The sequence below is a fragment of the Aquila chrysaetos genome, chromosome 2 (assembly GCF_900496995.4).
Source record: "Aquila chrysaetos chrysaetos chromosome 2, bAquChr1.4, whole genome shotgun sequence".
In the NCBI taxonomy this organism is placed as follows: Eukaryota; Metazoa; Chordata; class Aves; order Accipitriformes; family Accipitridae; genus Aquila; species Aquila chrysaetos.
Window position 1 is genome coordinate 52,955,467 of NC_044005.1, and position 1,105,069 is coordinate 54,060,535.

Here is a 1,105,069-nt window from a genome sequence, read left to right on the forward strand (position 1 = left end):
TCAGGGGCGGCCTCTTTGGCTGCCTGCTTCTCTGTTTCCCACCGGGTCGCTTTGATGTGGCTCCCCCACATCTTGAGTGAGCTATCTAATAAGTCACCTAATGTGTAAAAGCTGGGTACAGTTCCTCCTCCCACTGTATTTTTTAATGAAAATAACCATGGCATCTGCTTTAGTCAAGCTTTCGGGGACATAGCTTGTCTCATCTCGTAATAGGGCTTGGGAGGAAAATAAGAGCTAAAATTTACCTAGGTTACTGAAAAAAATATGTAGGGAATTTTTCAGTTCAAACAAGGTTTTATTTAGCCCTGATCAGGAGTTTCATTTCATCTAACATTGGTCACCTAAAAGGGAGCTGTCTGGCCTAGTCCTGACTTTCTCCCAAGCAATGGAGAAAGTACCTTGTAACGGGAAGGCAAGTCATCCCCTCTCATCTAAGTCCTTGTTTACGGGTGGGGTAGGTGGAACCTACTTGTCTTCACTTCTGCCGGTCTCTAGAGCAGGTCCAGGACTACCTTTCTATGCACAGAATTTCACGGATGATAAAAATCCATTATTCAGATGGACTCACAATTGCACGTTGTGAGTTATAAGTATACACAGGCTGAAAAATACATTGGTCAGATAAAAAGCAACCACGAGTCATTACTGGTCTCTAGGCAAAAGTGCAAAAAACCTTCAAGTATTCACTCTGAGGTAGAAAAAAAATCCAAAACACTTCCATGAATTAGTTGTCAGCCAAGCTCTTCAATCAAGAGCACCGGCTTCTCATTACCATAGAAGATAAAGTGATAAAACCTGCAAAAAATACAATTCCACAGGGTGAGTTTTCTATGGAAAAATGACATTTAAATTTCTGTCTTTTCTGATTTTAAAGACAGAATGTCTGTCATTCCAAGCACATCATAAATATTAGCAAGAGAGATCTGTAATATGTGGTTTAGCTCTGATAATAGCTTCAGAGGCACGTGAAATGCAATGCCAAGGCTGCCTTAGAGTCTGTAAGTCAGGCACTACAGAAGACGTAGCCTCCAAAAGCTGAGTTTAACAAAACAAACTGTGTCTGAACAAGACAAAGTACCCGGCACGTGGGAAACAAAACATCAACACATACATTACAGTTTTGGACAACAGTTCAGATTATTTGTAAAGTCATGATAGGTACTCCTGGTAAATGTTGCTGGGAGCTTTCTTTTACTAGTTCTTTTATACTTGAGGGAGCATTTATAGTGTATTCCTGTGTTTAAACCTGCTGAAGCAATCTTCTTTGTTCAGTTTTTAGAATATCTTTCAGAACAATATCTCATGGTGCACTGTTTGAGCCACTAGGATCAGATGGGGGATAATCTTAGAGAAGTTATAACTTTTGGGGGATGCAACCATTATTGCTACACTATTTGCAAGTTAAGTTTTAAAACGTCTAAAAAGAAGCAACCTATAACAGACCTTGTGCACACAACAAAGTGACAAGAACAGACATATCAAGGTAGGAAATTTATTTTTCTTTTTTATCTCTAAACTCCATGTCTGTACTGGATGAATGTAAAATTATCCCGATTGCGCTCCAATTCCCATCTTTCAAGATGACCTATCTCAGCAGCTCCAGGAGCCTGTTTTCCACTTGGCTGCCCCTTCTGCACTCACCAACACTTACGTCACGCTGATCTCATAATCCTAGAAGGTGTTAATGTCACGTAAAGCAGTCAAGAATTTTTGCAAGATATATTTCTGCAGTTGGAACATACAGGTAAGGTCAAAAGCATTCATTGATGTTAAAGTCCTTATGTCTTGGCTACATATAACACAAAACTATTTAGAAACATTAAAAAAAAAAAGCTGACATTAAATTTCAAGCTATTTTCTCATTATTTCTATCATCCTTTAGCCATGTGTTCAGCTTTGCAAGGCTCCTGTAGTGAAACTCAATCTGGTCCTACAGCCCCCTCTCCTGTGCATTTATTACCAGTGCAAGAAATTCAGCAATTTGGGCAGCTCTATAACATTTGTTTCTTGCATGCTTACGTAGGGACTTAAAGTTTGTTCATTATTCCAGGTTTGAACAGTTCGTAGCTAGCAGTGAATTTATAGTCATTGCACCTCAGTGCGCTAGGGGACTACCATTAAAGTGAGCAGCTAAAAAGGAAGCAGAAGCAGCCACATTTTTTCAAAACCTTATGAAGATACAGATCAGCATCTGCTGGGTTATTCAGAAATGCCTGAGCAGGCTAAGTATCTAATTTTCAAAGGGAGTTTATTAGAACCTGTTTATGCTTATTTGTGTGTCTACTAAATGCCAGCCTTCACCCCGGGGCTTCTAAACACCTTTGAACGTCTGCTGGAGAAGAGCTGCATGTCTAGGCTCCGGTGGAGGCATTAAACGAGTTGAGAGCAGGATTTCTTTTTTCAGTGTCACTCCAAGGTCAACCAGAACATGCCTGGTAGAATCAGAGATTAAACCAGGGATTTAATCAGAAGCTATCATTCCTTAGGTAAAAGCCGAAGCTAATTTTATAGTTGCATTTACTGTGCGGATTGCTCTCCCGCGAAAGCCGCCTCTGCCAGGGAGCCGGACCTCTCTGTCACACACAGATCAGTCAATGCTGTCACTGTGGCGTCCTTCACCCCGGCAGCACAATAGGCAGCACGGCCGTGGCAAACTCCTGGCCGGCCGATAACCGGTGGAGCCTTTTGTTCCCTGGCTGAAACGTCTCTTGTGTACCAAATTCATCCCGTGCATTACTTATTCTCCCATGGTTTTCATGGGATGCTTATGTGCGTGACATAGAGACACATACATGTGCCATGTGCCTTCTCAGGTCTGGAGCTGTCCCAGCCTGCAAACAACTGCTAGAAGTAGGTAATATCTGTAACGCTGTATGCAACTACTGCTTGGGTCAACAGCACTACCTTAACGCTTAGCTTGGTAGCATCAGCATTACTTAGCACCGTTCAGTATTACTCAGCCTAAAACAGACTCCAGCCAGACTGATAGACTTCTAACCCGCTGTTATATACACTCCTTATAATAAAGTTACATCCAGGATTCCCACAGGAAGACCCATCTTGTTGATAGAAAGATCAACAGAGAGAGTGAGAAACAGAGTACCAATGGATGAGGTGAGGTGTGGTTTGAAGAAGAAAGTGCCAGAGGTTAACATTTGGTGTTTCTGCAAGCCTGGCCCTGGTTATCTCAGGATGGCTAACCAGAAAATTATCTTCTCAAGATGTTGTGCACAGTGAATGCCCAGCAGTGAGCAGCTGGGTTTAAATGCCTGTCCTGGTTTCAGCTGGGATAGAGTTAATTTTCTTTCTAGTAGCTGGTATAGTGTTATGTCTTGGGTTCAGTATGAGAAGAATGTTGATAACACACTGATGTTTTCAGTTGTTGCTAAGCAATCAAGGATTTTTCAGCTTCTCATGCCCAGCCAGCGAGGAGGCTGGAGGGGCACAAGAAGTTGGGAGGGGACACAGCCAGGACAGCTGACCCCAACTGGCCAAAGGGGTATTCCATACCATGGGATGTCATGCCCAGTATATAAACTGGGGGAAGTTGGCTGGGAGGGATCGCTGCTTGGGAAACGAGCTTTGGTCGGTGGGTGGTGAGCAATTGCGTTGTGCATCACTTGTTTTGTATATTCCAATCCTTTTATTATTATTGTCATTTTATTGTTGTTGTTATTATCATTATTAGTTTCTTCCTTTCTGTTCTACTGAACTGTTCTTATCTCAACCCACGAGTTTTACTTTTTTTTTTTCCCAATTCTCTCCCCCATCCCACTGGGTGGGGGGAAAGTGAGTGAGCGGCTGCGTGGTGCTTAGTTGCTGGCTGGGGTTAAACCACGACAACGCTCTGGTCAGGATCACATAAACTCTGTGATGGAGGGTGGTACAGAATCCATTTCCCAGCTTTGAAGCTGACAGAACCGGGGCAATGTTCAGTTCCCTTTCCCGTGAGACCACCTTGTCCCTTCCTGCAACTGTCAACCTCATTCACTCCCCACTGTTTCAGTTCTGCAGCAGCAGATTTGTAAGGTTACCGCTACCCTTCACCTCACTGTCCCTCAGAGGTCTGTCCCTTATACTGAACTCTGTGGAAAAAAAAGAGTGGAGGAACAAATATGGAAAATAGAGATGAAATGTCTTTTCTCTTTTCTTACATCCCACAAAACCCTGGCAGAAGGACTGCGGAGAAACTGCAGAGACAATATAATACAGTTGCCATAGCCCAAAAGAGGAAAAGATTTTTCGTTCTGAGGACGTGGCATATCAAATCTGGTAAGTAAGGAAAAGCCACAAGGAGATACAACATAACTGCTGCAGGTGGAATACTCAAATTATTTGGTTAAAATACTCAATAGTCTTTGCTGTATTTGTGGGTTTGTGATGGTCTTATAATTTGACCAAGTTTGGAGGATTTTTTCACATGAATTATCAAAGATAGCATGTTGAGACCAGTCCTCACCTGAGACGTCAGCATCACTATAGTGTCGCAATAAAGAGTTGTAAAGGAGTTTCTAATACCAATAAACACATTGTCACCTGCGTTCATTTTTTTGACCCATAAAAAAGTTTTCTCTGGGTAGAACATTGAAACAGAAAGTTTCTTAATGCTTTAATCAGCTGAAACAATATCTCTCTGATAGGAAGATTTGGGTACATCTAGCTACACCAATACCACCAGCTCTGCTTATCTGGCTTCACAAACCAACAAACTGTATCACAGAGCTGCACCCTGGTACTCACCTACTGCCAAAGAGGGTGCATTTTGTACCTATTGGTTAAACAGACTGGCGTGTCTTACTGCACATTTTCTGCAGAACAGCATACTTTGTGAAGGTATCTATTCTAGTCTAAAACAAGATTCTCTCTTAGACAGCACGTTAGACATTTTGCAGTTCAAATAATCTTGCCTTTCTGAATTATGCTTGTGCAAAACGCTATGTCTGTAGAGCACAGTTGTTAAAAAAGAAGTCACCTTTGGAAAATAGTCAGTCTGATGGGAAAAAAGGGAAGCAGAAGCATTTATCTTCACCATTAGTGGTAGAAGCACTATTGCAGATTAAGCGTTTCAGCATTTGTCCATAAGGAATTTGGGTTCTGACTGTATCACAGTTCAAAATAAAGGGGCCAGCTGCACTCCTAAACATGGCTTTTCTGTGCAGTATATGGTTTACAACTGCCGTGGTTTAACTGCAGCCGGCAACTAAGCACCCCACAGCCGCTCACTCACTGCCCCCCCCCCAGCAGGATGGGAGGAAGAGAATTGGAAGGGTAAAACTGAGAAAACTTGTGGGTTAAGAACAGTTTAATAATTGAAATATAATAATAATAATAGTAATAATAATAGTGATAGTAATGAAAAGGAAAATAACAGAGAGAAATAAAACCCAAGAAAGACAAGTGATGCAAATGAAAACAATTTCTCACCACCAACTGACTGATGCCCAGCCAGTCCCAGAGCAGCAGCCCCCAGCCAGCCTTCCCCCCCACTTCTATATTACAGAGCATGACGTCCTATGGTGTGGGATGTCCCTTGGGTCAGTCGGGGTCAGCTGTCCCGGCTGTGTCCCCTCCCGACTCCTTGTGCCCCCCCAGCCTGCTCGTGGTGGGGTGGGGTGAGGAGCAGAACAGCCCTTGGCTCTGGGTAAGCACTGCTCAGCAGGAACGAAAACATCCCTGCGTTATCAACACTGTTTCCAGCACAAATCCAAAACTCAGCCTCATACCAGCTACGGTGAAGAAAATTAACTCTACCCCAGCCAAAACCAGCACAACCATAAGTCTGCCCGTGCTGTCACAATTTCCCTTCTTGTTTTCTGTTGCTGGAGTAGGGCAGTGCCGTTCTGCCAGGGCTGCAGCATCGCACGTGACTGCAAAGAACAGCCTGTCATGCTTTGAACGAGGAAGTCTTGACCTACGTTGAGCCTGGGTATAGGACACCCCGACAGTGACTCCACCGCTAGTACATACGGATCTGTGCGAAGAGCTGCAAAGTGCCATTTCAGTTTAAGAAAGCACTAAGGCAGAGAAAAGCCTTGTTGCGGCCATGAAGAAGTCGCGATTTACTGCCTGTTGTTGGTAACCGGTTTATCACCGCTGCTGTTGACCCACGCGTGGCCCGAAATGTCAATGAGGACAAACCGTGGCCAGTGCTATGACAGCTCATTTGATGCCAACAGCCAGTGCTGGCAGCCAGGAGGAAAATTCTGTGACCTGGAAGCTCCTGCCGCGACGCCGCTGCCTGCCACGGAGGCTTCGTCACTTCTGCTGCTCAGACCCACAGCGAAAGTGTCCCCAAACTCAGCTTTGCTGGCAGGACAGCCAGCCACGAGGCTGCTGGACCAGGGTTGTCCCGCTGCTCCCTCCCAGGCCCCAGCCCTCTCCTGTACCACGCATCCCGAGAATCCCGACTGCGGCTCGAGAAGTTCTGGTTAGTATTCAGAGTCAAAAACTCTTTTGGAGAACGTGATTTAAGTCAATAATTTTAAAGCAAAGACTAGACGAACTCTTGAGTTTTCTGGAACAGAGTTTTGAGTTTTCCACCTCATCCCTCGGCCTCAGGAAACCCCCAAACTCGGTGCTCCTCCGGATGCCTGCCCCAGTGAAGCTAATCTGATCTGCAGTGAGGTCGCAGAGGAAGTACACCAGTTAGTCTCCTTTTACCTCAAAAATCAAATGAAAAGAGAACACCCTGATTTATCTGGCACTGTAAGCGTGCTCTGGGACACAAAAGAGTGCCCTCTTCTCCCTGAAGCAACATCGGGTTCTCACAAAGGGTCACAGAGTTAGGGCTCTCCTTCCAGAAACTTCTGGTCCAGGCTGTGGGGTGGTAGCATACCAGTGAGAACAACCTAAATCCCTCCCGTTGAAGTTACTCTGCTTCCTGTGAAATAACAAGTGCTTCATAGGAATCGGAAGACAAAGAGAGCACAGTTGTGGCTGAATAGTTGGGACAACCCCATGGTTTCCCTTCTCGGCTCCAAGGGCTGCTCGCTGACTGCATACTGTGTAACATATAGGCATGAGTGACAGGAATAGAGAGAGCTCAGAGGAGAGACGGGAACACAGGGATTTCTCTGTCAACATCAATCCCTATCATATTTCTTCTGGTTTTCCTTCCCTTCCTCCCCAGTGTATTCTTCTCCTTTTCTATGCTATGACTGAAGGAAAAATAGATAGGGGACAAATTTCAGTTTTAGTGAAAGCCCTGGATTTTGGGAGACTGGAGATGTCCAATTACTGCTTTTAAAAATCACTGTTTGGGAGAAAAGCCGTTATAAACCCCCAAATCATTGTACCGTTTAAATGTCCCTGACCAATTGGACTAGTAATTCATGTGTATAAGGAAAACAATATCTCTATACATTATACATTATGGATATCATGGTATTCATTAGCAGGGAAAAAAAAGCACATGGCAATGAAATGTAGCATTAGGAACATTTTAAAGACTTTGTCATTTTCCAAATAAGTATCACAGCGTTTTTGCGGAGGGTACAAATTTAGGACACCCTCCTGATCTTTACTGAGATTTTTTTGGGTGGGGGAAGAGCAAATGTGTATTTTTGTCCTTCTTAGGTTTTATTTTCTTATGAGTCATTACTCTCGTCTTCTTAATGCTCCTTATGAGAGCCTACATGAGCTGTATATAATATTATCTTAGCTTATTTATGGATGCATTAAGTATCTTTTAAAGTTCAGTGCATTCTCTTCCCTCCAAGCTACTCAAGCCCTTTTATTACTTTGTTCTTCTGAATCACTAACAATATTTTACCCTACTCTGATCATTGTACAAAAGTAGCTATTATATGGAAAGAGAGATATGAGGAATCGCTTTCTCTTATTTTCCTGGAATGAAAGCCTCATTAACCAGACTAATTCTGCCTTGGCAACTGCTCATTTTGACCCTGGTCTGGAAATATATAATGTTGTATATAGCACATCACTAAAACTTGGAGACAAGAGTTTTGTTATGTATGATCCCAGCGGGGTGTCTAGCTCAATGGGACTCTCATACCTGCTGAGAGTCTCTAATGTGATTCAAAGACAGAAGCAGAGTTAAAAGCTCAGCAGAGAAGTATCTGTTGTATTTTATCACTGCACACAATCAGACTGGGCGGGAAGAAGCTAGCCATGCATAAATTAAGCTTTTCAATTAGTAGAAAGGGCCTAACTACGTGAGAGGAAAGATTCAGCGAGAGCATGCTTTGGCAGCAAAACAATCTGACCAGTTTTAAGAAGTTTGGTAACTATTCAATCCCTAGGGTTAGTGGAGGAGCAGGAGACCTCATCTGCTGCTTTGCTCCCGTTCCGCGGATGCTCAGCGTGTCTGCTGCAGACAGAGTTTCGGCTGACTCTGCCCTTGCCTTGTTTCCTCTGCCTCGACGCCGCTTTCCGACATGGGTCTAGGTGCTGCAGTGGTGAGGTTAAACTGTTCTTCTGATCTGTCTTGGTCACTCAGAGTGCGTTCCCAGTTCCACGTCTGTCGATATCTTTCTCTCACAGGAGACTTGCGCTGCGCGCAGATCATGCCCTGGACTGCTGCCTCCTGTGCCGCTGTGGTTACCTGAGACGTGCAACTTACTCGTCATGCCTGCGACACTCTGGGAGCAATAACTTTGCTTCAGAAAGAAAAGTTATTGCTTAATTATTTATTATACAAAATCACAGGCCTTAAAGCAATATAGTCACGCACATTCACTCCTAGTTTCCAACTTTCACTTCCCAAAGCTTTGAGTGCCTGAATGCTGCCTTATGTATGGCAAAATTGTCTCTTTGCTCTGGAATTTATCATTTAAAATCTAGCCCAGTCCTTTGATGTCTTCACTTAGATAAAGCGACCACTGCTTAGCTCTCTATAACCTTCTGCTGTCAATGACTGCCTCCAGCAACAGTGAGCAAGTCCTGCAACATGATGGAGACAGAATGGAAGAGCTGTGGATTGGATAGCTCCTAACGTTGTTTTACAAATGTACACCAGAAATCCCACAGCCTTTATGCTTATCTTTCCAAAACTTTTTTTTTTTCTCCCTTGTTAATAGGTAAATAAAACCTTTCAGATGGGAAGCTTTAGCAATTCAGTGAAGGTATTTGTTGTCCCTGACCAGAGCCAGGGCAGCAATCACACTGAGGTGTCGAGGAAAGAATTAAATGGAGGTGTTGAACAAGTGGCATTGTATTAGTGGCTGGATGGTTTTCGGATGCGCGAGCTCAGGTTCTGCTCCAGATGAAGGCACCTAAATTCAATTGTCTACACAAGAGCTTGGTGTCTAGACTTCCACTATTGTCAGAGGTGTTTAGGGTGTCATTCAACAGAGCAAACACGGGCGTCTCATTTGGGGCAAAGAATCAACCAAAAACCTCTATGGATGGTATTGTCTAGTGCCTTGACTCAGTTGTCTGAGCACAGGAGTCTAATGTCACTTGAGATGTCCGCCATGGTTTGGCAGATACGACACACCGGCTGCAGAAACCCATGCCCTTCTGGAAGAACCGCTGGAGGCCAGTGGGGCACTCCGGGGTGTATTACTCGACTCTGTGCGTGAATGTTTCAGCGAAAGTACTGAACCTTTGAATTCCACCAATACCTAGCTCACGTGCAGAGCCTTAAATAGGTTTCCTAATCGGGAACCGATTCATACCTGTAATGTTTCCTTCCTGGCTATGAGAATACTCGGTGAGAAATGAAGCACAGCTAGATGGCTGCAGTTCTCTCCTGCGTGGAGTGGGAAAAGCCTCCTGCCACCCGACATGGATCCTGGGACAGAACTGACCCCTCCATTCCCTACTGACATTGAACATAAGGGAGAAATGCTACCAGGAATCGGGTGGATACTGAGCCCGTACAAAGGCATACGGTGAGCACAAGTAGAGCTCCTGCCTCTCGCAGCTCCTGGAAGATCTTCCGAGTCTGGGAAGAGGAACAGGCATAAAACCCAACCTCAGCAGAAGTACCGTGAAGGCTTTGCAGCCCTTTCTCCCCTCCCGGGCTGTCCAGCTGAAGGTCGTTGCATGCATATATTTTGCAACAAATGCCTTCAACTTTTTCATCAATAGATGGCACTAGGCAGTTAGCAAGAACCATGTCTGTTTATGACATTTTTGATCCAGTAAGTAGACTATCTGTTTCTGTAGTCAGTACCACGTACTTTATGTGGCTTGAGATCATATTTTCACAGATTCTACCACTCTTTCAAAGTTTTCTCAGTTATACAAAAGATGTAACAAGAAGCTGGCAGTTCTGACAAAGAGCCTCAGTAATGGTAGGCATGAAGATTCTTTAATTAAGATTGTAAGTGTGGCCTGCAATGGTAGTTTTCTGTGTGAAAACTCTGACCCAATCTTGATTTGCCTGAATTTTGTTTAGACCCATAATTTCAGATCAAGCTCTTTAGCACTATTCTGAGCTGCAAGGAACACTTTGAGGCTATTGACAGGCTACATTTTCCAGTTTAATGGTGTATACTGGCAAATATCTTATGAAGAAGGAGGGAGGGAAAGGAGAAGGTGATAGTGGAGGAATCCCATGAATTACTGACCCCATAAATAATGTGAATCTCTCACATGTGATCAGGAGGGTGAGCAGACATGATATCACCAGGTTTCTGAGAAAAGACAGGTATTAAAATCTCACCTGTAACTCTACAGCTTTTTCCATCAGGTCGAAGTAGTTAATCCCTCTGCAGCATGTCTCATTGACTCTGTAACAGTGTGATTGTTAAAGAAAAGCTAGGGGAGAGCTGATAAGGTACTTTTAGCTCTTGTAAAAAACATTCATGGACCAGGATTAAGATTTTTTGATGGGATCAAGATAAAGTATATCAAAACCCCCAAAGAAGGTACAATAAGACCAATGGGAGCAGACCCTCCTTTTTGTGTCTGATACACAAGGTACAATGTGCTGTTTAGTCCTTTCAGCCTGGGTCTGTTGACAGACGCCGCTGTTGTCTCAGCAGACTGTGTACGCAGCACCCTGTTAATGATCCGAAGCTATTTTATCCACGCAAGCTTGTTTTATATATAAAAAATATTAAGGCAAACGTAGTTTTACTTTTCCCCCAAACTGTATTAACACATCATACTAGGAGTGGCTGCTGGTGTTACATTTTCTGATGAGGCTGTCCCATACGTTTTGCTCTCTAGAGCAGTCTAATCTGAGTGTTGGAGCCTTGACTGCATGTCAGATCACAGGCACAATGCTGAGTGGAAAAGAACCTGGGATCAAATAATGAAGAGCTCAATGGTAGGTGTTAGTTTCACATTTCTTTATTTTGCCTACTATTTTAGTAAGGCGAGGCATTTTGGTCTGTCTAAATGCATGCAGTGCTGGACTGAGAGATAACTCTTCCTCGTCCCAGCTGCTGCTATCTATAGTGTGTGCTAGGGACGGTTCCTACGTTATGATTTAACACTGATGACGTGCTGGTGCTATCATGAATGATGGAGATCAAAAAGGCATCTAGAGGTGCCTTCTTTTGCTTACACTTGCTGGGTCTGCCTCCCCTCTGCTTCTTGTATAAAGGAGCTACAAGCAACAAGCAGCCTTAGTTTGGAAGGAATACACTTTGCCACAGTCATTAACTGCTTTTAAAAATAGAATCGCAACATTCACGAGTGAAGGAAAAGCTGTAGATGCTCTGTGTTTGGATTGCACTCCTGCCTTTAATTACGGTGTCACACAAAATTGTAATCTCAAAATTAATTCAAATTGAGTTGGAAAGGGAAACTTGTCATGCAGATTGAAAGCTGACTGCAATACCATAAACAAAGGGTGATAGTAAATAAAGATGTACCCCATCCAAAGCCAAAGGCTTGCGGTGATTCTGAGGACTGATATCATTTAACAACTTAGTGAATAATGTAAAGTGAGGAGCAAAGGTTATAATCATCTCCTGGCTGAAACTCAGGACTGGAACAGAGTGTCTAGGGTTAAATCATGAGGTTGCTATGCAGCCTGAACTGTAGATGGGGGCTGGAAACAGCTCATCTGCTCTGCAAGTTGACATACCAGGGGAGTTTTTATCTTCCATGCAGCAATGGGTTACATTGATAGTATACATACTGCTGAGATATGTAGATACTGGGAATAAACGCAAACACCCAGGAAGACAAAGAAAAAAATGCAAACAGTCATAACAACCTGACCCCAAGTCTCCTAAAAATAAAGGAGAAGATCACAGAGAGTGTGGGTGTGTGTTTGTTTATTTTTTTAACATCCTTTGGTTGGATCAGGCTAGGAAAACGACAAAATGCGATTCAGAGTAAGACACCGGACAAGTGGGTGGGTGCAATTTAAAGCATGTTCGGTGGGACATAGGAATGTGGGAAGCACCACGGCTGAAAGAGAACCACAGCTGATGGCAGACAGCAAAACTGCTGCTCTGAGGGTCTCACAAGCTCAGGCTGTATATATGACAGTGCAGTTGTGAAACAAAGCACTTCATAAAATGACCAAGGCATATTCGAGGCAAAATATTTTTCAAGACACTAATTTTTTTAAATGTTTAAAACATTCAGACATTTTACGAAGTGACTGATTTTACTGTTAGAGTAGCTTGTTCATCCTGATGCTATGAGCATCTTGTCGTGGTACTGCTGTGAAGAGTCAAGTCATCATTGGGAAACAGTGTCCTCAACAACTTTTTACTGAAATAAATATGCAGACTGAAACTTTGGCAATATACAAAACTTATATAATATGCTCTGCAACATGTGCTTACCACCCTTGTATCACAATGTGTCTGGCTATATCTTTCAGGCACCACATAATGTCTAATGTCACGGAGGCCCAAGAAGTTGTTCTCTGAGCACTGATGAAACCTGGTTTTAGTGTCTGTCTTCATTGCAGATGCCAAATGGAAGGGTGATATTAGCCACTCCCTCAATTTCTTTTCAAGCCTACCCAGCTGTCTATCTAGAAATGCCTCCCCCCGAGTCCCCACCTTTATAGGACTCGCCTAGAACTGTGATCTCTCCCCCTCTGCCCGGTTTATTTCAAACAAATTCAAAAGTTTTCACTTAAAACACAGGCTGCAGAGGCGCTTAAACCTTGTTTTCTGAGGTAAGCAGGCTAAAGATGATCACGACCCGCAAAAATGAACTATGCACATGTCTCCAGATGATTCTGCAGGCAGACAGGAGCCGAGGGAGACAAATTAGCTGAAGTACCAGTAGATCACAACTATGTAGCCTTTGTTCAGTGCGTGGCATGGACAGAATTTGCTTAGGGATGCCTGCAAAATGCCCTGCAAATTCAGAAATCGTGCAGAGCCAAGGAGTATGACAGAGGTCTGTTTGGTCGCAGACCTGACTGATTGGCATTACTGAACCTGAGCCACAACATAACACGACAACCCTTTCCAACCGATTTATGCCAGAGCCCTTTAAACATGGAGTTCTCCAAAGGCTGTATTAAATTGTAGAGTAATCTTGTCCAAAATAGCAGGGGAGGCGTTGCCAGAAAACGTATTATGGGACAGAGTATTGGGAGATACTAATTTCAAAGTACCTGAACAAGTGCATTTGTAGGCAGGCTCTTGGATTGCTCCAAAAATTAACAAACTCTTCTCCCAGTTGTTTCGCAACCTGCAAACGCAGGTGCCGGAGCAACGTGAGGTCGCAGGGCTTAGGGGAGCTGCTCCTCCAGACGCTGGTGGTGGGGTGGCACCGAGCCAGCACGTCCCGCATTCCCCTGCGCTTGCTGTGTAGGTGGAGGAGTCAAAAAAGCCCAAGTGAGCCCTCTTCTCCCTCCCTCGGTACCCAAAGAGGTTGAATAAATCCACTGTCAAACTGATGAACAAGTCTTGAAATGGCGGCCTGCCTTCTCGCGCTAAATAGATTTACAGATAAACACCGACTGTTTTTTTTTTTTTTTTTTTGTGAATCAGACTCCTTGACACTAAGCAAAGCAATTGTAGCAGGTTTTCTGGGAATTAAATGTATTTACTGCTGATGTTGTTTTTAAAATAGTTGTTTACAGAGTGTCAGATAGTAAGACTGTGTATGATTCATAGTAAATAGCAGCATACCAGAACTTTAAACTCTCTTTGCATGGTAATTTGCCTGCTGGCTTGGTTGGATGGAAGGAGAATATTTAGCTTTCTGCTGTAAATATACTTTACGATTAGCACTCTTAAAACAGAAAATGGGAAATACAGCATAGCAACTTCTGTTAAATTTTATATAAACAGCATTAATCAAGTGCCTTCTGTGTTGTATTCTCCTTGCATTTATGCCCCAAATTGACCATTCTCTTCATCCTAGAAAACATTTTCTGTTACAACATCTACCCTATGGTGTTTTGTTTTTTTTTTTTAAGGTATATGGTTTGAATTCCATTTCAATAACCTTGATAGACATCTAGGACATTTTGAAATATGTACAACCAGTTATTTCATTATTTATTGCACAGTAACTTCCCAGAAATGAATGGAGGATTCTGCTGTATTTGCCATGGTCCTGTTGATGTAGAACCTGATTAAACCTGCTAGCAGGATGCATACATGGCTGGACAGGTGCACTGAAATTTTTTTGTGTCCTTATAGAAACTGCTCATGCACAATGTGGCAGCTGTTTTGAGCAGCTTAGACAAGAGAGGCATATACTAATTTTTTGTAGGCCATTTTTTCTTACCTTTTGGAACGAAAGATGTCTTCTGCATGGGGCAAACATGCCATATACTCTTGTAGAGCTATTCAGCTGCTTCCAAGCAGACTTTCTATCCTGAACTCCGATCAACAGTGGTAGAGGTGGTCTAGGAAGGTCTGAGAGAAGGTGTCTGTACCTGATTCCTGGTCAGTGGCATCATCAAGGGACCAGAAAAGCAGGGGTAGGGAAACTGGTGTAGGTATCCTAAGTCTTCCTGTAGACAAAATCTATTTTACATATTATACCAGGAGCCAGAATAAAGGCTGTGGATCTAAATCCTATTCCATGCTGAGGATAAGTTTCTTCGTTTTGCCAACCTTTTAAAAGATTTGCATACTTGGCTGGCTATCGGACAGCACTGAGATGAGAGATGAATTGTACTCTTGATAGATGGGTCATCTACAATAGTTTTATTAATTAACTCTCTTTCCCCTGCAACATGCATACACATGCACAAATGGACAAACACACGCATTCACTCAATTACTGCAGATATTTTCAAAATCTTTTTGTGTAGGCATTGTTCTTACTTTGTATCCTGCACTGAACATCTTTATTCACCTTCTGAAGGTGAAAATACCTCCATGAAGTCAGAAATGTATTTAACTAAATTTTGCTTTTAAATTTTTACTGCAAATCAGAGCTGAAGTTTGTGCTTGTACCCACAAGAATCTTTGACCTCAAGACAGACTTCTAGATCTCCAAAACACACATCACTGTAACAAAATTAAAACACTATGAGTTATGCTGGAACTCAGAATAATGGCAACATTTATCCAGAATGCATCCAGTGAAATGTTTGGTGTGTCATTCTATTTAACAGTTACAGTTTGCAGAAGTTCATTTGTCTCCATTTTTTTCCTAGTGAAAGAAAAATAAAAGCAGAAAGACAGCTTTAAAATTGGTACATAAACCAGTAAGGGGAATATGTTGTGGACTAGTTTTTCTGCTATTGTAGTTCTAAATATTAGAGTAACAAAAGGTATTTCTTTTTCATTAAATTAATTTATTTCCATGTTTTTCTCTCTTTTCCTCTCTCATCCCAATTATTCTTTTCTTTCTATAATGCTCTTGTTAAGTACTTACAATCCAGCTGTAATCTGTTGCCACAGCATTTGTACAGCTGAAAAGAAAACATTACTGAATTGTCAGCATGTTTTCAACTTCATTAAAGATGACAACCTGGTAATCAGCTGTACAGACTGTATTACCACAGTTGCAGGGAAATCTGAGCTATTTTCCTGCCATTAAATCATCCTAACAGCAACCAGTATACTCCAGAGTTCAGTTGCTCAGCTCATGCTTTCATGCTTCCTAATAAGTTGCTTTGACAGAATTTGGAATTTGCTTTTGTACAGCGCTCTGGAACAAAGACTGCTCCTGAACTGCTGTTTGAGCTAGTGGTAGAGTGTCGATGTAGCTGTGATAAGTTTACTGGGGACGACTGGTTTTGAGGTAAAGTCTGAGCGGCTCTTCCACTGAATTAGAGAACTGAAATTTGTCAGGGGCCAAAAGTCCTGTTCAAAGAGAACTGACTTTGCATAATGCTGGTTAAATTTCATCTTCATTTCACTAAGTTGTGGTCTTTTGGAAATGTCATGTGCGCACAGGTAGGTCATTTTGATTTTTCTGTAATTCCACCAATACAAAGCATAATGCTTCCTTACAGAAATGTTTTGAAAGCGTGCAGAGACTAAAATTGGCACAAGTGAAATGTAGTGCAGTCAAGGAGAAGGAAGAAAAACTGGAGAATGACAATAACATAAAGTGACACCTACGTAAGTCAGAAGACACAGTTTAATTTTTCTCCTTAGAAAAGAAGAATCTAATTAGCTATTCATGACTAGACCTTCAGGACTAGGACAAAAGTATTTTAGGCAGGGTTTAGTAGAAGAAAAGAAATGCCTTGATGCCAAGTTTGGAGATGTCCATACAAAACGTAAGGGTTAGGATGGAAGAAAGTGCAAAGGTGCTGATGAGAGAAAAGTCTAGTCAGAATTCATCACGACAAGCATTGGTGACAGAGCAGAATTGAACCATGGGAAAGGAGGTGAATTGTTTGTCGGTTACGGGCAAGGTAATATTTTCTAGAGGAAATAGAAAGGAAATAATCTGAAGGTGATGCAAAGAGACTTCTTGGAACAATTTAAGAGATAGGGTCAAAAAGATATGCAAAAGAAGTGGTTCTCGGGCATCAGATGAATTTAAATGGGAAAATACATATAGAAGGAACAAAGCGACAACAGCTACAGTAGTCAGATGAAACATCTCTAAGAGAAAAAAGAGATCAGCTTCAGACAGGGGAGGACACAATGAATATATGAACAGAGAAAGACAGGAAAGGAGCCAAAGATGACTTCCTGAGTCATAAGAATCGTTCATGAAATATATATGATGGAGAGCCATATAGCCAGAAACCAGTTGTATAAATGAAAAACAAAAAAAAGTATGAAGGCAACATCAAGGTATGAAAAGCAGTTGAAGGAAAGCATGTGGTAGAGCACAATCACAGGAATGATATAGTGTCTGCCAGACCACATCATTCAAAGAAAAATGCCCTGAGCAGGGCTTCTTGCCAAACAGTTGATGTTCCAAGACCAGATAAATTTGCTGTTGGCTAGAGGCCTTGCATTTTTCTGATCGGAAGTCCCCAGGCAAGGAGCATACAAACGCAGTATATCAACAGCAAGCATCTGACACATTGTGCATGTGTTGTGCCGTGGCTGTGCGTGCACTGGTTGCCCAGATTTGCAGTGCACGTGCAGATCAATCAGACAGCGCATGCCCAGTGGTTTTAAGGCACTTTGCTTATGTTGGACTTGCTCTAAGGAGGAGACGAAGCTACCCTGTGTGTGGGCAGTGATCATTTGTCTAGGATTTTGGGACATCTGCCAGCCCAAACTCATCCTTTTTGGAAGGTGGAAGAGGCAACGGAGGAGGAAAGCTGGGCCAGTGTTGTCAGATAAGGATATTCATGAAGTGTGTAAGAGCAAAGCATTCTCCACAACATAGGCACAGGGAAAAATACAGTCCAGGTCCTTGCAGAGCAGGGGCAGAGAATTTAGCACTGGTGCAGCCACTTTCACTTTTGCTGCAATGCAGTATGAGAAATGTACTTGGGCCACGTGGTTATGTCACCTGAACTGGTCTGCCAGAACAAGCAGAACGACTCGGAATGTCAAGTCTAAGCTACAACATTCATACATAGTTTATAGCAGCAAGGCTGATAATGTCATGAAGGCATACTGGGGAAATGCAGGGTTAGATGTAAGGATTTGGACAAATCCTGATGCCTGTGTGATAGCTATGAGAGCAGAGCCACTCCTAAGAACATTTGCTTTAGCATCAGGGAGCGTGATATCAATTTTATAGTCTATGGGATGCCTATGAACTCGTCTTCCAGCAGAAAAAAAATGAGGAAGCTTTTCTTGGTGTGTTTAAAGGATACCTGATGCCTCCCAGACTCTGAGGATTCAGCTACTTCCAAATGCAGTGAGACTAGCACGCATGCCATAGTGACTGCCACTGGTGACAGGGGATGGCAACACATGGCTGAGTGTAACCGAAAAAGGGGGAAACCTCAGCAGTTGGGATTACCTTACCGACACTAGCATGACATAAGTGAGCATGGACCTTCTGCAGCTACCAAAATCAAATATCAAAACTAAGAAGACTGTCTCTGCTGAGCCTGGGCTGCTGTGCAGCTCCCAGTCTTCTCCCTTTTTCTGCTAGACTATGTGATCACACAGGACATGACCCTTGGGGCAAGGGTCTCTCTTGGTTTTTTCTTCCTCTCTGCAGTCTAGCTACAGTCTAACCACCCTAGAGAACATCACTTACAGGCCCTCTTCAGCAATTACAGTCTGCTTCTGGACACTGTGTCATACCGGACAAAGGAGGGGTCAAAGTACTCTCATTTGTCTGTCTAGAAGACAGCTTTTCCAGAATATGCCTTCTGGTATATTCATATAGCATCTGCACAGGTCCAGAAAGGGTACAGTGAAATATTAGATGGAGTAGGAGTCCTTGCTGTTGACAATCTAGTATATAGAGACACTCAACAAAAACCTAATAGCACTACTCATAAGATGGAGTGCCATCTAAAACTGAATCATAGCAAAATAAAAATGGAGTTGTGTGAGTTACTTTGACCAGACCTTGGAAAAAAATACCTCTGGACCTGTTCAAACAATGTGAAAACAATAAAGCATTTTCAAATCTCCAGCTTCTTGATGGAAAAATCAGAATCCATAATATGGTTTACCTAGCAGAGATTAATACAGATCCTTGCTATGAAGCCCAAAATAAAAAGCAAAAAGCACATCTTATTGGGAAAATTTGATGAGAACTTTGAGAACACAGGGGCTGTATCATTTTTAAACCACAATAAATGGCAGCAACAAAGTCACTGGATGTGTTCCAGGGTATGTTCCTAAAAATTCAGGTCACAACACTGAAAAGGTAGATATGCCGTAAATAGTGGACAAAGCAGTATTTTGCAGGAGACACTTTGGGGTCATAAGGATTGAGAGTGTAGAACTATCACAGGAAAATTATACTCAAATAGAAAAGAATTTACCACTGTCACTGGATGTCAGTACATACTGTGCAGTATAGCTGAAATAGATCACAAACCTTAGGGGATATTCCTGACAAATCTTAAGCTTCTACACCATCTAGACTTCACACATGATCATAAACCTACAAAGGCATGACTTCAAAGTGAAATACAAGCCCAGAAGAGAAATTCCTGTAGCAACATGCACTGGTGTCTGCCAAAAAAGGAGCAGAAATTCTGAGGAAAAATAGAGATCATCAATGTGATGAAACTTTTAAAAGAATAGGTCAGGATGGCTTGCCCAAAACCAAGTTCTTCTGGCCTATCAGGACTTCTGAGTGTAAAAAACCAAAGTTAACCTGGAAAATGAAAGGAAAGCAAGCAGTGACACTGAAGAAAACTCCTTCCAGGCATCTGAAAAGATTTATGGTCTGACAGTGATGTTATGGGAAGTCTGAGGATCAAACATACTTCACCAGTCCCAAATGTGTGTGAAAGACATGTGGTTAGGAGATGCTGATGATTTGTATCTTTTTTCTCTCATATGGCAATAAAATGTGTATAGCAACATCTGAAAGATTTGAATAAGCTAATCTGCAGTAATGAATTAATAGAGAATTCCATTATGGAACCTACTAAAGGCAGAAACAGAGGCTTTTATACTAACAGATGATGTACTTTAGAGAGCCCAGGAGCAACGGATAGCTGATCTAGAGGCTATCCTTAACCTGATGCTAGATTATTATTGCAAGAATATTCTTGAAGCAGCTCCAATAGACAATGCATCGCTGATCTCTGGACCGGGTGGCACAAAGGCGATGTTCACCAGCTAAAGCAGCAATAACAACCTCACTTCACACAATGGACCACAGGGCACTTTTGGAAAAGTTCAAAGCACTGGCGTTTCATTTATGCGCAGGCACGCACAGACGAGCAGAGGCAGAGCCAGTCACCGGCTCAGGGGCTGGCTGAAGTGCACACAAATCAGCAAGCAGATTCTGATACTGTTCAAGGTGGTCAAGAGTGCTACCTCTTTGTTTATTAAGGTGCTAAAACGTGCCTCTGGAGTCAAACTTTTCATCTTCACAAGCTCTAGCAAGCAGAAGGCACAAAGCTGCAGCCCCTGTAAAAAGAGTGTCTTTTCCTTTCCAAAACCTCACGTCAGGGTGAAATAAAACAGCTGAATGAACAGAGGGAAAAAAAGTGGAAATACTATTCATGACAAAAATGCCGGTATACAAAATCCCTTTCAAAACAGGATTGTAAGGGCCAGTGCCACTCCAGTGAGATAACCGAACACCCCAGGCCGGGTGTTAGCGAGCCAAAGAAGGGGTTTGTCTCTGGGTGAAATTGCAGACGCTTAATTGGTATGAGCATGGCAGGTCATGACCACACAAGCCCTGCGACATGTGGAAGGTGATTCCCAGCAAGCCACCTACCTCCGGGAGAAAACAGGCAACGCAGCTCACAGCCTGCACGCTCCATGGCTGACCTAGTGGCAATACGTGGGAACGTGCAGAACAGACAGACCTCGATACCTATGGGAGAGAAAAATCAAACTTAAAAGTCAGGGGGACGACAACAGCATCTGCTGATGTGCGTCTCCTCCATGGCTTAACCACATTAATTCCTAGCATCCTAACCCCAATTCAGACCTTGTGGTTTCCTTAAGCTTCATCTTCCCTCCTATGAAAGCATGTACACAGAGCTTTTGCTCAGAGACTCCAAAGACACATTTACTTACAATGTGAGATATTTAGTCTACACAGCAAGCTTCCTAAATGCAATGTTTCGTGCCTGGACTTGTGTTACCCCTGGAAGGCATGAACTTCACTGTCACATCAGCTGAAATGAAAGTTGTGTTTACCTGCATCTGGGTAAGCAGCGAGGCGACTCACGGTTTGGTCTTGTAAAACCTGACCAGGCTCTCTCTTGATATGAAATATACTCTCCCGGTTCACCACCTGCTCTAAAGCTCCTTCGTCCTCTAAGGATCTTCCTCTGCCCCCCCCCACATCTCCTTTCTAACACTTGCCTTCCTTGTTTAGCTGTTGATGACCTTCTGGTACCCTTCTTAAGAAGTGGGACAGCACCAGCCACCTCCTCAGGGTGTCTAGGAGAATTCAGCCTACACAGGAGCTCAAGATCTAGCAACTCTCTGTGATAAGTTCCTCCAAATCCCACGGGAAGGATTTGGGGTACTATCTATTCCAAACACCTTACTGCCTTAAAGCTTGAATTGTTTCCTATCACCATTTGTGCATTCAAGGCAGGTACTGAGCTGTGTTCTGATTTAAATCTTCTACAAGCGGTGATTCTGGCACAGCACATTTTACTATTTTGTATGTTTAAACTTAGGTAACAGAGAAGTACATAGACTCTGAGTTTGTAAGGAAAGCCATGCTAGTCTTACACGAAAAGCTCTCCTTCCTGGCTGCCAAGGATGCCTGCTGCTGCCCAGCAAGAAGACGCTTTTCCCTTAATCACAGAATGGTGGAGGTGGGAAGGCACCTCTGGAGATGGGCTAGTCCAGCCCCCGACTGAACAGGCTCACCGACAGCAGGTTGTCCATGACTGTTGTTTTTCATTGGGTTTCCGAAGTTCCTCTGCATATTAGAGGATTATGTTGTGACAAATAGCATTTCTTTAACAAGAAACTTCAGAGCTGGTATTACAATTTTCAATTAAGTACCAAAATTACAAGTGATGGGGTGAAGGAAGGGGTGCATTTCCAATCCAAGGGATGCTTTGTGAATAAGAAGATGCAGCAGCAGATTTTTTACATCAGCTTCGGGTCTTATTTGGAAGGACAATACCCAAGAGAGGTGATCTGTCTAAGGAATTAGGCCCTAATGCTGATGAGTGTGAAACTGTCATGTCAGCTTTGCCAGCTGAGCAAATCAGGCAACACAGCCAGGGACTCAGCCAGCACATGAAGCAGTTTTAAGGTGTGCTGTCATTTCATTGCTTTGTACTCACTTCCAAAGCCAATAAATAGTTCCCTGACTTTTCTCCATCTTTTCTAGAGTAAGTATCTCTTCTTTAACGTTATGTTTTCTTCCATTTCAGGAGCTATTTCAGGCTGGCCTGATACATTTTAAGCATTTTACTCTTCAGGTTGGAAGATGCCAGTTGTATCCAGGGCACTTCTCTACTAACCAACAAGAACTGGTAACAGGCTGCCAAGCTGGTGGCTAGCAATATGCCTTGCTGTCAGCCGAAGGCAGGGAGACGCGGAGATGGCCCGAGACCTGAGCGCTGCACTGACTCCGACACCCGGCACTGCTCCCGGCCGACAGCGTGGCTCACTGCTGTGCCTCAGACCTACAAACCTGTCATGGATGTGTAAAGAGAACAAATTCCTCAGCGACTGAATGCCCCAAACTCTCACGTTCTGCAGTGAGACTCTCCAGCTCCCCGTGTAATATGTGCGGTTCACCCGCAGCAACGCCAGGGCTGGCACCTGCAGATTTCGTGTTTGTGGCACAGTGGGACAGAATACGGTTGTATTGCAGTAATTCATGATGTTAGGTTTCTATAACGCTACTTTTTCAAGAGAGGCATAGTAAGAGACCCCTAAATAGTGTTTCTTGGTCACTGTCGGCATGTGCCAAACCTGACTTGCTAATAACAAAATGGCTTTTAAGTCTTTATTAATTTGAAAGCCTGTTAGATTTATTTCAGGCGAGTCTGATCCTAGATCACTGCTCCCAGAAGCCAGTGCAGTAGGAAGGACAGTGAGACTGCCAGCTGTCCCAGCCAAGGGGCTTGGGAAGAAGACCTTTGTTCTGAGCCTGTCATTGCATGGGTTGATAATTTGTTCCTATGCAACACTGCTGGTTTCCATTCTTTTCAGTGCAGTTAAGACCAAAGCCTTAATCTGGATGGAATTTAGGGTGAAGTTCAAGGCTGTTCAAGATGAGAAAATAAGACTCTTGGTCTGGACAGCTATTAAATGACCTGGTACCTGATATTAAATGGGACCTGCTAACCTGATATTAAATGGTACCTGCTACTTGGAAAAAAAACCCCAAACTATATATGCAGTAAAAAATATTGGAGGATTCTGAAGTTATTTTTTTGAATTTTGATTCTACAAAAGTTGGCAAGCCTTCTCTGAAAAAGAAAAAAAAATCCTTTTGTTTTAAAAGCAGTTTAAGCTCACTATCTTCCATTTTAACTGCCTATACTATACTATGGCTCCTGTACATACTACCTGATACCTTGAAATCATCTTCTCCAGGACACCAGAGTACATATACCATGCTCACACGCACGTGCCATGCCCCTAGCTTTATGCCCCCTTGCCAAGCCTGTGAGTAACCCAGACCTTCTCCCAAATTTTCTCTCTTTAACAGAAAGCATCAGCAGCGAACCACACACGTGCCGGTGGCATTTCTGCAGATAGCTGCGCACAAAAGCTGAAGCCTGACGGTTACCATGGGATTCTCTCATTAAGCTTCTACTGAATATACTGCATTCTTTGCTGTCTGTTAATCTTTGCTACTCTTCCCCCTCTCCCCTAATTCTCTTGCCCTCCGTGCAGGAATGTGAATTGTATCAAACCCCGGTGAGGGTAAGAGAGCTGCTGTGCTCCGACACAGGTTCCACAGTTGCGTTCAGCTTGAGAAATCCCATCTTTCAAACCCTCGCCAAACAGGCATTGCTGTGTATTTTGGGAAAAAACCCCAAACCAGCTACTGCACCTGTTGTTATTTATGAATAATAATAAAAAGGTTTGAAAAAAAAGTGTACTTAATCTGCCCTCCTGCTGAGCGTTGGACCAGGTTCTTTTTTTCACTTAAACCCCTTTGTGCTCCTTTAGCAAGTGCAGGAGCCTTCGGATGGGTGTGTTTTACACGTTTACTCCTGTGAAGGCCCATTTGCGCTTCCCGAGAGCTATGAGAGGGTCCCAGTAATGAAGACGGTAACTACTTCATGTGAAGCCATCCTTTCTGGTTGGCACGCATATCCCGTGCGCCCAGGCTTGCAGGAATGGTCCCTGGGGAAGACTTGGCTCTGCAGAAAACCCTAACTGCACCTAGGCGTCTCAGCAGAAAGACTTCTGTCCCTTTGGATCCTACAAAGAGCACGATATAACCGACTATACTGAACCCCCCAGGGAATGCACAAACTTTAATGCACACCCTGTTTTACTGAAGTTTTTTGGTTTTTTTTCCCCCACTTAGCTCCTCAGGTAAAGGAGTCTGAGTGACAGATTTTTTTTTTCCCTTTGTGGTCCAAATCTCCAGTATGCTCCAGATACGTCAAGAAAAAATCGTCAGCTATCGCACTGCTCGCCTGCTATGGATGTGCCGGTTTGGAGACAGCTGCTAGCCCACATCAGGCCGCCTGTGCCGGCCCCACGTGTTTCGTGGGCTTGCGGCACAAAGCCGCGGCTGCTGTAAACCCGCAGTAGGTTTTAGAAAGCTGGGAAGGGAATTATAGTGACTTGCTGCTGGCACATTCCTGTTAATGTGTTTGCTCGCTTTCTTGAGCATCTTATGAGAATTACCAGTGAATTCAGATAGCTGACAGGATCTTAGTTATAATTAGTAGCAGCTTCCCTTCTGACACAGGGGAAGGGCTAACAACATTTTTCTTAAGGCAGAGTTGTTATGCTATCCTCCGGAGAGGTACTTTAAAAAAACGCATTTTCTGGCAAAAAGCCTCTCCCACTTGTTTAGGACAGATGGGAGAGGAAGGGATTCTGAAGTGATGGAGTTAGAGGGCAACAAAGTATTGTACAAACTGTCGCAGTGCGTGGGCTGTTGCAGATCAGCTATTTTTGTTATTACTGACATGCATCCGTTATATCGGGAGCTCAAACAGAAGTCACCAGTGGCAAAATAAAAATATCAGAGCAGATGTGGATGAAGTTTCTATTTTTCTCTCCATACAAGCTGTGAAAAATCTCAGGGAAATTAGCAGAGTGTAATACATGTGGAGCCCTGAAACTTGAGGGCTGAATCAAATTACCGCATTTATTTAGCCTGATGAGCAAAGTGTACCTGTCCACGGGGTCTAATCACGGAACACTGATTTTCTGTTCCATTTCTGAGGAATTTGAAAATGAAAACAGACATTAGTGGGGCTTTCAAAAAGGCCTAAGAAGCTAAATACCCAAGAAGAGTTTAAGATCTGCTGACTTTCAGTGAAACTGGGGGTCTGGTTTGAGGTTAACTCTCCTCACGGACACCACAGAAATGAGGTGTCTGAAGGGACGGCTCGGGCTGCTGAGTCCAATTCTTTACAACTGTGAACAGCCACGTAACATTTGAGAAGGGTCAGCCCAAGGGACCCTTCCCCATCTCTATTTCCCCAGAAAGTCCTGTAGTTTTATGTGCCAGCAGGTCCTTCGAGGAATCCATCTGGTCTTCCTCTCCAGGTTCTGTTATGGACAATACAGATGAAAAGTGAAGTGCAGAAAAGGAATAATTCAGGGACAAAAATTGAATGAAACTTCCATTTCACAAGCCTGGAGCCCTTAAGAGAGCCGGCTACAGCAAAGGCGATAGGACTGGGAGATGATCAGGGGGACGTGACCAGTCAACCCATTTAAACGGGATTTAACAACCCGAGTTAAACAGCGCTTCTGGCCACAATTTGGATGGCTTCCAAGACTGAAAAGTTTTTTTCAGTGTAAATAGTCTGTAGGTCTGAGCTCGGGGATTGATCCTGATGGATAACACAGCAGTCCTCCAGTGTCATATGACACTTTCATGTCAATTTTTCCTGCTATTTCCTTTTATTTTTCTAAATGTGAAATGTACTTCTAAACATAAAATGTTCCCCACTGAAATGGGGAATTATAAAATAATAAATAAGTAAAGCAAGTAAGTACATCAATAAGCAGTAATAAAAGTAACGACACTAAATAATTATGCATGTGACTTAAGATGTCTTCACATCCATAAAAGAGGTTTGAATATATTCAAGTTCAAGCAGTGACTTAGCTTTTTTCACCTAAAGGTTATTTTTCGGAAGTGCACCTGAGCTATAGCTTTCCTAATGCAAAAGTTTTGGAGTGTTGTCCCCGCTCGCCAAAACCCCCTCCTCTAATTGAACTTACTCTTTAGCAAGTGCAAAGTCTCTGAGGAGTGAAGCCGGGCAGGGCTTTGTCACCTCAAATATAAAAAGCTGGAGCCAGACAAAAGTCTGACTGCTTCTCCTACAAGAAAGGCACGATCCGAGTTAAAACAGAGACGGGAAGAGATTCCTGCGGATTCAGGCTTGCTTTTCCTGCTGGTGCCAGGAGGATGCGGCCTCTTGGACGGTACCATTGGTCACCTCTGGGAATTACTGGTGCTGGAGCCGGTGCAGGGTGCGGGGGTCTGGGGCTCTGGCAGGAGCGGGGAGAAGGGAACAGGGAGCAAGGAACAGGGAGCAGGGATCAGGGTGGTAGGTCTTGCTTGAAGCTTGAAGGGCTTCTCTGCTCCACGTGTGCCTAGAGCTGGCGCTGCTCAGGTGACACGGCACCACCGGCACACTGGATGCTTTGTCACAAAGGACCTAGAGACCCAGCTTCATTTTAATTGGCACTCACCAGCAGCTCAGTTTAATTACCCAACATGCCCGTGAGAACCGAGGCTGTCGTGGGGCAACAGCCTCAAGCATCCAGGCGTGAGAAAGACAAGCTCGAGGGAACGAACGGGCCTGAGGAAGCAGTGCTAGGTTCTCATGTATTTCCTTTCACAGAGCAGAATCCGGGGTTGTGCATGTCAATGACTACCAGGGTGGGGGTCTCACTTGGACAGAGTTTTGTCAGGAACTGCATTTCAGGCTGTGAATGAATGAAAGAGAGGCATTTTTTGCACAGGAGCAATTCCAGACCGAGTGATGCTTTTGGCAAAAGTACTGGATTTCCGGAAGCACTGGATGTTATTAGTCTGCCTTTTGAGGTTGTGCTTTATCTTTCTGTTTACGTGCAAAAATTTCTCTGCTGCTCAATTAGTTTCCTCAATGGAAAACTTATCAAGTCTGAAGAACTCTGTGCAATTGAACAAGAAGCTAGAAGGATGTGAAATACTTAGACTGAGAATTGTAGGTTACAACTAATATTTAACATTTATTTATAAAGGGAAAAGAGGTCATGTAGCAGATTCCCACTATCACATTGGCCAAATAGCTATGCAAATGTCTTTTGATTCCTCCTTAATACTCATGTTTTGCAGAAAGTCTCCCAGGGTGCTAATCCCCTGAAGTGATATTCATTCACATGAAATGAAATACACAGAAGAGTAGGAATGATAGAAAGATTTTACTGGCACAAATGTGGCAGTGAGCAAGTTATGTAGGTCAGCACAAATGAGTATAGATAAAATTTTTATATCATCAGACCATGCATTTCACAAATGCTGAGCATGAAAGGGGAAAAAAATCAGAAGTTTCATAGAGGCATTTAAAAATTATTGGGGGTAATTGCTGTGGGGTTTTGTTTTTCAAGCAAAGCAAATATTCAGGCATCTTAATTGCAAAGAGTGAAAACCTGAATTCTCACTGAAACAAACAACAAAATTCCTACTGACCTTAATGGAGCTGGGATTTCATCCAGGTAGCCAACTGCAGGAGCCTCAAAGAAGGGAAAAATAATAACCAACACATTTTAGAAACACAAGTTTTCCCTGAAAACTGTTTTTTATGCATAAAACTCTTATTTTCACCACAAAGGTTAATTCTGAGACTCCCTCAGCACAACAAGCAAGACTTTTGCATCCTCTTGAGAAGCTAGGAATATTTCCAATGGGGAACACATGCAGCTTAAATGGGAGGTGAATCACAGAAGCAGAGAATGGCTGAGGCTGGAAAGTGCCTCTGGTGATGTTTAGTCCAAGCCTCCTGCTCAAGCGGGGCCACCTACAGCAGGTTGCCCAGGACCACGTCCCATCAGGGTCTGAATATCTTCAAGGATGGAGACTCCAAAACCTCTCTGGGCAACCCGTACCAGTGCTCGGTCACCCTCATGGTACAAAAGTCTTTCCTGATGTTCAGAGGGAACCTCCTGTGTTTCGGTGTGTGCCCATCGCCTCTGGTCCTGTCACTGGGCACCACTGAGAAGTGTCTGAGAATAAGAATTCTAGCAACTATTTGCATTATTAGAAACAATCCCAAGAGAACAATACTGGTGGACGGAGAAAAATGGGAAGACGGAGGCAAACGGTGCTGGCCGTATGTTACATGGCTCTCTGAAATCATTGCCTGTGTGTTGCCAGCACCTACGGTGTGACCATGTGCTGCCTTTCGTGATCCCAGCTCATCTTTGCAGATACGAGGAGCAGCACAGCGTGCTCGTCGTTCATGCAGTCCGGGCACTGCTACACCTTTAAGCCAGCCGGGGATATCTGGTATAGGGCTCAGCCCCTCGTTCATGCTGACATGGTTTCCTCTGACACCTTATCCTTGGTTTTTGCAGTCATCCCCCCCCCCCCCCCCCCCCCCCCAATGACCTCTGCACCACAAACTTTTTGATTGTAATCAGACCTGTACCGTGATTTCACTCTGCTAACATCTTCACTAGTCTTTAAATGTTGTACTTTCATTTTTTGGTCTCCATCCCTCTGATGCCCTCCAGTTTAATAGCTAGGCTGGAGTTTTCTAAATCCACTGGGGAAGGCTGTCACACGATGCAGGCTGCCATGGCTCTTGTCACTGGGACTGTGATCTTTCACTTTTCCTGAGAAGTTGTTCTTAGCCACCTAAAAGTGGGATCAGATTTTGGCCAGTGATGAAGACGCCTGAAAATCACACCCACGCTGCATGTATGTATGCAATCAACACATGAGAAATGGTTTTCTTTTTTATTTAAATGTTCAGTGTTCCTGATAGTTTAAAATAAAAAATATTTATCCAAATGAGACTCAGCACTTTCACAACATGCTTTCCTTTCTGTTTCAGTTCTTAAAACTTCACAGACCTCTGTTGTGGCCAGCATCTGCCATTTTGTAATCTGCGATTTGATCTAATTTGGCCATTTCTGTGTATTGACTTTGAAGCAAGTACTATGACAATATTAAAATAAAAACGTTATCTAATCCTATGGAAAACATAGTAAAACTGCTGACATTCTGAAAACATTCTTGCATTGTTTCCCTGGATTTGAACTACAAAACATAAAGGCCAAACCAAAGATGGCACAGTTATTTTATTTAGCGTCAACAGTGTTCAAAATGTTTTTCATAGTAAGTTTCTCTCTAAAGTTTAAGCAGGTACCCACATATTATGCTAGGCAAGACCTTACATCTCTGTCATGTTGAGCAGACAGTGAAAGTAAAGATTAAATGGAAAACATGTCTTCATATTAATTATAGATGGTTAGGATTTCTTGGGACCTGAGGGAAATAAACAAAGGTTCTCGGCTACTGGAAGCTTGGAGTCTATTGCTTTAAATCAGTAAATGTGGACAATTTACATGGGTTACATGCCACATATCAGCATGAAAATATTTGTCAGAAACTGATGAATGAAACAAGAAGAATAATGAAGAAAAATGACAGTACACATTCCCTCCAGAGAGCAAAATAAACAACGTAAGTGTTTGGTAAATAAATCCCTGCAGAACTCTTAGAAATGACTTACTGATTAATTGAATCAATCCGTCAACCTTTTGTGATGGCATCAATTTGCAGTCCCTTCGATGTTGTTCGTCTTCCATAGCTACTGCTTTAGATGCCTTTAAAATGTAGGATATGATATAATACATCTATATGGAGCTCTCATAAATTAATTGGATACTCTAGTGAGATATAATTGGTTGATTCTTTTACTCAACTGTCATATGTACATGCTTAAATTAACCATATCACCTTATAATTGAACTCTAAGTTCCCTTTTCCCTGCCTTTCTCCTTCTCCTGAAGTTTTTTGGCACCCAGTTTTTTGATTAATCAAAAATTAACAGCAGAGTGAGACTGTGAGATCATATTTGTCTTTTTCTTTTTTTTTTTTAAATTTGAAATGTTCTCATTTACTTACTTTATTTAACATAGGAACTCTTTGCAGAAAGACTGTCTTTACTGTGTTCATGGATTGCACCATGCTTGTACATCCAGTAAGTATCAGAAACTGTAGTTTTTGTATACAGAATGCCCATCTGAAAAATGGGGGACTTTGAACCTCTTGAAAGGAGGGATAGAAAAAGCTAAGTAGAAAAGGGGAGAGACTGTGTGCGTGGTTTTGTATCCCCACCAGGGAATGTTCTCACATAACAGGTATGTGTGTGTATGCATGTGTGACAGGGAGAAATGAGCCAACATTTAGCACAACTGCACATAGATGCCTGAATACTGAGAATCCCATGTAAATTAATGCAATTGCACATACTTACACGTTCTCCTAGGAACAAAAAGTTCACCTGCATGCATAGAAACCAACCATCCAAATGTTTGCAAGGGGAAAAAAAAAACCAACCCTGAGACAAATTTGAAGAGACTGAAATGTGAATCTGATTCAGTCAACGTGTTCACAAACACATTTTCTGTGAATTTTGTTCTAGTTCACCTGTGCCTTTTGTAGCTCCGGATATTTATGACTCTCTGTGTACTCACTGCACTATAACTTTAGCAAATGTAATTGCACATTTGAAAATGATTCCTACTAGGGCTCGCGGTACCTCACAGTGTGCTGACAGCCTTTACCATTCTGTTAAGTGTCTCCCTGCGTCTGGGGCCTTCAGAGGATGTACACAAACTTTGTGTTTTTTGTCTTCTTCCAGTTTTGCACACATATCCACAGTGACACCGTCCTCTATGACTGTCGTCACCGTCATTCTCCATGACTGTCGTCACTGTCATTATGTGAACAGTTTGGAACGACGGAGGTGACAAAGAGCAGTACGTAGTTTCGGGAGCGTATTTGGGGTTGTTGTCTTCAGGTAGAGGGGGAGAGTGAGGATGAGACAAGAAGATGGTGACAGGGAGAAAGAAATGAAATATGTATGAAATAACATTCTGTGTGGCAGAACAGAAGACTGCTGAAGAGCTCAAGCTGAATATGAACATGCTTCTTCACGTTTAGCTCCGTATAACCTATTTCCCAGGAGGACAAAGGCAAGCTGGGAAAGTGGTTAGGTAACAGATGGCAGAAAAGATCCTTTTCCACTGGTGAATGCAGAAGTTTGGCTTTTGTAGAGGAGGTTTAATTTTGAATCAGAGATGACCACAAGCAATTTTTTTTTAATGCTCAGGTTTCACAGTGCTCCTATCTATCCAAAATAATAATCCCAAGGCATTTGAAAGTTCCAAGAGCTAAGTCTTCTACTCAACAGAGAGCAGAAAAGATGGTGTTTTGATTGAACCTGATGAAAAAACTCTTTATTGATCTTTGCAGGATTTGGAAGATGCTTAAAAAAGACATTATCTGTCTCGGTTTCTGAGAGGTAAAGGAAGAGTGCATTTTAAAAGACCCTTCTTCTGTGTATGTGGAGAGAGATGTGCAACAAACGCATGTACGGTGCTACTTAGAACTCCACATTTGGTGCAATATCTTTGTTTCTATCCCACTCAGCTATGCAAAGGTCACGACCCCAACTGGCCGCAATTGCCCCTCTTGGTGAAGGTCTGAAGAGAGGGACTTGTCAGGACACGAGACCAAACAGAGACGATTTCTCCAGTCCGTGGCTGGGGATGAAGCGTATTAGTGACTGCAGGAAGGAAACACTTTCTACCGACTCATTCTGTGCTGTGCCACTTCTATATGTGAATGAATAACTGCAGTCTAAAGGGCAGTTTCTTTTATGCATAGTAATTACATTTAATATTGCACATAGCTTGGAGTGGACTGATTAGCGTTAACAACTGTCTACATCTTTCTCCAAGGAGCAGTGGACACAGTGCTGTCTGCAGTATTTCTATGCATCGGTTCTTCAGTAAAACCTGGCTCACCTTCAGTGTCTGTCACCAGTCCACACGCACTGGGAAGAAGCCAGATTCAGATTAGCTACAAAACAAACTCAAAATGTCTATCATTTTCGTCTCAGCTATGTTGAGGAGACTCATCAGTAGAAAGCAAGCAAGCAATACATACACATAGACTGCTCCTGGGGCTTTCCATCTTTGTGAGAAAAATCCTCATGCTCTGATTAATTGCATTTAAAAATAAAACAGAGGCCTGGAAATGAAAATATTGTAAGCTGGAAGGATTCATGGTGTACGGAGTTTTGCTTTGCCTCAATCAGTGTGCTCAAACGGACAGTGAGAGTGCAAGTGATCAAAACCTTCAGACACAGAGTTAATAGCCCACTCCCGTCCGGAGACGTCCGTGGATCAATACGTACTGCACCAGCCTTTGTCAAAATGCTGGACAGCAGTTGAGTATTGCAACCAGTAGTCAAATTAAGCAAGTAGAGCACAAAACGTTCCTCCTTACCTGACTGAAAAGTATCACTTGCGCTATAATTATGGCATAAAAAATCCTAATGACAATAATTAATGAACTCTCTTTCTAAGGAATAGTCTTAGGAGAGCATGACCGAGTATCTCGAAATGTATACCGTTCTGCTCCGCCTTTATTAAATGACCTCAGGCAAGCTGTCAATTGTATGTGAGCTCGATAAAGACGTTGCCGAAGACAGGATTTCATCATTTCAGTGCAGGGACAATGAACAGCATATAAAAGAATATTAATGCAGTGGAAATATCCATGTTACATAGCTCCTTCTTAACAAGGATTACTTTTGCAATACTTAACACTGTTGGCAACTGTAAACCTATCATAGGCTTAAAATTCCTGATGAGTGGGCAAAACCGCCCCGTTTTCTAAGTGAAGAGTCTATTGCAGTCAGCCTTGTAAAAGAAACCTTTTAGTGTCAGTGATAATGAAAATACCTGCTACCTCTGACAGAGTTAAAATGGTGTCATGACCTGGCAATTTCTATTCAGTGCTGTCACATCCGTGCGCTGCACAGATCGGGATTGTCATCATGTAAATGTAATAGGATTCTTTATCCTGCATTGTTGCTCAGTTGGGAACAGTAATTCTAAGTTTCTTGTAAGTTGTGAATAGCAGCAGGGGGCCATGAATAGCTTGGAAACCTATATTTTTTCCATTTATTTTTTTTTAAATGCAAATTACACTAGTAAGTCAAAAAAATCACTTTTGTTAAAAATACATTCAGAATTAACAAATGCCAAAAAGAAAAGAAAAAAAAAAGACACATTTGGATTGTATCTCTTGCCTTCTGAATATTTAAGTTTATAACAAAAGCCCAGCCTAGAAAAATAACATTCTTTACTGGATTTTGAGGAGGATACAGCTGTACAAATCAAAAATGTCATCCAGATATTCTCACATTACTGTGCTCTAAACTGCTTCCAGAAGAGATCTGTCCACTAATCATTTAATTTAGTAGTCAACAGTCCTAATTTCTTTTTAATGGTGGTGCTTTAACTGCAACTTAAGCAGGGTTATGAATACCAACTTCATATAGGTGTGTATGTGTATATATATGTATACTGTGTGTATGTGAGTGTGTGTATATCTACTCTATATGTAATATATGAATACGCATTTATAATGTAATCCTTAATAGTTAGATGTGCTTCCTATTTCCTAAGCACTTTACAAACATTAACAATTCAGACCTCACAAAAAACCTGCGAGGCACATGTTATTCCCATTTTATAGATGGGAAGACTAAGACACAGAGAAATTAAGGCCAAAATTTTCTAAATTAAAATCAGGCCTAAAACCTACATGTAGACACTTCATTAAATTGTCTGACTTCTAAAATTGCTAACTACCAGTAGCCGCGGTTCCATGGGAAATCACTGAAAGGGATGAAAAATTATCTTCTGAAAATTGGATTGCTGCTTAGGTGCCTAAGCTGGTTTCTTTTCACGTTAAAAAATGATTTTTATAGAAATGTGATTTTGATTAACTGGTATACAGGGAAAGCTACAATACCCTGTTATGACATTTTCATTCCATTTAAACCTCTACATTGTGTTTAATACTATGCATCTGCTGTATTTAATCCTACATAAAAGTAGAAACTTTCCAAAGTTTTCAAGTTATGGGAAGTTTCAGCCTGGCACTTGGAAGTTGCATGATTTTCCAGGGGGTGAAAAGCAGCTCTACCCAGAATGAACTCAGAGTTTTGGGTAACCAAGTCCAAAAATTTAAATTTGAGATCCAAATCAGCGATGAATGCTTTACGGGATCAGGCCTAGGGGACGTGCCTAATAGAGTCAGCAAATCCCCGTCAGGATCTGGGGCCGGAGCCCTTGGCCCCGCGCATCGGATGCTTCCTGGGTTATGCAACCCCTGCCGATAGTTATTCCTGTGTATTTTATATACATAGACATACACACACACACATACACTTACATATACATATATAGATAGATATAAAAAAATCTCACTGAATAAATGTACGTATAGTTCCTGAACATATCTTATTTTCACTGGTGAACGCCTGTTCCTCTGTCATTGTCCAGAGTTGTTGCTTGTGACGCTGTACATCCATGCAGACACGGCAAAGGGCGCTGGTTTGTACAGGGATGATGAGTGGCGTGAGCGCACAGGCCGTGGGAGGAAAGGGAGTCGCTCGGGGGGGGGCATCTCGAGCTTTTCCAACTGCCGACCTTCCCTCTCGCCCTCAAAAGCTACGCGGTCACCTCAGGTGTGGTAGGTGCGTGCGTTTGCCTATGCAAGGTCTGAGCAAAGAAACAATGACAATCCAAGTTTCCGAAAAGCCTGAGCAAAATATTGGGTTTTTCCTAATGAAAGCCACCTAAGTGCCTGAAAAATACAGATCAGATGTAGAACAAAACATATGTTCCTAGGAGTTCAGAGTATTTCATATACACATTGACCTACTAGCAAAATTCCCAAAGGCATCTTGTTGCCAACTACGTAACAGCACAGTTTTTTTTTTTTTCAGCCACAATAATACAGGAAGATAAAATACACATTCTAACACACAACAGATCCCCCAAATATACCACAAAAAGGTCTCCAATATTTCTTCAACTCAACTAGTCCCTCCCCGCCCTCCCCAACTGAAACCAAAAAATAAAATATATGGATCCCTTATGGTGCAATTAGAAAAAAAAAAGCTCACTTACAGAGAATTTTCAGTTGAAATTAGATATAAAAGAGTAAACATAGCTAGTACATATTCAGTTGGCCTTTGTTGATAGAAATCTGCAGATGTCTCTGTAGTTAGTAAAAGACATTTAGAGATAGCTATAAAAGCACCTACAGTGCGATAAATAAAAAGAGCGGGATTAAGAAGCACTGTTTCTGCTGCTTACTTCCAGTAGGTTCATTTATTAGTTTATGTTACCCCTTTCCCCACCCTGACCCCCAAAAGGTCTCATTTCTTTTTTTTTTTTTTTTTTTTTTTTTTTTTTTAACCATTATAAACTGTTTGTTTCTTGACCACTGTGGAGCCTCAAAAGTAAAGCACTTCTCAGACAGCTGGCAGTTTTCTACTTGGTCGCTCTGGAGCCATGGAGCAACAGAGCCTTATTCCCTGACATGAAAACAAAACAAAACCAAACAGAAGAAAACCACTGACTTAGAAATCGTTCAGAATTAACAGCAGCATGTTGAGCCTAAAGGACGTTACTTCAGAAAGCTTGCACGGAGTTTCTCTGATGTGCAACGCAGTTGGGTTAAGGCAAGTATGAACTGTACAGCCTTCAGGGCAAACAACGTGCTGTCTATTGACTTCTGCTGCAAGGTCATCCTGGTATTTTAGTGTTGTGTTGACTAAGGGGACTCGGCGGGGCCCGGAGTGCGGAGGGGGCTCCGAAAGCTCCGAATGGGCTGCGTTCATGTCTTAATCCCGATGGGCGACGTTGGCGGCGGCCAGGGTAGGGAAGAGCCAGAAGATAGCACCAATGCCTCTGCTCTGGCCCTCTGGTGCTGGGAGGCAGGAGGTCCAAGGTGGGGGTCTGGGGCATCTCCCTTAGTACCTGTTAGAAAGAAGGGCTGAAGGTGTCCGTTGTGTTCTTGTCTCACTGTTCAATCAGCTTTTATATTATTATTATTTTTTTAGCACAAAACCTGGATTTTTTTTGCTGTTTGAAGAACCAGGAGGTCATCCTGAAACAGTTTCTTTGACAGGTCCTCCAGCCCACGTTGAGTCGTCCCCATGTTTACTTTGACCTAGAAGAAAGACAGAAAAGGAACGATACTTAGAATCCACCACATACCTATCTGATCACCGCCCTGCTGCTCTGGTGCCCTTTTGCAAGCAAGTGTAAGCCACCAACCAGTAACGGTTCAGCTACACATGGGATGAAGAGGACAGAAGGACAAAGTGTTTGCTCAGGTGATCGCTTGGCTCTCTTTGGAACATTGTCAGACAAGTCAGCGCAGGTTTTCTAAGCCATTCTAGGCAGGAGTGATATTTAATTATAGTCTTAACCATATATCCATGGGTCAACTGGAAGATGACCTGACCTATAATAAAACCATCAGAAATGCAGCTGTCTTTGTAAAAGCAAGAAGCGATGCAGCATGAGGACAGAAGGGCTCGATCGCAGGTGCCTGGGAAAGCCACCCGAAGCTCACTCGCAAAGCAGGGTGCATGTGCGAGTGCCACAGCCCTGTACACCTGAACAGTGTTGTCCCAAACCCGTGCGTTGTAACTCCAGCTTTCAGTCTAAAACAGACGAGATGTTGTTGGCTGCTAGACAAGGCTTAGCTGGTAGTTTATTTTAATGAAATGTTGCCCATAATGCCTGAATCCCACAGACATGAGGAGAGATACTAAGGCAGCAGATTTGTACTGCGTGAACTTGCTGAGTGTCACGGCGGTTATACTCCAGGTGCTGGTTTTTGTGTCTTGCTTATGTTTCATTTACACTTCAAGTGAATGGTAAAGTAGGTAGTACCTTCAGTATGTGCAGTTATCTAGACAAATACCTACAGCCTTAGACTAGGAGACCATGATCGGCATAATGCACATGTAAATACAACAGAGAGAAAAGATGGGACCAGGTACTAAGGCAAAGACGTTAACCTCTCCTACGCTTCTCTGTCCCTGAGTTACTGACTCGAAATCCCTCTGTAGTTGGTGGAAGGTAGGATCCCATTAGCCAGAAACTATCGTTAAGTGCTTTCTAGTGAAAAGCAATGCCTACCAATAGTCTTGTGTAGCAGAACACACAGAAGTGCGCCTATATGTAATATATATACACACACATATATATAAAGCGGTCTGTATGCATATAGGTGTGTTTGTTTCTATGCACATATAGTATGCGTGTGTGTATATATATATATATGTATGATGCAAAGAGTCTCAGGCTTCACGGAATACGAGGAAAGCAAGCTTCACTTCAGGGCTGAACTGCTTTTGAGCAATTTCTCCAGTGCATTAGGCATCAGCATCAGACATGCATGCTTTTTTTTTTGCTTCACTTCTTCTTTTCTTGAGCAAACAAGTTTACTGTGAAAAATGTAAAGAAAAATCTCTCTCCCCTCCCTCCTTCCTACTGTTTTTAGAGCAGTGATCATGCAGTGCAATCTTGTTCCACAACTATAACTGTGTTTTTTCATGTGCAGCAGAATCAGTGCCATGAAGTGTTTAGTCACCTTCCTCGGTTACCTCCCAAGAGCAGAATTTTCTCTTGACAATTGATTTCCACCATCTTATTGTGTCCTTGTCCCATGGTCTGGAAATGAGCACTGGCATCTCCCGCACAGAATGCCAGGAAGCTGCTTTTTAGTACATCAGCGGTGGCCGCACTGCAAAGAGGTACATGAGCACGGGTTCTGTCCCGTTCTGTTTAAAAAGCGTATTCGTTTTGAAAGGACTGTCTAGGCTTCTTGGCTTGTACAGCATAGAGCACACTGTTGGCACTTAAATAATAAAAAAAAAAGCCATTTATAACAGGTAGAGAAACATCATGATAAGAATTCTCCCCCTAAACCCCAGTGTTTTATTTAAAACATAATTTTAAATTTAATATATTTTTCCTTTTAAAAAGTAAGCTGATTTAAATTAAATGTGAAATTGGGAGATATGATAAGGAGAGTTGTGATTGGAATTCAAAGTCTAAAATATCGAGAAAAGAAACAAAGTGAACCTGCATCTAATAATTCTAGACTATTTAAGGAAACAGTAGCCAGAGATAGCCCCCTCAATTCACTATCTGTACAGATAATGTTTCTTTTTCATAAATCAGGATTTTTTTTTTCCTTAAGTATCCTGTTCATTTATGGTAGTTTTGCATAACTGATGAAATTCCACACAAATGTACTGTATGTTTTTAAACTGAATTGGAATGTTCTTATAAGTAGATCTTGACTGATATCACAAATAAAAAGTAATAGTTCTTTAGATAAAAAAAATCCAGGCACAATAGAAATGTAAACATGAGGAGCCTGAATAAATCAATATAATTATTTAATTGCACATGTAAGTTTGTGTAGGTTCAGTATAACCTCCAAATTAACAAAATGAAGGGCTAACTTTAGCACACAGGAGGAAACTAGTTACAAAACAGTGTGTCTTAACAGTTAGCAATTACTAAACCCATCATTCCTTCAGGATAATAATTAAATCTTGCATGTATAAAACAGTTAAAATTGATTTAAATCACTTGGATGTAAATCTGTCTGGCTTGAATTGAAATAAAGGTTTGTGTTGATGGAATTCTGTCATTGCAATCCACTAAATCAATTCATGTCAGCAAGCAGTACATAGGTGATGACTGAGACCCACCACACAACTCTGTATGTCTTTAAGATTTGTACTATTTCTGTATGTGAATCGATCTGGTAAATATATGGGGGGGAGGTTCTCTGTGCTTATTGCTGAAATACATGTTGAAATTTGCATTTTGGCTGAATCTGTACAACCATTAGAAGCTGATACTGTTTTGGTAAGCTCTTCAAAGCTGAGCCCATATGTTCTCCTTCACTTTTGGAGCATGCCTAGCATACCTATAGGTACTACCACACCACAGACAACAAAAAGAGGTGTTATTGTGCCTTTGGATGTAGTTAGTAACCGGATGATTTAAAGGCAACTATCTTCTACTTCTCTCATAAACACAGAGCTCCACATGAGTTGCACCCAGTGTGAGCCTGAACAGCAGAGGATGCAGAGGTGGCAATAAGCTATCTTTGTATTTTCTTGATCTTTTCAGGAATTAGACAGGATGATGCTTATATCTTCCACTGCCTATGGATTCAAAGACATTCTGTAGCAATTGATAAAGCTGTGGAAGCAGTTATATGGATACCGCTGTATGGGTATAGCTGTATCCTGGATGGATATGATTACACCTTGGAGAGCGGTGAGAGTATGGCAATGAACTCCATAAAGCAGAAGGTCTGGTCTATTCTATTCTATTCCATCCCATCCCATCCTCTGCCTTTCTATGTTAAATGATTCTTACCTTTTAGTCATGCCCTAGAGATGCTGAGCATTGTAAAGTGCAGGTGACTTTGGCCAGAGAGTAATGCAAAGTCCTGGTTTGGTTTTCTTTGTTTTTCTTTCTCTTTGAATACTATGGAGGCTGACACTGATGTTCTTTGGTGAACAAGATCCCTAGGGAACCAAACCCTTCCTCCCAACAAATAAAGCTTTAAAACATCAAGTATGGGCTGCTGTTATCGCTTCAGTGTGTTTTGATTTCCAGTATGCAGTATTGCTGTAAATAGTGCTACAAGCAGATCAAACCATGGCTTGATTAATTTGACATTCGAATTTGTCACTCCACTACTTAATGGTCTGCCTACATTTAGAGAGCAACTACAGTGTGAATACATATGCATGTGTTCCTGGTGCGCCTCAGCTGTAAATAACAGAAAAGTATTACTAAATGCTGTAAAAGCCTCTTCAGGACAGACTATAGCAATTCTAGAGAACCTTGTCAAATACTATACAGTCAGAGGGAAACATGAAGTGTCTTTGTTTGACTGTGGCTGGGACATGGCAATACTTTTGCGGGTTGATTGGACAAAATGTCAGCTCACATACTGATTTCTGTCTCTCAGTTAAGACAGCGAAACCACCTATACTCCAGTGAAAATGCAGCATTGAAATAAGGCGGAACACAGTTTACATGGATTAATCATCTCTCTCTTCGTCTCAGCTATGAGCTTAAAAATATTGCCTTCTTTTTTTCCACAGGTCTAGCTTTCTTTCCAGTCAGTATGAAGATGCTCAGTAAATGCAATCTGGTCTTCTGGAAGAAACACTGAGAGCATAAAGCGAATGGGATAATATCTCAGCTAGAGGGCTCCATATGTTGATGACAAGGTATGGTATACTGAGAAAGAAATAGGATTAGAATTGTTCTAAGTACCTATGAGCCACACATAATACTAGGAAGGAAATAACACTTTCTAAATGCACAGCACTGTGCCAAAAGTGCAGGTGAAAAATCTTTACTTGAGCACAGACAGATGGGAAGCTGAAGTTAAGATGGCATTGGAGATATGCACTATTGTAATTTGAGATTATTAAAAAGCTCCTAACAAAGCTCCCAAAGGGCCCAATCCTAAGCACTACCGCAGAATTGATTGTACCACTGATAAAGGAGTAAATGCCGGTTCCATGCAAAAATCCACTAATCCATTAGCAGGCTTGCTTCCACTAATCAGAAGAAACGAAATTACATTCAAGGGTGAATGGAAGTGTATGTTGGGATGGATATTGTTTGCCTGTATTTAGTTCTTTTCCTCAAAAGAGATGTTCAGAAAAGAAACAAAGGGAAAAAGTAAATGTTGTTGCCTCTTTATGAGCTGTTCTGTGCTGTGCTTTTACTGTGTGGCCCAGTGATGATGAATAAAAAACATTTCAGAAGGCTGCAGCAGTGAGGTAAGATTTATCTGGGCAGTCAGGACTGTTCTGAATTGCAGTTGGCATCCGTACAAGAAATATTTGGAGATGATTATTCCTGGACTGGTCTATGGTTGGGTGTTAGCTCTAGTGTGAATGTACTCCAGTTGTGTGTATGTGCTGAGATTTGATTACCCATTTAATCCCCAAATATATCAGGCTGCACTTCTAGGCAATGGATGGAGTTGTCACTCACTGGCTAGGTAAAATACTGTCTTCTATTCAAACTGGCTTTAAAAGCCATATGTTGTCACATTTGTTTTGGTTTTATTTTTAAATGTGGAGACTGGAAATGAGGTACAGGGGTGTCTCGGTGAACAGATGCGCCAGTAAGACAAATGTTAAATGCATCCACTAAATTAGCAAGTTGCTGAGCTTTTGATAAACCTTAATAAAACCCACTTTTTTGCAGCCAAGTTTTGTTAGATCTTGACTAGTTTTTACTACACCAAATTCTCATTGCCTCTGAGTGGAACCTGCTTGAATGAAAACGGGGGAAAATCAGGTGAGAGCTGGGTGTTATTTCAACAACTGTGACACATTACATCCCACCCTAAAAAATCATTATAATTCAACAGAAGAGTAACGTTCGTGCTTAAGTGTAGCTTGAATTCGGTCTATCAAAAAAGGCTTCTGCCTATTCTGAATTTTTAAGTCACGTCATCTTTCAGCTTAATGATCCTTTAATATCAGCCTGCCACTCTGCAGAATATCTCAGAAGTTAAGTACTTACATATACATGGGCTGTAGCTGTAAATGAGATGTCTTCTGTGGACCTTGATAGCCGTAAGAGTCAAATCCACCTATGAAATCAACTGAAAGGGGGAAAATTGCTTTCATTAGCAACATCTTTTCAGAAGTGATAGGCACTATCATTCAAGAACCAGCCAGCACACAGATTATTTTTGACAGGCCCCCTAATAATCTGTTAAAATTAGACCAGCTAATTGTGGAGATGCAGAAAAAAGGGTAAAAAAATGTAGAGAAAGGCAAAGTCCCTTTTTTAATTTTAAAATAAAATTAGTTTTAAAATCACAGAAAGACAACGAGGGCTTTATAACAGCCATCTGTCTATCCGAAATAGCCACACATCCCTCTTTTTCAAGTAGGCCACCTCACTGGAGTACAAAACAACATGCTATTCAGATATTACAAATGCTGAAACCCATTTATTTATTGGCATGAACGCATTGCTTCTGACTGTGATTACTGTGTCTGGCTTGCTGTCATACTGCGGTTCAGTGATGTAGAGGAGAGAGCACATTGATCCGACTCTGTCTGAGAGACAGAAGTTTCTCTGATTCCCCGCTTTGACATTTGGGTTGAAATGCACAAACAGAGGGTTGGAACAATTTATCTGAGCTTCTGAGATGAGGCTTCACAGATCTAAGGAAACCAGCATTTCTCTCAAGGCACTGGAGGTCTGCAGGAAGGCTGTAGGGTGGGAGTTATTTATTAATTCACACCATTGCCAGTTCCCGATGGTCTTCTCATGTTTATTTTAAACAATTTCCAGGGCAATTCAATCTCATCTGAGCCTGAGACCCCTGTTTCTCTGCTATAACACTTTACACAGGGAAAAGCGCACCCTTTGCTTCCTTTGCACCAGGAGACCCAGCTATTGGCTTTTGGGGGTTATTTGTGGGCAGCTCTCATCCCTGAAATATCTTACATAGCAGATGTGAATTTGACTCTACTTTGACAGAAAAGGGCCAAAGAGTTTGGGTATGGAAGTGCATTTTTCACAGGTCTGGGCACAGCTACTGACAGACTGGCTCTGTGTACGTTATAAGTAAAAAAAGAGAAAAGCTTCTTTGATAGAGGATAGCTTCTCGCGGATCTAAAATGCAGTAACGTTCACAGAAAAATCACGACATGTAAATTTATAACCCTTGGTTTGAGAACTTTCACAGTGGTTTGAGTCCTTAAAACTTGCATTTATGAGGTTATTTTATACTAAGATACCCCTCAATGTATGCCACACTCAGGCATACTTATCAATGCAGTCACACACGTTCCAGACATGTTACAAAATCAAATTCTTGTACCCCTCTGTCCACCATTCACTTTGCAAACCAAGAGCTACCCACCAAAACACTAGACTGGACCAGTACGGTATGTCTCCATTGCACACACAGACATGTTGAACCTGTCATCCACCTTCTTCCCTGGCAAGAATGGTCCCTGCAGAAATAATTTAGCTGATTCTGTGCTCTGTGGCAACATTACGTATACTCTTATCCCAGAATGATGTTTCACTAATTTAATCCCTGACATCTCTAATGAAGGAGGTTCTACAGTCTGTGTTGCCCTTCCCCGCACCTAACTTCCTAATGTCTATTTTAAAAGTAATTTCCTGCAAATTAACTACTTTTCTACATTTTGGCCTTTTCTCCCTGTGGATATGAAGACAAATGAGCCATTTTTTTCTTTTATAACTACTTCTAAGCATTTTCATAAAGTATTTTCATGCTATCCATCTTTTCCAGATTTAAGCATACCTAGTTCTTTCAAATTTTTCTCATGGCCCATGTTTTCCAAGCCTCTAAATTTCCAAGCCTGAAGATCCTTCTTCAGTCTACTTATGTTTTTCTTACAGTGGGGTGCACAAATCAGGACTAACTGGAACAACTGCCCGGTAGGTCTTCTGTATGTTACCTGGAATAACATGGTGGGGGTTTTGTTTTTGTTTGTTCATTTTTATTTTCTTTTTTCAACAGCATCATATGAATGCTTAATAGCCAGATCTTTATTTTTATGTTTTGACATTAACTGTAGTCTAGCCAAGTAGTCCATATTTTATCTCAAGACACTTGATTGATTCTTCCCCATAGGAGCTCTTTTGCACTTGTCTGTATTGAATTTCATCTTCTTGATTTCAAGCCACTTCTCAAGATCATTTTGACTTCTAATCTTATCTTCAGAACTGCTCTTACCCCTCCCAGTCTGGTTTCATCTGAAATTTTTACAAATGTTCTCTCCTCTATCATCCTTGCTGTTAACAAAAATAATGAAGAGAATTATTTCCCTAGCCGAGGTCCCAGTGGGATCCCATCTGAAATGTCATCCCAGCTGGTTGATAACTAAATTGCAAATAGACTTTTAAACAATTCTGCACACAACCTATGATGACTGCATCTGGACAGTGCTTCCCTGGCCTGCTTACAAACCTTTCATAGGGTCAAATTCTTGCTAAAATCAAGATAAATGCCATTTGTTGCTTCCTACTTACTGTCTGTAACCATCAGAATAACTTTATTACCATGTGATCATGTCTTTGGAAATTTATAGGCACAGAATGAAGAATTCACTATAGGAATATTGTTGAGTGAAGTGCTAGGCTGGGAGGAAAAAAACTCCCTCTTATTCAAATACGAAGGTTGCAGCAAAAAGAATGGACATGTCTTTGCTGTAGCTATGGTTTGTTGTTCTCCTGCCCAGTTTTCCTTTTTTCTCACTCTTGACCTCAGAGAACACAAGTCAGAAAATACCTGTGTTGGACTGAGTGTCTCACTGGTGTCAACCCATGTAATTTTACAAATGTTGCCTACATGCGTTTGTCCGGCTTTGCATTTCTTTTGTACTTCCCAAGACCCTTCAAGCAACTGGTAAACCATTATTAGAAGGCTGCAGGCATAGATACTCTGTTTTGCAGTCGTGGGGCAAAAGGTCTTAAGGGTGACTTTTGAGGTTGTTTTCAGAAAGCTAAACCAATGTGTTAAGAAAAAGATTTCTTTCAGTAAAATGACTTTGTGTGGGCATGAGAGAAAGGTGCATGACAAATATCTCTGCATGCATTGTGTCTTTGCCCTGTTGCACAGAGTAAACACAGTGTTAACAAGCCAGATAGATTGTCAAGTGACAAACAAGGCAAGCTTGTAGAGACATTTCTGTGTTCAACTGACAGTGGAAGTTCCCATGTGTGTAACCAAATGATGGTAGGGCAGAGAGTTCCACTGTGACCTTGTTGTAGGCATACAATGGCTTCTTACGCGCAAGAACAAACTTTGCAAGGTAGGTGAAGGTAGGTAATAGAAAGTGGATCCAATACAAAAGGATTTCAGTAATTTCTTTGTAGCGAGGTTTCTTGATGGCGGCAGTTTCTCAGCACTGCAAAGCCTGCGGTGTCCAGACCGTGCTAAAAGCTCCCCGTGGACTCTGAGCTAGTTTCTTAAAGCATGCAAAATGCTGCCCTTTCTGCAGGCATTTTATGCTGGCTGTGCCTGAAAGGTCACTAAAAGTGTCGTACGACTGATACATTCCTGGCAGCAGTAACATGAGATGAATAAAACAAGGCTCATTAGCTGAATCGCTACAGAGGCTTCCATCCTTAACCTCATCCATCAAACACATTTTTGACTATTCTATTTTACATTCATCTTACATGTCACTGTTATCAGAAGTGGCTCTTTTGTCATGTTTTGCTTTAGTAAAAGCACACGTGCATGTACAAACAAACACAGAATCCCGTTCTTTTGAAATATTGGGTGCTGAGATGCTTATTTTCCTACCTGGACTTGAATAGGATAATAGCAGTACTATTTAGCTGTAAAATGTTTTATAAGAAATTCAGCCTGAGTATTTTCTTCCTTTGCTGGTGTTAAGGGGCTTGTCAGGCATATGACTGTAGTTACAACTGTAACACAGACAGGGCACTTGGCTCAAAATAGGGACATATTTTCTATTACTAGGCACCCACAGGGATGTGAGGTTTCAGCCTCTGCTCACAGTCCCAGTCCCTGCTGTCTCCAGTGCATGTCAGGACAGGATGAGAGGCATAAATGGGTTTCTCATTTTTCATTTCTGGAAGTTTGTGGTGTATAGAGGGAGCATTAAACCGGGATGCACAAAAAAGACCCCATTAGCATGGATGTGCATATGGGAGAAGGGACTTTCTAGAGAGTTTGCGGTGAGAAACATTGAAGCTGATGAAATCAACAGATGGACAAAGAGAAAGGAAACAGTGAGGAATAAAAGTAGTAGCAACTTTCTATAGAAAGCAAAAGGAAAGGTATTGAATAGAAACCAGAAAACTAGACACTATTCTACTTGCAGAAATTTTCCTCTGGAAGATATAAATACTGAAGCACAAAGATTCAGGTCCTCAGCTAACATATATATTTATAGCTTCAGTGACTTCATTGAAGCAATCATAATTTACATTAGCTTAGGATCTGACCTATGCGTGTCATATGTGTATAGAAACATGACTGACACTATGGCTTTCCTTGCATTTTAGTAGGCATGCAAAAATCAATGTAGACTAGATACGACAGGATATAGAGTTTAGGAATGGGGAAGGGGATGAGTGGCTTTATCTGCAAGGAAAAGGAAAGAGAAAGGTTGGGAAACAGCCATGTAATTGGCCAACCTGTGACCTGCAGTATGAATGACTTCTTGACTCCTTTCAAACCCTCTCCTTGCTTTGTTCCTTTGCTACTATTGTTTGTTTTGTTGATTATCTCATCCCTACCCTTGATGCACGAGACCCTGACTCTCCCAATGGTGAATCTACTGCCAGGACTCAACCCTGCCTTCACCACCACATCTGCTTCCTGCCTGGGGCTCCTTCTTTAAAAGTGAAAGTGTCTTTGGTAGTAATTCTATAATAAGGGTGACTTCTCTCACTGATTCCTCTCTCCTCCTTCACTTTGTCCATGTCCCTGATGAAGTAGCTTGGCTCCTCCAGCTTTCTTAGCTCCATCCCAGACACCGCCATCGCCTCCCCATCCCCCTCCCTCCTCCCATCTCCACTTGTTTCTCTGCACACCATCTTTCCCAGTTCTTGTACGAGCAAACTGGCAAAGTAGTCGCCCTTTCCTGTTTGCCAGCCTTTTTCACTCCTCTTACCATTCATTTCCCCTTCTTTCTTACTAGTTACAAGAATTTTGTTCCATAAAACTTCAGCTTGTCCCAGTGACAGACTCTTTCTCTTGACCTCTTTTTTTTGCATTTCCCTCCCAATATGAATACATGTAAATTCCCTTCATAAAAAAAAAATCAATCCCACCCTTATCCCTGCTTGTTCCATTCTCTCTCTCTCTCTGTCTCTCTCTCGATGGTTCCAAACAATTTCTGGAGCTATTTTCCTCCATTTCTGTAGAAGATTTTCTCCCACCTTGTGTTCTGTCCCTTGCACGCAGCTGGAACCACAGTCAGAGCACCTCTTCCTATCCAAATTTGGGTACTGCTAACCCAGCGCACACAGTCCTCTCCATGGATTCATCCAGCCACCTTTTGCACAGCTGCTGCTCTCTTCTTCCTGAAACCTTTGCCTCACCGGCCTCCGCTGTCCCCTCTGCAGGTGCTCACCTTCCTCCTCTCATCGCTCGTCTCCTTTCTTGATGGTTCTCCCTCCAGCATGCTGCCGGAGACCCAAAAGCAGTAACCTCTGCCTTTTATTTTTCTCCACCTCCTGTAAACTGGGTAGTCAGACTCACAAATGCAAATTCTGCTGTCGTTGGCTCTCTCAGGTGTCACGGGGTACCTGGCTTGTGCTCACTCTGCTAATCTATACAAACTGAAATCTCAGCTTCTTTCTGTGATATTTACCCATGGATAATTAAACATCAGTTCCCGTTCAGCATGGCTAAAACCAGAACTCTTCGCCGCTCCTCCCTAACCTTCTCTGCTACCTCTCATAGTGAACGATGGCACTTGTACCCTCAAGTCTGCCTGTCACTTGAGGATGTAAGTTAGATGTCAACTTTGGTTTGGGCTGTGCACCATTTAATTTCCAAAGATTATTTTTGCATATCGAAGAGGGAGACTTTCCTATCTGTTGACACACCTATAACATTTACCCAGGGCTCTCAGTGTCAAACACCACAGTTGTGCCTTTTTTTTTGAACTCACCAAATGTGGAGTTAAGGAGGCAAAAGCTGTAGGACTCATCTTTTTGGCTAGGTTACTCTTCTCTGCATCCTGCTGCTGATTAATCTTCTATATTACATCTAGTAGAAGCTAAATCTTTTTACATTCAAAGCCTTTTGTAGAGACTCCACATCAATCTCTCCTCCTTCCAGTTCCAAAAGCTAAATTCTGCTCCCATGCTGCCAGCTTGACCTCCATACTTGTAAAATTTCCAAATATTTTCTCTCCTTGTGAGAATGTCTTCACAAACAGTTCTCTCATTATTTTCCCTAAAATTCTTCTTTGCTCTGTTGGCAATAATTAGCTCGCCAATGCCCTTATATTCCTGTCTACCACAGTGAATAATATTTGCTCATAATTTCTTTGCACTCACGTTCTGGCTGTACCCACCAGTTGCCTGTTGTCTAATACATAGATTGCAAGCTCCAAGAAACAAGGGTGGCATTCATGTTCGTACAGTGCTTGGCATCGTGGTAGTTCTTAAATATATTCATTAATCTAAAGCACTAAAATAATATTAAAAATTTACAATTACCCGTGATAAAGATGGTAGCAATTTAAAAGTGCTGACGACGAGGGAAGCGTATGTGCATGGGCACATGGATGCTTCTTGCACGTGCATGTCATGATTGAACATATTTCCTGCATGGTATAGCAGAGAGAGAACGTGATGTACATGTGCTACATCTGACATGTGAGCTCTTAAATTTAGGTAATTGGTAAAATTGGCTCTGGAGGCCAAAGACTTGGCCCCCTGGACTCAGGCCTCAGAAGTGCCATGATTAAGCTTCACCGGCATAGGGAGGCACTCCACTGCACGCATAGCTGGGAGGGAGGAGAGATGGCAAACCAACTACAGCTAATAACATCACTGAAGGCACTGTTGGTGCAGAAGCAAGTACGTGAGGCAAGAGCGAGCTGTGCACAAATGCTGGTAGCTAAAAACTGGCCAAACTGAGAAAAAAAGGAGGGGAGTGAAATTAGGCTTGATTTTAATAACTTTGGAAATGACATATGGGAAAAAATATAAAAGAACATATGGGGACACCCTTGCTCCTGCAGCTTTGCCAGTATCCCGCTACCCGCCTCGCTGTTTGGTGAAGACGCTTCCAAACACTTTTGTGCTGCTGCCTTTTTATGCTGTGAGCATGGCCCGGTGGCTGTTCCACAATTTAGCGCACAGAAGGAGGTTTGCTTGAATACCATCTCAATAAAGTTTGTTTACAATGATAATCAAACATTATTGGTCTTTGTGCTGAGTGCACAGTGATTTAGACTCACAAAACGGGATAGAGCCAAGCTCGGGGAAAGCAGGGGGAAGGAGGGCACCTGCCAATACGTGAGGCTGTGCCCTTCCTGCAGGTACAGGAGGGTTCAGAAGTGATGTAAGGACTTGGACACTCTGTCCGGTTCTTGCGGTGCAATGAACTGCAGTTCTGCCAAACGGCCAGTAATGGCCCGTGAGTGCTCTTAGCTCACCCATTTGCAAGGTGAAACTAAAACCTCAGATTTTTAAACCATAACCTCATGGCACTTCTGAGCCCTACGATGGCCACAGGAGGAGCAAAGGGAAACCCCTACACAAATTTCAGTGGAATTTCTCAGCTCAGATGCTGCCCCACTGCCACTATTTCCATGCTGTTTACTTTTATAATAGTAAAAATTATTCCATCATTTTTTGCTTCAGAGGGGCTTTTCCTCCAGCTTCTTCCCCTCTTACCATGTTTCTTGTTGGATAAAGGCCTCCAGCATCTTCTTCTGTCTCTGTTGCAGATGATCCCCTGGCTAATTCTTTGACCAGCCCTTCTGAGACAAGATGTAGGAGGTACGTGGGTTTGTGAAACCTGGTAAGCACCACCCTGTGTCACTACCCTTACGGGGGTACTGACAGGGATCTCAGCCTGTTACTCCCTATAATTAGGACCAAGCAGGGATGCAGATATTGCATTCAAGGTGAGCCCAGTTCATGGTTGTAACCAGCAGAAAAGACCAAGATGAATGGTGTTGAGGGTCCAGAAATCAGAGAAGCCAAAATGTGTCTCAGACTCCCAGGTGAAGAAGGGGTCTGGTCAGGAGCAGAGTCTCAGGGTAGGACGTGAGGAAGACCATGCTCTGGAGCAATGCGTCACCAAGGCAGGGCTGGCCAAGAGCAGGAATCATGTCGAGGAGCTGGGAACCAAGGTCATGGCTGAGTAGAAAGCAGCCAGGAGTAACCAAGCAAGGGCTGGGGAGGCTTCTGGAGCTGAAGGCAGAAACAGGGATCAGGGACAGGGCAGGCAAGAACGAGAGGCAGAGGCCAGGAGGAAAGGGCTGGGGCGTAGCTGCAGCAATGAGAAATACTGGGCTGAAATGGTCAGCGCTGCCTTTTGTATCTAGTAAATGCAGCAAGTCACCTGTCAAGCTTATAGACCTGGAAATAGGGTTGCAGTCAGGGAGGCTGCTGCTTGACCCCTGCAAGGGTTTGCAAAGCTTGTCCAAACTCGCAGTGGGGTTTGTCCAGTGCTCACTAAAGACTCTGTAAAAGACCTCCACTCAGCTATGAGAACATTAATAGTCTGAAGAATATATTATTTTTCTAAACTGGACAGACGTGGACACTGCTGGATAATAGCCATTTGCTTTCAAATTTTCATGCTTGAGTACTGAGCAAAAAAATATAGCCCTGCAATAGTTTTTGACTGGCAAATCATTCTAAGAATTAAAGAAAATGTGGGGTAGACTGAATTATCATAGAAGTTATCAAATGAATCATTAGGAAAAATTATTCTTAGCCAGATCACTGCTAGGGGCAAGCAATAAAGAGAGGAAAAAGGAGGAAAAGGAAAATGCCTGGGGCAGTACCCTCCAAGTGTGACCACCACACTAATAAATTAGAATAAGAGTCATTAGGAGGTGCAACAAAGTGGAGAATTAAGGCCCGAATCTATGAAAGTTAACAATCCAATGCTAATGAAGACCTATCTAGATATTTGAAAGGAAAAGTAATAAGGAAAACTTTAACAGAAGGCATGCTGATAAAAATAATTTAGTACAAAGCCATGTCCCAGGCATGTAGGAAACTGCGAGGAGCTCACGGTGGCTGTCTCAGCGGGGAAGACACTAATGCTGTGGGCAGGTGTCCTTTTCAGGGCCACTGGAAATGGTTAATGAGCCTCGTCCACCCATGGCAGCTCATCACCGCTCCTCTCCGAGACGTTGGCTGGCCAGGACCTGCGGCGTTACCCCCGCTGTTCTGGTTGAACCCCCCGAGGAGGCAGCCAGCTGCCCTCGGAGGCTGGGAAACCGGGGTTGGGAAGGGGGTTGGCTGCAATTCCGGTGGACCCCCGAGCTGCCCTCCTCCCTTCGGGTCGGGGCGAAGGAGGAGACGGTCCCCGGGCGCAGCGCGGGAGGTCCTGCCCCCAAAGCCTGCCCTCCGCTGTCGGTGCAAAGTAGCAATAAACGGCCGGCGTCAAAACGGAGTCTTTCGCCGGCGTCGAAACAAAACACGGCGGTCCGCCTGAAACCGTTTTCCGTGCAATTTTGAGCTTGTGGAGAGTCTCGGATTTTGCTAATTTTTCCTGATTTTGAATATGAGTTTTGTTTATTTTTCAATGTCAAAACATTTCCCTGGCCAGGAAGACCATGTCCTGCTCAGCTGCGGCAACAACCTGAGCATCTTTTCAAATCATCTGCAGCTTTTGTTGTCAGAACCGTCACTAGTTACTACCTCATTTCTGCTACCCATTTGACGCGGCTGTGTGGGACATTGTTTCATGATCTGGGCTTCTTTGTGTTCCTCCCCTGAAACAATTAATTCACGACAAGACAAGTAATATTTTCAAAATGTTTTGGTATGAACTGTATCTTTCTTCATAAAAGAGTTGTTAACTGTTCATTCCCTTTTCACATGCGCAGATCTTTTCCAACGCTTCGGCAACAAGTCTTTCTTGAAAAGATAAAACGTGTGGTGAATAGTTAAAAAAAAATGATGCAAGGTAAGTATATCTCCCTGGCTGTTACAATGCATTGATTTTATTAAGCAGTATCCCATTGTGATGAGCTGCTGGAATGGAAATGTTACTTCCTTCAAGGTTTACATTATGTTATTTAGACATTTTTTAAACTTGAGGTTGACAATCCCCACAGGAGGCGGTGATGGATGCAAGGGGAGTGGCAGGGAAGACAGTGAGGGAGAAGAGAAATTATCGTAGATGGAGCCAGCAACACCACTATTTTCCCCCGTGTGATTATATTTATATATTTGCCTCATACCACAACCCTGTCTCTGAGGGATTCCTTGAACATCAACTTCATTAGTTACGAAGGCAGCAATCCATAACCAATTTTCTTTTCATGTCAAGCTTGTTCATGTATAAACCCAGCCCTTTTGTTGGAAACATTTGCAATTAATCCCACAAACAAAGAAAATGCAAATCGTACAGTCTACCCTAAGCAACCCTTCTGACTCAAGGCCCTGACCACCAACTATTATACACTAAAATGAATTGAAATTCCCACTTTGAGTCTAACCTAATTTTCTACTGATAACAGGCATAGACTCCCAGAAGCATTCCATGCATCTAGATAGTAACATCCTAATTTCCTTTCCTGGTAAATGTTTTAAATAAGATTTTAGCACCAAAGGAAATTAACCTTTAAATTAATTGTAATTATAAAATGCCATCACCGATTTTGTCTTCAGACTAATTACTTGCTATTATTTAAACAAACTGCACCTCCTCTGAGCTTTAAGTTTGTTTCTCTCTCCGCAGCGCAGTGCCAAATGATCACAGACCAGGCTGCGTAACGTCTGCCAAGCCCTATGACACCTTGGACTGCTCAGGTCCATTTGCATCTCAAACGCAGCCAGTTCCACTTGTCATGTCTTCCTGGCCATAGGCTTTCCCCCCTGCACTCTGCAGCTCAGACATTTTTCAGCCTGTCTTTTCGAAGCGGCGAGCGCGCCTTGTGGGATGCGGAGTGCCTGTGCTCCGCACCGGTGAGAATGAGATGCTCAACATGGCAGGTCCCCTCCAAGACAGGACACGATGGGAAATACCGACCCAGGCACCGGCTATTGATATGTGCAGAAGGTTGATGCTGTACAGGCATCTCGGGGAATTTCCTGAATGTTCCTCGTGGCACTGTGGCTCTTCAAGGCAGTTCTCTTTAGGATGACAAGCATGAGGCAGTACCATGGGATTTCAAAGGCTTCTTTCCCTCTGTGCTTCCGTCAGCATCCTGACAGCCGAAGGCATCCCATTTCCCTCCCTTTGGTTTACTTAGTTCGCGTAGCAGTCACCACACTAAATGAAACAAGTAACGGAAAAAGCTTCTAATTTAGCCACAGGCTGTAAATCGGAGAGCGCAGCTGAGCAAAACCAAGCTGTAGCTTCAGCTTTTGTGGCGTGTTCAGTGAATTTTCCTTCATGAATGACCTGTTCAACAGTTGGAGAACAACTGGAGGCTGTGTCTGATAAAAACTTTCTTGGTCCAAACACGGGTGGACGCTTTCAGGAAGAAAAGCCCGTTGTGGGAAACTAAATACAATGAGACCAGCTCTGGCTAAGGAAGTCCCTGAACTGCAAATTGCTGTCGGGATTTTCTGGGAACCACAAGCGTGCTGTGTTCTTATATGGCAAACAGATATGGAAGTAAGCGTCAGCGTAGTCTCAGGATTTACAGCCATATTCACCAGAAAATGGGAAGGGATATAAAGAAGCAGAATTAATAGCTAAACGTTTGCTACCCATTTCTCTTTGTTTTAGAGATTTCTAAGCAGGGATGGAAGCTGAGGTATTATTTCTCTATAGTGTCTCGTTAAGCAGATTGTGAAAAGCGTTTGGCACAGAAATAAAGTGATACCTGAACATATTCTGGACTTCAATAGTGCCTTTCATCCCGGAAGCTCAAAGTTATGAAGCATCACGCCTGTGAGTTTGTCCCTGTCATTATTTCCCATTTTAAATACGGGAAACAGAAGTATGGAGAGGTTAAATAACCTGCCCAAAGGTGGAAGGCAGCCTGTAACAGAGCTAAAAATAAAAGGCTTTTCTACCTATCCCATCTGTTTGTCAAAATTTCACATCTCTCACATCTAACTAATTTAATATTGTCTTTTAAAAGAAAATCTTTGTCATCACCTTTGTACTTCCCAGGTCAGGCCTAGGATCCCAGAGTAGATGATTGTTGTTTGGCACTGAGTTTATTGGCACATAATGCTGTGCTGTATTGCTCACCAGTAGATATCCCCTGTCTGGCGTATTGTCTTCCTGAATGTTTTCAGTAATTCAACCAGAATCTTGAATTCAGGTTTTTATGAGGGGTAGTGAAATCATTTTAAAGGGTTATCTAGAGCTTTACTTCTGTGCCAGACATCCCCAAAAGCTGGGCTCAAGGGAATATGCAGCAAAAAATCTGCTTAACCCAGTTGCAATTTCTTTTTGCTTTGCAGTTTACCTGGAAACAATGCCAAGAGAAAAGAAGATAGTGTGTGTGCAAGTTGGATTCCTGCTAGTGTAAGATAGCGCAAAGGCTGTACCTCATGGTACTCGGGGACCGGTCAGACAGGCTGTGTTTATGCCCTGGTTGCTTTGCCATTGTGTTATGGTAAGTAAATGCTGTTTCTTCTCCCTATCTGGGTCTGCAAGGGAGCCTTCTGCATTAGGATTTCACTGTGGGACACAGACTGAATTGGTGATTTTCTCTAGGCTGGGGTTCCTTCCCAGCCAAACTGACCCTCTAATAACAAGCCAATCCCTTTTCCCTCAACAGAACCTGCTAGACGAGTGCAAAATTCCCACTTCAGTAACCCAGGTTTCTTTTTTAATTGCTTACAGACAAAAAGGCCCAGGAGGATGCTGCTTTATTGCTTACATTCCAGGGTTTTCCACAAAATATCTGTATATTTAATAACATTTTCAAAAATACTTTGAATTTTCCTTTAGTAAGGCAGTAACAGCTTATAGCAGGGAGCCAAATTGCTAGTGAGGAAATGCACTTTAAACGAACATCTCAATGTTATTAAAAATAATGTGCAGCCTTTGAAAAATGCAGGCCTAATACGATTTTGGAAAATAAATGAGGAGCTCCAATAAGTTTACAGCCGTTGGATGCCTCCAAGTAATGATTGTTGCTGACATTTTCATGCTTTATTTTTAATTGCTGCAGCTAATAATGCTAATGAGGTAAGAATGACAATGGCTTAGGCGTACCAGTGGCAACAGTGAAGAGGAGAGCGTTGAGTTGGCAGCAACCTTGTTGAGCTCGCCTTTCCCAGATGGAGACCCGAGGGTCTCCAAGCCTCAGCGTTCCTCCTCCCTACGCGGCCACAGGGACCGTGATGCAGAAGGGACCTTTGGGAATGACAAACCGCCACCAGGAGTAGTAGCCAGGGAAAAGCCACCCTTGTCTGACCCTTGGAGATGGGTGCTGCAGTTCGGCTCCGGTGCACCCAGTGTTAGAGCACTGCTTGGGACTGTACCAGGAGGGAAAGCAGCTTCCACTTTAATCCTTGATGCAGAATTAACCCAAAGCAGATTGTTCTCATGAAAGGTAGTGCGGACTTGTGCTTTGATTTAGGGGGCCTGCTGCTGGATTTATTTGGTGTGTGAGTAATTAAAACCTTTAGACTTGCTGATTCAGCCCGAGTTATGATCCCGATTTGATCACTGTATTGTTCCATTCCTAATCCTTTAGTGAGGTTAGAGCAGGTTAATCTTAGTGAAATGTTTGCTTAATTCTATCCTTGCTCATTTGTTCTCTTAATAAAATCTGCATAAAGAATGGAGAAATAGTAATTCTTTCAGCTTGTTCCAATTACTTTGAGAGCAAAGCTAATTCAGCTGAAGCAGCCTAAGAGCAACTTGATTGTGTTTCTACAGTTGAGGCTCTGTGCCAACAGAAGATGTGGCACCCTCTCTGCTCCAGAGCAGTGTTGATACGTTCCTCTGGTTAAAATCTGAAACATGCCCATGTCTGGCTTTTGGATGTTGCATGACTTTCTCTCTGGTCTCATGCCTTGCTGCCCATTCCTGCCAGGCTCAGTGTTTCTGCCTCTTTTGCTCCTCTTCTGGACTGCTGTTACTTCCATGGCCCGTTAGCAAAGCAGAAGAAATTGAACTGAGTGTATGGGTGTTCACGACGTCCGCTGTGAGAAGCAAAAGGCTTTTTCTGTTGGCTCTGTCTCATCAGAAGGGCTTTTTCTATTGACTCTGGATCATCAGACAGGACTCGTGGCTGAATGCCCCTTTGGCGTGACCCACTATGGTGCAGTGGCGTGGGAGAGTTACTTCGGGGTGACTGGTTTTACCAGAGGATCTTTCACGGCTGACACATCTTTAGCACACGGAGGGAACACCAGCTGCCAACCTGCACGCAAGCACAAGCCCAGCCTCCCCCCTTAGCAGGTACGGATGCTAGGCAGGGGGTGGGCGGGCAGCAGACTAAAGCTCTTTTCTGCTATCCTAGATGTCCACAAGTCTTGGGGAGGGTGTATGTTGTGGGCAGGAGGGGTGTCTTCATCCCCCTGTGCCACTGACCTTGCTCCATAGCAGCACGCAGAGGTGAGGAACTGGAAAAGTGGAAGAAGAGACTATGGGAAGAGAAACACAGCTAGGGGATCTGAAGTGATCTCAGACCAGACTCGCATATGCAGGAAGCTCTAGCAATGGCTCTGGGACATATTCTGCTTTTCCTGAAAGCTTTTCTCCTTCGCACTCGCTCGGTCTGCATGAGATGACCCCATCTGTGAACGTATTGAGAAAGTTACACTTAGGCATCTTCCTCTGAAGTATAAATACTAAATAAATCCATAAGGGATACATTACTTCTCAGAGGAGTACAACAGATGGATGTGTTGCCAAAAGGGAGGGGAAAAGGCAAGAAGATGTATCTAAATGGAATTGAAAGAAACTAAAATTAAACTGGAGCAGCGGGTATCTGTACGGACTGGAGCCCCTGGCTGTCGCAGCGAGTGCTCGGCACACGTCAGAGTGGATGTCTGAGCAGAGGGAGAACTCGAATCGCTCTCACTCTCTGCTACATGCAGCCTCTCAGTAGAAATTAAAGCTGCTTTAATTTTACGACACCTTGAGGGGCCAAATCCAATCTGAGCATTATTACAGTGTTGGGACAACTCAGCCACAGAAGTTCCCTTTTTCTCTTTTTTTTTTTCCCAGCCACGCTTCTGAACCTCACCCGAGGGAAAACTGCGGAGCCTGAGCTTGCGCTGGCTTCGTTGCGCTGGGTGGGGATTCGCTCCGGTACCTCAGAGGGATGTTCACAGATGGGTAAGATGGCTTTTTGGCTGGAAGAGGAGGCCTGGCTGAGGTGTACTAACAAAGTAATAAGAGCCTCAAAATAGGCAAGACGACAGCAAGGAAAGGTTCAAAGAAGCATGACGAGCTGTAGCTTCTGAACAACAGGGAGCTCCCGCCGCAGTGAGCAGAAAACAATACCATATTGGCCACAGCACTTTGCTGCCAGGAATGGCGCTTTACAGACCATGGGAGAAATCTCTCAAATGTGCTCCGACTTCTGTGCTTGTTTGGTGAGCCAAGTCACAAGTCTTTTCCTCGCTTTTGACTTATACCATGCCCAAAAGCATTACAGAAGAGTGAAAAAAAAAGATTTAAGCCCTTAGAAGAGAGGGCAGAAAAGTATTAAACGGGATTTTGTTTTGGGGGGCAAGGAATCATTCTCCTCCAGCTTTGTGGATAGTGAATGCACTTAACGGGAAAGTAGGAGAAAGTACGTATGACTGGGTCCTTCCCTAAAAAGACAAGACCTGTTTGTGCCATACCCCTGCTCCACTTGCTTTACTCTTATGCCTTCCTCGCCTCCACAGAAACGCAAAGACAACTGAAAGGAGGATAGTCGGAAAGACCTCCAAAGGGTGGTTTGATTTCGGCACTAAATCTCCCCTTGACGGCTCACAGTGGCACTGGATTGCCAATAGATTATAGGGTTGCAGCTATTTTCTACGCAGGAGAACACACAAAGGAACCCCCACCAGCCCTAGCAGTGCTCTCAATCAAATAAAAACCCTTTAGCTTCCTGTTGCAGAGCTCTCTCTAGGATTCATGTATATTTTATCAAAGTTACATGCAGTTCTGATACTTGTTTCTAAAGTGCTTTAGTATGAATCCCAAGATGTACTGAAATGCTGCAGTGGCCCTTTTTAAAAAATCAAGGTTAGACTAGAGAAAAAATGAAATGGCTTGACTCCATAGCATGTAATAAGAGCAAATTCTGCTCAACAGGCTTCTATTGATATAAATAAGCAGAAGAAACACAAACATACATCTATATGAAATAATTTCGCTCCTTGTAATTGTACCCTGGGAGCAGCAGGAACAAAGAGGAGCTCCACAGTTTCACCTGTCATAAATGAAGGTCCTGCAATGATCTAAAGCTATTTTTTTGCCAGAAGTGCTTTTACAAGCCAACACACAACACAGAAGAGCTATGCCCTCAGTGGTAACCAATTACTGTGAAGATAGTTAATAACAATCTGGACTAAGGAAAAAAAAAAGAAAAAAAAAAAAAAGCTTGTATTAATCAATTGGGATTTTTGCTTTTTTTATCTATGTCTTAAGCTAAGCTGTGAGGAAAAAAATTTCAGAAGAAAAGAGTGTGTATTTTTTAAGCTGCATTTCACAACTCCTTTGTCTTTCAGGCATTTGCAAATTTTAGATCAAGAAGGATGGACAGAAAGCATGCTCTGGCTACAGTATAATAAGGCATTTAGGTTGAAGTCAGCAAGAGCCAGCATAGTGGAGGGGTGATTTAAAAAAAAAGAATTCATTTTGTATGTAATAAAGCTTTAGTACTTACAGCTGTCCTCTTCTTCAGTAATACATTTCACAACATAACAGGCATAGATGAAGCCCGCCAGCTGAAACAAAAGGTAACAGCGTTAAATGTAAAGCAAATGCAATAGAAAAACAAGAATTGGTTTTAGAAAAGCAACAACAGAAACAGAAATAACAAAATTCACCAGACTCTGTTTGATGAGGTAATGATAATTCTTCACAACAGTTTGGTAATTTTAATTGGAAATAGCCAGGGGAATTTTGCATCTTTCTTGAAAAACAGACCCTTCAATAAAACTTCCAAAAATTGATCAAAAATTTTCCGTTACCGAATTGGGTTCTTTTTAATTATTGAAAACCAGAAAACCAAATGGGTGGTTGGATGGATGGACTTTCAGCCACTGAAAATGTAAATATTTCTGTCAAAATCAGATTTGTCATCCAACAAAACCTGACCCTCTGGCAGAACTCTGTTTTTAGCAGAACCTTGCCACCTAAACCAAAGTGGAATTCAGTGCACTTGTAAACCCACTTTATAGTGATACTTTATCACTTGAGATTAGTGCTGTGGATTAGTGGGACTTGTTCCCGTATCTGTGATAACCCCCAAGCCTCAAGACATATCTAGCACTTTGCATGGGTCTGGATGTATTTACATCAGCATCGCGTGCTGCAGCTGGCAAATTCATATCTTGTTCCCTTCAGTCCTCTCCTCAGAGCATGCCCAGAAGTGAATTGTAAACAGAAGCAACAATATTTAAAGAAAATGAAAATCTGGAGTGGTTCTCGAGTACCATGGCAAATTGCTTATCTTACGCTATCACCTGAAAAAATAAAAAAAGGGAATAAATGGCCAATATCACACATGCCATGGGCCAAGTATCATGTGAGTCCTCCGCTAGTGCCTCCACCGAGTTCTATCATCACTGAGAAGTTACACCAGAAGCAACAGAACAAATACTGGAGCAGCAGCACGTGCCACGTGTCGCATGCTTTACATGGCTTCCCTTACGTGTAGGTCTGGAGAGTTTTCTCTGCTGATTGCCAACAAACTGTTTTTCATCCTTTAGCTCATCACTGAAGTTTGCATGGTAGGATGTCAAAAGAATTCCGGTTGTTTGATCTCTTTGTAGTGAAAAGTGAGCCGTGCTGTCGAAATGTGTTATTCTGTACAGGTCACCTCACAGAGATCTTTTCATAAGCTGCAAACCCAACTGTAGACTTTGGGAATTAGTTCTTTATATGGATAAGAAAAATGCCTAAAGGCTCCAGCCAGGACTGAGCTCTCTGTGTGCATGGCACAAAACCCATAATCTCCGGCTGAGGGAGAAGATGATCTTAATTTCAGACAAAGTAATCAGTGGGTCAGACAGTAAAAAGGGTGAAATCTGGGAGAAGACCATGTATTGTTATGAATGCTGGTTAGTGCAAATGGATTTTTTTTTTTTTCATTAATCCAAGGCACACCTACAATCACTGCAATATTGTGGGTTCTTAAAACCCTTAATATTACCTGTATACATGAAATGCAGACAGATCCATTCTGTTTCCTAGTGCCTCTATGCCTGAGGCAGTGACCGTGTCTAATTTACTCCAGCTCTTACACAGATATTCCTGGTATTTCTGTCAGTTTTCTATGTAGGAAGCTCTCCATACCTATGAGTGCTTACTTCTAACATCTGTACGGGTGAGAGATGGCTATAGGGGAAAAAAAAAGCCAGCCCCAAGGCTTTTCTGAAGAGATTAAGACTTGATTTGGAGATCACACTGCAGCCAGCATAGATGTTGTCTGCTAACTGCTAAAGTTCCTGTTGGGAGCCCAGAAACTGCATTACAACAGAACTAAATCATTAATTTTGTCATTTATTATAAATCTGCCTTATAGTGCTGCTGGGAAGATTTTACACCTGGGAAGGATGAAATATTCACCGCTGGACACAAAGAACGCACTGTACCAAGAACAGTGGCATTCAGCTAATATCAGCATTTCATCTCCGTTTTATTGGATCACTCTTTCCTTTGGTTTCTTGGCTTCAAGACAGAGGGCTAATTTGCTCCACTGACTTATGCCCTGCATAACCCCATTGACTTCAATGACATTACATGAGGTTTAATTCAGCAATGAATTAGGCCCAGAAAGGTTGTTCATAAATGATTCCATTCTTGGATGTGAACCTTGGCTTAATAGTTTCTCTGTTCTCTTTTTACAGACCATCAGATCCAAGATAGCTGAATAGTTGCATCTCTAGTAGGCCACAATGGTAAAGCTTTTCTTGTAATACAGTTCAATACTTTACTCTCTGCTAAACGACCACAAGTTCACATTATTAACTAAACTCTCACAAAGCGCAGCAAACAAACTGTATCACAAACTGTGCTTACAACTGATCTTTTAATTGTATTCAGTTGCATCCCTTAAATGTCTAGGGAACTTCTTTGATATATAAGTAAATCCTACAGCATTTCATCAGATGAGCTTGCTGATTAAAAGAGTGCCTTAAAGCTAGAAATTGTTCTGTTCTAAATACAAATGGAAGATTGTTTCCCATGAGACAAGCAGAGTTCATAAAATAAACCTCCCCTTCTCCCACATTTATCCAACCCTTTGCTTGGTACACATAATAATTTTGTTTTAATTTGAACATCACATTAGTGTTTTGGGTTTTTTTTTCCCTCTTTTTTAACCAAGCAATTTATCAGTTGTAATCCAGCGACAGCCATTCAAGATTTATCTTCTAATTGCATCATCATCAGAGGGCACACCCTCAGAGCTGAGGTTAAGAACGAAAAGTGGCAGTTTTTACTTTGAGGATGCTCAATGGCCTGAGCCCCTGGGGACTACAGAGACCTCTAGGATGAAGACCAGGAACATGCTTTCTCCCCGGTGGACTAAGACTTCCTATAGGAAGGGTACAGCTCATCTGTGCATGCAGCAGAGATTTCTTGGGGACCAGTCAGCTAAAATTGTTAATGAATTCCCACACAGATAAAGGGCTCTCACAGAATTTACCACCTTTGTTAATAGTGCAAGGTGCATTTCTTTGACTCTAAGAAAAACACACTGCAACGTACCTATGTACAGCACAAAATAAAAAAAAATATATTCCAAACAAAACACTTCACTGAACACACTCCTTCCCCTGGAGAAGAAGATGAGGAAAAAAAAAAAAAAAGCAACAACAAACCCAAATGATAGAGGTTAGTCACATCACTTAATATATTCCTGGGAAGCCTTCAAACACAGCGGTGCTGAGTGCAGTATGAGAATTACGCAGAGCAGAGTCTTCGTGATTCAGTATATCAGAAAGATTTTTTTTTCTTATGGGAGAAGGAAGGGAATGAGTCCTCACAGATAGAGAAGAGAAGGAGCCTGACTGTCTTAGAAAATCAGTTTAAAACTATGAAAGCTAGCTTGAAAACTCTTGTTGCTTTGCATCCCTTTATGCCTTTTTTTTTTTTTTTTTTTAATTAACTGAGCTTTCTTTTATAAACCATGTAGCGATAAAAAGAAATAGGTGCAATGAACAGAAGATCAGTTCTGGATCCCAGACCCATCCAGATTAGGTGTCTGCATCTGTCCCATTCACATTTTAATGCTGTAGTACAGGCCTCCAGAGAAGGAACCATTAACAGCACTCCTGCTCATTTATACATACAGTGATTAGTGAATGCATGTTTTTATGAACCTCATTTTCTGCAGCTTGAAAAAATCTGCTCTTTACAACTTTCCCTGATATGACCATATGAGAGTATAAATGAACACTGCTCTTTCTAAAAGTGACACATTTCCCATCCCTGCACCAGCTCCCTGGGTGTTACTTTGATGGCATCTGATGACCATTTTTATACACAATGATCTCAAACACTTTTAGAATTTTTTTAATTTTTTTTTTCATCTATAAACACCTTGATGAAACTACCATTCCTTCTGCCAAGGAAAAAATGAAGACAAGCAAAAGCCTAAAATAAATCAGCAATACAATAGCACTACTGAAGGTTTGGCAATGAGATTAGTTACAGAATTAAGTTAATGCATCATATTGCCTTATTATAGCCATACAAGGCAAACAACAAAGTAGACAGAATATTCCCCACCCAAGTCAGCAATGTCCTGTTACACTGTTAGAGACTCTTAGCAGATCCTGAGTTTTCTGTGAGTGTACTTCCAGACTTGCTCAAAATGTCAAGTGCTGTGATCAAGCTTAATCAGAATCGGTATTGATCAAAATCCTGTCTTGCTATTTTTCCTCACTTCTTTTATGGAGATGAATGTTTTCATACACTGCAAATAGCACCAGATTTGGGAAGAAGGCTATTATATGAAAACTCATCATTCCTGGTCAAGGCGCCCACCTTTCCCTCTTTTAAAGCAGTTCTATATAGATAATTATTAGGAGTTATCTTTATTAAGCCGGACACCTGAAACAAAAGAATGGCAGCAAGGAAGAAGCCAAAACTAAAAGTGGGTAAGATCTGAGCGGGATAAGGTGATGAGGAGAAGGCTCAAGATGAAGATGAATGAGTTAAGGGTTATGGAAATAGTACATGGCCTTGGCTTCACTGAATGAGCATGTTTTATTCTATAACTGGACTTTGTCAGGGGAAATGGACTTCAGACTCAAAAACCCCAAAACCATTGTGTTTTCATATGGAAAGATGTTACAGTATCTTCTGAAACAGCTGAGGCTTGTGTATTTACTTTTCATTATTAAGTTTTTGCAGGATTCTACAAACACTGTGGTTTTAAGACCTTAGTAAAAAATGGGCTAGTTTAAGCAATAATAATGCAGAATTAAATGGAGGTTAATTTTGGCCCTGGGAACTTTATATTGTAAAGCTGTGATGTTACATGTCTGCCCATGTGCAATTTAATCATATTTCTTAAGCTTACAGGGGACTGCACATATAAAGCTTTGTAATGCTGTGCATTTAAGGAACATTGTTTCTTTAAAATGGATTTTTGGAGGCTGGAGATACATATATATATACACACACACATTATGAGCAACTGAAGAACTGGAGAATTACTATCTAGAAAGCTTCCAGTGTATTGATTCTCGGAAAAATCATACTCATTATTCAGCAAAAATGGTGAGACAGAGACCTTTCTCTCAATATCTGTAGAACTAAGTCAGTGTCATGGGGGTTCTAAAGCTGCCCCCTGCAAAAACCCTTTCAAGCATGATTTCGCTGCCTGCAGCAGTGCCGCACTGGTAAGTGAACATCATTGCTGGAGTTTAATATAAGACTCAAGCTCTGTTCCATGGAAACGACTCTGTTGAGGTATGCTTTTATTTGTGCTTGCATTTAACGTTATGAGAACCCTGTCATTCCTCCAAGTTTAACTATCTTTCATCATAAAAGGAGCATTGGAAAACTATTGATATCAGGCCAGATTCCTGATGGGGAATGTAGACTGTGTGGCCTTGCAGTCATTATTCTACAGAATTAACTATCTATGTGCTGTCTGGAAAGAACAATTCACTCGTACGGCCAAGTAGCTTTATTCCGTGCAACAAAATAATTATTAAAGAAAGACAATGTTAAATTGCCATGTCCACAATGGTACCTAGTGGGCAATCATGAAATTTAAACCCAAACCAAACCAAATCCATAATTTCTTAGCCTGTGTTGTCATCAAATTCTTTTTCTTTCCTTTCTTAAGCTGAAAGCTGCCCCAGAGGTTTTTGATTTTTTTTTTTTTTTTCAACAGGCACAGTAAAAACATGAATCATAAATACGGACAAATCTGGACACATTGGAAAACAGAAATGTGATAAAAATTGCATTTATTTCAACTAGTGGATCATAATCTTTTTGTAACAGCTGTCTAGAAGGTGCTTAGCATAAAGTCTGTCTTTATTTCTCAGTGGACTATTCATTTTCTGGAGATTTCCTTTTTGTATAAGCATTTGAAGATCACCATGAAGACCTGCTAGAATGCTTTTGTTTGAAATGCTGCTGGGAGCTTGAGAGTGGTTCTGTCTTGTTCAGGGCAGCCGTTCCCTTAGTGTCTTCCCTGGCAAGCTTTTTCACCTGATGAATTGAAGAGACCACAGGGGCACTGAAAATCACAGCACTGTGGCTTGTCAGATAAGAGCTGTGCAAACCTTTAACAATGGTAGAAAGCAAGAGATACTTACCTGTTTTGAAGCTGTATTACAGACACTCGGCTTGACCCAAATTTCCTGAAAGTTTAGTGAGACTTTTCTGCAAATCTGACCTCAAACTTTCCACAAACCTTCCCTCTTCCTAGGTATTTCAGTGTGATTTATGCTTTTGATAACCACATGATATTTGGCATTTTTCCATGATTTCATCTCACAGCTAAAGAGTAGGATGCCTTTTTTCCTGCTTCAGACATCAAAGACAACCCCCAAATACAGGGTCTACCAGCTCGTGAGAGACGGAACCAGGGACTGCTGATTGCTGTCCTCTGTGTTCGCTCAACTGCGGACCATCTTGTAGATTCAGGCTCGGTGCCAAACTTCACGTTCCTGCTCCTGCAGGTGAAACGTCCCGGCTGGGACTCTGCTGGATTCCCTCTGGAAGCTGAAGCAGGCACGTCTCAAGGGGCAGCGGGGAGGCCACAGCAGGCTGACCAGCGTTGAACTCCAAATCCCAGCTTAGAGCAATGATAGGGCTGGGAAGCTGGGAGCAAATTCTCCACCAGCTGCATTCGGCAGGTACTGGTTGCAGCTCAAGTACGCGTTGCTCAGTGCAGGCTGAAGGCGTTAGCGCTGCAAAAACCACCTTGTTAAAAACTAGAGAACTTTTAATTTTCTTTTTTCTGCTTTTGTGGAGTTGTCTCCACTTTACCTTTTCTCACTTGATTAGGGTTAAACGATATATTTGATTACATATTTTTGTTAATTCCATCCAAACTGAGTCTATGGGAAGTCCTGAAAACAGAAAAGTTTATTGCTCTGTTTCCTCTCAGGGCATAGCTCTGAAACCGAAGCTGTCACTGTTAGAACAGAGCTCTGATTGTACAGGGGTCAACAGTGTGCAGTGACTGCGGTTCACATCAAAGGGGGTTAGCCATTAGGGCTGTGTATATTGGGAAAAATCATCCCATTTATTTTTAAAACAAGGCCAGCTGCCTCTATCCACTCGGCAATAGCAAAACAACAAAACAAAGAATGAAGTTGAAACAATAAAAAACAAAGTAAAAGGCTTTAAAATACATATGCTGGTCATTCTGTCAATAATAGGAATGGATTATTAAAGCAAAAGTGTATATGCTTCTGTATGTGGGCTTTGCTCTGAAGGTTTTATAGCAAGAAAACTTCTATGGAAAAAAACTTTGGACCTTTTTCCCCTCTTGTCTCTGGGAATGCTTTGGAATGGTTTAATCATCCGGCTTTGGTATCTGACTGCCTTTGGCAGCAGTAGCTTTTCTTATCATTATGTCTAACTGTGTGTCACCTTTTCCAGACAGCCACAGGATTAGGATAAGAAAAATTGGTTCTTTATGCTGCAGATCTAACAAAGCCACAGACTGCTCACAGCCCACCAAATGAATGCCTAGCATTTTAAATTGAACTGTGTTAGAAGAAACAGTTGATTATCAATGCTACTCAGTCTTTTGAGGGGCAGCAGGAAAAAAAAAAAAGCATATCTGAAGTTTGTGCAGATTGTATAGGGGGAAATATTTTGATGGTACACAAGAACTCTGAATTCCTGATAAACACACACATATGAGTGCTTCTGTTCAGTGAAAACCCATCCCTCCATGTTGAGGCACCCATATGGCAAGCGAACCTCGACGATGTGAGTGTGAACACTGGGCCCACGGATCCGGGGCACAGGAGCATTCAGAGGAGAGGGAGTAGAGGATGAGAAAGGGACTAATATGTTGTTCCTCAGGATTGTGGCCACCCATGAAAACTGTAGAGTAAAAGTTCAGAAAGGAAGCACAGGTAATTTGCTCTTCTCCATCATTACATGTTAGATTAAGTTAGAGCAATGCTGTCACAGAAATGGCAAGAGCCAGAACATTTCATCAGAAGTGAGAGAGACTTTCCAGTAACAAATGACTTTTTCCCTGTGATGCTATTTGTTTTCCCGGTGATGAATTGCTGTTTATTTGAAGACTCTCATGGCGCTCACAGTGTCAGGACGCTTCATGGTACGTGACAGCTGGCACTACACTGGCGTCATGGTGGTGGTCCTGGTGTAACAGCCTAAAAACGCTCGGATCAAAGGGCTCCTGCGATGGCTGGTGACGGTGACGTTGACAAGGCGGATTGATTTACGGTATGCAAAGTGCCCAGCTCAGCTGAAGCAGCTCTTCAGGAACATGAAGAGTCAAGTTCATTACTTCAACTTACACAAAGAAAAACAAATAGGGCATTCATAGGAAAAGCTCTAGATGGTGTGGTCTAGATGAATAGGGCCTGAAGGGGTAAAACCCAAACATTGATTGGTTATTAAAATACAGTAATATTCAGAAGTCCAGTGGGAATTGTGGACTAACAGCAGAGGAAGGAACAGATCTCTTTGACAGTGCTGTCAGCAACAGAGCTGCCAGGAAGGTGACTAAGTCTGGGGGAGGCTTTGCCTGTGCTCTCTGCTGGCTGTGCCCATGCACAAGATGGAAAGGTGGGATTTCTGACAGGATACCCTCTCTCTCTTGCAACACATGTAAGGAAGTTGAGGAAGAATTAACCTATCTTAACCAAATAGCTCCCTTAAAACTCATGCTCTGGAGTAAGGAAAGAGGTATCTCGGTGAAAATACAAAGCAGTCTGCATAGGGTTCTCCACATCATTGTATCTCCCTAGGAAATGCCTTGCTTAGCACAAACATTTTGCTCTAGATGCACAGTGTAAGAGCATCAAGTGTCAGGGGGGTTTCAAGGTCAATAAAACCTCTTCCTGTGGCATCTAATGTTTAAAGTAACTGAACTCAGCTTATGTTTCAATGCTATTTTTCCTCTCAGCATTAGCCTACTGCAGGCTTTTTTCCACCTTTGTAATCTATAATAAAAGATATCTTTCAGTGCTACCTTTTCCATTCACCAAAATCAGCTAAGCAGGCTTCAAAAAGCAAATACCAGAGCGCTTTGTGAAACCCTTCCTGCAAAAGGAGAACCGCTGGAGAGTTTAAAGGAATATCACACCATGCAGCCTAGGCTGGTACGAAGAGAGATTACCCTCTAGAGCCTCCAAGTGGAAGGACAGTTTGAATTCCATGGCCAAAGGCACCTTTCCCCTTACAGCCCTTCTCCTGAAGGGCAGGGGAGCACTCCTTTGTTTATGCAGCATGAAAAATAGTGATCTCCTTGGCCCGAATGGAAATAGCTTGATGGCAAAGGTCCCAGTCACCGCCTGGGGTGGCAGAAAACGTATGAATAAATTCTGCACTATATGTGACCAAAACCCCCTTGATCCTTTTAGCTGAAGATTCCAGGAACACCATATCACACGAGGCATTTGGGGGAATGACGAATTATACAGAGAGAACATTCTCGGAAAGGCCGTGTCCTCAGAGTCTGTGCCTCATTGCAGAGAGTTAAGTGGATGAGTTATATCTGACAGTTTATGAACCTTGTTAATATAATGCAGTACCTGGGAGTGTGCCAGCCACAGTGATCAAGGAAGTCTAAATTAGACCTCTGCCATGGACAGACATCGGATGCCCATTTAAAACTAAATGTTTCACCTGAATCAGGCATGTCTCTCGTTATCCTCTAAAGCAGTGAGCATCAGCTCGAAGCTCTGTGTGGCTCTCAGTAGCCAGCACACATCTCTTCCCTACGTCTCAGTAAGATGCTACTTAACATGCTGATGCAGAAGCTGCTCTGGTAGGAAGCGCACAAGCGACGGCAGCACTTTGACATGTTAGTCTTCATGAAAAATGTGAAGTCTGTGGGTTTTTTAACCCACATGTCGTAAAGGCTGCAGGTCTCTCACTGTTCCAGGCACAGGTCACTCAGGGCAAGCCATGCAGTGGCACACTGGGATGCCTTGGCCCCTGCAGGAGAGGTGAGGGAAAGCTGCTGCGCCAGCAGAGAAGGACAACCTCCATCCAGCCTCCAATCTGGCAATGGACTGCATGAAGTGAGAGAAAAGGCCAAAGCCCTTTTTCTTCTGCTCTGGCAGCAGCACACGCAGTAGCCACCATGCTGGTACAGCAGCTGTGTTCCTCCTTTGTCCCTGAAAATGCTCTGCCTTTCTCAGAAGCTCCCAATTCCGTGACGCAGAGCCACAGCACTCTCTAACACAAGCTTCACAACAGCACAATCAAGTCTTTTTTTTTTTTTTTTTTCCTTACAAAATCTGTAAAATAGAGATAAAAGTGCCTGTTTCACCAGGGCCCTGTAAGATTCCAGTCATCACTATGACTTTTGGTTTGAGATTTTGGATGGGAAGCATGAAAAGTGCTACAGCTATGTATTCTATTCTACATTGTTATTAATCCATTAATATCAGAATACTCTGCGAAGAATAAGAGCAATGTGGTAATGCTTTATTTTTAATATTGTTTATATTTAATTTTTGTATTCCAACTCTTTATAGTGTCATTTTTTTGTAATTCTTGGACTCAGCTCTAGCAGAGAACAAACCTTTGGTAGACAGATTTGGTGTTATTGACTTGAACAGATGCACCAAAACTTTGAAAAATGAAAGACAATGTTATATCTTACTGAGGGTCAGAGAAGAATGATTCTTACATGCTTGGTTCTCCTACATCACCAGTTCATTGCCAGAATTGAGAAGTGTGACCTTATTTCATCTGGTTGTATTGCCTTGGCAGAATAAAGGGCAGGGAGGTTAATTTAATTGGCGAGACATGAGAGAATGCGATACGACACTGTGCAATGAGGTCCAACTCGCACAGCCATCTTTGAAGACAGCCAAGCTGTGCAGCTGCATAGCAACACTAAACATAGCGTAAAGCCCAAACACGTCATATTTAATGAGATTTTTTTTCCCCTGGTTTCTTATATATCCACAGTAAGTGGACAAAGTTCTACTGATAACTTTAAAAGTTAATGAAAGAGGTATAAGAGTTTTAGGGAAAGTGTGCATAGTGTTGAGTTAGACCTCTCAGAAGAAGGAACAAAAGATTCTGTTGTCGCAGGTCAGTTCTAATCATGTTTCCAATTCCAGAGCTTTCATCTGGAATGTTTTCTATGATTTAGCCTATTTTCAAATATCCAGATACATGATGCTAATGAGCAACAAAGTTATACCTACTAGGAAGCATCAGGAGGATGTTCCAAAAGAAGTTAAAAAACATTAATTGCAGTATAATACACCGGAGAACTGCTTGGAGAAAAATGAAACAATACCTGAAGGCATAAAGTTTGTTGTCAGAGGGGAAGGAAGAGTTGCCAGCACAGATGGAAAAGGAGACCAGGTGCTTGGGTGCACACAGGCATGCTGACCCACCCTTCATTTTCCACTGGTGCCCTAAAGGTAGATCTGATGTCAATAAGAGAATACTGGGAATTAGGAGATATGTCTATACTGGCCAACAGCTTTCTGTTACATCTCCTTTAATCATGGATACCTTATATCATCTACTGAGACACAAGAGACACTACAGTTTGACCCCATCTCTAGATAGGTAGTTTGGTAGAGCCCAACCTGAACCTTACCTTAATCATCTGAAACATAACATATCCGACAAATATCATTCTTAAATACCTTGGCATTGCCAGGTAAATATGGAAATCACCCTCTGTTAGGAGGAGTGAAGATAGAATCTGACAAACAGTTGATGATGTTGTTTGGAAAAACCTTACTCTGAGCTAGCGAATCGCCCTTACCAGCTACTTTGGACTTCTGCCTTCCACAGTGACAAGGTGCCAGGGATGATAACTGAAGCAAAAAGATGTATGTCCTGCTGTTACGAATCACTGTGAAAAGTGATTACTCCTATAGGCCATGTATTTGCAGGAAACTAGCAATCCATTTTACCAAATTCTGCTCTGTGATTTAGACAGAAAGTTTAGCAAGTTCTTCCACACTGTACTTACATAAGAGAAAGAAATTCGGCAGAGTGGACAAATATTTTATACAAACTAAACCTGACATAGAAGCTCCATTTTTAAATTGACCAAGGGACTAAGGAGCTCATTTATGACCTTAGGGTGGAGAAGTGTGTGAATGAGTTTTGAAAGTGGGATTTGAGAGCTTTTGACAAAATTTTATCTTTTAAAAACATCATATCAGTTTAGGCATCTATTTTATCCTATTTGATAGCAGTGAATGCAAAGTGATAGCTGTATTTTGTCCACACAAACTCCAGAAAATTTCAATTAAATCATAACTTTTCTTGATAATCCTAGCTAATCAGGTGAATAGATCCTGGAACCCTTCACTATGGAGGAAAACAATTGTCTTTCAGTAACTCCGTCCCTATTATTCTTTATTACTTTGTTAAATGCCGTGCACATCACTGGGAAGGTTATTGTAATTCTGAAGGTATGCATTAATATATTGTTGGATCTAAGATTTAAAATAAACCATCTTATCTTTGTGATATCTTTCTTCTTGTTACAGAGGAGCTACACTTTCAAAAAAAAAATCATAGATTTGTTTGGTTTTTCATGTTTAGTGCAGTGAAACACTAATACTATCTTTTGAATGCTCAAGAAGATACATAGTTCTTGGAAAATGTATAACACAGTATTAGCAGGCAATAAATCATCAATCTGCAGTAACACAAGTCTGCAGCATGAACATGGAAACGTACAAGGTATAACACATTAGGTATGCAAGTCCAGTGGAAGGCCAGAGACATTGCAGAATAAATTTAGAGTTATAGAAAATGGAGGAAAAGCAAACAGAGTCTGAAAAACCCCCAATGTTTTATGCCAAGACAAATGAAACAGCATCCAAACATTCAGTGAACAGGGACCGGAGTGGCAGCAGGCCTTATTAGACATAAAAGGTACAATTTGCAAGGTTTGACATATGAATGTGTTACCCAAATAAAACAGATCCTTTGCCTGGATGTCTACAAACCAGAGTTGACACAGGTCCAATAAGCGGGTCTCTGTTTCCCAAAGAACTGAAGCAGATCAGATACATTAATAATACTGAAGAAATAGTTTAAAATTAAAGTTGAAAATGCCACCAGACTCCACACCCAAAATTCATTAGGGCAGAAATGTCCCATTTCAAAAAGTGTTACAGGTTGTGTCTAAATGACCAGATTGGTTAAACTGCTCTAATCTGGTGGTCTTGGTCCCTTCACTTGAATGACTGGAGACCTGGTTGGGACAAGCACAGCTCCTGCTTAGCACTTGTGCCCAGATTTTTCTTCTGGGGAAACCAGGGCATCAGGAAGGAGGACAAAAGTGTGTGCTTAGGTCTGAGCTCTGTCTAGGCATGTGAGAGTGGAGATCTTTCTTTCACAACCTTCACAGTCCTTTGTCCACATTTTTGGAGGCCTGCTGTTCCTCTGCAATCAAAGCAACAAAATTGCAGAGGCAGGTGGCTGTTTATGTGCCCAGAAAGCCTGGGTGCTCACAAGTTTCTCATGAAAAGTCTGCAAAATTGCCACCAAAGGCATAATTCCACGACAAGGTGTTAGACTTCATGCTTAGTATGTGCCTGATTAGCAGGTGCTTGCTTTTGAATTTCACTCTGAGCTTCAGCGTGCAGCAATCTAGCCATGAAGGAAGACTTTAAACAAATGGGCAGCAAACAGATGTGAAGGCCTACTGGTGTTCAGAGAGATGTTAATTGCATGATTCATGAAGATATCTATTTTATCTGGAGGATGGCACCTAGCACAAAAGCCTGCTTTGGGATCCTTTTGTTCCTCATTCTGATCATTTGGTCAAGCCCTCTCATCCAACTACAACACAGAATCTGGATAATGAGTCCCTGTCCATTTGACTTGAATTTGACAGAGTCATCCTAACACTCTTCTGTGTTCTTCTGGGGACATCCTTCCAAATTCCTTTTGGCCTTCTTTTTAGATCATTACATTACTGTACCAAATATGAAGGTTCTGATGATGGCACATTTTTTTCTTCATTCTTACATTGATTTACTTGTTCTTGAGGTCTTATGGAGCCCACTAAATAGTGCAGTTGTCTTCATTGCCCTTGCTGCTGCGTCAGTCAGGCACAGCCTTTCACTACTGAGGTTCTTCCCTGATAATATTTTTTTCAACCAGTTTAGGGTCATCATTTCCGTCTTTCACATGGACCCTTTTGCATGCTTTCATTATCTATGGCTTCTTCACACTGATCTTGTTTTTGATAGATGTTATTATGGGGAGGTTCTATATTCTAATATAATATCTTTTGTCTTCTATAGGTCAACTACTCTGTTTCCTGCTATCAAGCAGCAAAAATCGTGGTCATATAGTTTCTATTAACCATCTATCTATTGAATTCTTGTGCTATTTCAATCAACACCATTTTCCCCTCAGTCAACCACTATAACACACATGGAAAGATGTAATCTAGTCACAAGTATACTGTCATGTTGAATTAGCAGCAACATATGCAGCAAAACTTAACGTAACATGTTGTTTGAATGTAATGACTGTGGTAGGCATACTAACTTTGAAATACTCTCCAGTTACACTATCTTTGTCATGAATTATACACTTTTCCAAAAACAGCAAGGTAATATCAAGGCAAGCCCTGTGCTTAGTGAGGGATTAATGGAGTATCAATGTACTGATGTTTCTTTTAGGAGCCAAATATTCCAGCTTGTTGCTTCACCCTTTGTGACACAGGGGAATGGCCGTGATAGAAATGTCAGACTTCTGTTTTGCCCTCAAGTTTCATTTGCTCAGCATTATTCTAGCAGCTTCTGAAATTTTCACCCCCAGAATCATGAACATAAGTGACGACAATTTTAATTATCTTCCTTTTTTCCCCATGAATGCAAAGCCAAATACTGTCTAGCTATCCTGTGTAGTCACTGGTGAGAGACAGGCACCTACAGAGAGAACAAATCAGGCATCTAAATTATCTAAATTAGGTTGGGATGAATCTCTCAAGAAGTGTATGGTTTTTTCCATGGCTGGGAAAGAAGCCCCGTTGCTGTCTGGCTTCGACTAGATACTTTTAGATCACTGAAGAGGTGGCTTGAGGTTAATCCTACTCTAGCAGAACAAAGTAGGAGGTTCAGTGTTTCGATATGCCTATAACAATCTTAAAAATCAACAGAATTTAGAATAAGCAAAGACTAGAGGACTGTGTGATGGGTTGACCCTGGCTGGATGCCAGGTGCCCACCAAAGCCGTTCTATCACTCCCCCTCCTCAACTGGACAGGGGAGAGAAAATGTAACAAGGAGCTTGTGGGTCGAGATAAGGACAAGAGAGATCACTCACCAATTACCATCACGGGCAAAACAGACTCAGCTTGGGGAAAATTAACTCAATTTATTACCAATCAACCAGAGTAGGGTAATGAGAAATAAAACCAAACCTCTAGAACACCTTCCCTGCACCCCTCCCTTCTTCCCGGGCACAACTTCACTCCCGGATTCTCAGCACAGGAGCCGGCAGGCTGGGGCATCTCCAGCCCTGGAGACGCGTGCTGGTCCTGGACAGGCGCACCCACGGGACACACACCCCCCCACCCCCCATCGGACGCGGACGCCCACCCACGGGACACGACGGCGGGGGACACGCGGCCGGCGCACAGGGACACCGGGGAGACGCACAGCTCATGCGTTCATTCCAGCTTTATTGGTGGAGCCAGGGCCTCAGGAGTCCGGCAGCATGGAGTCGGCGGTGGCCGGGCTCCTCGGGACACTGGCTCCGCAGACGCCCAGTGCTGGGCTCTGCTCAGCAGCGTCGGCTGCGTGTCCCGCGCCGCCGCCGGCTCCCAAACCGGCGGCGGCGCGCCGCGGGTGCGCGTTGCCTCACCCTGTGGCGGCGAGGGCGGCTGTGGGTGCGACGCGACACGCCGCCACGGCGGCGGCGCCGGCTCCGGCTCCCGCTCCGGCTCCGGCTCCTCCTGGATCTTTTCATCCTGGCTCCACTGCCCGCCCTGCCCTGCCGCAGGGTGACGGCTCTGCGCCCGCCGCCCCGCTTTATATAGGGGCGCCGGGAGGAGGCCCTTTGTGACACGGGCGCGTTGCGAGGCCAACCTCACCGGTGGCATCACAATGTCCCCACGGCGACGCCTGACCGTGCGTGGCCTCCGTGGCTGCCGGCCGGCCCCAGCCCGCAGGAGGAGGGCGGCCGCCCCGCAGCAGCCCCGGCCCGCGTCAGCACCGCCACGTGCCGGCGGGTCCGCCGGCGGGTCACCGCCCCGGCGCAGGAGACGCACGAGGAGTCGCTGTGCTGGCGCAGCATCACGGCCGTCTCTCCAACATTTCTGCCCCCCCCTCAATGGCAGGCTGGGGCAGGGCAAGATCTTGGGAGGGGACATAACCAGGACAGCTGACCGAAACTGACCAAACAGATATTCCATACCATGTGACGTCAGCTCAGATGTAACAGCTAAGTAAAGGGAGGCGGAAGGGGGGGGGCATTTTTGTCTTCCGGAGCAACCACTACGCGTACCGAAGCCCTGCTTCCCAGGAAGGGGCTAGACATCGCCTGCCGATGGGAAGTACAGAATAACATCATTTGGTTTGCTTTGCTTGTGCGCGCGACCTTCGCTTTCCCTTTATTAAACTGTCCTGATCTTGACCCACGAGCCTTTTGTTATATTTTCTACCCCCCGTCCAGCTGAGAAGGGGGAGTGATAGAGCGGCCTTGGTGGGCACCTGGCATCCAGCCAGGGTCAACCCACCACTGGACGCCAGGTGCCCACCAAAGCCGTTCTATCACTCCCCCTCCTCAACTGGACAGGGGAGAGAAAATTTAACAAAGATCTTGTGGATCGAGGTAAGGACAGGAGAGATCACTCCCCAGTTGCCGTCATGGCAAAACAGACTCAGCTTGGGGAAAATTAACTCAATTTATTACCAATCAACCAGAGTAGGGTAATGAGAAATAAATCCAAATCTCAGAACACCTTCCCTCCACCCCTCCCTTCTTCCCGGGCACAACTTCCCTCCCGGATTCTCTCTACCAACCCCCTGCAGCGGCACAGGGGGACGGGGAATGGGGTTTACGGTCAGTTCATCACACGTTATTTTCTGCTGCTTCATCCTCCTCGGGGGGAGGACTCATCACACACACTCTTCCCCTGCTCCAGCGTGGGGTCCCTCCCACGGAAGACAGTTCTTCACGAACTGCTCCAGCGTGGGTCCCTTCCATGGGCTGCAGTCCTTCAGGCACAGACTGCTCCAGCGTGGGTCCCCCACGGGGTCACAAGTCCTGCCAGAAAACCTGCTCCGTGGGCTCCTCTCTCCACAGATCCGCAGGTCCTGCCAGGAGCCTGCTCCAGCGAGGGCTTCCCACAGGGTCACAGCCTCCTTTGGGAGCCCACCTGCTCCGGCGTGGGGTCCTCCCCAGGCTGCAGGTGGAGATCTGCTCCCCCGTGGACCTCCCTGGGCTGCAGGGGGACAGCCTGCCTCACCATGGTCTTCCCCACGGGCTGCAGGGGAATCTCTGCTCTGGCGCCTGGAGCATCTCCTCCCCTCCTTCTGCACCGACCTGGGGGTCTGCAGGGCTGTTTCTCTTACATGTTCTCACTCCTCTCTCTGGCTGCCGTTTCTGTCTGTCCCAACTTTTTTTCCCCTGTTCAAAATGTTATCACAGAGGCGTTAACCACTATCGCTGATTGGCTCGGCCTTGGCCGGCGGCGGGTCCGCCTTAGAGCCGGCTGGTATGGGCTCTCTCGAACACAGGGGAAGCTTCCAGCAGCTTCTTACAGAAGCCACCTCTGTAACCCCCCCCTGCTACCATACCCTTGCCACACAAAGCCAGTAGAGACTGACACTCCTTCAGAGGAACCTGGACCTCTTGGTATTCCAAATACAAGCGAATAAAGTATTTGAACGCAGAGATCCAGGAAAGCCTGGCTTGCAGGTAGGTGTGTCCTAGTTTCAGCTGGGATAGAGTTAACTGTCTTCCTAGTAGCTGGTACAGTGCTATGTTTTGAGTTCAGTATGAGAAGAATGTTGATAACACTGATGTTTTCAGTTGCTGCTAGTAGTGTTTAGACTAATGTCAAGGATTTTTCAGCTTCTCATGCCCAGCCAGTGAGAAAGCTGGAGGGGCACAAGAAGCTGGCACAGGACACAGCCAGGGCACCTGACCCAAACTGGCCAACAGGGTATTCCATACCATGGGACGTCCCATCTAGTATAGGAACTGGGGAGTGGGGGCGGGGAATCGCCGCTCGGGGACTAGCGGGGTGCCAGTCGGCGGGTGGTGAGCAATTGCACTGTGCATCATTTGTACATTCTAATCCTTTCATTATTGCTGTTGTCATTTTATTAGTGTTATCATTATCAGTATTCATTTCTTCTTTTCTGTTCTATTAAACTGTTCTTATCTCAACCTGTGGGTTTTGCTTCTTTTTTCCCCGATTTTCTCCCCCATCCCACTGTGTCGGGGGGGAGTGAGTGAGCGGCTGCGTGGTGCTTAGTTGCTGGCTGGGGTTAAACCACGACAGGTGCCTGTGGAGTAGCGACTCCAGACCTGTAGTTCATAGCGCATAATTAGCTCAGTGTGGATTCCCAGTTTAACATGGCAGTTAAACAGCTCGTGTGCTCTGTGGCTATTTAAATGGGAACTCTGAATCTAAACAAGGATGTCACATTTTGTCCTTACTTAACAATGGTACCACTCATACTCGTTTTCAAAATATTTTTCTATGTCCACACCCCAGAAAGGATTTTGAAAACGTGGTGAAGGTCTAGAGAAGAACTGTGAGAATGATTAGGGGACTGGGGGGGGAGGAGGTTAAGCAGATTAGCTAAACAAAGGAGATTTAATTTCATCACAAATCATAAAAAGAGGGAATAAAATGTTGCTAATGACAGGATGATGCAGTTTTCCAGATAAATGTATTGTAAGCATCTGGACCAAAAGCTAGAATTTCAGTCAAGTTCAAGGTAAATTTTAATAAGAATTGTGGTGAGCTTTCGATAGTGGGACATTTTAAGATCAAGATTAAATGTATGTTTAACTCTAGTTCAGGCAGGAAATAATTCAGGGGATCTCTGCTCCCTGTGTTATGTAGGAGGTCAAACTAGGTAATCGCAGAATTTTCTTCTGGATTCCTGATTTCGACTCTAATATGGTGCATGCAACATTGGTATGCAACAATTTTAGTGTGTAGTAGTATTTGTGAAAGAAATTAATTCCACAAATGGGGAAAAAAGAGCACTTTGTTTTAGTGGAAGAATAGCAGAGAAACTTGTAGTGATAGTAAAGTATTTGCAATTAGTATCTAGCTCACTCAGGTACAGCGGAGTACATTTACCTTCAACTGTATTATGATTTTTTTTACTATTTTCTTCTTGAGTAAATTAACTTCAATTTGCACATTCAGTAATAAGTAGCATGGTGCATATTATACCGTTATTACTATACGTAATTCAATAGATATGTAATTTACATTGCTATTTATATAAGTGCTGAATTAAATCCAAAGAATCCCAGGAGAGGAGTAACCAGCTTATTCCAGACCTCGGCTTAATATTTAATATGGAAATATGGGGAAAGAAAACACACCTCAAAAGCTTCAACCCTTATGTCAGGAATTGTATCTGAATCTCCAGAAAGGAAGAAAGTAACATCTTAAAATATACCTCCGAAACAAAATGCAGAGGATTTAAAGAAGGTAAAGAGCACTTGGGAGTAGGGCAAAGAGCAGAGAGTGAGGGAACATGTCACCTTGACTCTTTCTTTCACTTCTTCATTTTTTTTTTTAATTTTTCATTTTTTACGGTGCATAATATTTCTGACTTCTCTATTCTACAGAGGGCTGTGGATTATTATGAAATGTGCAGAAGGACAAAATTTCAAAATAAGCATTGCACCGCTGGCAGGAGGTTGCCTGAGGCAAACACAGCTTCTCTCCTCCGATCACCGTATAACCACAGTGCCAGACATTTGCTCTTACGAAATGATCAGGTGCAGAGACTGCAGGCTCCGAGTACACCGGGGCAGCACACCGCTGGTGGAGCCCTCCCTCATCAGCAAGTAGCCTTCATGAAACATATTAAAAGAAGTGAACTGTAGAGCCAGCAATGATGGGAAGTTGTACCGTGACATAAATCAAGAGTCTTATGGAATAGGGCCACACTAATGAGGCAGAGGCACTGCGCTGCCTAAAGGACTGGAAATAGTTTATCTTCATAAAATAGAGTACGTTCTTGGGACCTGGGTAATTAACGATGCACGGAAAGATACTCTGGCTATGGTTATGTTGCTAAATAGGAAAGGGCCAAGGGCCAATCTGTGGCTTCAAGGCCAAATTGCATGGACTGGCTGTTGTCCGCACCGCTTTGGTGCAGCTCCAGCTAGAGCACAGGCGCTGTGCGCAGGCTGCGTAGCACCTACCTGAGACTCCTCTGAGTCCTAGCTGTGAGACTTATGGCTCTGAGGCAATGCCATCTTCTCTGGGGTTTTTTTTTCAGTTCAAAGTGTCTGAAACGATGAGGGCTGTGTCACAGCCCAACAGAGCGAGGTTTTGCCTTCTATTATACTGTTGCTGTACCGTAAAATGGCTGTGTCATGTCATACCCATCCAAGGTTTTCTCATAGCAAAGGTGGCAAGGCAGAGGAGAGACAGCAGAAAACATTCTTGTTTGATGTTGATGTCTCCGTTGAGATGTTATCTTGATTTTGTCCTGTCTTTAACTCTGCAAACTACTCCTGGATGCAAAACTGAGGATTCTGTCATGTCTTTTGGATGTAGCAGGATGGTATGAGGGGGTGCCTGAGGGTTCAAAACATCTGGGGATAACACTGGGAAACTGTGTAAGCTTGAAGGAGCTAAACATGGTGCTGTCTTATCCATCCTGCCTTTTGGGAGAGGTCTCTGAAAGGAGCCATCTCCAGAAATGTGTGCAGGTACTGTCATAGAAAATGCTTGTGGGACCACTCAAAACAGAGGCAGGCTCTAAGCTAAAAAAATAAGTATTGTTATTTATCAGGAGTCCAGTGCTGGAGCTCTCTCTGTGGCCCTCTCTTATTATGAACACAGAGGTACCCTTTGAGGGCACTCACTTTTTAAGCCTTTCAACAGCTATGATCCAAAGGGTTCCCAACATACTTGAAACACATATTGTTAGTGTGATTATTATTATTACTCTGCAAATCTCCATGCTTACAGTAGTATTTACTTCCCACTGACAGCCTTGCTGAGAGTAATGGTCTGAATATTAATACAAACTAGTGCAAGTAATTGGTGCACAACTGGAACCAGTCAGACAGATGAGGAGCCTAGTTTCCCTTCACATTTTTCCACTGACCACATTTAAGATCTTTCTTGCATCTGTGTGGGGGTGTACCCCCCTCTCTCAGTTGGAAGGTAGGTCTCCAGCATTTGCATTCACCTTACCCTGTGAGCTCTTCACTCGTTTGTACGGCACATAAAACAGATGGTGCTCCTTATAAATCACAGCGTTTCCTCCACTTCTTTTTTCCAGGGATGCTAAGATTTCCTTTCAGACATCCCTTCCCTTCCTCCCCCTGCCACCTTTCAATAGAGGATAAAAAAATGGTGAAAGTACTTGCTAGATATTTGCTGTTTTAAAATATTTCTCTGCAAAGAGTATGTGTGTGCGTGCACATGCGAAGGTGCATGTGTGTGAGAGAGGGGGAGGAGATATTTTGGTGCAAAGATACAGGCTGTACTTGTTGCTGCATTCTCCCTGCTTCTTACAGTTTATGCGTTTCTAAATGCAGGGAATGTATTCTCCTTTTCAGACTAACCGTGGTGAAAAAGATGTTACGGGAAACACAGCCTGACAGCATCCAGTCATCACTATTTAAAAGCTCTGATATCATAGCACACCAACATTGAGCATCAATGTCATCTAGGCTTTATGTCCAGCTTTAGTTTAGTAACTAGTGAAGTAAATATTAAAACACAGGGTCAAGGAAAGCTCAGTGTAGACACTAGCAGCAGAAAGAATGTTTCCTACTGTCTCTGCTTAACTTTTCTGTCCTCACTATGAGAAAAATGTGAATGCATGTGACATAGGCATTTTATAGCAGTGAAAGAGAGCTCTAGCAGAAATCAGAACACACAAAATAATATAGCAATTTCTTGAGCCATTTTTGAGATCTAGATTAAATATAGTAAAACCTGCCCAGTAGAAGCTGGTCTGTGTGTAGCACCGCTTGTCCAGCTCTTTGTCAGAATTGATGAATCTGGACTGTCTTTCCCACATATACCTTCAAGCCAATGAAAATAACTAATTCCAATTAATTTCTTTTTTCCCTCCATATAAGCCAAGGAATTTACGACAAGATTATAGCAGAGTAGCAGGTAACTTATTACCTCCCTTTTCAAGTGGGGAATGGGAGATATGGTGAGATAAAGTGATTTACCAAGAGGTCACTGTGTCCTCATACTTTGAGAAAAATTTAAGAACACAGGCTCTAATTCTGACTCAGAGACCGAATTTCTGTGTAATTTCAGGTACAAATAAAACTTCTCTATCAGCAAAATTGGAACTCATTAGTACCTGACTCTCAGCCAATATTTAACTCACCAGACCTGGAGGAAAAGAAGGACTTCTTAGGGGAAACTTGGAAAATTTTAGAAATACTTTGGCAGCTGAGCCTATTATTTGGCTAAGATTTTTCCACCACAGACTTGCACACCTGAGTTTGCCGCAGCTCTTTCTCATTCAGGTTTGAGCTTCATGGGCTCACCATTACCTGTGGTTTTACCAGTTTACACACAGTTCTGCCGATAGCATCATATGGCTTAAGGCCTCTTTCATCACCCCCCTGCTGCACACTCTGTATTAGCTGTATTCTGTAATAGGCATTTCCAGAAAAAAAAGAGAAACAAAAAAGCAAGTCAATCTTCTGGCCTTTTTACAGTCCCCATTCTTTCCACATTCTGCTATTATTTCTTTTATCTCACAGGCATATCTTCCTCATTTCTACTCCTACTTTTACGGGCTTTATATTAGGCCTATGCACTAAAAGGAAACCATTTTAAAAACACTTGACTTATTTTTAAAACACCTACACAGCAGTCTGCAGACAGAAATTGTTCTTTCACCTTATCTCAAAGCATCACAATTTTTTTTTCTAGCAGTCTTGCATGTTTTGGTTTCTTCCTATTTTGCACTAAGCTGTTCTTTGATAAGGTTCAGCTAGGGAAATTCATTTCTCTCAGGACCCAATCAGGTTTTTACATCAATTAGGCTAATTGACAGAAGGTTTAACACATTTCTTAATTATGACTGCAAATACGTTCTTGAAAGAAACCCCAAAGCACTGAAGGAAAAAAATAAAAAAAGGAGACAAACCTCTTTTCTAGTAAAATAATGTTGGAAACATTTTATAGGTAAAACACCAGGAAGGACATTTCCTAATGGACAGCTGTCTCACCATGGCTGAAACTCCTCTCAGCCAGAAAGTCTATGCCACACCAAAATGATCACCCTATAGAATAGGAGAGAGTATAGATGTATATAAAGGACATATGTGAAGACAGAAAACACATAACTAGCCAGCAAACTACGAAAACGTCCCCAAACAAAACAAAATTTCCAATTCTGGAAAGACCTACTGGTTTTTTTTCCTGATTTTGTGACAGGACATCTGAAATAATTGTGCTTTTTCACATTATCTGTCTTAATCTTTTTTTAACTTAGGCTATACCTCATTAAGCTAAACCTCATAACTCAGTTAAGCATTGAGCTTAAGAAACAGTTTACATCATAATATGATACTGTATGTTAAACTATAATTGTTTATCTTCTGTTTTGGGTTCTAGTCTTTTATATTAATAGAAATGATAGACTGCTTCTGAAATGTAAAGAACTGCCCTTTCTTGATCTTTCTCTTTCTGTGTTTGTCATTCTGCCTCTGTTTCCCCGTGCTGTGTGTGATGCTGCAGGAACGCAACAGAAAAAGCCAGTACAATATTCTTCAGAATAACCCACAGTCATAAAATGTTTTCAGAAGAGGAACCCCTGAGGGAGATATTTAACCTCAGTCTTTGCCGGTGTTTCTGAACATCTGGCCACCCTACTTGATAAACATACTAGCAGTGTTGGGGTTTTTTGAATGTCTGTGCTGCACAAAAACCAAACAAACAGTTTAGTGAATAAGAGCCCTTAGGGACGAAGTGTTTAAAGCAGTACAGTGGAGTTATATACATAAATCCCTGGGACATATTTCCCATGTAGTACATTTAAAACCAACACTCTATTACTTAACATTGCTCCACTGGAGTTGGAATCAGTGTTAAACTGCAGCAGTGCTTTAAAATAAATGGGCCATGGTGCAGTTTTTGTGTGTATGTGTGAACACCGGGGAAGAAGGCCATGACGTCTTTAAGTGCATATGGTACGCACTGAATCCAATTGCCAAAATGCCATTTCCTTTTCTAGCTACACTGCAGCACCATCATCTCTTCTTTTTAGCACGGGATGCGTGTCCCACGCCTGTACTCTTGAAAGCTTTTTCCTAGAACCTCCCTGAAAGGTATCACAGCAAGCACTTCTTTCCTTTCCAGCCCCTCATTTTGAATACTGAGGAAGATGAAGTTTTTGCCTTCAGAAATTAACCCCGACACAGTAATGACTATTTTAGGCCAGAATATAACCTTACAGTTGTTCTCCATATGTCTTCTAGCTCAGGTGGGAGTTTGCCAGCCACGAAGAAGGAAAAGACAGAGAGATGTCATGGTGCCTTACTCGCTCTTAGCTGGTGGTGCTTCGGGGGTTGTCAGGACTGGAGCTGCTGGCTGTGGCATGCACCGAGAGCCTGGGACTCTAGGCCTTGCACCAGAGGCACTAGTTTGTGTAGGATTTCCTCTAGATTCATGCAGTACAATTGCAATTGTAGGGAGCGTCAGCCCTCTCAATATACATGAGGGCTACCCCCTCCCCGTGATGATGGGCAGGCTGCTCTCTGTACATCCTGGTGAGTGACAACACATTCCTTTGAAAGGTGAGAGCTCCTCTTCCCTCCGTTAGTTCCAGCCCAGATACTTGTCTCATTTTCCTTTAACGGCTCTAAACATTTCTGCTCCTCACTCTACATTGCCTTCAGCAGAAAGGCAGTATTTTCGTCTAGACCAAGTGTGTCAACTAGTGAGGTTTGACAACATAAAAGTATGGAGAGGTGGTAGAAGCAGGTCTGTCCCTTTTGTGACTGCCAATGCTTTTCTTTATGTTTTCTTTAATGCGAGGCAGCACTGCAGGTCAAAGGGGAGTATGGGAAGGAAGAGGCAGTGCTGCAAATTGGATTATGCTCCATTCATCTTCATCTCTTGCCCTGATCTTCCCTAGCCCTTTTGTGCTACTTCTGTCTCTTCAACTCAAGTAAGATTGTGTTCAAGGAATGAGTACAGCCACGGTGTACAATCTGTCTTGCAGGCGGCCCCTCCCCACACCCACCCTATGGAACCCCTCAGTTGTCTTCGTCCCCCTTGGTCTGCAATCCTTCTCCCCAGTCCCCCATTAATGGTGAAGTAATGGGAGGCAGAAGCCAGGCAGAGAAAGGCTCAGACTGATTATGCTCCATGCGTCTTCACCTATCCATCGTCCATGTCCCAGTGCTGACTCTCCTGAAGGTAACACGCTGTGTCCAAAAATGGTGTGGAGGGGAAAGCCAACAGTAGGAGCCTGGAGAAATCTCCCAACAGTAGGAACTTGGGGCCAGTCTAAGAAAAAGCCTGGCAACCACTGTACTAAACCCTGCTCTATCCCCTCTCATGGTGTGGTGTAAGATTTTTTCTCTGATAATCACATAAATTTCCTCCTTCTCTTTCACATGGGTGTATAGGTGCAGAATTGCTTCCCAGATACCACCTCTCACGTTTATAATCCATTTTTAAAGAACACTTGGGATCATATGAAAAAAGGGTGGGAAGCACATCTACCGCCTCTTCCAACCTCAAGGCAGAGTCAGCTCTACCTATATTGTTCCTGAGACATGTTTTGCTGGAGGAGTGAAAAGTGTCTTAGAAACCTCCCCTGGCAGTAATTCTTTGATTAGCCTAGTTGATTCATGCCAATAACTCCCTACTTCTGTGTTCAGCACAGAAGTACCTACCGTGCTTCTTCTGTATCTTCCTCATTGTACTTTAAACCCAAGACTTGCTGCCCTAGTAAAACTAGACATTGCAAAGTTTATTCCCATTTTCCTTCTGTGGTTCACTTCTGAAACATGAATTTTCTAAGCAAGTGGGAGAGGGAAGAGTCCTGGGTTCTGGTCCTTGAGCTGAAAGCAGCTGCTATGCCCAGTGCAGGGTCCGGTCCTGGACTCCAGCTGGGTCTGGGCTCACACCTTGTGATTCTAGCATGGTTGCCATCAGGCTCATTGCAGGCTTCTTGCCTCCACCTTTAGTAAGCACTGGAACTGTGAAGTCAGAAGCAAACACACCACCATTTTCTCTTGAAAACTGGGTCAGTTTTCAGCCCTTATATGTGTTCCTCAGCTGCCTGGTTCTCAAGTGCCTGGGACGGGCACTGGGGTCAGCAGATGATCAGAACCATGTTTCACAGCCAGACATCACCTGCAGTCAACTGTAAAATCAGAGCAACTGTAAAATCAGAGGCCAGGGGGGCACAGACTAAATACAGTTACCTAATTGCTCAATGGCAGCAAGACCGATACTTCTGAGCAAAACCAAAATATTAGGTGTTAAGGGAAGTCTACTGGTGAAAGCTTGGGCAAATGCAGGCTCCAGGCACTCATAGGGCAAGACAGCAGCAGAGTAAAGGCAGCAAATAGTTAATCTTGCTTTCTGACAGTGGGCATCTGACTGATGCTCTGAATCACCTCTGAGCCTTCTCTACACTGTCTGTAAAAGGATTTTACATTTTGTTTGACAGTCTGAATCTCACTAATCAAACGTGAATAGCCCTACTCTGCCAAAGCCCCCCTTTAGATGATCAGTCTCTTTGTAGATCTAACTGCCAAAGCTGGTCATATGAAAATAGCAGTAATAGTGAAAGCAGGAATAACAGAAATTAATGTTTCTTTTGTTTGGTTGGTTGTTGTTGAGTGCAGAAAACATATTTCTCCATCAAAATGGTTCCATGGAATAAATTGCATAATAATTCATTGAATCACTGATGGTTGTAGTTTATTAGACTCGCTGATGGCAACTACAAATCTACTTTATCAGGCAAAAAAGAAAACCAATTGTTTTAGAGGTTTTTATAGACTCATTGAAATGCTCCATCTCTGACTGTTCCCCAGCACAGCAAAGTATGTACAGCATTACCTTTACAGCAATGCACTGTCCAGGATTTGAGCCTGGCGCAGAGAGAATATCAGTATTTGAATCTGTTTACTGATAAACAATATTCTGTAATATGTGGCTTGAGAACATGCAATCCTTCCTTTTTTTTGTTTGCCACCAGTGCTAGAGAACTGGTGCCAATTAAATTGTAGACAAGTAAGCCTGCAATCATCCCAATATGCTTCAGCAGTTGTAAATTGGTTAAGGCTCAAATCAATGTTCTGGTCCTCAACATTTCTTGAATGTGTTGAAAAACCTTGTTTAATTGTGAGACACAGTTGTCCTTTACTGGGAAGTAAGCAAAAGACTTCTTTTAGCTTTGAATGGTGCTGGACCCAATTGAACTTTACTATCTTTTGAACACTTCACAGAAAATACTTCAACTTTATGCTTTTAAATGGATCACATTTAAACAGAGGCTGTTCTAAGATTAAAGGCACAGCACGAGACTGAGTGTTGTCTGAATGTCCTTCCGTCCCCATGACCGTGTTCCTGTGTCACTTGGGCAAACCTAGGAGAGATCAGTGATGCTTCAGCTTTATGCTAGGTTTATTATTTCTGTGAAATGATTTCAGGTACTTCAGTGCAAAAATGATCTTGTGACCTTCCATCAACAGATGGTGTAGTTGTTCCAGTAGCACTAGCACAAATTGTTACCTCTGTTGGGATGAGTGGTAAAGCTCAGCAGCATTTTCATTCTCATGTTTTATTTGCTGAGGAATACAGAATCAAACTGATTGAAACTATTGGCCAATTTGTGTGAAGCTCAATGAATTTGTTGTAATTAATTATTTTCTAAAAAAGCTTCATGTTATTTTCTAAAGACAGTATTTTGATTTTTGTGATAAACAAAATTACGAATGAAACAAAATATTTTCCTTTCCTTTCTCTTGGCTTTGAAGGGAAGCTGAAAATCAAACATCTATGCAATTCTGAAGGTGCTGCAGCAAACATAATCTTGACCTGTCCCCTGATAATTGTCTTTTTGTACACTGTGAGTATCCTGGGGCAAATCTTTGTTCTATTGGAAGTTCTACAGCACCTTGTGTTTACTTCCAAAATGAATACGATAAATACTAATAAAGAATTCTAGCGATTACAGGTGCTTTTGAAAATAAAGCAACATTTGTATACTTACACTGGGTTTGGCAAAATTATTTTTCAAGATCCGATAAAAAGGTTCATACAAAGTTGTTTTTCAGCACTGTGGTAGTTTGAATTTGTATCTGATATTTCTTATTCTGGCACAGATAATCTGTCTCCAAAGAGCAACATTGTTCTTCCCTAATTTATTTTCATATCAGAGAGAAATTAAAATCCTACTGCTTTTGGAAAAAAAAAAAAGTTTTGTTCTGATTTCCACTCATATATATTTTTCTTACATTTTTTGCAAATAATCCTCCAATTCTTCTATTACATCAGTAGTTAACACAGTGGCTATGGCCTTTTACTGTTTTCGGCTATACCTGATAAACAGATAAAAATGAAAATGTTAAACAACTGAGTATGAAGATACAAACCTCCCCTTCAGAGGGAAGAAACTGAGTGTATAGAAAAATGTAGCAGGTATTGATATCATCCTACAGCGTTGTCTAAGATGATGAATTACATTTAAAGAGTACTTAAGTACCCTTCTGAACACAAGATTTTATGAAGGCAATCTATGTCTTTCCGTCTCTGGCATTTGGAATGTCTTCTGTTTTCCTCCATTATAACCCAGCTATCACTGGTTTAAGTGCTGATATGATTACATGATTTTCTTCCTTGTTCAACAGCTGTTCACAATCTGTTACTGCAGATTATTTCCTCTCTAAACTTCTATTGAGAGAGGGTCTAGAGTGCCTTAGACCTTTTTGCTTGGAATGATAAAAATAATAATTTATCAACATGATTCACATTCCTTTATCTCTGAGACTGTGCCATTCTAACACACTGCATAAAGAGGAGTGAAATCTGACAGTGATTTTTCTGTGTTGTATTAGCAGATCGTAAATGAAAAGTTGTGGCAGACACCACAACTGAAAGCCTATTAGAAAAAAGTGAGAGAAGGAATATTTTTAGCTATGATAAACATACCGTATTTAAAAGCACAAGAACTAGGATAAAATCAGTGATACCGGTCAAACTTGTACACAATTATTTTTCAGTTTGCAAGTAACTTTCCTTATGAGTTAATGAAAATCAAATGTCCAGAGAAGGGCGACGAAGCTGGTGAGGGGCCTGGAGCACAAGTCTTGTGAGGAGCGGCTGAGGGAGCTGGGGCTGTTTAGTCCAGAGAAGAGGAGGCTGAGGGGAGACCTGATTGCTCTCTACAACTACCTGAGAGGAGGTTGTAGTGAGGTGGGTGCTGGTCTCTTCTGTCAGGTGGCTGGAGATAGGATGAGAGGAAATGACGTCAAGCTGTGGCAAGGGAGGTTTAGGTTGGATATTAGGAAAGATATCTTTACTGAGAGGGTTGTCAGACATTGGAATAGGCTGCCCAGGGAAGCGGTTGAGTCACCATCCCTGGAGGTATTCAGAAAGCACGGAGACAAGGTGCTCCAGAACATGGGTTAGTGGGCATGGCTGATGGTTGGACTCGATGATCTTGAAGGTCTTTTCCAGCCTAAATGATTCTATGATTCTATGATTCTATGATTCTATGACTCTATGAAATGCAAGTTCCAAATGATAGAGGAACAGTAAAGAATATCTCATGAAGCTGTTGGACTTCTATACTAAACAATTTATTCATGTCAGAAAAGACTTTCTTAGAGGAAAACAAATGAAAAATCTAAACTATGATGTCATGAGGCTGGATGTTGGACCAGATAAATATTCCTTGTGCTTTTCAGTCATCACAAGAGGAGACTATATGCACACTCAAGATAAAACTCGAGCAGAAAAATCCTCTTACCTTTATGCCACTTACTCTGCTGCCTTTTTTTTTTTTTTTTTTTTTTTTTTGACTTTAGCTAGAGGACAGCTAACCTGGGAATAGGTGCAATTGATGTACATCCTGATTCTACTTGATAGTCTAGAAACAGAAAAATACAGCTGTTCCAGGAGGATAGCTTGTTCAAAGATCAAAAGAACTACTTCTCCAACCTGAGCCCCGCTACACAAGTGGAAAGAAACACAACCTATGGGGTGTGTGTGCTCCTAAACCTCTTTTCTTATACCAGAAATTAAGATTTCAGTTTTGCACATAGTAAACTAAGAGTAAATGAAAGAAAAAAATATCTTTTGGAAGAAGAGGAGGAGTTACAAGATCTCCAACTCAAGGCTTTTAAAGAGTGTCTGGATGATTTAGTAGCTCATTGAGTTGGAAGGTGAGAAACCCTCTGATGTGACATAGAAATTTCTCTTTTTTTTTTTTTTTTTTTGCATTACAGGTGAAATGGGAGCAACTAACTGTGCTTTAGTAGCAAATGGAAAGTAGATACAACTGTATTTGTCGCTAATATCACTGAAACCTGGCATATTTACAGAGTTCATTAGCCATTTTCATTTGGTTTCTTGAAATGAGGGCAGGCATTGGCAATAGGGGAATTTCCTGTATTATTTATCTGTGCTCCAAAAGTCAGTCCTCCTAAAATAGTATAATTTTCTGAGACTCAATTTCCCTTGATTAGAAAAGCATTTTTAATCCCATGAGGAAAAATCACAAATGACAGTTTCTCCCCCCCCCTGCTCTGCCAATGGCCCTGGTTTATCAGCACATCAAGAAAAGTCTCTGTAACTTCTTTGATGATTTAAATATCCAGGTCATTTGATTGGATATGCAGATATCAACGACCTACACCAGACATCAGGTAACATGTCTCCATGCATGGGCTGGACTAAGTTGTCAAAGAATGAACAACTTTGACTTGAGATAAATGAATAGTAATTTACCACAAACTGCATAAACTGATAATAAAATTAGCTTAGGAACTGTTTCCTCCCACCAGATGTGTGCCTGGTGTCCTTTGGACTCATGGATTTCATTATAATTTTTAGGACTCTTTTTTTTTTTTTCCTTTCTAACTTACAGAAAAGCAACAACTCACAAGGATGACAGTTGTTTTCTGGTCTTGCAAGTGCCTTTCAGAGTAGATACAATCCAGGAAGAACTCCCTGTACTGCTGAATGTGACAAGTCTTAATATTCCAGTCAGCCCTGTGGAGAATTAGTCAACAGTAGCAACACAAAAGCAAGACGGGGAGAATCAGACCAGGATTTTTTTTTTAAAAGCTGAATAAAACCTGAAAAACAATGCCAGCTCACAGTTTACTACTCTATGGTGTATGTCTCATTAAATAGGAAACACAGAAATGAGATGCATTAAAATACCTATGGTAAATTGAAAATGTGCATTGCACAGAAATCACACCAGTGTAAATTCAGACTTTAAAAGAACAAAACAAATCGGCTCATTTGGAAATTGTAATTTCATGTATATCTCATCAGTACATAAAAGGAACTGTGAACAAGATCAAGAGTGCAAGTAGGTGCGATACTATTGGAGCATTGCATTTAGGGTTTATTATAGCACTCCCAGCATCCCCTGGTGCTCTTCCACTCTTGTAATTCAAATTATTTACCTATCATTTAAGACTCTCCATAACTCATACTGTCATGTGTTGTTGCCTATTATGTCACTATGATACCACAGGGATTTGATCAGTGGCTGAGCTGCTTTAACTCAATTAAGTATACTTGGCAAACTGTGTGATACTTTAAGTTTCACAGAATTATTTTTAACTGTGAAAAGATGACACATCATTGTCTCTTGACTGCTAACCTAGATTGGATGATACCAGCTGATAGCAGAGGCTATCTTGGCTGATATGTGTACAGAGCAGTAACGGAGAATGCATCATGCTATTAAGCTCCAACAATTGCTTTACTGCTGTTATAAATGTCAGCTCCAACCTACGATAAAAAAAATTTCACAGCAGGGCTCCTACTCACATGTCTTTGGACATTAAGACTCATTTTTCTAGCAGGCTGGATATTCTGAAATATGTACAGAGCTGGGAGAGTCTGAGTTCCTTCTCAGTAGATCTAGACAGGAGCTGAGGTCTGTTGCAGTCCTTAAAAGCAGACATTTACACTGCTTCTATAGAAATTGCATTTAGCTGTTCTCTGTACAACTCAATGTACATAAATACTTGGGTTTTTTTGGATATTACTATGTAAGTATCTTATAACTCAAGTTTCAGTTCTGGCTCTTTGGTGGACAAGACCAGTTTTCTGGCTCTTTACCTCACACCTTTATTTGCAGTGATGCTTATGGTTTTTTGAGTATGCAGGTGTTTACTTATTCAAAAACCAAACCAGGTTGCATATTTTCTAACTAGAAGGACTTGTAAATGGTCCACAGTTCCTCAGTATGGAGGCAAATCCTGTAAACAACACTCACTGAGGTGAGCGCAAAAATATTTACCATAAATTAAAGGCGTGCACCCATTAACTCTCAGGTTGTATCAATGAGGACAGCCAGAGTATGGCACTAAGAGGAAGCTTGTAACTTAGTGATTTAGTGTAAGCAAATCTAAGGGGAGATTAGCTATGAGAATAGCCTACAGCTTTGAAAACTCTCCATGGTATTTGGGTTATTGTGCTTTGATAAAGTTTACATTTTCAGATATCTTCCCCACCAACAGACCTATATTTGTTAAGGGTAGAGATGAATGGAAGATGAAATGTCTTCATTTAATTTTCAAGAATGTCTAATTTTCTTCACATATATTATCACATAAATACTATATTTTAATCCTGGGTTTTTTTTCCCTCAGCTTTCTTCATTCTTGCCTTTTCTGCCTTTTCATTCTTCAGAGGAAAATAGGATAAAAGGAGATTTTTTTTCCCCCTAGCAGGCTCTGAAAAGGGCTGTGAAAAGTGGTTACCTCGGAAAAAAAAGCATCTTGGGAATAAGCATAACTCTTTCTATCATCATTCCATATTTCCACTGTATTTAATTATAAAGCCTTTCTTTTCAACAGCAGGATGGTCTAGGAGAAAGCATGCTGCATTTCAGCTACCATTCTTTCAGACTGTGATACAGCACAAGTAAAACTAGCATCATGGCCTTAAGACCCAGAAGAACATTGGAAGGATAAGTATAACACCAGAGGAAGGGGTAGGTACTGGAAAGCTTTTACATAACAATTTTAACTGCATTGTTAATCAGATTTTCCTCTAATAATTGGATAAGCTAGTCTATGACCATTAGTATCATTGTAACTGGATAATAATAACTGTTGTATTTTGATAAGACTGTTAAATCTTTAATTGGTCTCAATAAATTCTTAGTTGCATATATCAAGCATGTAATACTTTGAGTGTAACATCTGTGCAGTTTAAAATGCACTGCAACTGGGCTAAAGAAATGGTTGTCTTGCAGGCAGATAATTTCAGGCAGAGCACAGTGTTTCTAGCCTCTGAGCTAGGCTGCTCAGAGCTAGCTTGGGTGTTTCTAGATGGTTTTTGTTGTGTGAGCTAGATGTACTTTTTCTCTAAAGTTCCTCATTTCCTTCTTTTAGCTCCCTTAACACTGGACTGCTGATCACTTTATTATTATAAAGGGGAGCACAAAGAGATGCAGCTACATTAATCTAACTTAAGCACCATTAGTTACTGTTTGTTCACCTTGTTGAAAAGCCTCGTGAGGATCAATACAGGTAAGAAACACTCCGATGATGAAGGAGGAATGGTTGTCATCTTCAAAATTCTCAATGGATGCTGCAACACAACAGAACTCAACTCCCACAACCCATTCGAAAGTGCGACAGAGAGGAATGAGAGACTGATTTTAAGGACAATGAGTGTAATTTTCATTTTGTCATACCTGATGCATGTTTTGGGACTGGTGGGCCAGAACAGAGTGGCTGTCAAACCCTACCAGCTCATCCCAGGAGGATGCTTCCTTTGGTTGTGGGATGGCCAGGCTGTCCCTGTGCTTGGCTGCTGCTGCAGCCCTGAGAGCTGTTGATAGCTAAACTGGTGGCCAAGTTCTCCAGCCTGTTCACAGTTGTGGCTGGGAACGGGCTGGCTCCAGCCCACCCAGGAGTTCTGTATACAGCCGCGTTCATGGGATGACTGTACTCTCAACCGCATTTGATCAGTCAGTTGTCCTTTCTGCGTCCGATGAACACTTTTCTTCCTGAGCAGAAATTCTGAGAAGGGAACAAGTTTGAAATGTGCCTCTCCAGGATTTAATGACACCAGCTCAAATCTGATGTTGATATCTGCTTCAGACAGAGACACCAGCTATTTCCAAGAGAATCTGCAGCAGTAACGGCTGGCGGCGGACACCACTGGAAGTTTGGTCGGAGCTGATCGTTACAAAGTTTGGTTTGTTTGGACACGTTTGCTAGGCTGTAAGGGAGCGTGTGAGCAAATGAACGTGGGAAGAACCTGAGATACACGACGTGTCACGGTCCTTGCAAGAATATCATTCTGCACAATAAAAATAAAGGAAGGTCTAATCCCTGGGGCGGTCGCGTAACCTTCTTAGCTGTGGGGCTTCCTCCACTTCCATCCTAACCCATGTAAATCTATGCATATCATTAGTCAGATGGCTGGAAACTCCATTTCCAACCCAGTTTAACACCTGTCTGTCTAAATTCCTGCCTTGACATGGCACAAAGTGAGCGTATCTAGACTAAAACAAAAGGGATGCAGTCTGTATAGCTGACTCTGATGGTGTGAGCCCATGGCTCAGTAAGCAGTACCGGTGCAATGTGAAAGTCTGTCACAGAGAGGCTTATGCTATTTCAAAGGTACAAATGAAAAGAAATTGAGTTCACACGCTGCAGTGAAGCAAATCAAACCCCATAACGTTTGTATTAATTGCCGAAAGCAGATAGTGCCTGGGAAGCAGAATAGAGGGTGGAAATGCAATAAATCTTCAAGCTTAAATTTGGAAATGAGCCCAGGTTTTGGGGAGTTAGAGTCTGGTAGGACTTACTTTTAAAAGTGTAATTCTATCAGGAAAAAAAATCAGTCTGAGAAATATATTCTAGATCTTTGTTAATTTTTCTTTGGCCTTTAGCCAAATGTTAATTGAAGCTCTAAGTACTATTTCACTTACTTTGATACCCACAGAGAATTAAATGGTCTTTTTTATAACAAGCAATGCTCTTTAGACTTTTTTCTTCTTGCTATTTAAAGATAAAATTAGTACAATATTTCTGGGATCTTTATTGAAAATCCTAAATGAGGACAGAAAATAAGCTAGAAAAATGTAACTAACTCAATTTACTAGTTTGCCTCTTTCTGTTGTGGGCCACACAGGAGCAATAGTGCCAGGAACACTAGTTTTTCTGTAAGACTTTAAAATAACTACTAAATAATAAAAGGGAATTTAAATGTCATTTTCCCACCAATTTAACTACTTAATGGAAATAAAGGGCAACAAAGAATCACAGTACTCTTCATTTTATCTAATACACTTATTGTATATTCTATTTAGGATAAAAATATATAGAAACATTTAAATTAATAGTACAGTGATTTGGAACTATTCTAGGCTTTCACCAATTAAAAGAAATGTCAAAATGTGGTGAAACATCACTGTGCAATGACGCTATACTAATTTCCTTTTCTGCTGAAGGAGCAGCAGCACAATTCCTGAGTTCACGACGATGCTGAGTGAGGTGAGGTAGCCAACAAACGTAACTGCATGCACGGAGGAGGGAGTCTCGACCAACAATTCTTTAGCAATATAATTACTGTTGCATCCCAGTATCAAACGTCTATCAAAGACCTGAAAGAAGTTCATGCTCTGAGAGGTAGGTAGTCTTACGGCTCCGAAGCTGATGAAAGGTCGAATGTTTTCTCACATGAACAGGGGTGAAGATTTGACTGCACGTTGTGTTAGGCAGCTGTTATGTCATCGGTTTGTTCTGTTAAATTGGCAATAGGAGGAAAGGGAAGAGGAAGTGGCATGAAAAGATTTAGGTGATGCTAAGAGCAAAGGAAAAAAACAAAGAAAGAAAAGTAAGAGCAGTGGAAAGAAATGTCTGTCATTTCACTACCAGCACTTGGCCTCTCCTTTTCCAGCTTCTTTTTCCTGCCATCTAGGGCTCACTGCCTGTCTCCAGTGAAGCCATGCTGCCTACATGTCATTAGCTGGGGTGGCTTTATTCGCTGCCCAGAAAAGCTGTTAAGAAAGGAGTTCAAAGAGTTAATAGTAATTACATCATGAAGCCCCAACATGTAAATTCCAAGACTTTCTGGTGCTGCTAGAAGTTATATATTTTACACTCTACAAACAATGTTTCTTTTCTTGAGAGGAAGGGCAAAGGATTATGTTGTTTGCACTGAATCATTTGCTCAACATTTTTGCCCACAAGCCAACAAAGTAAGGAAAAAGCCGAGGGATAATATTAAAATGAAGACATATATCTGCACTGAGAATCAATACAGCCACACAAGCACAGGTTTCTAAGAGAGATGTAGAATATATTGACAAAATCAGTTTTCTGCTGCTATAGCTTAAGCTGTTTTCATGAGCAGATTTCAGATTTCTTTCTTTTTTTTTTCTAAACATAACAGCATGAACATCTATGCTTTTGCTGGTAAAGTTATACAGCTGGGGGCAGGAAAATAAACTGATTCTGAAGAGATTCATAATGGCATTGAATGAATTTTCAAATCCTTATTTTCCAAGAAGATCAAACATTTTCTTTTCTCCTATTCGAGATACACACACATGCTCAGAAACATGTTACATACATATACACACATTATTTGTTTGCCAGACTTTTCAAATCCATGCAAATTTGATAGAAGCAACTATTCAAACATATCAGGGCTTAAAGCAAGCCAACTTTCTGATGTAGTGACTCACTCTGATAGAAGACGCATGCCAGTCCAGTCTAATTTACTTGAGTTACTTTCTGGTAGCTTAATTGGAATAGCTTTTTTAGCCCAAGAGAGAGAGAGAATGGGGAAAAAAAAAAAAAAAGATCGTCTGGGTGACAGCACACATAAACAGAGACGCTAACTTGTCAAATGCTAGACCAGGTAAGATGTCCCTGGTGAGTCCACAGCACTCTGGTAAGAAAGAGAAGCAGTTGCACTGGTGTTTTCACAGAGTTACTGTTGGGATTTTCCTTTCCTGCCTCTTCCTGTAAAGGCGTTTGACATATGGTTCTAGTGCTGTGCTATTACACATCTGTCTTCCACCTCACTTAGCATTTTTCATTTATTTGTCATTTCCCATTTTTAACTAGAATTACACTTTATTCATCCTTCTGCATAGCCTTATGTTATTAATTTTTATCAGGGAATGGAAAAAGTCTAGTCTATTATTTGTGAGGAGAGAAAGTTTAATCAGTACAGAACTTGGCTGAGAATGAGATATAAGAGTTTCCCTTTTTAAATGGGCTGATTGGACACCAACATAGTTTTTCCCAAGCACTGAAAATGTGTTTAAAACTATGCCATTTGATTAACTTGTAAAGTCTGAGAGCAGCTAGCAAATTCAATTATGGATTCAAATTATGTTACTAAATTGGTCTAATTTTTAAAAGTGATGAATGAAGTGCATTAAAAGAAAGGGATAATAAAGGTCTAAAGAGGAATTGGCAAGGACTCTATCAATTAAAACTCGATGAACATATGCATATCTTTGTTATGGAATGGGTGTGCAGCTACAAATACATTGATGTGCATCAACTTTACGTAATGTTTACATTACGCCAGATTTAATTTCCTACATATCTGAAATTCATTGAAATATACATGTTTATGATGGAAAAAGATATTAGAAACCTGTTGCTAATATTGCAACAAGCAATAAGTTTATTAACCATGTTAGGATGCAGTGCCTTTCCTGGAAGACAGAAAGCTGCTTAAAAACTTATTGAATGTCTGTGCAAGCTACAGTCATGTCTGGCCATAATCATGACTTCCTTCGTTTGGAGCAAAGACCAAGGTGAGGAAGGGATCCTGAGGAACAGCTCAGCAAGGCGCAGAGATAAAGTTGCTTTCTAAGACTCCCCTAGCTGTAAGCGAGAGCATGGGGCACAGATTTACAAGTGCCGTACCCAGAGCCCAGCTCTCAGCAGCACCCGTAGCATCGGCAGTGATTGCACAGGGGTCACGTCGGACCCTGCCACGGCCCGGGAGCGGGAAGACGGGAGGTGACTTAAAGCTGCAGAGTCACTGCATGGACTCATGACTCTTAATCCTCTGCTATAACTTTTACCACTTGGGTTCAGACCGTATTTAGATTCCTGCCTCCTGTGTTGGTGAGGTTTTATTGCCATCTCCCTTTTCTCCAAGGATGGGAAGCACCCGCTCCAAGGCAATTGTTTTATTGCCATCTCCCTTTTCTCCAAGGATGGGAAGCACCCGCTCCAAGGCAATTGTTTTATTGCCATCTCCCTTTTCTCCAAGGATGGGAAGCATCTGCTCCAAGGCAACTGTTTGAAATAAGCACTGGTTCTGCCGTGGATTTTCACACACCCCTTGCACTTGAGACCTCAGTCTCTGTTCACAGGTCCTTTCCTGCACTGAGAAAGAGCTCATACAGAGTCTTGCACACAAACCATGTCCCAAGCCTGTGTCTGCATTTTCAGTACATCTCTGTTTTAAGTAGAATGAGCATCTAAGAGCTAAATAGCCCTCTGGAGATATACAGATATCTACCTTTCTCCAGTAACGACAAACTTAGCGCCTTTGGTCGGCAGACTAGATCAGGACCTCCATACCAGCCCTCTTCATCCAGACTTCTTCTTTCTGCAGAAACTTATCCTCATCAATGGCTAAAAAGCTGGCATGCTTTCCTGCAGCTAGTGAAGAATACCCGCTTGCATGCCTGTGAATCACAGAGCTAACTCCTCGGGGACGGCCCTTTTCCGACAGACGCAGTGTGCAGCTTCTGCATACACTCAATTACATTTTCAAGATGAGAGGTTAGAATTTCAAAGGTTGTCACGAGCACACCTCTAACTGTTTAAATTTCAAGTATTTTCAGAAAATAATTTCTTTTCAGTTTTAAAGGATTTGTAAGAAATACGAAAAAGTGGGATGCTTCGAGTCCTTTGTGGGGGAAACTTAGATGACGGCGCAGGGTGAGGAGATGTGATGCAATCTGTGAGGTGGGTCTTTTACACGACAGAGGCTGGAGATTAAGGGAAGGGCACAAACTGACAAAGCAAAAAAAAAAAAATTCTTGTCAAAACCAAGTAGAGACAGCTCATGTTGCCCAGGTCAAACGTTACTCTAGCCAAATATTTCATCATTCATAGTACAACCTTGGACTGATAAGACTGTCACATAACAAACGGGACATTTGGTAGCCTGTGAAAGGATGCTGCCTCCTGTCAAAAAAGTCCTTGATTCACCCAGTTTAAAAGCAGGAGCTTTCCCCATAGTCGTTCAGGCATCCCTGCTTCCTGCTTCAGAGACTCCATCTCCTGGAAATAGCCTGTCAGGTCCCATCTGTTTTTTGTGAAGCTGCCAGGCCCCTGAGAGAGGGGCCACCATTCCCATCTCCTGTCTGATGCTGAAAAACCAAAGGGGAATAACCTCTGTAATCTGCCAGAAATTGGTTTTCTGAAAGCAAGGACTCTGCTTCAGGGAGCTGCAATCTACCATACTTAGAGGAAAATTAGTTTTCTAAGTACAGTGCTTTCTTCTGCTGGCTGCTTCAGTCCTCCATCTTTGCCTGTGCTCCTTCTCCTCACAGTGCAGCTTGTGGGAGCTTAAGCTTAAACAACTCATTAGCAAGCAAAATCCAGAATACAAAATTTCTTATTACAGCAGGTATTGTGAAGGGAAGGAAATGCTAGCAAGGTAACTTTCAGAGACCCCTTGCCATTGCCATGGCAGTACAACTTTGCCTGCGCACTAAGGAGGCTACAGCTGGTATAATTAACAACTGTTATATTTGTCAGTACCTCGAAAACAATTAGCAGGTGTCCTAGTTGCTATGACAGATTCATTAATCATTGGAAGCATTCCTTCAAATTGATTTATCAGTCAAATAATCGTGCCCTCACTATTGCTTTACAGAGGGCAATAATTTTACACTGTGTATTATAAACATAGATAAACTGACATCCTGTGCCCCAAAGGACTTAGTGTCTAAATAACACAAGACAAACATACACAGTAAAGAAAGCACGGGGCAAAGCTGAGAAGAAGTATTTGCCAGGACAACAAGGCAACAGCGAGTTTCAAAGAGTATTCTGGAACAGGGAAAAGTTGCTAATTGGGGAGGAGTTGTTAGAAAACCAAGTATAAGTTGCATGACTAGGAAAAAGGTTAAGGTGATCGTAGTCAGAGTCATTTACATAAATTCAAATGGTTGAGAAGCTTTAAGGCAAAACAGAAGGCTTCAGGGTGATTCAGCAAACATCAAAAAAGAGGGTGCAAGAAAAACAGCACCATCTGGCAGGAAGAGCAAGGGAGGCAAGAGAAAGGCTACAGAAATAAAGTCATAAGTATAAACCAGTTTTAGAAGTGCAAAACTGGTCTCCTGGGAAATGATAAAAAGAGAAAGAGGCCGTATAATTTAATGAGCTAGAGCATCCACAGTGAGCAGAGGAAGAAAGAAAAGTGACCTAGTGTGCTGCATGGAAAAGTTTCAGAGGTGAGAAGGAGGGGACTTTCAAGAGATTAAATGGCACAGGGTAGATGGGTTTTCTTGTGGTTTTTGTTGGTTTGGTTTGGTTTGTTTTTTCCCTCCTGGAAAATGAAGCAATTTGGTATTTTCTTAAAGGATGTCACATCCTCAAGCAAAAACTATTTCTCATGTGTCATCATTCAGACTAGAGTACAATATTATGCAGTTAGTTCATTATGGGAACTGAGTTACCTTATGGCTTCTTCTGAAACGTTGTTCATTGGCAGTGTCAGAGAGAGGGTTTTGATGTTGATGGACCACTAAGTTATTCTGATGTCTGTGTAATGTCTATATAACAATGTCTTTGCTGAATTTCTGCAACTTGGTATCCAGATAACACAGGCTGGGTCTGAAGCTGAATACAGCCAAATGAGTGACACAAGCCATAAATCCTGACAATTGCTTTACATGTCATATTTATGTTCTGCAGCACATCACCTGAAAGATCTTTTCTATATAGGCTGTAGTGAGTTCTGCTTCATTCATTTCTAAGAAATACTATGACTGTGAGGCAGTCAGCCAAGTTACACTTTATGAAAACATTATATACATACACATATGCACACATACACATGTATGCATGTTGTATATAGGTATAGTCTTGCTTCCTTTTAAATTTGCTCTTCTCTGCACTGTATCTCTACCCTGCTACCCATCATTTTGTAGGGATATTGAATACCAGATCATAAGCAGGAACAGATGTCAACATCAAGAAACTTAGCTGACCTCAAACCACTTCCAAGCAGAACTAAAGGTGCTGCCATGTCCTCCTTCTGTCTAAGGAGTAGAGATACAAGTGAAGCTTCCTACTAAATTTTAAAGCAAAAGTACCAAAAGGACTGGTCTGAAACCACGTCAGTTTTTGTCACAAATTCCTAATGCTTAACATCTATTTGTACTTTAAATCTTGAGTACTCTTGCACTATTGAAAGTTTCTAATATCTCCATGGACACTTGATAGTTCCCAGAGATGGAGGGAAGATGTTACTATTGCTGGCAATATTCTTACTCAAGTTGTCTGGGCAGAAGAAGTATTTCTTTGCCTATCCTGAACGTCAATGTCTTTTGAAAGTCTCCATTATATCAAAATGGTGCAAAATTTTGTTAAAAAGTATACTCCCAAGATAGGCAATGTTACTAAAAAGCAAAACAAACTCTGAAACATTAGGATAATTAGTACATTGTTATTCAAAGGTATCAACAAGCAGACACCGTTTGTACGCAAAAGCAATTACTACAGGAAAAATGTGAGTCTGTAAATGTAGCACATATTGCTTTCCTATGCTTTTATGTAATCGGTATCATTATGCTACCTAATGACACCAATTATTTAAAAATTAAGCACACAATACTGCATACTTCATATTTATTATATTCAGGTGGAGTTGCTATCTGCAGCACTTGGGGGCCAGACATCCTTTAATAAATTCTACATGTGCCTTCGGTATTTTCTCTAGGGTTGTATTTTTTTAATGCTTACTCTTTTAGTGGGGAATCTCAGGCATAAAAAATTAAAAAGGTCAATTTTATGATGAAACACATGAGCCTGGATATTCTAAATGGCACCCTAGACTGCAGAAGCTAATTGCTTTTCGACAGAAGAACTCTCTTAAGTGCTTACGCTGGAAACAGCTTCACGCGAAAAGCAGGATGCATCTCTACTCTGCTTCCCAGCCTGCTGGGATTTGTCGAGATGAGTGACGCTGTAAAAAATAGAAATCACCTGGAGCCTGTTAATATTATAATCAAGTGAAAGCACAATTACTACTGTCTTAATCCATCTGTCTGTATGCATCCACTCCACTTCCAATCACCTGCTTTAGTCACAGGTGTATTATTATGGAGATGCTGTTGAAAAAAATCCAGCCTCACGCATGTTCCAAATTGCTCTGTGCTCTTCCACGGCAGTCTGTCTGTCTCTGTAGCTTCAGCGCGGTCATTTGTCAAGAAGAGCAACCAAAGGCCCCATATTGCGTGAAGTATAGCCAAAGTGCTTTTGTGTGCGGAGGCTGGCTGAATGATCCCCAAGTTTATGTTCACAGGTTGCAATTTTGACAAGTGCCTTTTATGTTAAATGAGGGTAGGAAAAAATCAAATATACTGTGTTCTGGGAACTCGTGTAAAGCTCAGTGATGTTCAATAGGTGGTATGTCATGTATCTGGAATGCTAAGGTAGCTTTGATAAACGAACATAAATATATAGTATACGATGGTAGTTCTACAAAGGCAGTCTGGCAGTATATAATACTTAGTTTCTGACTTCACCCTGAATGATATGTGATATTCAAAGTGACCAAATTGAGAGACAATAGTTATATATATGTTAAAATCAAATTACAACAACAGCAGCACCAACAATCATGCAATAACAACTGCAACAAACACCACCAGTGGTAACTTCTAACTTAGAATAAGAAAAAGCTAATGAACTAACATAATATTTTCAAATTTCAGTAGGCAAGCCATAGAGAGGAATGTTGGATGGTTTACCAATTCAGACATTTACCATTACCACCTGATAGGTCTTTTTCATGTGAAACTTAAGTCTCTCAGACATGCTTTGAAAAAGTTTGAATATGAATTTCACCATTTGAGTCTTTGATTTGTTAACTGTATATAAAAATACTGGATTCTAGGATTCGTATAAAAAAATGCTTCATATGTAATCACAGAGACTCCTAAAACCCATTTTGAAAATTGTCTGAAGAATGGATTTCTACAGGTAATTGTAGATAGTGGAAAACAATGGTAGGTTCTTGTACACCTCCCTAAGATATTAAAAATACAATTTAAAAAAGAGTTAGCTTTTCAGATGTGATGATAAATGAACCTCTGTGTTCATGTGCACAAATGTAATCTTACAGCAGTTTAGCTTTTGACCCAGTATTTAGAAGACAGAAAACGTTAAGCTAGTGTGTATTAGATGCTAAAGGTTCTGATATGGCAACCGTATCCTTCTAGACCGTACTGTATTATTAGAGTCTCCAAACACTGCTTATACTTTTCCAGCTGGCAGTCTGTTTGGGACAGAAAAACTTTTAACAGTCTTTTGGAAAAGTGCTACTTTTTAATTTCAGTGAAGTTCTGCTTAAACACCTGAAGTTAGAGGAAGAATTATAAAGCTCCTGAATGATCTATGCAGCTGCATAAGCTAACTCAAAAATGCCACTGAATCACTCTATGAGGCGGTTAATGGTCTAATCGCTTTTCATACCCTCTTCAAAATTCCCCCTGAGACTTGTTCAAAGCTTCCTGCGCTGAGTCGAGCTCTCTAAGGAGCCGTGGATCAAACGGAGCCTGTTGCTCTTAAGTGTGCGAGTGCTGAAGAAGGCGTCTTTGCAAAGTTCAGCCCAAAGTTCAGCCGCGGTCTGAGATCAAACTCCCCAGATTAAACATTGCTCAAGTGCAGGGCGCTTAGTTCAGTCCGCTGATGGCAACTGTCATTTGTGGCTGTCCCTTGTCGGGAAATAGGTGGGATTAATGTCCTTATTCTGGATGTACATCAACTCTTCTTAGCATCCAAACCAAGATTATACATCTCCCACCATCCAATGTGATTCCCAGTAAGTGTGCAAGAGGATAATACCTTTGTATGACTTTGTAAACAAATCTGTTGGGTTTTTTTTTAGTTTACGGACAATTACACAACTAGGAAAGAAAAAACTCATTCCTTTTTCTTGCTCATGTTCTTCTAGATTGTTTTAATTAAAAAGAATCAGCAAGTTTAAGGAAGCTGAACAGCTACACAAAAGGAGCATTTCAGGGTAGAAAATACAATGTACTGTAGTGGGATTTTGTTTGTCCCCGATATTTAAAAATCATAGGATTAAGTGACTACTACTTCTGGTGATTTTGAGGCTCTTATAATCACAATGAACCTCCCATCAGCAGTACTGTTTCCAAGATCAAAAAAAGACTGAGAATGCAGCACATATTGCTTACCTATGTTTTACATATAACCAGTATCATCATTTTTAATGATGGTAACCTCTTTCAGTCAGTCAGAGTTTCACAACCCATAAAGGTGTAAACACGCAGACAGCATTTGGAAAGGACCCGATAGTTTAGAAAATGACAATTTGTTTAGTTCATGCAGTTTACATTCCTGTAAAATTTGCTGCATCGTTATATTCTGATCGTTGCAGCAGGAAGCAATAATCATGGCAAGAAAGAGCTAACAGCCGGGGGAGAAATCCTTTTCTTATGACACGCAGTGATTTTAGAAACATCTTTACAAAACACAAAGCCGCTGAAACCTAAAATGCAGGTTCAGGCAGAGCACAAAGCAATGATTTAGGAGATTAATGCTTTTGAAGACGAGATCAATTCACGCAGTTTGTAACAGAAAATGTTTGCAAGAGTCCACCGCAATCTTTGAAATGTATCTGGGCTATGTATTTTGTACAGTTGGTACCTAGCCACAGCGAAATTTCTGCAGACATCTCTAATGGAGAATCAGGAGGCTGCCATCTGAAAATAAAGCAAGCACCACTAGCTGATACAGCAAATGCCAAGTGGCTATTTAGCAGTGCCAGCTCGTGGTAGATGCACACAGGAAAAATACCTTCTCCCCCCACTTCTTCCATTTGTATCTAAATCTTCAGGAAACTAAATCACTTCCTAAAAGCAGGGATGGAGAAAGCAGTCTGTTATTCCCTGACAGACCACAAAGTATTGTCCATATTGACAATCTGTTTTGTATAGGCAGGCTGCAGAAGCAGTAAATCCTATTAACCTGTTCAAAGTCAAATGAAGACATTTAGAAAACAGAACAGCTATTACATGCAGTGGTGAAAGAAGACCATATCAAAGAAAGGTTAAATGGATGCACCAGCTATTAGATTATGCACAGTTACAACTGGAAAATCCCCCCAAACCTTTCTATCACCTGCTCTTGCCTTCGGGATAATAATTATATCCCCCCAGTCCAACCAGCTGACCATTCAAACGCTATCCTCTGTTCTGTCGATGCTAATTTTCGAGATAAAAAATCAATTTCATGCTAACAGGACTACTATGGAAAATGCTTATGTTATACTATGGTTTTACTAATGCACGCTTCCACTACCCAAAACATATGGCATTTTGTGTGTGCAGACCACTCTGGAGATTTACTGTAATTATGTCATGATGTGCTTATTGTTATGGATGCGGCAGCCTTTCTGCATGTCTACCTGCTTTGTTCAAGAGCAGCTGCTAGCTTCAAGCTGTTGCCTGCTTCCAGTGGCAGAAGCTGAATGAAGGAGTGCTTTCTAGGGAAGACATGTTTTGAAGCAGACATACTGACAATAAACCAATTCACTAGGGAGGCATAACATTGACTGGATAAAAGTCGAGTAATCATTCTGTGATAATTTACTGAAACTGGGTGCAATTTGCTTTAAAATAAAAATTCCCACTGCTGCTGATGTTGGACTTGGAGGCCTTTAACTGATAAAAGTGTGGCATTTGCTTTTATGAAGTAGCTGATCTTTGGAGATTCATTAAACCTCATTATTTCTTCTTATGCGTAAGTGACTATTAATACTTACTCACTGAATGAGAGGAATGGGAAGAACGGGATTGCCTGAAGCAAGGCTCGACAGTCCTTCTCTTCCACCTCCTCTCCCTGCTCGTCCCATACACTGAATTCAGTTACTAAGGAAAGCCTTGGTAATCTCTTGGTAGAACGGTGGGCGCTTCAGACGAGACTGCCTGCCGTGGCCTTGACTTCTGTGCCTGGTTTTCGTTGTGAATCAGCCGTGTGTGGTCAGTCCGCGCTCCTTCCAGCTTCGGTGGGAGCGAGGAGGACCGGAGGATCCAGCCCCTCGCGAGTAGGCACTTCCCACCAGAGCGCACACACAAAACCGGGCTATCTGAACAGCAGGTTACCTAAATCGGAGACTGCGAATTGTGTCTCTGTCCTGGATTTATTTTCTCTAATCTTTAGGAGACGAGTATGTAGAAGGGGAAATGGTTAACTAATTGGGAAGAACAACAGGTGCAAAAAAGGTTGGAGATTCCTCTGCCGTCCTCTTGTTACACCCTCCTCGCTGGAAATGGCAGCTATTAATATTTTATTGACTTGAACCTCTGGGGTAGATTCCAGATGTCACTACTTGATCATTGTCTGCATATAAGGAAAAATAAATTCTGTCGTGTCAATGTTGAATTCCCATCTATGGCAACAATCGTTACCAGCAGACAAATGCTCCTGTGGTTTTGCAGATGGTTTTTTTCCTCAGGTTGTGACTATGCACACATGACAGATCTGTTCGCAGAAAACCCGGACTTCCAAAAATAAAACAAGGCAGAGGAAAAGTCCCAACATTTCATTATTAATTTGTATACATTAAGAAATAGTTATTTCCTTTACCATGTTCAGAAAAGAATGGAGGTTAAACTGCCAGAGCTCAAGGCTAGAGTTAAAAGAATGCTGCCTGCTGTGAAAAAAATCTGCGCTATTGGTTTGGAAAACATTAATCACTTTATGCCAATCAGTTTCAAGCAGTCGGATACTGAAAATCTGATATCTCAGTAGTGCTGCAGTTTAGGTGAATGGTGCTGCTAAGGAGCACACCTTGAAATCCCCCCAAACACATCACCAGTGCACGAATTTGCTCTCTATCTGTCCAACCAGTGCTGAAGATAACATCTATTAAAGTAGTGGTGAGAATTGGCTGATGTCTAGTGAGAATATGTGCAAAGAACAGATTACCTCTGATTTCAAGGGAGAGTCATTTTCTTCAGCTGGATGGAACAATGATATTTTTCACTAATGAATATTACCTGTCATTTAAAATCTAGGCTTCAGGTGGAAGCTTCAGCAAATTTACGACAAAAGGTTATCTCAGACTCCACTCTCCTTAGAGTTGCAGCACTGCAGAAGTCAGAGAGCTAAGAATCCTTAGGACATATCTACAGAGGATCTTTCTGTATTGCACACATTGTTTTGCATGCTACGCAAGCACAAAAAAATTAGGATTTTTTTCATAAAAATAATGAATTTTCCTCCCACATTACTAGGTTACAGTTCATGTTCCTCTCCTAGACTCCAAGCTGTGGGGCCACAGCATGACTCAAACACTAGCTGGAGATCTGGTTAGTGTTGGTATTACTACATCTCTAGGGAACACAGACTCTAAGTGGGTAACTACCATGGCATTGTGGATGTACAGAAGTCTATATAGACATCATAGCAACTGAAAAAAAGTGGAGACTGTCTTCTGGCCTAGAGGCCAAATGGTATGGCACAGCTTGTGTTCACACAAACAAGCTCTTTTCATCCCCCAGAACAAGATGAGCAGATCCAAACCGGCTATCACAGATGCTCCCTGGTTTATGCTACCCCTGCACCCGTGCCCTGACAAAGTCTGGGACAACGATAGCTGCTCTGGGCCAAATGCATGACAGGGACTGTAGCAAAAGTTAAACATTACAGTTAATCATGTTGTAGTTTTTAGGATGTGTTCTGTCCATGTATAAATGTACCATGAAAGGCCAGAGCCCAAGCAGCCAGCCAAGAAATCTAGCAGGACACTGGCTACTATGTTAATTATCACTTGCCTACACTTTCAATGAAGTTCATTGACCCTGTTAGGTTAAGACAAAACGTTTCAGGGCTGATGCATTTTCCAAAAGAATCGTGTTTCTTCAGAAAATTCCCAGTCAGCTCTACTTCTGAGATTGCATGAGAAAATTCAGTCATCAAAAATAATATGAGCAGTTTTCTGACCCCGTTTTCTTGGCCTGCATTGGACACTTATTCCAAAGGTCCTAGGGTACACGGTTGCCACAGAAAGCTAGGTACTTTTTATCTGGAAGGTAAAAGCCTTGTTATGCTGTCTGTGCTAGAAAATGGGGAAAAAAGTTACAGAATTCATCATGTAATATTTTTGTGTTTAATTTACACACTCTAAAGATAAGGGGCATCTAAATGTTTCTTAGATTTCCATGTGTCCTAGGTATAGTTAGTATTTTTAGTAGGGTAATTAGCTCTACCAAAAGCACTCAACTTGGATTAGAGAAATTTAGGAATCTATCACTGAGCAGTACCTTCAATACAGGTTTAGTTGCAGTTGCTGACATTGTTTGTCTTTGGTGAATTTAACAGTCCGGCTTTTCTGAACCATGGTATTGTGACCAGAATTGTCATGACTAGAGCTGCAAAACAGGTAATTCTACGTTTTCATAGATAACGCTATACTTTTATGCGCTCAGTTCATCTTTTGCACAGGAAGCTGTGCTAACAGCACACAAAAATGAAACATGAAGAATACTACATGAAGTATACTATACAAGTTTTGACACAAATTTGAAAGCCTTACCTGAAAACCAGCCATAGTACTGGCCTTTTCTGCATTTTTGGGGAAAATACATTATTCTCCATAACCAAGAGAGGAAGTTTTCTGTGTGTTTTATCACTCTCTCTCTTATATTCAGGAAAAGATTACCTTAAGTCATGAACTGAGGCCTCTTGCTTGCAGAACTGGAGGTTCTTTATGGGGTGTGGAGCAAAATGGCAAAATAATAGCTGTCACGTTTGTATATGGCAGAACAAGGCAATACTGTAATATCAGCAAGAATACCAAACATGGTGATACTGAGATATATTTGTACTGTGGATGGTTTTTTTTTTTTTTATATTTCTAAGGAGCAGCATTCATGTGTTTACTGTACCTTCAGAAATCAGCTCACGAATGGGGTTGGGGACCCAGCACTTGACTATGACTTTTCAGTATGAAGAGGGATTCCTTTTTATTTAATTACATGTTGTAATGGAATACTTATGATTACAGAACCTTGTGCTATTTATTGTTATTGCTATTCTTCTTAATACTATTCTTACATCTAAAGCATACATAATTTGGTTTCTTTGCCATGCAAATTCACTTGTAGAGAAATAAAATCAAATGGACTAGGCTCTTTGTCCAGGATCTCTTCAAAACATAAAAAACCTGTAAAGGCTCACCAAAACTAGGTAAAAAGACCCCACTCCAAAGCATCAGACCTGCTGGAAAGTGTCCACATGCAGCTCTATGATTCTATGATTATGCTATGGCAGTGTCATAGAAACGGTAACAGGACTGTGCTCGTACCAGAACTGAGAAATAATTTAAATCCCAGCTGTGGGAGGAAGCGAGTCAGCAAGCCAGCATCCTCAGTCAGCACAGCACCAGCAGCATCACATAGCCCCAGGACAGCCATGAGGCACTGAACCTGGGGAACCATAATCTCATTGCTGTATCGTATAACTATCTACCCTACAGGGTCAGCCAGAATCAGGGTCCCCTGTGTGAAGGAATACATATGAGATGGTCAAAACAAGTTCTCAGGAAACTTCCCTCGGGCCTCAAAGTAATGAGTCTAATGTTCAGCTCTTGGTTATCACAATTCCGATCCCTCCCCCTCACCCCCAAATCACATTCACTATTTGCCTTCGCTGGTGCAAGTGGACCTGTGAGAGGCAGAACTGCTTCTTCCAGTCTCGGCTCATGCTGGTGCTGTTGCCTTTCATTCCACCAGGGAAATTAACCTCTCAGAGACAATCCTGTGTGCATTGGTCAGGTAACTCTATTTAAAGCTGACCTCTCTCCACTGAGTCGGAGCAAACTTGTTTTCAGACAATTATCATATAACTTAACTTTATATGAGCCCAGTTCATTAAGAAGGGAAGCTTTTAGGGAAATGAATGAGTACAATTCTACTGACAAAGCTCCATGCTCATTAAAAAACCATTTATGCTTTGATGTGTACAATTCAGTTTTGCGCAAGGAGTAGTGAAGAAATACAGGTAAAATTTGATAGAAGCAACAACAGGTAACACGTGTAGGCATAAAGAAATCTCTTCTTATAGCAATCCTTCAAAACACTAATGACATATGCTCTAACATTATTGTCAAACAGAGAAACAGCAATATACTGTGCTCTGAGGCAATGTCAAAGATGCCCGAACCTGATGTTGCTCCTCTGCTAACACGGCACGACAGTGTTATTAAATTAGCACTTTACAATGATTCATATCCTTTTCCCATCGTGCCGATTTTGCCCAGTCCTGCAGTGAAAAAGTCTTTCTAAAGTACCAATCTATATCATTAAGAATAAATTTTCTTTCAATCATTGTGTTGCCCTAGAAAGGAACTCCACCTTACCTAAACAATGTTATTTTTTCCCATTATGTTCAAAGAGTCAAAACTTGATTACACGAGCTCTTGTCTCCTTTCTCATGTATAAATATTCTCACCACTCTACACGCACAGGAGGAGGCAGCCAACGTGCAAGGTATGTGCATGAGTGTCTGTGTGTGGAAGAGGTGGAAGCTGCTGTCAAAAGGGAGGTGGGGAAGCCAAACTAGCAAGGGTAAATCTGAGCGAGGGCTTTTACGTGCAAGATGTGCTTCCCACACAACTGAAGACCTTTGAGTTGGCTAGAAAGGAAAATGACACCAGGCTTATGACTGCAAATAGACATACTGTGTGCTGCTTTTGGTCAGCACAAAGGAACTGAGGACTGGAAAATTAAGACTCTAGTGTTTACTGGTGCATTTGAGGGTCAGATGTTTTGCAAGAGCTTTGGCATTCTGCATTATAAGCAAGTAGATCTGATCTTTATCTTCTTTGGGGTTTTTTGTTGTTTGTTTTTTTTTTCCCCAGCATATCACATTGTGTGTATTTTGAGCACAGGAATGCGATATGCTGGATTATTAGCAGAACCCAAAGCCTACATCAACTGATGACACTTCCTAAAAGATGAGTATTATCCATCTGAACTCAGTGAAGACCTTTAATACAGTACAAGTTCTTAGATTGTTCCTTGCCCTAAGTCTTTGTAGCTCTGACAAAAGGACCTGCCTGTTTACTTTTAGCATTTCAGCCTGGACAAGCCAGGGCTAACTTAGGTTTTGTTTGATTCCACTCGTGCATATTTTGGGACCCAGAGAAACACCCTTTTGCTGTTTGCCTCATTCCTAACAACATCATTAGTTAGGCAGCTTTTATTTTTCATGCATTCCTAGGACTCCCTCCCTCATCTCCCTTTCCTTCGCTCTTTTGCCCCTCCTCCTATCATGCAGTCTGTCCTGCTGATACACCCACCCACGCAATTTACACCCACTGCTCGCTTCTTTTAGTCCTGCTCTCTCATTTGCTGGTGTCTCTAGAGGAATTGCTAGTCTTTTTCTCTGCTCAGGTCTTATCAATGTTTTCCCCAATAATAATAATAAAAAAAAAAAAAAAAAGGAAAAAGAAAAAAGAGACAAAATGTACTTTTCCCTCGCGGAAGGCTCGTTTCCCTTTGCTGCTGTAAATGCAGGAGTTTTACAAGCTCTCTATTCCTTTAACCCCTGCTGTCCTGCTGATGTCCGCTTGATCTCTCACTCAGTGAGTCTCAGCTTCAGAGGAGCATCCTGCCTCTGTGTGTCCCACGTCCTCTCCTTGCTCCTCACCAACGCCTCAGTCTAGACTGAGCCCACCTGGAAGGCTACTGCAGAGATGATTTTCCGCACCTTCCTTTATCCCTCCATTTCTTCTCCTTAGTTTCTTCCAGTGAAATTCAACTACTCCATTCGCGTGCAAGTCTCTGTGCCTCTTCCCTCCTGGCTTGTCCCCTTCCATCAGTACAAGAGTGCACTGCTGACGAGCCACCAGCTTGTTGTCAGCCACTTAATAAATTTCGCACTGTCACACACTTTCATTTTTTGCTGCCTTCTAGAAGAATTTTCAACCAGGTAATGCAAAGTTTGCTCATTGTTCTGGTTTATAGCCCTTTTTAGGGCTTTTCCATCATGCCTACAAAAACAGCTGACAATGGTCAAACAAGATGTGCACTGAAACTGCAAACTAGTAATCCCTCTCTGCTTTCCTGTCTTTCCCCTCTTTTCTCTCCATATGGGTTGGCTGGCTCATTTTGCACTTTGAAGGTTAGTTCTTTTGGATAGGAACTGCTCCTTTGCTTTGTAATCATACTGTCCTCAGCACTGTTGTGGGCTTTTAAGTGATATACTGTTAGAAATATATTTGAGCGTGTGGGTCTAAAGCACAAATAGACAGTCCAGTCAAGAAACTCCTATGAGAGTAGACTGTTACTCACTACTCCCATCTCTCCACAAGGGCATGAGACTATTTAATGTCACCTGTGCAATGCTAACAGTAAGGATTTTAAGAGTACCCTATTCTAATTATTATTAATCCTTGAGAGAAGCAGGGAACATTAATGTTATTCTACTGTTCTAAGTGCTTAAATACATACACAGACCACCTTGCTGCAATATTTGATTACCTTGCACTGTTTAATGGAATTATCCTGGCAATATCTTTCTGAAATATTTAAGAACCATTGTTTGTACAGTACAGACAATAATTGGCATGGATTAAGCACCCTGCCAAAGGTCATACTGTAAGTCTGCAACAGAACAGGGATTTTGAAGCTGGCGTCCTAACTGCATCGCTGTATTATTGCATCTTAATAACACAGTTATGCTTCATGATGTTTTAAATCAATCTGACAGCATCAGAGCTTGAAAGGTATTATGCATGACACAGACTTTGCAGAATCCCAAATAGTATACATTTACCGTAACAAGTATGGATGGATAATTACATATTACAAATTTTAAAACATGAAATAATAATTTTAATGATTGCATGAAGCACATACTCAAATATAAATACAGGAAGGAACAAATAGGAATTAAGACTAATGTACAGCACATAAAAGTCAGTGGACAGGATCACTATGAACACGGTCAATACTTTTGTGTAACAGTTTACTTATGGTTTTATTTATTTGGTATGTAAGTTACCATCAATAATGTAGATACAGTATATAAGAAATGCTTTTTCCTCACTCGTTTTACTGGAATAATATTACACAGTTCATCTTTTCCAGGGCTATATAACTAAAACCCAAATTGGCTAAGGTGATGCCTTTACATTAGTCTTATTCCCATAACTCGGGCACTTAGTTCCACTAAAATCAATAGACTCATGAGTGTGTAAGTGAGGAGTAAAAGACAAGCATAATAAATACTTTTAATCCTGCGTTGGCAAATAGATATGTAATTCTGTCACACTTATCTCCAAGGCTGATCTTTTATTTGCATATTTTCAGAGTTTTAATCTACAAATGGATTTTAATTTGTCGACTTTTGCAAGAACAGCCTTGTGGGAGTGGGGGCAGGTCATGCATAATCAAAGAGTAAAACACAGGCAGAAGGAAGATGTAGAGAATCGGAGCTCCATTTCTGTATGAAATGCAATTACCATTATTATAATTTCCTTGTACCACACAAAGGCCTTACTGTACTGGATGCCATCCACATTTAGAGGCTTTTTAAGAGATCTGAGAGATCCCTATCTATGCAAATGGTACAGTGTTTTATAAACTGAACATGAAAAATTTAGGCATGCTTTCCCCTCTGCACCACTTGGGAAGAGGCACAGAGAGATGAAATAACTTTCCCAAGGACATTGAGGCAGACCTGGAAGCAGAACCCACTGACCTGAACCACAGCTTAGGGCCTGAACTGAAAAGAGTTCCATAAAAAGTGCCAATGAAGAAAATTGTACGTAGGAACCATAGCTAGAATTAGACATCGATGGGTGTGGGTGCCTGTGAAACTGTGAGCTTGCGGCCCTTTTTTAGCTGTGTGACTAAAAAGCTGGGATGCATATATTATTTATACGCAGAGCCAACGACCGCCTTAAGCACTGACATGCCATGCCAAGGTTAGCAGGGGTGAATACCCTGCACCGGGTCCCTCCCTGGCACTGCCCTCCCCATGGTGAAGTAGTAGCTATACCTCCTATCGTTTAGGGGTAGGTGGGAACTTTCATTCAGCCTCCACTCTGTAAATATTATACAGAATGTAACTCAAATTGCATAAACCAGTAGCAAATCAAATCTCCATTAGTACAACTGACCTCATTCTTTACCTGGAACAATTGTCTCCAGAGATCAGTAATTTAAGTATATCTACCCTTGATAACCCAGGAGTCCTGAAAATGAAATAGCTTCTCTGATGTAAGCAGTAAGAATCAATAACCATTAAGCACAATGTAATGTGTGAAGCATATGGTTATCCAAGTCATGCCATCACCAGAACAGTTCATTTTGGTAATATGTAGGCACCAAGGACAGGCAGAATTGTGGTTCTTACAGAGCAGACTGGATGGTCCAGGTGCTCAGGATGCCATAGCTCTGTAAATGGGACTTCCCTGGGAGAGAAGAGTCGAGCGGACAGTTTGGCCCAGTATGTGAGCACAGGCTGCATTGAGGGTTAGCTTTGGGCAACAAAACAAATGAATTAGCTGTGGCCAAAACTATGCTTTTTTTTCTCCATGTATCAGCAGAGCATTAAATAAATTACTGTTGCTGTCAAAGTGCAGCGAAGCTAAGATCTCACCTTTACAGATTCAGCTATGATATTCACCAAGAATTGGGGAGGGCAGGAAAGGAGGGGGTTGTTCCACGGAATACCTTCTCCACATGTTTTCCCAGACCCCAGGGTTTCACACAAAGCAGAACAAATCACACCCTTAGCAGTTCTGTTCAGTTCCATACAGCTGCGTGCTGCAGGTGGTGCCCTAAAAATATGTTTGTTTATTTTGCAGCACTGCAGGCTGCAAAGCTGCACTTAAGAATGAAATAGATTCCCCTCCCTCACATTCTTCCTTCTCCACTCTGAACCCCTGTCTCTTTTTAACTTGGTGGAAGAAGAGGGTAAGATGTAGAGAAAGTGATAGTAATGTGGCTCAGTCTCAAAAGAACTAAATGAGAGGTATTGGTATGGAGCACAGAGTAAAAACTGACAAGCGTGGTGTGTAGCACTGAGATTTTCATGGCGTACGACTTCAGAGAGCCAACTACCACAATAACTGAGTGAAAAATCAGTGCAATTTTTTCAAAATAGATTTCCATAAACATGAAAAAAAATCAGACAGTGGCCGAGCAAGAAGTAACGCGCTGACATGGGAATGGCTACCAGGCAGACATAAATGTGCATTATATGGTCATTTTTTTACATCTGTGATACAAGGATTGATTTACTGATAGGCTCTACAGAGGCTGTAGTCTTCCACCAGCACCACCCAATGTACTAAGTGCTCTGTGTCATGAGACAAAGGAGAGGTTGTGGCTGCTTTGCAGCCCCTATTATCACTGTCGGTTATTTCAGTCCTGTTTTGCATACATAAATGCTAAATACCCAAACTGGGATAATCCTCGTTTTATCAGAACATTTTCTTGCACACATTAGTTCTCAAATAATTTTTCCCCATTTTGAAGAATTTCTAAACCATGAGCATTCAGCTGGTCAAAGTATAGAGACGACCAAACTGAATTTTCTGTTACTTCTTTAGTGTAAGCCAAACTAGCAATTTTGTCCAGTTGTTTGTTTATTCTGAGCAAAATCCACTCCCCAGGAGAAGCTGGCAAATTATCTGTGCATCATCACATCTGTCTCTCTTTAGTCTCTAAGGCCAGTATTACGCAATGACCATCACCACTCTGCACACTGGGGACTCTCCCGACCATTGGGATCATTTCACCTTCCAGTTGCTTTAAATACTACTTTGTTTAACCAGTAAGAGAAAAGAACATTCTCCAAAATGTCACTCTTAAAATACTAAAATCTGTGTTGACTTGCACAAAATTAGCCGCAGCATTTGTATGGTTCACAATCTGGTGTTGTTTGCTTCTAGGACACGTTCCTCTGGAGAGAGAAGGTCTCCTGGAGACTGTAAGTATTCTGCACCTCCTCAGCAGAGTATCTGTCTGCAATCCTTGAAATATACCACAGCCCACCTTGAGACTTTCTTTTTAGAAAGTATAAACCATGGGGGTTTTATAGCTTTTATCTTCGCTGTCATATTCTTTCCACTAAGTAATCTACAGCAAATATCACATCTATGTGAAGCCTAACCTTCTGTAGCTGGATTCCTTGTGAGCTTACTGGCAAGCTGTACAAAATACACTCAGTATAATGTTTTCAAAGGCTGATATAAGTGGTCCTCAGTGAAGCTGAATGTCTTTGTAACTTTTTATCAGTAGACAGCAGAAAACATCCTTCAAAACATGCTGCAGTGCCACCAGTCAATGAAAAGCCAAGATCAACATTAGTTTGATCATTGTCATGAACATAGAGAAATACAAATAGAAAGCAAGTAACCAATTTGTAGGTTGCAATTTATAGTTTTGCAGTTAAAGTGCAAGATCCACTTAAATGCGCATAAAAGAAAATGGAAAGAAAAGATTAATTTCTTTCTACAAACTGGGTTTGTTGAAAGCTAGTTTGCTGAAAACCAAGCAATATCTGCTCTTCTAACTTTGTGTGTAATTCCTCTGTTTCTCACCACATTTAATATGACAGTGAATTTATGCTAGCATTTCTATTAAAAGAAGAACCCCATGCCCACAATTGGAAACATGAAAAAGAGGTAAACGGTAAACTTGCAAGCGCCAGGTTTAGAAAATTGACCCATACTTATACTGTGTAGCTCTTTACCTAGGATAATCACATTTACAGTAACATGAATGGAAATATAAAAACAGTTGTAGTTGGATACAGCTAGTGGATTACCAATGGTTTGTTATTCTGAACCATTCCCATGGCTTGCAAAGAATAACCTTATCTAGAAACACAGCTCTGTTTAGGCACATGCACACAAAAAACTTCTTGCATCGGGAACAGAATTGAATTATATATTCCTTGAGTTTCTTGTTCATCATTCATTACATAAAGAAAAATAAGGCAGAAAAATAAGCCTGGATATCTCCTTCGGAGGGCTTGAGGGTAGGAAGGCTCTAGAGCGGGATCTGGGCAGGCTGGATCGATGGGCCGAGGCCGATTGTACGAGGTTCATTCAACAAGGCCGAGTGCCGGGTCCTGCCTTGGGTCACAACAACCCCGTGCAGCGCTACAGGCCTGGGGGAGAGGGGCTGGAAAGCTGCCCGGCAGAGAAAGACCTGGGGGTGCTGGTCGACAGCCGGCTGAACGTGAGCCAGCGGTGTGCCCAGGTGGCCAAGGCGGCCACCGGCATCCCGGCTTGTGTCAGAAATGGTGTGGCCGGCAGGAGCAGGGCAGCGATCGTCCCCCTGTACTCGGCACTGGCGAGGCCGCACCTCGAGTCCTGTGTTCGGTTTTGGGCCCCTCACGACAAGAAAGACCTTGAGGTGCTGGAGCGTGTCCAGAGAAGGGCGACGAAGCTGGTGAGGGGCCTGGAGCACAAGTCTTGTGAGGAGCGGCTGAGGGAGCTGGGGCTGTTTAGTCCGGAGAAGAGGAGGCTGAGGGGAGACCTGATCGCTCTCTACAACTACCTGAGAGGAGGTTGTAGTGAGGTGGGTGCTGGTCTCTTCTGTCAGGTGGCCGGAGATAGGATGAGAGGAAATGACGTCAAGTTGTTCCAGGGGAGTTTTAGATTTGACATTAGGAAAAATTCCTTCACTGAAATGGTTATCAAGGAGTGGAACAGGCTGCCCAGGGAGGTGGTTGAGTCACCATCCCTGGAGGGATTTAAAAGACCTGTAGATGTGGTGCTCAAGGACATGGTTTAGTGGTAGATTTGGCAGTGCTAGGTTAACGGTTGGACTTGATGATCTTAAAGGTCTTTTCCAACCTAAACGATTCTATGATGATTCTATGAGGTAAGCTGGAGTGATAACAATTGCTTGTAAATCAAATTGTAAAGCTATTTTAATATTACTTACTTATTCACACTGATTTTGTTGCACTTTTCTCTTTGTCTCTTTTGCACCAGCTTGTCAAAATCACAGGTGTGAACTATCTGGAGAAAGGGTTGCTTTTGTCTTCCAGACCTATCTAGTGCCTGCCTTGCTACCTACTTGGTCAGGGTCCCTTTGCTCTGCTACAATACGGCAAGCTGAGGAGCACAGAGGAGACATGGGATGGCTCCACTGAAGGGAGATAGCTGGGCTTTCAGGTGAATCAGCCACCAACCTTTTACACCCAGAGCCCCCACAGAGATGCATTGACGTAGAGATATATTGTCCTAAACTCAGCTGGTACTTGGCCTTTTACAGCTAGGGTGGGGGATAGACAGATGGAAAAGCTGCTCATTTTTTGGGTAGCTGAGGGCCACATTATATACTATGGACTGTCCAACCACCTTACATTAACTTCTGGATCTGGCTAACCAAATTCCCTCCCTCTTTTGCCAATATGGTCCCTTTTAAGACAAAACATTGGAATCTCTGGAACCAAAAATTTATATAGAGGGAGTCATGTACCCAGGCACTGGTCCAAATTTATATGTGTAGTAACAGTTTTATTTGCAGTCATATATATCTCCAGCTGGGCATAAACATGTACGTATCACTAGAGCAAATATAAAAATGCAGATTGTCATTCGATGTAATTAATTCAGTGTTTATGTCAATTTTCAAGTAGGTCAGAGACAACACAAGGCAAAATGATTAGTACAGGTAAATATGGATGAAAAACCTATCAATTTCCTCCCAAACAAGCTGTTTTCATTCTTTCTAAATTTATGTAGTATAACAGTGGATTCTTATCCTCCTAAAAAGATTTCCTTTAAGATTTCTGGCTTTGATTTCATACAAGTACAACATTTTGTTCTTTTGGGAAGAACCTTTCCCATCATCCTCCAGGACATATTGATTAATACAGTTAAAGACAAATCGATCAGTTTTGAGTCCTGTGAACGATCAGTGAATCTATTTTTACTGTTGAAAAGTTCTCCTTCATTTTGGTTTTTCTTTTATGTTCAATTTGACTTTCACAGCAATAGCTGTAAGTTCTGATTATGTCACAACTTATATCCTATAGTGTAATTTGAATGTAACCTGCGCTATAAATGGTTTGTGACATGGTCAAAATGGAGGTCTGGAAAACAGAGTGTGTCATGTCAGCAGTTCTCACAGCAATAAACATGTATGTTGGAGTTTTTTGTGTACAGGTGTCTTGAACTAGCTGCAAGACAACAGAGTTTCATAACAAAACAAACACTTACGGCCAGGGTTTGTGAGTAAGTGCCACAATACTCTGCTATTCTGGTAATGACGTTCTGCAAGAAGAAATCTAGAAAAAGGTGGTGGAAATGGAGCTGTCTGTAAACACTTACTGCAAGGAAGATCTGAAGAGAACTGTGAGCCACTTCTATGTACTGATATTCAAGAAAACACCCCGAGACAGTGATGTAACGATGATCCTCTGGTGCCCAGTCTGGGGCTGGGGTTACTGAGGTCACGGTGCAGCCCGGCCCATTCTCCATCCACCAAGAGCGATGCATTGAGATATTAAAGGTCAGAATGAGATCTGTTTCCTGCAAAAGGACAAGTGAAGAATTAATGCGCGGGGATGGTACTCTGGTATCAAATGCCTCAGCAAGAGGTTTCACAGCATGCATAAAGAAGCAAAGAGCAGCAATAAAACTGCACTGTCACATGAAAGTTAGTGGAGCTTGCCTGCAGCAAGCACAAGTAGCTCTACCTTGGCAGGCAGAAGTGCTTTGGAGCAGAAGAATAATCCTGCAAGCCAGGATCTGTTCCTAGACGTTATGGTAACCTAGACTATAGCAGTCATTTCTGTTACATTGCCCATTTTCCTGCAGAAACTGTAAGGACTGATGGACACGCACTTTTACCCAGCAGCCCTCCTCTGCTCAGTTCCTAGAAATACGGCCCCTGTTTTGGTGCTCTGAGGTACCAACTATACAAGAGTCCTCAGGAACCAAGGCTTCACAGACGTTAATCTGTGTGAGTCATCTGCAAGGAGTTTTGACTCGTGGACCCTGTGAAGTGACCTGTGGTAGCTCTACTGAAATATTGGAGAAGACGTAAGAAAAAAAAGGTTCTGTATGTTTGCTTACAAGCACAACCTCTCCGTAATGCCTCACTCAGATTTCTGTCTTCCTAGGAGTCTGGAAGGAAACAGCTAGTGAGTGTTGCCTTGCCTAAAGACTGCTTAGTTTGTTAAAAAGGAGGGGCAGAGACCTGCAACCTTTAGCTCCCATGCAGCTAGTGCAATGGAGTAAGCAGTCAGCCATGCTTTCCATTAAGACTGAATTTATAAATAGTTCATAAAGGATTAATAAATGATTAATATACATCATAAACAATACTACGGATATGACTTTCATAAATTATACTTGGTTGCACATTACTTGAGGGTGTTATACATAGTTATAACAAAACTATGGACTTTGTGGATTCTGTAATAGCCTACAGTGTTTACCAACCCTTTATAAATAATTTATAAGTGTAACCTCATTGTAAAGTGTGACTATCTAGTCTGTGTGCACATGTGCTCAGTCATGCAAAAAAAATTGCTTTTAAGTAATGTCTTTGCTAAGCCAAACTCTCCCCACACCTAACCTACATTTTTTTCAGCCTGTTGATGACATTAATAAATAAGATTCTCATGAAGATTTTAAAATGTAACTATTTAATTAGGTTTACTGTGCCAAAAAGAATAGAATGCCATTCTGTAGCAGATATGTTGTGTCCACATTTCCCTCCCTTCATATATAGTAATTTCTTCAGTCCCACTTATTTTCCCTTTTTGCACTAACTCATGCAAAGGTATCTACATCCAGAGGGGGTTTGGATAATGTCATGACTGACGTGTCAGTTGATCCATGATTACTCTTCATATTGTAGTGTAGCTGAATGGTTTTTCTTTAAGTTGCAGTTGTTGTCTAAAAGTGCAGAAATTTTGTACATTTAAAAAAAAACAGTCACTACCCTCTATAACTGTCAGATGGCAGGAAGGACCATAAATATTTTTGCGATGAATAATTACCCTACATTCTCACAACAGCCCAATCCAGCGAATAATAAGCTGTATGAGAAAATGTATGATGATGCTTCACATGAATTTAGTCATGGAACTAACTTCAAGCATCTGAAGGTGATCAAACCACCAGTCAACATTTGTATAAACTATGCAAATTTCCCCCAAATAGATATATTTACCTATGGCTATAAGTCTTCACCCCCCAAGAAACCTCTCCTTTCTCTGGACCCCTCCCTACCAAAGCTGCAAACACTGGAAAGTGTCTGCCAGATGTTTCCTAGAGATGGGTATTTTCACCTTACATCCAAGCCAGAAGACTATTTTTCTTTTTGGAGTCAGGGCTGTTATGGCCCTTCAGTAGCACACTGGCTTTCTCGCCTGGTGTAAGAAGCTGAAGAATGGATACCTTTGGAGCAACTTTGCTTAAAGTAATAGTTTTATTCTTGAGTGACTAAAATTGGAATCCGTCATCTTATTGTCAGAAGACCTTTAAGCCATTCTAGTTACCATGGAAAATTCTTAACCTCTAGTCTCTTACCAGAGACACAGCAGGAATGAATAGGACTCATTGTCTGGCTCTTTTTTTTTATCATTTGCAATACCTTCAGAAGAATGGGGATGGACTAAAAGTATTTTACAAAGTACAGACAATGGATGAAAAATGTATTCCTTGACAAAGAAAGGGATAAACTGGCTTGCAGGAACTGAGTATTTGTTATGCATCTGCCAAATGAAGTTAAAATGGATCAGGAGGAGCTAAACATAAAAATCAAAACTGGGCTCTGGGGTTAGAACATCATTGCTCCAGAGACAGTTATGTTTGCTTACGAAGGGTGCAGTAATCCAAAACTTTACAGGTTAAAAGCACAAGTACGTATCTAAGTTACACAGGAAATATAATCACACATTAAAATATTTATAATTACATATGTAAATAAAACTTCACAAAGTCTAGCTTTCTTCCATCCCTGAATTTATCCCCAGACGATTTTCTGAAATAATTTGTTATATTTAGAAAATCCCCTTGCCCTCAAATCATCTTTTGGCAGTTAGGTTGAATGCTGTGATTAGGACTAAATAATCTTGTTTTGTTCAGGAATAGTCTTTTAGTGCTTACCAGTAAAAAACTACTACAGATTTTTATCAGATCTATATTCTATTTCCATCTCTGAGTAATCAGTAAAATGCTGTGTTGTTTCCTCTGCTCATAAAATAGACCCAATACCTGTCACAGAAATGTTATATTCCTTAATTCTTTATAATATTAAAACCAGATAAATCCTACTGAAAGCCCCAACTTCAAGTCTTAAAGAACTTTGAATAATGTGGTTGGGAAGGCTTTCAAGGACCGTAGCTATTACTTATTGAACCAGTTAACAAACAAGGTCAATCTCAGAAAGCAAAACAATAAGCAGACATGAAATCTGGTTCTGGTAAGATTAGACATCATCCATAGATCAGGTCAAACTTGGCTGGAATAAGCATGATAATGAAATCAGATTTTGACAAGCCAACATGTAAGTTAGACCCTGTAAATTCTTTTCCCCAAAACATGTGGGATAAGAATGAATACAGAAGGAGCTTATTCACTGCAAAGTCAGCTGCTGCACAGTTAAATCTTCTCAGGTATAAATTGTTATGGGCTTTGAACTTGCCTATAACCTTCAAACCATGTCCCCCAATATGCAACCATATTAGCAGAGCAGTTCCTGTGGCTTAGTAGTGAAGGTCACCCAGCTTACAAAAAAGTTTTGCTTTTCAGTGAGAAAACTGCTAAGGACTTGAATCTCCTTGTAGAGCTCTGTAAGCCAAGGAGGGGATGATGTATCTATCATTAACATCTCTTACACTGAAAACATTTAGAGTTATTTTTGGACAAACTCCGCTTGCTATTTGCTTTGTTCACTGTTTGAATACACTTTTAGTGGACACAGACAAAGACTACACTTGAAGCTGGGGATTTGTTGTACTCTCCAGTGTATTTGCCGTCTGTTTTCTTTCCAACATCTGTGGCTCAAACATTGTTCAGGGAAATGCAGAGAAATGGTCTGATAAGCCTTGAAGCTATGAAACCTAACAAGAACTGTTGATACACATTGGACATGCCGATATGGTGTTGTTCACAGTCTGTATGTCAAGGAAGATTTCATTATCCTAAATTCAACAAACAGCTGCTTCCTTCATGGACACAGAAATATAGCTGTATGAGCTTTATTGATGATCACTGTACTGCTTTTGTAAATCCTGCTGGTATTTGTAAAGCCTGTTAATGAAAGCTGTGCATTAAAGTAGATTTTGCTGTTCATCAAGGAGGCAAAAAACAGGGGAAAATATTTAGTAGGACATCTTTGCTGACATTCTTAAGATGTGCTGGTATTTGTAGTGGTCAGGAGAAGTACTGCTGGATTAGACAAAGGCTAGAGTTTGGAGATCTCAGAGTCTCAGATCTCATTGATTAGAAACTGAGACATCTTCAAATTAAGCCTGTAATTTTATTTCAGCTTTGTTTGTAAAACACGTTGAGCTCTGGTGGTTTTGTGCCTGTGTTTAACATGGTAGATAACAACTTTTGCTGGGGTTTACTGCACAGTACATAACATTTTCTGGCTGAGGACAGCTGATGACAGAATATGGCAGCAGAAAACTTTGTAAAGAGCTGCCAGAAATGAATACAACCTTCTTTGCATTAAGAAGCAGCAGGAGGACAGCAGTGCTCAAAATTAAGATAGATAGCTCTGTGTGTATTGTATTACTACTAGTAATACTTACTATTAGTGAGTATACTATCTCTATGTAGTAATTACAATATATTACTGTTTCAATGATTTTTGTTGGGTGCAGCTTAGAGAAGCTGATCCCAAGCACGGTGCCAAGGGAAAAAAGAGGCAGCACTGATTCGGGGTGACTGTCTTTGAAAGTCCAGGACATCTCGCAGGTTCAGGGAAATTAAATTCTACTGACTTCAATGGTTGTGGCCTGCTGTGTCATAGGAAATAAGTTTCTTCCATTTTTCTAATTAGGAATTGCTGAAATCTGTGCAAACCTGCCAAGCTTTTGTACAAGTTTTGTCAAGTACAACCATGTAACCACTTGTTTCATTTTTCAAACTCAAACTAGCAAGAACAGGCTGCTTGGAGACAGAACGATCACACAAGGTTTCACTGATAAAAGATCAGGGTCTGAAAGCATTTGTAGTTCCGGATGCCTTGGATGCAGAGAGGCCTCTACAGGCATTTTTTTTCTTCTGTTATCTCACTTTTGCACTAAAACTAGCTCCCGTCAGGCAGTACCATTTTCTCATGCAAGCAGACCTTTTCCTGTCTAAAGGAAAAAACTGCCCTCACTGAAGGGCCAAAATAGAGCTTGGCAGCTATGTTCCTTCTCTTTTTCCTTTTTCTTTTTCCTTTTTCTTTTTAATCCACAGTCCATATACAGGAAATAATTATTGTATAATTGTGTAGGCATCATGGATAATTAGAGTTCCTGATCTTTTTTATCCTGTTGCATCTGAATAGATTTTTAGCCTCTTCACTTTTTCGTATGTGTGTGACACTTAACCCTTCATTTGAATAATTTTTTTTTTACAGTAACCTAGAATCCTGTTCTTTAATTTCCTCTTACAAAACAGTTTTGGACCAGTATAATTCCAAATTGGATATGGAAGTTGATTTAATACGTGTAATTAATCAGATAAGGTTTAACCAGTCTGAATCCACCCAACAGATTTACTTCTGAAGTTCATCCATGAAAACCAGCAAAAAATTTCCTCACTGTTAGCTTTTCTCAGTATTGTGTTAAAAATGTTCCAAAGGTATCTTAAGTGATTTCCAACATACTTCCAAAGATTTCAATGAATTAGTTATAAAGATACCAGCGTGAAAGAAGGAGATGACTCAGGTGTCCTGTTTTTCTTCTCTAAAGTGAAACTAGAGTGTTATATTACTAAAGTACTATAAAATAGTCCTCAAAAAGCATAGGTACTACTATACAGGAATTGACATTGTCACTTACTAGTCTGTTATATGATACCTATCAATAGTCTTATGAAATCGTTAGAGCTGCAATCAATGTTATCTTAATTAAGATCTTCATATTTCTCTAGTATTGGAATATGTACATTGACAAACCTAACAATTTTTATCTGCTTTGTTTCAACTCATTAAAAAAAAAAAAAAAAGATACCTGCTAAACTCCAGAATATTAATTTAATCAGTTCAGTGGCATCAACATTTTTCATTAACATTTTTGTTCAAAAAGTTTCTATCTGTATAGTTCTTCAGTTAAAAATATCATAAAAAGAAAGTAGAAACTTTCTCTTTCTATTGCAAGGTTAAAATGATTATTACTATCCCATGAATATTTTTCATATTTAAACAGAATATTTTTAGACTGAGAATGTTCTGGGCTAAGATCCTTTGAATTCTTTTTGTGTAGAACAAGAGAATTAAGCCCAACCCAGTAGCCCAATGTCACTTATCATGGGGGCTGAGAAGTTGCAGTTCCTGTGCTAGCAAACAGAAATTTTAATTTAGCTCTTGTACGTATTTAGCAAAGATCCTGAGCACTAGAATTTTTGTAACTTCTTAGAAAATGACTTTCTCGAGGATTTAAGCTTGTGCAATGATAAAATACACTGAAATAGGCAGCTGACCAGAGGTGTTCACATCCCAGAGTAGCAGCTAACTCTGTGGAATTGTATTTATTTCTCACTGTGGAGTAATCAGGGATATCATTCTGGAACTGAGAAAATTTGTTGAAGGAAATTGAGTTAAATGTAATACCTTGTTTTGAAAAGTTTCTGTTTTGACAAACTGCCATTCTCTGAGGAAAACAGCTTGCCTCCAAACTTTGATAATGTAGGCGTACAGTGGGCAGTTTTCCAGTCTCAGGTGATCTATGTTGCTCTATCCCTACTGATGGGCAGGAGATTACTACCAGATCTTATTAAAACTGACAAAACCCAGCTTCTTTCATTCCAAAAGACAAATCTATTCTAAAGGTTGGATTAAACCTGAAGGTACAAAGATGCAATTTAAATATTTACTGGTGTACCAGAACATGATGATCCCACAAATATCTTAGAGGGTAAAGTTTCTGCTTCGGGGTGGAACTGAGCAGCCTGATTTAGGGCAGGGGGCCAGGGCTGGAAACAGGGTGGTGACACATGGTCTCTTTTCCCAAATCAAAACCGTGTTCCATGAAACAAAGCTAGCAAAAAATTTTATGATTGTACTAAACTCAGTGTGGTTCTGGATCTCTTTCCAGAGTGAATGTTCTGAATGGTTCCCAAATCCTGGTTATTCATTTTGAGCTGAAAACACATGATTTCACTGTTTTCACAATATATCAGTACTAGTTTTTTTATGAGTAAAGCATAATGCTTTTAAAGAATACGTTCCTTAACCTCTTGGGACTGATTTTTTTTCTTCCTCTTTTTAAATGGTAAAGGAGGTATGTCTCTTCTCTTGGTTTACCCAGGGAAATACACAGATCAATAGTGCTTAGAATTTGCCGACACAAATATAAATAACCTCTTAATTCTTAATAAAACCCTTCTAAGCACAAGGACATCTTATATTTGGATAATATCCAAAAGACTATGCAGAGCTTCCAGTGAGCTGGGAACACAGTTCTGCAGGCTGCAGACAGAAAGGTCTAGGCCTTCAGTAAAATAACAGGATGAAATGAATATCCTTAAAATGCTTCCCTTTTCTAGAATAAATGGTTTACTGACTTGCCGAACCACCTCAGGAATACTTTGCTTGATCATCTCTGTCCAAGGCAAAATTTTAGCATGGTCCAACATTTAGTAAGGAAGAATGCAGAAGTGCATGGTATAGAACTTAAACATCAGTAGTTTTATAGAGTGTATATAGAAAGAATTTCCAGCTGGCGTGGTTTGTTCAGTGTCCCTTGGTGTTGGTTATTACGTAGTGTTAGGTGTTGTAAAACAAAATGCATGTGTACAGTGACAAATTTTTGACTTTTTATTCTCTTTTAAAATACAAACGATTATCTTGTCTATCTTTTTTTGCTTTAAACAACTCCATTCATTCATGACCCTAGGGTGGAGCTCACGTCTACAGTGAAGAATTTATTTTTGTTTGAATCAGCCTCTGCTGTCAAATCTAAAAAAATCTACCACGTGCAGTGTGTGCAGGAAACAGTAAGTAGACTTGAACAGAGTTCTCAGACTGCAGAAACACTGTTGTTATCCCAGAAGTAGTGTTAGGCAACAGGAGGACATTGTCATGCAGAAGTGGTTCATGAGATACCAGGCTGAGGATAAATACGTTGCACTTCGTGCTCTATAGTCTAAGCACTTCTAGCCAGCAGTGATTTTATATGCATTCAGATTTTGGAATAATTAAAAAGAAGCCTGGATAAGTCAGGAAATTACTAAAAGCATGTGGAGTCATCTGACTCCGTTTGATTCAAATCTAGCCCAGGTGAATATTTTCCAAAGGGTTTACTTCTGTGGGGAGGTTGCAACGATCTAAAGCATCAATTTAAAGTGCATAGCTAGTCCTTACAACCCACTTCCATTCTCAGTATAAAATACAATAGCCAGATTGAAATGGTTTGAATTCCTCTGCAGTCAATAGAAAGGATCCAGTTGAAAGAGCGTGCTAAGTATTATGAAGGACTCTGACAAGCTGCTTAGGGAACCTAGATAAGACGTGGAGCAGGAAGCCAGCCACAGACTGATGGTAAGGAAGCACAGAGGCAGAAGTGGAAGTGTGAGCCATCTCCAGATAGCCCTTACGCCCCGTACAAGAAATGGTGCGGAAAAACTACCCTGCATCGACTATTTCAGGCTCTTTCACTATAACTTATTCCACTATTGACCAGGCTGATAGATGTCATCATCCACAGAATTAGATTCAGATCTGAAGCTGAACAGCATTCATGTAGCTTGCAAATTTGGGCCGGTAAAACAAAAGTCAGATCAGCGAAGCCACACCAATACATACTTGGTGCAACGTGCACGAAGCCTGCGTGTAGCAGTCTCTATAGCAACACTGCTGAATATTTATAACAAGGATGTTTCTGACCATTAGTTTGACACATTTTACACCTAGATGTGACTTTTACTAAGGGATTGCATAGCTGCAACTCCATCGGGTGACACAGGAAAAGCTGTGTCATAGTTTTTGGTGCTCATGAGCGGCCAGAGTTCCTTTTGCCTGAGCTATACTTACGTCACAAACTTTGAAAACCACCTTTAGCTCCTGTCTGAAAGGTTCTATTTATTTTTTTAAAAGAAGACGACATTTGTCACAGGAACATGTTATATGATTCTGATAAACTTTAGTTCATAAAGAGTTCATTCATGTCCTTGCAGGTGATGATGGTTATTACAATACCTAAAGCTATAATTCAGATTTGATAAACCAAACTCTTTTCATTTTACATGCAGTAATTAATTTAACAGTAGGTGAAATCGCTCTCCCTTTTTGTGGTGTGATATTATGTCACTCAGCATGGACCACACATTAGTTTTAATAAAACTAGTTTGATTATCCACTACTGTCATCTAAGTACAGAAACAGTAAGATCTAACTTGTCTTGAACACAGAGTGACTTACGGGTGTTTTGTATATTGGCTGCTTCCTGCATTTAAGAATTATTTGAATTATTTCTAAGAAACAAGGTGCACAGTTTCTCCTGTTCTAGAGCTGATATTCTTTTTTTTTCTACCTGGTGCATCAGAAATAATTTTGAATAATGAGACTACTCAGGAATTCCAGTTTTAGCTAGTTTTAGCTTTCAAAATGAAAAGAACAAGAACATGAACAACACCGCAAAAAATGTGTTTCAACATTTTCAGGAGAAAATATTACACTTTTCCAAACTTGACTTATTAGGGTGTTTAGGCTGCATTTGCAAACTGGAAAATGTTAGCACTCCCACATATCCAGTGTAGGTGATACGGGTTCAAACAGTTGACTCAGAAATGAAAAATAAGCTATTCACAAACTTCTATTCTGACATTATAAGTCTCAGTGAAACAGACTAAAAAGAAACTTTGTCACCAAACAAGCTGATGTTAGCAAACATTTCAAGTGCATGTCCTTTCCTCTTTTGAGCTATTGCTAAGACATGACAATGCCCACCACTTCAGTAAACTGCAGCCTCTTAAGAACAATGCCAAGGTATTTAAAAAGATTCAGTGCATAACTTTGGGTAAATGTATGCTTTTTATTAAGTTTTCAGAAGCACACCCTAAGGAATAATATTATGATGCCACGCTAGATTTTTTAGCTAGTATGAAGGAAAGTACCTCATGTAGTGGAAAAGAAACTGTAGCAATTTAAACCAGTTAAGGTACTAATCCGTAGATGAATAGCCCGTCACTCTTCTGCATGTTGACTACGCGGCATACATACGCTGCTGCTAAAGCGTAGAGGACTACCTGCATATATAAGAATGTATGTGTTCTTATATATAATAGAAAAACACCTAATTTAAGATGGCAAAATCACCTCAGTAAAAAGATCAATTGTTTTGCTAATCTTATACTTAGCACCAGTTCGTACACCATATATACCAGCCTGTATAGTATGCCTAAGACGTACAAAAAGTATTATGCAGATTCAATGTGCAACGTTACAGTTTTGAACTGATGGTGCTATTAGGTAGTAAGAAGTAATTTTCCAGATATCACACTATTTCTTCCTGAGACTCTTTACACCAGCTTTTGTCTCCTGTGATTTAATTTTCTTTCCTCTTAGATACAAATATTTTCCTCTGGTATTTTGTGGAAGATATAGTGGTTAACAAATAAACCATATTATTTAATGATGTAACAAATGTTGTTTGGTATTGTATTTTCCAGTGTAGTCCTGTAAAAGCTTTATTCTCTTTTTAACAGTTAAATTAAAATTAATATAAAGAAAAATAATACAGACTGATTCAAATATTTCCTTTTTTAAACAGTCTTTGTCCCTGCTTTTTACTTCAGGTATTAAAGTGCAAATATATAAGAGATATTTTATAAAAGACCACACAGAAAGCCCTATTCATTGAAGACTAGGATCTAGTATCTGGCAGGCACCCTTAAAAATTAATTCCCAGGTCAGCTATGTATTAATGATAGTTCAGTGACAGTTCATGTCAGGTGTCAGCTCTGCTGTCGCCGCAGACTTATGTTCGGATGCTTTGCTCCATCTCACAGGGTTGTGCAAAAGGGAAGATTGCCTTTCAGTTCAAATTAGCATGGATTGCTCCCAAGACAGGTTGGATGTGGGGGGGCTCTGGCTCTGCTTTGCTCGCTTTTCAATGCGAATGGGGGTCTCTGAGCACTGACTGGCAGGGGAGCGGTTCTGCAGGAAAGGACCTGGGGGTTCTGGTGGCCAAGAACCTTCTGGGCTGCGTTAGGAAGCGTGTCACCGGCAGACCGAGGGAGGGGACCCTTCGTCTCTGCTCAGCGCTGGTGAGACACACCTGGAGGACTGGGTCCAGTTCTGGGCTCCCCAGTACAAGAGAGACATGGACGTACTGGAGGCAGCCCAGCAAAGGCCACCAAGCTAGTTATGGACTGGAGCACAGGACGGCTGAGGAGAGGCTGAGGGAGCAGGACCAGTTCAGCATTCACAGCAGAAGGCTCCTGGGGATGCTACTGCTGCCCGTCCCTACCTAACAGGAGGGGCTGCAGAAGGCAGAGCCAGGCTCCTCTCAGAGGTCCACAGCGCAAGGACAAGAGACAACAAACACAAGTTGGAACGCCGTAAACTCTGACCAGATGTAAGGATTTTTTTAAAAATTTTTTTTAACCATGAGAATGGCTAAACCCTAGAACAGGTGCCCAAAGATGAGGTAAAAACTCCATCCTTGGAGATACTCAAAATTTGACCAAAAAAGCACCTGAACAATGTCATTTAATTGGCCTTCCTTTGAGAAGGGAGTTGCACAAGGTGACCTTCCAACCTAAATAATTTTGTGATTCAAAGCGTCTTTCCTTGAAGGCTTAGAATTGTTGTTGCAGTTCTTCAAAAAACAAACAAAACCCCAGCCCACTTACAGAATGGATTGTCTTCCTGCAGCATGAATATCTATGGGGTATCCCTTAAAATCCTACTATAACATACTGGGGAGCACGGGAGAAGTAAAAGCACTGCAACCCAAATCTGACTTGTACGCTACTCTGCAGGGAAAACATACTTCCAGGAACCAAGAATAGATTTTAACTTACTTTCTGCCTTGATACAACCCAGACGTGTCTTCTTCAGTGAGATGGGGAAGGAAAAGGTTGCACTAGAGTGGCATAAATATTGGCCCCAAAGATTTTGTAGAGATTTTTAATGATGCAGCTACAATTAGGGCTCTTCTTTATCTTGCCAATGAAATATCACAAGCAACCGGGAACAACAACAACAAAAAAAGTGCTCAGAGATTTAGGAAATTTATTTCAAAATGTTTTCTGTCTCTTGCATTCATTCCATTTGAATCATATCATCACAGTACTTAGGTGTGCATATTTTATTTGCAAGTATTTCATGCCGGATAGCTAAAATTTCACTGAAGAAAATCTCCTCAGTATCCAGCTCTGTATCCAAAGACCCTCCAGTTTCCAGCCAGGATTAAGATGAAACACTAGGAGCAATGATCTTTAATGAGCATAGCTTGAGAGGAGTAACTAGAACAGAGCTCTATCTCTGTAGACTGAATCTGTGATTGAAAACTTTATTTAAGAAACTGTCGGGGAGTAGATTTACCATTCTAACTGTAGTGTCTGTGTCAGTTTCTTAAATTAAGTTTTCAGGAGCTGATTTAGCCCAGGGAAATGCAGAAATCTGGTTGAAGCGTCTCTTGGGGCTGCTTATACTAAATTTTTTGTTTGTGTTTAGTGCTAATGCAGAATTAGAAGAACTCCACTGTCAAGATGTTAGAAGATCGATGCTTTTATTACTTTGAATTGGAAAGCTGGTATACACAATAGAACAGTCGCAGGGGGAAGAATGATACAAAGAGCTCTTCTTTGATTTCCTGGTGCGTAAGAATATTGCAAAACACTGTGAATTCGAAGAAGTGGAGTTCATTTTTTTTAGGTCAAGGAATAAACATAGTATATCTGGTTTATTAAATATAGACTGGGTAAAAGTATTTTCAAGGAAATGACTTCACTGGGAGTTGAATTTGCCCAGAGAAGGTAACAGTAAAGCACTGTATGCTTCCAACCTAAAATAAATGCTTTAATTTAATCTGAAAGAGTGATCTATAAAGTATTATTATATTTAAGGCACACATCTCTTAAATAAAAAAAGGATCTAATCTCAAAAATGAATGGCAGTTAAGCCTGAAAATAAAGATTACATAGTTTAGTCCTCAAAGGTTAGGAAATGACAGACTCCTTGGTTCTGCCCTAGTGCACCTCAGCACCGCAATATAGTATTAATTACACACTATTTTATCACCTGAGCTGAGCGCACAGCATCCTGTAAAATTTCATCATTAAGTTACCCTCACATATTTTTCAGTCTTTTAACCTGTAGACACTTACAGCTTAATCCAAGACAACCCCTGTAGACACTTACAGCTTAATCCAAGACAACCTCAGCATTTATTTCATTTTTCGTACTGCCAATAATTCCATTAAATTAATGGGATGCTTACAGTATGTGAGATTAAATTTTTTACTCTGAGACCAGACATTCAGATAAACACTTTCCAAGATGTACACCGAACCCATTAATATATCTTTCCATATTGATGGTGACATGAGTATCTTTTTCATTCTGGGTATGGTTTTCCTGCTGATTTTGGTATTCTGATTTGGTATTTGGTATGACTGTGATTCCTTAGCATACTGAAAAGAATGTCATATGAGACAGAGTTTAATGTTGTTAAACCCATTTTTGTTCTGACCTACCCATAAGGCATTCTGCAAAAAGGAAAACTATATCCAGAGAAAAATTTCAATAGTTCATGGTCATAATGGAAAGAAGTATCAAGTGAAGCTATGCTGTGGTCTGTTGTGGGTCCAATACTATTATATTTTGATTAATTACATGAATGATTGAAAAGACAAAAGACCTTTTAAGTGTATACTGAGTGATTGCAAGTATGTTTGTGGAAAGGAGTAGCATTCAAAATCATCTTGAGAAACGTGAGATTTGCCCCGGAAAGTGCTATTCAGCAAGGACAAGTGGAAAGTACGACACTCAGGCTGAAATAACTAAACACGCAAACACGGTATGGGTGACAACAGCCTGGGCATTGCTGTCTCACGAGGGAGTGGAAGGTTATCGCGGTTCGCAAACTGAAGAGAAGTCACCACTGCCGTGTTGCTGCAGAAAAGGAGTCGTCCTTCTGGGCTGTATGAACAGGAGGGCAGTCTGCAGCACGGCTGCAATTCCTGTTTGCCTAGTGTTGGCAAGGCTTCAACTCCAAAGACTTCAAGAAAAACTGCGGACTGGCTGGAGAGGAGCCAGAGGGGAGCAATTAGAATGAGCAGATGTCTGAAAACAAGACCTTTGAAGAAAGATGGAAGGAACTGGGGTTTCCTAGCACAGAGGAGAGAAGACTGAGAGCATAACTGGCTGTTGAAAAGAACTGAGTAACCTGTTTCCCTGCCTATAATGGAGAGACATCCATCATTGACCCAGGAACTAGACTACATTGCAAAGAGGATACAAATTAGATTCTTGGGGGAAAAGGTTTCTGAAGCCAAGGGAGAGGAAATCACTGGAAAGGACTGCCTGGGGAGTCTGTGTGATCGATTGTTGCTGGCATTTAAGAACAAGATAGACAAACTTCTGACACGTTTTCATACATATTTAGGTTGGGGCCATGGACTAATTGACCTACTGAGTCATTCAGCAATGTGAATCTATGATTCTAATGTTGAAAGCGTGGTTCTGGGAATACATCAAATTTATAAATATGTAAAACTTATCACCAGTCATTCCACTGAGATTTGATATATTTAATATAATAATTGGAAGTACCCAACACGTAAAGCATAAACATAACTGAATTTAAATATAACACTTTTCCCTGGAGTTTTCTAACAGATATGAGCAATTTTAATGCAAGAAGAGGGAGCCTTGTTCACAGAAGTAATTTTAAGTGAATGACTATAAAAATTTTCTTCTTTCTTAGGTTCCCAACTTTTGATAGGATGATTCCTATAGTACTGCACAGTCTATTCTGTGGAACTCTTGAAACACAGTATGACCTGTAATGGCTGGAATGCATTTCTCTAGCTTTGGTTGTCTACGTCTGAGCTAGTCGCCTATATAGTCAATGGAGCTGAAAAGGCACTTTCAGGGTATGAGTCATCTCACCAGGTGTAGAAAGCTTCTTCGGTATGAGGTGAATCACCCCATCACAACTTAAAATGTCCTTTGTTTGCAAGTCCTTTGGTTTAGAGCAGATCTAGATACTAATTCAGAAGTAGATATCTGGATTCAATTCAACTCCATATACTTAAGAAATAAAGTCAGAAGTATAGATACCCTGGAATACATACAAATCAGATGAAAACCAAATAATATTCTCTCTCTATATATAACCTGTGAGCCAACTGCATTTTCTGCAGTTAGATGTGCTAAGGTGGCACTTCAACTAGGAATACCTGGTATTAGAACAACTATTCAATAAATTGGAAATTCCCTCATGCATTAAAAAAAAAAAAAGTTTTAGTTAAATATATAATGTGGAATTTCCTTCGGAAGAATTCTGAAATTCTGCTTGAAAATTAAGATGATTTGCTTTGGCACGTATGTACGATTCCAAATTACCTTGAGCTTTTTGGAAACTTGGCATTAACCAGCTATAAACTTATGTAGCTTGAGAAATTTGAGGACTCTCAGAAAAAGTTCCCAGGGATCTGTGATACTGTTTTCTGGTTAAATGGTTGATTGATGGGTGCCTGTGACCTCTGGGAACTGCAGCAGTGGTGTAGTCAGTTCCCAGCCTTCTGCCAGCATTTTGCTACGGCTGTGCTGCTCTGGATTAAAACTCCAAACTTTCCCGTTGGAACTAACCACCAACTTCTCTGACAAGCATCTGATAGCCCACCCCAAAACTGGAAAGAAGACAAGAGAGATACTGTATTCATAATAATATCAAAACTTTCTGTAGAATTCATATTTGGCATGACAAAGTTGATTTAAGTAGACACAAAAAAAAAGTAAAAAAAAAAAAAAAAAGGCAATAAATTCTGCAGGCAGCTAACTTCTTCCTAATTCTGTAAATAGGAATTGGTTTGCAAACAGAAAACTACAGACTCAGTAAAAGGAGACAATATGGAAATTTAATGCACCTGGGATTTTTTTTTGACAGCATTAGCTTGAACACAAGTGTTAAATTACCACAAAGAAAAAGGGAACGTCATGAATGCTCAGTTATAAAAAAGTCTCAGATAAAGAAAAAAAGACATTTAAGATATCAATAATAGGCAGAAAAATAATGCTATAAACAAGTATTCAAGAATTCAGAGAGATGAAAAGGACAAATTTTATTCTGGACACAGTCAGACTTTAAAAAATAAAGTGCAATAAGTTTGATAAGGTGTTTTTATTAAATAAGCAGAATAGGGATAAAATAGGTTCCAGAAATTTTTTTTCCCCCACCTAAACCTGAAGTGAGAGGAAATTCCTGAAGCTTAGCTTCTCCTAATAGTCACTGTAATCTTAAAATTATTTGTTAAAATACAGGAACACAAATGAAAGACTTTGGAATCAGAAATAGCTTGTAGTAGCACTCAGCATGTTTGGTTCATGTTTTATTCAGAAGATTAAAACATGATATCAGTTCATTTTGAACGTTTAATTTTAAATCTGCTTGCAAACAAAGTGGCCCTTGATATCATCTAGATTTTGCAAAGGTGAGCCTACCTGTAATTAATTTAGTCTGTGCTTAGTGACCATGTAACCATGTGTATAAGTTCTGCTTTCTTTGTATGAACCTGAAAGTAATTTTCCTAGTTTCCATTTACAGATGATGATTCTCATATCTGTTAAGTCCTAATTTCCTACTCAGTATTATGCCACTTCTTAGCTGCCATCATACCTGTTGTGATCTTTATCCTGAATAATTCCAGTCCTTTGCTACTAGCTGTAATTATCAGCCAATACTCATGTAACATGCCTATGGATGTATTAGATGCAGCAGCTCTTGATCCCTGCACAGAGTTCATATGCTTTTGAAATATCAGCAGGTAAGGCTCCTACCCTATGTGGATATTAATCATTGGACTAACATACAATACGTCCTCCTGATAACGAGCAGATCAAAGTTTATGATTCCTGTTCTACATGCAAGGGCTATGTTCTGTTCAATACTGCAACTCTCTAAATCAGTCATTAGTGGCAGTGTTTGCTCAGTAGTGATAAACACTTGCACTGGATCTCTGGATATAATTCTGTGAAATGGAGTGTCTGATATTACCGCTGGATGATGAATCAAAGTGAACAATCATACTTTACATTTCCTATTAAAATCCAGTTATTACTTTCTTAGAGGTATATTATTCCTCTGATACAGAGCAGACAGTTTGACTAAACATGGAAATGATCTATAACAAGATAGAACTAAATCTTTGATAAAACCCGAACAGAAGATTGTAAACTCCTTGATCAGACAAGGTGGAAAATCTTATCAGTGAGGGGATATTTATTGGATATATTTTACAGAGTTAGAGCTTCATTTATTTATCAAGCCCTGCACATTTGTTTAACCATTCACACCAAAACTACGGATTGCAGAAATAGGATGTAAGAAGACCTCTGCCTGTTTCTAGAAAACGGCATCCAGTTTTTAAGCTGCCATCTTTACATTGCATAATATAACTGAAAATCTGCCTGGGTCTGTCTCTATGCCATTAAGAATAAACACCTTTAGGAGAAATGCTCAGAACTGAAGTGGTGCAGAGATACATGCATATAGATATGTATCACTGCCTAGATGACTACCATAAGCTAAATGCCTGAACTTCAAATAGGTACAAGAAAATTTGGGTTATTTATTGTTTTTCTTAATATTCCTGAAGCTGGAAGAGAGCCTTATCCAGGGTCTGCTGACAGGAGGGAAAAGTTTGTATTAATGTAAATGTACTTGAGTTAAGCTCCATGCATTGCAATATTGAAATCTCTTCCTTGTCCTAAATGCATACTTTTTTTCTGATTTCCTGAAATTGAACCAAACTAAATGACCCGTGTATCCTAACAGTTATGTATATGGTTACATGTGTCTGAGTACCTGGCTATATACACACACTCTGTTAATTTAAGGATATTTTGTACACCCGTGTATGTTGTGTGTTCAATACTCATCTTGTAAAAGTAACAGCCACTACTGTTCTGTTGCATGTGTTTATACATAAAGGTTGTATTGGAACAAACATTAAAATTCTGTTTTCACTTACTTATGATTTTCTGAGTGCAAAAGGGATGGCTTCATCTAGACTTATATAAATTAGGTACTTTCCTTTAAAGCCCCATTGAAGCTGTTCACGAGTGAACACCAACCCTAAATTCTCTATGCACTGGTCTTAACCTGCCTATAGAAGGAAAAGACGGGTACATGTTCTTTTACCTTAAATAAAAACTGAACAATATTTTCTTTGATCAAGAGCATAGCTGAAACATCATTTATTGTATCCAGGTTTTTAAAAAATGGATAGAAAAGGATGAACAGTATGGAATCTGTGAAAAGTTTAATCTTTTAATGTGTTACTTACTGTATTATTGTCAGCAAATCATAGTCAAAGCTATCTTTATTTATCTGAGTTGGAAATCTATTTCAAATTAATCTAACAAGATAATGAACTTCTTTCCTTAGTTTAGTATGTAGAAAGAGTAAAAAGCTTATTGAAAATACTTATTAGCAAACTCCCTGATGTTAATACGTTGTTCAAATCATGACAATTGGATCAGTAAAAAGAAAACTCTCTAATTTAATGGGAAGTCTCTTTAAAATTGGACGTCTCTTTCTGCTTCATTCACTTTAGTAACATTTGAGTATAGGAATATTCATTGCCCTGGAAAACTACAGGTCTGATAAAATGACATTGCAATCTGACCAAGAAGAGGAACGTCAGATCATAGTGATACATATGTTGTACATGCAACATGTACACTGAAAACAAAGAGTAGAAAGACCAGTCACCTCTATATAAAAGAACTATGGACAAGAAAAAATAACATTGGTATATAATGTTTGCTTCAACACATCTGATAAATTCAGAGCAGACTCTTTACCATTCAGCCCTCCTTTCAACACCATTAGCACCATACTGCATAAGCAATATTTATTTTCAGAAATCTTAAGTACATCTTGTAGATTCCTCTATAATCAGGAAATTGTATATTAAAAAACAAGTAAATTCTAATTCTATTTTAACTGGTCCAGACCCTGAAGCTTCTTAGATAACCATATTGCAATTGGTCTAATGAATATTTAGTTTTATAATCTCTGGAATCCCATCTATCTTCTAGTCATTATGATAATTACATTACAAACTGACATATGAGTTATTTCAGCATGGGCTTTACATGAGGGCTCACACCAACTTAACCACCCAAAGAGGAAAAATTTGTCTTGTGACACTGAAATTCAGTGTGAGTTTGCAGCTTAGATGTATGTACCTTGGTTAGCTTTAATTTAGCATTAATTTTACATAACAATATTAATTAAGAAGGTGCACAAAATTATTCAGCCACTTGCTTAGAGGCCCTGGATTGGCTTATGCAGTAAGATCCACATTGCCGTGACTATATGGCTATCAGTATTTAACCTAAACAAAATCCAGCTGTCATGGTTCTGACTACCTAAAATGCCATCTCACATCTTCCTTGCAATTAAAATGATGTTTTAGGGTCATACTTCATTTTCTATTTCCTTTGCTCTGGCATGTAGTATAATACCACCCTTCTGCTGGTAGAAAGGGTGACTGAAAAAATTTGAATATGTATTCAAGTTAATATGCTTAGTAAGGAGTCAGAAAAAGGCCTAATGTCTTGCCATTTCTCTTTCACTATCCTCCCTTTTTGATAGCCATCCACTGAGGCAGAAGTAGCGGATTTTGAATAGCATAAAATAACTACATCACAAGACACCTAGTGAACAAAGAGGGAAAAAAAAAAACCAAAACAGGTGAACATTAAGTTAACACTTCGTACCTTGTGTGAACATAAGCGTGAGACGTACCTCTGCAGAAAATAGTAGGATGCAAACATTACGTGAGAACCATACTATAATGCTTATGTACAATAAGGAATGAATTGCAGCTGTGTAACAAACTTAATTCTAGGGTTTCCAAATATGCAACGCTTCAACTTCCCAAGTATTTTTGTAATGGATGTAAGGCGTGAATAGTCTTATGTGCTTACCATACAAACTTCTGCAAACATTTGCTAGACTTGTTTGTTTGTCAACTATAGGGATAAAAGCTATATTAGAGATATTGTTGCAGAAAACACCTTGCACATTTTCACATAGGCCAGTTTATTTTTTTTTTTCATTTGTTTAAAGGTACTGATTCCAAACTTGCCTCCTCTGCTACATCAAGATCATAAAGTGCATTGCTATTGTCGCTACTATTTTTAAACATTTTTTTGATCCCTCTGGCAGGTTGTTCCTAGTGTTCTTTTATGGGATTTAAACTAGATCTTTCTGGCTTCGAGAGGCTGTGCTCATTTATTTTTACTCACTGGAAAACCCTCCAAGCTTTTGAGCCCTTTTTTTCATTAGAAACTAATAAATTTGACTTGAACATACACAATGCTAAAAGGCTTAGTTTGCTGTGACTTGACCTGGCTTACTCTGTCATCTAAACCGCTAAGCTTTATTTGTAAAGGCTGTTAATGCCACATCAGTATTCAGTTCAGAACTTCAAGTAATAGTTCTTTCTTTGGGCACAATTCTATGAAACATGTGAAATTAATCTGAGATAATGTAACTCACAACAGAGATAGAGAAGAATATTCCCTTATTATTGAGCAGTATCCAGAAAACCAGGAGGTGACTAGTAAAGGGGGCAAGATGAGTTCTTTCATTTCTGCCCATACTTTTGTATTTCACAGAGTGTGCACACTCTAGACAGGATGATACAGTGCAAAAGGGCTTAGCTGGCATGGGTTACTATGACTTCTTTATGCTTTTAGTCAGTACATTTGATCATTCATTCGTATAGCTTTAGTGTTTCTTGATGTCATTGTGCTTCCTGAAGCTGTAATGCACTTTGTCCTAATGCTTTTCAGGGGTTGCCTTTCAAGAAGGAAGCTTAATAAAGAATTTTATTTCTACTTGCCTTAAAACTTTGGGTTTTTTTGTGATTTTGGGTTTGTTTTGTTTGGGGTTTTTTTTAACAAATGAAAATTAAAAATGCTCATCTGCATGCACCTGAAAACCTTCAAAATATCTTTGAACTCAGTCAATTGAATACAGTCAATGATGTCAAGTCTAATAACAAAATGAACAGCAAGTAAGGTAGGCTTCAGAAACACCTTTTTTTCCACTGGATCTGGGCTGGCTGAAGACCTCCTCACTTCCACAGTATATTAGAGGTTCTCAGATCTGTCATTTAGTCAAAACCAATTCTGCCAATATCAGCTTACCAAAGACCAGCTTTAAACTTATCTGCCTCTCTTAAACTGAAACAGGTGAAGTACTTCATGAGGATACGATAAACTTTGGCAGATGGTTGGATGTTGGAGAATATTTGGGCAGCTGAGACCCGTGGGGTATAATCATGGCTGAAAAAGGATGCTTAAGCAAAGCTAGTCAACCTCATGCAGCCTCTAAGCCAAATAATAAAAGGATGCAGCCTTGACCAGTATCTGTCTTTCAATTTGTAAAGAAATTAAGTATGTCTGGACTGCTCTGACCACTTATCAGACAACTACCAACATCTGTCAACCAGCAGTGACAGTCACTTTCCTAAAGGGCTGGCGTGGCCCCTGAGAGACAGCATATCCAGCAGATGCATTGGTTGCCTCTTACAGGTCATTACAAGGTTTCTTTGGTGGCTTCCACCAGTCTATTCCTGTTCCTAGTTCTTGCCTTTCCCCTGTGCTACCTCACTCGTGACTGCATGCCTTCCCTAAGATACATCTCTGATCACAGCTCTTCACATCTGGCATCCTGCTCTGTAACCTGGATGCCAGATGAGAATTTACACTTTTCGCCCTGCTCTGCTCTTACTTTGGCTTATCTCCCTGGGCCAGTGCATTGAGATTCCCTCCATTGCCTTGAGCTGTCTCTGCCTAATCACTTGGCTGGTGGGCTCACCGGTTCTCGCTACCCAGGCTGGGACCATCTGATGTCTACAGGGTATGATTAAACACTCTAAAAAAGTGACCGAACCCACCTTTATGTGTTTTCCACTAGTCTCTAGAGTAACTGGTGAACCACTCAAAATTGAGACTTCATATGATAGTTACTCATCTAACAGTTCTTATTGAATCATGTGCTTTTCTGATTAAAAAGTACTAATATTTCTTGTTTGTTTCTTTGGATTTATAGGTAATTGCACATTTGTGTTAACACCTAAATAGCCTTTAAATCTTTCCTGAGATTCCCTGGGATGTTTAATTAAATGATCAAACACACTTTTATTAGAGCATCTCAGAGAAAGTGTTTAGAGTATTTACATCACTTGTGAAAATGAGACTTTTGTCAGGAGGTCATACAAGAGTTTTTTGTGAAATTACCCCATTTTTTTATGGGCCTTCACCTGGTTATTCCTATGATGGGCAATCAAGATAGATTTTAATGTTCTATTTTAAGACATGACATCAAGTTTTGTTTTGTACAATATGTTTATCTCATCTTGGTGATCAGGTCTATTCACCAAATAATTTCCTTTTCAATATTTTTGAAGGTAACCTATCTAAAGATGTCCTGTTTCATTGCTTTCACTCTCCACTGTACCCAAAGGAAGAAACCTTGCCCAGGATTTTCATGGCATTTAAATGTCTACATCCATTTTGACAGGCATTTAAATCCGTTGAAAAATCTGGATCTAAGAGACTTTGACTGAAGAAGTTCGTGGCAAAGCATGGATCTGAACCAGCCTCCCAGATCCCAGCTTGCTGATTTAAGCATTTGATGGGTTTTACTCTCAAACTGGACTTCCTAGGATTCATCTCTGATTCTGTAAATATATATGTTATACTTTATTACTACCTTCTATAGGATGATTCAAAAAGGTCACCACACCCATGCAGAAAACCACACTTGTTGTTTATCCAAAAAGAATCAGTCTTTTAATTTTAAGATACTAATAAGTGAGATAGTTGCTGGGTTTTTCTTTCAGTGTTGCAGGTCTAATTTCTTTTTTTATTTCTTCTTCTTCCAATACAGCCATTACAATGACATGGTGTTTAACAATCTACCTGCACACTTATAAACTGTAAAAGCACATATTTCTAAAATAAATGTCATATTCTGCCCAGAGATGTCAGATACAATTCCAAGTGACTTCCATTGAGATCTGAACACATGTGGCTAAGGGGAATATTTGCTTTTAAGAACACACAGATTAGGGGTATGTTACAGATCTGGTACTACCTACATATTCTAACTAGCTATGACTGACACTGATGAAATTGCTGGAGGCTTCCATTTCATTGATACTTTTAGGAAGGAGTTTCTGCTTGATCATGTAGAGCTGAGGCTGAACACAAAATTCATTTGTAAATGGAAAGGAAAATGATTTTCAAAGTCTTAAATCTGATCATTTAATGTGAGACAAAATGTATTTAGAAGTCATTTAGGTGCATTTTAATGAATTGAAACTTACGTAAGTTTTCACTGTTGCTTATTTCTTCTGTATTCAGATGGGTTCTGCATTCTCCCAGTTATGCTCTCATCATCACACTGCTCAGATAATAGCATCCTGTTTAATTGCTAATTATTCTTTGTAATTCTGTTTAGACAGTTTAATTATTTTGTTTAGTGATTTAGTAACAACATTTGACTCCTTATATTTTCAAAGCACTTTAGAATTAATGAATAGCATGAGGTATATAGTGGTGGTAATAACATCATTGCAGGTGGAGGAACTGAGACAGGAAAGTGACTTGATTTTGCCAAATTAGGACTGAAGAATTTTTCTTTTCCAACTTTGTTTTTGAGCCATTAGACCAAATTGCCTCTCTCCCTTATTTTGCTTAATGAAGATACAAGATTAGCATTTGCTTTAGCTAACAGTAGTCTAGAAGTTCCCTTCAGAAGACAAAGACAAGAGCAATTTATCTATTTCATATATTAACAATTAGTACAAGTGAACAAGGAGTAGATCCAAAATGTGGTTTAAGCAATTAGAGGCCTTTTTTTTCATCAGCCTGATTGGGTTGGAAATTAAAGTCTTAATGAAATTTCTATCACCTTTTGTGGTGCTGTAAATGAAATGCTTTTAGAAAAGTACATTTTGCAAAGGAAGTTTTGACTTATTTTTAAATCCTCACTTCTGAGGATGTCGGTGAATACATAAGTATTTAATATTGTACATTTCTAGATTATTGTCAGTAATGGCTAGATAGCCATAAGAGTAACTAAATTGCCCTTTGCAATTTCTGCTAATGCTACAGGAATTAGCTTTGCTCTAAAGGGGAATATACTGTCTGAATTTATTCCAACATTTTCTGACAAAATATTTTTCTGGAGAAAAGCCCTCCTTAAAGAAAACCCCACAAAACCACAACCTACTGTACTATCTTTTGTATGTTTGTGAGTTACCCCATTTAGATGCATGTCAAACAACCATGTTGCATTTCAAGCTGTCAAATGACTTGAAAAATATATATCATTGCAAGTATACATAATTTTTGTAAACTCTTTTGTACAGTATGCAACAGGATGTTTCTTCAATAGCACTTATAGTTCAGAAAAGGAAAGTTTGCTACATCAAGACTATTTTATACTCCATGTTGCTTATAAAGTAAGAGATGACATCTCAATTTAATATATTATCAATTTGTGGCTATGAGTGTCAGTTGTCAGCCCACAGGCTTCCAGCCCCCAAATTCGTCTTCCTCCAAGTAAACCACAACAATGAATACTGCAAAGGGGTAGATACTCAAGAGCTTATAAAAACTTCCTCCTCTGGTGGGTTAACATCACCGCCATAAGCAATTCCCACCCCTCCTTCCTGGGGAGCAGTTCTGCTCTGTCGATAGTGCTGAATACCAAATGAATCGTGTTGCACCTGGTTCTGAGCATATGAAAACCCTCACTATGGAGGAAATGAGAACAATAATCAGTGTTTTACCATTCCGGATCAATTACTAGCTATATTTACAAGGTGAATTTAACAGTCTTACCAAGATGTAAACTATTAATGTAACCTCCATGTGGCACATTTTTCTCAATTGCATACCACCACAGCAGCCTGAAAATGATTTAGGTAACACCAGTAAAAACTTCATGTGAAGCTGTGAAAAAAGTACATAAATAATGTTAAAAAGGAATTCCAAGTTTGGGGGGGGGGGGGGGGTGTTTTCTATTCTGTCTTGTATTATTAGACCATTCCTTACAAAGACATGGATTTTTTTTGATGGAAATAAACCTCATAGTTCTTATTTTGGCATGCATAGGTATTGCCAGACATCTGCTGCTAAGTCTTCATCTGCTAAAAAATCTTCTGCAATTTTTCAGAATTATATGAATTAAATAAAAATTAAATGAAATGTAGCTTCTGACAACTTTCATAGTTTTTCCAAGTTACAGTGGTGTAACCATGAAATCTAAGTGAAAAGTTCTAAACTCCTCATCCTGGTTTCAGCTGGGATGGAGTTAATTTTCTTTCTAGTAGCTGGTATAATGTTATGTCTTGGGTTCAGTATGAGAAGAATGTTGATAACACACTGATGTTTTCAGTTGTTGCTAAGCAGTCAGGGATTTTCAGCTTCTCATGCCCAGCCAGCAAGAAGGCTGGAGGGGCACAAGAAGTTGGGAGGGGACACAGCCAGGACAGCTGACCCAAACTGGCCAAAGGGGTATTTCATACCACGGGACGTCATGCTCAGTATATAAACTGGGGGGAGCTGGCTGGGAGGGATCGCTGCTTGTGAAACGAGCTTTGGTTGGTGGGTGGTGAGCAATTGTGTTGTGCATCACTTGTTTTGTACATTCCAATTCTTCTATTATTATTATTATTATTATTATTATTACCGTCGTCATCATCATCATCATCATCTTCCTTTCTGTCCTATTAAACTGCCTTTATCTCAGTCCAGGAGGTTTAGTTCTTTTTCCCCATTCTCTCCCCCATTCCACTGCGTGGGGGGGGAAGTGAGAAAGCGGCTGCGTGGTGCTTATTTGCTGGCTGGGTTAAACCACGACACTTATAAAGCTGGGTGTTTTTGTGTCAATATTTTACAGCATGTATTCTAAGATGGCCCAGAAATCTGGTTTTACTCTGGTATATTTATCTGTTCTGCAGATTTTTTCTTTTGTTGTAGAAATCTAAATTTATGGGTAGATTCATGGAATCATAGCTGAATGTTGCCTTTTCTAGAATTTGCAGAAATTGATGAGTACTTGTGAACTTAGTGCTGGAAGCCCAGTCCAGGAAGTTGTTCCCCACCTAGGCACAGCGTTTGCTTAATTCTGTGCTACTAGCATGTGTGCTGATCACCTTGCTGGTCCCAACTCAGTCTATAACATCACTGTGGAGTCCAGATTTTTGATGTACGGCAGCTAGGGTGTCGTCAGTTGTATAAAGGTAAAGCATATGATCTCACTGTTACAAGCTTTAGAAATAGATTTACTAAGAGATGATTGTTTAGCTTTTTTTGAATATTTCTTTCCATTCTAATTACCTTTCTACCTACCAAAGAATAACATCTGGCAACCCTGCCTAAAGAATAAAAATATGATTAGAAATGGAGTCATGCTCTTCACCTCCACACAAAAGGGACTATAAGATCCAATTTCTATAGGTCTCAGACCCTTCTGAGCAGTGCTTGAAGCTCTTTAAGAGCCAGATTTTAAAAAGTGTTTCCAAGGGCTGTATGTAGCCAGGATGTGGATGGGAGCAAAGGCTTTGCAGTTGATGGAAATATGCACGAGGTCAGCTGGAGCTAATGACATTCCCTCTTCTTTAGTAAAAGTGCCGCTGCTTAGGCACCCACAAATGTCAACATACATTATAAGATAAGGTGCGTAAGCGCACATGGAAAGCCCACAATGAGACTGATATTTTAAGGATTTATAATTGTGTGTTGGTCAGTTTGGAGGTTTTGATCTGTTGGAGCCAGAAGCCTTGTGCCGGACTCGCCCTACTAATGGGAAATTCTCCCTTTGTTCGACCAAACCTGAGATGAAAAGGCAGATCACCTTTGTGAGAGGAGGGTTTAGCACTAGCAGCAGGCAGAGACCAGATGCAGGTGCTCCGACTACTGTGATCATTTGGGGAATGTTAACGTGCTACTCCTAAGATTAATGCTGCTGCATTCTGTAAGGTGACAGCGTTAGCAAATTACTGACACAAAAGCGCACTTGCATGACAAAACCTGCTGGAATGGTACTTTCTGCACAAACCCCACAGGCAGAACTAGGATGCGAGGCGCAATAAAATGCTTCATGGCACATTTGTAGCTGAAGTGTGATGTAGCAATTATGTTTATGTGATCCAGTGTTCCCTTAGTTCTCATTTTTTAAGTTTTGCTTTTCTCTTGCTCATTTTTTTCCTCAATACAGTTGAGTGAATTCAGAGAATAAAGTGAGCCTTTCCAGTCTATTTGGTAAGAGGTTCAAGATCTCAAACTCTTCTTCTAAATTGAGGGTCCTCTGTACCCAATTTCCACCGGGGGTCATGGTAAAACCAACCTTATCCTCCTCACTATGAGGCTGAACATTATGTTGGCACAAGCACACTAAAACCAGAGGTAAATTCTTGTGCTCAGTAACATACTTTTTGGCTTATTCTTCACAGAACTGAAAGTTATTGCTCTGCTATCATACCACTCCTTGAAAAAAACCCACAACAGTTACTGAGTCATATTATTAACTTTTTACTGGAGATGTCTTTCTAATTTTATTCCAACTACATAACTCATTCGATGACAATACTTTAATAAGGAATAAAACTATGTTATTATATCAGGCTTAATTATATGCCTACTATAGGGATAAAAGCAAAAAAGCCTATAGTAATGAAATAATTAAAAAAAACCCCATATCTTCCTTCTGTGAAAAAGGAAGTAGCACTACCACATAGCTTAAGAAGCATCTCTCCTTACTTATGAGAGATTTGCAGAGATTTAATAGTAGCAATAGAATAAGAATGAAGTTAAGACTGTGAGTACTACTGAAAATTTTCAAAAGCCTAGGAATTGTTACTTAATGCTAGGGAGATAGCATGCACAAATTATTTGAGGGGAAGGTCCTTATTTTCTTGTCTAGTTTTACAATCTGCAATGATTTTGCTAAAAGATCTTCATTGTTACTGGATAAAGGAACACAAAGGTGGGTCAAAGCTCGTGTTTCCATGCCAAGGGTCCTCCCACAGGCCTTTCTATATATACCGTAATTACTGCAGGCTCTGAGGGATTGGAACGAAATTTAAATTTCTGAGTCATATAAAGGACAAGTATTCAACCACTTGCTCCATCTCTTGCAGCTAATGCATGCTGTGGGCGTGGGGGGTACCTACCCCTGCTTCAAAAGGCAATTCCTTGTATATGGCCCTGGGCTGGGTGGGAAATGCTGTTTAACGGTCTCTGTGGTTCCAGACATTTGATGCTGCCATTGCTGTAGAAAAGATGCTATGGATGCCCATTACTTTGGCAACTAGAAGTGTTTGAGAACCATAAGTGCAAGGTTTGTTGCAGATCGGAGGGGAATGGAGAAGCAGGGTCATGCGCCTGGGACATATCCCCTTCTCAGGTCAGTCCCATCTCCAGAACAGTCCCGGCCCCTCACAGACATCCTGGTTGGAGTCCGTCACATGCCAAACAGCTTTGAGCGTTCATAGCGAAACGTTATATTAAGAGATAAGGTAGGCTACAGATATTGAATAAGGTGAAATTAACTTCAGAAGTCCTATACGTTCCTCAAACTGTTATATTGGGCTCCTATGTGAAAAGATCCCATCATGAAGCAAGTCCTATGATGTTAATGGGAGTCACATGACTTAAACTTGATGAAAAGTTTGGAAATCATGGGGAAGGGGTCATGACCAGTGATTAGTGTTTTATGTTGTTAAATGAATTAGCACTACACCCATGGTTTGGCACAGAGTAGTCCCATGTGAGTTTACTTGTTCCTTTGTAGATCTCACACTGTACATATTTTCATATTCTCATGGGCAACTATGTGCTGTCTTATATCTTGGACATAAGAATTTATATCTATACAGAGAGAACAAAACTCTTACCATCAGCAAGGAAACAGTCAATGCTCTGATGCAGTGTGCTTTAAATACATGGAATTACATCATATGTTTTTCACCTGCCAAAATACACGTGATTTTTGCTGCATTTTGATTGTTGATCTGCCTGCTAGGGCCAAATAACAACGGCATAAAAAAAATTGTCCCCCGAGATTTGTAACTTGAAAACTTGTTGCACACTGTTGATTACTGCCAAGGAACTGGCTAGAATTTGATCTTATTTTACTTTGAAGACAAAGCATTTAGAAAATAATTATTTTCAGATCAATTTACTAAATTTTTTGGGGTTTACCTAAACCTAACAAGGAATCCAAAAGTTCTGTGATTTTTTTTAGGTCTCAAAAAGAAGTAGTATTTTCCAGATCCCAGATGCCATGGATCTACATGAACTACATCAACATATGAATAAGATGCAGTAATACAGAGCCTACACCAAAACGTGTGGCAGTTATTCATGATCTCAGAACTGCCTAAAACCATGTTGCACCACAAAAGTTATAAACCACTTTTTACAGCTTCAGCTTGTTAGTGTAAATTCAAAGTTATTTAGGTCAATCCTTTAGAATACAATCTGCCACTAAATTAATCTGAATGCATTGTTAACATTTTTCATTATAGGATAAAACCCCTTAAAGTAATTAAAATATTATCTTATACTTAAGAATTTTCAGAATTAAAATTTTTTCTGTGTTTGTACAAGGTCTTGCATAGTGAGGTGTTGTTCCACTCCTGGGGCTCCTTTCCTCTATCCAAGAACAAAAATAAAATATACCATTTTATCACTTGAGCTCAGAGAAATCCAGAAGTGATGTTATTAGGATGTCTTCAGTGACACTAAAAATAATGAATTGGACCCTGTCTTCTCAGCAACTCATTATACCATTTGCTCCATATTTCATTTGTAGTGGAATATAATAGTCATATTCTTTACCCCAGCTGACTTTGCCCCATGCAGAAGTTAAAGAAAGAACCACATAAATTTCAATGGCACCATATGCTCAGCTTAGTGAATAATGTGGATTTTTCAGAAGGGTCTTAATATTATCCTACACAGAATTGATTTGAAACCCAGTAGGAATATATTCTAGACACATGGTTTGGTATTGTCTTTTTATCGTTTTGGAGGTGCTTGTTTCTGTATGAGTCTGGGAAATAGGCGCCAATCTGCAAAGCCTAGATATCTGCAAAGGCAACTCTCTGATGCAAACGGTTTACCAAAGACCACTTTAATTTCTTAGAAAAGTAAAGGATTAGAGAATAATAACATGCTGCAAAGGGAATTCAAAGAGTTAACCATTATATGCAAATTCAGACATTCACTGTGAATGAAAATCTACAAAGCACTGTAAAGCCAGGAAATAATTTCATACTAGCCCCAGAGACCTGGTGAGAATGTCCTGGTGTTTTAACAGCTTCTTTCTTCTCCCTGTAACACGTTCTATAACATTATAAATTTGTCTGTGTCTTGCATTTCAGTACAAAGGGTAAAAAGATGTTTTTATTTTCTAAAATCAGGAGCTTTGCTTTTCTGTGTTTCTACCAAGTCCTCCATTTAGAGGTTGATGCTTTCATCCAGATTCACAAAGTTTTTAAGAATCACGATGTAGACAGACTCTGTGTGCTTAACCTAAAACAAAGCAAAGCGACTTGCCACTGATACCAGCCAAAGCGACTTGCCACTGATACCAGCCATGGAGCTGAAACATGGCTGTGGATGCTTTTATGACCATTTTGTTCCACCTTGCTCTGTGCTCAGTATAAGTCTCCAGAATTGCTGTCACAAATTCAGCCCCTCTGCTGTCGCTAAGCAATACCATTTCATTCAATATAGAGCTTTATACTGATCTCATCATTGTAATCTCTGGCTGTTCTCCAGTAGTGACTGAAACAACATGACTCATATCTGTGATATGCGGTTTGTTTCCTTTGCTATTGTTTTGAGGGGAAAAGGGTGGGTGCAAAGTAAGTTTTTGTTCTCTACTTGTATATATAAATCATTTTAATTGCATGTTCTATGACATGCTGTGTATTTACTGGTCTTAGGATGCCTGACCGAAGCTGTAAAACTGCTTTGAACTTGGCATTTACAACACACTGTACTCCTTTTTCCAAGGGAAAACATTCCTGCTTTGACACATTTTGAGATGATCTGCAATCTTTTTTCCTAGGTGCTGCTCTGTGCCATGATGAAAATCCTGCTCCACTAATTCCTTAGAGTAACTCTGTTAAAACCAGCCCTTAAAAAATGTTATGGCCAAGCAGGACAAAGCAGAAGGCTTTGTCCAGTTTTATCGTGGATGCAGAAACCTGCCTCCCTGCTCTGACTCACTGTCAGCAGTTCTGAAATTGCAGGCGGATACTTTTTAAAGCACACTTGAACTTATACATGTTATTTCTGATATTCTGCTCGTTTCCCTGAGAATGATGGTTTTGCTAAAATCTTGGGAAGTTTTGCAATAATTTAGGCCAGTACAGAACACATTCAAAATGGAGTATGTTACTGAGTTTTTTAGGAGGGTCCATTATGCTTTAGAAAAATGTTAATATTGCCTCTGCCCACATACAGTATGCGTTTCAAAGCAGAGTAAAAACATTTTTGGAAAATTACAGGGAGATGTTTCAATAAGCAAGTTCAAATCTCTACTTTGAGGACTGAATTTTCCTGAGGCCTTTTGCATTTCAAAATATGTGTTTACTGCAATGAAATAGAGGGGGAAACTTCAGAAATGGAGGTGTTCAGCTGATTCCAAATACCAGTCACTAGTCGTTATCTGTCCTTTTCTGTTACCTGTGCAAAGATGGCCACAAACTCAGCTGAGGGCTCACTGTGGTATTCAGAAAACACAGTGTAGGTTGATTTCATGTCTTTTTTTTTGTAAAAGACAATGGGAATAGTTAACTTGCCATACTGATAAAATAGAAAAACTGTATTGTGAGAACCCCCCCCCCCCTTTTTTTTTTTTTTTTTTTTTTTTGAGTATTCTGTTAGTATGAGGAATAAAGCACCTCATTCCACCTTGGGTGTGAAGCCAGCCACAAATCAGAAATAACTCAGCTAAAGCCAAGTATGTCTTTCCCATATACTGCTTCACTTTGCCAAGTCCCCAAAGGCAAGACCTTGAGGGATGTAAAGTGTGAAGGTGAGCAGGATTTTTAAGAGAGCTCTTTGTCCTTCTCTTCTAGGACCATAACTGTTGTACTTAAGCTGTGGACAAAATGGTTGTATAATTTGAGTTCAGTTTGCACATTCACTGTGCTCTCTCATTTTAGTTATCACAGGGTCCTGAGACAAAGCTTACGGCAGTGCAGTTCTGGGGTGGAGGGTTTTGGGCTTTTGAAGGTGATTTAGGGCTCAGCAATGTCGCTCAGAGAGCCTAAGTCAAGAGACAAATGATCTTGGGCTTGGGCTTTTTGTTTCTTACTTGGTTTTCCTAGCATCTTCTCCTCAGAGGACAACTAGAACAAAGCCCAGGATCCAGCCATGAAGAACATTTTGGTCTTTTTTGTCATATGACTTTGTAAGCCTTCACGAAACTATATCAATTTCTATATGTGTTGCCAAGATTGTTAGTATAACTGCACAGTCTGTGCAAAAAATAGCTCTATACCTAATTATTTTTGTTGTTGTATTTTTCGTTAAAGAAAGGATAGGGACAGAGGCACTGGAAAATGGCTGCAGGGCAATAAGGAACTGCCAGAACTGAGTATCTCCTATAATCCGTACCTATTTGTGGAAAGAAGCTTCAGCGATTTGGTACTCTCTGCCCCTGAAGCAGCACTGTGGGCACTCCCTCCAACATCCCAGCCCGGAACCGACCCCAGCTGGGGACACGTCTGGATGGTCCCAACTTCTTATGACAGTCGAAACCAAATGTATATAAAGACTCTGCTAATCTTTACCTAGCCATTTGATCTTCAAAAAGCAGAGCATTCTCAGTTAAGAATTAGCAGGTTTATTTCTTGAAAGGATTCACTTTTTCTTACAGTTCCGGGGAAAGTAGAGAAAATTTGCCATGGGAGGATGGAGTGACAGCCTCAGATCCTCCAGAAGAGAGTTTGTGCAATTTCTTGGGGTTTTTTTGTAAGATACAGAAGCAATGTTTGCACTCCACCTACAACATAGTAGTCAACAGGAGCTTCTATAAAATCGTGAAGAGACTTGGAGGTATAGATCTGTAATCTATTATTCCTGGGAAAGCTAGACTAGTGTGCAAATGGGAATTTTGGCTCACAACTCACTGTTGCCGCAAGACGCATGGGAAGGATCTGCTGATCCTAAGCGTCTTTGCTTCTGGGACAAGTGCTCTGCTCCTGGGAGGGCTCTGGTGGGCTCCGTGCGGTTGGCACACCGTGAGACCAGAGCAGGAGCAAGGTGCCTGGATCACCTTGGCAAATCCTGGCAACACCCACTGAAGAGGTGTACCAGGAAATTTTAAGACTCCGCTAATTTGGCCAGATCTGACTTTCAAATGGAGAAGAGATGCGTATCTCCAACACCAGCCTTCACTTCTCTTGCCAAAATGCTGTTCTAAAGTATGAATAGTCCAGAACGCGTCAGACAAATACCTGGGAATTCGTTTTGGTAAAACTACCATCTACTCTCATTCTTTGAAGTACCTGAACTTCTGCTGAAATTTAACACCCATCTCCTCAAAGAAAAAGAAAAGCCTGAAGCTGAGAGCAAGCATGGAAAATTTCAGCATGACAAGTTGACCTCAGGCAAAGTCATAAGCCGCTGAAAATTGGGATTTCTTAGCGGAATGTATTAGGCAGCATCACATATAAATTTCTAACACTACCCAGCACCAGAGAAAGTCACTTTCATTTACTTTCAGTAGCTTATTAATGATACAGATTTTACGTTAGAATTTTCTGCTGAGGTGGCAGTACAGAACGACACTTTAATTACACAACCTCTGCTACAACTAGAGAATACAACTTTTAATCGAATGGTGACGGTTTGATAACAAAATACCATAGCACTTTACTTCTTGACAGGTGGTAACCAATGGGCCAAAATATTAGCTGGTTCACGGAGTTCCCCACGGAACTATTGTTTATAGAAGTTGCTTTGACCTCAGTGCAGAAACATCAGTTAACTGAGCTTTTCTGATCAGAAACGTTAATGGGAGCATCCTTCAGGATTTGTCTTCGAGTAAGAGTTTGTAAAAAGGCTTTTATAAAGTGGGATTTTACTGCATATTTTTTCTGAAACTTCTGTTTGGGAAGAAGTCTAGGAAGCTTGAAGTTAGATGTTTTGCAACGGAAAAGGAATGACTGCTTGACAGGTTTAAAAAGTCACGCTTGACAGAGTAGTTATAGCTGTTTGATAGTAAGACTTAAATGTTCTGCTTTATTGGATGACAGGCTGAAGAACAGAAAGACTATCAAAATAAAACTTTTTTTATATATATACTCAGTTTTTTTCCTACTTAATAACCCAAGGTCAAACATGCATTTTAATCAAAAAGCCTCTGAACTTTTCTGCTGAGTCAGGGAAACCAGAACAAATTTAGTATTCTTTTCAATGCATTTGTCAGTCTACCTACAGAAAGTGCGTTACGCAGTTGTGTTAGCAAAGGCAAAGCTTTTCCTTGATTATCTAGGGAAACTGCCTTTGGACAAAAGCCAGGCTTTTGAATAGGAATTTTAGACTTTGTAAAATAACCAGGGATGTGTATTTCAATAATACCTCAAAGCTTTCTCTCACATTGGCATTTATTAAAGCATTTGGGGCAATATAAAGTTATCTCAAATTCTTTTTTTTTGGTTTGACATTCAATAAAATCGTAAAGCACATTTCCACCCACTTTTGTCAACAAGTCCAATTCTATGTAGGAGTTGTTTGGTTTTTTTCTTCATATGGAAATGGAAAGCTCAGTCTTGATCAGCCTGACAAATGGATCAAATAACATGAATTTCTTTCAAAAGGAAGCATTTTTCAGGATGAAGTAAGGGCATTGAAGTCAGTTTATTGACAATTATATGTTACTCCTTAAGAAAGTTTTCATACTTTAAAGTTTAGATGTAGTCCTCCTATATCAATCAATAAATATGGCAGGTTTCTTGAATTGCAGTTTAAGGTACCAAAAGAAGAGGTTTTATTTTAGTATATTTTAGTATCTTTCATACTGATATTTATATTAATTTTATTATAATTATCATTGTACCTATATATTGCAAATCTAATTTTTTCTTTGTCCTTCAGTACAAATCAGTAATTCATACTGACAGCAAAAAAATTTACTATGAGGTTATATTTAAAAAAAAAAATTTTCATCTCCACTTTTTCTCAGCTATATGGGGATGTTTTTGTCAATGATAATATTTCTACCTTAGTGCTTATTCCTATATATTGATTAGAAAGCATCATTTACATATTCAGGGACTATTGATTGTACATAAAAAGGTCATTCCTTTGATTTTGAATTTATCTTTAAATGAACAGAGAAAAGAAAGATTATTTTTTGAACTTGAAAAATAATTTTAAAAGCACAGTCTTTCAAATCCATCCCCTATGTTGCTTCTAAGGTTTATTATCAAAAGATCTGAGGTTCCATTTTTTTCTCCTTTTATTTTCCCAGTCACTTTGCAGTAGGGGAGAAATATTCCCCTTTGCAACTTCCATTACTCTTCATCTATGCCACAACTAAAGCCCTAGTCCAGGAAATAGTTGAACACATCCTTTTTTCCTATTGGCTTTAAAATATCAGCATGTCCTCCTTTGAACCTAGGTCAAATTTTGTATACATTTATATATGGAAATGCGTATAACCATTAGAATACATATTATTACAAAACTGCATCATTAAGTGTTTGATACAATTAAATAATTAAAACAAAATCTTTACAGGAGGAACAACTTGATCTATACAGAAAAAAATAATTAAAATCCTCGGTAACAGTGTTAAGGATTTATTTTAATGGTCTAAGTACAGTGCCTGAAATTCCAGCAGATTCCACTGAGTTCACCATCCTTTCAGAATAAAACCAATTAATTCTAGGCATAATTATGGACTGAGTCCATACGTGTTCCCTTCAGCTGGATTTATAATTAGCTTGTTAGTCCTCCTACAGCTTAAGAGAAATGACCTTTTAAGATTCAAGATATCCTTTCTCATGATAGCATCAAAGTTATGACAGTAAAAAATTACTACATTACTTTGTTTATTGGTCTTGTGGTCACTTACAGTTTTGCTTGTTAATATGATAGGATTATTTTTTAAAGTCAAATTATTAAAGAGTTATTATTTTTATGAGAATAATATTACCCATGAAAGAAAGTACAGTGCATATCACCTCTGCTATCCCAGGCAGACATTCACCCCATTAGATTTTTGTTTAGAAATGTGTAAACATTTCACCTAAAGATCAAAAGGAACTGTATCGCTGGAGAAAAGCAATACTAATTTGTTAGTGATTTTGCTTAAATGTCAAACTCTTTAAGGAAGTCTCTGGCAATTTTCTCCTCCATCTTTAACTACTGCAGATGGCCAGTGGTGACTCCCACAGAAATGGAGAAGATCGAAACCATACATGAGGACCTGGCATTCCTTAACCATGAATTCTGTTATAAAAATTATGACGTTATAAAAAAGCGTCCTGTTCAGAGGCTCAGATAAGCAAGGTACTTAGGTCTTCAGCAAACCTCAGCCTGACCTGTAGTCTAATGCTTTTAAATGGCAAAAGTTAGGCATAAGCCTAAACATCCTCCTGAATTAGTGTCCAAAGAATGAGAAGAACGACATTCCCCATTTCACTTGGTTTTTGGTTTCGTTTTTTTTCAAACACATTGATACCTTCTTTCCAGTGTGATATTAATGTTTTTGAAATTGCAGACAAAAACCAAAGCAACAACTGGGAGGAAGAGGAGATTCAGGCTGCAGAAGGGACTCCATAATTTTCCTTATATTTACAGAGTTTGTTAGGATTTTCTTAAAGGGCTTACATGTATCAGAAGTCAATCCATCTGAAGTTCTCTCTTTTTTTTTTTTTTTTGGTAAACTTAAGTGGTCAAACTCTGTTCAATACTCTTGAAATGAATAATAAATAATAATGATTAATACATCCTGATGTGAGGATTTATCCAAAGTACAGAAAAAGAAAGTACAATTAATATGCCTTTGCAAGAAAAAAAAAAAGAAGCCAAGAGGCATGCAGAACATTACTTAACATAATGGCAAAGTATTTAATAAGAATTCTATCTACTGGTGCAAAATAAAATACTTCTCTTAGCTTCATAAGACCTGCCGGATGGTGAACAATGCTTTTGTCAAGAAAGGAAATGTTTTTCCAGTGGTTGCACAAACAGAATAAAGCAGAAAAAGAACATTATTTTATATAAATGATCAATCTCTTCATGGTCCTTGAGGCTCATTTCAGAACGGATTTCTGCAGGGCTACACCAGAGAGTCTGTGATGCATGTAATAGAATCAAAGAGCTCCAATACAATTCCAGAGTGGTAGGATCTCTGTTTATCTCCAAGCTCACTTTTTCTAACACCAGGTCTAGATTTAATGACCTTGGTAACTTGGCAAAGACCATCAAGGTGATCTTTGAAAATAGATTTTACCTGTAGCTCTATCTGGTAGCTAATATAGGTAGTAGTTTACTTTAGGAAACTGATGGAAATGACAAAGCTATATTACATATAAAGCTTCTTAACATATAGGCAGATTTGACTATTCCGCCTCTAATATTTTTCCACAGCTTTGAAGAGCAGGAGGCAGTTGCAAAACACTCTAAAAGAAAACACCCTGAATTGCATTAAATTACCTTGAGCTGTAATGAAAAAGCTTTCTCTGGGTACCTCAGTGGAAGCTAAGTAGTGCTATGTAGCTCCACAAACGAATGTAGAAAGAGATAATAGGTTTCTTTAAGCAGAGTGTTCAGCTCCACTCCACTGCTTGTTCTTATCCTTTCCCACACAGACATTTCAGTATTCACAGAAACTTTGCAGTACATGTCCATGCTCATAGCCATAAAAGACAAAATCCTCTATAAAGGGAGACCCCTTTATTTTCTTCTAGCTGCTGCACGATATCCCAACAGAAATTAATACTTTCTGGAAATTAATAACAGTGCTTCTCTTTGTTCTAAAATCAACTCTTTAAGCTTAACCTTGGAGTGATAGCAGTGCAAATATTGAAACACAGGTGAATTGTGCAATCTATAGGATAATGTAAAAAATAAAAGGCACTGTTCTTCTGGCCCGCATGCATGCACAGCAGACTTTTGAGTATGGGGAGAAGAAATCACATGAACAGATTCTTGGTGAAGAACAGACAGAAAAAATTATCAACTACCAATAGAAAGAACATCAGCCTGTATTGCTAATAGAGTACATACCCCTTTAACTGTAATTTTCACCATCACCAATTCTTACCATTTTGCTGATTTATCAAAGCAGCAAGAAGTCAGTAATAATTTAAAAAAAGGCAATTTCACAATGAAAAATATCCTTTTTCTACCCAGTTATTTTTCATTTCATTCAAACATGTCATTTTTCTACACCTGCTTAAAAACAAATTTGAGTTTTCAGAAGAAATTACAGAATGGATTGTATAATTTTCTTCAGGTTCTCACTCCCTTTTTGCCCCTGGAAAGCAGGTAAGGAAAAGGAGTGCAATGAAAAAGATTAAAAATCTTTGGGGATTTGATTTCAGATGCGCATCCAAAACCATTTTTTTCCCAGGGATCATTTGAGAAAATTCTGTTTGAAATTTAAAACTACCCACTAGCCTAGGACATTTACACCGGTTCATTTATTCACCTGCACTTCCAAGACAAATGATACAAACAGAATTTAGTCTTATGAACACATTGTAATTAATGGCAAAGCTCAACTTTTTCCTACAGATGTTGCCAGATGATGCAGACCACATAGCAGGACAGACGGCAGGATAAAGGTTCACTTAATCATGCTGGTAGTTGCCCAACGAGGTATGGGACACGTCTGAGGGAAAATTCCAGAGCAACGTAGTAGGGTAGAGCTGGTGTCAAAGGCTGCTGATAGATAAAAAACAACCTAGCCTGTATAATTTTTTTTTTTTTTTTTTCACTGCTGGGGGAAATTATCTACAAATCTGAGCAGAGAAATCACTACTATATATCCCCATTTTAAGATCTCTGGTCAAAAGAAATAAAATTTATGGACTTAAAAACTTTGTCTGGGCTCCCCAGCTCAGTCCGCCCATGGATTTTCCCCCAAACTGGGAGAACTTTTTTTGTTAGAAAAGTTGTGACTCTTAAGAGACTAATTTATAACTCTTAAGGATGATCACCAATATTCCCATTTAAAGGCTGTAAAAATGATCAGCTAACAAGACCCTGAGCTTTTCTTGCCGGCCTTTAGTGCAAAATGCCAACCCCACAGAAAGTTCAGGACTGCAAATAGAATAGAATAGAATAAAATAGAATAGAATAGACTATTTCAGTTGGAAGGGACCTACAACAAACATCTAGTCCAACTGCCTGACCGATTCAATGCTGACCAAAATTTAAAGCATGTTATTAAGGGCATTGTCCAAATGCCACTTAAACACTGACAGGCTTGGGGCATCGACCACCTCTCTAGAAAGCCTGTTCCAGTGTTTGACCACCCTCTCGGTAAAGAAATGCTTCCTCATGTCCAGTCTAAACCTCCCCTGGCAAAGTTTTGAACCACTCATGCTTTGAAATACTCTTGCACCTATGTCAGTGAAAGGTTCTGGCCAGCACCTCTCCTCTTAAGGCACTCTGTGACTAAGGTTAGCTTCACACTAGATAGGAGTAATTTTGTATGCCGAGATTAAGATTAATCTCACCTGGTTTTGGCTGACTCATCCCTAAGTTTCTAGGCTAAACTAGCCGTTTAGGCTCCTTTGGCAGGACTGAGGAGTGACTGCCACCTCCAGTGGGCGAATCATCCCACCTACCCAGATGATTACCTCAAACTGATTAGCTTCACCTCACACAACTCACTGTCAGCCAGCTGCACTCCTACTCAAAGTAATGCCAGACTTTCATAGCATCAGACTGCAACAAAAGAGCAGATGATATTGATTTTAGGCAACATTTACCCATTTTGAAAAGCCCACAGGCGGATGGTACAAGGAAACAGGAGGTTTTCTCTCTTTGCCACCTGTAAAATCAGGCACAACATTTCCATGTCCCCGTGCCCCAAGTGATCGGGTTCACTTCGGGGATCCCACCGCCAGCGTTGTGGCCGGCTCTCCTGTCCCTGCTGCCTCATCCTCAGCTCTCCAGCATGATCAGAAACCACAAACAGGGAAAAGGCCTTTTAGGAGCAGCCTTTTTGAAACTGTGAATAAAAGACAGTTGGGAAGTGTTACAATCCCAACTATCAAATGATCGGTGGAGTTTCCTCAGTACATGCTGCTTGTTCACCAATTTCATTATCTATATGCCTTGGCTTCCTTTCCAGGCTTCGAATGCCTTATTGTCTTGTTTAAACACAATACAAATACATTAAATGATTAGACCTTACTTGTTGCCAATAAAGCTTAATTTTATTGGTAGGAAATACTTTGTTTCACTTCATAGTTTTAAATATAATTAATTCACTATGGACTAGAACTCTCATGATATTTAGCACTCTTACATGTTGCATTGTTATATTAAATTATATGTGCTTCCTATTAAATATCTGAGTCTGTCCTACAATTTCAGACAAAAAGAAAAGATTTTTCTTTAAATCTGTACAGACACATGGAATAAAGGGACGTACTGAACCAGGTTACTTGACTATAGGTACATCAGGTAACCATCAGCAACTTTGAAACAGAGTGACATTTTTGAGAGCAGCTCTTTTGATTCCTAGAATTTGAAGATTCCTTCAGAGGTTTCCTTCCTTCCCACAGCTTTCAGGCTCATCATTCTGTGGAAGGGACCCCTGTACAGGTTCTTCTCTGGGAAGATGGGCTTTGTATGCTCTGAGTCATAACTTCTGGGGCCAGCAGGTTCACCCAGAAGCTTTAGTAAAAGAGAAAAGGATACAATGAAAACAAGGCATTATGCCAAATGCAAAAGTTGTATTGACTTTTTTCCTTCTTTTTCACTTTTAAACTCTCTGGATGTTTATTATCTAGCCGATTGTAGACTGTGTTGGTGAGGGATTGTGTGCTCCTCCTTGATTTTTTTGTGTACAGTACTAGCTGCCTCTGAACATGACCGTATTGATAAAATGCATAATGCTTTTGTGTTCAGTAAGACCTATCACACCCCTGAATAAAGAACAGCTGCTTTGTGACCAGACAGGTACACAGATGCTTGCTGATGGAGAACTAATCCAGGATTGTTCCCAAAGTTGAGAGCCAGGCAACTCTTTTTTTCCCTTTCTTTGGCAACAGCAGACCTTGATGACTGAATACATCTTTCTATAATAACCAATAAATGAACCATGCTGCGGGTTTCTGCAAGGAGATGAGTCATCATATCTTATATGAGGCTCTATCTTGGAGGTTGGCATGACCTCAGTTGAAGCTGAATTGATGGTATTGACCTTTCCTTTATTTTCTGAGTACTGCAGACATCAACACTAATTTTGATAAGCCTCAGTGAGATGTGAGAGATTAACAGCCCAAAATGTCTGAAATAAAACCCAGGTTACACAGATTCAGAAGCTGTCACAAGTTGAAGCTGTGCTCTGGATGAACAGTCTCAGACAAGGCTTAGTCTATAGTAAAATCTGAACTGGTAGCAGTTTCTATAATTTGCTCTGTCAGGTATATGAAAGAAGGGGAGAAACAAGTTCCCAACCATAATTTTTAAGCTGAGAGAAAAAAAAAGGATTTTAAAGAATGCCATCCTGAAATCCATGGGGAAACGTTCAGTCATTATTTTTTTCTTTTCATTTTAGTATTAATTTCTTTAAAAATAAAAAGGCAAGGAAAGAAATTTTGAGTTATTTCTATGGCTAAAACTGACCACCAAAGGCTTATTAAAAGCTGTATGCTGTCTCACTCTTCCTAGCACAGGCCACAAGAAGAAAAAAGAACAAGTCAGAAAGTCAAATGGTGGATTCAATCTCTTTTTGTTTAAACACTGTTAGAAAAGATCTCTGGACCTTTCCATCCCACAAAAGCAAATATGAAGATGCGGACATGCCTATCCTTACTGTTAAATGACTGGAATTATCTCACCAATGAAGTCCCATATTTTGCATTGATACAAATTTGTCAAATTCACTTGTAACTTCCTATATGTTGAAGAGCTTTGGATGACATTAGTTGGTGTGACATGACAGAAAATGATATGTTAAAATATAGGCTATGCCACAATAACAGCTATAATAATGACTCTGCTTTTTTCAGCATGAGAACTGTTCAACCACTGCTAGTGGCTGGATTTCTCCCGACTGCTAGGGGAATTGGACCAGATCCAGCAGCAAAATAAAATTGTACAACAGCGAAGCCACAACAACTAAAAACTCTTGGTTTGGCAACACGAGAGGTAAGAATCCACTAAGATTTCAGAATATCTTTTAACAGTACATTAGGCTTGTACTAATCTATTTAAGGATAAAGGTTTCTAAAAACATCTTCTTTTTATTGATCTCTCCAACATGCTGTCATTGGCTGGCTTTTCCTCTGAAAATTCCTGCATATAGAATGTGGATGGAGCACTAGAAACTCTAATCAATTCTTGCTCAGATGAGCTGAACTGCATGCAGAAATCTAAGGAGGTCTGGGAGAGATAAAAGTACTATTACATGGTGCTTTAGGGCTGCCCGTATCGCTCTCCTGCTGTCTTGAAATCAGAACTTTGGTATGCCTCTTTTAGGGTCTGGAAGGAATCCGTGGAAAACGAACAAAACCCCAATACACCCTCCCCCTGAAATATGAGGCTTTAAAAAGAAAACTAAATACGTTGTATATGTGCGCAACAGCTAAAAGTCATGTTTGTAACTATTGCACAAGTTCGTTCCAGTGCCCTGTGGTGCTGAGAATCAGACAGCACGGGCATGGTGGCAGAGATTCTCACTGCCCAGCACTCGGGAATCAGGCTGAAGCGTCTAATTTAGAAGTCTGGTCTCCCTGCGCTTCTTCTACAGTTGTCGGGGCATGGCTGAAACCTCTAAAGGGACACTCAGAGCAGGAGATTAACTTAGGTGATACAACTACACTATGGAAAAGCTTGTGGAGATGTGTGCAGGGCAGCCAAGCCGGCTGGTGTGAGTGCCCGAAGTCCTGGGCACCCCCAAGAACCGGTAGCTCGCACCTATGTTATTTGTGCAGGCAGCCTTGGAGCAGCTTGTGTTTCAGCACTAAGCAGCACAGGGCTTCCCTAGGACAAGTCCTAGCACCTTATGACATCTGACGTCAGTTGCATAAAAGCCCTGGTAACAGCAGATGAGATGGATGAGGTCTGGAGCTTACCCACACAGCAGGTAAACATAACCTGATGTGCATTGTAAGGCATGTGGCATTACCTCGATTTTCCCCAGACGTGGCAAGGCATTTCCAGGACTGGTTCTGCAGTTGCTGAATCTGGCCACGAACTTGGCTTTGGAGCTGTTTCTGTGCAGCAGAGTAGCTTCAGCCTTTCTTCTCCATTTCTTAAGTCCATTGGACGCCTAAGTAAATATGGCTCCTAACGCTTCACCGGCTAATTTTGTTGCCTAAAGATATGCGAGGCGACTGACCACCTACTATGATGCTTTTTGGCCTTTCATCAATGAATGATTTTCATTCATTGGTCTGACTTTATAGCTTCTGGCTTGTCATTTAAGTAAAATATCCATTCATACTACCGCACTGCTAACGGGATCGTTCATAGTCAGCTCCATCTCTTGATGTATTAGCACAATAAATCCAGTTCAGTGGGTCATTTCTGGTTTGGGGAATCTGAGTCTGAACTGATCTGCTTTGGTATTAGTCAGTCTGGTGGTTCATCTTCACTGAGGTAACAAGAACAGGCTAGAGCCTTTCAAACTGAGCATTTCCATTCTGCTCCCAGATGTTTTTCTTGTTCTTCAGGCATGAGTCATTGCAGAGTATCTGGTTGGTGTGGCTGACCTTGCTTTTTACTGACATCTACCTTAAATGGCACAAATCCATGAGAGGTCACTTGTCAAGATCTCAAAAACCACACAGAAATGCTTCTTTATTTACAGGGACATTTGCAAGTAATTCATCACCGATGAGCACTGTTATACCAACATACCTGGCACAATTCATTTTGGTAGAGAAACCTGTGCTTACAGGGATGTATCTGAATTTGAAATCAACAAGCAAGCAAAATACACATACTGGTATAAAAGCACTCTGGACCAGACTTTGGGCATGTTAAAACACATTGGGAGGAATTCTAGTGACAGGTGCACCACAGTCAGTGAGAATTGCTAATTAGAACTTTTCAGGGCAGACAAAAGAATAGGCAAGATATTACATGAAAATCATAAACCAAATATAAATTTAAAAGTAAAAGATGTGGAAAAAAAAGACCAAAAGAGTCAATCTTTTCTTTTACTACATTATGTTAACTACCGCTTGCAGTTGTTATAAATGTCACTTGCAGGCTTCCAGCTGTTCTGGAATGGGTTTGTTTTTAAAGCACTGACTGAATAGAATAATTGTTTTGTAATGTTGAACAGTATGTTGTGTTAGTTTTGCTTCTGCTTTTTAATGTATTTAACTGAATAATCAAATCGTGTTCATGCCTCAAATACCTACAGTGTGATAGGAAATACTCACTTCAGGTATCTAAAGGCTTCATATTCACTTAAGTGATTTGTCTAAGCTCTATGTTTCCATTGTGCAGGATATATACGCCTATGTCTCTGATTAAGTTAAACCACTCATGATTCAAGCCTCATGTGGGTTTTAGCTATTGTTCAACAGTTGGATTTCTAGTAAAAGAAAAATTCACTCTTTATGGTTTTGTACTGTGTTGTTATCTACATTACAATCTCCAACTTCTGCAATCCACTTTCTTAATTAGTATAGCTATTTCAAGCTGTAAGTTTGGTTTTATGACCCTCTTTGCTGATGTCATCCATAAATTCCCCTTCTCCCTTTTATTGTTGTATAAGCTGGGTGGCCTGAGGCCCTGATTCTCTTCTCATGTTGGTTTTATTCTGTGAAATAAATCTAATGTCTTCAGGGAAGTTACTCGTGATTTAAACCCACAGCAGAGGAAAGCCAAAGCTTCAGGTTATAGCAGTACGATCAAACACAATTGAATTGTGGTGACTTAACAAGCTGCCTCCTGTCAGCTGAGCAGCTACAAGGGTCCGTGAGCACGCTTTTAGCCCAATTAATTATGAGGGAGTATAACCTAGCTTAAATGAATGAATGAGAGTGAAGACAACAGAAGACATCTGTATAAATATCTTTTCTAGGCTATTTAATGCTTGACCATACACTGTAGCTTGGGTCCGTAACTAAAAGCTGTGGACTGCATTCTGGGAGCCTGGTGCCCTCACCCCAGTGCTAGGCTCCTCCTTCACAGCTATGTTATAGACCCCCATTTTGCAGCCAGCAGAAGCAAACATTCACTTTTAAGCTGTGATTTATATGACCTGTATTAGATGATTACTCGTAGATGAGACAAATTGTATCCTAGTGCCCATTAACTCTATTAAATGTAATTCCACTACTGTCAAAGGAGAGAAAGTTGACTGACTTAAACATAGAGTTCTGCATTGCCACCAGCTGAATCCCACCTGAGTGTCATATAGGCAGGCTTTACTTACTCAGCGTAGTTACTAGGACTGAAGTAAGGTGCAGGTTTCTTTGACGTAACTCTTTTCTAGGCACTTAGGGTGGGATTTGTCTCACCTATTTTTATACGTCTAAAATGTAATCATTTTTGGACTAGCAAAGCCAAGCTAGGTAAGATGTGGAATGCCTTTACAGTCAAAGGAAACAGTCCCTTGTAGAGGTAAATATGTTTTGTTCCTTTACATATGTACAGGTCGCTGCCTTATATAACATAGGGCAGAGAAACCATACTCCTGAGCTACCTTTTTCTACATTGACTAAAAATGGCAATCTGGATAATCAGGTCAGAAGGAGACACCAGGGAAGATGAATCTCTCAGCGTGCAATAACCGAGAAGCAACATGTTCTACTTTCTCTTTATTTGTCCTTTCTTTGCCTTTTCTCCTCTCATGCAGATTTTTCTCTCTCTACAGGTAGAATGGAGGACCAGAAGTTTTTCTCATTCAATGTCAAAATGAGAAAATACATGCAGTTAGAAAAGTTTTTTCAGGTCAGGAAAATTGTAATTGTAGTGATCAGAACACAGCACATAACAATGACCTGGGATGCCCTGTTAAATCCTGTGAGCTGCTTGTCCTGCTTAACAAAACTTTCTCCTACATCCAGCTAGAACTTATAGTAGAAGTAATAACAAACTGGTAACAGACAAAGTCAACTGAAGAACTGACTATGCAGAGGAAAAAAGACATTGCAAGCAGTGAAAGTCCAAAATCAATAGAAAAAATAGTGCACTATCCTGCATCCTTTACACCAATAGTTTGCAAAGAAATCCAAGACCAACATTTGATTTTAAATTAATGACAACTCTTTAAATTTCAGCTTTATAGACTCATTAAATCAGTAAACAAGAACTGTGTATTGTGAACAGGGTATTTGAATTGTAACTTGACTTTTTAGTTTGCTCCATCACAAATAGCTTTAGGCACAGCAGTAAAACATATCATAATTTAATCTTTTCTCCATCTTAGTTGTCTGCTTTCAGTAATCTAGAAAAATTGCTTTTTTAGAGTGAGTAGTACAGGGTAAACCCACAAATTTCCATTCCCCAGTTTTACTTTGTGCTCATATTCAGGAGGAAATGCAGACTATAGAAAACCTTAGCTAAAATATACTGTGCAGCTCTGTTCACCTGCCAGTGCAGAAATTATATTCTAGGGTTTTGTCCTAATTTATGACTTGAAAACATTTGAATAAACTCTAAAGAAAAGCATGGGAAGCTCACGGTGACAAAAACTATAATTAAAAATAAAACAATTTTTTTCAGTGTTTGTTTTGTTTTAAAGAGATAAAGTCATGTTGTATTTGTGTGTATTTGCATTTTATATGTGTATTTGCATTTTACATGTGTTTGTAAAGCACATAAGAAAAATGCAGCCTTCTTGTTGATAGAGATTGATAGGATATTGCTACAACACTCGGGATATGAATAGTAGTAAAGGATTATCAGCAAACATCAGTCTAGCAGAAGTGGTCTTGAATTAAATGGCATGCAAAGCTCTGAAGGAGACTATGAATATAGAAGGCAATCATTAAAGATGAGAAACTCTTTAATGGAGATGCTCATAGGAGAAGTTTCCTCATATATCTTCTAACTTTCTGTTTTAAAATGTTCATCTGTGGTAAATAAAGCTTTCTCTCTCCATAAAATGTCACTCTTGCATTGTTCTCTTATTGATAATAGTTAAGAATGAAAACACTATGAAAGAGACCATAAAGACTTATGGAGAACTATGGCTCCCGCAGCATACCTGTGTGTGCATAATTCCTTTCAGAAACACCATTCAGAGCTTTATACTCCTTCTTATGCAGTTACGACTTCATTTGAATTTTATATTTTCAATGAATTTTACATTTTTAGGATGCTTCTTTCATATAACAGCCACCCCTTGACTCAGGGATTTCACAGTTGCACACACCCACGTACTGCACCTTCAAGTTGGTAGTTCAGCTCCGATACGTATTTCTTTCTGCCTTGCTGCATATCACACTGGGTTGTAGGCTTGAATTGCAGTTGGCTAGAGTTAGACTAGGCCAAGGAGTTTATCTGGGACTGCTATGATTGAATGTGTTTCTTAAGCAGCTCTTTAGCCACGCGGGAGTGCCTATTCCAGCAGATGTTATGGTGCTCTTCCACTCCAGGAACATCCCAGGGAAGAGCTTATACTAATACTCTCCTCTCTCTCTGCAGAAAGCTAGCAACTTACTGCTGGCCTACATTCACAGAAGTTTACTGTTCCCACCGTGCCTGTCACCTAGTTAACAGGTGTAGGCAAAGCTCCCCAAACAGCTATTCCTTTCCTCTTTCTACATAGTGGCTAGATGGAGAGAAAATTCTGCCTAGGGAAGATATAAGATATGAATATCCTGTACAAAATATCTTACTTGAAACACAGTCTACCTTTGTGTTTTCTTTACTAGACCTTTTTTTCTTATTTTAAAGTAGCAAAGGATAATCTTGTGTGCTCTGAATTATTGTTATTGTTTGGGTTCCTTTATTGCCATGTACGAGTCTTACAAGTATTTGTTGTGGTGGTTAATTTCCAGGTATGTCGGCAAAAGCCAGGTGTCTTGCCCATAAAGAGGTGAAATATTCCAAAGTGCTCAACGAAATCTGGAAAGCTATGGTGCACTTTTTGTGGTGCTGTGCACCCTAACCTTTCTGCTGAATGGTGTGCAATGGAGGATCTGCCAATTTATTCTTCTCAGCTTTCCTGCCTACTCACATAAATAATACATGTGAGAAGAGGAAGAAGGCTCAACTCTCTCAAGAACTACAGAGGAGAAGGTGTACCTGTCTCAGAAAAGGATTCGGGAGCGCAGTATTTGAAAAGTGATTACAGATTCCTCAAAAGAAAAAAATAAATAATAAAAAGGACCCTGATATTACTTTTGACTAAGGCTATATGACTTAGAAGAACTCCTAAACAGATGAAGGGAGAGGAAGGAGAAGCAAGCATTTCTCTTTATTTTACTGCTTTAATCCTGACAGCATCTTTTCCGTTTCATATGATAAAGGCCCAAATTCTCTGCAAACTTTGCTCTGCTATCTTCAGTGAAAGTATAAAAGTAGAATATTCTAACTCATTTCTCAAGGTTAAGCTTTTCTCACAAAGGAGAAAACATGACAGTAAATGGAAACAAATATGTTCAAGAAATAATAAACTTTGAACTCAAATTTTAATTTTCACAAAAAGAAATATTCAAGACTAAAGTAGCAGGTAACAACACTAAACAGAGACAAGCATTTCAGGTTAAGATATCTTACTGTAAATTGCACTCCCTCCCTTGTAGGTTTTAGTTACTTATTTTAAACACACATACCCACCCACAGACACAGACAGAGCTACAAACAGCTGCAGTAGACTGAGTCTGAGAACTTCAAAGAAAGTATGAGTCAAACCCATGAACCCAATTCACATTTGGAAAATAGTTGACAGTGTTAAGTTTGGAACTGAAATCACAATTTAAAACCTCCCAGATTCAATGAAGGTTCAAAATTCAATTTTTTTTTTCCCTGGTCATGGAAGGCATTTGAAAGACTTAAGCAGAGATTTAATATTTTACTGACAAGAAACAATCTGCCTCCCAAAGATCAGAATTATCTAAAGTTTATGATTTTCATTTACTTTAATTTCTAGCTGCAAGTCATCCCAGGTCTTTAAGCTTTTGGCTGAGAATTTCGCTCCATTTTTCTTCAGAGTTTTTAATCACTGGCTTTCTGGACCAACAAAAAGACACTCTGCTGGTGAATGTAACTGCTCAGCAACTCTCTTTCATGTCTTCTCTCTTAGTTTATGTTTAAATCTTTTGCCACAAATTGCCCAAAAGGTAGTTTTTAATTTCTTCTTGCTTACATTTAATGAACAAACAGAAAAGAGATGAAAGAGTAAGTCATATAAACCTAGACATGTAAAACAATATTAAGAAGGCTTTGAATAATAACCATATGTTCTGGTCAGAGCTATGCCAATGTATCTCAGCCAGTGATGCAATGCTTCGCCTTCACCAGAATCCACAGCAGAATTCCTCAAAATTGCTCTTAGGGAGCGTAATTGGGATATTATTCACTGCATTCCATATGGTACTACTCAAAGTGGTTTGGCCCGTCAAGACCCTTTCATTCAACAAGCACCTTCCAGCAACTGCACACGGAATATCCTTGACTTTTTCTCATGGTGGGAAGGTTGCAACTTTACTTTTCTTTGCAGAAGTGTATTTTGGACTGTTTAGGCTGGATATTAAACCCTAGGTTTGTTTTCTTAGGCATGCGTTGCCATTAGAGGTAGCATAAGTGGGTGAGTTGGAGCTTACCAACTTACTTAATTTGAATATGTTACCCGTGAGTCTAAGGGCTACTCTTCATTGGACTATTCTCACTTAAACTATCCAACTTAAAGAAAGGCTGGGAAATTCCTCAGATCCCAGGACGTCAAACTACACATATGAAAATTTTGTTACACAAAAAATAAATCAGAGTTCAAAACCAAATGGTATGTTATTCCACAAATATTATTTAAACAGGAAAAAGCAAATCTGTAGGCTCTACTAAGAACACAATGAACTAAAATTTCAGCCTACTACCATGAAGTGGTAGGAATACTGAATACAATTAGTAATGTTGATCCTCCCCCAAAGACCTATCTGACAAAGCAGCACCCAGTTGAAAGTTAAAAAGCTTAGCTTTCACCTTGAACTCCTCTTTTCCTTTTGAAAAACAAAGCTCCCTTCTCGCAACAGCTGTGCGAGAAAATCCTTGTGAATGACTGAACCCAATCACTGCCCCTTAACAGCAACCGGTTGCTGAGCGGAATTGGCCCGGAATTGTGCTGCTTGAACGGAGAGACCAAGCTGGGAATGAAGCTACGGACATAAATTGGCCGTGACAGCTGACTGGGCAGGTGAGAGCCTGGGGCTCTGACCCTGGGTCGCATATGCAATGTTAACATAGCTTTAGCAGTCTTGAGAAGAGAAAGGCAAGGTTTTTATATTTTGCAATGGGTGTTTATTAATAGATGTTTTAAATCTACCTAAAACACATAGTTGCTCATTGTTTTCAGAAGCATGGATTTTAGCTGAGATACATCTAATCACAGGCATGTCTCAATACTCTGAAGAAGACTCCTAACTGTCCCCTGGGAAATTATATTCTGTAAAGATATCCTTCTCCCAGAGTTCTAGGTACCCATAGTTCACCCCAAAATCCAGCAAAAGGAAGTAAAGAAATTCAAACTCCTTCAAATCTGGACCTTTGCAATGCACTAAATGACTGAGAACAACCCAAGCAGTGCTTTGTCTTATCTATGGTCTGATATGCAGTTCTCACAGACAGGCTCAAAAAAGCAAAATAAAAGAGAAAAAGAAAGGAGAGATTACAGAGATTACTATGTCAATAGAGGTATTTTAATACTATTCTGTGTAGCTGTTTATAAGATCCAGTATTTTTCATTAAAGAACAGGATTCAATTTTAGTGCACTGAGAAATACATTCTTCTTTAAGGTGTGCTAATGCTGAATATTATTAGCGAAGAACCAAAATTAAATTTCAGTCCTGACTTTAGGTAACTTTTACTGACATTGCTCTCCTTTATTGCTTTGACAGTACCCCTTTATATACTGTTGTCATTTTGAACTTCTCCCATAAGCAGTAGTATTAGTGTCACCTAGCTGAATTGTTTAAAAGGCATGCAAGTGCATGAGCAAGTGCATGAGCAAATCCCAAATGTACCTTAGGTGGAGATTGCCTTTTGTGATGATTTTGTAGTTATGTTTTGAGCAAATTCATCAAAAGAGAGAATTATTTTTTTAATTAAATACTGAAGACAGTGGGAAAATCATAAGGCCTTTTGAATCTTAGATGTCATGTTAAGACGGAGCTTTAGCAATACAAAAATCAAAATGTTTCAATACAAGGTTTTATAGCCTTCACCTAAATTTAAAATACAGTTTTGTCTTTAAGGCATTGAATACTGAATGGTACCAAGTTCTGTTCATGGGTCCGGGCAATGAAATAATAAGAAAACATGTTTCTTTATTGTAACCTCAATCTTTATATCAGTACAAAGTTGAAAGCATATGATGCCAAAGGCAGCAGTTTTGTTATTTGGCTTGAAGCCATGAAGATCATCTGAGTAGCAAGGAAAGAAATGCATCAACAGATATGACCCCCTTATCTTGTAGCTTTGCATGGACTCCTGGACACTTTGTCTTGAAACATTTGCTGAGAAAAGCTAGTTAAAGTTCAAACATAAACTGTTCTAACACAAACTGTAATTCAGCTGTGGGATATTGCTGCGGGATATTGACCTCCAGGACAAATTTACATAGGCTTAAAAGGCAAATGTAGAAATTAATGGAAAAATGCAAAGGTGTGACAAGTACCTGAGGACTTTCATGAGCAGCAGTCAGTGGGGGACTAGGAGGGACTTCTGAAGAAATGCCAAAAGATACGTGCCTTATCCCTATTGCAAATTCAGAGTATTTAGTGCTGGCTGTTGTCACTATTGCTTGCTTCCATTAAAATTATCCTATCCTTACCAAAAACCTCGGAGCCTTTTCAAAGGTCTTTCTAAAGGGATAAAAGAAGAGAAGAACATGAATGACTCAAATGGTTACAGAAGACCATGTAATCATTTACAGGCGTAACGGAAGACCCTCAGATGTGGAGGGTCTAATTCAAAAAGAGGAAGGGAGAAGTGCAGAAGAGATTGAGGTGGAGCTGGATGAGAGGCTGCGACCTTGTGCACTTAATACCTGCGCGGCCCTGGGCTGTCTCCCAACCCAAAGATGGTACAAGGTAGGAGCTGATGAACTAGACCATGGACATGTCCCTGGTTTTATGAAGGGTTTCTGAGCTGTGTCCTCCAGGCCAACTCAGCAGGTGGTCTGGCCCATGGGGCACCTCAGTCTCCCTCGGACGGGCAAGAGGTATCCTTGTGCAAGGGGACAGGTCCTTTCGTAGACGGTTGAGGTTGGAAGGGACCTCTGGAGGTCATCTGCTGCAAAGGGAGTCAGCTGAGAGTCTGAGATGGCATGATCAGCTTTCACTAAAGTGGACACACTCGTCACCTTCCTCCTTTTCAAATTTGAGTGTTTCTGAATGAAAGATTTCAGTTTTCTCAAATCAAAGGCAGTTATTGCTCCTCTCCTCCTCTTCTTGTATGCTTCCTAGGTACATTTTTTTTTTTTATGTTTTTCCTCTTAATTTGAATGTAAGCATTTTTTTTGAACTGATAAATCTTTTGTGCAATAAAATCACTAAACCATGATCCTAAATGTTTTACCTCAGCTCTAGTGGCTTATTTTATTCTAATACATAACTAAATAATTCCCTTGAATATTTACACAAGAGAGGGGAGTTTATAGATGTCTATGAAGCTGTTATCCTCCAGGCAACTCTGTTGGTTTTTTTTTTTCCTTTAAGTTTTTCATGACTTCTAAGATCATTGGCCAGTGAGAGATTCTCTCTCTCTCTCATCTTTGTGACCCATTCAATTACCCTCAGCTGTAAGTAGACAAGGGAAAGAAAAAATAAAAATCTTAATTTTAGTCTGCTGGGAGGCCATGGAAGCAATGTTTCCTCAGGGGCAAGAAGTGCACCAGTCACACTCTATCTCTGGAAAGCAGGTGGTGCTGAGCTGTTGCAAAGATGCAGTCTGACTCCTACCAAAAGCTCAGAATTCCTGTCAGCATCCACTGCCTTGGTCATGGATTTTTTTTTTTTTTAATGTAAGCATACAGACAACTCCTCAAAGTATTATGCACTTAGTAAATATTTCAAAAGTTAACTATGTGGAGGTTGTGATAAAGATGCAGGGATTTCAATGGTTTATTAATATAGATGTTGGTTTGCTTATTGGCATAGTGTTTTTTGTGTTGCAGTTTAAGTATTTCTCTGTAGGGATCTGTCAAAAAGGAGGGTGGGGATAGTTCAAGACAGTCACCTGTCAGTGAAGACTTGCGATTCCTTTATGCACAGGACAGGACACAGCTAGTAACTCTGAGGCTTTGGTCTGATCACTGCTGAGACCAGGAAAGTACTTTGAAGAGACAGACTAAAGGTCTCCAGAGCTGTTAAGAAACACCCCTGCCAGATTTCCAAGGAACTTTTCAGGTGGAAAGGGTAGAAATCAGCGTCACTTGAGTCTTGCCCACAAAATCTCTTTGGACCTTTGGAGGCACTTAGATATGTTGAAGTTGTCATCAGGTGGCGGTACTGCAAGTAATACATCTATCTCTTTAAAAAAAAAAAAAAAAAAAAAATATATATATATTTCCCTGTAAAAGTTTGCTGCATGTGCTGATTCAGGGGGTTGTAATAGCTGGTTCCCTGGCTCTCAGCACCAGAAGGGGAGAAACTCAGGTGGCTGGTAAACCCAAACCAGTTACGATAGTAAGTTGTACAGGTTATACATACAAATTGGGGGACGAGAGGCTGGAAAGCAGCCCTGCAGAAAAAGATCTGGGGGTTTGGGTTGATGGCAAGTTGAATACGAGTCAAGTGTGCCCTGGCAGCCAAAAGAGCCAACTGTGTCCTGGGGTGCATCAAGAACAGCATCGTTAGCCAGTCGAGGGAGGTCACCGTCCCACTCCACACTGCACTGGTGCAGCCCCACCTCGAGCACTGGGTGCAGTTTTGGGCGCCTCAATATCAGGACATCAAATTATCAGACTGTGTCCAGAGGATGGCAACCAAGATGGCGCAAGGTCTTGAGGGCAAGACTTACGAGGAGAGGCTGAGGTCACTTGGTTTGTTCAGGTTGGAGAAGAGGAGGCTGAGGGGTGACCCCATTGCAGTCTACACTTTCCTCAAGGTGGGCAATGGAAGTTCCGATCTCCTCTCCCTGGTGACCAGCGAGAGGACACAAGGAAACGGACTGAAGCTGTGTCAGGGGAAGTTCAGATTGGACATTAGGGAAAGGTTCTTCACTGAGAGGGTGGTCTGCCACTGGAGCAGGCTCCCCACAGAAGTGGTCATGGCACCAAGCCTGTCAGAGTTCAAGGAGAGTCTGGACGACGCTCTTAGTCAGATGGTTTAGTTTTAGGTAGTCCTGCGAGGAGCAGGGAGTTGGACTTGGTAAGCCTTACGGGTCCTTTCCAGCTTGAGGTATTCTATGTTCTAGGTGAGTGCCAGCAGGCTCCGACTAGGGAATGCAGACAGAGGTGAGGAAAGAGAGAAAGGGAGGTGCACTGGTGAGCTCCCCTGAGAAAATGCAGCAAAGGTGAAAAAGACAAATTTCAACCTGGGCACTTGGTACGGATCTTGCTAAAAGTATGTCAACCCTGAATTGCTAAGTAGTTAATGCTCCTATGAAATATTAGCTTATTTTCCTGTGGGAATAAAGTTACAATAATTCACTGGGGTAAAATTAGGGACTTAGTACTGAAGTTTGGTTTTAAATCAAATATCCACCTTTCCTTTAACTCAGCTGTACCTGAGCTGACCGAAAACCAAATATGTCCCCTGCAAAGCCAGCCACATTATTCCTTGGTATGATGATGCATACAAAATTTATTTGCCTTAAGAGTGACAGGCTAACCCGCCACCTAACCTCAGGACAGACCATTGAGTTTTTTCACTGTTATTTAACATCTATCTGAACTTTGGATTTAAAAGGGTATTTTAAAAAGATACAGCATCTTGGCTGAAATGTTCTAAGAATGTTTTAAATGGCCATATTTACTCAGATAATCAATAGAGCAACTTTTACTTCCCCTTGTAGAGTAGCTGGCATGGTAATGCCATGTATAGAATTCCTCCAAGAGTACCACATAAAGTTATTTCAAATAAAAATAAAACATAGTTTAAAAAGTAGTTTTAATTATTTATTGATATAATTAAGCTGTATTAATGCCCTTTATTATCCATATTAAAAATTCACAAGGATTTTCATCCCTTTCATCTTTATTAGATGTGTCATAACTTGTTATGTATTTTCATGAACTATTGATGAATATGAAATGCTCAAAAGCAATTTTTTCCTTTTAGTTATAATGACTATATGGGGAGTATATTAATATTTGAACAAGCAGTTATATTTGCTAGTTAGTATCATTTCTACTACTTTTCCTTAGCATGCAGTACAAGGCAACATCCTTAATACATAAAACCTGCAACCTGTAGCTGAAAAAAACCCAGGTAGTATATACCATAATTACCTATGCCTCCTTATATCATAAAAGTAACAGTATTTTGATAACATAAAGTGTGCAGAAGACATTGAACACATCGGTAAACGTTATGATGAAATAGGCAGCAGCTTCAGTGCTAAAGACAAGTTCACAGAGAAGTTGGATTTTTGTATGAAAAAACTTAGAGGTCTTCTCTCCTAAATTTATTTACTCTTTTAGATTAAACTCATCTTTTGGAGAGTTAATTACTTACTTGCAATAGAAAGATGACAGCATAAAAATAGAGTAGGATACATCCATACTTAAGAAAGACTGGTGGGAGGAATTTGGAATATAGGCCAGCCTGGGTAAAGTTCGTAATTTTAATTTCTGTTATTTTACGGTTTTTACTTCTAGTTCTTTATCTCTTCTTATTTTATAACCTGGATATTGACAAAGTGGGTTTAGGCCACAGACATCTTCTGATACATTTGACCTCCGTTTATCAAGAGCTCTAAAACATTTATGCTACCTTATGCTGACCAGGGCTTTTCATTTAAAACTAGTAGGACTTGCATTCCTAAATCACTTAACTGCTTTGGGAAAACCCGTCCTTTAACTGGTTAAATGAAGAGTGTGAATGTAGACTATTCTTAAGTGTGAGTATTTCTGCTTAGAAACTTAAAAAAAAAAAAAAAAATTAGTCAGTGTTTAGAAAGTGGAATTAATTATGCCTCATTAACACCAAGGCAGTTTGTTCTTTAAGTTACAAGGACATTAAGCAACTAAGAGAGAAGAATATAATAAAACTAGAATTGGAGCCCTCGGACAACAATATTCTTCACTACTCAACCCGAAGGTATTTGCAGATCAGTTGCCTCATTTAGGGGCAGACTGTGAAGTGTGTTATGCACTTATATAAATGAAACATAGGAGTAGTCACTGCTCATGTGCAGAAGCACTAAGGAGTTGCCTAACCACCTGCAGTATTAAACATTTCTTTTAAGGGGCCATTTTATTTCTTTGCCTCTAGATGTGTTGCAAAATTCAAAAGCAATATCCTCACATTTATGTCATTAAAATCTGCATTCATAATTTATTCATTAAACATGGCAACGAAAAGCAGAACGCACAAGGTTTTGAAGTTAGTTTTATAAAAGCTCATACTGATTGGAATTTAAATAATTTTAACAATGCAGCTGAACAAGAGAATCAATCAGTGCCAGTATCAGTTGCTACCAGCCAGGTGGAGGAGAGGGACAACCCAGTTTAGTGGACTGTGTGGATTTGATGGCCTGGCATGTCAGACCCACGGGAGTATAAGGCTTTAGTAGACACCGGGGCACAGTGCACTCTAATGCCATCAAGCTATAAAGGGGCAGAACCCATCTGTATCTCTGGTGTGACAGGGGCATCTCAACAGCTAACTGCATTGGAGGCTGAAGTAAGCCTAACTGGGAATGAGTGGCAAAAACACCCCATTGTGACTGGCCCGGAGGCTCCGTACATCCTTGGCATAGACTGTCTCAGGAGAGGGTATTTCAAGGATCCAAAAATGTAGCGGTGGGCTTTTGGTATAGCTGCCTTGGAGACGGAGGAAATTAAAGCAGCTGTCTACCTTGCCTGGTCTGTCTAAGGACCCTTCTGTTGGGGGGTTGCTGAGGGTTGAAGAACAACCGGTGCCAATTGCTACCACGACGGTGCACCGGTGGCGATATCGCACCAAGACTCCCTGATTCCCATCCATAAGCTGATTCATCGACTGCAGAGCCAAGGAGCGATCAGCAGGACTCGCTTACCCTTTAACAGCCCCATATGGCCAGTGTGAAAGCCTAATGAAGAATGGAGACTAACAGTTGACTATCACGGCCTGAATGAAGTCACGCCACTGCTGAGTGCTGCTGTGCTGGACATGCTAGGACTTCAGTATGAACTGGAGTCAAAGGCAGCCAAGTGGTATGACACAATTGACAGCACTAATGCATTTTTCTCAATCCCTTTGGTAGCAGAGTGCTGGCCACATTTTGCTTTCACTTGGAGGGGTGTCTGGTACACCTGGAATCGACTGCTCCAGTGGTGGAAACACAGCCCCACCATTTGCCACGGATCCAGACCTCACTGGAACAGGGTCAAGCTCCAGAACACCTGCAATACATTGATGATGTAATTGTATGGGGCAACACAGCAGAAGACGTTTTTGAGAAAAGGAAAAGAATAATCCAAAACCTTCTAAAAGCTGGTTTTGCCATAAAACAAAGTAAGGTCAAGAGACCTGCACAGGAGATCCAGTTTTTAGGAATTAAATGGCAAGATGGATGTTGTCAGATCCCAATGGATGTGATCAACAAAATAACAGCTATGTTTCCACCACCTAATAAAAAGGAAACACAAGCTTTCTTAGGTGTTGTGGGTTTTTGGAGAATGTACATTCCAAATAACAGTCCGATTGTAAGCCCTCTCTATCAAATGAACTGGAAGAAGAAGGATTTTAAATGGGGCCCTGAGCAAGGACAAGCCTTTGAACAAATGAAACAGGAGATAGTTCATGCAGTAGCCCTTAGGCCAGTCTAGGCAGGGCAAGATGTAAAAAAAGTGCTCTACATCATAGCCAAGGAGAATGGCCCTACCTGGAGCCTCTGGTAGAAAGCACCTGGGGAGACCCGAGGTGGACCTCTGGGGTTTTGGAGTTGGGGATACACAGGATCTGAGGCTCATTATACTCCAACTGAAAAATAGATACCCGCAGCTTTTGAAGGAGTTCGAGCTGCTTTGGAAGTGATTGGTACTGAAACACAGCTCCTCCTGGCACCCTGGCTGCTGGTGCTGGGCTGGTGTTCGAACGGATGGTCTCCTCTACAAATCATGCAACTGATGCTACACAGAGTAAGTAGGTGGCACTGATGACACAACGAGTTCACACAGGAAACTCCAGTCGTCTGGAATCTTAGAAGTGATCATGGGCAGGCCAGAAGGCAAAGATTTTGGAATGTCACCAGGGGAGGAGGTGATGAGTGCTGAAGAGGCCCCACTGTATAAAAAATTACCAGAAAAAGAAAAGCAATATGCCCTGTTTACTGATGGGTCCTGCCATATTGTAGGAAAGCATCGGAGGTAAAGGCTGCTGTATGGAGTCCCCTACAACAAGTAGCAGAAACTGCTGAAGGAGAGGGTGAATCAAGTCAGTTTGCAGAGGTGAAAGCCATCCATCTAGCTTTAGACATTGCTGAACGAGAAAAATGGTCCATACTTTATCCCTATACTGACACACGGATGGTGGCAAATGCCCTGTGGGGGTGGTTACAGCAATGGAAGCAGAGCAACTGGCAGCGCAGAGGGAAACCCATCCGGGCTGCCGCACTGCAGCAAGATATTGCGTCCCAGCTAGGGAATCTGGTTGTAAAAGTACGTCACGTAGGTGATCACGTACCCAAAGTCAGGCCACTGAAGAACATCAAAACAACCAGCAGGTGGATCAGGCTCCCAAGACTGAAGTGGCTCAGGTGGACCTGGACTGGCAACATGAAGGTGAGCTATTTATAGCTCAGTGGGCCCATGACACCTCAGGCCGTCAGGGAAGAGATGCAACATATAGATTGACTTGTGATCGAGGGGTGGACTTGACCATGGATACTATTGCACAGGTTATCCATGAATGTGAAATGTGCTGTAATTAACCAAGGTAAGCAGTTAAAGCCCCTGTGGTATAAAGGACAATGGCTGGAATATAAATCTGGGGAGGCCTGGCGGATTGATGATATCACATGCCCACAAACCCACCAAGGCAAGCACCATGTGCTTACAATGGTGGAAAAAAACACCGGGTGGCTGGAAACACATCCTGTGCTCCATGCCACCGCCCGGAACACTATCCTGGGCCTTGAAAAGCAGGTCTTGTGGTGACACGGCAGCCCAGAAAGAATTGAGTCAGACAACGGGACTCATTTCTGAAACAACCTCATAGACACCTGGGCCAAGGAGCATGGCACTGAGTGGGTAGATCACATCCCCTATCATGCACCAGCCTCCGGGAAAATGGAACAATACGATGGACTGTTGAAAACTACATTGAGAGCAATGGGTGCTGGGACCTTCAAGCATTGGGATACACATTTAGCAGAAGCCACTTGGCTAGTTAACACTAGAGGATCTGCCAGTCGACCTGGTCCTGGCCAGTCAAAACCCCTGCACACTGTGGAAGGAGATAAGGTGCCCAGAGTACCTATAAGGAACTTGTTGGAAAAAACAGCCTGGGTTATTCCTTCCTCAGGAGAGGGTAAACCTATCTGTGGGATTGTTTTTGCTCAAGGACTGGGGTGCACTTGGTGGGTAATGCGGGAGGATGGGGAAGTCTGATGTGTGCATCAAGGGGATTTGACTTTGGGTAGGAATAGTCAATGAATTAAATTGCGTGATATTAATTGCTATATAACACTCTGTATCATCACTTCTATGGTGGCTGTATACCATATCAAGGGTATTACAGTAAAAATCACCCACATTAATGAAGAATGAACTTTGATGAAACTAAGCAAAGTGCAGCAATGATAGAACCGGACAAACGCAGTGGTGATGGAACCAGAACTGGCTTCAGCATGCAACAATCCAATACCACACACTGTTTTTCCTGCCTTGAAAGACTGTTATGACAGATGGAGCCCAAAGTCATGGACTAAATGAACTCAGTGGACATTTTAGAGGGATGGCCCATAGACTAAGGGAATGATGTCTCTGTGTGTATATATCAAGAGACAGGAAAGGTGGTGGTGATTAATTGGGATGTATTGGAAAGTGTGAAACCTGGGCATGATGTAAATCGTATAGAATAAGGGGTGGATATTGCCCTGGTTTCAGCTGGGATACAGCTAATTTTCTTCCTAGTAGCTGGTATAGTGCTGTGTTTTGGATTTAGTATGAGAATAATTTTGATAACAAACCGGTGTTTTAGCTCTTGCTGAGCAGTGCTTACCCTAAGTCAAGGATTTTTCAGTTTCCCATGCTCTGCCAGCAAGCAGGTGCACAAGAAGCTGGAAGGGAGCATGGCCAAGACCGCTGACCTGAACTAGCCAAAGGGATATCCCATACCATCGGATGTCACGCTCCGTATATAAACTGGGGGGGAGTTGGCCGGGAGGGGCGGATCACTGCTCGGCCATCGGTCAACGGGTGGTGGGCAATTGCATTGTGAGTCACTTGTCTTGGGTTTTATTTCTCTCTCTTTTTGTTATCTTCCTTTTCATATTATTATTATTATTACATTTTATTTCAGTTATTAAACTGTTCTTATCTCAACCCACAAGTTTTACTTTTTTTTCCCGATTGTCCTCCCCATCCCACTGGGAGGGGGGAGGAGCGAGCGAGTGGCTGCGTGGTACTTTGTTGCCGGCTGGGGTTACACCACGACAGTCATTAAAATCTGCACTCATAATTTATTCATTAAACAAGGTAATGAAAAGCAGTGATGCACAAGGTTTTGAAGTTAGTCTCATAAAAGCTTACACTGATTGGAATTTAAATAAATAATTTTAACAATGAATTAAGTTTCTTTGACCTGAATTATTCCATACTAGTGTAGGGAAAGCCAGGCAAAAATAAGACACGAAGAAATTGTAAAATTGCATCAGTGAGAAGCTGGGAGTGTATTCTATAATTGTTTGGCATTGATCTCATACAATAAAGAAGTTCTATAACTCATTTTCAAGGCCATCATACTTTGCTTAGTACTCTTCCAACATAGCTTAGACCAGTCAGAACTAGCTGCTGAATTTAAGTATAGAATTACTCAAATAATAAAAAGGTAAATCTGACCTTCCATCTTTTAAAGTTTTATGATAGCATTCTGTTTGTTTTTCTCTTAGAAAATATCTCAGTGCAAACTTAATGAAAAAAAAAAAGGAACAAGAAAAAGAATACAGTTACTAGACAAAATTTATGCTTGAAAGTGGACAGTAGCATCGCTCAGAAACTCAAGCAGTAAAGACAATAGAACCTAGTCCTCCAGGGCAGCAAGAGCTGTCTTAGTTTTACCCTGTCTTGCAGGCTCCTGCCTTACTATTCCAAATTCAGCAAAGGAGGTCCTTCAGACAATAGTCTCTTTCATTGCTTAGATGTGATTTATCTGCAGATCCATTCCACTCTGCAGTCAACAGGGCAGAGATCTTGAGGAAAAATAGTAAATCATAAAATAATTAAAGATGGTATCATAAGCCACAGGCAGCAGAGCCAAGTGAAGGGTGCACAGAAAATATTACTATTTAGATATTTTGGAAAAATGCGAACATTTATTTTACCAACTGAAAGATTTCACTGCCTATTTAATCAGTTGCACATTATTAGTAATGGACTGAGAATTACTGGCTAACTCTCTCAGGCCAGAGAAAAACAGTAACTGAATAGGCTCTTTAGTCTACAGACTATTCCACAATACAGTAAGTATTGTTCATAATAAAATTCACTCTTGGGAAAAATATGACACATTGTAGTCTGCTTTTTGGATTCACAAAGAAAAGATGCTGCTGCAAGTATTTTATTCAAAACATAAAATAGAGTGGGTATGGCTCCCAGAAGACAGTATTTAGAAGCAGAAAATACTTAAAGCATCAAAATCAAAAGTACATCAAAAGGCAAACAGCAACCTATTTGTCACGGCAGCCCATCAGTAACCTAATTGCATGACAGATTCATCCAGAGGAAACTTGAAGGATGCTAACAGAAGTGTCTGATGGGAGTCTTTTGGGAGACAAATGCCACTTCTGGAAAAATAGACTTTATGGCTAGAAATTGGACTTGCTGTGATTGTTGTGCAGAGATAAGATGGCTGAAAATACGGTTGGGTGTTGCACAAACAGAACCCAATTTCTTCAATAGTAGCAACAATTTAACAATATGTTGACTAGGAGGATATGTTGGCAATATAAAGCCTCTCAGACTCTTTTTGAGAAAGAATCATAAAAGGACTTCACTGAGTCATTTAATTTTTAAGAGTGCCATCTAGAACTTTTTGCCTATTTTTATGAATTCAGTGAAGACAGTGCATGCAGTCTGTAAAGGGCTTTAGAATCCTCTAACCTAAAGACATAAATGCATTATTACTAAGGAATTATAGTTTTTCAATAAAATTATCTCACCTTAGACATTTGGTTATCTTCAAAGTTGTTTTGGTTTTGTTTATGTTACACATACAGTTATTTGAGATGCTTTTCAATTAAATGCCAGCAGTTACTCCACGGCCTCATCTTTATCACAAACATTTTTCCCAACAGATGACTTCTCAGCATTCTCAGCTGGATGATGAATCAGTGTTTGGAAAGTTCTTAGCATATCTTTTTTAAGCACAGTGAGTACCATAAAAAGTTCCATGTGAAGATATGTCCCTGGCTGTTCATTAGAGCACTGGAAAGGAGTGAAAAGTTGGTGTTTGAAAACTTCATTTGCGCTGTAGTTTAGTAATTGCACCTTATCAAAAAAACCCACAAGGCACTGGCTAGGCAGGGTTTGCCCTCCTCTTTTTCATAGCACAGGGATTAAGGAAAACCGTACAATGAGGTAGATTGACTGGAATGAGTTCATTTGGAAGACAGACACTCTGGCCCCTTATGCAGCCTTCAAAGACCTGAAAAACCATTTGTATGTGGCTGTGACCTGAAATGAGAAAGGAAAGTAGGATACCATGGGGTCACTGACTGCGCCGGCTGCATTTGCACAGAAGGCAGCAAGGGATGAGTGGGCTGGTCTGCAAGCTACATACGTTAATTGATGAACCCCTGATGTGTACGTGGCAAGAGGTAGCTGGTTACTTCTAAGTCCTGGAGGCTGTCTCGCTGCATTACATTTTTTGAGCCTTCTGTGTAAGATCTCCGACTCCAACGCTTTTAACTCATGGTTGAAACTCTTTGCATGGAGGGTAAAAGTATAGCCCTTAATCTGTGATCAGAAAAAAGAGGAAATATCCCATGCCTACACGAGATGAGGATTCTTTCTACTCTTGTAAGAGGAACCTAAGCTTGTCACTGAGAATTTATCTGAAATCCAATTCACCCAACTTTTAAGCACTAGCATAAATTGTTTAAATTGGTTTCCACAGAGCCCACTGTATCCTGCTACAGTGTGCTTTCTGACAGCAGGTTTAATTTCCTTGGAAATCGAAAGTACAATCCACATCCTTTCTGCAATGCAAAACATTGTGCATATTTAATGAGCTAACATTTTATAATCTTACTGTGTAAACAGCACCTTTAAGGTTGACTGAAGTATGATTTAAATGTAAGACTCCCCCCCCCCCCCCCCGTTTTTAACTTTTAAAATAACATTAAATACACTCTACAGCTATTCAGTATAGTACATTCCCTAGTAGAGGTGAGATAATTAAATATATATTTTCCTGTAAAATTTCATAAGAGTACCTCATTTTCTGAGCAGATGCAGCACTATATATTAAAGTATACCAGAAATTATTCCCTTTGTTGCAACATAAGATGAAACCCTGATGTGACGTTTAATAGCAAGACTTGGTTGGGGTTGGTTTCCATGTATCCTGCTCTAATTTTGGAATGCAAAACAATTGGAAAAAAAAACCCAAACCCAACCCCAAAGTAATTCTGTGTGAACAAAGTGAGGCTTTGGCATGCGTTTGCTCAGCAGTGGGTACAGTTCAGCACAGTTGTTATTCTGGAAGTGATCTTCATGGGAGGTAGGGTACCATGTTTGTTTTCTTCCTCTGAAGTTTGTGCCTCATATTTAACCTTTCCAAAAGTCTTCCTTGGAGCTTTGGGAAGACAGACAATTACATATAAATGAAACAAAATTGCTCCCTGTATGTTACTTAGGATATCAGTAACAACCCACACTTGGGAGCTTAAGGTAGAATTGAATGCAGTAAGTGACTTTTGTTTACAGACTGCTTGAAGGAATGAATTTCATCCATTCTTTTCCTGTTATGGCTCTACAGATTGGTCTTACTGGAGAAGCCACACCATTCCTTCAGAGGTAGTGAACGAGCTCCGCAGTGTGAAATAAAACAGACACCTTACAGGTAGACTTGAAAACCCCTTGCTAACTTAAGATATGGATATTTGCAGTTTTGGCATTTTTCTTCTGTTTAGATACTTGATATTAGAGTTGGCCTTGAAAATTTCCTAGAGACAAATGAACATTGCAAAATAATTGATAGTATATTTTACTGCTATCAAAGCTTTTAATAAAATATAACTTATAAAAGAAATTCTGCCCTAAATCCTAGTGGAATAAATATAATTCTTAACCATAGTTTCAGTACTTTTTCTGATTCTGTCAGCTTTTGTGAAAATTTTCTGTTTGTAAAGTAAACACTCAGAAGATATGTGTGGCTATAAAATAGTTTCTCATTACTTTTGGGTGTGGAGGAGCGTAAAATATCAGCCACAGACTTCACTAATGATTGCACACTGTATATAAGCATGAGGAACACAGAAACAGATGCATTGCTGACTTTGGAACAGGTTGAACCATTTAAGAGAAGGAACAGATATCAAAACACACATCAGTGGCGTGGACTTGTGATAAAATAATCAGAAATAAATAACCCTCTTCAAAAAATATTTTTTAAAGATCTTTCCTGTCAGTTGTAAGAGACAAACATAAAGAGCATCATCTGTTTTTCCCTTTCTGCTTGCTCCTTTTCAGCTCCATCCTTTCAGGCTTTCCAGAAGATGTTCAGTGTGCCTATAAGCCTTCCCAGAATATTTTGTCCTGAACACTGTGCCTGCAGTCTTTTGCACACCTCTACAAGCAGTCAGCACAAGTTTCTGGGTGTCACTTATGTTTCCACCCCCTCAGCAAAGAGTAATTTTCAACACTTGGTGTATTACTATCTCCACGTTAACATACAATAGAGAGCAACAAAATTGTTCCGGTCATACCGAATCTAATAAATATTATTTGAAGATATAATACAAGATATTCAATTAGCAAACGTAGCAGAAATAGGATTCGAAAGTCCCTTGAGATAATGCTGCAAATCTCTAGCTAAACATATGTAGGAGTATTGAAGAGACCTTATCTAGGCAAGTGGAAGGTAAAAGGTCGTTTTTCTCTAAGCAAAAAACCTACACAGCAACACAGGTGTTAATGCCCACCTGAGCAGGTACATCCATGGAAGAAGGAGCCCTCTGGCATCACCCAGGACAGGGAGCTCCACCTCTCCGCAAGAGCATCAGCCAGTGCTCAGCACCGCGGCGCCAGGACCTGCTGCTCCTGCTTCTTGCTCTGCTGCCCAGTGTAGACCTCACCTCCACCACTGAGAACCAGATCGTGCTGATGAGTGCATCTCCAGACCTCCCTATAGCAATTGACCATCGAGCAGAACTTTTTTCGTTATTTGTAATTCGCTAAATTACGAGGGTCACGATACGGTTGATGAAGACCCAGGTGCTCCTTCCAATTTTGAGTTCAGATCCACAACTTGCAAATTACGAACCAATTTTTTTGTAGGGTATTTGGACAAAATGATGAATGTTCTTCCCCCTCCCCCTCCATTTTCTGAAAACACTTCCCTCCTCCAGGCTTAATCGTGTAGGAATCTGATCCAATACAAAGGAAAACTTCTAGAGAAACTTAATCAAAACTTAGCATTTGATCATAAGAGCCTCTCTACTGACTATTTGGCCAGAGCTCTAGTACTGTGAATACTCATAAGCAATTATCAAAACCCACACAGCTATTTAAGCTGTTGGGTGCAGAATTCATAGGGGTTTTTTAAGAAATGTATCTAGGAATTCTTCAATACCTCTTCTGCATAAACTCATTCCTGTTTGATAAAAATGAATTAACTCATCTCAATAAGGGTTTTTTAAATTTCCAAGTGTTACAGATGATTTGGGCAGAAAAAAATGAGACTTCATATGCCAGATTTGCTCTGGCTTTCTGAAAGATAACCAAAAGTCTTATTTTCATTCTAATAAAAAAATCCCTTAAAAATATCTTGCTGCATTATTTGAAAATGTATATGATAATTACATACAGAACACAAACCTTCTTTTCCTGACTGAAATTAAGGGCCCCAGTAGTACTTTGTTTGATGTCCAGATGCTTTCTAAATGAAGAAACATTTTTTCCTGTTGAAAAAGCTGAGATTTATGCAGCTAGCTATCAACACCATTAATAAAATTACCTGCATAAATCCTTTTATTTGAACAGAACTCCACAATTTATATAGATTTAATGTATTTTTTGACTCAGTATCTTATTTACCATATGAAGAATTTTTTAAAAAGGGTCTTTACTCAGCTAGGAGAATTTAGTACATTTTGTTTGCTACTTAGATATGATATATCTATTTAAATAACTTCTTTAGGCTCCTCTCCTAGTAACGCTATTCCACAGGAACCACGTTTGAGCAAAAAGTGGTATTTAAAGAGCTTGCTGTTGAGTGCCTGCTAACACAACAGATCCCTCCCCAGTGAGAAAGCCTGTGTTTCATCCTGGGTGCTGCTCAGCTCCCCGCTGCAGGGCCAAAGCTCTTGGAGGTCTGATTTTTTAGCATAGCTGGAAACCATAAATAGGATCTCACCATAGCAGCTTAAAAAGCTGCTACGTAGATCAGGTCCTTTTGGTGTCACAGAAAGAAAAGAAATATGCACTGCTTTCTTCTGGCTGAGGCCATTGATTCCCATCCTGGGGAAGCAAAAGGAGGTAAGCAGAGGGGACGAGGGGCTCCTGTGTCCTGTGATCTGTTGTTTTACACCTGCTCCTGCTCCTTCTTTTAATCCAAACAACAACAACATCAACAACAACAACAACAACAACAACAACAACAACAACAACAACAAATTAAGGCTGCTGTCAATGCAACAGTAAGAGCACTAGGCACCTATCATCAATAAAATGAACTTTCATCCAACTCATACTTAAATGACAATTATTTCAACTTGCTGATCGTATCACTGTGTTTTTCCCTGTAGACAGACAAATGCAGGTGACGGGGATTGATTAAATTATCTGTCTTGTGTGCAGTAAGTGCAAAGACCGTATACTTTTCTTTTTTTTTCCTAGGAAATCTATAAGTCCAGATAATACTGCACAGTTTTTAATTAAATCAAAAAGTTAAACCACCAAAATCTGCTAAGTGCCAGTATCAGTCACAAATTAAACATTTCTGCCTTTTTGTATGAAATGCAGACTTGGTCTAACAGCAGCGAGTCAATGCCTTCTTTTTATTTTTATTTCCTCTGTTCCTCCTGCTTTGTTCCTTGTGATAGTCAGGTCTCTTCACACAAGGCCCGAGCACTAAAACAGGTTTTTCATGGATCTTGAATCAAGCCCAAAGAGATGTGTGTAGGAATTTTCAGGTGGACAGTCTGCAAATGGTGTTTTACCATTATTGTTTTCCCAAATAAAACATTTCATGGTAGTGCCTAAAGCCTAGGCTCTAGCTCTGAAGTATATCATGCAATGTCATGTCCATTGGACAGGGTTTTAATAGGTGACAGCACACGACTGAATAAAAATCCAAGAAAACCTACTGAGTTTCCATAGTGTTCTGATGTAATTGTGCTTCTTGCTTTGGAAGATTTGGGGAGATAGAATTTCATATGGTCATCTCTTTCCCTGCACTATTATCAAAATGCAGCTGTACTTATATCTCATGTGCCAAACAGATTTGAGTTTTTATTGTCTCACCCCAAAAAAAAAACCCAAAACCCACAAGACACCACTCCCATCATTCAATATTCAACTTCACAGAAAATGGCTTTTTACCCTTAGTGACTAAAACATCTGCTTGATACACTCAACTCCTGTCACCGGCATAGCTGCTCATGAAGGAAGCACGGCGTCCGCTCCCACTCTGTTGCACAACACTCAACCCTATAAAGAGCTGCAAAATGCACAGCGGGGAGCAAACGTATTGTAAGAAAGTAAGGAAGAGATAACTAAATAACATCTCTTTTGTGTCTCTGACTGTATCTGGCACAACCATGACACGATTTTTATTTGTTGTTAGTATTGTGCTTTGTTTCCACTTTGTGTTTTTCTTTTACTGGAGTCATGGCTCTGCCTGTTTTAAACTATCTACACACGCCTGCAGAAAGCAAGGAAAAATGTATTCCTATACCACCTGATCCAGCTGAGACTCTGGTCCTACTAGAAAGGCAAAAAATTGCTTCCCCATTACTGTTAACCTCCTACCTTTCCCTGGAGAGCAGGGAGAACTGCTCTGCAGAGCTGCTATTTTGCTTTTGTCTGCACACCCGTGACCAGAAGGGACATGAAGATGCTGGGCCGAGGACGACTTTTATTTCTGCCCTCTCTTCCTTGTGTCTCTTCGCACCGTGCCGCCCTGCAAAAGGGGTCACGCTGCTTTGCGAAGGGCCCCAAACCATCTCTTTCTTTCTCGGAGGCTGTGGGAATACGGGAGGAGCGTCCGGACACTTTGTGTACGTACAACAGGGAGCCAACGCAGGCATTGCTGACAGCAAACAAGGGAACGGCGCGTAGGAGAGGCGGGAGTTTCCAAACTAAACCGCCCTAACCCAAAATGGAAAATTTGCTAATTTGGGCTTTGTATCAGACGACCACGTCTGTTTTGAGCGGGGATGGTTTGAGCAGCACAGGTGAACGTGCGCATGATTTATGCCACCAGCCCCCTCCGGGCTGCTCCCCGAGGAGCGCGGCAACGCTTTGGTGTTCACCAGAAACGACACGGCACCCACTCCAGCCCTCTATCAGACTTTTTCTCTTTGAAAGCGCCGATATAGAAATATTTTCCTTCACTTGCCTAAGGGCCAATTAAAATAGTTACAGAATGACCATACCTTACTTAGTACAGATAAAGGTTGACTACACCAGTCTACATATCATATTAAATCATTATATTCCCTTCTGTTGTAGAGTGCAAGATAAACTGTGTATTTCTGGCACAGGACACCTCAGAATGCCAAATGCTATATTGTTGTGGTGTAAAAATGTACTAGAAACTACACAGAGAAGAAAGAAAAGAGTATTTGCCCCAAGGAATTTAAAAGAAAGTGCAATCATAATAATGGAATACATCTTTTTTTTTTTTTTTTTTTTTTTTTGACTGAATGAGTGCAATGTAAAAGCCCTGATACACAATTTATACCCAAGAGGGTTTTTTTTTTTAAAGATTCATCTGTCAAAAACTTGTGGGATCATAAAAACCTGAAACCTGTGCTTCTGTAACCATTCACAGATAACTTTTTATCCAGTTTGAAATTCACATTCTAAAGACACAGGCACCCGCACACAGTGTCATGCATGCAGAAAAGCTACAATGTTTATTTGGTTGAATTTTCCGTTATTTATTCCTATCATATATACCTCGATGATTTTATTTCTATTACACGCATTTAAAATTTCTACACCTTTGGGATAGTTCTGAAAAAGAAGGCATCCAAGTCATTCTGGAAAGAAAAAAACAAGGGCAGAAAACCCAGGAGCGGCAGCTCTATTGCTTTGCGAGTCGGACTGAGGCATCGGACCGGCATTTGCTTGCCGCTCCTCCCTCACCCTACGGAGGTGCAGCGGTGGGAGCCAAACGGCTGGCGCGATGCTGTTCATTAGCGAAATTCCCACAGCCCCATTTAGCGGTCAGAGAAGGTCAGGAGGGGTGCGGGGCATCCCCGAGAGCGCAGCGAGAGGCACGTTAGCACGACCTGTCTCAGGGCTCGGAGTGAGGATGTACGTGATGTCCGCAAACTGGAGCAGCGCAGAGAAAATAATGTTTTCCTGGCATTTCTCAAAGGGCATGTGGTGCTTTTTTGGCTCAAAACAATATTAAACAAAGGAGTAATGATCAAAGAGAGGAAAGGGGGCAGGAGCAGCCTGCTTTGCACAGTTTGTCCTTATCCCTTACAGAAAAGTGCCGTATCGACTGTCTATCGGGCTACTTTGTAAATACAAGAAGTAGGACTGATCTGGCTGTTTGTCCTAATCACAGTAAAATACAGATAACAGATGACATGGAGTGTAGTGCTTGTTTATAGATCGAGTTCTGCTGCTATAAATAAGTACTGCAGAGCTGTAACCCATGTATTCAATTGGCAAGATCTGCTTCTCAGGGAAACTTAAAGGAATCTTCACAGGATTCCCAAGGAGGCCATCTCATCAGACAAAAGGTGACTTGGTTTAATTCTTCTGGCAGTGTATTTCATTTACAAAAATAGCTTTATCCAATACAATTTTGGATGTGTCTTTATTTATTGCTTTGTACATCATCTGACATGTTGTTCGCTCTCGGCATACAGACTCTCATTTTGATGGTCTCTGTAGTACTCAGTCATTAGAAAAGAGTATTCCCATTGTTTTAAATTTTCTGAGTATATTCTCCTTTACCAGAGTACAAGGAGGTAAGAAGAACTAAACAAGCAAACATGATGCTACCTGGATTTGGGGTCCAAACACGGTTAAAAGGAGGCCCAAGATGCAAAAGGTCTGCACAGATTTCCAAGATTGGATAAATGTTAATAATTGGGGAAACCCCCCCACCATTTCCCTTTCTTACACTTGTCAGTTCCTAAACAGGTGATAGGACTTTCTTATCTCATAGCAACACACAGATAAAATCTGTTCGTAAGGATGCGGTGCTCCAGAGCGGAGGCTGCAGGTACGGAGCAGGAATCACTTCCTGACCTCTCCTCCCCTGCAGGGAGTAGTGGGAAATGGATGAATAAAGCACAGGAACAGAGAAGACATTCATTTTGTGCTGATGTAGACTATCTGCAAATCTTATTTCTAAAGGAAGCAAAATGTTCCAGTAGGCAGACGCTATCTTCTGGAAGGTTTTGTTTTGTTTTGTTTTGTTTTTTAAAGATTATAATATTGGTCAGGGTGAGATGGGAAGGTGGTGATTTGACACATCAAATCATTAGCATCTGCCATTTGTATTGTTACACCCCAAAATACAGATTTTCATAAAAGAGGCCTCAGGTTCACCTGTTTCTCACTTCTTGATCTGCACACAAACATGATGCTTAGTTACATACGTTGAACATCTCAAAGTACTATTTAAGAACAGGACACCATAGACTTTTCTGCAGTAGAGATTAGCATTTCTCAAAGTGTCTTCATGTTTTCCTATTATGCTGCTTCACTCCTTGCTTACATTAGTTACAACACAGAAAATAAGATGATTTTTTTTTTTTTTTCTTCAGTCCCTTATGGATGTTTTCTACCAGTACCCACAGACTTATTTTGTGGAAACTATCAGACAAAAGAGGAAGTAAGAAATATTTTGTGAAAGTTGCTTTTAACATTTGTCACAAAGCCAGGGACTGGATCAGTACAGAGAATGAATTACTCCCCTGTTCTCCAGAACCTGTACCTTCATAAAACCTGGAGGAGGAAATTTGTAGACTGGAGAGTAAACACTACCTACATTATTCTGCAGATTAGAAACATGGAACATTTTCTGAGTGCTACACTCACTTGAATTCAAAAAGAATGATATAATAAAGCAAATCCCCCCCAAAATTACAAAGTGGCATTGATTCCACTGAACGAGCCAAACATTCAATTATTTTCAAGCAAAATATTGCATAACAAGGTCTTATCTTTTAAATGCAAAAACTAGAACTAATGTAGTGTTAAATTTCTGAAGTTAAAGACTGAAAAATCATCTATCAAAAGCTAAGGCTTGGCAGTATTAAATCAGCCATATTGCATATTTTACGCCATATGTTGGTGCCACAGACTAATATATTAAGGTTTAAGCTAACAAGGAGAGAAAAATGGAAAACCCTGCATTTATGCAATGAAAACCACCTAAAGAAAGAGAAAACCTTTTGTGGTGTATATACACTGTGACGTTTTTGTGAGCACGGCGTTATGAGCACTCTCTGGCTGTAACTTAACCACTGCAACAGGCTTGCTCTCGGTCCGTACGAGTGCTGTCCTCAGGCCCTCTGGTAACGGGGGTCCCCAGCTCACCCTCGGATGATCACTGAGAGCACGGCAAAGGTGTGGTTTGCTTAGTGCCTCAAGCTCATCTCTGTTACTTCAAAGGGTGTCTGCAAATGTCTGTAGAAGGCAATAATGAATCTAGTGCTTCATAAACTCTCTCCAGGCACGGGTACGTGACACTTCTCTAACTGGAAGAAAAAAAAAAAAAAAGGGTGTGTAACTGAACCTGCCTATCAGGTCACTGGGTTCTGAGAGAAAAGAAATGCAGGCATATTTGGAAGTGAGAAGAAAATTTCTCCCATGTCACCAAAGAGTGATTAGCATAACAGTGGCAACAAGCCATAAAGTGGGAGAGCATATATTAAAGGTGTACTGGGGAACATTTGCTGCTGGAGGTAGAATGATTCCTCTTTTCTCCCCAGTTTTCCTACTAGGAGTGCAGGAACCAGTGGGCTAGCTATGCACACATCTGGCTAGACGTGAACATGCTGAAAAGGGGAACTAAAAGTCTAGGGCATCTTTCAAGGCTAAAGGTTTGTCTTATTCACTCAAGAAGGTCACGAGCATGCCTGCTCTGACAAAGCTCTTCTACTCCCAGATGTGGAAGGGTGGGAGAACAGGATGAAGGCAACATTTCCAGCTCAGATTTTGAGATGTCATGCTTTTTAACTGGTGGGACTCATAATTTCAGGGGCCAGCTGCACCCACTGGGAGTGAATGGAAATAGAAGGGTCCCCTCTCAGCACATTTCAGCACTTGTGATCCATCTGCTCCACTTACTGGAAGGACTGGTCAATGCTGGACATGCTGCCAGCACCGTACGCCCGTCCTTGACACAGGGTGAAGGGCTCGAGCCACACAGGCTGACATAGGACAGGCACTGTGCTTCCCTGTTCCTCGGTTTTGCTCTCAACCCCCTTCTGTACCGCAGATGCACGATTTTACTCTTAAAATCATAAGATTTGGACTTGGTTAACCTAATATTTTTGACCCTTTTTCTCTTAAACCTTGTAGTCATTTGTTAATTAATTCTCTGCCCTGGTATTTCCCTGTAACTATGCTAACGCAGTTGACATGCCCTGCTTCAGGTTCAGTATTCAACTCTTGTCATTCAGCAAGAACCTGAGACAGACCTCAGCAGTGATGATTTGTATTGATTTGGCTTCCGAACTTTTACATTGTAGATATTGAATTTTTAGACAGCTTTGCATTAAAAATAACCTAATGAAAATAACAGCATATGGATTATTTTCTCCTTAAAGCCTTTTTCCTAACATCTCTCTCCTTTGTACCACAGTGTCAGCCCCTGTACTCTCTCCACTTTCCACAAACCCATCCTCATCCCTCTGCCTCTACCCACTTACTTTTAATTCCGTCAGCTGTTTGCATGCGAATATCTGTGTGTTGGCATTTGCCTGGTACCAAGTAAGGCAAACGCATATACACAGGCAGCCAGATGCTTTTGATTCCTGCTGTTTGCAAGGGAGACCAGAGCCGTGCATGTCACAGTTTGGAAACCTCTTTCTGTATACTGAATTCTGTGTATTTCTCCATCATAACCTCCTTCTACTTTGTTTAAGGATGAGCAGTTCTATTTTCAGACCTTGTCATTCCTCGATCAACACAACGTGCGAGGTGTGCTTGGAAAGGGCAAATTCCCCTATGGCTACCTCAGTGTATTTTTATCGTTGCCGACCCAAAGGCTTGAATCTCTATCAGTGTCTGGTGCTTTGTGACAGTTTTGCTCTGCACCGACTACTTTCTCTCTCTGTGATTTATACTTCTTTTTTCCTTCTTTAACACAAAAATTCTTCGCAGCAGATTGCGAGATCGTCCAGAGGAAACAAAGCAAAGCAAAACAAAGCAAAACAACAAACTACAGAGCAATGCCAATACAAAAGCTTGCTTTCAACACGGAGTTAAGCTGTCACTTCTTTATTTCAAAGTGCACATGATGTACAAATGCAAATGTCAGAATCGCCTGTAGCATAAGCCACAATAGGAAACAGTATGTTTGCTATACCTGAACACAAAGATCAGAAAGATGAAAACAGACTTTTTTTTCTTAATAAGAAGGGCTGCCAAGTCAGTAGTGTTGAAACAGAAGAGGGAGAAGTGACTTGCTTGTACACATACAGGCACATAGTTTTTATGTTTGGTTGTGGTAATGTAAAATAGATTCTTAATTTAAAAGAGAGGGCTTAGGCAAAGAGCACTCCAAAAGAGACCACTTTATCATGATCTCTGATCAATAAATGAAATTTATAACATTAGAAAAGGTCTTTCTGTATTTGGAAATGAACAATATGCCATGACATGTATACAATTTTTTTCTACCCATCATGTGAAATAATGGTTATTTGCAAGCAGGATAGTTCCTAATTTATTTTTCTAATAATCTAGTCACTGAGTAGCTATAATACTTATTGATTGTGATTCTTCCAGATCAATAGCATATTGTCAAAACAATCCTTCAGTTGTTCCATAAAACAAAACAAAACAAAACAAAAATTGATAAAGTATTGGCTGTATGGGAACAGCACCAAATGCTTCTTAATATGCAATCATTATGTAATCCTACCTACAAAGATTGGGGCGTAGCCCACCTAATTTTAGTCAGCTGAAGGACAGATTTCAGTCTATCATCTAAGCTCCCTTCTTAGCCAGCTGGCCTACTGAGGCTTCCAAGGCAGATGAAATGAATAACCTTCTGAAGATGCCGATCTCTCTTCAATGACTAGAGAATTCTTAGTGTTTTGATGGTTGCTAGCACGTCACAGTAGCCCAGATAGCCCCAAAGGAACCTGACAGAACTATTAACCTGTGTACAACAAAGTATATTGGGGAGAAGGTTGGAAAGACTTCTTAGGGAGCCAAAAAAATTTGTTTCCTGTTGCAGGATGATCATCTTTCTCATATCGCTCTCCCCTTCCACCAATGCACTTTAAACATTCTCAGGGGGAAACGTATTGGCTTAAGAAAGACATAGAATAATTGTGAGACAAAGGGTCCAACCCAATTTTCTCCCCATATATCTGGGTAGGCTTTCAACCTCAAACATATAAAAATCTTGAACCTGTCTCTCAGAATCCTGAGATTAAGTTTATAAACATTAGGACTTTTTAAAAAAAGAATTGTTTCCCTTTGTTGGTTTCTGAATCTTTTTGGGTACAGATGTGTCACATCTTCAAGCGTTTCTTACCAAATGTGAGGGTTGTAATTAAAACATTTTTAATTAATATTTTTGAGATCCTTCATTAGGGTATTCATATGATAGAAGGGTATCTGCATGATGAATCTTGACTCCAGAAACAGGAATTCAAGCAAAACACCAAATATTACAGAGATAACTGCTAAAACTGCAACTTTGTACAGTTTTTAGGAATACACTGATAGCTGAAAGAGGCTGAAGTTGTTGCTATGAAGCAGCCCCAGTTTACTTGTTTCAGTGGGTTCTGGGTGCTAAACTCCCTTACGCTCACCCAGGGAATCTTTCTATTCACTGCCCTGAGGTTTTGGACAGGGCTGTGACAGAAAAACCAGTCCACCCAGACTAATGTCCTAAACTACTCTCATTTTCTTATGCAGGCTACACAGAAAACAAGCTTAAAAGAAATATATCTTCCTCAACACTGAATTAACAACAGAAACATGTTTTAATCAATAACAATTAATATTTCATTCTGAGACAGACAACAGTGCCTGTTTGTGATTCAGGAAAATCTTGTGTGCTGTCAGGAAAATATTCCAGGTAAGCAGGTTAGCAATAGGGTTTCTTGCAGCATCTAAAATTTTCATTTTCTTAAGTCCCAGAATAATTGCACACTTCTATTCTCTGTGGTTTTGTGAGCAATAGCAAATAAAGCAAACTCAAATGTTTTCTGTCACCTAGACAGGTGTTACTGCAAGCTAACAAAAGAAGTACCAAAAAAACCCCATCCAGAGAATAAATGCAAGCCTTGCTCACTAAATAGTCATTTGACATCCCTTTTCACAGAGTTTGCCCCTTGAGCAAGGGTCTCTGTGATAAAGATAAGCTCACATTGTAAATGCTTACTTTATAGCCAGCTACAGTGAACTGTGCTAAAGGCAATATTTGTAGTTAACATTACTGTGCAAATTTCTTGCCGTTTTTGAGATAGCTAGAAAGACTACACTGCTGATGTTTCTATCATCGGAGTAATACTTCTGTCCAATCTTCTGCCCATATTTTTCAAAGCTACTAGAACTGGAAAATTTTTTGTTAATACCATAGTGAGAATAAAAAGGCAAAAACTCAAACAAGAACTTGAATGCAAAGCTAAAAAGTATTTGTTTCTCTTTTCTAGAAAAATAATAACTGTTAGAGACACCTGTGTTTTAATAGATTATATGTTTTATAATTACATGCATGTGTAATCTATACTGTCAAGAGGTTACATAACTTGCTGTAAAGGTAATCCTGATAGATATATATATATAGAGAGAGATATAGTCCACTTACATTTTAGATCCATGTTTGTACTGGCTTTGGCCGGGATGGAGTAACCCCACCGGGCTTACCCCACAACATACATACTGGGGTTAGGGTGGTATAATGCCTTAAATTAATTCTAGCTTTGGCTATGACTTAAAATGTAAAGTTATACATAGGAAGTGAAGGTCAATACTGGATTCAGCCTGTTCTCCACTTTCTGGTTTTAGAATACAAGAATGTGCATGAAGATAGAATGACATGAATTTGCATTGTCATTTACACAAACCAAGGGTATTCTTACAACTGGTCCCACTGAAATTGTCCAATAACAAAGTGTAAGCCATAGGCATGTTCAAACTTTATGATAACTGCGGACAGACAAGAATGAAGTAACCCTCGCTTTTATGGCTGGGATAGTCTAACTTGGAAAGACACACGTTTTCGTCCTGCAGAGCACTGATGGCTTTTCTGTGGCGTGTTACTGTTAACTGACGTGTGAAAAGGATCTTGTTTAAGTGATAGTATGGCAAGGTTCAGTAAAATACTTGATCACTACCCTCCTTCTAGCTTTGTAAATCAGATTTTAAGTTGCTTTTTAGCTGTTCTGAGACATTTTTCTTCAAGAAATGCTTAAAATGACATGGCCAAAACTGCAAAGGAGTAATCTAAAGCCTACTACCAAATATGTGCTGCCCATATTTTCAGAGATGATCACGTATTTATACTCACTTGTGAGCACAAACTGTTTAGGCATCTCATAATCCCGTTTTGACTTACGAATGCACAGCTTGCTTTCAGAAATACGCTTGCATGTGTAATTAAAAGATATGGGGTAATGCTTACAGCTCCTGCCAAGGCATTCAGCAGAGAGCACCCTGGAGAAGGAGATGAAAGCAGCCAGAGCAGGAGCCAGACAAATTGGAATATGGGGCAGCAACAGCAGGAGCCAGGAGCAGATAAAAGGTTAATGCAACATTCGTGAGAGCAAGATGGGGACTGTGTGCCAGGCAGGGCTTAGAACAGGTCCTGAGATGCGCATGAAACAAACTGGTAAGTGTGATTTACCAAGATACAGTTCTGTCTTGGGACTTGTGGCAACTTCATAAATCGTGTTTGCTTTTCTCTCATGGTTTATGATATCATTGGAAACCCTTGATGGAAATATAACCTCATAAGCCAGATACCTGCTATTTATTCTCTACCTTTTGTATATAACCAACAAATAGTTGTTTACAGCAAGGATGACTTACATCTAGTCACACTTGAACTCAAGGACCTCCAGAGATGAAAAGTAGAACAATAATCTGCAGTGTGCCAAGCCCACCGGAATACTTTGTCACAGTGATGGAGGGTGGGAGGAGGGATGGGGCGGGGGGGGGGGAGTGCGTTTCTGTTCGTGCGCGTGTGCAAGGGAAGGAAGGTGGTCAGGTGCAGGGTTAGGTTAAGCATGTGGGAAGCAATGCAAATCCATTTTCAAAGACTTGCAGTCACACAACTCCTTAAAACCAGTGGGAGACGTTTGGCTAAATTCCATGCAACACTAGAAATTTGAGGGGAAAGTCTTTAGCCATTAACTGTGATATAATTTAGTTTGAAAGCTTAATGAGAGAGGGAAAATAGCATTTGGGGGGCAAGGCATTTGCATAGCCCACTTCTTCTGCAGGTGTCTAATTGGTAGTGATACAGGTTTCATTAGAATACGCAGCAGGTTGTGGAGCTCTCTAAAATGCCACTGAAGATAAATGCATTTTGTTATCAGCAAATGTAACTGCTTGCACTGGGAACCAACACTGGAATATACTGTATGATACCCACACCGCATCCTTCCTTTCATCCAGCTCTGTGAAAAAACTGGAACACCTAAAGAATTATTAACACCTTGTAGGTTGGAGAGAAACTAGTTTAAAAGCCACAAGTATGGAAACCTAAAGATGGGGTGAATAAAAACAATCTCTGACCTTCATCAGTGCTGTGTTTACTGTAGTCCTTGCAAGAACAAAGGAGGCAGGTCGTGCAATAGAACCACACTCTGAGGTTAATGGGCTTCTGTACTTTCAAGACAGAATTCCTGTGTGCAGGAAATTAATTCCTAGATATGCCGTTCTCTTGCAAGTGTGCAGTATTTTTGCATGGACGATATTAAGGATTGTTGCCTGAGGAGAAAACGGTCCTTGGCTGGGAATGGATAAGAATTACAAGTCACAAGCCACAAGGAAATACTATTTTTGGACAACATCGGTCTCCCAACTCTTTGTTAAAATTCAGTGCGATTGTAAATACATATCTCTAAAACAAATGGAAACAAATACAAGAACACTGCAGTCTTAAACCCTGGAGAAACTAGACAAAAGCAACCAGATAACCAAAGCCAAAGTGAAATATGGGAAAAACAGGAAAGCACAGAGTTGCAGAGTTAAAGTATCCTAAATTAAGTTAACTCTACCCACCTCTAACATTTACGTTATCTTACATTCCCTTGTCTTTGGGGTTATTTTCGTCTTGTACTTTAAATAGTGAGCACTTTTCCATGGGACTGTTTTTTTGTCCTGTGTTTGTACAGCACTTGGCAGAGCAAGTCTTGGTCGATGACTGGTACTCCTAGGCGATATGCTTACACAAAGAAGAGGTGTCATTAATAAAAAAAGCATCTAAGACATTATTCATAAGAGGTGGAGTTCTTGGGTATTTTGAGGGGGAACAGAAGAGGAGCTTATTCTGGTATGTATTTTTATTCTTCTAACTGGAAGAAACTTGAAAAGTATTATCACAGATGCAAAAAGCTCTCTGTTCTCTGCCTGCTATATGTGAACGCTGGTAGGCATTTCCATCAGTCAGAAGGTGGTTTCTTATAAGAAGCATAAAAATTTACTTACATTTCCAGTAATAGAATATATTGGGGTTTTTTTGGTTTTGGTATTTTTTTTTTCCTTCAGGAAATGCCCAGACATTTATAATGGAGAGACAGGCAGGCACCTCACTGACTGCATCAAAGGATGCCTCAGCACAGAGCTGGAGAACCTGACAGATCTATTGTGTCCATGTTTGCTCTCAATAATCAGGGTTGCTCATGTCTCTCTTGGGCTTCCTGGCTGCCAAGCAGTGAAAAACCACCAAAGCTAAATGTGCCATCCACTTTGACTTCCCACCAGTCCGAAGATTAAATGAGAGTTTCTTAGTCGACTACTACTAACATTTCTGCAGGCTTTTCATACTTCATACTAACCACCTGCCTGCTGAGACCTGCCACAGATCCTACACAACATCATCTGTCTTTGGAAAACTGTTATTTTCAATTACAGCTAGTGTTTCACATAAACTGTGTGTGTGTCCTGAATCCCACATCTTGTGTATTAATTAGCCAGTAAATAAATATTTAAAGCTCTGTACTTAACTGTGTATTACAGGAACTTCTTTAGTTTTCTAAGGAAAAAAAAAGCTGCCAGCATCCTACTGCCTGTCTGTTATTTTTCTCTCTTTCTGTATAACTCCTTCTTTCCTTCTCCTATGTAATTTTTGAGCCTGCTGGCAGATTTTAACCAAATCTGACAGAAACATCTAGACATTAAAATCATACAAATTTCATGAAGAGAGGAAACAGGGAAGAGGACAGATACCCTATTACTACATCCACTGGGGGAAAGCTTAAAATGTATCTACGATTTTTTCTGTGGGCTGGCTTGGTGGCTTACCGGGCAGCACATGTACCTGGACCAGGCGACCAGCACAAACGTAGCTTGCAACTCAGCACAGCCGGCATTTCTTGCCCAAGCAGGTGGGTAGCAAACAGGGTGACAAGGTGCTAAATGTTGTGTAAGTGCTTTTGTTTGGGGTTTTTTTGTTGGCAGACTCAGGTATTATCACAGATGGGAAGTGAGGGTAGGGATGATTTGGGGAAAACCTTGAGGGTTATTTATGGAGGCCATTGGCGGGGAAAAGGAGAGTATTGTGGAAAAATAAGTTGGTTGGGCAGAGGGCAGCCACAGAGTGACTGTAAAGAATGCAAAAATCATAGGAAATCGGGTCTTATGAGTTAACCTGCCCATGCAACAACTTGTTTTGTATTTGCTGATTTATATTCCCTCCTTTTTGGGTTCTGCAGTTCACTCATTGTTTTTTGTTGTATAAGATTATGTCTTAAATAGTGGAACTACCCACCCCCGCCTTTTTAACTAACAGTATAAACCAAAACCTTCCCAACTTCATGGAGGGCTGAGTATATGAACATATTTTGCTTGTCCAAGCACTACAATAAAACATTAAAAAGTGAACATTTATTGCTTTTACTAACTATGGAGAACAACTTTTTTGATTAATAGTCATTCTGCAAATTATCCCTGAGCAAGCTGTTAATTAAATCTTTGTATTTATTTATTTGTAGTAGTTTGTATGCACAGTTTTTAACCTCCTGCAGAATTTATTCATAACTGGTCAGTATGATTATTTCCTATTTACTCTGTGCACTTTGATTAATCACCAAAATCAGATGGTATTATTTCTGCTCCAAGAATGGATGACCTATGTATTATAAACAGGAAAAATGCCTTGTTTGTTAATGAATTATACATGAATATCCACAGTTTTTGATGCCTCTTGTGATAAAGACAAAAAAGAGGCTTTAATAAAGGGCCATGATGCCTTCAAGTAGCTGTGAATACTCTATAAATCTATTCTTTCTACTATTCATGATTCGTTCCCTTTCCTTGACTATTCTGATGAATAAAGTCTTCCTTGTACAAACATTTGTGAATAAAATCACTGTGAGTGTGACTGAAATAAATCAGCAGATATAGTCACAGAACACAGGCAAATATCTTGTTACTTTGTGAACCTCCAATTCAAATAGAGTGGGAGTTTAATTTTGCTGACTATTTTAGACTAACTCAGGTTCCTCAAATTAGGAAGACAGAACCCCTATACAGTCAAGAAGACAGAGAATCAGAATTTTTCACAGCCTAAGATGCACAGGAAGCCCAGGCCTGCATTGTTCATAAGCACATAGTGTGAATACCTTATAGTACACAGTGCATTTGAAAAATGTACTGTATGTATGATACTAATTTTCACAGAAGCACAGATATTTCTGTTCCTGTTGTATGTATAGAGCAAGAGATAAACAAGAACTTGATGGGTATTTGTTTTTCCCCAAATTTACCTATATAAAATTCTAAGAAATAACACTGGATGCAACAGACTATACACACAAAGGAGTTGCTTTGAAAAAAATATTAATTATACTTGTCATGAAATATATGCTCTGTGAGACTCAAGAGCAATACTGCTTGGAAAAAGAGCAATAAATTACAGTAAAAATGCTTTAAAATGCATAATTATCATGCATTAAGCTGAAAAAACAAGGGATAGAAATATCCATGTTCTTCAAAATGTCAAGTTGAACACCTTGCTGTGAGCCAGACTGCTCAATGTATGGGTGGCTTTCAGTTCTGAAATTCTAATGCATAAAGGACAGCATGACAAGACGTTATAACTTTATAAAGATAACATGAAAACTGTAACATTTCATTAACATTAAATCATTTACTAACATTTCTGAAGAAATACATTTTTGAAGTCTGGTACTTTTATCAAATGAACACAAGTTAAATGTCACATGCCTTAGAACACTGCTGTGCTCACTGTCTTAGTTAAGGATGCAAAGTCAAGGGTCTCTGTGCTCAAGAATATCAAAGCCAGCCTGTTTATTTTTTTTATTAATAAAAATAAATAAACAAATCTTGCTAATCTGTGGAGAATTTTAAAACTGAGTTTCTTTTGTTCTTCTTCTTGCAGCTCCTGAAGTCATGGTAAAATCTGGCAAAAAAAACCCTTTTATGATCCAAATTCTTGCCTCAAATTCAGTTTTTTGTCAATATAGTTGTCTAAAAAAGACAAAGTTTTATTCACTGTGAGCTATGGGTAATTCACCTTGCTGACTCTGCTGCTGAAAGGCATAATTGCGGAACTATTGCTTGTGATGAGTGATGCCTCTCTTCAGGAAAAGCGTCCTCAAAGATAGTAGAAGCAATTAGAATCAGACTCCACAATGAGCCACGTAAAATGCACCCAAACTTTGTGATGTCTGCTTCTAAATATAGCACTGATTGAAGGGCTATGGAAGCCCAGATAAGTCTGTTCTCTCTCTTCTACCCACCCCCCTCCCCCCCCAGATAGTTTGATAAAAGTAATCAGTTTAATACAATGACCTTGCTTCCAAGACCTAGGTTACTGGAGATGATTTCGTTTGCATATGTAAATGTAATTATTTCCTGTCTAAATGCAGGTAGCTGCAGACCAGACCTCAATATGCAGAGTGAACAATAATTCAGAGGTTTAGGTAAGATTTCAGAGCAGCTGTATATCCTAATTCGTCATATACATCCATAGAAAAATTTCCCTACAAATGTGCATACAATCAAGGCTTCTGCTGTGGAACTGGGTTACTATTTTATTGACTAGCCCACAGAACACAAGGGGAAGTAGGAGATGCTAAATGCCACCAGGGTTTCGGGAAGTTGCAGAGTGTTGAGCTCCTTGGAGAAGAAGCTCAAGATCACCAGAAATGTAGTTTTTAATGTCAGAGGGGAGTGTTAATGTGATATTTCACTTTCTGTAGAACAGGACAGAGAATTTCAGGCAGTTTCACCAAGTACAAAGGCACTGTCCAGTGGCATTGCGTACAGAATTCAAAATAGTATACAATCTTGGCTTAACTACTTCGAGTGATGAGGGCTCCTCCAGTTCTTTAGGGAAGGTTATTTACTTCTGTTTTATAAATAAGAACTTTGAATTTATCTACCTAGAATTTTCAGTCATTAGTTTTTACTGCAACTTTGTTTTCTCCTAGATTAAAAAAAAATCTGCTAGAAATTCTCTGGTCATTATCCAGATTGTTTTTATTTTCTGTGAACAAACTGAATAGATTGAGTTTCCTATATTTGTTGCTGTGTTTTATTAATCACTCTTTTCCTACTCTTCTCTTGTTGTTAGTTATCCTTTTAAAAATGTCGACAGCAAAACAGCATTCAGGAGACTAACAGCCATTTACAAATGCAATATTCTATATTCATAGGTCATGTTTATCCTCAGAGGGACATTGCATAACTGAGACTTTCCTTAATCTCTCGTGCCCCCAAATTCTTTCCAGCATCAGTGCAATCCAAGATGTTCTCTCGTCTCACAGGAATAACCTACAACTTTTTTTCCCTAGATGCGTGACCTTGGATTTTGTATTGTTTGCATTTTTCAAATGAACCTGCTTCACCAAGCAATCCAGGTTAATCCATAAAGCTGACTTGACCCTGTCATTATTTATCAGTCGAGCTAGCCAAAACCCATTTTTTCAGTTGCTGGGAATTTTATTTGTTTGCTTATAATTTAGTTTCAGTCCTAATCAGATCCCAACTCATGTCCAAATTAGACAAGGAACTGGCAGGTCTGCCCCAGGGCACTGACCACACAAATGACCCCTTATGGCTTTTAAATAAAACTGACATTTTTGTCACACCGCTGTTTGCAGTAAAACTGCCAGGAGCATCATTTTCTTGAGCGTCCACCTATTTGTTATCCTTACAATCATAAAAAATAGATGTAGTTTCTTTATTAACTTCAGGGAGGGGCTAACACCATTACATTTTTATGAAATCATATCTAAATCCCAAAGTCAAAATTTGTACAACCTTTCAGCATCTAAAATAGGAAGCATCGCCCAAAGCCAAAGAGAAGAAAGCTTGCGCAAATCCTTGCCTTTGGCTTTCTGTACCACCCCTTCTGCGGAACAGGAGAACTTCCCTGCAAACCAATTCATGGGCAGCGCCTGGCACTAACGCTGTGCAGACCCCGCTGCCACACAACGGAGTTAAAAATGAAAAGCTAATCTTGAGAGGTCCTTAGGAAACCGCCTTGGGGGGATGCAGGAGCGCTCAGGCACAGCCCGTGATGGCCAGACTCTGCCTTAGGGAGAGAGGAGAGGGAAGAAACCAGCCAACGCTGCCAGGTTTTGGACCAGAGCAGGACAGCGGCTTCTCTGGCGTCTGTCTGGAAAGGTAGTCTTCTCCCAACTGCTCACACAGAAAATTAGGTTTCCCAAACCGTGAGATATATGTCTGAGAGACAAGCGCACAGCGTAAGGGGCTTGGATTCAGCCTGCGGCTTGCTAGCCTCCACTGCTCCTGTTTCCTAGGTTTTCTGTGTGAGCAGCCGGTCTGGGTGTGCTGAAATATGCCAGCAATATTACGCAGTAACAAGGTCTTGTGGCCGTGCATATAGAATTTTTTCTGTTTTCTAAATTAGTGATTTCAAATCAGTAATTTCAGATGCCAGTGCAAAAATAATGATATGACTGACTGGAATAAATACTGTATATTAACCTTTAATTTTCTCCCAGCATAATAGCTTTATCTAAGACACATAAAAGCAATCCAGCTCTGACTGCTATTATGAGGAAAATGCTTTCTCCAATCTTACCAGCTACAGTGTATATACAGAGAAACAAATGGGTGACTTTGGCTTCACCTTGACAATGACCAAATTATTTTCCTGTTCTCTTGGAAATGTTTTCTCTTCCCAGAGTTAGAACTAAAGCAAAATCTTTCCAAACATAGAGACTTAATAATAATATATGTGCATTCTACGTGCACTTATGTGGATATTCTGGTCTGTGTTTGGGATGTGGCAACTGCACAGTGTTTTAAATGACATTGTGAATTACATGGTTCATAAGATTACTACAAAAATTATCTGAGGGGGTTTGGCTCTAAAGGTGTCTTTTATTTTTTTTCTAACTAGAAGTTGACAGAAGCTTGTTAACTTAAAAGGAGATGTTGCATCTCACTGAATCCAGCTGTATAAATATTTTAACAACATCATAGATGTTTTCCCTAGTGCTGCAGCACACGGTGGTCTCAGCTTCTAAGCACATAAGTATAATTCTTATTTCAGCTGGGAGGGGAGGTAAGAAAAATATAGCGAACAAGCCTAGTGGTGAAAGGAGGGTAGGTGAGGCTCAGTCAGACAAGAAAGCAAATGATTCTCTAACAAATGACCAGCCTGGCTTTTCAGCTAATTTTGTACTCCTTTGTTTAAGTCCCGCTGGCGTGCTTTTTGGGATTCAGTGCTAAGATGCATTAGTGGAACCTGTTGTTACTATTAGTATCTGCAGGTATGCTTCATCTAGAGTCATTTATACAATCGATGGTAATTTCTATTGGAAAGAATTTAGTCCAGACAGAGAATCTTCCTTTCAAAGTAAGAAATTGCTACTAGGTGGTCTTAATTTCCAACAAGGTGTTTAATCCAGCCTTCACGTACAATTCAGAGTGTGCTTTAGAAACAAGAAAGAAAAAACTTATTAAGATATTATCAACTTCTGTGTAAACTGTGGTAAGGAAGCATGCTGCTCCAGTGTGCAGCATGAGGAAAATGCTTACTTTGAGACTGACTATTTTTATAGCCAAATGTAAAGGGCCACTTGCAGGGCTGCTATACAACAAGATGGAAATAACTTTTTATGTGATAAACGTGGGGCTTTATAGAGGCAAATCCTTGAATCCATCTTTGCATAACACTCAGATTCCCATTCACTTGTTCCAGGAATGATAACTGTACCACCCCATGCCATAATCCTTCCCTCTTCTGGGAAGGTCAGAGGCTTCCACTGACTCAACACAAGCTCCACACGCCCCAAGAGGTCTTTGGCTGCATTTTCTGCCTATACAAATGAATGCATTAATGAAGTTGAACCTTTCCGATTTTCACTTCACTAATCTCTACCAACCATAAAACTACGCAAAACTATAAAATTTGTGCTTTTCCACAGTTTTGAAAGGATTTACGGTCACTCCATTGTACTAAAAGCTCACACAACTGAAAACCCATGGTTTTAACATTACAAACTAGAGAATACATTGAGGACTCTTACCACATATGACTGATACTGTTACACTTTATCAATAAAAAACTGGTCTGGCCAGTTACAGAACAGTCCTTAAATATTAATAAAACACACTTTTCTCCTACTTTAACCCAGGGAAAGCAAAGCTTTCTGATGCACTATTGCAACATTGGTCTTTTAATACCATATGACTTGTGATAAATTATTGACTACATTTTTTTAAATAATGTATCCTCATCAGTTCAAAAAATTCAGTAAAGCATGGCAGGACCATCTGCCACTAGTTCGAATCCTAAGCGTGTGGTCCTGTACATTTAGAAAACAGAGCACTGCTAGCATTGAATTAAACATTTCTGGAGTAATGAACGTAGTCCTACTGCAAAACACCTTAAGTTGCAAGAGACTGAATCCACATCAGGAGCAGGGTGGCCCACATCTAAACCTTGGCCATGCTGGGTTATGAACGGGATAGCCTCCAGCCCTGGCTCTGGCCACGTTCTGCTGCTCACCTGGATGGACCCTGGCCCTGACCCATGACGTCTTCTTGTCTACAAGCCCTGGCACTGCCACTATGTGGACCCTGCTTGGAGCTGCGGGACTACGCCGAGGTCCTTGAGGGCACTGCCTGTAACGGGGTCACCCTCATCCCCTCAGCTCATCCCCCCGCACCAGAGCAGCTCTCCTTTTGCTACTCCCCCATCCAGCCTGTACCAGATGACGGTTTGGGCAGGCACAGCTTGTCTATGGGAAAGCGAGGGGTTGACAGAAGACCTGAATGTTTTCTAGTCTCATGTTTTGAAGGTATTCAGCTTTGCCTCAATGTCTGTCGCTTGCATTGTACAACAATGTGTAAGAATGAAGTACAAGATTCATATACAAGTTTCATGCAACAGAACCTGTTTACAGGGATACTGCAATTGCCTACCATTACAGATGTTTACAACATGTAGGTTGTTTTGCAGGCACGTCCTTCAACCCCTTTTCCTACCCACTGCTTCTCTTCACTCCTGAAAGTGTGTTCTGCTCTGAAATTTCTTAGCTAACTCGCTGGGACCAGATATACAAGCACACAGCTAATTTAGCAAAATGGTCTTCACTCTCAACCTTTTTTTGTTTAATAATTGAGATCATTCTTCAGCTATGCTGATCAAAACAATATCCCTTTTCTTGTCTGCTGTGCTATTGCCACTGAGGAGGGACTGCTCCCAATCTAGGACAATTTTCCCTATTTTAATCCTTTAATGCGTGGTGGTGTCACAGAAGCAGAAGCCCTTGAGGCTCAGCCTGATGCCTTTCACTTGTTTTTTCTGAAGTGTGCCTGAATCAAACAGGATTCCTCAGTCTCAGACCCTCAGCTCCTTTGCTATTAAAGGGTGCCTGCTTAGCCTGACATTATCTTAACAGCTTCCCTGTACTGACTGTGATTCGTCTCATGAACATTGCACGGTACTCTTTGGCATGAGAAAATGTTTTGCCCTTTTGGTCATTCCTGACAGACTTTGTTGAGCTTTTCCAATAGCTCTTCTGTGTTTATAAGGCATTCTCCTCCCTCTTGGAGCACCCTACCTACCCAGCTAACCTTGTTTGTTCGCAAACAGAGACCACTTTTCCCTGGATGGACTGGCAGGTGTGAACACCATCACTGGACCCACAATGACATCTTCTACAGGTATTGAGAAATCATTTAGGTGCAGTGCAGAACCTCACTTTATGTGGGTTTCTCACTGTTTCAGCATGGCCAGTGTTGCCTTTTCTTTACAGATTTGCCATTTTCTTCCTTCTGAGCTTCATAAAAACTAATAAAGTGCTGCATACTCTAGTGTCTTGTGTTGCACTTCAGGATCTACTTCATATTTTTCTTACTACCTTAGTGGTTATTTCCTAGCACTATGCCTTTGCTATCTATTAGCAAGCTGTACAAAACCCTTAAATTCTTCTCTTTCAGTTTGAGAATATTCTGGTGCTGCATTGAAATTAAATATATGGATTTCTCTCTCCAGCTCCCTAGCACTTGGTGCCACTGATGTTTGCAAACATCTATAAACTTTCTTTCTCAGGAATTTCTTATCAACTTACTGCATTTGGCCACTGGCCTCAGAATGTTTTCTTCTTCTAAAACACTAGCACTTGGTCATACTCCTTCAGTACGATACTTCTGCTTTTCAGTGTGGCAGGGGTTACATTGCAGCTGCCTCCCTCCACAAATCGGCTGGAATAAAATTTTTCACCAATCTAATAGCATAGCTGCAAAATGCGGCAGTAGAATAGGTGTCACCTTTTGTAACAGATGAGATGTTTTGGAAGTATGTGATAATGAATATTCTATTGACACATAACAGATGCTATGGGCACATGAAATATCCAAAAACTATTGCATCGGTGTGCTACAAGTGTTGTATGTGTTTCTGTGCATATGGACGTGTTACAGTACATGGGTGTTACCTGTTCCTATAATTTATCCATAACTCCGATAGAGATTAACATAATATATGTTGCTTTCATAGGATAGGCGACATCAAGCCAGAACAAAAAAAAATCCCAGACTAAAGAGAATTAGTTCATAGAGGTGCAATAGGCAGCATTAGGAAAGCAAGGTGTGGCTGTAAGCTGCTTATTGCTCTGTGATCTATTTCCTCTCTTCTTTTATTCAGGACAAACTGTACAGTGCTCTAAAAGCCTGGCCATCCCTGGGCGACTTTGACACTGCCTGAGAAGGAGCACAGTTGTTGATGCTGGACTCACACAGGCCTGCCAGGATAATCAGAATACAAAAAGCCTTGAAGGGATGGCTAGTATTATTTCTCACCCTCTTTCAACCACCGGATAATCATGCTGATCTTAATGATATCTGTACCAGACGCTGCATGCCTAACCACTTAGTGTTTCTGTCCTGCTGCTTGAGCTCTTGAAGCTTAGCCAGGTGCTCTTGTTCTGCAGCAGGTATTGCCACCTTTTAACTTTTACCCTGGGTAGCTTGGTCACCCTTCTTGTGGAGTCACTTCAGTGTGGTTAAATTTGTTTCTTTGCAATAATCCCTCCTGGAAATTGGTGTTACAGATCTCACAACTGGTCTTGGCTCTGGTACTTCTTGAAAACTAACTCTGTATTCTCCTGAAGTGACTGGTGCTGTGTAGCCTTACTAAGAAGAGAAAAATAAGGAGCAACATTAGAAAGATAGAATGGCTGTAATGAGTCAGGCCAAAAATACATCCTGCCTTGTGTCCTGCCTCTGTCAATGGCCAGCAGCAGGTGCCTTGGGAGGCAGATAAGAAGGGGCAAACATATTGCCTTTAATTCCTGAAAAACTGTTGCAGCACAGTGGATTATATGTGTTCAATAATCCTTACAGAATTTCTTTTCCATGATAACAATCTTTTCATGTTAAAGGTAATGAAAATTGGGAGAAATTATCTAGGGCTGTGGTGGTGCTTGAAAAACTAACAAACAGATTTGACAAACGCTGAAAAACTCGAACAGATTTGGCAAACATTAGAAATTTTCTAGGTACAGCCTTGTGGCAGCTGTAGGGATAAATAATTTGCTGAGACCCATTTCTGGTTCAAAGTAAACCAAAAATTTTTTAAAATGGTATCACTCTAGCCTTTGATGAAATCTATTTCACCCAACCTTTTAGTTCACATTTAAGTCTGAACTAACTGAAGATTTCTATAAGAAAAGTAGAGATAAATAATCTCTGGCTTTTTTTTTAGGATGAGATTAATTACTTCTGGAGGGAAGGTTTGTTTCTCTCTATTCACTACAGAGGGAGTGATTTATGTTTAGACTGGCCACCTGATGTTGGATGCAGATCAATTTTCCCTAAAAGATAGGTCATATCCAATCTATTCTCTCCTGTGTGGCAGCACTCAAGTGTTTGCAGCCATTTGATATTTAGAAAGTTATGTCTAGCCACACTGTCTCACTGACTTCCTAATCTGTCCTTTAAAAGGGGTAGTAATGAACTTCATCTTCATATTCTCATTTTTACACCCTCATCCCCCAAACCGGCTACAAACACAGATTTAATTCTTGTTACCACCACTTTCCTGTTTATGCAAGATTGCTTTGTTTTCCTGGAAATAAACGTTACAGATAGTCTGAGTCTTTCCATGCTTCCTGCTGCTCTGTTCCAATATGTTGCTTTCTTTTCCTATTAATCACCCTCTCTTCCTTGCTGTGAGTGCTAGTAGACAGATCCCTTCTACCTTGTTTCATGCATTGTACACTACCTAATTACATTAGAGGACTTCTGCTTTGTAAGTCTGAATTGTTTCTTTATTTATAAGAGCTATTTACAAAAGTGGTAGAATTACAGGAAGAATTCTAGCCCTGTGCACGCAGACTGGTGTCTTGTCTCTTCTTCTAAACCTCTTTCTTTCTTGCAATTGGTGTTTCTTCACCCAAATTTCAAGCATGCTGCTCGTGTCCAACATTAACAAGATGCTTGTGCATACACTTCGGACACTGGCCTAGATGTTGGGAACAACAGATGTAACAAGATGAGGACTCTTACATCTGTTTTTGAAATATATTTATTGAAGCTCATAAAACTAGACTGATGTCAAGATGGGGTTGAATAGCTGAATCACTACTTGCACTAGAATATGAAATCCCGAGGGGGGTGACAGCGCTACTTGGGTACAAACAATTCAATAGGGGCAGGGGAGCCTTTCTGCTTCAATGACTACTCTGCTTGTCATCGTTACAAGAACTCCAGTTTGATCCTTGATTTTCACTGCCACAGACAAGTAAATTTATTTATTGCATTTGATACAACAGACAGTTACATCAGAAAAAGCAGCAGATATTCTCTGCTTATATGATTTCTAAATCAGCCAACAGGAGACATCCTTAACGCTACACTATACTTGAAAAGCTCAAAACCTTTCAGTGGCTCTATTTTGAGACAACTGAGATCTGAATAAGAAAATAAACATCAGTTGTTACTTTGCAGCAAGGGTTCATTGCTACCTGAGGACTTGTTACTTCACACACTTGCAAAAGTTGCAATCACATGAGATTAAGTGCTGTAATGTGAGGATAATTATAATTTGTATAGATGGCTAAGAAAAGGGATGAACAGAAATCAGATGAAGATCAACCAGGGGAAAGGCAAAGTCCTGCACCTGGGGAAGAACAACCCGAAGCACCAGTACAGGCTGGAGGATGACGATCTGGAAGGCATCTTTGCAGAAAAGGACCTGGAGCCCTGCCGTCAATGCACTTTCATGGCAAAGAAGGCCAGTGGTACCCTGGGCTGCATTAGGCAGAATGCTGCCAGCAGGTCGAGGGAGGTGATCCTTCCTATCTACTCAGCACTGGTGAAACCACACCTGGGGTGCTGGGTCCAGTTCTGGGCTTCCCTGTACAAGACAAATATGGACATACTGGAGAGAGTCCAGCAAAAGGCCACTAAGATGATAAAGGGACTGGAGCGTCTGTTATATGAGGAGAGACTGAGAGTTGGGACTGGTCAGCCTGGAGAAGAGAAGGCTCAGAGGAAACATACCAGTGTGCACAAATACCTGAAGGGAAGGTGCAAAGGGGATGGAGCCAGGCTTTTTCAGTGGTGCTCAGTTACAGAACCAGAGGCGATGGGCACAAACTGAAACTCAGGAGGTTCCCTCTGAACATCAGGAAACACTTTTTACTGTCAGGGTTACCGAGCACTGGCACACGCTGTCCAGAGAGTTTGTAGAGTCTCCATCCTTGGAGATATTCTAAAGCCCTCTAGACATGCGCCTGGGCAACCTGCTATAGCTGGTCCTACTTTGAGCAGGGGGGTGGACTAGGTGACCTCCAGAGATCACTACCAAACTGAGTTATTCTGTGATTAGGTCATTCAAACTGTTTCTACTTACGTACTTTTTAGATAAAAGTCAAAAGTGGGCTTATCCAAAGGACAACTATCTTTGAAATACAGTATGAGTGGAGACCAAGTGCAACTTCAACATCGATGTCATACCATCCTGCAATGCCAATCTAACAAACAGTCAAATATTCTCTCTTCCTTAAAAAAAAAAAAAAAAAAAAAAAGTTTCAAAGCAGCTTATTTATCTTGCAGTGATTTAGGTACCTTATTTTTGCTTTCCATGCAATAATTCTCCAGTGAATAATACATAAAACAGCCTGGGGACAAAGACTTGAACTGGGTCTTCTCCCCTCAAGGGGAGTAAGCTAACCTTCTGACTAAGGAGTTAGATGCTTTCGTGTTCTCTTTTTGGACTCATAAATCTTGTATACTTCGCTGCACTGTGGCACAGCTTTGGTTTTCCCATTTTTTTTCCCAGCTGTTCTGTGCCCCATTTACTAGAGAAATTTTCCATGGAAGCAGCGGATCAGGATTTGAAACCCTGAAATCTGATGTAGAGACCTATAACTCAGATTTTACATCAACTGGGAAAATGCTTTAAAGGACTATCATCATTACCCAAATACACTTTTCCAGCAGCTGACTTTTTAAAATGAATGAAGCATGGTCCATTGGGCATTTACCTAAATTCTGTACACTTCAGCTTGAATAAACTGTGATGCTTAATGTTCAGCCCTGAACCTACATTCCCACAGAATTTTTTTTTTTACTTGCTACTAAGTTGTTTTTTAAAAGCTTTTTTTTGCCCAGGTTAGAAGAAACACATTACTTTGGATTATAAAATAACTTAAAATATAAAATATTTTTATATTGTTTCTTTAATTTTTAATTCTAGAATTGAAGGATATAATATGAAAAAATATTTCAAAAGAAAAAGCTGGAGATTTTCCTTTTGAATGTATAAAACTGGCCACTGTAAAATGTTCAGAGTTGTTCTTTTTAAACTGACACATTTTTGTAAACAAAGTGATATATGAAAAATAGTAGTGTTGTAAATTTTGTCTCTTGCTCAAAAAGAAAAAAGTGTTGAGATGAAAGGATTTACTCAGTTCCAGTCAACATTTCTTTTTTCTTTATGCTTTTTTCTTTTATTCATTTAAGCATTAAAATATATCCCACAATAAGTTAAAAGGGGAAAGAAAAAATAAGCAAAACATTGGGCTTTGCAAGTATTGTGAAACTGTCATTTAAAAAAATGCAGACACCAAAAATAGCATGACTTCAGTGGAAAAATAAGGAAATTTAGGAAGTCCTGCATGCCGGAATTTCTATCAAAATATCTTCCAGCTCCTGCCCGCAGTTTCTTTCTGATGTGTGGGGATTTGCTGCATATGCAGGGATCTTACTTCAGCAATTATGGGGTGATGGGCAAGCAGTGAAAAGGAGTCAGTTCCTCTCAAATACCTCCTCAGCAGAGGCTCTTCCACTTCACACCTGAGTCTCTAATTGAAATATCTCTATTGATCACATTTATATATGGCAATAATGGACTTCATCTCCTGGAGTCTAAAAGCACTCATTCTGAATTTTACACATAGGACAGTCTCATGAAAGTGAATGGGTCTGCTCATGTTTGTTACCTTAAGCACATAACTCCCCAGAACGGGTTCCCAGTCAACAGGTCTCTATACAGGGAGTTTTAGGTCAAATAGAGCATCTTAAAGCAGAAAAAAGCTGGTGAATGCAAAACCTGCTTGTTTCAATAGCTGACTACTAGGTCTTCCCCAATTCCAGCCCATGGCTTTGAAGAGCAGTTGCCTTCAGTCATTGTCCCTGCGTACAAGGTGGTGGTAGTACAAAGACATTGCACTCCAAATTGTTTCAGAATTTTCTTGGTCTCCATGTGATACAGCTTCTGTCTCGCGGTAAAACTGCGTTGTCTTTTTTTAGCCTTTAGGCAAATGAGGAGTTCCCTTCTAGCTAACTTGAAACATAGTGCAAGAAATTTTTAAAAAGCAAGTGCTGTTAGATAGTTCAGTTCCACCGACATTCCCAGTGACCTTATACGCTTAGCACAGGCAAGTATGTTTTAACTCTCCATCTCTACCTTTTTCCCTCTCAGTTATTGAATTCCAGAAAGAAGTGCAAGGCATTAATATCTCAGCTGGAACAACCAAGACTGAATATTATTGAGTTTTCTTATTAAACGTGGCATTTTCATTAAAATCCTTTTCTTCTCCCTGAAAAATCATGATTCTGTATTATCTGCTCTGATACAAGAGTGTTGCAGCATGTGCCTAGGAGGTAATACAGTTTAGGAAAACAATTAAATATGATGGCTGGCCAAAGGCAATTTATACGTTTGTTTCCTTGTTGGCAGGTTATATTTTTAGCAACAAGTTCTGCACCTGAAGCATCAGTGCATTGCTTTCATAGCGACATAAGAGAGAGGAAGGCTGTTTTGCATAATGCCATCTATAAGGATGGGTGAGTCTGTCAAGAACGACAGGAGTTAGGTGTTTGTATTAAATTCAGTGGACTGTCATGTGAAAGTAAAAACCGCTTCAGCAATAAGAACATAAAATAATCAAAGTGAATGACAAACTGTAAATTTGGCTTATGGTTTGGTGCAGAATTACAGATACCGTCTCCCTACAAATTCCTTGCCCACCTGAAAACTGTGCTCTGTGCAGACACAAGGGAATTTTTTTAACCATAAATGCTTACTCTTAGCTTCCTTTCTTCTCTGGAATGTCTGTATATTGCAGAAAAAAAAAATTTTCAATAAAATTAGTTTAATTTCCTTGTTTTCCCCTGGCCAACATCACCATTTCCCCTTTTCATGAGAAAGCACCTATCTGGCCCTGGCCCTTAATGTCAATGAGTGGTTCATGAGGAATCCCTTACCGGGGAAACGTTGTCCAATGTGAGAGCTGGGGAGGTGTTTTCAACGTTCTACCTCTGACCGCTCTATGTGAACTGTGCAACTGTGAATGATGGTTTTAGCCACTCTCTTTTCTTCATAGACGGTGACTGAGATATAGGTGCTTAATGCAGAAGCACGGACAACTCCGTTGCCAGGGCTTCTCCCTCTCCTATATCCCAGAACTGAACCCGTGATGTGCATCGCTGTCGTGCAATGGTGTACGATGGCCCAAAGCAGCAGACACAGCAGCTACTCGAGAAATAGCCTAGCAGTATCCTCCCAGACTTACTACAACAGTTATAGGACTCGAGCTAGCCTGTACGCGGCCACTTTGCATTGATGGCTGAGGCTGGCTTGCAGTTACCTGCAGTTAACTGCACAGACAGATATTAAGCTTCTGATTCTTCCAATATTCAGATGCGTGCTTAATTTTGACCTTTTATTTGTGTGAGCTGCCCTGCCGGGATCAATGAGATTACTCTTGTACCATGAGATGTTAATGCTGGAGGGGTTAGTGCCTAAGACGGGCCCTATTCAGCAAAGCACTCAAGCCTGTGTCTGCTTTTCCCCATTCAACAAGTCCCATTAATGCAACTCAAGTGTGTGCCTAAGTGCTTTCTTAAGCCTGAGCAGTGATAGCTTGTATAATTGGGGTCAATGAACAGAAACTGTGTTAGCAGCCATGTAATGAATGACATTTTCTCCATGTCAAGCACAGATGAAGTGTTTGAAAGCAAGGAACGGTATTAGTCATTCCTATTATATATGCAAAGTGCAAAAATGATACCTTGAAGTAATTGCACGCTGAAAAAGAAACATTTTTTTCAGCGAAACCATTCTATCTATTATTTGGTCACAGAAATAATAAAAATAAAGAAGTGTATTTTGTACATGGATTTCAGTTGCAAAAATAAATTGGAAAGTACTTTTCCAATCCATGGCCAAACAGTAACATCAACAAAGTGTGCAAATATGGTTCAACTTGTACAAAAGTAATTTCTTTGATTTTTGTCACCAAAAATGGAATTAACAATCAAACCCTAATTATTATTATACTTTTTACTATGCTTTAAATCAAAAGCATTTGTTTCATATTGAAAGCTCGATTAAAACTTCTGAAAAGATACTCTAGAATTGCTTAAAGAAAAAAACCTCTTTTTTTCAAAGAGAAAAGTCAAAACAATTACCTAAACAATGTTACTACAAAATGACATTTTCCCCTTTCTTGATGAAAACTATTTGCTAATTTTGACCCAACTCTTTGAATATATCTGGACCATGAAACTGCAGGTTTCAACAAATTTATAAGAATTAATGAGAAAAACCGAATTGCTCAGCTATAATCTCACTATTAAGGTTAGTTAAATTTAGTTTTGAAAACAATTTTAACATAAAGTTATCTCAAATATTTCTAGCTCTTAACTTGTTAGAAATCAAAGCCTGGATCATCAGGAATAGAAAACAGGGAAGGCCCTTTCTCTCTAAATCCTGTGCAGTGATCTCCCATAGGTTATGGTTTGCATAATATATAAAAAACACCAGAAACAAAAATAATGAGTTCACTTTTCTCTTACAACATTACTCTGTGTTAAAAATGCAAACACCTGATGGGACTGCAATGAGTGCTTCTCATTCTGTCAATACAAATTTTCCATAAAAATTATGAGTGATTTCTGAACGTCAGACCACAGTACTATACCAAGGCTTGAGGGCCACCAAAGCTTTTGAAAGACATTCAGCTTTTCTTCAAGTGTTAATGTAGTAGTTCAGGTAGAATACATCCTTCACAATTTGCTATTTCCTGGTTTAGGTCTTTTAATTACTAAAAGCTTTTTTTTTTTTTTTTCCAGTATAAAGGACAAACTTGGAGAACAAAGAAAGGGTACTTTTAGCCATGTGAAAAAAACTCAAATACAGGCACATGCGCGCACATACACACACACACACACAAAATTACGTTCTTTTCTTTCTCCCCTCCCTCATGAATATGGGGCCCACCCTTTATGAATGTTACTGCCAGGGAGTTACCGACGCATTTTTCCTCAAAAAAGATGTAAGGGTGTTGTGGATTTGAATTTCTCCTATTCAGATACCACTATCTGTATTTTGACTTGTCTACCTCCTTTCCAAAAAACTTTCAGCGTTTTAGCCTCTTTATCACTTTCATCTCCTCCAAAGCATTTCCTTTTTCTGTTTCTGAAACAGATTTTCTTTTCAAATGCTACACTCCCGTATCAGCTACATGTTAAGAAACACCTTCGTTCTGCACTTAGCCTTCCAATAATATCGTGTTGAAGTTCGATTCTCCCACAGTTAAGCTCATTCTTAAAACACAGATGTCCCTGCTTACCATCTTCCAGCCTTTCCCACCTTTCCCATCTATAGCTCTAAAATTTTTTCTTTGCCTCTTACAGAGGGACTCTTGCCTCTGTAAAGCAGGGAGATCTTGTCCTCCACTTTCCAGGATGAGTGATGTAGAAGAAGGAAGTAAAAGGAAGCAGATGGAGTAAAACAAAAGCTGTAAAGCTAACAGAAGCAATTTAAGTACGGCGCGATGACCCCAGCCCCTCAGCTGTGAGGCACTGTCTGTGTCTGTTGTATGTGAAGAGGAACAATCTGTCCCTCAGCGCATGGAGAAATGAGTTACTGCTCTTCTGCAAGAGAGGAATGAATAATGGCAGTCAAACAGAGGGAGAATTTTTCACTGGCTGCAAGATTTCCCTGTAAATCGATCATTTCTAAAAATTACTATCGTACTGAAATCCTGTAGAACTGAAAATCCTAAATTTACTCCATAAGCATATTTATTCCAAAATCAAAAATAAATTCATATTATAAATTAAAAACTCACCATTCTGCAAATAACACACAGCATTAAGCAAGCTAGTTTCACCATGAAGGGAAACCAGCTTTTTGAGTCTATTTTGAGATGCCGATATTCTCTTGCTAAAGTTATTTGCCCTTTCAAAATCTACTGCTTCATAAAGGCTCAAGATTTATAAAGGTTCATATTGATCTGAATGATCCTAATGTGAAAGATTTGAACAAGAATACTCTGCCAATGCTTATAATGCTCTTCAGGAACTTCAGCATGGCCAAGTTCTGAGTTCAAGAAACAAATCCAGTGCAAGATTAAGACACCTAACTTTGTGTCTCTCATAGGTGTCTGCTTGTGTGGGAAGTTCTACATTCCCATTGTATGGGCCTACAATGCTCTGCTGCAGTCAATGGAGATACAGTCAATGGAGCCTAAGGAGTGATTAGAGAGTGGAGTCTGGAGATGACCAGATGACAGGTATCTACTTTCGGATGAAAAGACTGGCTCCGACTCTGTTGTGTGCTCCACACCGTTCTGTCTCCATTCACAATACTGACAGCATAGTTGCATAGCACGGCACACGAGACACCTATGTATAAAAGGTAAATTACCTAAATTATGGTGCCTTCATATTGACCTAAAGGCCTTGCCAAGGGGATGGTAGGGTTTCCCTAATGGAGGAGCTGATCCAGCCTGGGTTGTGCAACTTCTGCTGCAGAGATGAGTGCTCCGCTCATGGCCCGTGCCAGAGCTGCCTGGTCTGCCGGGGTAACCAGATACCCCGGGACATTTCCGAGGCCACGTGGCTTCATGTAGCCAGCTCAAGATCCAAGAATCCTTTTAGACTTGATTTGAAATCCCCCAGTTTTCCAGGTCTTTCGCATCACAAGGGCGAGACTAATTTAGTGGTTCAGTTTGGGACAGGACTGCAGATCACCTCGCTGGCTGTGTTTCAGTTCACACGGCGGAACAGTCCCAGAAATCCTGCATGGGAGCCCTTTTGGGCAAAATAAACCAGATGTACTTTAGGAGGCCCCCAATGACTTCCCACTGCTGCAGACATCAAATCCATGGGCTCTGATCCTGAACCTTACATAGTGTGCAAGTCAGGTCCTCAGCACCAACAGCATTGCTCTGGAAATCTCTCCTACCAGGCTGCACTTGTGGCTAATAGAGTGGTAGTGCCAAATTAGCACGGAGCTTGTTTTGCAACCCCTGGGTTTACAAACTGCGTCCTTAGTAACCTGGACACAGCGTTCTGCACAGAGTATTTCAGTAGTGAGAACATTAACTGTATGGATGACAGTATGGATTTTTAGACCTCTGATTAACCATCTGGCATTACTATAGATGTTGAGATATGTAGTGATAGCTGTAATGAACAACTTAGGTGACTACAAGCTGGGTGTTGGAGTGTTTAAATTTTAAGCATGTTGATCCCCAATGAAATTTGGACTTACTGGGTTAAGTACTAGAACTGTAACCTAAAAATCTCACACAGTGAACAAGCTAACATGAAATGTTAGGCCATATAAAAAAAAGCCTTACATAAAAAACGCCTTAAATCAATCTCGCATTCACTCCTATGATAAGTGATTTCTTTCTATTTGGTATGCAACCCCCTTCGTCAGGTCCGGAACGTAAAAGTGAGAGGGAGTCCAACCTAAATTTTGCATTTCCGGAAAAAGCACCAGGTGTTAGGCTATTTGCTATTCAGGCTAGAGATACATTCATGCTATCTTTCTGAAGTTGTATCACTGCAGGGAAGAATTCAGATCCACCGGGCTTTAGGAAGTACAGTCGTAAGATGCTCATCAGGAGCGCAGAGATCAGGGTTTGGATCTGTTCTCTAAGAGATGTTGTTCAATATTTTAGCCAGTGACTTTGAAACACAAAATGCACAAAGAGAAGAAAACTAGTATATTTTTTTCTCATAAAATGAAGGCATTGATCACAAGGCTACAGACTCATGCTCCCTCCTCTATACACTGCCCCTCTTGAGTTCTTCACTGCAGAATCACTGCTTCGAAATGGTGGAGAGATTTTTACTCTGAAGTATTTCTGCATACCTTGTTGACTAAGGAATCTTTCTAGGAGTTGGGAGACTTTTTTTTGGTTTTGAATGCTGTTCTGGGAAGGAAAGAACTGAATCCAGATGACCTGCTTCCTATACAAGAAATCTAGCCACTAGACTGCCACAAAAATTCAGTTTATATTAAGTTAGAAATTAGTCCCTTTAGAGAACAGAGGCATACAATTTATAGATTTTAGGTGGGAAACACGGTCCTCAAATGATGGCAGTTCTGGACATGAGCAGGGTCACTGGGCACTAAAGAATTTTTAAGTCAGTGATGCATTTGATGATGCCTTTGTGGTCAGATGAACCTGAATAATTATTATTTGTTTTAAGTCACAGTTTGTACTTCTGTTGCTCAATATGCATTTTAGATGGTCACAACCTTCACAAGACCTAACCCTTAGTTCTTCCTTTATCACCACATATTTTTTCTGCTTACCAAATTTGTTAGCAAACCTGTGAATGTAAGTCTTCCATTCACTATTTTTAATGCTGATTTTGTTCAGTTGAAGGCAATTTTATTAATATAAAAGGAAACTAACTTTTTGATCAAGTCAAAGCTTTTGCCTTTCAGTTGTTTTCATGTCATACAGCACGGATTGATGCCTGCAGTGTTTTGGATGCCGGAAATGGATAAAAACTATTCCAGAATATAGCAGATGTTAAAATGTTGCTGAAAGCTCTGGAGAAGAAACATCAATTAACATTGTGACTATGTTTCAATGAAGACGATGAAATAAAAATGTCTCTTTTGCAGGATCATCAGACTCATCAATTTTCTGCTCATCACTAGGCAAAATTTCAGTCAGTGGCACATTTGATCTTGAAGAATCTGAAGAAACCAATTTTCTGGGCTTTCTGAGTTCAACAGAAATTCTTTCAGTCTCATGAAGGACCAGTGTTTCTTAGTGCAGATCTCTTCAAAACAAGAATCCCTTGATTCTTTACCCTTCTTTCAAACTCAGTCATGCAGAATTGGACAAATTCACAAATTCTTTTTTATGACAATCAGTGAACAATAATCATATTTAAAATATTGATTATTGCTTTTAAAATTAGAACAGTTACATTCCCACACTGTCAAATCTGAACAATAGCATAGCCTACCTTATGTACAGACAGGTGGTGTGATATAAACTGCTTACCTTTCAGAGGACCTTTCTTATTATACCAGATTTTATCCCCCAGTATTTCACAAGTCTCCCCTTTCTCATCTTTTCAGCTTCTTCTTTTATAATCAGGATAGCTACATTCATTTTCTTAATAAGATCTCAGTTCTGCAATTGCTTTCATAAAAATAAAAATGCTGTTCTCATTACTTTCACAGCTTTATTTTCTGAAAGTTTTCTTATATAGATTGCAGTCTCTTTAAATCTTATATATCTCATCTGGGATGCCTGAGGACTGGGATACTTCTCCCCTACCACTCTGTTTCAGATTAATCTTGTTGGCAATCTAAATACTTTTTCTATAAGGAGCTATTCCTGACCAAAACACACATTTAATGCCAGGACACACTCAAACACACAAAAAGAAGCTTGCGATTCGAGTTCCACAGAGGCATTTCCAAAGTCTCTAGGAAAATCAGTTTGATAAGTAAAGTGAATATTTTTGACTGAAGTTTAGAGAAATAATTTTCCCTCTGAAATGATACTTAAAACTAAAAAATTATATTCACCAGCACACTTGGAACCCATATTCAAAACCCTGAATATCTATGATTTCAGATGCCGACTGTGAGGAATCTGGTAAATCGGCTGAAACCCATAAGGTCTGTTTTCATTTTCTCTTTGACTTGTTATTTTAAACTTATATCATTATTATTTTGACAGCAAGAAATAGAAATAAATTGTTCTACTGAAAAGCATCAGACATCAGTTTTTGATGCTATTTCTATGATCTCAACAATGCTAAAGTGGCCTGCATAGTGCAAGTGATAGCTGTCATACTCCCATTGCCAAAAGCAAATCTACTCTCAGCGATCATAAAACTGGGAGGGTAGAAATGTCAGCAAAGCATCCTAATGTTATTTTAAAGCAGGGTTTTATTTTTATATATACTTACAACCCCTTAGAAAAAATATTGATAACAGGGGAAAGAAGGAAATAGCAGGTAAGGTAATTATGTTGCCATGGTTACTCCAAGAAGAGAAAGCTCACAGAAAATTTTAATATAATTCAAAAAGGATAAAACCAATAGCATTCAGCCAAGACACAGAATTTTTCTATAGATTTTTTTACAAAAAAATTTACCAAGTCAGATTATCACCTTGACTGTGTCTGCCTAAAGTTACGGGTAACCGGAATGAATCAGAGTAAAGCTGTGGCCTGGTGGGAAATGTCCCTAGAGTGAGAAGAGAGGTATATCAGTGTCTTCACTGCCTTCATATGGGTTCATCCTTGAATAGAAACCTTGTCTAAACCCTGCGAAAGGGTGGTGCTGACACGGGGGCAGCATCTAAGAGACCCCCACCATCCAGGTGAGGCTCCTGCCTCCGGGGTTGTCTGGGCGACCTTGGGGATTACCGTATTGCGGAGTGGGGAAGGCACAAGAACATTTCTGAGGCTGCCTCTTCTTTAGCCGTAGGGGAAAGACCGCGTAGGTGAAGGGACGGCACCAAAGAACGCACACAGCCAGCTTCCTCGCCAGGGCTAAGGCAAAGACAGTCGGAACTAGGGCTCTCTTTCTTAAAAGCCAAACCCAAAGAATGAATAACTCTCCCTCCCCTTTTCTGCTTACATGGTGTTAGATTTGCAGAATGATTTTGTTAGAGACGGACACAGGCAAGACAGGTAGGGTCCCCTGGTTCTTTCACTGACACAGTCACTGACACTGTGGCTTTTTTGGTAACAAAATGGTCCCATCAAGTCTCAGGGAAGTCTGCGCTTTGGAGTTGGATTAAGGTACATTTATACACACTAACAAATCAGAATACATTAAAATATTTCTGTGAAGAGACAGGCGCACCTGTCCACCCATTGTAAACCAAAAATAAGGACATTTTAGGGCAAGTAGCTCCTTAAGTAACACAGCTTTTGGCTCATGCATCATTTCCATAGATGAGGTGCCTACATTACTCTTTGTTAAACTCAAGTAAGTTTCCTAGCAACCCAATCGTTATCTCTGTGGGGGATAAAAACACACCAGCATTATATGGAAGTTGAGAGTCTTTGACAGCATCATGGGTTTTGACCACTACTATCAATTACCAAACATGCTGGCATCAGTCTGAAGTCCTCTTCTTCAATAAGATAAGTATCAACAAAGTACTTTGCTTAATGCTAATGCATTTCATTTTCTGTTGCGTGATAAAATCAGATTCTGTGTATCTAGTATACTGTGCAAAGTGCAGAGCATCCTAAACAAAAATCTTCAAATTAACCTCCTGTTTATGCATGTCCAACGTCAAAGATAGCAAACACCACATCGTGAAGGTGACTTTTTAGCATTTATTTTAGGAGGTAATTAATGGCCTAAATAGAAAATCTTTCTAAAAAAACCCTCTTCCTCCTTTTTCCTGTGGGTTGTTTGATTGTTTTGCTTAGCTTGCTTGTTTGTTTTTAAAGCAATTTGTCCAGTTCTCCAGTGTTAGATAATTGCCAACAATGTCAACTAACTCAGGACTAGCAGCTAGCTCCAGGACTGAAGGAGTAAAGAATATAATTTGCAACTAAAATATTAGGATAATTAATTTATGTTGCTCTGTGTGTATGGTTAAGCTATTAACAGATGAAAGAGATCTCAGAACAACAGAAAGCAAACAAATGCGGACAAGTGAAAAAAGATTGCCCATTATTATTTTAAACCCTGTGCTGAAATATCTGTATCTTTCTATGGCAAGAGACACTCTCTTGAGTAATCCTACATGGTGCCCTGTAGCCTGACAGTCCTCGAGTTTATGGAATGTAGAAAAGAATGATGATATTAACATTTAGAGAGCCTTTTCTTTTATAGTGGATTATTTGTGGTTCAGCAAGCATGTTCTTGAATAAACCTAGATCTCCTCTCCATATAAAATTTCACTAGTAGTTCAAAATACCAGGATTTTGCAGTATTTGCTTTTCCTGCGTATTAGAGATAGGCACAAACCAAGCTTAAAGAACATGTCACTGCAGCTTATAGTAAAAAATTATATTCATTTCTTGGCAGTCCACCACTTTTCTCTTGTACATTTTGGAAAAAAAAAGAAAAAAAAAAAGGGAGGTATTCTTTTCAGATATATATAAGGGACAGGAGAAACAACAAATTCAAAACACCCTTTCTTCAGAAGCCACACTACTCCAGAAGGAAAAGGAAAAAAAATGCATGCTAAACCCCCAAAGAATAGGACACATATTTGTAACCTGCTCTTTTACTCTAAGTTACTAGAAGCTGTATCCCCTTTTCCAGGAATAGCACAGAAATTGGACAAGACTGTCATTTGAGAGGAATCCACGACAGCAGTTCCCGTGGTGTTTAACCCACTATTACTTCTCTTCCAAGCAGAAGAAAGAAACAATGCACCTTTTCTGACTCCTGACCTTTTCAAATGGTAAATCTCTTACCTGTTTGTGTTTGAGTATCTGGGCTTGGCCATCTTTAAAGCATTTTTATTTTTTTTTAGTTTGCCTCTATCACCTACAGTGATACAATCAGGATTACTCACCTATAAGGCAGTCTATATTAGAGATGTTTACTTTCACCACAATGATTCCTATAATATGCAGGCAATATGATTATGAAACAAAACTGCAGACACCTCATATTACCTTGTTAAGGTTATGGACTAATATTATGGTAATTTATAGCTCCATTGCACATGGTTCCTTAAAAGAATGAAAGAAAAAGAACCAAGCACATATAACACTGGCCTGTAGTTTGACACAAACTGGGAATACACTTTTTAACTAAATGACCTCATTAAATTTTAGGAGTCTGTTATTTTTTGTCTGATTATTATTCTAAATATAATACTATGGCTTCTGTGACTCATACATAGTACCTCAGGATAGATTTCTTTTTGATGTACACTGCATTAGTCATACTTATCTATGAACACAGATGATATATGGTGCAACCTCTACACCTACTGCTGTATTCTAGAAAGAAAATATTAATATATTACTTGGTTCTGTAATTAACACTGGTATATAAACCAATGCAAGTCCAAAATAGCTTTTAGGATTCAGGATAGGATGAAAAAACCCCCACATTTTTCTCCTCCAAGTTGTTTCATTGATACTGTTAGAGATAATTTATTATGGTAATAACAATTCCTCTAGTTCTGCAAGAAGTATGATGTAAAACAAGAAAAATATGAAAGCTGATAGTCTTTTCTGCAAGACATGAAATTAGCAGCCATAGAGAAAGTTAATAGTCCTTATATGCTAAGAATCAAAAGACCTTCAGATATCAGCTTTCCCTGAAGAACCTAAAAATCACACCAAACATACTGATTCCTGACCAGCTCACAGATCTTGACTGCGTCTTGTCCAGTTCAAATTGCCAGGATCCATAGCAAGGTTTGAATGAGTATATGTTGGAAGGCCAGTTGTGAAAAGAGAACTTCCTTGTTAATGGTGCAGGACCAAAATTAAAGTGCAAATTGAGAAGAGGATGTCTGTAAAAAGGAAAGATAGGAAAAAAAAAATATATCTTTCCCTTAAAAATTGAGCATCATTACCCTGATCTCTTCATGGTTCAACAAAGTAAGTGTGAAGTCCTGCACCTGGGGAAGGATAATCCAGGCACCAGTATAGATGTTGGAGGATGACCATCTGGAAGGCAACTTTGCAGAAAAGGACCTGGGGATCATGGTGGACATCAAGTTGAATATAAGCCAGCAGTACGCCCTTATGGCAAAGGCGGCTAATGGCATCCTGGGCTGCATTAGGAAAAGCACGGCCAGAAGGTCAAGGGAGGTGATCCTTCCCCTCTGCTCAGCACTGGTGAGGCCACACCTGGAGTGCTGGGTCCAGTCCTGGCCTCCCCAGTACAGGAGAGACATGGACATACTGGAGAGAGTCCAGCAAAGGGCCGCAAAGATGGTGAAGGGGCTGGAGCATCTGTTACATGAGGAGAGGCTGAGACAGTTGGGACTGGTCAGCCTGGAGAAGAGAAGGCTCCGGGGGATCTTATCAATGTGTATAAATACTTGAAGAGAGGGTGCAAAGAGGATGGTGCCAGGCTCTTTTCAGCAGTGCCCGGTGACAGGACCAGAGGCGATGGGCACACACTGAAACACAGGAGGTTCCCTCTGAACATCAGGAAACACTTTTTCACTGCGAGGGTGACTGAGCACTGGCATAAGTTGCCCAAAGAGCTTGTGGAGTCTCCATCCCAGGAGATATTCTGAAGCCATCTAGACATGGTAATGGGCAACTGGCTGTAGGTGGACCTGCTTGAAGCAGGGAGGGGTGTGTGGATCAGACGACCTCCAGAGATCCCTTTCAACATAAGCCACTCTGTGATTCTGCAATTCTGTTCCATGTCCTCTTACAGATGACATCTTACACTGTTTCCTCACCTCCTGAGAAGTGCATCTTATGAAGGGTCTGAAATGGAACTACATTTTTTGAACATTATCAACCCAGCAGGATGTTCTAATAGGGAAATAAGGTTATAATATGTCAGAGTAGGGGAAACACAGCCACTACTCCTTGTCTTTCTAATTCCACACTGCAAAAATAAAAGCATGCTGGATCTTCTCAAAAGAGGAGAGCAACTTCCCAGGACTCAAAGTTGCCCTCTCCTGCTGGTCTCACTGGTATTCTTGTGAGATATTTGGCAGTTGGCTTTCTCTCACTAATCTTAGTGCTGTCAATGTTTCTAGGTCATCCAGTGTTGCAGGTAGAAGGATGTTTGGGACTTATAAGAGAATGGCAGCATTTTTGCATATGATTCGCAGCTGTCAGATTTTTTTTTTTTGTTTGGAAGCTGAACCGACAAACTGAAAAAAAAAATGCACATCAACGTGAATACAATATTATGTGTAAAACAGAAAATAAAATGTTGCTGGGGATGAATGAAACATTTTAGTTCTCTAGGATGCTTTTACACAATCTCAGAATATCGATGTGATATGACCAGAATGACCAGTATCAGAATACTCACCGCATTTTGGAAGTTACCCTCCCTCCTCTGCTCAGGGAACCTTAACACATATTGTCCAACTTCCAGAGGACTGCCAGGGTTGTCATGCTACAGAGTCACTCTCAGTGCCTTTCTGCAGTTCATGCAGAAGAATTTTCCAGGAAGCAGGATAGCTTAACTAGCTGAAAATAGGAATAATGCACCTCAAAAACTTCATAGTCGTTAGCTCTATACATGGGTGACTGGGCCTTCCTCTAGGAGATGATAGACATAGTGTCAAATATCTATAAATCAAGGAGAGGACAGAACCAGGGACTGAGATTTTCGGAGCACTGTAACTAGGCTGCTAGGCAAAGCATTTCTTTCTTCTCAATTTTGTGATTCAAACTAAAGCATTTAAGATGAAAGTCATGAGTGATTTATGTCAAAATTTGTAAACATCTGTGTCTAGGCTGATTTTGCTCACTAGCACTCTTTCCTCACCTGACACAAAAGGTGTCATAAGGTGTTAAGTACTGGCTGCAGAGCACTCTGAGATACATATACAAAAGCAACTCTTACAGCTATTACTGATTCAGAGAAGAGTGGTTTCTTAAAGCATCTTGATGGTGTGTTTGATCCAGTCAAGTTGCAGCACTGCTTAAAGCACCCCTGGGAGATTGTTTCTTATTGCACGTGGTTTTACTGTAAGAAAAATATGGTTATAAAGAAAAATATGCCTAAACCCTTCCTTTACTTAATCCCATTCAGTCAGTCCTGATTACTTCTCTTTGAACCACCCTACCTGATTCCTCTCTCATTTACCCTTTTAAAACACTTACAGATATTTAGCACGTCATTCATGAATCATTATTTAGACAGGCACTCCATATTTAGTTCTTCTCCTTTTCCTCATAAATCAGTCCCTTCCAGACCCTCAATCATTTTTATTGCTCTTTCATAACTGCTGATAGTACTCATAAATGAAATGTCTGTAATGGCACTAAGCAAGAAAAAGGGAACAAGAGACCGAGGCTGGAGTTAATAAAATAAAAATAAAACATAACCTAACTTGGGCATCCTCTTTATTTTGGCAATCAAGTAGACATAAATAATAGCACAACAAGGCAAATGAATTACCAGAAGCTAAAGTGAGGCCCAGGCATACCTGCTGACATATTTATAAGCCTTGTAGAGAGAGAGAAGTAAAAACGGCTAACGTGAACATCTATTTCTGTTTTTCAAATCAATATTCTAATATTCTGTGCACATGCGTGGTTGCTGACATTCAAAACTTAAGACATTTCAAAGCAGGACTCTTGTAAGCACAACATGCAAGAACAATCTCTGTTGCCATAGGACAACTTTCTGACCCCATTTGTCTTAACTGCTTGGAGATGGTTTCATGGGATCCTTTACAGTATTTAAGATATGTCAGGCTTCAGAAACAGTTGTTATTTTAATCAAGATCTGTTAAAGGCTTAGTGGGGAAAGAATCATGTTTTTGACAGTCCGATATTTACAATACTGCATCCTAATAGTTTCAATTTCAAAGAGGGGCACCTCCTTTTCCCCTGTGAGGCTAATGAATGTTGGGACCCTGGGGTTTAAAGTTTAAAAGGTGAGATGTAAGCTTTAGTGAAACTATGTACAGGACTTACTTTAAGCTTTCTCACGAAGAAGCAGCTTTTTAGGAAAGACCATTCTGAATGATTTGTCATGGAAGAGGCAGAAAACTTTATGGAAGCTCAAGTAAACTGCCTTCGGCCAGTGAGGTATAGCTGCTCGCTCTCTCTCTGCGTGGTGTGTGTGACAATACACACATGACAAATTTCTAAATGTATGGAAAGCAGGAGGCATGAAGATGAATTCGGCAACATCTATTTTTAGATTGTATTACTGTGCATTTGAAAAGTAAAGAAAATTAGACAAGTAAAATTTATAAAAGGAATGGTTTTCTACAGGAAACTCAGGAAAAATGTTGAAAATAATTCTCAGTATATACTAAGTTATATCAGCTTAGGGCTCAATGGCTTTATAGCCTTTCTTATGGATCCTGTATCAAACTCATCTTAAAAACTATTTTTTAATTGCTTATAGCTTCACTGTTTTAGATTTGTTTTGCTGTTAAACAAAGCATAAGATGTTAGCCCTTAAGATTTGTTTTAAATTAAAAAAAATATTTAATATATTAAAATCCTCTGTTTTGGCACTGCAGGTATGTAAAAACATAGAACACTTAAACTTCTAAATGCAATACTGATAATAAAAAAACCCAACAAGAAACAACTGACATTCCTATCTTAAAGAAATGGTCTTTGCTAGAGCCTGTATATCAAACTAGATCACTGCTTGTCAGCAGAAGAAGATTTAAACATATATATTTTTTCAAGCAGTGGAACATCACATGAATAAAAGAAAGATTAAAACACTGTAGAAAAATTATTTTCATAATAACAAAATATCTACTCACTTTTATTTGGAAGGCATAGAAGAGAATTAGTGGTCATAGTTATTAGGCTACCAATTCATAGAGGGGTTGCTTATTTTACGAAGAACTCATTCCTCCTATATGCACACACTCTCCTCTCTACTTTACCTCAGTGCTTCAAACAAAAGGAAAGAAAATGTCTAGAAGCCTTCCAGATTAAAATTTGCTTTTTATTTAGCTGAAAAATGGGCCCAAGATAAGGCATTGTGATGCAAAAGGAACATAAAACAGCCCTCAGCACTTCAACCAGAGATCCTTCAAACTTTTAGCTGTCATCTGACCTAACAGAAGACTTTGCTAGTTTGAAGACTCTTTAAACTTGTCTGGTGAAACATTTATGACTGCAGTGCTTTAAGTTAAAATAGTAAAAGAAATTAGTCCATAATCTAGAGTAAGTATTAAAAGCTGAACTTTTAATCATTACCTCTGATTAAGAAACTCCATTCATCAATCATTCTCTTTCAAAGTCTGTGAATAAAGAAGGCATACCTATGCACTGTAATGAAATATAGGCATCTGATTAAGATAGTCCAGATTGCTTAAAATAAATGATAGTCTTGGCACCCAGAAATCTTGGAGATGATTAGTAGGAATCAGCTATACTGCAAACTTAAGAAATACAGTGGATAAAAGTGTTTTGTCTCTGCACATCTTCTGAAGGGCTTTTGTAATGGAATATCCCTGAGGAAAAACAGTTTCAGGTTAGGGAAAATACATCAATTTCCTAAGTACCACTAGTATAATCTCTCTCATCTGGGGGAGGAGAGGGCTTGGTGGGCTTCCCGTCAGCCCTGTACATTTACTTGACTTCACACAGGTTACATTTATTCTCTGTATATTATGTTTTACAAATGGCTATACCAAGATTAACGAATGAGGACCTGAAGATCTGATGATTTAATTCACATCACAGGCTGCATTTTCTGAGATTTTGGTCTATCCTTACTCACTAGGAAAGAACAAGAAAAGACACACACAGTGAGGAGCGCGTGAAATGTGGAGATGAATACCTAATTGTGCAATGATGTTGACAAGAACACTTTGGCTGCTCTGATGCTGGGATACAGTTCAATGAACTGGTAAGGAGGGAGAGAGGTCATGTCATGAAAAATAGGAAGAATATCTTCACCTTGAGAATATCACACCACCTTGCAGCTTTTAATGAAACCCAGTAGTGGTGGCCGGTGACAAAAGCCTACAGGTAAGTATAAACACTGGCTGTTGGTCAGAAGGCTGAAGTCATGTGGTGGTTGTGGTGGTGATGAGATTGCATTATTCACAGCCTTGAGCAGTGAGGAATTTACTCATGGATGTCTCTACAGTGAGGTCAGGGGTACAGGAAACATGCAGGTGAACTGGAAATCCTCTTACATGGTCAAATGTATGATAACTGAGAATCAGCAGGGCACTGACTGGAATAACTAATGCCAGCAGTTACAGCTAACTCAGGAAGGACAGGTAAACAGAACTAGAGGAAGCGTTGACTTGTATGTTAATTATGTCTAACAGCTGTTTTGACATCCAGAATTTAGCAAGATGCTTCTCTTTAAAATGGCCGGGCGATTTAAAGGAAGCAAAGAAAACAGATGATACATTTGCTGGAGGTCTCAGAACCATGAGGCCAATAGAAACAAGTTTTTTCTCACACAGCTATAGAAGTAGCAAATACCATATTAAGAAGCAAAAGAGCGTTATCTTCTGTAAAACATGCGAGGCAATCTTTTTCTCATCCCAGCACTGGCAATGACTTAACTGGAGCATTTCAGACAGTTGTTCTGGGCACTAGTCCCCAGAAAAGTTGTGGGCTAGCAGACATGCCCATAGCAGAGCAGAGGTGAAGAGCTGCAGGCATGAAAATCTGAGGAAACAGTTCAGGTTTTTCAGCAACATAAAGGCAAATCTGAGGGGGAACATGGTAACAATTGCTGCTGAGCAATGTGTCTATTACCTCTATACAAGAACAGGACAAAAGCAGCAGGTTTAAGTAGAAGAAGAAGATATTCCTTCAATAACATAAAAACTCTCTGAATAGTAAAGCTAAGCTATGCAGTCATGATCTGGAAGCTCCATTCAAATGACTGTAAAAACATTGGACATTTAAGACTAGGCTACACAAGTATCTATCAGGAGTTTCAGGTGTAAAATTCATCTTGATTTTCTGGGTCCCTTCCAGTCCTGTTTGCTAGGACAATGTGTATAGTAATAAAATAGAAATAAATATATAAAATAAAAAAGATCAGGGCCTGCTCTCCGGCCCAGAGGACAGCTGAAAGAGTGTAGCTTGTACACACGTTGCTAAACTTGCTTACTACATATTTCCTACCCTATAGCTGCATTTAAAAAGCCTCTTGACAGCCCTCTTTTCCAAACGGTGCTTCTCAATTGTCTCCGCAATGATTGGTTGGCAGAGGACAAAAAATGTGTTAGGGACCTGGCTAAACAATGCAAGGATATGGACTTGAGCCAGTGATCCAGTCCCTGCCTGAACCCTTTTAGGTCTAATAATATAGACATAGCCTGCATACCAGGACCAGGACCAGTTAGCTCTCTGGATAAATGATATGTGAATGAAACTCAGTGCCAACTACTGCAAAGTAAAGCACTCAAGGAAAAAAATCTCTAATTCTATAAATTCATTGACGGATTCTGAAATAGATATTACTAGTCCGGAAAGAGACTTTGTAATTATTACAGATCTGAAAACATCAATAACAACAAAAAGACAAATAGAAAATTTGAATTATTTTCTAATAAACAAAGTAGGAAACTAAACAAAAGAGGACAAAATGGAAAACATTATTATGCCACTAAACGAATTCATAATGCATGGAAATCTCGAATACTGTGTACACACTTCAGGCCACTTATCTCAGACACAAGGTTATGATACTATTCACAGTACACATAAAGTGACAAGGATGGCTGGTAGCATGGAACAGCTTTCTACAGCTCAGGAAGTCTCTAATACTGTAATTCACAGAGGCAGGAAGAGATATCAGGAGAAGAACACCCTCCTTTTGCCCTCTTTCTTACATTTTTTTCTTTATTCAACTGAATAAGCTGATCTCTTTTATTCAGTTCTTGCAAGCTCTCCAAACCTCTGATCATCCCAATAGCTTCTGTTTACATCTGTTGCTTTTGAATACTTGTTTTCTTGATTCAAACAGTGGGACTATACCCTGTATTTTGTATGAAGATTCAGCCGTGCCTTCTAAAATAGCTTCAATACCTCCCCATTTCTAGAGGAAATACGTTACCTGACATAACACAGGGCTGCATCTGTCTTTTTTATGATCCCATTACATTCATCTTAATAGTAATTCCATGGTCAAATAATGAAAGCTACTGAATCAAGGAGAGCAGAAGATGCTTTATGACTTTGAAAATCAAGCTATTTCCATTTAGGTACATGTTAAAGAGTCTAACAGTCAGCTATCAGTTAAACAAACAACCAAAACCAAAACCACTGAAAACAAAGCAGCACAAATATGAAATGTGAATAATTGGAAAAAAGATGAAAACAACAATGGACAAAAAGCTTAAAGTATGTTTTCTCTTACGTTTTCTTTATTCCTCCCATGACTAGTGATTCCATCCGTTGTATTTGTGTTTTAACGTAAAATATCACTACCATACTGATACACTAGAGTCCACATTCTGATTTTAATTAAAATCAAATATATCTGGTGGCGTATTTTTTGCTTCAGAGGAATAATTGCACATTTATGCTGTTTTAAATGAGAACAGAATTTAGCTCACTACATTTTTTACACACTTCACTGGCTGGGTACTGAGAATGTCTTACTGGATTGGTTGGATTTTTTCCTCATAAGAAACAGACGTGATAATTTGTATTTGGCAGTTAAACACCTGGTCACTAAATATTTAAAATTCTGAAATGAAATGCCTCTCAATAAGCTATGGAGCAATAATATGCAAATACTTACTTATAGTCAATCAGCATATAACAAGGTATGAACAATGTGTGTGCATTGTAATGAAGTGATGTAAATGACCTCAGAAGCTGGAAGACACTGCCAAAAGTTTGAATTGTATCCAAAATAAGAATGTCTGTTTTCTCCACAATCTGCTGAATGCAGAATGCATTAGTATCTCAGCACTGCACAGCTGTGTTTTTCTATCGAAGGAGGATAATGCCTGCTTTCAGATTTGGAAAAAAAAAAATCCTTCCTAATTGAGTTGGGCACCTTTATCTGCATTCAAGCTGCTGCTTATTTATTTTTAAATAACTGAATTCTGGCAACATTTTATCCTGAATGAAACACACAGTTTAAAAAGAGTTAGACATTCCACGTCAGCGTTCTGCTATGGAAACACAGTACCTACTTAAGATGGATCTTGACCTTTTTTCTTTTTCCTCATGCCTAATCAACCAAAATTTCTTTGTGATGTTACCTATGGCCTCAGACTTCTTCCTCCCTGTTGTCTGATACAGTCTTATAGGACAATCGTAACATACAGTCCTCCCTTTAATTGTCCTGGTGCAATCTCCAGCTCCATGCCTCTTCAAGGGCAGGCTCCTCTCTTAAAGGGGAGACTCTCCTCTTGGTGAGAAGCCGTCCATCCCGTTCTCCTCCACACTTTCCTTGTGCAAACAGTGTGCTTTATCTACAGAAGATCTGGAGAGCTCAGCAAGACAATATCAAGGGCAGGGCTGCTCAAGTGAAGGATTCAAGATAAACCTAAGTCATGAATAAATTTTGCCTGAGCCACTCCATGGTTCCAGACATGAAGTGTTTGTGATTTTTTGTGAAGAGTCTCTTGTTCCTTTTTCTTTTTCTGGTGTCACAGTGAGGAGATCCACCTCACTACATTTGGCACATGCGAGAGTACTGTTGAGCAGCCTAGCATAAATTGGCTGCTCTTTGTTGGAAAAATGTTCAGTGAAGTCAGATCCAGAAAAAACATCAAACCCTGATGAAAGTGATCTTCAATACAATTTCCCTATAGATATCATCCATAGTATCTACACAAAGTAGAACGTGCTCTTTTTTTGCAGCAGAGCTATACTACTCCAGAGCCCTCTTGTCCGCTGAGAGGCATCAGGCTGCTATAATAAAAATATTTCTGAGGTACTCATCCAAAGCAATTTGTCTTTTCATTTATACTCCACTATAACACAGAGAACCTGTACTTACATAGTTAGACCTAATAATGGTGCAGAGTCCCAGATGGAAGAAGTCCATAAGTATGTGCTTAAGTCTCTCTTTACTCAGGAGTTTGATAGAACTGAAACACATGCTTGAAGATTAATAATGGTTTATCTTAAATGTTTTTCTTAAAAACTTTGTTGGCCTGTATTCAGGTTTGTGTATGCCAGAATCACATTTTAGTAGTATATTGGAAGAAGGTAGATCATTAGATAACATAAATAAATCATCACTGTTCCACTGTCTTCATTACAGCAAGGATTCCAGCGCCTGAACCAAGACATTTTGTTCTTTTTGTTCTTAACTCTCCCTAATGATACAAGCACTTGCTTTTTAGAGTTGTGATTCATTTATTTATATTTTCTCACACGTTTTTTTAGTGTTCACACTAATTGTATTCTAACCAAGCCAAATTTTTATTTCATACCGTTACTTTCTATCTAAGCATATTTCAGCAAAGTACAGATGCGATCTGATTACCATGTGTCAAATATGACTCCTTTTACACTTTTCTGTTAAGGTAAGGAAACCTTATTTCACAGTCTTTTATCAGTTTTGTACAGGAAGGATAAAATTCTGTTCACCCAAGAGATTTGTGGTTTATTAACTTAAGCTTTTTTGGAAAGTGAATTAGTTAAAATCCGTTGTGGATGTATAATTCAGTTTAAACAGTTTACTTCAGTTTAGCTTAAACAGATTCCAATTTATGTTAAATTGAAAAATGCCTCATTGAAACTGCAATAAAAGTAGCTGCACAACTTCATTTACTGGTTTAGTTAAATTAGTTAGATTTATTACATTTGGTTGAACCAAGATAACAGTATCACAGATTCAAGGCTGAAATTTTAATCTAACGTGTAGCCTGGCATGTTTATCAATTTTAGCAGGAGATATCTGCTGGTATTGCTAATTATCTTGTTACTTTGGGCAGTAACTAATAAAGGCCACGTCTTACCGTGCAGAGCAACTGCACTGTGCACGTGAGTGAGACTTAACAGCATCTTACAAGCATCTACCAAACACTTCATACCAAGAACAAGTTAAAATACTGGACTGGAGCAATCTTCAAATGCATCAAGGTGTTTTAAAGGAAAACTGAGCCTTACGCAGATCATCTTTATGACAGGGAATTGGTTTGGGAGAAACGTCTTTGTTTTCTGAATCATTTTCCTGTGTTCTCAGTGAGGTCATACTGAGAAGGGCAAACAGAACTATGACTCCTCTAAGGATTCTCTAAAGCCATGGCTATGTATAACCCTAGCCCAGGTGACAAGAGTTCACTACTCATGTGACCTGTTCTTGCTTAAACTGCATTTTTAAGCAGATTGTAATCTTGCTGCAAGTATGGGTGAGGATTCCGCTGGGCAAAACAGTTAGCAAAGAAAGTCATTTGATGTACAAACAGAAGAAAAGAGGAGCCCGGGACCATAGCCTCAGCCCTGGACTCCCAGGAATCTGTTCTCCCTCAGGACAGAAATAGTTCTTTGATGACGAAAATGAATTCAAACACATACTCAGGCAGCACCATATTATTACTCTAATGTATTTGCAATGATATAAACTTTTGCAGAGAGATGGCAGAATCAAAGTGCATCAAATTTTAGCCTCAACAGGCAGAATAAACAAACGTTCACAGAAGTTGTAATTATTCAGACCCACTGAGTGGGTACATGCTCAATTACCACTGTTCTTTATAATGTTTTTCCCAAGCAAATGAAGTCTTTTGAAATTATCAAATACCTGTAGCTACCATTTTTCAACTATCACAGCCCCATAATTCAGATGTCATTCAAAATAAATTTGTGGCTGGACTCAATGCATTTTTTGTTTTGTTTGTATCTTCAGTTTCACATGTTCGAAAACAGACTTTGCTTTGCATAAAATAAAACCTTTCAGCACAAACAAATGACAGAAAACACAAGTTCTCTATTTAACATTTCATTAATATGTATCTTCATTCAGCTGAATAGGGCTGTTATGGGTATTAACCCTTTCACAAATAATTTCTTCCCCCATTGAAGTTAGAAACTATAGTCTAAGCACTATTTTACTTTACTTTCCCACTACATACAGTTAAACAACTATAGAAAGTTTGAACATATGCGGTCATTTGCACATATCTGCATACATTCATATGCATAAACACACATAGCACAGAAGGTGAAACTAAAAGAATGTGAGTTAAGAAACTGAAATTCTCTTCAAGGGCTGAGCTACCTTTGAAGGTAGTTCACTGAGCTGTGAGGTAAACCGAGTACCACATAAAATTATATACTTATTTGCTTCTTAAAAAGAAGAAACACTACCTTGCAATCAGTTTGCAATTAATACACTACCTTGTTAGCTTGCAAGGTCTAAAGTAAGCACAGGATTCTTTTTTGTTCTTCATCTAGTTTGTGATCCTTTTTTCAGAAGGGGGGAATCTGCTATTTGGAAATTCCGTTTACGAGCATTTTCATATCAAAATAGGTATCTTCACATGAAAGTCAGAAGAATCTTTTTTTTTGAAATATGTCCTTTTTAAGTTTTTCAAAGAACTCTTTTCAGAAAAGGCAAGCACCTCATCAGCTCTCACGCACACAAATCTTCAAATGCTGTTTTTGAAGAACTGCATTTAAAAGTATGTTCAGTCATATACCAAGCATGAGAAGCTGGAAAAAAGTCTTTGAATCTGAACTACAGCTCATCATAATCTGGTTAAAATTATCTCCAACACCACCTGTCATTATTAATGCAGGAAGAGAGGCAGAAAAATACCTTCAGCCCAGCTACATTATTGCAAATGAGGTCCATCTGCTTTTCAATGTTCTGTCATATAATAATAGCAGCTATATTTATGATGGATTTAGGATTTTGCCTGTAGTAGATGAATGTGTAACTGCTTTTATTAAAAATGCTTTTCTTTGAGGGTGTTCTATCATCTTAGCAGACTTTATAACTAATTTTCAGTGCAGAATCCTGTCTTTGATATATTCCATTGCTAGGTAAATTAATTTTTCCAATTATTTGTATTCAGGTTATGTATATATTCATATATATATATAAATTATATAGCATTTTGTGTTAAATGGTATAGCTGTTCAGAATCTGATTTAAGGCATAATGGCTATAAGACCCATTTTCTAATAGTCATAGTAAAATATTCATCCTTGGAGGAAACACAATCAAAAAATAAAATCCACAGAGCAATACTTAATTTCTAAAAGAGAAAGCAAGGATGTTTGTTAAAAACAAAAGAAAAGGAAAAGCTTAAAAGATAAAATGCTTGCTGATATCATGGGTAGTGTTCAAAACACAGCAAGGAGATTCAGAGTAAACAACGGGTGTGCCTACCTTAGCTAGTGATGTGGTGCATCGACCCAGGCGCTCGGTGTGACTTACTCTTGGCTTGCTGTCTGTTGTCCAACTCTACACTACATAAATTCTAGCGAGTTTGTGTGCCCCCCAAAAAAGTATGCTAGTCAGAACAACAAACACTCTTCAGTAAGATTTCAAGCAGACAAAAAAAACTAAAAGAAGCTATTAGCAGTAAAAGATATCCTTCGGAAATTGTAATTTGTGTCCAAACTAGAAGAACAGAAAGAATATAATATCTGGAAGGTTAAATGCAAAAGCATGACAACACAGGCCAAAAAGAGAGTGTGAGGAAGTACTTTGTAAAGGCATTAAACTCAGAAAAGAACCTTTTTTTTCTAGATTCATTAGAAGAGTTCAATCAGCCAAAAAGTTTTCAGGGCCTATAGATGATCAATGTGTTGTATGAGCACTCAAAGAAGACAAGATCACAGCAGAAAAACTACACTAATTCTTTCTTTCTAAAGGTGCTCACTACAAGGATTTTTTTTTTCTTTTTCTTTTTTTTTTTTTTTTTTTCTTTTGGGCATGATTCTAAAATGTCGTAGACTGGCAAGTCAGTATAATAGGTTTTAGAATAAACTGATAAAGTAAATGAATACATGATAAACTGAATAGAAACAAATCACCTGAACCGAGTTACATTCACCAAAGAATGAATACATGCAGTATGTGCAAATGTCTCACACTTCAAAACTTTTCCTAATTTCTACAATAAAAAAAATTTCAAGATAATCAGAACTGGAACAGAGATGTGCAACAGAGTTGCAAGATATGGCAATGCTGAATAACTGAACAACAAAATAACAGATGAAATTCAGTGTTGATAAAACCTGAAGGTAGCTCCTAATCTGGGTATTTCTAGTCCTTCTAGTCTAGAAAGAGCACTTGGGGGATAGTTTTGAAAATCTCAGCTCAATACTCAGAGATACTTAAAAGACAAATAAAGTGCTAGAAAATATTAGAAGGAAATAGAGAACAAACCAAAATGTCATTATGCCACTTCAAAGTCATGGTGCAGCCTTACTATGGATAATATGTGCAGTTCTACTTACCTGATCTTCAAATATACGAAGCTGAAAGAAGAACTTGAAAAGATGCAGAAAATGGGATAAGGCTGATCAAACAAGTGGAATGGCTTCCATAAGAGAAGAAGCTATAACTGTGGAGGGGAGAAGTTGACAGCCTGTGACTCTACAGCCTGGAGAAGACAGGGCTATAAACTTATATGCAATGACAGATATGATGAAAGAGTGAATAGGAAATTTTTTTTTTTCATTATTTCTCCTACTAGGGATGCTAAATGAAATTGAGAACTAAAACAATGAAAGGACTTTACACTCCACACATTTCAGTTGTGGAATTCATTGCTATCAGGTTCTTTGAATGCCAGAATTTTAAATGAACTAGAAAAGTTACCACAGAAATTTATGGAAGAAAGGTTCATTATAGGCTACTAAACAAAATTAACTAATGCAAATTGTTCAGAAACTCCTTAAAATATTGGTTAAGTGAAGCTGGGAGGATACACAAGGAGAAATAAGTGTACTTGCTCTGCTGTAATATTCATTGCCTAACCACAGACACAGTAACAGACAAAATGTACATTTGCTGAGATTTTTTGTTCATTCTTATATCTTATACAAGGTAAATGAAAGTGAAGAAGTAAAAATGAGTATCATCACTAAATTTATTATAGGTGATAAGAAGCTCAAATTTGGCAGATACAGAATAGTCTCATTCTCAATTCTCTCCCACTTAAGCTATTGCAAGGTATCACACACACTGGTACGAGTGGTTGGGTGGGCTTATTAATAAGCATTTCTCTCAAAGACCTGTACTAACTGCTTCAGACCATATCAAATATTCACGTTTCCGTGAAAGAAGTTCCATTTTTCCTCACTACCTGTATTGTGACTGACTCATTGTTCCTTCTCCTTGCTTAAGATGCACAGAGAATTTTCCTCCTAAAATTACACAGTAGCACAGGTCCTAAAGAATTTTATTTGTAATTATTGAGGTGCACATTTGTAAAACTCCCATTCCAAGATCTGGGATCCTGATAGGATTTAAACATGAAGAAAATCACGAGGAGCACTTTTGTCTATGATAGCGAATACTTTACCGTGTGATCCCTTGCAGCAAGTGAACTAACTCCCTAGAATGATCAAGGAATTGAAAAGGAATTGAAAAGAAATTGTCAGGAATCTAAATGGCAAGAGATGGAAAGTAGAAAACTTAACTATGGCTCACAGCTTATGTCATGTTCTAAAAACAGTTACGTTTACACTTATCCAGCAAGGATCAATTCCAGAAATACGAGCCCAGCACTACGAATAGCATGTGACTTCTAACCTCACTACCCATGGGATGGGTAACTAAACATTGGAAACACAGCTATGCAGAGACTGAAAAGCTGTCTTGCAGGAAATGGGATGTTAAACAGCTAGGGTTATGTACCAACATCTTGAATTTCACCTTAAGGTTAATTGGTAGTTGTTGGAAAATACACGGCACCACTGAAATATATGCTTGACATTCTAGCTGACTGAGAAGGCTAGCGATCTAGTTTATGTTATCTGTTGCTACCATGTGAATAACTCATTGAGGTAATGAGTTTCTTAAATTGACAAAGCAAGGTCAGCTCATGTGGAAGGAACGAAGAGGACCCGAGTGCCTGATCAGGCTTTCTTTTTGGACATTTTTCATCTTCAAGATCTTGCAGAAACCTGCAAAATTTTGTGAGTAGGGAAACTACTTTGAAGGGATATTCTTTCATCAGTATTTTGTTTTTAACTAACAATTTGCATTTAATTACATTCAGGTGCACCAGATATAAACTAGGAATATGCAATAGCCAGTTTGCTTTGGCTTTATGCCGGTTATCTGAATTTGCATTAGTAGGATTGACATTTTTCTGCTATAGTTAAAAAGCTTTGTGTAAGGATGGATAAAGTCAACTGGAATGATACAAACAATTTTAAACAGTAAAAGAGAAAAATTTCTCAACAACCTACAAAATACTAGAGAGGGATTTCTTAATCATAACTTAATAAATTCTAAATAATCATACTTAATTAAATAAACTTACATCAGAGAATGCTGAGTTACTCACAATTTTATTCCATGAAGAGTGAGAACTTACTGAAATCATACGGTACTGTTAGCCGATGTCATTTGAGACAAAAACTCCTTCCATCCAATGCCCTGAACAATTATTGGCTTTTATAACTTCACATTGCAAATGCAAAACACAGCCTTCATCCTTCATATTCTAACAGATCACCAAATACCACCTGAAAGTTTCAGGTCTCTTCTGCCATGATGCCAAAAAAGTACTGAGAGAGGATAAAGCATATAGAAAAAGCTGAGTTTTCAACTGCTTAAAGGAGGTTATCTTGTAAAATCACTAGGGATTTCTCCACTGATTTTTGAAAGCTCTTCGGCAGAAGCAAGACAGCAACATAGCAGATTATTTTGGGTTTGTTGATTTTGTCAGGCTGAGGATGCTTTGTCAAATACTACTATTATAAATCATATTTCAAAGCAGTTTCACAGAAATTAGAAGGGGTTTTGGTTCACTTTCATATATTTTTTTTGAGGGATAAGGAACAAAATCTATATTCTGTTTTATAACTGACTGAGAGACAAAAAGGATTCTGAATTAATTTAACTTCATGGATTTAAAATAGTGCCAACTTAATTTAGGAACTGTTGGAAGAAATCATTAATTTACGCTTAAACTTTAGTGAATGCTCTTTATCTGATTTCTGCTACTATGCATACATGAGTGACAAGGCAGAGGTTTGCTCTGGTGTGTTCCTGGCAGTATAGCCAAGTCATTCTTTGTGGTATGCTGTAAACTACAGGTCCTATTTCACGTTAAGGCTGTACGAAGATTTATTATAGCATTTTGCTGAATCTCAAACAAATGTCAAACTCTTGACAAGCCTCCAATATTGGATTACTCTTTTGGGCTTTTTTTGGCATGGTGTTTGGGCATTTTCCACATACCTCACATTTACAGGTCCGGCCTGTCATGAATCATATATTTAGTAATGGTATTAAAGTAAGATTTGTTATGGCAAGAAGACTATCTTCATTGAATTGAAGGCAGACCAAGTTAAACTTAACTTTTGAAATATCTTCCCTGAACTATTCCAAACAGAGCAGTTCATACACAAGTTGTTGGGAAGATCTACTCATAGCACCAAGCGGCTGTATACGTAGGAGGTGTGACTGAAATGTGGGAGACCCAGCTTAGGTATTCAGTTCTGAGTCAGGAAAAAAGCTCCATGTAAATGCCTCCCCCCGGCAGTCATCTGGGCTACAGGAATATCCTGGGGGTGATGTCTCTGACTTTCATCAGTTAATCTGTCCTCAAGCTGTGAAATGCTAAAAAGATGAAGGTTTAATAAAAATTGCTGTCTTCTCACAAAAAAACCCAAACACCCTTAAGTTGAAACTACTGAAAAGATTTTGAAATCTTTTCTGTCAAGAGAAAGGTCTGTTTTCTATCACAATTGGCATGAAATACCAACATCAGCTTGGATCAGGAGAGAGCAGAGCGTGTTGAAACCTGGGGTGTCTACAAGGTTCGGATTCATCTTCAAATGAGGCTAAATGTTATGCACTGTTTTATGCAAACTGGATGAAGTGAAGCTATAAGCTATAGCAATAGGATAGTGCTATATTTGGAAAGTTTAGCCTTGTTGTAGATCTTACCTAATCTGATTGCTAGCATGTACTATAAACCAAGGTATTTATAGGAAGAAACATACACAGTGAGCCACCTAATATAACTCAGCTGAAGCAAAAAAAGAAGAAATCAGTTCCTTACTTCAGAGCCCTACTGAGTTACAAATGACAAACAACTTTTTATTGTGCTCATCTCCACCATGGCTTCAGTGAAGGTTTCAATTCACCTGAATAGTAACAGTCTTTAATCAATGCGGTAAAGATAGTGGATTCAATGCTGCCGTCTGCGAATTCATATCATCACTCCACTAGCTGTTTTTCTTTTCTGACAGGCTTCAGTCACTTCATTTTCTCACATTTCTGGCTCAACAGTTCAGAATGAAGCTGGGCTGATGTTGCTGTAGGAATTGTTCAAGGTTTTCTCTATAAATTTCTTTTGCTTATACTCTGCAGGCTTCATATTTATAAGCATCAATGGTTATTTTTCTCCCCGCTTTTCTGAAGTCATAGTATTAATACACAGGATTTTGCTTTTGAGGCTTCAAGGCAAGCATATTAAAGTGACTGCTACACAGTAAATACAACATCAATTTACACTGGATTTTCAGGTGTTTACAATTTAAACTAGCAGGAAGGTCCCTCTCAGAAAACTGAAAATTCTATATTGTAATTCAAATTCCTACTGTTCCCCTTTAATAGGTCATTTTTCAATATCATATCAAAGCCCCGAAGGCCATTTTTTATTTACCATAGCAAGAACATACATGGATATCTCAATCATTCCTCATTCTTTTAGGATTACTATGCAGATCTCAATCAAATGGCAAAACCAGAATGCTCCACTTTTCAGAAACTGGCATTTGGCCTAGCTATGGAAATGAAGCATAATATATTTAATTAGGGTGCTATAAGGATTGCTACTCTTAATAAATTTTGTTGTCTTATCATTTTTTTTAATACAGTTGTTCTGGTTTTGGCTGGGATAGAGTTAATTTTCTTTCTAGTAGCTGGTATAGGTTATGTTTTGGATATAGGATGAGAAGAATGTTGATACCACACTGATGTTTTCAGTTGTTGCTAAGTAGTGTTTAGTCTAAAGTCAAGGATTTTTCAGCTTCTCATGCCCAGCCAGCAAGAAGGCTGGAGGGGCACAAGAAGTTGGGAGGGGACACAGCCAGGGCAGCTGACCCAAACTGGCCAAAGGGGTATTCCATACCATGGGACGTCATGTCCAGTGTATAAACTGGGGGGAGCTGGCTGGGAGAGGCAGATCGTTGCTCGGGAACTGGCTGAGCATCAGTCAACGAGTGGTGAGCAATTGCATTGTGCATCACTTGATTTGTATATTCCAGTTCTTTTATTATTATTGTAATTTTATTATTGTTATTATCATTATTATTTTCTTCCTTTCTGTCCTATTAAACTGTTCTTATCTCAACCCACGAGTTTTACTTTTTTTTCCTCGATTCTCTCCCCCATCCCACTGGGTGGAGGGGAAGTGAGTGAGCTGCTGCGTCGTGCTTAGTTCTGACTGGGGTTAAACCACAACAATAGGTTTTGTTGTCTTGTCATTTTTTATTATGGTTTAAGTAACTATTGTATCTTTCAACAGAATGAGCTATCCAAAATGAAGGCCTGATGTGACAGATCTCTCATTGAGGAGTAAACATGATATTCGGAAAAAGTGCATTTTGTTCTGGCACTATGCAAGTTATCTCCAGCTAAAACCTCACAACATCCTAGTCATATTTTACACTAAACATTTTGAGTTCTGTGTACAGGAATTAATATGCATTTACTATGTGTTTTTAGAAGGAAAATAAGATTACATTATACAGATGCATCTATACATACCCGTGATATTCAGGTGACAAACAGCAGAGATATGTGATAAATTCCATCTGCCTTCTAGTTTATGTATTGATTTTTTTTTGTAGCACCCACCACACTAAGTGTGAATTATACATGCAGCTCTGAACACTCCACCTGCACTCTGCCCACTACTGCATTTCTTCCAAGATTACTTGTAACATATCACACCTCTACACAGTGTGAAATGTTTGCCATTTTTATTTCTAAACCCCATCCTCTAAGGATGTGTTTCTTTCTTCACTGAAAAGTTACAGTTGTTCAAGAGGCAACACAGGCTGCATAGAAGGCGAGAACAGGGAGGAGTTTTAGGTCTGACACCCTGTGACACTCTATGTAGAAAGAGAAGCTACACAAATTCCTGCCAGGAGAGTGAACTTGCTTCCAATGGACAACCAATATTTGAGTTTGAGGGGCCTAAGGATACCATAATTTTGATTTTCTCAAATAGCTGCCTCTGCAGTGACATTGCAATTGCCTAACAGCTAGTAGGCACTGTTTGGCACGTGCTGTCCGATACGCTAGCTTCAAGGACCTCCATGGCAACTGTACCTACATTACAATATAACTTTCCAAATGTTATCATTTGCATTACTCTTATCCATGCAAAATAGGTTATTACTAATATAAAGATATACTACAGTTTTTAAAGTACAACAACCTGAACTCATGTGCTGCTTCACTGCTTGTATGTTGTGGGAGCTCTCAGCTGTTTAGCTAACCATCCTTGTATATTCTGTATACTGACACCTGCAGAGCTGTTTTACTATCTGCTTGGTGTGCCAAGCATTACAGTGACACACACATTGCATGCCCAAATTGAGCATTGAGAAAACACAGCTTTCACTTTGTAGATGGTACTTACCAGGTCTACTGTGTAACGTTTGAAGAGCCAAATCACTTCAGTGCATTTATCCTCACTACATATTAGGATAGGGGATAGTCTGATATGATGATATTTTACTTAGGCACAGGAAGACTTGGAAGTCTTACCCAAATTTTAATAGAATTCCTGCAGTCAACTTGAAACTGAAATGCATTGCTTAACTTTCAGGACCAAAGATTGATCCATGCTGTCCTCTTAGGCTCAGAAAATGTATTCTCATTAAATTCAACGGTCAACTCAGTGCTGAAGATAACGCTTTAACTTGTGTCATTCCTATGCACCATAAGTATCATCGAAGTTTATCTGTAAAGTGTGAACATTCATTTCAATGCCTAATTTAAGTCCACTTATTTTTAGTAATAAACTCGGCTTTAACACTAATTAAGCTCATTCTTATGCAGAGATGAGAACTTGAGCTTTGTTGGTTTAGGGATCCAGACTAGACTCTCCAGTACTGTCTAAATGTCTCCATTCCAGAGAATGGCATTTGGCAGTTGGTACTTATTCATATGTGATGCTGCTGGGAAAGAATTGATGCCATAAGTATGCAGGGGATCATTGCATCTACCTCCTGTCAACATCTTTCCCAAATGGCAAGGATGCTTTGCTTTTATAGTTCCTGGCTGGAAAGATGAGGCAGTTGGCAGAAATGCAGCCATTATAAAAGGGAAGTAGTTCAGTCAGGGCAGGGAAGCATAAAAGAAGATGCTCTCTCCATCTTTTACTGGGAAGAGATTTAATTCCCCATTAATACTCTAGCTATTTGCAATGGCTATTTGGGATCTCACAGTGGCATCTGTGGCCAAATGTCAGTGCTTAAACCACGTGTACTCTGAAGTTCTTCTAACAGTCTGTCATTAAATATAACCAGACACAAGTTAAGTCGTGCCAATATGACATGAAGACTGTGCTACTGCAAAGCCTTCTACCTTAAAAAAAGCCTTGAATAGCATTTTAGTGGCTGAATATGCAGTATTGCTTTGAGCTTTCAACTCCCAGAGAGTGCAAACAAACCCTCTCCATCCTTACAACACTCAACCGTAAGAGCATCCGCTGCTTTTTTTTACAACAAAGACCAGGTTTGGAAGCCTCAGAGGAGAACACGTGCACGCACGTATCCAGTCATTCTTCACTGGTGCATTCTTCCAGCTTTCAGCACTTAGCAGCCTACAGACTGATCTGCTCTTGTGCACCAGCCTCTGACACGCTGCTGTGAAACTTGGAAACTGTAGAAGAGTGTACGGCATTTGTACGCTCCAGGTCAGGCAACAGCTCTCCCATGGGGTGGGGGCAACAAGCAAACTGTCAGGGACTTGACAGTCTGTCATGCTTTGTATTCCCTAATTCACTGAGCTAGATGCTCTTCTTATTTAGGCACTGATCCCGCATCGTACCCTTCCCCGCCCCTTCCCCATGCAAATGTCCAATATCAGAATACCAGGAGAGAGTCCCACTGAAGTTACAAGGGTTTTCTTTTCTTCACGTCAGGGATTTATGGCACAGAGGCTTGAGATGTGATTTTATAAAAATCCTCCAAATACCCTAGAATTACACTACTATGAAAGCTGGTATGATGGAAGAAAAGAGTCAATTATTATACATACGTTTTAAAGCGATCTCATCTAAAAAGTACTAGTAATTTACTATCAACTGCTTTACTTGTCTTAAATCTCATCTCTTATTCTGACTTTACCTTTTCATTTCTCATCTTAAGGTGGACATACTTTCCAGTTAAAATGCCATAAACCAAATAATTTAAATTTATTTCCTATGGATAACTATGCTGCAGTTAACATTGAGATGAAAGAGCTGAAAGAACTTTGAAACTATTTTCAGCAGTAGAATGGTTCCTGCAGACATTCCTCAACAGGAAAAGGCTACTTGGCCAATTTTGACAGCCAATAAGCTGCTCTAGAAAGATATATCAAGTCTTTTAATGAGAGAAAAAAGATACCTGTTAATTACAATTATCTAATTATTTTGCATCAGAATTGTCACAGACATGTAAATATGGCAAGTATTTGCTTCCGAAAGGAAATGAGAGAATACGGACTGGCAGCTAAAAGAGGTCTATTTTCTACTCAGACTACTTGCTAAAATGTCTATCTGTGTCACATTTTAATTTACAAACCAGCATATCTACTTACATATTCACATACAGTATTTAAAATGAAAAATAACTTGGCAAGCCCATCTGGTTTTATACAGGCGTAATTTAAATTTTATGGATTCTTGAATTAGTATTTTTAAACTTTAGTGGTTGTGGCTAAGACAAATTTTTAAAAGAGAAAATGATAAAGAAGCAGACTTAATTATTTTGCCTGCTAGAGAAAAGCAATATTAGTTTGGAGGCAAATTATCATAAAATGCTTTTCTTAATTTGGGGGACCTCAAACATTAAATTTCATAGAAAACAATTTTTTCTTTGATGTTACTTTAGCATTATTTAATAGGCAGAGTGGAGCCTTTGATTCAATTTCCACTGCCAAAATTCAACAATTCATGTAGAAAGTTCATTTCTTCAGGATAAAATGCCATTGAAGAATTGTCTTTATTTTTCATCATTTAGAGTATTTTGGTTGATTTCTTCCCTCTTTCCCCAAGGAATAGTCCTGGAAAAAAACATTTAGCTAAATTTGGCTCAGCTAATTGGAATTTCACCTGAAATCTGATGCAGCTGAAAATCAGTTCATTTAGTTAGTTAATCCATGCGGTGTTGTTCAAATCAACCCTGCAAAACAATGTTTATATATGATAAAATATATGCTAGAAGTCACGCTGAGGTTGTTTCATAAATGTGGTTTTAAAGATGTCATCATCAGTATATAGGAAAGCACTGTTGATTTAATTACTTCTTTACTACTTTCTGTGGAGAATATTCCCCTTTCTGTAGCCTGTTACAAAAATTTCAGTCTAATTCATATTACTATGGTACCTGGGTTGGCAACTGAGGCTAGCAGACATCTATCAGGTAAGTTAAATTATGCATAAGGAGAAATACAGGTCTAAAAAGATGGAAAATAATGTTTTGTTAAAAATAATATCTAGAGAGCGACAAAGAAATGCATTACTAGTTGTTGGTTTATAGTACGCATTTGCCCATTTGGAAAATAGAATTTATGCATAGCAAACATCATTGTTATGTTATAAGAAAGATCAATACATTAAAATTAATGGAATTAATTTTTCTATAAGAAAACCAGAAGAGAAATTTTTCTGTCCAGATATCTATAAAAAACTGTTATATTAACAGAACTGAATAATTCTGAAGCCTGGCTGAATTTTATTTGTCTATCTGAAGCAGCCCAGGCAAACAATGCCAAATACTCATGTTCTTTCACTCCCAAATTGAATCCTGGATTTGAATCAAATATATACCTATTGCATAGTTTACTTTTGAAGCATGGACTGTTGTCTAGGAGACCTAAACAACATTCATTTTTCCTTTCACCACACTAGAAATTAGTCAGAGCCAGTACGCTTGACATGCTGAAAGATCACAGATAGGCCCCTTGTGACTCTTTTAGGGAAGATGCTATATAAATGTATTGTGTTGTTACTGCACTGAAGAGACTGTTTAAATTCTCCATTGCTCATAGGTCAAACCCAGCACATTTCAAGACACAGCTCCTATATCTCAAGTGAAAGAATAAAATATTGATTCTTCATTATATAAATTTCTTCAGATACTGACTACTTTGCATTCATGTGCTTTGAGGCTTCTCATTCCACCAGTTTACAAAACAATAAATTCTGGCATATAATATTTTATTCTTATCAAAATATGTGGTGGTATTCCCCACATATGCATCTATTTTTACTTTTCTTAAGGTTCGAGTGTATGTTTCTGATGCTGAACAAGTGTGCTAACAGAGGCTGAAAGGGGGGATGCTGGTGTAATGGAAATGGATTTTTAGAGAGAACAGCATCTGGAAGTGAATACTGTGTTTAAATCCCAAGAAGAAATTATAACTTCTCAATGTTTCCTTTAAGAACAAAAAGGCCCACAAACACAAACACTTAATTTCTGTTCTGGGCACTCATTGTATTTGAAAGAAAATTTAAAAATTGTATAATTTGAACACAAAACTTATCCGGAGATGCAATACTGCTCTTGCTTAAGCATTCACTACAAGGAAAGGGTGGCAGATTTTATTGGTCCACCTACCATGTTATCACTATCCATAGGTATCTTTAATACCAAATTCAGTAAACCAGTCTTGTATACGTGAAGTCACTTCACGTTAATTTTTCCAGAAGAGAGCAATTACTATATTTCAAGTAATACAAAGGTAATTATTTGTCTACATCTAGTGTCATATTCTCAGGAATATGATTGTCCTTTAGACTAGTCCAATCTGAACATATCATAGGCTAGGGCAGGAGTTTACCTTTCTTTTTATTTCTGAAAGAGAGCCACGTTTCATGCTTCACCCTGATCTAGAACAACATTTGGCAGGATTTGAAACACAGAAATTGCATACTGAAAGGAATAAAAACTAGATGTGTTCATTTTCCTACATTTTCCCTTGTTCCCATGAAGCAACTGCACAAATGACAGGCAGACCTGTGCCAGAGATTTTTCTTTGCCTGTGAACATTTTGCATTTGTCAGTGCTGGGTCACAGAGATTGCTGAAAAAAAACCCCAACCATTTTTGCTATAGCAGATAATCAGTGAAAGTTAAATGCAGCTGATAAGGAAGGATGTCCTCTGAGACAAACAAATGCACCGAAGTCAGTCGAGCCATTTGTGCATAAGCTGCAGTTTTGTAACACTTTCAGCAGTGGTGGAACAGAATTTCAATCATTCCCAAACAGAGGAAAAAGCTTGAATGGGGTTACAGCTTTTCCAGAAATACAGTCCGAGTGATGGACAGACTAGGTCGCAAAATTGAAGATAGTGTAAGCTTTTATTTATTCTCTCTAAACATACAAAGATTTGCCACCACAGTATTCAACAGCACTCACCAATATAATCTTATTCATGAATGTAAGTATTATAAAGCATATTCTTTCAGCTTCTGCGTATCTAATGTCATACACTTTGAGATATCTTCTGACTGAAGTGTCCTGTCTGCTAACTGAACTGCCTAGAATGCTTAACTTGGGGAAGAATTGAATGTGTGATAGCTACTGATGCAGAATTCATAATTGTGATTTTTTGAAATGAGAGCCTCATACAGTTTATCACTGAGTTTGGAAATGACCTGAGGAAAATCACCTTTGGGGATGGAAGGAATACAGTGATTGTCCATGCTGTCTCAGTCCTGATATTCTGCTGAACACAGACTGAGAATTGCCAATTAAGCCTAATTGTGATAAATTAGGTTCTCTTTATTAAAGATAACGGGGGACTGCTGTTTAACAGGTAATAACCCTAAAACACTCTTCTAATTGTGGTTAAAACCTCAGGTTAGATTTAAATCACCGTAGATGTGTCATGCCAGTGCTCCATCTACTGTACCATTATTACAGTATTCACATTTACATACACAATTAATTTTGGCACAGTGTAAAACATTATTTGCATAGGTATGGCTAACTAGACTTTCTACTGCATTGTTAGTTTTCATCGGATTATAACTCTTCTGAATCCATGTTAAGAAAGACAGAGAGGCAGGGAACGCTTTTGCATTTTTGCATTATGTCCTCCTTTTCTTGCCTTCAACAAGCCCCTGTAGCAGACAGCATTCTGAAATATGCAAGAGTTTTGAAATCATCCAAGTATAAAGTACACAGTCATAATATTGATATTATTTGCATACTTCCTTCTGTATGAGAGAAAAAACCAGCCAAGAGGGAGCAATCATTGCTGTTGGACTGATCATAGCACAGACATGGTAAAAAATCCCCCAAACCCTTTTAATTGGAAAAATAATTTCCATTAGGCAAACATATTCATTAAATGTATCCATAAATGTATCCCTAGGAAATCTCTCTACATTTTCAACCAAACCCAGTGTTTCTAAGTGTCATATTTCCAGTCCTTCACTGGGAAGACAAAACACTCCTCTGCGAATTTTAGCAAAAAGATTATGACAAAATTTTCAATAGAGATAAAATGATAACATAACAACGAGCTGTACTCAATAGCTCTAAAACTGTGTCACCAGCACTGAAATATGTAGGAGCCAAACTTCAGAGACCCTTTCTTCAAAATTTTCATCCGAAGTATTAAATGACTTTCCCAAAGTCAAGCAGCAGCAAAGTGGTAAAAAGAATAGAGAGCTTTGTTTCCCAACATCTTTAGGTTGCATATGCATTAATGAAAAGGATATGTCAGCATAAATGAATATGAAGATACACATTATAATTTGTGGAAAACACTAAACATAAGAGTTCTACTTTTGAACATAACTGGATCTTATTTCAATGAATATACACATGTAGAGGGAACTTGTAAAATCCCAATAAAACTAACTACACAGAGAAATTGAGGTTACATTGAGGGATATAATGATTTTAACTAGCTTTTCAATTTCCAGTTTCGCTGACATGTATCTTAGCTGTCCCCGTATTGCTTCACAGCTGGTCTACATGTATTTTTCATGCATCACTACGAACTCCTACATTGTGTTCCTAGGTGGCAGATTTCCAACCCTTAAGCAATTTGAAATATATACACCTTAAGTTCTCAAACACCATAAGGCCATTTAAGAAGTACAGTGATTTTGATAAAAAGCGCAGGCAGATTAAATTAAAAATATTTTTGCTGTAAATACCTTTACATTATGCAAAATTATGAACTGAACTCTGGGAAATAGCAGATCACCAAATAAATAGCATAAATATTTTATTTTCTCTAACAATCTGTCCTATAAAAATAACTTTTAACATCTTTGAACAATTATGTCTTCATCTCGCTATGCTTTCCCCATCCCCTTTTTATTTCTGTTAACAAACCTCAATGTTTTCTCCAAAGCATTTTGCATCGCAAAACCCCATGTTCTATCAGTAATAATATTTCTCTCAGTTGATTTCACCATCTAGATGGATATTTTCTGATGGTATGTTTTAGCCTAAATATATATCAGAATTTTCAGCATTTGAACTATTGGACTCAGTGACGTGTAATAAATTGATATATCTATGCAGTCTTTGGAATGAATACTCCCTTGACACTTGTATGAAAGTCCTAGAAGTCTCTGTGTGCACCGAGCACAGGATATGATAGGGACTGAGAGATGAGTTTATCAAAGATTCATATATTTGTGCTGACAGTTGTTTTTTGCTTTACTCCAAATTCAAAAGATATTTTCAGTTAACTAAAATTCAGTTTTCAGCTCTGAAAAGCCTGGAACAGTACATAATAACATTCTGATTTTCCTCTTCTGTTATGCATAGCATCATTTAATGATTCAGATCCCTTTTCCTGTGACCTAATTTTAAGAGAAACTCCACTCTCTTAAGTTCAGGGCATTTTTTTGAGCTTGCAATTTGAAACTAAATTTAAAGAACAGGATCTTACTACAGGTGGTTTAGAATGAGTCAAGCACAAGCCGACGCTATCACAGCTTCTTTAAATCTACTTTCTATTAATGTTTATCATTTCTGAGTTACAGAGCAATGACACACAGAGAATATTTATAACCTGCTCAAATTTCAGATAAAAGGATTCACATGTTACTTTTTTCATTCCAGTCTCCTTTTTTTTCCGAAAGGCACTGCCTGTGTTATGCGACTGGTGCTTCTTAGTTGCCCACGGTGCGTTAACCATTGTCTAAAGTCTGATTCACAGGGCCAGATGAACTTAGGTGTTTGTGGAGATCCTTCTTCCCCACAGCAGTCCTGAGAAATGACAGGGGAGGGAGAGACTCCTCATCAACCAAGTAAGGAAAGGAATTTACCTGACAGAAAGGAATGAAGGTGAGAGAGCCAGACTGGTTTTTGTAGGGCCCAGTGAAAAACGAGAGACAATGGACATGGATTAAAATGCATGAAATTCCATCTGAACGCAAGAAACACTTTTTCACTGTGGGGAGGGTGGTCAAACCCTGGCGCAGGTTGCCCAGAGAGGTTTAAGAATCTCCATTCTTGGAGATACTCAAAACTCCACTGGACATGGTCCTGGACATCCTGCTACAGCTGACCCTGCTCGAGCAGGGGGGGTGGACTGGATGATTTCCACAGGTCCCTTCCAACCTCACCCACTCTGTGATTCTGTGATTCTATGAGTTGAGGTCCCCCAACTCTCAAAATCAGGATGATCCAGATTCTGACTTCAAGGGCACTGAAGTAAATCTTGGAAGTCTGCTGCCTTTCCCTGAAGTCAGATCAAATAGGGCAAGAGGTTTCTCAGAACATGATTCACAGCCCCATACAAGCTTAGGCATTCATGGAGACCCTCATTTCCAATGAGGAAAACAAAACCATTTTCTCCTTTAAAGAACTGAACAAAATGATTCCATCCCACTGGGAAGAAAGTAACATGAATTAAGGAAAGAAAAAAGGACAAACTTTATTTGAGCTTCTGTTTGATTCCTATGTGGAAAAAATTAACTCCTGGGGCTCCTCTGAGCAGACATGCCCATTTTATACCACTTTTGAAACAGTCCGATAGTACTGGGAAGAAAATTCATATCATTTCACTCAATCAGCTGCTATGAGTCAGAGAATAGTATGCTGAGCAACTAGGCCACCTACTTTGATAGCTTAAATCACACTAAAAGGAAAAACCCCAAACCTTCAAGCTTTAACATAGTCCAATAACATACGCTTAGGTTGGTTTGGTCTTTTTCTTCTATAAGGGACAGGGCAAGATAGAGGTCATAAAAAAAGTAGTAAAATCTGACATTATACTGAAGATTTAATACTGATTTTTTTCCACTGCCAATGTAATCAGAAAAATAAAATTCCAACTACTACAAGCCAAGCATATTAAACAAGCACAGTTTATCTTCCCCAAAAGCACTGCATTAATTGCCCTGTCAAGTATTAGTAGTCAAGTTTTATCCTTTACTCAGGAAAGTGTCATGAATTAAGAAAAGTGAAATGTCTAGAATAATAATCATCAAGTTAAAGAAAATGAATTAATGACTTACAGTAAGAGATATGTACAATTTTTTTAAAAGTGTGATAATACAAGATAGAGAAGCAAAGCTAAGGAGGAAGAAAGCAGTAAAGGTAGTAAAGCATAGTAAAGCCCGTATGAAAATGCAAATAGAAAAGCAAAAGACACATCATAAAGAAACTACATAGGTTTAGGATAAAGACCTCCATCATCAGCTGCAAAGACAGCTGGAAAATATCAGTAGAAATTGTACAGAATTAACTCAGTGGAAATAAGAGTGTTATTCTACCTTACTCATTTCTTCAAAGTGTAGGATAACAAAGTCTAAACAGAACATGAAGGGAACATCAAAAGCTCAGAGTAAGATGGAGGAATTTCACAAAATGCCGTAACACAGACAGAAATGCACAAAGGCAATTAAAAACATACCAAGATTTTTGAAACAGTTTCTGTTGCAAAATACTCATTTACTATAACAAAAATGTTCCATGAGAACATCAGCAGCTTCAGGAAAGCTTGCTTTAGACACAAATAAAAATATTTTTATTTGTTTTGAAATGCAGTTGAAGTTTTATATTGTAAATCATTAACAAAAAATTAAAAAGTTGAAATGGGAAGCAAAATGTTCAGGTGAAAACCAAATATTTTTAAATGTTCTTATTCTATTTCCAGTGAAACAAACTATTAATAATATAGTATTTATGAAAGCATTGAAATTCCATGTCCTTCACAGCTCTGGGGATATATATGATGCATAGCAAGTGTTCTAAGAAAGAACAGACAAAACTTCTAAAGAACCCATGACTCCATTGATAGGGTGGAAAAGCTTTTTTTAAATAGTTAAGAGCTACAAGCAAAAACAGTTATAAGTGTTTCAGATAAGATCTTCAATATGTTTGATGGTGTATATTAATATGGCCAAGCATGTGCAGAGGAACTATGCTATTGTGGAAACCAATTTGGTTAAGACAGCCTAAAACTGATTCTCAAAAGAATAGTTTGATTAGGGTTAAAGAATTATTTCTACATACAAGTGGGAAGGAAATAAGTCATGCTAAATACCAATAAGTCGGTGAAGAACTAGAAGATGTGGTGACTGTCAGTTGGTGGAAAAAGGGAGACCCTCAATCTCTATTTTTAAATGCTTTTTTTAGAGAAAATGAAATAATGGAATTTGGTGTACATCAATGCTTTCTGTATATATCTGTATGTTTAGGCAGATGAAGAAGTGTTGCATGTTAGCAATTTTTCCAGCTTGTTGGAACTGGATTGTCGCAAATTCTATGTGACAATCAAATCATTAGTCCTTGTTGCCAACAGAACTGACAGATTTCCATTTACAGAAGAAATTTGACATGAATTTGATCTCTTGTCAGATTTTTCTCAACATTTCGCAGAGAACGAGAGATGGTTGCAAATTCACCAAATGAAATGTTTGCCACTGGCAAACATCAATTTGAAGAAATCAAGATATTTCATACAAACCTGCCAATTTCCACCCAGGCTTTTGAAGATAAGGAGGGAGACAAAGCGCCTCAGATCCCCTGATCTTCCTGTGGGCATCTGAGACTCTTGGCTCCCGCATTCTGAATTACAGGGCCATACCTCCACTCTCTCAAGTCTAAATAATCTTGAATTCTATGGTGTACAACAGGTTGTGCTTGAAGGATCAAGGGTATTACTACTTCTAAAGAGAATATTGCTGCCAAATCACTTTCTAATATGGTTGGAGGTTTAGGGTTGACTTTCCCAGGGCAGAAAAAAAACTTGAAATCTCCCCCATGGCAGGTGACTGCCGTGTCACCCACGTAACCCCAGTGCTACTGTGCAAAATGAATAGTCAACGTTCCTGTGGGCTGGCTCTCTCCCTGACCCTGTAAGAACTGCCCAGGGTGGCACAAGCTTCACATCAGCAGATGACAGCAAGGCAGTAGTGACGTGTGGCCTCCCCTCTAGCCCATTATCGATATTACAGCAGTCACCCTCCTCGCTTCTGCCCTTGATGGTGTCTGAATCATGCTCTAAGGAATCTACTGCCAGGCATTGTATAGGACTGCCAGACATTCCACATTTTTCCTCCGAGCTGTCTATCGATGTGCATTGAGTCAGCCCAAATGTTTGAATGAGCAGAAGTTCTTGCGGACAAGAAAGCAGGAGACATGGCGGAGACACGCAATGGGGAGGATGGGCCGACTCCAGCAGCTACCTGGAAGGCATCAGCAGAGCTGATGGGCAGCAGAAATGTAGCAGGGAGTTAGCCCTGAGGCAGCCACAGGGTATGACCGATGGGCAACACTTGCTGGGACACGCAGGGAACTGAGGTGGAAGAGGAAAAGGCCTGGGTAGTTTGGGGATACTGAACAGGTATGAGGACAGGGGCTGTACAAGTGAGGGAGTGATGGGTGAGCACGGAGAGGGAAGGGTTGGGGTGGATTAGGGCCTCCAGAAAACAGAGAGGCTGAGGACTGAGATCATTACACGTAGGGGAGATTGACTGGGCCTTGCAACCAGTTTGGGGCAGTGGAGGCTGGGTGTTGTGGGATACAAGGAGTTTGGAGACAGGAGGGGATGGAGGCATAGCTGTTACATCTGCACCTCTTACATCTGCACCTTTGAAACTAGCTAAAAGAAACACACAGAGGGAATTGTCCCTTGCCCCCTGGTGATGATCAGCATCCTTTATTTTATCTTCAGAAGTATATTAGCCTAAGCAGCAACTGTAACTGAGGGATAGGGACTTCACTTTGAACCCTGACTCTTATTCATTAGAGGTAGTATGTATGGCATTGCAATGTTCAAGTGAATTACTCCTCCCAAACAGGTATTTTGTAAAGCTTTGCAGCCTCCTAATTATTGCCATACCTGTGTCTGAGGAGTGGTGTATACATATAGCGAGATTTCATATAATATAAATTCAATAAATGTAGTCCTGTGTAATTTCCTTATGGTTTGTTTATCTGATGGTGAGGAAAAGACAGAACAAAAATTATCCTTTCTCTGGAATTTTCTCTGCCATAAGGATGAAGGCGGCCTTACGAAAATCAACCATGTCAAGATGTGTCTTTACCTTTAATGTCTGTCAGTTGTTAGTTGTTGCCTAAGTTTATTTTTTTCTTATGGTTTAAAAGAAAGTAACTTTTATAGAGTCCTCCTGAGTTATCAGATTAAATATAGTATCATTAGACAGTTAACATTCAAGGCTTCTGCTGTCACCAGTGATAATTTAGTATGACCTAAGGACTTCCTGAATTAACTTTATTAACACTTAAGTCTTTCCTCACTGTTGATTTTATTCTCATTTTTTAACAGGACTGGAAAATTCAGAATATTAAGGCTCAAAGAAATAAAGCAACATCAAGCCTACTGTAGTTATCATTTAGCTGGACCGTGGAATAGGTCCATCTTTTTGTCTTTATACACTATCCATTATGATTTTACTTCAAGAAATGGAAAAGTTGATGTGTTACACCTTGAATTGCCATAGGGAAACAGCACACTATTACTGGAAAATAGACAATATAATAAAGAAGTCTGAGGGGTGATTCAACTACTAGAAAGTAAATTATTTGATCCGTAAGCAAGATGTACACTTTCTCATCCTGTAAAAAACTAGCATCCAGGTTAACCTATGTGAGAAAGGTAGAGTGATGCAATTTGGCGAATAGCCAGATTTGCCTATCACTAGCTATACAACTGCATATAGTTTGAAAACAGCTCAGCAGCTGCATTCTTACAAGCCCAGTTTTACAGCAGAATTTATATAATTCATCCATGAATAACTGTGACAGCAATTAATACCTTCTAGTAAGTTCTTATCTTTTTCCACAGGCTCTCTACCTTTAACAGCTCTTATAATTTTACTAGAAAATAAATAGAGATCATGTCATATAATCATGCACATATTCACCTGCAAAACTAACTGAGGGATTCACAAGACACTCTCTTCTTCCTGAAGATAACTTTAATGTGCAATATTTGTACAGAAGGATTGCTGCAAGTAGAGAAGCCAGGGTATTGTTGCACTGACTCCAAATCCTTTGGTTCTCCACTGACTTGGGTTAAACCCCCACATATTTAGTTGTTTTGTCCTTGGGAGAGCAAAATGAGAGCCAGAGAATAAGACTCTCATACAACAGGATGTTCAAAGAAATATAAGAACCAGTGGCAGCAATTGTGGGAAGGCAGACAGGCAGGCAATGTGGAAACTGCCCAGGTAATACTCTTCAGGTATACATTCATCATGCCTGATTACCTCTGTTCTGGTTTTCTTCTACTGTTACCCTTGCCAGCTTCTATAGTGGGTTTGTGAAACAAACAGATTTCAAATGTGAACTATGGACTAAACCTGAAAATTCATTTGCTCTTGCATTGCAGGTCTTTGTTTGAAACCAGAAGCCCAGAAAGGATACAGTTAATTTAGGAAATATGACAAATTGAAGGTGTACCAGGTGTCACCCGAGCTTTTTGAAGAATGTTTCAGAAAGGATAGGTATCTCTAACTTCTGATTTGTCTGACAGTCAATTATAGTTATGCAAGATGAGAGGGGAAACTGTGAGAAAAATACCTTGCTAGCACTCTCAGCCGAGGTGGGCATCTTTTTAGGGAAGTGGAAAACAGGATAAAATTAGACAAGATCTTGACTCAAATGAGAAATTTAAGTCACCCCAAATTTTCTAAAACTTCATAAATCTATGATTGGTAGCTCATGCTTCATAGCTGAGGCTACAAGAAACAAAAGTCAATTGAAAACAAAATTCAAGGAGAACTCACTCCTGACCAAAAGCCCCAACACAAGTTAGAATTAAAGGGTCAGAAAATGCAAGATTCTTCCAGGACTGTCTGCTAATTGAGAAACCTTCTGCCATGTATGGTTTTCCCTTTCTGTTTCTGTTTCCCTTTCCATTTCCATTTCCCCCTTTCCCCTTCCTCCCTTTTCCTCCTGCTTTTTCCCTTTTCCCTTTCTTTTCCTTATCCCCTTCTCCATTTCCTTTCCATTCCTTGCCTTGCCTTTCTGCCATAATATTCACTCACAGAGATACAGGATGCTCCAGGTTGTGAAAAATCATCTGACATTCTGAACAAATGCAGTTCTTCCAGTTCATACTCAATGCTTCCATCACTGGAGAGAGCAGGGAACTGTTACAGTGATAAGGATCATGAAGCCCTGGTATCCTAGTTTGCTATCCCTTTTTATGGTCAGCTATGTGAACATCAAGAAGACAAAAACTGAAGTGATGCAGGGATTCCTATGAGTTCCTGCTCCCTACATCGAGAATTTTGAGGCTCTGTCATAACATCACCATCTCTTGCATTTAGGTAAATCAAGGAAAAAGGGAGTGGAAAAACATGTGGCAAAAGATATATTAGGATTTCTCAGACTGGATTATTGTGTATTTTCCTATGTATTCTGAGAGTTTAACATGACAGATAACAAATATGACAACATGAGGACTCTACGACTGCAGTTATCCCGCACTTTCCTTACTCTGTCTGCACAGAGTTTGATGCATTTATAACACACTTTTGGTTTTCATCAGTCTGCATCTCTAGCTCCAGGAGATAGAAATACAAATCAAAAAATACTTTGTATTTATTATTCCTAGATGAAAAATGGTCCATGAAATGACAAACCCGTTAATCTGATCTGACTTTGAATTTTTTTTTTTTCTATTTTAGAAAGTGTATTTACTGAGATTCTCGAAGCTTAAGAGAAAAAGATTAAAGATAGAGCTGGTACACAGCTTTCAATCATTAAAGCACATGAAAGCAGAGCAGTATTTGAAAAAAGAAAAGGTACCTATTAGCATTGATGGGAAAGGCTCAAGCACATGGGAAAAAAAAACACCCAAAGAATATTTTGGAAACATATTTGGTTTCTAGGCAAAGCAAAACAAACAAAACAAACCAGCTAGCACTGGTTTAAAAATTCAGGTAAGAAACCATCATTTTAACATTAGCAATATATGTTATCTCTACATTTCCATAACTGTAGAAAGGTTTAAGTTTATTCTAAATCTTCATAGCAAGATAAACAACTTCTGTCTCAAATTAAATCTGACATCATTAACACATTTGGCGCTAGGTTAGTCATAGCTGCAATGCCTGGATATCCTTGCCACAGCCTTCTCAGATTCTAAAATGAAAATAAAAATTTAAGTTTCCTGTGGAAACTCAGGAACACAATCACAAATGAAGACAGTCCATGGTTATTCTGGGGATATAATGCTTTTATTTATATATTTATTTATTTATTATCTAGGAAAAGTACTGCAGATCTAGGAAGAAAGATTCTCTCAGATAGATGGCCTAGAGGATTCTGAGAAACGCTACAAATTATATTTCATGTTGGGGATGTTTGGTTTTGCTTTTGCTTTTTTTTTTCTTAATGGAAGCCATTTTTGATAATAATTTGAATTCTGGTTTTGTGAACTCTTCCACTCTTTTTTTTCTGAGTGGGTGGGTGATGGAAGGACTTTCTGTAACGGAACAGACATTTTAAAAATATTTTGTCTAAGCTACAGACACAAGCAGTGTCTTGGAAAATACCTCATTTCTGTAGGTAATTATGGGATAGAGAGACAGTTCTGATGACTGATTCAGGTATAGTGGTGTTTGACTCACAACTTGTTTCTAACTGTCATATTAAATTCCCCTTTGGAAGTATATGTCTCTGTCTTAAAAAGCAAACAGGCAATAACACCTGCAGGTATTATCCCACCCTTGTAACACAACAATCTAGCCTAAGAGAATGTTTAATGCTGACGTCTAGGGACCAAATCCATTGCTGATCATTAAGATTAAAAAAAAGCTAAATATTTTAGCACCTGAGTATCAGTGAGGCAAATCTGGATTTCTGTTAAGAAATCCTGCTGTGCAAGCATCCTCAAAAAAATGCAGGTAGCATACACAGTAGCTCTTTGAACAGACACCAACAATTGCCAGGAAAGTTTTGTGCAACAGAAAGCTGGGATAATATAGAAGTCACTTATGTTGAACTATTTCAACATGCATACATACGGAGTAAGGTCTTCAGCTTTGACCTGAATCTTTTTCTGCCTGGAAGTGGAACATACATATTTCTAACAACTTGTAATTGTGGCAGATCAAAGGCCTCTTTCCTCTGGGCATGCACAGGTGGCTCCGAGGCTGTGTTTGTATTGCCATTTTGTGAGACGGATAGTGACAAATGCATTGTATGTGAAATCCCAGCAGATTGAGGATTCTTTTGTTTCATTCTGCGAGGGCTATAAATAAGCCATGTGGCACAAAACAGACTGCTGAATGAAACAAATGCACACACACAAAATAAATCAGAGAAACCTTAGTGGTTTACAAATGGACATTTTCAACGGGATCCAAACAGAGAGACAAAGAGGGTTTTTTTACACAAATGAAAGAACAGCTTTACTGCTTTCCACAGGCACTTCTGGGAAGAAGTTTCTATCAAATATTCATGGTAGCCTCTTGTCTACACAAGTCTGGTTGATGGAGTAATAGTGCCGACTCACCTGGCACCAAAACTCAGCCATTTTCCCTTTCCCCATCCAGTAAATCTGTGGCTGTCAGTGGTAGGAGCTGATGGGAAATGATAGCCTTATTGAGCTGCCTCATGAACTGTAACTCATTTGTTCTGAAGACCCAGACTGACAGCCTCTGCATTTCTCCCTTCCAGCGAAATTGAGTATAAATCACTTTATCATTTTTCCCCATGACAGTTTATCAGAATTCTGGAATTTTATATGAAGTCATAGAGGCTGGTGGTAGAAATAAGAGTCACAGTCGATCTTGTTGTTGGAGAGCACTGCATCTTGCAAGGTTTAACATTCCCATAAAAAATTGCAATTTGACTTCCACTAACCAGACATGTGCGTACACGTATACACACACACACACACACACACTTGACATGGTGACAGAGAGGGAAAGCTAAACAGGCACCCATCTACTGGGCAAATAATCGAAGCTTATGACTCCTGTGAACTTACAGTTTACGATTACTTTCAGTTCTTGATAAGTTAATTTCTCATTTTGGCTTTGAAGTCTCCTAACACATTCCCTGACCAAAAAAATAATCAAATCCTTCACTAAACAATACTACTTCAGTGGACAAGAAACCCTCTGCTCTCCTTTGTTTCCATTCTTAATAAAGTGCAAAACAGAAAAATAGGGTGGGGATACTAGAAGTATTTATGTAGATTGTTGCTCTAATCTTCAAACTGTTTTATGAATTTGTTACTTAGAAAAATGAAAGACAATCACCAACAATCAGAATTATATAATGTCAAAGCTACTTAGTACAGGACAGCCAGTTAAGTTACTGATTCATCTTCTATCAAAATCGCCTATGAGTTGATACGTGCTATGTAAATATTATTCATTAATTCCAGCACTAAAGAACTTGCTGTCCTTAAGCAAATAGCCATCTCTATTAAAAATGTAAAAAATATCAAGCTAGGCCCACGAAGGCTGTATATGAAGCAACAGAGGATAAAGACACTTAGAAACATATGTAAACATGTAAAATAAAATGACTTACACTTCTGACTTTACTCATTATAACTTCAAGGACACTTAGGGATTTGATGACCATTGTCTTGGAATACAAATCACAATTAGGAGTCAGGTTTTCTTGTTTGATTACATTGAACTGAAACATGCCTCCTTGGGCCCCTGGAAGTGGAGCACAGAAGATGACCTGAGCTGAAATGATTGGATTTTCATTTCTTTTGTGCTCCGGGATGCATGAATTTCTCCAACTGATTATTTTTAGCTTTTGAAGTTGTTATATAAAATTTTATTTTCTTGATCCCTGTGGGTAGGTAGTCAAGCATGTAAACCCTTCTATTTAGGTGACAGGACAGGAGGTAACCATTTCTGTAGGTGGACAACGTAACAAAGCAGTGTGATCTAACATGTTCCCTGTTCACTGCATTCATTTTGGCAAGGTGCAGTTCTATGGAGGTGGACCACAGAGATCTCCCTACTTACCAGCCACGCTGACCATGGCAAAATTCACGGTAGAAAACATGTTATAACAAATAATAAAGTAAAGCCACCACAGTCGATAACATGGCTCAAAACTGAAATCATTTAGTCGTTAGCATTTAGGCCACAAGGTAATGCACGCCCAAGCCTAGCTTAAAAGTGGTTCTCCAAAAGCAAAAACTTCATGTGACAAGCCACCAACCTGTTCACCTTAGAAGGCATGTGAGTACCAGTAAGATGCAGGTGAAAGCGTGTTCAAATATGATACTTGTAACACAGCAGGTAATGAGCATGTGTCTTAATTATTTTAAATGGTTGAATACTGACATCAGCTGACTGTTTTCTACTCCCTTAGCACTGACTACTGTCATTCTTAACACTGACCTGGGCAGCAGAAACCTTCCCCACCCTTCCTTATTAAACTCCATTAAATGTTATTTTATCTGCTTTTGTATCAGGGTGCATGTATCATTAGACAATGGACACTTGCTTGCAGCATCAAGTCTAGTAATGACATGGAATTTTGCACAGCTGACGGATAGGTAAGCTAGAAGAATGTGCACATAGTATGCAGAAAAAAATCTGAGACAAATCTGAATTAAATGTAAACTAAAAATAAAATATGAAGATCCCTGGGAGATCAAGATTATGGCCATAAAAAGCACTTCCTGAAGTGTTTAAAAAAATTTCGCATTAAATACAATGCTAAAGGCATTGAGAAGGCAATTTACATCCATGACATGAACCTAAACCAAGAGTGGATTAAATTTGAATCCATTTGGATCAGTAATGGTGGTATTTGCAGAAGGAGCAAGAGAAGAGTGTTTATAAAAGTGTCTAGGGTTTTTTTTTCTTTGTTTGCTTGTTTTATGTTATAAAAATTAAAACACAGGGAGCGCTTATGGTCAAATGCTTTAATTTTCAGATCTTACTACTGAAACACAAATTGTTAAAATAATCCTGATGGAATTTCTCCTCTCAGATAAATTAACTTATAACGTTCACAGCCTCATGCAGACTTCAGAAAGACAGCTGAACAAATATTTGTAAGAAATAATATTGTGGGGCATAAAAAAGGACATACAGACTGAAATGTTCATAAATTCAAGGCTATCCACAGGAAATACTACACATACGCATATTTAGTGCATCTACATAGTTGTCTATTTTTTGAAAATATTGTAAGGCTTTTATGAAAAAATAGTACAGTTTTGAAGTCTGTTTCTGCCTTTAACTTTTGTCAAATATGCTGACAATGTACATTACCCTTAGGTTAAAAAAAAGTCAAGTGAGCAAATGTCCAGAAAACACACTGCCCTGTAACTGTCATAAGGTTATTGCTGTTTTCATGTGGAGAGTTTTAAGGGCTGTTGAGATGAAAAGGAATTATAGCCAAGTCACTTAAGTGTCATGAATTTTCCACTGTGCTTCAGGCATGCTTTTTGGGAGCTTATGTGTGCCTTGCTAATAGCTTGACCTTCATGGATTATTTAGATGGAATTTTATACAATGAAAATGCTGATAAATTTGAGCTAAACAGCATACTTTGAAAGGGCTGTGTTTAAAGATGCTAATTGCAGCAGTTTTCTAAAGCAAAATGGTATCATAATTGCAGAGAGGATTGAGATGATGGCTATCACACAATGGTATGCAAGCAAGTCTGACTTAGCATTTTATGGGAGGGTTTTCTTTCTTTGGGTAGCTGATATTCTTCCGTGTATTTATTTATGGATTGGAGAACACACAAGAGAAACAAAAAGCATCTTTCTTCAGACACTCCTCTGCTCCCACCGTCAAGTGAGTCAGAAGAATAACATTTCTTAGCATATTAATCAGACTGATTTTCCTCTCATCTACATTCCAGATAGAAATATGTATATTATAAGCACAATTTCACTGCTGGTGAAATGATAGCCCTGAGGGACAACAAAGCTACCAGAAAAAGGAGTCAGGTAAATGCTATTACGGCAGACTCATCTTTGTTGCTGTAGATGAACTGTAGGTGCTCCATGAGGGTCATGGGTTGTGATCAGTGAAAGGGACTGTAAAATTTCTGAGCCAAAGCACTGCGATTCAACTATATGAGAAAGGCATGTAATTATGGAGGCAGAGAAGAATTGCAAAATGACTTCTGTGAAAGAGAAAATAGATCTTTTAAAAAAAGGAAAATCCAGAAAGATTTTGGAAAGATTAACAAACTGCAAAGCAACAACTGTTAGAAAAGATGGGATTCAAAAATATCTGGAGTTCAAAAACAGAGGAGGCAGATGGTACAAATTCTTGTACCTTTATGTATATGTAATCTAGACAGTAACGTTTCACCTGTTGCATATTTTATTTCTTCGGTCTTGTTAATTCCTTTCATCTGTTGCATTTTATCTTTGCTGCAGAATCCATCTTTGCAGGACACCCAATGAGAAGCATGTTTAAAAACTGATTGCAGCATTTCCTAACAAAATGTTCTCTTATGACACACCACTTGTAAAATTGAAGAGATTCTTTTTTTGCCTCTTCTTCTGTATTTGATACTACAGTGATTAGACAATTTAAAATGAATGTGAGAGGTTTAAATCCCCTTGGCCTGATTTAGACTCTCCCATCACTCAGATAAATATCTTTTGTCAGCTATAAAGTGTTTTGAAACACAAGTCTCTCAGCCTCGCCTGCTGAAATTTCAGGTAGATCTTGTAGCAGTACCACCTTGTAAATCCATACTTGGAAGCTATTCTAATTTGTAAAATTATAAGGTATTCACTGAGTCAGAAATGAAAGTGGGAATGACTTCCATGACCCTGTAATTAGGCTTCCCATATTATCACAAGGTGTCTCTTCTCATCTCTCCTCTTCCTTCTAAGTGCAACCACTCCCATGGCTGCTACTGTTACTTCAGCTCTCTCAGAGGGGAGATTTCAGTTAAAGGTTTTTTCTGATAGTGAGACCTGTATCTCCCCCATATATATATATATACATACACACAGGCCTCTTTCCAGATTCTCTGAAAGGCACAGAAATCCCCCTGCAAACAAAGTTGTTTGTTTGTTTTATTTTCTTCTGGTAGGACTGTTTGGGTTTGGTTTTTTTTTTCCTATCATTGATGGCCAAGAAAATAATGAGTTACAGAGTTCTCATACATCTTCCTTTGGGACCCCTTTGCTGTGTACACGTATTTTATTAGCACTGTCATATATTCATAACTGAGATATATTGTCTATGCACTGCAAATATAGTTCCATATCTAGTCCTGGATTCAGGCTCACTTAACATAATTATATCCATCAAATATTAAGTCTTCTTGGAAGTAGATCTGAACAGAAAACAGTTCATTTGCCTGTGGATGCTGGTGATGGTGGGAGTGCCTCACCATCTGTGTCTCTTCAGGTTGTGATCTTGTCAGATCTCATCAGGTAAGCAGATTCTGGCCTGCATAATAATTGGTTGGGAACTTTCCAAAGAAAATCCCAGGTGCTAAGGAAAGTAGCACTGGTGATTCAGTATTTGGCACTCTTCCCTCTGTTCAGTAGCAGACCAATGTCTCAGCATAATATTGAGAAACCATTTGGTAACTCAGTGTGCCAGCTTCCAGGGGAGACACAATCAGTGCAGACAAGACTTGCAGTTATGAAATATCTGAGGAACTTCTTGCAATGTGACAAGGCAAAATAGCATTTTGGGATATAAACCCAAGATTTTGCTTGTGCAGTAAACTGCTGAGCTGGCTGGGAGGATTTGGTGTGTGCTATCGTAAAGACTATTTTTGAGCAGTGAATGAACAACACAAGCACACAAGCTTATGTGAAGTGTTTTGGGACAATTCTTGAAAACTGCTCTGGACTATTGTTGGCATTACTTCCTAGTTACTACTGTTGGCATTCTTCCTAGAAAGATAGGCCAGACTTTTTAGATGCAGTGTAATTGGATTATTAGGCACCCTTAAAATATGTAATTTAGATAAAAGGAACAGCTCCCATCAGACCAAGGAATAGCCAGGGAGTTGAAATGCCTGATTTGTCTTCCTGTTCTGTTAATACTGTGCCTGTGGCAAGCCATTTGCAAAGAAAACCGGACTGCCTTATCAGGATGCAGTTTGCACAACTATTTCTAATCTATTCATGTGATGTTTCAGCAGAGTACCTTAGCATGCATTAATTTCTGATATATAATGAGTTCTAATTCATAATTACTATACTGCTTGCAAATGAAAGTTCATCAGGGAGGAAAAAAAAAAGTGTCCTTATTATTAAGGCTAAGCACTATACATACTCTTTTTTATCAAAGGGGTGACTGTTCTGAAGGAAAATTTATACTTATAAAGGCAGCCTTCAAGAGAACACTGTTCTTACTCTATGCGGAGACTGGATAATGTGTAACAAATCAGTTATGTCACAAACAGAAATACTATGCTAGACCGTAATCAGCACTCTGTGCACTTAATGTGGCAGTGGGCCTGATGTAAAAGTTGTGTATGACCATCTATTCACATCCTGTGTAATACTGCCTTCAAAAAAGGACAATAAATTGGGACTTCCCTTTCCAAATGCCTGAATGCTAGTCTTTAAAATTCAATAGCATCCGTTCAAATATGGTAGGGCTGGCTGTGTTTGTTTCTGGAGATATATGTAAATCCATATGGAACTGAAAATTTTGAACATAAGCACTGGTTATAATGTCTCCTGTATTTAACATTTAGTAGACCATTTATTTGATAGCATCACAGTGAGCACAAATCTTAAGGACAGACTGAAAGGGAAGCATAGAGAGTACATGTGCTTTCTATGTACATGCACTAGAAGAAGCTATCTGTATGAAAAGGTAACACACAGTTAGATAAAGATGGGTATTTAAGACATGAATTATCATTAGCCTCATGAATCCATCAGTTCTATAGATTTCACTTTCTAAAGAGAAAATTACGTGTATATATTATAGAAATAATTCTTCAGGGAGAAGCAAATTAAACATAATTTTAGCCTTTCCATACTTTTTGACTCTTACGTTGATATACTCTAAGCAACGTAACTAACAGCTACCCCATGTGTTTCCATCACCTTGACCTAAGGAAGTAGGGAATGAGAGATAAATGTGCAGTGGACTATCATGTTTTGGCAGTATTATTGCTGTTATATTTGGAAAGTATTGTTGTATGTACATTTCCTCAAAATACATGTTGCTCTGTATTTATACTAAGAAAGAACAAAGTCAAAGATGTACCATCTTTGTAGAAAGAGTTGCTGAGGCTCGTGATATTTCCTCAAAAATTTCCTTCTAATGCCTTCCATTTTCTCTTTTTTGTTAAAAATAGCAATATTCTTGGCTCTCTCAGAAAAAGAGGTTACAATTAAACAGGTTTGTCATCCTATTAATAAAAAATGGAAGAGAAAAATTACTTTCCTTGGTACCAAAACTGTCTGGAACTGTAACATTTTCAAGTCATTAAGTTGCATATGCATCATGGAATTTCATATTTGAGCAACTGCATCTCAAAATCTGAAAAATGGGAAGTCACCCTGTAAAAAAGGAGCCCTGCCCTGACATGGCTGTTCTTTCTCTTTGCCCTTCCTTTCCATTGAACATAAAAAATGAAATTAAAGGCAGCTGAATTCCTTCCCTCTATTCTGCCCAAGACTCAGTAAATGAAACAAGTCTCCATCCCTGTAAATTGTCTTCAGAAATTGGATAGCAGATAAACTCAGGAATAAAGACCTCTCACTCAAAATGGGCACTGAGGGTGTTTCACTTTCTCCTGTTTTCCTTGTACTTCCCATTTCCACCTCCCCAAAGTGAAATATAATTCAGTCTATGATAAAAAATATAGCAAAATATGGTAAAACTCATTCCAACAACTAGAAACTGATCCCAAACACATAAAAATGTGGAAAGGAATAAATGTAAGGAAAAAATTCCTTAACTTTGTACCAGTGAAAAAAATGCCTGTTGATATACCAATTTTTTCCAACTATTTTCAATCTGACCTTTGTTTGGGTTTTTTTTTGTTGGTGCTTTTACTCTCTTCTTCCCTCAAAACTGTCTGATATGTTTTCCTATCCTTAAATATGGAGCCAAGGGACACGATTAGCCTTCACCTTTCCTCTGAAGTGGTGAAACATATTACTGAAATCAGAGTAAGAAAAAACATGTTATCTTAATTAAATAGGTTTCAATTCCTTCACACCTATTATGACATAATGCTGTCAAGTCTCTGAAATATCTTCTAAACACTGAATCTCTACAGAAAGGAAAATAGGGAGGGAAAGCACTCCCCATTTTTACCTATAAAAAAGCAAACATGGTACAAGACTCTTTTCTCTTCCGGTCTTTAAAGAATAATACAAGTCTAACTAAACTACAGTAATTATTTTAAAATATATGAGCACAGTAGCTTATGGAAATTACTCCACTTATAGGCCTTCTGTTTAACCCTTTGTGGGCAATTTTTATAGTAATAATTTTGTTAATGCAGCTTTTCATCAGTTTTTGCAACCACCGCTAATGAAAATAGATTAAAGAAAAACTAGTCAACTTAAGAGAAACTAGTCTCACATACAAGAATCTAAACCGTCCAAGAATATTGTGTCTCTTTTCTGCATTGACACACGATACTTCATCCATGGTGAATTTTCTGTTGCTTACACTAGCTCTAAGTCCCCACTTTCAACTACTTTTTATTATAGTACCAAAACCTTTAAAGTTAGAATCTCAATATGTGGTGTTTATTTATGCTACATTGCTAAAATTTCTGTTTGTTTAACTTTTGGAGATAAAAAGGGATGGGGAATAAAAGTATTGATAAAGAATGCTTTGTTTTCACCTTCATTTGGAATAGAGAAACAATTAAAATAAAGGACAGAAAGGACTGAGAGACAGCACTGTGACATAAAACCTCTTTCCTTAGTTAGTCAGTCTAAAAAGCAGATTTAAATAAAGAAATATGTATCTGTTTTCCACTATAGCTGTCTTCCTGAAACATAGATATTGTGAGCAATTTTAAACACAAGTATATGCAGTGTCATTGCTTAATCTACCTCCAGACGAATATTTACTAAATAGCTGTACATGAATACGATAACTCTAACATGATAACTGTAACTAGACTGATCAACAGAGCTCTCAAGGAATTCAAGTTTCTTCAAAACAAGGATGATATCAATAGCTAAAAACCAAAATAGCTTATATTCTCTGTCAGTCCCTGAGAAAATGCTTTAAAACATGCATTGTAGAGGTCTGAGATCCTGTGGGGTATCTGGATTAAATTTAATATATTGTCAGGATCAGGAATCGCTTGTCATTAAAAAGAAATTTTTAAAAAATCCTTCATTTATTGAACTACAGATTAGCATTTTTGCATTATCTAAACAGAGGAGAAGATTTCTCAAATACTAGATCTAGTTATTCAGTAAGCAAAATATTGTAGGCTCTTGGTTCCTCTTCCTTCCTCACAGTTTCATCAGCAATGTACTGGGGACTGTTACAATTTTTATTTTTGTGTCCTATTTCCCCATCCTTAATTTACAGAGACTAGCTGGCTCTGTACCAACAGAGTCCAAAACGGTAGCTGACGCTTTCAAAGCTATCATCAAGAATACTGGAAATAAAAGCTATTCCAAACACAAGTGATACATTAGCAATTTTCCAAGAGTTACCTCTAATTTTGGGAACCTAGTTTTATATAGTGAGGTGGCTTTATAAACTATAATCGTAACTAGAACTCCATTTAAACCAGGACAGCTTTTCTAATTACATAACCCTGAAGTTTGCAGCATAATCAAATGACAAAATAGTAAAAGGAAGCTGAGTAAAACTAAAGAACAAAAATAAAAGCCTCCCAATACTCATATGTCATCTCATCAACATATGAACACTTGGTGCTCTGATGCTGTTCACAGACAAAACTTTGCCATCTTCATTAGATCACAATGGAAGGATAATACATTAATAGTACTTATATAAAAAGGAGATTGTTATGGCATACAGTAAAAATATTTAGTCAGACAGTTTCCATGGAGAACAGAGAGGTACAGTTTCAGGCGGTAGAAACGAGATCAAGCTCTACGGTGTTGCCCAGGACGAGACTGTGTTTGGCTTTCCAAGTTAAATAGTTGCCTTCAAAACACGAAACCATCCATTGAAGTACAAAGCACACTTACACAAAGTCAGACATCACATTGAGATCTACTGCTAAGGATTCACAACAGAGTCTGGCCACAAATAAGCACTACTAAATGCAGACTAATTCTGGATGGAAGGCAAACATAACCTATAGACAGAGAAACTGGCAAGTAGGTCTCAGCTAAAAGTGTGAATTAATTAGAACCTCTCTAATGACTGACCAGTATGATATGCTTATTTTAAAAAGCTGAAATTCAAGGACTTTAGAAATTTTATTATTTAGAAATTCAATTTCTCCAACATGTGCTATGGTGTTTTATAATGAATAGGCTGAAGAAAAATTGTGTATGAGATTCAGAGAGCTGAACTGGATTCTTCAGCTGATAATCACAAATTTCCATAGCTTGGGAGGGGAATCATTATGCTTCAAACTTATCAATCTCAATTTATCTTCAAGTTACTTTGGCCTAGATCACAGATAATACATATGCTGTTCACAGATAATAATATAATACACAGATAATACATATTGTGTTCCCAGATCACAGACACTTCAATGCTATTCAACACCAGAAGATTACTTACACCAACAGATATGACAGATAAATAGAAAAATTACTAAATTAGTATTTACTGGATTCACTTAAAAAGAAAACACCTTAAACCTATTTCAAGGAATTTGCAAACCAATTACAATAACATTTTGAAAAGCACAACATCTGAGCCTTTCCCGGGACATGGAATCAAACACAAATATATTGCCTCCAGAACAGGTGGGAGTTATTATAATGGTTTTTTTCTTCTTGATTTTAACAAACTTACAGAAACATCTGATGAAAGTGGCCTGTTCAATTCCTAATAGCAATAAGCATTAGAAATTTCCCAAGACAAAATCTCCTTAGGAGAATTCTGGACCAGAGATAATTCATAGATTCCTTGCAGTGCAATGCAAACTACATACAAAAGATAAGCTATTCTGTGTTATTACATGTAATTCCAATAAAAAGTTTTAACTGGCATTATTTTTATCTCTAAAAATAACGTGATTAAGCTTTGTACGTGTACATGTGCATGAACATGGGTTAGCAGTTGCTCAAGGTGACACCTGCTATGAATCCTCGACTGTGGCATAATATGCAGATCACATTTTACCTTCTCCCAAATTTATTTATGCCTCTTATACATTTTAATACACTTTTTATAAATCTGGATAATCGAATAGATTTTGTTTACACTTTTCTTCTTCCATGCAGAAACACGGGTTATTGTACTGTATTTTCAATCCCTGTATATACAGAGTTCTACTGATTTTCAATGGATCGCAGTGCAACCTCAAAATAAAAGGACTTCCAATATAATATTTTTGCTGGCACATTTCAAGAACACTTTGTCTTCCAATTATTTTCTAAGATCAAGATGGCAACAAAATGTATGTCTGATTAGTTGGCAAAATAACATTACAAATCATAGCTACTCCCTTTATATATGCCAGCCTCATTTATTGCACAAGAGAAGGCTGGGTTTGTAAAGTGGAGAAATTAAGCTTTTTCTCCTAAAAGCACACCACTGAAAGGGCAAGAGCAGGCATGAAAATATCAGATATTTTTTCTGAAGTGTTTTTTTCTGATTGTGCCACTTTTTTGGTTTTTGTTCTTCAATACGACTACACAGGGCACCTCTTGATTTATTAGTCAGGAAAAAAAATGGAAACACTCCAAATGCATAGTAAATACTTAAAGACATCAGAAATGTTTTTGCTAATGTAACTGTTCTGCAGGAGTAAAAGCAAAATACTGTGTTAATGCCAATTCAGAATGAAGATGGCTGCTCAGCTGCTGTAGAAATCACAGTGGCACCACGGCATTCAACAGAGCATTGCCTGCTGACACTGCTTCACCCTGGTTGAGGATCTGGCCCTGAGATTATAACTGCATAAGCATCAGGCGATTGAGAACTAAAGATCCAGAATCAATAAATATTCTATGGTGACTTTTCTAAATACATTTAAGTCTGTCTGATCCTTTGTCATTGAAAGCAACACATTCTGTTGATCTTCATCCATCTTCATGGTCTTTCTGGGGCATATATTCTGTGATGTCCTGCCATAATAGACAGGACAGGGATAACAATACTAAACTACAAGAGAGGCTTTAAAAACATCCCACTGAAAGAGATTATCTGAGATATGGGGTGACTTAATGGAGCAGAGAAAGGTTTAAGGAGGCTGTAACCTTTCTGGTAGCATCATCAGTATGCACTCTATGTCACGTGAAAAGTAAGCGCTATTCAGCCTCTCCACGTATATTGCAGGTACACTGTCCTGTGCGGGACAGTCTGTTCTGTGGCCTGCAAATCCGAGTCCCTTTCAAGGACATACTACACAAAACTGTACTTGCCATTCTGTGTGGAGATCTAAGGCTATGTTTATAAAACATAAAGGAAAAAATCCTGTAATTATCTATTGTAGCTTATTTTGTAAAGGGTAGACATGATGACCCAAATAATTATAGTCTGGTTAGCTGAATTTCCATTCTGGGCAAAGTCACAGAAAAGCTGATGCAACATAAAAGTACTAAAGAATTAAAGGATGGTAGCATAATTAGTACCAATCAGCACAGTTTTATGAAAAACAGATCTTGTCAAAACTTCTGATGAGGTGACAAGTTCAGTTCACAGAGGAAAGTGTGTTGACATAATACAACTTCTGTAAGGGCAGTTGTCTGCACAACATTCAGGTTAAAAATTGGCACTATACAAAACTCCTTGTAGCACATACTAAAAATCTGAAAAACTAGTTCACTGGCAAATCTCAGAAAAGAGCTGTTAATTGGGAAGAATTGTGCGAAGAGGAATTTCTAGTTGGCTAGTGCAAAGATCTTGACCAATTACTAGCCAATATTCATTTATCCAGAAGAAATTGCACATTCATGTTAACAAAAACATGCAGTTAATATAAAAAAGGTGGAACAATGGACAGTAATAAGGAGCAGACAGTGTTACACATATACCTGAATTACAGAGTAAGGCAGACTTTTCAAAATAATACATTTTAATACCTTACAATGAGGAACTAGGAAAGCAGGTCACAGATTTTCCAATGAACGCCCATATTTTGGAAAATCATTCTCAGACAGGACTTTGAGATTTACAGCCGTTAATGAACTAGAATACCCAGAGTAAAATCATGGAGAAGATAATAGATGCAATCCCTGAACATGTATGTAGGATGTGTGTGTTTAAACAGGACTTTTTATTTACCCTGTTCTTGGCACTGTTGAGACCATTACTGGGAAACAGGTCTCATGTCTCACTTTCAAATGGATACTGAAAAAGTGAAGAGTTCCGGGAAGAGCTCAAAAAGTTATTCTGGATCTGGGAAGCCTGAATTACAGTGAGAGATTTAAGACTTGCAATCTTTTTCATTTAACCTAGTAGTTTAATAGTATTAATCTTTACAGTTTAAGCTTGGTAAAGATGATAAAGTACAAGTGGTGCAAGAAGGAAGACAATATAAATATGAACAGAAAATTTCTGATGATGGAAGATGCTAAATTTACCAGACAAAGGTATAACAAGATGTACAGGCTGGAAGCAGAAGATAAATAAATTCAGATGAGATAGGAGCAATTTTTTAACACTAACGATACCTACTCATTAGAACAACTTATCTAGAACAATGGATTTTCCATCACTTTAAATCTTTTAGACTAGAATGAGTTTCCTTCTATAAGATAAGAAGAAGCTCCATCAGAATCTGAAAAATTACTGAGTGAAATTCAAGGGACTGTGTTATTCAAAAGATCAAACTAGAGGATCATAATGGGCTCTCACAGTCTTAAAACAGATTACTTACATCTCAGATCACAAGTATGGAATTTTCAACAAAAGAGTACATAGCAAGTATAAAGGAGAAATTGCCATAACATTTCAAGAAACACCTTTGACCTTTTTAGTATCCCCCAACAAAATATGGGTCTATTTTCTCCCTCAGCAGGAGTTACCATTTTAATGACTTTCTCCGGCAGACGACGTATCGGATGATGCAAAGTTGGACTGAATGAAAAGATTTTACCATTAAAAAGCACCAGAAGTTCATGAATATCATATTTCTGGTAAGACAAATCACATTATTTTTAAACTGAGCTACGTAAATATGTTATCTTTACAGTAACAATAAAAACCCACATCCTTCTCATTTAAAAATATTTTATACCTCTTATTGTACAGCATCTAAGCTCTCTTGTAACACTTCCAACTCCCTCTTTTCCTTCCTTCCTTTTCACATGCTAAAATTTTCACAGGGTGGTGAATGCTCACAGTATTGTTACACTTTTTGTATATATTAAAAGACATTGCAAATGTCTTTTGACATTTGACAAGGGAAAGACTTAAAAACCTCTCTACCTGTTCATATTTGTACCAACACTGTAATGAGGCAATAAAAAGGAACAAACACTGATTTGGGCAATAAAACAGGAATGCCCCAAAATATCAGATCTGTTGAGGAAAACTATATTTTACATTTATGCTTTTCAGCACAGAATCATCTTTACACCAGTTTTTATTATCTTGAGCCTGCCACCTACATACTGCTTGTGCTGGTGTGTGTACCACACAAAAGTCACTGCACGTACAACCCCTCAGCATTCTCACCCACAGATACAGTCTTTATGCAATCTCCAGAGAATTTTATACAGTCAGCCCTGAAAAACAAAAAAAAACCCTCCTCCAAAATCCTATATCCATTATTTGAATTACTTAGAAATGTGTCTTAAGCAAAGAGAAGAAACATGTAAACCTCTTTATTAGAGGACTTGTTTAAGAAAACTTTGACTAATTGCCCTGAACATTCCCCAGCTTTTGAGGTTGGTGATTAAGGTGTAACTTTGGCTATGAGGTATCATCCTATGTTAAAAAATTTTGTTGCACTTCTAAGAGCACAAATCTGAAAGTAAAAAGTCACATAATATTTCATCTACATGGAAATATATTCAAGGGACTCTCCAATACTGTGTATTTTTATTGTCACAAGTATTATTTTTGTCTAACGTGCTAAAAACTTACATTCCATGAAAAGGAAAAATTTTGGTGTTAACTATCAAGTCAGTCCTCTGACAATATTTAGATATTTTTACTGTTGCAGCATTAGCGTAGAAATATTTTATTCTTCTATTTTGCATGGGTGCAGAAGATTTCTAGCATTCCAAAAAATTACTAAGAATTACCACTAAGATGCAGACACTTTTTCCAGATACTGCAGCATTTAAATGTTATAGCCTAAATCAGCAGAGGGAGCATCATTTTATCTTCTGCCATCGTAAGTGCGATTCATATTGGAAAGCCGGAACAAAGCCATGAAATAACCTATTCTACGCTAAGCACTGTAAATGCAGTTTTTTGATGGCTTTTTATGTATGATGGCTTAAAAAAATTTACAATATTTCAGCATTAAATTCAAGGTCTAATTAGTCATCACTGATACCTTTTTTCAAATAGCAAAAATGACATTTCCTTCAGAAAAATACAGGAGTGTGTCTTATTAGGGTTTTCCTCTCCTAGCTTAATATTTATTTTAAATGCATTGCCTACCATTTAAGCTGTGCAATTCATGTCAAGGCACTGAAGACAGGAAAATACTCTTACATTCAGTGTTTTTTGAATTCTGCCTTCACTACTTCTTTTTTTTAACATTTCAATGAAATTATAAAAAAAAAAGAGATTTCTCCTGAAACAGCCTGTAGTACGCATAGTCGGAGCACTTTGCATATTGTAAGTCATTAGTGCCAAAACCTGCAAAAGGGACTGGTGAAGGGAAGGTATCTCAATATTCAAGGGAAGGTATGTCAATATTGGCAGCAATCGTTTCACATCCAGGCTGAATGCCCTCTATCACTCTGACCTATCATTCCTTCATCTACCCCACTGCATCACGTATCAACAGGCTCATGCAATGTGGCTGCATTTACTTAGCCTGTAATCCTATGTTGTTGAAGGAAGACCTGCATAAACTACATTTTAAAAGGGAAATAAAAGATAATTATGCAAATGCCCCCTCCCCTCAACAGTTTCAATATTGAAATCAGGTACAATAATAACCTGTATAATGACTACAAAGACAAGCCATCTTCAAGTGGGAGCAAGCACGCCTCAATCTGTTGGCATCAATTCACCGGACATTATCTTGCAATGGTCTTTCAAAGTAAATATAATTGTGCTCAAAGCATGGCTTCTTTTAAAAAGAATGCATTCAATCTCTATCAGGGAAATTGATGAAAAGCAGCATTTCCATCTTGGGTAGCTAGAGGTCTGTCACAGATGGAGCACTCAGCTCTACCATAAAGTTCACAATTTAAAATCATCCATATGATACCATCTGGTAATAGCAATATCTAGTATTAGATGGGTTAGTGGGCTTTTTTTTCTTGGTGTTCCACTGCAGCCTTCTGCCTGGGCATTAGGACATGACTAGGGATAGGACATGACAGAATAGGAAAAATGAAGTAAAGTACAAAATGTCCATAAGTTAACATTTTCCATAAGACTTTTGATTACATTCTGTGTTTCAGCATCAAGAAACCAGAAAACAATTTCACTTTCCATATGGTCCTTTAAATCTCACATTGTTTGGATTCAATGTTAGAATAGGTTATTTGCCTTGTTATTTTATGTAGACAGAAGAAATTCCAAGCAACAGCATCTTTTAAACCATAGATTTGACATATCTGGAAGAAGGGAGTTAAAACAGCTTGTAAACATCAAACTGATTTCTCATTTTAAGCATGCTGTACTTATTACATTATTTTTAGTAAGGTAAGAAACAAATCTGAATGCTCTCAACAGTATTTTTAAATACTTATAGATTTGAGGATGAAATGCAAAATGCTCTTCCAGTTGCCTTTCTTCAAAATTCAGCATGTGGTTTCAAGGACTTGTTTTAATGAAATTGAAATGTTTAAAGAAATTATAGGAATCCACTAAAAGTAGAAATTTCACTTGCAATATTATACCCTTTGCATTTATTAGGATATATGTTTGTTAAGTTTTTATGGTGGTTGTAATGCTGATCGTTACAAGTGTTTCACTTGGGTTAGAACATTGAGTTGCCTAAAATTGCCTTCCTTTCCCAAGAAGATACAATACATATTACTAACTCAGTTCAGATTTAACTGAAGTTCACAAATTAGTGTAAACTAGTGAAAAATAATCCCACCCTACACCAATTAGATGTGTTCACAGCACAGTAGCTGCAGTAGAATAATATAATTTATTAAAAAAATGGTTTCTGGTTAACTTCGTGTGGCTGTTGTTCCTGTATTAGCTTTTCCCACAGAAAAAGTACGGATATTACTGTTGATCCAACAAGGCTCTGAATTGTTTAGTGTGCATGCAGAAACTCTCACTCTTTTAGTAAAGTTTCACTGTGCTAATCCCCTTGGAATGCAGCATTTATCACCTACCAAACAAGTGTAAAATATTTCAGTCCAAGAGGATTATCACCGTTGTCTTCCTCTCTGCTCTACTAGAGCGGAAGAGGAGAGGGAGGGAAGGTAGGCAGGGTGATTCACCAGCTACAAAAGCAAAGCCAAGTAATTACAAGAAAATTCCTAAATAATTTTGGCCAGTTGTCTTTGTCCCTCAGTTTTTTATTGTGAATTTTTATTTTCATTGCTGTTTTTGAGAGGGCAATATTTACCAGCAACAAATCAAAACATGTCGTATTTCCTGAAAACAACAAAGCAGGGGAACCATAGCTGAAACTACAGCCCTGACGCTGTAATTGTAAAACGGGTACTGGAGGAAAACATTCTTTACTCCAAGAAGCTGTGACAGTCATTCATCCCTCATACAACCACTCCGGCATCCCTGTTCCTTCTTCTTGAACAATTTCAGTCATTATTTTTTATACAAATGAACAGAACTGAACACAGTAGTTAGTACTGGGGTTCACCATGGTTTTCGAGAGTAACATGATATTCCTTGCCTGGTGATCTGCTCCTTTCCTAGCAGGTCTTAACATTGTTTTTTCAGCTTTGAGCTGATGTTTTCAGAGAACTAGTCACATGATAGATCTTTTCCCTACGTGGTAACAGCTAATTTAGAGCCTCTCACTGTATATTATCATCAGGGCCACATTGTCCTATCAGCCCTACTTTGTAAAATACAAAGATTGTGAGATCGTTCTGCAATTCTACTCAGCCTCTTAACTTTGACTAACCTGAAGCTCTCTGTAATACTCAGCTATTTCCATCACCTCACTTATTCATCACTTTTGCTTCACCAATGCTGAATATTCTGCTGGAGCAAAGGTTCTAGCACAAAACCTGCTAGGATCCATTGGCCAGTTCTTCCCTTGTGGAAATTATCTCTTTGTTTTCTATCTTTTGTTTCCTATATGCTTGTTGATTATCAGGTAATATTTTACTATTAAAAAAACAGAAGAAGAAAAAAGGGAAAATAGCAGCATTTTACTGACAGAACGTTATAGCAAAATCCTTGGCTTTCTATCTGATTACATTTGCACCACTGGAAATGACATTACTCTCAGTATGTGGTTCTTTCCCACAGAAAGCCTTCAGGTCTCCTGGAGGGGTAGCGGTAGGTGAAGGCCACACTGGGCTGAAAAATAATCATTTTTCTGATAGACTTCCCTTTACTAATAGTTCTGAGGAATTGTCTAATGCTAAATGTCCCCTCATATTTTTGTTAAAGTAGAGAGGTGTTGGCCTCTGTGTTAAGGTAGATGACCAGAAGGATTTAATCACATTCTGCATATCTAAATTCTTTTTTTTTGGGGTAGGAGATGCCTCTTCTTCTCTGCTCTAAAAACGGTTGCTCATACCTCCACTTTCAGTTATTGCTGTGGTTCAGCTATGGATGATGTGATTGCTATATCTATTGTTTACAAATGTATTTTGGATACTTCAAAATTTAAAGTGATGCCTAAACATAAATCAGACTTTTTTTTGCTAAGATTCTTATAAAAAAAAGTCAGGTGTCCTTCTTTTCATGCCACAGGAATGACTGCTAAATTTTCTTTACTCAAAGTGATTTCCCATAGTTTTTGTCAGGGAAAATCACCTTTTCTATAGCAAAGTATGACACCTTAAATTATGACAAACAGAACTTTCAGTGCATCAGTATTCATTTAAATGCATTGTAGTTAATCTTTAGGATTTAAGCCAGAATATTTGTTTTAGGAACCTAGAATACTGTACAAAGGTTTAGCCTGCATAATCCCCAAAGTAAATATAATTTAAGAGATATATGAATAACCTTTAAGCAATTGTTGTTGAAATTCTAAAAGAAACTTTATCAGTTTATCATCCTCCTTTTCCCCATTTCCTCCATGCCACAAAAAATGAAACATAGATGTAAGGATTCAATTAAACCGGCAATGTGCATTGTGACCAGTTTTTATTTTTAATTAAGTGGGTGAGTATACTGTTTCCAGAAAAATATGGTTCATATGGTTTCTATAAGATCAAACCCAAGGATAACTAGTAAAGGAAGGTACAGTTACAACTGTGTTTAGTTAATATAGAACAATAAGTTTGAATTGTTGATCTGTTCTCCAGGTCTGTTTTCCAGATCTGTTTGCCTAAAACCCAGACAAAAGAAATTATTACAAGGATTCTGCCACACATTTCCTACCAATATTTTTTCACTGGCTGTTGTGAATTAGTAAGCAAAACCAAGAAAATATCATTTTAAGAAATGTAGATATGCAACTTTCAGGAACCCTGAAATTCTTTAGGTTTTTATCCATGAATTTTCAGGATAGCACTTTTTTTTTTAAATGATACAGAAAGAAGTAAAAGTGGCTAATCTTGCTTTTGATTTTCCTTATCTTTCAGATTACTTTCACCAGTTTCTTAATGAAAGCAAATAACCCATAGCTTGGAAACTCAATATGCCAAATAGACTTATTTAGTCCAATTATACTCATCAAATCAGCAAAGAGAAAAATATCTTTGGACCAAGCTGACTGTCAGTCATTAGGTGGTGAAGGGAACGGTTTCTAATAAGATTTTTTTTTCCCATATAATTCTATAAATAATTTGAATATACAAGTATGATAACCATAGTCATCACAAAATTTCGTAGAAGAAAGGTTAAGTATATTGATGATTATTTGTCTTGTTAGCAATAGGCTCTAATTTCACAGAGGAAGAGAACAATTCATACATGAGAGAACTTAATGGGACCCATTTCTTTTAGCAAGGCTTCTAGTAATTAAGCAATGTGAACAGGACTACACATGGTGAACCATCAGGGTACGGTGTCTCCACGAGTACTGCGAGGGACTGGAGGAATACTAAGTATAATCTCACTGTGGTGCTGTCCTTTTCTTGTAGGCAGCTGTAATCATCTTTGGTTTACAGTGGCAAGAACTGAGAGCAGAAGTTGAGGCAAAAGCTGTGATTTACAGGAAATCTGGGTCTGAGCTGAAAACTGGACTCAAATCTCCCAAGGTTCAGTCAAGTAATTTGAACTGTAAAGTCATGTTCCTTTTCTACAGTTAAATAACTGGCTCATTCAGGGAGCAGATGATATTTAATAGATTAATAAATGTTTTCTTCTTCACGTACAGATTCAGATCCCCTAACATTTGCACATCTTTTGTATTCCAAGTTCACCGAAATATGAAAGCCAAAACCCAAAACAGAACTCATACCATTACTCGTATGTTTATCTGTGTTTTGTAATGATAAACACCAGTATGTCTTTTTTACTGAATCTAATTTAACAACATTTTGGCAAGGATGGAAATTATCTATGCATGCCTTACACAGTGTCGGTTTCGACACCGAATGCTTGCATGATGCACGCTCCATAACATGATTTCCATATCAATGAAACTAAAATCTTCTCTTCTATTATGAAATTGTTTTTGATGTGCAGAATTCTCAAGACATCATCATGTTTTTAGGGATAAGACTTGACACTTTGAGAAGCCCTTGAAGAGTCTATGTCAGTTCCTGGCCTCATTTTAGTCAATGGAATAACACCCTGCCCCCACCCCCCATTGACTTCAATAGGGACACAATTTCACCTGAAGTTTCTGCCTAAAAAAAAAAAAAAAAAAAGCAGAACTAATTAAAAAGCTGAAGGAGCAACCACAGAGAATCAGAAAGACAGACAGATTTTTTTTTTACGGTTTTAGAATAGTGAGTCTGTATTCAATCCTGAGTTTCTGTAACAAAATTGCTAATCCATCAATCCCTGTGTTCTTATGAAACTGTAAGATGAAAAGGATACTTAGATGAGCTTTCCAGAGCAGTTGATACTAAAATAACTTTCCTTCTTCAGCTATGATAGGTGAGTTGGCTATGGCAGTTTTGGGGAGGTGGGACAGTAGACAGGACATAATTGACTTTATTCTGGCTTCTGACACCGGGCTGTGTGATGTCACTTACATGCAAATTAAGAAAGTGCATAACGGATGTAAATCACCATGCACCAGTTGCACAGCTGGTTTAAAACCTGTTCACAAACAGCATTTATCAGTGTTTGGCTGTTAAGCTGAGAAAGTGTTTGAAGTGGAAGGTGGGTATCCACTCCGGATTCAACTCAATATTTTCCTGAATGATTTGGGTGATAGAATTGAACACTGTTTGCATCATGCAGAAGAAGGATAGCAAACACTGCAAAGGGCAGGACTGCAATCCAAATGATCTCAGCAAATTGAAGAGATGACCCAAGAACAACAAGGTGAATTAAATAAAGAAAAGTCAAAGTACTTCCTGTAGGCAGGAGAAATCAGACAGATTGAAAGTAAGTAACATTTGTCAAGGTAGCAAAACATGGCAAAGAGAACTGCAGGAGATTGTAATAGTGACTCAGAAATGAGAATCAACACTGTAGCGCTGTGCAAAACCCAGAAAATCTGATTCAGTAAAGCTTTAATGGCAGCTTTATAGATAAAATACTGGAGGTCCTATAGGTCTGCTTTATTCGGTGCTGGTGAGGTCTCAGCTGGAATATCCTTTTTTTTTTTTTTCTTATACTTCATGCTAAAAAAGCTACAGTGAATATACGAAGAATCGAGAGGAGAACAATAAGAATAAGAGACCTAGAAAATATGAGCAATAAGGAAACATGAAAGAAATGTACCTACTTTGCCTAGAGAAGAGGAAAAAAAAAAAAAAGAATCAGCATGATTTCAGGTCTTTCAACATGTAGATGGTATAATAAAGAGAATGTTTGTCCTGCCTGTTCAGGAAAGGTCAAAGATATTCAGTAAAATAATTTTGGTTAAAAAAACTTCCTGCATGCAAAACCAGGCTACTTGGTAATGATACACAATCCATTTTATTAGGTTATAAAGAATCACTTAGCTAACCAAGTGTTAAAGACAGATTAAATATTATTATTAATTACTATGTGCAAGAAATATTACAAGGAGATCTCTTCTATCTTTGTTTCTATAATTCTACTATAGGTAATTTAGCATCACCTAAGTAGAGGAGCAAAAGAGACAGGACATTCTGGACTCATGGATATATCTTTCTAAATAAATCAGCAACATATGAATATGTAATTTGCTGCCTTTTTTTTCTTTTTTCATTCTAATGATAAAGTCAATCATCATCCCAAAGGACTTTACACTTAACATAGTGCCACGTGACTTTTTATGTATAAAATACAGGAGTTCCATATTTCTACAGTTTAATATTTAATTCAAAAAGAGTAAAATAAAATATTTATTTGGTCAAGGACTTACATATTCAGCAGTTTGCCTTTTTCCCCTTTTTACCTTATCTAACATGTACCATGAAGCCCATCACAAAGAAAATACTACAGAAAAGAAACAGCCATTAATAAAAATATACCCTTAAATTTTTAAGTAGGTTGAATATATATCCCTTGCTCAGTATCAGAAATCTTCAGATCAGATCTTTTGCTTTGAATTTTTCATGCAGTCTTTCCATTTTTCTTGTTACGAGTGTCTTCTATAGTACCAATCAATATAAAGCCACAAATTCTTGACATTGCTCTTTGCTTTGAAGCATGCACTTACTTCATTTGCCTTTTTAAGGATCTCACTTTTCGAAAATCAACTATTCTATGCTCTGAACTGAAAACCCAAATGCTTATTATTCATTTGCATGTTGGTATGACTTTTCGTATAAGGTTTTCAAAACTGACTCCCATTGTTTCATGGACATGGTAGGTAGGTTTTCAATTTATTTCACGTGCAGCATCACTGGCTTACTCTGGAACAAAATGATAATCAATGAAGGAGGAGAATCAAATAAACTATGCAACTCCAACTGAAAACATGAAGCAGTTTTTCAGTATGTTTATAAATGAAAACTCTACCATTGCCATTCTTTCTCCTTTTCTTGAAGGCAGATCAGTAAATGTAGGATTTTCAAAAAAGTATAAGGAATTTTTTGCTAGAACTCAAACCCCATTTTCAGAAATTACTAACAGACTAAACACTCAAATTCCAATTTAAATGCAATTTAGGCTCCATGGCACCAGATTTTTAAATATATTTGGAGCTTGGTGTTAAAGAAAGGCATCCCATTGTGCTTAACTACCATGAATTCAATGGGTGATAAGCACTTAGGTTTGGATTCAGCTCATTTAACTTTAGCTGTCTAGAACTCAGGTACCCACTCTGAGCTACATTGGCAGTCTAGGCAGAGAAGCAGGGATCTCCAAAGAGTGTTTCAGCCCATTTCCACCTGCATCAGGCAGGTGTCTAGAAAAACAGGGGAAGTGTAAAAAGAAGGAATGAGAGAGGCTGAAGAATTACACATGGAAAGGGGCATGTCAATGGGCATGGGAAGGTGGCAGCACTCAGTGGTATGTTCTGCTGAGAAGGAGCCAAAGACACATCACCAGCTTCTGGACTCACAGTGGCTTGCTGGTTTCCTTGAGTCCGTGTTTTCATGCCTAAAACCCACCATCTTAAATAAATAGCAGAATATTTGAATATTATTTTTAAATAATGTTTAGAGTTTGGGTTATCGAAGACTGAAGTTATATGTGAAATAACATTCCACTTACATGCAGTTTGCCACTTATGCTTACAACATTTTGCACTGCCTCTGTATGAGACATGGAAGACCTGGTACTTGATACTTACCAACTTTGACAGCATGCTTCATTATGATAGGAAACAAGGGATTACTGTCTTACACAGTACACAATGATACCAGTGTAAAAAAAATTATACTACTTTTCATATATTCTTTTTAATGGACACATTTTTGTGCTCGTGAAAAACAGCTGAAAACATTGCCTAAAGCTAAACAGAATGGGTACAGGAATCAAACAAATTTCCCATTTAAACTCTCTCAGTAAACTTTAGTCTTCAGTGACTTTTCACATAAAGGCCACTCTCCTCTACAGAACCTATCATTAATGCTACATACTGTGCACAGACAAACATCTTTTAATAATAAGTTAAAGATTGCTACACTCGTCTTCACTTTGAGACCTGAATCAGGATAAGTACTATTATCTCCTGGAGATGCTTTGCCAGAAATGTAACGTCAAAATTAAGTCTCCATAGTCTGTTACAAGCTCCTGCTTTCCCTATGCGGAGAGAGACATTTCTTGAAAGAATCTAAATTACTTCAGATTCGTACTTTACACTATTTCCAAGAGTGAAAACCCAAGAGTCTGGCAATTATCATTATATTCTCATTCCTGTAGCAGGTTGTATATGCTAATGAAGAGAAAAAAACTAATTACATAGTATCATAGTCTGTTGTTACTAAGCACTCCTGTAACCTCTTCTTCCAAACAGCTGCCTGAGCTCATAACTTTTTCCTTTATTAAAAATTAAACCCAGAGAATTCAGGAAGGCAAACACAACAGCCAGAAGTTGTAGTTTTAGGAAACATCTCGTGCTTTGAACCCCATCATTGTTTGTCAACCATGAAAAATGCACAGTTAGAAGCTCAAAAGCTTTCTGATTCTACACAAATTATGCTATATTGTATATCCTTGTGCTGAGTTGAAACTACTTATGTGATTGAAGTACTTTAAACCATTCACAAAGGCACTGATAGTATTTGGCAAGTAGGATAGGAACTACTCAAGACAGAATAACTAAAATAAGATGGGATATTTTTGCACAATGTAAACCAGGGCACCCATAACACAAGAAAACATCTGATGAAACAAACAAACAAAAAAGTCAAATAAACAAAAGCTAAGAACAGCATTTGCTTTTTTTTGTAGAATTCATGCCTATAAGAATAAAGAGATTAAAAAGTAAGTTAAAGAAAGAAGCAGACACAGAACGGCATATATGTGCTGTCAAATGAAATGGAAAACACTGATCAAATATATATATATGTGTATGTATGTATGTATGTATGCATATGTTTGTTTCTCAATAAAAGTGAATGGTTAGTTCCCTAGGCTTAAGGAGAAGCTTTTCCAATGGAGGAATTTCTTTCAGTATTGTACATAGCAGTATTTCTTACATGGCCATTGGAACACCTAGGATTAACCGCAGTTGGGTAGACACTAAAGTTCATGGATAACTTTTGCACAACCCACGGTATCAATTTTTACATTATTCTTATGTGAATACTTATGCAAATGGTTTTTATACTCTATATTATCTAGATTATATCTGCAATATATTTAACAGTGTTTCATATAAATTTATATTATGATGCCAAATGCAAGGTATGAAAGAAGAAACACACCTACATAAATGTATTGAATATTCTAATGAGGAAAAAAAGTTTAAAAAATTTCCTTAAGTCAGACTTTAAGATAAACAAATATGTTCCAACTGCTTAACTTCTCCACCTAATGCAAATCAATCCCCATCATCACAGCTGCAGGACAGGTGTCTTGTACTCGGGTTTTAGGAACGTCTGTGGGAACACTATGAACCAGTTTCATGTGGTTACAATGGGCAGAGAAGTACAGAATTACAACATTTAGTGTATTCTGTAAGTGGCAGTTAAAGAGAAATACCCAAATGAAACTCCATTCTAATACAGTGTTTCCCCATACTTCCAAAGCAAGATGAAACTTGCCAGTTTAGCCCAAATGACCTAGAATACATTTGGATGCGCTAAGCCTCAGAGGAATGGGCCAGTGGTGAGCAAAGCCAAGATTAAAAAAAGTGTTCAGCTTTACCAAGCTGAGGGAGGAAAAGAGCGGAGTGACAAACATAAAATTGCCAAGAAAAGAGAGATAGAGGAAGACAGAGATTGCTTTGCGCACCTAATTGGAAGTCATAGATGGGACCCTTATATAGATAGGGAAAGCCCTTCACTTTTGAGACATGGTCAAAAGCCTGACAAATCCAACACCTTTTTTTTTTCATCTGAGTGGTGAGGTATGTATCAAATACCTGTAGAGGAGGAACTATTTTTTCTCATGTAGTTTTGAGCACTCTCCTCATACTCTCCCTCTACATTGCAAACAGCAGTTTTTCTATAAAAGGGTTCATTGGCAGTTTAAAGATACCGGTGAGATACTCAGACACAGCATGTTACTGATCACCTCATTATTGCTGAATTAGCCAACTATTGTTGGGTGGAAGAAAAATAGCCTGAGTTACACTGTGGCCTGCTGAAGAACCGGCTTTTAGAATGAAACCCACACTAAACCACACTTTTGTTCAATTCGTAAGGTTATTTAATCAATCAAATCCTACCCTCAAAACACAGAATCCAATTTCTACTCAAATAGGTGTTTGTGCTATTCTCTTAAGTGGGATGTAATGCCATAGTATAGCAGTCTACTCCTGAATAGATAGGATGCCCCTTAAAATTAATGTCATTGAAATAGCAGCAGCAAGTTTTGAAAACATCAACACTAGAGTGAACTCATACTCTGGGGATAAATTCACAAAGGTAATCATCGAGTTTAGTGGGTTATTAGAAAAGGAGACCAAATATTTTTCATAGCTAGTCCTTCAATCTGAGCATATGGAATCAACAAAACAAGCTGAGAGTGTGCTGTCAGCTGCAGTGTGACAGCACTGAAGTCAATGCAATTTTGCCAGAGAATGATTTTTCTGGTTTATTATGGGCAATTAATAAAAATTCATCATCAAATCCTACAGACTTATCAAAGTTGACATTAGTTAATTCACTTATCCATATACCACAGATCGCTGCCTTTCAGTAGCAGTTTTGGAAACATTTCTTTCATTGGAACAAGAAAGGAAAAAAAAGACAAGAAAAAAATGACTAATATTTAAAATTAATTACACAGTTTTGAGGTAGCAATTTTACAGGAGGCAAAATTAATTTATTTTTTATCCTGAATAGTTACATTGCACCACGTTTCTGGAGATACCTGTTTAAATGTTTAAGGAGACTTATCTAGTGAGTGTAAATTCTCTTGGGGTGCAGAAAGCATAGCATGGCTCTGTGATGAGGCCAGACGTTCACTTTGAAATATTTGTGACGGTTTAAACATATTACTGCCTCCTTGGTTTTTATTAGCGTCCTCTCTAGGAGCTACTCGCCTGCTTCAACGCAAAGTTGGGGGGGTGTGTAAGAACATATTTTCTGTGGCTGCTAGGAGTGGCTTAAAAGGTACCTGTGGATTTTAGCCCAGAGATAGATCATGAATGTTCAAGTGCTTCAGTGCTCTGCAAGGGTCATGGGAGTGGGACCCTCCAGCAGAAGGGCAACTGCAAATATGGAGCGTTACAAGATGATGAACCACTATAAGAGATGACCAGTCACCGCAGCCATTTTCAGTGCATGGCCTTGCGGTCTGTGAGCTCGCTGCTACCATCGCAGTGGGGAGAAAGGAGTAGGGCAAAAATGAGCCTGCACTCATGCTGTTCTGTGGGACAGGGACAATATTAAACAGGATCAAAAAAGGAGAGAGCTTCACAGCTCGCATTGCTTTCCCAGGTTCAATAAACGCTTATTCATGCATGAAAAGATGCTGAAGGCAATACAGAATTTTTATTTCCTATTGGATTAACACTGGGACAATTTGCAGTCACATAAGGATCAGAATGGTTTCCTTCAGAAATTCCAAGTAATACAAAGCTCCTTGGAAACTGTATGGGCTTAATGTTGCCTTGAAATTTCTGGTAGACCCCTGGTTCACAAGACGGAGCTTATTGGATAGATTATAATTAGAAGGTCAATTATTTATTTATATTTAGAGGAAAAGTAAATGTGGAGAAAGTATATTCTAGCCATTGCATCTACACTTAAAACAACAAATCATTAAGGACTATCTTCAAGTATTGCATATGTTCTCAAAAAGAATAAATAATGAAAGAAAAAGCTGACACCATGAGACAGTGAAATTTAACTTGGTTTTAAAAAGTAGAACACATTTTCTTATGCTTTCATACTTTCACAAAAGATGAGTGGGTGCTCTGGCAGACTCCTCGGCTTTCAACTATGGTAAATAACCCTTCAGTCCTTGTCCATAGCTGATTCCAGAGCCTGATTTATATACCCATAGGAAAGGTCCTGTCTATGAGAGACACAGACAACTCCCCAGAAGAGCTGTCATAGCAAGCGTACATTCTGTAGCTGTGATCTTCTGAGCATCTGCTTCACTGGCAATATGTTTATCTTCTGATTTTTCATTTTAAGCAAAATCAACAGTTTTTCCTCCAGTACCTTTAAACAATTGGTGAAATGCTAGCAATGGTGCCCTACAGCATTCAGAAGTGATTTCCTTACAGAGGGGGACAAGGAAATGCTGCCCAATCAAAAGTAGGTCTTTGTGTCACTTGCCTATCCATCCTCACAGGGATGAGAAACATGGGGAAAACTTGATGAGAAAGTTGAGAAAATCTAGACTTCGTGAAGAATTTCAGATATAACATTGGTTTGCATTCTCCTTGCCATCTCCTATTTGTTGGTTCCCACTTATTCTGTTTCATCACATACTAAGACTACGCACCGTTTAGGACAGGCTCTATTTATATTATGTGTGTCTAGGTGTCATATTATAATGGCACCCTGATATCAAATTGGGGCCACTAGATGGTACTGCAATATAATTAATAAATATTAAAATGTAATCTCATAAATATATATTTGTTTTTCTTCTGCAATGTCTTGGCTGTAGCATATGAAAGATTTGCAGAAATATCCGTGGCACTGCCTTTAGAGCTATACTAAAACCTCCATGTAACTATAATATATGCAGCTGTAAGGTATATGCTAAAATATGTGCCTACTTATCTTAACAGTATAACTAAGGTACTTAAGACATGTGTACACACATATATGATATTTATACAATACGTATACACATATGTAAATCATCATATGGAATTATCATCTGATCAGTCACTACACTTACTCATTTTCATGTGTTCCTGTATTCAGTGCATAACTATTAGATTATGGGAAAAAGTGTGCGTATATAAATCAATATGCAGATGTATGTTTATTCATGAACTCAGAATTTTAAAAGATAAACTTTGTACAATAAGCAAAATCTCTACAACCATATTTCATATTTTTCTATACTTTGAATGATTTCCTATCACAATTTGCTTCACCATTAAAGAGATGAAAAATTCCACTTTTATCTAAATGTTTTCCACCATATGCTATGTCTACAGTAATAAACAGTTTAAATTTTATAATCAGTTATCTTCTAGCTGGTAAAGATCTTGAGGTTTAAAAATTGCTGCAAAACTAAATTATCTGAAACCATAAGCATGCTTAATAGTATCTACCCATGAAACTACCCTCAGAATAACCTAACACTGCTGGTTGCCAGCACTATTTTCAATTTTCATCTGTTAGATATATGATCAAGCATGTCAAATCTGCCCTGAGTAATAGAAGTGAAAAAATAAAGTCATTTACTTAAAACATTCTGATAGCTATTTATCTGAAAACCCTGGTCAGATTTACCGCTCAAAGGCATTTACCTACAAAGTTAACCAGATGCTTTGAGTTGAAAACTAATTTAATTTCTCTGTTATCTTAACAGGACATCTGTTAAAACAACATCCAAGGAAGGTAATATGTTCAAAATTAAACATCCTGCAGGTTGTTTTATTAGAGTATGTGCAACATTGACATTTAACTGTTAATGACCACTGCCTTACAAAAATAATTAGGATATGTGGAATCAAAGCAGTATAACGATTATACTAATGGACACGAAGTAATGCAGAATGAATGTGTAACTGGTGTATGTTCCATCTTGTTGCCAAGTTCATTGCTTTGTTACAACTGAGTTACACTGAAGATGAATGAACCATTTCTTTTGTTTCCTTCTTTCATCAGCTTTACCTAGGTGTCAAACTGTCCCTTTAAAATCAGAGTATATTAGTTGCATAAAGTGTTCAGTGCTCATAGCCAGCGTGTTTTTTGAGCATCATGAGTGACAAGCTATGCAAATTATATCCTGAACTAATTTGCATTATTGCACTTAATTTGCATATGGATATAAACTGCATTTCAGAGCAACTAAGTATCAATCCAAGCAGTGGTATGTGAATGTCAGAGGCATAGGTGGATGTCTGCTTGACAATGTTGCGATTTTCAAGTGGAAAAATACTACAAGGTGCCTATTTCTGGTTGGTCCTTATAACTTTGCTGGATAAGATGGTGGGGACAAATGAGAACGATAAGAGGAAACATGGGCTCCATATTTCCTCCCAACACTCCCATTTATTCCTAGCAGCAATGCAGGGCTGATGTTAATTTGTATGTTGGCAGGAGGTGCTACAACCATTGCTGCTTCTTCCCATTAGTGTCATCCAATGGAAAAGGAAAAGAGAAGGGATGGACTGCACCACAGCCACTAAAAGTCAGCCGTATCTGGCTAATCCTGGACTAACATCTCAGGTCAACAAGGGAAAGGTGGACTCATCAGCAGTGAAAAGTTGTTAATGCATGAACATCAGCTGTGGGTGGATTCCTAAACTGCTCATTTCCTCCTTAAGACCTTTTGCATCAGATGTTCTCCCATCATCCAGGTTGGTTGCTGAGCCTGGCTGGAGGCAGGAGAATGGGCTAGCCATATCTTGAAGTCCCTTCTGGCCTTACTTTACTATGAACTATGACTATGCATGAAAAAACTGATTTTAATCACAGTACACATTGGCAGTTGGGGAATCCCACCGTTTTTAGTTTTTAGTTTAAAAATGAGTAGACGTTTTTTCACTGCAAAAAAATGCATGGCTGAGGTTGCACTGGTCCCGTCACAAGTGTGGGAGTGTAGAGATGCTGCTGCTGTGAGTTACTGGAAGTCAAGGCGGAGGCTGGACTTGGGGTGGTGGATGAGGAGGACCAGCTGAAGTTCAGGGTCCAAAGCAGCTCTTGCTGCACATGGTCCCAGCCTTGTGCCAGTACTTTTGGTTCTCCTTGCATGCAACCCTACTTTTGTGTGACCAGGCACAAGAACTTTCCTCTCACTGCCACCTGGCTGAGCTCCTCTATCACTTTGCTGTAGTCCCTAGAGTACTGTGTGAATGTGACCAAGAATACACTTTTAAAAAACTCATTTTAACTGACAAAATTGACTTAGTTTCTATTTGTGTGGCATTCTTGACATCTTCCTTATTTATACCTAATAACATACAAAGGTTATATATAATATATTAAATCATAAGGTTGTACTTATATGTCTTTTGACACAAAAATTAGGTGTTTGATAGTCAAACACTCCAATATCAAGAAATGCCAGAATCAAGGTTGCTTGTATAAGCATAATTTAGCTCGCTCTGTACATTCATTTTTATATAGCTTTTAATTATGCAGTCACAACTGTATTTTTTTTCTTTTTCACAATCCTTTCCTTAATCTCTGTACAGCATGGCCTATTTTAGAGATGAATCAGGTTTGGGAATTGAGTGAGGCTGCCATACTGGGTCATGCATCATACATGTACTGCAGCAGTCAGAAAAAGCTTAATAAAGGGACAAGGAAAAAAAAAGCAAACCACTTTTCTTACCATATGTGACCATTACATATTTTGTTTTCTTCTCATTGGCCATTATGTAATTAATTTCCATACTTCATACAAGTACATCCTGTACTTCATTCAACTCTTCTCTGAAAACATGTAGAATAATACTATGAAAGCTTATTTACAGAACTGTGGTACCTAAGAACCCTGAGCACAGTGGTGATAGTATGTACATAGCTCACCACATGTAGTTAAGGTGCAGTTTGTCATGATTTTAGCCTCATTCTACAGATATGAGTTGCAAGCTACTGTTCTTTAAAAAAAAAGTTGCTATTTGCATTCAAATTAGGTTACTTCCTTTCCTATATTGTCCTGAGCTGCAACAGGGGGAACATGAAAGAATAGGAAAGATTAAAAAACCCACTTATTTGAAATTATTAAATATCATACAAAGAACTGAATGTATTGTAGCTATTAAAATGTAAACTAACAAAAAATATGTAATCACATTGCTTTCTGCCAGAAGTTTTAAGGGAAAGAAAATGTTTCTGAACACATTTTCTCCTACCCACCCCAAATATCTGCAAATATAAGATAACTTGGACCCACAAAATCACAGACTAATTCATGTTGGAAGAGACCTCTCAAGGTCACTTAATCCAGTCTCCTGCTCAGACCAGCACCAACTTCAAAGTTAGAGCAGGTTGCTCAGAGTTTTAGCCAGTCAAGTTTTAAAAGTCTCCAAGGATGGAAATTTCACAACCTCTCTAGTTCTTAAGCAATCTCATTGTGAAAAGTTTTCTGCTGATATGCAGTTGAAATTTCTATTACTGAAATCTGTCACATAGCCTCTTGTCCTTTCACTGTGTACCTCTGAGAAGAGTCATGCTCCATCTTTTCTAACACCCCCTTTAGGCTTTTAACTGAAGTTGAGTACTTCAGCTTTTGTTTTGTCCTTTCTGTAGTCAAATTCCTATTTTCAACCACACAGCTTGTTGTACCTCACAAGAAAAATAGTTAACTATCATGTAATAAATAATCAGTTCACTTTTCACAATTTTACATGCTTTACTACTGAAGAATAATGAAGGGTCTTCACATATATGTAAAGCTATATAGTATCTTAAGTAAAATGTGGAAAGATGAAGGTTATCCTTGTTATCTGGAAGAAGTACTAATACATTAAAAAAGAATTAGAATACTTTAGTTCAAAGACAATTCAATTTATATCAATTTATATTTAAGTTGCCTGATATTGTATTTGGGGAAATACTGAAAACATGACACATAAACCTTGCAGTCAAATAGAATGCTGAAAATGTGTAACTCTTCCCCTTTCCTGCTAGGTAAGTATGAATCAGGAAGATTAACCAAAACTTGGTGAAGGCTCCCCAGTAACTGATAGGGAGCAGGAGGAAGGCAATATAAGGGCATTGCTGGGGAATACCCCTGGGGAGAGAGACAGCTCTGGGAGTGCAGAGGAACTACTGGAGAAATGAAAGTTTAGGGAGAGTTTGCTGCTGTTTTATTATCTGCAAGTATTACCCACTCTGCAGCTGAACTGCAAGTTTGACTGTTTTCCACCTCGTGAAAGCAGAGTAATAAAGACAAATGTAAGAAATCATGAGTTCGATCAAATCAACTAAGTTCGATAGTTCTTATTCTGCTTCTATTCTGCTTGTGGGATCCTTAGACATCATTAGGGGAAGCTTTTAAATGCCTTGAAGAGTGCTGTCTCTTCATTACATGAGCATTTGCAGCACTCTTTCTACTGAGGGTCTTTATTCAGCGCTTGCAGCTGAATCCCATAGAAGTAAATGGGAGTTTTGTCTGAAGAAGAAAGTAAAAAATGCTAAACAGTCTGTTAACTTATGTTGGGGTTTGGGGACTTTTTTTGTTGTTGTTGTTTTTCTGAGATAACTAAATCTAGTTCCTTATGTCCTTTCTTGAGATATTTAAATAAATCATTGAAATATTAGGTTTTCTCAGTGATGATTTCTATTATGTTTTCCTTTTAGTTTCACTAGCGTACTTCAGATGTGCCTTATTCAACATAAGAGGTTATGCTTTTTGGATGCTACATTTGCTTAGCCACAGGCCAAAATAAATATTACCACTCCTGAAACCTTAAAGTCCTACTTATACTGAGTATGGCACTCACCAGCAAGCAAAACAACACACAGACTAATTAAATATTATTGAAGAGTAATACTGAAAAGTAAGTCTGAGAAGTAGTTTTTCTAAGCATTCATTCACAGAGCTAGATAACAATCAAGGTTAAGAACAAGTGATTGCACTTCCTATTTGTTACAAACCTTTGTTACAAAGCCATAAATATTCCAGCTTGCTGTGAAACAGTTTCAGCAAAGACAACCGTGCCTCAAGGACAGAAAATACTTAGTGCAATGCCATTTTCCACAAGATATATATGATTGTAATGGTATATAATGCAAACAGATTTGCATGGCTGTTCACTAATAATCCTTGAGCATCTTCAGTCTCTTCAGACATGATTACCTCATTGTTCTAAAAATTTCTGAGTCTTTGTAGGCCTGTTTCAGTGCAATAAGGAGAAGCTGTATAAATGTCATGACCTCTGCCCCCACAACTAAAATAAAAAAGGATGAAGCTGGCAAGCATTTTGTAATAAGATATATTAACAATTGAAATATGTCCTCTCCATTGTATCAGCAGGTGATGATGGAAAAATTGATGTACATACACATAGAATAAAAGCTGTCCTCAAAACTTTAAAAAAAAGCCTTTCTTTTATTTTATTTGGTAGAAAGCTTTAAATTATACATATAAAAATAAACTATACCCAGCTGAACTATTATTAGGCTGTAATTTTAACCTATCAATTCCTAAAGCCATGCTGTGCAGGAATCCTCTCTCATGGTTTACAACCTCAGAGGCATCCCTCTGGTACTTACTTAAAGGTTATTTTTTATTCTCTATTTAGAACCGATTCAAACCCAGAGCTTTTTTCAAGGTTCTACGTGCCATTCCAAACACAAGAAAATACACAGGAGTATCATTACAGATTTGAAGTTGCAGTTATTCCCAGATGAAAATATAAATAATAAAGAAGATTCAGTGCAAGACGTATGAATGTGACTGAGAGACTTAAAACTTAAAATGATCCATTTTGTAAAATAATCTACATCTGTAAAACAGTTGGAGCCTCTAAAGGATCTAGAACAGGAGGATAAGTTTTATCCATCCAAAAAGCTGGATATCTTTCCCTTAGATGTTTATTTCTAGGCCCTAGATCTTGCAGAAGATTTGATCATGTGGGAAAGTTTTGATGTACCATTCACAGTTGAAAGGGAGAGGAGAGGAGAGTGATGTCCCATGTGTGAATTAGACCTTTTGTAGACAATGAGTCGATCTGCACCTATTTCTTAAATCCATTATCTAGGAACTTTCCTTTTCTCCCCCTCTTCACCGATGCTGTTGGGCTGAAAACCAGCTGAAGTGGAAGGAATATACTCTACTGGGTATTTCAAGGCAGATCATATCACCGGAACAAATCATACCTCTAAAGACCAAATAAAAATTTTAACTGCATCCAAATATAAGCCTGAACCATATGGTTGGTTGGGAAACACTCCGGATCACACAGCCCTAGACTTCAGAAAAAAATCAGTTCCATGTTTAGATACTGGTTTTGGCCCATCTTTATTCCAGCTAGCACTCACTAGTGTTCTTAAGCTTTTATACCCACTAAAACATAGTGCTCAAACAGCTGCTCCTCCTTTCTCCCTTCCTTTCTACTCCCTTTCACTTCCCCAGACACGATAAGTGCCCCAACATTTACAAGTTTAGGAAAGCAGGTGGCTGAAACAAGCAGGTGGAAGGAGGATGGATTGGGTTGAGTATAATTGTACAACAGGTGCTGGGTTTGTTATATACATTAGTTCACTTAGCAATACAGAAAGCATTTTAAACAAATAAAAGATAATATATGCAAGTTCTTTCATTTACTATGTTTTTGCCAAGCTTTTAATGAGATTGGGCCTGTCTGAAGGTATAAAACCCACAAAGTGTAACGTTTTACCTGCAGAAAATTACTTTACACCCTCAGGAAATGAAATTCTGATCCTTTTGAAGTCAGCATCTTTTGAAGAAACAGAATACATGGGGATGAAATATCCCAGTCTCTAGTATTTTTTGTACTTTGGGGGTGATTTGAGAGAAAATACAGGTAAAGAAGTATCTTTGCCTCATTTATTCTTCCTATAATTGTGTGTAACTTTCTGCATCATAACATATCAGTAACTCACAAAGGATCAGAGAATTACATCTGTAATTTACAGTTGGGCTAAACTCCCTTTAATCAGGAACGGCAATTAAATATCTGAGTCAAGAAGAAAATGTGATCTCTTTCACACATGAGATTCTCCTTGATGGTCAGTTCACACCACTGTGAGCATAACTCAGCATGGACAGCAATATTCAGACTCAGTTGAAGCTTATTACTCTAACAAAATATTTTGTTACCGCTGCTAATCTTTTATCCCACAAATTGGCAGCCTTCTGGGAATGCCTTAGAAAGTAGGAGTTTTGGGTTGAGATGTTGATTTGAGCCCATTACCAACTGCCACTTTATGTGTGACACTTACAGTGTCACTAAAACCCTATAAATATGTCAATCTTAGGAAAATATATTTTTCCTATTGATTTTGACTGTGTATAAGTGTTCAATCATAACATTCCTACCAGAAGCACAAAGTTAAAAAGCACTGCTGTAGCCAAACGGCAATCTATTCTGGCACCTCAGTTTGCACTTTAATTTAATGAAAGACACTTTGTTTTACAATTAGTATGCTGTGGTATAAGAACCCTGAAAGGAATCCAGCTAAGTAACAGCGAGCTAAATGGCACAAAAAAATATTTGTTTACCCTTGAGATGGTAATCTTTTGTATTCATGAAATCACTAATTAATGTCTCTCATAGAGGTGAAATTGCATTGCAGAATTACTGAGGGGGCAAAAAGAGGTAATTCTCTTTTAAAACAGATATATACCATCATTGTTGTGGGCATCAGAAGGTATATGCTCATTACTGTCCAGATTAAAAATTTCTAACATACCCAGCATACTCCAAATTTCCATCATACTACCCTGATTCTAATAACACTAAGACAATGAGTAAAACAGAACACAACCTTTCAACTGGGGCATGTTAACAAAGTGCTGATGGCTTAAATGTATCCAATGATAAATTACCTTTGAAAGGTCCCCAGCCTCCAAATAGAAGCAGATAACAAACACGTTCCATGTAACCCAAAGGACCAGCCAGACAGCATACTGGAGGGAGGAAGAGAGAAACAGTGCATTAATAATTTCACTATCAACTGAGTTAACTTAGTTCATTAGACAATTAGTTCAATCCAAGACAAAACCAGACTATAAATACGGTGCATATGAATAAAAATGTTACATATAAAAGAAAATCAAGAATAAATTCTTCCCTTTCACAGACACAATCTAGAGTGACCTAGTGAGTACTCAGTCACACCAGAAAATCTGTATCTGAGAAAACAGTTGATAGGTCTGACATCTGAATTTGAAACTAATCTGGATCTCTTATTATTGTTCTAATGGGGAATATTGCAATATCAAGAGAAGCATGCAATATCAATTATATGTGAGAAGTGCAGAGCTGATTTTTCAAATGGTTATTCAAGTATAACTTACTAAATAACAAAGTCTAATTGAAGTAGGCACTGGATTCTGCAACAGTTTGGATTTAGTCTCAAGAAATTAAACCTATATATATAACCTCAAGAAAATAAACATATATAGAGAGAGAGAGGTTATTTTGCAGCATTTCTACAAAATATAGACGGATTTGGTCATGACAGCTGCCTCTATCAATATATTTTGTGACATTCCAAAGTATGGTTCATAATTATTCAACACCCTCAGGGGCAGACTGTGTTTAAATTGGCAATTTCTTTGGGTTTTGTTTTTGTTTTTGTTTCGTTTTGTTTTACAGTGTATAGGAGGACTACTCATGCTTAAGCAATAACTGTTCATTGGTGGTTCCCAAGCTTCTTATTCACGTATGTGATGTGAGTAATGGAGTACCTGTTTTCTCTCCTGGACATTACTTTGCTTTTTTTTTGTATTTATAAGACCTTATGTGCTTGGACTGGAAACTGCATTTCCCTGCCCTAATGCTGGAGGATCTTGTGTAATAAAGTTTGACCTGCTGTTGCTACTCTTATCTAAAAGTTTGTGCTTGAGAACTTCCCTTGACAAATTATTCCATCATCTAATAAACCTTAGGATCTACAAATGTTTTTCTAATGGCTGTCGTAGCTATCCTCTAGTTGTTCACAACTCAATTCTGCACGTTTGCTAATTTCATTCCACAGACCCATGGCACTGCATATGTGTGAAATATGGCCGAGACACAACACTATTCCCTACCTGTTATAGCTGAGGGCGATTTCCTCCTTTTATATCACCAACCCATTTCTCTCAAGTATTTACAGACTCACTCGTCTTGTTTTGTTGTCTTTTCTCCAAACTATACTGATTAAATTTTGTTAAACTACTTTTCCAAATGAGGAATCCCTGCTTTCTGCACACCTCTATATTAAATCACCTTCCGAATAAGCAGACAATATTTTAGACCATACGCTATCTAGCCCTTACAAAAAAATATATGACAAACAATGGTTTGTCATGAATGAAAATCTCATTCTGTAAATTCAGTAACAAACTCTGTAGGATTCTTCCTGCATTTCTCTTGGAAGTGCTGTTTTGCATCAGATTATGTATCATTCAACATGCCATTTTCTACTTAACTTTCTAGATAATGTGAAAATATGACAATTCTGTCTTTTCTCAGGAGATCTAAAGTGAGACTACATCCAACATAAGTAAAATGTAGGCCTGTTCCTATTTCTTATTTTTATAGATAACCAAATAATTGCCAGCCAGCCTAGCTATTAGGTAGACCATGTACAGATTTTAAAGAGTTATGATAAATATTGATCTAATGAAAGCTAACACAGTTTTAAAGGTTCGAATTGCTTTAGACAGAAGTAATTTTAAGTAATATAAAGCATACAGATTACATATACTTTGTAGGAGAGCTCTTTCTGGTCCATAGATCTGGTCACAGATCATAGATTTATTTAGGTCAGGAGGGACCCTCTGGAGGTCACCTGGTCCAATCTCTGCTCAAAGCATGACCAGCATAAATCAATCTGTGCAGGGATTTGTCCAGTTGAGGTCTGGATATCTCCAGGGATGGAGATTTCATGGCCTCTCTAATGCACATCTTCTCTTTAAGCGTAGGCTGCTCATAAAACTGCAACATAGGAACTTAATTCAGATGCATGGTCTTAACACACTCATTTTTTTTTTTTAAATCCAATTCTGAGACGTTAAGTATATTGAGCATTTCATTTTCCTGTAGCTTGCTCATGGTACACCTGGCTTCACACATGATATTGAGCATTATAACTACCAGAACAAGAGAAGGAAACATTAATTTAGATTCAGTAACCTTAATCTGGCATTTTTTTCTAACTTTGCAGCATCTTAACTTGCTGGTTTTCACCAATTATTTTAATACTTCAATGTTACGTACAAGTATACATACACTCTGATGGAGTTAATACAAGTATTCCTTCTGACACAAAAAGATAATTGGTTTTCTTACAGTGAAAATTCTAAATACTGCATTTAGACTGATTTCCCAAAGAAATGAGACTTAAGCAGTAATATCCACGTGCGATATCTGTTCCCTTGAAATAACTTCTGTGCTCCTAAACAATTTTAAGCAAACTGGACAAAAGACTAGAAGATTCAAAGATATTTTTTCACAAAAGTTTCAGGAAAATAGGCCTACAAATGGGAAGAGATACTCTATTAAGTCCTTATACAGAGAAAGACTTACTCATCTTTTATCAGTCTACACAAAGGGGAAAAAATGTGGGAGAGAGCCACTGGAAACTAGGTTTTGTTAGGTCGGCTATTCACGGCACAACGTGTCACACTACACATAAGCAACAGCTGATTAAAAAGCTCCTTGTGCCCAGCACATCCAGCAAAATGTTCCAAGGCACTTTGGAGCTGCTTGTCCCAGCAGAGAGCTTACATGAAGAAGTGAAACTTCTTTTCCAGTGTGTAGTCTATCACCAGAAAAATGACAAATTTATCTGACTTTTAGCTGCACTCTTTTAACAAGCATCTGCTGTTACTGGACTACAGATAAGGTTTAAAAATGTCTTTTAAAAGTATGAGTTAAACTGCTTCCTTTTGAAATGTTGTATTAAGTGTTTGCTGCCTGAATTCTGCGGATAAAGACTGAGTATAATTGTCTTGAAATACAAGGATGCTTCTGCTTCCCACTGCTTCTTATTTCAGATGCTTCAGATCTAGCACATCTCTTATCTCTGGATCACATGCAGTCATAAATGCCTCTTGTTGTCTACGTGCTTCAGCAAATTGTTGCGGAAATTCAGCTCTGAAGGTCTGTGACAATGAACAAATCCCTCTGGTACTCTCTATTATATGTATCTAATTAGAAACACATTTTATAAGAGTTCTTCAAAGGGCTATAGCTGTATTATTTTGTCATATGTGGGAGTTCAAGACAGCTGCATTATCTGACAGAAGCCACCACAATGCTACAGCAGTCACATATCAACAAGACAAGAACCTTGATGAACACACACTTGACCAAGCAGGAGATACTGACAGGAGGCATAGCAATGACAACACAGCTTATTATTTTTATGGAAATCCACACTGGAAAGCAGTAGAACTGGAAGGCTAAGACTGAAAATTTAAATGCTTACTATTTTGCAAAGTTGTAGCCAATCAGTAAAAGCTAGGGGGGGATTGTAAAATAATTTATATAAATACAGTTCTTATATGGTAGAATACACTTACCATTCTTCAAGTAAACATGAATTTATAACTGTCTACAAAGAATTATGAGAAGAATTACCTACTTTATGATTTATTGATACTGTTTAGTTACAGGTTTGAAAATTTGCTATGAATCATCACAAATTAACATAGGATGTCTTTTTTCTTGGGGAATGGGAAACTGAAATATTAAAATTCTTGTAAAAGAACTAAGAATCCATACATCCTTCTTCACACTTCTCTCAAAGTTGGCTAAGTTGCAATATCTCCATTTTACTAACAGGGAAACTGAAGGTCAAAGAAATTAAATTACTAGACTTAATTCCACAGCCCAACAGAAAAATGATCACAAGGGCAAAAGAACCAAAGGTCCAGGTAGCCCACTACTGCCTTTGATCTAAACCTGGTCACCAGAACTCACACCTATTACTTCTGTTGCTTTGCCTGAAGGAGAAATGTGTCACATACCTTTTGAGTATAAATAGTGAGCAACTCTGATAGCTATGAGCATTTTACATATAAGCATTTTTTTCACAGAACTTTACATTGCATTTCTCTTGCTCCCAAATTCTTTTTGGATATATGAGTCAATTACAATCACATCTGACTGAGGGATACAAGGGCTCCGGACCTACAAGATACTACCTTGTGCAATTCAAAGCTATTGAATTGTTGTAATTAGTGATTTGCTACTTATTTTCTTTGTTAAAAATGTACACAATTTTAGTTTCAGATTCTTCCAAACCTGAAAATATTAGGCCCCCAGACCTGTCCATGCTCCATTCAGGAAAAAGAAACTAAATATATTTCTGAAAATTATAATTACTACATTTGCCATAGTAATTAAAAATGTGATTTTTTTATGCTACCTGGGCAAGAGTACTTGAGTTGTTCAAGGGTCACCTTGAGCCCAGCATGTCTGGAAAGGACAACTATCCACAATTATCACTATCTTTGCTTCTAGAGTTATTTTCCCCTAATTTCCTCTGTCTATGAAGATGCTTCACTTAGAAATACAATTTTCAAACTTATCTTTTCCTCATCAAATCTGATAACAAGTGGTACTCTGAATACTTGGCACCAAAATACCATCTAAACTTACTGATAACATTCAGCTAATCTTTGAGCTGCCTACAGCTCTGCTTACCTTTGAAAAGCCCCTCTAAAATAGAAATAACTATTTGGTGGAGTCAGCTGTTCCTGAACAGCAAAGTCCATGGTTTAGTTGTCATAACCTTCTGTAGTGTTGCCTGTTCGAACCTTTTCAGCACCGAACAGCAGAAGTTCTGCCTCTGGTTTTCACCTTCCTGGAACTAGTAAAAGACCTCACCTAGACTCCTCTGGGAGAAGTCCATTTGCAGGGACAGACAGGAGTCTACAGGGCGACTTCATGTGGCCACTTAGTAGGCACCATTCTCTAATTTAATCTGCTTTGAGCATTTTGCTCTTTCCTTCCCATTCCCATTGCCTGAAGCTTTCCCTGGAGAGCTGATGAGGGTGTGGGCAGCACAGCATGGTGGAGAGCCCAGCTCCGAACCTACCCAGCAGAAAACACACCTCAGCAGGAAGGCTCCAGTGCAGGGCAGGATCAGAAACCACAGCCTAACTCCAAGGAGGAATCGGGAGCCAAATTCACGCCGAAGAGAGATTCAGTTATTGAATGCGTGAGGACCAGCTGTTTTAAGCAGAACTGCTGCTCTCAGCAACCTAACACAAAGAGCAACCGTGCTCTGCTTTTAATGATCCAGATGAAAGTCTTCTCTGCCCAGCAGTTACCTACAGGCCTCAATGGGAGAGAGCTCAGGGCCAAACCAGTAGCCTTGACAACAAATAATAATGTTCCTGGCAGCAGAGGGCTTTGTGTAACCAGTTCAACTTCAATAAATGTTCATTCACTTTCTTGAATGTACTGGGAAGCTCTTGCAGAATGCCATAATCCTCCGGATATTTTTCATTGCTTGTTGGTTGTCACAGCATGCAGCGTGCACTAGTTTTGCTTGGCTGAATTCTTCATATTGTTAGGACTTAGACCTTTTCTTGCTGTTTTATTTTATTTTTTGTCAATCATGGCCATAGCATCAGAGTACTGCCCATCTTTGTGAGTTTCTGTTTCTAAACGAATGCAAATTGATTTTGTACAAGCCATTTTTGAGTTGGACTTTTCTGTCCCAAATTGCAGTGACAGTCTAGGTTGTCTTCTTGTGTTTATCAGGGAATTTTCTAACCCTTTGGCATTGTGAGGCCTTGGCTCTTCAGCCTTTCATCAGTCACAAACGTATATATATTTTCTCCTTCCCTTTGCTCCCTTCAGGTAAAAAAATCTCTCTTGTATTTTACTTCCTTTACATTACACTTTAATAATTAGCATCCTCTGCCAAAACTGACTGAAAGCTGCAGCACTGTCAAGTGCATCAGAACTGGTCACTACCAAAGAGAAAATTACTGTTGGATTGTTTTTTTACTCCTGAGCAATCACTGCTTGCAGATGTAGAGCAAGTGCTGCTTAAAATTTCTTCCCAGGGGCTTCTATACACCTAGTGGCTATGTATAAACTCTCAAGCTCCTTGGGCTCAGTTATAAGCCCTGATTTTATATAGGAGTGTATTAAATCTATTTTCCCCTTGATTTGTGTGGGAAGGATTCATAAGTATAAAAAGCAGGAAGAAAGCTGAGGCACATTCTGGTCAGGTCACAAATGGATGAAGGGACAGCCCAGAGCCCAGCACATTGCTGTGCTGTGCAGTCACCCCTCAGTCTACTCATAGCCAAGGAGTTTTAGTTTGGGTGGGACTCACTGGGCTCCTTTTTTCTTTTGGCTGCTTCTGTTTTGTTTCCATTTTCTTGTGTGCCAGAATTATGCTGGGCCCAGAATGCACAGCAGAGATTTAATTTTTTTCTGAAGACATAGCTCCAAGTCCTTCTGCATAAGAGAAGCTGGATTTCTACAGAGCACATTACTGCTGGAGTGATATCCATCTGCCCACATTTAGATGTCTGCAGTGCAGATGTCCTCCTCTGAGCAGTGTCTACATTCCCATTACGGTCGATTGAGAGGCAAAGGCACTTCCAGGACTGGGTTCATTTCTCAGTATCTGACACTGATCATTCCACCCTTGCTGTTTGGAAAGCTAAACTCCTCCAAGGCAAAATTCCCTATGTCACAGAGCCTATTAAAAATCTTGCACTGGTGACATAAAAAATGAGGTAGTAACACTGCACTATGCAGATATGTACTCCCCTTTTTCCACAAAAACAAAAAGAACAAAACAAAATAAACCTCACCAGTGTAAAACATCCCCAAAGTACTGCTGAAGAGACATCTTCTGAGAACTATTGTCTCCTGTATCCTGCACACACTGATGGTCCATTAATGCTTAAGCTTGAATCATTCATTTGTTCATTTTCTGTTTCTCGGATTCACAGCTCTTCAGGTTTCAGAGGAAAAGATTGGGAGAAGTGCTAACATGGCAGCTGCTTTTGGGTACTGCAACACTTTAGTTTGGTTTTCAGCTTCTGTTTCAGTGTCCAGCTGTACAATCTTAAAATTTTACCTTCAACACTAAATGACAAACCTTCATTCCAAGAACCCATAAACAACTCAGGAGACATATGGGCCCATTCATAAGAAAGGGCCCTTCCTAAGAAAGACACACAACATTTTCTCAGTGTAGTCACTCTATTCTTAATAAATAATGATTTCTTTTCATATGATGCTATAAGGGTGAATGGCCAGAATGTAAAAGTAAGCACACAGAAATACATAACTTACATTTTAGCATTGTTCAGTCAATCTACTATGTTACACTAGGGTGTTATAAATATTCTAGATTGCCAAATAAAAGTAATCTGTAACTAAGGAGTTACTTTAAAAAGAGTTTTCTTTAAAAAGACAATATTTCTGCCATTCTTCTTACAAATGGGGAGCAGAGAAATTTTGTTTTTTGTCATTTCAAATTCATTTCTTCTTGTTTTTTTGGGGGTTGTTTTGTTTTAGGTTTCTTCTGCATCCATATGTTAAAGCTCATATGTTAAACTTTTTAACAATAAGTGCATTTTATGTAAGAAAGAAAGTAAGGTAAGGCAGAAATTTTAACAGGACATATTTATTTTACCTTTTTCACTTAACAGTAGAGATTTAATTGGTTTGGCTTCACTCATCATTCAGTTCCTGTATTTCTTTTGATCACATCTTTGTTGTGAAACATTTACCAGCAGGAAGCAACTTCAAATATATGAATACTCAGTTTACTGCAATACACTACATATCCACCCAGCTGCAGACACATACATATACATGCATATATTCAGAGATGGATTGGTATTTTTCATCTTATTTTACTTTCCTAGTTTTTTCAGCATTCTTTCTTTTGTTCGTGGAGGAGATTATAAAGTCTTTCAAAATAGAAATTACTAATTAAATGTAAGTAACAGGAAAATGATACACAGATAATTTTCACTTAAATAGAGCTTATAATACTTTCTTCATATCAGAATTCTAGGAATATCTCTATTCTTCAAGACATAACTTGAGCTGGTCAGGCAACAGCGAACCTTATAATAGTGCTGTTTTGATCCTCTTCTACCCCTCTGTTTCAATTCCAACATGAATCTACCAGGTTCTACCTCAAGAGGTACTAGCACTAGAAGTCAATGCTAAAGATATTTTAGTCAAGATTTAAAAACTTGAAATCATGACTTTGAAATGGCATTATTTTTTGAGCAGCTCTCATCAGCTGATAAATTCATATTATAGTTGGCATAAAAAGAAAGAAAGATAGAAATCAAAATAATGTGATTTTGGAGGTCGTTTGGTTCTTCAATGCCAGGGCTAGAAATATTCTGAGAGAATTTTTCCAAACCCTGCCTTCTAGACCATTCTTCAGACACCAAGGATTTCAAGCCCTGGATTTCCTCAGAGTTTGTACATAGTGATTAGTGTAGAAATTGCAGTCACAAGAATTCAAGATGTCTTCTATGGATATTTTTTATTATTAAATCTTAGGGGAAAACTGCAGGAATTGTTGCTGTAAAATTTCACTGTAACTTGTAGCACCACAGAACATTTTACCAATGAATTACCAATGAAAAAGAAACATGAACAAGATCACCGGCTACTAGAAACTGCTATTGCTTTATCCAAGGCTTCACCTGAAAATGACTCTTACTACGGAATGAACCCGCTGCAAAAAAATCCCACACATTTAGTGCAAAAGCGATACGTGGAAAAACAGTTTTGTATGTACAAGTCTGCCTCAATTGTTAAGAAATATTTGGAAAAATGCCCAAGAATAGATTGTGCAATTGCTTTTCTGCAGAATATGTGAATAGCCCCTTGGCAAGAAGTGGTGTTGTTCCCCACCACTGTTGCCCAGTCTGGGGACCACCACCCTACTGAGAGGCTCCGTTGATGGTACCAGTTCTTAAGAGTGGTCCAACAGCCTCACTGACTGCCTAACCCCTCTGCAGGGTAGCAGTGCTTCTCCATGTGGACTCTGTGCCATGCTTACCCTGCCATATGCTTGCATTTGACCCAGGGTAAACCAGCCTCACCAGCTAAGGAGCACTTCTCTGGGTACTTTTCAACCTCAGGCAGCCCTAGGAGAAACCTACCCATTCTGCTGCATGACTAGACCTGGGTGGGAACATTGTCTCTCCCTCCTGCTTGAGCTGGACAATGTGCAGCCAGGAAGGCAAGGTGGTTTTGTCCAGGCAAAATAAACATAAGAAATATATTCTGGTTGTAATCTAATGAGAAGGGTTTCTCACTGGAAAGGTGGGAAGCCATAATTTGCTTCAGACATCACCATATTGGTGGAGCTACACATGTATTGACTGTTTCCTTGGTGTCTCTGGCCTTTTCAAAAACACCCCAAAAGAAAAAGCTTGATTATAATTCAGTCACTGGACAGTTTATTTTAATTTTATTTTATTTTAAGCTGTGCCCATTTAAATTCCCTATTAAAAATACAGATCAGGACACCTAGGATTCTTTCAGTGTTCATTTTTAACAGAATGCAAAAAATGAAATCAATAGATACTGTTGCTAGGAACAAGACTCTACTGACATTTATCTAGATTCTTTTATTGATGCCTCAGTATTTGAGTGCCAACTGCAACTATTTATAAAAGGAATCCATCTCCCTCAGTGAATACATCAAAATTCTTGCTAAAACTAAGCCATTTACAATAAGATCTTTTTGATAAATTGAGAGGTTTGTATTCAGCTTCCCGGGTATCATTTTCTCCCTTCCATTTTCTTTGACTTAACACCTTAACAGTCAAAGCCATGAGGAGCCTGGCCATTGAGTTCACAGGGCTTTCAGTTTGTTCCTTGGTATTCGTATTCCAAAGGAGATTTAATTGAAGCTAAAGATATTCTTGTCATAGGAGAAATAAGTGAGGACCATCAGGTGCTTTCTTACCTCTCTCTGAACTGTTTTCTAAAGTACAAATTTTCAAAAATTCCTAAGACCACTACAAAGTTTTGGAAAAAAATTGGGAAGAGGCTAAGATACTAAGAGAGTTTGTGTTTCAAGGTTGGGGAACAGAGCACACAGACTTTGAAAGTCACTGGCTGGCAGCTCTGTTTTGGGAGGTTGGTGGCTGTTTTGAAAGTACCAGTCAACCGCAAAGGTCGCTTCCCATTCTTTGGAGATAACGAAAATACATAAATTGGATCTGCAGAGTGTCTGCCTTTAAAGGGACCCCAACTAGCACAGCTGTTTATAGCCAACAGTAATATGGAGCCAGACTGAATTTTTTTTAGGAGGCTAAGACAGCTGGAGTGGATAGAACCAAATTCTAGAGGCACAAAAACTAGCTTCATGAAACTGTATGGTGAGCACAGGGTTAGATGCAACTTCCTTGTGTAGGGGGTGCATACCTAGGAGATTGTCACCGTGCCCACATGAGTGTGACTGACTCACTGTGTGATGCTAATGAGCCACGGGGAAGGGAGAGAGGAAGACAAAGAACACACTTCCCCTTCCCTTATTCCCTTCTGGTACATCTGACTGGCAAGCCTGTGTCATTTGGCAAGACTGCCTGATTTGGCAAGATGGGTATGTTTTAATACAACATGGCTTTTTTTCAGTCTTTTTCAATCTTGAATGTATTCAATGAGATAAAAAAAAAATCTGAAGCTATAACAATAAAATAAAAGTTGATACTCAAACATCACTCTTACTAAAAGAACATAAAATGCAAAATGGACTTCATTTTCTAATTTCTCCAGGGAAATTTGAGACTTTGTGTGTCTAAAAAACATTCATTTCACACTGAAACTAGACTGATATTCAAAGGAAGTACTATACTAAAAATATTTTCCTCATTTATCAATCAATCAATCAATAACTGACTTAAATCACCAGATCACATCACACTTTGTTTGTTTATTGGATGAATTATGGCCTTCCTCAGGAAGGTTTATACCTGGGTCTGTGTGCATGTTTGGCTCTGTATTATTCAGGAAACAAAGAAAACCATTCTCTTAGAGTATCTTAGGACAACTGTCTTTTCCTTCACTTTCAACTTGTATCTAAAAACATTAGCTAAAAATATTGCATGCAATAGATTCTTCCAGTTCTGAGAATAAACTGGTGATGTAATCAGGTAATTTTGTGGTACAGCCCTCTTAATATACACAAACTCGCCAAATTCTATTTCCCTAAATGTGATACAATCAAAGAATAGTATAATGTTCCTTATTCATGCCTTTGAGTCTCTTTCATTGATGACGTCACGTCCAAATCCTTCTTTTTTGGTAAAATTATGGTAGTTGCATTTCTCTGTATCTGATTTTCTTTCTCTGAAAGTACCTGTTGCTTTTCTCCACTGCATAGCTCAAATACCCTAAATAATGCTTTCGCTCTCCTTACTCTGGAACTCCAGTTTGCGTCTCAGTTTTGTGTGAGAGCATGTGCCTGTTTTGGACTGGGAAATGTTATCATTACTATTTTCTTTACTGTTAACCTTCTTGTCTCAAGTACCTTCTACATCAAGCATTCTCAAAAAGTTCTTTATAATTTATAAATAAAATAGAAGAGATTTTCAAACACCATCCAGGAGTAAGGCTGGCATCTCTGTAACTACAGATGCAAAAAACTCGGGACATTTAATCGTTAAGACATCACTGACTGGGAAGCCTGCCACCAACATCCACACTTGATGCACATACATTGTCTTTTGGCTCTCTACAGCTATGCCCATCTGCTTCAGTGGCATTGTGCCCGCTTATCAGCTAGTTGGACAGCTTCAGTACATAGAGTTGCCAAATAAAGGTTTTACATGGGTAGCCTGTATAACCCTGAAAGTGCCATTTCTTTTGTAGGAAGAAATGCTAGTGCTGAGATACTAATAGACTACGCCTTTGTGCATTTTTTTTTTTGCACTCACTTAAGATGGGTTTTGCCAAAACCATTTTTATATCTCTTTTACAAAGAAAGATATGGTACTGGTAGTCAAAGGGAAAGAAAGCAGTATCTACAGATAAGACACTGATGAACAAAGCCATTACGAGATAAAATTCAGAGAGTATGGCAGGTTAGGAGTATAGTTTAAGTATTGTGCACTATACGCCACTAATTAAAAAAAAACATGCAAAAATACAACCCCACCTCATTTTACACATTTTGAAACAAGGAAAGCTTTGCAAATGCAGGAATCAGATGACACTGAGAGGAATTCAAACAGATTATTATATGGGAATATATAGCTCAGATGTTCTAAATAGCCCTAGTTTGTCCTACAGAGATGACACACCATTCCCACAGAAATTAATGAACTTTTTTTTTCCAGTTTGTATCAGTAGTCTAGTCAATCTTTCAATTAAGAAACATATTATTTTAAAAATGTTTTTCCCCTTATTGCATGAGTCAGAGTCACAAACTTTCATGGAGACCATAACTGCAGCAGAACTAACAACTACAATAGAGTGAAATTGGATCTACATATAAAGGTAAAAGAAGAAGTTGCAGCTATTTGGAATGTGAACCTTTAATCACAGAGTAGTCCTTAGTGAAAACATCATATTATTTCTTTAGGCATAAAAAAAGTCTGTCATTTTCACATTCTCAAGAGGAATTTAATGGAAAATGGTTCATGGAAACATTACTTATTGCCTGTGATGAAAAAAAAAACAAAAAATTGTACAAAGTACTGATTACGAGGTGAAAGCAGTTAGTTAAAATAGTTCTGGCAAGAAACATTTCCAACTTCAGAAGATTATTTTCTACAACAAATTGGTGATTAATGAAAGACCCAAGGGTTGGGGACTTGATGGAAAAGATTTAAGGAAAAAAAAAACCTCTGGAGTATAATGTTCTATAGTTCTTGTAAATCCGTCATTAAAACTTGTGGATAGTGTGGAAAACCAAACTGAAATATAGCTACAGTTCTGTTTGGATGTACCACCTGAAAACAACCATTATTCAGCGTAGATGTTATTTCAAGCTAGAGCTAGACTACATATTCTTCTTATAGCAGTCCTAACTCAGCAAATTGGAATCTAAGGAGATTATTTAACTTTTAAATTAAACAAATCTTTAAAAAAATTCTTGAGAATTACATGATGAGGGAAATAAAATTACTTGCAAACTACAAGATGCATATGAATTTGTCATATATCATTAATACAATAAATTACAGAATAACTTCTGATATAACAACATTAGGAGATCTAGCAAATACAGTCAAGAAACCCAACAGTATGACTATAGGGTCCAAAAGCTGCCTTGAAACATAAGATAACACAAATTTGCTTTGCTTTGAGAGGAGTGTTGGGTGAGATTATTTTCAGGGGTTCATTCCAACCCAGCTTTTCCTCCAATTCTTTGATTCTTACAGATCTTCCTGGCATTATGACCCTATGCACAGCTCAGATGGAAAAGCATACCCATTATTTTGATAAACACTCAGTGTTGTACAGAACCTTTCCCAGGACTTTTCAGAAAAAAAAATAAAATAGCAGGTTGTTGAAAGGATGATAGCTCAACAAATTATAAGGAGGTAAGAAAGGTCAACAGTGAGGGAATAAACAGCTGATACTTTAAATGGGGTGGGAATAGATCCAGAAGTCAAGATGGTATTTGATGACATTAGTAATGAAAGGCATGGTAGCTCCCACATTGTGGCAGAAGAGCCACGTGACTTTTGTTGCAGCAACCTAGCTTGCCATGCAAAATCTGAGCACCACTGAGCCAAGAAGCTTTGCCAGTGCCCCCAGTGTTGCCACATCAGAGAGACTGTGATGACAGTTTTATGACAGGAGACAACAGCATGACAGACTGATAACTTTGCTTGGAAAAGCAATGGGTTTTTGAAAAGACCGGACTAAATTATTCCAAATTCTGTAAGGTATAATGAAAATTGAACAGGTTTCTCCCACTCTCCGATTCCATTTCAGAGTGCCAGATCAAGTGTATACTCCTCCCAGTATGTGGAAACAAGTACTGAAACACCCAGTAGGAAAATACCACCATTTTTTAGTTGCTGTTGCCTTAAGATCAACAGGATAACTTTGTGACCATTGAAAAAATTCATAACTATGCAAGCTAAAGTTCATGCTTATATTTCATGCTTAAATTAAATTAGAATATGCTGCTGGCCTGATTGCTTGGATGTTTAAAAAATAATTTCCTGTCCAAGAACAATAATGTATCTCATGCAAAGAAAAAAAAGGTGCTTCCAAGCACCCAAAGGAAATTTGAGTAAAATACTGGAAAATTAAGAAAAGTGAGAAGGAGAATTTACCCATATTAATTTACATCAACATCCAATTCTTTTTCATGTATCATGGCAGAGGTTCACTGGATACTGCTGTTCAATATTTCTTTTTACCTTCATCTCCCAGTCCAGCCTCGTGCTTTATGTACTGAGTATCATCCACATTCAGTTGTTTGTCGGATTTTCTTAGGCTACCTGACTTACTGCAGCTTCTGAGTACATCTTAAGCATGGATTACCTTCCTAAGACCCTGGCTGGGCAGGGTAATAGTTATTAGTCCCATGTTAGAGATGAGAAATTTCTGCCGCAAATGTGTCTGGGGCGCTGAAGGCAACCACATTATTCATTACCAGTGAGAGAAACCTATGTTGTGCACTAATAAGGAGATGCTCACTTTGATCATGCAATTAAAGACTGTAGCATAATTCAAAAACACAGGTGGCTAAATAAAGGTCACAGAGGCAGCTTCAATTCTGGAACATTCTCAGTCTCTGGTGCTGTATTTGCAGCTTTAATAGACTCTTGTTCCACTGCATGTAAAAGTGTGTGTGTGTAGGTATTTTCACAACTGTGCTTATACTGTGGATAGTGGGTGTTACGCAGTCAGGTAGCCACAGTTAATAACGTGTGATGAGCAGTGTCCTCCACGAGTTGATGATAGCAGGAGGATAATGCTCTTTTAGCTTCCAAATAAGTCTTCTGTTAATACGTAGGTATAAATACTATTCTTGTTTAAATGAAACACTGAAAACAAAAAGAAACCCTGAAACACTATTACAGAGAGATGTTGATCTACATGTGAGCCATTAGAGACCCTCAGCCTCTCAGAACAGAGCTGTGCCAATCAAGGCAACAAAATCGCAGAAGGCAACACCCCACCAGCCACAATTATATGGGCTAGAGGCTTCTGCGCTCTGCCCTCCTCCCTTTCCTTCCTCTCCTCCCCACGGCCCGTGCAAAGAACGGACGGTCTCTTTTGTTCTCCATCTCGCACAGGTGCCAGTTGCCCGAGCCAGGAGACGCAGGGGCAGAGTGAGGGCCCACGCAGCCCCCAGGGTTCGTCCGTCTGTTCAGCAGGAGCAGAGCCTGCTCCCTCAGCACCGCGGCTCAGTCGCGGGACGGACGGCTGCACGCTGGCTCTCTCGCCTAGAGTTTGCTGCCATCCCCTGATTTGAAATCACTGCCCATTCAAACAAAGCTCGATGAATTTGCAATGGGGACAAACGACAGCCTGAAACGATGCCCTGTGGCATCTCCTCCCTTTTTCTTTCCATGTCAAATGTCACATTGACATTGCAAGAAAGAATTATTAGAAGTCTTTAGTGTAATGGCTATCAAAACCCCCCAAAAATCCATTGACTTTTTTGGGTTTATTTCCATTGATCTAGATGATCAGAAAGGTTGAGTTGTTTTAACTGTAAAATAATAAATAGACTTAGGCAAAACTTTAATTTGAAGGGCTTAACTGTAGCCCACTCATAAAAGTGCTTAAATATCAAGGTCCTGTAATGGAAAATACTGGACAATTTTATGTGTAAACACTTACTGCCAAACCCGATTATCATTATGTACATCATTATATAGATCCAGTAATTTCTTTTTCCCTATCCTCCTTTCGAACTTCAGATGTTTAGTAAAAGCACTGCTGGGACTTCAGTAATATTCAGCAGAAATGTCTCCATTCCTTGATGATGTTTCAAAAGAAACAGAGTCCCATAGAAAAGCTCTCCTGTCCTTTCATCTACAAAAAATTTCAGAGGATTACCCAAATCTTGCTGCTTTTTGCTGGTCATCTCTCCTCATTGTTAGAAAGTCTTTTACCTTTGTTCCTTTGTTTACAGACATCCCATAGCAGTAGTAATACAGAGAACAAACAAGACAATTTCCAAAGCAAGGAGGGTAAGGAAGATAGGAATATTAAAACTGCAAAGAGAGTTAGAGAAAAAGTCTCAAAACAGAAAGGACCGAGTGAAAGGTTAAGTAAATAAGATAGTGTTCAAATAAATAAGCCACAAGAGGTCATTGGAGAATATGGTCACATCTTTAAGGCATAAAAAGGGTAATTTCACTGACAGAAGAAAAAAATGATTCTAAAATGTAGACAGGATCTGTGTCTCACATAAGCACTTGGGAACAAGAGCCAGAACGATAAGTATAAAACTCCAAGGGAAGGGGAAAAAAAAAAGAAGAAGAAAAATATCAGACTATCATTATCAGGTCAGTAGTGGTCAGCAAAGAATTAGAGTTGGAGGATTAAGAAAACTTCCATGGCAGTTGGATCCTGTCCCAGAACACTAATGAAATGGCAAGAAAGATAAAAGAACAATTAGCTTATGTTTGCAGTCTCTTAGCTGCAGGACCACACTTCCACAGAAAAGCAATGGAAGTAACTGCAAAGCAGTTTGGCATTAAAATGAAAAGATGGAACTCTAGAACACCCATAGACTTGTCACATAGATCTAGCAATAAAATTAGGAAACCAACTCTCCCCCACCAGACAGAATTGATCCAAAGGCATCAGAAAGTCTTGGCTTAGCAGTATCATCATGGATTCATCTCAGGGCTTATGCAAATGCTCATTGCGTTAACTGGGCTGGGTAGCAGAAGGCAGACCTAGGAAAAGGGGAATCCTTAGAAATCTCTGTCCTTTCCCATTACTGAACACTCACTTGTCTCACCCAACCTGAGACCACATTTGCCTGGTTCTCTGCCCAACTTCAACATTTGCGGTGTCTTTGGTTGAATTAATTCTGTGGCAACCTTGTCTGGTCCCAGTTTAAGTGAGAACTCATTGCCATGATGACATACCCAGGGCACTCATTTTGGAACAAAATGCTGCAGAAAGCAGGTGAAGCATCATAAGAGGCTGCTGTGTGGCTGGGATATGTAACTCACATTCCCTATTTACCCCAGAGCTGTTCTTCTATGTGTGCTGATGCTTTTGCCTGCTGAAGGTGTTTTAGGAAGCAGTGAAGTGCATCTTTTTTTAGTTGTCCCATGCAATATTCTTGCAGAATGGTCAAACTAATAAATGGCAAGTCTTATAGAAGGTCTCAAGTGCAGATTGCAGATGTGATCCCCTAACTCTCACTGGAAAGAAGCCAGAGGCTGGTCTGTACAATTGTTTTGATTCAGCAGGGATTTCTGTCTTAATACTTTACTCTGGTGTGGAAACTGAAAGATCATTACATATAAACTTGCAGAAATTAAGCCTTAAAAAGTGTACAGTGCAACATTTTTATTGATGAACGAACGATAAGGGAACATCTGCCTAAGTACAGGAAAGTCCTGAATCTTTGTCTTAAGAAACACGTTAGTCCCCTAAATTCTTGACTCTGGCATGAATTGCACTGTTCAGAATCCTTCCTCAAAATGATCTGTAGCCAGCATGTATAAATCACTGCTCTGACAGATTGGGTGAGAATATCTGTTCGGTGTGGCAAGTCTGCAGCTCCTTCCCATATGCGTTTTGATACCCAACCTATTCCAAACCTTGTGGATTCAGCATAGCAATAAAGAAATCACAGGAAGGCAAAAGAAAGAGAGAATGTGCTGTCCAGCAAATTCAAAGCCTTTTGTTTGATCACTTTGCTTCCTTCACTCTCTACATGTTAGAAAGCAAGTAAGAAATGAATGGACACTATATTGGATACGTAAAGTATAGCATGTCTGGGACACAGAGATGTAATTAACAGAATGCTCTAAGAGTTGGCATTATGGCTAATTTTCTCATTTTGTATTAATTCTTAGGCATTAGAAAGCACAAAAGGCGGCTTGGGTTCATTTAGTTTCACAACTGGAAGATACCAAGACTATTATCCACATAGCTATATTTTTTAAAGATACATCGCGAGGCTTGTGGTGCCTCCACAGACAAACGTTTATTAAAGAACAGTTCCACGAAAACCAGTCTTGATTTGGAAATAGCTATGACATCCATTGTACTTCTAAATAGTAGTTTATCAAGAAGACGACTGTTCAGGGTTAAGTAAAACTTTCCCAGACAATGCAGAGTAGACCTGCTCTAACCGTTTCAGTAACAGATACCTAACAGGAACGTATTATGTGATATAAATAACACTTCTTTCTGATTCTTGAACTGAAGATCAGTTGTGAAAGACACATGTAAAAGATCAGTTGTCGAAGTGTTTAAAAGGCACTTGTTTAAGGTTAACTACCCACTATCTGGATAAGATCATTCTTATTACAGGTTAAATGCTAATGAAGGTAATTTATGGATGGACAAGAGTCTTATGCAGTAGTCTCTGTAATTCTGAAGACTTCAAATCAGGGTTTAAAAGTCTAAGGTAAAACAAAGAAAAAAATGTTTTTCAGGTAGAGAAATACTGAATAACACAAAAGAACATGTTGGAGATTTGATGCCAGTGTAAAAAAGTACATTTCTAGTCCTGCTTGTTCCATATTATCTTCAAGCGGGAGAGCTGCACAACAAATTTAGATGCCTCCAGAGAAAAAGGATTGCTGTTTTACTCAAAGAGCCCTCCTGTGATGACATTTTAAGCTGTGATCAGTGTTTTCTAGCCAGAAGAAGAAACTTCAAAATGTTAATAAATTCTAAATGTGCATATGGCACTACAAGAATAAAAGGACAACAGAGTTCTGTCTTTCTAATAATAACAAAGAAGGATTTTAGCTCCACTGTTCAAATAAGGGTTCATTTTTGTTCTTATTGGAAATGTTTGAGACCCGGAAGGGGAAAGTATGTATAACTACATTTACATGACTGCTGTTAGATCTTCAGTATAAACACTACTTCATTACTATGTTATCCTCCTTTCCAGTTAATGTGATTAAAGAAGAAAAAAATTATAGATACCACTACAAAGTTCGTATTCCAATGTTATTTATAAGGATATTTTTGGTTTAGATCAGATTTATTTTGAATGATGTGATGAAAACTGTGCAAATATACCCAGCAAGTAATCCAAACATCACCTGAGCAGGCAGTAAAATTCAAGTTATCAGCCTAACACCATTTCTGCCCAAGGTTGACATTACAACTGAACTCATGTCTTTAATTTTTTGATTCTCTTGTCAGACATACTGTTAAAATATTTTTTTAACTTGTTTGTAGCTTTGCTGTACTCCAAGAATAGCTTTACACTTGTCAGTTGCTTCTGGCATATTTAGAGATTTCCCAGTAGTATGAGATTTCCTGCCTTGTGTTGCTATCCTAAGAAAGATCAGGTAAGAAGTCTTCAATGTTTTACCTGGCACCGTATCTTCTTTGGGTTTTTTTCCTCTTTTTTTTTTTTTTTTTAAATGATACCTGCTTATTTTCTTTTTGTAAATTACTTACAAAAAAATCTATAGTCTTATCTTTAAACCCCTGTTGCTTTGTGGCCAAGTGTCTGAGCAGCTTTGATGGCTTTATTGACTCATTTGCAAGCAGAAGAATCAGAAAAAATGTCGTCATATTTTCCAACAGATTCCACAAATTAAACAAACAAACAAACAAACAACCTCAGCATGATCTTATTATACTTCCTGGCAGAAATTTTTTAAACCTTTTCTGAAGCCAACAGAGGTTATTGATCTGAAAGAATTTTTGAAGAGCATTAAAATGTTTGCAGTTATTTCAACTGCAACACTTATTGCTCTAGTGTTAGCTCAGGACCCAAGAACTTCAGTTCATGGTGTCTATTCTGTTCCTAGAGTACACAGATCTAAGTAAAATCATGAGTTCAGGAATTCTTGGGAATCAGAAATGCAATAATTCTGCTATATTTACCCTTGAAAGGAATACTGGATAGCTGTAGACTGTGAACTCACCATGTTGGTTTTTTTTCCTCCACACTTATCCTTTTCCTTTCACTTTTAGCAATATTGTCACATATTGACTGACTTTCCACGGACATTTTAACTGGCCCTGGAACCAGCTCTCTCTGTATCTATGATGACTGTTTCTACCTTCATAACAGAAACATTGCCGTTTCTCACCACCCACACAAGCAGTCACTTGTTTTGTTTAATTTCTTATCCCTCAGTATTTTCCCCTTTGCCACCCAAATGTGTTAATAATTAAACCTGACTCACATTTCACTGGTTTCAAGGGCTAAAAATTAGAGACACAATGCTACAATTTAGCACGACTTCCCTGCAAAGTTCTCATTTCTTTAACGACCTATACTGGCGTTCCTGCAGAACCTGTTTACTAATATTTACACTCTCTCTGTGTGCATGCCATACGTTACCCCTGCATGTCCATTTGTGTTTCCCCTTTAGTAAGCTCTACACAGTGCAAAATTTGACAGTAAATTTGTTATGTGATAAGTATAGTGGAAAAATACTAAGCTGGTGCTGAAAACATTTACCCAACACACTGAGGAATTTCACACTGGATTCTAAATCAAGGTCCAAACCTATGAAGATTTCAGGAAGACAAATCAAAGATTCCTTAACCATTTCTCTTCTGTGACAGAATCAATCAACTTAACTTCAATTAATAGCAATAAATGAAGGAATCCTGCAGTTGTCATCAGGTAATAGCTATTGCATGGGCAGAAATCTTCTACATTTCTTTGACATCTAATGCTGTAATCTACCATGATTAATTTAATCTTCATTTGACAATACATATAAACATATATGATTAACTTCAAGCAAAGTCTACTGGAGTCAGTGGAACTTAAGTACTCATTAAGCATGAGATACCTGTCTGAACAAAATACAATGTTAAATGTAATCCTATTGAAAAATGAACTTTGGGGTTTGGTTTCCTTAAATGTAGTGGGTACCTAACAGACAGTACGCATCAAAACTGAATTCCCTTACCAGTCCTTGCAATGATGTTACAAAATCTCCTCTATAAAAACAAAAGACTAAGAAGAAGAAAAAGAAAAATAAAGAAAAAAAAAAAGATTAAATAAAGAGGTTAAAAAAACTTCCTAAAGCAGCAGATTTTGTTGGAAGAAAGATGTTATCTTTATATCTATATATTTCTTTATAGAAATATAACCTAATTTTCTCAGTTTAAAAATGCTAATAATGTAAAATATTTGTAAGGCATTCAGAAACTACAGTAGTGATTGGTGTAAAAATACCTATTTTGATTAGATTATATGTAGCAGATAGGCCAAAGATTGAAATATTTGGTCATGGAAAATTTACATGCATTAATATTGGAACGAAACTACTCTTTCACCTATTGGCCTAGGATGAGGTACCCAGCAAGTTATAATGCAGATACTAACACAGATGTTGACTACAGTGTGCTTGTGTCTGTTCAGTGAATTAAAAACATGACTTAATTTTCTAATGCTATCAAATTGCCTCTTTCCATGAGAATTAAATCCATGTAATAAAAACAAAAAGCAAGACCTCAACTAAGTTCTGCATCTGCAATATCATGAGATTTTTGAAAGGGAGGAAAGTATTCACAATATAAGATACTGATAATTTTCAGGCTGTGATACAATTACTCTTACAGTTATGTTGTGGATTTGTTGCTGTTATTTCTTTTCATTTACCATGGGGAAAAAACATCCTACCAGTGCTACTTTCAGCCCTTAACACCAAATTCTTAGCTGGTACATTCAGAGAAGTTCCACTGAAAGCAATAGCTTCCCCCGTATTTACACCAGGGCTATAATCCAGACAAGGATTTTAAATCCTCACGTCTGCTGGCCTGTGATAACTGTGTGATCTTTTTGTGATGTCCTGTATCTGATACAGGCTAGACATTTAATAACTTGTATGGTATCTAATGTGTCATCTTGTTAGAAAAGGAGACAAAGATGAAAAGACATTTATCTGCAAGCTCTTATTTTAAGATAATCAATAAACTCTTCCATAATAATTGTGTCCTGGGAGCACTCAAAGAGCAGACACCGGACAAACAGAGCTGCAGTGTTCCCTGTTCCCCAGGCAAATGAGGTAAAACTTCAGAGGGACTCTCCTGCCTGAACAATCACAGAAAGAAGCCAGACTGGGAGCATCAGCCTCTGAGACCTTTCTGCAGCTATGACTAGACCTCAGCATGGCAATCATTTTCTCTTCTGTTCCAGCAGCGTCTTTCAGCATGCTGAGGGTGTGCAGGGGGTGATGCTCCCATTTGCAGCCCTTCCAAGGAGTTTGACACCCCCAGGGAACCATAACAAAAGTCCAGTCTGATTTAGTGCACGGTCATTAGGTGCTAGGATCTAAATGGGAGATCCCTTTCAAAATGGGAGCCTGGTGTATGGCCACTGTACGTCCTGGGCACAAGAAGTGTCTCCTCAGTTCAGCTTTACTCTCGCTTTTGTCACTGTGATTGCTACATTCTTCTCGCCTGTATTGGGTTTGTGTGGCAAGGTTTTGGTAGCGGCGGGGGTTACAGGGGTGGCTTCTGTAAGAAGCTGCTGGAAGCTTCCCCTGTGTTTGAGACAGCCAATACCAGCCGGCTCTAAGATGGACCCACTGCCGGCCAAGGCCGAGCCAATCAGCGATGGTGGTAGTGCCTCTGGGAGAACAGATTTAAGAAGGAAAAAAAGTTGCAGGGCACACAGAAATGGCAGCCGGAGAGAGGAGTGAGAACATGTAAGAGAAACAACCCTGCTGACCCCCAGGTCGGTGCAGAAGGAGGGGAGGAGATGCTCCAGGCGCCGGCGCGGAGATTCCCCTGCAGCCCATGGGGAAGACCATGGTGAGGCAGGCTGTCCCCCTGCGGCCCATGGAGGTCCACGGTGGAGCAGATCTCCACCTGCAGCCTGGGGAGGGACCCCACGCTGGAACAGGGGGATGCCCGAAGGAGGCTGTGACCCTGTGGGAAGCCCACGCCGGAGCAGGCTCCTGGCAGGACCTGCGGATCTGTGGAGAGAGGAGCCCATGGAGCAGGTTTTCTGGCAGGACTTGTGACCCCGTGGGGGACCCACGCTGGAGCAGTGTGCTCCTGAAGGACTGCAGCCCATGGAAGGGACCCATGCTGGAGCGTTTGTAAAGAACTGCAGCCTGTGGGAAGGACCCACGTTGGAGAAGTTCGTGGAGGACTGTTTCCTGTGGGAGGGACCCCACGCTGGAGCAGGGGAAGAGTGTGATGAGTCCTGCCCTGAAGAGGATGAAGCAGCAGAGACAACGTGTAATGAACTGACCGTAAACCCCATTCCCCGTCCCCCTGTGCCACTGGGGCGGGGGTTAGGTAGAGAATCTGGGAGTGAAGTTGTGCCCGGGAAGAAGGGAGGGGTGGAGGGAAGGTGTTCTAGAGGTTTGGTTTTATTTCTCATTACCCTACTCTGGTTGATTGGTAATAAATTGAGTTAATTTTCCCCAAGCTGAGTCTGTTTTGCCCATGACGGTAATTGGTGAGTGATCTCTCCTGTCCTTATCTCAACCCATGAGCCTTTTGTTATATTTTCTCTCCCCTGTCCAGCTTTGGGGGGGGGGAGTGGTAGAACGGCTTTGGTGGGCACCTGGTGTCCAGCCAGTGTCAACTTACCACTTCTCCTTACTTTTTAACTTTCCTCCCCAAGTTACTATCTTATCCCACTATTGCTGTATTTGTACACTGTTTAGCATAATAGAGCATATTCTTGGTTGGCTCTTAGAAATTACTGTAACAAAAGTGATTAATAATGATATTAACAGCAGCAACCTTTCAGACCATGCATTTTACTGGGTGATAATTCAAATCCCAGCATTCTGCCAAGAAAGCTTAGTTAAACTAAAAGGTGTGAAATTAGCCTGCAATTTTCCAGAGAACGTATAATTTATTACTTGCATAAGCAGGTGATAATGCTCATAAATGCATTTTCAAAATTGCAAATGCATAGAAATAAATTTTGTAAACTGGACCTTTTTACTTCACAATTAATCAAAAGATATTTATATAAATACATTAGTACTCAAAAGTTTGACTCCAACATCATACAAGACACCTTCTTGATGCATTGGCTACTAGATACCAAGCTCAACAGTAATACTCTGATCTTCTGTTTAGTTTTGGTGAAGAAAGTACATGTTGTTTAGGTTGTTTCATAAATGATATGAAATTATATATGTGCATGGCTGTTTTACTTACCTGAATAATCAATACAGTAAACTAAGAATATTATACATGAATGTAGGATTTCCATTGAACTTCAACCAATATTCAAATGTACTTGATTATAATCATGGGGGTTTTTTGTCTCTCAGCCTTGAAGTTTCATGCTTCTGAAGGTCATTTATGAGAATACTGCCAGGAAGAGAAGACATAAGGAGCAATGTAAATTCATTTGATATGTTGTATAAATATTTTCCAAGTGCTTTTGCAAGGTTGGCCAGATATATTTATTTGGTAAGATGTCTTCAAAATTCCTCTTGCAAGTACACACCCTCCATATATCTGAAATGCAAAATCATCATTCTGTTTATGAGGGTTAGAAAGGTCACAGTAGGCAAAAATCCTTTCACATTGTAGATTTGCATTTAAATTTGATTTAATTTAAAAAGAAAAGTTGTTTTTGCTGTCCTGTTTTAGGTCTATATCAAATTCCAGTGGAAATCCTCTTTTCAGTCAATCATATTGTGGATCAGAATTTATAGCCACAATTCCCCAAACGTGTTCATACTTATCTTTATGTCTAAGTAGTCCTGCCGAGTTCAGTGTTTTACCACTATGTAAAAAGTTACAGCATGCACATAGGTTTATGTAGGATTGGTTCCTTAGTTGTCTGAATATTTTTGTTCACTTCAGCAAGCCTCTCATGAGTCCACACAGCTGTCTATTCACAGAAAATCAAAGAATAAGTAGTTCAACTACTTTAATGAGTGAAATGAAAAACTTCTAATTAGATCTTGCATTAGCATCAACATTAACCTTTTTTACCCTTAACATTCATAGTACCTTTTCACAATATTTGCAATACTTGCTAAAGACTTTACAAAGTAATGAAATAATGATAGTCTGTACCCGTTTTTGCTTTCAAAAGGGTCCTTAAACTTCTAAAGAAAAAGTTAGCAATGAATGTTCAGTTATGCCTTGCATTTTATGGGCTGCAATTTTTATTAGAATCAAATTGGGGTCATATATAATTTAGTTACAGCAAAACTCTCCTCATTTGGTAAAAGCTGAGGCAAATTTTTGGACAAGTGTTTATTCTGGAATGACATACAGAACTACGTAAGTGGTGAGAGAAAACTTACAATTGGAGAAGCATTTTAAAATAAGTAGCCAGCCAAAAAGCAGCTATTTATTGTTTAGAGATACAGTTTATTCCCTGGATTAGTGAAAGGAAAGAAAGAGAATTTAAATTACCACTGTTATCAGTAATGTATATTAAAAGCTTTCCATTTTCACTGGTGACAACCACAGCATGCACATAACTATTGACTAGAAGCCTTTCATGAGGAATGGATTAATAGCATTTCTCCCTCTGGTAGATATAAATATTTCATCTATAGCTCTGGAAAACTTCAAACAGTTAAATGGTTAACAGTGTCATTCTCCATTCTCCTACCACACTACTCCTCCCAGAAGTTTTACAGCAGGAAAGCCTTACAAGGGTGGAAATCAGTTTTCACTGCGGTATAGCACATTTCTAAATGCCCCCTTGTCATCTGGTCATCTTGTTCTTGGTGCACATAATTAGAAATATAACTGAAAGCAGTGCAGTCTAGCTTCAAAGGGAGACATATTAAGATGGATTCAGCATGGCTGTATTATCCAGATCTTTACCCATCCTGCTACAATCCTGTCCTTAAACCTATGGGAGTAACTCTCTTTTCACAAGAGTTGGTGCAAATCTCAGCCAGCTAGAATAGTTCGAAAAGGCTTTTTACTTTTTGGTATAAAAGATCAAAAACAAGTAATGTGAATCCTTGGAGGTTTTAAAGACCCAACTGGAGCAACCTGATATAAATTCAGTGTTGACCATGCTTTGAGCAGGAGGTTGGACTAGAAAGCTCCTGAGGTCCCTTCCAACCATAATGTCTGTATAGTTCTGTACTACACTGGCCTTATTATGGCATCATGCTGCCAACTCTATGTTGCAGTTTACGTGCCTATGTTCCTATTTCCTTCTACAGGCTGTTTGCTGTTGTATATGTTTTCTACAGAAAACGGTCACAGTCTTCTCTCATCTCTTTCTCTCCCATAAAATAAAAGCCTTAACACACATCTATTGAGCTGTAGGAAGCCTCTAAATGACTGTCCTAGAAGAATTTGGAAGTGTTGACTGTGAACTAATTCTGTAACTCTGTTTAAAGTGGCACCCACCTGCTAAATTGGTATTAAGCATGAAATTGTACCTTTCCATTTTGTTTGTTTTCAAAATTTTACTGGGCCTTGAGCCATAAAAATACAGCAATTAAAGGCATTCTGCTAACCAAAAAAAAAAAAGGAGTAAACCCATGCCTCACTCCTAAGTTGCATTGAAGGACCTTCTGAGTTCACCCAATTTTAAGGAAACATTTGCTCATTTGGCCCAGAGAAATTAAAACAGAGATACAATGATCATATTGCATTACTACTTTATGTGCTGTTGGCTAAGAAAATAGCATGCCTCATCTATGCTAGACTGAAAAGCTAACTAGTCCTAATGGGCACTGGATCTTTGAGGACTGGCATAAACAAATAGTATTCTACTAAAACACTAATTATTGAAAATCCCTTTGCTTTTCATACTTATCTTCTCAAGTAAATGTTAGTAAGTGTAAATGTTTCCTAATAAGTGAGCAGAAGTAGTTCCAAATATCAGGGAAATTAAACAGAAAACTACGCACAACCATATTCATGAATATTCCTAGCTGGCTTAACACAGCTGTCATTGACATTCGGCACTCATCACTCACCAAGGAGGTTCAAATAGATTACATAAAATAGTTGGAGAGACAGATGATAGATTATTCATTGAGAGTCAACCCCTACAGGGAGAGGGCTTACATTTCTCTAGATTTTGCACTCCCTCATGATAAAGGTTACAGTCTAAAGAAATGCAAACTGTCCTCCCATTAATAAAAATAAAATGTCCTCCAAGTAATAGCAGAGTCTGACTGTGACTACTTTGATAGATTTAAATGAGATGGGAAGCATTAAATGTTATAGTTACCTAGTGTAAGACCTCACTGGAAAAAAACAAATGCAAACCAGCACAAAATCTCCCCCAGCATACTTAACAAAGCTGGCCCAAAAAACCCTCTCCCATCGCGCAAAATGAGATTTGACATTTTAGATTTGTTTTCAAAGTGTATTGGAGAGAAAAAAATACAAAACACTTAAAAAGTTATCAACTAAACAGAAGTTGTCGAGAACAGATAATAGCCTTATAATACAGCACCAGCACAGGAAGTGTAGGAGCAATTCAGAGCCTACGGAACCTTAAATCCTCTCCCCTCATATGTCAGATGAGCAGTCACTAATGTATCAAGTTATTCTGCTTTCTCCTACCACCCTCCCCACATAGGTAGATTTGAAATATCTTGGCAGAAAGTAATTAATTGTCAAAACAAATATATTTCCATGTCAAATTTAAATTGTAATAAAATTAGGCTTCTAGCAATAGCAACAAACCAATTGAAAAATGCTAGTGAATGTGAGCTACTTTTTTTTTATCATGAGGTAAACTCATGATTGACTTAGTAAAGTCAACTGCAGCTTGAAGCATTCTTATCTCTACTTGGATTTCACAGAGAGGCTACTGTAAGTAAATGCTAATCACTAATGTTAATAAATGCCAGTTTCTGTGAAAATGTACATTACTGGTAGAGAAAGCAAACTGTCAGACTGATTGGGCTAAACCTGGATAGATTGTTAAAGTTGATATTGGACTTCTGAGTTAGTGTTTTGCAAGCACAGAAACATACTGAAATATTTTGTTATTCAAATAATGGGAAAATACTTACGTAATATTAGGCAACACATTCAAAAATAGCGTCAGTCCAACATACTGTTATTTAATGTACCCTTAACTCCCTGGGAGTCTGTGACTGGAGCACTCCAGAGCTCTCATCACTAAGCCAATATTTTGCAGCTCATCTCATCACCATAGTTTTAATGGTCTGAGGAATATGTATATGTGAAACTTAGGGAGTCTAGTGATTTGTCTGGAATATATACGTATATGACTATATTCAGATGTGGAACTGGAATCAGTCAATTCAACATGCACACCACCCTATCTAAACAGGGCTCGAAGCAAATTAGCAGGGAATAACCTGGCCTTAGGAAGTAGTAATTATGCCAAGGAGACAGCCAAGTCAAAACAAAACCAAAAAAAATAAATTGGCTATCCAATTTTGTTTGTAGAGATAGGGAAAAAAACCTTGAATTTCCGAAATACAACAAGAGAAGATGTGGAAAAATGTTGAAAACCTGCTTTCCTTTATCCTAGGGACTTGTTTTGCCCGATAGATGTAGTAAGAAAGTCAGACTGAGATACAAAGGCTAATAAGAGAATTAAAAGGAACTTAGAAAAACTGAAAAGGCACAAAAAGCTCTCAGAGTTGAACCTTGGAGGGATAATTTTTACAGATAGGTTAACTAGAGCATGGGTCCATAAGCAGCAGAACTCTGCAGACTCCATTTTTGAGAAGGGGAACTGAGCACAGAATTTGCACCACAGCTAAGCCCAGGAGCCCGGAGGTGGCAGAGTATCTAATTATTGCCCAGACACAGCATACGTTAAGCAAAACAAGATCCAATATAGGTACCTAAGTTATATGAATGGCAAGGAGAGAGCATTCAGCAATGTTTGTAAGTACTAAATGAAGGTTTTCTATAAAGAAGCAAGGCCAAGAATAATATAGTGCGATTAAGTCCATATACTATTTTGTTTGCTTTTAAGACAAGAAAATTTTACACTAACATTTCTGTAAGTCTCTTTTTCTTTTAGGAACAGTTCCTATTTTGAAATCATGAGGCACAAGTATGGATAGACTTCCTACAGAGAAAGAAATAACTGCTGATAACATTAAATAATTTAGGAAAACATTCATATACTTTACAGTAAATAACAAGATTTTTTTAATTTGGTCTTTATGATTTTGTTTTTTTCTCTCCTACTTGACAAGGTACTGCTTAAATATAAAACCTGTTGCAATATCTGTTAGCCCCACTAATAATTTTTAGCATTTTAATTTGCCTACCATGTAAATATCTTATGAGTTTAGTTTCTTTTTCTGAAAGATAATTTCAATACTTTTTAAGAATTTATGAACTGTTCACTGATCCCACAATTATTGTCTTCACAACCACTTTTCAGTTGGCTGGTTTGTGCTTTACGTTACTGCAATGTTTTGCCTGTCCCTTTTTATTGACGATAAAATCAGGTGTGGAATAGCCATCCCTTTGTATCCAGAAGAAGCAGGAATATTGGAAAAACCCATGACACTGATTATTTTAGCCAACTACCTCTTTGAAGAGAGCCACAACCACTCAGTATAAATCAATTAAGTAGGATAAGAATTAATTTTTAAAACACTTAGATAAATAGATTTCCAGTGAGTAACTTCTGAAAATGAGTAATTTTGAAGACAGAACATTTCTAGTTTTTCAAACTATCCTTGTCAGGTTGGTTAACTTATCTATACAGGTCCATCCAACATTCAGAGAATTTAAACAATATCCTGCCCACATGACATTTTCACAAGGCATGCTAGTACAACTGAAAATTTTAAGAAAAGCCCAGGTTCTCCATGAGTAACTCCATAGCAAGTTCACGTTGTTTTCAAGCATACTTCTTGCCTGAAAGCCTATGTGCTTTACAAAAGGATTTTTCTTCTTTTGAAAGGTGCTATTCTGGGTACGCTCATCTGAGCATGCAGAGCAGCGACTGGATTGCCAGGAGGTCTACGCAGCCCCTGAGCGATGGCCAGGAGAACATGGATACCTGGCCCCAGCAGAGTACGGGTGTCAGCATCAGCTAGAGCTCAGGATCACTCTGCTGACACACAGAGAAAATCCCAACTCCTCTGAAGACAATAAAAAAATCCTCATTGATTTCAATGTTGCCAGCACGCACTTGGCACCTCTCTTTCCCAGATGGCAGAAAGGGATAAATCTGAGCGTCCCGTCTTCTCTCCCACCAGTGGAATGAAGACCAGTCTTATGGGGAAGGCAACATTGTATATAAAATCTCTAGTCATTGTCATGCATGAACATACACAATACTACCCTGACTTAATCACACCTCTGTAGCTCCTACAGACTCTCAGCAATATGGTTTGTACACAAATCCTCCTACCATGCAGTCTCATCTTTTAAAGTGCAATCGAGTCCAAATAACAGCATATAAGGACTAAGACTTCTTCACCTCATTTCATGAGCATTTTGCTAGCTTTTATGTCATCTGACGTACAGACTTACCTTCAAGTCCAAAAAGGATGTCAGTGGCTGTGCTTCAGATGTTGCAGTCATATTATGTAACTTATTGTAACTTCAATCTTACATTAATTACTATTTTTCACATCGGGATTAAGACACAAAAATAAATATGTGTATTTAATGTTCATATATCAACAATTTGTCTTAACCACTAGCGTGGCTACTTCATTTTAATGGTCAAGTTTCCAGAGTGGAATTGTTTATTTACAGTTGTGTATAGTGTATGCCTTTTCTTAGGTCAGCCCTTCTGAGGCTTTTTAGTCAACGACATGCGAGTTCTTTTTTTTATCCTGTGACACTCTGTAAGTTGAGAGTGGACTGGATTTTGTTTCCATTTTGCATTTTGTTTGACATTATACATTTCTGCACTTTGATTAGAGATTGCACCTACTAAACTAGAACATTGATTCCTGAATTTCTGTTGTAAATCTAACTCCTTTGCAGCACCTTGAATAGACCTAAATATCAGTTTTACGCCTCTGAAAAATATATGCAGTTTTGTTTATTCATAGTCTTATCTGCATCTGAGCTGAAATGTAGACTGTTGACCAGTGCCCATTGTCGTGGTTTAAGCCCAGCCGGTAACAAAGCACCACGCAACCGCTCGCTCACTCGCCCCCCACCCCGGCCCCGGTGGGATGAGGAGAAAATATAAAGGCAGGCTCGTGGGTCGAGACAAGGACACGGAGGGATCACTCACCACTTATGGTCACGGGCAAAGGATGGGTTCAACTTGGGGAAGAAACAAAATCAATTTAATTTGCTACAAGTCAAAACGAAACAAGGCTATTAGGAAGTAAAACCCAACCTGAGAACAGCTTCCCCCCCGCCCTCCCGCCTCAGCCCCACTCCTGGTTCTCTCTCCCCAGGGGAGCAGGGGACGGGGGCTGGGGTCGGTTCCTCACCCCTTGTCTCTGCCGCTCCTTCCTCCTCGGGGGGAGGAGGACTCCGCGCTCGGCCCCTGCTCCGCCGTGGGGTGTCTCCCGCGGGAGGCAGCCCTTCACCAACTGCTCCAGCGCGGGTCCTTCCCGCGGGCTGCAGTTCCTCACCAACTGCTCCAGCGCGGGTCCCTTCCGCAGACAGGGTGCAGTCCTTCAGTCACAGACTGCCTCAGCCACGGAGGCGCGGCCATTTTGGGCGGCCTCCGCTCCCCCGCTCCCCTCCACGGGCTGGGGGGGACAGCCTGCCGCCTCACCGCGTCCTCCCCCGCTCCTCCTCCTTCCCTGACCTCGGTATCCACAGAGGGGTTCCTCTCACATCCCAATCCCCTGACTCACTGCAGGTTTCCCCTCTTAAATCCATTCTCCCAGAGGCGCGACCGCCATCGCTGACAGGCTCGGCCTGGGCCAGCGGCGGGTCCGGCTTGGAGCTGGGGGAGCTTCAAGCAGCTTCTCACAGGAGCCGGCCCTGCGGACCCTGCCCCGCTACCAGAAAAAAAACCTGCGCCACACAAACACATAACACCCATTTTCAGAATTTTTGTGGCCATAAGTAAAAGTGTACATTTTTACGATCAGTTATGCTAGAATTCAATTATTGAGTGGTAAAAAGTCAGTGTCAATAAAGTCATCTCAAAGAGACTTCTGACACAGAAACAGCAACGTATCTTAGAAACAGACACGTATCAAAAAGGCTGCTTATTCACTGTGTCTGTAGTTACGTGACTTTAACAATGACATCTTTATGAGGGCAAAGCACTGTCAATCAACCTAAGACATGCAGGCAAAACCACTAATATTGCTAATAATTAAATTTATTACCAGGGTAAGTCTCTCAAGACAGAAATTGTATCTAATTTTTTTACAGAATACAGCACATCAAGGCAAAATCCAAAATTGGCTTAACTAACAGAGTAAGCAGTGTAGAACCCAGAACCTTTGTACCAGTTATATCACCAAAACCATTTCAAATCTATGAATAGGTATGTCAACAAGACTAAAGACAGAAGATTGCTCTTCTGCCTTCACAGAAATTAGGTAAAACCAAACTCATAACTAAAACCAGAGGCACACTTGTTTCAACATTAAATTTCAAAGAGGAACTTGCTCTTCAGGCAGATGCATAATTAAGGTGAAATATGCAGAGTGCCCAGTGCCACAGGCTATGAGTAACTTTTTGGGTTTTATACATGATAGAAAAGTTTTGAAGAAGATTACTTTAGATCTAGACTAGAAATGCCAAACTGCTTAATAGAAAACAGTTAAAATAAAACGTCCCACCTTAAAATTCATGATTTTATTTTCAGATTTATCACCGATTCAAAACGTATCAGAACAAAAAAATGGCTGAAATAATTGTGCTTGTTTATGCATTAGTTACAGAATGCTATCCTTTAACAAAAACTTTTACCCAAGGACCAACACCTAGGCTCTTCCTAAAGCTGGTGATTTAATCAACCTGGAAACCTCTGTAGCTATTTCTAATAAGTGATGTATTTTTCTGGTTGGACAGTAAACCCACCATGGCTCAATGTTACATTTTTTTAAGCCATAAGGTAAAGAAAAGCAAAACCACACATTGGTCTCAGAGCAGAAGCACCACAGAATCTTGAAGTGGCTTATTGGCTGAATAAAGTAGCATGAAAACCAAAATTGGTTATGTCTGTACTCACTCAAAATTGATACTGAAATCAATGAAAACAGCAGTAGAGCTTCATAAAATAAATAAATAAATAAATAAATAAATAAATATATAATCTAATAAACAGTATGATTGGAAATGGCTAAGAAACTGCAGCTAGGAACCAAACTGAGCAGCAGCACCATTGGTAGCTCAAACTGGTATAGAGGGAATCATAGTGTTTACTTGTAAAACTACAATGTTACTTTACTAGAGTTGTTTAAAAGTAAAATTTATATTAATATGCAAAATTCTGTCCTTAGAGGCATTTATAATTCAAATCACACCTGCTGAGTTCACAGCACATAAAATGCTGCTTCACTATCATCTTTAGTATTTTAAATTTATTTATTATTTATACTTAAGTTTATCCAACATGAATGTATGTAGCATTAACATCTATGCCCAAATATACACAATAATCCATAAAAACAAACTGCAGATAAATAGTGCCCTTGACAGCTAAATTATAGAAATAGGGAGCAATGGAAATTTTGGAACATGTTTAATAGTGTATTTTGCAGCTGTACTCATTGTTTATCTTGCCTTTTAGTGTCATTCAGAAAATGTACCTTCATTGGTAATGGTATTCATAGCAACACGCAAAGCTTGAAAAAAGTAGTGTGTCCCTTGTCTTGTGGAGCTTCAGGAGTTGAAAATCATAATGAAAACATTAAAGACTGAAAAAGGTAAGTACAGACCAGAAGACAGAAACACGTCTGAAGTTCTGAAATGGAGATTTGTGACAAGGAGATTTACAGAATTATTTTTATGTAGGTTCCTGTTCAGAAGGCAAAAGAAAAAGCCACATTTGGAATGACTGAAGAAAATCATCTCTATCTTCTCTCAAAATTGGAAATGGTGATTTGTAAATGAATAGACTAGTACAGCTCTGTGTGATTCTCAATGCGCCTTTCCTGAAGCATAACCTCAGGGTGACAACGAAACTCACAAAAGAAGAGAATCAGTCACATTGCCTAGAAAAAACTCTTGGAAATAAATATAAGGACGGACTCCACGTACTGGCAGGTCATCCTGTGCAGAGATGTAAAACAACTATGACTAAAGTCAGCTTCATGTGAATGACTGAGATTGCCTAAATCTCAAATCAGTTGACCAAAACAAGAACTAGGTTTCAGTGCAATGTATTGGTAAGTACTGTTAGACAGACTTAATTTAATTTAAAATGGACAGCTTTGTTTTAGCTACATGCAGCACAATGCCATTTTAAATAAATGTGTGGAGATTAGTGGCTGAATCAAGGTGAAGAGACTAGAGGAAGACATAGACAGAAGTACAGAAAGTGCTGGAATCAAAAGAGGAGTAGCAGCAGAGCCGTTGTTACGTGACTTTACTCCAGAACAAGCTCTGAACCTGCAGCCTGTTGCGAGGAGAGGCAACGGAGCAGAGGAATGTGAGACCTGGGTAGGTAGTTTGGACTAGAGGCAATGTTTCCTGTTCTTTTCTAATGCTTATCTCATTGTGGTGTAAGCTGTTAATTAAAATATATTAATCTCTTCCTGGAAGGAGTGCAACTACGGGTCCCAGTCACCATCGTAACAGCCACTGAGTCTGACAAAAGAGTTATCGTAAAGACAGCTTGAGGCATTGGCAGACTCTTCCCTTGGTGAGAAAGATACTGTCCAAAGACTGCTTTATTATTCTTTTTTTCTTACAGAAGTATTCCACGCTGTTAAGTAGCTGTGATCCCAATCTTTATTCCTAGACTTTATAGAAAGTTTGGGGCATCTCTATGTTTGCATGATGCAGTGGATAAAGCACTGGCTTGTAACTTGAGAAAAATTGATTCACGTGTTGATCTGTCACAGCCTTTCCTCTGGCACTGAGAAAACATCTCAGTCTTTTAGTGTTTCAGTTCCGACTTTGTAAACCGGTGGGGGGAGTACTTCCCTACTTCAGTAGTGTGACACAAGGACAGAGGCATCAAAAGCTCTGAGGTGGACAGATACTCCATGAATGCATGGTATAAACACGTACAAGGTAAAAATATAGAGCTCTAACCTCTTAGACAAGCGAATGTCAGCAGTAATTGATATATGCCAGGCAGAAAAATACTAAATAAACAGTGTGGAAATCCACAGTAACAGGTATAGCAGCAACTGTGGGAAATACAAGGAAATCTGATTACTCTAGAAAAAGAGAAATATTTGGCACTGAACTACAGAGGTCATCTCAGAGCAGTGGAAACGTTACCTTATCCTCGCTTGATTTTTAATTATCTCTAGCTGGCCAGAGCTATTGGGTGTTTGAGAGAATTTTAATGCTTTCAACTGCAGTTTAGGTAGCCGTAGCAAAACCCATGGATTTTCTCTCTAATCTCTTCCTCTGAGTATCTGTTAAAGACATCATCAGCTAAGTCATTCATTCGCCATGCCTTTTATAGTATTCCAACTACAAAGTGCCAATTAGACATTATTTTAACAGACAGGGTTGCTAGTTCTTAAAAAAAAACCACAAAAAAACCCACAAAAAACCTGTAGAATAAACCCCACTTGTCATTATAGTGACAAACCAGAGGATCTATTCTAAAGAAAGATAAAATGAAATGTAGGAACTTCATGTTTTGGCACATTTCCAGGGATTCTGTTAGTGAGCTCTCTGGTTTGAATGAAAAGAAAATACCATATTTGTTATACACAGTACTCCTCAGTGGAGACTCCCTGGAAAACCACCTTCCTTTTCTGTAGAATGGATGAGGGAGAGACATTTTGAATGGCTACTTTTTAAATGTGAATACAATTCATTGAAAGGGGATAAAAGCATTAGGAAAGGATGAATGTAGCTGAATTCTACACTAGTTAAACCTGCTATGAAACTAATAATTAAGGATTTAAATTAAAATTATCAGATAGCTTCATGCACTGAACAGGTTTTGCATAAAATTTCCTGGAAATCAATGCTGTACTTCATTAAATGATGCAAATTATAATCTTTCATCTTCTAATACTCAACATATATATCATTTTAAAAATATTATTAGCTAAGTATCTTTAAAAGGATTTGTTATAATGGAAAACTTACAAACCAGTCTGAAAATTAATGAAAATCCATCTCAATCTAAAAGAAAACAAAACTCCAAGCAGAACTGTTGTTGAAGTAAACTCTGTCCTGGAGTCTTGTCCAGGGTGCCTTTCACCATATATTCTTGCAAACATCCCAAATTAGTTTTCAAGATTCAGTGGCTCTAAGAACCTAATAGATTTCATGCTTAAATAAATGAGAAGAGTTTATAGTGTTTTCAAAATGTTTACTATTTAAAAGGCCTCTTGGAGTCTGACAGCTTCTCACTCAGTTATCTACAATGCAACTCCAGAGGGCTGGTACACTTTTTTGCTTTAGAACTCTGTTTTCTGACAGTAGGGGACTATTGAAAAAGTAATGTCTTATACACAACTTAGAGGAATCAGAGACTTAGGATGACTTAGCTGGGATCATTTCTTTTTTATGTCTTGACTAGTTCTCTGATCAACAGGTTTTGGGGGGTTTTTTTGTTTTTTATTTTTTTCCATTGTGCTTCCCTAGAGCTGGTAGACTAACTGTCTGGGTACTCTTTAATCTTGAAAGAATATTTTACACTTTCTTCAGAAGAAGTTGGGTCAGGTTTTCTGAACACAGAAGAAATTTCCTTTTCAAAATTTCCTTTAGATTAATCCTTTTGTACCTCAATGCCTCACACCTAAATATGTTCCAATGAAGAGAGCAGATGAAAGTAGTCAAACTTTACTCAGAGACAATTTCTATGAAAAAAAAATAATTACTTTGTGTGGTCTCTATTCTAAATACTATGAAAATTTTAAAGTCAAGAGCCAAAAAAAGGCAGAAAATGCAGGAGAAATTTACTGTAGGCTACCTTCTTTCATCTACTTCCATATTGTCAAGACAGGTGCACTCTGCATAATATTATACTGGAAGTGATTCTCCAACATATTTGCCCACGGCCCAGCTGAATCTCAAGGGCTGGAGAATTTGAGATCTGTTGAGATCTCTTGCAAGTTATCAGAATATTTCTAAAAGTCAAAATCAAAACCCCAGTGTAATCAAAGCCTAGACTAGCTTTCTGGACTGATTATCAGGTACAAAAGCAGGCCATCTGTTTTAACTGATATTTAATATTCCATCAATAAACTAAGCAATAAGCATAAAGAAAGAATGACTTTTTGACCATTGGAATACTTAAGCTTTTCTTTGTTCAAATTCTGTATGCATGCAAGGCGTTAGACTCAAAATTTGGATTAGTTGAACCCCTACAGCTATGACATTGACCAGCTAGCTATTCACTAACTTCTACTCCCTTCACATTCCCACCTCTACCATAAAGTAGCCTAGATTCAGTTTCAAAAGTAAACTGCTGAGCCTGTCCTTTTAAATATAAATGAAAGCACATTTAAATCCACAACATACTAAAATCTAATCTTTTAACACAACAGCAGCAAAAGCACTCTATTAAACTGCATACCTCCCTGTGAATTGAAATCCCTTTCAGCAAATGTTGTTTAAAGTCCAAAGGGCAGTCTTCTACTTACATCCCTACTGATTTTTCACAGCATCTACCAGAAGTGAGCAAAACTCTCCAATAAAGCACCAGTTAGCAAAGTTTACAAAGGTCATTCTCATGGAGGTAGCATCCAGTAGTGAAGGGATAGACTATAAAAAGAATCCCAAACTCTACTCTTCTGTGACATCCAAATTGTTATCAGTAATCTTTTATAAGAATTTTTAAGAGAGAAGTTGTAATAACATGCTCTTGCTCCAGGTGTTTGTGAACACAGAGATATTTCAGGAAACACTGATGAGATCTGAAAGAGGATTACTGAAAAGTTGACTAGGGCAAAGGATCTTTTTAGGAACGTGATCTTCAACAAACAGCAAGCATCCCTTAATCAAACTATTTAGTATAAATTCTGTAATGAAAATAAAGTTGGTGATATTGAATACTTATCGTGGGAAGTGCTAAGCAGAATTCTCGTTTCATGGCATGGAAAGCATTTCATGAAAGTGCCCCTATGCAGTAATTACTATACCATAAAATGCCAGTGCTTCATTTAGTATTGATTAATCTGGCATAAGGAAAATGAAACCATGAATGAAACTTGGGGTTAATTCAGGTCGAGGTGGATTCTCCAGCACTGTAATAGTCTTAATTCATGTTGTGATTTGGAGCTTTACCGGAGTGTCCCAAAAATGGTTCTACAATACTCATTTTCATGGTTTAGTAGTGCTCTTTTAAGTTTTCTGGTTTTATTCTGTACTTTTTTTTGTTTGTCCTCATACTCTTGGTCATGCACTTTGCTCTTCAAAGCTTTTTCTTACTTCTATACAATCCTATGCTGTATTATAATTTCAGCAATTTTCTTTTTTAATTTACTTCATCAGACATGAACTTACACAGTGACATTAATTTTAGTTAACTATCTTTACTAAGTAGCCATATGAGTGTGCTGTTTCTTCTTTGCTTTGTCTCCTTTTTAATTTGGGAGTCTCTGGGGATCCTAAACTATGATCAAGATTTTATTTCCCATTTTTCACCATGATGAGGTTTAGTAATAAATGTTTATTTCTTGATATTTTCTGAGGCACAGTGACCACTAATATTTTAGTCACTGCTATTTGATGACTCAGATATAATTATTTTTTAACAAACTCATCTGATTTACTTTCAACTGAACGCAAACTTTCTATGTGACTAATTTTGAATCAACGGCCCCAAGAATAAAATGAGTAAGCACTGAGGAACTATTTTGTTAAAGTTTGGCCTGACTAAGCATTTGTTCTATTTGGGTGTAGACAGAGCTTTCCATAACGAACACTTTGTGGGATGCTGTTATCTCTGATCTTGTGTAGTTTGTATTTTCTGAATCCTTTTGATCTTTCTGATTGAAAGTGTAATGGTAGTGTGCTTATATTACTGTGACTTGAAACTACTGGATGAGTACCTCTACTTACTCCTTACCAAGTGTAAGAACTTCATACACATGCATTTCCCAAATAAAATAGCTATTCTGTCCTCCCTGTTTAAGGTTCACGCTCACTATACAGTGCTTAATTTCTGGAATTCTACTATTTGAGGAAACTACTATTCTGTCAACATTCTCTTTTATTGCTTGTCATTGGGACACCTTTCTTTTTTGTTCTAACTTTTCCAGTGGGTATATATACATTTGGATTATCTCTGACTTTTTAGCCATTACTTAAGTTTTTACTGACACAGATTTTCCTACTAACGTGGAAATACAACCTCTGTGGTCACACACTTCCTGGTTTTGATCTGGCCGGTAAGTACTAAAATACAAATCAACTTGCGTCATGATATTTTCAGCCTGACTGGAACCAATAAATCCTGGAAATTTTATACCAAGAACAGCATGGATAATGAAAAATGTTTCCTACAAGTACCATTTCCAATTTTAAGTGGATTTACTTCAGTCTTGTTCAGCTTACTTTCTGGTTGACATTCAGCAAAGATTTTAGTAAATATAGTGACAGAATATCCTAAAAAAAAAATCATTCTGTTGCTGGTATTAGTGATACTTGCAGAAAAGAAATTCTGTTTTTTCAAACGCATTTGTGCTAGAAATGCGAGTTTAAGAGGCTGGTCTTCTTTGAAAGATAAGTAGATATAATATCTATTTATTTATACAGCTATTTTATTGCTTAATTTACAATTAAAATTACCAGAAATCTAGGCTGAGTATTAGCAATATTGTATTCAGTAACTGAATACATTGAAAGAGCATAGATACCAACTACAGAATAAACATTCACATTCATTATTATCCATGGCAAACTACTGAATCAAGGAACAAACTGAAGAATATGATTATGTGTGCTTGAACGACATGTTAGCAAACAAAACATCTTGCCAATGGCACATTTTGAAACAGAATCAGTATCCTGATTCACAGTCTCCTGTGACAGCCAACAGACAAAGCTGCTACTAAAATGTTCAAGGTCTTTATTTACTTAATTGTACTTACAGTATTATTGGGCATTAGCTCAAAACGATTATGCAGAAGATTATTGCTTATGTCCCCAAATTATCATTTGCTCTGAAAAGTTGCGTAGAGCATAGAAGTATTTTTTGTGACTATGTACCTCCTTCTATAACTAAATGTCTACATTTTAGTTGCAACACAATAAATCATCCAATAAGTACAATTAAGGTGAAGCAATGAATCATTTGTCTCAGAATGGAGACAAAGTACTTCATGAGAAACCCCTTTATAGAGAGCAGTCTCAGGCAGGAGTCTGACTTCATAGACTTCAAGAACTTTGTGCCTTGCAGGCTGACCAGAATGTACAATGACCATTCCATTTCATTTCATTCTCCTCTTTATTAAATGGGTCTCTCTCTCTATTTTTTTTCCCAACAGCTATAAAGAAAGCAGAAGTAAAATATATATTTTTAATAATTCCTATATTGAGCTTGAGTACACACTCTTTCTTATTTTAAATAAAACAAGAATCTGGAAAATAAATCGGATTAGGTCAATAAGGTAAATTAAACTCAGAACTCGGTTATTAAAAAACGTTAAGCATAGGAATCCTTTCTTTTAATATAAATAACTCTTTCATCAGGAAAAAGAACTGAAAACTGGTTCTCTTGCAAGTTTTAGCAAAATGGTCTCCTGAAATGTCTTCTCACCAAAAATTCTGGCCAAATCATTAACTATACGGAGTCTGTCCTTAAAATTAAAAAAATTAGCTCAGAGAGCATGGCTCTAGAACTGCAGATTCCCTACTGTTCTTGGCTTTAGTGTTTTCTATGGCATGGTTAATGTTGTTTGATAGTATCCTGGCATGTACACATGACAGATGAACTGCTGCACACTTTCATGTACTACTTTAAACATTTAAAAACCATGGAAGATACCAAATTGCAATATACAGCTGAAATACCAGATGTGGTAGACTCAGGGCTACTTGTCATATAAGGCATGAAGAAGATCCCACTAGGGGTGCTGAAGCGATTGACAATGTCTAGGCTTTAAAAAGGCATAGATTAACTCACTTATACTCTCTGGGGCCTAATAGTTTGGCAGACTGAGGATGCTGCAAGAAGCTCAGACATAAGGTAATTGCCTCTTTCTCTTTTTTAAATATATATCAGCAATTACGTGTTAAGTAATGTACCAGTAATAATCTATCCTTTTCTCCCAGACTTAATATGACCAGGTATTATCCTGTACAAGATTCTTTTTGCTCTTAAAGGTTGCAAATTTGCTCTGTGTCAAACTGAGATCCTTGTTCTCTTCTGCTAGCATATTGTGGTCTGTAGGAGTGCCTATTAAGTTACTATTATTAGGGGGTGTTACTATCATGTTTAAGAGGAGGAAATACTAGAACAGAATAAATTAATCCCTGGGAAAATGTTAGTAACGTTATTGTCCACTGCATAATTTTGCTTCACACACAACCAAAGTCCACTTGGACTGTGCAATGAATAAGTCATTACAAGAAAACAATTTGTACAATCTCCTACTATCACAGGTTTGAAACAATGTAATTCCTTCTGGATTAAAAGTTTTCTCTCTTATTGGTATTGGGTCTTCACTATATGCTTAACGCAGGAGAATTTATTCTTCAGTGCAAATGCTTTTTCACTTCCTTATCACTCTTGTTTTGTCTATAAGACTGCTCAGTAAAACCTACAGAATTGTACAAAAATTCTCTCTTTGCTGGAACTAATTCTAGAGAAAGTAAATGTAACAAGTCTAGAAGGTACAAATAAACTGTGAAAATTACAGCGGAATCCACCTCCCAGACATGATTTTCCTCAAGTTCTTATATTTCATAATTCACTTCAAAGTTTTTCTCTATCTGTTTATGTCACTGTCAAGCTCCACTAGACATTCCTTTATCTTCTTCCCATGGCAGCGAAGAAACAGACTACTTAATTTTACAGTGCTACCTCTGTAGCACTGGAGAACCATAAGTTGGGCTTCACCTGTCAGGTGCATTCCTCTGTTTGGAGAAGAGAATGACATTCAGTACAAATGGGACTTTTTGTCCTTCTTGCATATTCTGAGATTGCCTTCTAGAAATGTTAAGAAAACTGTAAAATGAGATTGCAAAGGTTTCTCATGATGCAGGTACCAGAAAACATCAATTCATATATGTCCTTGTTTCAGCTGGAATGGAGTTAATTGTCCTCCTAGTAGCTGGTACAGTGCTATGTTTTGAGTTCAGTATGAGAAGAATGTTGATAACACTGACGTTTTCAGTTGTTGCTAAGTGATGTTTAGTCTAAAGTCAAGGATTTTTCAGCTTCTCATGCCCAGCCAGCGAGAAAGCTGGAGGGGCACAAAAAGTTGGGAGAGGACACCGCCAGGGCAGCTGACCCAAAGTGGCCAATAGGGTATTCCATACCATGTGACATCACATCTCGTATATAAACTGGGGGGAGTGGGGGCGGGGGGATTGCCGCTCAGGGACTAACTGGGCTTCAATCGGCAGGTGGTGAGCAATTGCACTGCGCATCATTTGTACACTCCAATCCTTTTATCGTTACTGTTGTCATTTTATTAGTGCTATCATTATCATTATTAGTTTCTTCTTTTCTGTTCTATTAAACCATTCTTATCTCAACCCACAAGTTTTACTTCTTTTCCCGATTCTCTCCCCCATCCCACTGGCTGGGGGGGGAAGTGAATGAGTGGCTGCGTGGTGCTTAGCTGCCGACTGGGATTAAACCTCGACAATATAGTGCCATTTCCTTACTCTTTTTCTTTCACAGAATCATAGAATCACAGAACAGTTTGGTCAGAAGGGACCTTTAAAGATCATCTACTCCTGCCATGGGCAGGGATATCTTTCACTAGATCAGGTTTCTCAAAGCCCCATCCAACCTGACCTTGCATACTTCCAAGGATGGGGCATCCACAACTTCTCTGGGCAACCTGTTCCTGTGTCTTGCCATCCTCATTGCAAAAATTTTCTTCCTTACATTCAGTCTAAACCTACCCTCTTTCAGTTTAAACCTATTGTCCCTTGCCCTGCCACTACAGGCCCTGGTAAAAAGTCTTTCTCCATCTTTCTTTTAAGTCCCCTTTATATATTGAAAGGCTGCAATAAGGTTTCCCCAGAGCCTTCTCTTCTCCAGGCTGAACAACCCCAACTCTCTCAGCCTTTCTTCATAGAGGAGGTGTTCCATCCCTTTGACTGTTTTTGTGGCATTCCTCTGGACCTGCTCTAACAGGTCCATGTCCTTCTCGTACTGTGGGCCCCAGAGCTGGACATAGTACTCCACGTGGGATCTCAGGATAGTTGAGTAGAGGGAGAGAATCACCTCCCTCAACCTGCTGGTCACACTTCTTTTTATGCAGCCCAGGATACGGTTGGCTTTTTGGGCTGCAAGAGCACATTGATAGCTCATGTCCAATTTTTCATCCAACAGTACCCCGAAATCCTTCTCCACAGGGCTGCTCTCAATCCATTCATCTCTCAGTCTGTACTGATATCAGGGATTGCCCTGACCCACGTGCAGGACCTTGCACTTGGCCTTATTGAACTTCCTGAGGTTCACGTGGGCCCACTCCTCAAGGCTGCCAAGGTCCCTCTGGGTGACATCCCTTCCCTCCAGCAAATCAGCTGCACCACTCAGGTTGGTATTGTCTGCAAACTTGCTGAGGGTGCACTCAATCCCACTGTCTATGTTGTTGATGAAGTTATTAAATAGTATTGGTCCCAGTATGGACCCCTGAGGGACACCACTCTTTACTGGTTTCCATTTGGACATTGAGCCATTGAGTAAAACATTTTGGATGTGGCCATCCAGCCACTTCCTTATCCATCTAACAGTCCATCTGTCAAACCCATATATCTCTTCAATTTAGCGGCCAGAATGTTGGGGGGGGCCGTATCAAAAGCCTTACAGAAGTCTAGATAGATTATATCCATAGCTTTTCCCTTGTCTACTGATGCAGTTACTCCATTGTAGTAGGTCACTAGATTAGTCAGGTGATTAATAATCCATAGCAGAGTGAGGAATATGCACTGAGCATATCAGCACAGCTGGAATCCCTCTATAGAAGGAATGGGGAGACACTGAGCCTCCAGGCATAGCCCTACCCAGGTGAAGAGCATTGCTTCTTTCCAGAACCCGTAACAATTTGCATTGGTATTACCTCTCAGGCATTTGCATTGATGGATCCTATGATAGCACTACTAAAAACAATATTTATATCTCAGGCATTACACTGGCTAACCTTTGTTTCTACTGAAATTCTTATTCTCTGTTTCAGCATAGTGTTCTTAAGCAGTCCATTTATCACTACTGTTTTTACAAAAAAATGGCTTACTTATTACCTTTTGAAGAGACATCTTTGAAAAGACACTCATTCCCACCCTCATAACAGATGTTTCATCTCCTGCACCAATTGCTCATTTATTGGTTAATGGTTTAGGTTTACATGCAAAAATGAATGTGTTCTTTCTGAACCTATATTAAGATTAACCCCTCTGATGATATTAAACTTCAATTTCCTGTCCTCTTTGTCTACCACAACTGCTGCATCCCATGTCATTTGAACTATTTTCCAAGGCCTAAAACCACACAGTCACCTTTTCCCCTCACCCACTTCTAAACTTCCCTGTGACTCTTGCAAGTTCAAGGACACACTTTCACTTGTGGTGTCCCATCTGTCTAAAACTTATCTCCTCTTCTCCCTAAGCCACTGAATCATTTCTTTAAATCTCACCTTAAAACCTCCCTGCTCTCTTTAACCTATGATTCACAACCTCTGGAAAACATTTTTGTGATATCCTTTATGAAGCATGCACAGTAAAAAGGAAATTTATTGTAGTTTTGCTGAAGCAAGCTATACTTGAAGTACTAATGTGACTGTGGATTAAGGGTTCTGTAGAGTCCACTCAAGATAGATTGACCCTTGCAGAATCTATTGAAGTCTGAGTATTTACATCCACTCACCTAAAACCTCATAGCTATACCCTTGCAGGCTTATAGGCTGTTGTCTTTCTTCTTGCCTTTGAACTCAACTTTACTCCTGTTGTCAGACGACACCACTGAGTTTTGCCCAGCTTCAACAAGGTGCCTATTCTGGGCCCAGTGGAACTGAATAAAAGGATGCAGCTTCCTTAATCTGTCCCTCCAGTGACCAGTACCATTTCCCTTATCCTGACTTTAGATACTCTCCAAAGAGAACAGCAGTAGAAATGAAAAAAATCACAGCACTCCTCTGTTGATCCAACTAAGTGAAAGTTTCGTCACTGTTTCCTTCTCTAAGCAGTCTGTGACAAATGGCAGATACAGGTGTCTATTATAAAATCTGAGCAAGACAAACAATTTGATCTTAGATTGGTTCTATCCAATTCAATGAGAGGATGCAGGGAGGCAAACTCACAAAGCCAGATGGGCTACACAGTGAGGGGGAGCTCTAAGAAAAGATATGTGTGAAAATTGGTAGGATGGTGTGGCACAAACCATATCATCCAGAAACTTATGTGAATGGTACCTATTTATAAGGCTGGTATTCCTCCCCATTCACAATGTACTCATCATTGTAGCAGGTAATTTTCTGTACTCCTGTTGAAAAGGCCATTTAAATCTAGCTTTTTTGTTTAGCTCAGTGAAGCATTTTATGCTTATGCTCGTTTTTATGCCTTGGAATAGTCTTGGGATGGAACTTTTTACCCTTTTTATTTAACTGACACTTGCTTGAATTTTGGGGGTTTATTTTCAAGCATTTTGTACTGGTCAAAGAATTAGAAATGGAAGAAGAAAGCTCCAGTTCACATTGACTCCCAGAGTTGTGACTTGAAGGAAACACTCTAAATATTTACGGCTTGCAATATATTTTTCAATGTTGATAATATATGTGTTGGAATATATTAAATTGTGTGCATGCAAAAGACATTATAAATGTGGACACACATTTTCTGCATACAGGAAATCACAGAGATAGAAACACAGACACAAATGTTAATGTATTACTGTTAGCACCACACTACTGAAATACAGATTGTAGCACAGGCGTACAAGCAAAACCTTTCTATCTCCTGAGTGATTACTGGTATATGAGGGAACAGTATAAGAGGAGACAGACTTTGCAAAAGCAGGTATAGTTTCAGTGGAGTTATTTTCATTTGCCATGAAAATATGGTTGTGTACGGGCAAATCTTTTTGACTGCTGTCTGTCTCTGAAAAGTATACAAGCTTTAACTGAATTGGCAGTCAATTTTGATAGAAATATTGTTATGCAAAACTCTTTCTAACAAAAGGTGTTCTGAATGATGACTTTCAGATTTGTTATTCTGCCTTTATGGACCTACAAATGGGGAAAAAACCAAACCCAGAGTATGAAATGAGGATTTCATTAATACTGTATTGTACCAGAGAGTACAGCAATACTGTATGTGAGTCTGTGTATGAGGGGTAGCTGACTAAGGAAAAGAAATTGATTAAAAATATAAAGGTCCAAATCCTTACTTTTTTTCTGGAGCTCTCAGTCCGTTACCAACAAACCTGCATTTCTTACCGTATTCTCATACTTCATTTTCAACTTTGACTATAATTTCTAGGAGGGATATACATAACAGATAGGCACTCCAGCAACAATGGTTCATAACAATAACAAGTAACTATAACAAATCATAGATCTGTTGGGGAGGTCCAGTGCATCTAGGAAAGTTATGGCTAGCATTTATTCTAGTTCTAAATCCCTGTAATTCTAAGGATGCTGTAATTCTTTAAACTGACTTCACTTCTTGAAAGTTCATATTGTCAAGTAGTTTGTGATCATATTGACTTCAACTTTTGTAGGTTGTTACCACTTAATTATTGCAGGTGTCTCAAAAGTATAATAAGTAAATGTAAAATATTGCAGAAAAAAGTTAAACGAAGATAAGATTTCTATTTGATTTATAAGCAATAGAGTTTGGAATGCTTTTTTGTTGTTGTTTGGTTTTACACATACATCAAAATAAGTAAATAAAATTAAATACTCACTCCTGTTATGTAACGAGGTCTGTACTGGATAGTCCCAAATAAGCCAAGTATGACTATAATAATGTGTATAAAATTTGCCAGGATGGGTGCCCACTGATAACCAAGGAAGTCAAATATCTGCCTCTCGAGTACAGAAACCTATGATTAAAAAGAAAAAGCATAAAGAGATTAGAACAGACCAGAAAACATCTATTAGGGCATTTCCCCTTCCCATAACCAAGATAATTGCCCTGAGTTAAAAAGATACTTCTGTCAGCAGTAAAATGAAATAAGTTTGCAATGTTTCATCTTCTTGTTTTAATGAAAGCTGCATTTCTCACTGACAGTTTACAGAGTTATATTCAGTTAGCTGAAATATTCATGTGGGCAATTCTACCGAGATACTAAACTGTTCACTAGGATGGTGTGTTTGCAGGAGGAGAAACACAAATCATTTTGTTATATACACCAGCAAATGCTATAATGTTCTAGGGTATCTATGCTGAAAATAAGTGGCATGCTTATGGCATCTCAGCTACTTTGCTTCCACTCAGAAACACCATCCTTCAGCCTAGTCCTGTCTCTTCACTTCCATTATTTCCCTACCTTTTGATTTTTTCTCTTCCCTCTATCCCCAGCTATCCTGTCAGTGGGCTTTTACCTGTAACCAAATGACTTTTTGACCTGGTTCTACTCATAATGACTCTAGTTTACCTCCTTCCACTGTCACAAACATCAGCTGAAGTATAAGCTGTTACCCAAGACTCTAGATACTTAATTTTAGAAAGAGAATTAGGGGACAATCTTGGGCTGTCGATGACAGTTTTCAAGCAATACCATTCCAAGCAGATAAATCAGCAGAAAAACTGCATTTCTAACAGTATCAGTAGAAATAAATTCAGAATTTCAGAAATAGTAGGTGTCTCTTAACTGGTGTTCGGATTATGTCAGAATACAGCACTGCACCCCAATCCATAGGCAGAATGGCATATTTTGACAAAAATAATATTGATGTGAATATTAGAATGCAATGTAATGGTGAAGTTAATTTAGACAGAAAGGGTAGGGATTTTCTGTGACACCATTCCAACAATTTCACTAACTGGAATGGTGAACAGGTGAGTTTCATGAAAATTTTAATAATAAAAATTAAAAAAAATGATAATAATAATAATAATGACAACAACAATGCCAACATCACACACACAAAAGAAAGAAAGAAAAAGCAGTCTGTTACTTCATAAAGTTTCATTAAATGACAGGTGACTATTTACTCAGTTTATATTATGCTGTGGATTAACTGAATTAGGTGTATCTGCCACACACTCCTTTCATTCAAAAATTAACACCTTTTATGATGAAGTACTAAATGAATAATTAACTACTGTTCACCACTGTTCTTGCATGATGTAGCTATGGGAGAGTTTTCAATTTTCATGCCGTAGTCCACCGCCACACCAACATTTTCTTTTTGAAATTTAGTAAGAAAACTTGCCATTAAAAAGACAGCCTACACTTACACCAGCGTTGCAAATGTAAAGAGTGTTAATTATATAGTACTTATTGGAATATGTTGAACTTTAAGATAGGGATTGTCAAAATAATCCTGGGGAAGTTTATCAGCCATATCATTTTGAATTTGAAAGTTCAGGGTTTCATGTCAACCACTGAATTCCTCTCTACAACAAAGATTCCTTTCACACAATGCATCCCACTTAAACCCAGTCTTGGTATTTTACCTACCATTTTATTTTACAGATTTATTGACAGAAAGAGATTCTTGTCCTACATCATCCAAGATCTTAATGAGCTGATTTGTGCTACCCTACCACTCTCCCTAGCAAAGCAACATCAGAGAAGAGTTTCCAGAATCCCAAGACATAATATTCTAATGGTGACAATGTGATAAAGAAAAGGAAGGCCAAGCAGTATTTGGAACTTCATGAAATCTCAGACTGCCTGTGTTTCTAAGTTTATCATTAACAAATATTTCCTTGACTACTGACGTAGTCAGTTATATAAAAAAGACCAACATGTGGCATAAAGCAGAGTTACGAATGTCTGTGTGAAGTCTATTAGGGGTATCAGCAAAAGACCTGCTACACCTTAGTGCTGTTAAACAGGTAACAATGGGAAAATGCTCACTCTCAGCACAGAGCTCTTATTTTCATCAGCTAAAGAAAGAGTAAATGAGAATAACAAAGCAGTAGCAAAAAGTCTAGACGGTACAAGCTTCTAGTATAGTAATAGTAGGGATTCAGCAAGCAAAAAAATACATGGGATGATGCAAATCATTCAACCAGTAGGAAATCATACAGTTAAGTATGCCAATTATAGAGGAAAATTGCAGGATGGTAGCTAATTATACAAAAAAGTAGAAAACCTAATATTCCTGCTGCAACTTTAAGTTAAAACTGCACTATCATGCATCAGGCATGTTTTGTTTTGGTGTTTGGGTTTTTTTTTTTTGGTGAAAGACGCAGCAGTTCCACCAAAACTTGTTTATGGGGCTGTGCTAAATAAATGGATATTCTGTGTGGATCTTCACTTCCTACATGCCAATGTACTTTTTTTTTTTTTTTTTTTTTTTTTTGATGACTAGCAATTTCTTCAGTATCAAGCAACCACTGCCTCAGATTTTGTGGCCATGTTGACATTTCCGGTGGGGGGACCTACCAGAAAGCATGGCATGCAAGGCAGTGGGTAAACGTCGGCTGTGCAGAACAAGGAGACAAGTCTGCACAACCTCTGTCCCTGTGTATCTACCTCACATCTGCCATAGGCAGACTTGCTATTAGACTTTCTTCTGTCACTCCAAGAAGTCAGCTGTGTGTGGGGCCTGCTGGATATGTGAAATGGCAGCATTCTGGTAGACTGTGCAGAGATAAAATGCTCCGGAAATGCAGCTGCTGTTCCTTAGAAGATCAGAAGACTGCAGCAACATGCATTGCAGACTTATCAAATGGGAAATATAGGACAGAACGAGATCTTTATTCCCACTTCCTGAAGAGATGAAGGTGGAGAGAAAATAAAAACAACCGACAAACAAACAGAAAAATAATATGGACTTTCTACATGCAGTTACTTAAAAAAAATCTCATTGGGTCTCTGTTTCTAAAAGGGGAAAAATGAAAAGTAGGACAAAGTACAGACCATATCTATTAAAAACAGTATTATGTAGCTTCCTCCTCTTCCACAGATGCCAGAATCAGAAGGGATTTCCTTACATATCAAGAGAAAATATAGACCTGATTTTGATATTTTTTTTCCCTTTAATTAAAAAACTTAAAATTTTTGGTTAAAAAACTGCACTTCTTTCTCCAAATTATATCCACCAGCTTCAGATGCTTAATGATGTTTCAAGGACATTACAGAGAGAAAGCAAAGGACTGACAAGGAAATATTAATCTTTAAAGTCTAGGAATAGATAAAGAATTGTCCATTTTCTCTCTTCTTCTTCTGGGAACAGAGTTTAAAATGAGAACAGGAAAGAGGAAAAATGGATGCTTTGGATGAAAAAGTACACTATGGTAACAAAAGAAAAAAATGTGTTAATTCAGCTCCATTTTAATAATGCAGTGAACCCAAAATTTAGGGTTATGGAGAGTCATTTCCTAATGTTAGAAAATAAACATCCACCACATTGTCTTCTTAGGCTTCCAAATAAATAAAATATCATAGACAGATTATCTTATGTAAGCACTGATAAAATTATAGAAGAGTTAAGGGTAATTGCAGAACCATTTTTACTAATGCATTATTTTTTTTCCAGACTTCTGCTAACTGTTTTAAATATAAATACAAAACAAAACCAGCCTGTATAGTGTCAAGTTGGAATAGCTCAAACTATTTCCAGATTCTTGTCAGAGGCTGGTTGTTAATAGGTTAACAGTGTTACTGACCTTGGGGGATCTAAGAATTGAATTTCCGGAGGATAAAGAAAACCATTTTGAGATGATTCTTAAAGTATATGATTGGACTAAAATTTCAGACAGGAACCACAAAGGAGAAACCAGTCAAAAGATGATTTATAACACAAACTCCAAAATGGAAAATGACAAAGTGCCTTTCCTCGGAAAGCTCCTTGAGAAGAAACTCAACCACGACTTCTTCACAATGATACAGAATCAAAACTTTGCATTGATATAAATTAAAGTGCACACAGGCACATACACACAAGCAGCTATGTACAGCCCCCGCCAGCCAGGACCCTCGGACAGTACAGAGGCACCCAGTACGCTGGGGTCCGGGGCAGGACCACACTCAACTGATGGACTCACCAGCTCAGTCATGGTTACAGGCCCTCAGTCCACTCCAAAGGAGAAGAGAATATTAGCTTAAATCACAGTGAAAGAGAATTAAGCAACCGTGGTTTATATCATGACTGGTGCAGGCTAAAAATGAGCTACAGAAATTAAGCTCTAATCAGTAACTCATTAAGTCCCCTCAGCTCAATTGTGTTGCATCAGATGCCCACAGCTTCTAATCATTTGCTTGTGTTTTTAAGTTAGACATATAGTTTTTTAATGACTTTCAGTTCTTGGTTCTATGACATAGAAAGTTAAAAAGAGCCCAATAAATACAAGTATTTGGGGCCTGTGGCTTAACGAAAGAATTCTAATGCTAAAGCCTACCTGCATCACATAAACCATACCCAGCTAACCCTCCTCCAGTGGTTTCATCATTTTGAGGCAGAATGCATATATTTGTGCCATTCCTTAGAGAGGTTCATTTAATTTTTCATCAAAATTGCAGATAGTACCCTGAGATAGAGGGCCCAGTTACTCAATGAATTCTCTGCAGTTACCCAGCAGAAAAACAGAACAATATTTTGAAAGTCAAATACATACAAAATACACCTACACATCTGCAAGTGTGCATGTGAGTCAAGTCCTTTACTACGAGACAGCAGGGAAAGAAAAAAAGATTTGGATTTTTCTTTGTAAGAAGAAAGGCAAAACTAAAATGAAGTACTGTGAAGAACTGTGGACACAATGGTGTTCTCAGTACATCTAATAAAAACCATCACAAGCACAGGTAATTCAAGTTAAAATCAAGAAGGAATTAGTTTCCAGTTGTCCATTGGTTCCTTGAAGGAATCCCATATATAATACTAAGCCCCTGTCCTTAATCCGTTTGATGCTGCTGAGAGAAGGAATAGGCCTTCACCACACTTGATAAGAAGGTAATCATAGTTTTTAAAAAATCCTGTATAGGACCACATCCCTGCATCGTATTGTGTACAAGTGGATTTCTGCTGTGACCTACTGAGGACAACAGGGCTCTCCACGGGTACAGAGTGTATTCTAAGTCTCAGCTGCCGCCTTCTCTAACTGAACATAGTAATAATAAAAACCTGGTAAATACAAGCTTTCTACAGTAGGTTTTCTGTTATGTAGTAATGAGAAGCAGAACTATTATCTAAATAACACTTCAGTTATTATTACTCATGACATGAAAATAAGAAAGATTCTAGCCAAAGCTGAGCTGGTGAAGCTGACAGTTAGTTTAAATAAAAATAATTTACTGTGCACTGAACATATCTTCAGGGTATTATATTCACGATTTATAAACATTTACACTCCACCATACATACAAGGAGACCCAGTGACTCAAACAATAACAAAATCAGAACCCTGTCTTCCAAGTACTTCCCTGAAAGAATCACCTCCTGTGTGAGGATGCAGAAAAAAAGAGGAAATTGCTGGCAAAATGCTTGGTCAACAAGTTCTGTTTTTGCAAAATACTTTCTCCACACAAGTTATGAAACACCAATATCCATGAAAAAGAGAAATGATGGGAAAAAAATAGGGGAGGTCCCTAATTTTACACTGAATGATTTGGTATTTTTAATACTGCTTCCTAAAATGATTTTTAGAATAACCTTATCGGAACCATTTTGCTAGAATTATGATAAAAAACTAATTAAATAAGTGCTGCACTTAAGACATGTTGAATTTTCAAACCTGGAGCAAATACTTGAATTCATGGCAACATTTTACATAGCTACACAGAGCTGTAGAGCTAATTGTCTCAGAAGTCTATAGTTTTTTTTACTGTACAAGACCAAATTCACCTCTGCTAATAACTCAAAAAAACCCAACAAAAATTCAGAATTTGTGAGGTATAGTAGATTTCAATATTCTTGAAGCCAGAAGAGTATTTCAGTTCATTCATTTGTCTTCAGAGCAAAGTGTTATGTACAACTGCACACTTGATCCCAATGACTAGCTTAAATTGGTTGGGTTCTTCAGTTCATGCTACAATTTAGATCACAAACATTAACATCATGTTATACCAAAACTTTTGTGTGTGTTTTTTAAGACTGTAGACTTTCTTGTTTCTGGCTGGCCAACACTAACAAGACTTAGATATGTATCAAAACCACATCTTTTCACATGCCTGAAGGAAAATTTGAAATATCAATCACTGTTCTACCGATGAGGCTAAATAGTATGAAGTTAGTATTACAGCTAAAGGATCAACTTAAGTAATAGTAACTTAGAGGTGCTAAGAGTTTTAATCCCTGTAAAGTATTTTATTTCCTGTTCATGAACACTTGTAATAACAATTTGTGCATTATTTTGATAAGACATATTTGCACTCCACCAAAACCAGGAAGATAAGGATTGAATGTGCACAAAAGTGGTTCAGACTCAAACTGATAAATTGGGTCAAGTTGAGGTTCATTTTTACGTTAAAACCAAGATAATGTTATAACACAAAACGCTCAGCTGTCAGGTCCCAGCTAGGAGTACAATAAGCATTTAGTAAAACCTGCCCATGTGTTTTTTAGAAACATTCAAAATCAGATGAGCTGCACACACACACAAAAAAAGAAAAAAATATTATTAACAAAGCATTAGTCACAGAAGACAGAATTCTGTAAGAACAGTTTCATATACTTGCTTAGGTGTGATTTTTACTTTTAAAAGGCCAGATGTACAGAGTGCAGGCTTGTATCACAGAGGCAGAGATGTGAGGGCTGCCTCTTCCCACAGTGCTTCTGAAACTAGAGAGTCCGGGGCAGACATGGCTGACATCTCTTTCCGTTCCAGCTCAGGCCTGGAAGCAGTATAGCAACATAGTTCCTGCCCCAGCTACAGCACGCTGCTACAAAAGCTGTGCCAGTTTACTGGTGCAAGCTTAAAACAGGATCAAGTATTAACAAAACCACTTAAATATATGGGGAACCTAGCATTTACTGGAGGCAGTGCTCTGCATGGTTAGCTTCATATGACTACCTGGTACAAAGTCAGGTAGGTCATTAGCATGGTCTTGGGCTTGATGCCTACTTTGCTTATGTCAAAGCTCTGCAGAGACAGGTTAGCTGTGACCGTGGCCAAAGGAGGGATCATGATAGATGGGTTAGTGACCACTGATGGGAATAAGTTTAAGCACTGCCAACACGCTCAGCCACATCTTCCCCCATTATGCCATTGACAACGGGAAGATCAAGACCAGTCTCTCAGGGGTCCCCTTCCACCTCCCTGCCCTACTCCTATTCCTCTCTCTCTCTCAATCCTTCGCATCCTTCTTCTAGCAAGACCGTCGAAGCGCTGGCTCTCACACCTCATCTTTAAGGTGACAAAATTCAATTTTACTGACATTACTGAGAAGCCTTGAGCCAGTTCTGAACATAAAAATGCTTTTGAATTTCATCTTTAAGGTGACAAAATTCAATTTTACTGATGCTACTGAGAAGCCTTGAGCCGGTTCCGAAAATAAAAATACTTTTGAATTAAACCTTAATAATATTTTATAATTGCACAATCTGAATTTGCCTGCAGTAAAGCCTGGAAGCAAAATCAAACATTCAGAGAGCATTCAGAAAGATTAGCCTTATCTAATACTTTCAAATTGTTTCTGTCTTTATGGAAATATTTGACAATAAAACAGGTCTCGCTTTCGTTCACAAAGATACAACTAGTTTCTACACAGTGATTCAAATTACAGTATATTACATCTGTAAACTCAACAAAGATGAAGTAATGCTATTATGGAGTTGACAAGAGGATGTATCTAGGGTGTCTTAATTTGAGATAGTGAAACTATCTTCTGTATATGTTTCTTCAGCCAAAAATAGAATGTGGCCTAACACCTGAAAAAAATTACCTTCTAACAACAACAAAAAATTAGTCTCTACTCCTCAGCAGGAAAGGCACACCTGTAAGAAACCTCATTAGCTAAAGAATTTTGAGTGGTATTGGCAGGGATCACTCACTATCTCATCAGGACTGAGTCTTGTGATAATAAGAACAGGGCATTCAGTATCAGAGGAATATATCAAGTGAAAATAGCCAGTCTAGAGTCACTATGGTGGTTTTACTTGTATTCAGACATGTAAGAATGTCCACAAAGCAAGAGAGAGAACGGCAACTAATGCATGTCAGAACTGTAAGACACAGAGGGCTCCTTGCTTTGTAGTCACTCGTTCCACAACTAAACCTGGATAAGCAGGACGCTGACTTTGTCTGACCTTACAGAAATCTCTCTCTTAAGATGCTCCTGCTGGAATAGTCATTATTCTTACACAGAATATATGAAGCACCTATTACTTTTTCGTGCCTTGGCATAGCCTGAAAACTGGCATTTAAACTATGCAGACCGCTTTATGGAAGAGAGATAATTGACATCAGTTACAGTCAGAAAAGTTTCTAGCTGCTAAACTTTGCCTATTACCTGTGTATAAAACCATTAGTCCTTAAGGAACTCCAAATAGTGCTGAAGGCAGCAATGCATATTCTCTGCAACATGGCTACCTTAAGTCAGACTTGTCTTCTGCTTTCTGCACCAGAGTTCCAGGGACAAGCACAAGGTCTCAGATCTCATCTCCCAGATGCCCAGTGACCCAGACCCAGCACCTTTAAATTCAACCACAGCTAGGGAACTCCGATTGCTGTCTACTACCCAGTTCCACAAACAGAAATTTCTATCCTAAGCGTGAAGGGTTTTTTTTGTAAAGAAAATGGAATATTCTCATAGGCTAGTTAAAGATTGTTGATTCAACTCAAGAATCGTTGATTAGAGCCAGCCAATATACAGCAATTTTCAGTATTTCACCATTTGTATTTAATCTGCTTTGGAACATGATTATAAGAAAAAAAGGCAGCATATGAAACACTCTGTTCTGTCATAGTCATTACAGGAAAACCCTAGGTCATTGGGCAATTGGGATAGGGGTCCCTGTTCCAAGCCCTGTGGACAGCTAGAGTGAGTCAGTCAGACAGTGCCCTCAGAAAGATCCCATTAAACATTTCAAGGAAAACAGGAAGGTTTTTTTCCTGGTTTTATGAAACAATATGTTTAAATGAATAGAACTCTAAGCTTTCTGTTTTAAATAAATACAAAACTGATCACCTGCCCCTGGAAAGCACAGCCTCTGTAATATAAGTAAGCAGTACAGATTACAGTCTCATTCTCTTACCTCTTCCAACATAAAGCTATAATAAAATTAAAAGGCAGACTGGCCATTCCTTTTCCCTAGCCCTGATGACAAATGTAATGAATAAAAAGCTAGTCTGTAATGACTAATGTACTAATACTGTATGTTGACCTCTTTTTAGTATGCCAGTTCATGTATGCATACAAATATCTCCTTAGAGTACATCATTTCTGAAATATTATCTGTTTGCAGCCAAATCTTATCAACCTACAAGGTAACAAATAGTGAAAAATAGAGTACTATAATAAAGTTCTGGCTTAAGAGACAGTGAATCACAAAGCTCTACTCCCAGTCTGTTAAGACTGCAAAGTTGAAAGTGTGAGGTTCAAGGAAAAGGATAAATGCAAAGCTCTGACAAAAGACTAAACACAGACGATGAATGCTCGCTATATTCCACAGTGCTAATAGGTGCCACTGTATCCCAGTGATGAGAATGGTGTCAAAATATTCCACTTCTGTGTGAGTAGATTGTCCAGAAAACAAAATATAGTTGGATCAAAATTAAAATGTTCAAACAAAAGGGAGAAACAAGAAAGGAAACAGAGATACTAGAGAGGGATATAATGGGCCTTCTTATTTGCATAAATGTTTACTGCAGTCAATAATGTTTCTCTGATTTACACAGAGATAATTTACATCAACTAATTTGAGGCTAAACTCTGATTTTTACTGGGTGTTTATTTTGTGTAAGGGTTAGTGTTGAGCGTCCTGGATTAAACCCATTTGTTTGTCCAAAATATGCACTCGAGCACAGTAGCAGTCTCTCAGCAGGTATTTTGATGATGACAACATTGTTAAATATCTAAAATAAGATTTTTTTTTTTTTTTTTTTAATTTGCTTCTGTACTTCATGTGGTAAATAGTGGTATACTTTGTATTGGAAGAAGAATGACATCAGTTTGCTGACACCAGTTGGTACCTTAATTACGTGACGAAGGCTGGAGAGGGCTGCCTAACTAACCTGCATAGCTGACATTACGGTGTTTGTGGAAGTTTTTTGCTTCATAAAAGAGCCAATCACATACAGTAAAACAAAAATTGCTTTATTGTCACAAATCATCATCTCCCCTTCTACATTTGCCTCTAAATCTTCCTTTTCCCCACCTTCCAATTTGCTTTCTTTAATTCAGTGCTCACAGCAATTCTCCCTGGAAGCAGCAAAAGCTATAATCTAGAACTGCTGCAAGCTCTCCTCCAGCAGAGCCCTACCCCTGCCAATAGCTGCCATCATTCAAGTGGCACTTGCTGGCATGATAGCACAGAGTTGCAGCAATTTCTTTCCACTTTTCCATACCTCATATCCCCAGCAGTTCCAAGGGGGTGATCACCTTGCTGGTTTGATGAGGTCTAGAAAACTCAGCAATAATTATTGTGCTGGCAGGGCTGAAGGCAGCCAGCATCACTAAGGCAGGAATTGGAATGCAGCCCAACCAACACAGCAGAATCTACTAATTTGTTGCACTGACTATTTTGTGGTAAGAAATAATCATGAGCCTTGTGATAGACTATGAAAGGCAAATTAAATTGCCTGAGCCAGACTCTTCTACAGTACCTAGCAAAAAAAAAAAAAAAAAAAGAGAGAGAAAAAAAGAGCTGACAATTTTAGTTTAGCTGCTTAAATCTAGCCATTTTAAATACTCTGTCTTGTTAGTAAATGACCTCTTGAATTATACAAAAAACAATCATCTATCCAATCATGATCTGTCGAAAAAGAGGTGTTTATAATTGTTTTTGACCAATTTAGTGTGGATTAGACTAGGAGAGGAAGGCTAACACTGTTCAATTTAATTTCATACCATATGCTATCTTACACAAGATTGCAAAAAATCAAGTAGTGGAGCTTTTTTCTTATAGTCATTTTAGTCAATGTTTTAAATGATATATGTCTACTGACGTTCTAACCCTTGCTAGACAGTAGCTTTTAATGCAATTATTTAGAGGGTAACTACAATGTCTTTTTTAAAGTGGACTGCTATTATTAATAAAACAATAGGAAAAAATAACATTTACATAACATCAAGTGCCTGTGCATTTGTTAATGGTATAGGTGACCTCTCTACAGACAGTATTTTTAACTCAAGAAAAGATAATATGATAATATTGTGTGTGCCGCTTCTCTGCTAAAGCAAGAACATACCTTTATGCAATGAATGCTGCACCTGCTGGTTCCTGCTTTGTGTTGCATGGCACTGTTTTGACTGGGGTAATGGTTTACCCTGTGGTTTATCTCTAGCCCAATGACATACTGATTAGAACTCCATTTACAATGAAGACGCAGGCAACTGACCTCCCTGGCAAATAGTACAGTTAGGTGGAAAAGGAACTTACGTTAATGAGAACTCCCTTCCTTCTGAGCGGTAAAAAAATAAGCAAAGCAGAGTCAACCTCTTTCACCCCTGCTGCTCCATTACTGCAGCCAAGGAAAGAAAGGATCAATGCCCATTCAAAATGCCCTGCTATTGACAGGTAGTTCTACACTGGAGAGAAGAAGGAATAGATAAAGCTTGTGCACATCTGGGAAAATATGAAGAAAAAACAGGAGTCATCAAATTTACCCTTTGTCTCACTATACAAAGAAAATCATGCCAAAAAGTAAAGTACCAGGGTAAAGTCAGCGTTGTATTTTGGGCAACTAACCAAAGTGCCAGCAGGTTTCTGCCAAGAGCTGCCAATGGTTGTCAGTGCCTATATTTTTGAAGTGATGTTCATGTTCTTGCTTTGTGAGAAGCTCAGGTAGGAACAACTGCTTCCTGCATAGCTGCCCTCCCCTATGTGAAACTGCCTTCCCTGCTGTGGCAAATGTTGCTAAACTGCGATCAAGTCTCTTCCTTCCTCCCCTGCCCAGAAGTAGGTTTCACCACATACGTGGATGTCAAACCCTTACAGCTGAGCAAATGAACCTTCCCCATGTAATGACACTACTTTCCTAGGAAAGAAGACACTGGCCCATCCCAGTCATAACTTCTATTTAGAGAGCAGAGTTGAGGCCCAATCTACCCAATTTAGGACCCTAACTTCTGTCTACATTTTATGTATTGAACCTCCACCAAATTTCTGATATACTCAGTGAAAGAATGTGTCTCTGAAGGCCTCCAAAGGCATATCTGATCTGACTAACTGCAGGTTCCCAAGTGAGGCAAACTGAATCTGATCCATCCGTTTCATCTAAAAGAGTTATAATTATTACTAAATTAATTGATACAGCTGATAGTCCCTGAATAAATTGTCAGGCTGTATATTGTTGCAGGGACTGCCACAGATTCCCCATGGGATTCAGACAAAATCTTTTAATCACAGGGTAACACACCTAGGCAGTATTTAAATCCTGATTTCAAGACAAAGTCACTTGGAACTGTAGATTTCATTGATGTTCTCCAATTAATAAGTTCCTATCTTATTTAAATGTTTCTGTATATTTTATTTTGTATATCAGTTTAATCAGTAAGGTGAAAAGTCCTTAAAGGTAAATATTAGTTTTCAGCAATATTATACACTGGACTTTCTCTTCCACCCTTGTAAAAGGAGATCAGGAACCAGAGGTGACACCAGCTAATGTCCTATCAACAGTCAGTGTGATGGAGTATACATTTGGTCAAATGTTATTTAATCAGTTTCTTCTCTTCCTGTATTGCAGACTACAATTAGGTCAGATTGGGAAAACATTTTGATGAATATAATTTGTTGTGGGAGAATCAACACTACTTTTCCTGAAGGATGTTAAGAATGAGTGACCAAACCTTCTCAGTATACCTGTTCTTCCATAAAGCTTTCGCAATACTGACCACTTGAAGAAAGCATGCTATCGGAAGAGATTATGTACAGAAATGCTGAAGTTTTCTGACTACCCAAACTTGCAAGGTAGACAATATTAAAATTGACAGCAAATTGTTGCAAAGGATGTCACAACACTGAATGACTAGGCATCAAAATGGCAGATGAAATAGATTCTTCATAAATGCAAAATGATGTACCTCCCTGGGAAAGAATATTTAACATACACAGTAAATGGTTCGAAGTTAACTATTACTACTCAGGAAATTATAAAATTATTCCACATAGTTAGCATAAAATGTCAGCTTGATGATAAACAAACCCCAAATTTTAGAATCATTAGGAAAGAGTGGGCAATGAAACAGAACTGCACTATTGGAGAGAGCACCACACTTGCAGTAGTAGACACAGTAAAACTGGAAAAGTCCAAAGAAATATAACAAGGATGAACAGAACGATGGAGGGTTTCTACTGAGGACAGACTAAACCAATTAGGACTCTTGAAGTCAGTAAAGAGAGAGCTGTAAGGGGATATGAAAAGGTCTTCAAAGTCAAGGATGATATAAAGTAAATAAGTAAGGAACAAGTTTTATTATTTCTCCTAGTACTAGCCATAGAGGCAGCCATCTACAATGATGTGAGAAAAACTGAAAACAAAAAAAAGGAAATATTTTTTCACAGAGTGAATAATGAAACTGGGAAAACTATTGTCACAGGCTTTTGTGTTTTAGACAGAAAAAAATTAGATAATTTTATGGAAAATTAGTCCATTGAGAACAGTTAAAAATAATGGTCTGGCCACAACCTTTGGTTTAAGAAGTCTCATAATTACCAATTGCTGAAACCTGAGAGGGTAAATTGAAGGAATGGCCATGCTGTACAGGGTCCTGCACTGTTCACTAAGCAACTGCTACTGGCTGCTGCTTGAGGCAAGTTTCTGTGCTTGGGTGATCTTTTCTTCTCATCTAATACAGCTTTTTTTATCTTCCATTTGCAGCAGCTTACAGGGTTTTTTTTTCAATTTAAATTGCAATGAAATTACTGCAAAATTACAAATCATATTAAAAATATGCCCACTGACAGCATACAAGAATATGTATGCTTGTGCTTAAATCACAGAATATTATGCCTTCAGACTTTCAAAAGTGTTAAGATTTAAATTGGGTCAGGAAAAAAAAAAGATTAAAATCATATTGCCCAAACTTATTTATAAAATTACTTTTAAACACTATCATTTCAGAGACATCCCCCCTTTAAATTTCAGTAACAGTGCAGGACAGTAATCTCAGGTTCTGTAAAAAGCTGCTCTCTAGTGGCTAATGGGAAAGACCAAGAATTAGGCGAGTATAACTTGAAATCCCTTCCTTTATTTACAACTCCTTATCCATCTGTTTCCATTTTAATCTCATTGCATGTGTTACATAACTTTGATGTTGAACAACACGAGTTCAAAAATTTTGAAAAATACTGTAAAAGGTTCCACTTACTTACATGTCAAGATATAGGGCAGGCAAAGGGAGTGGGCAAAACTGAGGCACAAGTCAAGTATTTATGGATAAAATAAGACTACAAGAAACCTTGGGCCCAGTTCAGATTTATCCATCCTTTGGGACTTGTAACTTTTGTCTACCCTGGAATAGGTATTGATGTGCTGCTGATCCTACTCAGCTATTCCTCTTCAATTGTTCTGGTCCTCTGTGGTCATTACCAAGCCTAAATAAATAAATAAATAAATTTGGAAGTCTGTTGCTGTGTCTTTTATCCAAAGATTCTTGCAAAAGGACAAGAAACACCACTATCTTAATTTTGAAAATAAGGACCTGAAGAACGAGAAGGATAGAGACCTATCAAAATTCACCCAAACAACAGCTGAATGTTCCAGCATGGAGAATAGCTGACGTCCTCAGTCCTGCTGAGAGTCCTAACCGGTGAAGTACACAGCCTTTGGTTGCACACAACTTTTGGGTAGCAGTTTCCTTTCATTACCAAGAACCAGAAGAAAAGCCATCTATCTGTTTCTAAAATACATCTGTTACCTGTATTATTACCTAGCTCTAAAAATGTATGCCATGAAAAAATGGAAGACTTTGAGGTACATTAATAGTAAGGTGATGGTGTTCCCGATGCTCTAAAGGCATCCAAAATATGAACATTTCCTTATTTTAATTAGCCCTTTAATGGGATGAACACTAGCCGAAAGGTGACACATCTGGTAACTGCTACAGGATACACCCCCACTCAAAACTGTCACCGTAATAAAAACAAATCACTAAGTGTATTTTCAAATAAAAAAATATCACTCAGATATGGCAGATTAGTGCTACATCATGCAAGCTGGAGCACAAGATAGAAAAAGTCTTTTGCATGCCTAAAGTGTAATGTTTGAGGAGAAAATACATGCCCTACGAAGCCTGGATAGGAAGAATGGAACAGCAGATGGAAAACTCCAGTAAGTGCTTCATCAGCCACCTGCCAACCACTGAATGGTGGCCAGTAAAAAAGCTACACCTTATTAAGTTATAAAATGGAAGGTGAAGATGGCACTAGTGGGAAAGCGTAGCAATTTCAGGTAATGATGTATAGTTTACGCTAAGCATAAGAAATTTGAGTTCTGCTTTGAAAATAGCAGAGGTAACTGAAGTAATGAGTGGTGTGCAAGGCACACAAGACTTGGTTGCTGACTAGCCTTGTAAGTCTTCCTAAACACCTAACCTCCGACTTGAAGCTTTCCATACCTAAACTAGCTATCTGTTTGCTGTGGGTGACAGAACATGAATGAGTCATTTATTTTTATGACAATGATGCTGGCAAACAGGTTGGATAAAGGAGTTTCCTCCCTGTATCATCTAGCTAGGACCTTGCACAGTTTCCTTGAGATGCAGGTAGCTATGAGTTGTAGGCTCCTTGACCTTCTACAATTACATTATGCTACACAAGACATATCTTCTTAGAAGAAAAAAAAAAAAAAAGACTAATTTTAAGAGACCTCCAAACCACAATTACAGTACTTTCTTCTTGTTTTGAATCCACAAAGGAAAATAACTAGAGATAACAGAAAACACAAGCAGTACGCAGCCAGTTGGTATCAGAAGTCTATAGATAAACTGCATTATTGTAGCTATGATGCAACAATGTCATTGCCTTGGAAAGCAACAGTGTTAGCAATGGCAAACAGGTAATGATTAAAAAAGACAGAGATCTGGACACAGAAAGTAGTAAGTTAGGGAATCAACCTTTTTTTCCTGTTATTTAAGGCCAGCAAACATGGATGTAAGCTGCACTAGGTTGACAGTACTTGCAAAAAAGATTACTTATGTACATGTCTAATATAGACTTACAAATCTGAGCTTCTTATTTCTATGTTTTTTAACCATTTGGGTCATAAATGCAGGCAACATGAAAAATAATTCTACTTGTATCTAGATATTATGACTACAGTGGCAGGCAACCTAGTACTATTGTCTGGGGGATAACATCATCAGATACCTCAACACAGTCAAAATAATACAAACCAATATACACACACTCTAGAAAAATATCATTAAATTTTTTGCACAAACATTTGAGATAGTGTTAAGAAATTGTTAAAAAGAAAGAGAAAGAGTTATGGTGTTATCGTGTATGTTAATGTGATGTTGTTCATTCTCATTCTGTTTCTTAACTTGTGCCATTTCCCCATGTCACTGTGCTCCTCATTCTGTCCTTCAGTAGTGGCTGTATGTACAGCTGAGGAACCCCATGTTGTTCTTCCAGAGACTGTTTTATGGGGTATTGCCTAACACAAGTTTCTGTGATTGCACAATATCTGCTAGGGCAGCATTTGGTTACTAAATCCAATTAAACTATTGCAATTCCATGCATGTATATAGCAGAGACTCTCTCAAAAAATATAGATCAAATAGGTCATATTAACCTGTACTATCCACTTTCCTCAACATTTTTCTCAGGAGGATTTTTATAAGAAATCACTTCAGATTTTGGTGATTACCTTTTTATTTATTTAATTCATCACTATAAACTAACCGATTTATCTTTAGTGAGCAAATATATAAACCTCATAGTCATTAGAAACACGAAGCCCAGACACGAACAACGCTCGGATGAAAGAAATCATCTCCAAGTCATGTCGTTTCCATTCTGGTATTGTTAATTAACTCACATTTTACTTGTAAACCTGTGCTGGGTGCAGGTGCCAAGGTTTTGGCAGCGGGGGGCTGGAGGGGAACCTCTGTGAGGAGAGGCCGGGGCTGCCCCGTGCCGGACACGGCCGGTTCCAGCCGGTTCCAGCCGGCTCCATCCACAGGGCACGGCTGAGGCCCGCAGCCAAGATGGCGGTGCCTTGGGGAATGCGTGTGTGAGGAAGGGCAAAACACTGCCCGTGAGCACTGAGTGAGGGAAAAAAGTGTGAGAAACAGCCCTGCGAGCTCCAGGGTGAGACTAGAAGGAGGGGAGGAGAAGGAGGAGCTCCGGGTGCCTGAGCAGAGATTCCCTCGCAGTCCCTGGAGAGGCCGGGCTGGAGCAGGGGAACAGCATGAGGAGGAAGGAGCGGCAGAAAGGAGTCGTCATGGACTGACTCCAAGCCCCCATTCCCCATCCCCCTGTGCCACTCGAGGTGGGAAGGTCGAGGAGCTGGGAATGAAGGAGTGAAGTTGAGCCTGGGAAGGAGGGGGTGTGGGGGGGAAGCGCTTAGTTTTTGCTTCTCACCATCCAAATCCATTTTAACTGGCAATAAATTACGTTAATTTTTCCCCAGGTTGAGTCTGGTCCGTGACAATAATTGGTGAGTGATCTCCCTGCCTTTATGCTGATCCACGAACTTTTTCATCTTATTTTCTGCCCCTGTCCTGTTGAGGAAGGGGAGTGAGAACAGCAGGGTAAGCGTCCGGCAGCCAGCCACAGTCAACCCGCCACAAAATGAAGAGAAACATAAACACATTAGACCTGAGTTAGTATTACAGAAGCTATTTATTGGACCCAAAAATATTGCTCTTAATGATTATGATTCTGATTAAAGATAACTTTCTTAGGATTTTTATAATTATTGACCATTTCTGCAGAAGTCCATAAAAACTGCAGGTGGTGGTTTACCACCTCTGAGGCCCTCAATTTTTAAATAACCTTTGTTCAGAATTGGTTTATAGCAGTTACATGTATACTTAGCACAACAGCCTGTATGAGTATATAGTAATTTCACTGATCAAAATTTCTTTGAAAAATAAGGTCTCTGGCTTTTCAAAATTTGAGCTGTTTTACTAACCTACATGAAAACAACTTTGTTTTATCAGGAACTGTACTGCTACTGGAGCTGTAGTGAATCTATTCTCCCCTGACTTGCCTGACTTATTCTACGAAGCCTTCAATTATTTTGGTTGAGCTTGCCTCGTCTTGCTGGCCTTTACAGAAAACAGAAGGCACAAAAGATAACTGATGTTTCCCCATCTGTTTCCTTAATAAATGCCCTCTGCTACAAAGGACTGGTGTGCAGACAAGAAAATAGGACTCACTTATCAAACCATACACCCAGTGCCGCCAGAGATCCAAGCTGTGTTTTGATAAGGATTTCCTGGATGATGCAACAAAATTCTGCCTGAATCTCAGAGGTATCTTAGGCATCTGGCAAAAACACTTAATCCAGATCATGAAAACAAATCACTTTTAATTAGTCAAGTCCTAAGCCCATCTCTCCCTGCCCTCGAAAAAAAACCCTCCAACTAAAAAAAATACCTCTGGCTCTAACATTGAAAACATGATGCCATGTTATCTCCTAAAGACCCCAAATGACAAGATTAAATAACAGAAAAAAAGCCAAAATCAAAATCTGAGTTGTATGTAAACATAAATCAACCTTCAATTTGCAATCAGAAAAATCCATATGTGATTACTGTGTGCAATACTGATGAATTATTAGTCTGGTTTTGGATATCTTTTTAACTGCAGCTGTATGAAATCACAAAATGTTTTCAAATACAGACAGACTAACAGCTAAAGGCATTTTTGTTCTGGTCAGTTATTTTATTACAGATAAAGCCTTGCATCTTTAAACATATCCCATAGAAAGAGGGATCTGGATGCTTCCTTTCTTTAATCTCTCCTACCAGTGATGAATTTCAACATGATACTAGGCACTGGTGATCTTTCCAACCTAATTGGCCAAAAGTGCTTTTCATACCAACGCTGTGATCACAAAGGACTCTGACAAGGACGCTCCACTCCCTGCACCTTGCATGGAGGATGGGCTGTTTGAATCTCACCCTGTAGCTTGTATCTGGCTTTCTCCAGAATACCCTATGTCACCACACAGGGCCAGCTCTTCATCTTTTCTGTGTCAGAGAAAGGAACTCCAGCCAAGGGACTCTCAGGCATGCTGCAGTCACAGATGCACCAGTTAAGAAAATAACTGAAAAAAATATTCATATTCAACCTGAAAGTATCACTTCATCCTACTTCACTCAGAATAACCCAATTGTTCAGGTGCCATGTGTATGATCTCCTTTTTGGCATTGTGTGTTATAAGCCACTGCCAGAGGCAGAACATAGAATGAGATAAATCAATGATCATTCCCAAATGCCAAACCAAGAAACTGTCAATAGGGTGAAGCACATTCCAGTTTAAGTGCCTGCAGCACCTTCCATATGTCTTAGTAAGGAGTGTGGGTCCCTGACTGGATTAGTCCTGATAGCTTGGGAAGGAAGCAATGCATTTCCCAGAGAGCTATCACTCTGGAGAAAGTAGGAGGGAGAGAAAAGGTTTTATAGACTACAAAGCTCTTTGGCAAAAGGTCAAACTGTAGATGAGTATTACTCTTCAAGGAGAAAAGACAAGACGAGATTGAAAATGGTACTGTTACAAAACAAAGCAAAAAAGCAAACTCAAAAACTGATGAAAGAGCTGAGATAAGAAGAAATCTGTGGCATAACAATTAGATAGTTTTGTGGTGCTTTTCTTTACAGACTGAAGTTTCTGGATTTGAAATAGCTCCTTTGGAAAAAGATTTCCTGAATAGGTTTTATAGTTTATTCTCTGGATACAGATAGCTCTAACAACTTGCAGAACTGCAAGAATGAGGATAATTGTAATTCTCATACTGTGGATATTATTGTCTCTGCTCTTCCTGAAAATGGAGCAACAAAATTAACGTAACATCTGAAAAGGGAACAGAAGAAAGCTTGTTGTCTTGCTCTTCTTGTGAAGAGAACAGAGTTAAATTTTTTTTTTTTCCCCTTCAGTGATGAAGAAAATACTTCACAGTGAAAAAAATGATTAATGGTTTGGAATGACGCATCATGAAACCAGTTTTCAATTCTGAATTCTTCCTGTGATCAACAGATACAACTTACAAAAAAAAGCGAAGGCTTATGTTTTTTTCTCTGGTATAGACTTTGCATAAAGTAAAAATGCCAACTTTTTAATAATCTTTGTCAAAATAAGGTCATTGTTTAATTGCACTTTGGTGTCAATGAACCTTTGGTAAGCCCTCAACCAAGCATTTCAGGAATAGGCTCCTAATCCATAAGATCTACTTTGTTTTACTGCATAGGTTTGAAAAAAGGTAACTAAAACATCCCTATCTTGGAGTTTTCTAAAGCAGCCCTAACCCACTGCTTTAGCAAGGACAGAAGATGAATTGATACCTCCTTGAGCCCATTGCTGCATTGACACTTATAGCCCAGGTTTCTCTGTGACACACTGCTGTCCCAGTGAAACCCAGGCATTTCAATATGACTTCTCCAACCTGGAGCAAAAGGATTGAAACGTAGACATTAAATCTGACCAACTGTAGTGATGGGCAGGTCACCTAAACCACTATCCTTAAACCATCACTGCCACAATAGCTTTGCTCCTTGTCCTCTGTCTTTTATGACCTTCTGATTGCCCAGCAATATATCCAGATACTAATGATAAGCCTCAATCTTCATATACACCCTGTAGTCCCCTCTCCCACGGATCCCAGCAATGACCTAAGGAAAAGACTTGGTTACGCTGTGGAGGTTCTGAGTCACATATGTGCTGAGGGGTGCATGCATGCTCTGGCCATCGAGGAGATCAGAGAAAAACCAATAGCTATGAAATTTCCTTGCAGTCTTGCAGAGTTGCTCTCAATGATGCCACTAATTCAGTGTCTTTCCTCTTTGCCTAGCCATCACTTTGCAAAACACATGGTATTATTTTAGGGAAAATAGTGTATTAGGAAAAATAACGTAAGCAATTAAGAAATACAGGAAATGCATGTGTGAAGTAATGTGAGTTTTAGGTAACATTGGCCAAATCCAATACATCACACTATATTGTATACATACACGCTACTTACAGAACTTCCATCACAGAACTGAAAAGCACCTTATGTGCAAGTTTTCTTCTGCTTTTGAGACTGTAACTGTTGTGCGAGGGAGGATGATAACGCTTTAAGAAATATTAAAGAATGTCAGCAGGCTTTTTAAACCTGTCTTCTAGAGGCAAATACCTCTTGTTCAGAGTCCTGGAGGGACAAACACTTGCCAAGCTATATCATTCCAATTTCATTCCTCCTCCTCTTGCCACTCTATATAAACTATCCCTGTGTCAAACTAATTCCCCTCTATCAGCCTTAGCTTCCATTGAGAAGTTCTTTGTTTTCTTTCTTGTTAAACTTTTTTTTCTGTATGTTCTGTTGTTAAGATGTTAAATTCTTCCACCTGACTTTTCAAGGACACTTTATGGAGACAGCTTTATGCTTCAGAAAGCTATACTTTCTCAAGACAAGGTTTACATCTCAGACAGAATTCAAAATTTCATGTACAATGTTAATTTATATCCCTTAAAAGATACTCTGTCATTTGAATGAGCTTGTACTAAGCCATTGGGATTATTAAATTGGTTTTGGATTGCTTGTCTTGCAGTTTCCCTCTTCTTACCTCCTCCACAACAATACATTGTGAATACAATTCCAATTCTGTAAAAGTTCATTATTAAACTTCAATTTTACACCTACTCCAGTGGGCAACCTGAATCAGACCAGGCTTTCCTGTGGAGAATGGTAGCTTGTACTGATTTGCCTGTACTTAGTGATGGACCCTTTTCAAATAAAATACTCAAACATAACCAAAACAGCAAAAAGCATACCGATTTTTAAAAGCCATACTGGATGGAATTTTTTCTAGAACAGATGGCTGGAATAATGCCAGTGCCCTTAATGAAAAACACTTATGCCTATAGACCATTCTGACAGCCAGAGATCCCTGCTGCTTAAAAAAGTGTACAAGAATGTCACACACAAGACAAAGCCTCCATTTGCCAAGCAAGATGTGTTGCAAACAACTTTTTAAAACAAAATAGAGCAGAGCAGCCTTAACATCAGGCTGAGGATTTTGCTCAAAGTTTCTAGATTTTGGAAACATTTGTCATAGTACAGCTTCACACAATTGTAAATAATTTTCTTTTTTCTGAAGTAAGAAGACCTTGCTTAGTATTCTAAGGATTTCAGAACAATAAAATTGGTATTCTTTCACTGTGTTTATAGTCAGTTGTCTGAAGACTGTAGAAGCCAATGCAGTTTTCTCAAAACTGTGGGATGGGCCCTTGCACTGCTCCTTTACTCTGTCAGTGTGTAGTGGGAGAAAGTAAAATCTGTGGATTCAGAGATGTTTGAGGAGTTTCCAGGAAAAATGCTTAGGATGCAACTTTGCTGCCAAGGCAGCAAAGGTTAGATTTTTTTGCCTAAAACCAAATGTGGTCCCCAAACTGACTTCCAAAAAATCTGCTTTCCAGCAGACTAATTCTGAAGGTGGTTAAAGTAACCAGGTTGTCGTACCCTGTTTACTCATCTGTGCGTGCTCAAAATTGCCTCACAAGGCAGGGGAGATAACATTTCTTACCAAAGGCTCCATTATGATCCAGAATCAGGCAGACAGACGTGAATTCTGTTTAAATTCCATTAGAAAAAACTTGGATTTGGAGCTTAGCACTTGTTTAACAGCTTAGTGGTTAAGCACTGATCCAGAAAAGAGTTGACGTTCATTCTAAGCTGTGTACAGCCTTTGGTGATGTCCAAAAGCACGCTACGTGGAGCAGGGCCATTCGGTGGGATCCTGAACGTAAGAATTCTCCGCCTCTTGCTGAAGCTATATGGCAAAGAAGAGGCGGCAATGCAAGGAGGGTAGCCGGGAAGTGACTGACATTTCTTACTGACTTTGTAAATACCATGCATAAGAGGCAGACAATTAGCTTAAGCAACCCATGCTGCCTTCTGCAGCTGGCTAAGTCAGATGTATGACCAAAACACGGAAAACACTCACATTAGGCAGACTAAAGCATCTGTACCAACACTGCAGGCCTTCAGAGGCATCGGCCTGTTGCCGCCTACTTTGTAAGGAATTTAGGTAGTCATTCTGGCAGCTAGAGATGCTAGTCAACTTTTGACTATACTGACACCTGAGACAGACCCCTAAAGTTTTGAGGTGTGTGGGAAGTTAATACCAGGCATCTAAAAGACTAGGTTAGGTTCTGCCCTAAGTCTAAAAGCATGATACAGAAAAAAGTAAGTCCGAAAGTGCCTACACCTTCTTGAATAAAATTACCCAGACAGCTGAATTTCTACTGTGATATATACTAAGTACTCTAATAATCTTTGCAGAGGTGAGTGAATCCACGCCTCTCTCCTGGCCCAGTCCATTTCAGACTTGCAAACCAGGTGCCTAAATCCCATGAAGTGCCTGGTCCTGTGGGAGTGTTTGGGGCGTAAATACCCAAGAGTTCAGCACAAACTACAGCAGTTCAGCCACTTCTGGTTAAAAACATGGAGAAAGGATAAAGTAACTGTGGATTTGGTGGCATCCCTCACCTTATTATATAACAGCCTAGTGATTATTAGTCACTAATCCAGGAAATGGGATACCTGAGGCCAAGAGACAGAAAATGGGAGGAGAACGTGTCTCTATCACAGGCATGCAGGGGATTTTATTTCTAATGCAGAGCGGGTACATAATTATATGACTGCCATAAAAAGACTAAATTTTTAGGTCCTCACTGACAGAGGGTGTGTCTTCATAACTATAACTGTGTGTGTATTTTTCCCTGTTCGCTCTTTTTTCATAGATTTTGCATTCTTGGCTCTTCAGTTTAAGGAGGACACGGAAAAACATAGGAAAATATGAAGAGGAGCAGAAAAAAAAAGTTATTGAGTGAGGAGAATAAGAAAAATGAGCCAAGGGTGAAAAACGTAAATTTATAATCCACAAAAAGAAAAATCATGACTGCAGTCTATAAATACTTTCTAGCTAACAACATAAGAAAAAGGATGTATGAACACAGGAAGGAGGATAATAGCCTGTGGGTATGAAAGGAAAAATTTAAGCAGAATATTAAAGAACATATTCCCAATAACAAGAATACTTCGGAAAAGAAAAAGATTCCTGAAGGAAAAAAAGCATGAAAAAACTGTAAACATTCAACAACAATTAGTGAAACTATTAACTAGTGAACTATTAGCAAAAAGATCAACGTGAATAAAAGTGGTCCTTGAAGACTGACCATAATTAATTATCAATTTCTATGATAAAAGAACAAATAATCATATGAAGCTAAGGTTTAGAATTTAAGCACTCATTCATCAAAAAAATAATAATATTAAGGATTTCAGCACATTAAATTTAGCCACACTATACGTGATAAAAATGCATGTGCGGGAAAAAAAAGATTATTAAGATATTCTAAAAGGGAAGAGAGGAGTTTTAAATACAAAACAGGACATGAAATGTAAAAAATAAAGATATAGCTTATAATAATTAAATCCATAACAAAATCCAATTTCTAAATACCAACATTAAACAATAAGGACCTAGTGAAATCAATAAGTAATCCACAATTATTATTTGTTTTTTCCAAAACTTGTGTTATCACAATATTGATGGCAGCAAAGGAATCTTAAGTTTTCTCTATAAAAATGAAAAAACGTGAACATATATAGATAGACAGATAGACAGGATAGATACTGAAGTAAGCTTGATAAGAAATTTAACACAGAGTTACAAATGCAAATAAATTATTTATTATTTATTATTAGGTTATGCATTAGTAAAACAGAAAAACTGAAGCCATGACACACATATGATTATTCTGAACATCAGTTATGGATATGTTTTCTGATTATCTTAATTGTGCAAGTCTAAACCTGGAACCAAACTGAAGCACTGAGCAGCACAATTGTATTTTTACAAATTACTCTTATTCTATTCCATTTGAAAAAAAATGAATTTCAAAGGTAAAACAGTATTTCAGACATACCCTATGAGAACGAGTTCCATGTTCTGTACAATTTATCTTTTAAGCCCTAAAATGATAATTACATTTAAATTACTCTCCAATTCTATTGCATTAACATAATTGTGTGTCAACTAACAAGATGTACTTATTAAATAGTGTATTTCTAGGCCATTTACACATGTAATAATATGTTATTGTTAAATTTATAGTACACCTAACAATACTTTGCCTAGCAACTCGGTCTTACTGAAAATGGTGCCATTAAATAATAGCAATTCTACTATTTCCTGTTGACCTAAATGAACTCCTCAGTGCTCTATAAAGAACATAAAAATTAGCATTGTGATATTACACATCTCTAAAGAAAAGCATAGACTTTAAACACAAGGCCAGAATAAGCGCTTTCTTAAAACTGTAACACTCTCTTCAAGATAGGAAGGAATATTGCCTTTGTAACAGGTGCAGTAAAAGCAAGAGTTAAGTTTTGCTTTCGTTTTATGCCAGATTAGTAATTCATAAAGACATCTGGAGAATTAAAATGGTCAACTTCAGTGGTTCAGTGCTGGACCTAGTAAGCGAAATTTTCTTCTCCCCCCCAGCAGTGTTAACTAAAGTTCACAATGAATTTATTTTCTTTCAAAATTGGACCTTCAAAGTGAGAATTCAAACATACAGATGTAAATTGTTACTGGTTACTCTATTCAAGTATAAAAAAGATGTATTGTAAAATCGTGAGCCAATGGGATAAAGGTTTTGTACGAATTCAGGAAGAGGGGCTAATGATAAGAAATACTGTTAAGGTTACAATTTACTTCCATTTCCATCCCAGTGCAGATTCGCTTCCAGTGAAACACCTTTAAATCTGCATTGTGAAACTTTAGCTTTACCTAAAAGACAATGACTCCAGAAGTCTACAGTCCTGGCATATTTCATCATTTAAATACTATTTTCTCTGTGAGAGTAAAAGCAGATATATCTGATGTGACGGTCTGAGGATTTTTCTGCTCCGCTCCCAAAGCAACACAGATTACATTCAGAAAAGTCTTAGAAGTTGCTTTGCTTTTATTTGTAAGTAAAGTTTCTCACAGAAAGTTAAATGTACTTATTTTCACGGACAAGTTTGTCCATTTTTTGGTTTCATAGTAAAAAAAGAAAGAAAAGACAAGACTTCTGTAGTTCTCTATTTTTCTCAATCGTTCTTGGATAATATGGTATTAGTTTCCAGAAACTGCTATTTTCTTTGAGTCAAATATTCAATCAGAATGAATATTCAACAGAATATTCAACCAGAAAATTAAATCTCCCATTAACAATCAAAGGGTATGCACAATTTACAGGCGAGCAGTTGTTGTAATTAAAAGAAAAAAGTGAAATAGAAAATGACTTAAATCTGAAAATAGCTGCTGAACATTTGCGCTAGCTACTTTGCTAATCTGCATTCAGAAGGGCAGTAGTGGTGTGCGCAGACCTGGAGATGCTACACCAGAGCAAGGAACAGTAGAAGGGCCGGCACTCCAGGAAGCAGGGACGGGAAAAACTGCTTATTAAGCCTCTTCCTTTCACTGTCAGTTTGTTCCCTACAGTATTTTTCTTCAGTAGCATGTTGAAATTGGTTTTGGAAGTCCCAAGAGATGAAGCTACCATCACTTTTCTTAAAGAGCTATTTCAGAGCCAAAGGAAGAGAGGAATTTTATCCTTTTTGATATTATATTCCAGCACTTTTACAGTAATGTTATCACTATGCACCACATTAAAAACAATAATGGAAAGAAAAATGAAATATCTTTCAGATACTTGTATCATGTTTCCCTTTAGTTATGAAAGGAACATTGGATTGAAAAAGAATTTATGGCTCACTGACTTTAATATAGTGCTACTCCAGGTAATTTATTTTGTGAAGTAAATATGTACTATCTTAAAAGCAGTTAGTTTCTTATTTTTCTATTTCTGATGGAAAGCTTTAAACACAAAGCTGTTGTGGTTAGAAATCTTCTAATTTCCAGCTTAAAATAATTAACTGACAGCTTATATCCAATTAATTCTCTTGGTGTAACTACTTTCTGACTTGGTGATTTTCTCCCTTCCTGTATTTATCCTTGTGGTGGATTTATAGGAAACAATCATATCTGTTCTCAGCTTTAGTTTTTTTCAGCTTCTTGGTATCTTCTACTATGTTATGGTTTTCTGCCGCTTGATTCTTTTGGGATGCTTTCATTCCCTAGTAACACTGTGAATTCTTTCTTAGTCTTAGGAACCTCAATTTTACAAAGCTTTTCAGAGGAGGCCTTAACACTTCCTTACACAACAACTTTAGCATTTTTTCATTTTCAGAGCCAACCCCTCAACTGAGTTTGCTTTCTTCACGTCTGAATGATTTTGATGATTCAGTCACCTAATACACCCAACTCTTTTTCCCCTTCACCTACTGAATATCTCCCAGTTTATTGTACAAATTCGTAACAGTCCCTAAATCTATGACTATCCACTGCAGTGATGAATTTAATTCCATGTTCCTGTTCTTATTATTTAAGTCTTCAATTTTTTTTAATTCTTTCCTTTTCCTATGGCAGTTTTTCTTTGAATTGATAAAATCCTTCTAAGCGTGTACCATAGACAAATACCTATGACATCCTCTTACCTTTTGGACTAAGGTCATTAAGGAAAATATTAAATGAGAACACTTACAAACCAATGTTAAAAATCTCCTGCAATAACCCTCTTCCCCTGCAGTGTATCTTATCTGTTTCAATATCACACATGGTTTTCTCCCCTTCAGTCATTTCCTTGCAGCACATTAAAATTCTTGTAGTAATCCTATTTTTAATTTACTCTTTGGCACTGAATCAAATATTTAACTGAAGTCCTAATAGATGAGCTTTATTGCATGTCATTTGCCTAGAAAATTATTTATCAAGGAAAAATTGCAGTTAAAAACATGTTGTGTTTTGTCCTATTTCTAATTGCCTTCATATTTTTCATTACAATTTCAGTTGAAATTTGTTCTAAAACTTTGCATGCTAGAAAGGCCAGATGAACCCACTCTCCCAAATCATTTAATGTCTCCCTCTAAATTTTAAGTGCAGGCTTTACCATTGTTCTCTGAGTATATGGTATCAGCTGGGAAAAGTTGACTACAGATAGGTTGATCAAATAGACCTGTGGTTTCAAATACGGTTCTTTCAAAATTTTGGAATGAAGAATATCTAATCTCCCCCATCTGGATCACATAGAATTTTTTAAGCTTTTGTTCTCCTGTGAAGCAGTAAATCACGTTTCCATGTCCTCATTTTCATCATTTTCTCCATATTCCATGCCATTGCCTTTACTGCAAGTTTTGACAAGATTTTCATTTAGAATTGGGGGCAAATAAGCCATTTTTAACATCTGCCTGTTCCTAGACTAAAGAGCCTTTTTCTTCCTTTTTCATTCTCAATTTTGCATGGCTAAAGACCTCTTGTTTTGATTACTTTTTGTATGATGTAGCTTGGCATGATATTTGGCAATTCTCAAACTCGTAGTGTGTGCTGAATTCTAATATGTAGCTTTCATATTGACTAGTTAAAAAAAAAGTTATCACTTACGATCAATTTCTTTGGGAAAAAAAAAAAGAGCTATTTATTTATCTGTTGTGAACTTGAACTGTTCCTTATGAAATATTTTCCCTTAGCTCAAGTATCTTTTGTATTCACGCTTAAGGAAATTCTAAGTCTTCTTAATTTTTAAATTCTAGAAATTCTAGTCCACTTAGGTTCACTAGACAGTCTACATAATAATTCACATTTTTTTTTCTAAAATTAAGAACCTTGTATAGATTTTATGTATTCTTTACGTAATCCACCAAACTGATCTGTTCTAGGAACACTCACATGCAGGGCTGTTTTTAAGCAACAGGTCTTACACAATGAGTTGCCAATGTACGATATAAAGTACTCTTTTTATTGCTAGGTTGATTACGTGGTGTAAAAATATGTAAAACCTATTATAATTTACAGCAGCTGTTCTTTAATCAGGCAACTTCAAATATTCCAAAGGACATTTATTCCTGTAATATTAACAATATTACTCCAAACTTTTTATAACCTAACACTGGCAATCTGCAACAAACTCTCAAATTAGACCTTTAAATCTTTTCCACATTTCTGTCACATATCTTGACCTAAAGATATTCAATTCTTAATGATTGTAGCCTTTTTTTCTAATACCCCAGCACTTTGTAAACAGTCCTGCTTTACTACATTTGCATTTACGTATTTTCTCAATAACCAGTTCTTCCAGTCTTTGGATACCTTTCTCTCTCCTAAATATGTTTGCGTCTCCTGTCAACTTACGTTATCTATGAATTTCATTAACATATCATTTAGTTCTTTGAAATCATTAATTAAGATATTAAATCAAAGAGAATCCTGCAAATACCTAAGTACTTACTTAGCTTTAACCTTGCAGATTCTCACTGCGTAGCATCTTACATATTTTTTCCCTTTCCACCTGCACATATGTATAAAAATTATAAAAGTCTCTGTCATCTGAAGTCTCAGTCACAGTCCCACCCTTTCTTCTGGTCTGGATGCATGGGATCTTGCTCTGTTATCTTTGTGCATAACACCCTTGCAAGGAGCTTTGTTTCCTGTGAGTTGCTCAGGGGCATCCATTCCACTCCATCCCACTTGTTGCCTTTCCTTCACTGTTGACTCAAATATCAGCCCCAAATACCAAGACCATTTCTCTCTCAGCAGCAGCAAAGACTGCCACTGATTAGCTCATGATCCAAGCCTCCATCCTTTTACTACATTTAAAAACATCTGTTTCTTTTCTCCCTATTTTGCTTTTCAGATTTTGGAAGATTTCCTCGTAAACTCATGCAGAACTACCTTATTATTCTCCTTCATGTCCTTTCATAAAATTTTTCTTTGTTCTAAAGCCATCACCAAATCTGATAACAGTTAGATTGTTAACATACTACCTATCATACTCATCAGTTTTGCCTCTTCTTTTATCTCTGGTGGGGCAGCTTCCTGACATGTGGTCAGACTTTAAGGGCATGGACCATCGTTTTGTTTGGTATACACACAGAGAATCCTAAGCCATGATTGAGTCTTCTACAGAATATTAAAAACAATAAATGAATAAAACCAGCAAAACTAGACAACAAAATAGAAATCCTAAGAGTTCCATTCATCCTGATTTTATATTAGGCACCTGCACAGTAATTCTCTATAGTACTACAGATAAAAGTAGGCCTCACAGAAGAGCCTTTCCCAAATCATTTTATTGCCATCATATTTTTTCAGTGATGTAGCTAGTAGTTAATCAACCTAATTTTATTCCTATCCAAGCCAATGAGAAGCATTGATATGTATTTTTCCAGGGAAGAGACACTGTGTCCAATCTTTTGCTTTTATATAAATTTAAATCACAGGAAATTATCATATGACTTAGCATGCTAATCATAGACTGCACATAGCAAATACTGGAGGCACTGCTCACAGGAGAAGACCTCATAAGTGATCTGCAGGCTGATATTCTGTAGCACATAACACGTGTCAGAATGATTGGCAGCAAAATACAACTCCAGAACAGGCGAGTTGAATTTGGAATCCCTCACAAACTGATAAACAGTGAAATCTTCTGTAGATAATTTGCCAGCAAGGAAAACTTTACCCTCACCATGTGAACCTTCTCACTGAGAATGTTTTTTCACGGCATTTCTGTGAACAGCACTGTTTTCCCTTAGAGTGTGCAAGTTTGAGGTGAAACAATGGAAAAAATTCTGTACCCTGATGAAATGTGACAAATTTTAAGTTTCATGGCATTGACTGCTATGATCCAAGATGTACAGGCCAAATTTCAACAGGAAATTATTCGTGAAACTGATTATACAGCTATCACATTAAACACACGGTAATAAAAAACTTAAGGTTTGCATAATGCATTTAGCTAACCAGTGACAGATAGGCAAGATAGGTTTTAATGCAGCAGATGTCTCAAAATTGGGTATCTTGAAAACATACATACTTGTGCAACTCCCGGAAGAATAACTGGCAAGACTGGGTCTGGAAGATTGGTATTTACCACCAAATAACCCACTCAAATTACGCTTGGTTCAAAATCAGAGAAAATAATGGTCTTAAACTAACACTGACCAGTTTCAGGGACAGAGATAATTTTCTAGGACTACTGAAACACAGGGAAGATTTTCGGAGTCATTCTGTCAACTTATCTGCCTTTGGGTCATTTCTATTATGGGGGTGCTGCAACTTAGTCAATAATCTATTGTAAGAGGTCAGACTCCTTACCGGTTATTGGGTGTAGTGGCCTGATGAGCATAATGTCAGCATCCCTACCCACATGGGTGTACAAGGGAGTCTAGTAATCTAACAATCATCGTTTCTGACATTTCTTCTTCTCTTGTTATCTTTACCTCCCTGTTTGACCAATAGAGTTGCAATGTAAAGTCAGTTGCAAACTCTGGGAAAAGTAGAAAACAGAGCCCCTAGCTTTTTAACCTGTCAAAAAAGAGGACTTAAAAACCTTCTATATATGAATAGTCTCCTAATCACTTCTAACCTTTTTCATAGCTGATATATGTACATGCACTTTATTCAACTTTTTCTAGATATAACTCTTAGTTTAGAAGAAATATAGAAATATATTCATGTGAGAGGAAAAAAATAATCTGAAAATAAAATGTGCAACCTTCTTGATTTTAAAACTTTTTTCTTCAAATTTCCTCATTTCTTTATTTTCCTTCAGAGCATAAAAGAAGAAATTGAAATAAAGAAATGAAAGATCAGTTATTGCTTTTCTGACTAAATCACCTGATTCTTGAGTTACACCGCTACATAGCAATATACTGCTGTGTGTCAACTGAAATACAGAGACACAGTTAGAGGATTAAAGGTTGAAAAGCCTGCTACTCTATACTATTTGACTTTTTTGCTTCAAACTGTCCCTTCACATCATTTTACCAAAGATTTTGGTATTTAAACAGGCCTATTTTTTTCTCTCTCTATGCACACAGGGATTGTCACTGATTCAGGGCGGATTATATTTTGTATTCTTGCAGTCGATAGAATTTTACAGCTGTCAAAATTGTTCTAGAAAGGTAGAAAAGCTGGTACTTCTGCTTCAAACATGAAAAGACTTAGTAAGCCAAGAAAACTCCATAACACACAGAAGGACATATGCTGCAGAGGCCGAGTGATGGGTGAGTATGTGGTAGAAAGTTCTGGTGAAAACACAAGGATGTAGGAGGATTTTGACAGTTGGGAGAAGGGGAAAGGATGCCAGCTCCTCTCTCCTACTCCTGCCACAGCCACACAGCATGGCGAGGAGCACCCAAGAAGCTGTTTTACAACAAATGCTGAAAGACCCAAAGACTTTTCCCTGTGTGTGTCCTCACACTCCCTGACTTTAAGACAGCGGACTGGATGAGTCCAGGGGTTAGAGATGAACAAAATTATTAAGAGACATACGTGTATAGATTGATATTTCATTAAAGAATTAGTTATTAAAGAGGTCTACAGCAATCTAAAGAGCGTTCACCCCAGCCTTCCAGGAACTTGCCACACCCCACAAAAGCAGAAAGCATGATACCAACTAAGGCTTTGGGCTTTTAGCTAATACCCTGAACGCATTCTGAACCTTCAAAAATAAATATATTAAAAAAAAGGTGAATCCTCCACAACATTAGAATAAAGGCTCCTGTAAGTGTATCTCTGTTAAAACTGAATAAACACTGAGTATCCTTTTAGCCTGAAGAGATGTATTTAAAATTCCTCCCTCTCAGTCCCCAGACAATTGATGCTGCCAATTATAGGACTATTTCTTTAACATCAAGTGATGGAAGTACATCCCTACCAGCAAAGCAGAAAGAATCAGAGCTTACAGTAGCTACTAGAGAGCTGTCAGAACTACTAAGCCCCCAAACCTCTATCCTGGCCCACAGCCCTGCTATCACAAAACCCAGAGTCAAAACATAATTTCACTCAAAGTTTGCTTTAATTAAGAGATGCCTAATCCATTTTTGCTGTATTCTAGAAGACATTATTTCAAACAATAGTGTTTGGAATGTGGAGGAACCTATTCATATTGTTCTGTTCTGTTTTCAAACAGGAAAATATTGCTTTAAATACTTTAAAATATTCTGAGTGACAGAGATGCATGCAAATTTGAATAATCTTGTTGTTTGCTTGGTGTATCTGAGGTGAGATTCTCTAACACTGATGCCTGCATGGTTTTCTCTTATATTGCTGTTCTATCCTTTATTAGCTGCTACTATCTTCCAAATCTCTTTCTTTTATATCTACTGTACAAATTTCCCCAGCATTGTTATCCTTTCCTTGCAAAGTACACTTACATTTGACCACAGAAGCAAGTGTGCTGACTACAGTTTAAATCCTGTCCAGAATAGGTCTTATCCATAGTGTTTTTAAGTAACATTTAATTGCTTTCATAAATTAAGATTTTTGTGTCACAGGGAGCTTAACCCACATCTCAGACACTCCCCAAAAAGGGGCTGGTAGAATGGAATTCAGTACATCCAGCAAAGGGATCTGACTACAGCTCAGCACTGTAAGTCATACCAAGATAACATATTTTAATAAAATATGAAAAAGCATTCTTTATTTTTAAAAGAATATATACCATTCTTTATTTGGGTTGCTGTAGAAACAAGGTATACATCAGCAGTTATAAATCTCCTATGGTGTCACTGAAATCAAGGCATTTGGCCTCACCTTCTTTTTAGTTAGTTATTTTTCATGACACCTTTCACCTTTTTGAAGCGAAGAGCTGAACGACATGGATAGTCTATTTATTAATGTATCTAAGGTACAAACTGAACAAGCACAAGCTGTAAAATGGTCCATAAGATAACATGTGTTGTCAGAAGAGAATAGGAGGTCCATCTGCTGAGCTCTGCACAGACCATTTGCTGAGTTCAGCAGTGGGGAAGGAGCACATGGGTTGATCCGTTCTTACCACACAAGCAACTGTAACAGCGAAGCATGGGAAGCGCTCTGGATGAATGCAAGGTGCTTAATTCTGTTGGGTGGCTTGTATAAGAACACTTTAAAACAAAATAATTGTGTTCAAGACAATATATTTCATGGCATTTCTTTATCCTCTTGGAACTATTTTTGACCAGATAATTTAAATAAATTGTCCATGCAGCTACAAGCCAAATGGAAAGGTCCTGGGTCAAAAAGAAAGTATTGTCACTCTCTGATGAATAACGTTGCTCTTTAAATGGTATCTGCTTGCAGTTACTTGTGCTGCTATTCATCCAATGTTTATTAAAGTAAATAGCCACTCAGCTAAATAGCACTAAAAAGGAAAGATTTACTGCAAACACTAGCCAAGCTCTGTTCTTGACATTTAGTATCAGAAAAGAGTTCTTTTAAGAATATAATTTTTTTTTTTTTTGAAAGATGGACGTTAGCTTATTCCACAAAGTATTTGCAATATTTTTGAGGGATAGAGATTTTGAGAAATTTTTTGTGGTAACAACTTTCCCATACTTAGTTTACATCATAATTTTACTGGCTATTTGTTTCTAGCAGCTTGTCCCTCAGCAAAAAAAAATTAAAGAAAGAGTTGACCTCTTCTGTTGGTTTGGCAACTGCATACATGCTTTGAAGCATAAAGACCATAAGCTGCCCTGACTAATCTGCAACAGCTCAGCTTCTTCCTCTCCCTCATCAACACCATGGCACCAAAATGGCATGTCCTATTAGGGACCTATTCAAGCTTGAAGTAAACAGGCCCTTCCAGGACCTAATAACGGCTTTTGGATGGTGTCCCAGAGCTCCTGTTCTCAAATACATAGGTGCTCAGGTGTTTTGGTAAAGAACCATCAGATCTATGCAGTGACTGAAGAATTGATGCAGAAGTGATACAGATAAGCATTGCTTGACCTACGGTAATCCATACCATAAGTCCAGGGGCACCTTTTTAAGCACACATGCAAACAGAAAGCTGCAAAAGCTATGATCGTTCAGGCTCCGATAGGATGTTATCCGCTGCCTAGAGCTGAACTGGGTTAAAGGGGCACAGGCCCCACTGCCTTTCATCACAAACACAGTTGCAGCATGGATCTGTGGATGTAAGTGCGTAAGCTGTCGTTCTTAAATTGGCCAGCACAGCCTGGTTCAATGCAGCCTTAGTGTTAATGGTGTCTCATTTTGACAGAAATGGGTTAGAGAGCAACGATCTATGTTGTTATGCTGGCAGATCTAAAAGGTAGGGTCAAGAATTACCCTGCATCCAGATACAGCTGCTAAAATCAGGGAAAACAGGCCTGACTTTTTGACTTAACACCTTTCAGTGAAGATGACACTATGACTTGTGATGGGGTGATAAAGAATTCCAGGGCGGTTTTGACCTTCCACAGGTTTGGGAATATGACGGATCCCTTCTGTCATGACTTTAACCTCAACTGTACAGAGATATGACAAACTCAGAAAGACAAGATAAAATCAAGCAGATAAAATCCATCCTGTAATATTTGTTATATTTGTAACCTTTGAGATGCAGTAGGGGAGGAACATTAGAGGAACAATAATTTGAATAAAATAAAATTAAAAAGGGGAAACAAAGAAAGCATTGCCATTGCCTAGGAAGACAGAAGAAACAGAAATGAGGTCCTCCCACTTGTGATCCTTATTTCCCATCCAAAATGGAAATGTTTAGCAGAATACTACATCAAACATAGATGAAGACAAAAATCTTAAGAGCTTAATTGTGCAACACAGGTGCTTAATGATTAGGAGGAAAAGGTACATCAAGGCTTTCACAATTCGACATATCAGGTCTTCAATCAAATCCCACTGCCTGTTGTCTGGCCAGTCAGGACAAAATTAGTATCCTTCAGCTACACGTTTCCAAGAAATAAATTCCCTGTAGCCTAGGGGAAGTATACTGAGCTGTAAGCCAGAAGAATGTGTTCTTATCTTTCCTGGCAGCTGTTTATACTTCCACGCCGAGGCTTGTTGAGGATAAACTGGGGTTAAAAGAATGATCACCATTGCCCCACTTTAGTACTAGCTAGTTGTGTCACACGAGCAAACTACTACCCAATCTGAATGGAGAATCCAGATATCTGTTCTCAACTCTCCTGAACGTGATCTCAAACATCCAGTAGTCTCCTGCAGTGCCTCATACAGCAAAAGTGTGAAGTGTATGGGGTTTCTAGTCAGACCATTTGTTAACGTTTCTTACCTAGCTAGGAGTTACACCATTATTATGAGACTACAGTAGCCCTTAGTTTGACTGACAGACATTTGCAATTCTAGCATTTAAATTATGGACCTATTTAGGGCATTCTTCAGATTATACATAAAATAGCTCAGATTTATAGACCTTTTTTTTTTTTTTACAGCCTAGGTTAGTTTTCAAGCTAAGGAAATATTCTAAATAAAATATAATATAATTAGAAACCATTAAAAAAAAAAAGTTAGTTTTGGCCCTGCACAAGCTATGACAGTTACTTTGGTCATTCTTACAAGCAATATTTCACTTTAGGGAACAAGGGGGAAAGACTCACCTGGGGAGGACAGTGAGTAATAGGTGAATGAGAGTTTTGGGGTGGTTGAATGTCCCCCAAAATTACCCAATGTAATTTGCAATAATTGCTTATGCATGGTGAGGAGAAACAGGTGTAGATTTTCCCTGCCCCCCTTCATGTTGTGCCTTAAGGTACAGACTGACAGCAGAAACATCACCTGTTTGGGTGGCCAAACAGGGATTTAGACTCAACGTATTTGACAAGGAAAACATCTACTTCTAGAAGAGGGGGTTGAGAAGGAGGATTCAGCACATGGGTGAAGTAGAAATTATGCCAACTCCCACAGTATTTCCAGAATACCTTAGTTGCCATAAACATACCTTGGCTTAAAACTCGTAAAAGCCCTCAGCCCTCTTTCTAAAATTAATCTGATGAAACAAGCAATACCCTGAAAAGATCTGGCAAACTTTGATACAACTAGTATTAGACACATGATACTTGTTTAGAATAATCTATTCATCATTCTTCAGGTTTTGATACTGATGTGGCACATCTGTGAGACTTTATTACAGAAAATAATTGACGTTTATTATGCTTTTTTAATAAGGGTACAGTCAATGTTATACTTCCTTCTGTTAGGAGAACTAGCAGGTACATATTTTTCAAAAATCTGCCTACAGTTTGTAAATATGCATTACAATTGAAAAGTTACAATATGTATAAGATATAGTTATGAGAGGCACTTCGTGTAGCGTGTCAGAGTTGCATAAGGGCTTCTATTATGGTTTCACACTTGTGCGTCTTCTATCTTTATGAAAAACATTTCTTACTTGCTTAAGTGTTGTAGGGTAAAACACAAAGTAGCATGGGATTTTTGTGCATTCAGTAAGTCAAAACCAAAATCTCTTTCTTTATTAAGACATGCAATTTGAAAAAAACCCACAGTATGTCATCCAGCCACCTTCAGCAAGAATTAATATCATGTGTGGGAGTATATTAAGGTGTATTATACAGAGTGCATACTACAATTTAGACGGAATGAATAACATGGCTTAGATTATTTGTGAAACTTTTTCAACTCTAAACTTTTGAATACATCATTTAATAAACCTCTATGTTCACTTTAAAAAGAACAGAAATAGTACATACTTAGGAAGTGCAATTTGGCATCTCTAAAAGTTCAGCAGTTTATTCATGGCAATGAAAGTTCTTTGGCATGATAATGAATCCTACTACTGAGGCTTAGTGAACAGGGTTGTTGGTTTTTCGTCCTGCAGTACAAAGTGCTGATTAACTTGAAATAAAAAGCACGGAGATTTAATCCACTGAAAGTAACAGCGTGAATGTTCTTAATCCATTCATTCTATTCAGTAATTTTATGAGCAGCTCTTTGTACAGCAGTGCATCTTGCAGGAGCTGTAAGCCATTTTTACACTTCATTTACGTAACAGAGGAGATGCGATTTGAGGGTATGACAATTCAAGGGATCTCTCTATATGCAAGTAGAATTCTAATTGAGGGTATGAAGTTGCTGCATCATTAAATGTCTCAGAGTATGTGGTACTGTCCTGGTTTCAGCTGGGATAGAGTTAATTGTCCTCCTAGTAGCTGGTACAGTGCTATGTTTCGAGTTCAGTATGAGAAGAATGTTGATAACACTGATGTTTTCAGTTGTTGCTAAGTGATGTTTAGTCTAAAGTCAAGGATTTTTCAGCTTCTCATGCCCAGCCAGCGAGAAAGCTGGAGGGGCACAAAAAGTTGGGAGAAGACACAGCCAGGGCACCTGACCCAAAGTGGCCAACAGGGTATTCCATACCATGTGACGTCACATCTAGTGTATAAACTGGGGGGAGTGGGGGTGGGGGATCGCTGCTCGGGAACTAACTGATTGTCGATCTGCAGGTGGTGAGCAATTGCACTGCTCATTATTTGTATATTCCAATCCTTTTATTATTACTGTTGTCATTTTATTAGTGTTATCATTATCATTATTAGTTTCTTCTTTTCTGTTCTATTAAACCGTTCTTATCTCAACCCACAAGTTTTACTTCTTTTCCCAATTTTCTCCCCCATCCCACTGGGTGGGGGGGAGTAAGTGAGCGGCTGCGTGGTGCTTAGTTGCTGGCTGAGGTTAAACCATGACCGGTATCAAGGCCATGCCACGGGTCTCCTACACCAGGAATAATAAAAACTTGATAGCTCCAATTTGAACGGCATCATTTTAGGACAACAGACTGCTGAAGACTGGGGAAAACTTCAACCAAATCAGGGCAGGAATGGAGCTTGGAGCAGTAGAAATTCACCAGAAGCAAAACACAGCACTAAGTTACTATCATACAGCAGTCCTCTGGAAACTAGTCTACGATACTACAAAAACGTTTTTTCCCCTGGAAGAACCATATTTCCCTGAAGGATATACACTCCTAACCACTAATGATCTCCCCCCAAAATCAGATAATGGCTTGGTTTGGTAAAGAGTACATACGTGGTACATACTAAGGATGTGAATGAGTCAGAAGTACTTGTACAGTTCTAAATGAATACCAATTTAGTGGGTATTTAAAAAAAAAGACAATGTGAACTAGTTTGCTTTCATTATAGTCACAATTTTACAGTAGATTAGTCCACAGTGTGCACGTACTCACTGATGTCAGCTTGACTAGTTGCCAATGCCAGCAATGTGTGTATCCTACTGCAATCTGAGAATCAGATGCCCATTTATACTTTACTTAGTTTGTAAAAGTTCATCTCTATAAATATTTTTTTGTGGTAGGTTATAAAGTAGAGGCATAAGTTAATACCTTTTAAAGAAAATTTCTGATGGGTCAAAAAATTGCGATGTCCATGATATACCTCCCCGAAATGCAGTGCCAGCTGTGCAGATTGCCAACTACAGCCAAATAGCAGGCCAGCAAAACATTTATTACGTATACAGTCATTATGCCCTCAGCAGAGTATAATTTGCTTACAATAGCTAAACACTTCAGGCAAGGAGTACTAAAACGTACTGTCACAAAAATGCAGAGGTGTTTCAGTTTTTCTGAAGCACGTGTTCCCATTACTGCTTTGTAGCACATCAAAAATACAAAGGCACACAGACTAAATTCTGCATCCCTGACTTGACAGAGATATGGAAATCTTCTATGTATGGAGTTACAGCTTGCAATCACAATTGATAAACTTAAAGAAAAAAACAAAAACTTTTTTTTTTTTTTTTTTTTTTAGGTAGAAAGACAGAATCATAGAAACATAGTAAAAATTAATTTGTATGGGACCCCTGAAAGACATCTAGTCCAAATTCCTGCTCAAGGTAGAGCTAGCTTCAAAGTTAGATCAGGTTGCACAGAACAGTGTTCAGAGGAGTTTTGAAGATCTCCAAGGGTGGAGATTCCACACCTTCTCTGAACACTTGCTCCACTGTCAAACCACTCTCGGTAAGACCCATTTTTCTGATGAATCATTGTAATTTCCATTGGTGCCATCTGCAACTGTTCTTCTTTCACAGTGACAAAGAGCCTGTTCCTGTCTGTAACCTGCATTTGGGAGTAGAAAAGTGGAGCTATATTCCCCATCCCCATCTCTTCTCCTCTTCAGGCTAAACAAGCACAGCTCCTTCAGCCTTTCCTCTGTGTCCTGTGCTGCAGTTGCCTAACAGTCTTAGTGATCCTCCTTTGGACTCTCTCAAGTTTGTCAATGCTTCTACTGTACTGAGAGTCCCAAAACTGGAACCAGTACTCAGGATGTAATTTCATCAGTCCTTTGTTGAAAAGAATAATCACTTTCCTTGACCTGCTGGCTCCACTCTTGCTAATAGAGACCATTATTAGACAGGGCTACTAATATGGTGTTAGCTTTCATTGTCACAAAATCACACTGCTGAATCATGCTCGATTTGGTCCAGCAGGATCCCCAGCTCCTTCTCTGCAGAGCTGCTCCTACCCAATCAGTCCCCAGACTGTGCTGCTGCATGGGTTATTCCATCACAGAAGCAAGTCTTGCATTTGTTTTTGTGGAAGTTGAATGAGATTTGTCGATCCATTCCTCTAATTTGTTGACGTCCTTCTGTACCGCAGCCCTTCCCTCCATCAGTTCAACTGTTCTCCCCCACCCTATCTGACCTTTCCTATCCCATATACCTTGCCCACTAGAAAAAACAGTGCTGCCATAAAACCTTCCTTTCTTACTATCCACGTTTATCTCACCTGACTTGGTTTCTGACATTTACCTTACTGATAACATATCATAGATTTTGAGTGGGTATTAGCACCTGAAAACTGAGAGGGAGGCAGGGAGGATGGTGGTTTGTTCCAAACACATAGCAGCAAAGACAGCACCCTGTGGAGACACTAGTAGCTTTTTTAAACAGGATGTACTCTCCCAGACTTTGAGTAAAAGTGATAATTGGTTGACAGAACTTTAAATTCATTATCATTCATGAAACTAATTATGGTAAAACATAGTATAGAAGATTATCCAAATGCATTTTGTTTCAGGTGCAATACAGTCAGGATCAAGACATATTCCAGCTAAGAGCTGCAGAAGAAATAAATTCTTTGAGCACTATTTATAGAAAATATGTTTTTTCCCTCTCTAGTTGTAGAAAAACCTATACTTTCAGTAGTTCATGAAGCTTCTGGTTGTTGCGGTTTCACACGATGTGTTTGTATGAAGCCAGACCCACCATTGAAACACAATAATGTAAAAGCTTTCTTCAGGAGAAAGGTTACATGAGACAGAGAAGCTTTATCATGATAGAGAAAAGAAGGGCAATTTGACTTTAAATTAGAACAATTTCACTTTAAATTAACCATGCAACCAGAGATGAAATAAGAATAGCATAAAAATAGACTAAGGTGTTTTAAAAAAATAAACCAAAACAAAACCCCAAACCTGGAACTCCAGCTATTATTGTAAAAAGGACAATGGAGATTATTTTTCTTCCTTTTTAAGCTAAGCTCCATGCAAGATACTACACTCATACAAAATTAATTTTCCCTCATCAAAAATCAGAGATTCAAAAGTTAAATTTGAACTTTTGAAGTCTTATCTCTTGTGCATATGAATTTTTAATGTACCTTTTAATTACATAATGATATACTACCCTTTGACTCAGGTCTCTCTTTATTAAGGGAGTGTTATTTTTAAACCAGTTCAATATTTTGAGCTGTCTCAAGATTATAATTTCCATAGAAGAAAGCCTTTTCCCTAGAAATAACATAATAAAACAGGAACACCAAGAGGAACTCCAAGCAGAGCTAGAACTTAGCAGAATGGCAGATATGCACCTGCAGGAGAAATCCTGCTGACATTTTTCTCTCACAGACATACTGATTTTCAAAGATATTTATTGACAAAATGTCATATATGAGCTTGAAGTACACTTCAAAGTTCATTTGTAAGGAGATCCCAAAGGAAATTGTGTTGGAGAAAGTGCTAAATTTTGAAGAGTAGAAATATGGGTAGAAGATATTCTTAGTTCTTCTACCTTCAGGCTGATTGATTTGCACTAATTGCATCACTTTGTTTTCTTCCATTATGACTCTTTCATAAAATCTAGATGTATTTTATAGAAAACGATCTTCCTGAGTTTATATCATATATTCATTCTTGATAGAAAGAAAGATGCTTCAAAGCATATAAATTCTATAAAAAGACAGCTTGCCTTTTGGGTGATTCTTCAAATGGATAGGCTTCAACATAGAAACTATTTAATCTATTCCTATATTGAAATTTTGATTGATATTGAAAACTCTCCATTTCATTTGTGATATTCTAAGTTAATGGCAGTTTCTGAAACTGCCATCAATTACTGATACGGATGTGACAAATAGTGATATGTAAGTTCACTCTTTTTTTAACTCAGCCTATTCAAAAGCTTTTTTTCCCCTCAATTTGCAAATATTAGTATTAAAGGGTGTGTATATGCTGTCTGAACCCACCTGTGAACTTCAGATACTGAATCAGGCTAGTATTTCACAACTGCAGTAGAAGAGAGAGGGCTAGTACAAGAAGAGACTGTAATTTGGCTTTCCTCAAGAATTAACAGTAAATGTCATCCTTGCCCAGGAAGTATGAGTAAAATATAAAAATATCTTTACTTGAACAAGGCAATTACTATATTTGAAAGGTATATAGAGAATATACGTTTTGTTCAGCAAGCACCGAGAGCCAAAGCATTTGACAGAAATAACTTTCTTTCAGTATCTGGGCCTTGATTCTTAGAAATCTGCACTTGGTCAGTCTCTGCACAAAGACACCACAGGTTCTAATCAGCTCGTGCAAGAATCCCCTTGAGTTACAGTTTCCCACAAAATGGTCCTTTACTTCCAAAACAAAACCTTCATAATCCTCAGAGGTCATGGAAACATAAAACAAAGCCAAAAGCTCAACTTCATGGGACTCCTTTCCTCTCTTAGGGGCTAATTAGCTATTTTATTTAAATTCCAAAGTAGGAAGGTTGCTAATCCTTGACTTCAAAGTTCTCCAATTCTAAAATGTAATTAAAGGGAGCAGCACTTTCTTTCAATCTGGGAAGAGTTGACTTAACATTTCTGTTTCCTTTCTTTCCGTTTCCAAAAGAGCCTTGATCTGCAGGAATCCCTCCCTCCCATTCAGCTCCTCAAACAGCACTTGGGGTGGCAGGGCTACTCTGAGTCTTAGCTTTTAGTTTTTACCTTTTCTAGCTGTCTTCTGTGTAGGTTTTAGGTAGTGGTGCAAAACAACTGCCCAAAGTGGAAATATAACAACAGCATGGAAGGATACGGCATTTTCAATGGTGGAAGGAGCACATGCAAGCACATACAGCCAGAATTGCCATGAGAGCATTATTAAAAGTGCCCTATGCAAATATTTCCTAGATACTCACCAGGAGGGACAAAGACCTATATAATCTAACTTAACTTTATAGGTAGTATCATAGTGATAAAATCTTTTGACTTACAATTGAAAACAAAAACTTGTTTAAATATTACAGATAAACCACCTTATTTTCCCAAAATACAGTTTTAGTGAATTTCAACACTAGGTAGAAGCACAACACTTTTTAGTATGGATTCTCTGTTAAAGATTCCATTATATTTTGTGAAGTAAAAAGTAAATCAGTATTAGATTTTTTAAATTACAACAAATTATAGCAAGTCGGCTTTCTAGTTACCATGGTTACAGGTCCCAACAGACCATTCTTTAAGAATTTTCTCCCCCGCCCAAGATAGCAACAGTCTTTTAAAAATGTTATCTAGACTACAGCAAAAGACGATTTATAGTACATTTATGCTGATATGCAAATTACCAGAGCTTTTGTTAATGAGACTGCCACTTGGGCACAAGCACTGGCATCCTTATACTGAGAACGACAGCTGCTGGAAATTATAGGTCTTAATTCTAAATAAACCATGAATACTCTAAAAATAAACTCCACAGCATTTTAGTTTGGCAAATATGAAAAATATTTACTGTAACTATCTGACTAACCTATGAATAAGAATCCAAGACAGTGGCTTTTTCTCATGCTGTCATTTCTGAGTACAGTGTTCATTTCTGTCAGGTGCCTCTGTTCTATTTTGTACTAATCTCTATAGTTCTTCTATAATCATTTTCACCATAATTAGTAAGCACCTTTAATCACTTACAGCTGTGTAGTAAGCAATTTGACCTATGTGTTATATAGGATTGTTCTGTACATTTTGCTTATCTTCTGGAGCTCTCATATGAGCTTAAAGGAAAGGAATTTAGTACAATTTGCAAACAAAAACCACCAACTGATTTGAAGGGAAGGTTGTTCATCTGTATTTCTTTTCAAGATAATCACACAGAATAATGCAACAAATGGATTTGCAACCAATCTCTTCCAATAGGTGTGAAACAGATATACTCACAGAGTTGTCAGGTCCCCCAGATTTTCCTTTCAGTTGTAATCACCACACATACACTGAGGGGACACAATTGTCAGATTTCTAGAGACAATGGTTTGGAACGACTGCAATAATAAAGATTAACGCCTAGGCCAAAACTGATCTGTACTGGCCTTTTTCAGCAAAATGATGGAAGTCTACTGCCAATATTATCAGGTGCAACTTTAACAATGTTAAAGAAACTGGGCAGGTTTAAGCTACTGATGACTTTGGCACACACTGAAAGCAAAGAATACCTAAATACCTTTAAAAACCTGTTTCTTTGGGGTTTTTTTACTTAACTGGTATTACTAATGGAGTCATATGTTTGATTCCCTAGTATGCTATCCTGGCAAGTGTATAAGGAAATAAGAACCAAAAACTTGTGCAACAGTTGTCTGGAATGTACTGATATGGAGGAACATACACTAAAGTCTACGTGAGATTTACAAGATTTACTATGTGTGTTTCATTACACACAAAAGGCTGTTTCATGTATACAAATAACTAAAAAAAATATGTAAAATTTTTCCCTGCATTAAAATAACCCCTAACTACTGTGTTTTCTGGTTTCCTTCATATCAACATTATTTTCTTTTTCCCCCAGAGTCCTATGACTAAAACTATTTATCATGTCATACAGCTACTATAAATTCCTGATTGTTTTCTATAAAACAGTCCTTTTACTAATAACAGATTATACTAATCTAATCTTAACCTGCCAATATGTTTATTTTGTTTCTAATACAGGGCATTAAATAAATCTTTGGTGAAGTTAGAAAAGCAGCTTAAATGTTCAGGTACTTATTAATTCAGCAATCCATCAAGGTATTAGACCATCTGCTCAGGACTCCAGAGTTGCTTATCATTGACAAAGAAGGGAGAGAGTGTGGGCAGCAGCTACTTGCTGTAATCCCCTTCAGGTAGGTGCATTTCCAGGTGTGGGAGAGAAGTCATCATTCCACGCTCATTTAACAAACCAGATCCGCCTATCTAAATCGCTGTTTAAGTACCTCAAATTCATCTAGGTCCACACCAATATAGTCCACTTTGTAACTCGGGGTGAATGTGTTTTCCACCCTCCCCCTTTCAGCTAGGCTGTGGCCAGCCAGGCATGGAGCAGTCAAGAGCCAGAAGACCAGAAGGAGCACGAGGAAACATAATTCTAGCAAAGCGTTTGGCACTGCGCTGGCTCCTGGCTGCTGCTGCAATGTTATTTCTCTGTCTAAAGCAGTCCTAAGTAGAACATGTTCCTGACCTGGAACCCAGTAGTGCCCATCCTAAGTTCCCTGGACGTAAGGGGATTCGCTCCCCTCCAATGAGCTATCCATCATGGAGATGGGAGCACATGCTCACTCAGAATAGGGATTAGGACATAAGATGATGAGTTCAATCTTTCTTGAAGTGAATAGGGCCAAGAGCCCAGGCTGCTGTTCCTCACATGTGGGGCTTCTCTCTGCCAGACAGTGAAGGAGGTCAGAAGTAACAGTAGTAAAGCAGTAAGTGTGGGTACAAACCACAACCCATTAGGTGCACAACCACAGTAGAAGGTTATGCACAATAAAGCTCAAGGAGATGTGCACCAAACACTGACTACCGGCTCTCTATACTTGTAATGGTGAGCTAGATATCTGATTTAAGAAGGATTGGACTGTCTCTTCTTGTTGCCTGAATTGCGTGAACGGCATGTCTTCAGGAGTGGAAGTCTGTCTTCATTCATCTCATATGGCTCTTACGTGGTTATTTTTCTCCCTTCTTCTCTTGGCTGTTTCTCAGGAGTTAAACAATGTTTATATGATGTGTAACCTGCACCTGCAGCACTTCTGTGCTTGCCATTTTATAGCTTAGCTATCTAGAAATCACGTAACAACTATAAACTTTAGTCAAAGATAATAATGGAGTGATCATGCTTCCACTATAAATATTGCCAGAGAGTTTTGATCACTGTTTAACATTAATTTCTACGGCCATTCTACCATGTTTGTTTTGAGCAGAACAAGTATTTTAAAAGGTAATGAATAATAACAACAACAGGGCTAAGCCAATATTCTCCAAGGCTCTATCTAGACTAAGACGCAGCTGTACACTCTGGTACTAGTCCCTTCTTTCCATCCCCTAATTGGAGAAACTGGGGATTTGGATAGACTACATCATGGCTCCTTTATGGCTGGTGAACCCAAGTTTTCTGTCTTTGGAAATGCGTGGCTGATACTCACGTTGATCCTTGGTTGGAAGTCAAGATACAGCAAGGACACATAGAGACCCTTTGGCTGGGACACACAGCTTTACTAACCTCCTATACTAGTTGTACAAAGCCAGGGCAGGGTGAAACAAGAATAACTCAGGAGTAAATACCAATACAAGAAGCATTAAAATCCATTGTAAATGAAAAAAGACTGTGATATTTAATTGTGACAGCAAAGGGAGAGAGTTCATAGGAAGACTTATATCCCTCCTTTATACTCTAGGCAGGGTTAGTTAGTAATTTTCCTACTGCCAAAGATTTTCCCCATACTGCCACTCAACTAAAAACAACTAGCATCTTGGACCTAAGACGTTTATCCTTTCCCTAGTAAGTTCAAAACATTACACATTTACTAAAGACTCTTTTTAGGTGTTCATTGAAAATTGTGCGCAAATTCAACTGAATAAAACCCACTAGGCTGGAAAGGGCTGCCTGGCAGGACATCCCAGTTGTCAGTCGAGATCTTCCCTGACATGAGCAGAGCTTCATGTGGTATAACTGCTCTGCAAGGAGCAGTTGACTGGGTGGCCCAGGCATTACACTGTCAATAACTGAACGATATTTGTGGGCTAAAAAGACTTGTTTTGTCCCTCATGAAAAAAAAAAAAGTTTATATATTTCTTTGCTTGAGGGATCCATACTCTTTACAAGAAAAACAACAGTTATTCTAGGAATTATCATTACAATCTGCATCCTCACAGGATTAAAATATTATCCTTTCTAATACCTTATGATGTTCAAAACAGAACAATTATTTATATTTCCCACAAGTAGAAATGTATCACATTATTTCATTTTCAATTACTTAGCCTTATCAGCTGGTTGGGAAAGAAACAGTGGGAAATAGAGTTATATGTACTGAGATTCATAATATGGAGAACTGCAGCATTCCCAAATTACTGCCAGCAACAATAGACAGCTAATTTCCTTTAACTGCTATGATTCCTATTAAAAGTTATTATAATAGCTGGCTTCTTAAAATCTAAACCTTGCTTCACAGTACAGTTCCAATATCAGTTATCTTAGTGTGACACTTCTGAAAAGCATAGGATCAGCAGCTTCAATTATTTATTAAAAACAGGTGTTCACACAAATATGCTCTTAGCACCAGAAAGGAAAATGAGACTGGGAGAACTGTATTACATTTGTCTGATTTTCAGCTAAGGCTGCTCTAATAAAATAAACCAGAATTATCACAACTGATCATAAACCACTCATTTTCTAACAATTCCCTAACTTATTTTCACTGTTGCATATAAATATCTGCATTTTAAGAGAAGGCAGAGGCAAAAGTTATTGCAAGTGTTGGAAGCATTAAATAAGATGTTGGAAGAATAGCAGAAAATTGATTATACAGAATAAAACTAATGGACCTTGGCAGCACTGTCTGCTTAAGCTCTTCCTTCCTGCTTCACTTTTTCATTGTCCGTTCAGTTTAGGGCTATTAGTAAAAAAAAAAAAAAAGTAAGTCTAGTAACATTGTAGTGCCCAAAGTCTTGATACAAAATGAAGAAGTGTCTTTGGCACCTAACAGTCTTCTGTGAGCTGCTTTCCTTTTGTTCCAGTGGCATCCAGCCTGCTTCTGTATTCATCTTTTGGTCTAAGCAGAAAAATCATTTGCTTCCTAGTTGTACTGGAGATGACTGTTCTCTCATGACAAGGCTATCTTCAATGCTGGTTAATTAGTAAGCACATGGTAGCAGAGCCGTCCATCTTGCCCTTTACCACACAAACCAGGCATTTATATGCAGCACATGCTGCAGACTTAATATTAGGACAAGGCTTGCAGTGGTAATCAAGTTCTTACACTTGATTTTTTTTTTTTTTTAATGGTAATAATTTATTTCTGAAGTTCCACCTATCTATCCATTAAGTGATGAAGTGTCAGGGCACAGAGGGGAGTAATCTGTTATGTCGTCTATGCATAATTTAACTCTTAATTCAGAAGGGGGAAAAAAATGTATCTAGTATTAAATAAAGAGCCAATTATTCTCATGTGCATTAGTGTTTTCTTTACCTCCTCTACAATCTGTGCTTTTAGGTATGCGTAATAGAAATCGAGCAGCTTTCCAATCTATACTCTTTATACAGCAAAATCTGTGACTGAGAAAAAGTCTACAACATCAGCTTTTGCACAGAGGAGTCCTAGAATATAAAAAGTGTGAAAACATTGCAAGAGGCTATAAAAAAAGCAGAGGTTTGAGTGTCTATTCCAAAATTATTCTAGGACACAAGTCACCACACTTGCTCTCACTTTTATATAAAAGCTGTGCAAATCCTAGCATTGTGTATGTTAAATCAAAATCCTGTTTGTTGGTCAATAAACAGTAATAAAAGCATCCAAGACACTGCTTAAAAAAACATTCAAATACTGTGCTACTCCTGCTGGGAAAGTAAGCTTCATAAATTTACTTCTACGAATAATATGAAGAAGACTGCAGACTAAATAGTATACAATGGGTCCTACACATATTTGTGAATGTGTTGAATACAGATTATTTTCCTATTATCCGTTATAGAAATAAACATTACCACATTTTACCAAATAAGTTTAAGATATTTCAGATATATATTTGAAGTTAGACTTTTAAGAAACAGGTTTAATTTTAAAATGTCTCAAGACAGAAGGTTTATGCTATCTTCTTGTCTTTCATCCCCCAAATAACTTTTGAGCCAGTGGGCCAATTTCAAGTATATTTAACAATGGGATAGAAGGCTCAGGGGGAATTTGACTTCCTAAAAGATGTTATAAAATTGGAGACTACAAAAGGGGGAGGTAAACAGATAACTGTGGACACAGCTACATCCTGAGATACAATTTCCTGCGAGGAAGGTAGGCAGAATATAACAGCTAAACACCCCATCCGAAGGCAGCTGGGCCAGGCAGTCTGCACATATCTAGTTGCAGACTAATGACAAAACGCTTTATCTGCAGGGGCGTCACAGACAGACCCAGGAAGGAACAGATGTTATTGCTATGGAAGACAGATCTGAGAGATTAAAGGACAAAAGTCTGTAGGAGACCAGGCACTCTCATTAGCTCTACAGCTGATTGAACAACTAGCACTATACTTACATATATTCACTAGCATGCTGAAGTCATACCGCCTTCCTAGGTGGCCGAGTAGAAACCTTTCGATGGCCTGTTGTATAGGTGACATGTATACATTGACAGATAATCTTGATAAACAAGGCATCACTTTTTGTTGTGTGGCTGCCAGAGAAGGACGCATGGTGTTCCCAGGAACTGAGGAGTGCTCCTACAGTTCTCATCTGAAGACCACACTGGGCAACAGAAAGACTCAGGGAGGCACCAGGGCTAGGTTGTCCCTTGCAAGATTTACTGAGCAAAAATACCCCTACTCTTATTACCTACAACTATACTGACTCCATGGTGTGGATCTTACTAAAGGAATGTCCCACAGATGACTGGTCACTAAATGTCATTTCTCTTCAAGGCACAAACATGAAGACCTCCAGCTCTTCCAATTTCACAAAATACTGAGACCTGGCTTCACTGGAGACTGTCCGCCAAGGATAAATCCTGCTTCACATTTACATGTACTGAGAGTCACAATACAGAGAACTGCTGTGCTTGCAAGTCACTGCAACCAACAACAGACAGCTACTTTCCTTTAAGCATATCATAAGGATATACCTGCCACAGGACAGACAGGCAGCCCTTTTCAAGAAATTCTTCTTGCTCCTAAGAGAGAAGGAATACTTGCATAACGATAGGTAAATTAAACTTTTTCTCTTTGAATCAAAGATACTTGGAATTGCTTTCTTGGTGACCACAAGCCCAATTATGTTTGCTTATGTTTATATTTGCAAGGCTTTCCTAGGCACCAAGATTTCCTTTTCCAAAGGACAGCAAAGTTAATAGTGTTACTAGGCAGACAGAAATTGAAATACTATAGCACCTAACTGCTCAACAGCAATAGGATCAGTCAAAGTATGTGAACTATGGACACATTTTCCCCTTCCAGTATAATTCTCATATAAGTTGTTGCTTTAGGAAACATTGAATTGATTGGTATACTATACTACGGTATTTAACAATGTCCTAACATCCTAACAGCTGATGTCCTTTCCTGTTCTTGGTGGGGAATTTTAATTATTCAAAGTGTAGCTGTACTCCATTGGTATCATGAAAGACCATTTCCAGCTTGTAGAAGAGGTTCTAGATCTTCTGACAGGTACCCTAAGCAAGAACAAAAGCGTTTTTCACTCAAACCTTTCCCTGACATGTTTTTAGTCCCTTGCAGACTCTGGACTGAATCGACTGCTGACATTGAAGAATAAGTTTCGTTGACTGTGACGAGAAAAGTGCCCGATTTTACATGAGGCCTTAATTTGTTTCTTCATCATTTGCTAAAAATTTTCCAGAGGTTTTCTAGCTTTGGGGAAGATTGGCTAGATTTTGTAATTAGAGTTGCATAAAAAAGACTGAGGCAAGCATTGGTTGGAATTTTCTCAATCTTACATTAATTATTGTCCACTTAAGAGACAAGCAGTAGTTGCCAGTTTAATCGTTTTATGAGACTCCATTTATCATTCATGTTAAAATGGCCCTGGGTAGGTTCTTTTTATCCATTATAAATCAAAATAAATAATGAATAATGATAAGTAATTGCAACTAATGAATCAGACATGGCATTCCTTATTCCCACTACATCAACTGCACACATGTGCACTGCTTAGAAGAAGCAGAACCACCTTCACAGATAGCAAAAAATAGCAAAGAGGGTGATGCCACTATTCCAGAGAGCTTTTGCAGCAATTCAGCATTCAGCACAAGAAAACAATTTGGAATTAATGTGGATGCTTTAAAAACAAAGAAAGAGAGCAGTGCTTGTTTTCTTGTTGCAGAGCTCTGAGGTGGACTTGCATCATGAGTGAAGCATTTTTTACGGAGTTATTAGTAGCATGTGGGCTACATGCGAGAAATAGTACTCAGGTCTATACTGCTTCAATTTTTTCATACCACTTACAAAATCCCTTAGTTCTATAAAAATAGATTTGTGGATCCTTGCCAGATTTTCTTAAATACATTTCACGCTTACAAAAGTAGTCCTGTAATAAATTTACACTTTTTCCATTGACAGTTTTGGCTAATATATATCCCATATGGTGGTGAATTAAAGATTAAAAACCATGAAGCACTCTTATTGTTGGGGGTAGCATAAGAGTTCCCATGATAGACAGACAGGAAGATAAAAATAAATAGTTGATTTACAAGTGCTTTTCATTGCTTTATACAACTTCTAGGTGACCCAAAATCCAGTATGTACATAAAGCTTAAGCTAAAGGAACATATGAAAATTAGAGAGCTATTACACTCATCTTCCCTAATGTGTAGTATCCAAAGGTATTTGATACAGTAGGAATACAGACAATACACATAGCAATTCTGCATGCAACGTAAATTTGAGCCACCATCACACTACAATGTTTGACAGATCAATACTCTATTTTATAATAAATTTTGAAAATAAAAAAAGGCCTCACTATTAGACCTGATGAACAAACTAGGCCAAAAAATTGTTAGAATAAAAAAAAAAAAAAAATACAGCAAAGGTGCTTCAGGTCAAGAAAATATTTCATTTGATTTAATCTGAAACTCATTTTTTTGTTAAATACTTGAGAAATAAAAACTGGCTTCAGAAAAAAGTATTTTGAGATGAGAAATGGGAATACTCTGTTCTAGAGATCTGGAGAAGTTTTCATTTTGATGTTTTCACTTTTTCAAATACTTTTAGTCAAAACAATTTGCTAAATTCAATACAAATTGTTTACCTCAATCAGAGAGTCATGCCTCAATGGAAAGTGGTATGCCAGAAAGCTACTTCTCCTATAAAGTATGTGGGAAATAGCTCTATGAAGGTATTCATGCTGATCTTGTAGGAATAGCTGAATGATAAAGTCTGTTATAGCCTTAGTCATAATGGAGAACAAATGTGAGGGAAAAACCTAAATACATTAATTTGATGGTTTTAAGTAACACATGAAAACAACTGATATTTGATTTGAAAGAAAATAGAAATAAGAACAATTATTTGAACAGCACTTGTACAAAAAAAAATTGTATGCAGATTTTTTCCTACACTTCACACAAGATTTAGCAGAGACCCTTTTCACAACAATAAAGAGCTATCTAGCAAGGCACTAAAGTCTTGCTTTAACAAAGGCAGTTGCATCCTTCAGCTATCTACTGGTTTTACAAGGATCACTTTCCCAGGGCACTGCGTCGATCATACCGCCACTATGCAACCCATTTAAGCATAAACTTTAATTGACTTGTCTTCGTTCAATTTTCAACGCACTGTATATACTATTCCTTTCCTACATATTTTTTTTCATTCGTCACAGTTTCTGTCCCTGATCAAATTATGAAACTTGCATTGCTACTAGCTGTATTTTCAAACATATGAAGTCTTCAAAGTTGCCTCTAATGTCTAATAAGAGTTCCCTGTAAGGGTCCATCCAGACTCCTCTTTAACCTCCTTTAAATCCCTCCTTGAAATTCCCTGCTGCCTGACAGTAATTAAGTCACTGGTAGGCTGGTGATGCTGCCTCTTCAGCGGAGCAGCTCTGTCTCGTCGTTTCAACCCACTTCCCCATCTGGCTGTAGCAACCTGCCTTCTCTTGTCTTAGAACCTCTTCGAGCAAGGGCAATATTTTCATGCCATGTTTATATACTACCTGGTACAACAGGATTCTGATGCATGACTGAGAATGTAAGTTTTGATCAAATACTCACTGAACATCCATAAAAACATATATAAATAAAAGCGTTGCTGTTCTGAGTTAGGCTTCTGTTCCCTAATTAAAGCAAAACGTTCAGCACCCCAGAGGAAATGAAAGCAAGTCTTTCTGTAAAATATCACTGTTCTCTGGGGGCTTGGTGTAAAGCTCTTGTTAAGCTGGGCATAAACCTGGGTAGAAGAGAGGAATTTTTTTCAGGTAGGGCTTACACTACTCACTATCAGCAGGCCCACAAAAACTGCAGAGGACTTAACCATTAGCAAGTTAACGCTCTTTCCTTTCCTGAGATGTGCTAACCGGGATCTGCGACAGCCTTCTACTGCAGAACTGAACGTGTTTTCTCCATTGCTCCTGGGACAAGGATTTACTGGGGCAACCAGTACCATGGCCACTGTGTATCTCACAAAGACATCGAGTAATGCTGAGTGTGCATAAGGATCTGTCCTTCAAAATCCAAAGAGAAACAAAATATTTGTCAGTCCCACTTTATCAAGTGAAGGGATTTAGAAAGGAACATGTAAATCCCTTTGTAACAGGAGGGCAAGACAGGGACGCTGTAAATGTCTTGTTCCCAGGCTCTGCTCTTGTAACTCAGCATTAATAAGCACGAGTGATAGAATCAAAAGAAGATGCTCAAAATAATTCATTTATACTGGGTAGAAAATTAGACAGAAGCACTGAGTCTTTTTCACCATCGCAGGATGAAGTAATATTTTGCAAAAGGAATGCAATCATTGAAGCATAACAAACAAAAGGCACGCATCTGAAAAGACATCTGTATTTGCAGGATGGAAGCCAGCATTTCCAACTCATGGATTATATATATGAATTAATCATTATATTTACAGGAATTTATCTGAGTATATTTTCTTTTTCACTCTGTAATGGGAAACCGCAGACGTGCCTTTGTGAACCAGACCTGAACTACTAAACCAGGGAACTCCACACTCAACATTTTTTGCAATGCAAACCACAGGAGCCAAGAGGATTTTAACCAGTTAAAAACCATTTTGACTGTGTAAGAAAGCCTGAGGAGAGGCAGGGCTAGGAAACTGATTATAAGTAGGGAACGTATGTAGGGATGACTGAGAATGCTGGATACTGGAACAGGGCACATCACGTCTTTGTAGGGAAGAAGGTGGCCGGGGAATTCTAGCACCATAACTAAACAGTAACAGAAACATTTCCAGCTATGCACAGGGCAAAAGGTACATTTAATTTTTGTAATCTCTACTTAGTAATTATAGTCTAACAAGGGGATGGGAGCTGAAGAATATTTGCAGAATCCAGAAAAGCTAATGGAGATGATGGATATTTCAGGGATGGACTTCAAGAAAGGCTCCTGTTTAGAGGCATTCACCTCTATCAAATATCTGCCAAAGATCATGATGACCTCTGTACAGCATTAAGAGGAGAAGGTATAATTTTTTTTTTTCCCCAATGACATTTCCGATAATTTCACTGAGATTTTCTTCAGGCCCATATTGAATAAGGCATAATTAGACACAATTATAATACATCTAGACCAAGGTCTGCCTATCTTGTTATCCCTCTTTAGACAGTGGTCTGTAGCTGATGCTGAGAGAACAGCCTAAGAACAGAAGCAGCGTGCAGTGACCCTTCCTCTCGTATACCCTTCCTGCTTCCAGAATACTAGAGGTCAGGGTCTAAGCGTTTTGTGTCTGCTGGTATTTTTATTCCATTAGTGATTGTAATTCTTTTTCACCATGATAACTTGTAATTGCTTTTTGAAAGCAAGAAAAATCTGCTAGCAAAAAAAAGCCATGTTATGGTCTTCTCTGGATTGTTACACAACCAAAGGAAGACTACATGTGACAAACAATTTTTTGGCAAGCTATAAAAAAAGATTTTAAAAGCAGTAATTTTCCATACCTAACAGATAAAAACAGTTATTTATCACGACCTAATGAATGCCTTAAATGACAGTGATGTGTAATATGGAGGTACTTAAATAGGTACATTCACTGTTTCAGCTAGCGAAAGTTCATGATAAGATAGCTCCACCTAATTTTATATTTACTGTGTATTTACCAGGTGAAAGGGAGGGGGAGTCAATAAAGAGATGGCTTCTCTTTGCCAGTCATTAGCTATAAAAGATGGTATGGAACAGTAATACCAGATAAAGTGAATAAGCCTGCCTGAACTTCAAAATTTGTCACCAATTACAGCTATTAATTCTAACCCAATGGTTACCTTTTGCTGCTTTTGCTTTGAAAAATAACTTGTATTTATATATAACACTTAAAAAAAATTAAACTCAGGAATAGTCTAAAGTAATTATTTAACCATTACAAAAAATCATCAATTACTAACACTTATTTTTCCCTTTCAGCACACCAGTGCATGAAAACATACTTATTGTGACTACTGGCCATGCAAGGATTTGCAACGATTCAGAGAAACTATTTGACTAAAAATCTAAACTTTCAGTAGTTATTGATTGTTCATAAGTCTACATCATTATTGTTGCTGCCAACTTAGATATGTTTCTGACAGTTTAGGTGTTCTTATTTAATTTACAAAGCTATTCAATAAACTTGCATTAATCTATACATGCACCTAAAAAAAGGTATAACTGCTTCCCCCCCTTTTTACTCATAGTTCTGGAAAGAAGCAGCCAGCAAATTGATAGCCTTAAATTATTTAAAATAATAATAATTCTTCAGGAGGCCATTATCAGTCTTAATAAAGCCCCTACTATACAAATGAATCTCCTTTATGGAGCATAGGTACACAGGTACATAAATAAACGTCACTGCTGTAATGATAAAACACTACCTATGTAAAAAAAAACTGTGCAAGACAAAAGCAGTTCAGTCCCTCTCTTTAAATGCTTAAATTACCCCTTGTAGTAAAATTGCTGAAGAGGAAACAGTGTATTAAATGTCAAATTGACCTGTGACAGATAATATTACTGGATTTTAGCCATCAAATATTTCTTTTTTTCTTAATTGGCTATTAGTCTCTATGAACACAAAATGCTCAGGAGAAAAAAGCTTTTATCTTTGTTTTGCTCTTGCAGATTTGGTCATGCAGAGCGTACAAAGCCGAGCAAACCCTCACACGCCATACATCGGGTTCTTTGTAGAGTACGAGACTTTGAGGGTTTATTCCTCTTCTGAACACAAAGCATCAGAATACAAAGAATAGCACGGCTAGCTAAAACAATTGCTTGCGCTACCCGTGTGAGCTGTATATTTTCACTTCCAAGTCATTATCTTTTATAACTAGCAGTTAGTGCAACCAAAGCAGCTCAAACCAAATGATTGCTATAGTACCTAATCAGATGTCTAGATGGTTAGTAAACAATATAAACCTGTTATTAAACAGAACCTAATAATAAACATGTTAATTCCAGACTTTTTGTAAAATAACTCTCAGAAACTGACACCACCTACGGTTAATAACTACCTACGGAAAGTTAAAGTCAATCGAAATTTTTTCTTTAAACTGAATAAATGATGGATGAACCCCCTTTTACTCAGCATCTATTTCGTACAAACGTATTTATGAGAAGGGCTTGCATCATTGCTGTGTTCTTCAAGTTTTATGCTGTTATCACTGCATAAAATTACACTGTTGTAAAAGTAGAAGCTATTAAGCTTCTAGCATTTGAATTTCTGTAACAAAAATGATGATATTACACATTTTGGAGCAGCTTCGGAGCTGCTCTAATACCGAATCAGGTACAAGCACAACCAGAACATTCAAACTAATACACCAGCATGCCCTGACAGACAGAAAAAGAGATGGAAGAGAAATTGTTGGCTTCTGCTAGCTGAAGGCTTCCCAGTTATGATGAAATGCCTAAAAGCTCTGGCCAGTGAGAGTTGAACAGGGTAAGAGAAAGCCCTCTTATCCCAACATTTTAAATCGGCTAGCATAAGTATTTCCAATTAAAAAAATCTTAATAAAAAAGGACAGAATAACAGAATCAGCCTTACTGTCTTAAATTTAGTTGCTACTGGTTAGCTGATACTTTTAAATCAACTTAAGACCAGCAAAATCAAAAGAAAAAACTTTTTTTTTTGATAATTATAAATTGCTCTGTCATATTAACATTTTTAATTTAAAGCCATAAAGAGCTTATTTCTTCCATTTCATTTTTCAATAATAGTTTTGCATGTAAAAGAATGAATTACAACTGCAAATGTGCCTATTTGTAAAATTACAGATACTGTATTCCATTGTTTAGTTACAACAGAAATGAAGGCAGGCAGCATAAAACCAGGCACTAAATAACACTCCACCCCCTCACACTAACTTTTTTACAAAGTATATCTTTTCTGACATTTCTTACCAATTCAAACCAACCTGACACAAACCCCAGGATTTACCTTTCTAGGGTAGTAAGGACTGGGTTCTGTATGATTCATAACTGTTTTGGTTTTGAAACATGCCTCCTTTTGGACCTTTAAGAGCATATTTAATTCCATCAAAATAATATTAACCTTTTCACGATACCTTTGAGTACTAGAAGACAGAGTTTTAAGGAAGATTTTTCTGAATAGAAATGAAGAAATCAAATGCAGCATGTTTAGCAAAAAATTTAATAAGACTAAAACTTGCTACTTTCATATTGCTGTTTCCATTAGATTTTATGGTCTTCGCTTCCTAGTTAGTCCTAACAGACAGCGTATCTTTCTATATAGTCTCAATTCACTAAGGTACTTATACATGTACCAGGTACCTCTGAAGTCAATTACTCATGTGCCTGAAAACTAGTCTTGTTCTTAACCACCTTGCTGAAGAGCAGGATCATTTAATTTTCATTGAAGTCAGTGGAAGGACTCATACTGAATTTTGAGAGACAACATTCAAGTCCTAAACCCCACCTTATCTTGTGAATTCTGCGTGGGTGGATATCTGTATCCAGTTCATATTGGTCTGCCATAATATCATGGCACGGCACCTTTAGCTATTTCTCACACGTTGGAGAACCTGCAATGCAGTTTCGTTTTGTCCCAAGCCTATTTTTGCCTTCTTCACCGTCCTACCACCCTCTGCCATGGTCCCACAGCTGGTGATCCCCTTATGCTAGTACAAGGTACAAACTGACTACAACCACTTTGATATTAAAGACGTTGATCTAAAGCGTTTCAACACTTAAATGTATTCTCTTGGCCACATGAAATGTTAAAGAGAGCATTATCTGCCTCTTTGACTTTCGTAAAGCTTAAGGAAAATTAGGGGCCTCCAGGTAAGCAATCAGCAAGAACCAGTATATTGACAGAGGAGCTACCCAGAGCAAACCAGTAACAAGTGCTAAGGGCCTGGGTGCAGCAGAACTCCTGCCCATGCTCAATGGAATTCAATAAATGTACTTTCCATTTTATCATTCCCCCCTAAAGAAAAGCTCTGCATTATAATTAAAACAAGTACTTTGGAGGCTTTAAGACCTTTTTCTTTTTAATAAAAGGAATTTACAGGGTCCTATCATATTACCAATAGTAGGGCAAAATTCTCTATTGCAGCGACAATTTCAGCTTAAAACTCAGTAGGACAACTTGTATCTTTCCTTTCAGAACTACACATTGGTCTGCCCCTATCAGAGAAAAGCAAGAGTGAGATGTTTAATTTCCTTTATGTTGTACTATAGTGGAAAGCATTATGTCATTCACCGTCTTTTCAAATACAAGAACTAGAGGGTACCAAATGAAACGTGAGGTACTTAACGCCTTCTTTGCCTCAGTCTTTAATAGTAAAACCAGTTGTTCTCAGGATACCCAGCTCCCTGAGCTGGGAGACAGGAACAGGGAGCAGAATGAAGCCCCCATTATCCAAGGGAAAATGGTTAGCGACCTGCTACACCACTTAGACACACATATATCTATAGGGCCGGATGGGATCCTCCCAAAGGCACTGAGGGAGCTGGCAGAAGCGCTCACCAAGCTGCTTTCAGTCATTTATCATCAGTCGTGGCTAAACAGGGAAGTCCCAGTTGACCGGAGGTTAGCAAATGTGACGCCCATCTACAACGAGGGCCAGAAGGAGGGTCCAGGGAACTACAGGCCTGTCAGTCTGACCTCGGTGCCAGGGAAGGTTATGGAGCAGGTCATCCTGAGTGCCATCACACAGCACGTACATGACAAGCAGGTGATCAGGCCCAGCCAGCATGGGTTTATGAAAGGCAGGTCCTGCTTGACTAACCTGATATCCTTCTGTGACAAGGATGAGGGAAAGGCTGTGGATGTTGTCTACCTAGACTTTAGTCAAGTCTTTGACACTGTTTCCCACAGCATTGTCCTGGAGAAACTGGCTTGGACAGGTGCACTTTTTGCTGGGTAAAAAACTGGCTGGATGGCCAAGCCCAAAGAGTGGTGGTGAATGGAGTTAAATCCAGTTGTAGCCAGCCACAAGTGGTGTTCCCCAGGGCTCAGTATTGGGGCCAGTTCTGTTTAATATCATCAATGATATGGATGAGGAGATCGAGTGTGCCCTCAGTAAGTTTGCAGACAACACCAAGGTGGGTGGGAGCGTTGATCTGCTGGAGAGCAGGAAGGCTCTACAGAGGGATCTGGGCAGGCTGGATCGATGGGCCGAGGCCGATTGTACGAGGTTCATTCAACAAGGCCGAGTGCCGGGTCCTGCCTTGGGTCACAACAACCCCGTGCAGCGCTACAGGCCTGGGGGAGAGGGGCTGGAAAGCTGCCCGGCAGAGAAAGACCTGGGGGTGCTGGTCGACAGCCGGCTGAACGTGAGCCAGCGGTGTGCCCAGGTGGCCAAGAAGGCCACCGGCATCCCGGCTTGTGTCAGAAATGGTGTGGCCGGCAGGAGCAGGGCAGCGATCGTCCCCCTGTACTGGGCACTGGCGAGGCCGCACCTCGAGTCCTGTGTTCGGTTTTGGGCCCCTCACGACAAGAAAGACCTTGAGGTGCTGGAGCGTGTCCAGAGAAGGACAATGAAGCTGGTGAGGGGTCTAGAGCACAAGTCTTGTGAGGAGCGGCTGAGGGAACTGGGGTTGCTTAGTCTGGAGAAAAGGAGGCTGAGGGGAGACGTTATCACTCTCTACAACTACCTGAAAGGAGGTCTCTTCTTCCAATTAACAAGCGATAGGACAAGTGGAAATGGCCTCAAGTTGTGCTAGGGGAGGTTTAGATTGGATATTAGGAAAAAATTCTTCACTGAAAGGGCTATCAAGCATTGGAACAGGCTGCACAGGGAAGGGGTTGAGTCACTATCCTTGGAGGTATTTAAAAGATGTGTAGACATGGCACTTAGGAATGTGGTTTAGTGGTGGACTTGGCAGTGCTACGTTAATGGTTGGACTTGACGATCTTAAAGGTCTTTTCCAACCTAAATGATTCTTTGATTCTATGAAACCTAGAAGGTAGCAAGCCAAGGAACATGTTGATGCAATGTGTAGTTAAGCTGTGGAAATACTTCATCAGGAATATGTGGATGATAAAATGTAGTTGAATGTAAGGGGAGACTGGACAAGTTCAAGGAGAAAGGACTATCAGACCTAGTAAATACGAAGGTAACACCTTAAACTTAGTGGCTGATAATATTCTGGAGAACTGTTATGACAGGCTTATTCTGACTTTATATCCATTTACAGTTGGTTATCACTAGAGACAAGAGTCTAATAGGTTAGAGTACCTCTGTTCTGATCTTGATCCCACTGAAGTGACCAACAAAATTGTCACTCAACTGATTTCAGGAGGGCAGGACTTCAGTCCAAGTTTTATTTATTATATCTAGTATTGAAGTATGAACAAGGTACAGACCTTATTTGCCTAAGTACAGACATGTAACAGGAGAGATTATTGCTGTGAAGGGCCCCAGACCACAGCAGTTTATGCTCTTGTGTAGCAGTCCACACAAGCAACTGCAGAATTCAATGTGTAAAGCATAACAAGCTTGTAAATCTTTGATTTCACAGTCTGAAATGGCAAACAACACTGAAAAAACAAGGGATCATAAAAACTATTAATTAAGCACACTTCAAATATTTCTGACTGCTCCTCATTCTCTCATTAATAGATTGGCTAATTAATCATAAGTATCTTAAATGTTTCATGATGTTTTTGAATGTTTTGGTTGCCTTGATGTTTCAGGTGAATAATATTTTTATTTTCCCAGCCTAATTTTAAAGAAAAAGAACTGCTAAACCAACAACCTTTTAAAAATGACCTTTTCATTTACAAAACATTTAAGAGCCTTTGTTAGAGTTCAAAATTAATTTTGAGTTGGAAAAAATTCATAGATGGAAAGGCCTATAAAGTCAAGCCAGTCGTTGTACTGTATATTGAGTTATATTTCCTTTGGCTGATAATTTTTTTTCTTGTTTTCTCTATTGCTTCTTGTCTGTATTCTTTGTTATCTGTATCAGTGAGATAGAGAGAATGAGCTAGAGCAAAAAGTCATCTTTGATAGGAGGCATGGCAAGAATTTACAGGAATGCCTGTATGTTTCTCAAAGCTTAAGTCACAATGTCTGAAAAGTGCTTAAACAGAGCCAGGCCTAACATCATTAAAAACACTGCATTCAAAATACTGCACAGTGTACTTTTGTTAACAAGTTGTAACATTGGTTTATTCCAGTAGCCTGTCTCAAACAGAGAGCATGACAAGATGCCTTGGGGAAAGTAATGAACAGTTATGGAATAATCTGCCTATTGGGGATGTTTCTTCTTAACTCTTAAGCCTGAAAGGCATATTGCTTACAAAATCTTTATTTGATATAATACAAAGTCAAAAGAAGCATGCAAATGTCCAATTCATTTAAAAACTATATTAAGACCTTGGCCTCAATTCTATCCTGTCTGTGAAAATGAGATTCACACGTAGTCTGTGCTTTACAAAATTTGTATTTTACAAAAGTATGTTTTTGTTCTTTATTTTCTTTCAGTTACCTATTTTTCTTATACAATAACAAAAAGCAAGTATGAGAGCGTGTTTTATCTTCCCCGTGTGTATCTACTTACACATTTTATCATTTCTTCTCTTTAATCCTTTCTAAATTAAAATAATATGTTGAGTCTTTATATGGAAGTCTTTCTACTCAGCCTCCCTTCATATGCCTACTCTGTTTTCTGAATTATCTTTTTTGACCAGGACTGAATGTCGTATTCCAGCTGAGTGGTTATAATTGACTTATGTGTAACATAGCACTATTTTCTATCTGTCTGTTCAAACATCCCAACACCCTCTTTGCTTTTCCAAGTCCTGCTGCAGTCCTTGAACGATCTCTGACAACATCAGGTCTTTACTGCTCAGTTAGAACCCGACAACGTGTATGGTTAGCTCAAATTATGCCTCCCAATGAGCCCGGACTTTCACTTGTCAACTATGACGTACGTCAATCACTGAGCTAATCGCTCATCCAGCACTGCTGTGGCTCTCCATAGGTCTTTTCCAGTCACTGTTGTTTTTCAGGATTATGCATTCTGAAAACGGTCCTATTTTTAATACTCGGCCACATCTGACAGAGCCAAGGAGATAAAGTTGGAGCACTGAGACATTTGGCCAGTCATAGTTCTGCTGCTGTAAAAAAGGGCTTCAGCAGACAACTTTGCCAAAACAGCTGTGCCACGGAAGACAGATGTCACTGGAGGTTCTATGATCTGTCTGTAGGAGAATACTGGTTCACTGAAACTGTGTTTCATGGAGATTATTCAGTTTCTGTCATTTTACAGGAGAACCCATGTATTCCAATTCCACCTGCCAGCTTCAGATATTCATCTGAATATCTTCAGCGTCCAAGCCTTACACTGTAGTAGGCAGAAAAGAAGACAAGAGCTGAGATGCTAAGAGCCAGCTGAAAAGCTCTCACTTATCCTACAGCCTAGCTAAAAAGCCAAGGAGGAGATTTGGGGAATGCAGAAGCCCTGGAGTATGTGCTTTCAAACAAACTCAAGACTTCAAAGCTGGGTGGAGCCCACCACTTTCAGATTCTTCCTGTCTTGTGAATCTGAAATGGGGAATGGTGCTCAGGCATCCAGAATTTATATCCTTCCTCCCCTCCAGCTTTCATTCCAAATCAGAATGAACTCTAACTTAAAAAAACATAAAAATCCTTTCTGTATATTTCTACTTCATTACAGTCCATTCATTTTACAAGAAAATTGAACATTTGTTACTAAAACAGGACTTAATATATATTTTTATCTTATAATCTTGTCATACAATTTGATAGGATTGAGAAAACTGTGCTCAAGTACATCAACATGCACAACTGCTTAAGTCACATAACTTTTAATGAAAGCATTATATGCTCAGAAACCGGCTTCCTATTTCTAGTTAGAAATGAATTTCCATATCAAAGAAATACATTTATTCTTATGGCTTAGATAAAAGGGTGGTACAACTTGAACAGATTAGAAAATTTTTGACAGAACTGTTTTCCATGAGAAAGTATCTTCGATTTTGGAAAAACTACACAGAAAGGCATGTTGTCAATATTGCAACTTATTACAGCAGTGTACACTTTTTCATCAAATTTCATTTGGGGAATGGAACACTTATTTTTAATTTCAGAATAAGCTTTTTGTTTCAGGAGCTTATTTCTATGTTACAGCATTTTTTTTTTAAGGTTAATTATGTGTTTTAAATTTTTATTGCAATTTTAATTTCAATTTTCTGACTTTGAAGCTTTCCAATTTAGAGTCTGCAGAATACTCTGCAAAACAGACATTTCAGTTTGTTACAATTCTAGACAGAGTAGCTTTCCAGGTTCTTCAGAACCTGTGTCAAGAGGAGATTGCAGTCACTGCAAGGGATTTTGTCGGTTTCCAAAAATCAAAACATTGTACTGCTATTACACATTTTTATAAGATAGACTAGTCAGGAGTCCTCTTACAATGGGAATAAAAATGTATGGAAACACTGATTGCTAACCTTTCACTGACTTAGATGGAAAGCCTACATGCATTTCTGGCAGGCTGTGCAATAACTGGCAGCTATGACCAGTTGGCAAAAGATGGGATTGCGATGTTTTCAAAATAAGGACAGGATGCTCCTTTCTCTGGCTAAGTCCTCCTCCAGCAGCAGCATTTAAAGATTTCCTTTTTTTCCAGTTCTAAATTGCTTTTTGTAACAGTGGTGCCCACGCTTTTTTCTCCATCACCTGCACAAATCAAGCTCTTCCTATTTCTACTGCACCGAGAAAAGTAAAAGAAAGACTAACAGCCCCAAGACACACACACAGAAGAATAACGTTCCCTTTCTTTTGTTTGACACTATTTCAAACTGAAGACAGCTGCTGTTCTGCTGCAAGCCAATCTATACTCAAATCCGGTGTGAGCTTTTAGTGTGGCTTTTAGAATCATCAGGTACTTCGTGTGAATCACTTTTTGGGCAGGATCCACAAACGTGGCAATAGTACTGAATGTAGGTTTACCTTGGCATCTCACAGCTCATTTTTTTTAACCTGTACAAGTCGGGGATGAGCAAGGGAAAATAATAACCTATAAACTAGAGACTTCAGATATCCAGGAAAGGTCATCTGGTATACACAATGTTATCACCAGTTGCAGAACAAGACCTTAACAGTCAAAACACTAAGAAAACTAACTCATTTCATTAAGAAACTTAGTACAAAACATATCGGGCACTAACCCCAAATAATTTATAACAGTATTAACACTTGTGGTGAAAAGACTGTTATAATCATGCTTGAATAGTAAAATTCAAGCCTGGATTAGGCCTCTAGGGTCTACTAAAACTAAAGCTTGAATAGGAAAAATCTACTTTGTTACAGAAACAGAATGTAATCACCCAATTAGAATCTGTGTAATAAACATTTGTGCAGAAATATACACAGATTTATGTGCACATGAGTTTTTATGAAACAAAATTCTAATCAAAGAACATTAAAATGGTTGCAAGGTTGAGTACTCAAACGTAAGGCAATTCCAGAGGCCGACTGTGCAACTTTTACATAGCCCCTTTTGCACATACAGTATAATTATACCTTTGCATGCTGGTTTCTTCTGCATAATCTCCACCTTATTCAGGGCTCCTGATGGACAGTACCCACTTAATTAGGTAATAATTCAATAGTTTGTTTTCTCTTTGTTGTTCAACATGTGGCTCTGTGCACTACCTACAGCATACTGTTCACATCCTGCTCTTCAGACAGTGTTATTAATTTCTTCCCAGAGTTGCTAATTTTCTTAGAGCTACTTTGTTGGTGCTTCTTTCCATGTTTCATATGACTTTCTGAAAAGTTCACTAATTTATTTTCACAACAGCCTCTACACTACTGGCTACAAAACTGTAGCACAGAGAGATTAAGCTCAAGGCATCCATTATTTCCTGTGGATCAGGATGAAACACTTAAGACCCAATTTTCAAGGTTCTGAGCACATGCAGCAATTCATACAATGAAGCCCATTTTCCAAGAAAGAGGACAAGCTTCACATCTGCAAATCTGGATCTTAGGTTAGGAATCTTAAAAATGAGGAACATACAATCACAGCTAGGAAAAGTGTACTTTAATCACCTGCCAGGCATAAAGATAGGAACTTGATGTCAGTGGCAGGCTTAGAATACGATTTCTCAGAGCAAGCAGCAATGACTTGTATCCTTAAATGATCCCTTTTCCTCTGCAGTCCTTTGTCTACTCAAAGAGTAGACTTTCCAATTTTTGCAACAAATGAGGTAGAAGTCAGATTAAAAACACACTTTCCTTTCATTACTCAGTATTGATGAATTCCCAGAGTAGGCCCATCCTGCTCTTTGTTTGAAGTGTAAACAAGAAAAAACCTTACAAGTGTGTTAGAAGGGGAAGGAGCTGAAGTTGCAGAACCATCCAGAGCAATGTCATTTCCAAACGTTCAGCTCTGCTTTCATCATTTTAGTTGTGTCCTTCTAAGCTATTTCTGCAAATTTTTTCTTAGTTGTCTAGTTTGATTTTAAAAGCAGAGCAAAAAATCAAACCCCTTTATTTGATGTTTTACTCATATCAGTGTTCCAACATCAGCTATTTGGGAAGCTTTTGGATCCACCACATAGTTTTTCTACTTAAGGTAGCAGAGCAAGTAGCAGTAGTAGCGGGCAGGTGACTGTCAGATCACCACCAGTTAAAACATCAGTCCAGAATGTGCTGGAGGTTTTTAGAAACATTTACAGCTAGAAGAATTACTGCGTTCAGGAACCCTGGAGGCCATCCCGCAGCAATGACCATCTGGGGAACAGACTTTTCTGCCTGATCTTCACAGGCCTGACCTTTCCTCTCTTCTTCTTCCAGTCTGTTCTTCTCCCATTTCTATTTCTTTCTAATCTTTGCTCATTTTCTCAGTCCTGCTTTTTGACTAAACTGGACCTGTACAAGCCTATCATCTCAGCTTCAAGTTTCTTTACTCAACCAACCTTAGCATGCTCCTTCAGACACTGAATTCTAGGCTGTCTATACCACATAATGTACCGAGGAACAGAGCGAGTTGAAGCAGCCAACTTTTAATAGAGGAAGCATACTGAGTGCTCTGCAAAGGGTTTTTTTTCCCTACTGAGAAGCCTTTTACCACAGAGGTGTTATTTTTAATATCTAAACTAAATTTTTAAGCTCACTTAATTTTCTCTGACCCATGTTGAATACTTCCCACTCTACCCATCCTTATTTTCACTATTTTTCCTTCCTGATCCCAGATACCTTTCAGTCACTATCCTTACTAATTCATCATCCAAACCACTCAAACCCATCCCTTGCCAGAACTAGCCCTGCCCTGACAGCTCTGTGCTTCTCCTTTCCTCATTTGTTCCCTGTCTTGCTCCTAGAAATGTCTTAGTCCCCTTCTTCATTTCCATTTTTACCCTTTGTCCCAGTTTCCTCCTTCCCATCTGCAAACTCCCTTGTGTTGTCTCTCTCCATTCACTCGGTGGATACTGATTATGAAATGATTAACTCATGATGAGATTTTCTTTTAGGGAGGCACTAATATGTAAAATTTAAACCTAAATAGGACATGTTTGCCAAATAACTAGTCATCAGGTCTTCTAATGCTAAATCCCAGGTATCTAATGGTAAATGCTTACTGGTCATGCATATAATGCAGTAAAAACTGATTTTGGAAAAATGATTCAGAGTTATACAACTGAATTTAAGCACACCTGGCAAGTACTACCATTTGGAAGTTCACACCAAATTTTGCAACTAGATCTAAAATTTAGTGATATGATGTATCGCATGGACCTGATGCTGTTCAAGAACTTGTTACAATATTAAGGATTTCCTCAGAAGAGCTGAAATATTTCTTACCAACAGCAAAGATGCACAGGTAATCCTGTTGTGAAAAGCATCCATAAATGCAGAGAAGCCATACACATATTTAGGGAATAAAGCATATCAAAATAAATGTCTTTCTACAGTACATTTGTTAATTTATACTGCTGAGATCAAAACCTTATGCTTCAGTTCCACTATATCACACCTTTGATAAAATAATAAAACTCTACTTTAGCCACAGGACACTACACTGGAAAAAATATTTCTACTGTTTGCAAGGAGCTTATCACTTCGTCATTTGAAAAGAAATAGGACATGAGTTTCTCATGACCTGTAACAAAACATGCCAATAACAGTCATTCCCCTAAAAAAAGGTTACAACGGAGTTTATCATAAGTCTAAATTAATCCTTCTTGAAAGTGCATTATTCTTTCAGTGGTAAATGATATCTGGGACCAAAGTAAATTTTGCTCCAGAATTTGAAATGAGTTGAAGAAGAGGTTTCTGAAACATGCTATTTTACTTTACTGCAGAGTAGTAAGTAGGTAGAGAATAAGGGTAAAGTAAGTTAAAAAGGCAGGTTAACTACATTTGTCTAAACAAATTCTAATGTACAGAAGAGACTATGTCAAAAAGCATTAATAGTTAAATTAGGTATAATAAAAAGGATTGCCAGTTCTAGAATGTGTTAAAACACTAGAGATCTGAACTTGTATTTGGTAATAATTAAAATCATTCCTTTCATCTCCAAAGAAAAAATATTAAGTTCACAAACTCAAATAGTCCATATGAGGAACAGGTCATCAAAGTGGTTAGATAGTACAGATCCATGACAGAATGTCCTGTTGGAACCAAGTAAACCAAGAGGTTGCCATCTTCTGTCATTCTCTCTGAGAAAAACGCACATTTTGTCAATATTTCACAATTATTTGCTAACACAAAGGCTCTGCGATAGCATGTGCTTCACTTAGCCCTTCCTGATCTCTTTCTCCCTTTTGAGTTCCAGCATCCTTCTCTGGGACCATCAATTCCAAATTTCAGTCAGGCTCCCACTGCCATTCCCTCTCCTGCAGGCGAGATGCAGTCTTAGATTCTTAATCTGAATTCATTATTTCGAAGAAGGTTTATAACCCCAAGCTGGTATAACCACTAATACCTTACTAAAGTTGTTTCCTGATGCGTGCTGTCTGGAAGCTTGCAGAGAACATTGAGGGACATGAATCCCAATGTTTCAGTTCCTGTGTCCCTACTACACATGGTGAGAGCTGCAGTTGTAGGGAGTGCACAGCTCTTGCAGACCTTGCTGGAGGCACTCTCAACACCCATGAAAATGCTGCAGAATTTACTGTATGCAAATTCAAATTTCTGAAGACTTGACTGCCTGCCCTTCTAGTTGTGGCCCATAAACCAAATACCTGCTTCTCAGTCTTCCTTCTTCCTCTCATGGCCTCTATCTTCACATAGCCAGTTGGCATCAATCTCTTTCTCCCTGCTCCTTTTTCCCCTTGTCTCCAAGCCTACTCCCATAGGAGGATGGAGGAGATACCCAGAGTAGACCATGGTACGGGAATTCAGTCAAAAAACCATAAAGGAGACAGGACTCCTGAGCTTTCCACTCTTGTCAGCCTGCCAGGTTGTCAGGCTTTGCTTAGTGACAAAGCAAGCTATGTAGAAATGTCAACGGTTCCCAGGTGTCTACTTTCTAAATCTTTCTTTGAAGTTTTTGTCTTCGGTGTTAGTTCATTGTGATGAAGGTATTTTGGGAAGAAACACATTTTATCTGTGTTTCTGAACATACGTTACATATACATGGGTAGATACACTATGTGCTCCTACCCATACATTCATACTTATGGAGAAATTTTTTCTTTTCTTACTCAGACTTCAAAATCGCCTGGGTTTTTTTTTTTTTTACTATCTCAACTTTTAGGGAGAAGGACATCAGAACCACAAGGCTGAAAATTAATCCTAAACAAACTAGATTATTCATCATAAAATGCATATCCTTATACAGTCTGACCACTTGTTTATCTTAGATGAAAAATCTCCATGTGATTTTAAACATTGATTCCCCACATATACACCAGGATGAGCAAAACCAGCAGCTTCAGCTGTTTTATTCTAATGTGAGAAGTGGATCTCATTAATAAAATCCCTTGAAGCTTCTCAAGGCATTCCTGCCTTGGCACTTCCAATGGCGAGGAAAGCAATAATTCCCAATCTACATTTCTTAAAAGCAGTTAAAGGTCATGAATAAATTACTGAGAACTTCAGTATGGAAAGAAAATGGACTGGTGCTAAAATGAAAACATAAAGATTTATTATAATTAAAATCCTCCTCTTGCAGAAACGTTTTTTTACAATATTTAACATTTTGATACCAAGGAGGCCAAGGTTATAATGCCATTAGCAAAAGATGACCTTTACTTGTCTCTGTGAACAATAAATAAGCAAGCAAAATGCAAAACAGCACTTCCTGTGTTTATCTATATTAGGCATTTCATTAGTGTAGCTTTTTCTTATGCCTTCAAATTCTTTGTATTCCCACATATCTGTACCGAATGCACTTACTAAACTTCTGAAGCCAAGCTATCTTCATTAGGCAGGAAGTAAAAAGGCAAAAAGATAATGTTAAGTAAATTATATAAAAAAAAAATAATCTCCCAAATGACTTTACACTGATTCTCAAAGGTATTTAAAAGATGCTTTCAGACAGTAATTTTTATTTGCATTACCATCATTTATTTTGTTCCAGAAGTAGAATATAGCTTTCACCATGGAACCTCCCTGAAGTCCCCCAGTTACCATTCAGGTTCTTCGTTGCTCCTGTTTGCCTCTGCAGACATCAATCCTAGGCAACTTCAGCAATGAAAAAGATTGAGCATGAAGGCTCTAGAATTTGTAAGGCTTTCACAGCTTTGTGACGAGCTACATCTTCCTTACAAAACAAAAATTCTATCTGGTGTAGTAACACTACATCCCGTTTTGTGTTTCTAAGACAATATTTTTAAAAATTTCTCTCTTGCGACTTAACTTAGGCCTGTGAAAATCTCAAACCATCTGGAGACTGATGGCACCTAATTTCAGTCACACGTTACGATTCTAAAGGAAGACGAAAGATATTTAGGTGCTATAATTATACAAAAGAAAAAAAAAAAAAAAAGTAGCGTAATAGCAAAGGATGAACTGAGTAGAGGAAAGATGAGATTCTCACCACAACAGGAGAACCCAGCCTGACTCCTTGAGTTTCAACACTGAACGGCTCCTGGAGAAGACCCCATGTAAGCAGCGCAGGTTCCGTGACAGACTGCCCTCACCTTCCTTCTGCTACCTGCATGCCTAAATGTTTCCTGAGGCAGGTTATGAAAGCCACGATCTAAATCAGAGTTAATCAAACAAAGCAGATTGAAATCAGATATTATATTGTTACCTTAGTTCAGGTTTTTTCCTAACTTGGAAGTCCTCTTGGATGTCTCTAAGAAAGCCAAGAATCTGCCTAACTGTGCTGTGGACAAGCAACTAATAAGATGTGGAGGAGGCAGTAGTTTGCTTCTTCATTCAAAGCAAGTGCTACGCAAAGTGCACAGCTATCCTCAGGAACTGGTCCAGGATCCCATTCATGCTAGATCCTTTGAAGACAGCTGAAGCCGTGCTCCCTGTCGCTCCTCTCTTCCTCACCCTTTGCTTCCTACAGTCCCAGCTGCACGGTGCCCGATTCCAGCCGGGGTGGACCACGCTCCCACCCGTGACTGCATGGTCACATGGAGAGCTGGGGCAACTGGTTACGCTACGGATTCAAGCCCATGAGAGCCGAACAAAGGCCAGAGCCGAGGTCTTCCATCCCAGCCAGAGACCTCCGTTATCTCACAGGATGCGGCTGTGGCTCCTGTTCTCTGCCAAACTGAACTTCTCTGGGGGTACGAACGCTAGGGCCATTGCCAAGCGAGGAAGTATTTCTTGACGGTGAGTTGTAGGTAGTTCTGAATTCATACTACATTCTCTCTGGAGCTTAGGTCTCAGGAGTTTAAATCTCACGCATACTGGCTTGAATGGGAAATGGACCTTATCCCAAAGCATTTTAACATATGAAGTATATCTACAGGTCTAAAATGAGGAACAAGCAGTAAAGCCCTGCCACACTGTCAGTAAAAATCCAGTGAAGACAGAATGTATTTTCAGACTTGACATTTTTGTGTTCCCTTTTCTCAGTATTATATTGTTAATAGAAATGCCTTATACGTGAACAAATAGTCTCTAAGAAGCATTTAAAAAACGGTAAATAAGATTCTGTCTTTGGTCTTCTTTCAGAATCTAGAGCAAACATGTATTAACAAAGCCCAGCTCCAGACATGCCCAGGCACCATAAAGACACATATTACAGGAGCACCACATGATATCTGCTGCTTAACCAAAATCCCAATATATAGAAGGTCAGCAGTGTTGACACCAGCCAGCACCTACACTGTGCTGTGCCATTGCTAAAAGCACTTCCTATTGATTGTTTCTTCTAAGAAAAGGACGTGAGAGTAGGAAGACAAATTTAGGTAACAGAAAGCTGAAGGAAATAGTCTGACAAAAAAAAGTAATTCACGATGGAACACCAACAAAGATAAAACACAAGGGGTGTAATACATCACCAGCCTGGAAATAAACAAGGAGGCTTTCTGCCATTTTTTTCCAAGTTTTCAGGCGACCACAACTAATTGCCGAAAAAGAAGTCATAAATCTTCTATGAAGCAAATATAGTAATAGACAGAAACGATGCGCTCTATCCTATGCTGACTTTATCAGTAAGAAACTTGGGAGCCCTACTCTGCCCTTGCCTGCATGCTTAGTGCTCCTGCTGATTTCTGTAAGCGGTGACTGTATGTACGTGCGCATATTCGGTCCACGCTGCTCGTAAGAGAAGGCCGGGTGACAGAACTGCTGAACTGAGACCTGGTATGGCCTATTAACGCGATTCAAAATCCGGTGTGAATAAAGCACTAGCGTTGCTGAAGTTTCACCTTCTAGACACATCAACCTTTGGCCTCCCCACCAGCAAGGATGTGGATGTCGCTATACGCGTTAGTGTTGGAGGGTTCTACAGCATTAAAAAGCTAATTTTATGTTAGCAAATGGTGCCGGATTTATGGCTCGGGAGGATAAAATGCTTTAAAATGGGTAAATAACTTGACGTTTATATGGTGCCTTTCATCCTGAAGATTTGCTACAACGTGCTTATCAAACTGTACACATTTGGCAGCACTGAAATACAGCCAATTTGGTGTGCAGCCCAGTGCACAACAAAGCAAGATGAGAAGGAAGGTATTTAACTAAGTACACCAGGGAAAACTTACTCTTGAAACCTTTCTTGGGAAATGTAGTGTCCGTATTGACCAGAGGGAACTGTGCATTTCAAAGTTTCAACCATAAGGCTGTCACAAGGACGGTTGCAAAACAGGTTCGCATCTTTGCTCTCTCATTCAGACAGATATAACTGTGTGAATACAAAGACTCTGTTTTCTAACTTTAGGTCTGGACCACTAAGCCCTCAATTTATACTAAAGATGGTGTCTAAACCGCAGAACAGCCTTTACACACCCTGTTGCTGCCACTCAGCTCATGTTCGTTCACCAGTACAAAATATCTCTAATTTTAAATTGGTATCTCCAGTGGGCACAGGTGATTCCTGTTCTGTAGCCCACTCAATACCCAATTTCTCAGCTGTGAAAGCAAAAAAGCTAGGAAAAGAGAGTGAGCTTTGTGACTCTGGGCCTAATCTAGTTAAATTCCAAAGATCAAATACCTTAATATCATACCAATACAACAGATTTAACCTAATTTGACTGACTTGGAACCTGCTGTGATCCCTCCGAAGTTCCCAATTTTTTGTATTTGCACAGAAATGTGAACGTACACACATGCATGCATATATACACACATGCACACATATTTAGTATGCTTAGTTACATTTTCAAGAAAGTATGAACATATACATAACAAAAAGTAGATGTAAATCAATCACAGAATATAATAAGAATACAATTCAATACAATAAGAACAAATGCATAATCTAAACCGGACCAGACTGGAGTCTGTTAGAATGAACCAAGATAAAGAATATAGAAACTAGGAGTGAAATTAGTTAGTTAGTTGTTTAAAATGTGTAGGACCTAGGATCGAACGATTCCTGCTCCTGGCCAGCTTTCGCACTGGGTTTTTTTGTCATTATTTTGGACAACTGAATCAACTTCTTGGTGTCAAACTCACGCTTTCAAAATGGAAACTATAACTACGGTTGTTTGCATTAACATTTATCTAGGTTTTTGCTGAAAAACCAAACTATAGTACAGATCTATTTTAAAGAAGAAAAGAGTTTGGAGCTGATGTAGAGTGACTGATAGCCATTCTCAGCAACATTCAGTTGCAGAAAGAGGTCTCCCAGTCCACATACCTCTGATTTACTTTTGCATTGTCCCACCTTTTGTTGCATTCCCTTTGAAATCTCTGTGATAGTTGTATGAAAGTTTCTCTGTTTTTCCTGTATGGACTGCATGGACCAAGCACAAATCAGGCTTCTGAGCAAGGGCGCGCACTTTTTTCCCCTCAGTCTTCCTTCCATGACCAATACTACGTGTGAGCATGAATGCCAGGCTACGCCAGTTTAAATAACATGAGTTTTCATCGCCAAATGTACACAGAGCAAAGATTTGGCATACTACGCACTACTTACAAACTCTACTGAAAGGTACTTGTTGTGGGAGGAGGATTTATGTTCAGGACCATTCCCTACAGCTGAAAGCAAATCTCTGCAGGTATCAGTTCTTTAACATCTTAGATAATGACAAGAGAAATCATCTAGGGGTAAGGGCTTAGACTAAAAGTTATTTATAGCAATTCGATTAGCCAGTGAGGCTTCAGAGACACTACTTTACCTCCCTCCCTCCAATAAACCTCCCAGTCATTCATTAAAATTAATACACATTAAAAAATCCATTTCAATTACAAGGTTGTATTTGAGATGTTAAGAATGAATCCAATCACATATTTTACATGTAAAAGATATTAATGTGGTTTTCAGGAGCTCAAGCAAGATAGTATTTATCTAATATTACCAAGAAAATTCTGGGTTTACCTGCAAACTTATTGATATGTTACAAGCTTGAGGAATTTCAGAAGTGTTATTACTTGGCAGCTGACTATTTGACGTTCACATAAAATATGCTCAGCTTGAAAATTCTCTTTGCTACTTGAGAACAGAGGGGTCCAGCCGTACTCCTCTCAAGAAATACGTTGTCTTAATGCGAAAGCACACTCAAACAGGGTATCAAGTCTACTCATCACTAATGTAGCTGTTGATGAAACCATCTGTGAACACAACACACTCTAGAAATCTTCTTTCAACGCAGCCTAGTCACAAAGATATGCAAGTAAAAATCCCTCAAACTGAATTCTGCTTGGAAGCTTCAGTGGGTGCATCTTGCAGGGAATGCACTGTCACCAGCATTTTCAGACTCCCACAGTCAAGAGAGGATTTTCCAGAGAAAATCAGCATGTCAGCTGCTGACCTCTGAAAAACTTGGTCATCAGTGTCACCATGGGACATGCTTTTGATAAAATGAAAGCAGGAGCTTAACTTTTTCAAGCTCTGTGAACCACAAATGGATACTGAGAGCTTAGAAATGTGGCCCTGAACTGTTTTGAATGCATCATTTCAAATGCCAGTGAAAATATTTTTCTTTTGGCCAGAGCTGAGTCAAGAACAGAAAATATTTCCACAAATATTTGTTTGACTCTGGAAGTGCATTGAACTTCACTGTGTCCTTTTTCTTCTCCCTAATATTTAAGAGTACCAGCATGAACAGGAAGGATGCTTATAATCTGGGAATTTTTTTGTTTCAATCCATAGACTGTGTGATCGGCTGGTTGCATCAAACACTCCAGAAATTGGCAGTCAACCAGATATACAAAATAAAGAGCACGTAATTTCAGCTCTCACTGTTATCTGGTCAATGTATAGACCATTCAGTTAGGGTCTTTGATCTCCAGACTTGAGGACTGGATGGAATGGCAGCCTCAGTCATGTCAGGGGCTGTCTCCAAGGTCCAACTTCCAATGGCATGGTGAGGACAGTACTCTTGTGGGCACACCTGGAGGCAGTTAGGATACTGGCAATGCCTTTGATCTTTTTTCTCTCTCTGTGGCACTCTAAGTTTTTATTTATTTTGATCTTCAATCCTTTAAGTGTTGGAATTGATGTAAGATACTGGAAAATGCTTTGTGGCCTGTTCTGTATGGGGCAGGTGTTTTGTGGACCATCATGAACTGTGTAATCGCTTGATGTTATCTGCTGTTCTAGAGCACTGAACTTAAAGACCCACTTAATGGTCTCCTATGGCCTTCTGTTCCTACTGATTTTTACATTAATTTTATCACTATTGATCAAATGTATTCTTAAATGTCAACATTTCTTCCAAGAGCATCCTTAGCCTTTGAAATACTATTCTACTCTAGTGATATCAGTTTGATTAGTAGGCTTAAAAAGAGGAGGAAATTTTTTTTTACATCAATTTGAAACAGTTGTGCTTGTTCAAGCAACCAGTTCGTACCAAACTAAACTTGACTACTTAGAAATCAAACACTATTTAGGAGTAGAATTTTGTGAATAATGTTGATCATTTTTTGAAAGTGCATTTTGAAATGAAATGTTTTGAGATGAAAAGTTGAAATTTTTCTTTCATTAAAGGTAAGCTATCCACTTAATTATTTTGAATGAAAAATTCATTACAAGTTTCTAAATAGTTTCAGTCAAGTTGTATTCATTCTTCAATAGAAACAAAGTTTTCAACAGAAACAAAGTGCTCCAATACAGTGCTCTTTTCATGTTTTCACATGTGGTAATGTGACAACATTTTATTAATAGCTTTCGTGAAACCTATTTCAAGTAATTAGCTCTCTAGCTATTCTGTCAGTCAGTCTGTCAGTACCAGAGTTTATGACACCAGCATAGATGGCAATAATAAGCAAAATTGACAAAGATGTACTTTGATCTTCTGCATTGTTATTAAAAAATGTAAATGTTCAATTTGCACAAAGAATATAAGCAGCAACAGATGATAATTAGATTTTGCCTCAAACCGTTCACCTTTTATTCAAATGTAATGACAACTAATTTGGCATCAAGGCAGCATAAACACTTTCCTTTTTGGAGAACACCATATGGATTTTGTATTCTCAGAAGACAAGGGAATGGCTAGAAGTATATCTCCAAGGTCACATGCACTTCCATAAACATTACATTGCAGTGTTTCAGGGGAATGAGTACAAGAGCCCAGCTAATTAAATAAAACAAATGAATCCATAAATGAAACATTAAGTGCATACAAGTGGATCGACTTTGCCAGATGCTGAATGATTTTCATCAACATGATCAGTTTCAAAAATCATATCAGTTTGCAACTAAGATTTTAAAATTAGAATCCAGAAGACTAAAACCAGAATTTTCTGTGCACTCGTAATTTTCTTTTGCCCTATGGCAATGAAAATATTTATTACTTTAAGAAACTACCCCATATTAGATTATGCACCATCCCTTTTAACCAAGATATAGACACCAACTTGGAAAAGAAAAGACTGAGACTATCTGGAGTCACTTATTTTCTTATTCTATCCTCGTCCTCCCAGAACCTCAATTTTGGTAAAAATTACAACAGGCAATGTCTTCTACTCAAGTAGAATAACATTCAGAGGAGAATTAGAGTATCACAGAAGAAAAATTATTTGATCAAAAATGCAGAAGTAATAGAAATGGCAATGAGTGTAAGATCAACTAATGAATAATAGTACTTCTGCCACAAATTCAAAATTTAAGAAGAATAAAAGATGATAAAAATTAGGTGGATTAGCAAAATATAATTGATCAGTGTAACATGGGCACAAAAAATGGAAATTAAATCCTACTGTAGCTCTGGTAAAGGAAATATTGAAGACAATCTACGAGACGCTGGCTGGACTCAACCTTGAATATTGCATATAGTTCTGGTCAATCATGTTCACAAAAGTCAAAATAAAGTGACTCCCATTTTATTATATATGTAATAAATGGAGTTGATAGATAGAATGATATGGTGAAGTACTACTATGTTTACAGGCATCCTTCCAACACTTTTGAAAGACTTGTATATAGCTAACATATTGTGGAATTATACTGATTTTTTTTCTCCCTGTTCTACTTGCTCCCATGAACTGCCTCAGCTCATCATGGTTTTGTAATTTGCAGGAGCTATACGATCCTCTGTCTACCAGAACAAAAGAGAATGCCCTATCAAGAAAACCTGTTCTAAAGGAAATTTGTGGACAGAACCTGAAGACAGAACTGTTGTGTACTTACACCAGAATAATTAGGTACGTCCAAATCACAGCTGCACAGCAGTGTAAAAAAAAAAAAGCTGCCTCAACTAGAGCATCACTCAACATTCGTATAGAGTTCAAGTATTTGTCACAGGTAGGATCAGGCAGACAAGAAAGCATCTACCTGCACACCTGTAGATGAATGCTTTCCAGTGCTAGCTCAGAAAAGTATACCTCCCACAACATAAACATTTGCTTTAAGAGGGATTGCTAGTCTTACATCTCTGAAGAACTTACACTATGATACAGAGAAGAACATTAAGAATACTTTCACTAGGATATCTAGTGTCTTGAGTCAAAGGAGCACAGCTTGCCATATAAACTTATCTGGTATTCAGAGGTCAAGGAAAGCAAACTGAGGTTCTCCACAAATTCTCTGCTGAATCAATAAAAAAAATAAAAAAAGGATAGAAAACCCAATGATTCTCATCAGGGCATCTGTAAAACTCAAAAAATCATCCCCTGCACAGGTACAGCCCCTCAAGTAAAGACAAAGAATGTCATCCCTATGGTTAAAGATTTATTGAGAGACATTATTCCTGCTTCTTGCAACTACAGCTGTTTTCAACCTCTTATTCTACTTACTTGAAGAAAGACCACTAACATCTTCAAACCTAGTAGAATTTGAAAACAATAGCTCTGGGAAGATGGTCAACAGTATCAACCTGCAGAGATGTCAATGTAAGTATCTCTTCCTATCAGAGACATCTCCTTGGTGTGGATACTACTTTACGGTGACTCCTCAAAGACACTGCCTTCATAGGCTTCATCGGTGAGTGACTGGAATCCTTCAATGAAACAAATCATCTTGTGATGCTGCGTGCTGCCAGAGGAACCAGCAGCAGGAAATATCATGGGCAGCGTTATGCTGTACTGTTCAAGAAAAGTATTGCTAAGGCCTACATACAAAAAAAAGAAGGTCCACTAAAAACCATAAAAGATTAGATCAAGAATAAATTCTAAACAATCCACACCAACCCCCCCCAAAAACTCTGATAGGAAGGACACGTGAATTAAACATAATCCATGCAGAGTAATTGCAACCAGCATTTACTATCTTTTGTCTTAAGGAAGGTTACTGTGTGTTGAGGAGAAAGCTGTCAAACTTCTAATGTGTACGTAGAAGCAGAACTCCCTTTACAATTTACATTCAGGAAAAATATACATGACTGAAAAGAACACTGAACACCTTGGTACAACTATCTTATTCGGAATTATACTGAGATTTCCAGCAGTAGCTAATGACATTAAAATATTTAAGAACTCTATTCCTGTGAGATTTGAAGCAATGGCTAAAATGCATTCATTAAACAAATCACTGATGGTGGATAGTCACCCTGGGGAAAAATAAACCTGATACAAATGAACTTGCTCCCCAGATTAAATATGTATATGCCTGCGAGATTCTCCCTCTGCCCAATGCAACTTTCAAAATATGAATTATACCCCGGAAAAGGTTTCTGTGGAACGGATGCCATAAACACACATACTTTAAAAGAGTTCATCCACAAAATGAACGAGGACAGTTACATACTTAGATCTTTGGTAATATTGTACTGCTTTTTTTGAAAACTATGTCATGCCATAGACAGAAGCAATCGCAGATAAGATGCTTATATGCTCAAGCTGCTATTCATAGCTATACCGATCTAAATATTGTATATGCCAAAGAGAACCAACCCCTTATCTCTGTAGATACACTCTGGTTCAGCATACCAAGAACAAATCTGTCCTTCGTCTTGTGTTGACGCTTCACTGAATAGACTTTTATGGTAAAATGCAGAAAAAAACCTGAATACAGCATATTACAGATAAACCATGTCAAACTGGGAATTGGCCTGCCAGAAGAATAAGAAAACTTCCATTCTGTAGACAATCATAATATTTTCTAAGGCCAGAAATTAACCAGAGTGGTTCCTAACTGTCTATCTGGCAGGACTGGCAAAAAGACAAAGAACACGGTAGTGCAGGAGGACTGCATGCTGGGCAGGGTGCATCTACGTAACCCACTTAGTGCACCGGAACAGTCCTGATCACTTGTAAAGTGATAGAAATTGCATCTGTATTTGAGTCATGTGGTATGAACTCATCTGCACCTTGAAATGCACTTAAAATGCTTTCTCCTCAAGTGGAACCAAGGCTGAATCAACATGCCAGGCTAGAGTGCCCCCCACATGCTATGTGGACACAGGCTGCCTTCCTCAGGAGAAAAACACATCCTCTCGAAGGTCCTCCAGCAGTGTACTCGCTATGTATGCATGAATTTCTATTAGTAACAGCACGTGCAATGGGGATGGTCATCTGGGATGGCAGTGCAGAAATCTACTTTGTGTCATCTGTGGGATACAGATTCATCTTATGTACCTAAGACTAGCATCTGGAATCAAATTCATTACCAGAAAACACAAAATGCAGATATATACTCCTAGAACAGTAACAGAATATGACAAACCAATGTGTTGTCCTTCTTTCTTTACGCTGCACCAGTCACTACTGTAGGCAGAACTTATAGACATCAGCATGATAGGATATAGGGCGTGCAGGGCTCCATCAGCTAGCAAAAAAGACATAATTTATGTCAATGATTTCCTAAAGGTAAACATTACTTCTGTTAACCATTATTTTCTTCACTAACCATAACTGCTCTGAGATTTGGTGCTGTGATAAATCAGATCTTGCCACAGTAGTTTAATTATCACTAATCTTTCTGAGTGATGGGTGATCAGTTTCATTCACTCCTCTTCATTTGCACTTGTACTCCCCTTCATCCAGGCATCCTTGAATGATTGTCTCTCTCATCACGAATCCCAATCTACTGACTCGATTTCTAGTTGATAAGGTTTTCTGTCACATAATTCTCCTTATGAAACGGACCCAGCCATTAGACTTCTTCACTGGTCATACAACTCTACACAAATTTCTGTAAGACCTAGGTTCAAGTGCCTTTTTAAAAAATAGAATAATTTTTTTAAAAAATCTGGTGGTGTTGCACTCTGCCTCCAAAAGATAGATTTTTATATTATATTAAAGTCGAACTCTCCTTGATAAACTTGCCAGGGCTTTCTTTACTGTCTTTGGTAATAACCAAGCCTATATACCAAACTTTCAACCTAAATAAAACACTCTCCATCAGAACATTCTTGCTCCTTTTTTACCTACTAGTTTTACCTACTTTGCCTTGGATATTAACTGCAAATCTATATTTCCCTGTGATATCCATCCCCTTCATTGACTACAATCTTTCATTATTCATCTTATGAAGTAATGAATTTTTTATCATCAAATTACTGGAAAATCTACTGTTCATCTTGAAATCTTCTCTAAATCCTCCCACTACCTTTCTCATTGCTATCTCTGTGTTGAATAAAAGAGGTGGTATTGTGCATCCTCACTTTACCCTTTTACTGACTACAATCCCTTGGATAACATTGCTTCCACTTTTTAGATGACTTAAACTAAAGTTTTTCTGATTTTTGAAGGACTCATTTTAAGCCCTAAGTACTTTTATTAATCTATATGGAAAGAAATCTCCTGAATAAAACATGGTGGTTGTTTCAGAAAAATGCTACTTTTTTTCCTTATATCTACGGATCTGTCTTAAAATTTTAAACACATTGTTATTTTTGCTGTAAAAAAATTCACTTAGTCAAAGAAGGACTGAGTGGAAGGAGAACAAGTATTCAGATTACCAGAAAGAAAATGATTTGATTATTATGGATGAAGGACTCCATGACACAAGGACATATAGGTGATGTAGCAAAAAATGTTGACTGTGCAACTGGTTATAACTCTAAAGGATGCTGAGAGTTATAAACAATCAGAAAACCTTGTACAGGCACTTTGAAGGGCTTGATCCTACCATAATATATATGGGTGACCATCACTGACTTTAAAAATATCAACTAAAGGTACAGAGCTTTCAAATGCCATCTTTCATTCAGATCTCCTACCTTGCAGATTGAATATCTGTGGATGATTTTCAAGTCATTCAGCTTTGTTACAGATAATTAAAAAAAAAAAAAAAAAAAAAAAAAAAAAGATTATGCTCCCTTTCTGAAGAGCAGGTGGAACTATCAGTACTGGAAAAGAAGGTTTTAAAACATCTTTAGAACTTGTCAACATAGGTAGATTCAGGTACCTTACAGATTGCACTTTCAGTGATGTAGGAAAAAAACAACCTGTTTAGTTAAGCACATGGACAAGACAGAGATTCTTTTGAGGTCAGTAAAGATGTTTATGAAAACAGACAGAAACAGCAATTCACATGAATAAACCAATGCTGAACCTTTAGAGAGGAATTTTCCTCTACTCTGAAACCTTGGACATCTGATTACATTTACTTTTCATTTCCCACTCAGCTGTAAACTTTGACTGGGTCTTCCTGTGCCAATCCACCCAACTGTGGACACTACCACCCCTTCCAAAAAAACCCCCAATTTTAAAAACAAAGCCAACAACAGGATCGGCATCAGCATAAATCCAGTTTAATATAACTCTTTTCCTCCTATACTTGAACAGCATATTCCTCTCAGGATATTTTTCTCTTCCCAGTATTGAAGGTAGAAAATATTTCAGGGATTGAAGATACCACCCATCCCCATGAGAAAGGCAACCTGTAGACACTGGGCTGTAACATTTGGTCTGGGAGGTGACACCAGATAACGATAACTATAATCAGAATTGCTTGATTGCTTAGTGATTTCATCCTTAGAGGGAAAGCACGTGGTGGGTTTTGGCTGGGTTGTACACTGTCTTGCATGGCAGAGATATACCGAAACAAGAATTTATTCTTAGCTTTAGTCTCCATGACTATGTAACATAATGCGGGTCTGGTAGAGGAAACTATTGCATTGCATCCTAATGGGCCACTTCTGGTCAAACACTGATGTTTGTGTGCAAATAAAAGAAGTTACACTAAAGATAAGAACCCTGTGAAGCTAATGTCACCACTTCTCTGCTGGAAAGCTGACCTGAAAGATCCCATACTTCAGCATCCTTTAGACAGAGCAGCTACACTGATGTAACCAGACAGCCGGTGTCAGAAAAGGGAGAAGATCACCATCAACACATTTAATTTTTCATAACTTTACCTAAGTCTCCCACAGGAATCAATATATCTGAGGAGAACGGGGCCTGTTTTTTTTAAATAGTTTGCCCCGTCCAGTATTTTGCCCACTGCTTTTGATTTAGGTCCTCTTTGAGTAGCATGTAAATAAAGCAACATTCAAGTTTAAGTGTGGTAGCGCTTTTCAATACAGAGTAGCTGAGATGGTTTTAAACTAGACAAACCCAGCAAGAATAGAAAGTGCTAACAGCTTTTTGCCAAGGGACTTTTCATGGCACAATTATTTTGGTCTTTTTATTTAAGTCTGAAATATCTTTTTTTTTTTTGCTAGCTGCCTAATACTCTACATCTTCTTTAGAAAGTTTAATTCCTGCCAAAATACATACACCATTTCCCAGCTTAAAGTGTCTCTGAATTGCTACAGGAAGATACAGTTTCAAAAGGTGACAGAATGTCTTTGCTAACAGAACTATAGCTCTCTTTCCTTTGTGGTATTATTCAGCTCTCTCAATGGTTTGCAGTTGGAGAGAGCTCAAGAGAACTGTATGACCCCGTGCATGTCTGCAGGTTTGGAATGGGACACGCTGTCGCTATTAGAGCTCAGTGTGTGGGAGGTGAAGTTTTCTGTATGCAAGTAAAATGTACGGTTCTTTCAGGCTTTCCCTTCTGAAGCTTGCCTTGAAGTTACCGTTTCCCAGTTTTAACCCAATTGCCGTTCAGCAAATGCAACCTTACTAGTTTTGCAGCATGTGCAAGTCAGTATGCGTACCTTATCTTGTCTTTCTATCGCATACAAGGAGAATATTTTTAGCCTTCAGCACCTAATTAAAAAAGGTGAGGCTGACATCTTCCTCTGTGCCTGCGCTAGTGACACAGAGCATTGCAAATGACTCTCTGCTGGGCAGAGGGAAGGTGAGCTTTGTCTAGCTTTGTGCTTCAATTACAGTCCCATGCTGGCAGCCAATTTATTCCAGTTGCCAAAGCCCTTGTTTTCCTACACCCAGTCCCTGGTTACAGAAACCATAAGCTCTGCTGAGCTGTGGCAATGAGCAGCATGAAGGAGAATCTTAACCCTCTCTGGAAAGAAAGAGGAATTAATGGTTAGACCTTGGGGGGATGAAAAGGGACTTTAATTACCACCCCAATCCCCATGGAGTTTAAGAGATGGTTTGAACTCTAACAACTGCTGCATAATTCTGACATTCAGCCACATCAAAGTTCTGAGATTAACCAACATTGCTTTTGTTCCGTACACATAGCTGAGGACCTTAAATAAGAAGCATAGGTTTACATGTATTTCCACTCCCAATTGCACAAGAAGATAGCTTTTGCTTGATAATTTCTAGAAACTGTACTCTGTAGCTTGACTTATCTTTGTCCCTATTTTTAATTAAGTCTATTTTTTACTTTGTTTTATTGCTCGCTTTCTTAATATACCCAAAGTTAGATTTTAACTAATGAAAATAATAGATTAATAATAATTACTCTTATTACAATATTTTGGAAATAATTTTAAATGCTTTAGATCTAAATTTAGGTATAGAAAATTGTACTACATCGACTTTAATGGTGGGATTAGATTTGCATTGTTAACAGCAGCATAAGAATACCATACTAAAAAACGTAGATGTTATTAGTTCAGTATATTGTAATTTGAAAGTGCTTTTACAGAACTCCTTTAAAGGAGTTGCTCATCAGCACCATGTTGCTACACAACCTGAAGTATATAATTTGCTTGCTTTAGAAAAAGTGCCCTTGTTCTTCTAGGTCAAGGAGGTATAATACCAATTAAAGTACTAAGAGAAGGCAACAACATACTCTATTAGACAGCTGAATTTAGCTCTAAACAGCAAGAAGAAAATAATACCTTAAAAGAACCACAGGCCCAAGTAAAAAAAAAAAAAAAAAAAAAAAGAAGCCTAAGCAAGAGAAGGAAGATATTCCAACTTTTTTTTTTTTTTTTTTTACATTCATGTTTAAAACTCTTTAATATTACTGGAAATTATATGCAAATGCATTAAAAAAAAAACAAAGAAAAGGAGAAACACTGTGAATATGTTTTAAAAGAGATGGAAGCAAAGAGGAAATGGAAGAGGCGAGTTGTGACGAGAAGAGAGCCTCTTTTCACAAATAAGAGAGATGAGTCATTAACAACTAAATGTTAAAAAGGAACTGGAGTGATGTGACAGCAGTAGTGATACTTAGGGACCGTAGCTAAAAGAACAGTTAGATTTCTGCTATTAACAATAAAAATACAGGTAAGTGTGAAAAACACAGTCTAAAGGGAAGGATGGGGTGCTGTAAGTCTCCCCCTGGGGTCACTGAGCCAGCACTGACACCAGCCCCTGCCACCCTACGCAACATTTTTACCTTTTTCAAACAGCAGCCTTACTAAGAGAGATCAAGTATAGGAGAGGAGCCTGATTCCTAAAAGCACCTCCATTAATAAAAATGAACTGCCCTTACCCCCCATGTCAGTATTTTAAGCTAAAAGACAGATTCATCAGGAAAGAGAGAACACTGAAGAAAAATAGCAGATTGATCTTAAATTCAGCTCTCCTAGAGAGGCAGCTCTTCTGATCTAGACTTCTGGGCTCCCTCTACAGCCAAGAGGAAGCAACAGGGACCTCTGCGGGAGCATTCATTCAATCCAAAAACCCGATGTCTAAAACATGTGAGTTGAATTGCCCTCTGGAAGCCCTGGTCTTCTTGACAAGAAGTTGCTGCCTAGAGGACTAGGTTGGGCTACTTGGTAAAAATCAGCGTCAGATGAGTGAATCCTGTCTGGAAGGTTCTCAGGCAAGACCCAAGGCAGTGACTGTAGTTCCATATAGGCCTGTTTGCTGAATCACCTTGAAGGAACCAAGGACCAAGACTTGAACGTTAACAAAACAAAACCAGGTATAAAAGCTAAAAAGCACTGCTTTGCATATTAGTTCCAAATTTTGTATTGTATCTTCCTTTCCTCATAAAGCTAAAATAAACTATATTAAAATACAAACCCCTTGGGCTAATATGAAGGGCTGCAAGGAAAAAAAAATAATAAAAATGGAGGTACATCTTTGACAATCATCTAGAAAACAGCGGACACTGGAAATAGGGCTCATCAGATGAGTCAGTTGACATTTCAGTACCAAATGAGAGATGATAGGGCAGTGATAATCTGTAAAAGACGTTGTAAACTATCATAATCCTAGAGCTAACTGAACAGAAGAGGCAAAAGAAGTCAATATGATGCAGAGAACAGCAATACAGCAGAAGATATGAACTAAGAAACTGATCCTTCTACTGGCATCAGAAGTTTAGTGATCACTTCTTCCACTGCATAATACTTCCTCATAAAATCTTCCTGAAACTTGTATGGACAACTATTTTCTCTCAAGGGTCATTTCTCTCTCATATTAACAAACAAGTCCTTTTGCTACTTTGAAGGAGAAGAAATTATTGCTTTCTTAAAATAAAAGACCCACTGTACTAGTTCCTCATTTTCTGATTATTATACTTGGCAAAAGTATTTAAGTTGATACTAGGTAAATTGCGTTAAGCTAACGATAAAAGCAGATTCAAGTAGACTTCATATTGGGCAATAGCACAAACAGATCTGGCCAGCAGTAGCAAGGATTTTCCAAAAACTAACGCATCAAGTTTATTTTTTTTACATATCTATGGTTTTTGCTCAGGCTGTCCACTGAGCACTCTGAACGGGTGGCTGCCAATTATTGCGAAGGGACGCTAAGGCTGGCATTTCAGGCTCCTGTAATTAGCATGCTGTTCACTCATTCTCCCCATCCTAATTATGAGTAATCCATGCTGAGTCTTACTGCACTGTCCCTGGTGCGTCTTATTCATCTATATGCACTTTAACCCATAGCATAACTTGGGCACGTTTAAACTGCAGTCTTTTGTTTGCAATGCCGTGGTCTGGAGCAACCCAGCTGTTAGCACACGTGCACGATAGGCTAGATTGGGGCTTTGAAGTTACAACCTGTACCAGGGATACCGGAGAGACTGCCTCGGAGATGGTGTCTGGTTGACCTCCGCGGAGCGCTGGCTCAAACGAGACAAGAGACGGGAGGACACCTAGCCACATGTCCTACAAGCACCCCAACTTCCCAAGCCGAGAAGGGAGCACTTGGCTTCCCAGAGGAAAAGGGATATTGAAAGGGTGCAGTGCCCGCATCTCGGATTGCCCCACTGTCAGCACCTCCCTGACAACAGGGCAGCCAGGAGCTGCCAAGCCAGCTGTTTGGTGGGTTCCTACCCCCAGCCCCTCTAATTTCTCCTCTGCAGTTGGTAGCACCTTCAGGAGAAAGGTCCACCAGATTGCTAAGGCGTACTACAGCGCACTCAATGCAAGTAGCAATAAAGTTGTTCCTCCTCAGTAAACCATTTTGGAGGATGAGAATTCAGCCATAGGCATCCCTGGTGCTAATCTAATTCACAAGATATAATGGACATGAAACAAAGCAAAAAACTGCCTCCCCCCCAAAAAAAACCCCAGAGCAACTCCAAAGGTGGCGTAGCTGCTTCGTTTTGCAGTCATTATAGCAAAAAGAAACATAATGCTGTCTAGCTCACTGGAAACAAAAATTGAGCCATGAATTTTTTTCTAAACACCTCTCTTAAGTACCAAGAAGGAGAGAAATTTTATCTTTTAAGTGTGGTGTGCAGAAAGGATTATCAAAATAACTTGCAGTTCCCATTAGTTCAAGTTTGTTTGATCTGAAAGTATTTACAGGAACTATATCTAAGTTGAATTTGCAGTGCACTACTAGAACCCTAAGTAGTCAGAGCACCTTCGAGAACATAAGTGCTTTCCTCAGCTTTTCCAGATCCATTTTTTTTTTTTTTAAGTTTTGAAAAATCTATTACAAACTGACTGTTTAAATTGTTCCTAAATGGCTTTCTATACTACTTTAGAATGGGAGAACCATATATTTAGTTCCTTGCAATTTTATTTGCGACTACACTTTGAAACATTCATCTACTTTCAATTTATGCTTCCAGAGATCATCTCCCACTCAGTCTTGAATAGTTACATTTAGGGCATATTAAGGTAAGCAAAATTCATGCAACTCTTCTTTACGTTATAAACTATGACACAGCTTGAAGCTTAACAGAGATTGTGGTGAATATAGGTTTTTAAAAAACATGTGCAGGACTTTTCAGGGATTATCTGGGTTCTTTCAATTTATGTGATTCTAGACTACTTTACTACGTTCACCTTTTAATTAGACAAGTTATATTTACCTCCACATGATATATTCCTTTCCTATTCAGAAAATAAGAGATATGTAAAAAAAAAAAAAAAAAAAAGTTGTTTTATTGAGAGATTTATCTTTCACTAGAAGTGCCTGCTTCACTCCTCTTTGGATAACATTATACTTCTATTGCAGTTCATTTGCGTGTTCCAATATTTATTTATGGGAACTGTACTTCTTCCACGATAATCAGATATAAGACATATTAAATGTCATGAATATTCATGAGTTTTCAACCCCACTATAAATAGCAATCCAGCAACCTGCCTTCATGAAGTAAAGGAGGTCTTAAATACAGAGTATAAAGTAGAATATATGCATGCTTCATTACTTATTTGGATTTACATATACACCCATTTAGCACAACCCATACGGGCACTAACTTAAAAACCTAGTATCATCAAAAAAAGGAACCTGTCTACCTGAGCATCTAACCAGTGCAATAGGCCACATTATGAAAGGAAGAGTACAGAACTGGATCCTGTATCATATACTAAACATGGTCCTATATGACACATTCGGAATAAAAATTATTTAATATATCCTGATTAAATACAGTACTATGATCACTAGCGGAAAAAATTTCTTGCAATGTTGAAAAATTTCCTCCATTACTTAAATGCGTTCATTATTTGTATTATTTATTAACACTAATAAAACTACAAAACAGCATTACACATCTTTCTCAGAGACTACTACAAATAAAACCAAAACACAGCGAGCTCAAGGAGATACAGATTTTATTCCAATGAATTTCACCCTACCCATCCACGTGCAGACTCACCACTACAGCAGCCTTGGTACTGATTTGCTCTACTGGTTTGCCTGTGACCTCTTTGTCCTCAGACTTTGTCATAAACAAGCAACACAAATTAGGCATTACCATTTCTCTGAAATATTTCAACTATAAGAAAATTCTTGCTTATTTCCCCCCCCCTTTTTTTTTTTTCCCTGTAAAACAATGGCCTAGAAGTGGAAACAGCTCTACTGGTGAGATACCATGAATTTGGCAACTTTTCCTTCATTCTATTTATTATGGATTTGAGCAGCATAGGAGCTCAGGGTCAGGAGAAAATTTAAATCTCATAATAAGAGAGTTATCTCAAACAATAGCAGTCCCAGCAACATATTTTTCATTCTTTACTATATAGGCAACCATGCTCTGCAGAATATCTGTTTTGCTTGTCATCTCTTAAAACACAACCACCATCTTAAAAATCAGGCAGAAAATTTCCTGAAAGATATTAAACCCAGAAATATCTTTGATATGGTATACTTCAGAAATGTTTTAACTTTTTTTTTTTCATGTGTTTTTTAACTCTCTTTGATAAAGCCATGCAGAACAAACCCTGATATTAATCCAAAGCTCCGCTTCCTTCCAAAAATTCTTCTATTGATTAGATGAAACCTCAGCAAGTTCTTCATCACATTCAGGGGCTGTGATGCAACATACTGATTTCCATATTTCATTATTCCTAAGCCTGCAGGTCCTGCTCTATTTTTAGAGGCTGATCTCCAAATAATTTAGAAGTGTGCTCTGTGTAATCCCCATTAATATTAGTGAAAATGATCACACATTTTAGGTAAGCCTCAAAACAACAGGCAGGCTATTTCTGTGTTTCTATGAAAATGGTAACAGGAATACTCTAGAACAGTGTCTGGAAATTCAGTGGTTCTCCTAAGAAAATGCCGCAAATAACTGTAATAATAGTTGTTATTTCTGCAAAACAGGAATGATGGTTTTGAAAGCGCATACACAGTTCAACGCTTCATACGCTGTTCGTAACTGTACAAAGCTCCTTTTAAAAAAATGTGCTCTCTAACTCTTTTTGCAGAAGTAACATGTCAGCCCCTGAAATGTCATGGCAACAATGAAGCAAAGAGCATTTTAGGACATGGTGGTCTCAGGAAACAAGTTGCAGAACCTATTTAAAATCTGAATTAGATGAAGGATAAATTCAGATTTCTGCCGGAAAAAAATAAAGAACTTGAGTTTAAGTTAATGTTTGACTACATCAAACATTGTAAACCCCTTTTAAAAGATGAAAGTTGGAGGAAAATGGATGCCACGTGCCTTTTTAATTGATTTGTTGTGGTAGATTCAGCTAAAGTCTTTCAGATTATTCCCTCTCATTGCACAATCTACAGTGAATTAGTTTTGAGGTTGTTACTGAATTGAATTCAGTAGGTTTAACTGCACCAGTTCACTAAGAATTCAGTTCCAATGAAAAATTAATGTGGAACAGGTTTTTTGTAGGTAGCATGCTTACTGTAGAAGGCCATAATAATTTTTAGCTCGACTAGAAGAATATAAGTTTTTTGATTATGATAGGAGGCAAAAATAGATGCTTTGTTTTAATTTCATTTTCTTGTTAGTGTCTTTCTTTAATATGCAGTAATTATATGGCAAATCTTAACCAGCTTTTGAGTAAAATTTCTGTTACTGAGTAGGGAGAAAAAAATTTTACAACGGATAAACTTCAGCAGGTCTAGGTAATTTAGCTACCTCAAATAGAGCCAAACCTCAAAGGCATTTCCACGCAAGTGACCATAAGCAGTGGGCATACCTGCAAAGCTGCAAGATTTGTCCCCCTCACTCATGCTATCACTAATGAAACTGTGGGAGTGACATTTCTCTGACCATACACAGTCTTGAGTGGGATTATGGCACTAGACACAGATGCAGGGAAAAGATAATAGCTGGAAGAATTGAAGAGTAGTCAGAACAACCTGTGGAAAAAAAACCAAAAACCACTTATTGTTGCTCTTGCATAGGGGCACTTGGACATGACCCCTCGTAATGGGGGCTGTAGCGATGGAAGGAGTCTTATTCAAGGAACAAAAAGATTTAGTCTGGAAGACAGAATCCACTGAAATTCTCTCTTGTAAGCTATGAAAATGTAGTGAAGAAGAGGCAAAAAAAAAAGGGGGTTGGGGGGTGGGGAGGGTGGCCTGTATCCAGCCCAAAGGGCTATATCCTAAAATGTTTGAATTCAGTGTTTGGTTGGTATTTTATGGCCAGATGGATATAGTGAAAAGAGATGAGACCCAGTCCTTGACAAAATAATACAGAATTTCTTGAAGATGTCATATTTATTTTTGAGGTCAGGTTGGCATTTGTATAAAAACAGAATCCAAGTTTAGTTATCAGCAAGAACGTGCAAAAAGCCAACAGCAAGTGAGCTCTCATATGAAATGGAAACCATGACATAAGAATTTCCTGAACAGCGAGAGTTTTATTTCTGATAATCTTTTTCTTGCTCTTTTATTCTGATAATCTTTCTTTCCTTATAGGAATTCCAGTAATAAATTAAGATGTAGATATTCCTTGAGATGCCAAACATTCAGAACAGATGGGCATCAAAATCCAGACTGTGATTTAACTTCAGCTTTTTTGTGTGAAAGTGTCAACAAAATCTCTGACATGTCCAACAGCTAAATCTTCAATTCATTGATTGGCTTGTCCAGAATGAATGAGAACTAACCCTAAGTGAACATATATGTTCACAGTAAATTCCCTCTGTAAATGTTCTAGTGAACAGCAGCGCTAAATAACCTCCATCATCTCATGCTTGGTTAATATCAATAATACTCTTTATAGCGCTGAACAAACACAATCTAATTAATCTTGACAATACCCTAGGATGCAGCAGTTAAGCATTTCCCCACTGCACAGCAAAAACAGAGAAAAAAATATAGAGGTCTAATTGCCCAATGTCTTTATAATAATGGAAGTGTGGACAAACTAGGTACACTTATATCACCTATAAAAGTTAGCTCATATTCTTTCATTATTTATTCTGATTTTGTACCTATCAGGCTACTTGGGAGTCACTAGGGTAGTGACTTCACTGGGACTAAGATGCTATCTGAAGAGGTCAGAATTATATCTGAGTTACACTGATGCAAATGAGATTGAAAACCAGAAGACCTCTCTTCTAGTCCTGTTCCAGTGCACACTGATTTTTATTACTGTTCAAACAGACAAGGAGAAGGTATCAGCTAGAATATCAGCACATTAAAGAAATAGCACCACTGGAATAGGAGCTCCAGAATAATCACACAAGTGTAATTTTTTTTTTTTTTTTTTTCCCCCCTAACAGCGGTACTAGTTGTTTGGAGAAGGCAAACTATGAAATAAATTCTTTTAAGACTGAAAAGGTCTTTTATACTTTGAACTTCTTAAGAACTTTAAATATGTTTGTACAAGTTAGAGAAATTAATTTTTAAGACAAACTATAAACACTTCAGCAAAGATGTATGGCATATTTTGTAGTCTCTGAACCGCACTCCTGAATGACAGAACAAACACATGCTGGAAATAGGGTTTGTGTGCCAGGAATCTTGTCTGTCTCCCTCCTCCAACTATATCAGTTGCTCTAATAAAATATATATTCCTTACAGGCATTTCCCCACTTACGTCCTTAAACAATCACAGCTATACATTTATTAATCACTCCATAAAAAAATCTAAACACACACACACAATGCACATTTTCCTTTTAAATGTTTGTTAGATGTTAGGTTAATTACCACTTTCCTTATTAACAATAACATTTCTTAGAAAGAAAAAAAAAATATTTTTTGACTTCTTAAGATAAAATATAAAAAGAAAATATCCCACAATCACAAAATTTTTAGGGCTTGATCTGGAGTAAGTAGAATTCATATAGTTTGGTGTGAGTTTTCTGGTTTTAACTTCCTACATTTGAAAACTGGTCCTTCATTTCTTTTTTGGTTTTGGCTTTGACAAAATGACTGCTTTATATTTGTTAGCAGTTTCAGTATTTATGACTTACCATACTGCTAGATGCGCATCCATAATTTACTAACAGTGCAACTTAAGGATTATGAAACTTCAGGAAGCGTCTAGATTATCCACAAAAATATGTAATAAAAACACCACACACAATTACACATGTTTGCCTTGAAGCAAAATACAGACGTATTCTGTCATCAGGCTGTGTCCTGCTACGTTAGTATTGGTGCAGATAGATAGGAGCCGGAGCTCTGACTGTGCAAGGAAACGGGTATCGTGCACCCACGAAAGAAATACCCTTCTATTGCACCAGCAACTGGGAAATGAAATTATTACATCTAGTATCAATCAAGCAGTGTCACAGAAATAAAATCATGGTAATGGGACTGTTATCACAGGATCAATGCTGCCTGTTCTGAAATGTCTTCTGCTTCACCTTGTGGCCTCAGCATTTATGTGGCAGCAAAAAGCCATTATCTGTTCTATTTCAGTGACAATTTACTCTTTCTCCTCATCTGTTCAGATGTCCATTCTTTGATGGCTCTACTATATCATGCTTTTCATACTCTGGCAGTTATGTACGCTGCCATTTTAGGCCACTTGGATGCTTTAGGTCAGAGAGGCTTTTTCTCCCTTTTCTCAAAACATCATCACAAGTGAAATTCTGTTGCTGTAATTACATGATTGCATTTTCTTTATGCAGTTGGAGGCTTCATGAAATCATATTAGCGCAGTACCATCTCTGGATCAGGTGCAAAAGCTTTCTCGGCACTAAACCACTGAAGTTTCCCAAAGCAAGCTATGAAACATAACTTAAATAAGTGACAAAAGCAGCAGTCTAGTCGTAAAAGTAGTTACTGAAGGGTACAAAGGATCTCAAAACTGCCACTTGTTCACAGATTTCACTGCATCTCAGTTACTTCATCCGAGGTTTGTGCTATGAAAAAACCCAAACCAAAGTACAATTATCACAGGCAGGGAGCAAATCTACACAGAACTCACAAGTGTACATGCGCTGCTTAGGAAGGATGTAGGACATCTGAGAAAAATTGTGTGGGCCAGCTGAAAATTAGCTTTTTACTGTAGTCTTCAAGGATAATGTAAAGATTAAGTGTAGGTTGGGAGTTCCTTCGATTGTTTTTCTTTTTCCTTGTCAAAACAGAAGGAGCATGGATTTTTCATTGAAGCTTGTTAAAGTACAGTAACACCTTCCTCCAACCTAATCTCTGAAGCCCCAGAGAAGCTGGATATAAATCTACAGTTATTACTTATAGATGCTACTCTTTAAATATAGATTAATATTAAAGCATTAATGTCTGCAAAAAAGTTAACGTGAAAGACAACTCAAGTCTCAAATATTCAGAATAGTAATTTAACTATAGTAAAATGACTGTTTTACTAGAAAAACTACTAGTAGTAACATTAATTTTAATTTATGCAATTACAGGTGGTTTATAGTGAACGTAGATATTTTGTAGACTCTACAATTTTTTTTCTGACACTGGCAAATTGCATCTATGATTTTTATTATTTAAATTCAAAAGGCTAAGCCTTTGGGGAAGAAAAAGGGGAAAAAAAAAAGCGTAGCAAAAAAGGTTGCAATTTACTCAGTGGAAACCTAAAACACCAGGTGCAGAGGAGACACAAACAGCTTTCAGATTTTTAGCGCATTTTCTTTGCAAAAACAGGCCTTCAATCAGCAGAAAAACCTGCCCCCTCATAGAAGATGACAGCAGCCGCGTAGCTGCTGCTCCGGGGAAAGAACCGAGCAAGGCAAGCTGTCAGGGACGGTTACAGCCGCCTCAGCCGCCAGAAACACCTCAAAGGTAACCCTGTAGCTAGAAAACCAAGTCCCCTAAATGATACAGCGTTTATCATTTCAAATTCAACTCACTAATTATCCTAATCAGACAGTTGCCATACCAATAAAACATGAGAGCGCCTAAGAGGTGCAGCACAGAATATGTATGCAAGAATTGGAGTTATCGACACAGAGGCTTGGTTTGCCTGCTGCTTGTACCCCTTCAATACAGCCCCTGCTGGTGCAATCCCAATATGATGCAAGATAATGCCAAATCGGCACATCCGAGAGGGTGGATGATGAAATGGTACCATACCTCATCTGCAGCTTGTACAGATTGTTTAAGACAAGAAGCACCATTTTTATTTTCTTAAGAAATACATTAATTTTCTTTTTCAGCTGTGGACATTATGAATTATATCTAGAAAAAATGAGTATGAAAACCTCACATACTTTGAAGAACAAATCAATTCTAGGTTAACTTTTCAGATAATTACAATAAGATAACGATGTGTTTGTAAAGTATCGAAAGGTAAACAAGTTCAACTGCTGATGGGAAAACTAAAATGACAAATTAGGAGGCATATTAAATATTAAAAGGTCATTAAATAGGAAATAAGGCCAAACCCACTGACTGTTTCCAGAAACCATGTACCACATAGTAGACTCTAATGATTGTGATGGTGTCTATGAACATATCGGGCAATATATTTGAAGAAGATATGCATGAAGTAGAAAAAGGCAACAAGATCATATTACCACTGTAAAACATCCTCTTCTCGGAGCTCAGGAGGCCAAGGAAGGCATCACTAGTTTTTGAACACCACCACCAAGAACAGTAGGTGCGTGATAAAGATGGCCAGGTACAAAGTCTATAGCTCCAGGTTGGAAACAATAACACGTTCACCGCATCTAACAAAAATTTGGTGTAATGTAAATTTGTTTGATTTCCGGTTCACAATTTACAAGTGTTCAATAAGGTACATATTATTTAAAACAATGCAGTAAGGCGGTGGCAGCCATCTTTTTACCTTGTTCCCATCTCTCTTGGTTAGGCTGACATTCCTGACGGGAGAGAGAAAGTAACTCTTTTCTGAGGGCAACTGAGCATGGCCATCTGGGGGAGACTTCTGGAGAGCAGATGGGGATGTTGAGAAGAAGGGAAAGCAGGCAGGTGACCTGCTGTGTCAGGGCGGCTGGGACGCTGCTCCGAGGAGCTCGAGGTTTCCTCCAGCAGCGAGCCGGCCCTGGGAACAGGCTGAAAGGAAGGGGACCCGGATCAACTGGAAAACGAGATGGAAGCAGAAAGGAACTGGAAGGCTTTGTTTTCAACAGGTCTCAATCAGCAGATGGGAAGCCAGGAGGTTGAACGACTTACTGTCTAGCTACAAGGTTTTTTTTCTCTATTGTGGAACAGTTTTGAAGTCTTGGGAGCCTTTTGGTATCTTTTGGCTGGCTGTGAAGCTAAGCCAGGCACTTCCATTCCCAGGCTGTGGACTCCTTTGCAAGATCCAAAAGAATTCTTTACACCTAGGCAAAGTTGTTTTGACGTGACATGTGATAAAGTTGTCTAGGAACAACTTCGTCTTTCTAAACATTCAGAATGCTTAGACAGTTATCTTGCAGATGTAAATGGATTGATGCCCTTCTATTTTATACTAAACAAGTATGGAAATTCATGTTTAGTTGTGATACAAGCCTTATGATACACTTCATACACTGCTGGTCAGTATCTACTCATTAAAAGGTCATACATTTTTCATTCATTGAAAGGATTTACCCAACCACAAAAAAATACACATGCAGCAGAAATCAGGAAGGAAAACTCTCTTTAGCCCAGGCCAATGGAGCTATGGTTTACACCTGTACTTTCTTCCCAATTATCTCCCTTCTTCAAGGAAACATCTGAAGGTAAATATTTAATCTCTGTCCATGTCAGAAAGTATCCACACATACTGCTTAGGAAGTGTTTTTGTAGATCTTAAGTACATGCTATTTTTGCTAGTTTAAAACCTCAGAAAAAACGTTGAGCAAAATTATCACCCGTGGGATATTCTCCTTGATTCAATGGTCCAATTATGAATGTCAAACAAAACATGCACGTAAATTCATACAACAGGATACAACATGTTCTACAATAAAACAGACAACAGGCTTGACCTCTCTTATACGAACACAATTAGCATAAAGAAAGTTTCCATTTGAAAAAAAAAAAAAAAAAAGGCTGTGAATGTAGGCTATCATGAGCTGTTTGCCTAGTCATCAGGATTTTTTTTTCGATCGAATAAACAGGCAGGTGGGGCTACACAGTTGTTTCTCACTTTCTGTATCCTAATTTGTCTAATTAAGTCATGACAACAACTTGACCAACTTTGCAAAGAGCGCAGAGTTTACAGAGACGACACTACAAGCTATTGTGACCTAACGCAAGGTAAAGCACTGTAAGACATTAGAGGTGGGGGAATGCTGCAACTCTACCATATCAGTTTCATTTCCTCTGTCAACCAGTTTAATAAATAGAGCAATGACTTATTCATGCAAACATCATTGTTCACTTCAATAGATAAATGCTTATTTGTTTCAGGTTTTTTGGGGGTGTTTCCCAAGCCAAACCTTTCCAGCTCCTAATAATGGTTCATAAAGTACCCACAAAAGTAATATGATCAAAGAACGAACAGAGATTTGAAAAACGTCCATACATGGGTATAAATGCGCACAAGCTCACACAAACAGAAACATTCATAATATTGCGTACGCACTACAGCTTCACCAACTGCTATTCCAAATAGTACAGCAGCCATTATGATAGTACATCTAATAGCACCTGTGGGAACTACTGAATTTGATGTTTAACACAAAGCAGCTTGCTGAAAAATATGATCACTTCCTACTCTTTTTCCAAAAGAAAGAAAATAAAATTGGAGTCCTGAAGAGCTGTTTGCTGTATACTGACGGACTGAATGCTTCTTAGAGCTCGTACTACTCTTATAGAAGAAGGACTTGTCAGTAAAACATGTAGATATTCTCACATAATACAGTGCAAATTCACAAGAAGCAGCAATAACTAGGTAGTAAACACTTGAGGATAGGGATGCATTTAGAACAAATTAACCACATCTGGACAATATTTGTCTCGTACCTGCCTGATCAAATCAACTGCTCATTCATCCATTCCCGTGAGAGACGTTTTAACATTTCAAATCACTGAACAGCTTCATAGCAACTTTTGCATCTAGAAAAGTTTTCACATTAAACGTTTTCTTCAAGAAAGTACACAAAATAAAAAACACATACTCTTTCTCCTGGGAACACACCAAGATTTTTTTTAACATTAACAAAAAAACCAAAACAAACCACAATTAAAGTGGTGTGATCTTACAGTCTTGTAGAACTAGATTACATTGAACGAAGTATAAAAACCCAAAGGAACCAGAATTTTCTAGTTTGTAATAAAGATAGAAATTACTTTTTTTAGCTCTACAGAAGCACAAGTTCCCAGACTTTAAAGTAACTTTTTTTTTTTTTTTTGTTATACAGTGATTAACCTTACTAAATATTGGAAAATGATATGTATATTGTGTGGGTCATACTGCTCAGATAAACAACAACTAAGGCACATGTTTTTTGAGTCATTATATGAAATACAGTTCAAATTAGATTTTAAAAGCAGTAACCCTTATAATAATCAAAATGAAGCCCTAAACTTTTGAAGTTGTGAAGAGCTTTTGATACTTAAAAAAACAACAACAAAAAAAACCCCAAAACAAACGCAACACAAACTGAGGATTAAGCATGTTTTGAAGTTTGAATGTGACAGACTGACTATATTGATACAAGGAAAAAGTTCATTATTTTATTTTTACTGGAAACTCTTACCCTAGGAACCATGAGCAAACCAGTACTGCATCAAAGATTATCTCAGTCATCCTTAATTCTTCACAATCCTCATTCCTAAAATTTCTGAACCTATATCCCTTTCAAGCTCCTTTGTTTATGGTCATACTAGTGCATCCTTCCATGTTTACAGATATTCCTTTATAAAAATCTAGCAAACATGCAGATTTTTTTCAGAGAAGGGGTGGTTACTACTGAGTTTTCATTGTTTTAATATCCAAACACAAGAATCCAAGGAAGCCTCGCTGTAACTCATTTCCTAAAAAATTCCTCATTTTCTGGGAGCACACCTTGAGTCTCCTTCCACATCCTCTGCAGACATGGGTGCACCTAATGTCTGAAGACTAAATACAGTCCCAGCACTCTCCTATGCCACTGCCTCCCCCTCACGCATCGTACAATATGGTTCTAGCATTACTACTTACATTAACGTTCATTAGGAGATTTCCACAAGTCCCACAATCCTTTAAGAGACGACAGTTCGGATGTGCATCCTTCTCTTTTGGCCCTTATAAATTCTGCTAATCACAAAATGAGCGTGTGTGTGCATCTTCCTTCATTTTAGTCCATATTAAGCATGACGGCAGTCGTAATTCCACCTTTTAAAAGGACAATCAGTCCTGAACAGTTTAATCTCCCCATATATTAACAATATAATCATACTACATTTCAGGTATATTTTCTAAAAGTTAATGGGTATAGAGGAAACTACTTATTTAAAAAAAATTTGTCCAAATCATTCTGATAAATTACTCAGAATTATCAGTCCTCTGATTTAGAAAAACATTTATAACAAATCAGTGTCACGTCATTTATCAGTACCAAATCAGTCTTGAATAAGATGCATGGTGATAGAAAAGAGGAACTACAAAACGTCAAATGTGTCAAAACACAAATACAATTCCATGATCTGCTGTCCTCAAAAGCACCAAAATGCTGATAGCTTGGTGTCCCAATATTCAAACATCAGAATTTTGGTGGTTCTTGTTTCAGTGGTTAGAAGACCCTCCACTTGCACTGCCATACTTCCTGTTTTGTGAACTTTTCCTCTGAGCTACCTGTTGCAGTTTCATTTCCCAGGGGCAGATGAAATACTTTTGTCTCTCAATTCACAGTTTCTGTGCTCTGGGAGGTTTCCGTATTACCACATATTTTATTTGCCAGAAGTCCCTTCTGTGTTCTGGATCGCTCTCTTTACTAGTTTCCCCATTTTTGTGGAGTTTTTTCTCTTTTTTTTTTTTAAATTTCTTTTTTATCTTTGTCTATGGAGGGCGTTTCTATTTCAAGGGATAAAAAAAAATAAAATAAGACTGAAACAAAATATGCTTGATACTTCCATTTCAATAACCCACTTTTCTGAAATGTGAGAAACAAAACAATCTTTTTTTCACTGAATACTGTATGAGTGTCATTTTTCTCTAGAAAGTGTATGCATTTGTTCACTCCTCCAGCTTTTTAAGAGTTCTTAATGAATGGGTAAGACAGAAAGAGATGTCTAGCAAAGTCATTGCAAATATACTACTTCTGGTTGCTGTGTAAAGCTATTTCACTTTGCATGTGTCCAAGCCTCTGGCCTCTTCTTCGCAGCTGAGATGTCACAACCAGTTCCACAATGATTATTTCCTCTTGAATTAGACATGTAACTTATTTTGAAGGACATGACTCAATTTGTACCTTTTAGTCAGTAACAGCTGATTTCATTTCTTGATGTCACAGAAAAGTAGATGATCTTTCCCAAACACAGACCTTGCCATTGCTGTGTCATGAGGAGACTTCACCAGTCTCATGTGTTTTTGTGATTATCTGGAGAAGTATCTACAGTTATCTAATGTCTTCTGTGATTTACAGTGAAACATTTTTACAACTTGTTGATTTTCTTTTTGGTATTATTTAGATATCTTCTTGTGTAATAGGCTTGATGACAGCTTTACTGTCCATGGTGAGGCTTTTTAGTGCTGATGGTTGGTAGCAATAGCTATTAGCCAAGATATCTTGGCACTTTATGGTATGCACAAGGATGTTGCACAACACTAGAAGACCTGTTACTCATTTCTCTTTCATATATAATTTCTCTTGTAATCAAGAGGAGAATAATGAATAAAGGACAGTATTAGCCTTCCCTTTGCTCTCCGTGGTGGGTTGATGCTGGCTGGACACCAGGTGCCCACTAAAGCCACTCTATCACTGCCCTCCTCATCAGGACAGGGGACAGAAAAATATAACGAAAGGCTCGTGGGTCGAGATAAGGACAGGGAGAGATCACTCACCAATTACTGTCACAGGCAAAACAGACTCGACTTGGGGAAAATTAATTTAATTTACTACCAATCAAATCAAAACAAGGATAATGAGAAATAAAACCAAATTGCAGAACACCTTCCCCCCACCCCTCTCTTTTTCCCGGGCACAACTCCACACCTGATTTTCTCCACCTCCTCCCCCGCAGTAGTGCAGGGGGACAGGGAATGGGGGTTGGGGTCAGTTCATCACACGTTGTCTCTGCTGCTCCTTCCTCCTCAGGGGCAGGACTCCTCACTCTTCCCCTGCTCCAGTGTGGGGTCCCTCCCATGGGAGACAGTCCCCCATGAACTTCTCCAACGTGGGTCCTTCCCACAGGCTGCAGTTCTTCACGAACTGCTCCAGCGTGGGTCCCTTCCATGGGCTGCAGTCCTTCAGGCACAGACTGCTCCAGCGTGGGTCCCCCACGGGGTCACAAGTCCTGCCAGAAAACCTGCTCCAGCGTGGGCTCCTCTCTCCACAGATCCGCAGGTCCTGCCAGGAGTCTGCTCCAGCGCGGGCTTCCCACGGGGTCACAGCCTCCTTTGGGCATCCCCCTGCTCCGGCGTGGGCTGCTCCCTGGGCTGCAGGTGGAGATCTGCTCCCCCGTGGACCTCCCTGGGCTGCAGGGGGACAGCCTGCCTCACCATGGTCTTCCCCACGGGCTGCAGGGGAATCTCTGCTCCGGCGCCTTGAACACCTCCTCCCCCTCCTTCTGCACTGACCTGGGGGTCTGCAGGGTTGTTACTCTCACATATCCTCAATCCTCTCTCAGGCTGAAGTGGGTTTTTTCCCCCAGTTCTTAAACACATTCTCCCAGAGGCTCTACCACCATCGCTGATGGGCTCGGCCTCGGCCAGCAGCGGGTGCGACTTGGAGCCGGCTGGCATTGGCTCTGTTGGACACGGGGGAAGCTTCCAGCAGCTCCTCACAGAAGCCACCCCTGCAGCCCTCCCCGCTACCAAAACCTTGCCATGCAAGCCCAATACTGTCTCAAAGTTGCAGTCAGGTAATTCTTCTACCCACCAGTGTCCTACAACATTCAGCCTTGCAGAAGGGAAAACATAGGTCAGCAGGTGGTTATGGCTCTAAAGTGTAAAGAATTATGGAGGTAGGGGTGACATTTGTCAGTTATAGCCTAGCTTAAAAGCAGAAACTTCAGCTTTCTTAAATGAAGTTCATAATACTCTTTAGCTGCAGTTAGCATTCTGACATAGTCAGATATTCATGGTTTACCTTCCTAAAAGTAACAGAAGAGAGGCACAGAAGATCCACCGGAATAGGGGAAGACTGTAACAGTTACTAATACCAAGTGAGCGGTTGGTTTTGCTCTTCTTCAGACTTCACCAGGCTCTGTAGATGGCATATAAAACAATGCAAGGGAGATGTGAATTTGGGGAACACAAAGCAGATTAGGAAGACCAGATTCTCCCAGAGGCGCACTTCTACTTTCCCTGTCCTTAAGGCACCTTTCTACATCTGACCATCTACCTTCCTTTCACATGTACTCTGTACCACAGAAATGGTCATGCTGTCATTGTTTCTAAATGAAAGATGACTTCAGTCCATCCTTTATGAAGAATATGTGCTCTAATAAGAATTCTCAAAAAATCCTCAGGAAATTACCATTTATCAATCACTTCAGACCTTGCCTATCTGCAATTTACTTCTTATTCAACAACCAAGTACATATTACTCCTTATAAGTTAAATGCATTCTTAGGTTTGTCCCTCTACCTAGCAATTTTCTTTGCAAAGCACTCAACCTTTCAAGATCCTGAGGCACTGGCATTCCCCTTCAGAGCAGTTCTTTGGAGGTCCTCATTCCACAGCACCTGATGGCCGTGTCTTTTTTTCTCCTCACCCTGAAAGGGTTTCATAAGCATTTCCATAAAACATATATACTGTGATCCTTGGCCAGACTCTTCTTCCTAGATGTGCTCCTCTTATGTGTTTGGACAACTAACTTTAATATGTTAATTTCTGCATTTATGGCCTAATTTCATCAACTGTGGCCTTTAGTTCATTTATCTCGTTCATAAAAATAAATTACATTTTGAGATACTTTTCTCCTTGAGAAAAACTCCTGCTATTTCAGTTGCTAATATGACTTCAGCACACAGTGGTTTTCAACAGACACCACTTTCCTGCCTCCACTTTGTTCTCCATCTTCTGTTATTATTCTGCTTTGTATTTTTCAAATGTGTTAACACAAAAGTTGCTAAAGTTATTTTTCATCTATGAATTAATACTATATTTTTGTAATCCCAACAGCACCAAACAAAACATAGTTGATAGAAATAGAGGAACACACATGAGGTGAGAATATATTCCTGAAACAAATTGCACTTACTGTTCCCTTTCAGGACTTTTAACTAATAAATCCTGAGGTGGTTCTTTTGGCTCTTGTTCTCTTCTTGATAGCTGCCTGTAAAGTTCATTATCAGGAAAAAGATGCAAGTGAGACCTCAAGATATGCATCACTTCTGGCAGACAGAGCTCAGTTTTCTCTTCCAAGTTACTCCCAAGACTCAGTTCTGGGCAAAATGCTGTGATTGAAGCTTCCATGATCTCTTCCTCAGCGTACCTTTTTCAAATCCCGTATTTGATTTGACGAGCTTAACTGATAATGTTTGCTCTGTCCTCCTGATGGGTAATGCCAATCTGTGCAGCAGTTTGTTTGTTTATTTTTATAAATGAATCCCACTTTCCACAGTGATAATGACATGTTTTTAGAGGGGCCAGGCTACCTCCTTTGTTTCAGAAGCTGCTTTAATAGCAGGTTTAAATGTTTTCGGTTTACCATTTTTTAAGTAGCTCCAACCTATTATAACTCCTCCTGTCTACTCCCCTTTGCACTGGTGAAAAAAGCCATACACAATTTGGTCTTTTAACCCCCAAAAGGTAAGCAATTCCTGATCTTCCAACTTTTACCAGTATTGATTATTTAAAGTGGCTTGCTTACGTGTTTAATTAAAGCCAACTCTGTTTGCTGCAATCTGTTCTCAAAACACCCAGATTCACTGGCATGTCTTGAGCACTCATCGCTTAGCCTGAATGAAAGTCCTCCAGCTTCCACATGAAATACCTCTGGTCTACCTCCCTTGCAGTAACTGTACTTGTACAAAAGCCTTCCCTGGCTTGCACAGGATAAACTAGCTGGTAGAGAGACCTAAGATGTCCAAAATGCATTCTTTCCTCTAAGTAATTTCCAATGATTTTAAAACCAGGGTCAAAATGAAATTGAACCACTGCACAGAGCTTGCGTAGGCTCAGCACAGACTAACCTTCTTACAAGGGCACCGCAAAATTTCTGCTTAACAGCTCTCCCCCTTTACCTCTGGTGAAGGTCCTTAAAAAGATGAAATAAAAAAAGTCATAAAGATTCTTGTACATAATGCTTGAAGGGCATGGGGTGGGTGGAGGGAAAGTGGCGCTAAGCCTCCTAAGTTAGGATGCCTGCCTCACATGGAAGTGGAAACATATTTTATGAGCTCCTGGAGTCATCCAAATTCAACCATGAAGGATCTCTTACTTCCTGCTTATTTCCTGCATATACAGGAGCAATTGCCTCTCATATTCCCTCCCATATGATCTTTAGATTCTTGCTTCCACGTGAAACGATGGCTCCAGGCTTCCACCGGTACTGCCTTCCTTCAAGACAGGCAGAGGCGCCCACAACGGCAGCGAGCTCGCACAGGGCAAGAGACCAGCCTTTGCCCCTGTGAGAAGGCTCCGCGTGAAGCCGCAAGTCCCATCCTTTCACGAAACAGGAGCAGTTGCCTTCACAGAGACAAGACAACACTAATCAGATAATCGATAACACCGCAAACGGTGGCTCCTATCCCCTGCTGTGCGCTGGTTCCCGTTAAGTTATAGCTATCGGGAGCCAGGAGTCATTGATCACGCAGGAGCAGAGGAACGGCTGCCTGGCACACTTCTTGCCTTTGTGCCAGGTGACGGCTCCTGAGCCAGCCTGTCCCTCGGCCACAGCACGTCACTGGTCATCGAATAGAAAAAGCAGCGGCATAGCATCTTCCCCAGTCTGGACACTGGGCAAATACCACCCAGTACTCAGTTACAAGTGTTACACACCCAGTTTAGCCTCAGCAGTTTCTGGATGAAACGCTGAACTCCGCTGAAGCCCAGGAAATACTTGTGTTCCAGAAGAACAGCGGCTAAGACAGAATTTGGATGAATATATTTGAAAGTGCCGAACCAGCCTTACATGCACAAAATGACAGCACAGACTTAAAGAAAATATTTTGCCCCATACAGGAGAAAGCCACTATCTACTTTTAGCCTTAGCACCACTTGGTGAGGAAACTAAGGGCACAGCAACGCAATCTGTGGTCTGAGGAAGACAGTGATACAGAAGAGGAGATGCATAAAGAGGTTAACTTTGAAAGTTCAATATATAAAGAATACAAATCTCCCTCCTCAAGAAAACTGTTTGCAATAATTATATTTGGAACACATCCAACCTTGAAACTCAGCAATAGGAAGCCTCTGGTATTTCAGCTAGGGAAATAGAAAATCTATTATTTTTTAAATTTATTTTTAGAAAAATGATTGAGGTTTCTGTTCATACAGTCAAAATTTTGCCTCATTCCTTGCATATTGCATTTCGTATTAGTTGATTTAGGTCTTCATAGATGCTAAGTGACAGAAAATTTGAGGCTGTATCAATGTGGGAAAAGTATCTAGCCTTTGTCCTCAAGGAAAAAATATGGAAAATATGAAGTAATTAACTGATTATGGATATTAAAGGAAAATGCAGCAAAGAGTTAATCCTGAAGGAAGCAGGGACTGCATTGCTACCCTAGTGAGTCTTCCTAAATGACGTTTGCTTATTACCAACACAAGACGTGTCCCAAAGCCTTTAGCCTCTCCTTAAGATGGCAAACATGCCAGTGCACAGCCTGATCACAGCAGCGAATGGGGATAACTGGGGATACCGTTCTTTTTCCTAAGCAAGGCAGCGATGGGGCACACAGACAATTCTAACTCCACTAAAACATTAATGACAACCCCAGTTAAAAAGGTTACCATTACCATACCATTGGTACCATTAAAATGGAAGGAAGTTGTCAGTGGAAAAAAAGAACCGACAGGATCTAGCACTGTATCATATTTATAAACACAGAAACTCCTTTGTTCCTATTCCTGTCTGTTATGGTTTCTTTAAAGGTTTTAGTTACAAAAAAAAATAAAAATCCTTTGAAAGCTCAGGAGATAACATCCCAGTGGGAAAATTAATATAGTATCCAGGAATTCAGTAGCAATTCTTTCTAGACCTCACGGAGATTAAGGTACACAAGGTACAATAGACAATGGGACTTTTTAAGACCTCTAAGGTCAAACACATAAAAGAGAAGCTTCTCCTGAAGTGGTTAAGGTACACTATATACCATTACAGCAAGATGACTTCAACTGACTGTTAAAAATAACTGTATTTTGAAAACAACAAACATCACAGCTAGTTCTCTATGGAAATAATTCTCTGTGGTCGTCTTTGAGTACTTGGTCCATAACATACAAGAGCCATTAAAAAGCACCATACGGATTATTTTTGCTATTGTATGCATGCGTCACCATCAGGAGGATGTTGACAGCCCACCACAACACACACACATTTCTCACTGACACCCTCTGCATGTCAGCTGAGATTTGTCCGGTAACACCGACAATCATTCACGTACACATCCACAGAAAATTCAAATGGTGAATCAACACTTGTGTACGCATTTTTTCTAAAATCTCTATATAATTTCTGTGTCATGCAGAAACAACCACAACTGGGATATAACTAAGTTTACACCTATTTCCATAGACAGAATGGTGTGTCCAGCTGAGCACTTGCACGCACATACGTTTCTTTTTGGTGACCTGGATGGTTGTGAAAAGGGAGCATTGTTACTTCTTGCACTATCGTTACCCTGCCATCGTACACAGACCTTATTGTTTCAGCATATTGCTTTGCTTATTTAATCTGAGTACGTCAAGCTGCTTAATTCATACCTTTATAAAATTATTTCAAGGTTACTAAGATATCCATATCTAGAAGCTGTTTGTTTTTCAAGAGATGTATTTCTTTCTATAAAAACCCTGAAAAACTAATTTCTGAGAAATACACAGCATTACAAATTTAAATCCAAGTCATATACTGCGGTAGATATACTGTACAATTTGTCCTTCAGCACATTTTAAACAAAAATTCTAGGTTTACTTCCTTTCAGCATTCCACAAATTATAGTTCTGAAACCTAAAAAAAATAAAAAGGAAACAAGAAAGAAAGCTTCCTTAGAAGTGACTCACGGACAGAAAATGTATAGATTTTCAATTCAAAGCCAGCATAAAAAAATTCCCCACGGTAATGCGATTGCGAATGCTAATTGCATTCCAGTAAATTGCTTTACATTCATCAAACAACAATCAATGGGAGACACTGCTATCTTCTTTTATTGTAGTGATGCTGTTCTCAGCTATATAGATAAGGTAGTGTCAGACAGTTATAATCTTCCCCCTTGCTATTTTCAGGGGCTTATAAGTTCAGAATAAAAATTTATGCTGAAATTTAGCAACTCAGCCCAAGAGTCTTTCTTTTTAATTGAAAACTATGCTGAAGTATATATCCTGGAGAGATAAAGGAAGACTAAGACAAATATTCCAATTCAAATACCTAAACTAAACTAATTCAATCTATCATTAGACAAGAATAAGTTCTTCCACTCTCTAAACTTCAGAAGTGCTGCTCATCCAGAGCTCCTGTGAAAACAGTAGCCTTCTATTCTAAATGTGCTTTTCTTTGTTTTACTTGAAGAGCAAGATCATAAAGTAAGCGGTAGTGATTTGGAGGTTATATTTAGAGCTGCTGACCATGTCAGGTCATTAAGATGTGTTACAATTTAGCAGCCCTGTGTGTACATGTATGGTGTTCATGTGTATATTTTTTAAAATTTGTGTACATATATTTACACACGTGTACATGCACACACAAGCATATATATACGCACATAAATTAAATTGCGAGCTCCATTTTTGTTTCTGAACATCATCTCAATTTCAAGGGTCTCTGCTGCCAATATTTCAGTCCCCAAATTTCAAAAGATCTTGTACTACATTGTCTCCCAAGATGGAACAATGGACATGATTCACCAGAATGGTCACTCTTTCAAGTAAGAAAAAAAATAACAATGGGATAGCACAACCCATATAAAACTTGGCTGCATGACTGACCTTAAAACAACAGATAATCATCATCATTTTAAAAAAAAAAAAACAGGGAAAAAGAGAGAGTTAAAAGGGATGGAAAATGAGCACACAAATACTCCCGAGTTCTTTCCTCACACTTTTACCAAAATAAGTCCTCATAGCTACTGCGATATTCAGAGAAGATAGTAGTGCAAGGGAATGGTTTTTTACAGCTTGAGGTACAAGATCTACACAGATAGCATTGTAAAGACAGAGCATGTGAAGCATGAATAGGGAGACCGGAGAGTCTGAATAACTGCAAACAACGACAAAAAAATATTCCAAATGCCGAGTAGTAAACATGCAGGAAAGATTTAATTTGCAGGATTTTTTTTTTTTTGCTATTTCTTGGATCTTTAAGCCTCTCTTTGCCTCCTGAATAGTGAGCACACTACTTAGCAAAGTGCTGCTTTGGAGATACAAGACCACTGGATCATCCCTTCAGCTGTAGTGTCTGCTGCAGTTGAGGTAATGGCTCTACATCATGGAAAGCTACTGTGCCTGGTTTCCACCTGCCTTTTTGTCCCCACTCTCCTCCTTATACCTCAACAAATTTTGTCTTTTACTGAGACTTTATTTATTTATTTCAAGTGCTCGAACTCTATGTATCCATCCACCCTCAAAATCTGCCATGTTTCCTTGGGTAAATATCTCCTGCTTTCCCTTTGGGACCAGCAGAGCCCACAGGGTAGGACAGCTCACCCAGGAGTGGGAAGAAAGACTTCTTTCTGGTGGCAGCCAGTCATTCGCTCAGCTGAGCAAGGTGTGAGCTAGTGTCAGATCAGTGTCTCATGAAACCCTTCCATGAGAAGGGGTATTATGCAGAGCTTACGTTCCTCAGGAACAAGCCTCAAAACTCAGAGATGCTCTTCCAAATGTTATTTCTGCTCAACAGATTAAAACACAGTAGCTTGAAGAACACAGCAACAATAGCTCGTCAAGCCTATGCAGGGAATATAGGTTGGTACCTCAAATTCAGGGATACTTCAGAACACCAAGGAGTTGTACTGCAGACAGCAACACTTACGGTTTCACACTTACACAGCAGTAGCAGAGAAAGAGTAGAAGAATCAAAAACACAAGAGGGAATTAAAAAAAAAAAAAAAAAAAAAAAACAAAACCCAGCTTCTAAATTTTCAGAATTTCATAGAATCACAGAATGGTTTGGGTTGGTAGAGAACTTTAAAAATTATCTAATTCCAACCCCCCCGCCATGGGCAGGGACCCCTTCCACTAGACCAGGTTGCTCAAAGCCCCATCCAGCCTGACCTTGAACACTGCCAGGGATGGGGCAGCCACAACTTTTCTGAGAAACCTCTTCCTGTGTCTCACCACCCTTACTGTAAAAAATTCGTTCCTTATGTCCAATCTTAGTCTACCCTCATTCAGTTTAAAACCGTTGTCCCTTGTCCTGTCACTACAGACCTTAGTAAAAAGTCTCTCTCTGACATCCTTATGAGCCCCCTGTTATATATTGAAAGGCTATTTATATATAGTTTTATATATTCTTTAACTAGCTTTTAAAGTGAAAAAGAAAATTGCAAGGATCTAGAGTTTAAAGACCATATCATACAGTTTGAGCACCCGTTCTGCTCAAGATGACATTACTCATCCTATTTTGAGCCACCGTGAGCTTGTGAAAGGAAGTGGTCTTGCTCATACCATTTTTATACTTCCATCTCTCATCATTCTGTGCCACTTTGTGTCCCAGTGTGATTCATGCTGCTAAATTAAAAGTAATAATAGTGATCTGGAAAACTCAAGTGTATTATTTTCTACAAAATTCGTGAGCTGAATTGGACCCAGCGAAGTCAATGAGGAGTTCCAGAGCAAACAAGGGGAAAAGACCACCAGGTGCAGGATTGAGACAGTGGGACAGAGAAGCATCACCTACCCCTTAAGTAGTTTTGAATTGTTAGAGTAAATCAGTCTTAATGGGTAACGTCCACTGTGGAGTAGATTCATTGGGTTTAACTGCTCACATAAGCAAAATGATAAGTTAAAGTCCTGATTTAGCAAAACCTTTAAAGAGCAGACATTTATTTGACTTGCATATATGATTAAATATATGGCCTTTAAAAATGCAGTTTCTAATAATTTCTTTTAAAACTTGGTTAGTTTTGGATTGTGAAAATTTACTATTTGTGCTTATTCATGGTTAGTTTGTGGAAGTTGAATTTAAAACTGATAAGAAACTGGCATTAATGGGCAACACTTGTCAGATGCACTCTCTGTATTTCTCCCTGTAGTAGGAAATTTGATTTCTGTATATATAAATTTTTCATCAGAATTTATGGTCCAATATTTTAAAACTGAAACTTCCACTATTGGCTGTCAATTAACTTTTTGCTCTGAATTTCATGAATTTAAAGCTTTGTAGTATGCTTTCTATCAGCACAGACAATTAAGGTTTCCATCATTACACTTCGGTACAACTGATGTTTTCAGTAAAATTAGTCGTAAAACACGATCTTCATATTTACATTTATCATCATCTCAGATTTTGAAATTTTATATAAAACCATAGGGACTCCATTCCTTTACAATGTAAAGGAGCGTTCCAGCTTTGCTCCAGAGGTTTCTGCCAGTGAGCGTCGCTAAATACTTCTAAGACCAATTGTGCGTTGGCATAAATGACTTCCCAATCTAGACGAACTAGCTAAAATGAAAAGTAGTACAGTAACTTTTTAAGCCCCTTCTGTGCATCAAAAGACTAACCTCCCCCTCTTCCACTGTCTCTGATGGGGACTATGGCTGATATTTAGTTCTATTCAAAGATTACCATCTAACAGAAAGAAAATAGTAATAATAGTACTACTACCCCAAGTCTCTAACAGCATTTATAAGATGACCAGCGATAACAATTTAGTTCAATTTACAAAATAAGATGCTGCAACAGTACAGTCGAATACACCCTCTAATGCACATTCCTCTATGGAAATTCTAATCCTATCAGCTGAGAATTAGCTGTTTTCTAACTACACATTTGCACCATAAACTCTCACTTTAATTAAGAAAATAAAATACTCTAACTCCCCCATCATTTATTTACTCATTTCCAAATGAGTCCTTTCGCACCTCAACATTCACATTATTAAAAAAAATGCACAATTCCCAAACCACAGCTCTGAAATGACTTCCTGTGCATATCCTTGCAAAGAAATAATCTGGAACCCAAAATACTCAAACCAAAGGATTTGTATAACTTTAGCACTAATCCAATATTTGAAAATACTAGATGTTGAGCATACTACCCCTTTACTCTAGCAAAATATTTAAGAGTATGCTGCACTTAAAGCATGCAAGTGCTCTCACTGAGGTTAATAGCATTCTAAAAATACTGCTAGTTACAGGCTGCAGTACTTAAACCTCATGCAAAAACCCTGCTGTCCACTGCAGGTCATTTGTCTCCTAATATAACACTATAGGGACCCATTTACAAAAGTGTGGTGCGCTGTTTAAGCTGCAAAGCTCCCTTTCTGCATCAGATATATAGGCTTAAAACTCTCACAGAATCCACTGCTCCGTATTACAGAGCATTATTTACAAATTCTGCTCGTTGACAGGAAGAGAGGAGAGGAGTTATTAAAGTACAGCTGCAAAGGAGGTTCTTGTAATGAACACACCACACAAATTTGTTTTCACAGAACTGATTCAGTGAGACTGGTACCAGTAAGCCTCAGCATCGCTTGTTTGTGATCCCTGTCTTACCCTGCTTTTCCCAAGGGCTTCCACATGCATTCCAGGCGGTACAATAAGGACCAGATTCAGAACCATATGGCACAAATGCGTATCATCCCTCAATTATGCAACAAGGAGAATTCCCTGCTTATATGGTGACATCTGCGTGGGAGACCATAAGTGCACGTGAACTGCAGCTGGAGAAGGTGTTCGTGCACGTTTGTCATCTTCCGTCTAGAGGTCCTTTATGCAGCTCAGAACGCTGCAAGGAGAAATCTCCCAGGCACACCTCATTTACTTCATCAGCAGACACAGATGAACCAGCTCAGCTAATTTTAAACTGTAGAGCTCCAAAGGTGGTAAAAGTTATGTGTTCGGCATCAACTGACAGTTGGGTAGTATTGTCAGCAGTGAACTCAGCTGAATTTGGAAGACTGCACCTGTCCCCGTATTAATTTCAAATGCTCTTTAGAGATGAAATGTGGCAAATCCAGGTAATTTAAAATTTAGCTCTAACTGCTACAGAGCATGGCCCTGGCCATCCCTCACTATCACCTACATGAAAGGCTGGGACAGAAAACACTTATTTAAAATAAGGCTGAATTTAAAGAAGTGAACAATCTCCTTTAAAAACTGGGTAGGTGTTGGCAGCCTAGATTCAGGCATTGTGCCATTGAAGAGACTACCCCAAAGCAAATATAATAGTTTAAACTTGTTCCAGCACAGACCTAGAGGTGGGAAGGAGGAGCAAGAGTGTCACAGTCATCGCCAGCATGAGTAATGCCAGAGCTGCTGTCACGCATTTCATGTTTTAAGGTTGCGATCTGACTGCACAGCGCGTGCTCAGGCAGGGATGTGGGGCTCGCAGGCAGCTCCCTGCCACCAGCTGCTGCCAGAACTGGGATCCAGTCTGAAAGAGAGCTGCTGACAGGGTACAGGCCTTTACCAGGTATCAACACCCGGTTCCTGGCATTTTCTCTGGATGTGTCGTATGAATCATTGATCTTTTGCACAAGCCCACATAAGTATCTAGATATAAGCATGCTGTATGTGCCAAGACTGATGAACATTTATGATATATTTTTGTTGATGCCTTTTGGGGTTTCTGTGAAACCCAGCTGGGTAACAGCTATCCAACTCAATCCACCTATGCTCCTTAGATGGGGGATATTTTGTAAGCTACACACTCTTAATTTTCTTCTCTAAGTTACAGGACTGCCGTGGGTCGACCCTGGCTGCACCCCAGGTGCCCACCAAAGCCGCTCTGTCACTGCCCTCCTCATCAGGACAGGGGAGAGAAAATATAACGAAAGGCTCGTGGGTCAAGATAAGGACAGGGAGAGATCACTCACCAATTACCGTCACAGGGAAAACAGACTTGTGGAAATTAATTTAACTTATTACCAATCAAATTGGAGTAGGATAATGAGAAACAAAACCTAAATCTTAAAAACACCTTCCCAGCTCAACTCCACTCCCAATTTTCTCCACCTCCTCCCCCCTGGTGGCACAGGGGGACGGGGAATGGGGGTTGGGGTCAGCTCCTCACACGTTGTCTCTGCCGCTCCTTCCTTCTTAGGGGGAGGAGGACTCATCACACTCTTCCCCTTCTCCAGCGTGGGGTCCCTCCCACAAGAGACAGTCCTCCATGAACTTCTCCAACGTGGGTCCTTCCCACGGGCTGCAGTTCTTCACAAACTGCTCCAGCGTGGGTCCCTTCCACGGGCTGCAGTCCTTCAGGCACAGACTGCTCCAGCACGGGCTTTCCCATGGAGTCGCGGCCATCTTGGGGGGCATCCCCCTGCTCCAGCGTGGGGTCCCTCCTACAGGAGACAGTCCTCCATGAACTCCTCCGGCATGGGATCCTCCCTGGGCTGCAGGGGGACAGCCTGCCTCACCACAGTCTTCCCCACAGGCTGCAGGGGAATCTCTGCTCCGGCACCTTGAGCACCTCCTCCCCTCCTTCTGCACTGACCTGGGGGTCTGCAGGGTTGTTCCTCTCACATACTCTCACTCCTATCTCTGGCTGCAGTTGCCATTGCGCAGGGGTTTTTTTTCTTCCTCTCTTAAATATATTATCCCAGAGGCGCTACCACCGTCGCTGCTGGGCTTGGCCTTGGCCAGCAGTGGGTCCATCTTGGAGCCGGCTGGCATTGGCTCTGACGGACATGGGGGAAGATTCCAGCAGCTTCTCACAGAAGCCACCCTTGCAGCCCCGCCCCGCTACCAAAACTTTGCTATGCAAACTCAAAACAAGGATATTTGCCTGCTTGTAACTTTGAAGCATTTCTTTCACCTACCATTAACAAGTATTTTTGGTAGTCATTCCTACCACTGTACTGCTTGCTTCATATCTTGAGAAGAACCTTGGTAGTACTCACAAATTCTTCCTTCCACATATGTTCTTTATGTACTGCTTATCTCAGAAAATTACTCATCTAGTCTTCTGTAACTTAATGGCATACAGTCTAAGAACATGTTCTGAGATAATTCCTTTTTTTTTTCCTCCCCACACTTTCAACTGAATGACCTCCAGCGACCGTAATACCCTGTACAGAATATTCCGATGTCTATCTCCTGACCACCACTCCCCACACTACCACTCTGAAAGCAACACTGACGCTGTTCTCTGATCTAGGCAAAACAAGCCAGCAGTTACAACCCATTCCCCCAGCAGGGAAAAAGTCTCAGCATGAGAACAAGAAGGGATATTGACTTTTCTAGCAGCAAAGCCACGAACCGTGCTGGGTCAGGGAAAGGCAGACCTCTCATCTTTCAGGCGGTCCCTGTAGAACAAGGCTGCTGTAGGAGAGAGGAAGAGTTGGCGCTACTTCTGACTAAACAGGTCTGTTGTGTTCTGGATAAGCTGAGTGGATGAAGGCCAGAGCTCTCCATACACCACTTTTTATGAATAGTAAATTTAAAGTGATTTATAAATTAATGCACTCCCTCCCTCCTCCTCACACACTGTAAATAATTGCAGCTTTTGACTTATCTGTGTGAGAGATGAATTAAAGCTGGAGAGAGTTTGTTGCTAGAGGAAAATAAGCCAAGTGGATGATGATAAAAGCAAAAAGGGGAGAATATAACACCAGCTCTGTTGATTAGCAGAAGAAAGGCAAGCCTCTGAAGAATAATTCTTTGTGCGCTGAAAGGATGTCATCTGGGGGGAGGCGGGTGCCGAGGTGTACGAACACAGCAGCGGCGTGGAAGAACAGAACACACACATTTATCACAGACGTGGCTCCCCAGCACCACTGACACCCGTCCCTCTGCCCAGGGCTGCCGGCTCCCGGGCACGAAGGAGCCAGGGCAGAGCAGGAGGAGCAGGGGCTGGAGAAGGAGCCAGGGTGCTGCGAACGCGCTCAGCGGCCCCGCGGCCAGAAAGCGCCCGGTGCCGCATCTGCCGCACCAGCTCAAGGCGCCGCCGCGACGAGGTGCCTGCGTTGAATATTGCGACTAACTTTTAGAGAAAGGAGCAAACAGGTTAGGCTTCCCTCACTTCGAACTCACTCAATGTCCAACTCAATATGAAAATGAAGCAATGTACACCGTATTGTATGTATTTGTTTGTACAAAAAAATGCCAAGAAGCACATAGTTATTCTCTGTGCTAAAATTCTATGTTTTGAAAATAATTACAATAGCCAAATCAAGTAGAATCTCTTTAAAAGAGACCCAACAGCTTTGATCAGATTAACCTGTGTATTGTTACTTCTAAAGTAAAATTCTACAATAAGCTTGTCAATGTTTTATACCAATTTATTATAATGTAGCACTGCTTTTAGAGAAACAGCACTAAAATAATTCAGAACGTGAATATTTATCTGAGACTATATAACAGACACCTAATCACCTTGTTTCCTAGCAAAGCTGTGTTATTGCAGAGAAGTTAAAACACAAGCCTCCATTTTGATGTCTGTCCACTAAAGCACAATGCATGTGGGTCTTCATCCTCGATGAAGCAGTAGTTAATTAAAAATAGTCCCCAAAGCTGCACAGAGTAGTGCTGGTAACAGAAACAAAATGCAGACAAAAAGAATGCAGAAAAAATAAGCCCTCTTTTTGGGACTGATGTTTGTTGTGGGGTTTGGGGTTTTTTGGGGGTTTTTTGGTTTTTTTTTTTTTGGGGTTTTTTTTTTTTTTTTTGTAAAGACAAAATCATAAAAAACCCCAAACCCACAGAATTTGAAACACAAAACTCTGTTATACTCAGGTGCTTCTATCTTTGTGATCAAACGATACAGAGAAGAGGGACTGACCAGTTCACAAGATGTCAATTGGACGTATAACGCAAGCAAGAGAATTAATTGTTCTCTGAGTCCACTGGGGACAGGACAAGTAGCAAGGGAGCCTTTAATTGTTGTGAGGGAGTTTTAAGTTGCCTGGATGTATGATCAGACGTATATATATGTGCACGTCCTACTGACGAACACACTGAAGTACTGTAACAGACCACCTGCAAATGTTACGTGGTCTCCATCACCAGAGGCTTTTAGGATCTTGCAAGTAAGATGGATGAAGATATGATGCTTTCCAGGGACAGAATGATTGACTAGATGAGCTTTACTCTCCTTTTTCTATGACTTTACACAACTACAAAACTTCTTCCATTTGGAATGGTCCAGCTTTCCCATTTGCAGTGATGCGACAGATGACAAAGGGAACAATGCAATGGAGAATCAAGAACTAGTACGAAGCACAAAAGGGACGCAGATATCCCAAGCAGTTTGCAATTCACTGCTAGATGCAGAGAGCAGAAGCAGCTAGAGACATAAAACTTCAGCTTAGACGACAAGGGAAGCCTTAGCTTTATTTCTGGAGCAGCACAAAGTGAGTGTGTTTGGAAGCAGGCTCTCCGCTAGCCCCTGTGCATAGGGAAATGAAGGATTGGGAGAAGGGAAAGAAGGGAGTGGGGGAGAATCAATACAACAGCCATTCATAAAACTATTGTAAGCAAATGGAAAAGTTAATATGGAAATTACTTAATGTCACTTGGATAATACATGATCAAGTGAGAGGCTGCTGCTTCTGAGCAAGCACATGAATGATTAAAGCCCTAGAAGCACATTCAGACAAAAGATCTTTTACACAATTAACAGGAAGAAAAAGCACATGGGGAAAAATTCTTTGGAAGACCTTTAATTCCCATCTCCAAACTGACAGCACTACTTTAAATAGGAATATATTTTTTGATAGTTTAAGTATCACATAATCAACAGGAAAGAAAACACCACAAAGAATTACAATGACTTTATCACTAGGGTGTGACTAGTGATTAACTGAAAAGGGTTCCCATAAGATTAGCACTAAAATCTGAGATCTCAGACAATGCCAAGAGCTTGTCCATGATTTGTTTTTATAAGACTACTACATTCCTCACTTGCCTAATAAAACCAGTTTCTTCAGTGTACTGGCAGCAAAGCCAGAGAGTCTTCACCGTGAAAAAAAATTGCCAGAGGATTTTCTTTTTTCCTTTAACAGGGTTTGGAACTGATATTAAAAAAAGCAAAACCCACTGGCTTTCAAATGAGTGAAAACACACTATGCTGGATAATTGGAAGGCAATCAACTTTAGCTTCTATTGCAATTACTACTGCAGACTCTACACATAAAACCTGTCTATTCCACGAAACAAAGAACCAAAATGCACCTTGGAACATTATTGCTAAATAGAAACTTAATATTAATTTTGTCCAAAGACTTTTTTCATTCAAACAGAATCTCTGCAACTTCTACCATATATCACAGATTTAGTCTTCTCTGTTATAATAGAGACCCATAGTTTATAACTCTGCAATTCTCTAACAGAGTAAAGCCCATTAATCAAAATGGTATTTTGATGGGCTGTGCAAATAAATAGAAGTACAGCTATGCTTAGTATGGCTATGGTGCATGAAAACCTGCTCCCAGAACAGCTGGAATGAAGCATTATTCATTTACAGTTTCTAATCACATTCAGCATCTAGAATGGAAATCTGATGTTTGTTAATTGCTTCGAGTATCTTATTTCATTTTTCAAAACCCTGTAACACAACATTGAAATTATTGGCACCATTTCACATCTATAGCATCCCTTCAAAGTGAAATTTTTATTACCACTTGCTTTGTGCAGCAAAAACATACCTTAGAAAAAGGATACAAGGATGGCTTTAAAATATGCTCAGTAACAAGTTTTCGTCTTATTTTCTAAAAAGTAAAAAGGCAAACCCTATGGGTAAAATTCGCCCTATTTCTCATGCATAAAACCTGACAGGCAAGAGAAGCAGTATGGTTCCTCTACACAGGAAGGGAGGATTAGTCCCCCCGGGGCTCCTGCAGACCAACATGTACAATGATTTGGGGGTAAGCTCAGGTCTGGATCACCAGATCTCGACAGGGATGTTGCAAGGATAAATTCATTTATGCATCTGAAGTCTCAGATGTAAACATGAGAAACTCTAATTACCTTAAGAGGTAAATAGCGGGAGCCTGAGTCCTGGTGGGAATAGCTGGGGCATTGGCTTCTGTTAACCAAGCAGGCAAGCTTAACACCTCCAAAGGAAGCATTTGATTTCTAAATTCTTCCAAGAACACAAACATTATGCATGTAAACCAAGCACTGTTTATTTTAACATCTGTGGACAACAGCTGCAGAAACTAGACCTGATCTCCCCCACAGGAAGTTACGCATTTTTGTGTTTGTAACTAAGTACAGAATTGTTTTACTTCTGCTCTCCTTACCAGAAATTATTGCAGTAAGTATTGATCATACTCACTTCATAAATTTTTTAGTGCACCTTAGATAAATACACTTGCCTTAAATTAATCTGAACAGTGTAAGTTTTATATATCATAGATCCGTTAGCAAAGAACTTAACTCTCCTCCTATTAAAATCATGTTTGGTTTTTTTTTTTCCCCCAACACTTTTAGAAATACCGAAGTGAGGTTTAAAATAGTGTAACTCCTAGATTAACTGTTAAAATCTTTCTTAAAAAAAAAAAAATACGTGCAACATGTGGCATCTTCTGACCATCTAAGCAAGGCAGAAGACTGTCATCAGGGGCTGATTTTTGTAGCATCTTACCTACTTCATTCCTTGTGACTGATTCCTTTGAATCACCAGTAAGCTACAACCTTAAGCTGAACTGTTTAACATCTTCTCTTTTTAAGACTTCTGTGTCTGTACTTCACTTCTACTAGCTGAAACACCTAACAGCATGCATATCTCTCTTCACCATCCTCTGTGGTGAAGACTGAGCCAGATCAATGATTTGGCTACTCCAAAGTATAAGGAGCAAGTAAGAAAAGTAAGGACACTGCAGAGCTGTTAGCCAGCACTTCTCCTTGCCTGCCTGCTTCTGATGTCCTTAAAGAAATACATGTTCTTTTGTCTCTGCGCTTACACCCTCTTTCTTACTATTTGTCTGCTAAAGATCGCGATTCTCCTGTGACTTTTACGTAGAATGAGCTAACCATTCTGTATCAGTTTGGACTGATTTGAAAATAACCTCTACTGCTTAAATGGTGATGAAATTACAGCTACAAAACCTGTCCCACCGTGTCATTTTACCATCTACTATAAAGTTAACCAGGGCTTGTCTGCATGACCAAGTTGTATTAACAAGTTTGAATTTCAGGTTCTGAGGCACATCTATGCAGTTCCTTTTGAGAACCCTTGCACACTATGATTTTATTTTTGGTTTGAAAAAAGATTTAAGATGTAAAAACAGAAGCATACCTATGCAGGCTTGTAACAATGCTTAATAAATCAGCTCAGTAATGGAATTAAGTCATATACATAGTACCAGGGTAATAGGCTTAAAGTAATTTTTTTTTTATATATCTTTACAAGTACTGTCTGCTTTGGATTTTGTTTCCCAGAAATATTTGTATCAACCTATGCAGAAAGTCAAAACACTACAAAAGAATACAAAGACATGGCACTTCCTCCTATGCGTTTGACGATTTTTCTTGCAATGCCTGCCTCGTGCCAACTTATCTGATCCCTGAACTCCTGGTTCCCATCTCCTAACAGTCACACTTTCTCCAGATCTACATCTTCTTATAAAATACTGAAAGCTTTTCTTTACTGACTTAAACTTTTCATCTGATTATTTTGTTCTTTGCTGGATTTCCTCAGTTTCCTGCCAATATGCTGTGGGCCATGGCCATCCAGCATCTCTTGACAGTTCCCACTAAGTGAAACATTGCAATTAGCATCAGTAAAAAGAAGATCAGAATCAGATTCCATTTTCATAGAACAATCTACTTTTTTTTTTCCAACAAAAGTATTTCTCCAACAGATTAATATTTTCTATTTCCAAGAAACAAACTTGATAAGAAAGAAACAGTAACTCAAAATGGCTGTACCTATTTTTCTTAATATACCATGATATTATCTGAAACAGATCTGAACATTCTTCATAATAAATTATACTCTTTCACATTTTTAGTATTCAAAGGCTCTCTCTCTTGACAATTGGCAGTCCATCACACACTGGGCACCACATCTAATCTATTAGTTTAGAAATGTATTAATCATGCAGCAGTGGATAGATATTGCTTAAGGATCATTCATGCCACATTTTTAAGGTATCCTTTAGACCAACTAATTAAAATCATACAATGATCAAACTAAAATAAGAACAGCAGGTGCATCCATTTTTCAATTTTTGATCTGTTTTTCCTACAAAACTTCTTGCTGTAGCACCCACAGAAAGTTTCTACTCCATTCTGGAGATGAAGTGATCTAAGACATGGTCATGTCTCCCTCTCAGTGCAGAAATCTCTCCCTAAAGAAAGCACTTTTCTGGGCTTAGTTCCTTAAACCTATCACAATTTAGCAAGCAACTTAAGCATGTTAATAAACTTAAGTACCCAAGTAGTGTCCCTGATGCAAGTGATTTGCTACCTAAAACATGAGATGATGGGACTGCTAGATGTTTAAAGCTGTATATATACTTAAGTGCTTTAGTGGACTGAGGCCAGTCAGCTTATCTCCTGCAGAGCTTGAATGGTCTGTGTTCTGCTTGGAAACCTGCCATTTACACATTTACTTGCAGAAGTTTATCAGTCATATTACTCAATTATGGAAATATTTGAAGGACTTGGAAAAAAAAAACACTACATAATATTACAGTACCTGGAGACACACAAGCTATTCCAGTCTATCATAGCAAGCCTACTTTTGGAAAGTACCTGACACATATTAAATATCTCTGCAAAGCCTTCACCATAATAATCTTGCAGAAATGAGCCTACATTACTCAGACTAATGCATTTCTCCCCTCAGACAACCCTTACACAGATCCTGGGCTTTTTACATACTGTCTCTAGGCAGCGGTGCAGCACTTCTGCCCTATTTAGCGCTATTTCTTTAAATTATCTTGAATTTAAAAAAACACACTAAATATTCTTTTCTTTGTGGCAACATATATCTAGTGTTATCAGTCTTGCATCTCAAAGGTAGATGCGTACAAGTTTAGTCAGCCTTTTGAGTAGTGGATATAAAACCTCATGAGTAAAATTTCATCAAGTGCCAAAAAACCTTTAATATCTTGGCAACCAAAGTTAGTTCAGAGTAACTCAGGAAAAACTGCTTGTCATTACTTGATGGCCTATGGTCTGAGGCAAACTATAAACAGTGAGAAAATCAGGTTGTTAAACACTTTGGCTTTGAGGAGTCTGACCATATGAAACAGATGGATCTTATTGAAATATCTTAAGCCAAATCCTTCTCATTTCACCATGTCATATTCTAAGCCTTTATAAAATGTAGACCATATTCCGGGAAACTGTAAATTCATGTATCTTCTGTAGACTTCAGTAAAGTTCTTCAGAGTTATTTCAGCTGACAATCAGATCTTAAAATACTTTTCTTTTGAACAAGATTTTCAGTAAGATTTACCTAATTCAGCTGTAGTCCCCTGTATGGGCAAAAAAAGTCTCATCAACGTTTACTTTCCAGTCATCATTTTATAAGAACTCACATTTTAAATAAAATTTATATAAGTAAATTCAGCAAATTATATCCCCCCATTTGATACTGAAACATTAGGACTGGAGTACTTGGAACCTCCAAAACTATTGCTTGAAAACACACCCTTCCACAGCAGTCTCGCTGAGCTTAATAGCCTTTTGCCAATCTAGAGTAATAATGCACTTTGTGTTATTAGCAACCTTCATCAAGGGAGATATTACTAAAACTATAGCAATGAACGTTAAAATCCCCTGTGGTACAGGTACATTGCAATGTATGCAAGATATCATACTGAAGCGGTATGTATATGTCAACATTATTTCAGTGGGACTGGAATTGTTTGCTAAGTGTGATCCTACTGGAAAGCACTTTGTACGGATGGCTTTTAAGGGAATTGTGTTGAAATTCAGACTAGATGAACTACACTGGGATCCAGGACTGTGTAGCAACTTTATATACATAGCAGTTGCTGCTTCAGAGAAAAAGGCAGAGTAGCAGCAGTGAACAATGCATAAGTAGTAAAGGTTAGAAGTTAAAACCACAATCGTACAACCAGATGGGAGGACAAAGGCCAAAAATGAAGGGAAGTGCAGGAGAACTTCTCATAATTCCAGATATTTAATAAGATATTTCTGACTAATAAATGTGCTGTGCTATTTTTTTTTTCCATGTAGCTCATTAGCTAAGCATTAAATTGAATGGAGCTGTGCCAATTTATACTAGGAGTGTATTTGGCCTCCCAATATCAAGACAGAAATAACAGGAGAGCATCAGATCAGACATTCCTTCCTTTAAGACTTACCAGTTCCTATGGCTGAGGCCAGGACCAATCAAACACGTGATCTTTTAGCGAGCCTGGGCTTATTTCTGAATTAGCATCACGCTGATGATGGCTTGTGGCACAAAGAATAATCCTGATCAGTGTAGCCAATGCTGAATACATCCATTTTTAAGAAAGACGAATCTGGAAGTCTTCCCAGGTTATACATCTGCCTCTCTATTTCACACTTACTCAGAATGTACAGACTTCTCTTTATGACATATTTGTGGGTGAGCTCAGAGCAGCTTGCTAAAAAATACTAGTTAAAATGCTGACTGCGTGTTGGATATTGTATATAAAACTATAATTGGGAACACGTTGATTCATCTGCATAAATGTCATCTACCAATTGTTTAAACTTAGGGCAGCTAGAAATTGATTTGATTTAGAGAGAAATACATAGCAAGACATTTTCTTCTTGGCTTTATCTCTTTCTCATCTTGTTTTCCTTTCGTCACACTCCGGTTCTGAAGCATTTTAACCTTTTCCCTCACAACAGATTCCTCTCCTTTTTAAAAAGCAAGCACGCTCTTCCCCAGTGGAATCTTACTATATTTCAGAGGGGCTAACGGCAGTGACACAGTGCTTGAGCCATTCATACAACATTATTCATAGCCAGCCAGCCAGATTCTCAAGATCTAAAGCATCACTCCTTTTCTAGCACTAGGCATTTCCCCAGACATATTCCAAGAAGGCCGACTATACTGTTTTGAATCATCTTCAGCGTTCAAGCCTTTTAAGGCACTAAAAGCTAATGAAATATTAGGAACGAGTTGATTCCTAGGAGCCCATTCCCTCAGTTGGTTTTGTGCGTGTGTGTGTGTGGTGGTAGAGCGCCAGATTTTTAATGTTTCTGTCTAGTTGGCTTCTTAAGTTTTTTTCATATGCCATCTGGGTCCCAAAAAATTGAACTCGCATGTTTTACACATGGAAATAGCACACAAACCTGTTTAAGTAGATGAATAATACCTGGATTCAAGTGCTGCTTAATTATGCAAATGGCAAGACTGTAGACACAAAAGCAAAACCCCGTAACAGACCAATGTTCTGAAAAAAACCCCAAACAAACCACAAAAAACCCCCAAGCTCTCACATTACCATATCAATGGCCAAAAGGACTATATAGCTTGGTCAGCATCTGGTGTGGCCATTCCCATATTCTTTGAAAATCTGCATGCAAGAACATTGGAAAACCACTTAAGAAAGGGAATTACAGCTAGGACAAAGAAGTAAATTATTGTAATGTGTTGAGAAGCCACTCCAGCTTCAAGTACCAGCTCAATGCATTTTCTGAGGGATCTCTACATTTAATGTAGACATACTACATCTTGAAATGACTCATTACTGCAGATTTTGGGCCAGACTGAAATGCTTTTTTTTTTTTCCATTAAAAAAAATTTTAAGGACTATAAGTTATTAACATAACAGAGGATACAGACTTAAGGTTTGACGGTACGGTTTTACAGCACACTCTATGTTGTTAGGTTCTGGCACTTCAAAAGGATTGATTTTTTTCCAAGTCTCCTCTTTAGCTGGAGGGCATGCAGATCTATTTTGCTAGCAAAAGGGTTAATAGATTCAACCTTTTGAAAAATGTACTTCTTTACATGCATATAATATGATGGATAGTTAACTGCATGCACATTGGTAAACAGAGGTGAAAAACAAATTAATTGGAAGGTATAGAGTTTATTGTTTGTTCTCTGTTTGATAGATGGATCTCATTATTTTCCTTGGGCAGACAAAGCCATAACAGTTTCCAGAGAAAGGAGAAGTGGCAGCTCCAGGAAACTGCTTACAGATGGACACCCAGCAGGCTAAAAATATTACTTCTGTCCACCTCATCAATAAACTGGCTCCATGCAGAATGGCAATTATTCTTTTCCTGCTCGTGTTGCCCTTTGTGAGGCCTGAGGACTGTTATTGATAACAGGGTATGGAGTGCAAAATATATACAGTAACTCAAACTCATTTACTATGGTAAATCCATACTGGGTAGCAATGATGCCTTTTATGCCATTATTTAAAGTGGCAGTGCGCACTCATCAATGTCCAAAAGGATTAAGCTGATCCTGTGTTTTGCTACTAGCCTATTAATGATTAATGATACACAGTTATTATTTGCCTATTTTAGACATAGTGCATTCTGAGCGGAAAGAAAAAGGGGAAACCACCTCTGCACTCCGTATTTTGTCTTTAACGGTTTACGATGTCGCAAGCGGCGGGATCTTTCTGATCTTTCTTTCACCCCGACACACAGAGAACTAACTGGAATGGCCCAACACCTGGAGAAGGCAGGTTCCCTCAGGTGAAGGCAAGGGGACTACAAACGCGCTTGGCCAGGGAGTCAGCGGCACCGTCACCCAGCCCCGACTGCGGGGTGGAACAAGCCTCACGCAACGCGATAAGCCAAGGGACCCCGCGAACAAAAGCTGTCTGAGAAAGTGACCGCAAATGTTTTCTGTATGAATTACTAATGTGTGCAAATGGCTTATTCTACACTTAGAGTCCCTCTGCCCTTTCACCCCGATACGCTTTCGGAATGCACAGCAAACTGAACTTACTCTATATGAAGAAGTACTATCAGTGTTCTTTGCAAGAATCTATATGATCTGTTTACTACACAGCTGAACTTCAAATCACAGAGGTTATGTAAGGTTTTCAATATTTAAATGTAAATTTCTACGTGACACCTACATCTGTAAACTGAGAAATACTAAAGCCATATTGCTTTAACGTACCATACTCACACAAAGGGAAATAATTAAGGTTCGGAAATGTTGTAAGAGTTGCACGTGCCTGAGAATAGGTGATTTCTGCCCATAAAATAGGTTAGATGGACACTTGACCTTATTCATCCTAAAAGATCTTTTCCTTTTTCAGCAAGTGAGCCATGTGACAAGAAACATTAATTTGATCCATAACAAAACCATTAGTTTATGAGGTCCAAGGTGAACAGCCCCTCTGAAGTAAAGAAGGTTAAGATAATTAGAAAAATTGGAAATTATTCCAATGCAGAGTTTAAAGACAGACGTAGAAGGCTACATTCAGAAACCACTGAAGCCAGTGGAAATACTGCCATTGGCTGAAGTACAGTCAAGTATTAGCTCACTGTTTCAGAGAGAATTCCCTTACAGGCACAGAGTTATACCTGTGTTGCTGGTATTGTTATTATTATTGACAACTACCCCTTACAAAGATTCTTTCAACAGAGCAGTTTATAGAAATTTGCAAGTGGAATTGAATACCCTCTATATCAGACTTTAAAACCTCTGAAATTATCTGTTCCTATTTCGGATCACAGCAGCCCTGTCACTTCATGTATGCAGACCTCTGCACCCAATCAGGGGTCCTACACCTTCACTAGATTGCTCCACTTAAAATTGTTTATCTGGGTTAATACCTGAGAAGCCCACTTCAGCAGCTGTTCAAATGCATACAAACCTCCTTTATCACATCCATTGAAGCGTAGAATTATCCTTAAAAAATGTTTGGTTGTTCACTGTCACCTGAATGTTATGAGTGTACAGAGTCCAAAGACTGACAGCAGCTATGCTGGTGGGACAGTCAAGGTGATGCCACTCAAAAATGAGCTGCTTAGAAAGTGAGGACAAAATAGCATATATTTGTTATATGTTTAGTATTCTTTACTTAATGGTCTGGAAGTCATTGCTGTATTTCCATTTAGTTCAGTAGATTCAATGTATCAGTAAAAAGTAAAACCACTACATATACATATGGAAATAAAATCTCTATGTTTTAGAGCTTCCATAAATCTAACCAGCATCATCTCTCTTCTGAAGATGATTCAAATATGAGAAAAAAAAAAAACCAAATCTTCAATGCCTTTGACAGAAATAACTTCCTTTGTTTATTTTGTCCTCCTGATGAATTAATAAATATTTAAATGATTCCTTCTTAAAAATAATCTCATATACTCAGAAGAGGTACCTCCCATAAAGAACCGCTTTATATTCTCTTTTTCTAGACCCAAACAGATTTACACTTAACACAAAGCATATCAATCACTCCCACTACCCCAGTTGCCTAAGAAATGGTAAATTCACAAATACTTACCCAGTACCATATAATCATTAAACATAGATTAACAAAAAACTCAACCCCCACCAAAACACCTTCAAGTGTGCATGTTTCCTAGCTATTTGCCAGAACTTGTTTTGGACTCAGAGCTCTGCAGGACCTGGAAAGTAAGGCTGCTGGGTCACTTCTTATTCAAATTCTATAGTTGGTCTTTGCAAAAGTATTTTTCATGCCCAGGATGATATAAAATCTACAGTGAAGTTAAATGTCTAATTTGTATTGAAGAATTAGATAATTTTTAGTAAAAAAATGAAACCTACAATTTTTAGAGGGGTTTGTGTTTGTTTGTGGGTTTGGTGTGGTGGGGTTTTAGGCTTTTGTTTGTTTGTTTGTTTTAAGGACACACAGACTGCCTAATAGCTAACATCTATTTGCCTTTACTATTGACTGGGCTATCATCAAACAAATAAGCAAAACAGGGATAAGATCAGTAAAACCTAAAGTTACTGGAAAACTTACTAGCCTTGGTATAATACATAGAAGATGAATTTGGGTCTCTATCTTGTAGAACTATTGTTACATCACTAGGTCCATCTTTTAGTAATTCACATTACCATGGTTCAGTGTTGGATTATTTTACCAAAATATTGTTTCATCAAGATTTCACAGTCTTGCTCCAACAGGAGAAAAGGGCAAGGATATTCTTAAGGGTTTGTACTCTCCATAAATGAAACGTCACACTGCTTTAAACTGAATACTTCTAGTGTCCATGCACTTATGCTCTGCTAGGTTTTATGACACTACTTGTCTCGCAAGTAAAATCTGGTCTGAGCATTCTTACTGCTCTCCACATATGGTTATCCTCTTTATGACCTACAGCAGATGAATTACTTTTGCTCCCTATCTTCAATGTGTTAGTGAATGTCTTTGTTTAATTTTATTCACTCTCACAGCAGCTTCTATTATTCATTCAAGCCTAAAAAAGCAAGTTATTTACCTACAAGCAGAGACTTTTCCCAGCAAGTTTATAAGCACGCATATAAATTAGAATTATTATTTTGACTGTGCTATAAAGTTTCCTTAGAATTCTCTAATCACTTTTGGAATTACAGGGTAATGAAAATCTATTAATCTTACAGTGCTTTCCACACTGCAAAAGTAACATTTCTAACTTAACTAACATAGCAGGGCAGGGGGGGAGAGAAGAGGTAACCTTTCAACATTTCTAAATAAGATAGATAATGCATGAGTGGCCAAAGTGTGCCTTAAAGAAAAATTATTTTCTTAAATTTATGAAGTGATTCTTCTATTTAGGAAGTAACTCATGATCTCTACTTGTAGGTCTTCACTCATAAATAAAGCAGGCACCAACTCCAAAGCAAAAATAGTGACTTGCTATACCTTAACAAATCAATCCTTCTATCTATACTATTAATTCATCACTAGATGATGCTCAGTCATTTAGTAATGTAAATAAGAAGAAACATTTAATCTTTAAAAAGAAAATCTGATGTCTAAACAAGCAATGGGCAAAGTGGAAAAAAAATCCAAATGAGTTTTTCTATTCTCATGCTCCCTTCGTGTGTCTCAGCAGCTCTTCCAACATGACACAACAAAATGGGTAGGTGTAGGTGATTGTTGGAAGATTTTAATCTCTGTCCCTAGCAACAGATGTTTTCTCAGAAAAGCATGTTAAGATGCACTTTTTTCCAATTATGTTTCATAAAAGCTTTGTCTTACTATAGGACTTCATCTTTGGCAGAACATTTTTGGTAGACAAGGAACAGCCAGAATTTGTAGTTTAAGCTTTTGTATTGAAAATTTCATTATCAATAAAAGCTCGATGCTGTTTCCAAAATGTAATACTGATGAAAGATTGTGTAGCTATTGAAATCCATTAAAGTCATCCTGTTGTCTTGAATGAGATTTGGCTAACTCCAAGCTCTGCAAAAGAGTTCCAAGAAAACCATGAATTACTTGTACAAGTAAAACGATTAAATATCTGAGGAAGCAGCAACAATATTATTCCATGTCCCCTGTTTGTATCTAGATATCTATAGAAATGAGAGCACTCACTGGCTGGATTTTGTCATCTATTGCGTTTGCAATGAGATAGATAAACAAAACATAGGCACACACTGTATTTTCATGACAATACTAACGTACATTTTATATACTACTTACATATTGGGGGGGGTAAAGGGAGGGGAGCAGGCAAAAAGGGGAAGGGTTTAGCTGTAGTAACCCAGATCTTGGTTTAGTCCTTTTAAAAATTGCATTACATCAGTTCTGATTTTTTAAAAGTGAGTTAAACGTAATTTAAAGAGAATAAGCTGAAACACTATAATCACTCCACCATGAAAGAACCACTTAGCCTCGTTTTTAAGCCTCTGAACGAGACAAAGGTTACTAGGTTACCATCCCTGTTTTCTATCAGTAAAGAATTAAACTCTTGTGCCTGAGGTTTGCAGCGATTGTTCAGACAAGGGCAAACATGTATGATAAGAAAAAGTGGAAATTGATTCATTTCATAAGTGTTCAGACAGACACAACCCAAAGAATGAATTCTGTTGCCAATATTATTTAATCTTTCTGACAAGCTTGCAATAAACATTAGCACTGCAATATATTTCCCATGAGTCCATCTCTTACCGCTACCAACCACCATCGCAAACCAACCCTGACTTTCAGTGGAACAGAGAAAGCCCACAGGCCAGTGCCTTGCCATTTAATATGTGTGGCCATGAAATCTGGCCCCAAGGTCTAAAAGAGTATTTTCATTTTGTTTGGCGTGGGAAAACAAGTATGTTACTTTCCGGCTCCGCTTGGTCATTATTTAGCTAATTACGGATATAAGAAGCTTCCTAAAGGGGCTTCTATGGAGGGAAAGGCAGATATGGAGGAATATCATATCCTACAGAGGTGGTCTCAGATATCCTGAGGCTGTTCCTCTCAAATGCTAAAGAGGTTGGCTGTATGCACTGGGGCCAAATTAGAAAAGCTTCTGTTGGCCTTCAGAGATGGCAGAATATAAATGCCAACGTCACACCACAGGGCAGGGGGGGGAACAAACAACAGACTATTTGAATTTAAAAGCAAATACAATTGCTCAGTAGGATATGCCCTCAGTTTCTGAAGGTTGCTGAGCTCTCTCTGAACTTTGAAAAGAAAATTTAAAAAATGGAGGCACATGAAGCACCAGAAAACAAGTCACCTCAGTCAAAAGTAGACCTCCTTTTTCTGACTGGAAGTCAAAAAGCTTTCTCAAAGGCTTTAACAAATACACTACAGTATTTTCTATGCAAGAATGTGAGAAAGCCCCCAACCAAAGCTGCAAAAAGCCAACAAATTAAATTACAGGCCACAGTCCAGAAATTTCCTATTATTGGCCTAGACATACATTGCAGCTAAGGAACTCTAGTGGATAAAGAAAGACTTCCAAAGTTTGATAGAAGCAAGGAACAAGTCATTTTCACAGGGGTCTGTATTGAAAACCATCAGAGCACAATTTTATTCACTTATTCATCCTTGAACATAGTAAAACAAATGATGGCAGAGATCCTGATCCCTTCAGCCCTCCAAATTAGTTCCAGCAAGAGCAGCAGTCCTGCAGGGAGTGCCAAGGATCAAGTGGAATATGGACTGCAAACTAGGATGCCCACTAACTGCACAAAAAGAGCTGCAAAAATACCAGTGTAACATGTTATTAATATAATGTAATATGTAATTTGAAAGGATTATAAAATGAAGAAACAGCCTTCTCAACTACACATATTAATGATAAATGACCATTTTACCATAATGCCACTTCCCTGCATAAAACTGAAATAAGTGAATATTGTTGCTTTGCTAATTAGTCATAAGAAAAAGATGTTAAATATGTCAAGTGTGAATATTTTACAGCGCTAGGCAGACAAAATTAATTACTGTAGATGATATAAATACCCAATTATTGAGTTTAATCTATAAATATGGAAATTATAACTCATAAAACTGGTAAAACTCCTATTTCTCTATTTTGCCTAGGCAGTATGAAATAGAAATAAAAGTATTTTCAGCGATTTTACATGCACAAGAAAAGCTCCTGGGAGCCTTTTCTGCAGTAAGCACACACAGATCAAGGCACCAATGGTCCCTCTAATCCAAATATTTGCCAGACACCATTGCTTTTCTTTGAAATCTTCCAACTATTGATGACTCAGCTTTTGAGCTGTGAACTAATGGCACCATTCCCTTTTTCAGAAGTAGAAAAGGGATACTGCCCATTCTAAGAAAGTTTGTTGGATTGTAAGCACTTGTAACCATTTATTAAACGCTGGAACAGAAAACACTCCTTGCTGTTGTTATCACCCTTCATCTGTGCAATGTCTTGATCTTTGTCACCCCAAATTCAAACTTAGTATTTGATCTTTATGCTTCACACAAAGCATCCCTGTGCTAATTACACCTCAGGCTTTTCATGCCGACCTTGCAAGACCTCCAACCATCAATTTGTACTTCATAGTCTTTTTTCTTTGTTTTGCAGCAAATATCTAGACAGAAAGAGATGTGAAAATTCTTCCAGGAGCATCATCCAGCAAGGTCTAATAACACATTTTAAATAACAATCTAAAAAATCTTTTTAAGATTTTCTTTATTTAAAGATTTTTTTTCTATTACCAATTACTTGAGTGGCTGGTATCGCTTGACACGACAATAACCTTTTTGCTAAGGGATACAAACCACCATCAATGGACAGTAAGCCACTTTGTCAATAAGAGGTAGAAAATATCATTGGTTTTGGACCCACATCCCAACCAACTGAAACCACCAAGAGGTTCAGAGACATGATCAGAGACATTAGTAATTGACAAAAGAGCACTAATACTCAAGTGCTTTACAAGTGACTATATTAACGGCATTAAGTTGCCTAGATATCTCTGAAGTTCCTGATCCTTGGTAGGTGTTTATGTGCTTTTGAATACTAATTCTTATTAGTTACTGACTCCTACATTTTTCTCTTTTTCTTAATCTGCTCTTTTTAATGATCTGCCTTCTTTAGTGACAGAGATTGAGTATTAGAGACAAAATATGAAGGACATTGAAGTCATATAAGTCATTAATTTACATAGAACCAAAGCATTTTACCATTCAGGCACTACTGGAGACAAGCTGAAGTATCACATCATATTGTGGGGGTATTACAATAGCAAGGAGTAGTTCACTAGTTGCTGAGGAACACCTCTGCGGAGCATGGAAAACTTGGGGGGGTAGATGATCATGAAGTTGATGACCTCATTGTTCTCACATACATATATAGTCTAGCTCCTCTTCTCTTTAATCCAGACTTTGTTGCAGAGGTCACCAGAGTTACAGGCTGGTATGAGTGGCATGTACTAAACTTCAGTGATAGTGCAACTTAGAAAAAAAAATTTCAAATCTCATTTGATAATCTGATCTTTATTTACCATAACATTTCTCATTCAAATTCACTAATAAATGTATTTGCATTCTTCTTTCAGTCCCTATTGTATGTAAGGCTTTTGTGGCTTCCTCTATATTTGATAGTAAAGCAGCTCTTCAGCTGTGAAAGCTTCAGTGCCCCCAGTTTAAGTGATCACTATAGAGAATAACAAATTGAAGCTTTTGACTAGATGGTAAGAAGGAAAACAATCAACCTACAGGGAAATAATACTTTAATACATGGTAGGAGGGGAGAACAGATAATTACCTACAAGCAGAAACTATGAGTAATTTCATCTGCAGTTTCCTAGCTTGATATTTTCAAGCTATCCATGAAATGCCAGCAGATCAGTGTCTCACTTCAATACCATATTCTAGGGCAAGAATGAGACTTTGATAATTTGAATGCACTTTGATAGTGCATCAAATGAATTTAGTCCTGAAGAGAAAAATGGTTGTGTTTCTGAACCATAACCGGATGGCAGAGAGAATATGTGAAGGAAAAAAATGAAAGCTTTTTTCCCTTTCAGAAGCCATTCTTTATAATGCTTTCATTAGCAGTTAAAAAACCCACTACTTTGAAATAAAGAAGAAATGGATTTGATGATGCTGAATACTATGGGGTATAGTTTTGCTTCCCCATTTTACTAACAGGCAATGTAAAGAGTTTATTTTACTGTTGTTACACTTGTAAAAGCTTTGCTTGTAAAAGAACTAAACAAAAATATAAGCAAGAGGAGCTGGAGAATTTTTTTATCTTGCTAGCCCAAGTAAAAGCAAAGTTGTTTCTACATTTAAGCAAGAAAAGAGATAAAGTACAATTTTTTTGCTAGAAGAGAAAATTCTGATAGTCTGAAAAGGAAGTGAATTTTCTCTTGTGAACATGCACAGTATAACTTTGTAGCATAAAAAAAACCCACAGCTGGAACTAGATCCAGTAATGTACATATCGTAATACATACCAAAGGAGATTTCTGTCATGCAAAATACTAGATTGCTACCTGGAGTATAATTTTTATTCAAGCCTCCTAACCAGCAGGGAAATGCTTTAGGGTCTGAGAAAGCCTGATTGAGAAATGGTTTATTTTCATATTCAAATACAAGCTGTAATTTTACCTACCCTTTGTCAGTTTGGTGCATTTCATCTGCCCAGATATAGATGAAAAACAGATGAAAAGGGACCAATTCTTTTAGCAGACAAAGTTTTAGAATAAAGAGATTCTTGCTGTAACAGTTGTTTTTCCCCCTCCCAGCAGGATGCTTTCCAGATGAGTAAATACTCAGGAGAACAGGCAAGCCCTATGGACTAGCAATCAATTCTAATGAGCTTGTCACAGAATTTTGAGAGTTTCAGAGCCATAGACTCCATGTCACAACTTAGTAGAGCCTAACTGCAGGCAATGCAGGCAGGACAGTCCTCCTGCCAACCACAACCACCCCCCATCTCTCCAAATCAGAGATTGAATCTTACTGTAACTCCCAGTCGAACACAGCTTTTCTCCTGCCTATGATTCGCAACTTGCCTTTCCAGGTGGTTGTTTTATGATCCAGAACGAAGAGAAACTGCCTCAGCCATTGCAAGTACCCATGGCTGGTCCTGAAGGGCATGTGGTTGGCAAAGGAGCCAGCCTCAAATAAAATGCTAAGCAGAAACGGTGGCACCTGAACCACCTGGAATTTGGCTCATTGTATTTGGGAAACTAATCCAAAGTGAACTTCAGAACACTATTTAATTGCTTGCAAACTGCCAAGATAACAAGAAATCTTCATACATGGTATTAATGAATGGTTAGAGCAGGGAAAAGGTAAGAGAGAGGGAGAATGATGAAAACCCAACAAGTTTCTCATGAATCAAAGCAGAAACCCCTATGTCAAGACTCTCAGTTAAAACCTAGACTAAGTTGTCTGTATTGAATCAAAAGCATTACTGTGTTTTCCATTTCAGCACCCATTTCGAATCCAGCTCAGCTTTTAGCCACGAAAAATATGTAAAAAATTTTCATCTTTCAACGAACCTAAGCAGTTGGTCAAGTTATTCCCATTTCCCTGACAACCTGCCAGCATTCATGACCCAATGAAATCCCCAACCGAGTTCCTGATCGGGCAGTTAAGAATTTAGGTGTTTCTTTCTTTTGTCGGCTGGTGTTTGTCATTAATGACAGAGCCACCAGCAAACAGCTCTTCATCTATTTCCTAAATGGGACAAGTGTGAGGTAACACCACATTTGTTAAATTGGCCAAATCTCTTCAGATGCCTTTGCCTGGAACCATAGTAAAAACAAAGGACAGGAGCTCTGCTCTCATCGAGACTATGCCTTGAACACACCCAGAGTTATCATTAGTTGCTCTATCCTTTTTAAGTGCCGTTTTACTTCAAACTAGGATGTGAAAATACTCAGGATAGAGCCATCAGCTAATTGCTATTGTTACTGGGCTTTTTCCAACAAAGAAATGTCACTTCACTGACACAGAACTTATTAAAAGCAGCATAATGTTTCACTTTTTTTGTGTAATCTCTTCACTGAGCAGATGAAACAACACAGAAGGGTAGACAGCACTCTTAAACGGAGCCCTGAGCAAGGAAGGCACTGTGCATCAAACTACTCAAGGAATCTTTTCCTAATTATTTTCCTTGTACTCCTGAAATAAATCAGGTTCTGCCCCTCCCCTTTTTAACCATTCTGGGGAAAGAGGAGATATTTGCCACACTGATGCTTATTCCTGCACGTCTGCTTTGGGTTTATGTGGTGGGAATTTGGTAGCAGGGCAGGGGCCGCAGGGCCGGCTCCTGTGAGAAGCTGCTCGAAGCTTCCCTGGCTCCACATTGGACCCACCTCTGGCCCAGGCCGAGCCCGTCAGCGATGGCGGTAGCACCTCTGGGAGAGCAGATTTAAGAAGGGGAACCTGCAGTGAGTCAGGGGATTGGGATGTGAGAGGAACCCCTCTGTGGATACTGAGGTCAGTGAGGAAGGAGGGGAGGAGGGGATGCCCCCCCAGCCCGTGGAGGGCAGCGGGGGAGCAGATGCCCACCTGCAGCCCGGGGAGAGAGGAGCCCACGCCGGAGCAGGGGGATGGATGCCCCTCAAGATGGCCGCGACTCCATGGGAAAGCCCGTGCTGGAGCAGTCTGCGCCTGAAGGACTGCAGCCCATGGGAAGGACCCACGCTGGAGCAGTTCGTGAAGAACTGCAGCCCGTGGGAAGGACTCACATTGGAGAAGTTCGTGGAGGACTGTCTCCCATGGGAGGGACCCCACGGTGGAGCAGGGGACGAGTAAGGAGTCCTCCTCCCCCTGTGGAGGAAGGAGCGGCAGAGACAACGTGTGAGGAACTGACCCCACCCCCCATTCCCGAAAATCAGGAGTGGAGTTGAGCCAGGAAGGAGGAAGGGAGGGGGGAAAGTGTTTTAAGGTTGGGTTTTACTTCTCAGTATCCTTGTTTTGATTTGATTTGTAGTAAGTTAAATTGATTTTGTTTCTTCCTTAAGTTGAGTCTATCTTTTGCCTGTGACCATCAGTGGCAAGTGATCCCTCCCTGTCCTTATCTTGACCCACGAGCATTTCTTTATGTTTTCTCCTCCCCATCCCATCACGGGGGAGGAGCGAGCGAGCGGCCGCGTGGTGCTTAGTTGCCGGCTGGGCTTAAACCACGACAACATCCAAACCCAAATACCAGTGCAGCTGTGTGTGGGAGGCAAGGCTATGCGATAGTTGAAATAACGATGTCTTCAGCTCATGAAAAAATTTTTTACCCAATAGGACCAAATGTGTTTCACCACAATATGAATAAGTGGCAATTTCCTGGGTGCTCTTTGAGTTCTGCAGCTTCTTAATTGAGTCCTGCATTAGCACTTTTTAAGCATCCCTTTTCATTCCTTCACTGAAAGAAAATTATACTTCAGCCTTACTTTATTTCCAACATTAATACAAGTGGATATTCATTCCCCACCCCCCCAAGATGAGTATCTTCTGTAAGGAAAAAAAGACATCCCCAGAAAGCCTGGTTTCTACAAAAAATGCTTTCACAATTTCAAGAAAATCAAAGCTGAAATTTCAAAGTGGCTATATTCTGGTACTATCAGGAAATTAAAATAGTCCAGCAGTATAAAGACCAGAAAATGAAATTCTCTAAGAATGGTTCAGTGTTATTTTACTCCTCAAGCTGAAGGAAGTGTAAAGAATAAAAAAAAAAAAGTAAGGCTTAAAGTGTTTTGTGTGTATATTTTAGTAACCATTTCCCCCCCGCTCCAGTGCAGGACCACAGCATATTCACAAACAATTACTTCCATTAAAAGTTTTTCTTCCATGTTTACTAGAACCAATGGGCTCTTTGCAGACACCCTGTGCCTTAATTTCTTTTCTTTGGATGTATTTCTAGTATTTCTTGTGATTTTTCAGAAGACCTGACCACGTACAGATACATTTTGGCAACTTCATACATTGCGATTAAAAAAAGGCATTGCAACTACGACTGTTAAAGTCACTGAATTAAAAAAAAACCAACCAAATCAAGTGCATATTTTGGACTGAGTACTTTTTTTTTATTTTTAACTGCAATAGCAATTTCTGTCAGAGCAGTAATTCTGAGGAGTGATTTGGGAGCCTAAAAACAGGCATCCAGTGCTTTGAAGTATCCTATGTGTTATCCAGCTGCTACTCCAGAAGTGTCTGCCATTAATCCCATATCCTACCTGCCCAGCCTCTGCTGACGTCTTGGATATCACATTGTGTATTTCTCTGAAGCCCCTGTTTAGGCACGTGGGTTGCTCGCTTTCAGTCTAGTTTGTCTATATACTGAAAAAAAAAAAAAAAAAAAGATAGGCAGCGAGATCTGCTACTCTGTAAAGCTAAGGAAAGGTTTCTAGAGTCACTGAGCAGTCTAAGAAATGTGAAGAGGCGGCCAAAATTGGTTTCAATAATTTGGTACATTAGGAAAGTAGGGAATTTATTCAGGAAGGCATAACACTGTGCTAGTGATGAATGGGAATCAACGTGCATCACTGAACCAGAATGCACAGCCCAAGTAGAAATGAAGTGTCAAAGCACCTCAGGTGGTGTGGTACCATTAGGAGAAGAGTTAATGAGAAAAATCATGATATGGAGAAACATCAGGAGAAATTAAGTAAAAAAATTATAAGAAATGAGGTGTAGCTATGGTCTATCAGAAACTGACTTTGAGCCTAAGGAAATGTACTTTATCTCCTAGGCAGGTGGCTCAGACTGAGCTCTAGAAGAAAACCTCTTAAGTGCAGATGGACTATTTTAAGAGCTTGTGAAAAGACAGAATAACCCCAGGAACAGCTTGTAAGTTTTCTGTATTGACAGTGAACTATGAGACGCAGTTTAATGAATCAGGATGGTACATAAAAACCTACTTTTTTTTTTAACATACAATTTAGTAATAAAATCAGATTAATTAAAGCGGGAGTAGCACACTATATAATAAAAATAGGACAAAGGAGCAATTCGTGGAGGGTTTTTTTTTTTTTTCCTAAGTTGTTTACTAAAATAAATGTATGCTAAAGCCTGCTTAATACTAAAGTAAAAAAAAAAAAAAACCACAGCAAAAAACTGAGAGGCTTAAACAAGAAAATTAATTCAGACATATACAGAAACAGCTTTTTTTAAAAGTACCTTTTTTTCTTTAAAAAGCACAAAGATGTGTTTGACTGCTTTTATAGATCTTTTTTCAAGTTTATTCACTGTGACCCTGATCCAGCATACTCTGAAGCTACTGGGAGTTGCATAAGAAACTTGCAGTCTATGAAAAAGATATCATGAGACGATGTTTCATACTCTGTCACAAAATCAACATATTTCAATACAGACTATTTAAAGACAAACATGAACACAAAATCTGAGAATCTCCTACCTGAGAAAGTCAAGTTCATTATACAAAACAGTAGGAAGACACGAAAAGTGGTCCAAGAATGTCTAAGAAACAGTGCATTACCCATAATTTTCAACTATTTGACCATTATTACCATTGTAGCTATGCATGTCCACAAATTACTTACAGAATGATTCCCATCTCTACAAGATCTCCATTTCTCTTATTTTATTTCCCTAAGTTACAGCAGTTCACTATTTTATTTTTCTCCTTCGGTGCTCTGGTCAGATGCTGGCTTCTCTTTCAGATCTCCCCAGAGCTCCATGGTCTTGCTACTACCACAAGCACGCGGCTGCCGTCCCTGCCAGGCTGGGTCTTGTGCTTTATAAAAATTGTTTAATCTTAAAAGCACCACAGGAACTGAATGCACACTTCTGTATCCTGCCTTAACACACTTAGCGGAGCTCTGCTTCACACAATCTGTTCGTAACGCTGTAAACATTGAAAAAAAATAAGGCTGAAGTTACTCTACTGCTGATATAATAACTCTCCTATGGCAGTCTACATGTTTCAGTGCCTCATCCCTACTTTTACATCCAACCATTTAGGAGATGTGCTTCAACTCCTACCTTAAGCCAACTTTTAATCCCTGCAGAAATTGTTTCCTTAGTTGTCACTGTAGTTTCCCCAGAAAATCTGATACACTACTCAGAGATTAACCTGCTGTATAGCATATTGTCAAATGTTTCCTTAAAAAGGAGATAAATTACTGTGATAAATGATATCTGCTGTTTCCTTCCTTATTTCCAGCTTTCTAATAGGCCCAATTTCAAAACCTAGTATGCAGAAATAGTCAGGGCTCTTGTGTCAATCTCGGCTTTTTGCCCATATGAAAGTTTGCAGAGTAGCTATTATTAAACAAACCAATGCTAAGGGAGCAAGCAAAGAGATTAAGTGGCTTGTTTTAGCTCCTAATCATTACTGCTGCCCATGCTTATATAGATATGACTCAACGACAAGCGAAGCGCTACGGTACATGGTCCTAAAAACCACCCAGCCTCTATTGCACCAAATCTACCCACCAGCCAGATTAGTGGGGTAACTCGTGGGTATGACAGTCATGTACACATCGGAAGGACTGGTGCCTCTGAAAAGGAGTGACCAACTAAGACCAACCAGCAGACGAAGACTCACGATAGTTTGTGTTTATAGTTATAATACAGACATCTTTCTATACTCTCTTTCAAAAAAAAAAAAAAAAAAAAAGGAAAATACTAGGAAATAAGACTTCAGGTGTGTCTGCTTCTTTCTTTTGTTCCTTTTAAACCTCATAATGAACATTTGACTTGCCCTAACTTCTATCTGTCGAGTGGAGTTTTGTTTGGTTAGCAGGTGGGGTTTTTTTGTTGTCTTCCCTTTTTTTATTTTTGGGGGCTGGCAGGGGAATTGCTGCTGCTTTTTCTGTTATGTTCTAACTTGCTGGCACGTTTGCTTCAGTTCATGCTTACCTGCTTTTACCAAAAACTTTGTTTGTTTGCTTAGTGTAAAAGGGAGAACTTCAGAAAGGATGGTAACCCATAGGACACAACAAACTACTTCCAACAATGTGTAAAAAACCTGGCTGGACTCAGAGCCATATCATAACTTGCATGCCTCACAAACTCCAGGGACAGTCAAAGGCTTGTTCTTGAAAATGGGCACAGACATTGCTCATATTTGCGGAAGAAATTTCCAAAACTGTTAGCATGTTGTAGACTTACACTGCAACAGCACTTACTACAGACATGGTCCCTGGCAAACATGCTCCCAGTCAATCTTTTATAAGCACTATATGGAGAAGTGGAAATGGTAAAAAGAAGAAATATCTCTGCTATTTAATACTATAATTTTATACCAGCAATGCTTATTTTTCTGATCTCCGGAAGCCATTTTAGAAGACTTTTTGCAAGGAAGAAAACAAAAAATAAAACTGACCCCCCTTATTCTTACTCAAAAACAAAGTTAAAGGCCAGCTTCAGATTGTTACTTATATTTTCAGTTTTTTGCATTGACTGCTTTTAGTTAACATCATGAAGGTAACATTTGGCCTACACCATTTGAGTTTGCCTAAACACTTCCAGGGAAAAGGAAGAAAGGATACTTACCTCATAAGAATCACACTACTTGGATAAAAATGCATTTTAAAAGGGCTTAGCCAAGGAAGTGTTGATAAAGAAATGAAAAGAATATAGCTCTAACTCTTTATCACTTCATTGATTAAGTTAGTTATTATGAAAACCTATTTAAAGTGAAATCTAATTGTACCTGCAAAAGTTAAATAGCATTTGAAGACTGAACAGTGTTGATGGAATATGGTAGGAAATTCTAAGGTATCTAAATTATTTCAAGCTAAAAATACTAGCAACACTTTTTGAAATGTGTGGTAAATTGCTATGTTAATCAAGGTAAATCAAGACTTGCATAAGAATGCCTTTTGGAAATAAGTGAATAATTCCGTTTTATTTTCTGTCTAAATTTTGAGGACATAATTGTTTGAAGACAGAGCATCAGAGCTTTTTAGAAGGAGATGAATTAAATCTATTCCCTTTTCTTTTTTAGGGAATAATTTAAAATAGCATTAAATAATATGCATAAGAAAAAGCAGCTGAAGTCAAGGAACATGGACACGAGATGAATGAGACATTATTAATAATGGTGCTGTCACAGTTAATGATTTTACCGCTTACTAGAGGCATGGCCAGTTAGGCTAGAATTACTTAGTAGCACAGTCTCTGCAACCCAGTGGTATTTTCATCTGCCACTCAGCTGTTGGAGGAAAACGCAAGTCTTTTAATGAACTATGAAATCAACCAGTAAAACACTTTAGCTTATGAGACAGGCTGACTAGTATCAAGGTGATATATCACATATGCAAGATGTTGTTGAGTTGACTATGGTACACTGCACTCAGCCTGCAAAACTACAGTATCAGGCTGCAGATACTTACCAATAAAAAGCTTTGCGAGGCAAACGAGGGTGTCTGAGGACAGCTTTACAATGTTTTATTGCTCTTAACTTCAGAGAAAGCACAGTGGGGGGTGGAGAGAGAGAAGGGGTTTGCATTATTCTTCTTTAGTGACTCTGCACAAAACTTGGTTCCCAACATAAATCAGATCCTCCTCCTAACTACCAGCCTTTTCTGGCTGAGACATGTAAGGAAGTCCAGCTGGGCTCTTGCTGGCAGCAGCATCCCTATTTCTGGGCTAATTGCAATGACATGTAGGTTGAGGGAGTGACCCGGGCCCCAAGACCTGGACTTTAACCCACTAAGTACCCTGATTTAGTGCTTGTGCCCAAATTAGTCCACAGGTGGGCATATTTCTCAAGTCTGTGGCAGAGCACAAAGGAGATTAATGCTGTACAGGCCACTTCACAGATGAGACAGGAGCACAGACTGTCTTTTGGAAATGAAGACTCAATAGCAACTACCAAGAGGGCAGATGAAAACCTGTTCTGGAGGCTTTTCGCCACACATCTACTCAGGATTTCTTAGGTTTAGTAGTAAGTACTTTTAGACAACTCAGACTGAGCTGCTTACATGCCATCCCCTTCGGCCAAAATCTCCATTTTGCTAAAATTGACAAATGGCCTTTACAATATTTCAGTCATTTTGAAGTAAAGCATGTCCCACGTTCTACCCACACAAAACATGATGATCCAGCTCATAAATTTTACAGACAAGTTCCTTAGATCACCAAGTTTATTTTCCAAGAACTAGTACAGAATAATTATCTAGCTACATAGTTTTATTACTATACTTTCCAGATATTGATACTGTTCCTCATTTTTCCCTTTTGTGTCTATTACTTAAAAATATAAAGAACAATCCTGAACACATCCTCAATGCTTTGGTCAAATATTCCTGTTATAGTCTCAGATAACTCAATGATTATAATATACAAGCATTAGAGGTTAAAAATACCAAAACTGTTTTTCAATAAATACAGTCAAGTTAAATGTACATTAATACAATGAGCAATAAAATTATCCTCTGATACTAGAGCACAAGCAGGAGCTAATGAACACATTGGACCACCCAGCTTTTTCCTCACACATGAATCCTATCAGATAACTTCTTTTGCTTGCTTTGCATTTTAACTCCCTCATTCTTTACAAACTCATAAGCCATGTAAAAGAAGTGAGGGAAGACATACCTTCCTGGGCTAGTCATGGGAATGATGGGAATCGCAATAGGTTATGAGGCAAAGGCAGAGAAGAGATGAGGAAAATTAACAAGAAACAGTATAAAATGGACAAGTTACAGAAATAGCCTTCTTGAAAGGGAATCTCACTTTAAGCAACATACACATTTAAAGATAAGCATGCTCATGAGTAGATAAGCATATGAGAACTTAAGAGCTGCTCTCATCAGGTACTTTGAGAGGGCTTCAGCTCCCTGCTGAAGCTGTTACACTTTGCCTAGGCTAAAGAAAGAATAAACCACATTCTGGGGGGAATGTTTGGGTCAATAACTAGAGAGAAGAAGGGAAAAAAAAAACAAAACCAAAACAGATTAAAGCCCTTGTATCGAAGGCTGTTTATAATACCTAGACTACCCAATGGATAACAACTCAGTCAAATTATGCAACATTACCATGCAAAATTCAGTGCAGTGTAACTACATATTTTTCCGTGTTGACCAACATCTTCAGCTTTCTCTGGATCTCAGTTTCCCATCTCTAAGAGAGGGAAAAGAGGACTGAAGAGGATCTAGAACCTAAGACGAATGCATGTGAGCCTTGCATATTTCACTTACGTGGGTGGGGGCTGGACTGGGCAGAGAAGTATTCTTGTGAGCAGAGGTGGAAAATAAAGAACAAAAACTTCTTCAAAAATACATCTTTCAGTTTGAGAATTAACACCGCTAAAATAAAACTCAGTATAATACATACCTAAGAAATATGCATATATACACACATAACAGATATATACACATGATAGGTGCTAAGTAGTCACAGCATCTACAAGCCAGCCTTAAACTTATATTTTATTTCTTATGTAGCATCTTAAAACAATTTACTCCATGCTTACAGTTTTGGGTTGGGCTTTTTTGTTTTACAGACTCCATCCTGAAGTTTCTGTACACATTTGATGAGAGATTGTTTGTTAGAAAAGTTAGAACAAACAGTTCTCGACCGAATTGAGTCAACTATTGTCTTCGTTTCTACAAGCAAAAATAAAATGCATGCAGGGGGGAAGAAATTCTGGAAGACGCAAAATATTGTTCATAAGCCACACACTGAGAAGAGAAATACTACAAGTAGTCAGAGCAGCTAGATTTTGCACCATCCAGTATTTAGAAGATATGGAAAGTGTCTAAGGTTCATGAGTATGAGCCCCAAGATACTACTAAGAAGTCTCACTACCACAATTGTTCACTCTCCATCCCCACCCTGGACATCTGCTTCCTTTCAGATGTCTTGCTGTGCATACTACCAAAGACAGACCCCCAAATAGGAGGGTTTTTTCCTAGGAGGAAGGGAGGTTTTCTAAAGATAAGGAAATGTATTTTGACAGAGAAAATATCTGTCATCACTACATGTTAGCTATTGCAATGTAGCTATATGGGTTCAGTACTTGCTTTGAGTGACAGCTGAGAGCTCCTTGCAAACTGCAAAATAGAAATTCTTTGATGCCCATTGCAATTAATTATTGCAAAAGCTGAAAAAAAATAAATATCTTAAAGCTTCAGCCCTCCTGCAGAATTATTATTATTTTTGTTCAATGGAATAAGATTCTTAGGTCCTTGATTAAAAAACTTTGCACGTGACATTATGGAAGCTCATTCAGCAGCTAACATCTATTTCCAGCATTAGAACAAAGGGGTCAAAAAGATGAAGTGTACTTGTACTTTGAAATGTGGCTATAAAAGTGGTATCATTATGCTCTATGCTTATTGTATCTCAATGACCAAGTGTGCTCGATTTACATATTAAAAAAAATATTTTTTTATCTAACTTCCAGCAAAGTTAACTCAACAAGGGAGGCTGTTATGTAAATGTGCACTACACTCAGCAGTGGCACAATGGCATTAGAACAGTCACACTGGAAAAATGAGTATGTAAAAGAAAATGGTTATTAATTTTGGAAAATAATCACAAGAAGCATGCTCTCAAGATAATATGACCTTGTGTACAGACTGGCAGAATATTTTGCAGCAATAGTATGTTTTTGTTCTGAGTGTTTTGCGATAAGAAAACTGAACACAATATTCTTGCTTTAGCATGAGAGAGTTGATATTGCCCCAAAACATTTCATCAACTACAATGACTGCAGTTGCCTTAAAATTCACAGCACTGGTATCTGTTATGAATGAGACAGGCAGAGAGACAGGCACTGGAACAGAGACTGATAAACACCCAGAGAGAATGAAGATCCGGCTTCTTGGAAGAAAATGGTGCCCAGAAGCTTCAGAAACAGTAAGAAAAAATTCTCAGAATGCAGTGAGAGGTGAAAGAACAGAGATGATTATTGCCAGGTTTTGTTCAGTATTAGATTTGTGATGTTTCATGTTGGTTTGCTTCTAACAAGTCTAATAATTGGATTCACATAGTGATGTGAGATTTTATGACCCAGAGAACTGCAAATTTTGTAGTTTGTTTTGGACAAACAAAAAAGAATCCATGAACACCAAGTAATTTATAATAGTGCCAAAAGCAATCCAATACTTAAAAATTCCTTTTCAATTACAATGCTGGTTTTATTTATTTAATTGCTATCACATCTTTCAGACACTTGCTGCAAAAGTTACTACAAACAAAAACAACAACAAAAATAAACTGTCAGATGTAGATCAAACTGTGGGACCAACCCAAACATTTCATCTGGAGTGGCAGCCATGCACATGATTATATAGCTCCTTGATTATAGACACATAACAGGGACCATAAGAATGCTTTCTGCCCTGCTAAAAATCCTGGCTCTGCCTAAATATTCTATCCAGTCTGGACTGTGATAAGTGACTTAACATGTCTCATAACTTGTAACACCACCACGACATGCAGCACTGGATTTTGAAGGGCCTGGTTCATTTTCTAGCAGAGATGCACACATCCAACTCAAGAGAAGATAGAGGACAGTCACTTGCCATAAAAAATATGGGCCATCCAAAGACTAGGAGGCTTAGTCCTAGAATGTCTTAGGAAGTAGGGTTGCAAGTGAAAGCTGCCAAGACAAGCTCTTAATTGGGCTCTTAAGAATCGGGAATAATAAAAGTGCCTTTAAACCCAAAAGCCAACATGAATGCAGCACTATGATTGAGAATTCCATCAAAAAGTACTAAGGTAAGTGCAAAATTTAAGGTTTGTACAGCAAATTAAATAGTTTATCTAGTTATTTTATCATGGAAAGCCAGTAGCAGCGCAGAGGCAATTAAATAAAGGATTGTACCAAGGAGTGAATAGCTCTCCTGGCCTCAGTTACACAGTATGTAAATTCTTCAGAGGAACAGCACTAGTCTCCCCTTTTTACAGATTAAAGATGTGCCTGTTTTTACTTTATGCCCAAGTGACTACATCAGCTTTGCAGAAAGCCCACAAGAACCAGTTTGTCAGGCAGTGTCAGCCTAGAAATACACCAGCTCACCTACTGCCTAGAAGTCCTCCACAGAATGAATTTTCCATAAACTGATTCTTTTTTATTTATCCTAGATCATTTAGGGTAAAGCTAACCTGCTCCACAACAAATTAGGGCAGGAGCCAGAGGCCCAGGGAGAGTAGTAGGATTATTGAGTACAAAAGATCACATATAGGGACAAAAAGGGGCTTGGAGTCATGACATGTCATCGATCCTGCTAAAAGACACTAATTACTCATCTTTATGTAGGTGGACCAGCCACATTTACCTAACCCAGAAAAGAAACACATCTATTTATAAAATATATATATATCTATTTATAGAAACACATCTATATATAAAAAATATATATATATATATAAAAAAATATATATATATATTTGATAAATAACTGAAGGACCTAGGCTGGTCACCAGATTTGCACAAACTGATCCTTTCTCTGTTCCTATCTGGCAAACTATCTGCAATATCAAACTGTACACTGTGTTCATTTTACCTCTTATCTGTGCAAAGACAAATCCCAGAGTGTGCAAGCACTCATATATATGGCTGTTGAGGAAACCCATCACAGCTCCTGTGTAGAAAATAAATTGTGCAAAGGGGTATGCTGAAGATCTCTGCACTCCATGTAAAGGCAATAATTGCATTGCCTTTCACCCTTTTGTCCCCTCTAAGAATCGCTTATGGTTAGATAGAGTCCAAACTGATGACAATTAAGAGACAAACATGGTCCTGATGCAAGCTGAAGACCCTCAGCTCTCCGCCAGTTTATTATTGCTATCTGTCTCCTGATGCAACATCAAATTACTTGGAGAATCTACAGGGCTGTAAATTTTGTTTAGCAGCAAAACACACGTTACCCTTTCTCATGTTTGGTGATGGGACAGAGATCACCTGCTTCTGTCACATTCTAAAAAGCTAAAAATGACCGTCTGAATTCAAAACTTCCCGCATGTTCCAGATGTGTATTAGAAGAACATGCTGTCCATTTAGTCACTAAAATATATACTTAAAAGGAGGCTGAAGAAATGTAGTTCTTCCTCAGGTGGTAACCAGGGGAGATCTACAAAGAACTATTCCTTAATATGCAAAGGGTAACATGCTTGCTGCTATATACCCTTCAGGATGGTACACCGCTTCTGCTCCACCTAGGACAGGGCTACGCTGTGCAATAGTCTACTCCACAGATACTCTAGTCAAACAGGGACCCTGCTGGCCCTTGGACCCAAGTCATCCTAGTCACCCTCTACAAGACAAAGCTTATTAATTCAGGCTGGGCAGCACATAGCCCTGCCTTTACTGCTGGCATCACAAAAAGCACGGTACTGTAGAGTGTGCTCAGGTGAGTACCAGCTTGTCGGTCTATATCTTGTGCTCTGCTGGCAAAAACAAAAGCCTAGGGCTTGCTGTCCCACCTCTATTAGACCGCAAGAAAAGAACAGCACCTGGCTTCTTCTGGAGCACACGTGGGATTATTGCATCTGAGCATAAGAAAGGACAGAGTGAAGAAAAGGGTTCAAGAACCATATACCTTTCCAGTCACACAGAGCACATTACTCTCGGAACAAGGACTTGTTTCCTGAGAACAGGAAGTTTTATCTACTCCACTGTTTGTAGAAAAAAAAACCCCAGCCACAACAATCTATGGATTTCTTTTTCGTCCACAGCTGTCAGAAGACTCCAGATAAAAGCCCTGTCATTTTCTCTTTATTACCAACTTTAGAGCTCTCGCTGGAGCTGCATATCTGTAGGACTTTGCTGGAAGCTCAGAATAAAATGGATGCGTTTCAAAGCTAACTACAGTCTATTTATAATCCAACTGAATGCACCTTCTCATCTGCAGTGGGCTTGTGAATTCATATTCAGTATAAAACTGCAGGGGCTGTCAACTCTCTCCAACAGAGATCCTTAACGCTCTTCCTCTGTTCCCTCACAGCTACTGTGCTTCTTGCAAAAACAAACCCCAAAGTAATAACAAAAGTTTTCGACACTAGAGATCCAACTCATCGTATCCCAATACACTTTATACTGTGGAAGTCTCCACAGTTAGTCATGTCTCCAAAACGGAAGACCCTCTTTGGAACAGGAACTTCAAGCAGAGACTTTTTATTGGTTTGAGTATGATGTTGCTTTGTGAAGATGGTATATGATTACATATATGTCCATAGTTACTTTGAGAGCACCAAAGGCAAGAAAGAAAGTGACTTTCCACCTAAAATCCTTTTAACAGAACCTGAATAAAACATCTAGATATTTTTAGAGCTCTCATGATGTTGAAACTCATGATTCATTAATATTTTAACCTTCCAGCCTGGAATATTTTATGTCCTCCTTTTCATTTAGCACCTGAGTAACCACTCAAGTCATTTGAGTGAACATACACGTATCCATATATGTCTAGGTTTCATTGATTCCACATTTTTTAAAATCAGCATTCAATGTCCTGGAAAAGAAAGCTGTTATTGGAATAGATCAAAAGCAGTTTTACATTTTGTCTTTCAGACAAGTTTGATTTCTCCTTCTCTTTTATATTCTAGTTATAAAAACATTAAAAAAAAAAAAAGCAAACACTCCCCTCCCTCTGCTTTTCAAAAAGCCCAAGCTGAAAACCAAGAGCAAAAAATGCCAGTTTCCTACAAAACATTTAAGAGATTCCGCTTCACTTTATCAGGGTGGGATTTCATGTCTCTTGCCTTTATAAAAAAAAGGAACATTATTAAACTGAATGCTATACATAGAGAGTGATCTTCTTTGTGAAGAATCTTTCGGTGTTCTTAATCGTAACTTCATTTGGACAGGATTACTTTTAAGTAAAAACTTCTAATTGGGCAGAAGAGATACTTTTGCTTCCTACTGAATGTTCATTTCATTAGTTTCCAAAGATCATTCATCTCGCTTGGTAGTTTTCTCACCTATACAAATCACAAGACAGTTTGCAACTCAAACATGGGCCAAGATTGTCAGACATGTTCAGCTCTGTTTCAACACCAAATATTAATGTGATTATCACACTACGTTTTGATCCCTTTTAAAAATCTGACCTGACAGCATAAATGAAATCCTTGGCAACACTGGTTAGCTTCTATAAAAGAGATCATCACATATCAGCTGCTCTAGGGAACTCTTCTCTCCTGAATATAATTGAACAAAAACTTTTGAGGCAGCAAGCAATTACTAATCTATACTGGGAGGAGAGCATTGTGCAAACATACTGTAAGTACTGATAATTAAAAGTCAAATCATGATACTACTGTAATCTTTATAAATTTCTGTTTATTTCAGCAGGGTCGGGATTTTGTCATACTGCTATGAATATATTCGGACATTGCTATTTTCTTGTTTCTAAAGATGTTCAGAGATGGTAAAAAGAGGGTTGCGATCCTCCCCCTCGCCCCGATCCACAGCATTGCAAAGTATACTAAAATAACATCATGTCAATGACAAAGGCATTCAGCAAAAATAAACACAATGTACACACACAGCTGCAAACTGAGTCATGAAAGACTTTTCTTTTCAAGGCAAGACTCCTGCAGATTTATCTGCATACTTTTTGAAGTTCCCGCTTTGGACTCCTTCCATTACCTGCAAGCTCTTAAAAAGACCTGAACAATGTTCTTGATCTATTCAGAGGCTTCTCTCCAAGCAGAAATTATGTTCTTAAACAAAACACCATAATAGCTTCATAAACTATTTTCAGGGAGGCAGAAACGCTGGCCAGGATGTGAAGGATCCAAATGAGGCACATTAAAAATGCATGTGTTTGTCCTTTCAGCTAATGGCTTGCTAGAGTTTGGACATAGTAGCTGGCCTTCAAAAGCTGTTGCAGCTATTGTGTTCAGAGGACACTTATGTTCCCATCTCAATTAGGCCTTTTTTGTGGGTCTGTCCTTAATGCCTCTTAGAAATTGTTTATTCTGCTATTTTCCCCCAATACATATTCCTACTTGATTTCTCAGGGTATATATTATTGAACTTCATGACATTTGGAGAGGAAAACAAATGCCAGCATCAATTCTGTTGCTGTTTTCCAGGAAGTCTTTGTTGTTGATTTTGCAGAGGAGTATAGCTATATACACGATTGTTTAGCTTTTTTAAGCACACTGAATTACACTTTGAATCCTACCCAGCCATGGATAAAAGGATAAAAAACAAACTAGCAATCCGATACCTCCCAAATAAGCATAAAGGAAATACTACTACGTCTGCATTTTGCTAATGAACTACACTACCATTAGGAAAAGTTTACTGCTTTTGTTTGCGTGCTTTCAAACTTTGTGACTGCTCCAAATTTTTTCATGCATTTCAAACTGGATTTCTACATGACACAGATTTTAGATCTGGTTAACTGTTAATGACTCAGACTAACAGCTAGCAATTGCTATGACCGTTCCAGCCTCATGTTAATTAAATGTTGGTTTTCTACTTCCTTGAACTCTTGCTTTATTAGTGATGTTAAAAAAAAAAAAAAAAAAAGAAAGAAATAAGTCCCATCATCTTCACCTCTCTCCTTTGGTTTATGTTAATAACTCCTGTGAGGTGACAAGACCCATGAGGTCCTGCACTAACTCTGATGACTAGAGAATCTAGTTTAACATATTAAAAAAAACCCTCAAACCCCATGTTTTCTTTCTTGAGAACCAAACTCTGCACAGACTTCCCTAGAGATGCAGAATCAGATGATAGATAAAAGCTAATTTATGAGAGAACTGAAAATAAAAATCTCATCTTGTGTGAAGCTTTGTTATTAAATGCCATAGTAGCTGCAGTTTTGATGGTGTGGTTGTTAAATCCATTTAAACAGTGGGTGTGAAAACACTAACATTATTTACATCTCAGAAACTGAAATGCTTTCAAGTCTTAAAAGTGACTAAACTCTCAATCCTCAGCAGTAAAACATATACAAGAAACTGTCTTACTATGCACATTTTATTTTAAGATGTGATGTAAATTTATAACCCTAAATTAAGTCCTTTTTTTCCCCCTCCTTTAAAGAAAAAAAAAAGATTAAAAGCAACACTGTTAAGCATTTTTTAAATAATTGTTTTCATGAGTGGTCTCCACAAACTGAGTTCTCTCTACTTCTCCATCTTTACTTCATTGTACTTAGAACACACACTGTGAGCAAAGCTATAAAAATAAGAAGCAGCCTGTTCAGAGAAATATTTAAAATTATTTTAAACTTATAATGCAGTCAGGTGCCATGCTGTATAAATTGGCACAGAAATAACGGACACTCTAGGTTTTACATAAAGGGTCAAGAGAAATTCCCACAGGGATAGCCATATGCTGTATTTCATTTCATGGTTTGCTTGAAATATTTTAGATAATTAGTTTTCTTCTCAGGAAGTTCTCCAACTATCAATATATGCATTAATTCACATTCATTATAGCAAAGTGTTCTTTGTACATCAGAGATTTTGTTTCTGTACCCTGACTACCGGATACGAAGCAAGCAGGACCTCCATCCCTCCAAACCAGGCTATTCAGTATGTATTACAGCAACACAGTCTTCCTTTCTTTTTGACTTTACTGGGCTTCTTGCCCATTTACCTTCAAAGCTGCTGCTTTGCAGTGGCAGTGTACGACATTAATGCTAGCAAGGTAAGAAAGGTAGCTCCAGGGCATCATGAAGAAATAACTGTTTCGGAAGGAAAGGTGTTTGTTACCCATTGTCTGCCAGAGGCCCTGCTGAAAATCCTTTAGGAGTTTTGATGACCAAGTAGCAGTATTGGAGGCTGTCCATGTTAATGCAGTTTACCAGTCATCTCCTGTCTTAGTTTCAGTATGTTACCTGTTAGAGACTTCCCAGAGGAGACGAGGAGGATATTAATCACAGAAGGTTAACTTCTGCCTACTGAAACAAATCTTTCTAAGCTTTCTCATTCCCCTATTTTCATCAGTCAAATAGGCAATCTAGGGAGATTCAACTCAATAGGCTAAACTTACTCTTTGTGACCATCTCTCTGAGAGTCTCCAAGCACAATCTCTCCTGTTCTTTGTATCACACAGATTACCTTCTTCGAGTTGTGTTTTATTTATAATCAGGGTAACAGCCATATGCATCCCATCAGGCTCGCTTTCACTGGATCCGATGCTTTCTTATGTTTCTTCAGAAGAAAGTGCAATTGTTATCCCCACAAGTGCAGACTCTATTAGCACTTCCATGGCAGGAGGAAGTGATGAGCTTCAACAGCTAAGCACAATTTGACGTTCCTTATAAACTATTGCTTGATTCTGAGCAGTCTCTCCACACTCACCCATTCCCTCCTTCCAGGGCTCTCCTTTGAAAGGGCATCATTAGTTTCTGGAGTTTGTGTACCTTTTTATGGCTGGGATATCTATTCCAGGCAGACTTTTGGTTAGTCTTAGTCTATCTTAACCTTTCTCTTGCCATTATGACCTAAGCTTCTGTTGCTATCTGATTGGTATTGATTTGCTATAAACAGACAAACGTATCCTAGGATCACATGATTCTGTTCATACATCTACTACTGAAATTAAACAGGTCAACTCATAAGCAGAAGAAAGAATATAACAGATTGACATTTGTACCCTATTAAAAAAACCCACGCAAGTTATACATGGCTATCAATGAATCACATGTCAACTTCAAAGCTCCCAGTAAAGTAGGTGTATGTGCAACGTTTTATGGAAACTACTTGCTTGAAGCTAGTAAATCAGGTTATGACTTCTGCGATACACTTTCTATTATTAGTAAATACATGCTTTTCCATAAGCCTGCCTATTACAAAGAAGTCCCTGTTCTGGGAGCTTTGAAAACAAGTAGAAAAGGTATTTTTCCAATGACCCAACTGTTCAAGAATACTTCAACACAGTAACCAAACTGAAGTTCCAGCTCACACAGCTATGCTAACTCTTATCCCACCAAGCAGGTGCTGACAATGGTGCAACTACAGCAATTAAGAGGGATGCCTTGGGCTGGCCATCAGGTTTAACCAAGGTCTTCAGTAAGGACTGTAACACCTACCTAACCTCACTGCATCATTACTGCTATCCTAGCCATGCCCGTGAAGAAGGCTGAAACACAAACGTACTTTAGCAGAAGGCTAAAGGATGGGGGAGAGCATCATCAATGCTACATCAAGCCACGTATTTTAAACCAACACCTTGAAACTACCTTTCAACTGTGTATCGTTCCTGTGCATTCAACTGTGTATCGTTCCTGTGCACATACTTAAAACTACTTGCAGATCTAGTCTTGCCTGACAAATGACTAAGTAATTTAATAAAAGTTCTCATTGGTTCTGAAGAACTGAGAAATATCAGTCCCCTGTCTATTAATAAACCTTCATAAGTTTAAGTAACAGCCTCCTCTTTTAATAGATAGGGTTCATCCATTACCATTGGCTTCAACTTTCTTTCAGCTTAGTTACAGGGAGGGCCAAAAAAGCTTTCCAAGAGGCATCTCCCTTTAACTAAGCTGAAAAAAAAGCCTGTCATATTCCTCAGATGATAATAGGCATGGTAAAAGTAATTATAAATCATTCTAGTTGGATCTTCAGTTCCTACACACGAATCTCTTTGCCCTTCTTAGTGTTGAGTCTTACTCAGCATTATGCCTTATGCAACAAAAGGCAAGCTATCTGAAAAATGGGGACATATGGGAGTACTATACTGTTCAGGCAAAACAGCTTCAAGATATGCAATACCATAAAGCATTTTTCTGCACTTATCTTTCTCTTCTTTTCAAAGACTAATTTAACAGTATAGCATGTAAATGAGTTTTTGTTTATGAATCAAGTGTACAACAGCCTTGGAAAAACAAAACAAAAAAATGCAAATCCATTGAGTTTCCATATTAGTTGCCCAAATTACAGGAGAAGCTGGGTTTGTAGGAACGCTCAATTTCACAGGTAAACATCACCTACTATTCAGAAAGAGAGGTGATTTGAAAAAACCAAAGAACAAAAAAGAAAGCGTGAGCGCTGCTTTACATGCATATTCACTAGGAACAATTCAGGCTTTACATAGGATAAACATTAAACCCCATCGTTACAAAAAGTTACCCGGTTCACTTTTTCAAAGCAATCAGAAAGCTTATCTGAAGGACCTACTGCTTTATAGCCTCATGGTAACACAGAAGCTGACAAGTGACTGAAGATTTCAAGGTTCAGGAAGGTCAGGTAGCCTGTTGCTGGTGACTAAGAAAGGTGCACCAATCCTTTGATAGGTAAACTTCGATAGTCTCCTGTCACCCGTCATACTGGTTACAAATATTCAAAAAGTTTTGAGCAGACTCAAGAAGAAAGTGGACATTTTATTATTCAGGTATTAAAAGCAGTAGCTAGCATAGTAACTAGGGACCTGACACTAACTAAAATTTTGGAATTGATATTAAGAGTTGTGTTTCAAGGACAAAAATTAAAATACAGCAGCTACAAAAGAGCTATTTCAGTTCTGCTATGCTTCCTCCATTATTTCCTGAAGAAAATATATATATTTCTTCTGAAATGAAGTGGAAATATCGCTCCGTTCTCCAGTGCGGACAGGGGAATCAAACACACCTCAGCTGCACTTTTTTCCTTGACCCTTTATAAAACCATCAAGTTTTGGTTTCATCATTACCAACCTCAAACTAATGAGCTACTAATTAATATCACAGAAAACATGAGTAGATTCTCATCGGCTATATCCATATTAGTAAATGCAACATGCCACTCGATCCTGGACACTGAGACCTACCCAATAAACTCCTGGCTTACTTGGACAGGGCGATTGCATGCAAACTACACGCTGGGAACGTTCATCCAAGCATACCATCTCCTGAATTGTGCACACACACAAGTACTTGAGCATGCTAGCTGTTACAGCCAAAAGCGGCACCTGAAAAAGTGTAAATATTTTAAGGAGATACACGTTCTCATTCCAAAGACTGGGAAATTATTTGAATATAGACAGAACCATAGCATCCATCCTAAAAACCCATAACTTCAGTGGCCACAAGCAAGCTTGGTACAGCTTTGAGGTTCTTACCGAGTTATTGATGCTCCAATGATAGAAAACATTGAGTCATACTAAGTCACAAATTCACAAGCACTTTAGTCCACTGCCAAGCTTTAGCAAGAAGGTTCCAGCGTGCAGAGGAGAAAGCCCACACAAGAGTATGACATAGGGTCTTCTGTGATGGGTGTGAACTCCTGAACACAGCACGGCAACAGTCACCTGCACTTCCATGCTCTTGTTCATGGGTTATGGGTTTCCCACTATATAGACACTGCCCTTTGCTTGTGCTTTCGGCAAACATCTAAAAGCTAAATTAATTAATTTACTTCAGCATGCAAGTGTTTGAAGGCTGGTTTTGCAGATTTGATGTTTTGTATGTAATTAAAAAGAATTGGATACTTTTGTACTAGTTACTTTATGCTAATGCTTGGTAAATGGAGATCACTTTAAAGTGTCAACATGAATGAAATGGTTCTTAATGATACTCTATCAACTTAAAAGCTCAAGACTGAAAATGCTGCCGTGTCCATTAAGATGTCTAAAAATCACTATATCAGATGAAAATATACTAAGTTTTTCTTGCAAGAATTGTTTGAAAAACCCGAAGCATCTGATCACATGCTTAATTGTAAAGGTACAAGAACTTGCATAGAGACAACAGCTGAAAACATCTTGAAATTGACCATTTTGTTTGAGAAATACTTAGTTGAAAAAAGGTCCTTAAAAGTATGTCTTACACATGCACAGACCAGCATCTGTGCTGGCCAGAGAAGGAAGCAGGACAAACTCCATACAGTTGATTTTAGAGGGAAGTTTGGTAAATCTAACTGAACTTAAGAAAAAAAAAAAAAGAAAAGAAAAAAAAAAAAAGACTTCAGACTTGCACAGTGAACATCACAGCTCATAAAGGACTAATTGAAGGATAACAATAGTTAACAGTATATGTAGCAGTGGCAAAAGGTATTTAATGCCAAAGGGCAGTGAATGGACAGCATTATTCTGCAGCTGACTTTCCTGTATAAGAGCAATGAGCAATATTCAGCTGCATGATCGTAATCTGAATTGGCATTTTGATCATTGTTCTAGAAAACAGGGTGTAACCATCTCGCTGCAGACAAAGTTTTAAGTGTGGGTGGCAGAAGAGAGTTTTAGCTATCAAACATACCAAAACACAATTTAGAGAAAAAGGATACTATGTTAAAGCAAATAAACAAATATTTATTTCTTTTGTGACTAAGCTGAGGGAATTTTCTGAGATGCAAGTAAATTAGCATTTCGTTATGTCTTTAAATTAAAAACAGCTAATGAATTGTAATTAACATTATTCTACAGAAATCACTGAAGTGAAAATGTCAATAAAAAAATCTGTCAGTTATATAAAATTAAAGTCTTCTACCAACACGAGAATGAGACAATGTTCATATCAATTTCAGTTGCAATTTTCTGCCGCTCATGTGTTGAGCATTCCTGTAAACAGAGTCATTTACTTTATTCGGAAGCACAGCTTTCCCCCTTGCAGCCAAAGGATTTTCTTGGACACACGCAAGACCAGGTAGCCCTTTGCATTCATACCACACCCTTTACCTTATAGATTCCAATTTCAAACACAAGGCAGAACGAAGATGTTCTGCTAACAAAAACCTCTTGGGTTTGCATCTTCATTGACTCAACACGCCCACGATTAGGGATGTCAGCAGTGTAACCCAACGCGCATTCCCAGCCAGTAAAAAAATGCCACTAGAGGGCAAGCGAAGCACTAAGAGCTCCCCACGCTCAGGTCTCCAGCAGCAACCTTGGTCCCACATTTGTACCAAGGCTTCTCTGGACAGGTCTGAGGGACAGGAGTAACAAGAGGGATGCAAATGTAGTTTAGCATACTTTAACACTGCTTGAGTGGGAATATATATTAGTAGGGCTTCTGCTTACAGAATTATCATTACTTTTTTACTGTAATAAATTACAATTTGTACAGTGTAGACAATTACAGACATAAGAGGATACCTAAAAAAAAGTAACTACTTAAGCTTTGAAAAAAGGGTTCATAGTCCACTGGAATAGGCACTTATATATTATTGATACTGCTGCACTGGAGACAGAGGACATGAGGGGACAATTACATTTTAAATAAATCACATTCCTAATCGTTTCTGTTACACAGGTACAAGATTGAGTGGGTGTTAGCACAAGTATCAGGTTGAGGGTTTTGATTTCTGGGACAAGTCTAATCTGACTTGTAGCACCTCAGGTGCCCTGAGGGAAGTTCTCAGGCAACTTGTAAAATTCTGCTTTTGCTCCTCTCTGTCTCACCATAATACAGGGCTACAGAAATTTAACAGTGACATTTTGGCACCTCCCTTGCAGAGGTGAGAATCAGACTAAGTTTGAAATGCTATTGAATAGCATGCCCTTGTTTAATCACCAGGCCCCTATAAAATACAGCACAAGTAAAGGCAAAAACAAAAACAAACAAACAAAAAAACAAACAAAACAAACAAACAAAAAAAAAAACAAAAAAGAAGAAAGGTTTTACTATTTCTAATCTTCAGTCTTCTTCATTAAGCATTTAAGCCAGGCCACTCTTGCATAAGAAATTATGAGGAAGAGGTTTATGATTTCTTCTTTCTTCTTCATGATCTAGTGCATTTATACTGGGAAGCATCAAGTTTTCACTCTGCCAAAGTGCAATTTAAAGTTTCACCTTCCAAAAGTTAACCTATAGCCATGCTTGCTGGTATGGCTTTTCTTGTTCTTTTCTTCAGAATCAAAAGTCAATTAGGGAGGGACAGACTTGGGTAGCATTAATGTAGATATTTCCTAGCTTTCCTTCAGTAAAGAGCTTTGTCACATCAGAAACAGGAATGAGCTGACATGCTAAAACACTGTTGGCATTTCAGTGTAATCAGAGTTGTCACATCCTATAGCTGCCCTTGCACTGAGATAGTAGTGCATTCAAAGATGGGGCTGCCTCTTGGCCATCCGAAAAGGAACATTCGTGTCTTTGACACAGTTACGACAATTTGTGCTGGCCCTGCTTTTTTTTGTTGTTGCTGCTGCTATTCTCAGTTGGCCTGTAATTCCTAATATTGTCAGCTTCTTTATCTGTTTTGGCTTGAAAAAGTAGTGCTGAGCTTCCTTTTTTATTGTGAAGTCTATTTTAATCACTCTAATTAGTGGCTGCAGAGGTACTTCCCCATCCTTCTTGGTGAAGATGAAAAGAGATGAAAAATAGTTTGTATAGAGAATATAGATCTCCATTAGAGCTGCAAACTGCTCAGATAAGAGGAGACTTTTAAAATGGAGGAGAATCATCTTGGCTGTGTACCCAAACATATTTGAGAATACCTTTAAATGGGAGTGGAAGACACAGATCACACCAGGAGAAGTGTACTGGTCTTCCTATATATCATAGCTCTTGAGAGGAAAGATGCTGTACTCCTGGCTAGCCCACACTTACCTTGCTGAGCACATTGCTATCTCTGAAAAGTATTCTCCACAGCCTTTGCACAGGCAGAAACTATGGCAAGAAGTGCTAACCGATGCTTTTTTATTAAAAAAGGGATGCCGAGTGCAAGTTCAGGAATTTTTAGATGCACACCTCACTTCGGCACAATAGTTCCCACAGGTAAAGGCTGTAACAATTTGTATTATTTCTAATAAGTGCTTGGTGTGCATACATACACTCCTCCTATGTGGCTGCACTGACCCTGTTCTAAACTTGATTTTTTTTCAGATATCTGGACATTCACCTCATTTCCTGTACCACCAAACTGGATTCTATAACCTGGGTTTCAAGTGTTAAGCCCTTTCTTCAAGTATGGTAAAAGTTGGATATTTTTAGCTTAGGTAGGGGAGCAGAAGAAGCCTTAAGGTAAAAGAAAAAAAAAGTCTCAAAGGAAGCCTCCAGTTTTCACTCAAGTGAATCCGAGTGGAGAAAGGATCACCTAAGTAAGTATAAAAAAAAAAAGTACTGTCTTTCCCAGGCAATGAGAAGAGTCAACATGGCAAGTTTGCCATGCAATTTCTGAAAGCAGTCATTTCCCATGTCACCCTTCATCAGCCTTCCCTGTGGCCACAGAGCAGAATCTTGACCTCAATCCAGTAAAAAGGCTTAGAGTAGTAACAATGAGCTAAATATATTTTCATTTTGTTTTTCTGTCCCTTTTTTCCTCCCAGTGTCTGTTATAGCTATACACAAGACGACTGTCCTTCCTTTCCACTCAAGTTGTGATAAAGGACTGCCTATACAGTCTAGCATCACTGCAGGTCAACAGCCCCGAGACAGGAACACTACTCCTTCTGCTAGGACGGGGATTCCTGGGGAACTCACAGATTCCTTGCTGCTCTGGCTAGAGGAGTTTACAGGAAGATAGTCTGGCCAGCACTGGTGAAACACTCATCAACATACATTTCCCCAAACACTTTCAGGATTGAGGAATAATGGTTGTTCCCCCCCCCCCCCGCCTCGCACTTTACTTTTTTTCCATTTCTGAGTTTGGGGACAAAATCAGTTTTGTTAACTCCTAATGGATGAATAAATCCTTTTTTTGCACACTCACATATCAAAATGATGATCATAGAAAATAAAACTCCCAAATATGACAAAAAATAAAGATATCTTGGATTGCCCCGCATGCAGCTTTCTGTTATTTGGGAGATCCTGTTATGAAATACTGTTTAGAAAACTTTTTTCATTTTGACCATTTCCTTGATAGGACTAGTGTCTCACAGTCACTAGTAAAGAACAAAAGTAACTTGACACTACTTTCAGCAATACTGCATCTGGTCAAGATGCTCAGGAGTCAAGAAACAACGTGCTAGAGATAAATACCAGGACTGAGAGAAACTACAATCTCCTGTTCCAGAAAAGCCCTTCAGGTTGCCTAAGAAATCACAGGTTGGAGCAACAACCACCCAAATCAGGGGAACTCAATTCTAGTGCATGACTTAGATGACAAAACAATCAGACTGATGAGATAGCAAAAAAAGAAACAAACCTGAACCATTTGCTGACACCCAGGAGGATGGAATTCATCCAGATGACCACTATTTTGTGAAAAGGGAAACTTGTTGAACAAGTCCTCAATCAGCACCCCACTGAAAACTGTAAATTTATTTGATGCAGGGTTGGATCATATACTACAAAAGTGTGTCAAGAAGGCTTAAGGGATTTGGATAAACTGGTGGTTTATACCAAATAACGATAGATCTGAAGGTATTTGCCCATATTTGCACTGATTTTTTTAATGCAGTGACTAATAGTTGCTAGGATGATACAGCTTACACACCCACTAAAATGAGGAATGTAACAGGAAAAAAAAAGAAAAAAAATAAAAGAGCAATGTCTGTATTTACACTATCTTTAGGACACTCCCTCCAAACAGGTGCCTCTCTAACCCCCTGGATCACTGATTAAGTAGAAAACTTCTAGGAGGGCCTGACCACCTGTAGAGAATTGTTATTTACAGATAATTCCCAAATGAATTGACTCTCAGCCTAGTTGAACCACAACCCTTCCATTTTCTTTCCAGCATATCTAAGAAATACGACTACAACACTTGAACCCTGGGGATGATGAAGGTGCTCTTCACATTCAAGCCCAAGCTGGAGCGAGCTGTGCTTCACTGATCCCTGAGCTATTTTCTGTGCTATAAACTTAAGACTTGCATGACTCTAGGGGCTTCAGTGACACATATAAGCTGGTTGTATTTAAGCAGTATTTAACAGCAATGCCAATAAATCAAAAGTGAAATTTCAGCAGAGCTGAATGCAGAAGCATCCACATCCCCCGACATGTGTCTTAACTATTAGTAATGTTCATTGAAATCTTAATTCCCCCAGACCGAGGTAGAGTGAAGCTAACACAGCAAACAATAATGCTATCTGACACTCATGACCTTTCTGATTAAAGCAACTTGTCTTTCCTAGAGAAGGCAGTCACTACAGCTCATTAACAACTTTGCACTCTATTCTTCAAAATACTGTATCAACCAATCCATATTCTTTATTTCTGGTGGCATTTGGAAATGTCTCAATTTCCTCTTGAAGTTAATGAGAGACAATGGGTATTCAATTGTAGGTCAGCAATGATGGATGTTGCCTTAGAAGTAACACACCCATCTATTTCTACAGAACATTTTGGGCCAGTTCCTCTCCCATTCCCCCTGCCTCCTCCCAACCTTGGGGGAAAAAAAAAAAAAAAAAAAAGCTTGTTGTCAGAAGATCTGTGTTATACATAAAAAGGTATATGACCATGTGATTGGGTTTTAAAATTGAACACCCATATTAATACGATGCATAGAAAGATATTGCATTTTAAAAAGAAATAATCACGTTACTGTCATAGGTGCTACCGTAAACCCCAGGACAGAATCAGAAGCCCAAGACAGAGATGATTAACAATGCTTCTTTCACTAATTCGGTTCTCGCGTCTCCATTTCAAAACCGCCAAAACAGAGCATTGATCGTAGACCAGGAATCACAGACACAGTACAGTAACTGTGCCTGTACAAAACTGATTTTGAATATCTAACTTTTTTCATAATGCTGATCTTTAAGTACATAAATAATACATCTTTTATCAATCCACTGCACAAAATAAAAACACCAGCTTTCAGAACATTGGTGTGTACCTTCTAATACACTATATTTATTCCAACAATTGACTAACATTTCCACTACAATTCCCTTGATACCAGAGCTAAAAGTTTAAGATCATTACCACAGGGATTGAATTTACATCAGTCACACGAAGTGAATTTCTACAACCTTGTTGCCATCAGGTTTAGATACCATTCAGGAAGATTTAGAGGTACGGTACAACCAATGAAAGGCTGCAATATTTTTCCAGTGAAAAATCTAACAAAATGTCACATTTGAAGCCTAGAAAAATTAAAGCAAGCTTGTTTTCCAGCTCAGAAAGAGCTACATATGTGCAAACGCACAGGAAAATTAGATATGATGTAATGCATATTAGTTTCCCCTCTTGTACAAAGTTTAGTTGTCTGATTACATTCAGGTTTAATGTGGAACAGCTACATATTGAAAACATAGTGATCTATTTGACACTGATAAAATAAGAACTACGGAAATGCTGTAAGCAAACAGCTATTGCTCAGCATTTGAGTGTGCTATTTGGGATATAAAACTGACAGCTTTTCCATTGCAAAGTCCTTGGTTAATATCCACAGTTATTTGAGCATATTTTGTGATAAAAATCACATTAAAATGGTTATTTAAAATACACAAAAACCGCATGTGTGTATTTCTGCAGTTTCCTCCTCATTTGCTCAAACTAAAACCAGTTTTCACCAGAACACTGAAATCTGCTTTTCCACAGTACGGGCTATTTCAGCTTTCTATCTCCCACCTCGTTGGCTAGCGGAGCACTTCAAGCACAGATCCAAAAAGTCACTGAAGGGGAAAAGCTTTTTCCCTAGTTTTCATACACTTAAAAGCGGCAGAAGTGTTATTGTTACTAAAAGTCCACAATAAAACAGCACCAGAACCACCTTCAGGCAAGAAAGATGACTGGAAAAATCCAGCACAAAGACCAAAATGTTACAGAAGTTTATGAGCAACAAACCAGAAGTTTGGAATGAAATCGTAGTTCACACAACCTTAACTACAACTAGTAAACCTAGAGGCTATTTTAATTGCCATAGCACTTTACTAAACTTTCACAAGTACTTTTAGGATAAACTATAAATGATGCAATCGCTTTGTTTCCTATAATTTCTAGGATGTAGAATGTATTGTACAGAGCAACATCAGGCAATGGCCCTGACCCAAAGACTGCAAGTGCCAAGTGGTGCAGTATTCTGTTGCTGAGGATTTAATACAATGTGTTGAAACACTATTTCAGTATCTTTGTAATGTTGACTCATTTCCTGCTACAGTAACACACTTGTGCCCAATATTCTGTGAAGAAGTGATTTGATAAGCAATTTAAATGAGTATTTCCAGCATACAAACACCTGCTGGAGAAACATGTGGCCATGATATCAAGAGGCCAGCAAAAGCATTGTTACTGCACATTTCCCAGAATGGAACAGGCTCAGAAAATACAACAGTACGTTCTGTAAATGGAAACATAACATTTATGGAGATTCAGCTCAAATAAATTGGGAAAGTAAACTCTCAAGAGATGTTTTGCTGACCAGAGTAAAACACCTATTTAATCCCGACAACATAAAATACCAAGCTGGGCATGCATTTATAGGACTGCTGTCTTACACTGCAAGTACTTCAGGGCACAGATTTTGAATCCCACCCATGATGGGCCTTGAATGCCTGTCCTTGTAGTGCCCAAATTCAAAGTTTATATTCCCAAAACAAACTTCAGAGCAGCTACCTTTTACTCTGCATCAGTAAGGAGCATAACTGGCTGCAGTCTCAGAAATAACTCAAAGAAACCTATTTTGTAGGTCATTGTAGCTGACTATACTTAAGCTGCTCAGCCTAGGTTTTGATTTTATTTTTGTTTTGAAGTCAGGGAAAGAAAGAGGTACTACATGGGAACAATTCATTTCATCCTAGAGTAGGCATCTAAAATACATCAAATTGCATCCCAGTGAATTTATTTTCACTGCCCAAACTTTCATTAAATCAGCTGTTGCAGACAAACCTTCACATTGTAGATGTCCAGAATTAGTTGAGATTAATCCTGTTTTGAGTCCTCTGGGCACCAACATGTACACCCCTATGTGTGATCTAGAAATTCCACTGCCAGATTTGACAGATGCCATCATAAGAGCAAGTGGTACTAAAATTCTCCTCGGGGTCTAGGTGAATTGTCCCAGTTTATGGTTTTCCAAGGGTTGGAGCCCAGAATTCCAATGACAGCACCAGCATCATTTACTACAACTACGTTAGCAAATACTGCAATCCAATAAGAGCAAACTTATACAGTGAAACAACGGATGTTACATGGACTTATTTCAAAATAGCTACAGCGTGGTCCCATGGACTACTGGCCCATTAGCAGCTGTGGTACATCAGTTACTGCAACAGTGGCCACCTCCTAGGTCTGCTTCATTCAAGAGGAAACCAGCTTGCCCCATGTTAACCAAAGGACTTAAGTGGATATAATCAAAACATTAATTTTAAAAAGCACTCTGTTCACCCAAACTAAAACACTACTGTAAATATACCTACTGGCCAGCTTTAGAAATACTGACAGCTGTCTCCCAAGTAAAGCTTGTCTTGAACAGGTCCAAAAATATATATAACTAAGGTCTCCCACAGTCCAAAAGCCTTGCTTTTCATTTAGATGTAGTTATACCTAACTAATTCAGATAGAGAATGAGAAAAAGGTCACGGTTAGTAAGCAGGCTCCTTGCTTTTATAGATCCCACTTACAGGCATTTACCCTTGTTCATAAGCTGCACAGAAACAGTGTGGTAATTCAGGGGTTTGGTGCGCTGCACAATGATTTGTTCTTTATCTGAATCTTCATCTGAACCCTCAACAGAAGCAATAACCAAAACAAGGACAACCATGCTTTTAGATAGTTAATACCAAGGCAGTACCACTACATCTTCAGAGTTTCATAAGGTTTTAAATGCACAACTACATTTCACACCAACGTGTGAAACTGATCTTGAGCAGCATACGATGAAAGTATAACAACAGTATTTGTCATTTTATAACTTCAGATATATAAATATTATTACTCCTCAAAGTGTGGCTGCCTGCAAGCATTCTTCCAGCTTCTACAACACAGGCATAACAGGAGAGTATTCCTCAGTGCATATTTACGCTTGCCAAGGTGAGGCAATAATATAATATATGAAAATATAATTCTCACTAAGCTAGCATCACTCACCTGTAGTTTGCACTTACATGAACGCAACAGGAATACTGCTGTGTCATTGCGTAACTGCCTCTTAATCTGGTGCCTAATCACCATACACTTAAACTTGCAGCCTAGTGCCAAATTCTAATTTCAAATTCGATTCCTCTAACAAAGTCTCTCTCGTTCTTCATCTCTTTCCTGTTCCACCATGGTCAGTTATCATAAAAGGCAAATCGGCAAGAGACTCATGAACTGGTAATTAAAGGAAGATAGATATATTGCATTTATCAAGCTGTATGAGGCAATCAAAAGATTCAAACTACAAGCTTCTGTGAATAGAGGAGTGCATATTATACATGAAGTATAGCAGATCTTTTGGGTATCAATAGAAAGTAATTCTTAAAACTGAAGAAAAAAACCCAAAACTTACGTAGACAAGATGAAAACAAGAATGATAGGCCAAAACAAACACTGCAAAAATCCTATTATTACATATTGAGTGTTCCCCCACAGGGAGGGTTTTTCACTTGAGAATTGTAATGGGTTCTGTACAGTTCAGAAGGATCCAGAAGTAGTAACTGGCTGCATACATAAAATTCTCAGCTGACATAAAAAAAAAAAGATTAGGTAAAAGGTCTTCATATTTAAAACCTCATAAACCAAACTTTTGAACCTCTATACCAGCTTGCTATTAAAGCAGGCAAGTTTCTTAACTAGAACATCTGTGTTAGCCTTGAGGAAGGTTAACGAAGGAAGTAGTTTCATTCCCCCTTGCCAGCATCATGACCATATAACAACTTGGCACAACATCACCACAACTCAGCCACAAACAACTAGGGGCAAACACACAGGGAGACAAAAGAGGTTATTCTAGCTTAAGTTAAGAAAACTCCTGCTCAGAATAATTGCCCCATACTTTTTTCCAACAATATGAATAGAAAAGTTATAGTTGCAATGACTCTTCAAAAGGACATCAGCTTTGAGAAAAGTTGTAGCAGTGAATGACCCAGCTTCTTAAACTATCCATGACACTGGGGCTACTAAGGAAAGTTTAATCATTTAACACAATCTTAATAGCCTATTTTTTTGCCTTTTTTTTCCCTAAACCAAGAAAGCCTTTTGTTCCATTAACAAACCTGTTTAATAAAAATCACCTAAACGGACTAATTTTATTCCTAAGTCTTTTCAAGTGATAAAGTTGCTTGAGTAGTCTGGCAAGCAGGAAAACATTGTGTGCAGTGATACCTGAGAATGAGGAGTGCAGACACAGGAGCCCAGCACCCCGCGTAAGTCAGTTTTACAGAATGCCCTCCCCTGAGCTGCAGGCACTAGGCAGGAGCTGGTAATGCAAAATCCATACCACCTTGCAGTAGCTGGTAAACTCCATACCATGCATCTGGGCAGCAGGGAAAACACCTGAACTCAAGTCCTTACCAGTGCATACTATCAAGATTGGCCAATGAAAGGGCAGATTTCCTGGGAAAATGAAGGAATGACTGTGACTCCCCAAAAAAACTCTGATCAGAAGGTGAGAGAGGAGAAGTGGATAGTGCTCGTGCACCTAGCTTGGCCCAAGTACCAACTAAATATCAACTAAGTGTATACACACCAGTTTGGTGACAGTCTCTGAAACACTGTCCCCCATTAACCCTCTTATCACCAGGCTTACTCTTTGCCTCATCTCTCCAACCTCTTTTCAAGGCCTACAGAAGAGAATTTAATTTCCCAGCCTTCTTTCACCATTCAACATGGCATTTATTTCACAAACATTTGCCAGAACTGTTTCTGTATCTGCTACGTTCAAAAGATAAGTCAGTTGATTAAGGATTGCCACAGTGGGTGTGCCTGCACCCATGCGTTGGTCCCAAATAAGCTCTTGAACACTGCAAGATGCTAACACTACATTAAGATCCATGTTGGGACTGAGATCAGAACAGCAGTTCTGTCCCAGAAAGCCTCCTAAAACTTACCATCAGTGTTTTCCTGGCCCTAGTATTTCTTCTTAGTTAAATAAAATCACATTTTCCAGAAATACACAAGTGTCCGTAAGGTTTTGAAAGACATATGTTAAAACACTGATCCCATTGAAGGCAGTCATTTCACTGACAGAAGTCTCTCTTGCATGTCTTCTAAGTTATAAGAAAGCTCATTAACTTCTGCATAGGCCATCTCATCCCACTTTGGGCATGCTTTCCTTTTGCTCAGTGTAAACAACACTCCATGTTAACATAAAGCAGGACAGTTTCTCCTCCTGGGGAGCCTCTCCATAAAACAGAAAGGGGAAAAAAGATGACTGAATTTCCCAGCCTCTGTCCCCTTGGCATTAATATCTGCCTGGTATATCGGTAGTCATTCATTGCATGGTTGGGCTAAAAAAGAAAAGATTATGTTTTAGATATTCTTGTATTGTTATATTAAACTTTTTGTTTTCCCTTTGACAGACATATTTTCCCATGGACCTTAACTTTCTAGAGCCACAAGAACCGCACCACTGAGGGCAGGGTTAATACTCCACTGCCAAGGCCACTGCTGATGTCTTACTTCCAGAAGAATATCAAGTGGGGAGTTACTGCTAGGGAGAGATCTAATACAGTGTCAATTAAGCCCTTATTGTTTTTATTTACTTTTTAATACATGACAGCAGAAGAGCAATGCTTTAGTAAAAATCAGTGGATGGTTGGGTGCTGTTTTTTTTAATTACCACATTGTTGACATTTCAGAGTTTTCCTTCTGAATTTATCTACAAGTCTTGTCCTAAGGGGAAAGAATCAGACTCCTTTTTACTATTAGTATTTCTCCTTTTTCAGCTTACTTCCCCCCCCCCCCCGCCCCCCTTTGCCAGCTGCAGCTCTGGAATTTTTATGTCTATTTGACCACAGTATCAAAGAAATCCTCTGGGAACAATCTGTCCTGAGTTTCTTTAAAGTCCTATGGGTCAAGTGCCAATGCCTCAGCCTCCAACAAAGGAAGAAGTCTTTGAGGAGGAAGAGAAGTAGATGAGTTCTTAAGCCTTACTGTGTTTCTTAATTTTTTTTTTTTTCTTTTCCTTCCCTTTCCTATGACTTCGATTTCTTTTTATTCTTAGTTCTGGAGAGGAAAGGCTATCCTCTTGCATTAATTACTTTTTCAGGGTCACTGTGTGAAGTCTGAGCCAGATTCTGCATTGCTAGTGCATTAAGCTCTTTCTGCTCAGAAAATCTTAAGTGAAGCTGTACTAGAAAGGAACCCTACGTCTTGCAAGGTCACAATGATGTCCCTCAACACTTTTAGTGGAAACAATTCAAAAACTCTCTACGTGTTTGCTAACTGTAAGGCATGTGCTGAGTAAGAAAGGACAGCAAAGCTTCTTGTGTATCGGTCTTCCAATTTTCACATTCGCTATCCAGCTTGAAGAACTAGGGAGGAGGTTTAAAAGTCTTGACCCACATTTTGTGCTCTCACTCATCACAGAGGATTTTCTTTCAGTCTCAGTCCTGTACTCTTTTCTCTGTACCAGCCTTGTTTGCAGAGAACACAAAGCTGATAATCTAGAGACAGACCCAAACTGTGCTCTACAAACTAAGGGCTCCCTTTGTGTCATTTTGGCCTCCTGCATGCTGTCCATCTGCTCAACTGCAAATTTTGCAAAAGCTCAGAATTCTCCTGTTGAGTCAAAGGGCTGGCAAACAGTCCTGCTGTTGACGAGAGACAATACCCTCTTTTTCTCAGCCAGCAAGAGGCTTACAGGCAGCAAATATGAGGCATTAAAGCAGACGTTAGGGCTGTTGAGGAAACTTCAAAGTTTTTCCACAGTTCTTTCAAACTGTTTTATCTGCTGTAGTTGGTGCCCACTACTGGCAATAACTTCCTCCAAACTGTGACAGAGAATTCCTGTATAGCCAGGCAACAGGCTGACTACAGCGTAATACCAGCAAAAGACACAAAGGGAGCTTTGTGGTTTTAACTACCAGGTAGGAACTAGGACAAAAATTTTCTAAAGATCCTGTAGAGCATTTAAATACGTAAGAGATCAATGTGTGACAAGGACAACCTTCACAGACTGGAAGTCATACAATAAGCTTGCCTGGATCAAGACAAAGCACAACCAATCTTTTGTTGGCTTCTCAGTTACTGTCCTGCTACTGAATTTCCTTTTGTCTCAGTGGTAGTACTATCATCTAGGTCAAGGTTGACAGAAGTAGAAGATGGTCAGTTATTCTGGGTTTTATTCAAATAATTTACTGAAAACCCTACATCCAGTGGGTAATTTCACTACCAGCATCCATCTGACAATTAGCATCCAAATGCAGGGTGTGGTTTTGTTGGTTTAGAGTGAAGATCACATTCCTAGCAGCTGCAAGCTTTTGAACCACATTCCCCAGAAAAACACTTGCAGTACCGCATGTCACAAATCAGGGTCAAGATCCTGGCTGGTTTTATGGTGCACTGGCACTATGCTACATACCCTTCCTATGGTACTTCAGACCTCCCTCAACCTCTTGGTGACCCTCATGGCCAAGAGACACACTGGCACAGTGCCCAGTTATCTAAGCCTAAGAAGATAATGAGTCAGACCTCTGCATCTTTCAAGGTCTAATCTAGGCTCCTCCAGTAGGAGGAGATTATAAAGAGAGTCAGGGTTTGGCAGAGTTAGATTGCAAAAGACCTCATTCAAGCATTCTTCTGCAAGAATCTCTCCAAGAAGAAATGGCAAGAACAGCACAGAATTAATTGGCAAATAGAAACAGTCCAAGCAAATGCAAACGCTATGGCTGAAAACAATTCTAGTTCCCCAAAACCTTAACCATGCAAACACTGATGTTCTTATTTATCTCCTTGATTGCCTGTTCTTCTCAACTCTCTCTGAAAAGACAGGTAAGGTAGGAACTCCAGAGACAGGATGGAGCTTTAGATAATTTGGGAAATACAGCAGCACTGAAAGTTTCAGATTTTTCCATTTTGTTTTACACTTTCATTGATTTGAATGAAACAATCTACACTGGTCTAAACTTTTCATCCCAAGAGCTAATTTGCTTTTGGGTCCCTTTCCCTTGGCAATTAACTAGAGGATGGAGTTGGAGCAAGACAACACAGAGAATTCCAGCTGATGCTGGAATTCAAGCATCAAACATCAGAGCCCACAACTTTGCTTTCTTGCTCTTTTCTCCTGCCAGCTGCCACCTCCCTAACGCTGTGTCCCTCTGTTGAAGGACAGCCTCTTCAGTTCACCAGGTTGTCATCGGAGAGATTCCCATTCTGCCAATTCCCCCATTCACCTCAAGCAGGATGCTTTATCCTCCCCTTCCATCACACAGGCACAGTGTTTGTGAGAGGAGAAAGAACGCGTCTCACCACAAAGCTGAGATTTTCACAAAGGGCTTAAGCATTTGTAATTATATCAGCTAGGAATTGGCTTCCTAAATACATTTGAGTATCCATTCTTTGGTATTTCTGGCACCTCCGATCAGCCCCCAAAAGCACAAGGGTTTTCTCATTTCAGCCACCACAAAGCACATCAGCCCAGCCTGCCCACAGCTGAAGTCACACCTTCAGCTGGTCCTACTCAGGAAGCAAAGGGAAAAAAAAAAAAAGTAAGAATTGTTACCTGTTTTCCTCTTTATGTGTGTAATCACTTTATTGCTATGGAAAAGTACAATAATTAAAGAGCATGATCAAGCAATCAGATGGAAAACAGAAAGCCACAACACCCACAGCGTTAGGGAAACCGCCCACACGGATATCAAGCATGGTCCAGTACAGAAGGGTAGATGCTTTTCCCTTCATTTGAATGGAGTCACCGCCAAGATGAATAGTTCTCAGTTATAGCTAATCTTTCATTATTGTCAGATTATAAATAATAATGTATATGATTATGGGCTGAATAATACTGTACAGTGTATGTATCCTAAGGTTGATTAAAGACTATGCACACAAAAAGAAGTGTAGCTCTGTTAATCATCCTCATTTTCGAAGCACTTTACTCTTCCCATCTCTTGTAGTTCTTTAGCTACAGTATTAATTTGGAGAGTTAGGCATCTCCCACTTTGGGAATTTAGCTATAAAAATACAGTTTTATCTCAAAACATGTATTGATATAAAGCCTTCTGAAGCTTTGGTTTCCAGTAGTACAAAAAAATCCGAAGATTTTTCTTTTATATTGTAAACACCATTGCAGATTTAAATGGCACTATAGTAATTTACTTCCCCCAAATATAGCCTTTTAATCTTAAATGCTTCTTAGGTGCAATACATCTTTTAAATTGAACACTGACTCCAGAGCCATGCAAAATGTTATACAGCTGTAACCAGAACATTCTCAAAAAAAATGCAACATTTCAATTATACATAAAGCAAACCAAAAAAAGCAGTCATCTCCCAATCTGACAAGTAAACACAGGAGACTGATTTACACAAGTTGATTTCAGCTGAGCTACATTAGAGTGACTGACTAGCAAATGAGCCACCTTATAGTGAAGACTTTTAGCATTTTAATTTTGTGTTCTAGCATACACAAATAAGCTCTCAAAGTGGAGCACTCTCCATTTTACCATAGATCACACTGTAAATTTCTGTTTTGCAGACTTGCTTTTATTTCACAAAGCTAAGCAAGATAGAAAGAACAAAGTTCTTAACCAAGACCATCTTTCTAACAATGCTTACCCACATTTCCCCTGTTCCACAGCTTCTCCTCAGTGGCTGACCACTATTTTTTCTAACACTATCTTGCACTCCAGAGAGCTCATCACATTTCCTTTATCAATTAGCTAATTTAGCCCCCCAAAATTACCCACTTCTATTGATGGAGAGCATTAACACTGGGACTGTGTATACAGGATCAACAATTTTCTGTTGATCTTTTCTGCTATCAATGAAATTCCATTGTTCTGAAAACTCTGATCAGAAGCATTTCTTTTCCCTCCAAACGTTTCTAGTTTTGTCATAAAGCTGGAAATTTTTACTTAGTCTATCCAGCTTTCCATCTGAAGACTTCTTTAGATCACCTTCTAGACCACCAGCAATGCAGCTATTAGGTCAATAGAATTCACTAATGCAAAGTGAAGTGCTCCCATTTCTCTGCTCAATGAAAAAACTATCATAGCTCAAATAAATCCGTATGCAAGTGCTCACTTGCTAAATCCTCAGCAAGGATATTTTTACTAGCTTGAACCCAAGGAAGAAAGAATGTCTTTGGCTTTGCAGGCTTCAAGTGTGACTAACTACAGTTACCCGCTGCAGAACACTGGCCAAGGAATTTTTCATCCAGTGATTCCTTATTAGAAGAGCTTTTATTACAATAGCCTTTGGGCAATTTCTTAAAAATGAAAAATCTTATCACCTTACATCAAATAACTGACATCATGGTCACATCTTTCACAGACTAGAATTCCCTAGCTGGAATTCTATATTGATCGCTTCTTGCTCCCATGTGAAATCTTAGGTCCAACTATATATGTTTCTCCTCTTCCCTGCCACTTAAACCTAATCCATGGTTCACTCAGCCTTGAAGATATAACCAATTAATAACCTAGAACAAAATTGCTTCTGATGAAACTAAGGTCTTATGCCCTTCCTCAGTTCACTTGCAGAAAACAAAGAGCATGAAAAGGATTTTTACAAATTCACATTGTGCACAAGAAAGGTTTTATAGTAGAAGCATCAACAAAACGTACCTTCTTATTAAAGCACTCTCAAACTAGCAGATGTTAAAACAGGTGAAATATTTGTGAGGTATTTTTCTATATGCAGAAATTGTTTGGGTCACCAAACACATCTGGTCTATGCTTATCCAAAGCCTAGACTGACTTCTCACACTGAGTAAACTCTGACCATAATAGTCCAGCTGCTTGCAAAAACAAGTCGACCACTTAATTCACCAATGTGGTATTATCTTCTGGAGCATATACAGTTTTAATTGACCTATTAACCAGGAAAACTAATCCTGAAATTCCAGAAAGGAACAGATTTTGGACATGGAGGATTTAAAATTTCTCTTCCACTTTCTGCATAACAGTCTACAAAACCTTCCCCTCAAAATATGTCAGCGCTACGTTAAAAATCACAGAAACCTTCATGTAAAAGTGCTTAAGTATTTGAATATGCACAGACCATACAATATGACAAACTTTTAATTCTATCTGTCAGGGAAACTTCTTCTGTTGGCTTCAGGAGAGCAAGTTTGCAAGCCTACGTGAGCAAAGAAGCCACCCTTATGCTATGTATACATACATACATAGAGACACACACATATAAGCACTGTTTTTCAAGAGGAACAGATCTTTCATCTTGGATATTTGCACAGATTATTTATAATTTCCTTTATTGTCTAATGCCATAGAGATGTAGTAGTGAACATCAGGACATAATACTTCATTCATACTTCTTGTCATGTATTCATCTGCTTCCTACCACTCTACTGAGGATCAAAGTTCTTGCAATTGAAACTGAGAACCATTACATCTATTTCAGGATTTCCCAATACAAGGGAGGCTATGTCTCGCTATGTCTCCATGCCTCAAGAGATCAGAGCGCTAGTCCAGCTGCAGTCCTTGTCAATAAAAAGTAATACAACAGAAATAGCAACTTCCATAACAAGCTAAAACCTCAGTAGCAGTTATTATTCAAGATCTTTACTCACATCCTGGTTTTCTCACCCCAGGATAGCATTTATTTTAACACAATCTTCCCATGGCAATCAGCCCTACAACATTATAGGTACAACGGGCCTGGAAAACAATAACTACTGAAGTCCTTTATCCTCTATTTACCTTAAGATTCAACAAGCTTCTCTTTGTTCCCATGCATCAACCTTCTACCACAAAGAAAAGACTCATAAAATAACCACATCCAGTGGTAAACCTCCTACACCCAGATAAAAAAAGCAATCTTGCTCCAGCCATCTTCCCACACACTCTGAGTAACAGACCTGAGACGATAAGAGAAAGCTGCAGAAGGGGGATAGAAGAATAACTCATAATGGAATTTAATTTAATCCACCCACCCATACAAACCACTCACCCTTACCAGAGATGAATAAATACCTGCAACTTCTTTAAACCTTTGGCCACCGAGACATCCTTTATAATGTCATGGCATTATCACCATTTCAGAGCTAGCCTCACATACCCACAAAGTCTCACCCTTCTCATTCCCACATAAAAACTCACTAACCTGAGTTTGCTGGAACTTTTAGTCCTGTCCATCTGGAAGCATGGTATAGCCTTTAGATCCTGCTTTCGTTCAGACTGGTAACCAGTCTTGTTTCCGCGAGGATAAAACTAAAGCACTGCAGGATTGAGAGCATTCAAATCCCTCTCCGCAATACTTTTTTTTTTCCTCCAAGCCCAAGCAAACACACTAGCTCTTCCATAATCTATCAGGAGACACTCAAAACACCTGAGCTAACAGCTGTACAAAATACCCCAGGCAACAATCCTCCGCACAAGCAGTTCACCTACCATGCAGCAGCAACACAGTTACTCTGGTATAACCTCTGCTGGCACTGAATAAAGGTCAATTAACACCTTCACCCTCACCTACAAATTACTTAGGCTAATATGGGGTGAGGACACACCAAAAATAATCAAGGAAAATTAGTTCTAAATCAAAGTAGGAGAAAAGCTTTTTAATCACTTATTTTCTTCACCTGTTGTAATCAGGTGTCCTTCCTGCTATACAGACAAAGTGAAGAGCCATAAGGTTACAATTTATATTTATGGACTTCCTGACTCAAAGAATAATGTCTCTCTCTGGACCCTTAATCTCCTCATACCACAGCAATCATTGCACAAATAACTTTTGCAAAAAAAGGTATTTGTGCTTCTGACCAATGCTATGTTGCTTCTGGTTCCTGCTCCTGTTTAATGTCATTCAGCCACGTCTCCTTCTGAAGTGCATGGAAAGCCCTAGCATGCATCCAACAGGTATTTATTCAACGGTACCGTTTACATGAGCTGTTTCCAAAATTTTAGCGTACTTACAGTCTTCAATTTCCAAAGTGCAACTTTCCAAGCTAGGTAGGGTAGAAGTGCTTAAAATATTTGACTTCACCCCTTTGCTTTTCATGAGAATTTGAGCTAAGATTACAGAGATCTGCCAGTTCGCGGGCTAGGAGACTCCCTATTCCTCTGCTGCTGCTGGGGCTTCAAGCGTAACGAGCTTAGGGGCTCCTAAGCTTGGTATCCCAGGGGCCTGGCAATGTCCTCATGGTTCTGGTTCAGAATAGTGTTGTTGCTAGGTTACCCAAAATCCTGGCCTTTTGTCCCATTACAGCACAGATATCTTCCGGGTGACTATCCAAGTATGCATACCCATTTGTTTGCACAATGTGGGGTTTGTTCCAGCAGATATCGAACGTGCTTTTGCACTAACTGAGGCCCAGCTGAAATACCTGCCTACATACAATTACTGTTTTTTTCTGATTTCTCTCATTGCTATCCTGTCTGTAATATTTTCCATAGATGAAGTACCACTTATGAACATGTAAGATATACTATGGAAACATCATACTACCGTACAAGTCCCACAGTGCTGATTAATAGCAATAATAATGCACAAGCAATTGTGCTTTTATTTTTCCACATTTGTTCTATGGCCATTTTCCCACAAGTTTGATTATAGCAAGAAAGTGTTTAATGAATCAGGAATAATAGCAATATACAGCAGGAGAGCTTTATGTACAGTTTTAAGACTTATTTCCTTTTGTTGCTGAAAATGGGACACTGGAGGCAAGTCAGTGCCTTTATAGCACTATGTTTTTACAGCTTTGTCTTTCCTTACTAGAACGTCACATACAGATTTACAATTGCCAACATGCATTTTCAATTGCTGAAAGTGATAGCTGCAATCTAATGCAGCAGAACTGCGAAAGCGGAGATGCGCATACATCTGCCTTTACGTTTCTTAAGACGTCAGACCCATGCCTTTAACACAACTGCATTGCTCCAAAAAAGCTTTTCAACAAGGTTACAGACCTCCACACAGCCTTTTTTTCCCCTTTCTTTTTGAAATATGAATCTCTCTGGAAAGCAGATACACTTCTGATTCTGATCCAAATGATCTTGTCTTTACATCCCTGTAGAAGCAGGTATTTTATCCCCCTGGTCTTGGATGGTCAGTTCCAGAATAACAGCTGCTGAATGTGATACTGGGATGCACTGTCATTCTCTCCTAAGGAAAATCTTGGAATGAGTTGTCCTGTTCTCAGGGACTGGAGTTCCTGCTTATCTGTGTCCACACTTAGAAGAGTCTTCAGCCCCCAGTGACCTCTCTGGTTTGCCTTTCCTGGTATGCCTCTAAGCTCTGAAATGCATCAGAATAAGATAGGAAAGTGATGAAATGAACCAGTAACATGATGATTTATGGAGGCAGAACTTTTCACTAATTTTTTTAAAGTGTCTGAATGTTTTCCCACTGTGATACTTAATTTGCATAGAGTAAACCACCTATTCGGTTGAAAATGAGTAATAGCTTTTACTCTGTTTATTACATGGTATTTTATGCTGAAATTGAATACAATGGTTTGATTTCTTAAAAATTCTGGGTATTGTACTGACACCTAAGTTAGAGCTCCTTATACCTTGACAATGACTGCTATAATCACCAGGCTCATCTTCTAAAACATTTTGTGTTGAAGAACACTCCTGAAATGGCCATTTCTTTAGAAAGATGTTTAATTAAGAAATGTTTTTTAAGAAGTTCAGTTATTGGAGGTATTGGATTTGATCTATGGGATCAAATACTCTCTTGCAACCTTATTACTTTTTGTCAGTTCAGTGGGGTGAAGATACTGGGCGTTATCTAAATCTGACCAGTTGAGCATCTCCTTTGTATAAATGAACCACAAGCAGACAGGTATCTCATACATGTAGCATTTGCCTTGCCCATCAAGCAGAGTTGAAGCAGCTGGTAGCTCCTCTTAGTAAAGGTACAATACCCTCAGTTATAGGCACAATCCACTTGACTGCTCTAACCTCAGCTGATGTTGGTGCTTGTAAGGACGAGCAGTGTACCTGCTCTGCCACGTTGTGCAGGCACTTGGTGCAGGTGGTCCACACATTGTCGTTTTGATAGTTCCGTTGTTATAAATGATAGAGGCAAAGCTGTTAAGGCAGATCTGTTTGGATGCATAGAAACCAGATCCTGCTTTGCTCCGAGGCTGAAGGCAGCCTCAGTGAACCCAGCCCCAAAGCACTGACATCTGGACATGTGTGGCACTGGCTGCTGAAAATGGCTTGGCAAGTTAGCTCCGCAGAACAACAGGCTTTAAGGAGACATTTAAATTTTGCTATTAATGATGGGAAAGCTAGTCTTACATACCCCAGGCTTTTTGAAAGCAGGACCTAGCCAGACACAGCCATGTATTTGTACAAGGGTACCTTAGAACTGTTCTTCACACAGATGTTCTATATAGCCTATTTAAAAAGAAAAGCTGTAAAGACTTTCTAAAGAACTGTAGATGATGCAGTTTCGGATTTCTCCTAATGTGGTAGCTAGTATTTTGCTCACCTGTTCAGGCAGTAGCATATATTATGTTTAGAGAGCTAGAATTCTCCAGATATGCATACATTAAGCAATCAAAACTCCTTTTTCTTTGCAAGGTCTTTGGCAGCCACTGATTGATAAGCCATAAAATGTTCATTCCTTGCCCAGAGCTTCTGATGAGTACTGAAGATTATACCATTTAACTCTCCCAACTAGTGCAGCAGAGCACTAAGCAGAATTAGAATACTTAGAATTATATTTCATCTAAAGATGGTTTCTTTGGGGTAAAACAAGCAGTTAATTTACATATCATCAGTTATGCTTACTCCTCTGTATGTGAAACTATAAATGATTCCCAGGACTGAGAAAACAATCTCACTTTCTCATAGTCAAGCGAAATGTAAACACATTCAAAAGAATAACAAAAGTAACTGAGCTGGTGAGCACCACACAAATGCCCAGAGCTAGGAGCAAAATAGACTTTCGTGAGTAGAAAAGCTGAACACAGCTTCTTGACATGTCTGCTCTTCATCCCAAGGATGGTGTACCTCCATGCTGTACTCTCGGGCTTCAAAGTGTCAGTAAGGGAATACGCTGCAGTACCTGGCAGAGGTTGCAGTTTGATCTCTGTGTCAGGAAGAGGAGAGGTGAAGCTACATTCGGGTCTTTCTCCATTGCAGAACACAGTCTTCGTCACGTTTTGTAATATAGGGAAAGAAGAGCCAGCTGCAGGATAGTATGCACTATTATAAAGTTATGGACAACAAATGCCTAAGAACTTCTGGTGCTGTATAAGCAAGTAGCTTTTCTTTCTTATTCAGGGTTTGTAATGCTTGCTTAACAACTGAAATGCAGTGACTTGATCTAAACACTGTGGGGATTTGGAACTACCCCAAAAATAGAGTGCAAAATACTACTTTTACAAAACGAGTACATATTGTGGAAGACTCCTCTAATTAATAGTCCATGCAACTTTAAATAGATGTGCCAGTGAGTGGGATGCTTCTCAAAGAGATAGGAAAAGCTGCCTACATCTAGGTTGATGGAACTGTATCACCCAGAGATTCTAGTCCAGTTACCTTAATAACATAGCTTTATAATCTCTGAAAACTTTTCAGATAATCTTTAGACCAAAACAGATCTGTCTTTTGATAAGGAACAAATAAGAAGTCTTGTGGAAACTCTAGAATGGTTTTATTTGTATTACAAAAAAAGACTGGAACATCTGAACACTGAGATTAGGGTCCCTATAATCAGATGATGACTAGTGAAATTATGCAGACAAATGAGATCTATAGGGATGCATTTTTAGCAGGAACTCAAGGCATGGTTAAGAAAACCAGGATGAATGACAAAAGTTCCACGAAAGCTGGTACCAGTTCAAGAAATCCATTTAGGCATATTAACTATTAAGATTTCATTTCTGACTACTAACTCCTGGAGGCTGAGAATATTCTGGGGAAGTATCACTACATGGTTGGTCTGCAACTGTATTATTCCCAAGATGTGTGCTGGGAAGGTGTTGGAAACAGCATGCTAGGCTACGTGGAGTTTAGGTCTGTCCTTGCATGACCATTATGTGCTTATACAAATTATATAAAGAGGAGATGTCATGAGAGCTTATCTCCTAAACCATACAGGTCATCATGGTCTTAGTAAAAAATATTTTCTTCTTGCTTACTCTGCCAGGATCCTTGTATCAGAAGTAAATAAGGAGAGAACTGTTAGATATATGTCTAAATTTGCCTGTATGATGTTTTCAGGTAATGTTACTTAGTGTAGACACAGTTAGGAGGGCTGCTATACAAAAACAATCCAAGTTGATCTGTAGGTGTTGTCAAGTTCTGACTATCATCTGAGAATGTAACAAAGTGTTGGAAGTCTTTCTGAATTTCAACAGGGGAATGAAGGTAGGGAGGGCTCTCAAGCCCTCCTTTGTGGGGGAAGATCATGAAATAGTGTGAATAGAAATTCTTCCTTCTTATTCAGGAGGAACTTCTTCCCCTGTTGCAAAACACAGAGAAGATTCTCTTCCCCTGGCAACAGATTCTGGCAAAAGTGGATTCTAAGGGGAAGATAAAACAGCTGGGGGCAGGTATGAGGCAACCTACAACATTCTCTGACCTTGCAGTCCATGTTGTTGAGTACCTCAATACCAAGAATGAGAAAAGGTAGTTTACAATGCAAGGAAAAGTGACTAAAATCCATTAAGCATGGCAAAATGGTAAGTCAAAACAGTCTTGTCAGGATTGTTACTTGATAAAATCAGTAAGAAACAGAGCATTTCATAATACCTTGAGCAGGCACTAGGGTCTCCTGCCATCTCAAAGAAGAAATTTTTCTATGTCGTCCTACGCTGTACATGGACCAGCTATCAGAAAATTCTGTTTTCTTTTTCTGCAGTCATACGCACATTGAAAGGAAAAAATGCGGCAAAGGAATCCTCCAAAGTGTGAAGGGCATTGCCCTTTTTCATGCAGAACTAATTCCCGTCATCCAAACAGAAGATCCTCCTCTGACGACTACACCACTCCTGGGATCTCAGAACTCCAGAGCCAAGAAGAGAGCAGCTCATTACCGCCCATATTTCCATTGACTCTAATGTGGTTACTGCAGCATCTAGACCGGTTTGTAAAGGTGCTCTTGCTGCTAACTGTCCCTCAGCAATTAGGGATTTAAATTCCTTTCTATGCTCCTGTGGTGACCTCATCAACAAAATCTGTAAACTTATTATAATTAAGAAAATCATAACATGCCAGAAGGACCTAATAATTTGACATTCTAAACTGCAAGCTTGCCAATGAATAACTTTTATGACCAAGCAGATCTGATCATCTTGGCTCCCTCTCAGCAGGAGTTTGCATCAGTCTGTTCTGTCCTCACAAATGGCACATAGTATGTGTATATTTTGTCTGCTGCCTTTGAATCTGCAATGACAATTCAAGGTCCTTGCCAAATATTTTTGCAGGTTCCAATGAGGCCTCATTAATGGAAGCGTTTTTCTCCACAGCGCAGAAGTATGCAGCATGTCTAACAATCTACAGGCTCCGTGGATATTCTTATGCAGAATTTGGAGCAATTTGGCTCTCTTTCTCATAAAATTTCTGGAAACTTTAAGAATTATTTTCCTAAGGTCTAAGGACAGCCCTAACAAAATTCTTCAAAGCTATTTGTTTCAACTCTGTGGAGTCCTGCAGCTAAGTGTTTACAGAGGCCCCAGTGATGTCCCAGGGGTCAATTTTAAATGGATATGAAGCAGGAATCAAGAAAAAAGATTACCGAAAGTATCCTGAGTCTTTTTTATCTTTTGAGACCCTTTTTATAAAAGTACTTAGGCTGGAATACAATAAATCCTTAACTGTAAGCAAAATGAACACTGAATATATCCCAACAGGAATGCTTGACTTGGGGAAAAAAAGTCAATGTTTAAAACTAGAAGACATGAATCTTACATTCCTTGTACTTGGGACACCTAGTGGAGAATGTTCTTACAGAAAAAGAAAATACAAAAAAATTGCCAAAGCCCTCTGTTTAACCTACCGCAGAACAGTTTCCCATGAGGCATATCTGCTTCTCTCTGATGCATCCCTCATTACTTTAAAAGGACTGTTAGTTTTGCTGCTACTACTGCAACTAGGAAAAGAGTAAACAACAGGAAAAAATATTGTATTTACCAGTGTTGTTATTACAGTTTATTATTTGTATTACCATATCATCTAGAAGCCCAAGTTATAGAACAAAAATCATTGTGCTACATATCTGAAATTTGGGAGAAGATTCAGGTTTGTTTTCCTGAAAAGGTCATAAGCTGTTCATCTGAAATACATCCCCCATCCTGTATTGTACATGATTTGCTAACCCTGAACTTTCATTAGCTTGAGCAGAACACTGGATTGTGTTTCTTTTAAAAAAGATACAGGGCATTAATTAATTTCTCTCCAATAAAAACAGGCTGATCAGTTTGCAATTTAGCATTTTAAAGTTGTGCATTCTAAAATCGTCACAATGTGCAAGTGTGTTATCACAGACTGTTTCTCAGTCTAGCGCCTACATGTTAGAAATGCTCTTATTGGTAAGATACCAGCAGAAATGATCACTTCCTCACAATAACAAATACAGCCATTGTCATAGTGATTCCAACCAATTCATCTAGTCCAATATCCTCTTTCTGACAGTGACCAGCATCAGAGGAAAGGGCAAGAAACCATGAAATTGGCAATTATGGAATAACCTTTCAATAAGTAAAGTTGCTTCTTAAATCTGAAGTCAGAAGTTAGTTTGTGCCCTGGAGCTTGAGCGTTCATAGAAATTGTGCTAAACTTGACTCACATGGTATCTTATGGCAGCAAGTTCTATACTGCTCAAAGGTATTACTGTACTATTATTGTATAAGCTTAATTTTAAAGGTATTTCCTTGTGGTTTTACTTTTGCTGGACTTTTGCTCTTGAAATGCAAAGGTAATAAGAAGCTTTTGTAGCTGCAATTTAAGCAGCCCCTGCAGTCATTCTGAAGGCAAACACAAACCATGTTTCTGCACTCCTAGAAGGAGAAGCAAAGAGAAGCACGTAACACAGAAGCTTAAAACCAAACACTTTACATCTAGCTACCTTACTTTCCTACTCTATCACAATTACAGTTTAAGCTTATATATACATGTATGTATACATGCATTCATATACATGTGAATATCTATTTCTGATAATCATCCAATACCACAAACACACATAAACACACACAGACATAAGCATTAAAACCTCTCTATTGCTGAACACATTTTTAAACACTGAAAAGTAGTTTTATTAGTCTTTGAAGAGGAAGGTGAAGGAGGAAAAGGAAAAATATAAAAATTAAATGTACATTGCCCAAATAGCCTAGGGAATTTGGTCATATATTTAGCTATTAAAACTAACTGAAGAAATGTGTACCCTACTACTTTGAAAATATCAGCTCCATTGTTTGGAAGATCATTAATAGAGGATCAAATGATTGCAGAGCAAAACAGATACAAAACCTCCAAGATGATTGAAAAGTCATGTATGCAGAGCAAGTGTCTAAAAGACCGCTTTGAAAATGAAAACCTACCCAAGTAACAAAGGAAAACAATGAGAAACGCTGAAAAGGAATGATCCCTCTATATAGTACAGTACTGAACGGATCTTCTACAAAGCTTTTGCACTGGGTGGAAGTGTCTTAATGTATACGTGTATCTGGCTACCCTTGTTGAATACACACTATAACTACAACTACTAAAGACGGTGCACCTGAGTTACAGGAAAGCTAATATAAATCATATTGATACAACTTCTATAATGCTCATGAAACAGAACAATGTGCAGCAAATACTGTATCTTACAAGGAAAAAAAGAAGTATTTAGAAAGCCTACCGATACCTAATAACAATTTAGTAACAGAACCCTACTCAATTATTACATAAATCTGTAATTTTAGCACCAAGAGTTCAGCTGTTCTTACCAGACACTTTCAAACAAAAAGAAATGTTTCTGAGAGCCTGATCAAACACTGGCTGAAATTCCAGGAAAAACTCCCATTGACTTGAGTGGCTTTTGGATGGAGCCCAGAAGTTGTTAGATCTGCTTGCTTTGAAGAGACTGCGAAACTTCATACTCAGGGTTAGTCCTATGAAGCACCAGTAGTTAAGAAACCAGTCCTCCTTAATGACAAATCACACCTCCAAATTGCTTTCACAGTGGTGATACCCTGGAGCTATGCAAGACCCTGAGCTGTCCTTCAGTTTTTTGCCACCAAAAATATTGCCAGTAAGTACTGTTCTGTTTCCACCTGCAGCATACTCTAAATGAAGGTAAATAAGGCATTCATGCAAGAAATTAACACATGGCATAAAATAATACTGAGCTTCAGGGTGAAAGATAGCATCGTGTCAGAGGGAAAATCAAAGAGTGCACCAGTGTGTGTGCAGTGCCAGGCAGGGGCTCAGTAAGACAGCTCAAACGCCCGATAGATGGATTGACAGAACAAGCACACAAACCAAAACTAACAGTTGTCACTTGTGCTATGGTCTGAAAAAAACACGAAGTTGAATTTTTTTAAACTTTCCTTGATTTCTGTAATATTCCAGTGTTCTTTCATATATATTTTGCTAAATTGTTTGCAAAACTCACATTCAAGCTACTTAACAAAACTAGCTTAATATATACTTCGCAATCTATGTAGTTTTATAAGTAACGTGATGCCATTCCTACTTCTAGTACCATTCTGTGTGGGTTTTATTATTTTGGAGGGGGGGAGAATCAATGTCAATCAAAAAGTCTCATGGAGTCTCTCTTACAGGTGAGACACAAGAAATTAGCTAAAGAGTTGAAGTCACGTAAAATACTGTGCCCAGCATCCTCAAGGTGTAGCAAAAGGGTCACAAGCCAAGTGAACCTTCTCAGTTTCAGGCTCCACCAGATGCCAAAATATCCTCTAACATTGCTTTATATTTTGGTTAACTCCACAAATTTTCATGGTCTGTTTGAGATAGATTAGCTGGGATCCCATCACCAGAATGCTTGAGGTATTTCCTACTTCATTTCCTACTTTCAGATTCAATTCTGGTATATCGTCGGCACTGGTACTTCCTAGGATGGCAACTTCTTCCATGGCAACTAAAGCGATTTCAGACAGTGCCTGTGCCAGTGGCATTACAGCCTGGTCACCCATGGGTACCCATAATACCCACACATTGCTATGGTAGTATCCAGGGACCATAACAGATGCAAGAATCATTTATTAGCATTTTTTAAACTTTCACCAATGTACATGCACAAACTAGTCTGCAGCTAGACTACAGCAGAGGAGTCACGTGGAAGTCAGCCAAGTTTGTGTAGGAACATTCACACAAAAACCTGAGAAACAATTGAGAACTAATTCAGAGTTTAACTAAAAAAAATGCCTCTATGAACAGATTCCAGCCATGAACACAGATGGGAAAAGACACGCCGTAGGAGCAGTAACATCTCTAGATATGTTGTAAAGTACTTGCCAGTTCTCAAAGGTGAAAATTTCAGGAGAAATGCCTAGGAATGAAAGAAAAAGAGCTGCAGTGAACAGGATTGAACTTGCTATTCTTGCCACAAGAGGAGGAAGCAAAGGCCAGGGTGAACCGAGAGTCACTTAGCCAAGCCAAAACCACAGAGTAGGTGTTTCGGACGATGCAACATTGTGAACCAGCCACCAGTCAAGGAAGGGGACACAAAGAACCTTGTGTTTGCTGATACTCCCATCCAAGGGCCAAAAGCAACAGAAAGCAATAGAAAGAATATTTCTTCTCCACGGGTGGCTCAAACAGCAGAGAAGATGCATAGGGACTGGGGTGGGGGGAAGGGGGACACTGCATCCCCCGGCCAACTGAGCTCTCCAGTACGCTTGGGAGAAAGAAAGTTTGGGGCCAGGCCAGAGCATCACTGCACAAAATGGTTTCACTGTGCCAAAACTCTCCATGGAACAGCTGGTCGTATTTGCTGCATCCCCCTACCGTGCAGCAGAAAATACAAGTCTGCTGCCTGCTTTCTGCTAAGGAAACTTCTCTGTAGGCTGTTGACACTGTATTTGGGCTTTGCTCTATCAATTTGCTTAGGTTTTCAGCAGCATTAAAATGGGCCAAAGCAAAATAAGACAAAGGTCCTGAAAAGTAAAAGGAAGATGCGTGAGAGTTTCAAATGAAGAGAAAGCTGGGGCAGCAGGAGGATGGAAAGGGGAAAGAGGCAGAAGAGAAACCTTTCGTGGAATCTGATTCATCAGGCCACTTTCCAGTTAAGATTATAATAATCTCCTTTGTTTTAATATATTCAGCTGGGTAAGGAAATTACTTTATTTCAATCATAATTGTCTCAGGCTGAAATGACCACTGCCTAATGGCAGTCTAAAAAACTCACACATTCTCTCTGACTCATTATATATATTTCTAGGGGAAGATAGAAACTCATCTAGCTCTCGGAAGTCATTGCTGCCGACACTTACCAGAAAGCAACACAGAAACATCCTCCCGCTCTGCTTGTCCTCCAGGAGCTTCTCTGGTCCGAGCGAGGAATTGCTCTGTGAGCCCAATCTGCCAATTCCCTCTTTTCGGTTGACAAGTTATGGCCTTTGCACTCTGCTACTACACTCCTTTACCATCCGCCTTCAGGGAATATTCTAATTAATGAGTTTATTAGCGAGATTTTCACAAGAAGAGCAGGGGAAATGCAGTATTTGTCAAGGAAGAGAAAATCTTGTGTTTCAGGGGATCTCTGATAATAAAGGCTAGGAAGATAATTTTCCGTCTGGGAAAGCTGACACTGTTTCTAGGAATACTGTCCATTCTGGGACAGAAAAGTGGACTGGACTCGATACGGCTGTTTCTATTCTCCCAGTAAAGCAATTCTGAATAAATGAATATAAATTTTCCTAAAGGACAGGAACAAAATGCTCACCTAACAGCCATTACTTCTTTCCTCTTGTACCTTACCTTTTTCTTCATCTTAGCACTTTTTTTTTAAAGCAATACAGTGAATGTTTCAAGGCTGCTTCTCGCAGGAAAAATGCATTAAGGTCAGTGTTGTGTCTAAACAGAGCCAAACACAGGACAGTGTCACCCTGTGCTGAAGTAGAGGTTCTCACAGCATAAAACAGGGTGGATACTGAATCTTCCATTTGAATATTTTTTAAGATAGGGAGGCATTTATTTGAGCCGTTAGTCTTTGAAATTATCTTTAAAAGACACTATGTAATGTTAAGGCCTGGTTGCTACAGTTTTGTTGAGGCTTTCACATGATCTTGTGGCTGCAAATGCTACAACACACTAGATAGGTTATGCAATTTTTGTTTTCACTAATGCCACTCAGCATTGGCTCTCAAAGCAACAGAGAGACTGTTCCTCACAAAACACAGTTTCTGTAGACATCTAAGAGACCAGAAAAGGCAAATAAATAGTTTAAGTTGAAAATGAAGTTGACATAACAACACGTTGACTGTTTGTGCTTCACAACATTAGGTCACAGCAAATCAGAATTTCACATCATCAAAAATTCCTCCTTTAGACAGGTGTTTGATGCAGCACTAAAATCCAACACGAACATACATAGCTGGCACACAGGCCTGTCTTTTGCTATCTAGAACTCCCTACAGTCACCCATACCAATGTTTATCACTATAATTTTTATTCGAGATGATCCTGATAACATTTCTCAGAAGTCTCTGCATACTTTGATTTGGTTTACGTTATTTTACTAACTAGCCATATTAGTGTCGCAGTTTGAGTCATTTATAAAAGCGTTACCTTCCTCCAGTGCACCTTTCAGCACACAAACCAGACATTTTACATTTTAAATGCAGCAACCGTTTGGCATTTTTTTGGTTGTGTTTTTCCCTTCTCTCCCTTTGGCGTACTACCCAAGATGTGTGGGTTGTTGGGTGGTTTTTTCCCCTTTCATCTCAATATATAGATGCAATAATAGAAGTAATTAATGTTTAGCTGTTTAACTTCCATTTTATGCAGAGTAGACATCTGATGATCAAATCCACCCAATGTCTGCAATTAGACCAACTCGTGCAGCTGCGCTTCCTCTTGCTAGCTGGAATGCACTTCCCTTTTGCTCTGAACTGCTTTGTGATGCACTTGATGTACAATGCTCCACGCACAGCTTTGAAATAAATGTGGGATATTATTCTATCTTCAAGGCCAAAATAGAGAAGGGCTGTATTAAGCATTTGGGAGGGAGAAGGAGGGAGGGAGGGAGGGAGGGGAGGAAAATAAAATGAAAAGGCAAGGACTGCAGATGCCCAGGCTGTACGTGGCACTGGAAAATCATTGTCAGCTTTGCTGTCACTGTCACACTAAACTTCCCAGATGTTCATATCTGGAAATGTCACAAAATGTCATGGCATAAGTTGCTGTATTTTGTTTTCTGCAGAAAGGGTGAACAATAATAAAACAGCCTCAGGAGTGTATGGCTAGCCAACAGCAGCTTGTAAAGGTCTCAGTAAAACAGCATGTGTGCACATTCTGGAAAAGAAGCAAACATCAGCTCTTCTTTTTTTTTCTTTCTTTCTTTCTTTCTTTTTAATTAATAACATAGTGCTTGAGCTGATAGAAGTTTAACATTTGAATTAAACACAAAGAAAAGGCACTTTTGTCATCTTCTCTGGATCTCAAAGCTCTCTTTGTCCAAGAGCTAAAATGCTGATGTCAGATGAGTTATTGACAGAGCCAATTCAAATTTGTTCCATGTTCATTTATCTTCTGGAATTTGATGTAGTGCCCTACAATTAAAAGCAGAACCCTCTGTGAAATAAGCTCTTCATCGGGGACATCAATGTAGAAGAAAGCTTTGCAATTTAAAGCAAGATCTTTCAAAGCACAGATTTTATCTTCTCCACAAGGTTTGTGTTGTAGAGTGAAGTCCAGGTCAGGTTCTCTCTGTGACATCTTCCTGCTCCCAAATTACTTCCATTTGCTTTTCAGAAAGCAATGTAGCAACAAAACCAACTATACAGGCATACACTCAACAAGACACCCTCCACTTAACCATTAGGACTAAGCATTATAAAATGATATCTGCAGTCTATACATCCAAATAAAAAGGGCTTTGCATAAAATGATTTTGGCTCCTTTACAAAAGCAACAAGAAAGGAAATCAATCATCTGCTTTTCCCTGCGTATAGAACTCAATGCAGATCCAGAAGCTACAGTTAAAATCCTTTCCTTACAATCTTGCTGTTGCATGTAATTAAGCTCACTGTAATACGTTAATATTCCAATGCTGTGACCTACTTACAAAGCCAGAACTGTCAAATGGCTAAAAGTGACCCACTCACTTTCGTATTGGTTTTGACTAAGTCACTAAGTCCCTGTGCCGTTTATTGAATCATGTGCCTCCGCTTAATTTACACAGCCTGTGCGGGGCACATACCCTCATGCCTTTTTACAGCGTGTGGCTACCCAATTGGTACTGCAACTACAGAACAGAGGTGGGGACAAGGAACTGATCAAGAATAAATGCTGAGCCAGGATCATTTGTTTGCAAAGAGATATTTGCTCCGGGACAGTGATTTATTTCAATGTCTATTTCATATATGCCAAATGACTCAGATGTCATCATTTAGTCTTGTAGTCCTTGGTACATTAGTCTAATGTAACATCATTGAGCAGCTGCATTCTCATTTATTTGAAGGACAGATGGCAGCTATGCTTTGGTCAATTGTAAATTTGTTCTCTCAAAATTTTTTTTCATCATGCTATACTTTATTCTATGATGGCTGGCTCTGCTCTTTTTCAGTGGTTTATTTGTTTTCCTCCCAAGCTTTTATCAATGCGAATGAACTAGATAATCAGCAATCGAGCTGAGAAACGTTTTATTTTTATTCTTTTCAGTTATTTGATTACATGCTACATTTTAAAAGGCAGGTGAACTATTCTGTTTATTTAATAAAATCATATCACCAAGTGACAGACTCTGCACATCGTTCTGGTCCTTTCTGTTGTCATATGAGGGAGGAAGAATTTACCTGGAAGCAGTCATTCATCATTCACCATTACTTGCAACAGGAGGCTTGGCCTCCCACACTCAATAAATCTGCAGGGAACGACAGCCAAAACCCTTTAACACAAACAATTGATACTATATTCATACATTATGAAGGGAAACAGACCTTCAGATGTGTCTCCTTAATTTCTTTATGTTACTATCTCTGTCTCTCCACCTCTTCCTAAATGTGGGGCACAACAGCAGGCTCTAACTCCACTTACAGTTCTTCTCCTCATAACCACTCCGACTCCTGGTACCACCAGGCTCCTCAAATTCACAGTGCGGCTACCTCTCCTGCGGCGTTGCCACGTTAACCCGTTGTGGAGGTGGCCCAGGGGAGGCTGATGAAAGGCATCTGTTCTGGTTTATGCATTTGCCGGTTGCAGCACGTCTACCACATATGCTCTGCTGAGGACGGGTGTGGAGCCTCCTGGATGGGAATGGATGCTTGTCTTGGAGTGGATGTGTTTGACTGCAGGATGGAGCAGACAGAATGATCGAGAAACAGCAAGCTGGGAGCCTCCAGCAAAAGCAGAGATTAAGAGACTCCTAAGACAAGCAGGGAACAGGCTCAAAGCCAAACCTCAGAGCTGATGATAAAAAAAGATACTTTCGCAGAGGTTCAGAAGAGGCAATGCAGAATTTGTTGCAGCTCAGAAAGCTGATGAAAGTTGCTGGAATGACAGCAGGACAGGATCCACTCAACAAACACAGTGGGCTGGGAGGGGTAAGAGGGGTCAGCTGTCAACCCCTTTATTTTAAGCCATCTTGACAAATAAATCTTGAGTTTTCTCTGTTTCAAGAACTACTCACCTTTAGTGTTCTTGGGTTGTTCATTTGAAGGAACAGATGTGGCCAGATCTCCATGAAAGCTCTGGCCTCCTCTGCTCTCCCACAGTACGTATATCAGAATCAACTGAGCCTAAGTTGTTAGACAATATGGGAAATGTTTGTATCACTTTCATACTGTTCAACTTCTTCCTCTACTTGAGCTCAGCTACTTTCCCATTTCGCAACTTTCACAAACAAACACACTTGTGGAAAATTTGGTAGCCGCTATATAGCCACTGCCCAATCTATATAATGGGGTGACATAATTATACTCTCCTCTTTCCACATAGGCACCTCTCTGGAGTATTTGCATCTGCCTATTTTATACAGACTATTTTAAGGATCTGAAGAGCTAAGTTTGCAGGAAGGGGATTAGCATACATCTATTACATGTAAACACTACACAATGAGACTCCATAAAAACACGTATACTTCCCACTCATAAGAATTTCCAGCAACAGCAGATAATGTCAAGAGGAAAGCGATAGAGCTTTACAAGAGTACTTCACAGCACTGGAAGAAAAAAAAAAAAACTGATGAAGGAAAAGGGTAAAATAAAGCAAGAAGAAACACTGCTAAGAAATAGTTTTGCGTTGATCTACCCCATGTGGCAATAAGCATTGACACTAGCAAGAGACTTCTAAGTCAACCTCTCATTTTGTTTCAGCTTCTACTATGCTATTTAGTCCTTTAACAATTAAGCTGTTATTTCTACTTTGTGTTTTAATGGATGTGTAGGCAATAGCTTATTTCATTAAATGAATAACAGAAGTCCAGTGCCTGGAGACACCTCAATATTTCAAGGTATTTCAAAAACTACATTTTTTTTTCTCCTTTCTTGTCAGTATCTTATTTGGGGATGGGAAGGGAATGACTTTCAGGCTTTTGATGTACTGGAATACAATTGTCTCCATTTATTAATATCAATACTATTGAAGCTATATCTGTCTATATTTATTAAACTGAAAAAACCCCAGAGATATAGAATTTCTCATACAAGAATTCTTATCTCTCTAATTCGTTTTCTGGATTTGTTTCTTGGTATCCAGTATTTACTCCTCTGCATCTCAGATTCTCTGCTTGAGTTGTTACCTGTTCCCTTAATCTTTCTAATGAAAGTATTGTACCAATACCGGAGGCAGAGTTTACTGATAAAGTCAGTCTAATGTGTCATGTAAGATGAAGGTAGGAAAGCTTCATTCCAGAACACCAAAGTTTGCAAATCTAGCTAGGGTGCTACATAGTATCCTTATAAAACACTTTCTTTTAAAGAAAAGGCCAGTTTTTTTAAAGCCAGCTTATGACATTCAAAACTCCAGAAAGCAAAAATTTTACTTCTAATTTCTTAGATTGAAAAATTCAGTCTTTGATTTAAAATAACATTTGGGGGGTGGGGGAATTAATCTATCTACAGCAATGCAAAAGTACACAAAACTGAAACGATATTATAGAATTATTTCATTTTATTTCCAAACAAGAACAAGTTTAATTTTGTGAAAAAGAGTAAAAATTTTGACTTCTTATCCCAATTTGGGACAGTATTATTTTTAATGTACTTTTATAGAGAGGCAAATAATTCTTTCTCACTCAGGTCTTTCTGTAACTACAGAATCCTTGAGGGGCTCCCCGCCCCACTTCCTGAATCCTTTTGCATATTACATTTTTGGATGAGTAGACCATCACCAACCCTCAAAATTACACATGGCTGTCCCTTATCAAACACCTCTGTTCTGAGAGGACAGTAAAGGCAAGATAGCCTCCTCTAGTTTCATGGTTTATTGCTTCTAATACTTAGTAATACATCTTTCTTTCTCATCATGACTACACATCCTTACTGTCTACTTCAGCCCATAGGGGCATATACCTGCTGAGAGAAAGAAAAAGAAAAGAAAACCCACAAAAGCAAAAGAATATGAACATCAACCTCAAGGAGGTTTACAGAAAATTCTCAAAACAATCCTAGAAAGAAAGTGGGTTTAGATATAAGGCTTGAATGTGGTTAGAGAGCAGGGCAGTATGTAGATATGTCAGCACAGGCTTTAAAGAAGCTCAGCATGAATGTGATAGAGTAATATTGGACAAGTTACATATTGTTTGAGTTCTTGTCTCCATGTTCACTCCTAAGAAAAGATTCCTGGCAACATGACAGTCCAACATGAACTACTAGCGCTATCATTTTAGAGGTATCGGTTACTTCCATTTCAATGAACTTCTAGGTACCATGCTGGAATTTCAATATCCTTTTGTGTTTGTGCACGCGTGTAGGGTAGGTAGAATCATAGAATGGGAACCGATCAACTGTAATGCAGCCTGCAGTCCGGAAATCCCCACAGAAAATGAAATTTAAGGATCTCTGACAGACACTTCTTTCTTTTGGTCACAGCTTACTTGCAAGAGGTTATAAACTGAGGACAGCCTCCACTATTTCCTTCCCTTGAAAGGGCTAAAGCTAAATATATTCTTGAAAGCCTGTACAACTTTGTATTAAAAACACGCTTTCAAAAAAAGGTACCTAAATGAAAGGGGTTCCTTTCTGTCAAGGAGGACTATGGCTATGCTGTAGGATCCTGTGACCTAAAAATTTCTCAATAAAATGAGAGCATAACCCCAGAGCCTGTTTTTCTTTTTCCTTCTTTAATTGTAAGGTTATTTATCTTTCTATACAGACTGGTTAGAGCCACCAAACCAGATGTCAGCCTCCCACATGGATGCATATTTATCTGTACTCATGGGGTCACTGCGACACATCATTTGCTTAGCTCAGTTATTCACCATAACCCATCTGCTTCAGCCTTGACCTGTTCTAGACTAAAAGTGGTCAGTCTGGATCCCATGGCCACCCATGTGGACAGCATGTGCTGGAAGGCTCCATTACCTTAGGAGTGAGATTCACCTGTGGATTCCTCACTTTTCCCATGACAAGCCCCCATAAGTAGTCCTGGTGACACCAATCTTCTTGTCTTCAATGCACAGAAGAAGGACAGTTACTTGCCCAACCAAAGAGTTTTTAATAAAACTTACTCAGTTTCTCTCCCCACTGAATAAGATTTCTTATTTAGTGATCACTAGGAATCTACTGAGAATTCAGGCATGTGATTTTCATGATTAAAGCATGAAGTGAATAGGGGACTGCTAGTTTCCTGCACTTCAGAGTCACTGTTTTAAGCTGTGACTTAAAATAGTGCTACCTACATTTTTCTCCTTAAAAATGATAATTAAGGCAATCCTATAGCTCACTTTATCCCCTCAGATGCCTGCAACAAGACACTTGTAACAGAAGCAGTACATTTACTCTTTCATTTGCAATGTTTCCTTTTCAGAAAGAGGCCTAAATCCCAGTGTTTTTTACATAATAAAGGCATAAACTGGCAGAAAAAATTATGTAGGTCACTGAGAATATGCAAGATCTATGGAGAATCATATCGGGAATTTCCCCCACCATCACCTCTTTTTTTTTTTTTAAACGGGCCATTCATCTAAGTAAGGCTACTTCAGTGCTGTGGAAGTAGTAAAACTGGTCTCAAGAAGCCATCAATTTAACTGGAGTGCACAGTCTCCTCCTAATGAATCAAACAGAAAAAAAAATCTTTACGCGATCCACATTTTCTTAACTTTGAATACTGTAACACTGCGTTGGTTTGAGCTATGCTTGAGGCAAGGGTAAGGATATTCTTTGCAACTCCCTGATCGGGATCAGCTCCAAAGCTCTCATAGATCACGCCAGGTCTTTACTTCTCCTTTCTCTGCTCTCATTTCCACCAGATACTATAACACCCATGGGATGTGTTGCAGGCTGAGGAGTTCCTGCCACGTGCCTCTTCACACTCCTCTGGTGCTGTTCTCAGAGGGAGTGAAATAAAATCTGGCTGTGCTGGTCCCACATCCACATAGTAAAATGTGTCCCATGTCTTGTTTCTTTGCCCTGGCAGATCGACTCAGAGAAGAGAACGTGACCTTTCTGTTTCAGTCTTCCTCACTGCCATGAAGTAGCTGAGCTGTCCTATCCATCAGAGCATTTAAGTGTGTACTTAAAGTTATATACATGCTTTGCTGAGTCCTAAGCTGTATAATTATGGAAAGAATCAACAATTCCTTAGAGGATGGCTGTATTTTCGATAAATGTCAAAGGCATTTCTAACCCTGGATGGGTGCTTTTTAATGTGTCAAATAAATCTAAAATAAATACACACTGCTAGAATCTACTAAAAATCAAATACATTTGTCTTCAACTAGAGCAGTTACTCCCATAAAATCAACATTCCAGTCCTTTCACTTGTCCTCAGAAAGTGAAGTTTTTCATCTGTGTAAACTTACAAAATTAGCAGAGTAGGAACAGTTCTTACGTAAATCATATCTTATATTCTATCTTCTTTCCTCACATTCTTCATCTATTCAGGTAACAGAAAATACATCATTAAATGGGCACTAAATGCCACGCAAGACAGGGGAGGGGCTCTGCTTCACAAAATAATTAGTATTCTTTTCCATCTATTACCTATTGCTACAGGGGAAAACACCAAACCTCAATCCCCTCCACAAACCAACCCCCAAAAACCCAAACCAAAAACCCCATGAAACACCCAAATGAATTAATGAAGGGATTTTATTTCCATCTCAAAAGAAAAAAAAATGCAGTAAGATTTGCCTCTTTTGAGCCCTTAAATGCACTCTATATGTAGTCACTATGGTCAATTTTGAACTGCAGTTTTGCTGACCTAGTGGAAATTTATGCTTTTAGACTCAAAATATCTTCCATTTCCGTATTTTCATTTTTCCACCCAAGGATGCTGCATTACACAGAACGTGCAAAGCGTTTCATTGCTTTCAACAACAGTTCAAAACTCAGAGAAACGAAGCTGTCCGTTACACTCATCCATTGGTGTGAAGATGTCATATTGTGGCTATCCATTTCTTGCCTTTAAGGAGACAGAAGCACTTAGCAACGTAATCCTCATTAGATTCATAATCAGAATTTTTTCTAGCATGAGCACTGTATTCTTTCTACAGTTCAAAAAATTATTCCAGTAAACAAACACTTTCAAATTTTTTTAATTATATCTGACTTCCAGAGGATGTCAAATGAGTCAACACATTTAAGAAGTGTGTAAAAGTGCTGAAAGTCCTATAGGCAAAAATCATTAATAAAGTGAGAAGCTAGCTTATATAAATTACAGGTATTTTTCATATATCTAATAGAAACAGCCTTCAGGCAAAAATAATCTCATGTTATTCCATAGAGAGTACTTAAAATAAGGTAGGGATCATTAGGTGACAACTAAAAATAATTTTTTCTTAAAGTGATATTTCATTATGCCTAGTCACAGTAATACATTATGCCTGTAACTCTACTCTCAAAGAAACTTCTTGAAAAGGAAAAATGTGCAATATTACCACATTAATAAAGGTCATTCACTTCTCCTCTATAAAGATAAATTCAGGGAACCAAGGGAAGTCTTACCTTCCCTTACATGTCCAACCACAACCGGAATTAATGACAACTATGGAGAAATACATAGACTAAACTGTCTTTAGTTTATCCAACAGAACGTTACATGATTTTAAAAGTGCCAGAAACCAGGGGCTCAAGAAATCTTAGCAGGTACTGGGAAAGTAAAAATCGATTCATTCTGCTGTGAAAGCTCATTGATGAAAGAAGCCTCAAGAGTTTCCCAGTAAAACTTTCAAACCTCGTTGCAGCAGAAAGTGAAATGCCGCAGTGCAAATCAACGGAGATTCTGCAATAACCAAGAGGTATTTCCCCCTGACGAGAGCAGGAGAAATGGTCTGCGGTCAAGGGAGGCTCAGAAACCAAGCAGACTCTCAAGTACACCGAAGAGCGAGGTGACAAAATGACAGCAGCAGGTTACCTCAAGGGCCGAGCTGCCCCTGAAGCATGCTGGACAGCAAGGCAGGTACGTCAAACCGGCACAAAAGCAATGAGGTAACCAGAAGTCAAGCTTCTGTACCAGCTCAAAACGTATCAGGCTTTTACCTAGCAGGGGAATCAGCTGCAGCCGGGTGCTGCTGATGGGAACTGGGGAACCAGCTGTAGAACCGGGAATAATCTTTACACGCACTGAGGAGAGATGCGTGTCTGATTTTTACTCCTTTCTGGTCATTTTGTGGAGCCATCTCATCGGCCACTAGTACCTCAGTCACAGTAAAAGAAAAACTCCAAAGGAAACGATTTCCTTTGACCTTTCAGTAAGAGCTTGGGAGGAGCCTATCTCCTACCAAGAAGAGGTGAGTGACAGTTTTGCCATCATGCTTCCATATAACTCCCATTAGCCAAAGTGATTCGGCTGAAAAAAAAAGGAACAAGGGTAATAATAGTCATCCAACAATCTAAATCCAGATGCACCAGCTTGGAAATTAAAAGCTGTTGCTTATCATGTCATCAGCAATGACAAGGCTATTTGCAACACAGAAAGGAAGGCAGTGGGTTGGTGGGTAAACAGAAGGAAGCTAACCAGAGGCAGTCACTCTCGACTTAACCTCAGTGCTCTTCTCAGTTGTAGCTTTTGGTCTTTCGATCTTAGTTTTGTTGCTATATGTTAGAAAGTGCTTGTTTGCCCCCCTGAATGTAACAACACGTGCAGCAAAGAATCTGTGGATCATCCAGAGCAAACAACTCCTGTAGGGTTGCACAGTGGCTGAGGGCAGGGACTTCATGTGGCTGACGATGCTTAAAACCAGCCTGTAATGGATTCAGTGCCGAAAGAATAACCCGTGTAATCAATTTGCGATAATTAGCAATATCACTATCAGAAGCAGAGAAGTTCAGTGAAGACTTTCCCTTTTACCAGACGATGCTCCAGAATCACTTAGGTATGGCATGCGGTACACTAATGGACTGATTACCATTTGTGGTTTGATTTTTTTAGTGAATAATTGTAATATATTGTTCCTTTTGATCACAAAATACTGCAAAATTAGAAATACAAACAGAAGGCTATCTCTAAATCATGGTAATACTACCTTTAAGATAATGTGAAACGAGTTACTACAGTTCTGCAGAGCACTCTCCAGGATCATCCATTTGCCAGGACTGGCAAAAGAGAAAAACACAGTGTATAAATGTTCCCTTCAGGAATGTTTTCAGAAGAGTTTCTACATGCTAGGATATGCCACGGTTATTTACTTCCCTTTAAAACCAGCATCCATTGTCTCACCCACCAAAGCTTTCATATTAATTTCAGAAAGAGCATACAAATAGTCAGAATACAGATCTGAAGAGATTCTAAAATCTGGTGGTTTCATACATCTCAAAAAACCCACTTTTGTTCATTATAACAGAAGAAAGTTATTTCCAGGAAGGTTTGGAGACTGCTTTCTGGAAGGCACATTGAATTGCTAACTAATTGCAGTCACACTATTTGCCATATCATCAATGGGGAGCATTTTATGGCTGGATGTAGCTAGATTAAAATCAATTAAAAAGATGAGTTTGTTTTATCACGTATTTTTATTTAGTCTGACAGCTGCTTTCTGAATGGCACAGAAGAATGGCTATGAACCAGTTATACCCCTCTGAATGAACCAATTGTTATATTCTTTAGATCTTCCATAGGTGATGCATTTCACAAAAGAGGCAGTTCGATGAGAGAGTTCAAATTCTGCCTGTTGTCATGCCTGAAGTCCTCTCCCAAAACTGAGCAATCTGTACTGTCTGTACTGCAACAGGGCACACTAAAAGCAAAGGAATAGGGAAATACTGGTAGAAGTTACATAGGTATGAGTATGAAGATATCACTGGAAAGCTGAAAAGAGGTTAAAAAAAGAAAGCAATAGAGAACTGTAAGGAAGAGTAGGAAATACTGGAGGAAGGCTGACACTGCCTTCTGCCTTTTTCATCTAACATTCTCTTTTTTGCTTGCTTTCCAGTGATTGCTGTACCTTTTGAGCCCTTTGGGATAAATAATAGCCACTTACACAGCTTCTTTGTGTGTCCTGTAAAGTAAATAAACATTTAATCAACTTCAAATTTGTCACAAAGCATTAACATTGCTTTTATGATTAGGGTTGCACTTCGAAACTCTTTTAGTAACTGAGATGATGAAGCACAGCAGCGCTGACACTGCTTCCACTCACCAAACAAGAAATCCTTCAGCATTGCATGAAGCTTCATCCCAACCTATGTCATGCAGAGCTTGCCAATATGCTTATCCTGGATTGCTTTGCTATGCAGAAATTCTTAGGGTTTTGTTCCCAAATTTTTCTGTTGTACTCCTAATTCTGGTTGATCTTGCTGCTGACAGCAACATTACAACATTGGCAAGACAGGGAAGATGAACTGCAAAGTATTTCTACACTAGATAACAAACAACAAGGGAAGTTGTAGAATTCCCTAAGCTTGCACAGAGATCTTCTATATTGACACCTTTGAAATACAAATTAAGTTGACAAGATTGATTCTTTGGCTGTCAATTAAATTTTTGGTTGTGGTGGCTGCCTACTGAAATCCCCTGTAGAACATGCCAGTCTCTTGACAAGCAATCCACAAGTTAAACAAGTAAAACACTTCGGCTTTCTATGGTTTTGCTCAATTATTGTTTTGGGGTTTGGCTTTTTGCGGGGATTTTGAGGGGGATGATGGTGAGGTTCTTACTTTTTTGGAATTGAAGGTAAGGGCATTCTTCCAGTTGGTTTCTGGCAGTATTAAAAGTATATTCCGCATGGGAAAAGGTGAAGAACTAACTCCAGTATGAAAGAAGTGGGAAAACTTCCTTTGGTTGATGCTAGAAGGGCAACCTTCCAGTATAGGTGGAATAGCAAACACAAAGATGACTTCTCAAAACGTAAAGAAACAGAGATTTCATTCTCTATATACTAAGCAATGTGGTGTACAATTACTGCAAGACAAGAGATATGGATTGCGGAAAAATAAGTCATTGTAAAACTTTGGTGCTGCTATTACCATATTTTAATGCTACTTTGCTTGTTTATTTATAGAAAGCAACTGTGAAAATGCACTACCCATTTATCAATATGCAGATTGGTTTATGAGTTTAAGCTTAGTCAGTGAACAAAGAAGCAAGCCTGGATTTCTTAGGGTTTAGCAATTTTAACTGTCAGAATGCATTAGGAAAGGCACTGTAGCTGCCATACTTCTCATATCTCTACCTTTTCAAAAATATGTACAAGTGTACACCAAGCTGCTTAATTTCTTCCTCGATACAGACTTCATCTTTAGAAAGCAGCTTTAGTACCTCTACCCTTAGCTGATAAATTGTATCTTTTGCTTTATTAATTAAAAATATTCCTTTTAAAGCTGGTGGTCATCACATGAGCAAAACTGCTGTTGAGTGCAAAACCACTTCATAAAGCTCCCTATCTTCACATGCTTTGCCAGTGAACACTCGAAACTGAAAGAATAAAAGAACTACAGACAAACTCTCTTCCAGAATCTTTTATTAAAGGGTCATTAATAAGCGAGATATGCCATTGTGACTGTACTGACTGTTTTTGTATTTCCTTTTTAGTGGCTGGGTTTCCAGTCTACAAAGGCTCCCTACGTCTCTTTTGAATCTAAAGAACTGACCCAACAGTTAACTCACATTAAGTTTTCAGGTCTTCCTTTAGCCCTTCCTTTCAGTTCTCTCACTTTAGTAACACGTTCTTACAGTAATACGGTGCAGCTCTTGCAATTCAAGAACATAGTTTGTCCAATACTGCTTCCAGCATAATTGTATGTTTTTAAGGAAGAGTTCAAATGGGGGACATGCCCAACCTCCAGCTAAGGAACTGCTTTTCAGTTCCTGGTCGGATGGGTTTTAGTATTTTTTAACAAACATTCCTGCAACTTGGTTGTGTGGTTCAGCTCTTCTGAGAAGCTTCAGTGACAAATTATGGAAAAGTATATGAAAAATATGGAAAGTAAAGGTCAAGAGTACTATCATTCTACCTAAGTTAGGCATTGATGGGTTAGCTAAGACTAGCTCTGCTCTAGACTAGGATCTTCTATAATCGATGGAGAGAAATCCGCACCTCTGAAGTGTGCTTCATTTCATTGTAAGGATGTGAGATATTTGCACCTCGTTTGATGTAGCTGTTTCTCTCCATTGGGTAAAAGGAGTGAGTGAGTCACTTCGGGTGAGATGACTAGCATTTAGCATTTACTGGGTGAAAAGAATCTCAGTTTAGATGTCTGAAAGGGAGGCAAATGTGACCCCAGCTGATAGGAATATGTTTCAGGAAAACCTGGATCTGAAATAGGAGCTTCTTTCTCAATGCAGTTCCGCGCTATCAGGGGTGAGAGCTTGAAACAAAAAATACGTTGATTATAGAAATAAATTTGTACCTCGTAACTGTGCAGATCAAGTTGACCTTTTTAAACATCAAAGAATTACTGAACAAAAATCCCTAATGCCATTTGTTCTACTGGCACGTCTAAGTCTGCTATGTATGAACTCCACATTGAACAATCCTTCCTAAGCTGTAATTCAGACTGATAAATTCAGTGGTTTCTCTTGCCAGTTAGCTCTCTTGCCAGTTAGCTCTCTTCCATGAATTTCCCATTAATTTAGCTCTACTCCAGAAGTGCTACGGCATGGTAAAAATATATTACTAAGTCCTCTAAAAGACAGTAATAAATAACATAACAGCAATTAATTGAAATCCAGCATCCAAACACTGAAAAAGGCAATGATTACTTTTGGCATGATCCCATAGTGTGCTGAAAATCTAACATTTGGTAAAGATACCGATCTACTGAAAAACAGGCAAGAGCTAGAATATTTCTCTAGCAGATTTTGAACATCAGAGAAAATAAAAACAATGAGAAACAAACAGGGACACAGTATATCACATAAGAGAAGACAAGTCAAAACCACGAATGCTCATTTTCAAATAGTATTCATTCTCTCTTCTTTGTGTTTGCAGGAAACTGCATAATCTAAGAGGAAAAGCATTTCAGAGGAAAAGCTTTATAAAGGTGTAACCTCATAGATGTCATTATAGCCACAAAAATCTGCACCTGTTAAGAACAAACCTATTACTTTAAGGTCCGCAATTTAGATTTTGTTCTTCCTGTAATCCTTTTGAACTTCCTTTCAATCAATGTTCAGTAACCTGTGCTGAAATACCAGTAATTTAACAATGTTGAAAGGCTTTCAGACTTGCACTTGGTCAGACATCTCCGCTCCTTCCCTTTAGAAATCCACAAATCATGCAAACTCACCATATTAGTACAAAGCAACACACATTTGGCTGAAGTTCTGGCATAATATGGGGGTAGAGCTCAGCTACATTTTTAGTATAAGAAATCCTTCCAAAATTACAAAAGGTATAATTTTGACAGGACCTGACATAAATTGGTACTTAAGGTTGTAGGATGATTTGAACTGCCTGCACCATGTTCCATACTCATTAGTTTATTTGACAGAAGATAGCAGACTCAGTCCAAAACCCAATTAAGAAAATGCCACAAGAAAAACTCCACGTCTACAACTTTGCACGATCACAACAGGCACAGCAACAATGCCCAAGATGAAACAGATGTCTGAGAAAGAACTGTTCTTCATGATTAAGGAGGACTCCTCGAGATGGAAGGTGAGCATGCTGACAGAGTAACGCCAGGGAAGGAAAGCTGGTGCTCATGTCGTATCTCTTCTGCCACAGGGACACACAGCCTGAAAGGCTATTCTTCTATAAGGGCTAAATTCAATAACGGCAAGAATATACGAATAGAGAGCGAGCCTGCTCCAGAGTACTAAATCAAGCTAAAAAATAAAATCACAACACACTCCTTCACTTTAGTTGGAAAGTCTTTCAGGGAAAGAAATGGTGAAATAATATTTTCAAAGCCAGATCTAATGTGAAACAGAATCTGACAGATCTGATATGATACATCAAGGCAAAGCAGAAATTGAATTCCGTTTCTTTGAAAAGTGATGAAAATCTACAGTAGTTTTTAGTACTGGTGGTGTGATCCTCAAAGGTATCACCACCAGCTACCGAGCAATTCTGATCTTATTCCACTTCCTAGTCCCGGCTCTCAGATACACAATTTTTGCAACAGAGGAAAGAGCTGAGGAGATGAGATGAGCGTTGAATCACCAATACTTTGTACTCCAGCTCTCTGACACAGGCTGAGACTGTGTCTTCAGCAGCAAAAGTCGATGGGGGTTCGGGCTGCTCTGCCTGAAGTTGTGCTTCCTCTGGTCCTCCTCAACAACCAACCTCTCCTTGAAAGAGGCTGCAAAAATGGTGCCCAGCACAGCCCTAAATTCATTCCCTCTTTAATTGCCTCCCCTTCTCTAAGTTCAGCCTTTGATGGATCTGACCCTTTAGGGGCTATAAGCACTCACACAATACTAGGCTCTCTGCTCTGGCTGTAGGCTACTCTTTGCACACAAGGGTTGCTTCTACGATCGTCAGGTTGCTTCATATTAGTAGGGCAACCTAAAGAGACCTTAATGTAACTGAATCAGGCTCCTTGCTACTGGCCTTCAGCAGAAGTAGATTTACACAGTCATTTGTCCCTCAGGTCCCCAAAGCAGCACGTTAGCCATCATACATCATAGAATCATAGAATCGTTTAGGTTGGAAAAGACCTTTAAGATCATGGAGTCCAACCGTCAACCCAACACCACCATGCCCACTAAACCGTGTCCTGAAGTGCCTTGTCTACGCGTTTTTTGAATACCTCCAGGGATGGTGACACCACCACTTCCCTGGGCAGCCTGTTCCAGTGCCTGACAAATGTTCCCACAGAACTTTTTGTGACTCATCATGGGAGCTGGGACAGGCAGCGCCGCCATGGGCTTCAGCTGGCAGGACGTGAATGAGAAATCACAGCACCTAAATGGGAGGAAACCTCTATTTTTCATGACGCAGACTGATGAGATTAACTCTGAGGTTTGCTATCACATTTGATACTTTCAAATGTCACAGCGGATCATTTGAGAGGATAATTCTAGCAGCCTCATCTACAGTCTTCGCATGCCTTTCTGTTATGGCTTTTCCTATTCCTGCTCACATCCTTTGAGGATGTGGGATACCGAATCTACCAAAGGTAAAACTGATAAAGTTAGGACATTTTCAAAAAGCAACAGCAAGGAATATTCTTACAGCCTTGGTAATTGCAGGGAACCATAACGTGGAAGATTTGAATTTAGATATTGGGAAAGGGTATCTTGCGTCTACCTGAGATAATGTCTCTTAATCTTTGAAAAGAACAACATGAGTAATATTCTACTTTACAACGAAAATAAAGGCACAGCACAGCACTGCCCTTTTTTAAAAAACTATCCATCAGCAGTACTGCAAATAGTATGAATACAGTTGGTTAATAATTTATTGAGCTTTCAGAAAGAAGTCTGAAAACCTCCTGCTAATAACCTTCTGATCTCAAGTTTTGGTAAGAGAGACGTTGTACCAGCTACCCTGCTGCTTGCCACCATAATTCAAAGAGTTTTAGTACCTGTGCTCACTTGGGGGAAACTCTAGTTTCAATCTGAAACTTCCAGCAAATCAATATAATCTGCATTACAATACATGGTCTGATTCAAGTGACAGGATATTTTTTAATGATCTCCCACTGTGTATCACTTTTATGTTTTATTGTTGAAATGTTATTTCAGTACCAGTAATTTCGCCTGGAAAAAAAAGACTGCTTTTGTTTCTGCCAGTGTCAGCTGCTTTATTTCAGCATTGCCTGTTATGCAACATTTTCACTCAGCTCCACCTTCACCACAGAGATAAAGGCAAGGATTTGTGTTAAATTATGCCATTAAGTTCACAAAGTATGCATTAAAAAAACCCCAAACAACACCAAAAAACCCCACCCAAAACAACCCACAGGAAATATTCACATAGATGGCAATTTTTCTACCATGTTCCTACCATTTCTACCTACATACTTCTCTCTCTCTAGGAGCTAATAGAGAAAAGGAAAGCCTACTTACCAAGAAGCAGCCAATTCTATTTCTTTCAGCAAAGTAGCAATCCTCCTCCAGACAATTTTATTGTATGATACTAATGTCTGATATTATTTGTTGAAGCCTTATCAGAACTGTTCTCTGACTACATCTCTAATCCACCCTCACAGAAGAGGAAAAAAATTAAAAACAGAGGAGCGAGATAAATACAACAACGTAGTAAGTTGCCTACATTTCCTGCCTTTTTTTTTAATACTATGTATTTGCTCAGGATACTATAAAACATCATCTTCTTACATTTTAAGAGAATAATATATTCAACAAGGTGGCTGAAAATCACTAGTAATTAAGACACCAAGTTTTTGTCTGCACTTTAATCTCAAAACTTAATAAATTTGGTCAAAAATTATTTCTTTCTCTCAGGGATTCAGAAACAGCCATACAGGGCAGTAAATGATATGGCCAAGGTCATCCACCAGGCCCAGGGTACAGCCCGACCTAGGGGGCAATTTTCTTGAGTCTCAGTTCTAGCCTACAGTACAGAAGTTAAGAGTATTAATGAAAGACAAATGAGAAAAAAGTTCATAATGACTTAAAGCAGGGGAAAGCAATAGTGCCTGTAGATCGTTGACAATATCACAAGACAGCCCTGCAATCTTTCTTCTTACAAATAATGGATCTATAATACCAGGGAGAGTTATAACATGCACAGAAAAAGATAACAGTAGTAAGAATACAGAGAAGAAACTGAAAATATGTATGAGAGAGACAAGAAAACTAAAAGAACATTTTATATGTGTTAACTTGGGGTATTCAGAAATGCAGACACAGCTCTCAGAGGTGTCATCTCTATGAACAAATCCTTCTGCGTAAAACATCATTAGGTGCAGTGTGACTGGAATCAGGACTAAACGCCTCCATCTGCACTAGCATGTAGTGAAGACTAATTAGGAGCAGATTTGCTGAGCGAAACAGTTAGTGCTGAGGACCTGATGTCCACACATTTGAGAGGTTTTTACTTTCAACTAGCCCTAATCCTGTCCCAAGGCCTGAGTTTGCTTTCGTAACAAGAGCACGTGAGGTTTGTTCCTGGCAGTCCTGGTACAGCTTGAGCCAAATGGGATCCAGTTGAAATCTGCATTCTGAGCTGTAGCCCTGAAGTTGGGAATGAACAGGAGATTTACTTCGAAAGCACACTCCTGATGCAAACTTAAACACTATTACAAATGCATTCAGTATACCTCATAAAGAAAAACAAGTACACAGGCTAATTACACTGACTAGTTCTGACAAAGGACGCTTAATAAGGAATAAGAACATGAAATTAGGCAAAGGAAAAGGTTAGATATCAGGATGTAATAGGCCTTAGAAGGGAAAACCATTAGGCTACAGTATACCTGAGGGTAGACATTTTCCACTCCTTGTCTGTGAACTCCTTGATGCCAGAGCACTTTACATAACATGACCAAAAAAATGAAGCAAGGTCTGAGAATGAAAAGGAAAAAAATTCCAAACCATTTGAAAGACTGGTAAAACCATGTCTTAAAGGAAATTCCTGATTCACCTTCAACCATCCCAACTCACTTGGTGATTGACTGTGAAAGAATAACTATATTTCTAGAGAGTTAAACTAGAGTGCCTGACTTATTACCAAATAACATCTTTCATGTCATGAATATCTACGATTCTATCAGAAATCATTCCGCAATCAAAGAATGAAGCCTTTACGTTCCTGTGGGAAAGCAGCATGAACAGGCTGTGATCCTGATTTTTAAAATGACCATGCTTATTTTAGTCCTATTTTCCAGCTGGCTGATCAGAAAGATATAGAGATCAGGAAAGCACTCATCTCTCTGAATTTCTCCTTTTCTGCCTTTCATGAGCAAATCATTTTTCCATTTTAGTTTCCACAAGGGTGCTAATGGAAACCCATTTTGGGCTAAACAAATGATTAAGGCTAATGGATTGCTAATGCATATTACGAGCAAAATTTTACGAAAGTCAAACTCTCAAATTCACATATCCACAAACAGGTGGAAGTAAATGTGGAGAGAACATTAGGAGTAGAGATTGATTTCTGGGCATGAATCTAAGTGAAGTTACTGCATTTATATATGGGGAAGAAAAGGAAGAGGCACTGACAGCTATGAAAAGAGTCAAACGGCATGGCAAAAATGCAGCTTTGTTACACGTTTATAATGGTGTACTCCTGCGGAGTGGCTTCCCTTTCTAAATCTGCATTTATCTACTTTCAGTGTAATGCTGACCAAAAAATTAATTATATCCTCTTGTAAGTATTAGAAAACTGTGAGAAGATCTCAGGTGTCTGCATGCAGCTACAGAGATATTCTGCTGATTTGTCTTGGAAGCCAGAATATATGGTTCCTGTTTGCTTCACTTTGGTAGGATGAAAGCTAAAGAATCTGTGCAGATTCAAGCACAGTATTTTGCAGAGAAAATACGAACTCACAGACAGCTCTGGGAGGTTTCAATTTAGCCAGTTCTGCTTGGTAGTTAAAGTTCTGTTTAAATCACTACTGAAAAAGATTGCCAAACATTAAAAGAAGGGACATTTAGGGAAAGGCCACAGAAAGTATTTATCACAGTAGCTTTTAAAAGATACCTATTGCTCTGTCACTGAAAAATTACATTTATTGCAAAATCATTTCTCTGGATTAAGCACAAAGATGTTTTATGCTCATCACTTGCCCATTTTGAAGCAGTAATTAACCAAGAAACATAACTGAGACCCTGTGTTAAATATCATTGACAGAATAATTGAACGAAAAAACTAAGGTACTTTAAAAACGAGTTTTACTCCAAAACTGGAAAAAATAATGAGCATTTCTGCACTTTTTCTTTCCTGACAGGAAGTTAGCAGGCACAGTTATTGACTACAGAGAAGCCCTTTAACACTTTGGTTGGATGCTTAATACTTTATGCCCATTTAGTCAGCTCCTACTGAAACACCAACCAGAAACACTTTTGGGTTTTTTAATGTAAAAAAATTCCCAGTGAAAAGTCCACACAGTAAAGTTTGCAATCTGGCAAAGGTGTGTTGGAACTTTTCCAGGCGGTTCAACAGCATGTCTTAAAATATATACATCACACACTGTGAAGAGTATGTGTTCTTTGGCATATGCATGCAATATCCTTTGAACCATTCCATGTTTAACACATCTGAACTTTATCTCTCACTTCACTGCTGTGTTTAGACAACATGATGAGAGACATTAAAAAGATGAGATTTCTATTATTTTATTGTTTGTGTCATAGTTTTTATGTTATTAAGGTGTAGGGGGGTAATATTTAATTTATTGAGCTCTCAGAAAAATCTATTCCAAGCAATTACTTCAAATATGTGAAGAGAAAAGGAAATGTAGTCTTAATCAATAACATTGCTGGTTTAGTGTTCTCTGCATGGATCATGGATTTGACCCTTTTTTAATCCCTCGGTGGTATAAAATCACTCTGCAAATGCATTGGGGTACTATCTCTTAACAAAAGGACCACTCTTTTTTGGGAATGAGAAGCAACTCACTGTATTTGTCGAATCCACTTTTCTTCTCTTCATAAGGTGAGAAGTTTCACTGTCTTATTTTCCTACTGCAAATGCCTTTGTAGCCTGTTTTTTATTTAATGTCTCATTCTGGTTGACATTTTTCCCAGAAATGACATTTAGTCCCTCTCATGCTTAGAGCAATGCACAAACACTAGCTAGGGTTTATCCAGAATAGACAAAAATCTCACAAGTGTGAGCCAGAAATGCACACCTTTGTTTACTCAGGTATAACTGTTCCAAGCATACGCTATACAGCCTCTTCACTGCAATAGTCTATTAAGTTATGTTGCACAGTTCCTGGACATATCCTGCATTTATTTCAATTTTTTTTATTATTTAATAACGATTAGAGGATAATCTCTCCTTCTGTTTGGGAAAAATTCTCTTGCCAAGTTACACAAATTGTTATGAGATTTTTATTAAACTCCTTGCATAATATATATGATATCTCATTGGCTCATTTTAGCTCTGAGTAATACAGTGGTTTGAAGCGTATGCTCCTACTTCTCTTTTAACAGAGTGGCATTTTCTTATAGGATATTCAACATCAGTAACAAGCTACAGGCTTCGTCCCAGCTGTGTCTTCTGTAATAGTTGTCAGCTGTTTGGACATATAATCCTACGCTTTCTTCAGAAGTCCAGATTTGTTCCAGGGAGATCCTTTTCTTACAGATCCCTTCGCCTCCTGACCCAGCGCCTGCCGCAGCAGCGCCCATCTGACCTTCTTGCTGAGGTTCATGCCATAATTCCCACAGCAGCTTTAAGCTCAGCAATCAACAAATGTGATTTTATGCAGCTCAAGAATTTCACCCAACCCCCGATTCAAGTAGTCTAACCAGCACTTTGTTGGCTGTCTACTGGTTTTGAGACAATGTTTCTTGGCAGGATAAAATTATTTTACCTTATTCCTCCCTTGATTTAACACAAATGCCAAAGCCAATCATTCAGTTTTCAAACCCAGTCCTAATTACGGAGATGGAGAGTTGAGGAAGAGGGCAAAACCCTTCTATGACTACTGGCAGCTCGGTTAGACTAAAAGCTTTTAAAATGTAATTCTTTTCTTTTAATGGAAAATACCTAATGACTGGTACAACAACCTTCCTAAAAGCAGAAGACGGTGTTTCAAGATGCTGGGCACACTAATGTCTTTTGGATAGGGTGGGTCAACTGCAGCCTATTAAAGAAGAGCTTGGGTCAGGTTAATTGAAATTTTTTGTTAAGTTTTATATCATGTAAGGAGCTGAAGTCTTGGGTGTCTGGGTTTTTTCCTTTCCCTGTAGGTAAATGTTTTTATTGTCAAATTCTGAAACATTTGAAGGGATCAGAGATCTATGAAGCAAAAGGAATATAAACTTTAAAATTGAAGAAGAGAATGGAAATTTTCATCTTCCACTGGAATCATATGATTCCTTGTTTTTATTTTAGTTAGACTCCTGAGATTCATGATTGATGTGACAGAAATACAAGAAAAGGGTGGGGGGGGAAGCTGTTGTCTTCAGCGATTCTATTGTAGATATTTTGGAATGAAGATAGAGAAAACAGAAGAGATGAAACTGAATAAAGGCTCTTAAAGGAATACACTCTGGCATAATCAACCATCTGGTTCTCACAGGAGCCACCCCATTCCTTCCCTAGCTGTCTTGCGCATTTGATAATCTGCACCTCTGCCAACCTCGAGACTAAGAACCCAACTTAAAGCTTACAGAAAAGTGTTTCCATATGCTCCTGTTTAGGTCATCTAGCTATCATCTAACTTATGCTCTGTTCTCTGCTGGAGGTAAAATCAAGTCATGCATAGAATCACTACAAAGCCTATGAGTCACCCAAGTCCTACTTGAAACAGGGTAAGGACAAAACTCATTCCAGTTTAATGACAGGAATTTTGGTAAGAAAATGCAGGCCAGACTGCACATTAGTGGTAAATTTATGTGGCTCATTAATTGTAATGGTTCCACTTCTGCGTATTGCTAGTGGAAAATCAAGCCCATAACATTTAAATTTTCTATCCTGTCTTCACAAATCACTTAAAAAAAAAAAAAACTTAAAAAAAAAAAACCCACCACACAACAAAATACTGATGCTGCATCAGAATGTTTACAAATTTCTCAGGTGCCAAAACCCGAAGATAGGGTTCTGTGTGCTGCTCAGCAACATTGCACAAGTTTTTACCTCAAAAGTTCACTATTCTGCACCCCCCCCCCAGTCCAAGTTTCAGAGTTCCCTGACAAGCTTGTTAAAATATACCAATAAATAAAGCAGCCTTCTCAAATGTTCCCATGCCCCAATACCCCATATGTAGAACTGAACTGTCACCTTCCTGAGCCAGGTTGTGACAACCATTCTAGGTACGTTGCTCAAAACCAAACTGGTGTTCCCCCATTGAATGATGACACCATCACTTTTTTCTTCTTTTTTTTAAATAATTTTCTTCCCTTCAGTAGTGTTTACAACTCCTTCCAGTCTCATACAATCTCAAAACACAGTTAACAAACTGTATGCCTCTTCACTAACAGCAGCGTTGGCGGAGATCCTGTGCTGTCCCTATGTACCAGGTGGCACAGGAGAAGGGAAGGACTGCTGAAATCTGTACTGGCTCTTCAACTGGCAAGTTGCACGTACAGCTTTGGGACCACTCTGCCATACACCAGCTGGCAAATACAGAATGGGGAGTGAAGCAGAGCTTCACTCCCACAAAAATATCAAGGTTTCAAAATCTTTCTACATTCAGCACTGGAACTAAAACAAAATCTTAAAACAAACTAAGGCAACAACACTGAACAGCAAATAGTCTCGAGATCTGAACACCTTCTTGAGACCGGGGAGACCAAGCTTTCAATTAAGCATAGCAGAGACGCTAACCTTAGTTTCATCTCCTATGGAGGTGTTTCAACACCAGCTATCCTAGGAAGACATATCTGGGTAAGGCAGTGTGGGTGCTTGTATATGGTTCACCTTCCAAATTTCACCTAAACTGGAAATCTGATGAAGCACTGTCTTTTCTGAAAAATCATTCGGACAGAAACTGTCTGTGCATATTTATTGCTGGTACTCCCAAACCAAAACTTATTGCCTAGTCAGTGCTGCTGGACACATTGCAGGAAATTCACAGCTGGCTTGGATGATGCCGTATCCTAGACCTTTCTATCATCAGAGCTAAAATGTCCCAGAGGATCTGGACCACTAAATTAAACTCAGAGTGACAAAAGTACCATAAGAACCCGCTGGCAATCAATCTACCTTTAAATAAACGAAGACACATAACTGCTGGTCTGGATAATGTTCATTCAGATAGCCTGGTTTATAAAAAAAAACGTTTTTCAAATCTCTCTCTTTTTCATTCCTAGTCTAGTACTCAGGCAAGGAACTAAGTCTTTCTACAATGTCTTAATCACTATTTTTTGTCCAGTGCAGCAAACTGCACTATTAGTTGTGCTGCTGATCATGAGACCTATTGATACCATTAATGGCAGTTCCAAAATGCCTTCCAAATGTGACTGGAAGCCCAATTCTTTCTCTTTTTTAACCAATCCATACAGTATGTCCTTTCCCTCAAGAGTCTTAAGGTACCTGAAGAGGCTGATTACAATTTTTTGTTATTTACTGGGGACTAGGATTAATCCCACTATTCCGTGAACAGGTTCAGGTTTCTTTGTCTTGGGTTTTTAGTAAGTTCATAAAAATGCCACTATGCGCTGATGAGAATTACACCCCAGGAGGAAATGATGAGTTGATATAATTAGCTTCTTGGCAACCCTGGGCAAGTCACAGGCTTGTAAGTCATGAACAGGGAGAAACATAACTGATGGATGGCTGGAGCTCGGTAGCGTGCCGTCATTTTCAAAATCAGTAGGCCTGAAACGGCAAGGATGAATCAGAGAAAGAATAAAGTAGTGCTCAGTAGTGCTTAAAGTAAAATAAGAATAAACACAAACAACTCTGTATAAGGAAGTCCACAAGTCTGGGCATGTAGCAGAAATGGAAACAGAATCACCACAGTGAATCTTTGTGCATAGCCCAGGGAAGAGAAGTTCTCTTCTCAGGCTTCAGCTGAATAAAATGTAGGGACTGCACTGAGATGCTGAATGTGAACCGACTGACCCTCCCCAACTACTTCCTCCGATCCACCCTCCACTCCTCTCTAGCAGGAGAAGGAACGATGGAAAACAGCGTGGAGGCAGGAGGGAGTACGAACAGGAAAAAGGAATCTCGGTACATGCTCCCAGCGTACGCGACGCTGACCAGTTGCCACGCTTAATGACAGCCCTTCTCCCCACCACGTCAGTCTGTCTGACCGAATCGCTCCCAACATGTGCAGCTCTACCTACACACCTTCACCTGTGCTCTCCTGTGGCCCGGGATGACCACCCCTCCCCAGGAGAGCTCCAGCCCCGGCTCCCCTTCGGGTGCTGTGCAATGTCCCGGTGCTCTCCAGGCCACCCCTGTTTCCTGATGGCTCTACCTTCCCCACGCCACTATTTTATTACGAAGTGCACTGCAAAGGATGCTTCACCTGTCTGCATCTGGAGGTTGAGATATTAAAGGGTTTACGTCTAAGAGAAGTCTCCTCCCTCCGCAAAAAAATACTCCTTAGTAAAATGACACAAAACTTCATAGCTGAAGAATTCAGAGATGGTTTTGGTGTTTATATATGCTACAAACAAGAGTATTTTGAAACTAGGCACAGCCTGAGGACTTTGAATGTGATCTTCCTGTACATGTTATTTTTTGTCATATTTTTTAATAGGGAATCCCCAAACAGCAGTTCTAAACGCTGATTGATTTAAGTGATATTGGAAATACAACTCTATTTCTTTTCTTGGAGCTGCTTACAAAACAAAAGGGGATTAAGAGAGTTGGGAGATGGGGAACGGAGTATGATTTTATCCATGTAGTTGAAGGAAGAATCAGGGTGGGAATAAACAACAGATTAGCAAAATGTTAGTTGCTAGGATGAAAGGCTTTCCATACACTTTCTACTGACGTGTGTTCTACTGAGAGGTATTTTGAAATGCTGCTTACATTGTCATGGTAGGCTTTATACTGAACACACAATGATTTTCTTTGTTTGCAAAGATTTTCTTTGTTTGCAAAAAGTACGGCAACAGTATTCATTTCCAAAAGTTGCTGTATGCAAGATTATGGAGATTTCTGAGCAATACATTCAATAAACAATGCACTGAAAGTGACACACAAGGGCTTTCATAGGTAACACAGTCATGGTGAAATGTGTATCACCTGACTTCAAACCTCTATAAATAATTCGGTTATATCTAAACTAGAAACTCTATGCTGCCTGCAGTGAGTGGAAACACATAGGTTTATCCTGTGGACAATTCATCTCAACCTAAGACAGGTGTCTGAACTGGACAGACACTTCCAGAGAACAACTCACTTTTTCCTCCTCCATTGCAGCTGTAAGTAGTTTTATTTTGGTGGATCATCTTTAAATACATAGACCCATTTCACGTGCCACTTCCTAGGGAAAGGGAGATCTTGTTTTTTTCTCAGTCCTCCCTCCACAAAATCTTTGTAACAGGGGTCTTCAGAATGTGGACATCGTCTTGAAGGATATGAAATTGTCTATCTGCCTGTCCCTATGAGATACAGACTTAGAAGTCCGATGACTAAAATGTCATTGTATTCACATCGTTCACTTTCAATCCTAGCAATTTTCAGTTCATTTGAGGGGAAAAAAACAAGTTGAGTATAGAAGGAGTTGCCTTCTTTTAGCTCTTTCCTTTATATTTTACTTGCATATATATATGATTGAGTTACATATTTTAAAAGAGTGCAGTTCTGATAAGCTCTAGACTGCAAGGGCCTGTCTTATCAGTGCAACAGTTTCAATAAAAGGTAAAAGCAGTGCAACCTGTATGCTGATTTGATGGTTCTGGAAAAGCCAGTTGAAGGGCTGAGAAGAGAGAGAACATTATTCACCTCTACCAAGTCAATGCCAATTAGTGCCACTAGTAACAAGCTACAAACTGGATTAGGAACCAATCAGATATTCACAATGTTGCCCTTTAATAAACTTTTCTGTGATTGACTGATAGGAAATGTTTCTATGTGTTGGTGCATCTAATGGCCCTTTTTTATACAGTAGAACATCAACAAATTAGCCAGCTAACAAAACATCATTACACTACATCATAATAACAAATGAAAGACATACATAAAATTTGACAGTGTTGTTATTCCTAATTCATGGTGCTGTATCTAACTTTGACATGCATGTTGACATTACAGCAAACTCTTCATTCGCAATACATTTGTTTCAAATATCTTAACAGATTGCTGCAGTTTAAGAACTCTTACCTCAATTAAAATCTCTAACTTGAATGCTAGCATTCATATTTAGGCACAGTTATTCTCCAAACTCATCCACTCCTCATTTGCGAGCAACTTTTTTATTTAAATTTGCACACGAAATTAAGGTATTTACAATACACTTATTGAAGTGATCCATCTCTTTTCCCTTGCAAAAAGATTTGTTTTGAGATGGAGTTTGATTTTACTTTGAGGCACTTAGTAGACATAAGCTCTTATGAAAGAAAAAAAGAATAATACCCTCTTTTCAGTGATCAGAATACGCACTGTTTTTTAGCTCATTAGTCTTGTCAGACTCAGAATTCGTATCACTTTCACTCTTCAGACATAATTTCTCGGGCATCTGGATGTAGCTAATTACATATCAGAGAAGTTAAATGAAATTATGAAAATTGAAGCTTTGATCTTCTGTTCCCACATGCTCAGGAACACTACTGAGGTCTTCACAATACCGTGCATTTTCTCCCCTTTTTACTGCAGAAATAGCTTCTTTAAACTAACTTATATTTGCTGCCAGCTCTTAGAACACAGAAGCAACCATACTATGATTTCTGAGGAACTAACAAGGCGTTTCATTCCTCCCACCCTTGTCTCCATACCACCTGCGGGATGCTTTTCTTCCCTGCCACAGACTGCCAGCTAGATTCACCCTCCAGTTTGGCAAGCGCCTCAAACACGGTCCTTCTCCCTGATGCCCTGCTTCTTCTGCATATCTCCACAGCATTTCTCTCTCCCATTGATGCAGAAAATTGCTCCTGCCTTTTCCCTGTTCACCTCTGGCCTGGAAAGAGACTTATTTAGGCTTATTTTGGGCATGGCCCCAAAGACTCAGCGGTCTGCATGTCGGGCACCTCGGTGATCATCTCCAGGACTGAAATTGGGAAGTTGAACAGAAGGAAAACACTCCTGACTACTACCAGTAACAACGGGCAGAAGAGATAGACTCTTGATACCATTCCTGCCCTTCCTGATCCCCAGCTTGGCAACTTTCCCATACCAGCACTTGAAAGCCTAACAGCATCAGATTCCTAAGGATTAAAATTGGTTTGTTCGTGTCTCAAATGTTAAATCATGTCAATGTTTTCTTTCAGGAAGCTCTGTATTCAGTTAGTCACTATTTAGCTGCAAAATGTCGATCTGGGTCATACAGCCTAAAAATAAAAGCCACAAAATACCTAACAAAAACCTAAACCCTATCTCCCCAAATCAGTAAGTGTTTCTCTCTTCAAAACAACATTTGAAGTCTCCCATAGTGTGAAACAACTGCTTTTTCTATTAGGAGAAGATAATTTTACTATTCTCTCTTTAAAATGGGATGTGGGCATGTGGACTCCACACAGCACCCACATTAAAATAGCGCATGTTGGCTTCAAAGGAGCTATTATGCAGTCTATAAGTTCAATGATCTGCAAAGCAATAAAGAGCTCCTTCTGTAGCCCTCACGGCCTATTGAGTAAATAGTAAGCATTTAAGAAAACTCCATAATTACATGTTTACACACTGGAGCCATTATGGGCGATCTAAAAAAAAGTGCATGTATTTTTCTAAAAAAATTCCTTAATTACATTTTTTACATGATTACAACTCCTTTATAGCCACAAAGGACTACCAGCTACAGAATATATAGGCTGAAAAGCTCACAGTTACAGGCTGTATTTATATGCAGTGATGACAAAAGAAGATGTCAGCTGAATATTTTAGATATTTAAGCTTAATATTTTAAATTAAATACATTTAAATTAAAAAAAAAGATAGAAAGGGTCACTCTGAAATTCTCTGCCATAAGCAATTAAGAAAGGTAAGATGAATACCTGCATCTATCATTCCAGAATTCAGATGTGTGTCAAATATTGAGGCTTTAGGCCCAAGTTTGGTAAAGAATTAAATAGCTCGATGCTTTTAGCAAAGTCAACAGGGAAGCCCAGTGGTTGTATCCTTAGAGATCTGTGTCTTGGACTCGCTTCCCTATCTGTGAAGTACACTCCCATACCCAGAGCTACAGCTGCTCTACCCTGGTCAATCACAAACTTTGGCTGCAAAACCCATCTGTTTAATCCCTGCCTTATGTAGATGTTTAAATCTGAAGTTTTAAGAGACTATATCGTATAGATCGAACATGCCCTGAAACTTAATTTGTATTAGTTTGACCTAGTGATCCATGGGTAAAATATGCAGTAAGAGAAGAACAACATCCATTAAGAATGGGACCAACCATGCATTTTTCACATGTGAAAGCCATATAGGGCAGATCATCAATTTCGAGTTGATTGCTATCACTCACGTGCCTTCAAAGAACCATTTGCAAAGAATTTGCATCAAACAAAATGCCTCTTCTACATGCTTGTACACTGCCCGCTGTACAAGTGACAGAATATTCAGAGTTAAGAATAATTTGAAGTAGCATTTCAGTTCCCCTCTTCATATTTTGTATTCTAATCAAACCGTATCATTGTTCATATTCTTAAAATAACAATGAAAGCCTGTTTACTGGCTGAAGGGAACACTTCATGTTTTCTAGGAACTTAGAAAAATGCTTAAGAAAACATCAGAGAAATGCTAGTAGAAGAACAACTGTGGTTTGGGATCAAAGATGTCCTTTTAACTCACAAGTACTACCACAGAGAGTGGGGAGAATGCATTTGATTGAAGAATTCAGCTTCATCTTCATGTGAATAAAAAAAAAGGTTTCCCCACTTTTTTCCTTCCAACAACTGTCAAATTATGCATCATTTGGCATTACAGTAATCCAGGTACTTTGAGGGATCACAGTATATTTCTACCTAAACTCCCAGAACTATGTATCTTTTGTAATTGCTTAGGAATACATTTACAGTCACAGGTTACAAGCAGTGTGTTCAGCCTACTGCTCCTCTGCAACATTACAATCGCCTTAATAATTTTGCCATAAGTCTATGCAGACCAATTAAGGTAATGACATTCAAATGAAGACCTACTTAGGATAGCTTCACATTCATTTAAGACATTGGCCAGTAACATTTGCATGCCAAATGCTGAGCAAGCTAAACTGTCAGACAGTAGTGATGTTTAATGCACAACACAAATGCATGTGTCTACCGTCATATCAGATACTGTGTCATATCTACCACATGCCGTTAAGTAACAGAAACACTGTAACAGCCATGGATATTCTATAATAACCTGATAACAAAGATTGATGGAAAATGTAGAATTCTAGCCAGGACACTGATGCTTAACAACAAAATTATCTGCCATTGAGTAGTACTGTCAGTTGTACATCACTGCTTGATAAATACAGAGGAGACAGAGGAATAAAATAACATTGGTATTAAAATGCAATTTAACCAGGATTTCCGTTTAAATTGGTGTCTAGCACGGGTGTAGTAGGTCATATTACCTTGACAGCAATTTTTTTAATACATCATGTATTTTCCAAAGGTCATTTTTATAATGAATGAGGATATTCTCTTTCAGTGTAACTTTATTTGCCCAGCACTTCCTACCATTTAGATACCTGTGCAGATAATAGTAGCGCACAAGACAGCAGAGACGTCAATGCGTGTCAGATGTGTTATTTAAGCATTTAACTCTTAGTGAAATCAGTATTAGGTCGGCACCTAAATACCTTTAAAAACTGATTGTCTGTGGGAAAGAAGTTCTCCTTACTCAACAGGTCCATTCTGCTTAAGTATTCAGCATCACGACTACTCTCTCTAGCAACAAACTGCACTCTGCACCACCGTTCAGCCCCAGGAATCCTGGAAAGACGTCTGTCTTTACTCTGTCTTTTCCATCATCCTACCGTTTTCTGTAGTCTCTTTACTATACTCCTCCAGCACTCTCATTCTCCCAGTAGCTTCGTGCCACTTGGTGCCTTTTGCAGGTAGGAATCAGCTGCAACCAGCCCATCCCAGTTCCTGGCAGCGAACTGGCCACGAGGCAGGCCACAGCTTTCCATAGGGAAATGTTAAAGAAATACCACGGCAGAAGTAGGGTGCAGCGTCGTATTACATTTCACGCGCACTAGAGCAATATGTAATCAACTGAGATGAAAATGAAAACTGCACTTTAGTCCTGTGAAACCTCCTCAGCTAACGCAGACAGCACACACTGGACCTTTTCATTCTGGAGTCAACGAACTGCTTACTAATTCTGACCCGTTATAAACATGCAAATATGAAGGTACTGAACACATAATTCATCTTGAAGACCTTTTAGCACTATTAACAGTCCATGGTGAGAATCTCCGTCCTCAGTCCCAGGTATGCTGGTAGCTGGTTAAAAAAAAAAAAAAAAAAATACTGCTTGTAAATTGTGCACTTATGAGGGGCAAAAGGATGATATAAAATGGAAGCTTGTTATGTCATTTTCAAAGAATTGCTTTTCAAATGAGGGCCGCACAAAACAGAGAGGTTTTATATTTTGATTTATTCCACTTGTTTCAGAAGGTGGTTTCACTGTCAATAAGGTGGCGCTCTTGATCAATTCATGTTATCAAACAATGAGTCCTGTGGACCCTCTTTCACCATCAGTTACTCTGTATGTCCAGAAGACTTACATGAAATGAACACAGTGGACACATTTACATACTCATTAGCTGAAGAATCATGCTTGTAGATGGCCAACACAGCTTGTTTCCATCACCATGTGCTGGATCCAAAGTTCGGTGGAGACTCAAACATGCTGTTTGCCAAGCGTGCACGCACCCACAAACATACCATGGCTCCAGTTTGGCTTCAAGTGTTTATGCTCTTCATACTAAATTGAACTAGAATTCCTGTGGGCTGCTTGCAAGAGACCATGGTCTTTTCAGAAAATTGGCTTTTCACTGTTATCCACCTTAGCAGAGTTGCTTTCCTCTTGAAAAGAAAATTATTCCTCTCACGTAAAGATTTTATGTTTCCTTTTTCTCTCTGGAACACCAAGCCAAAGGAAACACAGACACAGATTATTTATATAAACTGTAAATATATGAACAGAGAAAGTGACAAAGCAAAACTGAAGAGTAAGTGATTTCAGGATATCAAGCCGACCTACCTTGTATACCTTGTCCTTGCTTTCTTATTCTACATAATATATGATGATTATTGCGTGTTCACAATTAGTCCCAAAAAGCAAGCTGACATTAAAAGAGCCTGGAGTGAAATGATTTTCACAGATGTTAGGAGCAGCTAGTAAGTACATTAGTTAAATTAGGTTTAGCTGTATTTTAGATAAACGCATTTGCTTTTCATGCATATCCTATAGGTGATCCTACAGAGAAGCAAGAAAACACCATCCATTCATCCATCCAAGTTTAATTGAAGAAGAATATTCTTCGTAGTGGATTATCCTCACGCATTATCATACAAAGGATGAACTATAAATGGCCGCGATCAAAAGTTGAAAGCAAAACATAATGAAAGCCTCACTAAACTTAAAATGTAAGAGTTTGATACAGAATTCCCTGTGATAGCCATTTACTTTGGAACGTACAAGTAAGTTGAGTATGGAAACTAGCATAAGAATATACTTGATGTTATAATTACACTTTATAGTTGCTTTCTAAAACCCAATGCTTCAAATGGAAAATCTAACACTAGATAAGAAAGCCTCAAATTTTGCATTTTCACATTCCAACTTTATTATGGATCAAAACATATAAATGTATATATTTTAATTAATATATCAACCACATTATATTGAGAAGCTACCGTTTCAGAACTTGTCAGAGTTACCTTTCTCCTAGACCTTGCTTTTAAAATGTTAGTGACAAAACCCACACTTGCTCCTTTTCCTCTCTCATCCTATCTGCTCCTAAACTCCATCTTAACCTCTTTATCATCTCCATTAGGGAGAAAAAACCAAACCAAAACCAACACATACACACACGCCCTCACAATCAGTCTTGGATCTTACTCTAAGCATGCCTTTCTTTGTAATTAACTTTCTGGCTCATTTGTTCTTAATGCTCCAAATCACTCAAGGTTTGGGGATTTTATTTTAACTAAGGATAGATAACTAAGGTGCTTACCTGGTCCATTTCTGGCAATTGGTTGGTCTGATGGAAAAGCCATGCCTTTCGAGAAGATGCAATTATGAGAATGTGATGGGATCGCATGGCACTAGCTACGACACAAGCGTGAGAAGGGGCGACCAAGCCGCCTGCCTTCAAGACTCGTACCAAAACAGTTATCCAGGCAAGACAGAAGACTCAGACCTTACACCTCAGGGAGACAAAGGAAACAGTTTATAGGACGGCGATAACCCTTATCATCCCTGTTCCTTTGTGAGGTACGAATGGCACCTCGGGGCAAGCCAGGTTCTTTGTGCAGCTATGCTTTCAGGTGAGCAGGTCAGACAGAGGGGCTCGGACCAGGGAGCGGTGGCTGAGGGCTCACAAGCCCCTGCAGGTCACCAGTCACGGGAGCCGCGCGCTCCTGCGCCGTGGCGCTGAAGGGATGTACAATCAAGGTAAGTGTGAAACACTCTACCAGTAAAACACCGAGTTGCAGAGCAACTTCCCAACCCACAAGGCTCACATTAGAAGAAAAGTCCTTTGTCTTTGGTCTTTTTCATGGGGAAGCTCTCCAAAAACTGAACGGCTTCCTAGCAATACCAGAGTTTGCTGTTCTTCTGCTCAGCCGCCGCTCTCCGTTTTATGTTCTCTCCCAGTGACGGTGGGTATGAGATAGTCATTAGTTGAGGTAGGTAGACTGGCCTCCCCCCACCCCTTTCCCTTAATCGTGTTACAAAACAGCCAGGAAATTGATATTAACCTGAACATAAACCTTTGTTCCAGTATCTCTTGGCATGTTACTACTAAAAAGAACAAATCATAGTTCTTGCCAGTAGTATGTGTGAACAGAGGACAAGAAAAATGCTTCCATTGTAGCCCGCTCAAAGGCTTGACTTTAGTCTTTATTTTAGTCCAGTGATAGGAATATCACCACAAACAGTGGTAAGAGCACAAGAGCCAATGATCAGACCTGACCCAGAAACAAAAAAAACAAAACCAAAAAAAACCCAAACCATGCTATCTGGCTTCAGGTAAGAAAAGATGCACTTCTACTGGAAAGTGTGTTTAAGTAACTTCAGAAAAGACAATATGGAAGAACAGTTTTAAAATAATTTGAAAGGACAAGCACAGAAGATGTGACCCTGAAAAATACATGAAAATCAAACATTAGCACACAAGAATCAGGTAACAAAGGAAGAAAGCATTAAAGAATAAGACAGACTGAAAATCAGAAATCTTTGCAGTTAATTTACCAGAAGCAAACAAACCAGGTGACATTCTACACAGCTAAAAGCTTCCAGGAAAAACAAATAAGCAAACAAACAAACCCAACTGAACAAAAAAGAACAGATCAGCAGTATCAGCTTCTCAGTTTAGAAATTTCACAAAATGTCCCTGAAATGGTAAACACCTGAGTAGAACAGATATTTTTATGGAACTGTCCAGGTCAGCCCAAAGGCTGTAAGTGTATCAATAAAGAGATGAACAACTTTCTAAGGAAGTCATCTGACCCTTGTTTAAGTTTCCATTCTAAGAAAAACAGTAAACAAATCTGCAAAAGGTTGATGCCCAGGAGAATGATATGATGGTTTCCCAGGACTGTGCATTGAACAGATTTCTGAAATCATCAGAACCGTGCCACAAGGCTACGGATTTTAATATAAGTACTATTTGCTTCAGTCATTCACAGACAACAGAGAATTAACTTAAAAGGGCAATGAAGGACAGGATTTTTTTTTTTTTTTTTTCCCCCAGCAAGCCTGTCTGTCCCACAGACAAAGATTGGGAAGTGAGGGAAGGAAGCAAAAGGCTGTGGAAGTAAATCTTTTCTAAAACAGAAAGCTTGAACTTGGTGTAATATTAAGCCAGTTTGTACAGAGAAGTTCTGCGTAATTTTGATTGCCTCTTTCTTGGGAGATAAGGAACCAATCTGCTAGGCACAAGCTGGCAAGGCTAGTCAGGACAGGTAATTAAAAAACCAAAAAGCCAGAAAGGGGGCAAACCCATCCATTCTTGTAGCACAAAAACAAACTGTCAATGTGAAAATACTCAAATGTCAAAATTAAAAGAAAAATATTACAAGCCTCGCTGATACCCAGACAGGTAAGAGTGGGTGGGGAGGGGGGAAGTATCATCATAAGCTGATCAAAGAGCTTGGGCTGAAGGTCTGACATAGGCGATCCGGCACTGAGGCATCACTAACCAGTCAGAGCAGAAATCATGAGCCAGGCTCTGCAAAACCAATGAAAGAAGTATGCAATGGATTCATGTCAAAGTTTATTCCGTCCCTTTTGGTTTGTCTTTGGTATTGGAACTTTCCAGCTCCATACATGTCCACAGGCATGTATGTGTTTCCATGCATCTATACATCTATATGTATGCATTACACTATTGATTCTCTTTCTTTATAGAGCAAAGTGAGTTTTGCCAGCTGGTGCTCTTAGTGCACAAGTGCTACCGTGTATGCCCCTCAAAACCATCAGAGAGAATTCCGATTCGCTCTATACCATTGATATTTTATCTCCAAAAACCTGCTGGCAATACGTATGCCCCATCTACCACTAGTGGTCAATCTGCACTTAGAGTACACCCTTCTCCTGCTATTAATTATGAGCGCTTTCAATAGTACTGATGAACATGTGGGCCTCATTAGGTTTCTTAATTACGATCTTTCTGGAGGCAGGTGAAGAAATCTGGAAAATGAGATACACAGAAAAATTACATTAAATGAATACTCAGACTGCACACATTATGAAGCTAAGAGATGCACGTGTAACGAAAATTCAACATCTTGTTCTTTACTCATCACGATATTCCTTTTAGTTAATTAATTGCATTATAATCCTTCCAGGGAGCCTCTGGGGTGCTCAAGATAAACCATGCCTACTACTCAAAGCAGGTCAGTAGAAAATAGTGTGCCAGAACACTTGTGTGTCTTTGAACATAATCATATTTGGGGGAAAAAAATGCATGTGTTCAGAAGGCTGTGGGTCCCACTGAGATCCTGAGAGCACCAGACGGTAGGCTGGGGGCAAAGCAGGCCCCAATTCCGACATCATCAAGGCATTTTGACCGGTAATACCTTATTTTTGTGAAAAGTGTGGGCTCCTGCTGGGTTTTGCCGCCATGTCTGAACTTCTGAAGGATCTAAGAATTGTTGTTGTGCTCAGAAACCAACAGAAGTGGTGAGCTAGGAGAATCCATACCCTACCAAAGATACCTGGAATATTTTCCTTCCCATTTTTATCGCTAGCAGTGCTTCAGGATTAGTGATTGTATGAGGTAGGAGCTGGTGGTATCCACATTCCAATTAACCTAATTTCAAAGCATTAAATATTACAGTGTTGCTTTGGAAATGAAGCCTTAAACAGAGAGACGATTACAACGGCTCCTATATAAGGAAGAGTATAGTAATAGTGGTATTCTTGTAGCGTGTAAAATCCAAGTCATATCTCAGGACTTGGCATAATGCAAACTCAGAATATGACAGTAAATGAGCCAAAGAGCATATGGCATGTATGGAAGATAGCAGAAGGGTGCAGACAGTCAAGACACTTGAGTGAATCAGACAGCTATAAACCTGGTCAGCGCAGCAGACTGCAGCCTCAGCCTTCGGGCTGCTAAACCAGCAACAGCCTTGGTGGTTTTATGGAAAGATATGAAAGAGGCCGACTTAAATAAAAAGTCATCCCAGTAAAATAACTCCTCGTGTTGTTTATTAGCAGAGGCGGGACAAGAGCAGAAATCCGTTTGCAGCAGGGCAGGCCCATCAGAGGTCAGCGCACAGCCACCGACCATTAACTTGCGATACTTTATTGCCTGAGAAGCGGGCTGACTTCGAGATAAAGCACACCCCTTTCTAGGTCAGTTGGCTGAAGTTTGCTGTGCCATGTATCTGTAAGTCTCTGCTGAGAACAGCTGACAGCCTAATAACAGCGTTTCTCCAGCTGATTCACTGAATTTATTTTTTTTTTCCCCATGGACTCACTGTATACCTACTTTATTCTGCACATCTAATGAATACATACAGCACCGTAAATAAATTGCACAACGTTTAGCTGATGCTCGGTCAGAGCGCTGAAATGAAGGTGACTCAGTAAGGAAAGCAAGACCCAGCAAAGGGTCCCTCCGCCGCCTGCTCCGGCTGACGCTCGGCGAGGCACCGGGTCAGATCCGCGGCACTGCCGGGCTCGGGGCCCCGCCGGCCTTCGGCTGCGGAGATTGTGCTTGGCAAGTTTTCGGGTCAAAAGCAGCAACGTGCTGCTCCGTGGCCCTCCTGCCCTTAGCAGCGGCAGCAGTCAGCCCCAATTTAGCTCTGAGCACTTAGGTTCGCAGCAAAAATCAGGTACTTCAAACAGAGAGATGAAGGCTGACAACAGCAAAGCTGCAGAAAATGCAAGTTACCATAAAATTACCAAATCCTTTCCAGGATTGCCATGTGCTGCCATTAGTATTCAGTGTAATTGAGGAGAGGTAGTATTTGGAGAACAGCAGCGAAACAGACCCCCAGAGGAACAGCAATCCCCCTGGGCTAGAAACTCGGCTAGTTAAAATCCATGAGCTCCAGGATTTGATCTCTTACCTAATCTATCTGTCTACAAAGTACCTACCTTTGAGATAGAAACTCATCAACAGACTTGTTCTTTGAATGCTTTCTGATTGTTACCCTAAGGCCCATTCTGCACTCACTTCTGTATTTTTAACTTTTTAATTCCATACATCCTGTGCCACCCGTTGCCTTCCCTTTTATCCCTGCTGAGAGAGAAAAAAGCCTGCATTAGTCATAGGCCTTCGGTTAAGAGTAAATTTCTGCCCTCTTTATCGTCAATGATTCTCGATGAAAACTGCAAAGCTGCAGTTCTTAACTTACTTCATAAGCTACAAAATGCTTTTTAACGTCTATAAACTACAGTCCCGTAATCAGAACTTGTAAACACCACTGAAACAAACTTCTGAGGTTGCAAATTAGCATCATATGCTCTTCTTGCAGTATAACATTTGTTTTACTTTCTTTCAGAGTTGAAAAAATGCACAGATTGCACCCAGAATCTAGTAGTTTTTTCCTAAGGCTTTCATATGGGGACTGGAAAATCACTCTGGGCCAGTATTTTTGGAGGGGAACAACAATTTCATGGATCCCATCCAAAGAAAACTTGCGGTTTAAATTCCACAAATGTATCCAAAATTCAAAGTACAGCAAACAGGAGCTGTGGCTACAAACCCCTGTGAATTTACGTCCTGGTGGATTTCAGGTTATACATTTAAAATTGAGCTATCTGAAAGCAGTGGCCACTTCTGAAAACATGGTCCCCCACCCTGCTAAAACATTTTCCTAGCACTTACAAGTATATCTACCAAAAAAAGGTATTGGAGAGCCGAAGGGATAAGTCTGTTTAAATATGCAGACTATGTTACAGTGCATCAGCTGGTACATTAACTTGCTTGTGATTCTGAACCACTTGAGATCCTCAGCTGCTCTCAGCCACAAGTGAAGGACCTGCGTTAACCACCTCCACCTGCCCCAAATACTGTCCCTATCCTGTCCCTGCTTCCCTCTTTCCCCCGTACTAAGGTCCCTCACTCGGCTCTCTATTTCCTCTCCATCCTCCCTGCTCCCACTTGTCTTTCCTTCCTACCTGGGAAGTCCTTCAAAGGATGAGTGATATTTAATTATGCTGGGAACACTGAGAGGGAGAGCACTGCCCTGAGGGGCTGCCAGAAAACCAGCATCAAACTTAATGCCAGGTCTTGTTTTATTCAGCCACTTAACTTACCAATTAATTATACAGTAAATAAAGACTATTTCCACGGGGAGTCAAAGTGCAATCCCGACAATCTCGCTGGCAACCACACATCCCCAGATCAGGGACAATCACATTATGACAAACTTTGTGATTAATGAATTCATGATATTCAGATAGTGTGACAGCTGCAGTGTTGCCTGTGGCCATTGCTCTGTAATTCCATCGCTGCTCAAACCCCTGCGTGACTCACGGAGGGGACCGTGACTACAGACCTTGTGCCTGCTGATGAAATTTTGGACTAGGGAAATTCTTCGCCCAGAATCCAGACCAATCGCTTCAACGGCGAGACTCAACTACGTCTGTGCGGTTACCACGCTGTCGGGCGGGCACCCCGTGCAATGTCAGGGCTCTTCTGAAAACAGCACTGCCAGGGACCAGGTAACTGCCTCATCACCCAACCTTCATCCTATCCGTACCAGTGACGAGCCAGACACACGGGGACCCCGCAGCAGATGCCTCACCACCACGGACACAGCCACCGTGACTTCCCTGGGCCTCAGCAGCGTCAAAGCGCTTCCCCGCTCCGATTCAGAAACTGCTGGCAACAATAACAAATACTGGCCACGTCTGTCGCGCCGGCCCATTAAGAGAGCTTGTCAGCCTGACTGCCAGTATGATACAAAACCCAGTGTTCTTCCCGTTTCTCTACCGCAACCAGTGGTTTTTGCAGTCAAGAATGGATAGAAGTCACAGTGGGAAGTTCTCTGATAAGGTGTACAGTGAGTCACACAGAGGTACTTTCAATTTGAGTAGGAATGAAGCATTCTTTCAAAAGCTGTTATCCAAGACTGTATGATGTAAAATCATATAATGATTTTATTAATCATACTGTCGGGATAATCAGCAGAGGAACTACCAGAATGCATTACAAGCTTTTTCCAATTTTACATTTGACTTATTTGGAAAGTGGCAAAGGAATCTTAATTTCAAAATGTGAGACTGGAAGGTTGCCCAACAGTTTTTAAAGTCAGATGAAAATACATGCCAGCAATTACATTTTTGTCCACATGTTAATCATGCAATTCAAAGTTTCACAGCTTAAGTTCACATGTTTGTTTTGTATTTTAAAGAAACACATCTCATATATCGAAGAAAATCACATGCCGGAGACTACGAGTACACATCAGAAATGACTCCTCTTGCTTCCAAATCACTATTGCTCTCACCAGTCAAATCTTCTTCACTTGCTATAACATTATCAGGTTAGACATTATGTGTGTTCCATTCTAAGAGTGTTGATTTATGATGAAAAGTTGGAGTCCTGACATGGTTTCTGCTCCACTAGCCAGGTCTTTCTTCCATCCATTACCTGGTGCACTAGCGAGGATGTCAGACCTCACTTGAAACAGTACCAGGACCTTTACAACATACAGCCCACCTGATGTGCCTATATACTCTGAACTGCTTCAAACATGTCTCTGAAGTGGAAGAGCAATATCCAGAAGAGGTTGACAGATGAGAGCACCACCTGACTTCAATCCACTTGGGTTTTTTTCTGTGTCGATGCAATAAAATGTTGGGTTTACTTGCTTTCAGTCATACCAAGTGATACCAAATGAAGGAAGAGGCAGCCTGACTCCCACAAAGCAGAACGAGGAACAGGGAAGGAAACAGGTTGTAAGATGAAAAATGAGGGAGGACTGAAAGAAAGGAGGCGATCCAGGGGAATGGGAAGGATCATGGTGGGAGGGAGTGGGAAGAGTAGGAAAAGTAGAACAGGTATATAGAGGCATGAAACAGGGCTCATATGATGTGGTTCAGGTAGAGTAATCTGATGCTGGGAGAGAGCAACATCATAGTTTATAACTTCTAATAATGAACCACATACAAGAGCAGAGCTCTTTGCCTTTTTATTTTAAGAGGGCCAAATTAGGAAAGTAAGTAAAGAGTAGGTGGGTTGCAAGGATACAACAGATGGGACGTGGACAAACCTAGTACAGAAGTGGGAAGGGAAAAATGACACCCTGTGCAGCACAGAGAGATGAAGGAGGGAGACATTTGGTGCAGTACAAGGCAGGATCCATGGTCTGGATAAGCAGGTCTCGTGATATCACAGGAGATACTGGTGTTGAAGTTGAGCTCTCCTCCAGAGTGTTGGCAATAAGCTGAGCATCACTCCAGACCCTCAAGATGCTGAAGACTCAGGAAACTGGAATCATAATTAATAAAAAAGCCTGCCCAGGAGATGGAGGCTTTCTTTCCCATCCCAAGTTTTCTCTCAACCCCTAGGTTCATAAGAGAGGGTACAAGCTCACTGACAGCAGTTCATATGACAGCCAGAAGAATGAACATAGCATGTAACTGATGGCAAGATCTTGCTATTTTGAGCAACTGTTTCTGGAGATGAGACATTTTGACAAAAGGCTTCTTAACTGCTTGCTGAGAGCAGACAATGGTAAAGACTTACAACTCTAGAGTCAAGTTCCAGGTTCATCAGGAAGCATCCTTCGGCTTTGGATGGACACCTCTGCATGACCCAGAGTCAAAGAAACCGTACATCTTGCACGTCTCAATCCTCCTCTGCTGTCAGCACACAGCTGTGAAACCCATCCACAAAGCATTCTACAGACACTAGACACTACTAATTACTGACATAAGGGAGGACAAGCAGCCTACAATAGCTATCAGTGACTGCAGACTCAACTAGCAGTTAATAAGGTTTGAAATGGAGGAATTTAGTGTCTTTTCTTTGTGTGCATATGCATATTGTGTGCTTCTTAGTAAGAAAAATTGCAAAAATTTTGATAAGAAAGTTTGGAGAAAAGGCACATGCAAATTTTAAAAAAAAGTCAAAAGGCAGCCTCTGCAGGTTTAATCTTCTGACCTTATGATACACCATTAAGATATGCATTATGATATTGTCTTTAATCATATGATCACACAGCTCTCTCGGCACATATTTCAAAAATTATAAAGATTAAAGGTAGGTGGAAAAAATTGTGTCTAAAAAAAACTAAAAGCAGAAATAATCAGACAGAATTCTGGATTGTTGCTTCAGAAGTCTGTTATTCTTGTATCCTCATGTATCAAAAGCTCTGGCTACTTTTTCAAGTCAGACTCTTATCAGGGAAAAAAAAAAAAAATTTAAAAAAAAAAGAATCTTTGCATCTTTAGAGGAATTAAACCAAGACAGTGGAGCCCTGCATTAGCCTTTGCAGAAAGGCAACAGCACTCAAGTCCTCACCGACACTCACGCAGCAGTGAAGTGCAAGGACCTGCACAGCATAAGGAGCCACAAAAGGAAGGAGAGCTAAACTAGACACTTGTCCAGGGGCATAAATCTGTGCAGGAACTGGACCTGAAACCCTACTTCTCATTTCTAGTGATAAAGAACTAGGATTCTGTACAGCATCTGCAGGAGGATAAACACCACATTTATTGGGGCATGACCAATTTCACACCATATAAATAATCAGAATCTATCCAAAGAAGTTGTAAAAAACAAAACAAAACAAAAAAACCCAGCATTTTCCATGCTTACAAAATTCTACAGTGGTTCTATCTTCAAAAGATAAGTCAGCTTGTAGAATAAACATCCACTCTTCAGTTCCAAAATCTAAATTTTTTTGCAAAGTTGAGTACTTGCCAAAGACAAATTTGAAAGCCCCCTTTGACAGAAGAGCAAACCTGGGGAACCACTTTTTCCTTCTTTTTCTCCTGTGTGTTCTGCCATTTTTCAAGCCAGAGATGTAATTTATATGTAAATTTTTCCTGAATACTACTTCAACCATTGAAAAAAGTAAATATTTTAGGAACAGTATATAATCATTTGGTAAGAACATCTAAGTAGTATTTAAAGTATAGTGGTAATTGAAAAGAATACAATATTAATCAATTATAACTTTTACAGTATGTGCTACATTTTCTAGGACAAAGTCAAGGAATAAATGAAAAACTGAAAATATTTGAAGCTAAACATACATGGTATTAAGTGAAGCAAAAGAAAGTATATAATAAAATTCATTTTACCAATTGCAATTTTTACGTTTAATTAAAACCTGAACACTATCCTCAAAGAAATTCCTTGAAAAAGATGGACTGAATACAGCCTAAAAGAAAGCTGTTAACCCAGACTGAGTTTTGTTACCATTATAGCTACTGGTTTGATCGCTGTTGCTCTTGATTAAACATGCCTGTATAAAATATTCTTCAAAAGTTAATACACTAGACCAAATTCACGCATAGCTTAATGATAAGCGTTTCCAAATATTTGTTTGAACTGGAAAACATGGATGATTCACTTTGATCATTCTAACAATATTTATTTCTGAAGCTGCCTGGAAAATAAAATTATATTAACGTTGAAGAAAAAACTTCTCAGAGGAAAGCTTTGCATTTTGAAATCAGTTGAGCTAAATAGGAAGCCGACAGCATACTTTGGTACAATTATTTATTACTGCTTAATCAATGACAGTGCTGCAACCTCAGCTTTTCCGTTCATGCGAAATGCAGAGAGACTGTCGTCCTCGAAATATCGCTATGACTTAGCTGAACATTGTAAAAGAGTGAAGATGCAATGCACTGTAAGAGTATACATATATAACAAAAGCCAGAGTGTTCGTGAGTAACAGAAATCTATACTTTTCTGGATTGGCCCTGAGAGGTTAAACTCTACAAGTCAGTAAAAACATTACATAGATGGTAGTAAAACAAAGCCATTTTACACTATCATAGAGCTTAGCGATAACAAGCTGGGACCCTTCAACAGATTTCTGAAGTGTACAGGCATGACAACTTGTTCACTTGACCTTTATTTAAAGGATCACCACTTTAAAGCCAAGTCACCTTCTCAATTTGTTTTCAATACCGCTACCAGCTGAACTTCCATCTCAGCGGGCATTGTCACTGGCAGCAAACTATGCTCTTTAAGAAAATTTTCAAATATATAAAAGCAGATCTTTAATACTTTATTGTTTGCCATAAATCACTCGTATTCTAGGCTGCAAAAGATGAGGCAACATAAATGGCAAAATAACAGGATCCTTTTCCTTTCCAACCAGGTCTTGCAAGAGCTTTCAGAATTAAGGAGGAGATTCTCAATGGCCACCTAAGGAGACGGCACCAGTGATAACCACTTCCAGGCTATATTTATATTCCTCTGGGTGACTAGGAACACTGGAAAGTTTGTAACCTTGGATAATTCACCCAAACTCGCATACTATCACAACCACCCCAACAGCTTTGTCAGATGGGGGTCTTTGTTATCTGATTTTTTATATGGTGACTAGGAGAACGCAGCTGTAGTCTAACTTCAGTACTGCCATACAAATTAACAGGACAGATGTCCCCAAATACTGAAGATATTCCCTGTCTTTTTTCATCATAACTATTTTTGTTTTCTTTAGACCCAGTGATAATCACTGTCTACACGTTTTGTCATAACATGAAATGCAGTTACTCACAAACTCAGATTAACTGGTCTTGTGCCTGTGCTAGATAAACAGAAGGAAAATATGCTTTGAATGTAACAAAAATTAGGCTTTAAGATTCTCCTAAATTAATCTCTCCTCACATATAAATTCTAGCTACGAGTGTTTACTGGGTTTGCGTGGCAAGGTTTTGGTAGCGGGGAGGGCTGCAGGGGTGGCTTCTGTGAGAAGATGCCAGAACCTTCCCCCATGTCCAACAGAGCCCATACCAGCCGGCTCCAAGTCGCACCCGCCGCTGGCCGAGGCTGAGCCCATCAGAGACGGTGGTAGCACCTCTGGGAGAACAGATTTAAGAAGGGGGAAAAAAACCTGCACAATTGCAGCCTGGAGAGGAGTGAGAATATGTGAGAGACCCCGAGGTCAGTGCAGAAGGAGGGGAGGAGATGCTCCAGGCGCCGGGGCGGAGATTCCCCTGCAGCCCGTGGGGAAGACCATGGTGAGGCAGGCTGTCCCTCTGCAGCCCAGGGAGGTCCACGGGGGAGCAGATCTCCACCTGCAGCCCAAGGAGGACCCCACGCTGGAGCAGATGGGTGCCCGAAGGAGGCTGTGACCCCGTGGGAAGCCCGCACTGGAGCAGACTCCTGGCAGGACCCGTGGAGAGAGGAGCCCACGCTGGAGCAGGTTTTCTGGCAGGACTTGTGACCCCGTGGGGGACCCACGCTGGAGCAGTCTGTGCCTGAAGAACTGCAGCCCGTGGAAGGGACCCACGCTGGAGCAGTTTGTGGAGGACTGTCTCCCGTGGGAGGGACCCCATGGTGGAGCAGGGGAAGAATGAGGAGTCCTCCCCCTGAGGAGGAAGGAGCAGCAGAGACAACATGTGAGGAACCAACCCCAGCCCCCATTCCCCATCCCCCTGTGCTGCTGGAGGGGAGGAGGGAGAGAAATCGGGAGTGGAGCTGAGCCAGGAAGGAGGGAGGGGTGGGGGGAAGGTGTTCTGAGATTTGGTTTTATTTCTCATTATCCTTGTTTTGATTTGATTGGTAGTAAATTAAATTAATTTTCCCCAAGTCGAGTCTGTTTTCCCTGTGACAGTAATTGGCTGAGTGATCTCTCCCTGTCCTTATCTCAACCCACGAGCCTTTCGTTATATTTTCTCTCCCCTGTCCAGCTGAGGAGGGCAGTGATAGAGTGGCTTTGGTGTCCACCCAGGGTCAACCCACCACATAGTGTTACTTATCAGTGTTCCTTAAAGAGAGAATAACTTGTACGTGAGTAAACATTCATATACGGATATATTTTAAAGATACTGAGATAGCATCTGATATCATGCATATAATTGCCCATCTGTTTCTCTAAATTACATTTAACATAACATTTAATCACTTCCTATAGAAAAGGAAGTCAGTTAGATACATACACTTTAAAACTTTATTGGGAGATGGTATGGAAGAAAAAAGGGAGAAATGAAAAAGTAGTCAGGAAAGTGATTTCTACTATATTTCTTTTTTTTTGACAATATTTACAATTGCAAATACAGGTGAGTAATGAGGAGGTAAAAGCTAGAAGGCATTACATTCAAAATTAATCAAAACTGAAAAAGATCCCTGATTGAGCTTTGTATTGCCAAATATAAGGAGTAGTCTAAGCTTTACAAATGCCAATCATCATCTGATTAATTTTTATATATATAATACGAGAAATAAAAAGAAGACAGAGAAAAAAAAAATACAACAGAGAAGATTCCAGGAATTATAGCAAGCAGCATATTTCCAGTGAAGTAATCATACTTTTTATTACTGGCAGTCTGGATGAAAAACTGAGGCAAGATAGCAAAGCTACTACATTAATGTTTTTGCCAATGAAAACAAAACCACAATGGTGGCTACCAATAATATCCTTGAATCACTTGGCTGATATACAGGTTTCATGGACTGTTCCTCTGGCAATTGCAACAGAGCTCCCATAAGCTAAGATTTTCAAAGCTGCCAGAAAAGCAGTTGGATGTCCACTTCACATTTAAATTTTAACAGATTTGAGTGACGAAAAACAGGGGCAGCGTTCAGAAACTTGAGTCTTGCTTTCACAAACTCAAGAATCAGTCTGTTGAAAGCACGCTTGCTTGAACTGAAAGACACTGGAAACATGAAGAAACATCACTGACCTTTGATAAGCCCAGAAAGCACACCATTCATCTGACAGTACCAAACTGTACTTACGAAGACTGTAGGTCATAAAGAAATACATTTTAACTGTAAGGGAGTTTTTTGGTGGTGGTGGTGGTTTTTTTTCTTGTCTGGCAGATGGCAGTAAGTTCATAGCAACAGTCATCCGATGGATATGCAACAAATAAACCACAACATCCTTTTTTTCCCCAGATTCAAGGGACAACACAGCCAAAGAGAAGGACAGCTTAGGAAAAGAACAGCTCGATTCTATCTGTGGGATACCAGAGATGTAAAATGTGGGACAACGGTCAGCAAAAACTCCATTCTGTGCAAAACATGGTCCAGGCACATTAAAAAGAGGACCCAGGAAAGAAGACTCCAAAAAAAAAACCAAAAAAACCAAACCTCAATTCAAACATCAGAGTATCTTCAGCTGTTTTGGGAATTGCTGTAATGAGCTATTCAGAGAAATAAAAGAGCCATAGAGTTAAAGGCAAAAGAACACAATCCAGTGAAGAGTGTGTGGCATCCCACGTCTGAAGGGGACTCTCAAACTCAACCTGCAGCAGGCTGCGCATGCATGGCGCTGCTCTGCGGAGAGCACGCAGAGCTACGGGAATGAACAGAAAAGAGTAATGTTATGACAATTATCAGGCTGCCCAGATTTAGACTTACTCAGTATTTCCCCTATGCACAGAGAACTCCAAGTATTCTCATTTTTTGTTATTGTTGAAACTGGCTTTAAAGTCTCACTCAATAAAATCAGACCATGACCGGTAACTTAGCAGAAGAAAGCGAGCTTAAGAAATTTCCCTTTGCAAGGCTATTTAGATAACTACTGATGATGATAGAAACAACCATATCTGAAGAGTGCAAGGAAAAAAAAAGAAATAAAAGTTCTGTTTGATCCTTCTACCTTAATCCTGCTTTTCCTGACAAAGCAACTTGGTGTTGTAATAAAAGTAGTTTTTGTAAGGAATCTTCTCAGGACTTTTTGCTTCATAAAGAGGCAAATGTCCTAGGGCCTGAATCTAGTATTTTTGTAACAGTGATGATTAGTGTAACTAATCTTTGAACCACTTCACTAAAAATGAAATTAAATAAGATCACTCCTGAAAGGGAAAGCACAAGGCTTAAGGCTTCAGGTCCCCTTCCCACTGACTGATGCCATGACTCTGGGCAAGTGACTGAGATTATTTCTACCTGAATCAATACCACACTAAACAAATTCCCGGCATAGATCTGCTCTTAAAACTGTTTATGCATCTTATAACTCTATCACAGAAAATGAGTGGAGTGGTCCAAGGAGCTGAGTCTAGGTACATTTCTTTAGGGAACTCTTCTATTTCACATATATGGAGCTCAGGTCTCTTTTTCCTTTCTCTGTCCTATTCTTGGCCCAGACTGAGAGATGGATAGGTGTTCCCATTGCTCCTGGGCTGCTGGCGAGGTTCCTCTCTCTCAAGACGGCTGAGAAATGAAGGCTTCAGCCCCAGTCTGCCCAAGAGGGCAACGAACACGTGCTTTCTTCTTGCGTGTGCAAACCAACAAGTGACTTACGATGTGAAAAATGGGCAGCGCTACAGCTACCACCAGTCCTTCTCCAGACACATCGTGACGGAAAGGACCGAGCCTCCCGTCGGTACCAAAAGGGCAATCTCAGTGTCTGACTCCAGCACAGCGTGGATCCTGACCTCACACAGGCGTCTAACGTGGGCAGTGGGTGGACACCTAAACCCAGCCAGGAAAGGGGATGAGACACCTTCCCCAGCCTCAGCGTGACCCCAGGAGTACGTCTGCCTGCCCTGCTCACCCTGTTCACTGCAGAGAAACCAAGCAACTAGCCTATGTTAGGACCTAAGGCAAGTCAATGGAATTAATTTAACCAGCTTTCGCTATATTGACTATTTCTTAGCTTACCAAGTAGCTAAAGCAGCAAAAGTCTGTAGGCTTCAGGCCTGACTAGCAGCTAAGGTAAGCTGGACCAGTAAGTACAGAAGGGGAAATTAAGGGAAAATGATTTAGCGTAAACATATCAATATCGTACCAGTAAAGCTTCAGGGGAATTTAGTAAATACTTAAATTTTGAACAGAATTTTTTTGTAGGAATTGATAAACTCCAGGAAACAAACACAGATATTTTTAAAGGAGTACTAAAATCAAGTTAGGAAAAAGCAAAGTTAAAAGCTCACATCAGCATGAATTAACCCCCCACAAAATCAAAATAACAGAAATTTTTATACATTCAGCAACTACAAAGCATGTACTGCTTGACAAAAAATGGAAAGAGAAATGGAAAAGGAAAATTATTTGATGTTTTTGTAAGCTAAGTGAGCGAAAAAGCAAAAAAGAATAGGTTTCAGGATTAGGAGAAACCTGCAAACTACTACCTTGTCTTAGCCAAAAGGTCTCTCACTGTGGGCAGTCTTAAAAATACTGTGGTTGCCCAATTGTAAGGCATTCCTTCCTTTATCGTGTGTCTTGTTAGTGTGGGCTTAGTTTTGCTTTAAAAAATCAACATTTATACAATTTATGAATAAAAGCTTGTCTTACTGACATTACGCAGGGTCCTCAATTCATGTTGATTTCTTTATTATAAAATCTGAGCTGAGGCTTGAATTTTAGTAGACTTTCTAAATATATTCAGTATAAACTACAGACTGTTACAACTGTCATATTACTGGGCTAAGCACGTTTTTAAGTTTTTTTACAAAATGAACTTTAAGTGCGTATGCTTGCTGCTAGAGGACATAAGCTAAAAGGATGGTTTTCTTCTACCCACACCACTCAAATGGCTCAACTGATTTCCCTCTTAGGTGAGCAAGGCACGGGTGACTGGAATGAACAGAAATGCAGGGTATTTCTCCACCAAAGGAAACATCGTTCTGATGGTCAGCAATACTGGTTACTGGCATAACAAAGACATCGCTGTGTGTTTGCGACAGTTTGTCCACCCCTGTTGTCTCTACAGACTTCTCCGTTCCCCCGGGCGCTGTCCTAATGCCTCCAAAAAACAGCCAGAACCAATGAGATCCCTGGTCAGCAAGATCCAGCGGCGGATGCTCTCCCTCTGTATTCGCTTCTGGAGTTTATAACCAGCTCTGAAGAGGAGTTCTGTATTTCTGTGTTCCCAGCAGGGTCCTGGGTCTTGCCACCTCCACTCATTACCCAGGTTACTTTTTCTTTTCTTCTGCTCTCCTTCCTTTTTCTCCCAAATAATCAGTCTAGCATTCACAATAATAGTAGGAAGTGGCAGAGTGACTGACCTCTTCCGTTTAATTCAATGACATAAATATGAAACATTTATCATTTATTCAGCTCATAGGTCTGCTGAAGACAAATTCACCTGTGACACAGGCATCAAGATAAATTCATATGTCTTTCTAATATACTTCCATTAGTATCAGATTTATCATCCATTCTCCTAAAGTCTTGAGTACCACCCATGCAGCGTAGGAGAAGATGAGTCTATTCAATTCAACAGGATTCTATTTTAAAAACTCACAGCACAGACATTCAGAGCTATGACTTCATTCAGGCATATTTGCTTAAGCTGCTGTCTCCTTTGTTGCAACACTGAGCTGAAAACGGATATGTAATCCATTGCTTAGACGTACTCTTTATTCAACGTATTGTTTAAGACTCTGCCTGTGCCTAAGCTACATCTACTAATCCTTCCCCCAAGACGACCAGTTTTCCAACTCAAAATGTAGAGGTATGTGAGTTTTTCTTTGAAAGTCTTCAATTCTATGATATATTGAGTGTCATCATGTATGCACTGCAGTACACCTGCAGTACCTGACACATCACTGCTTTAAATACGAATTTGATATCAAACATGACATCTTTAGACATCACTGAGACATACCCATTTTTTTCCTGTCAGATAAACACACATACATTTCCCCTATACGTATACATATATCTGTCCTGGTTTCAGCTGGGATAGAGTTAATTGTCTTCCTAGTAGCTGGTACGGTGCTATGTTTTGAGTTCAGTATGAGAAAAATGTTGATAACACTGACGTTTTCAGTTGTTGCTAAGTGATGTTTAGACTAAAGTCAAGGATTTTTCAGCTTCTCATGCCCAGCCAGCGAGAAAGCTGGAGGGGCACAAGAAGTTGGGAGAGGACACAGCCAGGGCAGCTGACCCAAAGTGGCCAATGGGGTATTCCATACCATGTGACGTCATGCCCATTATATAAACTGGGGGGAGCGGGGGTGGGGGGATCACTGCTTGGGGACTAACTGGGCATCGATCGGCGGGTGGAGAGCAATTGCACTGCGCATCATTTGTATATTCCAATCCTTTTATCATCCCTGCTGTCACTTTATTAGTGTTTTCATTATCATTATTAGTTTCTTCTTTTTATATTCTATCAAACCATTCTTATATCAACCCGCAAGTTTTATTTCTTTTCCCAATTCTCTCCCCCATCCCACTGGGGTGGGGGGCAGTGAGCGAGCGGCTGCGTGGTGCTTAGTTGCTGGCTGGGGTTAAACCACAACAATATCGAATAAAAGTTTCAAACTGGCATGCTTCCTTCAACCCCTTCATCTCATCTGAACCATGAATCCCTGAAAAATTGTTATTAATTTTGACCTTTTGGATTTCAGAGCAGTATAAAAAAAGGTTGGTGTAGGGGAAAGACACTCCTGGGAAACTAAATTCCCAAAATTCAAAATCAGTCCCATCTGCGATGTATTTTCTTTCTCTTCCCTCTAACTCTTCTCCCCATTCCTTCATCCCCACATCTTGTGGTGGTTCTGTTACTACATCAGAGACCAGTTCTTATTTTCCTAACTGCACTTCTTGAATTTAATAAGCCTTACTGTCATTCCATTCACTTACTGTCAATGGATTTTCTTTACTAAAGATGCATTTCCCCAAGATGCGCAGTATTTTGGGGGACCCTCTCTGCCTCTTTTTCTCCTGTTTTGCTGCAACTATACTGATGTTCCCTTGCATTTTTAACCACCATTACCTATGGGAATAAAGATGATAGTCCAGTGAAATGTGGGTAGATTTGTTTGGCTAGACATTGCCTTGTCACCAAACAGATCACTGACTAACTGCAACCACGAAGATTCATGAAGCCTCAATGACATGTGAAAGAACCTGAAAGAGTTATTCCATCCAGAAATATTTCATGTTTATTAATAGCTACTTAGTAGGCAATTCTTGCTGCTTATATAGCCTAGTTTATAGCTACATAAGCAATACTCCTCATAGCAGCAGCAGAAGGCAAGCTAATACAACAAATATCAACTAAGCAGTGGCTCTATCTACCTTTTCTTGCTACCAAGACATTTCAAGGAAGTAATACAAGTAGGACCCGAGTAGTGAAAAGATATGAGCAGTGACAAAAAGAGGGTATGAAAGAAAACCACTCTCGCGTACTCCATTAGTGCCTGTCAGCTCTTGAAAAGCAGAGACTCAGTCATCATTATGAGTGTAAATAGTCCTTATAAGGATGAATTTTATTAACTCTATTTTACAGCTTTCCTGTTTACAATTATATCCATCTTATTACATAAGCAAGCCTGAAGAAATAGCCCCTTTTTTGTTTGTTTTTTCTTGGTGTATTGTGCAGATCCATAAGGAGATGCTATGATTTAACAAATCTGGTTATGGCAGAGTGTGTGCGTGTCCAGGTGCACATGTGTGTGGAGGGGGCAGGGGAGAACTGTGGGGGTACCTACTTTTCAGCTTTACTTTGCTGTAGACCTGGGTATCCAGTAACTCTGCCATGGTGTAAAACATTCTTCTTCATGAAATTACTAAGCTAATAATGTCAAAGCAAGCGTTTATTTCCTACATTGTAGGAACATTAACTGAAATACGGCATTTTCTAACCTATTTTTAACGAAAAATGAGGATGGTCTAACATTCCTTGAACAATAGTGTGGAGGCAAAGCATGGAGCGAAAATCTAGGCAGAGTACTGTAACAAAAAGAAGTGCCAATCACAAATATTTACGTAAATTTGTAAAACTACTTTTCAGCTCAACATCAGCTCCTGCTGAGACAATTATTGATCAATATTCTGTCAAGTATAACATAATTCTAGAGATTTATTTTCTTTGTCCCTCACCTTAACCTAAGACCTGCTGAATTTCAATTGAAGTAAATAAATCATCTTTACTTTTTGACCTTTTAAAAAATATTCACTAAGCACATTTTATCTCTATCAAATTTGATGTTCTAAAGGGATTCAGGTGGCTCCGTTAGCATACTGACCTTATACAAGTTCTAGGATGGCTATGATGTAGAGCACAATACTTTTAGTAGAAATGAATAGTTACCCCCCATCGCACACCGATCATTTGGGTCTAGGTTGAACCTTACATAAGAGGTAGCACAAACCCGCACTGCTCTAGGAAAGGTCTGCACGATTAGGAAGAGAGAATTGGCAGGGACCACATCATTCATCAAGACACGTTCTTCACAAACACAAGTTGCCACTTTACATGGAAACGCTCCTGGAAGATTACGCATCCCTTCCCTCAACACGCATGCCTCAGCACACTCCCCTCAACAAATTTCACATCTTCAAAGTAAATGGTGTAAAAACTCTAACCTACAAGGCTCCACTAAAGAAGATCAGAGACAACCCAGTGCCAGAGTCTCAGGTCTCTGCATGAGCACAAACCTTCTCCTCCACCTTCCCGCTGGATTATATGGGTGGGAAATTGATGCAATTCACGGTGAAATCATTAAACACCGAAAGAATGTGGCCAACTCAGTGGCCGTCGCTGTGCTGGGGTAAGGATGGTGCCACCATGGCTCGGCTCCCTGGTTGCCACCATTCACAGCTTACACCAAGGACATCGAGTATGCGCTCGTCAGTCTCCACCAAATCGAGCCACAGCTGGGCACTACCAACACAGGGAGTTGTTGCTCTGTGAGAGCGGACCAAATCTTGTCCTAAATTATGCAGCTGGGCCTGGGGTGCAGAGATTAGAATCAAGTTCTCCGGAAATCTGGAGAGGTTAAAATACAAGATTTGCATCTCCACATATTCCGGTTCTGACAGCCATACCTTCCAAACTGCCTCAGAGAGGGCTGTTCTAAAGTATTCTTCTGGCACTTGCTTGTATCACCAGTTTTCACTTTTAGAGAGATTTAATATACCTCAGATAATTAATAACAATTTTTGGTTTTTTTAACTTTACCACTGACTGTGTTGCTATTCCCCAGTTCTCTCTCAATCACCAGACCAGTCCACCTGTGAGGGCAAATGAATGTTTCCCCACCTCCCTGAGCCATCTTTATTGAATGTGTCAATACTTGCACCAAACATCAGAGCAGCTAGGATCTTCAGTGCAGTCATTCTCCAGAGACCTCAGACCAAAAGGTAACAGGGAACTTACTATAAATCTAGGTTTTCTAATTCATATAAAAACATATAAGCAATGTGTCAAAAGCCAGCTATTTTTAAATGGTATAATCATAAAATCAAATGTCAAATATTAACTGTTCAAGCCATTCATCACTGTAGCTCTGTATAACTGTCTTGTCTTAAATTAGTAGGGAAACTGTCTGGAATAGATGCTGCAGTTTTAAGACTAATAGTTTTCACCTTCCAAAAAAAGTCAGGGCTTGTGCTCACCCAGAAATCCAACTAGTCACCCAAATGTGATAGGACAAGCAGTAACAGTTTTAAGCTAAAATAGGGTAGATTTAGACTAGATAGAAGGAAGAAATGTTTTAAGATGAGGGTGGTGAAACACTGGCCCAGGTTGCTGAGAGAGGTGGTAGATGCCCCATTCCTGGAAACACTCAAGGCCAGGTTGGACGGGGCTCTGAGCAACATGATCTAGTTGAAGATGTCCCTGCTCATTGGGGGGTTGGACTAGATGACCTTGAAAGGTCCCTTTCAACCCAAACTATTCTACAATTCTATGAAATAGTGCAGAACTTCTGATTTACTCAAATTCTGAAAAGCAAACAAAAAACAGCAACAAAAGAGAAACCAACATGAACGTAGAGGCATGGGCTTATATTCCCTAAACCAGTCTGAGCTGCCCACTGTGCGGATCCGAGCTGACAGAAGCAAGTGCTTAAGGATGTACAAACACAACTTGCTACAATAGCTAAAATGCCAAGAGGTGGTTCTTGAGAATACGTTCTTGGGTTTGGCATGGCCACCAAAGCGTGTTGTTCATTGCAAATGGTTTTCTCTGGCTGAGTTTACATTAGCTCTTAACAGCATTATGATGGCACTGTGCCACTTCTATATTCTTCTTTGTTCCAAATCTGTCCAGTTCTCAGCAGAAGCGACAGCAGCCAAAGCACCACTACAGCATCTAAGGAGCTTTGGAGAAATCTTGCTGGTCACCCCTTTTTTAATCGTGATGGAATTAGAGAGAGACTGAGGAGTTACCATAAAACACAACTTGGCAATATCCTCTGCGCACCAATCTTTCTTGTGGCTGCTCTAGGTTGACGGGGACCTGAATATCTGGCCTTCTAGTGAAGGCACTCGGCATGATCTGAGACACTCAGATGTTGTGCATTCGGACAGTACCTTTCTTACTCACCTCTTACATGAGCCAAGTAACAATTCCTGGAAGTTCAAAGCCTCCTTACAGGCATTGCACTCTGAACATGCATGTGAATACTCCCAGATTCATCACTGCTTTGTTCCTGGTTTTACACCTGCATTAATTAACTGAAACCACGAGAGCTCCAGCATATCCCATTGGTGTAACGCAGAGGAGAGCTACACTCATAACTTCTATTATTGTCAGTGGTAGTTCCGTGTATGTGCTGGGCAGAGAGGAGCAGCTGTCCTCTAATAAGGCGCTACTCGTGACAAATATAATACTGACGTGGGACCCACATAATTGTCCTTATAAGCACACTGCAAAGCAAGAATGACTGCAAATGCCAGGAACCAGAAAAAACCCACAACATTCTCCCCCCACTTTTTTTATTTCAATTCGCAAAGAACAGCACATTTCTGCAGCAAATAGAGCTTACTAAACCAGCTGCCTTTTGTTATTGTCCTTATGCCTATCTGTGATATTATACAACAGATACCACTTTATTGGTGTCCATAAATAACTTTTATTATGCATCTGAAAAAGCACAGTTTAGCACGACGCAGAACAGACACCATCTCTTCCAGCAGTTGAGGCCAACAACTTTCTTCTGTACCTGCCATTACGACCCAACCCCCAGGTGATAGCATTCATTTAAAACAAAGAAAGAAATAAAAAAAAAAAAAAAAAAAAAAAAAAAAAAAAAGATTGTACCAGGCAGCAGCCCCTGTAAATATTCTGAGAGGTTGCCAGGACCAGAAACAGGCATTACTAGGTATATTGCTGAATCCAGCCCCAGTTTGTTGTGGTTTTCCCTCTGCAAGTACCAAATTTACTGCCAGCTCCACACTCAGGAAAGACAGTCTGATAGAAACCAAGACAATGAACTCTGTTTTCAGGATACGCTGAAGCCCATGTCTTATGTTAACACTACCAGTGCCATCATCTGGCTTGTTACCAGCTGCTGTCACCGCCTGTGACTGCTACTAGTGTCAAAGAAAATAAAAGCTAACTGGCCTCAAGGGCATCAGGTGGATGTGGCCACGAACTTAAATTAAAAAAAAAAAAAAAAAAAAAGAAGGAAAAAAGGGAAAATCAACTTTATAGCTAATGGCAAAAATAACACCCATATTTTCCATTCTTTTCTTCAGACAAGCCTCCCATTCTTTCGCATTCCTTTAGCTGCTAATGTTTTCATTTGTTTTACTGTCATTTGCTCTGCCAATTTGAGCAGTGATGTCATGACATATGACTGCCTGATATTCAGTGGTACTCACAGCACCTTTGTCACTGATGGCTCAAGTGCACAATGAACAGTATCTTGAGTTTAATGTATTTGTGGCTTTGTGAAGGCAGCAATGACACACAAGGGGCTTTTTTCTCCTTTTGTTTCTGTGCTCTGTAATAGAACAGCCTGCCACAGAGACTGTGACCAGAGAATAATGAAAAATGCTGGGCCATTGTTGGTCACAGCAAAAATTTGCAAACTTCACAATTTGCTTAATTATTGAAGAATGGCTTTTCAAAGATCCATGCATTGTTCTAAAGAGACATCGTAGCATCTATCTTCCTTTCCTCACAAAAGCTTTTTATCTTCAAACGAGGAGAATATACTTGTTAAGGGCCAATTAGTAGTCCATCTATGAAGAAGTTTAAAGGAATTTTTAATTAGTAAATTGACCCATGGTGTGAGTCACCTGGAAAGGAATTACATCATTTCCTAAGACAGTTAAGCTTTCTTACACAAATATGAGTCAATACCCTAGATTCAAGACTCTCTATATCTTAATGCTACCTTGTTCGCGCAGACCAATTTCATTCACTACTGCGGGCTCGCTCAGACAGTAAATGTTATTCAAGGTGAACAGGGACAGCCCTCTGACCCTTGTTCTAGGCCTCTAGCACAACTTCCATCCATCCAGAAGAAATGTTAGGCACCCTCCTGTACATTCTGCCTAAATCCTAAAGAAAAGAGTTTCACAGCCTATCCTCTCTCCTTTAGTACAAAGATCCTATCAAAGATCAGCAGGCGTAACTATATAATGAGGTAAAGGAAGGTGCATGCAGAAGAGAGGCTGGAGTTTCATTCCCAACGGGGCAGCAACTCAAAGATCCCTATATAGTCAATGGAAAGAGGCAGCCACCTCCTGAAGGTGGTTCAGAGCCTATTCATTACATGCTTAAATGAGGTAGCATGCATCTCTCTCCCACCGTCGGAAAACGGCCCTGCATTTTTGCCTTCTGAAAGGTGACGTGACATAAACATGACAGGCATCATCATTTCGACATGCCTCTCGGAAATAATAGAATTAACCTCATACGCTGCCTTCGGTACAAAACTCTGCTAATTAGAATTCCTTCATAAGAAAAGAAGGGTGAGGAAACCAGACAGTCTGTTGTGGTACGAATATAGATACAATAGACTGTTCCTATTCCCATTCACATAACTGGTGACTTGCCACTAGAGGTGCAGCCTAACATCCCAACGGGGGGGGGGGGGGGGGGGGGGGGGGAATCAGAAAAAACACCCCAAACCCCGATGTTAGAAAGCTATTACTTCAAACAGCATAGGAAAATCTGAGGTTCATTTATGTCATATAAATGGTACTTTTACTGATTTTAGCAATCAGTACAATAATCAGCATTTCTTATATATACTACATCATTACGTAGGCAGCAGAGAAGCAAGTTTGTGTATAAAAGGTAAATCTGAGCCTCAAATGAAAGACATTTTCAAGGTATCCGGATATATGTAAACATTTGAGTGGGAATCAGCAGAGCCCTAAACTGATAAACATTTCTCATAAGTTATGTATGAATTAAAATCAAGTTTTTATTAAAAATGCATAAGTATGATCTGTGGTGAATAGAACTATTAGCTATGCATGTTTACTTTTTAGTGGAGACAGAAATCAGTAATTTTTCTTCCAAATGTCATTTCTATCAGAGGGTTATAGAATGATAAAATGCTGAAACAATTCTCAGATGCCATTCAGCTGGTACACATACATCTGGGGAGAGGGGATAAAATAACAAACTGTGAAATGTTTATTTGCCACAGGGGCAAGAAAATGTCATTTCAACTACTGTGTCCCTTCTACTTTACAAGGCAGGTAGCACTCAACAGCCCCTCTCTTTCACTCACCGTAATAAAAAAAATAAATGAAGATTAATCTGGATGACAATAAACTATCTGATGCTTTAAAATTACTGTGTTTTCAGCATACTCTTTAAGATCACACATTACCTAGTGCTCCCTGTCTTCCTCACTCCTATTGGAAGCCACAGAAAATCACCTAAAAACCAAAGCAAGCATAAATTGGTTTTACCCTGTTGATTTTACCATTTTAATTTTTTTTAGGGGATCTTAAGGGACGTATGCAAAAAAGCTGACATTGCTCTGGTGAAACCAGCTCCTTAGTTTCCTTCTGCAGTCAACAAAGAGACAAATACCTTTCCAAAACAGCATTTCACAATCTGGAGATCACAGTCATGCTTAAAATCAGAAAGTCCTCAGTCAAATGACCAGTGAAAATGCAAGAGGGAGGAAAAATGTAAGTAACAAGTACTGTGGATGGCAAAACAGTGTACAATGGGTCTGTGATTTCTTCTCTCCCTGCCCCTCCCAAACAGCCGCCTTAAGCTGAAGGACTGCTTTACTTAAGACACAACTCTAAAGGGCAGTTTAGGGCAAGACACAACCAGGCGCTCTGACCTGCCCCCTGAAGGACTCCCTCTTCTGACTGCAGAGGAGCCTAGAGAGATTATTCTGATTTAGTCAGACCATCAATACTCTTGCCCCCACCGAAATACGAAAAGACTCACTACTGTTATTCTCCGCTAAATGTCACTTAAATTCAGAACCATAAGTAAGTCCTGTAGAAATTCAAGGTTTCTGACACACCTTTTCTTACAAAATGTCATTGGGCATAGCTGTCTCTTTTGGCATTGCACACCTGGGATAATCTCTCGAGCTCAGTGGAACCATGGTACCAAAAAAGGTTGTCTGGAGTGTATGGGGATACCCAGGTAGTCCACCGGGCACTGACAGCAGCCTCCAGAGCAGACACTGCCTGAACGTCTCCGGTCCCTAAGCCCAGGGAAGTTTCTCAAAACTCCATGCTAACTGGAACTAGATGTTGAGACCCACATCATTGGATGCACCAGGACATTGAGAAGACCTCAAATGGATTTAGATTCTTTCCTGGAACAAGTCACCAAGTACCTGTTTACAAACCTTATCTGCTGCACTTGCATTGTATACGTTCCCACAGCTCAGCCTGGGACACTAAAGTCACTACCAACTCAAAACATTATGTTTCTGCTTTGAACCTTTCTGCAATGGAGCCTGTTCCTTTCTGTTGACTACAGAATGAGAGATTTCTCTCCACTGACTACAGACTGACTACAGAGAGTTTTTAGTGTCTTTTAAAAATGCTTACTTAGTGCTTTTTGTAAAGAAACAGCAAAAGTAAAAAAAAAAAAAAAACCACCCAAACCCACACCCTGCTGCTCATCATTCAAGGTGCTAGCTCAAATCTCTGTCAATACGAAATTAATTCCTGCTGTCAAAGATTTGCCTTACAGCTATACAAGAAGAGTAACTTCGCTAGATATTCTAGGTCCCTAAATTCAGGTAGTATATTCAACTCCTCTCAATCTATTTAAACCTTCCCTTCCAACCCATCATCACAGTATCTGAATGTTGAGTCTGCTCACCGAACTCTAAAGAAGTTCAGCTTCAAAATGCAGTGAATTAAACCTGCTATTCAGCCGGTCTGAAATCTTCTACCCCCGTAACTTAAAACAACATACTCTGCTTTTCTTGAAGTGCATGATTGGTTATTCACAATTATTATTCATTCACAATTCTATGAAAAATAATACTGTACCATTCATAGTGAGCATCAAGCCACTGAAATTAAATGACATAATGGAGCATTACCTCTGACATCCATTTTTTTTGTACGCATCGCTATTTTTGACCTCAAGTTATCACAAAAAAACAGTTTTGTTATGAATCCTCAGCATTTTATCTCAAAAACAGAATAGAAAAAGAGTGTTTACTTTTCTACCAAGGTCTCACTTAAACCTGGAAAGGTTGCTACATATTTCTTTCATAGCAACAAAAGATCTTAGCTCTCTGAATTCATGATCAAGTCCTTGTTTTATATATTCCCAGCAGCGCCTCAAAATCTACTCCTCAGTGTTATACAATAGCTTTCAAACATACATCTGCTGAAAGTCTGCTATTCACAGGACTGGTTTGTTTTCATTGCCAGTAGGACCACAATGGTTTTGAATACAATGAAACTAAGACTTTCACTTTCTTTCCTATCAAAATCGAAACAAAGCAAGAAGCAGAACTTTAGAGAAGACACAGACACAAGTTGTTGACATAGGCACAATTTCAAAGGCAGTACTTAAATATAAGTACCTTCCAAAACATAGGAACCAATTCTTTCTACTCTCCTTCTAGATTGATAAACCTACAGATCCACAGGCTAAGACCAGCAACAACATCACTTTCCATTCCACGTGGAAAGCCCACAACTTTAATTCCCCTTTTGCTAGCAGAAAATGTAGGAACATGTGCATGTCATCAGAATTTTCCATTGCAGATACTTCTCTCCTAAAGCTGCTATTGAAAACCATTGACAACAGTGACAATGAAACACAATTAAAACACACATGCAAAAAGAAAAAACAACCCTCCCCAAAACCCAGCAATTAAAAGCAAACACCAAAAATTTCCATACCGCTCCCCTATAGCAAAAATGAAAAAAATAAACATACTACATACACTAATTAGGTGGTTTGGTCTGCTATTGGAAAGTACCCTGACGATATGCATGGTTTAAAGCCTATGTTAACAAAAAGATGTTCCTTATTACATAAAACTGCAGAGTAGCTAATCCAAGGGAGTATCTGGTGTGGATGCCTTCGCTTTGCCCTCAGAGGGACCCCGGATCTAATCTGGCAAACCTCACTCCCTGAAGGTCCAGAGACAATTCAACCTGCAAACTGTTAAAACCCGAGTTTTTCCGCAAGCAAGGATATTCATGGTATTAAACTGTGCTAAACCCAGTAGGCAGATTTGTGATATAGACTACAACTTGCCACAATCACCATTCCTAAAGCGTCTGAACGAGCATAAGAATGCTGCTGCTCATGTTTAAAAAAGGCAAACCAAAACTTTACAGGACTGATCGCTAAGGCAGACTTTTTCCTCTAAGAACCAAGGTCTGTTCTCCGTACTTACACATACTGTCGTTTTATAATGCATGTGAGAATCGGAAGAGAACAGGACGCTCTTCAGTCTTATCTCATGTGTGCAATATAGATTACAGTCATCTCCCGTGACGTCAGAAGAAGTCACAGAAGACATACGGTCTACTGTATTACTTCCCAGTTTGTATGTAATTAATTTCCCGGGTTTGAGTGGTTCCACCACTTTATCTGCCACAGATCTAGTATGTGTCTTCAGGTGCAACAACATAACTAAATATGTGTTTATGGACATTGGTATCACAGGTAAGTAGAGAAGTTACCTCAGCTGATGCAGTTCTTGAAATAAAGTATGTGAATTTTCTCTTAATTCGCATTAGTCATTTGTAGAAAAGCACCGAACAAGGACATTTCCATACAAGCTGTTAGCGTTTCAATAATTTTCTTCACTAGCTCAAAGCAAAGATGAAGATTGGACCTATGTTAGCAAAAGCAACCAAATCAGGGTGCTTTTGCCATTCTGCTTGGCCACAATGACACACTCGGACAGCGGCTTGAGCCAGACTTGTAACTGGAAGAGTTCGGCAAGAGATACAACTGGGCTGTGTGTCGGTGTGCTTATGCCCCAAACGGCGAGGTGTTAGTGAGGAAAAGGAGAGACTGCAAACGTTAAACATTGATGCCCGTGAAAGATTTTCAGAAATTGGGGAGTTTGTGCCCATTATAATACATGCTTCTTTAGAGCATGAGACCGAATGCCCCAGAATCACTAACTGAGCTTTGGGATATACGCAGCTTGTTTACAAATTTTATATAGTTTTCAACACTTAGCTGGAATATCTGAACTGCATTACAATTTACTTCAAAAAAAAAAAAAAAAAAAAAGAGAAAAAGAACAAGCAAAATGTACAAACAGAATGATTTCAGTAAATTCAGATGGAAACTGAGGGAAGGCAGCGCAAAGGCTGAATTATCTGTCATCTAATTAGCCTTAGGAGCGTGGCCATCTTTGTCTGATGGATAGAAACAATATGGCAATGATTTCTGGAGATTTAAAGTCTCCTTATGAAACGTTGTCCTTTCTCACCACTGCACTTAGGAAGAGAGCTGCTGAGTTGAAAACATGCAGAACTTTTTACTGTTTTGCCACTGCTCCAAGTTTTCCCAAGCAGCAATGGTGGACACGTAAAAAGTTTCAAACTGGTTTCCATGGCACTCCTGAAACCTTCTAGAAAGCACAATTACCTTGGCAGTTTCACCTTTGCTGCTCTTGCTATTAAAAAGACTAAGCAACCAGATATTAGTGTTACTGATGTAAGCTATTAATAGAAAAGGAGACACCCAAAAATGAAGAGGTTTAAAGGACAAAACGCAATAACAGAGAATTCTTTCAATGCAACCAGGATAGTTGACATACAACGAAAACCACCAGGGCCCCTAATGCCCAGGGTTCTCTTCAGAAGGGCAATGGACACCAGAGACCAAAATTAGCATCTAAAAAAAATGAAAAGATATTTTGAGATAATTAGCTTTGTATACAGAAGGCAATGCCTTGTTCCCAACATCAGCAAAATTAGCTCTTACTTGCTGTTAATTCTTCTCATTGGCTACAAATGCAGAGGAAAATGAGCTGTCAAAGGTTGTTTTCCATAGTACAAATGAGAGCACAAACAGGAAGGTATATGTATGTTAATAAGCAGGGGAGCAATGATCAGCATGCCCTTGAGAGCAGAAACATTCCTTGAGCTTTCTGATAATCTGATGCTACAGTATGTTGCCTTAGATATAAGCATTTAAAATGCATTTATGAAAATAATTCTGCTTGTGCAGGGTCTCTCAAGTTGATGTAGCTCTACTCCTGCACCGGTATTTGAAAAAAACCACCTTTTTCTGTCCGTTCGCGACATCTACATCATTCATATATGCACAATATGCAACAGCCTCTCTAATGAACTGCAGCGGTCCTCAATATTATTTATTGTACAGTGCCTACAAAGACCAATTAGATCACCACACCCTAGCTCTGCAGAGACAGAAGAAAATATTTTCACTAAAAAAATGATAGAAACCTTTCTTTATACAAACTCTTTTTCCTCAAGCAAAAGTCTATTTTCTACTTCAAACATGACCGTTTTAAAACTGAAATCCAGGTATCAGTAATAAATAATCTTCACATTAAAAGTTTTATGCAATTTTTTTAACAGTATAGTTCTCATTGCAGAAACGTTTCCCACGCCCATCTCCTCAGGCCGGATAACTTCATCCTTTGTGGTAACGTGGCTTCTAATTCTAGGCTGAATCTTGACAACATTTGCTCCTTTAAGTAGCCTTTACCTGAAAAGTAGTGACAACTGATCAATCACCCATAGGCCTACTTAGGAGAGTTAAGTCCCCTTGATTTAAAACTCATGACCTGGTCCCATCTGATGGTACGTGGCGTGTGAAGGAATGTGACAAGTGATTTTAATAAAGCGCATCATTTTTTCCATTCCCGACTCCTTTTTCTCACGTAAATGATTATTCCTGCTTTGAACCTATCTAAATGTCATTACCTAGGCCAAGCGTTATTCAGAGGCTTGCGCTGCTGCTAGTGCATCCTTTTCTTGCTCAGTAAAAATTTTCAAGTTTGCGTTCAGTTTATGAAAATGTTAAAAGCTCGCTTAAGCTACTCCAAAATACAGTATTTACTTTTTTAAAACTATATCTATTTGACCCTGTAGTTTACAACCACTTTTAGAAAGCTTACAGTAACGCTACAATTCTACATTAGCTTACCTGCTCATCCACCTGCTGATACATTCCTACGGGGCATTTCTGTTGATATTTTTACTATGAGTTTTGCATGTATTTTTGTCACCATGAGTTAGCAAATATGTTTTCCTTCACAGACTTTGAAAACAATCATAATATAACATCTTAGTACATTCCACAGTCATCATAACCTCCTGGTTGTTGAACGCATTAAAAAAAAAACCCAAAACAAAAAAAACCAAAAAAAAACCCCACACGAAAACCCACAACCTTTTATCTGTAAAAGATACAATTTAAGCCATTTTTTGTTCCCTTTGCAGCAAAAAAAATGAAAAGTATGCCTCTGAAACTTAAATGGATCTGAAGAACTTCAGTGATTAATTTTATGTTTCCAAATTGCTGGAAAAGGTTACATTCCTACCATTCCACTCAAGATTCACTACTTCTATTCAAGATTCTTTTTTTAGACAGTGTGCATGAATAAATCACATCTAATAAGATACATCCAGCTACAAAGAATCAGATAACTTAGGTGGAGAACAGCACATACAAATGAAATGTTTTCCAGAACACAAAAGGATTAAGGGTTGATTACAACCGATAGAAAGACCATGGGCATTTTGAATTTCTGATCTGCTAACACATCTTCCTTTTCCTACGTACTGTTTTACTGATTTTGGTCCCTGAAATCTACTGGGGTTTTTCTGCTGTAGTTCTCTTAGTACCTGTCTGCAGGAGAGGAATTGGCAACAACGCTGGTTGCTATTGATACCGACTCACACTTTCTCAGCAAAACTATTCAGTAAGAGGTAGAGGGATGGAGAAACATGAATTCTTTCCTTCCCTGCTATAAGGTTAACTGCTTAACAAAGGTGCTTCCAGCACCTGTTCTGCCAGCACACGAACACTTGGTCTAATGAAAATAAGAAACGGGGCACATGCCATTGATAGGTCTCTAGCTGCATATCTCCACATCCGTAGGAATTCTATACCTCAGACATCTGCTTTGATAACAATAAAATCACCCACGTACATATTACAGGAAGGGACATGTCTTTAGTTTCTTAACTTTAAGCCCAGACACTTTTGAGGTGCCACAATACCATTGCACAGGCTAACCGTCTTGCTAAGCAGATCTATTTTTAGGCGGTTTCTTTGTTATTGTATCTCGGTGCCTACTTTTTAAACTCGGGTCTACTTTCGCTGGTAGCCGAGCTTACAAGTGCTGCCACATGTCTCCTCTCGAGAGAAGTATAAATATATAATTGTTTTAGTTCCGTAACAACGATACAACGTTAACGCACACGGGCAAATAAGTCTGAAAGAAAAAAAACAAAACAAAACAAAACAAAAAAAAAACCCACAACCCCAAAAGGTAACACAGCTGCAGAAGAGCTCCGGCATCACAACTTCACCCACGCACACCTGTACGGCAAACTGCGAGCCACGCGTCCCCCCTGACACGGCCCGCGCCCCTCCTTTACAGAACGCCACCGGCCTGCCAGAGAAAAACCGGCACCCAACTTGAGCCCACGCTCGGGACCCCCGCCGCCCGACTTTCTGCCAACTCCGCCGTGCGCCCACCCGCAGCCCTCCCGGGCCAGCCTGCCGCCGAACTACCTGTAACGCAGCCCCCGCTTCCCTCACGCCCTTCCCCAGCCCCAAACCCCCCTTTTCCGAGCCCAAACCGCGGGCGCTACACCCCCCCCCCCACACACACACACGCACTCTGCGGGCAGCGGGGGAGCCGCCCCGCCGCCCCCTCCCGCCTTTTCCCCTCACGCACACACACATTTCCACACACACACACACACACCCCCCGGCTCCGCCGCCACTCACCAGCTGCGCGCCGCACACCGCCACCAGCGTGCACCGGCCGCTGCAATAGCCCATGGCTCCCGGCGTCCCGCTCCGCCGTCCCCTCAGGCGGCGGCGGCAGGAGGAGAACACCGCCCGGCCGCCGCCCGCCTCCCGCCTGCCGGCGCTCCCCAGCCCGGGACCCGCATGGGGGCGCGCCCGTTCGTTCGCCCGTTCGCTCGCTCGCTCGCCCGCCCGCTTACTCGCCCGCCCCTAGCCGCGGCCGCAGCGCTCGGCGCCCGGCGGCGGCGGGGCCGGCCGCCCCCGCGGAGAGCGGCAGAGCCGGGGGAAGGGCGGCGGCAGGTGCCTGCAGGAGCAGCCGCGCTCTGCCGAGCAGCCCCAGAGGCATCTGGGCTGCAAAGTTTGCCCCCCCTCCCCTTTCAACTCCGCTCGCAAAGCAGCCCGGCTCGCAGCCGGCTGCGGGGGGGGGGGGGGGGAAGGCGGGGAGGGGAGGAGGGAGGGACGGGGAGGCGAGGCGAGGCAGGCGGCGGTGCTGAGCTCGGTTCACGCTCGGAGAGCGGCTTCCCTCCTGCCCGCGGCACAGCCGCTCCCCCACACTCCCTCCCTCCTTCCTCCTCCTCTTCCTCCCAGCCAGCCCCGGCAGTGGAACCCCCCCCCCCCTTCTCCCAGGGGCTCCCCGGAGGGCCGGCCGCCGCTTATTGTCTGTGAGGGGCGCGGCGGGGGCGGCTTCACCCTCCGCGGGCGCCTTTTGTCTCGGCGGGACACCGCTCCGCCCGGGTTTCCCCCGCACCGCACCGAGCCCGCCGCCGCCGCCCAGGCTCACAGCCCCTCCGCTGGGGAAGCCGCGGTGCGGGGGGGGGCGTAGAGCTCGGCAGGGTCGCGGAGCGCGGCCCGCAGTCCCGGCAGGGCAGCGTTCGTTGTGGGTGGGGGGGGGACGCGGAGACGGCAGAGCGCGGTCCGCGGAGCGCAGCCCCCCCCCCCCCCCCAACCCCGCGGCTGGGCCCGCTGCTGCCGCCTGCCGGGCCGCGGTCGGCGGTGCAAGGGGGGGGGGGGGGGACGCGGAGACGGCGGTTCTGCCTTCGCCGCGGCTGCTGCCGCCGTTGACGGTCGGCACCGGGGAGAGCTCCCGGAGAGCCCCGGTCCTCCAGGCCGGCCTCCGGTCCGCACCCGTGTCCGTTCCCAGGCGGAGCAGAGGACGGAGGAGGAGGCAGATCGGGAGGGATCCGGAGCAGAGGCCGGGAGCTGCGGGGCGAGGGCTGGAAAAGAAGGAGAAGAGCGGGGAAATTTGGAGAAAAATACTAATTGGTTTCAGGGGGGCTGGTTCTGCTCACCATCGTGACGAGGAACGTTTGCGCTTAGTGGCGCGGTCCAGCCTTTCTCTGCTATCAAAGCCATGGTGAATACATAAAGTAGGTGGGAAACCGTATGTCAAGTTCTGCTGCGTCAATCCGCCTCCAAAGGCTTTTCCTTGCTGTGTCATCGGCAGCAGTCTTGACATTGCGTTCATACCGGGTCACTTTTTTGCTGAGCCGCCCATTGACAGAGGTAGTTTTAGCAGTGACAATTATGAGCTGGAGGAACGCCGCTAGGTTTTCTGAGCACACGTGGATGTTTGTTTGCAGCACAAACATTCTGTGAAACTGGACGCTCTCGGGAAGCTTAGAACCCCATGTAGTTTGTCTCTCACTTTCCGAGCGGGTCTGTCAAAATAGTTGGCAGGCTGTCAAATGGACGGTTATGATTCCTAAAATGCCTTGTAATGTAATGAGCGCTCCTCGGGGGAGCAAAACACAAACAAAGGTGACACTGGTTGTCCTCTACTCTGTAAGGACATCCTTCTGATTGTCAGCTTCTGTGCGATCGGAAACAGCATTGACCTGTCAAATCACTGGTCATGCAGAGTACCAAACACAGCGAACACATTCACTCTAGGACCTAAGGAGGCAACAGCTAGTGAGAGCTGTATCTGAGAACAAATAAAGCCGTGGAGCTGCTGAGGCTCGGAGAGCAGAGATGACCAGCAAGTGGCAGAGAATAGCTCAGGTACCTCTGGACTCAAGTAGTCTTTCTTGACTTCTTCAGCATGCCATTCATGCATTTTGCAGGAGTGACATTGGTGTGCAGGTATTAGCTGGTATTATGGTTGTTTGAACTTTAGATTTGAACTAGACAAGATGTAGCAGTAGACTCTGCGGTTGCTGTGTAATTACTCCTGTCTCATCCCAGGCATGTTAGCGTTTGTGTACTGATCTCTTCTAGTATAGTGAATCCTGCCCGACTGAGGAGCTGAGGTGGTCAAAAAAAACAATGGAAAACACTTTTTATTTACCCACAGCGATTGTCTCTGCGTAAAACTGGTGAAGTGGCAATAACGGTGTATCTGATTATCTGAGACTGGGAGCTGGGAAGCTAACAGGAGAAGGGGAAACTTGTATTCATTTAGACTCTTAAGAGGAAGCTAACGCTAGTGCTCCCCGTGTGTCCGTAACTGATCTGGTCGTTTATTACAGTGGGAGGTTTCCTAAGGAAAACGTGGGCAGTAGTGACACAGCCCAAAAGGATGATCTCCATGGACTCCTACAGCTTCCCAGAGCTCCCTGACCCTTTTCCTTTCTCAGCACCTTCTCCTATAGCTTTGCTTTTTAGTAAGAGCCTCCACTTCTTTGCCTTCTCCTGAGCTTCAAAGTAATTGTGTCTCTCTCTTCCACTCTCCTTCAGTTCCCCCTGGTCTAGGGCTTACCTTTCCACACAAGCTGCCTTTCTCCATGTCACTCCTATCCTTTCAACCTCTCCTTCCTTTGGGCTCCTCTGGGCTGCCTGTGCCCTGTTTTTCAGCAGGGGTTGGGTAGCCTTTCTTTGCTCTGTCCTACAACAGCAGATGTACGGGTACGGACGGCATTTTGTCCTGTCTTTGCATTTGGCCAGAGCTGCTTGATAAGGGCCCTCTTCGGAGCAGAATAAAGCCTCGGCAGAGGAAGTCAAAGAAGTCAGTTGTGCGAACTGCTCTGTTCCCTGACCTTTGTCTGAGCTCTGGTGCTGCCTCTGTTGCTGTTTCCCTCTGCTGCTGTTCCAGTCTTTCTACCTTTCCAAGCACGAACCTTCCCAAAAGCTGAGTATTCCTCCATCTCCGCTAAGCTTGTTGACAATAGTGACGTTTAGGTTCTCTGCGAGAGTCTCCAGCCGTAACCCACCGTTGAGGTGTCGAAGAAGATTCCTCCTCCCCGTAAGCCAACAGACTCGCCACAGTTAGGCTTGCTGCGGGCTTGCCTTTGCTTGCTCTGCGCGATCAGAGAAGCTACAAATTATATATATTGGGAGGGAAAAAGAGTTATGGTATGACTCCGTAGAGCAGGCGGGGAAGGATGAGTAAAGCACGGCCCCTGAATCCTTACTAGACTGCTCCCTGAGCGCTCGAGGTGAGCCACAGGGTTCAGCTCTCGTGAGGTCAAATGCTCAGGGCCTTTCCCAGGCCAGTCTCAGCCTGTTCTCGGGGCCCCACAGCTTCGGCGTGCGGCGAGATCAGCTGTGTACATACAGTAATATTGTTTTGTAGCTTCCCAGTTAGACTTAACAAAAGGCCTGTTGTGTGTGCTCGGTGAGTAATTTCCAAATGTTCATAACTTTGTCAAAACAAAACCAATTTTCTGCAAAGCCAGGCTGTGCAGTGCATTTCACTGAAGGTTATTCCATGCAAAATATTAACTTGCAGATTCCAGTGGTTTTACCACTTGGTTTGTAACCATAAAGAGGCCACAAAGGAGGAAAAAAAAAAAAAAAGGTAAAAATAGTTTTCCCTGTTTCCCTTCCCTCTTCTCATAATCAAGTGTAATTTTATTCTTAATTCTATAACTCATCTCTGGGAAGAGATCAGTTCCAAAATTTGTGACCGTCACGAATGACTGGAAACAGGAGGCTACAGATTCATTTTACAGTCCCAGTTACAAGACCTCGCTGCTAGTGCCTGTACACCCACGGTGTCTGCTCTTTCGAGGGGAGCGGGGAACGCGCCTTTCGACGGCATAATGGCAAAAGCCTGTGTCCCCCGCAGCGCCTTCCCTGTGATGTGACAGGGCTTACTAATCGGTTGTAAGCCTGTCCCTAGCCTGTTCCTTCCCGGAGCCTGGGGGAGCGCCTGGGGGAGAGGGGAGCCCGGGGAGGGCTGCAGCTGCCAGCCCGCTCCATCAAATCTGCGGCCCCAGGGGAGAACAAGGACTTCGAGAACAAGCCGCAGGCCAGACGAACCGGCATGAGGGGCCAGAAGCGGCTCGGGAACCGTAGAGCTTGTATATCCCTTTCCTTTAATAAAACTTTGATGTGAAATCTGTTAAAGCCAGCGCGTCACCCCGAGCATTCCAGCCGTGTAGGAGCTTGCCCGTCCCGCCGCCAGCACCCCGCCTGCCCAGGCTGTCGCAGGCGCTGGTAAATCGGCGTGGGCTCCTGCCTACTGTATCCGTTCTCATATCCAACCGGTCTGAGAACGCTCGGGGATTGATGGTGTTGTCATCAATAGTAAAGGGAAAATACTGTTTCAATTTAACCAACACCTTGTTAACAGAGCAGACCTTGCTGTGTGACGTGCGTATACATTATCTGGGGAAAAAATCAATTAGGGGGGAAAATACATGATTAAAACATAATACAAAATTATTGCAGGCTTAAGCACACTGCAGTAAGAATTCTATTCAAACCTGTAAGACTGTAGCAGTATTAAATTATTTTTTGAACCTCGTCCCTACTATGAAGATTGAGTGTCAGGTACTTTTTTTTCCTCCTGCAGGATTTCAAGACTTGATTGCCCAAATGACAGTTTACTTATTTTACTGTCACATACTTTTGTGAAATGCCATAACAAGTTGATTACAGGTTTCACATTTTGCATAGTGACAAAATCATCTGTCATATAATAGTCTGATGCCTGAAAGCCATTTAACTAAGAAGCAGTTTCTGCTGAAAATAATGATATTTGAGACATTAAGGTGGGTTTAAATGTGTGCATTTTCTAAGCAAGTCTTTGTTTTAACCGAACGAGAAGACCAGTATTATCCCTTTCAGGCATGAATTTAAGACTCGTAAAAGTCGCCAGACAACAACTAGCCAGAGGGTGAGGCAAATTAGGAGGGGCATCATTTCATGAATGAAATGAAGGATGGAAATGGGAAGCCTAGTGATACATCCCGGCTGCTGCAAAGATGACAAAGTGCTTGGCTCCTATTTGGAAAAACCCTTATTCCTACCAACCTATGCTGGAGATCTGAGGCCATGTCACGCATTCTGGCTACTGGAGAGAAAAACAGGCTCCCTTTCCCCTCTGCGCAGACATATTGACTCACTGGAACTGGTGTGAAGAGAAGAGTAAGATTTACCTTCCTTATTCAACAATATCCATACCTTAGATGAGATATAAGTCATAAAAGTAATAAAAGTAATCCATTCGTTTAATGTATTCAGTTTCCCGAGTGATCCTGAGTGACTGGATTTTGTAAATAATGTGATGTATCATTTCTACCTAGCGATGCTAACCAGTAAGGGAATTTTCCGGGCATTTTATTATAGCTAATGAGCGGCTGAAGTAGCAGCAGTAGCATTCTAACTTCTTGTGCGTGGGCAAAGGACAAGCCAGTTTTCAAAATGTGAAAGGAATAGGATGGGGAAGCTCAGCAAGCTGTTAGATTGAAGAAGAGAATGATGTGTCCCTGGCACGCTGTCATACACTGACTTTGTAGGCTATGTAGCCATCACATACCTGCCATTACGAATGCTAGTAAAAAATAATAGTAAATTATACGTGAGGCTGAACGCTGCACCTGTCTTGAGGGGTGCTGCAGCCGGGCGCTCCGCTGACCTCCTGCAGCGGGATGCAGCCCAGGGCTCCCATCGGGTACGAGCGGAGCTCAGCAGAGCAGTGCCCAAGGGCCTCTTTGACCTTCCTGGGCCACCAACTGCAGCACAACACAAGTGGCAAAAACCTGCTCTGGGGCCACAGAACAATAGCAGCCAAGTGCTGTCGCCGCGTCCTCGCTGCCGAGTTTGTTCTCCACCCAGGCTGGGGAGACAGCGAGGATGCAACGGCTCTGGCGATTCTCAGACAGCTCCACCGTCTGCGGGCGAAGGAGGAATCGGAGGGGAGGAGGGACGTCTCGCTGTGCTGTATTGCTTCACACTGGGACAGGGTTAACAAAATTGTCGTCCTGGAGGCTTACCGCCGCTCTCGGTGGACATAATTTGTACAATGTTTTTCTTGACTAACACCGTAATTTTCTGTGCCTTTCTGGGGAAAAAGAAGAGTCTAATAATGCTATCACTACTTTATTTTTAGTCGATGCTTTCTCACCTGTGGATGTTAAAGCATTGTATAGGTAAATGAATATTATTGATCCTACGTTTCAGTAGACCTGAGCACAGAGATTTGAAACACCTCATATGTTAGGTGCTTTGGACATTCCCATAGTAGATTTCTGTTATCTGTCTCCTATAAACTTGTGTAACCTTTAGCAAGTCGCTTAAACATTCTGCTTCCTATATACCTCATCTGGAAAATAACTGTGTTCTCATTTTGCCTAGGGCAAGGTAACACAAGGGAGAAAGCACTTTCCTAGCACTGGAATTTCCTTCCCCTTTTAAAATTGGCCAATGTGGAGGTCAAACTATTCTTTGTGACCATTGTTTTTTCTGTTATTTCCTTTGTTGTCATGGAATCATGGATGCATTTCCATTAAGAATATATTTTTAAGCATTCTACTATTAATGTGCTTGAAAGTTGCCTTTTCCATAAGCCACTGTCAAATCTAATTTCTATTTATTAAGTTTTTATTTAATATAATCTAGATAACAAAATATTTTAATGTCTTTTAATTGTGAAATAAACGGGCTCTGTTTTCAGCAAATATTCTGATTACCGGTGAAACTAAAATCCTGATGTTTGAAAAACACAAGGAGATTTTGGTGTGTGATGAAGCCGTGTCAGAAGTGCGATTACAGTCTTAGAAATGGAGGAAAAAAACAAAAGTCACGTGGGAAAAGGGGAAAAAAGCCTCATCTGCAAAGAAGAAACTTGATGGGCGAATAGAAAAATAGAAGGAACCCTCTTATTGCCTTTGCAGAGAGATCTCGTCACCACGGGAGCAGTTGGAAGAGCTCTCGCAGCTCTCAGCCGCAGCTAAAACCTTGATATTCTTGACAAACTACAACCCATCGAAAGAGGGCACTGGCTTCATGGATAGACACAGTACCCCAACTCGGCAGCGGCCGTTCTGGCGGGTGGCGGAGGGGATGGATGGATGGATGGATGGATGGATGGATGGATGGATGGATGCGCAGCTTTCCAGGCAGCGAGCGCCTTTGCCCACCCTGCCCGCTGCCCCGGCCAGCACAGCCGCGCTGCCGGCCCCGCTGCCGCCTTCCCCCGGCCGCCGGGGTAGGGAGGAAGCCGGCGCAGAGATATACCGAGCTGGCGCAGAGATATACCGAGCTGGCGCAGAGATATACCGAGCTGGCGCAGAGATATACCGAGCTGGTGCAGAGATACCAGATTAACGGGCTCTGCGCCGAGAGTGAAATGTAAGAAGGAAACGTGGAAGAAAGGCAGCAGGTCGAACGGTCTCTTTTGGGTTCTGATCTTGGAAAACTCTCCTGAGAGCATGAGTGGACTTGCAACTCGCGTGACAGATCAGAGAGGATAACCCCTCGTTATGTCTATTTATAACATTTTGATGGCTTTCTAGGTGAAATGGAGTCTCTCTCTTTACCCAGATTGGCCTCCTGCAAGAGGTCCTTGGTCTTCCTTGGGCTGATTTCTGATTGAACCAAACTTTGGGGGAATGCTGGTCCACACATGATTTAAAATTTTCTACAAATGAGGAATGCACAAAGTGTTATGTAATATATCCTAGGGATTCAGTAGAAGATATAATATTAAAAATTTGCATTTTAATTCTAGTCTAAATCTTATTTTTTAAGAACTGGTTCTTGCTCAACCTCTGCCTGCAGCACTGAAGATTTCCCTTCAGAAATTAAAAAAGTCAAAAGTTTTCTTCTCTCTATAAGCTTGCCTAGAGTGTTACCATTTCAATATAGCCTCTTCCTTCTGATAAGCTAAAGACCTTGGTCTCCCTGTGTCTTATACTACCAGGTAGGTTTTTCAATCCTTCACTCTCACAGTGTTTCTGGAAATCCTCCTTAGCTGTTCAATATTTTCTAGAAATGTGGGCAGCAGAAGTGAATATAGTGTATTAGCAGGGAATGTGGCATTATCAAATGCAAAAAGCCTCGTAGCGTTTTTGTTTACGTCATCTTGATGAGAGGTCCTGTCCATCTTGTGCATCTCCCACGACCTCTAGGGTCCCTTCTCTGGTTTTGTTTCCTGGGACAGGCTCCTCCATGGGTTCCCTCTGAATTACCTTGTCTGTTCTTGACTATGGGACTTCGCATTCTGCTCTGCTCAGACAAATATGTTTCTTTGTGTGCAGCTTGCCAAGTTACCCCAGTTGCATAGAAAGTAGCCAGTCCTCTTCACAACATGCCACTGAAGTTATTTTTCATCTTCGGACTATATTCATAGCAAATTTTTTTCCTTTTATGTAGAAATAATTGAAATGGTAGATAGCACAAGGTGCTATTGACATATTCAGTGGTTGTTTTCCATTTAAAATTACAATTTGAGACCTACCAGTTAGCTACCTTTTTGACTACCTTAATATGCTCTGTGTTGACTTTTCATCATTCTAGTTTTCTTCATCGAACCGTCATCAAAATGAGCTCACAAAAGTCTAAACTTTTTAAACCAAGGCACCGTCATCATCCAAACTTGTAATCACATCAATAAAAGCCATCAAGTTAGCTTGACAAGATCTGTTTTCCATAAACTCATGTTGATCAGCATTAATTATATTATCCCTCTTTAATTCTTTATTAATTGGGTCTTATATCAGCTATTTCATCATTTTGCTTCCGATCAATGTTAGACTGACAGGTATATAATTGTCCAGGTCATCTCATTTACCCCTTTAAAATATTGGCACAACATTAGCTTTCCCTCTTTTCTCTGGGGCTTTTCTGGTGCTCCAACTCTTATTGAAAATCAACATTAATGGTCCAGAGAATTTCTTTGCCAGGTTTTTCTAAAACTCCTCAGTGAAAGTCATCTGGACCTTTTTATTTGGAAATGTGTGCTGTTAGTAACTGCCTTTTAATTCTCTGGAGTGACCACTGGAATGGAAAGCATTTCAGCATTACTTTATGATAAAATTTCTACATTTTCCCCTCCTAAACACAGAACGGAGCTATGCACTGAGCACACGTGGCTCGCCTGCATTCTTTAGTCTGTGATTCCCACCTACTAGTACAAAGCCAATATTGTTCTTCTCTTTTATTTGCTTTTAATATCCTTTTAAAAAGCCCAAATAGTCTCTCTTCCTATTGACCTTAACAGCCATGGCAGGTCTTATTGCCTTTTCACTTTTGTAATTGATTCATCTTGATTTACTTGGATCTGGTGAGGTCCATTATAAAATGATTGTGTATTCTTTTACTTTTGTTTCCTTTATCTATTTTCTCCAGTTCCTACTTCAATGTATGCTCATTATACTGTGGTACTCTTTTTTTTTTTTCCCCCTCCATTCAATTTGGTTCTTAATTGCTCTCAACTCTCTGAAATCAACCCATTTAAAGCAATACACAAACAGTGCTGGCTGGGCTTTGTTCTCTGTGCAAACAGCAAATCTAGGAATTTGCGTAAATGTAACCATGATTTTTTTATCTAGTAATATGTGAGAAATTTTCACCTATAACTTTTTGAAATTCTAGAGAAGTTTTAACACTGGCATCAGAAGTTCCTCAGCGTATGTCACTCAGGCTGAAGTCCCTCTGATAACACAGCCACTTATTCCTCCTGCATTATAGACAGGTACTCAGCTGAGCACCTGGCTTCCCACTGCAATATGGTAACTTGCAGCAAATCCCAGCTGGTACTTTGCACTTTGCCAGTCAAATTTACCCATAAACCTTCAATATTGATCGCTTCTACGCTGTCAGCACTTGGAAAGAGGTAGTGCCATTTTTGACATGAAGTGTCATTTTCCACTCCTTCTCCCCGCTTCATCTTTCCTAAATGGATTACGACCGGTGATTTCAACATTCCAGTCATGCAGATCACCCAAGCAAGTCTCAGTAATGCCAATGAGGAGAAATTCATGCTCTTAAATGAGCCATTCCAATTCTTGTTTATTCACCAGGCTCCTAGCCTTGGAGTGTAGGCAATTAAAGATTTTTTTTTTTCTTCTTCACATCCCTTGGAGCTTTGATTAATTTTGTTCTTGGTGTCTTGATTTTGTGCTAAGTGACTGCTCTGTTCCCCTCCCCCCCTCCGTCCTCCCCTTTTGTTATTAGTTTATCATCCTCAGGCAACATTTGCTAAAGGACCCCGGTGCCTTGCTGCCTGGTAAAACGCGCAGTGGAAGTTAGATGTTCCCAATGCAACGCATGTCAAGAGGCTAAAAGCAAATTCCCAACAGCAAGAGCAGAGTGCTGCCAAAGATAGTCAGTAGGAATTTCTCCAGAATCGGGCATCTTCTTCCACCATGATTCACACCCCTTAAACATCCTTTAGGATATAATTTCCCATTATGTTTCTGCTAGTAGTGAGACCAGTTGAAGAAGTTCCCACTTTCCCCCGTGACCGAGGCCTCACCCACGATTGCCCCCCTTCCCAGAGACGCTGTACAACTCCACAGGGACGCAGGCTGTCAGCATCAGAGCCGTGAAGAGATCCAGCTTTCCAAAAGCCCTCCTCCGCGGCAGGCTGGGAGGGTGGGAAAGCCTGCGGGAGAGCCGGACGGCGAGCACGCAGGTGGGAGCGGGGTCCCTGTTCGTCCTTGTCCCAGCCCCGCAGGGGCAGGGTCGGTTGCCAGAAGTCCCCTGGTCGGAGCGGCAGAGGCAGGAGCCGTGCCTTCCCCTCCGCACGGTGACCGCGGGGGGAAAGCAGCGCTCGGGGGCACCGTCTGAATTTGCAGGTCCTCCTGGCTCTTGGGTGGGAGTCCCCGGCACTCTCCGATGGGGAGGACGTAGGCAACGAGGTCTCTTTTGGGTGATGCTCCTCTCCCGTGCCCAGAAAGCTGCTGCGGAGAGCACAGGACCAGCTTCCAGCCGTGTGATTAACGCAGTTCACAGAGAGTAGGGGAAGGGCTTTAGTGGATCGGGGTTTGCTCACTGGCTTAAAAAGTTTATCAAACAGCAGTGTCGCGTTTTGTGTCTCGGCACTGGGGTAACTGCAAACTATGCTGTGGTTTATATGTGCTACTTGAAGAAGATCCTTTCCATTTATCTTTCATGAATGGTGATTTTCTTCAGCTATAAAGCTGACACAGAGATTTGAGACAGATTTAATACGTGGAGATGATAGTAGCAAGATGTTGTTGTGCTAAAAGAAGATACATGTTGGAAAAATATTAACCTTTACAGACCACTAAATGTATATTAGTTTAGTTATAATAATAACCCCCAAACTATTTTTTTTTTTCAGATTAATTTTCTTTTTCTGTCAGAGTGAAATAAGGAAAGTTTAGGTCAAACAGTTCCTCGGGACAGGAATTAGATCTTTTGGTGGAAGGTAGCTATAACAAAGCTGTAAAAAAACTATCATCTCATCATAAAAACTGTGAAGTAAACCTCTTCTCTGCTATCACCAACCTACCAGAGAGCCGTGAAGGTAGATTAAGCTTTGATCTTTAATTATGATTCTTTTTTCTTTATAGTAATGAGCTCCTGAAGTTTCTGCCAAGCTGATTATTTAGAAGTAACAGTCTCTGATTATTTTTAGAAATTTAGGGTCTATTTTGTCCTCTCGCTTATCCCATTAGCTTCTCCTTCTTTAAACCTTTCTTTAAAATTAATCTCTGCCATGCTTTTTCCAACATGAAACATAGATCTCACAAACCGCTGAGACACACGTAAGCTTAACAAGCAACTGCCTGAACAGCGTAGCCTGATATTACCAATTCCAGTTCGTTTTATGAAATACTTTTGTTCTAAGTTGTGCTTTAAATCTAAATTGAATTTTCAGGACAGAGATTGGGCCTTTAACTGTATCATAAAATGTTTAATACATTTGGGCATTTAAAAAATGAACATTAAAAAGGCTAGAACGTTAAAGAACTGTGTTCTTTAAGCTCCTATTTTGTGTATCCTGTTAAGATTTATTGCAGATTTTTTCAGTTGCTCTTAAACTCACTGAGCATTTCAAAGGGATTTAATTTCTTTTTTTTTTCTTCAGCTGCAGCAGTGTTTTGGGGTTGTGTGGTGGGTTTTTGGTAGCGGGGCAGGGGCCGCAGGGCCGGCTCCTGTGAGAAGCTTCTAGAAGGTTCCCCGGCTCCAAGTCGGACCCGACTCTGGCCCAGGCTGAGCCCGTCAGTGACGGCGGTCGTGCCTCTGGGAGAATGGATTTAAGAGGGGGAACCTGCAGCGGGGCAGGAGATTGGGATGTGAGAGAAACCCCTGTGCAGATACCCCCAGGTCAGTGAGGAAGGAGGGGGAGGAGATGCACCGGAGGAGGGGATTTGGACGAGAAAGGTTTGTCAGTTCCTGCAGCCACCAGATCTGGGGCTTTATTGTGGTTGTTTCTACATTTAGTAACTTTTTCTTTGAGATTTGTTGTTGCTCCCTTCTCCCTATGCCTTTTACTGATGGTCCAGGATATTTCTTTACGTTCCTCCCTGGAGAGAGCCATCTTCCTTGAGAGACCTGTTTCACTCTCTTTGTGGATGCAAATCACCTATCTCTATTTTTGTGTTTAGGACATTATGTGTGTTGTTTCTTGTTCAGTATTTAAGTTCTTGAGGTACATTTCAATCCCTCATGCCTTCACCCAACAATACCTATATAGCTCCCATGTGTTCCCCATCCATCTCTCCAGCCAGTGACTGAGTATTACTCTCCCATGCACCTGTACTAGGAGCACCACAGACCAAGTAGCCTAACTTTGACTCGAACACTTCTCAGCAAATAAGAATTTTACCAGCATTTTCCTACAGTTCCCTGGAAATAATAAAAAAACTTTCTCTTTTTGACTCACCCTCAAGAAACAGTGTGGTAGATGATAGCAAATAAGATGGTAAATAATGGAAAAGAAAAGACCATTTATTTCTGAGGATAAGAGTTCAGTAGTATTTCTACCATTGCATTCAGTAAAAGTCCAAAATGAATCTCCCTTTCAGTCTGTTTCTCAGGATTATTTTGCCTAAGAAGGTTTAACCAGCCTGGAGTAATCTTTCGCTACTCATTAGGAAGATTTCACATAAATAAATCATCTGTAGTAAAACTACATTCTCCAATCACATTTTGTTCCTGTTCCTGTTCTTCCTTTTTTCTTTATCACTTTTTCTTCAGCTGTTTTACTCCCTGACACTGTTCTTTTCACACATATTGACTCAGTTTCTTTTTGCTCTCACTGCCTGTAGGTGTTGATTCTGTCACTGAGCTTTCTTCACTTCAACGAAGTTCGTTCTTCACTTGCTAAATTCCATTCCATACCCCAAACTTTAAGAACTCTGCAGTTCATTTGCGGAAAATTCCGGCAGGAAACTCTCAAGGTGAACTTTTTGCTAGTCCTGGGGCTTTCTTCCCAGTTTATTTGTTTTTCTTGACTCTCAAAACATTAGTTGGAGCATTCTGATCATTGCTTGAATGGCACTGGGGGAAAAAGTCACTGCAGCTGTGCATTCAACATGTGGCTACAGGCTAAAACAGAAGAAGACTCAGAGGTACTGGAAATTCTTCTCGCTTCTGCTATTTTCCCATTATATCAGCGTGATCAAAAAAATATTGAAAGTACAGTCAAGAAATGAAGATACTTAAGTCATGCAGGTTTTGTCATTGCCCAAGTTCCCTATTATAAGGGAGTCTTAAACTTGATTCTCTTTGTAGCTTTCTTTTTAATTATCTAAAAATGAGATGGGATATGAAATGTAATTGAAAAAAACAAGTATCGGAAGTGAACACCCAAGGTATAAATCTTCATTTTTCTCCTTATAGTAAGCAACTTTTCCTGCAAATATGCAAAGTAATAAAGTTATAACATAAGAATAAACAATCTTGTTCTCCATGCCCTCTGCAAACTATATTACTAAAGCCACTTTCATTTCATCAAACAAGATTCTAGGAGTGGATAGAGCTGACTGGGATAATGCAAATCATTGTGAATAAAGGAATACGATCAGTGTTACTTTTTTTTTAACACTGGCTTGTACGAGTTGAATTCATTTCTCTCCAAATTTGCCGGCTTTATCTCTCCTTGATGTGCTTATTTGGGATGATTCACTCAAGGTGATCTTTTTACAGCGTACATATGGCAGCCACCATCTCGGTCAACACAGTGGGGCTGTTTTAAGAACTATTACCTAACCAGAAGCATATTCAGTCCGTCAGACCATAGGCTTCCCTCCTCTCCCTCCTATCTCTGCACATCCACCCCACACACCGTGCAATCGGCTTACGGATACATCAATTGCACAGCACTAATCCGCTCCCCTGGGGTCTGCGGCTTTCGCAAAGGAGTAAGACCTTCTTTTTGCATTTTACAGATGTAAATGGAGCTCAGCCTCCCACCCCTTTCCTCTCTCGATTATTCCTTTCATGCAGGCCCACACCATTTTTAACACCATTGCAGCCGACTGAAACTTCTGATGCACGGTTACGCCGTCGAGTGCCGGGGAGCAGAGAGCGGCTCTGCGCGTGCGGTGGGCACGGCTTTGGGTTCTGAGCTAACCTGCCCGCAGCTCCACAGAGCCGGCAGCTAGCACCTGCTTTTCCTTGGTCCACGGGCTCTTCGATTAGCTCAGATGAACGCCCAGCGGAGGGGAAACGTGACTTCTGGGTGGTACAGGCTAACACTCGCTGTTAGCCTCTATGTACCGCATAGGGATTCTAAGGCTGCACAGAGAAATGAGTAAAAAACTGGGTCTCAGAGAAGCACGCTGTCTTCGGGGGCTAGTCACGCGACATCTGGGCTTAAAAGGGGGTACCTCAGCTGTTGTCTGTATTGAAAATCCTAATCCTGCCCGTAATAATAACCTGTGCATGTTTCTTTTTCTCCTTCTTGTTCATACAAATGGAGTAAATAGACAGAGGCGAGAAAATGGAAACGCAGAGGGGTTGAGGTGTGTAAGTACTAAAAAGCTACCCGGATTTCTTCAGTTTGTGAGCTGAGATGCATAGGCATTCGAAATTGACTCCATTCATTGTCCTATATCCAGCTGGTATATTTTAAATATGGATGGACAACAGAGCATAAATACGTTGTGCATGTGCATTCTGACAGCACATATATCAGAAGAAAGTTTCACTAAAAAGTGCGTAAAACAATTGTCACAAAACCATTTTTTTTGTATCACAGCTAGTCATCTGCCAGCAAGATGCCAGAAAGAGTGTTAAAAATACTGTATATATTCAGCTCAAAGTGTGTTTACATTTGCAATATGTTCTTTTATGTGAAAGAACAGAGACAGAATGAAAGGAGAATCCTCCCCTTGGTAATGACTATTTTAATGTCTGCCCAAAGCTTTGTAAATAATGCAGCACTATAAAATTTAGTCATAAGAAGTAATCATTGTCTCTCAATAAAACAGAATAATTTTTCCATTTGACCTGCCCTATAAATGTCTATAAACATTGTATTTATCTTTAAGAGTGTTCCTTCTATTCATGTTCTAATACAAGCAATGTGAAGATTTAGAACATCTCAGAAAGTTACCGTATAGTATACCTCCTGGTTCCCTGGTTTTTCCAAAAACGGCAGTCCTGAACGGGGATTTTTAATCTTCCAACTGATTGGGTCAACGTCACAGAACAAATAGGCTGTCAAAACTTCTTTTGATTACTTCTGTAAACTTCCCTCATTAGCGAGATGCTGAGAGATATATTAGTGAAAAATACTCCTGTTCAAACAGGCCAAAACCTCTTTTCATGATGAGAAAACAGTGGAGGAGTACATTTTATCTTAAATCAGAAGACTTTTAAGCATGGCTTATTCATTAAAAAAAAAAAAAAGGCAGCAGGTGATTATTAAGCAATTTTATATTACACTGTCTTGCGAGAGAGGTGATGACTAATGACTGATATATTCTCAAGGAATTTTATCTTCTTGTTTATACGGAGTGTGCTGCTGTTATTTGGTCACAAGATGTGACACATGCTCCGTGTGCCAAACTGGGAAATATTTGCATTCTGTTTGTTGGCATAGTGAATAACAGTGCATTTTGTGTGATGAATTACTTACAGCTGGCTGAGATCAAAAGTTTTAATGTAGGAAAGGAAAACAGTAGCAAACCTAGCGTGATACACTACTGAATACCAACGTAACAAAGGATGCCTCTGGGACTTCCTCCGGGATTTTAATTCTCAGGTCAATCTTAAAATGAAATATACATTAAAAAGCTTAAAGGCTTCCATTTGCAGAACGCAATGAATGATGAGGTGGAAGTCGTGAGTGCTGCATTATGACTCGGGCTTGGAGTCCTGATTTACAGAAAGCAAAGCCCAAGCGTAGATGCGTCAGGTTGTCCTGGTGGGGCAAGAGAAGGGCGTGCACCCACTTTTCTCCAAGCTTTTCTTCTCCCCCCCACACTTCCACCCAGGCTCCAGTTTCCCTCCAAAAGAAATCCGAGTGCGCTTTCCAGATGGGATCTCTGATGCACTCCAAGCAATACCAGCCAGCACGTTGCAGGCCTCAGGGCTCAGCACGCTGTGGAGCAGAAGGCAGCAGAGATGCACCCCAGAGAAGTCATTAAGTCATGCCTGTGTGGGGTGTTTTAGGGAGTTGCAAGTGTAGGTGAGACAGCATACTGAAAAGTCTTGCTTTACTGTTACCGTCTGAAGATTTTATGGGTCTGTTTTGCGTTAATGGTGGTAACCAGAGGGAACAACCTGGGCTGCTAATCAAGAGTTTTGATTTGCAGTGCCCTACCTCCAAGAGTACTGAGAACACCAATAGCTTCAGAAAGAGCCTTGGTAAAAGGGCTGAAAGAGGTCGTCTGTGTACAGATCACATAATAGAGATATAAGCAATAGTTTCTTAGATACCACAAAGAGTAGATTGTCTGAAATCTTGCTAGTAGCTACTTCCCTGCAGTCTTCCGTTGGCATGTATATGAAGATGGAAACAGAGAATCAAAAAATGTTCTTCTGCAATTAGTCTTATGAATTTCATTTAGAAAAGTATAATGGATGATTGTTGTCTTATAAAGTGTGAGCCAATGAGGAAAATATGATTGAACGTCTCTTGTACAGAGTATGGACAAATAACTTTCCCCCCCCCCCTTAATCACGTAGTTCATACTGTAGCTTGTAGCTACTAGATCTCGTGTGACTAATCTGGAGAAACAGCTACGTACTACTCTGTTGTCAAGGAAACTGTCCTAATCACCAGTTATACCATAGTAGTAAGACATTTCTCCTGTTCATGGTAAAAATGGGCCATTCTGCAAAGAGATGACAGAAAGGGGAAAACCAGCTGTAACAAACCATTGACTAGAGTCTTTATCTGGGAGGGAAGATACTTCCAGCTTCTGGTTCCTGCTCCAAATACTGTTGGTGTATTTTTATCCTATTATTATTAAATACAGAGTCTTGGGAGCTGGGAGGTCTAAATCTCCAATTCTATGCTGAGGACTATGTTGGATTTCAACTACAATTTTACATTAGGGACCTCAAACCCTGCCTAAATAATTTGAAAATAGCTGGAATATAATCACAGTGGGTTTTTTCTCAATAGATATGATATAATTACTTCTAAACCAAAGAGAAATAAAATTATATAATCATTTTGTAAGAGAAAAATATAAACAGGAACTGAAAAAGTTATCTACATTGTCAACAGCTAAAGTTAGTAAGATGACTCCTACTGAATCAGTGGTAAGTCAGCCTTTTTCTAAAATAAAAGCTCAGAAGAAGTAGAATAAATGACATACTCATGATATAGGAGACAATACATTTTGCGGACACCACTGAGGACGTACATAGTTTCATTTGGGGAACAGTATAATACAATATAACCCATAGAGGGTAACAGCCTGATTTTCATTATTCTTCAAAGGAGGAAGGGTGTCAGTAGGCAACAAAGCAGATATGCCATTTTAATACTGCATCTAGGAAGGGAAACAGATCTTTGCTTGACATATGTACAGAACATGCATTAACAGGGACATAATTACTGCTGTCCTGGCTACACTTGAAATACTGTGACCAGTTCTGGGCATCTCTATATTAGGAATATATTGGAAAAAAAATTGAAGGCAGCTCTGAGAAGCAGCTTAAAAAGTTTTTGGACAGCTTTGAAAGAAAAGTCGCCAAGAAAAAGTCAAAGATCATATACAGTATGCATGTAGAAATAAGGACATCCAGATAATTCAGCAGCACTGAAAATCTGACCAGTATAAATACCAAATTTAACTCAGAATTCAGGGTTTTTTTCCCCAAAAGTCTTAAAGAGTCTAAATATCTGGAACCTAATCCAGTAAGGGTGGACATCGATGCAAATCTTTCAATAGACTGCAGTAGACCCACTGTAAAACTCCAAAATGGAATTGAATGTTTTAGATGCTTGTAGAGAAAAGAAAAATCTTAAATTAGACCGGAGTCTCATGTTCCAGCTGTGTTTATCTCTGAGTTTCACGGATGAGAACTTTATCTCCTCACTTGTGTATACTCTGATTTTGTAAATGAAGATCCAAATGAATTTAGAAAGACACTTTGATATGTGAGAGTGAAAGATCTGCTGCTTTAAAGAAACAGCCCTTCAGACAAAAGTCAAAGGAACGCAATAATGTTTTCAACGTTTTTTTCCAGATGTAACTACACTGAGCAATGGGTTATTATTAGACAAATTGAGGTAATTCTGGGAGTTATCTGACAAAAAAAAGATCTCTGAAAAATCATCTTACGGTATCTCTGCAGTCAACAGATACCTGATAATTACAATGAAAAGAAGCTGTAGAAGAATTTCTTCCTCAAGTAGACTCCATGTTAACTACACAGACTAGCTTTCTATTGACTATAAAACCAGTTTGTTTAGAGTGACTATTTCATATATAGACACCTACCTTGTGGGCAGTTAAAGATGGTCAGGGAAAGATGCTGAATCTGAGAAAACAGCATTACTGAATTAGGGTTATGTATATGGGATAAAGAAGGCAACCTTTCTCATGTTCTCTGCTTTAAAACTAGGAAAATAAAATGTCAGGAGAGAAATCACAGGGAAGTTATCGTGAATATAAATGCCTTTCAGTCAGTAGAGCATCAATGGAACTAATATAGGAGCTTGGATGTTTTCCTTTCAGGTCAATTGGCTGCAATCTGGCTTCACTCAACTTCTCCCTGTGTGCTGAGATCAGATATTTTCTCTCTAAATAGGCTCAGGTCAGTCTTCTTGCTTTACTGTATGCAAGCATATACTAAGACAAGGGAGTCTTTGCATTACGCTATTCTTGGATTAGGAGTGGTAAGTACAGGAAAAAAATGCCTATACAGGTCACATTTACTCAGATGTATTGCCAAGCCCTGTAGTGTTCATGCTCCTGTAATACGGTCCGGAAGAAAATGTCTACTTCTTGAGAAAGGAGTAGGCTTTGCAGAAGCCAAATTGTAAAAGCCCTGTGGGGTTTCTGAGTCCAAAATCGGGAGAAATTGAATTTAAGCTGGAACAGATAACTAAATAAGTAAATAAGTTATGCCATAATGGCCCATTAGAGTATAACAATATGTTGCCTTTTAGATAACTTTCAGTTTGCTAATTTGAAAATTGCAACCATATGAAAGCTTTCAGAGTGACAGCACATTTGTTTGTAGTTCGGTGTTTGAATATGCCAAATATTGGTTCTATTAAGCTATTATAAAGCTAAACATCTACATCAGACACATTTTCTTCCTGCATGAACACAAAGGCATAATGTTCCATGTTTTGCTGATGTCTGCATGATTAACTACATTTGTTTCCTATTTACCACCGAAAGTGGTGCTCTGGAAAACCTATTTGGAACATTCAAGCTTTCACTCAGGGACATTTCTCCCCATATAATGACCAAAAAGCAATAGATGCCGGTAATCAGAAATCTCTAAGGACCCTGATTTTTACAGCCTCATTAGTAGTGTCTTAATTAGTTGTCACCCAGGTTAGCATTGACTTGTTAAGCTCATACGGAATGCACTGAAGGGCAACTGATGTGCTCTCAAAATGTCACATCTTGTATCCAAGCTCCATTATATGATATTTTTGTTTAAAAAGATTGGTCGAAGTAAAAGACAAGTGGTCCTATCTTCTGACCTCTTTTAGCTCTCTTAGTAGGCTCTGTGGCTTTGCCTTTATTTCAGGAGGAAAAGACTATTATTTTAGAACATTTCACATAAGCATATTCCTTTTTGCAAATGCAATTTCTGCTATATATGTATATTTACACATCCTTTCACACGTCTTTCCAACTTACGTGTTTGTATCTTTATATATGGTGTGTATATATGTAAAGCATAATGTGTATATGTCAGAAAGGTAACTGAAAAATAGTGTTGCTTAATGTACATAACTGTAAGCTCCTATATTATTTTATCACAAATATGTGTCTTTCATAGCTGTCCTGATGCTAATATAAATAAATAATTTGCTGTTTCTAGCCTAATTAGTGAATGTATGTCTGTCTTGAGCACGGGGACAAGGCAAGATGACCTCCAGAGGTCTCTTCCAATCTAAATTATTCTGTGATGCTGTTTACACATACAAAAATGTGCACACGTGCACACACATTTCCCAAGAAAAAATGGATTACAAAAATGCCTTGATGATAACTAATTGCATATTTATATGTCCCAGGTGTCTTGATAAGGTGGAGATTAAAAAACACACTCACTTAAAGGGAAGGTATATGTAAGTGGTATATGTACCACAGGAATAGGGTCAAACTTTCTGGTGATGGGAGACATGGTGCCTTTCGTGGCTCTGAACCTTGGGCTTCTGTGGTTTGGAAGAAGAAACTTTAGTACAGAGAGTAAGGTGTTCCAAAAATTTCCACAACAGTTGGAACAAACTGTTTTACTTCATATTAGTGTTCTACACAAGTTTAATTATGATGATAATTTTATTATTATTATTATTGTTATTATTTTTTTTATTATCCTCACTATATCCTGTTAGACTTCTGAATGACTTCAAGTCCTGATTTGCCTATGTCAGCAGGAATCTCTACATCTCTGTGGATGGATGATTAATTTGTCAAAAAAGAAAAGCAAAACTTATAATACATTTGTTTAAATGATGTGGATTCTTATAAAAGAGTTACGGGTGGTTTGACACCAACTGTGCTAATTTCTCTCTTATCAATGTAATCTAGAACAACTAAAATGACAGAATCTCAGAAATTTCTCTAAAGGATGCTACAAATTTGATCCTTATAAGTTACAAGCTATAGAGATACAATACAAAAGCTACATTCGAGATCACAGGGCTGTGATGAAAGGCTTTTTCTGCTTGCTTCTTCTAAATGATATTTGAACCTCACTGATCTAAAATTTCCACAATGTATTTTCTGACTGTGTGTCAGCTGCCCCTGAGACAGACCGGCCATACATTCCTCTAAACCTTTAACCAGTAGAGGTAAAACTACCTATGAGATGAAAGAGCTCCACGACTTCAGACAGTAAAATAGCTCAGACCGTTACCAGCATATGACTCACACAAAAATACGTTATCCTATGTCCTCTTCGCTGGTTTGGCAGGCATGCTGAATGAAGTAGGTTACTGAGGCAAGGGAGAGAAGTTCTCAGTGGAAGAAAAGGTGAAGAATACGTTAAAACTCACTTGACAAAAATGAATAGGAGAGCCCTCCGCCTGCCCCATCATCGTCTGCTGGAGTGACACATTGGGCAATAACACCCAGGGATCAAAAGTAGTCTCCTGGGTTGTTAATCTTTTAGGTGGAATAGCAGCTGGCACTAAAACATGTATTTCTAGTAAAGAAGATTTTTTTTTCCTTTCCTGGGGAATCCAGTGATGTGTTGCCAATATCTTGAAAGGTTTCCACTCAAAAAATATGCTCCTTACCCTGTGATAAATTCTTCCAGTAAGGGTTTTTATTACAGAGAGTAAAGGCAAGGTAGCGGAAGGTATGTTAGCTTATTTGCTTGCTTAGGCAGAAATACTTTATTAGAAAAAATAGCAAAAGAAAGAAGGAACTCACTACTTGATAAACACCTAATCAACATTAAGTCGAAATTGTTTGTCGTATGGCTTGTTCCTGAAAATACCTCTCATACATTTATCTTGTACAACAACTGTCAGCTGGTATGGTTTAAAAGGTCAGCTGTGTTACGACAATTGTTAGTACAATAAATCAAGATCTGTTTGGACATAGGAGCCAAACCAAAAGTATTCCGTTGTTCCACGGCAGTGACCCAAGTCTGGGGGTGCAACAGGTTTCTCTCGTCCTGCGTGATGGCACTATCAAGTAACTTTAAATGTTGTACTCCGCAAGTGAAAAGACCCCGTTACTGCTTCCTCAAGAATCAAACATTTCTCTGGGTAATGGTTCGGCTCCTCTTTGAGAGCAGTGCTGGCTGAGCTGCCGGTTTGTGGACCCAGCTAACAAACCTTGAGGCAAACCTCTTCTTGTCCTTTCAGATCGCAGGAGGGCCACCAGCTACCAGAAGAGTGGTTCCAGCCTTGCACACTCAAACTTGTTCCCGCTGTTGAACAACCATCTGCTGCACATGCTGTTGCTACTGCTTTTTCACCAACTATTCCGACAGATTTTCTAAATCTAATTGACTTCTGGGGCAGGATGAACTCTCGCACTCACTCCCGCATCTAGTCCTTTTAGCCTTTCTTTACAGTCATAAATTCAGCTAAGCAGCAAACTGGAGTGAGATACTTACTGAGAGTTATTGCTATTTTATAGCTTAATTAGTACAGTTAATTATATTTTGTAATTATACTATGTTTTGTTTCTATAAACATGGAGGTCGCATTATGTGTACTTACATCTACTGTAGAATTTAGGCTAATGGTTATTTAATTATGAGAACAATTTATTTTTTCATTTTTAAGGCAATATACTGTCAATAGAAACTGGGGATAATGTCCTGTGTTGACCCACTTTTTCATCCATTTTTTATACAGGCTCTGTCCTTTAAGATTCATTATTGTGCTCCTCTTTTACCTAAGATGAACATGTTCAATTTTTAAGTTTTCTCCATGGTCTTTTAAATCCCATATGGAAGTCCAAAGTTATGAAAGGATTACATAATATGAGGAATTTTATTTACTCACCTGCTTAAAGATGAAGAAATAAATGCAAGAACTGTTGAGCAGATGACTGGGGGTTTTACTGTGTTAATGTCCTATTAAAGCAGTCTTTCTGTATATTATGTAGAGAGGGGGGGTTTATGCTCAAACGTACAAGTTAATATGCCTGGTACTTTGATAAAAGATGTTGCAAAAACTAATCAACTTTTAAAGTTATCTTTTATTTTATTAGTAGAACAAGTCATGTTTTTGCATCTAAATGCATGCTGATAAATACACCAGCACAAAAATACCTTCCTGAAAGAATCTCAGCATAAGAATGTGAATTTGATTCAGTTCGGAGAGTAAGATTTTAATTATGCAGTTCTACAAATTCAGCTGACATTTTTGATTGCTATTTCAGTTCTATTCTCTTGATGATTTTGATCAGGATAAGGTTTTTAATTTCATGACTATATAACATTGGTGAATGACACCTTATTCTTTAATGAGAAGAATTTAGTAAAAAAGAAACGTACCTTCTCTGAAATCTCATAACACTGAATTCACCATATATACTATGTAATCTTTTAAGAGAAAATGTTATGATAATGTATGTTGATATAATCACGTGAGCAGAATAATCATTCAGAGAAACTCTATCAGCATAATAGGTATAATATATGATAAGAACTGACAAAAAAATTGTAAGCAAATTTACAGTTGGAATGGCTTCACACCACAGTTCAGTACACAGGTTTGCTGTAACATTGCTTCTCTAATTCCTTGCTGCTTTAATGCCAGAGCATCTCACATTGCTTGTAATATTTCAACCTTTTACAGCTTCATACCTCTGAAGACACTAAACTTCATATGTAAAAGGAAAAAGAAAAAAAGGAAATCTCTCTCATGAAAGGTAAGCAATTAAACAATTGCAAACTTCTAAGTCTTTCTTGAAAGTCTTTTGGTGTTCTTACGCCAGCACAGCCCATCAAATGTTCTATAACCAGCTGCAGAGGAGAGTAACTACTACAGAGAAAGTTCCAGTAAATATAGTAAATACCCTTGCTTCTTTTGAGCCACTATGGGATAATTTTAAACTGTTTTTCAAATGTAACGAAACTATTAACTTATATTCTGTATTTTACACAATTAATGTTTGCATTTGATATATCCCATGTTAGTACAGTCTTTTTGCAGAATTTTGTTGATATAGAATACAAACAACTTTATTTTCCAGTCACACATTTTGGCTTCAGTCAACTGAAAATATTGTGATTCAAGCTTATGACTCATGTATGAACAACAGTGACCTCATGTGGCTATTGCTTCAGGGATACATGTATCGGGCCGTACAAAAGGAACACATCTGTCTTCATGGCAGGAATATAAAAACATTAAGCAATGCCCATTGTGGTTCATTATAGTATTTTTTTTGTCTTAAGACAATGTTAACTACAAGATGTTCACTGCAATACTGCTTGAGAAAGGAGCTTGGTGAATGCAGCCATGAAATTGGCCAACAACTCTGTTATACATAGTGAAGGTTTATCAAATACCAGGCTCAAGAGTTTCTGACTTCTTCCCTGATAACCCTGGTGATTATCAGTTAGAGATAAAAACGTTTTTAACTTGGTATCTAGAATTTTTTTCAATTTTCTTCTCTCTCCTCTCCCTCTCCTCTCCTCTCCTCTTCTCTCCCTCTCCTCTCCTCTTCTCTCCTCTCCTCTCCTCTCTTCTCCTCTCCTCTGTCTTCTTTTTATAATACCTTTATTCATGACATAGGAGTATGTGCATTTAACTATTTTTTTTTCAGAAAGGATATTCCATTAAAACATATTGACTCTTCTCCACAGTCGATGTCAGAAATAGTTATTAGTTAAGGAAGCTTTTAGAGAATACCGAGTCGTTTAGAATAAAAGGTCTGTGTCATTCCACACACTTTGTCTACACAGAATTAATATTTTAGCATGAAAAGCACAACAAAGTAGACGACAAGGTCTCCTTTGCATCAGCTGGCACAGAGGTGATGTCTAATTGACACCTAATGTCCTGCTTATTTCACCGTTAATGGCCACAAAGAAGTAATTCAGTGGTTTGGGTTGTTTTTTTTGGTTTTTTTGATTTTTTTTTTTTTGTTTAGATTAACTGTAATTCTATAAATCATGGGATAGATACGTGGGTAGATACACAGATATATGAATCCACATATCTACAGAAAATGACTATAGGACAGTGCAGAAATCCGAGATTCACCATCAGTGGTATGGTCACCTGAATCTGTGATACCATCGGTGAATGGTATCACCTGAACTGACCTAACGGAGAACGGGTGAAGTTTGGCACGACCGATCGGCCCATGCAGCTTCTGCAGCCATTTCCTCAGAAGCCTGGGAATTGATGGCAAAGAAAAAACTTGGCTACTCCGTAAGAAACCAGATCTAATTAGGAAGCTCTAACCAACTTCATTTTTTTGCAGACCCCCCCAAACCAATACGGAGCGGATTGGACCTATCTGTATCACGGTCCTTAGCTGTTTCGGTGCTGGGAAGGAGTATCAGCTTGGGAACTGTGCTGAGCAGAGGGCAGACTGCTTCTGGACCTGAAATATCCCTAGTTAAGAAGCTATTCCATAAGCTGGAACGGACAGAAGTACGGTATAGAGCTTGTGGAAGAGCAAGAAGCAGTAAGCTTGTGACTTCCACTGTCAGGGGCTTTCTACCAGGCTGGGTTTTCCAACACGCCATTGCTGCAAAACCAGACAGTGACAAATTGGAGGGAATTCAGCTGAGGACCACCCCGATGATTAAAGGTTGGAGCAGGATTCCCAGAAAGGCTGTGAAATCTTGCCCTGAACAACTTGCTCTAAGCTGCTCGTACTTTGAGCAAAGATAACCTCCAAAGGCGGAGAACCAAATGCAGAAATGTTTTAATTATATGTAGCAGATGACAGCTCCACTAAAATGCCCTGGTTTGAAGGAGATCTCTATCAGCACCATAAAAATATTGCATTGGATAGAACATTATTGAAACTGATGAGTTTAGTTTAATGGTTTTGTTTTACCAGGAATATTAGTGGGAATGCTTCCTCAGGAGACAGCTGAGTAAGTAACAGTCTCCAAATCCCCAACACAAAGCATCCATTTCCACCCAGGTCAAAAATAAGAGGACATTGCTGACTATTTTCTTGAATAGGTACATATATGTATGCATGTGTGTGTGGAGAGAGAGAATAACAGAACAATTAGAGCAACAAGTAGTAAAATTTAAAGCGGGGGGGAAGTATCATCCCAGCACTGTAAGTGTACTTGAAAAGAAAGCTGTAAAGTCAGGACACTAGCTGAAAAAGATTTGGGATTGTGAACATATAAACTTTCTGGTGGTTTATTTTTTCCCATATTCAAGATAACATGATGATTGCATTCATATTAATAGGATATTGTGAAAATGCTTGATTTCATCAATACAGCATCCTCTGAATTAAAACTACCAGCTAGGTCTTTATTTTATGGGTAGTTAGGGAGGAAATAATAATGTATATTTATTAGAACTGAGAGAAAATATCTCCATACCTAAATTGTGCAACCAGCTATTTCCTCTGATTCAACCTGGACAAGTGAATCCTGTCATTTTTATTAAAACTCTGTAATTTTCAGATTCTCACAGTATTTATCTAGAAAGTGTTTCTTTTAACAACACTCACAAAAGCAGTTGTGAGGCAATGGCCTAGATTATGCATCTGCTTTGGCAGACAGCTATGAGCTGCTGAATTCCAGCTGCAGAGGGAAAAATGTAAGTTGCCAAAAATATTAACCTGTCTTTATGGCCGAAAAAATCATTAAAATTGTTTTAGATGAATGCTTGCTTTCCTTTTCTCTCTCTGCTTCTTGAGCTAATGCTTTTAAGCTAGGAGGGAAAGATAGCATGAGAGTGACTGCAGAAAAAAAGGAATAGTATTCCTTTTTTTGTTCTTTCTGACTCACAGTACAAATCAGCCAAATCTGGCAACTATTGTTCTACTATTCTCCTAAATCATGAGATTTTGGTCTAACAAGAACTCCTGTAAACTGGTGGAATTTGGCCTTAGTTAAGCATTTGTTTAATTTCAAATATGTGAGAAGTCTCACAGGCAAAAAACCTTTTATAGACCAGGGTTTTCTGCAGATTTTTGAAGATCTTCTTCCTCGGCTCAAACCCATTCCTATATTTAGCACAACCTTTGCAACAAGGGAGCCACCTGAATTCTAAGATGACTGATATCAGTATACCTTGTTCTTTTCAGTGGTGAAATCTTCTGCCCTCCAAGTTTTCCATTTCAAAGCAGAATTAGTAGTCAGGTCCTTTTCTCCTGAAGGATTCTACCTGATGATTAAGGGAAGCGGGATTTCACTCCCTGTCATACAAAAGAGCTCCTACATACATTTACTGGCTACTACATCGCACTTCAAACGTAAGAAATAAGTCTCAGCAGTACATGTGCATAAAATATATTTCTCTGAGAGAACATTACTCTTATGTCCATAACCATCCATCCTCTGCAAAACTACAGGTCTTTTCTACATGTTGTGACACTTTCAATTTTAAAATAAAACAAAACATAAAATATAGGCAATGAGTCATATCTAAGCAGGCTATCAGGAGAATGGAACAGTTCTCATCTAGGCTCCCTCTCCCTTTCCCGTGGAAGGTTGGACCAGATGGCCTTTCGAGGTCCCTTCCAACCTGGGCTGTTCTATGATTCTGTGATTTTCAGTTATCCTTTAAAAGCTACAGGGATGCTCTTTTCACACTGAAGTCAATTGCAAAATTCCTATTGTCTTCAAAAGGAATAGGACAAGGTCTGCAAGTTACAAAAATACATTTCCAGACAGAACAGAATGTAAATTTAGGTAATGGTTTGGAACTTCTCCAGTTGCAGCTTAAGCCTTGAAAACAACGCATTGCCTCTGAAAGTCCTTGTAGCCAAACATGAAAATTCTTGTTACAGTATAGCAACTTGACATCACACAAGCATAGGTAATGACTTGTGCACCGAAGAAACAAATCACCTTCTGCTTTTAGTTGTAGAACAGGAAAAAAAAGGAGAGGACAATCAGCTTTGTCTGAGTGAATTATGAATTAAATTTTGTTTTGATATGCTTACTTCATTTTTTTGTTTCCAATTGATTCTTTGAGCCATAAAATTACCTAAAGAAAAATTGACCACACTGGTTTAGAACGGTACACAAAAGTTACTCAAAAGACAGATTGATGCTAGCAATTAATAATTTGTTTCCAAGTGAAGAATATAGTAACTCTGAATCCAGATAATCCCTCATTTTCCCTTTTTCTTTCCAGTTTCATGGTAAAAAAGGAAAGTAACAATTAGAGGAATAGATATGAATGAATTATCCTACCTCTCCTTACAAGTGAAAGTAAATGTCATAGCATCAACCTGACTTCATCAGAAGTAGGAGCATAGAATTTACAATACTGAAAGAGACAATTTGTCCATCAAGCCCTATAAAGTATATCTGGCTCAGCCCAGTAACTGAAACATTACAGAAAGGGGAATGTAAAGACATGGAATATTCAAATAGATAATGTTTTCCTTAATGAGGTCTATGCAGGTTTTATTTTAAGTATATATATATATATAAAATTTTATATATATATATATATATTATTTTTTTAAAGTTCTGGTGCTTGGAGATTGCCACTTAATAGATTACAATAATCAGATGCTGAAGAAGCCAGCTGCTTTCACAAGCAGCAGCCATAGCAACCAATCTCTTTCTGGGTTGGGAGCCAATTCCACAATTTGTAAGTAATTCCGTGGGGTGTTTTCCTGTGTTATAAAGCCAGTTGAGTCATTCAGCAAAATCTTAAACTTCAGGAATATACATTTGGCTATGTTAAGGCAGTTGATATGAAAAGGAAATGCTGTATCTTCAGCATGACTAAAGTTGCAATACCTATGTATGAGGAAACTGTAGAATTTCTTTTTTTTTTTTTCTCATTACAAGGATATCATCCGGTAGTATAATTTAGCAGCGATAGTCTTCTGGTGTGTTTCTAGATCCAGTTTTGCAAAAATTTAAAGATGGGATCTCGTTAAGATTATTATGGAGGCTGCATAGAAGACATCAGTAAAGCTTATAAATGACAAGTTTGGCTCAGGAATCCATGAGATTAATGTCCACTTCAGTGAAAATGAAAAGTATTCAATCAAAGGCTGATTTTGATTCCTAAGCATTGTATATAGTGGACGTCTGAGGTGATGTTCAAGACAATAGTATCATTGCTTTGTTAAATAGTACTAGTCAAAGAACGTGTCATGACAATTCTTCTTTGTTTAATATTACATTACGAAGTTAATAGCTGTTGGGGGAAACCTCTACATGTGGAGAAAATCACTTGTTTTCCCTCAAATTCTTGGTATAATTAAACAGTTTTTTCACTAATCGTCAGACAGCTCAGATACGCCTTGGAGAGAGAGGAATTTAAAAAAAAAAAAAAAAGAGGTGACTCTCCATGTCATTGTTTTGGAAAGTCTCCTGTTAAAGAGAAATACACAACATTATTATCAGTTTTAACCAGGTAAATTTATCTCAGAGACAGTGGTGCCAAAAATCTCAAAGTTATTCATGAATTTGAGGCAAATGCCCACTGTGAAGATGCAGGTTCATGACTCCAGAGAAAAAGCTGTCCCTGACCATCTATTATATCATGTTCTGAGACAGGGGGGCAGTGCTCTTAACTCATTTACTTACATTTGCTTTGTATGAATTGAAACTTTGTCTAGATATTTGAGTCTGGAAACAGGATCACCAAACCGTGCAGTCGCAGGGTATTTCTTTTAATCTTCCTTTCATAGTTTTAGCTAGGCTTATAAGCCTAGTACAGAATTTGCATAATAATTTAGCCCAATTTCTAGTGAGTTATTATTACAGAAGGCAAGCCAAATCCAGACTTCTACTCAAGTAAGTCATTAGCAAAGATCTCTGAATCATATCAAGATGACTGGAATGTTTATATCTATGATAGCCCTGCTTTACGCAAACAATTATTTTAATAAGTGTCTGCAATACAGCATATATTAATTTAATTAAGAGATAATATGAATCGAACAGAGCATTGTCACAGAATAATAGTCTCTTGCTTCTACATGAATCCTAAGGCATTGGAATAAATAGTAAAGAAACTCTGAAACATTTGTTTTCAAAGAAGAGATGCTTCTTGTTATGTGGTTCTTGTTACTTGGCTATAATTATTTCTACTGCACCAATATTTTTAAGTAGATCTGAAGCCTGAGCTACATCTAGGATAATTTGGTGCTTGCAAAGTAAGGCGTTTAACCCTACTATATTGCTTAGAAAGAAAACAGAGAATGTTTGTCATGAGTGAACTCCAAGTTCTCATTTTTCCAAAAAGCTATTTCCCATTTCTTCCTTGATTTCCCCCACTCAAAGAAATTACTCACTTGGGTCATTTCTACCTAATAAATGTGGTCATAGCCTCGTCTCACTGATTTTGAACTTATCTGACTCTAGCAGATTTATTGAAATTTTCTATGGAAGACATTATCATAATTTAATCTTTTCCATAAATAGCTCTCTTTAAACCTCAATGTTATTTTGTTATTTTTTTCTACCATGTTGGCTGTATTTGATTCAGACTCTTCTTTGCTGTCTCCAAATATACAGTGAGAAGATAATTGCTGCTTAAAGTTTAAGTATGTAATGATAAACAACTGGCCAACTGAACAGTTGACAGGAGGGTTTTGTTTTGGTTTGGGTTTTTTCACTTTCAAATCACTTTCCGGGATATGAAACTATCATGCAACTGCCCTCATAAATTTCTCATGTTCCAGCATAAAATGCATTATTTTTTCTGGGCCACATGCTGAGTCTTTTGGAACCCTGCTCTCGAGATGGTTAGATAGCTTCTAATTTCCAGCCTGAATTAATTCCTCACCGATGAGCACTGATTTGTTTTATGCCAGTTCTGTCCTTCATTGTAAATCGCTCTTACTTCTTTCTGGTATTTACCCTGTGAGAGAACAATCAACTCTCTTCTCAGCCTCATGATTTTAATGGCATTTATTCTTAATTTATATCTGGAAAATAAAGATGTCCTGTAAACTGTTTCAGGAATTTTGCCATTATTTTAATAGCAGTACAGAGTTCTCTAGCGTGAAGGTAGATCCTACCTGTAAAACCTTTTAAAACACCTTCCTCAAAGGTGTTTGACTCATATTGATTCTTTTGTCTCTTTTTGTCCCACTTACTTCTCTGCAGTCTTGCACAGCTTTAACATTACCTGCGATCCCTCTTACCTGCCTTTATTTCTACCTTTTCTGGTCACCCTGCAGCCCTGTGCTCCACCATGTTCATATAATATTCAGCCTCATGTCAAGAAATGGCTGCAGGATGTTGCAATTTAGTTCAGTAAATAGCTTAATTCTTAATAAAGGAAGGTTTTTTAAGTATTCAAAAACCAATGCAATCAGTTGACTCTGGGTATTCTTCCTGTAGATGGAGTATACACAAGGAAAAGTACAGTGGTGAATGAGAACAATCAGATTAATAAGTGAAGAAAGGTGACATTATAGGCCTAAATTCTGTGCAGAATTAGAGTTGCTATACAGATGGTGTTATTCTGCATCTTCTCAGCTCCTAATTACTCCCTGCACAAAATTCCTTCCAGGCTGTTCTCCTAGGGAGGACTTTCAAAGGCACTTCCAGCGGGACTTCGACATCTAAATCCCTTGAATGTTTTTGAAAATTCAAAACAGAGTATCTGGCAAGAAGCTTTGGAGTAGAAATCTTCTAGAAGAGAGAGTTTCTAACAGTTCTCTCTTTTGCTTGTGATTATTCTTCCGTACTCTCGCAGATTTGTGTAGCTACTCAATGTCATTATGTGAAATGCATAATTTATGTTTATTTTATTTTATTTCTTTTTTATTTTTGAAGTTTTCTTTATTCTTGTTCTTTGAAAAACATCTTATTCTTTATGGTATTATGTCACTTTAAAATTCAGAATCGTCCAAGAGTCATTTAATGGAACTATCATAATCTCTGAGCACAAGAGGCTAAACAAATGACAAATCAATGTCTAAAATACTTAAGATCTGATATGCAAAAGTCAGCATGTAGAATGCAAATAACTCAAGAATAATCTTGGTAGGATTACTGTTCTGATAGGGAATATTATATGTGAGAGAGCTACATTTTAGAAATTGAGATAAACAAAGATACTTCACCACTTAAAATCTAGAGCAATACAGAGTAATGAAGACAGTAGTTTCCTATTCTAACTGGAGAAAAGCAGCTCCTGACACAGCATCGATGTTCCATTCTTGCAGCTTATCAGCCAGCGGCTGAACTGATTCTTTTTGCTTTGGGTGATGCCTAGCCAAGGAATAGAGAAATGCTGCAGTACACTTGCAAGAATGTCATTCTACCCTCTCTTCTGCTCCCTTGTTCCCTGTCAGATATCCTGGGGAGTAAACTGGCCATGCATTTTGGGGTACGCCAACACACCTGCAAAAGAATATAGTTCTGGCTAGGTTCACTACGGGTGTGCAGAAGTAACGCCAAGAAACTGTTTGAAAAATATGGATTAGCTTCTCGTCTCAACTTCACTGGTAAAATGTGAGAGCAACTCAGTTATCATCGTCAGATTTAAGGTAGTCTACATTTCTGAGGTAGATATCTCTGCTCTGGATTCTTTCTACCCAAGAATGCTCTATTACCTTTTGTTATCACCAAATTTGGCTCCAAAATATTGTCAGAAAGTCCTTGGTTATAACTTAAGCCTCTCTGTCTGTGAAGAAATGTGAAGTAAATAATGTAGGCAAAATGAAGTTAAGAATAAAATAAGAAATGTTATTCTCCTCCTTCCTCCATGCACACGGTAGATTAAAAAACCCCACAGATTTCTGATTTAATGTCAGCTCCTTCAAGCATTTGTGTTATTCAATTAAAATGCATTGAACAATAAAAAATGCATGGCATACACATGGCATATACAATAAAAGTAGCTAAATAGGCTAATTGGAAACTTAGCTGTTACAATGACAAATGGCTCCATCTCTTGCTTTTAATTCATATATCATTATATATCAATAGGGACTAATTTGTAAAATGCCTCGCAGGCTTTGATTGACACTAACTGACTGGCTAGCTGTAGCTGCCTTAATGATAGACATTTGCAACAGTCTCAAGGGTAGAAAGATCAGTATTATGCAACTTCTGATATAGCTTGCTTGCATGTTTGAGTCTATGACGAATAATAAGTTACAGCCATGGAACTTAATGTGGATTACCGTTCTCTCCCCAACTCACATGTCATTGGAAGGATTCACTTTTGTCAGAAATGTTTAACCTCATTATAATTAAAGGCATTATCTTCAAACACAGGTTCTTCAATTAATGGTTTTGGTTTGTCAATGTAATTATTTCAATTGGTTTACTATGCAAATTCTGTGACTTTCTGAATTCATCTCAGACGGAGATTGTTAAGCCAGTATTATACTGACTGTGCCAAGCTGTTCTTTTCTTCAAAAAAAAAAAAAGAATTATCACAAAATTATCCACAGAGGACTGTGCTAGTATCATGTCTAACAGACAAGAATGTGGGACCAAAAATTACTGCACTTTACTCGGTGGACATAAAAAGCTAAGAGGATAGGATATTCCTACTGTCTTAACCAGTTTCTTTACTGGAAGATCTGAGATCCACCCCCCCAGGGTCCCGCACCCAGGATCTTTGGGGTTCCACTGTAACATCCAAAATTTTCACAGCCAGTTGTGAGAAATGCCCTGAACATACCACGCCAGATGGAGACAACTAAGTGCAAATGCCGGCTTCACAGTATGAGCTAAAGTCCTAATACCACCACTCTTTCCCTCGTGTCTTTTTATCTCCTTTCTCTTTTTCTGATCTTTTTTTTTTTCTCTTTTGGTCTTCTGTATAAAAAAGAGCCAGCCACAGCTTCACCCCACAGAGGTTGCTAAAGAAATGTTCTGAAATAATCTGCTGCTGGTAGAGGTTTTCCCAACCCCAGACAGCGACTAACTACCCGGTGAGGAAATACTTCATCCTCTTCTGGCTCACAAAAGTAACCTCTTTGGGCAGCACGGCTTGTGAGCAGAAAAGGCCGTGTGTCTCTGGCGGGGTGACCAGACATCGTGGATTATCTAAGACAGGCCCTCAGCTCTCTCTGTGTGCAGGTATGCTAATGATTTTGAGGAACCTTCATCTTTTAGAAGGTTCACGTCATCTTTCTGAAGGGCAGGTTAGAACAGCGTGACCTCTGTCCAGACCGCAGGATCGTCTTCTCATTACGGGCAAAGAAACTTACCTGTTCTCAAACACCTTGGAAAAAAAACCCCAACAATTAGGGAAGGGAAGCTCTGACCCAGGCCTTGAGTCTTGCCCTGGGTCATGCATGCCCCAGGGAGGAATGTGCCCTCTTCAGGTTAGCCAAAAAGAGAGCATGGCCTTCATCATAGTTAAAAAGCTGTTAAATTCTAGTCCATAATTCAAAAGTGAAGCTCAGAAGCAGAAGCTACACTTTGCCTTTTTCGCTGCTCTTTTTATCTTCTTTTTTTTCTGTGTTTATCTTCTTTTGTTCTGAAGGACACAGACTGCAACAACAGCATCTATCTAAACCACTTTTACTTTTTTTCTCTATCCCAAATGGACAGCAATTACCATCTAAAAGCTGTGATATAAGAAGTCTATTTCTAAAAGCTTTAGAGCAAAAGCAGAGAGTAATAGAAAAAAATGCTGTTTAAAATTAGCCTTGTTTAGTTCCTTATATGTCATAAAGTTTAACTGTGTTCTCTTTTCATTTCTGTATCTTTAATAAAAGTTAAAAAGATTTTGGATAGCGTTTATTATGATGGTACTCAAATTCTGAACTTTATTTAGCTGTTCATGGCATTACAAAGTAACAAGGTTATGAGAAGAACTTTGTAAAGCCCAGCCAACCTATTCCGTCTGAATTAATGCAGCACTACTATATTTTTCTAGGTTTTCTATTAGCACCTGTCATGGTGCTATCCAAGATCCTAAACAGTCTTTTTAGAAAGAGAATGCCATTAAATGACTTTAATAACATGCTGGATATAAATTAACCTTACAAAATGGGGTTTTTAAGGTTTTCAAATTGTAGTGCCCTCTCTGCTTTCAGAATCCTACTAATATATGTCTTCCCTTATCTTTTCCTGGTAAGATTTAAAATTAATTCCTCTCTTAAAAAAATACATTGATTTCAATCCCCCTGTCTGCATCTCTTTGTCCACCATAGGAGAAAGGGTTTAGCTTAGCTAGATGCACATGTATCTTGTTCACACATCAACTTTTTATCTCCAGAACTGATTGTCAGAAAGTAAAATGCTGATTTTAGGAAAGTTTCATTATTTGAAGGCATGTACCTAACATAAATCAAACTCAGTTATGCTCAGAAAAATTAACCACCAGAAGAATGTGTAAAGTAGGATGGATATACTGTGGAAAGCATGGAGCTGTTTCCTTTCCTAAACATTATTTGGGGTTCAGTTAACTGTTCGCTGGTTTTTTTTAATGATGCTTTTGGTCTCAAAAAGTTAAATTCTAATAAGAAACATTCCTGTTTGAAGAAGACCTCCAGCAGCTGCTCCCAGCAGGACAACAGTGGCTCCAAGACAAGTTCTCCCCCAGTTGGTCCCAAGGGGAAGAAAATCCCAAGATGGGGAATGAGGTAACCTGGATATTTGTGATGGCTTTTCAAATGAGAAAGACAAGGTTTGGTCATTTTACCTGCAGTTAGATGAATATTAAAGTACTTGGGGCAAAATGGCGCGTTACATATGGCACAAAACCTGAAAACTTCCCATATTATGCCTGAACTGGCATATGCCAGTCTGGGCTTTATTGTTTAAATCACTAAAGACTGGGATTTAAAGTAAACCTTTACCTCATACATCCTGGGAGAGTCTTTCAAGCATTGCACTTCTGGGAAACAGATGGCAGCCCCAACCACTTTTTACAAACCAGCTCTTTAGTTCCTTTTCTTCTACACAAATTAACAAAGCGATGTCTATTACCATGCTGTTAACAATGAACACAATCAACAGTAAATATTTATTATTGTTTTACCTGAAGTGAATTTCTTTTGTTTTGCTTTTTGATTTAATGAAATCTGATTTTAATTTCTTGCATTCGTTTTCTGCACAGCTCTTCAGCTGTGCTTGTTGGAAACAACCTCTTATTTCCCAACACCTGCTTTGCCATCCCAACCTCCCCTTTGCCATCCTAACAGCAACCTGGTAAGCGTATAGAAAGGAAGGTATTGACAGGAATGTAATCATTAGGAAAGAAATCAGATTTAAAATAGGTATGCTCTAATTTAATGCCATCAATCTTTCTGGAGTTCCATTTATGGGAATGGATTTTAGAAAACAAGAATTGAAAGCATGAACTCAAAAAACGCTCATTTTGTAAAACAACTAGCAGTAAAGATGCATTCATTCATCACATAAGTATTTACAGGAGTAAAGTGGCTCTTTTGAGGGCAATAAGAAGGCTTGGGGAGAATGCCTCGGCAAAAGCTATCAACACTCTCTGAACTCTCTTAAGTGCTAGAATAACACACAACGTCAAAGTTTGCCAAACATTTGCATGAAAGAAGGAACACTACTCAGAGATAGGAAGCATTAATAAAATGAACGAATACATTTAGTCATCTGAAGACTGGTTATTCGTGAGGTTCTCGGGAGATGTAGCGGGAGAAGCCTTATGTATGCAAACTTTAGCTCTCAGGTATATCAAGACTTGAAACTCGAAGGAGTGCTAGAACAAAATTTTAAGTTTTTCTCAATGCCAGATAAATTAATATGCTGGGCCATGATGTTTACCTAAAGCTTGGAAGGTTTGGAAGTCAGTGTAACAGATATGTAAAACTCTCATTTAAGATTTTAACAGCCAACAGAAAGTTGCTTCTCTAAAAGAACAAATTAGAAAGAAATATTTTTCATGCCTTTTAGCTACTGAGTCAGCAAAACCCTGGTGAAAATTCAAAATTAGCAAATAGGCGAGAGCAGTTTCATGCCATAGGTATCGCAATGGCCACTTTTTGGAAAAAGAGCATCAGCTTTTCACGCAACGATGCTGCCCTGGTGTCTAAACACACCATTCTTCCCTGTCCTACTAGGAAAATGGGTGCCATGTTCCCTTAGCATCTCATGCCCACAGAATCACTGAAGAAAATGCAGGCAGGATTATTTGGTGATTATTCCTTGGGAAAAAGGAAGGGTTAGGGGAACGAGAAGGGCTTGGGAAAAAAAAGGGAGAGAAGCTGCTTTTGTAAGAGTGACAGCAGGAGGCTGTAGTCATTAGTGGAAGGAGGAAGGGATGGGAGCAGATTTTGGCAGCAGCTTTTTGCCCTGGAGACTCTGTGCTGCTTTTCAGGGTCCCTGGAACCCTGAACTTGGCCATAGCTAACCTGAGGCAGCAGCAACATCAGTAGGTAAAACCACCCAAGACTGGACATGAACTTGAGGCAATTTCCATTGTAAGAAAAAGAGAGAATTAAATATGTAGTGCAAATAACCTGATAATACCGAGACTCCTCGTGACAAGCAGTTTACATAGTAAAGATAGGAGTACATACTCAGCAGCTTATGAGAGTGAAATGCAGAAGGCGACGTGGAGGGTGACAGTCTCTTCTCCCAAGTAACTAGTGATAGGACAAGAGGAAATGGCCTCGACTTGCACCAGGGAAGGTTTAGATTGGACGTTAGGAAAAATTTCTTCACCGAAAGGGTTGTCAAGCATTGGAACAGGCTGCCCAGGGAAGTGATGGACTCACCATCCCTGGAGGTATTTAAAAGACGTGTAGATGTGGTGCTCAGGGACACGGTTTAGTGGTGGACTTGGCAGTGCTAGGTTAACGGTTGGACTTTACGATCTTAAAGGTCTTTTCCAACCTAACCGATTCTGCGATTCTGTGATTGCCAAAATTGCCATGGCGTACTGTCACAAACACAGAAGAATAGTACAATTGCTTAAACAAGAAATTATGCAGTCTTAAGCCTACAATGTTTTCCAGGTCTGGAACATTTCCAATTAGGAGCCAATGAATATGGGTTTCCATGGTGATTAACTAAAATGTGGAATGAACTTCATTTCATCATAATTGCTACATATTTGCAGCTGAAGTGCATCTTTCAGTTTCATCCTAAGATTTTACAGGCCCTAATCACAGCTCTGGATCTGAATCTACTGATGAAACCTATAATAAAATGCAGGGCTATCCTACATTTGTTTTGGAGGCAGGAGGGTTTACAGGAGACTGGATGTGATTTTTGTTAAGGCATTTCATTCTTTTGGCTTTTGTTTGGTTGTTTGTGTAATCTTTAAAAAAGCAGTACATATTCTACTTTAAAAAAAAAAAAAGAAAAAACTTTAATAGAAAATCCCTTCTTACAACACTTGTGAAAAGCAGCCAGTACTTTGATTATGTCAGTAACACAGGGCTGCATGTTCCTGTTACATTTTTCTCAAAGCTTATATGTATGCTACAGTAATTGAATTTCACTATAGCTGTTCCATACCCTATACTTCCGCACATTTTACATCACAATACACTTGCCAGCGAAAAGTAACAGCATACCCTTTCACAATTTTATGGCATTGTGAATGTGTGCAGCAATTAGACTGTAATAATAGGATGTCAAATGCTTCTTTAATACTGATTCTGAAAGCCGTCTTTTCTTGGTGGAATGAATGACTATTTACAAACCCGTTTATCTTACAAATCCTGGTTGAAATTGAGGAGGAAGATTGACCTGCTCAATTAGGCCCTCCTGCTGGTTCAAAATTAAAAGGCCTGCTTCTCTGCTGAAGGAAGTTGACATATTCCTTAGATTAGATCATATCCAATTTTGGACAAAAAACTTTTTCCACTGGTCTCTGAGCTGTATAGCTGATCGTACAGGAAGAAAAAAAGCTATTTCTTTCAACTACTAAAAATTCTTCCTTGAACACGTCTTTTAAGGCTTAATATCAGGCAATTCTTCAGCGACCCATTCGTTGTCATGCCGAATCTGATTTCTGTAGACGGAAGGCAGCGGAAGAGTCGCACATCCACCCTGGGGAAGTGAGAGACGCTGGCTGGGGGTGGCCCTTGAGAAGGACACCAGAGTCAACTGCAGGGCTGCTGAGCCCCAAAATCTTGGTCAGTATGCTCCAAAACGGCAAAATCATGACTGTATGTGAATGGTTTTGTCATTGTATGCTGAATTATTTTGGTACAGTAGGAAGCTGAAGGTGTCTGGGAAGATAGGATGGATTTCACAGACTTCTGAATTTTTAAAATCTGAGGTATCTGTCATTCACTAAAGGATTAAGTTTTGTATAATTTGTCTTTGTGTTATCTGTGTGGAAAATTCTGATATTTTTCACACATAGCTCAAAAAATGGGCGGTTGGTAATACAAATAGTTTAATTCTGACTATTAATAGCATTGCTTTAGTCGCTATAAATTTTGATTGCACTGTGGATTCCATTTCTTATTAGAATCCATTACAAAAAATACTCAGCTCCTCATATCCATTCCCCTGAATGATTTGCATACACGGGCCAGCAAATGCAGGAGGCTGAAAGCTGTAACATAGTGCAATTTTACCACAAGTGATGGAGGAGGTATCTGGCTGATTATTATTAACAAGTCTTTCCCTCCTGTCAGGAGGCCTTTGAAAATAACAAAATAAAATACCCCAACTGCATTGCTTTATCCTTTCTCTTTCTTTCCTTTTTTTTTTTTTTTTAATATTAAAAAAAGACAAAAGGAATAGTTATTGCTTTAGAATGAAAGGCCTTTGTTATACAGAGATGGAAAAGTTGCTAGACCAGATTGTTTAGAACAATGACATTTTTGCAGGTTGAAAGGCAGCAGAAGTGTTGTTGCAGTTGAAACCACAATGCACAATTTTTGAAGTAAGCCTCTGGTACCCATTTTATCTATGACTAATGTGTCACAATGATCAGTAAAAGAATGCACTAATGAAATAACAGCTCTCTTAATCACTTGATTAAAGTTGCAATAGGGCTGTATGCAAGGGGTTGCGAGCCAAATTAACATCTGGCATGTTGTAAGAGTAGAAAAAGAATAACTGAAGGTAAGTGGATGTCTTTGCAACAGGAAATTATGTTCCTTCTGTGATTATTTAAATTTATTTTCTGAATATTTTGGAATTGTTTTTCTTTAAAACTTACAAAGGAAAGTAAGCATGTGTTTTGAGGAAAAAAAGAAATGGAAATAATTTGTAGGTGGATTTGATCCCGTGACAAGCTTAGCACTGCAGTGAAATATCAAATGCACCTAGTTCTGATTGGATAATCTGAACCATAGATGATAAAGTATTTCTATTAAATGTTTATTGAAGAGTATAGAGGTGAACAAAGAAATAACTAGAAACAGCGTGATGGCTTGAGACTGAAGTCTGATTTGTATTCCAAATTCTGTTGTTCAGTAATTGATGATCTGGGTAAATATATATTCCTCTCTGTGGTTTTGTTTCTCATGCCTGAAAATGGCAGTCGGTAATGTTATCTCATGATACAGAGCTTTGAGAACCACCAATGAAAAGCAACCTGTAAGAGACATACAAATTATGGCCAAAGTTTACAGATTTTCTACACTTTATTTTTTGTTAATCATGAATGTTCAGTGTTACGTGTTGGCTGAGAATATGAAAAGTGTCTTCATAACTTATATGCAGCTATACAGGAGCATTTTTTCTGGGTAGACTTCTGGTACAAAATTATAATTGTAGAATAGGAAGAAGTAGTCTCTTCTTGCATCTTTGCTGAAAGAAGAAACTTCATGCAAGTAAGCGGGGCTACCTTTCATGCATGAGATGCAAGTTGAAAAATGATACCAGGACCACTGGACCCTGTCAAACATTGTCTCTGAAAGCTACTGAGACTATGTATTAATTAGGATACGTCAAGTTTGATCACACATGGCGAGCTGTGCCCCTGAGGAGTCCCAATTTGTCATGATGCCTTCCCAGCATGTATTTACGGCTGCCTTTCCTTGTTATTTAAATTGAGAGGACTGAATTTGAGGGTGGAAATATACAGTGGTAGAAAGTCCTGAAACATAGTTTGTATATAAAACCCTCTCTGAAATCTGCTTATCTCATAGCAAATGTTTCCTATTCCTTCCAGCTATTAAAAACCTTTACCTCCTCCTATCAGTTTATGTAAATTGATTGAAAACTCACTAATTTTTCTTGATTCAAGAATTCCCAAAGCTTACAGACAGCCTGGTGAGTTACTGTTTAAAACATTTTTAATCTGTATTCTTTCCAGGTGCCACACAATGTTCTTTTGTAATCTGGGTACAAAATATAAACACCAATGGAAATATGATGACTATTATTAGAGTTCTGGTATTCTCATAAATATGATTCAGAGGTGGAAATACTTTTTTACACTTTGCATATGAAAGAAGGTGTGAGATTTTCCATAATAGCAACTCCTTCTATTTCAAGATTTGTTAAAAAAAATTCTGAATATTTTTCCCTCTAAAACCTATTGTTCAGATTCCCATCTAAAATTCTGCTCATTTTGCAGAAAGGAGTGATGGACAATGTCAGGAATGCATCCCTTAAGGTCTGCACAGTGATAACATGGAAAATGAATGTGAAACTCAGCCGTTAGCGTTTACTGTGGTGCTATTTATATCTTGGATTGAAAACTGCTGGTAAGGCCTGGGGGAATTATTATCATGGGATAATCAAACTCCCTGTTGTGTGTCATTGATTAATTATTTTTCTTTTTTTGATATTTAAATTGAAGGAAGTTTCCTAAAAGTTATTTTTCATTTTCTTTTCTTGCATTCTTATGTAGACATTTCTGTATACTTTTTGAGTTTTATATCTATTTTACTTGGTTTGACTTAATGTTAGTTGATCACGAGAATGGTTAATATATGAACATATAGGAAATAACATGAGACTGCTAAACTAACATGATTAATGATGACAAAAATGGCATATTCCAGTCTGTGAATATTATTTCCTTTATGTATAGAATGAAAAAAAGATAATCAAGAAAAACAAGAGAGAAGAAAGGTAAATCTTGGCTATTTGGCATGAGCTTACCCCCACTTTGGTTCCATGACTTTGAGGTAAAGACTGAGGTTAGTCACGTATAAAAGCTATGAAAACTCCAGGTCCAGGTTGAGGACAATTCCTGTGACTCAGAAACGAAGGAAAACAGAAGCAGGAAGGCTTTTAACAACATTTACAGCAGTCCTGCAGTATGTTGGGCACAGTCAGACAGAGTATGGCAGGCATGTGATTGATCTGGGCCACCCCGCTCTCCGTGGTGGGGATCACTGGCGGTGGGCAGGCATAATTTTCGGCTACCTTCTAGGAGTGTCAAAGGTATTTGGGGGTTTATTATCAGCTATTACAAATTATTATTAGCTATTACAAATTCCCAAATGAGTATGTAACTGCAAATAGAGTTGCCATGCATCTCTGTAAAGATTTTTAGTCTTCTTTAGAATTTGGCATTCAGTCATTAATTCCATACCATTTGTAATAGTTATTCCTTGGAAAGACTTTCAGGACATACATGCTAGTGCTCTTCTTTTACAGTGCATAATATGACTGCTGAGGGGAGAAGTCCTCCCTTCTCAGGCTCCTGTAGCACTCCCTGGATGCTGACCCTTACTCCAACGGGGAGGTCAGGGGACACTTTTTCAGATTAAGTCAGTTCCTTTTGTTACGTGGCTGACAAGGACCACTCAGTATCAAGCTACCTGCCATGGTTCCATGGTGCTGACCCTCCTACTTGAGAATGACCACCCTAAGTTACACTTTGTCCTACCCTTGGCTCAAAACAGAGAAATAAAGTGGCTTATGCCTGCTTTTTCCTCGATTTCCCGTCACCGAGGATCTTTTAACGTCTAATATAGGCTGATCCTTTGTGAAGGGCTCAGTCGCATGCTGTACTACGTATTTACGACAGGGAGTTGGAAATCCCTCCCTTGTTTTCTCTAGCCTGCGCGCAGGACAGCGAGCAGCTGCTGATGGCCGGTAATGACCACTTTGGCAAAACTCCATCTCCACCAACAAACTCTTTGTACCAGCGCACTGCGAAATGAGTTGGCAGGGAGAAGAACTAGTGAGCGATACAATCTGTTATCCAGTGTGAGTGAATAAATACAGTCACTTACTTAAGGCTAACGTATCTTCAATATTCTAGGCTTGAGCAGCAAAAGGAAAAGGTGTACAACTTTGATCTAACATGGAAAAAATATTCAGTACTGAAATATTCTCAGAGTTTGGAGCACTGGCAAGACCTAGTAGAGATATTTGTCTCATTCATAGCAAAATATTCATCCTCTCTTTCTCATGTTTTACCTTTTCTTTAGACTGATTCTGTTCCTTTGGGATGTAATGACAAGGTTCTTATAGACTTCAAGCTATAGATATTAATGAAAAATGATAGATCAACCGTTATCTCTGCAGGAAATAGCAAAAGACGACAGTTCTGATATGGTTATTTAATATTTTGGGGGAAAAGATAACAAAAATTCTCTATTTTATATCTGTTGTGCTTGCATACTCACAAAGCCATCACTCAAAGTTGCCAGGCTCAAATACATTTCTAATATATTTTAGTGAATGTAACATAAGGTATTTCCTATTCCTTGCTGCGTAAGTAATATATCATAAAGGTCCCTACGTGGAATAGTGACACTCATGCAGAACAAGAGGAATCAGGGTCCTTGAAGTTCTAAAGAGATGGTTTTTTCATGTCTGCCATTGCTTTTCTTTCTTCTAGCTGCCTAGAACTGAACATCTGGTTGTCACTAACACATGAGAAATTAATTTCTTACTACTCAAGCTGTTAACTTCTGTGGCTAGAAAAAACTAAAAATATCATAAGAAATGCCCAATGGAAAAAAAAGAGTTACAGTCTCATTCAGGGTTGACTTTAGAAATGACATTCAGACACTTGTACTGTATTTCAGGAACTGTAAACCCTTTTACTGACCCTAACAACTTCTAACCCATCTTTCCCAACCAGTGCCCACTGAACCTCTGGGCATGGGGTACCTGTAGTAGAAAAGTTTAAGATGGTTTTCTCTAATGGCAGCGCAGATGGAGGATACAGCAGCTTACCTCCAAAACTGATTCCCATTGCTCCCTGTTATCCCATTTCCTGTTGGTATCTCCCACTGTTTTCTAAAACTGCACTTTACTATAATCTGACTTTAATCACTTTTAAGAAATTGTATTTATTTGCCTCTTCCTTGGAGTCTTTCCCAACAATAAATGCTATGAAGCGCGTGTGATGGTGCTGCTGCTTTATTTTCTCTAACAATTAGAAAGTATGATGCCAGTCCTGATATATTGAAATAAATGGTTTCTAACCTCTTTGAAGTCTTTCTTTAAACCCACAGAAGTCTAGTTGTGGAGCACAGCTTGATCATGTGCTCTACAACTCTAAACATCAATGAGGTCAGGGAAAGTCTATTCCTCCTGATCTGTAGCTAAGTCCCATTAGGGTAAAGTGAAAACTGGTGTGTGCCATTTAAAATTAATTGATCAGCCAGCAGGTACAGAGCCACATCATCCTTTGCTAGAGAGAAATAGTTGGGATTCACAGTTTCTGGTAAGCCATTTGAATAGGGATACAAATGTGTTTTCTTTCACTAGTGAACAATCACAAAAACTAGCCTCCAAATACAAGAATACCAGACTTTTCAAGAAAATGTGGGCATGTGTAAGGAGGACAGTGTTTTAGCACCAGCCTAGTACCTTGCAATGCCTCCTTGCTCAGATCTCTCAGCTTACTTTTCTTACACTATCCTTGTCCATAAGCAAGTTTAGAAATTCCACCCTAAAATAGGATTCTAGCCCTGGAGGTTGCTCCAGTGAAACACATCTTAAAGTTACATTTGATTTTTTTCTGTGTTAATTTTGCAGGCATATGTTATTTCTCTATTTCCTTCTCTGCTGGGGATGAGAGCTTCCACTGTCTGTTCCCTCTGCGCTTCTCATATTCTCTGAGAGGTCAGGTACAGAAATGAGGGCTCTGTTGCAGGGTGGTGAAACCCACCTTTTTACCGAAACACTAAGCACTGTCCTTCTGGATTTAGATTTGGAGAAAGACAAAGATAACAAAACCCTAAATCCCTTTAGGGTGTTTAGGTTTGAGCTACTTAACAGTGACGTGACAGGAGACTGCTAAAAACTAATCCTTTGCCTCCAAACTTTCCTTTTCATTCCATGTAACTTTTTAGTTCCTTTTTAGTTGCACTAATAGTTACAAAAAAAAAAAAAAAGATAATGATATATTATCTCTAAGTCCAGCCAGCTTCTAACCACCAAAGACTAATGTGGGTAGCAGATAGGAGGAGAACCCTGTGATTTAGTCTTTAGTCAGTGAAAATTAATAGAATTATTTATATTCAGTTCTCAGATATCCCAAGACAGTTTCAGCCAAGTGGTCTGTGCATATTTAAAGCAGAGAGAGAGAGAGACAGCTTACATAGTTTTATTTTAGGAAGAAATACAGCAGAAGTAAATCAATTCATGAACTCGTTCTATCTTGGTGCAAAGAAATGCATGTCAATTTGAAATCTTCAGTGATTTCAGCAATAGGCAAACTACCAAAATAATTAATACAACTTAGCAAAAGGAACCTTGGCAACATCAGAGGTGTCTTCAGTGCTCAGAGTCGTAAGGATAATTTGAGTCAGGGGTAAACGACATGTAAGAATCTGGAGTCCTGAGAGAAGGCTTAAACAAAAGACAAAGCCACAGGACTGTTTTTGAAGGGAATATTTCTATTTATCACAATTCTCATGAAAGCTTTTTTCCCTCTTTCCAAACAAGTGTTAGACTGCAATGAAGCGTGACATGGGTACATTAATAGCACTACTCATCCACATTAAAGTTAAAACCTGGTACATCTCAGCTCCTTACAGTGAGAGCAGGAGCCTGTTCATAGGTCCCTTTGGTCCTGATAGGCAGTGTTATATATTTTGTTACTAGGCTGTATTTATGTCTTTGCAATGAAAAAACAGCATAGCTCTGTAGAGTCAACTAATGGTGTTGTAGCAAAACTTTTCGATGGACTTTTTTGCTAGTCCCCACCACCGACCATCAGTGCTCCAACACTTGGTTCAGAATGATAAATCTTTACTTCTTATGTAAATTTTAGTTTGATTTTTGGCTTTGTCTTTTATTTATTTTTTTATCTCCACTTTAGGCTCAAATTTGAAATATAGAGATGTCCATATCTTGCATTCTGAGTTGTGATCCTTAAGGAGATTTGACAGGGAGTACTGAGGTGAGTGTGCTGAATCGCTAAAATGGAAAGAGTAGAAACACTGATGCAACTGTCTCATAAATTAGGCAAGCTGTCAAATCAGCTGGAAGCAGGTAGGTGTAAGAAGATAGTGAAGGTCTCAAAGGATGGGTGGGATTACTAGCCCCGTAATTTTCTTTTTCAAAAAGAGACAAACCTGGAAGTCGGGGCAACTGGTATTTTGTGGCCTCTGATTTTGGCTGTTGCTTATATTCAGCCTTACACCTCCAACTGTTAACTGGAGATTCTGCAGTCACTAAAGAAACTGTGGTCTCTATATGAGAACGCTGTAACCATAAAGACACTGCAGTGGAGCTGCCAGCTCCCTGCCTGGTGCTGTGGTCATCCAGAGAGAAGCTGTTTGTCGGTAATTGGCTCTATATTCCCTGATACAGTGGTATTATCCAAGTAACAAAAAAAGCCCACCTCAAGTGGGAGGTGGAGGCTCGACATGGTAAGAAACAGCACCCAAAGACGCACAAGGGGAGAAGAGGCCTGTGGCTAATGTTGCCTGTATCTGGTGAGTGTCCGTAGCGGGAGTTTTGATGACAGAGACTGAATGAACTGCATGAAATTAATTCATTTATTCTGCCGCCAAGAAAAAGTTAGCTTGGTCTAACTAGCAATGTACTTAGATATATTTGCGTTGTGCTGATCATCTTCTGTCTAAGCAACAATGCCTAGGGTTCTACAGCTTATTTCTGATGGCCCTTGCAAGACAAAGCAATCCATTGTAATTCATCAGCCTGTGTATATGGGAATTAATCTCATTTCCATACAGCTAAGGAATAGGTTTGTCTGGGTAGTGGAGGGTTTCACTGGAGCAACTGGGCTCAAAGTGGTAGCAGTCTGACAGTCTTCACGCATCAACTGCCACTGGTACTGGTGCTCCCCAGTGAGTAAGGGCAAAACCTGATGAAACTGGACAAAGCAGGTGTGTAGAATGGGGCAGAATGGCTTGCCACTCTCTTCTGGTCTGTATGTCCTTGCAGCACGCTCAAACTGCCAGAGGAGGAGAGAGGTAGCTGCGTGAGAAACACGGGGGGCATATTTTGTTCCAGTATTTCTTTTGTGTCAGGTGGCTTCTAAAGTTAAAGGAATAAATGATAAGTTCAAGGGATTTGTAATAAAGACTTTGAGATAGAATAGTGAAATAAGGATATCAAGAAGAGACTAACTTCATCTCAAACTCAGTGACAGAATCAATCTGACATTGTAAAGATCCAGGAGATGTTTGAAAATCTGGAAGACAAAAGATCAAATTTGTGAATGCTAGGTTTTCCAGAGGGAAATGAGAGAGAAAAGAGGCTGTCATTTTATAAATAACTTTTAAAGGAAATCTTTGCGATCAAGTATGTGTGTGCCTGTTTTTGCAATAAAAAGGCAAATCCTTCTGCTGACAAGTCATCAAGTGTAGTGATAGTAGACTTTCTGATCCTCCAAAATATGGTGAAGGTTTTAAAATTTGCTGGGAAAGGAATGTAGATTAGATATTGATCTGTGGAGTAGCTGGGGTTTGTTGATACAATCTGACCAATGGACTTGCATTTTAGCTACAGAATTATTTTTCTAGCAGCAGTAGAAATACACTAGTCTGCTCACATCAAGTATCCTTTTTTCTGTGGTTCTTTTGGTATGTCATTGGTGGATATGGCCAGAACAGTTTGTTTCTATACTGTGGTGAATTCACATGGTAAATTTGCTCCCCTTTGTGTTAGGGTATTTTTGGGAATCTTCTCTCTTTGCCAAATTACTGTATGAGCTTCACAGCAGCTGAAGCTTCAACAAGCAAAGGAGGTGCGTTTTTTCTATTACCAGCTTGTCTTGGCCCATTGCGATCACAAGGGTTCTAACTCTGGATTATCTTAAAAGGGGTGGCTGGATAACATAGAAAATTTCAAATTTTGCATTTTCTTTGTCTTTTTCCAAGTCAGAAAGGATAGGAGAAAACTAAGTGTGTGTATACTGGTATATCATGTCCTTTTGGTTTTGCATTTTGGCATTGACACTTTCTAAACATACTTTCTCATACAACCGAGGTTGGTTCTTTCATTCTGAATTTAACAGGTATAAAATGCTGGGCTTTCTCTCAGCAGTGATCAGGTGTGAGCAGCAGTCATCTGCTGTAACAACCAGTAAAATTGCAATTGCCACTGGAATTCCTCAACCTTAATAAGACTATATTGTGTGGCTGTCAGAAGGCTCAAGCACAGTATTTCCACCACCAGCGGCTCCTTCTGAACAGCCTCAAAATACGCTCTCTCGTTCTCTGTGTAACATGAGTATGAACAGTATAAAGAGCAAGACATATATATTTAATTTTGCCCTACTGTTGTGAATGCAAAAATAACAGCTTGATTTGAAAGGAGAACCTTTAAAAACTCTTTCAAGACTAAAGTGTTCATACAAATCACTGTGTTAATTATATATCCTAAAAATTATGCAAATAATCTTTTTAGTGGTGAATTAATCAATGTTAATCACTTGAAAAATAGCTTTTAAGTGTTTTTTTTATAAAAATGTGTCAAAGTATTTAAAATTCTCATGGTGAGGTTACATGTTAATAGTTCTGTTTTATTTCTTTTTAATAGTGACAGACGAATACTCCCTATGTTATTTTGGTGTTGAGCAACAGACACAGTAGGTGATCACAGGTGTAAACTTCATACACTGGGTTCCAGATTCTTGCAAATGTTTGTAAGAGAAACATTTAGATTTCGCATCTTAATGTTTCATTTTTGAAGCCTATGGCACAATAGAAACCATCATAATGCAAATGTAAAAAGTATACCAACTAAGCGAGACACATTCAAACGAGGCACTTGGACCTCTTCTTTAGAGTTGTGGATATAAATCGTTGTCTAATATGAAAATATGGTAGAAAACAGTTCTCAAGACCAGGGCATGGGAACGCATTTGGATCAGAACTTTTCGTTTGTAAATTATTTGACATACCCATATCTGTTTACTGTCCCAAAGGTGTATTAATTTCCAATACCTCCTCTGGCGAAGGTTAGCACAAACCTAGAAAGCGCGATGACCAGCTGTTGATTCCTCACTGTGCCTCCCCAGCTGTGCTCTGGCAGCAGACCCTGTGCTTTTAAGCACGCCTGGACCCAGGAACCACAACACTGCTGCTGTTCAACCTGGGGCTGTATATACTTCTACGTCTGGGTCCATGATTGAACTCTTGAGTCCCAAAATTTTCCAATAGTTTGACTTGGGATTTACATAACCAGAATCCCACACAGCTAGCCAGCCGTCACGGCCTCTCCCAGGACACAGCCAGAAAGTGCCAGCAGAAATTTTTAGGCATCCTCTCAGCCCAGATTTTAACAGCAGGCCCAATCAGAAGCTCTGACGAGATGTTTAGGCGGATTTGGAGGAGTGTAACAGTTCCTATCCCCACAGTAACACAAGGCTTATGCATTGGCTACATGAACACATCAGGATCTAGCCAAGACCTAAATGAAAATTATTAGTGTAACATTACTGTGAAAATTAAATCCTTAGAAATTCTCTAGAAACGTATTTGATATGTCTGTGTGGGGAATGTATTTTCCACACTGAAGTTCATTTCCTTCCTATCGGTGACTATCATGAGGTAAGCTGCTGCCACTGTGTGAGGCACTACTAGCCAACACTCTCTTGATGAACCTCAGGATTTTGTACAGTATATCTGTAATGGTCCAAGGAAGTGCAAAACAAACTACTTACAAAGTTCACAAAATTAAACTGAAATCTGAGAGCCAGTGTCTTGATACTCTCAGTTATGGAAATAAAGTTTCAATTCTGTGGGGTGTACTACAAGATTATTTTAGAAGTAAACAAAAGAGGACAGCAAGGTTTGCAAAGAAATGTAACAGGTATTACATGTCCTTTTCCACTGAGAATACCAAATAAAAAAGGACTAGACCTTTAAAATATGGGGCTACTATTTATTCATTCATTCATTCACACATTCTTTCCATAACCTGACTCAAATTCTCTGCTATGTTGTGCGTTTAATGAAAGACAATTGGCAAAGTGACTGCAAAACTTTGAATAACCTAATAAAACGATTGTCTTTCAGTATGGTCATAGCATATACACGCTTTCAACTAGGTACTTATGTTTACAATCATTGACTGCATATGCAATGCAAGTATACAAGCAATACAAGTACATAGCCCACATTCTGTTTTCAAAATTTCCCACAGTTCTCGCTTGCTTTAACCGAGATCTTTGACACACTAAAAATTAGGCTCTAATTGATCCAGTTGAGTGAGGAAGAGGTTCTTTGGTGCCAGGACCTCTACTGTAATGCATGGGCAACAGGTGATACAAAGCTTCTTCCATCCATGCTGTAGCAGGAAAGGAACTTCTTTCCTTGAAATGTTCTTGTACTTCATGCATGACTTCTGGCTGATGAACCACTGAGACAGCTACACTTTTAAAGGGCTGCACGGTTTGCTGTGCTGGTGCTGTTCCATTGGGAAGCAGCAGAATGCCGTGTCCTTCGTGAAGTCCTTCAAACAGAATCAGATAATTACCAGAAATAACTTCCATAGCCAAATGTTCTTCATCTGGCATCAGACACATCATGGGAGACAGGTACGCTGTGCCATAAATAAAGGAACTAAAATTTGCTTTTCATACTTTCAAATGCCCTTTCATTTTCCCTCCCAGTGACGGTTCATTGCTGGTGTGCAACTAAAGACTGCGTTTTATACATACTTGGCCACATTACCACTGCCACAGGAGGGATTTATTAGCATAAACTGTGAGAACTTTTTCTTAGTTAGAAGATAGTATTCAGTTCAGTTCCCTGAGTTATTGCAGTAGATACTACTGCTCTTCTTCAGGACTTAGACAAAAATTTTGTAGGATCAATTTCTACTTTCTTGAAAGAAGACTTATTATCACACACAACTGTCTAACTTATCTATGCCACAGTCTTTGGTGGTTAAAATAAATAGTTTATCAGAAATCTTTTGGAAATATTTTTGATCTTGTTATATGAGATTCTGCTCAGGGAGGAGACTCCATACCTTTGTCTGATTCATCCCTGATCAAAAGGAACAATGCGAAGGAGTCTGTAGGTCGAGTTTTACACTTGCAGGTGAAGGAGAGCTGGTAACCTGGCAGAATCCTTCACACTCAGGACTCGGAAATACTGATAAATGCTAGTGACAAAATCCTAACCGCCCAGCAATGACTGACACAGACGTTATTTTTGCATATAACAGTCTTATGGTACATGAAGCATTAGTCATATCTTTAAAATAATTCAAGAGAATATTAATATCGCCCAACTGCCTTGTACTTAAGAGTGACAGGTGTGTTTAAATTAACCTCTCAAAAAACACCCAGACTATTCAGGACATGAATTTACTTCAGGATCACAAGCTTTAAGTGCCTGATCCTCCACTCCTTTTGACTCCAGTGAAAGGGTTGATAGACCTTGCACAGCCAGACAAGGGAAAAGAGCTTTTGTTCTCTTCCTAATATGCTTGGTGGAAGTCTTTTAGGAGGAAAAGAGCAGGAACAAACTTATTTCCCAGCCCACTTGTGTTAGTATGGAGTGCAAGAACTGGCAACGTTACTCTGAGTGATTTAAAACCACCATTAGGACTTAGTCTGCCCGTAGCATCTGCTGGTCACTGTCAGGGCAGTACTGTGACAAATGAAGAGTTGGCTTTTAACTAAGAAAAGGAATGTACTGATGGGGAGAGTGGGGTAAGAAGGACTCATTTGACAAATGCAGTAACGGAAGCAGGATGGTGTCGTTTTCAGAGCAGGTCTGTCGAGTCAGGTAGGAAAGGAAGGGGACTGGGACCATAATCCTGCCTGTGGCACGCACCTCTCGCTGCTTGCGGTCTTCTGCCTCTGTGCGTAACCTCCCCCAGGGCTGCGCAGCACCCAAATTTCTGTCAGGCACCTCTTTGCAGTATATGGGACATAAACATGATCGTCAACGTTATTAGTTCAAAATTGGTGATGTGTGAAAAGAACATGTTCTGGTTGGTTGTACTTCCAGTCCTGCGTCTGTGTAGTTTCGATGCTGTCTGGCCTTTGTTATTGCTGCAGCTGAACCAAAGCGTTGCTTAACCCAACTGTCATGCTCCGTTTCTTATTTGTAGAACAGATAACATTTTTTGTTGTTACTCTGAAATGTGGGGAATAGGAGTATTGTTATATCTGCCTTCCACAGAGTTTAAATAAAACCCTATCTTCTTTCCCTCTCTCAAACAAAAAAAAAACCCAAACCCTGCCCTTTCTATTGCCTGTTACCTAAGTAACAAGAAACATGTTTTTTCCTTGTCCATCATAAGGTAGCAGTTAGGTGAAGCGGAATCCAAATATCCAGGTTACATTTGCTTCACAAAACCTTTCGCCAAATGTGAATTTGAGCAAAAGCCTGAGCTGTCCAGGTAGCTCAGGAAAGGGGAAAAACCACAAGTGATCAGAGACGAAAATCCTGAAGGCATCGGGGATGTAAAAGGGGATTCTATAGCCAAATGCCCACTTCAGAAAGTGTCTATGAATATAAAATAATCAACTAGAGTTAGAATTCTTTCCAAGACCCACAAAATGATCTCAAGCACAAACCTTTATACCGGAGGCCAAATCCCCCCGATGCAGAAAATATTTGTGTCCCAGCCTGGATCGTTTTACGATGGCACGACGGCTCGACGTGTTGCACTGCTGAATCTGGCTGCGTGGCCCCTTCACCCCGCGGGGAACAACTGCCAACAGGTCCTTGGCAGCTGCGGTTGGTGCCAGTTGTACCAGAGCTGCACGGTTTCCTCAGGCCCTGGGAATGCAGCCGGGAGCTTCCAAAAGTCCCCAATGTCCTTGACTTGCCTTCCGAGCTCTGGGGACTCAGCTGAGGATCTTCTACTCTGTGTCTCCAGGGTAATACTTTTATTTTCGTTTAACCTGCGAATTTGGAAAAAGAAATGGTTTGGCTGTCGCTTAAGAATCATTGTATTCTTCTGCATTTGGTGTGTCTATGTTCTGCTCTTTCAGGGAGATGGGGGAGGAGTAAGGAAGACGTAGCAATTCTTTGCAGTAAATGCTTTGCAGACAAATATTCTTTATGGTTTGCATTAGGAGGTTGACTTTGGACATATGTTGGAGCTTGGACAGGAATCTAATGTGACTGACAATGACAAATGGTGACGTACTATTCAAGGAAAATTAGTGTATATCCGCTATGATGAGTGGTAAAGACATTAATGCTCAAATTTATTTCTCCTTTTAAAAGATACTTTATTTTTTAGACATACTTTTTTTCAGTGCAGTTGCAGCTGTCAGCACTGACAAGGCTGAATTTACTAATTCGTATCTTCTATCTGCACTCTGTGAAGAAGCTAAATTGCCTAATGAAAAAGCTCCCTGTTTAGATTTCCTTTTTAAATAGTGATGATAATAATAATAATAATAATAATAATAATAATAATAATAATAATAATAAAGTGGGTTCTTCGTCTGCAATTCTGACTTTGATCTGTCCAAGACTGTGACTAGAATGAGGAAGAACGAAAGAAAGAGGAAACAAAAAGAAAAATTATAGCTATTGTTGAAACAAACACATTTTTTTATAAATCTGGTTTCCGTCATGTAATTTCTTTCTTATAGCTGATAATTGCCAAAATATTTTGCCTGCTTTGTATCTTTTTCTCCTTTCTTCTGTATCTGTCACTCTGTATACTTGTGACAAATAGCAGTTTTTCTTGAGTATTTTGCAGCGTAGGTTTGTGTATTGCTGGGTGGGTGACTGACTTAGTGGCACACAAAGGGTTAATTCCAGCTGCAGACTTTTGTATTTCAGGAGTCAAAGAATGATTTATCCACTGCCAGGAGCTGATATCTATCCCATCTGTGGAAATGCATAACTCAAGCAGGTCCTAATGTCCCAGGGCAAACAGGGAACCTGGGAATATCAGAAAGACCTGCTGTTAAAAAACCCCACGGGAGACACCCACTGTCTGCAGGACCACTCTTAGAGATGCAACTTTATCACACACACCGGGATGTCCGGGACAAAAAGGCCTGCTTAAACTTGCAAGAAAGGTCTAGGATGTATAACCTTCTATTCTCCAAGCCTATTTCCACGCTACTCTTGCATTTCCAAACAAACGGTGCTTAGCTTGGAAGTGGCTTTTAATTCACTGTGCCCAGATCCTGCGTGGGTGCTCTCAGAAAAGCTAGGAAAGGGCCAAAACCCAGATGGGCCTCCTGAGGTTTTGACTGGAGTTATTTACAAGGGGAATCCTTTGCTAGTGTGACTATGGGAAGTCCAGTCAAGCCTGAGTGTCTAAGAACACGTGGTACCTAACGTAATGTACCAAGCAGAAGAATAAGCCATTAAATGAAAAAGAAGGTGAGATTTCCCCTTGGTTGTGAAGGTCAGGCTGAGCAGATAGTTTAGAGCATCCCCAAAAGGGTGCACGTTAGCGAAGGTACGGGACTGTTAATTTTACCCCATATCTTTTCCCAAGTACTTGGCATGAGAACATGTATTTGTCTTTGTCTTTTCACATCAGACTTTTGTCCCAAATTGTCTTTCTTTTCGCAGTGTGCTCAACTATGATCATATCTGGAAAAAAAAAAAATAAAATTCTATGTTGATTTCTGTTGAAACTTTTTTTAAGAGTAAGGTCTGAACACAAACTTGAAATGTATTAGTGGAAATTTGGAGCTGGGTCTGAAATTTGAAGTTCAGGAACAATTTAATTCTTTTGCTACATGTATTTGTGTGATATATCTCTGAATCTCACTCTTTCAGCATAGGAACTTGGTTTAAAATAAAATTTTGAAAAAGTAGTAATTTAAAAAAAAAAATATTCCTGTTCTCAAGGAAAAAATCATCAGAAGTGAAGTCATCTTGCTTTGAAAGAACATTTTTGACCAGCCATCACACCAAGCTAATTAGGATATTAGAACAGTTCTTAATATTTCTGACAGGGGAAATTCATGTTATGTCAGAGCCAACACCCATCTCTACTGATTGGTTGGCTACTTTTTATGTTCTGTACACCATCAACTTCGGGTGCAGCTTGTCGTGAAGAAAAGGACAATTAAAGTGGACTTTTTGTCCTTGCTTCTTAAAAAGGGTCAGTTCCAGATATCCCTTCTTCACTGTCGTGGAGGTTGTGCTATCTGTGAGACAGCTTCTGAGAAATTTCCCAGATGTGAAAGTAAAGCCACAAGGGTGCTAATCAAACAATACTCATTAAGAATAGCAAGAATAAAGTAGGTTAAAGGAAAAGAAAAAGCGTGTAATATGGAACCGCTAAAGCTCATCCAAATGCCGTCCACCTTGACGTGCGGCAATAGCTGCCCTCCCTGGAACTAGCTCATAGTAATACTTGGTACAGTTAGAGCACAGAATGCTGAAAAAACCCCACTCTCCTAAGCGAGGGGCCCTTTTTAGCCCGATTTCCCTCCACTGACTGTCTACTCAGTCAGCTTGCAAGAAGACCAAGTAGAGTATCTTGTAACATCCCTGTTTTATAATCAGTGGGTCTTTTTGGATGTTAGAAATGGTTCCTTATTCAGTCGCACATCCAGACTGAGGTTACGTCCGCAGTTTTGCAGTATGATGTCTAGTCAGCAGTATTGTCTATGGTAAAGTGGAATACTCAGTGTCATAGATATTTTCTTTTGTACCTGCTGAGTTTACATCGTATAGCTTTGGAGTAACTTCTTTTTGTGAAACCTAACCTACCAAATGCCCCTTCGTGAGCTCAGAGTGCCACGGTGAAGTGTTTGTCAGCTGTCCCCAGGCAGGGGCTGATTTGCATCCAGACCAGTCTGCCTACGGACAGGGCTTCTTAGCTGTCTGTCGGTTGTTCACATTAAATGTAGGACAGATCTACTACAGAGTTCAACAGTCTCCTACATATTAAAGTAGAAATTGTTTAAAGGCACTATGTATGCAACTCTCTAATTGGAAAAATTATGCAGGCTGATTTATGAGAATGTTTAAACATAAACCAAGCTTTAACTTAGATCAGATATGATACCTAGGTCTTGTTTAGTTCTGTACTTTGGGTATACGTTAGTATATCCAAAATAAGTCTATAGTCTGGTCATGTTGATTCCAAAAATCTTGCAACTGTTCTTCATGAAATATCAATCACAAATGGAAAACAATTACTTTACAGTTGTGTAATGTTCCATAGAGGGTCACAGCTACATCTCTGACTGATCACAACCTCAAGGGCATCAGAATGTGAATGTGTGCTCCTATTCGTACTGAAAAACACAGAGTATTACCGCTGGGACTGAGTGAAAATCTCATCTATAAGTAACAGTGTTCCTAAACAAAAATCAAACAGAAAAGGGAGTGGAAATGTCTGTTTCAGTGGAAACCAGCTGATGATACATCAAACAAATATTAGTATTTTTCTTCATATGCACATCAAAGCTCAGTGACAGTCATCACTCTAATCCTACCTTTGCCTCTGCATGTGTCTTTATTATCCACTGGATTCAGTACCATACACCCTCTCCCTAGCATTATACTTCTATCCTATATTTAGTTCTTATCAGTTGATTACTAGCTGTTTCTGATAACAACATACTCCCAGGATTCATCAGATATATTGGAGTCGAGGTTAAGTTTCCTTTCCTTGACCCTGCTGTGCTGCTGAGCATGCACTGAGATACAAAGCCCTTTTCTTTTGCTTAGTTTGATTTTGTAGGACCGAATTCTGACAATTCCTCGGTAATGTGTTAGCAGACAAGCTCAAATATTGTTCTGCATTTTCTTGTTGACTGACGGTTTAACTCAATTCCTCAAATGCTTCCTTGTATCAGTATGAAAGTCTCTCTTCTCATTACCTAGTAATTCAATGTGATCTATTGTCTTTCCCTATTCCCTTTTTAATAATATCATCAAGACAACCCAGAAATCAGCTCATAAAGAATTTGTGTACTCCTACTTTGATTATATGAACAACACAACTTTTCATCTAAAAGCAGGAGTTTGTATTTAAAACTGTCAAATAGGAAACCTCTGACATTTTTCTGAAATAAAATGTTCAACTAATTGCTTTTCTTTGATTCATCAGTTAGGATTCTCACTGAAATACATATTATCTGAGATCAAGGCACGTGGTTGCATGCAGACATACAGTACTTCCTTCTCCCCTCTTCATAAAATTGTTACTTTTTCCCCTATCCGGGCAACTATAGAGCAAAGAGAACCTTCATTTTACTTTCTTTAAGACAGACTTGTACATCTCAAGAATCTGGTGTGAGAAGGGACACCTAACCTGCTGCTACAACTCCCTCCATCACCACGGAACGCGAGACCTGATCCTGGGACAGGTCATTTACCACGTAGCCCCTGGGAGTGGGAAGGGAATACCTATGGCTAGCTCAAGCCAAGAGCATTTTCACATTATGCCTGAGACCGGAGGGGAAGAAAATGAGGAGAAATTGTGCGTGTCCAGGTTTGGATATCGCTTGCAAGCACCAAAGTAGTTTTAAATTTTTCAGTTTTGTCATTGTTCGAAATATGAACAAGGAGAGAGAAAGGACATTTTACAAAGGAAGATTTCCTATAAGGTTAGACAGAGAAGGCTCCCACCAAAATGCATTCTGGCTCAGGTTCAATATGTAAGCTAGGTCAGGGAATTAATGTTTACTTTGTCGGATGAAGAACTGTATAGATTTTGTGCTGGCCTTCTGCATAATGTGAATTTCACAGATTAGTGTAGAAGAAACTCCTAAACTTGGGTCAGGCGCTAAACTTAAGGTTTTAACTAAGCTTCTAACCAGCCCTGAACAAAACTTTGAGAATTTTCCTTGCTTAGACTCCTAAAGAAGAAATATGATATTCTGTATAATTTTCAGATGGTAATGTTTGTTTTTCAATATAAATGTACATGCACATACACAGAAGCAGGACTTGGTTTACCTTAGTTCTATGTATTTTTGCAAAGGCCGTGATTATCTCCAGTAAATATGACACCCAGCTCCCTTGATTTTGCCCCCCTTAAAGGGAGCAACTGTGTAACTTCCAATACAGTTGCCCAGAGCTACACTTGTTCTAAGATATTTGTGCCTAGGACAGCTTTAGCCTGCTTCCCAGAATGAATGTTTTGCATATACAGGGGCTGCAGAGACTACCAAGCAGTTCTCCTTCTGGCCACTGGGCTGATGTTGTGGAAAATTGATTTCCAGTTGGATTCTCTCTCTTCCTCTGCTCTTATATTTTGATTTCAGAATATCAGCCCGTGATTGAGGGTGAGCATAAATAGCAGCAAAGGAAGTGAGGCATGGAGGCGAGAGGGCAGGTGGTAGGAGCTGAAATGGAAACAGTGAGGGACAGGCAACCATACACGTACAGTTATACAAACAGATATGTCTGGGTATGGTCCACAGTCTCAGGATCTTGCTACATAAAACAAGAACAAAATTCAGACTTTTAATATTTTCCCCAGTTCTCTCTTCTCATATACCCAAAATGAACCTTTATTATTTTATTTCAATTTGAATAGTAATACAAGTGAAAGCAATCCTGACTTTGCAATATTGATTAGCTCTGTGCTTCGTGTATTCAGCTGAGATGGTATCTCTCACATCTCAAGCAAGTAGGATAGATGCCAAAATACAGATGACTCCAAATATTTAACTGTTCACGTGAAATGGAAGTGCTCCAGCAGAAGAGAAAGAAGTAATTAAGAAGGGCAAGGGCTTTGCCATATTGTCCCACATCCTAGCACACTTTATTATTGTGGGCAGCCGTTTTGTTGATGTGAATGTGATTCCACAGAACATTTTGGTATTCCTGAAAGAGTATTTTTGAAGGAATAAGGTTTTGTGTAATATCTTTTCAGCAGCCTTAGCGAGGAAGATCCTCTGAGGGACAGGTTAAAGGAGCAAATGGAGGGTTAGGAGGATGAACAGAAAAGTGCTGACTACTGAGCATCAAGTAATCAAAACTCGTCAGCGCAAAAGATTTGGTCAGTAGAGCTGAAGAAGAAAGGGGATGGAGCACTGATTCTAAGCTTCGGCTAGAAAAGGCGAATATTTTCAGGCATGTGGCAGGTTTGAAGTGTGTTAGAGGGAAGAGAAAAATCCTGGTGGTGTCTGTAAACTGTTCAGTGAACCTTCACTTCTGCATCATGTGCACTGGATAAATAGATTCCTTTCCTTATACTTTACCACAGAGCCAGGTGCTTATATCTCCTGGGAGGAAGATGAGAAGTGCAAATGCCAGCCCGTGTAGCAGAGACGAGCTGACTATAGGTTCCCTAGTAAGAACTGTTTAAGATGGTTTCTGGTTTCATGTGACGATGACATTTATGTAGAGGTATGCTGGCTCGAGGGCACTTTTTTGCTAATTTCATTTTCAAGCTCTTGCCCACATACGTAATTCCACAGCTGTGAAATTGCAAGCAATGCAATGCAATTGCTCAGGTTTTTAAATCATTATTCTTATTTAAATGGTTAATGTTTTTGTTCCTCTAAATTGTTTTAAAAGTCTGCTTGTTTTCAGTTTTATAAAATCTTTTTTAAAATCACAGATTTTTTGACCTGTTTAATTGTTTCCATGAATGAGACCTAGAAAAAAATCTGATCTGCTTAATATTTTTGCATATTACCTACATTTTTAACAGTGTTCTGTACTTAGATGAACTTCACAGGTATGTGTGATAATCACAGCAAATCAGAAGAGTACCAAAAAAAATCCAAGCTGAAGAAGTTACCAATTTCGTAGGTTTAAAGTGGTATCTTAACTGGCTCTGAAGTGCGACTAAGAATCAAAGTGGAGAAAATCACCTAAATTTACCCTCCCCCTTAGTCAGCAGTAAGCTTCATAGGACCCTCCCCAAACCAAATAAGGCCAGGAAGAATGTGCTAACCACTGAGTGTGCTAAGAATAAAATTGAGCTGGGATGGATAAGGTTACTTTGAACTCTATATTTCATGTTTCCTGACATACCCCCTAAAGAACTGCAATTATGCTAGCGAGGCTGCAGGAGCGTTAAACAGTTCTTTCCCTTTTTGCTGCCTTTCCGTGCGTTCCTGTCCGGTTTAGAGCTTGGCCTTTTTACTTTTTATTTGTAGTGTGTGTGGTTCTTAGGACGTTAGAAGAAATATGCTGAAGAGTCACTGTGAGGCATGGCTATTTTTGTTAGAAGCTGATACTTTAGATTGAGTTTTAAGTGTTGCCTCTGGAAGGCCTTAGGTTGCTCCGGGAGGGCAGGAGTCTGCAGAGGAAACAGAAAGTTCAGAGGGGTGCAGAAGAAGAAGGAACAGAATTAGAAAAGCAGAGGACCTCCCTCCTCCTCATTCTGCAGCTCCTGCAAGAGCCAGCAACCCAGAAGTATTATCTAAGCTGCCACAGTAGATCTTGACCTTTTTAACAGAGTATCTCTTACCATCATCATCATGGCCGAGATTACAGCAGAAGGTACGGTAACTATTTTCAAATATAATTAACCAAAAATGATATGTACTTTGACAGTGTAATTGAGCCAGCGTGTCAATATGATTTGTTGCTCTTAGCAAATAATGCTTTCAGTCCAGGATCATTTCATTTTCTTTGTTGGATTGCTTTCTACCTTTCTTTCCTCTTTTTCCTTTTTTCTTTTTCATTCCTGTAGCCTGAGTTTCTACCGGTTACTGAAGCTAGATCTCTGTACACCTCTAAAAATAGCGTTAGTCTCGTTTGCAGAACAGCAGCGCTTAGGCAGCTCCATTAGAGTGATATAAGAAGGGGAACGTCTGACTGTCAGGTGGTTCCACCCTCAAGCCTTTGCTCAGGTAAAGCTTTGGTAGTCCCTTATAATCAGAGCTTTGCCGGAGTCAGAATAGCTTGGTTTGGTGGCCCTGATTTTTCCGTAAGGAGCCCAGATTATTTGTGAACTGCACATGAAGTTACTGAAGGGTAAAAGCTATCAACCCTGCAATCCTTATTCAGGTGAACTTCTGAAGGAGTCAGTGAAAGTTGTGCTGAAATAAGTACGCCAGAGCTAGGCTTGCAAGAAGGAAAGGCAATTGTATTAACCAGTAAATACATACTCTAAAATATGAATATTTCATGTCCTTTAATATTTCCTGACCATTCATATTTAAATAACATTTTAGATGCATAACAATATTTTATCAACCTCAGTCAGACAGGGAATATCTTTAAAATGCAACCTTCTTTAAATTTAATACTGAATATTTTAGCTGAATTTCATTCCAACCCTTTTTTCCAGTGTGGATTACTCTACTGTTTATCTGAATTTAATAATGACACCACAAAAAAAAAATACTTTTAAACAGTCTTCTGAAAGTTATTTTTATTCAACTTGCCAAGGTTATGTGGCATTTCAGTGTCTGAAAGTTGTACTTTTCATCTTCCATTTTTCATTGTTAATATTTGTAACAGGATCTGCATTAAGCGCTATTAGAGAGTGAGCTCACTGTCTTCTAAAGGATTGATGTTAGGACTATGTCAAATTGTACAATCCTTGCCTGACGTCTGGTTAGCCACAGCAAGGAGACAATGTGCGTATGACTTTTTTAACCAGCATTGGACAGATCTATAATTTGCTTCTGGCAGCAAACACTGCCAAAACAGGTAGCTCAGCCTGACAGCCCTAACCTAAAAGCTAGCACTAGTTTATTTGGATATTCTTAACCTGGTTTGTTGGAAACATTGGTTATTTTGTAGCTGCTATCAGGGAAATCTGTGAAATTGTATTTGTCTTCCAAAATGCATGCATTAATACCATCAGTGTCAGAGAAGCAGTATGGAAGTACCTCTTGCAAGGTTCTCCAAGTGAAAAAAACCCAGAATTAGCAGGAATTTTAGTCCAAAAGTAACAGCAAAAATAGAAGGCTTTTCAATCAGTCTGGAAGTGACTTTTCAGTCATCTCGCTTATTAAAGAAAGAAAACAAAAGAACCTAAAATAAAATAAAAATTAAAAAAAGAGTCTGAAAATGTTTTAATAGTGCTTTCATAATGCTTTTACAGGTATCCCTTAGCTGTAATATTGTGTGTCTGTCTTCTGTGTTTTTTCTGTGCAAAGCAATAGACTTCAGGTGATAAGGGGCGTCAGCTCCGCAGTAACCTGATCTTCAGCATGACAGGTAAATAAGCTATATAACTTGTTTAGTTTAGTTTAAACTAGTTTAAACTAGTTTTTGTTTTCTTATATTTGGAATGGACTAATGTTGATTGGCTGATTTTTAAACTCTGGATCCATGATATGGAAATTTTACTTATGGCAGAAACTAAGAATTCAGCCTGGGGCTAATGTTTCACTGCAGTTTATTTTTCTCTGGGGCTACTGCTGGCACTCACAAGGCAGTCTGAAAGTTCAGCTCTAAACTTCAGCAACATATAGTCTGGCCAAATAAAAATCAATTAAAATACCTCTTGCTTCACAAAATTCCTGTTTGATTTTATTTTGTTGCATACTACAACCCAGCCCACGATTTGCTGGGGTCTTCTTTATTAGGATTAAAGTACTTGCTCCTCGTGGTAGGTATTCGTAACTCTATTTTACGCTATATCAGCCACGCGTCAGCTAGGCTGTGGGGGTCCTTGTCTTTCGGGGTACCATGCTGGCACGTCAGAGAGCACGGCACAAAAGCGATGCAGGCTTCAACGCTGCCACGGCCAGCGTGGCTGCCGGTTTAGAGAGGTGGTCCAGCCCTGGCAGAGGGATACTGCTGGTGCCCAGCTCAAGGTATCTTCTTCTGACAGCCCGTGTCAAGACCATGATCTATTCAGAGACAGATGCGCAGGGCCGATGGGGTGCTCTTTCAGGTCAACATCACGGTAATGACAATGAGACTACGTGGCTTAAAAGTGTTGCCACCAAGCAATGACCCTGGCCCGTCTACTTGCGGTGCAAGCCCCATGTGCTGCCTATTCATTTCCGCAGCTACAAATTATTAGCTGTGGAAATACTGGTGAAGTGTACCCGGTGAAAGACAAAAGGCGATCTCTCAAGATAGCAATTTGTAAACGTCCTTAGAAAGTTGGCAGGGCCTAGGTCTCCTGCTGGCAAATATTTAGGAGAAGATTCCAAAGGATTATCTTCAGCATCCTCGTATTACATGTAATTGCAACCACAGAAATGTACTATTAAAATGTGGAAGTCCTTAAAACCGTATACAAAAAAAATCTCAGTACAGATACTAAGTACTCTGTCTTTGCAACACTCGCAGGATATCATCATCATCATCATCATTATTATTATTATTGTTATTATTATTATTATTTTGGTTTTGTTATTGTTACATTTTAGCTGTTACTGAGTAGTCTGTAATGGCCAGGGTCTGTACTGTGATCCACTTCAGAGCCTCCCTAGAAAGCCACGGGTGTCTAACTATGCCGCTCTGCTGTGTTTATGAACACGGGGACTGGACGGGACTCAATGGCAGACGCAGTTATCGCTGCCACCACTGAAATACGAATACAAAAAGCCCGGCACCTCTGAGAAATGGCTTCTACCAACGTACAGCTTAATCTATATGTGCACAATAGCTCCAGCAGCAGCCCTGTAGTCGGTCCTTTCTAGCCCAATCTCCTGCAGGTCACCCCGAGTGCAAGGTCGATGGCTGTCCCCTGGCACTTTATTCTCCCACGCAGGGACAAATGAACAGTCGGCTCTGCCGGCTGAACCCACCGGAGACCGTGCGCCGATCTAATCCGGGGAGGCGAGGAGAGGAGAAAGACAAGGTTTCTATGCCAGCTGTTTGTCTGCCACAACTTATTCCCCCAGTGGAGCAAGAAAGAAGCAGGAGTCAAACAGAAATGTGACAATGAGTCGCGGTTCGGTCCTTGTTTTGCTGCTGAGAGCTGTGCAGCTACACATTTCGTCTGTCTCGGGGCAGGCTGCAAGGAGACGGGCTAGCCCTGAGGCTACATGCAGCTGGTCAGCGACAAAATCAAAATTAGCTTCTGGATTTCAGACCTTTTCTCGGGCTATTTGATAACTACGAAAAGTTTTGAGATGTAAACCATTTCAAAAGGCAGATTTAACAAGATCTGTATGCTTGAAGATAATATACGTGAAACTGATAATATATGAGAAATAACACACGAGAGCCAGAGGGTAAAATCAGGATGACTTCAAAAGTGTGATAGCCAGAAGCTAACAGCAGTCTCCAGTTGGCAAAAAGTTTAGCGAAGTCACACGACAGGCAAGAGGGAGATAGCTACTTCTCATGGTAATTCATGAGTTGCTGCTAGAGGTGCGAGTTATGCCGACTGCAAAAGGGGCCTAGATGAATAAATTAGATTAGATGATCCGTTTTGATGGCTAAAGGCATGTGAGGGGTTTCCTAGCCTTCAGTTAGACTGCTGTTTAAGCATCGAGTTAGGAGGTTTCTATAGAATTTATTTGCAATAAGCAAATTTGCAAAATGAAAAGATGTTTTATTTTTCTGGCTTTCAGTGTTGATGTGGAAGCAGAGAGTATACCTTTTGCAGTGGGGTAATGAAAATACAACAATTTTGGCAATGATTTTTTTAAGGAATCAGTCTGCTTTTGTTCGGAAGTACCAGGTTAAGTTAACAGCCTAATTACCCAGAGGGACAAAAAGTCAAAAGCCCCAGGACTGCCTGTAAAAAAGTAAGTCTTTGGGGCTCCAAATTCTCACTGAAATTCCTTAAAACTTGGATTCCCCTGTGCCTGTGGGCCTGGACAACTGAGCAGGTTAGTCTGGCTGCAGCCTGGGTGCTTTCTTGTAGCCTATTGAGGCAAGGAAGCATAAAGCCAAATTTGTTAGCTGAAGTTTTAGGTTTAAGAATTTGGGGGCAATGTTACTCACAGCTGGTACGGTGTCTATGCATGTTCAGTTGGTTCAGAGAAACTCTAACATGTTGTTACCTTAGGTAGCCCCTTAGAAAGTCAGCTAGCTACGGACAGCAGGAAACCTTAAAACCTAGGAACCAGAGGTTTAAGCTAATGCATCCTTTTGCTAGTCCATGATGGGCTAAAAGTGTGTGCGTGCAGTTAACTCGTGTTGACTTGTGTGCAAACAGCTGGACTGTAGATCTGATCATTTATTCACTTTTTTTAAAAGAACCTTGTGCTCATAAGTATTTGGAACATATTTTAAGGTTGCTTATATAATGAGAAATATGTTTAAAAGCCTAGTAGTGTTTTCAAGTTATTGGGGTGATCAGTTCCCACTGATTTAAAAACCAAATCTGTGCAGCTACTTAGATTCTCAAAAGTCTCAGTCTACACTTTCAGGTACCTAATCCTTGTAAAAAAAATCTAGCCCATAAATATTTTGAGTACTTTTACCTATTGCCTACAATGTAAAACGTGAGTAAGAGGTGGATTCATGCTGCTTTTACTGCTCTGCTCTGGAAAGCAGAAACTGGTTCAGTTTAAAACACGTTTCATAATACAGGTCTGGCTGCAGTCCAGACACACTGAGGACAGAGAAACCAGAGATGCCCTCTTTGAGGCAGGTCAGCTGCTTACAGAAATGGAGAAGCTTTCTTTTTCTTTCTGATGCTGATATTCCCTGGTTTGTGCTCTGTTTAAGAAGATTGAACTAGTGGGCAGTGCTCATTTTACCAGCTTAAACCATATTTAAAATAGTAGAAGGTGGATTGCTTTAAATCGAAATGATTGAAAAACCTTTTAAATCGCCAATTTTAATCATGATTTAAACCAGCAAACAAGAAACCTGGGTTTCAAAACAGCAATTTTAATATTTTTTGCATATGTCTTCTATCATTCTTTTTCCCAAAAGAATGGAAAAGAGACACTGATTTCTGTTTGCTGATTATTAATATGGTGACTGAGTACAGCCTTTCTCGCTAAATTTGTGCCTTTTACTCTTAGAGAGAAAGATAACCTAAATATTTGTCTATTAAACAGTTCTGTAGTTCAGGAGCCATTTATCCAGATTCTTAGTCTTTACGGGGCGGGGGGGGGGGGGGGGGTATGATAGAGAATGGTAAATGGTGCATTTCTTTTTTACTAGATAATAATTTCATTTTTACTTGTGATTTCTGTCAGGCTTCATTAGGATGGAAATTGGAATTCAATTAAAATGGTACAAACCCAGCATTTTAAAATTGTTTATTTGTGTCTTGTAGATGTACTGGATATATAGGAAAAGTCAATTTTAAATAGAACCTGTTTTGATAAGCTAAGTGATTTATTAAATAAATATAATACTATTTGTAATTTAGTTTCTGGCCACTGCATCCTACAAGAATATATAACTGACAGAGCTAATTTTCTTTCATGTAATGTTTATTCAAAGGGTAGAGAAAGAAAATGTATTTTCTACTTTTAAAAAAAAAAAAAAGCTAATTACTTCTTGACATAGAATAAGATAGTAATTGACTTCAAATAGTAAAATAAATTGAAATTAAGAACATAGTCTTTGCATTTGCAAACAGGTTATACTAAAAAGAAAAGGCTAGCTTAATTTGACTCCATCTGCTTAACCAGTGATTTCCAACAGCCCAGTAACGTCTTTCACTTTCTTCACAACTGTAGGGCTTGATCATAGCTTTTTGTTTTCAACAAAAGTGATTTCTATAGGTGGTAGTGTAAGAGTGTAGAGTAGTGTAAAAGTGTAGTCCGTAGCACGGGTTTTCTTATTTTATATTTAATTTTTAAAAGGTGTATTTTTAAAAGCATTTATAGAAAACTTCTGTTTGCGATTCAAAAAGCACCAACAATTATATTCCCTGCCTTCCCCCGCTGCAGCATCATTTGAGTGGGGCTTCAAAAGGAGAATTATTAAAGATTAATATTGAAATGTCTTCAGTAGTTGCAGATGTATAAATAGGTGTAAACCAGCAACAATGTCTTTTTCTACAGTGCTCTCACACTGATTTAAAACCATTTCAAAGGTATGGTCAAAGAGAACTTTACAGAGACGTGCAGGCTTCATATCCTTACTGCTTTACATTGGCAGATCACACTGGTGACAGGGAAGACGAAGTAGATAAGCAGATCTGAACTGTAAAGTCACAGCATCTAAAGACTTAACTTAAAGCTATGGACAACCAGCTATACTTCTTATCCATATGATCCCACTGTCAAGTTCTCCTGTCAACTTTAAACATTTGTACTGGTAATTACCATTATTTCATATTTTAGTCTTAGCCCTGGGTCTTTATATAAATCTTGCTTTGGTGCGTTGGAACATGACCATTCAGACTTTAGATCCCTGAGTGGGAATGTGTTTAAGCAGTATGTGGTCAAAAGGGACCAGCAAGATTTAACATCTAGTTTTATTCCTAATAAGTGCCTACAACACAGCTGATTTACATAAGTAAGTCTATGTCAGGAATTAGGAAGCACATACATGGCTACCAAATATTTGACTAACGATGGAGATAGCGACACCACTAGGTAGCAGAGGTACCAGATGACACTGCCAATGGATCTTCTCCTGTCCCATGTTCTGTCCTTTTCTTCATAGCCCCTGATACTTTTTTTTGCCCTGTAATAGTTTTCCTTTTTCTATTTCTCTTCTCTTCCCTCTTCCAAGATCTGGTAGATAATACTGCAGGTAATATGCAGGAGAGGTAACTCTGGTACCTTCTCTAAATGCAAAACGTAATCAGAACATGGTAAAGCACACAGCAAGCAGCTACATTATTCTTCAGACTCATTAGATTTTGAGGAAAAGAGTTGAGCTAACAAAACAGATCATGTGAAGTACAGGAGGCCAAACAAAAAAGCTGTAGAAGGTACTGTTGGGGCTTTTTTCCATCCCAAACTGTCTCATATGCTAAAACTCACCTATGTTCAATTTCAGTCAAACCAGTTCAGTTGCTCAAAATCGTGGTCATTGCTGGGTTTTGCCCTTAGAAATCAGAATGAAAAAGCTGTGGCTTTAAGTCCTGAATAAGCCTCACTTGAGTCCTGTGGCTGATTTGGGCTTTTTTTAGAATCAGTCCTACAGCACAGTATGAACTTACCTCTGGCCTAAAAGTTCTGCTTGGTGCCATGTGAAGGCATTTACCATAAGAAAGGAAAATATAAAATGCCAGGCACAAAAAAACTTTCTCACTGGAGAAGTCTCCTCTTTCTACCCTCAAAGACAGTTTTAAAAAATCCTTTACAAATATGTAATGAGTAAAGACCTGCTACTCCCTGTACATGCTTATGTTCTCACAGCTTCAAAAGTTTTTCTGTACCTTTGCCTGGAGTCAAATTGTCAAAGGCACAATGAATCTAAGCCTTTGTAGCCTCCTTTGGTATGTAAATGAACTCATTTTTTCCCTATATTCCGTTATGTAGATTTAAGTTGTGGTTCTCTATGCATGTCAGGAAGGCTAAATCTTGTTTCAATCTTCGCTAAGAGGTTATTCAGAATTGACACTATTACCATAAATACAGTTTTCTGGTAACTATTTTACTGTTTTTAGAGGCATAATTTAATACATCTATTCAAATGTTAAGATCCTCATTTTGCTTTGACCTTTTCTTCCTATAACAGGTAGGACCTTAATTTTGGCTTCAGGTCTATCTATGTAACTCCTACTGAAGTCAACTGAATTGCTACGGAAGCATGTATGATGCAGGATACAACTTAACACCCAAAGAGGCGATATCACATGTATATGATACAGTTCAGTCTATATACATTTCATAGTTTTATAATCCCAATATTGAAACTGTAATCATAACATGAAATTAGTGTATTTTCAATTGCTTTTCTTTTTTTAAGAGAAAACTTCAAAGCCTCTTCGTCCTAGAGATTTTCTTGCATCACCATGCATGATAGGATTAAAAAATGTGAGCATTTCACAAGGAGATATCCAAAGTTAGACTCATCCCTTTAAATACTTAGTAGTTTTTCAGGTTGGTTTGGGTTTTTACCAGTATTATATCACTAATTATAGCAAAAGATCCGTGACAGAGGTTGAATGTCGCTCCTGTGTGCCTGGGACAGCTACATGCCTAGATGGCTGACTATATCCTATCACTTAGAGCAGAACCACTACGCACACTGCTTTTAATTTGTGTCACAACCTGTAAAGTCGATGAAGATGTTGTTTTGGTAGTAGAGAGTGAATTCTGACGATACAAGTTTTTCTTCTGCTTCAAAAAAGAAAGGGCTCAAAAAGCTTTTTTTTCTTTCTGTTTATTTTTAATCTGTAAATATATTTGATAAAGTAATCACTTTAGTAAGAGGCACGTCAACTCAGAACTAAATACAAGCATTTTTTCCACAGCAAGAGTAGCCCTGTTATCAGACGCCCAAGCAGAATTAATCCATGTGAGATGCATTTATCCTAAAACGCATCTCTTGTTCTAGACATCGTAATTTTGTATTGATTACATAAAAGCCACCTGAAGTGCTCTGGAGAATGTCATGCTCTGCTCTGCTGTTAGCAAACCAGATGAAGTGATGAATTTCCAGATCAGTAATGGCCAAAACTCCTCTTTTCCCAACCTACTCTCTTGCTTCCTTCCCCTTCCAGAAAGAAGTGCAGCAGGGCCCTCTGCCCAGAGCCACACCTCCACGCCTATCCCCTTCATTTATCACGAGTGAGAAATCCATAGATTTTGTAATACAACTCTATTATATTTTGCCTGCAAGTTGCTATCGAACCAGAGGTTTCCAGTGATTTGTTGTTGTTTTCTTGTAGTGATTTATACAGAGCTCACGTAAGAAAGATCACAAGGAAAACTTCGCTAGGTGGCTGTTATTCTGGAAAGAAGGGAATTTAGTAATTTTGGAAATTATGAAGAAAACAGCTACAAATATGTGAGAATGCAATTTCAGGAAAGCCTTTTTGCTTTGCAAGGTTAGCTGCAAATATTGATGAGGCTTCAGCGCACACTTAGAATTAAAATGAAATGTGAATTAAATGTGCATATGCAGATATTAGTGCATCGGGGTGGGGGGGCAATGTGCAATTTTGCCCAAGTTAATGAATTAAGATAATTTCAACTCTACAGGCAAAACAATGATGAGGGCTAGGTTTTTGTCTTAAAAACTAATTAGCGGGAAGTTTCTTTTAAGAATATATTTGCCATCGTTTCATTTGTCGCCCAGTACAGGCTAATGCATTTCACACTGTGAAGTGCTAAAGGCAGTTCCACAAAAGAGATACAAATGACTAAGTTAGTTTTACAACATAGTTGCTATCCACTCTTTAGTGTGTCATGCTAAGCGCAGAAATCCAGAAATCCTCTGCATCTGCAGAGGCTGCCAGATCTATAAAGTGGCACTGGATCTATTTTTTTTATTATTATTCATTTACTGTGATAGTGCCTAGAGGTAAGGACTGCATTGGGCTAATAATCACTTTACTTTGTGTAGCAAGAAACAGTCTCTACACTAGAATCTTACAGTAATTTTAACTTTTAGAGATTCTTTGATTTCCTTAATATTTTAGAGAATAAAGTCCTCTTGGTACTAATTTTAAGCTTTAATGGTCTAGTAAAGTAAATATTAAACTATAAGACTCTCCAAAAGTTAACATTGTAATTCCTGAGAATATTTTTAATGCTTACCTGTGCTATTTAGATATATAAATCATGCGTTACGGTTTTCGCTTGCTGCTTGTTTTTTTTTTACATAAGTAACCCAAACAGGAAGACAAGAGATTACTCCACTCTCCACTCTGCTGGAGACAGCCAGATCTGGTGGGCTTCAGGACCCACGAGCTTCCTCGCTGCCCCACGCCAGAGCCATTTGCGGTGGGATGCCTCTCCCCCCAGTGCTAGATGGCTGGGATGGTTCCACATCCCCAGGGGCAGTGATTTTGAGTCTATTCTTGAGTCTCAGAAATCTTCATGTTCCAAAAGAATTTTTCACCGTAGCAGAAATTGGACTTTAAATAAATGTTTGTCTTCTTTGAGTTTTAACAATAAGGCTTCAGACCCTGGAGTATAGGGTCTGCCTAAATTTAAAACTAGACAAGTATCTTTGCAAGTCTAAGGTCCAAGATTTCTTTCATTATGTGGCCTTTCCTTAGATATTGCAAACATTATGTAAAATTTCAACTAACCCATGTCCATTCTTCTCTCTATGGCTCTGAGCTGCTCTAAGAGATGTTGAATGCAACCTGTTTATTTCCAAACATCATCAAGTTGTAATCATTGATTCCCTGTATCTGCAGACTCAGCCACTTCCCCCTTTATTCTTTCATTAAGCTCGTTACATTTTCTTGGCATTTCTCAAATGTGAACACAATTTTAACTTCCAGATGTTCCTTCTTTCCCTCAAAATGCCCAGGTAGACAGATACGGATTGCATCTTCTCTTGAAAATAGATGTACATCGGTTGCATTGGAGCAATTCCAGTGTCAATATCCCACTGGAGGAGGCAGCTGTTTTCCAGGTGAAACTATTTAACTAGCAACAAAAAACACCTTATAATGCTATTATGTGTCTGTTTTCTAGCCCAGCAATCTCATTTTCAGCCAATTCCACCTCTGCCTGTTTTTCTGTTTATGTGAATAAGTAGGAAGAGAGACGTTTCCTCTCATCCTGTGGGATGTCCGCAAAAAATTGTGCAGAAGTCTGAATTCCTGGTCATGTAGGCACACAGGACACACAGGACATAACAAACGGTTACAATTAATGTTAGGTCCTTGTGTTAAGAATTAGAAAGGAATGGTGAAATAAAGCTTGTATTAGTAAGTCCCTAGAAAACTCCCTAGATCTTCTTCCCACCCTGCACTACTCATTTTCACAGATATCTGGTGACCAGCCTGTAGTTCACTATATAGTATAGAGATCAATCTCTAGTCTGAAAAAAAACAACCACCCAACCAACTAAAAAAACACATATATTTTTATTTGCACAAGAATATGTATCAAACCAAACAAAAATGTGTAAAGTGTGCTGAAAAAACAGAGTGTTTACAAAAGCCTGTGAAGTCCTGGTTGTACATCATGTTCCTCTTTCTCCTCTCAGTTCTTATCTTTGAATTTAAGCAATACCAAAGGTATTCTCTTTTAGAGTGTGCTTTATTTAAGTAAATATAAATTAAACATGAGATACAACATTAATGCACTTTAAAATAGAATATTCTGTGTATTCTGCAGACAGACAAATGGAGGTGTTAAAATCTTTGGGGCTTAGTGCACTTCAGGAAGAACTGTACCCTGTCTTAAAGTCTGTGTTTTTGCAGAATCATATTGTAAACTTCAGAACCTTCATCGTACTTTTGAAAGTATATTTTATTATAGTAGTTGTCTCAATAGTTTCCTCACTAAAACAACTTTTGTCAGCTGTCCCTAAGGAATATACAAGTGAAAACAACCTTCCCACAGATTCACTGGTTCAAGTTAGTGTGAATGAAAACTCAGCTAATGTGTTCATGCTTTTACAGGATACATTCTCTACATTCATATTCTTGAAGATATCGTTCCACTTTTTTCTCCACCTCAGTCCTAGTTTTATTCCACTTTTTGCATTTACTGTAAACTCTTACATTTGTGGACTCATTGAACATGTCAAGTCAATACCTTTGAAATCACTGTAGTTGCTATCACTACTAACACAATCCTTGTTATCTTTAAGTTTTTGTTGAGAATTGTTTCACTTTGTCTAATTGAATAATCCTAAGTCTTCAAAAAGTAGATGCACTTACTTAGGTCTTTAATGAAAGTTGCCTACATGAAGTTTGCTATATCACTGAATCTGGTTTCGGAAAAGATTCTCTTGTTTTCAGCTACAGTCAGGACTTCATATCTATGTTTGCTTTCAAGCTTTCCTCTTCTTTTATGCCTTTGTTTCTTTTAATTGGAAGAATCAAACTTTTCTGCTACATTAAATATAGAAATATTACCTTTTATTCTCCCAGTGATTACGGAGAGAATATTTTCAATGGTTTTGAATAAAACTAGAATTACAGTAGTGTCTCATCAGCTGAAAAAGAAGAGCACACATTCTATGTGAAAGAGCATGTATTTTTAGTCCTTTGTTATCAGTTAGTAAGCTGCTGATTTACTTTTGGTTGCAGAAACATTTCTTTTGTTGTGTGTTTCCAACTTGCTTAGATGCTAGGGCAATGAAGTGGGAAGATAAGGAAATCATAAATTATTTTATTCTTCATTGATTTTATAACCAGCATTTCATGAACACCTTTTTGGACATACATATGAATAATGTGAACTTCCCAACACACAGACTATTAATTTTCTGTGGATCTCTTGTACAAATACCATTTTCATGGCTTGTGCGCTTCCAAAGGTATCATCTGAATTTATTCTGTGTAAAAGCTACCTGCCCAAATTTCCACTATATGAATCTGCAAGTGCTTCAGCACCCTAACTCTTCTTAATCTATACTTCTTTCTGCAGAGAAGTAGCTCCTGACTAAGGGTGATGTGAATTTAAGTATCAGCTGGGACAGAACTACACTGCGCATGATACAAATCCTGACAATATTTTCCCATGACAAGTAGACCTTGCACTTTCTTATACTTGCAGATTTGTTATCAACATTTTCAGCACTTGATCACAGGAATGGTGACTTTAACAAGCCCCTGATGTTTAGTGGTCTTCTGAGTCCATTTGTGTAGTAGTCTGCTAGGGAATAGCACCCTCTGCGGAATGAATACCCAAGGGACTCTGTCAGGTTGTAGTCTGCCAGGTCTGAGCGTTTCTGGCAATGGAGGGAAGAAAATCTAACCTGCACCTGCCCATGTAGGGACAAGGAAAATGTTCCAGCTCTCTCCCACAGCAGTTATCTCATGAATGTCCCTTAAAACCTGACAATACCACTCCTGCCCTAATCAGCAGGTTGAGCAGGCATGAACTGTTGATCTGGGCTTGGAAACAGGCTCAGCTGTAAATAAGACTGATGTCTTATTTACGTCTTATTTGCCTGGTTAAGTGGTGCGAACCTTTTGTTGCAGTTCCTAATGGTAGAAGAACCTTTAGGGCACTTTATCTGTCAAAAGCAGCCTGCCTGCACAGGTCCTGGGGAGCACATGGGGTGCCCTGTAGTATGTAGGTAGAGTTCTTTAAGAACAACGTCCTCTACAGTTTCTTTCACACTTCCTATGTGGCACCTGGCCTAAGGTTTAAATAAAGCACTACCTTAAATAAAAAGCCAAGACAAGTTATAGCAAATATAGTACAATGTCTTATAGCCTACTTCTATTTCATACTGTGAATCTTATTCATTATTAGTCGTTCAATTATTTTAGATACATTTTGTATCTATTCTTGTCTTCCACCGTAATACTTTAACAGCATTCTGAATGTATTGTCCTTTTGGGGGATGAATTGTGTTAGTGAGTGGAAGATTATCAGTTACGCGACCATAAGAATGAAGTCAATGTAAGCTGTAAGGCTGAGATATTGACTGTAATGTAAATGTTCATCTTCAATAAATGTGAAAGTATGCATTTTTTATTTATTAGCACTTATCTAATTACAGCTGAAGCTGCACTCTATTGATATAATAGAAAAGGAAATTAATAAAGAAAGGTTAGATGATGAATAGGCCTTTGACCAGAATATAACAGCAGGCAAAATCTTGCAAAGATGTATACAGAATAACTAAGTAGCTCTCGAAAGCTTTCTTAAAAATTTAGAAAGGACTATCAACATCTACATCTGCAGAGGACATCTCGATCTCTTTTCATTATACTGACAAAGTTATGAGTTGAGACTGCTGTATTAATATTAAAGAAACTTCAGAGAATTGCTTGAAAGTTTCCTTAAATGAGAAAGTAGCAGTAGCTTTGGTATTCTTAAAATCCAAGATGGAAAGATTTCAAGAAACTTTATATACATGCTGAATGTGTATAAATGGCTTGAAAAGATGGGCAAAGAAGATGAACAACTACACTCAGAAGCAGCCTGTGATTTAGCTTTAAACATTACACAATGTAGGGGAGCAATGAGCCAGAAGTTAGGACAGGAGACCCGGGTTCAGTCCTGCCAGACTTCAGTAAGGCCTTCGCTCGTCACTCAATTGCTCCATCTCTTCCTTTCTTTCAAATGAAAATACTGTGGCCTTACATCAGAGCGTGAGCTGGAGGGAAGATCAAGGACAGAAGGCTAGGGGCAAATAAATCCAGATTTGAAGATGTATAAAAATACCCAGAACAGAACTGCACATTTTGGATATGACCTGAGACTGTATGAAGGTTTAGTAAATAGGAAAACATTGTGTTTATATGGACACGTTTGAGCGTCACTAGAAGATTTGTGAACGCAGTCCAGGCAGTTTGGAAAGCCATACCAGGCTGAAAAATGTCCTTTCAGCTGCTGTCTCTATTTCATTGATACGGAACAAAAGAGTTTTTCTGTTGGATGAAAGTGAGTGGGATGAAATCAGGACAAATATGCATAAATACCCTTTTCGGGCATCAGGGTTGAACCTGAGGCATAGGTATGCAACTTTGTTCTTCTCTTTTCTTATCACCATGAGAGTCAGGGAGCGAAGCGCAAAAGAGCTACGGTCGGGGCAAGATGCCCGGAACATTACAGCGGTCCTGCAAGTGCCTGGTGTGCATGCAAGGCGGTCAAGCTGGTGGAAACTTTGCAGCACCTGCTGTTACTGTGGGCTAGGAATACGGGAGCTCCTACTAGATGGATCTGCTATTACAGAGAATGGGGGGAGGTGTTACAGCTTGTGATTGAGAGCTGAATGGTTTTGCGATGACTTTGTGCGTGTTTACAGCAGATGCTAAAGATTATTTGATTTAGAATCCATGGGAGGAAATAAGGAAACTATCATTCCAACCAGGTCAAAATTTTTCCCTGCCGTAGCTCACTTTCTGTTCCAGTTAGGAATAACAACACGGAGGGGTCACCTCAAGTTGGAGGCTTTTTTTAACTCCGAATAAAATCTTTTAAACGGCACTGACGCAAGACTTCAACATTATGAATGCTTTTTGGATTGATTATGCCATTTAAAAAGTGGAAAGGTTTTCTTCTGTTCTAATATGTATCACTGAGGTTTGAGGACTGCTCTGCTGAAGTCTACTTAGATGTTAATTAGTCTTCTATGGCTAAATATGGTGGCACCCTATTTTGTCTTAGTGTCTAATATTTTGATGCAGACACAGGAATTGAGAGAGACTATGAACTTCAGAAAGATTCACATTCCAAAAATATAAGTAAATGGATGCCCCATCCATGCATAGGGCAGAGAGGAGCCTAGAAAGGGCAACTCAGAGATATTTCAACACTTTTGTGCCATTTCTATACTAGTGTTGATTAGAAAAATGCCGTGAGAGTGAATTAAAATAAATGATAATGTCGCAACATTCTATGCTCTGCACAAGCATGTGTAGTTTGAATTTGTTTTCTAGAATTTGGATTCTTATATTGTTAAAATAATTTCACAAATATGTCTCTCAGTAGAGATTATTTTTATTTCATTTATATTACAAACACATAAGCTTATCATCAATTTGTTCTTCCTGGCTTGGGTTATATGCTTAGAAGCTTAATGTAAGCAGGATGAAGAGCTTTTTTAGACATACTCTTTATAGATAGATATTAAAAATAAATTATCTTTTGTTTTAGATAACTTTGAATTCAGAGAAGATTTTTATCTTACCTGTCACTGAATAAGTTTAAAGGACTGTTAGCCTACAAGTAAATTTTTCATATGAATCAGTTTCAAGATTAAGATGTCACTTCTTCGAGTCACTTAACAATTAATCCATGGATCAAAATTCTTTTTTCCTTTCTAAGGCCTGAATTCTATACCAAAAACATCCTCTTCAGGTATTATAGCTTTTATATGGATAAATATTTACATGTTCAAGGAGGTAGGGAAAAAGCCAGTTTTACTTTTATGATTCAGCAAATTAATACTGAAAAAATAGATATATTCACATTAGGAACTTGTTCTGTACTAGTGTTGGCAATTTTGTGCTTAGTGAAAAAAATTTTGCTTTAAAATTATGTCATTATTGCTTTATGCGGAAGCCATTAATGCAGAATGTTGTGGCATATATACTTGAAAAAGGCATTCATTTGGGATTTGGATTTACTCTGTTAGGTGGGAAAATAAGTTAGCATCTTTTGTAGGAAACAGGAAAATCTTGAGCTACGTTCATCAGCTGATAACTCTGCCAGTTCTTTCTCTGTTAATCACAAAAGTTGTATAATGCTGTTATTAAGACTAAGCAAAGAAAATATCCTGCCCATATAATAGCACTAATACCATACCCACAAAAAATATTTACTTTAATAACCTTGCACTTCTTGATATCTTCCATGCATATTTCCATGGCTATCTTACAACTTACATGACATTTCAAGTTAGAATTGATGCAGAAATTGGAACTTCACTCATAGTTTGGAAATAAAAACAAATAACCTTTTTAAGTGCACACATCAAAGTGTTGCTTTTCACGCACTCAGTTTTTCCAGAAAAAGTCATAGCTGAGTTTGGATTCCACAGTTTCTTCAGACAAGTAGTAATGGAGAGGCCTGGAGCTGTACTTACTCATGCACAGATTTTAATCCAGACTTGTCTGTAATTTGAAGTTTTATTTTATATGCCACATCGATATCTCATTGCCTAATAAACGTTAATTCTAGGAATTATTATAGAGAATGGCTCCATTTCTGGAGCTAAATAATGTAGCCAGGTAACCACTTCTTGTCATTTATCACTAGGATAAATTAGAGACCACTCTGAATCTCATATCTGTGTGGTCAGTTGAAGTCTTTATTATTTTATCTCATCCACTCTGCAGAGACCTGAAGAGGTGTTGTAGGAAGATTTAAATTGTAGGTCATCTCTAGTCTCTTAGATGAGGAGGGTTTCGGGCCTGATTTCCAGGTCATGGAAGCAAGAGTTCTAAACCAAGCTGTAGGTTATTCATTGTGCTGTTGAGTAACTCTTCTGGGCTGGTCTGTTCAGAATATGCTAGTGTGAAAATTAGCAATATTAGAAGTCCTCTGGGCTTAGGTATGTGTACAAGACAGACTCACTAATAGTCTCATTTGTTGTTAATTTACTTGTGGATAAAAGTCAGGTATTGCTAACAATTTCTAAAATCTGGTCATGACCTTGTTCTACTGACAGGTGTTGATTGATTTGGGCTGACAGGAGGAAGGATGCAGAGAAGGATATGATTACTGAAGTGATTTTGTTTTTTCCTCAGGTAACCTTCAAGGAATCCTAAATATTTTTGGTTTTCCTTCTTTTCAGTGTGTAAATGAGGTGCTATAAAAATACCTGCATAGGGAGGAAAAGAGAAAAGAAAACAAGATACTTAGGACTCTGTACCTCTACATGAATACTATGTAGTGATCTCTTCTCATCAAACTTGAATTGACAAGTTTTTCACACATTCCGAAACTTGGCCAGGGTATAATCCTAAATAAAATGGATTGAGACATGGCTAAGTCATGGTAGCTGGTTCAGGAATGACTGTGAGTAAGGGAGGGCACAGTGACTTTTTCCTACTTGGTCAAAGATTTTGGTACTTAGCATGGGTCTCAATAGTCTCAAAAACATCCCATTTTCTCCAGATTACTTAATGCTCATTTGAAATAAAGTTTTCTTCTAAAATGTGAGTGTCTGGCATAAGCTTCTGTTAAAGAAACCTTTGTAAGATAGTGTAAAGATTTCCCAGCTCTTGAGAATCTCGGAACACATTTTAGATGACTGTGAATATGTACCCTCAACAAAGATCAACTGTTCTCACTGTGATGGCATATCCTATGTGTCTCAGCTGCCCGTAGGGATCATGCCTATTTCCAAATAAAGACCAGAGATGAATGATAATATTAATTTAGTCTATCAAGGTTAAACTTCAGATTACCATTTTTGGAATCAGTATTGCAAAAGCAAAATGATAAAACACACCATTAACTTTTACCTAAGCACTGAATTCTATTCCATGGTGTCAGTTCAAGAGCCCTCTCATGCCCTAAAACTAAAGGGGTATTTTCCAAAGGATTCTTTCAGACCAAAGAAGAAGAAAAGAAAAAAACCACCCAAAACCTTCAGAGGAACCATTTCTATCATGACTGCCACTGCTTCCTAGAATTCTTTTCTTACGGGAGCACACACTGAATACAAATAGTATATCAAAAAGCATTTTGGGTGTATATTTTGATAGCCCCATAAGTGTCAAAGCAAGCTTCAGAAAACCTTGTTTCCCTAGTATTTTAGGTGCCTATGTAGTGGACTTCCCTTTAGCTACTCTGTGAGTACACAGATGGAGTACTCACATTTATTAGAAAATAACTCCCTGACAGAAGATAGACCTTGGTTCATCTGTTCCTGTTGACTATAGCTAACTACTGTCTGTCATGAAATTGGTTATACTATTTTGCAAGCCACATAAAAGTTTTTAGTAGATCTCTTTCAGTTTTCTCTCTCCCAGACAGCACAACCTGTAATATAGTTTCCTGGGTAAATTGTCAGGTACGGATGAGATATATCACTGACATAGATGACTGACTTGCCACGAGTCACTTGCCACTTATTGTAGTTTTCCCCTTTTGTCAGAAGAGGAATTTTGTCTCTCCATTTTTTTAGCAAGTCTTTTCAATATATATATATTTACTGCATAACTCTTAAGATAGCAATTTCTGTATTCTTGTTGGCTAAAAATGCCTTTTTTCCTCTGTCTCTTGTAAGGCAGCTGGACCAAGTCTCTTTAATATGACTTATGCATATATATACTGAAACTATGCATGTGGTGATCTCCATATTTGAGTGTCGTAATGACTGGACAGCTCCATATGGAAGACTTGGCAGACTTGCGATGTTAGACACTGCTTGCACCATAAGTTGTGGAGAGTCCATTGAATTATTGCTAGAACTACTTTCGTTTTCAGAGTCTGTAGATATCAGTCCAACAAGACATAAAAAGTTGGTCCTTCCCCCACTGTCAGGTTAGCTTGGAATAAATGAAATCAAGCAAATCATCTTATTAATCATTCCTAGATACACTTATTTGAGAGATAATGGTAGTTCCACCGGAGGAAGCACAGATCTGGAATTGTCTTTACAGAATTTCTTTATACTGATACACCACTTGTCCGGAGTGAAGACAGAAGTATTTGTAACCTACTGTTTATCCTAGTGACTTTCAATATTTATTATGACTATCATTATTTTACAGATAGGAATAGATTCTTTTCCTTTTTTTCCATAATGAAAAAAAAAAAAGTCAATGTTTTTCTCTAATCCCCTCTGAAAGTTTCAGGGATGTGTAGATTAGAGTCTCCAAAAACAAATAACAAGGGAAATGCATACAGTGCTCTTGCTTCAGAAGGTTTCATGCTATTTCAAGATAAATGGCAACCGTTTTCCTCCAACCTTCATTTTGACATTTTAAAAGATAAGATGTACCTCTCAGTTTATATCAACTCACAAGTATGTCTAAATATCCCGTTGGCATCTCTTTCTGAAATGTCAGATTTCTAAGATAAACAGGAAGGTAAAACTTCTTTTTACTGTTTTAGAGCACCAATTTGTTTCCAAAGAAGGGAAGGTATTACTACCGATCAATAAAAAAATTCAGGTGTGGAACCAAACAAATAATGGATTTTTCAGGGTGTTGGTGGTTTAGGATTAAGTGTTCAGAATTCAGTTACATTCTTATCTCATCTACATACTGAGAAGCTGGAAATGAAACATTTGCTTTTTTAATAAATCTCAACATGTCTAAAAGAAAATGTAAAAACTGTATCAAACTGAAGAGGTCTTTCAAAGAGAAAAATTTAAACGTCCAAATTGCAGATCATGAAAGTCTACTGCCTTTTGGAAAGGGAGCAGCTCAATGTCCCTTTCCCATGCTTGAAAACTGCAGTAAACGACACTTTTCTTGTTCTTATCAACTGTACTTCCTGCAGTTTTGATTTTATAGAAGTAATTTATTCTGTGTTGATTATTGTTAACCCCTGTGGTCTGCTAAGTTCTCAAGAAATTACTACACAAAGTGATATAGCTGTAAGTAAAATGATCTATAAAATTTCCCAATAAAACCTGCTAACTTTTAAACCTGGTCCTTAGGGCTTCCCTTACTTTTCTTTCTAAAGCCATTTCAGGTATGAATTATTACAGAGAGGTTTGCAATACAATCAGTCATGTAAGACTATTTCAGTAGGCTCAACAACACAGAAGATTTTTTAACTACTAACTAACCACTAATCCCTTCTGCGTCTGTTGTACTTGAATAATCAGAATAATCTAAAAGCTCTTTGAAATACATACGCACATAAGAAACAACCACACAGAGACAGAAAGTTAAAGGTTGTATCAGCATAATGTTCATTATAAGCAATTTTGGAATGAAGTGAAGGCATTTTTTACACTTCTTTCCAAAGGTATAAGAGAGAAATTTTCCTCCACTTAATTTGGAGTATTGACCAATGGTCTACTAGACTATGAAATTCACACATGTAAGGAAAGATAGAAATTCAGCTCCAGATCACAGAAGTTCAACTTTTCAAGTGATTTAGGACTCATCTCTCATGAATTTTCAATGGGATGTGGGCTCCTAGATCCTGCAGGCATCTGCTGACCTAAATGGGCTCTCTGAATTCAAAAGGTAGAAATATATCAGCTGAGAGAGAGTTAACTTATTTTACTGCTGATTGTATTTTAAAACACAATGTAATTGTGGTCTGACCGAAACTTGTCTCCACTTCACCTCTCTGAAGTTCTTAGATTGCTTCAAGACATCTGTACAAATAGGGGGAATTCCTCTTCTTCATACATAATTCATCTATAATACTACAGTTCATACCTTGGCCTATTCCAGAACAAGAAGTAATAGCTAATATTAGTATTTCTTCAACAGGATCCAATGATGCATTTCTCAAAATGCAGATGTTGCCTATTCGGTTTTCACCAAGGCTTTTTTGGGGGGGAGGGGAAGTGTTTGGTAAGATTTTTGTTCCCACTCTTCTCTGCACTGGAAATCTGTCTGGAACAAAGAGACCTTTCTCAGTGAGATATCCTTATTCCTTTTCAAAATTTTCTAAGTTACACTTGCTGTTAGAACAAATTGAATTTCCCGACTGTAGAAGACTTCCTTCCCTACTACCCCATTCCATGCTCTGAGTTTTTCTAGACAAACTTTCCTTAATTGCTTGGATTTCTCCCCTCGATCAGGAGGGCTCCTGGGGGGGTGAAGTTCAGGTTTCCCTCAGGGGATTCTGACTCCTTGCATACAGCAGTGGTCCAAATCCATCATTCGAATCTGCACGGCAAGGAGTTAACCACATATGCTAACTCGTGATATGAGATAGAACCAATCTTCTATATACACAAAAGTATCTTTCAAGTAATCTTTGCAGTTGTCCTCAGAAAAAAAAAAATCAGATATATGCATTCAAATAATTGTAGGTACATGGAAAATGTGGGGTTTGGAAGTATTTTGATTTGGTGTTCTTGGAGTATGATGAAGTGCTGTGCTTCAGCTGAATAATTATTTCAAAAAGTGATGCATTATATAGGAAAGAGCAAAATATGGTAAGAAACTTATTTAAAAACATTGGAGCTTAGTTTCTGAGTTTTCCATATTTCTTTTGTTTAGAGTCACTAGCACTTCACAGCAGGTTTTGAAAAATTGTTCCATGTGGGAAAAAAAACCTCCCATACATTTTATATTTCTCCTTTTTATTATAAAGGGCATTTGCATAAAAATAGTAGATTTGTTTCTTAAAAGTTTATTTTCTCTTTGCTGCTCCCTCCCATTTAGAATCATCGTAATCCTCACAATAGATTGACATGGAAATGGTTGTAATATCACAACGGAAGAATTATGACTGCAAGTAAGCAGCAGGTTCTTAAAGTGAAAAGATCCTGCTTCTGTACAAGTAGCATTGCACATAAAGAGCAATGGAGAAGCAATAACAGAAATAAAATATTGTTAAAAATGGATTTTTCTTTGACTTTGATACTTATTTGATATTTTTTGATGAAAATAAGGTCAGCAAGAACATGAGAACAGCCAACACATCAGAGGATTGGTCCAGCTGGTGCGTTTTCTTGTCTTCAGTAGCAGCAGCCAATGACTGAGGGAAAACGTATAACTTCAGGCATTAAATGCTTAACCCCTGCCCTGCCAGACTACTTGCTCAGCACTTAGTGATATGAAATAAAGGAAATTCCTGAGTCAGAGATTATGTCTTTCTATTCAAAAGTCCTTTTTCCTTTCATGCAGTTCACCAGTCCCTGTTCTAATCTGGCCATACGTCATTGGAAAGTAATTTTCTCTTCATAGAGTTATGGAGGTTTTCTAATTAGTATTAGTTAAACTATTTTCTTCAGAGATTCTTTAGGGTTTTTTCCACATAGCACATGGTGGTGTACTGTATTTGTATTGGGTTTGAGCGGCAAGGTTTTGGTAGCAGGGCAGGGCTACAGGGGTGGCTTCTGTGAGAAGATGCCAGAGAACCTTCCCCCATGTCCGACAGAGCCCATACCAGCCGGCTCCAAGTCGGACCTGCCACTGGCCAAGGCCGAGCCCATCAGCGACGGTGGTAGTGCCTCTGGGAGAACAGATTTAAGAAGGGGGAAAAAAACCTGCACAATTGCAGCCTGGAGAGGAGTGAGAATATGTGAGAGACCCCCAGGTCAGTGCAGAAGGAGGGGAGGACATTCTCCAGGCGCCGGAGCGGAGATTCCCCTGCAGCCCGTGGGGAAGACCATGGTGAGGCAGGCTGTCCCCCTGCAGCCCAGGGAGGTCCACGGGGGAGCAGATCTCCACCTGCAGCCCAAGGAGGACCCCACGCCGGAGCAGTTCATGGAGAACTGTCTCCCGTGGGAGGGACCCCAAGCTGGAGCAGGAGAAGAGTGAGGAGTCCTCCTCCCCCTGAGGAGGAAGGAGCGGCAGAGACAACGTGTGAGGAGCTGACCCCAACCCCATTCCCCGTCCCCCTGCGCCACTGGGCGGGGACAGGTAGAGAATTTGGGAGTAAAGTTAAGCCCAGGAAGAAGGGAGGGGTGGTGGGAAGGTGTTTGTAAGATTTGGGTTTATTTCTCATTATCCTTGTTTTGATTTGATTGGCAATAAATTAAACTAAAATTCCCTCAAGTCCAGTCTCGTTTGCCCATGACAGTAATTGGTGAGTGATCTCTCCCTGTCCTTATCTCGACCCATGAGCCTTTCATTGTATTTTCTCTCCCCTGTCCAGCTGAGGAGGGCAGTGAGAGAGTGGCTTTGGTGGGCACCTGGCATCCAGCCAGGGTCAACCCACCATAGTATCCTAAGAAACAGTCATTATTACAATCCCAGAGTATATATCACGCCGTAGAATACAGCATTAATAACTTTCAGTTTTCACCTCATAGTATTTAGTAGTAGTAGTACTGTTACTAGTATTATTTACTGATACTGCATGAAGTACACATTTTCTTTGAACTAGATAATGAAATGGCTTGATAGGATGTATCTTTTATTCTACAAACTTCTTATTGAAATCGATGAGATAGAAAGATTGGTGTACATAATTTCTTGGAGAATGAATGGAGAAGATTAATACAATTTACTTCCTTAAATTATCAGATGCTCTCTATTGATCAAAAATAAAACCAATACAGATATAATAACAGAAAAGGAAATTAAAAAAGTACACAGCACCATATGTAATTATAAATGCCTTTTCTGAATTCAATCGTTCAGTTAATTTTCATGCACCATCCTCTCCATATTCCATAATCTCTATTCTATTTCTTTTGTCATGTAGAATTGGCTGCTGGATAATCTCCAACCCTATTTTTCACATTTCATAAAGAATATTACATTTTTATAACTATCAGTCACCAATAAATCTGCAAATGTTCCCTCACAGACAGTCCCAGTCACAGCTTTCTAAGCCTTTAGTCTGCAGAAAGACTACCTTTTAATTTTGAGAAGTTTGCCAATATATACATGATATGTGTTGAGAGGTTTTTGTCTTTGTACTTTAATTACATAAACTGTAGAGCAACATTTCAGTACTCTGTGCGATGAATTTAGAAGTCTGTAAATTCTGGTATCAGTTGTGAAACTCCTTTTATACATTATTCCCTTTTAGTTATTCCAGTTGCATTCATTCTTTCCTACGCACGGGGATGTAATATGGTACAAAAGAAAAGAAATAGCTGAATGTCAGCCGTCTCAAGAGAAGATTTATGCTGCAGCTCTAAATAACTTAGCTTTTCTTAAAATTGTCACACTTCTGCTCGACAGCTTGCAGAAGCTCCTTCATACTCAGAAGATCTACACTAGGTGCCCACCACCCATTTCTGGGCTGAACCGTAGATCACTGCCCTACTCACAGAGGCTATTGCAGATAATGGGGAGAGAGAGGAGCTTTCAAAGATAAGCTGAATTTGCCTATTTAAGTTGTCTTTCCCCGTTTCCCTCTGCCCCTCTATCAGCAGTAGGAAGAATGTTGCTTTTATATTACTATGTATGTCCAACAGAAAACATGATCCATATTAGTGGACTTAACTAGGTTCCTAACCTATTGAAGTTTACCAGGACTACAGATCCTCCCTAGTAAGTGGGTTTAAATCCACTGTAGTCACACGCTTTAGCAGCATTTGGAGGAGAGCCAAAGGTTTTGCCCAGCTGGACTCCTCTTGCTTTTCCTTCTCTGAGCTGTTCTACACCCTGTTACTCATCATCCAGTATCTGCATCTCTTGGCCTCTGGTGCCGGCCAAATAAGATGATGGAGGTTCTCTGTCCAAGTACATACACTGGGTTCCGAGTGGGTTCTTCTCCCTGCTCAGCATTTTGTTCCCCCATAAATGTATGAAGGAAGTGAAAAGCATGAGTCCAGTGAAGAGTTTCCAACCCCCCGTGCCTATGGAAGTGCTGGGAAATTGGCTACATGCTTATGACGAGGCAAAAGCTTTCTGGACAAAAATCATTAGACCACTTCAGGAAAGAATATTGATACTGATATTTTATTGCAAGCTACTAACTATTAACCACAGCGGAAGTTCTGTCTTTTCCTTCCCATTTGTATAAGCCAAGGGTGCAGAAACCATAACACAGAGATGCAAAGAGGAGGATGCCAGAGTCAGGCACAAGTACAACAGGCGTAGGTATAGTCTTTTCTTGTGGTAGAAAGCACTTTCTCTGCATGGGAAAGAGTGATTACTGTGAGAGCTGCAGAGGTCTGTGGAATCACTAAGGGTGATGTGCTGGGCCTGAAAAAATGCAGCACTTTATCATATATCCATTGCCCAGTCCTTCACTGAAGGGTTCTAATCCCTTGTCCTCTCCTCCCTGTGGTACCCTCCTTACCACAGGCTGAGACTCTGCCTGCCTGGTCGCACCAGTGGTGGATTGATAAGGTCACCAGGTTAAAGCCCAAGGCTCGAGCCGGTGCTTAACATACAGTGTCGATTTATACAGTCATTCTTTCTCTTTTCTGCTCCCTTAATTAGTATTTAAATATTCCAAGTGAAGTGGAATAGGTCGAACAGGAGCCATTAATGACCTGAATCCAGAATACTCTCTAGCCTATTTACTGGAGTGTTCATCTGGGGAGTGGAATAGACAACTCAAAATCTACCAGCTCTTTCATTTAGAGCAGACTGCACTGAGGCTTCTCACATCCCAACTGAATTGCCCTAGCAACAATATTATTATTTAAAAGGGAACAACCTCTTTTTTTCAGTAGCGTGACTAGCCCTCTGCTTTTAATATGCTCAGCCTTAAAAAGGCATTACACATTAAATATTTTACTTGATTTTTTTTTTTTTTTGGTGTGCTTGGCAGAACAAGGACTGTTATACATAAAATAACTATGAAATAACATAGATACAGAAAATTACTATTTTACATTTGAATGAGTCTGAATGGAGTAGGAATATTTTTTGTTTCAGTTTGGGTTTTTTGTTTTGTTTTGTTTTTCTTCTGGGGTAGTGGAAGGTATAGCAGCTGAACTGTAAAATCAAGTGCCCATCCTTAACCATAGACTCCCATGCTTATTATGCCTTAAGGAGAGCTTAGCTCACAAATATAAAGGGTATTGTATCTAAGCTGCCAGGACTACAAGCTCACTCTGGACTCTGAAAGTCGCACGGTGTTCTCCTCAAAGTTGTCACCAATTGTCAAGGTTTATTTATACTCACAAGACCTTATGGGTCTTCAGATTGTATCTTAAGTGACAATTCTGAAACCAGAGGAATAGTAAGAATCTCAGAGTTTTAGCTGTTTGGAATTTAGCAAATCAATCTGTTGATGTAAAGGTGACATTTGTGACCTGATGGGGTCTGTGAACTTCTGTGTGCATGAGAGGTTGTGATGTGGAGTCAGAGGTATACATCCCCGGAGTAATCTTTTTATAGAAATGTATATATAACTTTTTAAAGTTCCCATCCTCATTGAAAATCAATAGCAATCACAACCCAAAGTGCCAGGAGGCTCTAGCAGACATGTGGTGGTGGATTAAAATTGGATGGCTGAAATTGTAACAGCCTTCAACTGCCCCCTCCACTCCTGTGACATATGTTGCCTCCCCCAAAGCAGGGACAACTGATCTGCTCATGAATCTCCTGATCCACTGCAGTCTTCATCTACAGTAAACCGACCTGGATTCTGGTGGGCTGTAATACAGACAGTGAAATTTGCCTTGGGACAGAAAATGTGTATTATACGCGGGGCGGCAAGGATGTCTGGAGAAGTTCAGGGATCTGATTTTAACCTGTTGCTGAATGACCCCTGTCAGTTGAAAAAGTAAAACTCAATAGGCTCCATCAGGTGATTTCAAAGCAACAAAAATGCCTGTCTTTCTCATCCCCCCACTGGGCACCTGAAGCCCCACTGACCTCTTGGGCAGGAGCTCCGCTTAACTTTGGCACTTTTCTGAGAAAAAGGAGAATTGCTGCTGGCTGGTCTGACGGAAACATTGCCCATGTGTTGGTCCCCTCTTTCTCTACTCGTCTAGCAGTGTAAATGGCATCACTGCAGGTTTGGGCAGGAGGTTAGAACCGGTAGGAGATGGACAAAAATGCACACAACACCTCAGCACGGCAAAGCAAGGAACAGGCAGAGAAAAGCGTCAGGGTAGCACCATGGGTACTGCAATAACACAGTAGTTGTAAGAGGGAGGGCAATCATCTTGGTGTTATTGCCTCTTCTTTTTGGAGTCATGAAATTCCAATGGTCTCGATATACAATCCACCCTACCTGAGAATATGTAGCAGCAAACAATGTCTTCCTCAGGAGTCCTCAGATAAACTCCTCCAGCCAATTTTGTTTATATTAGTATCTAGGGACATAAACATGTATTTTCTCTGTTCAGTGGTTTAGGACATCCTGTCTGGATTCTTCCAGGCAGTTCAGAGGTCATTGTCCCGTAGATGATGCCTGCCACTCCTGTGAGGATATCTTTGATATCATAAAACATCTATAACAACACCGGAGACCCTTCTTAGGTACCTGAATCATACTGTAAGCACCCGCATCAGGAAAATCTAGCAGTATAACAGCATTTTTCTTAGCTTGACTTCCAGTCAGATTTGAGTCAATAGCTGTTCACTCCCACTTCAATGTGTGAATGTAACGGTGGTGATTTATTGTATAACATCCTGAGTTTTTAAGGGGAAATCTGACTTGGCTACATCAGTAGCCAAAAGCATGCAATAGATAATCTTCTAGCAAAGTTGAACTTCATCTCTGCAGCGTTGCTCAGATTGATAAATTGTGGGAAACTATTTCTTTCACCAAAGGCGGCACATAGCAGTCTGAATTTGAAAAGTTATGTATACCAAATAGGAAGAAACTATTTTTATATAGCAACAGACCTAGAGGAATGATCCTTTGAATGGTAATTATACGTATAAACCTATATCTATATACACACATAGAGTTTTAATTGCTTGTATTATAACTGTGCAAATATCTGTCATTAGTATGTCCTTGGAGATATGCTGTGGTACTAATCAGATTTGTCAAGATGAGACAGTACCTTTCCGTTCTCTCTTACACATCATAAACTCTGACTGATATCCCCAAGGGAAAAAAATGCATAATGTGTCATTTATGACCTGTTGCATGCACAAATTACTTGCATTTTGTATGCAGTAGGATAACAAAATGCTATTGATTTTGAATTTGACTTTAGGAAGCTGATGTTTATTGCTAGTTGTCACTTGGCAGATTTTTCTTCCTACTGTGAAATGTTTGATCTAAAATTTATGTTTGGAGAAAGGGAAGCAGTGATGGGTTTATAATATTAAAAAAAAAAAGTGTATAAATCCTATCCTAGTAGATAGACATTATTCATAAGCAGAATAAACATTCTATAAATAAGACTAAATTTCAAATAAGCAACAAAAAACATGTAATATGCCAATCTTGTTCTGCTTACACAACACTGCTGTGTAGCAGAACAGCTTTCCAGGGCTTGAAGCAAGGCACTGATCAGTGTCAGGGTGCTTGTGCAGAAGCAAGCTTAAAAGGTAGAGCTAAGGGAAGTACACACAAATGCAATGAGCTACATAATAAACAGAAGAAATGTAGAATAGTAGAACACTCTACCGATATGACAGATTAAGAGTTAGGGAACCTCTAATACCAAAATTGTCCTTCCCAGTTCTACAGATATATGTGAGCTCTATAAAGGTAATTTCAGTATCACTTTAGAGTATGGTTCTCACTTTCTACAGAAAAAGGAGCAAAACCATTATTCATTAGTAGAAGGGTTGGAAGTCTAGTTATGCCATCTCTTTTTTTTTTTTTAGGGATAAACATATGTGCCTGTGGGTAATATCAGGGATCTAATCCTTTCTTCACTTATTTCTTTAAGGATATCAATATAGTGATTCTCAAATAGAGGCTACAGACATATTGTGATGGCAAATACCTGAAAGTCTTCAACAGCCTTGTACCTTAGCTCTAGTGATAGTTTCCAAATGCATATTTACCATTTTCTATGTGAAAAGTGAAACTAGATCTGTTTATCTTTGTATAGAGCAGCTCTGCCACTTTCCTTGCCTCTGTCATCCTAGAAAATTATCAGCTTTATAGATGGTATCAGTTGTGACAGAAGACAGGTGATCTCAGGGTGAGAAGCCAAAGTATGAGCAAACCAGGCATCACCTGATTCCTTGAAATTTCAGACCTCTGTGTGGGCGAGGGTCCCTGAAATCACTGACGTTAATTTAGGAGAGTTGGTATCATCAACCAGACCAGGAACATATGTAACATGTCTTTGAATATTTTAACAGTAGCATACAAGCAAATATTGTAAACTAAGCTAAGTGGAGATACTGTGCTCTTCCACTGGTTTTGACTGTGGAGTTATGAATATTTTGACTATCGTTATTGTATATACTGCAAAACAAATACCAACCAAGATTGTTTAGGTTATCACTTTCTTTTGCAAAGAAGAGTAATTTGAGAACTTTCCAATGTGGTCAGGTTTCAGTTACCATAGTTTTGGTTTGTGTCCAGAATTAACATTTCTTAATACCCCAGGAAGAAGTAGATTAAGTCACTACTGTTAACTGTCCATTAAACAGTTAATGTGTGTCTACTGTTTACTTAGCTAATGTACATACTCACCTTTGTACCAGCTTTCTAGTACCAGACCTATGCTTTCTGGAATTAATTCTGCTCTGGCACTGTAACTCTTGTTTTTTAGGAGATTATTTCATTAAGAGAAAAATGCCACAAAGAAAGGTATTTAAAAATCAGCTACAAGCCTCTTCGCAACTTGTAAGGGTACTGGACATGTAAATCAATTGTGTTTCTGTTAGATGAAATGGAGTATATACGTTCCTATTGCCATCGATAGGTGTCCTTGACAGCAGAATTCCAGCCAAACCTCGAGTGGCATAGACACATTAGCTCCATTACAGTCGATGGAAGTACACTTAATCACATCACCTGAGAATCTGGCCTACAGCCTGTAACAAGACTGTCCTTTGGAGAGTAATAATATTTTATGCTTTCATCAATCACTCTCCTAGGTCTGTAGCTATTCATGGCAGACTAAAAAATGTCATATTATAATCAAAAAGGCTGGTCGTGGCTATTTCACCACGTTTGCTCCCAAATTAACTTTACTGAAAGTGGCCCCAGTTCAAGAAAAAATCCTTCCAGAAAGCACAAGAGTCTGTCTTTAATAATGCAATATTTATATTTATTTTAAATATTCTGATTACAGAGCAATTTCAAAACGACACTCATATTCTTGATTTTTAAGCTCCAAGCGTTACATTCTGTTTCCTCTGCTTTGCCTATTTGCCTAGGACGTATGTCTACAACCACGACAATAATAAATGGTAAGAACGGATCCGTTCCCTCCTCATCCATGAAAGTGGGCAAGAAATCAGTTACAGAAGACCTCGTGACAACATTCAGCTCACCAGCAGCATGGCTTCTTGTTGTTGCTCTGATTGTTACCTGGTCAGCAGTAGCTATTGTAATGTTTGACTTGGTGGATTACAAAGCCTTTGCAGGTAAAATTCAGCATATTCTGTTTGACATCTTGTATATTAAAATTTAAAAATTTATTAGGGAGTGTGTATTGTGTAAATATGCATTCTCTCACCTTCTTGGAGGCAGCACAGTGTCTCTGCTGAGTTTACCAAGAGAGGAGATATTGTGAGAAATGTCAGAACATATTAGTTTACACTTCATACATCTTTATAATTTAAATCTCTCCATTTTGCAGCCCATCCTCATCCTGGAAAATGTGTATGTTGACAGTAATAGAATATGTGTATGAGCATGTATGGTCAGATTTCTGTTTTGCAATTTCTATATAAAATTATTTCAAGAAAAATAAAATTAATTATTAATGCACATTTTCTGAAATATATTTTAAAGTCTTTCATAGTTGCCTTGAGTATTCTGACACCTGCTTACATAGTTCAATGACAAGAAAAATGCAAAAGATCATTTCTAAACATGCTAACCCTAAAATCATCTTCAAAACCCATAAGCACAGAGGACCAGATTCTTAATATTAGCTATGTCACACCCTTGTCTTCAAGAAGGCAATAATTCCAGCCTAGTTTAAGACTTGGCAAACTGACTGACCAACATCAAGTTTTGGGGTACATATTGGTTACTGAGGGCAAAGATAAAAATGAAGTGGGTGGTACAAGGAGTGTGATCGTAGTTGAGGAACAGGAAGAAAGGAATGGGGAATAGAAATTATCTCACTGCTACTTGATTTTTATGCCTTGTAACTGGCAATGATATATAATGAAAAATAAGATAAACTGACTACTTACGTTTGTAAAGGGTGCATAGTGTTCAGCAAGCCACTTCAGCACTAAAACTTTTGTGAGGTAAACAGCCTGTAATGACTGGGAAACATGTATGTGAAACAGAAAACAAATGATTAGGGTCCTTTTCTTTCTTAAATAAGAACTCCAGCTCTAAAGTTATCACATCTGTCACATTAATTAACTAGGAATTGAAATTCAGACTTCAGCCTTTTAATTCAAAACAAATTGAGTCGATGTTTCAAAGTTAATTTCCTTGACTTTATTAGTTTACTGATAAATCCATAGATTTTTGTCCTGCTATGTATCAATATTGACCCAAGATTTACTTAAAAAGCTTTTGAGACATAGATCTTGAAAGAAACCAACCAGTCCTGGATCAATGGATGACACAGAAGCTTGAAATGTGGAGAAAATATATTACAAACCTCTCTTAAATTTGTTGCTTCTCACCTGTCTGTTTTCAGAAGGAAATCACTTGAGTCCCAGCAAAACATAAAGTTACATTTGAGCGATCCTTCCAAAACAGGCATCAGATTTCAGTTTGGACACCACACACTTAATGCTGTAACATAGATATAAACCAAGAGAGGGAAACCACCATATTCTGCTTTTAATTTTCCATATTAACTATCAATCAGTCAGTCAAGTTCCTTATATGTTTTCAATGAGCAGCCAAGAACCAGGGCATAACTCAGACTAAACTCTTAAACAAAGCAATTCCTGAACTGGCTGTGAGCTCATGCATGCTCGATATGCTTACTAGTCAGGGTAATGCTCAGCAATGAGAATCTGTATTCATACTGGAGACTGGAGGAAACTTTCTAAGCAGATGGAAATCTGATGTTCATGTTGTATTGGTTAAATGAGCTTAAATCCCCCAAGTGTTGATGGAAACTGACATTTTCAGACCAGGCTGTAGAAATAAAACAATGTAAAATTTAATCTGCAGGGTGCGTTCGTATTTTGTGGCGATCTTTGAGAGAGGATACTTTAGTATTTTGAGTTCATGAGTTTGTTTCATTTCCTTCCCAAAGATATTTCTGTTCCTAAGTGATTAATTAAGGCAACATTTAAATTGGGTCTCAGTGGTCAAATGTTAAGAGAAGGAAGTGCTGTGCTCCTTCAGACCAAGATTTATTAGACTGTTTTCTGTATTTACATAAATATAATAATGGCTACATAGCTCTTATCGTGACCCTTGGGTTTCAACTCCTGAGTTCCTACTCAGTCTGATTTTCCTGGTCAAACCCACGGATTTATAAAAATTCCATGGAAATAGCTGAAGATTTCACATAGGACCACCTGGCTGGCATTATTGATACTAGAATGATTTTCACCCTCTGACAGTTTGGCCCTTTGCCTTCAGTGGAGGTAATGCTGCCTTTTGTAGTGAAAGTAGAATTTGGAGCATATTTTTAAGTGACGCCTTTAAATCTAAAACCCAGTGATATTTTCTCTTGGGTTTGACACTGTTCTTTGAACAAGACCTGCAGAGAAAAAAGGAATAGTTATTTGCAGGACTGTAAGTTTATTTTTGCAAGCATGATTAAAATTAATTTCCTAGTTTTCAAATGTAAATGAAAGATGCCAAAGAAACTGTATTCAGCTGTATATTTTTTAATTTATAAAACACAGAATATTCAGTGTATTTTTCCTTAAATAACACTTGCCTTTCATAAGTCAGTGCATTCAATTTCTTTCCCATTTCTTTACCTGAAGTTCCATGAAGTTCAAGTTTAGAAAGTATGCATAGCATACGAATGAGGCCAGCTGAGAGAGCTGAACTCGATTAGTCTAGAGAAGAGGAAACTGCGGGGTGACCTAGGAGCAGCCTGCAGCTTTTTGAAGGACAGTTACAAAGATGACAAAGGACTCTGACCTACGGACTCCCACCAGAGACTTCCCCGATGTTTCTGTGCCAGAAATGACCGTCCCCGTCGCAGAGCTGCTGGCGGTGACGGTACTGCACAGGACCGACTGCAGCAGAAAAGAGGAGCGGGTTGACATAGTAAAAGCAGGCTGGAAACTGTGGCTGAGGAACGTACACGGATTTTGTCCTCCTGATTACTCTACAGAGCTGCTAGCCTCTGGCTAATGCAGGAAGTGGAATGCCCTAAATTATGAGTTATCTAGATTATACAGAGATTCATGGAGTTCAGTAGAAAGACAACACATCAGCAGAGTTAGAAGTATTTTAGACTTGAACTCAAGCGTTGTTTTCTTATTTCAACAATTAACAGTTTTGCTGTCATTATCTTAAAGGCAAATAATTCCAAAAAGACATAAAGTAGTGGTATATGCATTCTTTTAATTTATCAGTGTAAACTTCATATTGCCTCTATGATTAGAGTGCCACCCCATAGATTTTGCTTCTTGATTACTACGGCTTCATGTTCTTTTAGAAGTAAACTGTCAAGTTTGGGAATTTTGACAATTTATATAAGATGAAATTTGTCCCAGAAATAACTATATGAAAATGAGGTGTTTGGTTTCATCCTAAAACAGACGTGGTAAATTACTTCTGGGTGGGCCCTCTTTATTCAGTACTTGAAAAGGAGCCTTTAGAACTGAGGGAGGCTGAGGGAGGATAACACTTAGGTTGTAGGTAGCTGAAGTTAGATTACATCAATTCAAGCTCCACTCATAGAAAGATTTAAGATATATTTTGTGTTATTTTACACATCCAGAACATGATTACTGTAAATTCTATAGTACTCTGTAGTATTCAGGCGGTGCCGATCATGATCTAAAATGTTGCAGGAGGACCCTATGTTATGGGTTGCACGTGTAAAGCTGTGCCTCCTTGGTGGTTATGTGTCAGTTTGTTCAGAGGTAAGAACAGAGATGGGATCTGCAAGTCAGCTTTGGCAGTGGATTTTTGAGGAAAGCATGAGACAAGAATTAGATCAGTGCTGAAAGATTCACCCCTGTTCTATCTACCCAGAAGAAAGAAATTAAATTTTGCAGTGTTTTGCTTTAGTGTGTTATGCTCATTCCTTTGAGGAAAGAAATGAAAGCTTGCATTCCTATCATGTTGTGTTGTACAACTATAAACATGACTGCAATATTTCTAACATGGTATGGAGGTGACGTGCATTACAAAAGCCTGAGATAAGAAACTGCGTATCTCATGCAGTACGTGGCATGTATGAATATGCAGTAAGTAGCGTACCGCATTGGAAGATCTCTTGTACATTCTCAGTATTTTCAGAAATGCAGAAAAAGATTCATTGTGGTTTGATGTGTGCTTTGCAACAGTTTGTTATTACTACCATCCTTTCTGTTAGAAAATACACCTTGTTAATTGGCTTCATAATTCATGAATGTATTTCACGCATTTCTTGTACACATAACTGGATTATATATTTTAATTGGTAAATGTAACTAAATAATTTAAGATTATTTTAGTCCTAAAGATTGATTGCCCAGGAATCCACGTTTGCTAATGGGCTAATAAAGTGTTCAGAATTCCCTGCCATCTCTGTGACCAATTACAGCTAATTAACACCACCCTAATTTCAGATCCAGAGTGTTCAATATTCAGAGTAAATTGATAGTGATTTAGCCAGTCACCTAAAGGCCAGAGTAAATCAAACCTAATGAAACCTCACCAAATCTATGAAATCCAAAACTATCCGAAAAATAATCTAAGTGAAAATATAGAACAAACACACAGCACGATGAGCTTGCCATTTTATCGTGACTGCTTCAATAAAAGAAAAAAGAGCAGGCTTTTTGTTGTGGATAATTCATTTTGCTCAACCATAGAGAGGGTTTTTAGAGACCTGCAGCAAAGGCAGATCTCTGTGGAGGTAATGCCTGTCAATGGCAGGAATAGGGACTTAACAGGGCATGGAGGCACCGAGCTCCCAGCTCCACAAGAAGCAGCAGGGATTCCAGTTAGATGTTTTCTTTAATGTTTGTTTGTTTTCTTTTTAAGTTAATGGGAAAACATCTGGCCAAATTGTTGTGGGGTTATACCTATTAACATGTCAGTTAACATAACAGATAGACCTATTAACATGTCCAGTAGAGGAAAACAAACAAACAAAAAATTAGGAACCATATATTCACATGAACATCTGCATTTTGGACAAAAAAACCACATGAAGGTAAAGAACAGGACTCCAAACAACTTGTCCTATAATCGACACATGGACATTTTTTTCCCCAGTCTCCTGCATGACAAACCTGTAAGGTACAAAACCTGTTAGGTGCAGAATGTTTGTTTCATCATTAAGAGAAGTGGAAGTCAGCAAAATACAGCTATTCTACTGGGTTTCTTTTTTTTTTTTTTTTTTTTTTTTGTAAGGCAATCATTATTAGGAATATATACCTCCATTTTTCTTGTGGAATGTCATCACACTGTAGTCATTGTGCTGAGCTCGTGTTCACGGGAAACTTTTAAGAATCGCAAAAAGAAGAGTGTACCTATATTTACTCTTGTGTTTTATAACAGTATATCCTTCAGTATTAAAACTGATAATACCTTTGCACTTATTCAGGAAGAAGAATGAACTTCTGACTTAGTTTAAAGCACCAGCAAACTTAATGGAACAAAATTTTGTCTCTTGGTGCAAGAGGTGTTTCACAGAGTCACCAAATGGAAATAACTGGTAAAAGCTTTTCCATACATGCAAAACCCTAGACAATTCTCCCACAGAACAAAGGAGCGGGATGTAAACAAAAAGGTGTTGGTCCTCGCTGTGCTCACCTTGGAACTTATCAAAACAGTGCTACAGTCTTTTGAAATACAATTTTTACTGTCTTTACAGGTGTCAATCCAGAGCATGAGTAAACAGTTTACCCATTTCAAAGTTCTTCATGAAATTCTTAATTGAATTATATGGGACTTCCACTAATGTACCCAAAACCTACAAAACACCTTTTTTTCACTGTCTTCCACAATGATAAAAACAATTAAAGGAATTTAAACCCAATTCCAGTTTAAAGAAGGGCTGCCTAGATGACATGTTCTTTCCCATGTTTCACCCTGCAGCAAATCTCACAGCTGAGTTATAAACCCCTAGAAAATGAGTTTATACTGGAAAGAATGACAGTCTATGAAGTACTGCAGTGCTGCGAGTACTGTGTTTATCCCAAATGGCCTAGCATATACAAGATGATAAATTGTGAGAGATCAAACCTCATGAGGTCATGAAGTTGAAAATATGAAATTTCAGAAACGGACTCAAATAGGGAAGGATCTAAGAAGAGAAATAAGTCTTGCATGCTTAAATGCACTTCATGGGATACAAAACACAAACCAAATTTCCAGCCCATAATGGTATCTGTGAAATTTCTAATTTTAAACAAACAAACAAAACCAGTAATTCATTTCAGTAACAATTGCAGTAATGTAATTCTTTGGTTATTTGCTGTTGAAGAAATTGAAATAATTCAACTAGAATCAACTATATGTAATGTATTCTTTTCAGCAATAGAATATGTTTGCAACTTGTGAAAATACCTGTGCCTATATTTAACCGTGTTTTTACATTGCTCTGATTCATACTGTATTATCTCACACCTACAGCGTATTGTTTTTCTTTTTAATGAACTCCAATTTCTGCTTCATAGCAGCAGCCCCACAGAGATTAAATAGCTCCTCACTTCACTCCTTGACTGCTTCCTTTAGTCAAGCGCCAGCTGAGGATGTTCGTTATCGCTAACCGTGTTTCTTCCTTTTTTTTTGTTGGCCTTTCTGGGGTTCATCCTGTTGCCATCCGCTCTAGCCTCCTATTCACAACATTGCGATGATCCCTGTTTACCACCTGGTAAAGACGTTCTGCCTGCAGTGTTCTGAACACGCGCGTGCGCCTGGTCTGCTGGACGGCGATAACAAAGCATGAGCGCGAGCAGAGTGCCGGGACGCGGCAGCACCGCTTCCCCGCTAACCCCAACGCTGGCTGGCCGGGGCCGCAAAATCCGTTGCGATAGCCTCCTCCTGATTTTTTTTCACGTTGTGCTTGAAATAGATCTGTCAGCTGAGAGACGCCCTCGGTCAGGAGATTCCCGGGAAATGGTGGCGAGCTGAGGGCTACTCACTTTACGCTCGTAAATGGCCTTTAAAAACGCCATCGTACAGTTATTTAACAGCACTGCCTTTTTAATCGGAAGTTAAGATCTGTGTTCTTAGTCAGAGAATTGAATCCTTAGAATGAGAAAAAAATACAGCTTCGAATTATTTCAGATAAAATGTCTGGCTGTTTCACAAGACACCACCTAATTAGGGTCTGGTCCATCAAATCAGAAGCCTTTCAGCTGATATCAAATCGATTCACATAAATTCCACGTGAAGCCCATCCTAAACCTACATTGCTGTCCCTGTGTATGGCTATATCAAAAGTACCTGAAATTACTTGATACTTTGTGACGCTTTGTGAATTTCTTTCTAAATTTCACCAAGTAGATTCTAGTTATAACTACTTTGTTCGCATTTTGGGTAAAATGCTTTTGTCCACTTTCAGGTGAGGTTTGTCTCTATGGACTTGACCTCAATATAATTAGCTAAGGCTGATATTAGAAAGAGGGAGAGAAGTTTTATACTACAGACTGTAGTCTTCATATTTACAATTTAAGTACCTATAAAATGGAAATTACTGCGTAATGTTGAGTCTGAGTTTTCTTTGGCATTGTTTTTATACTTATACTTCAGTATACTTATAATTCAAAATTAAATTATTTTTATACTTATGATTCAATGATACCCACTAGAGTTTGTCCTGAAGCTTAATGCTGTAAGCATGACAAGAATGTCAGTCTTTAAAATAACGAAGATAAGACCTAAGGACACCTATGCTGATAAACTGGAATATTAACAATGGAAGACTTTATGTGTGTATTGAGTTTTCTATGTTAAATACTACTCTTCAGAAGACCACAGAGTAGGAACAAACTACTACTACTAATAAGAAACCTTAAAAATATATAAACTTTCAAATTAAAATACAGGTGTCTATATTTATAAGAGAATTTTTTACTAAAACTAGGATATATTTTTTTATCACAAACTAGTGTTAGGCTTTTGTATTTTATCAAACATGACAGAAATTCTCTGTCTTCATCAGCTGTACCTTGTCAGTATCAATGAATTAGATTATATCTCATAGATCAATCTTTACACCAGATAATTACCATCATTTGTAATTTAATTGCATTCAATTCACTGGAGTCAAAATATGTAATTGATGAAAATCCAACAATTATTAAGTAATTCACTGCAATTCATTAAAAAAAAAAAAAACACTTTAAAATAGGTTACACTCTGAGTATATATTTAACTATTTGACAAGCAAAAAAGATTGATAGGAGACTACATTCCTGGCAGAGTTATTAAGACTGGAATAATGACTGAAGTGATTTGCACAGATAAATCAATTAGTCACTTTTTGTTGTGCACTTCACATGAATAAATGACACAGACCATGAAACATAACCAAATTTGCTTGAGGCAATACAACAAATCATACTATGTGATTAATCAATTCCTATTTCCAAAAACCACTGTTAAAGCTCTGTCAGCTTTAACTCTTCCAAATTTCAGCACTTGCCAGAAAGTTCTGGAATTAAAATTTTGAAGTTCCCACTGAAAAAAAAAAAAAAAAAAAAAAGGCAAGCCTGTGAATTATTCTCCTAGCAGTGAAAGTGCCAGCACAAATAGATCTGAAAGGAAAAACATCTCTTATACTGTACCAGTAATAAAAGACCATGACAAAACAAAATGTTATAGCAGAGCACTGTTGGTGGTACCCATGCTGTTTTGGAATGCAAGTAATTTATCGAAGTGAATGGTCATATTGTCCTGGAATTAATTATTAATATAAAGTTACAAATCTAAGTGCTTAGCCAAAGTGACAAGAAGGACTTAAATATGAAACAGCACCACTAATAGGATCCATGTCACGTACCTCAGTCATATGAAAATAAGGTGTCATGTCCATGCTAATTTTTCAGGCTTCCTTTCCTTCCTAGTCAATGGAAAGGGATGGGCATCTTTGGAAATTAATTCATATAACCCCAAAAAAGATGTCAGAGGAAAGCGAGAGACTTGCCTTCTGAAGGTCACAATGTCTTTCTGCATTGGCTTTTGAGGGAGTCTAGAAACCATCAGGAATTCAACACCTGGTTTTCAGATACTCTTGGCTAGATAGGATAATCTGAACTTAAACTGTGATTAAATGAAATTACATACTGTCAACAAAATTCTTCAATATTAATTGCATGTTTCATCCCTGAGCTTAACCTGCTGAGTAACCACTCACTTCCTTTCCCCTCCTTCCTCCTTCGACAGACCTTTAGTATTTTTCTACTACATTATCTAAGATGAACAATTGGCTCAGTCCCTGTTTACAAGTTCGGCAAAACGTAGAACTTCACAGCCTGTCTCTATCTGAGAAATACTCTGTATTCATAAAGGCTCTTTACAGTTTAAATTCAAGATCCTGCCCCTGCTACTCCTAGCACAATAGATGATACATGATATATCATATATTAATTATAGTTATAGATCAGTTATAAATTACATATTACATACTATATAACATATGCTAGCAAAAGAAGTATATTGTGAGCTTAGTTTGAAAATAATCTGTGTTCTAAGGTCTGCAAAGAAATGAAAAGTCAGGCAGAGAACAGCTAATCCAGTCTGAATGTGTTGAATCCAAGACTATTCAAAAAAATTCATCATACTGTACCCTTGCTGGACATCTGTAAATAAATTTTAAAAAAATCTAAATTACATCACGATATCAAGCTCAAACTTTGTTATGCAAACCTGCATTCTCTCAGCTTCACTCTTGAAGCAAGAGTATGCAAATCCTCTGGAAATGGTTACCTTTCTTTGCATGTGTGTGAGGCAAATGGCATCTTCCTTTCTACTCGTTACCCCCTGAATTGCTTTATTTCCTTTCTTGTGTGTTTTGTTCTACTAAGGAAGAACCTGGTGTTGTCATAGTTGTGGGGAGAGCTAAAAGCATGGATTTGATCAGTAGTAATTTTCACTTCAACCTTACATGGTGTGGTGTTCTTAAGCATTTTAGGACACACGATTACTGTTAGCACTACTTTTTCAAAATGTAGGAAACACAACAGAAGTTAAGCAAAATATCTATGCACAAGGAGAAAACTTTCCAGGCCTGTGTCACCTGCATCAGACCGCAATTGAAAGTCACAGTATCTGTTTGTATACAAAATTTAATTTTGCAAATGCTACTAAAGTGTCCTCTACATAACCCCAAAATGATTCCTCTGAACTTTTTATGTTAAACAGGATTTGCAACTTGGGCCTGTTAGTTTAGGCATGACTAGAGATTTTCGCCTCTGGACACTTACAATTTCTAATCCCTTTTCATAGTTCGCTGTGAAGATGTTATGAATTAAAGACCAGGATATGACGTTGAGGGCTCTGATTCATCAGCAAAGATGGCTTGCCTTGGGGTGGTTGGAATAATTTCCTCTGCTCTTGATCTTGCTCTTCTCTGAGCATTTCCCTTGCCTGCCCAGGGGGACAGCTCTGCTACCTGTGAAGCAGTTCTTGAACTGCTAGTTGATAGACTGGTATATTAAAATAAATTGACACCAATTCTTGTTTAGTTTACAGCTATAGTCCCTGCGGCTGTAAAAGCCTATGGCTGTAAAAGCAGCTGAGCCATCCCTAAGCAACCAGTGGGTAAAGGGTAGGTGGATAGCCAGAGTGGAAATCAAGGCAGCTGCCCGACGTTAAACCATCCCTGCTTGTGAATCAAAACCTCAGTTTCGCTAAGACCCCTCTGGCCACGTCCATTCTGTTGGTCCACTTGGACTCCTTAGCACCTGTAGTTAAGAAGAAAGTGCAAATGAGATCAGGGGTTGGGTTGCAGATTTACTTTTTAATGGACTAAATAGAGGTATTAATTCTCCTGGTAAACACTTGAGAAGAGCATTTGTGGCAAATCAGTTGAAAAAATAAAATCTCTACATCTCAGTGCGTGAGGCCAATGAAAATAAATAAATGCCTTGTGCTAAGCAAAGTAAATATTCCATTATACTACTTAATCTTTCTGAATACAATAGTGCACGCAATAGTACACTAAATGAAGAGATCATGCATATTTCTTTGCAATTATGTCATTTCATCGTGGCACACGATTAATTTATTTAATGTGCCTGATTGTTCAGTAGCATATATCTATATAATACAATCTTCAAAAAAACATTAACTGAAATATTTCTTTGGTCTACATTATTAATAAGCAGATGCAAAATAATAGAAAATCAGCCTGCTCTTCTCTGTTTCAGATTAATTAATTAGAAATAAAAGGAATTATTTAGTGATACATTTATATTTCAAATAAAGTTACTTGTATATTTCATTACAGCAATTTTAGAAAATGACTGTTCATAGTGCTGCCATCAGAGAAGTTGCTTCAAGCCTGCACTTTGCCTGTTTTTGTAACCTGCAAGTCCATGTGAGACTACTTCTGATTACTGCTAAGATTTGGCTTGTGAGACAGAACACTGCAACCAGAAGTAGTTCTGAAGAGACTTGTGTTTATCTTCCTACTAAAATATTTGCATACAGAAAGATAGTGGTAAACAGAGATATGGTTCCCATCTTGATACTGCTAAATTCGGTGTATATATTTCTATTGAAACTCCTAGGAACAAGACTAGGCCAACGACTCAAGTCATATTTGTGATCTACCTTCGATTGTCTACATTTGTGGGAAACCTTCACAAAGATAGCGCAATCGTTCAGTCTGCCATTTCAAGCGCAGTGGACAGTAACACAGACGGGAGGAGAGTTGTTCCTCTTCCTAAGCAGTGTTTGGTACAGATTTCAAGAACACAAAAGTTTGCTGGACAGAAAGGTCAGAAGAAATACTCTGTCAGAGGCTGGAAAGTTCCTCTGAAATACTATGTCGGCATAAACAGGGTAGGGAGAAATCTGGTGAAATCACAGTTGGAAAAGCCGTTAAGGGAATACTTGTGTTACCCACTGGTGGTTGCTCTCCCTGGGTGCGGATGCGGTGGGGACCAGGGACCTCCCTTCCATCAGCGGTCCCAGGAAGGTGGAGCACATTAAACTTCACACCTTCCTTGGTTGCCACCTTACTTGCCTACAGGAGCAGTGAGACCAGAACTAGCCAAGTATGCAGAGGTGCACAAGTGTGTGTGAAAGAAACTCTAAAAAAGTGGTGAGAGAAGAACCAGGTACACAAGAGTACGTGTTTGAAAGTAGCTGTCTCTGTGTCACAATTTGGATTTACATTCCCCTTCATCCTGGACTCAGGTTTATTTTGGCCCGAGTATACATAGCTTGCTGCTTCCCACCCTTTACATGTAGTCCTTGGCAATGGTGGCACTTGTCTGTATGGTTAAGCCAGGGCTCAGCAATTTCCTCAGCCCGGACTGGTGTAAAGGAGGGGGCTCAGGGGAGATGACATGAGGAGTGGGACACAGACGGCAGTGAATCCTAAGCAGGCATCAAGAGGCAGAGGACCTGAGCCAGAGAAAAAAACTGGGCTGTGAAAGAAGGAGATTATCTAAAAGGATGAATACGAGATAGAATCAAATCTATATTTATACCTTGCCCAGCCAAGCCTCAGAAGAAGAGCCAGAACTTGGAGCGCAGTATCAGACTAAATTACCCACTGGGTCCTTAATCACTCTGCGAACAGCAAGTACAGTAGGATACAGTTTATACCAGTCTTGCACAGGAAGGAGAGCTGTCCTCAAACCCTTGAATAATAAAAATTAACATTCACAATCTTTGTTTCTGTTAAAGGAGGTAGTATAATTAGTCCTGTATAAAATGAAGATTAACTTTAATCACTGAAGGAGGTTTTGTTGTGTTTTTTTTTTTTTCAAACCGCTTTTGTTTTAAACTCTGCACTCAGGAAGATCTGTTAACAAGCTCAGCACAGAACCACTGAGAATCATTCATGAGACATTGGAAGAATCCACTGATTGGCTTTATGGCTTTATTTCTTTACTGTCTGACATCGTATGGAGTGATGATGATGACAGTGATGAAGGTATTTGTAATGTAAAGACTTCTGTGACTGCTCTAACTGCTGTTTTACATGCATTATGTTGGCTTACTCAGCTTTTAACCTCACAGACAAGAAGGTCAAACAAAATGAAAAGTGAACGTTGTTGCTAATAAAGCATCTACTGGCTATTCTAATCAGTAAATTGGTCTCTTTGTTAGCTTTCATCTCATGTTTAATGTACCATTACAGAAAAGCTGTCAGAATTAAATATTACCGTTAGTACATCTTGAAGTAAAGAGCACTAATTTATACAAGACTTCAAAGCTACAACCAAAATATGCGTCAGGATATTGCTTCAGAGAATGGCAATAGCTATTTTCTTTTAATCAGCAAGAACCCAAAGAACTCCAGTAAATATACAAGATAGACCAAGAAACTTAGAACTTTTTTATTTGATATATTGATGACAAGACAATATATTGAAACAAAAAAAAGAAAGAAAAAATAACATTTTGGCTGAACTAAGGGGATTTTGGATGGCATACTGCAAATGATTCAGTTTGCTAGAAATTATGGTTCTGCCATTATAATAACATTCTTCATCTGACATTATCTGATAAATGAAAGTAAATTGCCAGCCTTTCAAGTTTGGAAATAACTATCCTTCTGTTATAAAAAAAGTAGTTCCCTGGTATGAGCAGAGCAGTAGTGGATCATCGTGTCACATCGTATTGGTCATTTTGACAAGCGATGAGTGTAGGAGTGACATCTTCATTTCACGGTAGTTTATTTTATATTCTATTTGGTTATACTAGAATATAATTAAAAAGCAACATGTACTGAAACTGACTTCTACCCATTTGTTCATACACTTGAGATATTAACAAGTTTCTACCTTTTAAACGTGTGCATGAGCTTTTTATATTAGCACCATGTATGAATACTAATAGATAGGCTGCTACATGCGAGTCTGTGAACTGGGCATCCTATTCTGAGGTATGATTTACAAGTAACAGAAAGCCAGTCTTTCATATGGCTGAGAAACAGAAAAGGTGTAATATGGAGAGCTTGCTAAAATTTGAACAGTGTTCATTTTTATCATTTCGTAGCTCCCAAAGCACCCGCAAGCTTTCAAATACTTGAATGGATAAGTGTTAATGCAAGTAGGAAAGGTCATAAAATACCTGACATACAAAGATTCAAGATCCGAATGCTCACTAAGTGTTTGGAAACCTCAATCCTACCAGCCTTTGGCTCAAGTGGAATTTCATCAATATCTACCAGGAGTGTGAAAAGACAGTAGGCAACTTTACTGCACTCTATCGTAAAAAGTAAATACATGGGAACTCCCTGCCCACTGTGGGCTGCAGTCAGCGCAGCTCAGGCTGCACACTCACCACAGTCATTCAGGCTAACTCCTTTAAATTCCATGTCCTACGTGGAGGCGGAATAACATACTGCAGCAATCAAGTGCTGTAGTTCCACTGGAATTGAGTATTTTTTGCCTTGGATTTCACTGGAAGCATTGCTAGGTTTACAACCGTGTTAACCTGCATATACATTTTATCATTTGGAGCTAAAATGGAACTGCTGGGCCTTTCCTTAAAACATGGAAACGTGCATAAAATCAAGCAAATTATAAATTGTAGTCACAAGTTGACATTCAGAAGCACAAACGCAGATTTGGATGTTTCCTTGGTTACTACTGCACATTGAATTTATCTACCCTAGACCCAGGAAAACCTCTATGGCAAGAGAGATATGTTATGAAAAATCCCAAATCTCAGAATAGAGTGCTTGCCACTTAGCATATAAAGAATATTTTTTTTTAATTAAAATGAGCCAACATGAGAAAAAATGTGATTTTTTTTTTTTTTTTTTTATGATGATATGTCTTCTCTGACGTTTGTTCTTTTCTCTTGGTTTAGGTGAAGTGGAACCTTCCCTGAAAAAAGGTTGGTCAGTTGCCTTACTATAGAGGGCAAATATTTGCAGCCATTTTAAGAATTAACTAGTATATCTGTGATATAGATTCTGTCATTAGTTACATGTCAGTCTACTAACCTTGTAAACTGTGCTTTAGCAAACTCATTAAATAAGAAACTCAAGTAGTAATACTTGCTGTACAGTTTGCTGCTCTGTGAGAATTCTTGACTGTTTTATTATTATCCAGAAAAATCTGAAAAATGTTCATAAAAAACAACAGAATTACAGAAATATTATCTGTACCCTTGCCTTGCATGTGGGACTCCTATTAGTGCCAATATGAGTTACGTCTATGTGTGGATAGAAATAATATTTAGAAATAATAATATAGAAAGGATATTTAGTGAGAAATAATGGCGAGGCGTTGTAAAAGCATTATACCTTGTGCCAACGCAGAACTCTAAAATAAGGACTACTGAATCTTCTGAAAAAAATTACTTAGTTATCACTGACTTTTTAAAGCAGACAAGTGAAGCAAGTAGGATTTATAATATATATCTTTTCAGGCATTAAAATTGTTATGCTGGAACATAAAACTTAAGTTCAACTTCTATTAAATCAAAATGAAAATGTATTAGAAGGTTTGAGATATTGGTGATAGGATGTAAAGCTTTTCAAAACTAGGGTGTTTTTTCTCCAAACTGAGCACAGCTTGATAATCAGAAGATGTGTAACCAGCCCTATGTGATCTGAATTTGGTATCCATCCAATTCTCAGTAGGTAAATGCCCATATGGAAGAACCTATCACCCCAGTTGGTGATCAGATTACAATCCATTTTTTTCTGAAGTTAATTGGAACTGGATCAGGCTTCTATTTAATGACACATTTTGTCAGTTTCAATAGGGCATCCAAGGAATTAATGGACTTGAAGACCAAGAGCATTCATCTTTCTATGGATGATCCTTCATGTTAGGACTGAAAAAAAACTTATAGACAGTGTAGGAAAACATTCCATCTCTTTACTCCATCAGTAAGAATCGCAAAAGGTTCAGCATTGCCCTTTCTCTGCTCCCAAAGAGAAAACCACATTGTTAATTTTACAGTGGATGCAAAGAGTCTGAAGCTGTAGAGCATTGTTGGCAGGGATGCCAGGTACAGGGATGGGAGGTGTCTACTCACTGTGGGCCAGTGTAGGTGACCAGGCTGGGAGTACTGTGGAGATACTTCACTGCTGGGAAGGCTTGATCCATAAAAACATTATGGACAACACCACGCTCAGCATTGCAATGCCGCCTTCTTTGGAAATGGGTGACAAAGTCATGCCTTACACTTTGCATTGGGACACTAGGCTGTAAAAATAGAATTCAGAGAAGCCATGAAATAAGCTGGAAGCCGCTTAAATTAGTCAGGTGGAAGTGATGAGATGATTGTTCGGACCTAAAAGTCCTCCATCCAAGGAGCTGAGTATCTAACTGCCAGCTTGAAATGTTTTCCTTAGTATTCAAAGCTCACAACCCTGCTCTGGAGAGAAATGAAAGTCTCTCTTTGGTGTGAAGGAAATGGACAAGGAGCTGGTGATTCCTCTGGAGCTGGTATCTCACAGGATAACTCAGCCACACAGATGTGAAAAGGCCCAAATTCAAACATGCTTCACCTGCCTGGGCAGTAAAACAGATTTTGAGCGGGCTTTTCCACTTCCTCCACTTTGAGGATGAGTGCTCAAGGTCTTTCCTTCTGTCTTTCAGAGGATAAGGAGTCCCATCATTGTCTCCCTGCAAAAAAGCTGTTTCTTGACTAGGACTGATGAATAAAGTGGTCTGAGGCCCTTTCTGGGTATAGGCGTAAGCTTTCACTTAGCAGCATCCTCAAATAACTTGTTATCTTCTCCAGATGACTGGAGGCCTCCATTTCATCCTGGCAGCTAGGATCCGACCCTGATTATACCTGATTTTGTCACCTCTCTGGGCTACAGAAATACAACATATGTGGCCTGAAGCCACCATGTCCCTTGGAAATGTCATTCCAAGTCCCTTGGAAATGCCAGTGCAGGGCATGGCGAAGTCCGCTCAGTGACAGGCAGCTGGGAGCTCCTCAGAGCTGTCACTGTCCCTCTTTGCAGACTTCTCTGAAAATTGTGTAAACATCAAGGAGCTGAATTGCTGGGGTCTAGGCCTATATAGAAGTTTTCTGAGAGCTCTGTAATAAAGTCTAGTCAACAGGTTTTCTGCTTCGGGACAGTGAAATTCACTCCCAAGGCTAAAGCTCAGGAGCGCGGAAGGCAAAGCCCTGGGAGGTGAGGGCTCAGACGAGCTCGTGCTCGTAGCACTCACGAACATCACAATCCGCTTCTCTGAGCACAAGGTGCAGATCTCTTCAGGTAGCTTTTCCTAACTAATGTGTGCTGTCATGTCCATGGTCCAGAAATAAGAGTTCCAGAAGAAAAGCTTTCTAAACCAAAACAAGACTTTGCAACCGTGATTTTTGCCGTCTGACTGCAGTTAGGGCTGGACCCAAAGGAGGGCCAGCTATACAAATTAATTTTGAGACTTTCTGGGTATCAAAATGTAGTAGTTAGATCCACAAAATCGGTACCAAATTTTTAGGCTATGGAGTACTCTCTGTTTTCATGTAAAGGACCATTTCTGCATCAAAGCCCCTTCCACTCGGCACGGCACTGTTATCTATAGCTTTGTGAATGATCTTTCTTTAGATGGCTCTTATGCTTGTGGCATTTGAACAGCCTAAACAAAAAAATGACCGAGTGAGATCGTGCAGTACACTACTGTTGTCTCCAGAAGATGAACAGTTTGACTTTTTGCACATATTTACAGGAAACCTCTCTCAAATTTCTCTCTGGAGATGTGCATTATGGTTCCTGTGCCTGATTTTTAAGTATTTGTATTGGATCTAACCCACAGTTACTGTGGTATTCAGGAATAGGCAGAGAGTTTTTGAAAAATCTCCATACCTATTTTTGGTGTATGAACAAGCCTTCACTCTTTTTCTTTCTTGATTAGCAGATATTATGAATGCTAAAAAGCTAGCAGAAAATTTACTTTATAATGGAAAATAGTAAAAAATTAAGAAGATTGCTGGTACTACAATACAATTATGGATTGGAAAAAATTCAAGGGGAGTAGTAAGGACACTCTGTAGTGATGAAGGAAGAAGAGAAAAGTGGAATGATAATTACGAACCCAAAGAAAGCAAAGATCACCTTCCTAGAGATGTAAATTGAAAGTAAAGATAATAAAAGTACAAGTAACGACAATGGGCTTGCACGTGCAACAGGACTAATATCAGTTTCAGAATCCTTTAGAAAGGATGAAAATGCCTCTTGTGTGCCTTTTTTATTGCAATTATTTTTGCCAGTCCAAGTCTTATCACTAATATTTATCTTTAATAATTGGAAAAGAGTGAACATTTGATATTGTCCAGAAAAAAAAAGTGTTCTCCAGTGGAGGTAGTGAAAGATTATTCTGTAGAGGACTTTGTAGTTTTTAACAATGCATATTCTCAACATGCTAAAACTGCAGAGCATTTTCACAAAAGATAGTAAGGACCCTAATAACTGTTTGTTGCAGGCTTAATATGTTTTTGGCTTAATTTCTTTCTAGAACAATGGTTATGACTGATAATCTTGTTCATTTTTTCAGGGTTAGTTTAACATTTAGAGACAAATTCAATTATTTGACAGCTGTATGTTTTCTCCTATTTTGGTCCTTTTTACTAGAAGTTATTGTTATAGAAAAAGAGAGAAATATTTATTATTTTTTGGTGGACGTTACTAGCATTAGTTGTGAGTTTGAAAAATAGCTGAGAAACCTGGTGCACAAAATTGGAAATAATGATCTGTAAAATACAAGCAAGTGCAGACACTTCAGCATTCTCATCCATAGCTAAAAATGTCATTATTAGACTGTTCTGGAGCTTCATTCCAGTTTACATGTGGGTAACTGAAAATTTAAAATCTGAACATGGATTCCTCATTTAGCTAACCAGGGTACACCTGACAAGCTGTGCACAGTGAGTTTTGTATGTTAAGGTAGCATCTTCTTTTGCTTCAAAACAGCCGATGAATTCTGGCTTGGAAGCATGAATCTGGTATATGGCCTTAGGAGTAAGTTGCTGGAAACCTTTGAAAAAGTTTCCAAGGTCAGAATTATTTGGTTTTTTACTTTATACTTTGAAGCTGAGGAAATTGTTTTCATAAGATGTCCTTCCTTGATTTTATATTTGGGTTTAGATTAAATCCTCTCTCTGTCTTTCTCTTTCTCTTGCTCTCTCTTATGCTCTCTCCCTCTCACACACACAGACACACACACGTAACTCACTATGTAAGTAATTTTCATTTTAATAAGTACAATGAATTTAGAAAGCAGAGTATGAAATAAAGCACCCTCATGACACTGTTAACCATCTCTGTGCTTCCAAATAGTTTTTTATTGGCACAAGATTATTCTATACCAATAGTCAAAATAAACTTGATTTCCTTGAGGTAGAGGTGGATCTTTAAATTTCTGTGAGTTAGCCTACGTATGAGGCAGAAAGATGTATACAATAGTTATATGAAATTATCCTGTTCTCCTTACTTGGCTATAAAACTTTTTTCTTAGAAAAATGTGGGTAAAGAAATCATAGATTAAACCAAGAAGCCACAAACAAGAGACATTTCTGTTAAAGGTTGCAAGAAATTTTGTTAATTACAAGTAAACTTTTCGGCAAAGCACCTTATCCTTCTGTCTTCAGTACAAAGGAGAATATTGTTGCCTGAGCATTAGGCTGGTTGTTAATATGCTGAAGATATACACATCATGCTCTTCTTAAAAGACGTGGCGACTTCTAAGGGTAGAGTCGGTTACATTGACTTACCCTCAGCAGCTCTGGCCAAGGTGCAGGTCCCCCAGACCTGACTCCAGACACTCACTCCCATTAACCCCCCCCTCCACCCCAAGGTTAAGACTGTCAGAATTTACTCAGCACAAACTATTTGTTTGTTCACATCTGGGTATTAATCTGCGCTAACAACGACAAACAAAATGCTCCCAAAAGGAAAGGTTCCCAGACCCGATCATTTCCTATATCTCCTTTTGAAAGTGATCAAGCAAACATCTACGACAGCTTTGCCTGGGGAAGGGGAGAGGTAGGAACAACCGGCTTAGAGAAGACTAGTAGGGGATTTGCTAATTTGGATTTGAAAGTGGGTTTGGTATTATGACCTTGTTGCGCTTTAACCCCAGCCAGCAATAAGCCCAAAAAGAACTATTTAGGGTATTCAGATGGGGTAGGGAAAAGCATATGGACAAATATTTAAGGTTTTAGTCCTGCAATTTATAATGTGTGTCAGATGATTGTTTTTATCTATTAAGTACATAAGAATGGTTATATATGATCAGACCAAAAGTGCAGCTCACCCAGTGGATGGGACAGAAGTCCCTCTTGCTGCCCAAGAGTGACCAGTTCAAATGCCTCAGGACGGAGAAGAACTGTTAAAAATACGGTGATAATTTCCCCAAACAGTTCTCCATACTCTAGATATTTGCCGCAGTCAGGGACTCCCTGAGCCATTGGTGTCACTGAATTCAAGAGGGACACAGTTCTTGCGCGGCCGTAACCCATCTACCGCTTTCTATGAACCCAAGGCTACAGACAGTATGTACATTAACGTTAGGGAGCAAAACAACCATGGCAGCAAGTTGCTGGAATGAGTCAGGTTTCATAACAAGATTTTGAAGACATTTTTCTTTCCCAAATTCCCACATGATTAGTTAAATAGCAATTAGTCCCACTCATCTGTTATCTTAAAGAAGTCCTGTGTACGTTAGCAAGTTTTACTTTTAACTCATTATCGTCGAGCAACAACCTTTTCCCACACTAAAAACATATTGGGTAGGATTCGGATGAATAAACAAAGCTGACTAGTGCCATTTTAGATACCACACGGTGTCTCAGATGTAGCATGGGACTGGCAGAAATGACGCAGGACCTATGGGAGAAGGGCACCCTTATAGGGTAGCTGATGACTACCAGAGTACCTTAGGATGTTTAAAATGCCACCAGGTGACTATTAAGGTTCTTACTTTTAAAATTCTTTACTAAAACGGTTTTCTAAAATTTAAAATAAGTTATAGATAAATAATCATTTGTTATTACTATAGTTTATATCAGAAGAATATCTGGCAAAATTCACATTGCTAGCTAACATGGCAACTAACTTTATTTCTGGGCAAAATACTGAAATTAGAACATCATATTTTATCATTTAGAAGTCCTTTACCTGTATAGCAAAAAATCTGGAAAAATAAAGAAAGCAAGTGGGTTTTCTGGAGGTAATATTCAAGTTCAGAAAACAGTTTCCAACCAAAAAAACTGGAAACAGACTAGAGAAAAGAAATTCAGAATACCATAGATGCAACCTGAAAACTGAATTGCCGGTGTGGTTGTTATATGTGTGTCTTAGAAATTAATTATGCAGTTGCATTCATCCCTAAAGTATATATCTATTTGTACTGGTAATGCCTTCTGAATTCAGTTTCTTTTATGTTGCCATATGGTAATGTTCACTTTTCTGTGTATGAGTTGCTATTATAGATCTCTCTAAAAGGCTTTCACTGTCTCCCTAGGCTACACTTTACTACAAAGCACTTTGCATATCTTTGTGTAAAGTACACCCTGTGTTAAAAGATGAAAATCATTGATTGATTCAATTCTCAGATGTTAAACTGCTTTTCCAGATATGTATTTTTTGCATTTTGCATTTTTGTGGCATTCATTTCTGTTATTAATATTCTTTTAACAACCTCATCTTGTTTTACTTACTCTGATCAATACAGTCATAGCATATCCACTATAAAATAGCATTTTATAATTTAAAGAAAATATTTTCCATATTATCCAGATGAAACAAAACTGTATACACTAGGGAACAGGGGTGTTCCATTATAGTTCTTTTGCCTATGGAGGAATAGCGACTGGGATCCAAACTTGCCAGCTACCTTTTAAAAGATACAGAGGGAACTTGGAGCCACAAGGCGAGGAGGAATCTTGGGCAGAATGGTAGCAGCACGGAGGTTTGCAGCTGGTTAAGCGACCCTCTTAAATCAGGGAAAACCTTAAGCGCCGCTATCCATGTTACCTTCGTGGAAACCTCCATTTCTGCCCCAGCAATGGAGCACTGGGGAGGTTTTTGCTCTAAGAGGGGAGCGCTGGGCAGCCGTCCCCGCGGCTGGGAGCCTGCCGTGCCTGAGACAGAGTAAATGCCTCACCTGGGAAGTGAGAGGGTCTTCCAAAACTCAGTTAAACCCCCGGCACCGCAGCCGGGGGTCCTGCGTGTTTCTGAGGGAACTCGGATCCCCCCACGGCTGCTGCTGTGCCAAGGAGACAAGACAGCAAACGGAGCCCCGTGCTCGTGACCCGCAGAAAGAGGTTCTCTCTTCTGCACGCCAGACCCCTAAAAAATAAAAATCAGTTGGATCTAGAAGTGATTGAATTTATAGGAATATGTATTTGCAGACTTGCAGACTAATACGTTAAGGTAGGATCCGCAGAGTTGACATTTTTTAAAGCTGAGCAGAAGAACTGTGGTTAGCCCTGTGATTTCTTTTTCCTATTTTTTTCCTCCTTTCACAAAAAAACCTCTACTGAATAGATTTATATGGGAAAAGATTTCTTTGATGCTAATCAAGATTAGAGATTTTATGTATTACTGTATATATAATTTTGCTCTACTTAGAGGTCTACAAGTTTTGTCTGCATTTTTTCTGCATAAAGTTACATCCAATTAAATGCAGACTCCGATAAAATTGATTATGAAAAACATCATTTAAAACTAGTCCACTAACATCTTTGCAGGCTGGAATCCATAAAGGGAAACATATCGAGACAATTTTACTTTCCACAGAAGGAAAAGAAAAGCCTGGTTTTGATCACACGGCTCTATCTCTCATTTGTTTGGGTTAGGGGGTTTTGTGGTTATTTTTTGTTTTGTTTTGTTTTTTAATCAAAGTGCAATTAGCATTCCTTTTACATTTCAGAACCAAGGTACAGAACTGTAGTATGGGAATGAAAAAAAACAGTCTTAACATATTTATATACTTGGAATAAAAATTACTTTTATGTAAAAAATGTTTAGGGTTGAAGATCTTTTAATATCTTCCACTTTTAATTCTTTCAAAAGCCCAGTCATTAAAATTCCTCCATATAAAACAGTCTGTGTATGGTCTTCCTGAAAGATGCCAGTGCTGCTTACAGGATAATTAGTCAAAGATAATTGCAAGTACCCTCCTCCCCTTAAAAACCTTTCTGTTAAGATATTGCTTTTCTGCTGCAAATGGAAACCTCACCAGAGGGAAAAGAAAACCCAAAACAAAAAATCAGCTAGGCTTTAGAAAGAAAAGAAAAGAAAAGAAATAGTTGTGCACTGTGTCAAGTTCCATTTGCCTTGGTAAACTAAGGCTTTCAAGCTGGAATTCGCCACAACCTTTTTTTTTTTTTTTTTTTTTTTTTTTTGGTGGAGGATGCAGTACAACTTTTGGATTTATCTCAAAGAAACAAATCTTCTGAGAACTATGTAACAGCTCCCATGTTTACAGCTAATTCTCCAGCCTTGGAGACTTCTATCAAACTTTCCTTCTCATCTCAGCTTTTCAGGAAAAATAAATATTTTCCTATTTTGCTAAAAGACCATTTTGTATTGAAAGAGTTTGTGGGATTAGGTTTTAAAGCAGCCCTGGTAGATACATGAAAATGCCCAAACATATAAAAAAAGGGGGGGAAACGTCAATGACACCAAACAGTGATTTTGTGATAAAACTGTTTTAATAAGTACATAGTAATATGATACACTTCTACTCAGCATTAACTGCTAGAACGATTTTATTCTATAGCAAAAGCAATGTTATTTCAAACATAGCAATATGGAAAAATATGTCTGTATTTAATTGTCTTTAACATAATGCGAAAAAGATGAGTGGAATAAGTTCAGTTTAGAAAGTTGGAGATTATGAAAGAGTGGCTTATAATAGAAACTTTACATGGGCTGGGATGTTTTGATGTTATGAAAATAACATGCACACTGTTCTGAAAATGCCTTCCTCACACTGCATCTCCGCTGTATAGTCTTGTAAAAATAAATATAAGATGAAACATCACCCTGGAATCAAAGCACTCATTAGCATGATGATGATGTCAGCAGGTCACCTACAGTGAATTTCTATTATAGACCAGTGAAACTGCAATAGTGTGGAAACAATTTAATATCTGTTGAACTGGAATCTAATCTATTTATTTTTGTTGTGTTCTGGCTTTATGAAGAAGGCTTAACATATATCTGGAAGGCCATGTCAAATCCCTGTATTCTTGGGGGAACATAAAGCCTACTTGTTTGCTGTATGCTACTCAAGATAGGTAAATTGTCCAGAAATGTTTGAGGGTCGCGTTCTCTGTACTTCTGACAAGTGATGCCAAATAAATTATCAAGTGGAGGGAATAAAGGCAACTAAGGTGAAGTAGCTGAGCCTTGCTGAACAGGTTTAGGACCAGTCAATGTCACTTCACAGCGACGTTTACAGTTTAGAACAACATGTTGTTTTGGGGGTAAATATACACCAGGGCAGAGGGTTTGCACCAAGAAGAATGAGAAATGGTCTTCTGTGACCTCTGTCAGACTTAGTCTTATACAGCAAATGAGAGATGCTGTATAATTCTGCAAAATATGAAAGAAAAAAGGAGAGAAAAAAGAAACCATCATTCTCACTCTAAATTGTAGTTGTGATTTCCAAAGAGATGCATAAACAATTTTGCAACCATACTTAAGAGGCACTGCGGGCTGGTATCTCATGCAGTGGATGAGCACACAAACCGTTCAGCTTTTTCATCGGTAAGAGGCAATTCATCTCCTGTCACATTTTCAAGAAAGATCTTACAACACATGACTTCAGGAAAAGTTGTTCTGTACCCCAACCTGAAGTTGCTATGAATCCTCAGAACAGGGCAAGATCTAAGAAAACACTGCAGATAAGACTGTGCTACTAGCAAGCTAGTAGGGAAGTCACCTAAATTAGTCATATGTGTCACTCAGACTTTCCAACATTGAATGCTGGTACTTAAAGCCTTCTGTTACGCTGTCTTCGGTTCCTAGATATAGGCACGATACACCAATGTAATTCCCCAATTAAATATTTCCTATTCTTTTTTCCCCCCCTGTGGTTTTGTCCTGTTGCAAAATCTGTGGGGTTTTTTTCTCTAGAGTACAGCTACATGATGTATTAGTAGTTAGATGGAGGTTGCTCTAATGTACTACTTCTTTTATTCTCCTCCTAGCCCCACAAGGATAACTGTCACCCTCACCAGCTGGTACTATCTAGATTAAAAATAGATATCAGCTGCACAATTGCAAATTTCTCCTGAGGATACCAGCAGCAAGAGAGTTGACTACAATTCTTCATACAGACAGCATCTAGAAACATATTAGAAATGACATCCCTCTCATCTTCTAAAGCTCTTAACACCACTCACTCTTGCCTTGCCCTCAGTGTCTATTTCCACCAACTCTTCAGGATAATCAGCTGCCTGCTACCAATTAGTCTTGATAAACTAGCAAGGATATAGCCCCATTAAATTGCTGGCAATAGCTGTAAGGGTTTTAACTGCTCAAAAGCAAATTATTAACCTCTGGTTCACCAGGACTCTGAATAGGACTCATTTTCCTTTTCACACTTAGATATTTATAAGAGAAATAATGTCAAAGCACTGAAGGTGTATATCGCTGTATCACCTGGAAGAGATTATGAAAAAGATGACCAATTGGTAAAATTTGCTTAGAAAGAACAAAGTATTATCATTTTAACTGAAATTCCATCTGTTCAATTATATCTTTAAAACAGTAGATACATTAAACCTACATTCCATCCTCACTACAGTATTTAAGTAGAAACAGGGTAGCTTTAAGCATGAGGGGGATAATGTTGAATGTCAGGGATCAGAGTTAAATCCCCAGTTCTTTTGCTGACTTTCTGGGTTACCTTGAGTAAAGCATTCGTGTGTTTCAGATGGGGACAATCATCCCTTTTTTTCTCACTTTGCCTCTCCCATCATTAGCGTTTTTTATTTGGTTTGTTGGTTTTTCTAAGATATATTTCACCCACAAGATGGAAACTCAGCAGAGGGTGAGGCCTAGGAGCTGTTTTAGCAATGCCAGATTGCTGCTCACCGCTTCATCCGCTAATGAGGCAAGATGCAGTGCTGTGTTTTCCCACTAAGTGAAGAAATGTAGCCCTCTTAAAGTTTGAAGTCCTGTGTTACAGAGATGGCATATTCTATCGTGTTATCATAGAATCATAGAATGGTTTGGGTTGGAAGGGACCTTAAAGATCACCTAGCTCCAACCCCCTGCCATGGGCAGGGACACCTTCCACTAGACCAGGTTGCTCAAAGCCCCATCCAGCCTGGCCTTGAACACTGCCAGGGATGGGGCAGCCACAGCCTCTCCGGGCAACCTGTTCCAGTGCCTCACCACCCTCACAGTGAAGAATTAATTCCTAATATCTAATCTAAATGTACCCTCCTTCAGTTTAAAGCCATTACCCCTTGTCCTGTCACTACATGCCCTTGTAAAAAGTCCCTCCCCAGCTTTCCTGTAGGCCCCTTTAGGTACTGGCAGGCTGCTCTAAGGTCTTTCCTGAGCCTTTTCTTCCCCAGGCTGAACAACCCCAACTCTCTCAGCCTGTCCTCATAGGAGAGGTGCTCCAGCCCTCTGATCATCTTCATGGCCCTCCTCTGGACTCGCTCCAACAGGTCCGTGTCCTTCTAATGCTGGGACCCCCAGAGCTGGATGCAGTACTGCAGGGGGGGTCTCACCCGAGCGGAGCAGAGGGGCAGAATCCCCTCCCTCGACCTGCTGGTCACGCTGCTTGGGATGCAGCCCGGGATACGGTTGGCTTTCTGGGCTGCGAGCGCACATCGCTAGGTCGTGTTGAGCTTCTCGTCAACCAACAACATGGAGTCATGACTCCATGTGTTACCTAAAGCAATTTATGTGGGCTGAAGCCCATACGTGCTATCATAATACAACTAAAATAGCTAAGAATAATGTTATATATTTAACTGTGTTAAAAAAGGAGATAACAGAAAATCAAAATCAGAAACATGAGAGCAGACGAAGAAGGGAACTCCGTTTCAGGACCCAGGAGAATCTCCTCATGCCCTACCACGAGGGGCTGTGCTCTTCGCTCACGTTGACGTAAACCTGCACGGTGCTGCACCACCAGCTCACGCGGATTCAGGGGACTGTAATTTTTTTCCCTTTCTCCCACCTTGATCTTCCCGGAGTTGGGGTTTTGTAGTGAGCAGCCAGTGCTGGGCTGTCGTTAGACACTGTGAAACGCTCTTAATGAAAATTAGCTGGGTGAGGGGTGGGGGGAGCTAGTGCCCAAACTGCATGCTCAGCAGGGATTTTCGGTAAAGCTGCCTGCGATACTGATCCTCAGCTGATTGTGAGGGCCTGCTTGGGTCAACAGTACATAAATATATCGGCCTGCTAACCAAATAGTCGAATATATCTCCTTTCAGCATCTTGAAATGGTCAGTGAGGAGAGTGCTAGCTTCCCTTCTTGGAGTTATTTAAAATAATCGCCCTGCATGTTCTGTATATCTGCGCAAGACCCGAGGTCTAGAGAATTCAGTGTCAAACAGTATCCATAGTTAAGGAAATAAAGTACTTATCCATTCAAAACCCAAGAAACACAGGGGAAAGATAATTTTTCATGTCTGCTTGATAACTGAAGAAAACAAACAATGAAATACAGCTTTTAAAATACATACTCCCTTACAATAATTTAATAAACCACGCTGTCATCTCATAAAGAATCAGGATGGTTGCCGTGGTGACACAGATTATCCTTGCTGCTGCTTGATTCTGTCATTTTTCTAAACATGAATTCATAATATTTAGGATTTATTAACAATGTGTCACATTGATAGAGATAAATTACATGCTTTAAACTGGCCATGTAAGTCTTCTATGATATTATAGCCACTTTGTCAACTCAGCAATAAGATATGATGTGATTACTAGAAAATTAAAGCTATTTGTCATAAAAGATGAAGCAGAGAGTATCAAAACTCTCAGAACAGAAAAAAATCTCCAATAATCTAATATGTTTCCTTATTTTAAATATTTTTGAGTTAGCAAAGACTCACTATTTTCTGTCTTGTAAATTGATCAAGATCAGCATATATTGAGACCAGATTTATTTGTGCTGGGAAAATTTAGCTTGTAATGTATCAGAATTGATGTGTTCCAGGCTGCAATTTTTTATGATGGTTCAAACTCTAATGGGAAGCTTGTGAAGAGATCTTAATGATGGCACGCTTTGCAATATATAAAAACATATATGCACATACTTACTTTTTATGAAGATGTATTTCACTTCAAGGAATTTGTGTAGGGTTTTTTGTGATGTGTGGTATCCTAATTGTAGCAGCAAGTTAGATGAGATTCTCAGTGCAGCTGTCTAGAAAGGATCTTTTTGTGTAAGTTACTGAAGCATTTGTGTCAAGTAAGCATCACTGCCGATACAACGTGAGGCTGATTTAGATGGCCAGCTCTACAGTCATTGCTCCATACGTATTTTGCAGTCAAGCTAGCAATAAGAAATTCCCTAAGACCATAGTAATTTTAAAAGCCATTTTTGAAATAACAAAGGTTTATACTTATTTTTTCAAGAAAAAGATGCCTATTTTCTGTAGTGAGACACATAATAGATGGTGGGAACCCAGCGGAGCTGAGGCATCTTAAGGCAAGCAAGGAATACGTGTCTGTGTAGATGACTCTGCCTGAAGAATGTGATTTATCACTTAGTGGAGCATATTCATCTCTGCTTGTAGGATGACCTCTTGAGCTGGGTGAGATACATCTCCGCTGTATGTTGCAATGCAGAGGTAGTGACTTAGCTTTCTTTAAATGCACTAAGTCAGGGTCTGGAGGCAGTCTGCAGCAGCGGCATGGAGAACCGCTCTGATGTGCTCAGAATTGGGGAGCAATCCTCTGGCTGTTCTTGTCTTGCACCGCTCCTCCCACTTATGCTACCTAAACTAGTTTATGCATCTTTTTCAGAGGAACAGGTGGGAAAAGTTTGAAAATCCACAACTAGATTCTCTCAGTTGATAGAAAAAAAATCTTCACATAGTTGCAGAAAAATAATCCAGGCTCAGCTGAAATACAGTAAATCAATATGGCATGATTTCTTCCTAATCACAACCTTTGAGGTTTATGGAACAATAAACAAACTATACACCCAGGCTGCAAAAAGCAAGATGAAAACTGAATAAAAGTCCTTTTTAGCTTAATGACATCATATAATTAGCTTAGTTATGCTGCCATACATTAGTGGCTAACAGTGATACGCATTTTGGCCTTTGTTACCCTTTATCTCGGTGAAATAACGTTCTATCTGACGACAACATAGGCTGGTGCCATAAAATAGTTATGTTTCTTGCAAACCAGACACAATCATTTTTTTCAGATGGCAAACACTGTCCAATAAAAACATTCTCCATTTATTTTCAAGGACCTATGCAAAGATCAGAGTCTTGGGAAGGGAAAATACCATTTTCTACTGGATCTCTTTGGCAACATGCATCCTGTTACAACCTGAGCAAATAACTAAGGATATAAGTGGAAGATTTTAGTTGTCTGCAATAGACATTAAAGTAGCTCCCTAGAGTGGAGATGTAATATGCATAACTTTTTCCCTGATGTATTAATTTTGTTATTTAGACCCTGAAGACCAAATCTAACCCTAAAATACAGGGAGGCATCTCCCATAGAGTCTAGTGAGATTTGCATGTGCTTTTGTCAAAGACAAATTTGATCCTGTATTTTATACCAGTTTCCTACTGCAGGAAATACCTGCATGATACCATAAACCTGGCACTCTGTATAGTGTTAATGACCTTATTGCACACCTGTAATAAACGGCCTCTAAATTTCTACCACTGCATGCCAACAGTGCTAGGCAAGCTTGATTCAATTCTGGTTTGCTTTTTCTCAAATTCAACATTTTGCATTTTCAATATTATCCTGGTTTTGGCACAGTAAAGACAGTAGGAAAAATCAGTTACAGAGGTATATAGCAGTAATTTAATATCAATATCACAGGTGAGGAATTCTGTTTGAAAGATATGGCATAGCAAGGGCAGGTAAATAGTGCAGCACTTCCTCCTCTAACAAGGCAGTTCTCAGTGCTTTGGTATACAGCATGATTAAAATGAGTCATTCTCCAAGACAAGGATCCCTAACCTGGGAACTTTTATCTCTGTAATTTGTATACAGCATTAGGTCTACCTTTTATTGTGTGTTGGAGCTACCAATTTAGCATGTGAGCTTTAAAAAATTTAGAAAATGTAGTAAAAAGAACATTATTTCCTTCCAAAGGTAATTTGGAAAACACTACCTACTAATCCTGGCAAACAGCTCAGGACACATACAGAAAAATGTTTAGTAAAAGCATGTTTTTTTGTGATTCATGACCAACGCGTTACTGTATAGCTGTTACAGATCGGCAAAACCTATTCTTGACTTTAAAAGCAGCTATATTGCTCAATTAAAAACAGAATAGTTATTACAGTCACTTAATGTTACCATTTTTGTCCATATATATTGTCTGCATGTATATATAAAATTGAACTTTATTGTATATAATTCTGCATATGCAGGTGATAAAGCCATGGCTCTGCTATAATATTTGAAGCACTTATTTTTTACTGTGAGAATACATCTGATATTTTTGTGTGTCAAAATTATTTTAATATTGATAACTCTACATTGCATTGTTTTCAGAAATTCATAAACAGAAACCGGAGAGACATGAAAAACGAACACCACCAAAGGGTAACTTTTTTTTTTAATGTGTTTACCTACATAAATGTATGTAATATACAGTGTATTTGTTAACTACATACGTTACCGCTGTTGTATCATAGAAGTATTCAAAGATAGTTGGCACAGACTGTAAGTGATCAAAAATTCTTGTATACCTTAGCATTAACAAATAGGGTCATTTTATGTTTGTGTGGCTATATTGTAAATGCACATTCATAATAAGATTCTCCTGCCCAAACTTATCCAGAAATCTTTTTTGTAGCAAAGGTGCAAGAAAGTAGAGTGCTGATGAGCTTCCTCTGGTGCAAAAGGCGTGAAGTGTGTTGGGCAAGGAAGAAAGGCAATTTATAGGCCAGTGGGTGCCATCCAAGTTAGGAAGTCGTAGTTAACAGTGAGCCAGGTGTGTATCAGAGATAAGAAAAGCCTCCATTTTAAGAACCTACCCTTTTTCAGACTGTTTAATCTCCTCTAACTGGCACTTTCCAAAAATCCACAGAGGAACTGGTTTGGACTGGTTTTCAGAGGTCATGTAAATAAAGAAGTTTCCTGGGATATGTGCAGATTTTTTGCCTAAGAAAGCCTCTGTAAAGGTTAGGCCACATAAAATTTGATGAGCATCTCTCTGATGCACCAGTGCTGTGCTTAGTAATGGCAGGAGGAAGTAAGAAGGAAGCTTATTAAAAAATAGTGTGTATATACATACACCCTCCCTCATGCAATTATATTCACTTCTGTATATATTCTTTATATGTTTTTATAGTATTTTACACCTCTAGTGCTAGCTTTCCAGTTCTGTGCTAATCAGGGTCATCTGGAGTTCCTAGAACTGCTTCCCAACTACTTAATAAATCATGTTGTATGAAAATGAATTTTTTAGGGTATCGGTGGGCTAGCCAGGCAATAATGAACTCAGATCCATTAGCAAGGGATCCCAGTTAAGGTCTTTTCAAGCACAGCATTCTAAAAACACAAATGAAGTTGCAGCCTTGACCAAAACAGCCTCTTGTGTACCACTTCATCTATACAGAAGTGCATTGCTTTACATAGAATAACCTTAACGTTGCAGAAATGATTACTAAGAAGTTATAGGATGCCAGGAAAAAAGGATTCAGGTGTCATTAGTTAAGTCCCTTTATTCATATGCCTGATAATGCAGTCTTTAATTATACAATCACTTCCTGAAGCACAGGACAAATAATTTTTTTCTATTTTTTGTTTTCATATTTAGTCCCAAAAATGCATCTTGTACATAGGAGGAACAATTACAAGAAAACATTCTGTCTGGCCTCAAGCTAGAGCATGATAAAGGCGTGAATCTTTAGGGAGTTTTACTGTTACCTTCTAAAGTACCTCCAGGAAGTGTGTGTAAATATAATCTTTTGCTGTTTTTTAACAGGAAAAATCTAGAGGTAAAATGAATGTTTTTAATAGAAGCAAACACCTCAAACAAATTTCAGTCCTCCACCCAAAAATATGGGGACACTGGCGTTTTAAAAATAATTTTATTTTTAAATAGTCAAACCCCCTGAATCCAAGTCCCAAGATTTGCAAGGGAGTTCCATTCCTAAGCCTCTTTTTGAAAAGATTCTACCACAATATGAAGAACAGATATAATTAATGGAAATCCCAGGTGGAAGTGGCTGAAATTATAAGAAAGATTCTTAGAGTATTAAGAGCCAGGCAAACTTGTGCCCTAAAATTTTGTTTTAATTAAATATTTTGATAAACTACTAGTAATAAAGTTCATTTCAATTATAGTACTTAGTCAATTTAATCCTGAAAAGAAGAAATACTCTGAGGAATGATTCAACAAAGCATTTGCTCGTGCTTAAGAGCACTGAAATTCAATTATTTCATGATTACATGTACACATAAGCACAAATTCACTACAAAATAGGGTCTTTCCAATTTGGTATTTGATGTATTAGTACTTTCACAAGGGCCGAGGGCACCCTGGACTGTATGAGCAGGAGCTTGGCCAGTCGGTGGAGGTAAGGAGATAATTAATCTCAGCTCTCATGAGACACATCTAGATACTGCATCCAGCTCTGGGCCTCCCAGTTCAAGAGAGGCATCCATAAACTGGGGCGAGTTCAGGGTGGGACCACTGCAACGGTCAGGGCTGGAGCGGTTGTCCTGAGGGGAAAGGTTGAGGGATGGGGCTGTCTCACCTGGGACCGCTGTCCTGTGAGTCTCTCGTTCTGTGACGGACCGAGACTTCGCAAGACTCGGAGCTGCTGCTGGAGGCTGTCTCAGACGTAGGTGTCGTAATTGTTATTACTGTCAATGAATAAGAGATAACTATGCAATACTTTGGCAACAGGGAAGAACAATGATAAAATATATCGAGATAAAACTATAAGTGTATGATTTCTGTCTAAGGGAAGGTCCAATGATAATCCAAATGGACTGATCATTTCTGGGTTTTATGGAAAACTGATATTAGCAGTGAACTGAATCATCCTGCATTTCTGGGAAATATCTCTTGTTACAACAGGCACTGAGAAGGAATGGGAAAAGGTTGATCTACTGTGTGGCTTTTCCCAAATACACTCCACTAATACATTGCTGTTGGAGTGAGGGATGGAAAAAGACAATGTGATGATGAAATGCTACCTCTGACAGCCATACATTTAATCGCCGTGATTTTAGGACCGATACTTGTGTGCCTCTGAAACAACACAGTCTCTCTGTTTTTTTGTAGAAAGTCTCTCTGAATTCAGCCTGATTTGACAAATAGATTCCAGGCCCTACAAAACCATTTCATTTACTATGCATAGCACATATCTATCCCTCCTACTCCTATTGACTTGTTAATAGGGCCGTACTGATAATGCAAATATTAAACATCACAGAATAAAGCTGTCTGTATTTGAGCATACGGATAAATTATGAGATAATAAAGACAGTTGTAACGTGGCCCCATAATTTAATTTGCTGTAGCTGGAAGTCAAGGTATTTGAGACATCTAAATAGATAAATACAGCTGGACCATACAAATGCACAGTACACTAGAAGCCCACATAAATTGACAAAATTAGCAAGTTAAATGGCGTATTTATGTTTGACACAGGGGCTATCTACCCTGATTTCTGGAGGTATAGCTACAGATACACCTGAGTTAACTTTAAATTAGGTAACATGGTGCAGATAGCAACGTAGCTGTAGTGGCTCAGGTACAGCTGCCAAGTATTTATTTAGCCATATGGGCTTACAGCAGCCTCAGGTAAAGCCAATGCTGTGGAAAGTTTGACTACCAACAGTAGCTGTCAAACCTAAGTCTCAGTTCAGACGGATGTAACGCTGCCTGACTGCTGCGGTTAAATCTAATTTTAAATTGTACAAACACGTAACTCACGAAACATTGTCTTGCTCTTATATAGGCATTTAGGTTCAGAGTTGAAGGGCTAAATCCAGCCCAGGGTTAGGCGCTGCAGGGAGCAGCGTGTGCATGTCTGGGGCCAGTCGGGCAAGATCTGGGCAAACTCAGAGGCAAGCCTCTTCCCCCTTCACGGGTAACTGAGGTGGTTTGTAATGAGGGCAGGTGCCTCCACAGTTCCTTAATTGCTGGGAGTTCCTTAGATTATTGTTTTGGACCTGGAAGCCTGTGCCCCTCTCCAGATCAAGCCCTTTCCCCTTTTTTTTTTTTTTTTTTTTTTGAGTGGTCCTTCAAGAAGAATTAAGTTATGGCTATCTCAGGTTACTTTACTTCTGAATAAAAGCATCTACACAGAGATTTAACGGTCTCTGACTAATGCACTCTAAGTTCATTGTATTAGTTCATTTATCTTAACTTTCCTGAGTGTTGCCCTGTAGACAAGCACTTAGTCAGTTAGCTGGAGCAAGCAATCTCTGCTTCATGCTTACTGCACTCATCACCTAGCTTTATACTAAGCAGCAGACTTAAGACTTACTCAGCTGGAAACTATTTTTACTTCCCTTAGGTATGGAATTAGTGACTCCTTATTACATCTCTTCTTTTGGTACTTGCTTTTTTGGGGTGGGGAGTGTCTCTGTCTCAAACACTTTAATGAAGAAAAACTAAATCACCTCCCCCTTCACTATGTCTTCCACTTGATGCAAATCAAATATACTATGAGATGATTGAAATTTGGAAAAACCTCTCACCTATATGCTATGCTTCTTTTTAATTTTATGTGAAGTAGATAGCAATAGTCTTATATGATTAAGTTTGGAATGCATTGTTAAATTACCTTAAAATTTTCCATTATAAGCTCCTATTTTATATTATTTATAAATTTACCACACTTCAGTCACTGAGGACGAAATTTTTCATGCTCATCTTTTTGCCTCAGGCTGAATTTTCATTCAAAGTGATATAAAAATGTTTCAGCAATTTCCAAAATCTAGGTTAGTGAAAATTAGGTTGGGGTGTTATATTTTTTCCAATGCTAATAGCAGTTCATTCTGAGCTTATGCTTTTTTTGGTATTTGCAAGGAAGTCCAAGGAAATTTCTTTAAGTTATGGGAAAATATTTTAGCTTGCACAATTGTCGTAAAACTAGTTTTAGTTATTCTTCTTATTTTTTCTGGATGACTCCAGCATCCTATTAAAAAAAGAAAAGAGGTGATCTTTTAATTACAAAGTGTGTCATAAAGCAAATAAAATTGTTGAATTAAAGTTAAATGAGCAGGTTTAGTTCCAGCATTTTTCAGCTGAAGAGTACTTGACTTAACAGCCTTAAAAACATTTTTATGTGCTTTCTTTTTGTTTTTTTATATGCAAAAGAAAATCTTATTAACTCTAATTTGTTTCACAGAAAGATGGCAGTACGGCCAGCCTGGCTTATTTCTAAAACCTAACGCTTGCAACTAAGTGCTGCGGGCTTGAAAAAGGGCAGATATTAAGCCCTTTACAAAGGAATATATAGCCAAGTGACTAAATCTGGAAAAGATCTGCAGACAGTGAAGTATTTTCTTGACAGAGCTTTTAGGACTATATAATGAAGCTGAACATGAAAACATTTCAGGGAGGGAAAGAACAGAGTTAAGATGCAAAAGAAAAATCATATTTAAGTTTGTCAGCTCAAAAGCTTCGGTGGACTTTGGTGGCCCTGCTGCACTGTGACTGAAGAGTCAAAAATGGCCAGTCGTCACAGCCCTGAAACATGAACCCTTTAATTTTTGGCAACACCTGCCCTTCCTGGATAAGTTTCTACCCAAAAGCCATAGCTCTGACAGTGCCCGTCAGAGGGAATGGTAAACATCACCACCTGAGATTAGCAGGCTCTGAGGCTGGGGGGGTATCAACGCACGGGGCAGGGCTCTTGAACTAACCAGAGATCGCCTTCAGCCTATCGCTGGGAAGAGAAAAATAGCTTAGGCTCATGCCAGCCTGGTCTCTGCTTATCCACATTCCAGGCTCCCTGCCCAGATACTTCAAGTTACTTTTATTTCTCAAGAAGGAGCCAATTGATCCCTTCTCCATGTTTTTAGCTTGGGTCCACATGAATATTAATTTTTCCTTGCCTTTTAGCCCTTTATACCATTTTGATGATGTGAAGGAACCTTAAATTAGATTTTTCTGTCCACTTTAAGGTCTGCCGACACTCAATTCAGTCAGTGTCATTCAAGGCTAGTTTTGGGTTTTTTCCAAAGCATGAAATAGGGAAATGCTATGGAGAAACTAGAATAAATTAAAAAAACAAACAAACAAAAAAAAAAACCAAACCAAAACAGTCTCCCTTACACAAGTAAGATGTTCTGTGGCTAAAAATAAGCTCTCTGACTGTTCTGCACAGTTCAACTATATATTTTGGTGTAAGGACTACAAGGGCTTTTGTCTGATATGCAGAAGCTTATGTTTCACTGCCATTGACCATCACAGAGCTATTGTTTGCAAAACGGTGCTATTGCCCCATCCAACACTGACAACCCGCTGGCTCGAAGTGTTTTGCACAGAGCTAGCACCTGCTAATACAAATGTAAGATGTAAAAGCATGCTACAGTTTCAGCAAAATTATTCAGTCTAAGTTCTACACAGCACAGGGAGAGAGGAGACTGCTTTTCCTTGGTGTGCTACTAGATGTCCTAAAGCAATTGAATGAGTTACAGTCTGTAATTCATTCAGTAATACATTGCTAGTGCTGCTGCGTTCTTCGCAGCCTGTTTTTTTAGTGTAAATTGGCTGTCCGCATCCCTTAAAGGCTTTGAAAAATCTCCCTTCAATCTCCTTCCACTGTGCTGCTAATTGTTATCAACAATAATTTACCTGTTATGACTGGAAATGTATTTGGATAATGCAAACACGTGCAAGACATAATGAAATTGCTGAATGTTTGGAATGATTTTTCATAAAGACATGGACCTATTTTTTAATGAGGAAATGTTTAACCAACAAAAGAATGCTTGCACCTCTGTGAAATGACATTTGCTGCAAAGCTGGTGAAATGAATGTACGCAAAAACATTACTGTGCTTGTATTTAAAGCTCACAGTTGTCTTCTAATCAGAGTTGTATTTTCTGTCGTTTATTCATTGACAGAAACTTAAGTATTGCAAAGAAAGTATTTTTTTTTTCCCTGAAATTGCAAAACACTAGTCTTTTAGTAGCAGAGGTTGACGAGGACCATTTTTGTCTGTCTAAATCATTAGGATGTGGAATACAATCCTGTCCAAAAACATGGTCTGAAAGTTGGGTGGGCAATAGAGTCCATAAGGATTCGTGTTTGCCTGCTTCTAGCTGGATGTGTCGTCAGTTGTGTTTTGAACAGCTGCTCTTCCTGAAGTTACGCTCTGATTAAAAGAGATGTTTTCTTGTTAATCCATCTCATGGCTGAAGTAACAGCTAAAAATAAAAAAAAAAAAAAAAAGAGCATGGAAAGCAATATGGTAGTAATTTTTTGTTAAGAATAGAAAGCAATGCTGTCAAGGACTGAAAATAATTTCCTCTGTCAGAAATCTTAGAGTCAGGGTGCTTGTGTAATGGGACCAAAAGAGATCCCACAGATTAGATTAAGCTTGCTGAATAATCACTTATTTTGCAAAAATATGCTTTATCATCTGCAGACTTATTCAAGGAAAAATATCTCTCTTGGATGTGGAATTAAATATTGACATTAAGAAGGTCTATATATCATCTAGTACCTGTGACTCAGAGCTAAAATCTATTATTTAAATTTACAAATATTTTTCCTTGATCACTTTGGTGAAATAGTATATGTACATAATACCTCCAGATTACAGATTTATTGTGGATTTTTTTCTATTATTTCTAGTAATTCACAGAGACAAACCTGAAAAACAAGAAAAAATTGAGAGGAAGGAACCCCTAAAGGGTATGTATTTAACATTTGGTGTTTGTCTTTTTACCAGTGGTTCAAAACAGTCTAATCTATTGACTTTCAGACCCAATTATGTTTAAGGATGGAGGAGGTGTTGTGAAAGCCAGCTGGAAGGAGAATGAGGATTTTAAAAGCACTTTGAATTCATCACTCTGCAGAAAGGCTAAAATTATATTCAGAGATTAATGAGTAAGTTTTTACTGTATTATTAACTTATGTAAAAGATGCCCAGAGCATAAATAGGTGCCTTTTTTATTCTTCTTGCATAAATCCAAGCATAATATTTGTCTTTGGGAATACTTCTGAACAAAATGTAATGAGTAAATTATAACATACAGGGCATGGTCCCTGGAGGCATTCTGCTTCAGAGACCCGCCTTAGAAAAAAATTTCCCTAGACTCATTTCAGAGACGTTGGGGAGAGGGTGATGGAGAGGGTGTTAGAGAGGATTTACTAATTTGCTGGTGGTGTATGCCAACAACAAATTACAGATCCGTCTGTTGTAAGAGTCAGAATCAGTCTACTGCTTCCTCTCCACCCACAACTCATGAGTGAGTTCTGGGCTCCAAGAGCCACCATCTAGTTTGCCTCTTGTGAGGGATTTTTTGGCAAAATGGAATTTTGTTGGAACGTACCTCCTTGTCAAAACTCTTTAAGCCTTCAGAGAACATGTCCTTTACAGAAAAATAAGATTAATGAAGTCTCAAGCTGGAGGAAGAAACCCCTTCTGGAAGAGCAAATAGGCCAATGGTCATAATAAATCACCCAAAAAAGGGAAGACCCAATATCCAGCCACGGCTGATTTATTTCAGACCAAGAACACAAGCCTCACAACCCAAGTGAACATGCACCTTCCTGAAATCTGCGCTTGACTAGGCCTTTCTAATGGTCTCAGATTGGAGCTTTTCCTTTTTATATAAATAATTCAAAACACATTGAGTTAGCAAGACTGACTCTAGAGGTTAATGGCAGGCACATAAGTTCAGGTTTCTGTTAGAATGAATATTTATTACTAGAAAATGGTGGTAACAAGAGAAATTTCTTCAGAGATTCGGAAAAATGACAGAGCAAAGACTATAATGTCCCATATTAAAACATGAATGTGTCATTAAGACTTGTCCTGTTATTTTGTGGAAAACTTGGGAAACTCTTCAATTTGATTTTATAGAAGAACAATATTTAATGTTTTTAAAAGTTTCTTAGAACAGGAAAAAATGATCCCAACCTATCTTAGACAGCCAGTGAATAAGAATAAAAATTATTATACTGCCTTAACTTCTCATAACTCCTACTAATATTCTGTCTACCTAATGGTATTTTATCTTAAAGTGAATGTATTACTTAGTTTTGTTTAGTGAACTATTGCTACAATTGCTACTAAAGCAACACTGCATATAGAGTTTCTCTGTATTCGCAGTACTAAGAAACATTGCTTTCAGACTGTACATTATATTTTAAAACTATTACTATGGATATGTGTCTTTCTAAGGCCCATTTCATTGTAGTGTGACTGGGAGACTCCAAAGTTTCACTGCATCCCTGAATTCTAACTGCTTATTTTCTACTTTAAATACATTCCGTTTTCAAGATTTAGATAACGGAGAGAGTAAATAACATCCTATTCTAATTTCTAATCAACTTCTGTGATATAGTTTAGGAAAGTTATCTAACGACAGAGAGAATAATTAGAAGTGTCTCAGTCACTTAGAAGGCACTCAGTCAGCTATGTCAGGAACTTATTCTCATGTATTTCATCACTATATTGCTAAAAAAATGTGAGCGCCTGAATATTCCCTACCCTTCTTTTGCTTCCAGTTAGATATGGAATTCACAGTACTGTAAAAGAATTTCCTTATTTTCTCATGTTTGACAAAGGGAGTTTTACTAAACTGGGATAAAATCTCCACGGAAGTTAGAGTTAAAGCTAGCTTGCAGTTTCATGGCTGATTTTTCTGTAGTGCTCTAAAATCCACATGCTTATTTCCCATTGTCTGGAAAATTATTGCGTAAAATCCTAAGAAAAGTGAGTGGGAAATGTTATGGGAATGAGTGGATAGCATAATACGGTTTCCACTGTCATAATGTTAGTTTTTACATTGCACATACTGGGCATCTAATTATGGCTCTGAGATCATCATTGCCAGGGACGGATCTCAGCTAGTGTCCATTACTAGCTATCCGGATCCATTACGGGTTATCCATTTCAAGCCAGCTGGCAAGTGACAGATGTGTCATTTGTGCATGTGATGCTATTATGCTCCAGGATTGATTCCAGGTTTTTTACAAGCCTCTGCCTGACCAAGCGCGGGGTGGTCCAGGTGATGTCCTCTTTTTAGTGCAGGCAGCAGCACTTACTGCGAGCTCTGCCTCAGTCCCTGACAGTTTTCTGAAAAATCTCTCTTCAGGAATGGACAGACAATTGCAAGCGATGATGTTTCTGTAGTAAACAGCTGAGTCATGTTACCATGGCTCGGATGGTAAGCAGTGATTTGTTAGCCAGAGTTGTCTGCTCGCACCCACGTAGTGTGATGGATGGTGTGCAGATGTGCACGGGATAGCTCCGGAGTAACACAGTTTGCCATTTTGTCTCCCAAAGCTTATCTTGGCAGAATTATTTTTGATTCTTGAGTTTTTCCACAGGTTTTTTTTCATATATATGAACACATTTCTTCTTTCCTAGTGACACATAAAGACAAACTGGAAAGACAAGAAAAACCTGAAAAAAAGGAAAGGCATGCAGGTAATGATTTAATGTCAGCACTTATTTTACCTTTTGAGGTACCCCAGGACTAATTGTCTACTCAATTTCCATTTATGTATCCCATTGATTGGAGAAAAATGTTGTAGAACTTTATGAATAGAAATCATGAGATCATATAAAGATTTGCAGACATACAGACTGAGTAGCATTTTGTATTCCTTCTGCATGTTTGTTGTTTCTTTTCTGAGGAAGGGAGATAATATATTTTATACTCTGGATTAGCATAATCTCCTAGTAATCTCTGAGTATTTCCAACACTCACCGTAAGTATGGTTCCTAAGACAATATGGTCATCCAGGAAAAACACCTGGCAACCTGTAAACAACAGTAATGAGGCAGGCCATGGGAAAAATAACACTTTAAATACAATACAGAATAGGGCAGGACTACTTCTTTAAGTAGTTACTTGCAATAGATAGGTATCTAGCACTGCTTTATCTTCCACAATTCTTACTTTCTTTTGAAAGACCAGCACATGGCTGGAGAGTACATAGCAATGCTCATGCACACATTTTTGTGTTCTTAGTATAAACTCATATGCCAGAGTCAAATAGGCAGCTGAGTGTTTTCACACGACTCGTCCCTGTAGGGGACCTCAGGGGGTATGGACACATATAAATAACCAGTTCTGCACACCCCTGGACAATTTACGGTGTAAACATTAATCGCAAAAAAATAGCAAATCAGAGCCCACATAGGAGAATATTCCAGACTACCCACCACTCAGTGACTATTGCACAACTCAGGTGTATTCTGAAACCTGAGCCAGAAGTCTAGTCACTACAGTGTACTTTATTTCAATTTGTAAAGTGGAAATTAAAAGCAAACAAAAAGCCCCAAAGAGCATTAGTTATAATGCCATAGCAATTAGATTTGTAATTAATTATAGTGTTTAATCATTCGTAGCTGGAAAAACTGTTAGTTATGTGGAGTTCAGAAAATCCTTCAGAAATGAACCAAAGTAATAAACAAGAAAGCTCCAAAATAACAATAAACAAAAATAAACCAATAAGCAACAGTATAAACAAAACAAACAAAATGAACCAGTAAATAACACAAATGAGCATGACTCTTCTTGGCTAACTTCTTTCGTAGGATTACAGTTGTGCCAGAAAGGCCATTCCTCCCGCAGCTGATGGCAGAGACCTCAGGGATGGTAGATGAGTTTTTGAAAGTTTGGATCACGTGTTTTTGGCATAAACAGCTGAATCAATCTGCTTCTCTGCATGGATAGCCATGGTGCCTAGTTGTGTTTCTTGATCTTTTTTCTCCTTTTCCTCACTTAAAATGCAACTTTTCTCTCTTTTTTTTTTTTGGTAACCATTAATGTTGTTATATATTTCTAGCTATTCACAAAGAGAAACCTGAAAAGCCAGAAAAGCATGAAAAGAAAGCACCTTCTAAAGGTAATGCGGATTACTATTAGATGTTGTACAATTTTAGATTTTCAGTGCTTACACAGTTTGGGAGAGTGTGGAGATGAGTATTTAAAGTGTAAAGCTCTTCTAGTCCATGCTGTACATTTTTTGGGTGCTCTCAGTTTTGCTTGAGCGGCTCTTGATCAGCCCCTGAGTGAAGTCTTGCTCAGCATATATTTCTTGCTTCGTTCTCTTGTTTGGATGCACAGAGGTAATTATGAACCATTCTTGTGCAGCTAAAGAAATAAGCCTACGACTATTATATTTGCATTCCTTGATGTCTTTTCCTCCACAATGGGATTCAGTAATTTGCGTGCAAAGAAGGCTTTCTCTTGCGTATCAGTTTTCAATCTGGTGCAGACCTAATGCAAGAGTGTTTACTGTCTCTCAGTCTCGGTCTTCCATCACATCCAAAAATAGATTTTAATTTTCTTGCCTTTCTTTTTTTGCAATAACATTTTCATTTCAGTACGTGATTTGTACTGTCCTCCATGGCAGAAGTGGCTTTGGTTAAGATTTACATATCTACTAATTATCATATATATCCTGAAGCAATATCGTGTATGAGAGGTGATTTTCAGTATTCTTTTGACTGATAATTCCATCTTTAGCCATGATTTGGACAGGGGGATTTAAAAATCCAATCAGCTTGCCCTGTTATGCCGTTTTTTAAAGACTAACATTTATTATTGCTGGGCATTTGAATGTTTTTGCTCTGAGGTTTTTCTTTTTTTTTTTTTTTAACATTCATTGCTTTTCAGAAGCCAGATATTTCTATAATGAAGTTAGGCTTCAGTCTTCTTACTTTTACTCAGTTAAGTCTTGAAAAAAATACTATGCAGTGTATCTTAATTTCAGTCTGTTATGGCATTCAGATTAATCTCATGATGATGGGATGCATGAATTAATTAGGTTTAATTTGAAACTGTTCAGACAATATAGATTCATATGTACAAATCAGTCTTTATTGAACTCGACCTTATTCTAAGGAGAAACGTAAAACAGAAAGTAGGAGTGAAGAAAGAGAAAAAGTGGAATGAAGACTTAAAGCCTTAAAAGACTTTGGAAGGTAGCCATTGTCCAGTCTCTCTTTTAAAGGGATATTTGGTCATTTTTTCTACTTTCAGTACATAACTTGGAAGTGTAGGATTTTTTTAATAAAGTGAAATCACACTGAAGTAATCCAGAGAAAATAAATGCCCATAGTGTCTGTGTAGATTTGAAAAGCAAATAACTTCCAAGAATCACTGAGATATTCCTAATGAGCAGCCAGCCTGTTTACCCATTTATCTTCCGCTAGCTAACCAAATAATCACTTAGAGCTTTAATGTGTTTAATAGCAGCCATGACTCCAGTCACTGGCTGGAAAATTTTATGAAGAATTTGGCCACTTTGTAGCTAGGGAGATTTCTTGCTGTGGTGTGACATATAGCCATGCTACCCGCTCTTGAATAATTTCCACGCCGTGCCAGTCCTTACGGGTGCACTGGGGCACTCCGTGCCCTCCCTCAGCGCTTCCAACAGCACATTTCTGGCGGCATTCTGCTGCTGAGCTCTCCATGGCCAGGATCGACTCCCTTTCGTCTGGGGGCTGCTCTACACTGGGTGAGGGGCCATTTCACCCACTTTTGCGGTCCCTAGGAAATGAGGGTGCTCAGGGCCAGGCCAACTTCAGGGAACGGGCGTAAGGAAAATGGGGTGGCTACTTCCCCCCCAGTCGGCGAGTTTTCTCTACGCTCAATAAAAAGCCTTAGGGGAGTTCTTCAGCCCCTGTTAAAGGCTCCAGAAAGCTTCAGTGATATGAACGCTGTTTAAACACGTCATCTAAGAAACAGCTATCTTAAGAAAAACAAGTCTAAAGTTCAATCATGGCTCATACAGGCAGCAATTCCAGGCTGGAATTCGGTTAGAGAGGATGTTGCTATTATGTAGTTATCACCTGAAAGAAGTGTAATTAACTCTCAAGGCTGTTTTGTCCTGGCAATGTGTCTGGATGGCGACCAAGAGAGGAAAGATAGAAGTCGCCACATAAAATGTTGACAGCCTTTCTGGGATGTAGCAGTGGGTGTTTACACGGCGTATCCTGCGCAGGCATGAACTTGCTTGAGCTGGCCTCTGGAGTGAGCGCCAGGCTTGTGCCTGTGTTTGTATGACAGTAAGCCAAGCTAAGAAAAACACCTTTCTGTAAGAAAAATGTAGCCACGTGGCTTCCAGTTGGCTGGAGCACAGGAAGATCAAGCCTGAGTCCGCTCAGAGCTTGAGCTGAGCAAGTTGGCGTCATCTGGAATACGCGGTATCAGTATTCCTTACAAAGCTTCAGATCTGTGTGGCTGCCTTGTCTTCTGGTTAGGCGAGTCTCAACAGGTATTTTGAAGATTTTTACCCCAGCATGTAAACCTGAGAAAAAGAAGCAAGAATTTTGCAAACTAAATAAACAGGAATCCTGAAGAAATGTGAAACTTCCAGGGATGTTGTTGTATTGTAGCAATATTTTCACATTCTTTGTGAGTTTTTTTTCCCTAATATACAATTGTACTCATTTCTAGTAATTCAAAAAGACAAACCTGAAAGACATGAAAAAGCTGAAAAGAAACCTCCTCCCAAAGGTATTTATTTATTTATACTACATTTTTAACCAGAATTTACATTAAAATTCATAAACTCTATTTTACTGGAGCTGAGAATATAATGTGTATGAAAAATCAGCTACATGATACTATAATGAAATTAAAATATAATTTGAATTAAAATGTCTCTAGAACATTCAGGGGTTAGTTCTGTGCATGATCCCTTTTAAAACCTGTTGAAATTTCAAAGGTGAGTATTGAAGGTATGAACCACTGTTTCCCTGAAAAAGAAGTAGGCCTATATGTAAGTGATCTGACATACACATTTTCACTATAACTAGTTAAGGAAATTCTTTCTTCGCTAGGCAGCAATATTTGGTCATGCCATGGCTTTGTTTGGAAGTAGGAGTGCCCTTATATAAATATCTGTACTCTGGTTTAGAATAGGTAGAAATATTCAGTTTACATATTGATAAAATCAGCCTAGTCAGCCCAGTGGCTTAATAGAAATAGAAGTCTAGAGCCTTACAGAAGACATAGATTTTGTAGCATACAAGTTTTGCCTTAAGGATGGAGACAGCTAAAGCTATGAAGAAAGCAGGATTGTGAACAACACACTAAACAGAGTAGTTTAATCCAAGTCAGTGGCATTTTAAACTACTGTTGGATTTTCCACCAAAGTGAACTAGAAGCACACATATTGTCAGCATCCATGTCACAGATGCAAAAAAGCTGCTGATACATACAAGCAGAAGGAATACCCCTGGTCTTATCAACCTCTGTGTAGCTTCAGCCACTGGTATTAACAGTTTGGTAATTCTTCTTGGAAACCTTCTCACTCTGCTGCAGGGTGTGTCATGAATTAGCCTGTCTCAGACGAGTCTTTCAGCCTGAGGAACTGGTGCAGAGGGAGACTCAAGAACTTGAGACTTCTTGGGCAGAGACCTCGAATCAGTGCATAAGAGTGACTCTTACAAATAGCCACACTTTAAATCGACTACTTTTACAGCTTCCAACAGAGTTTAGCTCTGATCTTTACAGTCTAAAGTTACTCAAATTTAGCCTGGAAGTACCTTCCATATTTGTTTGCTTAATGACCATTTGTCTGCCTAGTTTATACCATAAAAGTTACCACATTGTCATCAGAAACATTTAATATTATTTGCCATAGCCTACTATATTTAGTATCAGTCACATACTTGGTACACGACTGAAGACAAAACATGCTTGCATCTCATATTTCTGTCAAAGTCTGTCTGGTTTTGGGGGATTATAGTTTTCATCAGATCTGAACAAGGTGTTAATAATGAAGAAATACTCATTAGTAATAGCACAAGATAAAATAAATGGCATTGAGTATTATTTTGGGGGGAAAGAATGACACTGAAAGCTTTTTCTTTGTTACCTGCAGAGGAGAAGAAAGTAAAGAGCACTAAAGTGGAAGCAAAAGTTAAAAAGGAAGTGAAGGATGGAAAAGGAGAAGCAAAGACGGCTGAGAAGGTCAAGCAAGCAGAGACTAAAACAACAGAAGTTGGGCTAATAAAAGCCAAACCAAAAGTTAAGGAGGAGAAAGCTCTTCAGACTGTAACTAAATCGGAAAAGAAAGGTAAACAAAACCAGGAGGAAACAGATGAAGATCTTAAAAAGGTGGTAGGGAAGAAGCAGAGAGAATGGAGTTAAAGCTGGCAAGGACCAAAGTCCACCCATGAAAAATGAAAGTGCAGTACAAATAAATTCCAGATGAATCTCACACTGCTAGGAGGAGACTCTCGAGAATGAAATAAGTTTAATCTATATAACCAGACTGTTTGTCATGGCTAAAGATTCATTTTAGTTTAAATCCTTCTTTACCAAGGACCAATTTCTCTCCAGATAGGCCTGAGTCTTCATGGATTTGCTCAGTAGCATCTTACGTAGCGTATTGCTAGCAGAGCTATTTTGGAAAATACAGACTGTCCATTGACCTGTTGGGAAATCTGTTTTGTTTCTACATCTGCGTATGTCCTCCACAACAATAAGGAAAGTAGCAGCAGAGGAAAGGGAATCATTTGTCTTACATCAGATTATATGAGGCATTGCCCTGTTGTCAGGTTTTGTATGACATAGTGATATACCTGCCTGATGTAATTTGATGTGAACAGCTTCCACATTTCTCCTAAAAAGGCAGGAAATGCCATTACCGTGGTGAAAGGAAGCAATTAAGTAATAAAACAAAGAATCAACCTGCCTCAACAGCAAACGGAGATGTTAACTGTACGTTCCTCTTTGTCAGAGCCAGCCGGGGTTCTTCCACCCCCAAGCTGCACTGACTGGTTCCCTAATTTCCCCGTGTTTTCCATAGCGTTAGGTACAATTTTGGCTGCCTGAAGGCGGCAGGACCTGGCTTTCTGTGCAAACTGCCACGCTGCAGGCACAGGATTATTCTGACGTTGATAGAGGCAGCTCAGCGTTGCGTGGCACACCTCTCTGATCCTTTCAGCTGATCACCACAGATAAAGCATTACGCCTGAGCATCAAAGCAGCCATCCCTGCCTGGATATCTGAATCTGCCCGGGCAGATTGTCTCAGAATTTCATAACCATCAGCTCTGGACCCCGTAGGAGTTGCCTAAATTATACATTTCTAGAAATCTGAGAGACTTTGAGACATAGCCCCCTTTCTGCCCTGCATAGTGTGCTGAACTAGCATTTTTTAACATTTATTTGTATTCTAGTTAATTTGGGATTTTACTTGAAATATTGGAACCTTTGAGGCATAAAACCAAAGCAGCATCTTTCATGCCGATCGCTGTGACCAAGGGGAAAGTTCAGCAAATTGTTGAGCTCCTCTTGGGAGGTGCAAATCTCTTTCAGTTTTTGTTTGCTCTGACAGAGTTTCCGTGCGCAGTAAGTTCAGGATAAGGCTCTCAAAAAGCAATGGTGTGCAGATGAGGCACTTTACTCCCTGACAGCAAAATATTTTAAGTAAGTAGGGGTCAAAGATTACAGAGAGCAATAGAGAGTGGTGGTGGGGTTTTTGTTTGGGGTTTTTTTGTGGTTGAATTTTCCTCCCTTTAACTGATAAATATTAGCAAAATGATCCATCTTAACATCAAACCTTAAGAGATCGCTTTGTAAGGCTGCTTTAGAGAGTGACCGCGGTGACTGTGCACTGAACCGCGGCAGGTGAAAGTGGGAACGAGCAGCTGGAGTGGAGGAAGGAAGGAGCCTCTTAAACTGCCCTTATCCCTGGAGATAGGGCTGCACACGTTCAGCGCAAGCTGCCTTTTCTACTTCCATCCTTCCTTTTTTCCACTGTAAGCCGCTGCTGCCCAGCTGGATGCTCGCAGAAAATTTCAGTTCTATCTTTCAGTCCCACTGTGACCCAAGGTGAACATAGTTTTGAAGTCAATATGGTTTTGCCAAGATTTCCTGATCCCGCAATTTTTATTTTTCCTTGCTCAAGGGAGTTGTTCTGCCATTTTTTCTGCAACAATGTGAAAAATATGACAGTAATCACAGAAGGGTTGTTATGATGTCCCTGCTGTTGCATCATTCCTTACTCAAATTCAAATTAGAAAAGATAGGTCATCTCCTAGGGTAACTCAGATGAGATTAATGACAGAAATATCTATGACTGTTTTTATCAATAAGAATCTAGTCCCAAACTTTGATGTAATTTTGTAGTACTCGGATTAATATCTGTGCCACTGTTACAGAGTTATAAGGTGAAAACTATAGTGTGAAATTTTCTTTTCAACACGAGAGTTTAAATTAAAATGAATTTTTAGCCATGAAGAGACATTTGCAAAAACATATTCATTAAAATTCCTTAGGTTTCAATCTTTGCTGATTGGCAGAATTCCCATGAACTTCAATGGGATGTTACTGTGCACCTTATTATTTCATATACAGTAGAAATGCTATTTTTGTTATTCAGAGTTTAACATTCTGCCTTCAAGTTTTTTTATAAATCCCAGTTTTCAGTGGTTGAGTTACTAAAGAACTCCTATGAGAAGATTAATACAAAATCTTTCTTCTCAGGTACAATCAAGATTAAAGCTTTTTTTTAAAAGTTTATTCAAGTTACATTTCCACAAAAAAAACCCCAAACCAACCAACCAAACAAACAGAAAAACCAAAATCCAAGAACCAACCAAAAAAAAAACCCCACCCAAACACCCAGAGTCTATTTTAATCCTGGTCTATATTACTATGTTTAAAAAATTGATTATTTTAACATCAATGAAATGGTGTAGCTGCTAAGCCCTCACTCTATGTCTATATCATAACCTAAATAGAACCATCACAGGATTGTGCTCTGTCCTGTGATTGTCCATACAGCTTGTGTCCCCTGCCATAGTTTTGTCCCATGCCTTCTAGCAGTCTTCCATACAATGCCCCAAAACCATCCAGGGGCTCTTCCCAATGGGCGGCATGGATGAAGGCAGCTTGTTTTGGCAAAAGGGGGGTAAGGAAAACTCAGCTTTGTGGGCAGGAGCTGTGCCCTCCCATTTGCTTTTTCTGGGCTAAAGAATTGGCATTGGTCCATTTTAATTATTAATACAGACTGACTCACTGAGGCCCGATTTGCAAGTGCCTTGAAGCCAGTACAAACGCTTTGCCGACTTCAGTGGCTTTAGATGGGCTTAACGAGAGTACAGATTTGTACATACTTGTTTTCTGACACATACGCTGCTACTTTTTTCAGAAAATTAGCACATAGATTTAGGGCAGATATTGCAGCCAAATTCTTTAGGTTCCTTAAGGATGGAATCCAAAGCTGGAGCCAGCCAGAATGATAAATTTGAATTCCTAAATATGAAAGTAGAAACTATTATGAATAGCCATTAGAGGTTTTAAAAGCAGTGTTTATAGCCACATCCCTGTGTACGTCCTGAAAGCTTTGCCCCAGGTTCTCCACTACTGACTGGTAGTAACCTCGCCATCTCAGTAACAGGAAATAGCTGTGTGGGCTCCTGTCGGCTAGTAGAAACAATTGGATATTTGCCGAGTTTGTAAACCCTTTCCTAATTTCTACGACTGCATAGGAAATCATGACTTCAAAGCTGCAGTTCTCCAGCCGAGGACTTCTATGGCAGTCAACATAACAGAGCAGCAATCACATAAATGTGTCAGCATCAACTAGTACTGATGGTCCAGTGAACTATCTAAGAAAGCAAACAATAAAATGAGTGTTATATACTTGGGACCGTCATTTTCCATTTAAATACGATGCTTATGCCATTATTAAAATTTTTAAGTATTTGGAAGGCTGCATGATTTTGTTTTGAAGTTGGCAAAGAGAAAGTAAGTGGCTTTGTAGGTGAGTAAGAGGGATATGCAACTGGAGGTGGAGGCAGATGAAACAGCTAGGAAGTGTGCTAGAACAGTCTAGGACAGGTGGATGAATATGCTTAACTCAAGGACTGTTGTGAACTAATTTAGCTAACCAGAGTTGACATTTAGCCATCAACGTTAACTTTCAAAGCTAATGTCCCTTAGAGTCCAGTTGGGCGACGTGCTTTTTTCTGGCCAACTGAAGAATCCAGCAATGTTATTGCAATTCTTTTGCACTCAGTTACAACTGGTAATTTTTCTTCACCATTCTTAACGTTAAAAATTTTTATTAAGGTCTTCAAATCTGCTTATGTATAGCAAAAATCAATAGACAATCAACATTTCTGAAATCAGAGTTTAATTTAGTTTCAGAAGCCTTAATTTCTGAATAGCATAGTTTTAAATATCCAGATTTAATACATACATATATATATATATATATTTGTAAAGATTAGTGTTTGGAAAATAATTCTGTAGTGAAATGATAAAATTCTGTGGAAAATCGCATTGCTGCAGGATTGTAAGTACACGGAGTTCTCTTTATATTCCCATTCACTAAATGTACATATTGATTATACTGTTAAAACAATATTAACAAAATACTGTGATATAAAACTTTATTGAATTTTCTATCACCTGGCTGTGACTATTTGAAATGGATCTTCAAGGATAAGAAAAAGTCTTTGGGCCCAGTGAGCAGGCAGCACAGTGCTGGGGCGGGGGTCAGGCCGTATGCCAAAAGCGAGGCTGGGCGCTGCGCCTTGCCACCCCAGAAGAAGAGTTGGTAGCTCTGGGGCACTGGTAGCTCTGAAGTTCTTGGCTGGGAGGCTTGAATTAGATCTGGACAATAAATTGCCTCTTTCTGAACATGTGAATTACTTGAAGGCTGGGAAAAAAACACTCAAACGTACAAGTAAGCCTATCCCTGAAATGTGTCTCTGCACTGCCAAGCTTTATCTTCACTGTTAAAAAGAAACAACATTTTAAATTTACTTTCTTCATTACTCTTTTTTTCTTTTTGCTCTGTTAGATCAATATGCATTCTGTCGCTATGTGATTGACATGTTTGCGCAAGGGGATTTTTATCCAGGTACTTTCCTACATCATTGAAATCTGTTCTAATATTCTTCTGTTGCCCTGAGAGTTTCTGCTCCTTTATGTATCAGAAGTGTGTTTTGTATTGTTGAAAGGTCTCACAAGTGCAACGAAGAGTGTGCAAATAGTTTTAATAAAGCATAAGAGCTAATGGCTGTGTTATTAAAGCTTTTAATTTTCTGTCTACAATGCATGAATTAAAATTAAGATTATGTTAAAAGTAGAGTCAATAGAAGGCTATAGAAATTGCTAAAATTCTCTGTGCTTTTTTTGGCTGAGATGCAAGAGGAAGGAGCTTATTGTTAATAGCTTATTGTTTTTTCCCCACAAATAGCAAGCCTTAACCCCAGAATGCTTCAAAAATAGAACTGCCATTGCTGTTCTGAGTATATAAGACTTCTTAGCTGATCCATCACTTCTGTGCTTTTTCTCCTCTCTTCCCACATCTCCATGCTACTCTGTTCTAACACAGACACTTAATTCTTAGCTAGAAAAAGAAGCTAGAGCTACTGAAGACGACTGAGCATTGTCTCACAATATTAAGTCAATCTGCCCTGACCTTATTTAATGGACACTCTTCCTTCTGAAATCCAGTGTAAGAGGACATACTATAGGGAGGACATAACCCTAGGAATGATAAGCAACAGTATTTATGAAAAGAGTCAAGGACAGAATATTTAAGGACACGCTAAGCCTTACAAGCTTTGTTTAGTCAGTTATTTGCTCAAGAAGCTCTCCACTGGTACTTCTCTGAATTGGATGTGTTTTCTTATCTCTACCTTGTGGCTTAGGTCCTCTCTTGACCTGCCCAGGTGCAGTCAGAGCTGGGAAGTCCTAAGGATGCAGATGAGAAATAGATACTCTCAAAATGGGGAGAAGGAGGACACAGAATTTTTTGGATGGAAAATGAACAAGCTTGGGAATTTGGAGGAAGAGGGTTTGTATTTGCTGTTCTCAAAGAGCGACATGGAGAGACAAGGGGGTTCCGTTAAAAGAGACCAAAGTATTATATTGCCTTTAGGACTTTTAAAGACAGCCAGTTATAAACAGAGGGACTGGTCTAGGCTCAGAGTGGGAGAAAAGTTAGCAAAACCTTCCAGAGACCTTCAGTTATGCTTTGATTTAAAAAAGAACTCCCTGTACCAAATTTGATTCACCCCGTTTCTGGCTTTACATAGCTGTACCATTAACAAATCACAACGCAAAGACTTGCATGGAGATCTTCAAGATCTCTCTTATAGTTCTCCTGACATTTGCAAGCAGCTTTGACACGTCAGAGCCCTTTTTTCCAGATGGCTCCCTGGGCTGCTTGACACTCTTTTAATGCAGAGCAGACCTGCTGTGGGAAGGGAGTTTTGGAGAAGATGGCTTTTCAGGTTTGACCTTTCCATCTATGAGGAAACTGGGAAGACCATGAAGGAGAGCAGGGAGCTAGAGAGGGAAGTCTGTAGTGACTTGAATTTCAGAAGATAAAAGACATGACTGTCTGCTCTTGCCTCCCAATATTTGCCTTGTGCCATTTCAGTGTGCTGTGATAGCGTCGTGCTAAGAAACCACAGGTTAAACAGCTGAAAAATGTTCAACGGTCATTGGGTGGTCAGCTGGCCTTAGAGGTGAACAGCGAGGGTGACAGCTGAGGCCCCAGAAAGTGGAAATAAGTCATAAAGGAGCTTAAATCATCTGCTTTGTAGGTGAGAAGGAAGAGGACAGCCCCTTAATTTAGGGCCTCCAAAAGTCCACCCGCAGCTCCACCTGTAAAGCAATTGCTTTTGGACCTGCTAAGTCCTTTGTCGACGTCTGAAGTTAAATTCTGTGAATCGTTGTTATGATGGAGCCTGATACATTTTTCTGGGAGGTAAAATAAAGCATTGCCTTCAAAACAAGCTTCAGTCAACCCACAAGCTGTGAAAGGCATTGCTGAAACATCCAGACCGTGTCTCTGAGAAGCAAGGTAAAGGCCAAGTACACCCAGCTCTGTGCTTTTTATAGAAATCATTGAGGATTGTGCCACCAAACACTGCTCAGTTAGTGTTTGTCACTGCTTTTCTCCGGCAACGTGCTCATTTCACACTGGCCTTTGTGAACTGAAATATTACTGTAATTCATTTTCTTGAATAGATAAATGTGGGGAAAACACCAGCACACTAAGTCCCTTTAATAATCCTAATATCCAATTAGGTTTAAAAACGGCTATATTTTATCCTTTTATTGGTTTATATATTTTATGGTAAATTACATTGTCCAAACAAAGAGATCTGAGTGCAATTCAGCTAAGGAATTTAATTACAGTCACCCTGACACTGCAATACTTTCAAACCAGGAATCACTTCTGTCGATCCCGGTATTGCCATTTGTGAAGGAGAAAAAGAAATTTTTCTCATAGAAAATTCTTTCACATAGGTATATTGGCTTTTTGTAGGATTGTTTGCACCAGATATGAATTTCTGTCTGCTTGAGTTTATAAGAGCAGTGTCCCATTCATTAGATTCCTTAGGCACAATATATGGATTTATAATATCAGTAATAACAATACCATTCAAATTTTATTCTTTGATAGCAGTTTTGGAATATTTGTATTATTGAAATATTTATATTCCTTACTGGCAACAGGAAATTATTTTAGGCTTATATAAACTTCATGCAAGAGTTTATAGCAAACTAGAGCATTCAAGATGGCATTTTACAGTGATCAAGTAATTAAAAGTAAAACTCAGATCCTTGGGTTTCATTAATTAGACACACTTTTCAAAATACATCAATTCATACGTTTTGACAGTCACCTGAACAATCTATTGGAGGTCAGTTAATCGTCTTGTGTTGATTTTAACAAATGAGGCTGAAATGTTGTTCGTTTACTCAAAGTTTTGTCACGTTGCTGCAGTCCTAGCTTTAGAAAATGAATGAAATGTATGTAAAACTGTACACAGCGAATTCATAGGAAGCCACAGAATGGTGATAAGCTGTTACCTGAAGCATTAGCTGGTTTTCTTGTTTCTCTGGCCAGTATTTGACCCTGATACTGACTAGTTTCATACAGATCCTCCCGTAAATTACAATAATTATATCAATATCAATATCAATTAACTTCTGAGACTTGTATTTTACTTTTTATAAAAACTTCTATTTTACTTTTCTATTTTACTTAGCCCTTTACAATAGATGTCAGTGGAGTTTTAGCCACAAACTCAGATAGGTTTTGCTAAACCAGCAGTCCGTCTCATGAATATCATGACTGCAACAGTGACCTACCCTGGATTCTACTGAGACATTTATAGATAGCCCTCTTGAGCTCTACTGTATACAGTATAAAAAATTGCTTTCTGATTTTATCTGATAAAGTATGGAGCTTGAGAATATTTTTTACTTTCTGTCTAACATGCATGTGATAAGTGACAATTTCTCAGAGGGACTGCTGAACCACCTTTCCTCCAAAGGATAGATTTGCTGATCTTATTTATTCCTGGACTACAGTTTCTCAGCCGAGTACAGGCAGTACTGTCGCAGCATTAACAAATCGCTCTGTCCAGATTGCTTTGTACTCCTTTTGGCTGCCTGTAAATGAAGAATTAAGATGCATTTCTTCCAGGGTTAATCTTCCAAGTTTTACTTCTAAAACTTTAAAACCTGAAGAGGAAAGCTGTTTTTTAAGAGGTGCTGAGACACATTGGTTCTGACTGGCACCTCTATTCTTCTACTGGCACTGGTATTTCTGAGGACCAAGATAGCCTTTCTTAAACAGAAGGCTGCTGACTTTCTTTTGTTTAGTTTCATGGATATAGTCTATTCCATGTATTTGATAATTTATTTGATATTCCTGAATTTTGTTCTGAGTAATATTTCTAGTGTTCTCATTCACATTTTTATATTTTATCGATAGGAGAAAAGGTTCTATTTTAGTAGAAACCTTTAACTTGCTTTTCATTACTATTTTTTGAAATCCTCACCTGTGAATGGATTTCAGGGACACCAGTCGGTCACTCTTTTAGCATGTAGCACATGCTTCTCTAAGTTACCTGGATCTGCTCTATTTTATTCCACCTGTGCCATACTCCTGTTTTACCACTCCTCCCCTGTTTTCCCCGCAATGTTTGCTGGCTTGCTTTACGCTTGCATTTCCCAAACTACTCTGGCATGTCAAGGCGTTGTTCCAGTGAAATACCTTTTTTATTTTGCAGCTACCTAAAGTGTATTTTTGAGTGTCTGTCTTTTTGCATGCCCACCTCAGCATGTGGTTGTGCATGCAGCGTACTGCTGAATTAAGAGTGATAAGCATCTCTTGGATATTTGGTCGTAATGTGGCACCCTTGTTTCCCACAGGCATACTGTATATTTATGGTCAGATTTTGGTTTTATTTTAATCACTTGGAAGTTTATTTTACATGCATAGTCTTACTGTGTCTAGTTTTGGTTAAACAACTTGCCTTTCACAGTACCCTGGACTCACTACTGGATGATCTTTACCTAATTGACAACAAAGACAGTGGGAGCACAGTTGTGATACTATTGTCAATTTAACCCATCTAAAATCTTTGCACTGAAGCACCCAGTTACCCTGCAGAACTCATACCACTACATGACTGTTTCCAATAATAACTAGACTGCAAAGGAATGTGGCCATACCATTTCTTTTCATCAATTTCCCCTCATATGTTTATTTTGTATTTCCATGCTAGGGTCTAAAAGCCAAAGCGATGTAGACGATTTTGCTAATCTTATGCTATTGAAAAAATATTTGCCTTGGAAAAATTTGTCAGGATTTCTGGCATGTTTACATGGCAAGAGTGTATGCTACAGGGTAAAACAATCATCCCACCTTCTCATGAAAAAATCACCAAAGCCTCACCCTTTGCATTTATGCTCTTAAAAAAAAAAATAATAATAAAAGCAAACATAGTTAAGAAATTCAGGCATATTGTGGCGAGAGTCCATAGGGAACCCTACAGTGTGCTTGGTCCCAGAAAGAAGTGGCAGACTGAATGTCCTTCATGTCTGCAATATTCTGCCAAGGCTTGTCTCTTCTCTTCCATTGTCAAGAAGTATTCAGTCAAAGAGCAGGGATTATTGTTATTACACAATGTGGTAAGAAAATTCCAAGACGCTGTCAGTATGCTACTTGCCATTTAATATCTAAAAAGATTTATGGAGAGACTGGTGTAAAAGTACATCAATATTGCAAGGTCATGGAGTATATTACTGCAAAAACTCTGAGAGCATTAAGTGCCTAACTTTGAAGTAAAAATGCCTGTATTTGCTGTGGGTGGGCTGTAGCACTGGAGTTAAATACTTGCCCTCTGCTGTTCAGATAGCAAAACGCTTTAGGCTCTTGAACTATTTTTAAGTGTCACTCCTACTTGATTAAAGACTAGGATGTGTTGTGGATATATCAGTGACAGGGTGTAACTTTTCACCTTGTTACATTACATTTACATGGGGACAACTTTGATACCAGTGTAGTTTCTCTGGGGATATATTATTTGATGCAGTGCAAGAAAAAAATCAGTCATAATAAATAAGGAAGTAACATGTTATTTGCTTCTTGTTTGGAGAAATTCAGCATGAAAAACTGTGGACCGAGTTACAGGCTTTCAGATTTGAGAGAGAATGCTAGAGAATATTATTTTTGGTATGGAGAGATGCTTTCTGATGCTACCTACTCAACAGCCCTCTCCCCTACAGTAGGAAACAAGCAAACCAGATTTTTTTTTTTTAGTGAAATGCTAAAAGGAGAGTTTGGCAGCTGCGAAACCTTTCCAGTTTTACTTTTTAAACAGGAAAGGTACCTAAGAACTAACATGTCTTCTCCCTGTGAGGGCAGTACCGTACCCCAAAATTTGCAGAGGCTCATCTGGATTCATCTTCAGAGTTGACAGTTAATTGTCCATCAGTTTATAAAAAAGTTGTTAAAATGATGAAACACCTGTCGACACATTTGTTTCTGCTGATGACACAAATGGAGATGATTGAGCGACAGAAGCATTTATTCCTCTAGTAATCTCCTGGGAGAGTTCTGAATACTTTTCAAACAGTCTGAAAGGAAAGAAGTAATGAAGAGTAATTTTAAATACATGTATGAGAAACTGAAAATTAAGTTTTAATTATTGAAAAATTTCTAACTGATTTATTAATGTGGAATTCTTGCAATAATTTTAGCTGTCATTTGGAGTCTAAATATTGCTCCTTTACACACATAGTCAGTTATGTAAAACTATGAGAAGACATCCACTGATGTCATTTTAACCAGGTTCTTGTCTATGACTCTCCTCTCACCTCAAAAGCTGTGTCTGTCTGGTCAAACTCTGAAATGACATTGATCTCTTAATGGGGATGTTATCAGCACACAATCCTGACACCATCCCACAGAAGCAAACCAGCTATCCATTATTCCCTGTTTATATCAACCCACCGGGAATCAGAGCCAGATGCTGGCACACAAAGCTGCATCTGTCAACACTCTTATGGCACTTTATTGTAACTTTGCCAAAAAAATTTCAAATGACTTTCACTCTCTCAGAAGCAGCTACCCAGGGAATGCGTGGTATTCTGCTTCTGCACAGAGGAACGGATCTCTTTCCTTGATCATTCACTGCAAGCCACTCTGAGGAGTCAGACTTCTGTGATACAAAAGAAAGCCAAAACCTTTGCTGGTGTAAATGAGTCTAAATCCTTTATTTTAATGGAAATAAACCAATCAAATCTGTGAAAGCAGAGAGACTAGACTAACAAAAGTATTCTCACACTTGTGTTATATTTTATTACTACTATTTCATGTTATAACCGTTTCACATAGTTCAGTAATCAAGTTTCAAAATCAAGGGTCATTTCAAAAGATTTTTAACAACGTCTGAAAAAAGCTAGCTGTGTTGTGAAGGATCATCAAAAGACTCAACCACTTTAGTTTTGAAAAGCATGCTATTTAAAAAGTAAAGGCAAAAGTTAAATGCCAAAAAAAAAGAGCTAATAATAAACAAATTGAGTTTCATATTAAAATGGTAAAAATAAGTTTAAGCACTTATAAAATAGTTATTGCATTTAATGACTCATTGTCATCGTTGATTTCCAGTTATCATTATTACAACAAATACTTATGGTCTTTCAATAGGTTAAACAATGGAAGCATTATAGAGCCACACAAGCCTTCTGGAGTACTCAATATCATTTTCAGAAGTTAATTCAATATGAAAAATATTTGCAGAAAATTATTTAAGCCAAAAGTGATTTTATCCATATTTTTGAGGCATAGTTGGCAAGGAAACAACTCAGAAACCTAAAAACTGCAAGTTCCAAATGTCAGCCTATAAGAGCATATGTTTCTTTCTTAGAGCTTGGATGGCTTCAAGTATGGGGAAAAACACAATTCCCAAAAGAAAGAGCTTCCTTTTCAAGCCTAGGTTTATTAACTTTTAAAAATCACTATATTGCAAAAGAACCCAGACAATGATCATGTGTATTGCGGATTTTGCTGACAGTATTTCTAGTTGGAACACACATAGGACTAGTTATTTCAAGGGATGGGATACAGTTGTCAATAGAGCTGAGATCGCATTATAAGCAAGGTTGGTAGAAAAGACTACCACTGAAGTCAGCTACATATAGCTCTGCCAAACTTCAGCTGGTAGGGTTCAAAAATTGCCATGACAGATTATTCTTCCAGCAAAGATGATTAGTTTAGGCAAAACATTTCAGCCATTTCCAACACACAGAAAGATATTTTGTGTTGACCATTTAAAATTTGTCTCCTTCAGTCCTTCCCTTCCAAATGTTCTAAGTGTTCCTAAACTAGCTAAAAGTGGGACTCGCTAAAAGGTTTGACTTAGTTTCACAGGTTGGAACATCTGATCAGCAACATCCTCTTAGCAAATAGTATAGTCAAAAAGAGTTTAGGATTATCTACATGGATCGACATATATGTACCTCTTGGTTCTGTCATTTTCTAATGTGGGAGAGGAAGCTTGACCTCTAGAAAGATTTTGGTGGTGTAACACTGAGCACTACAGCATCCATATTTTAAACACTTATCAACCTAATCATCTCTGAAGACCTTAACTAATTGCTTAATCTCCTTACGCAATGCCTGGGAAACCATAAAGACCATTACGGAGTTGCTTAAGCCAACCAAGCCAGCCAACTACATCTGAAATGCCAACCATTTCAGGAAACTCGGAACCTTACATGAGTTGCAAGCGAACATCTGTCTTTGGCACGACATCACAACCCACAATCTTCTTCAGTTAGTTGCATAAGCCCAGGTAATATATCTCTAAAATAGATATATTTCTAAAATTATAAGTGAGCTAATGAATCCATTAGCTTCAGAATATACTCCTGAAACTGTCTTAGAGAAGTTAACCACCATACAATGAGTCTCTCTCAACTTTAATAGAAAGGAAAATAGCTGAGATCTATGCAAATGTGCCTTTAAACACCTCCTGATGCTCTGAAACACCATGAAGAAAGAAAAATGTATACTGAAGGGCTTCCAGTTTTCTTCTGAATTTTTCATTAACAAGGCAAAACCTATAGCTCCATTGTGGGACTGAGAGCAATTACATTCCTCATCCAACATAGATTGTCTGTTGTCTCTGCTGGAAAATGAGGAAGCTCAGTTTTAACAACGGAAACAGTACCCGGTCACCGTACCGCAGAGATAAGAAGAGCATAGACAGGATCTACAAATGCTTTGCCAACATACCTTCCATCATGAAGCATTTCCAGCTTCGCAATAATTCCTCACCTCTTCTGCTGAGAGAACATACAGTGCAGAGGACAGCCGAGGGTTCAGCTGTGGCCTAAGCAGTGTGTGCTCTCCCTGCCTTGCTTATGTCCGCATCCTCCTCGTCCAGTCCGCAGCCGCTGTGACAGTCAAGCTGTGGCAGGTCCATTCCTTTCGCCATTCTCTGTTCAGGCACTTCTTTCTTTTGCCGTTCACTTTCTTTCTGCATGTATCTGCTTTGTCAAAAGAGACATGCAACTTACTGACGTATACCTAGAATGAGTCAAGACTAATTTATTTTTTCTTCATCAGGAAATGCTATTCCTCCCTCTGGTACTTCACTTTCCTTCCTCTTGTTTCACTTTGTCCTTCAATGCACTCAGTATCATCTGACAGAGTAAACAGCACATAGATTTCAAAAGGCGTTCGATGCCGACACACATTAAACCTAAACAATGTTTTTATCTTCTTTTTTTAGTTAAGTTGACAACAAAAACCTTTCTCTCTGTGTGATATTCATTCGTGTAATTGCTGGGGGTTTGGGGAGCGCTGTGTTTCTAGGCAGCAGTTCCAGTGTGAAAAATCATGCACGGCTCTTGGTTTTAGTCCTGGAATATTTTGGTGGCCTGTAGTGTCATCTTTATGTGGAACTGCAAAATGAGATGTCGGCAATTCATTGCACCTCACAGATACCCAAAAGTTAATTGCCAAACTTTAACCTTTAGCTGTCTTTATAGCCAATGGTATGAAATGGAGGCCTCCAGAGGACAATTTCATCCTAAAAAAGATGCCTAAGATAGAAAAGATGAATCACCCTTTGAAGGTACCAATTTCTCTCCATTGACTACAAATGGATCCCTCGGGTAACTTATCTAGATTTAACTGTCTAAAAATTAACTTTTAAATGTCTGGTTGAGAAAGAGCCTACGTACATTCAAGAAGTATGCTAAAAATATGCAAGCAAGGATTTTGCCCAAATGAAGACTTGAAATGACACATTTTCTATGAGATTTCAAATGGTATTATCAGGAGCAGGTCTTGGCTCAGCCACGAAACGAGCAGTGCCACTCTGAAAAGTATAAATAGCAATAATAGCATTGCTATTGCATTTTGGGAGTGAGAGAAGGGGAAGAGGAAGAAATGTAGAGGGAAATATTTCTTGAATAAATATGGAGGTCATTCCCTTTCCAAAAGTGCCAGACAAAAGAAGCCTAAATGATTTTAGCACTAGAACAAAGCCCCAGTCTTTACAGCTTCCACTTTCATAGAATTTAAGCTTTGGAATTTTTAGTTGCTGTATGTTTACAACGTTCAATTTTATTTTTCTTTAGAAAATTTCTGTTATATCCATTTATAGGTGGAATAGAAAGGCATGGTAAGTTAAGTCAGCTTCCCAAAAATCATAGAGAAGGCCTTGAGCACAAGGGCTGGAACTCATGACAGTGAATCCCAGGACTCTTTGTCCTAAAAATAACCTCTTTATAGGAAAGAGGATTCTTCCTGGGAAAAGGAAAGGGAAGGAAGAATCAGAAGTACCCAAATGTCATTGGTTTAATATAATTATTATCTCCAATATCACAGGGGTTTTGTTCCAGTATTTCTCATAATTCTTCCTACCTTTTACGCAAATCCAGCAGCTTTAGTTGAAATTGTTTCTGCCTGAAACAGTTCAGGCCATGTATTCTGACTTGCTATAGAAACCACAGCTGCTGAAGGGTATTACATCAAACCTAACAACCCCATATGTTTTAAAGGATGTAAATTTTAGCCTCGAATTTCAACATCTATTTTTTTACTATCACCATGTCATAAGCTTGTAATTCCCGAAAATATTACAGCCATTGCACTTTTAGAAGAAAGAGAAAGCTCACTGAGTTTCTTAATTACACAGAGCCTAACCTTCAAAGGTATTAGATACTTAACGCCTACCTAATACTTATCTTTCATTGATTTCAGTGGGAGTGAGGAACAGGAGTTAGTAGCCAACACCTCTGTACTTTTGGGCCCTACTGATATTTGATCTAATAAAATCTCTCAGTTCTTTTCCCTCTAACATCAAACTGCATTATTGAAATTCTAACTTCAGAAAAATGGTTATAGATTCACTCTCTTAGGTGATAGTCAAGTATAGACAAGACAGGTAATATAATCATTAACTTGTTTCTCTCATTCTGGCAAAAAGATTCATAAAGGTGAAAAACTTCTTGGCTTGTGGTCACAGCTATTTGGATTCAGTTGGACTTCTAGTGTTTTATATATTAAACATATTCGTTATCTACACATATATCTAACTTTGAGAGATTGTAGTATCTGTAGTTTGATTTTATCAATGCTAGGCTGGTTTTTTTTATTTAGCAAGACCTGGCATATGCACTCTTTCTTGAAGACAACATAAAGTTTTAGCATTCTTGAAATAATGTCTAGATAGTTTTTCTGACTTTAGCACTGAATGTTTCTGAGATGTAGTTGGACTAATGACAGTTGAAATGATGCTATGTAGAGATAAACCAAATACAAATAACTCATAAATTACTGAGCAGTGATCCCATGGCATAGTCAGTGTCTATTACCTTTCATCATAACAGCTTATCAGTCCCCTCCATTCTGTTTAATTGTTAACAGCAAGTATTTAATGGCAGTGTTTTCTTTTCTCTGTTTTAATTATTTTCCTGTGGATACTTCATATAGTGTAAAGTATGCATCTATACCAACTCCTGATATTCATGTTAATTATGCTAAGGATCACTGTATATGATACCAATTTATTAAAGGTTATTTGGGGAGAGGGAGGAAGGCTGAATATGTCTTTTCATTTTGTAATCTGCTTTTACAGTCCTTTTGCACTCCAGTATATAGCAATAACTGTAATAACCCATCATTTCCACACAATAACCCATCATTTTCGCTGTCCTAGGACTTAGTTCTTTGAGATCCGTCTTTCAATATTTCTAAACATAACATGTGGGATTATTTTTACCTGTTAAATGTACATGATAAATAATGGGAGGAAGTGGAGACAATTCAATTCAATTTTCAGTTTTTTCAATTCAATTTTCTTTTAATGTCAGGAAAGTCTGTGTGACTTCTTACTTAATGTGTAATGACAAAATTGTTAAAACTTAACCTTTAACTCCTTAATGACTTCGATCTTCTGAACAGAAAAATTAGAACAGCTTTCAAAAGATATGGATTGAGCTAAAGAGGGATTTTGGAGCCTCAATGTAGTAAAAATCTCTGGAAAAGAACTCTCAACAGATACATTGCTGTAAATGGATTTAACTGTGCAGCTCTGTTATGTGGCTAAGATACATTGCATACATTTCTGGTTGGGACCGATAGCATCGGTTAAAACAAAAAAAAAACCCCACTCATAGCTCTACTCATGCCCTTCTTGCCTGCCTAATTTGTACACTTGTTATGCAAACTTGCATTCTGTGAGGTACAAACCCACAGGAAAAGAAAAAAATATCAAACAAATTCCCAGCTGTGACTTTAATTGGGTTTGGTGGCTGAGTGAAAATGTACCGACTGACTGATGTTCACACAACCTCCGGGAATCTGCGCCAATGGAATCTCACACCTGTTCAGTTACTAAATCAAGTAGGGCTAGAAAAAGCATTTTCTGTTCAGAAACGTCACTAAATAAATATCTATATGTACTTGTGTATATATGTGCTACACATATGTACACACGTGCTCGTACACACACACACATATATAGTATATATTATAAAGGTATAAATGTATATAAATATATATAAGAACGCATCATCAAAAACAAAGGATGAACTCAAATCTCTACATATTAAAAATAGAGGACTATCAAGTTGTTGCTACTTTTTGCTTCATGCCTTGAGAGGGAAATTTAATCCTTCCCCCTACTCCATTCAAAGGAGCATTTAGATTATCAGTCTGCATCCATCCTTCCTACACCTTCACTGTTAACCTACTGGTCCTTGCTTTTAGCTTAATAGATGGACAGCCTCCCAAGGCTGCTAGGTTATTTATAATAACCTTGGTTTTGTTGTCTGTGTGTTGAAGGAGGAGTATATCTCAATAACATGCTTTACACTTAAGTTAGACACTATGTAGAGCTCCAATATTATCTATGATATTTTTAATGTATTTTAAACCCAAGTGGAACATATAGATAGATTGGGCATTATCTATGTAATCTTTCCTTTTCTTCTGCATCATAATAATAACAACTGGCCGATAGCCAGTGTAACAGAATAGGAAAATTTAAAGGATTGTTTTACTACTGGTAGTCACTGCATATACTGTAGCAGTGTTTTTCCTTAGGTAATATCAACCTCATGCAAAATGAGAGTTTTACTGTATGTTGGGCAAATATCCATTTAATAAAGAGCCAGATCCTGAATGTAGTTAAAAACCTGAAATATATGTTAACTACTAAGATAGACCTCCTTAAAAGCCTCATTTTATTATCCATTAATTCCATCTGCTGCTGTCAAAAATTGACTTCCAGATAGGTCATTAACACCCTGTTTAAACTATTTTTTTTCATTTGACATAATTTCATTATCACTTTTAAGACTTGTGGGCTACATCTAGATTAGTAAATCAAACTCAACTGTTCTCTGAATGTAATTCCTTCTGTCATAGAGTGATGGGCAGCCATTACACTTCTTCAAGGCCAACATGGGCCAGCTTCATCCCAGCTGTCTGTTGGGAGTGGTCCCTGGCCCTTGCTAACTCCTGAACTGAGCCAATGAATTGTTTGAGACATTGCTACTTGGTACTGGTCAAAATTGTCGGAGGCTATTCAAAAAAATGTTGCAGGATGTGTATGTCTGAATTCCAGAGCCCAGTGACATTCCCAGGCACCATTTAATTTACTAGTGTACATAAAACCATCGTGTTAATTATGTGTTCCTTAGAAAGATTGCCTATTTGGGGCACCTGTATTTCAATTAATTCCTTCTCCAAAATGAGCATTTACGTTGTTCAAAACAATTGCACAATCTCACCTCTTGATCCTCAGCTATTCTTTCTTAATGAAAACCAGTTTGCTCATAGTTTTTCATGCACACGTACTAAGGGGAGAAAGCCTTCCTCAGAATAGTGACAGTCTAATGTCTGAAGAGTAACGACTGATAACAAGGGAGAGGCTCATCTTTAACTTCAAGCAACTTACACGTCAAAACTGGAAGCCTGGACACGGTGGGACTCCATTAAGATTTCAATCCTCTAAAAGCATATTTGGCAGTCTTACCTCATTCTGCTGATCCATGCCTTGTTTCAAGCTTCATGAAACATTTGATTTGAATTTACTTTTCATAACAAATGACTCTGCAAAGAGCACACTTACTTTATTTCAATTATTTCTACTATCATTAGGGAAAGAAGTGACATCTGGGCAGAACGAAATTTATCTGAAGATATCCTGCTGCGCTATTTGAGAGACACTGTAACAAAGTGTTGGTGCTGTCGGATTGTAGAATTCCTGCTGTTCAGATAACCGGTATACGGACATGAGGAAGTGCACAGTCATAGAAACGGTGTTTCCACATATTGCTTTCTGTGGTGGCATTATTTCTCCCCATATGCAATTGGAATGTTCAGCTATCTACAATGCCTTTAGTTATTTAATAATAATAATAATAATTTTAGAAGTATTTTCTTTTATCTCATGATCTTTTGATTCAGTAAGATACATTTAGAGACTTTATCTATGTCAATTAAGGTCACTGCAGACAAATTGAACTGGGCAGATCAGGGAAGAAAGAAAACCCACATGGTTTGCTGTTATCATAAGAAATCAATTTATCCTCAATGCTTGGACATGACATTTTTGACACATGTAGAAAGGCGCTTTTAGATTGAGAAAAGTAAGATAATTAAAGTTTGTCTTGTAATCCTTATCATGTAATATAAAATCTAAAATATTCATAAACCGAGTCAGAATGAATTTCTTCATGACAACTCAAGTGATTTAATAAACACCAATGACAGAAGTTTCACAGAGCTTGAGGACTGCAGCTTATTTTCAGTGAAGTATTCATGTTACCATCTAGTGTCTTAAACCTTCTACTCATCTTTGCAGCATATTTCTTTCCTTTCAGGAAGTGGAGGAAGCTACTCATGTCTTAACATGATGCTTTTTCTCCTGGTGAGCACATTCCCATGAGCTTAAAGTCAAAACGTTTCACCATTTCGGTTTCCATCAGCAGTGATTTGCTTTCAGATAGCTGTTTACAATATCATATATGAAGGAGGTATCTGTAGCACAACTGCATGGACAGACGGCTTTTGGAGCAATCAAAACCTACTAAAAACCAAAATCAAGTCAAATGAACCTTTTCGGCTTATCTCATACTAGAAAAATAAAGTCTACATTTGAAATGAGAAGCAAATAAATATGCAGACACTAAATTTCAGTACTCTTCTGTGGCCACATTTTTAAAGCAGTGAGATAACTGTATGTCCAATAATAATAGTGGTAATCTGGATAATGAATTCTCATGATTCATGGACTAATCTGATTGTCCACTGGGATCATTAAAAACATCCTGCCTTTCTCTCATTTACATCATGGATATGTGTCCAACTGGCCACTGCTGGAGTCAAGACAGTAGACACCATTAATCCTAATGGTCTGATCTGCTGAGGCCAATTCCTCATTTCTATTTATGAGTTCTCTGTACTGCAGAAAACCACTTGTGCTTTATAACTTACAGAGGAGAGAAAAAGGAAGAGAGAAAAAATCTGACTTAGGATATCCCCTTTAACATATTTCATCAAAAGAATGGATAAAATATTTATTCAGCTACTTTCCTTTGCATTCCCATCAAAGTGAATAGAGAGACATTTAATAACACATGGAAACATTAAAGAAGCTTTTTATCAGAGTGGATGGGAACCTGCTCAGAGCAAACATTTTGGCCTAAGGGAAAGTTTTTGATCTGTGAAGCTTAAGCTGTTGGTGCTTAAAACACTCTCATATTGGATCATGTGGTCAATTTGCATGAAATAAATGATTTGCTTAAAACTTGTAAAACTATAAAATAGAACTTGACAAGTCATTAGCAATAAGTGGTATCGCACTGGCATTATACTAACACTGGTGCAATCATTAGAAAACTGCTGCTACAGCAAAGAACAGGAAGATAATGGGGCCAGCCTATACTTTGACCTAGAGGTGTTAGATCATTGCCCCACACAGTAGATACCACACTGCAGTCCAAATTATTGACTATCCTTCTTCATTACTGCTCTACTTAACATTCTGAGCCACTGCCCTTTATCATCTTTCACACAGAACAATTAGTCCAAGTTATAAATTTTATCACTTTTTCCATCTAGGGATAGGTGATCTAGTTTAGGCAAAAACAAGGAAAAGAAAAAAAAAAAAAAACAACCTAAACTTTAGTCTAGGACTTTAATCAAAACTAGCAGAAAGAATAAGATTATTTACCCGTTCTTCATTAATTTTTGTATTGTTTTTGTTTTCATTCTGAATTAGGAATTCAGTTAATGCAGTTCCTGTATGTTGACAGAGGTTACGGATACAATATTTCTATTCAGGTTGGCAACAAATGGTATTCAGCATCTCATTAGCTCAGCTTGCAATTTCAAGATGGGTTTTTTTTAGACAAAAAATGTTTGGAAAATCATGGCTAGGCATCTGGATTCCTGAAGTTTGCTTACAATTCATTGTAAGGCTAGAGTCATTCTGTGATGAGATTAGTAAATATCCACTTGTGATTATTGCCAAGACAGGAAATACATGTAAAACCTAAGATTTTTACCATTTGTTGCACTGCGCCTTCAATGCACAGATTTTGTCAATGCGTCGACATTTTGTCAGTGGCTTAGGCACGTGAGTCAAGTTTGAGTGGCTCCATGTGTGATATTTTATACAAATTACCGGATGAACTAAACTACATGCTTGCAAATTATTTGCCTGCAATCATACATATGCTGATAAGATGCGATAACATTAAGACCATGGTCCTCAAATCCCACTGCTGTCTTCAAGATGATGTTTTTCTCATGCATTCCCCAGGAGTATACATACCATTGTAAAATGAGGGGTAAGTATGATACTGCAGTTTCCAAGGCTCATTAAGATCTTAATTTCTCTTCTGAGTCTATCGCCAAGCATGAGGCATGGCTTTGAGTTTCTGATGTGGAGCTGGAGCTGAGATTTAACAGCCTGATTGCATGTGGACTCTGGTGCAGTGAATGTATGCTGGTGCATATGACTGAGTCGATGTCATATTTAACTACTTAATTTGATTTCACAGGTCACAACAAATTGTGCTTTCCAAATGACAATGACACAATAGGTACTGAGCAAAAATGTCAGAGAAAGAAATTAAAAGGAAATAAGGAGACTGCAAACAGGTGTTATAAACCAGAAAAGAAGCATAAGTAATATTAGAGTGCAATAGATCTGTTTGTGAATCTTTGGGGAAATGAAGTGAAAAATATTTTGGAAAAAGCATGGTATCTGCACGTAGGCCAAGACAGTACAGAAAGTCCCAGTTCAATACTATGAGACAGTACAGTTCACACTCTGAGAGAGTAGAAGTGTTTCAGTCAGCAGCTGGAATCAGAACCTCGTCAGCATTTACAGTGTGTGACCTGGTTGGTATTGGCTAATTAAGAATAACCCTTAAGGATGAGAAACATAATAATTTTTACTGGTGTTTCAAGAAGTTCATAATAAGTGGACTTGAGGGAACGACTGAAGATGATTTGTTTGACAGAAGAAAATAAGCTTTTACTGTAGAAGAGGCATCATGAATATGTAACCTTATTATCACAGTATTATTCTTCAGTTTTTTAGTTTAACGAAGAAAAATAGAACTGTAAGCATTTCAGCATGTGCTTGAGTCACTTGGACTTCACTGATTTAAAATGTGTCTCTTAAAAATAAATTACTTTATTTGTTGAGAAATACATTTCCTTCCTATGGTGTCTGGAATATAATAGCTTTTATGCACAGTGTAATATTTTAAACATGAACAATTCTGAAAGGAGCTCAGCCTCCCAGTGAATCTGCTTAGCCTGTTAGTGAATACATTTTCTATGCTTCTTAACCTGTATACTCATGTGCAGGACATAAGGAAATGGTACCACCTCGTCTTCTTCTTGAACATAGTCCAAGAAAGAAACCAGCAGCTATTGAAGGTAAGTTTGCGTTTCTTCCTCCTTTATTGGCTTCTACTCATTAACTTGACTCTCTGTTCTAATGGATTTTGTTTATAAACGTAACCTTGTCCTGGTTTCAGCTGGGATAGAGTTAATTTTCTTCTTAGTAACTGGTACAGTGTGTTTTGGATTTAGTGTGAGAATAATGTTGATAACACACTGAAGTTTTAGTTGTTGCTGAGCAGTGCTTACCTTAAGTCAAGGATTTTTCAGTTTCCCATGCTCTGCCGGCAAGCAGGTGCACAAGAAGCTGGGAGGGAGCATGGCCAGGATCACTGACCTGAACTAGCCAAAGGGATATCCCATACCATCGGACGTCACGCTCCGTATATAAACTGGGGGGAGTTGGCTGGGAGGGGCGGATCGTTGCTCGGGCATCGGTCAGCGGGTGGTGGGCAATTGCACTGTGCATCACTTGTCTTTTCTTGGGTTATATTTCTTTTTTATTATTATTCCTTTTCATTACAATTATTATTATTATTATATTTTATTATTCTTATTGTTAGTACTATATTTTATTTTATTTTAGTTGTTAAATCGCTCTTATCTCAACCCATGAGTTGTTACTTTTTTTTCCTATTCTCCTCCCTATCCCACTGGGAGCAGGGAGAGTGAGTGATCGGCTGCATTGTGCCTAGTTGCTGGCTGGGGTTAAACCACGACAAACCTATATTACAAAACTGATCAAATGATTAGGCCTGGGACACGAATGCCACAGTCATATTTGCATGACAAGACCTAAATATTCCTTACAGTAGTCCCACAGATGGCTCAGGGGATTTCCTGAGTGAAATAGATTACAGGATCAAGGCCCAATCTGTAAAATGCTTTAGATGGTGTTCAGCCATAAGTTGCCATCTAACTGTAAACAAAATCAACATTATCCCCTTAATATACTTTGGATTACTCTTTCAGCTATTGTTATTCAGTAATGTTTCTGTGTATTATCTGCAATAATGAACATAATATTTCTGGCTCTGCATTTATCAACCCTATTCCTATTGTTAAAACCACTGAAAGAAAAATACAGTGTCAGATCTTACCTTCAGAAGATTAAAACATAACCCTGCAATTAAATTATATTGTTTACAGTCTAATCATATCAGTAAAATGGTTGAAATATGCATTTGAATTTTAAAATGGACTGTGTCCAATGACTTAAAACTACTACTGCAATATACATCCTTGATCTCTACACCATACAATTTAATAGTACAAAACACATGAATCTTTTCATGTAATTATGTAGCAGGTTTCATATAATACTTCAGAGTCATTCAGTCACACCATGGCACTTGCTAATCTCTCTCATAGACGTCTTAGTTCTATGTTATCCAGAAAGCAATTGCAATCTAAGAGAAAAACAGATGGGATGGCAGCAGAATAAGTAACAAGAGCTACAAGATTTTCTTGCATTTGGAAACAGAAAATGAGAGTTAGATTTTGGCAAAGCCTATGACTAAAACAAAGAGTTAATTTAATTAGATTTTTCTGTTATGTGATTATTGTGAATCAGAATGTTTAGATAAAAATAGTTAAGTGATTTCTTATCTCTTTCCCCAAAATCTTTTACCTCAAATGAATATTTCTTTATAAACACACAGTTTAAAGGGGTATAAAACTGTGGTTATTGTGACACAATGTAGTACACAAATAGATTTGCAGTCCTGCTTATTTTAGGGAAATGTTTGAACCTTGCTTATCAGCAAAAAGAAGTCCCTGCAACGTTAAACACTGTTATCCACCAATTAACCATAATGGAAAAAAAGCATAATAGAAAAAGACTGCTGCATTTGCCAAGTGATAAATTTAATCTTTAAATATAACTGTTATACAACATGAACTAGCACCAAATTAACATTAAGTTCTTGATTTTCAAAATCATGAAGAGCATGCAATTACTGCAATTGCACATGGAAATGACTATTTATGACCAGTTACACATTTGTGTGTTTCATTAGTTCATTTATGCATGCAATTGAGGTAATTGTGAATGTAAATTAGACACCCATTTGGCAAACAAATTGGGGGGCAGATTATCTGCTCAGAATCATACAACTAAATTCCCTTTAAGGCTCAAGGCCAGTCACTAGGATACAATACTGTTCATGCCACAGTTTTGGAGGAAATGAAGAAGGAAGAATTACTTGCAAAATGCTGCTGTGAAAAGCTGCTATACTGCACTATTCTGTGGTCTCCATATATGAGCAAATACGCCACAGTGCCTTTAGGAACCCTAAACCCTGAAGCTTTATTTCAACCCAAGGGAAAATAATTAAGTAATTTATGGGAATATTTGGCACAGTGACAGAAGGGGAAAAAAGGAGGAGGCAGAGAAATTTAAATCTGTGAAATAGTTGAAGAGATATCTGTCTGTGACTTCTTAATGCTTACATACCTTTATGACTGGTACTTCACTAAATATCACTGCTCAGGTGAAGAGACAGATTGAAACAAATGATTCTTCTATTCATAAATAGCTGAAGATAGTATAATAAGTTCTCAGAATAGGGAACAAGTACAAGCATTTGTTAATTGAGAAATGTACTTCATATAACACAGAAGGACTGGCCCAGCCTTTGACAGAAGCAGCCAGCTCTGAAAAAAAGGTAAAACAATAGGAAGTAACAGAACCGTTATCACACAGAAAACTTATGAAACCAATCTATTTAGACCCTAGGCTTTCCAACTCAGTGATATTCAGACACTCTATACAAAACCATGCAGCTAGTAAAGACTGAAAAGATTTTACCCTTTTTCTAGTTTGAGATGTTTTCACTATTGCCCTCTTTTGCCACTGCCTTCTTAGGTAAACCTGGACCATTCCTGATTTCTCATAAGGTGAAAATAGTGGCAGTATACATGCCAGATGTCTCTAACATTTTTAGATTATGTGATACTTTCAAATAGAAAGCTTTTCCTGGATAGTAGCCAATGCCCAGTAGAAACTATGCTCTGCTGAATTTGTGAGATCTTAGAAGAAGAGAATATTGTTATTATGTATTAAATCTCAACCTTTCTCTCCTTGTCATGGCCATTTTCTCTTCCTTCACCTCCACAGTAAATCTTTTGGAAAAGGGGTGATTATGCAGGACAATCCAAATTTGTACACTCTATTCTAGTAGTATGTCATAAATTGCATTGAAATGTGTGCATGTGAATTGAACTTTTCAGATATCTCCTGGTTGGAAAGCAAAATGCTTTGTACTCATCTGGTCAGAAGGGAAAAGAACAGATCATTGCTCTCCTATTTCATGGTGGTTTGGCTCTTTGCAAAAAGAACTGCTGTCTTGAGATCTTACACTCAAAGTTCAATGAAGAGTTTGAAGTTTCAGGTCACCAAGAGAAGAGAATAACAAAACAAAACAAAAGAAAACAAAACAAAAGAAAAGGTCCTCTAACAATAAACAAGAGAAAGAGGGAAAGGGAATTTGTGAAGGGAGAGACACTGATACATAACTTGTGTTCCAAGCTTGGAAGCCTTGTTTGGCAAACCATGTAGTAAATTAACTTATTTTAAATTCTTTATCTTATCTTTTTTCTGGAGGTTTCACAAGGACTTGGAAGCAGTGCTCTCAGCTTGGCTAACACTGATGCTGCCATTTAAGGAGGACGCTAGTGCTGGCTGTAATTTGAACAGATCTGTCCTCCATGGCTATCTGACTTCAGTACGCTTCTCCCTTGACTGTACTCTTCTCCACCTCTTTTAACTCTAGCTTTCTTGTATTTTGTTACCCACCGACACCCTAAAACTGCTCTGCAGTGTACATTGATTCTCTGTGAATGTCTTTCTCGGGTCTTGACTGTTTTTGCTCAGCTCACATAGCTTTTCACTTCCTCCATTTCCCCAGTCACCTGAGAACACTCCTTTCTGATAGTCCTCCCATGTTACGCTTCTGACATGGCAGGGTAATCTCTCAGGAAGATGGACAAGAAATGTTGAAACTAAGCTCAGAGGCTTAGTTAGTTATTAGTAAGGCTTCCTATTAATTGTTCCAGAATAGTATGTCTTTGCTTTCTCATGAGATCACAGCACCTTTGTGAGAAGCCTGTATCAAAATCTTTCTCTCAGTGGAAGGCATCTTAATATGATCTCAAACAGACAGTATGCTTTGGACCACTTTGAAGAGCACTGTACCACAAAAAAACTCTGAACAGCATTGTATCTGAGTATGATTTTCCAGGTTATATTGTCCTAGAAATCTGTGCTTGTATCTTTGAGTGGGAGAGCATTTATCACAGAAGAGCCGTCAACATAACCATTCTGATCTGCTAATGGATTGTGATGGGCTCTGAAATATCCCTCGTCTTTGACTGAGGTATACTGGCTGTTCTTTGCCATCTTGTTGGTATTTGTGATATTAAATGAAGTCAAAAACAAAAATTTAAAATCTCTGTAATGTCTTCGGAGGATGTCTGAGGAAAAACAATTATTTCCTCTAGATCACTGAATCCTCTCACTACAGATTTTGCAGAATGCAGTAAAGGGAGTTGCTGCGAAATATGTTTAACTTCCTCCAAAATTCCTTCGGAGGCTAAATTGGCATTGAAATAGAAATCTGCATCTATCTTTGTTGCTGTATAGAATGTACACTATCTGACTAGCTTAAGAAGAATTTCTAGTCTACACCTCAGTTCATGAATATAACATTAGGCGATATAACCAAGAGTATCTAAATTACTAAAGCCAATACAAATTTTGACAAAGCTCCCTTGATGTATAGAAGTGTATGAATCTTGTACAAACCAATCTGCCTCTGTACAGTCTGTCAATGGCCTTCTTTTCTGTACACAGATTGTTCTATAAAAAACTTCTTTCTTTTGTACTGTAAAATCAATTACCCATAAAAAAAAATCCTTCTAGTGAAAGACAGTGATTTAAGATACAACAGAAACCTTTCAAAAATGCAGAATTTTGACTTTTTCTCCAAATTTAGAACATTTTTAATAATACCGACATGATTTGAGGATGAAAATCCATTTTCTGATTAATTTTAATTGAAGTGAGAATAAAAAGAAATAAGAAAATGTTTCTGTCAGAAATATCATAATACAATGGACTAGGTTTTAATCTAGTTTATTAGAAGAAACAGTTTGGGTAGCTTTAGCAGGGTACTATATAAACAGCATAAAACCAAGGGGTTTTTGTGAAATATGGGCTCTACCTCTTCATGAGTCTGTACTGAAGACAGTAAAACCTTTGAAATAATATGCGCAAGGTTTCAAAGTGAGTTATTTAATGATTTGGATTAGAGATTTAAGCAGTAAACTCTAATGATTTAGCTATAATGAAAAAAGCCTAAATCTTCACTGTTTCAGAAAGCCCTTGACATTTTACTTAATGACATGAGGCTTTTCTGTACTACTTTTATTCTAGAATAAGACAGAAAAAATTAAACAGACATTGGGAAAAAAGCTTACTGGAATGTAGAAAAATTATGTACAAAGATATGTATATTTTGATTAGACATTTTACTGTTTTCTCATTAATATTATTATTCATAATAATCCAATTTACAATATTAGATTATGCATCTACCCAATAAAATAAAATCAATAACTCTGAAGATTATTTTAACTTTTTAAAGTGTTTTTTAACTGTTACAGAAAAGCAATAATCTTTTGCATATGTTGCACCTGCAAATGGAAAATACTTACTTAGATTAAGATTCTCTGGGCTTTCAAAGGCAGAAATTCCGTGTTTCTTTGGAAAGAAAAGGGAAACCCTTGCAGAAGAGGTCCTGCGTAGCCTGGTCATCCTGTTTTCCTAACCCTCAGACATTCTTGCTCAAAAGCATGTCCCATAAAAAAACTCATCAAAACCCTTCCCAGCACTGGTAACACAATTGGTCCTGCTGTTGATTCGTGTTGCCTAGAAGGAATGTCGGTCACACGGAGGGAGTAGGCTAACCCTGCTGCCTTAGCTGTGTTGGTTTGGCTCTTGCTAGGGAAGGTCTTACCATAAGAAGCCAGTGCTCCCGTGGGAATTCAGTTCTTCCTCATAATCATATTTGCATCATATTTGCCATTGACCTTTGTCCAATGGATTTTCTATTTCTGGTCTTGTCATGGAAGTCGGCATGTCCTCTCTTTTTTCCCTTGGCACACATACTCTGGCTTCATTACACTGGTATTTGTACTCTTTGCTCCCCACTGTGTTGTTTAGTGAGGGCAACATATGGCCCCATGCTATTAACAAACAGTTTTGGTGCTTAATTCAACAGAGCCATGAAAAAGGAGTCTATAATCACTACAGGAAGAAATAAGGAACACTTATGTGGGTCACATGAAAGCACTAGGTATTTCAGGCATGATATTGCTATTACATACTTTCTGCAGACCTCAAAAATATCTCCATAAGCAATCTTCAAAACTGCCAAATAGTGTTTCAGATTGGGATCTGAAAACAGTGAAGCAGTTTCAAAAAGCAAAATCAGGCTGGAGAGATTGCCTAGGCGTCAGAGTGTACTATATCTCCAATGACCTGTGTGTTCCATTAGTCCTTCACTTGCTCAATAGGAGAACAAATTGCGTTGCATTACTCTGCTGAAATGAAATGGTGCGGTTTAAACAGAGCTTTGCAAAAAATGCACTGGATTTTGGCCTAAGCACTCACCTGTAAGTTAGAGAAAGCACGTGAGTGTGTGTGTGTGTGCACGTGCACATATGTGTTTGTGTGTGAAAAGAAGCAATTCTAAGAAATTTAGGTTAATATTATTTAGGTTTCTTTGATCTATCTTGACTTTTCAGTAGTTTGGCTGAGACAAGACAGAATGATTTCTCATAGAGAAAATAACTGGACCAACAAGGGGACTCTTACCCCAGAAAGGGATTTTTTTCAGAGGCCAATTTTTACTTGAAATTTAGATTTAATTTTAAAAGTATGAGTTTCCATGATATCCTAAACTAAGCAGAAATATTTCCTCGCATTTTTTTTAACTCCTCCAAAATGTTTGTAACCCTAAAGGGGCCTTATTGTGTGACTGTGTATGAAATTGTTTAGAATCAAAAGTGCAACTGGTTAGTCATGGTCAGTCTCCACCCTAAGCATCATGCAAAGTGGAAACAAATGTCACCAAAACCTGAAAGGCAATGAGTTATTTTAATATTTGAAAAAGATATCCAGGTCCTGCTGAAATCAACAGCAAAACTTTCACTGAGTTCAGCAGGGAAAGGATTTTGGTCACCAATTAAAACAAAGGAAGAAAAAACATAATCTCTCCAAAATTAATAAGGAGATACAATTTTAAAAATACAACTTGGGGTTTTTTGGAATGATCTTTTAAAATTATGCCAATGACAGCTTAAGGTGTACAGAGATGCTTGCAGGAAAATGGAATGAAGTTTTACCTGGAATGAAGTTATTAAGTTCAGTCTGAATTATAGTTTCTCAGGAAAAGCTAAATTAATGTTTGTTTTGTTCTGTTTTGTATGTAAGTGAGTATACACGTATCTCTGCTGCTCCTCATTTCTGCCAGGACCAGAATCAGTAGGCAAGAAAAGCTGTCGTAGTATTTCACAAAGCCAGGCAATATCCAAAGTCTATCACAAGAGCTTTTCTCCTGAGATTCCCTGACAACAGGGGTTTAGATAAATGCAGATAAGCTTCGTATAAGTATCTGAACTTTAGAAGGCTTATCTGAACCAAAACATCCCCAAACTTCTGGCATTCAGTCCCACTAGTTAGTGTCTGTTATACGCATGCCTCTCCACAAGAAGGTGCCGGTGGCTGTATTTTGCTGCCGTCCTTACCTCAGTTTCTCAGAGGGGATGGGATGAGCTGACAATTCCTTCCAGTGTTTCCATAAGCACATGGAGCATCTAGAGCAATACAGAGAAGAAACTCTTAGAGCACCATCCTCTTCCAGTTCCCGGCTGGCAAGCCCAAAACCCTATGCCCAGTAATTCACGTGTATCCCTAAATTTAGATTCCACTCAGCGCTGGCCCAGTAGCACGCTGGTCTTACCAGGCCTGTTTTCAAGTGCTGCATTGTTAGCATGTTTCTGTTATCTCCCCTCCCCCTGTTGTCCAACAATTAGTTGACGACCCAGGAGAATAACACAAAGACATTGTCAAAGCCAGAAAAGGCAATTCAGATTGAAACACCTCTTTCTTGGTCTCTGTTGAATCTTACTTGGATTGCCACTGGTGCCCTTGGTCCCTCACCCCTTATTCAGAAATAAATAATTCCATCCCAGTTGTTTCTTTGCTTTAGGGCTGTTCTCTCTGCTCCAGTCACTTCCCAAGAAAGCTCTTCTGTGCTGCTGCTTTTTTTCTGTCCCAGGAAAAAAATTTTGCCTGAATTTCCTATTCAGTAGCACATCACTGCTTTAATTCACACTTCTCATGGTCACTGGATTCCTCCTTGTACTACATAAAGCTCCACTTCGTCATAAAGCCTACAGAAAAAACTTGACTAAATGCAAAGTCCATTGCTTGTCTTGCTGACTGACTCTGTCATCTCGTACTCTGCCATCTGCATATATCCCTGTTTCATTCGTGTAAAGGCATTGCAGGCTTTTGAAAGTCAGGTCTTTTTGCACACGTATCTCTTACACCCTGTACATAAAATGTGGGTCGAGACTAGTGCTCCTGCTGTTAAAATAACATTAATTACATTATCAAGAAACAGTAACAATAACAATAAATTTTTCAATAGTCAATTGCACTTGAATTCCATATTTTAGTCGGCCCTGAACCATCAAAACCACTTTGTGTTTCCTTGTGTAACCTACTGTTCATGCATATTATGATCCTTCTTTATGCAGCTGATCCATGGACTTTTGTAGTCCTGCTACTGTTCCTAGCTGAAAAAATGAGCACTTTCAATTAACAGACAGGGTTCATATTTTACAGTGCAAAAGACCGGCATAAGTTCCTATTTAATTATTTGCTCTGCCTCTTAATTTAGGTGTGTACATATCTGGAGAAAACCCACTGCATTTACTGCTTCAGAAATGACAGGTTTTGCTGGTGTTAAATATATACTTAATATGCAACAATCTAAATGTGAGCTACTCAAATCGAGAGGAAATAAATTTATTCAAGAAATGGGATTGCTTCCCTAAATCAGAAATAGCTCTTTCCATAATATCCAAGTCCATCATTCTCATTTACATCAACTTTTGTCAGTAGTAGTTGTAAGGGACAGCAGTGGGGCTACAGACTTGACCAAGACTGCATATCTTGCATTGGGCAGCAGTAATGGCAAATAGGGTCCACAGTCCTTTAATACCTCGATGTAATCATCCTTTAGAAAATTCATAACAAATGTAGACGTCTCTAGGCTGCCCGGACACTCTGAATATTGCAACTTGAGAGCTTGATGGGAGAAAATTATGTCAGTGGAATTAGTTGGTAGAATGACTTAGCAATAAAATCTCTGCAGCCAGGGATGTAGCCTCCTTGTGCTTTAGGTTATTTGCAGTAAAAATTCCTCCTACTTCCTGTACATCCTCCATACAAAGCTCCACTTCTCAAAACTCCAGGTCTCAGTTCATGGGTCTCAAGACACATAGGGCTCTGAACCTTGCTATGAAACTTGGAGCAGATTTCATGTGGTTTAGCTGGGCCCCAGAAGCACACAACACGCTACAAATTCAAAGGCAGAAATGGTGTCTGATTGAAGAGAATCTTGCTGGTTGTAAGGACCTTGGGCTTACAAACTATTCCTGTGCATCACCTAGCACCAGAAGTATAAGGAAGCAAAAAAAAAAAAAAAAAAAAAGACTCTAACTAACTGGAAGAGCAGAGCTGTTAACGGCTCCACCAGAACCAAGGCACTCAGAAAAAAATGGAAACTACAGAAGTACCAGGAGCACTTCAGTCTCTAGTTACCGGGAGTCAAGGCTAGTGGAAGGAAGACAGTCAGAAGGAAGCTTTTTTCTGACAGTTACTGATATGTTTAACGGTTTCGGTTAAATCACGCAGAGTGCGCAAACAATTAAACCACATTTTAGAGATTAGAAGAGTTGTACGTTGCACGTGGAAATGAAACACTGACAAGTCATAGGTGGCACAGGGAAGTGGAGCTGTGGAGCAGCTTGTGTGTAATCTGAGGCTGAAGAGTCTTCTGTTTTGAGGAGGCAGCCACGGCCCCTAACATGAGTCTGGAACAGCATGTCAAAAAGAGAGAGAGACTCCTGGGAACCCGAGAGAGAGACAATAACAAGAATATTAAAATTACAAGAAAATGAAGCTCCAAACAAGCTTGTGGAGGATGAGTGCTACTCTGACACTCTATATGTGCTTAAGAAACCTGAGCATCATAAAACACACTTACGACACAAAGGAATTTGTAGCTTGAAGTCCGGTACGCTCAGGGTTTCAGCAGGGAGCACTAAGTGCACAAAACACTGAGAGGAACATTCTGTAAACCACATGCAAGGATTTTCTGCTTCATTTGGTCAAGACAATAACAAGAGAAATGCATTGAACAAATCTGTTTAAAACAAGAAAGAACTGGAACACATCAAAATGATGTTTAACATTAAACACTGTTGTCAGAAAATCAGCAGAAGTATGGTTTGGGGAGACCCTGAATATTGGTAAATACATTGCCTCCATGATAGGCAAAAATAATTTTATTTATGAAACTACCATGGACAGACTGTGGAATTCATGTACTCTATGAAAATAGCAATTTTTCTATCACACATACACATATTTTGTTTTGGTTTAGGAAGCACACTCTGTATTTCAATTAATTTTTTTCGTTCCCTGTTTGTATATATTTTTTCATGCAGAAGAAAAGTCTATTGTGGTAGCTAGAGAAGTGAAAAGTAAGTTTCTTCATTTTTCCTTTATCTTCATGTTAATTTATGCGAGGGATAATAACATATTTGCTTCCTGGATCTGCTGGCTTTAGAAAATATTCCTATACCTTAAATATTTTTCAAGTAAAGACAAGACTTGCTTAAAGGCTTATGGTCCAGTGTTCGTGCAGTTTTGTATGGTAATAAAACTTGGTTTCTTATCCACATTCATAACAGTAAAACATCACAAAAAGAAAACTAGTTCCACTAACTACATCAACACCCAAAGCCATGCAGCACAAACTGAAGGTAACAAATTTGGCTTTTTCTGGATGAGCAGTTAAAAAAAACATTTAGATTAGCTGTTCTTGTACTCTGGTATTCTTCCCCATCAAAATGGGGATTCATTTCCCAAAGGAAAAATAAGAATTATAGCTTCTTCACTTCCTCTACTGAACTCTTAATTTTCTAATTAATAACATCCATGGAATAAGTACTTAAATTGTTGTAGCTTTTTGTAAAAGAAGCAAAAACATTATCCTTATTTCTACTGTTGTCTAATTAATTGACAAAATAGAGGCAGACACTTTTAAAAGAAAAAGTCATATTCTTTTGTTGATGATGCTTTAACTGCAATTATCCGTGAATGACTGAAGTCCTGTAATGACCATTTCAAAGGTTCAATTCATAAAAAGTGTTATAAAGATACATTATATATGCAGGCTTTTCATGGCGTTCTGCACTTATTCCCAAGTACCACTTGCAAGTTTTGCTGCCATTCAGTCAGATTTTATATAAGAAGCAGAACAGGTGCATGGCTACTGAATCACCACAATAAACTCTTACTTACACCAGGTTAATGGGCATAATTTTTTGAATTAGTACTTCCTTAAGTAATTATCTGGTGTACCTACTGGTTCCAGTTCTATCCTCAGTGCCACATTCTGAGTATTAAGCTGTATTTCAGAGCTGCTGATAGTAAACTCCTAAAAAAGTGACCAGCTTATCAAATCTAGAACCTACTGCAGTTAGTCAAGGATTCCCATCCCAAATAATTATACATACGTGTGTGTGTGTATATATCTAGCTAGCTAGCTAGCTATGTAAAAGTAGTCAGTGAACTTTTTATTTCCATTTTTAGAGAGAAAAGAGGAAAAGAAAAAGACTGATATAAAAAAGGCTACGACTGAAACCAAGAAGAAAGGTATGGTTTGGGAATGTTTCTTATTGGCCTCATGCAGCTTTTACTCCCACTCCTGGCTCAAATCCCATTGGTTTTTAGTAGGTTAATCCAATGCTTCTGGCTCTGTATTGTCCTTCTCTTAGTTGCTTAGTCACTATTTTGCATGTTACCCTTCTTCAGTATCTGTTCAGTGTCTGATATTTTCTAAACTCTTTCTGACAAACAGAAAGTCCTGTTTGGTGGCCATCTATGGGCTTGTTAAACAATTTGATGGACTCCCTCTACGTATCAGGACACAGTGATACTTCCGTACACAAAACTCATGGGAGATATCACTCTGTTCATGGTACACCACTTTCTGAATGTGGGGTAGATTTCTTTATTTATATTATAGAATCACAACCCAAACTTGCAGTGACCAAACTGCAAAGCCTTGATATCCATCTAAATAACATTTTGGATGATTCATTCCCAGGAAGCATCTAAAATCCACTAAGGTCTTGCTTTCATGGGAAAATATTTATGTCATTCATTATTTTTTAATGATCTCATTGCTACTGGAGCTTAAGCTAAAAGGTACCACATTCATGCACTGATGATTTTCGCCTAGCCTTTGATGAATTATTAAGGGTTCAAATCATCCATAGTTGATGCATACTGATTAATTTTCATTTGCAGCTGATTGCTCTGTGGCTAGTTGGGTGCAAGTGCTATAAGGGAATAATCTGAACTAAACTCCCAAATAAGTCACATTTTTTTTCAGCATGTGCCCACCAGGACTTGGCTGACTGCATATTTGAGTGTATGATTCAGAGTTCTAGCATATCAAATTACTCTCTTTAATTAAATCTTAGAAAAAGAAGGAAAAAAAGAGAAAGCTCATGAGAAGACAGCTGTCCCTGAAATTAAAAAAGCAGGTAAGAAATTGAAGTCTGTGTTTCTCTGCAGTAGATATCTGACTATTTAGTGTAAGCACTTTCAGATTTTAAGCATTTGAGATAGAGTTGTATGTAATTCATTATCACTTAGAAATCCAAGCTGGAGATATATATATATATAATATATATCACAGTATATTTTTATATATATATATGTGTAATGTGTTTCCATTATATTATAGAGAGAGAGTACTTTGCGCATATTATATATATGCATATACGTATGTGTATATATAATACATGTAATTTTCAATTCTGTGAGCTTGGTATTTTTACAAAAACTTTAGAAACACTGCTTTCTCTTATACACTAAATCAGTCCAGAGGATAAGTAGTTTCAAAGGGTGCGTGGCATGGAAAGACTGAATGGAGTGCATAGATTTTTGCATGAATTATTTCAGAAATTCAGCTCATTTTAAGTAATAAACAGAAACATCGGCATATCAAAACAGTTAATGTGGTAGAAAATAGTTATCTTTCTGAGGCTTTCTCTACATCCAGAAAATAATTTTTTCAAAAGTTAAAAATAAAGTTAGTGAGAGTCCTGAACCTCATTGTTTGTGCTTCATGCTATTTAGCATAAAAAGATAAATTTTTCAGTAAGATTAGAAATTAACATTTGGGTCTTGTCTACACTAAAAGTGTTGTAACTTTTCTTTCCCATTATTTCAGTAAATTTGCAAGTATGTTTCATGCACAAATACAAACATATCTCCAGTAAGTGACACAGTATCATTAAAATCAAGTCTCATTAAAATCAAGGAGAAGCAAAATGGTCAAGTCTAGTGGTTTGGCCATCATCTTAATATCTAGAAACACTGATTCTACTTGCTGCTTTGTCAGACAGTTTCTATATATCCTTCTACGAGCCATCAAGTACTCGCATGAACCTTTCTGTAGACTAGAGTAATGCCTAAAACCATGGAGAAAGGTTTAAAATAGGATTGAAAGATTCAGGGCTATAGTTTCTATGTCCTCAAGGCAAGCCTTGTACTCTGTTATGCAATTATTCAAATCTGTTGAATTTTATCAAAAGCCAAAAGGATATATATCCCATTGTTTACTAACATTGTAGATTATATATGCAAATTTCAATAAGCAACTGGCTTTTTGCCATTGAGTCGTACGTGGTCTACGTAAGCTTTCCTATTCAAGTGTTTATGGATGGGAAGAAAAATGTTAATTTATGTTTGGTACAATATAAAAATACACAGAATGACACAGAATACCTTGGAGTACTATCCCGGTAGCCCCGTACAACATAAAAATACACAGAATGACACAGAATACCTTGGAGTACTATCCCGGTAGCCCCGTATTTAAATAGGCTTCAGTCTTTTATAGTAGGGAGTGGCACACTGGGGAAGGGATGGGGATGAAAGGGAATACTCTTTTCCAAGTTAAGTTGCATATTTAAATGTATAAACACAGATTTAAAAAGAAAATAAGCTGACAATTCAAATATCTTTTCTAATTTTATTCTGGTTCTAAGCTTGTATTTCACTTGAGAATACAGAATTGTAAAAGATTACATTTTATGGCAGAGCTGCAGCATAAAGTTATTAATATGTTCATCTTCACAAGCTGTTGCTAAATCCAGTGAGTCATCCTACCAATGCCAGAAAGACACAAATGAGACAAACCGAGACATCCACACATTTCTGTCCCTTTTATTAGCTCCGTAGGTTGTTGCATTTTGAACAGTTTACTAGCCTTTGTGCGAGAGGATGGTAATCCATAATATATTCTAGCTACACATGTTGCTGTTATTCCTCATTCAGCTTGCTCTTTGAATGCATGTGTACTTTCTAGCTTTGACTGGCAGCACCTATTGTTATCCCTAAAAGGTTTTAAGCCTGAAATAATTGCCACATTTGATCAACAGAATAGTAGGGCATAGCCCAGTTTTGGAATGAGGCACCTCAACGTCTGATAGTATTTACATGCTTTGGGCAGACACGGCAAACGAACCTCAGAGTGCTTGAATCAGCAGCGTAGATAAGCATCCAGCAGCAAGAGTGTGGGAACAGCTTCCAATTTTCTTACCCTTTCCCATTAAAAGGCTAGGCAGAGGCCACCGCATTAAAAATAAACTCCTCGCTCTGGTGTCCAAATCCTCGCTGGATGCCCCCCGATTTTGTGTCGCGTTTTGCTTCCCCCACCCCTCGCAACCCCTGCGGCCGAGGCGTGCGTGGTCCGTGCTCCCTCCTCGCCGTCCCCCCCCACGTCCCCGTGCCAGCAGGCGCCCCGCTCCCTCCTCTGCTCCTCATCCTCGCCTACCTCCTCCCGGGAGATTCACCCCTGCCAGGAGGCCCGTCGACCAGGCTTTCCCCGCGGTGGTGCGTACAGGCGGCCAGGTGCAAGAGGGAGCGAGCCGAGGAGATGCTCCGTAAGCGTTAAGTGATAAAAACATCTCTAAAATAATGCTCTGAGAGCGGCGCTTCCCCCTCTTCCCCTCCATCTCTCTTCCTCTAACAAGGAATGCTTGTGATTGCAAATACTGAATATTCTTGCTGATTAATATTTTAGATTAGCCCTTTTGTCCAGGAGACAATTTTATCTCTGGCATTACCAGAATGGAGTTTTTTATTGCTCTCCATTAACTACATCCCTGTGATGTATTTGTTTATTTGCATGCTGGCGCTCTCGTTCTCCATTCCTCTCTTCCTCCATTCCTCTCTCTCTCTTTCTGCTGCTGCGGAGGAGCAAGAGTCATCTAATGTGCAATGTTCTTAGTCTTTAGTACAGAGTGAACTGAATGATTCTTAATTAGCTTTTAAAAATGCATTGTAGATAAAACCACATTAATCCTCTGACCTTCAGCTCATACAAAAACATTGTGTTAATTGTCCTGAAAAATAGATAATTCCATTGTTACAAACTCAGAGGTCTTGCTTAAACAAACATAATTGTCAGACACAAGGGTCTGGCACAGTCACACTTCAAAACATTTTACAAAAATCTATCCAGCGCTACTCTGGAGAAAGAAGGGGCTGCATCTCCAAATCCCCGTGAAGGGGCTTGCTGAGCCTCGGCAGAGACAAACCTTTGCCAGGCTCTCCCAAAGCTCCCAGTGGTTGGGACGCGATGGCGTGGAAGGGTCCAGCCTGCAACCTGACTGAGGAAGGGGACCCTCCCAGTTAAAACTTTGGTGTCCAGCCCTACAGGAAAATGAATATGCAGAGGTTGGTGTTTTCAGGTACTCATAGTTTGCTTGCAGAGTGTTTCCTGATGGTCCCTTTCTCAGAGTCTCAACAGTCTGGAGCTTCTCTGCTCCTTCTTGTATCAGCTTTCCTAAAACTTCATGATGTTCAAAGGCAGCCTTTGCCTTTAAGTTTGATTGCTGCAAACTCCTTTCCCACTTTGTTTTGGTTCTCACAACAAATAACATAGGTAATAAATGAGCTTATAAAGCAATGAAAATGTCAGCCTGGATCATCACACCATTTCCTAACTAAAGCTCTGTTTAGCTGTCATTGATGATCTTGCCTTCCTGTTATTGCTGAATAATTTCAAATAATAATGGTAATAAAAATACCTAGGTCTTGTGCAGCATTTTTTGATAGTAAATCTTAGAACCACTTTAGAAGGACAGTCAGTGCCTTTTCCTCCTCTTTCCACACAGGGAAATTTGGGTATAGACCTGTGACCCAGGCCAGCTGTCCACGGGGCTTATGAAATATATCTTCTTGTCCTGGTTTCAGCTGGGATAGAGTTAATTGTCTTCCTAGTAGCTGGTACGGTGCTATGTTTTGTGTTCAGTATGAGAAGAATGTTGATAACACACTGATGTTTTCAGTTGTTGCTAAGTAGTGTTTAGACTAAACTCAGGGATTTTTCAGCTTCTCATGCCCAGCCAGCGAGGAAGCTGGAGGGGCATAAGGAGTTGGCACGGGACACAGCCAGGGCAGCTGACCCAAAGTGGCCAACGGGGTATTCCATACCATGTGACATCACATCTCGTATATAAACTGGGGGGAGTGGGGGCAGGGGATCGCTGCTCGGGGACTGATTGTCGATAGGTGGGTGGTGAGCAATTGCACTGCGCATCATTTGTACATTCCAATCCTTTTATTATTACTGTTGTCATTTTATTAGTGTTATCATAATCATTATTAGTTTCTTCTTTTCTGTTCTATTAAACCATTCTTATCTCAACCCACGAGTTTTACTTCTTTTCCCGATTTTCTCCCCCATCCCACTGGGTGGGGGGGAGTGAGTGAGCAGCTGCGTTGGTGCTTAGTTGCTGGCTGGGGTTAAACCATGACACTTCTGAATGTCAAACCAATGCTAGCTGGATTAAAGATCCCAAACTTTTAGAAACTTTGATCACTTCCCTAATGAAAAAACAGGGACACCAACCAATGCAAATGATGTTTAGGAAGAAAATGTTTTTGCTTAAAACCATAAGGCCTGATCAGGTGGACAAGTGTTCAAAAATCCCTACCCTCTGACCCCCAGTCACAAATGTTTTAAGGGTGTCAAACCCAGGTACGTCCCTGAGCAGTTCTGCTTAGCAGTGATAAAACAAGTCAAGGTCTTGGTGTGCAGATCCACTCACCCCAGATCAGGGAGCACGATCTGACTTGTATTGTATTGTGTTGGTACATGCATGCTCCCAACAGAGCATCCAAGCCCTTATGAAGGACCATTGCAGCCCCTATCTAAATCAGGGAGCTAGGTTGCAGTGGTTGCACATCCCCTGTTGTGGATGCATCAATCATAGAATCATTTAGGTTGGAAAAGACATTTAAGATCATTGAGTCCAACCATAAACCAATACTGCCAAGTCCACCACTAAACCATAGAATCATAGAATCATAGAACCATTTAGGTTGGAAAAGACCTTCAAGATCATGGAGTCCAACCATCATCCATGCCCACTAAACCATGTTCTGGAGTATCTTGTTTATGCGCTTTCTGAATACCTCCAGGGATGGTGACTCAACCACTTCCTTGGGCAGCCTATTCCAATGTCTGACAACCCTCTCAGTAAAGAAATTTTTCCTAATACCCAACCTAAACCTCCCTTGCCACAACTTGCGGCCATTTCCTCTCGTCCTATCTCCGGCCACCTGACAGAAGAGACCAGCACCCACCTCACTACAACCTCCTCTCAGGTAGTTGTAGAGAGCGATCAGGTCTCCCCTCAGCCTCCTTTTCTCCGGACTAAACAGCCCCAGCTCCCTCAGCCGCTCCTCACAAGACTTGTGCTCCAGGCCCCTCACCAGCTTCGTCGCCCTTCTCTGGACACGCTCCAGCACCTCAAGGTCTTTCTTGTCGTGAGGGGCCCAAAACCGAACACAGGACTCGAGGTGCGGCCTCGCCAGTGCCCAGTACAGGGGGACGATCGCTGCCCTGCTCCTGCCGGCCACACCATTTCTGACACAAGCCGGGATGCCGGTGGCCGCCTTGGCTCACGTTCAGCCGGCTGTCGACCAGCACCCCCAGGTCTTTCTCTGCCGGGCAGCTTTCCAGCCCCTCTCCCCCAGGCCTGTAGCGCTGCACGGGGTTGTTGTGACCCAAGGCAGGACCCGGCACTCGGCCGTGTTGAATGAACCTCGTACAATCGGCCTCGGCCCATCGATCCAGCCTGCCCAGATCCCGCTCTAGAGCCTTCCTGCTCTCCAGCAGATCAACACTCCCACCCACCTTGGTGTTGTCTGCAAACTTACTGAGGGCACACTCGATCCCCTCGTCCAGATCATTGATGAAGATATGACTATGATAAAGATATATCTGTGCTGCATGATACCATGTCATATGTTTCACAGCAGCCAGTGTTAGCAGAGGAGGGGAGTGGTGATGTCTCTTTAGCTACCAAGGTAAATCTTTTTGCTTTCTGAATAGGAAAAGTCTCTGAGGACTTAAAGTTACAAATACTGGGGTACATTTTAATGACGCCACTGTAACAATTAAGTGAACTTGCTCTGCAGTCATGAAAAAATAAACTAAAAGTTAATCTCAGATGTAAAAATTGAAAACATTACCTTATGACTGCCACAGAACCAGGTTAACCAGGTTATTCTTGCTACTGTGTCATCCAGTGAGATCATGTAGGTGGGGGGAAAGTCTATGTTTAATCACGTTTTGGAGGAGGGATGTTCTAGTACAAGGTAGGCAGAGCAGAGTGGAGATGATCAGGCAAGACCAAACAAGACCTACCAGGTCCCAGTGATTTTTTGCATGGGTTGACTGCAGATGCATTTGCATCAACTGTATTTTCTTTGCTTTAAAGGCCAGTCTTTGTAATTTGCAAAAGAAGCGATGATTTAATAGGAAATGGAGGGAAAAGACCATTTTATACACCCACAGTGTGTTCTTTGTTATTGTGCTCTATACAGACAGGAAGACAAATTCTTCTGATCATTTTTAAATTCCTGGTCTGAACAACAACAAAAAATCCATTTAATTTTGTGACTTCCTTGGCTCAACCGTTACCCTTGCAGTCTTGATATTAATCCCTCCATCATAATAAGAGAACAACTACTGACACCTGGTGGCCAATTATCTTTCTCTGTCATTCTATGTGCCTGGGTTTTTTGTTGTTTGCTTTCAAATGTGGCTATTTAAAGAGTTTGCTGATGAAATGATGAACCTATTACGTATTTCCCTATGCTCATTATCCTAATTCTTTCACGGCTAGAAAGGTGTTAGAATGCCATCCAAATGTGACACCATTCTCAGAAGAAAGATTTTGGAATGACAGTACTTTCAGCACTGCAAAAAAAGTAAAAATGAATTAAAATATACTTTAAGGCATAAGTTGATACTTAGAAAAAAACCCATGCTTGGCACATCCACTGATCTAGAGGAGTAGATGCGCACCACACTGCCTGAAATGCTTTGGGTTGATCCATCTGCAATGGATTGAACGCTTCATCTGGGATCCAAATGCTGATCCCAGATTTTTTCTGATGAGCAAATGGGTAGTGCTTGCACACATTTGTAGGAAGACATCTCTGTTGTCTCTCAAGAGCAGGGTTTGAACCTCCTCACTCTGCCTTGCCCACTCCCAGGAGTGTATTTCCAGCTAGGAAATAACTGAAGTGCTGACAGCTTTCAGCAGCCCAGCTTGGGCACTGCTGTGTGTCTCGTGTTCCCTAATGTGATAGATGTCACACGATAGGTGTCAGCAGATGGGAGGGTGATGGGTGCTTTCAGAAGCACCCCAATGTCAGATCACGAATTTTCTTGTGGCTTATTAGACAAAATATGAAGAAAAGGTAAAAAATGGCAGTGGTGAGGCACTGGGGTGCACGTATATGTGTTACTGTGCATTTTGGATTGGCCAGGCCTGTTTTCAGAGTGGCTGCTACAACATGTAGAAGGTAGGAGTTTTGAGGGGTAGAACCCTGTCTGACTGTTTCTTTGCTTATTTTTTTTTTTTTAATGAAAAAAATACACTGTAGTGGGTTGACCCAGGCCAGCAGCTAAACACCCACACAGCTACTCACTCAATCCCCACACACCAACGGGACGGGGGAGAGAATAGGAAAAGCAAAAGTGAAAAAACTCATGGGTCAAGACAAAGACAGCTTAACAAGTGAAAGAAAGAGGGAAAAAACAAGTGCTGCAATGGCAGTCTCTCACCACCTCCCACAAGCAGGACAATGCCCAGCCAGCCTGAGCAACAGCCACCCTTCCCCCTGTTCTTCTTTAACCTCAGTTTTTATTGCTGTGCATGTCATTATATGGTACGGAATATCCCTTTGGTGAATTTGGGTCAGCTGTCCCAGCTGTGTCCCTTCCAAGCTCTTCCAAGTTTGGTGGGGGCAGGCAGAGCGCAAAAAAGGGAAAGCCTTGATGATATGCAAGCACTGTTCAGCAATAGCCAAAATACTGGCATGTTAACAATGTTTGAGCCACAAATCCAAAACATAACACCATATAGGCTGCTATAAAGAAGATTAATTCCATCCCAGCCAGACCCAGTACAGGAACCTATAATTCATGTTTATTTGCAGCTAGGTTTAGAAAGATTAGGAGGAGAGACAAATGTAAAAATTAAGTAACAGAAATAATAAGCAATGAGTTGCCTAGTGATTCCTCATGCAGACAAATGAATGTATAAGAGCAATAATTAAGGGAGCACAGTGTGTTATGAGTTGAGAGTAAATTTAGGAACAAATCACGTTAAAGCACACACACAAAAAAAAGAAAGATCAAGTTATGGACCTTAGAACTGTGTGATCCTTCTCTAGGGTATTACTTATCAATATTCTTTTGACAGCTTTCTTTGCTAGGCTGTTCATCCACTTGTACATTTCTGCAGGGGCCATGACTTGGCTTGCTGTGTGTTTGTACAACCTTCAGCAAAGACCCTGGCTCCAGTCTCATCTTAACTATTATTTCAATTGGTAATATCATTATATGAATCAATGCCTGTACACCAAAGCCTATAAAAAACATCTAGTTTTCCCAGCTGGCTGACTGGAGCTTCAGGTTTCATCTCCTGTACTACAGGCTGATTCATTCCTGACTAATAACTTGCTCATGACACTATTATGCATGTCAGGCCCATCCTGACTTTTTTCTTTCCTACTCCTCCTTTCCTGGATCCTATTCATAGCTCACCTGCTGTTTCCTGACATTTTTGCATTAGTGGAGGCTTCTGCTTTGAGCCATAAGCTACGCACCCAGCTCTCAGCACTGGTTGTATTTACTAACTCACAGAAATGCTGGATTAGGGTTCCTACACAGTTACCAGCAGGTGATGTTATTTACTCCTCTTTCTCTGACACAGACAGGGTTTAGTGGCATCTCTTGACTTTGATAACAATTTCCTGTTTGTGGGGCTTTGTACAACAAAATCACAGAAAGTGGAGATGGAAATGACCTACTAGGTCATCTAATCCTTCCCTCTGGCAATGCAGGATAATTCCTTACAGAATATCTTCAAGTGCTTTACCCAGTTTAGTTTTAAATGTCTGAAGTAAGTAGACCTCCATCAATTCCCACAGAAGATTATTCTACAACCTAATAGATCTCACAGTTAAGAAGTATTTTCATTCCAGTCTGCCTAAATTTTCCTTTGCTTAATTTTATCCCATTACTCAGAGTTATATTCTCTTGTGACACCCAAATATAGTCTTTCTAACCTCAGGGCCCAATTCCCAACTGCCTCATGTGTTATATTGCCACTTACATTTACATCTGGAAAGTAGCTTTAAAAGTGACAAGGTGAATGGCAAGTTGAGGTTGATATTTTCTCATACAGCTGTGAAATTATAAACCTTGCAACAGGGGACACAGACCATGGCCACACATCACCTGTCTACAAGGCACTGGTGAGACTGGAACTTGCATGTCGATACGGTGTCCAAATTGGAGAAAGAACAGAAAAAAGTCACTCAAGTTATTTACAAATTAAGGATATTCTTCACAGAGAGGAATAAAATATTCTATTCAGCTCTTCAGAAAGAGGTGACTTTGTTATTGTGGATACTAAGTACCTTCACAGAAAAAAAAAAGATTCTGGCTGCTATAGCTCCCTTTAATCTGGTAGGAAGAGTTTAACAAGAATGAATGACCAGGAGCTGAAGCTAACTGAATCCAGACTGAAAATGAGGTACATGTTCTTAACACTAAGAGTGATAAACTACCACAGCATAGGGTGGATATTGCTTTCCCTGAGGTCTGCAGAAGATGATTGTTTACCTAATGGAAGATACACATCAGGTGAAAAGGTGCCTCATTGAAATATAGGAGTCTCTGACAACAAAGTGTCAGACTAGATAACCCGATGGCGTGTTCTAGCCTTGAACATTATGGAGGTATATCCTCAGAGATGCACATGATAAGTTAAAAGAGAATGCAGTGGAGATTCAGTGCAGGAATGCAGCTGGAGACAACCGTCTTGCAGGTTGATTGGAAAAATGGAAATTCCTTTCTGCATTACTTTTATAAGCCTTTATAAGCTGAACACATGACTGGTAGTCATCCTCTAAGTATTCAATCTTCCATGGAAAATAGGAAAGCCTGCTTTTCTAATTGATATTTCCAGAAATCAAGAGACCGATATGACTGTTCAGTAAAAATCAAAATGTATCTCCCCAAACAGATAAAAACAGAAGAACGAAAACAGGGTCACAGTGAGGGAGAAGGCAAAAAATCCACCAGAGTAGAGATGCAAACACAGCAGAAAAGTAATTCCCATGGTCTCCATGTGACTGGCTGTTAAGGCAGTCTGCTCCCAAAACAAGACAAAAGGCAGCTCAAATATGTCCTACACTGAAAGTTTCAAAGCACTCAGTGGACTTTGAAGTCTATGCTCCATCATCAGCAGTGATTGACAACATGATTTCAAAGATATTTAAGTGCCTAAAGATGTAGCATGGCACCTGGTGGGATTTATAAGCCTGTCAAAGTAGGCCAGGCACATAACTCCCATTGATTTTCTGTGAGAACTGAGCTCCTAAACACCTCTACCACTTTTGAATAAAGTACAGAGGCTGCAAGGTCACTGTGGTGTTTCTGAAAACATAGTCCCTTACAGCCTGTTGAAAGAGTTCTTCGGCTGGGAATGGTAACGTCATTTATACCAAGATCAAGCCAAACACTTACGCCCTTCCAGGACATGGTTAGGGTTCAGTGTTCAAGAGCTAGAAATGAGGTGAAATGCAAAGAGGTAAAGAGTTAGAAACAAGTTTTTCCTGCCTTCCCCTCGTCTCTCCCTTACCTCTCCGTAACAACCGGCTCAATGCAAAACTGACTCTCCGTTGTGATTGATGTGGCAGCTCGGAGGTGGAAGACTGACCTCCTCTGTCATTTGGTATGAATCGGCTTTGGAGGAAACTCTGTCTCCCTTCCCATCCTCGCCCACCTCCAGGTGTTGTGCAAAGCAAACTCTAGTAGAGAAGGTGAATATTCCCTGTCTGAGGTGCCTGCTCTGTCCGTGAAATGGCAGCAGCAGATGAATAAGCTTCAAGCACCTTTCAGCGGCCCCTTTGCTAACTATTGTGAGTTGAGCACTTTCAAGGCAATGCTGAGCATTGCTCAGCCCAGACCTGTTCCTTTGTGTTTGTTCTTTTCCATCTTTGACTGCACAAAGCAGGGAGTGGTGTGAGAAAGGCAAATGCTGAATGATGATGGTAAGATCTGGTTGGCAAAGAATTAGAAATGTCAACCCTTTAATAAATACAGAGAAAAGGGACGAGGCTTGGGCTTGTGCTACAAACTCACTTTTTGATGAGTTAGCAAGAGAATCTTCCTTGAGCAAAGCATAGGAGTGAGTTTAGTGTCTGGCAGGCAATCTCTTCTGACGCTGCACTGCCAGTCATGGAAAGAACTTTTGGGGGAAATGTGATACTAGAAATAATCAAGCCTGAAGGTGATACATATTCAATCTAAAGTCCACATAGGTAACCAAATAATCAGTTTGCCTTTGGACTTTCAGACATGTAGAATGAAGTACCTGTGCTGTGCCAGCAGCTGGGTGGCATAGCTTTAATTAAAGAATCTAATTCATTGCATCAACCCTGTTTATGTTGGTCTGGGGATTAATGTAATATTTATTTTTCCAGTCACAACCAGAAATAACAGGATTAGGATATGCCTGTGCCTCAAACAACACAAAGTTAATCTTTTTTATGAAGGAAAACAGTTCTGTGCCCTCAAAATAAGACATGCATCTGAGTCAGCAGGCCCGATATTTAAGATAATTATTCTGTGTGAAACATCCATGCACAGACACATCAGCCAGGTTGCAATGACATACCTACGCAGTGCTATCTATTTTCTGCTGTCGTTCAATGGATAAGTTGAAGGCTTGACCCACAGCTAAATAAAGTCAGTAGGAATCTTCATAGTTTGAGATCAGGCTGATTTTCTTTCTTTTCTTTTGCTTTACACTTAAAAAGAAAAAGTAAATTTTCCCTTGACCTTGAAATGATATTTTAGAAGCTTTTACTAAGTTTTAATGAACACATATTTGATAAAGACTTTCATGTCACTTATTTGAAAGTATACTTCAGTCTCTTGGATGCCTTTCCCGTAGAAAGGTTCATAGACCAGAGGTATTCCTAACTTGTAACAGGGCATCTTTTACACTTCACTCTTATTTTACAGTTGTTCAACTCTTCAGTAAATGTTCCCAATGGCCACGCTTGTTCTCTTGATCTGTTTTTCAAGAAGCAGAGCCAGATTTGTGGCTTTGCTATACCCAACTCTGAGAGACTAAATCTGATGAAGTATTATTGAATGATTAGGATAATAGAATGGGCAGATGTTCTTAGGCGGAAGAGCCATACATAGCTGTGGCTATAAGTGCATTGATTTTTAGCTTGATTGCAGTAGGTTCTGCATGATGTTTCTTTCTGATAGATTTTGCTTCACTTACAAGAGTGTAATTAGAGTAGTGTATCACCTATAAAGATGAACGGATGGACATTACATTATTCAAGATGTCCCTTTTCATGGACTGAGAATGCTGACTGCATCTGTGTTCAGAAGTATAAAAAATATCTTCTAGTGATAATGTCTATAGATGCCATCTGTATGTCTGTCTATCCAACAGAAAGAAAGAAATTGAAATGTTTTGAGAAGTATAAAAGAGGTATCGCAAGGACGCATAGCATACATACAATTAACAAAGCCTATTCTGACTGTAAAAAAAAATCCTCTTGTGAATCATTGAAAAAGTAATGGTGTGAGCTTTCTTAAGAAAAATGTAGAGAGTATATCCTCCATGCTGTTTCAAGAAAAGGTAAAAAAAGCTGAAGAAATTTTTCATCTGTTATAATATTTACATTAATTCAAATGACAGTTTATTCCAGGACAAGATATGATTCTTAAATTTTAGGAATTAATGTTATTACCTTTTACATATTACCAATTACATTACCTTTTCCCTAAATGACTGCAGCTTGTGTAATTAACTGCACTTACAGCTTCCTGTGTGTGGATGACTGTGATCTCACGTCGTGCTCCAGAGTTTTGCTTTTTTAAACCACTCCTGATGAATGCAGAAGGCAATGGAACATGTTTCCACCTGCTCTGCAGTGGGGGAGACTGAAGGCATTTCAGCAATTACAAAGCAGAAAGGAGAAATCACTAATTAGGGAACCATGAATCACGGGTACAGTTGAAATTGCCCATTCCCAAAGTGCAGGCTGTTTCTTACTACAAGTGTAGCTGAATCACTTGTTTGCTCACATCCCTCTCTACTTGCTTTATTTTTTACTCTATTCAGTGAACTTTTTTAATGATCTTGAGAAATCTGTTTGAGGCAACATTTAGTATTTCAGCCATGCATGTTGCCTTACAACTTTCTGGAAAGCTCTGTGGGCTTTAGGCTACTACTTGCCTCTGGTGCCGTGCTGCTCGGGGTTTGCAAGCACTCAGTGGAGAATATAGAGCTCCTTCGTAAATGGTGATGGACATAGTGGTGCGAGGAGACAGTGCGGTGAGGAAGCAACACGCGCAGGGGCTGGTGATCAGAAGGGACTTGGAGACACCAAAGAAATTAAGAAATTATCAAAAAGCCTGCTACTGTGAGTGGGGAGGAAATAGAAACGATGGTGAAGAGAGAGGGCACCCTTCACAGAGAGTGGAAGCAAGGGCTTGAATATTTTTCCTGCTGCAATGGAAAACAATCTGTCAAAATTTGAGAGTAACATTTTAGAGTATTTAGAGTAGTATTTTAGAGCACAATTTTCTATTGTAATCAACAACAGAAGAATGTTAGTTAGTTAGCTAGCTTTTCTTAGTCCTAAATTCTTCAAACCCGATTTATATCCCACATTGGTTATCAGTACCTTTTGAGAATTGTTTCTTATAGTCCCGTCTCATGTTGCTTGAGGAAACTTGATTTTACCTTCCAGAACCTCCACTTCCTCCCATTTCACCCAGTGATAGTAATGTCATCTGCAGTTTCCCCTCACTTTGTGTCCTACAGCCTGGAGAGATTTAAATGCAAAACCTGCAATCTGGGATTCAAGGCTTGCTGGCCTCTGTCAATAAATTTCCCTGTTATTCCCAAGTTATTCTCAAAGGAAGCTAGTTAAACTCTGGTCGGGGAGTTTGTTGCTGTCACCAAATGGGTCAGGGAACAGCTCTGAAACAGCAGCAGCGCAATACATTGTTTTTACTTGGGCACATCTTCAGCCTCGCCAGTGCAGTGAGATGCTTTTCTTGTGCTCACCAAGAAATGGTATTTTGGAAAGGCAAGAGGAGTTTTTGTCAGTAATTGTCACAGAGCATATGGCAATATCATGCTCAGTGATTAAGATGAGGAACAAAATCAAATGTTGGTCCAAACACACAATTTTCCATGTGGGAGAAATAGTGGTATTTCTGAACAGCTCTTTTATGCCAATATCAAATTTTAGGGTTTTCGGAAAGTACGTTAAAAAATGAATCTTACATTAGTATGAGCAGTTTTGATAGAGCCTTCCTAGATTTTAAGCCCACTGAAAAGAAGAAACGATATTGTTTTAATTCCCTGTAATATGAAATCTTTAAAATCTTAATTGTAAAATGGAGACATTGTAATAGAAAGTGTAGGCACTCTGATAAAATGCCCCTATATGTGGGCATCTGCTGCTTCAGAAGTGCCTGAAATCAAAATAAAAAATGCTGCCAAAAGCTGTGAAATGTGGTAAGATGGCAATTACTTCATTAATGCCACACAATTACTGTAACATTGTCAAAAATAGTATAAATTAAAAATCAACTGAGTAACAAATTCTTAAAGGTAGTTCAGAATTGAACACTTCTCAGAATGTTGGAATATTAGTTGAAATCAATACTATATTGTGGAAATAAGTTTTAAGAACTCCAAGTAAATGAAAAAAGAAATGCTAGACCACAGTATATTTCAATAGGAGGTTTGAAAATCCTTGTTTAATCACTATATGTTCAATAGCAGTACGTTTTTCATAATGCTCAGCTATCTGGGGTGTCATGCTCTTTTACCACTGTAAATCGCGTTAACGGCAAATCTTGGTACTTAATAAATTGTTTTTAAATTCTGGTACATCTGCTAGCTTGGGAGCAGACTGTACTGAGATTGGTCTCTAGGCGACTTTAATTATGTTTTTCATTCACATGATGGAAGTTCTCAGCTATCAGGTGCCACCTGTTACCATTTTTGTTTCCCCTCTTGTGAACTCTTGCTCAGGGCAGCAAAGGGAACATTAGCTGTCGTACTTGTAAGGTGTATTGTCTTGAAAGCTCTGCTGTTGTATTGCATTTGCAAAGCCAGAACCAAGTTCCCAAAGCATGCTCGCCATTGTGCTTTGGTCAGTAATAACAGCCAGAAGCCTTTTTTTCTGGAGAACTAGCACAATCTTGACTTCAAGACACTGGAAATATCATTTCAATTTTCAACACATTTCTTTCTGATTCTTGAAGTTTCTGTTAATTTTTCTGCCCTCTTTTTCTTCTCCTCCTTTTAATTACAAAATGAATTGAATACCCAAGTCAAAATAAATGGTAAGAGTCAAGCAATGACGCAAGATTTGTGTATGTCTTATTAGAAACTTTCTTCTTTGAATCAACTGGTAGAGCTATGCTCATCTTCATCACAGAACATTTCTTCTGTGGGTCTATGTAGATCATTAGCAAATCAGTGGGGTTTGATTAAGCCCATTCTAGTATGTGATCACCAGCTAAATGATAGAGAAGGTAGATGATCAGTGCTAGCTGAGGTTTAGGATGAGAATTCCTCCTTTAGTAACTGCTTAACATTTTAAATTTCTCTTTAGTTTTTGATTCAGTGAATCATGTCTTCCAGAGGCATCTAGTAATTCCCCAGGGTCTTGGTGCTTAGTCCAGATCAGGCAGTACAGAGGAATCCTTGCATCTTTAGCTTCCTTAACCTTAGCTATCGGGTTACGCAATGTTTGGTTAGGTTATTAGCTACCGTTCAGTTTGGACACTGTGGTTGCCGCCTGATGCTGAAATTAGTTTCTGTTTGTAAATGTGATATTACCGTCATGTTCTTTGGTAAGCTTCCAAAGAGAAAATTTGGTTTAGATACAGCATATAAAATAATGCTTCTAATAGTAAAAGTGGTTTTAGGAAGCTATTTTAAATAGTGCATCATTAGCAGAGCTATCAATATATTGTCTGTGAAATACTCATTTATCTGAATAACACTTTTAATTTAAGATTTTTTTATATGCTTATATATATTTGAGTGAGAGATTTCTAGGAAGAAAAAGCACAGAGAAGCTTTTTGACAGAGTACAATTTGAGACCCATTTATTTCCCAGAACTTCTTTTATATATAAAAATTAAAGGTTGTATGGAGCTGCTGAAGATCTGCTTCAATGTACAACAATGATCAAATGTACAACATACACTGTGTTATAAATCCATTGCTAAAAAAGGTATAAAAGTTTTGTGAACGCCAGATCTAGAATTCACTTCAGAGCAGTGTTTGAAACACTCCGTTTTGAAAGTTTGTTTAAACTCAACCAACCCCACTCTGTACTAAAGCACTGGGGCATCCTTGTCTAATGGCTTATTACCAATCTCCTAGGGACTCACTGGCATGAAAGGCACTATAGAAGCTAGAGGGATTTTTTTTTTTCTTGCCCCATGTGTAGTTTAGATGTCATTTGCAGTTACTGTGTACTGCTAGTTTACTTCAAAAGAATGCTGATCGAGGCCTGAGGAAAAGATCGAGCTATGTGCTAAAAAAAGGCAAAATAATAAAGTACTGCTTTGCTGTTCTACTGAGATACATCTGTGCTGGCTGCCAAATGCTCATTCCTAGTTTGAATTCAGAATTGATCCTTTTAGCCTGTACGGATAAGAACAAAGTCAGATCATGTTTGTTTAAATATTTGGTGTTTTTTAACAAAATAATTTTAAAAAAGTTTTACTGTACTTTAATCTTTTTCAAGAGTCAGTAAAAGAAAAACCTGTTCATTCACCTAGAAAGAGGGGAGCCTGTACAACCATGCTTGCTTTTTGAGAATACAGACCAGAATACAACTGTCTTCAAATATCTCCTGAGAATAACTGTAAAAAGGAAAGGGTTCTTCACAGTCCTCCAAGGTTGACAAATGATTTTGTTAGCTGTGGTGCTTAGCCTGTTAAAGCCTCTTGCAGGTGCTTTCAAAAAAGCCCACGGGTAGGGTTGTCAGAGGTATCCAAAACCTTTGGATTGCTCAGTATTTGGGTGGTTTACATAAGCCCTTTAAGAAGACCTGAGTATCAAAGCTGTCCTCAACGATATCTGAAAAATTGACTGCATCAGACTGGGCAACAAATTACCAAAAGCATCAGATTTTGAAGTCTTATATCTTATAGTAAGTCTACTTTTTTTTTTTTTTAATTGCTTTACATTGTTGTAGAAGTGGGGGTTTTCTTGAAAATAAAATGCATTCCCCATTGTTGGATATCAAGTAGTTCACTCACCAATACCAAGGCCAGTGCTTTTGACTGTACTACTGGTGAAGGCTGCTAGAGCACCCAGAGGGATGTTCATGTATTATGTGGGTCCTAATGAAGTTACATGGCTTCCAAGTGTAGGCGTCATTTTTATGTCATACAGTTGCCTTTCCTGTTGCCAGACTTCAGATGTAACATTTTAAAGAGAAAATAGCCTAAAACTCTGGAGATTATACTTCCTAGGCTGGTTGGCAAAGACATGTTTAGGACAATGTTTATATGTTGCCTGACATTGGTGTTCAAAAAAAAGTTAGTTTCTTCTGGAAATTCCTTTTCTTAACTAACCCAAAAAAACCAGACCCACTGAGAGGCCAGAGAGCTTGTTGTTGTTGTTTTTAAGAAAAAGACATAATGACTATAAAAACCTGATGTAATATAAGCTGTGTTCCCCAACCACACTCCCATAGTTTAAAAGTTAAACCCTAGACCTGTGCAAAACAAAAAAGACTGAGGCAAAATGATCATTGACTTAAATTACACTAATATAACTCATTCTTCAATTCAATTTTTGGTATTATTTTCCTTTGAGTTGTTTAGTTACGTGTTATTTGTGCCTTATAGCAGGTAACTACATTTAGGGACTTCAGAAGTCCTGATCAGTTTTCCTTCCTTCTGTGAGATCTACCAATTGTTCAGTTCTTTGCAATTAGGTCATTTATTTCATTCAAGTGTGAGGTGCCTAGATGTAAATGCTATATACCATCGAAGGAACCTCCATGGTTCAAGGTCCTATAAAACCCCCTGTGGACAGCTTTTTGTAAATCATTGCAGCCTAGTTGCATAAGTATGGCTTTAGAAATCAAACTCTAGGCACCTTGGCTTGAAAAGAATAGCCTAAGAGTAAAAATATTTACATTTTCATATCAATATGTGTTATTGGAATCAGCTATTGGTAATTTTCTGCTCTTAAAAAACATAACAAAACAAAAATACACCAATAAAACCCAAATTATAAGATTTTCTTACAGGAACAATTGTCCAGATACTTACTCAGAATTTACTATATGTTTTGTATTTCAGATGGTGGAAAAACACATTGATTCTTTTAACTTAAATTACTGCTCTAAAATACATTAAAGTATGTTGTCCTAATAAATGATGACTTATATGAAAAAAGGAAAGAAAGAACTTGAGGGCTTTATTTAGATCCAGTCAGTTATTGTAAATGATGCTGCTAATTTATTTATTTTTTTTATAACCGCCAGCAATAGAAGATTATTGTGATAAATGATTCATATCACTGCAATATACACCTTTTAAAATTTCCATATCTGGCAACTAATAGGCACTTCTTGAAGGCTTCAATAGACTCCTTAGCCAGATTATGTGGCTGAAAGCTGCCTCATGATTAATTTCATCTAAATGTGGTAATTATCATACTTTGAAGTAATGCCTGCAAAACATGCTTTCACAGAGAGTTAGTGGAAGCAGAGGATTAACCTAAAAACATTTCAGTTCAGAGCAGCATATCACCCAAATAGAAATGTATTTTCTTCTGAATTTTTCAAGACTTTTTATTAGACTACTTGGCAGTCATTTGCATTACCTTATCTCATATCAACTTCTTCACAGCAATTTAGAGAGCAACAGAAACTGAAGCAACTTTGTATTATTATCAGTAATGGGATAGTCTTGGTTTTGCAAGCTACTTATTTTGGCAGCTTCTACCCTGAAGTATTTCTTGTATTAGTGTTTCAAAGCACAATTAATTTATCATTCCTATATGTTGTTGACATAAGCATTATCCAGCCTATGTTCTAGGCACACTATAGATTATTAGCGAGTATGTTCATTTCCTCATGGGCACCCAGGGGAGTAACTTCTACCACTACTCTGTGCATCTCTCTGCTTCCTGTCTCACAGGACCTCCACGAACCATTTCTTAGTTGTACAGGTGAGACTAGCGAAAACGGTACATAAGGCCCCAAGTACAGTTATAAAAATGGCTGCTTTTTGCACCCAACTAAAAGCCCTGAGGTAGAATAGCACCTCGAATTATCATGAGTATCACTGAGTATTTCAGTGTCACTGAGTATTTCTGCCCACTTACATCTGCTTAGCAAAGATTCCAAATCTTCTCTCAGCCATCAGAAAAAAGTCCAACAATGTGGCACAAAAATGCCACCCTAACTGAAGATGGGACGAACAGTTTAGTTAAGTCTCTCTGGTAGGCTGCCTGGCCATGCTGTGTTTTGATATAGCCGAGTAATTTTAACTTTATTTAGATCAAGCCAGGACAGATTTTGCCTACTCTTACACGGTCCGTAGGTAGGACTGACTGAGTTTCTTCAGGTTCGTAAGCTATTCCACGTTGGCTTAGTTTTGGTAAGAATCTTATGTGTGCTCTTTTTCACAACCATGAAAGAAATGGATTAGCTTGAACTTTATTTGAACATTGGGAAAAGTCTGGAGAAGCCGGGATCTTTCCTCCAGGCTGGAGCAGAGGGATGACTCGGTTTCTCTCTCCTCTCTTTAGCTGTAAATCTTCCATTTGTTTTGGCAGGTGGGAAATACGTGGCAGCTGGGGTTTTGGCTAGGTGTTATGTGGAGCCTTCCAAACTAGGCCTCAATTGTATGGTTGTCAGAAATTGTAGGAAGATAATGCCTTTCATGACACGTCTCTATACTTAGGCTCCTAGAGCATCTTCCCTTGCATTTCTGCAACCTGACAATGTGCACACGGTGAGCAGCCATGGCTCAGCTAGCACACGTAAGGCACAGGAACTCAAACACACATTGAATCTCACAGATTACTATGTTGAAATTAAACAAAAATGTTCATGTTCACGCAGGTTTTGTTGTATTCACACTTAAGGTTAAATTTCTGCAACTGTACCATGAAACAAACAGAAGTGAACTGATTCACTGCATCATTCAAATGCACTTTGCAACAAATAAGCTGTTTCACCTCTAAAGCACACAGTGCGGTTTTCTATCTACCTATATTCTTCCTGTGTTTTTATGCACATGTGTTTTTTTTTATCTTACAGATAAAAAAGCAGCTGCTGTGTCCAAAGAACTCAAAAGTAAGAAACTACTGTGCCATAGGTTACGATCTCTTTTATATGTCATGTATTTTCAAACAGCATGTTTCAATAATCCAAATTAATAGTTATTGAATTGTTGAAAACACAAAAAAGAAAGTAGCTACACCGTTTATAATCGAAAAAATGACATGTTTAGACTTCAGCTGCCTCCTACTTTCTAAATCCATTCTTATCCTGCTTCTAATTCCACACTCCTCTGTGACTGACAGTTTTGCCTTCCCCTTTTCTATCACTGTCTTCAAAAACAAAGGTTTCATGGGGAAGGAAATGTCAAATGAAGTCTCAGCTGAATGTGCTCTCAGTGGCAGCAATTTTGGTAAATGGGCTGAGAAGACTGAGAGTGCAACGTGCTGAGGACCACCAAATTTATCTTCACAAATGCAAAACAAGGGCCCTGCCCACCCAGTTACTTCAGATTCATGCAGAGAGACTTCTGAGGCAGAAGAGATGTAGGGGCTGGGCTCTTCTGCATAAATAACCAAAAAATGCTCTGAAAACGTGCTATTGTTAACAAGGGAACTTTTACGCCTTCCTTTTCTACAAATTTGCAAGCATCAATGCCTCAACACAGTAAGGATAATAAGACAGTTTCACTGGTAAGACTTCATCTGCTCAGATCTCTGTTCTGGAAGCACAGTATATAAGAAAACTTAGGAAAACTATGGGGCTTCAAAATCTCATTCAAATTCATAATTAAAGAATCCACTGACTCCCATCTCCATATATGATCTTTCCCGAAATGTATGGCAGAATAATCCCCTGCCATCCTCAGTTTTGCAGGAATTTATTAAAAGATTTCTTTTGGCAATCGAGAAAAGCTTATACATTGGTTTCCTACTCAAATTTTGCAGAAACATTGAACAAAAGATTCAACAGACTTAGTCTACAAGTAATGTCCTGTTAGTGAAATAAATGCCCGTTTGCAAGCAGGTTGTAAAGGATCTATTGATCTGGGCACATGATTCCTCTCATGGGAGAACTCCTTAGCAACTGTCACAGCAAAACTTCCCACTCCATTGCATGAGTGAAATGTGCAGGGTGAAGTTTTCAGCTAAAACTTGTTCATATAAAGATGCAGAGTCATTAGCACTGAAATAATTTATGAATTACAAACTAAAAAGCATATGCCTACAAAAGAAATGTCAAAACATTTGGCACTTTTGTTTCAAAGCTACTGAAAAGTTAAATAAAAAAATAAATAAATTACAGAAGTTTTTGGTCAAACATATCCTTCATTTTAAATTTTTTCCTCAATTAAAATTATTTTAGTTGCTCAGAAGTGAAATATTTCAAATGAAACTAAAAATCCCGGTAGAATAAAAAGAATCCTAGCTTAATTTGTTTTCATAGCTGTTACAAACAAAAAGTAAAAAAAAAAAGGTCTCGCTGGCCAGCAAGCTCTAGCTGAGAGCTCAGAAGGGAATAAATGCAGGAGTCCTGCTGTTTTGTATTAAGTCCACTTGTAGAATATGTGTGTTGAATCTCCTGCTTGTTCTGCAAAACAGGCACTCAGGAAAGTAATACTAAGAAAATTCTTCTCTAAAGTCTTCTACATATTTTCTTGAAGGAGGGGTGAGCACCCCAAGTAATTACAATGCTGTGATAATAACTAAGTTAGGATATAATTATCTGCTGCAGGCTTTTAAATGGATGGAAACAAAACAATCCCACACATGCAAACTGTATTTTGTTTTCATTCTGTTTCACAAGACAATCTGATGCATCTTTTATGAACTTCTCAAAAGACTGGAGGGGAAGAACTCAAAATTACATTCCTGATTTAGCCATATTCTTTTTCTCTGTAATAACACAGTGACAGATGTGAAGGATTAACTAACATTTTTTTGGCATTCTGTAATTCAGGTTGTGATTAAAATGATTAATTATTTCCTCTCACAATACGGAAATGTGAATTTTAAGTTAGAGGATCTTCTAGTTGATATAAAAAATCCATTATGAAAGTCAGTGGAGTTTAACTTATGGATATTTGTTAAATTATTGTGGTTTAAGTACAGTCTGGTATTTACCTAAACATTGGTAAAGAATAAATAAATCCAGTAGGCTAGTTTGGTCCTTCTATCCAGGGCTGAGATTCTCCAGGTCTGCTTGGGGATGCACATACCCTTCATCATTTGGGCCTTCATTCTGCAAGGAAACGTCCTACCTCAGCAGAGAGAGAATACTGTAAATGTTTCATGAAAAGACCAAGAAGAACTACAGTAAAGCAGCCCAAGAGGGCCTGTTTCTCCGCTAGCAGAACCCAGCAGTTGCTCTTTCAAGCGCGGGCTCAAACACGAAGTTGTTCTCCTAACGCTCCTCCATTCCTCAGGCTGGAGAGAGATTCCTGGTGTCGCCGTGTCTGTGAACGTACTTCGCAGTAGTAGCCCAGTTTCACCTTTTCTCATCAGGGAGAGATTCGGATCAGGGGAAAGGGATGACGCTTTGAATATCTCTGGGATCCCAAGAAGCACGGCCACTGAATTCGCGGCAGCGAATCCTCGCCAGCTGCCGCGGGCGGGTTCAGGACCTTCTGCTCCCGTAACGGCACGGGCGAACGCGGAGGCTCCCAGCCCATGACTGCTGCCTGAGCTGCGAGGCCGTGCCCGACCCCCTAGATACCTGCTTTGCTCTGCTTCGCCAATAGATATTGAATTACTAGACAGAAAAAGCGAAAAGAAGCGATTCGGTCCCTAACGGCAAGAGTTTGCGAGCCCTTCGGCTAGCTATTTTGTTGATGCTTTTGAGTTTATTGACGGCAGCTCAGCTCTTTTCTCTTTGGGTGACCTCTTTGTCTAACTCTTCAGTGAAAATATTGCCACAGGCTGTACCTCACTGGAAGCCTTTCCTCAGGTTTCTGGTTTTTTACGATATAACGCTTTGTAGTAATTGGTTTAATTTGTTCTCTCTTTTTTTTTTTTTTTTTTTTAAGAGCCAGCAAAAGCTCCTGCAGCCAAACCAGCCGCCAAGAAAGCAGCAGCACCAGGTAAAGGAGTAAAATGTTCACGTTCAGCGTATTTCTTGTGTTCTTGAACCAGTTTATTGCATCACAGCACCATCTGCTGGATTCTGCAAAAGCTACTGTTTGGGGGTTTAGTCTGTTTGCTCTAAATTATTGTGATAATTTGTATGGGAAATCTTTGCTAAGAACAAAAGCATTTTTCATTGGTCTTTAACCTTATGGTGGCTTCTCGTCCTCCCAAGGCAGCTGTCCTCCCATGGGCCGTTCTGCAGGGCTCGAGATCAAAAAATGAATCTGAATGTAAAGAGTGATTTAAAAAGCAATATTTACAGAAATGAGTTTTCACGTGAAGATGTATTCGAGCCCTTCAAGAAGGGGATCTGATTTTTCAAAGTGCTGATCTCACAGTAGGTTTTACAAAAATGGAGCTCTTAGATAATCATAAATATGCACTGAAAAGACAAGGAAACTTTTTTTTTAAAGAAAATAGTGGCACAAATTCATATCAGGATTTAGATTGTACTGTAAAAATCTACTACTTTTTGTTGATTTCTGATCTCTTCTGCTTCACAGCCATCTTCAAAATGCCATGTCACATTTCTGCTTAATTTAATAAAAGCCAATATAATGAATAACAATCTAAATATTCAGGATAGTTGTAGTCTTACTACATTTTAAATTAACTAACAAAAAAATCAGGAATTTCCATGTGAAAATGTGATCAATATATAACCATATTATTCTACTCTAAAGTAGGGCAGCCAATGCTGCACCAGGCTCCGTGCTGCTGAGCTCTGCCTGGTGCTGGCATCGCAGAAGCAGTCAGCCCACTCCCTCTGCTGCGTCTTGCTTCCAGCTGATCCCACTGTACGTGGCTATGTGCATGCACATGGATCTGCGATCTTTTTCTTTTCTTTCTCTTTTTTTTTTCTTTAAGATTGTTTTCTGGCTGTCTTTCTCTAATTCAGACCTTTTCGGTGATCTATCTTGGAACTCTCCTCCACCGAACAAGGGAATAATACCTTGCTTCAGTAGGGGAGACCAGGAATTGGTCAAGGATCAGTGCAAGCCAGGAACATCTTCAGTTGCCTCTTCCACAAAAGGATTTGCAGCCTGGAATTGCAGTTGATATAGGCTATCGGAGGGCATGTTGTACAGCTGTACGATGTCCTGTGCGAAGCTGGCCTCAGCAGTGCCATTTCCCCACCGATGCTCCCGGTCCCTGCCTGCTGTGTTTGCTTGACGCTGTGTTCAGTCGTGCTAATACAACTGGGAGAACAGCGTAAACCACACCATTGCCATGGCTTAGAGATAAAAACTGTCCTAGAAATGTGTGTGTGTGTGGCAGGGTGTTCAGTCTGGCTCATTTCAGTAAGTCTGGCTCCGCAAACATTTATATCCATGTAACTGATAATTTCTTAAAGCAGCTTTGTTGCCAAAGTGTGTTGTATAGTTGGACCCTTAGATGTCTTGACAGTACACTGCAGAAATCGTTATGTTAGAACCATATGCTTATAATTAATTCATTCCACCTGCTTGCATCCAATATTTGTGTTCATTTTTGAAAAATATTCCAATGAGTCTGCTTGTTGGCAAGAATGGTGATGACAGTAATCTGCTTAAGATAAAGAAAAGGGGAAAAACTGGCATGGCTTCCTATGGAAAAATAAAATGAGTTTGCCTGTTCTGACACATTTCTAAATATCTAGTTTGCCTTAAAAGCGATAAAGAGCAGTAGGCTTTGACTTCTACATTTTTGTTTCCCCTCCCCAAATGGCACTGTTCTCTGAAAATTGATTTTTCCCCAGAATAACTCACCATAGCAAAATATTAAATACGCTTGTTTGGCAATATCGTAACTAGACTGCTGCCTATTAGCACAGTAAATTAAATACATTATCCAATTTCATATTTCATTTTCTTCCACATATCTTATTACATCACAACCTGTACCCCAGAATGCCTAAAGCTGAAGGTTTAGTCCTATTAACAGACTGAACAGACTGAGAGCGCAGCTGGTCATCTTCTAGTGCTTCTACATCACATATGTTCCTGGTCTTAAAGTCACTGGTGAAGAAAACCCTGCCTAATACACTGTGCCCTATTTTTAGCTCCATATATTTATACGGAGAAAGCAAAGAAAGTGAACGTGGAATTTGGAAGTCTAGAAGAGCTTCTGCGTCTGGAAACTGATGGCTGCTCTAGGAAACCTGTTACTTGATTTTCAAATTGGATCTTTTCAAATGTAGTGTTTTCTCTAACTGGAAAAAATTACCTCTCTGGCAACCATCTGAAACCAGGCTGGAGAACCTAGTATTTGGCTTTCCAGCCGAATAGTTTCACAGCTCTCTGCAAGTGACGCTATTCCGAAGGCAGAAACCAGAGGTGAAGTTACTTCATGACACCAGTCCAATTAGCAGAAGGGTGACGGGGTACCCGGCAGGCAGCGAGGACCCTCGGTGCCACTGAGCCCCGCGCGCTCCCTTAGCTGGGTCGGGGATGGGAACAGCTCTTCCGCGAGTCCCTCGCCCGGGATAACCCCACGTTCTGGGCAACACTCCTGCGCCTTCTTTAAGCACCGCCGACAGTGCTTTCCCCGATGATTTGCCCGTTATAAAAATCAGATCTAACTGTTTTCAACACTGTAAGAATTAAATCCTAATTGTAGCTTAGAAATTCCCCAGATTGGTCTTGCAATTTTTAATTTAATTTTACAGTATGTTTAACAGATTTTGTACTGTCACTTAACTTCCTAATTACTGATTTTTAATGCCTAATTTTTCCCATCTTCCTCTCCATACACACACAGAAAAAATCTAATCCATTGCTCCCTTTGGGTTCATAACAGAAACTCTTTTTGAGCACCATTTCCCCATTGAAAATCAATGAAATTTAGTTCAGGCCCAGAAAAAATAAAGTAAGTATGACAGACAAATAGCCAGTTTTAAGTGCTCAGATGTCAGCTGCATACAATCTCTCAAACTGACTCTGTCAGTTGTGCTGGAATTATTACTGTTTTATTATGCCTCTGATTTTTCCACTGTTGGTAAGAAGCAGAAAGGAAAAAAAAAAAGGACATTATATAGGAAATGAGTTCATAATGTAAGTACAGAGTATTAGAACGCAGGATATACCAAAAAACCCGGTCAGAAGATAGGCTGAAGAGGTTCAGATTACTCTGCCTAATGCAGGAAGAAGTACAGGTTCTACTGGTAATGGGCAGTATCCATTTAACAAATTATTTTAATTCTTGGTTCAAGGTGAACAACAGCAACTAAAATGGCAGCAGGAAATAATCTTTGTACTTGCCATATGGTATAACCAGCGCTATTCTACTTAAAAAGGAAGAAATAACACTAAGTTTATGAGTCAGTGGGTGTGCTTTGAAATGAAGGAAAGGTTTATTAAGGAGCTGGGCTCGTTGGTTGTCTTTTGATCACTTACAGGACACAAGTACATAGAAAGAATGCTAAAACCATGTAAATGTTACAAAGCATTAATAAAATCCAGCACGTCTATTGAATAATTTACCAACACAATGGAGCAGGCAAAATTATCATCGTTTCTTTTTCAGGTTTCTCACAGTCAGGTAGCTCTCTCTCGTCACACGTCAGGGATGTATTTACTCACACCACCACACCCTCTGCATCACCCGTCCACCTACTTATTCTCCTCTTGTGTAGATATATCGCCCAGGAGAAGAGACATCAAAAACCAGTGTAAATTGTATGTTACACACCCCACATAAGTACTTTTGGAAAGAGGAAAAGGAGAGGAACAGTGTTTCTTTCTCTCTCACCATACGTGGACGTGGCCCTTGTAGAGTTTGCCATCCTGCGGTCTCTTCAGGATCGTATATCTGAGTGCCTCTATGTGCCCTGAAATTTCACTTTATAAGCAGCCACTGCCCCTGGTTAGCATCACTGCATGTATTTCTGTTGTACAGGTGTTACCAAGAAAATTCTTCTGGTAGCTGGAATAGTCAGTTCTGTTTTCTAGTCCCTGAAGTTAACTCTCTCAGAGTTTTTCATAACATAAGCACAGCCATTCTCAGGGTTTACATTTCTGGGTTTACAGTTTAACTCTTCAGGGACAAATGATAGAGGTAGCTTATTGCATGCATAAGGATAGGCTTTGCAGTTTATTTTTGGATGAAATAAATCTTCACTCAGGTAGCAGGTGTTTATGCAGCAATAAACAAAATAATGAAACCCTACCTGTATTAATCCTGCTGCTCAGGGTCCTTGGGTTTAGATCCAGGGTCATCCTGTAGTCTTTTTGAATCACAGAGGCTTTCTTTTTGGTCCAGGTTAGCAGAATTCTTCCTCTCTCCCACCTTAACTCTTTGGGAAGTTAAACAGCATATTATCTCTGACTTACTCAGATTCTTTCTGGTTTTAAAGGGAGACTTACAGGCTTGTTCATCTTTGCACAGTAAGTGGAAATTATCTGATCTCAGTCCCCAGCAACCTGCAGGGGTTAGGATAAACTGGGTCTTGGTCCTCACCCGTTTGTCCCAGAGGTTTAGTGAAGCCTCACAGCTGACTCTGCTCTTGGTCTGCCAGGAATGCACCGTACCCTCAGCAGCTAAAACCTTGCTGCTCTTGCAGTAGTCCATCACGCAGCCACTTCTTAATATCTGCAGGAATCTATTATGTGGATGGAGACGAACTCCACAAACCGTTCCAAGCCACTGACGTTTTCATCCCAGCTCAAGTCTGAGAAAATATTGCAGACTAGGAGGTCTTAAGTTGTCCACAGGATTATGTAAATTGGATCGTTATCTAACTCTGAATGGGAAAGGAAAAATGAATTCTTGACTTATGTCACAATATATGCCCTCAAAGGGGAAGAATTTTGCAATGTTAGAAGATTTTGCTTACAACCTTTAATTCTTTACATACAGGATTTATTTAAACGGAGCATGAAATAGCTTATTTTACACTAAGCTTTCTAATCTTAAATCCAGTTTTTATTCACCAATTTTTAAAATCTTTTTGAGTAAATGGCCTAGAATTCAGGTTATTGTTACTTCTTTTGCTAAGATGTTGAAATGCCTAGTCTCATAGCCTGGCATACTATTGTTGCATTTACACGTTCCTTAGAATATCCCCTGTTTCAGGATCATATAGAGTTAAAATAATTTTGTATACTTCCTTTCACATCATAGTGAACTGTGAAGACACTTGTACTAAAAATGCAGCCTTGTTTCTTTTTTTATTCCTAGATATTATTAAATGCTACTGTCCAGTCTATGCAATGCAGCAAAGTACTGTTATTACTAACACAAAAAATTGCATTACTTCAACAGCAAGCCAGGGGGAGCAAGTTAACTACAAAAAAAAAGGAATTATTTAATACATGGTAGTAACAATAATGATGATAAAAGAGGGTCAAAATTAAATGCTATTTAAATACAAATCAGAGCTAAAAGGATTATTTAAGTGTCCACTCTTTATGGAAAAGGTATTTTAAGGTGTTTTGTTCTGAGGCTGACAAACTTTCATAGCCCTGAAGTTGTTTCATGATTTAAGTGCACTTTTGGCAAGAATTGGGCCCAATTTCAGCAAAACACTTAATATATCTTTAGCTCTATCTTGAGTCAGCACAGCCTTTAAGTGCATTCTTAAGCTTTATTGAATCCAGACTATCACATACACTATGTATATGATTACCTTCGCAGGCATTAGTCTTTTGGAAGTGGCACCACCTTTGCTTTGCTAGAAAGGGAATAAATGGGCCTCGTCTTGATCATTGAGACCATTATGAAAATGGCATTTGATTTTCAGGGGAGCAGTGGTGTGGGCTAGAGTTTTCTATACCGTATGTGATTATATTACATCTACAATTTATGATGTTCTTGAATATGGCAGTGCTATGTTTTAGAGAACAAGTGGAAGCACAATATGCTTCACTATGATGTTTCTTAAATATGAATTTTCTCACATCATCATACAGGTCTACATCAACTACAGATTTGAAAGTTTCTGTATTAAGAAGTTGCAGTCTGGTATCATAAGTACAAAACAAGTCATCACCAATGCACAGTACCAGTTTAGTCTGCAGACTGCCACAAATCATCTGATGAGGTTTTTTCTCTTCTATAACAGCTTCTTGGGGTGCCCAAGTTTGGAGCTTTACATATTTCAGAAATAGTGGTTGCTAGGTTTATTTCACGCATACAGTAGGCTTCTCTCAGCATTTTATTGACTGTCTGAGCTGCACACTTCTCCTAGCGCCTTCTGTCAACGTCCTCCTTCATGACACTGCCTCTGCAAATACCTTCTGAAGAAGTTGCTTGTCCTGGTTAAGGCAGTCAGAGAAGCCTTTTGAAATATTTAGCTACATGATCCTTTGATTTCTGCTCTGAGAGCAAATATACCAAAGCTTTTGCTCACTGTCTCGTTCTACCCTACTCCTTTGGGCTAACCAACATCAGTACCCAGCTCTAAGTCAGGCACTGCAGTCAGAGCTCCTGTTCTAAGTTCACTAACTTTGAATCAAATTTATTTCTTCAGGATCTCACTGCATTAATTTTTAGGGTCTATTGTTTTTGTTACTGAATTAGCTAATTTAATCCGCACATCATGTTCGCCTAATGACAGCCAAAACCTAGAACTGGTACTTACTTCAAAGTTTTCTTTCTCTTCTGAAACATCTGTTCCAGACTCATATTTTCAATGGGCTACACAGCTTGAGGCAAAAGTCCTTCCCTTGTCAAAAGAAGGTGGAGTATGAACAAGTTAAAGCAGGAGCAAGTAGTAACAGCTGAGCACCATCCAAGCTATGACCACTCTCAGTGGGGATGCTCTTGTCATAAATCAATTACAAAATAAGATGACTCATTCTACCTCATAGTGAGAGATTATTAAGAAAACTGAATTACTTTCGCCTTGCTGTGGTCTATGAGCATGCGTAAAACTGTTGCACCTGATCTCATGCTTAGTAATTTGTCAAGTTGCTTGTTGCCCTCCTTTGAGAAGTTCCACCTGGTGTGATGTAGAAATACCTCCCTAGAGGTGCTCATGGTATGAACAGATGTAGTTCAAAGCAGGATTCTTCTCAATCCAGTAGAGTGTCCTCACTCATTAGGGATTGACTGGAAATACTTGCACCTGAGTAGCTTAGTCATCTTAGTTCTAAAAAGGCTGAAAGTACTCCTCAGATCCCTATTTAAAAGGAAATACGGGTTAAGCTTTTTCACAGGTAAAGATCTACTAAGTAGATACTAGCTCTCTGCATTAAGGAATCATGACAGGTTTATACATATGTGACTTTTTTTGCCACCTGAGCTTTAACCTGAATGCCCATGCCAGAAATCCCAAGACTAGTGAAGTTAATTTGGTCTTAAAACAAATCAGTGCTAATGATAGGCATTAAGAATGGACCTTTTCACAAGGGCTCTGTTTGTAATGTGTCAGGATTTCAGAGAGAGTCCTTTTCAAGGGTAGTACATCCGTTTTGAACACAGACAGTGCCCTAGTCAGAACTGTGGGATTAACGTGACTTTTCTTTTTAAGCATTCTAAATAAAAAAGATTTTTATTCCAATGGGAAAATAGGCATCTGTGGTCTATGAATACACCCACACTGTGTATTGGTTCTGCTCCTTCTGATGGGAAACCAGTAGACCCACACCTTCCCCTTCTCATATGGCAAAAGTGATGAAAGTGTTGTTTTCCTAGGAGTGATCAAATATACTCTACATTTACATAAGTACGTGCTTCAGAAATGTTGGCCTGAGCAACTGATTTATTTGCATGTGATTTGAGTCCTCAGGGAGTGTTTTTCCTCTAACTGAGAGGAGCTTTGCAAGGCTGGCAGGAGACAGAAATCTGCATTCTTTCCATTTCCTCCTTATGCTGGTTCCTTTTCTCTTAATTATCCCAACTCTCGCAGAAACTAATAGAGCACCTCAGGCTCTGGAGAAGAAAAAGTACCTATCTGTTTTCTGAGACACAGCTTTTTCTTTAGGCTTCACTGTGATTATACTGGAGCCTTGTGGAAAGAAGGTGCTTGCTCTCCCTCTGAGTTAATACAAACTGATATTCCAAAAACAGATGAGAGACTTTCTGCCTACTCCAGTAGTATGGGATGACAGAGCCCACCAACTTCAAAGAAGAGTCTGAAATCTAAGAATGACCCCACCTTCTAAGATCCACATCCTAGGGACAGTGCTCTATATATTTTGGTCACCTCTTTTCTTATTTTTCTTTTTTTTTTTCTTTTTTTAATCTGGCTTTCTGATGAGTAAGAAAAGGTGTACTAGACTTGAATGAAGGTTTTTAGCAATCCTTATTCAAGTACGTCCACATAACACAGAAGATCATGTATAATTACAGCTATTTTAACATCAAGATGGGTTTTTCGATTGTGTACACCTTCTGAGGAAAAGGCAGAGACTGTTGACTCCTTTAAAAGTTAGAGGGGTTTACCGAGGTACGACCAGTGTAACCTCTTCCCCATAACAACTTTGATAGCAAAACTGATATATGGTCATATGGGAGGATTTTGAAAACACAAGTGCCTAGCTTGTCTTTGGTGAGGACTGACCACATCCACCCAAAATTAGGGACCTTGGCCAGTTTGATGGTGTCTAGCCTAATACTAGCTTCCTCTCTGAGCATCAGTCATGTATCCAAAACGATGCAGGAACTGTATTAAACAAGAAATGAGCTGTATTAAAATGAAGCTAAGGCAACTAGTGAAAGCAAGGGTTTGGATATGAGGCAGCACCGCCATCTCCTGCCTCCCAATTATTTGTTTATTTATTTTGTTAGGTGAAGTCACCGAAGACAGTATAACCCCAATCTTCTGCAGAAAAGTCTTTAAATCCTTTTGGTGGCTTCTACCTTATTCAGGGATCCTGAGACATTTCTCAGTGGTGAAGGCTCCCATCCTCAGTTTTGGTGCTATCGCTTTCTGCCTGTGAAGAAAAGCTACAGACCCAATAGAGTGGACTGAAAGAATTTGCGTTTCATCCAGGCCTCTTTTCTTTCTTTTCTTTGCACAATGTTTTTCCCAAATATTTCCCAACATGGTAGCAGATTTCTAATACAAAAATACTGGTACAGAGAACTGTCACCTGCTTTCCATTTCTTCAGGAAAATCCATCAGAAAAACTGTTTGTTACCCTCCTCAAAAGACATTCATTTATAGAGGAGCGGGTATATGTGCGACATGATCTCACAAGGTCAGAGATTTCCTTGGTGTGTTCGTATTCCAGAAAGAAATGTATTTGTCTAGTTCATTGTCTTTATAAATCAAAGTGTATGATGGCAGTGAGTTTTTCTACATTGATCCAATAAGTAGAACGGCAGTCAAATATAGCAGGAGAACTGGAAAAATCTAATTTGATGCAAAATTTTCTCATGTGGATTATCACAGGTCTAACAATGTGACTGAGCTCATATTGCAACCTTTCCCTTCAACAGAAGGGACTAGAGGGATCTCTTCTGTATCTAGCTGCTTATGTTCACAATATTCTTAATGAAAGGATATCTTGGAGAGCTTTACCACCCTGTTTCATTTGGTTTTAATTAACCAACATGATATGAAGGTCTGAAAAGGGAAATGACAGGCGTATAGCCTATAAAACCAAGACTACAAGACTGTAAGACCAGGCTAACTTTCCGCTCTCTAAGGATTTAAGTATTCAAAACACTGTACGGAATATGACAACAGTACGCTTCACTGAAAAACTTGTGGTAAAAATTAAACAACAGTACAGAAAACACCGGTTTTATGCAGCTACTGAGTGCAAACAGAATGGTGTTGGTTATTTAACGTGCGGTGCATACCACAGAACAGCAAATCCACTTGAAATGCCATTTATTTAAACTTTTCCCAAACTGTGTGATTCCAGATACAATTTTTATTTTTCTGAACGCTTCCTGGACACGAATGCTTTATCTGAATTAGGAGATAACACACGTGCACACACATAAGTATATGTGCACACATAGCTATACAAATCAGGATGGGTTATCAATCGCTCTCTCCTGGCAGATGGCTGAGGGTCACAGCTTGTGACTGTCCCTCCTGGTAGTAGAGATCAAAGTGCACCACAGCAAATGTGCCAGCGTAGATGCTTTTCAGCACGGTTGGTGCAGCAGGGAAGAGCTGCAGAGGCACGTTCAGGTTCTCTTTTGTCTCTCACCTGCTCCAGCAGTGTCTAGGAGTATGTCACTAGTGATGAAAAAAAAATACATTTATATGGTTTTACGGACATGTTATACATAACTTTGCCAATGTTCATAAAAAAGAAAAGCAATTTGTTCAAAGCATCAAAGCTTATAAAGATGGTGAAATGTCAAACTAAATCAAATCTCAGTTCCATGTATTGTAGAAAAATAATACATTACCAGCAAAAGTTTCCTGAATAAAAACATACTGTACAGTCTCACATACATACAAAAATGGTTAAATATAAAAAGAATGACAAATGTCAAGGCAAATGCCTCATGTCTCTACAGTTGGCAATATCCTTTTATGTGTCACACTAACTACTTGTTAGTAAAAAAAAAAAAATAGGGAAAGAAAAAGACATTGAGATCAAGCAACTATAACTTGTAGCAAAAAGAACAGATCTAGGTGTGAACTTCCCTGAAGTTTATGGCTCATGTAATGAAAGGTTTCAGTTCATTCCAGTAAAATATCAGAGCAGGAATCACCTGAAATTTCATATCACATCAGATTTCCCCAGAAATGCTTGATGTCAAATTCTATGTTATTCATTTTTTTTAACTTTTCTCACGGTAAAGGATCTTATTTCATATGCTTCTGGAAAGCTCTATAGAACTTCCTTAATGTTTGCAGTTTCAAAAACCAGGAAATAAAGCTAAATAAATGGAAAATTTTATACTTTACAAAAACACTTGCTGAGTGTTGTTAATGTCATACTGTTCCCTGATCCTATGAGAGCTGACAGATCTCAGAATGAGAGAGGAAAATAATTGCCTCAGAACCACTAAAGTCATAATTACATTTCCTTCAGTTTCCAGGAAGCTGTCCTGAGCAACAGCAAAACAGAAAACCCCAAGAATCCAATCAAAATTCTCATTTCACAGAATGAGTCCTAAAATATCTAGATGAAATTGGATACTCTGAAAAGCACTTGGGCTACACAAAACCAAAGCTGCAGCTGTTGTTATGATTAAGCTCATTGAGTGAGCCAGAGCCCCAAACTTCTGTCCTCGTGCTTTTTGCTATATTCCTCCTCCTTGACCTATACTAGGGTTGCCACCCAAGGTAGGATGCCATCAAGAAAATATAATATTTATTCAGTCAATAAACTATCTAATGCCAACTCGCTCTCTAGCTCCATCACTTTTCCATATTGCTGGGAAAATCATATTCCTGGCTCATTGCTTTGACCACATCGACCTGCTCCATGACCATTTCCACTGAATCTCGCCTCTCATATACAATGTGACTATAAAGCACCTATGATATTTTAAATATGTATAAGTTATATAATAAATACATTAAAATGTGCTTTATATAACCATATTAAGGCTAGGTCCCTGATTTCAGTCAACTAGTCTTGATGCTTTAACGTACATTTTGGCTGAAAGATATTGCTTATGAAATGGTGATGAAATTCTATCAATATTTTTGGTGAAAACAGAAAAATAAAAATCCAATTTTTTTTAATTTTTTTTTTAGAACTCAGAGCAAAACTTTATTTTAGAAACTACATTTTTCTTTAAAATATATATAAACTGGCTCCTCAGATGATAGATTTAAAAACTCAAACAAAAATGAATATTTTACTTCAGCTAGAACTACATGCGTTGCTCGATACAAACTTACTGGGAGTGTGAGTATGGAGCAATGACACATTTTGTTTAAGACTTAGCAGTTGAGGGGTTCTTTTCATATTTCAGAGCAGCCTGCCCTTTCTAACATCAATTATTTTCCTAGCTGTGTGTGGAGTATACATCTTTTAGATGTCCACCGTGCATTCTGTATTCATATTGATTATGAATTAATATTTAATGTGAATATTACTCATATTAATGTTATTGATCAACATATTTAATTTTCTATTGGCAGTTCTTGTTCCTTTTTGCTTATTCATTTCAAGGATAGCTCAAATTTAAGAACAGGTTTGCTTTTAGTGAGGGTACAACGTTCAGAATCACTTTGAACATGGAACCATCTATCTTGATTCTAGAGTGGAAACTGTTTAAACATTAATATTCCTCAACTGTATACCACAGCATTAATACAAATACATCCTATAAGAAGCATATAGTAATCAGATACCCGTAAGCGATGAGCAACGAAGCACGTCCTGGCAAGATGGAAAGAGCTGCTACAGAAACTACCATTAAAAATGTGTAAATCCCAGTCACGGGCTGCCAGAGGCTACAGAGTTTAGGCAGATGAAGCTTTTCGGCTTCAGGTTCCAGAGCCGGTTTTGGGGATCAGCTCCCGTGAGCCACGACTGTCCCCCCGCTGTGGGTTCCTATGGAAGAGGCCAGGACCCCCTCCCCTTCCCCAGTCCCGTGGGTGAAGGAAGGCAAGGACCCCATCACACGTGCCCTGAGGCACATACAGCTGCTTCACACCACCCTGGGGTAAAACTGCAGATATTTTAACCTACACTCTTTTTAGAGTTTCCTTTTAGCACCTTATTATAGGAGTTAAATCCTTTGGTGTCCATTATTAGCAGCTAACCTGACCCTGGTTTGCGCAGTGTGAAAGCCACCGAAGAGAGTGATGACAATTCTAAAGGTTTTATTTTGACATGCAGGAAAGTAGGGATGGGCTCACCTGAACTGAGAGTCCAAAGGAATGTGCCACATCCAACCCCTGCTAGTAACGTGAAAATGATTGTCCAGGGAAACTAAACAAAACATTACAAGCAGAGAAAAGTCTACTTGATTTTTTTTTTTTATTTTCTTTTTCAGAACCACACAAGAAAGAAAGAATGGTGGAAACCGGTGAATATGCTCCCCTTTTTACCTTACTTTTCAACTATCCTAATTTTTTAAGTCAATTCATGTCAGAAGTCAATATTTGAGTTTTGTTTCTTTGTTTTTACAGCCAAAACAGCAAAGAAAGAAGTAAAAGTACATGGTAAGACCTGTGAAAGACAGTAAGTTTTGGCATCTCATTTATCTGGTTAGGTTTGAAGTTGAGACAGGATTAGGTAAATGGACAAAAAAAGTGAAGCCAGAGATAAAGATTTGCTGGTTTAATCAAAGTTACTTGAGCAAATGAATGGCTGTGGAGCAGACATGCAGCCATTCCGCCTTCTGGAACTGAGACCTGATCAAATGTTGCTGAGAAGAACGATGAGGGTGAGATTTTTTTTTTATTTCAGCTTTTCAAAGGTGTATCTTTTCAAGGAAGGGGGCCTGCTTGGAGGTTATGTTAAATGGATGGAAAACAAAACACAAAATAAGAGCTTCAGAGTGTGGAGGGGAGGAAAAATGTAGGTTGTTTTATTTTATTTTTATTCCAAGCACCCACATATTTTATTGTTGTAGCTAGGTGTTCTTCTTGTTCCTGACTGGAATCTACTTCTCCAGTTTATCCAAATTTAGGAAAGCATAAAGATTTTCAATTCCTTCTACAGCCAAGCTTGATGACTCATTCATCAGATGACTCTATTTTCTCAGATATAAATTCTGAGCAAAAAATACCTACAGTAGACAGTCAATTTATAGAAAAATGAATCTGTCCTTTTTTATAGCATAAAAACCTGTCACAGTGCTTCAGAATGAAGGTGTGAATAATGAAGAAAGAGAAATGTGGTAGTTCAATTAATTTGGATTTAGTTAATGCAATTATGAAGAATAATAAACAAATTATTAAAAAGAGCTTTCTAGCACATACACTCCACCTATGTTTGATATGTGCCTATTCTCTGCAGCCTGGTTTTTCTCCTTCTCTCACCCTCACTCATTACTTGAAAATAATGGAGCTATTGAAGCTCCATATATAACTTACCTATTGACCTTGTTTTCCATTGCTTTTAATCTGCAGGTTAATTAGTCACCTGCCATGAGACTACCCAAACAAGCAACATACGTGTGTGTCAGTTTTTCTCTGCATAAAAAAAATGAATGCCTCCTCTGCATAGATAGGTAGTGTATTGACCAAGGGAAGAGGTGTTAGGATCAATCTTAAATTCTTTATGTAGTTGCAAAATTTGTTTCCTGGAATGTTTCCTTTTATTTTACAGCATCTGTGGAAACTCTGAAGTCAAAAGGTGGGTAACTTTATTTGTTTTTAAAATTGAAATGGAAGAATGCTGTTGTTAACTCTACTATTCATGAAAAAGCTTTTGTGACAAAACTGTTAACAGGCATGACATGTAAAACAAAGCGGACCTTTTAAATTATAACAGCTCCTTCCTCGCAGCACCTGCAAGTACCTCTAGAAAACAGGTGTCTTTTCCCTGAGTCATCCATAGACTAACAAACTGTAATTCTCCAACTATATCCAGTTTCTAACCCTAACTCAAACCACAAAGTTTTTGTGACAGGCAGAAAGGAGAAGCAACTAATCTTCTACAGAGATGTGACACAAAGAGTAGTATTTCTCTTTTTGCCAGTCCAGCTGCAGCTGGCTCCAAAGGTTGCTCCTTTCCAGAGGTCACAGGGAACTGGGATTGGTGAGAAACACCAAGGCCTGAAGTCTGAGCTGGACAAATATTTAATTGTTTGTGTCAGTGTCTGACTTTTTACATGTATGCACCTTTTTACATGTGTGCAATGCAAGTTACTAGCTCCGAATTGCCTTCAAGAACATCACAGGTGTCAGCTGTATCCTAGACACAAACGGAATGGCGAGTTATAAACTGCATTTTGCTCTTAGTCCATGTTTATTCATATCAATGACCACCTTGCTTTGTAAACGTTCCCTTTCAAACAAATGGGACTGAATGTATCAACTGCTCAGACTTGTGGATTGTGGTCTGCGAGCTGTCCACCACGAGTCAGAGGCAGGGAAATGAGAATTCCGGGTTGTTAATAGCCAGCTATCATTCAAGCATCTTCTTTTACTTTAGAGTTATCTCTGAAGCCTCATTCACATTAACCAGTAAATACTGAGACAAGGAGTCAGCCTGAATTGCAAGGCAGTAGGAAGGGTTGCAGAATTGCAGCTGCGGAGATTAATGTAAGAAAATCAAAGTTGATACATTATTCCCTTTATTGGATGTTTTTAAGTTCCCTGCTTCATGGGCTAAATTCATAATGCTGTCATTGCTTTGCGGCTAATTGTATTGAGCAAAACAGAAACCAGAGTAATTTAGGCATTTGTTCTCTTTATACTCCCACCAGACAAAACACAGAAACTAAAGGGGGGGGGGGGGGGGGGGAAGTATGCGGAGTTAAGCTTTTGCATTTTTAGCAAATTCCAGACAGCCAAAGCTGAAAATAAAGGTAGTCTTGCTGCTATGGGTGATTGAATAAAGTTTTCCCCTATTGCTTGAATCCTCTGAGCAAATCTTTTTGATACATTATATTTTCTTCTATAACGCTGTAGTACGCGTATGAAGTCAACTTTTCAACATTCTGTGAACCCATTTCTGCCAAGCCTCTGTCCATCAGGGTCTGAAAAGAAGTAAAGAAGTTGTTTCTTGCAGATTCAAGTCCCTTTCTGCAGACTTGAAGTTTTCTTTGGCCACTACTGTGAAAAGTTTTCACATACCTTTCGAAATTGTTATTCCCGGTGATTATATTTACGCTTTTATTGAAAGTTATTTTGTTTCAGTCACTTGTAAAGTTTACAAACAGAATTAGCAGGGGGTTTGAAACTACAGAGCTTTTACCTCTATGCTTTATTGCTGTGAGTGGCCTCAAATTTTTCTAGTGAATCCCATATTTCATATTTATGTAGATGAGAAGCAAACATTTATATATGTGATAGGTCCTCATCATGTCTCCAGCATTTTGCAGGATGGAAGTAAATTCTTCCTTGTGAGCTATTGAATTAAGGGGCACTTGAAAAAAATTTATAGGAAGTTCACAGTTCATTAAGGATAAATAGAAATTGTAGGTCTCTATTATAGAAAACAAGAATCATTCTGTTATTTCTGTTGTCAGGGAAGCAGTCTCACAACTGAAAATATTGGTCTCGGCCATCTTAGTTTTACCATAGGATCAGCCTAATGTTGACCCGAAATTATTCTCCAGTAGTTAAGTAAATAACAACTTTGTTTTAATCAGTCACAAATCCCCATTAAACAGAAATAGCTGATGTTAGCTCTGGAGTAATTGTTAGTTTCTGAAAAATTACTTGTTGACAAGTGATGTAAATTTAACTTTATGTTGCTAATTTTGAAACTCAAACATAGCCTGTGCTCCAGGGGGGAAATGATATTTATATTAAAATGTTACAGCTGTTTCTTTTGCCTCTCATTAAGAGTCACAAAGGAATGCTGTTAACTTCTTCTAAATACACTTTTTTATGATGACAGACAAATTCTAGTACTGTTTAAGAGCTACACCTTTCACTAAGTCTGAACAAAATCATTGCTTTTTGATCTGTGTTTGTTCTCTATTGCTGCTTTTTATTTACTTGTTTCCCATTTTTCTGCTATTAATCCATTTAGACTTAGCAGCTCTCTGGATGCAATGTGGTTTCCAATATTCAGTAGCTGTTGGCAAATTTTAAAACTTTTAAGCGTATTCATGGAAGGCAAACAGTCCTGTTCTGAAAACAAGTGAGGCTTTTGATGAAATTTTCTTCTCTGGTAATTAAAAAAAATTAATCTGCTGGTATGAAAGAAGGTGTAGGCCATTCCCACTAGCTTGTACTTCTGATGAACTATCAAGCTCATATGAAGTTGCATTTTCTCACAAAAGGTTCTGTAATGCCACTATAGCAGGGAATTTTTTCATTTCTCCATCTAACAGAAGAGTTCCTAAACCGTAATAGACGCTTCTTAGGTTCATGATTTCTTGATATGAGCGATGTGACGATGAGGAGCTCCTGCTGTGACCTCAGGGTTCAGTGAGTGAAGTGTTTGTTGTCTCCAGTCACAGTGATTTCTTTCAGCTTTCCTTCACACCAAACAAATATCTCAAAACAGCTTTAAAATCAGTGACATTTTGGAATGCATATTTCTGATGTTGATGCTAGTTATGTAACCTGAGTCTTTTGGGATAAAAATATTCTGACAAACTTGATTGTAGCCTACAACTATTGAGACTGCAGAAATATTTGACTGATGAATTACTCTCCTGGCTACTCTCAGCACAGAACAATATCTGCTAAGCTCTCTCTCACCTGATTCCAAAGAGCTTATGATGGAATCAGAGAAACAATTATCATAGAAATCATCCATTTGATCTACATTATGCCGAGTTGTCAAGAATTTTGCTGAGAAATGACAAAATATAAATGGGAGTCCAGACTCCATTTACTTAATCTATTTTTCTAAACTATAATTTACTGAAAATATAGATCCCTGACAAATTTCTACTTTTACCTTTTTCTCCATTCATTTTGTTTTGTATTATTTCAGGCAGGGGTTTGTCAGTGGGTTTGGTTTGGTTTTCTTGGGGAGGGGTTTTGGGGTTTTTTTAACACCTAATGCTCTTCTGCTGAGGAGAAAATTTTAATACATTATAACACATCTGTGTTTCTTAAGTCATATGGCTAAAGGATCAGCTTTTCAAATCAGGAACACCTGCAGTGGGACCATTTTCTACAGAGAGGTCAGGCTGCCACTCAGAAATGGCAAAAAAACTTTGAAAATGCTCAGTGGAAGGGACGAAATCTTGAGCTACTCGGAAAACTTGTTCCTGTTCCAATAGCAACAAAACAAAACCTTCTTTGGAGTCTTATTCCAAACACCAACTCTGTGTGTGCAGGCTTTCTATTTATACAGACTGTTAAGTTGACACCTATTAACTTGATGACAAACGACCTCTCAGCGTTACCAAAGCAGCTCACGCCTCCCTTCTCAAAAAGCAAAGGGAATAATGCAATGTCCTGTTTGTCCTTCCAGATGATGCTACTTGGCAGTTCCCAAAAGTTACTAAAGCTCTGACCTGTCTCAGCAAGTTCTTCTTTACAAACACTCACTCACAGAAACGTTGTAGCATTACTGAATGCACTGATAGCCAGAATACTATTAATAGTATTAGCTGTTATTTTTAAATAGCAGCCTCAACGCTTCTCAAAGATGGCTGGTTCCTTCATCACAACCGCACTCGTGGTCTACCACTGCCACGTGAATTTGATGACTCTAAATACCTGATCTTCTCAGAAAGCTGTGTTGCTCTTTTAGCCTGCAGTTCAGTATCCAGAAAATGCTTTTAGTTTTTATTCCATCAGTATTCTGGGTTTCAGAAACTAAACAAACCAAAACTGCTTTAATTGCAGCTAAAAATGATAAATATGCTTTGGAGAAAACAACAGTTCTCAATAATTCATTTTCCTCTTATCATAGCTGCTTTTGCAGCTTTAGATGCTAAAAATACATTTTGGAATGCATGTGGGACTGGCTTCTGGTGCTGCTTTTCATATCTTTTTTTTCCATATTAAAATATGCTTATTCTTCAAGGTGTTGACCACTTCAGCAAGATTTTTAGAAGGACTGTGATATTGGTTTGCTCAGTGGCAGGGCTCAATGCCCAGATTCATCTAGGCATGTAGGTGTCTAGTTTATTGCTGATTTAAGTAGCCCTGCTGATCTGGGCCTAAGCAACATGGGTGTTAATAGCAGAGATCTACAATAAATATTAAGGGACTTTGCTCCTCTTTGGCTTTCTCTATGTCCAGCAATACCAATACAACTTTAGGTACTTGGACCAAAACAGAGTGCTCGCATTTTTTTTCCTGTGGATCCAGTCAGCCATTCTTTCAGCCTAGACTTGATTTTCAGGCAAACTGGAGATTATCTTTAATAAATTAAGTTACCTGAGTGCAAGGTGCAATATTTCACCATTTTGATGGAGCTTGCTCACAAACACCCGCTCACTCTACAGCACCCTGGGATAAACAAGAGCAAGTGGCAAGGGAGCGATCGATGTGTGTGAGCTGCTCCACCCCACTCAACATGAAGCAGTTCATCTGTCCATGCCTGACATCTCGCTGAATCTCAGGAAAGTTTCCCGATGGGAACAGAAGAGCCTTCTTTTGGCCTCCAGCCCGCTTGCAGCCAGGCCATTGCTTACTAACTGAGCTGGCTTGCTTGGGCCATCATGCCCAGCATCTTCAGAAGGTTTCCCTACTCCTGGGCTGCGAGCCTGGCCCCAAAGGGACCACCAGAACATCCTTCCAAGAGTAGCGAGCGCACCTGGAGGCACTTCGTAGGTCCTTTGAATTCCCTGAATTTCTCGGCATAAATAATGATAATAGAACCTGATCCTTAGCATTTACCTTGGCTCTAAAAGCCAAGCTCTTAATTTACAACTGTGATTTGCTGTAATAAAACATTGTGTTGAAAATATTTCTGTGCTTGACAGGTTGAAATAACAAGCTGAGGGGATGTTATGTGCTGATAAGTCTGTAGCTGCAAAGACATTTCTATACTTACCAGGAGTAAATTAATTTTCACCATGCGCTTTACATCCTGCTGTTTATGCTGATTGTTTATTCTTTGCACTACTTTTAAGCAAGGCGATGACAGTGAAGCTTATTTTCTTAATGCCACATTTTTTGTCTCAAACACTGTGAGAGGATGCATTTTTAAATTAAAGCAACGCTTCTCCTTCGGCATAATAGTTATAAACTCTGGCTACAAAAGCTTGGTTTTACAGAAGTGAAGTGTTGACAATGCCATTTACAGCTAAACAAATATTTTTACATAGTTGCAAGACTTAACCCTGAATAATTCAATTAGGTGAGAAAACATATATGTTGTCCTAAGTATATTCAGTAATCTACAGGGAATCTTGTACGTTGCCAAACCTGCCATGTAAGTTGTCAGAAACTGTAAAAGATACCCATATTTATGTAAGCTTCCTCAGAGAGCAAAGTCTGAAGGGACGCCTTCCTGCACCTCCTCCTCTTAGATCATCTAATCCTTAGTGCGGAGGCACGAACAAATAATCTCTGTCCCTTGTCGCTTAAACTGTGCAAATCAGTTTAGGAACTGTACAAGCTAAAGCTTGCGAATAGCCAGCTGGCTACGTCCAGACATCCTGACCTGGGCTGTTACAACTTTTTCCCCTGGCATCAGCGAAGATCTAGCAGCCCTGCTGCACGAGTGGTCTGCTTCACTCTTCTCTCTTGCGTGCAGAAATTGCAGTATTCACAAGGACCAAGTTAGACGTCTGTAATATACAGTCTGACTGCAGCCCACTCTCCTCACTGAGACTATCTACATGCTTAAAATTAAGAATATGGGGAAGTATTTTGCTGTGTCAGGGATGCAAAGTGGATGTTTCTGCTGGTGCAAACAGAAAACCATGCTTGTGTGGGGAACCCTCACATGGCTGGGCAAAGTAGAGACCTGCTTGCTTTGCTCTCTCCTCCCTTATGTGATATGCACCACAGTTTAGCCTCTGTTCCATCTGAGATCTAGAAGGCAATGCTGCTATTTATTTCTGAAAGAAAATAATTCCCTATTTGCTTTTCCTCTTTTCTGTTTAAGATAGGTAAAAAATACCTTTTTTCCCAATATATGACTATGTAAAAAGTATCTCATAGTTAGAAATCTTTGAAATCGTTTGCCTCAAAGTAATCTGTAAGCATTTAAGAAAAGCTTTGTCTGCTGGAGCAACGCTTCCGCCTAGAAATCTTACTTAAACCTTATCTTTGTTTTGCAGCAGTACCTGAAAAGAAGGAAGAAAAGGCAACAAAGGCAGCAGAGCAAGGTAAAAAGAAAACAAAGCATGCTGGCATTATCTCTTTTAAAAGCCAACGGCACAGAAACAAAAAGCTCAGATTCAGACAGCTGGATGACAGGAGCCTTTCAATGCATTGCTCTGCTGGTATCTGTCAGGGCTCTGCGTGTTTATCAGAGCAACAGGGAATTTCCACTGGGAAACCGGCTTGGTCCCGCTTCCACAAAACTGCAAGCTTCCCAAAAAGCTTCAGGTGAACAGGCCACCCGCTTCAGCTTAAAGGTCCCGTGCTGAGACTTTGTGTCCCACAGACCTCGCAAGAGGCTTTCTGCCGCTGTAGCCTGGGCAGGGATCAATCAGCCTTTACTTTTCAGTCTTTGAGAGTGACTTGCAGTGAGGTGAAGGGGCAGAGGCTCCCGAAGTCAGCTGAGCTGCCTTTCTTACCCCAAATCAAACATTAGCCACATGAAGAGCCACGAAGGTCCACTGCAGAGAAACTCGAAAGCTTCTGAGAGCAGAACTTGTAGAGGTTTTTAGCAAAAAGCTTCGGATTGGTATGGATGAGGCATGAATGGGAATGTCTGGGAGTGGGAACACCAGAGAAGAAGGGATGCAAGAACTACATGTGTTGATGGCACATAGTTCAGAAGGTGACAAAGTCTACACACAGTTTCCCAAGGCAGCCAGAGCAGGAACACCAAGGGAAGGTCTACACCCAGGCTAAAACAAAGCTCAAGCAACTGAATGATGATGGTGAACATAAAAAGGGTTGGAGCCTTAAAGCATCTAGATAAAGATGCACCTCTTCCCATTGTATATACTTATATTGATTATTTTTATTATTTTCAGCATTATATTCTGCATATTTGCCTCTTGTACACTTGTTAAAAGCAATCCATACATTTTTAGGTTAGTATGGTAAGGAGCAAAGTAGTAAAATGCTGGTGTAAATACCCAAAGCTTATCAGCCCTGGCTTCCTTGATAGGATACACATCCTAATCTATCGTGTTTTGTTACTAACTGTCTGCCAAGGTGATTTTTGTATTTATTCACGTTGGCAATTAGAACCCTGATGATGAATTTGGCATTTTCAGTCTTATCATATGAGAGTTTTTCCAAACTTGCCAGTAACCTTATGAATAAGGTATTTAAAGACATATTTACTAACGTAGCTTTGGTCAGCTGACCTATTATCCCTTTCTTTTCTTCAGTTTCTCAGCTTCAGCTTTACTCAGCGTTACTCAAGCCAGTGCAGGCACCCTGCAGCAGCTGTCAGCTGCTTGTTAGTTGTCATGGAAAATGTTATAATTAGGTGGGCCTTGGCCTAGATTTCTGTCATTCTTAGTCTGGGTATCTCCACACTATTTTCCATTGCCGTACAAGTGCTTCCCCAGCCATCTGCACTGCTTCCCCTCTCTTTGCTATCTCATGCGGCAATGAGGCGGTGTTTGCTGTAAGATTTGTCCTTTCTACGTTGTGCCACCATGAAATGGGGCTTTATCCGCAAAATATTTTAACTGTGCCGTAAAGAGCACGGACTGAGCGGTACAAACCAGTTTCACATGGTTGGCATTGAGCAGGGATTTCTAAACTGTGGGTTGTGATACCCAGAGGGCTCAAAAAGGACAGAAGCTCTTTCCCATAGCAGCAGCAGCACTATGTCCCCATGCCAGCAGCCAGCCAGTTTCTGCAAGTCGGAGGAATAAAAGCAACGTGTAACGTCTATCACCACTGTTTCTGCAGCCACTTCCAAGCGCTGGCAGCAGCTCAGTTCCTCTGCCGCACAGAAGCGAACATAAACACTCTCAGACAGCAATCGCCTCTGCTTCTCGTTTCTGCACCCTATATGTATGGAGCTACTGCCAACACATTGATCACTCAAAGGCAAATGAGGCAAAAAAACTTTCAGGAAGTTTTTGGAATATCAGCATGTACTTATATTTCTCATGGAAGAATAAAATATAAGGTGATGGAAGGAGCTCTGAATTATGTTTTGAGTGAAGAGAAAACTGTACTTAACTCACTGATTCCAGGTAGCTGGAAGATCTGAGGAAAAGTGGGGACTCCTTTTCTTAATCAGGAAAGTATGAATGCACCAGGAAATAGTTTTTAAACTGACAGGGATTTCTGAGCCCTTTAGACTGAGAAATGAAATCATTTGCTCTGCTAGCTATTGTATGTCAGGATACAAGTCAAAAAGTAGAGGGGTACAGACCGGGTCAAAATTAGGATTTGCAATTTAAGAAAAAACACTAAATATAAGGAGACTAGCAGGAAAACCTGGAGTGTTGGCAGCTCTGTTTGTTTAGCACTCAGGACATAGCTTTGTTGTTTCAAACCTGAAGGTTTTAGTGATCAAACATGCTATTGCAGCTTTGACCTCAAATCCCTACAGTCTGGAAATGGGCTAAAAGGTTGTAGCAACATTTCAGTTCACTGATCTTTTATTAGTAGTAAACGAAAGTTGCGTGTAACATTTTTAACTGTTAAGAGGAGAGTGAGAAGGCAGAGAGCTGCCAGAAGTGTCTAGAAAAAGACAGTGCTTTAATTCTTTGCCCTGTTTGTTTGAAAAATGACACGAGCAAGTGTCAGATGCTTGCCAGGGAGTTACTGCCTGTTATTAATGCAACTGAGAATTAATACTTAAAAGAAATGATAAAAGGTAAAGATTTTTTTTCTTGTGATAGCAAATAGTACTAAGGAAGGAGTTAATTACCATCAGTTAAAGCAGGTCATATGAGACTGGGGTTTTTTATGCTCTTGTTGCACATCTGAAAGGTACTCGGTGGGACCCATGAACTTTTTTCACATACACTGTCAAGCAACAATGGAATGAAAATCACTTTCAAGATATATTTAAGCACTTAGGGACAATATACATTTAAATACATTTTCATTAGCTGATCGTATTAAAAATAATTGCCTGTGTGAACATGTATTCTAATATTTCCTTTTTCTTTTTCCCTTTTCTCTTTTGCTTCCCTTCTCTTCTCTTTCTTCAGATAAACCAAAGGCGAAACAAGGAAGTAAGCTATAGTTTTACATATTGCTTCTCCCTATAACTGATAAAGCAATGTCAGATCTATAAATGAAAAAAAGAAGTATGAAAGCTCCTGCTACTAGTAAGAATTGCAGATTACGGTTGATCAGATGGACTAGAACTGATACAACAAAGCTCATAACAGTAATAAAGGATATGCTGAGAAATTCTAGTCTTTTTAAGCTGAAGAAGTTTCATCCCAATACTGTATATTCTTCCTTGACAAAAGGAAGAGACTTGTGCAATGCCAGCACAAAAAAACCCTATTTATAAAGTTTATATTTATTATTTTACATGCAAAATTCTTCTCACCTGCTAGGCTTATTACAGGTCTGCTATGTATTCTGATGTCAATATGAGTTTAACAGTGCAAATCAGTACAGAGCAAGTAACACAAGGCTCTTGTAATGGGTTTTGTGCTACAGGTTGTCATTTTGCCAAGTTAGGGCAGACTGTCTAACAGACCTCAGTAAGTTCAGTCCTACAGAATATGGCTGGTGTTTATTTACACTTTAATTTCCTATTTCCAGGTCAGTTCTGGGTCATGTTTTAAATTCTTCAGCAGCATCTGTGTCACATGCCACACCATCCTAAAAGGCATTTTTTCTTCTGGAGATGACAACTAGCTCTGCCAAATCTTCTCAAAGGTTTTCTTGTTTGGGGATCATATGGGACTTCAAGCTTTGTCAGTAATGACTTAATCTTTCTGTTCAGAATTGTTTAATGTTCTTTTTTTCAAAATGCATCATTGAGATAACATCTTCTGCAACAGTTTGGGTAACTATGTTCTTAATAATGGAGGTGCACAACAACTTTAAGTTCTTACAGGCAGGCTTCTAAAAGTAAAGGGTTTATATTGTAAATTAAATTATTCATTTTGGTAAAGGCATAATAATGTAATATTTAGCTGTGTTACTTATATTCTTGTATTAATCACAAAATCTTTATTTGAATAGTGAATCACAAAAAAAAAAAGAGAGAAAAGTCTGTCTCTTCCACTCTCCTTTTTTTTTTTTTTAGAGACCATTGTATCAAACATGGAATCTCTCTCGGGAATTTCTCATAACTCATGAGCACAGAAGTACAAGTTTTTCAGTCTTCTCACTGATTTTTATTTCTGTTAGCACAGATTTCTGTCATTAACTTAATATTTAAAAATTGGTGTTGGCTTTTTATTAGGGCTAGTAGAGATACTTAGTTCCACTGTATATGCTTCATGGACATCTGCAGTAAATTGTTTGTTTTCTCACTTTGAAAATTAGTGACTGAATCATAAACTGCTGAGTATAAAACCTGAAGGTAGAAGCAGGAGAGCAGGGGTAGGTTCTGAAGCAGATGTCTGGGATGTAGTGAGGATAGAAAGAGACAGATTTATTACAATAAAATTACACTTTTGACCTTGTTCAACAAATTCCTTTCCCAAGTCTTCTCCTTTAATAATTACATCGTCTGGAAGTATTGCCTGTTTAGAAGGACAACGTAGGAGAAAAATAATGAAACATTTCTCTCTTGATGTCAGCCCCAGCAAAACTAGAGTTTCAATGTCAACAGTAAATTAAGTTTTTCCACTTGATCGTTACTTCTGCCATAAATAATGTTTTATTATTCCTGGATTCTTACAATCCAGATTCCCCATGAGCTCAGTTTGTCTTAAACAAACCTGAATACTAAATCGTGAACAAGAAGCTTTACTGATACCATGATAAATTACTATCAGACACATTCCATGCTTTTATAACAAAAGCGACAATTTGTGAATTGTGTGTGCTTAAGGCAGTAAAAAATTATCACTGCAGCTACCCACTGTAGCTACTGCAAGTTTCATATCTATCTGCTAAACACAACCTCTTCCTTATTAGGAGTCTTGGCCTCTTATTCTTTGTGTAGAAACCAAGAGAGTCTTCTAACAGAGTTCTTTAAGATCTTCTGGCACTGAATTGCTGCTGCGTTTCTCAATAGAAAGAATTTTTTCTTCCTATCTGATGGAGAACATTAGGGGGTTTTCAGTTGGGTTTTTTGGGTGGGGTTTTTTTGTTGGTTTTTTTTTTTCCAGAAAATACCTGTTAATTAGTATTTCTCAGATAATGTGTATAAACCAGTGTAACCAGTAGCAGATGGTTAAAACACTCACTTAACGTGCAAGAATTCAAAATCCAAGTCTGTTCTTTCTGACTAGCCTGTTTTGGGACCATCTCATCTGTCCTTTTAATTTTGGTGGGAAAGGCTTTGGAGACCTTGGTTTCATCAGCCCAGAATGACGATCTTGCATTTTGCCTGAAAGAGAATTCTTGTTTTCTGTCTGGTTCATATTATTTCTTATGCCTTTAACTGCCCTTCCTCATAGAATATCCATCAAGGATCGTGTGGCCTAGCCATCTCCACTACTTCTCTGTAGGCAGAATGAAAAGAACTCTTCATCCTCTTATTGTCACTATTGTGTTGGTCTTTCAATTTGATGATACACGTGACCCTTAGAAAAGAATAGTTTTAGTAAGGACACCCTTGGACTTGCTCAGCAAGAGTGGACAATCCCAGCTGAGGGAAGTAGGACACAGCCAGCTCTGATGAGTCAAAACTGACAAAGGGTCGGTTTTGTCCTTTCTGGTTAAGGAAGTTAAAAAAACTATCCTTATCCCATATTAAGTTGAAGCTTGCAAATTTTATAGGTTTCATAGTTAAATCGAAAAAACCACATTTTGTGGACTGAACACTCTGAACGGAAACAGGTGAATTTTGTACAAATCTTCCAATCGCTCAGGTGTTTTTCACTGTTTCTTCCAATATACAGTTATAGCCTCTCATATGATCTAGATGCTTCATTCTCTCTTATGATTAGATCTTGTAATTTGACTCAGTTATGGCTTCTGACTGTCACTTTATCAGTGTGAATACTTCTTTTACAGATCCTGGAAAAGAGAAAGAATTGAAAACTCCAGCTGCTACAAAAGACAAAGGTAACATGGCAAGACAAAATTCTATAAAACCCTAAGATTTATGTGCATCAAGGAAAAAAATCTTGCAATGCATTGGCCATTTTGTTTTTACAGTATAGTTTAGTTAGGAATTTATGAGCATAATACTATTTCAGTAAATTTATGATAAAACTTAACTGGCATTACCTGGATCAGAAGTGCAAATAGAGCCTTGGTAATATGAAGCATCTGTATGAAAACTTAGAAGTCCAAACTCAGAATTCAGGAACACTTGTTAACGTTTATTATTACAAGCTGCAAAATGAAGTAACTTTTGAGTGATCTTTGTTCTTTCATCACACTTAAGAAAAGTTCATGGTTTCACTTTGTGAGCATGTTAAAAGTGATGAAAAACAGTTTTGTACTACACATTTAATTGGTATCATGGCTCAGTTAGGAACCACCAATTATTAAATCAATCATTATCCCAGAGGTATTACAGTGATAAAATGTTAACATCTAGCTTGAAGAATAATAAATTATTTTTACAGAACATGCCAAAGAAAAGGAAGGAAAGAATCCTACAGCTTTAAAAGATAAAGGTAAGAATACACAATAGAATATAAAACTTGTTGAAACCATACGAAGTAGAGCTAAGATACTAATTTTAAAATAATCATTATAAATCTTTCCCATTAAAAATCTCAACCACTCAACATTTCATTGGTTACAATATTCTACAGGATTTATAGCATGAAGAAAAGGGGGGAAAAAGGACATAAATAGAATATGGTGAGCCAACTAACATTCAGAAGTCTCAAAATTAATTAAATTAATATCACAAAACCCCACTGAGTAATAGTTAAGAACTTTCCTAAGAACTTGTTCTTCTGAACAATGGAAAGTATATAAGAGGAGCCAGTTAACAAAGTCAGAACGGAATGCTTGCATAAATCTGTGGTCATAATAGGAATAAAGTAAAGTTTATGAGCATATGAGTGAGTAATGTGCTTTGTGGACTCTGTAAAAGCTATAGTTAAAAACCCATAGCTTCATCCAGTCAACCACCTGCAACATCAAAGTTGGTCTGAATTTTTTTCTTTTATTTCTTATTTTTTATCAAACAATTCCCATGTTTTTTTTAATTTGGTCAGAGTAGATGGTTAGCTCAACTGAATTTCCTTTCATCCATTATTTTGCTGGGTGCTTTTTAGCCATCATATTGCTTCCCTCCTTTCTAGAGATAGCTGTATTAGAAAGGAAAAGTCATTTATGGATAAGTTTTATTTGACATGTTCTTTAGGTTCTGCAGGGTGAAAAGATCTACCATACAGATAGACATATTAATATTTATTCTAAATTGTAGTCATTCTGTGCTATTTCAAACAAAGAACTGAATGAAGAGTTTAGTTCAAGCACTATGGAAAGATCAAAAAAATCTAAAACAAAAGGAGGAATAATCTTATTGCTAGACATATTTTCAAAATCCTGGAAGCTGTGTTCATTCATTCACTCTTGTTTAATTGGACAATCACTAATTAATCACTTCTTTATACACAAATTAAAATTAAATTATAATAATGTGCAAATCCTGTGGTTTGTGTATTGTTCTTCTATGTGTATTCTACTCCTAATATACACATGCCCCATTTACATGAGCTTAGTTATGTGGACCAGAACTCTGCCTAAACTCTCCTGGGGTCCGGTGGCCCTCTCCACAGACTGCCTATAATCTGTTGTTCCCTGATGGGGTTGTACTGAAAAATTAGAAGAGGCACTCGAGTGACAGCTCTGTCCCCTCCTCCTCTGCGTGGAACAGGTACGCTCAGCCTGCTGCTCCTTTTAAAGGATTACTGGAGGGGGAAAAGAAAAGAAAAAAGAAAAAGGAGAGAGGAGACTAAAAATGTTTTTCCTCTTTGGCAAGAGTTTCATTAGAACCAGCGGAAAGGGGGTTGCCAGCCCTGAACAAGCTTCTGCAGCCTGTCCTTCCCCAAGTGCTCCCACGGCGCTGCTTTTAATCTCCTGGGCTCGTGCTCAATAGGTCAGCGACTTCAATCACTAAGTTATTAACAGGTCCTTCTAACGTGACAGAGGAGGTTAGACCTCCTCCACCCAGCCTTTAGAAAGGGACAGGCAGGAATTTATTTTAAACATCGAGTGCAGGCCATGTTATATCAGATTTCTTACATATTAGTAAAACAAGGCAAAAATCTCTGTAAAAATTCAAACATGCTACTCAAAGTGTTACCCACTAGAGCTCCACACCGCTTTCTTTACGCCGTGTAGTACAGCCACGTACGCCCAATGCGTTACTGCTGCTAACAGCGAGATCTCGACCTACAACTTGATGCTGAACAGAGCTGCCAATGCAGCCCAGGCTCCCGAGCCCCGGCGGCAACGGCGACGTCCAGCGCGGCCGAGCCTGGCCCCTCGCATCCCGAGAGCACTCGCTGACGCGGACGTGGCTGCTTCCCGTAATAAGCATCAACCTTAGTTCAGCGTCTGTGCCTAAAAGTGCAGGTGGTGATTATTGAGCTGAATAGCTCAGTTCGAAATATATTGGCAGCGAAGACTCGGCAGGAAGAACTGATAAAGCTGTGTGGGAGAAACCCTTAGAAATCTTGGTGCCTTTCTGGGCTATGTGCTTTCCCTGTTGTGTTCTGGATTGCTCTGCTACATAAATATATATTTAGCACTATAAATCCCCAATTTCAGTCACCATATTTGCCCAAAATGTAGCTTAGAAGTTAATCAAAGCCTTATTTGCATGCCGCTCCTTGCCCTCCCCATCACCTCTTCAAGCCTCCTCAGTGGGTCTCTGTAAAGGTTGACCCGGTTATCGGGACCTTCTTTTTGCTCTTTGCAACTTGGTGTCTTACAATCTGTTTCTTAAAGTGGATGTTTCTGGCAAATAAAAATACATTGAAGGACACAGGAAAGTAAGGATTTTTAAGACTGCGTATATGTGCTAATTATGCATCTTCGGAGTTTGTTACTATTCATGTAAAACCAAATGACAGAACATTTTTAGATGAGGTGTTAAATCCTTGTGATGATTAATGTTTGCCTGGCACCTTGTGCAATAAAAGAGGCATCATGATACCTCATTCTGTTTGAAGGATGGGCTAAGTTTGAATGAACAAGGTTGACGTCCAGACCAAAAACCTTATCATAAAGCAGGCTATTTTTCATAAACTGATGCATAGTGTTTCTATTGAAAGCAGAGACAGGAAAAATAAATCCCTGAATTTGGAGTTATCACTGGGATACTCTATAGATCACAACCTCACAATGTTACCTTATCTATTTTATGAGGTGAATAAAAGGTCTTCAATCTTAGAGTCTAATTTTATTGGTAGTAATTAAGGAGAACACTGGAAGACTATACTTTCCATTGTCTTGTGATAAAGGACATCTCAACACTTGTTCTGAATTTATCAGTAGCTTTTCAGCTTTTTCCTGGAGTAAAGCAGCCTACTTACAATAATGAATATAAAAGCTGATTTTCTGTTGACATAAGCATATTCAAATAATGTGAGGCCAATGAAACTCTAAGGTATAATCTGCCGTGTGGTTTTTTGGTAGATATCTTACCCAGCTAATCAGAGTAGAAGCTCATTCATCCGGAGTCTCTAACAGTGGAACTAAAAGCTCATGATATATCATATATAACTCTTCACTGAATTTTTCTAAGAAATTCGCTAGAATTGCACTATGCTGAGTTATTAAAGTGACAGCATTTGTGCTGTATAGATAATGTAAATTCACTCTTACCCTGTGTTCCACGATTTGTTTTCCAAACAAATGCTCCTTTTTTCCCTCTTGTTTGCTTTTGCCATGTTTTGGGATATCTTTGCATCTTTTCTTTTGTCAGTTATGTGTGGATAACAAGCCTATTTATTTTTATGCACAGATTGGTAAGGGAAATAAGTCAGTAGTGTGTATTTCTTTCTTGCTATATACATAATAGTACTTTATCATTAAAGAAACAAAAGTGTTGATTTGCACTTGCTATGCAATGCTTCTTCTTCCTTTAAAGTAAAAGTAAAATTAAATAACATCTTGCCTCTAGCATTTTTTATCTTAATTCATAACACACATTTTTCTTCTTTAAAAGTAGAAGGTTATGTTGTGAGACTCACCTACAGAAAAGCAAGGTCTGTTCGGTTAGTGTTTCCTCCTATTGCCGTCTACATATTTGTTATTGTCATTTGCATAAGAACTAGATCTTTATCTTGAAGAGTTCACATATTGCTGCTGCTACATCTTTCTATACTATCTTCCTAACCTGACCCAGCTTCTCCCCTGGAGTAGGATGCAGGAGGAAAGCAGCAAGGTGAATGTCAGCTTTAAGCCAGCTTTAGATGTTTCCTTTTCTGGGACCATCAGGAAAGTGGTCAGTGGAGAGCAGAAGTTTGAAAAGTCTGCAGTGAGGCCCTGTTTAAACCCCTGAAGATGAAAACCTGCTCCCTGGAAGGGAGGCAGGACTGGTGATCTTAGTAGCCTTGGCTCTGAGAGTGGGGATGTCGGCGCACCATGGAAAGTGTCCTGCACCAACAGCTGTATCCAAAAGTTTTAATAGTCAAAAGTGCTGAACCTGCTTTAGGAGCTACAAGTCATAGGAAGTCTCAGGAAGGCCTGCTACATGGATGACAAAAAAAAAAAAAAAATCATGGGCACACGCCACCAAACCCACAAGGCCAAAGGCCGTGGTTTGTGGCTGTAACAGCGGCTGCTGATCTTTGAGATCACAAATGTGCACACAGAGTAAAATGGTCCAGTTGGGTAGCTGTTCTCGCAAGGCTTCCTATACAGTCAACAAAGAGGATCCTTCAGTCTTCACACTGGAAGTTTTCTCTCAGTTCCCTGAAGGAGCCCACCTGCTGCTGGGAAGACCAGGCTCCTAATTTAAGTACCTATCCCTGAGCGGTGTGATTTCTCCAGCAGCTTCAGCTACCCTGGAAGTGAATTTTTTCTGCTACAACTCACACTTAAAGCCAGATGGATAAGTGGGATCGTTTCCTGGTACCGTGGCAGCCAGGAAGATGATCGGAGTTAAACTTATTTTGGAAAGGATCTTCTTTTAGCTTTATCTGGTTTACTGAAGATTTGGTTAACTTTCATTTGGAATAAATGGCATGTTTTTTCTAGATGCTTAGGTGCTATATCCTGTCAGATGGAGTGTAATTGGGTCTACTCAGCATCCCGCAAGCTGTGATATTCTCTCACTCAAACCACACATATTCATAAGCTTATGAAATTACTTCTTCACTTCGGAAAAAACTATTTCCTCCTAATATTCCTTTATACACACACTTAAGATGTCAAGAGGTTATTGCTTAAAAAAAAAAAATTAAATATTAGTTGTTTATACAACATAATGTATGTTTTTCCTGTGCTTGCTGACCCTGAATGCATGATCCCTGGAGGACTGAGGCAAAAAATTAGGCTCCAGCCCATCAGAGAAAACAGAATAATCCTTCCTGTCTTCTTGAAGTTTTGGATAAGGCCCTAAGAATTTCTAATCCTGTGTTATTACTTGCATTTTTCCCTCCTCCTTTCCGATTTCTCCTTTCTGCAAGGTCTCTACAGACAGAGTGACCTATAGTAACTCCTACTCTTGCATTTGCTACTGACATTATTGCACCTTAAAAAATATAAAGTGGTCACTAGAGGGGATGTAAAGATAGGTCAAGGTTGCATCCATTTATGTTCGCAATTTTAGTCTTAATTTTTAAATATTTGTTACTTTTTCTTTTAAGTGTAGAAGGCCAGTCCTATGTTCTAAGTCTCAAAAGCCTAATTATCTCCCCACAGATTCTCTGAAAGGAAAAAATCCCAAGAATCCAGAGGGGTCAAAGGAAAAAGGTAAGTAAGTGAAGAAATTAAGAAATTCAGAACTGAATATCAGAACAGCTATTCAATGCTAGAAACAGATCTTGAGTAGGAATATATGAGGATGGAAAGCCAAACCCACCCTGGTTCATGTTTAGATTATTTTATCCATGATATTGTTTTCAACAACATTCACGCTGTACAGATCCCCAGTAGGGACCCCTGTAACTATCTGAGCTTCTTTTAAATGCAGAGATTTGAATTTGCATCCTAGGGGAAATACTAAAATGTATTTTTATACCACCTTTGGATGTTAGTCTGTCAAAAACAAGTTGTCTAAATCCCATAGTGGGGACATTCCTGCAGGGAACTAGACTGAATCTGAGCCATGTGGCTACGGCTCAAGAATGTGGTTGACTGCGAATGAGACTGGCTGAGGCTACTGACGGACCCAGGTGTTGGAGGGTGACTGATATCAAAGTCAGGGGTTTTTCCTGATTTGTTGGCAACACGGACACATATGTCTCTAATCTTTTCAGTTGCAGGAGGGTGGCCTGCTAGCTGTGCACGCGGAGGTCACGGATTGATAGTGTCTATTTGGAGACAACCCTATTCGTTGCAATGTGACGTGTATTGAACGTTAATACAAATAATTATAGGATTCACAGGCACTGTTGGCTTTCTGGACAGTACTGAAACAACTCAAAAATTCAAGGGAAACAGCAAAGGCTATCAGAACTGTGCATTGTTTCTGAGCTATAAAGGCACATCAGAGGTCCAAATCATGACAAAGTCCCATTTTTCTGGAAGCTGGAGATATTCAGTGCAGTTCAGGTTATGGCTGGCATAGTGCAGAGTACTGAATGGACATACAGCAAAGTGGTGCACTTCCAGGAGGAATATATTATTCTTTGTGAAAACCCTGGGGAATGAAGCCAGGAAACCACCTGGGGCTCAGGACTGTCCTCTTTGTCACTGTTGTCAGTCCATGTGTCTCACCTGGGCACCACAACAAGATCATAGTTTTCCTTTATGCTTAGCCAGCTTCTGGATTTTCTTTTGTCCTTGGGTTCTGCCTTGTCAGGTACAAGAAAGAGAACTAGAATATCAATCTTTTTTCTCATCTCCTCTAATACTTTGTCATATACTGCAGAAAAATTAAATATAGAATGATGTTCTTGGACTATTCATTGTGACATAAAATATACAAATGTACATTCAAAGGATGAGCACTGCTCTTATTTTATACCCAGCTTGCCTGTGATTTTAAAAGGCTATATATATGCAGGAAGTGAAATCCTGTTCACAGGCAATACCCATATGGCCTCTTTGATATTAAAAGAATAACGGAGCCCTGAATGAGTAACTGGTCCTTTTGTCACTCCTGAATAAAGAAAACTCCCACTTACCTTTATCAGCAGCCTCTGGCTTTCAAGACCAGTATTCCTAATATTTTAATTGTATCAATGTGGATTAATTTTTTATTTGGGTTCAGCAAAAGAAAAATCCATTGATGCCAACTGCTCTATAGAATTGCTTTCCTCTTTGTAAATTATTATTCTTCATTGCCTACTTGAGAGACAGCTTAACAGTATCTTCAAAATGCGAAGAAACTAATGACATACTGAAGGCTTATTATTTTGCATATCCAAGTCTAAAAGGATGAATGAATGACCCCGTTGTTTTGTCCTGTTCTTTATTTCCATGCTGTTAAATCCATTTAATTATCACATCTTTTTTGCTCTCTACATATCAAATTGTTTGACTTGCTTTCTTTTCAAGTGTCATCTTATTTCTCTAACCTGACTTGTGATAAATGTTAAATGTTTCTTTCCAGAGACTGGTAAAAGAAAAGATGTGAAGCCTCCAGCAGCCTTAAAGGAAAAGGGTAATGTCTTATCATTCTGTGGTTGGGAAATAACCAGCAGTCCTCATCAAAGGGTCTACTGGTATCTCAGTGCAGTTTCGATATATTTTGAATTACACACTTTTGGTGAAAAGGAACTAAACCTAGCTTCTTCTTACTTAGCAGATCTGATATATTGAAAGTAGCAGTGTCTGACACGATTCAGAAATAATAAAATCATAACCCTTACTGTGGTGTTCTTTAACTGCTGTCTGACCTGCACAGCCAATATTGCAGCGGGAACGCTGGTCTATTCTGAGTGAATTAATAACAGAGCTGTTACTGAATTCACATGGCAGGCTGAAATGATAGGCTGCGCAGGAATGAGTGCATGGTTTGAACTGCAGAAATTTGTCAGCTAATTTAGTGGGAATTATTTTTGGTTTGCTTTCAAATCTTAAGTTGAGCCCTTTATTGAACTAAACAGAAATCCTAGCTCTTCACACTTACCTCTTTTGCACGTTTGGTTGATCTGGTGTTACGCATGTTTCTTATAGTACTGATGGGCACAGTGTACACTTATATTACTAACTTTCTCCTTCCATTTTTGTCTTTGATATCTTCTCCAGACTCCTCAAAAGGAAAAGAAATGAAGACTTCAACTACGACTAAGGAAAAAGGTAACAATCCCAAGTTGATCTGAGCCTTAGCATCAGATTCAGTCGAAAAAGAAATCCATTGTGCAAGTATTTCCAAATGAAATCCTAGCTTCTTCAATTAGCCATCCATAAATATCCTTGAATGGCATCCTTTGCTGCTGGACATTCTTTTTACCTGGCTGGCTGATAAATAAGAGATATATATGGGGCTATACAAGCAAGTTGTAGCAGTGGTACTTTATAGACCGCAAAGTTATGAGGACTTCTTTTCTTCTTTCTTAATTTTGTCTCATTCTTTCTATTTAAATTTGTCATTTCATATTGCATTTTACTTTTCTCCTGTAATACATTATTTGATTGTGCTTTGCTCTCTCTTCATACATTGAAATATCAGCACTAGCCATCAAATAAAAATCAATTACAATTTATAGTACCTCTCAAATACTAGGCATTTTTAGGCAGTGATAAAACTGTAATTATAATCAACTGCTTTCAACTTTATTTATTCATATCAACTAAATTCAAACAAAACTTATTTTTACTTTGACACCATTTGCATATTGATTAAATACCACTTGCTCATTAGAAAGCAGTCTCTCAGGTTAAATGTGTAAATAATTTACAATGGATAAGAATATGTAATAACTTCCTAGCTAATAACAGTCATTTGAGCCATGGGAATAGAGTAGTCAATCTTTAAAACTTCCCGTCAGTTTGGAAAACTACTTCAGATAATTGAATAATATTACTTCCTATCTTTAGATTTTCCCTAAGGATCACTAGAAATAATAGGGCAATATTTTCTCTGACAAAGTTATTAAAGATAGCATTTGCAAGTTTTTAAGTGCGGCTATTTCACATAGCGTATGTAGGTAGTATATAGCAGAACAGTAGAAACCAGCTATTACTTTTCACAGTTGTATCATTCTGAAGCAAAGTGAAGGCTTAAGAGCTACCAAAGGAACTAGGGCTTAAATAGCCTGAAATTCTTTGAAGTAGTCAAAATAGATGAACCTGGATTGTCAGTCCAAGGTCAAGGACATTAGAAAAATAGGGACTCATTATTGTACCATTTCTTTTCGTTTACTGTAGTCAATGGGGAGCACTGGCCGGGAGGGGGGGTGGTGGTGGTGTATACTGATTATTGGTTTAATCCAACTTGGCTTTTTTATTTTGAGTTTCAAGCAAGCAAGGCCTATGGTCTTCCTGCTAGGTTCTTGCAAACATATCTGTGAAACATAGGTAGGTTAATAAAGCATTAAACATTGATTAGACCCTTAAGTATTTGACTATTGATCTTCCCATTGAGTTTGTTACCTAATTTTTGTCTTCAGCTCTACCTAAATATTTCTGATTTGAAGACCGATTTATTTAAATTTAAGTGATAATAAAAGTAAATTAGTATGTATTACAAAAGATCAAATATTATAAAGAAGTAATACATGTCTGTAAGAGTTTTTTAGCTGCACTGTTAATAAGTTACCTTCAGTGAAGTGTCAAACACCCACCCAACTATACAAAAGAATAAGTATTTAAAAAGGACTTAATTAACTCAGTTTGATCAGCCAGTAAAACAACTGGTGAATAAAAGCTCCTTTCACATTCCAAAACTGAGTTCTTTCAAGAAAGGACACATTTAATTAAACATTGTAGAATTTCACTGACTGCACATGAAGTGGTTTATGCTCAGTGTATTTGAGAATGAAACTCAGTACCCAGAAGTGATTAACTCCACTCTTTTTTTTTAATAAAATTAAGTCTTTTTCACATAGTAGTTGATAGGACACATGCAAGATTTTCCTTATACTTCAACAGTTCCTAGTGAACTTTCATATCACAAAGAATTTTTCTGCATGGGCTAACTTTTTAACCCATAGATCAAAACACTGTAAGAGATGTAAAGGATTCTGTGTTGTTGTGTCATCTTACAGTTTCCTACTTGTCAAGACACAAGAACCAAGACCTGAATGTTTAGTGCAGAGTATGCTGAGTTTAACTCCGCTGAAGTATAAGCTCACATTAGAGACACCTGTGATTATTCTGATAAAGATCAATGGCTTGGATGAAGTCTGAACTAGAACTGATTGGTTTTTATGGTAACAGCAGGATATTTGAATGAGCAATGCTGTAATTTAGCAGAGACTTATAGTGCTGAGTCTGCGCAGTCTTCACCAGCTTCCCAAGTGAGATGAGCACGACCCACTTTGGTTTTTCCTAGTGGCTTGCATATGGCCTTGCATGTCATCTGTGGATATACTTGATGCCTTGCACAGCTCACTGAGAGCAACTGCTGTCTCACAGCAGTGAGAGCATTTCTCTTTGACTCTAGCTAGTTTAAGAACTTAAATTATTTAGATGAGACGCTGTCAGACACATGATCAGGCCAACTGCCTTCTTTTTAAGTCTTGTGTGTCTTAGTTAGGTCCGTAAAGGGCTGCAGATCTTTCAAAACCCCTGGAGCAAGACTGCAACAGAAAAGTGCAACTTGGGTGGGAAGATCTCAGGTTGCATACATGAGTACAGTGATGCCACCTTAGTGTCTACAATAGGATTTAGTCATTTTCTAGTCACCGAAGTTCATGATGCAGCAAACCTTGTACAATCTCAGTTTGAAGGCAGTTCAGCTCAGTGGCTGCAGGTTTTTAAAAGTTGTTTCTGTCTTTTTGGTTCCATGTGACAGATCTTCATAAGCCATTTCTTGGCTGCTGGGATTCACACAAATGCAGCACTCCCCAAAGCGAATACAACTAACTCAGTGACACTGAATATGTATGACAAGACATTGACATTTTGTCAGAAGAGTGTAACCCCAATGTGTAAAGTGGCTTTAAGCATCCATGTGGGATGCTGTGCTTCACTAAACCTCTCTTTCTTAACAATGATAAGTGACATGTCGCATAGATCAGGCAGACAGTTTGAGAAAAGCCTCTGTAGGGAAAAGTGTTCCAGAAATTTTGTGGCCATTGCCCTGTAAAGAAGTGCAAACGGGAGGTCACCTTTATGAGCACTGGTACTTTTTTTTAGCCAACTCAGAGTACACAGGGAGCTTCTGCAGTGGATATCTCAGTTTAAACTAGCCCACCAAAAAATGCCTTGAGAGACAGCAGTAGTTTGATTAGCACTTGCCACTTTACAGATATCTGTCAAATCCAGTGTAAACTGCATTAATAGAAGTGGCCACAGTGTAACCCCTTAGTTAAGATAAATACTTTTTTGAAATGTGAAAGTCGAATTCACACAAGCTGGATATAGAATTGCAATAGAAACTCCTGAATAATAGAGAACCTAAATGTAAGGTAGCTCTATTAGGGGTATAAAAATTGCAATATCAGCCTGTTCAAATGGTCCATCAATTACAGAGCATCATTGTTGAACATTGCCGATAAGAAATACTTCAAGAAAACATCGAGCTTTAAAAGTCAGACACTAAAATAATGACAGATATATAAATACCAAGACCAAGTCGTAGTGGGAGGTATAAAATTCCCATTGTGAGTCAGCACTTCTCTGTAAAAAATCTTCAGCAGACATTAGAAAATAAGAGAAAAAGAACAGAAATAACATACATAATATGAATGAATACCATTTTATAAAAGGAAGGAGATAAAATTTTAATTCCAAAAAGGAGTTTATATAAATTAAATATGAGGCATGTTTTATGGCAAACTGTGAAGTGTAATGTTCTCCTTATGGTTTGATAGTTGATTTTTAATTTTTTTTTTTTTTTAAGGAAAATATTCAAGCTCAATAAGTAACGTCTTCATATGTATGTAGAAATATACATTCATTAGTCAAAGGTTTGTAAATCAAAGTATGTCTACTGATACTTAAGGTATTTCCTGGAGATAGGGACTGCTACATCCTGGGACTCCCAGATCTCCATAATAGCACTCTGAAAAGTCCTCTGAATGCATATCCGTAACTTTTTTATTTATACATGCTTATGCAGTAAAACAAAATTCTTGTTCCATAATATTATTGTTTCACGTAATATTTGAGATCAGAAACGAGGATTCTCTCTGACTGGGACAACGTAATTCTCAACAGCTGACAGAAACGAGCTCCCTCTGGTTTATTGCCATTTTGTGTCCCAATTGCACTCTTTTCTGCACAGATCCAGTGAAAAACTGTCCCTCTCCAAAAACACTTTGTACTTTGGGCACTCTCTCTGAAAAGTGAGACTGGCAGAGATTTGCACCGACTGATGCAGCAGAGAGATCAGATCCCTGGGTAGCTATGCCCCGCTCCTTGGCCTTTTGTGATATTTTCAAAAAGAGATTTGTGCCTGTCTTTGGGAGTGTGCTTGAATTAATCCTCATACGTCTTAAGTATCAAGTTTCAAGGACTCAGACAGGGATGCGAGAAGTCAGGCTTCTGCCAGTAGTCAGTATTTCCCATTCCCAAATTGTCAGTGAGAGGCTGGACCAGCCTCCAACGCACAGTCAACGGGGACTCGCTCAGGAACGTAACCACGCTCTTACCACCTCTGCCCAGCGACTTCCCGGGGGGCTGATAATCCATAGGAGCGCGAATCCTGATAATCCGAAGCAGAGCTGGCACACTTGTGTTGCTTTCATTCTAGACAATGTGCTTGTGTATTCTCGTTAAGGCGTTGCTGGTAGTAAAGAGAAAAACACTGTAAACTTTTGGGGGCTTATCCAATGAATTAAATTTTCCTTAATAAGTCTGACAGCTATGTCTTACAAATTAGGACAAAAGGGATAGTCAGGTTATGCTGGGGAGTTCAACTGCAACATCTTTCTTGCCCGTTAATAATAAAATGCATGAAGATAATTGAATAAGAAGTTATTTCTCCAAACCTGTGCATTAAAACCTGGACCAGAGGAGAAAAAGGGCAGGAAAGGTGTTTGCTGCTACCGCATGAGAATCGTTCTAAACACAGATGCTCCAAACAATTGAAAGGCTAAATTCGCTTCTCTGTTGCTTACTATGCTGTTTCTTCTAACTGTGGTTTCTTAACGTGATTAAAATCTCTCTCGACATGAGTAAGAGAAATTCTGAACTCAAAAAGACTGGAAGAGAGAGGTCAAATATCTGTTAGGAAGACCTGCGAGAGTAATATCACTTTATATGGTTCTTAAATATTTTAAAACAGTACCTTCTTCTCAAGCTCTGAACAGATGGACGATTTATGGTGAGATGGGCAAAGACAGTATCAACTCAGTGAATGCCAGCTGCTTTGCTGTAGCTGCCTACATGAGGTAGTTTTCACTTCAGCATAACAGCATGCATATGACCAGTTATCACCGACTACCTGAAACAGGGGATGAGCCTGCATTTGATCTTGTTTTACCATAACTTACATGTCTATAACCAAAATAAATGTAAGAACTTAGTCAAAACTTCCACCAACTTCAGCCAAATCAGTTACTGTCTGTCTCAAAGTGTGTCAGGGTAAATACAATATTTTAAATTACTCTGGGGTTATTCAGAGATTTAAAAATCAGTCAGAAAATTGGTGAAATCATAATTAAAATCAGAACAAAAACAAATATCTAGAAAATCACATCACAGAGATCTAGCCTGCATGGTTTCTGCAAAAGGAAATTATGTCTTAGTAATAAGTGTTTTGAACATCTTAATAAAGTAATAAGCACAGCATTTATGGGATGGTTTAAATAGGCCATTGGAAAGTTCCAGTATAGGAATTACTGCAGAAATAAATATCTGCTGCCTAAGAGGCACGGTATTGAAGGAAATAAATATCTGATTAGGAAGCAGAGAGCAATTGATTCATTTTCATCTTGCAGCCCGTTTACAGAATAATTGCTTATGATTCCATGCCTGGACTCATGTTATATTCCTTAATTAACAGGAAAAGATAGAAATAGTAATGTAATGAAATTTTCAGATGACATAAAATTAGTTAGAGGGTTCGGGATCAGAAGGGGCTGCTGAATTTATGAGGTCAATGGACAGCATGATGCCAAAGAAAATTTAGTGTCAATAAATAGAATTAATATATACTGGAGGGAAAACAGTAAAGAAGAATTTATCTCTATATTAACTATGTAAATTCAGGAAAGGTCCTAAATATTACTGCAGACAAGTCAGTGAAGAACTTTCTTCCATATGCAGATGCATTAGGAAAAATGCATATAGTGTTTTAAAGCCATTGCGTAAATCAAAGATGCGCCTCGTCTGGAGTGTTGTGTACAAAACTCTTACATGGTAATGTGGCACTGGAGTGGGCTGGGAAAGAGCAACAAAAGTCTCACAGAAAGAGAGATAGAAAAGATTCAGATTACCTTTGAGATTAATTAGTATGATCATGAGAAGATTGAAAATCACAAATCTAAGTCAAGGGCTGTTCAAAAACACTGCAGAGGAACTGGATATCTATATGGAAATGCAGTTTTCATAGCCCAAATTTTCATAATTAATTATTGTAAATTTAGAAAGAAAGTTAAATTTCATGTGTCAGGATGGAAACCAATTGCTTGTTATAAGAAAATAACAGTAGAAGTTGTAGAGGAAATCACTTCTTTGACAGTATTCAGACTAAATATCTGTTCCTGGCTACTGCTGGCTCATAAAGCCACATGGAATGGACTATTGTTGAGTAGGAAACAGTGCTTTCAAGATTTTTGGTGTTTTCAAGACATTTTCAAGATTTCAGAAATGTTTCTGTTTGCTGAACAGCTCAGAAAAAAGTCCCTCAGAACCATCACTATCTATGGGATTGAAGGACTGCTGGTGATCTAGATTCAAGTTTCTGATACAAGTTAAAAACAATAGAACCATCCTGAACCTGAATATTTTTTTTTTTCCTCCATGAAAAGACTTACTACATTGACACACTTTTGTGACCTTTCCATCACTGGAAATTTACCTCTATTTTCCCACTCCACTGAAAAATTTTTGAATAAGGTCTGCCATGGTTTGTAATGAATTTTTTCCCCATTCCCAAAACATAAAAGATGATGGTGCTCACTTCTGGTTTCTGGAGTAGCTGTCAATCTGGATTCATGATCCCTGAACATGGGATTTGTATCCTTGATAAACATATTTTGCTTTGTATCATATCTATATTGACTGGAAATGTATGATTGGATTTGGATAGGTCTAGGAAAGGAAGACTGTGATTTAAGGCAGTTAATATAGTCCTCTTTGAACAGTTTTGCAGGTACAAATTCCTAATTCAAGAACTAGATGATACCCCTCATCAGTACAGTGCAAAAAAAAGTTGGCTAAGGAATTTGTTCTTTCTACAAACAATCAAGGTAAAAAAGAACACAGCCAAGAGCATCTCTCATATCTGAGCATCACATTTTCTAGTTCATCATTCTACTTTATTTCATGTCCTTCCCTGCCCAGCTACAATATATTACTCACATTTGTTCTCAGCAGGTAATCTGGCTTTTTATCAGTTGTAGACCAAATTCCTCGGGTAATCTATCCATCTTTTTGCTGTATTTCAGATACAAACACATTGCTCAGCTTCTGAAAGAGCAATCTAAAGGATGGTGTTTGTGCTGTTTTTCATTTATTCCCTGTCATTTTAAGTTTGAATAACAGGATTTGATCAGAGCAGTGCTATTGGCAACAGCAGTCAGAATGAGGTCTCTTCTCTCTCTAAAGATTTGTTGAGTATTTACAGCACATTCTGTCAGAAAAACTGGGGCCAAGGTGAAAATTCAAACAGATGTCACAACAGGGTATAATAGCATAATAACAGAAATTAGCTAGCCGTAAGTGCAGTGGCAGGCACGGACGGACCTTGATCTGCCTGTGCTCGCCTCGGGACCAGAAATGTGGTGAGCCACATCGCGTAAGCTGGCAGGACAGAAGTCCGGAGGAGCCCAGAGGTGCACCGCACGTTCACTTATCAGCCCTACCCAGAGTCTTGATATTTGGGGTTTCTGCTGATTTGGGAGTCCCTCCAACGCACTTCAAGTGGCAATGCAAGTATGCCTTGCAAAAGGCATTGAGGCTTCTATAGCAGCTTCTGGCGGAAAAATACTAAGTCTGCTGTAACAAGGTGTGCTTCACAGCTTTGGTATGCACATCACCTGGGAAAGCAAAGTGATTGCAAAGAGGACCAGATCCTGGAAATCTTGTGCCTGTTTTTCACTAATTCTAGGCATGAAACCTTTTTTCTGCTGCTGGGCACAGTCCTGAGATCCTAAAAGTTTATTTCATTCTCAAAGGACAGTAAGTGGTAGAAAACTTGAAAAATCTTTGAAATCAGAATCTTTTTGTTTGCCGCAGGCCATTGATAGATAGCATTTCAGTAATTTCAGGTTTACCCTTTTCCTTTTTGAGCTGTTTTATCCCAATGAACTAGCAGTTTGAAAGAAAAGGACTTTTCATTTTAAGAACACTGAAGAGGCAGGGATCAGCACCCAAACCCACAATGCAAACACCTGAGACTGTGCCTGCTCCCTCCTTTGACATCATGACCCTTGATTTCTGTCCTGCACCAGGGCACATCCTCCAAAGGAAGGGCAGAGCTCTGCTTCTGCTTGTCTCCTTTCCAGTTCCAGTGTCACACCAGGTCCGCTCATACCGGCAGCCCGGTGCTGAGCACCCTTTTCTGGGGAGTAGGACATCTGAATTTTAATTCCTCTGTCTTCTTTTGCCCGCAAATGCTAGCCTAAGGCAGAGGCTTACTAGCACCACTTCTAACAGACTCGTTTCAAACTGAAGTGACCTCTGTAACCACATTTTTAGAAGGTTCAGTCCTATAAATGTAGGCTGCGGAATGGGTGGTGCATGGATTTCAAATGGACTTAGGTATGAGCTTGGCTCAGGTCCATCAGGATGGCAGCAGTCAATGCAGGTAACTCTCCCATTTTAGACACCTCAGTCTTTTTAGTGAAATTTTGGTATGATTTCAGAGTACCCGTTGCAGATACGTGCAATATTTTATTGGTATCCCAGGCTGAGCTTTGGAGGACTTTTATTCTGTCTCCAGAGTTTGAATACTGGTCACACAGCACAACTTTTTCGGAAGAACCAATTCCAGGTTGTTGAAGCTGGATTTAAAGTTTAAAGCAGCAGTTTCCTCCCAGACTCCTTCCAATCTTCCTTCCCACAAAACTCACGCCGTGGGATTTGGAGGTGGGATTGCTGCATGATCGGGTCTTGTAATTCGCCACGTTAGGCAGAGGCTTAGAAACCTGAACATGACTTCAGGTGGTTTTTCACTTCTTATTTTATACATTTGTTTGCCACTACAAGGTTTAATAGCAAAAAAGGACATATTTCGCTTAAACAGATGATGCTTCATAACCTTCCTCTAGACTCCCCTTACCCCTTCATGCCTTCCCATTCCAGTCTATCTTCCTTCTTCATTGATGATTTTGAAATAGTAACTCTGTGCCTCTGTTTCCCAGTATTAGCGTCTGGGAAGAACGATGACTTTGTGACTAAAGTTAAGTGTGAGAATCCAGAGAGCTGGAATTTGTTCTCATCAATAGCAGAGCTGGGTGTCTGTGAGGAAACACTTCATCTTTCTGTTCATCAGTTTCTTCATCTGGCAAAGAAATTTATTCTTATATTGCATAAATGTGTATGGTTTGAGATATGTACACAAAAGGCTGATATAGAGGTGTTTGAATTATTTTTGCTGATTTTCCATGTTATTAACTTCGGTTGTGAAAATATACTATTTTTATTTCCATTTCAGCTGCTGTGAAAAAGGAGGGGGAGAAGAAAGGTAAATCAATTATTTTCCCTTGACTGAAGTGTCTTTCAGGCTGTGACCGCTGTGAGAAATGTTTCTTTCATTCAGTGATACAATTGCGATGACATACACCACCTCATGTGCTACCATCAGCCGGCTTTATCTACTCCTACTGTGATAACACAGTTGTCATTTCCAGTATTGTTAGCTCCTTTTTACCACAGGCCAACACAGCCCAGTATCAGACACTTCATCATTCTGGTTGGGAAGAGAATGAAAGGCTTTTGTTACCATGTTAGGATCTGTCAAAGAGAACAAAACTTGCAGTGCACCGTGCATGCTGACCTGGCTGTTTGTTCTTTGCAGAAGGCGCTTTCCTAGGGATGTTTAATTTCCTCTTGTCAGCTACGTATGTAGCATGAATATAAGCCTTGCTGAAGTCGTTCTTCGGTATTTTAACAGATTAATAGAAAAATTTGCCCTGAATCAGAAGCTAAAAAAATTACTTAAAATGTTTAAAGGTAAATATACTGTATTTATCAGACCCTAAATATCTGTTTATAGTGTCATATTCCAAAATAAGATTTGCCTAGTTGAAACTTTTTTTTGTAATTTGTTGATTTTTATTTCAACTGCAAAAATAATGAAATATTAGCACTAAGGTGATATTTTTCTTTAATCTATTCAACTTTACTGATTATTTGGTTTACAAGCCATATCTTGCTTATTAAACTGGGAACATTTCCAGAACTTTTGCATAGATTTCAGAGGATTATTTGAGATTTAGTGTTGAGTAAGTGAGAAAAAAATTGGCTCTCTATTTCTGAAGTTTACAGTTGGGGGGGGGGTAATTTTGGGGCAGGGGAAGCATCTTTTGTCATTTCCAAAAGGTTTGGAAATTCTGTCATTCACATAGTTGAACAATAGAGCCAAACTTTGCTGTCTATACATGAAGACATTTTCAATCCTGTTAATTTATTATTTTTTCTGTTATCCCTATACAGAGTTGTTAACTGAACTGGAAAAAAAAATTATAGTCTCAACTGTTTTAACAGTTCATGAGTGAAATCTTGGCTGTGTTGATGTTAGTGGCAAAATTCCCATTCACTCCACTGGAGCCAAAATGTCACCTCATGTGTTTAACAGAATAATAAAATTCATTTTGGTTATCAAAAACAACCATGCTTAATAGGTATCAAGCAGGATATTTTGTCCAAAGATTAATTTGCAACAACCGAGGCATGAAAGGTAACACATGAAGCAGGGAGAATCAGAAAACTGGCAGCTACACTTACAGCCATTGGTTTTCAGACATCGAAATGCCTGCTGTGTTCACAGCCTTGAATTTATCACATGGACTGTTACATCTTTAATGGAAAGAAAGGAGTGAGGTAATCGCTAAGGGTGCTGCTTCTGTCAGCCTTGCCACAGGTTATGGGTCCATTCATTTACAGAAGAACATCAAGGAAATTTGTTCAAAATACCTACTGCTTGCTCTTGGTTCGTTTTTCACAGGTTAGGATTTTTTTCCTCCTTAACTGGAATCTTCCCCAACAAAACTGACTTAAAAATGCATTTTTAATGAACATTCCTTGATCTTGGATCAGTTTTTCCATTTCATTTTCTTTTCTATATATTTTCTGCTAAAAAAAGCATTTCCTCTGATTTCTTAATTTGTTGAAAGGATTTTACCAACAAGTACAGGTAGGATACATTGAAGCACCTGGCTCACGGCAGGGTATACCTCATCCTGCTGGTTACCACCAACTTACTTCACAGAAACATGAAGGTGCGAACTGAAAGTCAGCTTTGGTCATTCTTCTGATATCACAATTTTATTTATTTTTGGACTAAACCTCCCTCTGTTTTTCTGAGATCATAACTGACATTGTCAGCAAGGAAGGTAGTGATTCTGGTGAAAGACGTGCTAGTCTGACAAAATTTTCCAGTAACTAAGGAAAACTGGTTCAGCAATGTTCCTGTCTTCAGTAGATATGCACTAAACTAGACAACTGGAGAGAAGTAACAAGGTCTCTTCCAAAAAACAAACACGCCGTTCTTTAGCTTTCTCATCTACCTTCACGCTCTCTGCAGGCCCCACATGGAAAATACTGCATGTTACTAGCTAGCTCCTAATATGATCAGGTTTTATTTATTTCTGCTTATTCTGTTACCATAAAATACTGCTCCAGGCTGCATGTGTATTCCTCTGACTGGCAATAAAAAGGGGCAATGTTTGCTGGTTTTGCTTAAGGACACAGTATTTTCTGCCCAGCTGCAAAAATAATGGAAGTAGCCAAGCAATGCTCTAAATTGACTGGCTCATTATCCAAAATATATTGTGGTAGTAGCATGCACAGTTCAAATGCCACTTCACCATTTCTCATGAAAATCGTGCAGCGCATAGGCACTGTGCTGTATACGAAGCTTTCTCCAATTATTCTTATTCAAATACACAGCCCTCATCTAGAAAAACAAGAATAATGAGCAATACAGAGTGACAAGCCATCATAAAAAGAGAAGAAGATGGAATTACACTTTCTATCGACGGTACATTCTGTGCATAGCATAAATCAGACATGAAGTTTGAAAGAGACAGAAAAGACCAAAATTAAGATGGAGAAAGCTTACGTATTTCACTGATTTCCCCAAATATGAGTGATACTAACAGGAAGCTTAAGGCACAATTCATGCATGAAATTTATGCATGAAATTTATGCATTAACCATTTCTATTTGAAAGGTTAGCCCTCTAAGACTTTGTGACCAAAGTCCTAGAAAATAGTCAACTTCAGCTTCCAGCATCATGTAACGCCTTGTTTCAACATGTGTGGGATAGAGGAGCTGTCATAGAAATGTGTAAAAAGGTGTCAGTTCCTAAAGGGCAAGAGGTAGCAACCCTTTGCATGAGGAAGGCATTTCCTAATATCCCCAAGAGCAAATCTGGCTGCCAGTACATGAAAAATTTTAACTCTTGCTGATAATTCAAAGCACTGCAAGCAGGGATTCAAGTGAATTACAATAGACCCAGGTATTGGTGATGTGAGATAAAGCCCATCAGCTTCAGGGTACCTCCAGAAAACAATAAGCAGAGTTGTAACACCAAACTATTTCAGCATTTTTTCAGTTTTAAGTGCCCTTTTTAAAGGAAAGAAATGTTAATATTTTTAAACCCAAATGGTATTTTATATTTCAAAAATATTTCATAATTACAGAGAGTTCCAAAAATGCTTTGTGCGAAGTGGAGCCAGATCAAAGCCAATTTCAAAGTTTCCTGGTTCTGCATAAAATGGAATTTCTCGTTTCAGTTCATAGCTCTATACCTTACTTATTTCTGACTAAAGAGGGCAGGGACTGAGATGGAGATGTCAAGCAAGCAACCTTAACAAGCTTAGTAAGTTATCTCTCCAGGTCAGTCTCAGGAAAGCTTGCCTGAAGCTTCTGTGATTCTAGTGAACCCAAACAGGATTTAACCATTGCATGATCCCTGTGGGTTATGCATCCACATGCGTACGTGTAAGAATTGTCTCGTTGTTTAAAGTGAATCACGAACCTAAGTTGCCAAGAAGTTGGTTTCTCCAGGCTCCCTACAGCTGATGAACAAGAGAGAGCGAGCTCTGTCTTGCTTCTGAGAGCAAGTTAGATCACGCATCTAATTCAAGGTAGCTGTCTTCTGGGAGTCTCATCTCCTGTATCGACTGCCTATAGTTAGATGTTATGAGTACTTCTAAGCTAGTAAGATGAGGAAGCTAGTTGCCTGTCGATAATGTGACTCCCTTTCTCATTTTCAGCATTATCGCTCTAGTGACTTGCTCTTGAATTCATTTAATAGTCTTTAGAAAGCCAAAAACCACATTCATCTGACAAGTTTCATCAATAATAAATCGACAGGAGTGTATGCAGGATCACATTTTGACCTTTTCCCGATAAATGCATCATGGTATAAAAAACTACATATAGTCTGAGTGCAGGCAATATCAAACAAATGCAGAAAATGGGCAAGGTATGTACATTCTAGCTCCAAACTACATATTTTTGCCAATCCAGTAAAGGACAATTTCTTTCAATTACTCCTGGTAATGGTACCCTATTCATCAGTTGGAAACTGCTGCTCTGCATACAGTGTGGTACAAACTGGCCAAGGCACAGCAGTGTCGCTTTTCCATGTATATATAAATCAAGATGCTTTCCAAACTGAAAGAGAACTGAGCAGTAGTGCATTTCAGAACTGCTTAGCTTTGGAGTTGACCAGAAAAACTGGAAGGCAGCCTTCTTATCCATAAAGCAAATGGTCACGGCAGCGTGGGATTTCTGCTCAGTTGCAAATGCCACTGGTGCCATATGAACCACACCTTAATTATGTAGTTTTCTAATATGCCTCAAGGGATAAGGAAGTAGGCTACCTAATTCTATAACTGCAAAGTGTATTACACAGCCCCCTAACAGAATGTGTATTCCTAACCAGAGAAAATAAAAAAAATTAGAAATACTTTTTAAAGCATTTTCTTAAAATAGTGTCAAAAATTCAGTATTATGTATGAGAAAATAGTAAAAACAGTTACACGCTAGCAGGCTGTTGAACCTGGCAGTGCTGTTTTGACTGCAGTTGAAGGTAGGCATCTCTTCCGAGAGGTAACAGTCATTGAGTTAGCCACAAGATGGAGCCCGAAGGGTCTCCGACCAGTAGTTAACATTGCCTGGCTGAACCAGCTTCAGAACTAAGTAATGCGGTTTTCCCGAAACGTTAAGCTACAGCCAAGGTAAATCCACTCCTGCCTAAAGATATTTTTCATTTAATAGATGACTGGCCATACATTGGTGAGCTTTGACTTCCCATGCTGAAGCAACAAAACCCCGGCATTTTCAAGGCATATTGATGAACGGAGAATTTGCATGAAATATGGAAAATGTTTTGAAAAGTCTACATCAGTTATGACCTCTGTTTACCTTGTCTCAACTATCTTGGGGGGTATAAATATTTTATGTCCATTTTGCAGGGTTATGTGAGACTTAATGATCTGTACAACCTCTGTTAAGTGATGGCAAGATCTTGAGGGACCAGGGTCATTTACTTTCCACGTTGAAGGACTTTCAGTTAGGATAAGACATGACCAGAAAATACCCTCCAAAGTACCCACTCAATATAAGTAGAAAGTAGGCAGAGGAATGATGACTGCAGTGGGCTCAAGGCGTTTCACTGAATTCATAAATTTAAAGAACATTTTAGATCCTCGGATGAATTTAATCATTAAGAAACTTTAACTCATACAAATTTAGATGTCTAAAGTTAGTCATCTACATTGAAGCTATTCACCCTAGTCTCACTTTAGAGTTAATGGAGATAAAGAAGCATCTGCAGAGAGTATTTCACCTGTCATATATATATCTGTTAGAATGCAAAGTATTGCCCCCTGGAGTTACCTATATTTCTGATGACTATAACAAAGAATGTAGTTTAGGTTTAGTAACAAAAATAGAACACAAACTGCAATGAACATCAGGACAGTTTCTTGTTAATTATTTTAACAACCCTTCCCAAGCCTTTAATTAATTTTTCTCTTTTAAGAATCTGATATCGAAAGAAAAGTGAGAAAAAGCAGCAAGTCATTTATAGATCTTAAAAGCTGATTGAATATCCACTCTCATTGTACTTAGATGGAGGGGCCAATACAAATATTTAATCTAAAATTCTCAGCATTAAGCTGCAAACTCCATGTTTAGCTCCCTAGCACCTTGTTTTCAGTGTACTCAGTTAAGGCATGTAAAAATAATGATGGTAACTTACATCAATGTTTTTTAAAAAACACCCACAATTTTATTCTCAACAGAATTTAATCTAAACCTTGTCATTGGTTACACCTTTGTAATCCATTCAAGGTAAAATTGAGATTATACTTTTTTGTATGTCTTAGGTAACAACAAACCTGCAAAACAATTCATACTGATAGAGCTGGCATAGCATTTCAATTGCAGTTATGATTACAAATTGTGTTAATCATTATAACTTACCTTAAAGTACATCAGTAATTTATTCAGCCCCTGCTACCAATAAATGGAGACAGTTAAACTAGTATTTTAATGATTATGAAACAGCTGTGATTTCTGAAGAGAGAGTCATCTGTGTAATTGGTGGCCTGTGTTATTACTATAAGTTAGTTGTAATACATGTATATTGGCATCATGTCAGCAACACTCTCACTTGTCAATCAGCATAATATGCTTAAACACCTGGGTATCCATGTAACACATGGTTAATTGGCTAAAAATTTCCCCATGGGATAAACTATTACTTTATTGCTCTGTGCAAAGATGTCTGCAAATGAATGTTCAGAGGTATTCTATTCAGATGCAATTCCAGAATTAACAGTTCTTCTAGTGTTAATCTACATTTCCTTTTTCATCTATGCAGACATCATTTTCAGAAATGTGCCCTTACAAAGTTGTAATTAAAGCAAAAACAGTGATCAGCAGCATTTCCTGAGGAATGAAGATGGCTCAGGATGTTCTGCCTCTAGAAGCTAGTCATTAGCCCTCTGCCTTAATCATCATATCAATTTGGGTAGCACACTGGGAAAAGTCCATCTTTTCAAAAGCTAATTCTTTTTCTATTGTTCTCCACTCCTAATATCAACTAATGTCTCCTCAAGAATTCTTCTTTTCTAGATTTTCATCTTATTCTTGTCTTAATGACAATTATTTTACATTTATTTAATAATGTATGTAAATATATATTCAGCCATGATTATACTTTTACAAATCCAGTCGTAGTTAAGAAGGAGCTCAACAAAGATGTTCATATTCAAAGCATTTGCATGGAATCCAGACCCACGGGGTTAGTTTGACACGTTTCACATATAACAGGCATTATGAAATAGGCTGAAGATTCAAATATTAATGAATATTAACATCTGCAAGATGTGCTCCTTTTGGCTCCAATTGTTTATATAGAGCGGTGAACACTATTTTTGCATAAACTAAAGCCAATATTCAGAAAACCATGTCATCACTCTAACATCCTATATACCTCAGTCTGCCCGATTTCACTCAGTTACCCTTTATGAGTCGATAATTTGTGTTGCAATAAAGCATGGCCTGAGCTTGGCTATGCTTTGCCTTAGCTATATCCAAATGTAAAACTGATTATTACTAAAAGTGAAAGCTTGTTAAGCATATTCTCCCTCATCTGTATGTTCCCATCCCACAATTTCAGGGAAGAGCACATGAAAACGTCAGAAGCTGAGGATGATATTGAGAGGAAGCTCTTCAGGTCTTTCGCCACACGTGCCTAAAGATGAAATGCATTAATGCAGCACATGTACCTCATCTACATTTGACTGAAATTATATTCTTTCCACCTCCATCGATGGAAGATTTGTCCTCCTGGGATTTTAAGACTTATAGTACTTTAAAGACATTAGCTTTCAGTGCTATTATACAGGATTGCTGTTTCAACAAGACTTGTATTTCCCAGTGCATTTCTATTGTTTAACTGACAAACTGGGAAACAGAGAAAGATTGGGATCATTACTGATGTTCCCTACAGGCATGCATCTCAGATTCAAGTTGAAGTAATTCCTCTCATTAAAAATTGTTTAAAAATGTTGGCAATGTCTGTACTTCTTTGCTACTTCTACTATATTTATGCCATGCTAAAGTTTCTCCCTTTCCTCCTCTTTCTGAACTACTTGTTTTTCCCAGTTATGTAAAGTACTCTTGAACTGCCAGTTAAAAATAAGTCTTAAAAACCAAGCTGTTCTAGACAACAACAGAAAAATCCCCCCCCCCCAAACCAAGAATCAGCTCATTCTTCACTATGCAGCCCCGAGGTATAAGGCAAACCAAACAGCAAGGACGCAAACAAGCTAACTGCATGAAGGCAGCTATGTTGGACCAGGCTGCTCTGGTAATGGAAATAAGGCAGAAGAAACTGTGAGAGCAGCCTGATAGCTTTTTTGGTGGAAAGCAGCAATAGAAAGACCAGTCTGTTGCAAATGAATACCCTAGAGGCTCTAATATCAGTGGTTAATTATTAATTATAATGGCAAACCATGGCATTTTAGGTGGGTTTGCCTTAACCATTTACCCTATTATCATCATTAGTCACAAAAGTCCTGCTGAAGCAGTGGTCCACGGAAGTCTGTGGTGCTGCACAGACCCGGACGAGCACTCCCCGCTAACGAGTAAGAGTGAGAGCACTAGCTGAAACCTCAAGTTCTCTACCTCCCTGCAAACCTTCCAGATAGCCTTAGATAAATCGCTTGGTATTTCACACCTGTCATGTTAATGTGGGGTAATGCTTCTTTAATGTGTAGAAACCTGGACAAATATCCTGGAAAGTGCTAGGTTTAAAGTAAACCAGAAATGTTAGATGAACACTGTAGGGAATTAAGAGATCCTCTAAGGATAAGGCTTGCACGGCATGCACTTTAACATAATCATACACCAACTTCCTCTGTTTGTGCCACCACCACACTTCTTGCTTTCTTTACTTTGACCCATCCATAGGGTAACTCTTCCCCATACACTGTCAAAGCGATTTTCTAATGTAGAGCTGGGGTCAGGATGAGCACAAGTCATTCTCTTTATAGGAAGCTTGCTGCAGCTAATGTGTTTTGCGAGGAGTCATTTTTTTAGGCTTATGCTCATTGGACTGTTTTTCCTGCACGATCAGTCTGCCAGCTGCTCAGCCAGCCAGCAAGACTTGAGTAGGACACAGACAGATATGAGGGATCAGGTCTGCTGATCTAGAAAACTTGTGGGACCATTTGACTTCTCCTTTGAATGACAGAGAGTACAGACAATAACTTCACAAAGGCAGGGAGCTGCTCTTGAGCAGTGTGATAAACCCTAATAATCCCTTTTTTTCCCAAAGTTATTAATATCTGAGACATTCTGAACTGGCCCAATGTAAGGAATATGTTTTATTCTGGTTGACTTTTTGATAACACCATTGCTGCCCAGACTGAAAAACTTTGCACTGACTAGAACAAAGCTGTTTTATTCAACCTTATATTAAAAGTTCCTTGATGATTAGGTAGAATGATGTGGCATCTTAAGTTCTTGCAGACTACAGTATTCCCACTGAATTTTGAAGGAGGAATATCCATTAGTTTGTCCAAGGGCCAAGCTGTTAGTTTGTCTAGAGTTCATTTTCAGGGAGAATGGACTTAGCTTGAATAAGGAAATCAAAGATTTATCCTTCATCATGATGTACAAACTGAAAGGTTAAGGCACAAATCTTGAGAATTCCATTAAAAGACCTCTGTTGATCTTGATTCTTCTTTAGGCCTGTAATGTTGTTACAGATTAACGTGATGCATGCATTTATCTAATGCCCAGTCCAAATCTTGTTAAAGAGTCTTTGTGCTCTCTTTAATGAGAGGCGAACCAGGCTCTTACTTAGCCTAATGGAAAGTAACTTTCTTATTTATAATACACATGTAACTATCTGATTAGAAATAATTTTCTCAGCTACAGCATGTATTATTATTTTGTTTTTCTTCACTAAAACAAATAGATCTGGTATTGCTTTCACTTCCTGCACAACATATTCTTTTCTTACAGAGTGTGCACACTCACAAATGTATTCGCTGTCTGATCAGCAAATGACTGTTATCCAGATGGAAAATAGACATGTTATAATCAAAAAGCACATTCTGCTTTTAGCCTCACCACTTACAGTTCAATAAACCAGAGGATTTCTTTTCTGAACCCACATCAGAAGCTAATTTACAAAAATATGCCGTATATAATTAATACCCTTCTGGTATTCAGAATAGCAGGCAAGAGTCAAAGAAAATTTGAAGTCAATGTGAAAAACAGCAAGATAACTACCAAGCCCAGTTACCAAGTTTAATTTAGAATGACACAAAAGAAATTTCAAAAACGTTTTTGCTGAGGGTAGAACCAGATAATTTCATTGATCCAGTTCAGATCTTATGTAGCTTCAAGTATTTCATCAAAGATCCATCTGTTTTGATTAGATCTGAATCTGACCCTTTTCCTCCTTGAATATAGTTTAAGTGTTAAACAAATGAAGATAAAGTACTTACTCAGGACTGAATTTTCTAACATCGTGAACAACAAGCAGTTATTTACCCAACAGGTAGTCCTGTTAGTTAAGAACATCAGAACAGCTCTATGAAGTGAGACCAAGAGTTCATCTCACCCAACACCCTCTCTCCACCAACGGCCAAACCAGCAAGGGCCTAGGGAGGAGTTCAGGAATAAAACAGCCGCACAGCGATCGCCTTGTGACCTCCCGCAATCTCAGCTCAGAAACTTCCTAAGCCAGAAACCATCTCTTCATGTTGAAGACCACTTGGTAGATTTTTTTCTCGAATTTGCCCTGTCACTTTTTGAAATTGCGAAAATTTTCAACATGCGCACATTTTGCAGCATGGAGTTTCACAGCTTATCTAGGCACTGTATAAAGAAATATTATTTAAACATAAAATTTGAATAGAGCTGCTTTACTGTCAGTGCAAGATACTACATGAAATGAGTGAGAGCAGGAGAATACAGCCTTTCATTTCTCACCCTTTAGGTTAAATGCCATATAATATATCATGAAATGTTCTGGAAAGTCTGACTAGGTCATTGACATTTAGCTTTTATCTTCTTGCCTTTTCCACTAAGTAGACTAAAAATCAGGGTATCTGCGTTATAGACAATTGTGATACTGTACAAATTAAACTAAGGGCCTTGGGATTTCATTTTTCGGCTTTCCACTTATTCTATAAGTCATTTGAATTACATCTTTGATGAGATAATATGACACAGAAGAAAGATAGGATTAATATTGAATGGACCGAAATCGTAGTTAGCAGATTTGGCAAAACATAAATGTTTATGGCCTAAAGACCATCTCAAAATTTCACTTTGTTTTTGTTTCCAACAAAATATAGGTCTGTTTTAGACTAGCCAACACATCCTGTAAAAGCTTTTAACTTTAGAAGATCTTCATTATTTGATCAAAATATGTGACAGAAATATCCCTGAGTGTTACGCCAGAAAAAAAGAAGGCTGGGGTTTTAGGCAAAGCTCTGATTGATAGCAATAATCTCACTGTTCAAGCTCTGACTGGATACCAACTTATGAGTCTGGCTTATTAATACCTCCACAGAAAATATGGACAAGGGCAACAGAGATACTTTCCTAAACTTGAGAGACCAGACCTGGGCTGCATTCCTATTGCTTTAGACATTCTCCCTGACTCACGTTCACCAGCAGAAAAAGGGAAATAACTGCACTGGCTTCACTAGAAAATTAAGCCGTAATGGGTTTGTTTTGATTTTAGTGTTTTAAAATGAACTGCAGATCTGAGATAAGGATGCTATAAAAAAAGCTTGTTTGTAAAATTCATTAAGCAGTGCCAGTAAAGAGTCTTTAAATTAATACTGCTCATGTGTGGCCTAGCTCTGATCATTGTTGGTGGTCACTGAAATTGTTATGTGACACAATATTCTGTGATAGCAATATATGTCATTCTACCAGCCCCTGAAGTTGGCATTATTTTTTTCAATATTTGCCACGAATTTCCTTTTGGAAATTGAAATTCATAGCTAGATGAGCATATCTTGCTATGCCTTTTGACACAATACAAAATTAATTTCCTTTACAAATTTCAGACATATTTCATGGATACTTAATTACAATAGAATTTACCTAAGCTTACGACGTTTAGGGAACTATTTTTTGTGGGTTTCAGGGTGTTTAGGTAAAATAATTGAGCTTAGATTTACAAGAATGTTTTCTTATGCACATAAAAACAGCAAATGTGGCTTTGTCATAGGATCCCTGTTTATCTGCCGCTTCCTATTTCTGATTCCTCACTTCAGAGCAAGTATATACACTTAATTTCTATCTTTAGTCTGTATTACCCCCAAAAATGTTCTGTTATTTTTGCTTTGCTCTGCAAACCATCTCCGGTTCCTGTCTCCTTAAATGCACAGCAACAACTTGGATTAAATAGAGACTGGATACAAAATTGGAGCGGTTTTATACTGCAGGGAAAACAAGCAAAACATAAACCCATTTGCACAGCAGTTACTTTTTGCCTGGAGTGGGAGCTCAGTGAATCACAGCCCAGGAGCTCACAGCAGCAGAATTCTTGCTTGTGTTGCTGGACCTGCAAAGGCAGCTCATCCCCTGCACCGCTCCATCTCTTGGTGGATTATGCTCTTTCACATGCAGCCGACTGCTACGTGCAGGTGGTAGAGCCTTTATTCTCTTAAAAACAACAGCTGCCTTGCAAAAGTCAAGAAAGAAAAATCCAGCTGGTGGGCTGGGTCTTGGCATTTCAATTCCTTCTGTAGAACCAATGACGGTACCGGCTACAGCTCCCTGAGCTCTCGCTTGCCCTGAGAAATGTTCTCTTAAGGTCCATGGAAAGTATTAGCTCAGTTCTCACTTTTATCTCATCTGTTTTTTCTGGAAAAAAAAGTGGAAAATGAAATAGCACAAGCTTAGGAGCTGTGGCACTGAAATGCTGAGTCCTTTTGTTTAGATGTGCCCTAATTATGATAATTGCATTTCAAATACATTTTTCTGCTCTTTGGGTATCACTGAAAGTCATTGACATCACTAGGGCAGGTGCAATTGTCAGGGACTCTTACTCTCACATTTAGACTGCCCTAGATGTCATTTCCTCACCCGACCTAAAATTATTTGCCTGGCTTTGTCCAGTATTGGACAACTTATGGTCTGAATCTGGTCTCTTAGTGGGCGCTGAACTGAGCACCTCATTTAGCAAGGTAGTTGCCCCAGGTTTGATATATATGGTCGCCATTTAGTGAGGGCGACTCAGCCCAGCGAGGAGGCGCAGAGCCTTCCAGGAGTATTTGTATCAAACGTCAGCTAAATGAGGAATTTAGGATGCCTGCGTTCCTTAGCTAAGTGTCCCAGTTAGGTGTCTGGGGCGGATAGTATAAGTAAGGCAATGCTAGCTGTCGCACATTTTAATATAGATTTCACTGAGTGTTTATTTTGTGTGTCTACAAATGTCATGAATAAATGGATTAAATCTTGCATTACAGTCACAAAAATATTAAAATACACCTTTTTTGTTTACTTCTAGCTACCTCAGAGAAACCTCACGAACACAGTAAGTATAAAGAATATTATTACTTCAGCTTTTAGGAGGAAGGCGTTTCTTTATGTTGTCAAAGTTTTAGCAGCTTAAGATGGGATTCATCAACACAAGCTCACAGGAAATTTGACTTATGAAACTGGTTTTCAATGATGCTGTAACGCAGGACCAGGTGTATTTCACAGGTCCTAGTTTGCGTGGAAACCATTTTCCAATTCCGGCTGAGCTAAGACCCGCCTGTGCCCTCTGCCTCCGTGGCAGCTTCGCACTGGAAAAAAATCAAGGAGGACAGAGATGAGGAAGGGTCTGTGCAATTCCCTGGCTAGGGCTCTGATCCAGGGCTCTGCTCTAAGCAATAGAGAGATTTATCTCTTGGTATGCTGCAGCCCTCACCTGCTACATAATTTAGACATAGCTGCTATAAATCAGAATGAAATATATTTTTAACTTTCCTCTGAAATGCCATAGCTTTCTTTTTTCTGCCTCATAATGTCTGGGTTTGGATATCACGCTGTTCTTAAATAGCACAAAACTGCATACAGCTTGTATTTTAATACGGTGTAATATTTATTATTGTTACTGCCTCACAATATATCTATGGGATCCAGGCTAACAAAGAAATATGGAAGCTATTTTTTCTTTATGCGGTATACTGAACTTTTATTTGCCATTCTATATGAGACAACCCCACTTCTGTTGTAACAAAATACTTTCATGATTTCTATATTAAACATCAAGGAGAAATTTTCCATATAGAAGAGAGGTGATAGCAATCAAAATTAGTAGTAGAAACATTTCATAATTTTAGGAATTCTATGATATTGCTAAAAAACAAAACACATAATTGAATTTTGTGATTTCTTAAGCCACATTAAAAAGTAAAAAAAAATTCTTTGGCATTTTTTTTTAATTTTTAGGGAAAAAACTAATTAAATAGCTTATCTCAAGAAAGATGTTTATCAAAAATTCTTCTCAAGTCTAGTGTGAATATGTAGTGCAAAGTCATCTTTTAAAATCATAATGAGATTCTTTTATTTTTAAAATCTAAAAATTAAAAAGCCTTCTAATGGAGGGGTTCTTCTTATTTGCAGAGCATGAACGCATTAAACATGAAAAAGTTCTCTCTCAGACTAAGCCAGGTAGGTTTGGTAATTTAACTTCCAGTTACTCCAGGCTCCACTCAATAAGAAGATGTGTGGTTTGCAGAACTTGGAGACTTTCTTGAGCTAGGCACTGGTTTTTTCTTTGTGGCATTGGCTTTTCCAGAGTTTGAGAGAGGAACTAAAATGAGGGATAAATTTAACTAAAAGGATTCAGCTTTCCCAGTTTTTCATAGTTCCTGTGAGTTTCTCTCATTGATGCAGTACAGCTTAAAAAGCATTAGCAAAACCCATTTTCCAGAGTTTGGGGAAGGAGTTCTCTACTGCCCTTCAGTACATCAAAGAGGAATACTGGGAATTACCCCATCTCCGCTTTTTCAATAAACGAGTTGTTACATGAAGTGAGTCTGGTCCCCAAAAAGGAGCTACAATCTCAGCAGGTATATGATAGCTTGCACAGAGGCAGCCTCCAGTTTCTGAGTCTCAGAAGAACAGGAGCTGAAGAATTTAAAAAATTAATAAATAAATAAATAATAATCCTGGGCTGATTATGCACTTGAGTAAACTATAATAACCAGCGACAACTGGCTGTGGTGAGCAGGACAAGGTTCCCACTTTCAAACCAGGGCTTTGTGCCTCATCATGCTTTTTGAGGAGGAAGGCACTCAGGGATCCACACTTGGGTCTGGTGTGAAGAAACAAGACCAAGAGGATAAACTCACAGAAAACTCAGCTATTGGTTCTCTGCTTACATCACTCCTGAGTGATCTTACCAGATGCAGTGGGCACTGAAAAGCAAATATCAGCATCCCATCGACCTTTGCTGGCAGTGCTGCTGTTTGAACTTCACATAAAATGAAGTGCTCATGAATAAGTGATTGGATAAATTACCTAAAACCTAACATGTTCAATGTTAAGCAGGCAGCCTTTTTTTTCACTACCATTTTTTTCCTGAATTTTTTTTTGAAAGAAAACAATTTCTCCTATGCATTTACTATTTTTCTCATTTGTTTTTATAATACAATATTCTACTTGTAAGTTAAGTATTTCCATAGATATTTTGAGATGTCCTGCAAGCCTTGAGTAGCTGATTTAGTGAAGTTGTATTGCTGGTTTTGAGTCAACAGGGAAAAAAATCAAAGTTTCTCACTCCAGCCTTTGAAGACACAGAGGCCAAGCTTTTTTTTTTTTTTTTTTCCCTTGTTGATCACTTTGTGTATTAACAGCTAAGAGAGTGCTTCAGCCAGGAGGTGGGTGCAGGTGGGCTCGGTCAAGGCAGGAACATCCCAGTAAGGAAGCCACCCTACCCAGCTCTGTGCATCCTGGGAGGGGTCAGTGGTGGCCAAAGAGTGGGTTGCCTGGGCAGGTGGCACGACCACTCACCTTTCCTGCAAAATTAAATCAGTCCTGCTGCACAATCAGCCTGATCTCATCCTCATAGCAGCATAAAAATAAATTTCCTTGGTGAGGCATCTGCAAACATCAGAGCATCACATCACAAACCAGTACATTGGACTGATTAGGAGCTTACTCTACTCTAGTACAGTATATTCCAGACTACAGCCCTTGGAATTTAAATGCTTGAAGAAAAAAAAAAAAAGAAAAAAAAGGCTTGCTAAATTTCCTTTATCATAAAAGATCTATTCTCAGATGATTAATAGTTGCTTTGGAGAGCAGTGGCTGTTTTGAGTTTCAGTTGATGACTGGAAGTATTAATCTGCAAGCACTGGTGGTGATAGTGCTTCTGCCTGCTGTGTGCCAATGAGTGCTCTTGAGTTAGCAGACTGAATTATAAAAGCCTCGTTCCGTACAAAGCAGAGGCCTCCTTTTTCACCTTGATTCAGAGCAGCTTCAAACTATTATTCCTATGTCTCCCCGTCATCAGACTTGGAAGTATCACATGACTGAGAAACTAGAGAATTTCAGAAAATGTATTGATCCTATAGAGAAATGTTTGAATTAAAGAGTGTTTTGCATATGTGTGTTAGAGCAAGTAAAGCAAGAGAATTCATTCCTGATGTAATTCTTCTGAAACTGCCTGCAATACACAGAGAAATGTTTACAGCTTTATATTTTTCCATTTAAATTAGATTCATCAGGGAAAAAATGAATATTAATGCTTGTAGTGCTACAAAACTAGAGCTCTGCAGAGGAAAGAAATTCTCTCCAATGAAAGATTTCAGAACTTTAAACTTCAGGCTTATTCAAAATCAGAACAAAATCTGTATTTTTCTGAAATACTCACAAAAAAATTATTTTGGACTTTTTGTAGCTTTATGAGGTCATCAGAATTTCTTTTTTTTATTTTTTTGCCAGACTCCTCATGGTATAGGAAACAAAAAGTACACGAGAAATTGGAAATATTACTCCTGTTCTTGCCAAAATACTAGGTATTATCCTCATCAGATTTTTTTTCACTGCTTTTCTTCATACTGAATCTGGTGAACAGAAATGATTTTGTGAAGCTTCCTGACGTCTTGAAGCGTGTTCCCTCATAAAGAATGTTCTCCTTAAGTTTTAATAATCTACTTCTTCAGTTTTCCTTCTGGTTACAACTAATAGCTAGAAACTCAGAGAAAAAAGGCATACAGTCACGTCCTGGAGATCCGCCAGGAAACGCGTCAGGGTGTTCTCCAGTGGAATCAGCAGATCGATACTTGCTGTGTGGTTAGGTTGCAGAATAAGTAGGTGAATGAATACCAAAGAATTACTGTGTTTATTCCCAGAAAAATGCAAGTCCACAGGCCTGCCCAAGACACTCTGTTTTCAAGAATGAATTCAATTTGAAAAGAAATCCCTCCCATACTTTTAAATGGATCAGACATGCCATTCACTCACAGGCTTATTTGATCGACTTCTAGAGTTGCAGAGCAAACATTGCTGGAAATTCTCACCAGAATTAGAAAAAGCAAAAATACCTTATTTAGTGTTCAAAAAGGAAGTGATAACTTCCAAAGAAAGAGAAGCTCCAAACCTTCTGAGCTTTACTTGTCATTAATCCGGCAGATGGTATAGGGCCTATGTTTAAAGTCAGCATGCTGGGGGGTTTTGTGTATTGGTACATGGAAAACTTAATACCCCAGTCTAAATTAGTGAGATGCACTGTTATATGCTAAAGCTTATCTAAGAGCAGAATGAGGATACTTTATCTCAACAAGTTGCATCTTCAAGCTGCTGGTTGTGCTATAAAAACATTTCTAGCTTCACAGACAGCCATGAAATGGAGATGAGATTTTTTAATTCACTGCTTTCATAAGAAGCTGACAATAACAATAGCTGAGTAAGGGGGAAAAAAAGCCCTAAACTTAATACAAGTGAAGAGAAATTAAATCGCAACCTACCAGATGACAACTGAAACGCATAGCAATGCAGGGCTATATTTTATTTCCAAAGAATAGAAAAGATCAGTAACCATGGAGCTTTATTCCTCCCTGTATTTTCCCCCACCAGTACTGATTTTCTTCCAGAAACAAACAAACAAACAAACAAAAAAAAATCCCAGGCCAAACAAACAAACCCCAAACCACAATTGCTGTATGTTTCATGTCCATACTTGCACTGCAGCTTTGCTGGATGCTGCTGTGCTGTGGATGAGAAACATGGACTGTGCAGCAATGAGGCTGTTTCTCCATCTATTGACATATGATAAATATCTTTTTAGGCCTCTTTGGCAATCTCTGGGAATCTCAGAAAGCCAAGTTAAAAAGAAATCGGCACAGAGAAGATAAACCTGCTCTCTGCCCTCAGAAAAAAAAAAAACCTCTGGAAGTCACATGCTAAACTCAAAGGAAATGACATGTACGTTAAGACCGCTCAACAGTCTGCTCTTCTAAATACTGTACTAGCCGCATATTTAGTCAGAGTGCAGATTAGGATTTAGCATCCAAACTTGGACACTTGGGTTCCAGAGAAATAACCTCCACAGAAGAGCAGCAGTTCTTGAGGTTGACTGTTTCCAAGCAGCTTTGTGCACGCACAGATGGACTTCCCAGGAGGGTTTCTAGCCAACTGGTACTCAGATGAGTTAAATGGCTTCAGGGGACAAACCATCCCTGCCCGACCTGACCTCCACCCAGCCATTGCCAGCTCCAGCCTGATGCCTCGCAGAGGTCTGGGGGGAAAGGAAGGGGCCAGAGGCATGTGGCTGTAAACTGCTTCCATCAGCGAGAGCAAGGGGAAATATGTTCCAAACGCACCTTAAATATATTTAAAAAGAAAAGTCGTGATGTATGTGAATGTTGAAAAGTAGGGGTTAGGAAAGAGGTTTGATTTCGGGTATGGGAAAAGAGAACATGAGAGTAGAGCTATGAAAGGATCGGGAAGGGTGAAGTTCAAGTCAACCAAACTGGGCAAAGTAGGGATCTGAAAACAAACATCCCAATTCCCACCTGATTGGGCCATTGGGCAGTTAAGACAAACCCCACCTTATCAGAAAGCGTAGTCCCACCTCTGCCTCTGCCTGAAGCTTCATCCACCAGCTTACTTGGAGGAGACGCAGCTCAGGTCTGGTGGCCGATGTCGATATGGGTCCACATCATCCGAGAACTGTGCTGAGCAAAGCCCCAGGCAGCTTTTCTTAGGAGATTAGCAAAAGCTCAGGGCTGCTCTAAGGTTTAATGACAGATATCCAGCTGGGTCTAGGTAAGCTTGTCCAGTAGCAGGTGATATGAACTGGGATTCAGACTGGCACTGTCCCATGTGGATGTGCCTCTGCAAGTCAGTATGTGCTTGGGGGTCTCTGTACCTTTCTCATCTTCAGGGTGTAAACACACCTGGATACGTCCATTCATATTGGTGGTCAGGCAGTAACTAAGACAGTTCTCAGTGTTGTATAATACCCAACTTGAACTTAGACACTTAGGAAGGTGATGTTCACAAAGCTATAATAGTTGTATTATTAGAATACAGTTTCCACCTGAGTGTCTGCCTGAAAGACACTACCAGGTACGTGGCTGTTCTTTAGTGTCTGACACATTAGGCTCAGCAATTTTTTTTTTTTTCCATGGAGTATGATCTCACCATGCAGTCAGAACTCATAATATATATGTGCTGTTTTACAGTGCTACAATGGTATAGTGATGCTAAAGACATGCATTTATTTTGTCATGGTGAACCATATGTATAATATCACATACAGAAAAATTTTTCCAGTTATATGCACTTATGCTAACACAGTGTGAATTTCTAATTTTAATGCTGCTTTCACAATACAGAGGAGAAAATTAAACATCAAAAGACAACTCCCACTGAGAAGTCAGGTAGGAACAAGTCATTCTCTCCTGATTTATGGGGAGGAGGGGGAGAGGGGGTGTTAAACACTATTCAGTACTTACGTAGTACATTTGCATTGCAATCATTTTTTTACAGTATTTTGAAATATGTGACTGATAACACTTTTTTAGAGCAAATCCAGCAGAGTGGCAATTGCAGATACTGTTATAAGAACAGTCTTTCCGATGACAAAGACAGGTCAAGACGTTTCAGCTCTTGGTCTGCTTGCTCCATCCTCTCTGCCAGAGCTGGGCTAACGAAATGGGGTGTAGCTGTAAATCAGATCTCTGAAATGATCCCAAATATCCTTGTAAGGCATTGCTGTTTGTTTTTTTCAACCTCAGATCTTTCAAGCGAAATTACAGCTGAATTTACAGCACAGACACCAGTGCCCAAGTAGGGAGAGATGCAGGAGGATGAATCACCAGTTGGATTAGGAACTTGGATGGGTCTTAAACTGGCTTTCTCATGGGGAAAATATTTTTGGAACTAATCTCTACGTCTTTGGGTCTTTTCTATGATTTAGACCTTGTAGGTTTTGTAATAATAATGCTGACAGAAAAAATTCAAGTAATATTAACTGTTCTAGAATCCCTGAAGGGTCACCCAAGGAATTAGAACATTCTCATCATCATTGACAGTCAACACAAAGCTGTTTTGAAGGATTTTTCTAGATATCAACCTCTTGATTTCTACTGGGGGTCACCTCGGTCCAAACATAAAATTAAGGATTGCCAAATCTTGGGCAATGATGCCAATATCAGATTTTCATCTGAGATGATGATGATGATGATGATGATGATGATGAATATTTTCAATAAAATAAAATGCTGTCTTCTTTTAAGCTAAATGGTGCTTGTTACTACCTCATTTCTATTCTTATTTTGTATGTCTTCTCTGCAGTAGCAGAATAGATGTTGTACAGAAGAGTATGATCTGTCTCTAATTGTGAACATTCATATAATTTGTGGGTTTATATTGCTTTCTATAAGAACTCTCATGATAATCTATCATTTTACTATGAAGTGATGTTTTACAGCACTCTGTTTATCCAATAAGAATACTGTTTTGATAGTTTTTATCTGATCATAAACTGCTGTAGCTTGTTCAAAACCATATAAATTATGCTTCTGTTAGTAGATTTGGAGAAATTACTGCAAAATACTTCAATATATTTCTAACCTGAATGTTTAATGAGTTAGCAATTACTGACAGGCAAACAAGTCTGGAGAGGGAAGAAATGACATCTTTGAATTTATAGGATTTTCAAAGCTAAATTCACAATTTTGTTTTTAGAGTCACCTAAGTTTCACTCTGTGAGCAAAATCAGAAAGCTCAAACTGTGGTTTAGCAGTGGTTGGAAACAAAGCTGCCAGAAATATCATGACTTCTTTACTTTCTGTAAGATTTGTTAGAGTCATGTCCTTGCCGAGTCTTTTTCCTGTTTGTTGGAACCAAACTAAAAATGCAGTATTTCAGGTTGGCCAACTTAACATAAGCCACTACAGGAATAACTTGTAAGTTTTCAGATCAATACCTCTTGAGCTTGAAACAGGCAACTTCAAACAGTGGGTAAGTCATCCTGTCTTTTATAATGATATGAATTAGCCTCTGGAGATGACTAGTGCTCTCCTGACTAAAAGTATAGACCAATGTGTTCTCAGTGTTGCAAATGAGTTAAATCCCACCCTGTTGACTGGTGTGGTGCTACTTCTGACTTACACTGTTGCACAAGGAGAAATGGTCCTGGAATACATAAATGTGTTAATGTGCTAAATGAGAGGATACTCATTATTTCAGCAGGAGCTGATAGCTAGCGGGAGTTGCAAAGGTCTAAACATGTCAAAGCCTACCTGCATTTTAGGGGCCTGAATGCTGTGCACCTTTACATGAGTGGGGGAAGCTAAGAACAAGTGAGAACTGACTGCCATAAAAATATTTGAATCTTAGAAAGAAAAAAAAAGTAGAACCTCTTTTCTCTTTATATCTAAATATTACAATTTACTTTCTTTTGTCTTCTGTAGTCCAGGCAAAGCCAGCAAGTACGTGGTACCTACCTTATCAGAAAAAATCCTGTAAAATAGCTGGATATGTGTGGCTTTTTTGACTTTAACATACTGAAACTCTCCCTTAGTGATTTCTAGTTTTGCTTAAAATTATAGTGTCTTTATCACCATGCCTTCCATTACTTTCATTTAACATACTGTCTTGTCATTGCTATTTAAAAGTCCATTTGACATAACCAATTGCTTCAGTACAGGTGTCAACTCATTCTATACTTCCCGTATCACAATTCTCATCAAAAAAAATTAATATGGGAATGACAAGCTTTTAAAAAATCACTGTTAACAATTAGTTAGGTTGAATAAATAGTCCTGCTGAATTAAAAAAAAAAAAAAAAAAAAAAAAAGAAAGACATTATCACATTTTCTTTCTAATCATATATTATTTTAGTATAACTGCACCTAGAATTTTTCTCAGTCAAAAAGAACTGAAGAAAGAGTCCATATATTAACTTACCACACAGCCTGCTTGTTAACTTTCTATATATTTCATACCTTCAGCATGCAAGGTAAACTGCAAAAGTAAAAAAAATTATTCATTTAAATCCCCAAATACTACCATGCTCAAAAAAAGCCCAGATATGGGAAAAATATCACTCTCCACTGACATAAGTCTTAATTCACACCCCATAAAACTGTTTCCCATTTGAAATTCCCTATCTTGTCTTCATCTCAGTATTTCCTGGCATATATCTTCACCTGAAATCACAGTTGCTAGAAGTTCAATTATTCATCTAAGTAGCAGAAGGGCTGAGGCATATTGCCCTTTTTTTCAGGGGCTACTCACATTTTCAACATTTGCCACTTTACAGCCCACCCTTGTGTCCTTGTTGCTCAAAAAGAAACTGATGCACATTTTTTTAGCTGTAGGGAACATCACCTGGAAACAAGGCCAGCATAGCTGTCCATTGATTCCTCAGCTCTAAAATGCATTGTGGCCCCCATTTGCATGCATTTGGCATAGCTGCTGTTATGCTGGGAGATCTATGGTGTGGGGTTTTTTTCAATTCCTTTTAAGCAGGTGTGACTTTTGTATAAATTATGTAGTTCTAGACCTTGTTTTTAAAACAAAGCTTCATCTTTTCCATTTCCAGCAACCTAACAAAAATTCTCAATTTTTCCAGTAATAATTATGAAATAGAAAGGAGGGCAGGGGGTTAGGGGATGCATTGCCTACCAAGCAGTGCTAGTTCTCTAATTTTCCTCAGTTAGATATAATTTATTCATATGGAATAGGATGCATTCGAGACTTTGGGAATACAGCTCAAGTATGTCGGAATCAACAACATAAAGGTCGAGTGAATGGTTGCTGAGTTTGTTCTGTACTCTCCTTTCAAATAACAAAAATGGAGAGTAGATACAAATTACATTTCAGAAATGGAAGGGAGCCCCTATTAACTGATTTCTTCCTTAAGATACCTGCATAACTCTTAGTAACATTAACAGTAGCTGTATGTGTGGAGCTATGTGCAGTACTACTGAACTTCGCTATTTAGTAGCAGATCTCTCAGTGGATAATCTGTTAGTAACTAGCCATGTGTCTTTTTTCCAAAATAACAGCATGATGCAAGAGAAAATGAATGTTTATTCCTGAAAATATATATTAAATCCTTCTTAGTTAAAAAAAAAAAAAAAAAAAAAAAAGACGTACAAAATGTAACTTAGAAACATTATTGGAATTTTGTTATGCTGTTTCTTTTTTCTAGAGCATGAAGCAGTCAGACATGAAAAAGGTGTTCCACCTGTAAAACCAGGTAAGCACTCCTGCATTTTATGCATTCATTGCTTTTGAAACTGTTATTTAAAGAAATTGCAAAATGCAATTGTATATGACAAACATCAAAATCATGGCCCTGTGATCTATTTTGCTGCATAGAATGGCCTTGACATCTCATACCATAGCTAAGGTAGCACAGTACGTATTTGCAATGCCAGTTGTTTTCTGAAGTTATATATATCAAAGGTCAAATTTCTGCTTCTGTAATTCCACCGATGTCAAAGAGCTATGCCGGCAAAGAATTTGAACTGTTTTCTGAAAGTGCTTGCTTTAAATGGCTTCATTTTGCTAGTTATTCGTGGGCAGCTGCCACTTATTTGGACTTCACAGTCTTCCTGTATGAGTCAACTTCTCAGGACCAGCAATAGTTTCATTTTCATCCAGAACAGGTATTATATGATATACTATTCAGATCATGACCTGGCACTATCCATCATCTATGATAAATGTCTCTGCATATCATAGCTCCTATGCAGCCTCGCTTGTACAAGGTAGAGCAAAATTACTGCAGGAATAAGAAGCAGCACCGTTCCATTTCACTGTGAAGCAATCACCATGGGTTTAAAAAATGTCTCCTCCATGCTTCTTCGTGAAAGGAAATAAGTGAAGGGTTCAAATTCTGTGTTATTCATCTTTAACGCTAGCAAAGTAATTATCACGTGTAGAAGAGAACATCCCTATTATTATCCATCATTAGATTGTTACTAATTACTGTGAGATTACTAAAAATTATGTTTTGATATGCAGTTAATACATAGAACAAATAAAGCCATTCTCCGCCATAACAGTATTATACTGCGCCTGACTGTTCTGACCATTTTTCTTTCCTCTTTTTACTTCCCAGTCAAACTGAAAAACACTGCAAGTACGTGTCATGTCTTGTTTCCTATGGAGTATAAACCTTCTTTTCAGATGCATGTTGTCTCAATTTGCATTTTTGCAATTTTGTCATGCTAGATAATGCTATTTTCTTGCTTCTACTACAGATACTCTTGTACTCCATCTGCTTTCTAACAGCTGAACACACCAAAACTAAGTACATTTACAATTTAATTCTGTGAAACCACAACAGTCGAACTCTTCCTGCAATTTTTATTTTTTTATAAAAGTAAAGTAAATTATGCTAGTAGCATAATTGATGCTCTGGTGATTTTAGATGAGTGTAGACACATGATTTATCTTTATGCAAATATATTGTTTATTAAAAATAACAAAATGGCATGTAGCATAACTGAATTAGACAACCTTTTCATTACTTCTTTTACCACTTGGAAAGGACTTATTTCGTTAATTCACTAAGCACATTCTTGGCCTTGTTTCAATAATATTTTTTCCTACCTTAATAAAAAAAAAAAAAAAAAATTTAGGAAGAGAAAGGAGTATTTCCATTTTAGATGAGTTTTAAGGAGGATTCAAGGGGAATTTCTTGCATAACAAAGACTTCCACTGAAGTCACCAGATAAAGTCCTTGTTAAGGTCAGTAAGACTTCTGAATAAATAAAGACTGGGATCTATGCTTATTGTGGCAAGTCATTACACATTGCATACTGCAAATCATGATTAGACAACAATCAGAAGGACAGTGTTTACACTGCATGCTTTGAATTGTGAAAATGTTGAAGTACGGACCTTCGCAGATGCATTAGCTGTAGCCTCTTTAGCACGGGATCTCTGTTTTCTTTTTTGTACTGTGCCTGGCACATCAAGACCAAACACCATGTTATTCTGATGTAAAGTAATCTATGAAGAGTATCCAAAACCATGGCCAAGCCCCAGGAGATTCAGACCTCTTCCTGCTCCAGGTCAGAAGCTGACAACAAGGCAAGGCAAACTGATACCATTAAGCTTCCTAAATCAGTCTCTTATGTCAGGTGCTTGAAGTTAGAGAAGATGAATACCCACTCTTAAACACCTGTCAGAAGGCACAGTGCTATTCTGAACCCCAGCTCCAAAGGGATAAGGGGGAACACGAAGCATCTGAAATGTGCCAACACTGGTGGACCTCCTGCAGTCCTGAATTCTAGTGTTCAGTTTTCAAGCTATCACTGCAAAATTATTACTTCTTCTGAAGCTATTGGTGGGTTTATTTCCATTTTTGCCAGTATTTTAAGTAAATTTTCCTCTATTTGAGTCCATTATTCGTATCTGTTTAGTCTTGTATTCACTGGATCTGTTAACTGACATTTTATATCTTCTGCACTGATTTATCTGAGACACCCACTGATGGCACTCTCTACTATTAGAGAAACATCAGAGATTTAAGTGGCTAATTCCTCATGCTTTCTGCAATGAGGATCATTTTAACCCAAAATCACTGTCTACAATGCTTTTTTATCAAGAGCTATATTACCCTGGCATATTGTGAATATAAGGAACAGCCAAGATATTTTCCCTTGACCTTTGCAGAGGGATGTTTGTACCATATTCTTGAGCTTATATCCTGCTGCTTGAATTTATTATAAAGGTTAACAGTGCCTTTAGAAAAAGAAAAGAAAAAAAAAAAAAAAAAAACCACAAAACAGTAACAAGCAGACCTATGATCATATACAAAAGTAATTCTGTTTACATTGCCTATTTTGAGCTAACCACCCTTAGTTTACACTGCTTATTTTGAGCAAACCATCCTTGAATAGATCTGGTTCAAGATTTTAAACACCAAAGCTATCTATTTTAAATTACTTTTTTCCACTCAAAGAACACTTAGTTGGATCACTGCCTTCTTTATTTCTAGAGCTCTATATAGCTTTGCTTCATATATTTCTCAGCCAGGTGTACAGTGTACTTGCCATAACATCGACATAGCTATCATGCAATTCAGTATGAGATGTAGCTATGGACACAAAATACTGACTGATTTTGGAGTTCAGGTCTAGTAGGAATGTAAAATAACTCCATACATCTATCCTGGGGGTTTAAATCAGTAGAGAGATTGTATCATTAAGTGAATGATAGGTTATAAATAGAAATACAAGGTTGAGTTTGAAACGTCTTCAAATTAACAACAAATACATTTTTATAGTAACCTGCTATGTGAATTACCATGCAATTATAAAAGCAATTAGTAAACCATCTTATTTTTCTCTATTTCTGTTTTAGCATGCAGGAGGGTCTTTGACAGCAATTAATCCAATATCAAATTTGAACATGTAATGAAACTCGGAATTTACTCCCTGCATACTGACTAAAGACTCTCAAATTTTGAGAGGTTACCTTGAACAGAGGTCAAAACTGCTGACATATCTTACTCATGGAAGAAGCATTGGCCAAACTCTATTCCCATTTAGTTCTATAATGAAAGTCCCATGATAGGGGTAAAGTGTTTCCCAAAGCCCTCAGAGTAAGTGGAAGTTTGTTGATGCATTGAGAGGAGAAAATGGTACTTAAGTTTCACACACCAGAGGGTCAAACTAACTACCCTTCAGGTCAACATTCTTCCAGTACCTCGCTGTCTAAGGGAACCAATCATTAATCCTAAATTAGGATATATGCATTTAACAGGGCCAGTCCAGCTCCCTCAGTCAGCCAGCCCCGCAGTGAAGGAGTGAGAGCGTGAACCCCTTTCCTAGATTTAGTGCCTCAGACAAATCTTTTTTTTTTTTCCTTCTGAAAATGAGAACTGGTATTAATCCATGGGTCACAATGCAGTAACGTATCAGCTTTCAGCAACTATGAGCATGATCATAAGCAGAAATGTAAATATTAAAGGACTTAAGCATGTTAGCATTTACTAGCAGCAAAACTGGCCTTTGCTGAATGCCTGTGATGCCTAAGTATTGAGCACTGACATTTACAAGTCCCCTTATGAAAAAAGACCTGAATGAAAGTTTCCTGGGGTGTGTTAGTGAAAATCATGCTCAATTCCTCAGTCTTCCTGTTGAAAAAGCATTGACTGAAACTTTTTCACCTTGGTGTAAGCTGTAGAACCTCATCTGCATCTGAAGCCAAAACTCAGCATGAAGAAAATACAGAGATAATTCAATCAAAGGTGACCCTGAAATATTTTGTCAGCATATTCATTTTGTATCCAGCTCTAGGTTCAAGGAAAAAAGGATTTGCTTGGCTAGTGAGGTTATTCTCTTTCCTTAAAATTGTGTTCCAGAATAAAACTGTGACTAATGAAGTAGTGATGGGTAAAAAATTCCTGGATTCTAAATCACAATTTAATTCTTTCCTTTGATTTTAAAAAAGTAATGATGGTTTACACCAGGGAATTTCTATCCCATTGAATTGATCAATTTTCATTAATTATTATGGGTATTATGGCAACATGGGAATATATGCTTCTTTTGTGCCAGGTGCTGTGCAAAGATGTAGTAAAAAATTTTCCAGCTCTCAAGAGCTTTTACTCTTAAAAGGCAAGGCAAACTGACAATGCAGAAGAAACAGTAATACAGGGGTGAATGCCAGCTATTCAAGGTCAGCGTCAGTCTTTGGTTGGGATGTGTGAATGATGAGAAAAGAGAGGTAACAATTAAACTGAATACATTTTTTTGAAAACAGCATAGTCAGCTATAACCTTGAATGCATATTTTAAAATAACTCTATTTAAATATTTGCTTGCTGGAAAGCTTTGATTGGCACAGTGTTTGCATTTGCAGGAACCATTGCATGCTGGATTATAGTACTTCAAAGAGTGAGACTCAGCTTTCAGTGTGAAATTCTGTGTACACGCCCATTGTTAAGGCACATTTCTTTGCAAATTAATACCCTGCAGAAAAGTTGCAGATGAAAGAGAAGATCTATTTAAATGGTTACTTGCCTTGAAAAAACATGGCACTGAACCTCATATTCTTTTCCTTCCCCTCTTCCTCTTCATTTCTGATTATTTTCCTGGAGAACCAACAGGTGAAATCCCGACAGCAGGTAAATGTTACATTTCTCTGGTATGTCTTATGGAAAGGATTAATGAACATACCAGTGTTGATCAATATATATTGTTGTTCATCAACAACGAACAACACTAATGTAAACCAGCACTGGTAAACTGGCAGCACTGCAGCTACGCAGTTCTCTACCTGGGAGAGACTGGGAGAGACTGGTCTGATGGGCTGATAATGTTATTTTCACTGTTCATCTTCTGCGGCATGTTTTGGTGAGCTAGACACAGGTGATCAGCGCTGAGCAAGCTAGTGTTAATCAGATAACACACGCACCAGAAGACATTGAACAAAGCGTTATTACAACTGGTTAGACAATATGATGTGAAAACGAACAATTCGAAGGCAGCCTGCCAGTTTTCTGCTGCAGACAACAGGGAATACTGAAATGGGCTCAGATGCCTGAAGCAATACACCTGACTTAATTTCAATCTGCCTTGTTAAATGGAGTCACGGACCAAATGTCTGTGTTTGCGGGCTGGGGAAAAGGATGCTGAAAAGAAAAAAGCACATGTTTTAAGTGAACGTACAATTAGAGAAAAATAAACTAAATAAAATAAATCAGAATCTACTGCTGCAGGACTTCAGAATGGTCACATCTGGTGGTTCGAAAGGTCCATCTAGCTCTGTATCCTGCTTGGGGGGTTTTGTTTGTTTACTTGTTTCAAACAATTGAAATTGCTCTGGGAAAGAGGGCAAGAATCATAGAATCATAGAATCATAGAATCATTTAGGTTGGAAAAAATCTTCAAGATCATCAAGTAGAAGCAGGCAATAGGCAGAGGGATCCTTCCCTGATGCATTTTGGCTACCAATAATTAGGGAATTCTGGCAGTAGTTAGGGAATTACAGAAGTCTAGTGCCTAAAACCTTTATCAGGAGTTTCCAAGCTACTCTGCAACCAGCAATATTCAAAAAATTTCCAATGACTGTTCAGAAAGCCCAGAACTGCTATTGCTACTAAGGGTAGCAGCCACGGTTGTAATATTAGATACGCTGTATACATGCCGTGAGACACATTTACCACAGTTATTCTTCCAGGGAAATTACTAGGGAGATCAGCTTTGTGCAATGTACTTATTGTAAGAGCCCTGTATTTCTGATGCCTGTCACTTAATGTTGTTTCCTTGCAAATCTTTCTAGCCACGAAAAGAACAAAGACAGCTAAGGAAAAAGAAGGTAGGAATTTACTCTGTGTGTGCGTATATATGTAGAAGATGATCACAATAAAAATAGTATAGGATTACAATTTTGCATGTATTGCTATTTGAAACAAACCCTAAAAGATCTGTGTTAATTTTCAAATAATTTTACTTGAAAACACTAGGTAATAATCTATTCAGCAGTCAATTTACCAACTGTGCTACTTTTTCCTTGCCAGAAAAACCAACCGAGAAGAAGCATCTGAAAGATGAAAAAACCAAAGGTAATTAAGGGATGAAAATCTCTGCAAACAGCAATGAAAATGCAAACGTTAGTTTTTTTCATGGGATTGGAAAGAGGAGCTTTGTTAGTCTGTCTAAATATGTGCAAGTAAGCCAAAATGATGAAATTGTGCATAAATCCCCAGTAATTGAATGTCTGATGGCTTCTTTGCACGTGAGTATTAAGGATTACATCAGCACATCCGCAGCGGCTGCAGCGGTGCCCTGCCTGTGACCCCCCCGGCTAGTAGGGTTAGTGGTCCCCACTTACTCTGCTGTTACGCTCCCTAGTGAGGTAGTGCAAAGTTCACCTCCACCGTTTGTGTGATGCTTTAGATCACCAGCTTCACCCTGTAGAATAACTACACTGAGAACAAGAAGTGCTTTTTACACATAAGATAGACTTCGTGGTCACCTGTATTCTGACTAACCTGCTGGACGCAGCACTGCCTTGATTGTTTCCCTACAGTAATATGCAGACAGAGAAATGGTTTCTGCTATACCTCTGAAGATAATTAATAATACTAAGTTACACTAATTTATTAAGTTAGTGGTCTAAGACATTTATGTCTTCTCTACACTGGTTAATGACAGTGACTTGCATACAAATGTTGTATATTGAAGTCCTGGAACCTCAAAGGATAACAGTTAGTTAGTTGTACTAGTGCAAGTTTGCTCTAACTAGTATCTAGAAGTAGTTTGCTTCTATGGTTTTACAAGACATAAAACTTCTATGTTTAAATAATTTACTAGGAAAGTCACACTTAAAAAACAAATCATCTAGTTTACAGAGATTCCTATCTATGAGTTGATTCCAAGAAACTAGCATGTTTCTTATTGAAATTTATTTAAATATTCTGGCCTGAAACTGAAGATTAATTTATCATCTATGTTTTGTTCTTTAGGAGTCCCGCCAGTAAAAGAAGCTCCACGACATCACAACCTGACATCAGGTACATGATTCTCCTTTATTGTAAAGGAACTTCCTTTTCCTTTCCAAAACTTTCCTTTTTGTTTTTCAGTTTTTGGTTGTGGCGGGGGTTTTTTGTAAAGGAGATCACACCTGCAATCTTTTCACATCTCTCATTCAAGCCTATATTGTTCCTGTGGAGAATAATTTGCCCAAATGGTATTGCTTTACCACCTTCCTAAACTTTTAAACATATATTCAGCTAATTACTTTATAAACCAAGTAGCCTGTAAATAATTTGGCAGTGCATTATTTAAAACAAACATATGCTGCTCATAGAAAATCTGTTCCATAACAAAACCACGAGGTGAAGCATGTTCAGTTTATTTTCTCCAACATTAATAAATATCATCTCCTATCACAGTGTGCCCTGCACCCCAACCCCCCCACAAAAAAAGGTGAGTAACGGTAGGGCATCTTAGGAGGAAATCTCCCTGCATTCCATTATTGGTTAGCTCTATGTTTTTCCTAGTTTACAGTAAAAACAAAAATATGTTCCAGATCCTTGAGTAGTATAAATTAATCCCTGTGACTTCAGTGGAACTGCACTGATTCATGACAGACAAAGATTGAAGTCCTTACTCTCACCTGTGAGGTGTAACTGGTTTGCACAGAAAATATGAACTAAAGATTAAGGTGGATCCTCCCAGTGCAACTCTTAAACTACTGAGCAAAGAATTTCACCTCTAATCATCCAGACTGTTTTGTTCTATATGATTTTTTTACCTCTTTTACTAGAAGTAGAATGCTTTAGCGTCCCCTACACATGATATAAAATGTGTAATATATGTATAGTTATATGTATCTATATATTTAGAAATATCTATTTATCCATATGTATAAACTTAAAATATTTGAATAATAATAAAAAAGGTAGCTAAGTATGAAAGAAGCACAGAACAAGCTGACATCAAGGAAGAGAAAATGAAAATGAAATACTAAGATCAAGCATCCAAATGTTAGCATGTGTATTTGTATGAAAATATTTGTACACATGGCTCACAAGACTTTATTGCGTAAGGGCTACTACATTTACATAAAAGAATGGTTTAGCTTTTTTTTATTATTTTTTTTTAATCAGGAATATAGAGTTGTAGATTCAGATATAGACTTTAATTCCTCTTAATGATGCCGTTGCTAACTGATAGATACAGAAGGTAGAATCTTTCTTAGCAAAAGTTATTACTATTTTATTAATATAGAATTCACATAGACCAAGTAGTGCTAATCATAATAAATAACCAGTAAGTTAAACCAAAGATTTTGCCAGGAGAAAAAAGTATTATCTTATGCAGCAAAATTCCAAATTCAGTGTAAAACAGGAATGTACTTACAGTTGTCTGCCAGTGGACTTTCTCCTGCACATCACATTCCTGAAAAGTTTACATCATTCAAAGACTGTGTTCCTGTGACTTTCATTTACAGTAATTGTTATGATTGGTTAATTTAATTGCACATTATCATTGTGCAATTATTCTTGAGTGGATGCTCACCAGATCATAAGCAGCTCTGTGCAAACAGTTCTTCATAACTGGCTTTGCTAACAGAACCTACTATGTAAGTGTTTTCAAATATTCTTTGTCCACTGAAAAGAACAAGTTAGTTTTCAGACAACAGATGAAAGGTTTCCAGAAGAAACTCAAAGTGATTTCTCTTTATGAATGTTGTTCTTTGGTATTTGCTCAAATTGAGAATTTAAAAATTGAGACCAAATCCTAGGTCATGTGCCCTTGAGTCAGAACTTGATAGCTGTTGCCTGTTCTGTTTGCAGATGAAGCCAGTGCATTTTCCCCAGTGCACTGAATACTAATACTTTTTGCTGATAAATGGAAGTAGAAAAGGATTTAGACATTCTGAGCTAATCTAAAAATTCAAATAGTAAATCTTCTTTCAGCTTTCAAAAGCTGAATATTCACGTGTTCTTAGATTTTGATCAGTCCTTCAAGCTTTCCCTGATATTAAAAAGCAATCAGATAAAGAAAAATAAGCAATTTATAAAGCTGTATATATCTTCAATTTTAGAATGCTCCACATTTAAACAGAATTTTAAGCAGTACTGTATCTTTCATAAACAATGGTGATATGTGCAGTAGATACTAAATTTCACTCCCTTTGTAGAGCTGCAAACAATTACTTAGAATTTTTTCCCGTTCTTTCACCTGTCCTAAATGTCAAAATTAACACCTGTACCCAGACTCAAACTTACCCACACAAAAAAAAAAGGGAATTCTTGGAACTCCATTTTTTTCTTTCTATCTTATAACAAACATATTTGCAAGCACACAGAAGCAGATTTTTCGACTCTTGGAGTAAAATTTGAGGAGTGTACAAATTCAACTCTGTGGTGAAGACTACCTACCCTACCCTTTATATGAACAGCTGTATACTTTTATATAAGTCCTAGTTTGTTTCAAGGCTTATACAAGAGTATGAAAATCTAAATTAATCAAAAGTTTATTATGATTATTGCAATTACCTTGTAACTGTCCTCATGGCTGAAAACTCAGGAAACAATGTGTGTTGCGTTTGTCATACAGTTAGTTGAAGAGGTTGGTGTTTTTACTGTGCTGTTATCTAAGCCCACAGATGTGCAAATGTGGCAGAAATAAAGAGAGGCTGCATGGAAGAGCATGAAAAGTGAGAAATAATGAGATTGATCCTAATCCTATATAAATTTCTTTGATAAATTAGAGAAGTGTGTGGATTATTCTCAAGGTCAAGAGAAATCAAACTAGTCATGCTAACTTCCATGTAAATAGATGTGTTGTAAATAGACTTATGTAATTCATGCATCTACCCTCATATATTATTAGAGGTTTAAAACTTTCTTGCACATGAGAACTTCTATACTTACTGTCTAGTCAAAGTTGTACCTCTGGGAAAACTAAAATTATCTCTAAGTGGAGTTGGAATATCATTTATATGAACATACTATGCTAGCACTTTAAAAAAAAAAATCTCAGCTAGATTTTTCCTCTGCTTCTGCAGTGATAGAGAGCAATACAGTTTCTCAGATGTTTTCTAGCATAAAGAGGAATCATCTCATCATATTATCAGTAAAAGATGTGCAATGGCACATAGTGATCACCACATGAAAACCTCAGCAACTCCAGTGGATGAATTCATTACATGTCTGTATTAGCACGTGGTGATTGGTTTATTACTGTAAGGTTGTTTTATTGCTTTGCACTTTCTGGCTTCCTGTAATATATTTTCCAATGCAAACATGATTTCCAAATCTGCAAAAACAGAAAGTTCTATTTAATGTGAGATTTGATGTAAGAGCCATTTGAGAGACCATCAAGGATGTTTCCTCAGTGCTAAGGGAACATAAACTTGTCAGCAGTGCAATGTGTAAGATTTTTTCCATGGATCATTATTTTGAAAGACAATGAGACCACTTTATTTTTTCCTTGGTTCTGAAGCATTTGAAGACTTTGGAGGAAAATACGATCTTTTTCATTATTCTGATGTTGCAGTTTGGGGCAATTTCATTGAGCACAAACATATTGGTACTGTTCTGTAAAATAGAAGCATTGAACTACTTTTAAAATAACGCACAATATTCAAAAGAGAAGACAAGAACTTCATCACTGCAGGACAAGTAGCTCTCATCTACAGATAGGTGATGAATGGCACATACTATATTTTCTACTCTCCTTGCCACCCAGACAGTCTGTGTATCTCAGAGCTGTGATGGTTCTGGTATTCTGCCAGCAGTTTCTTCCAGAACTTCAGCTGCATAAACTCATAGTCCCGAAGCTGACCATCTGAATGCAACTAGATCAAAGAAGCTGAACAGAAATGTTGAGGAGAAAAGATGTGGTGTCCTTTCCCAAAATAGAAATATAGATCAAGGAAGGGACCATTAACTGTAACAGCTGTGCCTCTGAAAGTAATAATGAAAACAGTAATAGCATCCCTGAAATAATTTATATTAGTGATTCATCATTTTTTTCTCACCAGAATTCAGCAATAAATCACTAATATTAATGTTGTATTTTCTGGACACAAGAAAGTGTGCCATTGGCTGGAAAATAATAGAAGGAACTGGCACTCTGAGAAGTTTCAGAATTTTTTAGATAAGATCTGGGCTCATTCATTTACAAGACCTGCATCTATACAGGATATTCTCATTCAGTAAGATTTTCCAGGGTGCTCATCACTCTGCAGCACAAGCGCTCAGCGTGAGAGCAGGATGAGCCCTGCGCTAAGGCTGCTTGCAGGAGAGTCCATGTAGAACAGCCTCCGTTCTGTGGATACCCATGAGTGTCTCAATATTTCACATCTGTTAGAACTGTGAGGACCAAGACTGCACATGCGGGCTTTCCAGCAACTTGGTGTTAGTCATTCCACTGTTCTGAAGTTGACTTTTAAAGAAATACTTGGAGACTAAATCTGAGCAGGCTTGTCTAAGCGGGGACATGGAGGAATACTGTGCGTTAACAAGAAGGGTATGTTTAAAGCGCTCAGTTAAATAGTGCTAAATGCTTGAGTGGTCACTTATTAAGAACTAAGATGACCTTGATTTAATTTAGTTTAACCTATTTTGAAATTGAATTGATGAGAATTTCACTGAGGCTGCTTTAATTCTGAATGAGTGCCCATGCAACACTTTTATATGGCCTAATTAATCCATTTTTAAAGTTAACTTGAATTAATCTTCCTGATTGTTCCTACATAGAAAAACCATATAAGAGGGAAATATCAGCCATATTGTGGTAGCTAGGTAAAATGAAAGCTTTATGGTCTGGTCTGAAGCTGATTAAATGTCACTGGAAAACTTCCTATAGATTGCAATAAGTTTTGAAACTTTAAATCTGTAAATACACACCACAAATGAGAACAATACATCAGGTTTTATGTTAATTATAAGCTTATAGATAGCCTCTCAGCATAGTGACATTGTAATCTAAATTATGAATTACAGACATTCTATTTAAATGCCCAAAGGGTAAGTTTTGTCTTTTGAAACAAAGAACTTCTTGGGGAGAAACTAGAAGCACTTTGGGTTCCTGCTGTGTCTTCTACAGGAGGACATCTATCCCTAGCTCTAAAGTAATCTCCTTTTTTACCTTTGACTATATTTGGTAATTCCATTACCTTACCTTGAGTTTATTTGTTGTCAAGATTTGTTTACAATTAGCAATTACTGGGATTGATTCTCAATCAGCTTTGCATTATGACGAGAGGTATTTGGACTCAGTTTAAAGTCCACCTCCCCAATAAGCAACCATTAAGTTTTCACAGTTACCAACGCAGTGACAAAACATTGACTCAGTTCAATTTCTACTATCTACATGTTAATAGCACTTGAACTTTACTAGCTCAGTCTTCAAATTTCTGAGAACCTTTTCTTATGATTATGCAAATCTTAGCTATGCCACAACCATGAATATACTTTACAGACCCCATTGACAGACTCTCATTTAAAATCCATAAGAGACAAATCCTGAAGATTAATGAGCAGAGAGTCCTTGCCAATCAACAGTGAAACCCACTGTCAAAAATACAAGGTCAGACCCAAAACCTTATTTTAGAAGATTTTAATGTCCCAAACAGTCTGTCAAAGAGGTTCCATAAAGCCAAAGGTTTCTACATCCATAAGGCACCTTCCCATGCAAGCACAGAATTTTTTTGGCGCCTACATCCCTGTTTTTGAAAGAGGGAAAACTGCTGGCCTAGTGTCCAGTTCCTTCAAAAACTTTATTAGGATCCAGAAACTTGATTAACAATTCCTGTCTGCCAGACATGCTTTGAGTACAACTAACCCATCAGCAACATCAGGCCCTTGACAAAATGCAGCCATAATTACTTTGCTTTTAAAATGGTGGTAACAGTGATATTTTCTCTATACCTGTATAGCCATTGTGTACTCTTCCAGGGATTTAGCTGACACTCTTTCAGAGCCCTCTTCACCTGGAGACACTCAACTTTATACTTTCCACTTCCCAGGACGGTACTAGGGCTACTGCGTTACAGAATAACATGGGTGGAACTTCAACTGCCTGTTCCTCTTGAATTTGCACAATTCTAGATCCATTAATACATGAGTCATTGATACTGGAGATTAATAGACAAGATTTATCTATTTGGTATAAAGGTCTGTCTCTGCTTCAGAAATCTCTTTATGTAAAATACTTCAAAATGGTTACTGGGTAAAATTTAGAAATAATTCTAGACTAATTCTTATAATATCAGGCACATCTAATAATGTATGCAGCTAGCTCTTGTGGCTCATGCACACGTACAGCACTAAGTTTAATATCAGGAGAGCTTTGCAGTCCATAATAGAGGGATATTTCCTGTTGTCATTGGAGAGTTGGTTTGTGAACATGACTTCAAATGTAGGTTCTGTCATTCAACCTAAATCTTGCTCAAGGTGTATGAAGTCCACTCTAAGTTTTGGTCCACAAACATTATTAAACCTCTCCCATTACACTTGACAATGTGCCCTCTGAGCTTGGAATGGTTGTTTACACCAAAAGGGAACAAGCAAAATTCTACCAGGGAATACACTAAGGGAAAACTGAGTCCAGATAGAGATCCCAGAAATAAATATCTTTGGCAAAAAAAAATTAGTTGAAGGATGAGCAAAAGTTGACAACAGACAAGGTAGTCAAGAGTTGGGTTTTTTACAATTAATTCATTAATTGATTACTTCTCATGTTAAGCCTAAAAATGATTTGCCTAGCAAATTAAAGAAACATCTATATTTTCTATAAATGTAGGGATAAATTATTCTAACTAAACAACATCTGAGGGTTGCGGCCTATGGAAGAAAAGACTATGAAAAAAATATTTAGCATGCTGGTTTAGAGCCAGTAATGAGAATCCGATTTGCCTAAGTTTCCAAAATGAATCCAATTAGTAATGTCATTTATGCTTGTTGGACAATGATTTCATTCCCTTCCTCTTAACTGGGTCAAAACAATCTACTAAAATTAAACTAAGTGGCTCCAAGCATTTATAAATATATACTAAATTTGTGCCAAGTCAAATGAAAAAAAAAAAAAAAACCCTCAGTATAAGTCTCTGAATGATTTTACCACAAATGAAATATCAATATCTAGAATCTTAATGCTTCTCATTGTTAAGTTTGTTTTGCCCTTTAGTTTGACTCGTATATCTTCTTAAATCACACTGCAAGAAAAGAGAAGAAAAGTACATATCATGTATTTCCATGACAGCTCATGAAAGCAAAGTTCTATACAAAATGTGATTCTTCAGATAAATGGCCATTTCTTCAAATCCCTCTTGAACTTTAGGAAAGTTATTCCTCTAATGCAATATTCCTTCTCTTCTAATGGGGACATTGCTTTGAGGACAGAGCAACTGTCTTACTTTTTTATCAACAAAGATTTTGTTTTTAAACATTTATCAGCTGAAAAACAGGCATCCTGATGTTGGAGTGAGTTCATGTTTCCAGGTTATCATCAGTATAGTAAAATCCAGTGGACAAATCATAATTATGTGATGAAATTCTTAATTAGTGAGACCAGAACTGGCAGCAGATGCTGTGAAATATTTTAAAGAAGCCAGCCTATAGAGCTTCTACAGTTTCTTTCTGTTTTTCCTTGTTCCTAAAACTGTGCAAATTCAGGGTGAGAAAGACATTCTAATTTAGCTTCATCTTTCATTCTAAGTAGCACACAGGCACAGATCTGATCCTCCTAATCATAAACACTTAAATAAGAGCATTTTTGCACAAGTTCCATGGCCAATGAGAGGGGGCCTTCTCCAATGGGTTACTCCTCCCTTTGAAATCTGAATTGCCTCCAGCATTACGTCTTGTGGCTAGAGCTAAATCCAGAAGGTAGTGCCTCTAATGTCTGATGTCAAGCGGGATGAATTTGCACCTATCGGGGTTTGTCAGCAGCATAGTTCAAGCACTGTCTCTTTCCTGACTTTTTATTGTCATAAAGGAGTGCTGCTGCTCCCAGCAGAAAAGTTCTCACCAAGGAAGATAAATGTCTACACGTAATGCTACACACAACCAAAAAAAACCCCTTTATTTAATAAAGATTTCAGTTAGAATCATTCAAACACCAGCTTCACTTTCATTAGTTGCTTAACTGCCTTATCTTTGTTGTTCTTCTTTTCTCCCCTCTCTTCTCCTCCCTCCCCCTCTCCTCCCCTCCTCTCTCCATCCCAGGCCTTCACAGCTGAATAAATACCTGGTATTAACTTCCAGTTTTTTGGTATCCATTCTTGTTAACATAATAAGAACCCTGATTGTTTTTACCTTCTTTGGTTTTATACATTTTTTGTGTGCATAAATGCGTTTGTATGTAAAGTTTAAACCAATCTTTTAGTGACTGACAGTTCACTAGAAACAATGATTTTAATGCAATATGTTGTAATTACATTAGTTGAACATGCTGGCCATAGGAATGAGTCGACAGAGACCATGTCACGTCAACATGCCTAGGGTACATGATCAGCACACAGTGCATTCTACCACGACACCGTCATTGTTTATCGAGCAATTCGACATTGCTGCCCACCAAATACCACTGTAGTCTCACAGAATTACCATTGCAGACTGTGAAAAAATCCAACAGATTTTAGTAGGCTTTGGATCAGGCCTGCATTAATTTTTGATCCCTCTTAAATATAATTTCTTGAATGTTTCATTCTTTTGCTCCTATGTTTCACTAAGGAAACACATAATGCCAGTACCAGACTCCTTTGAAAGCTCAATGCTAGCAAAATTGTAAAGACTGTGTACTCTGATCATTGCTCTGCTCTGCTGGAAGTGTCTGTGTTACCACGTGTCACACTGTTACATCTTGTATGGTTTCACTGTCTAACAAAAAGAATTTTTTAATGAATTTGGGGGGAATGTCACTTTGGGGATATTCACACACTTATGTGAGAGTTATGTTGTTTGTGTGCAGTGGCCATAACATGGAATATAACACTTTTCTCTAAACATACAATTTATCTATCCATTAAGCCTTCTTACTAGACATGGCAAGAGCCAGGTAGCAAAATATAGAATTATTTGCTCCCTTAAATGGTTGTTAGGTGTCATCTATCACATTCAAGCTAAAAGATAGAAATAATAAATTTTACCTTTTATTGCAGTAAAAGGGTTTTGTTAGAATAAAGATCTCATTCATTGACCTTTGTTGTTATGTTTCAAAAAGAGCACTGACTTTGATAAGTAACAAATCATAACTGGTTTTAACCAGTTCTGGTCTTAGGATCTTATATATATTTTTACTGTGGTCATATTTTTTGCCTCTAATGACATTAAATATGACCAGAGTGACCTTCTAGTGCTATTGATTTGATACATTTACAACATGTTTTATACCAAGAAAGTGTTATTAGAGACATGTACTTCTGACTTTGTACTGATACTGGTTTTGTCCCACTGATTGAAACACCAATAAAGGCTGGTTTCTTTTGTGTATTTAGCAAATTTCCTGAGGGAGTTGGGACCACAGACACTCATAAGAAGTGGAACAATCTTCTGGGTGTTTTTTGCTCACTGTTGAGCACTATTCTTGGGAGAAGGTGTGTTTATTCTTTTGAAGTATAACAATTTCACCCTCTCCAGACCTTGCAGTCCCACAATGCTTGAAAAAGAGCCATTAAGGAGAATGTGTGATCAGAGTTCTCATGCCTGTAATAACAATGCTGTTGCTAGTATTTAACTCTGGTACTCAAACACCTGTAGTACTTTTTTTATTTAATAACTTATTATCTGACAGACCCCCTGCTAAAAGGGACATGAAAACTTGGATGGTCTTTGCAAAGATGAGCAATTAATTGCATTATATCGCAGACACTTTGAAAGTAGATTTGAGACCTACTTTCCAGCCATTCTTCATTTTCTTTCCTTATTCAAGACTCAAAATAAGATGCAAAAGAAATGTCCTCATGGGACAATTTCTTTTTTCTCTATCTACACATTGTCTATACCATGCTAGAAAAATGTAATTTTAAGGGGATGTTTTAGATATATAGAATAGATTTGAAGTGGTAGTGATATTTCTTGCTTACGTGTAGTGGACATATAAACATTTTCTCCTCTTCTTTTCCCCCTGCTCCTTCCCATTAAGCATTGTACTTCCTGAGAATGGCAGTAGTGTGGCTGTACAGCATGCTCCATAATAAGAAAGGAGGTGAAAGGATTTATCAAAAAAAGATAAATCTAGTTTTTGAAGCAAACCGTGTTGTTTTGAATAGCCAGTATCCAAACATGGACCATGTTGTGAGTTTAGGAAAACAGTATTTGGCCTCCTGCATAAGCCCTCAGCATTCAGCTTTGCTCTTCAAAGAAATGGGATTTAATTAAATGTCAGTTACACAGTGCCACTAAGCACAAAGACTAAGATACTTGTGTTAGAAAGTGTGAAGGCAAAAATTTGTGATACTGAGCAAGGACTCCACACAACTTCCCTTCACCATCTGCCCCTGTGCTTTCTCTCGTCAGTTTGTCATACCGTAATTTTACTGAAATATTAAGGGAAAGAGCCCAAATTGTTTGATAGGGAAAGAAGCAGAGCAAGGGCCAAAATACCCACTTCTCTTCCTTGCCCTTCAGTAAGTGAAAAAAACTTCAGCTCCCCAGTCATTGGAACAATTCTTCTTTGTTCTTGTGTGGTTCAGTTTTGATTGCTAAACCAAAACACGGTATGTGCATTCCTGAGAAGAAATCAGAAAGAAATGAGTGCAATTGTTAATACTTTCCTCTTACTTATAATTGCTTACTAATTAGTTGTTTCTAATGCTATGATTGCCTGAATTTTTGTGCTTTGTTGAATTGTTTAATTCTATTAGGAAAGCCTCTAAGTGAAGAAATTTGATTCAAACTAGAAAATACTAGTAATAAAAAATGTTTCCTCACACATTCTCTGTAATTTTTCCCTAATAACCAAACTGTTATTGCTAAAAGCTATTGCTTTTTAATGAATGTTTTATTTGGTGACTTGCCTTAAAAACAGCTCTCTCAGCCTCGTAGAAATGGGACTTTGACCATTGTAACACATAAACAGGAACACCTTTATATTCTTTAGGATTGGTAAATTTTATTCCTCTCTACATTTTCTGCCCACTTTCCTTATAAGATTAATTTTCAAAAATACTATCATGAAAAAAATACATTTATTTGTTTGGATCACCATAATCCCTTACACAAAACTCCCATTAGTTGCTTGAATAGGCACTTGAATGGTAGTTTAGCACTTTGAATGGTAGAAAGCTACGCCTAAGCAGTCTTCTTTAAAATGATACTAAATCATATTAACTCAGGAGAAGCTTTCATGAAAATTATCACAAAGTCCCTGCGCATCCTTGGAGTTTAAATATGTTACCAGCTGGACTGCATACAGCTAAAGAAGAAAATGAAAACTGTTTTTCCCTCTTTAGCCCCTGAATTGCCAATTCCCAAATCAGACAGGCTGCTTAAGTAGAGCTAGAGCCTATCATCCTTTGGAAACCGTGGATCAATGCATTGGAAGCCAAACTCTTTTACAGTGTCCCAGCACCTTGACTTTTAAAATCCATCACATCTCTAAGGATGGAGTACCCTCATATTCATCAGTTTTTTTAAATAACTACTTCAGCTAAATCAGCACAGAAATAATTCCAAAACAGACTGGGTAGGATGTAAGGATCTATAAAGGCATAAACATGCAGGAGGAAGACGAACAAGTCAGTGCTTACCTAGCATTGAGCTTTTATAGTGTCTCTTCCACTACAGGGTTCTTTTAATTAGCTGACAGATGCTTAATAGTCTGTGTCCTGGTGACTGGACTTCTCATGAAAATCTGTCCCCATCCAGATTTGTCACAGAAGGGGACCCCTCATTGAAGACCCCTTTATTCCCTTCATATGGAAGGGTCTTCTGGTGATCTATCCAGATTTAAAACTCCTCTGTTTCCTAGCAATTCCTTAATCCTTCTCTCAGCAGAGAAAGGTTTGGGATCTTGTTGTCACTTCATCAGTGTCTGCTTTCTCATACTTTGGAAATATAAATGGCTGAGTGTGAATCTTTCTGCCCAGACAGTAAATAAAGACTGTTAACCAACATAAGCCACCATAAGGCAAAAAACTGTAACCACCTGTTAAGCAATATTCAAACCTGAGTGTGAAGCTTTCTCATACATTGATTCTAATATTCTAGACAGATGCACATAAATCCATGATTTATGCCATATACAGGTGGATTTAACTCTTTACTGCTTTTGCCAGGGATGTGACACAGAGTAATCAATCTATTTGGGATGGTAAAGGACTTGTGGATGATACCGTAATAGTATCTGTAGGGGATATGCTAGATGTGCATGCTTTGAAAGTTAGATCTGATCCTGAGATGTATTTGGACTTCTGTAAGCCTATCTGCTGGTTCTCAGCCAAATCAATTCTGCTGGTATCGTTGCCGTATGTGAATATGTGGAAATGGAACAGTATCTAAAAATCACTGTTTTAACTATTCCAACAATCTCATGTCTTTGGGATTCTATTTGTTCTCTAGTGTCTCATCCCTTACTGGGACTTGTGTCAGCTAGTTGTCTTTTACCTGTTACCTCTTCCATTCAATAGGCTTAACGAGAACAATTAACAATGAATAGTATGTAATTTGCATTCTAGCTCTTTAAATGTTAAACTAGATCCTCAAAGCAAAATTAATAATCTTTGAACGATCATGGCAACTGGGAGAGGTACCTGAGGATTGGCAGAAAGTAAATGTTGCTCCTGTCCTCAAAAAGAGCAAGAAGAAGGACCCAGGGAACTACAGGCTGGTCAGCCTCACCTCGGTCCCTGGGAAGGTGATGGAGCAGCTAATCCTGGAAACCATTGCCAGACACATGAAGGACAAGAAGTTGATCAGGAATAGTCAGCATGGATTCACAAAGGGAAAGTCATGCTTGACCAACCTGATGACCTTCTGTGATGAAATTACTGGCTTGGTAGATCAGGGGAGAGCAGTGGATATTGTCTACCTTGACATCAGTAAGGCTTTTGGCACTGTCTCCCATAGGATCGTCGCAGAGAAGCTGATGAAGTATGGGCTGGATGAGCAGACAGTGAGGTGGACTGAAAACTGTCTAAACTGCCAGGCCCAGGGGGTGGTGATCAGTGGGAGGACATCTAGTTGGAGGCCAGCAACTAGCAGGGTAACTCAGGGGTCAATATTGGTTCCATTTATCATCTTCATTAACGATCTGGATGATGTGGCAGAGTACTCCCAGCAAGTTTGCAGATAATGCAATACTGGGGGAAACAGCTGGTACACAGAGGGCTGTGTTGCCATCCAGAGGGACCTCAATAGGCTGGTTTCATCCTTTCTGCTGAAGAATTGAAAGCACCGGGAGAGTCCTCTTGCAATATTCCTCACATTCCTTGAAACCAACCCTCTGTGTGAGATGCAGGTCACTTAGAGATCAAGAGCACACATAAGCTCCATGGAATATTTGTACAAATTATTTGCTATCTATGCAAGGTACTTAGCATTTCCTCTTGACCAGCCCTAAACAGCTTCACACAAACCTTGAATCATGGAGGTTTTGTTTGTTTCTCTGCTTTCCGGAACTCATTTTGGCTGTTCTCACTCCAAACTGATTTCCATCCAGGCAAAAATCATTTTAAAAGATCAAAAATCATTTAAAAGATTTCTCTTTTTTTTGTGAGGACAAAAAGTACCTGGTCTTTTCACAAAGTGAAAAACAAAGAAGAAAATACCCCCTCCTCCAGCCTTTCAGAAATGAATTCATCTCAGGTATCAAATGTCCTTATATAACAGCATTAGTTAGAATTTGTTAAAAAAACATTTTTATACTTTTCCAGCCTTGACTTTTTTTTTCCTCAGTAGTACTCATAAGAGAAATCAAAGTAATTATATGAATTCTCATAAGCTACATCCTAAACAAAAGCATAAGGCCAGATATAAGTCTTTTTTTTGCCTCAGCTAAGCTGACAAAAGACATCTAGTGTTAAACCACATGTTTTGCTCCTACTGTACATCTTTTTTTGGTAGCATTTGCCCTGAAGATATGAGACAATATATTCAAAGTGAGAACCCTCCTCAGTTTAAAAGACACATTCTGTATTCACATTGAATGTGGGAATTACAAAGGCAGAATGGGATGCATTTGTAGTCTTATTTGCATGCCAAAATCCAAATTGTTCTCCTGACTACGGAGAACACTGTTCATAACACTGTTGCAGACTCTGATACAGACACAGTTCCAAAGATGTTGGTATTTTTTGAATGTTCTTATCTGCATGTTTTGCAGCTGAGGTTTTCTAGATAAAGCAGCCTCAGAAGGGCAACATGAAAGGGAAATAGTGAAAAAGCACATAGCAAAAAGCGTAAATCTGAAACCATTTCCTCTTCATAGACTTACTATACGGGCAGCTGACTTTGTTCTGCTTAACAAGTTAGAATATGCTACAGACAGACCATTCAGTTTACAGAAAGTGTGAATCTCATCAGCCATAAAGAAGAAAGACAATATATGAGATGCTTACCAGACAATATGAAACAAACAAACAAACAAACAAACATAAACCACAAACATTTGCAATATGTGTCCTTCAAAGCTCTGGTTGCTTGATAAGGTAAAATATAAAAGATCCGTCCCAGCAAGGCGCACTGATGAAATTTGAGTAGTTTTGTACTCAGAGAATTAATAAGAAGCAATCTACAAAGAGGGTATGGGAAAAAAGGTTTTTAATAGTTTGACTATCATCCAAAACCTGAAAATGCTCTCTTTCTGTACCTACATTTGGAAGCATAACACCTTGCTTACTAAATCTTATACTCTGATAACAGTAACTACTAGATCTCATATACCATACAATGTATCAAAACAGTTCAATCTTTTAGCAGGTGAATCTGCTTAATTTACTCATGTATAAACATTGCTTTAATATTAGGATAAATCCGTGAAACATTGTGCTCTAGTTTGTCTAACCCCCCCAAAAAAAATTGAAGAAAATGAGGACTTTTCATTTCAGAATGAAACATTTCACATTCATTCCAGTAACATTCCAGTTAAAAATTAAAACAATTTTTTCAGAAATATTTTGTATATTTTCCAAAGAATTTGAGAAAAGTTTCATTTAAAAATTTTGAAAATCTAAAGGTGAGTTTCCAAATTTTTGTTTCAGATATCACTTTTTATTTATGAAGTTGCTTTTGGATATTTGGATATTTTAAATTCTCTACTATAGTCTGTTTAGTATTGATGAAAAAAGTACTTGCTTTTTTTAGTATATCCTTCCTCAAGATGAAACAGTCAAAAAAGAGTTATTAATTCTTTTGTGGACTTTGATTTTTTTTTTTTCTTTTTTTTTTTTTTTTTTGGAAGCAGAATCTGTATCTTACCCTTTTTTCACAAAGCTTTTCTCCAGTGAAAAGCTGTTACAGCTAAATTTCTCATCGGCTGCCACCTTGCCTGTGCCTCAGAGGCTCGGGGAAACCTCCTGCAGGTTAATTCCTCTTACTGCTTTACTCATCCCATAGAGAAGAGGAGACTTGGTCAGTGTAAGTGTGGAAGCAGCTTTTGGCCCTGCACACCCATACGTGCTGGTCCAGAGACTGATGTTACAGCCCCCGCGGACCCTAAGGGCTGGACCCTCAGCAAGGGCTTCTGTCATTTGAACTAAAGGAAAAATTCTCAACAGCATTAGGATGTCATCCTCAAAATGTGTGAGAACTGAAGAGGGATAAAGTGCTTTACCGGTGCTTTTGACTGCTGGCTGAAAGCAGAGCGATTGTACCAGATACTGGTTTTGGAAGACAGTATGCTGCAATATTCATAGGGTTTTGAGCCTCATACCCCTTACACACTTCTTCTGGAAGAAGTGTAATTATTTTTTCCTCCTTTTCTTAAAAATTCTTGTACATATCCTGCCTTTCTAGTCCCCTTGTTCTTATTCGTGTCCTGTTTTGGGTGTTTATCCTATCTTACTTCCACTCTTCAGGCTTCCCCACTCTCTGTTTGTCCACAAAGTAACTCCTATTCTTTGTTTTTTCCATCTGTCATAATCTCCAGCCCTTGTCACCCTTCCTACCACGATGTTCTCCTATCACTTTCCAGTTCCTTGGCTACAGTCTCTTGAAACAGCTATGTCCAATTTTCTCCTCAAGCTCTTTGGTCAAGTTGTACATCACCTATTTTTTCTTCCAGTCACCCCAAGTATCACCTTGCCCAGGCACTTTGCTACGTTAGTGTTGGTCTCCTACCACGGCAGACCACTTTTTTTGCTTGAGCAGTCACAGTCTCCACCGTGGCTTCCCATCTCAGTCTCATCACCCTTGACACAAAAGTCAGATGTCTTCTGCCCTCCACATTGCCCCTCTAGCCCCCTAGGATACTGACACTTTTTAAAGAAAAGGGTTTTTATACCAAGAAAAGAAAACCTGTTTTTTTTTCCCCCTAGCTGTTTTGTTTTGTGGGGTTTTTTTAAATATGCCTACATTGCTCTTTTGGTGTTCTTTGCCAAAAACCAAACAGCCTGCAACTAATTTCAACGCTGAAAGTTTCACCACAGGTAGTTAAATATGGTAACAAATTAAGTTACTGGAATTAGAGTCTTATGAAAGGAAGTACCAGGCAAACTTAATAAAAGTCATTACTACCATCCCTATCTCTCCTGAGTTTCTTCCTTATCCTACATTTTCCTGGTATTTTCTGAAGACAGATGATAAGTAACAGGCTATATGAACATTTGAATGTGACTTCAAAATGTTACCCTCAACATAAGTACATATTAGCCAAACAATAGGGCTTACTTCACAAACACTACAGGTATCTCAGAAATAACAGAATCAAGCATGATCTTTAGCATTACACATACATTTTAAATTTTTTTTTTTCAAAATACTTATTTTCTGTGCCGATTTTTCAGATTTAGCATTACAGCCCATGTAATCAGTTTGTGGCTTTTGGCTAAGTTGCAAAAATCTGAAAATTTGCCCTTTCCCTTTCTCTCTGTGAATTTAGTGGCTTTTAACAATAGACTGTAAGTCAGATTTTTCAAGTGAAATGATTGCAGTGGCCACCGCTACTAGTGATTTTAAAATTATGATCAGATAACACCTCTGGAAAATTCTGTGGTGTCAGGCATGCTATAATTACAATATATAACCATGTTTAAAATGCTCGTAAGTATGTAGCTGCATAAGCTAGTACGTATCAGGACTTTGTGAATGCATGTAAAGAAAAAGAGCTAAATTTTTGCATTCTGATAGCACGTAAAATACAGGGGGTATAATAATTTTTTTTTACTGTTAAGTAAACTATTTATTAGTATTTATTTGGGCTAGAAAGTGCATGATGCCCTACTTGCCTTCTTCATAAAGAAGAGAGAGTTATTGACTTTTTTATTTTCATCTTTATACCCTTAAGAGGAATATACAGAAATAATTTCTACATAAACAGCGAAAAGTGAGTTTTTAATTGGCAGCTTTCATCCTGTAGGGTATTTCTCTTTATCAAAGTGGCACCCACTGGGATTAAATTTTAGGGGATTGTGTGTTTGTTTGGGTTTTTTTTTAAAGAAGATCTGATTGAGAAATCTCTGATAGGCGAACATTGTTTTCGATCATAGCGGGTTTTGTGGCAATGTACTACTTTTAGTTAAGTTTACTCACAACAATTATTTTAGTTCAAGGATGGAGTAAGTTTATCCGTTGAAAAAATAACATATCCCAGAAACTTTCTGGTCTTGCCCAAGTGTCTTTGTAAAATGGCCAATGGTAGAGGACATAGCACATCCACACCGTGCAACTGGTTCGTGGTTTGCCAGGCCTCGCAGGGGAACCTTGGTCTGTCACGTTTGGGCTGTGAGCTCTAGTCATGGGAGTTGCTTTCTCTGTTTTCCAAAGAAATCTCAGATTCATCTGACAGAGGAACATCAGAAATACTGAAAATTTGGGGAAAAAAATTGTTTCCATTCTTAGATTTAGTGGAAAAGCAGTAAGTCATTTGCAGAAGGATCTGATTTCCAACTCCATTTTCAAGTGTGCTTTATAAATAACAAAGATATAACCTTTGCACAAGTCAGGGAAGACGACGACAAAGGATAGTATAACTGGATCAAATACACCAGCATTTCTGACACACCGCTCTGTGTTCCACCATTTACTGTGACATGGTAGTCAATAAATAAACCCTGCACTTCAGTTTATAACACAGGGAGCCCTGGAGTCCATCTCAGTTTAGAACTGTCACAGGGAACAGCTCTTTTTTTTTTAATATGGAATGAACAGCAGAGGAAAGAAAAAGTCATCAGAAAATCAATTGCATGAAAACTAACTCGTTTCAGATGCCAACATTCCTCCAATCATTTTCCCAAACACGTAACTGACTAATAGTTAACTTTTAAAATCTTGTCAACCTTAATCTCAGAGTGAAAAACTCAGCTTTTGGAATAAATTAGATCAATTCCATCTGTGGTAAAGTATGTGTTCTTGAAAGGTTTTAAAACATAATAGGAAGAAGTGTGACTACACAGGCTAGAGCTCAAAAATCAAAAGGGAGAAAACCTCCCTGATTGTGAAAGACTAGGAAAGAGGTACCGTCATTTATGATCCCTTTATTCGCTTAATTTGCTTGAAGCCTAATAAAATATGTCATTATCACCATTAGATGTGAGTCATTCTGGAACTCCTCAATGTATCTGAAAGTGGCTGTGAAATATAAAATCAGAAAATATATGTGTGAATTTTGGGGGTTTCCATTCAGCTGTCCCAAAATGCAAATATTCTGGGAGAAGTAGGACTCTAACACTAGAGGAATAATGGATTTAAGTGTGAAATTGTCAATAATTTCTCATCTTGTGCTACAAAGATGTCTCATTGAGCCTTTTGACTAAAATCTTGTTGATATGTGGAACCTGGCTTGTGATCACACTAGGGATTTGTGCTGTTATAACTCACATAATGGGAATGAAATTATACAGATGTTTTCTGAAGGAACATGGAATGGACTCATGGCCCCAGTTTGGAAGCCATAAACATTAACCATCTCTTCCTTGTTTTCCTAGCTCCTGTCCGCTACTTTCAATGTGTCTTCCTAAATGGACCTAATGGATTTGGACTGCAGTTTCCCACTAATCCCCCTTCAAACAAGGAAGAAAAGACTCACTCAAAGACTTCCAAGAGAAAGACAAGGAAACCAGGGCAGTAGAGAGACTGAGTCCTGAGATCGCTCCCATGTTGCACTTTATCTTTCTGCTGAGGTCCACAGTAGTTACAGTGGTACTTGTCATTGCAAGAATGTGATCCACTTGGACACATGTACCTGGAAAAAGTTTCCATGGGGCAGAGGAAAAACAAGCAGTAATGAACTGTGTTTGAGAAAGGTAGAAATGTAAAAGTGCCCCATTTCTCATGGAAAGGCTGCAATGCTAACAAAGCATTGACCTGGTTGTGTGTGTGAGCGTGTGTGTGTGTGTTTTCCTGCCTCTTTTGCTCTTCTTGTTTTTCTTTACCTACCTGCTCAGCATTGAAGTGAGTCTGTTTTCCATTTAATCTTATCTAGGGAGTGAAAGGTTGAATGTAGCTCTTATATCAGCAAGATTGCAAAACTACCTGTGATCCTAAATCATTTCTTCTTAACGTTCAATCAAATTGCTGACAGGAAAAAGCCTCACTAAGTCATGAAAATGTGCTCTGTGACTGGTGCTATTTTTATGTCTCATTGACCAGTGTAGCCTGAAGCTCACACTTACTCGGAGCAGCTCAATATACTATCAGTAAGTTGACTCCGCAAGTCATGTTAATGATGAATATTTCTATTTAACTTGAAGTAGTGAAAGCACGGTCTGTTTGCCCTGCCTGTTCGTGAAATACAAACTCTTCACTTTCTAGAGCCCAAAGTGAGCAGAAAAAGTGAAGCAACATGGCAAAGGTGGGGAAAAACCAGTGGTTTACCAACATGAATGTCCTAAGAAACAAGTGAAATAATTTTAGTACTTCTACTTTTCTTCTGTGGGTAAATCAGATTGACTTGCAGTGAAGACCATGTAAATGGAGAATATGCCAGCCAAACATTTGCCATTAGCATAAGTCAGATGAAAAGCTATGATGTGAGATGCCACTTATGAAACTAAAGCAACCCAAATTTCCAATAGGTAAGCACGCCAATTTGGTGCGATTTCAGATCAGTGAACAAAACAAACAAACAAACAAACAAAGAAACCCAAACAGGAGCATATGAAATAATCCAGGTAGCTGATTTTACTAGATGAAATGAAAGGACTTCCTCACAGCACACTACTGTTGATAGCTCATAGATGAGAAATGGAAGTAGATATGCCAATCCTCAACTTTCTTTTGTGCATTTCTGTAGGAATAATGGATTTGTTGCCTTAAGAAAGAGATGGGATGGCATTTGATCCATGTGAAGGCACATGACTGAAAACTGGCATCTCAATTGTCTGTACGTCTGGCAATGTAAATAATCATGTTTTTGCAAGCTGCTATTTGTTTGTATCTCCTTACTATATTTTTGCATTTAATCTGTGAAATGTACAGCAGTGATCTTAGTTATATAGTTATCTGGTGAAGCAGCATGATGCTGTTCGTACAACCTGGCTACTTGTAAAGTCTGATCACACCAGTAACTATATACTGCTTTTTTATTTTTAGCATAGTTCAAGATAACATCAGCCCCTTCCCCATCCCCTCTCCATGCTGACCCATTCTTACCTTAAGCAAATAATTTACTCACATGAGTTTTGGACAACTGAGTCTTTGACAGGTTAATGCAATTCAGAAACATTTGCTGTTACACTGCTGGGTCAGGTTGGTACTCTCTGATTACTGGTCATGGCCTTACATGAAGTGGGTTCTTGGTCGTAATGCGCTCTCGTATTGCACAGGTCCTGTGCTCCAAAACCATCATTGCAAAAAGCAGTCTAGATCATGGTTTCTGGAAAGAGGTAGGAGCAGGTTCTGCCCTAGGAGTAGCTCTTCCCACAAAGGAGCACACTGCAGATAAAAGCGTTCATGGTGAATGCCTCCACAGTCACCTGTGAAATCTGCTCAGGAGATAGAGCTACGAACAGAGAATATTTCATAGTAAAATGACAATCTTTAATTTTCTTTCAGTGGGCCTTTTTATATTTCCAGTGACTTCTTTTCCTTTCCAGTTTGTGATTTTGCCCTAGATTTTTACTGTGAAAGCTGTCTTAAAATGAGATTATAACTTTCTGAAAATCAGTTATTTAATTCAAGACCTTATCTAATTCCAATAATCAGGACAAAATTCTAATATACTATAAGCTGTTATTTTTTTCAGCTTCTTTTGGCAAAATACATTTTTTCATTACAGTTAGCCTTAATCCTTTCTTCCCATTTGAGTTGGGAGGTGACAAGAATATGTTCCAGATCTTATTTCCACAGTGTTTCAATTAGATGTCTGAAAGCTTCGGAAATATAAACAATTAATATCATTGAGTAAGTGATATAAAATCAGTCATTTATTGTTGTTTCCTAATCTTAGTCACTGCCTCGAAGAACAGGAGAAACAGGTACACTCTCAAAGTGGCAAGCATTTTTCTCTTTAAATTCACCTGGAAACTTTGAAAAAAATACTTGAATTGCATGGGTTTTACTCAAATTAGCCTGAAATATTGCAAAATCATATGCTGATTGTTATCCATTTTGGAAAATAAAAAATATAAACCTTGTTCCCCATGGCTGTGATACGTTTTCCTGTGAATCCAAAAGTGGAGGACAAGGGTTTACACATGTAAGTTTTCTATCCCTGTTAAGCATATACAGATCTTCTGCATATAAAGATGCGGCATTGCTTACAATTAGGCTAGAAAAATGAATCATTCAGCATTGTATTTATTCCTAATGAGCTTTTTGCAATGCTTATCTTAGCTAGTCTTTTTACACACTTTGAGGATTACACTCTGACATACAAAAACCTAAATGGTTGCTGCCGTCATTCAAGGTAGGACTTTGTCTGTACCAAAATCACATATGTTCATCAAAGTGGTTATTTAAAATACAACTGCACAGCCAATACAGACAAACCTGCAATCTCCAATGACTAGTCTGTAGTCCAGACAATTGGGAAAATGACCACCAAGGAAATGAGAGAGTAAAAATAGTGAGATTCCCCCAGCACCACCATAGAAAATATAGCTCGCCTGTATCAGCAATTGCTAAAACAGGTGAGCTGGTGCATGAACCGGACTACAGCCTGAAGACAGCACAGCTGCAGTTCCACAGCTCTGCATTGGGGTTCAAGAGTCTTTTGCCCCATGGAGTTTGGTGACCCTTCCCATGTGGGAGGTTTGTTGCTCGGCAGTTTGGCTGTGCAGGTAGATCGGTATTTCTAATCCCTTCTCCTCGAAAACACACCTTTCTCTGAAATGCTAAAATCCTGCTGAAGTCAACAGGAACAGTAAATTTCCAGCAACTCTGAAAATCAAGACTTGACCAAGCCCAATGAGATCAATTTTTCACTGCTCAGCCAAGAGTAAGTTGCCCACCCCAGGGCTGCCTGCTCTCGCTAGTCCAGTCCACGGGCCCCATCCGCAGCCCTCAGTCCTCGTTCAGTGTTTCACATTTCTACCCACGCCACAGCTGGAGTCTGATTTTGTCCATTTTAAAACCTTCCAACGAGAGCTTTTCTGAATGGCTCATTTCTGTTGCTCCGGTTGCTGACACAATTTCCGAGGGAAGGTCGGAAAGTCTGTGTAAGAAGCCATTTTGGTGATTAACTGTGCCAGTGTACCAGTGTACTTGGTGCAGGTGCCCAGGTGCTGGTGGGGGGCTGGAGGGGAACCTCTGTGAGGAGAGGCCGGGGCTGCCCCGTGCCGGTCACGGCCGGTTCCAGCCGGTTCCATCCACAGGGCACAGCTGAGGCCCGCAGCCAAGATGGCGGCGCCTCAGGGAATGCATGTGTGAGGAAGGGCAGACGATGCCACCCAGAGAGAGGAGGAGGGAAGAAAGGGAGAGAGAAGCAGCGGAGGGAGCACCAAGGCCGGAAGAGGAGGAGGAAGAGGAGGTGCACCGTGCCGGAGCAGAGATTCCCCTGCAGCCTGTGGAGGAGCCATGCCAGAGCAGGCAAAAAGTGTGAGGAGGACAGAGCAGCAGAGAGGAACCACCATGTACCAACTATAACTGCTAGAGACTGGAGTGAAGGAGTGAAGTTGAGCTTGGGAATGGGGGGAGGAAAAGTGTTAATGTTCGTCTTTCTGTTTCCCACTATCCAAATTAGCAATTACATTTTTATGAGTTAATTTTCCCTGAGTTTGCTTTGTCCACAACAGTAATTAGTAATGAACCTGCCTGTCTTTATCTCGACCCACAAGCTTTCTCATTCCTGTTCTTCCTATTTTCTCCCCCTGAGGGGAGAAGCGAGCGAGCGGCTAGGTGGGAGTTCAGCTGTTAGCCAAGGCTAACCCACCACAGCTGGTTGTTACACAGATCCTATACACCTCCTACCGAATGGCAACAAATTGCTATTTGTCCCCACATTTAGGGTCTCCACTTAGAACACAAGACAGAAGATACATTACTTGCACCTTGCCACAAAGATTTATCCCATTGGTCCCCAACTCTAGAACTACACTGCTAGGTTGTTTATACACAGCCATTTGCTACTTAATATGCTCTAGTTTAGATGCCAAATTCCCTGCAGAAAAACTCTATGACACTGCTTTAGTCCAACATAATATGAGAAATGCAGTAAGCACAGTTGCAGAGGGATGTCTTTATCTGCCAGGACACAGGCACTCAGGAGAGCAGCTGAAAGACTCTTTCCTTTCCTATCTTACTTAATGCTTTACTTCCACTTCAGCATCCCACTGTATAATCCACTCAGCATAGTGAGAAATGAGTGAAAGACTTACTCCCTCAGGGAGAACACTGGCTGTTTAGGCTGCGTTGGACTTAAGACAGTCAGCTGCGGACTGCCCACAGTTGCATACCGTGAGTAGCACTTCTTTCCAAGGATTCAAGAGTTTGGAAGCCAAGAAAAAAGGTAAAATGATACCATAAATAGCACTGGGTGAAGGAGAAAGCGAAGGTGTGAGGGGCTGGTAACTGACGAAATAAGAGGAAATATCAAATGCCTTATGAGGGTTCCTAGGCAGGAGCTATGCATAAAAGAAGAAGAATTTGCTAAAGATTCAGCTTTGAGATGGTGATATTTCTGTCACCTTTTAGTTCTCCAGAAGGAAGAAACACAAAGGCAAATGAAAATATGAAGCATGCATTATTTATACACCTGAAAAGGTCACTAGATATCCAGCTTTCATACCATCCATTTATCCTGAGTGAGGTTTTCCAGAAATTCCCAATTAGCGAACTAGTTAAGGAGTCATATTATTCACCTGTGGGCAAAACCTCCTTATACAGAGTGTACCTCTCAATGTAGAATTCTTGGCCTTTCAATTAAACAATGAAATAACATGACATTTTGTGGTTTTTCTCTTGATTTATGGTATATGGTCGTTGCTTGTGATACATCCTCTACACAACAATCTGTTCTGCAGCACTCGCATCTCAAGAACTGTGTCAGTTATTGCTGTAAATACTTCTCAGGAGTTTTCTTCAATTTCCAGTCTTGTCTTTTATTATGATAGAAATGAGTAAAATTTTTAGAACACTGTTTTGTTTTCCCTGGTCCACATGCCCAGCAATTTAATTTACTCAGTGATGCTTCCTTTTGAAAAGGTATTGCAAAAAATGCACTTTCCAGATATCACTTTTACTATGTATGGGGGGAAAAGGAGGTTCTGTTTTACCAATAATGACTAGATAAAATTTGTTTAAAACTTTGAGCCTGTTTCTTTGCATGGGTTGCTTATTCTCAAAGGGGAAAAAAAATGTCCTTGCTTAAGTGACCAATGTGACCCCTGTGTTCCCTTTAGTTTGGTTCTTGTTCTGTGTTAAGAAAAACCTAAGTGGTCTCATTTTCTTTAGATGAAAGGATACTCTGTCCACAGGCAAACTTCTTTCCAGATATGTTTTTACCTGAAAATTTGTCTTCATTTCCTCTCAGAATATCTAATGGTAATAAGTAAGCCCATATCCTAAACCTTTGGGGTTTGTGTCAGTCACCAATAGGAAATCATATTAGGTAATATTGTCTGGTGTCTGAACCAGTAAATCACTGAACGTGGTTAGTAGTGGAGGTAATAAGCAGCTTCTTCCTGATAAGTGTGATATTTCCTTTTATAATTCTAAGGTTTTCTCATTTTTTGTGCTAAATTTTGCTCAGACATACATTTATTCTCTCACCTACCCCATGCTAAGCTCCAGCTAGGAGAAAAAGTGAACATTCTTTGAAACCAAATCACCAAACTGAAAAATTGTAATTATGGTAAAGGGTAAACAGAAACACTTTAATCAGCTGGTTTTTTATTCTGCAGAGGGGCATTACAAAAGAAAGGTCTTCTCAGTTTTGGACCTGTCAAAGAAATGGGAAAATAAAGCTGCTGACGTTAATGCTCCAACACACTTTCCAGCTGAATGACGAAGATATAAATGCACATTTATTGTGCAACCCACCTTCTGTGGTTTTTTCTTTCAGAAGATGAACAATGCAAAGGACGAGTCTTGAGTACCATGCTGTTAAATTAGAGCTTATCTGTAGCATTTCAATGAAGAAAAGGCAACATGAAGACAACTTGATGAGAACCTTCCATATGCCTCTCTAAATATCGTATCTTCCTGTCAAAGTGATACGGTCACTCTTTCTCAAAACAACTGAGTTTCTTTGTTCTCTCCTTGACCTTGATGTGAGTGGGTGTAAGTCTGGCTTGAGAAAATCTGAATAAATCATTACTGCCTGGTGATTTTTTAGAGTGTGGAAGTCAATACCGTGTTCTGCCTTCATATATATATGTATATATGTGTGAGTGTATACTATACTTGCATATCTACCACTGACATTTCAATAGGAATGACAACATGTTCTCTGATAGATCAGATTAGTAAACTAGAACAAGGAAGCTGGAGTGGTGAGTCCAATAGCATTAACTGTTCTTTTCAAATGCACAAAAAAATGTAAAAAAAAATTACGAAGGTATAAACCAAAAACTACTTAAAGTATCTGCTTTTCTAAGAAAATTTTAACTGTTTAAATCAGTTTAAATTAGTTGTCAAGAGTGTTTTTCCCAGGAATGCCTTGCCAACTTATTTGTCATCTCTAGGCACAAGTAATAGAATTTAATAGAATTCTATAGACTTTAAGGACATTTGGATCACACCCTGAATCCACTTTTTCTAACTGATTGATCACTTAGCTAATCATTTTGGAAGCTTCCCCAAAAAGTAGAAGAGAAAATTGAAGTACCCAAACATTTTTTCACATATTCATTTTCAAAACAAAAGCAGAAAAGGCACTTGGAAAATTAGTACCGATGACAGTGAGGTTATTAAATGCTAAATGTCACAAAAATGAAACATCTGGGTGCTTCAGCTTCCAGGAAATAAAACCAACAGCATGCCTCTAATTTGCCTGCAACTTAATGATTTAAGGCAAAAATAGCCTAGCATTTTCAGTTTATAGCAGTGCTGTTGATGTCCTATTGTTTCAGTGTGTTACAATTAGTGAGAATGATAAGTCCATGTAACCAAAGGCAGAAATATTGTAAAATTAATCCAGGTATGGGAGACCAATTCAGATTTTTCATAGGGATATTTTACAGGTTCATCTGTTTGTGAGCAGCTCTTTCATGGACGGTAGTGATTGGCATACTGCAACAGAAAGGGTTTCTGCAATTTGGTTGGCATCATAAATTCTCTGAAAAAAATTGCGCCAATAGAGCAGTTAGGAAGGTTTGAGTATGACCCCATTTGACAGCTTTCACCCTTCATGTTGAGAACCCTACTACAAAGGGCTTCTATCGCATGCAACCTTTCTCAGTCTTTTGCTTCCAAGAATGTACCATTCTCTGCTTTTGTTTCGATATATGTGTATTTTTAGTGTTAAAATAACTCTCTAACATTTGTTCTCTAATATTAATATGCTGTAAAAATAAAATCATTGGCTAAGATGCAAAGCCTTAGTTTTAGTATGGAGCTGAGTATTTTAGGCTTGTAATAGAACTATTGGTATAAACAAGTTTTGTTATTTCATTTTTAGATCAGCCACTTCTGTTCTCTTATTTTGTCCTAACCAAAACTTGCAAGTGAAAGAAAGTTATTTAAATTAATTTGAGAGGCTGTTTGATACTTTTACTAAGATCACTGATGAATAGTATGGAAGACCTTTTCCAGCATTTTCATACACTTTAAAGGCTGTTTTTCAAAAATAGCAATTGATAATTAAATCCAGAATCACTTGACATAAATGCTGTCTTCAGAGATATCAGCAACGAATGCTTTTCACACTGTGGATGACTTCTTACCTCTGGATGGCTCAGATACCAATCACTTGAAAAGTACATTTAGTGGAGCTACACCATATCAGCAATCTGAGGACATAGCTTTCACAGCCATTGCCAAAATAACATGCAAAGACTGATGAGTAAAAATGTCTGTGTGTGCGTGTATGCAGCAAGGCACCTGTACTCCCATGGACATGAGCATGCAGAGAGCGAAGCACTCTCCTTCAGCACACATTTGTAAATTCACGGGGTTTAAAGCTGAAATAGGCCTTTATATTTCATCCTGTGGCCTTTTATATAAAGTCCAATAATTCAAGCTGGAATAAAGCACAACTGTTTAAAGCCCATTTTGGTCAAATTAACAAAAGGTTTGTAGATTAAGCACTTTCTTTTTTCCATGCTGTCTGTAATTATAAAAGGTCTCAGTCTCCAGTGCTACCCTGTCTCATCTTTTCACAGACACAATTACCATCATTTTAGTAATAGTTTACATTAGTGTTCTCCCATTGGCACTGATGAAGCTATGTCAATTTATTGTTATATGTGACTCTCAGAATTGGATTTTGCCTACTGTGAAGACCCACAGGAGGCAGAGATCTGAACAAATCACTTCACTGTGGTTCATTGATGAAGCTATGCTAATTATTGTTCTATTTGACCCTGAAAATCAGATTTTTCCTACCATGAAGACCTGCAGGAGGCACAGATTCAAACAAAGCCCATCACTGGTATTCTCCAGGAGAGGAAAAAGTGGAAAAGCTGTGAATCTTTTAGTTTTGGAGCATGAGATGTTTATTTAGGACAACAGCTTAGATCATATTAAATGTGCACATTTGTACATTAAAATTTAATGTTCGTACATTAAAATTAACTGACAAATAATTTTTAAAAACAGACTTTCTTTTAATGGAAAGCTTTCCAAAGTATCCAAACTAGTGGCTGCTTTGCGAAGCCAATTTTAGACTTGTGAGAAAGAGGCCTGGGGGTAAACTATTGAGTGGAAAATCACACAGGTGAGAGCGAGAGATTGAGGGCACAAACACGAGTGCAACTGAGCTACTGGGATCTTTCCTTACTGAGGAAGACCTTCTTCCATTCCTTCCCTCTCCAGCTGAGAGGAGACACCAGACCTGCAAGGAGTTGGCCACCCCAGGAAGAAATGAGAAGCAGGAGGACAATGAAAGCAGATGAGAGCAAAGCCAAGGCTTGAGGGATATGAGGCCCTGGGCTATTTGGAGGTTATGGAACTCAAAAAAAAGTAAGCTTACTGCTACAAAGTTAAATTGTGGTACTCTCGAGCATTTTCTATTCTTCCCTGGGACAGTAGCATTCAATTTTGCAAGTATTTCTGAGGAGCTGTCTTTGGATATACAACGCTCATGTTCAGTTTTGTGAACAGGGAATTCTATCCATTTCCCTTGCAAACCACAAGTGGGCTGTGTCTGCTTTTGTTCAATTATTTTTTTATAATAGCTTTGATGGATATCAGTCCCTGATCAAATCAATTGGCCTAGCCAGCATAAATCTGCAGCTATGCAGCTGAAGCTGCTGACCCTCTAAAAAATTAGCATTCTCTCTTTTTTCCTTCTCTGTGGCCAGCAAGCACCCAAACGCACTGAGCTGTCTTTACGATCCTCTGCTGATGGACAAACATCACCCCAAACCACTTTGTTAGTTCCTTGGGGAAAATAAAAATTCCCTCTCTACAGTGTGATCCCAGTGCTCTTTGGAAAACTGATGATGACGTGCTGGATAATTACTGGACAGCAAAGGCTTGCTTCTGTGATGTGTTGGAAACCTTGACTTTTCCTGGGGACAAAACTGCTGTTACCTCACAGGCAAGTAATTACCTCACCCACCAGATACAGTCTCAAAAGTATTTATGGAGATGGGGCTCATCGTGTGTGTGAAGACTGAGACATTTGCTTCATGAGTTTATCAGAGCCAGGGTAGTTACCCCAGCTCGTGCCAAACAAGGTACCCAGGCAGAGTGCTCCCGAACCCTAGGTTGGATGCTCTGTTAATTGTCATTACTAGTAACTGTCCATCATTTGCACAGGGCTTGGCACACATCTTAACGTGAACATTAACATCATAATAATATACATTAATAATTATATACTATGATAATGACATGAGTCCAATGTATATTACTGTGTTAATACTTGTCTTAACCTGAGAATTGACAAAAACAAAACAGTCACTGCTAAGCTCGTCTAATGTAAAAACTTAAAAATATGTGGGATTACACAAAAAGTGTAATGAGTTCTATCCTCTTGTCCAATTTCAATGGGCAATAATTTCTATTATACCCTCACAGGTACAAGAAAGGAAAACAGAAGGGCCCAGATCTCATCACTGTGCCTGACAGAAAACCAACTGCTCATACCAAAGTTAATTAATTTTGCTCTTTTCTGCTCCTTTAATATCTCCAAAGGCATCTTCAGATGTTTAATTTTTTTTTCCCATTGGAACAAATATTAGATAATGCTTCTGTTCTTCTTTGTTAAAGAAAAAAAAAAAAATCACTAATATCCCATGAGACAATGAAATAGCTTCTATCTAAGCTGCGGGAAGAGATGTGCAGAGCCTGATAACACACCAGTAAAACTTTTTCCCTTTCCACAGCTCCTGCCTCAGCCTTCCATGAAGGCTTGCTCATCCACGAAGGACTCTATGAAACAACACTGGTTCCATTGCCTGCTTCTGCCAATCACTCATGACAGAATAGAAAACAGCTCAGTCTTTTTAACCATTACATTTTCTTGCAAACCACAGCCCTGGGCTTAATACTTCTGCCTTTGTGCTGTACAAAAGTATAACCTCATATAACAATACTAAGAATTCTCTACGTGAAACAAATATTCATATATAATAAATCTTTTTCCCGGCAGAGTAGGTACCATCTCTTCGGGTCTATATGGTGTAGTACTTCAATAAATGTGATTCTGGTTGCTGAATAAAATTCCAATGTGCAAGGATAAAAAAACAGAAAATGTTCACTCTCTTCTCACTGCAGAAATAAAGATGGGATTAGATTCTCTGCCTACACTCCGACTATCAGAAAAAAATAGAAATACTTAAGGGTTTTGGTTAAACATTGAAACCACATTCTGATTGTAAAGATAATCAGTGGAAAATTGGTATGTGATGGGTTGACCCTGGCTGGACGCCAGGTGCCCACCAAAGCCATTCTATCACCCCCCACAGCTGGACAGGGGAGAGAAAAATATAACAAAGAGCTTGTGGGTTGAGGTAAGGACAGGAGAGATCACTCACCAATTACCGTCATGGCAAAACAGACTCAACTTGGGGAAAATTAACTCACTTTATTACAAATCAACCAGAGTAGGGTAATGAGAAATAAAATCAAACCTCAAAACACCTTCCCTCCACCCCTCCCTTCTTCCCAGGCACAACTTCACTCCCGGATTCTCTACCAAACCCCCCAGTGGCACAGGGGGACAGGGAATGGGGTTTATGGTCAGTTCATCACACGTTATTTTCTGCTGCTTCATCCTCCTCAGGGGGAGGACTCATCACACTCTTCCCCTGCTCCAGCGTGGGGTCCCTCCCATGGGAGACAGTCCTCCATGAACTTCTCCAACGTGGGTCCTTCCCACGGGCTGCAGTTCTTTACAAACTGCTCCAGTGTGTGTCCCTTCCACAGGCTGCAGTCCTTCAGGCACAGACTGCTCCAGCGTGGGTCCCCCACGGGGTCACAAGTCCTGCCAGAAAACCTGCTCCGTGGGCTCCTCTCTCCACAGATCTGCAGGTCCTGCCAGGAGTGGGCTTCCCACAGGGTCACAGTCTCCTTTGGGAACCCACCTGCTCCGGCGTGGGGTCCTCCCCGGGCTGCAGGTGGAGATCTGCTCCCCCGTGGACCTCCCTGGGCTGCAGGGGGACAGCCTGCCTCACCATGGTCTTCCCCACGGGCTGCAGGGGAATCTCCGCTCCGGCGCCTGGAGCACCTCCTCCCCTCCTTCTGCACTGACCTGGGGGTCTGCAGGGCTGTTTCTCTTACATGTTCTCACTCCTCTCTCTGGCTGCCGTTTCTGTCTGTCCCAACTTTTTTTCCCCTGTTCAAAATGTTATCACAGAGGCGTTAACCACTATCGCTGATTGGCTCGGCCTTGGCCGGCGGCGGGTCCGTCTCGGAGCCGGCTGGTATGGGCTCTCTCGAACACAGGGGAAGCTTCCAGCAGCTTCTTACAGAAGCTACCCCTGTACCCCCTCCCCCCCGCCGCTACCAAAACCTTGCCACACAAACCCAATACATGGTAGACTCCAGAATTTTCAAAATTTTTAAAAGAAAGGTTAGATAAACTTGTGTCAGGTGTGACACCATTGTAGCTGATCCTGCCTGGGGCAAGGACAATCACCTCACAATGTCCATTCTAGCCCTACGTGCTATGGTTGAGTTAGTGTATATCCTTAACATTTTTCTTGGTGTAGCAATAAATTCTGAAATGCCAAGAAAGTGTATGCTTCTCCAAAGTTAACCAGCTTCCGAAAAAGCATTTGAGGTACTTTCATCGAAATGGTTGCATTCTGACATTCAATACTATGGCATATTTTCAAGTATCTTTGAAAACAGTGGGCTACATTAAACTTATTTCTGGTAATACAGACCTCACTTCAGAAGTAAAACCTTTGTGAATCCCAGTGACACAACTTCTCTTCCGGGAACGTTGAGTAGCACCAACATCTAGAAATGAAATCCTGTTACTTAAAATTCCTGCAGCTGGACTAACTTCTGCATCTGCAGCTGTCCTAATTTGTAGTGCCATAGAGGAATGAGAAAAAAAATCCAGCTGTATTATATATTTGTATTACTTTAGACTCTATGAGAATAAATCTACAAAACAAACTGTGACAAGCTCTGAGGCTATATTTCTGTTTTCCCAATAGGTCACAGTGAAGATGAGCTGCTATACAAAAGGAGAACAGCTAAAGCTCAGAGTGAATACAGAACTGTATCACTCAAAGGTCACTCTGAATGTGATTTGTCTCAACTTCATCTCTGGTTTGCCAGGTGTCCAGTCTAAGGTAGTTGCTCAGTCAGTGTTAAGTCTGTAGTCTTTGAAGAGAGACTGGTAACTCCTTATGACAGTTCACCTATTCTGCAATAAATATCTGAGAGGTGGCATGAATCACCCCTGAGAGAAACACATCTTTCTTCATTTGCTGTATTCTCAACTAGCTAAGAGCAGATCTCTCTACCTTTCCTACAGCTAAAGCTTATGAGATTCATCTATGATACTATGATGCTATGTGCCTAGTACTAAGGTTAGAAACGGACATGCTTTCAGTATACAACCATAACCCTGATGTATGGAAAAAGTGCAGTGCAGCATTTTCCGTATTTATGTCAGGTTTTAGTTGCCAAAAGTAAAAGTATTCATATTAGTGTCATTTCTCTCTTCTCACTCCCTCTCCTCTTTTAAGTCCATGTCACCTACATGTCACAGGAGTATGTTTCCATTAGACTTTCTAATTGGATTTTTTTTTCTCACCAAGTGAAGAGGTGACATTTCACAGAGGCCACCACTATTTACATACCTGCATCTAGTGAATGAAAATGGAACAAGCATAACTTGGATTTGTAGACTTTGTCTTTTTGAGGTAAATGGGGTGGGGGAGTTCCAATACAAGGGCTTACTGATGTTGAAAATATGTACTTTCATGACAGAGTTACTGGAGACCCAAACAAGGAAAACCCATCCCTAAGTACCAATGCTGGCTGCTAAAACTCCCTGATCCTATAAACAGTAGCCTGCTTTCCATTTGCCTCCTGTTTTCTCTTCAGGAATGAAAGGAAGTAACATGGGAAACAGTCTAAAAGAAAAAAAAATAGCCAGCAGCCGCGTGGGATTCAAACAACATGAGTATAAATCAGCTCAAACTCTGAACACTATTTTTAAAGTATCCTTTGACTGCCCCCATCCCCATGGAACTATGTAGAACATAAGGATTGTTTGAATTTTTCAGGACATTATAAAAACTTTGCAGTATTCCTCTTTTTTACTGATACTGCTTGTGCAGGGTGGTTTTTTCTTCCTTTGATTTATTACAATTGCTTCAAATTTACAGAAGTGTAAAACACTCATTTCCTAATTAGTGATCCACTCCTCTGCAGAGACACTGATGCAACCATGGCAGCCAATAATATTCCTGTTGAAGAATAAAACTTTGACAAAGGCTTTCCTCTCAGCCTCAGAGCCTGACTTTGCACCGCTGAGGTCAGCTGGAACATGTCCACTCTTCAAACGGTGGGAAGGTCGGGTCCTTAAAGTACAGCTGCCAGTCAGGTGCAATACAAAAAGCAATGTGCCTCCCACCATGCGGATACAGAATATTTGTCCCTGAAACTCTTTTCCCTCAGTGGTAAGCTCCTCAACGACAGCGCTGGAGAGAGCAAGCCTATGCTGGGCTATACTTACTCATCAATTGTCCAGAGTGCAAGATATTTCTGCTGTGTCAGCTATGTACCAGTCATGATAAATTTAGAGCTCTGAGTGCATGGTTCTGTCATGCTTCTTACATCTTTAATGAAAGTGAACATATTTTACTCCTAGCTTAGCATATCATAACATCTAGAGTGATTTAGAAGTATCAGCCCCTCTGGTCTTTATCACTGTTAGTGCCAACACTGTATTTTTATTTTTTTTTTTTTGCCTAACTCCATTTTTCACCTGCACCATGCTCACTGGAGAAGAGATCCCCAATTCTTCTCTTGAACTTCAAAAACATATACACCTGTTTTCATAGATATGTCAGTCTGAGGTAGGCAGAGAGGGATCAAGGGCATGGACAAGTTGTAGGAGGAAAGGAAGCCTGGAGTATGGACCTTCGTATCCTCATACCATTTTTTGTTATCGACAACTGTTTGACTGTCCTTCAATACCCTGATGAAACTAAAGTATTTCAGTTGATACTGAATGTGTACAGAAGAGAGAAATAATATATTTCTCTATACAACATGCTGTGAAGATAATTATTCTGGTTGTTGAACCAGAAAGAAGGACCTAGATACATGAAAAAGGGTCTAAGAAAAATTTAGGTCCATAAATTAAATAGTCATTAGATACCTTCCTTTTGATCTTATATCTTCACATACCTACAAGTCCATTTCTGACAAAATGTAAAACTGTCAAAACCTATGTGAGGTACCTCATGCTCACCACGGCCAAATCAAACTCCGGGAGACGGACTAGCACTGATGGTCCTCGCAGGACCCAACCCAGCACACATACTCAGAACATGCTTAACGTATAATAAATCACACCAAAAAAAAAAATTATTTTTATATTATTAAACTGAATAAGCTATTATACCTCTCAATTGCTGTCTACTGTTAACACTGTTGTCAATGTTTTTTAAGCATGTTTGAATGAAGTCTGAAGGAATCGGCTTCCTCAAAGAAACTGACTTAGATGCAAGGTCATGTAATATGTGTATGTGTACTCTAAACGGGTCTATGGAATTGAATAACCATCCCACCCCAAAATATTGCACCATGCCAGTATGAATTCGTGGAGACCATATCTATACAGTTTTGCCTGTGGAAAACTAAATACGTTACTGATACTGAATATGTTACTGAATTCTTTATTTACAAGTTATTGAAATATGTTATTTTATCAGATTAAATGACCTTTCAATTCTAAAAGATTTTGATATCAGGAATATTATTTTTGGTATGAATTACAGCCTTTTAAGCACTGCAGAAGAAAAAAGCTGTAAAGAAAAACCTGAAACTCCATTGATAAACAGAAAATAGGAAAATAAAATTGAAAAGTTTTATCTTTCTCTTCATTTGCAGTTTATTCCTCTTTTCAATAGCTTTTTTCCTTCACACTTTGTAGGTAAACTTGGGTTTGTACTAAATCCCATGTGTTACCAATTTTTGTCATAGAAAAAAAGTCACAATGAAAATACAGAGTAAAAACAATGTAATTCCAGTTATTAATGACAAATGCATTTGTGGTTTTAATGTTTCCCTTGCAGGTACCTTTTCCAAGTGATTATGGTATAATAAAGATATAGTGTAATACTGTTAAAGGATTTCCATTACTAATTATTTTTAGTGCTTGAACTTGTTGAAAAAATTAATGAAATGTTCACTTAAATGAGAAATTGTAACTGAAATCAAGTTAATAATATTTCTTTAATAAATCAAAAGACTTTTTTTGGCATTTTTTGTGCTGTAGACAAGGAACAGTTCCAAAGAAACACCAATTGATTAATAAAAGGCAGGCAAATGACATATAATTTCTGAATGCTCTGTGTACATCTTTTAGCATATGATAAATGAAAGATTTTATTGTGTAAAATTTTAATGTGTAGCCATTAATATGCTTATTCATTTTTGTGATAGCATATTGTCGTGCTATGGCTCTCCATAGGTACTTTACCTATGGAGTGTATTCAGAGGAGCATGTATGTGAAAGGTTGATGGTGAACTGTGTTGCAGTTCACTCAATTATAGCACCACAGAAAGGTCTCACATCACACACAAGTTTTTCTATCATTAGGTGAAGTTCGGGGCTTAAATTTCTCAGCATGCTGTCTCTAAAATTTGGCTTTGCCTTGTTTCTTCTTTTGTGTGCTTTAATAAAGAGCTAGTCAGTGACTCAAAGGACATGTCCAAATATATAATTGCTCTTAGGGCAACAGAAGAAGAGGCAATTTAAAGAATTAAATTGAAAGTCATTTTTTCCTTTTTCTGTGATGGAGGAAAAAAAGCCTATCCAGCCAACAGTATCATTCCAACCACCATAAATTCTCCTTCCAATATGGCATCTATGATGTAATGTGTCTTTATTTCCATACTATTAAAATTTATGGGTTCTTCTCCATTCCACAACAAAAGAAAATAGGCATTTTCTGACCAGTCTAGACTTTGACTAGTGCATTTTCTCCCATTCTAACTTCCTACATTCTCACTTCTTCAGTTTCTTAGTTATTCAACATATTGAGGCAAGCTTCATCCACTTTGTCTGCCACTATGTTCGCACTGAATTCCTCTTCAGATCTCTCCAGTGAACTCTCTGCACCAAATATATCATATTTTGGTGCCATCTCTTTTTTCATACTCTGAATAATTTATTTCCCACACACAAACCTGTTATGTCTTTTCTGTATTAATATGTGAATAAGGAGTATTATTTTATAAAAGTTGTTCTCAGGAGTTAGTTAACATCTATTGTGTAATTCCAGTTCAGCTTTGTGATAGTACTGAAAGCCACATACATGCAAACAGTATAAACACTGAACTACTTCCAAATTAGGGCACTTATCCCTTACAATTATGATTATTTGCATATGATTAGAATCAAGTGTTGTAATGCTGTAAGAGTGGCCTGGTCAGTCAAGAGAGAGAAGAAGTAAAACCTGTTTCCCTGGCTATCGCAAGTGTTCTCCAGATATGAAGCTAGGGCCAACCTACAGACAACATGAAAAAGGGGGAAGAATAATCACCTAATGTTATAAAACTACAGAAAGAAAAGGAGGTATTTGGCAGAGTTCATTTTGCATGCTTGTTAAGTTGTAACTGTATTGAAGTCTATGACACAGCTAGGTAAGTAAGTTAATTAGCATCCTGGAAGCATATTTAGAAATAGGTTGGGTAAGACTGCAGTGCACTGCATTGCATTAGTTACACCAGAAGGGTCCTGCTCACTGTGCACTTTCCCTAATACAGCTAGACTGGGAGATATAATCTTGAGTGGGAATTCAGAAGGATTTAAATTTTTCTGCCTCACACCATCCCCACTTCACTACATAAATGAAGTCAGTCACTCGGTACACACCAAAGATAGGGCAAAGAAAGCACAGTCTCTTCGAGGGCAATAAAACAGCACACCACTTAAGCAGTCTAGACAACTTTTCCACTGGAACAGAAAAATGGTCATATTTTTGCTCTGATTAGACCAATGTCTGTCGCTGCCAGAAGATGCCTAGGAAATAGTACCAGAATAGTGCAGATGTATAATGATATTTTCCTTGGAAATTCAACAACATGCAGAAATAAGTTTCCCAAACTGGGGTCGTCTTTCTAATTAGTAACTTAAACAAATTCTTCTTTCCTGAGTTTAATCAGTTTTTAAACTCTGTAAAATATTAGTATCCAAAATATATTGGAGCGAATGGGCTCCATTGTTTAATAGCATGCTGTGTGAAGAACCATAACCTTTAGTTTGTTTTCACCTGCCTCTTCCTAGTTTCATTTGATTGACCTCCATCTGTGTACTAGAAGGGAGTGGACAGTAGTTTCCTATTTCTGTCCTTTATGATACTCCTGATTTCATGGTCTTCTTTTATATCACCAGTCATACTTTTTTTCAACCTGCAGAGCTCAAGTCTACGTTGTAATTCATCAGTGAGACAATGCTGAAAAGAGGATGTGTTTATTTGCACTGTTTTATTGAGGTAAGAATTAAATAAAAAGTTCTGCTAAATGTGCATGTCTTTTGCTGATATAATTTCCTTTATTTACAAAAATTTGCCAAGAAATCCATGTGTTACTTTCCAGTAATACTTATATTAACGATCCAAAACACAGATTTCCTGTGAGGGTGCTCTTGTTCAGGTGTTTGCTTGAGAACTAGTGTCTGAGTTCTGAAGATGTGCAGTTCTGAAGAAAAAGAGGATCACTTTGGCAGCGGCTTTTCAATAAACCTCTGGGGCACTCTACATTAGTGTTTTAGCATGCATCGTTAATGGACTGAGGACTGTGTAAATTCCAGTATAGTGAGCAATGCTGGATGTGTAATGCTGCTTGACCCTTCATTAAAAAGCACCTACTTTGTTACCGTTGCTTATCAATAAACCCTAAGAATAGGCTGTGTGTTGGAATAATTCAGAGTGAAACACCCGGTTCCCTTATAGATGGTCTCGCCATAGAGACAGCATCTACTTTACAAAAATTTGGCTGTGTCCAAGAGGCTTCATTTTAATAAGGCCATTAAACTGGAATACAGCAGCCTTGTTGAGTATGTCAGGCCTGGAAATGTCAGGGAGGACGTGGGTGTTGCCAACACACAGCTAGATTACAGTGGAGAGGCACAACATTTTACCAAAATGGAGGACCCCAGGACCTTTTGTATCCAGGTAGCAGATTAGGTAAAATCAGTCACAAAAAGTATTCATGTGTAAAATGATGGACTACAGTTGACACCTGTATTTCAACTTACCAAATTTATGTCTGTGAAAATAAACGGTATAGGTCAGAGTGATGAGATATGAGGCCTAAGCGCGCAGCAGAACAGAACCACCTAATAAAACAATTCATCTCCTGCAAAAAATAACCTGTCATCAGACAACTGTTGAAAACTTAACTTTTCATTTTCCACACCATGGTGCTCAGAGAACATGTTGTTGGTAGTTGACTAAATGTTATAGTCAAACAGCTGTAGAGGTCAGGGGGATAGCAAGGGGATACCAAGACTCAGTACTGAAAGTTGGTTTCAAGCCAGACCTGGCTGCTACTGCCTGAGCATTATTTCTACACGACAGTGCAGCCAGCTCCCCTTCCTCAGGAGGGGAAGCATTTCTTTTTCAAAGGGGTGGATAAAATGGATCACATTCTTGTCTTCCCCTCCACCCAAACCAAGGGAAAAAGTGATAAACTTCTGTTGAAATATTTCAAGGAAAACCAAATTTATGTAAAAGTTATATTCGTGAAGTACAATTTATTTCTGATAAGTCCTACTAAGCATGTATATATTTGAGGGTTTTTTTCCCTTTGTTTCCTACAGTAACTACTCCTTCACCATGAGCTTACGCATCCTTTTTTGCACAGGAGACTTATCTCAGAGTAAGCCAAAATACAAGTTAAACAAGTACACTGAATGATTATTCACGGAATGGTTAAGGCTGGAAGGGACCTCTGGAGCTCATCTGGTCCAACACCCCTGCTCAGTCAGGGCCACCTACAGACAGTTGCCCAGGACCATGTCCCATTTTTCCCCTCTCTTTTCCTGTCTTCCCTATCCTTTTCTTAGTGTAGTCTTTCTTAGCTGGTATAAACTCATGTTTCTCAAAAAGAGATTAAGTCGTTAACAAATCTTTTATGCATAGCCAAATTCCTAGCTTCTAGCAGAAAGCCTACAAGTAATTATACCTGCTCCACTGTTAAACACATTGGTTTTAGAGTTCAGTACCTACCATGGTTTATGGGGCAGGCACTATGTTAGACCGCCCTGTTTGGCACTGGAAAGCATACTGCCAGATTAGAGGCTGATTTCAATCGAAAGGTACATATCTGGATTGGCATTGATCTGTTAATATTAGGTGATGATTAATTTATACTACTAAGAGAGGGTATACTATAAGATAAGGTTCTTCTGTTCATACTGGCTCTGCATACACGTTCACCTTTCCCTAATGTTTAAAGTCAACTACATCTTAGATCTTGGCCAGGGCAATTTTTGAGTCATCAGCGTATATCCTCATTTCTCCTGGGTTATTTACCAGCAAAATATTTCCAGCTAGAGGGAACATTTAGACAATTATAGATGTATTTGCCATTGCCCGTTCTGTGTGCTGACCCTTGCTGAGGTTTTATTGTATGTCCTCCATTATGTCACAAGCAATCATGAAATAGAGCAAATGTGGATATCTTTGGCACCATTTATTTGTCTTCATTAGGTACTTGCAACAAAAGTGACATATCCAGTGACTAGACAAATACCAAAGCAATGCTACCAATAATATTTTTTCTTCCTTGTAGTAAAACATGTCAGAAAGAAACTAAAACCAAAATCCAGCACCCTTTGTAAGACAGATAACATTGTCATGCTACCAGGAAAAGGGTGTTCATTTGTATGAGGCAAGCACCTCTTAGTAGACTCCAAGGTGAAATGATTTTGGCTTTCGGTGCATCTTGATGTTCTCAGATAGAGTGAAGTGTCTTCAGATTTAGCCCCCTGGAGCAGTGCTAAGCCTGTCTGCATTTGACCCTTCTGTTGGGAAATCCTCATTCAAAACTCCCAAATGTTTAACAGCCTGTCAGCGCTCACCTGTGCTTATTCATATCAAGTGCTTTTGTTGACTCTCCCTTAGAATTTGGTACAAATTTAATGTTAGTCTCAGGGAAAGCTGCCTAATGGTAAATGTATCCTAGAACAACAGAGTCACATGAAGCAGAAAAAGACAGATTATGTGAATATATAAATGTGTAGGTAATGTTCCTGTATTGAGTCTTCCATAGTGGAAGAGATGAACTAATAAGTCTCAACAAGATCTATATATTTCAACAAGCTTTATTCATGAGATCTTAGCAGAGAAGCCCTGACAGAATCTGAAGAAGAAATGAGATCATGAGTGATCATTACTTTTCATACAGCTCTGGCACAGGAACACTTTTGTTCCTTTTTAACAGGAATACAACAGGCTCCCCTTCTCTCTCTCTATGAGGAATCAGATATATTAAGAAGTGGTGTGAGATATACTAAGAAGTGGTGCGACATCTGTACCACTTTTTCCCTTGATATCTTCTAGTGCACCAGCAAGGAAGCGACAACACTACAGTGACTGCCTCCCACCAGACATATCCAGACTGGGGTATATCTAGTCTATTCATGTATAAACATTTAATGTAGCCAGTTAAGATAGAAGCTGATTCTGATTGCTCTGTATCGTCTTCTGAAAGTGTTCATCACTCTCCATGGACTAGAGAGGTAGCCTAGGCAGACTACTTAGCTAACTTAGCTACCTACATTAGGTTCCTCTCTTGCCCCCAAAGAATAATCAATACAAGCTCTGCAGATAAGTGGCTGAAACACACATGATTCCTTTTTAGACTCTATAACCTATGTTTCGATTTACAAGGCAGAAGTAGACGAATGAAGGATCACAATCAAAAAGTGCTAGGCCAACCTAAGCCAGTCCTTTCAAAAAGTAATACTAATGATTCATCAGTGTGATTATTTGCATGCTTTTGGAACTTTCTAAGTTTCACATCAATATTTGATGTCTGATATACCCCGCACAATTTATTCACTCATTCCAGTACTGGTCGTACTCTTCTGCATTCTTAAGACTATCAGACTGCACATTATTTCTTCCAGGCACGAAAAGTTTACCGTTGTCCACCATTGCCAAGATTCTTTCCAGAACACTTTTGTCATCAGACTTTTTTTTTTACTAGTCCAACAACACATTAACTGAATTAGTTCTCTCCATTTAAAATTTCCATGACACATCCTTGCCAAAATCGACCTTGCACACTGTGCTCTTATTTTAATTAGACTTACCTGGACTGACGTTTCCCAGAAAATTAATAACAAAATCATTTTTTTTAAAAATGGTCTGTGCATTTCTAAGATACAGAAGGAAAGTTAGTATCAATGCATGTATGAGAAACTAAGGAAGAGGAAGGTGAAGATATTTGTTTGAGATCATAAAGGAGAGCAGCATTATTAATGTCATAATCAACAAATAAATAAAAGACACAAAAACGAGTGTTGTTCTGCAGCAGTTGAGTTAATGAATCCCCCGTGTCCCTCCATGATAGTAGTTCCCTTCCACACTCTTGTACCGTTCCCTATCTCAAAATGTCCTGCCAAACCCCTATGGTCTACTCCCACAACGTCATGAGCTCTCCCCTTGTCACTTAGCCCCATGGAACACTCTTCATTTTTTCAGCAAAGAGGCAGGTCAAGAGACTGCCTGTTGAAGATGTATTGGTGTGCACCACCACTTGAATGGCTTACTGCTCTTCCCATTTCCACATGCTTTTCCACCAAGAGAAGCACCAACACAGGCACCTCTCCTCTACCTAGGCACCACTTCATGTAACATTTGCTGGAAGAAAGTCAATTTAAGAACTAACTCCTCTGCCAAACTTGGTTGAAATTTGCCTAACAGTTCACAACTGCATAAAGAAAACAGTCATAAAGTCTGATCAGCTGATTTCCTTAAGAAACTGGTCTCAAAAAAGTGCTCACACAACTCTCTTTCATGGAAGGCTTTCTAGTAGCTAAGCTCTATCAAAATTGCAGACCTGTGGTTCAGTGATGATTCTGCACCAAACTGGAAAGTTTTGCTGCCATGATATGTTACTGTTACCTCATTGCTTTCACATTGTCTGTCTTCTGTGTATAGCTCTCTTTGGATTAGAATATTTTGTCAAAAACTGTAATGTAATACTGGGTAAAGTTCAACTATGACTTGGCTTGAGCTATGACGTGGCACATGTTTCCCATCAGAATGGTTTAAATGTTTAATTCTTTAAGGAGGGTGACCTCTACTTTCCTGTACATTATTGAAGTGGAAATGCCTTATCCTTTGACATGCTGCCATTTATTTTGGGCATTTGGTAAGTTTCCAATTTCCAATTGCATTAATTCACATCACCTTTACATTCTCTTGCTTTAGTCAATTAATGACAAATAAATTACAACCCTCTTCTAATTTAGGACAACGAAGCCAACTCTGTTATTTGTCAAAGGAGCCTTTCACCTTGGAAATTTTCTTGAGCTGATTCCTGTTGATGGGTGCTTTTTAACAATATCTCATTTCCCTTCTTTCCTCCCACAATTCTCCTGCACCTTATTTGGCAGAGAGTGGCAAACTGACAGTTTGTAGAGACATGCAGCTGTTAGTTATATTGCTATGGCTGTTGATCTGACCTGAAAAAGGAGATCGAGACAATCCTTAATTGAGACCACCTTCATTTTCAGAAGCTTCATGAATCATGCTGAAATAGCTGAATAACAAGCTCTCATCCTGTTTGGACATGAGACAGCCTTTATGTCCCATGTAGTATGTCTTCTCAAACAGTGCACGGAGCCTAGCAGGGATTTTTCTTTAATGAACTACTAGATTTTGAAAAGTCTGCCAGTCTAAGACTGGAACAGACAAAGTCAGTGGTGGAGAAAGACATAATGTGTCTATAGAGACACTGATGATCCAAAATTTGTTATATGAGCTTCCCTAATAAACACAGCAGTTCCTTCTTGGTTATAATACTAATGGCAGACGTGTCCCAGACTTACTAAGAACTGTGATGGTCTTTCCTAATTTACCTCAATGTTCTGAGTGCTGGCAAGAACTGCTTCTGTCAAGAAGGCTCTTTATTTCACTTTTTCTTCAGTAAACTTTGATTTTGAAAATACTCCAAGGTCAAATTTCAATCCAGTTTAAAAAAAAAAGTTTATGGAGTCTGTCAACAAAATAAAAAAGTTAAACTGAAAACATAGGAGTTAAGTTATTTAAGAAAATGATTCTGAAATAACAAAATTTCACATTACAGCACAGGAAGCTCTGGACCCATAGAAATATGTAAAATTATCGTTCTGAGATCAGATATCATATTAAAGATCAATGAACAGACAGTACATAAAAGTATTACTATTTAATTGTTAACAAAATAGATAAGTCTTCCTTTGTGTAGGAACACATGAATACTAGATTCAAAAGTCTGTACCAAAATCACCTCTTATTCTAATATAGAAAAATTTTAGATATGACTCCTGCAGGCTAGCTCAACGGAGTTTTGCTAGCACGGAAGTGGCATAACCCCACTGGAGAAGCAAAGTTTCTATACATCATAATTCAAGGACTGATTTTTCAAACTAAAACCATTTTTAGTCATTTTAGGAAAACTCCACTGACTAGTCAAGTTACTAATTACTTTAACCACCCCATATAAAGGTGAAATCAGATCCAGCATCTACAAATGTTGAAATGGTTTGGCACTGTGTAATCAGCATCAGAGGCATGGTATTTGCCCGAACAAGTAATTCTTTTCTATCTACAGAATATCGGAGTAACAATGCCAACAGAAGTGGTATTATTTGCAAGGTACGTTTTTATATCACTAGAACAGAAGCCTGTTCTCTTCTTAAGAATGAAGAAATTGATATCAAAAGAAGCATTTTGATGTTATGCTTTGTGGTAGGTGATTGGTGAAAATCAGCAAAGCTGGCTGATCAGCCATCATCTGATGTTTAAAAGATTATTTTTATTCCATTTGGAATAAAAGTATTTGAACATGTTCATCAAACAGATTTATCCCACAATGATTTTTCTCAGATTGAAAATGTTAGCATTTGGAAGGGTAATAGTTCTCTTTGATTCCTTTTCTTTCTAGCTTTTCTTGTCCCTCTTTCGGCCTTCCCTTTTTCTACAGCCTCTGGAAATAACAAGATAGGCTCCCTTGGATTAAAAAAAAATAACCTTTCTCATCAAGAGCTTTGTCAAATTCAATAACTCTCATGAAATATAGGAAAAAATAATTCATTTAAAGGACAAACATTGTAAATAATGTTAAAATAATAGATAATTTCTCTAGATAGATTCTTTTAACATACTAGAAGAGTATGACTCTCCTTTTTTGTATCTTGATTAGTTTGTCCTTACCAGTCAAATTCAGGTAAATATTCACAATTTCTTCTTTAATTATTTTTTGAGTTATTTCATTTGGAATGGAAGTAAGTCCCCACTCTCTATAATTCCTGGAACCAAACAAAATTTTTTGCAATCCAAAAGGGATCCAATAGCATTGTATAACTGTCCCCAGGATAAATCTCAAAAAGGAGGGCTAAAGCACAAAGTCTGTGCACTTATAAGGCTACATTTCTTAAATTTTTATGTAGTGAAATTACTCCCGGCTGTGCCATATCATTGCTACTTTTTAGAAGGGTCCTGTATAGTATATAATATATCATATATAATAGAGCAATGTTTATGCAGCATGCTGCCTTCTAAGATTTCTCAAATATTGTGCTGCCTGTTACTGTACCAGATTAGTTTCTTAACTGATATCTCTGCTTATGAAACGTTAGAATAAATCACACTGTGACTTTCAATTTCAAGTTCTAGACATGAATGAGTGAATGCTAACTCTTTTCCTAGGATCATGCAATTGTTTCAACATGTGGTGTATTTAAACCAATAGTCAGTTTAGCCAAACGGGAAAGAGACTTGATTTTATGTCTGATCTCTTCAGTGTTAAGGACACTTGAATTTTTTTCTTACAAATTTCTCTGCACTAGTAAAAAGGACTTTGATGGAACCTAAAAAGAAACTATAATTGCCTTTCATGTGGGAAAAAGATTTCTTTTGTAACCCATCAGAAATCAGTGTGCCAGGCTGGGGAGTACATTTAGAGAAATGATGGTTCAGGAGAAAGTTCTTCAGCAAAATTAATTTAATTGCCAAAGAATATCATCAAGGACAAAATAACTAGGACTGCAATAATGAAACTTTCATAAGACCTAATAAAGAATAACATTATCAATTCAGGGAGGATAGGAAAGGACTAGATGATCTTCGAGACTGGAATAACAGGGAGGGATGAAACTGAGGACTACAGAGTAGAAGGTTGTTCTCAGAGGGACTACGACCTGATAGTTAATCATTCGGAAATGAAAAAGCATGCGAATGAGGATTAATGTTTGAGGGACTGATGATCCGTATGATGCAGCTATGAGAACATACACAAAAAAATGTATCAAGGCAGCTCCCTGTAGATGAAAGAGTAAGTTATAAAGCAAATATTAGGCTTTTTTTTTTTTTTTTTTTTTTTTTGGTAACACTCTACTCCTTATAGGAAAGAAAAGGGTTCAGCTTCTGGATTCATATTTTGACACCTAACATCAACATCTGCTGTTTATCCAAAATATTAAGTGACCTAACTGGAATACATCTCTGTTTCAGATTTAAAATTATGACAGTAAATAACACTTGTCCCAGAATACATTGCCTACTCTGTTAAAACCTATCTATTGTTTGCTTGAAAGTCACCCAAATTTGTTCATGTCATTAAGATTTCAGCTCCTGGGGGCAGGGCAATTTGATCATTGAAATAAATCACTAGAAAAGCATTTCTTTCACCCTGGTCACATCTTTCAAGCCAATTTCCCCTCAGTGGATTTTCAGAACATCTTTCCTAACATGTATTATTTGGTTATTAGCTATAATGAAATCCAAATCCAATCTGAGTTCTCTAAGATATGAAGCTGTCCTTTTCCACTTCCTGAAACTAGAGAGAATATTTTCAAAATAAGGGAAAACAGCACCTTATTCAGAGCAAAAAGAGACACTTTGTTTGCCATAGTCTTCCTTAAATGCACCCATTACAGTTGTTAAGCCCGCTGAGAAAAGAGGATGAAAGTTAACTTAAATAATTAAACATACCTTGGGCATCTCACCTATGTGCTGCACTGGCTTTCAAAGTAGTTGTTTGTGAAGAGCCTTTCTAAGTGAAAACTGGAGTCACTGTGTCTTCATGTCCTCTGTTGAAAAATAAATAATTCAACAAGTAATGTCCTGGGTACGTTGTAAAAAACATCCACTCAAACAGTGGAGAAATAGGGAGACATCAGCTATGAACTGAGTTTTTTTTCTTTTCTGACAACAGGAGAAAAAAAACAAGCAAATTTAATCCAGTGAGACCCTCTGAGGATTTCAGTAGGAATCTTCCTCTGGTTTATTCTCTCCCAAAATATGTTACATATACAACATTCCCTGAAAAAAACTCTTTCTGCTTGCCTCATGAAAACTCATAAATTCTCTATAAATCATTCAACATCCAAACAACTCAGTGCTGCTTCCTGGCATCAAACTATCAACTCTTAACCTCCAGCTACTTAGCTTCTCGTGGAGTCTTTTTTTGCAACCTTATTCACAGCAATAGCAAAAGCAGGTGAAATGACCCATTGCCTCTAGTGTCAAGGCTCAGGACAGCAGATTATTCTGTACCTTCTAGGTACTTAGTATTTAACTGGGGAATGAAGTATCTTTAGCTTGAGAGAAGCATAGGTGTATGGCAGTAGCAGTATTCCGAAGAAAAATGAAGGCACAAGGTAGGCAAGAGTGCAAAAGAGAATGATATTTGGTTCCTGCTAAGTGACCAGTTCACTCTCTTCATGCATCAGTGATTCCTTCTCCAGCCCAAAACATGAAAGAGGATGGAGAGGGAAATGTTAATATTGGCATCTGGGCTATATGTGACGCACAAGGCTCTAAACAAGAACCTCCAGTTCTTGGTTCTGCTGGGTGAAAATTGTATGGAGAGCATATCACTAAGGTCCTTTTGGGCAAAGGGTCTGGTAAAATCCCCAAACTAGAGCAAATGCTGCTTGCTCACATTTATCTAAAACTCCACATTTTCACTCCCTGATGCATCAGGCCCAGGGCAAGAAACAGAGAGACAGAGATCTCTCTGTTGTTATCCCTACATCAAAGCACTTCCATGCAGAGCATAAGGACAGTAGAGGAAAGGTTTAGTGTATGTCTTTGTATACATTGGTCATTACATCTGATTTTGTTTCATAACTAATCACAGGGATAAAGAACTATTTTTTACAATTTAAGCTCAGACCTTGCTCCAGTTCTAACAAAAGGAAGAGATCACACAAGTCCATACAATTTCCTTCAGGCTTATCAGTGGTATGGTAATAGGAAACCATATTGTCTGAAACTGTGCTATTTGTAATGTTTCTGACATTTCAATTACGCTGTTACTCTCTTGTTTCTTCTGAGCTGAAATTCTACACAAAATTTGAGGGAAAGGAGTTGTAAATCTTAAACGTGCCTTCTAATAGTGTTTTTTCTCTAGGAGCTGTCTACATTCTATGTTCTTTGAAGACTCTGCAGTTAGTCCAGTAATGGGTCTTCAGTATAAAACCAGAGAGTGTGACATTTTCTGGTGATATAGTGTCATCAGAAAAGCTGCAGAGTGGAAAAATATGAGCAGATTTCATTAACTTTGCTCAGTGTTATACCTAAATCTGTGAGGTCACAAAGGAGGCATGAACCTCTAGATATTTTATAAGCTTTCAGATCCAAGATTATAACTTCTCCTGGAAATCCCATCCCAGGCAACTCAAACAGGAATCTTGTAGATAAGCAAAATGCACCAGTTTGATTAAAATCATTTTATATGGTGAAATGAGCATCTTCTCGATTAAGAGGATGGGACTGTAAAAGAAATAAAGCAGCAGCCATGTACAAAATTTCTTTCAGTGTTAAACACTCAAACTTTTGAAGACACTGAAATCTTGAGGACAGTTGCTAAGCAGCTGTCCATAGGTAACTGAATTTGAAAGAAGGCACTGTCAGTAACCTTAAACACCATTAGAATAAGGATCTGAAACAGCCCTTCCAGAGATCATTTTGTGAGAGGGGAAAAAAATCCTAGCTAGTTTTAAGATGGAGTTTGATATGTTTATGAAAAGGATTTTATGCTGTAGTTATTCTCGTGATATCGGGACAGTAATCACAATGACACTTTCTGTCCCAGTTTCGTACAAATTCTGACACTCTCAATGCTTGGACAAGGTATTTGGGCAAACTCTTTGTCCTGACACTATTTCAAAGCCTCTGAGACTGTAACTATCCTCCAAGAGTTTGGAGGCACGTATGAAATTGCACCAGGTAGTGATTCAGCATGGCAGAGATGTTGTGCTTCATTTCACCTGTCTATCACCCCACTCACCTCTGGAAGGCAGGACCCTGCCAGGCAGGCTGCTGCTGACCGCCGTGTCCTCCGTGGGCAATTGGGCTCTTCAGAGGCAAGGGGTGGAATATATCTCCTTCCGACCACGGCAATAACAGATTGGCCTGAGGAGAGAGGAGATGCTTTAGCAAACTTGGTCCCAGGCCAACAAATTAAACAAAATCCTACTTAGTTCCTAGTGCATAGATGGTACAAATACAGAGGCATTAGTGTGTGCACTCCAGAAAGATATGCTCTTAATGAGCAGAGACTCGAATTCTGTTACATTTTCAGTCTCCAGATGGTTGTAAAGTATAGCCCTTGGTAAAATTCATTGCAAAGTCTGAGCTGAAAGTAATAGCTACTAAATGCGTGAATTACTTAAAGAAATGAGCCCAGCTACATAACTAAATGAGAGTGAAGGACAAGGAGGGAAACTAGATCCCTTCCCCTGTAGTAGCTCTCTGATTTTTTAATATCAGCAGTGAACTAACTTCATTCCTACTTGCCTCTTCTGAGTCAAAAGTAGCAATATTATCTTTGCCATCTGTTCCTGCTGTTTCCCATAGCCAGCACATTGGTCCCTTTCAAAACAAACATCAGCCAGCCAGCCCTTGGTCCCAAACGCATCCTTGTCCTAATAATAGACGCAGTTGCTATGCCTGGGTGCAGTGTTTTGGATGGATACAGCTGAAGGTCACGGTGGACCACTCTCACACCAGACCCATGCTCAGGGCAGTCAAAGGAAACCCTGATACACCTCGTCCACAGAAATGGGGAAATGCACTATGTCCTTGCTGAAGTTCTCCTTAAGCAAAATATGCAGAGAGTAGATAAATTAAGATGGAGGATCTGAGAAAAATAAACACTTCCTACAGCTGCTACAAAATGTATATGTTTGTTAGAGAATTTTTCAATTACATATCTGTACAACAGGCTAAGACAATAGAAGAAAGTATCTGGGGTTTTAACATTTTTTAAACAACTAACCATTTTGATATTTTCTAACAAAAACCTTACATTTTTCTGCTTTGAAATGACTTTGTTTTTCAATTAGGCTAAATATTGTCAATTTAAGCAGAATCAACTTTTTTGCATCTCAGTGAAAATTTAAAAAAAATTAATGGAAAATTTATCTCATTTTAATCAAAGACATTTTGGACTTCCATTTTGCAAAGCCTTAGATTTTGATGCTTCATTCTAACTTAAAATAGATATTTTTTTCTTCAGTCAATCCATTTTCAAGTAAAATGAGAGAAGCTTTCTTCCTCTTTTCCTCCCCAGGTTGTCCTTGCAGCTGCAATTTGGAAAGAAGTTGTGTATAAGACAATATCTCCATTTGTGTATTATTCAGGTTATGGCTACTGGGACAACCTTGTTCCAGATTCCAAGTTACTGAAAGATGTATTATTTTATTACCCAGTCAGGGACTTTTACAGAGATGCATGCTTCAATTTCTTTTTCAGTCTTTGAGAAAGGCTTCTACATTGTGTGCAAACCTGGAACAAACAGCATGTTATCAAAACAAATCTCACTCAGCTGAAAAAGTCCGAATAGAGATTAATCCAATTACTTCATGGTTGTCTCCTTTGGCCTCTTCCTTCAGGCAGCTGTGTTTTTACATGTTTTCCTTCCCTCTCCTAACATGATTCTTTAGAGCTCTTTCCTTCACAAAGGAAAAAATATTTCATTGTGCTCTCTAAACAAAATCTTTCTCCATTATAGAGGAATAGAAATATGCACAAAAAAAATGTAGTGTTGAAATTACTCATTTACAGCAAATATTTAATTTTCATTTAGAGTGAACAGGCCATTGCTCTCAAATTTGTTTGACTTATTCTTGAGGTCAGAACTTTTACTGAATTAAATATATAGTAGGAATAGCAGTGAAAATTTAATCCATAACATTAATTGATTTGATCGATAACATTAATGCTTGACTCCAGTAAATACATGACTCCAGAGAAAACAGGATAAATAGCAGTAGGAGTCAAATAAATATGCTTAATAGAACTCTAATGAGAACAAAATTTAATGAACTGCATGTATATGTTTTCAACATTCCTGCTTCAGGGAAATTGAACGTGCTAACTCCTGCTAGCATCATCCCTCTGGGAGTTTAATGCACAACCAGTAAGCTGCAGAAAATGATAACTGACCTACAGGAAGGGCAGCAAATGAACAGTGAATGAGATGGCTGGGACAATTTATCTTTGGCATCCACTTGTAGCTTGTGGAATAATTATTCTGCTGCACTTAGGACACGCCAAAATGTTCATACCTAGAGTCCCCAGAACTAGACCTTCTGTGCAGATGCTCAGCACTCCTCTGTCATCCTCTCAGCCAGAGCCACCATAGACCATCCTTGGTAGTGCCTCATGATACTAACTGAGGTGGACACTATTTATTCCCCAGTCAGCCTGACCCAGTATTCCTCTCTCCCTGCAATAAAATTGCAATATTTGTGCTATAGACATTGTCCAGAACAGCTTCTGCTTGATAGCATATTCGAACACTAAAATTAATCCTCCTTATTGCTAAATGAAAAGGGAAAACTTGTTTCCCTGTGTGTTTTTACTGTCATTCACTCAGTAAACAGAATTTTAAGTTATAACAATGGAACTAGGAATACAGAAAACTAATTTTAAAAAAATCTCTGTAAGATTTGGGGAGACGGACTGGATGGCTAAACTACAAGGTGGGTGAATCACTTGCTGGACCAAAAAGTAGCTTAAAGTTGTGGTCAATGATTCAAACTTCAACAAGGATAAATTTTAGTGCCTCAGGGCAGAAAAAAACCCATGCAACAGTACAGGCTAGTGACTGGCTGTCTGGGTAATGCTTCTGCAGAAAAACCATGGGGGTCATGGTAGGAAACAAGTTAAACATGAGTCAGCAGTGCAGCCTTGCAGCGATGAAGGCTAACAGTATGCTGTGCTGCATTAACAGAAGTACAGTAAGGGGGTTAGGGAAAATTATTATTCCACTCTGCTTGGTACTTGTGAGGAGGTATGTGGTGCCCTTTCTCCAGTTTTGCCACCCCAGTACAAGAGACATGACCTGCAGACAGGCCAGAGGAGGGCCAGTCGCACGGTTAGGGGCTTGTATTACATGGGGAAAGGCTGAGGGAACAGGGGTTTTCAGCCTGGAGAAAACAAGGCTAAGAGTGAAGGCTAACTGCAATCTTCCACAACCTAAAGCATGGTTACAGAAAAGGCAAAACCAGGTTCTGCTCAGAGGCGCAATGGTCACAAGTCCCAGCAAGAGAAAAAAATTTCACCATCAGAGTGGTAAGCATCAGAACAGATGCCCAGAGAGGCTGTGGTAGCTCCATCCTCAGAGATTTTCAAAATATCATTAGCCCAGTCAGTCCCTGAGCAAAATGATACAACTTTGACAACAGTTCAGCTCTGTGCAGGAGGTAGAACCAGCTCACCCGCAGAGCTTCCTTCCAGCCAGAACTGCTCTGGGATTCCCCCAGCCTAAATTCCAGCTCTGGTCCTGCTCTGTGTAGCATTAAGTAATGCAGGGTCAGTTCCTACCGTAGTAAATCAGCAAGGTCATACAAAGCTGGGCTATACGGCTTCCTTCTCATTGAACAGGGGTTCTGAAATGCATAAAATGACAGATGTTCCTTCAAGGATTTAGCGAGGGCGATTTGCCAAGGTCATGCAAGTCTATGGCAGATCTGGAAACTGAACTAAACACAGGTTTCCAGCCGGCTCACTGATTAATCAGCTATCCATTTGCAGTATGGTAGCTGCAGCTTCTACAGACAGAGGCCTGTTGAAGTAATGCCTTCCATCTGCACACCGGATTTTTTTACATGGACCAATAGTAATTGAAAATATAAATCTTCAGTAAACTGAAAACTTTACAAAAGAAACCCTGATGTTATGCCCAATTCTTCTTTGTCTTTGAGTATGTATTTATGTTCTTGACAAAAGGTGAGCAGCATAACAATAATGCATTCATATCCCCTTCAGCAGGTATCTGTTATTTTGATTCAACAAACCACTATGATCTTAGCTGTAGACAAAAGACCCTGACCAAGAAACAAAGAACCAGAGATAAAAATGGTGGGCTGCTTTTGAAAGAAAGGAGCAATATAATAATAATTAAAGTATTTTCTATTTCTGTCTTTCTCTGTATGTAAAAGCATCATGATTTCTGGTCTGCCCCATTAGTGCTTAATTAAAACTCTTGCAGATTCACATTGATTTGTAGATTTTTTTTTTTAAGCCCCTTACATTGCATCAAATATTATGGATTTATTTTAATAAAAGGGTGAATTGTATTACTATAACAATGATGCATCTGAAGTAACAGATAATAAAATCTTAGATATAGAAACATTTCTTGTAAAAGAGGTCAGACAGAAATATTGTCTATACTGAACTCGGATCCAGAGTACTGCCCAATACTCCAGGCACGTTACAGGATTTTTTCCTTGTTTTTTAAACCCTTAGATATTAGCTAGGGCAAGAGGCAGACTATAAGATATGATGAGCCAGTGATTTGATCTGATATAGCAATCCTATGTTACCGTGATGAAAAAAATAAGCAAAACATACAAGGATCCTCTTCTGTAATGAACCATGTTCCTCAAAACATTCACACACTCGTACAGTTCCCGTATGAGACGTTGATGTGGTGAAGAAAAATCAGAAGGCCCATGTCAAAAATTATTAAGAAGTGCTCATCATTTTATAGCTGCAGAGGGAAATAAGATAGAAGAAGAGAGCAGCCTTGCCATTAACAATTCCGCATGGAGACCAGGTTAGCCATTCCTGTCATTTCACTTCTCCCTATGTCAGTTCAAATGTGAAGTACCGAACACACAAATAGCAGTATGGGCAAGCCGTCCCTAAAAACCTGACTCTCTTTCAAATATATGAGTTTTATTTGACCCATTTCCTTACAAAAGGGATGAATAAAATGCCAGAAATTTTCCTGCAAGCTCTTTGTGAGAGAAAATTCCTTAATCTGCACAGACTTTTCTGCGGTGGAGAAAATCATTGCTGGCAGGGCATGCTAATGTATTTCAGAAAACACCTCCATGACCTGCAGTAACAGTTGGGGTCTGTGCAGGTGAATTTGAGTTTGCAGAGACACCCACAAACCTCCTAGAGTAGGAGGCTGGAAGTCACAAGATTCCTGTCTCATCAACAGAGAGCTTCTCTACATTGTCAAAGAGAACAGGTGTAATTTATAAAACAAGCATCTGAAAGAGAATAGATGAATAGTATTTTTCTCCATTGTCTGCTGAGCAAGTCTGCATTGACTACCCCAGGCACACCCTCTGCCTCTGTCCATAACGCCACTTCCACTATTGGCAGCACTGGTACAAAAGTGATTCTGGTAAATACTGTAATTGAAGTTTTTCTGTGTGAATGGATTTTTTCTAAGTATCACATATCCTTACACTGCAGTTCAATGGGTGAAGAAACCAATGCTAGTGGTATATTCCCTATAGCTCACATATAGTTGCTCAAATCTAGATGAGGTAAAGTTAAGCAATCACTGGCTATCTAATGCCCTTTTTTTGCTGATATTGCCCACTATTGCTATCAGTGGTGCAGCTGAACTTTCCTCTCTTCTTTTTTTTTCCATAGGAGGAGGGCCAACTTTCTTGAAATGTAAAGCAAAGGTATTGCTGCGCAAGACTTATCAGGTAGTAGTAGCCCACAGTGAAAAGGAGAAGTCACAGAAAAGCCTAACTAAATTTAGAGGAAAGAAGGCATCCATACACACAACATAAAGACCTCCATGACATTTTCAGAATCAACTTCTTTACAGTCCACTGAAAATGTCTATGTGCTGCTGTGTACACAGACATCCTCATAAAGGTGTGTCTACCTGAGTGAAATACTCAATGGTCATTTTATTACCAGATAAATATTTGGAGTTTCTTAATTTCTGAGATCTCAAATCAAAAACCCCGAGTGAAGTTTTCCTCATATCAGTGACTATCTCTTTTGATGCAGAGAAACAGATCCCATCTGTTCTTTGATAACAAAACCTTCATTTGACCATTCCAGACAGGACATACACTGTTCACATGGAGAGGACCATAAAAGAAGTTTCAATCACAGAACTATCGGTTTTGTTGGCTCTACATGTTTCAGATTGATTTTTCCTTCCTAATGTAGACAATTCTGGCAGCACCAAATGTGGTCTTGTCCCTAAATGCATCTTCACCCGGAGGGGTGTGGTTAGAAAGCGGTAAGAATGTGGAAGTACTACGGTAAGTGAAGGCAAAGAGCACTAACGTACCATAGGGTCGCAGACAGCTCAGCCTCGACAGGAGCTCAGGGGGTCTCTGGTCCGGCCCTGCCGCAGCAGGCTCAGCGCCGAGGTCGGTCAGACGGGGCTGCTCAGAGCTGTGTCCCCTCGGGGCTGGAAAACCCCCCGGATGGACGGACGGAGCCGGCACAGCCTCCCGGGGCAGCCTGCGCCTCTGCCCCCCCAGCCCCAGGGGAGAAATATGTTTTCAGCTGCTGTAGAACTGAAAGGAGGCGATGCAAAGAAACGGCTGACCTTGTCTTTCCACATCACCAAACTTCCTAGATGACCTGCTGAGGTACCTGTACAACAGAATTATTCCACCACAGTTTGTGACTGTGGTGGGAATAACTAAATGCGAAGAAAAGATAAAAACCATTAAGAAGAATGCTTGTTTGATTAAGCAGGTTATACAATATATATCCACACGCTTCTGTAGAAGAGGATTTTTAGTCTAAATGCAATGTCCAAATATCAAAAATAAGGACAATAGGTAGTCATCACTTTCAGGGGAAAGGGACATTTCTTTCTCACCGTTGGTTTTGAGACACATGAAGCAATGTCATATCACACTTCAACTTCCCATACAATATTCTATGAAATCCAAAACTTCAGTATCATATACTCCATGTCAGGACTCACTCTACTTCTCCAGTCTAAAAGGAGATGACAGAGAATGTGATGACAGTAAGTCCCAACTTCACTGTGAATAAGAATGTAAGCTTCTTTCTGGCCTGAGGACAACTAAATCCTACTGAGAATGTAAAGTCAACATAAGATTAAGGATAAGTGTACAGAAGTCAAAGCCACTATCATTTACTGCTGGTTTAACTATAGAAAAATCACAGCATTGAAGAAACATTATTTTCAGTACCCTTAGTCTTCAAATGTGATTTGCAGGCTAGCCTTTAATGATAGGTCTGTTTCATGCCCATTTCCTACTTCATACCTGCAACCAGAAAAGAACAATACATCACCAGCAGATGTATAAAAATCCTCCCACTTTAAGTCTTAGAACTATGATTTCCAGACCCGGCCTTCTAACTGGATTAGGTTAGATGAACACAGCAAAGTCACGAGCTGCTGCTGCTGCTGTAGAGTCTTTGGGTTTCTTTTCCATCATATCAAATCATGGCAGGGAAATTTAAAAGATATTTGAATGAGTGTCCTTCAGTAATATTACCTTTCAGTAATTTTCTGAGTATTATTTCTGAGTCTTTAAAGTTATCATTTCATAATATTTGTTTAGTTCATGGTGGAAATGAATACTTCATGTATGTGCTTTAGGTTAATACAGTAGCCTGTCTGTTTAGTTATCAAAGCCAAAATTCTACACACAAAGTATTTTAAAAGTTACTACACTTAATAAACTACAGTCAGGTTATTAGATTCCAAAGATGATCTTTGGTTTTATAATCACTATGCCCAATGGAAAAATAATCTAAATGTATTTTTTAAGAAAATCCACATCTGCTGACAAAACAAAGGAGTTCTAACAAGAACCAGTATCAGTTTGTTTTGTCCTTTCCTGAAAGCAGGTGATGTAAACACATACGAGCATATTTCCAAAACACCTCCTGATATCAGAACATGCAGCTCTCCAGTGATTAAATTCTTAATCAGACCTGCAGGACATCTCTTATCAGCTCTGAAATAATTTATTTTATGTGACTTGGAACCAGTTGCAGTCTTCTCAATTCCAGAGAAAGATATATGAGTTTACCAGAACAATTCCACATTGTGGAGGTTAAAATTAAAGAGTGGAGTTACATTCCTGGCAGATGGATGCTTATTTAAAGCAGCCAGTGACAGTGTTTGCAAGATAGTAGACTGTAGAGTTATTTATTATAAAGCACATTTTGTTCAGACCTGACAACTCCAGAAGTTCAAAAACCATAAGCCAAGTTTCCAAAAACTTCATTATCTTCAAAATTATAAGATTTATTTTATCTAATTTAATTGAGACTTCAGCAGTCATCCTATCTGTCCACCAGCCTCCAAGAGTTACTTTTGGGCACTAACAAATATGGGAGGTATCATGGTAGGGGACACGGAGTAGCTGCAGAGAGTTGGGATTATGATGGTGGAGAGGCAAGAAATGCTGTGCAAGAAAACACAGGAAACTAGTCTTCCTCGGTTCTGCTGTTCACAGAATGATTTGTTTTAAAAATGGGGATTTATTGTTAAATCCTTCTTATGTTGTGTCCTTAGGCTACCTTAGAGTCAATTATTTCAGCCTTTCTCTGCAGGTAGGAGCTTACTTTAATTTTTTTCATTAACAGCTTATGTTCTCACGGTACCGGGGATGGAGCTTAAAAAAAAAAAAAAAAAAAAAAAAAAAAAAAAAAAAAAAAAAGCCCAAAATCAAAAGAAACAATCAAACAAAACAAAACACAAAAAACCAACACAGTTTGAGATATGTGATAAAAATCAATAAACAATAGAAAACGGAACTGGGAAGGATCTTGAGAAGGCAAGATAAACTGTGCCTAAACTACTGTCAACAGATTTTTACCCACCTTTTTTTTTTTTTTTTTAAATCCTCCAATGATGGAGATGCAAAAACTTTCCCGGGTGCCCTGTTCCAGTGCTTCACTATCTTTACGTCAACGCTACCAACACTTCCTGCACCAGTAGCTGGGACTGTTGTTGCTAACGCACTACTTGAGAATAGCAGGAAATCTCTTACCGACAAGGACTAAATGATCATTGTAGGTCCTTTCCAACTGAAATATTCTAACAATTTAGAGAAAGACAGGACCTATGTTCCTTAGCCATAATACAAAGGACGATGGTCTTTTCCATTTACCCTACCTTTTCATTACACTGGAGGAAAGGACCTCACAAAGCCACCCTATCAATGAAACATTTTTACAGAAACATGGGTCCAGCAAAATTAATGTAGAAGAGAAACAGCCTTGTTTCAAGTTCTTACCATCACATCTACAGCTACACAAGTATGTGATGTGCAAAAATTCTTATCAGCTACTATTAAGTAAAATACTTCCTTAAGGGGAGATCTGCTTTGCTTCACTTTAATCTTGGACAAATCCTCATTGAAAAAGCTTTAAAATTTAAGTCCATCATATTATTTTCTATGTATTCTGGAGAGATGCTAGCTGACACCCTTCTGTAGAAAACAGAGTGAAAGCTCATTCAGACACCTTCAAGGTGTCACCTACCTACAGCTTCCCAGCCTACTTCTTTTCACTGCCTACCATTAAGAAATTTTGGGGGTCTCATGCTATGCCATTTCTTCCTTGACTGACAAGAAATACGACCCAGGATTTGCCCATGGGCATAAACATGCATATGAGAGGCTGAGACACAAGAGCAAAAATTTAATTCATAGCAATAACATGTGAAAAAATACCTTGTTAAAATATTAGAAGGAAAGCAGCATCTTCATGTGTTTTCATAAGATATAGAACAATTTTGTTTTGTAGCTCTTCCTTAAACAATCACAATCACTGCAAGTGGAACTGAAATGCATCTACTATGATACCATTTCACTGTGAATGCTCCGAGATCTGAATATTTGTCCTTCTGCAGCACTCTGAAAGCAAAACTGTCATTTAAATGTAATTACTTTAGCCCAGGGAAGATACGCACTTATAAGAAAAAATCCTGATAGCTGTAAATGGGTCTTATGGCAGTATTCACATAGCAAATAAAATGATCTCTCTCATAGAAATTATGGAACTGGGTTTTCAGCATCAGTATGCTTTGTTTCGTATTTTGAAGACAGCGCTTGTGTGAACGTGTGCCTGATTATTTAATACTGCAGCGATCCTTAGAGATTCAAAAAGCAGCTAGGACAATACGGCTGTGACTTTGAGTCTGAATTTGCAAAGCTCAGTCATCTTTTTTATGATCAACATAAACGGCAAATGTGTTTGTCCTCCCCTCCCCTCTCCCAAAGGAAGCCGAAGCCCCCAGCGAGCTGTCGGTACGGGAACCTGCCTCGTGCTGGGTTTTGCCGCCTGGCAGCCCCCGGGAGACCAGGACCCTCGCTAACGCCTGCTCGGTCTGACTGCAGACGGCCTTCGGTGAGGCAAACCTCGGCACAGCACCACCGGTTTTCACTGGCTCGCGTCCTTCTCGAAGGTTGCCCCTCACCGCGCGATTCGCGCGGCGCGGTGGTCAGCGGGCCGGAGCTCAGCTGAAATCCCAGGCTGACAGGTATCTGCTGTTGCCTGACTCCTGCTTCATCCCTTCTGGAGAAACCTCCGGCTGCAGACGCAGAGGCTGAGGCTGAGATAACCTTCCTCGTCACTCCCTGCCATGTCTGGCAGCCCCCGAGCGAGCGCGTCCCCGGGAGGTGAAGGCCTCCCTCCGAGCTGCCAGCACGCCATGGCTCCTGCTCCCTCACTGCCTCCCTCCCCTCCGCTGCTGCTTTCACTCGGATTCACTTCGCTCCCCGGTACCGCACGGGCTTTGCTGTAAGACAAAGCAGAGGCGTATTTATCAGAGTTGAAGGTACTCAATTCAGAATTAGAATCATAGATGCATTTAGGTTGGAAAAGAGCTTTAAGATCATCAAGTCCGACCATCAACCCAACACCACCATGCCCACTAAACCGTGTCCTGAAATACCATAATCCTGAAATTACACCTACAGGACTGCAAACACAGGTGATATACATTGTTATTCCTAAGGGTAAGAAGCTTCCTGATTTTTCCTGGGTGTTTCACACGAGGCCCTTGTGGCGTATGCTGACCCGAGAAGCTGATATTCCTTTTTCATGGAACAGTGACATAGTCAAGTAAACCCACCATCTTGTGGAGGATTTCTCTCTTTTCTCCAGATACACCAAACCCGGCTTCTAGCTCCAATTCATAGAATCATAGAATAGAATCATAGAATCATTTAGGTTGGAAAAGACCTTCAAGATCATCGAGTCCAACCATCAGCCATGCCCACTAACCCATGTTCTGGAGCACCTTGTCTCCGTGCTTTCTGAATACCTCCAGGGATGGTGACTCAACCGCTTCCCTGGGCAGCCTATTCCAATGTCTGACAACCCTCTCAGTAAAGAAATCTTTCCTAATATCCAACCTAAACCTCCCTTGCCACAGCTTGACGTCATTTCCTCTCGTCCTATCTCCAGCCACCTGACAGAAGAGACCAGCACCCACCTCACTACAACCTCCTCTCAGGTAGTTGTAGAGAGCGATCAGGTCTCCCCTCAGCCTCCTCTTCTCCGGACTAAACAGCCCCAGCTCCCTCAGCCGCTCCTCACAAGACTTGTGCTCCAGGCCCCTCACCAGCTTCGTCGCCCTTCTCTGGACACGCTCCAGCACCTCAAGGTCTTTCTTGTCGTGAGGGGCCCAAAACCGAACACAGGACTCGAGGTGCGGCCTCGCCAGTGCCGAGTACAGGGGGACGATCGCTGCCCTGCTCCTGCCGGCCACACCATTTCTGACACAAGCCGGGATGCCGGTGGCCTTCTTGGCCACCTGGGCACACCGCTGGCTCGTATTCAGCTGGGTCATGCCAGCGGCTCACATTTTGAACTACTATCGTGGTTTAGATTTTCCCCACTGTGCCACCCCCTCCCCGCGAGCCAGGCGCAGACCCAGCCCGGACCCAGGCGGTGCGGCAGCAGAGCCCACCTAGCCCGGCCAGTTCTGGTGTGGGAAGGCTGGGGAAAGGCTGAGGAAGGTGGGCTTCCCCCTCATTCCCACTGTAAGGTTATGCTAGCTAGTGTGTATTGCTAGGTGTTTTCAGGTCTATAAAATTTGACCGCGAATCTTCCTTATTGTCTTTATTAAATCTTCATTAAATAATCAAAATTATTAAAAATAATGAAACCAAGTCATATTCATTAAAAATACGTCATATCTATTTTATTAAAACTTTGGCTTTTGGTGTTCTTCCAGCTTTTTCTTTGAGACTGCACGTGGCTTTTATGGATACAAACTTCAGGAAAGATGGAAGACTCTGCCTGTATGGGCGTCCACTTGTGTTCCCTCCCCAGTACCTGTTTGCAGCTTTCACGTCTCTGGATCAAAGAGGCAAAAGGAGCTCCCCTCAGAAGTGCAGCAGATGAGTCTGGGGTTTTTTTACCATTTCCACAGTTACCTCTCAGAAATACTCAGATCACGAAGTCAGGATAAGAAATGATGAAAAACAGACTGAAAGTCAGAGTCGTTTTGTTCTTGAGAGACCTCGCGAATTATCCAATCCTGACAGCCCTGACTGCTTGGATTAGCCAACTTTCAGAGGAATAAAGCCGCCATGATTGTTTCTCTCTTGGACACTGAAATTACCTCCAGCCTCTCCTCAGGGTCCCTCCGAAGGGACAAGCACATTAAGCCCCTAAGCCACTGTTTTTCTGGAAACAGCCACTAAATAAAGAGGCCAGAGGAAGAACAGGAACTGTAGGTAGCTGTGAAACTATACACTGCTGGGTTATTAAATTTTTTCAATTCTGATTTTGTAAAAGCCTAAGAAATTACTAAAAATACATAATTTTAAATACAACCATAAAATAACAGAATTATGTAAAGAACAGTTGGGAATATCAGTTACCCTAACTCTGGCAGGATCAATTATCCCTGTGTCATTCATGACAGACATATGGCTAAACTGTTTTTTAATATCTCCAGCAATTAAGATTTTACAACCTCTGCAGACGTCTGCTCATACAGCGCAAAGCTGTATTTTTGACTAGCACTGTCACTTTCCCTTACAAGTAGGAAGTGTTTCCTAATATCTAACTTGATCTTTTCTTGCTGAAAACAAAGCCTGTTACTGTTTCTTTATCTACCAAAGACTTAGAAAATAGTTTATCCTCTCATTCTTTGTAGCAGAACTCTGTACACCTCAAGTCCATTACCTTGTCGCAATCATTTCCTATTCTGCGTGTCACCCAGGTCCAGTTTTTTCAATATTTCCCCAAAGGCCATCTTTTCTAGAGATTCTCCTGGACTCTCTCTGGTTGCTTTCTCATCTTTCTCAAAGTGTAGTGACCACAGAAATCCAGCCCGGCAATACAGGTCTGAGAGGAATAGAAATCCTGTGGGCTGCATTTCTGATTATAGATCCCAGACATGATGTTCACAGCTGTACCAGAGCTCAAAGATCTGGTATTTAATCCTGTTTCTGTTTTGCCAGTTATTCCTATCTGTGTTGCCATCAAGCTTCACCTTGGTTTTTCAGACCAAATTGTCAAGATCTGTCAGCATACCTGCAGTCTTTCTTCCCTAATCTCTTTAACTATTAACCAGAGACTTTGCGCGTACACTTTACACTTTCAACCACCAAGCAAGTGTGTTATCTTGCATATACAAGGTAATATTTTTTCCCTTCTCTCTTGTTTGTCCTTCCTGAGCACACTATACTGATTTAGGTTCATCTTCTAGTCATATGAGTTATCCCATCTCTGTTATGCCAGTTACTTCACAGCAGCAATGAGATTAAGTTTCTTGCGTTAAAATATAGATGCCTATATAGTATCTATGGTTTATAGTATAGAAAACTTTGATGGACTGACCAGCTATTCCCATTTTTATTTCTTCTAAAAAAAATCTTAGTGACTTAGTGGCTACTAAGAACAATCTTTTTGTATGTAGATCCTTGTTGCTTACATTTATCTAGGATCTTGTCACCTATCACTGCTGATCCAGGCTGGTATCCCTCCTTCCTAGGTCAGCAAGAGAACATTTTAGGTAGTCTAGGTTGGTAAGATAATTCCCCTTTTTTTTTTTTTTGAGGTGAACTCTGTTTTGGCAGTGGATCATTGAATTTCATTTCGTGTTGAAAGGACCAAAGCTTATGCTCTTGATGAACCTTAAGGTAGTCAAAATTTGAGTTTCAGTTGCAAAGAAAGTAATTACACATGCAAAAATGTCAATTACTTATGGAAATTATAGGTTACATGACTACCTGTTCATTTGCATGCACAATTACCCAAACTGAACAAGAAACCACGACAAATTTAATGTGCCAATTGGGTGTGCAATCAGGCATTCAACTAACTCACACCTAATTGGGCACACCTCATTTTGAAAATTATTCTCCTAGTTTTCTGCTTACCTTTAACATTTTGGGTGAAGGCTCTATAATAATTCTTTCATAGATATAAAATTGAACAAAGGGAAATCATATTTGTCCACAAAGAACATACACAGCAGCACTGCCTATAAAGCTTTTTTTTCTTTTTTCCCCCCAGTTCAGCCTTGTCTGAATACTATACCAAGTCCCACCAGGCCACAATGTTGGTGTTGCCATTAATCAGTTTACAGATTCCATTCCACAGCAATCTATTAAACTTTTGAGAAGAATTCGACACCAATAGCACCAACATGCAGAGTTTATGACTGACTTTTCTTTCAGTCCTGGGACTTATAGATAGTATTATATACACATAGTGCTTGTGCAGCATGAAGTTGTTTTTAACTAGGATGGCATTTAATTCACTGAGGACCAGATTTTCGGTGACAGGCAAACACAGATGTTTGTGGATGCCCGATTTATGTGCATAAATGTCAGCTGGGTAATCACAAATTAGGTTATCTGCACACATACGTATTTATATTCTGAGTGGCTGTGCACATAGCAAACAACTGGTGTAAGTATACAGATCCACTTCTAAGTCAGAGATGGGCTAATACTTGGGGTGCAGTACTAGCTCCCACATTCAGGTTAGTCACAGCTAAACTGACTGAAAACAGCTGAAGAAGATCTCAAGATAAAGCATGAAAAGATTTCAGGAGAAATTCAAGTCAACAAATGCAAAATAAATCCCATGAAGAGAAGTAATTGTAATTCTGTATGTACAGCAGCAGGCTTTCAATAAGATTTTATGACTCAGAAATGAGACTTTGGAGATACTGCGAACAATTCTTTGAAAATGTTAGCCCTGTATTCAACAGCAATCACAAAAACAATTAGAATATGGGGAACTACTAGGAAAGGGAAAGGGAAGAAAACTGTATAAGGTCACTGAATAAAACCCTTGTGCATTTATGTCTCAAATGCTGTGTGCAAGTCTGGCCACCACATATCAGAAATCATATAGCGGATATCAGAAACTGGTAAAGTAGAATGAGAAGATGCACTGAGAAATGTGACAAGGATTATCAAGGATTATCAGAAGTATGTGATGGCCTCTGAAAACAAATTACAAAGGGTAGAACCCTTCTTAAAATTTATAAAGCCATAATCAGCATTTATAAAACTATTTTTTAAATTAAAAAAAAAAAGCTTGTCATGGAAAACATAAATAGGGAACAGTGATATATTATTTTTCATAATATATAACATAACGGATATATGATGAAACCATAGGCAGGAGGTTTAACAAGAACAAAAGGAAGCAGTTTTATGCGATACACCATTAAATTGTGGAATCTTTTGCCACAGGATGATTTGGATAGCACAAATATGAATAGGTCCAGAGATTTTTTAATAAATCATGGAAGATCCACTAAGGTATTCTAAAAGAAGATGTGGGAGATGTGACTCTGCTTCAGTAAACTCCGAATCCAGAGTGCCCGAAGGACAAACAGTGCATCAGGAGAGGCGGCACTCTGCCCTTCCCGTTTCCTGTAGTCTTCCTAATTATGAAATGTTGTTCACTGTCAGAGAGAGACACTAGCCTAGGTGGACCTTTGACCTTATCCCATCTGGCTGTATTTATATTACAGCTCTTGATCCTTTCCTTGGGAACTTCTACCTAGTTGTCTTTTTCCTGTCTTGTGTGCTGCTCTTACTTTCATGAGATTTCATTCTCATTCTTATTGAACTGCAACCTAGTTTTTTCAGACCATTTCTCCAAGATCATTATATTTAAATCCATTTTCCCCCATCTTCTCTAGTAACAATGATTACCTGAAGGAATGGCTGATGACAATAACTCTAAATCTTTCAACACCTGCACAGTTAAATTACCCTAAAGCTCATAAAACTGACTGATGCTATATACAAGGGAATTATGGTATTTTAAAATTGTGATATAGATGTCTGGATAGATCTGGAAAGACAGAATAGTATGGTTCCCAAAAGTCTACATGATTTTCCTTGCGTGCTGTTATTTTGTGTAATATCACTGTTAGTATGGAACATCCTAAGAGTTGTTTCTGACCCATTAATATTTACGAGATTGGTGCAGCTACCGTTCTCAGTTTGTAAGCACCTGCTGAAGTGAGACAAATTAAAAAAGGAAAAAAAAATGTTTAATATTATATTAGTTTGAATGATCTCATATTGCACTTTCAAGGTAGATTTTCCTTCTATTACCAAATGCTAAATACTTAAAGCCACAAAAAGCATTGATGTACCGAAAGCCTAGTCTTCAGCTGAAGACCCCGGAGTTTATTATCTTCACTTCTGGCAGTAAGCCTGGGAAGGGAAAGGGCTGCTAAGAAGTGCAATATAATGTTGCTTCCTCTGAAGAGGAAAAGTCTATTGACTCTAGCAGAGTGCCATGCTAAAATGGCAGCGTGATCAGCGGAGACCGATGTTTCCCAGGCTTAGACTGAGGCAGAACACACGAGTATCAGTAGGCAATGGTCTGTGCAGATATCCTTTCAGGTACCTAAAAATGGGTTGCACAAAGGCTGAGTTGGGAGATACCTAAACTAATCATTCAGAAACAGAGGTGGAAGGAAGAAGAGGAGGGAAGAATTTGCACACTTTATCCTGTGTTGCACCTCTTTCCATTAGGAAAGTTAATTGTCTTCTTCTGAAGCTCCCGTCCTTCTTTCAGAAGGTAAGGAAGAGCCAGTGCTTTTTTAAAAAGTATGTCTGGAGCAGAGGACTTGCACTGCCGCCCAAGCTCCCCCACGCCTTTTGTCCAAGAGCACAGTGTACTAAGACCTCTCTCACAGCCTGTGAAAAACAATTTGAGTAGTAAGGTATTCAGGGAGGAAACTGCCAGCAAGAGAGTAGCAAGAGGAGGTATCTTCATTCCCTTCCACTGAAGACGCTACACCTGATACTAATTCAGTTTTCATGAACTTACCTGAAAGTAGGCTGCACCTGGGTTACAGTTCAGGCTCCCAGTTCTAAATTCCCCCAGTGAAATTAGCCCTAAAGAAATATTTAAGTACTTTTCCCTCTAAAAGGTGTTCTGATTCCAATTCTGTAACTTAGCCCCAAGATGACTGTATCTGTGGTTTTCTTTGATGAGATTTCTAACTTGTTTGACAAAAGTAATTGGTAACTTTTGCCTTTTAAAAGGTGTTTGATTTAGTACCACATGTGAGTCTTATTATAAAATTAGTCTCTCATAAACCAATAGAGAACACATTAAATGGATTAAGAACTCACTAATTGGCAGATGCCCAAATGCAGCTGTCAATGGAGAGTCATACTGAAGTGAGGAATATTCTAACAGGATGATCCCTTTGCAGGGTTTAATTCAATAACGTTTTATTAATCCTCTCAAATAATACACAATATCATTGCTGGTAAAATCTGTGGATGACACATAGATTGCCAGAATAGTAGATAATAACAATGAAGATATCCAACTTGTCAGCCTGGGCCGACTCAAACAAATGATCTTTTTAAACAGCAAGTATCTCTAGACCAAAGCATCTGGACCGTGCCCGTGAAACTAAATACTGCATGTGGAACGGGGACTCGGTGAGAACCACACAGGATGAGCAACTGAGCATGAGCTTCCAGCGTGATGATGAGGTGAAAGGGGGCTAACGAAATCACTGTAAGTATGTAAATAGTGAAGCAGAGGTTGGGGACGAGTGTGTACTTCTGTATGTGACACCGGTGAGGCCAGCACCCAAATACTAGTGGAGAAATTTCCAAGAATTCTCACAATCTTCACGCACAAGCAGCAACGTTGCTCACTGCCTGTTGCTCGTCACATCCCATTCTGCCTTTGTGTAACATCCATCCATTGGATAAAGCATAAGAGTTGTTTCAGGAGCAGGAGAGTGCCGTAACCGCTGGGCAGCGCAGCATTACCATGCTTGCAGCCCCTTTGCCTCTGCCCCTGCTGCTTCGTGTTTGGCGTCAGGGCTGCTCACTGCCCCGTGCCCAGGTCGGAGCAGCAGCGAGCGTCCCCCTTGACTCACACCCCACGTCCACGCTTCCCCACAGCCTGATCTAGCGCACGAAACAGAAATGGGAAATGTGTATCCCCCCGGGTCAAACCTCAGTCTCCGCATTGTTAGGAGCATTTGTTGTAAATACCCTTTTACACAAGGAGTGGGCAGGGAAACTAGTTGTGTTTTTAAGGGCTAAAGCTTTCTTGGTTTTTTGAAAGAAATGGTGCAGCTCATTCCCGTCAGCAGACAGGCTGTGGACCCTGAGTAGATGGAGTGAAAAACATGATTTAATAGCCCTCCCTAGAGGATGTGCTCAGTCTCCTAACCCTTTCACAGCTGTATAGTGGGGCCAAAAAAATACTGCATTTAGTCAATGGAACTTGACTTGCTGATTACATGACAACTGGAAAAGCATTCTTTATTCTAATCAAAATACATGCAAGCATTTACCTCACCAACAGGGCCTGATGTATAGCTGCATGTTTCTGGACTTTTGGACAGACATAAATCAGTTAAATACACATTTTTTCAGTAAGATAAATCTTTTCAAACACCACATTATTGACATTCTTAAAAGAAATTTTTATGTTTACATAGTAAAATAATAAGGTAAAAGTTGATTATAAATCTTCAAATAAGCTTTCCAACAATGAGAAAGTTAGACCCAAAAGGTTTCTCTTTGCTTACTACAAACAAGACGAATGACACATTACAGACTTATGCTATAAAGAAGAGTTCCCCTTCCTCAACATGTTATTTTCCTCAGATTACATAACTGAAATAAACATACATAAACTATTATTGTTGATTAAGAATATAACAAGTTATTAAATATACATCTACTATTTAATGTCCTTGGAGTCACAGCACTGCTGAAGATTAACCTTCCAAGCTTCTTCGAAAACACAGAAATGCCTACTAAGGTTTTTGATTTTAAAACTTCCCAATTAACTAGTTTAGACTGCTCAGACTAACATTTCAGACTCATGCATAAATACATCACAAGATAAATTAATCTTGTTACTCTACTATCAGGAACCCTTTCTCCCACTAAATTAAATATATACTTATGCCTGAGGTCCAAATACTGTCTTGAAAACTTTTAGGTACTCACCCAAAAGTATACTTGCTTTCTGCTTGCATATATAGTGTTTAAAAGAGTCTTAGTAAATTTCTTCATAAGTACTAAAATATCAAATTTTGACAAATATAATAACGCGGTCAGTACTAATATCCTCCCTTATATGTTTGGATCTGATAGGAAGGTTACTTCAGGTCATCCCCATTTGGGGAAAAAATCTGACTCCTGACCGGCCCATGTGTGAGAAGAGGCAGACACGTGCCTTTGCGCTAAGCACATACTACTCTTCTTCTCCTAAAGCTGGCAGGAGAAGACAAGGACTTTCCCCACCCAGCTGGAAGAGGGCCCTGCCTTCACATCCACGGAGAAAAAGAGAGAGGAGTGCGTGCAGGTTATGATCAGAGTAAAAACTAAAGTTATGTCAGGACATAAAATGTCTACTGTTCTTTAAAACAAATGTTTTGAGTTGTCCTCTATGGCCTCCCAGTTCTTCAAGGAGCTCCATGCCATCCAAGCTGGAGACTCAAGCTATAGCCTGCTCTTCTCCAGAATCCTTTTTGGAGAGACAATACAAGAGGCCATGGGCTGAAGAGAATGACTTTAATGTCATGGGGGATGGGGAACATAATGCAGATCCTCTCAAAGGAGTGTCTGAAGCTGCAGTCTGAAGCCGCAAAATCATCTGATGCTGCGCTGTTATTATAAATTCTTCCTCCCTTATATTCATAGTTGCATTTTTATTTATGAATAATGTGCTCAGTCCTCTAGCATGAAACCACGCTAGCTCCTAAACATACCATGTGTGTTCCCTGTAATCCCAGAGGAAAACTATGATTAATATACAATGTCTTTATGCAAGAATTTAAACACAGTAGGAGTACAACTAATTAATGTTTCTTAGAGATGTCAGACGTCCTAAATCATTGGTAAATACAAGTCCAGGAGATCAGACTGCTGCAAAACCTATCAGTGAGGTGCAATAGATTGCTATGATTAACAGTTTCTAACGGCTTCCCATGGAAGGAATGATTCATTTCCAATAAAAAAAGCCTTGGATTCACAATAGGGAAGCTACCACCTGCTTCTGTTTAAGAAAAAGGTCTGAAATTTATAAACTAGTTTGTGTACAGCATTTTCTTTTCCTGCTGTTAATTTTTTAAATTATCTTTTAACCACTACTGACACCATTTATTTTTTGTTCATTAGCCTTAGGTGGCCCAACCACAGAATTCTCATAAAAAAACAAGAAAATATTGTTCAAGCCTGTATAGTAATCATTGTTACCATCCGTCCCTCCACGGAAATGTGACAGGAGATAATGGTACGACAAGTACTCAGAAGTATAGACAATTGCATGGCTGGAGCCAGAACAAAGTAGTATACCACACCAATGTACGGGAAGGTAAGAACTATCTGATGTCTTACAAGCTCAGGCAGTTCATAAAAAGAGAGAGAGGAGGATTTTTTAAATTGCTAAGAAGAGCAAGCTGCCATCCTGAAATAAACTCAGACCTCAGAAAGTCCTGATTCTTAATGAAATAGATACTGTGTGGCCGCACTTGGTTTTCAGGCTCCCAAATCTTCTGATGCTACTCTCAGTCATTCTGAAAAATAGCCAAATTCAGACACATCAGCAATAGGCAGGCTTTGGCTCTGGATATGCAGCCTGTCCCTTCTGAAGGAGAGTCGTACACATCCCGGCCCACTCCATATTCCTGTGTCTGACTCCACAGCTCGCAGTGGCTCTGGTGGCTTTCAACGCCCCATGGCAAAGGGTGGGTATGTGCTTACAGATGTGTTAAATGAGAGCAGCTTGCAGCTTTAGATAGAGTAAAGCTCCACCTCGCACACCGAGACAAGTATCCTAATACTTTAAACGCTTTGCTGTCATCTCTTCTCTCACTTCCCTTTTGCTCTTTTGCCTCCTTTAAAGCCTGCACGTACAAGGATAGCTGTCCTTTTAAATTACAAAACAAGTGAGGACCAAAATAATTTGCAACTGATGAATGCAAGCCGCAAAAAATAATCCTTCCTGTGCAGGCTGGTGGGCCAAGAATCAGAGCTGCGTCTCCATTCCCTGTCCACACGTGAGTCAATGTTCAGCCAGTGTTCAAACTCACGAAGTCATTGCTCAGAGCAGAGGTCTAAGTTACTGATATCACCCAACCAAATCACAGTAACCACAATACCAAACGCGTAAGCACTGCTCATTCTGAAGATTTCCTGCACTTTATGAAAAATAAAGAGTATTCAGCATTTAAACATGTGGTAAATTCCAACTGCACCACTTAAAACAGCTTTGGATCTCTGGATTGTGATAGCCCCTTAGCAAAAGGAACAGGGAGATCTTAGAGTAAAGTCTCCAGGGGGAAAGCTTTGAGCCTCCGTTGCTGTTTGAATAGAGGCTGGGATTTTCAAGGAAGGGATTTAGTTGACCACAGAAGAATTGTTCTCCAGATTTATAGGCAATGAGTCCTTAGATCCAGCACAGGACCCTATGAATTTTGGATTTTTTTATTTTTAAGGGAGGAAGAAAAACTTCAAACTGCGCTACGCACCCATCCCAAAAGCTAGTTTAATATTCAGTGTGCGCTGAATGTGAGAAGAGGCTGTCATGGTTTAACCCCAGGCGGCAGCTCAGCCCCACGCAGCCGCTCGCTCACTCCCCCCCAGTGGGGTGGGGGAGAGAATCGGAAGGGTGAAAGTGAGAAAACTCGTGGGCTGAGATAAAGACAGTTTAACAGGTAAAGCAAAAGCCGCGCACACAAGCAAAGCAAAACAAGGAATTCACTCACCACTTCCCACGGGCAGGCAGGTGTTCAGCCATCTCCAGGACAGCAGGGCTCCAGCACGCGAAACTGTGACTTGGGAAGACAAACGCCATCGCTCCAAACGTCCCCCCTTCCTTCTTCTTCCCCCAGCTCTATATTACAGCGCATTACGTCCTCTGGTCTGGGATGTCCCTATGGTCTGGGATGTCCCTCTGGTCAGTCGGGGTCAGCTGTCCCGGCTGTGTCCCCTTTCCAGTTCCTTGTGCCCCCCCCAGCCTGCTCGCTGGTGGGGTGGGGTGAGGAGCAGAACAGCCCTTGGCTCTGGGTGAGCACTGCTCAGCAGGAACGAAAACATCCCTGGGTTATCAACACTGTTTCCAGCACAAATCCAAAACACAGCCCCATACCAGCTACTGTGAAGAAAATTTACTCTATCCTAGCCAAAACCAGCACAGAGGCACTTTTTGTTAAGATCCACTACAGTGTCTTTTATTGATCCATCACCACACAGATCGTGTGAGCTTACATTCCTCACACTTCTGAGGACTTGAATATTCACCATAATAAAGATCAACTTGGAAAGGCTTTATGCCATAACACAGTACATTCCTTTTGCCTTGCCTCTGGAAAGAGTAGCCGGAGCACATTTCAGTACTTACAGCATGAATGAACATGTCTTCTGTGAAGGAGAGGGCAGATGTGTTGCAGTAGTGCTGCTTTGAAGATGAAGGCCCTGATTAAATATATTTCATCAAGCATGCATTTTGCTTTGGAAACCTACCTTTTCATTACAAATAAAAGGTGTCAAAGGGCTTCTGCCTGTTGTTTAATAATTTGTAAAGGAAACATTCTCTTCTGCTCTGTACTGTCTCTGTGCAGCGCATATGCTGTTTCAGGCTCCCACTATGCCTCCCTTGCCCGTCATACCAACAGTTTCTCCTAGCTGATTTCTGCTTTAGGATGTGATGAATAGTGCCTTAGAAGTGACTCTTCCTCTTATTGACTAGGGTGTATAGAGCTAGGTCACATGTAGCTGAAGTTTGGTCAAATGAATCCCACCCATTTTGCCTCAAATGATAACCGTCAGCTGTTTTCGTTGTACGTTCTCCTTCGCGTAAGTGTCCGGTAGCTGTACCTTTGCATCAAAAGATCACACCATGACAGCAAGCAGTTCCCTTCAGATTAACAATGCAAAACAGAACATTTGGAGCATAGATTATGTGAAGAACCCTGTCTCAGGGTAGATGGAGTATCTTCAAAGCACCGTGGTACATTTAATTTGGCTGAAGAAGGAGTGGTGAGCAATGTAAGTGTCATCATGAAGAAACAATGACCTATTATAGATGTAGACAAAGAGGAAGCGAAAAGAATGATTTTCAGCTTGGAAAAAGTTATATAGATAGTTGAAGGTATAGGTATAATTGTAAGTATAGATACAGATAGACTTCGGGAAACTGTTCTTCATGGGTGATAAGAAAAACATTCAGGTAACAAACAAGCTTCCATATGGCAGAAGGCCAGATGATTGTATCTTGAAAACAGAAACAATACTGAAAATGATATATGTTATATACCTGGATACAATTCTATTGTGAATGAATTCAACCACAGGAGCTATACAGTCCAGTTCCTCTGAACCTAAGTAATAGTTGCCCACCATTGCTAGCGTTGCCCTTCAGATGCACTGCTATGTATACATCTCCTGTCTGACACATTCTTAGGCAGCCTCATTTCCATAACGCAACTTTTAAGAGCCAGGAGTGATTTAAATGCTTTTTTCTCAGTCTTAGCCCTTTGAATTGTAGAACTGTGATTTTGGAGGAACTACATGACAATAAAGCAATTAATGTATTTTTTCTAGTCATATTTATCTTCTGCAGACATGTTACACTCAAGGAGAAAATAAAGGATCTTTCTGGATAACAAAGCCTGTCTTTAACACCTCTGTGGCCCCCAATCTGGTTAAAGTCTGTATGCCAGAAAGCGTTTCCAGCTGGCTTGCCCTTGCACTATTGTTTTAGAAAATACACTAATCTCTTTTTGAAAAAAGAAAACAACCCACATTTCCTCCATTTTTATGCAAAGTACTCCACGAGGGAGGAAGCAGAACCAGGATACAGGTCTCTACTTACTTCCCTTCCTTACCAATTGTCCCTCACATTATCTTCAATGTGGACACCAGTCAAGGGCAATGGGCCAACTAACAGAAATCTCCTGATTTCAAAAACAGTTTTCCTAGTTAGACTGTCACCTAATTCTAGACGTAGTGGGATTCACATATCCAAATTTTGACAACTGCAGTGTAGGTCTCTACATAGGAGTTGGTCACTTGGGTCCCTTTACAGAGAGTGATACATTCCATAGCACACAGCTCATCTCCTAGGGGAGATGACCCTAACCATGAATTTTCTTCTCCACTGATCAGAGCAGGGATCCAGGTGATCACCTCACACATAGATGTCTAAAGTTGGGTGAGATGAATTCCCCATACTTGTCTTAAATGATAGCAAGCCCCTATAGCATGACAGCCTTTGAAGAATCACAAAAGACAGCTCTTATAACAAGCAAATCTCAAATCCATCTCAGCGTTGGACGCTATAAAAATCTGTAGCACGAGAGCTATTTTTAGTGAAAGTAGGAGAAGCCATACTGGGCAAGACGAAAGGTCCACTAGTCCTGTTTCTGATGGTGGGCAGCAGCTGGTGCCCAGGATGGCTATGAGAATGCTGCAAGCAGGAACTGATGCTCCCCTAGTGAACTGTCAGGATACTTGGAGCCCTGCGTCTCAAGATCTCCCCGAGCCATATTTTTTTGTGTGTTTAATGACACTAGAAATATAATTTTTATGAATATGTTTTTGGAAATCATATATACTTTCAGCAGTGCCCTGTGGCAATGAGGTAAAAAGATTTTAATTAGAGGTTGCATGAAGACTCACCTTCTCTTATGCATCCTGAATGTGCAGTCTGATCATTTTGCATGGTGACTCTGCTCTTGTAAGAAGAAAAAGGCGGCTATTCAGTTTCTCCAAGCCACTCATGAGTTTGTAGACTTTCGTCATGCCCCAAACCCCACTGGCTATTTTCTGGGCTGAACTGCCCTAGCGCATTTACTCTCCATGTGCAGATACTGTTACATCATCTTTGTTACCACTCTCTATTAATTTTTAGTTTTATTATATCCTCTCTGTGCAAGCTAGCTCAGAACTCTACTTTCTAGATTGACTGCTGATTGCAGTCAACAACACTGCAAAGGGCATACAATTTTTTTTATAAATAACACAATAACATGTGGTGTGCTCTCTGCTAAAGTAAATTGATTGTCAGCTGATAGCTGATCAGAGAGGAAAGGGAACCCTTACACGCTGGAATAATGCTTTGAGCATGGCAATAGTTATCCTAATGCTTTAGTTGCCATCACTGTCAGGTCTGGATCTTTGCTTTTTCCTCTCTCTTACCTACTCCCTTTTTTTTTGCTTCCTTGATATACATGAGTTGCTTGTCTACCATGGTATCAAGAAATGTGTTTGCTTTCACACGTGGTTAATACATTAGAAAGTGCTTCTGACATAGTATGTCTGATAATTGTAGGATTTTGAAAGGAAAGATGCAACGCCACCAACTTGTTTGTTTAATATATGCCTTAGAAGAAGATCTCTTTGGTGTCTGCAGGTGAGAGTGGATGAGGCAGAAACTTTGGGATAGATGAGGATGAAAGAAAAAAAAGAATAAAACTTTGAATGGATGAATATGCTTCTGAAGGGCTGGAGGCATATACTAATCAAATCATGGCCTTTCTGAAAGTCACCTACAGCAAACTAGAGAGAGAAGCTGATCCAAACAAAAAATAAAAAAGGAAATTTTGTTCCTCAGAACAATTTATGGATTGCGAAAGTATATTTGTCTCAAATTATAATGAAGTGTAAAAATCCCATAAGTTTGAACAAAATAAAATATCCAAATTGAAGCAGACATATTTTTTTGTCATTCTTTTAACTAAAACATCATCAAAAGAGAAAATGTGTCAAAATAAATGTATTTAAACTGTTTCAAAAATTTACTTTGAAAATGTAGATGAGATTGAAATGTTTCACAGTTTCAACTTTGCTATATCCAAAATCTTCAGTAGGAAAGAGCTTCCTGGACAAATTCTGACCAGTCTCACGTGGGAGAATAGGGAAATTTGCCTCATGATGGAAAAAATTCGAAGACTTAAAACAGTCCCCTCCCACTCTGCCTGCCTCACGACGCAGATGCAGGCAGTTTCTGATGCTCTCTGATGCTGGGCTACAGTAAGGAATCCAAACAGGGTGACATTAATCGTCTGTGCTCTGGAATTACAGACCTCACTAGCTGTGGATGTCATGGAGGTAATAAAGCTGAGGGATGAGTTGCTTAAATTTATAGAGCAGGTGCAAGCATTAACTAAACTTTTCAGAAGACTAGTCTTACATTTTAAGATGGGAGTTAATGATCTGATTATTTTTCTAGTTCAGTAAATCAGCAAGTAAGTGACTTATAATGTCCTCTTATTCTCTTTTATCTTATTTGAGTGAATCAGTGAAAGGAACCAATATGTATTTGCTGTCTATGACTTTTTTTGACAGAAGTCAAGCAACAGAGAAGCTGCAATCTAAGAGTTTCTGTTCCATGAGAAATTGTGGTAGCTTGGCATTTGAGTTTATTCTGACACAGAACCAAACGCGACTTGAGAACAAAACATGACCTGAGACTTCCTTCAAAAAAAGTAATGTTAATAATTCAGACTCATAATATCACATTAACACTAATAATCAGAATAGTGGTTTTGATTTTAAAAAAAAAAAAAAATACTTTAACAATTTTAGTTATATGTTATAAAGTGTCATAAAATCAATTTTAAAATCAAAGCCATTTTGAGAGGAAAATCAAAGACAAGTCATTTTAATCAAAATGCCCTTGCAAATAAAGACTGCAAACTAGAACATTAAAATCAACACCAGTAATGCTACAAACCTCTGGTAGTTTTCCTCACAAAATAGAAAGTCCCTTTGGGAAAGTCTTCCAGCTCAGAAAAGCTGACAATTTTATTCCCCGCCTTCCCGAAATTAGGTCTCTGATGGCACCAATACTTTTCTCCCTAGGGTGCAGTAGTTTTGTTCAGTGAGGCTATGTGACAAAAAATCCCACAGAAGCTAAAATCCGTATAAAGCACCATTTATAAAGAAGAGGTTTGTGTATTTCGAATCCAAACCAAGGAGCTGTGCCATATCTGGCCTCTATGGTCCCTCATTATTTAGTGACTTCAGCCCATAACACAAACTCACTCCTGCAATCTGAAGCCCACAAATGTCACTGCAAACGAGCAGTGGTGAAAGGCAGCAGGCAGACGCCTCTTCATTATGTGGCACCCAACAAATACACAACTTCCCCTGACAGGCATTTGTAATAGATAAATTCTTATCTGAGCTTAAAAAATAAATAAATAAAAACCAGAACAAAACAAAACAGCAGTCACCTTATTAGTGCATATTTTTTCTGCACAAGGAAAAATAATGAGAAGGTAAAATTAATTATTTCCAGGGGAAAATACTCAAGCTAAACCATGCTATTTGCATTTTATTGTCTCTGCAGAGGTGTAAATTGCTGTCATCTTGGGCTTTATATTGCACTGATAAGGTGCTTCTAGGAAAGGGAAACTAGGCAGAAAATTGGCATCATTATGCATTTCTGAGATGCTTATATTTAATCATTACAAACAGCAGATCTTTGAATAATAAACTGGGGGGGATTAAACAGTCAAAAATAAATGCCTGCAGCTTCAGGGTTATGAAAAAATCATTTGATGAATTACCGTGAAATGGAAAAAAGGACTTATCTCCCCACGTTCCCAAGAAAACCTCTAACACAAAAACCACCTCAGCATCAATAAAATTAGAAGACAGGGAACTGGCAATAAGTGCAGACTAAAGAAATTCTTATATAGCAGATCCATCTGCTTCCTTTTGTAATGCAGGGACATTAGCAGAGATATTTAAAAGCAATGAGCTTTAGAGAACGTAAAGAAGCAAAGTAGCAATGGTAGTAGGTCACATTCCCATTTTCCCTGAAAGCTTCCATAAGATCCTCCACAAAAACAACAAGTGGCAGAGGACGTTACTCACAGGAATTATGACTTGAGGTCAATCTCAGTTAATGCCTGAATTTTAATTAATCCACACTGTACTGCAGTTGCCTCTGGATTTTACTAAAGCCTGATAACGAGGTAGTTTTCTCATAGTAAGAAATTAACAGTAGGCTAATTCCACTTTTCCATAGCATGGTCTCTTATGAAGTCAGCTGATTTAGATGTATTACTAGCAGATTTATTCATTTTCCCCTTTCTTTAATTCTGGAGCTTGAAGACCATCAAACCCTAAAGTGACTGCAAACCATATGTCTTGATGAGACTATGTACCTGACAGGTATCTTTGCAAGGGTTTTTCCAAACACTCTCTTCAGTGCTGCATCCTTATTCCATGATCGAGTTTAGTCTGTAATTTTTTTCAAACTGTACTGTACGTCAAATGTTTTTGATGACACTATAATAATGTCAGATGCTATTATGGTTTAGCAAGCTTGTACAAGGGCGCATCACCTTGGTGGACCACATGGGCTGAGATCCATGGCTACAGTTTTTTTAAAAAAGAAAAGAAAGTCATATGTATAAGGAATTAAATCAAGAAAGATCAGTATAAGCTGTGGTATGCCAGTTCCATGTTTCTTTTCGGGGTGGTGTGGGGTTTTTGTTGTTGTTTCTGCAAACAAGATGCTTTATATCTCCTTGAGGTCTTTGTTGTATGAGCATTCAAAGGATCTTATAATAATAATGTAAAGCCTTAATAGCAAAAAAAATTTCCAGTTCATAGTATGATGCACAGTTGTACCTCACACTTTATTTTGAGCACTTTAAGATTTCAGGGTATTTTCTTGTTGGTTTTTGGTAGCTTGATCTGAACTGTAAAAGTTTATACACAATAAAAAAGGAGAAAGAATTGTAAAGCTTTTGAATATGTTGTCATTTTCTACCATTGTGTTCATTTAGAAATTAATTAAAAGCTTCATATTTTATATTCAAATGTTACAAATAGTCAGTTTATACATCAAACTAAAAGAAAAATTGGGGGGGGGATTCTCATTAAGATCAGCATTTCGACAGCTGCTTCATCGAGGTTAGTCTTTATGCAGTGATTCTAGGAACTGGATAGAGTAAGATCAGTCTGATTCTCACTTTGTTGCTTCATGAGGAAGAAATTACATGTCTGTTAAAAAAAAAGTATTTATTTCCAGAAACTGAAATGAAAAATACTGCTATCAAATAATACGATTAACTGTTTCCTCTAGCATTACCACTGCTGGAAATAAAATTTAAACAATGATATTTCATTAATATTTCTTCATTAATAATTTTTTTCTGTAAATTTCGGAAGAGGCAAGGTGTTAAATTTTTCACAAAAGACAAAAGTTAAAAAGTTGTAGCTCTGAATAGAAGAGAACGATAATGTAAAAAAAAAATTATCTCCATTTTGACCAGTGTGACATATTTTTGCTACATATACACTTTCTCAGCTGCTAATCTCCAGAGTTTTCAACAGTTAAATTGATGGATGAAGGGAAGAAAGATTGCTTGACAGCCTGGTAATCTATCCAGAGGGGAAGGGACACCGTCAGTCAGGGTTCAGGTACTGGAAGGGCTTTTGACCAGCCAACCGTCTGCACGTGTCTAGAAGGCCAAGTGCTGTTTTTCCCCACTACTCAGTTCATGAGAATGAAACCAACAAGACAAAATACTTTATTTTCTACTGTCATAGAGAACTTTCAGGTTTGTGAACACTTACGATGTCTGTATTATGCTCAACGGACACAGAGTTGTGTGAACACCACCAGTACTATTGAAATTAATAGCACCGCTCCCAATTTCACTATCCGCTCCTGTTTTCTACACCATTACAGTGCTATTTTAGGCTGCACCAAACCTGTGCTAGCATGGTAGGTAATTAAGTCCCCAGACAAGTCTTTGTCAAGACACTCTCCTTTTGGCTGGAAGTCATGTATGACCTCCCGCCTGTACAGAAACTTCGGCGCCTGACACCAAGAGCTGGCTCTGCTCTCCATCAGGGAGCACGTCCTCCGCCCACGTACCTACTTTTATGGTACTACAGGTCTAAGCTGTCTGCGTAGCCCTAGCATAGACCCCCGTCTCATCCCGGTTCCCTTAGACCATAGGCAAGTCTGGTACGCCTTCGCCCAGTCTCCAGCCCTCAGCCTGGTCTCCTCTGGTGGGAACAGCCGGTGCGGGAGTCGCGCGCGAGCCGCAGGACGCTCCAGCCACCTCCCACGTCAGGGCCGGGCAACCTGGGCACGTCACACAGTGCTGTCACACGTCAGCGCAGACGCGAGCTTCGAGGGCTCTGTCTTTTTCCCAAAGAGAACTGACGGTGGTAACAGGGCTCCAAAATGGGAGGTGGGATGTGCTGGTTTTGGCTGGGGTAGAGTTAATTTTCTTCACAGTAGCTGGTATGGGGCTGTGTTTTGGATTTGTGCTGGAAACAGTGTTGATAACCCAGGGATGTTTTCGTTCCTGCTGAGCAGTGCTCACCCAGAGCCAAGGGCTGTTCTGCTCCTCACCCCACCCCACCAGCGAGCAGGCTGGGGGGGCACAAGGAACTGGAAAGGGGACACAACTGGGGCAGCTGGCCCCGACTGACCCAAGGGACATCCCAGACCATAGGACGTAATGCGCTGTAATATAGAGCGGGGGGAAAAAGAAGGAAGGGGGAACGTTCGAAACGATGGCGTTTGTCTTCCCAAGTCACCATTTCGCGTGCTGGAGCCCTGCTGTCCTGGAGATGGCTGAACACCTGCCTGCCCATGGGAAGCAGTGAACAAATTCCCTGTTTTGCTTTGCTTGTGTGCGCGGCTTTTGCTTTCCCTATTAAAATGCCTTCATCCCACGAGTTTTCTCACTTGAGAGCGAGCGGCTGCGTGGGGCTGAGTTGCCGGCTGGGGTTAAACCCCGACGTGGGGGGAGGCAAGCAGACATGTACACGCACACACACATGCACACACTGGCATCACATTGTTTTCAGGGGAAATCAGCCTAGCAACATACAAATGGATAGTGGTTGTAACTGAAAGTGCTGTAGTGAGGTATTACAGCAAACCAGTCCAGCTTACAGGGGCTTTAATTCTCCTCCGTAAGAGGGATGTGAGTGAGGGATTTCAAAGGGAGCAGAGACCTGTATTGACATCTCTCTTGTTACAGTTGTAATGATGAAATGCACCCTTGTGCAGCAATACTTATATACTGTTTACAACAATGCAGTGCCTGGGAGCTGAGGGACTACATTCCCACGTAGATGAGAAACCATAGATATTTTTTTCAACATGGTAATTGGGAAATCCGTAGTTCTTCTTGGGAAGTTATACCTTGCAGAATTGGCGTAAGGAATGCATCTGAATATACCACTGAGATATTGTGTGAAACAGAAAGCTACTGCAGCCCATTATTTTTTTTTAATCTCTGTAAACCAAAGTTAAGATACAGAAAATGTACAGACAATGTGAATAAGTGTCCTTGTGCCTAAAGTAAGGAATACTACAGAAAGGACATTGGAGAAGCACATAAACACACGACTATCATTTACTGGGTCTCTCCCTCCCAAGCAGAATAAAATCTAGACTGAAATATGGTCATTCTGCGGGCACCGCTTCAATGTCACATAGCCCGTTCTGTCCTACCCTGGTTACTCTCTCCTGAGAACAGCAACATTTCCCTGAAGAAAGGGACATCTCTGTGAGGAGCTATATATCACTCCTCCCTGATGTGGCATCGAAAGAAAAGTCACTGAACATGAGGTGATGCTAGGGAACACAGTACAGAAGAAGTTAAGAGGCAGGAGAGTAGGAAATATCTTTGAGGGGAAAATGAGCTTTTCTTATGCTGCATCTCTGTGTGATCTTCATCTGTGAGGACATTCACAACCTGCAGACTTCCAAGAAGTGACAGCTCACAACAGTATTGTAAACGTGGAATATGTTAGCTCTCTAATATTACTGTTGGGTGAAAAGAGACATTCAGTGTTACCAGAAAAAAACTTATATGCTGATATACCACTCAGTTACTTCTCATTTATCTTTCAAAACCTTGATAAAATAAAGTACAGTTCATCCCATTAAAATATGTCCTCCATATATATTTTAGCACAAGCAAGCCAGACAAACACTCCCATGTACAAACACAAAAATATATATGTATTTTAATTTTCATTTGGTCGTATTTTATTTAACAGAATGTCATTCTTCCTCAGTAACCAACAATGATTTAAAGTAGTAGTACTCTCCAAAGCAGCCCATTGATCACAGAGAACTGATGATATTTAAATATACAATATAAAGAGTGACATGTTTCACAAAGTTGCTTAATCTTCAGATTTTAGGTTGGAACACAACAAACCAAAAGTAACCATCTTACTAGGTCCAAGAATGAAATTCAAACTGACAACACGTTGTGAAAAGAGAATAGTTATTGAAACTATACGTAGAGAGAACATGATTGATAGACTTGTCCTGGCTTTACAAATCTCAGACCCCCTGAGTCCTAACAGTACTAAACTGAGAAACAAACAAACAAATTTTATCCTGAGGATACAAGCACTGTTTGCAAATTACTCCTGTAATTTAATTTTTGAATTTTTGATACGGTGCTATAGTATTTTCCGTAAGGCTCCGAAGTAGATTGTTGCATGCGAAAAAAATGTATTCAGTGGTTACCACTACACAAGTACTACAGATCACAAGAGCCTTAAGGCACAGGTAGCCAACCTAGCAATTTTAGATGTCGCCTCGACTAGCTGTTAATCAGCATTCTCATAACAGAGTTGTATTAATAGATTGTGTGAGAGCTTTCACAACTGCATGAGTGCAGAGTCAACAGAGTTAGTGTGAGCCGTGCACAGTACTTGGGACAGTACTTCCATAATCTGCTGTTGCTTAAATGTTGGGGCAGTAGTCCCTACCTGAAGAGTGATAATTAACAGTCAGGGGAAGGTAACATCTTAAATCACACGAGCTGTCTCAGATGACTGTCTATCTACACCTGTGCAGACTCCTAGCCAGAGTCTTTTTTGTATTCCTCTATGATGAGGTCAGCTGTTGCTCTCATTTTCCATTTCACCCTGTTACCAGAGATTTGTATAAGGGCAATATTTAAAATAGTGGTCCTCAAGCTCTAGTCTGCAGGTTATCGGGGATTTGGGGTTTTTTTACAGTTTTCTCCAGTTATTCATAGAATAAAGTACATACAGAAGACAGGATGATGTTGAATGCAAGGGGGTAGGAGAAGAAAGGATGCAGAGCTGGGAAAGTTTTGTAGGACACATTTCACATAACAGTCCATAGGGTGAAAGAGCTAGAGAACCAAATGATTTAAAAGAGACACTATTGTCAAGTTGAACATTAGTTAACTGCAAAACAATTTTTTAAATAGTGTCAGGTATTCTGTATATGCCCCTCTGAATATATTCATAGATTTAGAATCACATTTTCTACTATTTAATTCCTTCTGCCACTGATGCGTGAAAGATGCACATGAACCTCAGGGAAAACCATATTTAGGGAAAGTGATTATACACTAAGTCCCACCAAGGTTACAATGCAACCAAACCCTGAAACTCTTTAAGTTATCGTAATCCTAGGCATTCCTCGTAACAATCACCGATTTAATGTTTTTAGACATTAAGTGTAATGCTTAAAGTTGTCAGTTTCCTTTAAATCACCTCCACTCTGAGTGACTAACGGCTACAATTAACATCACCAGTGGAACCGTTTGAAGTCACAGGACACAGACCACCAGCTCCAGCTGGAAGGCTGCATAATTAGCACAAGACAGCGCGGTGCGCAGGGGAGATTCCCACACCGCTTACACTCACAGCCTTCTACACAAGAGTAGGTGCCAATATTGATGCCAGCGCAAGAGACACTTTAATCCGAGCAAGCGCTGAATTCTCCCACGAAATTATCTTTGCAGCAGGGACTTGCAGAATACATCTCCTTTCTCTTCCTATGGACAGGTTGGAGAACGTTAGCTTCCCAGCTCCTGCGTGCTACGTGACACCCACATCCCAAGAGCCACCGTGGAAAAGGTAGCGGCAGAGGCAGTTCAGGCCTGGCAACAGCTTTAAATACATTGAAACCAAGTTTGTGGAAAGAGAAAAAGATGTTCTCCCTCCTTTCCAATGGCAGATGTGTGGTGGGGTTTGTAAGTCCTCTCGTGTTACAGAGCAAGTGAAAGCCTCCCTCGCCATTCCATCGAAATGATTGATCAGTTCACTCCAACTCCCTGTCGTTGTTTTCTCCATAGGCCTCCCACCCATCCTGACGGGCGTGCGGCTCCTCTCCTTCCCTCCCTGCACCACTTCTTCAGCCAGACAGGACACGGCATCTCACACGTTCCTTCAGGTACCAGCTCTCAGCCAGCCTGGGGCCCATCTCCAGGGGAGGAGCTGGTGGCATGCACTGATCCAGTGACCCATTTTCACAAGCTCAGCTACTGCACCTACAGTTTCACATGGTAACTCAAGCATTCTCTAAAGAATTAGGGAACTCCACCACGGCCACACAAGGCAGACCGCGTGAGAAATGGGAACTCTGCTCATAATGTAGATGGGGGACACAAGATAAGCTACTGAGTCACTTCTTGGAAATGTCCATCCAAGTTCACTCACATCATTTTTGCCATTCATATGGTTTTGCACTGCAGGCTTGCTTCTGTTTTTTATTTTAATTATTGTGTTTTATCATCTTCTATTATCTTTTCCCTTGCTTTTTTCTTCCCTGAAATTTTTATTAACCAAGGGACCTGATTTGAGATGCCTGCCTTTAGGCACTGCTGTGTGCTGCCGATGATGCAACAGCCTCTTTAAGGGATCACAGCAGCATTTCCATATCAAATACACATCCTAATCAACCCCCGCCATTTGTCTGCTGCAAATTGTGAGATATGCCAATTCTCTGGAAGTGAATTCTCCACTAACAGCAATACCTTTATTAGAGAAGACTTGTTCTAAGTGACTGATTCAAAAACAACAGAGCTGGCTGACCACGGTCTCCATATACAAAATACTTTGGCCAAGTTTTAACAAAAATGAGTGCCATAAGGAAGCGTCAGCATCTTCCCTTGGAGGTCTCTCTGTTTTGCCTGTGTGCAGTGCTTCCCCTCCATTTGGATTCCACAGCGATACCATCAACTCAGATGTTGAACTCACTGCAGAAACTTCTCTTTTGTCTCTCTTTTTAAACTCGTATCATGTGAGTCTGACATGTTTGTTGGCAATCACAGCAGTTTACACACACAAAACACTGGAGAATGAGTGACAAAGTAATGGGAGCTTGTGACCCATGTTTCAACTTTAACACTGCCCAGCATACCACAAGTTGTTATTTTTTAACAACAAAATCACTTTGCAAATTGTGCAATCCAACAGGGGTCGATGTCATTTTTGTGGCAACAGACCCATATGAAGGGAACAAATGAAGATCCCAAAAGCTGATAGGAAAAAATTCCCGCACAACCGAAAGCTGAAATGCAGACCGAAGGGTATGTCCAAGTCGATGTGCTAAATACAGACCCTTGACACAGGATCATTCAAGGTAACAAGGCAATACAGGCTGTGGGGTCCTATCTACCTGGCTTGCACTTTCACTTGTGGTCACTCAAGCATGCCTCTAAATAAAATGCTGATGTTCCTTGTATAGCTAATGGGAGATAAGTATCTTTCGAGGCCCTCAAAAGGAGGTCCTCCCTGACCAAGTTCAGAATTCTTTACTGGGCAGCCAAGATTTCCTTTTGGGGGTCTTCAGAGTATACTACCTTTTTTCCATCAATTATACAGGGAAGAAAGGCATTTCATTTGGGGGACATACTCCCTTTTTACCCTTTCCTTAGCAGAAATAGTAAAATGTACATTCAGGTTTAACTCCGTGGGAAAGCAGATCACCCCTGGCTTATAAAGGTCTCATGGTAAAACGTTTAGGTAGGTTTCTAAAGAAACTAGGCATGACTGAATCAACGACCAGACATTCTTCTCACACAAAACAGGGACACATCACTTTCTCTACTGCAGCTCAAACCAGACTGAGTGATCAAAGTGTCATTTTTGCCATATATAAACACAATGTGAATGTCTCCCATTGAGATTTTAATGTCTCTAACTGGCTGTGTTCCTGGTTTGCTACCTGAGAAATGGGATAACTATTATTTTCTTGATTTCATAGTGTGCTTTGAATTTCGGGGACAAAAGTACTGTTCTCGGCACCACAGTTACATGCTCATAAACTACTTGCAAAATGCCTTTCTTTAGAAGGACATGATACAGCTAGCCACGTGATTGATTTTTCAGTACAATCCTTTGAGACCTTTGCTCTCGCCTTTCACATTGAGATTTATTTTCCAAATTTGTCCTGGTCACACTGTTGTCAGTAGCTAGCAGGACATTCCCCATAGGGAAATAAAGATTATCAAAACCAAACTCAGTGCCCCCCTCAATCCTATTTTAATATTCTAAACAAAATCCTGAAGCCTGATTTTGAATTTTTCTCTCTTCCATGCTCTTTCAAACATGACTACTTCAAAAATCTTGACGAGTACATACACTGATAATAACAGAAACAATACAATAACAGGGACGTGACCAAAGTGTTTCCCAGGTAATTCTAAATGGTAGTTCTTATGACGCTTGGCAAACTTTTTAATTTCCCAGACAGAACAGGTAAATAATAAAAGGCATGAACAAAATACTGTCGAGTTACAGTTTTGTCACGTAATGTGCTTAGGCTTTGCTGTGACTGTGATTAAATAATACAAAGAGCATTCCATGCAAGCTACTGAGCTAAAACAATTCTTTAAGAGAGACATTAAAGCGAATCGGCTCCTCCACTTATCAATGACCTCCTGAGGTCCCTTCTACTCCTATTTTCTTTAATTCCGTGTTTAGTTTATGTATGTCTCTACAAATATCTTTTGTGACTAGGCATAGCATGTTTGTAGAGTCCAAAACATCTTTTTAAATGCACTATACAGTAAATTTACATTTCTGTAAAGACATCTTAAAGCTATTTTACAACTAATAACAATTGGGAGCCTGGGTATTTGTTGGAGCTTAGTGGGACGGATTACCTGTCTTTATAAAGCCACGAGACTATTGACATCTCTGATCACAGGAGGAAGGCTTTGGGCTTGGAAGTTTCCATAACTTTTCCATATATTTTTAAATGTTTGTGTCATGGAAGAGACATCATATAAGGGGACATTTTTAGATCTTGCCAAAGGCCTGAAACTATCAATTTTTACACTTTTTTTTATCCCCCTTTTTTTTTCACTTAGTTGCTTGGACAGGTGTATCCAGTTTTTCCACTAAGTTCCTCATATTGCAGGATATTTTTTTATATGCATATCAGCATGCATAATTACAAGGTTTATTCTATCCAATACACAACAAAGGTAAGAAATTAAGAGAAATTCCTCCCAAGCATTTGAATTCTATTTTTAGCACTTTGATTCTGCTACAAAAATTAGACATCAATTCCTATGATAATAAAGATTGGAAAAAGTTTTCAGTCCAAATTTAATCTATTAAAAATTGACCTACCTATAAAGATTTTCTACAAGAAGCAAGGGAAAGGTAGAAACCCTTTATGTACCCTGATGTGTAAAAGAGAAATGCCTTTAAAGAATATTGAGAGCATGTAAAGGATAATTATTCTTCTTACCCATTTTCATATTCTTATTCAATGTCCCAACTGCAGTTACCACTGCCAGAATTTGCTTCAGCGAAATAAAAGCTGCAGCCAAGACCTGTAGCCCAACTCTTTAACAGTGAGGATCTTATTGAAAAAAGTAGTTTTGTTCTTCGTGAAAGATGAGGTCCCAGTTACACAAAATTATAATATATCCTACTTTCATTTTTCTGGAAAGAATATATTAATACTCATTAACTTGAAGCTGAAATCAGGCATCAGAAAACATTACATAAATTACAGCTAAGTGCATAAATAAAGGATTTGCAAACAAATTTATAAGCTTCAAAACAAATTTTGAGCTTCATACAGATAAGCAGATAACACTTTCCTACAGAGATGCTCTGTAGGGGATGTAAGAGGCATTTGCATTTTCTGACCAGACAGTTGGTGTACTCTAAAATCAGTGCTGTGCTGGTTTACACCAAGGTTTGGTCCATGTATCCAAAAGCATCCATGAAGATTATGATCACCACTGTGTCACAGTTTGCATACATACGGAATACTGACAAAATCCTGAAGCCCTTACAAGGAGAAAATTTCTACTGATGTTAAAGTTTTATCTGATAAGGATTTAAAAATCAGATCAATGGCAATATACTATTCCACTAACTGTAAGTGTGGGCATATATAACATACATTCAAATATGGCACGTAGGCAAACCCTAGAGACACATCTCACCTATCCAGCATGATGTTACAAGGTACGTGAAAAATAGGACTGAATCAAATAGTATATAAGAATTCATCAATCTTTCAAGTCTCTCAAACCATGGAATTAGTATTACAACAGTTTCTACTACTGAAAACTTGCAGGACAGACTGAAAAGACGTTCAGGAGAAGAATAGAATTGGGAGAGCAGAAAGGCGATGACTTGTTCAGACAAGTTCCTGCAATGCGATGGCAAGTTGGGGCACACGCTATTTATCCGCGCTGCTAATGAACGGCGAAATAGGAAAGCTTTGTCTGTGTGCTGCCTGGGCTAATCAAGGGTGATGCTGGAAGAGACAGGGTTGTCTCAACCCTGAGAAACACCAAAGCTGCCACCACAGGAGTTACAGCTAAACTCTGAGACGACATGCTTCCAAGATTTCACTCTCCACTCTCTCTTAACTCATCCCAGCCTACTAAATCTTACAGCTGCAATCCTCCTGGGTGAGGAGAGGTGACCTACAACCAGTGACTTTGAAACTTCAGTGATCACAGAAGCGATGGAAGAAATTCTTTAAACTCTGGTGCTTGGGAGGTGGGGTTGCTGTGAGCTATCATCTCCCCCACCGTGGTCAGTGTATTCTTAATTAATCCCTGCATCACCTGGACATGCTCTTACAATACCTCTCACTATTTAGATGTCTTGGTGGGCTCCCTGTGTCTTCTCACTCTGATTGCCGAGTGAAGTCCTAATAAGAAATGACATTCTTGCCTCAGCATACAACAGGCTGCACACATGTCAGCAAGCACACAAAGATGACACGGCCCCCGCGTTTCAGCTGATTTACCCAATCCCTAGCAAAACCTGTTGCCCTTTTGAGGTAAAATGTATTTCTCTATTATGGCACATGTTCAATATATACAGTTACACAACAACCAAAACAAAAGTGTCCTAAACACATAGGCTGAGATGTTTGACTACAACTTATTATATTAATCCTTTCTTGGAGTGGGATGCTGTTGTTCTATGGAAAGTTTTACTATATTAATAATGACATTGTCTCAATATACAATCTATAATATATCTAAGTACATTGAATAGGTATGATTTTTTGTATAAACCTTCAATTAAATATACTCGTCTAACAATGTCACCTTGTATGCTTGTCAGAGATTGGTAAAAATATATATATGTATCCAGTCTCCCAGTGCACAGGATTCAGTGATTAACTTTTAACCTCTGCTGCCAGACTTTACTTTCAAACACCGGTTATTACACTGTATTTAGAGGACTATTTTCTCATTCCAAGGGAGAACAGAGTTCTGGAAAAATTCTTGACGTGCACCCAAAACGCAAGAGAAGTAACTCCAATGTGTCGCACATTACAACACCCAGATTAGGGTAACAAGCCAGGTTACCTGCGAACTACAAATGAAAAGTTAAGGAAGAAACCTCACAGATCCATACAGCCAAACAACAAAGCTGTCAGAGTTGATTCCAGCTCATCTGTTATCTTTTTCACAATGCTACATGGTTTATGCTAAATCACAATCCTAAGCCACAACGTTATTTGGGAAATCAATTCCTACAGTTAGGAAATATTTGACTGACTACAGCATCTCCAAGTTCTTATATGCCCTCTTTATCTTTGCACACTACATGAGCATTGCAGAGAGAAAACAAAACAGCAGTCAATACGCTAGCTGCAATATGGCTTCCTACGAGAAGGACAACATTTAATTGGCTTTGATATTTTTCTTTGTCCAGTATGCGTTTCTCTGTGTGTATGTGTGTGAGTGCGCACACTTTTTCTTCTCTTTTTTATGGTGCACTTCACTGACATATTTAATAGTCACTCAATTCCATGGCATTTGTTTACCATAACTTACAAAGTCAAACTGGAGGATTATGTTGTATTTACAAACAAGTTGGCACTTACAGAATAAATTACTGATCCCTCTTTATTTTTTATTTCATTTTATTTTCCTTTTTTCTCCTCTTCTTTTTCACCCCAGGGCATCCAGAATTCAGGCAGAATAGTAAAACCTGCTGCCTGCTGCCATTATGCTACATTAACATGAGTAAATAGGATTCCAGCTGGTACACACTTTCCCAACGGTTTGCTTGTTGCTGAGAGGCAGTGCCTTCCACCTCAGTTCATGTCCGATGCTCAGGAACTGTTAGTCAAGTGAAAGCAAAGGCTGCATGTTTTCTTCCTCATTCTTATCCATGCGTTTCAGCACCCCAGGATCCACAACCGACTGAGACCTGCAAAGGGATAACACGTTTATTTGACATTTCTAGATCAAGACAAATGAGGGTAAACCTCAGCTTTCTTTTGTTTATTTTAATTTCTGCCAGGGCTTAAAAATAATGGTACAGCATTACCCAAGCATCTGATCACTGCAAATGGTCCGAAAATACCCTCATGGAGTGACTACATGGCTTTAAAGGACTCAGTGCTGGTTTGTGGATATAGGAGCAAAAGGTAGAGTAAAGTGGATCCTCTTTTCTTCAGTAAAACAGTGAAACGGGGTGCATCCTCAGCACACAGCAGAGGGCAAACTAAGCTGTCTTGCGTACGGACTTCAGAACTGACCCCCTCTACCAGAAGGTTATATGTCACCAGGCTGGTAAAGAAGGTACAACTCAGCCACCCAGCTGGCTAATGGCACGCTGCAATTAGTGGCATGTGTTAGCTGGAAGCACAAGTTGCTCCTTTTCTGAATAGCACTTAAATGCAACAGTGTGAGATCCTCAGCCAACCCCCGGGAATCCTGCCATGGCCAGCAGGATTTCTGGAGCAGTGGACACATCTGTCAAACTCACTTATCAGCTCGACTAAACAGAGCAGAGAAGGATGGTAAGGGCCAATTCAATGACGATCGTACAATTTCTCCAGGTTCTCTGATTCAGCACGGAAGCATAACACTGGTACTGGAACCCTGCAACAGCCACGTGTGAGGGAAAAAGAGGAAACCCCAACCTCCAGCAAAATCAAAATGCTCCAGTAAAAACAAAGTCCAAAGTGTTAAGATGGGCTTTTAACATCACCTATGTCTCAGCTCGTCAAAAAGCAGTCACTTCTGGGGTACAGTAGAAGCAACCCTTGTTAGAGGTTTCCTTTAGTGAGATGAATCTCATGCTAGAAATGCCTATTTCTCTTCCTTTCTGTAAAGATTTGAGGTGGCTAGAGCATGTGTACATCTCTATAATGTAGGCACCTATTTTTGATCAGTGAAAGCATACAGTGACTGCAGCATTGCTACAGATTTGCCTTTATGGAGGGCTACAGCACAGAGAAAAACCTTTACGAATTCTGCCCTCTCCTAAGATAAACGTACAGAGTCAATCCCCCGCTCTTATAAACTGGCATCATCCGCTGAAACCAATGAATGAGGCTGATAGCAGGACACAATTTGTTTTTTCTCAAAAAATCTAAATCCAACCTTCAAAAACACAAGAAAAAACATCTGAATTAAAGCCTAGGTGAAAACTTTAAGCACAAGGATATTTTCTAATAATATTTACCACATTCTCTTACTAATGTTAAAACCAAGAAAATTAGCTTTAAAAATCTGATGGTCTCTCTTGTGATAAACATAATTAAAAATTTTTAATTAAAACTGTACAATAACCCTCATCTAGAATGCTGGTCAGTTCCTCAGGCAGAAATCTAAACCACTGAATTAAGAATGCTTTTTTTAAGTCTCCACACAGTACTGTGCCAATGCAAAGCTGATTGAAAATTTGCTGGTGGGAAGCTGTACTCCTGGAAAATCCAGTTCATCAAGATAAAAAATGCTGTGGAAGCATACTAATTTCAAAAGATTCCCCACTGAATGTAAGTACTAATAGGAGACTGAGCCTCTTCCTCGGCTGCCGATGTCTGAGCGGCCAAGGTTTCCAGTTCTCATCTGGGGAACTGAAGGGGAGCCAGAAAGGCTGCAAACCTGCCCTCAAATTCCCAGTGAGGCCGTTTTGGCCACCAATTCCCAGGGCCTCCAAACTCCCCGACGCCAAGGCAGATGTGAAAATGGAACTGCACAAATCCTGATCTATGCCTTGGAAGCTCAGGAGCCTAAATGCCTTGAAGGAGAAGGAGAAATAGTTTTCGTTCAGTTTTAAATCGACATTTACTGTCACGTTTCAGTCCATTCAGCAGCAATTCATGAATGAAGGTATGTAAAAGCAAAAAAACATTTGTGTAAGGCTATAGCACCTTCTATCTACCTCTCCCAAATAACTTTACAGACACTACTGAATAAATTCTCACAAAACACAGTAGGACAGCGTTGTACTACAAAGTCCCATTGCAGAGGTGAGGAAACGAAGCCACGCACAGATACTCTGCAAAGTTGATCAAGACAGACCTCTGCCCTGCAGGGTTGGGTGAGAAGATGATGCGGGTCTCTCGGTCATGAGAGCCACGGGTGGACAGAGCCACAGGCTAAACGTGACTGCTGAGACAGTTGCAGCGGTGCCACGTGAAGTGAACATTTCTCCCCAGAGATCTTTACTACAGGTGGGATTAATTCCTCCTGATCTCCACCACCCTCCCCATGATCAGCCTTCCTTTCAAGCAGAGGTCATCCAATTCACCAAAAGTTCAAGGAGGTCTGGAGGAATGTCAGTGGTTCATATGGGGGCAAAAATGAGTAACGAAGAAATGAATTCTCAGTAGGATTTTGGTTTAAGAAGGATATTCTTTCAGGGCAACAAACTAATTTTAAAATGGCAAGCCAATTTAAACAAGATAATTGTTGGAGATCTGCTAGACGCTTGTGAAATTTGTTCTAAGAAGTTAAGCACTATTCATTGACTTACCGTCATGGGTTTTTATATGTTAAAAACCTTCTTCTGCACTAACATACCACACTGAGTGTGGTTTTAAACTGAGAGAAACAATCCATCAGGTGCCAAATTCAAGTTAAATTTAATTTTTAATGAAACAGAGTTTATTTGTTTTACCTTAACTTTTCTATTTCTGTTTTAACAAAGTCTGTGCACTTAATACATCAAAGTCCTGGGACTTTCTGTCCATCTTACTACCACCCCCTTCTACTTGGTACTAGCACACTAAGTCTGCTTAGTACTTTTTATATCCAACAGCAGGGAAGGAGGATTCCAGCAGGTGCTGCAGACACATTAACTGAAAAAGAATGCGAAGCAGGTGAAGCAATTTCAGCTCAATATTGTGTAGATACAAATTTCAACATGCTTATTTTCTGCAGTATGTCTCCTACTGTGTCAGCTAACCCAGACTGAAAGAATGTCAATTTGAAGCTGACACCGCAGTGCGATTCTGCATGAAGGATTTTTCAAGCACAAGTTAAATGAGTATAAAAATTCTTTGAGAAAGAATAAAGAAACTGGTCAATCCACTGCTTTTCCACTTAATAATGTGCTTGCCCAGGATAGTCTGGAAAAGTCTGCTCCAAAGGGTCTTGTCACAGGCCTTCTCATGGCTTTTTGTTGCATCCTTGGATGGAGCCATTTACTTTCATGACTTCATTTTGCAACAGCAAGACTTCTGCATTTCAGCTCCTAAATTCCACCCTTCTGTCCAAGACAGCTTCCTCTCTATTGTCTCATAATTCTTGTATTATGTGCAAATCATATATAAATGTATTGCTCACTTTTCCCCTTCCCCTGGCTCTTTGCTGTCCCATTTTCTCGATTACTTGTGTTAATTGCATCTTTGTCATATGGCTTCGGGACCTTTTTTAACTTCTCCTTATCCTAGTTCATTCCCATCCAGTCTGTTATTTCCCACTTTCAATGCACTGTAGATTTTTTCCAACACAAAATCCTTAAACTTCACTGCTTTTTTTCTTTTTTATTCCTATGGCAATCTCCTGTTGTCTCCTCTCTATTTCCTGAAGAATTATCTCCCTTTCAAACTGCACTGTCCTCCCCAATCTATGCAATGTTTTCCAGCCAAACACATCTTCCTGGCTGAGGAGTCTGAAAATATTTTATCCTGTTTGATCTGCTTCCAGAGTGTCTCTCCCTTTTGTATCAAATGCCATCTCCTGAAACTGAATTTTCAGCTTAGCATATTCTGACTTAATTTTAATGACTTTATACATTGTTTTCTGCCCTGTTTGTTCTCTTCTGATTCATTGCTAGGCCTATCCATTATGAGGTGCACTCTGACTTTTGCTGCGCTGCTCAACCTTTTCTATCACCCTGCTGTAATCTTCCCCCTTTCCCTTCCACTGCCCTGGCAAGGTTGGACCAGGTTTACCTCTCCCAAGTGAATCACCTCGCTGCTTCCAGAGTTACTGGAGAGGTAACTAACCTCTTCCTATACTTTATTTTGAATGGTAAAATGCAGCAAGCAATTATACTGTATCTTCTCAAAGAGAAGAATATCAGATCGCCAGGATGGTTTCCAGACTCGAGTATAACAGTTGGCCCTGATTTTTGTCCTGGTTCTCCTCATTACATTTTCTCATGTTGTGTGCAGTCACTGTGACTGACAGTTCAGATGCTGTAAATGTCCTGGCACCAACAGGCTGGTGGATACCAGGCACTGGGCTATGAGACGGAGGAAGGTAAGAGTTATCATCACCACCCAGCTGGATAATTGGTCCCAATTTACCCTCTGCACCGAGGCTCACTCCAGCTCACACTGTCTCTCTAATATGTCCTGTAGGCTGGGCTGGGATATCAGCTTATTCCAAACACAGTACTCTAGACACTACCTATACGGCACCGCAGAAATAATTAGCTGCACTGAGATCACAACTCACATGGGTAATAATCAACAATATGGTCTATAATCAACAGTGATCTTCTTAGGAAAGGAGAAAAAATGGTCCTTGTAGATAATAAACTGAGGGAAGTACCTACAGCTTCATGAAAGAGGAGGAAGGCAAATGTTAACCTTATGGCAATACTAGACGACCACAGTACCTTTAACCCACCTTTTCATGGATTTGGGAGAGAGATCTTTTTCTATATCCTTTGCAGGAGCATTGTAGGAGTCCGCATTGCATTCACTGTCATCGTCGTATTCATGGTCAAGCAGTGTTCTTGCCCATGTCCCCATGTCATAGGGAGGCAACATTCCTCCAAACTCTGAAGGTAGGATCTCAGGGTGTATTAGCTGATGCAGGCTGTTGAGGTTATTGCCATGCAGGAATATCTGTATGTATACATGCAGGTAAAAACAAAGCGGTATCACAAAAATCGTCAAAGCCCAAATTACATCATCATTATTAGAGGATATTGTACAGTTTCAATATTCTGGCTGTGTTGGGCTAACAGAGATGGCCACCAAGGCACACATCGCCTCTGCCTTAAGCATGGTCATACTATGTTCATAAACCTACAGAGTGATTAAAGCATAAATGACTTTTAAAATATTTGCAGGACAAAGGGCCTACGGAGGATAAGAACTGATGTCTGGTAACTAGATGGACTGAAGATTAGATAGACAGACTGCCCACCTCTTGTTATTTGCTCTCCCTAATCCTGTGAATTAAATTAAGTGAAAAAATTAAGAACATAAATAATAAATAAAGTTAATATTCACCGTATACATTAAGGAATAGATATTGGCTTCCAGCATCCAGCCATGAGTTCTGTAAATAAGATAAATAGTGCAGTGTAATGAAAACTCCACTGGAAAGATTTTCTTCCTTAATATGGTGGTACTAGTAACTACCACCCATACTTGACAATTTATGAAGTAAGTAATAACGGGAAACTAATTTCTGTGACAACAATGAGGGAATAGTTGATGGACTATTTGATATTTTCCATCAATGTTGCGGTAGACTGATTTTCACATATGCTTTGCATTTATATATATGTATATTAATATGACATATATGTATATGAACACTTGTATTTATGTTTATGTTTAACCTTATTGCTTCTCCTCAGAGATCCGGGATGCGTGACCGATGAGCACTGGAAACAGAGCACCTCTGGATTTGGACAGCCTTCTCCCACAGATACTGGGGACCTGAAGACTTCCCACTGGGAGGAAAAGCCTGCTCTCGGGTATGGCTACGCAGACAGCTCACAGCAGCTATTTCCAGACTAGCAAGTTACGACGGGCCAGGATTCACCCTTTGGGACTAGGAGCAAGTGCCATGCCCGCAACCATGTGGTTCAACTCCTTTCACCTCCAGAACAAGCTCACCTCACCCAAACTGCTCACCGCTCCATGCCATCCCCAACCTGCTCCTGGGCAATGTCTAAGAAAGCAGCAGCTGGCACCGGCCGGCACCCTGCCGGCAAGCGTCCGTCCAATTAAACGGTAGGAATGGCAGTGCCCAACTGTTTTTAATTGAGTAGCACAGAAGCAGGCAAGAAGGCGAGGTAGGATGTTGCCTCCCAAGAGCCGTGCGCTGCCTCTCGCTCCCCACGGGGCAGGCGGGGGTGCGCGCACGGACAGACACCGCGCGCCATCCATCACATTCCACTTCGCCTTGCGGGGACTTCTCCGGACAGCCCTAGCACGATTTATCATGAGTTAAATTCCGAAGGCAGAAAGACAAAAAGACCAAAGATAGGCTTGTCTTGTATTGCTTATTTCAGCCCATCTTCCAGTCAGCTGTGGAGAGAGGGAGCTTAATATGTCCATGCGAACCCAGTGATGTTCTTCCATCTCAGAAAGGATTTTATCCTTGTTTGAAAGAACAAATATTAATGGCAAAAGTAATTTGATTTATGGTGCTCTTCCAACTCAATGTTTCACTTCTTAGCAATTGTTTCTGTACAGGACCAGTACTACATTTATCTGAATATAGCTACTACGTTTATCTGAATATAGCTATCAGTTCCAAATCTAACAGACGTATTAAAAAAATACAAAATAATTCAGGATAAACACAACAGATAAATAACAAGCCTGATAAAGTCCTGAAGAGAATTCTGTTGGGTTTGGGGGGTTTTTTCACAGTCATTCGTTCTGCCTCTTACGGGTTTTTTTAAAGCCGATTTTAAACTTCATGTGCTGGGCATAAATTTCACATTTTGACACTAAGTTTTGGACTCTAAATTGGTACTTAACCACCTGACTACTTCTTACAGGTATTCAGTATTGACAAAGACAGTTGTAAAAAGTCAGCGTTTCTGAGAATATATGCCACTGATTCAGGTGTCTATACAAAAATTTAGATGCTAGCTGATAAGCACCCATGTTCAACTGCCTTGTCACTTATTTTTAATGTTGCAACACACCCATGAGCTGTATTTTACTCCCTGGTTATGCATACGCAGCACAACTTAAAAAGGCTTCAAACATATCTGGCACTATAATGTTCTTTGTTGAAGCTGTAGTCAAGAGAGTGCAACTGAATCCTGCAAAATGGGTTTTCATTTGCATATTTATAACAGATATTACATAAAAGGCTTTGTGATCTATAGTTCAAAATCTGTGAATACCAGAGGCCTCTCAAGCATAATCTGTCAGTGAAAAACAGCTAAACACCAAGGATCATTGTGGCCTTGCAGACTGTGTTTGAGGAGAGAAATACAGAGTTGCTTGGAGAGCTGAACCCATTTAAAAAAAAAAAAAAAAAAAGATCATCACATTCTTTGTGGTGCCTTTGTACATGATGCTGATTGTGTTTTCCTGGATGACAAATTTCCTGTTACAGAAATATCATTCTATGTGCTATCACCACCAAGCTCTAATTTAATTGCACTGATGCAAATGCTGCAAATTCAGCAACATCTCAGAGACTGCTCGGGCTTATGCAGAGATGCATGCACACAAATTTCCTTTCATTGGCTTTCATTCAAATCAGTATTTGCAAACTACTATATACCAGCTGTGTATTTTGGTTCATGCTAATGTCAAGGAAATCACACTAGGAAAGGACTTTGTACTCACTACCTCTGTTCTTAAAAGAAAGACACAAATAATTTTAACAGAAATTGAATAGGGTTGAATTGAATAGAATCTTAATAGAAACTGTAATGTTGGCAATATTTTTTATATAACCCCCAGGAGAAAGCATATGCTTACATTTTAAAATACATTTAAGTGCACTGCTTGACTATGTCCTTAAAGGGTAATGCTGTATAAGTTTCTAACACAGTTAAAGATACTCTTTACAATGCAGATGTGTTTAAATACTTTCCACCAATAGCAAGCTGATATATTGTGTATATCTGCTTTATTAGAGTATGATACATCTGCTGAGTGCAACTGCCAGGTAGTGGACAATTAAACAGAAGAATACCCTTTTTCGTGTCTTCTCCTTCAGAAAGGGACGTATAACTGTGTAGAGGGCATGGATATACCACGGCTGATTGACGAAATGTATTCCTCCAAACCGGGCTGGAAAGCTGTCCTGTATGTCACAAAACAAATACAATGAGAGTTGACTCTTAACAGAAGTTGCACATGCATCAAATCTTTTTTTTTTTTAATACTTTCATTTTAATAATAAACCCTAAAGAAGAAGAAACATTCTTCAAAATTGTGTTCTCTCAGGTGACTTCCAACCTTCCGCACCAAGCTGCAACGTGCCCTGGACAGAGCGGTGAGGAAGCATGCTGAGACAGCTATGGTATTCAAATAAAGGTATGGCATTTCTAACCTCCAGAAATGCTTTAAACATTTATGATTGACCCATAATCCAACTATGCAATATATTTTTTTCTTTTCCACTCCTACCGATTTTACTCATTTTTAATAGTAACCATCTCAGCTCTTCCAGTATCATCAAAGAGCACTAGAAATGTCCCTCTTGTTTCCACCTTAAAAAGAAAGTGTAAATCTAAACTACTATTCAAAACATCTCCAATATTATCCATATTTCATAAAACTGAGAATGCATTAAACATTATGCATAAAGTGTTATGCAATATCCATGGCAGTAATTCTTGTCACATAGGCAGGGGCCTTCTGGGAGATTAAATGTAAGGATACGATATCTGTATTGAAGCAATGACTTTTCTTTTTTCTTGCTGAAAACCACAAGGGGCAGACAACTCACTAGGAAAGATTCTGATCTGCATTTTCAATTTCTAAGACAAGAGAATATGCCAGAGGGTTCGGTAGTTTGAAGAGGGCAGCCACTCTGTGGCTGGAATACTATTGCCAAATTCATCGCGTGTCCTCATCTTTTCTTTGCCAGGTTGATCATAGGCACAAACAATGCAAGAAGCTGCTGCCGTCTCCTATGTTGCCTGGAGTTACAGCACTGAGCAAGGAAGCAAGAGGTGTAAACAGGCTTGTAAATTGAAGCATGTCCCCTTTTGTCTTCATGGGTTATGTCAGAACCTTCTCGGTGTTTAGGTATACAGACTTACTAAATTAATGGCTTTCATTTGAACCCTTATTCAACAGCTGGCCCACTCTAGGCAGCCACGGTAGTCACTTAGAGCAAAATCGGGTTCCTCGCAGCAGCACCAACTCCCGTTTGACAATACAGGTACAAACAAGGACATGCTTCCCAGCTACACCTCCTCCTCCTCCTCCTCCCGTGTGGATGCAGTAAAGGCAGCTTCAGGTCTGCGTCGGTGGGATCAGAGACTCAAAAGGAGGCAATCAAATGGTTAGACAGGGCACTCTCTGCAAATAGACATATTTTGCCTCCTTGGGAGATAAGAGAGCAGGCCATATAGAAGCATTCAACAGTCCAGATAAAACCCACAAAGCACCATTTGAAGCATACTGATTTAAGGTCATACAGCACACAGCACAAAAATGGTCAAGAAAAAATCATAAGCCATAACCACCAATCAAGAACTGTCAGATAAGGAAGGCAGGAACTTCCTTGTAGGAAGGAAATCTTCCATGAAATGTTTCCAGGTAGGAATATACTTTGAAAAAGTGCACGTGCCAAGAAACCTCCTCAGTTCTGCGAATGTGTACAGACCCGTGGGAATAATGAAGCCTGAAGTACCATCAACAGTTCCATTCAAATACTGGCAGGCACTCCTAACCCAGCGGGTCTTTACTTCAGGGTGCCACCTGCCTCCAAATCACAACAGCTTGGTGGATTACCAGATGAAATATTTTCCATCAAGGAGGCAATGCCTTAACAATAATCTACGGGGAGGATGACAGCTACAGCACACACCACTAACATCTGGCTGGCCACAGCACAACAGTCAATGGAATTAACAGTCTATTTTACAGATTTCCTCCAGAAACATTTGATTAACACCAGCCTTGAAATAAACCAATCCTATTGAAAGACTGCGCTACAGAAGCCTCATCTTGCTAAATGCCTAGTTCCTGTCAGCACTGACTAAATGTCAAACAGGATGGTTGATAATTTGACACGTAATTCACCCTGTTCAATATCGTAAATCCCCAAACACCATTTTGAGCACACAACCTCTGATATACAAAAGGTAGTAAATTATGTCCCTATCACAGCAATCCAACGAATCATTAGGAAGGATAAATCACTGGATGACACCTTAACCTTTAGTTGCGGGAGATACCGTTCATCTACAGAAGGCTGTGGTTATTTGGTTTATCGTGACTGCTGCTCCAGCAAAGAAGTCCAGTGCAGCGTGCTGTGTACCACGCACAAAAGAGCATACACGAGAGCTGCAGAAGACATCTTTTGCTAGTTTCATCTAGCTGTCTTTGAAGATATCTTCAGAGGTAACTCTGGAACGGTAACTGTGTTAAGCCTCGTGGGGGTCAAACACGTTTTATAATGTAGGCACTATGGAAGACAGCACACAAAACCAGCCATTCCTGGCTGCATGCCTTCTTGCGTTATTTTATAAGCTTTTAAATGAATACAAGTGCCCCAAAACTTACATACACCAAGTTATGAAATGTTTGTTCTTCATTGCTCAAAAAATGTCTCACACAGAAGCTGAGGACAATTTGCGAATGAGAAGATCTCAACAGGCAAACAGCCATGCACACACACAGATGCAGAGCAGAGCGCCAAAGGTATTTGTATTCTACCACGGGCTCAGAATGGATAACTTGTCGATACTTGGTATTAAATTTCTAGCAAACAAAAGGAGTATCGTTAGAAAATACCACTTTGACACTTCCACCATCTTTTCCTGCATCTCAGAAACCATTTACATGGAGGATCATGAATATGTGTGGAATGATCCTCAAATAGAAGATGCTACTTGATATTAAAAACCTATTTGTCTCAGTGTTTTTCACCAATTTTAAAGGCATTTTCCAGGACTGACTAAAGCAGTCAGTTATTTATCAATTTCTGTGACTGAACTGAGGTGCCCAAATTCAGGAGCACTTCCTAAACTGTAATTAGGAACCGCCAAAATTTGGGCCCTGAAAGAGAAAGGCCGATTTGGTCAGAATGATCCTGCATTGTACACAGTGCTGGGACTAGAATTCAAAAGCTGCTGAATGCAGATCCAAAACCCAAACTCAACAGCACCTGGTGAGAAAATAAAAAAGCAGAATAAGCAACTACAGCTGCTGGAGAAACAGGTGTCAGAAGGTTGTCTGGCTCTTCTCAGATGTATCTGACTTCCACATGGGGATTTGCCAGACAGATGGCCATCCTACACAAACAGCAGGTAGGAATTTCTTCCAAATCACTGATTCTTGTGGGGTTTCACGTAGATTAAGTCACAAGCGTGGTGACAGCCACAACTGCCTCTGTAGACATATTGCAGTTCAACAGAAAAGTCTGTAACCCATGAATCACATGAATTCTAAGTAAAAGGAATCCCATGCCAGAAAACAGTAAGAAATGGAGATCAGCCATGAAGTGAGCCATGCATTTGACTGGGAAAGTAATAAATCTGATGGGGTATTACCAAACTACTAAAAAAAAACGAATTATATGTACACAGCACGTGGATTTTTTCAGCCTTCACAATAACCTCTGTTTGTGCAGCAGAACAGAACCTGAGCGTGCCCCTGACGAGCACAGTTGGGGACATGGCCGCACCGCAGACACAGGCAAGCAGGTAGTTAGTGTTAGGGACCACAGACCTGGTGACACAAGCCTTACAAGGGACAATTAATAGCGGGCTGCCAAGGAAGAGGCAGACCCCTACCCTACTGTTTGCAGGACTGGGTGACTACCAGCGCACAGCGCGTCGGAGAATGAACCCAAGCAACTGCCTCGCCAGCTTTCCATCTCCGACGACACGGTTCTGCTCACTCACGGCACAGCAGTTTTACCTCTCCGCCACACATAATTCATATGACCTGCCTCCGCGAGCTTCCTCTCCAAGCTGCTGTTGCCTGCTACCGCCCTTGGCACATGCTACGAAGCCAGGTTTCTACCTGCTGGGCACCGCATCCCACCCTGTGCTGGGTTTGGCCATCACCTGAGCCAGCTCTCCGGGTTTCGCAGAGGGTCCCGCTCTCCGCTGTGGCCAGCAGAAACTCTCACAGCACACGTAATAACAGCAAAACTAGTATGCGACATTTTCAACAGTATCTAAGAGAGGAAAGCACCAAATTCCTACTGAAAACCAGCGTGTCTTCTTAGTGGTATCAGAACTGTTATCACAGAGATAATAAAAATGACCCACCTTTTTCATCATTACCAAATGCAAAAAAATTAAAGAACTTCTTAAAGCCCACAGCATTCTCCACTCCTTGGGCGTCGTGTCTACATTTAAACCTCTGAAGTCTACTTTTAAAGAATTAGCCCCCGCAGCTGAAATCAGCACTGGAGTCAAATTTGCTTGCACAGCTTTAGAAGAGCAGTCTCAGAAGCTGCTGGGACCGCTGTGTGCCCAAAGGTACGTTGGCAGCCCAGCCACATCAGGGCCCCACAAGCGTGCTGCACATCACCTGCAAATAGCCCGTCCGGACTTTGCCACATATTACCACTGCAAGGGTGCTTGGGCACATATGCTCTGGGGTCATGTTTGAGGGTTTGCTGTCCTTTACCGGCAGTGAAACTGTTTTTTCCGGACAGTCTAGAGGCATCCTTCAAAGGACTGTCTAGACAAATGCAATGAACATGCTCACACGCTTTACTTAAGGCTGTGCTTGAGTGCTGTGATGAATTCAGCATCTGCAGGCTACAAGAGGCTACAGAGTCAAAACTGTGAAAACTGTATCTTCATAACAAAACTTACAAATTCAAAGATAGCGTATTAAATTATTAATATCTTAAATGTCACTTAAGAGTTATTCCTGAAGATAATAAATTCAGGTCTCCTCCAGCTATTCCAAAAAGTCAAGCACTTCAGGGAAAAAAAAAAAAAATCATTACGATGAACCAAAATAGTATTTTCATAATGGAAAGCTCCACTAGACAAACATTGAAACATTCTGTCTGATGCAAGATGCAGCACAACTAAACTTAATTTTTAGCATGTTAAAGAGGAAACTATGGAAAATCACAGAAAGAAAAGGCTCTGATTAGAAGGAATATTTCACTTCCTTAGTACTCCAAGAGTTGAATTACGAGAGGAACCAAGAGCCACTGCCGTCCACACCAGGAAAGGAAACCCAAGTCTTCCTCCCAAACTGTAACTTTCACTGAAGATACGGAAGAACAAGGCGTTCCCAATACCAAACTTCCTGCAGGCATCCATCCATGACAGGGGTAATTGCAATGTCTCAAAACAAAATAACTTTTGTGTCAAGACTGATCACCTGTGCTCAAGGCATGACCTTAGACTAGGATCCTATCCAGGATGATAAAGAGACTGAAAAGTGCATCTGGGGAGTTCTAAAGGAATTTGGATTGTTTTATTTATGAAAACAAACACTGGAAGGCAGATAAACACACTAGGGAGAATAAACAAGAGGTGAGGAAAGACCCTTTCAAAACAAAGGACAAAGCTGACCCTCAGACGAATGAGAAAAAGCTCACCATGAACACAGCCAGACTGGGAAGTGGTAGACAGCTTTGAGTCATCAAACATCCAACAAGTCTCGGGGGGGAATAAGCAACCTAACTCATCTTGAGATGAAAATTACTAAATTAGGAAGAAGCTAAGCTTCAGGTTGTCTGTAGCAATGGGAGACTTCTGTCCCTCTGTGTTAAAGCTCTTTCAGGTTCAGATCAAAAAAATTTTCAGGTTTCAGTGGCGGTGAAATTTTGCTTGATCCCTGGAATGGCTGCGTTAGTGATTTCCCTCTGTAAGACTACAACGTTGTTCATGCCTAACTTGAGCTTTTCATTTTTATTAAACAATGGTGAACCATTTCTAAGACGAACAAAAAGTACCCAAGTAAATTTTTGTTCCTGTGTTCAACCATAAGAGCACTACCTAAAGACAAATTAACATCATTCAGTGATACTGCTACAAAATAAGATTTAATTATCTAGAACTGGATGTTGTCATTTTGCTAAGAAGCTTCCAATGAAGCAATTTGACTTTTGGCCGTCCTCCTTTTCAATTCTATTAGTCATTTTATCTTACAGCTCATATAGAAATATGTTAAATTGAATGAGATGAGAAGAGAGAGAGATGGTATCCATCCAGTGAGAATATTGCTCTTCTTATTGAAGTATCTGGTTTAATTTCAAATAATCTTCCATCTTTCATTTCAATATGCTACTCATAAAAATTATATATTGGTTAAATTCATTAGGTGGATAGGGGTTTAAAAGCCACCTGACCACATGTGTCTGCATGCTTATATATAAATATAGTAAAATGAAATATCTACATAGATTTTGTGCTTCCACTATTTGGATAAAGGGCTCAGATCACTCTCATTTTTTTTAATTAGACAGGCTTGATAAAGAAAATATTTTGTATAAAACCTCTCATTTTCATTGGAAATTACTTTATTTTTGCAAATTAACTTCAAGAGGTTTTGGTCTGATTTTTTAAAAAGTTTTAATTAGAAATTGTGTGAAATTCTTTTAGCAATTTTTGCTTGTTTTGACAGGGGCTTGGGGTTTTGGGTATTTTTTTTCCCCTTGGCTCATTTGTTTAGTTTGAACCTGGAAAGATGAAGGCTTTAATTTTAAAGAGGAAATGAAAAAAGCTGTTTTCCAAGGACAATTCTGTCTTCAACTACCAACACTGTCTCTTTTTTAATTCTAAGTAACACTTCATTTGGAATGTGAGATATTAAAAACGGGGGTGGGCAATCCAAAACTTCTTCACAGCATGATGCTGTTCTCCAAATAATTGGCAAAGCCAGAAAAAAAGTAAGAAAGATGGTAGAAGTAGGTTCTTCTATACTGTTTTCTTTTCCTGTGATGAAAATTATTCTTTACAATAGGCAATTATCAGATGGTGGTTTCTTCTATGGAAATTCCCACAGGGGAAAAAAAAAATCCATTTTCCAGGCAGCTTGTGAATGTCTGATTAGATTAAGATTACAGACAAATGGAAAAAAACCACTATACTGCAAACTGCTGTGCATAAATATAGTAACAATATTTTCATAATGTTGGTGGAATAAAAATAATGAGGGAAATTACTGTTCATAAAAATTCCATACTCAAATTCCTGAAGGCAGAAGTCTTTGGCCAGGGACTGTATAGGAGGAGATGAAATGCCACACCAGCATCTCAGCTTGTACCACCCTGGAGCTATCAGTGAGGGTACCCTGATGCCCAAACAGCCCTTGGTCTCTGCTGGGACCACTGACCACAGCATTACTGTCATGATGGTTTTCATCATGCAGAAAGCCTCCCACAGCCCTGAGGTCACCTCAAAGAGGAGCACCAGTAGCTATCAGATGCAACCCCCACCTTGTGCCTGACCCCTTCCAAATGTGAGTAGGCTAAATAGCACCTTATCTAGAATTGCCTTAGGGGAGCTACACTTATTTGTTCTGTTTTATTCCACCAAAATGTGATCTTTTGTGCTATCTCACATTTTCTTCATAGCAGAAGGAAGGAAGAGAAACCTTAGGATAATGTTAAGACAAGGATTGAAAGAAACAATGACAAGGTATAAACCACAGAAATAAGATAAAAGTAAGGAGCAGAGGAAAACAGGCGAGATTAAATGAAAATTAATTCAGGGAGGTATATAGAGAAATTACTATGATGCACAAGTGAAAAACATATTCATCAAGTTCCTTTTCTAGCCCCTCTTCAAAACTTGCACAGAAAGGCAGGGAAGGAGAAATGTAAGTATTCCTACATGGAGGATCCACGTTTTACAGGCACATGTCAAGACTGATTTTGCAGACCTAAACTCAAATAGGGTAAGTAAATACCAAATCTTATGCCTTCCATATAATTTCTGCTTATCATCCCAGTTGACGATTTCACAGAACAACCAGAGCCAACCTATGGATTTTTAATTCTGGATTGGCTTCAGCCAAATTTTGCAAGAAGCTACATCTGAGCTGACCATCCTTAGCGGTGTATCAGTACACCTGCCCAGGCAACGGTGCCCACAGCTCTGCAGATGGATAGTGTGAACAGAGATACTGCACAGAGGCAAAAAGGCAAGTTTCTTTGTTGTGGCAGCTTTCAAACAACATTGCGTAGCGTTGCAGTGCCAACAAGTTCCTGAGTTAAAAGATACCAATTCTCCAACCAGAATATTCACTTTTTTCCCTGGAAACAGAGAACTTCTGAACTGTTGCCTACAATTTTATTACCCAAAGCTCCTCCAAAAATGCAACTCTCAGTTTCAGACAGGATGCATTAAAATTGGATTACCACTTTATCAGTTTCAATTGACAATAATATAATAATAGACTGAAAACTGTAGCGATTCAAGAGTTATTTCGTGAGCCGTATGTTTCCTCATACTAGGAGGAATCAACCTCCATCACTGCAGTAGGCACTAAGAGCAGTAATCATTTTAGCCATCCAATTTTAACCTGTCACTCCATGCAAATGAGAGTCCTGAGAATTGAACTGAACTGTAAAATTGGAGGGATAGTGATTTAAGAAAAATCAGCTGAGGACAGCCACTGAGATCTAGAATGCAGCATAATTAAGCTTTAAATTACTGGGGAAATTGAATAACTGACTTGAGATCCATTAATAAGTATTATATTTTATTAAAAGTAGAGGTATCATGAACTATGCAGCATACAAATTTTCAAGAGGTCAGTTCCCGGCAGTACAAAACTATTTCCAGTTCCAAAAAGTGTTCAAATATCTTTGTCATAGTACAGAACAGAGATTTATTTCAGCCTTTCAGCTTCAAGAAAGCCTTGGTCTGAACTGCTCACTTATACTTTATCTTTACAAAGGTGCCTGAAAAGATACGGTTTCCTACGAGGTAACTCCACTTCAGCTTCCCTCTTCTTCTGCACTCCTGAACAACTACTGGTGGTACACACACGTAAAATGCTCTTGGGAGCCCAGGGAATTTCAATATTGTTTGAGGGAGAACTGTCATTCCAGTTATTACTCTGGAGGATCGTAAATCACTGTTGTTGAATTCTAAATTCAGGCATCAATCCCCTGTCTTTTTAAAGCCATATAAGCATGACTGTCTCTGTGTTAGCTGCTACAGAGGAAACCCCACCAGTAAAAAACAGAGATTAACAACAACTGGGCAAATAAACAATTATTTGTTTTCTCATACATATCTAGGACAAAACTAATATGTTTATTGCCCTATCAGGATGTGCCAGTAATGAAGAAACGTGATGGTAGAGTCTATCCTAAAAATCACACTTTTGGAACTCTTGAAAATTCATATCCAAGGAGTTGGAAGATCAAAATCAGAAATGCAGGTCTCCTCATCCTAAGATAAAAGTGGAACCCATGTGAATCTCTTCTCAGCTAGAGAAAATAACAGTAGCCTCAGTCCATGTTACATGGACAGCGACAGAGAAAAAGACCTGAACTCTAAAACCGTCCGGAGGGCTGGGTCCAGTGCTGGGCTCCCCAGTACAAAGCAGACAGCAACATACTGGACTGAGTCCAGCAAAGGGCCCTGAAGATGACTAAGGGATTGGAGCATCTCTGATATGAGCAGATGCTGGGAGAGCTGGGAATGTCCAGCATGGAGGAGAGAAAACTCAGGGGGATCTTATCAATGCATATAAATAAATACCTGAAGGGAGGATGTAAAAAGGACGGAGCCAGGCTCTTTTCAGCGGTGCCCAGTGACAGGACCAGAGGCGATGGGCACAAATCGGAACACAGGAGGGTCCTTCTGAACATGAGGAAACCATGTAAGAGTGCACAGTTCTGAACAAGTCAGACCTTGATGAAAAATTGTATTGGGTTTGTGTGGCAAGGTTTTGGTAGCGGGGGGGGGTTACAGGGGTGGCTTCTGTGGGAAGCTGCTGGAACCTTCCCCCATGTCTGACAGAGCCCATACCAGCCGGCTCCAAGACGGACCCGCCGCCAGCCAAGGCCAAGCCCATCAGCGATGGTGGTAGTGCCTCCAGGAGAACAGATTTAAGAAGGAAAAGAAGTTGCTGGGACAGACAGAAATGGCAGCCACAGAGAGGAGTGAGAACATGTAAGAGAAACAGCCCTGCAGACCCCCAGGTCGGTGCAGAAGGAGGGGAGGAGATGCTCCAGGCGCCGGAGCGGAGATTCCCCTGCAGCCCGTGGGGAAGACCATGGTGAGGCAGGCTGTCCCCCTGCAGCCCAGGGAGGTCCACAGTGGAGCAGATCTCCACCTGCAGCCCGGGGAGGGACCCCATGCTGGAGCAGATGGGTGCCCGAAGGAGGCTGTGACCCCGTGGGAAGCCCTCGCTGGAGCAGGCTCCTGGCAGGACCCGTGGAGAGAGGAGCCCACGCTGGAGCAGGTTTTCTGGCAGGACTTGTGACCCCGTGGGGGACCCACGCTGGAGCAGTCTGTGCCTGAAGGACTGCAGCCCAGGGAAGGGACCCACGCTGGAGCAGTTCGTGGAGGACTGTCTCCCGTGGGAGGGACCCCACGCTGGAGCAGGGGAAGAGTGTGATGAGTCCTGCCCTGAGGAGGATGAAGCGGCAGAGACAACGTGTGATGAACTGACCGTAAACCCCATTCCCTGTCCCCCTCCGCCACTGGGGGGTTGGTAGAGAATCCGGGAGTGAAGTTGTGCCTGGGAAGAAGGGAGGGGTGGAGGGAAGGTGTTTTGAGGTTTGATTTTATTTCTCATTACCCTACTCTGGTTGATTGGCAATAAATTAAGTTAATTTTCCCCAACTTGAGTCTGTTTTGCCCGTGACGGTAATTGGTTGAGTGAACTCTCCCTGTCCTTATCTCGACACACGAGCCCTTTGTTATATTTTCTTTCCCCTGTCCAGCTGCAGGGGGTGATAGAATGGCTTTGGTGGGCACCTGGCGTCCAGCCAGGGTTAACCCACCACAAAAATACAAAAACACTGAGGTTACATGAGGTCTTTTTAGCTGATATTTTCCAAAAACACTTCACTCCCCAAAGCTGTGCTATTTTTGAAGTTCATCATCAGCCAAAGCAACCAATGTGATGACAGACTTCTCAAACTAAATAAAGAACTGATTTGCAGGTAGATGTTAATATTTACCCTATGTAATGTACTCAAGCTGCTTGGCTAGCTTGAGGACACTCATCTTTTCATCACAAGTGCCTGCCGAACGTGCACACAGCTTATTCCACCTAAGCGAAGGCTTACCTTACTTGAAAACCCTGAAGCTTCCTATGCATCACACTCTCGGGTGATCAGGATTTACAAAACATAGCCACTGTCCAGCTGTCTGCAGAACACCGAACAGGCTCAGTTTCCAAAGGCTGGGAACGAGCTGCTCCCCCAGTTCTGGCTCAACCCCCACCTGCAAGCCCAGCTTTTCGGAAAGGTCACAGAGGGCAACGCAGGCAGCTCACAGACCAGGGAAAGCCTGCAACACTCAGATTAACTCCATACATTAGCAAAACCTCTAGGAAAGAAGTTCAATTTCCATTCCGAGACTGACTGTTTACTGTTATGCTCTTAGCTCTACCAACCTAATAAAGGGTGGTTGCATCTGAAAGCATGTCGTTTTCCAAATATAGCGTTGTTTAACAAAAGATATCGCTGTTGCGTATGTAACATCTTCAAATGTTTCTAACTGTAGTTTGTAAAATGTTTATTGCTCTACTGTTAAAACGTTGTTCAAATTGTAGCATCTTAAGTCCAATGCAGTATACTAAAACAGTTGTAACCTATTTTTTACAGACAGCTTGAGAAGGTGCACAAGAAGATCCTACTTCCTTCTCCTTCCTTTCTACTTTTCTGATTTGGCCACCTTCTGATTTGCAGCCCTCTTCTACAGCATGGCTTAAATCTTCTGCTTTCTTATCTTCTCTGCTTCTGTCACTCCAATGTTAGCGGTTGATGCTAACAGGAGAATTAAATCCCCAGTACAGGGACGATGACATATGGTATGCCTGAATGGACTTAATGGAAGGGAGAGACACCCTGATGGCTGTCGCTTGCTTCTCATCCATTAGCACCACACACTGCACCATGCCATCCAGCACATACATGCTATTAGTCACACAACCGTGCAACCACCACCCACTTGTCATTCACGCTACAGCTGCAAACGTCCCTGCCGTGACCACCACGTGTACCTCAAAAGGAGCCTGAAAATACAGAACTACTCACGTCGGTGAGAATATCATTAAACATTAAACCCTAAACAAGCTTCTGTCCCTGTTTAACTGAACAGTCAAGAGTCATTCCTCCGCAACTAAGAAAAGCGACGTATGACAAGCTGAAGCAAAATCAGAGCCAATGTTAATGTAAGCAGACATGGCCTTTTCTAACCTGTCTGCTTGCAAAGGGATGCAGTTGTTGAGGGTATCTGGAGAGCATGTCACAAAGCTCTCGCACCTCTACAAAAAATAGTTTAAAGAAGCAAAATCTTCTGTTAGGTACTAACAGGTGTGGGGTCACGGCAAGAGACAAATGCAGACCCAAAGCATACAAGATTTGCTAGACATAAGGTATTTTCAACTGCCAATGAACAGAATTGCATCGAAATCTAAAAAGAATGTGTCAAATAGAGTGTGTGTCTGTGTATAAAAATCATTATGCCTCAAACATCAAATTAATCTCCTAAATAATTTATTACCATGGATAATTTGTCAGTTTCCAGTAGCCTATTCACTTTAATTTAAAACAGATTTAAGACCTCAGACTATCAGCGTAGGACAAAAAAAGAAAAGCATTTCCTATCTAGGAACCAGAATCAGTTCTTTGTGTCCTACTGGTAGATCAATTATGTATTAGAGTTGCTGCTGCTTGACTTTTAATCCACATTAGTTCACAGACCTTGAGCAAATTTGATGTTACCATATTAAAAAGGGAAAGCACCAGAATAAGCTAGACAGAAAAAAAAGGAAAACAGATCAAGCAAGGGGCCCATTAATCAGCCAAATGCCGGCAATGGAGAGACAGGCTGCCTACTGCCAGCACACAGGAAAGTAAGAAATGCTCAGATAATTCATTTAAATTCCCTTAAATGTAATAAATCCTACTTGGAATAACCATAAGATCATTTTTAATATGTTGCATTGTTACCCTTCTTTTTGGCAATTCCAGCAAAGAAATCTGCTGATGTGTATATATGTGGACATTGTAGTACTATAGATCTATAATACCTGTTCTCATCCTGAATGAACAACATTTTGAGCCATATTCTAGGTACCAGATACCAGCTGTATGCTTAGCCATTTAATGATCCTGGCTGTGTATTTACTGAAATAGATAATTTAAAGCAGTACTCCATCCAGTCAGCTTTGCTCATTTTGGAGCCTGGCTGATAAATCTTCACACATAGCCAAAGCATTAAAAAGTCTTCCATTTTCTGAACCCCAATTCCTGCATCATCATATCCACCACAGCCTTCCAGCACTAGAATTAAAAGCCGCATAAATAGTTAAGTGTTTTGCGATAAGAATGCAGTAGCTAAATCTGCCAGTACACAAAAAGCAAAGGCAACCTTCAAATTTGAGTTCACTGAAATACAGGATGGAGGGGAGGAAGGAAGATGTAAAAAAAGGGGGAAAATTATTTCAAAATGCTTGCTAACTATTACTATTGCCTTAGGAGCTGTAGTCTGAGTGCTCTAAGCTTCCATTTTCTTACAAAGACAATGTTATTTGGTTGAAATATTTTTCCTACGGTGCACAGTATTCTCCTGGAGACAGGAACAGATACAGCCTAGAGGTAAATGGGGACGTGAGGTGTCTGAATGCTCCACTCAATACTGGCAGCCTTCCCAAACTGAAACATTTCAGTTTTGACCCATCTGATACTTGTCTACAGAAACAAAAAGTCTCTAGAAGGGAGACACTTTACATAAACATTTTCATTTAGTCTTGATGGAAAATATGCAACTCTTCTTAGAAAGGCTGTAGAGTCAAGGTTATAATGTTTCTGCTTAAATTTTTAAAAGACCTACAGTGCCCTTGGTTTTGTGCATATGAATGCAGCATCTTGGAGCTATACAAACAGATTCCACTCTGTTATTTGCCGCGACCATACAAAATGCAAGCTTATGCCAGGATCAGAAATTGAATTTCATGCAGATCTGATGTGGAGAGTTACGTCATGAAATAAATCACAGTGAAGCACTAGCTGTGCATCCCAAGGCACCCTCCTTATTCAAACAGATTGCTTTGTTATTTTAAGCTGTTACACTGCTGGAAACTTCATCGCCCAGTTCTGTGACTGTGACAGACCTCACCTGTGAAGCAAGACCATGCAGGTTAATCTCCAGGTGGAAGCCGCAGTGCTGCACGACGGTCATTGGCACTTCAGTAACTGGTTCCTCTCGTTTGGACTCAACTCTGCCCCAAAGCTCCAGCACAATTGAACAGGATTGGTGCTCTCGCTGGAGCTGCCAGCTTTCGGCAGAAAAAAAGCAACTGAGGTCTTGACCACTTGTATTAAGTCCCATGGTGCCATTGTAGAAGTAGAAGCATTAACTCCAATGTTTTGGTGAAATAACAACTCGAGTAATCTCATTCTGCCTATCTAAATTCTCTCTATACTTTCAGCTGCCTCCAGCATTTTTACTGCAGCATTCAGCTGCCTCAAAGTGTCACCAAGCACTGAAAAACACCAGACATGGCAATTTATTCGATGCAAGATGTGATCGTGTCATCACTACAAACATTTAACGCTGAGAAGATCCATAAAAGTTAATAGCAAGTGGGTCTGCTGAGCTCAACTCCGCGACACCCCAGTCCTGCTCCACCAGCCTGCAAAGGTGAGTGCAAAGATCTCCAAAACAATGTTCTTCACACACAGCTTACTCACTTAAACTCACTGTGGACTTGCGCTTGACAGCATCAGGTGTCCTCCACAACCTCTGACTACAGCAACAGGCCTTGCCCTACTAAAATGCACCATGAGAAACACCAAAATACACAAAATAACATTTCACAAAACCCAAGCAGCATCTATACTGCGCACTTAACAGCACCCAGAAGTATTCATGGAGGAGAAACTCCATTATCTATACTGTGAAACTCTTAGAGCAGGTCAAAGCCACCTAGCACTCTCCCAAACAATTTGGAAGGTAAGCAGAAAGCGGGCACCATTCCCAAAATGCTCTTTGGACATAGCTATCTGTTTAGGTTAACAAAAACATTAGTAGCCAGGGCATAGCCACTCCAGCAGTAGGGAGCAGCCCTGGGCATGTCTAGTTTATTAGTACAGACAGTCACACTCTCTTAGAGACATTCTCCACTGGCAGCTGCCATTATAAAACAGCAAGAAACCCATAAAAATGTGAGGTAATTTTAAATTATTACACTTCATACAAAGCAAACATATTCACTTTCAAATGTAAGCTATACACCTTTTAAATTCTATTGATTACACAGATTAAACCTTTTAAATGCCACTAATTAAACAGAGTGGCTACTCAAGCACTGTGAGGTCTATTGTGTAAATACATATTAAGGAGTCCTGGGAGCTGTTTCCATCCATCATAGTGACCTCTGCTGAAGAGTGGGGTTTTTTTACAAAAATTAGTATTACACAAATGCTTCTGTTCATATCATCTGTTGTTGAAATTTCTGTTGTCCACATTCTGTATAGTCTGAAATAGAGACTAGAAATGGCTGCAAGATATAAACAATTCTCCAGGCAAAATATTTATAATTATTACTTTCTTACCCATCAGGTCTTCAGCATCCTAGTTCCTTTCCCACAGCACTGAGCAATGCACTGTCATTTATATTTAAGGTAAGTGTCAAGTTCTGTCCACAGCCCAATTAACACAGCAGGTAACTCACAGGTTTCAACCTTAAAAGACTGGGATCAATAATGACATCGGTACTTGGGGAAAGCGAGGGAGCAGAAAAAGCCCAGCTCTGAACATCAGCCACAAGCGAGGGACACCAGTGCTTACTGCGCAGCAGATCTGGTGCGAGCACGCAGGGGTTCTGGAGAACCTCAGCCACAGCAACATAATTAACAGCTTCTGAGGAGCTGGACTCTGCGTCAGACGAGAATCAGGCCCAGTCTGATTACACAATTAATAAATCCAAAGTAAATAATAATCCACGTGTAAGGTTTTAAATGTTGACACCAATAGTTATTTCTGATGGTTTTAAGGACTAACTCATCTGGGCTGGGAGAGTCTCCTTTTTTAAAACAACATACCTGTCTGGAAACAGTTCTCCACTATTGCATAGCTACTGAATGCTTTTTCTGTATAAGATGTTTCATAAGCATAATAACAAAAACAATTCATCCCCTATCATTAGCAGGGTGAACAGCACAGCCCCAACAGGAATAGGAGCTAGGCTAACAGAGAAGCTGAATCCGTAGTAAATAAATAATGTGATCAAGACCTTTTCATGGTTTTGTATTTCACAGGAAAAAAATCAATTTACAAGTATTTTATTTTTTTGAATAAAGCTCTCCCTCATTGTGTTTTTTGACATAAAAGTAAATACAGATGTAGATGTGCTCCCAGAAAAATTAAATTATCTTTTCTAAAGTGCTATTGTTAAACAAGCGGTGACAGGTTAATATAACCCAGCATCAATGCAAAAACCTTGCAACGTGCGTTCCACTAGAGCATGAAGCTTATAAAATAAAAACACCGTGGCATGATTAGCAGGCTGTATATAGTTTTATATAGTCCACATAAAATATCATTCTTCCCTGATCTGTATCTATCATACCGAGGTGTGTTTTTCAGTACTACACAAGGCAGTAAAAATTACAGATGTTATTTACTATCAAAGCATGTGCACAAGTAAGTGCATCATCTACCATTGCTGCAGACGAAAAGTATTCCCAGCAAAGATCATACTGCATTGCCCTGGACATGGCTCCCAGCCAGGTAGAGAAGATATTTTTCCTTCAGATGTGGGATCTGAAATAATGCCTGAAGCAAGAATCAAACCAGAAGCCAAAATTTTGAAATTCAAGCAAGTAACTCTCTGTCCAACCTGGCGGTCCTCACTTTGTTTAAATCCGCATCAAGCTGACACCAGCTCTGGTTGATCTCCACGGGCAGGCGACGGCCGCCAGCTCTCGGAAGCTGCAGGGCTTCAGGAGCGCGGGAGGCTGCACCAGAGCTCGCAGGAGCCCGCGGACGGAAAAAATGTAAAGACACAGAAAGACAGCGACGTTACGGACGGGGAAAGTTCGGAGCTCCTGCACTGGAGCATCTGGTCTAGCTCAAGAGGACGGAAAAGGGCAGCAGAGGTTTGGATCAGTTTTGGTGAAAGGCACCTGCACGCTCACTGCAGGTAACCTCTGAGCCTTTTCTGCAAGGATGGAGAGCAGCGTTCATTACCTTACATGGGTTAATGAGAAATGTGATTGTTAAATCTAATTAAAGCTGTTTAAAAGCTGGGTTTGATTCACTGTTATGTAATACTAAGGGAGACGAGATCTATTTTAGGACTCTGAAAATGAGGGCAAAACAAACGGCACGCACAAATACGAACCTCTATCCCCGAGTCTCACCCCCCAGTCTGGACCTCGCCTGGCTCCCACCACACTCACCTGTTACCCGGGAAACAACCCAGGGATTTGACTTTTCAGCACCAACTCCTCTAAAGGTACTCCTGATGACATTTTCTTGCAGTGACAGCTCCTATTTTCACCCCTCCTTCTCCTTTTCTTCAGCATATAAACGCATCACAGTACCTTTCACCGTACAATAACTCACTGTTCATCCTATCTTTATTTTACTGTTAATGCTCAAGAAACACGATGCCCTCAGTTGCTGCATTACTCATTTACTCTGCCTCCTCCCCAGTCTCCCCATTCCATGCAAACTGTCCTCCCCAGGTTTCAATGCTGTAGGTCCCCTTTCACCATCCCAAAGACTTCAGCCGTTATTCCCTGCTCTCTTCCCACCGAACGTCATCCCTGGAGAATTCCCACTGTCATCCCTGTGCCGAAACGCACGTCCCTCCGCTTGTTCTGTCTTCCACAGCCAAGCCTCACTCATCATACTACTTGGCTGAAAGCTCACTAAGAGCACTAAGCTCAAATTCTCTCCGTTTTTATTTTCTCTAGGGTTGCAGCGATCTCCACAAAAGCACTCAGCTAGTAAACTCACATCCTTGGGATCATCTCTAAAGTCCTGTTCTCCTCTAACACCATGGCTTCTGCTTCAAGACCAACACTTACCAAGTCTTCCCACACACAATGTTGTGGGGAACCTGACCCCTCTACTAGTTTACTGCCATGCTTTTTGTTGCCTAAAAATTATTCAATTTAAGGGTTGGGCTTTTTTGATCAATTTGGGTTTGATGAGTCCAGGGCTGTGAACTTCACTCCATGTTGAAAGGATCAAACCCAAGAGAGAAAGGACAGGAACGCATCTTCCAGCAGTAAAAGCAGAGAAGGAAACCAGGCTGACACTATTTGGGTGACCAGAATTGCGGTCTGTGTGAAGCCTGACTGAATCTGACTGAATCCCCTTTTTAGTTTTTATTGTGTGTTCAAAAGAAAATCAAGCTTCTGAACAAGGAGGGGTGAGAAGCAAGCGACACCTAGCCCAACGTGATGCACTAATAGCAAAACCATTTTGAAACAGTCTGCTTTGCAGCAAAACATGTCTCCTCCAACACAATATGTGAATCAAAGCAGATTATGCCGGGGGTTCGCTTCAGAACACGGAACAAAACAAGTTATCCTAAACCAACCTTGCCGTCAGCCCGCGACTGATGCAAGCTCAGGAATGCCAAATAAAAAGCCGAACAGCGTGCCAGGGTTCCACTCGCTCCATCCGGCCTTACCTCAGAAAGAGGGACAGATGGTGCCAGTGACTCAGAAGAACTCCAAAAGGCTCCCATCTCACAGCAATAACCTGTGTCCCAGCCCTGTGACGGTCTGTCGTCCATGCAAATGGTATTTTTCAAGGACATAAGGGTGAACTTGGTGCTGGTAGGAAAACACGACAGAGTGCTCTCAGGGACAACTTCTCTTTTTGCGAACTGGGGAAAGATAATTCTATTCTGCAGTTTCACCAGTGTGCTCCTACATGTCAGAAGGCAGGGCCTTGGGAAATAACGCTTGGCAATATAAATTACAGCTTAGTGTACTACTTTTGACTAAGTTAAAATTGTCAAAAACCTTTCCAGGAAGGAAAAGCCTCAGGGAAAGCATAAAAGCATTGTAAGTAAGACTTCATGACTTAAAAGGAAATCAAACCCATCTTTAAAATCTGTTTAAAAAAAAAAAAAAAAAAACAAACCCTCCAGATTCTGCTTTTCTATTTTCTGTTTTTTTCAATTAATGTATTTGCAAAATAAAACAAAGCAGTTGTAGTTCTCTTCCCTACCAACTCTTTAAAATCTTTCCCATTTCCAAAGTGTAAAATGATGGCTTTCCCCTTTCTAGTGTCGGAAAACAAATATGCAATTGCAATTGTACTTTTCCCAAGAAGTAGCCACACCACAGAGTGAACAAACACAGGGAAGCACTGGCTCAATATCTGGTCCCAGTCAGGGGCCAGGACTGATTTAGGACAAGGAAACAGGGGACAGAACTTTGCATTGGTAGACCAAGACCTGGGCAGAAATGAACTGCTGAGAAGACCTGGGCCAATAACAAGTACAGTGACGGTATTCTTAGAGCCACAAGGCTGTAATGACGTAAGCACATTAAGGTTCGTGGGGAAGAATAATTTTCTCTTATTAGACAAAATAGCACAGAATGACACAGTTACATATTGACCCAAACTGCTATTCTGGGGGGGTTGTTCCACCATGAAAGCTTTAGATGGCACCTTTATGTCCCTTAACAGTGACACAGATACTTCTACTCTTCCAATCTCAGCTCAGCGCACCAAACGCTCAGGGTCACAACCCCATTTCCATTTGCCCTTCCGACTCGGAGCTGTTTCTCAAAAGACCCTCCTAATCCGCCTTGCTTCGCATGGGCCCCAAAGTACTCTGCCCCCAGTACCTTCCTCTTCTCCCCATGTGTCAGCCTAAGTGTCAGTTCTAACATCATCCCTGTGCTGGTAACTCACGTGGAGACCTCTTCTTCAGCCCCCTCCTGTACAGTAACTTAAAATTGCAGCCTGCTGCTCTGAAAAAAGTCCAGCTAAAGCCCAACGTAGCTAGAAGAAGAGCTGCTGAACTTGCCACCCTTACCTCCATTCTCAAACACTGTGCATAGCAGAGCCGAGCGGTTCATCATATTCAGGCCCTAGTCTCATATTTGATTTTGACCTCTCTCAAGCCCCGCACATCTCACCTCTGATTACATCCTGCAAATTCTTCTTTCGTGGTGTTGCTTAGACAATAAATGGGGCTGAGAGAGCATGCTCACCAATGCAGCAAATTATCTTTTTTTCCAAAAACACAAAGACGTGCCTGCCTGGGGTTTTTTTTCCGAGAAGACATCAGTGCTGCAAATGCATGGTTTTTTTCATCTCAGTCCTAATGTCTGCTTTCCTAGCCTGCGAGTTAATGAAAGATTAAAGACTAGCTTATGAAAAGTTCACCACAGCAACTGCTGATGTCACTGGGAACTAGATTCCCAGTTGGGGCTTAAAGAAAGATGAGGACTGTATTGATAATTGACAATATTTCTGACGTTATTCATCTAGCTAATTAAGCCACAACTCCACGCCACCACATATGCTCAAAACTGAATGAACAGAAAATGTAGCACCATTCATATGCTTATCTGTTGGTGTTATATAAATTTAGCCCACAGAAATTAACTGTTCATGGAAGGTACAGATTATTTACTCCTTTCCCATTCAGCAGCAGAAAAACAGAATTATTCATGCAGCTACTTCCTGATGCCATGCCTTTGATTATCCTACTGAAAAAAAGCATGTGCATTCTGCCTCAGAAAATGAACCTAAGTGCTGTATCCCACATGTTGTAAAATGAAGCAAGGTCTTTATCCATTTAATTGCAAGCGCATTTAAGCATTGAAGGAAAGGAGACACACATTATTACTAGCTTGGACAGCTTTGCATGTAAGACACAAGTAGTGATTCTCCCCCTCGCCGTGTTTGCCATCGTTTTTAGAAGAGGTAAAATTTTCATGTACGTACAAACACAAGAACAAAAAGCACATCTAAAGGCACCAAATTGTGCATGCGTTCCCTTTTTGGCTCTTTCTGAGGCAAGTTACTGCTAAAATGCCTTTGTGGTAGTTTGTTGCTTGCTCCATCCTCCTACAGCAGCCCCAAAGCAGTGTGCTGAAAGGCAGTCAGCCCCATGGCATGGAGATACACCCAGTAAAGGAGAATACCTGCCACAAACCCAAAATTCTCAGGGATGGAGCATGAGGGGCTGTTCAGGACTTTAGCAGATATCACGAAGAAAAAATGCAGTTAGAGGAGGAAACAAAGATCCATCACACAGCTTTAAGAAACACTAGCAATGAGCATAAATAGTTGTGCCTTGTGTATCTACTGTCGTCACGAGTACTTGGATGACAGGAATGAGAATGGAGGTAGACGGACCATCTTCTCCCCGCATTTAAGTGAAAGCCCTGAGACCTGGGACTGTGCCCGAGTCCTGGATACAGAACCGAGAGGCTGCACAGTTCTGCTACATCGTGTGGCTGCCATCCTCAGGGAGGGACATGAGAGCTCATTACAAAAAAGCACAAGGTTGTCAAAGGGGAGCTCTTAGAAGACATTTACAGGCGCCATATGAAAGTAAAACAATTCATCAAGAAGATTTAATGGGACAGAATATCAACAGGATGAAGAAGAAAATATATAGTAAGGCTCACCTTGCAAGTAAGATGCTGCTCAGTTTGATTTCATTCCTACAACTTAAAGCAAGAACACACATGGTTGAAGTTGTTCCCATGGATCGTCAAATGGATTCATTCTTAATTGGCTTTCCATGCAGCTCTCTTTAAAGGCTTGAGTGCTACTTTCATTTGGTACTGCATTGATTTTCTCTGAAGTTTCCTCCTACCATGGCTACCCTGATCAATTAGCGTGCTATAAATAGAGCGGTCAGATTCCTTTCACCGGTCTCATTAAATTGCACCCCTGCTGAATTTCTGTGGAGAACAGAATTAGATCATACCGATAGCAATAGTATGAAGATGCCCTCAGGATTTCCAGAGAAAATCAATTGCTCAATATTCCTAACAAAAAGCTTTGAAAAGCATGAACCAATGGAGCTCAGCTAATGCCCAAAACACATGTCAAACCTTGCTTGCAACTGTGCATCCCTAAAACCCCGAAAGATAAAGGATGGGAAAATAAATGGTTAAGGGGCTCAACCAGTTCTTCACTGATACATAATCCCTCACCAATCACGACTATTTAACTGCATCCCCTCATAATGGATATATGTTGCTGGAGGTATGCAGCTAACCTATATAATTCTTCTGGAAAGCGGAGTAAGGATTCAAGGAGGAACACAGTCCCAAGGCATGCTTGGTGCCTGTCAAAGTCACCGTGTAATGGTGGTGTGCTTACCGACTAAAACTACCGGGACTGATAATGTCTGGTGGTATGATGTGGGCTAATTATTGCAGGGGTATGTCAGCTATGACTTCAAAAACGTTAAGCTTTATTTTGCAATGGTATGGCAGTATGGCTTTTAAAAATTTGGTTTAGAGATGACATTTTACTTAGTGAGATTGGAAGCAGCCATAAAATAGGAAAAGGAATTATCTGCTTTGAAGCATATCAAAATCTAATCTGAAGGGCAGCTTTTAGGTCTCCACTCTGCCCTACACCCTGCCCCATCCTTTCATACCTACCCTGTCTCCTCCTAACATCCTTTCTCTCCTCTTTTCTCCTCTGTTAAGCACTGCCATTCAAAATCTTTTCCATCTTCCTGCCAAAATGAAGCAAAATTTTCACCACAGACTCTCCTGCAAGCTGAAAATCCCTACTGCAAAGGCTGGGTTTTTGACTAGTGCGCTTGAATTAATGAATGTATCCCCTGTGTCTATATGCACTCAACTGGTGTCTGGAGTATACACTACGGGTTATTTGTACGAAGGTCTGAAGGATGCACTGCAGACCTCAGAGGACTGGCTGTACCTTGCAAAGGCTTTGCGAGAAGAACACTGGAGGACTACCAGTACTTGATGATTTATCCTGGACCCTTCATACTTAGCATGGTGGCTTTCAGCCAGAAGATGCAGTGCTCTAAAGGATGCTTTCAGACAAAGAGCTTAGCGCAGGACGAAGGCACCTCCGAACAAACTCAGAAGATTTTGTGGGTAATAAGGCACATTCAGTGCAATATCAGGTAAGACTCAATGACAACTGCAGATTAAACACTCCTTTAGGGATGCCCTCTCTGGAATCACAGCAGAACCACTTTCTCCTTCCAGAAAATGTTTTCTACGGGGGAAGTACAAAGGGTTGCAATCCAGCCCTCAGACAGAAAGCCCTCCCCAAAATGATTCTAACAGAAATAACAGATTCTTAAGAACCAACTTGAAAGAGCAAGGTATTAACAAACACATTTTAAAATACAATCTTTAATCACTGATTAATCCCTGTGTGCTATTGGAGTCAGCCCCATAAAATAAGGGGGCTGAATACACATTTTATAGTCAGAACTCGCACCTATACTGTGAGGGACAACATAAAATGCAACCCACGAGAACCAGCAAGCACCCCGACATAGCCAGAACTGTTCTGGGTGAGATGTTGACATGAGACTTTCTCAGCGTCAGGTGCTGGAGTTATATTCATTTTTTTTGACTGAATGTACACCCAAATTTCCACCAATAGGATGATATGTGCAGCCACCTCAGATTTCAGCCCATATCCATGTTTGGATATTCATTATGTATAGACAAAACATTAGTGTTCTTTCCTTTTTATTACAGAAGACAGTGGAAAAGAGTACAAGCACAATTTTCCCATTCCACATAATAAGAAGTTAGAAATGTTTTTTAAGAACTTACTTTGATCTTTGCAAAATATGCAGGAAATGACTGGAGAAACGCAGTTTGCCTGGGGTTTTGGGGTGGGTTTTCTTGAAAAAAATATATTATCCAAGTTGGAGTACGATGGTTTAGAAAGAGTTCATACTTAATTTTTTCTTAAGAAATATAATTTTCCTTATGTGTTATAAATCTAAATTTTCAGTTCCTGAACTACTTTAAATCACCAGAGTAGCACTTATTTAAACATAGTTATGCCTATTAAAACATATGAGAATTGAATTGTCTTAATTTTTTTATGATTATGAAACATGAGATGAGAGAAACCATCACCAGCCACATAATTTCACATTTTTATGGTGCTTCCCCCTAGAGAGGTTTCCCACGTTTGTTTTTCAACATTAGTGAAATATCACAGCCGTGGTTTTCCTACACGGCAATCACTTATAAAAAAAGTCAAAATTTTGCTTCTAACCAAAGTCAAATGGGATTCATAAAAATAATTGTCATAGGAACTGAACACTTGCTAAGAAATATAAACAAAAATCACAAAAAATTGTATTGTTTTGGGGAACGGGCACTGAAGGCTTAGCTGATACCACAGGCACTACGTGCAAAGGCAGTATGTACTGAAGACAATAACATAAAGCCAACTGTGCACAGCCTAATAAGATCACAGAGGATTTATGAGCATCACAGAAAACAAAGGTTAGACTGATTTCAGAAAATAATTCCAAAAATGATCCAGCGTATCCTTATGAGGTAAACCTGAAAGATGTGCATATGAAACGGATTGATAACACAGGCAATTTAGACAGTATCAAAAAAAGTAAATTTAAGCTCCCCAAATGAAGAGGATCCCACTGATTTTCACATCTCCCCATCTCTAGTGGCAAAGAAGACAGGAAGAATGTCTCCAGGTCCTGATTCCAGATCATTGCTGTTGCAGATAGATACTCCATCAAACAATTCCTTTCTTTGGGTTACTGAGAGTCTCCTGCCTTGGACCCAACAGCACGTGGTGAAATAGCACAGGGTTTTATAGGAGGTGACATTTTGAAATAGAAAAATCAGAATTAATGCCGAGAAGAAATCTGAAGAGCAAGAAGTCATAGAAAGGTTTCCAAAGAATGTGTCAGACCTGTCTCCGAGACTTTAAATTAAACTGTGTGAAGTACTAGAAAATATAACGCATGAGATAATCTTGCCTTTGCAGAAAGGTGAGCTAAGATCTTAATACATGTCTTCTGTCTCTGACATTACGATTTAGAACAAATTAGTTTTATTTCTGAGTGACCTTATGACGAAGAATACTATTTATTCCCTTCATGGCCTTAAGACACTGAAGCAAAGAGAAATATTTAGACCTTGACTGAGAAAAATCACTTCCAAAAATAATTATATATTTTGAAGCTGAGGAATGGTCATAACCATATAGTTGTTGAACTGTGGCCTACCAGAGACAAAAGAAAGCCAATCACAGTGCCAAGAGTTAATTCCCTACACCAAGTTTGTGCTATGAGCCCTTCTTTTCTCATGCTGGTGCCACTCACCTTAGCATAATATTAGTTTTTCAGCTTTATCAGGGCTATTCAGTCACTATCTTTGTTTAATAGATAGATTCCGTTTCCCAATAAAAAGAAATAAAACAGAAAAGTGGTTAGCGTTTAGCAAAAGCTCATGAAAGAGGCAGTCTGCACGTACAAGAAGAATCTCTTCTATTTTCTTTTTCTTAAGCTGCAATGATTTTAATTTGATGTTTTTCTCTGTTGACAGAACTGATGGAAAAAATGTCAACTGTGAGTATTTTCATTGGCTTCTATGCTAACCATGGCTACTTTGTTGAAGTAGAAGAAAACTTCAGGTACAAAAAAAACTTCTTTTCCCAGATCATGCCATATCATTCCATTACACCCTCAGAAACTCCCAACATCTCCTGCCTGGCACCATGAGCACTGAGGGACAGTATATACGAAGCAGGCCAGCTCCAGCCTGAGGAACTACAAGGGCTGTTTCCTCAACAGCCCGGTGGCTGGAGGGCTCACTTGTTATGTGAACAGATCAGGACTCACTCTCTAGTGCTGCTTTCCAGAGTGGTATGAAGAGCACTGGGAACACCGGTTCAGAGGAGATTTGAAGCTGGGAGATTTGAAGCTGATTAGATGTCAGATGGGGGGAGCACTGGGAGAGTGAGACCTCAAAAGGCTGAGATCCTAAGGAGTGATCATGTTAGTGATGAACCTAACATGCCATGACTGAGGTGTTGGACCATGACATCAGGACGCTGAGACAAAAAAAAACCCACATCAGTGAAGACTAGTACAAAGTAAGGCAATGTCAACAGGAGTGGGATGAGGAACTGGGGAAGCGGTAGGACTGGGGCAAAGGCTGCTCAGAGGGAAAAGGGCAGGAGGAACGGGCAGAAGAGCCTGTGCCAGTTAGATCAAAGTGCCTGAACAAAAGCCAAGATCCCCACAAGTAATCACGCCTTGCTTACAGCAAATATCTGCAAAACACTGGCAAAGGGCCCACGCTCTTTCTCGTGCGGGTTCACATGGAGGATGACAACCTACTGCAGGCAGCTACTCTGCTAGCTCCAGTGGCAGTGTTTGGGTGGTGGATATTTAACTCCATTAAGCATCCCTGCAGTTTTCAGTAAGATGCCACATGGCCGAGTTTCTGGGGGTGAAAGGGGAGTTCAGTTTACGGCATCTTACCATTTGTTTCAAAGAGGCGGCAACCCACACGGCGTTACGTGCGTTCAAAGAGCTACTAATGAGGGGTTCTAAATTTAGGCCATGCTAGAATGTAGGGTCCTGGCTTGGGGGTTCAGGATCAAGACTTTAGAAGTCTTGAATCCTCCCAATCGAAAATAAATGGCAGCTGGACTCCGAACATATAAAAGGTGACTGAAAATCAGACTGTGGCCTGTCACAGCGGGCACCCCAAATTAGCAGACACTTTTAACAGTCGTCTTTCAGTGGAACAGCTCTTGGCTGGAAAAAAAAGAAGAAATAATAGTATCCTCTCATCTTGAAAGTGTGTTTGTGAGAATAAATAAATTACCATTTGAAAGGCATTCAACAATTTTTTTATTGATGAGCATCATAAAAGAATTTGGCAAGGAAATTAATTATTCTGTCTTCAGATAACAGGTTAACAGCTGGGACCACACTGAATAATGGGTATGTCTATATAGACATGCCTGTAAGCAACTGAACTCGAGCTCCAGCCATTCAGTCCTCACCTGGCAGGTTAAGCCCATCTAGATAGCAGGTGAGGACCTAGAACTAACAATCACTTCCAGTCCACCCTGTTTCCAGAGTAAATTGCTGGCAAGCCTTTTTGATGGCCTTTTTACAAGTAGAAAAGATCAAATATATGCAAACTCTTGTAAAATAACAAGCTCTTAGGAAAGATATCCCATTCTGCTGCTGCTACAGAACATGAGTTGAACTGGTATGAAACTGTGCTGTTTACAAGCACATTCCTCCACTCTCTGGGCTGGTCCTGGGCTAAGGGGACTCTAGCATTTACAAACAGCTTAATTCTTTGATAAAAAACTCAATGAAAGCAGCTACATGATATACTAGCCCTCCTGAAAGCAGAAGATACTCCCATTAAAAGCCTGAGCCTGCTACTTTTTAATATCCTCCCAAGCACAATATGAAGTGTCAGGACTCTGTTCTCAAAAACTGGCGGAAAACTCAAGCACTGAATGAGTGTTTTTTATGGTTTTAAGTTTGGATGCAAAGACCTTTAAAGCTCGTGTTTTGTGATTTGCTGCTCACTGATACTCATTGCTAGTACTGAGTAACTGTTTCTTAAGCTCATTATTAACGATCCTATGCACTGCACAGAGCATGTGACCATGTAATTATATGAAGTCAAAATACTGTTTTCAGAGGCATCCTTAGTTCTGGAAGTTCCTGACTTACAAATTCTCAACACTGCAACCTGCTGGTTGTATAGATGTAGTCCAGAACTAGGTGGCGAAATTTAAGCACTGTCTGTGCATATCTAAATAGAAAGGTAAACCAACCATGACGTTCAGGTAAGATTCCCTGTAAGATACTGATGAAGTTCATGCTTAGAGAAAATGGGAGTAGGAAGTCCTGTCCCTTTCATGACCAGATTGTGCATGCTCTGCTCTCCGTTACTTCCACCTTACACTGCTGCAGGAAAGCTGACTGGGGATATTGTCCTTACAACTCACAAGAACAGCTGTTTGAAAGACGTTTTGGATAGCAATAGTAGCTGCAAGCATGCTGTCTTAGTGTTCTTTCTGTTTCGCTTTCACGTTCACAGTAACGAGTTTGGTTTAGCTTATGAAGCCTTCCTTTGTTACAAAAAAAAGTCACAATCAGTTGAAAGACCTGCCTTGTCCCCCACAACACTATCGCTCTCTCTTCCTGTAAACATCCTCAACCCAAGAGCAAGACTCTTCTGTCTTCTGCAACAATGCTGACTGTCCACATATGTTCAGCTGCCGGGTCAAATGTGTATCATCTCTTTTTCCCCAGCTTTTTACCTAGAGGAAAAGCAGTAATATTCAGCCACCAATAACTACGCAGTTTTGCAAAGCATTTGGAGGTACAGCCTGCCTGAGTGACAACATGCAAAACAAATCTGTCATGTATGCGACTACTATTATGAGCTAAATAGAAATCAAATATTTAAGAAGCATTTAGTGTTCCAGGTTTTAGAATCCTAAATATCAGTTAATCAGTTAATGTGTCTTCTGCATACCCACAACTTTCCATTTTGCAAAGCTCACATATAATTACCCCCAAAGCTGTCTGTCAGACTTAACAATAAACCCCAACTTTCAATATAATTTTCAAATTGAATTTTCGGTCTTTGACACTGTTTTTACCTGCTTTGTGAAAACAATGCTCTCTTGATACTTAATAAAAAGCCCATACAGTTAGCTATAAAAGGACTATCACAAAGAAAAGAATCATACCCAGAACCTCCTCCCTCCTTCTGCCCAAGTGTTCCCAGCTCAGTGTTTGGGCAGAAGGGGCCGTGGGAGTGCCAGGAGCAGTAAAATGAAAAAAAGGTTATTAAAAAGGGGGGAAGGGAGGGTAGAATACACACTTGACTTAATTATGTCCCACCAAAAGTCCATCTAACCCCACACCCTGTCCTAAACAGAAGTCAAAAATAAGAGCCTAGAGCAGATACAATGCAGACAGCATATGTGATATTTCCACTCAGCATTCACCTCATCTCCAATTATATTTAGTAATCCTCATGAAATGAGGATGAAATGAAATGAAATGGAAATGAAATGAATCCTCCAGTTCATTTCTCTTCCACAAACTTATCCATTTTCCCTGAACACAACTAAACTTTTAGCACCCAGAATTTCCCACAGCAAGGAGTTCCAGAGATTACCCAGATATTGTACAAAGAATCACTGCGTCATATAAAGAGCCAGGCCTCTTGCTAGTATCATCTGATGATGCCCGTTTCTTAAAATGGAGGTAACAAAGAACATCTGCAGCTTGTCCACTCTCTCCAGCCACCCATGACCTTGTTTGTATCCTGGTCTGACCTCCTAAGGGACCCTGCTTTAAGCAGGAGGTTAGACTTGCTGAGCTCCTGAGGTCTCTTCCAACCTGAATTATCCTGGGATCCTATGGTTTTATAGATACCTGTAGTTTCCCTCCACAGTTTTTCTTCTTCCATCCAGAAGAATCCCAGCCAACTTAGCTGCTCCTTATACAGAAACCAGCCCATACCTTCTGGGGGGTTGCCCTTCTCCAGTCCTACAGGAGTCTTTCCGAGACAGAAAATCAGAAGCATCCACAACATTCAAGATGGAAGTGATGGCACAGATTTTTGCAGCAGCTTCACCATGTCCCCTGCTCTCCATTCCCTTCCTTACAATTCCTAATATTTGATCTGCTTTTTCAAGCAACATTATGTATTGAGATGATATTTTCATAGAGCTATTTATCAGACCATAACATCAGGGTGTCACTCTTGTGTGGTGAGAGCTTGGAGTTCGTCACTGTCTATGGAAAGTTAGGATTGGTTTTCTTCTGAGCTCTCAAGTCTCCGTTCTATGGGAAAAGTAGCTGAAGCAGACAGATTGTAACCCCCTGCTGGTGAAAGAGGCAAAGTTTTGTAAAGTTTTTCAAAGTTTTTGAAAGGCACTCAGGTGTTGCAGCACACAATGCTGTAACACTCCCTGCTTTGAGGAACCCAGCTGCTGAGTAACATGAGCTCCTTCACAAGCCCAAAATCAGTGCTTGGCTACAGAAATCAATGAATGGGGAGAAGTGGACTGGGATTCACAAACACCCATGCATTATATACACTGGGGAGAGCCAACCCAAGGTGCTAAAGTCAGGGCATGGGTTTCGGTCTCTCCTCTCAAAGAATGTTTTCCTTCTGCTCAGGTTTCACAGCTCTGAGCTCTTAGGTACTCCTAGGCACCTAATCCAGACAGACCCTTCTCGGAAAACAAAGAGTATTACATGCTGCATTCGCTTATGTTCTTACTCTTCACTACAGAAGGTGTAGGGGCCCTAAGTGCAAATCCTCCTTCTGATTGACGAGGAGCAACATAAATGCTGTAGCCACCAGCATCCGCAGGGAAGAGTATTGGTCCTTTTTCCCAAAAGCACAAGGCCAGTGTGTGAGCTAGGACTGCAGCATCAAGAGTCCCAGCCGAGTGCCCCAAAGTCCACAGGAGCTGCTTGGCTAGCAAAAACCATTTGATCTAAAAATCAGCACCAATTTGTTGGTACAGCACTGTTGGGATGGATATGTTGGAAATTCACATTAGTTTACAAATAATCACTGTCCTTTAACATTAAAAATGCCACGGCCAAAAGGCTCTTTTCCTGAAAACAACTACCTCGGAGGTTTTTCTAATGTATACAAGTCATTTAGGGGTATGATTCTTTTCTTACTCCCATTTAACATAGATGCAGACAAAGTATATAGCAGAACTTGTCTTCAGTAGAAAACTATATATATTTACTTATCGTACTTTCAAAAGCAATTTCCTAAAAAATAAGCAGTTGTGAAAAGCCTAGAAATGCCATAGCTTGTAATCAACTCTCTTTGGTACGCGCCATATTGAATATCCTTCTCACCATGGAAGCTAAAAAAATATAATGCATATTTAGTAGATTTCATTCAGGAGGCAAAGGGATTTGGTTAACATCAAATTCAGTGGTCACTAATCCCACTTTCCCTGTCCCTTTCCACCCAAGTCACACAAATATTGAAATTCTCCAAATGGTAAAGTTCAGCATCTTGAGCCCTGTTAAATCTTATAAGCCAAAGTAAATTCCATTTCTCTGATTAAACAGAGAGTATTTAGAAAGATCATTAAAAAAGCAGTGTGTCTGAGTTGTTCTTGTTCTTTTTCATACCACCCGATTAAGCACTTTTTACTTTGACATCATTCAGAATCAAGTTTCTGCTATGCATTTTTGTCCAAAATAAAAGAAAAGGCAGTCCCTGCTGAGGGTAAGGGAATGTAACATTTCAGGCGTGAAATCTTGCAAGATGGTGCAAATAAACCTGTGCCTAGCCCAGGGTGTCTCTGTACCACCTTTCCACCATGCTTTCCTCTTATTTCCTTCCTGATCACAATTCTTTTTGAAGTGACGTTCTCCCTCCAAGATGCTCAGTACAGTTGTCTTTAGTCCCTTCCATTGATTCTAATATATCTTTACATAGAAAAATGTTTAAGTAGAAGAAAACGAAAAAGACAAAAAAAAAGACAAGACATTAAATATAAACAACCCCCCAGGTAGTATAACTACCGGGAAAATATCACTAGAGAATCAGTCAATTTTGCTAGTATAAGAATGTTAGCCCTCATTCTCTCAATGGTTCTCCACAGAAAATTAAACACTGTATTATGAGAGACTAACTAATTGATTTCTTCAAAAGACTTGTGGTAAAAGGCCTTCTAAAAGTTGCTGCTTACGGATAACAATACCCGTCACAGATTAGGACAGATTGCCTGAGCGTTGGGAGAGTTTTATCCCCCATTTGCCATTTCAGTGCCTTCTCATTGCCTCTTCTGGAGCATTTCATGACCAGTTTTACATCTCTGGAGTCAACAGGACTGAAGACAGTGGGCACAAAATGATGCCCTGGGTGCTGACCACCATCAGACTTGGGATATTCGAACATACAAAGCTGGGGGCATGAGTAAGGTAAGCCAATGGACTTCACCTCAGCTCAGTAATAAACCACTCGATGGCAGGAGAACACAGAGCTCGGAGCCCACCTGAAGTTTGGTAGGTCATCCATCATATTTTCAGATGCAGTTATCCACTGCAGCTCTCCTCAAAATAACCATCTCTGATTAATGTCCAAGAAGAAACACCACCATTTAAAAAACAAAGACTACTAAAGTATTTATTCATGTTCTAAGCATGAAAACAATGGCTAACTTTGAAAAACAGCACAAAAAAAGAAAACAACTTTGAGAGCAATAAAAGGAAATGCAGCACTATTAGAGCACAGATCTCACTGCTGCCTTCTAACATTCTCAAGACCATGGAATCACACCATTGCATAAGGAAACACAACAAAATGAAAACTGAGATCTTTGTCTCATGACTGTCACTACCCTTGTGTGTGCAACAGCAAGCTGAATACTGGTTAAACCATTCTAAGATCTAGATCAAGACTCTATACTACTGCTATACAAGTTTCTTCAAAAATAGCAATATCAAAGTGAAGAAAGTTCAAAGATAAGGCTGTTATTTTGTTTTATGAGTAATAAAAATGTATAAATGATAAAAACATCACAGAAAAGGAATACATGTCCTTGTAAAACCAAGGCACACTGCCACAGGAGTGAATTACTGGTATTTTTAACACAGCAACTCAAGCTTGCAAAGAAAACAACTACTTTACAGATTCTAGTTTTTCATTTTAATAAGCATTAAAGATCATAGGAGACAGCCAAGAGTTATGTAGTATCCTTTCCACCAATGTGCCTGTGCCATGTAAAGTGCATTTACAATGAGCAGAAAGAAATTTAAATCACTGTACACTCAGTCCCAGAAGCTGCTGCTCAAATTAATCCTGACCCAGCAAAAGAGCCAAGCACACGCTGAACTTTGAGTAAGTAAATAGTCCCAGCTAACTGACTAAACACAGTGCCCCACACTTCTCAGGACAAATTATGTAGAGCCTGTCTCCAATGGAATCAACAAAAAAACCCGACCTGGCGTGGCAGGAGCAACACATATTTCATTAGCCTTGTGCAAAATTACAAGATAAACTGATTACGTCTAACTTGCTGCTGCAGAAGCTACGGTCTGAATTTACAGGAAGCCAGACGCTTCAGAATAAAGACAGAAAAGTTACCTCTTATTTATGGCAAAGAAGGAGCCTACACACCAGGAGTTACTGCAATTAGCTGACTGAGCTCATGTGTTGGCTTGTGCCACTGTAGCTTGCCTGTTCACCCATACCTTAAGTTGTTAATAGCCTTGCTATTCAGAAGTTCTTGGATTTTTGTTTTGTTTGGGGTTTTTTTAACCACCTAGATTTGCAATGAACTACAAAACGAAGGAGAATTAGGAAAAGAAAGAAAAGAAGAATGTTACCTGAAGGCCCTCTATGGCTAATCTAAGCATGCTTGGTGTGAGCTTGGAGGCCTGTTTGAAGGTGAAGTTGCTCCAGTCTATAATCAAAACAAATCCATTCACTTGAAGCTCAGGGTCTTCTATCATGGCTTCTAAAGAAAGAAGTATGGCCCGCAAAATATCCACCAGTGTGTACCTGTGAACGTTAAGGGGAGATTTGGTTAGGAAAGGAGCAACAACCACGGACGTGGATGAGTTCTGAGCGTTCTTCCTTTGTACTGCTTGTCAAAAGTTTAAATCAAAGGAGCGCAAACATATCCTCAGAAGTCACGGGTATGTAAAGCTGGGAAAGTCTCAAAAGCTCAATTAGTTGAACTCATCCTCTGGAGCAGGATTATGTACATCTAGACCATCAGCCAACCAGAACAAACTACAAGAATATAACACACCAAAAGCAAATTTGAACTTCTCTGTAGTCTCCTAAGCTGCTTTAATATCTATACATGTTATTAAATGTCTGTACAAACATATCCATGCAAACTGTATTTCTCTAAAATCATAATGATACCAAAACCTGAGTCTAACACCAGAAGCCTAGACCCAGAGTTTCCTCCTGTATTTTTCCAAGGGATTGAAATAACAGCTTCTACAAAATTATGAGTTAAAAAAGGGATTTCCACATGCTCCCCTTGTCCCTCTCTCTGGGTAATGTTTTCTCTTAAATCTACAAAAGGTATTACAGAAGGCTGATTACTCAAGGATCTTGAAAGCAGAAAGTAACACATACTAGGGCTTTGACGTGTTTCTGGTTAAGAGCAATAGCAACCTTTTAAGAGTTACTTAACTGCCTTCTGAGTACTGAATACTTCGTATACCCAGATTATGTGGTTTCAGGAGTAAGTTTGGAACGTGGTATCCATCGGTCCTAGAATTTTCTATGTTAAATTTGGGTTTACAAAAAATGCGACCTACAATATGTAATTATGTGTTTTGCATACACGCACATAATCTTTTCTTAGATCGATGATCTTGTAAAAGGAGACATAATTCCATATTGCCAAGCCCTCTTAAGTATAATCTTTCTTTTTTGAAGCTAAAGCACCTAATACAGCAGCTGAATAGCTTAAATATATACAGCAATTGTCATCTTTAGACTGTCATATAATAGAGTTATTAATCAACTTGCAGTTTAGCTTATTGGGTTTTTTAAAAAAAGGTGAAACACCTGAATTATCAGGGCTTTTTTAAGAGATAGGAAAGTAGTAGTTTAAGTTTTGATTTTTTCCCAGACTATGTTTTATATCTAAAAATATTTTTTAAAAGTAAGATAAATAGTTACTGAAACAGATGTAAATTTGCCAGTCCACACCACAGTATCAGATGCAGCATTAGAAAGCTAAGCCAGAAAAATATCAGATAAGAAGATATTCCAGGAACAAAAGAAAGAGTTAAATCTTCAGGGTTTGTGCTGATATTTTTAAATAAGGCCCTTTAAAAGTCTCCCATGATGACATCAAACATCGAAGTTCTCAAAATTATGAGTCCCCAGAGAAATCTTCACCATACTGCATATGTAGCAAAGAGCATGTGTGCCTATTTAGAAATTACATTAAATTATACTGAATTCTACTTGCTTTAATACGAGTACACTGTTCCATTGTGTACATAACTATATTTTGAAAGTATCTGCAAAAGGAAATGACACAAATGAAATTAATCTGCTCTAGCTGACTCCTCGCATCTCTCCATCTTTTTTTTTTTGGCCAACTAAAACTCAGTGAACTTCCCAACTATGTATTCCTAGGAAAAGGACTGGAAAAGGACTCTCTTAGTGTCAGCCTAACACAAGTGAACAAGAGAAAGTGTGCTTTCCTCAGAAAACATTAGGGGAAACATTGTTTCACATAATTCTTCTCTTCATTTTGGAGACCCTTATTTTGTTTTGAATTTGGTTTGGTTGACTGGGGTGAAAGTTTTCATATTCACTCCTCTCCTTTTCACTTTTCTGAGATTTAACTTTTTTTTAAGGCTTTACTTTTCTGAGAACTAAGGTTTACAGGAAGTTTGGTATGCTCCCTCTTTTTGTTCAGCTTTCTTCAATGGGGAGAGGAAACAGCACGAGAAAAAATTCTTCTCTATTTCCCTTATAGAAATCCTCAAAACGCTAAAATTCTCTATTTCCTTTTGGCAGAAAAAAAGACGACCATTTCTGTAAAATGAATTTTGTCCATGGGGGATAAAAAGGACATGCCTTAAAACCGATTTTGAAGGAAAACGTTCAAAACCTGGATCCTTAAAATTGTTAGCTCAATTTGATCATCAAAAAACTGTTAGGCCAGCACCCTGTTTTTGCAGTAGGCACAGGGAAACAATCCCCCTCTCCCCAGGCAGAGCAGCTCCCCCAAGCCCAACTGCTGGACGTGTGGGGAAAATGCCACCGTCGCTGCTGAAGCCGCTGAAAAACCAACGAAACAAACACCGCCAGCGTCACAGGGCGAAGAGCGACCTGAGGAAAAATGAGGAAATCGTTCATCGGCTCTTTCCCAAACGAGCTTGCGCATGTACAATGGGACGTGTAGGGAGTGTTTGGCAGCATGAAGACTATAGAAAGTTTTATTGGCGCTAACAAGGTCTTAGTTTGCCTAGCGTGTCTGCAGACCAGTCTATCCATCCAATACAACACTGCTGCATGGACAGTGGAGGGCACCTAATCAACGTCAGAACTAAAAATCTCCTGTACGACACGCATTTTGTACAACTGCCAGCATCGGGATTAAAACACACACTTAGCCGGAGGGAAGGAGGCTTACAGGGTCGTGTTCAGGGTCGGGGCTGGGCTCAGAGCGTGGCCAGCTGCCTTCAAAGCCCTGGCTACCTCCACAAGGTGATGGAGGTCTCAGAAATACTGGGGGTTTTATCACTTCATGAAATTAGCTGGCGACACTCTCTATAAGAGGCCTTCCCAGAGGAAACGTTCCACTGGGAAGGAAATTACATCAGGTAAGACACTAGGAGAGCAGCTAATGCCTTGGTCTGAGGAAGATCATCTATCAGAGCTCCTACAAGAAACAGACATTAGAAATACTCAAATCCTAGAATTAGCCTCAACCCCACCTGACACTTATGCTGCCCCATTCAGAGGATCTCATTCTCCAGGAGAAGAGCTCCACGAAGCAGAAGGCTGCTGCAAGCACCCTACATCCAGTCCAAGAAGATGGGTCCCAAGTTCCTGATGTTGATCTCTCATGTCCTCCCTCGGGAGTTCAAGAAGACATCTCATGCCTTGGATTAACGGCTCGCTAGTGGTACAAGGCTGCTAGACATCTGGTGCATTAGACAGAAAGATTCTTTGTTTATGAGGCCAATCACATCTCTAACACGGGCCATAAAATGCTTTTTATATATACGCCTAAGTGATAAAGATATAGATGTATACATGTAAACACAAATACGCCTAAATTATGTCCTGAATTCATTCAAGTCAACGAGAAAACTGTCTAGGCATCAATGAGACCAGGATTTCGGCCACCACAGAGGGTAACCAATGGTCACAGGGCTGGGTCACCACAAATCTATGCCATATTCACCATCAACATAACTCCTATTGCAGGTTTGCTTAGTGTAAGAAATGCAGCCCACAACAACAATGACGCTATTGTATGTTTACTCACTGAAGAAGACAAAAGGTTGTCCTTTCAGTGAAAACAAGTCCTGAAGAACACGGGTCTAGCTAAAAGCAAGCAAGAACACTTTCTGCCAGAGGAAGGTATCTGAAGTACTCTTTAAGTCTAAAAAGCCACATCAGGAGTACACAGGGACATGTCACTGACAACCAAGCTTCCCACCTCAAATACCCTTCAGGGCAATTAGTTGAAGACAGGAGCTATCCTTCATTTTGTAATGGACCTCTTCTCTGGGTTTTGAGACCTTACTTAAGCACAGTACAGAAAACCAGAGAAGAAAGACAAATCCATTAGTGGATATTTAAAGCGGCTTTCACTCTGAACACATGCTGAGGCAAGCCAGAAACGTAAACCCAGTGTGACAGATGAAATCTTAGGTGGTGCAAATGGCAAGCTGAGTATTGAAAGTATCAGCTGAACTGCCCATGCAAATGAAACACGATTAAAGAAACTATAGTGAAGCTTTCACACGGCACAGAGTTATTTGCATAAAGACTCTTCTTTAATCCACTCCAGCCCCATGTTGTCCAACATTTCGCCTCACTGCTACTACTGTTCATGTCAGCACCAGGAGGCACAGGGTCTGCCGTAAAATATACCCCATCCTTGGCTGGACTTGAGGGAGATTAAAATCCTATGCAAAAAGAACATGGGAAAAATTACTCTGGATTGTGTTGCTGAAACTTTTCTTTGAAAAAAAATCAACATATTAGCCTTTAATTTTAAGAGGCCGTGGTGTTCAGTCTGAGAGGAAGATGGTGTTGTTTTATTCTTACCAATCCGTGTTAAGTAACAGCATGTTTTTTAGGGGAGAGCAAGCCGCTCATTTTGCCCTAGCCCCAGTTTTCCAATGACTGCTCCAGTGCTGTCAGGTACATAGGGTGTGCTGGGCCTCATCTGCTGCAGTGCATGTTCTATAGTAGCCTGGAGTTAGGCTGTGGAGAAATAAATCCTTATTTATTTATGGCTAAATTCAGTTGCGTTCACTTGTTTAAACAGACTCTTATGCGACATGTTGTAGCCAGCAAGGTATTACTAATTGCTAGGATAATCGAGAACTCACGGTTAATTTAAATGCATTTAATGCCCTCTATTTATAGAACCATGCTTAATTCAATGGAGAGCTTAGACAACTTTTTTAGCCCAGTTATTAATGTGAATAACAAATGCTGGAAATATGTTATCACATATATAATGCACTCTTAGTGTTCCTTTTCTGTGTGAGTCCCAGCTTGAGTTCAAATGAGGTGGGGACTGGTGTGCAGACGCACTCTGCTACCTCTTGAAATTCTTCATTCGGGTTGACTTTAAAGCAATGAGCCTGGGAAGGCTTGACAAGTTAATAGCCACACTGACAGTGATTCTTTCAAATGCTTTGGGATGGCTACCATTTCTACCATGACAGCGACAGAGCTTTCTAGGGTAGTGCCTCACTGAGGTCTTGATTTGTCAAAAACAGAACGGCTCAACCAATTAACTGAGCATCCCACTCTCTTGTAATTTAACAGTGGCAGCAATTTCCCCTTTACAGAAAGGAAAAGTTCTTTGAGAATTTTTTATGGGACATGAGCAGATTCAAAGTATTTCCAAGGATTTGGGGGAAAAACAGTCTGGCAGACACTGCTATCAACTCTTGGTAGTAGTTCACTATCATCTTTGACCTTTACTTCTTGGTTATGTGGTCTGTGCATCCTATTCACTCCCCGAGGCCACTGAGATTTCCACCAGGCCAAGAGAAAGAGAAGAGACAGGGGGAATGCAGGGTACAGATGTCTCCTGTCAAACCCAGCTGTGTCAGCTGTTTTCAGTATTTTAAGTTCTTGATGATGGCTGGCATCCACCGTATCATCTGTTTAACCAGATTCTGGCTCCAGTCGACTTACTTTTGAACTGAATAACAGATAATCTGATTTGGCAGAGTTGCCCTACTATCTCTATTGCTATTTGTCATCTCCCCCTAATATCAAGAAATTTCAAGTTACTTTGAGAATTAAAGCTGAGTGGCATGAGTCTGCCTCTCAGGATGCAAACTGTTAACTAGCAGAGATAAAAGGTAGGTCGTCTTTGCTTGAATTTAAGCCACATGTCCCCTGAAGGTCCCAAACGTGTAAGGAACGCACAATCTGTATTTTAAGCTCATCACCATTTGACAAGTAAAGGTTTCCATCACGTGAGTTCTTGTGCCACTGTGGTTTAAAAGAGAAAGCTGGTCAAGTCTCTGAGCCATCATCCCATCTGTAACCTACTGCTCTGGCTTGATATTTTTTAGAATTTCAGTGAAACAAGAGCTGTCAAGATACATAAAGGAGTACCTAGAAATGATGCCTCAGATCTCCTTGGTTTGTCAGTCTGGGTACAGATGTGAATGCTGAAAAGATGGGGGATCGAAACTTCTCTCGTAGCTGCTCTGCTTAAATAGTGGCAGCATGCCCTGGAAGCCCTTATTCTAAAACCAAAAAGCACTACCAGTGTTACAAAAATGCACAGAAAGATAGAAACTGCTTCAAATATTTTACCATATTAGCTTTTTAGATTCAGATTTAATACCATTCATTACTCCTTACGTTAGACCAGTGCCTAACAGTCACAGCCACGGATGAAGATTCAGCTGATCTAAATTTTACATTGGTATTGATCAAAAAGATCCCTAGCCAAAACACTCACAGTCCAAATACAAGTGATAATAGGCAGATACGGATAGCTGGGGGAAAGCTAGGAAACAATAAGACAGCATCAGTCAGCAGGAGAAACTGTAGAAAAAATGACAGCGTTTGCACTAGTTAGTAATTATTATTTGAAAGATATTACCTCTAAACAAAAATTGACTCTATTAACCAGGTATTTTGTTACTAAGTTGTTATCGTTAGCATTGCTATTTATTTTGTTGCACTGCCTCCATCAGAGCTTGAAAAATAATACCCTGCCAACTCGCCTGTGGTTAATAGTGAGCTGAGGAGCAGACCAGCCTCCTAATAGCTACAGAATTAGAGTACATAATTTAGAGTATTAGAGTACAGAATACAGAATTTAAATTTTCACTTAATGGGAGGAAAAGAAAAGTTTCTAGCACTTCTGCACATGAAAGCATAGTTTTGAAAGCAAACCAGTGGACTCCATCTTTGCCCTGCTGTAAATCATCTGATGCAACAACAGAGCGAATGGTAATGAGCGCAGCGGATTTCCATATTCACCGAGGATGGTGTGAGCTGACTGGGTCACTGTGACACAGACAGGAGCTAGGTATCACTGCGCTCTTCTACTGCACTTTTCTGTTGCACTTTCTAGGAAAAATTCTGAGACAATTAATACCAGGAAAGATTTCAGATAAATAGCATCAAAAAGGACTGATTTTCCTAGGGCATTTGTGTGCGGGTGCCACGAAGCATACAGAATAACATGCATGACAACAGATCCCTTGCCGCTCAGACCTGAAGTTAATTGTACCATTAACTGAAAAAAAAACTTTGCCAGCTGGACACATTAAGAAAAAGGGAGCCTTCAAATGCACGTACACACCTACAAGCCAAATGTAGTTATGAATCAACAATCTGGAAGCTAACAGGGAAGGCTGATCCCTCCCCGCGCGCTATCCAGCCTCCTGGCAGGAATGCCACCCGTCTCCGCTTTCCCCAGAGTAGAGACAGGATGGAGAGTTAGGCAGGGTCCCCTTGAAAAGCTGCTGGGCTACTCAGTGCATTATCCTTCACCTTTCCTTTTTTCGTTTGTTTGTTTTAAATACATGTCTGATTTAGCTGTTCAGATGGTAGGACATCTGGTACAGTTTTCAGGCCCTGCTTTAATTTAATGATTTAACATCTAGTACACAGACTTGTTTTACCATAGGAATTTTCTGCCTTCCACGCTTTTCCTTCTAATTGGAACTATGTAAATCGTAGGCTGCTGGTGCTATATAAATCATCTATAGCATGTCTGCTATTCATTTAAATAACAAATTGGAACTTTTGAATTCTAATTGTTACCTGCTGGCCATAATAAGTTGTACACATGTGATAAATTTGCAGGCTTGCTGCGCTCTGTTAACATAGTTTATGAAACGTACAAAGAGGTCCTAACAAGACAGACTACAAAAAGGAATCCTAGTGTTGCCGTAAGAGGAGCACTGGTTTACGCACTGTAAGATCTCAAGTCAGTTAAGGCATAAGCTTGAGACGTAACTGCGTAGCAGCTCTAGTATACGGTCCATACACGATGCTCCCCAGGTTCAGTCGCTGAACATCAGATAATGGAAGTAATATAATTAGTAAAGAGAGTGACCTAGCTCCATTCCCACATCTGTCACTGACTTGTCATGTGCCTGGGAGCAAGCCACTCCCCGCAGCCGGGCTCCAGCTCTCTCCCCTTTGTCTGAGTGGTCTATCTGAAAACAAATCCCTCGCACCGCCGACGGGCAGCGCTGAAGGGCGATAGGGACCCAACTGCAAACGTGGCCATTAGGTACCCCTGTGTACCCCAGTCACTGCCCTATTAGATCATAAATAATAATTTTGCCGACAGGACTTCACGAAAAAGATCATAGAAATTTGCTGTTGTGTCAGCTGATCTCATGTAGTTTAAATATCAGCACATCCAAAATTAAGAAGAAAATAAACTTACTCTTTTCACATGGCAATTATTTTTTTAAATGCTACTTTATCTCCGAATTCAAATTCTTGATGTTCTTTTAACTGGGAACTAATGATCTGGAAAGTGTCACATAAAGCTTTGGGTTGTTTGGTGTTTTTTTTTTTTAATGAGAAATAACAGTATAGAGTAGGCCACACTACAAGGGAACTTCTTCATGGTAGACGTATGACTTAATAAAAGGCCTAAATATCCATTTCTTTGCTAGTTCCTCATTCGGGAATCTTTCAGAGTTTGCGGAGGTGTTTTTAAAATAAAAAGTTGACCTGGTCCTTATGTGGGAAATAAGGAAAATCCATATGTGGGAAACGAAGCCCACTCAGAGAGTCCTTAGCCTCATCATCACTGCTTCCTCACTCAGCTGCTTTTGCTCCGTCTGCCACAAAAGCGGAGCAGGAAAAGGACGCTGGCCCCAGCTCCGCGTATGTTCATCCACACTTTCTAGTTGTTAGCCTGGTCGTGGGCAGTTTTGATTTGCGCCAGACAGCTTTCTCCCAGTCTCTGGGCATGACTCAATGGTTAGCAAGGGCCGGGAAGCTCTCCCGTAGGCAGTGTGGATGTGGGCACCCTGTCTGGAGAGTTGGAAAGCCACGGTGGGCCAGCGGCCCCCGCGCAGGGACCCGTCCCTAGCCGTAACACCGACTGCTGCGGGGAGCCGTGGGAACACTCCCTGCAGCGGCTGGACAAGAGGACAGCTACACAAACACTTGAAGGGCAGGCTCAAGTATGCCGGTTCCCCAAATTTTGTCCTTCCTAACCACCCTGCTAGCTGTCCGTGCCCTCCTCGTGTTTTAAAAGAGCTGAGCTTGGGATACCTGCGCTGAGCGCTCAGCGCTGCCTGTGCCCAGCCCGTGCTGACTGCACAAGGACGGTTTGGGTTCACGTGAAGGCAGCTGGCAAGATTTGAAGTTTTCTCACTAACAAGTGCTTCAGACCCTAAACCTGCTCTCAGGTTGGGAGCCCTGGGAAACGCTGCGGTGCTCACAGGAATAGGCTTTAGAGTTCAGTCTTCATGGATTCATTCATTTACATGTACTGAAAATCGAGCAGTTGTTGTGGATGTAATTTTAGACTGCAGGAGAAACCGGGCATGACACCCAGTGAGGTATTTAGAATAATCAAATAGTGTCACATAGTATCAAGCCGATCGCTAAAAGAAAGGGCCTTGATGGGAGACAGCTCTTGGGTCAGCCTGCTAAGTCATCCTCAGGCTAGACTAGCCCCAAAAAGGATCAGAGGTTGTTCTAGGGACGGCACTAGCCTCCTTCAATTTGCTACCAAAGCTTTGTGTGCTTGGATCTTATTATGCAGGGAATTCACACTTAGAGCAGCGTGAGTGGGGAAAAGAAGCGGTTACTGTAACTTCCATCCTGGCATTTCCAGGTGGCTCAGGAAGAGCTTTCTTTAGCTGAGGGAAAGGGTTCGGAGCCTTAGCTTCCTGCACAGGCAAACTTTTCGGCTCAAAAGCCCTGACGGGTACTCCTGTCTTGCACACAGCATCTCCCACTTTCTCCTACGGCACCTGAGCAACTCTGCGTGCGCTGAAGCAGAAAGACCGGCACAGACATTGCAACCAGCCTTTGTCGGGGGGGCGGCGGGAGGGGGGTAAGCACATCATCTACCACGCCAGCTCACTTCGGCTAAGGGGAGGCAGAAGCGTGTAAACCTCGTATGAGCCAGCTGAGAAGAGCACCCGAGCAGCTCCTGCTTCCCTCCCGAAATTCAGAGCCTAAACAATGAGAAGGTTGAAAAGGCCCTAAGCCACAAAACACATTACTTCTTCCTCTTCTCCCTCTGCCCTCCAGGCTGCTGCCCAGCCGGCTGTGGGCAGAGCCCGGTGTGCCCCTGCCGCCCGCCCCATCCTCTGCTCTGGCATAGCTTTTCCCACGCATTGCCCGGGGAAAGAAGGGGTTAAGGCGGGCAGGTGGCTCTGCATTTACCTGCTCTGGTCCCAGTTGGCAGCAAAAAGGACGAGGATCTTCCTGCCGTAGTGGTCCAGGTTGGCCAGCCCGCCGGGGAAGCCATCCTTCAGCGCCTGCTTGATGCCCGGGTCTGTGGCCTTGAAGCTCTTGAACATGTCCAGGTTCTGCTGGCGATATTCAAAGTACTGGGCCAGGAGGCGAAACGCCTCGAAGTGCTGAAACTTCCTCGCCCGCAGGAACCGCAGGATGAAGGCATCGTCGGTGCGGAGGAAGCCGATGTCCGGCCGGGTGATCACCATGTCCCGCACCTCCTGGATGTCCTGGTGCAAGGTGTCGGGGTTCTCGTTCAGCTCCAGCCGGGCTTTCTCCAGAGTCTCCGGGGAGAGACCTGCCTGCAAATGAGTCATGGCGCTGCCCTCCTCCTCCTCCTCCTCCTCCTCCTCCTCCTCCTCCTCCTCCTCCTCCTCCTCCTCCCCGCCTCTGCTGCCTGCTCTCCTCAGCCTCCCGGGCCCTTGCCCCCCCGGGGGCGGGCTGCCCCGGCACGGCCGGCCGCCGCTCCCCCACCGTTCCCCGGCGGCCGAGAAGCGAGCGGCTCCCGGGGGTGGAGGGGGGACGGGGAGGGGGGGGCTGGCACCGAGACTACCCCCGGGCTGCTGGCGGAGCCGCGTTATCTCTCTGACATAGCGCCCGCCCCGCCGCGGGGTCCGACGCGCCGCATCCTCCCTCCTCCTCCTCCTCCTCCTCCTCCTCCTCCTCCTCCTCCTCCTCCTCCTCCTCCCCGCAGCCGGTCCGCGGAGGCGCCGAAACCCGCCGGGGATGGATGGGGACGGGGCTGCCGCTCGCCGCCGGTGCCGGTGCGGATGTCAGGCCGGGGGAGCTCCCCCGGCCCGGGGCTGGCAGGGGGGCTGCCCTCCCCGGAGCAGCACCATTGACGTAAGATCAGAGCTCGCCCCGCTTCAGAAGCGTCTCCCCGGCTTAAAAAAAAAAAAAAATAAAATAAAATAAAAAAAAATAAAACACCACCAAACTAAAAAAAAAACAAAAAACCAGCGAGGAGCAGGGAAACCGATCCGCAGGTACTTCGCCGGTACCGAAAAAAACCTCGCCGGCGCGGAGCCCGGATAGACAACGGGAGCCTTCGGCCTTGCGGAGGAATACCCGACCCCCCCCCCCCCTCCCCGTTCCCGATCCCGATCCCGCTCCCTCCTCCGCTCCACGCCCCGGCTCCCAAATGGCACCAGCCGGCCGGGGGCCGCCCCGCTTGCGCGGTCCCGCCTTGCACACTCGCACACGCACACGGGGACGCGCTTTGCGCCGGGGCTGCGCTGAACAAGATGGTGGTTTGCCCTGAGTGGGGGGGGGCGGACACGGGCGGGTCGGGGGTTTTACGGGCCCCCGGGGAGGTGTGTGAGCCCCTAAATCTGCGGGTGATGCCGGTGGCGATGGGGTTGCTCATCGAGCGACGGCCTTAATTGCGATCCTCTCTTTGGACTGAATTTCTCAGCACGAAACAGTCGTGAGCTTCAAAACCGGGGGCTGTGATGAAGCGACCCCTCTTTTTGTTTTTGTCTGCCTGGCGGAGGCAGCGCGTCTCAAGCCGCGTTAATGTTGCAAAGGGCAAAAATATCGCGCTTCGGTGTGCTGAGTATTTTTATTTTTTTTTCTGGGCGTTGAGTACTTCAGCGAGGAAAGATGCCCTTTTTTTTTCCATGCAGGAAAGTTTGATGCTGCGGTCCTGCTTTCAGGAAAAGTTCCCACTGAAGAACGTTTGACCTTTGTCTGAGGGACTGGACCTTTCCGATGCAAATACGCCCGAAAATCAAGCTTACGTGAAAGATACACGGCAAACCCAGGAAAACCTATAACACACACCTCCTCCTCCTTCCTATAGGAAGCGAAGCTCTTTGGTACTGCATTGGGCTCCTTTCCCAAGATGACAAAGCCAGAGCACACAGACTGAATTATTGAAAAGGCACTGAGATCACTGATCCGTATAGAGAGTATATATGGGGAATATACCAGCGGGAAGTATAGTATGCGTTCAGGCAAATAAAGATACTCGTTTTCTGCAGGCCATCATCAGACGAAACAGATGACCTCGGCAGCAGGAGGGAGCCCTCGGCAATGAGCACGTTCCGAGCGCGCCTCTACGCAGAGAGTAGTTAGGTGGCAAAATTGTCATTCTTCTGGGGGCTAAAGGGAGTTTTGGCGTCTTTTACAGGCTTTTAGAGGGGTTTGCAGTTCTTCTACCGGATCCCCCCTATTTCTTCACAGCTGCCTGATCTCAAATTATCTGCAGTACGGATGGCTGGAAGGGCAGACGGAAACACCAGTCCTTCCTCAGCTGGGTACCGGACTTCCAGCGGCCTAGCTCAAGGCAGAAAGCGTTGGAAGGACCGGTCTGATAGTGCCCACTCATCGTGGCCCAGCTTTATTCCAGCTGAATTTCACCATGTGCTTTGGGATGCCTCACGAGAGAGATGCGCAGTCTGCCTAAGGACTGAATCACTCTCTAGAAATGCTTATTTCTCTTTGTCTGATAAAATGCCTTTAAAGTAGCCCCCTTAATGTAGATGTGATTCATCTGGGTCGATAACTTTTTCTTAGGGCAGTTATTGCTCCAGAAATAGTTTGTGCTTTTGTTTATTATTATTATTTTCTATTTTCCTTAAAGCTTCGTTTTCCTGTGCTCTTGCTATCTTCCTCTACATTACTTCTCTGATCCTCAGCAGAGACCCTTTGAGAACAGCTGTTTCCATCACCCCTATGGAACCAACAACCAGAATTTTCCTGCCATCATTCTCCATTTCTGATGCTACTGCTCTGCCTTTTCCACTGCAACTAAGCTAATAAAAAGAGTAGGTCATGTCACAAGCGCCTTAAATTCACTCGGTGCAAGGCGAGCTGCAGGCACTCAGTGTCTTGCAAAATCAAGTCCGTAATATACCCTGTCTGTGACCTCTGGTTACGCATTCCTTAATTTGCTTTATTTTTCTTTTGCAAATGGAAACATACCCATATATTATATTTTCTCATGTATGCCAACACATACATGCACTGAAGAGAGAAAAGAAGTGAGCTGGCCGAAATTAAAATATTAACAATTTTGAAACTACAGGAGAGGTTAATTCTAAAGATTCTTAATTTTTAAAAAAATTTATTAAGAAAATACATGGAATTTTATCTGAAAACTTTCAGTATTGTTCCATTTTTTGGTTTTCCCCATTTTTTACCATATTTAAGCAATTCCTCTTCTTACCCTTTTTAAAATAAAAAAGCACAGAAAAACACGGGGAAAAATGTGGAGGAAGAGGATTTAAAAAAACCCTGGAAGCCAAATATGTTAATTAATTTCATCAAAACCAACCCAATTTCTGTAGGCTTCCTTTTCAAAGCAAGGTTCAGTCTCCATAAAAATCGATTTAGTAATTTAAAAACTTCTAACTGGTACTTTGCCACATTAAAATGAAACTCACCAAATATTAACAGCATTTCAAGAAAATCATTTTGTCAATGAATTGTTGAAACATAGATCAAAATGCCCTCATCACGAAGGAGATGGTTTACACCGCTCTTTCCTGAACCGAGTAGATTTACAGAGTGGGAACTACAAAAAGCGGATGCAGCAAGATGGCCTGAAGGTAGAGTAGGTCAAAGAAGATTTTGGTCATGTTCTACCGGAGACATAGGTGGGGCTTAGTATGACAATAACATTTTCTCAATATTTTGAGATCTTGCGTGTAAACACATGAAGGATTTGTTTTAAATATAAATAACTTGGTAGGAGCAATAAAAAAATGTTTCTGTCATCTATAAGCAGATTTATCAAACCATTTAAATAGTATAATGAAGAAATATGTGTTTTCCAATATGTCATCCTACCTAAGTCATGAGGGGAAAAATGGAGCCACTAATGCAGTTAGATGCAACATACTGATGGCACAGTGTAATTTATTTATTGTGCACATGCACTTTTCCCTCTATAAAACAGTAGGGGTGTCTGACTAATGCCATTATGTAAATCTCGGTGTCTTTTCACATGCACTTACAAACTATTATTTTTCTTTGATGCTTTTATAGTCACTTTTGCCTGAACTTCATACAATTAAAATCCAAGCACCCTGCAATCCCATAAGCACCACAATTAAGCACCTGATTTGAAAAAAAATAAACCACAAATAAGACACAAAGGTGTTTGCGTAGGTGTTTGATATCAGAGATGCTAATTCACATTCAGAATTAAATCGTTTAAAATCGGCAATAGACCAGGCCACTCAGGAACAAAAATGGAATACAGAAATAAAACTAAACAAAATAAACAAAATAAATACTAGATGGTGGATAAGGAAATAACTGTATTAGGACCCGTGTTGGTACCTCACTTTCTCTGGGGTGGTTTAAGACTCCAGACGGCTCTTGCTGTTGTCTTTGACTTACAGTTACGTTGCCCTCAGCATCCTGCTCTGGGTATTCCTTCAGGACAGCTGTGCATATAGGATCAAATTTCTGAGAGAGTTTGTCTTATTTAGCTGTGATATAGTTAAAGAGATGAGAAGTATGTTTGAAAGTACATATAACCAGGAATATATGCTCGCATCCATTCCTCTTCAGCAGTGTTTATGTTGGTGCGTCTAGTTAAGCGTGTCCTTGAAGATTTTGAAAAGGGCTAAATATAACTTTGTCAAAAGCACCTAAATGACACCTAAATCCAAAGCGGCTAAATTCAAAGTCTAGGTCCCACTTTCAGAATCAATTTAGACACTTCATTCAAACATTTTAAGACCATAAGAATAACTGTAGGTGAACAAGCATCTTCTTAGTGTGCCTCTCGAGTGGCTTAACGTGGAAGCCTAAGTAGCAGTATCAGTTAGTGTTAGGCTCCTGGACTCCTGAAATATTTTCTTCAACGTGAGTTAATCTTTGAAGTCATTCATTGAGCACAGTACTGTGACTTAACAAGTTCCCAGATGACAGCTCAGACTTAGCAACTGATCTCACGCATGATCTTGTCTCATCACTGCAAGTGGCTGGTAAAACTTCTGGGTTTAAACCTCAGTGGAAGCCACATGAGGTTGAGGATTTGCCTCAGATGTCGTTCTGTAACTAGGTGAGTTACAGGAACACAGTCATGTGTCTGAGCATGGTGGTGATCTTTACTTAAGCATATTTGTAGAAAATGTCAGGATGCTTGACCTAGAAAGTCCCATTATATCTGAAACAAGGGAACTTCTAGAACTGGGCTCTGTTGGAAATCTGTCTGCAACTTCAGATGCTGACTAGCTGAAGAATTGGCTTCTGAGAGCAAACTAGTCATCTGTCTTTTATTCATCATCATAGGTCTCTAACAACATAAGGATAAATAGCCTTACAGTAGACAAGGGATAGCATCAGACCCTAATCAGAGAAATATTTCAGTGTGACAAGCCTACTCACAGAATCATAAAAAATAAAACTGGAAGGGATTTTAAGAGGTTGCCTAGTTTATCTATCCCCCATCCTGATGGATGTTTGTCTGAGTGGTATTTAAAAACCTCCAGCAGCAAATACTTCACAGCTTCTTTAGACAGTCTGTCCCAGAGCTTCAGTATCCATGCAGTACGTTTTTCCCACTGTCCGGCCTATCCATCACTTGCTGCAATTTAGCCCGCTGGTTTTTATCTTATCTACTGTAGACTGACAGAATAATTTATTTCTTTATTTGGAGACTGGTGTAAAGTCTCAGGTGAAATTTCTCTTCTCCTTTTTCTGGCTGCACAACCTCTGCTCTGTCAATCTCTGGCATTTAAAACGCTTCAGATGTACAGTATGAAGGGATGGGTGCGAGCAGGGCATTAGCATCGTGGGGACAGTATTTCAATGGGCTTTCCTCTTCTATCTACATGAGGTCTTTACATGCCATTTTTACTGTTGGAACAGACAGTCTTCCAGAAGTGAAACTCTAAGTTGAAATAATTAACTTATGATTTAGAAAAGTCAGCATCTCACAAACAGATGATACACAAAAGTAAAAGTTTCGCCCAGCATTAGTGCCAACACAAAATATCTTAACAGCTGTATTAATCTGGGGGAAAAAGAAAAAGAAAAAAAACCCAACCACCCCAAACTTAGGCAACAGCAGGACTCTGTCAAGCAAGTTCAAACATTAATTTAGTGTGAGTAAAAACGTATCTGGAAATGTAATGAAGTTCATTGTTATATTAATACTGCAATAACTGGGAGCAAAGCAGTCAGACATATTTCACTGCTATAAAAATTTGCATATCGGAGATATGTAGGAAATAAAGGATAATGAATTCATATCTGAGCCAATAGTTTCAGTAAGCTTAGTCAAATGATGAGTTAGGACATTAAACATTCCAAAATTTCAGTCCAGAATTAATAGAGAATGCTGAAGAATGCTAAGTTTGGAATAAATGCTCATTTTATTAAAAATGGATGAATGCAGTCATGGGACAAAATTATTCATTAAATCATTTTTAATGCAAGTGCGAGAAAGACATGTAAGTCTGAAAAGCTCCCAATGATGATCTGTGCCTTGGCTTTCCTGAAGTCAATACCCAAACTTGCATATCTAAGTAGAAGGTGATCAGTTTTGTCCTTGAACACATACCAGCACATGCAGCAGATGGATGCAAGCCACATTTGGATGCAATGTAGAACGACAAATCTCAGTTGTTCTATGGTACCGGCATTGCCTATGCCAGAATAACTGCTCACTTCACGGCATTGGAAACCAGGTAATGTTTGGTTTGGCTGCACGAAGTAAAGGTGCTTGGGACTTCAGTAAGCCTCATTCCATTTACAGCTCAGGAAGCCGAGCACCATCCAAGATAATATCAGCTGTTTTCTTCAAATCCTGATGGGAGAGGTGCTGTAGAATGGGTTCACAGCTGTGAAGGTACTTCCGAAACTCCTCTGCCAAATCTGGGCACGTTTTCTTCTTTTTAAGAGTGATTTTGGGGATCCTCAGTATCTCCAGCTTTAAAATCTCTCGGTGGATTTGCTTTTAGAAGAAGTTGCAGCTTTCATCTGACTGGAAAGACTGCAGTGCTTTGTTTCATAAAGAATGATCTTCTGTTGCTGAAAATCCAGCCTTTGCGAAGTTTTCTGTGGCTTATTACTCTCCCTGACTTATCTTTCTGTCTGTCTGTGTGTCTTTCTAACTATTTGTCATGTTTAGAGCTCATTTTGTACCAAGCAAGTAAACACTTCCTATTTGAACTACTATACCCTGTCTTCAAGCTCTCATTTCCTGATATTTCTTTATATTTTTTCACTCCTACTTTGTCCACATGGTCAGGTAACTCTATACTTCTTCACTGGAAGTCAGTTTTACTCATTGTCTGACACGGATGCCTGCTGGCGCACACAGCGTCACGCGTTTTATCTCTACGTGTGCCACTTTGTACTACATCATATTTCTCGATAAGACACATAGGAATTTTTTCTCTTTAACATAGCATCTCCTTTAGGATATTTTTCCCATGACGTGTGGTTTCATAGTTTTTAGTACAGTATTATTCTCAGTGTTCTCTGGGCAAGCTTAATTCAAATCATGCCCACTACAATAATGATATATGTGACCCTGCCAGTTGCAAGCTGGATGCAATGTCTGATATTAATCCTACAATATCACCACACCATTTCTGGCAGTGTTTGATCCCCACATCTAGACACAATAACAAATCTGTCATCGTTGGCTCGGTTACAGCCACTGATCAGATTACTTGGTACAACCTACAGGTGAATCCTTCGCGAACATTCGTGTCACCTTCCGCACACAGCAGCCGTAAAACCACCTGCTCTCTGTAAAAGTCAATTATTTTCATCTACCATAACTATACAGTACTTTCTTGAAATTTTCTCAGAAATATCCATTCTGATCTTAAAGGTCATAATTTATATCATTTTGAATGACTGAGTTTGTGAATTTGGCTTGATTCTGTCAGTCACTTTGAAATACCAGAAATCGCCTGAAAGCAAAGCAGTTGAATAAAGCTGAAGTCAGCCTGTTCTCCTAAGGCAGCATTTTCAGCTTGTTCAGCAAAATGTACTTGTACTCCATCCCAGCGCAAATACTTATGTGGCAAGATAATGTAACTAACATGGGCTATGTTTGATGATATAATTTCATTAGGATTTTCCAGTTTTCTCCTTTCTTTGAAAGGCAAATCATCCATATATTTTGTGATTTTCTTTTTGGAGAATATCATGAAGCATGAAGAAGCTTGTTGCCTCTGAAGTTTGTCTCTAGCCTTTTTTTTTTCAGTTAAAGAATTCAGGCTGTTTGAAAGCTTCATCTATTTACTAAGTCAAAAACAGATTGCACCCAAAAGCTATTGAGTAGCAAAATTGCCTTATGCTGTAACTTGTTTCAAAATAAATGGAGCCATTGAAAGTCATTAAACCAGAATGGACAGAAAGGTGGCCTTATTTTCTAAACTTACACACATGGAGAGCTTGTTGTCATGGCGTTTTACAGGCAGTAATGGTAGCAGGCAACAGAAATTCGGTTTTCTTTGAAAGCAATGATGGAAACAGGTCAACGCTAACAGATGTAGACACATTTGGTTTTGGAAATGAAGTTAATCGTGCCACTGCTGCAGGTGATTTGATTTTACCGCCTTAAAAACGCCAAGTTTAAACTTCACTCAGTCACTTAGGTTTCAATCCAGCTGCCAAAGCACAGGCATTTAGAGTCTTTTGAGACGCCTTCAGTAATCGCACCCGGTCTTCAGCTGCCGCTCTGGAAGGAGTGGGTCGCCTGTAGCTCTTGTGTCCCACCTGCCAGCCCCGTGCAGGTGCCAGCGGTATCTCAGGGAATCTCACATGGTGCTGGGCACCTGCCTTTTGAAAAATAAATTAAGCCCTCTTGTCCTGGTTTCGGCTGAGATAGGGTGAATTTTCCTTCTAGTAGCTGGTATAGTGTTATGTTTTGGATTCAGTATGAGAAGAACCAATGTTTTCAGTTGTTGCCAAGTAGTGCTTAGACTAAGTCAAGGGTTTTTCAGCTTCTCACGCCCAGCCAGCAAGAAGGCTGGAGGGGCACAAGAAGTTGGGAGGGGACACAGCCAGGGCAGCTGACCCAAACTGGCCAACAGGGTGTTCCAGGCCATGTGACATCATGCCCAGTATATAAACTGGGGGGAGCTGGCCTGGGGGGATCGCTGCTCAGGAACTAACTGGGCATCAGTCGGCAAGTGGTGAGCAATTGCATTGTGCATCACTTGTTTTGTATATTCCAGTCCTTTTATTAGTATTGTCATTTTATTATTGTTATTATTATCATTATTAGATTCTCCCTTTCTGTTCTATTAAACTGTTCTTATCTCAACCCATGCGTTTTACCTTTTTCCTTCCAATTGTCTCCCCCATCCTAATGGGTGGGGGGAAGTGAGTGAGCGGCTGCGTGGTGCTTAGTTACCGGCTGGGGTTAAACCACGACACCTATTGAATGGCAACAGCATAGGATTACATGTTTACTTTCAGTCCAGCTAAAACATTTAGCTGTCTTTTGGCTGTTTGTGGAGCTATGGTATGGTAGGAGGCGAAAATGACACGTACACTTGATCTGTTGATTAGAGAGGCAAGCAACTGCTTTTAGTTTTGCCTGAGTCTTAGGTCCCTTTATCACTGAGAAATTCAAAGAAGGAAAAGCACAAAATAAGATGACTGTTGAACCCTTGTCATAAACTTTCCTGAGATCTTTCCAGGCACTGTTTGATTCACAATAGATGCTAAACAACCACCAAAGAATCATAGGTTGCGCGTCTAATCTTCCTCCTCCGCAATGAAGTTGCACAGAAGACGGGAGCAAAGGAGAAGAGCTGAGGCACACACCAAGGCACGCGGAGATGTTTGCAGCAACAAAGGGAACCCTGCTTGTTGAACCTAGCCAACCCAAGGAAAAACCCCAACATCTGCTACGGTTGTTCTTGGTGACCGAGAGCCCACTGAGAATATCAGAGGACTGAGCATATTCTGGGCTGAAGAGGAGAAATTGTGAGTTCATTTCTCTGTCATCAAGTTGGAAGTGTAGGAAAAAAAATTGGAATCGAGAGATAACACCCTGGTGCGGCCGGGGCTCAGCAGGGTTTGCTCTCACCAAGCTTTGTTACACTAGCGGTAGTGGAGGGGAGGTACCTTGCTATCTTCTCTTTCAGTCTCACCAAGTTTCCTGACGGAGCCTAGAAAGGACCCGAATCCTCACCCAGCAGATCCTGTAAGTAAAAATAAAATATGATCTCTGTTTGATCAGTCTCTCGTATAGCCAAAAAGTGCCGCAAAACCCTTTTCCACCTCTGTAATTTCTGTTGAACACAGGCATTCTGTTCTGACCTTTAGCTCTCAGCTTGTTCCATTGAATTATCTTACTGAGGTGGTAGCACCAAACCTGGAAGGAATTTACGTGTTTGTACACATCAGTTCAAGGAAAACATCACGCAGACATGAAGTCTTGATCCACAAAGTCGGGGGGAGTTTTCATACTGCCCTTGAGAAGTAAGGGAATTCACTCAGTTCTCAAACTTCTGTAAGTAAGAATACTTCTTGCAACACAGGAGGTCAGCTTAGACTAACACAGCAGTCCCCCTGGCCTTAAAAATATATGGATCTGTAAAGCATAATGTTCATGAAAAGGTTACTGTAAATAGTGAAATAAAAAGAATTAATGATATACCGCAGTGCTGACCAAGAAACCTACAGCCAAGGAACTGGTAAAATTCAGAGAAAGGCAGAACCTGAATCATCAGATGAAATAAATGTGTTTCCAAAGTCTGAAAATTTTGTCAGAAGTTCATAGGAAATGCAGCTGAATGTATAGAAAATGCTACCAATGAAGCAGCAGGTGTACTTCCACAGGTTCTCTGCCTTTCAAGAGAAACACTCTTAAAAATGAGCATTGTATGGTGTAAAAAGGCACTCTGCTTATTGGACAAAAGGCATTTGATGTTCCAGCACCACAGAAGCGTTAAGTAAATCTTTGAACATCTCAGGTCAGAATACCATCAGGTTTTAAACCATCAGGACCACATGGAATGAGTCCAGGATATGGCCGTGCCTGTTGTAAGAGAACTTTGCAAAATGAGTTCTGAAAGCACATTTGGCGTTAGCAGTTCCTCGGACTTTCATCATACAGCTTCATAGTCTGTGGCAGAGAGGTAAATTTTAGTTCAGCAGAAAAGGATTCAGCTTCTTAACTGCCACAAATGTTAATGAGAATCTTTTGGCTAAACCTCTTCCCGCAAATTTGAAAGTTTACATTTAAAGGTCAGAGGGTTCCCGTGGCGTTTGAAGACAATGAAATATACTCTCAGGGCACTATTTATTCTGCCACAGAAAATCTAGTTGTTGAGACTCAAAAGTCCTCCCAGTTACATTTACTATGATTTATAAAGAACAGAAAACTGCACTGGCTGTTAAAATAGCAAGAGTCCAGCCAGATTCTTCTGCACTTTACCCTAGAAGTAACCACAAAAGCAAACTAAGACTGTATAAAAAAAGAGTGATTCAGAAGTATTTCTAAGCTTCCAAGTTTGGGTGAGATACACGTGTGGTTTTGAACAAGTTTCTACGTGCCAAGTTTGTTTCTACCTTGAAGCAATGGCAAAAAAACAGCACAAAAAGCCAAGAAACCCTGATGCTATTGCATACATATAAGCAAAAAAATAAAAAGAATATGTGGACACCACCTAAGTGGGTTTGAGGTTTTGGGGTGTGTTTTTATGAAAAACATTGTTTTATCCTCCAAAACAGTCTGAGATACACTGTTGTAGAGAAAAGGGTGACACACAAGTCTCCGTACTCTCAGGAGCTGAATGTCTCCTATAATTCGAAACTCTCTATGGCCATTTATCTGGTTCTGAAGGATTTTTGAAAATTGGCTTCAGAAGAGTTGTGAAAGGCATGTAATAGTTTACTCTTCAGAGAAACAATTATTTTATGACAGGTAGCTCCCTTTTGGTGTTGTTCAATTCACAGCAACCTTCCTAAGATGAGCTGGCTGGTTGAAAAGGATGGGAACGAGAAATGCAATAGCATATTTTCTATGACTTTTTCACAACATTATCTTACAGAGTCTGTCCAGGCACAGATTTAATGCTGTTTTCTTCAGATAGCTGCTGCCACAAATTGGTTCTGTCTTTCACAACTGTTATGAAAAAGACTTGCAAACATATAATTCTTTTAAAGACACCCTACCAACATCTGTATTGTATGGCTAGATGCCGTATTAAAAATGGAAACATTTCCTGAAGAAGCAAGAAAGAAAAGTAGATAATTGGATTTTCTTCTGCTTGTCAAGAACATACCACTCAACACCAGGCACTGAATGGAAGAGATACCACTGCTTAGTAAGTCATGGCAATTTGACAGCTGACCTAAAAGGCCATTTGACTGTGAACAATAGGTATCTGTTAAGGATTTATCACTGCTCCTGATTATATTACCAAAGCCTCGCTTAGAAAAAGTCACAAACACTTAACAGGAGCAAGCACCTCCTTCTGTTATCTGGATTTACAGTCATGTAACTCCACTAACCTTAGAAGAATTATCCCTGATTTATAGTACTAGGAGATAAGAATCAAGCCAAAGTTTTCTTCTTTAAGTTAGATATTTGCCCCTGTCTGTTTCATGGGGTTATTTCAGACTGAATGTAAGAAAACCCAGTATGTTCTGTTTGGGCATAAATATGGATTAAAGACAATCCAGCACATGTCCTTGTTGAAAACTGACACAAGGGAAGATGAGCTGCATTAACTGAGTGTCTAAGATAATAAATGGTGGACAGTGCTGAAAATTATTCCTTAGTTAGCCAGACAAAGCACAAGAGGAAGAAATCTTCTTCTATCCACTAGCATTCTTGTTCTTTGTGAGAGCCACTGCCAAGACTTTTGCAGGGAATTTGACTCACTGCACTCTTTCCTCCTTTGTGCAGTTCCCTGCAAAGGCGTAAACTATTAAGTTATTAAATATTATATAATATTAAATATTAAACTGTTGAATAACGTTAAGCACATCCCGTTATTCCCACTGAAAATGTGTGCCTGCAGTTGGTTACTTAGAAAAGCTCCCATTTGAGAATGCTGGGGCCACTCCAGTCAGCTGCTTCTGCCTTCCAGGGTATGTTAGGTCTTTTTACCCGGTAGGGACTATGTTCTCCCCAGTTTTACTCTGAATTCATATCTTCAGTGCTGCAAGTTATTTATATGACAAGTTTGTTCAAGTGAATTTTATTTGCCGTTGAAATGTTGAAAATAAACTTACGGATGTTTGGAAAATTAAACTTGACCTTTCAAACCTGTGTAACATCGTACTTTGTACTACAACTGCTTCCCATGCAGGCTCCAGCTACTGATGATGTGTAAGCCGAAATAACATCAACTAAGTTAACGCAATGCTCACATTAAAAAGTGAATATTTAATGCCAGTTTGTTTATTAGCATCTACTATTAGTTCACTGGTTTTGCTCTCTGTGACATATCTGCATAGACAGCTGACGTACCCACACCAGCTTTTGTGGCAAACGGCAGTGAAGGCAGGTAACCGTGATAGGAACGTCGAACGGAGGGGATACAGATGCAGAATGTCAGCTCTCCATTTCTGAAGTGGAGAGTCTCCACTTTAAAACAAGAACCACTCAGAATGGCAAAAAATCAAAGGGATGTATTAACTAAATGCTGCAGTTTGATTTAGTTTTTATCGGAGTCAACGGTTTATCTTTGCATAGTTACCCTTTTTTCACAGTGTGCTTATCTATATTTCCTTTGAACATTACTGCTTGGACTTAATTGGCAATATAACTGAATGATCAGGGTTAGTGATGCCAGTGAACATTTTCCTCAGAAGAACTACATAAAGCAGTGTTGGATCAGTAACAGTAGAAACGACATCAGCAGTAACTGCAAAAAGCTTCTTTTATTGTCATATAACAGCACATATATGAGCTCTTATGCTTCTAACCAGCTTTACTGAACTTGTGTTTCTAATACAAAACTTCAGAATGTCCCTCGTTGCCTCATTTTTACACGCTAGTGGAACAAAGTTTTTTATATTGATCCTTTACAAATGCGCATCAGTAGGTTGATTTTATACAGAACTCTCACGATGGAAACCAGGGTCAACGTTCAGCCCACTGAAGTCAGTATAAAGAGTCTAATTGATTTCAGTGGACACTGCATCATATCCTAAACGCAGATATCTCTCCGGCATAGCTCTGAAAACACTTGGAAACCAATTAAACCTATCAAGACTTAAGGAGCTAACAGGCCACTTTCCCATGATTTCTATTTTCAGTTTATGCCGTAGTGGGAGGTCACAGGATAGACTTGACACTTGGCATTTTCTTTTCCTTCTCCGTGTCTTTGCAGAATTATGCCTGACACCCTCAGGCTGTCGCTGAGGTGTGTGTGCAGAGGCCAGAGCAGAAGAAATGCACAAGGGAAAAATGAAAGGTGATTCCAGCAGACGACAGACTCCTGTTACGCTGTCAAAAGAATTTGTGCTTTAGGTATTTTTGCCACCGTTCTTGTCAGCTTCAGGTTGGCATCTTGGGAGTTTACAGAAGTCCCTGTCAGAATAATACAAGCAGAATTATAGAAAGAGAAATGAAGGAGACAACGCAAAAAGAGAGACTTAAGCTTAATTGCAAAACTGTGCTTTTCCATTTAGATGTTTTTTCTGCTAGCCAGTCTCAAGCTGACACTTGACTCTCATAGGTGTCCTTTAGCATAGCTAGATTACAAAAGTAGATGAAAAACTGAGGGAGGAGAATTTCAAAGGCACGAGGGGGAGTTAAGCTCTTCCTCTGTGCAGAGAAATTACCTTTCATTGGAAAATCTTCCCCAAAAGGATACAGCTAGTTAGGACTTTTGTTTTTTCAGTTCTCTGAGTAAGTCTGGGAAAGATCCGTCTCCTGCCACCAAGAACGTGGTTTTCGTCATACGTTTAAAATTACAAATTATAGGCATATGTGGATCAGAGGTAGTAACCATCTGAAGGAACCTGAAGGGTGTAAGTACCCGAGGAGGAAGGCATGAAAGGGCCCTAAAAAGCGCCGAAGAGAATTTTGGAACAGAAAAGAAAATGTAGGCTGAGAGCCCAAGAAATGCTTCCTGACACACAGTGAAATGGCAAGTTCCCTGAAAATCTACAATCCCAGACAAGATTAAAAAAAGCAGCAGAAGCAGATTTTTCAATTATATCGGTTTCTAGGATGCATTGTAAAGGTGAGCTGTTTTGCTTTTTTTATAGTGCTTATCTGTAAGTATTTGTCGGTCATTAATTCCTACACTCTCACACGTAAAAACATCCTCTCTCTCTCTGTACTTATACAGCATTCACATACTAATTAGAACAATGTGCTATGTGGAAAAATATTACTACAAAATTCACACTTACGGAGTTTCACCTATCTTTTCATGAAGCAGATCACTTAGAAAAAAGGAGACCCAATAACCGGATAGCTCTTGCAGACTATCAGCAATTACTCCATTAATCATCAATAGTCCTTGGATTATCTTTTTAAGATCACCAAGGTCTATGCTTCGTTTGCCTTTTATTTTGGTAGTGTTGGAGTTAAAAAGTACCTATTTCCATCTTGGCAGTGATATGATATGAGAGAAAGATCACTAACAAGAGCAATTGACCCTCACAACTAGTGATTTTAAAGAATATGCCTCCATATCTATTGACAAAATATTCAGTTTATAGCAAAGTTAAGCCTCAGCCACTTTTGCAAGTCTAACAAACAATAATTGATATTAACCACATCAAATTGAGATTTCAGCTTGTCTGTTAAATAAGAAGAAAAAAATTAAAATGACATGAATAAGAAAATTTTGTTCAAGTTTCCACTTCCTCAAGTAGAAAAGGAGGTATTTATAAAGTGGACTTTTAGATTATCTATTTGGCTCATGTTGTCCCATAAGATGCATGAAATCTTTCTCTCTTTTCGTATTAGTGCAGGTAATTGCTTTACAAGTCCCGGTAGGCAAACTGTGTAGGTTATCCCATGCTCCAGAACATTTGGCAGGGAGCAACTGTAACATCCTCCATTTGTATGGGATCCTTGGGAGCGTCTCAGCATGCACGATTTTAAAGGCAGTACACGTTGCAAGGGCAAGGGGCTGACACAGTCCATAATCAAGATTCTTAACTCTGTACTCGAGGTAAATGGGAGACAATAAACTCTCTTGTAACCAGAGGAGGATGAACGCACAGTATAAAAGTGATTGTAGCAACGTTTCCCCATGTCCTCCCAGAACTTTTGTCTCAAACCAGTCAATGAGCTTTAAATTGGGTTTACTTCAGTCTTTTACAGGCAATATCGGGAGCACACATTCTATGATTTTGATCAATCTAAGACATGTTTATCCATTTGTGGTTGTAACACCTGAGGGTATGTACCATAATACATAACATTTTATATGCTCAAAGTGATTCAAGGATACCACACTAGACTGTACTGCAGTGCAAGAACACAAAGAAAATAAGCCATAGGCAAGGAGATATAGTTATTTTTTTATCAGGGCACATTTGCATTTCATCTGGAATCAAATCCTAGTGGTAGAGGCTTGAGGTCCCCTCTGGCTTACTTCTTGTCAATATTGGTCAGTTTGCCAACATCAGGATATTGACATCTCTGAAATACCACTGTAGGGCAGGAAGAGGGAAATTTATTGAACTTCTAATTACTAGAAACGAAATGGTAAACAACGTGTCTGTCTACATTCCCATCTCAAATGCCTGTGACTTGTTAGGAGGGAAGGTGTACCCAGGCTATTAGCTGCCTTTTCCTACAGAAAGGGCAGGAAAGGTTACAGCATATTACACCACAAGTAACTTTACATTAAAACACTTGTTATTTCTAGGAAAGAAGAATTTCCGTTTGGGTGAATTTTATTGTATCTGCCAGAACAGGGGTCTGGCAGACATCAGAGGACTGCTACCAAGATGCCTTATGATTTGTAAAAAGAAATGGGGTGGTTCATTTCATCTGTACAGTATGGAAATAAATGGTAATATAGTCAGGAAGGACAAAGTGGAATGGGCAAGTGTATAAAATAGAGCTGACAAAGATGATGTTAAAAGCTCTTCAAGAGGGGTTGAGGGCTTCTCTTTTTGCAGACAATAGCATAGTACAGTGGTATAGCCAGCGGAGGTACTTGATGAGACAAAACATAATTCACCAAAACCTCTTCATTAACATGAATAAACACACTTGTATGACTAGTGGCACCAGATCCAGACATGTTTATGTAATGGTCCAGGAAGGAAAACTGACCACATAGCATTGAACAGTTAGTTCAAATTTATTCATTCTGCTCAGCTGTCTAAGAAACTAAATGCCTCATCATCCTGTCATTTAGGTAGCTGCATCTAGCTGGGACTATGACCTTGATTTTTTTTCTCAAACTAAGCCTATCTGATGCAGCTTTTTTGGCCATTTCCTTTACCAAAATCATAGACATTTACCTAACTAGTAATATACATTATTAACCCACTTCTAAAATTTGTGGGGAAGATGCTAAAGTTATTTTTCCTGTTCACAAGTGGCCAAACTGTAATTTCAGTATTTTTCATTTTTTTCCAGCAGTCTAGTCTACATGGGTGAACACAAAGATGGATGTAATCTGTAACCCATGCCAGCCTACAGGCTAAAGAGCTGGGTTAGAATGGGCTAATAAGCACACTATTGCAATAAGAGTTATTAATGTGCAAGCAAAGCACATCTCTAATACAGCTGAACGGTGCTAGAATCAAAGTTATCTTGCTCCTCAGGTTAAAGGGTGAGCAAAAGCACCCAGGTCTGTCTGTGCTTAGCCACGTAGACATACCCCAAGGATTATGGGGGAGATTATGGGAGGATCTCATACTTTTTCTGGGAAATCAGCAGAACTGGGTGCCTCTCTCGTACACTAACATGCACAGCATGGGGAACAGGAAGAAGTAGAAGTCCGTGGACAGTTGCATGGCTACAATCTTTTCAGGATCACAGAGACGTGGTGGGACAGCTCAAATGACTGCCATGGGTGAATACGGGCTCTTTAGGAAGGACAGGCTGGGCAGGCAAGGAGGGGGACTTGCCCTTTACATGAGGGAGCAGCAGGAATGCATGGAGCTCTGCCTCCGGATGGATGATGAGCCAGATGAGAGGTTATGGGTGGACAGACCAACATGGGTGAGGCTGCGGTGGGTAGGATGCAGACCTGTGTCAGTAAGCCTTGATGACTGGGAAAAAGTAGACGAGGCCTTCTTCAGGCAACTGGAAGAAGCCTCATGTTTGCAGTCCCTGGTTCTCATGGGGGATTTTAACCACCTTGATGTCTGCTGGAAGGACAACACAGAAGGGCACAAGCAGTCTAGGAGGTTTTGGGAGTGCATTGATGACAACTTCCTAACACAGGCGATGGAGATGACGAGGGGAGACCACTCTGCTGGAACCTCCTATCTACAAAAAGGAAGAACTGGCCAGGGATGTGAAGGTCGGGGCAGCCTTGGCTGCAGTGACCATGAGATGGTGGAGTTCAGATTTGAGAGGAGGAAAGAAAGGAAAAATCAGGATCACCACCCTGGAGTTCAGGAGAGCAGACTGCCCTGTTCAGGTACCTGCTTGGAAGAATCCCATGGCATATGACCCTGCAGAGAAGAGGGGTCCAGGAGAGCTGGTTGATTTTCAAAGTTGCTTCTTCCAAGCTCAAGACTGGTCCATCCTGACAAGCAGAAGAATCAAGCAAACACAGGAGAAGGTATGCATCAATGAGCAAGAAGCTCCTGACAAAATGCAGACATAAAAGGGAAGCATAGAAGAGGTGGAAGCACTATCAGGTGAGCCAGAGAAATATGAAGACACTGCCTGTGTGGGCAGGAATGGGGGTAGGAAAGCCAACTTCCACATGGAGTTAAATCTGCTGAAGGATGTGAAGGGCAACAAGAAGGGCTTCTACAGGTATACAAGCAGCAAAAGTAAGAGTAGGGAAAATATGGGCCCACTGCTGAACGGAGTAGGAAACAGGGTGATAAAGGACATGGAAAACATGGAGGTCCCCCAGGCCGCCTTTGCCTTGATCTTTACAAGGAAGACCAACCTTCAGGAATCCCAGGTTCATGAGACCAGTGGAAAAGTCTGGAACAAGGCAGAATTGCTCTTGATGGAAGAGGCTTAGGTTAAGGAACACTTAAATAAACCGGACATGAACAAGTCCATGGGACTGGTGCTCCCATGAGCACTGAGGGAGATGGCAGATGTCACTAAGAGGCCACTCTGAAAGTCATAGCAATTGGGAGAGGCTTCCTGAGAACGGGAAGAAAGCAAATGTAACTTCTATCTTCAAGTAGAGCAAGAAGGAGGATTATGGGAACTAAAGGCTTGTCAACCTTGCCTCGACCCATGGGAAGGTGGTGGAGCAACTAATCATGAAACCATTTCCAAATATATTAAGTCCAAGAAGGTGTCTGGGCATAGTCAGCATGGATTTATGAAGGGGAAATCACACTTGATCAACCTGATTGCCTTCTACATGAGGTGACTGGCTTGGTAGTCACAGAGAGAGCAGTGGATGTTTTTTATCTCAACTTTGGTAAGGCTTTCAACATCATCTCCCATAACAACCTCATAGATTAACTGATGAACTACAGACTAGATAAACGGACAATGAAGTGAACTGAAAAGTGGCTGAACTGCCAGACTCAAAGGATTGTGGTCAGTGGCACAAAGTCCAGCTGGCGGCAGAGCAGTGGTGTACCCCAGGGTCGATACTGAGTCCTACGCTGTTTAACATCTTCATTAATGACCTGGATGATGGGACAGCGTGCATCATCTGTCAGGGGGTGCCAAGAAGAAATGGGCACAAATTGAAATAGACGAAATTCCATTTAAACATAAGAAAAAGCTTTTTTACGCTGAGGGTGATCAAACACAGGAACAGGTTGTCCAGAGAGGTTGTGGAGTTTCCATCCTTGGAGGTAATCCAAACCCAGCTAGCTGGACATGGCCCTGAGTGATGTGGTCTAGCCAGCCCTGCTCTGAGCTGAGGGGCTGGGGTAGATGATATCCAGAGGTTCCTTCCAACCTCAGTTATTCTGTGATTCTGTGATCTTTGCCTTAGGATAATATTACTTCCCACAAGTTCTCTTTCCTAAAGAGAAACACAACGTTCACTGTTCCAGTCTTGTCTTGAAAATTGAAGGGATAATTCTCACGAGTTATTTCACCTGGGTAAACTTTAGCTTAATTTTTCAAAGAAAGTGTGTCTCATAGCTCTGTTAGAAGAGATGGAGTCAAATATATTGTTTTAACAACTCCAATACAGAACCTACACAAAACCAAATATGAACAGGAAGAAAATCAGACAGTAATCAGCAATTCCACAGGATTCAAGGAAATAAAGACATCCTCTAACCCAGTCCAAAATCTCATTATGTCAGGAAATCTCAGAAGATACTCAAATATCATTAAGAATGAGACAGCTTGCTGAAATCTACAGATCATGTTCTCTCTGACATGGTTTTTATTCTTGTTCATGTGATTCTAGGAGGGAAGTGTAATTTCTACCTATGATTATTCTCACATTGCCCAGAGACACTATTTCAGTGAGCACAATATTGGAGACATTCTTTACATACTACTGAGAAAGCAAACTTTCATTAGTTCAATCTTATTTCCCTCTAGGTTGCCCTCAGTCTGCATCCATCTCTCCACCCAGTGAGATTTTAATATTCTAGCTTTTGCAGCAATGTCTAGAATTACATGACAATGACCCCACGCTCTTACAGTAACCTGGTTCATTCTTTTCTATATTCTCCTGCTCCTCTGAATTGGTATTTACCTCTAGAGGAAATGAAACTTGAACATTAACTTTCCTGAAGGCAAGTGCTTTTTTATACATTTTTAAACTGATCACGGGGGTTGTTTTATTATTTATACATTCCAAGAATGTAATCACTATCCCCCTCTGAGAGTCATAGCTACTGTTTCAAAGAGAAAAACAAATATTTGCAGAGACACCAGTGCTGCCCTTTCTCTCCCCAGTCTTCCCACTGTCAAGGAAAAGATACAGGCAGGTAATCCAGGCACTTCAAAGTCATTGGAACTTGGGTTCTTGGGTCAGCTGAATGCTTGTAAAAAGTCACATCTGAGAGACCTCACGAGACTGGAAATAGTAGCGTGCAGTGGTCATGGTCCTCAACCTGGGAGTTCAAAAGTCCAGAACTCCATAGTTTATAGAAAACTATAGCATAGATGCTCTCGGTTCAGATGTAGCTTCTACATCACCGCTTCCACCTCACCGCTTTTCTCTCCAAACCTGTAGCACGCCTATGACACTGCTGAAGACTTCAGAGATGCCCTGTGAAGTATCAGTTGCTGGATTAAGCTCTTGAGCTATAAAATACTTCATAAATCGTATGATGTGATATGATACGGTTGAGCACCAACTCTAGGCCATTTACCACACTGCTGTCGAGGCATCCAGATGCACAGGTGGCCCAGGCCTCCACACTTTAGCACAGACCCACCCGTGCTCCTGCCTGTGGGGTCTCAGAACAGACACTTCCCCTGTGGCCCCCGAGAGCTGGAAACCCCAGCCGAACTGCCAGGACTAGCTTGTTGGACTCCAACCACAGCTCGTTCACAATACCTCTCCACGGGAGACTGCCTGCTTACAGCTTGACTCTTCAGAAGGCATAAAACACACAAAAGTTTAATCGAGCCTTGCACAGTCTCCACTGGCCTTTGGTTTTTATTGTTTCTTTATTCATTTGCCTTACCAGTCGCTGGTGATCGTTCCCAACCATGACCCCATCCATCAACCAGCTTTATAGTACACTTTCTTATCTCCCACTACCTAATCCAGGTATGCATCGCTTGCATCTTTACCTGACTCTATCTGCTAGCACGTAACAAGGGAAAGTAAATTTGATTTCACAAGGTTGCGTCCCACATTGGGCTGCCTGCGACAAGACACCTTTCTACATACGGACCACCTCTGCTGATTATCTAGAATTGTGTCCTACTGTTAATGGCAAAACCCACTCCAAGCACAACACAGTCAGCCTAAGGGAGGATCACACCTATTTAAAAAAGAAACAGATGGGCTTTTTTGAGAAAAGACAAAAAAAAAACCCTTGGAATACTATTGCTGTAATGCTTTGTACCCTTTATATTGCTTGTAAAATGCCTGAAGACTTCCAGAGTCTTTGCAATTATTGGAGAAGACGACGGGAAATAAAAAAGTGTTGCTTAGAAAGAGCAATGTTTTCTTTACCTTTATAAATAAACCTTCTGTATTTTTTGACGCCTGCAAGCATAATTTGCTTGGCTCCACACAATGCAATATTTCATGCTTCCTGTTAAGCTTTGATATGCTTGAAAACACACTACATAAGCAAGCTAAGAAGATAAATAGAGTTAACAATCAATATTATTATTTTATTCTCTATCACTTTAATTTGAATTGACAAAGTGTAAGAATAGTTTTTAAATATTGTATAACCAATAATACAACCAAAATGCATGGTACAAGAAGTTATTATGCATGCATAACTAGGAAACACAACAAAATATATTCTGCTCTTTAGACAGATAGCACAGGGTTCAACTTAACTTTAGCCAATCAGAAATTAAACATTTTGCCTAGAATAGCAGTCTAATCACTGAAAAAAAAGAGAGGCACCTCTCAATCACTCCATCCTGAGATGGTTGTCTAAGGTATGTAGGGTAGATCATCTTTTGGAGAATGTTCTCTCTCTCACTGCCTTTCCTGCTGATAAGAAGGAGCCCAGACAACGAGCTCAGGTCAGATACTGACCCTCTAGATTAGCTAGCATTAGGTGAAATTAATCCCCCAACAAGTTCTCACCTTTCCCGGGGTTTTCACATTGTTCCGTGTGATAGTCATTGTGCATGTAAATACAGTATGAAGGCCAAATGGAAACATCTTTTTACATGGGATGCCTCCCAGAGATTGACTTGGATTTCCAACAAAGTCAGTGGAAAGAGGCCACCGACTCTGAAATCATACTGACTGTCGTCCTACGCATTGCTCAGCTCCCCCAAGAGCAGCAGCCTCAGGCTCTGAACGTTACTACTGTATATCCATCCCGGTTCACTTCGTGTCTTTTGTCTTCCGTGACTATCAAAATAGCTGTCAGGATCTTTCACTCCAGGATGTGAACATTGCACAATGCCTCAATAGTGGCCAGGCAAAAGTATTCTGAAATCCAAGTCCTTATTGATTCTTTTAGGTATTGTGAACACTAATGATTTTTCTTCCTAGCAAGTGCTTTCTTGATCACTTCAGAAAAAAATAGGGTTTGTGTAAATATGGACAAGTAAGTTCCCTTTACTTGAGAAAAAACGCTTCTCTGTGTCTCAGAAAAAGGGAGCTGGCTGAGCTGCTTTTATGGCAGCAAAACTACTATTCCCTGACACTGCAGCCAAAACAGCACACATTAAGCCAAAGAGGATCTGCCCAGCCTTGCTTGGGGTAAAGCTGGACCCTGAAAACAGCGCTCAGTCTTTAAGTGCTCAGGCTTTAAGCATGAGAGGGTCCTGGAAAGAATAAGCATCTTTTATTAGAGACACATGTTTTTTGTCACAAGCTAGTGCTCGTTAGTCCTGTAAGTTATTAAACAAGACCCTCGAAGCTCAGGGGTGATATGGCTCGGCCAGCCTGCAGGTCAGCGTGTTCTGGTTTGAATTGCCCAGATTTCACTGAAAACTTAACACATCCAACAGCTTGGCTTTAAAAGCAGTGCTCTGAGGTACTTCCCCTCGGCTCTTTCAGTCTGATCCAATAGATTCACCACCGTTTGCTCTTACTGCAATTTTGTGTTTCATTCATTCATTCATAGAGTCACTTTGCTCTGACAGTGATTTTTGTTTGTCATCATCAGCCAGGCTGAAGTTCTCAGCTTCTCAAAGATGTTCAGCTTTTCAGTGCAAAGGTCAACAGAAAAAGCAGGGCCCTCAGACCGGCGGTGGCTTAACGTTTTTTGTAGGCTTTGGGAGTCACCACTTACAAAGGAGACCCTGAAAAAGAACAGTGAAGATGCTTTGCAGACACATCTGGAAAGAATAATTTTTTAAAATCCCGATACGTTCTAAATACCCCAAAATTGTATCATTCCAAGAAAAAGGGCAGCACAAGGTACTTGTTATGGAGACTGTAACTGTGGGGTTAGCTGAAGCAATTTTTGACGTTGTCAATCCAAATGAGAGATGACAAATAGGTTACACTTTTAAGGGACTGGCTGTAACAATGAGTAGTGTAAACCTGATGCACAAGAAAAGTAGTAGTACAGCATACGATTTTGTATAGAGCAAAAATTAAATTCTTTTACATACACAAGGATCAAAATACAGGTATTTGAGTTCTTTCTGGAAAGCCTCTGGAAAATTATAAAGTGAAATGAGCACTGTGACGTGTTCAAGTTGCATGCCCCTTTTGCATTTCCTAAAGAACAGTGAGTGCTTGACATTTTCTTATCTTTATTGTGTCTCAGCTGTAAAGCTTCAGTTAAATTATAGTTCGAGATGTTAGCATTAATATGTTAATTGCTTGAACATCAGTTTTTAAATATACTATGACAGCTACTGAATAGCATAAACTATGTATGTATACTATTGCACTTTTTCTCAGATTCCTGTATTCTTCTAATCTTGCCAATATCTTTGAACAAAAAAGGTTTATTTTTAGAGAGAACATGTTCTTCTACAGGTTCTGCTTGTTTAGGAAGGTATTGACATAAATGGAACTCGGAGTCCTTTCAGTTTCAAAGAGGTTTTATCAGAGAGGTTTTAGAAATCATATATGCTACTCCGTAGGTTAAACATATATTCATTACAAAAGAAGGTCTGTGCACTTATGGACAAAGCTCTTAGCAAACTCAGGCAACTTGTACATGGGTTTAATTGAACTTTGCTTTTATATCTGTGCTGAATAGCTTCTAACCCTATCAATGCTCTGTGTATTCTACACAGTCTAAAATAACCCGTGGGTATTTTACCAAAAGCATTGCTGCAGTGAACTGCCTTGTCTTGTCCCTGTTGCTGTCTTCCTCTGTGTAAATCTACTACTTCTCCCCGCCTCTTCCACCCATGTAAATCCTCTAGTCTTCTCTTCATCTTTCTCACATTACAACTGCTCCTGAATGCAGCAATTCTCCACATGGAGAAGGAATAGAGAAAATAAGAATTTTTGCCTGTCCAGTAATCCCATGGCTTTGGCTCTTGGACCAAAGCAAGAATTACCCTTTTGAAACCCACCATCTTCATGTAACCTTAATTTTGGAGGAGGAAAGAAAAATCTTTTTCCTTGTACCTGGTGGGAGAGAAGTAAAAGAGTTATCTCTCCCTGCTGCACATCTGCAAATATTAGACTGGGACAGAGGATAAGCTGTTTTCAACATCCAGTGCTTCAAAGTAAAACACCTGGGACAAAACAACCACACCGATACAAACACAATATGATTTACTACCACTATGTAGGGAAGAGATGGTGGTTCACAGTATAGCACTATGAATATGTTACCCCTGCTCAGCAGTAGTCAAAAAATCCACAAACAAAAGGATCACGGTTCATGACAGCCTCCAATCTTGAGTACTGGGTGCACCCCAGCTATAATATCTTAAAAATACATAGTTGACTTGAAAAATGGGACAAAGAAAGGCAACAAAGGTAATGGGAAGTATGGAACGGCTGTTTAGGGGAAGAGTTTAAAAGAAGAGACCGCATAGACCATGACTATTCAGCCTGGAAAAGAGGCAAGTGAAATAAAGCCTAAATTCAAGGTCTGTACAACTGGGAAGATAACTATTGTATCTTTCAACACAACAGCCAAGAACACACAATCTACTGATTAGACAACAGTTGCCCGCCGTGCATAACTAAACTGGGAAAATCACTCCCAGTGTCAAAATTATTAATGGGTTTAAAAGTAGATGAACAATGGAGGGCTAATTTAACTTGTAGTTGTTAAACATAATGGTCTTAATAAAACCTCAAGAAAACCCTATGCCACAAACTTCTGGGAACTGGGAGAAGACCAAGGGAAGGAACACTGCACGTTTGCTCAGCTCCGCAGCATCTGCTTCACGGTGTTGCAGGAGGCAGGATTCACAGCTGGACAGAGCTTTGATCTAAAGGAGCAGGGCAAATATTGCACTCGTGATAACCCATAACTGACAAAGTGCTTCTGCTGAGACTTGTTTAAATTCAAAACAGTATGTAAAGCAGCCACCTGCTTCCCTTTTCACCATAATGGTTCTGGTGACAATTGGAAGACTCAAAATGAGCCAGATTATGTTTTATGCCTTTCCCCAGAGGCCCTTCCTTCTTAGTGCAATAGTACTCTGCAGCCTATTATGATGTTCCCATCTGTCTTAGTCATCGTGCAGCCAAGTTATTTGTATTTAGCTCCTTAACCTTTCCTCATGAATCAATTTCTCTAACTCGGTAATCAAGACTGTCTGACAGGGAGGGAAAGTAAATCTTGGATTTGAAAATAGGGCTTCAGACAGCAGCTCCTGCAATAAGAGATGTAGAAATTCTTTAGGTCCCTTGTACTACCTTTGTTTGGATAAACATGTATACTCACAGTGGGAAACAATGAAGCAAAAAGGATTGACCATGTTTGGAAAAAAATGGGCACTGGATAGGAAAGACCATTGAAAAGTCTAAGAGCAAAAGGCAGGATTAAGAAGTGTTAAGAAACTGCCTATATTCCAGAATGTTTATTTCAAGACAGGCTTGTACAAATTTCTTGACTATTCCCTTGAAGTTGTATTTTAGTAAAAAATTCTGTGGTAGCTGGGAGGAATGTAAATCAGCCTGTGACCCATCTTTGGAAATTTTCTTCTTTGTGGTCAGTGAAATGGATTTTTTCGTTGCTGATTCAAACTAGACTTTCACAGCTGCTGAGACAGAGAATTTCCGCAGAGCAAAGCCCACATAAACTGCATTTTGTGATGAACAAGAACCTCTACACACTGCATTATCAGTGTTTGAAGTGAATTTACAGACATCTTTGATATCACTCATTTTCATGCTCTGTAGATTACTGACTGTTTAATGATATTGAATTAGAAACAGCATCAACAGTTGGTATGGAGGTGCTGATTCTTATGCCATATACTTTTTTAGAAAGGTATCCATATTATATAGCTGGTATTATATTTTGCCAGTTAATTTTGCCTTTTTAATTCATTGATTAAATATGACTTACATTATCCAAGGAAGCTTTCAGTTGCAGAACACCTGCTCTGCACAAATCCTGCTCTGAACCTATTTCCCATACATATTAGGAGGCTAAACTGAAACAATATCTTTTTAATTAAGAAGGACATGCTGTTACTAATTTGATTTTGACTTTGATCTAACCAAAAGTATACTTGAGATATTTAACTAAATGTTCACTCAGTACAATCTAGTCAGTTATAAAGGTTATCCTGTACAGGCTCTTGTTTAGCACTGTGCTGCCTAAATATATGAGTGGCAGCTTTTGAGAAAATTTTGGAATCAAGTTTAAAGCCACAGACTTCTCATGCAAACGAACTAGCAACAAGTAGCTGTCATTGCCCAGTAGTGAGAGTAGTCATTAATGAAGCTCAATAGCTGTTACAGCTGCTTCTAACTTTGCCAGGCTTTAACCCTCCACATTCATGTTCTTAGTACTTCTCTGCTTGAGGGTTGCTTTTATAAAACTTAGGTAAAAAACCTCACCCTCTTCAGTTCCAAAAACAATTAAGGAATAGAGATAAAATTGCTCTGAAGCAATTCCTTGGGTTTGAAGACCCCTCGAGGTTGCCTTTACATGGACTGTTTGCCTAGGTTATGTTCATCATTGTCTCAACAGCTAATATAACAAGACTCAGGGTGAGACCTTATGGAAGGAGACGTGATAGTCTCTCACGGGTTGCACTTGCTCATCCTCTCAAACTGACACTCTCACAAGCAGCAAGATGGACGTGTCTAAGTCTGTCCAGGACTTCTTGTGCGCAGCCCAGGGGGCAAGGGACAACAGCTACTCTGTCTTCTGGGTTCCTCTTGCTTGGCAATGACCGGCTGGTGTTTGTGCAGGCTTTTTAAAGCTCCGTTTGAGAGCCAAACAATTATTACAGCGGGATCTTTCAACTTACAGCATTGCTTACCTCATCCTCCATAAATCTTAGACAAGGCTGCCAGGTACTGCCTTTGGTTGCTTCTTCTGGGTATCTTTGTGGCTACCGTCTGCTTTTCGGTTTGGAAGAGGAGAGCACGTGCACCGTGACCTACAGCCTGTGTGTAAAACTTGTTCACCGAACGAGTTCAGCTGAAAATCATTACACAAACATCTCAGCAGAATGAGGACTAAAAAGCACAAGCCCATGTGTGGGGTATTCTCAGCTTCTATAAATTGATCATCACATTAGTAGGACTGAGGGACTCTAAAGAAAAACTTACAAGGGATGCTGCAATGTTCATTACCCCCAAACAGAACAGAAATGCAAGAGACTTCGTGCCTTGTTTTACTGTCTTTCAGAAGCTTGAGACTATGAAGTGGTGACGTTAAAGACAAAATAAAAAAGTTTAGCCCAACAGGAATCCATCCTTATTTATGGATTCTCTCTCCTCCCTCAGAATAGAAATAATCCACAAATTTTAAGCATTTGAACCCACCTCATATAGATTTCTCATCCTTCTGGAAAAGGCAAAATTTCTGGCATCCTGAAATGAAAGAATCTTTTATTCTTAAACCTTTTATTCTCCAAAGAAACCAAAGGGGTGCCATGAATGACCAAGACATAAAATCCCTTTCAATGATGGAATTGTCTGGGTTTGGGGCTGTGAAAACTGGCTTTTCTTCACGACATGCTATGCTGAAGAGAAAGTTGGTATCTGCTCGTAAATCAATGCTGCTGGTGGTGGTCTGCACAACCTCCCTCTCTTCTAATACCATTATCACTGACATAATCCTGGCAACTTTACCTGGACATTACTGGCATAATCAGTTCTTCTTTAATGCACAGAATGAATTTGTAAATGAGTAGCTATTAGTAGGAAGCATACTGTGGACAGGGGTGATTTAGTTTAATGCAGCCTTCCTGAACTGTATTTTCTATCCATTTCATGTGACATAAACTGTTCAATAGCTGAAAATCCCGTTACTTTAATATTAGGAAATTTTCCCATTAATAATGAGTAAGTCTGGTAATAAACTCTGATGACATTTTGTGCATAACAAAGGAGGGGAAAAATGTGTATCATAGTCCAATACACAAGGGGGTGGGGGAATTATAATAAATATGGCTTTATAAAATAACATTTTAGTTATTCAACTTGTGACAAATTACATCTTTTAAAATCTCTTAATATTCTGCCACACTTGCATTATTTAAACTTTACCTTTGCCACTAAGCAAACAAAACTGTACTAATGGACACATAAATCTTTTTTCAGAATTATTTTGAGACACAAGGATTGGAAAAATCATTAAATATATGATGACAGTTGCAATATCTGCCTGATTTAGAAGCAGATCTATTCCCAGGAAAATACAGAGAGAATGATAAAATGAAGATCAATAAAACTCTGTTTATATGTATCTTATGAAGGAAATAAAATGAAGATACAGTAGATGGATCCATACAACGGATTCAAAATGAAACTGCAGATGGAATATAATTTGTTTGTTTCCCTCATATTTTTGTTCCATTGAAAGAACAAAACCAAAACAAATTTATTAAAAACATTCTAAGGTAAAAATTTTACCCCACTAAAGTCCAAGGGCTTTTTATCACTACCTTCAGCTGGGACGGACCATCAGTTATGCTTAGCTCTTGCTATAACTGGATCTTTATCTTTATGGACGTAAAAAAATTGTTGACACGATTTAATTCACCTACAGATCTCTCAACACAATTTTCAATCACTTAGCCCATGTTCAGAATAGAAAAATACTATAGTATATCTCACCTGCTTTGCAGTGGCATAGCTGTAGACGATGAAAGTTGTACTATGGATAGGCAGAAGACATATCTGTCGTTGTTTCATCTCATTCTACTGATGTAGCTAGGTGAGATTAAAATTATTTTAGTCAGAGATGCATGTGCTTCAAATCTGTTAACATTAAGCCTTACATGTTATTTATTCCAGTTGTACAGATAGTAAAACCTGAGATAGGAACGCAGAGTGCCACAGAGCAAATTAGAGCTGGGAAAGATTCAGAAATTGCTTTATGCTCCCATGGTAAACCCAAACTACTCAACAATTTCATACCTCAAGGCCCCAAGATACCGTTTTCAGAGTGATGCTGGTTTGTTGGGGGTTTTTTTGCATAAGGAAACATGCTTGTAGTACATGGCTTGAAATGCTACACAACAATTGGCCTATGAAAAGTTTTAATTGCACATTTTCTTCCTCTCTGCTTCCATTTCTCTTTATCTAACTCACCCTTCTTCAACATAATATCTGAGCATCTTCTTATGAATAACCAGAACCACAAAATAAATTTGTTTCCTACCTCTTCAAAATAGCAAGATTCTCTTTCTTAAGTGTACAAGCAATTTAATTTCTTTTTCAAGTTCAGAGCAATTTCATTTGGCCGCTTTGGTTCTCAGATAATTCATAATTGACTTGGAAAAAAATCAAACTGAGCTTGGATCTAATCCATATCACAAGAACCAAAATCACAGCTGACATTCTTGTTAGCACAGTGAGCAGAGAAACCCAGAGCCTGCTCCTATAAACGTTACTCAAGCAGAACTCCTATTCTGAGAAATTTATTAAGAATTTTTGCTAGCATGAGGACACTAGAAATTGAGACATCCCTCCCTTGAATGAGACCCTATCTGTCCCCAGAATTGCACCAGTTTAACCAAAAGAGAGCTTTTTTAACAATTTTTGTTCAGTGCTTATGTAGAAGTTGGTGGTTTTTTGGTTGCAGCATGACTTCTACTTAGAAATAAACAGGAATTAAATATTTGAAATAACCTGCTTTCCATCTGAGTAAGAATATTCACAGTGGTTCTTGTACTGATTTTAATTCAGTTGCAAATAAAAGTGACTCACTTAGGTAAGCTAAGGCAGGACCACTTCCTCGGTAGAAAGGTTAATTCTGCCAGGGAAAGGATGATGCTTGGCCTTGTATCTAATCAAGGCACTAAGCTTTCATTAGTTTTACTTAACCTGTAGGACAAATTGGAAAGCCAGAGTTTGTGGTGTGCCCAGCGGATAAATTAATTGCTTTCCTTTCCCTCTCTGGTGCCTGGGTCTACTGTGCAGTTACACAAACTCAGCTGCATCAAATGTCACAGTTGGTGCTAATGCAACGGGCTTAAGCTCCTTATCTCCCTTCGATCCCTAACCTTAAATCCATGCTGGATTTTTTATCATTCATGTTCATTCCTTTTAAAAAGTTGAATAAAAAGCTTTTTTTTTTTTTTCAGTAATATTTCTTCTTTCCTCCCCTCCTCTTTGGTGTTAGTACTGTGGCCCTTAATTGCTGTCTTTCATTGAAGGTTTCCAGACTTCATCATGCCAGTAGATAAATTATCTTCATTTATAACTCCAAATAGTCTGTTCATAGCTGTCAATAGCTAATGTATTTGTTTGAATCCTGAAAGGGCCCCAGACTGCAAAACCTAATTAATATTTACTAACCAGCAGAAAATCGTATGGAAGAAAGCATTTCTCTCTAGCATGTATAATGTACACTTGTTCATTCTGCCTTGCCTTTTTCTCTGTCCTTTACCCGTATTTGAATGGATTTGTCATGACTCCCTTTTCTTTAGGCATGGCACATACAGCCCCACTATTCCCCTGCAGATGCCACGGAGCAGGCATCCTCCTGAGCGCTGTGAGTGTACCGGTGGCATGGGAAGGCTTCCCACGGCTCTCGAAGTTCATTGTGAGCAGGCATGAACAGCCACGGCCCGAGCTGCGTTCCTGTACTGCGCCTGCTGGTCCCACAGTCTTACGTTTGAGGGGGTCATTTAGTAGACCACATTTAGCTGTTAAAAATTAAGATCTCGTTTAGTAGAAGAGGAATCCATTCTCTGATGCTTCAGACCATTTGAAACTCCATTAATTCCATTCTGGGAGGCACCCCTCTAACTCACTGCAACAGATAATTTTTTTCTCCCGTGGCAGGAGACGGTAAACAACCTAACATCCCATCCTAAACATCGCAGAGATATGGGTTAAGTGGACTGCATCCCATGGTGTAAATGCATCCATCACGGATCAACATGTCCCCTACCACTCAGCTGAGACCTCTCCCATCTGCACAGTTTCTCTGCTTGGCCCCCGGCAACTCAGCCTGTCCCCACTCCCACCTCCCTAAATCTAATCCTAATAGGACAAATTCTCTTAGCATTCCATATGGGAATGATGCAGCCAAGCCTTCAATAATGTGGCACTAATTAATACCAACTTTCTTTGTTGGAGGCGCCTGGAATTTCTGTTGTGATAAAAGCTTTCCCGGGTTGAACTTTGTTCGCCTGCCAGGTTTTCTGTTTGGTTTTCCTTTTCGAGAGTGGCTTAGCCAGAAGAATTGATATGTACACACACCTACTCTGCTCTCTCACAGGCAGAATTTGCCCACATGAGTGTGAGAAAATTCAGTGATCTCTGTTCGGTTTCCAGCACCGGGACTACCTTGGCTGAATGGTGCGGAGGCACAGCCTACAGGAGAACCTGCTCACTGTCATCAGTTTAAAAAAAGTCAAATTAAAGCATTTAAGAAATTAAAGAAAGGCTTCCTTTTTACAGCATGGTCTAGTAAAATGGGTTTGCAGGGATATAATTCTCCAAATGCAAAATATAAGTAACTGCCTTCCTGGATTCAGGCCCTGGGGACCTATCTCTTGTTACCTACAGAGATTTGTTTGGGACACTGTGATGGAAGGGCAGATAATAAGATGGAAGTCGAGTAAGTCGAGGTAGGGAACCTGCAAACACTTTATGAAGAAATTAGGCTCTTTCTGTGAGTTTCAAAGCTGAATTTGGTATGCACAAGAGAAAACAAATCTTTCTACTGAAGTGAGTTAATGCCTTTGTCCATTGGAATAAGATAATTATGATGTATTTTTAATTCTGGAAGAAGAACCTGTATTAGCAAAAGAATTTATCGATTATTTTAGCATTTAAACATTTCATCATCTTGTCTTGCTTAAGCTGGAAGGGCACAGCCCGTCAGACAGCAAACCACAGCTGAAAAGTCCTTCCTTGCTTTTCAGCGAGACTGATCATTGAGTTGTCATAAATCTGTGAAATGCAGCTCTACTTTCTTTATAAACACTGGACCTATTGTTCCTATGACACAACTATTATTTAGATTTTTATTTGCATATAAAAAAGTAAAATCTAAAAGAAAAACCTGCTTGCAGCTGAATATTATCCTTCAGCGGTCTAATCCCAGAGTGATTCTCTTTGTATAAGTTTAGAAATTAACTACTTGGCTGTTTTTAAGATGCAAGAGTAAAGAAATAAACTACTATTTTTTTTAACTTAGAATATTTTGTCAAATATTTTGTTCTAAAATAATAGAAAATCAAATGTAACGGGCAGGTTTTTTATTTGTGATTTCACTACTGCAATGTAGTGAAAGGGTTCTGTTCAAACAGATAACTTCTAAAAAAAAACATTTCCCATGCTGCACCTAAATAACTCATAGCCACCTCAGGCCTCAATCATCAGTCTGCACACAACAGTGCTGGCCATCAGGCGTACCCTGTCTCTGTGGGGCTGTTGTAACAGGCATTACTCAGGTAACAGTAAATTGCTGTTTTAATTTGTAAGCTTGAACACCCTTGCCTTAATAATCCCTATGTGTAGCAAGAGCAGAAAGGCACTTTCTGAGAGAGAAACGTGGGATACCCAATACCCTAGAAACAAAAGTTCATTACGAAGCATTGAGAAGTCAACAAAAAATTATTTTTAAATTAATCTGTTTTTTTAAGTAAGTGGGTGTTTACAATAACAGTTTACATATTTTCTTGAAGACCTAAATTTTAATAGCATACTTAAGTAGAGAAAATAGTATGAAATGGATTCCAGGGAGGAGGGTAAGGTACAGAGAAAGAAGCCGCTGAAGCAGAAGGGAATACTGTACTTGGGAAAACCCTGGGCAAACTGATTAAAACTGGGATTCATTTTACCTGTTTTGTAAGGCACTAGCCAAACTGGTTGTCTAGACTCCCCGTGTATGGAAAGAATACCCGGAGGGCAATTCATCTCAATTAACTTAGATACCTATCTTCGACCGGGATGAAATAAATGTGCTCTGAAGGTATCCTTTCTCTCCACTAACTAGAGGGGAACTTAAACACCTGGTTTAGAGCAGACATTTAGCTCTTAGACAGCAAAGGTAGGTGAGATGTATGGCATGCAAAGCAAAAACAGGAGCAACATCAACAGCTGAGAAATAAAAGGGAAGTGAACTGCAAAGGGCCTTTGGGGTAACAGGAAAGAATATGGAAGATGGGAAATAACATAATTAGGTAATCAAGTGGGGCCACACAGAGGGATTTAAAGAGCGGGACAAAAGGATTTCGCAGCAACCGGGTAAATCTGACTGGGCTGTCATATGGTATAGAAGAAAATAGAAAAGGTGTCTGGGGGAAAGGTTTGCAATAATCAGTGCAAAAGTTGCTCAATGCATGAATACAAGAGTCTCCTGTAGGGATGCAAAAGAATTGCCAATCTTTGGGATATTGTGAAAATACAAAGGGTATTCAACCGCAGTATCTTCAAAAGATGAGAAAGGCACTGAAGGTGAAAACAGGTTGTATTTTTACTGTAGTGGAGATAAAAGATATGATATGCAAAATGTAGTGAGGAAAGATCTTTTTTCTCTTTGAACTGGATCTAGACCTCACAATGAGAAATAGTCTATTGCATGTTAGCATGGATTTTTTTCTGGTTGCCTATTGTGGCAGAATTGCTGACTGAGATCCTAGAAATATTTAAGCAGGGAACCTTTAATTGTACACTATTTTATTGAAGGAATAATTAAAATTGACATGATCGAATGAAGAAATCTGCTCCCTGATTAGGCATTATACCACCTAGTCTTAACAGTCTGACTACACATTGAATACTATCAACCTGTAATCTAACCATAAATATTACATAATCCAGACTAAGAGCGAGCAGAGGATTTGATTCAACCAAATCTTAATTATGAACTGAAAAGTATCAAGTGACTGCAATGGCTTCCAAGGTTGGCTCATGTGGATGTTTTGGGAAATTGTGCTAAAGTACTATAAAAGCCTGTGGTGATCATCAATACCCTGTGTTATTTGAAACCAATCACATGGTAACTGAAGGCACTATTAAAGCAAATTACTGGTTTGTGACTCTTATTTAACTAAAACATTTTTATCGTTTTCTTGCCCATCCTCCCAGCACAAAATCTAAGCAGTGCTTCTTGCGTTTCTCTAGGAATTCATCTAGGATTCGTATTTTTCTCTGTGATGTTTTGACTGTATTTTAAGCATAAATATTAGGAACCCTTTCCTGTCAACTTTTGATTTACCAAGCGTTTGGCCAAGTCAATGAACACATTAAGCTCACTACATAATACCAGATGGCTTTATGGTTTTGTGTCCTCTCCTGGGCAAGTCCTGCTGTCATCTCGGAGCATCTGCACGGAGCCACGAGGGATGCATGCACTTTTCATTCATTCAAGCTGGGTCACTCATCATTAATATTCGGAGGAGGAAAGGAGGTGTCAGACAAGAGAATTGGTTCTGGCTTCTGTTAGCACATTGACGTGTCAATCATTCACCCTAGAGGCTGCCAGGCCCAATTTAGAACAAAAGTAACTGCTGGGCTGAGCACATCACAAAAGGAGATGAGATTTCTTTGTGTTAACCAGTCCCTTCATGGGATGGAAACGTAATTAGAGTCTTCCTCACAACCAATAACACATGAAACCCAGTGATTAGCAGGACCTAATCCGAGATAAAATCGCTGACCTCAATCACGTTATGAATGATTCTGCTGCAATCGTAGGGCGTCCGCAAAATGAAATTGTATTTAAAGCACCTCTCTTAGGAAAGCAGTCCGATCCAGCACGGTGACAGCTTGAATATGTTAAGTTCCCTGCAATTTCTTACATGACAGCTTTGATCATTCATAAAAGCTACTGTTGTTTTCCAAATTAATATAGTCACCTTTAGAAGAAAGAACAGCAGAAACAAATTAATCCTCAAGCCGTTTGATCTCAGTGCAGCTCCCCAGCAGCTGCATGTGTAATAGCCTCCTAGTGCACTCTGCTGGACTCCCTCCAGAAGGAAGGAATGCCTCCTGCTCCCACGGAGCTACCTTTAACGGCAAAAAGGTGCGTACGGTGGCAAAGCCCACGTGGGCTGAGCTGCTCAGGCTAGAACAGGAATTCCTGCTCCATAAAACCTTCCGCCTTTTCTTGCAACGTTTTGATGCTTTTTTGGCACCTCGAGTTAATCGAAACAAATGTAAGCATCGGCAATAAGAGCGTTTGCCATCACAGTTCTTACCTGTTCATCCTTCTCTGCCATAAGTTGAACCAACATCCAGGCTGCAAATATTCTGAGGAAGGTTAAATAATTATTCTATTGACCAGTTCCATCTCTGTGTGTAAAATCTCCTAGCACCTAGTGATAATCAGAGAAACATTTTCTCAGGACAAACCACATGTAAACCAGTAAATCTCTATCACAATCAATACATAGACACCTTTCCATACCAGCTGAAGAACTGGTCTATTTTAATATAAGGTTGTCAAATATGTGTTTTCTTCCCTTATGCTTGCAGTTATCTGCTGTTTACTACATGTGACACAAGCAATCCATCCTGAACTTCTGTCTTGGTCAGAAGGTTGGAAACCTTTCACCTCCAGCACTTCTCATAACAGAAAGTCATTGTTCAATACACTTAATTTATTTCCTCAGGAAGAAAAAAAAAAAAAAAAGTCCTTAATTCATTTATCTCCTTTAGCCCCACTGTCTGTACCTGACTGCATCATGAAAAATGTATTCTAACTGTGGCCTGGTTTTGTAATGAAGTTTTAAGGCCAGTTAAGTTTAACCCAAAGTATGAATCCCACATCTCTATTTCAGATACTATAGAACAAACACGTAACATCATCAGCCAAAGGTTGTAGCTAAACTGCAGGAGTAAGAAACAATGACAGTGGGAAACAATAAACCACTTCTCTTTTAGCTCTCATAGGTATATATTACTAATGCCGTTTAGTGATAAATTTATTTGAATGGCTGCAACTCATGGGCAAGTGAGAGGAAAGCCAGATCTCCCTAGTCACATAGCTATCCTGGGTACAAGGAATGAAATACCGTAAAATATTTGCCAAATACCATAAAATATTTGGCTTTGGTTCTTATTTATACTGCTACTTTATTCATACAGTTATTTTGCTATTCAGGTACCTACAGACTGTTTGTATGGCTGACTACACCAATTATTCTGCATCTCAAAAATCTGGCACAATGCCCATAAAAAGGAAAACTACAACAACAGCAGTATGATGAACTTTTAAGAGTGCATTTTGATCATTAGCATAAGACCGTTTTCCCTTTTATAGTCCAAGAGACTCAATAGGCAACAAGGTGGCACTGCCTTAATGAATGCTACTATTAGGTAAATTATATTATTCCTATTAATAATAACACCTTCAAATAACATGTTCTTCCCTATTTTATATAGGGTTGTAAGTTTAATGAAAGGATACAGCACACAAACTCTGGCAGAAATATCTGGCAACATCAGTGGAGCGTATGTCATGGCTAAAGAAAGAGATGCAGAAGAGCTTTTGTGCTCTTTCACAAATGGCCAAAAGTCACTGTGTGTCAGTCCAGCATCCTTTCTGAAGCTGCCTCCTCTACATTATGTGAAGGGCCAAGAAGCTGAAGTTCACCTTTTTTTTGAAAGGTACTTCTTCAGCAAAATGCTGATCCTTCAATATTTCAGACAAAAATATTGTGCAAAGAAACTATGCACAGCTTGAGTCGTTCTTAAGCCCAATTTCCCCACCACCTTTCAGGACATGAAGAAATGGAGGCTAAGTACAGTACAATTCAGTATAAGCGCCATCACTGATAATGTAATCCATTTGCATGGTAAGTAACTCCAAGTGCAGTTATGTCAATATATGCCAAAACTATGCTCCAAATACATGCATATGTAGATAGTGTATTAGAGAGGAAGAGCAGATTGGTGGTAACCTGTCAGAAAAGACAGGTTCAATTCTTCGCTCAACAGAGATTTGCTGTGTTCCCCTTTGTCCTCTTCAGTTCCTCATCTCTAAAATTGGGATGACTGTATTTTTTTACACATTACAGAGATGTCTGAGGTCCTTAGAAACAATATTAATAGTATTGGTATAAATATCTTCGATAGACTGAATTGGGGGGAGGGTTAATTGAATTGTTTTTCCACAAGGAATGCTGTTGATTCAGTATAAAGATGCTCCAATTTTCAACATGCTGACAGTATTTTGATTAGCGGGATTGTATTTTCTTGCCCTTGCTTCCATCAGCATGATTTTTACATAAGATGCAACTGGTCCCTCTGCGATTCGTCTCCATACATTGCATTTCCATAAATAATTTTATGAATTCAGAGACAAATAGTTTGAGAAGGCCGTCCGCTTTCATTTGCATCATTCTCCATGTGTTCTCTGCTCTGAGGTATGTTATGTTCAGCAGTTGCTTAAATACTAATCCCAAAACTGAATTATCTCTGTTACTTTAAAGGAGGAGAAGAACAGGTTTTGTTATGAAACATTCTATCTGTTGCAATACAGGAGAGTGGCAGGTATACACAAGATGTGGGAAGGAGGTTGCATTATTGTTCACTCAAAGGTTTAGGGAGTTATTTTCACATTTAAAGAAACTGCATGTGCAAAGTAACTGTATCAGAGTAGTGAAGTAATCAACATTTCTGAGTCAAATTTTAAAGAATGGAGTATTACCAAAAAAACCTCAGACCAAAGCTTCAAAGAGAGTATGCAGTATTTATTTAATGTTGAAGACAGGTTTAAGAAAACATCCAGTAGAGACTTCTCAGCCACCAAACGGAACTTATGTTGAAAAAGCAAGGAAATACAGTCAATAAATTGAAGCAAATTTATACAATACATTGATTATCAGAGGACAACAAGCTGACTAAAAACTCTGTATTGCAACAATACTGAAAATAAATATGAAGCGATTCCTGTTGCTAAAATCAGTTGAAAGTCATCTATGGGACTGACAAAACCACGGCTTCCTTCAGTGGGGGTTTAAGAGAAAACTGTCTCTGAGATAGCTATGCCTCTTGATTTTTGATTAAAGACATAGTCACAGCAATCTACATCTTCGTAACATCCACAGTGGATTAATACTCCTTATTGTACTGCCTAATGCACATGCTGAGATTGAAAACAGCTTCAGCTGATGTAAATCCCAGCAACCTCTTTTAATGGTACTAGCCACCAAGAGCATGACCCCCTAGCCCTCTGCTCCATAGCATGACTCTAAAGCAAAGAGAAAAGTCAAGTGGCCTTCTGTGGTACAGGGCTGAGTTCTCTGGTGAGCTTTCTCAGCAGATGGTCCAAGAGCTCCTTGTTGGAAGAGGTGTTCATCACATTGGCAGAAGTAGAGGCTATATTCACAAGGGGATTTAAGATTGGAAATTCCTCTTCACGTCCTTAAGTCATTGGACTTAAGCACCACCAACATTCACATCTGTGGCTAACACTAGGTGCAAGCTCACAAACCCTGCCAGAAGTTCTCTGTAACACTGTGGATGGACTACTTGAGGTGTTTGCTGTAAAACAAACCTCATCTCAACTGGTACCTCTAAAAGAAATGTGCCGGATCAAGGTTGTCCTTAGATTGTCCTTAGTCCCAGCTACGCTTACTGTAGGATGGTCCTCGCTATCATAAATAACTCATTTTCCTCAACCCCACTCTTTCCTTTTTAAAAAGGGCAGGGCAGGGGATGGGCTGTAGCACTAGTAAAACCCTGTAGACCTTACAGCGGTGGGCCTGTGACACATGCTACCCCTAAGCATGGTACCCCTAAGGCCTTCGGGGTGCCCAGCCCAGCTGTCCCACCCCCACAGCGAGGGGCATCCCACGGATCCGGGGTCCAGCTCAGACAGCATCGTCCTCCTCGCAAGACGGGGCAGAGCGGGGAGCTCCGTCGGGTCCACCACTGCGAGGGCGGCAGTGCTCCTCCATGACGGGGGTCTTCCCGCTCGCTTGACTATGCCCCCCGGCTCCAGGTGAGGCTCTCGTTGTCCTTCCCATGGAGGTTGCAGCTGCAGGCCTCCAGGGTTTGAGATGCAGGGAGAAGGCAGGGTAAGAGACTCAAATCCCGAGTGGAGGAGGAAAGGTGGCAGCTGCTGGCAGAAAGGCCAGCGGTGGCACAAAGGGAAGGCCGAACGCAGCCTGGACAGGGAGTGACTTCTGGAGGCCAGGCCGAAAGAAATGGTGTTGGGAGAGAAGAGATGGCAGAGACTGGCACGGGAGGAAGAAACCAAGCGCAAGGTAAAAGTTGAAAGACCAAAGCTCTAAGGTGAGTACAGGAAACGTCTTCATGAAAAACAGCTGCGAGAGAAGCAGATCATGAAGAAGGATACTAGAGACTTGAACCATAATCTGCTCAGAGGCAAGGTTGCCGGGGCTTTTGAGAAAAGGAGTTTGAAAGGAATTGAAGGGAAGAAGAAGAGACAAGAGTTGATTCGGTACAAAAAGACAAGACACAGACACCTGAAGTGAGTTAATTGCCAGGTCAAAGTTGATGAGCTTTAGCAAGAGACTTGCTGTGGAACAAAAGCTTCAAAGATCTCAAGAAATCCTTGATCAGCTGATGGAGGAAAGGATTAGGGAATCAAAAGAAAAGGCTCTAAAGGAGGAAGAACAAAGTTTTATGGCCAAATTTAGAGCAAAAGGGAAAGTGGAAGAGAAAAGAAGACATAAAAGAATGTTGCTAAATATAGCTGAGAGGAAAATTCAGCAAGACCCAGAAATGCTGGCCAAAACTATCCAACAGAAGGTAAAACACATCAAGAAAATTAACTGTTTGAAAGAAAGAAATCACCACTCTCAAAGACAAACCTTGATTATGATGAAAGATGTCAACTACAGGAAATAGAAGCAGCAATCAGCAGAAGAGATCGGCGAAGCGATTTAGCATTAAGAGGTAAGGAATCTGTTGGAGAAAAAGTTAGAAAAAAAACCCACAGCATCTTATGGCCTGAGACAAAAAGAGACAGAACTTATGAATATCTAAACAAATGACTAGATGGCTTCAGATGCCTCTTTAGAGCACAGATATTCTTAAGACTTAAAGAAAGGTTACAGCCATTTTTGTACCAAAAAAGGTAGTTTGCAATTTATTCTTTCTGTGATTTGGCAAGAGCTCTGGGTTGTATCGCACTAAAATGGTTTCATTTTAACCCTGCTGCATCCAATGGATATGCCGATCACCACCTGAGCCGCTACAGTTCTGGCAGCCTGGTCTACCTGCTCGTTTTTCTGATGTTCTTCGGTGGCATGACACTTGGGCATGGGAGCATCTATATGACATACCTTTACAGCAATGGTCTCTACCCAGGTAGCAATGTCGTGCCTCAGGGCAGCGGCACAGGTGAGTTTACTTCTGCACTGCCAGTTGGTCCGTTTCCATTGCTGCAGCCAGCTCCGCGGGGCATTTGCCACCATACGGGAGTCAGTATAGAGACAGAGCACTGGCCACTTTTCTCATACAGCAAGCCCTAGGGCCAGGGGGATGGCTTTCAGTTCTGCAGACTGACTTGAGTCACCTTGTCCTTCAGTGGCTTCTGCAACTCGCTGTGGGAGACTCCACGCAGCAGTTTCTTTCCACTTCTGATGGTTTCCCACAACACGACAGGATCCATCGGTAAACACAGCATATTGCTTCTCGTGTCGTGGGGCCTCAGCACAAGTTACCTCCTTGGGCAGTGCTCTGAAATCCTGGCTTTCTGGCCAGTCCGTGATCTCTTCCAGGACTTCTGGGTAGTTGCGGTTCCTCATTTGGGTCTGTTGCACGATCAACACTTCCCACTTACTCCACATAGCTTCGGTCACACAATGTGTAAATGGGACCTTCCCTTTGACCATCCAGTGCAGCACAGGCAACCACGATCCCAAGAGGAACTGTGCTTCTGTACCATCTACTTCCAAAGTGGCTCAAACCCCCTCATATGCTGCTAATATCTCCTTTTCAGACAGGGTGTATTTTGTATGACAACCCCATGAAATATAATTTAATTTATAAGTCATTTATAATGAAATGTATGTTAAATATAGATAATGAAAATAAAGTTCAAATTTAGTACTAGATAACCTGGTTTACATATGTAATAAATAGACATCTCTTCGCAAGTAATTCTTACCCCTCATTAACTTTTGCAGCTTTGAGGAGAATGAATCGCTTTTACCTGTCATGTAGGTGGGCTGGTTCCGCCTCAGTAATGCAACATCTACTACTAATGCGGCATTAACGTAAGGCAGAAATATGTTCAGGTTCTTTCTCAAACTAGAAGAATTAGTGGTCCTAAAACAAAAACGCAATCATATTTAATCTTACATGTAGGTAGCTAATACACAATCTGAAGTGAAATTTAGTTTGATAGACTGTTGGGTCAGTGAGTTAGATGACTCATTGCAATGGTATTTTCTTATTATATGATTTATATTGGGTTCCAGTAAATTATTTTTTGCAGTATGTTTAATTTTCATTTCAAAAAGTTGAATTACTGTATCATTCACAGCATGCTAGAGATAAAATCCAGCTTTTAGTTTTTGAAAAAAAAGCAATCCCTGTGGTATGGGACTTCAAATAATTAAGAATCAATACTTTGGAGGGGGGAATTCTGTGCATATCACTGAGTGAAATATACTCCAGTTCAAAGGCTCCAACGTAGACCTATTTGCCTGAATTATTTTTTTAATCTATATTTCTGTTGTCAAGTATACCTATTGTCAATAACCTAGGGCAAGCAGCAGTGTCATCTGAAAAAGTAGAGAGCGTTCTCTCCTAGAAAAGGAAGGCTGAAACAAAGTTAGTGGTCAGCTACACAAGTGACAAGTGATGAACGGGAAATAGACCAAATTTGAGGGTAAGCCTTGATCTGGATGTCATCAGGGATTTTTGGGGGCTTCTGCCTCCTGAAACCAAGATTGGGTTTTCGCAAGCACGTGGTTCAAAAATAACATCTCTTTTCTAGAAAAGCAAAAATCTGAGCAAAGAAGAGCAATTTAGCAATTGATAGAGCCTCGCCCTTTCACAGCCAGCGCTGGAACATCATTACATTAGGTTTGTTTAAGCGCCTGTGTGAAATGTCCTAGCTTCAGGCTGCAGCCCAACAAGTCAAAAGCACTTCTTGCCGGAAAAGAAAGTAAAGCTGTATTTTGCCAATATAAATCAACTACGATTTGAAAACCTGTTCCTGCTAAAAATTCAAAGAGATTGTAAAAGTGAGATAATCTAAGAACCCTACAGTTGGAAATATGCCTGCTCCCAGTAGAATCAAGGAATGGAATTTGTAAATCAAAACAGCAAGATATCTGCACACTTAGAATTCTACAGTATTTTCTACTCTGCTTTAGAATACATCGTAGTCATCTGCTGGGAGATTTTGGTTAATCTTTCCCACTTTCAGCTGGAATTGGAAAGGATAATAGTGGCGATTCTGATTTCTGTGTGCGGAGTCTCTAGTGAGGCACAGGCAAGGGACTGGTTCGCTGCTTGCCGCCCACTTAGCATGCGGTACAGAAACTCACTCCAGCTCAGTAAGGAACACTCTAATACTATGCAATTCATAGTATTTCATGATAAATGCAGCATTATAACCAATCTCTCTCTTTCAAAGAAAAGATTATGTTACCTCTTTCTGGCCTGAGCAGGTAGGCAAGAGTCTGGGGTCTCGTGAGTTTTTCAAATGGAGGACAAACTGGCAGGGTCCAGCGTATATCACATACAAATTAGTTTATTACAAAAAGTGTTCAAAGTCACCTTTCCTGAACACATGAGAAATTAAACAGCAAGAGCAGGTTTCTTAGCACACAGGTCAACAACATCCTTTTCTGAACAACACTTAGACCAAAAATTCTCCCTCCGTTTTCACCCATGCCTGTTTCTAATTGCCTCTTGTAGACTTTTCTCTCAGCTCTTTCAGTTATTCTGCATCCCAAAGATCTGAAAACCATCATACAGCAAAACCCATTCGTGCTGTGTCTTTATTTTAGGTGGAAGCTGTTTTCATTTCAGTTCTCTGAATACCTACAGAAGCCTAATCATTTCTTACCTTTATCCCTCACAAAGACCTATTGTTAAACCCAGAAGCTTTTAATGACATTTAGCCAACTATAACAACATCTTGGTTTTGAACGCTTAGCAACAGCTACCAAATTCCTCATTGCTGCAAACAGCAGCCATATACGGCCCTGTGTCCCGACATTTATCTTCAGCAAAAGGCAGATAAAGATAAATTATCCTGGTCTTTGGAGAGAAAGAAACAGCAGCATAACAGTTCTCATACGTTTTAGTGCTTCAGCTTCGCAGTGGTGCTCTGATGAAAAAGGAATTGACTCCGAGCGACCAGGGGCAGACAGTGGGACCAGACCACGCGGGTGCTGGAGGAAGGCGAGCTCACCAGTAGTGCTGTCTTCGGGCATCCTGTCAATGGGAAAATGTTATAAAATATACAAAAAAATAATAGCATTGATTCATGCTTAGCAAAACCTTGAAACGTGATATGACTTGTCTTTCACTGTGCTTTTCTTTGCTCTGAAGTAAAAAACCGCTTTTCCCAATTAGCCTTATCTGAGAAGGGAAGCCACTGTTCCTTCCAGTTTTGAACTACTGTGGGCAGACTTCTATCTACATGTCTGTGAGTATGGCTGCAGTGCATGTGAAAATCCTGAAGCCGTGATCTTAAAGTGAACTCTGCACAGATTCACCTGCAGAGATGGCTGTGATACAGTCAAGGCCAAAATATAAATTGGCTCCCGGTTGTTTTGGATGTTCTGACAAATGCTGCAAATCTTCAGTTCAGGCTTCGCACAGTCAATCCACATAGTTGGAAACACAACATTTTGAAATCACGATTTAAAAACATTCACTTCCAGTAGCCAACGAACAAGCTACGTTTTTTGGTGTTGTTTTTTTTTAACTGACATATGTAATATTTACAAAAAATACTTTGAAATATAAAATAAAATCCATGAGGGATTTTGAAGCAATGTTTATAATTGATTTGGATAAGCTCAGCTTTTAGGATTACTTTCTGCTTCTTTTTAAAATAACTGGATTATCTGAGGGATGAAGAAATCTTTGACCTATATATTCCAGTTACTGTCTTTCTTTCTTCCATTTACTTGTCTTTAAAGCATATTAAGACAAGCTAACCCATATAAATGTCTTGCAGGATATAAGATCCAATTTTAGTCATGCAAAAAGTACCTGTGTACCAAAGGAAGACAGATGGACAGATTCTTATTTTAGCACACATTGCATGGCAGAAGGAAACCAGTGGAAAGCAGGACTTAAATTTCTCTCTACCCCAGAAAATTACAATCACAGAATTATCCCAGAAAATTATAATGAAATCAAAAAAGAGTCAAAACAAACCAACCAACCGAACAAAAAAAACCCAAACCACCAAAAACCCCCCAAAACCTCAACCTTGATGCTGTTTATACTGATACCTGTCATATCAGTGTTGGTCACAATGTTCCTCAAAGCTATGAACTTAACATATTATCAAGGAGAAAGGACAGACCAGAACGTGGCAGCTTAATTTGTCAGTGAATTCCACTCCCTATAGGGACAATGGGATATGGGGAACTTGTTCTTTACTAGGAAGGAAATGAGGTGGATGTTGTGTAAGTAAATATTATTGACGCGCTGGCCCGAGGATGAGAAGCGATAATCCTTTTGCAACCAAGGACCGCAGCTAGCTCAGATAACCTCTCCCGAAAGTCTAAGGAAACCCAGATCTCCTGCCCGTGCATCAGACCTTCTTGCCCTTGCGTGGGACTGGCACTGCAGCAGCTGCAGGGCTGCAGCGAGCCGCAGGGATTCACTCCCGGGGCAGACGGGCGGTGGAGACGGTCCACAGTGCCGGTGAAGCCTTCTTAAAGTACCGATGAGGTGAGCCTCCTGCATCTGCAAACACAGTAGATCCTTTTCTTCGTTCTCCCGTATCGTTCCTCCTTTCTTTGATTAACACGTTGATTTAGGCAGCACCCTTAGCACACCCATCCTCTCTGTCACCCACCTGAAATGCACAGCATGTTCGATGCTAAATGACCCAGATGGAAGAATTCCTGACTGGCCTAGAGAGTGGTGAGCTTAACCGTTAACTTGAACTTTTTTTCCACTTGCCATTCTCTGACAGGTTTCAGTGATAAATCACTTATCAATATGAGCGCTGGAAAAAAATAGAAAGACGGCACATGCACGGTCCTTTAGCGCTCTTTGATTTGTCTTCCTCCAAATGAATTAAATGCCCCATTCCCCACTTCTGAAACAAATATACTGAATTTGGAGAGAAAACAGCCAACAGTAATATTTTATTTTAGGAATAAAGTCACAATTTTCTTTTCTTAACCACTGATGAATAGTTTCCCTACCAGACATAGGCATTTCCAAACTGGGACAGGGGAGGGCACTAAAGAGTTACACATGGATCCGAAAGCTGAAGAAATACTTCGTCCAACACGTAAATTGGCTCTAAAATGAGTTCAGGCTCATCATGTATACTTCTTGAATGAAAGAGAAGCTTTGATACAGCCTGTTTTAGTTGATTGAACCACTTCCTTAATCCTGGGGAAAAGCTGCTGAAGCCAAGCCTTGCTTTTGTGTTTTATCATATTTCAGCCAAGGAAGGAAAAATACATCCTTGTCAATAGTTTTCTGAGAGCATGTTGGTCTCTGAGAGAAGTAGAGAGCATGGTGTGAACCAGACTAGCATGTTTAGGCACTCGTTTTATTTGTCTCTAGTCAGTCAAATTAAGTTTTAGGATAAAAGTATATGGTTACAAGGTCCTTGCTCTAACTGGGCTAATACCACTGAAGAACTGACACGTTTAGATAATGGACTGCAACCCTCATTGCACTTCCAAGAAATGTCCTGCGAGGTTATTTGCAAATTTACTACACTTGCTTAGGACTTGGCTCCTTATGGGAAGCAACGATTCATCTTCATGTGCAAAGGGAGTGTGTTTTGTCAACAGAAATGAACAACACACATCTATTTACATAATTAATTACCATCAGACTCACAGCAGCGTAAGAAGCTGAGACAATTCTTCCCATTTTCTGCCTGTCAGAGTGTACTATCACAACTGAGAACATGCATTGAGGTCCTTCTTTGTAAAAGCACATCTGAATGAAGACTCTGTTTTAATTATAGCGACTTTTTTTTTAAGTAGTGGATAATTCTGTAACCAGTGGTAACATTTGTAATGGTGCAAGGCTGTAATCAGATCTCATGCTTTAGTGGAAATATTTATCACTGCGGAGATCGGGAAGGCTTTATGAATAGCTGTTCAAGGTTCTGTATTTTTCTGGAGACCTTTTATACTGTCTTTCATACCACACAACATGTAATAAAGAAGGAGTAAACCTGGGTGTGTTGGTCAATCACAGGACAGTTAGGAGGCAACGCTATGTAGTGTCTGTTAGTTGTGGGACACGTGAGGAAAAGCGATTCTAACAGAGATGGAGAGGTCTGAATGCTGCTTTACAGGCGACTGATACAGTTCTGGTCCACTGTTCTGGTCAGCCCTGATCAAAAAGATGTGATAAAAGTGGAGCAGATCAAAGAAAGCCTGTCAAGGAGCCCTGGAACACTTCAGCTGCTGAATGTCTGGTATGCAGTGAACACATATATACCCCATGCTTGGGCCTGATCTTGATATACATCCAACGCCACATCGTAGTTTTCTCTAAAAGGAAAGCCAGATGCATAGGCCAGACAAGAATCACCTTAAATGGTGGGTGAGGAAGAGGTTGACTTTTCGGGTGTCTTCAAGAGAAGTCTGGGAAGGAATGATTGCCTCCTATATAAAAAACAGAAGGCTAAACACTGGAAAAGGGTCAGAATAATTTAACTTATGCAACAATGTTGTCAGAAAAACATGCGGTAAAAGACAGATGACAATGAAAATGTGGCTGCAAATTAGACGTCAGCTTCTGGTAATTCTTAGAGGTGTGCAGGATGAGGTCTCAATTCCAAAACAAATGTTTACAATGTCGCTGTCACTAGCACAACTGCATAACAGCAACAACAGATGCCCTAGGGTAGACGGGGTTCCTCCTAGCCACCCAGGTGACCTCCTCCTTACTGACGTTTTAGAAGGAATATCACATGCAGCAGAAATGGAGCTAGAGAGCAAAGTGAGGTGTGGGGGAGCATGCCTGCCTGGAGAGTCCTCAAAGACCCCCAGCCCATGCAAAGGTGTGGTGGAAGAGTCCAGAAGCCTTCTAAGAGCTTCGCTGCCCCACGGCCAAGCTCTGCTCTGGTTTCCAGAGGAGTACAAGCTTGCTGCCTGCCTTCATGGTAGAGACAGACAAGTCCCCTAACGGCTCACGAAACTTGTTTCTCTCTCCGTGATCGCAGTTTCCCATGACAACCGCGTTTCTCCATAGGGACGCTACGCCTGGCTGCCAAGAGATGGATGTTTGTGGATGCAGAAATTTCACAGGAGCTGGACCTGCCCCCAGCAGATGGGAATGGTTCGGGTGCTCATGGTGTCCAAAGTATATAAAAAGCCAATCCATTTTTTCACTTTTGAAAGAAGCAACAACCAAGACTCGTTGCAAACAGAAAAATTAAACTTCTTCTGGATTTCAAAACAGAACGAACGAGGTATCGCTTTCTCTTAAGACAGTGTCAGGAGCTCGCAAAAACAAAGACGAGCTGTGCGTATGTACCCATCTTGACTTTGTGGGTGGAAGAGAAAGCTGGCGTCACAAATGCACACTGCGTTACAATAATTTTTTTTTGAAAGAGATCTGGCTGCCGTGCTACCGTATCGACCCAGACTCCCCAAATCGATGGCGAGGAGATTGCCGTGAAAAACAGGAACGAGGGCAGCGCTCCGGCCGCTCGGCCTTCCCCGGAGCCGCAGCGGGTCCCGCCGACGAGCGGCCCCCGGCGCCGGGTGGGGGGACACGGCGGGTTATGTATCTCCTCGCCGTGCGGTGCTGCCCTCGCCCGCTCCTTCCGATTACGCACCCCGCTTTTGTGCATCCTGGCTTGCGGGGCAGCGGCGGGGGGGGGAGAGAGCGAGCTGCGTGCGTTTTGTGGTTTTTGTTCCCTTCATTACCATGCAGACAATATTCGGCTGTTCTCAAGGAAGGTCTGGGATCCCTGCTCTTTTCCCAGGCTTTCTTCTTGCCCGTGAAAAGACGGAAAAAAAAAAAAAAAACAAAACACAACGAGGAGCTTGTTTGGCTCCGTCTGGCCGAGCCGTGGGCTGACGGTGATGTAACGCCGAGCCCGGCGGTGACTGGCTGCGGCCAAACTGGTCATGCTCTGTCCACGCATGGTGCGGCCATCGGCCGGCGGCCGCCTCACACCTCGGCCCCCCGCCGCCGCACAAAGGCTCCGAGGGGGGAGCGTTCAACGGCGGACAAAGCGCCAGCCAAGCGTGAAGTGGAAGGGGATCTCCCCCCTCGGCACGGCGACGGCTCCCAGCCCTCTCCCGAACGCCTGCCCAGAGCCGAAGCGCTTCCCCGGGCTCGGGCAGGGGCACCCGCCCGGGGCCGCGGAGACGATGACGATGGCGATTATTGTTATTATTAGCCGGTGGAACGGGGTTTTGTGAAATGGGGGCTGGCGGGGGAAGTAGGCGCAGGAGGAAGAAAACCGGATTTGTTTTTGTTTCGCGGGGTACGGGGCCAGATCTCAACTGATGTAAATCAGCAGAGCCTCACTGCGTTCAGTGGCAGATATATTCAAACACGTATCGGCACAAAAGGCGGTCCACGATGTCAGATAACTGAAGGCTGTTTGCCTCTACAACTGTTGCACAGTTCCGTGTTGGACGATTAGTGAGCTAAATGTCTACTAACATCTATTTAAACAGAAACATTTAGGCAGTGGGTTTAAAACTAGCTTGCAGTTTTATGTCACCTTATGACATTCATTTTGCCTAAAAAGTATTCATCGCTCTCAATGCAAAAAAAAAAACCAAACCAGTCCTTAGTCAATCCTTTGGTGATTGCTTATGATCGACTTTTCAGTTTTAATTTTGAAAATGAGTTACATTCTTATAACTAGAGATAGGCTGCCACAGAAAGACATTTAATAATTCTCACACTTGTTGTGTGATCTTGCCAGACAGCCGACGTAGAAAGGTCCTATTAAATATTTGAGCTTCCTTCACAGTAGAAGGTAGTAAATACAGGATTTCTGTTTGTTAACTAACTTGTTAACGAGCTTTACTTTTTCAGTCTTCATTCTGCTTTCTCTCAGCCCATCAAAGACTGACTCCTGGGGTGACACATCCAAACATTTTGTTGCTCACAATAGTGACAGCCTCTCAACAGATCCAGGGCGAATGAAAAGCAATGGAAGCTTACAGCTTGTTTGCAGAGGGGCGAGACACTGAAAGCATATAACCAGATTTTCCTAAGAAAATATTAGACCTTGAGTGAAAGGGGAGGAGGATGAGTGGAAAGGATTAAGCACTCCATGTTATCTGAAACATCTCTCACCTTAAAACTGGATCAACTTCCGAAGTACCAGTCAACTCACCTTTCAGCTGAAACTTCCCAAGACATGGTATCATTTAAACTTGCAGAATAGGTGTCTGACAGCATGCAGTTTCATCCTTTTAAATGCCTTCCAGAGTCTTGAGTTTGAAACATGCTGTATTTAAATTCAGTCTAATTAAAGGTTGGAAATTAATTCATTAAGTGTTAATTATAATGAAAAAAAGTGCCCAGATATTTGATCTGCATGCCTTTATACTCATTAAAACATAGAGTCAAAGTACAAATAAACAGAAAAGCCCTACTAAGTAAACCCACGCTTATCACCCAGCAACACTTCATTAATAACAAAAAATAACAATTCATTAAAAAAAGCCCTCCCCTCAATCATTAGCCTTTTTAAGTGCTTCCAAATACATTTGTAATCTTCTTTCTATTACAGTCCGTTTCTCAAGAGTATGCAGGTGCTGCCTATTTCTGCAGCTCAACGACATACAGTGCATGCACATAAAGCGTAAGGATCATTTCCATTCAGGAGATCAGAAGTTGCCTTCCAGGCAGTTCAGTCTCTCATTTCCAGGTATTGGCATTCGGAGATTGACACATAAAAAATGATGAAGCCAAAACTGAGGTATTACAGCAAACCCATGCATCCTCTAGTGCGTTCAGGGTCTGTCTCTCTTTACCTTGGTACATCTCGTACATGCATGCACACACGTGTTTATGGCAGCAGGAAATGTATGCAGCAGAGGGGCTACGATTGCACTAGTAAAATCAGAAATTAGAAGTGCTTGGAAAATGGAAAGGATTTCTCTATTAAAAAGTAAAACTAAGAATAAAATAGCTGGTGAATTCCCTGAGTCTGCCACTGTGTGTTTTTACACAAAATGCAGCTGGGGAGAGGAATGTTTGTGGTTGATTTGTTATTGAAAGGAAAAAAAAACAACCCACAACCTAGAAAATTTGAAAGTCTTCCCCCAAGCAGTTTTCTTTGCTAATTGATTTGTCTTCATCATTAGACTTTTTTCTTTTCCTATAACAACAAGCTGTTTTATATGACCTCTCCCTTTTTGTTCACGGTACTTTTAATCCCAGGGCTTTGCTTTTCACTGCTGCTAGCTAGCAAAGACTACAATTACCACAAGGTGTTACTTGCAGCCCTGTGCTGTTAGGATTCTCATTAAGACTTAGCAATTCACGGTTCAACCTGATTTTACCTTACTGCCAGTAATTCCTTGCCAAAGCCACCTTCCAACTATGAAATCTGAAAACTTATCACCAGTGACTTCTCGAATCTCTAGTCCTGTTCTGGGTGTTTTCCAAAGCAATGGCATGTCTTGTATTTCTTCCACCATCCCCAGTTTTTCACTGGGTCCTCTACGTACAAAGTCAAGAATTGCCTGAGCTATAATTTTTAACAGCTAAACACTTCCAGCAACATAGAGAAAATGTGTCCAGAGTGGAGGAGGATGAGGCCTCTGAGCTGCTACTTGGCTTTGGTTTTATCTACTTTGTTATCATGCTTACAATTGTCTTCTGTATTGCAACAATATTTCCTATGCAAAATCTACTCAGTTTTGATTCTGGTAGTGACTGAAGAGCAGCAGAACAAATGGAAGGTCTTGAGAACAGATTACATTCAAACAAACCACAGAAGACTTAAATAAGGCACTATGCCACTTGTGAATCCTGGTTTGCTCTGGTAAAATTTGTAAACGATGTTAAAAAAAAAAAGAGCAAAAAAGTAAAACCTTCATAGGCCTCCAGAGAAAAAAGAAGGCATCTATCTGTACTTACATGAATATGTGTTTGGTTGGGTTTGACAACAGTGAGCTCTATTGCCAGGGAAGAAACATTTCTAGTTCCAGAGAGGAAACCTTCACGCTTCAGAAAGGCAGAAGGAAGAAGAGGCTTTTCATTCTGCTGCGAGATGCTGGGGTTTGTACTTGTTTTGGGGGGGAGGGGGACCCAAGCTTTCATGCTGATGGGGAAGTAAAATAGTTCTTTATGGAGTATTTTATAAAGGACTATCAATCATTCCAGTATGAGCCTGAAGCAGAAGGGGAGCAAAGGGGAGGTCATGCACAAAAAAGGTTGTGTTTCAAGCCACGCAACGAATGGAGATTTGTCTGTGGGAAAGGAGATTCATATTCATGCAGACCCTGAACTTGGCCTTACAGAGCAGATAAGTGCCGCTTGTGCCCGCAATATCCTCTCGCTGAGGTCTACCACCTATAAAATAAATCCTGTAATGAAAGCAGATCAACTCATAATGCAGTCCTGGAAGGGGCTGATTCATCTAATATCTCTTGCTTACAAATGTACCGTGGGGTTACCATAGTTCAGGCAGCCTCATTAAAAGCAGTGCAAAACACGCAGAGCCTGAATGGAGATGAAATAAAAGCCCTATAGATGGCTGTTACGCATAATCCATTTGTTACTATGCTTCGGGCAAACAAAGGAGCACATTGTTTGTAGAGCTGCTTTCTGCCAGCAGCAGGACAAAATCTTATATGATTCTAGTGAATTTTTTACAATGTTCAACAAAACGAAGAGTGTGCCTTCTTCATAATGCTAGTAATTCATAACTGGGAGAGGGATGAAGGTGGAATAGAGAAAGCGAGAGTAAAACAGTGAGATCAGGTAATTAGTAACAGCTGTACAGGGAAACTGAAATTCTTACTGATTCTGAGCACCTGGAGACCTGCACTGGAAAAGAGAAGGAATTTTTTATGATTTTACATGCATTGCATATAGGATATATAAAGTTTAGAATCTATTCCCTAACCACGAAGTTCAAGTGGTTTATATTTTTCCATGCCAGTAGGTGACAAAGCCTCACTAAGTTTGGATAGACAAAAATAAGAGGATATTCTTGAAATACAAGTTGGCCAGATGCTAAAACCACAAAGCCAGGCACTGAATGAAGCAATGAATTTAATAAGCAGAGGATCTGTCTAGTTACACAATGGAAAAGTTTAAAATAAAATTGCTATTCCTAGCTCTACATTTGGCATATATGTGAAGGCTTTTTTTCACCCTAACAAATTAATGGAAAACATAGTTTGCAGTCTACGTATTATTGGCATTCTCATACCCTGGGTTAAAAGATGTAGATGCAGACTTCATCCTGACCTCACTGGAGCTGCACCAGATTCTAAGTATGCTAACCTAGGTGTCAGCCTAACCAATTAGGACTGGTTAATTCACATTTTTCACTACACCTTGCTTTCTTTTCCAGGAACTATGTCTTCAAGAGTACCCTCTCATTGCTCATATATGTGAACAAAACAAAATTCCTGAAGTCGGATTTCTAAAAAGAGGCTAAACACTTCTTACACTGGCATAAGCTGAGAGGTGGTTTTTATGCCTAAACAAAGGAAATGCGTGGAGATTATTCTTCAAGCTGAACATGCGATACACTACACAGAGCTAAACCCTTTGCAATTTAAGAATGGGACACTGGTCTGTCACCCCACCTGCACACATACAAAGTGTTAGAAAAATTTATCACCTGAAGACAAACCTAAGAAGAGGGCTATCAGGGACACAGTCCAAAAAAAAAAACTATCGTGAGGTTTTGTTTAGCGGCGATATAACAAGAGTCATCTAACTGCAGCTGAAGCAAGAGATTTTCACCTCCCCTGGTCATGATAGGACTTACCCCAGCTTAGAGGCGAAGGGGCAGGGTCTCTCTCAAATAGCCTTCGCTCTTCTTTGGGAGGGAAAGCAAAGCAAAGCGACCCTGAATGCAGTTAGGGGCCTCAAAAGGGAATCAACGTATCTGCAAAGGAAACGGCACACTATGAGGCCCTGACTGTTAATTCTATCTTTGTCCCGTGAACAGAAGTGGTGGCAAAACATGGCCTGGTGGAAAGATGCGAAGACAGCACTAGGGCAGATATGCAAATTTCTGTGGGAAAACATCCCCTCCGAGGCATTGAGAAGCACTGACATGTTTTCACATAAATCATTAGATAAGAAGGGATCCTATTTTCCATCCAAACGGCACTCCAGAAGATGGGGGGAGCTGAGGGCCACCTCTCCTCCACGCACAATGAACCACTTTTGCCTCTACCCAGCTGATCACACAGAAATTGCTTTTCTGTATAATTATACGAAAGTAGCAAACAGGATTTAGGGTATAGAAATACTCTCTGTTCTAAGGTGTTTATTGTTTGTGTACCTGAGGTAAATACTGACAATCAGGATACAGGAAGAGCCGCGTTCTGATTTCCTAATTATTCATTTTTCTGGACTCCAAGTTCCCAAAATTATTTGAGGCGCTGCTTGTGTCGTAGGTGGCTAATATACTCAAGAATACAAACTGCAGTGGGCTGGATTTCTGCTGCAGCTGGGAGGTCTTATGGATTAAATGAGTAAGTAAATGCAGGGAGCAAGTGGGAATTTTTTGACTGTTTTGATAGGTCAAAGCTTAATTGCTGGCATATTCTGAATGAGGGATTCCACTGAAAACTTGATTTGAACCGATACTACGCAAAAAAAACAAGTAAGAGCCGAGATTTAGCAATTAAATAAAAGAGGAAATACGGTTCAGTGCCCACTCCCCGGGCAAAATCCCGGCTCCTGCTCCTCCTTCCCCTGACGGGACTGGAGAGAAAACTCCCATCTCCTGGTACTGGGAATCTCTCCATCCATCCCTCGAGCCTCACACGGCCACACGTGCTACGAATAACGCACTCCGCTTCCCCCGTGGGTCACTCTGAGGGGAGCGCTTCACCCGTACAAATATTTAGCAACAGTTTTCAGCAGAAAATTCCCAGAATCGCATTGGATGGGACTGGGGGCTGGGGGCAATATAAGTGATTAATGGGTCCTCTGCAGAACAAAACCTCCTCAGCTCTGTCACAAGATAGTTGCTATGGTTTTTTGACACCGCTTAGCAGAAATTTGCTTTAGCCAGGGGGATTGGAGGAGGGGAGAAACACAAAAAAATACTATAGAAAAGTCCTCCATTGTACACTAGCAATTATTCTGAGCAAAATCCTGTGCCTGTCTAGAATTTCAAGCTCTGTATAAATACTTTCAATTAGATTTAAAAAAAAAGAAAACACAAATGAGGAGACTTTGTTAAGAACAGACAGCTTGAAACATGTCTTGTTAGCTATCAACAAAGTCTGTTAGAAATGTTGGAAGGTTTCAGCTAGGTTGATGTAAAAACAACATCAAATATCCCCTCCTGTGAGACTAAGTTAAATGTTCTTTGCAGTGACTCAATTAAGGCTAGGTAAAATGCACGCTTCATTGCAATCAGCTGCAACAACATCAGAATCTTTTAGTGGGATATTTTACCAAAGTCTCAAGTTTAGACTGGTTTAAAAATGCTTTGTGGCAGATGGCAGTTTTCATAGGTGTAAAACATTCTAATATATGGGACAAGTTCTGCCTGAAACGTCCAACAAAATAGGAACGAGAAGTTGGCCAGGGAAGGCTTTTCAAAGTGTCTAAAAATGGATGCTTCCCATTTTATAAGGCATAAAAAAGCCAGAGCAGCATGCAAGAGTTTTAAGGTACCCTACCCATCTGGAAGAAGAGTCTTTCCGCATGTATTTTGAGTGACACAACTACAGGCTTTTATCACCACCCCCACTTAACGGAAGATCCTGCTAGACTGAACACTGGGGATTTTGGGAAGTTGGATGCTTATACAAGAGCCTAGAGAAATTGCCATCCTTTAGCAGCCTCGGGCATTTCTAAATTGTCTTGTAAACTCCAACATCTGCAAGATGCAGAGTGCCCTACCTCCCTAGAAACACTGTATAAGGGTTGTCCATCTGTAGTCAACAACCATCAAACCAGAAGACCTGGGAGCCCAAATCATTCGGGTTTGTACGCTGAAGTCTGTCGGTATGTATTTACGTGCCATAAATCAACGCTATACAGGCAAACATCCAGGGTAGCTTGGAAGGGGAAGCAGGATAGCTGTGTTTTCACATCACTCCGGGCTACAGGGGGAATTACTCCAGGAAAAGCACTACGCTGATACAGCTACTCTGCTACTGCTACCTGAGACTGCTCGTTCAGTTCCAGGTGGGACTGCACCATGTCACACAGAAATATTATTTAGGTATTTTTGAAAACCCATTCCTGAATCGCAAGTAGGATTATCCGTTACTTTATTAATTAATTCATCGCTTCACTAATTTCAGTGCTCCAAAGTCAGTTTTTACCAGCTGATCATCTGGCCCACACGAACTGTCAAATATCATAGATTATATAGGACAAAAAAAGTTGCTGCAGTGTATCCATTGGCATGTACTGCATTGGACAGGCAAGGTGTCAAACTTCATAGCATGTGGGAGAAGTTCTTGAGAATTGCTTAACAGTTTTCAGTGGAAAATGCTGTGTCAATACCAGAATTTTTTATATAAATGTAAGAGTTCCAATGAAAATTTTAATTTAGAAAGTTGTTCAGTTGCAGGGTAGAAGGAGAAAGCATAGTCAACACCATAACAGATGCACAGCAAGTGCTTGAGGGGGAAGGTGGCAGGCACAGGTGCAAATCCCCACTTTGCATATCGCCCTGCCTAAAAACTCAACAAGGTCTTGGTTTTATTCCAGTGGGAAATACTGAGATCTCAGGATGATTTTCAGGATGGGAAAAACTCTTTTTGCCCAGCACCACATCTGAAACTTCTCCAGCTTAATTATTCCTGATGTCTGAGTGGCTGCTTTAAAATCCAACAAGGAGTTTATAGGGTACAAGAACAAAATGTCCAATTTTCTTATCCAGTGCAAGCTGGAAGATACGATGGAGGACTATTTCAGTAATTAGCTGAAATACATTTGACAGGTAGATTCAGAACACAGCTTGATAGAAATGCAGATAACAGAAGGAATTTTCCAGACAGTCTTTCAGTATAGCTCTATCACTGAAGGCAACATAAACTGCACTTGAAAAGCTGTAATTTGGCCACATCTGTAAGCACATCAGTGCTCTTTCCACAGCCTCACTAAGTGCTTGGGGCTGGGGTTTGCCACAGTTCCAGTGGTTTTGCTTTCAACATTTTTGGTTTTAAGTGATTCCTTTGTTATGATTTCAGTCATCCACCTACTGCATATTCCATCCTATTTGTGACCACTCTCCTGATACCTGCTTGCGCAGAAATCAGCGTACGGTGTTCAATAGCACACTGGCAATGCTCATTCAGTACAGTGCCTTTGCCATTCCCACAACTATCAGAAACTTATTAAGCATACATACGACGCTTAACATTTTTGGTTTTTTCTCTATGCGATTTCTTTGAATTTCTACAGTTGAATTTCACACCGAGTATGAAAACAACATTGATTTTACACCAGGCTTCTTTGCAGACCAGCAAATAACAAAACTGGTAGAATTGCTAGGTAGGATGTTCCTCCAGCAGAACAAGAAAGCTGGGACTGACAGATGACAAATGAATCATCTAAAGCAATATTTTCCTGTTGAAAGCTATAGTGGTAAGCAAATAAAAGCTAGTCTACAGCTTTTGGAAAATAAGGAGGGAAAGTAACTAATCTTGTTTAGACAGTTACAGTCCCTTTCTTGATTGACATTGTCATAGCTCCTCTTGGCTGGGCATGAGAGAGACTTCCAAGAGGTTTTATTCTTAGACCAATGTGACAACTCACCTTCTCGAGATTGCCGTTTCCACAGAGGGATCTTACTTGACAGTGTTAAACTACATACTTATCCTCGAAGACGCTATGTGCTCATCATTTGTCCACACAGGAAATGGACCACAAGGGACTACGCGTACTTAGTTACCTATTTCTGTCTTTAGACAACTGAAGTTCATCACTTCAATTAGTCCAACAGCATGTCCTCTCACTGCCCATCTCCTCCAGTCATTTCAATTTCTTCAGGCTGGCAAGTGAAAAACAATAGAAAAGATGAGATCACATGCAGACGCTACCGAGTGCCCCAATCAAAAGCAATTAAGGTTGGCCTCTGGGAGCACCTTCACTTCAGTTGGGCCCCGGAGCACACCTCTGAACAGCGTTTACTGACCATCCCCGCTTACTGTGCTTTTATTCACGTTGCAGCGTGCTCTTTCAGATGCGATGCCGTTGGCAGCTGCACTTCAAGGGTACATCTAACGGCCTCCAACTGGTAATGAAACGCGCAGCGGTCACATCAGCTCCTCCGCACCAACTCTCCTGCTAAAGAAGGCACTCCTATTAGGCTGCAGTACCTGTTAATGTAGACAAGCTCAGACAGTTAACTCCAGAAGAGAATTAAAGCATGGAAACTAATTGGAGGGAAACACCAGCCTGCTTAGGGATAGATCTTTGGTTTCCGTCACATCCCTTTCCTGCTGGCTACCTGAGCTGGACTCCGAGGATCCCTTCCATAGGCTCCAGTTCTTCCCTGGATGTGGGCTGAGACCTGCACCTACCACAGGGTTCAGGATCCATCAAGTGACGGCCGCTAGGAGCCAGCAACCACTTAATGCACAGAGAAAGCGTGCTACGTGGCAGTACTGCTACAAAGAAGTAGCAGTACTTCCTTCAAAAACTACTTACCTTCGAAAACTAGAAGTTAAATCCTAGAATATTTGAGAAATTACTCTCCTTGTTTATACGCCTCAAGTTTAATGGTAGAAAAATGTAGGAAAATTGGAAGTTTTTTTACTCCACTAGGTGGTGTAATTTGTCTTTCTGTCAAATGTGGCATTACAAATATTCCCCCTAACCCTTCATTCAAGATGGGGCCACAAAGTACCATGTGAAAAGTGAAACAGGAATCTGGTCTACAGGAGTCAGAAACTTTTATCAGGTCATGCCTCTTTGGTGTTTCCTATGAGTCATTAAAAAAGCTTCTGTTGGGAAAGGATAACTTACCTTTAGAACATTCCCAGATCCATGGAGGAACAAAGTAGGAACCTGAAACAAAAATATCATGGTCACCTCCTATTTCCCCTTACATGCAGGCACCATCCAATCTGTTCAAGTGATTTAACTTGGTTTTTACAGTGTAACATACCTAGAAGCTCTCTCCTTGGTTTATATCTGAGTTACAAGATGATGCAGTCAAACATACTCCTGGATCTTTCTTGGTCAGTTACGTTTGCACTTGCATGAGTATAGTTACATACAGGGGAAGCAGAGAATGCTAGACTGCATAACAGTGTATATATCTTGGAAAATACACCCTGGCTAAATGCAACCCTGGTGGATATATCCCTCTAGCTGAAACAAAAACAACCTCCTTGGCCGATGCCACCCAACCCTTGGCTTCAGTTGAAGTCCAGATTTAAAAAAGTATTTCTGGATCATAGCTTGCTATTTAGACATTTGTAGTCATTTATTTGTTCATGCTCACTGAGTAACATCTACTGACACAAATACAAAAAAAAAAAAAAAAAGATCTAGGAAATAAGATGCCCAACAACCCATCAGCAGCAGACCACTCTTCCTAGAGTTCTGTAGCTACTAATCTGCCACATGATTCAGCAATAAACAAGTCCTTAATGGAGGAATACAACTAGGTAATTTTTATAGTGTTTCCAGGGTGTCTTGTAGGTATTAAGCTTAAACAGAAGTCACAGAACTCACAGAAACAAACCAGTACGAGAAAAGAGACAGTTGGTTAAAGCACAAGACCGAATTGAACAAAAGCCATCTGGGAAATGGGAGAAAGCTCAGCTACCCTATCAGCTGCAATTGCCCTTATGCTAACCGCCCACAACTTTGCTTGCTTGCCCTTGGAGAACAGATACTGGTAACACAGGCATCTTTCAACAAACCAACCCATGAGAAACGCAACCAAGAAACACATCCAACAGAGAGGGAATCATCAGCTTTCGGTGCTGAAACTTTCTGGTACTTCCTCGGTGTCACAGTCTGTACAGAACCCATGTTAATTCAGGTTGTTTACATATCCAGATACATTCGAGATCAGCCAGAGCAGATAGCTCTGAAGAGTTTACATGCCCAACATACCCTCTCCAAGAACAGAATTTAAAATACAGGCCTGCCTACTGTGTATTATTAATGGCATTTCTAAACATTAGTGCCACTGGAGGATTTGTTTCTGAATGCAAATTTAACTAACCAACCATTTCATCTGTGGATGACTGATGCATGACAATCTGAGGTATCTGCATCTACAGTTGTGAATACTACAGACTTAGAAAATTTGTCCGGAAATATTCTGCTAAATATTTCAAGCTTGGGTGGAAACAAAACCAGAAAGTTCCTCAACAGCTACAGTAAAGGCTTTAATCTCATTAAAATTAACAGCAATTGGGTTTGTCTCATAAGCACTTCTACAGCTCCAGTTGCACCAGAATAATATTATCTAGAGAAGGGTCTGTATGGTATTATATTGACCAAAGGTTCCAGAAGTGTAGCTCTTGATGTGACAGAAAAAGGGGTAAAGGTCCTTCTTGGTTACACACACTAGATAAACAGCCTTCTTAATATTAGCATCTTGTGAACACATTAAACCACAACAAGAGGAAGTGGTCTGTACAATTGTAAATTCATACAAGTGACAATCTTCACATTAGGTACGAGACTGCCCTATGAAAAAAGAAAGCTGAGAAACACCATGACAAGTGCATATATACCTGTGCTGCACTGAGAACGTATATACTATATCTAATTAGTGATGCTGACCAGTTTAAACCTGACTTATGGTCTGCTGCAAAATCTCATACCAGGAGGCTGCTTGACAGCAGTACCACTGTACATAGCTCTATTATAAGAAAAAAGCACTTGGTGCTGTGCAAACACACACATTCTGAAAAAAATGCCTTAAGTATTTACAGGATGGAGGTTTGTGTGCCATTAAGTCATTTTCCTGCTGTCGTTAGAATATGCCCCTAAACAGAGGTGGGTTTAAGGGCTTAAGAAGGAAAAGAAAACTTGGCACAGGGAGGTACCAAATACTGGCATCACATCAACAATGTAACTGCACTCCAGTCTCAGCAAATGCGAGTTTTGCGGATTTCAGTTTGCAAATTATGACAGCAGATGGTTGAAACCTGCCCCCATACAAATCCCATGCCTGAAATGGCATCGCCTATGTTTACACACCCTGAGAAAAGAGACTTGGATTTCCAAAGAACTGAGTGAGTAACTTCTATTCCCACATACTGGGATGCTTGTTACAGAGGGTACAGGACACTTGAAGCAACAGCGAAGTATCTGGCCGCAATTACATAGCCAATAAACTTTTATTTAGATGTAGAAGGAAGACATGTTTACAATAAGAAAGATCTAGGGAGATTTATTGCTCCCCTGAAGTTCAGAGAAATCCCACAGGCTCCCTGTCAGCCTACCAGTGCTTGAGCGAAAGGATGAAGAGGTTCTTTAAATCACAGGCTAAAGTCAAGAGCAGCATAAATTGGACGGAGGCTTCACCTCCACATTGCTTCCCGATTGATACAATCTGTGTATGAGGAGTAATCCAAATATTGGATTGCACATATTTGGCAGGTCTTGCACCCCTCTTCACAGACAATGGTTTTGTCATAACTCACAATGAAGTTACTGTAATACTGCTCAAACAGTGTGCTGTGTGGCATAGACAACTGCTTGGCCATTTCATATAGGCTTTCTGGCTTCAAGTCTTCAATGCCGTAAGCTTTAGTCAGGATGTATTCTAATTTCCAGTTCGATTCATTTTTCTTGTTGGCGTCTCTGAGGTCCAAGTAAAACTGCCAAAGATCCTACAGTTAAAAAAAAAAAAAAAAAAAAAAAAAAAAAAGAAAGAAAAAATAGGCACGGCTGTATTACTTTCTTCCCTGCTTCATTAAGTCTCTAGAGTGATACATTGATTAGGAAGCTGTCGCTCCTCATTATTCACAACTGAACAGAAGGTCACGTCCCACCCCAAGAGCTGGGCTTACACCCAAACTGGTACTTGCGGTGCAGTAATGGTGGGGGGATGGGGAGGAGAAGAAAAAGGAGTCACAAAAGGCCGCAGCGGCAGTGTTAAAGGTCTTTCCTGTCCAAACTGCAAAATAAACTCCACTATGCTCATGTCTGCTTTAGGGGTGTGGGGCAAAATGGTGAGAACTGGAAGTTTCTTTTCTGCAGGCACTGCTTGAAGGGCAGAATGGACAGAAAAAGAATGGCCCAGGGAGAATTTAACGGAAAAGGAGAGACGGAGATGCAGGAGTGAAATCTGCCACAAGAAAGTAGCAGCCTGTATTAGCATACGTCTCCAGAGGGAAACCACAGTCCCAGTCAAGCTGCAGGATGCATTGTCACTGACCTCAGCGAGGTCAAGATTTTACCCTGAATTACAGAGAGAATATCCAAGCCATTCAGAGCCAAAATAATTATAGAGGATTCACTTTATCTCCAAAACTCACACGAGATAGAAGTATTCTACTTTTTTCCTTCTAAATTTATCTATCATTTCCTATAAAAAGTATAAACTCTATATAGGAAGGTGCATGATTACAAAAGACATCACACGGTTAAAAGAGCTTTTCTTCATCTGCTCTTCCACACCCTTTAGAAGCTTTTCATGGGCTGCATCACTGAGCTCAGGCCAAAACCAGCAAACAACATTTGTATGTAAACAAGCCCAGGATTTAGGTGAACCTTTTTCACTGTTGCAGAGGTCCCTGCAAATAGTTTTAGGATTCCACCCAGAAAATTTCTGACCGTCTTTGATTCTACATCGTAAAAACATTCCACGGAGAACAGGGAGTACTGGGGAGTCCTGCATGTACAGAAAGACTGACCAAGTTCTCTTTCAGATTTCCTTTCCTTTGCCCAGGAAGAAAAATAAGAGTAAGCACCAACGTCCCACCAATAGCCATAACACTACAAAGGCTGACATCTTACTGTAATTTTTAATGACACTATTATTTAAAGTCTTAAAAAATGCTTTAAAATCTTTACTTACCAGCAAGCTATAATCAAGAAGATCATATTGATACAATCTGACGCCAGGGTTATTGGACTCCATTTGCCATACATTCTTCACTGGGGTTACAGCAGGTGCCACAAACAAGGAATTTACTGGCTTTTCTGCAGGAAGAGGAAAGGTGAGGAAAAAGTTTCCGTTAACACAGCAAGAACCAGAGTGACTGGCTTAGGTACATTAGCACTTTTTTCTCCCTGGATTAGCTATATCACTGTGAACTCCTTCTACACTTCCACTGGATAGACCAAAACCTGTGTAAAATACCACAGTACACGTCCCAGTGTGTTACCAGTTAAGTTTGTCGATACTAGAGGCTTCCCACCAATTCAACTAGCTGTGCAAAATCGTCTTGCCTCAATGTAAATTTGCATATTTCTACTGAAGAAATATTCAAAACTTTTAGTTGCTGCCTCCATGCTATATTTTGCATGTTGCTTTATGTATTTATGATGTTTTTAGAAATGCCAGGGTATGACCACCTGAGCCTGACTTCACTCATCTAGACTAGCCTAGCACCTGGTATGTGAACACCAATCTTTACAGCAACTGAAACATGAGGATGTACACGGGTTTTAATTAGACAGAATATGCAGGTAAGTATATTGAGAGGTTCTCTGTGGAACTAAAAAAGAAGCCCTAACTATTCCTTTCTCTGACAACATCACCGCAGTGAAATCACAAGGTCAGTCTCCACATATGAGCAGAAGCTTTGAAAGCTTGGACATCAGTAGATTCTTCTGGAGAGGGTAAAACTGAGCTCTCTATCCCAGTACACTGATGTTGGCTACAAAATTACATTTATCTTGAATTCTCTGGAATTTTGTCAAGATGAAAATAGCATGAATAGAAGACAGCCCAAAACTGTACAATAAACACAAACTGTATTTAGCTACATGCAATTTCACTGTTTAAATTTTGTCAAAAGATGCAAAATTATTAAAACAATTTGGAAGCAGTTACTTGCGCATGCAACAATTTGGAAGCAGTTACTTGCGCATGCAAACTGTAACAACAAGGCACAGAGATCAGTCTGTCCTCAGTGAAATTTGCAGTAGAGGTGATGATTTCATGCACAAATGGGACAAGGTACAAAAATATGTAGGTATAAGACTGCCCTGAATACCATTTAAAAAAATATAAAAAGCCAGTTCTTTCACTAGGGCTGGATTCCTTTTTACTGGAGATTAATTTCATGATAATGCCATGTAAAAAGGTAAATTATTTAGAATACTGTTACCCCATTCAGCATTTTGGGCATTGCTTTTATGAGTTCATATAAAACACAGATGAAGAGTCAATTAATATTTGGGTATTTTACATAAACCAAAGCAATGGTCCTCTCACTGTTCTATGGTACAGACACAAATATATAACCAGTTACTTGTTAGAGATCTTCTGTTAGAGATGTTAAGAGTGCTCTATACGGCCATGCCCATGCTTAAAACTAAGGGATTTCAAAGCAATAAACAAAATTTTCAAACATGGGTGCTTTTCTTGAAGGGAAATTAGCTGATCTAAGAGATGCAACAGGCACAGACTTTCCCCTGCCTCCTACTTACCCTTATCTTAATTAACTTTGAAGCAGCAGGGAACTCAGCAGAGAGGCACAGTAATGATGCAGGAAACACAAGAACATAGAGCATGTCTAGTTGGCCTGAGAACATTCCCTTTGACACATTACACAATAGCAACTGGCTAGTATAATTTGCCCGTGTCACTGACAGAGCAGAGGGGAAAGACTAGAAATCCTTGTCTAGGCATAACCATTCATTAAAAAAAAAAAAACAGGAAGCTTGGGGAGTCTCTTCTGACTTCAACAAAAAAAGACAGTCTGCCTTGCAAGGTTCTCTCTGGAAAAAAATTGGGAGTATGTACTCTTGTAGATAAATAGCAGTATTTCGCAATTTCCTTCTTCAATTATTTATAACAAAGGCTGCAAGAAAGTATTAATTTGCTTTTAATCAAGAAGAGAAAGATGAAGGATTCAACAAGCATCATTACCTTCTTCATCCAGGAGGACCATGATACTATCTCTATGTGTATGTCCAAAAAACTGCCCCGCAATAACACTACTGTATTTGCGAAAAATCTTTACCAGTCTCTCATTGTAATACTCCCTGATAGCTGTAGTATTCCTTGCATATGGCAAGTATCCTATTGGTACATGTCCTATTATATATACCTAAGGAATTAGATACAGAAAGCACAATTAGCACCTTCATTTCAAACTTATACTCTTAGCTGTAACTTAGAAATGGTTACCACGATTTCGTAATAATGCTATCTCAGAAATGGCATTCTGAAAGCTATAAATCCCGACAGTTTTGTTATACAAAATACAAATAGTAAGAATGTTTAAATTCATAATCAGAAAAAATAAATAATTTTTTTTTTTTAGTGAATTCAGTATATTCTTGGGAAAAAAGTTCCGATAAATGTATGTGTGATTTTAGGCCAAATGAAAATTTGATCAATTATTTCAAATTAAAAAATAAGTTACTAGGACAAGACTTATGATATGGCATCTCGAGAGGATAGCAAGAAAAACTTATGTTAGAATATTACAGAGGCTGCACAGTCAGAGAGACACCAGAAACATGGAAGAGCTGGTTAAAACCCCTCTGTCTGAGGTCAAGACTTGGTTCCAACTGCACACACCAACCAATATGCTGCAGGGTTTTATGAGGAAGGGAAATCTCTCCTTTCTCCCGACTGTAATATAATATTTTTAAAATTACAACACCGTAGAAAAATGTAAACATGTTTCAAATTAAACACTTCTTCTGGTCAGAGGATTATCCAATCCCCGCACCAATCAATCAAACACGAGCCAACAATTTATAACCTCACTTCAAAACCTGAGTATTGTAAGACAATTTATTATAACACTCAAATCATAGCAATTGCTGCAGCTTGGATAAGTTTTGTGGTTGACAAACTCCTTTTTAGTTTCTATTTTTGATACTTGTAATTACATAAAAATGTAAATGAAATACACTAGCTTTCGTCTCAGGCCAAGGGTGCACATTTTAAAATTACAGGCTATGAGTAAAGAGAGCCAGAAACAAAAGTGAAAGTACTAAGTATTCTCATCCTGGCTTCTAGAGTATTTTACATAGTAAGAAAGAAAAGGTATTTTACTGTATAATTTGAGAAACTGCGTTCAACTATTTTATTAATTGTTTTAGTATAATGTGCATATTTAAGGAAGAATTATTTAAAAAAATGAAATTTTTATCTTGCAGTATTTTTGGTACCATTAATATTCTCCTAGAATCATGTTTATCTTTTCATTGTATCTACTACTTCTTTTCTTTTCTCTTCAAAGTTCAAACAAATAATGCTGATGGGTTCTGTTCACAGCCCCTACCTTCTCCTCCTTTTGTGAACAGGCTTCTAGTATTCCCTCCAGCCAGGCAAACTGGTTGGCTGGGTCAGTGATATTCACAGTTACACTGTTGGGGCTGTAATATAAATTTGTGTTCAAACTGATTATCCTCAGCGGTTGAGAGCTATCACTGGATTCAAACAGCTGTGTGTAGAAGCCACCTGTGAAAATAAGAGCAACATCATCTGAAAAATGAAAGGCTTCAAAGCACAACTTTAGAATGGAAGTACAGCACTGACAAAATACCCAGCCTTACTCTTTCTAATAAAATAGAATATGGCATGTTTATTCAAGCCATGCATCACCTTATCACAAGAGAACATCCTAAGAATCTGGTTTTAGCTACATTTTAGCAGGAGAAGTTGACACTAAATTTTTTATGAATTCTTGCCTGTAATTGCCTTTGTGTTTATTTGACAGTTTTCAGATGCAATTATCCAACTGACACGGAAGAAGTTCTTCCACACCGAAAGGTGCAGTAATTGTTAAAAAGTCCACGTTTCTTGAAATACTGCAAACATATAGGTTCCTCCAGGAAGAACTGCAATTAACAGTATAATCACCAAGACTATGTGCTATTATAACTTGAACAAATATGTGCCTATTCAATATGCTCTGAAATACATGTAGTATCAAAACAGAAACAACATTTCATCAATTTTTTTACAACCAAATTTAAATCTTCTCATGCATCGTACACCTTTATCTAAAAAGTATTACGAGGTCTTGAAGGCAATAAGATATTTCACATGCATTGGTACGAAGCCAATAATACTGTACATGTTACAAGAAGCACTAATTATTGCACCAGAGGAGAATAAATGTACCCTGAAAATAAGCATTGCTATTCAAAAAGACAAGTAACTTCTTCCAGGAGAAGCATTACAGATAATCCGTTGTGCTGATTCATCCTATGAGACTTCACTAAACAAACAGGACAAATCTATAGAAACATCAATTCTCTAAGCCCTAGCTTTACAATGCATTACTGGCACATTTTACCTTTTCTGAAGGTACTGATTGCTTCATCAGTTAGCCAAGGTTTCCAGAAATCCGCTACAGCATTGTAAACTTCACTGGTAGTTACAGGAAGCTGATCCTGTGAGAGAGCAGAACCTGCCTAAGTCTTAGCATTCAGAGACACAGACAAAAAAGTCACTAAATTATCCCACCTGCCCTCTCACATAACACCTAAGTGTATCCAGTCATCACCAGGAGGAACTCAAGAAAGGAAAAAACAAACACTTCTGAACATCCAGTATTGCTGATCAGGAGCAAATGCCTGAACTTAGAACGGACTGCATGGCCTTGTTAATGCATTGATAAACTAATGCCAGAAATATTTCAAGCCTTAGGACCACGGCAGAGTGGAAAACCATACATTCTGCAAAACTAATAAATACATAAACTGAATATTCAAAGTCTAAAAACAAAGTCTCTTGGAGGAAAAGCTTGAACATAAGCTTCTTTTATAGCAGGTGAATTTTTCAAGCAACCAGGGGTTCACAGCAGCTCCCCAAAACTCCACTACGGTCCTCAGAAGCATTCAGGTGAAACTCACAAGTATTTCCATGATAACCTGTAGTTCTAGTAACAACGCATTTAAAACGTAAAAGACAAGTTTTGCCAATGTTTTCTCCCACCAGCTCTAATTAGGACTGTAGCACCTTTCGGTCTGCGCCAAGCACTGTCCAAGCGCCACAGCCTGGTAAGAGCCGTGCTCTCACCTAACCCTGACAGGAAGATCCCAGCCTGTCCTTGCCTTTCCTAAAATACCTGCTTGGATTCTTGGTGCTAGAAGAAGAAAGCAGAGGTCCAAAAATAGGAACAGTATTACAGTGCATGTTTTCTTAAACATAAAATTTGACCTTTCTAAGACCTTTGAAACTACGTTATTAGAGGCTTAGGCACTAAGTCTCCGTCTAGGAGTAGTGCAATCAGAAGTCTGTTCAGACATTTGCTGCTTGCAGTGCACAGATACCAGTTATTAAGAAAGCTTTGAGCCACACCAGGTCAGCCAGAGCTAACAGTCACTAACAGACATAGTAAAACCTGATCTCAGATAAGAGGCCATGTTATGGACTGAAGGTGGTTTGGACCCAGGCAAGTCAGTGCTCTGTGAACTTGTGGATTAGACAGCAGTTCAGGAATTTGTTTTAAGCAGGGGCAGGGATGTGAAACAAGTAAGACTACGCAGAAAGACCGAGGTCACGATATACGATCTGAGAGGTACCCCAATGCTTGATTAACCTGAGTAGTATTTCTAATAGGCTCTGCAAGAAAAATCACCCAAGACCGTTAAATTGTTAAGACGGACAGGTCAGAACACAATAGAGAGCAATAAAATTCTTCAGTGCATGGTGAGCGCACAGCTTTCACACTTGCTCTGGAACAGCCTGCAGTGTGTGGCATGCTCCACATCGCTTCCAGTCTATGGGACATTTGCCAAGCATGTCCAGATGAAAAACAGAAATGTCATCAACAGCAACAAAAAAAAAAAAAAATCCAACAACCTGAAATGACCCCATAGTGGGGAATTTCTGATCCCATGGTCTTTTTCAAACAGTAACAGAAAGGTATGTCAGTTCTGCGCAGTAGCGAAGCCTGCCATTTCAAAGCAAGTATCACAGAAACACTCCTGTGTGGTTTTGTGCAGAGAGAACTACAACAGTTATTCCAATCAGCAGCCTGCTTCAAAATACTATCTGCTGCCTGTCTGCCCCTCCTGACCATCTTTTTTCTATCTTCAGATTTAATTTCACAAACAAAACTCATATTTGTTGGAAAAGTCACTACATTCTTTGTCTACAAGGTTACTGTATACAGTTTTTTTCTTCTATATCAAAAGAGACTGCTGAATGACAACTCTGTTAAGGTTTTTTAAAAAATGAAACAAAACGAAAACAAAACACTGAGTGAGAATTCGGTTAAGGTGTTACTTATCAAAACACTCTACCAGTGGTTTCTGGTGACAAGCTGGTGACTACCAGAGTGAGAACAGAAGAGACTGAAGTCCCAGCTTGGTTTGTGCACTCGCATTTCCAAGATATGTTTAGCTCTTATTTTGCCTCTCACATTTCCCTTTCGCCTCTCTAAGCACCTCTGTTACTCCCTGATTTGGGAATCACTAACTCCAGCAATGATACAGACAATAATACAATCACCTACTACACCAAGATATACCCTGATAGGCCTAATGAATAACACAGAAAGCTGGAACAAAAGTCTCTGGGGGTGTGAAGGGGTGTTACTAAATTCCCATTAGACATTTCAAACAAAATATTTTAGCTGATGGGCTCATCCCTTCCGATCCCCTCAGATCCAATGACAGAATTTGCTTCTCAGTCCTGTGTACTGCCAGATCAACCCGCAATATGCTTTAAAGGACACATGAAGCAACTGTTTACTTTTGAGCTATGCCAAGAACATATTCGCAGAACACTGACAGTAAAAAAGCACCGTCCTCAGCTGCAATGGCCCACACATCCCATAAATCATCAATGCAAATATTTCTAAGTGTCCAATAAGGAAAGAAAAAAAGACTATTTTTAATAATAGTGGCAAAACTATGGGAACTTTACAAAAATTCTGCCATTAGTCTGATTAAAAAAATCCAGTGGTGTCAGCAGACAGATTTCCAGTAGGCCTTTCGGTAGGCCTTGAATCTTACCACGGGCTCACAGATCCACTAATGATGTCATTTCTATTAGATTAAGTTATGTACACACATGCATGACTTACACAGCAAGAAAAAAGTAAGTGTGTATTAACTATGATGAGAGCTGGTGGTTCTAAGCCACAAGGAACGATTAGCAGTAAATTTGCACGACCTCAGGCAACGTACAGATTTTACCTGGCATCAACGTTTGCTTAGGTAACTTAACACAGAGAGAGATGTACTTTCTGTTCTCCATTGGAACTATTTACAATTTTAAATGCCAATTGGAGAATTGTAGAATACTGTTTCCAGGATAATGGTTACAAAAATGTAACTCTGATTTTTTACACCTGCTTTCTGAGGGGCTAGGAACGCACTCAGTATGATACATAAACAAATTTCTAACTTGCTTTACCTGTGGCCAGTAGTCATGATTGCCCAAGGCCGGGAAAACCTGAAGATCCGGAAAGAAATTACGAATTGTAGAACTCATATTGCCAATGATGCTAATGACCAACTTTGTGGAGAGTTCTTTTACAGGAACATGAGGAGGACTATCTCTGAAAAAGGAAAAGGCTTTATTAACAAAGGTTTATTAGCAACATAAGGAAAGCCAAAAAATTCTGCAAACACATCTACAGTCTAGTATGTAATACTACTGTAGACTCTTTAATTAAAATCATAGAATTGCCTGAAAGGCTCTCTCCAAAGGCTTTTTTTTAAAAAAAACAAACAAGTAGGCTAATGTTTACCCTATGATTCACACTTCTTACAACTAAGATTTCTTAGAAATTAAATTAATTCTACTCCATCATTTTGAGCTACTGTGCAATTTGGTTTATATATCCTCCGTCATCTGCACAACCTTATAAGTTTGCTTTTCCCCTTTTAACAACATCCTGTTGAAAATGAAGTACAGTAAGTGAAATAAATTAATCACTTGTCTTTACATATTCATATTTCCTAACAGCCTCCCCCCAGCAAAATTAAGTGACATAACATATATAACCTTTCCAGTAAAAAACACCCCATCATTGATAAACAAACTAGCTCTCACAAACACTCAAACATACTAATCTCTCTGATAAATTATCCATTAACATATACCATAAAAAATTATGTGATGGTAGAATGGAGAATTTTGCTATGGCAGAAGGGTAAATTAATGTTATCTTTCATGAATACCTAGAAAGTAACAGGGCATGGTACTATCAAGCTACTCATATGCCTCCCTTTCACACTTCTTTCTCCAGTCCCACTGCTAAGGCACACAAAGGCTCACAGATAACACCTGTGTGAGAGACAGAATATTATTATGCCCATTTTCTAATAAGGAAGATCAGCACAGAGGAGGTAAACGTTTTAGTCAACAGGGGACTACACACATCCAAAATACTGCAATCAGGGACTGTGAAACCACTTTGTTTAGAAGCACATGCAGCTATGAGTGATAGTAATGAGGAGAGAGACAACATCTACGACGCTGTTATCCTCCCCCTGCTAGCCCCTGATCTAGAACTCGGACAGGCACCGAAGCTGAATGGTCACTTTATAGCACTTTAAAAAAAAACAACATAAGCTATAGTATTGCTTGATTCTAGTTACCTCTTACAGAACCAGATAAAATACAGTTAAAGTGTATCTTCTAAAAAGGGATGCACTTTAGATTTAATGACCTTAAGACCTACAAAATCCAGTACCTCCCATAATAATTCATTCCAGTCAGTTATTCCTCTGACCTTTCTTTTTGCTTTTTCCACTTCCCAGCGTTGCCGCACCATTTCTATTAACTTATACTAATACAGTCATGTGATAAATGACCCAATGAACAGTCCAACGATATCCAGAAATGATTACAGAGACCAAAATCTGTTCCTAAGGCCTTACATTCTCCATCTTGCACTTAGCCAACTGGACAACTAAAGTGACTATTTAGAAGTAGCATTTGTGAGATACTAAACTCAGATCTGTTGGTGCAAATATAAACTTGTGAATTACTGCACTGTATGATTATCCAGCTGTTAAAAGCTTTAACTGCAGAGTGACTTGAAGACTTACCCCGTCCAAATCATGAATGAAACCTGCTGTTTTGAATCTTTCATGAATGCAAATGCTGACAAAATAAGCTGATATGGAGAATCACACAAAAAGTCTCCAAAAGGGCCTGGGTTGGAGGCATTGGCTCCTTTGGAAGAAGAACAAACTTTGGTGCGATCAGGGGTAATGTGGTAAGTCGGATCTAAATGTAGGTCAGATACATGCCAGAACTTCCCTGTTTTCAGAAAACAAAGATTAAAGAAAATGCATTATTTGCATTTGAACTGGATATACATGGGTAACGCCAAGTTTGCTCCAGTTTGTCTACTGCTATTCCTCTTTCAAGCTTTGGAAAGGAGAATAAATTTAACAAATTGTTGACTAGCCCGTCTGATAAGTGTGGGCGAGTTCTGCATTCCTGACAAAAGTCCTTCACGTAGTCTGCTTAGAAAAACTGAAAACAGAAGCAGAGGCATAGGTTTAAGCTGTTCAGCAGAAAAAAAACGGAGCTTGGTAGGGACGGGAAAATCAGCTCCCTTTCATTAATAGCAGTCTGGAAACTGGAGAGGAGAGGAGGCGATAGAAGGACTTCTCCACTCCACCTGAAAAGAGAGGGAGTTGCATTTTAATTATTTTCCCAGACCTTCCCTGGCTGGAAGCTACTGTAAAAGATCACAGTCCAGAAAGAAAGGCAAGAAACAGCATGCGTGCAAAAATTTCAAAGCTCTTCTTCTCCCCAGCAGCCGCAGTAGCAAAGAAACCGGGCTTCCCACCAGAGAGAGGTGTGTCACCTACTCACTACTTTGCAGGCTGACACATTCTCAGCCACTGCTATTTAGCACTGCACAGATAAAGGAGCTGAGAAGCACAGGAATACGGTGAACAAGATGAATTAAGCTTGTATTAGACCACCAGCCTTCAAGTTTCATGTAAAATAAGAGTAATTTCTTTCCATCGGTTTCAAAGCCCCTCGGGAAAGGCGCACGTGTATGTGGGGTAGTGGTTGTGAAAGCGGGACAGATATAAATTTATTTTTCCCAAGGTCACATGCTCGCTCTGTGGCAGAGCGGGCACGGCGCGCCGCGGAGTTTTACTTCAGGAAGCAAAGAGCAGCAGCGATCTCCAACACCTGCAAAACCGTGACTCCTACCAACGGGAGACGGAGAAACGCCCGCAGGCCGCCGCGCCTTCGGTCCGAGGCACGTACCGGTCACGGGGAACGAAAATCCCCGTTTTCGGAGCGCCCGCCCGCGTGCGCTACCGCCCCTCGGGTCAGGCCGGGCGGCGCGGGTGGGTTCGCTGCCAGCGCAGAGACCCACCTCCGCGTCTGCGGGCCGTGCCTCGGGACACCGCGCCGAAGGCAGGGCACCGCGCCCCGGCCAACTCGACCTAAGCCCCGTTTAAGACCACCCTCACACCACCCACCCCCCAGACCTGAACAGCCACGCGTTTGCTTATCTCGAAGGGCACACCGAAGCCCGGTGGGACGGGGAACACCGCCGCAGCAGCCTACGGGAAAGGGAGGGAACGGAGGAGCGAGAGGGGAGCGCCCGGCCCGGGCCTTCCCCCCGCCGGCAGCACGGAGGGGCGGCCGGTCCGTGTCCCCCCCCCCCCCCTCAGCGGCCGACCGGCTTCCCCGGGCGAGCCCCCTGCCCGCCGTCCGTCACCCTTGGCGGGGGCGGCCGGCCCCTCTCGGCCGCTTCCCCCCCCCCCCTCGGCGGACTCACCCACGGCGGAGCGGGGCTGCGGGCCGGCCGGCGCCGCCTCCAGCGCGGAGCAGAGCAGGGCCAGGCCGAGGGTCAAGCGGGCGGCGCGTCCCCCCCGCCGCGGCTCCATGTCGGGCCGTGCCGGGAGAGCCCTGCCCGCCGACGGTACCTCATGGGACCGCCCCGCCGCGGAGGAGAAGGGCCGAGCCCCGGGAGGCTGAGGCGAGCTCCGGCCCTTCGCTGCTTCCCGCCCCGGCCCGGGGCTGACGGAAGCCGCCGCCGCCGCCGCGCCCCGCCCGCGGGCAGCGGGGGCCAGAAGCCGGGGACGGCGGTCGTCGCCGCCTCAGCCGGGCCGGTCCCCGGGGGGGATCGGGGTGAGCCGCCACCGCTGAGGCGCCGGGGAGCTCGTAGGAGCCAGCGTGGCCGCCGGCTGGGCTGAATGGACGGCGCCGGCTGACTGCAGGCGGCCTGGAAGGAAGATGAGGCGGGAAGGCGGGAGTCCCTCTTCCCGGCTCGGGCCCGGGCGCCCGGCGGGCCTGTCCCTTCGAGCCCTGGGCCGACGGCTCTCCGAAGCGGCCGGGACCCGTGGCCGAAAATCCTTTTTTTTCCCTTTTTCCCCCCACCCCCGTGGCCCCGCCGGTGCTACCGAGCGGCAGAGCCGGGGCCGAGCCTGCCCTGTACCGGCAGCTCTCGGACGCCGTGCGGGAGTCTCCTTGGAAGGAAGGTTTCTCACAGCAGAGCTGTGAAAATGGATCCTGGTTACTTAAGGCACTTCAGAATTTAAAAAGCTGACGAAATAACGCCGCCGAGTATGCCCTTAGTACGGCCGAAGGAAAATGCTGAGGTGCGCTGTAAGTACGCGTCTCCGTCGCTACGGCTTTATGGTGGCGGAGCCGCTCTCTGCTGCTGGAGTCGGAGAAGTTTCTGGTGAAGGGAGAAGGCTCGGCGTCAGATTTAGCAGCAGACCACAATAACGACGGCATGGATCCCGTAGCTGCCGCCGAGCGTCCCGCTGCTCACTGTGCTCTTCTGTTCAGATCTGCTTTCCGGGGCTTTGTAAACCCGTTTTACCAGCAGCTGGGAGTCCTGTATGTCAGTATTTTTCCTCACTTTTCCACTCCTCCGAGCAGTGCCACGGGCACTGCTTCTCCACTTTTCTCTCCCTTATTTAATTTGATATTAATATTGTTTATCTTTAGAACAGCAGAAGACTTCACCAATAAGCTTCATGATGCTTTCACGTGACTTACGGAAGATATGTATGGAGGGGAAAGTAGCCTTTGTTTAAAAACGACTGTAATGTAAAATGTTTACCATTCAGGGTAAGCCTTAACAACCTGTCTCTGCATTCCTTTCCTCATACTTAATAAAAACCTTATTTTTTTTAATTCACGACCCCACGAATCACTTGCAAAGATGAATGCCAGTACTGGGGACCCAAGTCTGTTTTCCCCAGTGACGAAGGAAAAGCAGCTGCTCCCACCTTTCTGAGAAGGGGTGGCTGGGAAGGACAGTCATGTGGCGAATGCACCCGCAGGCAAACTGGCGGCAAGGGAGGGGAGGCACATGAAAGCTGTATTAGTTACTGAGGCTGAGGATTAAATGAGCTAATAAAACTGAAGGGCAGAAGATGCTGTTTAAACATAACTTGCACTACAGCAGCTGAAGCAGCCTACAATATAGAGACCATAGAGCTCCCCATACCACTGGAACAAGTCCTACTTTTCATTTTTCTGATGAAAAAAGTTCGCTCCTAGATTTTAAAAGCTATCGATATCCACCAAATAAAACATATTTATAATGGTTTACAATTAAGGACTCTGTCCTCTAGCTGTATTGTTTTCTCTTGTGAGAAAACAGACTTGGATGGTCCTTTCAGGCAGCTTCTTTGTGAAAAAGTAAAGCTACTAACATTGAATTTTGCATTTCTGTTGGCTAGGTGCCATAGTTACGTCTGAACTTTTATCAGATGAGTGAGATGCGCTACCCGTGTTATCCTAGCTACCCAGGGAAGCAAGAACCCACTTCCCGTGACACCACATAGCAGACCTGAAGGATGGGACGGTGCAGTATGAGGGCCGGGAATTTGGGCAGGATGCCCCTCCTGCACCTCCCTCTGCAGCCACATGCCCCCCCCGCCTCCCGCCCCAAGTACTGACCAGCTAAAGCCACAGCTCAACTCTGCCTTGGTTTGAAAAAGTTATAGGCAGCTACACCTCCGTGTAGTTCACTGAGTCAGTGTGTCAGGAAACATGGACTTCCCAAACAATCTCCTCCATGCTGCCAGCGACCTGTTTCAATTTTCCTCATAATCTGAAGTGTAAGGCACTTTTCTGCACCCATGTCTTTTAAGGAAATATTCTTCAGGAATAAGGTTTTAATTTATCTCTTTTAAGCAGCATTTTATCTTAATAAAAAATGGTTATCTGCTGTACATATTAGCTATGAAACTAGAGCTCAGGGAGGGGAATCTCAGCAGGTTTGTCTTGTACCATTTTCCCTTTGTTTTCCTCCCACCCCTGTGGAGACTGATGAAAAGATAAGCTTTGTACTTTAGGTTCCCCCAGTCCTGCCCTTCATCGTGTTGGTCCTCTCCTCTCGCCCTGTGAAACACTTCAATCTTTTGTATATTAGCAGGAAAAAAAAAAAAACCACCCACCAAAACAAATTAAAAACTCTCTTAACTATTAAAACCAAAACTATAGGATCCCCCTGACATCAAAGGTTGTCCATCTGTTGACCTTAGCATGCACAGGATGACAAGTTCCCAGTGGAGAGAGGAGCTGAAACTGGCTTGAGCCTCTCACTTCTCTGCCTACTTCTATGAAGACAGGGGCTTTAGATTTCTCCAGCAAAAAGAAGCCACTGAAGTAGAGTGAAGGCCATTTTTCATTTCCCATGTACTGTACACCACATAGAGAGGCTGCTGCAGCATTGTGCACCACATGCTTTTCTGTTGTTTAACTTGGAAAAAGGAACTTTCAACAATTCCCTCCAGAACACTGGAATATTAGCTGATTAAATGCAAAAGGAGCACAGGTTTAAAAAACTTTTTAATTTGTTTGATCTGCATTCCAAAACAATTCAAATATGTTCCATTTACTGTAAAAAAAGAGGCAAGTGTTTCAGAAATTTAATGCCAAGCTTAACCTGTTTCACTATACAGCACAAGCTTGCCAGTTTGATGGCATAGTGTTTTTTTTTAAAAAACACCCCCCCAAAACTCTTTATTAACCTTTCATGCCAGAAATGTGCATTTTAGCTACGTTCAGTTGTGGACGGTACATTAATCCATCCAGCAGAAGTAACATCTGGACAGAGGTCAGGTAAACTCTACGCTTTCTCATAGTGGCGAACAGCAACCACATCACCAAAGGTGAGAGTCTGCAAGTCCAAGGAAAAGACAGACACGTTAGATGCTGGACCATTTTCTATAATGACTTAACACATATTAAAGAAGCCCATGCTAGAGCAAGGTTGGTTTACATCATGTAATTTATAGAAAAACAAATTGGTGTAGATTATTGATATTTTAAATGAACAAGAGGCAAAACCTTAGTTCCAGTTCCCGTAATAAACCTAACTTTCTCCTTGTTACTTTCAAACCCAAGCAGTACATACTGCACATCTAGAAGGCAACTATAGTGAGGCTAGAAACGACTGTTTAATTTTTCTGGTTTCTGTGAATGTAGTTTCTTAAATACAGCATTGTTTTAATACAGATTTAACACTGATTTTCCCAAAGCTGATCACACTGCAGGATGTGCAATCTAAAAATCCAAGTCCTCTATACCCACATTCTATACTATTATGCATAGGCATATACTTAAGGAGAACCCTGTACTAAAATAAATGCATTCTGTGCACTTAGGTAGCTAGAACTACCAAATATTTTAGTTGCTGCAGTTGTGCGGAACACTAACTGCAGTGTGTGAGTTTTGGAGGCATTTCCTGAAGTGGAACAGGGCATCTCACCATGTTCAAACTCCAAAGGAAAAGGTTTTCTGTATATGCATGTAGCCGTTTCCAAAAATAAAGCATGTATTTTCCCTTGTATCGCTTGCCACATTGTGTTGCACTGACTGTATGCTTTAAGGGTTTAAATCTTTGGAGGTCTCCATCCATACAGATACTCTCCAAAGTATTTGGAAAACAAGCTAACTGGTTTTCTCCAACAACCAAGTCACATAGATTAGTATAGCTGAAGAGGTTTTATTTTTGAAAGTTACATCTCTGTGCCAAAAATAAGGATGAGAAGTGCCGCCCTGGACATTAGATATATTAACTTACACCATTTATTCACCCCATACTCCTGTTCCTGAAAAGTCAGGAAAAGAATGCGAATTTGAAGCAAGACTTTTCTTCACACAATTGCTGTTTATCATAGTTTCTAACAAGGTAGGAGGAATAAACCCTTTATTATTAAATATGAAAATGCTATTACCTCCCGCAATATTGTAATTTATTTTCCTAGGGAAATACTTGTTCTGTGTAAATATTATTTATGCGTGCATATATAAGACAAGTTTTTAAAGAAATCTAAGTTAGCACTGGCAACAGATCATTGCCTATATAATCCAGAACTTTGTGTCTTTTCCAGCTCACCAGGGCTTTTTTTTTTTTTTTTTTTTTTTGGTTGAGCATTTACACAAACTCTAGAAAGAACATAAACACTCTGGAAATCCACAGGTTGGCCTGCCTAAAACCACTTGCAATTCTTTAGTTGTCAGTAAAACAAGACACAAAACAAAATAAACATTTGAAAAATCTCTGTTAGCTTTCCCCACCAATTAGTTTAAGGGTTTGTGTATACATAACACTATCTGTTCATAAAGCTTGAGATAAATGCAAGTGAGGAGTGTTAACAGTGTACGTGAATGCTCAGTGAGCTTTATACTTACCATTACCATTTTGCCATCCTTTATTTCTCTCACAAAGTTTGTCTCTTTGCCATCCCACTTCTGTACGTGCACTAGCTTGTCTCCGTCCAAGGTCACAACTGACTGTGAGATACGAAGAAACACAAAGACATTAATTTATTTGGGGTATTTGGGATTCTGCTCACACATTCAGCATGCACTATTCTATTGAATTCTCTTCAATAGATGGATGTGGATCTAGAATGATAAAGTAGTCCCAGCCATTTTAAAGCCAAGCCCGTGAATCATCCTCATTTTAAGCATGAGCTCCATACAATTCTTGTTCGTGTCAAAGGATTAAAAAAGTTGTTTCCTTCGAGTTCCAGTCTCACAAGAACCACTGTTTCAGATGTGCTTTGGGGCAGCCTTTACGTTAAGCCCCCCAAAAATGCAGGGAAGAAGGCATTTCCCCATTTCAACTGGGAAAAGTTATGCCAAATGATGTTTGGCTTGAAAGTGGGCAGCTAACACAATTCTTCGACGCTGGAAGGAAGACTAGAAGGGGGCTGGTGACATAACGCATTGCTCCAGACAAGACATGGCGTAAGTGGGCAAATAAGATGTAATCTTGTCTTTTTTTCCTGTCCTTCACAGTGCTGCAACTGGCAGTAGCAGAAGTTACATTTTTTTTTCCTTTCACCCTACCAAAGATACAGCCTCGGGGGCGGGGGTGGGGAGGAAGAAGAGGAAAAAGAAGCCACTGCAGCCCAAGAGTTCACTTACTTTGCAGTTTCTATCATCGGGGGTAGTTTCATCAAATTCCTCTCCAAGTTTAAAGCTGATTTCTGTGTTTTTGAAAGTGCTTTGAGTCCTGATCACTACTTTGTCCCCCTCGCTGCTGATAATCACAGTGGGTTTAGTTACATTCCCCACCTGCCGTGTTGCAAACCCCACTCCTAGACCATCAAGGGAAAAGAGAAATCCATCAGACATGCGGGTTTTTACTTTTTTTTTTTTTTGCCACACATCGAGGTACAGATTCCCCCGCTCTACACCTTTAAGCCATCACAATGAAACTCTACCTTCTGCTTCGCTTGTGCCCTTATCCCTAAAGCATCCATAGGTGCGTGTCCCCCCCCGGGAGGTAGCTCCGTGCCCTCCCTTACCTCCACGCACCGCGACGAGGAACCCCGAATTCGGCAGCGCCGCTGAACGGGTGGCGACCGCTTCTGCTTCTCCGGCTTTCAGTTTCTTACCGCTCCGGCACAACGATCGCTTTTGCTCGTGTTTGTTTGCAGTTTTATCTGCCGGCAGCGTTTGCCCTTCTTTCTCCGGAGCCTCCCGGAGCCTCTCCCCAGCAGGACGGCTCTCACATAAACCCCAAACCCCCGGCCGAATGACACCCCCCCCCCATCAAATTAACTCTACTGAACCACAGCCGCCCAAACATCCCCCGCCTCTGCGAATGCCTCACCTACACCTGGGGGGGGGGGCTTTTCAATTTTTTAATTTTTTTTTTTTTTTTTTAAAGGACGGTGCAAAACTGCAGCTCTGACCGCGCCGCTGCCGCCCGGCCGCACTTACCCAGCGCCTTCATGTACTCGTCGAAGTTGTGGCTGTCCACCAGCTTCCAGGTAGCGCAGAAAGCCTCGACCATGGCGGCGGCGGGGAGGGGGATGCCGGGGAACGCCGCTACAGCCCCGTATTTAAAGCCGGAGCCCGGCGGGGGGTTCGGGAGGAGGAGGAGGAGGAGGGGGGGGGAAACACAGCCGCGGTCCGCCCCCGCCGGCAGGGCCGGCGCCTCCCCTCCGCCTCCCCGCTCCATCACCTGAGCCGCCGCGGGGGGTCTGCCGCCCTCCGCCCCCTCCCCGTTCAACTAACAGAACGCGAAATACTCCCCGGAGTACTAACAGAGGTTCGGAAGGGTGCTGCAGAACACCTCCTCGAGAAGGTGGCCCGCGAAGATTTTTTAAGGCCGGTTTGTACAAGACCCCTTTGCCCCCCCCCCCCGCCCCTTCCCCATCACTGCGGATGCTCTCTCCGAAATTGGCGTTTCCCATTGCCGGCTGGAAACAGCATCTTGTCTCCACACTTGGCAGCGTCGGGAAACTTAAGAATGAAGGAAGAGGGCTTAAAACCTTTTTCATCCGATACGGTTTGTTTCTGTTGTCCTTCCCCTAGGTGTTCTCTGAAATTCATTGAAGGAGCTGGGTAGTCATCTTCTCTCTTGAGTGTTTTTCAGAAAGCAGCCCGACTCCGTGGGACCAGCCACGGCGTCGGCTTTTCCAGACCCACGGCTGGGATGGATTCCAGAGTCGTGAATCTAGCTGTTCTGCTCTCGTAACAAAACTCGGGCACTAAGTGAAAGAGACTTTCTCTGACTCAGGAACAAAACCTCAACAACTTTCTACCTGGTCCTACCAAATGAAATATAAATAATTATCAATATTTTCCTAATATTTTTAAATTAGCTTTTGACACGTCATTTGCATTTCTTTCAGGCTTTTGTAGTCTGCCCCATTCTTTGGGTGTCAGGCAAGTGATGCTTCTGACGGGAATTTAATTTAATTTGCCACTTTTTCACTTGTCCTCAGAAAGAACCAACCCCTCTCTGAACTAACCTCAGGAATACAATCCTGATTCCTTTTACCACACAACACAATTTTCGTTAGTCTTGATAACCTAAGGGTATGAACTAGTGCATCTATTTCTCTTTAACCCTCCGTCCACTTACTTGGAAGTACTGGCAGAGACACAAAGCGCCCTCCTGCAGCTGCTCAGTTTAGGTCCGACTTCCTCTTCTGAGACTTTTCGGCTAGCGCTCAGAAAGCCAGGGAGAGCAAGAGCATCACTTGAAATAACAGACCACCAATTGTTGTTCATGAGGCTGAAAGGAAACAAGTCCCCTTTTTTTTGTCAAAGTTGACTAATGCTGTGTCTCCAAAGTTTGCACAGAATACCAGCCTTACTGGTGCATCTCATACAGATGTCCACTAACCTAATGTCTGTAGTCGGTCAAACCCTCTATAATGAATGAGGAATTGGCACTGTGATGGCACGGGGCACACGGCATTTGTATTGTGCGTGGGTATCATCTGTGACTCCAGTTCAGTCTGGAACTGTGTTTCTTCAATACGGTAACATTTTCAAGTATTTAGTAGCGTCACCACCCGTAGCCAAACTCTGCAGCCACGGTCTCGCAGAGCTTCCTCACTGGCACCCAGGCAGCTGATGTGTAAGTACAAGCAAACTGATCTCGCCTCTCACCTATTTCATCTCAGATGAATCATATTAAATCCTAAGTGATTTCACCAATATCCTCATGAACTGACACAAGTGTCTCCTCTCCCAGTACTGACAAGACAGAGTTAACTGCTCGTATAGATTCTGTTTGCAGAAGCCCTGGAGCCTCTGCTGCTCCTTCTGGTGCAGATGTGTGCACAGAGCCCTGGCAGAGCTCCTTGCTCTCTGTGCTCACCGGGGCTTGTTGTGGAGAACCAGCCTCTCGGACTTTGTGTGATATAAAACTCCTGGAAGTGATTCAGTGCCACTGCCGGTAGCTGGACTCCTCAAGAACACTTCTGCCCTTGCACCTTCTTCCAGACGGTGCTGCAACTTGGCCCTTGGGAGGCAGCCACTTCAGGATCCTTCATAATTTAAGCAATCATACCTCCGCTGATGGCTCAGTTCTACAAGGATTTCTCAACATACTTAGCTAAGACAAGTACCTAATCTTAAGAAAAATATATTCTTTAACACTTTGCACTAGGCTTCGGATGTAAAACAGGGTCTGCTAAAATGCTCACATTCCTTCTGCTGCTTAGATAGATTGCCAAAGTCATCACACCAGGTTTTATGATGGTGAGATCCCACCTGTCTGTGTTAGTGATGATTTGGGAGCAGGATAAATCCACAGCAGGAAATGTTACGTTATTGACACCTTGTGGGGCGACAAGCCACAGCCAAAGATGTTTTCCATGGCATCTTATGTCCTATATATTTGGTTGTGGATCCTCATGTGAGAGTTGTACTACTGTCAACAGCTAGTACAAGTCATCCTGATCTATATAAATGCTTTGCTACAGCTGGAATGGAGATAGCAGTGTGAAATACGCTGACCAGGTGTGCGTTTTAGGTTGCTGCTGCACAAGACACCAGCTTGGAGTTTCTTTTACTCTGTCAGTAGAGTTTGAAGGTTTTAACAGACAGCGTACTCCCCTGTAAAAAGCCTGTGTGATGGAAGATGTCTCTGGAGATTCCTCTCAGAATGCCCAGGGACTCATTCTCATTTACACTAAACTCTTTACACCCCTTGAGCAGTGTAAGTAGGCACATTTGCATTCTCTGTGGAAGGCCTGTTTGAAAGATGAAAATGCTGTGGCAAGACATCCCTGTGTAATAAGTAATCCTAATACTTCCAAAGGCCATCCAGGGTGAACGTGGGACTGCTCTAACCTTCAGCCTTTGAATACAGGACACAAAAACTGCTTTTGGCTACCTTTCCCCCCTGTTATATCCCTGCTTCGCATCTCCTCAGGCATTCAGAGAATGAGGCTCTCACCCTCCTTCGGCCTTCATTCAGTCCCTGAAAAAAAAAAAATCATCTATTCAGAAAAAAAAAAAAAAAAGGGCACCACAGGATGGCCACCAGGCTCCTGTGGTACAAAAGTCTGACCAAGAGGTTCTCTCATGTGCGGATTCCTCATAATCAATATCAGGAACTGCTGAGCATCTAATCACTGCAGCCAGTCGCTACAGGCTTAGTACTCTGGTTATGGAAATGTAGTGAAATCGGTGCAGCTGATGTTTGAAGCCAGGTGTATCTACCCTTCTGTCATGTCCCTCCGTGGATCTAACACAGGAGGGGCACTCTTGCTACACCGGTTCAGTTAAACCTATCCTTTCACCACCCTTGCAGTACAATAGCCGGGAATAACGTACTACCCTGCGGAGTTTGATCAGTAGTTCAGGGGATACTATGTTATAAGACCTTCAGATAATTTAGTGATGACTGCATTATTCAAACATTTCTGTGTTCAGGGCTACGAAGGCCCTGGAACTGCAGAGCATCTTGTACCCACGTGTGCAACAAAGGGTAGCAGTGACACCAGGGCCTAACTCCCCCGGTACCAAAGCAGATGTAGGCACTCAAAGGCCTTTTAGGTATTGAATCCTGTTGAAAGCCAACATGATTCAGGGTCCTAACTCACTTAGGCATTTTGGTAATCTCTTAGCATTCTGAAACATATAGGAGGCTACTTTCGAATTAAGGAAATTGGAAATAATGTGTAGCTGAAAGTAGAAGAGATTTCCTCCATTTATGGACAGCAAACTAGGGTATTCTCAGCACATTTTGACCGTGTCTGAAGCCCTGCTGTGCATCTCTGTGCAGCTTTGATCTCAGTGTAATACAGAAACGACCAGATTTTAGTACCTATTGTGTCAGATGAGATGATGTTGCTTCAGGGCTGAGCATGATTTGATTTTTGGTGCTGCAGAAAAACCTAGTGTCAAACAGGGCAGTAGAATGTCCTTAACTAAAATTATCTGATGTGTCCTATAGCTGTCTAAGAGATATACTGATCCCCCTAATAAAAATAAACTATCTCAGTGCTGTCGATGAGTCACAGAAAATCACTAAGTTTACTCTATTGACAGGCAGCTCTTTAGAAATCCCAATTTAAACAAGAGAGATAAATGCTTTACGGAGAAGACACCCAATTATGCAGCTGCACAAGCAAGTGGTCACAGGATGGCCCCAGGTACAAGGCAGCTGCATGAATCCAGTCTTGTGCTGTGTAAATGCCACGGGAAGGGCTTTGCTGGAACTGCAGACCAGATGATAGGCAGGGTGCAAGGTAATGCAGGCAGGAGCAGGGAAGACGTGTTTATACCGTATCCCTTCTAACAGCACGGCATACCTTAGGCAAAGCTTCGGAGCATGTTCGGCAGGCTTCCTTCCACTGTAAAAGCTCAACCAAAATAATGCCAGGACAGGCTAACATTAGAGCACAAGTCATGTTAAGGTCTAATTCTGGTGTCTCTTGCTAACTGGTGAAAACTAAGCGGTCTGTGATCATGCATTTCATTCTTGTAGACTCTCTCTTGGGTTACAAATTGGTGTGACATGAGATTAGGAGGGTCCTGGAAAGTAAATACCCACTAATACCTCATTATGAACTATTAGACATTTATTCGGATTGGTTTAAGCTGAGAGGACAGCTGGTCTACAATGGTTTAAAGAAGGAAGCAAATACTACTAAACATCTCCAGGGTCTTCTCTGCTTCTTAAAGGCATTTGGGGGTTGTTATCTGTTGTCTAATATTACTATATCTACCATTTAGAGGACTCGAGTCAGAGGCTCTCCTTAAAGAATTAGCCTGTGCTAAAGCCAGCCACCTTCCTGGCTCCCAGTTCTATGTATTGAAGATGCAGTTATTTTAACTTTGTACCATTAGGCCCTTGGTTATTATAGTATTTGTCTTTGCTTTCTTTCATGTTTAAGAATAGAAAAACTATTTAAAAGCCTCTAAAATGTAACAGAAACGTCTGATACTGGATGTCACTTACAATAGCTGTCTAGTTATTGTAAAATCAATACAAGAAATCAGCTTTCCAGACTTACAATTTCAGCATGGCCAAATGTAAGGTCATACATACACTGAGGAAGAAAGAAATAGAGTCTTACAAATAAGCAACTGACTATTTCAGGGGTAATAATGACTCAGAGAAATTTAGAAGGCATACGAATAAGATGAACACACTAACTTAAAATAATCCTTATGTGCATAAACAGAACAATAGCACATAGGTTTAAGGAGATTAGATCACCTGGATTTGACTTGTTGCAACTGATTCTGGAAGACTTGTGTAGATTTGGTGTGCAGAGCAGCCCAGTGAGAACATTAGTGGAGCAGAAACACACTCGGTATTAAGGTCCAAGGATGCTGTATTGTAACAAAGGTAGGGAATGATTTATCATCATCAATACAAATTTTACAGTATTAAAGGTACAGGTGATCTCTAAATGTCGTATTCTCTTTCTGTAGCCCTAGTATATGCCATGGAGGCTGTCTAACACTTAAGTGCAACTATGTGGAATATAATATAATTGATCTCAAGCTAAATCCTTGCAGCATAACAAAAGACAACTTTGCAGTCTGCAGGGATGGATTTAAGAAACTTTTGGAGTAGCTCAATGTACCTTCATTCTGTTTGTCCATACTGAAGCACTCCATTTGCTGCGATATCCCGAAATCACTCTCAACAGCAGATGAGATTTAGACAGTAAATCAGTTTTATTTGACTGAATTACAAATTTAAGAAAATAACTACTGAATTTGGAAAACAGATGCAAAGTAATAACTCAGCTCATTAACTACCTGCATTTGGATATTCCCAGGGTCCTCCTCTGTTCCACTCAGCTGTGGACTGACAGGACAGAGTCACAGCCTGCTGGAGCCAGAAATGGTCCCTCAGATGCAGCTGGAGACAGACTCCTCCGGGTTTGTCTCCTTTAAATTGGAATCTCTCACCTGGACCAAGCCATCTCCTCCAAAGTTCTAAACTAGCAGTGGTTTACGGGGAGTGTTAATGCACCCCAGAGAAATGTCTGAATTCCACAGTCTTGATAAATAATTTAATTAGGTTATCAATTTATGGGCCTGTTGTTGATGAAAAAATGTCTGTAACAGATCAGGCAGAGGTGCTTTCAAAATGCAACCTCATGCTGGGTGACCTAGATAGAATTACGCACCTAACTTGATTCATTCAAGAGTGCAACTATATCCCTGCTATACATCTTGGTTTGTGACCAAGTGTTGAGTCATTTCTGAGTTTACATGAGTCTAAATATGTAGTAAACTTCCTGGAACACAAAATTCTAGAGCAACCTGAAGCACTGCAGTGTTAAGGTAGCTCATTACTAGCTTTAAATAGGGACTAGTACCAAGACAAACTTGGGCAAAACTTCAGTCTTCCTGGCTGTTTGGAGACAATCCCAGAGAAACAGAAGTAAGAGTGGTCTGTTCAGTCTGGTATACAAAACTCCAGCCACTGGAAGTTAAGCCTAGAGAAATTTATATTAAAAATTAAGTGCATATTAGCTGTGAGGAGACTTAACCCCTTGACCAACTTTCAAACTGCCTTACTAGACTTTTCATCACTGCAAGTTCTAAACTATGCTAACAACAACAGCTATTACATGATGCAGGAAGTAATTCAGAGAAGTTCTGTATCCTGGATTATGCAAGAAATGACACGAGATGGTCACAATGGGTGAGTCTAAACCAGGACTTAAAAACACATCCCGCTTGCTGAGTGTGGGTTCGTACTTTGCAAAATCCAGAGTCTACTATGGGAAAAGATGCAGATATACACAGAAGGGAAAATAGACATGTAGTCCCTCCCTGGATAATCATGGGACTCACTTTCTGGACTGTACTGCAGCAAGTGCCAGTGGAGAAGTATAGATACAGCCACTATTCCTTTAATTCTATACATCCACGTGTACATGTTTCAAAAGATTTCCCCCTCAGTGTGGCAGTGGTAAACATAACCCGGACCCTCTGTGTATCACAAAATCCTTAACTAATCTTGTAATAGTTAAACAAGGCTTCTAATAGCATCTTCCTCCAGACCTTTGAAACTTTCTTGAGCGGCTGATTAGTGCTGATCAGTGCTGCAGCCAGAGCTCAGAACATCCAGAGTCCAGAGCCAGCGGAGGGTGCAGGAGCAGGGTGACTCGCTTGCACCCCGACTGGCTCAGCTGTTCTGCTAAAAGAAGGGCTACGGAGAGGAAATGTGGCACAACGTTCACGCCTTTAACTCCATCTCATTGTCCTTTGTCTCCTCCAACCTTAAATATAATCCTTCTTACATGTCAGCATTTCATTTTATCCTTTATAAAGTTACCTATAAGTTTCCACTCATAACAGCCCAAGTTTAAAAAAAAAAAAAATGCAAAGTCAAGAGTTCAAAGGCTGTCTGAAAGAACATGCCTGAAAGAAACTTATTTCAGCACTTTCTTATATTGCAACACCATCTCTATTTGCATAATCACATGCTATTTTGTTTCTAGAGAAGCTTCCCTCTCTCAGTGCTCAAGGGAAAGGCTGTTCAGGGACTGGCTCAAGGCTCTTTAGTGAGTCTGTCTGATATACAAGATCTCTACCCAGTACTTGCTGGGAGGAATAGCAATGAGTTGTCCTTCTACCATCTCATTTTACCGAATGTGGAGGCAGTTAAAGAGATTAGTTTCTTATACCGGGTGTTTAAAGCACTAACAGTTGATGTTGGGCATAAGAAGGTTTAAGCGAGCGAAGCGAGGGGTGAGCGCTGAAGAGAGGAAGCGAGCAGCGGGGTGCGAGCTTTGAGCGGAGTTCGACCAGAAATTCAGAGGGACGGAAGGAATGGGACGGGATTGTTGAGCCACTGAAGTAGAAGATGGGCACAAACTTGGTGGGAGGAACAAGCAGGTTCAACACCCGTGGCTCTCCCGCGAGTGCACGTACGGCGGTTTTCCTGTTTTTCACTTAAAGGGCGCTTTTCATCAGGGCAGCGTGGCTCAGCCCCTGCCGTCTGCTGGAAGCTGGAGGAGGCCTCGATGGCTGCCGGGCAGAGCCCGTCTCCCTGGCGCGGTGGGCGGCTGCGGGGCCACGGAGGTGCTGCTGGGGAACGGGGAGGGGGTTGTGCCGGAGCGACAGCTATGCTGGAGAGCACGAAGTAACGTTATTGTGAATAAACCGCTTATTTAGCTGACCTGATGGACGCCGTCCGCGTGGAAGGCGCCTTGGAGGGGAGTTCGCCTGCCCTCCGCCGCCTGCTGCAGCTCTGAGAGAGAAGGTTGGAGCCCCGTCCATCGTCCCACCGGCGCCGGGCGGCCGGGGCGTTGCCGCAGCTCCCCCTCTTTTTCGCGTTACCCTTCATCGCGAAGGTGGCCCAAATTCTGCCATTTCCCGGGCGCTGCCGAGGCGGGCAGCGGGGCGAGGCGGTGAGGAAGGCGAAGGCTCGGCAGCCTGCCTGCCGCGGGCTCGGGCGCCATCTTGTGCCCGCCGGGCGGGAAGCGCCGGGCTGGAGCCCTCGGGCAAAAAAATCTGCTCCTGTCCCCTCAGGAAGGTAGGTGCGTTGTGAGGAGATGGCTTCTGGAATAATGCTGGGGGTTCACAGCCAGTTTGCATGCGCCTGGTTTTTGTTCACCCTGCTGATGTATCATTTACTAATGTGCCCAAGGGATCTGGGGAAAGAAACCAAAAACAACAACCGTATAGGAAGGTTAAACCAGTCTCTCTCAGATTAGCTTTTCTGTACATTGTGTGATAAACACATGCAGCATCAGTCACTGCACGGCAGAGTCCCAGGAATAAAGCACGGGTAAGGATTGTCTAAATCCTCACATCAGGGCCCTTTACATTGCAGGCAATTGCTGAATACATGTTTAATCCGGAAAAGCCCACAGCATGCTGGCTTTCTTTCTATCAACAGCCAAAACCCCCATTTTCCATCCAACGTAAGTCTTGCATTAAAATCTGGAGATCTGGCATTAGGACATGGCACAAGACAGGGCGGAGCGATGGCCTTCAGGCCTCCTGTCGCTCCCGGCCATCTTGGGATAGGAACTGGTCCCCACTGGGCTGAACAGGGAAATAAACCAAAATAATAAAATAACAGCTCTCAGCATGTATTGCTAATTACTATCCGAAGGAGAACAGCTTCAGGTGGGGAAGATGAAACAGAGTTCTCCCTAAGAAAGGTCAAAACCAGTCACCTATGGCAGTACTGGCACCCCAGCCCAAATCGCAGAGCGAGCATCTAAAGCAGGGTAGGCTGCAAGCCAGACTCAGCCACCTGTTTTATGACAGAATTTACAGGTTGAAAATGCTTCTGGCTGGTTCACCCCTCCATGTCCAAGCGCAGCATCTCTCCTTTGCCCAGGCAGTGTGAGCCAGTTTCCACCGAGAGGTCTGGGCCTCCGAACCGGCGGTGATGTGCTCTTGCTGACTGGGCGAGGAAGTACAGAAAACGTGTAGAAAACAGAGGGGAATGAATTAATAAAGTAAATGCCACCTTCTCTGGACCTATCAAATAATTTCCCCAAATCTTAAGTGTAATTCACGTGGGACTGTTTTTGTGTTGGTACAAGGGGCAGTGGGAAGGAGTGCCGCACATCTCCGAATGGCAGCAGCCCTGTGGAGTGGGGAAGCTTCAGCTGGCATTATTTTTTCCAAGCCTACGTAAACCATTGGAACGATGTTCTCAGCGGCACGAGACGCCTCCTGTTTGCAATCACCCAACCTTCTGAATACAGAGACACCAAGGTACTGGACCCTTAGGGAAACCCGTGAAGTGAAGGTCTCAGATTAGACAGTCCCTCTCACCAGGACGGCTTGCACCCTTTCTGCACTTCTGCTCTCCAGCAGCTGTCTCCCAGCCGGTTTTGAGGTCTCTGAAAACCGTCTCCCTCCACTTACTTGCACAAACGACCTGGCAGGCTGAGGATCCCACTAGATGGCAGGACAGTTTAAGCCCTTGCTATTTCTACCCAAATCGCTTCAGAGCAAGTGCCCTGGGACCCCCGTGGGCTCAGCCCCACTGGCCTGTGTGCTGGGTGGACCCTGGGGAACCCACACGCACCACGGTGGGTCTGGGGCTTATGCTCGCTGCGCACAGCAAATATAGCCTGTGCCACACCGGTGGACAAATGCATGCAGAAATCTCTGTCCAGTCGCTTTTTACAGGCTTTATCACACAGAGAGCACCAGCAGACAGAAGAGAGGAATATGAACTAGTCCTGAGTAATTTGCTAAACGTTGAAGTATTCCTATTTGTATGTGTGATACATAAAGGATATTTGGAATAGTGATGGTAAAGTGTAGCTTAAACCTCTTCTAGCCACTGCTCTGTTGTAATTTTTAATGCAAGTGCAGTTATATTATTTTGTATGAACACCATTGTATGAAAACTGCGCAACACAGAAGTGACCACTGTGGGTCAGATCGTAGGTCCCTGTTAACTAAATATGAAGTCTTGGATAGTGCAAGCATATATGATGTTTCCACTAACTAGCCTCCTTGCCTCCAAGCATGTGTGTTCATGGACTTTCTGAGCTGGAAGAAATTTTCCATATGATTAGTAACTCATGACTTTTAAAACTAAAGTTAGATATAATTCACACTGTAGTTAGTATAAAACCGATCTTTGTCTTCAGTGACAACGAGATCTGGCCTGTACATAGCTGTACTATCAATGCTCTGGAAACTTCTTTTAAAGCATACGACTTTGAGAACTGCTTTGCCACTCATTTCATCCATGCAAGCTCAGCCTATGCAGTACTGTACCAGAGTGATGGTATATGGCACAGGTGGAGATAGCTGTATGAAGAATCATAGCAAATAGGCTTAATTTTAAAAAATGTTTAATTACTTCTCTTAATCTCACTAAATGAGAACATTCTAATAATCAGTCCCCTACCTCAAAACCTATTTAGTCCTTTATTGCCTTCCAGATAACAAATTGAACTTTCCTGTTTTATAGCAACAAAAGATGCACCTCAGCATGTTCACCCACCTCTTAGATGAAGCTTCTGATGAAGGGCTGACCCAGAGAAAATTACCTTCCTACTGACATCTGCAAAAGATCTGAGGCTAATTTTCTGTATATTCAAAGTACCTAAATTGTTTTATATATGCACAATGAAGTTACAAGGGTATTTCCTGCCTTTTTTTTTTTTTAATATGCAGACTGACTAAGAATGAATAATTGCTTGATTAAGTTCTAAAATTTGGAGACAACAAAGGTACCTTTTTTGCTTGGTACTGAAATGAATTTCTTTGCTCTCTAAAAGGCCAGGTTAGTGCTGTAAACTGATGAAAAAGATGCTATTACCTGTGCCACACTTGCTGGAATGGAAATTGGGATTAATGCATTATAATACCAGATTAGCCTTAACAGAAGTTTGCCGCTGTAATTTATCAAGGTAATTAAGTATGTACCTAATTTTAGGCACTAAGTAGTTCTATTGACTTCTGAGACTAGGCTGCATTTAAAGTTAAGCATGTTTTAAAATACTCCGCTGATTCAGGGCCATAACTTTGTTACTCTCTAGATTAAGAGAATGTACTGTCATCAATTACCCATTAGCAGAGCTAATGGGAGGGTGGTACAGCCTGGATAATGGTTGAAACTGGATAAACTGGCTCAGTGAGAAATGTATTCAGAAACACTTAATTTGCTCTTTACAGGCTCAGCCAAAGTTTAGTAGAAGTATTACCTGTCTTCAAGATACTAAAAAGTAAAGAACCAGAGCTCACAACATCTCCCACACCAGCCAGTGTTTGTGGTTCTGTTTATACTGGTCAGAAATATGCAGCTGGCTCAGAACTGGAAAAGTTTATTTAAGAAAATCAGGGCGTAACTAGATATTCCTCTTCTTTCTATATCTGAACTAACTACAAAAGACCTCTCTCATGCAACCTGGACTAATAATTGTTTAGACACAAACCATACATGCATGTGGCAAAGAATTACTTCTGCATCTGTAGCTTGGTTGATCTGCAACTAGATTAATACACAGGGAAATGAGGACTGTATATGTGACCCACATATAGATAAAAAATGTTCATCCTGCTTTTAATTGAGTTGCATTTTAAATCTTCCTGTTAGTCTTTACTTCTTATGCAGTTTTTCTAATTCTCTGTTAAAATTCTTCTTTCTAGGCAGCGTTTTCTCAATGACAGGTTCATACAGCTCAAGTACCAAGTAGGCACCAATTTTCCAGTGTTGAGCATTCTGACTAGTTCTAAGCTGTACATCTGTGAGCAGTTAACTCCATGTATGTGTATAGCTGTGGAATGGTTTTTATACAGAGTTTAGCACATGAATAATTTGCTAAATTCAGCTGGTTCATAATTGGTGTTTTAATAGTGAAAAACTTCAAAGCATCTTAGGCTAACAAAATACTTAAAGTATCTATTCCTGTAACCCAAATTTCAGTGTCTGTATTCTCTAAGAGAAGAATCTAAATATATCCAGTGCTGCAACTGTGAAAGAAGAGGAGAATTCAATATAGGCCATGACCCAGAAGAGCACTTTAGCATATGCTCCAGTTAAAGCACATAAGGAATTCTGTTTCAGTAGTAGTCAGCTACTTGATTTTCATGGGATCATTTTAACTTCTTAAAATTGAGCAATTTTATGCACTGTGATGCTATAAAGGAGGCTGGTATATGAGAATGGGACTGCAACCCTGAACAAGAATGAGTACCACAAATATAGTTAGCTCCGAGTCCCTCTCCACTGCGGTTTTCAACTCTCGTCCTCCAGTGTCTAGTTCAGTCTTTTAGACTTCCTTAAGCCACCTGTTTTGCTCCAGTGGAGTAAGTTATTTTACCTTTCCAAACCTGAAAGTTAATTCTGCGATGTTGCACTTGTTAAATGAATACAGGTAAGTGGAGGGAACTAAGTGTCAGTTCAGTTGGATGAAACTGAATCCTTTCCTGAATGGTCCCCCAAAGACAGTGTGGGAGTAAATGCACAGTAGGAATGGTAGGTGTGCAGAGAGACCTCTTAGAAGCTCTCTGCCAGCTATAAAATACACAACTATTTTACAGATGGAATACCGGTCAAATGTGGAATGCACC

The 1,105,069-nt window shown here is 39.5% G+C and overlaps 5 protein-coding genes and 1 long non-coding RNA gene across 10 annotated transcripts; 1 reads left to right on the forward strand and 5 right to left on the reverse strand.

Moving 5' to 3' along the window:
- Nucleotides 1–28,984: 28,984 nt before the first annotated feature.
- NKAIN2 (sodium/potassium transporting ATPase interacting 2) lies at nt 28,985–598,004 on the reverse strand. 3 transcript variants are annotated; one of them, XR_003921409.1, is made up of 8 exons: nt 597,470–597,990; nt 345,334–345,471; nt 298,046–298,126; nt 118,633–118,833; nt 58,691–58,751; nt 41,736–41,817; nt 36,208–36,309; nt 28,985–36,116 (listed from the first exon to the last, which is right to left on the reverse strand). XR_003921409.1 is itself a non-coding variant. In XM_030000711.1 (7 exons), exons 1-7 carry the CDS (start codon nt 597,521–597,523, stop codon nt 36,300–36,302), a joined length of 627 nt encoding a protein of 208 aa, XP_029856571.1. In that variant the 5' UTR covers nt 597,524–597,989; the 3' UTR covers nt 28,985–36,299. The 3 variants fall into 3 exon arrangements, 2 of the variants coding, with proteins under 2 accessions (XP_029856571.1, XP_040976309.1); XM_030000711.1 differs by having other exon boundaries at nt 28,985–36,309; nt 597,470–597,989; XM_041120375.1 differs by lacking the exons at nt 28,985–36,116; nt 36,208–36,309 and adding an exon at nt 37,428–38,010 and having other exon boundaries at nt 597,470–598,004.
- A 59,999-nt stretch (nt 598,005–658,003) lies between these two features.
- On the forward strand, nt 658,004–891,514 carry TRDN (triadin). The gene is made up of 38 exons (XM_041119404.1): nt 658,004–658,485; nt 669,256–669,360; nt 689,171–689,380; nt 695,893–695,934; nt 702,037–702,174; nt 704,061–704,087; nt 719,899–719,949; nt 727,178–727,237; nt 729,924–729,983; nt 731,351–731,410; nt 733,969–734,028; nt 735,401–735,595; nt 740,338–740,397; nt 758,200–758,271; nt 770,189–770,251; nt 771,085–771,147; nt 791,561–791,596; nt 794,547–794,600; nt 807,493–807,525; nt 808,773–808,799; nt 815,317–815,388; nt 821,279–821,329; nt 821,839–821,889; nt 827,105–827,155; nt 828,960–829,010; nt 829,598–829,648; nt 839,280–839,309; nt 852,354–852,380; nt 853,457–853,504; nt 858,679–858,723; nt 860,761–860,778; nt 862,506–862,553; nt 863,421–863,441; nt 867,413–867,439; nt 868,597–868,632; nt 868,835–868,879; nt 869,783–869,830; nt 888,859–891,514. The coding sequence occupies exons 1-38, from the start codon at nt 658,464–658,466 to the stop codon at nt 888,999–889,001; spliced, it is 2,301 nt and encodes a 766-aa protein (XP_040975338.1). The 5' UTR covers nt 658,004–658,463; the 3' UTR covers nt 889,002–891,514.
- A 59,540-nt stretch (nt 891,515–951,054) lies between these two features.
- Nucleotides 951,055–1,011,934, reverse strand: CLVS2 (clavesin 2). Its single transcript, XM_029999628.2, has 5 exons — nt 1,011,200–1,011,934; nt 1,000,957–1,001,131; nt 967,454–967,564; nt 964,178–964,398; nt 951,055–959,513 (listed from the first exon to the last, which is right to left on the reverse strand). Exons 1-5 carry the CDS (start codon nt 1,011,586–1,011,588, stop codon nt 959,426–959,428), a joined length of 984 nt encoding a protein of 327 aa, XP_029855488.1. The 5' UTR covers nt 1,011,589–1,011,934; the 3' UTR covers nt 951,055–959,425.
- A 57,203-nt stretch (nt 1,011,935–1,069,137) lies between these two features.
- On the reverse strand, nt 1,069,138–1,070,807 carry LOC115338636. The gene is made up of 3 exons (XR_003922465.1): nt 1,070,740–1,070,807; nt 1,069,920–1,070,058; nt 1,069,138–1,069,762 (listed from the first exon to the last, which is right to left on the reverse strand). It is a non-coding gene; the product is annotated as an uncharacterized LOC115338636 (long non-coding RNA).
- A 2,252-nt stretch (nt 1,070,808–1,073,059) lies between these two features.
- SMPDL3A (sphingomyelin phosphodiesterase acid like 3A) lies at nt 1,073,060–1,085,896 on the reverse strand. 3 transcript variants are annotated; one of them, XM_030002237.2, is made up of 8 exons: nt 1,085,595–1,085,896; nt 1,083,889–1,084,102; nt 1,082,246–1,082,390; nt 1,079,175–1,079,271; nt 1,078,155–1,078,333; nt 1,076,786–1,076,966; nt 1,074,764–1,074,888; nt 1,073,060–1,073,573 (listed from the first exon to the last, which is right to left on the reverse strand). In XM_030002237.2, the coding sequence occupies exons 1-8, from the start codon at nt 1,085,701–1,085,703 to the stop codon at nt 1,073,262–1,073,264; spliced, it is 1,362 nt and encodes a 453-aa protein (XP_029858097.1). In that variant the 5' UTR covers nt 1,085,704–1,085,896; the 3' UTR covers nt 1,073,060–1,073,261. The 3 variants fall into 3 exon arrangements, with proteins under 3 accessions (XP_029858097.1, XP_029858102.1, XP_029858088.1); XM_030002242.2 differs by lacking the exon at nt 1,085,595–1,085,896 and adding an exon at nt 1,085,302–1,085,428; XM_030002228.2 differs by lacking the exon at nt 1,085,595–1,085,896 and adding an exon at nt 1,083,016–1,083,121 and having other exon boundaries at nt 1,083,889–1,084,000.
- Nucleotides 1,085,897–1,088,609: 2,713 nt separating this feature from the next.
- Nucleotides 1,088,610–1,092,187, reverse strand: FABP7 (fatty acid binding protein 7). The gene is made up of 4 exons (XM_030004968.2): nt 1,092,017–1,092,187; nt 1,091,216–1,091,388; nt 1,090,475–1,090,576; nt 1,088,610–1,088,957 (listed from the first exon to the last, which is right to left on the reverse strand). Exons 1-4 carry the CDS (start codon nt 1,092,087–1,092,089, stop codon nt 1,088,907–1,088,909), a joined length of 399 nt encoding a protein of 132 aa, XP_029860828.1. The 5' UTR covers nt 1,092,090–1,092,187; the 3' UTR covers nt 1,088,610–1,088,906.
- Between the last annotated feature and the right edge of the window lie 12,882 nt (nt 1,092,188–1,105,069).

Coding starts and splice junctions, on each gene's coding strand:
- TRDN (XM_041119404.1), top strand. CDS start 658,464: ATGGCCGAGATTACAGCAGAAG. Junction 702,175..704,060: donor TGATGATGACAGTGATGAAG/GTATTTGTAATG, acceptor CTCTTGGTTTAG/GTGAAGTGGAACCTTCCCTG. Junction 735,596..740,337: donor AACTAAATCGGAAAAGAAAG/GTAAACAAAACC, acceptor TTGCTCTGTTAG/ATCAATATGCATTCTGTCGC.
- FABP7 (XM_030004968.2), bottom strand. CDS start 1,092,089: ATGGTCGAGGCTTTCTGCGCTACCTGGAAGCTGGTGGACAGCCACAAC. Junction 1,091,389..1,092,016: donor CGAGTACATGAAGGCGCTGG/GTAAGTGCGGCC, acceptor TTGATGGTCTAG/GAGTGGGGTTTGCAACACGG. Junction 1,090,577..1,091,215: donor CCGATGATAGAAACTGCAAA/GTAAGTGAACTC, acceptor CGTATCTCACAG/TCAGTTGTGACCTTGGACGG.
- CLVS2 (XM_029999628.2), bottom strand. CDS start 1,011,588: ATGACTCATTTGCAGGCAGGTCTCTCCCCGGAGACTCTGGAGAAAGCC. Junction 1,001,132..1,011,199: donor GCCAACTGGGACCAGAGCAG/GTAAATGCAGAG, acceptor TAACGTTCACAG/GTACACACTGGTGGATATTT. Junction 967,565..1,000,956: donor TAGCCATAGAGGGCCTTCAG/GTAACATTCTTC, acceptor TGTGACATACAG/GACAGCTTTCCAGCCCGGTT.
- NKAIN2 (XM_041120375.1), bottom strand. CDS start 597,523: ATGGGCTATTGCAGCGGCCGGTGCACGCTGGTGGCGGTGTGCGGCGCG. Junction 41,818..58,690: donor TACTGAAGAAGAGGACAGCT/GTAAGTACTAAA, acceptor TCCCCCTTTCAG/TTGATTTCATAGGTGGATTT. Junction 38,011..41,735: donor CAGCTACAGCCCATGTATAT/GTAAGTACTTAA, acceptor TTATTATTTAAG/TGCCAACAGTGTGCTCTATG.
- SMPDL3A (XM_030002237.2), bottom strand. CDS start 1,085,703: ATGGAGCCGCGGCGGGGGGGACGCGCCGCCCGCTTGACCCTCGGCCTG. Junction 1,082,391..1,083,888: donor TCATTCATGATTTGGACGGG/GTAAGTCTTCAA, acceptor TTCCTTTTTCAG/AGATAGTCCTCCTCATGTTC. Junction 1,078,334..1,079,174: donor AATCAGTACCTTCAGAAAAG/GTAAAATGTGCC, acceptor TTATTTTCACAG/GTGGCTTCTACACACAGCTG.